This window comes from Ochotona princeps, chromosome 8, assembly GCF_030435755.1.
Source record: "Ochotona princeps isolate mOchPri1 chromosome 8, mOchPri1.hap1, whole genome shotgun sequence".
NCBI lineage: Eukaryota > Metazoa > Chordata > Mammalia > Lagomorpha > Ochotonidae > Ochotona > Ochotona princeps.
In genome coordinates, this window is record NC_080839.1 from 62,215,185 (window position 1) to 63,154,508 (window position 939,324).

Here is a 939,324-nt window from a genome sequence, read left to right on the forward strand (position 1 = left end):
TGTAACTTTTGAGAGAGGGTTGGTTACAAGTTCCTGAATCTGATTCCACCATGCTCCCTGCTTCCTGGCTATGTGGTCCTTCATCCTCACCTGCTCCACCATTGCCATCCACCAGCCTCACGGAGACTGAACCAATCTTGGACTTGAACCTCTGAAAATGTGTGCTTAGATCTTTTCTCCTTAACTAATTGGTGGTCTCAGGTATTTCACTGTAGTGAGGAAAAGTGTCTAATACAAAAGGATACTTTAATTTGATATAAAAAATATTTGGGGGCCCAGCGGTGTGGCCTAGCAGCTAAAGTCCTCGCCTTGAACGCCCCAGGATCCCATATGGGCGCTGGTTCTAATCCCGGCAGCTCCACTTCCCATCCAGCTCCCTGCTTGGGGCCTGGGAAAGCAGTTGAGGACGGCCCAATGCATTGGGACCCTGCACCCGCGTGGGAGACCTGGAAGAGGTTCCTGGTTCCCGGCTTTGGATCAGCACACACCAGCCGTTGCGGCTCACTTGGGGGTGAATCATCGGACGGAAGATCTTCCTCTCTGTCTCTCCTCCTCTCTGTATATCTGACTTTGTAATAACATAAATAAATCTTTAAAAAAATATTTGGAACTCTGTGCGCTTAAAAAATAATATGCATTTCTATGATCACTTTAAATACACCATGTTCATTCTTATTGAATCTTGACAACCACACAATAAAAGGTAGGTGTTGCTAGTCTTGCTTTAAAGCATCACTTAACCAAGAAGTGGCATTGGTGGACCTTGAATTCAGGAAAGGTGCCTAAGGCCATGGCAAGCCTGTGGTCCTTGTAGTTCTAAACTCCATCACAGAATATGCATGGGATTACCTGGTGCTTGAAATAAAGGACAAACTGAAAAACACAGGCAAGGCAACCCTAGGCTTGCTCACCTTGAAGATTTACTTTAAATCTTCTGTGTTTTTGTATAGGTCTATTGTGAGAGTTCACAATGCTAGATGCTGAGAGAGAAGTCCAGACAGGAAGAGATTACAACCAGCCCTCCAGGGGCTACGGCCTTAGCCAAGAACGTTGTCCTTAGAGCCCCACAAGGGCACAAGGTGGTACAGGGCACTTGGCCAGCACGTGATGCCAACAGCAGAGCACAGGAGTAGAAGTCATAGTTGGAAATGCTGTGTGAAGAATGTGTGCTGGAGCTGAGCTGGAGCTGCTTCTCTGGCAGCCTTCACATTCTAAAATCCTCATAAACCTGGAGACCCTCTGTGCTGGGAGGGACCTGATTCTCCCTCTGAACTCATGAATGGGAAACGTGTGTTCTTGAGATAACCGCGTTGCTTAAAAGGTGCTCATATAGAGCATAAACCCAGGCCTCCCTTTCAACTCCAAGGTTCTTTCTTTTTTAGCATTTATTTAGGTTTGGGCCCTGCATGATGGTCTAGTGGCTAAATCCTAGCTTTGCAGCTGCCAGGATCTCATGTGGGTGCCAGTTCATGTCCCAGCAGCTCCACCTCCCATCCAGCTCCCTGCCTGTGGCCTGGGAAAGCAGTCTAGGATGGCCCAAAGCCTTGGGACCCTGCACCCACGTGGGAGACCCACAATAAGCTCCTCACTTCAGATTGGCTCAGTTGCGGCTGCTGCAGCCACCTGGGGAATGAACCAATAAATAAATCTTTTTTTTTGAAAAGGCAGAATTATGGAGAGGAGAGAAAGATTGTTCATCTGCTGGTTCACTCCCCAAATGGCTGCAATGGCTGGAGCTGGTCTGGTCCATCCGAAGCCAGGAGATCAGAGCTTCTTCTGGGTTGCCCACATGGGTATAGGGACCCCAGGACCTGGGCCATCCTATGCTGCCCTCTCAGACCACCAGCAGGGAGCAAGACCAGAAGCAGGGCAGTCAAGACTGGTATTCATTTGGGAAGTAGGTGCCACAGGTAGAGGCTTAGGCTGCTTTCTACAGTACCCCCTTCCTCCACTGCTTTTTTTGTCCTTTTCCCCTAGACTTCAGTTTTTTCTTTTCTTTTTCAGATTCCTTTCCTGTAGCATGGTAATGGATGGCGATTCCAGGGACTCCAAGCCGTGTGTGTCACTTTATTTTAGCTTTCTTCTTCCTAACCTCCATTCAAAAATTTTTTGAGAGACAGACAGAGAAAGCTCACTGGCTCACTCCCCCAATGCCCAGCATGGCCAGGGCTGGGCTGAAGTCTGGAGCCCAGTTCTCCTGTGTGGGTGACAATAACCTAACTACTTGAGCCATCACCACTGCCCACATCACTCCTCTCTCCAAGGTCTACATTGACATTAAACTGGAGTCAGGATTTGGAGCTGGGAATCAAGCCCAAGCACTCTGAAGCGGGATGCGGGTTTCTTAACCGGTTGCTAGGCTGAATGTCCACCCTTATCCCCATGTGTCACGTATCCTTGCCTCTTTCAGGATAAAGACCAATCCCCTGAGGCTAAGAAGCTGGAACGTGGCTAGGAGTGTTTCAGGATCATTGGGTTCAAAATCCTGCACTATGAGTAATCATTGTGCGGCCCTGGGTATGTCAGATAACCTTTAGTGTCCTTGTCTTTGAAGTGGGTATAATCATGCCAGGACTGTGTAATCATAATAATTACCTTGCAAGGTTGTAAGGAATAAAGGAGGGTAATCCATGAATAAAGCACATAGTAGTGTCTGCAATCTAATACATACTCAATAAAAAGTCAGCTAAAACCATCACTAGAAGCTTGGTATTCATTAGTCTTTGCAATTGGACTCCAGCCTGTTTTTCTAAACTGGTCTCCCCAAGCAAGTCTATGCCTTGTCTATGCGCAATTTCTCCCCTTGGAACTGCCCCCTTCTCCTCCTGTCTGTTCAGCAGCTGCTGCTGGGTCACCTCTTCTTTCACAGAATTCCCCATCCTCAGTCTGGACTTCTAAGGTGCTGTGAACCAGCCTGTGTGTCCAAATCCTACCACTTCCAGGGAGCAGAGGTTCTGGTACTTAAACTTAATCTTCCATACAGGATGAGGGCAGGCACTCAGGGAATCCATCTCCATTCACTAAGTCCCTGCTGCCTGCAGAGATCTTTGCCAGAACATTGGGGGAAAGAGTTGAGGCGCCCCATGTCAATCTCACAGCATGGAGGGAGCAAGACTTGCAAGCCACATCTCTCAGGAGGAGGGGAATGGGCCTGCACTGAGGGGAGCACAGGAAGCAGGGGGTCATGGGGTAAGGAATGTTTAGGGTGGTGAGAGTGAGAAGGGAGGGCCCTGGGCAGGACCCAGAAGAGTGAGTCAGGGCAGCCATGTACAGGCAGCAGCAGCAGCATAAGATCAAGTACCTGCTGCAGCAGAAGGAAGGGTCTCAGGTCTGAGGCTGGGAGGCAGCAGAAGTTTGGGGGCCATGGCAGTGGAGGAGGTCACTGAGAAAGATAAAGGGATGGCAGGGGTGACAGGGTATGAAGGCATTCAGGGGTGAGTTCTGAGAGCACCCTTCTTCATTCACGAGTGACTCTCCATGGCTGGCACTTTGACTGTCCTATTTGCACCCAAGGGTGTCATTGGCAGAAATAGGGGAGTTGAGGAAGAGGAGAGAGGTTTGTATTTATGCTTGCAAAGGGAGTTCTGGCATTTGGGGTAACAGTCTGCTGGCTTCAATGCCGAGTGCAGGCCACGCTGCAGAGCCCGGGGCACATGGAAACGTGGAGTTTGGAGTCTGGAGTGATCCATGACTTTGAAGGGATGGTGGAAGCTGTGGCTGCAAGCCTACCCACTAAGGATGTAGGATGGCAATGCTGGGCAAGGGGTTCCTGAGCTCGTGGAGTTCCAAGAAAACCAGGTAGGAGAGGCCTGGCCTGGATGCAGTGTGACAAGGGACACCAGGCAAGGATGAAATGTAGGGAAGAGGAGGAGGTGGGTGGGGTGAACAGGCAGGCAGTGATGGTGAGGGATCATGGAAGTCTCCAGGAGGGAAGGGGCACCTAAGGCTGACCTGCAAGCATGGGCAGCATTTCAACATGGAGCCCGGTTGAGGTGTTCGAGGAGAAGGGACTGGCATGCGTCCTAGGGGCAGGACTGGCTGGGCAGTCAGGAGTCAGGAACTGCAGGATCCAGGTGCTGCACTGAAATAGGAGCTGGCAAGGACAAGTGGCAGGCTCAGGGCCAAGGGCAGAGTGACCATGACAGAATGCAAAATGACATTTCAAGAGCTCAGACTGGAGGTCCTGCTCAATGTGGACAGAAGTAGAGAGCACCCCGTCCCCCGGCATAGGGGACACCTTCTGAAAGACTGTGGCTACAGTTGAGGGATAGCCTGGGTGGCCCAGTTTCCTGGAGGAACCCTTGAAGTGCCTTCCCAGCCTCCTTGTGGGCTGTCACTCACTGCGCCAGACAGGGATTCTGATATAGCAGGGCCAGGCTGGGTTACATGGGCCAGTCTGCAGGGAAGTTGTAGATAAGTGGGGATCCTCTCTCATGTTTGAAGTTATCCAAGGCCAAGTTCATTGGGGGTGACGTGTGAGGATCAAATAGCTGCACCTGGCTCCTCCCTTGCCTGTGGGGCCTCTGCTTGCAAGCCAGTATTTCAGGAGTAGTGTGTGACCTAGGGATTTGGCCTCTTGTCCCATGACTTGCTGCTTAGTAGTCACCACAATTTGTTTATTCTCTTGTCTTGGGGTCTACCTGGAAGTCCACAATTGCATCTCTTCTAGCTCTGTATATGCCATACTGTCTGTAGCACATGGTAGGCAGGAAACCCTGGGGCTCTAACCTAACAAACTCTCTCTGCCTTCCCTCCCCAACCCCCACCCCCAGAATTATTCAGCTCTACCCCTGAAGAGGTGTCCCAACAGATCCTCACCCTGGTTTACTGGTGCTACAAGACATCCAAAAGTATGGCCTGGGTAATCACCAACTCAAAGCATTCCCTGCCATTAGCACTTTGCAAGAAGAGCACAAGCTGTTCTGGCCTGTTGTGCTTTGTAAAGGTAAGTAAAGAGTTAATTACACACCAGCCCACAGGACTTGGCCATATAAAGGCATTACACCCAGGAGGAATGTGGGAGTTGTGCTGGGAAGCAGGTTTCTCTGCAGGCTCCAGGGCAGGGGGTGGGGGAGGGTGGAGGGGGTTGTGCTGAGGCAAAGGTCTGGGGCTGATGCAGATGCAGGAGGACATAGGGCCACTGGGTGTAGTGTTGAGCCAGGGCGCTGCTTTCTCTGGAGGAGCCGCCGCTAGCCCAGGGGGCGACCCTGCTGCTGAATAGAGGTAGAGCTAACCTTGCAAGGATCATGGCCCTCCTTGTACGACCTCATGTCCACCTCTCACCTGGGGAGATGGCTCTAGGGGACATTGGCCTTGGCATCCACCTGACCCCAGGCACAATGGACGCTCAAGGGGGCCTGACAGCATGCCTGGCTCCACAGGTGCTTCATCTCGTTGTCTCTTCACCACCACTTTGGGCTTAGGAACCCAAGGCTCTTGCAAGCTAAATGTTTTTTGCTAAGATTACACAGTTAGTGGCTAGCCAGGACCTCCAGTTCAGGTCATGGATGCCAACGCCCTTGGCTGTTTCCCCACGCAAACCAGATTCCATTGACAAAGAACCAGTTGCTTTGGTGTACACGGGACCCCACTCAAAAGCTAGAATGTGAAATGGGGCTTCAGGATGATGCTGGAAGAGCAAGGGACCCTTATCCTGGAGCCAACCAGGATAAGGTCAACCTCAGCCACTGTTCAGTTGCTGGGTGGCTTGGCTGTCCCTGAACTGAATATGTGGAAGTCTCTATGATGGGTCTGTGCCTCTAACCCTTGCATAAGGTCAGACTCTTACACATAGCTCCTGTGTCCATGGTTACTTAGTCACAAAGCTGAGAAAAGACAAAATTTGGTAGATTCTCCTATTTCTTGGCTTCAAGACCAAATTCATGACCAGAGTGTAGGCTGTGCTGCTGGTCTCACTGGGCCCCAGGTCCAAGGTGAAGGGAGGGAGGTTCCCCTCCAAGTCCTGAGCTCCAAGCTCCACAGGAAGCTGGGTTCAGCAGGGAGGTACTCACATGTCCACTTCCTGTGGCTTCTGGCAACTTAGCCTCTTATAATCCTAGTCCTGTAGCACATTGCTTTATTTTTACTTGAAAATGTTTATTAAAAAGTGAAAGAAGGAGAGATCTTCCATCTGCTGGTTCACGCCCCAAATGCCTGTAATAGCCAGGAAAGGTCAAGAACCAACGCCAGGAGACCAGAACTCTATCTGGGTCTTCCTTGTGGTGGCAGGGGACCAGGCAGTATTTATCTGTTGCCTCTCAGGCTGCAGTAGTTGGTCACTGGATAAGAAGAGGAGCTGGGACTCAAAGTGGTGCTCAGATGGGATGCAGGGGTCCCGGGGGTCCAACAACACTGGCCCACACACTATTCCAGCTGTGGAATCTGAAATTCAGTTTCACCTTGTATAAGGGGTATGGTCTTGCTTGCATTACCTAGTGGAAGGGAAATTCTATCTGAGTCTGCTCATGTGCAAAGACACTTCGAAAAGTTTGTGGGAAAAAATACATTTACTTTGGTGCCAAAACTTTGAAATCAGGTAGCTCGCTAGCTGCACCATCTTCCAAGAGTTTATAGAAAGTACATATTATGAAAAAAACTATGCAAGGATTTAGAAAAATTTTTTTGCACCCAAAAAACTACTCATTTTTTTCACCCCACTTCCCATGAACTTTTGGAAGAAACATTATAGAAACAGTAACCAGTGCCACCCTCATGGCCGGGCTGCTAGGGGGTTTCTTAGGACCCTGCAAATAGTCCCTTGTGCCACTCCACGCTTGGTATGTGTGTGCATTCGTTTCTATCTCTTTCCTCTCTCTTTGGAGAGGCTAGGGTAGTTGGGAAAACTCTCAAAGCAGTAGGCTAAGTAGTGCCTTGAAAGGTGTGGCATACCTCACATTTGCTACTGACCAGCAACAAAATTTACTGGTGTGCAAAGGGGACACAAGAAGCCCTTGCCCCCATCTGGGTCATAGGAGGGCAGGCTCTTGTTTGAGAATTGGTGTATTGTGTTCGCAGGACATTATCCATAGCATCAATATTTGATGAGGCCTCGGGGGTGTGGTACAGTTGGCTGACCAGTTCAGCTGTGTGACTACAGGCCTGTCAAAGCTCCGTGTTCTCAGGAAAGGAGCAGTGTGCTGTCCTCTAGGGAAGATAACAGGCCTGCATTAGCTCCAAATCAGCTTTCTCTTTTTCCTGCTCTCCCATTTAACAGAAGAATAATAGTGAGACCTCCTAACTGCTGATGGCTTATTCCACACCTGGTGTGTTAGCAGGTGTTGCCTCCTTGGGTGTTCCCAAAGCTTGTTTGAGGAAATGGAGGCCTGGAGAATTAGGACACCTGCCCCATGTCAAACGTTCAGCTGTGGTCTCAGTAAGTGTGTGAGGGCATTTGATCTGAAGAGGGAGGCCTCTGAAACCAAAGTTTGCACAAGTCACAGGCTGTGAAGTTATGGAGGAATTTAGGAATACAGAAAGAGGCTGGAGATGCCTATTCCCCAGCATCTGCAGGTCTCAGTCTTCATGTCCAACAGCATGTGATGTGCTTTCCATCCTCCGGCAGTTTTGACGTGGGTGGGAAGAGAAGTCAGGGATGGAGCACTTGGGAGCCAGTTGCTGTCTGTGTGCAGGGAAGCAGGTGGGAATCTGGATCCCAGCCTGGCCTTCAGGGTCATAGTGAATATGCTTGGACGTCTGTCAACACAGAGCAGTAGCACATATCTTATTTAAATAGTTAGCTGGGTATGGAATTTAAAAACGTGGGACCTGTGTCCGTGGACCACTGCACGCTGTAGTAAGTCCCACAGCACTTGTGTCATAGAGAGCTGTTACAAAAATCCCATGGAGGAAACTGAAATAGTGGGCACCTCCCTCAGGGATACCACTCTCATTGGACAGCACGAACACCAGGACAGGGGCAGGGGTGGCTGTACAGAAGGGCACCTGCCAGTAGGTGTGTGAGCTGGATAGTAGGTTGGTTGGGTTGAGCTGGGCTTCAATGCCCATCGACATGTGTGAGAGCTAAACGGGATGTGGGACAGACTGAACAAGCCTGCGGTGCATACTGGCAAGCATGGGAACCAGGGTAGGGGGCAGAACTGGTGGGGGTTATGGGGAGTCGCCCCAACTAGGCTGCTGCTCCAACCGGCTTGCGTGAGGACTGAGTGTGAAGAGGGCAGGATCGAACTGGACTACAACACCCGTTGGTTCACGAGGAAGACAGGGCTGGAAACAGAACGAACCCAGCAATCCCAACGACCAGCATGAGCATAAGCTGATTGGTGTGACGGACGGTGTCGGACTCTGTACTAGCAAACTCGTGCAAGAATCAGGCCTGGGATCATCTCAGATGAAGTTTCTTTGGAGATCCCTCCAACTGAACTGCTGATCTTAGAACCCCAACCATGAAGAGACTGTCAGCCAGTGGATTCTGAATGGGGTTCATTGCAATTGGAACTGAGAGACTGGCAACAATCCGGAACTGATGAACTATCAAAACTGTATGAGCAGGACCCTCAGAGCACGCCTCCCGTTGGGGATCTGGGATGGGTGGGAGGTTGGGTGGGGCTTTTCCCTTTGTTTTTTTCCCTGACCCCAGATACAGGGAAAAATGATATTGGTGTGGAAACAATGGTATTACCCACTTTCACCCTGTAGTCCTTGACCCTTTGTTCCCTAATCAACTAAATAAGACTATTAAAAAAAATAATTTAAAAAAAAAGAAACATATAAAGTTAAAATTAAGTCACAGACAAATGATATCATTCAAAACAAACAAACAAACAAACAAAAAATCCCATGGAGGAAACTGATGATTCTTTCAGTTAAATGTTTTTATAGTTCAAAAACCTTTATGTTTTTTACAGTTATGCTGTGAATTTGGAGGGCATGGCTCCTTTCCCCTGGTTCTGACCAAGCGGGCTTCTTTGGGTGTTACAGGCTGGTGCTGCAGTTGGGCCTGGGCTCTCTTTGCTTTGCCTTCCTTCTTTTTCCGTCACACTTTTCAGGAAGCCATCTCTGCTCTTAGAACACTTAGCATGTTCAGCATGCTCATTAGCTCTCTTGGCAAGAAACTTGCCCTTAATTTGTTGTGCACGGCTATGCCAACAGCACACTGGGGCACACTGAAGACCTTGCCAGCTTGGTCCTGGCCACATCTAGGAGCCATTGCTTTGTGACCAGTACCTGCTCCCTGATGTCCATGATAGCATCTTTCTTGTAGCTGCGCATGCGTGTGGCCAAAGGCACAGTGCATGTTTTTCTTTTTTTTTAAAGATTTATTTATTTTTATTACAAAGTCAGATATACACAGAAGAGGAGAGACAGAGAGGAAGATCTTCCGTCCGATGATTCACTCCCCAAGTGATTCACTCCCCAGTGCTGTGCCGATCCGGAGCCAGGAGCCAGGAGCCAGGAACTTCCTCCAGGTCTCCCACACGCCGGTGCGGGGTCCCAAAGCTTTGGGCCATCCTCGACTGCTTTCCCAGACCACAAGCAGGGAGCTGGATGGGAAGTGGAGCTGCCTGGATTAGAACTGGCGCCCATATGGGATCCCGGTGCGTTCAAGGCAAGGACTTTAGCTGCTAGGCCACGGTGCTGGGCCCAACAGTGCATGTTTTTCTAGAAGGCCTAGAGAGCATGCCCCCGATGCCTCTCCCCTTACCCTGTGAGTCACCTTGGTGAGTTACTGAAGATGGTAGTTCCAGCCGAGAGGTCGGATACAGATACTGGTTAACAAGCCCAAGCACCCCTTGCTGAGGTGACCATGAGAGTGTAGTACCCCAGGATCCTGTACATACCCAAACACATCCAGAAACACAAGCAGCAGCATTAGGAATGTGAACGGGTTTTGAGTGGCGCCAGAAGAACCAGCTGCGCTGTCTGGAGACCCAGATTTGTTTTTTGGAGGACATAGCCCTTTGGCCTCCAGGTGGAGTTTTAAAAAAAAAGATTTATTTATTTTTATTCAAAAGGAATATCTTGCAGAGAGATAAGGAGAGGCAGAGAGAAAGGGTCTTCTATCTGCTGGTTTACTCCCCAAACAACTGGAATGGCTGGAGCTGAGGTGATTGAAAGCCAGAAGCCAGGAGTCTCCTCCACATTTCCTACGCGGGTATAGGATCCCCAGTCCTTGGGTCATCTTCCCCTGCTTTCCTGGCCAGAAGCAGGAAGCTGGATGGGAAGTGGAGCAGCCGGGACATGAACTGGCACCTATGTAGACAGGTGGATTTTATACGAACCGTGAAGGAACTGTTGGAGAACGCTTGAAACACTTCACTGTTAGGCATACATCAGACCAATGAGGCCTATGAGGAGCAGCATTTTCTCTAGCAGCTTGCTCTATGCCTCCCTTCTCTTTCATCTTCCCAGGGATGTTTCTCAGGTTGGGTTCCCTGGGAACAGTCAGGTGCACGCCTGCCTTCCTGCAGAAAGGGGCCCTTTGGCTTGTGCAGAATGCTGAAGGAGCTGCTGGGCCCCAGCCCCCGCCCTGCTGCTGTTGGGTGACTGTGGCCTTGGTGCAGTAGGCTGCCCTGCCAAGGGTTATAGGAAGCTACGCCCCTGGGCTATTGTGCTGCCTGCCCTGAAGGCAAACCTCCTTCCCTTCCCACGAATGGCACCTTCCGCCATCTCTAAGTATTGTCTCATTCAGCATCCAGTTCCCAGAACTCCCCGGAGGCCTCCCAAGTCTCGCACAATGAGGCCTCTCACTTGGGATTGAGGTAGGAGCACAGCAGTCCCCAGAGCCCATGGCGACTCAGGTCCATGAATGCGCTGAGATGGCTGTGACCACTGGCGCATGCTTGAACCACAGCAGCCCTGGATTCCAACCATGTTGCCACAGAGAGGAGGGCTGGGGAATGCTGGACAAGCGCTTTGGGTGCTGATCAAGGACTCATCCTGGAGGACATGGGGAGCTCTGGGACTCCTCCTGTGCTGCCACACACCCCTGTTTTTCTCTGGAACCCAACCTGGATGGCTGACTTCTACCCAGATCCTGAGTTGAGGCAAGCTGGTGTGAGCACACTACTCTCACTGTTACTTCCCCCAGCACCCTGCTGTCCATGAAGGCAGACACTCAGCAGCTAGATCCCCAGGTTCCCAGGGATTAAGCCTGGGCTTCCCGGGAGAATCCTATCCCACTACTCTTCCCTGCTGGGATTCACACATACAGGCATCAACTGAGCGTGTGTATGCATGAACGCACACTCATACTCTCATTCACTCTTATATGTGCACATGTGTGTGAGCGTGCAAACTCACATACAGACTGGTTGACATTTTGTTTCTCCAAAACCAGGTTCCATTTACTAATGGGAGGCAGAGGAAGTGTGAGCCTCCCCATCCAGGTGGTATTACTTCCTTTAAACCCTGATCAGCTGATTTCTAACTTTAGACAAAGGATATGTTGCTGCATGTGGTGGGTGGCCCAGAAAAATCAGAGACCAGTGCCCTCCCTCTGGGCAGGTACAGGCCTCGGCAGGGGGAATCTGGGTTGGATTCCAGCTCCTCCTTGCTCCGTGTGTGGAGACCTTTGTGCTGTGAGCTGCCTCATGTTAGCTGGAGACTTGACTCCAACTGGGTAGGAAGGACTAATGAAGCCTTGCAGTGCGCACTGGACATTCCAGGTAGGTCTCTGTGTGCTTCCTCTCCTCTGGATGGCCCCTCACTGGCTCTGCAGGATCCATGGCAGGAAGCCCTAGGGAAGAACCTAGGGTCCCAAGGTGCATGGATACCCAGTGCCGTGCTTGGAAAACACTTTGTCCCCTCCAAAGCCCCTGTTGAAATTTGAGGGCTGTGGTGGCACAGTTGGGATATGAGGCCTAATAGGAGATGATGGGGTTAAGAGGGATGCATCCCCTTCTTACTGAGTGGGCTTCGGGACCCCAGGAGCAGGCTGCTAGAGGAAGCCGCTCCTTGTGCTTTGTCTTCTGCAGGTGCCTGATTCCCTGTGTCCTCTGCCACGAGGTCCGTGCCACATGCTGGCTGTCAGGCTCGCCCACCTCCAGAACTAAGAGCCAAGTATTTATAAAAATAATGACCATGTCTCTTGTCTCCTGTGATAGTAACAGGAAATAGAACTGAGACACCCGGTTTGTGTTGGCCCTTACAGCAGGCCATGTTTTCAGAAACATGACCTGATTGGGACATTTGATGGATCATGGTTGGGAAGCAGAGGGGAAACAAGATCATACTGATTGTCATGGCCAAGAAAACAGACTTGGAGAGCTGATGCGATCCCCAGTCTCCATGGGAGCATGAGCAGCTAGTTTTACCTGTCTGACAGCTACGCCACAATTGCCTCCTACCAGACAGATGCCCCAGGCCCACCTTTAAAGTAAATTTTCTAAAGTTTACAAATATTTTGCAAGTTCTTCATGTCTCTGAAATACAAACCATTTTCCCCACTCATGAGCTGTGTCATTATTTTTCCACACGGCATCCCATATCTGTTTCGCACTCACTGTTCATAGAAGCCTTGGGTTTTCTATTAGTCTAGGGGTTGGCAGGGCAGGGATTCTGTGCACTCCAGAGGATCCCGTGGGGAGTTGCCAACTCACATATCTGGCTTGGGACCAGCATCTAGGTCTTCTCTTCCTTTTTTTTTTTTTTTCCAAATTCATTTAAAAGTCAGTGTCACACGGGACACACACACACACACACACACACACACACAGATCTTGCATCTGCTGGTTCACTCCCTAAATGGCTGCAATGGCTGCAGCTGAGCTGATCTGAAGCCAGGAGCTAGGAGGTCTTTCTGGGTCTCCCACGTGGGTACAGGGGTCCAAGCACTTGGGCCACCCTCTGCTGCTTTCCCAAGCACATTTAGTAGGGAGCTGGATCAAAAGTGGAGCAGCTAGGACTCAAACTGCCACCCATATATGATTTCGTAGTCATAACCCATTATGCCACAACACTGGTCCCAGGTCTTCTCATTTACAAGCCCAGAGAAGGCTTTTTACTTCCCCAAGGACTCAGGACACATAAGCAGCAACCTATAGAAAACATTCTCCTTCCTCCATCCACACAGAGCTTCCAGGAACCAACTCCATGGAAACAGGAAACAGGCTGTGTGTAGCATTCCTTCCAGTGCTGCTCTAGTTCTCAGTAGAAGCTGAGGAGCCACAGCCTATTTCCACAGTGGGCCAATCCCACTCCACTGCCTCTGCAGAGGGACCAGAACAACAGACTCACAGGATGCCAGCAAAAGACAGAGCTGCAGGCTCTTCCTTCGAATGGAGCAAGAAATCTTCGTGGCTACAGTAGAGGCAGGTTTTGTGGCTTACTCAAGGCCACCTACCTACCCATGAGTAGAGAATGTTCTGCAGTCTCATGTTGAAGTTGTTGGGTTGGTGTTTGCCCAGATGTATCCATGGTCTGTAGCTTAGGCCCTGCACAGGGGGAGTGGCGTTGTCATGTCACTCCTCTGCTCCACTCTCCAAGGTCAGCCAGTTGGCAACAGGGTGAGGAAGGCAGAATAAAGTTGGCGTCATGTTGGTTGCTCTCAACCTGAAATCTGGGCGCCATTAGCAACCTCTGATTCACTGTAACTTGGAAGAAAAAAAAATCTCCCTATACTGATCTTAAGGGCTATCTGTGAACTTGACCTATGTGCTCCATGTGTTGCAGGTTCCCATTTTTCTCTGGGAGCAGCTGTCTCCTCTATTCACATTTTATTTCCTTTTTCTGTGAAGGTTTTATTCATTCATGTATGCATTTGAAAGGCAGAGTAACTACAAGAGGGAGAGGCAGCGAGAGACAGGAAGAGATCCTTCATCTGTTAGTTCACTACCCAAATGGCCACAACGGTCCAGGTCTGTGTCAGGTCAAAGCCAGAAGCCAGAAACTCTGTCTGGATTGCCCACATGGGTAGCAGTGGCGCAAGCAGTTAACCTGTCTTTTATTGCCTGCACAGGTATATTAGCAGAAAGTTGAATATAAAGTGAAGTAACTGGGACTTGAACCAAGCACTCCAACGTGGGATGCTGGTGTTGCAAGTAGCAGCTTAACCCACTGTGCTGTAATACCAGTCCCCAAACACATTTTCTGAGCATCTATTTTGTACCATGCCCTGTCTGTGGCCTAGCCCTACTCGTTATGCAATACAGGCACAGTTTCAGTTCTCAGAAGCAGGAAGGTTGCTTCAAATGCTTAGTCTTAGAATTTGTGAATTCTGAGTCATCGTATGAATGTCCTGGAATCTGCATTCACAACTTGGGCTTCTAGGTGTCCCCCTCCCTTGTTCTGGATCCTGATCTGTCTTCCTCAGCTTCTGGGGCTGGGAACTCTTGCCATCTTGCTTTCTGATGCCCACCTTGGACTTCTAATCTTGATGTAAAAATGTCCATGTGGAAGATCACATCCCTGTGTTCTGCCTGACCTGAGCACCTAAGTTCATTACCGTGTCAGGGATGGGAGGTTAGAAGCTGAGCAACCAGGCACCGCCTCAGCTTGTGGGAATGTAGTTGGCTCCCAGTCTCTGCTCTCTGCCCAGCACAGTGTGCTTGGAACAGTCCTAACTCTCCAAGTCCTATGCTTGTCTTGGCTTTGCTATCAAAGGCATGTCAGTTTCTGCCTTGGACATTGACATTTAGGTCGATGATAACATTTTCTGCCTTCAGAAGCTGACTTTCAGCTGCAATCTTGGGCATGGTCACTTGCAGTCACTGTGCCTGGCAGCCTGGCCCACCTCCTAGTTCTGTCTTTTCCTGGCTAACTTCATCCAAGACAGCCCACAACCTGGAGTGTCTGACCCATTACCCAGAGCAGGCCTTTGATAAATATTTGTGAAGTTGAATCAACTCAGGAGTGGTTCAGAAATTCCAAGAGTCTCTAAAAAAACCCAGAGGAGCAGGCTGGGGCCAAATGGTACAAGCCAAGTTGAAAATACCTCCTTTTTTTACTCCTCTGTTTCTCTGGGCTCTATAAGTTTAAAAGAAAACCCAGAGTCTCACAGTGGATGACTCAGGGTTGGGGAGGGAGTAGCTTTCCACACAGGACTTGTATCTCGAGGAATAGTTGGCAAGCCTCAAGCCCAGCCCAGCCATTCTGGAGGCCTAAATAGCCCTGGATATTGGAGGTGCTGACAACAGGCTCCGCTCATCCAGAGAGCAGAAACTGCACCTGCCTCTCTCCTCGAGGTGCTTTGCTCTCCTGGAATGCCCCACAGGATGTTTGCTTCTGCTTCTCCCTCTGGATGCAGAATCTTTTATTGGCATTCAATAGCTTCTTCATCCCCTGCAGTAGGGGAAGACATCTCCCTTGGGGCTTCAAGCTCAGGCCTCATGAAGCAGGTGACCAAGCCCCTGCTGAGTGAGGGGACAGCTGTTACCATCTGTTCAACCTGGTCACCTGGATCGCTGATAGGAGCACAATCGGGTTCCTGTCGAAAATGAGCTCAGAACTGTTTTCAAATTCTTTTTTATCTTGCTGATTTCACAAGCAAAGATTTGCCTTCCTAAAGAATAATTGGACCTTTTATTTTTTAAAATCCCTATAGGTGGCCACTAAGAGGGACTTCAGTGACCCTCAGGAGTCACAGTGTTATTTAAGCCCTCCATCTCCTTTGAGTCACTCAGCTATTGTGACACTGGAATAGTACAGTGTCACGGATGAGTTGCCACCTCTGAGGATAGGTTATAAAAAGACTCTGGCATCTCTGTGCAGCATCAGTTCTTCTCCTCCACTCCATTGCCCCTTTCTGGCTTGTCCTTCCCCTCCCGCCTTCCTTTTTTCCCGTCTCTCACCTTGGGAGGAGTGAGCTGCTATGTGGTGAGCGAGTCTTCCGGGGGACCCACACAGCATGGTGAGGAACTGAGACCCTCTCCCTAGGCCTGGGAGGAACCAAACCCTAGCAACTTCCCCGTGAGTGAACTTGGAAGTGGACTCTTCATCCACTGCTACGTCTCAAGATGATTGTGGCCGCTGGCTGCTAGCTCTGACTGTAACATTCTCAGAAACCCTGAGCTCAAATCACTCAGCTGCACAGTGCCTGGACTCCCGTCCACGTGTTTGCCGTTTCACCTGATAAATAATGTACATTCCCAGGGAGGAGCTGCACATGCCTGGTTTTCATTTCTTTGCTAGCTACTCTTTCATAACCTTTTTCCATCTGCCTTTTCTCCTCATCAAGGCTACCACTTGCCTATAAGGCATCTTTGTGCTAAACGAGACAGGAGGTTCATTCTTTAAGCCAGTTTTTTCCAGTTGGCTGGGAAATGATCACAAACATCTCACCTGAGATGTCAAGGAAGGGAGTGGTAAATGTGTCGCCTGTGTGCAGTACACAGGCTGAGCCACTGTGGGTGGGCCTCCCTCCTGCTAAAAATTCCCCTTCCAGCGTCAGTCATTTGCTGCCTTGCAGGCCTGTAGGCTTTTCTTTGGTCTATCACATGACTGTCTGAACCAGCCCTCATTCTAAGAACCTGTCATGTAGACTTGTAGGAGACAAGACTAAATGAAGCAAGGACACACAATGGCTAAAAGGACTGGTAGGGTGTTGGGGCAGCGGCAGACCCTCCGCAGCCAAGGTGATCCTCTATGGTGAGGGCCTTTGCGCCTCTTCTGCCTTGTAGTGATATGAGCAGATGGGATAAAATTCTGGGTATCCTCCTCAGGCCCATGAGTTAAGGGCTTGATCCGTGGAATCTTGTGCGAATGGATTAAGGATGGAACTGAATACAATTACAGTGTCTGAAGGTGTGGTTTAAGCAAGTGAGCAGGAATGGTTAGGTTGTGAGGGTGGAGTCCCTGTGATGGGATCATGGCTGCTTTAGAAAAAAAGACTATGCAGGGGAGATGACTTGCAAACTCCTGGCTTCAGCTTCCTGGATCACCCGATGATCCTTCTCCTGTGCCCTGTCCATCATCCACCACCCTCATCAGGCTCCAGGCTGATGGGACTGCTCCATCTTGTACTATGAGCCTCCCATACTAGGAACCAACATATACCTTCCTTGCCGAGGAGCTCCTTTCAGCTGTGTCGGCTATAATGATTGAAAGCAGACTGATACAGACAGAATACAAGACTGGTTGATTCATAAAAACATGCATCTGTTTGGTCCATGGGAAGTTCAAGAGGCTGATTCCAGCATATGGTAAGAGCCCTCATGCTGCATCTCAGATGCGGCAGCAGAAGGGCAAGAGATGAAGGAAAGAAGGCTGCTCACCGCGGAGGAAATTACAGGTTCCTTGGTCTGACTGCAGAGTGCATTTGTCAGAGCTGGGCCTCCTCAGTGGCTTAGATGGAGCAGTGGACAGCATATCCAGATGCACATGGAGGATATGGCAGTACACTGGAAGCCTGCAGAGGATACCTGGTACCATAACAGAGGATGGAGGACAGAACAAATCGATCAACTACCCCAGCCAAGTGTTGGCAGTGAATACCTGGGCAAACAGAGACTCTCAGTTGGACTATGTCAGCCAGTGGAGTCAGGAGAGATTTCATTGTGATTGGAGTAGTGAGATTGGCAGCAATACAGAACTGTTGAACTATCAAAATCACTTGAGTGGGACCCTCGGAGCTTGCCCCAGGTCAGGGACCCTGGGATGATTGGGAGGCTGGGTGTGGCTTCCCCCTTATTTCTCTCCTCTCCCCAGATACAGAAAGGAAAAGAGAATGTCAAAACAATGATTTCACCCACTTTCTTCTTGCACTTGACCCTTCGTACCCTAATCAAATACGTAAAAATTACCAAAAATAAAATTTATACAATTAAAAAACAAAAACAAACAAAAAGAAGGTGGCCCTACTTAGCTCATTCATGGCCCAATATCCTCTTAGAGGTCATACCCTTTAATCCCACCCCCCCTGCCAAACTCATTTCCACCTGAGTTTGGGAGGGGACATACCCAACAGAGCAGTGATCCATCATGATGCTGCCTGTCATTCTTACTTCTTACCTAAACCTTTCTGCTTTCTTGAAGTTTCAAGAGACAGAGTGTGTTTGCATTACAGACTTGCAAATAACAGCCTGCAAGATGACCTTGTGGGGAGTTATTCTGGTGACTTTGCTTGCACCCTCTGTTCTCTCTTCTGGACCACCCAGGCTGAGGCAGCTCCATTGAACATGCTCTTTCATCAGCCTGACTCCCTGGAGCCTAAACTTCCAGGCTCACCTCCACCTCAAGGAAACAGAGATACCTTACATTGGGAAAATAGTTCTGTCTCTAAGAGGAATTCTGTTTTCAGATGTTAAGCTAAATTGTTTCCTAAATCTCTTAGGTGCCTCAGTTTGTTCTTAAAATTATCCTGGCTGGATTGTATGTTAAATGGTACATCCCCCAAGAGAACTCGAAGTGGGGTGAGCCATGTTCAGACAGTGCGATGACTTTTCTTGGACCTTGCTTCCCTGGGGCTGTCTGTGGGCTCTGTCCTGGCATTTCCCCACATTGCGGAGCTTCATCCCAGCTTGGCAGACCGGGCCTGCTGTAATGGATTCTCCCTGCACTTCACGCCGGCAGCGTGGTGCTTTGACAACGCCGACGATGGGACAGACGCTGTGCTCCATGCAGGCCCGGGCATGACGTGTTCACGGCTAGCTTTGAAAAATCCTATCTAGATGGTCACCACAAGCAGTTGCTGGCCTGCACCCAGGGCTACTTGGAGATTCTAGTTGTCTAAACAATTTGGTGAGAGTTGCTGAGATCTCTCTCTCTCTTTCTCTAGCACTGCTGATTTCCGAAAGTTGGTAAATTATGTCACAAATTCTTTTCCTCCTCTTTGGTTGTTGTGACATCAGATCTTTTTCTCTTTCTACTTCTCATATTACTTCTCTCTCTTTCTGTCTCTTTCTGTTTTAATCAGTGATAGAAAGAACTCCCATTTCCTTGGTTCATTCCCTGGTTGTTTCATCAGATTCCACACTAATTTGGTTCCTCAATCTTGGATTATACCAAATATCGTAGATTGGGTAATTTATGAACAATGGAAGCTTATGTGGCTCAAGGTCCTCGAGACTCGGAAACTCATCCCTTTCCCTCTAATTTTCTTTTATTTTAGAGAGAAAAATGCAGAGAGGTAGAGAAAGAGAGGAGTCCATCTGCTGGTTCACAAATGGCCACAATAGCTGGAGCTGAGCTAATCTGCAGCCTGGAGCCAGGAGCTTCTTCTGGGTCTTCCACGTAGATACAGGGTTCCAAGGCTTTGGGCCATCCTCAACTGCCCTCCCAGGCCTTAAGCAGGGAGCTAGATGGGAAATGGAGTCGCTGGGACGTGAACTGGTGCTTATATAGGATGCTGGTGCTTACAAGAGGAGGAGTAGCCAATTGAACCATCACACCAGGCCCTGGATCTGAGCACCTAACCAAGAATGCCAATGCTGTACCATCTTTGGATTTGCTTTCATTCTTCCTCAAATGTGAACTCTTCCAAGCCCCCTTTCTCCTCTTAGACAGCCTTACTCCAGCTGTAGGCAACTCTCTAGGTTGATTGGCAAATGTTACACTGCTGGAAGAAAAGCAGCTAATAGCTGGCGAGCATTCTGGGTCTGGTTAATGCCAAATTTGTGTTAACTATACCAGTGTGCCAACATAGTTGCCTTTTTAAAAAAGATATGTGGGGCACACATGCGCATGCCAGCAGACCACTGGCCTGAAAACTCCAGCTGTGGGGGAAATTACAGGATCTGTGGTCTGACTGGAGTGCCTATGTCAGAACTGGGTGGGTCTCCTTGGTGTTGAAGCCTGTGCAGTGGACAGCATGCCCAGATGAATTAGGAGGACATGACAACCAGTTCACTGAGGCCTGCAGAGGACATCTAGTACCATAGAGTACAGAACAAACAGGACAGCTTTCCCAGCCAAGCTTTGGCAGCAAGTATCTGGGTGAATTGAGACTCTAAGGTCGCTAAGGTCCAGCCAGTGGACCTTAGAAGGATTTTCTCATCCTTGGAGCAACAAAATCAACAGCATCACAGAATTTCCAAAACCACTTTAGCAGTGCCCTCAGAATATGCTCTACGTTGGGAACTCTGGGATGATGTTGGGTGGCTGTCTGCCATCCCAGGGCACTGATGTGGTTGGGCTGCTGGGAGCAGCCCTCTCCCCATTTCCCCCAGATACATGAATGAGAGGACATTGGAAAGAGTTGTCTCACCCACTTTCCTCCATTCCTCAACTCTCCCAATCCTATTCGGTGGTCCACATGGGCATACATCCATAACTATGTACACAGCACCAAAAATAAATTTATCATAAAAATTATAAATATATTTTTTAAAAGAAAATCTCATCAACTTTGGGGTTTTGGATGTCATTTTTAAGTTACTGAATATTTTCTTTTTGTTCATATCTATATATAAGATTTTTACCATCTTAAGCATAACTTTAAAAAATTTTTAAGATTTATTTATTTTTATTACAAAGTCAGATAAACAGAGAAGAGGAGAGACAGAGAGGAAGATTTTCCGTCCGATAATTCACTCCCCAAGTGACTGCAACGGCTGGTGCTGCGCCAATCCGAAGCCAGGAACCAGGAACCTCCTCCAGGTCTCCCACACGGGTGCAGGGTCCCAAGGCTTTGGGCCGTCCTCGACTGCTTTCCCAGGCCACAAGCAGGGAGCTGGATGGGAAGTGGAGCTGCCGGGATCAGAACCGGCGCCCATATATGGGATTCTGGCGCATTCAAGGCAAGGACTTTAGCTGCTAGGCCACGGTGCTGGGCCCAAATTTAAAAATTTTTTATTTTCATTTTATTTAAAAGGCAAAGGCATACAAATACACGAAGAGAGATCATATATCTGCTGGTTCACTGTACAAATGCCTGGAACAGCCAGGGCTGGGTCAAAGCTGAAGCCAGGAGCCCACACTCAACCTAGCATTCCCACATGGGTGAGAGACCTGGACCAGGCACTGCGATGTGGTTTGCAGGCATTCTAAGTGGCACTTTACCCACTGCCTGCCCATTAACCGCAGTCAAGTGCGTGGTTCAGTGGTGTCAAATATATTCGCCCTGCTGTGCATCCAGTACCATCATCCATCCCAGAACTGTTAAACTGGCAAAACTAAAACTCTGAACCCAATTAGTTAGCTCCTGTTTGCTCCACAAGGCCCTGGCTACCACCGTTACGCTTCATCTCTGTGAATTTCATGCCTGTACATACGTCATAGAAATGGATGCATACAGTAGTTGTGTTTTTGTCATGGGCCATTTCTCTTAGCTGGAAGACTTCAGGGTTCATCCATGGTGGAGCATATCAGCTGCAAGCAGTGTGCCAGCTCTAACTTATACAAGAGCTGGTCAGGCAGCTCCTAGGCCTCAGCTGTTTCTCAGGATTTGTTATTGCCCTCCAGTTCTCTTTTTGATTCCTTACCTGGACATTTTGCAGTTTATTTCAGTCCACAGATCTGAAATCATGCTCATCACTCTCCCTCTGAAGCAGAGTTCCTGATTTCTAACACTGGAAATGTACTACTCCAGTCTCTTTAGTTTTTTATAAAAGATTTGTTCTTATTATTTGAAAGGGAAGATTTTACCAAGAGAAGGAGAAGAGAGTTCTTCCATCTGCTGATTCCCCAAATGGCTGCAACATCCGGAGAGGAACCAGTCCAAAGCCAGGAGCCTGGAGCTTCCTCTGGGTCTCCTATGTGAGTTCAGGAGCCCGAGGGCTTGGGCTATTCTCCACTGCTTTGCTAGGCATATTATCAGTGAGCTGGATCAGAGTACAGCAGCTGGGACTCACTGGCATCTGTGTGGAACGCTGGCACCACAGGCAGAGTTTTAACAGACTGTACTGTAGTGCAAACCTATACCCCAGTCTCTTTAAATCTTGGTCTATTTCTATTCCTTCTTTTTTCTCTCCGCAGCAAGTTACTCTTTGTCTATAAACTGCCTATCAGCCCTTGCTGTCTATAGATTGCAGTCTGAAGTCCCGAAGCCACTTACAATCTAGCCTTGAATTAGTTAAGATCATGCTCAGTTATTCCATTTATCTGAAAACCCCAAATAGTAGTAGTTTAACAACGATCTCGGAGCTTGCTTATCCCATGTAAACCGGTTGTAAGAACAGCCCATGTCCGATAAAAGCTCCACACAGCTGTGAGCTATTAAGACTCCTCTTCACATTGTTCTGTCATCACAAGAACATTGCTATCCTCAACATGGCTTCAACATGCAGCCGGAGCTCCAGCCATCACATCTAAACTCCATGCAGATGGATGGAAAAGGGAGGAACCAAGAGCTCATGCCAGTTGCTGTTCTAGGATGTTTTCTAGAAGTGGTGCTCCATCACTCCAATTATGAATCCTGTAATCCCATGGCCAGACATGAAGTCATATGGTCATGTCTGCCTGCTAGGAAGAAAAGGAAATGTAATCTCTGTTCTAGGTGAATCTATGTAAGATGAAAACTCTGAAGTTTGATTAGTAAGGAAGGGAGAATAGGAGGGAGGGGGGAGGCTTCTTTGCTTCTGGGCGCCCAGGGCACACCCTTCCATCAACATGTTGGTCTAGAAGCGGCTAATGATTCACCGCCTGCTGTTGTTCCCGACAGGCTCTCACATTCTGAGAGTGTGGTTCCCCACGTTTGTGGGCTGTGGTATTTGATGTGGTGCCTGGCTCAACGTGTGTGTGTACCTTTAGCAGACACCACCGGAAGCAATGCTGAGAGCAAAGAGGGCATCAACCTAGCATGGGTGAGAATCTGTCCTTGGATCAATTATCTTCCTGTAAACTTTGGAAAGCAGCAAGTGGCATAAACTTTGGATTGCTCCCTCTTCCATCCACATGCCAACTGATAGCATCAGGAAGCATTGCCGAGCTGTGTGTGTGGACCTTGTAGATTCAGCAGGGCAGGCCTGTTGAGTGATGCTCAGAAAGTCCTGGAGGTCCCCTGGCCAGTTAGGGACCAGCAGCCCTGATTAGGCACTCCCTCACTCCAAGCCCAGCATTTTCCTCCCCTAGAAAACCGATCAGGGAGGCTCCGCAACATGTTGCTTCTGGTACATCAACACTCCCTGTCCTGTTGCTTTGTCAGCATATGGAGATCTGGGGGGTTCTGGAGGAAACAGAAGCTCTAGGGGAGGTCCTCAAAGGGCCTTCAGTGAGGGTGAGCAGCCTACATCAGAGTCCCAGTGACTCCCTGGTCTCGTAAGGCACAGGATCCCTAGAACCTATCTCAAAGAAAATTTGTCTCGGGCTCCACATGGTGTGTTGTTAAATGGCCAGCAGGATCTCTTTTAACTGCTAACTGCCAATTACTGCTTCCCCTCGCAGGTCCTTGGGAAAGCATTGCTGCCAGGCCTCTAAGCCAAACAAGTGATGTCTTGGTTGGGATGAAGAGAGTCGGGCTGTTGATGGCCGCTTTCTCTTGGGTCCCTTCTGGGCTGCTGCCCGTGGGGTTTTGTTGCAAGGGGATCAGCAGCCTGACCTGAAGCGCTCTCAGGTGTTGTGTTGTACCACTGGGGCCTCATCTGTATCACCTGGGAACTTGGTAGAAAAGCGAGCTCCTAACAGCTACCCTGTTAGGCACATTCCTCTGTGTTTTAATGAGCTGCCCAGGTGAGCCTGAGGGTCCTCGCCTGCTCTCGGGTAGGCACACAGGTGAATGTTTAAAAGGAAGGTTAGGCTGAGCCACACAGACCCTCTGGTCTGTCACAGGGCAGACGATCAGGGGTAGCCTGGCCTGTCCAGGGCAGCTGTGAGTGGCACCAGGGTATCCTTCAACTGCTGCACGCTTCCTGGAGGAGAAAGCCCACCCAGAGGAAACACTGTGGCCAGCCAGGAAAATCAGGTAGGGAAACCAGCAGGCGGGGGCCGTGCAGGACAGGCTGGCCCAGTCAGGCCTGTCCAGTTTCACACACAGGTGGGGCCAGAGCAGAGACTTGTCTTTTGGCCAGCTTGCACTTGGGGCTCTCAGGGTTGGGCCTAAGATTCCAGGCTGTCTGGCTGCCAGGGAGTTATCGCTTCCTGGCCTGTTGTTGGGTGATGCCCTGCCCAGCTGGGTCACCTTAGCAAATGCTGTCAATGAGCCATGGCAGTTCCTCCCCTCCCCTCATGTTTCACCTTATCCTGAGCTCCTCTTATCTTGCAAGGCTCCACCACCTCCTTGTAGAGTGCCCTAGGCCAAAGGCCTCCCTGCCACAGGCTGCAGGGCTGTTGCCATGGCCGGGGGAGGCATGCCTGTGCCCCAGTACATCATCACTCTGTTCACTGCAAGATGAGTGCAATGTCAGTGTGACACATAGCTGGGGAATGCCCAAGTTAGGTGTGTCCATGTAAGTCAGTCATTCGTAAGAAGTTACTGGGGTGAAACCCTGCATATTCTAGCACTGTGTTTCAATAATTCCATTTCATGTTTTATTGCCAAGTATCCTGCATATCTGTTGTATACCTTTCTGCCATGTCATGTATTGGTTTTCTGTGCCATGGCCAGCTGGCTCTGCCCTTGAACAGGCAGGACTCAGAGCTGGGCTGGAATGTGTCTTGGCAGTGGGGGTGGGGATGAAGTTAGAGACCCGAGGACAAGAGGCAGGTAGGGGGAGAGAGGTACCACCTGCTGTTAGAGATGGACTCTGATATTGGTGGCTAGGTACGTGCCATGGTCATATCAGTTTGAGAAATGGTGTGGGTTTACAGGGTGTGGAAATGTGTCTCTTGGCATTGGTGAGAAGCAACAGTAGGTGTTACAAGTCTGTTAGATTTGGAACCTGGTGCGGCCAGAGCAAAGCTTTGCACAGGTGGCTGTTCCAGTAAGCTGGGTGGAGACTGAGCACGATGCAGGAAGGCGGGTGCCACGTGGGTGTCTGTTGAAAGTGTCCACACCTGGCTACGCACCTGCCCTGCGCTGGCTTAGGGCCATAGAAGGTGTGGCAGGGCTCTGAGTGCCTGAGCCTGGGTTTCATGGCTCGTAAGCAGTTTCCAAGGACATCATGGATTTTCCAGTCTCTAATTACAAGGCTCCCTTCCACATCAACAGCTCTGCCCCTGCCTCCCCGGAGGAGGTTTCTGGAGTTTAGCTTGTTTCCTGGCTGCAGCAAGTTGCACTTAGGGCTCTGATCTTAGCTTTGCTCTGTGAATCTGGGTGAGTGGGGGGTTTGTAGGGAACGCCTCTTGTTTGTAACTAGGCTTTGCCACGCCTTCCTCACTCAAATTGTCTCAGGAGGGTGAGGGAGGCTGAACACCTGCCTGGTGGTGAAGAACGGGTGTTGAGGTGTGTGGGAGTCCATCCCACTCTGGTTTTCTACCCAGTGCCCACACCCTCCTGAGGGCTGGAGCCCTACTCTCATGTGGAAAGCCCAGCTGCCCTCGGGGTAAGCACACAGGAGTCTACCTGTGTCAGTTCAGCTGTGAACAGGGGACCTTGGAGAGGCTCGCTTCCCTTCACTTGGGAAGCCACAGGTGTTTTTCCTCTGACAGAATCTGCCTCAGATATTCTAGCCCGGAGTTGAGGGTCAGTTCCCTGGGCATGTGCTATCCATCACATCTATGGTGAAAGGCTGGGATCTGGGTCTCATCCACAACATTGACCGTGCTCACGGTCCTGCCCTGGTTCCATGTTGGGGGCATCCCGAGTGGGCTATGAGCTCAGTCACCTGGGCAGGCCACCTGCTTGGTATCACAAATTTAGGAGCCCCTCTCCCGAAGGTTTGGTCCCCTCTAAAGGAAGAGATTTCTGTTTCTGCCTCATAGCCAGGACATGGATTGTGATGACACATCTTCCAACAGCTCTGCTATTTCCAGGACCCTCTGAGCTTCCTGCTGGAGCTTGAGTTGTGTTTGCTGCCCCGAACAGACTCTGCCAGAGGAAGGGGAGGTGCCTTGACCTTCAACATGTGGAGCAGCTGCCGGCCCGTCTGGCACAGCCAAGCTGTGCAGCTGTGTTCAATTTGCCTGGAGTGGGGCTGCTGGAGGCCTCCCAGCCTCCTGGCGCCTGTGGGTGGGTGATTGGCTTGCCCCAACCATGCTTCTGAGCTCCAGCATGTTCACAAGGAAGTGCAAAGTGCTGAGCTACAGTGCCAGCTTGGCAGGGCTGTGTGCAAGGCTTGAGGGACATGAGTGGGTCATGCTGGCTCAAAACAAAATCTGGGGAGCGCTGGGTCCCCACTGGCTTGTCCTTGCATACAGACTGATAAAATGCACATGGACGCTTGGGGGAAAACTGGGGGAGAGGGTGATAGAAAAGAACAAAGAGGCCTTTCTGGAGGTGGGACAGTTCTGGAGAAGGAGGGACAGCCGGAAGGAGAAGTAGTGAATCAGGTGGATCACAGTTGCAACTTAGTCATTCGGTGTGGCGTACCGCATACTCTGTGGGCAGTCTGAACACAGCTCCATGTGATGCTAGTCCCTGCAGCCTCCAGCACCCCTTGTGCTCAGGGGCTCAGCAGCAAGGGGCGTTACCTTGAGGGGAAGACATCATAGGCAGGGCAGCCTGTGCCCTGGCAGACCAGCTGTGTGCATAACCTCAATTTCTGTTTCTTCTGAAGCACTCTCCACTGGCTCTCTGAGGGGAACTTTTGGCTGCCCCCTCCCCCAGGTCTAGTACAGAGCTTGGCTTGAGGTCAGGGCACAGGGAATGCTTATTGGAGGGACTGGTGAAAGTATCTAGTTGAATGCTGTGAGCAAGGAGGGGCTTCCGGTCCAGGTGTGGCATGTGGTATTAGTGTGTTCATGTTTGTGCAGTGGCATCTCCTAGGGTCTGGGGAAAACCTCATATGAGCCTTGGGAAGGCTGAAAGTAGAAGATCCTAGGTTGGACCTCATGTGTAGGGGCCCCAGCCGCTCTGAGGCTATGCAGCTGTGGGGTGTCCAGTGACCCAGGACTGAATAGAGGAAACAGGCATTGCACCTCCACACACCCCAACTCCTTTGAGCACCTCCTGTGAACAAAGCTTCTGTCCACTCCAGGAAGGTGGTCCCTAGGACCCCACAGCCATGGGAGGCCACACAGACCACTCTGTTATGGGTTCTCAGCTCCAAGGTCTCCTGCTTGCAGTTGGGATGTTAATTCTGGTGATTTGGGGCAGATTTGACTACTCTCTTCTGGACTCTAACCCCAGCTGTCTGTGGATCCCAACACCTGTGCCTCCAATAGCCCCCGCCACCATCAGTGTCCCACCTGTCTCCCCCTTCCCCTTTCTGGCTGGCGCATATCCAGTACTTAGGCACTTTGCCTGTTTGTCATGTGACTGAGGCAAGTGGATAACCTCCATCTTAGACATACAAGGGCCAGAGGGACTCGGTCCTGGGTGTGAGGACTTGTGGCCTGCTGGATGGAGTCCCTGCTAACTGGCAGGACTGTCAAACTGTTGAATTTACCTGGACAATAAGATGCTGGATTCTATGCTTGGTATACTCTTGCAATGAAAGAATCTTGATTGAATTTGAAATGTAATACAGCAACAAGGTGGAGGAATCCACCATGGGGGTGGGTACGGGGAAGGGTTGGGGGATTCCCAGAGCCTATGAAACTATGTCACATAATGCAATGTAATTAATAATATATATATATATATATATATATATATATATATATATATATATATATATGTGTTTTAAAAAATGGCAGGGCTGTTACTCCAAGGCTATCCTCTACCTCTGGAGCCGATGCTGCTGGCCATTGCTGCAGGGCCCCTTTGGAGGCCACAGCCCCCTTCTGCTGCAGTCTCTCCCCAGTTCTTGCTTGTGCTGTGATGCTAGGACCCTTTATGTGGGCAGCGACAGACCCCTCCTCTGGGAACAGTGCTGCTCCCAGCCAGAGCAGGGATTCAAATATGTTTGGGGACCATCCCTGCCAGAGTATATCCATATTTCTGTGCCAAAGCAGCAGGCTATGTGGGCCACTTCAAACACTTTAATGAGATGGATGGGGGAATGTCACCAGGAATGTCACAACCACTTCAGAGCTCAAGTGTGTAGAGCCAACCTTTGAAAGATATTTGTGTCTCTAAAGAAAGCAACAATCCTTTCCCTACGCCCCCAGCCTGAGCCTGTGATGTGGGCAGAAAGATGCTGAGTCCTAAACGCTGCTAACGAAAGCCATTCGCTGCTGTGGGGATGTGTGTGATCAAAGAGCCCATAATGCTTTGTTTCATCTTAGTCCCCCCAACGCCTTTTTTTTTTTTAGTTTTAAAGTAAGATTTATTAGAAAAGCTGAGAAAGGAGACTCCCGTCCTAGTGACGAGAGGGGGTTCTGAGATAGAAAGAGACCCGACCCCCCCAACGCCTTTTTGTAAGGCAAGTCAGACAGGTATTGTTCCTCTTGTTTTATAGATGGGAACACTGAGGCTTCCTGAGGGCAAGGCACTTGCTCAAGGTCACAGATCTAGGTCCAGGATATAAATGCTCTGCCTGCAATTCTGGTGCTGAACACACTGTCTTAGTGGCCTGCCTTGGATACACAGTACCCAGCAGAGACTCTGTCCAAGCCCTGGCTGATCTATTGCCAATCATTTGGGTTTATTTTATGACTGAAAATTGCACACCTGTAGAAACACATCTGAGGAATGAACCAGCAATGTGCTCGGTCGCTGAGTTGGCATTGTGTGAGAACAGAAGGCTGGACTGTTGCTAAACAGGAGGGGCACAGGTGCAGGGACCCCACAGGTCACACCTAGAGATGGCTGACAAGGAGGACGGGAAGTAGAGATGTACCAGTGAGCAGGCTGCAATCAGGACTGGAGAAGGTAAGTTAGATCCAGGAGGTGGTTGAAGAAGCCAGGCCTAGAATTCAGCAGGAGCAATGATCAGGAACCCATATCTGGCACGGAAAGGGAGGGAGTCTTGGCAGGAGGCCAAGAATACCAAGGATGGAGCCTGCTATGAGCTCAGGGTTGCGCGCAAAACAGGCTGTTTTAGGATTTCCCGTCTCAACAGAGAAGGAGGATGGAGTGTTTGAGTTGGCCTAGGTCCATGGGGAAGGCCAGCAGTTCAGAGTGCTGCAGTGGAAGGCCAAGAATGCCCAGCACACATAGTTTTTTGCTTTCCCAAACTGGTGCCTTGCAAAGTGCTGCTTCCTGGGTGCCTGACTGTAAGAGGAGGTGGGGAACACTGGATCTGATCAATCTCAGCAGGTTCACGGGTTACAGGCCTCGCTGCCAGCACCTTGCGCAGGTGGGCAATGGGCATCTCCAGGTGAGAGCTGTTGAAGACAGCTTGGCTAGTTTTCCCAGCCCTCAGCACACATGTGAGCAATTAGTGGCTGAGCCAAAGGAAGGAGGTAATCTCCCTGCCTTTTACCCAAATGAGTGGGAAGCAGGACAGAGTGGGCAGCTATGATCTGTTGTTCTCTCTGGGTCCATCATCCAATATGTGACTGCCCCCCACCTGAGTAATGCTTGGAGGTCCTTTGTGTGCGTCTGAATTCTTCCATCCAGTTTCTCCCTTAGACCATTTCCATGACCTTTTTGAAGACCCTTGGTCCCTAGTTTGTAAGTTCTCATGTAATGTTCTGTTCTGATGACCACTGGCCTATAGGTGATAAGCCTAAAAGGACTGGAAGGCTTTTTTTTTCTTTTTAAATTTCTGGTGTTTACCTCATATCTGCTAAATCAAAGCTCCCAGGGGCCAAGATCCTCTGTCTGCCTCTCCCCAGACTACCCCTGCAGATCTCTCGCCTCTACTGCCCATTACCATGGAAACCCGTCACTTGTTGCACACTGGGTAAGATCAGAAAGGCTTTTGAGTTGCTCTTCAATTAGTTTAAGGATGTTCCTATTTGAATGTTTCCCTCCATCTCCTGACACCATCAGTAAAAAGTCATCCTTACAGTAATTATGGATTAAGTGTTGACTTTTTAAAATTTTGTTTGTATTAGAAAGACAGAGTCACAGATTGAAATCTATCTGTGAAATCACTCCCAAAATGGCTGCAATGGACAGGGTTGAGTCAGGCCAAAGTCAGAGACCTGGAACTCCATCACCCTCTCCCATAGAGGTGGCAGGTGCCCATGCCCTTGAGCCATCTTCTGGTTTCCCAAGCACATTAGCAGAAGGCTGGATTGGAAGTGAAGCAGCTGGAACTAGAACTGGCCTTCACATGGGATGCCACAATTGTAGGCAGCAGCTTAATCCACTACATCGTAACAGTGGCCCTAAGTAATGCTGTTCAGTAATTCTGCATGTTATCATGAGCCCCATTTTCACACATGAAAATGCTGTGGTTCCTAGAGTTTAAGAAATCTGCTAGTGAGTTCTGTGAGTTCCCCATTCCCTGGTTCTTCCAGCTGTCCTGATATGGAGGTTAAGTATCTCTCCTCTCCATCTGGAGATAAATGTGCAGAACTGGGGACCCTTAAATGCTGAACACCACTGTATGGAAGCTCCAGGCTTCATAATGTATCTGAATCTGTACAATTCTTATACAATAAAATCTTACTTGAAAAGCAGGCGGTGGTCTCCCAACCACCAGTTCACGCTCCAAACACCCTTAGCAGCTGGGGTGAGCAGGGCCAATTCCCAACCAACGATTCCAGGGATCTGACTGCTTGAACCACGACCTGCTCCTTGGGGTTTGCTGCAGCAGGAAGTTGCTCGGGAACAGAATCAGGATGCAAATAAGGTGCCTCAGTTGTAGGGTGCAGGTGTGCCACACTGCGCCTTAACTGCTGTGTTAAATGCTGCCCTTATCTTGACAGTGTTGTCTTAGCATTTTTAGAGAAAGAAACGGAAACTCATTGGATATGTAATGTGGAATCAGACAGGCTAAGCTGTGAGGTGGTACAGTTTTTGTCACTGGCCACACAAAACCCTGTTGTGAGAATTTTCATCTTAAAATGAGGAAACTGGATTTAATAGGATCAAATGATTTTTCCATGGGTATAAAGTTAACAAGTGGAAGAACTAAAATCTGACTATAAAATCTGTGCTTTTGAAACTAAACAGACTAGCAATAAAAGCTAACAAGTGTTGGTGGGGAGTTGGAAAGCTAGAACTCTCCTACACTGTGAATAGGTGTGGAAAACAAGTACAAGTACTAGGGCAAATGGCCTTTGCAACTCCTCCTAAACTTAGTGTCCTCTGATCATACAGCCCAGCAATCTGTTCCCAGGTACTCACCCAACAGAAATGAAACACACATGTACGCAGACTGTACCCAATGTGGACAGTCCTTTTGTTCACCACAGCCTCATGCTGGAAACTAGCAAAATCCCCAACAATAGGTGAATGAAGCAAACAAGTTGTGGCTCAGCCACACAATGGAATATCACTCAACTGTGAAAAAGCAATAATGCAAAGTATCATAGCAGAGATGAATCTCAAAACCAATGAAGAGGCCAAACATCCAAGAGCACACCCTTTGATTCCATATGTGTGAAGATTCTAGAAAAGATGAGCCTGTGGCAATACATTCCAGGACTTAGGGTATAGAATATCTTTTAATCCTCATTAACTCAGGAGGGTTAGGGAGGATGTTCTTACATAGGGTTTTAAGCAACTGTTTGAGAATCCATATCCTGTATCTTAGTGTGGGTTGAGTCTTGGTACCTCCACTTTCCTACCAGCTTTCTTCTAATGCTTTCTGGGAAACAGTGGGTGTGATGACCCAAGTGTTTGGGCCTGTGCCACCTAAGTAGGATACCTGGATAGAGTTCTGGGATCCTGGCCTGGCCCTGGTCTCTGTCTTTGCCTTTTAAATAAATGAAAATCGACATGATTTCAAGAAAAGTAGCTTGCCTGTCATGACACAGACAGAAAGCAGTGGTATATGCCGAGGAGCTTATGGAATCGGGACCTCCCTCCTCTTCTTGATCTTGGGCTACTTTGTGTGTCCTCACTCCATTTTCTGGCTTCTTTCCCTCTTTGAGAGAGTGTCCACTTACCCAGAGTTTAAGCTGGGGTTCACTGCTTCCCACTGCAAGTATCTCAATACCCTGTGAGGCTGACATCATCAGGATGCCTCTGCCCTTGACTGACACTTTAATCTCACTTGGGCTTCTCTCTGTTCCTGCCTCTCTTGCTCTCCCTCCTCCCCTCCCCTCCCCTCCCCTCCCCCACCCTCTCCCTCCCTCCCTTCCTCCCTCCCTCTTTCCCTCCTTTCCTCTCTTGTGCTCCCAATTGCTCTCCTTCAACCTTCTCTGTTGCTGCTTTTTGCTCTCCCCTGCCCCACCTCCCTCCACACCTCACTGCTTGGGTGGGAGCTTTCTGGAGGCTGTGATTCTCACACATTTTCTTTGGTGAAGAAAATTTATCTGTCCCTTCTAAAGCTGCCAGATTAAGGATGGCAAGGTGCCCAGATGCAATTGAATGTCAGAAAAGCAACAAATACATTTAGTGTAAGTACGCCTCAAATATTGCACAGGACACACTTAGAGAAATTACTTGTTGCTTAACTGACATTCACATGGAACTGAATACCCTGTGCTTTCCCTGGCAAGTCTGGCCCTCTTGACATGCTGCCTGATTGATGAGAAAGGAGAAGGTTTTTGCTGGAATGTTCTGGAAGAAAATTCTGTAGGAATTGGCCCTTCTGGTCTCTGTACCTCTATTTACTAGTGAGACCTACTTGGTTTAAGTCTCTGCCCCAGGGGGAGTTCCATTTAGTTCCCCTGCTTGTTGTCCTGTCCTGGATCTTCATGCTGCCACCTTGCCTGTCTTGTGCTACTCATGCACTGGTACTGCTTGTCATGGTGTTTGGACCAACATCTCCAGCTTTATCCTTGTCTCTCTACAACTCCGCAACTTGTGCTTGCTCTGGTTACATATCCTGGCCAATCTGGCTGGACTCTGGGCTCTCTGTGATAACATCAAAACCCAAGGGTAAGAGCTAGACATGGACCAATCTGAAGCCAGGAGCTCGGCTTCTTCCTGGTCTCCCACATGGTGCAAGGGCACAATTACTTGAGCCATGTCAGCTGTTTTCCAAGGCCATTCTCAGGGAGCTGGATTGCAAATGGTGCAGCCAAAACTCGAACCAGTGCTCATATGGGATGCTGGCACCACAGGCAGAGGCTTAAGCGACTATGCCATGGCACTAATCCCTAGGCTGTTCTCAAGTAGTTGATGAAGAACAGGATTTAGGATGTTTGTCAAGAGCAAACAGCCCTATATTTAGTTTATGTCAATAAGTGTGTGGTTTTTTCCCCCCAGGCAAGAAACAAAATCTGTATTAACATACCTGGTGAAGTAATTTTTTAATTTTTGTATTCTCTTTGAAATTTTGTAGGCATCAAACATGTAATCCAGTTGGTCTTTGGAAAGCAAAGTCAGAAGCTGTTTGTGGGAGCAACTGGTTGGTGTAGAGGTGGGGAGCAGTCTTTTCTGACAAGGGTCATTTGGAGATTTATGAATTTGCGGACGATGCAAAATTAGCAGCTTAAAATTTAGCCTGTGTTGGATTTTGAGTCACTTGTCACTTGTCTTGGCAAGACCAGGCCAAATGTTTTTATGGGCCTTAGGTGAGCTGGATATTCCTCATCCCTGTATGACTACAGTGTAAGAAAGGGACTAAACATCCAAGTTTGTTCCAGGTATCAGTCTAAAGGCAAATGCAAGATCAATTCCTCAGTTGAGCAACACTGACCTATAAGAACAGCAGTGAAAAAACCGCATACCAACTTTAGGAAAGCCGCACAAAGCAGACAGGGACAATGCTATACAGTAGCATCATGAAGCTGTTCACGTGCACTTGTGGTCAAGAAGGAGTGCTGAGGCTGGGAAGGCAGCAGTGGGTCCTGGCTGGCACATGTTGGAAAGGAACCAAAGAGACAGTGTTACTTGAAACTGGATTGGGATGGCTGAAAAACTGGTGGGCTGTGAGCCTCCAGAGGATGTGTCCTCTGGAGACCTGGCCTGAGTCCTGAGTTGGGAGGTGGCCGTGGTGTTAACACTACCATTGCTCCAGGATTGGGCGTCCACTCCAGGGGCTTCAGCAGGGGCACATAAGGGGATTTCCAATGCATGCCTGAATCACTCAGGGCTGGCAATGCTGCCCTGGGCTGATAGAGTTGGCTCTACAATTAGCCTCTTTATGTACCTCCATAAATTCTGGTTCTCAAGTTCTGTGGTGGGGCCTGACTGGCTGTGTGACCAGCTCTGTAGGTGCCCTGGTATCCAAGGAACTTGGCCTATGTGTGAGCACCTCCCCAACAAGGCCAGGCGAGGATGCTCATACCAACATGCCCTTGTTGAGGTGGGTCCTCCATGCTGCCATAACAACTGAAGCCTGGCCCAGGGTTGACTGGGTAGCACAACTTCACACCCAAGTCCCAACGAAGTCAACAGTGGGAGGTAAGCCATTCCCAATTTTCTTGCAAGAACGCACTGCCCAATGCTAACATGAGACAGGTGCACTGTAGCGACCTAGCAGAAACCAATCTCACCCCTTCTGATCAGTGTTATCTTAATGTCCTCGCAGAGTTTCAACATTTATTCCATTCTTCTGTGCTGTGGTTGAGGCTGTCGTCTCTGCCCCGGTTGCTCTTTTTGCTTCCTGTTGAAATTTCCGGGCCCGGCACAGTGGCCTAGCAGCTAAAGTCCTTGCCCTGAACGCCCTTGGGATCCCATATGGGCGCCGGTTCTAGTCCCCGCAGCTCCACTTCCCATCCAGCTCCCTGCTTGTGGCCTGGGAAAGCAGTCGAGGACGGCCCAAAGCTTTGGGACCCTGCACCCGTGTGGGAGACCCGGAAGAGATTCCTGGTTCCTGGCATCGGATCGGCGCGCACCAGCCAGCTGCGGCTCACTTGGGGAGTGAAACATCGGATGGAAAATCTTCCTCTTTGTCTCTCCTCCTCTCTGTATATCTGACTTTGTAATAAAAATAAATAAATCTTTAAAAAAAAGAAATTTCCACCTTTTTCAAAACTTGGCTCAAAGCTTCCATTGCCTCGATGCCGAAGTCTTCCTTATTCTATGTAGGGATTCTGGATAGACATCTTAGATAGACATCCACTGCCTTTCTCATTTTGTCATCCAGCCTAGACTTTCTCAACTGTTTGTGGCTGCCACACAGGACAGGTGCATCCTATCCCCTCCTTTTTGGGGACACTGCCGTGACGGTGTGCCAGGCCTGCCAGAGTCCAGAGATAAGCTCTAACTTGAGAGCCTGGTGTCATTCAGGAGGGCGCATTAGGCCACACAATTGTCAGAATGACAGATAGTAGCGATGACCACAACAGCTTGCCACCTTGCTCCTCGAGACACAGTGCAGGGCCCGTTACTGTGAAGGGCCCATTCTCAACTGTGAGGATGCAGGATGACATGGTAGGATGTGGGGAAAGTATTAGAATTTTCATATGAATGCATTTTGAAAAATACGTGTATTATATACTGTACATATGTAGTAGAAGTATATACTATATACATATAGTGTGTGTGTGTGTACACACTATGTTTATGGAAATAGCACGGCTGTTCCTGTGGTTTTTAAGGTTGATTTATATAAAGTAGATAAGGTTTCTCTCTCTCTCTCACTGACACTTCTTGCCTTACTCCTGCCTGCATTCCCCATTCTTCTTCCTTTTTTCTAGTTTTCACAGTAGTCTACATTCACTTCTTTCAAAATCACAGGTTTAACACTCCATTAGGTAAAGATATCAACATGTAATAGAACAAAAATCGAAACAAAAATAAAACAAATCTGTTCTTTGGGAGTATAAACAAAGGCTGTACATAATAATCAAGTCCCTGGATGGCACACTCACACCTACAGATTTCATTTTTTTTGTGCTCTGGATATTATCACAGATTAGGGAAACCTGATATTTCTTTTTGGGTCTGGCTTATTTTGCTGAGCATAATGGATCTAGATTACATTCATGTAATTGAAAAAGACAAAATTTCATTATTTTTTTTATGGCTGAGTAGTATTTCTTCTAGTACATATAATACCAAAGTTTATCTGGTCTGTCTGTAGTGGGCTTCTGGGTCGAGGGGAAACCTCATTCTGGTGTTTGTATGTTCCTGATGGCTGGTGATCCTGAGCATTTTTTCATATGTCTATTGATCATTTGAGTTTTTATTTAATATTTATTTTTATTGGAAAGTCAGATTTGCAGAGAGAAGGAGAGAAAGATTTTCTGTCTGCTGATTTGTTCCCCAAACAGCTGCAATGGCAGATGCTGCACCTATCTGAAGCCAGGAGCCAGGAGCTTATTCTGTATCTCCCACAAGTAGGTTTGGAATCCCAAGGATTTAGACCAACCTCGACTGCTTTGTCAGGCCACAAGCAGGGAGCTGGATGGGAAGTGGAGCAGCCAGGGACAAACCAGTGCCCATATGGGATCCTGGCATTTGCTAGGTGAGAATTTAGCCACTGAGCCATTGTGCCAGGCCCCATTTGAGTTTTAACGTTTCAGAAATGCCTGTTGAATTCCTTTGCTCATTTCGTAGCTGTTTTTTGTCGAGTTTTCAGAGCTCTTTATATATCCTGGCTATTAATCCTCTGTCAGTTGCATGATTTGCAAATATTTTTTCTCACTGTCAGTTGCCTCTTTACTTTGTTGATGGCTCATTAATGCACTTTTTCTTTTTTTTTTTTTAAATTATTATTATTGGAAAGCTGGATATACAGAGAGGAGAGACAGAGAGGAAGATCTTCCATCCGATGTTTCACTCCCCAAGTGAGCCGCAACGGCCGGGGCTGTGCCGATCCGAAGCCGGGAACCAGGAACCTCTTCCGGGTCTCCCTCGCGGGTGCAGTGTCCCAAAGCTTTGGGCCATCCTCAATTGCTTTCCCAGGCCACAAGCAGGGAGCTGGATGGGAAGTGGAGCTTCCGGGATTAGAACCGGCGCCCATATGGGATCCCGGGGCATTCAAGGTGAGGACTTTCGCTGCTAGGCCACGCCGCTGGGCCCTAATGCACTTTTTCTTAAATTGATACATTTAAAAATATTTATTTTTTATTGGAAAGTCAGGTATATGGAGAGGGGAAGAGACAGAGAGGGAGATCTTCTGTGTGCTGATTGACTCCCCAAGTGGCTGAAATAGCAAGAGCTGAGCCAATCCGAAGCCAGGAGCCAGGAGCTTTCTCTGGGTCTCCCATGTGGGTGCAGGGTCCTAAGACTTTGGGCCATCCTCTACTGCTTTCCCAGGCCACCAGCTGGAAGCTGAATGGGAAACATGGCGGTTGGGACACAAACCAGTGCCCATATGGGATCCCAGCTCATGCAAGGTGAGGATTTTAGCCACTAAGCTACAGTGTCACTAGGCTACAAGCCTTCATTAAGGTATTTATTTACATTTTATTACTATTATTATCATTTTATGATACAGTTCCATATTCCCTTATCCCCTCCCCAAACCCCTCCCCCCACCAAGATCATCTATATCATTACTAACATATAGTTCTTCATACACAGTCATATGTCCATCATTGCAGGCATGGACAATGGCAGAGAGTCCAGCATCCTATTGTCAAGATACAGTAAACAGTTTCATTGTAAGTCCATCTTTGTCTGGAAGTAGAAATGCACACTACAAGCCGAGGGCTGCGGGAGAGGACGTCTAGCTCGGATCCCGAACCCAGTCCGCCATGTGCCCATGGCTCATGGCGGGCTGGGCCCGGACATGCCTGGGTGCGACCTGCTTCCTTCTGGGGTGAGTACGCCGAGGGGGGAGGCCTCCGTGACTGGGCATGTCCGGGACCCACCCAACACCCTCATTGGGTGGTGGGTGAACGGGATTGGGGAGGGGCGCAACCTCGGGCCTGCAGGATTTAACTTCCGGCTGCCAGAGGCGAGCCAAGGGCTGCGGGAGAGGACGTCTAGCTCGGATCCCGAACCCAGTCCGCCATGTGCCCATGGCTCATGGCGGGCTGGGCCCGGACATGCCTGGGTGCGGCCTGCTTCCTTCTGGGGTGAGTACGCCGAGGGGGGAGGCCTCCGTGACTGGGCATGTCCGGGACCCACCCAACACCCTCATTGGGTGGTGGGTGAACGGGATTGGGGAGGGGCGCAACCTCGGGCCTGCAGGATTTAACTTCCGGCTGCCAGAGGCGAGCCGAGGGCTGCGGGAGAGGACGTCTAGCTCGGATCCCGAACCCAGTCCGCCATGTGCCCATGGCTCATGGCGGGCTGGGCCCGGACATGCCTGGGTGCGGCCGGCTTCCTTCTGGGGTGAGTACGCCGAGGGGGGAGGCCTCCGTGACTGGGCATGTCCGGGACCCACCCAACACCCTCATTGGGTGGTGGGTGAACGGGATTGGGGAGGGGCGCAACCTCGGGCCTGCAGGATTTAACTTCCGGCTGCCAGAGGCGAGCCGAGGGCTGCGGGAGAGGACGTCTAGCTCGGATCCCGAACCCAGTCCGCCATGTGCCCATGGCTCATGGCGGGCTGGGCCCGGACATGCCTGGGTGCGGCCTGCTTCCTTCTGGGGTGAGTACGCCGAGGGGGGAGGCCTCCGTGACTGGGCATGTCCGGGACCCACCCAACACCCTCATTGGGTGGTGGGTGAACGGGATTGGGGAGGGGCGCAACCTCGGGCCTGCAGGATTTAACTTCCGGCTGCCAGAGGCGAGCCAAGGGCTGCGGGAGAGGACGTCTAGCTCGGATCCCGAACCCAGTCCGCCATGTGCCCATGGCTCATGGCGGGCTGGGCCCGGACATGCCTGGGTGCGACCTGCTTCCTTCTGGGGTGAGTACGCCGAGGGGGGAGGCCTCCGTGACTGGGCATGTCCGGGACCCACCCAACACCCTCATTGGGTGGTGGGTGAACGGGACTGGGGAGGGGCGCAACCTCAGGCCTGCAGGATTTAACTTCCGGCTGCCAGAGGCGAGCCGAGGGCTGCGGGAGAGGACGTCTAGCTCGGATCCCGAACCCAGTCCGCCATGTGCCCAAGGCTCATGGCGGGCTGGGCCCGGACATGCCTGGGTGCGACCTGCTTCCTTCTGGGGTGAGTACGCCGAGGGGGGAGGCCTCCGTGACTGGGCATGTCCGGGACCCACCCAACACCCTCATTGGGTGGTGGGTGAACGGGATTGGGGAGGGGCGCAACCTCGGGCCTGCAGGATTTAACTTCCGGCTGCCAGAGGCGAGCCGAGGGCTGCGGGAGAGGACGTCTAGCTCGGATCCCGAACCCAGTCCGCCATGTGCCCATGGCTCATGGCGGGCTGGGCCCGGACATGCCTGGGTGCGGCCTGCTTCCTTCTGGGGTGAGTACGCCGAGGGGGGAGGCCTCCGTGACTGGGCATGTCCGGGACCCACCCAACACCCTCATTGGGTGGTGGGTGAACGGGATTGGGGAGGGGCGCAACCTCGGGCCTGCAGGATTTAACTTCCGGCTGCCAGAGGCGAGCCAAGGGCTGCGGGAGAGGACGTCTAGCTCGGATCCCGAACCCAGTCCGCCATGTGCCCATGGCTCATGGCGGGCTGGGCCCGGGCGGCCAGTGCGCCATTTGGCGCCAGGCTGTGCCTACTGGCCGCCTGGCCGGGGAGCTCTGGGGTATTGGACATCTGAATCGCTGCTGAGATAGCTCTAGAGTGACCCCACTGTTTCTGGGACTGAGTCAATCCTAAAGATTCCCAATGCCAGTAACTCTTCCTTTGAAGAACTTCCAATCCCTTAATAATGCTGAGCTTTGAACACCTATCAAGTAAAAGATAAGCTCCGGCTTGTGTAGCAGGCTGGCACCTAATGGTCCTCGAGGCAACCACGTGCAGGTGCGTGATTTACAGCTAGGAAAGGTCCCAATCTGGGAAACCACAGCTGGGATGAGGTTCCCACCAAGGGGTGTATGTGCTGGAATGGGGGCTGCATTCTATCTAGGAAACAGTTGCAGTCACCCGAGGCACTAGTGTGGGCTGGGATTGGATGCACCAGGCCGGTTCAGATCCCAGCACCATCTGGTGTTATGGAGAAACAGGGTAGATGTGGGACTGACTAGGCTGGGTCTCAATCCCCTTCTGAGCCATGTGTGAGCTGTATGTGGGTATGGACGAGCCATGGCTGGGCTGAAACATCCAACAACAAGAGTCAGAATGGGGTGAAAGCCAGCCAGGAAAAGCCACTGTTCCTGCTAGGACAGGAGGTGAACTGAGTAGGGTTGGCTCAAGAACCCCCTGGCAAGCGCAAAATCTGGCATTGGGAGGGGTTCTGATGGAGGAGCCTGGGCAACTCCTCTGGCAGGACACAGTCCCTGCAGGTAAGCGCGAGAAGCATGATTGGAAACAGCCCAGAATAGGCCATGGAAAGTTTCCCACTGGCATGCATTCGGCATGTGTCAGGAGCAGGCCAGGCTGAATCAGTTCATGTCATCCTCTGGCAAATCCGATCACCAGAACAGAGTGTGGAATGGGCCGGGTTTGGTTGTGACAAAACCAGTACACATTCTGGAACGCCAGGGCGTGGTTGCCTGTACTGGATATGAATGCAACACCCATCCAGCACACGTGAGATCCAGGAAGGGAGGGGCAGAGCTGGCGGGGGGGTTAAGGGGCTGGTCCCCTCGCTGGACAACCACTCCCACTGGAGAGTGTTGGCTGGGATAGAGACAGACACGACTAAGCAAGGCTACAACACCTGTGCGCTGCATGTGGACAAGATCAGGGCCACAGCATCAGCTGGCAGAAGCTGGCACTGGGGACTAATTCTGTCGAGTCAAATCACAGGACCACCTAAAGAGTGCATAAACCGGGACAGAGAGACCTGGGAGGGAAAAAGTGGGTTCCCCCTTCTTGGGTCACTAGTCCCGTGGGAGGGCATGAAAACTAGGACGGGGGCTGGGATGGCTAGACAGAGCCACTCAACAACATCTGTGAGGGCTGGATGGTTGAGTCGATTAGATAGAACTAAGCTTTAATACCCATTGACAAGTACCAGAGCCAAATGGGATGGGGGACAGACTGGTCTTCTGCTACACAAATTGGCAAACCAGGGTAGGGGGCAGGCTTGGTGGGGGTTATTGTGGGTCGCCCCGACTAGGCTGCAGCTCCCACTGGTTGATGTAAGGGCCGAACCAGACTGGACTGCAACACCCATTGGTTCCAGTGCAACTCGGGACTGAAAACAGAACCAACACAGCAATTGCAACCACCAGCTGATCAGGGTGATGGACTGTGCCGGGCCCTGTGCTTGCTAGAACATACAAGAATCTGGTCTGGGAATACCTCAAAGTATCTTTGGAGATCTCCCCACTTGAACTGCTGGACTCAGAATTCTAACCAAGAAAAGACAGAAGACAGAATAGGACAATCATTCATCTCAGCTACATGTTGGCAGCGAAATATGGGACAAATGGAGACTTCATGATGGACCATATCAATCAGTGGACCACCTCATCGAGCGAAACTGGCAGTGACTCATAACTGGAGAACTATTAACTCCACTTGAGCACATATCTCAGAGCATGCCCCACATATGGGACTTGGGGTGGGCGGGAAACCGGGTGGGGCTTCTCCCTCAATACCCCCTTTTACCTCAGATACATGATGGAAACAATATGGACATAATAGCATTGCCCACCTCCCTATCCCCCTGAACCTTTTTTTTTCCTTCTCTTTCTTGATTTTCCTTCAACTATAGTTAACTATGTAAAGATTGTCAACAACAATACAAAAAAAAAAAAAAAAAAAAAAAAGAAATGCACACTACACTGCATCCTCACATCTGGATGTTAGTCTCCATTTCACAGCTACTGTACATCCCCTCAAATGAAAAGTCATCTTACAAAATCAACAATAGAAAGAAAAACAGAAATTTACAATGCCATGAAGTTAAGTGACATGTTACTAGATATGACAGTCTCCATTACACGGCTACTATACATCCCCTTAAATGAAGAGCCACAAAACAAAATCAACATCAGGGAGAGAAAAAATTAACAACACCAAGAAGTTAAATAACATGCTATTAAATGACTAATGTGTAGCTGAAGAAATGAAAATCAAGAACCTTCTTGAAGAAAATGATGCCACTGTATGATATACGAGTCACTGAATGATTTAATCAGAAGAAAGTGTTTTGAAGAGATGAAACTAACAGAAAACAAAACCCATGTAATATAGTTTCCGCTGATCTTTGTTGGTGAAATGTGTCTCCTCCAGACAATAAACAGATGGGTTTTGTTTTTTTAATCCAGTCTACTAATCTATGACGTTTGATTGTGCTTAAGCCATTTACATTCAGAGTTTAATATGTATGGGTGGTACTTTGGTCCTGTCATTTTAGGAATGGGTTGTTCATTGGTTTAGTCTTCTGTTGTCATTTTACTGGAATGTTCTTCCCACCTGCCTTTGGTTTTGGTAGGTGCTATTCCTCTTCTCTGTCAAGAGAACATCTTGAAGTATCATTTGTAGGGCAGGTTTGGAAGAGGCAAACTCTTTTAACTTTTCTTTACTGTGGAATTTTATTTCATTTTCAAAGACAAAATAAAGCTTTGCTGGATATGTTATCCTAGGCTGACAATTTTTTTCTTTTTAGAATCTGGAATATGTCACTCCATTCTCTTCTTGCCTGTAGAGTTTCCTGTTAGAGATCTCCTGTGAGTTTAATTGGCTTTCCTTTATATGTCAATTGATTTTTTTCTCACGTGCACATTTAAGGATCTTTTCCTTACATTCAATTGAAGAGAGCTTGATAATCATGTGTCTTGGTGAAGATCGCTTTTGATCAAGCCTGTTGGGAGTTCTGTGCCCCTCCTGGATGTTGTTTCCCAATTCTTCCTCTAGATTAGGGAAATTTTCCTTTATTATATCATTAAATACATTTGCAAACTCAGCTTCTCTTTCTGCACCTTCTGGGACTCCCATAACTCTTAGATTGGGCCTCTTAATAGTGTCTTTCAATTCTTGAATACATTTTTTGATCCAGCTCTGCTTCCAGCTTGTTGTTTGCTTCCCCTTGGTGACAGGAAATATCTTCCAATTCTGAGATTCTTTCTTCTGCTTGCTTCATTCTGTTTTGGAGACTCTCCACTGTACTTTTAATTTGCTCTACTGTGTTCTTAATTTCTGATATACCAGCCTTGATTTATTGCTTCCTTAAATTCTTCAAACTCTTGCATGAGCTTCTCATTTTTGATCAGAATCTTTAAAATGAGTCTTATGGATTCTGTGTGCCCCATTTTCTCGATGTCTTCCTCAGTTAACTCTGAGTTTGGCATAGGGTTTTACTCCTTTGCCAGGGGAGGTTTTGGTAATATTCATTGTGCCTTTGTCTCTTCTTTTGCTCTTGATCATTGTAATTCTGGTTAGCAGAGTCTTCTCCTTGGGGTAGGTTTCTAAGCTGTGTCACCCACAGGTCTACAATGCGATTTTACTTATTGCGGTTGGCACACGCTTGCAGCCACTTGTGCCACAACCTCCAGCAAGTTCCAGGTCTGGGTTCTTGTGTCAGATTTCCACTGTGGTCTCCACAGCCCCAGCTCCTGGCTCACTACTCTCCACCTCCTGTAATACCGTGGTGAGGCTGCACCGTTGTCTCTGCAACCTTTCTCCCACTTCCGGGTGGAGTAGGTTCCAGGATTAGAGAGACACCAGATGTCCTATATAATTAGATTGTTGGTGGCGCTGATCTTGTGGGAACCTGTTGGACATTAGGTCTGGGTGCCACACGGACCTATTTTGACCGGTACGATGCCACAGCTGGACCTATGCAATCCATGGAACTCAGTTTTCGCAAGCTCAGCACATGCACAGTTCACTGTTGTCCCCTGCAGTCCTAAAGCTTTTGCCACAGTGTACAAAATGCTGCCTGACGTACCAATACTACAGTTCTTGATTTGCTGGTCGTCAGATCTGAGGGCTACCCAGACCTGTCTTGGTTGGAACCTGTAGAATGCCACATTGATGCAGTTCACTGAGTCAGAAATGAGTTCACTCCCAGCTCAGTGTATGCTCAGTCCTTTCCCTTGCCTTTGCCTGCTTACGCAAAATGGTGCCCAATTCAGCTCTAGGGGGCTGACTGGGCTGTGAAATCCACCCTGTTCTCACAGTGCCCATCTGGGACCTGCCACTCTGTCTCTGCTTCTGGTAGAATCAAACGGACCAGCAGGATGGACAGTTCTTTGGGTTCGCCTCCCAAGCTCCCAGTGAAAGTCCCTTTCCACCTTGTTGCTAGTGGATTTCTGGCTGCTGGTGGAGTTCAGATCACCCATTAGCTGAATGCCGTGCTGGAGTATCAGTCACTGCAACACTACACCGTTGTTTTTGCTGCTTTCCTGTGTCTGTCAGTCTCCAGGTACCCCTCTGCTGTTGTTCTGTCCTTTCCTATTTCCTGAAATATGTCCTCTCTGCTTCATCCTGATTAAATGTTTTTCCATCCATTTAAATGTGTTCTTGCCCTATTCTGCCATCTTGATTCTTCTCCCATTAATGCATTTTAAAACTTCATTTATTTCAAAGGCTGACTTGGAGATCTGTTAGCTCATTCCCCCTATGTGCACAATGGCCACAGGGCTAGGCCCATCTGAAACTAGGAATCTTGAACTCCATCCAGGTCTCCTGTGTGGGTGACAGGAGCTCAAATGCTTAGGACATATTCTGCTTTTCTAGGCACATTCCTAGGCAGCTGGATTGGAAGTGGAGCCACTGGAACTTGACGCAGTTCTCGTATGAGATGATAGCATGCAGGCAGCAGCCTAATCCATATTACTATACAGATCCCAGATGAACTCATTTCTCAATCCAAAAATAAGGCAGAAATGAGCTTGTGTAGTATTATTTGTGAGTGGGCTCTGGTGTTCTCACCTACTTGCCACATGTCATGTACCCTCAGAGTGGCTTCCTGAGTGTAAGCAGGGTTGACCCAGCACAGAGGGACTGGAAGTAGCTTTTAAGTGGCCTTTGCTCACTTGTTAGCTGTTAACATGCTGTGATGTTTATCCTTGAAGATCTTCCTGACAGCCAGTTGTTGGGCAGATTCAAGTAATGACATAATGGCAGTGCTGACAATCCTGACAGCAGGACTCTTCATTGTCACGTCATGCAACAAACATAGCCATGTTCCAATCAGACCTGACAAGAAGACACAACATGGAAATGATCAAAGAGACCAAATTGAACATGAGTTTATGCACCTGCACTCCCTAAGCGCAGATGATATATTTGGTTGTAAGCTGATGTGAAGCAATTTTGATTAGCAAAACATTTGAAAATTAAGCATTTGCTCTGCTGGAAAATCACTGCCCTTTTGTTTACTTTAAAGGCGGTTTCGTAAGGGGATGGGGAAAAGTATGAAGGATGATTGCTTACTTGCAAAACTTGTTGGAAGATGTCAAGTGTTGGTGACATGAGTGACACAATGGACAGCTAGATAAAATGTGGATTCTGGAAGTTTAAATCTATGGTAGTGTTAGAGTGTTTAGAGTTGCCCTCCCTGTGTATGTTCCATGAGAGAAGGAAACACTCCATGAAGGTACAGTTTCAATAGAAATTAATTATTTATTTTAGAGACAGAGTTGGAGAGGGAGAGAAAGATCTGTTGTGTAGTTCATGTCCCAAATAGCTGCATGGGCAAAGAGTCTCACCCCGATCTCACACACGAGTGTAGAAGCCCAGAGCCTTGAGCTATTTTCCATTGCTTTCCCATATGCATTAGCAGTGATCTGGGTTGGAAGTGGAGCATCTGGGACTCAAACCAGCACCCACATGTTACTGCAGGTAGTGGCTTAATATGTTACACCACAATGCCAGAACCAGAAAAATTATTTCTTCAGGAACAACAACACTTTGGAAAAAACAACACATAAAGTTACTGCTTTGACAGATTGCTGGGTAAAAATGCAAATATAAAACCATTAACTGTTATGACAGAGCTAGAACTATAAAATATTCAACAAGACATCAATATGTAATTCTTACAAAATATTAAAGTATGACAGAATTCTTACAAATTTTGTAATTACATGGGAATCCTTGCAAAAGCATTCTGACAAAGTGGTTGTTAGGATTGGCAAGTGGGAAGATGAATTATGCATTTTTAAATCAATATACAACTTCTAAGCTTGACCTTTTCTGTGATGACATCTGGTTGTCAGTGGTATGTTATCTAAAACATTTTAGAAGAAATAAACTTGCCTGTGGTAAAGGAGAGGAACATGAAGCTTTTGTAAGGAACTTGTGTGATGTGAGGAGTGAGGGATTAGTGGTGGTTGCTACTATTATGTAATGTTGCCATTGAAAAGAATGAATTCTACCTATTAAAAACTCTCATACTTGCGTAGACTAAAAGCCTGAAAGTAACCTTAGAAAATCTGTTTATTTGAAAGAATCTTTAGAGAAAGAATGAATGAGCAGGAGAGCTTCCATCTACTGGCTCACTTCTCAAATAGCTGCAATGACGCTGGCTGGGCCAGACCAAAACCATGAGCCTAGACCTCCATCCTGGCTCCCCTGTGTATGTGCAGGGCTCAAATGGCTTGGGTCATCTTCCACTGCTCTCCCAGGTTAACAGCAAGTTCAAATGGAACTAGAGAAACTGGGACTTCAGCTGGCAACAGACAGGGCTAGGCCAGGGCACAACCAGGAACTAGAAATTCAGTTGGGGTCTTCTATATGGGGGGCCATGACCCAGATACTTGGGCCATCGTTGCTGCCTTCCAGGGGTGCATTAGCAGGGTGCAGAAATCAGAAGTGGAACCGGGACTGAAAACTAGGCACTGCCCCAAATTCTAGCCTTTAATTTTCATTTTCTAAGTTGTCAAAAGTTCTCCTTAACATATAATTCATAAATAAATGCCACTATATTGGGGGCACACATGCTAATATTCTGTGTTCATATAAGTTTATAAAGTATCGGTCTCTACAGCAGACTGGGGAACCCCGAGAGGCAGGTCTGGTCTTCCCCTTGCTGTCTCCTATTGGCCTGAGCAGGGTGTGTGAGATGGACCCTCAACTCAGTCAGCGAGGTGACTGAAGGAATTACAGGTTGGTAAAGGGGTTCCTGTTACAGGAGCAACATATCAGTACATAGTAAATGAAGAATAAACAAGCATTGGCACAGCCACAGAAATAAACACATTATAATACTGGGGGGGCACAAGGCTCAAGCCAACAGGTGGTTCCCAGTCACCTGTGATGCCCTCTGGAAGCAGGCTGCCCTGGGGCTGTGTCTCCAGGATCTCTTGGACCCAAAGCATTCTCACCCTGGGCCTTGCTGTGCAAAATGATTAACAATAGAATCAGAAAAAAGGCTGAAAGTGAGCCTCCATCTATGACATCTCATGTAGCGATTGTCAAGCCATCACAGGAAATGTGCTTGGAGCTATTTGCCCAGCAAGTTGAAAAATCCACACAGTCTGCAGGTACCTTCTGGACAGGGCATCCTGACCTCTGCCCTGTGGACCCCTCCTTTTAGTGTGCCCATGCAAAGGACGTAGAGGAGGATCCTGGCTCAGCCACTTGAAGAGTGAACCAGTGGATGAAAGTGTGGCACTCCATTAGGATCTCCTGTGTTGGGAAAGGGACCTGCTGCCTCCTAGGGTGTATGGTAGCAGGAAGCTGGAGTGAAGAAAAGACCTGGGACTCGAACCTGGAGGCTCTGACACACGATGTGGGTGTCCCAAGTGTGCCTTAAGTACTAGGTCAAGTACTAGCTCCAGTCTTTCCATATTTTAAGCTTTGTAAAATTTTGATTACTAATTTTATACATTCGTAGGATACAGTGGTATTTCAGTGTCCACAGTGTGTAATGACAAAAATCAGTATAGGTGATGATTTCTTTATCATTATTCTGTTTGGAGATCTCATGTTTCTCTGTTTTTTCATAAAATATAGCAGCATATTGTGCATTGTATTCCCACAGTGCTGGGGAATACCAGAACACATTCCTTTGATCTGTATCTTGGCACCCATTCTCCAAACTACCTTCATTCTCAATCCTTCCCAGCTTCTAGTCAACACTATCCCAAGTTCACATATTTTTGCTTAAGCTTTTACATGTAGGAATAGATAGCACTTCTTTTTCTGTCTTATCCTGTTGCCACTCAACACCCCAAACTGGTTGGAGGCATTGTAAAAATCCCAAACTTGATCTGTTCGCCAAATATGAAGAAACCCCATCACTGATATTAGGGTGCTGGAAGAAAGTAGGTATTTATTGCAAAGCACAGAGCAAGGAGCTGGGCATCTATTGCTTAATTTCCAGGTTCTCCGAGGAGTTAAGGGTGAAGGTTCTTTTACTTTGAAATTGAGGCTGTGAGTTGTAGGATCAGTTCAAGTTCCTGGTTGGTCGTGAAGCCCATGACCTTCCTTTGACTGGTCAGTTATGCTGACCATTGAGGCAATTTATGATGGTTGGGTGGGCTCCAGTTGATCTGGGGTTTCATGAAGGTCGCAGTTATGTTGTGCCTGGACCTGGAATTCCCTACATAGATCACTCTGGGACAACACTGACCATCAAGTTTATTCTCTATTAGAGAAACAAATGACTCCTTGAGTCCAGTGCCTGGAGCCTTGTAAGGCCAGCTGGGTCAATGAATTCTTTTTGATAAAGGACATGCAAGAACTCCTCGTGCTAAGGGAGACAGATAAAAGGCTGGCCCCTGCTTTTACATTATAGGGGTGGGGTTTCAATTTTGTTCAACATAATGACCTCAAGTTACCTTCATTTTTTTTCCTGCCAATGTCAGGATTTTATTCATTCATTTTAAAACTGAGGAATGTTCCATCATGTGTATGTACTACATTTGCTTTATTCTTTGAATAAGGATTGATTCACAGCTGGGTTGTTGCAAGTAGAGCTGCAATGGCTATGGGAGTGCACCCATCTCTCAATTGCTGATTTCGTTGTCTGGCTAAAAGGAGTAGGGGGTCATGTGGCAGAACTAGTTTTACTTTCCTTGAGGAACCTCTGTGAAGTCTGCCATGAGGATCGTACTCATTGGCATCCCCACCAACAGTGAAAAAGAGTTCCGAGTTCTCCACATCTGGGCCAGAATTTTTGGGTCATTTTTATTATAGCCATTCTCCCTGATAATCTTCATCTAATTTTGAATTGCATTTCCCTACAGGCTAGTGATATTGATCATTTTTTGCATATCTTGGTCATTTGTGTTGTTTGTTTCGAGAAATATCTATTCAGATCTTTTACCCATTTCTTACCTGGATTGTTTGTTGAATTTCAGGCTCTTTGTTATTCTGGTTATTTGTCCTTTGGCACATGGAGATCATCCTGTCAGATGTGTATTTGCTGATTGTTTCATTTGCTATGCAGTGGTTTCTTAGTTTGATGTGATCTCGTTTGTCTAGTTTTGCTTTTGATGTCTGTGTTTTGGGGTCTCATCCAAAAGATTGTTGGCTGTATCAATGTCTTGAAATGTTTCCTTTTTTCTTCTAGTAGCTCATAGTTTTCAGTATTACATGTAGCTCTCTAATCCATTTTGCTTTAAAAATTTTTTTAAGATTTATTTTTATTTGAATGTCAGATAAACAGACAAAGGGAAAGATAGAAAGATCTTCCATGCAATGGTTCACCCCCCAAGTGACTGCAATGCCTGGAGCTGAGCTGATTCAGAGCCAGGAATTTCTTCTGGATCTCCCACACAGGTGCAGGGTCCCAAGGCGTTGAGGCGTCCTCGACTGCTTTTCCAGGCCACAAGCAGGAAGCTGAATGGGAAGTGCAGCAGCTGGGACATGAATTAGCACCCATATGGGATCCCAGTGCATTCAAGACAAAGAGTTTAGCCACTAGGCTACCATGCTGGGCCCTTGGGTTGATCTTTGAATAAAGTGAGAGGGAGTGAGTTGTAATCTTTTGTACATGAATATAGTTGTATAGTTTTTGCACATGTATCCAGTCTCTGTTTTGAAGGGACTATTCTTAGGTATGTTTTTTTTTTTTTTTTTTTTTTGGTACCTTTGCCAGTCAGCTGTAGCTGCTGGATTCATTTCTGAGGTCTGTTGTGTTTCATTGGTCTGTGTGCCTATTTTAAGGGAGATAACTTTTATCCATGGGTCCACTCTACGTGGCCAGAGTGGTGAGAGCTTGTCCAGGTAAGTCAGGAGTTGAACTCCCTGTTGGTCTCCCTTGTAGGAAGCAGGAGCCTACACACCTGGGCCATCTGGGTCTGGACTGGAAGTGGAGTAGCTGGGATTAAAACTGGTGCCCATGTCATACTATGGGTAGTGGCTTAACCTACTATGCTGCAATGCTGGCCTCATGTGGGTCTGTATGCCAGCACTATTGTCTTGTTAAACGGCTCTATAATGTGTCCTGAAGTCTGGGGAGGTCTGCAGCTTCACGTTTTTTGGTTAAACTTGCTTTGGCTATTAAAATGCTTTTGTGTCTCCCTATGAATTTTTCATTTGTTTTTCTAGTACTGTAAGAATGTCATTGATGCTTTGAGGGGTATTGTGTTGCATCTGTAAATCGCTTTGGGCACATTTTAATTTTCATATTCATGAGCCAGGGGGATGTTTCCTTGTTTGGTGTCTTAAGTTTCTTTCATTAGAGTCTTGTAACTCACATTGTAGACATCCTTCATAACCTTGTTTAAATGTATTCTACAGTACTTTTTGTAGCTATTGTACCTTGAGGTTGTTCTTATAATTTCTTGCTCAGTGATTTTATTATTAGTGTATAATGTAGCTACTGGTTCTGGTGTGTTGATTTTGTATCCTGTAACTTTAGTGAATTTGTGTACCAGTTTTTTTAAAGATTTATTTTTATGGCAAAGTCAGACATTCAGAGAGGAGGAGAAAGAAGGTCTTCCGTCCAATGATTCACTTCCCAAGTGACCGCAACAGCTGGTGCTGTGCTGATCTGAAGCCAGGAGCCAGGAACTTCCTCCAGGTCTCCCATGCGGATGCAGGGTCTCAAGGCCTTGGGCCGTCCTCGACTGCTTTCCCAGGCCACAAGCAGGGAGCTGGATGGGAAGCAGGGCTACCGGGATTAGAACTGGTGCCCATATAGGATCCCGGTACGTTCCAGATGAGGACTTTAGCCGCTAAGCCACTGCGCTGGGCTCATGTATCAATTTTGAAAATCTCTTGGAGTCATTATGTTTCTCCATATAGAATTATTCCAGTTAGCGAACAGGGAAAATGTAACTTCCTCCTTCCTATTTGTGTGCATTTTCTTTCTGTTAACTAGTTGTTCTAACTAAAATTTCAAACACTATATTGAGTAAGAGTGAACATCATCTTTTGGACATCAAATTTTAGAATGTTTTCAGCTTCTCCCCATTCAGTGTGATGTTGACTGTGGGTTTGACATATGTAGCCTTTGTGATGTTGAAGTGTGTTCCTTCTATTTCTAATTTGTTCATTCTTTCTAAAAACGTATAAATGGGTTGAATCTTACTGAATGCTCTTTTTAAAAAGATTTGATTGAAAAGCAGACTTCTATAGAGAGAAAGGGGAAGACAGAGCTCTTCCATTAACTGGTCCATTCCTCAGATAGCTACAGTGACTGGACCAGACGGTCAGGAGCCTAGAACTCCCTCTTAATCTCCCACGTGGGTGCAGGGGCCCAAGTACTTGGACCATCATCTGCTTTCCCAGGTGCATCAGCAGGGAGCTGGATGGGAAATGGAGCAGCTGGGCCTCACACTGATGCTCCAAGTGGTAACTCACAGTGTGCTGTGTTACAATGCCAGTGACTGAAGGCCATTTATGGCTCTATTGAGATAAGCATATGATTTTTATTTTGTATTCTATGGGTGTGATGCCATTGACTTCAATTTGTATATGTTGAACTATCCCTGCATTCAACCTGATCATGGGGAATGAGGTTTTTATGTAATGTTGGATTTTTTGACAGTATTTTGTTGAACATTTTTGCATCCATCATCAAGGACATTGCTCTGCAGTTTTATGTATGTGCCCTTGTCTGATTTTATTTCTTTTTAATTCTTACTAACATAAAATGAGTTTTATGCTTTCTATAGGTACAATTCTATGAAGGCAAGCCTGCTTAGCTCAGTCCCCTGCTCCCATATACCCCTTCCCTGCCCTCTCTATTAGTTCTTGCTAACATGTAATTTTAATTCTTGGCATATTTATAAACTCCATTCATCACAGCTATAATTTTGAACCAGTGAAAAGTAGGATGATCCCATTTTCACAGAAGTATTAACAAGGGCTAAACACTGATAATCATGTCCCCAAAAGGCCATTTCAGTTCTATACCTTTTTTATTCATTCTGCCACATGTCAGAGAAAACATGATTTTTGTGTTTTTTTTTTTTTTTTGAGACTAGTTTATTTTACTAAGCATAAGGGTTTCCATTGCAATCATCTTGTTGCAGGAGACAGGATTTTATTCTTTTGTATGGCTGAGTTGTATTCCACAGTATATATATGTATGTATACACACATTCTTTATCCGGTTATCAGTTAATGGATATCTGGGTTGATTCTATATCTTAGCTATTGTGAGTTGAAGTGTGATAAATATGGGGGTACAAATAACTCTGTCACTGAGATCCGAGCACCTCACCCCGGGCAGCCATGCTGCTCGGGGCTCGGTCGCCCCATCTCCAGCAAGGCACACCCAGGTACATGGGCTGAGTGACCCCCGGGCGTCTTCCAGATTGGCCGGGATCCTTAGTTGACTGCCCTCCTTCGGGCCGGGAGGGGGGTCCTAGGGTCCTGAGAAGCGGGTCTGGATGTTCCCCGCCAGCCACTCGGTGGCAGCGGGAGGAGGAGCGGGAGGGGTGGGGGTGGGGCTGAGATCTGAGCACCTCACCCCGGGCAGCCATGCTGCTCGGGGCTCGGTCGCCCCATCTCCAGCAAGGCACACCCAGGTACATGGGCTGAGTGACCCCCGGGCGGCCAGTGCGCCATTTGGCGCCAGGCTTTGCCTGCTGGCCGCCCTGCCAGGGAGTTCTGGAATTTGGGTTCTTTGATACACTGCAGGAATGGTTCCAGGCTGAACCCACGGTGCTCTGGGAACGTGTATCAATCCTATAGATTCTCAATGGCAGTAAATCTTCCTCTGACGATCCTGTACTCACTTTATAGTGCAGATTGCCAATCACCAGTTCAATTAAAGGCAAAATTACGAGCTTGTCCAGCAGGATGTTCCCATTGCCTAATAGGACGATGAATTAGCAGAGGGGTCACAGTAGGCAAGACCATAACGCTGACTGGCATTCGAGTCCATACCCTGGGTTAGAATGTGTCGGGCTATGTGGGCCAGTCCCCGTGGAAATTCTGACCCCACTGGATGGTTTAGGAGGGCCGGTGGAGACAATGCAGGAGGTATAACAGTCTATGGGGCGCGCTGAGCTGATGCAGAGCAACTACTGGTATACTTAATACTGGCTGGGAACACGCCTGGTTGTGGAGCTTGGGGGAGGCCTTGGCTGGGTGGAGTCTATCACTAAGGAATGCAGGAACTGGATGGGGGCTGAATTCTGATCAGGTCACAGTTGTAGTCCTTTGGCATAAATATGGATTGGGACTTGACGCACCGTGCCAGCTTAGACCGCAGCACAATTTGGTGCTCTGGAGGACCAAGGCAGACGTGGGACGGACTCGGCTAGGTTTCAACCTCAACTGAGCCATGTAAGAGCTATATGTGGGTATGAACGAGCTGTGGCTGGGCTCCAACTTCCAACAGCAGGAACCAGAATGGGTTGAAGAGCGGAGCTGGCCCAAGGAACTGCTGATATGCGTGAAGCCTGACACCAGGAACGGGTCTGGTGGAGGAACCTGAAAAGTTTCTCTGACAGGACACTGACCCTACAAATAAACGCAGGAAGCAAGGAGGTTAACAACCCAGAAGAGGCGTTGGAAAGTAACCCACTTACATATATTGGCTCAGGGTGGGGGCGAACCGGGCTGAGTTAGCTTGCGTTATCCACTGGCAAGTCTATGCGCTGGAGCTGTGCAGGGGTCTGGCCAGGTTTGGTTGCGATTAAAAAAAAAAAAAAGGTATACAATACAAAATGCCAAGGCAAGGCTGCCTGTGCCGGTCAGGAATGCAGCACCCAACCAGCACACCTCCTATTGGTTTAAGTGAAGCATGAGTGTGTGATGGCCAGAACCAGGATGGGCTGCAGTACTCATTGGTTCCAGTGGAGGTCGCGGCTGAGAATAGAACCAACCCAACAGTTGCAACCACCAGCCGATCGGGGTGATGGACTGTGGTGGGCACTGTGCTTACTAGTAGTGCATGTAGGAGCCTGGAATGGGAACACCTCAGAGTTTCTTTGGGGATTCCCCTGAACAAAATGGAGGAATCAAAACATTAACCAAGAAAAGATGGAAGATGGAGTAGATCAATCAACCACCTCAGCTATAAGTTTGCAGCGGAAAACTGGACAAGGGGAAACTCTAAGATGGACTATGTCAATCAGTGGACTCTGCACCAGTCTCATCGTACCTGGATTGTTGCTGATGATATGTTGGAGCTTCTAATTGATCGAGGTGATGCTGTGCTGGCTCTGCCCTCGGACCTGAGAGGGCCTCCCTAAGAGGTCGTTGAATTTGGTCAATGGGACGCTGGACTCTATGTATGGTGTATGCTTGCAATGAGGGAATCCCAGAACAACTTGAGCTGTGGCTATGCAACAGGATGGAAGAATCCACCGGGAGGGGGGAGGGTTTGGGGTAAAGGGGGGAGAATCCCAGTACCTATGAATTGTGTCACGTAATACATTGTAATTAATGGAGAAAAAAAAAAAACAAATAACTCTGTCACGTTGATTTCATTTTGTTTGGGTATATTCCCCAGAGTGGGATGGCTGGGTCATATGACCAATCTTTTCAGATCTCTGATGGTTTTCTTTGCATGGCTAAAGCTTCTTAGCTTGATATAATATCACTTGTCTGATTTTAGAGTCAAGTTAATGCTGGCCTCCTAGAATGAGCTTGAAAGGCTTCTTTTTTTCCCCCGCAAATTTTAGGATTAGTTTAAGGACTGCTCTCAGTTCCTTCCTAAAGGTTAAGTAGAATTCAACAATGTCAACAACGAGCCATCTGGGTCTTGGGTTTCATTCATTGGGAGATTTTAAAATACTGATTTAATGTGTTTGTCTACTATCAGCCTGCTAAAGTTTCCTGGTTTGTTTGTTTGAACATTTGTTTTTATTGGAAAGGCAGACTTACAAAGAGAAGGCGACACAAAGAGAGAAAGGTCTTCCACCCACTGTTTCACTCCCCAAATGGCCGCAACAGCAAGAGCTGAGTTGATTTGAAGCAAGGAGCCAGCAGTCTCTACCAGGTCCCAAGGCTCTGCAGGGTCCCAAGGCTTCGGGGCCATCCTCTGTTACTGTGAGGCCACAAGCAGGGAGCTGGATGGGAAGTGAAGCAGCTAAGACATGAACAGGCACTCATATGGGATGTTGGCACTTAAAGGAGGAGGATTAGCCAATTGAGCTATTGTTTTGGACCCAGGTTTCCTGTTTTCATAGTTCAATTTTGTTTTTATGGATCCAAAAATATATCTAAGTTGTTGACAAATAATTGTTCATATTAGTCTTTAATTATCGTTCATATTCTTTTTAAATTCTGGAAGCCAGAGAGGGGAAGCAGTAGGGGAATATATGAGAATCTGTCCCACAATGGGACTGGGCTGGACTAAAGCTGGAACTCAGAAACTCAATCCAGATCTCCCATGTGGGTGGCAGAAACCCAGTTACTTGGGCTGTCACCATTGTCCTCCAGGGTCAGCCTTAGCAGAAAGTTGGGGTTGGGAGCCAGCGCTGGACATTTGAACCCAGGCATTCTGTTGGGCAACACAAGCACTTCAATGGATTTCAACCACCAGGTCAAATGCCTGTCCCTGTGATCCCTTGTATGCTGATGGCTTCTTTTGCCATTTATAATTTGAGTTTTCTCTCATCTTCCCCCAGCATCTAGATAAGACTTTGTTGATGTTTGTCATTTATATCCACACACTCATAAATGTAACTAGCCATTTTGTTCGTTAATTTTGGTTGCCAACGTGAACCAGTGCAACCTTTCCATGAAAGCCTGTAATAGATGAGCAACAGTTTGCTTCTAAATAGTCATTTGATAAACACAAAAATTCTTTTAATTTTTTTCATTTTATTTAAAGATTTACATAAAAAAGTAGATTTTACATTTTTCTTGATTTGGAAGCTTAGGAGTTCCTCCCCCTTCCTCCTTCTCCTCCCTATCCTCTCCTTGTTTTTCCCCAAATTATTGCAATAGCATATTCATTAGCTTCACAGCATAAAGCTTAACTTTCTAAGACCTGTAAAGGTATCATGAGAAAGAAAGTAGAGGATAAAGAAAATAATAACATCAAAGTAAAAAATAAATAGGAATGTTACTATTACTGAGGAGTATAGATATATGTTGTATACAGCTCTGTGTATTAGTTGCCACAGATCAGAGAGAAATGTATTATTTGTCTTTTGGGGATTTACATATTTCACTAAGCATAATGGTTCCCCACCTGGATCCATTTTGTTGCAAACAATGAGATTTCATTCTTTTTATTGCTTAGTAGCGTTGCATAGTGCATTTGTGCCACATCTTTAGTCATTGGTTTATGGGCAGCTGGATTGGTTCCATATCTTGGCTATTATGGATTGAGATGAAATAAATACGGGAATACATACAACTCTTCTACACAGATTTCATTTTATTTGGATATATTCCCAGGAGTGGGATGGCTGGGTATATGGTTGATCTATTTTCAGATACTGTTGTCCATGGTGGTTGTTCTAGTTAATAATCCACCAACAGTGGAATGGAACACCCCTCTCCCCACATCCTTGCCAGCCTTTGTTGTTTGATTTCTGTGTGATAGTCATTCTCATTGGGTTGGGTGGCGGAAGCTCATAGAAAACCAGAGCGTTTGTTATATGTCTACTAGCCATTTGAATGTCAGTTTTTGGAAAATGCTCATGTCCTGTGCCCATTTCTTAGCTGGATTGTTTAGTTTGCTGTTTAGTTTAGTTTAGTTTCTGGAGTTCTATGTAAATTCTAAGTATTACTCCTTTATCTGTTGGTAACTTGTGAATATTTTCTCCCATTCTGTTGACTATCTCTTCACTTCACTGACAATTTCTTTTGCAGTGCAGAAGCTTCTTAGCTTGATGTAATCCCATTTGCTTAGTTTTGTCTTAATTGTGCTTTTGGGATGTTTTCCAAGAAGTCTTTGCCTATGCCTATGTCTTGCAGAGTGTTACCAATGTCTTACTACCATAATCTGATGGTGTAGGTCATTGATCTATTTGATTTTTTATTAATAAGGTGTAAGCTTGGGTTCTTGTTTGTTTCTTCTGCATATATAGAAACAATGTTTCCAACACTGTTTGTTGGAAACATTGTCCTTTCTCTCTGGATTGATTTTTGTTTTCTTGTCAGAAATAAGTTGGCTGTACATGCATGGATTCACTTCTGGGACTTCTGTTCCATTGATCTCCATGTTTGTTTTTGTAACAGTACCAGGCTGCTTAGATTACATTTGCCCTATAATGTCTTGACATCTGGTATTGTGATACCTCCAGCTTTGTTTTTGTTGTTTAAGATTGCTTTAGCTATTGGGGATCTATTTCTATACAAATTGTAGTGTAATTTTTTGCGAAAGCTGAGGAGAATGTAATAGATTTTTGGGATTGCAGTAAGTCTGTAGATTACTTTTGATAATATGGAAATTTTGATGATAATGATTCTATTAACCCATGAATATGGCAGATTTTCTCATGTTTTAGTGTCTTCTATTTATTGCTTCAATGTTTTATAGTTTTCATCATAAAAATCCCTCAAAGCCTCAGTTAACTTTATTTCAAGGCATTTGTGTTTTTGCCACAGCTGTCAATAGAACTGATCTTACAAGTTCTTTCATAGTCATAGGATTGTTTGTGTATAACAAAGGCCATTGATTTTTGTGCGCTCACTTTGTATCCTAAAACTTGGCTAAGCTCTGGTGAGTACCAATGGTTTCTTGGTAGAGTCTTCTGGTTTCCCTACATGGAAGATCATGTCCTCTGCAAACAGAGGCAGCTTGACTTCTCCTTTCCAATTTGTACCCCTTTGATTGACTTTTCTTATCTGATAGCTCTGGATAAAACTTACAGGATTATATTGAATAACAGTGGTAAGAGTGGGCTTCCTTGTCTGGTTCTGTATCAAAGTGGAAATACCTCCAATTATTCTCCATTCAATATGATGTTTGCATTGGGTTTTTTGTATATTGCCTTGATTGTGCTGATGAATGATCCTTTGTTATTTTTAACTGATATGAAATAAGCAAATTTCAAATTTTTCATAATACAGATTTAGAAGTGTGGGGGTTCTTCTTTCCCCTACCTCCTTCCATATTTCTTCTCCCCCTTATTTTTTTCCAAGAGTATTACAAGACCATATTAGAATGATACTTTTATATCCAGTTTGCTTAAGTTTTTAGCATGAAAAGATGTTGTATTTTATCTGCATCTATGGAGAGAATCAGGATTTTTATTCTTGTTAATGTGGGGTATTACATGTAGTGACTTGCATATGTTGAACCCTCCCTGCATACCAGGGATAAATCTCACTTGGTCTAGATGAATGATCTTTCTGGTGTGTGATTTGACTCCATTAGCTAGTATCATGTTGAGGATGTCTTTTCCATTCTTTCAGTTTTAGTCTGTATCTTTGTGGTGATGTATATTTCTTGTAACCAGCAGACAGATGGGTCATCTTTTAGCATCAGTCTGTGCCTTTTAATTGGAAAGTTTAGGCCATTAGTTACTATTGAGAGGTAGTGATTTGATCCTACCAAGAATTTCTTTTGTGGCTTTACTAGGCTACAGTAAGTTTTTTAACTTTCTATTTTCTCTTTTTTACAGAAAGTTTTCTCTTTCCATTTTCTTTGATTATGCATCCTTAAGCAACATTTCTGGGATTGATTGGATGGTGGCCAATTCTTTGCATTTGTTTGTTTTGGAAAGTCTGTATTTTAACTTTATATAAAAGTGAAAGCTTTTCTGGGCATAGTATTCTGGTTTGGAGGTTTCTTTTAGGATCTGGATTATTTTTTCTTCTTTTTTTTGTTTAGGATCTGGATCATGTCTCTCCATTCTCTCTTAGCCTGTAGTATTTCTGATGAGAAATCAGCTGTAAATCTGATTGGAGATTCTCTAAATGTTATCAGTTCTTTCTCACATACGTATTTCAGAATTTTTTTTCAGACAGAGCTTATTTCAGAAGTGAATGGGGAGAAGAGGGAAGAGGAAAGCATTTTCCCAAAGAAAGCTGGGAGGTGGGGTGTGTCTCAGAATAGAGGGAGAGACAGCAAAGGTTTGAGGAAGGGTTTAGGGATTTTAAGCATTCCCTGATCCCTCCTTGTTGGGTAGGAACCTACAAGTAAAAGGTTCCCCATTGGTTGTCTCTTAACCAATTAGGAAATGGGTGGGCAATACTTGTGCCATCCACTTGAAGGTGTGGCCAAGATTTCAGTAGGCTTGGACTGTCTCAGACCACCCTACTTCTGTCAGGGTAAATGGTCTTTTCTTTGTTTAACTGTGGGAAGTTTGACTATTAACATATTGTGAGGATCATTTCTGGTCATGTCTGTTTGGAGCTGACTGTGCTTCCTTGCTTCATACCCCTTTGTTTCTCCGTATATTTGTTTCTCCCAGTGCATGCAAGGTGAGGATTTAGCCATTAGGCTATTGTGCCAGGCCCTCATTTATAGTATTTCAATTTGATTCCAATGTTGCAGTCTTGTGTGAGAACTTTCCATTCATGTCTTTGGTGGATTTTCTTAATTCCTGCATCTGCTTCTTGTTGTTCTTGAGTAGCGTTGTGATTGTTTTTTCAAATTACTTTTCAAGCAATTCTTCAATCTCTTCATCTTCACATCCTAAGATTAAAGTGTTTTCGTGTCTTGTGGAGTCATATTTTCTTATTTATTTATGTTGCTCATGTATCTCAGTTTATTAGACATTTGAATAAAAACTTGTGGGTTTTCTCTGGTGATTTTTGTCCTTGAACTGTGCCTCGGTTCCTTTAATAGGATCAGTGTGTGTATGCTGGAAGTGGACAGTGTACTCTGATCAATGCTCAATGTGGGGTGAGTGTAGGGTGATCCCCAGGTTGGACATGGTGGATCTCCTCTGTTTTTGACACAGGGAAGGTAGTGATTGGGACTGCCAGTATAAACACAATTCCTCCTAGGCTCTTTCAAGGTGATCCGTGCATGCTTCTGACATGGTAGCTGTACTTTCCATCCACAAGAGCACAAGTACCATGCAAGAGATCTATGCAGTTCTGTGTCCTGAGACACAACATTCACTACACACAACTGTAGAGGCACAAAATTCCCACAGTCACAGGGTACTGAGGCTCCACTCAGCCCATGAGGCTGTTGCAATTGTGGAGAGGAGGCTATCGCCGCACCACCTATCTGTGAGTTCTCATCTTGGCTGCTTACTCCTCAGGCCTGTGGGTGGGATTCTCACTTTCTGATGAATGTACCTGTGCCTGCTTATTCACAGATCTAGTCTCTAAGTCAGTGGGGACACGGACCTGTTTTCTTAATGGAACCAGTGAGATGCTAGGGTCAGTTGGTAACATGAACCTGGTTTATTTTTTCTTTCCTTCCTTCCTTTCTTCCTCTCCTACCTTCCTGTCCTTCATTCCTTTCCTTCTTTGTTTCTTTTTTTGTGACAAAACCTGCAAGATGCTAAGTCAGTGGGTAACAGGGACATATTTTCCTGCATGTTCAGCAAAACACATTAATGCTACAAGATTAAGTGATACCCCATGGAGAGCCAGGTGTGCACTCACACCACGCCAGGTGGGTGCCCAGTTTGCAGTCTTGGTGGCACTTTGCAGTCCCAGTATGGAGTCTCTGATGTTAGAGATGGAACCCTGCCAAGATGGTGGCCACTGTCAGCCAATTTAGCCACTCTGCAGGGGCAAGGGCAATGGGGGTATATTCTCTACCTCTGCCTGGACCTGACCAGCAGGGACTTCACTCCTGTCCTTGTGTCTGAACATGGGGAGGTCCAAGAGCTGAGTGGGGGAATGTTGCCAGCCACTTCAGCTGCTGCCTCTCCCACCTCTCTTGACTGGAGAACTCGGGTTGCTGCATCTCTGCCCACTGCCTAGTCATCCAGTTGTCTCTGCTGCTTTACGCTGCCTTTACCGCCTCTGCCGTTTCTGTGCAGTTGAGCTCTCTGCACCTGTTGCCCGGGATCGTGCTCATCCTGCCTCCCTCGCTTAACCATTCCCAGTCACAATCAGCATGTACTTACCCTATTCAGCTATCTTGGAACTCCTTTGTCTTTCCAAACAGCTAACTCTTCATTGATCTTGTGTGTATGTTTAAGGTTTGTGTTTCACTTATTTGTGCTCTGATCTTTTATTAATTCTTCCTCTCTAATAACTTTGAGTTGGATTTATTCTTTTGTAGACCTTGGAGATGTATTCTTAGGTTAATGTTTTTCTATTTTTTAATATAGCTGCTTATTGTAATCAACTTCCCTTCTAGTATTAATTTTGCTGTATCTCATATGTTTTGGCATGTGGACATGTCCATTTCAATTTTAAGAAAATTTAAGGTTTTTCTTCTGATTTCTCTGGCCCATTGTTCATTCAGGAGTGTGTTGTTCAGCCTCCATCTGTTTGTATAGCTTTTTGGTTTTTAAATTTTATTCCATTGTGGTTAAAAGAGATTCAAACTATTTAAATTTTTTTGCATTGAGACTTGTTTTGTGGCTAATGCATGGTCTCTCTTAGAGAAAAAAACATTTCATGTACTGATGAAAGAATGTCTTCTGCAGCTATTGGATGGGGGTGTTCTATAAATGCCCATTCGGGTCTATTTGGTTTAGTGCTGGATTCCTACGCTGCTTTGACTTTTTGAGGGTGAGGGGTTAGATCTGCCTTTTGATAGTGATCTTTGCTGTTTCTTCTTAATTTTTGTTTTAGTCTACTTTGTCTAAGTATTGCAATTCCTGTTCCCAAGTGGCTGCAGTAGCTGAAGCTGGGCTAGTCGAAACCTAGGAGCTTATTCTGGGTTTTGGACTTGGGTGCAAGGGCCCAAGTACTTGAGCCATCTTCTGCTTTCCCAGGTCATTAGCAGGCAGTTGGATTGGAAGTCAAATAGCTGGCACTTCTGTTGCCTATATGAGATGCCAGTGCCACAGAGGGAGGATTAGCTTGCTATGCCATTGTGCCAACCACTATACAAACTTTTTTCCCACTAAAATTTATATTCCCAGGTCAAAAGTAGCCTGAGATCCGAATCATAACCATGGAGTCACTATTAATTCCTTGCTTTTTCCATAATGTGGCCCTAATTTGACCTTATGGTCCATCTATCCTCAGTTTTTCACTTTGTTGTTGTTACCACCCCCTAGCATAGCCATTCACCTCATTGGTCAGGTCTTTTCAGCATCTAACCAAATTATCTCTCCATCTTTCAGAGATCAGTTAAAGTTATATATCCTTGCTGTAGGTATGGATCAAGCTGAATTAATTCTCGTCTTTTTTTTAATACTTTATTTTCAAAAGGACTATAACATTTTGTGTTTTTTTAGATTTTTATTGGGAAAGCAGATTTATAGAGAAGGAGAAACAGAAATCTTCGATCCACTGGTACACTCCCCAAATGGCCACAACAGCCAGAGTTGAGCTGATCTAAAGCCAGGAACTAGGAGCTGCTTCTGGGTATTCCATGTGGGTGCAGGGGCCAAGGCTTTGGCCACCTTCTACCTTCTCCGGCCCATCTCAGCAGGGAGCTGGATGGGAAGCGGAGCAGCCAGGACACAAACTGCCTGTCTGGGATTCTGGCACTTAAAAGGTATGAAGGATCAGCCAAAGAACTATCACACCAGGCCCCTGATATGTTTTTGGAATATGAAAGTCTTTATGTGGAATGGAACATTCTCAGGCCTTGGTGGACTCATTCACCCTAAATAGGCTGAACTTTCTTCTAAAAGAAAAAAACACACATAGTGTCTACCTAGGGCAGACAGGTTGAGTAGCTCCTATTGCAAATGCTTTAGAGCACAGTGTTTCAGAATGCTTGCATCTGCATAGTAAGATATCCTGGAGATGAAACCCAAGTCTTAAACATACGGTCTGTTTGCCTCACATCCACCTTGTAAACCTAACCTTGTGTCCTGTGTCACAAGGAATCTTCAGAAATGGGGAATTCTGAAAAGGCTATGCATGGATTTTTAAACTCTTTGCACCTAAGTAAGCTTATCTTCTCATGTCATCAATGTTCGGGAGCTTTCTGAAATGCCTTTGATTCTCTGGTGCACCTGTGTCTTGACTAAATCCTTCATGGGTGATCAGGTATCCATCTTTGCACTTGTGGCTCATGTCGGCACGCAAAACACCTTCCTATTTGAGGTTTCAGACTAAGGATGCTTACCCTAAATAGTACCACTGGTTTCAGGTAGTCACTTTTTAATGTTTTCAACTAGTGACATTCTAGCATTTATTGGAAATTTGGGAGCCTGGTTCATGGTCCTGTGCTTCCAAAGAGGATTTCCCTTTGTTTCTGCTTAGTGGTCTTAGATTAACTGGCCTGGCACCATTTGGTTAACCTTTCAGCCTGGATCACTCTGGTGAAGTCTAACCCTATCCCCACCCAATCCCATTTGCAACAAGAGCAATGGGAAGAATGAGAAGTTGCAGGTTTAGAACTCTGGGACAATGTGGGTTATCCTTGTTGTCACATTGCCTTCAGCCAGGAGCGTGAGCTGCAATGTGTGACTTAGTCATGACGTTTTTAAGTCTAGAGGAGGAACTCAAGGGAGACATTCTGTTTGCATGAGACAGAAAAAGGACTTGAATCCCACAGGAACATGGGTTCCTCTGGGGTCTCTTCTCTTGGTTTGAGGATGAGGAGGGGGTGGGCAGTCTTCATCCATGAGTTACAGTCCATTTCTCCACATGCCTCTTCAGGCCTCTTCCTCTCAAGCAGTCTGAGTCCTATCCCAACTCTTTTTTTCAGGATTTATTTGAAAAGTAGAGTATTTATTTGGATTTTTCAGGATTTATTTATTTTCAGAGTATTTTTCAGGATTTATTTGAAAAGCATGATGGTTTCCTTATATTACAAAGGCTTTTGTGTTTTCTTTTTGCCACCCATGCATTGGTTATTCAGTGGCACTTTTTGTTGTTGTTGGGGTTTTTTGACTCCATGGTCCTGTATCTTTTTTTCCTTTTTGTTTTTGTTTTAATTTCGTATCTGCTGTTGACCTTATTTCATGGCTTCTCATTTAAGGGGATGTATAGTGATGGAGTAATAGACTACATATCCAGATGTGAAGATATAATGCAACATGCATCCCTACTTCCAAATCAAAGATGGACTCCCAGTGAAATTGTTGGACATATCTAGTCAATGGGATGCTGAAGTGTCTGACATTGTACCAGCAATGTTGGGGCACACTTAAATAGCACTGATGGAATTATAACTTGTTATGAAGAACTATACTAATGTAACAATATGGGGAAAATCAGTTGGTGGGTGGGAATTTTGGGGGGACTCTCAGACCCTACATATTGTACCATAAAATTCAAAATAAAAAATAAGTGTTCAGACCATTTAAAAAAAAAGAGGAGTTAGAAATGGAGACCTTCTATCTGCTAGTTCACTCCCCTAAACAGGTGCAGTGGTCAGAGCTGGGCCAGGCTGAAGTCAAGAGCCAGGAACTGCATCTGCCTGCCCCTTCTATTCATGGAAGAAAGACCACACACTTCTACTTAGTGTTTTTCTTTTCTAGGAGTGCTAGGAGACAAAACAAGTGCTTTCATTTCAATTTCAACTCTTCAAGTAGGTTGTCTGTGAGATGGACTCATACTGCTACAGGTGTGTGTTCTATGGCCACACAATGCAGGCATTGCAGCTCAGCTGGGATTGTAACTCAAGTTCTTTGTCCTCCCCAGCACTGCAGTGGGACAGACTCTGAAGTGCAGAGGATCATGTCTGCCTCCTGCACTGCTCTTGGCTGTTGAGACAAAACCCACCCCAGTGGCAGGTACTGCCTTTGCGGTGTTGTCACCAACACGTCCATCTTCAAATCTTTGTGTGACCCCTGCCTGAGATTCTGGGTCCGTAAGAATGCAGCTTTGGGTCCACCACTCCTATGATGTCCCCAAGGAGCGGCACCCCATGTTTTCAGGATTCCTCTAGGTTTCTCTTTCAAGCCAGTGACACAGAAACAGGGGCACTCTGCAAGATTTTAGCATCTTGAGAAAATCATGTTGAGGATACAGAATGTGCTTATGTCCCAGTTACTGCTAAACAGCAGGTCAACCTTCTCTTCCAGGAGATGTTTCTCCCAGTGACCCCTGTGGTCTAAAACCATGGGACACACTTACCTACGAGGGCCCACATTCACCCACTTCATTCCCCGCTGTTGTGTAGCTTCTCATTTCTGGAAGGAGTGTGTCCTCCCAGTCAGGCTGTGACATGCCCAGCTCAAGAGGCACCACAGTGCCCTTCATTGTCCAGGGTGCACAGAAGGCACCAAGCAGCTGGGTGGCAGCTTGGACTGAAGGCAGGCCAGCCAGCTGCACTCCAGCCACTGTGTGAAGGATATGCTCCAGTAGGGCTGACCCCTATTCACCCCTCCCCCTACAAACACATATACACCTGCAGCCATAGAAGGTCAGTGTCACAGGCAGGCTCACCTGAGGATAGAACATCTTTTAGCTTTATTTAATCTTGCCAATCCCAGGAGCATTGATCTGGAAGAAGGCCGGGCCCCAGGAAGTCCTGCCTGTCCTTTTGGCTGCTGTGTCTCAGGTATTGAAGCAGGTTCCAACTGCAGGTTCCGGCTGCAGGTGGCTGAGGTAGAGGAGCCAAGTTGAAGTGTGGCTTGGGCCTATAAGCCTGTGGCCATGGCTGTTGGGGGGTTCACACTCAAGCGCCGCTTCCGCACAGCTGTCCACACCACCATTGCAAAGATGCCGATGAGTAGGCCAGCTCCTGCTGCTACTGGCACAGCCCAGTAGAGCACCGTGGGGGCTGCTTCAGCCTCGTCAGGGAGTAGCTGGCTATTCCGAAGGGTGTAGAGGTACGGGCTCTCCTGGAGAGAAGAGGAAGAGGATCAGGGCTTGTGTAAACATCCGTCTGTCCACCTAAGACATTGTGATTCCTCCAATCTGTGGGAACGACACTGACCCTTGCCCGGTCCCCTGTTGGTATAGCCCCTTCACTCTTAACTCTTCACCCAAACCCTCTGATGGGAGTCCCAAGCAGCCAACAACCCCCAGCTATGGCCTCCTTTGGATTTCCCACCAATACCCCACCTTGCCTGGCTTTGAGACATGGGAGCTGGTAGTTAATCAATGGAAGCTGGCCAAGGCTCCACCTGTTTGCTCCAGGTCATTACTGGACAACCACTCCCAGTTTCCCAGCCTGCCAGGTCAGGAACTTTGGCAAGAGCCTGAAGTAACCCACAGGAGGCTCTTATTGCCCAGGAGGGAGAGGAGAGACGTAGAGATGCAATCATGTCCTATAAGAGGATGCCTCTGTGTCTTGTGAGAGAGCAACCCAGAGGTGTATCTGATGTGATACAGGAAAGTGAGGACAGTGGGATCCTGGCCCTGGAGGGAGCTGTTTTCACTGGCCAAGATGGGGGAGGAGCAGGTGGCAGAAATCAAAGCACAGATGTGGGCAGTCACGGGACCTGCCTGGGAGGTAGCTCCAGTTGCCAGGAACATGGAGCGAACAACAAGAGAGGTCAGGCTTCCTCCTGGGCTTTGACCAAGGACAACCAGGCTTTGACCAGACTTGGCTCACTTTCCAGAGGGGCTGATGAGTGAGAGGTATCTGGTAGTGAGTTTGGGATGCATGCAGAAAGAGGAGGGGAAGGTCCAAGAGGTGAGCTGGGGTCCTAGAGTGCTCTGAGTATGGAAAGGGTCCATGGGTTCTGGGAACAGATCCCGTGTCTGAATTCTCCCTACCTCCCTGCTCCCAGTGTCCTCTTCAGATCTCTGTCAGAAGTGATGGGTGGCTCAGAACCCCAGCCAGCACCTGCTGGTCTGCCTCTCTGAGCCACTCACCTGTGGTAGAGCTGTGTGCTTCTCCCTGTGCCCACCCACATCCTGGCACACGGTGGTGGCTGTGAGGAGTGGTGAGGCCCCCAGGGGCCTATGTTGGGCCTGCAAGTGGTAGGACATACAGGGCAGCTACTCACAGGAGATGGACACTTGAGTTTGGTTCTGCTGTAGGTGAAGTTGTTAGAGGTCGTCTTGTGGCCCACTGGCTCCAGCTACAGAGGAAAAAAGGGCACACCGATTTTCAGCAAAGCTGGGAGTCGTCCCTTCAGAAGGGGTGGCTGAATCCATGGCAGAGAGACCTCCTCACCCCAGGCTGGGATTCGCTTAGGGTCAGAGCAGGCCAGGACGGAGCCTGTGCCCCAGGTCTGCACAGGACACACTGACCAGCCCCAGGACCACAGCCAAAAAGCTGGAGCTAGAACCTCTGCCACTGGGCTCCCCTCCTGGGTGGCTGTGATAGTAGATGCTAGGGTGTCAATCTTTTTTTTTAATATTTATTTATTTTACTTGAAAGAGTTAGAGAAAGAGAAAGCTTCTATCGACAATCACTCCTCAAATGACCTCAATAGTCAAAGCTGGGTCAGTTCAAAGTTGGGAACCAGGAGCTTCCTCTGGGTCTCCCATTGGGTGCCGAATCCCAAAATCCCAAGGCTTGGGGCCATCCTCTACTGCTTTCCCAGGCCACAAGCAGAGAGCTGGATTAGAAGTGGAGCAGCCGGGACCCAAACTGGTGCCCATAAGAGATGCCGTTGCCGCAGGCACAGGATTAACCTGATACGCTGCCATATCACCCCGTGTCTTACTATTTATAAACTGGTGATTTTATCTACTCACTTCTGCAGGTGCATGGGGATAGCCAGCTTCAGGGAAACTTTGAAAACACATGGGTTGCTGTGATGTTGTCACCACATTTGGCCTAACAACTTTCAGAAATGGAAGCTTTCTCATCAACGCCACTTTAGATGCTTTTCACACAGATAGAACAAGTTGCTGGACTCGTGGCTCACTGAGGTTCTGCCAGACACTTTCCATGGCAGAACCACTGGAGAATGAACTGGAAGCTGCAGAATCTTTAGCCACTTGCCTGCCTCTGACTGCACACAGAGCCGAGATGGACCCCAGCTCTTTGCACTGGTAAACAGATTCTATCCTGAACATCTGACTTTCAGGCAGCCATCAGGGACTGCGAGTAAGGAAAGTACAAAACCTGAGCTAACGACTACCCTGGCTATGCTCACACTGTGTGCACACAGGCTTGTACACCATTTCCTAGGAAGGGTGGCCTTGGTCCTAGAAGGGCTGCCACAGGGGTGGCACTGCCCAACACTGGCAGATTGCTGGGATTTAGATCTGCCTGCAAGGACTGGGTAATGCTGGGCAGGCCACTGAACATTCCCAAGCTCGGGGCTGGTGTGAAACTGACATCTGGTTGCGGCAGGTGCCAGATAAAACAACAGCTTTAGATGTAGCACACATGGGCGGCTTACACCTGAGTTCTTTCCAGCTGGTTAGAGCAGAGAAAATGCCAGCTGATGGGAACAAAACTCCCTGGGGGCAGGACAGATGCTGAAGGTTGATTCTCAGTCCAGCTGCAGGAACTAAGTGGCCCAGGGGGGAAGGTCTCAAACCCAGGGGTTGAGTTCAAGTTCTACTGGTAGGCTCCTTTGGCACACACCTGCTGCTATCTCTCTTTCTTGACCCACATCCCCTCTGCTATGCTATGCTGCCTGTCCTTGCTGTAGTCTCCTCAAGAACTTGCCCAGGGTCACTGGCTGCACTTGCCCACCTGCTCGTAGTAATGGCCTAAAGTCCCATTGACTCAATGCTCTGGTCAATAGCATCATGGCCACTGTGTAATCACATCCTGCGGTGGCTGCTGTCCTCTGTCATGGCTTCTCCATGACACTTTTCTAAGCTGTCAAACCTACATGTCTGCTAGGGGCTCTTGGACCCATGGCTGAGACATCCACAGTTACTTCACTCACCCGACTCCTTATCTTTTTCCGGCTCTCCAGCCTGACATCTTTTCTGAGCTCGGCACTCCTAACAGCTCACTTGACATCTCTGCGCATGCCTGGAAGGCAGTTCCCATGTCCAAAAAATCCTCTGGATTTTTCTCTTCCAGGAGGATTTCTCTAGCAGTCCCACCATCCACCCAGTTTCCTAGCCCCCAAACCAAGAGAATATTCTCTTTCCTCTTCATCAGCTGATCACAAGCCCATCCTCAACGTGGCTGTTTGTCCGCCACCAGCAGGCTGCATGGCTCACCTGGGCACAAGCAGCTGCCCCTGGTCTTGCCAGTTCCTTGGCACAGCTGAGACTTCTCTAGGGCCCTGGCCCTCTGCCACCTCTTTGACCTTGCCACCCTGACTTTGACTTCCCTCAGATGTTTCGAGCTCATTCTTGACTCTGGGCCCATGTGGGTACTATTTCCTCTGCCTGGAACATTCTGGTCCCAGACCTCTGCCTGCTTGGAAACTTCTTGACATTCAGTGCTTGAGTCACAAGTCACTGCTTCAGGGAGGTCATCACTCTGCTCCCCTTTTTCCTTTCAAGAAAAAAACCCTGAATGGAAGTACCTAGCTGACTTTGTCTACTTGTGTTGTGGAATGTGAGACAGATAGCAAGAGTAGGGATGCTTTTCCCCTGAGGGACTCAAAGTCTTTGGAATAGTCATAGTACATGGATGAATGAATGATACTGAATGTCTCCCATGTGACCTCTGGAATCATCACTGCTGCCCTTGGAGTTTGTGTTAGCAGGAAGCTAGAATCAGGAGTGGGGTTGGGATTTGAATGTGGGCACTCCAATACGGGATGTGGGTGGTTGGAGCAGCAGCTTAGCAACAGGCCAAACACCGGCCTTTCAGATAAGCTTCCCTGGGGACTAACATTGGAACAAGGATGAGTCACAAGCAAACAGCTGATGACTCTTGACAGGGAATGCATAGTGGTATCCATACTGAGAAATGGGATAACACTACTCAGAAGCCCCCTTCCTACATCTTCTGGTAGTAGCCCCCTCCAATAAGAAACCAGCATGCTCAGTGTTGCTTGATATTGAAACTGATTTATTCTTATTGAGCAAGGCATTCTACTGAGTGAGCAAATAAGTTTATTCATTCTGTTGTATAATGTAGTTTCTATTTGGGGGCTATTATTGAAGGATGCTAAAAACATTCTTACGTGGTTTTTACTAGGTTTGTGCATGCTTTTCTGGTAGAAATGTAGCTGAGTGAAATTGCTCAATAACAAAATGTATCAAGATTATTAGAGGTAAGGGTCTTCAAAAAGTTCATTGAAAAGGAAGTAAGGAAGTATGCTTTTAAAACTAAATTTCAGAATTTTGTGCCAAAATAAATTTTTAATTCGATTTCATATAAGCTTTTTGAAATACCCACAGCTGCCAGGGTTTTCCAAGGTGACTGTAGGAACTAATTGCCATCAGATGATTCTAAAATGATTCTAACATGCACCCAGAGCGCAGTGTTGCTATTCAGAGAGAAGAGGGAGGCGACAGCAGTGAGGCCCAGGCCTCAGAGAAGGCAGAACTCTAAGACAACAAAAGGCCGAGGAAGAAGGTAACAGCCACTGGGGCTTATGGCCTGGCCTCTATAGAAAGAGGCAAGAAATAGTGTGTACTGCACCAGGAGGGTGCCCTGGGCACATGCGCCAGAGCCTGCAGACGTGAGGTCACAGGGCCCTGGGTACGAGACGTGAACTCACCACTTATGTATATGTTTATCAGGGTGGCAGTGTGATCAGGACAGTAGGGAGAGGACACCGCGGCCTCTCATTCCTATGGTGCCACTGACTGGCTGCAAAACGCTGGGCACATTGCTTCATGCCTCAGAATCTCAGGCACAGAACATTCTGGCTGTTGGTATGACCTCTCATACCAACACCCTATTGTTGATTTTATGTCACATTAGGGGCAAAGCTCCAGCAAGCAGAGAATGTGAGGGCGATGCTATATGCAGCCTGGTGTTGGAAGTGGTTTTGGATGAAAACACTAGACTGTCCAGGAATTCACCCAATCAGAATAGGGTAAGACACTTAGAGCACTTTAGTGTTGTAGATGGCTGGGGAGCCAGGGGCAGGTGGTCACCCTGGCTGTACTCTCCTTTATTTTCCCATTTCCACCCCTCCCACTTCCCTTGCATTTGGCTTTTCATAGTCACCAGAACCAAAGTGGTGTTGGGAAGAAAGGACCAGAACATTATTCATTCCCACAGGCAGTGGGCTACCCCCAGAAGGGGAAAGCTGCATCCTGATGCCAGGCTGAGATGCCCTGGTGCTTCTGGGAATCAAGGCTTCACCTGGAGTCTTGGGTGGGAGGTGGGTGGAGGGATTGGGAGTTACTCTTGTTGGTGGGAAGAGGAGGGGGTTAAAAGAGGGCAGAGGACAACTGACCCTCAATGCAACATCACAACATCACACTAGGAGCAGAACCAGCTACAAGAATTACCCTGCTGTGATTTGAGACATGACTGCTGGTGATGTGGGGGTCGTGTGGGGAGGCAACTCTAGGATGTTTTCATCACAAGCCAGTGGGAAGCTTCAGGAAGAGGCAGACACATGGTGCCAGCAGGAGGAGAGCCTGGGAAGCTGTGGGAGGGCAGAGGCCTGAGGGTAAACCTGCTGCCACCAGGCTATGTGGATGGCCGATAGCCCAGGCCTGCAGTAGGAATCATTGAGCAGCCCAAGGAGAAGTAGGGTAAGCTGCAGGTTGCATTGGGATTGGGTTACCCTGCTGGGATTAGAGCAAAAGCAGCCATTGTATCAGAATTCCCTCCTCCACTGTGTGTAAGAGGAAGTGTGGAGCATCAGGTCAAACCCTGCATAACCACAGAGCCAGGGACCCATACGTGTTGAGACACATGGATGGGGGTTGGTGCATGTAGGCTCTATGTTCATGTCACAAGGTTCCATAAAGCGCTGGAATAGGAGACAGCCTGGCTATTTGCTTTGCAGGTTAAAGAACCTGCTGTGGACATGCTGGGAGGGTGATGCAACTCACACACATGTAGCACTGGGTAGTGTGCAGGTGCTGTGCCTACATGCTGGGTCGTTTTTACTATCTGACAAATGTGGATTTTTAAATGGTTAGAGAAAGCATTTGCCCAGAGTCATGTGGCAAGGGCTCAACGCTGTTATTCTCACCTTGTCTGACAATACTAACCCTTCACAGCACTTAGGAGCTACTGAAAGAACAAGGTATGTGTATGGATGAGGGGGCATGAAGCAGTTCATGGAGGACTGGATTAAGGTCACTCCAGGACACACCTGCGGCACAGTGGGTAAAATGCTGGTTGGGGTACCCATATACCCTGTCAGAGTGCCTGGGTTCAAGTTCAGCTCCACTATTTCCAGCTTCCTGTCTAAGCAGACCTTGGGAGGCAGCAGCTGAAAGTTCAAGTACTTGGGTCCCTGCCACCTACATGGGAGATGGGGATTGAGTGAATCCATAGTGAGGAAAGACACAGAAACAGGGAAACTAACAGAGAAAGGAACAGATGCAGTGAGACAGTGAACAAGACAGACTTAGAGACAGATGGAGGGAGACAGTGTCAGAGCAAGTGAGATGGGGCAGACAGAGTGAGGTAAAGACACAGAAACAAAGAGCAAGCAAGTGTGACATACGCAGAGCAAGAGGGACAGTGTGAGACAGCATGCAGGACAGGGGAGGAGATGGAGAGAATGCAGGACAAAGAGCACGGGACAGAGGGCAGGAGAGGCAGTGACAGACAGCAGGACAGAGGTGGTAGCTGGAGCAAGAGACAGATGCACTCATGGAGAACAGGGAGAAACAGAGCAAATGAGAGAGAAGACAGTTTCCATCTGCTGATGGCTCCTCCAATGGCCTGGGGTTAGGCCATGCTGAAGCCATGAGCCAGGAACTACAGCTGGTCCTCTCATGGGGCAACGAGTTCCCCCAAAATGTGGACTCTTCTGTTTTCCTGGGCACATTAGAAAGGAGCTGGATTGAAAATTGGATTCAGCCTGGTGCTTCTATGATAGCAGTATCTTAGACCATAGCTTTAACTTGCCATGCCACCGTACCAGTCCATACAATGTGATATGTGTGTGTGCAATGCCATCTTGAGTTTGTGGAGAAAGGACCCCTGTCAGCAGTAGCTTTATCACGGTGGGCCTTAAGAGTGTGGGCCCTTGGCCACTCACCATGTTGTTCCAGAGTGCGATGGCCATCTCAGCGTGACTGCGCTCAGAGAAGTGGAAGCAGTCCTCAGAGAAGAAGGTGAGGTCGGTGTCCCCTGTCTGCAAGCAAAGGAGTGGGGCTCAGCGCCCTGAGCAGAGGGTGCCACCCCTGCCCCAGAACCTCTCCTCCCACCCTCCAATTCTCAGGGATGATGGAAAAGCATCAGAGCCTGGAACTTCTCTAAAAAACTGAAATGTAGCCTCCACATTTAATTCTTTCTTGTTAGCACTCGTAATAATTGAAAGCATAACCACTTAGGAATGCCTTCCTAGGTTCTGTCCCAACCTAGTGAATACCCATATGGTTTTGTTCACAATCTGAATCTTCCACAAAGATCTGAGCAGTCCTTGCCCACCCACCCTGAGCCCCAGCATGGCACCTAGCTTACCTCGGTCAGTGGGACCAGAGTATTCTGCAGGAAAGGCTGCACGACCACGGTGAAGTCCTTACGCTGCACATACTGGTGTGTATAGGAGAGCTGGGAGAGGCCGCTCTGGGGGTAGGGTGGGGGTGGAAAGCTGTTCAACCATCCTGGCAGGGCTGGGCAGATGCAGTCTGCTCCTGCTCCCAGGGTTTGAGTGTGGTGGAGTCTACCCATTGATGAAGGGGCAGTGGCAGGTGACCCAGGCATGCATTCATCCTGCACCTTTACCCAGCAGGTACACTTGAAGGCCTTCAGCTGATTCTGAGCGGGCAGCGGTTCCCCATCTGCATGGTGGCTCTTGGGCCAAAGGGCTGCCCTGCTTTTCTCACTGCACGAAATGGTAGGTTTGGACCCAGTGCAAATGGGGACATCAACACCAGCACCCTAAAGTACCTTTGAACTTGGTGCATGAGAGTCATTGGATTTATGAAATATCCAAAACACGGGCTGTCAAAGGAATCCACTACATGTACTTGTCCTCAAAGGATCTGTCATCTGCTCCAGGGGAGGATATGAGATACAAAGTGTTAGACCCATCTAGAACTCCAGCACCCAGTGAGAGCATGGATGGAGCCAGGAGTAGGGTGCAGGTGAAGATGGTGAGCGAAACCTGACTTAAAGACAAGGGCAGGGAGGCCAGGTCAGGCACTGCCACCCTTTCCTCCTTGAATATGAGGGTGCAGGGTGGACCCCATCCCAGGGAGTCACCTCAGAGCCAAGTGCTGCCCTGAGATTGGAGGGGTGGGAGTCTTCTGGCTGCCTCTCTGGGAGTTCACTGTGCCCTCCCTGGCCTTGGTTCCCAGACTGCCTGCATAAACTACTTTAGGAATATGACCTGCCTCTCAGGGGGAGGGGTACACTAGGAGAGCTCAGGGCCTCCTGTTGGGAGCAGAGAGGGGGAGGGCTATAGGGCGCACCTGCAGGTTCCAATTCATTTTCTTCAGTTCTTGCATCTCTAGAGAGCTCTGAGAGTATCGGAAGCAGGTGCATTGGCTCCTGTGAGACAAGGACTCGTGAGCTGCAGCTCTCTGGGCTCAGTCCTCCCAGGAGGCTGACTCTGATATGTGTGGGAAGTGGGTGCCTCCTGGGGTGTAGGGTCCAGAGAACGGGGAGGAGTCAGCATCGGCTACCAGTTCCCTTCCTGTGGCCTCTGGCTGCAGAAGAGGCTGGTGTTTGGTGATGACCATGCTGGCTTTGACTTTAGGCATGAATTTGCTTCCCTCATTCCTGGGGCCTCTGAACTCTGTCTCTAATGGCCTTGGACACTCGCAGGGTGCCACACCTGTCAGCCAGCTTTGCAAGGCCCTAAGGAGGTAGAATACCACCACAGGCTCCATTCAGAGCCCAATCACTGGCCATGCCACCTGAGGGCCTGGCCCCTAGCAAGAGGGGTGACCAACTGGTCAACTTCCCAACAAATCCATTCAACCCCACATCGAATGCCCCTCCCCAGTATCAGCCCAATGGTAGCAACTTCCTGCGAGGGTCCCATGGAGCTTAAATGAATTGTGGGTTCCAATAGGGATTCCTGGCCTGTCCATCAGCACCTGGTCTGCAAAGATAAAAGAAAGCTACAGTTTCCTGTGGAACCTTGGTCAGGTACCTATGAGCATTTCATCTCAACTTTCCTCAACCTTTCAAGAAAGGTGTTACCTTCACTTTAAAGGAGATCAATGAGAGATCTAGAGGTTGAGGGCTTGGGTTCAAGTTCCAGCTAGGCCAGATGCATCTGAACTGCTTGTTTTTGGTCTTCTCTAGCATCTGCAAGTCTCGCCCTCCCCAGGCGTCCTTGCCCTGGGCCCACGATCTATCCACTTACTGAGCTGCCAGGAGCGTGGCACATTTCCCGCCTTGGTCCTGGTGCAGGCCGGCTAGCTCCATGACCTCCACGACATTGACAAAGGTCCTTGGAAGCTGTGGAGAGCCGAAGGCAGGCTGCATGAGTTCCCTGGCCCTGAGCACTGTTGGAAGGAGCCTGGGAATGGTGGGGTTGGGGTTATCTCACACAATCTAATTTCCCATGCCCCAATTTTACCAATGGGGGAACCAAGACCCTGGTGGGGCAGTGGTTTGTATCATCTCACTAGATTATCTCAGTGCCCCAGTTGACAGATTGGGAAGCTGAGATGCAGAGAAATCCCTGCTTGAAATCAGATTGCTGGCCAGCCACTGTGTCTTGCTGCAAGAGGGCTTAGCATTGTTGTCTTTGGCAGGTGGGCAGGTGGGCAGGGTCTCTGCTCAGGGCACAGCTTGTCTGGATGAACCCCGGGGACAGAGCCCCCAGTCTGATAGATACGTGGCCCACAGGCCTCAGACGCGGGCACCAAGCTTTCCTACCTCTGCGTAGAGGATGTCCAGGGCCTGTTGGATGTACTGGATGTACTCTGCCTCTGAGCTGACCCCCTGGGAAGAGAGAAGGCACTCGCTTCAGTCCTTAGAGACCAGTCAAGGGCAGCCTAAGCCCAGGAATGCTCCAGGCACCTGGTAGGGCAGGGAAGGGAAGCCCAGTCTTTGTGGCTGGTGAGCACAGATTAAGCTGCAGGAAACCTTGCCATAGCACTTGCTAGCCAGGTGCCTGAGCCTGCCTCCCACAGGGTCCCCTGCCCCAAGGGGGCCTCTGATGGCCTCATCCTATCGGTTAGTGGTTGGTTCTTGGCTACTATCACTGCCCAGATCACCATGGCCTCTGCCCTACAGGTGTTAGCCCTTGCTAAGTCCACAGCCATGAGCTCCTGGATCTGCAGTACCCCTTGTGATCCAGCCCTGGCCTGCAGGGTAGAGCTGTCCCCCAGCATCCTGGGTAATGGGGTATGAGGTATACAGCAGGTGCTCAGTGAAGGCCTACTGACTGAATCTTGACCTTTCTTTACAGATTGAGGGAGAGATCTTTGGACATGGGTCCAGGCTCCTCAGACAGTAGTAGAAAGGAAAACTAGCACTCACACTAAACACAGAACAACATGGGTGTGTGCTGGGGAGTACACTCTTGCAGAACCCTTGGAGCAGAACCCTTCTATGAGCCAGGACAGGTGGGCCAAGCAGCTCCCTGCCCCATGAGTAGCCAGATAAGATGAGGGCCAGTCCAAGCTTGGGTCAAGAGGTTCTACACAGGCCTGGTGGCGTGGCCTAGTGGCTAAAGTCCTTGCCTTGAATGCGCCCGGGATCCCATATGGGTGCCAGTTATAATCCCAGCAGCCCCCTTCCCATCCAGCTCCCTGCTTGTGGCCTGGGAAAGCAGTCAAGGATAGCCCAAAGCCTTGGGACTCTGCACCCGTGTGGGAAACCTGGAAGAAGTTCCTGGATCCTGGCTTCAGATCGGCATAGCACCAGCCGTTGCGGTCACTTGGGGAGTGAATCATCAGACAGAAGTTCTGTCTCTCCTCCTCTCTGTATATCTGACGTTCCAATAAAAATAAAATACATCTTTTAACAACAAAAAAAAAAGGTTCTACAAACCTCTGGAAACCTGGACCCTTTTCATCCTCTGGTGTCTTTAAAAACCAGCTGAGGCTGGTTCATGGGTCAGGTTCTTGAAGGGTGGCAAGCTACGTGATCAGCATGGGTTCTGATTATCTACCACCACCAATGCTCCCTGCACCCCAGAAATGGGGCTAGGACCACCCAGGATGGAATCACCAATTCCCCAAAAATCAATGGTCTTACAGAGGATCCATCTAGATTCTTGGTTCTTGTTTTCTCCATAATTATGTAATTAATGGCTCATCAGAATTTTAAACATCTAAGGATATGGTTCATGCTAACAAAGCTGACTTGCTCTTCATACTTTGAATAGATATCTGGAATTGTCTCACAGTTCTCCATAAATAGCTACAATTGAACTAATAAATGAAAAAGTAATGTGATTGCCAAGGTTCTTTCATTATAGTATGTCACAGTATTATGGGCAAAAGATACACAGCAGAACAGAGGAATTTGGTTTTTGTCCAGGGAGCTAGTATACTTCCAGACTATGAAGGAACAGAAAAAAATTAATAAACAATCTGTTAAAGCTAATGGTGAAAATAAAAGGCCAGGGACTGACTGTGGTGAAGTGGGTTGAGCCACCATTGACAATAGCAGCTTTGTATATGATGTCAGTTTTAGTCCCAGCTGCTCTGTCTGATCTAGCTCCCTACTGCTGTGCAGAAGAGGATGGCTCAAATACTGGGGCACCTGCCATCCACATGGGAGACCCAGGCGGAGTTGTGAGCTCCTAGTGTTGGCCTGGATCCAGCCCTGGTTGTGACAACCATTTGCAGAGTGAACCAGTGGATGGAAGGAAGATCTCTAACTCTGCTTCTAAAATCGTACTTTTTTTCAAAGTTACAGAAAACTTTTTAAAAGATAGTAATGGAAAATATTTAAAAATTTCCAGAAACCTACTAAAAATTGATGAGATTGCTGGGTACCAAATAACAAGTCTCAGCCAATCTACCTGGCACTCATGAGGCCTCGCTTGGCACATAGGGGAAACAAGGCAGGTGTGACACTCATGATGGGGTCATGGGCAGGCTCAGGGCCTAGGCAAGGATGGGTCAGGGGCCTACCGGATTCTCGCAGAAATGACACAAGTCGTTGCCCCCAACAAGGAGTGTGACCAGCTTCCAATCCTTCTCCAGGTTGATTTCCTGAGGGGACAGAGATCTTGAGTGGAGGGCTTGAGGGGGGCACGTGTAAGGCCACAGTGTGCCTTCTATCCTCTTGGCATCCCAATCATCCCCTTGGGGCCTGTGTCAGAGGACCTCGTCCTGAAATGTCATCTAATGGTCTTCCAAGGAGCCCATGGATGTCCCAGGATAAGCCCTTGGTGCCCCACTCCAGGCAGGGGGCACTGGAGGAGGAGGAGGTGAGCTCAGTCCAGCCTGGGAGACCCCCCAGGGGAGCTGCCGATTCAGCCACCACTGTACCGGGAGTACTGCCAACTGACGCACAGCACTGCAGAAAATGTGCCAGTGAGAAGTTTCAGGGTGCCCAGCTGGGGATGTGGGAGAAAGGATTGGACTGGGAGGCTATTTTTAAAAGCTTGCGTTTACAGAGTGGGGTTCCAGGAAGCCGGCTCTGGGGTGGGGGACAAGCGGCCAGAGGTCAAGACCAGGATTTTGGCCACCTCTTTGTCCCCATCTCTCCCTGTAGCTGCTGTTAGGCCATGAAGACCCTTTGGGGAAAGCCTGCCTCTTGAGGCTCCTGCAGTGGCTCTTAAGGAGTCACTTGGTTCAGAGAGGGTCCTGGTGGGGAGGCGAGGTGTTGCAATATACCCTCCGTAGCCCACAGGAGACCCACTGCTTTTTCTACTGGGGGAGTATGGACTTACAGGGTTGTTTTTCATTCTCTCCACCAGATCCCGGGCTTGGGCGGGCATGTCCCTAGTGGGGAAAAAGGGAAAGGGACATTAGAGTCACTTAAGAGCCAAGTAGGCCCAGGAAGAACGCCTAGCAAAGTTTCCTGTCCTCCTGCTGTCCCAGCCTGGTAATGGAGTGGCCATGGACTTAAGGGCTAGCTGCATGGATCCGTCTTCCATAGCAGAGCTGCCTGGGGTGGCATCTGATCAGCTTTCCCACCAGCATTTCCTCTTAGCACACCCCACAGTGACGGTGGAGTCTGTTCTTCTCACATGTAGTTGCCTGTTTTAGAAACACCCTTTTGTCTACTTGAGCAAAAGCACCCTGAGTCACCATCCCTCAGCTTAGTCCTTTCCTGTCTGAATGACATCTTTGACCTTGACTTCCAAGCCCCACCCTGCTCCTATCTCCTCTCTGCTCCTTCTCTGTGGCGCTTCTCATGTCTCCACCTTTCCTCATCTCTCATGTTCTTATTCCTTCCAACAAAGCAGGATGCAGGGGGGATGAGCCCTGGCAAAATTCATCCTCCATCCCCATCTACCATAAGTAAGACAATACCGCATGCCGTGCCTCAAAGGTATCTGTGTCAATGGGATACTAGCCAGCTATGAAAAGAAGGAAATGATTGGCAGGCCTAACAACATGAATGAACCTCAAAACAATTTGGTCGGATAAAAGAAACATCCAGAAAGAGGATATACTCTGGTTCCATTTACACACAAGCTCTAGCTTATCAAATTGCATACTTTCAAGTTTACTGCCTATCAATTATGGCTCAAAGCTGCCTTCTATATCTATAGAAAATATATATGTACAATATATTTTTCCTATACTTCATATATATATATTTACACACGTATATGTATATAAAAAATGTCAATAAAGGGCACATCACCAAGCCATTGTGCAAGACGTCACAAGACGTAACTGGTTTCAGGCTGGCTATTTCAAATCTTTGCATGTCCACAGGCAGTGTGTACCAGTCACGCACCTTTCCTGTCCTTTTGTGAATTTATACATGCAGGGTCATATCCCACACACTGTTGCTACTGATGGGCCATCAGAACACCAGAAAGCGGGCTATCCTGGTAAAAGGCAACCACAGAGTGGCCGAGGCCCTGCTAACAGGCTCAAAGGACGATCAAGCGCATTTCTGGGTGGTTAGCTCTGGGGGGTTGGAGGGGCAGCTGGGAAGGGCCATTGCCTGCCTCATCTCTGCCTTCAAGCCCTGATCAAGTCCTGCAGTCCATGAGCTCATTCACCCACGCCCCCTGCCCTTCCTTTCCAACCACAGGCACCAGGAGCTGCACTTGAGCTCTTCTACTAACCACTGTCTGCACAGGCTCCCGAGGCTGGCTGGGGCTGACAGGAAGTTGGACTAGGTGATGCCGGGACCCTGTGGAGCTGTGTCTGTCTTTCCATGGCAGTCCTACAGTTCAGACTGGATACTGTTCTGTTCCCTAGTCTGCCCTCCAACACCAAGATCCAGCTTCAGGCTGCACTCTTTCCCCACCCAAGCCTGGCTCTCCGCATACTCCTGTGAACTTCAGCTCCTCGGCCAGGTTGCCAGCTCTGTGTGCATGGGGGTTTCACCTTTTGCTGCTTTTGTGCCCTTTAGTGACCACCTTGGGGCCCAGTCCGTGGCAGAAAGTCAACATATCCTTGCTTATTGATGGAAGATAGATCCTCAATCAAACTTGGATGTAAATATCCTGACAATTTTGTAATTTTTGTAAGCAATTTTGTGTGCTTGCCTATTTTGTACCCTGCTAAGTGGGACTGTTTTGTCTCATTTAACTCTAAGACAAACCTGGAGCAGGGATGCTTTTACTATTCCCAATTATAGAAGACACAACAAAGACTTGGGAGGCCAAGCTGTTATGGGGTGCAGCCAGTGATAGCCAGCACCCATTGACAGTGGGCAAATGAAATTTGGTGTGTCCCCTACCCTCTGTCCTGAAGGTGGGTCCTAACAGCAACAGAATTCCAACCTCAACCGCTCCCCCGTCCTAATTTAGCCAGGATACTGGATGCAGATAAGTCCAATTAGTCTAGGTGTTTTTAGCTACAAGCCCAGTTCCTGTTCCTGCCCATCCCAATCAACTAATCAACTCCTTAGCCCACAATACTTAGGTATTCGTTTCTTCCCACCTTGAGTCCTATCAACTGAGAGGGGAGGGTATTGCATTGCTGTGTAACCACTCCCCTCACAAGCCCCTTTAAAAGGCCAGGGAAGCAGGGGCTCTCTCATTCTGGCCAGGTGCTTCCATTACTCTGGTACCTCGACTCTTGGCTGACCTAAGGACAGGTAATCCCCTGAGCATGGTCCCTGTGTACTGCTTAGATTGGACAATGGATGTAGTAATGTTTCTGGTTTGTGTACTATCAGGAGTTCCAGGAGGGGTGAGGCCTAGCAGTAGTGGAATGTGGGCAGAGAAGCCAAGGAAAGGTGAATGTCTGCAGCTTTGTAAGTGTGTCCAGGTTATTCATTGCATGTCTCTTAGGATAACTTATATTGTTGGGGAAGCTGGGACATAGGTCTTCAGCTTAACAGATGGACTTAAGGATAATGACCATTTATTCCTTTTTGGATTATGTTTGGTTGGATTATGATTGGTTGGATTGCCATATGGACTTGTGATTTGCTATTTCTAGTATACTCTTTATTAACCAAGCTTGGCTAATAAAGACTCCTTAATAAACCTTAGACAAGTCTGGTGTGATCTCACTCTGACCCCGCAACGAAGCAACATGTGCAGGTTCACACAGTTGGTAAGTCTGCAAGCTGGGATTTTTGACACATGGTCCGCATCCCAAGACCTCATCATCCTAGCTGCTGGGCTACGGAATTTAACTCTGCCTGTAGCAATATCCGTCCTCCATGGGAAAAAGCGACAGAGTGGAGACACAGACCAAGTCTACAGCCTTACTCAAGTCAGGGGCTCACTCTGCTTTTCCCAGCCCTGTGCAGCTGCTGCTGGCATTTCTGTGGCTGCTGACTCCAGCTGACACTCAGATACTCAGCAGCAGTGAAATAGAAGTGGGAGAAAGCAGCAGAGAAGCAGGGAGGGCTTCCGTGTCTCTGTGCTGACGTCTGTCCTATTGAATACTAATAAGGGTGATGAGAAGTGATCCTAATAGAAATCAGACGTTGGTTCGATAGCTCCATAAATCCCAGGTCTTAGCAGAAAAATAATGTCTTCCTGCTTATGACGCTGAGGAACTGACAATGCTTCCTGTGGTTCAGAGACTTGAAAACCAAGCCCAGGCCCCAGGTGACCGCCTCTGCTGAGAAAGTTCTCTGTAAACAGAGCATGTGGAGGAGCCGCAGCTGTTTCCCTGGTGACTGAACCTAGCAGCCCTCCTACAGAGCAGACACGCAGACACCCAGCAGCTCCATGCAGGAAAATCAATGCCCTGGGTCAGGAGCTTCAGCTTTAATGACCTGGATAGTTGTCAATAACCACCATCCAGGGAAAACAAGCTGCCCCCAGGCCAGAGGCATGGGGCCCTGACATCTAACCACCTAGTGGTCTGGATACAGAGATTCTGTGGGGGTTCTGAGGCCAGGGAGGATAAGAGGGGATACCCATAGAGAGGTGGAGGCCTCCCTGATTGAAAGGCAGGATCCTTTGTGGTCCTTGCTGGGTGGTGGGCTCTTCCTCCTCCCTGAAGAGGAAGCAACAGCACCAATCACAATCAGGACTAAGGCCCTACACTTAGCCCTGATCTGACCCTGGCTCCTGGGTGACCAAGGCTGCTTGTCCTCATCACAGCACCCAGGTTCAATGTGAGGGTCACAGGTGATGCCCCACACACAGGGCCCCATGCCAATGGTGCTCCGGACAACAGCTATCAAGTCCCATCAGGGACCAGGCTCCCAAATACCACCCTTCCACCTCCGGCTCTTGGGTCTGCCCATCCTGAGTGGCATCCACTCACTGAGCTCTGGCCCCTGGCACTGCCACATTGAGTCCCATCGTCTCCTCCAAGGTTCCGGTAGAAAACCCCAGGATGGAAGGATTGAACTTCTTCAGGATGTCTGTGGAAAGAGGCCAGGTGAGCAGCCGCAGGAGACCCCCACAGTGCCTGGGCATGGTGGAGGGCAGTCAAGATCATCCCAGGATCATCCCAGGATCAGGTGACTTCTTCCAGTATAGACAACCTCCCCTACCCCGACCCCAGGAGGAAGGCCCTTCTCCCCTTGGCTACTTACTGGGCAGTGTGGTGTGGGTCTCCAAGGCCCCATCCCCACCAATGCTGCAGAGGAGAAAGGATATTGATTAGCATCACCCAGGCCTGCTGCTCTGTGCCTTGCCACATAGATGGGTCAGAAGCAGACATTCTGACCCTGGAGCCTGTGTGGATGGGACCTTATTCCCCGTAGGCATGTCTGCAGGGCACATCAGTGGCAGAGAATGAGCCGAGAGCATCCTTACCTCCAGGAGAGGCCCCTCCAGTACACGGGCAGGTCACTGGCATTGCTTGGTCGAGCTCCTATGGCCAGCTGGGAGAAGCAAAGAGAAGGTTTCAGGCCCTGATCCTCTACCCACATCTTTCCTCATGCCTCCTCCTAATTTTGACCCTTCTGTGAGTTTCCCTGACCCCCAGGATCAAGGCCAAACCCTGTGAGCACCATGCGAAGCTTGCCATGATCTGGCTTCCACTAGGTCATCTACGTCCATCTTCACCCTCACTTCTACGCAAAGTGGATCTGTCACTGCACAAAGCGTGAGGCTCTTGGGCCAGTCTGCCCAGTGACCACCACTCTATCCTTCCTGGAACACTGAACCCCCTCCTTTCCAGTTGCTCAAATCCCCAGTTCATTCTCCAAGACTTTCCTCAGTTCTATCTCTTCTGCAAAATTTTCTCTTAACAAACAGGGCGCAGGGGGTTAAGCCACGGTCAATTCAAGTCCTGACTGCTCTGCTTATCATCCAGCTCCCTTCTGGTGTGCTGGGAAAGCAGCAGAAGATGGCTCAGGGGCTTGGGCCTGATGCAACCCATGTAGGAAAGCCAGATGGAGTTCCTGGCACCTCGTTTAGGCCCGGCCCATCCCCATTCACTGTGGTTGTTTGGGAAGTAAACCAACAGATGAAAGATCTCGCTCCATCTCTGTCATTCTGCTTTTCAAATTAAAAAAAAAAATTTAAATCTCTGATTTATAAAAGTAACATATCTGAACAAGTGAAATGCCATATGGACTTTAAAAAATGAATCACCTACCCCCAGCTTAAGAAGTCTGGCCCCGCCCCTGCCCCACATAGACACGCTGTTCAGGCTAATCCCCTGTCTGTTGGCCTGGCATGTGCCCTTCCACAGCCATCTCTGTGTTCAGACCCAAAGGAAGATTCATCAATCACACATGCCCAGGAATTACTAGCAGAACATGGAGCACCCAGCCATCATCAGGCTATTGGCAGATGTCATTCATTTGGTAAGAATGGGCTAAGGGCAAGGATTTGGCTTCCCTCTGCCCCAAACAGCATGTCCTTTGGTGGGCAGATTTTGGGGAGATGGAGATAAGGCCCTTCACCATGTAGGCAAACTTGGACAACTTGCCTGAGAAGCAGGGAAGGGAGACTACTTTTCCCTGGGGCTGGAGGGGCAGGTTCAGGAGGCGGCTGGGTCTGAACTGGACTGGAAAAAGTGGAAGGCAGGGTGTGTACAGTGCCTGGCTGTGTGCAAGCTGCCCTTATGGGACCCTAAACAAGGAGCTGATTCTGCATAGACTCTGGCTGGGCTTGAGGGTTCCTGCTTCAGCCTCTCGGCTCAGTACTCACCGTCAGCGAGTCACCCAGGGCGGCCACCACTTTGATGTGTGCTGGGTGGAGTTCATGGACTAGGGGAGAGGACAAATGGTTGGGGTAGGGGATTGAGGGAGATCTGCCTCTTCGAGTATAAACTTCCCAGGGTCTGTGACTGCCCTAGCGTCATGGAGCTCCAGGGCACTCACTGGCAGCATAAGGCTTTAGCAGTTTTGCCTCTTGCATTCATTTGGAGCACCTGATGCACTGAAGGGAACGGGTTCCTGGCTGCTCACCGAGTGGACCAGGAAAGCTCCAACTGCCGACCAGAACCCCAGCCCCTGACTAGAATTGCCACACTGAGCAGAGAAGCCACCATTGAAACCACAAGGCCACAGGAAGTGTGACTCTCAGCAGGGGGGGCCTCCCAGGATCTTGGTCTGCATTGCAGGGGGAATCAGCGAAGCCTGCTCAAAGCTCCAGTGTGTATGTGATGTGCAGGGTTGGCAGTGTGTGTGTATGTGTGTTTCTCCCACCTGACGCTTCCCAAGGCCCCTTGCTGCAGGAGATGGCATTTTTACTCACCTGAGCTGGGATCACTCTTGGAAGGACGCCACGTTGTACACTGCAGGTCACTGCCCCAGTTCTAAAGCAACAAAAGGAAAGACAGTGCCAACACTCACTGTGCCGAAGAGGAGTGTCCACCCAGGAACTGGCTGAGAAGCTTCAGAGGAGGCTAGAGATACAGGGGACTGTGGGAGGGCAAGGCTATAGGTGGTAAATGGGCTGAGAAAGGACTCAGGAAGAAATGGATGTCTGACTACCCCCAGGCACAGTGCATGTACACAAGGCATACTCACTCAGCCTGTCCTGCCTCAGCTTATCCAACCCTTGAATGGAGCCAGCAGTTTCCCCAAGGTACGGGAAAATACACAGTCATATAAAACGTGATTTTCTGAGGAACCACGGATTCAGCTGCCTCATACAAGAACATAGTGGCAGCACTGTTTAGCAGCAAAGCTAATTGACACTATACTAGTTACATTACAAGAGCAATCATTAAGTCATTTTCAAGAAAATATGAAGCTTTCACTGTTGCAAAGCTTAAATGTTTTGTATGATTTTTAGCATGTTGAGCTTGAGAGCCACCAATTCCTCACATGAGCACAAGCCAAAGCTTGCCAGCAGGCATTCTTCAAGTCACCTTTCCTCGTAATATAGAGTCTATTTTCAGGTGGGAAGCAAAGGACACCAAAACAACTAGTTCTAGAAAGCTGGTAAGGAGGAGATCTGCAGACGTCCTAAGTGTCTACGTGCTGAGTGCTCCCACGGCTCCACCAACTCCTGGTGCCCAGCTTTGAAGGGCCCCTCCTCTGTCCATCAGAAAAGGAGATGTCAAGTCTTGTTAATGTCTCCCTACTGGGGCTGGGGCTGGGGCATAGTAAGCTAAGCCACTGCCTGCAATACTGACATCCATAAGGGCACTGGTTTAAGTCCCAGCAGCTTCATTTCTTATCTAACTCCCTCCCAATGCACCTGGGAAAGCAGCAGATGGCGGCTCCAGCCCTTAGACCCTGCACCCATGTGGGAGACCCACATGAAGCTCCTGGCTTTGGCGTGGTTCAGCCTGATCACTGTGGCCATTTGGAGAGTGAATCAGTGGATGGAAGATTCTCTGTCTTTGCTCCTCTCTCTGTAACTCTGCCATTCCAATAAATACAAATTAATTTTTTTTAAATAAAAGAACGCTCCCCACATGAGGGAGCATCAGCAAAGCATCCCTTAGCTAACTGAAGCACTGGCTTCCTCTGGAGGAGCCTGGTTTACTCGGAGCAATCTCTTCTTTCTGCTTGGAAGTTTGTCAGAAATCAAGAATATGCCTGTGTGCTGAGGCAAGTTCTAGGGTGGAAATGCAATTTTAAAAAGCATCCATCCCTCTGCAAATGACATAGTAAGCCAGAGACAAGCTTGTTCTGAATGAACAGTAATGGATTGCAATTAGGCATGCTCATCTGTCCCAGGGAAGACCCACCTGCTGCATCCTCAACCTGGACACAGGAGCTTGCAGATTGCAGTCTGGGGCGAGGCCCAGGACTCTACATTTTGATTGCTGACCTTGCTATTTAGGCAGAAAGCTATTAAAACACACACTCTTCTAGCCCTGGGCTTTAATAACTCCCCCACCTGCAGAAGCAAAGATTCATAGCCCAAGAGGGCAGGTACAGACACACTCTGCATACCATTGTCAGCAGCTTCTGCTCACTTAGAATGCAAGTTGGTCAGCAGCTCAACCAGTGCAACTTCCCACTGGGCTGACATGAACTCGAGAGAACCCAGAGTGGCTGGAGACGTGCAGCCCCACAGTTTCCACTGCTCAGGATGAGCCTAGCACCCCACAGGCCCCCAAGAATTCCACAGAGGTCTCAGCTCCCTGGTTAGCTTACCAAAGCTCTTGGCATTAGGCCAGATCCACCATGGGGGTGAAATTGAAAGTGGTGGCTGAGTCCCTGAGCCTGATCTGGCCCAGGTCTGTCCTGCTAGGCTTAACATGGTCCATGTTAACATGGTCCCCTGCTGGTCATCTTTGGAGCAGCAGTCCTTGGCTGTGGGCGGTGAAGGCTCAGAGCTAGAATGACAGACTTGAACTCAACAATATCTGGGAACACCCAGGGACAAGCGTCAGCTTCCTGTTGGGCCTGGCCCCTAGGACCAAGGGTCCTTGCCAGGTGCCATCAACTTCCTGGAAGTTGATGGCACCTCAAGAACTGTTGCCCCAACACCCCAAGCTGCCTGGAAAAAATGAGCTGCCCCATCTGAACAGCGCTTGTGAGCATGGGATGCAAAGGTCAGAGGGAACTGGCCCGCAGGCACTTCCTCCGGCTGGCTGGTGGCTGATGTCAGATAAGCAACAGAATGTGCTACGACAGGCCTGGGAGTGCCCGTCATGCCTGGAATGTCAGAAGGGAGTGACCCGCTGAAGCTAACGCCCCCTGGCGGCTGGCGATGGTGTGTATCAGTGAGACAGCCCAGTGCCAGGCGTTACCTCAATGGCAGGCTTGCTGGGGTATGTGTAGTCGCTGTTCTGGAAGGTTCTCAGGAAGGGTTGGTTCTGAGAGAGAAGAGAAACCACACAGAGTGAGCAGTCAGCACGGAGGATGGCTCAGAAAGATAAGCGCTCTGGATTCATCTTCTCCATTGAACTAGAAGGATCTGTATAAACAGCCCTCGGTCACCACAGGGCTTTACATAACAGCTTGGCAGCGGATTAAAAGGGATTCCGTACATTTTTCTAGTCTGGGCTCTGTGCTGTGGTTTCCCCCTTAGCAACGGCATCCCTGATCCGCAGACTCACATATTTTCTTTCGTTTGTAATTTCTCTGACAAGGGATGCATATTTCAGCATTTCCCCCCTGAGAACTATTATAATTCACAGCATAGTCTAATATCTGTTATGTTCCTTCTGTCCCCATTAGACTGGGCATCATATCCCCTTCACTTTGCCGTCCTTTATTTGTGTTTTCTTGTGAAAGCAAGACTCCCCTATCTACTACACAATCAGGTTCTATACAAGCCTGGTCAGGAATCTAAGTCCATCCAATTCTGGGTGAGGAGTTCATAGAAAAAGGAAGCAGGAAGTAGACAAGGAAAGCAAATGACTGAGAAACTGTAAAAACAAGAATGAGTAAGACACGGATCCACAAATATTACTTGGGCCTCAGGGCTGGGACACTTCTTACCAAACGTGCTCATGGTGTAGCAAAGCCCGGGCCTGAAAACTTGGGAAAAGGGACTAAGAAGGGAAAACTGTGTTGTTGGAAAAGAGGTCTTTAAAGATTCATTCTGAGCCAACACTGTGGTGTAGCAAGTTAACCTACTGCCTGTGATGCCAGCATTCCCTATGGGTGTTGGCTCACATCCCAGGTGCTCCATTTCTGATCCAGCTCCCTGCTAATGTGCCTGAGAAAGCAGTGGAAGTTGGCCCAAGTACCTGGGTCCCTGTTACCCAAGCGGGAGACCGACATGAATCTCCTGGTTTTGGCCTAACACAGCCCCAGCCACTGCAACCATTGGGGAAGTGAACCAACAGAAGGAAGCTCTCTTTCTGCATTTGAAATACGTTAATTTTTAAAGATCCAGTCCAGGGGTTGAAAAGTGACTACAGATAGAGCCTCATCAGGAAATGCTTCATCTGTTTTTCTTTCTCTTGGCCCACTGGAGGCCCAGGGAGGAGGAGGACCCACCCACTCTCAGGAGGGGCACGCTCTCTCCAGCTCTGGCCGCGACCACTTCCTCTTGCCGCATACTTGACCCAGCACACGCAGTCACGGTGCTGCCTGACACTGCAGACATCTGACCTTGCAATCCCCCAAAGCCCCATTATACAGACTGACCCAGGGAAAGGCCAACTTTCAGGCTAGAGAGTGAATAGGAAACAGAGTTGGGGCCAGCCTGACCTGGCAGGCCACCTGCATGGTCCAGTCCTATACCCAGCCAGGTGATAGACAGGAGAGGACAAAGTCTCTTGTGTAAAGCTCCTGGTCCTTGGTCCTGTGTCCCAGGGAACATCCTTGCACAGGAAGTGTGTTTTGCACCGTCTGCAACTGCACGATACAGCAAAGGCCAGAACGCCCACCAGCATCACTAAGTGGACTGACTCCAGTAACAGTGGCTTGGCAAGGAATCCACTGAGGGCACGCTGCGAGCAGCCTGCTGGTGACCCACTTGCCCGTGACGAGCAGCCCCTGCAGGCACTCCAGCTGCCAGGCTCACAGCCCGTAGGCACAGGGGCCAGACCCAAGACACCCTGAAGCAGGGCTGCCTCCTCCAAAAGCTGGGAACAGTGTTGGCTGGGATCTAGGGGACATGTGTGGTCCTCAAAGGTGAGGCAGTCATGATTTCCTGCCCTCACCCTTCACCCTCCGTAGGAGCCCTGAGTGGGCTTTAGGGCTATGGGGGCTGCAGCTAGTCCCAGAGTGACATGCGCAGGAGGTTGTGGTGGACAAGGACTATTCTGATGCTTTAGGGAGTAGTGTTCACCAAGTCTATTGGGCCGTATCTGAGCACAGAACCTCTGAGTGTGGGGGGAGGTGCGGGGGAGGGAGAGGGAAGGGCAGAGCTCTGGGATCAGGGTCAAGACAACCCTGGACTGGAGTGTGGTAGAGAGTGAGCCAGGGCAGAGATAGAACAGGCCTCAGGCAGACAGCTAGGGTGCTCAGGCCTCGCTTTTATCAACTGCTGAACTTCTGCAGAAGTGAGAGTGGCTTAGAGGTTTATAGTAAAACCAGGTCTCACACTACAGGAACTGGGTCCAGTCCGACTGGTTCTTGAGGGCTGGGTTTGGGGCACCCACAAAGCCAGCCCCAAAGTGAAGCAGCTGAAGGAATTTGTGCTGCCCAGGCCCTGCTTAGGAGGCAGAACCCTGACAGGGCCATGATGGGTGAGTCAGTATCGTGGGGAATCCGTGCGCAGCTGCACAGCAAACAGGCAACCGCCCCCCCCCCCCCCCGGCAGAGTGTCGGGGGGAGGAGCAGGGCTGTGCTGGCTGCACCAAGCCAGAGGGCACAGTCACCAACATGAAGGGGGTGCCGCAGCTCCCAAAGGGAAGCAGTTCCCAGAGCCAGGGTCTGACAGGCAGTGAGGAGGTGGTGGTAGGAAAGAGGCAGACATACCAGCAACCCTTGGTGTGCCCACGCCTGCTTGCTATCCTACCCTATTCCCAGCAAGCTGGTTCTTTACCCACACTGATGGCACAGCCTGTTCACAGAGAGCCACCTGGTAGCTTGATGATGCCACCCAGAGAGGGAGGCGTGCAAGAAGCCAGTTACTATAAGCAAGGGATGGCAGCAGTTGGATGCTAAAGCCCTCCTCCTGAGATCCCTGGACTGGGGGGTTGGGGGGCAGGAAGAGGAGGACTCAAGTCTCTGCTGAGGATGGGCAGGGGGACCAGGTGACCTTTCACACACAGACTATGGAGGACTGAGTCGCTGAGCTATGGGAGTGGTGGGTACAGCAGGTGGTGGCCTCTGGAAGAGTCCTGTCCCCTAGGGTGCCAGACACTTCCTGCTCTCCATGACACTGACAGAAACAGAGAAGTGTGACAGTGCAGACTGCTGGGAGATAGTACCTAGGACCTGTCTAGATTTGCTTGGCTCAGAAACTCCTTTTTTTTGCTCGACTCACATGAGTTGATGGGCTCACGGTAGGATGAAGTTTGAAAACTCTGAGCCTTCGGAAGGTGACAGTGTCACCCCTGTTCAACTGTTTAAGTCATAACTGAAGTTCCAGGACATGAATAAGGAAGAAACCGAACAGTCTTCTGCCCTTTTTCCTGATATATAAGATGCAACTGTCCCTCTCCCCTCGCCCCGTTTCCCTCTCTCTTTCACGGCTTCTCTGACCAGCATGAGACTGGCCACAGGGGGTGGACACAGAAAACCCCAGCCACCTGGGCATGATAGGACATGAGCTGGGTTTCCTCACTCCGGAGACAAACACCCCCATGCCAGTGTAACGGACCAAGGCTGTCCGAGAGTGACCTACAGCTCCTTGTTCTGGCATGCAAAATGACATACCAACCTTCTACCATGATAGGAAGTGAAAGGTGGAAGCTCGATTTCAGAAGTGTCCACCTACTTCCAGAAAAATCCATGATTATTCCTAGGCTTCATTAAAATGTACCTCTCCAGTCACTATTATACATCACACACAGTTGAGAGACTGTCCCGCCCCAGGCAGCCTCCATGTGGTGAGTGTGCATCCTGTGCCTTGACCTTCTCCATAGAACACTTGTTGCTTGCTATTTCCTATGCTCTGACTCACCCCTAAATTCCTCCTTGAAGCAAAGTCAAGGAACCGGATACTGGGCAGCCCTCACGGTCCGATGCTGACATATTCAACCTGCCTTTTGGGAAGCCTTACACCATGTGGGGCATCCAAGGAGAAAGCTATTTTAAGGGTTGGGGTTGGAACAAGAAGAAATGAAGACGTTGCTTGAGAGAACAAAGAATCCAGAGCAAAGAAATCTACCAGGAAATCCTGGAAATGGAGAAACCTCAAAGGTGGCAGGGTGGAGGGTGGGAGAGGACAGCAGCAAGGCTGAGGCTCGAGTGCTGGAGAACAGCTGAGGCTGAGAGGAGGGGAAGGGGGTCATTCAAAGAGATGAAAGGGGGAAAAAGCTGGAAACTGGAAAAAAAAATCAGGATGGCTGGGTGGCCACAACCCCAAGGAGCAGCAGGCTAAAGTGGACAAATAACTTTAGAAAGGTCAAACAGGAGCAAAAGCTGAGGGGCTGAACTGATCTTCCAGAAGCTCTAGCCAGCTGCCCTGGAGTTGGGGAGGGATTGGGCAGAGCGTCCGCCCAGGCTGGGAGGGAAGAGGCATTGTGGTCCCCACCAGAGCGCAAGATCACAGGTTGGCTGTCAGTCACTTGTGCACACGAGATCCATAGAGTGCTGTGAACTTGCGTCCTCTGGCTGGGCAGCATATCCTGCAGCCTGACTGGGCCTGGGGTGGGGTGGGGCGGGGTCTCCTTTCTCTGTGATCTGTCAGTCACCCCTGCCTGTGTGCAGGTGGCTGCAGCTGGCAAACAGATGGGCCCTTGGGAAACAGGCCTCATGGTTGCTCAGCAGCAGCTCCTGGACTGCATGTTCACCAGGTACAGGGGGCTAGACCTGCCCTCCTCTGTGCCTGCTTGACTCCATGGGGCTCAGCCCAGCAGGGAGAAGCTGGAGCCACTGAGGCTTGAAGTATTGCGGAGTAGTGGGGGGAGTCGGCCCTGGGGCAGAAAGGGCAGAAGCCACCCTTAAGGCCCATAGTGCCAGGGCTGTGTCTGGACCAGTACCTAGGCTTCAAGCCAGTGCTTAATCAGGAGCTGTTGGGAGAAAGAGCAAATGAATGATGACTGTGTGCTGTAAGTCTGGGAGTTCGGATAGGAACTTTTGTGGCTGACCTTCATACTTTATGGCCATGTGGGTTGCTTTTTTAAATGTTGAAATACTTACAGATTGGTTGCTAAGCACTGCTCGGGGTCCCTAAATGCCCCTACCATCCAAGTCACCTGGCTCTTCTCCTTACCTCTTGGGCACACTCAGGATTCAGCCAGCACCACCATGATGGCCTTGCACTGGCCCTCTGGCCAGCACCTGGCCCTTCTGCCCTGGAGGCAGCCATGCCACTGTCCTCCTTTCCCATCCCTCTTCCCTGTGGTGAGGCTCTCCTGGTGAGGCTGATGGCATGCAATCCTGGGCCCCAGCCCAGGCTGGGGAGGGCCGCACGGGGGAACGTGGGCAGCAGTGGAAAGTGTGGGCTCTGGCACGGTGCCCACTCCCGGGATCCCCAGCAGACGCACAGGGAGCTACAGGCCCATCCCCGTAACAGCTGGGCTGGGAGAGTAGGAGACAGTGGTGTGACCCCACCCCGGGGCCCTCTGCTTTTATCGCCACGGAGGGCTCCCTGGCCTTGGCCTTATTTGGTGAAAAAGGCAAAAGACAGGCCCTGGAAATGAGAACTGAAGGCAACGGGAACGTGAACCTGCCCCCACCCTGAAGCCTGAAATCAAGTTTAACAACCACTTGCATATTCCTCCTTAAAAGGAGCGGGACTGCTCACTCCCGCCCGCCTGTTGGCTCTCCCAGGCCTGTCTTCTGGCCCCCAGCACACAGCTCCAGGCTATCCCCTCTGCCTCTCCTGGTTGGAAACTCCCAACCCTGGGCTGCAGCTCCACAGTGGCGCCTGAGCCTGTCTGACCCTCACCAAGCCCTGTAGCCTACAGTCTGTCTGCATGAGCCCCCTGCCTCACGTCAACCACCCTCCCATCCCCTTCTTCCTACTTCCTGAGAAACGATTGCTCTGCCCTCATCCATCCTGTCCATTCTCATCATTTCCCCTGCCCGCCATGCCCTCCAGCTGTTCGTCTCTCACCTCCAGCTTTGCCCCATTCTCAGTCTAGGGGACAGAAGAGGTGGCGGCCAAGGGTCTCATGCCAGGGCCAATCTGAGCTCTGGTTTCAAAGAAGGGCAATGCCAGCCCTCCCCAGTTACCTGAGTGGGGCAGGCGAGAGCAACGTTCGCCGACAGGTCCAGGGTGTCCGTTTTCCTTCCTAGAGGCTCCAGCTGATCAGAGAAGGAAAGAGACAGACAGGTGCACTTGCTGAACTTGGCAGCAAGGAGCTGTTGCTGGCAGCCTCCTGCAATGGGGAAAAGCTCACCCCAACTTGGGGTCATGGGATCTGGCCTCTGCTGGCTCAGCCAGCTGCTGGCAGTGGGCTACTGGGTGATGTGGCAGCCTGGCATGGGGAAACACTAAAGCAGAGTGGGGTTCTTACAACGGTTGCCAGCACCGAGGAGAGGGCGTAGCTGTGGCCGAGCCATGCACCCTCTTCAGGACCCCAATCTCCAAATGAATGGGTTTCTACCGCAGTGCCCGGCCTGAACAGAGGCCCGAGGGCCAGGTTCAACAATCCCGGGACTAGGGTTCTGCTGTCCCTTAGAGCCCACGGGAGCTGGGGACACCTTGCTCATCTCACCATGTTATGCCAGAGGGTCCTGGAGAGCCACGAGTGGAACTTCTGATTTGGGTGGATGCAGTCGGGTGCAAAGAAGGACCTGTCCAGGCTCCCGTTCTGGAAGAGATCCCAGACTCCCTCAGGCACCTGCTGGTTGAGGCCAGCTCCTGGGGCTGACCACACCACCCCTCCTCCTCCTTAGGAATGCCCCAGGTTACACTAAGAGTAGAGCACTCCTGTGGTCAATGATGGTGGGCAACCTCAGGCCCCTCTCCTTTCTGTTCCACAACTCCCCCCAGTCAGCTTAAACGCACCAAGTGCTGCATGTGCTTGTGGGCCTGATTGTCCACAGCCTCAGCACTACGGGTATGGGGTGCTGGGCCTCAGAGGGAGTCGGATCGGTGGGCTGGGAAAAGCCACTCATGGACCCCAAGCAACATCTTGCAGTGCTGGTGGGGTGCAGAGTGCCCTACCCTGGGCAGACCCTGGGCAAACCTGGATCCAGCCAGGGTGACTTCACATGACCAGCTCCTCTGCCCTGGGGTACTCAGTGGGCACGGAGTTGCCCTCCTTCCAGCCTCCCTCGTTAGGCCAGGCCCTTGGCACGGGCACCTGGGTCCACGGGCCAGCAGTGCCCAGCAGAGGGCACAGGCAGAGTGGAAGAGGTGTTCCCTCTGTCCTCCCTTACAGTTGCAGGACCTCACGTGAGACAGCAAGTGAACGCACTGAAATCGGAAGACACAGCAAGCGGACCCGGACCTCCTCTCCTCCCCTCCCCCATGACCGCCCCTGCGGCGTCCACATGGCCATCTTTGGCCAGCCTCGTGCGTGCTGAGGATAAACACTTGGTGCTTCTGTCCTGTGGGACCCTGGCACGGGGCCCAGCGCATACCTGCAGGACAGGAAGCTGGACGTTGCGGAAGAAGGGCTGCAGCACTACAGTGAAGTCCTCCCGCGTATCGTAACGGCCTGACTCCACCAGCTCCCGCATGCCGCTCTGGGGACACAGGCACAGGGCCTTGAGCATGGGCCTAGGGCCTCAGACCGCTCAAAGGGGCAAGGCAGGAAGTCACACAGCCTGCCTGAGGGGGTGGACAGGAGGGCGGGGCTTGGGGATGCCAGGAGTGGGAGGCAGTTCAGCTGCCAGGGTACAGGTGGGAGAAAAGTGTGGTGGGGCACCCAGGGCCACCAGCCAGTAGATGGGGCTAAATCTCCAAGGGCAGCCTAGCCAGCTTCTCTGATTATTCTGCCGCTGGTTGAGACACCTCCTCCAGGGGCAGAGAAGGAGCACAGGGCAGGTGGTGTCTCTGTTGAGGCATATCTGTGTGCCTGCTCTGGGGCGGGGGAGGGGAGTGGCTGTGGGTGGGGTGGAGGGCATCTTACCTGGTAGGCTTGTGCCAGGGCCTCCAACCGAGTCAGCTCATAGGAGTTCTCCCGTGGGCTCAGGACACAGTTACACAAGGCACTGCATGGAGAGGGGGGCAGGGAAGGACCCAGGGTGAAACTCTGTTCAGGTTCCGGCTACAGGGGACAGGTCAGTCCACTCGCATCTTGGCTTCAGAAACCCTGTACCTGTGCACCCAAGGTGCACGCAGGGGCAGTTTTTGTCTGGACTCAAGTGACAGAGACCCTCCCATGAAACTGAGGTCTCTGAATAGAGAGCAGATGCTGGGACCTGCCACAAATTACACTGACCAAATGACACATCAGACAATGAGGCGTGGAACCAGCAATCAGCAGGCCTTCTCAGCTACACCAGAGCTGGTATTCTGAGGTCCATGGCCCCAGTCACCTTGGACCCACACGAGGGCCCCCTGGCTTCCCTTGCAGTCTTTCGAGGAATCATTTCACACATGGGGCATGTACTGAGTGTTGGGAGGGCTGAGAGCAGTACCCAGTGCACAGCACGTTCTGAGAGATTTGTGAAATAAATCAAGGTACACGGAAGGTCTGCTGAATAACAAGACACACACCCCCGGGTCTGCCACCCAGTTGCTGCCACAAAATGTTCACGCTTTGAACTTCCTCACATACCTGTCCCCTTTTTGAAAGGTCAGAGGACCCAGGTGTTTTCCTTACTTCCTGCTATAATTTGGTCACATATAGATCAGGAAAGCTCTTCAGAGAGCTTGTGGGGAAATGCAGTTCAAAGAGGAGTCTGCTTTGGCACACACAGTTTTAAATCCACGAAATTTGTTTTTCTAGGCTAACTCTTTTCCACTAACTTTTTGAAGACTCCCTCATTCATCCCTGCGTGCTGCTGCTTTAAACGGCCAAGACAACACTGTCTTTAGGACTCTAGCCCCTGTATTTTCTCAGGAGCCTAGAGGAGCCTGTTCGCTGCCTTTTAAAACAGGAAATTTGCTTTCATCGATTTGAAAGTCAGAGAGTCGGAGATAGACAAGATCTTAGGCCACTCTCCAAATGCCCTGGTCATTTGGAGCTGGGCCAGGTCAAAACCAGGAGCCTGAGATACAACCCAGGTTTCCCACGTGGGTTGACACGGACCCCAAGTAGTTGAGCCAATATCTGCTCTCTTCCAAAGTGCTCATTAGCAAGCAGCTGGATCAGGAAGTTGAGTCAAACTCAACCCAGGCACTCCAATGTGGAGTGTGAATGTCTCAAGTTTTACTTGAAATTGTTGTGCCAAACACCTGACCCAGCTGGAACCCCGAAGTTGGGGAAGACTTGGGGTGGGAGGAGGAGGACGGGAGCAAGGCCCTGACTCCCCAGAAGAGAATGGTCATGACACAGTCTCCCCTTTACAAAGTTGGACACACACACACAACAAATCACAAAGCCCTGCAGGCCAGCTTGCTGCAATGCTGTCTCCAGTTTACCTGGCCAGCTTCACTGGGCATGTGTCAAGATTCCCCAGGAACACTTGCCGGATGACATTTGGGCTCATGAAGTCCACAAGGTTGACAAAGGCTCTGGGCACCTAAGGGCAAAGCTAGAGATGAAGGAGGCTCTGGCCCTGAAAAACTGGGAATTGGCCAGAGGGTCCTTCAGAACTCCTGCCTGGGTGGCCCGTCGAGTGGCATTTCGGGAAGCCTCTTATAAGATGATACAGAAGATCTCAGAGGTCATGAGGCTCACAGCTCCAGGGAGAAGGGGGATGCCACTGACATGGGCTACAAAGTGGCACTTTCTGGAGGCAGACAGTAAGTGCTGGGGTCAGCTCTGCTTATCTGCCATGTCAGGATCCCAAATCATTGGCCTCACCTGTGGTGAGCTAGGTGGCCTCCTTGGCAGGTCCTGAGCTCCGTCCAGTTCCCTCCAGCCTCATTCACCTAACCCTGCTGGGTGGGCAGGCAAGGGCACACATCTGTCCAGTAGGGCATGTGAGGGTCAAGACTCTCTTCTGGGCCACCTGTCCTTGCACCAGATTTATTGTAGGTGCACCCTGTGGTTCAGTACAGAGTCCCCAGTCTGGGAGCTACCTGGCAGCTGCCACCAGGAGACCACGCCCTTGACCTTCCCCTTGAGGGGTGGGGGTATCCATCACTCTTCCCCACAATCCACCTCTGTTGCCCATCAGTCCCACCTACCTCACTGTGGAGGACATCCAGGGAATCACGCAAGTGTTCAATAAAGTTGGTTGCAGAATACAAGTTCTGCAAGGATGGAAAAGAGGAGCTGGGTGAGGTGAGCAGGCAGTGAGGACAGCTTTCCTACCAGCTACAGCCATGAAGACTCATCCTCCCTCTGGCCTCCAGTGGCGACAGTTCCTGGAGGCATGGTCTGAGATGAACAGTCAACCACTGGCTAAACCCGGGACCTTCAGACAGAGCAGGTCAAAAGGAGAGAGAGGGGGCTGCTTCTGACTGCTTGGAATCTACAGGTTTTGCTTCTGAATTATTAGGGGTTATGTGAAACAGGACTAGAACCACCGTGTTCTGCCACCTACTATCTCACCATCTCGGATGTTAAGATGGTACCGGGGACCTGATGGGTGAGGAGTAAGCAATGTGAGAGCAAGTGGGTGATAGTGGGGTACGTGTCTGTGTGCAGACATAGGTGGTGTAGTCAGATAACCAGGGCTGGCTGTCAGCCCTGTTCGCAGGGCGGCTCTGAAAGGCCCACTGGTCAGCCAGGCGTATCGAGCAGGCCCCCTTACTGAATCTGTGCAGTAGTCACACAAGTCGCTGCCTCCGATCTGCACCGTGATGACCTTCCAGTCTTCTTGGAAGTTTATTCTCTGTGTGGAGGGAGAGACACGCTTGAGGATTTCCAAGAAACAGAAATGCCACCGCCATGCAAATCCACTCAACCCTCCATGGCCTCCCAGCCCACTCGAGAGAACAGAATTGGAAGGAATGTTAAAGGTTTATTTATAGACCACAGACTCTCCACACTGGGAGGGACTTTCAAGGTCATGGAAACCAGCAGCCCACTTCTCCCTACTCCCATCATCTTCTCCACTGGCCCTCGGACAGGGGGCTGTCCCAGCACCGCAGGGGTGCCTGTACTGATGGGGCTCTCATTGCTGGTCATGATGGCCACTCCATGTACAGATGGCCATACTGGCTTAGACAACACACATTTATAAATCCATCCGTCTGACTCACATGGTCGGTTTTCATCCTTTGAATCAGAGCCTGCACTTGGCTCACCAGATCCCTAAGAAAGAGGAAAAAAATCAGCCTGGGTGAGCAAGAATGCCCCTAGTCTTCCTCCTCCAGGGCCTGGACTAGCAGCTTCTGCAGCCTCACCCCTACTGCATGAGCTGGCAGAGACCTGGAGGCCTGCAGCCAAGGAGCCACTTGCCCCACCTGGAGTTAATGAACAGCCGATTGAAAAGTCAATGCGGCGCCTCTACTGTTCCCCAGCCAGTCACAGGCCCTGCTGTCCACAGTCTGTTTTCTAGGACTCCACAGGTAAGATGTCTTTCAGGATTCCAAGTTAAGGAACCACTCGCTTCTTTTCAAAGACGAATAGAGATCCTGAAATCTGTCCAAGTTTTAGCATGCTTCCTCATTTCACCCCAGCTGCTGGAAAGCTCAAAGTTTGATGCTCAAACACACTTGCCCTAAAGTCAGTCACATGGACACAACCATATCCTCCTTGGTTGTCCTCCATGGTTGTGCTTTTTCTCCCTTACCTAGATGCTATTTTTCGTAAACTTGTTTTCACACTTTCTTCAGAAAGAAGTGGGGAATAGCCAGCCTTCTCTGCAGGCCTGGGATAATTCATGGAAAGCATACAGTGCCAGCACCCAAGCTCTCTGCTTATTCAGGACCTTGCAATGGCCCTGGGTGAGATAGGGCCACAGAATGGTGACCCTCCACCCTTAGAGGAGGTGGGGTCAGTTGTTCCAAATTGTGTCTGCTACCAGGAAGTATCTTGTCTTTTAAGGCTGGGCTGGGCAGGAGATCATGCCCAGGAAGGATGGGCATGATGGGGGAGGCAGAGGCTCAGGTGGTGGGACCAGGAGCTGCATGGAACAGGTGCACACTCCATTGGGAAGCCACCTGGGGAAGCCAGGTAGTTCCGCCTTTCTTGCCAGTTCCCCCCTGGAGGTAGGCAGGAGCAGAGCAGGTTTCCCCAGAGACCTCTAAGACTTGACGTCCTATCCACCCACTCACCCAGCACCCACCGATCTTCTTGGGCATGGCTACATGCAGGGCTCTGGGAAACAGATCCCTCTAGCACCCTTATGTCATAGTCAGTTTTTAGAGTAGGATGAGGGCCTGGAACAATGGCTCAGCAGCTAAATCCTTGCCTTGCAAGCACCAGGATCCTATATGGGCACAAGTTTGTGTCCTGGCTGCTCTACTTCCCTTCCAGCTCCCTGCTTGTGACCTGGGAAAGCAGAAGTGTACAGCCCAAAACCTTGGGACCCTGCACCCATGTGGGATACTCAGAAGAAACTCCTGGCTTCTAGTGTTGGATAAGCTCAGCTCTGGCCATTGCAGCTACTTGGGGAGTGAACCAGAAGATGGAAGATCTTTCTTTCACTCCTCTCTGTAAATCTGCCTCTCCAATGAGAAATAAATCTTGAAAAAGAAAAAAGGGTTGGATGAAGGTGGCCAGCTGGTGCAGTTATGAGACTAGGTTGCCTAGAAAAGCCAGGTCCAGAGTGAGGCACTCACTGTGGGGGCATGTCCTTCTGACTCCTGTTACAGCCTCAGGCATGGGGACAGTAGGGGGAGGGAGAGGGCGGCCGGAGCCTCTCAGGTTCCTGGTGCAGCATGGGAACGGTCCCTGCTGCATGTGCACACATGTACACACATAGTTCAGCATTGTGAAATCCATGAGGACTTCATACCCCCTTCCCTGTACCCCACAGGCCCACCCCCAGTGTCGTACCCTGCCTTTGCTCCAGGGACAGCCTGGTTGAGGAAAGCATTGGCGGTACTGGCATCACCGGTGCCCACAGCATAGCCAATGAGATCACTGTTGAACTGTCGGAGAATGTCTGGAAGAAGAGGGGGAGGGGAACACAGAGGGCTCAGGCCAAGGTCAGGTAGGACATCTCCAGCGCAACGGGGCCTGGGTCCCCGCACATCCTGGGGAGAGGCAGGTGTGTGCTCGAATTGCTGACTTCAGTGATCCGAGGACAATGTAGGCCAGAGCATCGGGAGCCTCTCACTCAAATCTTTCCTGAGGCTGGTGCTGTGGCACAGAGCGCTAAGCTGCTGCCCACAATACCTGCACCCCACATTGGAGTGCAGGTTTGAGCCCCTGTTGCTCTACTACCCATCCAGCTGTCTGCTGTGAGCCTGGACCGTAAGAAGATGGTCCAACTATATGGGACCCTGCCACCCAGATGGGAGTCCCAGACAGAGTTCCAGGCTCCTGGCTTCTGTCTTAGCTGAGGTCTGGCTTTTGTGTCCATTTCAGGAGTGAATCTGTGGATAGAAGCCCGCCCTCTCAGCTCCCCCTGGCCTCCTCATCACTCTACCTTTCAAATCAATGTATAAACAACATATATAATTCTCATTGAAGAGTCACCATGTGATTTATTTCCACACCCTCCCAGGCTAGTTGGAAACACCCAAAGTTCAGGTTATTTGGTAACCAGCCCTATGTTACTCCACAAACAGGAGGTAGGGCAGGGCTTCAGCTCGGGTCTGCACATTTTAAATCCAGCATTTGGAGTATCATCTTAGGCTGCCTGTGCATGGTCTCTGGTTCTAGCTTGCAAGTGGTTGAGAAAGTTCCTTTGCTACCTCGGAGGTGCTCTCAGGGAATCCCAGGCTGAAAGAATGAGAACACCCCTAAGCCCCTGGGGGCTACTTACTAGGCAAGGTGGTCACGTTCTCCAGGGAGCCGTCCCCTCCTGAACTGTATAGAGAGGGAAAGGGGGAGAGGGAGAGAGAGAAAGCATGCACACATCAGTATATATGCTCGCCGTAAGGCCCCCACCCTTCTCCACGCACGTCAGCACCTGCGGGTGCATCAGACCCATGTCTCTATGACGAATCCCGAGGCATTTTCACTTCCTTAGTGGGTCTGCTCCCTGCAAATCCAGGATTCGTAGACAGGACTGTGCTGGTTCTTCTTGTGACCAGGTCAGAAGGCTGGGTGTTGGACTGAGCGTACACCGTGCCCAGCCACAGCCCAGGTCAGTCATCTAGGCTTTCCCACCACACTCAGGAGGTCACCATGACAAGCGCCATGTTACAGAGCAGGACTGAGGAGCATAGAGGTGAACCCACTTGTAGAAGTGAGCTACATCCCAGCCCAAGCTGAAAGCCTTCAGAAAACAAAGGTGCTTGTCTCTGCCCAGCAGGAGGTACGTTGCACTGGCGGATCTGGGGGCACTGCCTTCCGACACACCATTGAATCCCATCCACTCCAACCTCGAGACACACGCAAAATCGCATGCACTGAAACAGAGTCTGACATACATGAGGTAAGGAGGGAAGCATTTCCACCTTGACAGTTCTGCTGTGCAGCATATGGCATTGACCGTTACTTTGCCTCTACCTCTTCCCTCAAGCCCAGAGCATTAGTCCAGGCTGATGGGTTTTAGGAACACAGCCTTAGTGGGTAAGATGCTAGCTAACATGGCCATGGTTCCACACCTACTGCTTCCTGCTAAGGCAGGGCCTGGGAGGCATTGGGATGGCTCAAGTGATTGGATTCCTGACACTTACTACATAGCAGATGGGGACCGAGCACTTGGCTTTGGCACAGCTTGGGCCTGTGGTGAGTATCTGGGTAGCAAATCAGCAGATAAGAGCATTCCCTATCTGCCCCTCAATTTTCACAACAGATTCAGTAGGCTTAGCATCCAACCCACCAGCAGACGCCCCAGAGGACTGTCTGGAGTCACCCTTAGCTGCTCTTCTCTCAACAAACACGTGTAGCAGGCAGGCGGAGGTCGTAAGTCAAGGCTTGGGCCTGGCACAGTGGCCTAGCGGCTAAAGTCCTCGCCTTGAACGCGCCAGGATCCCATATGGGCGCCGGTTCTAGACCCGGCAGCTCCACTTCCCATCCAGCTCCCTGCTTGTGGCCTGGGAAAGCAGTCGAGGACGGCCCAATGCATTGGGACCCTGCACCCGCGTGGGAGACCCGGGAGAGGTTCCTGGTTCCTGGCATCGGATCGGCGCGCACCGGCCCGTTGTGGCTCACTTGGGGAGTGAGTCATCGGACGGAAGATCTTCCTCTCTGTCTCTCCTCCTCTCTGTATATCCACCTTTCCAATAAAAATGAATAAATCTTTAAAAAAAAAAAAAGAAATAAGTAAGTCAAGGCTCAGTAAGCAGTGCTGGGGCAGCCCTGCTCTCCTCCCTGCCCCCTCAGCTCTCTCCCTGCTAATTTGGCCAGTGGTTGGACATTTGGTGGAGGCCTGATTCATTTCCAACTCTGCACGAAGCTACTTAGGCTGTTCAAGATCCTTCTTTCTCTGGACAAAAGACACCAAAGCAGAACATGTGCATTTGAGTGGAAAGCAAAGGATAAGTGCATGTACCTTCCCTACACCTCCGTGTTCTAACTCTGCCTCCCTTCTTCCATCAACAAAACAAACATGGAAAATGCACGTAAACATGTATACATATTGCATAGTAATTTCTCAGTTAAATGTCTTTGTTCTAAAACAAGTGTGGTGGCTCACCAAAACCAGCAACCTACAGAAATTTCTGACCTGTTAGAATACAAATTCCTAAGAGGAAGAATGACTATACAGATACAAATGGGGAGCCAAATTATATAAACCCTTGCTTTGTTCAGATCAATGTGAGGCATAAAGGACATCTGGTCTACCTTAGACCCCCTCAATGAACATGGTATACATTACATTGTGAGCTCTGTGGCTGGGCTTCATCAGTTATTATCCAGAGGGAAAGAAGAGAAAATGAGGCATAATGACCTTTGTTGAACAAGAGCTTCTGTAGTAAGAGATCAAACTCCTCCTGACTAATTAAACAAATGCATTTCTTGCTAAGTCAGTTTAACTCTGATCTCTTGAGTGACCCCCAAACAAGCAAATGATCTCAGTGGAAGAAGACACAGTGCTCTTGTGAGTTCTGGCCTCACTGCATGGCTGAGCTGCCCACATGGGAACCCGTGTCCCACACGTGGCCTCATGACCAAGGCCCCCACTGTGGTCACAGCCAAAGCAACACCCACTCCCCCAGGAAACGCACTACTTCCCTAGCTTTATGAGGGCCGCCTTTGCAGTTGGTGCCCTAGTGGAGAGAATGAGGGGGAAGAGGTTCAAGCTGAATTTTTAATTGGCCCAGATGCACTAATGGTCTGGCATCTTCAATCTGAGGGCTTCAGAAAAAGGTCATTTTTCTCAGAGTGCTCTACTGCATGGACATCTTGCAGGGGATGACAACAGGTGTCACAAAGAGTGGCAGGAGAAAGTGTAGCTGGATGTTACACAGTTTAAAGATGTCTATATCACATGCGCCCACACACCTGAGAATCTCCCAGAAAGACAGTGGCATCCCTGTCATCTGGCACACCTGTGCATTCAGGGGGCAGGTATGGATGCAGCTGAACATGAAATCTTGGAGGTTGAACTAGAGGAATCAGGCATCAGGCTCTAGTGGGCATTCCTGGCAGCAAGATGCAGAGAACAGCTGTTTCTGTACCTGCAGAGGAGCTGCTGCAAGCAGAAAACAGCCCACCTGTCCGTCCCAGGAGCCAGGAGCTTAGCTAGCATTTGCAAAGTGGGGCAGACCATCTCATGTCCCCAAGCAGTGTCCCCAGGGGTGGCTGTCTCCCTCACTTCCTCTTTCACTGTCACTGCCTGGCTCACTCACAGGGTGGAGCTGTCTCCCACCCTGGCTTATTCCTCCCTGTTTAGAACAAGCTCCATTTCCGATTTCTTGCTTGGGATTTTCCTGCAGCCTCAGGAGTACTTGAGACAGAGGTGAGGCCCTGCCTTGTCCCATGGCAGCTTGTTAGAGACCGCCTAGCTGAGGACACAAAGGAACTTAGGGACCAGGGAGGGGCTGTATCCTGTCTTGTACCTTTCTCTGTGGAACCCTCCTAGGGCTGGCCAGAGGCTGGCCACAGTCCTGATCACCCCATCCAGTCCTCTGTCCCTGTTTCTGGGGAGATGTCCCATGGAAGGTGGTCCTGTGTTGCTCATTGGCACACTGCCCTCTGGTGGCTGCTTACTTTCCGGTTGCTTTCCCAGGTAACAGGCTCCCAGCTCCCTGACAATCACTTGGAAGCAAAGTCAAACAACTTTATTAGGAAAGAAACTTAAGAACACTCCTACCCAGCTGCTCACTGACTTCCAGTGCTTCTCCACCCCTGTGTCTGGAATGCCCCCCAACCCATCAGGCCTCTGACAGGCCTCCCTGCTCACCTTTTAAAGCTTAGCTGGACACACCCTCCTCTGGGAAGCCCTCCCACCCCTGCTGGCAAGGTTTGCTGCACCCTGTTCTCGGCCCCTATAGCATTCAGGTGTCTTCTTAAACAGCACCTGCCAATTGAGCCAAGGCTTTCTCTCTGCCTCCCTCATCTCGTCACAGCCCCGAAGGGCTCAGGGATGCTTGATGCTTATGGTTTTGTGTCCATCATCTCCTCCCAAAGTACGTGTTAAATGCACATGGAAAGGCACAGGTATGATTACATAGCAACACAAGTAAACACACAGATACAGACGGTAAACAGAGACACAGAAGCGCCAACAGGGGTCCCCTTGCACACAAGCAGCAGGTGAAGACTCAGGGGCTGGGGACTTTTCGAGAGCATTTCATGTTGCATTTGCTGCCTTGGGAGCCCGATGAGAACCTTGGTTTACCTTCTCTGTACAATTGAAAAAAAAAACAGAAAAGATGGTCAAAAGTAAGATCTCTCTACCCATCGAGGGGTCACACGCAACACCAACAAACAGGGTTTCCTTCTGTGCCTTCTCTATGTCGTCCTTGCTGTCTGAGATTTGCAGGGGACAAGCCCCCTGTCTCTGGAGGTGAGCCCCTGAGTTAACGTTACCTGAATGACAGTCCCCGATACTGAGTGACAACATCAGCGAGGTCATCTGGTTTGGAAGCAATTCCATTGCCAGCCTGTGAAGACATCAGAATCCACACGGTAACCACCACGTGGAAGGAAAAGGAGGCTGTGGCTGTACAGGGGGTTCCCAGTGCCCTGATTTATGCAGGCAGAAGGCAGAGGGAAGAGTGTAGAGGAAAGAGCAAGGGTCCAGGAGCCCAGAGTCTTCTCAACCAACTGTGTTTTTCTGGTTTGACTGTACCCTCCTCATTGAATCAGCACAATCCCTGCTCTTCTCCTAGGGGACTCTGGGTGGCCAACTTGAATCGTAGTTGCAAAACCTATTTTGAAAAATCTCAGGCCCAGCGTGATGGCTCAGTGGTAAATCTTTGCCTTTCCTGTGCCAGGATCCCATACGGGTGTGGGTTCATGTCCTAGCTGTTCCACTTCCCATCCAGCTACCTGCTTATGGCCTGGGAAAAAAAACAGAAGAAGGCCCAAAGCCCTGGGCACCTGCACCGATATGGGAGATCCAGAAGAAGCTCCTGGCTCCTGGCTTCGGATTGGCTCAGTTCTGGCAATTATGGCACTTGGGGAGTGAACCAGCAGATGGAAGATCTTTCTGTCTTCTCCTTTCTGTAAATCTGCCTTTCCAATAAAAATAAATAATTAAAAAATCTTCAGGGGATGGCATAGTGGCACAGAAGGTTAAGCTATCCCCTGTAATGATGGAACCTCCCATGGGTACCAGTTTGAGTCCCTGCTAATGGCCTGGGAAAGCAGATGAAGACAGTCCAAGCATTTGAGCCATCCTTGTGAGACCCATACTAAGCTCCTGGCTACTGACTTCAGTCTGACCATTGCAACCCTTTGGAGGGTAAATCAGTCCATGGAAGATCTCTCTCTTGGTTTCTTTCTCTCTGTAACTCTGCCTTTCAAATAAATAAATAAATCTTTTTTAAAAAAGGAATTCTATGAAGCTTTAAAAAATCAGGTACTTACAAGTTTGAGACTATTAATACTATCACAACCACATTCCTTATGTGCATAAGCAGGAGCTCCCAGGTTTGAGTGAGGGTGGTGGACAGAGTTCATGCTTCCCCCCTTCCCCTCCTCTGTGCAACCTCCCAAGAGCATCCTGAAGGGCTCACGGGTGTAGCCAAAGAGCTCCACTTCTCGGAAGCCAGGAGCAGCTTAGGACCGTGTACTGCAGGTGGGAGGCTCTGAGTTGACCCTAAGGCATTATCTGAAAGGAGACCAACACCCACACTGGCAGGCCTCGACAGCTTTTGAGTTGGGGGACATAGCTTTGCATTCATTCAATAAGCGATGCTGAATTTTCATAAGCTCCACTGAGAGTGCAACTTGCTTTTGAAAAGGTTGTGTTTTTTGTTTTGTTTTGTTTTTGATTTTTGGCACACCTGCTTGAAAAGGGCTCTTCTTATGCCTCCTCCTTCTCAGATTCAGGAGCCAAGATGGAGGGAGCAAGAACACGGCAGAACACAGCGAGGAACAGCGTGCAGGAGTCAGCACGGGGACCTAGAACCAGCCCAACTGTGCCCTCCCCCTGGGGCCCGCGGGTTCTTACAGTTAGAGAATCTCCCAGAGCAGCCACAACCTGGATGTCTGCGGGTCTCAGGGCATGCACTGTAAATGTGAGCAGAGGACATGGGTGAGCTGGGCAGGGGAGCAGTGGGCAGAGAACAGTGCTTCTTGCTTCAGGCAAGGCCAGCCACAGCATGCTTGGGCCATGCAGGAAGGGGTGTCTCCAGTACCACAGAGAAAGAGGTCACAGAAGGGACTTCAACAACTTCCTGGACAAATGGAAGAGACTTTTTTTTTAAATGGAAATACATTCTGAAATACATTCCTAGTTGTTGCATCTTCCAGGAACTCAGTGAAGATTCCTTGCATCACAGATAACCATCCTGGACTTGTAGGGAGAGGAGGAACAAGTAGCAAGAGAGAGGGTGGAGGGATCCCATCAGTCCAGCATGGTGGTCACCACGACACCTTAGTTGGAGCTATCTGGGACGAGCTGTGGGGCCTCAGCCTGCTGAGAGCGGGGGTCCGGGTTTCCCTCCTGAGTCCAAGGAATAATCATCTTGGACCTTTCCCTGCCCTCAGGTCTTACCTCCAGATCCCAGGGTACCTTCCAGGCCTTTCTGCAGAGATTGCAGAGCCAGGGGCTGCAAGGATGCTCCCTTCCCATCCTCACTCCTAGCTCCTGGTGATAGCTTCCTCCAGAGACTCCCAGGCCCCTAACGAGGGTGCGCCTAGCCTCCTCCACTGGGGCTCCCTCTAAGCTCCTTGGGGCCTGCTGGGTGTGACGTCACTATAGGCCAGGGCACACGACTCATCTGACTCATCCCAGACGAAAGAAGGGTGAGAGCAGCATCAAGGGTCTGGCAGGAAGTCTTGGCAGGGTGCTCCCTGCCCTCTAAGCACTCGTTTGTAGGATCCCAGGTTGGGACTCACCTGAGGTAGGGGGGGAGCCAGAAGAGGATCTTTCTGTGCACGGCAGCCAGGTCCCATGAACCTGAGGACACAGAATAAATCCCAGCATCTCAGGGTTAAACAGAACCCCGAAAATCAGGCTGGGGGCTCCAGAGTTAGCCGGAGAGCTGGGGGAAAATACAGATTCCTAGGCCTTCCCTGGGGCAGAGCTCCCAAACAGCATTTGAAGGCAGCTTCCTGGGTGGTTCTGGGCATTAGCTGGGGGCTGGTGACACCTTCTTCCTTCCTCCAATACAAGGATCAGAGACTCAACAAAATAGTTGCACCCCACCCCCACTTCTGTTCCAGCTTCATGAGAATATTAATCTTAATGTGGCTGTGTGATACCCTGGGATAACCAGATGTGTACCTAGCTATGAGCACTGTGGTTTCCTTGTCTGAAGTGGTAGGCAGGGAGGTGAGCTTTCTAAGAGTGTGACTTCCCCCATCCACCCAAGCCTTCTATTTGGGACATTTGCCCACAGGACTCTGCTGGACCAATCCCATCCCAGAAGTCACCCAGCACACTGCCTGGTGAGGCAAGAGAAAGCAATATGTGGGTACCTGCTCACTGTTCTTGTAGGTGCTCAGGAATGGCCAGACCTGTGAGAAGAGGGCATGAACAATGGCAGGGAGGCAGCCTTTTCAGCCAGCCAACCCCACAAGGCACTCACCTGGGCACATGCACCTCTGGCTTCTTTGACTCCTCCCTTGCAAGCCCAGCCTCTCCCTCCAAGGATGTACCAGGGCCTTGGGCTGCAACCCTAACCAGGCACTATGCTCCCAGGAACGTACGGGGCTCTCTCCACCTCTCATTCTTCTGGCTGGCGAAGTCTATGTGGCCTTTCTTCACTCTATCCTCTCCACCCCTCCAACTGGGCACTTCTTGCTAGGAACTGCCTGTGTTTCCACACCCTAGGTTTCTTTGCCACCCCATGCCCACTCCCCTGCGGTGGCCCAAGCTCGTTCCCTATCCAGACAAGGACAAACACCAGATGGTTTGAGTACTGCCCCTTGCAGGCTTGCACAGGGGTTCCGGGGTCAGGCCTAGGACCCTTCGAGTGAAGGCAGCAGCTGCAGTGTTACGTGTGAGTGAACACAGGGTCTTACTCAGTTCTTCCTTTCCAACACCTGCTTCCCATGCTCCAGCTTGCAGTTCACTGCCACAACTACCACACAACTACCACCCACGCTGGTACCACTCTAGGTCTCTGTCCCTCACTTATAGCAGTGTGAACAGGGGCTCCTTCTGTCCCATCTGCCCTGGGGTCTCCCACCTCAGCCTTCAGAATAAGAGCTGGATGCAAGCCCCATGCTTGTCTTGCCCAGCATACCAGAGTCCCCTCCCTGCCATGCAGGTGGGCAACAGGCCTCGGGTCATGGGGGTTGGGGGTCATCCGCCCTCAGTCCAACCAGATGGGGTTTCTAGATCATTAGCTAGAGTATGGAATGGAGTGAGCAGATGAGCAGATCTTGGGTGAAATGAATCCAGAGGCCTAATGAGGAGGGGCAGAACCTGGACAGTTTTTGCTCTACCTGGTTTGGACACGAGAGATGGACTTCACCTTCAAAATTATTCTCCCTTGTCTTCTGCCCAACAGGTTCCAGCTGACGCAAGGAGCAAAGGAGAGAACAGGGAGTGAGGCCGTGCAGCCAACAGGCAGGAAAGATCGGGTCGGGGAAGGGAGGGACCAAGGAAATGGGGGCAACACAGCCTGAGGGATGCCCTCCACCACGAGGAGGGGGACAGCCTCCCTTCCCAGCCCTCCATCTTACCATGTTGTTCCAGAGGGCACTGGCTGCATGCGCATGCGCCTTGCTGCTGAAGTGGAAGCAGTCGGGGGCGAAGTAAGAGTTGTCTGGCAGCCCCTCCTGAGCAGAGACAGAGATGCGCCATGAGACTGGGGCTCGCAGGGACCTCAGGGACGTACTGACTCTCCTGGCCCACTGCGCATGCTCCCTACCGCGGTCTTCGGCATGTTCACGTTCTCGAAGAATGGCTGCAGGACCACTGTGAAGTCGTCCTTCGAGTCATAGCGCCCACTGTCGATCAGCTGCTGCGTATTATTCTACAAGGATAAGGCCTCCAGCATCAGGTATCGGTCCTTGTTCCGTCTGGTGCTGGGACACACGGGCGCACGGGATCTGCCTGCCCAGTGGGCTCAGGGGACACCTCAGCCAGCCTGGTGCCCACTGGGATCTCTCAGATCAGCCCTGGTCACAGTGTAGGCAACAGCTCAAGTGCTTGGTCCCTGACCTTCTGTGGGAGAGCTGCACGGAGTTCAGGGTCCCTGACTTCAGCCAGGCCCTGAACTGGGACGTGAACCAGCGATGGAAGCTCTCTCTGTGTGTCTGATTTTTAAATAAATTGAAACCATTTTTTTTTAATTGGCAAACTAGTCAGCAGTGTTTGCCTGCCCAGTTGGGGTTAAAATCACCTCGGTCCCCAAACAGGGCAGTGAGCCCCCGGCCCCACCTGCCCACTTACCTGGTACTCCTTGATTATGTCAATGAGGGTGGCGAGCTCTGTGGAGTTGTCATCAAACCTCAGGACACAGGGACAGAGAGACCTGCAGGTGACACCCAAGAGATGCCCACAGGTAAGCCAGACAGGGGTATGAGCCTGAGACTCAGGATCTAACTCAGAAAGATCCCAGATCTCTGCCAGGACCTGTGTTGTGGTGTGGCATGTTAGGCTGCAACCTGCAACACCAGCTGGGATGAGGGAGGGAGGGAGGAGGGTGGGAAAGAAGGAAGGGGGAAGGAAGGAAGGAAACGAGGGAGGGAGGCAGAAGGAATCTGTATCAACAAGGGCCCAGCCAGATAAACTTTGTACAAGGTAAAACAGACCATGTCTCAGGCCTGGATTTGCACTTGGGGATGAAGTAGGCATTTCTCTGCCATCTGCAGAGTGGCTTTCGGAGCAGCATCACCTACGGCAGGTGGAGGGCAGCGTGATACAAATGCAGCAGTTTCCCCCCCAGGTGTGCCGCAATGGGCACACCGCACATGCGCGTTGAATGTGAACTATGCCAAGTCCTGGGGCTCCGTGCTGGAGTGAACACGGCTGAAGCCATATGTATGCCCAGGGCCTGGAGAGAGTGGGGACCATGGGGTACACCTGCTCACGGTTCCCTCAGACCTCCTTCAGGGGCTCTGGGCAATCTGGACCCCATCCCTGGACCAGGGGAGGTTTGGCATGGATCTTCAGGGGAGCAGCCAGTGTACCCTTAATTTCTAAGAGCTAGTCTGGCTTCTGTGGATTACTCACCCACTCAGCAGACAGCTGCCGAACCCTGTGCTGTGCTAGCCATGACTCAGAGTTCATGGGCAGGCAGCAGGAGAGGAGGCTGTGGTATCTGAGTCATGACTTTGTGATGTGCCCAAGGCTAAGGAGGGGGCCTGCACAGAGCCTCAGACTGGGGCAGGGCCATGCAGCCACTGACACCTGGCAAAGGCACGCTCACCGTAGGCCAGGCACCCACCTCCCTGCTGATCCTCCTGGCATCTTCCAGCAAGCAACAGTGATCCCAGATCTGTGAGTGCACAGCCAGAGCCCTGGTGTACCCCGGAGGCCCAGCTATCCTGACAGAGTGAGCCATCCTCTTCCCTCCCTCCTGGAGGACTGGAGGTAGCCTGTGATTGCCGTGGCAACAAGAGCACACCTTGAGGAGGCAACAGAGGGCCACCCCAAGATGGATACAGCGGGCTGTCCCTGGCTCCACCTTCCCAGGTGAGAAAACGGGGCTTTCCCAGGACTCCTCAGCCTTGTGTCCTGGCTTGCTTGCTGTGGGCTAGGCAGCCCTTTCAGGAACAGGTGACAGGCTTCCGGCTCACCTGAGGATCAGCCTGGGGCAGCTGACTCTAGTCTCCTGGTAGAGCTCGCGCAGCTTGGTGATCTCAAGCACCTTCACCAGATTCACAAAGGCCCGGGGGACCTGCGTGGAGGTGAAGTCAGTGGCCTGCAGGGTGAGGCTGGGCCCGGAGCCCCAGCTGGCCCCCCACACTTCCTTCACTGCTCTTTTCTCTCGACTTCTTCCCTCCACCCCTACCCACACCTGTGAGTCAGGTACAGGTGACCCTCCATGGAGCTGGGCTGGCACAGCCGCTCTGAGGCTGCACCCACCGTACCTCGGCATGGAGGATGTCCAGGGCCATGGCGATGTTGTCTGTGAAGTTCTGAGGAGAATAGCGCACCTGTAGGGAGAAGGGCATTCCCTGAGCACCCGCTCTGCAAACCCGGCTCCCTCCTCTCTTGGTCTCCTTCTCCCTCTGAAGTCAGAGTCTGTGATGTGGAAAGAGAAGGTTTGTGCTGGGGGCTTCAGGTGCACCCCCCACCCCCCAGGCTTGTTGCAGCTGACTCTTAGGGAGTGTCCTTCTCCTGCCTGGAGCTAGGAAAAACCCCAGGTCTGCCTGGGAGCAGGTCCACTTAGAGCATGCATCCCACCATGGGCCTTCTGCGGTCCAGGGCTGGAGCAGACGCCTCTAAGACCTCTGTGACTTAACCATCTCCAGTCCTATGGAGAGTACCGTGAAACCAAACCGCATCCCAGGCGTAATACATCTTCACCATTATTCCTCTGGATCATAACACAGTTGGTTTATAAACTTTGTAAAGCCAGCAAACTCTGAGATTAAAATTGAACCAAGATCCCTGCTGTGAAACAGACCAGGGTGGTGTCACTTGGGGAGCAGGGCAAAGGCCCATGGCTCCAGTTCCTCACTCTTGGCAGCCTCAAGGCCCCCCATGGGTCCTTCACGGGCTGAGAATCCCTGACCCTTCATGGGCCACTGAGGGTCTGGGGGACAGGCCACACCTTCTTCTGAGCAGGTGCTCACAGGCTCCAAAAGGTTTCTGCTTCCTGCCCCTTGCTACACACACACACATACCCCACACTGGAAGGCTTCTGCCCTGTTTCAACCTCTCTGAAGCCTGCTGTTCCCCATGCCAATTGCACGCCGACTCTAGCTTGAAGCTGTGTTCCATGCACAGCACCAGAACCACACAGTGGTGTCTGTGTCACGGGGCAGAGGTTCTAGGTTTCGATGGGGGTGGGAGTCAGTTCCTTGAGGAAACCCACATGGAGTTTGGGTGGCAAACAGATCAGGATAGCCCCGAGGGGGGGGGGGCTGCCTCTTTCAGCTCAGAGACCTGGGGCTCCCAAGGAACACAGCACGTATGGAGAGGCAGCTCACTGGGCAGCTCTGTGGCTGAGTTAGCTGCCTCTACCAGAAGTCCACCTCCCCTGATTTGTCACCCCACAAAGGTGGACCAGTCACAGCCTGGGGGACACAGGAGAGGATTGTGGTCATTCGCAAAGAGGGACAAGACTCTTATAGATGACCGGGATGCCCTCCTATCCTCCAGAACGATCAGGCTCTATTCACAGGGAACTTGGGATCCACCTGCTCCTCCAGTGTGTCTCTCCCAGGCAGTGAATGCCCTCTTGGACTCAGGGTTAAGCCCAGGCTGGGTCTCAATCCTGCCATACCACTGCTCAGCAGTCAGAAAAGAGGTGGTGCTGGAGGGTCGTGGGCAGGGGCATGGAAATCCTTTCCTGGGGGAGGGTCTGCAGTGATGGGCCTGGGGAACGTACCGGGTCATTGCAGGAATCGCAGAGGTCATTGCCTCCAATAAACACCGTTATAATCTTCCAGTCCTCCTGGAAATTTATCCTCTGAAATGAATAGGAAACCAACAAGTAAGAGCTTGTCTGAGAGGCAGGTTAAGGAACACACAGTTGACTCCTCATAGTGGCGAGAACCCATTAAGTGCCTAGTGGGGATTCGTGTTTTCTGTCCTCTGGTTTGGGGGTCCTGACTCATGGGTGCACTTATTTGGGGTGGGGTCATGATGGGTATCCACGCAGCCGTGTTCACACACGGTCACCCACGAGTCACACTTTCCACTCATCCTGGGGAAGCAGGTTTGGAGTCCCCTGAGCTTCGGACCTACATCAGCCTCCAGCATTCCCAGGAAGTGGTTGGGGCATGGGGAAGCTGATCCTCTGGCTATGGGAAAAAATCGCTCATCAACGCCCTCTCCCCCTCTGCTCCATCTCCCTGGATCTCCTGCATCCACTCACTATTCCAGGAGCCCCAACTCCACGCCCCCACACTCACCGTGTCATTCTTCATCAGGGTCACCAGCCTCTGGGCTTGGGCGACTAACCCACTGCAGGCACACACAAGAGAAGGGAGGGGTGAGGAACCAGAGGGCGGTGTGGTGGGGGAAGGGAGAGAATTTGGAGGAGTCAGAACTGTAACAAGGATGGCCCAGGTTGGGTGAGTCTCTTACTGGAAACTGGGGCTGACGCCCCTGACACAGCCCCCTTTCCCATGCAGTGCCACTGGGGGCGCTGATGGAGCTGGGGATGAGCAGAGCCTGCCCACATGAAGGGGTGACCTCGGAGCCACTGCTCTCTGAGGGACCTGTTTTATTATCTACTTTCTCTGCCAGGGCAGGCTGTGCAGCACAAACAGAAAGGCTAGCTGTGAGTACCGCCCAGCACGTACAGCTCAACACATGCCTGCTTCAGCAGGTGCCATGACCTTGGCTCCCTGACTCTCAAGGTGACCTGATTGAGTCAGAGGCACTAAGGCTGGACACTATGTAGCCTCTGCCCAATTGTGGGACCAATTAATCCTCAGCTTAAACCTGCAACAACAACAACAAAAAATGTTCTGCACCTTAAATGTCGACAAATATCTTGTTAGAGTTACAAGCCAGTCTAGATTATCCTAAAATCTGCCAAGATCAGCAAAATTATACTTCAACACAACAAATGGCTAACTACTAAAATAAAATAGACACGAGACAGCTGAATGGTACCTTATAGCCATTTTAAGGTATGTAGCAGCCGGTCCTGTATATAAACTAAAATTGAAATGTCAATGAGCTAATCATAGGTTGTGGTTAGGACTTGCTTTTTTTTTTTTTTTAACATACTGGTTACTCAAAACCATGTCAATTCCATAATATTGCAAATTGCTGTTGATGTTATATTGGGACTCTTAATTGACTGGGATGATATTCTACCAGCTCTAACTTTGGACCAGAAATGGTCTCCCCAAGAAACTGTTCAACCCATCTGGACAATAAGTAGCTGGACTCTATGCTTGGTATATGTTTGCAAGGAAAGAATCTTGATTGAATTTGAACTGTAATACTGCATCAAGGTGGAGGAATCCACCAGGGGGGAGGGGAGGGGGGATTCCCAGAGCCTATGAAACTGTCACATAATGCAAAATAATTAATAAAAAAAATATAAAAAAACCTGCAACAGAGAGATATACCCTCTTATCTCAGAGGGCCACTGGGAGCAGCCAGGCAAGTGGGCAAAGCAGAGCAGAAGCACCTGCTGGGGCCATACAGCCTGGGCAGCAGCCTGATTCCCCCGGGTCAGCTCTAGGACTTCACCTTGCACACCTTGCCTTCCGCTCTGCACTGTGGGGATGGTAAACAGCCTCCTCCTCCATGGACCTACTGCAGACTTCACTGAGAACTTAGAACAGTGCCCATGGGGGCTGGCAGGATGATTCGATTCCTTAACCTTCCACCTTCAAGCACCAGGATCCCATATGGGCACTAGTTTGCGTCCCAGATGCTCCCCTTCCCATCCAACTCCCTGCCTGTGGCCTGGGAAAGCAGTAGAGGATGGTCCAAAGCCTTAGAACCCTACACCCACATGGAGACCTGGAAGAGGCTCCTGGCTTCTGGCTTCGGATTGGCTCAGCTTTGGCCATTGCAGCTATTTGGGGAGTGAATCAGCAGATGAAAGATCTTTCGCTGTCTCTCCTTCCCTCTGTAAATCTGCCTTTACAATATAAATAAATACATCTTTAGAAAACTGAATAAGTAAATAACAATGCCTGGCATGTGGCAAGCACAGCCACTGACTTCTTTGTACCACCACCATCAGTAAGCTCCCTGGTCCCATGTCTAGCAGGAAACAATAACTGTCGTCCCTGTCCCCTATTAAGCATCGCCCTCCCTGCCACTAAACCTGATCAGGTCCTTGCTCTCCTGGCTGCACACTGTGGGTTAAGACTCTCAAATGTGGGCCCGGCGGCGTGGCCTAGCGGCTAAAGTCCTCGCCTTGAATGCCCCGGGATCCCATATGGGCACCGGTTCTAATCCCGGCAGCTCCACTTCCCATCCAGCTCCCTGCTTGTGGCCTGGGAAAGCAGTCGAGGACGGCCCAAAGCTTTGGGACACTGCACCCGCGTGGGAGACCCGGAAGAGGTTCCAGGTTCCCGACTTCGGATCGGCGCGTACTGGCCCATTGTGGCTCACTTGGGGAGTGAAACATCGGACGGAAGATCTTCCTCTCTGTCTCTCCTCCTCTCTGTATAACCGGCTTTCCAATAATAATAAAATCTTAAAAAAAAAAAAAAAGACTCTCAAATGCTTTGAGCCCTAGAGTTTTCCTCTGCAGACGTGCAGGGTCAGGGCAGGAGAGCCACTGGCCCCCTGCTGGGACCATCTCACTGGGTTATCTTACAGAATACAAATGCTGATGCACACACATCTGGCTCCAGGTGTGTGAGGAGCTTGTGAGAAAGCCTGCTGGGCACAGGGTAGATGACCGTGTGGGCAGGGCCCTGCACTGTTCAGGCCCCTTAGCTCTTTCACACTCCGGGGCCTGCACCTGTCGTGTGGGAATTCTCATCCCAGCACTCCCTACCAGCTGGCTTGTGCTTGGGCCTCTCGTGTGACACAGCTCCAAACCAAGACAGAACAGGGACAGAGTTCCAGGGCCAAACAAATCACACATTTTGGGTTGTTTTCATGTGTTTGACTCTGTACTGGCACTCTTGGTATCCCCTGTCTCGGCCATGCTTAGAACTGCCTCTCCTCTTACACCGTCAGTCAACTCATGCTTGGGCAAAGTCCCATTACAGGTCATAGTGGATCAAGTCCAAAATTTCAATCAGGTACACAGCAACCTTTCATTCTTACCATCACCCAGAATAATAATTTAAAAAGAGATTCCCCTGCATTCATTTTTTAAAAAATCCATCAGGCTGTGCAACCTGCTGCTTTGGATGCAGGGTCACTTGTCCTGGCAGGGACGAGGTCAGGATGGTGCTGAGAGCTGGGGAGTGTAGGGAATGGAACCCAGGGACCACACAGCAGGAATCCCAGGAACCAGGGGCAAAGTATGGCTTGTGGTTATTCTAGGAGGAAAATAGGACTTAAATAAAAAAAGATCTCTGTTTCTTTTTCCCTAACTAATGTGGCATTCATTTGTCCTCTGAGCAGGCAGCAAACCCCACGAATCACTCCAAGTTCTAGAATCCTGGCATGTAACGGGGCCATGGGAGCCGGGGAAGGTGGCTGACCGACTCCCCAGGACCAGCTGGTCAGGGTGTGTGGATGATGACATGGTGGCGGCCTTGCTCACCAAGCTTCCTGGGAGGGCCCTGCATGTCACAGGACCCCTCATCCTGACCCTACCCTGTACTCTGGCTTTCACATCCATGACAGTGCCTGTACCCAGGGAGCCCTAGTGCTGCCTGTCTCATGTGGATACATAGGATGTCGAAGTACCTGCTCACAGCACCTGTCTGGCATCAGCATCATGGCTAGTGCTATACTGAAGAAATGGGAACAAACCAGCAGTTCAGGCCAAACCCTCCCCACTCACTCAGCTCGGGCTCCAGCCACCGCCTGGTTGAAGAAGGCTCCGGAGGTGGTCTCTCTCCCAGTGCCAACAGAGAAGCCCTGCAGGGAGGGGTTGAATTCCCGGAGGATATCTAGGAACACAAAGGAGAGATGCACTTCACAACCACCCCAGAGGGAGCTCTGGCTTCCTTGAATGAGTGTTTGTTGGGGACAAAGTGCTCCCCGGCCACCTGCCGGCTCCCACCTCTCACCCCTCAGATGGCACAGAAGTAGGAGCTGGAGCTGGCTGATGCTTAACCACAGGAGTAGCACACACTAGGTGCTTTGCAAGTTAAGTGTTTTCTTACACACCTTCCTTTTTTCCAAAAACACAGGGCTTCTTCAAACCATCCATGGAACATGCACAATGCGAAAAAAAAATATGACAGATCCCAGAATGTTTTTGCATCAACATTATTTTTTAATTCTGTTTTCCATGAACTTTTTAAAAGTACCTTTGTACTTAATGCCTCTTCATCGATATATAAGTCACCTACTATGAAAGTCCCCAAGTTAAAAGTATACCATTAAAATCTTTCAGTTTATCAAGTTATGCAAACATTGCCATAATCAACTTCAAAACATGTTAATTGCCCCAAAGATAATCCCAGTGCCCCCCAGCAATCATTTCCCATCCTTGCTCATGGCAACTGCTCATCTAATTTCTGTCTCTCTGGATTTGCTTATCTCAGACATCTCACATGAATGAAATTGTGCAATACCTTCATGGCTGGGCTCTTCCATTTAGCATAATGTTTCTAACCTTCATTAGGACTTCACTCTTTTGACTGCCAAGTAGTATTCCATCATATGACTGTGCCTCATTTATCCCTTCTCCAGCTGTCACATCGGGTTCTTTCCACTTTTCGTCCATCATAGACAGTGCAGTGGCAAACATTTGTGTATGCATGTTTATGTGGATTTCTCTAGCATACAGCCCTAAGAATAAAATTTCTATATCTACACCTTATGGTAACTCTGTTCAACTTGTTGAGGACGTGCCAGGCCTTCTTCTCGGAGGAGCTGTTCCATTTTACACTCCCACTAACAGCAGAGCTGGAGAAGGGCTGCAGCTTCGCCACACCCACACTGATCAGGTTCTTACTGTCATGCATCACATTATATGGTGTCACACTATGGTTTGGGTTTGCACTGAGAGTTCCTGCAGGGGAGCATTTTTTCTTATAGGCCATTTGCATATTTTCTTTGGAGAAATGGCCATCCAATTTTTTTTATCTAGCTTTAACATTTTTTTTATAATTTCTAGACTCATGCTTTTCATCCCCTATATGACTGCCAAACATTTTGTCCTGCTCTGTGCACTGTCTTCATTTTTCTTGAAGCTATTCTTTGGACCCAAACACTTTTACCACTTGCAATTCAAGATGACATGACTGCACCCAAGCTCATGGAGATTTGTTCCTACATTTTCTTCTAAGCATTAGGCGTAGCTCTTATGTCTGGGTCTATGATCAAAGTGGAGTGTATCTTTGCAGTGGTGTGAGGGGGGGGCCCAGCTTCAGTCTGCATGGGACTAGGCGTCTACCCCGTCACCATCTGTCACATGCTCTCTTCTTTCCCTGTTGCATGGTTTTGGAACCTTTGTTGAAAATGAGTTAACCATAAATTCTAAGACTTTCTTTTCTCTCAATGCTAACGTTCTCTGTCTGTCCTTATGCCAGAACCACATAGTCTTGATTACTGTAACTTTCTGGGAAGTTTTGAAACAGAGAAGTCAAAATCCTCTAAATTAGTTCATCCTTGTCAAGACTATTTTGGCTATTTGGGGCCATTAGGCTTTCCACACAAATTTTAGGATCTGCCTGCCAGCTTCCACAAAGAAGCCAGCTGGAACTGTGACAGGATTACACCAAATCTTTAGGTTCATTTTGGAAGTATTGCTATCTTAACAAGTCAGCCTGATCCACCAACACAGGATGGCTTTTCATTCATTTAGGATTTTTTTTTATAGCAATGATTTGTAATTTTGAAAGTATAAGAGGCATGCTTCTTTTGTTGAATGTATTACTAAATATTTTATGCCTTTTGGTTCTGCTATAAATGCAATTATTTTAATTTCATTTTCAGTTTCTTGGATAGTGAACAGAAATACAATTGCTTTCTGCATATTGACTTTGTATCCTGCAACTGCACTACATCCTCTAGTTAGTCCCAACAGTTTTTAATGGATTCCTTAGAAATTCATTTTTATAGGATTTATTTATTTGAGAGGCAAGGTGATGGGGGGAAGGGGAAGAGGAAGAAAGATTTTGTATCTACTGGCTCACTCCCCAAAAGGCCACAACAGTCAAAGACAAACACAGAGGCCAGGAACTGCGTGCTGGTTTCCCACGTGGGTGACAGGACCCAGGTACTCTGTCCAACATCTTCTGCTTACTTCACAGATGCATCAGCAGGGAGCTGCATCAGGAGAACAGCCAGGACTCAAATGAGCACTTTGACAGAGGAGCTGCTGCCATCACCAGCAGTGGCTTTACCCACTGTGACACTGGCTCCCTTAAGGCTTTCTACATGTAAGATCATGTCACCTTCAGATAACAGTTTATTTCGAATCTTGACGGTTTTTTCTTTCATTTGCTTGCCTAACTGCTAGGACTGGGACCTCAGGTGTAACACTGAATAAAAGTGGCGAGAGTACACAACCTCGTTGTACACTGGCCTTGGAGGAAGTAGCAGTTGTCTTTGCTTGGTGAGCTGTCAGTCTCTAGGGGATGCCCTTATCAAGTCAGGGCATCCTGCTCCAAATTGGTTGAGTATGTTTATGGTAAAGAGTTGGACTCTGTAAAAAAGAAAATGCCTTTTGTGATCCACTAAGAGGAAAGTGTTTTTTTTTTTTTCCTAGAGAGTGTTATATTAATTGGTTTGGGGAGGTTTTAAATGTTGCTTTGGTTTATTAGCATGTTGTTGAGAATTTGTGTCTACATTCATGAGACACGGATCAGTGTATTTCTTTCCTTGTGATGTCTGTCTTATTTGGGCATCAAACTCATAGGATTCACTGGAAAGCATCCTCTCTATTTTTAGGAAGAGTGGTAACAAAACTACTATAATCAATTACTAACGTTTGTAAGAATTTACTAATAAGCAGAAGTCTGCTCTTTTTGGTAGGCGTTTTAAATTTGAAATCAATGTATGTATTTGTGATTCAGTCTATCCTGATTTCTATTTATTATTGAATCAGTTTCAGTAGTTTATGTCTTTTCAGGAATTTGTCCATTTCCTCTAGAAGTTATCTAACTTACTGACTTGTAACTGTTTATCTAGTTCTCTCAGCATCCTTATTGTTATAAGGTTGGTAGCGTCTCTTCTCATTCTAGATTTCAAGCCTTCTCTTGCCCTGTCAGTTTGGGTTAAAACCTTGCTAGTTCGGCTGACCTTTCTGTTTTCACGCATTCCTAAGTCTTTTCTACACTGGATCTACGTTTGACTTGTCCTTCTCCATCTACCCAACTTGACTGCAAACTCTAGAGAGTGAAGTCTGTGTAAGTTTCAGGGCCTCCTAAATGCTCAATAAATGTCTATGGACTAAATAAAGTTCAGACAAGTGAGGAAAACCATGCCCAGGGATGTGCGTGTATATATGTATCTCCATATGTTTTATATATATGTGTATGTATGTATATATGTACATATATTTGTATACACACACACAGCCACTGGATAGAATTCTGGGCTGGACCTCTGGTCTCTCAGCTCCAGCAGACAGCACTTCCCTGTGGGTCACAGTCTCCAGGCATGTAGGAAAGCAATGAACCGGGGACAGCCAGAACCCTGGCTGAAGGTCTACTGAACACGACTGAACTGGACCCCCGCCTTGCGGTGCTAGGGCGATTCCACTAAGGGACTGAAACCACTCTGACTTGTGACGAGTAGAAGGAAGATCTTTGAAGTCACCTGAGCTGTGTGCACATGCAACGGTTAGTCCTGGGAGGTGGTGGGTACCCATTCCTAGGGGAATCCAGCACCTGCCAGCCCTGGCTAGGCCATGAACTTGCACATAGTTATCTCTGCCTGATGAAATCTAGATCCTAAAGCTGTTTCTCAGAAGACAGAGCTAAGCAGCCTCCATGTTTTCCTCTAAACTTTGCAAATGGTGATAATTGTTGGTTCACTTGCCTGTCTTTAAGGACAGACCTTGCTGGGATCATCAGTGCTCCATTCGATTTCCCAAGCACTGGAGTCTAGCCTGGTGGACTAAACTGAATAGCAAGAAGAGGGCTGAAAAGAGGTTCTTCTCCAACCTTTCTAATACATTTCCATGTGCTTGTCCGCTCTGGATTATCCAACCCCTGTAATCAGACTGGTTGTATAACCTGCTAGGAAAAAATCGCATCAACCAGCATCCCATTCCTGAGCTAAGCGTATTGGGGTGTCCTTTGCCAATCATTTGGATAAAAAGATTTTGAGGCAGCCGATTCCTGGTCTTGTTGCCCTGGGTGTCAGCACTGGGACCAGAGCCCTGGCAAGTGGCCTGTCTTGCCGGTCCTCTGGTAGCCAAATCAACCACATTCTCAGAAGCCCCCCAGGCACCTCCCAGCAGTAGGGGAGCTTGTGGATCTTGTGTGAAGATTCACAAATGGAGGCCACTGGGCATACTGGCAGCAGAGAACTCAGATTCCACGACACTTGACGCATCACCAAAGTAGCAGGGCCCAGGTGGAGAGGAAGCACCCTGGCCATCAGAATCCTGGAGACCTGAGGCTTAAAGAATTTCTTAGCCTCTCAGGACATGTCCACAAAGGAACAAACACCAGAAAAATGGGAATAGGACTCATCCCATGGCTTGCAGGCAAAATGGCCAGTCAAGCGGGATTCGGGGCAAAGAATTCACTCTGAACCTTTGTGGCAGGTACATTTCAACAACAAGCTCAGCAACCTGCACCAGGATAGAAAAACTAGACTCTCCGGAGGGTGCAGCCTGTCTTTAAGAACACATACTGCCGCTAGCGCACTGCCAGCATCTGCTCCAGCAACTCCCGAGGGACTGGAACTCCCACCCCATTCCGCAGGGGCCCAGGTCAAGGTCAGGTTCTGCAGACGGGAGCTTCTTCTATTCTGTTTTTTTTTAATTACTTTTAATGACCCTCACTAAGATGGGAGCTGAACTTTCTCCCCTCCTCGGATGAAGGCAGCCCCAGGAGCTGACCACATCTCCTCGCCCAGCAGCCCCAGGAGCTGAACCCCAGTGGCAGCCTCGGGGAAGCAGCGCCCCCTGCTGCCCATGACTGGACTCCGCCTCTGCCCAGGCCGCCCTCCCGCGGGGCAACACTGCAGCCCTGGCCGTACTTACTGGCCAGCGTGGTGACCGTGCTGATGTTCTGATCGCCGCCGACACTGCATGGAAGGAAGAGAGACAGGGGTTCAGAGGATGGCGACTGCGAAGTGCTGCAGACACTTCGTGGAAGAATCCCCCTGCACCTGCTTCTAAGGAGAACTGCCCCCCCCCCCCCCCACCGCCCCAACCTCTACCACTCCACCCCAGGTCCTGGAGCAAGACCTTCCCCCCTCCTCACTGCGGAAAGCAAACCCAGACCACAGCCCTCTCCCCTCCAAGGAAGCCCACACTTGAACCATCGCAGAGGCTGATTTTAACGTTGGAATTAAACCTGGAGCCTCCACATGAGGGCAGGAAACTTCAACTGGACCCTCTGCACCCCAAAACGACCCTGCACTGGCCTACTCCATGCTGGCCAACCCTGCAGCTGTACATTTAATTTTATCACTAAAAACACAGGAAAAAAGAAAAAAGCCTGCCTTGATCTTTCCTTTCCTTTTTTTTTTTTTTTAAGGATGTCTTTGGGAGGGTGAGCCAATTCTCAGATCAAAGCTAGGTGGGCTTCCAGGCATAAAAATTCTCAGCATTCCAGAGCTGACTGGATGCCCTGCCTTCCCACAGCCCCCTCCCTGCAAGCCTGGGAATATCTGCAAGGCCTGGGGAGACTTGTTGGCTAATGGTACAACAGCACCACCAGGCTGAGTGCCAGGGATAAAGCTAGTGTCAGACGCAGAGGCTGGGACCAGACTGTAAAAACCACAAACCTCCCGGTCCAGCCTGGCCAGGCGCGGAGGTGAAGACCAGGCACTGCTGGAGGCAGCCAGATCCAGGCAGAGCAGAACGCGCCCGTGCCAGGCGTAGGGCTCAGCCAGCATCTGCTCTGTCTCCTGTTCCCTGCCCTCCTGGTTCGGGATGGTGCCCGCTCTGGGTCCTGCTTTCCCCACTGTGAGATGAAGATCCTTGTGCCATGAGGCCAGCTGCTCTCACTGCCTCTGTTGGGTCAGGCCTGTGCTGGGCTCCAACTGTCTCTCTCATCTTTAGGCACTGTTCAGGGGATATCTTGTCCCTGCCTCGGAGGGCAGAAGCACTCGGAGAAGGTAAGTCACTTGTCCCAGGACACACAGAGCTGGGAGTTGGCTACAGGTCCTTCTCAGATGATCCCAGCGGGGACACATGGAAAATGGAGAAACAGTCCTAGCCCAAACCGTGATGTGAGTTTCTCCCCCAGAACCCTGCTTGACTCAAATCTCAGCTCATTTTCAGGAAACTGACAAATTCTTCTCTTCAACTGAACCTAGAAGTTATTGATGGGAAAGAGCCAGATGGCCCATCCCTTACCTGGTCACACCCCACTCACCTCCAGGATAGGCCTCGGTATTGCGTTATGACATCCAGGACGTTCCCAGGCAGGGACCCGGCCCCGTTGCCTGCCTGCAAGGGAACAAGAAGGGTGAGGCTTCCTGCTGTCCCCTCTGCACCTGCATCTGCCCACTGCAGAAGGGTCTGTGTGCTTGTCCTAGCCAGGACCACCTGTGTGCGAGCCCAAGGCGCATATTCCTTAGCACCTGTAGGGAGAGCTCCCACAGGGAAAGCGTGGGCCCCACAGATCTGCCTCTCTTGGAGAGCTCTGCCCTGCCCAGGTTCCAGCGAAGCTAGCAGCAGGGCCAGGAAAGGACACGTGTCAGGCTCCTGTGGTTTGTTCGCTCTTTTAATTGTGAAATGCATAACAGAAAACTTCCTCCTCCTCTTGTATCAACATATCTCACAAACATGCAGTTTAAGAACTAATAATGAGACCCAATCCCACAGGCCAGGGCTGCAGTTGGGCAGGACATGTGGTTTCCATCCTGTAACACAGTCAGGTGACTATGGTCGGTAACAGTTAATTGGAATATCTCACGTGAACTAGCAAACAGGGTTGCTGAATGTTTCCAACACAGAGAAACAGCAGATCTTAAATTCACTGATACCCTGATCCAATCATCGCTCACTAGGCCCAGTATACATACGTATGTTGACATATATACCCCTAATATGTACAAATACTATGTGTCCATTAAAAACAAAGGCAAAACCACAAATGGAATCCCACGTATTTGCATCCAGCTGAGGAAAGAGCATGGATTTCGAAGCCACAGCGTAGACACTTTCTGCAGGTGCTTGTCCCCTACCTGAAGCACATCTTCTCTGAGCACAGCTACGCACGTGCCAAGGTCTGAACGGGGCACCCTGGGCAGCCAGGATGAAGGCTGACTTAAGGCAGTGCCTCATGGGGCAGGCCAGTAGTGGCCATGAACCCTGAGTAGTGGCCCTGGTCCCAGCACTCGCAGCTTAGGGGACCTGGGCACCACCTTTGCCTTGCCCAACCTCACCTTGCTTGTGGGTTGCGTTTAAGGAAAGTCACAGTTGCCAGGATATCACAGGGCTAGTGAACAAAATACATTGTGCACAGGCCACAGTCACATGTCAGCTGGTCCTCGGGGTGGGGTAGGGGTGGCAGATTCAGCCTGAGACTCAGGTCCAGCAGTTGAACTCCATCTAGGCTTCCCTCCCCAGGCTCTCTGAGAGCCTGGTTCTTTTCTTCATGGATAGATGTGTGGGGTCAGGGGCTTCACCATAAGACAGGTATAGAGGTGGCCTTGAATCACCTTGGGTCCTTTTGCCTTCTCCACATAGCACCTGTTGCTATCTTGTCACCTCCCTAGCTACTTGCCCTTGCATTTCCTCCATGGATAAAACAAGCCCAGGACCTTTGATCTTCCCTGGAGACCCTGTCCAACTCTGCCAACCACTGATGGGCTGTGTGACTTAGGGCGGGTCACTTCTATCCCCTCGGGACTCTCCACTTCCTGCTGTCTCCTTCATCCCAGCACTGGGAGAGAACACTGGAAGTAACATGGAAGTAGGGGAGGAATGCTAGAAGCCCCGGATGGGCAGGGAGATGGAGAGGCACTGGCATGCAGGGCCAGCACTGGGAGTCTGTTTGCCTAAACTTCCCCCTCCAAGCTCTCCTATTCATCTCCATCTCGTCTCCCATCCCTTCTTCCCACCATGCAGATAACTCACTGTGAGGGAGTCGCCCATGGCGCCTATGACCTTGATGTCAGCCGGCTTCAGCCTGTGAACTAAGAAGACAAGCAGGAATGAACGAAAGGTGAGGTTCCCAGGAAGCATGGGACACCTCCTCTCTGAAGACAAACAGCATCTACGGGCAACCAGAGAGGAAGCCATAGGCCTTGGACCGGACATCCAATCAGTCATCCTGGTCAACGGGGTCAGCAAATGCAGCCATGGGGCCAGCTGGGGGGCACTGGCACCAAGGAGTCAGGAGCAGGAAGGGGGATACAGCCCTAACAGGGGCAGTGGCTGCTAGCATTTGGAGAGAGGCTGATGCTATGGGGTGGGGGGGCATGCAAGCCTTTGGCAGGCTGCTGGAGAGGGAGGGAATGATGGTGGTGGAGATGTAGCCCAGAGTCTATTCAAGGAGCTCATGATATTTGGGATTCAAAAAATACTTTCATACCACTGACTCTACTTTTAAAATGGAGATGAAATTCATGTAACATAAAATTAGCTGCCCGGAAGTGGACATTTGAGTAGCATCCAGTGCATTTGCAATGTCCTGCCACCATCGTCTCCATCTGGTTCCAAAAGGTTTCCACTTCCTTAAAGGGAGATTTTGTCCCCATTATAAACGTTCCCATCCCCCTGTCCTCCAGGTCCCTAGTAACCAGTGATTGACTTTCTGCCTCTGTGGATTTATTTATTCTGGATCATACAATATGCGACCACACGTGTCCACTTTTCCCCTTTGCTTCTTGCCATCGAGGTTCAATCACATTGCAGCATGAATGCATGCACACTTAAATCCCTTTTTATGGTTGAATAATCATCTACCATGTGGAAGTACCATAGTTTGCCCATCCAGCTGTTGATGGACTTTTGGGTCTTTTTCAACCTTGAGTTTTTCCAGCCTGTGAACACTGCAGTCATGAATATTTGTATAGAAGTATTTGCCTGAAGACTAGCTATTACTTGGGGTATATGCCTGGGAATGGAACTGGGGATGACAATCCCATGTTTAACTCTGAGTTACCATCAAACCATTTTGCAAATACCAACTCTGTGCTTTCTTCATCTCTGGAGTACAGCTGCATGCTGTGGAGTGCTGGAAGAGCTGTGAGCTCTTATGACACACAGTGTGCCCAAGGCAGCAGTTGGGTGACAGGGGGCTCACAGCCATCAGACATCGAGATGCCTTCCTGAAGCCATAGTGCCAGGGGGAAGAGGAGATGCAGCCCAAGGAGGATCACTTACAAAGAGAGAGACATGGTGGGAAGCATCAAGTACCACAGAGCCCCACAGCTGGCCGGAGGATGCCCTGGGCAGGGCAAGGATGAGAGCAGACTTCATGGAAGAGGGGGAAAGCAGGAGGAAAGATAAGAGAGAGGCAGAGGGAGATGAGCTGGTGGAGAGAAAAATAAAGGAGGAACATGGAGTGGGGAAGCGCTGAGGTCTGTCCAACAGAACTCGCCTCATGTTTTGGCTCAAGTCAAGGGTTTATGAAGGACATTATGAAGGTAACATTTAAAAAAGTAGGTTAGATGGGGCCAGTGCAGTGGTATAACAGACTAACCCTATCCCTGCAGTGCCAGCATCCCATATGACTTCCAGTTCTAGTCCCAAATGCTCCACTTCCAATCAAGCTTCCTGCTAAAGGCCTGGGAAAGCAGTAGAGGATGGCTCAAACCCTTGGGTCCCTGCACCAATATGGGAGATGCTGCAGAAGTTCCTGGATTTCAGCTTCAAATCAGCTCACTTCTGGTTGTTGAGGCTACTTAGAGAGTGAATCAGCGAATGGAAGTGCTCTCTCTCTCCCTCCCTCCCTCCCTTCCTTCCTTCCTCCCTCCATTTCTGTAACTCTGAGTTTCAAGTAAAAATATTTATGTAAGAGAGAGAGATAGATAGGTTAAGGTACAGTCCTTTCACGTCTGCTAGCTACTTAGAGGATTCACATCACATATTGTTCAGTATATGAAGTTCCTTGTACCCATTCCCTGGTGCTGTATCTATCCCATTACTTTCTATACACAGAAACACAACTTTAAGTACATTTAGGGGACCATACCTAGAACTCCGTAAGCCATATGCCAGAACTTAGCACAAAAAAAGGAAAATTTGTACAAAAATAAAATGAAGAGATACAGGCTGGCACAAAAATGTCGAACTCCATGGATAGTTTTCTATATTATACATTCCCCTTGAACTGTTGGAAGATTTGTCATATTCACAACACCAATTTTTTGGTACCAAAATAGATTTTCTATTTTAATGCCATTTTCCACCAACTTTTTGAAGTACCCTCTGGATAGCTCAGCCCTTCAGGTCACAAGCTCCCCCTTATTCCTTAAGGATCTTCCCACCCGGGCACCCGAACTTGGCCACAGCTCCAAGTCTGCTCTCAGAGGTACCCACTGTTGTCATTGGTAGTGCAATGCTGCTGTTGCCCTGTGTCATTCAGACAGCTTTCATGGACCACAGAGCAGCCTAGCTTCTTCAGGAAGCTTTCTCAACAGCTTAGCAAACCTGCAGTGGAACAGAGGAGACACCTTCCACCCAACTGGACTACAAATCTACAGCTCCCCCTAACACTCGAATCACACATGCACAACCATGCCCATGTCCGAAGCTGCATCAGCACTCAAAGGTTGGAGGTTTGGAGGCATCGTCAGGCTATCCTCTCCATGCAGTCAACTTCTCTACTTCTCCCAGTGGCCCCAGTGGAGAACTGCCCCCTGCACTGAGCACACATTCCCAACAGAAATGTGTCCATGCCTTCCCAGTTGATGCCATACACTAGTGCACATGGCATTGTGAATATATGTGTGTACATCGTAGAAGCAAGTGCTCCACCAACTTGGACTGACCTCAGGGAGTTGACCTGGAGAGCTTGTCAACCCATGGTTGCCTGGGCACCACCCTCAGTATCTGATTCCAAAGACCTGGGGTGAGCTCAAGGGTTGCCATTTCCAACTCACTCCCAGGTAGTACCAATACTGTCATTGGGTTGGGGTACTGCCTTCTGAAAACCACCAATACACTTTCCTTTTTTAAGCTATTGATAGCAGTTTGTTTTTGTTCCTGTGGCTAAAAGGGCAGCGTCACATTTCCTGTGTGTACGCATAGACGTGCTTGTGGCTGTGGTTGTGGCTGCCATTGCAAAGCCGGAAGGCAGTTCTGTGACTCTGCCTCTTAGACTCAAGGCCCACTGTATGTCTTTCTTCAGAGTCCTCCCTCCTCACTCACCATGCCTCGCGTCTCCCCTTCCACATGACTGTAGCTGTCTGGCCCTCCACATCCATCCACAGCCACACTATGTGGTTATGAGAACAATATCAAATCACAAAGCCAGCTGCACACATCAGCGCAGGCCCACAGGGTTGCGCATGAGAACTTTAAAAGGACCTCTTCTGAAAGAAATCAGGCTATGGGTAAAAAAGGCTACAGAACAGAAAATAAAACTCTGCCCCCACCCCCACTCTTGAATGGTTTATTTTAGCTCTTGCTGATGATCATCAGTCACCACATTCTTGCTGCCATAACGCATAATCGAGTTGAATTATATGAACACTAGCTGCTGTGCAAAGGTTAGGGACAATCTTTGAGGCTGGTAAAATGCGAGATGGACAAATTTGCTTCAAAAGTAGTATTACTGTAGACTGCTAAAGAGACAGATGAAATTGACCAGCTCTGAAACTTGTTGTAGTTAGAGAACACATGCATACCTATCTATCTACATGTGCGGGGTAGGGTGGGTGTGCGGGGCAGGGTGGGTGGGTCGGTGGGTAGAGTGATTGACTTGTGGAGGAGGGATTCTTCCAATTGATCACTTCTAAGGATTCTTAGCAAGAGCTAATAAACCCAATGAATGAAGCAAGTCTTGGAATGAGGAGTTGATCTATTTTTTGTTAAGATAGGGCTCAACACATTTCACTGGTTTGATATTCCTCAGACCTTGATTTGAGATTTGCTCATGTCATTTTCTGCAACAAAAACACAGCCCAGACTGGAGATACAGCAAAGCACTTGAGCAATGGTTCTCCTTGGCAAAAGAACTATTTAGAGATAAGATTAAATTTGTGTGGGCCAATTGGCTAACCATTATCTGGTACAGACTGTTCACCACCTTGAGCGAAGTTGATAAACACATTATTAACTCATCAAGATTTCTACTGAGGAGCCTCTTATCAAAGGCCAGCCAAGCTCTGATTAGGAATCACAAATAGCAAGGGAACTTTCCACTAGTCCCAGAAAGTTTTACTCAGGAGAAAGGCTGAGCACACTGAGACTTAGTCTTATGTAAACTAAAAAGGTAAACCCCTGGACCAAAATCTGAAACAATGAATTTCAATAGTCAGCCAGGATTCCCCGCCCATCTGCTCTCTGATGTTAGGACCGATGAAGATACATCCACAATGGTGGCAAACTGCCAGCACAGGATTGGAAACGTGCTTCTGTCTTGGGAGTCTCAGGCATGAGTTTATATGTGCACCTTGTGCGTAGCAGATCAAGAAACGTGTGAGCTTGGATGAAAGCTAAGTGGCTCCAGGACAGATTTTGCAGCTCTTAAAGCTTTAAAAGATAAAATTCCTGGATCCGGGAAACATTTATCTCCATGTCTCATACATGAATTTGAATGTGCGCGGTATCCTGGTCACATCTAGGGCCGAGCAACAGTCCCCCTGGGACCTCATTCCTTCCTGGTTCCAGGCTCTGTCAAGTCACATACCTCATGAGCAGGTGATAATCATAGAAATAGCTTCAGGACTTACAGTACACATTGGCTCCTAATCTCTCAGGAGTACAGAATCTAGAGTTATAACCTGGGGAGATTTAAATATTAGCCTTTGAACAACTCTTTTATAGCTAAATGAGCCAAATAAATGACATCAGAGGCTTAGAAAAGAAGCAATGGCTCAGACTCAATGAATGAACCATTATGGCATATTCCAGTGGGACCACCAGCATATAATTAGCTTTGTGGATCCCTACTTCCTGAATCTGTGCATAGAATTACAAGCTTGACTTCAAGATAGCCAACTTCAACAGTTCATGTCATGCCCTCTAGATCTTTATTGCCACTTCATTTGCATTTCATTCACTTTCATTGTCTCCTCAGGAAAACCAAAAGTTATCCCTGAGACCAAATATGTTTTTCTTGGCTATCTCAGCTGTGTAATGGAGCAAGCCATCAAGCAATACACAGTGATGCAAGGTGTCAAGTCCAGAGAAGAGCACTCAACAGACTGCCTGTGTGCACTGACTGGGATGGGAAGACTGCAAGCTTTTAATGTTGACTATCAAATGCCAACTATGTACAAACAATGTCAGTTCCTCACCTTCATTTTGTTAAAAGATTTATTTCAAAGACAGAGAGAGAGAGAGTTATTCCATCCATTGGTTCACTGCCCAAATGGATCTGGTTCTCTATCCAGCTCTCTCATGTGGATGATAAAAGCCCAAGCAGTTGAGTCATCTTGCACTGCATTCCCAGGGAGCTGGATCAGAAGTGGAGCAACCAAGACTAGAACCAGTATCTACACAGGATGCTGGTGTTGCAAGTCATGGCTTAATCCACTGTGCTGCAATGCCAGCTCCAGCTCCTTAAATTTCATCCCAAAGTCCCACATGTCAATGGATGAAATTCATCACTCATGAGCCCTGAATGCAATGAAAAGAGAAACATGTCAGCTGACAAACAGCATGGCTGTTCAGCTTTCTATTTTGAAATGTCATTGTTGGTGATGTTCAGATCCATGCAGCTTTGGGGACCAGGAAAAACACTGGAAAAGGCTACCACACCAAAGAATTTTGGAAATAACTCTCAAAATGAATAGTTAAGGTACAATATGTTTTTAGTAAAAATTGATTTTAGTGGAAGACATAGATCTAATTCATTGGAAAAAAAAATCTTTCAATCCTGAAAATTGTGGATTTTCTGAGTTGGAAACACTCAGCAATTCAGATCAGCTCTGCATTTTCTAGGCTCTCACTACGTGCTGAGTTACATAGGAAAGATGACACATTCTTACAAAATTTTATCAGAATCGGGCCTGGTGTATGGCTCAATGGCTTAATTCTCACCTTGCAAGTGCCAGGGTCCCATATAGGCACCGGTTCATGTCCCAGATGCTCCACTTCCCATCCAGCTCCCTGCTTGTGGCCTGGGAAAGCAGAGGAAAATGGCCCAAAGCCTTGGGACCCTGCACTCGTGTGGGAGACCAGAAGAAGTTCCTGGCTCCTGGCTTTGGATTAGCTCAGCTCTGGCCATTGTGGCCATCTGAGGAGTGAACCATCAGATAGAGGATTCTTCTCTCCATGAATCTACCTTTCCAATAAAAATAAATAGATTTTTTAAAAAAGAAAAAAAATTGTATTAGGGTGACAGGTATTGGGACACAGTGAGTTAAGCAACATTTGGAATACCTGCATCCCATACCGGGGTACCTGTTCAAGCGTCTGTTACTACGCTTCTCACTCAATTCCCTGTTAATGCATCTTGAGGGGTAAGTGGATGGGGAATCAAGTGTTTGGACCGCTGCCACCCATGTGCAAGACTCCAGTGAAATTCCAAGCTCCTGGTTTCACCCTGGCCTAGCCCTGGCTGTTAACATGTGACAAGTGAAGCAACACATCTCTTTTCCTCTCACTTTGCCTTTCAAAATGAAGTATCAAGAAGCCTTTGATCGATTAGAAATTGCGAAACATAATCTCCAGTGTGACTAAGCTCCACCTAAAATACATGATGATCAAAGGAAAGTCATGGTGTGGCTCTATGCTATTACTTGGCCTGTTCCACAGATCGCAAGTGGAGCTGGCAGGTGCAATCACCGCTCCACAGCACCATACCAAATGCATCTCTCACTGCGCTGAGGTTGTGGCCATTTTTTCTGGATGCCATGCTCTAAGCAGGACTGAGGAGTGCAGGCCCACACTGCGCTGTGACGGCAGTCCCTGAGGCAGAGAGAGTGGTGTTTGGATGATGATTATCTGTTGATTCAAACAACTCCTATCACCAAGCTATCTCAGGTCTTAAGGTCTTAAGATTCTTGCTCTTACATCTTCCAGCACTGATAAACACAGTCATCTTCAGAGTCGGGTGAGTAATCCGGAGAGTCACATTTAACTGGCTGTTAGATGTTAAGATATGTTCTAATGGATGATAGAAACGTAATCTAGACAGATTACAAAATGCCTTCTAGGTCATTTTTTCCCAAGCAACAAGATAAAACAAAAGGGGCGGGGGGGGGGCGGATATCTGCTTTCTCTGTTAAGTGTATGGTATTAGAACATTTTGATTGATAGCCTTTCCATATCTAGACGTACATACATGTCTACTTGTATATTTGAGTAGGAGTCTTTCACTACTGAAGGGCCTAACCATGAAGCTGGTACTTTATTACATCCATTAGCAGAGCCACCCATCAGAACCAGCCAGCATCATTTCCACATGTGTGTCGGACCTGCAGAACATCCTGTAAAGGTCCTGGTGCTGCAGGCTTGTTCCTCAGCATGGTTGTGTCCAGGTGATGGATACTTTAGGAGGGGAAGCCTGAGGTCCCTGGGGTACTGCCCCGGAAGGCACTGAAGCTGGTCTCTGGGAGTGAGTGAGTTCTCTCCAGATGGGCTGGCAGAAAGCAAGGTCACCCTGCACACTCTCCCCTATTTACACACAGCCGGTTCCTGGTTTGCTTGTCCCAGCGAAGGAGTATCCCATCAGCCTCCTGCTTGTATGAGCAGGTGCTTTGTGGTAGCAAGAGGAGAGGGACTGATACAGTCACCTGTTCCCATTGTTCTGCAACTTCATTGCAAGGTCTTGGTGAGACAATGCTCACATTTGCTTCGGCTTTGTTTGAGTGTGTAAAGCTTGGAGACGTGTGAAAGGCTGTCAGCATTTATTTGCTCAACTAACAGAACAAGGAGAAAATCTGATACAAAGACTCACATTTCTGCAAGTTTTCTTCAAGATACTGTGACATTTTCAAACTCCATTTTGTATCTTTTATAATCATCTTGAAGCCATGAGCAGATCCACTAGAATGGAAACTTCTGGAAGGTACATGAGAGGCCTCAAAATTTCTCCAGTAAATGGATAGACAAGTGAACCCATATGCAAATACATCCAGGCACTCTTCAGGGCCAAGGGTGAGGATGCCAGCTCCTGGGGACAGTGCTCGATCATGTTCCACAGGTAGCTTAGACAGCCATTTCCGCCTTCTGATTGAAGGTAGGTTTGCTTTTTTTGGAGAACAAATTCACCCAGCAAGGCAGGGGAAAAGGAATGAGCTACACTCGCCCAGCTCACATTGGGCTGTTTAGCAGGATATGGCCTGGCCTACAGGAAATACCTCCTGATACTGCACTGTTTCCAGTTGCAGCTCAGGAATTGTTTGCCACTAGCATGAATAAATGCGCGCGTGCGCGCGCGCGCACACACACACACACACACACACACACACACACACACACACACACCCCTCTGCTTTGCTGCCCCTGAATCCCCTTTGGAGGCCTCTGACCACATGGACAGCGTCTGCCTCCTTGGGGTCTTCAGTGTGTGAGCATACCTGAGGTGGGAATCTCGTTCGAGGGGTCCTTGTCCGGACATCTGAGTTCTGCCCCCTCTCTCACCTGGAAGGAGACACACACAGAATGAGAAGAGAGGAGTCAGGCTTCTCTTTTGGGAAATTTCTCTTGAGGCAAAACAAACCCTTTTGAGATTTCTGTCTTCCCTGACCATCACGCTCAACTCCCAAAACATACCTTTTCCTAATGCTCTCACATCAGTCCCCTCCTCTCCAGGGCCAAGAACATCAACACCCCTGGGAGAGGCTGGGGACCTCTGTTTCTAGGCACCAAAGGAGCGGCTGCACACCTGACCTCCCAGCTCCCTTGCCCATGCCAGCTGTCTCTCAGATGCACGTGGCAACCTCCGGCACTTGGCAGCCCCCTGTGTGCCCAGAGGCAGCTGGAGTCCCAGGACCTAAAGAACTCTGAAAAATTCCAAAGGCTCAGCAAGGGGGGTGGGCCCTGATTTATTTGCATGCTTCTTGGTCTCAGAAAACCTCTTCTTACCTCAAGCTTCCCCTTGGGTTGTGATGATCTGGGCAGCTGCTTGCTGTTCCCGTAGGTGAACAGGTAAGGGTTCTCCTGCAGAGAAAGGGCACTGTGACTGGGACCCAGAAATCAGTGTCCCTTAACTACCATGGCTCGTCACCTGGAGATATATGTTGGCCAGTTGGGAGCGGGACTGTCACTTTTTGGAAATGGCCACAATGTGTATTAGACTGCTGTCAGCTCCCTAAGGGAGCCCATGCCATGCTCTGAAATCTCCCACTCTGCCCCAGAAATTTGTGGCACAGACAATCTCGAGGGAGAGAGAACTTAAGCTTCCTGACAGCCAAGGCAAAGAGGGAAATTGGGCAAACAGCATTCTTCTTATTGCCTACTAACAAAAACCAATTCACCAAGAAAGCTAAACATTTCCACAGCTGAGGGGTCCAACATGGTTCATGACAAGGTACTCCAAACTGTCTAAGAAGCAGGAAGAGAGGTGCCAGCAGCTCCAAGTGCACACACAGGATAATCAGGAGGAAGTGCCAACTGTCTGATATGATCCAAGTATCTGGTCTATGTGAATGGAAACATTGTACCATATACCATAAAAATGCACCAGTGTTACACACTAACCCATTTTTTAAGAAGTGAAAAAAATCAAAAACAAATTGTTAACTGGTATAATATGATAAAGGCTCTCACTCATCAATGTCTGTTTATTTTCTCATCCAGGTATGCAGTAATGATATACCTACTACCCATTAGGCAAAGGTGCAAGACACACCCCCAGTGGCCCAAGTTCAAGTGCTCATCAGTCCCACCTCCTCCCCCAGGCCGTGGTAGAACAAGGCCCTAGAAGAAGGTACGGTAGCAGTTGGGGTCAGTGGCCTTGTCCCCATCTTTCCATAGCTGTGGAGTGGTCTTGCTTCTCCAGAAACTGCTCTCTATGCCCCACAGGTGTTGGCATCAGCCTCAAGGCAGCCTCCTACAGGTCCAGGTCCAGGTGGACAGAGCCCCGCCTCTGCAGGGGGTGGAGGGCTGGGGTGGCAACAGCCCAGCACACAGCAAAGTCCACTGGCTGCCCCCGCCAGCCCCTGCAATTCAGCAGGTGCCCCATCCTGTCCCGAGCCACCTACCTGCGAGGGACACTTCAGCGGCCTCCTCTCTCTCTCACTGAACGGCTCTTCTTTCCGTCCTACAGGCTCCATCTGGAGGGAGAGGAGAGCTTTAGAATGAAAAAGTCTTGGCTGGGGAGCAGCCTCCAGAGGCTTCTCCGAGAAAGTCATAAGCAGACCCATGTCTCAGCAGCTGATGTCCTGGGCAAGCGATGCTGGGGCTGCTGGGAACATCTTACAGGCCCCTCATCCACTCCCAAGATGGGCTGAGTCTTTGGACACTCTGGGCTGAGATGCAACCCCCCTTCAGTGTGTTAGCGATTCTCCAGGGGAGTGATGCATAGTCAGGTTTGGTGTGGAGGGCAGCCTGGGACTCCAGCAGGTGCCAGGCACTGCAGGCACCAGAGACACCTTTGTCCCTTCTGACAGAGGAATGCGCAAGACTACCTAAGGAACACATGCCTGGCTCAGTCCCAGGACATGTGCCTAGGGTTCTCGGTGCTATCTTATCCCAGGCTCTGCACCCCAAGCAGTCAGGAGAGAACTTTACCCTTCTCAGGTGACTTCTCGCCAGATGGCAAGAGAACCTGATAAGGAGGTGCAATCAATATGTGGCCAAGGAATGTAGAGGTATTGGCATAAAGGCTGGAGGAGCAGGCCCTCAAACTGCTTTCAGTTTAAGTCTCATGCTCCCGGAAACAGGGCAGAGCAAGTGGAGTCCCACGTGGGCCATCTAAGGCTGCTCTCGCAGACCATGAGTGTTCACAGTGGGCTGGGGTTGGCGGCCCGGTGGGAGTACAGTTAGGTTTTTCTCTAACATCAAGAAAGAAACCTTGAGGGAGCTCCAGGGTGTTGGAAGTAAGAGTGGCTGAGTCTACTTTAAGGACCTGGGAAAGTGGGAATCCACAGACCTTTTCAGTAACCCCAGTGCGGTATGAGCTTTGTCCTGGAGGTGGCTGCTTGAGCTCAAGTCCCGGCCCCACTCCTAGCTGCAGTTTCCTGCTTATGCACATCCCCTGGAGGCAGTGGATGAAGGATCGACTGCACGTTGGAGACCCAGAGGGAGTTTCTGGCTTTTGGTTTCAATCTGGCCCCATCAGGGACTTGGGTAGTGAACAGGTGGACACCAGATCTCGCTCTTTGAATGATTTTTTTTTTTTATTTTTGAAAAAGACTGTCGCCTGTCCCTGGTCACTGCCTGTTTCTTTTTTGCCTCCCCTCTACACAGGTGTTCTACCCTCTATTCTTGGGCTGGAGAACAATACAGCTACTTCAAACCACAGTGCCCACAGCCCTGGTTCTCCCCTGTCCCAGTGACAGGCACAGACCCTGTTGCCTGTGGTGAGCTGTGCTGGGCTGTGTTCTTCCTCCACCGGGCTTTCCTTCCCTGGGCCTTTCAGGGTGTGCAGGTGCTCACTTGCACAATGTCAGGTGCATTGTTTCCCTGACATCACTAGGAAATTAACTGGATCAAGATCATAACCTCAAACAGTCCAGGGGAGCAGTTCCCTGGCTGCGCACAGGGCTTGGCGCAAGGAAGGGCTGGGGGTAGGGAGTGATGGAAGAAGGGATATGGAACTCATGTTCTAGAGCCAGTCCTGTAGACACCACCTTTGTGCAGAAATCCCAGCAGCAGACAGAGCCTGGAGAATGAGTCACATCTGCAAGCCAAAGCCTGCTCAGCTACACACTCAAGAGCCAGCACCCCTCAGGGGAGGCTTCAAAGAGCTGGGACAGTCCTTAGCACCTTGCCAAAAGGGCGCTCATGACCACTGTGTGCTGACAGGTGCGGCTTTCCCTTTAGTGCCTCTGCAAATTGGCACCGTGCAAGAGCAGGGCTGGACATGGCCCTGGGGTGGCGGTGCAGCACATATGGCTCTGAGGGCTGCCAAGCAGAGCCTCCCTCCCCTGGCTGGACCTTGTGTTGACCAGGACATCCTTGTGATCACAGGGACTCCACCAGCCCTTCTTGGCCTCCCCAATGCCATGGGAAGGCAGCCTTCACTGGGGTTGTGTATGACTATGAACATGGGCATAGGGGAGGCACAGTTGGCTCCCTTCTTGGTGAAGCCCAATGCAGCTGAGAACCAGCGGGCTGGAGGCAGTCAAAACTCTGTGGACCCTGGTGGGAGACTCAAACAGCAGACCCAAGGGTGTGAAGACACCCACTCACTTGCAAACCCTCTGAGCTGGCTAGGGTCATAATTCGCTTCTTGCAGGTGGGGAGACCATGGTACCTGCCTGAAGAAACTACTAAAAACAAAACTGGAACCAGGACCTGGGTGTGCTGACTCCTGGTCCAGTGTCCTTTGCCCTGCCTGTTGTGATACTAATTTCTTGAGAATTAAACTGGTCTATGGGAACAGCCCAGCACGTGGCCTGCTTATGTGTATTGCGATAGTACGTGGTGGTCCAGGGAAGGTTGTTAAGATGGTGGCTTGGAAAAAGCTGTTGGAGGAGGCCAGGAAGGGCACCCCAGGCATACATGGCCTGATCTTGGCATCCATACTATCTGCACACACAGCCTGGCACACCCCTGCTGGGCCCGCTACCTCTCATTCCTCCACTTACCTGACCCTTCCCAGCTGTACTTTAAGCTCCATACCCAGAGACCACGATTGGTGGGTCTCTTGTATCCTGCTTGGCGTAGGACAGGGCATGCCATCCAAAGGCCCTCTTGTCAGCTTGGAGAAAGGTGACATGGGAACAAGGAGGCCTGAGGTTTGACGGAGCTGGATCAACCAGCCCCTGCCCCAGAGAGAGGGTGGCAGTAGGGGATTGGGGTTCTGTCCTCTATCCAGCATAGGAGATCAACAGCAAAGTGGTTTGCTGAGAGTGAGGTGAGAGGGGACAGAATCCCTACCTCCCTACAAAGGCTCAGGGCAGCCCCATGAAGAAATCAGACTTCTCCAAAGTTACAGTGAGCCTCCACCACTGGGGGCTTAGGGACCCTCCCGCCCTGCCTCACTCTGTCTCACATGGGTGAATTAGCATGGGCCGACGTGCAGCAGCTGGGGCACTCAGCACCTCAGCCAAGGAGATGGAAGCAGGGTTTTAATGACAGGTTCCCTTGGAGTCGCTGTCACAGGTGCAGGCTCTGGGAGTGAGCCCCACCCCTGGTGTGGGGTCAGCAGTTACGATCGGGGTTAGCAAAAAGGGAATTGAGACCCTGAATCCACAGAGCTTTGAGAATCAGGGTGGGGTCTCCACCCCAGGCTTCATCACCCTTCAAATCTGCAACGCAACCTAAATGGGAGAGGAGGCTGAGCAGAGACAGTGATGGGACCAGACTGGGGAGCTCCGGACTGGGGCACTGAACTGCAGCAGGGATGAGATGTGCCCCCCAGCTGTCACCCAGGAGTTCCTCTTCCACAGGCCACGCTCCTGCTCCATGGGCCATACCTTAGATGGGTCCAAACTCCAGTCTGCCACTCACCATTTTGTTCCAGAGACTCAAGGCCAGTGTGCTGGGGTCCTGGAGTGGGGGCTCCACCTACAAGAGAGTCCAGTAAGATGGGAGCTCCCTGGATAGAGTCCCGCAAGGATGTGATGACCCCTACACCACCACAACCATCTTCATTGCCATGGAGACGGTGGCTCTGGTCCATCTGGGCTCTTTCCCTGGGCCAGCCCCTCTGTTCAGCAACGGTGGCATTTGCAAGTCTAGGCCAGGGACCTCAGAGCAACCATGTGGTCCTGTAGGCGGCCAGGGCTCCCCACAACTGAACTGAGCAGCAGAGGGGGCTGTGGCAGGGAAGCAATTTTGGGGCAGGTTTGAGAAGGCAGAACTCATGTTTCTGTTCCTCCTACTTAAACCATTGCTTCGGGGACACTCACAGGAAAGAGCTGGGGTCTCAAGGGAAGAGCTGTGGCCAAGCCTGGCCCTGAAGCCTCAGGGGCTGCTGAGACCTTGGTCAGTACATGGGCTATCCCTACCCCCACATCCTCCTCCATCACACACACTACTGCCCATCTAGGTGGTCCCTCACTCCAGGGAGCAATGTTGGGGACCCCCAATCGTTCTCTCTTGGCTCATCACAGTTGCTGGAAAACCATGCGTGCTTGCCAAGCAGCATCCTGATCTAGGGAATGACCAGGACTGAGAGGCCATGCTACCCAGAGCTGGGGGCATGCTGGGCTCAGCACAACTGTATGGGGCTGGAGCTTCTTCTGTGGGGAGTGGAGGGTGGGAGCAGCTTGTGTGGCCCAGGCCCCTTTCCCAGCCCGCACTCACTGAAAGCAATGACGGGGAGGTCTCATAGAAGAAGGGCTGGAACACCACTGCGAAGGACTCCTGCTTGTTGTACTTGCTGGTGGCCAGAAGGCTGTCCCAGGCTTCCTGCAGGAGGGAACAGATGGGTGCACGTCAGGGGGCAGCCCTCACCAGGGAGTCCCCAAAGCCACTGTTGCCTGTCACACTCTGCACGCCCTGGTCACATGATCCTCTGTCCCACAGTGTAGGCCTCTCTGATGAATCAATCCGAGTTCACACACATTCACCTCTGAGGTCCCAGTATCAGGGAAACCTTCAAGCTGATTCTCTAGAAGCCAAGGAGGTGCCAGCTAGTCTGGCACACCATTGGCCCCAGGTTCCCTCCCAGGGAACATGGTCAGGGCCGGGCGTTCTGCCTAGGGCCAGGATGCCTGAGTCCTGCTGTGGGATGCCCAGGTTGCTTCCCAGCTCTAGCTCCAGCCCCAAGCTCCCTGCCACTGCAGATCCTGGTGGGGGACAGCAGTGATGGCCCCAGCAACTGGGTTGCCACCACTCGTGTGGGAGAGCTGGTCAAGCCCTGTCCATACAGGGACCCAGTGGAGGGGAGCTCTCTGCATTTCTGGATCTCTGCTTTTTTTTTTTTTTTAATGTGCTGTCACTTCTGAAGCGAGAAATATGCCCTACAAGTTCAAACACAGTTTTCTCCTTCAACACAGAATCTGTTGTTCACATGATTGTGCTTCGAGCTGTTGACTGATGGGCACTCGGCTGTCACTGCTGCCACCTGCTACTTTTGCAGTCCTTGGCTCACACGCAGGGAGACGGAAGAAGTCCAAGATGCCATCTTTGGCCCTGGCAGGCCTGAGCCAGCTGAAGAGGTCTATGCAGGCACGCATGACTTGTTCTTCCCATCCCTGTGCCCCCCCCAAGACACCCACCCCTGCGACCCAAAGCCAGGGCCCCCAAGTGGGCTCACCAGGTAGGACCACTGCGTCAGAACCTTGGCCAGCTGCGAGGTCTCCCCCAAGCAACTACAGGACTTGGCCACTGGGCTGCAGGTAACAAACAGGAAATGAGAGCTAAGGCAGTGAAGTGGGGAGGGGGCAGCATCCCAGCTATCCCGAGGGGGAAGGAGTGGACTGCTGATGGAGTCTGAGAGTCACAGCACGAGTAAGGAAGGAGGAGTTGGCGGCTTAGAGGAGAGGAAAGTAGAGGTTAGAGGGAACAAAGGGCAGGTTGCCCTGTGGCACCCCCAGTCTCCATCTGTCCCTTCTGGGGAGCAGCGAGATGACATGGGGACATTCTTCCTTCTCCTCCCCTCTTTGGGTCCTTACAGCTGAAACCCACATCCCATTCCTCCCCCTCACTTGTCCCACACTCCCCTGCCCCATCTCCTTTGTCGGACTCTCATCAGCTGTCCTCACCCCGACTTTTCCACATGAACTGCTTGCTGGGTTCAAGGCCAGAAGTCTTAGGACTTGGCCCTGCCCTCCAAGTTTACATTGTCTGAACATTTTCAGAAACACTCAGGAACCATGTTCTGTGAAGTTAAACATGTTTTGACTTTATCCTCTTCTACCCCTTTGGCAGGATGAATGCTTCTTGGCTCAGGGGTGCTTTGCCAAGTCTTTCCTGTAACACGTCGCTCTAGCATAGCACAAGCTGCCCCCTCCAAGTTTGTCCCCAGAACAGCACCTGGGTGAGGATACTTTCTACCTCATTTGTGCCACTTGAAGCACGTGGGCTCCCTCGTGGAGTGAATGCATAGGACGTGTCCCACCCAGCAGGTGTGGCTCTCATCCCACTTCCCTTTTTACCTTAGCTGTGATGCCTGACGCCAGCGAGAGAATGCTGCCAATTCTGAGAGGTCTACCAGGTTGACATAGGCTCTGGGGACCTGGGGTGGGACACACAGTGGGAGAAGGTGAGTGTTGGCCAAGTTTCCCTGGCTGCTGAGGCACTCAATTTTGGGCCCATGGTGGTACATGATGGGCTTGGCCAGTGTAGGCAAGCTCCTCAGAGATGGTTGATTGGGGAAGTGCTCCCTCTGAGCTCCTTTGTGGTGGGCAGAGCACCTGTCCCCACAGTGCCAGCAGGGAAGCAGTCTTAGCATGGGGGATGGTCATCATGGTCACTCTTGGCAGAAAGACCTCGAAGCATCCCCATCCCTCTGGCCCCTCTTCGCCCAGGCTCAGACAGCGACCTCAGGAAAGAGCAGGGCTGCCGAGTATCCAGTGACAGTCAGCCCTCAGAAACATCACCTGTAAGAGGAAGATGCTCTGTGGTGCCCTGCGCTGCTGGCTTGTAGCCAAGAAATTCAACTTCTCTTTCCAGGGTTTCACTTCTCCTGCTCTTTGTAGCAGACCACACCCCCACCCTGGCACACATCCCACAGGCCCTCAGCAGGCAGCCTCCCAGTGGGAGACACCTGCAAGGAAGGTCCAGCCAGAGTCCCCAGGCCATGGAGCCCACCTCACCTCCTGCTGCAGGTAGTCCAGTGTCGCCATCAGCTTATCCATGCCCTGTGGTGCCAGCTTCATCTGTGAGACAAGAGCTGTGATGAGTGAGGGTGGCAGGGGCAGGCCATGGGGCAAGTTTGCCTTGCCCCTCATCCCTCCCCTAACCCACAAGGTCACAGACAAAGGCTCAATCCAGATACCATCACACAAGCAAGTGCAAATTCCCAGAGAGTTCTAGTTTTTTCAGCTCATTCTCTGGCCCTTGCATCCCTCCAACACTAGGAGCTCTCTGTTCTAGAGGTTAAAGATACGCAAAGCTACAACAAGATAAGAAAGCCCCCCAGACCAGTGCTGAGGCTCACACAGAAGGACTGGCTGCTCCCTCCCCACAGGTGAGCAGGGAACATAACTGACCCTGGGCTTAAGGCCCCAGATGGTCTAGGGGCCTCCATATACAGCTACTTTATCAGCCTCCTCCAAGCTACATTTGCCCCAGGAAGGGCGGCACTCTCAGGGGAAGTCAGAGAGTCCCCTTGTCCCCTACCCAGCACACACCCCTCCCATTCCTGTAGGGAGCAAAATCAAATCAAAAATCAATCCTGGTCTGTCTTTCCCAGAGACGAAATAAATAAGACATACAACAAGACAAGCCCTTAAGCTGCCTGCAACTGGATGTTCCCCGAGGGGACTTGGCTCAGACAGGAGGACAAGGCAGGACTCTGGTGACAGCTGTCAATCACACATGCCTGCTGCAGGAAGAAGTGTCGCAACCCCAGCTTGGTTCTCCAGTACTTGTCCATGCTCTGACCCAGGCTGGCCCTGGGGAAGCCAAGTAAGCCCTGGCTGTGGCAAAGGCAGTCACAAAGGTTCTTGTCCAGTTTGTTCTGTGCCTTCTTGAAGTGGACACTCAGTGCCACACCCTCCCACCTAAGGACCCTGGGAGTTCTTTCTGCAAATACCACGGCTGTTGCCATGTCACACTCAGGATGGTCAACTTCCCATAGGAAACTTGCTGGGTTTTTCCTGGAGAACAAACCCTGCTTTAGAAACTTAAATCAAGGAGACAGTGGGGGCCACCTCATCATTCAAGGCACTGAACAGTTACCACTTGGGTCACCAACTGGCCTTGCTTCTGAGTGGATGTCACAATGCTCCTATGACATGTTACTCTTCCACATGATCAAACAGGGCTCCCCTGAGCCCTTCGCTTGTCCACAGGAGCAGGTGCATTTCCATTCGTGTCTTGCCCCAAGATTGAGAAGAATGTCTGGCCAAACACGTGCCTAACATCAAACTTCGCTTTTTGTTCTAACTAATTCTAGCCCCAAGACAATAAATCAAGTGACAAGGACAATTTTGGGTTTCCCAAACCACACTCACACTGCCAGTGTCCCTTCAAAATGCTGGCACATGTTTCTAACTGCATCAGCCATGAATGAAGGTGGATGGGGAGACAATAGAATTCAAAGATAAATTTTGGTACACAAGTTTTGAAATCCATGCATATCTTCATCATGGATTTTTCAAAACAAAGATATCTTCATCATGAACTTCTTTAACAAACTTTAAGATCCCTTGGATATTTCCTTGCTATGTCATTGACTTTTTCTTCCTTCATTCTTTCCCTCCTTTTGTGTTATTTTTGAGATCTTACTAGCTAATAAAGCTAGGCTTTTACTCAGGAGCAGTGAACAGCATGTGGCTGCTAAAGGCTTTGTGTCCCTGGCAAAGCCAGGTGCCATTTATCTCGAGAACACCTGTCTCAGAATAGCTAAGAGGAGGCTGCGTCCCTGCCTAATGGATAGTTTACTATTTCACACTTAAGACTTTGGTCATAAGAAACCCATACAGAATAAATGTGGACACACACCCTTGTCAACTTGTCAGAGTCTGGGTCCTGGGGCTGCACAGTAATTTAACATTTCCAAGAACCAATCCTTTTCCCACTCGCCCCCAACCCTCCCCCGCCACACCATGTGACACAGACAAAGAAGAGGTGCTCTTTGAATCTGGGTAGGGGTCTGAGGCCACCTTCCCAGACTCTGCCCTCAACGGCACCCCAGTACCCCACAGAGCACATGGTGACAACCACTGAAGGGAGGCTTTGAGCAATGAATGAATGCACAGAAGTTTCTCAGTGCAGGTGTAGTTTGAAGATGGAGACATGGCCAGAGGCACTACCAGGAAAACTGGAGCCTGGGGCGAGGTTGGTCAGGGGAGACCTTGCTACAGAAGTGTCAAGGGAAGATCCAACAAGATGGACAGAAACAGGAGCCAACAGGTCCTTTGGGGGAAAAGAAATGCAGTAGTAGAATTTCTTCTAGTATCAAAAGTCTTGGTGTCTTTGCACAAAAGGAAAATCAAGGAATGGGTTGTTGGCTTAGTGGTTAACACATGGGTTAAGACATCTACACCCTACATTGATGTGCCCAAGTCTGATTCTCTACTCCAATTCCCAGTTATAGCATCCTGCTAATGCATGCCCCATGAGGCAGTAGGGGATGGCTCACTCAAGCACTAGAGTCCTTGTCACCCATGTGGGAGCCCTGGATTGAGTTCCTGGAGCTTGGCATTGGCCAGCACAGTCCCAGCCACTGTGGGCATTTGGGGAATTAACCAGAGGGTGGGAGTTTGTTCTGTTTTTCTCTCTTTCTCTCTCTCCTGCCTCCTTTTCTCAAACAAAAACAAAGGAACAGAAAAAAAGTTTACAGGGAAAATCAAGATGGAACAAAATGTAATACAGAGGAAATCTGAGTAGATTCTAGCAAGCACTGTTAACAATGAACTAAAATGTGGGGCACGACTTTCGACATTTGCAATCAATTAAAAGTGCGAGGTTCAAAGTGTGAAGAAACTTAATCCTTAGATATCAACATGACTAGATCTTGAGGGCAGTTCACCTCTCAACCAAACTCATGAAGCCTGGTGACAACTGACATTGGGCGTACTGGAGGGCCAGGGACTCTGACACTACTGTGGAGGGAGATTAGGCAAACCTCATTGAAAACTACCACACACACTTCTCAATGCCAGCAGGTTTAGGTTCCACAGAGTGCTGTTTCAAGTTCTGGTTGCTCAGCTTCAGATCCAGCTCCTGCCTAACGCACCAGGAAGGCAGTGATGATGGCTCAGAGTGCTTGGGTCCCTGTCGCACAGAGGGGAGACCTGAATGCGGTTCCTGGCTCCTGGCTTTGGTCTGGCCCAGCCCTGGCACTGCAGCCACCTGGGAGTAAGCCAGCCACAGAAGCTCACTCGTGTGCGCTCGCGCTATCCCCTCCCCCCCCTCCTCCTCCCTTTCATCCTTCTGCTTTCCAAATAAATAAGTTATTCCCTAAACCAATTTTTCTTCCATGAACCACATTTACTTTACCATATACAATAAAATCAAATACTTTGTACTTTCTTCAATTTTTATTTGTTAAATTTTGGTTATAGTGCTTTTTTAACTAACATATTTCAGGCCACAATTGGTAAATCATCATGTCTAAAGAAGCACTCATGTTCATGTAAACTAGCAAGATTGGGTACTGCAGGGTTGTACATAACAGTAAAAACCCAGAAACACATAATGCCCGTCAATAGGGAAATAGCGAGATAAATGTAGCAAAATTACCCAATGGAATACTCAAGTAACAAGAATAAACTCAGTAAACTCAGTATATAAATATCAATATGTCTAGATCACAAAAACACTGTTATTGGGAGAAATTCCTTAAGGTTATGTGCAATACTATGTCTGTTAAAACTTCTCATATACACTTGCAAAAGAACCCTAGGATTGACAGATGCACAAGTAGCTTGGAAAGAAAAAAAAGGGAGAGGATTTAGATGACTACCAAAGTGTGTTTTAGCTCAAACTGTAATGATGATTTTTTGTTATTTACATAAATAAAATTTAATAAAATGGGTAATAGACAATGAACCCATGCGTGCAGGAATGTATCACACACTGAAGAGTTCTTGGGGCTATGTATTTGCCACAGAGGTTTAGGTTATTGCTTGGGATGCCTGTATTCCACATTAGAGTCCAACCCTAGCTCTACCCCTGCTATTCCAGGTTCCTGCTCATGCTTGCCCCAGGAGGCAGCAGGTGATGGTTCCAGTGCTTGGGTCCTTGCCACCCATGTGGCAGACTGAGACGAAGTTCCCAGCTCCTAGTGTTAACCTGGCCTGGGTTGTAATCCTTTGCACAAAGAATTAGCAGATGGAGGACCTCTCTTTGTCTCAATCCTTCTCCGCTGAAATAGATAAAAAGTTAACAAATAAAAATATTCAGCAAAATGAATGCAGGAAATATAACAATTCACGTGGGAATTCTTGCGTATAAGATACATGAAAGAAACCATGAATGAGTGCAAAGATCTATGAATACATAAACTTTTTTTTTTTAAGTCATGGAACCAGCACTATGGTGTAGGAGGTAAAGCCACCACCTGCAGTGCTGGCAGCCCATGTGGGGGCTGGTTTGTCCCTTGGCTGCTCCTCTTCTGATCCTGCTTCCATGCCATTCATAGGTAACCTGGATGAAACTCTTAGCTCCAGCCCTCACGATTGAGGCCATCTAGGGAGTGAACCAGCTGATGAAAGCATGCGCTCTCTCCCTCTTCCTGCCTCCCCCTCTGTAACTCAGACTTTCAAATACATCAGTCCTTATAAAAACGTATCAACCAAATGCTAGCACCAGCAAGTTCATCACCAATACACAGCATATCTCTGTAGAAAAGCAGAGTAAATTGATACAATATGTGATGACTGGTCGAGTGGTTATCTACAGGAAAGCAATGCTGAAATGCTTGTTTGGACACTTCAATGCACGCATGCAAACATTCCTGAATGAATGTGCATTTATATAATGTGTGACCAAGAGTAAACAGGGCATGTCAATTTCACTTGGCGCTGAAGAAAACAGACAGTGAACTGGGATAGTAAACAGTCATTGTGTAAATGTGGCCACCTGGGAGAACTTCAGGAGCATGGGCTCATGGGAGGATTTTCCACCAGGAGGATTTCTCCCAGGACCCAGCATCGCTATGAGAAGGGGAGTTTGGGTGGAGGACCAAGGGAGCACAGAGCCTGAGAGGAGGCAGGAGCTAGGCCGTTGCAGAACAACACAGAAAACAAGACGATAACTAGCCACGGCCTGGGGAGACCTAGTGAGAGAAGCAAGAGGCTGCCTGAAGCACCCAGGCCTGCGTGGTAGCCAGAAGCTTCCCACTCCTGAGGAAGAGCCCAGGTGCCATATCCATCACCATGATTTTGGTTTCTCAGCCATTCCTTATATTTTCAATAACGTGGTCAATCTTCAGTAAAGCCTCACACCACCTAGGGTCACCTACCAGCCTGATACCTTTCCATCTCTCTACCCACCATCCATTCATCCATTCACCTAACAGAGGGAGCCACAGGTTTCATGTGCTGTTTCCAGGAAAGCCAAGGAGCCTGGGGAACGTGGACTACCAGCCCTTCCACCACCACAGACAGGGACAGAAACGTGACCACAAGGCTTACTTTATTTCCTCAACTATATACTCGGTAAAATTGAAAGTAGAAGAGACCAAATCTTGTGTAACGAATTGGGAAGCTGATCTCCCTCGGTTGCCTAACAGTCATTGGACTCAGCTTGTCTATGCCTCCATTTCCTCTTCTCAGAAGTGAGGGATGATTCAGTAACATGCACCTGCTGCCTGTGTGGCCTGCCCTTAACAGCTGTGCACACATCATCATGAGCTTGTCTACCACCACTGGGCTTACTATGAGACCAAATCCATCAGCCTTGTCTCATGTGTATTTTATAATAATAATGGAAGCAAAGAGACTAACAAAACCCATTTGTGTTTAAGATGCTTCAAAAAGCTCATGGAAAAATGGAATTAATATTTAAAATTCATGCATGGCTTTTTAAAATATGCATTTCCATGAAATTTGAACTCCTCCTCTGACTGGATGTCAAGTTGTTTATACCAAAATAAACCTATCTTTTATTTCTGTTTTCCATGAAGCTTTTTGAAGGAGCCTGTTTCCTTGAGTATCCATCCACCTACCAAACCATTCCCCCATCTACCCACCCACCTACGCGTTCTCTTATGCGACCACCCCACTACCCATCCCTTCGCTCACTTATCCATCCACTCATTCATCCACCCATTCATCCATCCATCTCTCCACCCACCATCCATTCATTCATGGTAACTCTGAAATCAGTGCACCAGTCCCAGTCTGACTAATAGAGATCAGGTAAGTTTAATTTCCACTCTCCTCCTCAAGTGTCTCCCAGCCTCAGTTTACCTGTTGAGCAGAGGGACACGGGAAACACTGGCTTGTGTTACTGAAGAACACATTGATGAGCTTCCAGTCATGTTGAAAATCAAGTTCCTGAGGGAAAGGACAAAAGCATGAATGAGACAGTGGTCAGATCTTATGCAGAAGAACATCTCTCTTGTGTCTTCTAATCTTCTGCACTTATTTCCTTGAAATCACATGTACTGATTGTTTTTTGACAAAAGAAGAAGTGGGAGGGGCTCGGCAGCGTGGCCTAGTGGCTAAGGTCCTCGCCTTGATCCCATATGGCCGCTGGTTCTAATCCCGGCGGCTCCACTTCCTCTCTGTCTCTCCTCCTCTCAGTATATCTGACTTTGTAATGGAAATAAATCTTTAAAAAAAAAAAAAAAAGAAGAAGAAGAAGTGGGAGTCTAAAGTAGAGCAACTGCCCTAGAAGGCAATTAGGCAAGCTATCTAAAAAATATGTTTTTTAGAAAAGGGCATATTTTTTAAGGCAATAATTCTATTGCCTAAACATATTTTTCAGGGAAATCAGGATACACGAAAGATTTAGCTACAAATGATGAAGTCTTATTCATAAGAATGAAAAACTGCAAACATAAATGTTGGAAATGGGGGTTTAATGTGCAAACTGAGGAACACTCAGACGAGCTACCGTGTAGTTATTAAGATGATGCTGGAAGTTATTAAGTTGTCACAGGAAGTAATGTATCCTAAAAAGTAGGTTCTAAAAGTATTTATATTCAGGAACATCCTTGTTTTATAGAATATACAGATACATGTGCTTAGAGAAAACATGAGAGGTACCAAATTATTAATAGAAATCAACTTTGCATGTTACAGTTAAGGATGCTTTAATATTTGTGTATCTGTGGTCCCCTATGTTTGTATAAAAAATGTGCTACCTGGGTAACAGAAAGGCAACATTTTGAGAAGCAGCCTGCTATGGCTGAGAACCTGGCACTGCTAACGAGGCATCGTAGCGTTTAGCTATAACCGGTGTGTCACCTTGGACAGGGCATCTGGCCTCCTAAAACTTCACTGTCCCCCACTCTGAAAACTACTGGGATGGGTCAGGACCCCCTGACTATTTGCAGAAGCATCTCATGATTATCATGTTTTCAGAAATTCTCAAATTCTCCTGCTAGGGAAAACCCTGTCTTGGGGAGCAGCTCCCACACCCTGGGTGACTGGGAGGGCCACCAACTGCTTCACTGAGCCCATTAATGCCTGCAAGCCTGGTTCTGGGATCAGAACCTCCCTGTGTGCCCCACAGCCACGGCTAGACACTGGGTTAGAGGCAGTGTGCCAGTGAGCTTACCCTAGCATAACACTTTCCCGGAAGGCCAGCACCAAGAGACGGGAGGATGCCTACATGCCTCACTGAACACAGAGCATCTGCAGCACTGAGAGAGTGGAAAATGAGGCGCTCACACGTGTTACGGGGCCCAGCCTAACAACTAACTGAGCGTGGTAACTCCTAATCCCTGTCATCACTCCTCCAATGACAATGCCAGCTTCAGACTGGTTAAGCACTGACTGCACCAGGCATATCTTTCTCGAACTCTCCGTAAACTCTGCATCTCAGGCTTTTCTGACTTCCTTGGTTCATACAGAGGCTTAGGGAGGTGCAGTACCTAACCCAGCATCATCCAGCTAAACAAACTGAAAACTCAAACTGTTTTCAGGAGCCCAAACTCTCAAACACCTGTCCACATGAAATGCCACTTAATGCCTCTGCTGACTTTTGGTAGGACCACACGGGACACCAGGCCATCTGACAGCCTCAGAGCAAAACCTAGCATCCCAATCACTCCAGAGGTCGATGCACGCTTACCAGATTCTCTTTCATGCTTCTCACCAGCTCTTGAGCTTGAGTCCACAAATCCCTGTGCAAAGAGAAAAAAAAAATCAGTTCAGAATTCTCATGTTGAGGGCTGGGTGCCTGGCCCAGAGTCTGAGGCTACACTGATAGGCTATGCCAACTGAGACCAGCATGGGAGAGGCCTTCTAAGGCAGACCTCATTTTTAAGCCTCTTTGGCTTTGCCAGCCCTCCAGATCCTCCCCCCCTCCAGGAATGTTCCAGACCAGCAGGATAGCACCACCCCCCTCCCAGAGAGAGACAGAAGAGCCACTTACTCTGCACCACCACGATGCAGCTCCACGCTCGTCTCAGTGGGACACCGTGGGGTCAGAGCAGCAGGATTGAAATGGCTGACGATGTCTGAGAGGACTAAAGAGAGGGCTGGTTTCAGGCCCTGGCCTTGGCACACCTGATTCCCCACCGAAGATCCCTCTCAGGCGGGGAGACGCTCTGGGCCAAGGCAGGACCCCCAATGCCCTGCCCTTGACAGTTAATCCCACAGCAGGGCAGGAGTGGACAAAGCTGAAAGTGGACATCCAGCAGGTGCGTGACCAGGCAGCATGCTAAGCGTTTTCCATGCGTTTGCTCACTCCACTCTCTGGAACAAATACTCCCTTCCCAACTCCACTTCCTCCTATGGCAGGATTCTTTCTGGTAACACTAGGAGAAACTGAGGCTGAGACATCCTGGGCAGGCTGCCCCCGGTCACTGGGACATTGAAGGATTTTTACTGTCTGGGATGTCTTCCAGCCATCCTTCCTCCTCAGAGAGTGACAGCAGGGCGGGACAGCTCCAGGGAACATGCACAGAACATGTCCCAGAGCTGACAGCCAGGGGACTGCTAAAAATAGCACTGTCAGGCACAGTGAAGTGGTGGTGTCTTGTTCCCGAGAGAGCAGAGGGCAGAGTGAGGAGAGTGTCACAGGAGAGAGACGCTGCCACCCTCTCCCCAGTGCCTCTTGCTCTTGGCCCCCACCCAGAAGGGCCTCAGGGCCCCCCGGGAGCAGGAGCCAGAGGAGGTCTTCACAGGGACTCCCCGTCAGAGCGGCTGACACGGTGTGGAGGTGCCAGGCAGCAGAGTTAGGCTGGAAGCCAGGAGCTTGTTACCTGGCTTGGAGGTTTTGAACAGCCACCCGACATGCCTGAGACGGTTTTCCCCATCTGAAAGCGTGAGCTTCCTTTTCTCACTCCTGGCCAGCCTGCAGGAGGAGCCTATCTCCCGTATGTGATAAGCAAACAGAAAGCTCTGAGCCAAGTTCAAGGTGATAGGAATGGCATGCGCAACTGCATGGCAGGAAAGGGACAGGCCAGTTGCCCTCTGTCACATGAGGACAAAGCACAGCTATCCCGCAATAGGTAGCAGGGAGATCATTACTGTCCAAATCAAAGGCATCCCTGTTCTAACGCTTCATTACGATCAAACCTTTTCACACAAACTCCCCAATCAAGTATCTTCAGCCATGCTATGTACCTGGCTCTGGCCCCACCCTGGTCTTCTGGGCTCCCCGCTGGCAGCAGGCTGTGGAGCTGGGGCCACCTAAAATCCTACCAAGCCCAGGTGGGCCTGGCACTTTCTCAGGCACCTAACTGGGCACGAGGTGTGGTGCACGCCCCCCATCCTGAAGCTGCTTACCTCTGCAGTGAAATCCTGCCTCTGACAGTTTCAGATGCAAGATCCACCCTCCTCACTGCCATCTGCAGCCAGTGGGGACTCCCTGTCACTCCGTGCTTGTGCACGGCTGGTCTGACTAGTTACAGGGTGGGTGAGGGAAGAAACAAAGTGCGCTGAGAAATCAGGCGGAGGGACCAGGCAATGGCGGCTTTATGCGTGTACTATACAGCTCTCCCCTGATAGCTCAAGTCTCTCACTTCATTTCCTCTGTCCCTGCCCCTTAGAGTCATCAGGCCCAGGCACAGCTACCCAGGGCAGTGATGGGCCTCCTCTTGGCAACTTCTTAACTTTTTCCTCTAACTGCTTTGATCGCCCATATCCCCTCACCTATCAATCAGATCCTGGAGAGTGGATACCACCAACTGGTTGGATCATGAGTTCTGAAGGCTGTGCTGGCTTCCCATGCTTGCTGAGAGGCTAGTGCTGGCTGGCTCATCATGCCAACACATCGGCGGGATGGACAGGATGGCCAGGGCCCCATCTGCCTCCCGGCTGGCAGTTCGACTGAGTGTCTACCTTGCAGTCTAGATCTGCTCTGTCTGACCTTGATTCACAAGCACCAAGCAGAGGGGACTAACTCCCTACCCCCGGCTCACCAGCCAGGGACTCCAGGACAACTGAATGGAGGCACAAAGCCCCTGTAACAAGTGAGCACTTCAGCCAGCTGCTCAGGGCACTGGTTCACAGATACCTTGGTGGGTCAACCAGAGCCTCGGCATCGGGGTGGGACTGTACTTGACTTTCATTGTTTTCATTCCATTTTTCCCAAACCCGAGTGGCAGATTCCTTGGACAAGCAAGAGAGTGTTAGCAAAATGAAACAAGCTAGTCCAGCCCTGGGATCCCAGGGACCCAGCTGGCTCTTGGCCCCTCTCCTGCACCCCCTCATCTTTGTCCAGGGTCTCTTGGCTTCCCTCCACTCAGAGCTGCTAGGAGGCCTTGCTCACACCCTCCATTCAGCAAGGGACTTTTCCATACCCAGTTTCCTCCTCTGTCCTCCCCAAATGCCTTCCCCTTTCCCCAGGCACTAATGACAAAGTAGCGGATAGAATGCCTTCTCTTGATTAGCAAAGCTGCCGCTGTGCAGGAGCAGTGGGAACAATCAGCATAGGGGGCTGTGGGAACCTGAATCTCCCAGCTTACCCGTCATCACTCCCACGCATGCCGGCTGCACCATCTTCTCAGCCCTGTAAGCAGCAAACACGTGAGGGTCAGACCACCTTGCCCTTGGCTGCTGTAGCCCATTTCCTGGCAGTCCTCTGCCCAGCCTTGTTCCAGTTCTGTAATGATTTCTCCCAGAATGAGAATCATCCTTCAGACAGTACCAGAGTGGCTGAAACAGGGCCTCTTTCCTTCCCTCCCAACTCTCCAGCGTCAGGGCCAAAGCTAGAAAGGGCCACCAAGCCCAATGTAGAGTGCTCCCAACTCCAACCTTGCAGGATCCCCTGAGAGCAGCAACAGGAGGCACCGTGGCCGGCAGGAGATCACCAGCCCCCAACTCTTCCTGCCTGCCCTCTCCTCTCATGCTGGTAAGTCACTAAGGACTTGGAGGCCCTGGCAGCATGGCACTGGGTGGCAGGAGACAGGGTGCCAGGCCCCACTCTGGCTGCAACTCCAGGTTTGCCTTGAGCCAGCTCCTCTTCCCTCCAGTGCTAAGTTTCACACAAGGTGCCTTTCTGCCATGTAACCTCCCCGCCTGCCCCCGACCCCCAGCACAATTACCCAAGCTGCTCCCCCAGGTCTTCTACCCCGGAGTCCAGAGCCTGGAAAAGACACGGGAATTAGCACCAATCCCAGAGAATCAGCACAGCCTTTCCAGGGAGCCCCTCCCACCAGCAGCAGGGCATGTCTGGGTCAAGCCCACCCACGCATGCTTTACCGGGAGGGAAGAGTGCCAGTTTCCCCAGGTGGAGAGGGAAAGTGTGAGTGCTCTGCTTGGGGCTTGGCTCTGAATGTACCCCAGCATCTTCTGCACAGAAACAAGCTGACTGTGGCCTTCCATCAGCTGGAACGTGCTTCCCTCATGGCTGCCCTGGCCACTGTGCAGGTGCCACGAGGACAGGGTGCCTATTGTGTACTTAGTTGTATTGCTTGGGCCTAGAGCAGCACCTGACATGTAAATGTCATCCTTGGTATGCACGGGCAGGTGCTCCCAGGACCTTCACATAGTACTTATATAGAGCCCGCCACACCCGCTCCTCTATTTCAAGGAGCTTATAATGTCCAACACAACGTAAATGTCTTGTGAATTGTATTCATCGTATATTTGTTCAGAGAATAAGGAGAAAAGAACTTGCCCGTGTTTGGTACAGATGTCGGGTTTTTGGCAGTTTCAACCTACAGTTGATTAACTCCATAGATGCAGGACTGACCCATGCACAGGGCTGGCAGTCATGATTTAATTTTTATCTCATATTTATCTTCAAGGAAGAAAATAAGTGGATTTTCCCCTTGGAATGATGCTAGGTGACCCAGGTACTTTCTATTACAGAAGTTCCCTAAGCTCAGGGCTGAAGGCTGGCTTCAGTCACCTATCATGAAGGTCAAAGCACCGAAAAGGGGATTGGTAATAATTCCAGGGCTACAGACCAGCATGGACTGAGCAGTTGCCCACCTCGGGCTTACCCAAGGAGTGGTCAGCTGCAGGCTGGGGAAGCTGTCCTTCCCCAGCACCCCAGAGGTAGAACTAAATTGTGGTTCTATCTTCACTTACTTTTTCTAAGGGGGATATGTCCAAGATTGATGATTATGATGATGATGACGATTTGAAAGGTAAAGAGACAGAGACATATTTCATCCAGTGGTTCACTCCCCAAATGCCTGCAACAGCTGGGGCTGGGGCAGGCAGAAGTCAGGAGCCAGGAACTCAGTCCAGTCCTCCCACATGGGTGGCAGGGACTCAAATACTGCCTCTTCTCTCATTTGCTTGCCTCTCTCCAGGGGCCGACTGCTCCCTCACTCCATCAATACTTGCACAGTCACACAGATAGACCAGCACAAGTGGACCAGCAGCGGGAACCCAGTCTGCCAGATTCCGTGAGCCCTGGTTGGTTTCCCGATGCTACATCTCTGTCAGATAGGCACAGCAGGGATCTGGGCATGGAAGAAACTTAAGAGGAAGTGCTCCCTTCGGCTGGGATGGCCGGGCCCAAGCACTGCCTGGAGACCAGACGGGAAGGAGGATGGCTGAAGCCTGCTGCTCTCCACCTCTGCTTACAGGCTTCCTCTTTCTTTATCCATCCTCTCCTTTCCTCTCTGGATTTTCATCTTTTTATTGCCTTCTTTTCTGGCTTTCTCCATCCTATAAGAGATCACTGAGCAACAGGTATTGTGTGTAGCGGTGAGCATGTTGTCTGGGAGGACCACGTCCCACACTGGAAATCCCAGGCTCTGCTTCCGCTCCACTTTTGTGCATGAGCACCTTGGGGACAGTGGGTGACAGCTCAGGGAGCTGGGTCCTTGTCACTCACACGGGAGTCCCTGGCTCTGGCTTTGGTCTGGCCTAGCCTTGGCTGCTTGCAGGCGTTTAGGGAATGAAGCAACAGATGGGAGAGATTTGCTTGTCTTTATCTCTCTCCCTCGCTGCCTCTCAGATAGAATAAATACCTTTCAAAAAATGTTTAAGGTGATACATGCAAGCTATATCTATTCACAATTAAAAAGTGATTTTTTTTTATTTGTAAAGCAGAGACATCTTTCTTTATCTCAAAGGCAAAAAGTTGGAGCGAGCACTTCAAAAATGTTATTGTCAAAGGATTTGATTTATCAATGAGAAATCAGAGAAGTTTTCTCACCCTGAGGTCAAGTTATGTACTCATTTGATTGGGGGATAAAAAAAGAAAGTGAGTGGGGGCGGTCAGAGGCTCTTGTGGGTTTTAGAATTTCTTCGATTCCTATAATATTCTCTTAAAATGAGATAACAGCCTAGTTTCCTGGGGCTCACACAGGAGCTTACCATTCCCAAACCCTGGCTCTTACCCCAAGCCACCTCACATACTCACAGTTTCCAGATTGCCAATAGCTGCCACAAATTTAATGTCCGAGGGCCTCAGAGTGTGAACTGTGAAGACAGGAACCTGGGGTGAGGTCAGAGCTACATCCCCTCAATGCAAGCCAAGGATGCCACACAGGACACAGACCCATGTACCCAGGCCTCGAGCATCTGCTGAGGTCCAGTCTGTTTGCCAAGGGTGCAGGAAGCTCAAAGCCATGCACCCCAGGAAGCCATGAATCCTGCTCAACGGGGGCCCACTTCTTCAGGAGGCTACATTGTTAGTTAGACTTGGGGGTTCCAAACACGTATCCCATAGAGGGGCTCTCACAGCCCATGTGTTCCCATCACACCTGGCTTTCTTTCTACCCCTCACCTCCTCCTGTCCCATGGCTTTGAATTACTGGCCCACCATTAGTAAGTAAGGGAACACAAGGTAAGTCAAATCACTTGGGTACCCAAAGGATATCATTAGTTTGAAAATGGCCACAGAACAGTGAAGCCTGTAAATGAACATAAACATCAGATGCAAATTACATGCAAATGATACACAAGGAAATCTCCCTAGAAACCAGTGGCCATGCTTCCCAGTCTCAGTAAAGGATCATTTTAACTTTAAAGAGGCCATTTCCTAACAAGGATTTTAGGTGGAAAATGAAATGGAACAACTTATCTAACAGAATTAGAACAACATGCTGACCTGGAAGCCCTGATCAAGTCAGGACCACACCAACATGAAATAATTAAATGCAGCTCATAAAGCAGCCACTTGGTAAGAGAACGCCAGGGAAGACAACCAGCCCCAAAGCAGCATTCATCACATTAGACAAACCCAGTTCATCCATCACAGGAAAAATGGGCTTGAGTGACCACTGTGGCTGCTTTCCAGGAAGAGGGATGGCATGTGAGTGCCCAGATCCCAGTCTGCACCCTCCCCCAACACTGTCCACCCACATGGAGATGAGGTTCTGGAGGTCACCCTTGCCCGCCAGCCACCCAGGGCCAAGTGAGTTTTATCACTGAGTGATGTCAGACTAGTTCCCTCTATAGGAACGACTGAGGGAGACAGAGGAGGTGTAGTGGACAAAGGATGAGAAACAGGAAGACCTGAATGACCCAAAGGTTCAAGGCTGGGGCCTCTGCTCCACAGGGAGGGCTCTGGGCCTTTCCTGTTCATGGCCTTGAACCACATACCTGACTCAGAACGCACACTCACTGCTGACTTCATTGGGTTGCATAGGAATGGAAAATCCCCCAGGCTCTGTAATTGAAAACAAATGTGGAAAAACATCAATTCCTCAGAACGGAGCATTCCATGCCTCAAAGATACGTGGCCAGGCGCTGGCTCTGTCTGTCTGGGCTCAACCCCTGAGAGCAGCGACTACCCAGAGTCACATACTGCCAGCTCAGTGCCTCTGTGGCATCGCAAGAAGTCTCAGGACAGTGGAGTGAGAGGACGGGCATGTGAGGAACGAGATGAACAATCAGTTATCTGAGTGATGAGAGAGTCCTGAAGAAGACCAGTAGTGATGGTTACACAATGAGAATGTCATTCAGGCCACTAAACACATGCTCACAAAGTTACCATGATAACTCATACATTCTGTACCTCTTACCACCACAACAAAGAAATCGTCAGGAAGAGATCAGCCTTAAAAAATTTAATTCCATCCTATTTTTATTTGTAGCAGCTACATCCTCATTTTAGAACACATGCATGAGGCTGAAAACCAGCTAAACTTAAAGCCAGGAGATGCAGGTCCCCCCACAGACAGGCTGAGGGCAGAGGAGGGATGCAGTGACCCCTACTCGGCCCCTCAAGTCCACTCAGGGCCTCTCAGAGCAGCTTTCTCTGAAGACAATGTGGAAGACTTGGGGAAGGGAGGTCCTGCATCTTCTCTCCAAAATGCAGGGTGGAAGGGAAAACCCCCGAGAGGGGATCACGTGCCATCTGTGGCGCATTCGGCTACATCTGTGCGTGTGAGGCAGGTGGCAGGTGCACTTCTCTCCAGGGTCCAGTGATGGGAAGGGATCTGTATTTACTCTTTGCTCTTATCTCCTGGGTGTTCTGGGAAGACCTCGGCCAGATGCCTCAGATAAATCAGAAGTGCTGCTTCAAGGGTCAGAGATAAGGAGTCCATTTGTAACCCTCTGGACGCTTCTGGGAACGCCTCAGTCTGCAGGACCAGGAGCCCCAAACCCCCCGAGTTACCGTTATGCCCTGCAAGTCCATTCTCTCCAGGACTCAGGAAATCGGGGGGAGAGTGTGAAGCACACCAACCTGAATCAAAACTTGGATTTATCCATTAGAAGAGATTCCCCACCCCCAACACACACACACACACACACACACACACACACACACACACACACAGAGCCACTTGGGCAAAGCTCTCACCTCTGGCCATAGCTGCCCTTCAAATGTATTCCTTCCAGAAGAGGCTTGGATCTGATCTGCCCCTAAAAAAATAATCATAGTAATTCTGGTTATTTCCCTGGAACTAACTCCCCTCGCCCCCAAACATGCTCAGCCTCCTTGCCCAGCTCAGTCACACTCATGTGCCTTCTGTTAGGAAAGCCCACATTCCACTTCCCCAACCATCACCTCCACTGCTCAGGACATTGGCTGCCACAAATGCAGCCTGCCAGGGCAGAATCGCCAGGCTAAAAAATGGAAACATCAGCTACAACTCTCTGCCATGCTCGAGTCTGTTACTGGGTCACTTTATGGGTTCCTTAGCATAGGGCAGAATCCTCCAAGAAGGGAGGATTGGCAGCTGTTGTTTGGGCATCCATGAGTAAGCAGGAGAAGGCAAAGGACAGTCTAGAATAGTGCGAAGCGCATGTGGCCTTAAGAGAGTTGGTCTTGGGACTGCCAGTAGCTATCATGGTCCCAAGCACATGGAGAAGGACTGTGTCCCAGCAGGTCTCGCTGAGTGTGTGACAGCGCGAGAGGAGGGCAGAGAAGACGAAGATGTTCCCCTCGTTCTAGTCTACCTTGAGCCCGTCTTCTACAACATCTACTTTCTCCCCCCTCACTTTTTTCCTTTTTTGAAAAAGTGTTCCCATAAAGCATTAGTTTTTAAAAAGCTAGCAATATCAATAGTATTCTAAACAAAGGAGGCAGTCACCCCCAAGGCTGTGATTTTGTCTGTTCACACCTAGTGCGGAGTCAGACATGTAACCCACATGCATGTAGCTGTGTATCTTTCCATGTCTCGCCACGAGCATTCCTCAAGCGTTCTACAATCTGGATACTTATTTCAATAGCATTCATGGAAAACAGGGAAAACAAATACCTCAAATGGCATTTATTTTAGGGCACAAATTTTTGATCCATGCCTTGTCTTTTTTTTTCCTAGTAGTTAATTTTAACAAAACTTCTGATTTATGACAGTGGTATTCAATCAGAGCTGCACAGCCCTGGCCATCTGATTTATCCCCATTCTCGGTTTTCTGCCCAGGGTGTACACTCCTAAGAATGGAGAATGCAAGGACCCCTCAACATCATGAGGCCAGGCAAAGTGAAGCCTGACTTGTGGGAGCAGGCTTGATTTCTTCACCCCAACCCTCTGCTACAGCTTTCCTTTCTGACCCTGAAAAGATTCAGCAGGAGCCACTACATCTCTCAATTTCCTGCCCACTGTGAGATCGCCCCCTGAACTGCAGTGGCGAAGTTGGCATAAGGGATAGTGGCTGGAACCAGCTACCAGCAATGTAACCCTGTAAGAGTTCTCAGAAAGCTGCTTTCTGGGCAGAAAGAGCCATAAGACGGGAAGGCGGAGAGGTGGGGCAAGCATGGAGCGCTGACAAAGCCTGGGACCCAAGGTTTGCAAGCAAAGGGCAGGAGAGGTGTGGTTAGGCTGCAAGAGGCCTCACCAACAGACAGCAGCTGGGTTGTGGCAGCCTCATGTGCCAGGCTAGTTCATGACCGGCCTTTGAAAAGGAGATTCTAAAAGTATGATTTCAAATGCTCATCCCCAGGAGAAGCGGGGTGGATAATGAGCAGAGTGGTGATTTAAGATTATCTTAGCAGCATTCCTTCTAAGCCTGGATTTACATGAAAAGGCAAGTCAGCGCTCTCAGCACATATATCAAATTATTCATTTCATCCTCACAACTCTTGACACAATTCACACCAATCCCGCTTTACAGATCGGAAAATGAGCCTGGCAGAGCCAAACAACCAAATGGCCGCAGTGGCTGGAGCTGAGCTGATCCAAAGCCAGGAGCTTTTTCTGGGTCTCCCATGTGGGTGCAGGGACCCAAGGATTTGAGCTATCCTCTGCTGCTTTTCCAGGCGACAAGCAGGGAGCTGGATGGGAAGGAGAACAGCCAGGACACAAACTGGCACCTACATGAGATGCCAGCACCATAGCAGGGGCTTAGCCTATTATATCATGGCGCCCCAAGCTGATCTTTGACAAAGAAGCACATGCAGGCAACGTGCATGGATGTTTGATTTAGTGGCAGAAATGCCACCTGCATCCCATATCTGCATGCCGGGGTGCAAGTTTCCGCTCTTCTCTCAGTTCTACCTTCCTGCTAATGAGCACTGTAGGAGCCAGTGGTATTTGGTTCCCTGCCACCCATGCTGCAGACCCAAGTGGAGAGTCGTGGAACGGTCAGCTGTCCTATTTAACCACAACTGGGAAAATCAGAAAAGAGAAGTCCAGGAGGGCTTATGAGGACTTCCTTCTGTATCAGAAGGGCTGTAGTCCAAGGGTGCTGGCCTTGTTCCAAGTGACCTGTGAGCCAGGACTACAATAGGGGCAAATCGGTGGCCCTTGCAGGAACATCCAGCACTGCCTAAACCGTAATTGGCTTCCCATAGCACTGGTCCAAGCAGAGGCTGGGGATCAAGGTGACCTCATGGCACACGCAGGGGTGAAGAGCCAGATCCCTTGGTCTGGCCAAGCTCTCCAAGCCTCACTGTCCTCCCTTACAAGGGGAGGAAGGCGACACCTGCCTCATGTAGTTACCATAAGGGTGAAATCAAAGGCTGACGTCATGGCACAGCGAGTTAAGCTGCCACCTGGGACACTAGCATCGGATATTAGAACACTGATTAGAGTCCTGACTGCTCTTCTGCTGACTTAGCCCTATACTAACGGCACCCGGGGAAGCAGCAGATACGGCCCAAGGACTTGGACCCTTGGCACCTAAGTGGGAGACCTGGATGGATGGAATTCCTGGCTCTTGATTTCAGCCTGACCCAGCACCTGACCAAACTACCAAGTGGAAAGTCTCTTTCTCTCTTCTCAGTCACTCTGCCCTTCCAGTCAATCGTTACAAATACAACCAGCAAACATGCAGCACGGTGTCTGATGCATGGTACAAGTGAACGGACCATTGGTTGCAAGGACTGAGTTCAGTGCCAGAGCACTAGCTGTCACAGACGTTCAGATGCTCCCCATCTCAATATTCTGGGATTCGCACATCTCACTAAATGCTCTAGGGTTCATGTTTTTGACTTAATGTGAGTTATCCATATACTCCCAAGTGTCACACTAAGGGCTGTCTGCAATCTAAACGTTAAGTGCTCATACCTGAGGATACAGATGGACATTAAGACCCTGCCATCCTGTGTCCACTGACTCCTTGAGGGACATGGGTCCTTCTCCCCATCTCTGCTTCCTACCAGGTTCAGAAAAGAAAAACCCTGACCTGGTTTCTCTCCAAGATAATGGAAGAAACAGCACAAACCCTTGTGGCATTCCTGAACCCCTGTTGTCTAGACAACACCAAGCTCCTGGATTTCTGAAGAGCTTTGAGTTCCACTTCAGGATGGTCAGGAAGCAGTTGGGAACAAAGATGTATTTTTCCACCTTGATGAGAATGAAACACAACTGCACACGCTCAGAGAAATTAGTCAGCCAAGCTGGACAGAGTCATGGCCCCCAGGCTCTGGAGTGACAAAGGGCCATCGGCTTTAGCTGGGTTCAAGTTCAGGCTCCTGCCTTCCGGGAGTACCTTCTAAACCTCAACCCATGCTCTGCACCACATATGGTCTCAGATTGGACCTGTCTGGGTGAGGCTAAGAGATACTGGGCACTATCGGTTTCTGGAAACCCCCTAGGTGATACTTCCACCCTCCCAGGCTGAAAGCCAAATCTGCAAGGAGAGTCCAGAAGTGTGGGCCCCTCAGCTAGCTCGCGGCAGGCAGAGTGATCCCTAAGGCAGTTGAAGCAGTGTGCTCTGTTAATTTACAGGCTTCCATGATGTTTGTGCACAGGCATGATCTCCACCCCGTCCTCATCCCTTCCTCAAGGGAAAATCAAGCACCTGATGACTTTCGTCAAGCATTTCATCCGTCTGAGCCTTGATTTGCTCATCCATAAAATGGAACTCGCTCTATCTCCTTCCTCTTGGGGTTGTCATGTGGATCAAAGCACCAGAAAGTGCTGCATCAGGAGGCAAGGGCTGTGTACCCAACAGGTGCCTGGGCTCCTAGGGGAGAGGAGGGTGCTTCCGTGGGGTTGTCAAGGGCAATGCGCATATGAGACTGAGGTCACACCTCCAAGGCCCTTTGAGCAGCTCTGTCCTCACAGGAACCCAAGAGGCAGGCTTTATGACTCTGCCAGCATTTTTATAGGCTTGGAGAAGCAATGAGCTTCTGCAGACCATACCAGTCAGGGAAGGGCAGAGCCAGCGTCAGCATCACCATCCATTTAACAGTGCGTTGTGCTTTAAATGCTGGGTCTGAGCAGGGGCTGAGGGCAGCCAGGGTTGTCCATTGTTTGGGTCTGTGAGCAGCTACTGTAGGTGACCATCAGTCCTCCCTTATAGCACAAAAGTGTTGCTTACACTCAAGGCCTGGCAAAGGCTGCCATGCAACTGCCTGTGACAGAGCTGCAGGACCCAAGTCAGGAGCCCAGGAACTGTGCTCCGCTGGTGCTCCCACCCCAGAGCTCCAACAGCGCAAACGGCACGGGATGTCAGCACAGAGATCTCTGCCCACGTGATGCTTGCCACAGCCGGGGCAAAGCGACACCGACTAACAGACCTTCTGCAAGTGGCCAATTTGGGCTCTGGATGTTCACGGCAGAATTCTAGAATGGCTGAGAGGAGCTGAGCTTTGAGATTGCCTTGTTTATCACCACCAAGACATCGAGATCCAAAGAGGTTACCAAACTCACCAAAGCCTGCCCAGGAATCCCTAATGGGGACATGCTACTCAGGGATCTGTCACCTAGACAAGCATGCTTTTCCTGGAAGCAACGTCCTTTTGGAATATTGTAACAAGTCTTACTCTGTGTATTGTCTTCTGCCCTGAGCACCTAGCTTAATCCAACCTTGTTCTTTTGCCATATCTGTGACAGCCGTCTTTCAGCCAATTTGATCATCAATTAGGCTTACCATGAGGCTGGCCATAGGATGCTCTTGGATAAACCCTATCATTAACTTTGGGATAGATTCAACCCCTAGTCTGATCACATGACAGAAAGCACTATGGGGGTCTCTCAAAAAGGAACACTAACACGATGGGAAGAAATACCAGAAAAGGTAATGATTCAGATGAGAGAGCCAGCACCCCACCAATAAAGGATCAAAAGCCAATGTCTATTTCGGAGATGCGAGATGAAGACATGGCAGCCCTACCAGACACAGAATTCAAAAAAAAATAATGTTAAAATCTGTCAGAGACAATGAGAAGAATTGGGAGGACTTCAAGGAATTCAAGAACCACATAGTCACAGAAATACAGCAAATGAAAAGTAAAATCCTTGACTTAGAGCACAAAATTGAGAGCCTAACCAACAGAAAGCACTATGGATGGTTTGGAAAGTCTCAACTCTACCCCCACTCTGATGGTCATGGAGACACACCATCATTTACTACAGACCAGTGCATACCCGTCTTCATGCCCTGATGCCCACTCAACACCCTGCATCACACACCCTGTGCTATATGTACCCTAACATAGTGCTATATGTATCCTAAACTAGCGGAGGTTGACTGGCAGCTTTGCACTTGGCCTCAGACAAGGAATACTTCACTTTTAACGGTCTCTGCCCTCCTTTTTCCCCTGGGGATATCAAGGCAGGTACAACCTGCAAAGAGAAACTCATGCTCAAGGGGAGCCAGTAGTTTCTTGCTCCTGGCAGGTGTCAGAGCCCCTGCCCATCCATAGCACACCCCCAGCTCCAGCGTCATGGTAGTCCCCACAGGCCAGACTTCAGAAAGGAACAGGGATTCCCTAAAGATCAGGGAGTCCCAACAGAAGTGGATTTTCAAGAGAACTGTAAGCAGCCTCACAGTCTCCATCCAGAAAGGTCTCCTAGAGACTACAGGGAGGTTGTGGTTAGCAGGAAGCAAGCACAAGAATGCAAGAGATAGGGGCCGCCATTGTGGCCCAGGTGGTTAATTAAAGCAGTAACCCCTACGAGTCCAGTTTGAGTCCTGGCTGCTGTACTGCTGACTCAGCTCCCTGCTAAAGCACTTTGGAAAGCAGCAGAGATGACCTAAGTCATACTTGGATCACTACACCTACATGGGAGAGCCAGATGGAGTTCCAGGCTCCTGGCTTCGGCACTGCCCAGTGTGGCTACTTGGGGCATGCACCAGCAGATGCAAGATCTCTGTCTATCCCACTTCTAATCCAGCTCCTTCTAATGGCTTAGGAAAGCAGCAGGAGATAGCCCAAGACCTTGGGCCTCTGCAACCATGTGGGACACCTGGAAGGTCTTCCAGGCCTCTGCCCCCAACCAGGCCTTAGTCCACCAGCCTGCAGTCCCTTGCAGCTCAGAACCTTTTACACCAAAGGCCAACAGGCTGCTGGTGCCCCTGATGCCCCTTGTATCCTCTCACTGCCCTTCTGGGGAGCCCAGACTAGCTCCCTTCCTCTACCTTTCTACCCACCACTTTTCACTCCAGCAAATTTGGGTTCCAAGCTGGCTGGGTGACCTTGGGCAAGGCATTCAACCTGTTAGGGGTTCCATTGCTGTCAATAGGAAACCAGAGGCGTGGAGTCAACCACATTGGGAGTCTCTTTCAAGCCAAGTGGCACCAAGATCCTCAAAAAACAGTCCTTGTCCTGTGCTCCCTAGGTCCTTCTGTATCCAGCTCTTCCCTCCTAACACCAACCCTGTACTCCCGATCAGCCCACCCTGCTCCCTGCTCAGCATCCCGTGAAGTCCCCACTCCACTGTGGGCCCTGCCACCCCCTGCACTCACCCCCTTAACCACTCTTCCCTCCCAGTATTCGAGTCTCTGCTCCCACATGGACCATCTCCCACGTTCCTCTCAGCTCTCTGACTCCTGTTATTAAAGCGATGTGCACCTATTTTCGTGATTTATTCCTCCCCCATGATTTTATGCAAATTATCCCCTGAGAGGTTGTCTTGCATTCAGCTCAGTCTCTGCCAGCCAGACTCAGCCCACCTTGGCACCTTGGAAGGGTGCTCAGTTAATTGACAGCAATAAAAACTCAACCTGATGCGAATGATGATTGACAATAAAGTCCTCAAAATCTACAAGGCACAGGTGACATTCCAGAAAAATCTAACTCTTGAGCCCCCTAAAGAAAAATCCCATACCAGAGATTGCTGCACCCAGCCAGGTGGTGGGGTGGGGGAGGTGGAGCATCACATGGCAGAAGGGACAGTCTGACACCAGATTTCCCTGGGTGGCTTGGCCATTGAGTCCAGAGTGAACTGATCTGGTCCCTTCCTCTCTCTCACCCACCATCTACATCTCCTAGAACCACACCCCCCCCTTACCACTCTTCCTTTGAAGGAGAGCTTTTCCAGAAGGTTGGGAGGCTTTTCCTCCAGGAAGGAGGTGCAAATCCCATTCAGTTTTTCCCATTTCCAGGCTGAAATGCACCCCTTCACTCAGGCACCAAGTTCACTCAGCTTTCACCTTCGGCTTTGCAGTGACAGATCCAGCGTGTTGTGTTTCCAAGGCAACGGGCTTTTATTTCCCAGGTATGACAGTCTCCTGAGGAACATCTGACCCACTCAGAGAAAGTGAACTCGTAGCAAAACTCCGGTTTTATCAGGCACAGTGGCTTCCTACCAGCCAGCTTTCACCCATTGGTGACTTTGAGATTGTGTTACTTCCTTCAGAGAAGGAATTGGTCCTGTATGCTGAGCCAGTTTCAAAGATGAAACCAAAGTCCAGGTTGGATTCTTTACTCCCTTCGGCTTGTTTCTGGGCAGGGTGGGAGCGGAAGGCCTCAGCTCTGGGCTCAGGCTCAAGACTGAATTCAGGGTCCTGCACTTGGCAGCTGTGGGCACGTCATTTAACATCAAGTTTTCTCATCAGTGAAATGAGAATAATGATGCAGGCCATCTTAGCCACCAATCACTGTGTACAGTCAGCCCACTGCACCTGTACCTTGCTGGTGGACTCAGCCAACTGTAGAGAAAATTTTTGAAAGCACTTTTTACGTCTGTAAAAATGTTTGAACATACAGACGTTTTTCTTGTCATTATCTCCCAAACAATTAGTGTGATGACTACTCACTAGAGTTCACAATGTATTAGATATTACAAGTCATTCAGGAGTGATTTAATGTAGATGGAAGCAGGATGGAGTTAAAATGCTGCGTTCTATGTCAGAGTGCCTGTGTGGAGTCCCAGTCCACTTCCCAACACAGCTTCCTTTCTGCAGGTCCTCCAGGCCAGTCCCAGATGATACTGTGTGCAACAGTGACACAGTGTCCCCATAAGCTCTTCTCAAATGGCAGATTCACAGAACTGAGTACCAATAAAATGCCTGTGACTGCCAGCCACTAAAAAGTAGTGTCATGTTCCAATCAACAATACATGGTTGATAGAGGACCAATAAGACCAAAATTATGACTACAGAGACTATAGAAACTAAAGAGTTAACGCCAGAAAATCGTATGAATTTTACACAAAAACACTTAAGCTTACTTGAAATGGGCACATTCCTACAAATCAAACTTCAAAAACTGTACAGAGAAACAAAACAAGACTAATCACAATCATTAAAAAATTGAATCAGTAGCCTAAAATTGACCAAAAGTTAATATCCCATGCTAGAGGGCAAGTTCTGCCCAATATTGAAAGAAAATCCACTTGTATTACAAACTATTCCAGAAAACAGAAAAACAGTAACACACCCCAAGTGATTTTATGTGACTGTGTAACGTTGGTCCCCAAATCTAGCAAGCACTGTGGGACAAGAGTACAGTTCAATGTCATTCATGGACAAAGAAAAAAATCCAAATAAATGTTAGCAAACTAAGTTCAGCAATTATATCTCTCTCTATATATAATGTCATCTACATGCACACCTCACAACTAACTTGGTTTTATCCCAGGAACACATAGCAGGTTCTATATTATTATCAGATGCACTATTTTAAGTCAATTTAATGGAATAAATTTAATGGGAGAGAACTAAGTGATTATTTCCATATAAGCTGAAAAGACCTTCAACAATATTTAATTCTTGATTAAAACACTCAATAAGGCCTGGTGCAATGGCTCAGTGGCTCAATTCTCACATTGTAAGTATCAGGATCCCATATGGGCACCAGTTCATGTCCCGGCTGCTCCACTTACCATCAGCTCCCTGCTTATGGTCTGGGAAAGCAGTAGAGGATGCCCCAAAGCCTCAGGATCCTGCACCCATGTGGGAGGCCCAGAGGAGACTCAGGGCTTTGGATTAGCTCAGCTCTGGCAATTGTGGCCACTTGGGGAGTGAACCAGTGCATGGAGGATCTTCTCTGTAAATCTGACTTTCCAATAAAACTATAAATAAATCTTAAAAAAAACTCCAGATAAATACAGGTATGCCTACACTTCATTCCTAAAGGCCACGACCTAACTATTCTGTCAATTAAACATTTGTTTCCCATTGCTTTTTTAGATCACCTGCTCCAAATTATATATATATATGTATGTATATATTTAATCTGCTTTTTAATGAGAAGAATTAAAATATCATTTTTGTGTCAGTTGCATTTGAAAAAACTCAGGCCTGAGTTTTTTTCACTGTACACTCAGTTGTTAAGTTGTGGGGAAGTAGGACTTGCACATATATTGCTGGTGGAAGTGCAAAATAGCACAATCCTTACATGGAAAATTTTGGTATTATCCAACTGAACTGTATAAGTTCCCTATTTGACTTGGAAATGAAACTTTTAGGAATTTATACTAACTTTATGTTCTATAACATGAGATACATATGTGTATTTATATACACACATATTATTGTTCAAGATAGCAGTATTTTTAATAGCAAAATGAGAAATAACTGTCCAAATGGGGGCACCAGTAGACTATGGTGCATAGTGGAAACTTCCGTGGTTGAATAAAAAATTCTATACTGAGATAATGCAATTTCAGGATACATAATTAACAAAAAAAAAAAATCAACATGCAACAGAAGTATATAGGAGGGGGGCTGGCACCATTGCATCATTGGCTAAGCTTCCACCAACAATACCAGATTCCCATATGGGTGCTGGTTTGTGTCTTGGCTACTTCACTTCCAATCCAGCTCTGTTTATGGCTTAGGAAAACAGTGGAAGATGGCCCAAATTCTTGGGCCTCTGAACCCAAGTGGGAGACTCAGAAGGAGCTTGTGGCTCCTGGCTTTGAATCAGCTTAGCTCCAGCCACCGCAGCCACTGTCTTTCTGTAACTCTGCCTTCCAAACAAAAATAAAACAAATCTTTGAAATGCAAGTATATTAGAGGTTGTCTTCTGTGTATGAAAAAGGAAAAGGAATCTGTAGTTTCCAAAGGAAACAAAGACGATGTGAAGCTAGGGAAATTGATTAGCATCAGAGGTGACAGAAGGTTAAAGGACTCGAGAACCGCAATGGGAGTGCAGAGCAGGATTTTACATGGGTGTATATATTGAACCATGCTAAGGCTTCACATAATCAAAAATAAAGTTAACAAAAACAAAGGGAGAAATGTCAAACTGAATATAAATGGGCAACTGCACATCAAGTAAATTGTATAATCACCCAAAGAGAACCAAAGAAGAACACTCCAAGTGATTTGAACACTATATTTTGATTGAAAACCCTGGGTATATAAGAGCAAAGAAATTTTGAACTTCAGGTGTTAGCAGTGGTGTTATTGTGGCAATTCCAAGATTGTCTATATCATAGACTAGTAAATAAATTCATTGATGTATTCATACACTAAATTTTTACTAGTGGGAGAAGTGCAATGCAAATATGAAGACGAAAAGCCTAATTCTAATTAAAATCACAGATCATAAGGGTGTGTGTATATACACATGTACATATAGACATCTATATCATTTGTTTTCTCTAAAGGGAGCCATATTTCTAAGCTTTCGCTGAAATGGTCCAACATCAATAAATACCCCAATTTGCAAACCTTGGGTTGTAAATTTGTATCTCCTCCCAGCTGGAACCTTGAAAAACAACTATATCCAGGATTGGGATAGGGGAAACAGGAGACCACCTGGAATGTTCTGTACCATGACAGTTAACAACGCTTTGACATGGAGAGGGATGTCAAAGTCACCTTGAAGAGACACTCACTGGCCAAATCAATAAGCACTTGGGCGTCAAGATGAAAAATGATAGGCCTGATCACAACACATCGGTAGAAGGGTAGGTGAAATTTTTATATATCTAAATTATATGTGTGTGTGTGTGTGTGTGTGTGTGTGTGTAAATTAATGCAAACAGGAGAGAAGACAATCTCTTTCGTGGAGCAAAGCCAACTGATAATAGAACATCCATGGCACAACAGGGCACTGTTTCACACCAGCCATGGTCATCCTTCAGGCAGAAACAAAGAGTGCTCAGTCAGAAGAGGACAGCCACATGGCCTTGCAGGGTCTCCTCACAGATCATCTCTAAGTCCTGCAGAGGAGAGAAATCTACCAGATAATACCTTAACGAGCTGTCAAATTCAACATAATCAACTCCAAGGTTACCAACATCACTTGTGTTCCCCAATGCAATGCATCGAGGACACAGTTTATATTGCAGTAAAGAAACAAACTTCCCAACTCCAAATTGACACATGCCTACACACAACAGGTCTGAATATTTCCAAAACAAAGAAAAAGGTTGAAAGTCACTGGAAAGACAGAACCAATGAGTTGTACAGTCTTCAATGAATCTATGAAGCACTGACTGATAAAAGAGCAATGATTGGTTAGTTTACTTCTTCACATGAAAGGAGCAAATCACATAATCTTATCTCAGCAAGTCAGAGGAAGCCAGGGCTCCTCGGGCCACATCCGTCAAAGGAAGCACAGGTAGGAGAGCCAGTGCATACCGATGGGAAAGGAAGTGATCACACCATCATCAGTGGCAGAATCTGTATATACAGAAAATCCAAAGCCTATTTAGGTAAACTACCATTCATAAGAGTTCAGCTGGCTCTGAGGTCAACATATTTTAAAAAATCAATTTTATGTCTATAAACCAATAGCAAACATTTTCTAAATAAAAATTTTAGAGGTAACTTGCCATTCAAAAGCAGAAATAAATTTAATAAAAAATATGTACAAGACCTCAAAACTCTGAGGTCTTCAAGCAGACTCAAGTTTGAAAGACTCAATATTGTCAAGATGTCCATTTCCTCCAACTGGAGGGATGGAATTTAAAACAACTTCTATCAAATTATCAACACATTTTCTTCCAGTAGAAGTTAGCAAGCTGATACTCACATTTGCAATGGAAACACCATGTCCAGATGCTGTGAAAGAAGAAAACATTGGCTAACCAAGCTGTCTGCACAGAGACAGAATGAAGATAATGTGTTACCTGCATGGGGCTAGTCAAATGGTCTACCAGTCCACTTGGGTTCTGACTTAGAAGCAAGGCCTTCTATGGTTACTCGGCATGCAGACAGAAGTGGATCTTCTGAGCCATGGGCAATTGGCGCTTAAAAACAGGACGCTGAGACCACTGGGTACCTGTATAATTCATGTAGCTGGGCTCCTCTGCTATGCTCTTCCCAAAAGTCAACCCTAGACTATCGAGGCTTGGTGGAAATGAACTGGTAGAAGGAAATAGAGGCTATCCCCATGGCCTCAAGGCACAAGAGGAGTTCTTAAATAAGGCACAAAGAGCACAAGCCCTAGCGTGAAGGACAGAAACTATGAACTGAGGAACAAAGACAGGATGCCACATCCTCCTGGCCTCCAGGGGACATCCCAAGACCACACAGTACATGCCAGACACAGAGATGATGCCAAATTATTTATAAACAGCGTCACTTCCTTCTGTTCCTACACACTTCTAGTCATGTCAGGGACCAGTGCGATGGCTCAATTAGCTAATCCTCTGCCTGCAAGCACCAGCATCCCATATGGGACCAGTTCATGTCCCAACTGCTCTACTTTCAATCCAGCTCCCTACTTGTGGCCTGGGAAACTAATAGAGGATTATCCAAAGCCTTGGGACCCTGCACCCACATGGAAGACCCAGAAGAAGCTCCTGGCTGCTGGCTTCATATCGGACTGGCTCAGCTCCAGCCATTGCAGCCATTGAGGGAATGAATCAGGGGATAGAAGCTATTTGTCTCTCCTTCGTTCCGTATAAAATCTGCCTTTTCAATAAAAACAAACCTTTAAAATATGTAAATTAGGAATAGGAAAAGATCAACAATAGCTGATAAAATGTAAATTATAAAAATACAACATTTAAAAAGTTATTCAAAACTTAAGTTGTTTCCAGACTTTTCCACTTTGTCATTTTGAACCTTGATGGATTAGGGTGATGGAAGCCATGGAAAGTGAAACAACAGATAATGGCCTGCCGTGCCCAGCCCAGGGAGTCAAACCCTGAGTCCATGGCAATCAGCTCAGTGTGGTCAAGAATGGATTAACCACTACCTTCTTTGCCTATGCTTCTGCCTTTAACTCAGTAGCAACCTGAGAAAGCCAACTATGCCCCCCAAATCAGTGACTTCAAACGCCCTGCTTCCGGTTAGCTTAATTCCAGCCAGCCCTTGCCAGCAGCCTCCAACCAGAGCTGATCCAAGGTCTTCCCGGTTTTCCCTGTAAAGTTTCCGCTCTCTGCCACCCGCCTTTGAGTCTTACTGCTCACAGGCCACAGCTTGTTGTCACCAGCTCTGAACACACAGCCTCTGCTGCTTCTCATCGGGGGAACTTTCATTTACCAGGGGCCTCCAAAAAGTTTATGGAATAGTTATGTTTTGGAAAAAGCATCATTTCAATATTTTTTCACCAGAATAAGCTTACCTTTTAATCCCCTTTTCCATTCTATTCCTTTTTAAAATGCTCCCCTATTACCATTGAGTTTTGCTTCATCAAAAGATTCCAGAAGACAAGTTTTGGAGTAGGGGAAGGTATTTGCCATACATAAAACGAGAACTACAAAAAGCTCATGGGAATGGAAATGAAGCAAAATGTTTTGGTGAAAAGATAATATGCGGAAAGCCACGCATAAGAGATATCTTCAAAAGTCCATGAAAAAAAGCTTTGAGGACCATTAAGAAAGAAACTCCTAGACATCAATGAGGAAAAACAGACACTTCACAAGAGAAGAATCCGAGTGACTAACAAATATCAAAGTAAAACTTCCTTCCTTAATAGTCAGCAAAATGCAGCCCACATGTGCAGTAGGCGAGGCAGGCATCATCACGTCTACCATGCTCAACAGGTGATTGACATCCCAGGTGAGTGGCAGGTTGGACTCAGGACCTAGGCAGGCCAGGCCCCACCCCACTCCTCCTTTCCCTATGGGCACTCCAGGGAACACACCTTCTGGCTCCCAGCCCAAGTCAACCATCAGGAGTGGGTGGACTTTCATCTTTTCGCCCCTTTTCAGCTTCAACGATCCTGCTACCAAAACAAAGGCAGTGCTGGGACGGAGGAGAAAGGGGACAGAGAGGGGGAACTGAGGCAGAGGCCCAGCAGTCATCAGCATCAGCAGGAAGGTAAAGCTGGGCCTGGTAGCCCATCTAGTACAATCAAGGCCCAGTGGGCTAGTCATCAGATTCATCAATGTTCCTTCCTCTGTCTTTGTAACAGTCAAAAGCTTAAATTCATAGCAACAGCCAAATGTGTTTAGTGATAGTCATATTTCTGTGTGAAGGATGAGAACGTTCAGGGTCCAGAGAGGTAGAAGAACTTGACCAAGGCCACACAGCACAAAGAACCAGAAGCTGGGTCTTGGGGACCCTGCCCCAAAGGTTTGCATCCCCACCAGAGTGCTGCTGCTCTCCCAAAGCCTGCCTCAACCCCAGCCCATCTGCGGGCATCTTCTGCCTTCCAGCAGGAGGCAAACCAGCCCTGGGCTGTACACAGAAATGCCTGAGCTCACCCAGAGGACACCTTCTTCTGGAGAGCTCCTGGCCTCAACAGCACAGGCTGACGCAGCCATCGTCTCTGAGCAGAAGGCACACTCACCTTGCCCCAGAAGCGGCAGCAGCCCAAGGAGGAAGATGCTGGGCCACACAGCCATGGCCGCACTCTGCAAGTGCCTCGGGCCTCTGGATGAAACGGCTGCGTGGATGTTGGGTGAGCGCACGTCCTCCTGCTTTTATGCACCTGATAGCTCACCTGTCATAAATCTCACCAGGTTCACCTTTGAAAGCAGGCCGTGGCTGGCTGTGAATGATAAAGATTAACATTCAGGCAGAAGAGTCCTTGAACCGTATGCATAGATGATGGGTAACATATCCTGCTCATAGACCAAAAAAAATTCATGGCCTTCCCAGAAATTGCCAGCAGCTGTGAATTCTAGTCTGCTGGGAAGAGAGCAGGCCTGGGAATCCCGTGTGCCGGGTTCCAATCCCAAACCCGCCACAGCCGTGAGAACTTGGTCCAATCTATTAACTTGACCTCAGCTTTCTCAGCTGGGACCCAGGTGAGTTAAAAAAAAAAAAAAAAAACCTAAGAAAAAGTACTTTATAATGCAATGACTTCAAGCCATAAAGCCCCCTCCAAGTGGGAGTTCTCTTTTTTCTTAGTGTGAAATGTATTCCCACTGCGTTTCAGGAGCACCGCTGGAGTCCTTGGTGGGCCTGACATGGACATGCCTATTTCTATTCCCCACCCACGCACCTCCAAACCCACAGCGGCCACAAGAGTGGAGCGGGTGCCCACCACAGGTTTCTCGTCTGTGGGTTGAATTGAGAGGTGCAAGCCCTTTGAGCAAATGAAGTCAGCTGTGTTGGGTGGGGTCTCTACGTGGGGCAAACAAGAGCTGGGATTTAAAACCTGGGAGGCAAAACAGCCTGCAGGTTCTCATTTACATTTTCTCTTCAAATATCAAAAAGCCATTGCCTTCATTAATAAGAACATACTTCAAAAAAAAAAGCTCCATGGATAATGGAAGTCTATTTTGGTGCAAAAAAAATTTTTTTTAATCGGCATATGTGAGGGGTCTTTGAAATGTTCATGGAAGCTTATGTTACTAAGCTGAATGGATTACAAATTCTCTTCTCATCACAACCTCCTTTTCAATGTTTCCATGAACTTTTGGCAATAGCCTCCCCTCCTACAAACCAGTCCTTGACTTTGGCTACCCTTTGGACAGTGGGGCTGAGGGCCAGGAGCTCATGTTCACCGTCTATCCTCAACTCTTGCTGATCTGGACAGCTTTCTTGTATTTTTCAAATCACACAGGGCCAGCGTTTGGGCACAGCAGATAATTACTGCTTGTGACATGGGCATCCCATATTGAGACTCAGCTGCTCTGCTTCTGATGCAGCTTCCTGCTGGTGAGCCTGGGAAGGAATCAGAAGATGGCCCAAGTGCTTGGGCCCCTACTACCCATGTGGGAGACCCGGATCCTGGATTTGGCCTTACCTAGCCCTGGCTGTTGTAGCCATTTGGGAACTGAACCCGTGCATGGCATTCTCTCTTGCCCACTCAGTCTCACTTTCCCTTTCAACTAAATAAATAAACCTTTGTTTAAAATGAAAAAATAGGGTCAGCATAGCAGCATATCAGCCTAATACTCTGCAGTGCCAGCATCACATATGGGTACAGGTTCGTGTCCCAGTTGCTCCATTTCTGATCCAGCTCCCTGCTAACATGTCTGGGAAAACAGCGGAGGATGGTCCAGGTGCTAGTCCCCTGAACCCATGTGGGAGGTCCAGAAAGAAGCTCCTGGTTCCTGGCTTCAGATTGGCTCAACTCTGGCCATTGTGGCCACTTGGGGACTGAACTAGTACAGACATATTCTCTCTCTCTCTCTCTCTCTCTCTCACACACACACACACAACACACTCTCTTTCCATCTCATTCACCCTTTCAAATAAGTAAAGATTTTTTAAGTTAAAAAATAAAAACCATAACTATAGCTTTATGAGCGTGAATTTAAACTGAAGACTAAACAGGGTTTTGTTTCTGGTTCTCTGATTTTAGGGTATGATCTTTTCTCTCTCAGTCTCAGAAAAAATGTAATGTGTGGAAGACACTGATTTAGCCGTGTCAAAGGCTTAGTCTCAGCCCGGGACTGCATGACAGTCTTAGGCTATGCCTGAAGCGCATATGTACCAACACACCCACAGCTGGCCACTGCCTAGTCCCCGGACCTAGCAGAGCGAGAACTCACAGAAAAGGAAGACAACACACTCAAGCCGGGGTCTGCAGGGGCCATTGCGGGGCAGAGACGCCCCTGAGCACTGGGACACTCATCTTCACTGCCCACAAGCTCAGTGAGGACCCCAAGCTGCTGGTCCACTGCTGAGGATGGCAGGTGGCCATCACTCCACTTCGTGGTCCTGAGAGCTTTGAGGAACCTCTTCAAACCTGAGCATGTGTTCACAGTTCCCTGCTCACGCTTAGCCCAGCTGCAGGTGCGGCAGGAAACCTGCTGAACCCCACGCAAAACCACCCAGGTCTTCACTTTCATCTTTGTGTCTCTGCACAACCATCACGGCCCACCAGAGCTGGCCCCCACTCCGTCCTCTGATCTCTTTTACACATCGAAGCATTGAGAAATCACTTAAAAATCTCTACTCTCAGGAATTTTGGCATAGGACCACGTGAATTTCCTTGAAGACGAGAGATGGGTGGCAGTGGGGGCGGGAATGTAACCCTTCCTGGGCACTCTTACCAGGAACTGCGGTGTCCTCACGTATGTCAGCTTGGATGCAGCCTGCGACCTGTGCAGTCTCTGAGCAGCTGTGAAGAGAAGGGAGGGAGTCACCATCTGAGACTGACCAGCTCCACCACTTGCCCATGCATTTTGCTCTCTACTTTTGCTATAACTTGTGCTGATGAGATGGGTCTTAGAGGAAAAGAGATGCTCCATTTCAGATTTTAGCAAAAATCAGCAGGTGCGGGCCCGGCGGCGTGGCCTAGAGGCTAAAGTCCTCGCCTTGAAAGCCCCGGGATCCCATATGGGCACCGGTTCTAATCCCGGCAGCTCCACTTCCCATCCAGCTCCCTGCCTGTGGCCTGGGAAAGCAGTCGAGGACGGCCCAGTGCATTTGGACACTGCACCCGCGTGGGAGACCCGGAGGAAGCTCCAGGTTCCCGGCTTTGGATCAGCGCGCATCGGCACGTTGCGGCTCGCCTGGGGAGTGAATCATCAGATGGAAGATCTTCCTCTCTGTCTCTCCTCCTCTGTGTATATCTGGCTGTAATAAAATGAATAAATCTTTAAAAAAAAAAATGAGCAGGTGCTCCTTTTGGGAAAGGCTTAGAACCATAAAGTCTTATCTTTGTGTTGGTCACAAAGCATCTCCGTGGCTGAAAAGGCTGAGCATTTGCTCTTGTCCGAGAGTCCACAAGGGGGTGCTAGACCAAGCCTCGGGCCATGGGTTCATGTGCTCTAAAGCACTCTGACTAACGCATATAAATTCACATGTGCCCTCCATTCCTTTCTGGTATGAGCAAACCAGGTTTTGTTGTTGTTCCTTTCCCCAGCATGGGCTAATCATTCCCTTTCCAAGGCTACCTTCTTCTTCCTTTCCTTCTCAAATCCTTTGAACGCTTTTTTTTAAAGGATTAACATGTGCTAAATTTGTAATGGAGAAAAGAGCTTCCCCAATATTCACAACCTTCATACCTCATAGTCTTCCCAGTTTCTGGGCTGTAGTTCTTATGCTTTTTGTTATTCCTATGCTTTTTGTTATTCCTACAGTAGTAATAATCCAATTGTGATAGACAATGGCTGTCTTCTTTGAGCCACTGATGAATCTTGTAAGGTACCAATAAGGTACTAATCCCACCCCAACCCGGGGAGACCAGGGGAGGTCTGCAGAGGCTGGTGACATTAAGCATGAAGAAAGACTGTCCTGCATGTGACTGATGTGCTGGAATCGTGTTGCGGCTATGTGCAGTAATTTGATATGTATTTATTAATGTGGCACAGTTGAGAAAACATGGAGGGACAGGCATTTAGTGCTATGGGTAAGATGCAGCTTGGAACTCCTGCATCCCATATATGAGTAACTGAATTTGAGTTCTGGCTCTACTTCTCATTCCAGCTTCCTGCCACTGCTTACCCTGGGAGGCAGCAGGTGGCGGGCGGCTCAAGGACTTGGGTCCCTGCCACCCACACTGGAGACCTAGATGGAATGCTGGGCTGCTAGCTTCAGCCTGGCCCAATTTTCTCTATTAGAACATATGAGAAGTGAACCAGCAGGTGGAAGATTTCTCTCTTTTTCTAGGTCTGTTTCTCTGCCTTTCAAATATAAATGATTTTTTTAATTAAAAATTACTACTGGAGAGAATAGCAAATCCACAAAGAAACCCCTACACTTTGAGAAATATACAACAAGGATTTGTTTTTTCTTCTGGTTAGAGATACAGCTAAAACGGAGTCCCTTGCTCTAGGGAACTAGCTAAAAGCAATGCCCTGGGAAGAAGAGTAAGCCAAGCCAAGCTGTTTGATGTTCGTGAGCAAGGAGTAAGTCGAGTCACCCTCTTCTTTCCACAAGCAAAAGCCAATCCCAGGCACCTGGATGGACTCTGACAATGCAACGGGAAGTACGCACCAGTAACCTGTCACCTGAGCAGGTGCCTATTGGTACTGATTTCACGGCAGAGTGGGTATGTGCCAGCACTGTGGGAGGGGTGGAGCCAGAGGACTACCTTTCTCAGAACCATCTGCATTGGTGTCAGCAGCACCCCAGGAACAGCTTGCTCTAACTTTCAGCTTCTCCCAAGTACCTGCTAGCCCCTACCTATTATTGCTCTGCAGGTAAACAGTCCACTGTTCCTGATAGGCTTCCTGTGGGAAGGGCTGGCTGGGCCTTTTCCTTCCTGCTCCCCCCCCACCCCCGCAGCTTCTATGTGCTGCACTGACCATTGGCTCAGCAAATTTCCATGCCTTTGGTTGAGTGCTCCCTCTGGGGCACAGAGGCAACTAGACTCATCCAGCCTGTGCTCTCCACAGCCTGGCATGTCATCCAGCTGCCAGAGCTATCACCACTGGATTTCCAATTCCAGACCTGGGCACGTATGGGGGCAAATCATGCAAAGTACAAGTCATGGGCTGCCTTAGCTCCCTGGGACAGAGACTTCATGTAAAAACCAGGACACTGAAGACACTAAGAGCCTGACTAAGCAGTGAAGAAGTGCTGGGGTCCGTGTGATGGATGTGGGAGACAGGAAGGTATAGAGTATTGTTCCATTGCTGGCAGGGCCACAAGGAACCTCCTGCTGTGCAGCAGGGCTCCAGCGGGAATATCTCTAGATCACCTGAATGCAGCTCCGCCTTCCTTTGCATGGACACCGGACTATCCCACCGAGATTTCTGTAATTTATTTAGGCATTGGGCCCGGCGGCGTGGCCTAGCAGCTAAAGTCCTTGCCTTGGAAGCCCCGGGATCCCATATGGGCGCCAGTTCTGGTCCCGGCAGCTCCACTTGCCATCCAGCTCCCTGCTTGTGGCCTGGGAAAGCGGTCGAGGACGGCCCAAAGCTTTGGGACCCTGCACCGGCATGGGAGACCCGGAGGAGGTTCCTGGTTCCCAGCTTCGGATCGGCGCGTACCAGCCCGTTGCGGCTCACTTGGGGAGTGAAACATCAGATGGAAGATCTTCCTCTCTGTCTCTCCTCCTCTGTCTGTATATCCGCCTTTCCAATAATAATAAAATCTTTGAAAAAAAAAATTTATTTAGGCATTGTCTGCCTCTGCGGAGTTAACAGTTAACGTATAGTATCAATGCGAGCTTGAAAGCTAATGTTGCTGATATAGCTTTTAGCCAAAAGGTTTCTCACTACTGCTGCTACAGCTACCCCCACTGATATGCTAATCATAGGGTGCTAGTCTCCAGGTATAGGGGAAACCCATTCTTTCCCTCTTTCTTTGATCTTTGGGTCCTGCCTCCTGTGTTACATTTCCTCCCTTAGCTGATTCAAGACTAGTTGTAGAATGAGGATTGTAGTAGGAATGTGTTACTGATTGATAGGCGCCAGCATGGATAACATCCTGCCTTAGGTGAAACAAACAGCAGAATTGGCCTTAGTAACACCCACTTGACCATGACGTAGAAAGTCTGAGCCAGAGTTTGACTGATTCTGCTTAAATAAAGCGGACGGCATTATTGCTGAGTCCACAATCATCATGGAATCCTAGTGGTCCTTCTCTTTCTTTCCGCGCCTCATCCTCGCACCCTTCGCGAGTTCCGAACCTCGGCCGGAGCTGGACTCCGGCAAAGAAGCAAGAGACAACACGAACAAGAGCCCATAAATGTAATTTCTAAGGGGAAAATACACTTTACAAACATCAACATCTTATCACTTAAGTGAAATACTGACAGGCACGTCCCGGTAGAGTTACGTTTACTCCATGGCCTGCTTTGTCCATTGCCAGAGCCCCAGCAGCGAGCCAGCACAGGCAGTCATTCAACATCAGATGAAGGAAGTAGTGCATGGAAGTCAGAATAAACAGAGACCAGGACTGTTATGAGAAACTCAACTTAACAGAAGAGAATAGAAAACACTAGAAGAGCACGAGCCGTGCTTGAGATTAAGCTAAGGGCGTCCCATGTCCTGACGCAAGGTGGGAGATGGGACAATGGGCTCACAGCCTTGCTCAGGATCACACTGTCATTCTCTCCTGAGCTGGTTCTCCACCCAGGCTGCACATGGGAACCATCTGAGAGTTTTTCACAAAACACACTTTATCCTCCAGGATTCTGATTTAAGTGCTCTAGGGTGGGGCTTGAGCATTGGTCCTTGTTCAAGTTCACTAGTAGATTGAGAGTTACTCTTCCAGGGAGGCAGAGATCTCTGGAACTCACTGGGCACTCAGCACTGAGGGACCAGGAGGGCTCCCTCTCTGCTGGCAAAGGCAAGCCAAAGCCCACTGGACACAGCCCTGTACCAGGACATGCAATTGACTGCTGAATGGGAAGCCCCTGGTGTGAGAGGAGTTAGATGGGGTAGTAGGCAGTTAGGGTATTCTGGGTCCCCAAGTCATTTTTCTTCTCAAATATAAAGGGTATTTTCCCCACCATGTCTTGGATTCACCAGAGCAGTCTCTCCCAAGACAAGTGCATATCTTATCAGGAATGCTTCCCCAGGAGACAAGGGTGACATTAGCATATCTATTCCCCACCTGAAGCCTCCGCCCATTTCTGTCTCCAACCATTGTCAAGGGGGAGGGCTTCAGACTGGCCTCTTTATCATTAGAAAGGGACCAAGGAAGTGACACCTTTCTGGCCTTTTGTCCCAAGGCCAGGTACCATGGAAACCAGGAATTTTCTTTGTTTATGGAAAACCATCTTTGAGGGGAACCTTTAAAAGATGCTTTCCCCACCATTAATATGGGTCTCTCTTTTTGCTTTTCCTCCTGCCACTATGGCAGTGGACTAGGGTCTTTTTACTTTTCCTCCTGCCACTATGGCAGGGGGTAAGGGTCTTTTCTATCTTAGAATCCCCTCCCATCACTAGGGCGGGAGTCTCCTTTCTTAGCTTTTCTAATAAATCTTACTTTAAAACTAAACTGTGTCCGCATGAAAATTCTTCTTTCCTGCGAGACAAGAATTGAGGTTGCTGCAGTATTCGGGGTTGAAAAACCCTACAACACTGGGAATATGTGGGGTGAGATGTGGGGGCTCATCTCTCAGCGTTCAGAGGGGCGACGGGGCAGGCACCTGCATGTATGGGCCGAAGCTCCAGATGCTCCATGACACCAACCCCTGCCTGCAGTCCTCTCCTCTTGCTCATGCCTGCTCTCCTCCAACTCTCCTTCATACACTGAGTGAACAGAAACAGCAGGTTCATGGTGGCCGGGGAGGGGGTGAGATAAGCCCCTCACTTTTTGCACACAGGATGTCCCCCACTGGCATCAGCCTCTGGGTCAGAGGACCACCATTTATGGGTAGAAAGGGCATGGGGTCCTTTGATCACATGACCTCTCTGCCTGGTGGGCCATTTCTCTCTCCGGCCCCTCCACCAACCTCAACACCAGGAGAGCCATCAGACATTCGGGGGCACTGCTGTTCCTGGCTGGCAATTCCATCCAACTGTGCTTTCCAACCTGTCCTACGGCACATGGAAGATGGGGATCTTTGTACACATGGAGGGCAGACAGGAAACGCTCAGCTGAGATGCTCAGCTGGAGACTTTGAAGACCCTTCACTTCCTCCTGGTGGTCCTGAAAGTACCCCCTGTGGCCCACCTTCATCCTAAATCAAGTTTAGGTAGCATTCATTGAGCACCTGCTAGGAGCCACATGTCTTCTTGCTAACCATGTTTATTTAGCTACATGCTTCACAAAGTTAGAAGTCTCTATAAGGTCACTGGACTGGTAAGTTTAAAAGAAGTTCTGGCCCCACATCCACTCCTTTCTCCCCAGCATGACTCAAAGCTGTGTGCCTAGTGAGAAGGCCTTCAACTGTGTTCTGACGGGGAGTCCCTACTCTGAAGCAGCCCTTGGCTCATGCAGTCAGCTGATCAGTCCTCGTGCTTCCTGCCCCCACTGTTCCAAGGACATTGAGGCAAAGAGCAAGGCAGGGCCCATCTGTGCTAAGGGCCTGACCCGCCTTTGAACTCCCTTACTCAAGTCCAGTGCTCTTTGTCACTCACCACGTGGGACCAAATCACCATGGCCACTTTTAGCCACAGTATTTTTAACCTGGTTTTGCAGAAAAGAAACTGAAAACTCAGTCACTTGCCCCGAGTTGCCTGGATACTAAGGTAGAGCTCTTGCTTCATCATGCCCCAGAGGAGGCTGAGTTCAAGTTCTGGAGACGAGCGTTGACCCCATGCTGGTAGAAACCCGTGTATACCTAGCACCCACCCCACGTCCATCCTTGGAGATGGGCCCTGCATATAGAAACTCCTCCCTGGACATTTCAGAGCTGAAATTCCCTGATCTGTGGCTCGCCCAAGGCCTAAGGAGAGCTCCAGGAGAGGAGGGATGTGAAATGACCCAGCAGGTGCTATGGCTTGGCAACTCATCCTGCCTCTACTCAACTCTCTGTCAGGGGGAGCCAGGAGCTGTCTTTCCAACCCAATGGGCATAACCAGGGGCCCCAGCCCCTAACTGGGGAGCTCACACATTCAGAACACACCAGGATGTCCTGCTCACTGGCTGCCACAGCCCCAAGCACCCCATCCTGATGACAAGGGCATCTGTCCAAGAAAGCACCTGAGTGTGGCCAGGAGGAGGGGGAGCAGCTCTCTAGCCCTGCCCCCTCTCTGGGGGCAGCTTACCTGTAGGAATGTCCTTTCTGCCCACAGTGCATGGCCGCTCCCGAGTGCAGCCTCTGGGCCTTTGGCTATGAGGTAGGGGATTTCTATGGTGTGATGTCACCAGCATGGCACCAGGGCCAACGCCACCAGCCACCCCACTGGCAATGTGGGTGTTACTAACCTTGGTGATGATGTGCAAATTTGTTTGCGCTGCCAGCTTCCTTGCAAAGCCCACTGTTGACCTTTGATGGTGCAGCAGGTGGGAGGGCTGAGGTGTGACAGTGAGTAGGGAGAAGGTGGAGGTCAGGTTGGCCTTCTATCCCCAGGGTATGATGGCAGAGCTGCCCCACCCTGGAGGCCAGGCAGACAGATCTGCACGGAGCTCCAACCTTTGGAAAATCTCAGAATAGGAACAGCACTGAACTGCTTGCCACACTCCCTGGGAAGAACGTCTCAATGGGCTCCATGGTGCAGGGAAGTGGGGGCACAGCCAAGCTCCCTTGGCCTGCAGGCCCTGCTACTGGATCCCATCCCTTTCTTCTTTGCAGCTGCAAGGTTAGCCCTAGAGAACTGTATAGTTGCTCATTCTCATCTGAGCCTGTGTTCCCACTACATTCCTGAACCACCAACTGCCTTAGAACCCAGAGATTTGCCATCCACATGGCAGGGACCGCTGCGGCTTCATCACTCTGGCTTTTCCACTCCTCACCCAGCCCTCACTCACGAGGCCATGGCTTGATCCCTTTGTCAGCATCCCGGGGACCTGCTGAAGAGAAGATGGGGCCAGAAACACACAGCAGCAGCTGACATCTCAGCTTGCTTTCTGCAGGCACAGGCGCCAGCCTCTCGCTCACTGCCTGCCTTGCCTCTGAGACAGTGCCACACACGGGCCACGTCCAGTTGAGATCCAGGCTTTTGCCTCTGGGGCATCCCCCCTCCCACCTGGATTTCTATATCAATTGTCCTGCAGGTTCGCCACCCAACCAACTGGCCTCCTCCCATCACCTGCCGTCAACGTGGCTTCTGCTTCCAGCACTCCACCAGAATCGCTCTAAGATCAATACTAGGCTCAGTACCAAGGGCAGTGAGGTCCTTAGCCCTCCTCTCAGCTGGTCTCTCCCTCTGTCCTAGGACCCCATCTTCTCTTTCTGGCCATTCCATCTCAGCTTCCTCCACTAACTCTTCCCCTGCTGCTGCAGTTTTCCAAGACTCTGGCCCAGCCACCCCTCTTTCTCTCTGTCTCTCATACGCCCTTTCATCAGTCCCCTCCACCAACCCAACATGTCTGCTTCCATTTGGCCTCTCCTCTGAGCTTCAAACTCCATAAACTCACTCGCTGACTCAGCTTCCCCCACTTTCATGTTTCACAGGCACCCTGGATCCAAGGAGTCACGAGGTGAGTGATGGCCTTCCCTCACACACCTGTGGCCCCATTGGAAGTGGCAGCGACAGGTGTATCCAGAGCCAGGAACCATCCTTGCCAACTCTCCCTGCAGTCCCATACAAACACCGGTTCCGTCAGCATTAGCAGGTGCATTAGCAGGGGGCGGCTTCACTTCTGATGCAGCCTCTTCCTAATGCACCTGGGGCAGCAGCGGAAGATGGCCCAAGTTTGTGGGCCCCTGAAGCCATGTGGGAGACCCACATTAAGTCCAACTTCAACCTGGACTAAACCAGCCATTTTGGCCATTTGCGGAGTGAACCAGAAGAAACTGCTCTTTCTCTTGCTTACTCTTCCTCTTTGCAACCCTGCCTTCCAAATAGATTCCTTTTTTAAAAAGATTTATTTTATTTTTGTTGGAAAGTCAGATATACAGAGAGGAGGATAGACAGAAAGATCTTCTGTCCGATGATTCACTCCCCAACTGGCCTCAGTGGCCGGAGCTGCACCAATCCAAAACCAGGAGCCCAGAAGCTCTTCCGGATCCCCCACACAGGCTGCCTCCACTGCTTTCCCAAGCCACAAGCAGGGAGCTGGATTGGAAGCTGGGTGGCCAGAATTAGAACCGGTGCCCATATGGGATCCCGGAGCATTCAAGGTGAGGACTTTAGCCACTAAGCTACTGCACCAGGCCCCAAATAAATAAATTCTTAAAGACAATAAAAGTATTTTCTCTTTTAAAACAACTCTTAAAATAGTACTTCTAGGGTTTTGTTTTCTTTTTTTTTTTAACAGAAATATCTTCCATCCACTGGTATACTCCCTAAATGCCCACAATGACCAGATCTGAGCTGATCCAAAGCCAGGAACCAGAAGCCTCCTCTGGGTCTCCCATGTGAGCACAGAGTAGGAAGGTTTTAGGCCGTGCTCGACTGCTTTCCCAGGCCACAAACAGGGTGCTTGGTGGAAAGCAAAGCATCCAGGACATGAACCGGTGCCCATATGGGATTCTGGTGCCCACAAGGTGAGGATTTAGCCACTGAGCCATTGCACCAAGCCCAAAACAGTCTTTTTAAAAACAAGGAAAACAAAATGCATACATACATACATACATACATGAAAAACCAGAAGAATGTTCTAGCCATGTGGAATATGAATGGTAAACCGATCAGGACAATGCACAAGTCTCGTCCACTTCCAACATCCCTACCCTAACACAAGCTTACCAGTCAGAGACTGTCCTCACATTTTCTTTTTTCCCCCTCTGCCCTTTTCAACAGTTTTTAAAATTTATTTATTTTATTATTTTATGATACAGTTCATAGGTTCTGGGATGTCCCTTTCTTCCTTCCTTACCCCCTTACTTCCCTGCCCCCACTAATTTCCCCCATATCATTATAATAGTATAGTCCTTCACAAACAGTCCTAAGTCCATCATTCTGCTATTTAAGTGTATCCTGACATTGCAGGCATGGACAATGGCCGAGAGTCCAGCATCCTATTGTCAAGATATATGTAATAATTTCATTGGGAGTTCATTTTTTATTTGGAAGTAGAGATGCATACTGTGTTGTATCTTCATATCTGGATATGATAGTCTGTACTACACAGTTACTATACATCCCCTTACATGAAAAGCCATAAAGCAAAATCAACAATAGGAAGAAAAATAGAAAATTTACAACATCAAGTTAAATTTACAGCATGAATAACCAATGTGTCACTGAAGAAATGAAACAGAAAATAAAAAACCTTGAAGCAAATGATGCTGCCATGTGACCTATGAGTCAGTGACAAAATCAATAAGAAAAGCAAAAACTTAATTGAAATAAAATAAAAACAAAAATATCAAAACCCATGAGATATAGTAAAAATTAGTATTGAAAGGGTTATTGGACTTGTATTTTGCATGAAGGTTGCCATATATCAGAGAGAACATGTGATATCTGTCCTTTTGAGATTGACTTACTTCACTGAGCATCATCGTGTCTAGTTGGGACCAATTGGTTACAAATGGTAGAATTTCATTCTTTTTAAAGGCTGAGTGGTATTCCATGGAGTAGAAGTACCACAGTTTCTTTATCCACTCCTCTTTTGGCAAGCATCTGGGTTGATTCCATGTCTTTGCTGTTGTAGATAGTGTTGCTATAAACATAGGATTGCAGATCCCTGTCTCATATGCAGATTTCATTTCCTTTGGATGTATTCCCAGAAGTGGGATAGCTGGGTCATATGGCAGATCAATTTTTAATTCTCTTAGCACTCTCCATACTGACTTCCATAGTGACTGCAGTAGCTTGCACTCCCACCAACAATGAAGGAGGGTCCCTTTCTTCCCACATCCACACCAACAGCTGTTGTTAGTAGAGTTCTGAATGTAGGCCAAACTCAGACAATTTTTAATCCCTGCTGAAGCAAGACAGGCAGGTGGTTCCCTATGAGCTATGGATTTATAACCTTTCCACTAATTCTGTCCTAGGTTTAGTTTTATTTTTGATCCAATCTGGCCTGACCTGCTTGCCACTGGGACTCTGCTACTGACCAGGCGTGCAGAACATCGGGGCCTTTGAAGCTCTCTGCTCATAGAAAATCTGCCAAGGTCAGCATAAATATCTGTTTGTGGCCTCAACCCCCACTCTCTTTGCCTCAAGTCTCTGACTATTTTATATACTCGTTCAACCTGGACATTTCTGTTTCAAATCATGGTATCTGTATGTCTTTGGCAATTGAATGACATCTGTCCTATGTCCTATCCCTTTTGTCCTGTGTCCTAAAGTGTGATCTTGTCATTAGATGGACTATAACATAGGATGCAGGCCTGGGTCCTGGACATTGGCTATTTGTATGGGCCACACAGATGGGATGGGAAGGTATTCCCATTCCCACTATAACTCACCGGTCCCCTATACTCTTCAACAAGGATGATTAGGCCTTCAATGGATGCTTTGAAGGAACATTTAAGTTCCTAGACCGACTCTAAGGACAAAATTAAATTCCTGAGGCCCAATGAGCAACATGTTTGAGATGGGTACACTATCAATTCTAAATGTAAATCTAAATCTAAAATTACTTCCTGATATACAAATAGACATATAGTCCAGTGGAGTAGAGAATTCAGAAACAAACCCTCACGTACGTAAAGGTGTCAAGCCAATTCTACATGGTGAAGGAAGATCAACTGATGCTGGGAACCTGCACCAATAAGAGTTATGATGGACCCTTCCCTAATTACCATTAACAAAAAGGGACATGAAATAAATCAAAAGCCCAAATGTAAGACTGAAAATTCTAAAAGTTTTAGAAGAAAGAGCAAGGTAAAAGTTTGATGATATTGCATTTGACTGTTGTTCCTTGGTCATGACACCAAAAGTACGAGCAAAAACAACAAGACAAAGACACACCGATTGCTACTGCTTGGCGTGATAAACTCCTAAGTCGTAGGTTGATGAATTAGGAGTTGAAACTTTCCCAAATATGACATCCACAGGTGGGCACTTGGGGAAGTAACAGTGGTTGGGTAGAGCCCCCACAATCACGGCTTTAGAAGAAGAGACCACATAAATACAGATAAGCCAGGATACCCCTTGCCTCTTCTTTTCCTGGTCCAACACCTGATTCTCCCTTTGCAAGCATTTCACCATTCACCTTCCTCTTCAGACATCAAAATAATGGCACTGTCTAATCTTAAACTGTGAACCTCCAAAACTGTAAGCCAAAATAAATCTTCCTTTCTAAATATTTTCTTTTGAATATTTGTTCTAACAGCACAAAATGGAATAATACACAGAGTTCATGAACATTTAAAAAGTTTCTGTATCAAAAAACACAATCAATAGAATAAAAACATTTGCAAATCATGTATCTGATAATGGATTGATTTCTAAACCTCAAGAACAAGAAACAAAAATAAACAACGCAATTCAAAGATGGGCAAAGACGTGAACATTCTTCCAAAGAAAATATGCAAATGCCAATAGGGCATGTACAAAGAAACTCAACATCATGAATTATTAGGGAACTAAAAATCAAGTTGTAATAAGACAATCTCATGTCAGAATGGCTGCTATCACAAACAGAGAATGACAAATGTGGGAGAAAATATGAAGAAATTGGAACCCTTGTTCTGGCTTGGTAGGAATGTAAAATTATACAGGTATCAGAAAACATCATTGGGGGGCCCAGTGCAGTGGCTCAACTGGCTAAATCCTCGCCTTGCAAGTCACAGGATCCCATATAGGCACCAGTTTGTGTCCTGGCTTCTCCACTTCCCATCCAGCTCACTGCTTGTGGCCTGGGAAAGCAGTCGAGGATAGCCCAAAACCTCAGGACCCTGCACCTGAATGGGAGACCCAGAAGAGGCTCCTGGCTCCTGGCTTCAGATTGGCTTAGCTCTGGCCATCGTGACCATTTGAGGCCAGCAGAGGGAAGATCCTTCTCTCTGCCTCTCCTTCTCTTTGTAAATCTGTCTTTCCCACAAAAATAAACTGTTTTTAAAAAGAAAAATAAAACCATCATGGTGATTTCACAAAAAGTTAAAAACAGAATTATCATGTGAGCAAGCAATTCTACTTTTGAATGCATACCCCAAAGCATCAAAACCCGGGTCTCAAAGAGAAATTTGCATCCCTAAGGCCACGGCAGCATTGCTCACAATATCTGAAAGGTAGAGGAATCTTAAGTGACGTTTGATGGATGAATGGATAAGAAAATATGGTATGAGAGTACAAAGGAATATTATTCAGTCTTGAAAGGGAAGCTAATTCTGACATAGGCCACAATATGAAGGAAACTTAAGAGATTACAGTAAGTGAAGTGAGTCAGTCATAAAACGGCAAATATTGTGTAATTCCATTTACCTGAGGCACCTAGAGTAGTCGAAATCAGACAGAGAAAGTAGAATTTTGTTGCTGAGGGCTGCTGGAGGGTGGAAGGAATGTGAGTTGTTGTTTAGCAACTACAATGTCAGTTTTACAAGATGACAACAATTGTGGAGGTGGTTGAGGACAATACGACACCGAGAATGTATGTAACCCCAATGAACTGTACACTTAAAATCATGATGACAGGACCATATTTCCTGTATCGTGCCAGTGTCACAATATTGTAAAACCCCATCGTCTTTGAGAATGATACAAACCTTCCACCATGGAGTTTAAATCCTGGTGCAAGAATTATACTTCATCAAACATGACCCCCACAAAACGTCTACCTCTGAAATTCAGAATCTCCCAAGAGCCCATCATTTGGGCTAGCCAGATTTTTCCCTGCTAAACCACACACTGGCAGGAACACCGGATGGTAACATATTAACAGATAATGTAGAACAAAGCAGTCCAAGATCAACCAAAACCTAGTCAAAAGTTAATATGAATTTCTGAGACCTAACTGGAGCTTCTGTAGACAGAGAAAAGATGAATCAATAGGACATTTTAGGGACAAACATTACCTTCCAGTACGATGCAGGACTCATTTTCAACAGTGATCCAACAGATGCCCTCCCATTGCATTTGGAAAATGGAGATCTGGTTTGCAAGCAAGAAACAGAGTGGGAGAGAGCCTGCTGCCCGAGCCGCCACATCTAAAGGAACACTTGGCCAGGATGTTGCTATGTTGATTCTGATGTGAAATTCAAAACAAATGTCTGGCTTTGCATAATATCACATGCTGATGCTAATTCTAATCCACACCCCATTGGTAAAGGTGCCTATAGATACTGTCAACAGAAAGGACCCCAGAAATAAGACTAAGTTTGTGCCACCTGGTTTCCTTGAGGAAACTCCCTTCCTCCTAGCTGATGAGTCTGCCCAGAGAAGGGTCTGTTCCCAAGTAACAGTTGTCCACTTGGCATTCGCTGCTGCTCAGCTCAACTGGCCTAAGTAAAATCTGCCAACTTCTCTTAGTGCCCAGGTCACCTACTGCTTATACCATGGTGAGTCAAATGTACCACTTCTTTAGAGGCTGGCCCTCACCAGCCCTGCCAGTCTACTACCACTGACTTCTTCTGCTCTTGAGGCACCATGACCAGGGCCAAAGTCCTGTGCCTCCCCAGCTACCCCACACTGCCATAGAGAATCATCCTTCTTGCACCTGAGTCTTCGGACAGACTCTACCTATAAAACTCCCTGCCTAGCACTAGTTGGTTGCAGCCAGCATGGAAACAGGATGCCCACAAGGAAGTTAAAGAGAGCTTACAGGATCTAGTCTTCTACCCAAAATATGTGCTGGGGGAAGTAATACTGGCAGCTTGTTAGAAATGTGGGTTCTCAGAACATCCTGAGAGTAGAACTTCAGGGTCTCGTTAATCAGAAAGTGCAATGTAAGAACGTCCACAGCGGGGTTGTATGCACAGAGTGAAAACTCCTAGCCTACAACAGGCCACACTAACATTGCCTGGGATGCTTTCAAAAGTTACTGGTGGAAGAGGCCCCACCCCAGACCCACGGAATCAGAATCTCGAGGGGTGGGGCCCAGATACTGATTATGGTGGACATGGTGATTTTTTGTTTATTCAGAGCCCCCACACTGACTCAGATGAGCACCTTGGTTGAGAACTGCTGACATCACAACTACTTCTACTTCAAAGAAAACAGGCAAGAGTGATCCAACATCCACACAGACCTCCTCGACCAGGACTCCTCCTGCCTGCCCTTGTGGAAGCTGCCACGCCTCCTGACCTTGACCCTGTCTCACTCCCAGCTGCCCTGTCTCCTGACCTTGACCCTGTCTCCCTCCAAGCTGCCCTCCCCCCACCTTGACCCTGTCTCCCTCCCAGCTCCCCCGCCTCCTGACCTCGGCCCCTTCTCCCTCCCACCTGCTCCGCCTCCTGACCTTGGCCCCTTCTCCCTCCCACCTGCTCCGCCTCCTGACCTTGGCCCCTTCTCCCTCCCAGCTTAGTCTCAGCTGAGCCCCACTTCTACACCAACACTTGCCAGCATAGAATCCTACCACATTCCAGTTCTTCTTAAAAATGTGTTTATTGTTCAAAATTTTGGAAATCGTTTAATTGTTCACCCATGAGGAATGACTAAGTAAGTATGTGGAAAACTATATAGTAATAAAAAGGAATGCAGTGGATTTATATCTAGTAGCAATGCTTTTCAGTATAATGTTGAAGGAAGGAAGGTATGTGTAGCGAGATTTTTTTAAAGATTTATTTATTTTTATTGCAGTGTCAGATATATACAGAGAGGAGGAGAGACAGAGAGAAATATCTTCGGTCCGGAGCCCATATGGGATCCCGGCGAGTTCAAGGTGAGGACTTTAGCCTCTAGGCCACTGCACCAGGCCTCTTTTTTTTTTTTTTTTTAAGCCGATAAAATACTACATATTTTTTCTTGTAGGAAACTGCTTCTGCATGTAGTCCTCTCTTAGCCAAGGAGGGGGGATGTTGCAAGACCTCCAGTGGATGCCTAAAACTAACTATGGAAAGCACCAAAGCCTACAAATGTTAGGCTTGTCCCTAAACATATGTACTCATAATAAAGCATCCTTTATAAACTAGGTACAGCAAGAAATGAACAAGAATAACCAATACTAAAGCAGAGCTACTGCATTAATAGGTTAAGAGGTGATAGCAAAACAAACATACATTTATTTCCCTTCCTCATTTTCACAGAAAGTGTGTCTCAGGAAGCTCAGCAAATAAATTTTTTCTTTTCTTTGAAAGTCAAGAACTTTTATCTATTCACTTAAAAGAAGCATTTTGGGCCCAGTGCAGTAGCCTATAGGCTAGAGTCCTCGCCTTGCAACTTCCAGGATCCCATATGGGTGCTGGTTTGTGTCCTGGCAGCCCCGCTTCCCATCCAGCTCCCTGCTTGTGGCCTGGGAAAGCAGTCAAGGACGTCCTAAAGTCTTGGGACCCTACACCCACGTGGGAGACCTGGAGGAAGTTTCTGGCTCCTGGCTTCAGATCGGCGCAGCACCAGCCATTGCAGTCACTTGGGGAATGAATCTTTGGATGGGAGATATTTCTGTGTCTCTCCTCTTCTCTGTATATCTGACTTTCCAATTAAAATAAAAATAAATCTATATTTGTGCCAAGGGATTACAACTGTGACCCGACCAGAACTCAGCCCACTTCCAGTTCCTGTGCCCCTTAGTGGTAGGCTCCACGCAGCCAAGGCCTCCCCCACGCTCCCCAACCAGGCCTGTTGCCAGCCAGTGTTAAGTATGCCAGAGGTTGCTCTGGGTCAGCCCAGCGCGACCCATAGACTGTCATGCCTCCTGCATAGACTCCACCGGCCCATCTAAACCGTCCAATGGGGTCAGAGTTTCCAGGGGATTGGTCTACGCATGCCTCACACATTCTGGCCCCGAGTATGGTTCTCGAATGCCAGTCAATGTCATAGTCCTGCCTTCTGTGACCCATCTGCTGATCCCTCATCCTATCAGGTAATGGGGTATCCTGCTAGACAAGCCCGGAATTTTGCCTTTTGAGTGAACTGATATTGGCAATCGGCACACCAGCACACCTCCCACTGGTTTAGGTGAGGGACGAGAGTGTGATGGGCAGAGCCGGGAGAGCTGCAATACTCATTGGTTCCAATGGAGGTCGGGGCTCAGAATAGAACCAACCAAGGGGTTAAAACCACCAGCTGATCGGAGTGATGGACGGTGGCAGGCACTGTGCTTACTAGTAGTACATGTAGGAGCCTGGACTGGGAATTGCCTCAAAGTTTCTTAGGGGATTCCCCTGAATAAAATAGAGGAATCAAAGCATTAACCAAGAAAACATGGAAAATGGAGTAGATCAATCAACCACCTCAGCTATATGCTTCCAGCGGAAAACTGGACAATGGGAAACTCTAAGATGGACTATGTCAATGAGTGGACTCTGCACCAGCCTCATCATACCTGGACTGTTGCTGATGATATGTTGGAGCTTCTAATTGATGGAGGTGACGCTCTGCTGGCTCTGCCTTCAAACCTGAGAGGGCCTCCCTAAGAGGCTTTTGAACTTGAACTGGACAAGTGGGATGCTGGACTCTGTATGGTGTGAGCTTTTAATTAGGGAATCTCAACGGAACTTGAGCCGTAGTTATGCATCAAGGTGAAGGAATTCACCATGGGGGAAGGGTTTGGGGTGAGGGGGGGGAATCCCAGTACCTATGAAATTGTGTCATGTAATACAATGTAATTAATGAATAAATGAATATTTAAAAAAATCAATTTAATCCACAAAAAAAATAAATCAATATGAGTATAGAAAAAAAAAATAAATCTAAGAAAAAACCAACAAGCATTTATTGGCTTCTCATGGGCATCTCCAAATTGGTAGAATTCTCACTCTTACACTTCAGGGATGTTGTTGAGTAAAACAAGGCCACACAGGTATAGCAACACCATGATGACCCATCTGATAAAGAAGCCACTGGGGACCAACGAGCCATGAAGTGACTAGCACGCCAGGACTGAAGCACAGGGGGACGTCTCCCTTCCTGGACTGGGCAGAGCGAGAGTTCATCACACTACTCAGATTGCTGAACAACTGCAAACTTGGGAGTTTCTTCTCCAAGGTTGTCAGGTCACTGTTGAGTGTGGGTAACTAAGAGACCGAAGAACAAAGCCACAGAAGCTGGGTGACTGCTGTATCCACAGGGGAGTGTAGGCATGTGTAATAAACATAGAGGCGAATGCTTATAAGGATACTAAGATGTCACGCCAATGGCTAGCAAATTGCCCTACCTGGGGCTCAGGGACCAAACGGGGCAGGGTTCAGCCTTATAATTAAGTTTTTTTTTTTTTAATTGAGAGAAAGTACTGCCATATTACTTGTATTACTAGACTTTTTTTTAAAAAAAGGAGGAAAGAGAACAGAAAGGATGACGTGCTGGCTGCCCTGGCTGACAATGAATTCTGCTGTCGAGGTGTGTGAGCCATTTGCCTTGGGGAGCTTGGGTTTTCTCCTCTCTAAAATGGGGCTGGTGCCTTCCCTCCAGCATTGCGGAAGGACTTAACAAGGTGAAGTGAGACCCCCTCACTCCTTTGCAGGCCCCAGGTGTCTTTCCCGTGGCTCCTACCAGCATCTCTGGCCTTCTCAACTGCTACCTGGCTCTCTCACGTTCCCAATGAGTGCTGTCCCTGTACTTGCCTTTCTATCCTGCACCTGCTTCACACGCCCTGCCTCCTGTGATGTTCCTGAAATAGGAGGGTGACGATACTTTCGGTTCTGTCTTGGCATCTGGGTAGAGCCGTCCTCCCAAAGGCCAAGCACTACTAGCTCCTGTGCCGTGGTGCTGGGCACTGTGCTGCGCGAAGTCCAGCGGGAGCCTGTGACGTCAGCCAGGGCCTGCCACCCTTTCCCCCATCTCCTTCCATTTCTGCGGAGACTGCAGCATGGCCTGCCAGGGTCTCACCAAAGGGAAGGGCTCAGTGGATTGGAAGAGATCTTGGAAGACTTTGGCTGGAGTTTAAGGAGCACAGGAATTCGTGTTTACCCATCCCTTGCAAAGGAGTTGTATGCAAGAGAGTAGCTGGGTAAAGAGACCTGCCTTGGGGAGAACTTCACCTGCCAGGGGTTGGCAGATCAAGCAAGGGTGTGAGGGCAGGTTATGGGAATGGCAGAAAGTACACAGGCCAAGACGAATGCTGGAAGAGGAGCCAGGGCAGAACCTTGTTCTGTGATCTGCCACCCTGAGGGCACTCATGCTGGCTACAGCAGCATAACATCAGGAATGCCGTTTCCCTGGCCCTCTACCCAGGAGCAGCCTTCATCTCCCAGCAAGGGGCAGGGGAGGTGGAGAGAAAGATGACAGCAGTCCACCCTTTCCTTCGGAGCCTGGCCCTCCCCAAGCTTGCAGTGGGCAGGGAGACATCTGCTGTGGGTGGAGCTTGTAGTTCTGACCTCCCACGGTGGGGCTAGATATTAATCAGAACATCAGTGGGGCTGCCTGAGGTTTCCCTGCGGGCAAGAACGGACTGGGATGGAAGTTTGTATGTGAGGGAAGTTGTGCTGCTTTCTGCTTGCATCATATGCACAGTACGTTCAGGTGGGTGGTTACCTGTGTGTTCACCTGCCTAGGTGGGTTAGCATCCTACGCTTCAGCAGACATGAGGTGAGCCTCTGCCAGGTGCCCAGCCTGGAGCCTCTCTTTATCTCTCCCGGGTTTCGTGCTATAGTCCAGCTTGTCTGATCTGGAACCTTCCCTTGCCCCACTTGAACTCAGGGAGCCCAGATCATTCTGGCTCCAGCCCCCTGGGGCCTAGGCAGACCCACCTCAGAGCCCAGCCAACCTAGGGCCTTCTAAAATGACAACATGTGGCTAGAGATCACCCTTAGGGGCTCAGAGACTAGCTCCACCCCAGCCATGCTGCAAAAGCCGGGACGGTGAGTTTTCTCCTCTCCCAGGTCCCTCTCAGCTTCTGCCCCTAAGACAGAAAGGCCTCAAGGCTCCTTGCAACTGTCCCAGGAAAAGGAATTAAATTCCAGATAAACGGTAGTGATTTAAAGAAGAAGGACAGCCCAGCTGGTCTAAAGAACCACGGGGACTCTCCTTCCGCTCACACTCATCCTTTCTCATAGAACAGCAAACAAAACAGTTTTTCTCCCGGCTGCCCCTACCCCTCTCCCTGCTCCGGGCCCACCAAGGCCAGGTCGCCCAGGCCAGGTCACCGCTTCCCTGTGACCTCCTCCTGGAGCCCTGTTCTCCAGGCTCTCTCTGTCCCTGATGCTGGACTTCATGTGCTCCAATCTTGCCCAGCACACAGTGACCAGCCTGTACCTGCTGCACATGGCTTTGATGACCTAAACCCAGAGGTATCCTGCCAGAGATAGGAGCCACTCTGACATACCAGGCAAGGTCTGGGATCCCTCAGAACATGCAGCTAAGCAAGGGGAAAGGTGTTCATTAAACAGCTTCACCACAGAATGTCAAAGGACAGTAGGGAAATATATACCCGGGGGGCTTCTCTGAGCCTGGATTCCCAGCTCTGTGATGAGCAAGGTCTTGGGGAACTCCAGGAAGAGTCAGGGGAGACGCAAGGCAGGCAGCAGCGAAGCTGGAGCAGGAAGGGCTGGCAGAGGCCCCCCAGGCCTTGGCAACCACTGGGAAACCAGGAACGCGTAAAGGGGTTGCAGGAAGGAAAGGGGTAGGACCTGCTTCTTGTTTTCCAAAGCTGCCTGGTATCTAGGTGGCACAGACAGTTGGGAGAAGCAAATGGAAGCCTGGAGCCAGCAGAGAAGCCACTATCCTCCAAGAACAAGAAGGGAAGGGGGTAAGCAGCTGTTCAGGAAGATGTTGGGGGGAAGGGTGGGAATTAGGTATGCATAGGAGTCTTGTCCATGCACTGGCATGGCTGGCAGCTTACACCCTTAGGAATGATTGCCAACACGGAAGAATGTTGAGGGGAGGACAGAACAGCAGAAATCCAGACCCACTGAGGGGGTATTGCTCTTAGGAACACACTCCGGAGATGTCATACCGCCAGGGACACACATGCTTCAGAAATTCCAGAAGGTTCTGGGCTACAGCTTCTTGGGAGTTGGGCACGGTCACTGAGGCCGTGGTGTGGGTGCATCTGCCTTGAAAGAGCGGAGAAAGAGGGAAAAACTCCTACCAAGAAGAGACGGAAGTGGCAAGCCAAGTCCAGCATTTGTGCCATGGAAAAAAGATTGTTTCCAAAAGGGGGAAAGTCAGCTGGGAAGTCAAGGATTGAAGACCCAGCTTTAGCAAAAGGGATCATCACTCACATCCCCTCAGCTCAGGGCCCCTGGCACCTGTGCCCCATGAGGGACTTCTGTTTGCCTCTCAAGGGCCAGGTGGTCACCATGATCCTTCCAGAGATGTGTTCCAGCCCCTGAGCTCCCCAACAACCTCTGGGTGTGTGTGTCTTGGTGGTCCTGTTCTCAAAGCTACAAAGCCCAAGCCTGGACAGACTGGAATCACCTCTCATTCAACACGCTGTGAGTGTTGGGGCCTTCTATGAGTCAAACCACTTCTAGCTGTTTTATGGGAGACACACACACAACACTACATTCAAATGCCTTGCCATCTCTCCGGGGAGACAAGATAAACACGCCCCAAAAGGCACACTGTCTGGAAGCTGCCAGTAAGAAGAGAGAACCCATGATTATGCCCAAAGCTGCCAAGGGCAGAGCAAGTGAGGGGTGGGCGCCCGAGGGAAAGCCGCTAAGAGCTGGCAGGCTGGGAGCCAAGTTTCTAAGAAGCAATGTGTTCTGATTGGAGAGTGGGGCAGAAAGTTCTGGGCTGATCCGACTGGTGAGAAAATGGGGACTCCCAGAGATGGGGTGATGTGGGTCAGGCTGTGTCCATCTGGGTCCACAGACACGGGCCTAGGACTTAGCAAACTCCCAAATCCACTGGCACATGGGAAAGACTATATCCTGTAGAACTTGATACTCCCAGGAAGACCAGCTTAGCCCTGACCAAGGCACACACACACGGCCTCACAGCATACGGCAGCCGGAGCTGGGACTGTGACAACAATCCAGGACCAATCTGCTTCCCATCAGCCCCTGGCCCTCGTGTCTCTCCCCAGCCAAACAGCAGGGGGTTCTCACCTTGTCCGTGTCCGTGTCGCTTCTTGTTCTCCCGTGGACCGCAGAGCCGGCCTCTGGCTCTCCTTGGAGATGTGGGTGCTGTATCTGCAGCCGCACTCCACTGCCCACACGCACGAGGCCACGCCCCACCCTCCACCCACCCCATACACATCCTCTCCCTCTGCTTCCTCCCCTGCTCTGTCATCCCGGCTGCGTCTCTTCATCTTGGGTCTTCTGCCTCCTGCCATGACACCTACCTCTGGAAGGGGCGCAAGCCCCACCCCCCAGACCCCCAAGGCCTCTACCTTTCTTTCTGGCCTGACTTTAGAAGACACCCCCTGAGCTTACCGGCCCAGTCTGGGGACCTCCCTGTCTCTGTGTCTCCAACTGTCCCTCCCTTCCTCCCTCTCAGCCTCTCCTGCAAGTTCTTTCCCACCCTTCAGATTCACGCCCACCCTCACCTGTCTCAGGTGGAAACAAAGCAAGGTTAAGCCAGTAATCTCTGATGCCAGACCTGGCCTGGCCACATCCCACTGTGCAACCCAAGGCATGTCATTCCCTCTCCCACCGAGTCTCTTCCCGGATCCTAAAAGGACAGACGTTCCCTACCTTGAAGAGGGGAGGGTGAAACAAAAGCAGGTGTCCACAGCACTGCACGGGTTGCTCCTCTGGAAGCTTCCTGGGGTATTTCGGGGTGCTGGGTTTGTTTCTAACCCCTCTGAGCAGCGGGCAGCTGGCTCTCCTGGGAAGCTTGGGATCTGGGTTAGCCCTCAGCTGGGACATCTGTGGGAAAGGGCAGATGCCTCCCAAGCAGGGCCTCTTCTTCTTCATGCCCATGGAGGCCTCCTGCGGACGATGTTTGATGAATGGAAACAAGGATCAACCTGTACCAGGAAGAACAGACGTGATCCTGTGCCTGGAGATGCCCCAAGGCCATACCCGACTTCTAGCCCCATACTGGCTCAGCGCCATGTCCTCCCCTATGCCGGTGCGCTCCACCACCTCCTCCTGGTTCCTCTCAGCCCTCGGCAGTGAGCTGGGCACATGGCGGAGCAGAGACAGCCAAAGCAGCAGCCATGTTGCCAGCTCACCGACAGGTCCCGCTCACATGTGTAGCCCTTCCACCTGCCCAGCTCTCTGCTGTGAAGCCTGAAGGATGCCCAGAGCCCATGAAGTGGACAGACATGGCCTTCTGTGGCTGGTGGGGCCTGTCATTATGTGGCCCAGATGGCAAAATTGTCTGTGGAGAGAGAGAGCTCATTTTCATAAAGAAAAGAAAAACTAAATTGGACAAACTGTCTGAATCGGGCACAGAGAATAACCTCTGGAAAGTTCTCCCACTGTTAGCCTGCTCATCCCAGGAAAGCATGTGTCCGGGAGATGTGCTAGAAGGGGCAGGGGGTGTTTTTTCTTGCTTTCTAGAATCCTGCATTTATTTATTTTTTTCCATTTTTATATGATTTTTTAAAACTCTAAAGAAAAAAAAAAGAGAGAGGGAGGCGATAAACAAATGGCTTTAGCTTAGACTCTGCCTTTCTGGGAGTTTGCTCTTCCATGGCTCCACTTCCCCCTCGAGCTGTAACGCAGACTGCACAGCCTCTAGATCATTCCCCTGGAAGACAGAACTGGATCGTGGCTCCCTGGGCAGAGTTGCCGTAATCCCACTGTCAGGACCACCCCCATTGTCTGCTGGCCTCATGACCAAGCCACACCTGCTGTCCACTTGGCCACAGCCCTTCAAAGATGGAGAGAGGAGACAATCTCCTGCTTCTAGAAAACTCAGTCTTCCTGAGTCTCTGAGCCTGCAGGCCTTGCCAAGGGCACTGTGTTGGTCTGTCTCACACTCAAACCTCCTCCCCAGGGACCCTGTGACCCCCTTGACCCCTCCCACATCCTGAGCACCATCTAATGTGTATGGTCCCCAAGGAAGCTCTCGAGGTGGCCCTGGGGCCTCTGCCCAGCTACCTGTCTCCTGGCTGGCTTGAAGTTCTGCCCATGAAGAGTCAGAGAAGGTCAAGCCCTAGCAGGTCCGTCACACCTGTCCTTTGCCCGAGAAAGTTGGGGTCTAGACACAGGTTGCTGCGTAGCTCACAGCAAAGAAAACCTGCTCAGCAGAGCCGGCAGAGTGGCTTCCTCCCATTCCCTCCCTCAGGTGACAGGAGCCATTGGGGTCATCCACGCACAGTGACCAGGGTGGGCTTTTCTCCCAGGGGACTGGTCATCACTTGGAAGTTCAGTGGCATGGGGTGCATTTGCCCAACAGCCACCACAGCCTGCAGGAGTTCCTAATGGGAAGACACCCGGGGCTCACCCATCAGCTCCTCTCCTGCCCTTCCCCCACACTGTACCCCAGGGCCTCACTGTACCTCAGGTCCTACCAAGCACCCCAAACACTCTTATCTGTGAGAAGGCACCTCCTCCCTCTTTCCCCACCTAGACAACGCTTACTTCATCTTAAAATGGCAGGTTACACCCCTGACACAGCACCTTGCCTTTCCCCACCCTCCCGGATGTCCCTCATCCAGGCAGGCCCAGACACACCTGTACCCCTCACCCTCAGAACAGCACTGGTCGTTGGTCTTTGGTCACAGTGCCGACTCTGCATAGACACGGAGTTCACTGCCTCATACTGATCCTGTGGACAATGCACACTCTCACACAGGAGGTGCGCAGTAAGAATCTGTGGGCCAGGATTTGAATACGGTTTGATCCCTACCTCTCTGCCACAAAGTCCAACGTTAATGGCATTAAGCCTTTAAGGGTATCAAGTCCATCCAACCATGGAGTTAGGATTGGGACCCTTGGAAGGTGATATGGATGAGAGGACATCATCAGACGAATCCTGGTGACTGTGTGGCCAAGGAGACCACATGATACACAGTGACATGTGCTCCCTGCCTCCCGCCATGTGGTGGCCACCAGCTTGGGACTGGCCAGCACCAAATGCAATTGCAGGACAGTGAGCCAAAATAAACCTTTTTTCTTTAAACTAGCCTGCCTCAGGTACTCTATTACACTAATGAAAAAATATGCTGACCTACCAACAATTAGATTGCAGTTTAACACCTAGAATTGTACCGCTCCCACTGGCGTCAGTGGAGCTTCGTTTCCAAATTTGTCTGAGGTTTGATTATCATCTTCCAGGCTCCAACCCTCCATCACCTGACCCCTTCCCCACCTCCTGCCCTTCCTCAGCGTCTGGGTCTATGAGCCCCGGATTATGATGCCTGGACCCCTCACCCTGTACTTGATTGATTCTGCTTCCAGTCCCAGCAATGGGTCCTCCCTCCATCCAGGATCCCATGCTCCAAAAAGCAGCCACTTGTGCTGGGCTCCTTTGTGTCCAATAAGGAAGAGGTGAAGGGTGCATGCTATAAATGAGAAGGAATAAGGGAACTGATGAGTGCCCTAGTTTTCCAGGAAAGCCCTATGGGCTCAGAAATATGCCACATGCTCCCTCAATGTGCATGAGACACTGGGCCCCCCACTTTTCCACACCCTCTGTATGCCCAGCACTCCCTCTCCTGATACTCTGTTTGTTTTTGTCACAGTCTCAGAACCCAGGGGGCTGTGTGGGCGCCCAGTGTCACAGTAGCTTTGGTCTTGACTTGCTGGGAGGCGTGGCTAGATATGCCCCACCAATCAATGCATTCTCCTTCTTCGTACCTCTATTGTTACCATCAGATCCATATTGTTACCATCAGATCCATATTTGTTCTCTACAGTCTATTTGCTTTCCCTCAAAGTTACAACGTTGCTGTCACATCTGCTTTTGACATAACAGTGACAACAATGCCCAAACTCAGGAAGAAACTGCAAGGTTGGCTTAGTTGCTTCTCCCTGCCCTGTGGATGTCTTTTTCTTTTTAGCAGAGGGGAACTCTTTCCTGGAACTGGACTTTCCCTCAGGTCTCGTTGTGTAGCGCTGAATCATGAGGTCACTCTCAAACAATCCCCGAAGGGAGGTGGGATTTCCATGAGTGCCTCGGATCCCACAAGACTCAGCTCCTGGGTGGGTCCCTTCTGCCATGAGCACATGGCTGATCAACATCTGATCTCCCTTAGGATCTCAGCACTGGGCAGAGAGACCCCATGGGTGATGACGGGAAGGCAGCCAGCAGTGTCTCCCACATTGCTTACCCACAGCTCTGAGGTCAGACACACTGTATCCGACCAGAGGACAACAGGACCTGCTCGGTGGGGCCCAGGCAGGGTGACAGGCAGTCCTCAAACCCTGCACATTTTACAGTTCCCACATCAATTCAGACAATCCTGACAGTGTCTGATAGTGGCGTGTGATATGCATCTACAGTTGTATCACCGAGTTTCGGTCACGTGAACTACTTGGCATTCATCTGGTCTGCCAGGTTTTAAATGATGCAATTTGGGATGAATTACTAAAACTTATGGTGGCTTACTTTAGTTCACATGCTGCCCACAAGCTGAGGCTTAATATTTTGAAATTAAGATAATATCTTCAAAAGAATTAGCAGCTTATATTTTTGCACATTTTCCAATTTGCCTTCACTGTCCTACTATCTCTAAGATGGGTTGCTCATGGCTGAGTAGGTGGGAGAGATGAGGGGCAGTAGCGATTCCTTGTGCCAAGGCTTGGGGAGCACTACCTGAGTTAATGGAGGAGCCAGCAAAGCAGTGGGAAAAGGTGCAAATTGCCCTCTGCCTCAGTTTACCTCCTTTGGTCATCTAGCTGGCAAAGGCCCCTTCTTGCTCAGAGTCTATGATTCATTGATCTTACGATAAATAATCATATTTTCACTGTGTCATTGCCTGTTTGACACCTGAATGCATATACAAGCCTTTTGTGTTTGCTGTTCTGCAGACAGGTAAGCAAGCAGTCACTGAAAAGTCAGTAGTCACTCAGGGAGCCAGAGACTAGGGAAAGTCACAGCCTCCTCCTCCTCCCAGTAAGAAGATGACCTCCCGGTGGGTGGCAGGGAGCAGTTCTGGATTCCATCCACAGCCGTCTTCCAGCCCAGGCTCCGTGACTCCATCCACTTGCCCTCACAGCACATGTACAAGACACAAGCCCCGGGCCCGGCGGCGTGGCCTAGAGGCTAAAGTCCTCACCTTGAACGCCCCGGGATCCCATATGGGCGCCGGTTCTAATCCCAGCAGCTCCACTTCCCATCCAGCTCCCTGCTTGTGGCCTGGGAAAGCAGTTGAGGACGGCCCAATGCATTAGGACACTGCACCCGCGTGGGAGGACCCGGAAGAGGTTCCAGGTTCCCGGCTTTGGATCGGCGCGCATCGGCCTGTTGCGGCTCACTTGGGGAGTGAATCATCAGACGGAAGATCTTCCTCTCTGTCTCTCCTCCTCTGTGTATATCTGGCTGTAATAAAATGAATAAATCCTTAAAAAAAAAGAAAAGGTGCAAGCCCCATGCCTTGAACTCCTCAGACAGCACAGCTGTTTCATAAACTGTGGCAGTGACGGGAGACTTGAGTGAAACTTGGGCAGGCTGTCACAGGCGCACCCAGATGGCCTCCCAGCTCTGTAGGAACAGAGCAGAGCTCCACAAGGAGATCTGCCATCGCCACATTTTCCTTGATGCTGGACACTGTGGGCTCACATGAGAAAAATTAGAATTAGTTGATCTTTATACGTTGAAAGAGAGTTCTTCCATCCACTGATTCACTCCCCAAATGGCCATAACAGCTGGAGCTGAGCTGGTCTGAAGCCAGGAGTTTCTTTCTGGTCTCTCACAAGGGAACGGGGTGCCCAAGGCTTTGAGCCATCCTGCACTGCTTTCCCAGGTACATTAACAGAGAGCTGGATCAGAAGTGGAGCAGCCATGACCCAAACCTCACTCATATGGGATGCCAACATTGTGGGCAGTGCCTTAAACCACTGTGCCACTTGCCAGCTCCTAATTTTGGCATTTTTAAAATGAGTTGGTTCCTTAAAGTTTAAGGTTTCTGGCTTCTTTCAAAAATATGGACGATCTAGAAATAGAGCTTAGGGCTTTAGCCATGACTGATTTAAGCGCAGTCAATGCTCTTCCCCTTACATGGTGCATGCTCCACCCCAGCTCATCGTAGGCTCCTCTACCCTTCCTGGTCTCCCTGTTGGAGATGCTGAGATTTCTTGTTGCAGCCATTAGATATTGGTGGTCTCTCAATCCTTCTGCAGGTCAGACTTGTTCCAGAAAACCAGCTTACAGATTTGCCCACTGAGACTGTGCCATGGAGCTGGCAGCCCTGCCTTCCCTGCTGCTCTGCTGTGGGCCTCACATGCCTCTATCTGCACAGTGCCATGGGAGTCTCCCCATGTCGTGCCCTCATCCCCTGTAGGGCAATGCTGGTGTCCAGAGTTTGCAGAGGAACCCCAAGGGGTAGAAGCCCACCTGCCTCGAGGTGAGGAGCTAGAGGGAAAAGCACAGGGAGGGTAGCAGCCTGGGGATAGACAGGGTAGAAACGGGAGAGCCCAGGCCATGCAGCTCTTTCCATGAGACCTGAGAGGCCCTCGCGTGAGCAAAGGCCTAGAGTGTGGTTTGAGTACCACTGTAACATCTCAGCAGAACACTGGGAGCTAGTCTGTATCCAGTGCCTGCTACATCCCTGGCCATGTTCCCAGCACACCTATCACCAAAACTGAGTTGGCTGTAAAAACTAGCAAATGGAAGTTTGTGTTATGGCACGATGAGCTAAGCTGCCACCTGTAATGTCAGCACAGGGTTCAAGCTCCATTGCTCCACTTCCAATTTGCCTTCCTGCTAAAGCACCTAGGAAAGCAATGAAGCGTGGTCCAAGTGTATGGGTCTCTGCTCCCATGTGGGAGAGCCACGTGGAGCTCCAGGCTCCTGGCTTTGGCCTGGATCAGCTCTGGATGTTGCAGTCTTTTGAGAAGTGAACCAGCAGATGAAAGCACTTCTCCCCACCCCCCATCTCTTTTTCTCTTTTCATATAAATAAATCCTTTCAAAAACAGAACAAGTGGAAGCCAGAGCAATACAGATTTACCTAATCATCTTTAAGAGATGGGACTGCCTTAGCAGATGGTCAGCCAGCCCTTTGTGGCAGCAATCAGACCCTGGGCACGTCACAAGGGTGCTCCAACCAGGTCGTTCTTATGCCTCTGTTCGCCCTTGGATTCTGTGTCAATGGGTTTGACTTCAGAGACCTCTCACTGGAACTGAGTGGGGACAGTGGGGTGTGGGGTACAAGAGTCGGATCAGAAGGGGAACCAGGAGTGAGGGGCTGAGCGGGGAGGCCTGCACTGGCTCCCCTCTGAGGATAGATTGGCTGTGATCATCAGCCGCGTGTTCCGTACCTGTGAGAATGAGACTGGCCAAGCCTGATTGGCTTATGCTGTTAGAGTGGTTTTTTCCGAAGGACGGGTTGGAACCTATTAGCGGGTTATGCAACCTGTTTCCTTGGCTGTAACTAGCGTTTAAAAAGAAAGAAACAAAGAAAGGAACTATCAGAGCCCATCCCCAGTAATTAAAGTACAAATTGCTTCAGTAATGTTCTATTTTAATATCATGTGACCAAAGGGTCTTCAAGTTCATGGACAATGTGAATTCTGAATGAACTACACATGGCTTTTGAAAATACTGGACACCAGCATAAACTTACCTTTTCATTTCATTTTTCCACACACTTTCTGAAATACCTTTTTGTGAATCTCATTTGTGCATTCACTGAGCTAGGACAACAAACCAGCAAAACATGTTTGAAGGCCACCAGCTGAACAGATGTGCTGGGAACCAGCCTGCTCTGTGGGCCAAGTCCTATCTCAGGACATCAGACATGCAGCATGAAGCCTGTCAAGGGCAGCAGGTGGTGAGCCCAGCTCCTGGCAGGGATTAGGGGAAGGCAGTGGCCAAAGGTAGCACACACCCCATGGATCTATGTTGTGCTGCCCTTCATGGGTACACCTGCTGTGTGCCAGCTGCATTCTAGATGCTTCCACACTCCGAATTCCCCAGAATGATGCCAGAGGCCACAGACCACTCTGTTCCCCTGACGCTTCTTGTCTCACCCCGGCTCCTCACCTATCCCTCCTCTGAGCGTCTGGCTGGTGGCAGAGAATGAATGGCAGAACTCCTCAATTCTTCAACCCACGGCTCATTGAGTGGGACCTGTCAACCCAAGGAGATGACGGAAACAACCATGGTCAGGTATCCACAGTTCCGATGAAGGCTGCTTGTCCCCTGTGTGTGGACCCTGTGCTGTCCCTTGCTGAATTCTTTCTCAGGCATCCCCCTCTTCTGTAACACAGACTAACTTTTTCCAATGTCAAAACTCAAAAATTTGCTCTACTTCCTATTTCCATCCAACTTCAATCTCACTTTTCTATTCTCTTGGATGTTCAAATTCTTGGAGCCATGTCTCCAGACTCCTAGACTCAATTCTTCATTCCAGTAAGTTCTGACTCCATCACTTGAACAAAACAAGTGTCCACTTTCCCAGGGACCTGCATGTTGCCATGGCCAGTAGTTGGTTTTTAATCTGCCACTCACTTGACCAATCATCAGCAACTGACCACTACTTTTTTTAAAATAATTTCTTCCCTTTAAGTTCAAGACCACACTTCACTGGTGTCCTCCCCCCTTCCTTTAGTGTCCATGCTTCCCTGGTCAGTTTTGTTTACCCTTTCTCAAGGTGTGGAACTTTAAAGACTGCCATGCACTGACCTTGCTTTCTGGGCCTGCTCCTCTTACACACCTGTATTTGCACGCTGGATTTTACCCACTCGTATACCTTGGCATACCACTGGGTGAGTGCGCCATAATTTCTCTCCAGCAGCCCACATGCATGTCCAACTGCCTAGTGAACATCTTTGTTGGGATGTCTAACGAGCACTTCGAAGTTACTGTCTTCAAAATAATACTCCCGGCAGTTCTGCTTCCAGGGTATCACAGTCAGCTCCTATTTTCAGGAATCCCCGCAGGCAGCAACTAGAAACCCTGACCAAAAAGAACAGAAGCAGTTTCCAGAGGGGACTCAGCACTTAGGCAACTGGAATGCATGGAATGAGTCTCTAGGTTTTTAATGGCTGTTAGCCTGAAGGCAGGTCATGCTGGCGTCACCCAGGACAGCTGTGATGACGGGTACCTGCCGGACTCCAGGGCTGGAGAATCAAAGGACAGCTACAGCCATTGTAAAGTGAGGGGGAAATGTGGATGGGGATCTGGTATGGTCCATGGAAAGAGAGTCCCAGAGGAGAAGAATTAGTAATTCTACATGTAGACTCAAGCCCCGTTTCAGGCAAGTTCCTGGTCCCTGCATGTGCGGACAGGCCAAGCGCCCAGATAAGAACAAACAAACTGAGCTGGGGATTGGAGCTGTTGCCTAAGAGACAAGTTACAGTTTGATCCTACCAATTTAATTGCCTGCTACCACTAAACAAAACAAGAAAGTCAGCATTTTGAGTGAGCTGGAACACAGAATCCAGAGTTACCACAATCCGATTGCAATAGTAGTGTCTAGAGTATCCCAGTTACGGGGCAGAGAAGAGAATGGAAAATCTGAACTGTTCCTAAGTGAGAAGGCGAGACTGGTCTTGAGATGGTCCCGATGTTGGAACGGGCAGATCCACATGTGAAAGCAGCTGTTGTAACTCGGCATCCTGAGAGAGGAGAGCTACACACATCACCCAGTAAGACCTCCAGCTGAGACACCACTGGCTATAACAGAAAACCAAACAGAAATTCCAAAAAATAGAATTTTCTACCAACTTCACAAGAGAAATGAAGACACAGAAGGAAATGCTGATGACCCTGGTTTGGATCAGTAGCAAAATCTTTGCTTCAACAAAGGGACAGACACAGGATTGAGAGAAAATCAGAAACAGAACTTCAGACACCCACAAGACAATGTCAGAATGCTCAACATGGTTCATTGCCATCCCAGAAGAAATGCAGAGAAATCATAGGATGGGGGGCGGAAAAAAAAGAATTTCCCTTAATCTAGTGAAAGACATCCATTTATAGATTCAAGAAATCTAATGTGTGGGGCCTGGCACAATGGCTAAATCCTCACCTTGTAACTGCCAGGATCGCATTGGGCACTCACTCATGTCCCAGCTGCTCCACTTCCCTTCCAGCTCCCTGCTTGTGGCCTGGCAAAGCAGGAAAGGATGGCCCAAAGCTTTAAGACCCTACACCCATGTGGGAGACCCAGAAGTTGTTCCTGGCTCCTGGCTCCTGGCTTCAGATCGGCCACTTGGGGAGTGAACCAGCAGATGGAGGATCTTTTTGTCTCTTCTTCTCTCTGTAAATCTGATATGCCTTTCCAATAAAAATAAAGACATTTTAAAAGCTCTAGTGTGTCCCAAGCAAGGTAACTTCATAGAAAATCTCCCATAGGCACAATATAATCCAGTTTCTGAAAATCAAAGATGAAGAAAAAATTGTGAAAGCAGTCAGACAGAAAATATATGGGAAATGCAAGGGGGCAAAAAACCAAATCAAGTTCCTGGTTATTTCTCATCCAAGACCAGTGGAGGCTGGGAGCCAGTGAACCAGGATCTTCAGAGGACAGAAAGCAGAAGTCTCTAATCCAGGATTCAAGAGCAGAAACAGCCTTCAAAAATGAAGATGCTTCTAAGGGGAAACATTTCAAAAGAAGCCAAGAGCTCACTACCAGCAACTCTCCATTGTAAGAGATGCTCTCAAGAAAATGCTCAGCTGAGAAAATAAAAGTATTCAAGAGGAAAATCCAGGTTGCAAAAATAAATAAGGAGCATGGGAAACGGGAAGCAGCTAAGGAAAAACCAAGCCAAACTATGAATTCCCACCTAAACCTGCTTTGCTCACGCATTTGCCTATCTCAATGATGGCAACACTGTCTTCACTGTCACCCACACAGGAAACCTTGGCGTTCGCTCTCTCCCACACCCCAGCAAGGATCCTTGGCTCTGCCTTCAAATGGAAACATTTCTATATTCAAAATCCAACCATCCTTTCTACTTCTCTCTGCCTTTCTGGTCCAGGCCTGGGTTAGTGCAATCACCAATCTGCTTATCTCTACTCATGCAATTACAGTGATTTTCCACACAGCAGCCCAAGAGAAGATTACAAACCCATGTCAGTTCTTTCACTCTTCTGTCAGTACTCTCTATGGGCATCTTACCTCCCCAAGAGGGGGAAAGTCGTTACAATGTTTCTAGTAGTTGGGCTGGGAGAAGGGGCTGCTACTTCCCTGATCTTATCTACTTGATGCTACTTCATCCTCCTCCACTCAATCCTGCTCTGGCCACCTTGGCTTCCTTGCTTGCCTCACACACACCACGTTCCAGCCTCCAGGACTTTGCATAGATCCTGATACCTTCTCTGATAACCACACGACTCACTCCTCAGCTCTCTTTCAATGATACTTATCGGTGAAGTGTTTTCTAACCACCCTGAACAGAAGGGCAATGCAGCTGTCTTGCTATAGTGTTTTTCTTGACATTTACTGCGTTTATGTTCAATTAGGCATTTGTGGGACGAATGAATGACACACTATCTGCCGTGCAACACTGAAGGTTCAGGTAGTTCAAGAGAAAGAAGCCATCATTTGTTGAGCAGGCCCTGTGCCCCACTGCAGCTGGTCAAGTCATACTATTTCACCTTCATTACCATCCTGTTGACTCATTTATTGCCCTTCATTTATAAGGAGATGGCCAAGTACATTGTCAAGGTCACATAACTAGCAAATGACAGCAGAATTCAAACATTGACCTTAATGATTTCATTTATCTGTTCATTGCATCACATAGCAACCAAGATTCCACCTGACACAGGTGAGGGAGGAGAAGGGTGAGTAACTAGAAAGACTTTCTGGAAAAGGCAGCATTTTAGTTCCCAGGGGGAAAGATGTAAAGCTGGAGAGGTCATCATTTCTGATTTTGAAATGTACCACAAAGCTACAGTCATCAAACATTCTGGTACCAGATAAAAACAGACTCATGGGCCCGTGAAACAGAAGAGAAAATCCAGAAGTCGATTCATGTATTTACAATCATGTAGTTTTTAATGAAGGCACCAAGAGTGGTCTCTGCAATGAATGGCGACTGACCACACATACACACAAGGATGAGCCTGGACATCTCTATCCCAAGCCCACAGCCTCCTCATAAAAATCAACTCAAGATGCATCAGGGACCTCACTCTAAGACCCAAGAATATTGAATTACTAGGAGAACCATAGGAGAAATACTTGGAGAGATTAGAATAGGGGGCCAGTGTTAGGGCAACACCAGCATCCCCCATAGGTTCTAGTTCCAGACCTGGCTGCTCCACTTCTCATTCGGTTCCCCGTTAATGTGCCTAGGAACACAACATAAGATGGCCCAAATGCTTGCGTCCCTGAACTCATACAGGAGACCTGGAAGAAGCTCCTGGCTTCAGTCTGGCTCAACCCTGGCCATTTGTAAAATGAACCAGCAGATGGAGGATCTTTCTTCCTCTCTGTCTCTCCCTACCTCTATGTAACTCTGATTTCTGCAAATGTAAACAAACCTTTCTAAAAGTTAATAGGGGGCCAGGTACAGTACCATAGTGGCTAAAGTCTTTGCCTTGCATGCCCGGGTTCACATATGGGCACTGGTTCATGTCCTGGTGGCCCTGCTTCCCATCCAGCTCCCTGCTTGAGGCCTGGGAAAGCAGTGGAGGACAGCCCCAAAGCCTTGGGACCCTGCACCCATATGAGAGACCTGGAGGAGGCTCCTGGTTTCTGGCTTCAAATCGACTCAACTCCAGCCAGTGTGGCCACCTGGGGAGTGAATCAGGGGACAGAAGATCTTTCTCTGTGTCTTTTCTCTCTGTATATCTGACTTTCCAATCAAAATTAATATTTTTTAAAAAATTGATAGGATAAGCAAAGATTTTTCATAATGTTCCAGAAGTAGATAACAAAAGCAAAACTCAACAAGCAGGATTAGATCAAGCTTAGAAAATTCTGCTCAGTAAAGGAAATGACAGACACAAGAGATAACCTACAGAGTCGGAGGGAAAAGCTCAGCAGCAACTCCTCAGACAAAGGGGTATAAAGTATCCAAAATACCAGAGGACGCCCATGACTTCCCAGTTTAAAATGAACAAATGACATGAATAGGCATTCCTCAAAAGAAGATACATGTACGGTCAATAATCATGTCACTAGTCACCCAAGAAACACCACACAAAGCTGCAATGGTGTGCCATCTCATTCCAGTTAGAATGGCTATTATGCTAATGAGAAATGGCAAATACTGGCAAAGATACAGGGAAAGGGGGGCTCCCTTCTGTATGGCTAGTGGTAATCTAAGTTGGCACAGACATTATGGAAAACAGCATGAGGATTCCTTAAAAAGCTAAAGCTGAAGTATCAATTCCATTACTGGCTACACAAGTAATCTTCAAAGAGTTTAAAAAAAAAAAAACTATTCATGGATTTTGAAAAATGTTTGTAGCCAGGTAAACTTATTTTCTTCTTTTTAAAATAGAAACCATACATTTACTTTTAAAATATTCATTTATTTTTATTTGAAAGGCAGAGTTAGAGAGAAAAGGAGAGGCACATAGAGAAAGACATTTTCCATCCGCTGGTTCACTCCCCCAAATGGCCACAATAGCCAGAGCTGAGCCCATCTGAAGCCAGGAGCCTGGAGCTTCCTCCTGGTCCCCTAAGTGTGTTCAAGGGCCCATGCACGTGAGCCATCCTCCACTGCCTTTCCAGGTGATAAACATGGAGCTGGATCCAGGAGTGGAGAAGCTGGAATATGACTGGCACATATGGAATACCACACTGCAGTCAGAGGATTAGCCTGTTATGGCACTGTGCCAGCCCACTAAGCTTGTCTTCAAATTCCATTTTGTATTCTGATAACCTCAAAGTAAATGAAATCCTTAGCACCAAAGAGCTAATTGCACACCCATATTCATTGCAACGGTGTCCACAATTGCCAAGATATAGAATTCAACCAAGAGGTCCACCAGTGCTGAAGTGGTACACAGACACACACGGGAGTGTAGCCACCACACACAGGATGCAGCAACACGGATGGGGCTGAAGGACAGTGTGTCTTATAAAATCAGCCACAGAAGGAGTACAGCATGTCACTCACATGCAGCTTCTGCAAGCAGCTGATCGCAGGGCAGTGGAGAGTAGACAGAGCTCCCCAGAGGTTGGACAGAATGAGAGACAGAGGGTGGATGACAGTAACCAAACGCACAGCTAAAGCAGGCTAAAGGAATTTTCATGTTATACAATGTAATAGCCCAACTCTAGTCTACCACAATACAGGTGCATTTCCTAAGCAAAGGAAAGAGCTGGAAGGTTCCTATCACTTTAGAAATTACATGGGTTAAGGATATGGGCATACTGATGAGCTCTATGCAACCATTCTATACAGTAAATCCCTATCAAATTGCAACACCAGGCCCCATAAAGAAGTACAAATACCGTATACTGCATTGAAAACAGACGCAAGAGGTTAATGCTAGTCAAGATATCACACGGTTGGGATGAAGCAGGAAGCTGCTAAAAGGAGAGGACAAAGCAAGATGCCCAGCAGGACTTTCAAAAGTTAATGGAAAATGGCGTTGATAGTTTTAAGTTGGCACAAAAAGTTGGGAAACTCATGTTTAGTGTTTTGATCATTGGCATTTTCCGGGACCTTTTGTGTTTATGTATTTATTTATTTAGTTAAGAACAAGAGAGACAGATCTCCCACCCTCTGGTTCACCCCCCACCCCAGATGTTCCCAACAGTGGGTGCAGCGGAGTCCAAGCCCAGAAGCTGGGAGCCAGTTCAGGGACCCGACTCCGGGAGCCATCCCCCAGTGCCTCTTGGGGTGCATTTTAGCAGGTGTCTGGAGGAGGACGGGGGATTCAAACCCAGTGACTTGGACATGGGTTTACCCCTGTGAACTTTAGAGACCCCTTGTTCATGGGAGGAGAGGTGATTCCAAGATCAACCTTTGCTACCTGAAAGCCCTGCTAGAACTTGTCAACATGTACATCTTCCCTGTGTGCGGTCAGTGACCTGGGAGGCCACGAGGATGACACACAGGGACGATTGCCTATCTGTGTCACATGCACATGGTTTATGAAGCGCTTTCACAGGGCGATCTCCTTAGTTCCCAAGACCGCTGGGATCAGGCCAATGATCTTGCCCCCATCCCCCATATCAGCCAGTTGAGGCTTGGCCATGAGGTGCCAGGTCCTTTTTCTTGAAGTTCAAAGTTCTTACAAAGCATGAGATCTCTGCCCACAAGCAGCCCTATGGGGACTGCAGGATCCCGAGGCCAACTGCTGTAAGTGAACTCTGAGGAAAGGCAGGAAGGGGTGCTCTGTGGACTTCATGGTTCTGACTTAATCACTCAAACTCCCTTATGAGCTGGTGCTGTGGTGTAGTGGGTTAAGCTGCAGCCTGAAGTACCAGCATCCCGCAGGGCTGCCGGTTTGAGCCCCAGTCATTCCACTTGTGATGCAACCTTGGAAGGCAGCAGAGCATGGCCCAAACCTTGGGCCCCTGCACTCACACAAGAGATCTGGAAGAAGTTCCTGGCTCCTGGCTTCAGTCTGGCCCAGGCCTGTCCAATGCAGCTATTTGTGAAGTAAACTAGCAGACAGAAGATCTCTGTCTCTTTCACTCTCCCTTCCTCCCTCTCTCTGTAACTTTGCTTTTCAAATAAATAAGTTCTTCAAAAATCATTTTTATTGTAGCCAATACATACACCATAACATAGTTACCATTTTAACCATTAATTTTTAAAATTTAGATATTTAAGGGACAAATAGGCAGAGAAAAACAGGGTGATCAGCCACTAGTTCAATCCCTAAATGCTGCAATGGATAGGACTGGGTAAGGGTAAAGCCAGGAGCCAGGGCTCAATGTAGGTCTCTCGTGTGGGCAGCAAGGACCAAGTTACTTGAACCACCGCCACTGCTCCCTGTGGTCTGCATTGGCTGGAAGACGGAGCCCGGGGCTGTTGCTGGGTCCTGAGTCCAGGCACCCTGATGCGGGTTGGGGGGGGTGTTCCCCCGCTAGGCTAACTACCAATTCTGAGCAGTGTGGAATACTGGAGTCACCGTCAGCAACACCCACCCTCTGAGCTTTCCCATCATCCCAAATCCTCCAGCCACTGAACGCTAATTCCTCATTCTCTTCTTTTCCCAGGTCCTGGCAATACCTATTCTGCAGGCATCCCTGATGAGCACGGCTCTGCTCCGAATGCTTTGCTTTGATGATGGTGCAGGAGCCATTTGCACTTGGGACTGGTCTTTTCTGAGGCTAGGGTCGGGTAGTGCAATACCCTCTATGATGCTAGGTGGCAGTCATGAGCCACATCTCCCAACCCCAGGAAACAACCTGAACCGGGCAGGAAACAGTGGGCCCTCCTGCTTTAGGCGGCTTTCAAGTTAGGATGGGTTTGCTAAGGAGTCATCCCATGATAAAGTAAGTGCTATCTAGACTTCTGGTTTATAAACACGAACCTGATATTCTAAGGATCTAGTATAATGGAATCATACGGTACTGGCATTTTTGCGACTTGCTCATTTTCTATACTACAGTGTCCTTGGGGTTCATCCATGGTGTAGCAGGTGTCAGAACATCATTTCTACTTTAGGATGCATGATTCTCCCACGCATGCTTTGTCCACTGATCTGTAGCTGATACAAGACAACAGCCTCCCTCACCAGAACTCCGTCCCCCTCTAGACTGCCAGTCCTATGGTCAGGACAGCTGTTATCCTTCTCGGTGGCCCACAAGGCCCTGCCCATGGCAAATGGAGCTAGTTGCACAGGGAATTTCCTGCTTGAGATCAACTTCCATCAGGAAAACCAAGCTTCCTAAAAGTTCCTCGTCTCCTAGGGGACAATACCCTTTGAGAGAAGTAAGCGCCATGGCACCATAAGTAAAGCCACTTCTTGCAATGCTGGCATCACATGAGTGCCTGGTTGCTCCACTTCTGATCCACCTGGGAAAGCAGGGGTCCATGAACTTGATTCCCAGATGGAGTTCCAGGTGCCTGGCTTTGTTCTTGTCCAACCCCGGCCGTTGCAGTCTTCTGCAAAGTTAACCAGTGTGTGGAAGATCAGCCTCTTGTGCATACTCACTCTCAGCTCTAGCTCCGCCTTTCAAATAAACAAATCTTTAAAAATGTATTACGCTGTATATGAAAAAAATATATATACGATTATTTTAAAACTATAATGTGGGGGCCATGCATGGAAGTGCCTCTTTGCTTGAAGAATTGGGGTGGTAGAGGGCTATAGGTCTTCTCCCATCCCCAAACCCAAAACATGGCTTATCTGTCTGGAGCAGGTGAGAGAGGCGGCCTGTGGGGGCCAGCCTCCGCCCGCCTTCCTTCCATCCATCCGTCACACGGGCAGGGATGGCTAAAGCAGAACTAGTGGTGTCGCCACCTGCTGGCACCTGAGGCACTGCGGCCAGAGCCCCAGAGAAGCTGTCTTCTGGGGAGACCCCCTTGCCTTCCCAACTGCACACCCTCCCCTCCCTGGGGAACAAAGAGGCAGGAAAAAGCAGGCGAAATCAAACAACAAACAATGTTTTCAGTCTTTAAAAAATGTATATAACATGCAGATCTCTTACAATACAAATTTAGGCACACAGTGCTACCTCCCATCCTGCCCTCACTCGCTACCCACTCCCTCCTCCCTCCTCCCCTCCTCCGTTCTTTCTTTGTTCTAATTGTTACAATGATGTACTTTCCTTTCACTTTGCAACTGTAGGCTTAACACTCCATTAGGTTAAAGTTTCAACATATAGCAAATAGGAAAAACCCCGCACTACTCCACCTAAGGAGCTCAAATGCTGTTCACAAAACCCTAGGATACCTGCCTCATTCATACAGGGCACTTTCCTGTTTTACTCTGTATATTGTTATCCTAGATCAGAGATATTTGTATTTTGGAGACAAATATTTATTTTTATTTAAAGATGTGTTTAGTTGAAGGACGAAGGCTGAGGGAGATAGAGACAGAAAGGTCTGCCACCCACTGGTTTACCCCCACTTGATTGCAACAGCTTGGACTGAGTCAATCCAAACCAGGAACTTCTTCCAGGCCTCCCATGTGGGTACAGAGGTCCAAGCACTTGGGCCACCCCCTGCTGCTTTCCCATGTGCGCTAGCAAGGAGCTGGATTGAAGGTGAAGTCAGGACTTCAACCGGTATCCACGGGGGACGCTGATGCTGTAGTAGATGCTTATCCCACTGTACCACTGCATCAGCCCTGGTTTTGTTATTTTTTTTTTAACAGACTATTTTGTGGGGAGAGGATTTAGGTTCACAACAAAGTCAAGCATGGTCTGCCACGTCCCCAGCAGCCTCTGTCCACATGTGTTCATCACAGCCCATTCCCAAGCCCGTGCCCACAGGAGGAGTCCCCTGTGTGCAGCGGTGTCCCGTGGGTGTAATGGACATGTGAGGATGACTTGCAGCCACCACAGTGGTGGTGCCAGGTGTTCCATGTCCCTGAAAATCTTCCATCTCCTCCCTGCTTGTCCCTGCGCTATGGCAACCACAAGTCTCCATGGTGGTGTCTTTTCCAGAATGTTCTCGAAGGTAGCCTTTCCAGATAATCCCTTCCCTCAGGTGCCGCCACCTCTAGAATCACAGTAGGAGCCTCAGTCTGTTTCTGGGGCGATGATACTATACCTGAGGCTGGAGGCCTTAGAGAGGCTCAACGAGCTCACGGCCCTGTGCCTGGAGGAGCCAAGGAACTTGGCACCAGTCTCCCAGCCGGGGCTCCCTGGCTGTGTGACAACATGGGGGAGAAGCAGAAAGGGACCTGGCTGTTCACAACAGGGACTGTGACGTGGGCTGGCCTGGCTGCAAAGCAGCCTGCTCTCTCAGGAGCCAACGAACCCCTTTGGGAGGCAGCAGCCCTGTGAGCTCACCAGCCTCTTAGATGTCCCACCACAGGAACACTGCCACCATGAGGACAGTCCCAGGACATCCTTCTGTGGCAGAGCTAAGCATCTTCAAGACTAGGGGATGTTTTTTGGTCAGGTGGTTCAGCCCAGGAGGTAGGGGGGACAGAGAGGGGAAGGAGGACAGAGAGAGACAAACAGAGAGAGGAGAGTGCACCCCCGTCTTTTGGTTTAATCCCCACTTGCCCACTACAGGCCAAAGTCAGGAGCCAGGGACTCCTTCTAGGTCTCCCATGTGGGCAGCCGGGCAGCTGGGCCCCAGACACTTGAGCCGTCCTCTGCTGCCTCCCAGAGCAGGAAGCTGGAATTGCAGAGAGAGCCGAGTGCAGACCCAGTGCACTGATGGGGATGTGGGTGTCCCAGGCAGCACCCTAACCAATGTGCCAAGCACAAGGACGATCTTTTTCTTTCATATTTTCAGAAATTTTATTTTGAGGGCCCAGTGAGATAGCCTAATAGCTAAATCCTCACCTTGCAACTGCCAGGATACCATGTGGGTGCCAGTTCAGGTCCCAGCTGCTCCCTGCTTGTGGCCTGGGAAAGCAGCAGAGGACGACCCAAAGCCTTGGGACCCTGCACCCATGTGGGAGACCTGGAAGAAGCTCCTGCTCCTGGCTATGGATTGGCTCAGCTCCAAGTGTTGCAGCCACCTAGAGAATAAACCAGCAGATGGAAGATCTTTCTGTCTCTCCTCTCCGTAAATCTGCATTTCCAATAAAAAAAATATTTAAAATTTTCTCTTTATTTCACTGTTGGTAGGAATGTAGACTACTACAACCATGAAGGAAGACAGCATGGTGATTCCACAGAGATCTGGAAATAGAGCTGCTATGTGACCCAGTCATCCACTCACGGGAAGTTACCCAAATGAAATGAAATCAGCATCTAAGACAGTTATTGTACCCTGCCTCCCATGTTTATATCAGCTCAACTCACAATAGACAAGATGTGGAATCAACCTAGATGCCCAGCAATGAGATTGGATAGAGAAGATCAGACACACACACACACACACACACACACACATACACAGGAATACTATTCAGCCATAAAAAATGAAATCCTGGGTCCGGCACAATAGCAATGGCGGCTAAAGTCCTCGCCTTGAACTCACCAGGATCCCATATGGGAAGCGGTTCTAATCCTGGCAGCCCTGCTTCCCATCCAGCTCCCTGCTTGTGGCCTGGGAGAGCAGTCGAGGACGGCCCAAAGCCTTGGGACCCTGCACCCACGTGGGAGACTTGGAAGAAGCTCTTTGCTCCTGGCTTAAAACGGGCTCAGCTCCAGCCATTGTGGCTTCTTGGGGAGTGAATCAACAGACGGAAGATCTTCCTCTGTGTCTCTCCTCTCTGTATCTCTGCCTTTCCAATAAAAATAAATAAATCTTTTTAAAAAATGAAATCCTGTCTTGTGCAACTAAATGATACCAACAACATTTAAAAATTTCTATTTTTATTCACTTTCACTTACTCCTGAGGTCTAACACTCAGGCCACCTGGCTCCTGACCCTCAGCACACTGCCCTGCCCAGGAAGGCTCCTGGCCCCTCCACTCCCTGGTTCTAACAGTGGCTGGGGCAGCCCCCATCCTAGAGTCTCTTACCTGGTCACCATGCAAGCATGCGCCGTGCGATTCCTGAGCCTCCGCGCCCCTTCCCCTGTGCTGTCCCCTCCAGCCTACCTGTGTGACAGCCCTGTCAGCAGCCAGCCTGCCTGCACACTCCCCCTAGTGGAACACAGCCATCCGAGACAGCAGCTCAGTCCCTGTCAGCACCAAAGGCAGATGGCGCACAATAGGAACCTTGTCAATGTTTGTCAACTGAATGAGTGACCTTGTTCAGGTGGGTGGCATGCCCAGACAGCAATCACACCTGTCTGGGTTTCTATCTCATCTATACAGTGGGCCATGAAGGCTGTTCCTGTCAGTGCACTCTGAGCATCCTAGCTGGATCAGAACCTGAGGGCTTCCACCAGCTCATGGGAGCTGACGCGGCTGCATTTAGGCAGAGTGTGCTTTCTGTGTCTTGCTGGTGCTTAACATTTCTGACTGTGCTTGCAGGTGCAATGGACAGAGCAGAATGCATGCTGGGGGACTGGGACTTTGGGGGAGAGTCTCCCCTCAAACACCAGCCCCCAGGGGGGCAGAGAGCTCACGCTTGATTGCGGTTTTATGGCCTGAGTGTTTGGAGCAGCGCTGGCATACAGCAGGTGCCATAAATAGCTGCCGGATGAGTGGTAGAGCAGCACACGTCAGCCGCGCTTGGCACACGCACTCCCATTCCCGGCTAAGTGCCACGTGGTGTGCAAACAGCATAATAAGCCCTCCACAGGGGAGCCCTGCGCAAGGTGTATGCCCTTGCCTCACCCCATTGGATCTTCATGACGAGTCCATGAGATAAGTCCCATTAAGTGTGATTAGCCCCAATTTCCAGATGAGATAACTGAGGCTCAAAGAGTTCGACCTGCCCAAGGCCACAGAGCTAGCACTTGTGGGGCCTGATCTCAGACCCAGGTTCCTCTCACCCCAGACCCTGTGTGTGTACGTGCAAGAGAGTCTGAGTGCCCGGTTCTGAGTGGGAGCCTCAGCCTGAGTCAGGCTGAGCCCATGTCCCGCTCACACACTGCCACCTGCCTGCGCTCCTAGCAGAGGAGCATGGTGAGGAGCCGAGCCAGCCCCCTCTGTGCCCCAGCAGTGCCCCGGTGATCCCGCTACAGGAGCGTTTGGCACAACCTCATGCAGGCATCACGGTTCTCAGGCCCAGACACGTACAGCCTCACAGGGTACGGATGCCAAGGGTGTGGGCAAACTGGTTTGTATTCCACACAAAGCAACCCAAATCTCTCCCCTCTTCCTCTCCAAGGCACTGGTCCTATTTCCCTGACAGCAAGAGGACTCTGAACAGTGTGTACCCTGCCCCCCAAAACTCCCTGGCCGCCTCTCCCCAGCTCATACCCTCCTTTCCCCCTCACCCCCGACACACACACACAGTGCCCTGGCCTTCTGAGACTGCTTCCTCACCTCCACAGGGGCACCCCTGGACCCATGGGTTCGGCTTCCTACATCAGCTTCTACTGCACTCCTGAGCTTGTCCTGGTCCCTCTGCCTGACTCTGGCCTCCACACCTTCCGACAGATCCACCTGCATGTGTGACGGCTTTCCGCACGATGGCCACCTTCTCAAGGCTAGGGCTCAAGTGCTGTAGGCAGGACCCACCCGGAGCGGGCAGAGGTCACGGGCAAACGTTGAACACTTTGCACCAACCCTTGTGTCACAAAGCCCCAGGGAGTCAGGAGTCATTTAGCAAGCCTCCCTGAGGCCTACCTGCCAGCACCCGCCAGGGCAGTGATGAGGAAATGCAGGGCGGAGAGTGGGAGGCGGCCCAGGGCAGGTGGCAGCCCACACGCTCGCATGTCCGCCACCAGGGCGCCAGTGGAGCAGAGGGCAACCCTGCAGTGCGTGCCAGGAACCTCGGCCTGCTGCTGAACCGGGGAGCAGAGGCATGGGGTCACGTGTCGGCTGTGGCCACTCTGCAGGGCTGTCAGTGATATACCCACCAGACAGTCCGTGGCCATCTGTGCACCCACGCCACGTGTCTCGTCATTCCATCCCTTCCCACAGTGGGGAGAGGTCATGTCCACATGCCTCAGCTTCCATGGGACAGCTCCAGAAATGTCTATGGCCCCAACAGCAGCACTGCCTAGAGAGCCCTCCCTTGCTTACCTGTGTCCTGGTTTGGCAGCCTAGTTCAGGGGAGGACTATGTGAGGGCAATTGGACTGTAAGATGCAGACACTAGAGGGCGCGAGTGAGCTGCACGTGGCTGGAGTGGCATCAGCAGCAGGTGGAGGCGGGTGTACAGGACTGGGAGAGGCCCTAATCTGCCCACCCCAGAGCCCTGGCTGAGACCTGTCCCAGCTGAAACTTAGCTCTGGCCACCTCCTCTCACCTGGCCTGTCCACCCAACACAGAACAGGGGCCCTGCCTAGCCGTTCCCTCTCGTGCAATTCAGTGGAACCCAGCCTGCCAGGATCTGTGCTAGGCTCTCCCGCAGGCCCAGTCCACCCAGAGGACTTTCCTAGAAAAGGCAAAAGTAATGAATGTGAGCTTCGCGGGGCCAGAGTGAGGACGAAACGCTGTGAAGACCATCAGGCGTACAGCTGGGTTCCTGCAGCCCAAGGCAGCCAGAACTCAGGGAGAAGGGTCAACCAATGCTCCTTGCAGGGCCAGCAGGGCCTCGGCCCCACCCCTTCCTCCAAGTGGGAGACCTCATCTGCAGGACACAAATGAAGATGGGCGCTACAAGGCAACCTGGACAGCCTCAAGTGCATAGGGGACTTTCCATCTGACGGGGATCCATGGAGACAGTGGGATCACTTGTTCATTTGCTCATATGCTCAACAGGCTCCTACGTAACAGGATTAAAAAAAGGAGAGTCCCAGGCTATAGCTGTGGTCCTCGGGTGATCCTCCTAGCCTCCCCTCACCTTGAAACTGTCCCCAGCTGGGATAATTAACACAGTCACTTGTCTCCTGATTGCCAGGTCCAAGTGCAAGAGAGACAACATCCCAGCCCAGGGAAGCTCACAGCACCTGGAAGGAAGTGACTGACATGCAGTGAGAGAAAGCAGACAGGCATCCCCTGCCGGTCGAGAACATACCAAGGGATGCCCTGTGGTTGATCTGCCCTTCTTGGGTTCATTCTTTCATTTATTTGCAGAACAACCTCTCAGCATCTTCCACCTGCTGCTTCGCTCGCTGCAGCACTCTGCATCCTGTTTTGGATCCATCTTTTAATTTCCTAGAATCAACTGTTCTCATCACAATCTGCTGTCCGTCTTCTCCCAGAGGCAGCACCCTGTTTTTGCACCTAGGGAAAAGTGCAGGATGTAGAAGTGGCAGTGACATGGAGACCCCTCTGCTTGGGCCACTCTCCCCAGCTGTAGCCGGAAATGCCAGGCACCAGGAAGGAGGCACCACAGGAGGCAGTGGTGCCCGTGGTTTGGGAGAGAGGACTAGGGCAGAGCGGTAGGGTTGGGAGATGATGGGAACAGCCCCTAGAGGACCACAGGCAGCCAAGAATGGGGAGGAACCAGTTCCCCACCAAAGTCAAAAGCAAGGATGCCTGAGATTTGCAGAATGCAAGAGGCCAAGGCTACAGCCACTTCCCATGCCTACTGTCCTTGGTCCATACAAACACCATCCTCCTCTCCTCCACCCGCACCCCAACCTTATATCCTACAAGGTTCCAAATTGGTTAACTCCAGAGCAGCCTCTAGCTGCAGACTCCTGCTTGTCAAGCCCTAGGGGTTCCCTGGGAATCCTAGCTGGGGACCCAGCTCCTGGTCCTGATACAGCACGGGCGACCCACCCCCCCCTCACACACACACACCCAGCCCTGGGGCCATCGCCTCATTGAGACGTGCAGCCCTGCAGCAGGGAGGAAAGGAAGGAGGGGGAGGGGATGAGCAGAAGACCGGAGCAAAAGGAGAAGGAAAAAGAAGGCCAGCGATTCTGAGAATCCAGGGCAACCGTGACCTCACCGCTGGGGTCAGTGGGTGGGGTCAAGGCATGGTGGCTTGTGACTCACCCTGGGTCCAGGCCCTGCAGCCAGCAGAAGGCATGTACTTAGGAAACCAGGAATGGTTCCAGTACTTGGTTATGGAGCTACTGTTACATTCAGATCCTGGACCTGAGCTCCTGGAGGGCATGGTCACTGCCATGGCTTGGGAGTTCACGGCCTAGAGGGAAAAGATAGTATCAAGGAGCACAGGCGCGCAGGAGGACAGGGAGGCAAGACCAAGGAGGTCCACGCCTGGCACAGACAGACGGACAGGCTCCAGGGAGAAGGAGTGGCCTGGGAGGGGCTGGGCTGGATGCCTGATGTAAACCAAGTGGGAGGAGCAAGCAGGAGTAAGACCTGGGCAGGAGAGGAGTTGCAGGCAGCAGGTGGCAAAGGGCAGGTTTGGGGACCTGGAAGTCGTCCCTGAGACCAGGAAGAGAGGGTATTGAGAGGGAGATGGAAGCAGCCAGGAGAGCCTGTGAGAGCTGAGAGTCATCCTCCACCCCAAGCTCACACTGATCCCTCCTCTGAGGAGAGGAGCCCCTGTGGGGGTGGGCAAGGAGCGTGAGCAGGGCAGAAGCCTCTAGACTTGCTAGGGCTGGCTGCAGCCTCTAGTAGTATGGCTTGCACCACCCCAAGTCAACCCCCATCCATCTCAGAGGTGGCCAATGTCCCCATCTGAGGGATGGAAAGCATGAGACCCAGGAGGTGGCAGGGCCAAAAGCAGAAGCCAGGGAGAAATGAACTCTCTCAGCCACTTCCAAACTCACCCCCACCACCTGCAGGGGGCTCCTGGATCCACCATGGGTCACAGCTCCGGCCAGGTCACTGCCAGGAACCCCCAGGCTTCACCAGGACCCGATGTCTGCCCACCCAGCTTCTGCCGGCTCACTGTGCCCTGGCTGATCCCAAGCATTGCCCTCAACTTCCAGCCTCATGGATCCCCACACGCTCTCCTGTCCCCAGAGAAGCTATAGGGCTCCCTTCTCCAAGAGCCAGGCCACAGTGGCCCCAAGAGGGCAAGGGCTCTGGGAGCAGACCCGCACCCCAGATTTCTGTTGTGAGAACCACACACACAGGGCCCCTGATGGTAAGTGGTTGCTTCTAATGGACAAGGGCACACAGGAGAGCCCACACACACACACAGAAGGAAAGACCACTTCCACTTGCGGGCCTTACGGGCCCACATTGCCCACGCTTCTTTGCAAGTGATAAATTCCCCGACACACTTTGGCTTCTCCCTCCAACGTCTTACCGTGGGTATGTTTCAAGGGAAATGCAAGTCGGCCTGTTTCTGATTCATACCCGCTGAGCTCATCAAGACCAGAATGATTTGGTAATCACTGCTGGGTTTACTGGATGCCCGCCGGGATATGCACAAATCTGTGTTCCTCAGAAACAGGAAGTTTCAGCAGGAGGCACGACCCTCCCTAGCCAGGCAGCACGTGTGGAACGGGTCCAAAACAAATCTTATGGGGGTCCTGCAGCACCCAGCAAGGGCTGGCACTACACAGCACCTCGTACCAGAGGCTTCGAGGCAGCTCCTTGTTTGCTGGAAGTTAGACGTCTGAGAGGTGCCAGCAGGATTGAGGGCTCTCGAAGCCCCCCCTTGGCTTGGAGATGGCCGGCATCTTGCTGCACCTGTGTCCTAACTGTCCCCTCCTCCAGGGACACTGGTCTTGCTGGATTGGAGCCCACACCGTACCCAAGGCAGTCACCTTCTGAAATTCCAGAGGCTGGCATAGCAGCAGATGAATGGGAAAGGGAAGGGCACAATTCAGCCCCTCGCGTGAGGTCAAGAAGTCATGCTTTCCATCTCCTTTTCTCCTTGACGTTGACTGAAGCTAGCATCTGGGAGGAGGTGGCCCAGGGAGCACTTCCTGGCTTCATGGAGACTCTCTAGGACAGGGGAGGTCCATAGAATGGACTGCAGCTGCTGGGATCTGGATTTGCACTGTGCTGGGCAAGGCAGTCCAAGCATCGCTAAGACACACACACACCCCTGCTCACCACGTACGTTCATGAAGATCAGAAAATACAGCAGCGCAGCATGTGGCGCTGCCATGAAGCTGCTGGCATGGGGCATCTGTATTGCACAGTGGAGTGCTCTGCTCGAGTCCTGGCACCTCAACTTCTGATCCAACTTCCTGCCAATGTGACCGGGAGGCAGTAGGTGACGCCCAAGTTCCTGGCACCCCATCAACCCAAAGGAAAGATCCAGATTGAATTCCAGTCTCCTGGCTTTGGCCTGACCCGGCCCTAGCTATTAGGGCCCTTGGAGGAGTGTACCAGCAGGCGAAAGAGCTCTCTGTGCCCTCTCTGTCTATTCCTGCCTCTCAAATTTAAAAAAAAAGAAACTGAAAATATTAGAATTAGAATCTTTTTTCATTAGAAATACATGAATCAAAAATTTTAAGAGAAAAGAGAACCGGTGTTCAACACTGCACCACGCCTGGGCGAAAGATGTTTCCTGAGATGGCGGGCCTCTCCGGGGCAGGCTTCCTGTAGGCCTACCTCCTCTAGGCACTACAGCTTCATCCTAATGGGTCTCTAGGGAGGAGGGGGCTGGGAGGTAAAAGGACAAAAGGCGCTGGGTCAGGACCCCATGTCCTTCGGCCAAGCCACTGCTGCACTGTCTGACCCCGGCGTTCAGTTCCTTGGGCTCAGGCCAACAGGATGCTGGTGTGTTCCTCCCTGGTCCCCCAACTTACCCCCTCTCTAGCCTGCTCAGGGCCTCCTGGCTGTACCACCTCTTGCCCCCTTGTCAAAGGGGGGGTGTTCCAAAGGCAGCCAGACCTCCCCCCAGGAAGGAGGAAAGGGAAAATGACCTAGCATTGAACCTGACCCAGAGGTCCCCACTACTAGGACCCTCTGAGGTCACGGTGTGGGTCAGATGTTGGGACCAGGCTGAGCGTAAGCTGTGGAAGCTGATCTAGGTGAGAATGTGGGACCAGAGACCAGCAGGTACAGGACGAGAGGCTGAGGCCCAGGTCCTCTTCCCACCTGTGGAGGCCCCAGGAGCCCAGGTGACTGCTCTGAGCTTCAGGTCCTTGGTTATAAAAGACAGACAACACCTCTGAGCCGCTCACTTGGGAGGGTCAGCGAAAAGGGGTGGGGGATGGGATGGGTGTCAAGTCTGTTTCCTCACTCATTGACAAAGGTGCCCTGTGGGCCTCCCTCCTTGGAGCCAGCACCATTTCTCAGCTACCTGGAGGTGACAGGAGGGTTCCTTGTCGCACTAGCTTCAGGTGTCCTTAAGTTTCTGCACCCTACCCCCAACACACATACCTCACTCCACTCCTCTCTCCACAAAGGGAAGCACCTCCCACTTTGGAGTGAGAGTGTTAGGGCCCCTCTGAACCACATCTCTTCTCCCATCCACCCCTCACCCCAGACAGACTCCCTGCCCCTCCCCCAGCGTCCCTGAATTACTCACTGCTGGAAACACGACTGATGACTTCGGGGTGAGTAAGCGGCCCATGCGCGTCAAGGCCTGACAGCCGGGAGGGTGAACGAGTTCAGTGCTCCCCCAAACAGGGCCACATGGACCTCCACCAGGCCTTGAGGCCACAGGGACCCCAGAGGTGCGCAGGCTGGGGGGGTTGTAAGTTCTGAGCCCTTTTTCCCAGCCTTGGGTAATGGCAGTTTCCCGTGTGCAATGACAATCCCTGTCCGGGAACATAGATCTCCCCAAGCTCTCTGACCCAGGACCCCCCCCGCCCATCCCTGGCTTTACCCCAGCCCTGCCTTGGAAGGGTCTAGTCCTCAGGCCCACCCTGCAGGCACCAGGGCACACTGAATGTGGGTGTTTATGCACTCACAGGTTCCCTTATCCATGGTGTCAAGCAGGTGCGTATCTTGGCCTGTTTTTCCTTACCCAGGTACCCATGGGGTCACAGGCCAGGAATCCATCAGCGTGGCGCCTTCTGAAAAATCTCTTGGAGTTACAGTGCAGACTGAACATGCTAATCTAAGCAAAACAACACGCACAGGAGACTTTCCTGGCACTTGGTAAACAGGGCTGCAGCACCAGCTTCCCCATACCTAACATGGGCGGAGGCAGGACACGGGACAGCATGGAAAATAACACCAGGCGGGGCCGTGAAGCACCGGGCGCCCCACCTCCATGCTCTCTGCAGCGAGCACGAGCTGGGATCCCTAAGGGACACAGGAATCACCCCCAAAGCCCTTCTCCCAGGATCTACTCACTCGGTCGCTCAGAACAAGGGCAGTACAAGAAATGGAAGGACTCAACAAAGGTATTTCAGGACAGAGGTACTGAAGCCCAGAACCACATGGGGTGAGGGTGAGCGGGTTGGTGGTCTCTGGCGTCCTACATGCAGGGCTGGGACCTACATGAGGCGACACACCCACTACCCCAGGGCTGGGTGCTGCTGCTTGCCCCTGTCCTACCAGAAGGCCCTGGGGTACTGCACCCTCATCCGGGTGAGCATTAGCTTAACCACGTGAATGTGGTTTCTTAGAAGTTCTGTTTAACATCAGAAGAAGCCCTAAGCAGCCGATTGGTTGTTCAAGAACGATGATTTTCTTCCCAGTGTCCTCACTCAGAGATCATATCTCACCTCCCAAATCGTGGAAGGTTCAGCAGTGCCTTCAGGCTTCCCTGCCCACTGTTTTTGTGGTGGCACACTTGTCTAGAAATTCACAGAGGCTCTAGGCCCAGACCTCCTTCCACGTAGGCATTTGTTGGGATGACCACTGTCCCACCCATGGTGCCTTCGGGGTGCCGCGATCACGGGGCCATGCCAAGGAATCCATGCCAGGAGTCCTCCTGCTGTTTCTGAGCTGTCCAGAGATGGGGGGGTGGGGGTACCTTGGGTCTGCTCCATCCTCTCCCTCCCAGCCCAACACACAGCTGCTGGCTCTGGGTCTCCCCTTGCTCTGCTCTCCTGAGGACTTGAGCTTCAGAACTCAAGTTGGTAAACTCCCCTCCTCCTGCCCCCGTCCCCCCTCCTCACAGCCGCCTGCCCCTGTCCTGCTCTGCGTCCCGTATGGCCACCTGCTGCTCTTGGTCATCAGCTCAGAACCACTTGAGTAGGGGACAAGGGTCAGAGCATAAACAGAGAGCATAGATTTAGGTTCAAAACTACATGACTCCATGGAGGATTTAGGACTTGCTATAAAGCTAGCATAACCATAATAACATGACCTTGGCATAAGACGTCTGAATTGAAGAAACAGAATATTTCAGAAGTTGACCCAAAACCAGGTACTGCAAAGGCATCAACTTGACTCAGCAGGGGAAGAAAATCTTGTTCAAATGTAAATGGTGCTAGAAAAACATTTAAAATGTGCCTGGAGCCTTACTTTATGCCATATGCAAAAGTAGTTTTTGTAGATGAATTATAGACCTAAACAATAAACATAAGACTATAAAGCTGCCATTATAGGAGACAATATAGGGAGAATTCTCATGCCTTGTTCAGGGCAGAGTTTTTTGTTTTTTTTTTTTAATAAGAGAGAAAAAGCACAAACCATTGAAAAAGAATTGATGCATTGGATTTTGACATATTCTTTGAATCAAATGGCATTGTTAGGAAAACAGGCAGGCCAGTCTGTAAATAAAAATATTCCCAACATGTATCTGGCAATGTCCTCATATCCAGAATGCAATAGACATCGACAAACTGATAATCAGAAAAAGCCCAGTGTGTGAGTGAGCAAAAGACTTAGGTAGGCATGTCACGGAAGACAACTGCGGCCAATAAACAAATGGAGATTGCACAACATCATTCTGCTAGTCAGGAGATGCAAATTGAAACCACAGTGCTAGAACCCGTCACAGCCGCCAGAACTGCTAAACTTAAAAAGACCAGCACCACCAAATGCTGGGGAGGACGGGGAACCACCATAACCCGGATGCTGGGGAGGGTGGGAAGGCTCGGAACAGGACAAGCATTTTGGGAAACTGTTTGATGAGTTTTGATCGAGTTAAAGGGCATCTACCCTGTGAGTCACCAGTTCCACTCCTAAACTCTGACTCAAGAGAAATGAAACATTTTCACTAGAAAAAGAAAGAAAGAAAGAAACCTGGTCCAAAAATATTCATAGCATTTTACTGGTAATAACAAAAAATGGAAACAATCCAAACTCCACTCACCAGGGGGTAAACAAATACACTGAAGGCCCCTAACTGCAAAGGCGTCAAACTCAACAACAAAAGGGAGCGAATAGCTAATGAAGACAATGGGTGATGACAAGTGCTACAGGAGAGAAAAAGCTCATCCCGTAAGAGTACATGTGATTCTGTTTCTATGATGTTCTAGAACGGGCAAAACCCATCCAGGAGAGTGACAGAGGGAGAAAGGCAACTTGGTGGGCTGGTAGGAAAAGTCAAAGTGGATTGGGCCTGTGGTTGCACAGTGCATGCCGTGCTTGAAATGCAAGGAATTTTATATGCCAGGTCTCTGTCTCTCACAGTCTATAGACCAGACCTCAACAAAAACCAAAAGCAGTTGCCAGGGGCTAAAGAGGGGAGCAGAGCTTCCGTTTTGCACAATTAAAAAAAAAATTGTTGGAGTTTGGTCATCCGTGTGAATATATCACAGGAAACTTTAAAACAGCCCAGGCAGAGGACAAGGTCCTACTGAGTGGCCAGCTTTCAGGCCATGCTACACACCTACAGAGCACTCAGCAGAAAGAGGAACTGAGGGGAGGCCTGGAGGCAGGTGGGGAGGATCTCAAATTGTCCCAGGTGGTCCATGAGCTCTACCTGAACTGTTGCTATCACTGCACAATCAGCCTGCCCCTGCCACACGCCAGCCCTTGTCCCCATGGCAACAGTGATGGACCACAGCATGGGAGATGGTGGTGAAGTGAGAGCTAACGTGCACGTACCACATCCCTGACCTCTCTGCACAGCTGCTTGGTTGTCAGGCTAAGGGACACCACAGGAGCTTTCTACATTCTCTGCCCACCCTGGCCTTCCAGAGGAGAACTGGCAGCTTCAGGAGACTTGACCCACGTGCGCCTATTCTGAGAACCTGTCTCCACGGGAGTCCAGCAGTGGCCCCAGGTCTTTGTAGCACAAGAAGGAGCCCTCTCAGTGGCACCTAGGGGCTTGGCGCAGGGTCTGTGCTGGGCTTCACAGAGGAAGCAGAAAGCAAGAAATAGGGGAGGGAAGCGTGGTGAGCTGGGCACTTGCCCCTGCCCTGGAGATCCCACTGGGTGGTCTCTGGCCTAACGTGCCACGGCCTGCGCCACCTCACTAAAGTGAGGCTGGAGCAGACACCAGCTCTCCGAGGGCCTCAGCACTGGCTGGGAATCTCCTTGCCCCCCAGCTGGCTCTGCCCATCCAGGAACTGTGGACTGCCTTGGAAGCCTGCCGTTTACTGGTGGGGTTATGGGAAGAGTGCCTGGGGATGGCGCATAGAGCCCCGGGATCCCCTCTGCTTAGTCCATCTGCCTGTAGGGCCCAGGAGTATGCTGGGGGAAGCCAGTACAAGGGGAAGGACAGTGACCATTGACTGGCCATCTCTCACACACCCTGTGTTTCCAGCACACTGAGAAGTGGGACTCTATATTCCTGTGTTGTAGCTCGGTTAAGGTTTAGAATGGGGAGTGAGGGACTCCTGTTGTGACATAGTGGGTTAAGCCATTGCTTATGATGCCAGCATCCTATATAGGAACCCTGATTCAAGACATGGCTGCTTTATTTCTGATTCAGTTTCCTGCTAATGCACTGGGAAAAACAGTGGAAGATGGCCCAAGTGCTTGTGCCCCTGCAAGTGGCAGATGGATATGGCTGTTGTGGCCATTGAGGGAGCGAACCAGTGAATGGAAGATCACATCTCTCCCTCTCTCTTTCTCTCTCCTGCACTCTCTATTCTGCTTTTCAAATCAATCAGCATTAGGAAGACTGGCTAGTGGACTTGTGCAAGCTGTCACGCTGAGTCAGGCAGTCTCTGCCTTCTCCCTGTCAGGCCAATCTTTCAAACACTCACCCCCATGTCTGAGAAGATGTTACACTGCCTGCTCTGACCTCTTGGCCCCTGCCTTGATAACATTGCCTTCAGTTCCTTCTAACCACTTCCCCTGCACCAAGTCAGACTTCAAGGACACAACAAATATCATCCCGAGGACGGAAGGCAGGACTCTTAATTTTCCTTGAATCAATCAAGAAAACAGGGATGAAAACAGCAGCTACAGTGCCTGGCAAAGGCAGGGGCCAGGGAAGGCTCAGCCTGGAGAGGATGTGGGGTTTGGTACTTGGGGGTGAGGGAAGTGAAGAGGTTGGCATTTTCCTCCCTCCATCTTTATAGAAAGAAGGCTGGCACTGCTGTCCAGCACGGACTGGGCTGCGGGTGGCAGATGGGCAGCTGAAGGCAGCGTCAGTGGCTCAGGAGCAAGGTCTCCCATGAGGGCCTGAGCTGTCGGCTGAGCCTCCCACAGTGAGGTGCAACCAGGCTGACAAAGGACACATCCGCATGGGTTTTCACAGACGCCCTTGCTGTGGTCTGGGTGATGCGGATGTCGGAAGTGGTGCCAAAGAAACCAGCTCCAGCCCAGGTCCCGCTCCCACTCTGTAGTCCCTCCTTTTCAGACCTGAACAGCAGAACCACTTTTACGATCTTGGGCCTACCTGCCCACAGCTGTCCTACCACGGCTTCCAATGACCACCAGCCAACATATCTACACTGGCTGCCTGTAGCTGACCACAGAGTTCCTCCAGGGGCACTGGTGCCATCACAACAGGCTGGCCCCCCCAAGTGCCACCCACACTGCGGTCTGCTACAACACAGGACACCACCTCAGGTCAGAGAGAGACATGATTTCCTTCCCCCCAGTTCCCATTGGTGCCCACACTGTACCTGGAGCTTGTGTAGTTTTGGCCACAGATGTCATGATGTCTGGGGACCTCCAGGAACTGCGTGAAAACCCACATAGGCTGGAGTCCCACCCTCCTGCCAGCAAGACCAGGAGAAAGGCTGGGCGGAGAGGAGAGAGGGAAGGGAGATGAGGAAGAGGAGCCAGGTGCTCCCAATCCAACCAAGAGCCTGCACTAGTTTCTTCCCTTGGCAAATCACAGGCTAGGAATTAGCCAAGGTGGAGAGCAGGTGTCTGTAATTGAGGAAATGCGCCAGCTTGGTGGCTTGGAAGACCCTCCACCCCACCACCATCCCAACAGGCATCAACTTCCCCTAGAACATCTAAACATATTGCCAACGCAATGTCTTCTCAATATTTAGAAACAGTCTCACCACTGGCACCAAAGGTGAGCGTTTGCTTTTAAAATACAAACACAGAGCAAGCCTTCGCCAGTGCACAGGTGACTGTGGCACAAGCCATCTACCACCCGCATAGGTGAGACCTGCCCACAGCTGTCACCCTGCTCCTAACAACTCCTCAGGGCACGCCCTGCTCATTAGGCCCTGGCCACACCCAGCCGCCCAGACTGCTGGTCTAACCAGAATGCCAGGAGCCGGGCAGAAGTTCCTTGAACCCTGAACAATGGGCCATGGCAGAGGTTATCCAGGCCCGGGGCTTCTGATCCTGGGGAGCCTCCCAGGATAGGCTTGTGGGTCCTGCCAAAGGTCTGACTTCTCCCATGCCTGCATCCCCAGTGGGCTGGGGGAGCAAGGAGCCCCAGAGGGAATGGGGCCAACCTCTGGGCAGTGTAAAACAGACTGTCTCAAGTCTGCCTGCCAGGTGGAGGCCTGAGCAGGGCAGACATTATCTCACTCCTGCTCAATGTCCCCCGAGGCGGGGAAGGGACGGGACTTGTTCCTGCTTCACACCTGCAGAACCCAAGCTCAGAGCGCCAACAGAGAGCCAAGGCAGCCCCGCACCTGCCATAGCTGGGGCCGACAGCCGTGAGGCCCCTGCCGCTATCACCACTGGAAGGTGGCTCAGCCTGCCACCTGGGCATGGAAATGTGCCTAGCTAAGACAGACTGCCTGCATCCCCCCACCAAGTGCCCCTAATCCCCAAAAATCTAGACCTTGCTCGCCACCTCCTTAAAGGCCTCCTGGGCTGGTCCCCTGCCACCATGTACCATACTGTCATCCCCAGGACACAGGGTGGCATGAGGAAGGTCAGCTGCCTGGGCCTGGCCCGGCCTCACCTGGGTGGGACCGCTCAGGGGCACTGCTTGCTAACTCAGGATAAACCGGATTGGGGTGGGGCAGGTATACTATTTGTGGAGCTCCTGGTGCCCCGCCCAGCCAGGAGACTGCCACCTGTGCAGAGCCAAGATGGCGTCGTGGGCCACAGCCTGCCCAAAGAGCCTCCCCTGCAACAAGCCTAGGGCCACGCACAACCTCATTCCTTGAGACCTGCTGTCCAGGAGCCCCCACTCCCAGAGTCATCAGGCTGGGCTCCCTGGCTACCGATCCCTTCTTGCTTCTCTCAATAGCCTCTATTCTAACTGGTGGTTTAGAATGAGCTTTGGTCCAGCCCAAAGGCTGGACTGAGAGGGACCAGCAGAGGCTGACCTAGGGATGCAGTCTGAGGGCGCCCGAAAAGAAGCAACCCCTCAGACCCTGTCAGCCCCAGCCCCAGCTTTGCCATTCTTGCCCCATCCTCCCAGATTGTGGAAGTCAGAGGCAAAAGTGCTTGGGCCCAGCATCCTGTCGTCGGTAGACCCAGCCAAAGAGGCCTGGAGGAGGGCAGGTGGGTTAGGGACAAGCCTGGGAGCTGCTGGGGTCTATATCCTCTTCAAACCAATTCGGTCACAGACATTGGTCGGGAAGAAGTCCCCAGCCCCACAGGGCCTTTGCTTACCGTTGGGGGCGTTAATCATCGGTCAAGTGTGTTCCGGTCCCTAGTCTTTTCCCACAGGTGACGTCATTGGGTCCTCAGGACAGTGCAATACATATTTCCCCGTTCCCTAAACAAGCTAAAGGTCACACAGTGGGAGCAACTGGCCTAAGGGATGCCAACCAGGAAGTGGTAAAGCCAGGCCAGGAAGCCTGGCGGGGGGGGGGGGTGTCACACCTCAAGGACAGCACGCCAGCAACATTTCTCCTCAGGATCTGGACAGTAGCCAGCCAGCAAGGCTCTGTGGCCGGCAGTGAGCAGGTCCCAGAGGGCCCCATGCTGCTGCCCTGGGCCCCTGCCTCTCCGCAATGGATCTGAGCCTCAGGACAAAGCTTTCCTGTTGGGAAACAATTTTATGGGGACTTCTGGGTGCCTGCAGGCTGGAATTCTGGGAGAGGGAGTTAGCAGGAGTGTCATAGCATTGTCCTCAGGACCCTCCAACCAGCAGAGGGCTGAAGGCAAGGAGCAGAATAGACATCACTTGTGCAAGCCAGGCAGGAAGCAGATGGGGCGGTGTAAGCACAAACTCTGCAGGCCCCAGGAACTATTGAAGTGGGCTGTCCTTCAGCTTCTATGGGGATCCCTAGTGGCCCCTGCCAGGTGCCATATTGGATGGAGATGAATTGTCGTTGAGCTTGCCTCTTTCTTCTCCAGCCTGAAATGGAGTCAGGAGAAAGGGTCAAGAAACAGGGTGTGTATGTGTGTGTGTGTGTGTGTGTGTGTGTGGTAGCCCCCTGAGCGGCTGGCACAAGAAGGCATTTCTGGAACTCAAATCCCTGAAAGCCAAGATCTTTGGGGCCATCAATCTCTCCCAATTCTGAAAGGCAGTTAGGGCATTGCTATCGATTTGGGCGTCCCCATGGGCAGCTGTCCCCTTTGCCACAGTGACCAAATTGAGTTGTCGGGCTGGGTAGACACAAGCCCCACCCCAGCTATGGGCACTGCCCAGCTACCTGCGTCAGGAGACAGCTGGCCAACTCACTGGCCAGCCCTGCTTTGCTACTGACCCAGACAGATGTTTCTTATTGGGACATCTGAGTATCTGGAATTCTGGGTGACAGGAGCACCCCAACACTGTCCTCCTTTGAAACACTCCAGCTGCAAAACCATCAGCCACAGTCTCCTGAGGGTTAGGAGAAAAGTGGATTGGATCATCCCCTCCTCAGAAAGCCCCCGGGGTGTTCTCAGTGAACAAAGAGGCTCAGTGTCCACCCTCCCAAGTCCTTTGCTGCTTGCTCTTTGCTGGGAGCATTCCCAGAGACTGGAGTTGAACAGTCACATCCAGGAATGGACAGCCTGAGCCATGATCTTCTCAGAGGAGCATCTTCCAGTCATTCCATCAATTCTGGCTGAGACCCCATGCATCCTGTAAACCACAAGGAACAGACTACTGCCTCAAAGGATATGACAGGCAATTTCCACACCTGGCTTGACCACAGCTTCCGGAACTGTGAGATCAGGAATTTCTGTTAAGCCACCTACACACAGCAACCTGGGTAGTCCCATTCCTCAGAAAGCAGTAGGGCAGTCTCCAGCATGCCATACATTGCCAACACGCTAAATGTGACCATGTCACACATCATGCTAGCTGTGACCAAGAGCACTGCTGTTCACCCTGGAACCGTGGCTGCTGCACGTGGCAGCCACAGCTCATGGATTTGTCGCAGCATATATTCATCCCTTTACTGTCCCATGAGTCAGAAGCCCCTCTGGGCTAGAAGTCAATAGGGCTGCAGATCTGGGTTCCTTCTGCAGGCTCCAGGGAGAGTTCTTCTCCCCCACCATTTCCAGCTTCCTGAAAGTTCTGCATGCTTAGGTACATGGTGCTTCTTTTGTGTCTGAATCTGTCTTCCTCTGATCCTACTGCCTCCCCTTTCCAGGGGTCCCTATGATCATAGTAGGGGAGCACCTCACCTCCTGGGGGTCTTAAGAGGCTTTGGAGAAGGCACACTTCTGCTGGAACTGCTTTACAACCCAGGTCTCCCATGTAGTTGGCAGGGCCCCAGTCACTTGAGCCATCACCTGCTGCCTCCCAAGGTCTACATTGGCCAGAGGCTGGAGTCAGGAGCCAGAACCCCATGGCTGAGCCCCATAGGGAGACAGAGCCAAAGAAAGGAGAGCACTTTAGCTGCTGGGTCCTGCCATTCTTTAGACATTCCCCCACAGACATAGGTGAACTGAGCTGTGTGTTTTGATGGCAAGTGGGTAGGGACGCTGGGCTGGCCTGGGTTGAGAATGGGCATGAGAGAAGGGTCCGGATCATAGCAGGATCCATTCCTGGGATAGCAGCTGGCGCAAAGAGAGGGACAGGTGAGAAGGCAGCCAGGGCCAGAGCCACCTGCAGACCTAGGCCTCCTGTGCTTCCATCTTCTAAGGTGGGTCTGAGCTACAGTGAGGATTTGGCTATCCTGCTAGGCTTTGGGCTCAGAGAGCATCTAAGTGGCCTGATTCTAGACCTGGTGCCTTGGGCCTGACAAGTGGTCTTCAAGGGCTGCCTGGGACAGCTCGCCACAGACCTGATCTGGGCTATCCTGATAGCAAGGTGATGGCACAAAACCATTGAAGCTCAGATCCCAAAGCCAGCAGGAATGGGCTTGCAGCCAACACGGAAAATAGGTGAAGGGGACTTGAACCTTTACTCCTCGACCACCTGTACTCTCCCAACACAGAGAGAGAAGGAGGCAAGCATGGGACACATGGACACTGATTTTGGCCGCAGGACAAGTAGTCCAGGGGCCTGGATATAGTCACATGACACATGGAGGCAAGCTACTCCAACCTCACACACAGAAGCCCCCTCCTCTCAGAAGGAGGCAGCCCAGCAGACCCTTTCAGCCGGCCTGCACATGGCCAGTGAGCAGGTGCACCAGCAAAGAGTGGCAGCCAGCAATTTTCAGAGACCAGCACAGAGCAGGGCTGGGAAGCAGCTGATCAGGGTAGGGTGTGCGGTGCAGGCTATCAATCTGTCTGATCTGCGAGAGGTTCCCAGAAATGGCACCAGAGGAAACCCAACCCTACCCACAGCCGGCTGTGCAGCCTCGGACAAGTTGCTTCAACTCCCTGGGCTCCACCTCCTCCATGTTATAAGGTGGGAAGGGGGCTAAACAATAACAAAATTCATCAATCGCCAGGGTTTGTGTCAAGTCATGGGAACATGTGGTCTCCCATCATCCTCATGAGAACCCTATGAAGGAAAAACTCAGACCCTCTACGCAGGAGACAATGAAAGTTTTCACAGACGTTAAAGAGTTTGTTCCAGGTCGCTCAGCAAAGCAGTGGGCCAAGCTGGGATTCACACCCTATCGGTCGGTGCCAAAACACCCACTGCAAGTCCTGTTGGGACTCCTAGGGCATTTCTACGCTCCAATCTCGGCTCCTTGGTATGCCATGGCATGGCAGTTTGAGGTCCTGGGGCCAGGAGCTAGCTGTGCACGGGACAGGTGGGGTGGCTCCACCCACTGCCACTGGGACCCTGCCACACATAGTAAGATGAAGGCCCTGCCACTGGCACAGTCCACCCTGGAGAGCTTGCCTGAGAGAAGCTGTGAGTTGGCCTGTTTTTCTCCCACTTGAGTGGCAGCAGCCTGCCTGGGGTCTATATGGACCTCTTTGCAAGCCAGAGCTTCCCTCCTAAATCTTTTACAGAGAAACTCCCTAATCTTCCATGTAATAAAACTATCACTTCCAGGAAAATCTCTGCCCAGGGCCTTTCCCTGGGCTTAGAGCTTACAACCATCACAGATGGCAGAGGGGCTGAGAGCAACCACTGTGATCACACGCAGCTTCCTGACAGGTGGCAAGGTGGCCTCCAACATGTTGCCCACTGGTCAGAGCCTGACTTTTCTCCCCCACAACTTGAGAACAGCTGAGACAATGAGATGCATGGTGAATCTGAATGCTTGGCACAGGCGGCAGCCACAAAGGAAGTGCCCCAAAACCACAGCTTTTATTTTTATATATTTTTCAGGTCTAGCATTTTAGTAAACCTGTTTTGTTTTTTTTTTTTTTACAAAAGTTTTAGGTTCACAGTCAAATTTGGCATGGTTCCAGGGATTTACCATATACTAGAATACTTCAGAACACGTGCGGAGGGGCAGAGGTGAGAGCCACATAGGACGTCCTCATCCTATATGGAAATGCCAGTGTTTGAGTTCTGGCTCTACTTTCCAGCCGAGCTTCCTGAGAATACACACCCAGGGAGGCTTCGGGTTGACACCCCAAGTGGTTGGACCCCTGTTACCCATGGGGCAACATGGGTGGAGCTCCTGGTTGCTTGCTTCAGACTGACTCTAGTGTGGCTCCGATAGGCATTGGGAGAGTGAATTAACGAAGAGAACATGTCTGTGCCCCCTGCCTTTCAAATAAATAAATCATAGCACTAAGAAAGGATTTGTGGGATCCTGATAGTGTGGTGGAGTGGATAAAGACACCACCTGAAATGCTGGCACCCCATATGGGCACTGATTCATGTCCTGCGCTGTTCCACTTCTGATCCAGCTTCCGGTTAACAGCCTGGGGAAAGCTGTGAAAGCAGACCAGAGGATGGAAGCTCTCTCTCTGTCTCTCCCTCTCTTTCTCTGTAGCTCTGATTTTCAAATAAATAAATTTTCTAAAAAAGGATTTGTGGAAAAGAATGGAATTACATAGTCATTTATTTTGCTACAAAATTTTTTACCTTCATGCATTTTTTAAGAATTGAATTTTCTGGGACTTTGAAGACCCAAATAGTATAAATTTCAACTTTTTTTTTGCAAAAGCTTTTCATTCCATTTTTCTGAACTTACTGGAGGATTCTCACATTCCTTGTTCCCATATGAGCAGTTTTCTACTGCCAAGATCCAAACCAGGATCGGCACAATGGCCCAATGGAGAAAACCTTACCTTGCAAGTACCAGGATCCCATTTGGGCACCAATTTGTGTCCAGCTGTTCTACTTCTCACCCAGCCTCCCCGCTTGTGGCCTGGGAAAGCAGCAAGTGATGGCCCAAAGCCTTGGGACCCTGCACCCACATGAGAGACCCAGAAGCTGCTCCTGGCTCCTGACTTCAGATTAGCTCAGCACCAGCCACTATGACCATTTGGAGAATGAACCAATGGATGAAAAATCTTTATCTCTTCTCTCTGTAAATCTGATCTGTCTTTCCAATAAAAATATTTTTTAAAACATTTTTAATATCCCACAGTAGGACACTTTTTAGAACTGACGGGCCTAGATGGACGAACCGGATTCATCATTACCCACAGTCCATTTGTATAGTCAGGTGATCTGTGGGCTTTGACAAGTGTCTAACAACCCATCTTTCCTTCATAACAGCATCCTTCAGAGCGGCTGAGCTGCCCTTCCAGGCCTCGGAGCTCTCTCCATCCCTCTCTCTCCTCGTGACCCTGACAGCCACTGATCTCTTTACTACTCAGTAGTTTTTTTTTACTTTTCAACTATGTCCCACAGTTGTAATCCTATAGTAAGTACACTTTGCAGATTGGCTTCTTTGACAAAGTCTATACATTTATGACTCCTCCCTGTCTTTTCATGGCCTGGTAGTTTTTTTAATTACTTGTCTTTGAAATACAGATCTCACATGTGCTGGTTCACTCCCCAAATGCTTGGGAGCCAGGAACCTAATCCAAGCCTTCCACATGGAAGTCAAGACTCAGCTACCTGAGCCTTCACCTGCTGCTCTCCAAGGTGTGTGTGCGTGAGCAGGTGGTGGCTGGAGCCGGAGCCAGAGCCAGGACATGAACTCAGGTACCCCAGTATGCGGGGCAGGAGTCCTGTGCAAGATCTTCACTACAGGAACAACGACCTACCCCAGCCCAGTCCTTTGTGGCTCTGGGTGATGCTGTATTGTCTGGATGTACCACAGTTCACCTGTCAACTATCTCCTGAAGGGACATTTTGGTTGCTTCCAAGTTTAGGCAATAATGAATAAAGTCACACACACACACTCTTATCTATGGGCTTTGCTGTGGACATAAATTTTCAACTCTGTTGGGCACATACCAAGGAGTGGGATTTCTGGATCAAATGGTAAGAGCATGTTTAGTTTTGTAAGAAAATGGTTGTTCCATTTCGCATTCTCACTAACAATAAATGAGGTTTTTTTCAGTTCTTCTGTTTAAAAGGTTATTTATTTGTTTGAAACATAGAGCAATAAAGAGAGAAGACGACACACAGAGAACTTGAACCTGCTGGTTATTCCCCAAATGGTTACAGCAGACAGGGCTGAGCCAGGTCAGATTCAGGAGCCAGACTCCATACAAATCTCCTACATGGGCAGCAAGGGCTAGGTACTGGGCCACCCTCTGCAACCTTCCCAGGCACATTAGTTGGAAACTGGGTGGGAAGTAAAGCAGCTGGGATTTGAAGAGGTGCTCTAATAAGAGATGCCAGCATTGCAAGTGGTAGCTTTACTCACTGTGCCGCAATACTGACAGAGACTTTTTTTGTTTGTTTTTTTAAAGATTTAATCACTTGAAGGAGTTACAGAGAAATAGGTAGAAATTGAGAGAGAGAGAGTGAGCGCTTCTATCTTCTGGTTAACTCCATAAATGACCACAACAGCCAAGACTGGGCCAGGCCAAAGCCAGCAAATCAAGAACTTCATCTGGGTCATCCATGTTAGTGGCATGGGCTCAAACACTTGGGCCATCTTCTGCTGTTTTTCCCATTAGCAAGGAGCTGGCATGAGCACACTCCTTACTGACCACTGCCTTGGGGATCTGAGGCACAGGCAGGAGCTGCCCACAGCAGATGTCCTGGTCCTCATGCAGGGAAGCCCTGCTCCATGCTCCCCAACTCATCCATGTGTCTGGGAAGTTTGCAGGGCTCATGGACAGGGCTCTGTTCTGTGAAGATGCCAGCATCCCAGCACCAAGGTGGCTCGGGGCAGTCCTTTATCCCATCAGAGCCAGTCCCACCAGCTGCTATCTGGCCACTTTCTGGGCTGTCCATCATTAGAGGCCGGTGGAGGCAAAGAAAAGACCAAGGGACCCTAGCCTGCACCCCTCTCTCCACCTCCATGGTTGCTCTCCTGCCTGATATGAAATTCACATAACATAATCTTAATCATCCTAAACAATTCCGTAGCATTTACTACATTCCCAGGGTTGTACACTACCATCTCTGACTCGAAATACATCCAGGCTCCTCAAGACACCCAGTAGGCAGTCTTCAGTCCTTCCCAGACCCTGGTAGTCACCAAGCTAGTGGCAGGTTTTCGAGTTTACACGGCTTGGGTATGGGTTACATAGAGACAGACAAGAGGTGGCCTTTTGTGTCTAGCTCCATCCACTTTTCTTAGACTCCATTTTCTATAACTTCCTGAGGAATGGGAGGAAGAGACCTCGTCTGCCTGTGTCACCTTAATCCCTGGTGCTCGTCTTCCTGTCCCTGTACCCTCTGGTCACAGTTCCCATAGCCTTGTTCATCTAATCCATGCCCTTCCAGGCTTCCTCCCCCTCCCTCTAGAAGGGTAAAGATGTGCTCCACAACTGCTCAGAGGCTGGCAGTAGAGAGAAACAGGGGAATCATTGCTAAAGCTGTGTTGTGGCAATGCCACGGGTGTCAGAGCAAGCCTGGGGAGCCCAGAGGCGGCCTACTGTTCCAGGTGAGGGTGGTGACGGGGAACCTGGGAGCACCTAGCACAGTTCCCGGCACCCACAGTAGAGCTGAAGGACTGAGCCAAGCAAGCAGGGGACAGTGGCAGGCAGAGGATGAATCCACCTCATCCGTGCCAGACGATGGGGACAGCACGGCCAGGGCTGCTGGCAAGAGGGGCAGCCCCTTTAACAGGCTGAGACAAGCTTCAATCCACATGGAGGCTGGAGGGATAGGAGAGGCAGATGGGTAAAGACAAGGCCCAGTCCTATCAGGTCTGGGAAGCTACAGCCTGGGAGCTTGGCTTTGGCTTGAGCAAGAAGAGCCGTTCTGGAGGGGCTGCGGGCAGATGCCTGTCTCTCCTCCAGACTCAGGATTAGGCTGACCAAAGAAAGTGCCAGAACAGTCCTGGTTCTTGTGCATCCCCCACACCCCCGGGATGACTCACAGGGCATCGCAGGTGCTTTACACAGTGAGAGAGGTCATGAATTCAACCATCGGACAGGGGTTCTGAGGCATACTCTGGGTCAGGGAAACCCTCAAGTCATGGAGCAAGCTTTCACTCAAAACTCAAGAAATGAGCATTATGGCTTGTTGGAGTTCTCAAGAAGGTTCTGAGCACCATGTGTTGAAGGAACTGAGAAAAGTTGGGGTGGCGTGGGGGTAGGGCGGTGCTTCTGAACACCAGGAGGCTGGAAGTTGGATCTGACAGGGCTGGGGTCGGGAGCAGAGCCAGGGGGACCCTCTTGCACATATTGGATTTACCCTGAGCAAAACAGGAAGTCCTCCCAGACGTCCACAGGATCCTGTTTTGAAAAACAGGATTCATTGCCTTTCTCTTTTGACTTTCCATATGTGTGAGCTTGTTCCTAGTTGGCTCAAACATGCCTGGGAGTGGAGCTAGGGTTCTCAAAGAAAACAACTTGACAAGTGGTTTGTGCAAACTGAGACTCTAAGGTGGACTATGTCAACCAGTGGATTCTGGAGAGATTTCATTGTGCTTGGAGTGGCAAGATCAGCAGTAATTTGGAATTGTTGAACTATTGAAATCTCTTGAGCAGGACCTTCAGAGCATGGCCCACATTAGGGGTGGTGTTGGGTGGCTGTCCTCCATTCCAGGGTGCAGAGGCATTTAGGAGACTGGGTGTGGCTTCTCTCCTTATCTCCCCCCAACCCCCAGATACAGGAAGAAATAAAAGAGAATGTGGAAATGGTGATCTCATCTACCTTCCTGTAGTCCTTGACCCTATCACCCTAATCAACTATGTAAAAATCATCAAAAAAAAGTAATGGGAAAAAATTTGGTTTGTCCTTCTGCCTGCAGATGGGGGCTACTAGAATTGCCCAGAAGAGCAAGGACAGGCGCCCTACCAGGATGGTGGCAGACTAGGCTGGGTGGAACATTCCCATTTGAAACAGATAGGACTTGGTGGTGGAAGGCAGTGATATGGGGACCAAGGAAGAGAGGGGAGTCAAGGACAGAAAGAACACAGGCAAAGCTAACAACAGCTCACAGGCTGCTGCACGCTGAGCTGGTTAAGGCGAAGACCCTTGTAGGATTTTGCTGCAAGGAAGCAGAGAGTGTCGGGGCCGTGGGTGTGCAAACCACACTTGAGTGGGAGGGGAGGAAGCAAGCACGGCCAAGAAGAGAGTTCTTCCAAGGCTCTCATAGTGACAATGACATGGGAGGTAGGGGTGATCTATTTTATTTTAAATATTTATTTTTATTGAAAAGGCAGATTTGTAGAGAGGAGAGACAAAGAGAAAGATCTTCCATCTGCTTCTTCCAGGTTTCTCATGTGGGTACAGGTTCCAAGTCTATGGGCCATCCTCTGCTGTTTTCCCAGGCCACAAGCAGGGAGCTGGGTGGGAAGCAGAGCAGCCAGTACACAAACCAGTGCCCAGATGGGATCCTGGCACTTGCAAGGGAGATTAGCCAACTGAGCCATTGTGCTAGGCCCTGGAGTCCCATCTTTTAAACCTGGCAAGACTTGCCCCTGCTTGCTGCCAATAAGAGGAGACTTTGGAGAGGTAGAGGCCAGTGATAGATAAGAAAAGGAGGAAGTTGATGGGAAAGAGGGAAAGTGGGGGACCCCAGAGTGGTGTGGGGGAATGGGCCATTGGGAGCCATCACTGGCATGGCAGGTGAAGGATGCAGGGCAGGAGGCAAGTGAAGGTTGGGTGTTCAGACTTGGCCATTGCAAATGGAGGAGGCCGCCTCTGCTGCCCCTGCCTTCTGACCTCACCCAGTGGAAAGTGAGGGGCATGGGGAAGGGGGTTGAGAAGAGAAGAGGCAACTTGAATGGCTCCTTCCAGGGAACCCACATGGCCGAGGCCCCGAGAAACCTGGCACCACGGATCAGTGGTGGCACCACTCAGAAGGGCTGGGTGACTTCTTCAGAGGGAAACTTCGAGCCAGGTCTCCCACCTACCCTTCCTGCAGGCCAGCCCTAAAACAGAGCTCATGGTGGGACCTCCCCACCCCCAAGCTCCTCCCTTGCCTCCTGGATTCTATTCCTGGAATCAGATGACCAGGAAGCCTGACTCAACGTTATCCCATCAGAACTGTCTCAGGTCTGTGAGCAGGGCCTCCCCACCCTTGCCCCACCTGCCCTGTACAACTGCTGCTTCCTTAGGTGCACCTGTGGCTGTGTTATTCCCTGCTAAGCATCTTCCAGTTCCCAAAAGTAAAGCTCTCATTTCTGCTAGTCAGGGGATCTCAGTGGAAATGCTACTAGTTCTGGGAAGCCCTTTTCCTCTCCCTCCTCCCTACTCTGGCCTGCCCAGATTAGGCAAACTCCTCGTGGTTCCTGTCCCCAGGACACCTGCACCTCTGAGAGATCTTCCCTCCAGGAGACTGACTGGTGGTGACAGGAGGAGGTTCACTGGGGCCAAAGACAGGCCCTAGCATTAATAGGCTCTCAACAAAGACAGACTCAACCTCATCATTCCAGGCCCTCAGGATTCCGACTGAAATCCCATCATGCCCCATATCTGCCCAAGCTCATCCAATGCTCCTTCCCAACCCCAAGGGCATCATATGCTTCTACTGCTACCTCCCGCACCCCTCCTGCCTTGGTTCAGGGGTTCCCTCCATTCCAGGTGTAATTCTCCCACCCAGGTGCTGCCCAGAGCCAGGGGCCTTCCTCCAGAGCCCTCTTAGAAATTCCCACAAGTGCCACAGCCCCAAAAGTCTGTGTTCTCCACTCCGTGCCTTCTTGGGAATCAGTAATCTCCCGGAGGGCTGTTTCCATGCTGTAGTCGCTCATTCCAAGAGAAACATTTGCGGGTAGAACAGAGACCCTACACTTGTGCAAAATCTTACCCCTGGAGCACCTGTCATGGTGTCACACACTTAGAGACACAGGGACATTTTCCCCCTTAACCCTATCAGAATAGCCCTGCTCTCCTGTGTGCCAATTTTTAAAAATTTTACTTAATATTATCTTATCATACAGTTCCATAGGCCCTGGGATTTCCCTTATTCCAACTCCAATCCTTTCCCCTCCACTGAGTTCCCCTCCACTATTACTACAGTACAGTTCTTCATAATCAGTCTTATGTCCATCATTGCGAGCAGGAACAATGGCAGAGAATCCAGCATCCTATTGTCAAGATAGAGTAAACAGTTTCCTTGGGAGTCCATCTTTGGTCTGGAAGTAGAGATGCATACTGCATTGTATCCTCGTATACGAATGTAATAGTCTCCATTACACAGTTACTATACATCCCCTTAAATGAAAAGCCACAAAACAAAATCAACAAGAAGAAAAAAGCAATTAAAAATGCCATGAAGCTAAATAACATGCTACTGAATGACTAAGGTGTCACTGAAGAAATGAAAAAGAAAATCAAGAACCTTCTTGAAGAAAATGATACTACTGTATGACTGAGTCATTTGAAGAGTTTATTGAGTTTTGAAGAGATGAAACTAAAAAAAAAATCAAAATCCATGAGATGTAGTTTCCACTCATCTTTGTTGGTGAGATATGTCTCCTGTAGGCAAAAATAGATGAGTTGTTTTTTTAATTCAGTCTACTAATCTACAATGTCTGACTGATTAGTTTAAGCCATTTACATTCAGGATTAATATGAATAGGTGGTAATTTAGTTCTGTAATTTTAGCAATGGGTTGTTCATTGGTTTAGTCTTCTGTTGTCATTTTACTGGGATTGTTCTTCCCGTTTGCCTTTGGTTTTGGTGGGTGCTATTCCTCTTCTCTGTCAAGAGAACATCTTTAAGTATCATTTGTAGGGCAGGTTTGGAAGAGGCATATTCTTTTAGCTTTTCTTTACTGTGGAAGAATTTTATTTCATTTTCAAAGACAAAGGAAAGCTTTGCTGGGTACGTTATCCTGGGCTAACAATTTTTTGCTTTTAGGATCTGGAATATGTCACTCCATTCTCTTCTGATCTGTAGAGTTTCCTGTAAGACACCTTCTGTGAGTTTAACTGGCATTCCTTTATATGTCAATTGATTTTTTTCATGTGCACGTTTAAGGATCTTTTCCTTACATTCAATTGAAGAGAGCTTGATGATCATGTGTTATGATGAAGATCGCTTTTGATCAGTCTTGTTGGGAGTTCTGTGCCCCTCCTGGATGTTGTTTCCCAATTCTTTCTCCAGATTAGGAAAATTTTCCCTTATTACTTCATTGAATATATTTTTAATCCCAGCTTCTCTTTCTGCACCTTCTGGGACTCCCATAACTCTTACATTTGGCCTTTTAATAGTGTTTTTCAATTCTTTAATACTTTTTTTAGTTTGACCCAGCTGTGCTTCCAACTTTTTGTTTCCCCCGGTGACAGGAAATATCTTCCAATTCTGAGATTCTTCTGTGTCCTTCATTCTATTTTTGAGACTCTGTACTTTTTAGAGACACTGTACTTTTAATTTGCTCCACTGTATTCTTTATTTTGAATATATCAGCTTTCATTTGATTCATTTCCTGTGTGACATATTCCTTAAATTCCTTAAGCTGCTTTACATGCTTCTCGTTGTTGATAACAAACTTTGTAATAAATGTTTTGAATTCTGTGTCCCCCATTTTCTTGATGTCTTCCTCAGTTAACTCTGAGGTTGGCAAAGGTACACAGCTCTTTGCTTGCAGCCACTTGTGCCACAACCTCCAGTGAGTTCCAGGTCTGGGTTCTTATGCTAGATTTCCACCGTGGTCTCCGTAGCCCCAGCTCCTGGCTCACCACTCTCCTCCTATTGTGATACCATGCTGAGGTTGCACCATTGTCTGTACCACCTTTCTCCCACTTCCTGGTTGCAGCAGGTCCCAGGATTAGGGAGACACCAGGTGTCCTCTATAGCTTGGTTGGTGGTGATACTGATCTTCCCAGAACCCGTTGGCCAGTAGGTCTGAGGACCACACAAAACTATTTTGACCCATACAATGCCAAAGTCGGCATTATTTTCCCTGTGGGATCTGTGCAATGCACTGAGCTCAGTGAGTTCACTCCCAGCTCAACATATGTACAGCTCACTGTTGTCCCTGCAGTCTTAAATTCTTTACCACACTGTAAGAAATGGTGCCTGATGTGCCACTACTAGAGCTCTTGCTCTGCTGGCCGTCAGGTCTGAGGTAACCCCAGACCTATCTTGGGTGGAACCTGTAGGATGCAATGCTATTTTAGTTCACTGAGCCAGAAATGAGTTCACTGCCAGTTCAGTGCATGCACAATCCAGTCCTATAGCCTTTGCCTCCCTAAACAAAATGGCACCCAATTTGGCTCTAGAGGGCAGACTGGGCTGGGAAATCTACCCTGTTCCCACACTGACAGTCTGGGATCTGCTGCTCTGTCTCTGCTCCTGGTCAAATCAAACAGACCAGCAGGATGGGCAGTTCTTTGTCTGGGTTCACCTCCGGGGCTCCCAGTGAATGTCCCTTCCCACCTTGCTGCTGGTGGAGTTCAGATCACTGTTCGCTGAATGCCACTGGAGTATCAGTCAGTGCAACACCACACCGTTGTGTCCACTGCTTCCCTGTGTCTGTCAATTTCCAGGTGCCCCTCTGCTGTGGTGTCGTCTCCTATGTCCTGGAATGTGCTCTCTCTGCTTCACATTGACTAATGTTTCTCCATCTGTTTAAACGTGTCCTTACCCTATTCCGCCATCTTGATTCTCCTCCTGCGTGCCAATTTTAAAATGTGATTCTCTTCTGCTTATGATGTGAAAACATGTCTGTTCTCTGCAAGCCAAGTTGATGCTTGCAGATTTAACCCATCTTTATTTGACAAGTGCATGTACACCTCACACAGCAAGTCCAGGTCACAGCTGCATCTGCTGAGGCCCCAGACAGGCTTCTGCATCAGAGAGAAAGATGTCTCCCAGAGCTGATGGTTCCCAACACAGTTAGTCACACACAGGTACACGAAAAGGGATATAGCACCACAAGGAGGAGGAAGCTATACCACCTCAAGCCACAAGTGTCATTTCCATGCCAATATCTCAGAATTTTTTTTCTCACTTCAGAAAATAGAAGCACTGGGATTTTCAAAGCTATGGCCTAAATATAATTGCAAAGTCAGAGAGCAGATTGGCAGCTGTCAGGGCTTGGGGGGGAGGGGAGCAGGGGGCAGGTGTGAAAGAATGGGGAGTTGCTGCTTAATGGGTGTGGGGTTTCACAATGAATAGAATGGTCTGGAATTAATCAGAGATGGAGGTTGTGCCACACTGGGAAGGGACTAAACACCACTGAATGGTTGCTTTAAAAATGATGAAATTAAGGCCTGGCACAGTAGCCTAGTGGCTAAAGCACTTGCTTTGCATGCACCAGGATCCCATGTGGGTGCCAGGTATGTGTCCAGGCTGCTCCACTTCCCGACCAGCTCCCTACTTGTTAGCCTCAGAAGGTGGTCAAAGAAAGCCCAAAGCCTTGGATCCTGCACCCTCACGGAAGACCTAGACGAAGCGCTTGACTCTGGATCAGCTCAGCTCTGGCAGTTGTGGCCGCTTGGGGAGTCAAGCAGCAGGTGGGAGATCTTTCTCTCTGTCTCTCCTTCTCTCTGTAAATCTGCTTTTCCAAGGCCTGGCGTGGTAACCCAGTGGATAAAGTCTTTGCCTTGCATGCACCAGGATCCCATATGGGCATTGGTTCTAATCCCAGTGACCCCACTTTCCATCCAGCTCCCTGCTTGTGACCTGGGAAAGCAGTAGAGGATGGCCTAAAGCCTTAGAACCCTGCACCCACGTGGGAGACCCGAAAAGAAGTTCTTGGCTCCTGGCTTCAGATCAGTGCAGCTCTGGCTGTTGCGGCCGCTTGGGGAATGAATCAGACAGAAGATCTTCTCTGTCTCTCTTCCTCCCTGTATATCTGACTTTCCAATAATTTTTTTAAAATCTGCCTTTCCAATAAAATAAAAAATAAATCTTAAAAAATGAATTTGTTAATCAAAGTATGATTTAAATTTTAAAATGCCCAACACCTGAACAATACTGTATGTTTTCTTTCAGTGTCCTACGAGAGCAGGCAGTGCTGTGCCAGGAAAGCATGTTGGCCCTGGGGAAGGCCTGGAGTCCCAGCGTGTCGAGGATGCTCAGCGCGCTCTTGGCTACCCAGCACCACTGGCTGTGTTGGATGTCTCCCATTGGCTCACGTAAGGACTAAGTGTTTGGTCTGATGAAGGACTCTAGCTCCGGAGGTGGAGCCTAAAGCGTTTGGTTGGTTGGTTGGTTGTTTTTCCTTTAAATGAGTGGAACTTTCCAGAGGTGCTAACTCACAGGCCATGGCTTAAACCACATGGGTTTCACTGTGGCACCAGCTCATCAGGGGTCTCGAGGAGAGGGGGTAGGGTGCTCCCACCCAAAGAGCAGAATCAGAGCCCTCCGTCTTCTCCACTATCAGGACTGGCATTAACCAAGGCCCAGGTGCTCATCCTAACAGCTCACACGTCTCAGGACCAGGATTGCTACCATCTCACAGGGCGGAAGGGCACTGCCGGCAGGTGCAAGAACTGAATCACCCCTCCGCTGCGTTGGGGCGGCCGTGTGGGAGCCAGCAAGGCACTGTGGCCAGCGTCCCACCCTTCCTTTAAACAGAAGATCGAGGGAGAAGCCCAGCCTTCCTTTCAAACCTGGCCCTGGGGCTCAGAGCCCAGCGGCCATGCCCCAACCAAGGTGCATTCGTCTACTTTATAACCAAGGCCTCTGGGTTGTAATGACTGAAGTTTCCTCCTGATTTTAGCACTTCATTCCTTTCCATATACCCTCCCAGCCATGGTCTCATTGCTCAACAGGCTGGAAAATGTCAGCTCCAGGAGAAATTCCTTTTCCCTTACATAGCGGCGGGTCTAAGGAACACAGAAGGCCTGGAGACAAGGTTGGATTCACCTGGAGAAGCTGCGGGTCAGCAAAGAGCTGTCCAGAAACCCTTCACCAACACACAGCAACTGCCGAGCGCTTGAACCCCTCACACAGCTGTAAATATATAATCAATTGGGTTTATCCTCAGCCCAGGTGACCAAACTGGTTTGGACCGATACAGCCGCGGCTCATCGAGACGCCTGCCAAGCTCCCCCAACAGCCCTTCTTGGGTTGTTATCCCTCCCTGGTCATGTCAGCAACTGAATGAAAGGCTGTTGGATGCTTGTAAGGCTTTCCAGCTGCCCCCAAGAAGCGTACAACTCCCGCTAGCAAGTGCCTGGGTGCTAGGGATTTTCTAATTGCCGTCTAGGCGAAGAGGTGTACATGTTAACAATGTGGATTTGGACAGTGAAAATGGTTATTGAAGGAGCCACGAGCACCTGCTTCTCTCTGGACAGCTTGAGCTCCTGCGGCCTAGAGCAGCCAGCCAGGGGGTGTGAGCAGGCTGCAGACTTGCCTCCTTGACATTCACCAGGAAGGCATCAGTTACTCAAAACAGCAGAGTCACCACAAGGAGGAAGGCCTGCACCTGAGCTGACCTACAACATGTTGGAGCAGGTGGTGTCATTTCCAGGATGACTCTCATCCTACTGCCAACACCACAGGCGTTCACTGATGACAGGGTTGCCTCCAGACCATTTACCCTGCAAGGCCAGAACAACCCAGAAGCTCCCCCTCATTGCCTGGTCTACGGGCCGAGAGGTGCCGGGCTGACATTTCTAAGTGTTCCTCACTTAATGACTAGGAACTCTCAAACAGGACAGCCAGAGCTGCGATGCCCTCCCGCCGCTTGCTGGCCTGCCTGAAAGCCCTTTCCTGTATGCCATCTCCACTGACCTCCAAGGTGACCTCAGTGACACTGTTTGTCAATGCTTTGAAGATCTCTGGGTTCCCAGACTCAACCTGTTCAAACAGAAGCCCCCTAGGAAAAGACAGCCCCCTAAACTTTGATGGCTCACATCCTGAGGCAGTTGGCAGCTGGCTGCGAATTGGGCCCTGGGGTTGTGGAGGGTTGGACTGGGAGGGACTGGGGCAGAGACAAAGAGGGCAAGAATGAAAAGGGGGGCAGCAGCTCACCCCACAGCGTTGCAGGAAGAGGTTCTGGGCATGCCCTAGCCATGTATTCACCCCCAGATCCCACCGAAGAAACCAACTTGAGTCACCAAATGGGAAAGAAGGAGAGAATAAACCAACCAGGAGAGCCTCGTCCATCTTCATTTATTTTATTCTACAAAATGCTACTCAACAGAAAGTGGGAAAGCCAACAACAAATAAACAACAAACAAACAAACAAAACGCGAAGGGGGAAAAAGTTTAATATGTTCTTTCTTCCATAGCAGCAAGCTTTTGCTAACAAGCTTTCTTTAGTGCAAATACTGTAGGCTTGTATTACACACAAACAACAGAACAAACAACGAAACGCTACGGAGATGCTTCGGAGTAGAGCTAGTCTTCGATTTTTCACAACTATACAAAGATTTTGATCTCCTGTCCTACCTAGAGAGCTCTGTTGAGGAGACTCCCCGGGGGACCATTTCATCATCACTTAAAAAAAAAAAAACAGGAAGAAGGTGCCCAGAAAGATAAATTCCCCATAGAGTTACAGGAACCCATGTACAGTTCACTTAGTCCAGGAGCTCCTAGCCAACTTCACTCCACATCATTAACATATCTCAAATACAGGTGCCACAAAGCATATCACTTTCCACTGTATACCAAAAGACTGTATTTACATCTCCCACTGCAGAAGACACCCTGATACCTAGAGCCTTTATACAACATCAACTATTTTCTGCCTCAAAATCAAGTAACTGCAAACTGAAAAAAAAAAAAAAAAAAAAGAGAGAGAGAAAGAAATTCACCTTGAATCAAAGCAAATCTGTTTTTGGAAGAGGGCAGGCTCTTTTCCTATCTCAGCGTCCACTGTCCCCAGAGGAATGAGACGGTCTTTCAAAGCAAGACTTGTTTTATACAGTTTATACAGCACAGCGCACAAATCACTTCAGAAACAAAGCTTAATTATCCTAAATTTAATTTTTTTAAAAAGCAAGGAAGTGAAAGAGAGGGAGAGAAGAATTGAGTATTTTTAATGCTATTCTGTTTCTATTCAGGCTTGGAACAACATAAAGAAGATGTAAACATGTAAAATAAATAATGAAGGTCAATTTCTTCTCCGCTCCCCCCCTCCTGGGCCCCACTTCCTCAAAATTGGCCCCAGCCCCTTCTGAACCTGTTGTCAGCACTGGAAAAGTAAAACCCTTTTGTTGATGTACGGCCAAAGCGCTAGACGCATGAGGAGTGGCAAATTAGTAGTGGGATGACTGGGTTTCTTTTTGAAAAAGCTTCAGCACACAAGCGCGCCTAGAAATGCACACACACTCACATGCTCACTCACACACGCACCTCTCTCCAACTTGTCAATAAATAGTGATGTGCTGGCTTCTAAGAGGAATGCCAAGACGACTCCACAAGCAGAACACAGCAAGACCCTTTACTTAAGTTTTAAGAAGAAAATTATACAGCACATATCCTATTGGTCCACAAAGTCTATAAGGATAGAGGACACCCCTCCAGCAGTCTGAGGGGCGCGAGGAGCACAGGGGGCACCGGGGGAGGGACAGGAGGGAGCGCCGGGCTCTGAGGGCAACTGTCAAGACTGCAGGCAGTCTTACCTCGATCTCCAAAGGAAGACCTTCTTGCCTCCGTTGTTTTCCATTCCGTAAGGGGCCTTCTAGAGACAAGGCAGCCTGCCTCCCTTACTCCTGGGCTGGATCGTCAAAGTGCCCAACCCAGCACCTGGCACACAGGACCCTTTTCCTTCCTAAAAGGGTCACACAGATCTGACTGTGGACAAACTCAGACTGTCAGGTGTTCTGCTGGTCCCTCAAAGGGACAGAAGTGCCTTGGGGTTCCAGACAGTTCTACTTCCCGGGGCCCCAGGCCTTGGAGTCGAAGGAGAGCAGAGACCCACAGCAGCCCTCCACGGCCCTCAGCTTCGAGAGGCTTGTGATCGAGCCAAGTGGACACACCTGGCCGCCCCCACAACCGCGTGGTGCCCAATCAGCCTAAAGACCTCCCCGCTCAACAAGGCAACTCCGTGCTCATGCTCGGAGCCCGCCCCGCCATTTCCTAAGCTTCACCTGGGACTGCTTCTCCTAGGACAGTTTCCCATCTACTGAGCCGGAGACTCCAAGGGGCCGAGAGCACCGTGCAATCCACAGTGCTGCTGCCCCTGCACAAGTGCTGCGGCCCCACAGCTGCCTGCAGCCCATCAGGTGGCAGCCGCACCAACTTCCCCCTGCTCCGGGGCTGGGGATACAGGGGTGGGGCTGGGGAACACCCACACCTGAGTGTGGGAGCTGTGGGCAAGTGGGGGTGGGAGGGTGAACTTGGAACACCAGCCAGGCAGCAGTAAACGGAGGCGCTCATGATCTCTCTGCCTGTACACATTCAGCCTTTTCCCAAATGATCTCTTGCTTTGGGGAAGCCAAACAGCTTTAAAGGACAAAGCCAAGGGGTTTCGCAAGGGGACTGCAGCTTGGAGACCCCGGAAACCTCCGCGGATCGGCCCCGGGCTTTGCCTCCTGTTGCTCCTAGTGCCAACCCAGCTTGAGATCTGAACAGAAGCCAAACTGCCTTGGGAATGTTGCTGCCTGGCCTCGAGTTATGGCCCTGGGATCCATGCCCTAGGAAATGGAACATAAAGGAGGTTTTGGAAAGAAATGAGAAAGCAGCTTCTTTGGAAAAATATCTACATGCGCAAGACAGCAAAGAGCTCCCACCTGCCTAAGAGCGTGGCTTGAGTGGATGCAGCTGTTGGCCTGTCTCCCACCACTCCTGGCTGCCTTGGGCTTCTCTGATTCTTTTGAAGCCAGAAACCCAAGAGGCCCTGTTTTTTAGGAGCTCGGGGAGGCAGCAGTACCCCTGCCAAGGAACAGAGAATGGCCCACTTTTAGACATTTTGAGCAAATTCCTGTTGCCTCTTTGGCCAACCCTTGTGCCACCTGTCCTATTGGGCAGTGGGGCTAGGCATCTGGGTGTCCATTCTCTGCATGTGGTGCGTGGAAGCAGGCCACGAATTTAAATGGTGAACGGCTCCCGTGGCCTCGCTGTGCAGAATGGATCAGGTGTGTGAAGGCCTCTCTGCTCTCTTGGGAAAGCCAGGGGCTTCTACCAATGCCTAGGTTTGACTTGGGCAGACACCATCTGTCTCCAACAAGCAGTCTGCCCTCCCACCCTCCCACAACCACCCACCTTAGAGCCAGTACAAACCAGAGCTACAGCCCAGGATGCCTGTCAAGGTTCTGCCCCACAGAAAGCTCCCCAGGAGCCAGGCCCTGAGGAGCAAAGATGCAGAGTAGGTGAGAAGCAGGCAGCCCCTGAGCTGTTCTTGCTGGGAAGGGACTCCCCTGCCCAGTCTCCCATGCCTTTGGGATGGGGCTGCTCTTCCACATTTCTCAGCTCCAGCTTGAGCAGCTGGGAAGCTCCACCAGATCAGGAATAGCGACTAAACCATGACCTTGGCAATGCTGTTCTGCTTGCTGCCCAAGCCAGAAGCAGGTGCTGTAGTGGGGCAGGGGCTATGTAAAGAGAAAGCACTTGGTCCAGAAGGGGCAGAGAACTGCAGAGAGCAGGCAAGGCCAGCATCTCTCTGAGGGCCCAGTAAACATTGGGGGCTCACCTCCCATTCCCCAGCCCCCCACTCCATCTTTCCATCCCTGCCTCCTTGCCCCGAGGTGCCAGGCAACAGTCCGGGGAGGGTCCAGGCTCACGCTCATTAAATCTCCGTGGGTGGCATCACCCTGAGAGCCAGAGAAGGGCAGAGCTGGGCAGGGGCAGGGAGTGATGTGTGGTGCCTAGGCAGGGACGCTTCGCTGGGCTGGAGACAAGGGTCCAGGGGCAGAACCGCGAGGCAGTAATTACAGGGGACGCCCTGCTGGAGACACCCCGTGGAGAAAAGCTGGTTAGGACACGCGGGTGGCTCTGTTGGCACTATTCCTGGCCTGGCAATTAGGCCTTTGGCAAACCCAACCTGTGTCCCGACTGTCCTCTCTCACACCCTGTCTTCTGGCGGCTGGGCTCCTCCAAGAGCCATCTCCAGGGGAGGGTTAGGTGCCCCGCCAGCCTGTTGGCGGAAGAGACTTCCCCTCTACTGGTTCTGGAGCCAGTAGTGCCCCCTGACATCGTCCGGGTGGGAGGGAAAATTCCATATTGCACTTGACTGTCCCCTTCCGGCCAAGTCCACTTCCAGCGGGAAGAGTCAGCTGCTGCCCAGTGTCCAGAAAGTTTTTTCATATTGAGACCACCCAGATGAAATGTCATGGCAAACTTGATTAAAAAAAAAAAAAGGAGGGAGCAAAATGGACACTAGGGGGTAGGAGAGAGGAGGAAACTAAAGGCACTGCGCATGCTTGGTGGGGCAGGGAGGGACAGCATCGTGGCAGAGACCAACCACATCGTGACAAAAGGAACAGCTTCGGGCTCTTCAGAAGCCAGAGCTCACCGCACCGAGTTCCCCCAGGCCTTTCAAGAAACAGGATTCGTTTGCAAGACGTGTGCATGACGACCACAACAATGATGACAGGAAGGCTTCCGGGAGGCTGACCCGAGTCCTCCCAAGCCTCTGGGCCCCCGCAGAGCCAGGCAGCTCCTTGGCAGGGCCATGTGGGACCCTCACGGCTCTGGAGCGCTTTCAAGGTGCTGGTCCCCGGGGAAGGAGGTGGTGGCGAGGACCCGTTCCAGGGCTGGGGAGGAGAGGCGGGCTGGGTTACAGAGCCAGCAGGGTTGGGGAGTTCAAGGAGTCCGAGGACTGGTCCCCGCTGCTACTGCTCCTGCGGTGGGCCTTGGAGCAGGACTCGGAGGGCGAGGCGGGCGACTCCTGCTCCAGGACGTTGGGATAGGTGAAGACGAGGTTCGAGGTGCCTGGAGTGATGGCGGGAGTGGAGGTCACCACGATGGGCGTGTGCAGGGGCTCCTCCCCATAGAAGGCCCCCGCGATGCTGATGGGCTTGATGACGGAGCGCTGGCCCTTGTCCAGGCCGGCCGCCGAGGAGGAGGGGCTGTCTTCTTCCAGGGGTTCCTGCTTCACCACCACGGCTCCCACCGCACCGCCCCCACTGCCACTACCACCACGCATGGGCGGTAGCCCCGTGGTCGGGGGCGAGCGGCGCTCCTCTGGGCTGACCTTGCACACAGGGCCGTGCGCCACCAACATGAACTCCAACCTCTCCTTTTCCTTCTGTAGCTCCGCGATCTCCTTCTGCAGGCCTGACTTCTCCTCCTCCAGCTCCTCTGTCTCCTGCGGCAGAGAGAGAGAGAGAGAGAGAGAGAGAGATGTCATCTTGGAGCCAAGCGCAGTCCCGAGCACGCCTGGGATGATTTCATGCAGTGCTGCAACGCATTTCTGGAAGCGGAGATTATCATCAACCCATTTCACAAAGGAGGAAATAGAGGTTTGCGGAGGTTTTTAGGGATAGGCCCACAATCACTGAGCTAACACGGGGTGCATTGCCTTGGCACCAGGGCTGTCTCCTGGGCACCCAGAGGGGTGGAAAAAGAGAGAGCTACATGGAGAAAAGATGCCAGAGTTTAGCTCTCTTCCTTTCCCCCCACCCCCAGCTCAACTATGGCCTCAAGACTGTAGGGAACAAAGAAATTCCATACTCTGAGCCACATGAAGACGGTGACATCACCTGCCTGCTACTATGTCCCCAGGGCCTAGTCCAGTGCCTGGCTTGGAAGAAGGGCTCAGCCGGAGCCAGTATCATGGCCCAGCAGGTGAAGTCGCCACCAACAGTGCCAGCACGTCATATCAGAGTGCTGGTTGGCATGCCAGCTGCTGTGTTTCCCACCCAGCTCCCGGCTAATGCAGCCTTGGAAGGCAGCGGTGGGTGGCCAACAAGCTTGGGCCCCTGTACCCACGTGGGAGACCAAGAAGAATCTCTGCCCAGCCCCAGCCACTATGGCTATTTAGGGAGTAAACCAAGGGATGGAAGATTCTCTCTCTCTCTCTCTCTCTCATATAAATAAGCAAAGTAATAATAATAATAATAATAACAACAGCACATGTTCAGCCAAGGTCTGGGGGCCCTGGGCCCCCTTTTACACAAACTAGAGAGGCAGACCCACATCTGGGCACACAGAGGGGAAAAGGCAGGCGCTCTGAGCTTCCAGCCCACTTTTCCCTAACGTGGATTCCTGCTCACAGCCAAGGAGGCTCCAGCAAGCGCTCTGGGAGGCAGGGCCACTGCGTGTTCAGAGTGCAAACAAAAAAAAAACTTTCCATTGGTCTCAAGGGTCTGACGAACATCATGTGCCTGCGAGAGGCTTCCTGTGGAGGATGTGGCTCGGGGGCCTGGCTGCAGGGAGGCGGGGCAGCAGGGTGTGTGAGAGAGGGCCCCGGGTGGGGGTGGAGGACAACGCTGGGTAGACTATCATGAGGGTCCACACAGAAGGGCATGTGAAATGCAAGGGTAGAGGAAGGATAACACCCAGACAGCCCCCTGTGGTGTGGTGGGGATAGTGGGAGCGGCCACCTGCCGGGAGACGAGCATCACCACCAGTACCATAAGACCCTCACAGCAGACCCCAGGCTGGAGCTGCCAGCTAGGCAGAGGGAAGTGCGGGCAGTGAAGCAAGGATGCTGCCCTGGCCCTACCTGGGGTGGTCTCCAGGACTGACCATATCTGAGACCCTCACTCTGAAAATATTTCCCCCAGGAGAGTCGGCCCTGGGGTCTCCTGCACACATCCCTGCCTGTCCACCCTCCACTGCCCCTGATGGCTCAGGAAGGCATTGTGTGTTGTTAACCAGGTCATGCCAGGGCCTCTGGGTCCCCAGGTGTGGGCAATGAGGCAGCAGACGAGAGTGACTCACAAGGGCAGAGGGAGGCATGAAGGGCTCAGTTCCAGCTCCATAAAGGAGGAAGGACCCCTGCTTCCCACCGCAGAGCAGAGCATGGAAGCCAGGATGCACCACCCTTGCTGGCAGCAGGCACGGAGGTGGTGGCTGGAACCTTGGGAAGTGGCCATGGAGGGGCAGCAGGTCTGGACCCGCCCTGGCTCCCACCCCCGGGTGCTTCCACAGCACTGCCAGTCAGACACCCAGCCCGAATGGAAAAGGGGGTGCTGGCTGTCCGGTTCTCCCAGGCCCAGCCACTGGCAAAGACTACATCTCTGACTCATCACACCAGTGCTGACCCATGCGTTGAAAGGAAGGAGTGTTCTATCATCTGCAGGGTCCTGAGAGCAAGGAGAGGGCTGCAGCCCACCCCGAGAGCCCCCTCCTGTCCCGCGAGGTTCCTACCGCCTGCAGCTTCTCGGTCAGCTCCCGGCGGCGGTTCCTGCACTTGGCCGCGGCCAACTTGTTCCTCTCCCTGCGGATCCGGCGCTTCTCTTCCTCTTCAGGAGACAACTGGAAACCAAAGTCAAGGACGGGGATTACGAACTGGGCAAATGGTCTGTCGGATATATTACACAGAAGCTATGCATGTGTTGGTGTGTCCTTTGCACCAAAATAAATCTATCTGGTAATTTCACTTTGCAATGCACTGTTTGAAATCGCCTTGTATCTTTAAGTTGACTGCTGAGGGGAGGAGGGAGAGCAGGATGAGTCTGGACCAGCTCTCAGGTGCTGGGACACAGTGAGGCAGGCAGGGAGGCGGAGGAGGGGAGCCTTATCATCCCCATTTGGTTAAAGGGTCCCTACACAGGTCAGAGCTGCCCAGGCAGTGGGGGTGGGGGAGGGCTGTTGTGCTGTGCCTGGCACACATGAGGCTGCTGGAGAGGGTGTGCAGAAGAGGGAGGGTCCCCGAGGTGCGTTAAGGTGCACTGCCCGCCACTTCTATCCATCCAACAGACACCGTTCTAGGGGTTGGGGATTTCTCTCTGAACCCAACAAAACAAGATTCCCCCAGCAAAGAGCCTGTGACCCAGCGCCTTTTGCAGAGCCAAGTTAGGGACTGGGGACTCACACCAGAAGGCAAGAGCTCTGCCCCACTGGGCAGGGTCCTCCTAGAGCTGTGACCCCTAAAACTCCCCAGCCGGGCAGAGGTGCCCCAAGGAGGTAGCAGAAAGTCGCGTCAAAGGAGGCCATCCCATGCAGTGGCCAGGCTGCAGACCTACTAAGTGCCCAGAGCTTAGACAAAACCAGGAAGACTAAGACCTGGGTCCCACCTCAAGGGGCAGAGGGTGGAGGTTGGGGGGTGTTAAAGCCAGGTCAGAGTCCCAGCTCCCTGCTGCCCTGTGATCTGTGGCTACGATGTCCTCAACAGCAGGGCCCAGCATCCTAGAGGCCCACCCCAGCTATGTCTGCCCCGACCCGTGGCCCCGCCGAGATCATGGGGTCACTTGACCAAGGTCTTGAACACCTGCTGGGCCTAAACCTGTCTGACAGAAGCCCAAGGGAGTCCCTGGGGTTGGGTGAGGCCACACCCCTGTGGGGCCCAGGTAGCCCTGAAGAGCCCTTGGTCCACTTCCAGCTTTGCTCGCCTGGAGGTGTCTCCCCATGTGGTATGGGAAGCTGGCAACAGAGGAAGCATTGGGGGCGGCCAGATCAACACGGCTACTGCCTGAGTGTGTCAGCACTGCCACAGACCCACCCAGAAGCCACACACACACACACACACACACACACCCTGCCATCCCCTGTGAGGCCCCACCCCAGGGGGCAGAGGCTGGAAAGGCGGAGGCTGGGAAGGCGGAAGTTCTGGGTGGCAGAGGACGCCAGCGCCCAAGCGTCCTTAAAGCTTCCGGATGATTGTCCCAGCTCCTGCTGATGTGGGATAAACTGCTCCTTGGCCTCTCCCTGCCTCCCCAAAAAGGAAGGAAACTCTCCAGACAGATTGTATTAGGGCATGCCTGCGAGGTTGGGTGAGACAAGCACAGGCCTGAGGCTCAAAGAGGGAGTCCAGTCCTGGCCCTGGCTGCCAGCTCACTATGTCAGTCTAGACAAGACCCTGCTCCTTCTGGGGGCCTCAGTTTGCCTATCCATCCAATGGGTGCAGAGTGCTAAAAATCAGGAAAAGAAAAAAAATTAAGGGACCTCAGCTTCCTTTCCAAATTCAAATGTCTACACTGGGTGCAGGGCAGGCTGAGAAGAGAAAGCAGGGGGCTCAGTTGGCATCTAGCTATGCTGTTGTGCCAGCTCGAAAGAGGTTCTCCCAACCCAAGCCTGTCCAGACCTCCTTCTAGGTCACCAACATGCTGGGAGAAGCCAGATCGGTGGTGATTACACAGCCTTGCCCCTTCAGCTGTCTGGAGGAAGCCTATCTGTCAGGCATCATAATCAGAGCCTCCACAGCAGTTCTCACTGCAGCTACAGAAAGCAGCAGTGAGGGGGTTGCTGGGAGCTCAGCAGGTCCCAGTGTGCTGGCTCCAAGGCCTGGCTCAGTCCTGCAAGGACCAGGGCGCCTGAAAAAGCATCTACTTCTCCAGGGCAGTGATTCCTATGGATTCAAGGCTTGCTGGAGACTGCTGGCCTGGGGTCCCCCATCATCCACTAGGAGCCCCGCTTAAAGGCCTTATCTAGAACACTGTCCCTGGGTCCCAGACAAGTGGTAGAAAGAGTGAGGGCTTCCCAGCTTCCCAGTGGAACAACAATGGTTCTTGGGAGATTCCATGACTAAAACACAGGCTCACCAGGGTTTGGCCTTCCAGAAGCAGCACTGCACGGGGCACCCTGGGGGCTGGAATTCAATCCAGAATCCCACACCAAGCAAGTGTGCATCTGCGCCCAGACTGCATCGTCTCACTCCCTTCTCTGTACTTCTCTTCCCGGGCCCTGGAGTGATAGGTGGATGCCGGCTAGATGCCGTCTAAATGCCACCTAACCTGGCTTCACTCCCAGCCTGCTTCATTCCTTGTCAAAGCTAAGCCCCTTGTGGAAACAAAGAGCTGACATCTGACCTCCCTCTTCTCCCCCTCCCCTCTCGCCCAGCTAGAGCTGCTGAGCAGATTCCCAAGGCCCCAGAGGCATGGGTTTCTGCAGCCAGAATTTCAGACATTTGACATGGGCTCTGCTTCAAGTCAGAAGCCTGGGGACACAGGAGCGGAGTGCAAAATCCAGGGGCAGACCAGCCCAGGGCTGGGTGGCTGGTCTGTGCTGGGAGCACCCACAGCCAGGGTTCCTGGGCTGCTCGGCCTTGGCCCTTGTGCAAGGAGGACACACCTGCCATGTCCAAGGTGCCTTCCCACAGTCACACAGGAGGCGAGGACCCTAAAGCCCTTTCTCAGCAGACACTAGAGCCAGATGTGACTCTCAGGTCTCCAGGCAACAAGGCAGAGGAGGCCATCTTCATCCTCTGCCTCCCTTGTCTCCCCAGTGCTTCCTTGCTCCTACCTGTCTGTGCAAAGACATTCTGTATTGAAGAGCCTCTCCCTGCAGCTCCCAGCCACGCTCCCAGCCACTGACCGGCAAAGCCATACCTGCTCATCTCTCCTCCTGCGGCCCACGGTGGTGCCAATGGTCTTGATCACGCCAGGCCTCGGGAGTGCCATGTGTCCAGGGACAGAGGCCAAGCCCGGCAGGGGGCTGTACGGGTGCGAGCGTGGGTAGGGGTTGGACATGGAGGTGATCACTGTGGGCTGCACCATCCACTGCAGGTCCTGGCTTGTGGTGATGGCGTTGATGGTGGGGATGAAGGCACTGCCCGAGCCAGGCATATCTACCCGGAACTTCTGAAAGGAGAAAACAAAAAGCTAAAATTAAGCCAGGAGATGCTGTACAGAGCAGGAGAAGCAGGAGTAAGCGAGGGGAAACAACCCACAGAGGATGAGGGACAGGGCTTGGCGAGCAAGGTCAGGATCCCAAGGAGTTTCCCCAGGTAAGTCATGGGCAGGTCTTGCATGTACAAGTAACAAGGGGGACCATAAGTCTTCCCAGCGCCTCCTGTCCTGTGTGCCCCCCTGGTCTGGGCTTCTGCTGGCTCCGGGAGGCTGCAGTTGTACTGCAAATAACTTCCAGGACCCCTTGGTCTCCAGCCACACATACTCAGCACGCCCTCTCTGAAGCCCTCCCAGATGGACACCTGCCAAATGCAGACCAGCGCCTCAGTTACCTGCCCATCATTCCCAAAACGCAGACGCACGACACCCAGGAAGGGGTTAGGATCCCACAGGAAGGAAGGCCAAATCCATGCAAAGGTACCTTCCAAACCAAGAGCCCACAAAGTGGCAGCCTCTGCAGGTTGGCTCTATCCCGCCTCCAGCCCTTCCCAGGCAGCTCCCTGAGAGCAGACAGGTTACACTATCTTTCCACCTATCTCCCAATCTGTCTGCGCTCCCAGGTGTGTCTGTGGGAGACGCCGGACTGTGTGTCCAGAGTTTTCCCCCTACCCCTTCATTTCAGCTAAGACCACATTCCAGGGCTTTGCTTGCACACACACACACACACACACATACACACTCACTCACACAGCAGGAAGCAATCAATTTAGAATATAAGATGATGACAGAGTATGAAAACTAAAATGGGCCATTCTCAGCAGCTGGACTTGACTTTTCTTCCAAGGCAGCTCCTAGGAAGTGCAATGAGGAGCGAGGAGGGAAGCATCCCTTTCCCTCCCTCAGCTGGCTCTTTGGGGGAAGGCCCCCCCCCCGTTATGGAACCCAAGGGACCCCGTCATCCTCAGGGATTCCTGTGTCTGGGGTGGGCGGGAATGTGAGGACGCGTATGCCAGCTGCAACTTCCGGGTGCTTAAGAAATGACAGACACCCCACTACTGTCTAACCCAGATTATCTCGCTAAATCTCCCTCTGAAGTCAGAACGGTCATTATCCCCCGTTTAGAGGCAGACATTTAGGTTTAGAGAGGATTAAGGAACATATCAGGGCTGCAGAGCTAATAAGCAGTGGGCTCAGTGTGGCCTGATAGAGGCCTAAGGGGCTCTCAGCCCCCAGCACCGCCCATGCACCCAGGGAGGCCCCCAAGGGCCTTCCTGCCCCACTGTCATTAGCAATGATGCCACAGTGACCCCCCCACCCCCACCTCCCCACAGAGGCCCCAGCAGCCACCACCACTGCCGTCAGCTCTGGGGGTGACGGGAGGCATTCTAGGATGGCAGCAGCAAAGTTAGCCAATGCAATAGATCCTGGGATTCTGTGAGGAGAGCTGCCCAGGGCAACGGACTCAGGTGCCAGGGGCAAGGCTATCCACTGCAATGCATGCCGAGATTCTAGGCTGGTTGCTGAATTCTGGAAATCTAGGAGCAGAGCAGCCACCGGCTATGGGTCTAAGCGTGTAGACAAGGACAGGGTGCAGAGACAAGGAAGAGCCCAACCAGGAAATCTTCCCTGCACAGACACCAGCAGCTGCGCCTGGGACAGGGACAAGCAGAGTCTGAGGACATGAGAACAGCCCGGGGCTGCTGGCTGAGGAGGCCAAGTCAGGAGGCCTGGGTCTGAGCCTGGTCTAGCTTTGCCCCTGGGGCTAACCATCCAGATGGCAGGGGGGCAGTCCTAATGGGGAACTCATCATCGGCCAAGGTGAAGATTAAATGAGCAGCTACTACTGGTAATCACAGGCTGGGGAACACACAGGTGTTCCTTCAACTGTTTTTCAAGAGCTCATTAAACAGAAAAAAAAAAAAAAAAAACCCCACCCGAGTCGGAGCTTCAACATTAGAGTTCCAAGATAATTCGTTTGGGGTGGAGTTGGGATGGAAGTATTTTTAAAAACTGGCAAGCAGGTTCGAATGCACAGCCAGGGTGGAGACACACTGCCCGGTATCTCATTCCATGGCACTGTGCACGCCCCTCCCACTTCTGGGAAGCTCCCAACTGCTTCACTCTCTTTCCCCAGCCCGAGCCAGGGTTCAAGTTGGAGTACACCCAGGCATCCAGCATGAGGGTGCCAAGACCAACTGTCCCCCCCCCCCCCCAGGAAAACTCACTCAAGAGCCTGCACACCTGCAGCTAAGGAAAGCACAGCAGAAAACCTTGGAGGCAATGTTCCCGGCATGCACCAGGCAGGTCCTGGGAAGCTTGGTCTAGACAAAACAAGGCAGCCATAAAAACAAGGCAGGAGGTAATGACTGCTCTGAAAGGCTCTCTCACACCTTGTCTCAGGCAGGAGGCAAAGCCATCTGGCTACTGCAGCCAGCTCCAAACTGCAGGAAAACAATGGCCCAGCCCCTGGGGCCCCAGAGCTGATAAAGGCAGGCAGCTTTTGTCTCCAAAAGGAGTCTATCAGGGGAGACTCACAATTACTTTGTCCGGAAGGCATGGGGCTTGCCAGAACTCCCAAAGCGCCATGAAGAAGGCAACAGGACAGTAGCCCATAGCCCATTAGAGGTGAGGCCAGGAGGCTTAAAGTCCCAGAATTCCAGCCACACCAACAAGGTGCGGGGGTCAGCCACAGGTCCTTGCTGGGGCTGAATCCTGCTTCACTGTGGCCCAGATGACATCCCACAGCAGGCAAAAGACCAAGCTGCCCCAGCTGTGGGTGTTAGGGCCGCTTGAAGAGTGCCAGGGGTGTGCCGGCATTGAGGGGGTACGCAGGGGTCCCCAGGTCCTGCTCTTCTGGGGCGTGTCGGGGCCTCCTCCAAGGCTCCTGTTCCAGGGACAGGACAGCCTTACTGCCTGTCAGAGTTCCTCCACGCTTTGTGTCACCAAGTCACCCTGGTGACTCCTGGGTGGGCAGGAAAGCGTATAAAAGAACCAAGTGACCCCACGGACCTTCCAGAGCCGAGTTTGTCAAACATGTGCGGGGAAGGGCCAGACAGCAAATATTTCCGTCTCTGGGGGTCTCTGGCCCAGCTCGGCTCCACTGTGAGAATAGAAAAGCAGCCCCAGATGGCAGGTAAACAGCACGCATGCCTAGGCTCCAGGAGACAGTCACAAAAATACTCAGGCTCTTAGCTGGCTGACCGCTGACCTCAAGCGTCACCGTCGTCTCCCATGCTCAGGTTGGAGGAAAAACAAGACAGAGAGGAGGAAGGCCGAATGCAGATCAGACGCACTGCTCTAACCGGGGGCCAAGGGGAGTGGCCTCTCCCACACCTGCTTGCATCTCCAGACCCTCAGTGCAAGTTCAAACCCAGACAAGCCTCGGGAGAGCAGTTCCCAGGGAACTTTGGTTCCCCCGTGGCACCTCCAGGTGGAGTTGCATTGTGAGATGTGGCTGCTCTGGGCTGGAGCGGGGCAGAGCGGGGAGAGTGGACAGGAGGCCAAGGACAGGTGAGAGAAATCCCGCAGTCCCACAGCTGCTGATGGCAGAAAATACTATTTTACAACCACCACAGGTCCTCCTGCCCAAGGGTGTAAGAAAGAGGGTGTGCGCGCCCATTTCCCATAGGCCTATGGGGCAGACAGCTTATTCCAGAGGCTGCCGAACCAACCAGAAAACCTAACCTCTGAGGTGGACATTACAGTCGGCAGTGCTTCTACAGCACGGTGATTCCCATCTGGACCAACGAGCCTTCACGCCACAAGCCCCTGAGGACTCTGGGAGCTGCAGGTTCTGAGTGCATGGCTAGGCAAGGTCTGAGCGCCTTAGGAATCCCTGGTGTAGATTCCCAAGACGGAAAAAGAAAATTCCCACCAGCAGCCCCGAAGATGTCCCTACAGAATGGGAGCAGAGGCCAGGCCAGGGTCAAGGTTGCCTGCAGCCTCTCAGGGAGGTGCAACGCAAGACAAGGGCTCCCTGCATTTCTACCAAACTGGGGCCAATGTTCCCCCAGGCCTTCACGCGAAGTTGGCCAGTCCATCTGGCATCTGCCCTGGACAGCCCTCTGACCCCTGCCACTCGTGTCCAAGGGGTCACCACTCCTGCCACGATGAAAGTGTCAGTAACCACCCCCAATTTGCTAGAGCTTTTACAGGACCCCGGGGACCACATCAGGAAAGAACCACCCTAGTCTTCCCCCCACTATCCCCGGCCCCTGCAACAATTCCTGGGGGAACTGCAGGAAAGCTGGGGAATAAACAGAGAGCAAGGAACTGATTCTGTGACTTCCTTCTCGGGTCCAAGGAGCCGGAGGTGGTGGGACGTCAGGACCGAGGGCTAAGCTGCACTCAGAAATGTGGCAGCCACCAAAGTCACCACACAGGGCATGAAGCCCTCAGCTGCCTCTCCTGCCTGCTTGCCAGCCATAAGCCAGAAAGCACATGTTCTCCATTCTCAAAACCACAATCTTTAGTCCTGTTTCATGGACAGAAAAATACTCCAAGACACAGATAGGGGCTGGCCCCAAAGGTAGCTGCTGCGGGGAGGGGAGGCAGAGGGGGTGCTGTGTCCAGAGGAACATTCTCCCAGTTAGACTCCAGGACCAGCAGCACCAAGACCTGGGGTGGGATGGGGGATGGGATTCTATTTTAGCTCCAGTTCGATCACCCTGATTTCTTATGTCAGGTTTGGCTCCAAGGATCCTTTGGTGATTTGCAAACATCCATGTTACCCTTCCCAGAACCATAGTTTCTGATGAGAAAGGTGTTGCCACTCCAAGGAAAGAGGAGTATGGTGGATCCCAAGGGCTGCAGCTGTCTGGGGAGCGTGCCTGTTCCAGCGTGTCAGGTAGCAAAGCAACACAAGTGCCCTGACCTCGCTGTCAGCCGCCCTGAACAGCAAGACGGGCAGGCACGCTCTCACCGTAATGGAAATGCACTCAGGGCTTGTCATAGGAAAATTCAGCTGCCACTCAGACAATACTTGACTGCTGTTTCACCCCATTCACTTTGATGCAAAAGCGAAGCTGGCTTCCACCATCAAGAATCAGCGGAACAGACAAATTCCTGGGATAACGTTTTGTTTGATCCTAATCTACAACATCTGGCAGATCAAGGCAAGGGTGGGTGCCCAGACCCTTACTACACGCCCCCACACCTCCCCTCCAGTTCTGTATGACACCCCCTCCCCAACACAAACACATCCCAAAACAAGCCTTGGGAACTTGAAAACACTGTGTTGGCATCCCAAAGAACAGACACTCCCAGAAGAGAAGAAAAAAAAAACACCTCTTTTTCAACCTGGTTTTATTTAGCACAAAATAAAACTCATTTTGGAAGCAAGAAGTATCTAGTTGGCCACTGTTACATAGCTGGCATTTATTTGTCCCTAATTAAGAAGAAAAAAATCCTAAGAATTCTGAAAACCAACCCCAATGAACACACTCAGGTTGGAAAAACACATTCCCCAGAGAGTGCTTCTACACATGTCCTGTAGGGTGCGCTAGAGAGGTGTGTTTGAGGCTGACTTGGGAATCGCAGTCATTTCTGGTAAAAGTTCTTTGATGTGAGGAATGTCCCAGCCTGGTACAGTTGGCAAAAGTTCACTCGGGGAATTTTGTGTGTGTGTGTGTGTGTGTGTGTGTGTGTGTGCGCCCGCGTGTGCACCTTGGGAGAGGGTGGTTAAGGAAGAAGAGAGCTAGTCTGGTATTCCTTGCTTCCAAAAAGGAAATACCACCTCTTCCCCCTCCTGATTTATTTTCCCGAGCTATCTGAGAAGCAGACAACTGGCAGCCTTGGAAAAGTCCTGGGCCCTGGTTTTGTTTTGCTTTTTCATTAAGAGGGGCCCAGCTGATGAAAACACGTTATGAAATGACCTGTGTTTGTGTAACTGGCGGGATTGCGTAATGGCCAGGCCCTGACTCCATAATCGTGCAGCAGCTGAGCAGGGCATATATCTGGGAGGTGTTTTCCTAGGAAAGTTAGGAGAGAGCAAACAACAACAAAAAGAAAGAAAGAAAAAAAAGCCAGGAGGGGGAGGTGTGCACTGTCGTTCCCGACCAGACAGAATCACCAGTGACCTAGCTCGGAGATGAAAACGCCAACTGGAACAGGAAATATTTTTCATGCTTTAAGTTCCTGCCATCTACAAGAAAGAAGCTTTTAACAAAGACTTGTCTGCCCCCCACCCCAGCCCACCGCCACTGGAAGTCACAGTCCCTGTGCGAGCACAGAGGCAGCCTTGGGCAGAGAGGGACGCGACAAACTAACTGGGAATATTGGAGCCCTCTGAGAAAGAGTCCTGGGAATAATAATAATAATAACCACCACCAAGATCCACTTGTTCAGAGACACAAAAACAACAGAGCAGTGGCTTGGCCGAACTGGCCCACTGTAATGCCAGAAAGCAGGAAAGCCCGCGTCTGCTGCCACCAAGTCTCCCAGTAAAGGAAGCGGAGAGAAATAAAGTGATTACAGGCATTATCTGGGGGTGTAATAAAGTTACCATGGGTCTGGGATCGGGTGGGGTCAGAGTACAGACTTGCAAGCTAACACAAGCTTCAGAGATCACGCCTTGGGACCACAGAACAGTACTGTTCAAAGTTGGGGGCCAGGAGGGAGCAGTCCTCCCCACTCTCCCGGCCGCCCCCTCCGCACCTGCATGGAGGTGCCACAGCGGTGGCCGCCTCACCGGAGCAGCAGCTAACTCTGCCAAGGCTCTGAGTTGAAACACGCTGCTCGGGCCACGGGGCAGGCGTCTCTGAGCACCCCGCACACTGGCTGTTGCTAATTGCAAAATCCTCATGTGTTACAGCATGCTAGGAATTAGCCAACAGCTGCTTTCTGCTTCGGGAATGAGGCCCCATTACGCTGCTGGCCTGAGTTCCCTTCCTTCTTCCTAGCACTGGTTTCCTGCCTGATTTTCTTCCAAAACAGGGAATTGCCTCCACTCACATCCTGGGCTCCAAGCCCTAGTGACACAGATCACTCAGCCGGGGCTCCGATGTCCGGTCTCGCTTCCCATCCAGGCCCCAGGCAAGCGACGCTGGGATAGTTTAATGACCACTGGCACCTACGTGTTGGTCAAAGGGAGAAGAAATCCAAAGATCCCTCCCTGGTTTGGGGAGGTGGTGGGGAGGGTGGGTGGTGTCTCTTAAACCGGAATGAGGGAGTAAATATCACAAATGACTCCAGTCTATTTGCCTAATGATCTTCCAACTCTATCACAAGCAAAGGGGCTGGGAAGCAAACCCAATCAAGCAGCTTTGCAGATTCGATTGTCCACGTATTTCCTCCATGCTCCTGATGGAAGCTGCACTGAGTGAGCCCTCCAGAACCTCTGTAGTGGGGGGCTAGGGGAACCCCAGCAGAGGCAGTGGGAAGACCCAGAGAAGCCACTTGGAGGACTCACCGGGTATGAGGGGTCACTTTAGAACAAGGTAACCCTTCTCTGATACAGAAGAGAGCCCTGTTTCTGTGAGATCCCCCCTCCTTGCAAGACTCCCCTCCCCCCCTGCGCGACCCCTCCTGCCTGGCTGGCTTTGGGACAATGCCAATGCCCCAGGATGGAGGAGTAACTCTTCCTGCAGCCAACTTGGCCAGGGGCTCCCACAGATGGGAACCAAGGTGGCTTCAAGTTGTAGTGGGCCTGGGGGAGGGGCTGCCCAGCCAGCAGAAGAGACAGAGCTTGGGGGGCTGGGGGCGGGCAGGCAGGCAGGAGGAAGGTGCTGCAAAGGGCAAACTCCCTACTGGCCCCCTGCTGGTATTTATAGGTGCACAACCCAGGCACAAGCCCTCCAGTGCAAACCAGTCCGGCCGCTTTAGAAAGGAGTTGTTTTTCTGCCTCCACAACCACGCAGGGTCCTAAGTGATGTCTCTTCCCCGCCGGCCACCTAGCTCCAAATAAGCCCAGACGCTCAAGGTGTACTCTTTCGCTATCAGCGCTGGCGCCTACGCACCACTCAGTATCACCGCTCCCCCCTCCGCCACCCCAGCGCCCCACCATCGACCCTCACAGCGGAAGGCAGCGTGAGCCAATTAAGGCCGCCTTCTTCTTCCTTCCCGACCTTCGCACCTGACTCCCAGAGCCGGAGCCGCCACCCTCGCCCCACTCCGGATTTCTTGAAGGAGCCCACGTTTCTGAGTGTTGCCCGATCTGTTTCAGAAATAAGTTAAGACGGATGGAAAACGGAAGAAGGCGGGGAAAGGGCTTCCCTCCGCGGGAACAGGGTTCCCGGGTGCCGCGAGGCGCCAGCGGGTGCCGCGATCTGGTCCGTCCGCCCGGGGAGCCGGGGTCGATAGAGAGGGATGGGGACGGAGCGTTCCTGGAAGGAGGGTTAACAGGTTCCAGGGATGGGGGCTGCCGACCTTTCCAGGTGCCTATGTGAGATGCGGGCTAAATGGAAGCACGCGTCGGCTTGGCTTTTAAAGCCCACTCCTCACTCCACTTTAAAAAGACTTGCGGGGGGAAGAGTAGCTGATGGCGGGGACGGCGACAGGACAGGACGAAAATCCAGAACTTACAACAGTTACCCGAAGAGGCCGTTGTCTCGCCAAGACCGAGAAAGGGAAAAAGGAAGCAAAAAAGGAGGCAGTGGTAGTAGTGGTGGTAGTGGTGGTGGTAAGAGGGCGGGGGTCCGCCCGCGCCGCCAGGTGCACCCAGGACCCGCACTTACCTGCTGGCCGCCACCGCCACTGGAGTAGGACTCGGCGTGCGCAGGAGAACCGCTGCTGCCCCGGGACGAGGTGTCAAAATTCCCGGGATAATCCTGGTACATGATCCGCGCTGGGGGCCCCAGAGGAAACAGGGTGCTTCTCTTCCCCCGCCCTCGCCGCGGCCGTGCACCGGCTGCTGCGCGCTGGCTAGTCCTCCGGCAGCGCCGCGGGCTCCGCTCTCGGCTCCCGGGCTTTCACCCACGGCAGCGGTGGGGCGCCGGCGACCGCGTCCCCCGAGCGCCTAGCACCGTACTTCTTCCCTTCTTCGCGGGCGCCGCGAGACCAGTTGTCCACACGGTCCCTCCCTCTAAAAAGTCGGCGGCGCCGCTCTCAGTCCCTCCCCTGCGCGCGCCCTCCCGCCCCCGCGCGCAGCCGGAGCCCGACCGGGACCCACGGCCACCAGAATCGGAAGGAAACAAAGAATCGGGAGCCCCAAGCGAGCCTCGCCTGCCAGCTCTGGGGGACACCCTTCTTTCCCCTGTTCCCGTCCCGAGGTGCAGGCAGGACCGACAAGGCGAAAAAGAAAAGGCTGCCGGCTTGGAGAAACTTCTATTTCCTCCTTTGAGAAAGGGAGCCCGAGAATAAACTTCCTGTGGCCCACTGGCCGCCTGAGTTGCCGAGCGGCTCGGACACTTGACTCTCGGCAGGCGGCGTGCGCCCGGCCCGCGGGACGGCGGCCCGCAGGGTTCCAGGTGAGCCCGCGCTCAGAGGGACCCGGCCCCGCTGCCGCGCAGCCGCTCTGACGCCCGCACCCCTGCCCTGGCGCCCGCTCCCGAACGGGCCCGCCTCGCCCGTCCGCGCCTCGCTCTCTCTCCCCGTCCCCAACCAGGAGCGCCGCTCGCTCTCTCGGAGCCCCTGCGCTCTGCCCGAGATGAGTCACTACAATGGCACGAGTTCAACTCCACAGTCTTTATTCTCCAGCCCCTGTACCATGTGGATTCACTCACGTCAACCTTGCTGGGAGGAGCGCGCGAGGAGGCGGGGTGGGGACGGAGCCCGGGAGGAGGGAGGAGGCGGGCGCAGCGCTCCCCTCCCTGCCCCGGCTCGCGGCCGCGCTGACGCCAGCCGCACGCCCCGCGCGAGGAAGGAAGGCGGTGGCGAGCGTGGGTGCGGGTGGCCCGCGCGGTCCTGGGGGGAGCCGAGGCGGTGCTGGCCTTGCCCACCCCCGGGCCCAGCGCCCTTGGACTGTTCCATTGGCGCACGTTGCCAAAGATGGTCATTTGCGTTACAGGACGCGAGTGCGGGGTTCCTCGCTTTCGGGTGACGTGGAGGGAAAGGGATTCCCTCGCCCGCTCCCGAGCGCGCCGAGGCCTCCCCGCCCCGGCAAGGGGCGCGGGGCGGGGCGCCGAGAGCGGCCGCGCGGGGCCTTGGGCTCGGGGTTTTGGAAAAATAATCACGGCCCTGATGAAGACGAGACGGGCGGGCTGAGCGCGGCGCCACCGGCAGGCCGGGTGCGCACAGGCGCTCGCAGGGAGGGCGCGGTCGTGCGCGGCGCCTCCCGGTGCAGCGGGCGCCCCCGGGCGCGTGGGGTTCCCGCGGCGCCCTGCGGCCGGGCCTCGGAGGGGTGCGGCCGCGCCAGGCGGGGCTGGCCTGCCTGTTTTTCTCTGTGTGGCGCGCTGCCCACTGCTTCCCTTTTTGTGTGTGTGTCTGTGTGTTTTTATTGTTTTGGGTCTTACAATTAATTTGAGAGGAGTAACCTTGAAGACGAAATTAACCAGTCAAGACATTCCGGCCACCTTCCGTGCCAGGCAGTTCGGAATGCATCTTGCCGGATCAGTCATTAGGTCCTTAGAGACAAACTCCAGACTGTTACGAATAAAAATAAGAAGAGGAAACTGGGGAGGCGGGGTAGGGGTAGGAAGAGCGCAGGGAAAACGTAGCCCCGCGTGCTCTTCAGCTGTTTTAGAGCGAAGTTCAGGGTGCGGGTGGCCGCGCTCCGGCGCTTCCCGCCTCGCGGGGCGGGGCAGGGTAAAGAGCGCGGGCCGCCGAGCACGAACGCCAGGGCTGTGCTATTTACGAGCTGTGAGGTCTTGGGCGAGTCCCTAGGCCTCTCTGGGACTCTTTCCTCCTCTGTAATGAAGGGACTGGGGCAGATGCCCCAGCCCAGGGGTGTCCGGGAGCGCCCAACCTTCTGCAAAGAGGAGCACCGCATCAGCAAAGAACCTGCGGTTCCGGCCTGGAGCGGGGAGGGGAGTGTCGCCCTATTCCTCAGTTTACCCAGATCTTAAAATCAGCGCCATCTCTAAAGCCCAGGGTCCTTATTCAGGACCAGATGGAAAGATGTTGAGGGTGCACTGCGGACTGGCGGTGGGGCACGCAGCTGAGGACACAAGGTGGGGGCATGGGGCCACCGACACACCCCACAATGCGGGCCTCAGTTTCCTTATCCCTAAAATGGGAAAGGGCGAGGAAAACAACTCGAGCCGAGAACTCGACTCTTTCCCGGGGCTCTCTATATAAAGCGCTTGGCGTTTCCGGGACGGCTGGCCGCCACTGGCCGCCCCAAGGGCCCCAGATACGGTAATCCCGAACAATACTCGGGGTCATTGTTTACAGTTATAAGACACATTCTGTCCTGAGGCTCCATCCCCCAAGGACACGCGCGCGGCCAGAAGAGGCCAGAAGCCTCGTGCCGGGCCCTGTCCCGAAGCCCGCGGGTCCTGGCCAGGGGTGTGAGGCAGGGGGACGTGCACCCCGACCGTGGGTGTCTCTCTCGTCTGTCTCGCTCTCCTCCTTGCGTCCAGGCTTGCCGGGGTGTTTACGCGCCTCTCCCAGCAGGACTGAGTAAATGCAGTCCTTTGACGCAAAACGGATCAGCCCTTCCCCAGCGGCAGCAGCAAAACCCAGAAACCTGGGGGTGGGGACAGGAGCCGAGCGCGGAAGACATCGTGACACTTTCCCAGCCGCCTCACAGTCCCCTAGCCGCCTCCAGGCCTTGGGAGGAGGGGGGCCTGCGACGAGGGGCAGGGGCACGTGGCCGGGACCACCAGCCTCTCCTCTCCCCCGCGCCTCCCACCCTGGACAGCCGCACGTCGGAGCGGCGCGAAAGGCGGCACTTTTGCTTTTCCTTTGAGCGGCGGAGCTGGCCACCCAGCCCTCCCCCGACCCCGCGCGAACGACAGTGCGGGTGCTTCTGGGTTTCTCCCACACAGTCCTTCCAGTAATGCGGGGAGGCGGGGTTGGGGGGCGGGCAGCAGGAGCTTCCTCTGCGGCCTCCGTGGTCCCTGGCGCGCCCAGCCCCGGGCAGGCGCCACCGGAGCGCGCTGGCAGGCGAGCGCACCCTTGAGCCCTGGGCCGCCCCCGCCCTGTCAAGCTCCCCGGGTCCTTTCCTTTCTTGTGGGTTCCCGTAAAGCCCCGCAGCCCCCAGACGTCTGCAGAGCATCACGGAATCTGCGCTGATGCAAGTCGCCAGCCTCCCGTTGGTGCGCCCTGGCCTGCCTGCGAGCGCTTTGATCCCAGCCTCCCCCTGCTCCACAGCTGGTGCTGGCTCCTGCCGCCCGGAGGCCTCTGCACTGGGTCCTCCGCATCTTGCCCTTCTCCCAGCGCCAGCTGCCCAGACCTGCGCCCTGCTGCTTTCAGCGCTGACCGCCCCCATCCCCTCATCCACCCACCCCCCCGGCAAAAAACACATACACACACACACATACACACAGTTCTGGTGTGCCCTGGCTCCAGTGTGCTGCTGAACCCAGAACTCAGCATCCAAGCTCAGTTTTGTTGGTGGGGAGGGGAAGGAATCATTCTAGGGTCACCCAGTTAGAACAAAAAAAGGTCCTGTGGCCTGTGGGAATGGCAGCTGTTAGGAAGGGAGGTGGCCCCATGGAGTGCCTCACCAGATGCAGTACGGCAAGACCGCAGGACCTTAGAACATGCTGAGTGCATAAACTGCCTCCCCCCCACAACCGCGTCACAAATGTTCCGGGTGGGGCTTACTCTTGGCTGCCGTTGAAGAAAGATGGACTGGGGGGGAGGGGTGTAGATGAGTACATTAGGGACTCCAGGGAATTGTAGCTGCATTTTCCTGGCACCCCTTTGCATCGGAGTGGCAGGACCTGGCCCCCTTTGAGGCTTCCAGGCTTTGTGTCCCTCTCACTTGTCTCTGGTGCACGTTTCCTCCCACAATGGGAGGTGCTGTCCAAGTCCCTGGGGACTTCTCTGCCCAGCCTGTGCCAGTTCCCTGATTCTTGCATCTTATCCCATGGCTGCCCCCAGCGAGAAGACCTGCACCCCAGGGTAGCTGCCCACTCGGGGTTGCACTGACCCACACCCATGAAGCCCTTTCACAGACACAGCCTCGCTTGTACGTCCACACCACACCCTGCTGGGGCTGGCGACAGCAGTGGCCAGGACTCTGGACTGCCGACCAGGAGGAGGTGGCTGAGGAACACAGTGGCGGGACAAGCTTCCTCAGCCTCTTTGGCCACCAGAGCCCAGAACTCGATGCTGGCTCCCCCAGCAGACCCTGACCCCAGGGCTCAGCCACTTCTCACACATCCAGCCTTAAAAAGTGAGGAGCAAACTCCACTGCATCCTGGGACCTGAGTCCTCTGTTGGGTGTGCCTGCACTGAGCTGCCATTGGCTCCTTGCAGGTGATCACACATCCGGATGAGATTCCAACACTTATAAAAGCCAAGTGTGTCTTGTTTCTAACGGAAGTGTTTCTGTTAGCCCAAAGAACTGTGATGGAGGCAGGGGTCCACTAGCCAACAGACTGGAAGCCTCAAAGACACTGCTTCTTAGAAAGGTGTGGGCAGGGATGAGACAGCAGCCGGATCCACTTAGGGCCTGAGCAACAACCCAGGAGACAGAGGGAAGGGGCACCACAGTGTTGCAGCCTAGCATGTGCTGGGACGGCGAAGGGGAGTGGCCTTCAGCTAGCCATCAAAATTCTGAAAGGGTGAGTAGGTGGGAGGAGGCTGGTAGGATTGTGTCCCAGTCTTTGCATCTCCTGCCACCCCCTCCCCTGGCACTGGCTAGATCAGTGACACCCACTGAGGTTGGGCTCTCAGAGAATGTGATTGGTCAGGGAGGGAGTACCCAGCCAAGGGGGCAGTCACAGGTGGAGGGGAGGCGTGGGTGCTACCATGTCCTGGATGTGTCTGATCACATGTGATGTTTCAAAACAGGGGAAATACCAAGAGTGGGAGAAGACATGAGCTCTTTACAAACACCGCCTCTTCTACCCCCACCACACTCCTAAAATTTGGCCGACACAGGGCGGCACTGATGGTGAAGGGGCTGATCCAGAGGGAGCCACTGCAGCTGGGGGAAAGGACAGTCACTCCTTCAGGAGGGACAGAAAGTTTCCTGTGACTCCTGCTCAGCTTCTGGTGAATTCTGGTGAAGGTGGCATAGCATGCAGGAGGTGAAGGGGTGAGGAAGTGCCAGGGTGTCACTTCTCACAGGGGCTCACAAATCTCAACCCAAGTTTTACAGGGGGCAAACCATATCCGAACCACAGCAAGGACCCTCCCAGGTACAGTTTTCTGAGATGTGTCACACATGATGTACAGGCCCATATCCAACAGGATATCCGTTCCCAGTGTGGCTATACACCCTGGAGAAACAAAGGCAAAAAAAAAAAAAAAAAAAGGAGAAGAAGAAGAAGCCATTGCTTTGGAGGCAGCACCGAGGCTGAGCGCAGCCCACAGCTCCTGGGCTGCCACTTCTTCAGCACGCTCATCAGGCTCCACCTGCAGGATGATGGCATCTTATTCCTGTCTATGGACCCTTGTTTGTTTTTCACAAAGCAAGCCAACATCAGCAGCACCGCCTTTTTGTGGCCTTAGAACACAATTCAGAGTTATACTAAAGTTTGTGCAAGAGTTTTCAGGAGCCCTATGCAAATGAAGCCTTCTGGCCACTCCCACAAGGCTGCTGGGAGCCCTGAAGGCAAGAAGAGGGTACTCCCCCACCCACCACCACAATGCTTTGTTGGGTTTTTTTGTTTGTTTGTTTGTTTGTTTGTTTGTTTAAGCTAGATACATTTCAGAGACAAAATGACCAGTGTAGTTATTCAGAAATATCTTTGTGAGTCAGACAGAAGATACTCCTGGCAGGAACGTTGGTCAGGTACAGAGAGGAAGGCAGGACTACTTCCCGGGGCCTTTGCCTCCTGGTTCTGAGCCCTGAACCTAGAGGTCAGCCTGGCCATCAAGCTGGAGAGTGAGGCTCCCAGAACAAATCTGCCTGCCCTGGCAAAGCAAGGCGAGCCACGCCCCTGCCACACCCCTGCTAACTCCCCAACTGCAGGGGTTTGCCCCAGCTCTGGCCGGACCATCTTCGAGCCTACTCCTGGACCCTCTGTCCTGAGGACTGGCAAGCCGACAAGGAAGGGGCCGTTCAGGCTGCAGCCCCAGCTTTCTCTGCTCCTTTTCCACACTCAGGCCAGAGGCCCAGTCAGCTCCAGCCACTTCTAGGGTCGGTGGCTCAGGACCCTGCCATAGTCTCACAGCTACCATCAACCTGTCTCAGGGATGTGCTGGACCCCTCCTGGGACGGGAAAGCAGAAGCCAGAGTTGGCCCTGCCCTCATGAGCTTACAGTCTAGCTCAGAACAAAGAGGAACACAGAGGCACAGTGGGGACACCCATAAAGCTGTTTTATAGGGCTCCGCTTGTACCACCCATTACTGTAATTGGGTCATATGTATTCACTCGGCTAATAGTTGCGACAACCCCATGAAGTAGTTACAATTACTGTCCACACTCAGCAGAGAGAAAAACTGATGTCAACTCCAGTGGTGGCCAATTAGCCTAGTGGTTAAGGCGCTGCATCCCGGGTTGAAGCTTGGCTTCATTCTCAATCCAACTGCCAGCGAGGCACAGTGTGGGAGGTAGCAGGTGAGGGCCAAGCAGTAGGGTCCCTGCCCACCATGTGAAAGATCAATATTGAGTTCCTGTGTCCTGGCCTTGCCCCCAGCCTCACCCCATTTTTTCTCTCTGCCTCTCAAACAAATAAATAAGACTTTGAAAAAGAGAGGTAAATTTGCCCAGAATTTTAGAGTTAAAAACCAGCAGAATTGGGGTGTCAGCACAGGCACGGTGCTGTCCCCGGTGTTCATGGACCCCCCCTTTCTGACAACACTAAAGCGTTACAAACCAACCGTCTCTCCACATACACTTACAATCTCTCCATAGCCAGTGCAGCAGACAGGAGCCCTGTTACTGAACCTTTTTTCCAGATAAAGAAACTGAGGTTCAAGGAAGGTAGATATCAAGCTCAAGGGCACATCAAAGGAATATGAGAGAAAGTCGGAGAACGGCCTGGGGCCAAAAACCCAGCTGCTCGTCCTAGAGGTCCATCCATTTCTGATGACCTTGGTAAAGGGCCGTCCAGCACCCACATCCTCCTCCTTCAGGATGAAAACACCTTGATTTTGCTTTGGGGAACCTCTGCTTCCTCATTCCGGGTGCATGGGTTGACCTTACTCTTAAACTCCAGGGGTGGACACGCAGACACGTGGTCCGTTCCTGACAAGACAGAACAGCCCACTTCCATGGCTATGTACACTGATTGGTTCGGGGTTGCACAGATGACTCAAGGCTGATGACCGAGAACCTGACCTTTCAGCTTGGGCTGAAACCCTTGGAAAACCAGCACACTTGTTTTACTGCTCCCTAGAGGGAGGCGATGCTGGGCAATGGACACCAAGTTTCGGATGATGTTGTCGAAGCACCTGAATCCTGCCATGCCTGCAGTCCCATCATTGTGGACTTCCAAGTTGTATGTGGACACATTCCCCTTTCGTTGAAGCCAGTTTGAGTGGTAAATTTGCCGTTTGCTACTGCAAAGGCCATGACTAACATAGTCATGGACACATCACAAGGGTCTACTGTGGGCACCCACTGTTCACTTAGGCATTGCCGGAAAAACAAAGACAGGTCAGCAAGTGACAGTCTTCAGAGAATGTGGAATCTAGGACAGGATGAGAAGATTCTCAAATAACTTCTAAAAGAAGTCAGAAGACAATTGACGCCATGAGGCTCTGCCAGGCTTCTCAGGTCAATGCAGGATGCATACACACAGGAAGAAGCTCCTCCACAAGGGTCTCCTGGGAGTAGTGACAGTGAACCTGACTTCCGGGGTCAGACAAGACAGCAGGAGATGGGAGGGGACAGGGCAGACAGCACAAGGAAGAATCCAGACTCAAGAACGTATGGGTGGGGCCCTGCACAGTAGCCTAGTGGCTGAAGTCCACACACTGGGATCACATACGATCGCCGGTTTGTGTCTCGGTGGCTTAACTTCCCATCCAACTCCCTGCTTGTGGCCTGGGAAAGCAGTTGAGGACGGCCCAAAGTCTTAGGACTCTGCACCGCATGGGAGACCCAATCTAGAAGAGGCTTCGGATCAGCTCAGCTCCAGCCATTGTGGTCACACAGAGAAATGAACCATCAGAGGAAGATCTTCCTCTATGTCTCTCCTCCTCTCTGTATATCTGACTTTGCAATAAAAATAAATAAATCTTAAAAAAAAAAAAAAGAACAAATGGGTATGCCGAGACAAGAGTCAATGAGATGAACTGAGACCACAGGAATAGCCCAGCATTTATGGTCCAGGGGAGTTGGGGTGGGGTGGAAAGAGGATGGTCTTGAGGTGTCTCCAAATTTCTGAGGATATTCACAATAGCAAAATAGTCAGGTGTATTTCAAAGCACCCCTGAGGGCAAAGCTTGAGGCCAGGAGCAGAGCGGATATTGATGCTGAGAGAGTTTAAGGTGGTGATGCTGCCTGAATATATGGCCGGAAGTTTGGGGTGGGTGTTCAGGAGATACTAGGGCTGTGGGGAGGGGACTGCGAGGGGGCTTCTGCTTCTGAAGTTCTGTGGTGGAGCTTGGAGTTTGCCACGGAAGCCCTTCGATGGATGTGGTTGCATTCCCAAAGCTGGACTGACATGGGGCAAGAAAGGGAGACAGGAAGAGCAAGGTGTCCCCAAGGGCATTTCCTTTGCACCCAACAGGGGCAAGTTAATATTACCAGATATCTATAGGATGGCGGGTGCTGTTTTTAATTTTGTTCAGGAAAATGGCATTCATTGTACCACGTGTCAGTACTGATTAGAGACACCTGCTATAGAACACAGGCTGAAAGAATGACATTGTTGAGTTCTTGACTTAAAATACTGCAGCAAGAAAAGCGGGGGCACATTCCATAACACACATGCATGTTGCATGTTCCAGCACCTGGAGACCACATGCATGATAATCTCACCCAGCCACCTGAGTGTTCGTAAACACACTCTGCAATCACACGGTGTTGGAATCACCTCCCCGCACGTTTCTCAGAATACACTATGTGCCAGGTGTCTAGCTGTACATGCCTACACATGTACAAGCACAGACATGTATGCTGCGTGTTACATCTGTGTACCTGGCACTCACATCTAGCCGGTTAGCAAACAGAATGTTGCACAAAAGAAACCAAACACAAAACAGCATGCACTGTTTGGGAGCACACATTACATTTCGTTTAAGAGGCAAATGGACCTATGATACGTCAGGCTTTGTGGGAGTCTGGGTAGGGCAGAGACTGGCATGTCCTGAGGGTCCCTGGTGCTGACCGAGTTCTGTTTCCTGGCTGGGTGACAACTGCCCAGGTGTGTTGACCTTGTGAAGATTCATGGAGCTGTGTGTCTGATTTGCACAACATGTATGTTTGATGATTTAACAAACGGACCCCCCCACCCAATCCCAGCCCCTCTACACCCATCTGAGGCAGGTGGTACACCTCCCTTCATAAATAATTTCTTGAGAAGCAGGGAGCAGACCTGACCTGGCTGTACTTTCAGAGCGAGCTTTCCAAACAACTTGAAGCATGACCCAAGGGACACATACTTGAGATTTACAAACCTAGCATTAAGTGGATCACCTTAGTGGTGGCTAGAGGTGGGAAGAGCACGGGAAAAACCCAGAGAGGAGACTGCTGGCAGTGCAGGAGAGACACAGGGGCTACAGCAGGCCCAGGCAATGGCAAAGCCGAGACGGTCCAGGAGTCTCACCTGGGAAGGCCTCGCTTCTGCAGCTCAGACAGCGTGGATGTGCCCAGAAATACCCTGAGTGCGACACACAGCAAGGGGGGGCAGCTACTGCTAGACTCCCGCCCCCCCCCCAGGAGCCCTCACGGCCCCATCCCCACCCCTGCCCCCATCACCAGGAGCCCCCACGGCCCGAACCCCGGCCCCCACCCCATCAGCCATAGGTCAGCTGCTGGCAGGCCCGGGGCACTTGCAGTGACATCTGGCCCGTCTCCCACCCCTCTGAGGACACACAGGACCCGGTGAGCAGAGGCTGTGTTATCTGCATCCATGAATGCATCACACAACTTCCTGCCTGGGGCACTTGAGAACTTGAAAGGGGAGGGGATGTTCCTGGAAAGAAGGAAACGAAAGAGGAAGGAAGGAAGGGAGGGAGGAAGGAAAGAAGGGGCACAGTGACTTTTCTTCTGAGGCAGCTGTGACGTGTTCAGAAACACAGAAACAGTGGGGGAGGGATGGGAGGCTGTACCACTTGAGCTGCGTAACCCTGACGACATCACTTCCTCGCTCCACCCCGTCAGTCATTGCTGAGTGGCCCAAAGAATGCTGCTGCTGGGCTGAGCTCCAAGCCACAGAAGGGGCCACGAGTGTGGATCAGAGAGGACAGTGTTCGAATCCCGGTCCTGTTACCAGATGGCTGAGATACAGGGCAGCTGAACGAGCCATCTGGGCCTACCGTCCGCCCTGTGATGTGATGGCACGCAGGTCACGACCTTGGCATGCACAGAACTGTCCGCTCAGCACCTGCTTCTCCATGTGCATTGCTGCCTGATTCCCGAGAGGGTCTCCGTGTCCATGGGAGGACCCTGTGAGACGGGCTGGGAAGGCTGGCATGTGGCTGAGGCGAACAGTCTTGCATGCCTTTCTCTGCACGTCTCTGACCATGTCTGGCAGAGTGGGAAATTCCACACCCACACGCTCCAGAAAAAAAAGGGAAGGGAAGTGGAGTCTCGATGGAGGCCCAGTCCCAAGACAGAGGGAAAAGGTGGGATTCCGAGAGCTGTGAGGGCTTGGCCCTGGGCAGAGCCATGACTGAGAGATCCTATGCAATCAGAGCTGGAAGGAACCCAAGGGGCACCTGAATACAACTCCCCTCCAGGGACAAAACTCAGACCTCATGGGGAGACAGGCTTGCCTTGGGGTGCCCAAGGCAGCAGGGGCAGTGCGGGGGCCACACCCCAGCCTCCGAGAGTCCTGTGGACCTGGGAGGCTGGTGCTGGCCCCGCCTGCCAACCCGGAAGCAGGTATAGCAGCAGTCTTGTTTCCCAGGGTGGGTTCTGGTAGCTTATGGCAGGAAGTCTCTACCCATGGCTGGGGTGCACAAAGCCCCACCCTTCATTGACTGGTGGGCGAGGGGGCAAGGCGGGGGCTCCCAAGCAGTGACTATAACTCCAGCCCAGAGCAAACACAGAGCTGTATTGTTAGGAACTCTGTCGTTGACTGCTCTCCCTGCTGGGTTGGGCATTTATTTATTATCACATCTATTTTTTTTTTCATTAACAGAAAGCAAACATTCCCCACCCTGGGGGATGGGAAGGCTGCTGGTGACCTGAGCCCAAGGCTGGGGTGTGTCCGCCAGGCTGGCCTGGGAGCAGGTCCACAGACTTAGGCTGTCCTTCTTAAAGGACTTAATTCCAGAGGGGAGGGAAGAGACCCGGGGCGCAGACACTAGGCCATGTGGGAAGCTGCCGTGTGGGCTCCAGAGCCGGCCAGATCTGGCTCAATTCTGCCTGAGCCTTCTGAATGCTAACAGGACACTTGGCCTGCCCGAGAGCTTTGTGTGCTGGCCTATGCCAGTTTAGAGGTTGCAAGGATTCAGTACTGCAGGTGCACAAGCAGTGGACCCAGTTCCTGGGCTTCGGGCAACAATCCCAAAGTCCAGGTTCTGCACATGAGCCCCTGGGCAGCAGGTGTCCCATGTTGGTGGGGCTGAGGCAGGGTCCCCCCTTCTGGGGTCCACAAAACAGGATGGATCACAGCCCTGGGAGTGACCTCGCTGTTCTTCCAGCTCACTTTCATGTCCAAGTTTCTGCCTCTCTCGGGCCCAGCTTTACCCGTTCCATCCAGAAGCAATTCTCAACCTCTGCTCCTCTTTCTTTCTGGAAGCTTCTCTTCCCTCACCAGCAGCATCTTTCCCTTAGACAGTCTTGGGTATTCTTGTTCTCATTTCTTAAGGCCCAGATTCTTTGAGATTGTGTTTCTCTCCCTCTCTCAGTTAAAAGCAGGAGGGTTCAGTTGAGACCTACAAGAGAAGCCTCTAGAAGACTCTGGGTCAGGGGCACAGGTTCCCCAGGGCATGAAGTGGAGGTGAGGCCTGGTTCCCCAGGGGGCAGGGCTGCGGAAATGCTGCTTCCTCTGCTAGCTTCCTCCCGCGGGACCCGTGCCTCAGCCATGCCAGGTAGGGATTGGTGAGGCCACAGCCCACAGCTCACCCTGCTTGTCCTTTTCCAAATGCTGGAACCTCATCTTCCGATGGGTAGTTCATTACCTCCAGCCTGAACAGTGCTGGGGAAGAGACCTGAAGAAGACAGTGAGCTCCATCCCTGGGTCTGACCTGCAGAGACTGCAAAAGCTGGAAAGGACCCCAGGCAGCATCGACACCAACGCTTCCCGGAGAGGTGAGGCAGCTGGGCCAGGCGATAACAAGACAGCCCTTGATAAAGGAGTCCTGTGTTTCCACAAGCACACTGTACCAAGGGGGTTTATTGCCCTGACCCCAGAACCTCTCAGAGTCTTTAAGACACACTGAGAATGGGCTGGACCCCTCCAGGGTACAGAGCGGGATTCAGACACCCCAGGTTCAAGGTGTGAGAACCGAGGGCAGCCAAGGTCCTGGAGCTGTGGCTGTCTCAGTACAGGGTCAGGCCTGACCTTGAGACGAAGCCCCCTTAGCCTTTTTCCTGATTTTGTTTTTTCTCAGCCAGCAGCAGGCCAAGGTCATGTGCGTGGGGGTTTGATTTTCCGGAAGGACTTGCCATGCTCTGAAGGCAGGAGAATGAGCAAGGGCCAGCAGGGGGAAGTTTCCTGCTACGTGGGATCTCAACTCCATCGTTAGGCCTGTTTTGACAGGGATGGAGGCAGCGCCAAAAGAGGTGAGGGACCTTCCAGACCCCCTCTGCCCATTCAAAATCACCTTCACTCAGAAATGGGAAAGCTGGGCTCCGATTCCCCAACTGTCCCAGACAGGGGACACCCTAGGCAGGCGCATGAGAGCCAGTTGCTAAGTGGTCACTGAGAGGGGGTACAGTGCCTGGTGGTCTCCCCAAAATGATCCTGAGTTTCTACAACCTCCCTTGTGTACCGGGGTGGTTGGAAATGTACCCCGAGCCGTGGGGATAAGCTCCCAGAGGATAGCTGTGGGGGACCCTCAGTCAGCGACACACAGGCCAAGGAGCTTCGCACAAGAGCGAAGCCACACAGAGATGGAGGCCTGCAGGCCAAGGACCTCCGAGCTGGACAGGCAAGTCATGGTCGCCCCTACAAGCCTGCAGAGGGAGATCCATGCTGCCAACACCTTGATTTTGGGCTTCTGGTCTCCAGAGTTGTGAGAGAATCCATTGTTGCCATTTTAAAACACTCTCCCACGCCTCCAACCCCAGCACCCCAGACAGGGAACACCCTAGGCAGGCGCATGAGAGCCAGTTGGGAAAGGCAAGTGGCCCGGCTGAGTGGCTGTGCTCCGGCTGCTGTTCTCTCTCCTAGCTCTGCCACAGCCACCAGCCACAGTACTCACTTTGGTTCCCTAGCAGGCAGCCCCGGAGATTCCAGAAGCTTGTACCTGCTCCAACCATCTCCACCAAGTGGCCATGCAGCTGGTGGGAGGAGTGGGACCTGTGAATGCCGCCAGGTGACTGTGGTAACTCGGCCACCACGGGGCCCTGCTGGGTTTGTCTGTCACGGGGCTCCTGCCTGGGACACGGAGTTAGTGTGATGACCCCGCCCCCACCTAACAGACACTAAGTTAGCACATGCACATACAGGGGATACTGGCTAGGCACACCCCACCCTCACAGCCTGTTCCATCGCCCTGCCCCACGCGTGCACTTTTACACGCATTCAGGAGCTCTGTTGCAACAGCCTGCATGCCCGGAGACAAGCGATAACACGCCTGCCTGCCCGCCTCTTCTTGCCTTTGGTCCCTGGCAAATTAAGACCAAACCCAAGTTGCAGGGCAAGCGAGGATCAATGAGCAGGTGAGAGAGGAGGCTGTGGACTGCAGGTCTCCAGGCCCCAGTGTGAGGACAGCAGGGAGGGACCAGCTGGTGGCCCAAAGAGGGCTGCCACTGCTGGGAAAGCTGGTGACAGTGTTCTGGTCCCTGCGGCCAGGATCCCAGTTAGTTGCTCCAGCCACGGCTGGCTGGCTGCTCCCTCTGCTTTGCTAACCAGGGAAAGCCCAGCTGGGTGCCCCAGCAGGGGCCCCCACCCTGGCACACCTGTGTGTGCCCTCTGACTGGCTCCCCAAGAGCCCAGATGCGCCCCACCTCCAGCACTGCCTCTTGGCACTAGTCACAGCAGGACCCACACCAGGCAAGACCCTCGGGCCATCTGGGAGGGGTCCATGTTCGCAGCTGGTAGGGGTGGGGAACCCCTTTTGCTTCCTGGTTTCCCTCCCCCACCTTTCTAAATGCAGCAGGAAGACCAGCACCCACCCCAAACTTCTCCCCTTTCTAGGTCAGAAATGTTCTGTGACCAAGCCCTGAGGCTCTGTCGGTGTTTGCCTGTAGCTTAACCCACTGGGGCTCAGCGGGGGCGGGGCGGGGCTTGGGCCCCCCTCCCTCTAGTCCTCCACCAGCTCCTCCCCTCCTTCACCACCCTAATTTCAGGCTCAACTGTGCGCATTTGGGGCTTAATTAAACTCTTGTCTTGCTTTCAGAAGAGACATTTTCTGCCCCAGGGAGTTGCTGCCGTGCTTTGTGGGGAGGGCAGGTCTGAGCAGGCTTCTGGCAAGGAGCTGCTGGGAGGAAGGACAAGCTTTCTGGAAGTTGCCCCGGCAGTGGCAGGAGGAGAGACAGCTGGGCAGGAGGCACAGAGTGGCCCACCATGGCGAGGGTCCCCCTACACAAACTGGGGACCTCCCCACCTCCCCCAGTGCCACCACTGCACGCCATGCTCGGGGATCACAGGTTACGCCAGTCCGGTCACCCTGTTCTCTGTGCCCTGCCCCGCCCCACCCTGCCCAGCAGCAGCCTCTAGTAGCTCCCACCCACTGCTGACTGCACCCTGGCTTCCCCATCCAGAGGGTTCACGCCCACCCCCACCCCAGCCACCTCGCCCACTTCCTGGGGCCCCGGAGAGGAGGCTGGGGACCTCACTCCCAACGCCTGGCATCATGGGCTGGTTTCAGGAGTGACTCTGGGGTGCAGAACTTTCTAGAAAAGCATGTCTAAGAGGTAAAGAGACAGAGGGCTGGGTTTGCCCCTGACTACCTTCCAGTCAAAGGTTTCCATCCTCCTGAGCCTCAATTTCCCTTTCTGTAAACTGGGGATGGTAATAGTGCAAGGGGAGGGACAGAGAAAGCACGGGCGAGAACATGTTCAATTAAGTTTTAAAAAACACTACATAAATATTACAGAATACTTCTGTCAAGGTGGAAGCGGCTATGAGCAAAGCTGTTAAGAGGGCTTTTAGCATTTACCCAGAAAGATGCCCACTGTACACGGTGCACTCCGCCCCTTCTGCTCTGTCTGCACCGTATTCTTGGCACATTCTCCTCCCAGCCAATTGGAAGCAGACCCTATCACTCTGTGCTTCTCCTTTCCAGCACTCCGGGGAGCTCCTCACCGGTGTTCCCATTTCTGTTTCCATGATCAGAGAAGTCCAGGCAAGGAGCAGAAAAGTCCCTGTTCAAAGCACATGGCGCATGTGTGAGGTGGTTGGGGGGGAGCACCAGGCCCCCGACACCCTGTCCAGTCCCCAGAGTCCTGCTGCTGTCCCTGGGATGAATCACCCTAGGACAGTCTTTAAGCTTGTGCAGCTGCAGATGGAGCTGGCTACGACCTCAGAGGCCTCCTGGGTCATCCCCCCTCGGAACCTCAGGAGGTGAGGTGCTGCTGGAGCCCCAGCTGCCGGCCTCGGGTGCCTCCATGCCCAGTCCAGGTCCAGAAGGTGTCACTCACCCCTCTGGCCCAGGAGGGAGGCTCTGGACACCTGGGGGGGGCAGGGTGGTCCACACAGCTGCCCCACCTTGGGATGGAGGTGGGGAGTTACCCCACTGTTTGCACCGGAGGACCTGGCTGTGGGCTGACATCAAGCCCAGGACACAGGCGTTTCATCTTCCTCAGGGAAGACCGGGCCACTTCAAAGGCCTTCCTGCATGATCTCATGTGGCCTCACCTGCCCTCGTGGGGCCAGGGGAGGTAGGTGGAGCACGACAACTTGTGCACAGTCACACCTGCGTACAGGCCAGGTTGGCTCTGCGTGTTCAGCTCTCTCCATCTCAGACACAAGGACCCACCTCACCCAACACTGTCCTGGATGTCTTGGTGACAAGGACAGCACCCCCCCCCACCACCTGCCACTTGGCAGTCTCCTCCCATTTTCCCATGTCTCTGAAGAGCAACGGAGGCCACGGGCAGCCACGCCAGCCCAGGGGAGACTTCTACTGTCCCGGGGTCGGGGGCTGTGAGTTCTAACCCACACAGGGCTGCTGACTGATTGTGTGGCCTCCAGCCAGTTTCCCGGCTTTGCTCGGTTTCCCCACCAGTAAAGGGAGGCTAATGACCACCAGCCTCCCGCGCCGGGGTGTTGTGAGAATTAATTAAGGTTTGTAAAAGGCTTTGAGAGGCCCGGATGAAAGGCCTTGGAGAAGGGCACGGTGTCATTATCCATTATTAGTACTGTTATATTCCATCCGAGGATCTCAAAGCCTCTTAGAGACAGTAATTAGTACCTTGCAGGGCTGTTTTGAGGATGATTAGCTCCATTTCACGCATGGGAAAACCAAGGCGCAGGGAGAGGCTGTCAGGGGCAGAAGAGGTGAGACCCTGCCTGGTATTCCTAGAGTTGATGCTGCCAGCGCTTTGACCCCAAGCCCCTGAGGTATACCCATTTTTTGGACTGTCCACATTGGAGGCCATGAGGAACTGACTGGCAAGATACTCAGAACAGGCACCATGCCACCTGTGTCCCTGGTTCTTTTTTCCCTGTGGCACCACCCCCAGAAGTGTGCACTGCATAACCAGAGCTGGCACCGGGGGTGCTTGCAGAGAGGGTGCGTGCAGGAGATGGCCATATAGCACGTGAGGTGGGTATCCCTCTGCTCTATAGCTCTGGGCACAGATCAACACTCTGCCCACGCCCCCTTTTCTTTCTTTGCTCCCTGAACTCCTGTGGTCACTTCCTGTCACTTTCAGCCTCAGCTGAAGCAAGGCCAGCCCAGCCTTGCCATTTAGGTGGGGGAAACAAAATGCTGCGAGATGGCTAAGACGGAGCAGGTGCACAAAGGGACCCTAGGCCACCTGGCCTGAAAGGGACCCCTTTGCTTCCTGGACACAGTCACAGCCCCTGGTGCGTGCCATGGTGCCATGGCAGAAGCTATGTGGAAGCCATGATTCTACTAATGTTTATTTATCTTTTTAAAAGATGTATCTATTTGAAAGAATTATAGGAAGAGAGAAAGAGAGAAAATAAGAGAGCAAGTGAGCTCTTCCATCTGCTGGTTCACTTCCCCAAATGGCCACAACAGCCAGAGCTGGGACAGGTGCATTAGCCAGGGGCTGGATCAGAAGGAGAGAAGCCAGGACTTAACAAACCACTGCTCAAATGGAATGTTGGTTGTAGCAATAGGCAGTTTAACACATTGTACCACAATGCCAGCCCCTTCAATGCCTTATAATAGTACAGTCGCTGGCTGCTGACAGAGGCCACCAAAAAGAGGCCCCACCACAAAGCACATCACCTTGGAATTTCTGAACAGGTATGGTGGGAGGAAACTTGAGCTTCTAGAGTAGACAGGATCAGGAATCAGTTTATGGCGTCTCAACAGCAAATCTTGAAAGCAAGAAGACAGTAGAGCTATGTTTCAAAAAGTATGACAGAAAAATGACTGTCAACCTATACCAGGTCAAAAAAAATAGCTATAAGTGAGCTAGAAAGACGAACACAGTGCATTCGGGTATTCGATCTTCCAACCATGTACCACCAACAGATGCTTCCCCAGGAGCTCTGATGTCCTTCACCACAATAAGGAAGAAGGTGGAAGATCTAGAAAGCCCAAGATCTGGACTGTGAGTGTCCCAGAGAGTGGCGCATTCAGCCCAGAGCCACACAGGCAAGTACCCAGGAGGGGACTTGACCGTTATCCAGGGTGTTAGACCCAGGGGGACATTCCTGCACCACCAGGTTCCGACAGCACAAACTGTGCCGCAGGGTGAAGGTGGATGGGGAGCAGTTGGGGGAGTCTGTGGGGTCCCTGAAAGCCAGCATTTGGGTTATCTCCTGTTTTCCCCTCAAGGTAGGGAAGAGATAGGCAGTTGGGGGCCTGGGACCGAGGGAAACATTTGAAAATTCTGTCTCAGGGATGCAAGGATCACAGACTAGAAGTCTAAAGATCCTGGAGGAACACTGGGCACCACACACGTGCGGAGCTGGGGGAAAGCCACCTGCAGGTCAGCTGGCTGTGAGGTGGCCCGCCTGCAGGTCCCCTGGGTGTGAGGTGGCCTTGCTAGTGATTCATTCTGAACTAGCTTCAAATGCATAGAAGCACCAGCATAAAGAGCACCCACCTGCTCTCCACCTGGCCTCTCTGAGGTCACACCTGGCTTTGGAGATATGGATATGGACAGAGGGACATAGCATTCATAAAGTTCCTGGAAAATGCATGTTACAAAAAACTGTGCCTGGATTTCAAATAAGTTTTAAGCCAAAATAATATATAATCTTATATAATACATACATGTGTGTATTTTTAAGATTTATTTGTTTTACTGAAAGAGTTACACACTGGTTTACTCCTCAGATGGCCCACAACAGCTAGGGTCAGGCCAGGCTGAAGCCAGGAACCCATGCGGGTGACCTGGGCTAGTTCTATTATTTCCTCGGAATAACATCCTCATTACCAATTCAGCCAACCACATAAAGAAACCAAATTTAATTAACTGATTGATCAATTTAGCACCATCATCCAATCCATGGACCCCATCTGAATTCCAGTCCCACCTCCTGGCCTTCCTGCTCTGAGACACACCCCAAGGTTTGGAGCTGAGTTTGGCTGTCAGGCCCCCTCGGTTTCCTATCTGAGACTGGCACCCATTCGTTCCATCTATTGGGACCTTGACAGCCTTAAGGAGCATGAACCGCTCACGCTGTGAGACAGCCCCCAGACCACACTTGACATCCACCTTCAGGCTACACCTTCTCGGGAGGACAGCCCAGGCAGGCTCAGCAGGCTGCCACTCTTGACCTGTCCCACCAACAGTGACGCTGCTTTTGACCCCAGGGCAATCTGGTGCCAGCCAGGTTTCTCCATCACACAATCACCATCGTTCCCTTGGCACCTGACAAGCATGTGGTGGGGAGATACTGCAAGACCACATCACATCTCCGCCCACTGACAACAGCCTTTGATGATTCAGCCTTAGTCAACCACGACCACGATGGCCGCCAAGAGGTGACAGCCTCCTTCCGTCACGGTTTGGAGCCTCCATCATACTGTCAGGAAGCGTTCCTTTCTCCCTCCTGTCTTCGCTCATTCACACGTTCATCTCAACACAAACTCATGCATTCTTATTTTAGCCAAGGGTAATTCACTGCAGTCACTATTTAAGCTGCTGCACCAACTGTCCTGGATTTACTTAGCCAATGGGAGACCCTTCAGGCAGGTGGCTGGGGCATTCCGACATATCCCCATTATCCACCGGCACAAAAACGATATGTCAGGATCACAGTGTAATTTCCCTGTTTGAACCCCGGAATCAGCCATTTCTCCAAGGGACCTGGGTTCCTGGTTGTGAAGAATGGCATTTAAAACTTAGTGCTTTGTGTGTGTGTGTGTGTGTGTGTGTGTTGCTTCTAAGACAGTTACCTGGAACCCACAAGAGCTGTGATTGTTAGTCCTAGCATAAAGTTGGACAATAGTGACTGGGGCTGGCATGATGGCTCAACTGCTAATCCTTGCCTTGCACGTGCTGGGATCCCATATGAATGTTGGTTTGTGTCTCAGCTGCTCTGCTTCCCATCCAACTCCCTGTTTATGCCGTGAGAAAACAGCAGAAGATGGCTCAAGGCCTTGGGACCCTGCATGTGTGTGTGAGACCTGGAAGAAGCTACTGGCTTTGAATCAGCTCAGTTCTGGCCATGGTGACCACTTGGGGAGTGAACCAATCAAATGGAAGATCTTTCTCTGTATCACCTTCTCTCTGAAAATTCACCATATATATATATATATATATATATATATATATATATATATATATTCTATATATATTAAAAAGTTGGACAACAATCCTGGCATTAGTCTACACAGCAGTATCCCCAGCATCTGAGTATACACGTGGTGCTTCCTGTTGATGCGACAGAGATGGTTTTTAACTATATTAAAGAAACATCCTTCTGGCTCCATTTTTCTAAGATATTTTTAAGAAAAGCAGGTATGTATGCTGGATTTAAAAAAAAAGAATTATTTATTTTTTTATTGGAAAGGCAGATATACAGATAGGAGAGACAGAGAGGAAGATCTTCCATCCGATGATTCACTCCCCAAGCAGCTGCAATGGCCAGAGCTGAGCCAATCCAAAGCCAGGAACCCAGAGCTTCTGGGTCTCCTGTGCAGGTACAGGGTCCCAAGCCTTTGGGCAGTCCTTCAGTGTTTTCCAAGGCCACAAGCAGGGAGCTGGATGGAAGTAGGGCTTCCAAGATTAGAACTAGCACCCATATGGGATTCTGGCACATTCAAGGCGAGAATTTTAGCCGCTATGCTAGGTGCCGGGCCCTATATGCTCTATTTTTTAAAGTCCATTAAATTTTTTCTTTATTGGAAAGTCATATATACAGAGAGGAGAGATAGAGAGGAAGATCTTCCGTCCACTGATTCACTCCTCAAGCAGCAGCAACAGCCAGAGCTGAGCTGATCCAAAGCCAGGAACCCAGAGCCTCTTCCAGGTCTCCATGTGGGTGCAGGGTCCTAAGACTTTGGTCTGTCCTAGACTGCTTTCCTAGACCACAAGCAGGGAACTGGATGGGAAGCAGCACATGCAAGACGAGGACTTTAGCCACTGGGCTACTGCACCAGGCCCTCTAAGTCCATTTTCTTTGGCCTCTATGTGGAAGGTCAAATTGCTTTTCATCTTTTGCCTTATTTATGTGAATGACAGTACAATGTTCCAGGGTGTTCAGCCGCCCTTGCCTTTCCCTACGTAAACTCCATTTAAGCAGGATGCCTTTTGAAATAAAATGCTTGATCTAATGAGTTGATACTTTATTTCACCATAGCACATGCCCTTTCCTTGTGGCCAAACGGTGGCATTGTAGAATGTGAGGGTATACACAACAGAAGGATGGCTGGGTCCTGGGCCACATGATTCTGGAGGGAGGGCACACTGCGGTCCCTGAGGCACAGGGGAGAGGCTGGTGGATGGCAAGGTGCAGGGGGCAGGGGTGAGGTCATGAAACCAGCCGGAGGCGTGGCACACTGAAAGAGAGCTGTAAGTCCACCAACTGCAGAGAGACGCCAGGGTGCCTGATGGCTCGCCCACCTGCATGTTGAAACCTCCCCAAGTGGAGGCAGAGAAGCTGGTTGAGTCAGTGCCACGGCAAGAGGGGGTCATGACTGGAGGCCCAGGGCATGGCACTTGGAGGGAAGAGGATGGCTCAGCCGGCCAAGTGGGCGCCACAGAGACAGGGTGAGGGTGGAGCGGATGGGTTTTGGTGTTACTGAGGGCGAAGCAGTCTGAGCCAGTCCAGGGCACAGCTAGGAGGGGTCGCCCTGTTCTGTCTGTTGCTCAGCTAAGGACACTTAGAGCCCTGGAACTCCTGGATGCAGGGGCAGCTACGACTGTTTCTGAGGCAGGGACTGTACTCCTGGTTACAACCCTAGGGCATCAGAAATGAGATCATAGAAGTAAAACGCCCAGCACCTGTCTCTGCTCGGAACCCTCATGAAGTAAGGAAGCACTCATCCATTGATTCCAACAGACAGTTCTAGGCACAGCCTCCAAGAAGGATGGCACACTCTGCTCCCAGATGAGCCCTGGCACCACTTTGCCCTCTCACCTCTTGCTCCCCTTGCCCGAATCCTTCGGGTAGCCCATCATGCCAGTCAGCCAACTCCTGGCCCTGCCTTGCTCAACTCTCAGCAGTACCCCAGCTGAGCTGGGTGGACTTGGGCAAGCCTGAGAGTCATCCGTGAAATGGATCATGCTGCCTCCTGGAGCTGGAAAGAGGCAGCAGGGCTAAGACTACAGCCCGCTGGCAGGGAGCCTGCGCCTATCCAGCAGTGCCTGAGGTGGCAGCCGCTTGGAAGCCAAGCAGATCCCAGGGACAGAAGGCAGAGGTGGGGGGTACCAGGGCCTGGATTCCCACGGCCCAGAGAGCAGGCCAGTGAGGGGCCGGTCCTGCCCTGTGATCTGGCGGTGCTGCCCTCATGCTGGGAATTCCAGGCACAGGAGCCCAGCAGGGCTGAGGCCCTGGCCTTGTGGTCAGATGCGTGGTCTCTGCAGTTTCCCATTTTAACTGGGAACTAAGCAACCAGCCGCCACCGCATGCCTCCATCCGACCCATTTCCGGCCCATGCTCCTAGTCCCCAAAGCCCTCGCAGGGCTGTGTGGTACACGGCCCTTCCCAGGGTCTGTGTTGGAGTTCCCCCTCCCCTGGGCAGGACCCTCAAGGTGAACATGTCACAAAGCCAGCAGTGGGGGGGGGGCTGGAGGCAGAGTGGCGAGCAGGGTAAGGGACCCCCCTCTGCACAGCCAAGCTCAGCCAGTGGGGTGGGTCACACTGACCAGGGCCTTGGCATTCACGAGGTGTATGGCCTAGCTCCCTTTTACAGCAAGCACATAGCAGTGCAGGGTGTAGCTTCCCTACAGTCACAGAAGCACAGGTCTGGGCTGGACAAGTCTGCAGAGACCAAGACCTGTGCTGTGGTTCCTTGACGTCTCTGGGCTCAGGTGCTTCTGGCAGGAAGTAGAGTGGGGTGCAAAGGAATAACCCAGACACAATGCATGCAGCCAAGGTGTCAGCCTTTTGGTCTCCTAGTTGATCAATGGGAAAACCCACACCCATGCAAACACCCCCCCCCCCACCACCACCACTTTCCTGCGCTGCCCCCATTGTTGTAGTGACCCTGGGGCAGCAGGCATAAGCGCTGGAAGCCCCTCCCCTGCTGCCTGGCCTGGGGATACAAGCTGATGGAGTTCCTCGGGAAGACAGAGAAGCTGTGAACAGAACCCTGGCAGGATCTTGGGTGCCTGCACCCATTTCCATGCTGGGAATTTCCACCTGCCTGCTTCTGCTCAGTCCCACAGTCTAAGCCTCAGCCCCCCAGTTTCCACTTCTCCCTACCCCCTTCTCCCCCTGCTGCCCTGTGTACTCTCCACATCACTCCCTCTCTGCCAGCCGGCCCACCTGGATTCCTTTAGACACTGTACATTAACCCAGCTGGGTACTGGCAGAGCAAAATGCCCCTCACAAAGCGGCGCCATTGGGGAGTGGCTTTGGTTATGAAAATGAGGTGTGGCTTCCCCGCCCTGTGACCTGACCTGCCTTCCCATCATCAGCCACCCAACCTGCCCTTAACAAGTTCAAGGTGCTGTCGCTGTTGCTGCAGCAAAACCAATCCCTGTATTGTTATTTGCAATGCCTTCTGGGAAATAAGACACCATGAGCAAGGCTCTTGAGGGGTTCACAGAAACTCAAGGAGGAGGATCAGCAGGGACGACAGGACACATGACCTGGCATTGATCCTCATTGATGGCTCCCTGTGTGACTCCCCACCCCAGGGACCTTGGTTCTCCATCCACCTGCAATTGGCCAGGTGGCCGCGGAGCAGGCTGCTGCCATGGCTTGCGGCAGGAGGCCTAGGAAGGGGTGCTGAGCCCTGCTTTGCCTCAAGCATGTCTAGCTGACTCTGGCAGACCTGCTCTGGCAGGCAGGGTTCTGGGTGGGGCTTGAGGCAAGGTTCTGGCAGCAGGTCGGCTCTGCACACAGGGCAGGCCAAGCAGAGAGAAGTGGGTCCCACTTCCTGGCTTGGCCTCTGGCGGAACGGCCGGCTTCCTCTTTCTGAGCCTCAGCTTGTATGATCAGAAGGAGCGTCCAGCTTCTGGGAGCAGTGTGGCCAGAGGCTGGTCTGGTGAGACTCAAGACTAGGATGGACCACGGGGGTCCCAGCCAGGCTTGGCGGAGCAGGGATAGGAGGCCCCTCTGTGGGCCTGAGATGCGGCAGGTAGCAGAGTAAGTGGAAGGGGTACAAGGGGAGGTGGGTGAGACACAGTGAAGGCATTGGTGGCACCTCCAGCTTCCACCCCATGTGCAGAGAAATCCACATAAAAAGATAGCAGTAGACAAAGTGCATGGTCCAGGAGCCCCTTCTACAGCAAGGGATAGAAACAGCTGCCCACAGTGCCCTGGTCACCCCCTGGTTACTCAGCCAACATGCACTGGCACATGTCAGAGCTGTCAGCGGACAAGGCCATATCAACCATCACCAGGCCCAGGGAGGTCTTTCCATCACACTGACTTCACCCACCAGGCCACTGCCCCTCCAATCTCTTGGCCCCCTGCCTTTGCATCTGTCTACCATGGACTTTGAATGCATGAATGAATGAATGAATGAATGCCTCCCGCAGTGCATTCTGTTAGAGGTCAGCTGTGAGTTATGCACTAGGGGTCACGGCCTCAGCCCTCCCAGTCTCCGTCTGGTGAAGGACACGTTGCCTCAGTAAGGACCTATCCCTGTTCAGCTACCCACCTCCATCTCCTCTTCCTCATCCACAGAGGCTAAGCCGTAGGCCCTCCCACCCCTACCCCTGAACCTGCTTCCTGAGCAACCCAGCCTGTGACAGTCTAGTAGGAATGGATATAGTTGTAACATGCAAGAATGTGTCCCACTGTTCCCAGACAGCTTTGTCTGCACTGGGCCCTTTGGAGTTGAAGAAGGGAACCCAGCTGAGGCAGCTGGAGTGAGCATGCACCGGATCTGGTAGCAGCTTGCTCTAAGTTTCCTGCCTCGGCTGCTGGGGCATTCCAGTGTCATGACCGTGTTGGGAGTCCCTATCTGCCCACTGGGCGGTCTGGGTTCATGGAGCTCAGGCACGGGCTCCCCTTTGTCGGGTGGCTCCGTGAGTTTCCCTTGGCCGTTCTAACAGTTCATCGCAAATGTGAGTGGCCTGTATGGGACACGGTTCCCTGGTGGCTGGGGAGGCTGTGTGTCTGACATCTGGGCACTGGCTGGGTCCTCCACTCCTTCTGGAGGTTCCGAGGCCACACCTCTAGGCTGGGCCCTCGGGAAGCGTTCTTGGTGGCCTTGGGCTTTGTGTCTGCATCACTTGTCACTTTGTCTCTGCCATCTCATGGCCTCTCTCCCATGTGGCGCTGCTGTAGCTGGATATGGGCTCCAAAGCTCAGGCTGAATTTTTAATCGCCACTGTGCTGATATGGGCAGATGAGACCTTCATGAAGTGACCAGTGCTACACCCTCCCCAGGAACTAATGCTGTTATCTTGAGACTGGGTCAGTTACCACAGGGTGTGGCTTTGCTATAAAAGCAAGCTCACCCTCTGCCATGGAATGACAAGACCCTGCCCAGACGCCAGTCCCTGACACCCGACCTCCTCCTAGTTTCATGTGTCACCCAGTCTGCAGCTTGGTGACAGCAGCAGCACCAACTCTGGGTCTACATTTCTCTCTTTCAGAAAGACACCAGCCCAGCCCAATAATGCAGCCCAGCTCCATCTGAACTTGCCCATGTCTACAAAGGCTCTTCGTGCAAACAAGGTCACAGTCACAGGTCTTGAACACACCTCTGAGGAGGGCACAGCTCAATCCCCAACAGTGGCCAAAGGCTGCAGCTTTCCTCCTCTCAGCTTCGTAACTTAAGCTCAAAGAAACTCCACTACAGTCCCCATTAGGAGTTCCCCTGACCTGATCCGAGGCACCTGTCCATCTTCTGCAGCCCTGTCCCCGTAACCAGGGCAACACAAGATTCTCACCGACCTAGCCTGGGTCATGTGGTTACATGAGGACCAAGGACCTGGACCACATATCCAACAGAACATGCCAAAGAAAGTGGTTGGACACTGGGAAAACCAGTCACGGGCCCCTCCAGCCCTCAACCCTGCCAGGCACCCTGTGGAGTGGGCCCTAATTCTGTTTATCGAACAAAGCTCAGAAAAGCATAGGGATCTGCTGCTGGTTAACAGGATTAGAACTGAGATGAGATGTTCATTCAGGTCGAGCTGGTTCCCAATCAGGATATTTCCTGAGCTGCTGAGTGCCCAGTTTGGAGGATGCCAGCTCTTGTATTGGGATAGTGAGGGAGGAAGGGACTCAGGATCGACCCACCCTCAAGGGATGGGGGAGGGGCCAGGCACGTGGTGGGAGGCTCTGGGGGAGGGGTCAGAGGCAGGCACGCTTTGCAAGGCTGCAGGGGTCTTCAGGGTCTTGGGGATGCAGGGGAGTCATGAAGGCTAAGGAATGAGTGAGCAGCTTAGTCTTAAGCGTCTTTCAAGGAGCACAGCAGCCGTGGCAGGGATGGCTAGAGAGCAGCAAGGTGGGCAACAGAGAGACAGTAGGGGTCTGGCAACTCTACCCCCCTGCAACCCCACAAGCCCCAGCCCCCTGCCCAAATCTAGCGACAGCCCTACCGCCCCTAGCCCTCAGTATCCCCACCGCACCCCAACTGATGCAAGTTTTGTAGGCCAAGTCCCAGGATCAGCTGGGACTTCCCTGGCATGCCTGTCCAGTGCAGCCCCTCAAAAAACCCTCTGGCAAAAGATCCTCGTGACCCAGGGATGACGCAGCCTCGGGGTGGCATAGCACATCATCGCGTCATTGCACCCGGCTGGTCACAGTTGCCAGGCACCAAAAGGTATTTCCCTAAGCCTGAGGGGGAGGCAGGCCAGCTGCTGGGCCAGCTTCCCTGGGGCCTGGGAACAGGAAAGAGGGCTGGGGTCCTGGTGGCTCCCAGCCCAGAAGCGGACTCCCCAGGGTGCTGTCCATAGCGATGAACGCCATCTGGGAGCTCCTCCCCGCCCCCACCCCTGGCTGTGGGGGAAACGGTTTTGGAAGAGGGACAATGTACCTGTATGTACATGTGTGAACGTGTGCATGTGTGTCTATATGCATGCACATATCTGAGTGCATGGAAGTGTCTGTGCATGGGTGTGTCTAAGGGGTATGTACCTGTGTGTGCATATGTGTCTGTGCACATGCGTGTCTGCCTCTGTATATAGGTATATGTATGAGGGGGTGTGTGTATGTGTGGATACACACATCTGTGCCTGTGTCTGTGCGCATACTCACACACTGTGGGACAGGTTTCCACGGCTGTTGTCTCTGATGACATCTGTGTCCGTGGCCACATCTAGAAGCTGCCACTCCACAGGGATCCTGGAGGAGAAGTGATCCCCCTGTCCCTGTGGGGGGAGTGACTCACCATGCAGCCCCTGGCTCACCTCTCTCCGGCCTCTGCCTTGGAGAGAAGGGAAAGCCCACGAGGGAAGTGTGGGGCAGCTCTGGCATTTTTCCTTGACCATTTCCAGAGCCTGGCCAGGGGGCACTGGTGGGTCTGCCGCCTGGAGGCAGCTCCGGGGGGGGGCTCCCCCTGGGGGGCGGGGCCTTGGTGGGAAGGCCCTCCCTGGCTCAGGTTTGTGGCTTTTTCCCAGGACTTTCCACCCCTGCCAGGGCTCTCAGCATCCTGGGTGGGCAGCAGCTCCTAACCTGGCAGGGGAGCTGGATGTGGGAGGTGGGATGGAATGAATAGGACACCCCAAGTTTCTTAGAAAAGTATGGGGGAGGGGTAGGAGAGGATCTGCCCATGGCATTGTCAGTGATTCTCCTGAGGTTCGACCCTGAAAACCCCGAGAGGAGACCACCAGAGCCCTAGCCCTGATCTCTGGGTCAAGACTGCAGGGGGAGTTGGCGTGTGCCCACGGGCCTGAGACAGCAGCTGCCTCTTCAGTCCCAGCCTCGTGCTCCAGACCCAGCACACTTGTGTCAGCTGTGAGTCATCCCAAACGCAAATGAATGAATGATAGCAGAGGCAGATGAATGAATGATAGTGCCCACCAAGCATGCGTGCAGCCCTGCCCCCAGCACTCCCTACAAGGAAGATCCTATCCACGCACCCCATTTCAGAGTCCAGAGCTGCTATAAGGCACAGGGTGCGACACGAAGCTGACCCGCAGTCACACAGCAGTGACAGCATGAAGCTGGGCCGCCAATCCCTTCGCTCCTGAGGGGCGGAGGAGCAGACAGACGAAGGAGCAGGGTGGTTGTGTACTGCTGGGGAAGGAGGGGTAGGTGGGCGCTGGCCACATGGGCCACAGGGCCGGAGGTGGGCCGAGGAGACAGCCTTCTCAGCTGCCTGCAGCCAGCTCCTGCCCAGAGGGCCGCTTCAGGGGTAAGTGGGAGGCAGCTGGTGCTGTGGGCACGGCTCCAGCCACTCGCCGCTGGGCCTTAGGTTGGATGGGTTCCTGGCCTCGCAGCCTCTCTGCTCAATCAGTGGGAGTCCGGTGGGAGTCCCTGGACACCCCGTGGCCTTTGTCCAATGAAATAAAAGGCAGAGTCTGTGCTGGGGGTCGGAGAGGCTGGCTGGAGTGAGCGAGCAAGCAAGAGTGCCAGGGCTGGGAAGCCAGTGTGGGGGCTCCCAGCCCACACCCACCCAACTAAGGCTCACTGGGTCAAGCCTTGCCTGGGCTGCAGGCAGTGGGAAGCAAATGGTGCTTGAAACGGGGAGCCATTCACACAGGGCCCCACGTCAGCTGGACGCCAGCCTGTCGTACATGTCCTACCTGTCCTTTCTGGGGCCAACTGAAGCATCACCTAGACACCTGCTAGGCCTTTCTCGGATGGAAAAGGATCCCCAGGTATGGGAAGGAAAGGGCCAGGGAGGGGAAGGAGGGGAGGGACTGGCAACTCCTCTCTGAGGCAGGGCAAGTGGCAAGTGGCAGGTGAGGAAATTGACATGTGCAGGGGGCCTCAGGAAGTGGGTGGGAGTTGGGACTCCATTCGCATGGGCCCGGGGCCAGCCAGACACCCAATACATCTCATGTGACCTTTGTAGTCTCCAGGTGGAAAGTCCAGACCCAAGGGTGTGGGGTTTGTGTCCAGCCCATGGGTCCCTCCCTGGGGGTCATTGCCAAGGAGGCGGTGTGGAGGCAGAGATGCCTGACCAGGAAGTGCTGCCTCCGTGTCACCCTCTGTTGCACCTGTCACAGCCAATGTGTTCTCTCAAACCCCAGGGGCCACACCCACGGCTGTGTGGGCAGCTGGCAAATAGGGCCCTGCACGGCAGGTGAGCGCTCAGGTGAGGGTCACCCCACTGGCTGTGTTGTCCCTCTGCTGATCGGGGGTCCGCGTTGAAACCCCTCTGTCTTCCCCAGCTGGCCCTGACCAGAAGAAGCCGGGCTCCCCGTCCCTACGTGCCCACAAGTGACTGCTGAAAAACAGACATCACTGGGCCTCCCAGCTCGTGGCTTTGGGCTCTGTGGTTGGCCTCATGACGTCACTTTCCTTCCTCCTGATAAACCAGAAGAGACGCCAGGGACTGCTCCAAGGGCCTGGGGAAATGGCACCTGCTTCTAACGCTCTGAAGGTTTTGGGGTTGTGGTCCCCTCTGATTCTGGAAACTAAGCCACATTTCAGAGATAACTGGCACCATGGCATTTTTAGCACGGTACCCAGAGGTCTCTAGCACATGCCAGGGGCTGTTTGAAGTTCCCCCCTCATCCACTTTGCCCACCCACCTGCTGGGCCCTTGTGGCAGAGCACAGGGCCCTAAGCTAGTATCTATAACACCAGTCTGAGGAGACCCCTCCCTTTCGCTGCCACTGGATGAGGGACGGGATGAGCCAGGGCAGGGCAACTCTTGGGAGCACGCATGGCTCACCTCAGCTGCAGGCTTTGCTCTCTCGCTGCTGATGGAGTGCTGTTTCCCTGGCCAACTCCGGGCTCACAGAGGTTTGGGACCCACCTGGGGCTGCAGTTTTAGCCACGGGCCTGGTGTACAACTGATCCTCTGGAAAGTTCGATTACCAGAAAGGAAGCATGGTGCCAGCTTTGCTCAGAGCAGCAAGTCAGAGTCTTCAGGATTTACAAGACAGTTTCTGCTCCTGTGCACCTAAACCCCGCGGCCACTGAGAGGTCCTGACTGGCAGGAGGTGCTGGGAGAGGAGACGGCCCTTGTGCCTTGCCGGTGGGACTCCCAGGACCTTACACTGCACTCAAATAACAATTGGGCCCCAATGCTGCCAATCACACTTACTCTGCAGAGCACTGAGAAGAACAGGCAGTGGGAGGGAGGGAAGAGAGCACAGAGACTAGAAGACAGAAAGGTCCCTCCTCTATATCCGGGTATCCACACTCACTGGCTCCTAGCACTCGTGTGGGGTGCGGCACACCGAGCCCCAGTGCGAGCCATACCTGTGCCTTGTTATGCACACCTGTGAGTGGCCTCTGGTCACCCAGCTACGGAGGAACAGAGCTGCAGACAGTTGGGCTGGGTCTGGGGACAGAAAGCACCAGGCACTGGGCCCTGAGGCAGAAGGATGCACATTCCAGAAGGGGGCGCTGTCAGGGCCCTGGGCTCCAGGGCAAGTGGGAGGTAGACTGTTAGGGAGGAGGCTCAAGGCAGTCCCAGGAGAGGGACTCAGCCCAGCCAAGGTCTTGGGGCAGCAACTAGGGAGAAAGCAAGCAAGCCCACAGCCTGAAGGGGCAAGAGCCCAGGGTCTAGAAAGTGAGACAGACCAGGGTAAAGCGATTGCCAGTGCCAGTTCTGAGCCCCTGCTGCCTGCCCTCTAGCTCAGCCCCTGGCTCCTTCCTGAGGCCTGTGTCCTCAGCGCCCAAGGTCAGTCCCGATGGTTGCTGCCCTGTCTTCTACTCCAACCCAGCCTCTCCCCTGGGGGCCGAGATGCTTGCCATGGTCAGCTGCTGGGGCTTAGCAGGCCCAGCAAGGCAGGCCCCAGCCGCTCCCAGACAGCTGGGCTGGAGGGCTGAGTTGGAGACCTGCAGGCAACTCCACGCTGCTGCAGCCCACGTGGGTGGTCTCCGGGAGAGCCTGGCAGGGAACCAGCAGGGCTGGCCTTGTCTCAGGCTCAGCCAGGCTGCAGGCTGCAACGGCTTGGAGCCTCCAGATGGCCTCTCCCTACCTCCACACTGTCCCAAAGTCATCCATGAACATCAGGAGCCACACCTGAGCTGTTGCAACACCCCATCTGCCCCTGCCGTCCTATCCCCCCTCAACTTCCCCGCCTTTCCAGTGTGAGCACAAGTGGGCAGGAAGCTGAGTGGGACCTGTCAGCAATAAGTGTGACTTACTTGGTGGTGAAGAGAGGCCATGGCTGCGGGGTGGTGAGCCCAAGCCCTAAGCCAGAAAGACACCCCAGGGACAGTGCTTGAAGTGGTCCTTGCCACTTTGCACTGCTGGCAGCGGCTGGGGCCTCCCAGGCTGATGCGTGACTGGGAAGCTTCCTCCTGGGCCCTGCTCTGGGTGGGAGGGGCCTTGGCAGCAGCGGTGTGGGGCCTGGCCAGGCTGTGTGTGGCTGCAGGCGAGGCACGCAGAAGAGCCATTTTCTGCATTCAAGCCTCTGGGTGGAGGTCGCAGCAGGCCACAGCTGGGCCTTTCCCTCTTTCTGCTAAGTAGCTTGGGCTGGTGGCTCCCAGCTCGCAGCTCCGCTCCTCTGGCCCTCAGGACCCTCCTAATGTTCCCTACTGCCAGGTGGTGAATCTGCTCTGCAGACTGTTCTGGAAGCAGGCATGGCATTTCTCCTGCTTGCCCAGCTGCCCTCTCAGGCCCTGTGGAGAACCTGAGGGGAGCCACCATCCCCAGCACCCCACTGCCATCCCTGCCATGGATGGCAGGGTAAAAGGGCTGGGGGCGGGGGAAGATATCCCATCTGTTAGCCACAATGGCCAGGGCTGGACCAAGCTGCAGGAGCCTGGAACTCCGCCTGGGTCTCCCACCTAATGCAGAGACCCAAGCACTTAGCCCATCCTCTGCCACATTCCCAGGTTAATTAAAAGCAAGCAGGATCGGAAGTGGAGCAGCAGGGACTTAAATCAGCACTAGTATGGGATGCTGGCATCGCAGGCAGTGGCTGAACGTGCTGTACCAAACACCAACCCTGTGTTTTCTGGTGTTTCAAAAACAGTTCCAGACTTTATATTCTCTTATCCATAGATAGTTGAGTTTTTCTCTCTAACAGAATGAAGAATTTTGGTGTTTCTTTTTTTAACATAGCTACCATGCCAAACCTTAGCAATTGTTCATAAGATCACAATGATTTTACTTCATAACACCAAATAAGCCCCTGTTCAGGCTTGCTTTTCGCTGATGTTTGTCCTTCCAGGAACAGCAGTGGACTCTCTTTCTAGGTCAGGGAAGAGTCCCAGTGGGTGCAGCCCAGCCCATGGGATGGGCAGTTCAGCCAACTCCTCCTGGCACATCTGGCCCTTTGCAGGCAGCAGCCCTGCCCCGCAGAGGACCAACATGGAAATGGCTCAGGTGATAGCCACTGCACAGAAAAGCTTCTCTTGGACTAACCTAGGGTCCAGGGAGGCATAAACCTCTCCGCCTCCCCCACGGCCTCACGATGAGGTGTTCCTCAGGGGTCCCACCTGTCCCAGGCCCTTTCTCCCCTTTTGCCGTGTGTTTGCCTTGTGCAGCTGCCAGCTAGTCGGTGGACAGGCCTGACCACCAAACCTGGAATGCAAAGCCCTTGCTGAGGGGTCCCAGCCCAGAATCCTGAGACTGGTTCTGTGAGGCCATAGGTGGGCCTGCATCTGCTGTGTCCTGGCGCCCCTAATTGGTCCCACACAGCTCTCCCCACCAATGGCTGTGGGTGTGCAAATAAAGGGGTAGGTGAGAGAATAAAGGGATAGAGGGTAGAAAAATGGCTGGGAAACTGAGAATGGGTGAATACCAAGTCAACACTCTCATCCATTTTCAGACGGGAGAACAGGTGGAGCCGGTGAAAGTGTCCGTGCCCCAGGGCAGGCTGGGAACAGCATGGGGCGTGCAGCTCCAGCCCAGACCCTGTGCCTGCTGGTGCAGTCTGTTCACACTGGTCATCTGGTTTCAATCCAGTGAAATCTCCAATCTTTCCATGGGAACGTGTGTTATTTTGAGCTTCTCCCGGATGGGCTGGACAACTCAGCCCAGGCAGGCGGGGCAAAGCGAGGCTGTGGCTGGGAGGATCAGGGTGGGAGCCAGCCCCCTAACAGGCCTGGCCTGGGGACTCCCAGACTTGCCCAATCTCAGCTTGGACTCATCAGTGACCTTTGAAGCAAGTCCTTTCTTCTGGGCTTTTAATTTCACAACTGTACTGTGAAGGGTTAATGCCAAGTTGGTGGCATCCCTGGTTCATGCTGTGGCACCCCCAATTCCTTCATCTACCATGGGGAAAATCTTGAGGAGGTGGGATGACATTGGCTGATGCCCATGAAGTGCTCTGCCTGGTGCCTGGGACTTGGCCTGAGCTGGCACACTCAAGGCCGACCACCACACACCCAGTTTTTCCAGTTGAAAAGTACTGGGTGTGTGAATTTCCGTTGCACAGCTTCCTGGCTCTTCCCAACACTATGCAGCACCCCAAGAGCTCTGGGTCTTTCTAAGTTGTGATGGCAAGCTCACAACGGTGGGCTTTCCCAGCTGGGGATGAGCTGTATGTTGGCACCAGTGTTCATGTGGGTAAAAGGGTGGCAGTCCCTGCAGGCTTGGTTCCTGTTCCTGGCACAAGCAGTGACTCGTGTGCAAAGCCCATTTCTCCCCTCCCTGGCTGTGGTTTCTTCTGCATGGGCAGCTCCCACCCACAGCCACACATCTGGACAGGGCAGCCCTGACATCACCCTTGTGCCCCTGTGGACACCCGAATACCCCTGTGCATGCATCCCATGGTGGAATGTCACACAGGTTGGCATGGTTCCTGGACGGGGCTCCCTCAGGGCAGGCCATCTGGCCTGGGATCCTGAGGCTGAGGGCTCCCCCAGGCCACACTCTCTGATCTGTCCATCTCTTCTTCCCCACCTCATCCTTGTCCCATGGCCCTGCCCACTTGGGCTCAAGGTTTTTGGGCTCAGGGCTGCATGGGGTAGAGGGAAGAGCTCTTCTCACTGGAGACTCAAGATCAAGGGGTGCAGTCTGGGCTAGCTGTCCCCAGGTGGTCCCCTCTTGTCCTCAGTTCCACAGTAGGGGCCACAGCACCCCGTTTCGGGGTTTGCAGGGCACACCCACAGGTGTCTCCTGTCCTATGCCTTCTCGAAGCAGAACTTCCAGGGGGAGGGGGATGTGCTCACTAAGGATGTGACACCGGCAGTGTAGCAGCCTGTGGTGGAGCCTTCCTACCTCCAGGTTTAGCGCTCTCCTCACCCTGCCCCCGGCAGCCACTGCTGCTGGCAGCTGAATCCTGGCCAGAGGCTGATAAGCAAGCAAGGGCAGGGTGAGAGCTGACCCTCTAGCCTCCGGTGCTGGCCTCTGGCTGTGGGGACTCCCACAACACCGCAGCTGCATTCTGACCAAACATAATGAGCAAACTGGAAGCAGGTGGCAGCGGGGGCTTATCCAAGTACTCTGAGCTTCCTGCCGTAGCCCTGGGCCAGCCCACCAGGCAGCTGGGATGGCGGTGGGGGAAATGAGAGGAGGAGTAGGGTAGGGTCAGCCCTGGGCAATTCTAAGATGGCCTGGATTCTCCCAGCCCCAGGAAGTCCAGCCCACCTGCCATGACCCCAGCCACTCAGAAAAATACTCCCCTCCCTGTGGGTCTCTTGGGGCCAGCCAAGGTGGCACAGGCATGAGCATCAGACTTCAAGGCATATGAGAATCAAGAGCCCTGGGGCATGCAGGAGAGATGCCAGCCTCTGCCAGCCTCGGAGCACAAACGGCTGAGCGGGGCACACCAGGGAGCTGAGTCCAGGCCCAGTGTGGCAGGATGGGGATGACCCTTGCCCAAAAACACAAGGTCACTCTTCCTGGTCTCCTGGCTGGTCTCTTTCTCCATAGCCCCTTCACCTCCCCATCTACCCTCCTCTTCCAGAACTGCCTGAGAACCCTGCAGCTTCTCTCTGTTGGCCCCAAGGCAGGCCTGGCATGGGGTTCTCAATGTCCAGCCCACAGCCTGCACACGGTGGGGAGGGGTCCAGAAGACAGCATGCAAGGCCCCATTGGCCCTGGGCAGCATCACACCTGCTGAGGCCCAGGCTTGGGGCCTCCCCAGGAAGCACAGGGAATGGGGCTCTACGTAGGCCCTGTGATAGCATCCCAGACAGGCTCTGTCCACCAGCTCCCCCGTCAGCACCATCAGCCTCTCGTGTCTGTGCCCATTTCACCTACAGAGAAACTGAGTTCACCATGTGACTTGCAGGTGGCCAATAAACAGCTTCATGAGGATGTTCCTCTCATTGGCCCTGGCTCAGCCGGGTGGAGGCTGAACTCCCTCCTAATCTCTCCCCAAATGCATCCAGCTCAGTGCTTCTTCCTCCTCCCACTTCCCTGTCAGAACCTTCCAGTACATTCTTGTGTGTTCAGCTGCTCTTCAGTGTTTGAGGGGGGAACTGGCCACCGCTATCACACCCACTGTCCTGTTGCTAGTTACCTGAGTAAGATGGCGCACACACAGGAAGTGACATGAAGGCAAAGCAAAGAGGGTCTATCAGTCTACATTGTTGCAGGCATGACAGAAGAGGGAAAAAGACTGGAAGGAGTTCTTGGGTCCCAGACCTCAGCTGGGAGGTCACGACCTGCTCCCAGGACTATCCCACCTGCTATCACAGGAGGATGGAATTATGGGTACTTGTATTCTCTGCTATTTCCCTTAAGGGGAAAAAGGATCTCTATGGCAAAAATCTTGAGTGGGTAGGAAGCACGTGGCTGGCTGTGACCCCTATCCTGGAACCTAATTTCCAGGCATAGCTCTTGCTGGCCGATCCAGCACCGGGCTGCACTCCCCGTAAGCCTGCCTGGGCACAGTGAGAGGAGAGTGGCCAGCCGTAGGGCACCTGCCGCTCCCTATTCTCGCCTTGGCATTGCAGGTTAGGGCTGGAGCAGGCAGAGGTGGGCTGACGTGGGGAGGGCGGGCCAGCCAGACAGCAGCATCCATTTTCTCTGAAATTCATGGTATTTTTACCACCTCCTCAGGGCATTTCTACTCCACCAGGCCCCTGCCCTGACTTGGTGGCTCTGTCCCCAGGGCATCACCTGTCTGCTTTCCTTGTGCCACCAAGGTAGAGCAGCGGCCCCAGTGTTGCACCTGTGGGCTGGGATGTGGAGGCCTGGGCATTTATGACTGATGGAGATGGAGAACATTAGCAGGGTCGTGGCGCCAAGCCCTGCTCACTGGCGCTGCTGGTGGCTGCTTGGGTGTTCTGGGAGCAGGGATGACCCCACTGAGGTGAGGAGGAGAGCCCCGCCCCACACCAGTCTTGGCTCCAGTGTCACTTTCCCACTTCGGCCTCCCTGTTTTACTTACCATTTTTGTGCTTCCCTCCTAACGCACAACACAATCTCCCATGTACCTTGGTCACGCTGTCTGCCCAGGAAAGTAGACGCCCCGTGAGGGCAGGGCAGGGCTGTCGGGCTGCAATCACTGCTGTGCCTGCCATGGTGCCTGGCACAGGGCAGCGGTCCATGAATGCCCAAATGCAGGAGAGCGACGGGACATCGTATGCCACTTGGCCCAGTGGTCTGTGATGCTCCCGGGACGACAGTGTGCTAGCTGTTGGTCAGCTGCGCAGATCCACTGTTCTTCCCACGGGGCTCCTCTCCCGGGAAGCTGCAGGGGTCAGAGGCAGGCACATGTACACCTGCCTTATCTTCCTGGCTCTCCGGGTACAGGGTTCATCTCATCACCCAGTAGCCCAGCGCCTGCCATGGGGAAGCTACCGAATGGCGAGTCTGTCTGATATACCCGTGGGATTCAATTTCCGCTTCTCACCGGAAGCAGCCCCCCCTCACTTCCGGCACATATAAGGCTCTTGATGAGCAGGTATGAAAATAGAAAGATGGGAACTGGGCTTGGCATGGTAGCCTAGCAGCTAAAGTCTTTGCCTTGAACGCTCCGGGATCCCATATGGGTGCCAATTATAATTCCGGCAGCCCCACTTCCCATCCAGCTCCCTGCTTGTAGCCTCGGAAAGCAGTGGAGGACGGCCCAAAGCCTTGGGACCCTGCATCCCCCTGGGAGACCTGGAAGAAGCTCTTTGCTCCTGGCTTCGGATTGGCTCAGCTGCAGCTGTTGCGGCTGCTTGGGGAGTGAATCAACGGACGGAAGATCTTCTTTGTCTCTCCTCCTTTCTGTATACCTGACTTTGTAATAAAAATAAATAAAACCTAAAAAAAGGAGAGAGAGAAAGAACAATGGGGACTCACTGCTGTGCCTGACCCTGTCAGAGCAGAGACTGCAGGACATTTGTGTTCTGCTCAGACAAGCCCGATCTTTGGTCAAGGCCTTTTGGCTCCAGAGTGTCCCAGCACCTCTCCCCGCAGCCCCAGCAGACCGGGCTGTGCTGCCATGGGTGTGGGCCACGCTGCATGGTCTTGGGCCTGTCCCCCCTCTTTCCAGTCTCAGACCAGAGAGGGACAGGAGACTGGTGGGGAGCAGCAGCTGTGTGGATGGTCCCCGGGTTCTATCAGCTTCTCCAGTTTAGGAGCAGCCCCTGCCTGGGGCTTGGCCTGGGGCAGGACGCGGCTAGAGATAGTAAGCTGGGTGTTAGGGAAGGGTAGCCTGGGAGTGAAGATTTGAGGGACCCTAATGCCTGTCTGTGAGAATAAAGGAGGCCCTGGCTGATAGGGTATTCTGGATTTGACAGGAAATGTGCCACTCACTGGGGTCAGAGCTGGGTAGGGGGTGTCAGGAGGTGTACCCGGCACCCACTAGAATCACTAGCAGGTATGGAGCACTGATGACTTCGGCAATGGACACAGTTTTGGGGATGGGGTCCTAGGAGTTAGAAGGGTGAGCAGCTGGGAACTCCACATACTGAGGGGTCTCTGGAGGAGAGGACGTGGGGCCTGCGGACTGGAGCAGCTTTGGGCGGGGGCTGGAGAGCTGGCAGCCAGGACACCGGAGGTGCAAGAGCGGCAGCACTTCCACAGGGATGCACATCAGGGAGAGGTTTGCACTGGTTTTGATTTTTGCCAATTGATGTTTAACGGCAGGGAAAGGAAGAGGCAATAAAGGGCCAGAGGGCAACTTATGCCAAACCCAAAAGGCAATGACAATGCAGCCATTGGGCTTTGGTAAAAACAAAACAAACAAAAAACTATTTCAAAAGCAGACACACTCCCCCTACCCTCCACGCAATCATACATCTGATTCTCCCTCCAAATGGCCACAATGACCAGGGCTGGGCCAGGCTGAAGCCAGGAGCCAGGAGCTTCTTCCGGATCCCCCATGTGGGTTCAGGGGCCCAAGCACTTGGGCTATCCTCCACTGCTTTCCCAGGTGTATTAGCAGGAAGCTGGATGGCAAGTGAGCAGCAGGGACTCACACTGGAGCTCCTATGCGCTGCCGCACTGCACTTGCCACACTATGCCTCAAGGCTGGCATCACACAGATGTTGCGTGTGCCTTTATCCCTGCATCCTTGAGTTCAGCATCTGGGCTTCAGCTGACTCCAGAGCAAGCATCCTTGGAAGGAACTACACCTGTGCTGAGTGAGGAATCTCCCGCTCACGTCCCCAAAGCCACACAGTGTTAGCAGAAGTTACAAGGCGGATACCTGGCATGAGATACACAGTGAAGTCACCATGCAGCACATATGGAGGTTCTGGGTCCCACCTTACAGAAGGGGCTTGAGCACACATGGATGTGGTAACTAGGGGGTCCTGGCACCAGAGCCCCTCAGACATGGTAGGGACAGCTACACTCCTCAGGTGCTGGGCACTTTGCTCAACCTGCCTGCCACCTTCCCCGGGGTGGGGGGAGGGATCCCATTTGGAAGGGGGAGGGAATGGAAGCCAAGAGGCTTGCTCAAGTTCACAACTCAGCAGGCAGAGGAGCCAGGGCCTGACTCAGGCAGGCTGGCTACAGAGCCCGCAGGCCTTGAGCAGGCCCAGTTAGCCAAGAGCTTGGTTCCCCTGAAGTCAGGCTCTAGGTTGGTGCTGGTGTTTGTGAAGGGGTCACAGCAGGGAAGGAGGTGGAGGGGGTGCATAGGGGCAGCAGTTAAAGTGAGCCAGGCAGGAAAGCCACCGGGCCTGGATGGGCTGGGGTGGAAGCAGGTGAGGCAGAGGAGGCGCCCCAGGGGCCATGGGGTGTGGGTGCGGGTAGAGAGGCAGAATACAGGCCTCGGCTGCCATCTGGGTTGTGCAATCCTCGGCCCACGCACCCCTGAGTGCCCCTGGTGCGGAGTTGCAATGGGAAGCCCTCCTCTCCTCTGGCGTGTGTTTGAGTTATTGGAGGGGGCACTGAAGCAGAATTGGGAGGATTTGGGTTACCCGAGGCCCCTGGTGTGTGTGTGTGTGTGTGTGTGTGTGTGCGCGCGCACACATGCAGATTGCAGATTCACGGGCAAGGAAGGAGCCTGGCAGGTGGTTGTCCCGGGGCTTGCCTGGCTATGAGGCTGACCTTTGCCCCAGCTGGTCTGCCCTTGAGCTTGATATCAGTGCTCCCCTCCTGACCTTGCCAGAGCTGACCTGGCTGAGGGGTGGACTCTCCCTTTGGTCTCTCCAGGAGCTGTTGATGCCATCCTGGCATGCTCGGCAGGGGTCAGCAGCATAGGAAGGTGATGAGTACACACTGCCAGGTACAGGGCCCGCCCACCAGGCTAGGGGTTTACAGGGGAGTGGGCAGCATCCCTGGTGACACCTACCACCTGCTGCTTTATTTCTAGTTGATGCTCAGCACTGTCCCCTCCTGCAATCCCCAGCCTCTACTTTCTGGGCATCCGCACAAGCAGCCAGAGACCACTGAGGGCTGGGAACTTTGTTTCGGGAGCAAGCAGAGCTCCTGGGACCCATTGGAACCTGCTTTGCTTGGGCAGTTCCTAAGGAGGCTCAAAGCACAGGTTCCGACAAGGATCTCTGAGCAGACCCCCGAGGAGGGGTCCCGCCCTGTGTGTGTTCTGAGGGAGGGGACTGTGACCTGCTTTGGAGGACTGAGCTTGCCATGCCCTCCATTGTCATCTGGCTCACCGCAAGGGTGTTGCAAGGCAGCTGGCCCAGGGCAGGGAGGGAGTTCTGCCTGTCTCCTGCTGCTTGTTTATTGCCGTGATTAGCCATGACTTCTCGTGACCCCAAGCATGACCTCTGAGGCTTGTAAAGTGTCATTCTTTCAAAGGCTTGGGGAGCAGTGAGCAGCACATTCCAGCCCCCGAGGAAGGAGCGGAGCACGTGTGGCCTCTTGGGGTTATCTGCTTTTTCACCCAGAATCGGTTCCTGGACCTTGCTGACTTTGATAATACCTGGGTCATTTTCTTAAATAATTAAAATTTATGAAAAATTGTTTGACAGGCAAGAGATATGAAAATAGAGAGAGAAAAACCCATTCAAGTTTCACTCTCCAAGTAGCCACAACGGCAGGGGTTGGGCCATAGCTGGGAATGGGAGACTCAATGCAGGTCTCCCAGGTGGCTGGCAGGCACCTGAACCATCCCATTGCCTCCCAGAGTCTGCCCTGGCAGGCAGGCAGTGTCTGGCGTTGGAGCCTGATGTGCGGCCTAGGCACTGTGGCTTGTCTTCATCACCGGGCTAAATGTCTACCTCGTTCCTTGCCAATTTTAACAACTATTCTCATCTTTTTATTTCTTCTTCATCTGTTAGGTCGTGATGCAACCAAGTGTATTTTGGACTGGAATCCACAATTTGAAGTCAGATTTTTTTTAACTGGTGATATGGATTGAACCATGTGACAACATGTGGGTATTTCTAAATATGCAGGTGCAGTTCCATCCAGCTGTACCCAGACAAAGGCTGCTTCCAAGTACCTTGCCGCTGGGTGTGTGCAGATACACAGGATTTCCTGGGATAGCAGCGCACTGGGCCTGGCCCCAGCTCCTGTGGTCAGGCCCTGCGACTCCAAGCTCCTCTCACCATGCAAGGAACTGGCAGCAGCAAATGGCTACTGCTACACTAACAGGGCCTTGGGCACGATGACTGACTAATGCAACCCTGGCCTGCAAGGGGAGCTGGGCACTGCAGTGCCAAGTGTGCAGGAGTCCTGCTCGTGATAAGGAAGAAAGAGGATGGGAGAGATGGAGAGGAGAATGAGCGGAAGGGTTGAATGAGCAAGCCGACACCTGGCTTCAGGCCTTGGGTGAGGGATTTAAACTTTGCAGGGCTCCCGTTTTGATCTATGAACCAGGGAAGACAACACTGGCAGTTTTTTGGGGAAGGTGGTGGTTACAGAAGGCAGGGCATGCCCAGCAGCACCCCGGGGCCGGCACGCCTCAGCTGGCCGCACCTGAGCACTAAGGGACACAAAGACGAAAAGATTCCACCACTGCCTGATTCGGAAAGCATCTTAGAAACAATGACAAGACCATACATAGGGTTGGAGGGCATCCTGCCACTGGATGATGCCCCCAGCAGTCATGCGAAGGGGAGCCCCCGGGACAGGCCTGCCCCTGTGAACTGGGGCAGTCAGTGGTTGGCTCTATTTATAGATCCAAGTGAGGTGAAAACTAGGCAAGGCTGTGACCCCAGGACGCAGGCCCGTGACCGTCAGGAACCGAAACTGAGCCAGAGGCCAAGGTGAACGGCCTGGCTCTGAGTCCCTCGCCCGTGGGAAAGCAGGGGCCAGGGTGCAGAAACAGGTCAGCGGGTCGGCTGGAGCCGAGGGTGCTGCGGCCAACAGCAACAGCGAGACCTGCTGGGTGGGAGCAACTCCCACAAATGCTTCTCATCTCTCCTTCAGGAAAATTCGAGATGACTCACCATCTTTTCTCCCCGGCAGGGTAATCCAGACAGCGACACCCTTCCAGCGGTCACAGTCACGGACAAGGTCTTGTTAACAGGGGTGCTCTGACTTTCAGAAAAAGAGGTCAAAGTCAACACCACAAAATCGCTTTTCTGTTTTGCAGCAATAATAGCCACTGGTTATCAGCCCCATTCTTGGTGCTTATCTGCTTTCCTTATGGAACCCTCACAACCCTGGGAGGTGGCTCAGAGGCCCATCTTGCAGATCAGCCCAACTCAGATTTTTAAGTATGGGGGCAGGGAGAAGTGTGGCACTGCAGTGTGGTAGGCTGATCTTTTGTCTGTAGCAGCAGCATCCCATGGGGGAGCCAGTTCATGAGCTGACTGCCCCATTTCCCATCTAGCGCCCTGCTTATGGCCTGAGAAAGCAGCAGAGGATGGCTCAGGTCCTTGGGCTCCTGCACCCATGTGGGAGTCCTGGGAGCAGCTCCCAGCTCTCAGCTTCGGATCAGCTTAACTCCAGCTTTTGTGGCCCTTTGGGGAGTGAATCGGTAGAGGGAAGAGCTTTCTCTCCTCTCTCCTTTCTAATAAAAATAGAGAAGAAACACACACACACACCCATCTGCTGGTTCTTTCCTCAAAGGGCCACAACAAACAGGGCTGGACCAGGCCAAAACCAGGAGCTTCTTCCTGGTCTCCCACATGGGTGCTGAGGCCCAAGCACTTGGGCCAGCTTTCTCTGCTTTCCCAGGTGCATTAGCAGGGATCTGGATTGGAACTGGAGCAGCCAAGACTCAAACTAGAGCTCTGATACAGACTGCTGGTCTCATAGGCAGCAGCTTCACCTACTGTGCTACATGCCAGCCTCCCTAACTCAGAGATGTACACTGGGCAGGCACACCAAGAAGGGGTATCCCTCACAGAGTGCCCCCGTGCTGCTCCCAGCTCTGTGTTCAGGGACTCCCTCTTGTTGATGAAATTACACTATTGATGCATTACTCTGCAGAGCCTGGCACATGGGACAGGCTAGGGCCCTCTTTTCCTTTTCTTTAAACTAACAGACTGTTCACTTTTTACCAGACAGCTATGAGCCAGGATTCCCATGGAAGACTCTCAGCCTCAGGCTAATTCTTTCCCAAACTCCTAGGAGAGAAGAAAATGGGTTCAGAGCAGCACCATGTGCCTGCGGGCAGAGTGGCTTCTGGCGCCCTGCGGGATGCCCACTCTGCTCCCGGGATCAGCAGTGAGCACATCCCACAGACTCCACTTTGGCGATGAAGCCGAGCTGCACACGGGCCTTCCGAGGCAATGAGAACCTGCTCTTCTAGGTGCTGCCTCCCATCCCCCACTCAGCCCACCGAGTCCTGGGTGCGGCCGCAGTGTTCACTACTGCCGCTGCTGCTGGGCGGGCTGAGCTGGCTGGGGCTGCTGGAGGCCCACCTGCCAGGGCTGCTGGAGAGGATGCCAAGTTCTGAAAACTCTGACCTTTCACTCTTGGGCATTAAAACATGCAGTGGCTGTTGCCACTTTCTGTTGGTTAGTTCCTCCTAAGCAGCCCACCCCTCTTCTATAGCCAGGGAAGGAAAGCCTGGGGAAAAAGTCCTACCTTCTCATCCTCACAACCCTGACCTCAGCCCACCATCCTTCTCCAGAAAAGGAAAACTAAGCCTCAGTCTCACTGAGTGCCGGCTGGCTGGTGATGATGGGTAACTTGATTAACCTCTCTGGTCTGGTACTCAGGGGCAGCTGTCAGGAGGTGCTGGGCAGTGGGATAATGGCTCCCCCAAGGTCCAGCCTGCTTTGCTCACATGCGGCTGGTCCTGAGCACGTGTGGACATCCTGTGGCTGGCAGGGCCAGGAGGGTGACTAGCCCCGCAGGTCCCACTGCCCACCACTGTTACTGTCACCAATGAACACTGCAGAATCTCTCCCCAGCCCCAGTGCTAGCCATTCTGGCTGCAGCTAGAAACCCTACTGAGTCTGAAGCAAACCCTGGTCCCGTCAACTCCCAGCCCAGCAGGCAGCAGAACCATACTTGCCCCGCTGCAGCCACGGTGATCCTAAGACTGTGTCATGGAGTTCAGGGGCAAGCCCTTGGGAGGGAGATTGGAACTTGGCACACAGCAGCCCTGAACCAAAGGGCATGCTCCTGTAGGCGCCAGAGGGGCGAGGCAGGCTGGGGAGAGCCAGCATGCTCAGCGGGTTATAACCACATGCTCGTCGGAATGACCTGGGGGCCTTTGAGCAATGTGGGGACGGCAGAGCCCCTGGGAGTCAGGCTCAGATTCAGCAGGACCGGCAGTGCTGCCCATAGGTGGGAGTTCCCAAAAGCGGCTCTGTGCAGGCTCCACTAGCCAGCCTGCACACTCAACAGGCAGGAAGGGCCTTCCTCACGCAGCTGGGCAAAGGCCGGGCGAGGGTGTGGACGCGGGACACGGGGTTGTTGGCTGCTTGGGGATTCCCAAGGTTCCAGAGTGCACCAAGACTGGCACAGGAAGGAGGCGGGCCCTTCTGCTGCCCACCAGGCCCACACTTGCTTCCTTTCCAGCTCACATTGGGGGCTCCAAGAGCTGCAGGAAGCCGAGGACCCCCTGAAGCTGGACTGTGGCCAGGAGGGCCTGACCTCACTGTGGAAGGGCTGCTGGGTGGGCCCAGCTCTCTCAGCCCTGGGTGGCTTGGGGGGTCTTTTCTTCCTTTGGGAACAGCCCTGCTGCACCCTGTGCCCAAGCTGCTGGGGAAGTTGAGGCAGGGTAGGTAATGGAAGCAAGAGGCTGGGCTTTTAGGCACTGGAGTTGCCCGTCTGTTGGGAGCGTTTCTGCAGCTCTCGGCCCAGGTTCTCCCCTCTGTGGAAGGGGGTAGCTGCAGGAGCTGGCAGGGACTGTGAGATGACGTCTGGCCCTGAAAATCTCCCTGTTGTAGCCACACTGAGAGGGCACAGGCTGCTTTCTCCAGCTTGAAGGGATGGGCTGGAACCTTGGTCCATGGTCTTCTGGCAGCACCTGCACAGAGCTGAGTAAACCCCCACACTCTCCCCTCTGCCCTCCCAAGGGGACAGGAAGAGAGGGTGAGGCAGGGCTGCCAGGCACGCAGCACACAGGGAGCTAGAGGGCCTGGCTGGGCGGCTGGAACCCTGCAGGCCGGGCAACTTCCTTCAGGCAGCTCCCTTCTCTAGAGGAGGACTGTGCTGAATGGGAAATGTTCGGGGCCTTTCTCTCTCTCACACACCCATACACAGAGGCATGCCACTAGTTTCAGGAAAACACAAAGCCACAGAGTGTTTAATCTTAAACTTTTAGTTTCTGAGACAAAGGCCGTGGGAGAAGGGTGTGTGTGCACTGATGACGTCTTACTTTCCCTGGAACACGACTGCATCCTGATTTGTGATTTTATTTCTTCCAACTAAGACACACAAGGAAGGAAAGGAAGAGGGTGCTCCCAGAGCGAGGGGCTCCAGGTCTCAGGCTTCTGCCAGCCAGCTGAGTCTGGGTTCTGGAGGAGTGGGGCTGTCTGGGGTGCACAAAGCTGCTGTGTGAGCAAAATGCTGCATGAAGACGTTCCAAATGGCTTCCAGGAAGCAGCCGTGTGTGCTGACACGCGTGGGGACTGAGCAGTCTGGCTGGCCAGCTCTTGAGACGGGTGTTTCCTAGAGTTTTCCATTGGCAAAGGCTGCCTCCTGGAACTGAGGCACAAAGGTTTTGAAATACGCCCTGGGGGGAAAGAAGAGGGAGGGAACAATGTGGTTAGCACAGGCAACTCGGCAGAAAGTGCGATGGGCTTTCGTGCCAATGCGGCCCAGTGTGACTGACTGTTCACCCGTCTTGGGTTGGATTTTCCTTCTCTGCTGAGGCCAAGCCCTCTGGACTTCTCTAGCGGAGGGACACACAGTACACTGCTGTGTTACCTCTTGCAGAGTTAAAGTGTGTACAGACAGGAAGAGTTTCCTGGCTGCCAGCTCCCATTAGACACCATACTCAGTCCTGCTTTGCTTTCCCAGGACCAAGACAAGGGATCCGAATTCTGGGACTGGCTGTGTCCCCATTCAGTTGTACCTTTGCCTGTATGCAGTCAAGGACAGTCTGATGAGGATTCCTAACTGGTGTACACTCTCCACCTATTTCCAGATCCATCTGCAGTGCGGTCACTGGAAGGAGAGCCAGGCTGGGTGTTAGGAGAACCTTTCCTGGCCAGGCGGAGTGGCTGTGTGACATGGGACAGATCAGGCGTGGCCTTTCTGACCCTCAGGTCCCTAATCTGTAAAGGCAGGGTCATGTTCTTTGCCAGACAGGCACGTACTGAACTCACCCCGGGCCAGGCACGGTAGGAGGTGCTGGGGTGCTGAGATGACCCAGGCATGACACCTGCCAATGCAGGAGGTGCCAGATTAGAAGAGGAGGCACGTTCAGAGATGGGAGAGAGCATGTGGGCACCAGTGTGGCTAGCAAAGAGAGGTGCTAAGTGGCCATTGTGGCTGGAGGATGCAGCAGGATCAGAGGTCTTTTATAAGCAGCCAGTGAAAGTTCTGCCAGAACAAAGTCAGCTCTTCTGAGAGGCAGCAGGTGGGCTAGGCTAGCCGCCTGGTGCCCCGAGGCTGACAGCCTGCAATCATATCTCGCTTGTGTATGCAGAAGTGGCTCACCCAGCAATCTCCTCCCTGAGCAGTGACAAGAACCAGGAAGGGCCGCGGATCAGCACTGTGCCCAGGGAGAGCCTCCCACATCTGTTTTGTTTAGGATATGGCTCTAATAGGCCTGGTTCTCCAGGCTCCGGCTCTGGGAGTGTCAGGGCCAAGCTCCAGGCAAGAGGCAAATTTGCCAGAGCAATGACGAGCAACGACACACAACCCACTTGCAAACAGGGGACGGACAGGCACTTGGGGACACGGCAGCTCCAATGGCACAGGTGTTGTACAGGGTGTCAGGCAGACCAGGCTACATGTAGCGACTGGTCTCACACTTGCCCTCCGCCCCTGCCAGGCCACCTGGGTCACTTGCAATTTTCTTTCCAGTGGGGCCACTCAGAAACGCTCCAGCTCCTTCTCCATCCCAGCGTTTTAGCAGCACTGCCTGGAGTCCTCTGTCTAGAGGCCCTCCTGCCCTGCAGCTGCTGTGATAAGCTCTCACAGGCCTCCCACCTCTCCCTTCCCTACCCTCAGAAACAATCTTTCCTTCCTTTTTGCCCTCCACTCCCCTCAGGCAAAGCAAGGTCAAGATCAAGATCAGTTACTCTCAGGCTTGCGTGGCCTTGAGCAGAACATTCCTTGGGTCCAGGGCAGGTGAACTTCCACTTGTACCTTCCCAAGCCTCCATGGGACATTCTGGCGTGAAAGCTGCTCTCTCACTCAAATCCCTGTGTTCAGGTGGGTATCTTTCTCACCGTGAGGGACTAAGGAGTGCTCTGGTCAGTCTGGACCCCATGCTGTAGAGGCTGCTGCTCCGTGGGTTCAGGCATCCTTTTGAGAAGCTAGGAAACTAAGGATCCTGTCCCTAGAGACACTGTAGATGAGCTCTCTCCCCCACAATGCACATGTCAGACACAACCAGGGGGTGTCACAGACCCCTGTGGCTTACCCACACTCCAGAGTCTGAGTCCTGATCGACACCCTCCCACCCACAGTGAGGCCCCCTGCTCTGGCCAGGCTCCACCTGTGTGCAGGCTCCATGACTTCCTCCTGCCAAGCTCCTGCTGGTCACCGGAAGGTGCTCTCCCTGCATGCACCCGGGGCTTTTCCAGGGGACTAGTGCTGTGTGTGTGCCCTATCTGCCATGCCAGCCTGCCAGCTCTGGGAGGTGCTTGGTGAATGACAGCCACTAGTTTGCAAAGAGTAGCACCAGCACGCCCAGCTGCTGCTTAAGAAGGCGGGGAGAGGACAACAACTCCCCACTCCCAGGAAAGGTTACACTTAGGGGAAAACAAGTCTGCTCTCACTTGTGAACCTCTGCCAGGGATGAAAGAGAGGGAAGGACAAGGTACCACCCGCTACCCCGCCTAAGCAGCACACCTGAGCCAGCCAAGCTGCCACCATCCCTGACACCTCCACAACTGTGTCCTCAGGGCCCAAGGTGGGCCGCGAGGAGTAGCAGGGAAGAGGTCCTGGATTTAAAGAGAGGCTGCATGCAGCTTCTGAGAGTAGGGGTAGGAGCCTACCAATGGGGCCATGTGTGGGAAGTCAGTTGCCACCCACATGTCAAGTGGTCCTTTACCATGTGTCACCTGCTGCTGTTTTCCCACCAGTGTGTTGTATAGCCTGGGAGAGCTCATGGGCTCCTTCTGGGATGGGGTCAGAGAAGGACTGGGTGCTGTCTCAGCTTTCCAAGGACCTGCAGGTACCATGGGGCATGCTCTACACCAGCATCCACTTACAGGTGAGAGAGATGTTAAGGAGACAGGTTATCTACACGGAGGCCTAACAGCACCTGCTGAGTGAGTGGGGCCAGCAGCTGGTGTAGGTGGTCAGAGCCAGGGTACTGGTTAGGTGAGCAGTGTTGTGTGCCAGCGGGCCTGCCCCGCCCTGCCCCAGGCCTGGACTAACATGGGTCCTGAGCTCATCTCACCAGCTCAGCTTTTCTTGTAAACTCTGCGATGTTACAAGATCCTGACACACAGAAAGGTCCTGGCAAGGGCTGGTGGCTGTAAAGGTAAGCTGTTTCCTCTGCAGAAAGTTCTAAAGTTGTCTGTTGTGCTCTGGGCTTTCCCCGCCAGGGCAAACTGCAAGCTGTCAGGGGGAAGCAAAGACAGGCTAGTTGAGGGCAGGACGCTCCCAGCTGTTTGCAGCGAGCATTTCCTGGTCAGGAAGCCAGCGAGGGGAGGGAACATGGTTATTAGCTCCCACCTATTTATATACATAAAAATTATTTTAAAGGAGATTTTATTTCACGTTTTATCAAGGAAAACAGAGAACTGCCTGCAGAACAGCTTGCTCGGGGCGCTGGTTATCTGTCATCTTTGAAAAATAATCTTTGACCCAAAGACCAGGCATGTAGTGCTCTGAAGGCACAAGTGTCTCCTGCTGCTGTTAACCGGCCACTTGGCACTCATAGGAGGTCTGGCATGTTTTTGGCCTGTCACACCCACCCTGGAGGAGAACTGAGTTTTAAACCAATTCAGAGCTCGGAGAGCCTTACGACAGAATGGCCCTGACTGCCAGGGGTCACAGAGCCATAGTGCAGCTCTCCATGTCTCAGCTGGGAGATTGACATGCAGAGACTGGTTCCCAGGCCTAGGCCAAGTAGGTTCTGCACAGCTGGAGCACAGTGGTGCCAGCCCAGGCCTAAGCTTATGGTGGGGCAGGAGGAAGGCTGCAGCAGTCTCTGGACCAGCAGTCATGGAACCGGAATGTGTCCTTGGCATCCACATTTCCATGCCTTGGGCCCAGGACCGTGTTCCCTCTCAGGGCTTTAGCTCCCTCATCTATAAGGCAGGGAGTTGAGCCTGAGAGACTCCAGGGGCTGGGGCTGTGGACCAGGTGGCTCAAGGAGTGTAGGTAACCGACGAGCTTGTCTCTTCATCCATGAAAGGGGAATAATTGCTCCTATTTAAGGTACTTTTAAAATATATATATGTGAAAGACAGAGTTACGGAGTGTAGGGTAGAGAGGGGAAGAGAGAGACAGAGAGTTCCAGCCTGCTGATTCATTCCCCAAATGGCCACAACAGCTAGGGCTAGGCCAGGCTGAAGCCCAGGAGCTTAATCCAGGTCTCCTATGTAGATGTAGGGGCCTACGTACTTGAACCATCTTCTCCTGCTTTCCCAGGTGCCTTGACGGAGAGCTGGATCAGAAGTGGAGCAGCCAGGACTCAAACCAGCATCCATACAGAATGTTGGCACTATAGACAGTGGTTTAACCAATGTGCCACAGCACTGGCCCCAAAGTGTTCTTGTGAGGACTAGGTGAGATGGTCCAAGAAAGTCTTTGGCATGATGCCTGCCTTAATAATCAAACAACAGGTGTCCACTATGCCCATGGACCAAGATGGGTCTAAAGGGGTGAGGCTAAGTCTGGAGGAACAGACTACACAGGCACGTGTGACTGCATAGGAGGGGAGTCCTTTGTGCAAAGGAGGTCTCAGAGTCCTTGCTAGCATTTCCTCATTTACTATATGGTTCCTTGGATCAGGCCCTTCTGTCCTACTAAATATGGGGAGCTGGCATCTGGGGGCACAGAGATGGCCACTCGGAGCTAAGCACTCAGCCAAAGTTATCCAGACAGTGTGCATCTCTTCGTTTAGGGGCTCTTGCCAACCCTTGCCTAGCTTCTGTTCAAAGTCTTTGTGCAGTGTTGGTCAAAGGCTTGGTCAGGGAGGTGGCTAAAGCTGTTGGTTAGATGGGTATGTGAGAATCACAGGGTTCTTGGGGTGGGCACTTAGTCTAGCAGTTAAGATGACGGCCAAGACGCTCTCATCCTGTATCCGAGTACTTGGGCTTAGTGCTTTAGTCCATCTCCTGATTCCAGTGTCCTGCTAGTGCACACCTTGGGAGTGGACAGAAGTAATGGTGCAAGTAACTGGGTTTCTGCCAACAGCAGCGTGAGCCCTGGATTGAGTTCCTGGCTACCTGCTCCAACTTAGCTCATGCTTAGCTCTTGTGGGCATTTGGGGAGTAGACCAAAGATGGGAGCACTCTCTTTCTCTACCTCTCAGAAAAGAACCTCAAGGCTGTGATTGCACACAGTTAGGGCCCTGTCTGTTGACCAGGTGGTCAACCTAAGCTCTTTCTGTCTGGGATGCCATGTGTTACAGCGGAGGCCATGGTGGGAGCAAGAGGAGGTGGACTAAACTACCCAGGTCTGAGACGTGGGTTCCTCGTATCTAACAGGAGATGTGCACTTGATTCGTTGTGGTCAGAGATGTCGTCCTGCGACGTGTCTTGATTCTTCATTTGCCACAGGGGGACTATAGGAGGTTGTGGGTCACATTCCCCCAGTGACAGCTAAGAAACTGGAAGTTCAGCAGCTTCTCTTCGGAACTTTACCTGGCATTACCTAGGGCAGCACCAATGAGCCTCTCCCACCTGGAGAAGGACCGGGTCTCGCTGCCTGTAGCCCCCTTCACTCAGGACTTTCACAACAGCCTCAACAGCTGCCTTCCTCCAAAACAGGGCTTGAATTCAGGAATCCAAAATGTGCTTCTCTGGGTGGTTGGAAGATGAGCCTTGTGATGTTTGCTAGAGTCAGGCCCATGTGGCAGGGTTAGGGTAGGGTGGGAGAAGTGGTTTGGAGACACAGCCCTTCCGGTAAGAAAATCAAGGATGCATAAATCAAGTCAGAGGTCTTTTTTTTTTTTGCGAATGGAGGCAAGTTTCAGATGCTCAAGTCCCATTGCTTTTTCCAGTTCTCTTTTGCAGCTGTGACTTCAACTGGCACATGTTTTTAATCTGTCATGAAAACTGATTGTGGTCTGAAAATCACAGCAGCCCTGTAAATAGTGGAAGACGGCTCACTAATCATGCCTCATGGTCTCGCCTTGTCTTCATTGTCCTGAACCACCACTGCACATGCTGACTCATGCAGGGTCACTCTCCTCATGTCCAAGGGTCACCCTCACAACAGCATCTCTACAAAGAGACTGGTTCTAAGTCAGTGTCCTTTCCCCTCAAAGCTGCAAAGGCCCCCAGGGATGATGGCACCTCCAACCTTTGGGTGAGCAAGTGGCTGGCATGCTGGGCAACTTGTCCTGTGGGAATGCTTGGGCCACAGCAGCCTGGCCACAATTCTGGTGCGGGCTTTTGGAACAAACATGCAGCTGTAGCTGATTTGCACACACAGTCGTGCAGAGGCCTGGACTGCCTGCTGGGGACCTGTGCCTGTACAAGGCAGTAATTCACACATTCAAGCTGCAAAGGCTTGGGGACACCCGGGGAGTGCGGAGTATTGCATGCCCACAGCTGGAGCTACTCCCCATGTTGCCTTGCGTTCGTGATGTTTAGACTGGTGTCTAGACTTGGCCCCACACAGCTTGGCCTTCCTGCCTGTAAGAAAGGCTGGCTCTGTCATAGTAGATGCTGAATTAAATGAAATCAAATGCTGTTTGCAGAGAGGACTTCAACAACAATCGGCTGGAGTCTGTTTCCAGACATCAAAGTATTGGGATGAAATGTGGTTCCTGCTGAATCACAGGGTACTCCGAATGTTTAACAAAAGAGATCACAACTACCTAGAAGCTCTCTCTCCCACAGAAGTTGCCAATGGCCTCCTGGAGCTTGGCTTGGTACAGTGGAGCTAGAGCAGCTTGCAGCAAGTTTTGTCACCCCTGGGGCTGCAGGCACCTTTCCTACCTGGGCATCCTTTCATGCAGGAGATGGGGTGGCAGGAAGGCAGGCCAGCTGGCTCAATGAGAGGCGGGCACAGAAGGCCTATCAGGCTCCCTGAAACTCCAGGGACCTAGGGCTAGCCTCCTCTCCGCGGCCCTGTCACCTCCTGACCACTCTCCCACTCCAGATTATATGCTCTTCGAGGGCAAGACTATCTTCTCGCACTCATCTGTCCTTGTTCCTCCAGCCTCAAGTACAGATCACGTCCAACACAGCAGCTCAACACAAACACAAATCTTTGGCTTATGTAGAGATGGACTTTAGGATGATGGAATTCTGTAATGGGACCAAACCTCAGAGGTGAAACAGTCTTATTTCAGAGAAGGGAAATCTGAGGGCTGGAGAAACTACGTTGTCCTAATGTGATGTGACTAGCTATTTCAACGGTAGCACAGACCTTCTCTGTGAGCCCCTCAAGGGCAGAAATGGCCTGTCCTTCCTACCCTTGATGCTCACTCTCCTTACCTACAAGACATTCACTTTGTAGCAGGTGAAGGTCAGGATGGAGCGTAAGAGGACGTCTACTCAAAGGGTTGACTGGAGCTGGTAGGCAGACTGAGCCAGTCCTCCCATCTCCACCTCACAAGCTGACACTGTCTCCATCCTAACCTACCTGCTGCGAGGCTTGGATGGTGGTGTGGCTGCATGGCCAATGAAAAAGGCACCTGGCTGGGCCAGGGTTGGGGCCAGGCAGAGGCCAAGGAACTGGTGCTACTCTCTGCTTACCTGATCTCTCCTTCTGCACCTGCCTGGTGTGCTCAGGTGGTACCTTCCCTTTTTGCTCTGCCCAGAGTCATATTGGCAGGGGTCAGTGCAAGCCATAGTGTGACAAGGCCAGGTGGACACCCCTGGAGGGTTTGGGAGTTTTGCCACAGTCCCAGCCACCTGGCTGGGGAGCAGCTGGGCTGTATAACGGTGAATCACCGAGGTCACAGACCACCACCGACTTATTAGTCAGGTCAAGGGGGAAAGCTAGTGAAGGACAGTCCTCAGTGGGGAAGTGCTGAGGGTGCCAGCAGGGCAGACCATGTGGGTCCAAGTCACACTCCGGCTGGGACTGTACCTCAGTGCTCCCACTCAGCATGGGCAGGCTCAGAAAGGACAGAGGACCACTTAGGTGCTCAGCTCTGTGAGGTCAGAGCACTCTCCTGGTAGCAGGTCTAGATTCCCCCAATGGACCTTAGTCCCTGGGGCCACAGTCTGCATTGCCCACAGCTGCCCTGGCCCTGCCTCTGGCAGCGCTCTAGCCTTCACCCTCCTGGCTGAGTGTCCATCCATTTCTTGGGAAGATCTGGAGGAGCAGGAAGATGGCCAATGGCCCTCTTCTTTTCACTCTCATTCCCTCACCACACAGCTAGAGTTCCGTCCCCGATGTGCAGAGAAGAGCAGCACTGGCAGAAGTGACTGTTTGGTGACAGGAGGCAGTGGGGTACAGCTTCCCTGCTGAGGGGTGACAGTCTTCTAGAGATGGGGGGCTTTGGTGAGGGGAACAATTCTTAAATCAGGAGCTTCAGGTGGGCTCTGCTGTGGTGGGGTGTGTGGGAAGGGGGCTTCACAGACCAGCCAGGGCAGAGTTTTTGGCAGGCTGGAACCTTCTGGGTCTCTCCAATCATGACAGGTGCACTAGGGAGGCTGGGAGAGAAAGGCTCTGCAAATCCCCTGGGCTCGCTCCTCTCTGTGCTAGCCCAGAGTCGGGTCCTGGGAGCCACTCATAAAGGGTAGGGTGGGGAGAACGCCCACAGCACCCACATGGATAGGAAGCATTCTTGTTCAAATAGTAGCGGCAGCCCATTGGCAGGGTATACTCTGACCAGCTTGCAAATGAAGAGATAAAATCACAGGGCATCACAGGCAACAAGGGCAAAATCACATCTTGTTACTCTGTTGTAACAAATGGGAGTATACCGGATTGTGCTTCGTTGTCAAAAGTCGACAAGCTGTAAGTGTGCAGGAAGGTGTCAGCGACAGCTAGGCATTGCACTGACTCCGATCGTCTCACTTCACATTGACCCCTCCTGACAGGCCTGCTACTGCAAAGTGGGGTCTTCAGTTTTACCAAAGAGAAAAGTACCATCCAGAGACGCACAGTAACTTCCCTAAGATCTCATGGCTAACAGGTGGCAAAGCTCTTTGCAAACCCAGAGCCGCATGACTCCGCGGAGCTCACACTTTCCACAGGGGAGCTGGGGCCCCTCCTGGCTGTGCCACACATAATGACTCACCCTTCTTCTTCATCTACAGCAGGCAGCATGAGAGAAGGTTCCTAAAATATTTTGACTTGGTGGTCTTCCCCCTTCCCACCCCCAAACATCGCTCTAGCTGTGTTTCTGTCTCCTCCACTCAAAATTTCACGGTGATTGCCAACAGGCAGTAACAAACCGCAAGAACAACTGACTGCCGCCTCTCATCACTTACAGTGGTCCTTACAAAGGGGAACAGAGGCCCCCAAGCGGCCCTCTCTCTTACCAGGCTGGGTACCCAGAGGGTTCTACTAGCTGGATTAATCCTCATGTAGGGATCTGCACTGGGTAGCTTCTCAGTAGAATTATGATTGTGATAACAAGGGACAAAAGTGTTGAACTTGACCTCCCTCTTGCTTGCTAGAACACCTTAATGAACAGTGAGGAATACTCTGAAAGCCAGGGAGAAGTTCCCCTCAGTCTACCCAGGAGAACAGGGAGGTGCTGGCAGAGCTCTCTAAGGTATGAGTCTCAGGAGAGCAAAGGTCACTCAGAAGGTTACTCTAACACAGGTGTGGCTCAGCATCCTTGTGAAGGCTGCTAAGAACTTGTCCTTGGTAGTGTCAGGATAATAGCCTGGCTAATCCCCTTCACCTAACTGGGCCCCAGATGACTCTTGGCTGCCAAGGTCATTGCTGGCTCTGATGTACTATTTACCTTATTATTAGTAGTAATGTTCTGGTATCCACCTGAGCTCTGCAGTCAGGGAATCAAGTGGAAACTGTCATTTCATAAATAATTCCTCCTTGTACCTTGCTACAGGGTTTCCCTCAAGAGCCCCCAAGGAGCCTCACTGGAAGCACAGCACAGCACATGTCTGAGGTTTCTATTTATCTCCCCATTTCCACGTCGGACTTGGACCCCATGAATGACAGCTGGCACTCCTTCTGGCCCTCCTCTCCCGCCCCCACACTCACACAGAAGCATTCATACTCTCACAGAGAGCTCCTGCCTCAGTGGAGGGCTGACAAAGGGAAGCTGCTGAACAGTGCCCCGACCCTCAGGACACACACACTTGACCACCAGAGTGGGGACTGCACGCAAGCCCTGGCAGGCAGCTGGGGAGCTCTGAGATCAGAGTCCAGGGCCTGGCCCTCCTTGGCCTCCTCCTCTTACTGCTCTTTAGCAAATTTTCTTTTCAGCTTAGAGTTGTGCCAGGGCATTATCCACATTATTCAGCAGGCCAGACGTCTAGTACCTTTAATGACAATAATAATAATTTGCATTTATACAAGGCCTTTCATCCGGGGATCTTAAAGTGTACCACAAACAATAATTAACTCCCCTTTGCAGGTTTGTGAGCCAGCTCAGTCAGAGCCCCTTGGCTTTGTAGCTGAAGGGTACTTTCCTGGGCCTTACAACCCGTTGGGGGCCTCCCCACTCACACAAAACCTGCCCCTCTCAAGACCCGGCCTTAGCCACAGGCCCTCATGGGGTCCGCTGCTGCTGCCACCCCAGCCACCAACTCTTTGTCCTGCCTGAGGCCCATGGTATGAACTGGAGAGCCCCTCACTACCTACAGGTGGGAGAGGCAAAGCCCACCCTCCTAACACTTCTCAGAGTGGTCCTCCTGACCTTCATACATGAGCACCCAGCATGAACAGTCATGGCTAACAGAGCCTGCTTGAGATCTTTTGTCTCCTGAACTACAATCTGTCCCAAGGAGCTCCCACCCTCTGGGGCAAAGCAACCCTACCAATGCTGGAGGTGTGGCTGATGTCTCTGGTGTACAAGCTGCCTATTCCTGTGGCTGCCACTGAGCACAGCTTGGTGGCTCATCAGTCATTACAGTTCAGCAGGACCTTGTGAACCAAGTGGTTCATGTGCCCTGGGTCCTGAGGCCGAGCTACTTTCTCTAGCACTGGGTATGGCTCGCTCTGGTCCAGTCTCTGCCCAGCTCTGACCACAGCTCTTTAAACGACCCTGTCCCCTCACTGGGATGGCGCTCTCTGCAGACTTCTGAGTTCATCTTGTCACTGCATCTCAGACACACAAACGTACCCACACTTTCTGCTCTCTCTTTCTTGAAGGCATGTGACAACTGTCAATGACAGGGATTGGTTTTTGGAGACCAAGGCAGTGACAGATTTATTTTATTTTTAATTCTTCCTTCTTTCTTTTCTCCCATATTTTATCAGAAGGAATACTTGGTGTTAAACTTGAGAGGAGGATATATCGTGTCGAATGGCAACTGACACAAGGATACAGAACTCCATGTCTTGGGGAGCTATAGGCAAATGAGGCAGCAAGACTGGGGTGGGGGCAGATGGGTAAGCATAATCCTTTGCCAAGTGTATTTTCAAAACCTTTGCCAAATGTATTTCCAAAACCTGCCTCCTGTGGGAAAACCATACTCTCTAGAGTGATTTCTAGGTTCTTGGTGGTATGTTTTATGCTTCTAAAGACACCTGTCCTGTCTCTGCCCAGAGCTCGCTGTTTGGGTGAGCTTTTTCCTCTAGGGGCTGACCATGAGAGAGATTCCAAACATGCACAAAGGGCTGCTGTTTTCCTAAAGCCTGATCCATGTACACATGAAGCATGGTACACAGCCCCACCTTGCTTGGATTTTGCACAATTCCTACTCTATGGCCAGGAAGCAGGGTAGTCACTTGTGGTTTTCTGACCTAAGGGATTCTCAGAAAAAGAAAACGTGACAAATGCTCCTGGAGCTGACCTGTGGAAAGACTGCATCACACCCAACCCCAACCTTGGAGATGAAAATGCACATCTTGGAGGGAATGGAGGCACATCTGGCTCCATCACTGACTGCCTGTGGGTCTGGGAGAAGCCCGAGTTCCCACTTAGTCTTCCAGGTCCCATCTTGATAAGTTGCAGAGTGAAGCACTATGTCCCCAGGACTTTAGCCAACTCTTACTGTGACATTTAGCACATAGCACGGCTCTAGACAGAGAGGAGCTGGAGCTGCAGTCCTTTTTATCCTCAGCAGATTTTTTAAAAGAGTTTTTTACTCATTTATTTGAAAGACAGAGTTAGAGAGATCAATCTTCCATTTGCTGATTCACTCCCTAAATGGCCACAAAAGCCAGGATGGAGACAGGCTGAAATAAGGTGTCTTCAGAACTTTATCTGAGTCTCCTATGTGAGTGGCAGGAGCTCAAGCACTTAGGCCATCCTTCATTGTTTTCTCAGGCACTGGGAGTTGGATCAGAAGTGAAGAAAGCGGGGACTAGAACTGGTGTCCATGTGGGATGCCAGTATTGCCAGCTGTACCACAATGCAGGCCATACCCAAACCACTTCAGTACTTTCTGTAACAGAAACGGGACAGGAAGTAGCCACCAGGTTCTTTGGCTATTGTGGGCTCTTAGATAGTCATTTTTCTTGCTTTGGCCTCTAAACTGTTGGGAGTTGCTAATGGATGCAGGATGCAAAGGGTAAGAAAGAGATATTTCAAACTCTGTCTATAAGACTGGTCTGAATAAAATACCCAGTGTGAACTAAGGGGTGGGAGTCAGACATGAAGACAAGGCCGCAGCTCATATGGGAAGTCATCAGAGACTTCTCAAAAACCACTCAGGCAACACACCTGCAGGAGACAGGTGTCCTCGTGGGTTGGCACCTTTACACACACTGTGCAGACAATAGCCCAACACCTAGGGAGTGAGGTCAGTCCCCTGCACCAGGAACCTGTCCATTCTGGCCCTCGGAGCATACTTCCTTGTACTGCTAGACTATTGTCTCTCAGGTAGATCTGAGAGGGTGGACTCCTGAAGTTGGGAAGGAAGAGCCAAGGGCCTGTGCTTTCTAAAAGCAGTCCCTGAGCTGGGCCAGGGCCTACAATGCCCATGGCAAGAGGACCAAGCCTTTACCCTCGGCCACATGGCACCACCCTCCAGGTCTGGGTCTTACTGCTGCATGGTGTAGGTTTGAAGGGGTAGGAAGGGCCAGCCCAGGCTGCTGAGCTCTCAAAGGTCAAGGCCGAGGAGAGGCAACTTCTTGCAGGCCAGCGAGGGCCCCATAGCATGAGGAGGGGCCCCAGGAAAGGCTGCTGCCCCCAGGGACCTACACCCAGAGGAAGAGGGGTAGCTTTTGCTTTACTCCAATCCAAAGTGGCTGTCTTTTCCAGCAGCTTTTTGGTGGGGGGGGGCAGGGGTGCAGGGAGCAGGGGATTCTGCATTAAGCATCTGGTGCAGAACACAGGAACAGATGAGTTCACTGGGATGCAAGTTCTAAAAATGACAACCTGTTAGGCCTGGCTTTGAGGGAAGATGGTGAAAAAGATGAGCTCCTTTCTAGCCTGCATTGGAAAGCCTCTTCAGACCTTGTGCTTATGTCTCTTTCTACAGCTGTCACAGCTGTGCTTCCTTCTCCACAGCTCAGAGGTGGAAACCAAGGCAAATGCGGACTGCTGTGGGAATGCTGGGGTTTAGGAAGCAAGAGAGGCTTCTGAGGACAGTGTTTGGTTCCGTTTGCTGATATATTTATCAAGCAAAAGTCAGCATTCAGGTAAGCATTCTCTACTTCACGGGCACAAAGGAGTGGCCCACTTGGCTCCAGGCCACTGAATCCAGCCAGCCCTACCTGGGCGGGGAATCTTCTTTCCAAAACCAGTGAACACGCTCACTAGGTGTCCAAGCCCTCAGACTCATAAACAAACACAGACGCATGGCAAAATAAACAGTGTCAAGAGACAGGGCCGCCACCCTTTGTGGAATTCAACAATCTCAAAGCATGCTTTGTACTGCTGTCTGCCACAGGGGATAAGGAGGCCCCTGTATTAGCTTCTTCAGGAGTTCTAGCTGGAGAAGAATTGCCACAGTGCAAAAGCCACAGAACATTGCACTTGAACCCCTAGACTAGTAGTCCAGGGATCATCAAACTTTGCTACGAAGGGCCTGATAAATATTTTCAGCCTTGCAGGGCAGACTCTGCTTCAAGTGTCAACTCTATACTTAGGGAGATAACAGTCACAGATAATATGAAAATGAATGGGTATGTCTGTGCGTTAATAAAACTTTATTTATAAAAATAGGCAGCTGCCTGGTTTTGGCCTCTGGTTGCTGTTTGCCATTCCTTTTACCCAGTCCGAGGATAAGTGGGACAAACAACTCCTTCACAGCCACAGGGCCATCTGGGTGTCTGCCCAAGACCAGGCCTTGACTGAAGTCCTGCTACAGGTCTGAGAGCCACTAATGTGGAGGCAAACATGGCCACTTGGAGAGCTGGAGAGCTTGACTAAGACAGCTCACTTGGCCAGAGAAGACTGAGAGGTCAGGGGAAAACCAGAGGCAGAAATCTCTCTCCAGCTTAACATGTGCTGGGGTTGGGAGAAATGGCTGCCATGGCAAGCATGGCTCACAGAGAAGTCATCCCGGGCTCCAGCCTCACCAGTATTTGCTGTTCGTGTGCATTCATCACTCAGACTCAGGGACAATCCTGGAGTCTCAGGCCAAGGGCTGGAAAGGAAAGGGAAGGAAACAGGAAGTGGAGAGCCACTGGCACTCGTCTCTGAACAATATGAGAAGAAAACAGCAAATCATCTTTTCCAGTCAGCAGCTGGCGAGGCCTGGAACAGGACATACATGGTCAGGGAGAATGAACCCCCTTGCCCAGGGAAGACAGGTTGTCGCAACTGCCAAGCATTTTCAAAACAAGTTTTCTCGGTCTCATGACAGGTTGTGGCAAGAACAAGAAAACAAAAAGAGTGGAAGATCCCACGATCACTGCTCTGGGCTGCCACATGGGTTGGCTCTGCCTACATTGCCAAGCTCACTCCCACAGTGTGCAGAGAGCTAGTCTTAGGGTTAATACGGCTTTGGTAAGGACACCACTTAATAAAGTAATTCCCCTAAGAACTCTCTGGCAGCCAGACAACCATTCTATTCTGGGAGGGACAGGTCAACATCACTCTTAAGCCTAGGGGTGCTATTCTCCAAATTACACCGTGCTTTGTTTGAATTTTCATCTCATGTTAGGTGGGCGAGGGATCCCCCTGAAATGCAGGTTACAGGCTATCTGCTCCCCTGAACTGTATAACTCTGGGTCAGGGCAGGCACAGGGAGCAGGAAGTAGATGCTGATGGGCAAGGGGGGATCATACTGGCAGAGGAAGCATCATTAGCTCACCAGCAGTAGTGGGCTCCCTGCTACAGGATTCACACCCTGCCTGCAGGAGCCAACTCACAGAACTGGGCATTGTGGAGCCAAAGGACGCAGAGGCCAGCTGAGGGAACACCTGTCATGTAATCCAAAGACAACACAGAAACCAATCCACTAGTACGTCAGGGGTCTCCAAGACCCCTAAATGATTACTGAATGACCCAGGGCTGTAGGCAGAGACCTAGGCATCAGTTTAGACTTCAAGTGTCACAAGGTGAGGTGTCTGTGCCCTCTTTCCAGCCCAAAAGTTGAAATCTTCACATTAGTAAAGGGGTGTGTGCTTAGCCTGTGACCTTCACCCCACTCCCACACCATGCCTTCCTACACAGGCATGAAGAGGAAGGCCTCCCCATGTCACTCTCTAAATGATCAGACCACCAGCCTGTATTCACTGTGCCAATTGTGTGCAAGAATGCTCTGAAGAAGGGAAAGAACATTCTCTGGGGTGCCTTTAAATTGGAGGAAGTAGAGGCTGATGTGCGTTGCGGCCTGGGGAGCAGAGAGGTGGGGAAGTGTGAGGGTGCTACAAAGCATTCCTCCTGCCGCCCAAGAAAGGATTCACAGCTCCTGGCCCCTGGTCATACAAAGCATTCTGGGTGGGGTCTGCAGCACGTGAGAGAGGCCACGTGGGCTCCCTCCTCTGAATCCACAGACTGCTCCTGCTCCTTTCTGGGCTGCCCCCTCAGTGTGAGATGTCCGGGAAAGCTCAAATTCGAAGTGGACAGAAAATTTTCTTTTACTGTAAATATGCTCAAAACCTCATTGAGGCTGTGTTTCTATTAAATTATTTGTCCTTTATGTGAAATTTAACTTTGCATATTTGTGGCCAAAGCCAGAAATCCTAACTCCAAGAACTACAATGGCTGACAATCCTGGGCACTGGGGTGGCAAGAAGGGATAAAAGGGCAAATCTTCCGTTACAGTGCTCTACACTTGTGGCCGTGAACTCTGTTCTCATTGCCTTTATCAAGACCTGCAAAGCCAAGGTGGATCTAAAATGATTGATATATCTATCCCAACCACTAGATCTGTAGGCACTCTCTTAGGGAAACCTTTACTACCTGCAGAAAGAGATGGTGTGTCCCAGCCTGGCAGGCTAACCAGAGGCAAATGGGTACCATGTCAGGCATTTTACGGTCATGGACCAGTTTAATACTGCAGATCCCTACTAAGGGAAGACTGAAAACCTTGTGGGGAGATGAGAACATCAAGGTCCACAAAAGTCAAAGGAAACAAACAAAAACCCACTCCACAGTGCTTTTTCTCCACCTAGGAAACCTGTTCCTGGCCTACCCCCTGCCTCCTCCACTTCCCACTGCCGCCCTCTGCAGTGCTCACTGGCCCACCTGTGGCCCCACCCAGTTGCCCATCCTCTGGGCCTCTGGACATGGCAGCGTCCTCCTCCATCTCAGTGCATGGAGTCCTCCTCTTCCTTCATGGTCGGCTTCCTAGATTTCAGGAGAGGGCATCTCCTTTCCTCAGGACCCTCCCCACATTTTACCAACAGCTGCACCTGAAACAGAGTCACCTGCATGGACTCCATCCCTCCTCTGGTTCCTGGAACTGTGTCCCATGCAGTATTCTGTGCTGCTCCCAGCTTGAACTTAAAAACACTTGTTGAACAAATGGATGGAGTAAGTGCTAGTGACCTGGGCAGAATCTAATCAAAGGGTTTGCCATGACAAATCTATGCTGGGACTGGCCAAATCCAAATGTCAGTCAGGGATGACATCTGAGATGTTTTGTAATCTTAAGCAGACAGCTAGGTTCAGTGTCTGGAGAACTGCTAGAATGAAGATTGTCAGCGTGAGGCAGACAGGTGGTACAGTGTGGCGCAAGAGCATAGGCTAAGGGCTGGGGCACTAATTCCTTTATTTTGTTATTCTGTGATCTTCACCAAGTCACTTCACAGTGCAGGATCTCAACTACATAAACCGTACAATAGGAGTACAGTGGCACCAATTTCACAGGGGTCTTGTTAAGAACTGCAGACTTACAATATACGAGTAGCTATGTTGGTACATTTTAAGCACTCAACAACTTCTTACTATTGGTAGCATCACTACCTAGAAGATGAGCAGGAGGGACTGGACGGGCACTAGCATTCACTTAGAGAAAAACCACCAGCATTGCCCTTATATGCTCATGAGCACACATTTTATTTTTCTGAACAACTGGAATCATGACAACTTAAAAATTGTCTAATTCCCTGAATCAATTATGGAAAAACCTTGGTTTTCTAAATTTTGATTTCCATTTTCAGTTTTGGAGAAACCACATAGTCCCTTCCACTGCAACTCAGACTCACACTCTACTGAGTAAGTAATGCCACGGATAGCCCTCTCATCAGAAGGAAATCTCAAGCAAGGGCAGACCACTCCAGAAAATGGCCAGGAGACTTTGTAGTTGGGACTTTTCAAAATACGTGCAGGTGAATTTTAATATTCAGAAAGGAGCCATGGTGTGTGCATGTACACGTAAGCACGCGTGTGTGTTTTATAAATCCCAGAGCTTTGGACATACTTTGCAGGCAATGAGCTCCTACGTGGTTGCTGGGTGGGTTCAGCTGCACTCAGAGATGCTTGTTAAGTGTGCATTGGGAAGCCACTGCTACACCACTCTGCTTCTTACAATCATGGCTACTCTGCACATGAGGTGACAAATCACAACTTTTCATTTTTCAGTTCAGATGTGACTTTAGATTAAGGACTACCCCAGATCACCCCACCTTCACTTCTGCTTTCTTGGTTTCCGTTTTCCATCAAGCATGACTAAGCGCCAGAGGTTCTGTGTGGGAATACAGGAGTCACTGGAATTTTCTGTTCCCTTCTCTGTGGGTAACCTTCCTGTTGGGTTGGGAGCAACTGTGCAGCACCACCTTTCCTCTAGCCTGTTCCTTTAAAACACTCTTTTCCTTGTTTGCCCACAGGCCCTTGTGATAAGTCTGGCTTCAAGAGTATTATACCTGTTCTTAAAGGTCCTTGGTGCTAGGTCTGCAGACCCTGAAGAGCTACTTCTGTTCGAGAACACTCCAGTTTTCCTAAAAGTCATGGTCATGTTTAGCTTCTTAGCTGAGCCACCACGAAGAAGCCCATGGCACTCTGGGTAAGAAGGCACATGCCAGCGTGCACAGGCAGGCTGGCTTCTAGCCCTTGACACCACTGAGCTGCTCCTGTGAGCAAAGGAGCAGGGAAGAGGCCGAGTAAACATGAGAGGTGAAAGGTAGCTTGGGTTGGGCCCCAAACCAGTAATCAGGGGTTCAGGGTTCTAATCTTGAACAAGTTCTTTCAGGAAATGATGATGATGGATAGAATGTCAACCTATGCCAATCATAGCATTAGGAGTTTTGCTTCAATTGCTTCATTTCATTTCCGTCCCAATGGTTCTAGCTTGCCATGTGTGGCCCTTTCGAGTGCTTCTGAAGTTCCTTCCATGTTTCGTGTTCTGAGACTGCCCCACTGTCACCCGTATATTTCTGCCTGGTCCCTCAACTCACCTTTGTTGTTGACCGTGAATTTTGCTGGGCCACTGCCCCAATACCTGTCCCCATGTTAGCTCACTTCTATGGGTCAGAAAGAAGCTGGCTCATGTTCATAGGTGGCCCTTGTACTGAATGATCTGACAACAGAGCTGAGAGAATTGCGTTTCTGCAGAAGCCAGGCACTGGCTTATTATGGTGGTATGCACAGAGTGGACAGTCCTGACTGTGTTTTGATACTTCCCCACCCACTTTTTTTTCTAGAATGCATGCCTTAATGAGAAGTGATAGAAACAAGCAGGTTGGCCGTCCTGCCTTTGCTGAACTCCACATCACACATGACAGCCTGAAGCAGCCCTGGCAGCACCTGTCAGAAGCCAACAGGCACATCTGAACAGTCAAGCCTAATTCCTAAGAAGCTGTTTGAACTTGACATCTGAAAATGTACTGCAACTAGAATTACTGCACTGGGTGTGTGTTCAGGGCGTATGTGTGCATGTTCCACAACTGAAGTGTTCTATAAATATCAGACACAGGCTGTACAAAAAGCATCACGTACATGGTGTACTTAATTACATTTAGTAATGTTTTCAATTTGTGTCTGACCTCTGGCAACAGAGATGGAAGCTTTTCAACACAAACAGAAAACTGTGCTGAGCTACCTTAAATCTAATTCTCATTGAAACTTGTAGGGGTGCAGCGGAGCTTGGTGATCACCAGGTGTACTAGCCCAGGAGTAGGGGGCTTTGAAAGGATCATGGAAATGTGCATTGTGCAAAACAATGTGTGAACTTGAAAACAAACTTATCTTTTAATCCCAATTGCCCACGGACTTTTAAAAGGCCCCCTGTGGTTTTAGACAAGGGAACCAAAGCTCAGAAAAGTAATATGTGTTTCCCATGATCACACAGGAATTATGGTGTTTGGATGAGACCCTGGCCTCCTATCTACTAGGTCATTGTCTTTGCATTTTCTCCCTTCCTATTTTTTCTTTCACCAGTTCAAAGGCAACACTGACTGCATTCATAAGTGCAGGTTCCTAATTTGGTATATTATAAAAATCCCAGACTCGCTAGCCATTCATTTCTGATTCTCTAAGGCATCTGTATATTTCTAAGAGGGAAAACATGGGACAAACAGAATACTAGGTACATTGGCTTGTTCCAAACAATCTCCTAAGCGCAGTGGTTGTTTGTGGGGGGGTGCCCTGCCAGGAACCCAAGCTGGGGCACTCAGCAGTCCTCACAAGGCACCACTAGTCTGGTTTCCCTGGCAAAGAGGTGCTGACCCTTGGTGACTCCGTGTGACTCTCCTGGTAGGACAAGTTCAACGCAGCTTCTTGTGGCTTACGTGGCTACAGCTGAGGGCAGGCTCTGGTTCTTCTCCTCACTGCAGGGAGCTGAATTGTCAGGGCATGTGGTCCTGAAAGCAGTCCTCAGAGGAACCCAAGGGGCAGCCCTAGGGACAGGTACCCAGCTCCCTGGGTAGGCAGGGCCTGGCACAGCCAGTCCTGCAGGTGGAAGGAAGTGAGGAAGCTCCATGCTGGATACTGGGCAAGCAGTAAGCACCGGCCAGACTTGTCACGAAGCAGCAGATGTCAGGACATATCTTCGCTCTGACCTCTGCAACTTGGAGAGGGTGCACCCATCGGGAAGATCTGGATCCCTCCCTGTGCCAGCTGCTCTCACTTCTGGAAGGGAAACAAGCCCAAGGCCTTGAAGGCACTTCAAAATGAAGCGCCTGGAGAGTCCTGGCTCCCAGCATGGCTCTGCAGCTGGCATACTTCTTTACTCCTCATACTTTCTAACTCTCCATGCCCAGGAGGGCAAGCCTTCTGGGACAGGTGAGCTTGCTTAGGCACATATGGGAGGTCTTGGGGACCTCAGCCTTTGGGGGTCTCCCCACAATGTCTCCTTTACTGTCCCCCTCAGGGTGATATGACTTCTCAATTATGCTGGCCCAGGCCTGGAAAAATTCCCTCTTCTCTTTCAAGGGGAGTTCAGCTGAGACAAGGTGGGGATTTTTTTTTTAAAGGGAACTATTCCTAGGAAACTTGGAGCAAAACAGAAGAAAAAAAGAAAATGTGTGAATCATCCTAGCAGTTGGGCTGGCAGGTTCTGATGCTGAGGTCTGAGTTCAGGTGGGTCCCCTGGGGCAAAGTCCACTGGGAGTCCAGCCCTGCCTTCTCTGCCTGCCTCAACCCAACATCCTTCCGGCCCAGAGTGGTTCAGGTCCGCAGCTGCTCCCTCTATGGAGGGAGTGTGGGCAGTGAGCAGTTAAAGCTGTCCATGGTTCTTAGCTTTCGTTATTCCCCCTCACCCTTGGTGCCAGATGGGAGTTGCAGGAATACACACATGAAGGAGAGATAAAGGCTGGGATGACTAGAAGAGCTCCCACCCTGGTTTTCCAAGATTCCGTGTGATCTAGAAGAGGAAGGTTAAAGAGAATTGAGGTGGGACTACCTGTGAGGTTGGTCCAGCCTGAGATCTTGCTGGTCCGCTTACCAAGTGTTGGCACTGCAGGGAGAGAGCTGGCACAGAGAAAGCACCCCGACAGCCACCTTAAGGGGCTATCATCAGGGAGGGAAGGCACGAATGATGAATTCCTGGGGCAGTAGACATGAACAAGTGTGTGGTAGACCACTCACAATTCATGGGCACCTGCCCCAGCCTCCCCTGCTCCCCAAAGCATTCTGAGGCCATGCCCTGAGGCACTCTGCTAGGACTGGGACCTCCATACTGTGTTGCATGGAGTCCTAGAGGGACCTCACCACGTGAGGGTCGAGATGTGTGTGGACACACACATAACCTCTTTATACACCCTGCGACCAAGGGCAGGGGATCTATTTTATTTAGAGTGCTACTGCCCAAGGTCAGTATGACTGGCATCTGACTGCCAGGAAAAAGTTTGGAGAAAAGTGTCTTCAGAATTACTGGGATATTGACAGTGAGAAATAACTGAAATAGTCCAGAATGTGCAACCAAAATATTCTTGAAAGAGAAAACTAGTCTACAGAGCCAACTAGATGACAAACGATAAAAGTATGTGCTGTGACAAGCAGCAGATGGGACACTACGGACCACTTTGGGAGGGTGTGGATAGCTTCCTGAGTAAGAAAATCACACCTTTTTCTTTCTGACCCTGAGGTGAAAAAGGAGACAAAAAAATGTTACAGGAGGTACATGATGAATTATTCCCGTGTGTTGACTGAGAAGCTATTTCTTTGAAATATCCTTTAGTGATAGTTTTTTTTAAAATTTTTTTTTTAATTTATTTTATTTTTCTTACAAAGTCAGATATACTGAGAGGAGGAGAGATAGAGAGGAAGTGGAGCTGCCGGGATTAGAACCAGCGGCCATATGGGATCAAGGCGAGGACCTTAGCCACTAGGCCACACTGCCGAGCCCTAGTGATAGTTTTTTAATTAGGGATTTAATGTGTGGCAAGCCATTCTAGTAGGTGGTTTGGGGGTTACTTTCTATTCTAAGATTTTACATAGTCCTCTAGGATCAACCTGATGCTTTATGCACTAAGACTCATTGAAAAGTCACTTCATCTATTCGCTTATCTCTCAGACTAGAAAGTATTACACAACATCATGCAATGTGTTCTCCTAGACAGGTCTAAAGCTAGATACAAGACACCAAGGTAACTAGCATGCAAATTTTCTTTCTAAAGTGATGATTGATTTTTTTTTTTTAACAGATGAAGCAACTAAAGGACAGAATTCTTCTACTTTTCAAGTTGGGTATGTTGCACCAAGAAGACACAGCATAGGGAAGAGCAGCCCATGGACGGGGCAACTGACAACTTTAGAATCTCTGGCCAGGCCACAGAGGTCAAGAGACTGTTCACTGAGTTGCATGTGATGGCGTCAAGTTGACGTTGCTATCTTTTACTTTGAAATCCTCTTTCCCCCTTTCAGGGACCCTGTTGCTGATATTAGCACTTCCTCATTACATGCCAGACACGTCCTGCACACCTCATCTGTACCATCTCATGTAGTAGACTGAGTTCTGTGCTGACCCTCTAGGATGCTCCACCCTCTATGCGGTGCCAAGGATTGTGACCATGATGGATTTCATTCTGGTTGTTAGGTGGAACTATACGGCACAGTTGAATTTTACAAGGAATAAAAACTGACCTAGTTAACTGGACCCTTTACACCTGGGTCTAGGTCTGAAATGTAGATGACAGAATGCAGGCCCATGAGAAGAAGCACCAGTAACGGCTTAAGGACGGAAGGGACTGTGTGGCAGGAAATGCTGGCAGAGTCATTGATCAGCAAGGTAAAAGGAACCTCAGTCCCACAAGCACAGGAATGGAACTCTATCAATAACCTAAATGAGCTTGGAAGAAGAGTCTGAGTCTTAAGTGAGATCATGGCCCTAGTCGACACCTTGATTTTAGCTGTTTGGGATCCTGCACACAGAACGCTGAACGGGATACCCAACCCACAAAAGCTGTGAGATAAAAAATTTGTGGTGGTTCAAGAGGGTAAGTTTATAGAAACTTGTTCATCAGCAACACAAAACATCAAACCCTCCATGTGATATCATAATAACTCTCTGAGTGTTTCACCATTTAATAGGCAAGGAGACAAAGATTCAGGATGATGATGAATTCATACAATATCACAAAGCTAAGCATGGCTCAGACAGGTTTAAATGTGGCCAAGTCTTGACTTCAGGGTCAAGGCTCTTAACTGCCACCTGCATTTCCTCTCTGGATGTATGTTACTCAAGTGGTAGGCCTCTGACAAAGGAGGTTCAGAGAGTGGGGAGAGCATCTGTCTGCCTGGGTGTGGATGAGCAGAGATCACAGCCTCTGTATTGTGCCCTAACTTCAGTAAAAACTAGCTGTGTGTCCTTCAGAAAGCAACTTATCACTCTGGACTTCAGGTTTTGCTTCTTTTTTCTTAAAAAATTCTGCATAATGAAAAAGCAGGAATTCCTATAATGCATTCCTCACAGAGCTCTAGGGATGAGTTCACAAACATATGTGAGGAGAAATAGCATAGCCCTCGGGGGCAGGCAGGGGTGTGTGGATGTCACAGAGACGTTGCTTTTTGATGACTGCAAATCTCAATGTCTTCTGCATTCAGGTTGGCTGCACCTTTCTGATGCTTCTTTGGAAGAAGACATTTAAAAATGAGTGCTGGGCCTGGCACAGTAGCCTAGCAACTAAAGTCTTCAAAAGGCATGCTCCGGGAACCTATATGGGCGCAGTTCTAATTCTGGTGGCCCCGCTTCCCATCTAGCTTCCTGCTTGTGGCCTGGGAAAGCAGTAGAGGATGACCCAAAGCCTTGGGACCCTGCACCTGCATGGGAGACCTGGAGGAGGTTCCTGGCTCCTGGCTTCAGACTGGCTTAGCTCCGGCCGTTGCAGACACTTGGGGAGTGAATCAGCGGATGGAAGATCTTCTTCTCTGTCTCTCTTCCTCTCTGTATATCTGACTTTCCAATCAAAAAAAATCTTAAAAAAAAAAAAAAGCATGCTGATTCTGGAGAGGATATGCTTCTGCATTATATGTATTTGGAATTTACAGATTGAGACTGAATGAAATCTCAGTTCACTGTTAAACAAAGTAACATCTACTAGTACATAGACTAATAAAGGTACAAAGAAAATCATGAGTTTTTTTTTAAAATACGAGTTTGAAAAGTAAATCATTACAATATTAATCCATAATAGTTTGTGATAAGTCAGGGATATAATTTTGGTGCATAAATACCTGAAGGAACATATGGCTAAAGAGCCAACAGAATAGGATGGCACACTCAAGAAATACTAAGACAATCAAATGGATGCATGAAGTGAAGAAAGAAGAAATAAAGAACAGGAGATACTCCACTGCTGGTGGGGCTGCAGGCTGGTACAGCCTCTATGGAAATCAGTATGGAGAACATTCAAACAACTCAAAATCAACATACTGTATGATCCAGCAATAGCACTCCTAGGAATATATCCAGAACACTTGTTTTATGAGAAACCAACATGCACTCCTATGTTCATAGCAGCACAATCAGTAATTGCAAAAACATGGAAGCAGCCAAAATGCCCATTAGCAGAGGATTGGATAAGAAAGCTATGGTTCATCTACTCCGTGGAATACTACTCAGCTATTAAAAAAAACAAAAAGCAGTTCTTTGTGGCCAAATGGGCCAAACTTGAAACCATAATGCTAAGGGAAATGAGCCAATCCCAAAAGGTTAAATACCACGTGTTTGCCTTAATTTAAGATGATATGATGTTATGTATAACATGTTATGTTATGTATGTTATATGTTGTGTATAAACTAAAATTGAAATGTCAATGAAGGTGGTTAAGAACTCGCATTTATTTTTAACATATTGGTTACTCATTACTATGTTAATTAATTCCATAATGATGTAAATTTTTGCTGATGGTATGTTGGAGCTTTCAATTGACTGGGATGATACTCTGCTGGCTCTGTCTTCAGACCAGAGAGGGTATACCTAAGAAGCCGTTGAACTTGACTGGACAATAAGATGCTGGACTCTATGTTTGGTATACGCTTGCAATGGGGGAATCTCAACTGAACTTGAACTGTGGTAATGCAACAAGGTGGAGGAATACACCATGGTGGGAGGGTTTGGGGAGGGGTGGGGAGAATCCAAGTACCTATGAAACTGTGTCACATAATACAATGTAATTAATGAATAAAAAATAAATAAAAAAAGAAATAACCCCCCCCCAAAAAAAAAGAACAGGAGAAAATAAAAAAACAAACAGTACAGCCTTTATTGTGGCATAGCACTGTCTTCCACACCAGCAGCCCATATTGCACCACTAAGTCCCACTATTCTAGTTCTGATCCAGTTCCCTGCCTACATGCTTGGAAAAGCAGCAGAAGAGGGCCCGTGGTTTTCGGGTCCTGCAACCCGCATGGGAGATCGAAATGGTGGTCCAGACTTTTGATTTCTGCCCAGCCAAACTTTGGCTGTTACATTAATTTGAGGAGTGGATCAATGGATGGAATCTCTCTCTCTCTTTCTTGACTTTCCTTCTTGCTCTGCAGCTCTGCCTTTGAAGTAAATAAACTGAAAGCTTTTAAAAAAAATCAAGTTGTATTGGGGTTGGTATGGTGGTGTAGCAAGCTAATCCTCCATCTGTGGCACTGGCATCCTGGTTGGTCTAATTCTGGACCACCTCCTTGATAATGGCCTGAGACAGCAGCAGAGAATGTCCAAGGTCTTGAGTACCTGCAGCCACATGGTAGAATTGCAAGACGCTTCTGGCTCCCAGCTTTAGACCAGTCCAGCTCTAGCGAGTGTAGACATTTGGGGAATAACCAGCAATGGAAGATCTTTCTCTTTCTGTCTTTCCTTTCCCCCTATCCCCCCTAACCCTGACTTTAAGTAAATAAATAAATTTTAAAAAAATCAAATAGTAGGATAATCAGACTTAAATCCAATGAAATTATTAATTATATTAAGTGTAAATGACTCAAATACTTCAACTAAAAGAAATTTTTCAGATCAGCTATTTTAAAAACTTCACAAAATCTACCAATAGTTTCCTTGAATTATAAAGAAATATATAGGATTAAATAAAAAAGGATAAAAATAGATACACCATGCAAATTTATGTGCAGAAGGAAATTAGCTCACCTATGAGTATTTTCATACTAAAGCAAAGTAGACTTCAAGTAAAGGAATATTTATTACCAGAAATAGAGTTATTCATAATGTTATAATATATGAATACATCTTACTAAAAAGTCTATAGCTGTTCCTTGACTTATGTTCTGTCAAACTCAACATAAATTAAAAAGTCAAAGCTACATTCAATACAACTAACCTACAGACATCATTGTTTAGCAATCCAATATATCATGGTATATCACCTGTTTACCCTATGATCTTACAGCTCACTTTAGCTGTGACTTGTTGTTGCCCAGCAAGGAAAGAAAATAGTGACTATCACTAGCCCAAGAAAAGGTCAAAATTAAAATCTGAAGCATGGTTTCTACTGAATGTGTATCCCTTTGAAGTAGCTAAAAAATTATATGTCAAACCATTGTAAGTTGGGAATTATCTGTACTTAAAGCTGTCCATCTCATTGTAAATTGCATTGTAATTTTCAGTGGAAATCTGTCCAACTCCATTATAAATTACACTGCAGTAAAAAAAAAAAAAAATACACGTGAAAAGCCCTTGCCTTCAAAGAAATCACAACTTGGTTAAGTAAAATGAGACATAAACAAAGATATGCAAAATCAAAAAGTAATACAAAAGAAATTCAAAGCAGTATGGACCACAAATGAGAGTGGGAAGAAGGGGGAAAAAACTGCCTGAAAGCTTGAACGGATGGGAAAACCCATATGGAAGAAAGTTGTTGGGGAAGTACAGCTATGGGGACAGAATGAGGGTGGGAAGAAAGTGTTGGGTAAAAGTATTGAGGGACTAGGCAGAAACTAACCTCCAAGTCCTCCCGCAGTTAACTCACTGACATTGACCGCTCGGAACAAGCTCACCCAATGGGAAGGAGTACAATCTTGTTTCACTAGATGAAAGTTGCAGACATTAAACTCCTTGACTAAGGCTGTTGAACCTATAAGATTGGCGCTAGAGAAAGGAACTGCGGGCATGTTCCCCAAAGCCTGAGTTGCTCCCAGGAAAGGGCATTTTCCATCTGAGACGGCATTTGTTCAGCCACCAGCAAGCAGCTCTGTGGGGAAAAAAAGCCCTGGCCAGGTCCAGAAAGTGTCTTTTCTGAATTCACATGTTGAGCATTTCGCTCCACAGGAGGGAATAAACAGCTGACTCCACTCAAAGGGCTCTACTGATTTTCATAAACCATGAGGGTATTTATGTCATGGGCAGAGCTCCCCAAGTGAATTACAGCCTTTTACGCACTGTGTATGGTATTCACAGGACAAAGAAACGGGGCGTGTAAGGAATGCCACACTGACCCACCTCTCTTTCTGTGCTTTCTTTTTAAGCTTCTCCACCAATCTGAGACCTATACGTATGGGCAATTCTTTGGTTCTGTTTACCTATTACCTGGCCTTTTGACACAGTCCAGAGCAGTTACTTGGTTTAAGAATGGAGCCCTTAAACTAGCATGAGCTGCTGGCTTTCTCCTTTATTACAATTAAATGGATCCATCTTAGCTACAGTTGAAAGCAGATTTCTTTCATGTTACTTCACATGTTTCCTTTAGGCTGGTGCTAACATAAAGCAAATGTCTCTTGAGACTCTGAACCAATCTGTTACAATAAACAGGCTTCGCTTACGACTTTCCTACACTGAAATCACAGGCTTGTGGTCTGTAACTCCTTAAAGACTCAGCTCATAATGCTAGAATGTCCACATAAGAAACACACGCACACACATACACACACACCCCAAGATAGCTTTACCATGGAAACCACAAAGCCATGTCTGTCTGAATCAGACTCCAGAGCACATACCACAAATAATGGCCCATCTTTTAAGGGCAGATTCTATGTATACACAGGGAAAGCCCAGAAAATTAAACGATTGCAATATTTCAAATATAAGACTTACTTTGTGATTCCTTCCCTCAAACGTTTTTCAGGATAGGTAAGTCTTAATCACTAGTTCTCTTGGGGTATGTTTAAGTTTTCTTTTCCCTTAGAATTTCAGATTTGGGCACCATGGAGAAAAAAGGAAAATACAAGGCAGGCAGGCAAAACAACTCACATCACTCTGGTGGGATCTGGATTTCTGGAGAAAATCCCATTGGCTTTGTTTAAAAGAGTTCCAAGTCTGTTCTAAGTGAAGGTCTCATGTTACAGAAAAGTATGAGAAAAGGCTCCCCAGGGGAAGGAAGGGAACCAGGGGAGATGGAATAAAAAGCAAGAAGTCCTAATCAAGAACATTTTATGTCTGGAAAGCCAGGCTTTGTTAGTTGGGACTTTAAACTGTCAAAAGTTTGCTATGATAAAGGCTTTATCTCTCCTGCTGGGCTACAGATTCCATGAAGCCATGGACAATCTCCAATTAGTTTCTCATTATACCCCCAGCATGGAGCACGGTGCCCAGGACATAGTAGATGCTGGATTGCAAATACTGGGTGGATGACTGAAGAGGATGTTTAATCGTCTTCAGTGATGTGATGCTTTGGATCTGATTACCCTTCAGCTGGGCTCACAGGTGTGAGCATATGGTTGTTCAGATGATACAGTAATAATCATATGCACTCTAGCATCTATTTTTGGAAACTATGATTTTGATCTACTGCCGCTTCTAATCTAGGAGACCAGAGTTTATGGAGAATGATGGTCCAAATACTAAAGTTTTATCTATGAAAAACACTGTTTATTTTCATATTTACGTATTTCACATGACTGAAGGGACACCCTTATACTCTGGGAAGTTTGTGGGCAACAGCTATATCCATAAACTCCAAACTCCACGTAACTTTAACCTCCATCACACCAACTACTTCCCTGGTGATTTTAATGGCTTTAAGCAATCCAGGAATAAAAGGTCCCACTTTGGGCATTGGCTGTGGTTCATAATATAGAGCTACAATGAGATAACCAATTCAAACAGATGTTCCCTATGAAAAAGTAACTACTGAATTCAAGTATCATCTAATTAGCAACATTCCACTTTTTTTATCATCACCTACATTTTCCAATTAAACATATATGAAAGGAGCTGCCCAAATTTTCATCATTGCCACCATCTACCCATAATTTTAATTCCTATTTTCTAATATTCAATGCTTCTTTAGAGAGTAAGATTTTCCATAAATTCCACAATCCATTTTTAAAAGCAGTCATGACTAGTTTTAAAGATCAACAGTAACAGTAGTAAAAGGAAACCCTTCTAGATGTAGGTCAGTTTCTTCCTGGTGAGGTTAGATAAGGGAATTGGCAAACATTTTCTGGAAAGGGTCAAGCAGGAAATATTTCTGTGCTGCAGCCATGTGGTCTTTGTTGCAACCACTTTCTCTGCCACTGTAGCATGAAAGCAGCCACAGGTGATAAGAAACCAGCATTGCTGTGCTTCCATAAAACTTTACTTGCAAAAACTGGCATGAGACAGGATTTACCCAGTTGGTAGTAGTTTGCCAACCCCTAGAGTTAAAAAAAAAAAAAGCTCCTCCGTATGGAAGACCATGACAGGTTGACTTACTTTGCTCTTTTGGCCATTTCATTTCCATCCCATCTGGGGCTGTATGGATAATTTTTTTGAGCTTGGGAGTAAAGCTGTCCACTGTTGGTAAAATGATAAACGGACTGAAATGTGAGAGTTGGCTGGTCTCGAGGGAAAAACAGGGGCAGGTCAACTGTAAAGACAGAAGAAAAGAGAGTTAGATTTAAAGCACTTCTTATGGCAGTGTTTTGCTAAATTAGAAGGTTGTGTACAAGACTTATAAGACAGTATTTGAATCACAAATACTGGTTGAGGCTTAGATAAAAGGTATGGGGAAAGGATCAAGAAATGTAAGTGGTCTTCCCTGCTACTTTCCAAAATTTTACCTAGAGTGGCAAATGTCACTCACAGGCTAGTGTAACCATCAGAAGGTGTGGTCTGCAGATGCGGACAGAGCACTAGAGGCTCAGGGCAGAGGTGGGACCAGCACCCCTGCCTTCCGAACTTCTCTGTCACTTACCTAGTCTGGTATTCCATCTCAGGGTTAGCTAGGCTCTTGTTTAGTATCTGTAATACCATACACTTTAAAGGGCTGTAGAGGATCTTCCTCATCTAGAATTTGATGGAGGAAGTGGGCTTGAGGCTGTTTTTCAAAGAATGAGTTTGGAAAAGGGCAGGTGAGGGCACGTGAGGACTGTTCTGTTTCACAGGACATGACAAATACATCACCAGAAAAGAAAGTCACCACTCTACTTCCAATCAAGCTGCACATTTTGATACTCAGCAGTTTCCATTTTCTCCCATATGCGCTGCCACGTGTATTTATATCTCCTAAATCAGTGGGAGTTCCTGAATGGAAGGCAAAGGTGGCAAATCTGAGGCACAAAATACGTCCCCTGTCACAGTGTAGGCTGATTCTAATCTTTGCTGTTAACATGTATTACGTGTTTTACCTTTTCATCTTGGGGTTCCTTTAAACTCAATTTTTAAAAACAAGGTGACTTGCTATTTTTAGTTGAGGCAAACCATCATGAAAAACCCAGATTGCTTCAACAGCACATGCTTATAAATATGTATAATGTGTATTCATGTGATTGCTACACACTTGCAGGACAAAGAACAGCTACATTATTAAAAATAACAAGAAAATATGTATAGTAGCGTCTAGTCTCATAGGGTACTTTAATGTGCTTTATCTGTTACTTAAAATTCCATGAAAGAGATATTATTTTGCCATCTGCATTTAACAGATGAGCAAACTGGAGACTTCAGAAAGTTTTTTAACTTGCTTGTGTTATAGCTAGGCAGAGCTAAGACTCAAATCTAGTCGCATGAGTCAAACCCCAGGTTCCTACCATGCCACACTCCCTTCTCCTGGTTCTGAAGCCACAGGTGTGACTGCTACAACTCACCCATCATGTTATAATCACAAGGTTATAATTGAAGGGAAATTTCCAGTGTAAAAGATGCACAGGTTTGTCTTATCGGCTGAATGAAGTGAAAACATTTTTAAAATATACTCTATGCACTCTAGATAATTCTGTGTCCATCGCCATTTGGACCAGGCCCTCTATAGTACTTAATATGATTCTTTAAGGAAAAGGTTCACAGCCAGCTTTTAAAAAGAAAAACCAACCAAAAACTCCCAAGAAGCAAAAACTGTCCAGTTGGTAGGGCCTCCTTGCCCTCTGAGTATACTTGACTCTGATGATGTCTGACTCAGCCCTGCAGGGGGTTTCTACAGATGAATCACATTACAACCAAAGAAAGGAGGCAAGATCGTGAATGTCCACTGTTTAGTCACATTCTTCAAGTGCCCAAAATAAGACATTCTTAGTCTATCTATTTATATCCAAGAAGTTTTCAGAATATACAGGAACAACAGAAACTATTAAACAGAGTAATTCAAAGTATACATATTTCCACACAGAAGCCCCTTTTTGAATCCTTTCAAATCACAAATCATAATCTGTAACGTCTTCAGTCACTCTGAACAAATAGAATTTTTGTAAGTTCTTGGATAACTCATTTCATGTCCTCTGATTAATTTTAGGGAAAATAGTGCCTATCCACATAGCTTACATTGCTGCTGCATTATAGAAAGTTTACAAATACAAGATTCGGATTAACTCCAAAATAACCATTAGTAGCAGGAAAGTGTTTAACATGTTAAGTTCCCTATAAAAAAGCAATGTGTTTAAACACCAAAATCCAATGGCACTCATTTAGAAAGTTCAAGTAAAAACAGTCAGTGGTCAGGATCAAAAGCAATGCAGGCAATATCACAGGCTAGATGACCTCAAGCTATCAGCCTTGGGGAGGCTTTAGACCGCATCACTTTTTGTTCTCATTGTTTTATAGAGAACGAATTTGCTGATATTTGTATTTGTTACGCTAAACAGTGAATTTTCTACCTGTTTCTAAGACATTTTATTTTATCCCCCTCCTCAATTAGCATCAGAAATCATTCAGAATGTGAATAAAATTCACATTACATTCAAATTCACATTATGTGGCCAAGTGAGTTGTCCTGATATTTTAAAAATGTCAGCAAGCTACAGGCTGATAAGCACCATAATCAGCTTCCCCCAAACACTGATTACACAATTTTTCCTATACAGATTGATCTAACTAAATGGCTGAAGCCAGGACCAAATTTGAGTACTTCTGGGGGCTGCTACTGCAGTACATTGGGTCAAGTTGCAGCATCCCATATGTGTACCAATTTGAGTCTTAGCTGCTCTATTTTTAAAAAAATTACTAATTATTATTATCATTTTATTATACAGTTTCATAGGCTTTGGGATTTCCCCTACTCCCACCCTTAAGCTCCTCCATGGGTCTTAGCCACTCTGTTTCTGATGTGGCTTCCTGTTAATGGGCCTGAAAATGCAGCAAAATGGCCCAAGTGCTTGGACCACCACCTTACGCAGAGACCTTTATGGAATTCCGGGCTCCTGGCTTGGTTTGGCCCTGCTCTGCCAAAACAGGCCACTTGGTGAGTGAACCAGCAGAAGTAAGGTCTTTCTTTCTCTAACTCTGCCTTTCAAATAAATACACAAATCTTTAAAATAAATAAATAAATAAATAATTCAAATACTTTCTCTGGATACACAGTAACTGATTAGGTAAACAGAAATGGATAGAGTACCTCAGAGATTCAACCAACAATTCACTTGTGACTTCACATTAGAAGATAAAATATATAGAATATCAACTATTTTGCTCAACTTCAGCTGTACCTTATCTATATTATTCATAAAAATGTTTTATTCATAAGATTGAGTTAGCATCTAATACCATAATGAGAAACAATTTTTCTTACAGAAACAATTCAGATGGTACGGACTAATCTAAATTTTAAAAGGGAAAAGCATGTTTTACTTATTCCTAAATATTTGTGCCACTTAAATTTTGCTTACAGGTTAACTTGTGATTTTATCACGCATAGTTAAGTAATTACCTTACACTTTGACACAGCTAACGTGCTCTGCAGGAGCAATTTGGGCTCATATCTCTATCAACATCAAACAGTGTTATTTGCTTCCTTAGAACCTACTGGCTCCAGTGTGATTCCTGGAGTAGGATCCTTCCTTTTGGTTCAGTTGCTTATGTGTAGGTATTATTTTGACAACCGCTTCCTACTTTCTTCCTTTTACATGGGAGTTTGGTCAGCTCTCTATCCCAGGAGGGGAGGTCTTTGCTTGTTCAGTAGAATGTCAACAACCATTTCTGAAGCACAACTCTCCTTGAGGACTTGTTGAAACAAATCCCACCAGACTCTGCTGGTTCTGCACCGACGAAGCAGTTCTCAGGACACACTCCCAGCGCTCCCGTGGCCCAGGGGAGGTGGAAGGAATCAGCTCTGCAGCCAGTCTTTTTCCAGACAGCTGCTGTTCTTGATGGTTCACTGGATGCTGTTGGCACTCACGGGCAATGACCAGCTGGGCAGCTTCCATGGGAAGCTGAAGGCACTGAAAAATTGTGTTGTCTTAGTTCCAGGGGTGGGGAATGTCTGTCCTGTGGCCAGTGTGAGGCCTGGGACTTCAGGTGGGTTGGACATCAGGTGGGTTGGCGGGAGGCAATCACAGGTGGGACTCAAAATTTAATACATCTATGACAGGCTAATTTTTAAGTTGACCGTATTGTATGGTCTGGGAATGATGTTAAACATCCAAATGACCCTTGGCAGGAACAGGTTCCTCACTCCTGCAAGGTGAGGCTCAGATGGCTGGCTGCAGTTTTTTAAGCTTCCTTAGTAACAAGCTCACTGCCCCTAAGCAGTCACTGTTTCAGCATAGCAGATTCCAGTAATGTATATCTAAGTTTAGTGATGCTTAGCAACTCCTCACCTCTCCACAAACTTCTGGGATTGAAAAACAACCAGAAAGCAGTGAAAAGAAATGCCACACCACACAACTCACTCAGGGGATAGTCTGTCAGCTGCTCACATTTCTAACAAGCCTAATTATATGATTTTTACAGGAAAAAAAAATGTTAACAGCAACACGAGGATAAAGTGCTTAAAGGCAAGTACTAAGAGCTGGCAGTCTTGGACATATGGAAGGGCCTAATGGGTCAATGCAGAAATTACAGGGGCAAAGAGAATCCCAGGCTGCACCCTTTCTCCCTCAGCTAGGTCGATAGTGACCCTGACCCTGAGGAATCTTGGTAAATGGCAGACACCCTTGGGTGTCTACCAAACCTTTTTTCTCCATCCTTGTTTCTGATCAACAGTGCCCTTCCTCCCACCCGTTTTAAGGGGTTGGGTCCTAACGCCCTTATACCTTCATAAACCAAGGCATGGAAATGTGATTCACTTCTACCACTGGGACCTGAGGGGAAGTCGGCAAGGGGTCTTCTGAGAGCTATTTTCCTCTCTGGTTAATGACACGTGGAAGCAGCAGCCCCCACAGCCACAGATCTCATCATGTGAGGTCTCGAGGCATGGCACTATTGTACCCATCTTGTGAGCAAGAGGAGATGGTTGGCTTGGAATCAGTGAGCTATGCATTCCCAGTCCCTGGAACTGCCCAGCTCTAGGTTTCTTAATGATTGAGACAATTTCAAGTTTATTATTTAAATCTCTTTTAATCGAGTCTTCTCACATTTGTAGTCAAAGGCACTTGAGGAAATGCTACTTCTTGTAGTTTCTGTCCAAGAAAGTGGGATAGTTGTATAGTCTACTTCAGAAATATTTCCACCAAGCATGGTTAAAAAACACTCAAGGCATGCATACAAGTAGGAAAGTTTGAGCTGTATGGAAAACTCAGTTTTGTGGGATAGTTCAATCCTTGAAAATGCCAAACAAATGAGGGGTTAACCATAATTGCGTCCCTGGGAGTCACATCATCAAATATTTCCATCATTATTCACAAGCAGCCATTGCTTTGGTTTGGCTGACCTTGCACACCATGTACTCCTGTGCCTCTTGTTGTATTCTTGGGTCCCTGGGAAAGCTCTTCACAGATCCACTCTGAGCTAGGGGTGGTTCCCATTTTCAGGTCCCTCCAGTTCCTCGAGCCTCACGCTGAGCTCTGAGTTTTAAACTCCTGCTGACTTATTACAAACTCCTCCTCCAAGGATCATAAAGGAGGCTGCTTCCTCCCAAGAACACTTAGTGCACATCTCACTCCCAGGCTGCTCCCACAACCAGCCAGTGTGGGAAGACTGCCACTGATGTACCGACCACCCTCCCATATTACAGCAACAAACTAAAGCTCTGAGACATGCATCACAACCGCCAGAAAACTAAATACCACAGAGCCACAACACTCACTGACAAGAAATATAAAAGCAAGATTTTCCAATTCAGAAATATCTGTATTCAAGGCACTGTGGATCAAACAGTGTCTCCTCTTATCATCACTGCCTTTCATTTAAACAAAGGGAAGAGTTAATATTAACCAGATTTTTATTAAACTGCTTTAACTTAAATTAGCTTAACATTTTTCACTCTTCTCCTTTATTTGACTAAAGAAATATGCCATCTTTGGAGTTTTAATGTTGTGGCATCTTCAAAAATTGCATGGTAAATGTGTATTATGAACAAATTATGCATGGATTAAAAATTTTTTTGCACTAAAGGCAACTTAGCTTTTAATATTTTTTAAAAAAGATTTATTTATCTGAAGGCAGACTGATAGAGAGAGACACAGATCTTTCATTTCCTGGATTCACTCCCAGGTGGCTAACTTTTAGGTCGGGGCCAAGCTGAAGCCACGAGCCACGAGTTTCACCTGGGTGTCCAACATGGGTGGCAGGGAGGTAGTTCAGCAGTGGAGCAGCTAGGACCTGAATCGGCCCCCACATACAGGATGCTGCTGGCACAGGCGGTGGCTTTACCTGCTATACCACCTTGCCAGTCTCTCTCCCTTATTTGTTTCTCCTTTTTAGCCAGCTCCTTCACCCACTGGCATATCTCACCGACGCTAACCCTGCCTAAGTGAGGGTCTCCTTTTGTTGCCTTGTTCCTCTCTTTCATTGTCTTCATTCCACCACATCTTAGTTGCTGCAGTATAGGACTTAGTTGATGGCATAATCCTAGAACTGCGAGGCAGGAGGCTGATGGTACACCATGCGGTGTGGACTTTGTACTGCTTTCCTCAGGCCCAGTTCAGGGACTGGGCATTCCTCGTGCTGCCTGTTTCCTTCTTTTCAGGTTTAAAACTATCCTGAATAGGTAAAGTTTTAGGAAATACCTTAAGAACAAGGGCTGTGAATTAGCTATTTTATTATTTCTGATACTGGCACAGAGAACGACACAAAAGACATACTCAACAGATGCTTACTAAACTAAAGGAAGGAACAGAAAAAGGGAAACTAAAAACTCAATAGAATTCCATTTTGTGCTGACAGTGAAGGCTGTGGAACACTGGCAATTCCCATTCACTGTGGGGCAGAATATAAAATACTACAGCCTCTGGTTTAGTAACAGTGGAGATGACTGTACTCAGAGTAAGTCCATGCCTAAGGAACTGCCAGGAGAAAGACTGTAACAGCATAGTGTATGACAACGTAAAGTTGAACCACCTGAGTGGCCCACCAACAGATCAGAGATAGATCATGGTATATTTTTTCAATGGGATACTTTAAAAGAATAAGCCAGGGGCTATTTTTGTGGCACAGCACGTTAAGTTGCTGCTTGATGCACTGGCATCTCATACTGGGGCACTGGCTGAAGGTCCATCTGCTCTGCTTCCAAACCAGCTTCCTTCTGGGAAGGCAGTGGGAAGATGTGGGAAGCCAGTGCACAGATGGTACAAGTGTCTGGACACTTGCCACCCTTGTGGGTTACCGGGATCGAGTTCCTGGCTTCTGGATTTAGTCTAACACAGGCCTGGCTATTCTGGCCATTTGGGGAGTGACCCATTAGATGGAAGAGCTCTCCTTGTCTCTGTCATTTTTCCTTAAAACAAATGACGATTTTTTAAAAAGAGAAAATCCAGGGTGATATGTACAAATACAGATGGTTCTCAAGGATGCATTATTCAGTGAAAAAGGCAACTTACAGATGAATGCTGTTCAATATACACTTGTAAAGTTCAAAAATCATGTAACAGTATTACATACCATCTATGAATGTCTACGTAGTAGAGGTACAAAACTATGTGGGAAAAGAGAAGCATCAAATGAAGTCGGGTCTAGATTCTGTCTTGTCTGGGAGTCACGGGAGGAGAGAAGGATGGGAACACATTGCAGACAGACACTCAGGGGGTTCTGACTGAACTGAGAATATGCTATTCTGTTGCTTTTTAAAAATCAGCGGCACTTGGACCCAGTGTGATGGTCTAGTGGCTAACTCCTGTTTTTGCATGCCCAGGATCCCACATGAATGCCAGTTTGTGTCCCAAATATTCCATTTCCTATCCAGCTCCCTGCTTGTGGCCTGGGAAAGCAGTAGAGGATGACCCAAAGACTTGGGACCCTGCACCTGCATGGAAGACCCAGAGGAAGTTCCCGGCTTTGGATCAGCTTAGCTCCGGTGTTGCAGGTGCTTGGTGAGTGAACCAGTGGATGGAGGATCTTTCTCTCTGCCTTTCCTTCTCTACCTTTCCAATAAAAATTAACAAATCTTTAAAAAAAAAAACAGTGGTAGTTAAAGTAAAACAGTAACAACTAAGGTGAGTTCACAGATCATACTTTCATATTCTTTATATATTGTGCAAGCTTGAAAGTTTTAAAAAGCAAGGGCATTAACATTCAGAGCAGCAGAGAATAATCAGTATTTTTCCCTTTATATAAAATTCTGCCATAGAAAAGATGATATATTGTTATTATATATACATCTATCCTGTGGTAAAGCTATTAGGAAAAGCAGGAAAATGATTAACAGAAAGTTGAGGGTAGAGGTTATTTCTGGGAGAGACACATGGCTTCTAAAGTCCTGGCACTCTTCCAGTGTTTTAAGTTAGGGTGGTGTTCTATTAATCTTTAAAGTATGTAACCATGTTTTCCATGATCTTTGTACATACAAGGGTACTTCAAAAAGTTTGCGGAAAACAGAGATGAAAGGTAATTTTCTTTTGGTGCAATTTTTTTTCCCTAACTTGAAGCATGGATAAACTTATAGAAGTACTTCATGTATATTCAAATACATGTAACTTTAAAAAAAACGAGAACTTTTTTTTTTAAACCAAGAGAGTCTGGAAAGCTGAATGACCTTCAGGAGAAAAACAAGTCATGTCTGGGGAGTCCCAGGATGCAAGAGGGTGTGTGTGGTCTTGAGCGTATGAGCTGGAGGCACAGATGGGCAAAGGTAAAGGGTCTCCCAGCTGGGCATACCCAGGGGACAGTGGAGGCACAAGCAGGGTGCACATTGCGAAGGAAGAGAACCACGCCTAAGGCTACAGCTCATGACATGGACTTTGAGCTGGTTCTAGAAGGTTAAAGACTGCATTGGAATTATAGGCTGGGAACACTCTGCTGAAAGGGTAGATACAATAATTTCCATCATTCTTTTGCCTCCTTTGGTATCCCATATGTTTTATGAGGAAGAGCTATAACCTGTTGTACTTTACCAGTCTTGCTTTCTTTCCCACTTCTGTCTTGACTTGTGCATGCGTGCAGAGAAATGGGTGACGCAAAGCTGACGAAAGCACCTTGGGAGGTTCACAGGCCAACTTGCTCTCCCTACCTGGAGGGCTCTCCTTGCTTTTCTAGGCTAACCTCATCAGGGCTGTGGCAGGAAATGCTTCTATCCTGGAACTCCGCATGCTTTCAACTGTGTTCTGCAGTAGAGTGTGCTGAGTGCTGGAAGCAAGGGTATACTAATATCTGAGGCTGGAACCCAGGGGGCTCCAGTAGAGGAGCCTTGTCCTTGGCTCGAGTGCTTTGGTGACCCCTTGCTTCATGTGTCACACATGTGGGCTACACTCCATGCTGGAACCCAGGTCCCTGCCTGCTGAGGCTGGGCCAGGTGCTGAAGCAGGCAGCTCCTGCCTGCTGGGCCACTGGCTTGTGTGGCCTCTGGACAGCACCCCACTTCAACCCTGGTGCCCCTGCAGTCCTGATACTCTCACTTCCTCAGAACTGGCTCCTGGTGCAGTCCCTACACCTGTTATTGTTTCCAGCTCTGTTGTGCAGTCTAGGCACCACTTTCTTCCAGAAATCTTCCCTCACCTGCTCTGTGATTTCTCCTTCATGGCTGTTCACATCACCCACTTCTCAGCTGGGCTGCTAAAGCTTAGCGAGTACCCACCTTTGTGTTATATCCTCCACTGGCACCACCACACTAGATCTGTACTAGGCAGTGTATCCACACTAGGAACTAGCTGGCACAGATTATCCAAGTGAAGAAATGTTGACTGCACCAGACATATAAGTAACACTTTTATGAGATGCAGAGAGAATCAAGTGCATGAGAGAACACCATAAATAGCATTCAGTACTGTTTTAACTTCTATTTTTAAAAGAATTTAGTCTCAATAAATACATTCTTGGCCTGGGAGGATTAAAAAAAGAAATCTGGCTAAATTAGGGAAGAGTTTGATTAAAAGAATCCTTAAACAAATTAAAATATATTCAAATACAAAATTCCCAGCACTTACAAACTGGGCAAAGTTTTTAAATAGTCATAATCTTTGAATTACAAAACATTTCTTGGATAATGTGCCAAATGAAGGTGATTGGGGGAAAAGGGCAAATATGTTTTCTTTGTTTAGAGTAGGGAGACTAATACTAGTAAATTTAAATTCCAGTCTCAAAAAAGCAGAACAAACCAGTTAGATACAAAGGATGACTAATGAAGGAAAAAAAATTCCTCAAACCACTCTAGTTTCTAAAAAAAATGATCTACTTATGACGTTTGTATCCTAAAGAAAACACCATGGACCCAATCTGACAAACATTTCCTGAGCTCCCAGCATGTGCCAGCTCTAGAGAAGGTGGTTCCTCCGGGCAGTGCTGGCCCATGCTCTCTGGCAGGGAGTCCCTGCTGAGGCTGTGATGGAGGCAGCCATCACCCCAGGGCTCAGAGGTGGAAAGATGCTCCAGCCAAGGGCTCTGAAGAGACTAACAGGGTTTGATGGCTTTGCACAGGCTCTGAGAAGTCAAATTTTTAAAAAACTTTCATTTACTTAATTTTATTTTTACTTATTTTGAGAGGCAGAGAGACAGAACTCTTATCTCCTTGTTCATTCTTCAAATGCCAACCATGGCTGAGACTGGGCTAAGTCAAAGCCAGGAGCCAGGAATGCAATCCAGGTCTCCCACATGGCCTGCAGGAACCCAAACACTTGCACCATCCCCACTGCCTCCAGGGTGTGCAACAGCAGGAAGCTGTAATTAGGAGCAGAGTCAAGACTCAAACCCAGGCACTCCCATGTTAGATGTAGGTGTTTTAATCGCTAGGTAAAATTCCTGCCCCAACATTTAAGATTCTGATGGGTGGTTGCAGTGGGTGGATTATAATGGGGGAAGACAGTGGAAAGGCAAGGAAATCCAGGCTGTGGGAATAAGACAGAACAGAAAAGTCGAGAAGGATGAGGATCAGGGTGATTAGGGCAGACAGATATAGGCTGGAGGACAGAAGACTTTGCAGAGGAGCGCTGGATAAAGATGTCAAACTATGGAATGTTCTGAACACAAAGCAAGGGAGTGTGGTCATTTTTCTATGAGCAGTGCTACTCCTAAACATGTATAGAGATAAGACCCTGCCTGTGCCACTCATTCCAGTGGCACAGATATTTTTCAGTAATTTCAGTGACTCCAGCAGAGTAGAAATCCTCCAAATTGGAGAATACTGTGGAAAATACAAAGCACAAATCAGGAATAATGTAGGTATAATGAGACGAGCACGACCACTTACTTCTCATGATAGGAGCCAATTCCTCTTCCTTAAACACTGCTTTTAGACTTAGTTGTCAACAAAGTTCTGAGTAGAAAGCCTGACAGGGAGCTGCTAAGAGCTCCCTTCTCTCTCTTCCCATGTGAATAAGCTATACAATTTGGGACTAAGGTTCTGAATCATACATTTGATACATTGATTTGCTTTTGTGTTGCTTTGTAAGACAGGGTGAGGAATTTATATATATATATATCTTTAAATATTCATTTAATTTTATTTAAAAGGCAAATTTATTTTACAGAGAGAGAAGGACACACACACACACACACACACACACACACACACACACCCCTTCTATCCTATGCTCCACTTCGCAATCACTTCAATGGCCAGAGCTGGGCTGGCCTAAAGCCAGGAGCCAGAAGCTTCCTCCAGGTCTCCCAGGTGGATGTAGGTGCCCAAGGATTTGGGGCATCCTCTGCTGCTTTCCCAGGTACAGCATCAGGGAACTGGATCTGAAGTGGAGCAGCTGGAACTCAAACAGGATGCTGGCACTGCAGGTGCAGGCTTAATGTACCGTGCTATGGCACCATTCCTTCTAGTTTTAAATCTGCACTATAATTTCTAGGCGTTCTACATTCCGGATATATACTGCACAGCAGTACTAAAAGCATTTGAAAATGTTTGACCCAGTAGAATGGGCAGTGTGAGGTATCTTCCCCAGAAATGTCCAAAGATAAACCCATTCTTTGGTTCTCTGGGGGTCAGTTCAGACTGTGAGCTGGACAGGACAGCTTGTCTAGGGAAGCTGGAGGTTCCAGGGAAGGCACATGCCCTGGAGATGGGAGACCTCAGTTCTGCTTAGTAATCATACACTTCTGGCAGTCGGACTGACCTCTTTGAGCACCTTTTCTCATCCATAAAACTGGAAAAACCCTAACTTGAGGGGGTTGAAAATAAATCATGTCAGGTATGCACTATGATGTCTGGCACACAGAAAGCACTCGATAAATGAAGGGTGGAACCTAAAGGAATGCACTAATAGGAGAATATACTGGAAAGAATACGGGCCTTGGAATTCAACAGATCTGGGCTTGATTCTTACTCTGCCAGTTACAACCTAGGTCTACCCGAGGCAATTCACTAAACTCTCTAGAGTCTAGGTTTTCTCATGGGAAAACCTACCCTGCAAGGCTGCTAGGTGGCTTATATAATATAATGAATATATGGGTAGAATAACTGGCACATAGCAGACATTCATAAATGATACCTATTATTATTTGCTTTTCTCTTAGAAGCAATTAAAACAAACATATAAACCTGAATCTATACAATTTTTTTTAAACCTGATTTCCAACTGAGAAAATACAACTGCTGAGTCAAAAGTGACTATTTTCCTTCAATTGAGCTTCAGACTTAATTGTGTCCACAGTTTTAATTTGAGCAAACTCAGGAGTTCTTAGGATTTCTTCACTTTGGGGACCAGTGTTGCAGTCCAGTAGGTTAAGCCACTGTCCATGACACTGATCCCATAGTGGAACATTTCTTCACTTTGGGGACCAGTGTTGCAGTCCAGTGGGTTAAGCCACTGTCCATGACACTGATCCCATAGTGGAACACCAATTCATTCCAGCTGCTGAGCTTCTTATCCAGCTCTGTTACATACATGCAAAGGCAGTGGGTTATGGCTCCAGTAGCTGAGCCCCTGCCACCTATGTGGAAGACTCAGATTGAGTTCCAGGCTCCTGGCTTAGGACTGGCTTAGCCCTGGTTACTGTCATTTAGAGATGCACTCGTGGATAAAAAATCTCTTTCATTCTCTCTTTCTCTCTCTCAGCCTTTCAAATAAACTAATCTTTAAAAATGAGAAATTCTTCACTTTTAACTCTGCAATCTTCTTTCTTTACATAAAGAAGCCACAGCTCTAGAGAGCTGAAGATGGGGTCCTGCGGCAAGAGCTAGCCACCAAGCCAGTATCTCTGTAGAAGATGCTCACTGAGCAAGTGGAGGGACAGTTTTCTGTTGTGTTCTGAAGAGGAAGTATACCCCAGTTAGCGCAGGGGTATCCACCAAAGTACTGGCTTCTTCTGTTTCTGTTGAATGCCTGATTTGAGTAAAGAAGAAGTATCAGCATCTTTGTACATCTTCCTGCTTGGTCTATGGATTATCCAGGTATTCTATTTACTTTATTATGGTTTTCTGGCCAGCATCTCTCTTCTCTCAAAGTGGCTTGGTGGGGAGTAGGTGTTAGGGTACAGTGGAGGAATGTAAATCAATTAATGCTCTTTGCTGGCAAGGCCAATTAGAAACTTCAATTGAAATAAAGGCACAATTGTTGCCTAAAGTGATGCTTTTTGAACTGTCGCATCAGTCTCATGTCTTACTGGAACTAAAGAAAATAAATGGTGCACAGAAAAATGGATCGTGTTGAGGCGTATCCCAACATAATTGAGCTGCCTGACTTGTGTATCCAAATTTAAAGGGATAAGACAACCTGCAAGAGAAAGTATTGGGTCATCAGCAGTCTAGGAAAAGTGTATTTACACTCTGTAAATCATGCCTGGTCCCTTGGGCTTTTCAGATAACGGAAGGTTTGTTCCTAACTCGAAAACCTTTTTCTGTTGTTGCTGTTTGAACTGCTTGTAATTCCAACCCTTTTAAAGAGGACTTTATATTTACTTTTAATGTATTCCTTTCTAAACAACTCACAGTCAAAATTGTGACCACAAACTCATACAATGGGCCATACAGTCACTGTGTGGGAGACCCTCCCTGAGCTTATTTTGCTTCAATCCATCAGGTTATTCTTGAATTTTAATGGCTAGTGCAGCTGCACCATGGACCCCCTCTAGGAGGCTAAATTGACAGTGACTTGGGAGCCAACTGAGGTTTGCTAGAAGGTGTGGCAGTCAGGCCTGGGGTAAAGCATTCAGTTTGTGACACCTCTCCAGTTTCTTTTGACATATGCTTACAAGGTCCAGCTGAGTAGATAAGCTATTTAAAATTCTCCCAGGTGATGGTTCAAGTGAGGCAATTATGGCTACCTGGGGCATTGCCAATCTGGATCAGAGTGCCTGGGCCAGGCCTGGCTCTGCTTCTGATGCAGCTTCCTGCTAATCACACCAGGAAAGGCAGGTAGCTCAGGCACTTGCATCCCTGCCATGTGGATTGAGATTCAAGATCCTCCTTGAGTGTGGTATTTGGGGAATGCATAAGCAGATGGAAAGCCTCTGCCTTTCGAATGAATGTTTAAAAAAATAATATGATCTCCCAAGTTTTGTTACTATGGAGGGCACATGAGCCAAAGCACACTTTAGCAAGGAGTGGCAGAAATCATCCTGCCTTTAGAAGGAGGTGGCGTTGCAACATGGGGAGTGGCTCCAACTGCTTCAGCAGCCACAGACAAAACACCAGTAACCTCCCTGCAGGAACCAAACAAACAACAGCACAATCACTGCTTTCACTGTATGACTTTGGGTTCTTCATTAACCACATCTGAAAGTCTCTTCATACAGGCAATGGTTAGGCACGGTGGTTTCTTTTATTTGGTTTGGTTCTTCAAGTTATTCCATGCTTTAAAAAAAATGCTACAAGAAAGGATAGAAATGGACATGCACTGACTGCAGTAGGATTACGTCTTGCCCTTCCTGCTGGAGGGTAAACTACTCTGGGGACAAGCCAGTGAACTAACACAAAGCTGGGGAGGCTTCTGCTCCGGTATTTGGCTCCTTGGTTGTCTCAGTGGGAGTATTTCACAAGAAAACAAATTGCCCGACCATTGGTCAAGAGGACAAAAAAGATGAGAGACTGACCTATGCAGTCCTCATGACAGCAGGAGGAAGACGATGTATTTGTTTTCCAGACAAGTAAGGCTTAAGGGCACAACAGCCTCAGACTTGAAGACTATTTATTTTTGACATCCCAGTTTCCTAATCATGGTATCTCCCCTGCCAGGTGTATGACATTCCAGTTTCCTCGTTTTCTTCCTTTCAATCAGGAAGGTATTTTATGGTCATATCGATGGCATGTGAGTGCCTTTGACTCTGTTGCTCACTTTTGTGTGTCTTCCAGTTTCCATAACACTGTATTGATCTGTTATTTCCTCTTGCAAGTTTTACTGCCTCCTTTTCTCCATCTGCTTAGCACCCCCTCACTCTCAAAGCTCAGCTGAAGGGCTTGCTAACTCTGGATCTTGGCCCTTTGACAGCTGCTTCCACGAGGCTGAATTCACGTGTTGATGACTTTAAATCCTCATGTCCCTCCCTGACTGCTCACCTGGAGGCCCAGCCTGGTCAACACTGTAATTGAAGCCTTCTGGTATCAATAAGTTTCACATATATTTCTCTGTGGGCATACTGCCCCATTTACATGAGAACAGTACAACCTGGACCAGAAAGAGCTCATAAAGAATAGTGAGACAAGGCCTGGTATGATAGCCTAGTGGCTAAATCCTGGCCTTGCATCCACCAGGATCCCATATGGGCACCAATTCATGTCCTAGCTACTCCACTTCCTGTCTAACTTCCTGTTTGTGCCCTGAGAAAGGAGTTGAGGACAACCCAAAGCTTTGGGACCCTGCACCTACGTGGATGACCTGGAAGAAGCTCCTGGATCCTGGCTTTGGATCAGCTCAGCTCCAGCCATTACAGGCACTTGGAGAGTTAACCAGCAGATGAAGTTCTCTCTGTATCTCCTTCTCTTTGTATATCTGCCTTCCCAATAAAAATAAATAAATCTTAAAAAAAAACCATACTGAGACAGAGCTGGGTTTACCTTTGGGCCTGGGTCTTCAGATTTTAAGTACAGTGGTTCCCATGCCACCAGAAGGTTCTATTCCCAGCTGGGGGGCATCACAGTACAGGTCTAAAGCAGAACCCATAGTTTACTCACCATTCACCACACTTCAGGTCAGGACTCAACTTTGCCAAATGCAAAACCTTGTGTCATCTTGGCTCCCAATATTGCTGCCTCCTTCTCTGGAAAGCCCCCCACCCACCCAAAAGGGCTAACCACTGGATCCTGTCTTCTAGGAGGGCCTGGCTGGGGCCCACATCCACTTCCACTGTGGATCAAGACATGGGAAAAAAGTACTTTGAAAAAAATTTCCGTGCTTTACACAGGTGAATACATTTCTGGTTAAAACTAAGAATATCTGGGAACCACTGTTCCCTCACCATATCCCCCCCCCCCCCTTAGCTCCACATAAGAATCCATTAATACCAGAAGTAATTCAATAAGGTTCCTCTACCTCCAGGAATTGCCTTTGTATGTTTCCTACACATTGATATCAGGTTAATTACCTTAATTTGACTCCTTGTCCTACAGGCCATGTGGATTAGCCAAGGTTTTCTGGATAAAAACACAATTCTTGGGTGCTGTTAGGCAGCTCAAGGGATGCCCATCAAGCCTTTACTTCTTGAAAAGATGTTGGTGTAGCCCCATGAGCTCAGGTGAAAAGACTGTGACTGGAATATAGAAACTGAAGTTCATGAACTCATGAACTTAGGCACAGATGAAAAGAACCAGATTAGAAATTTAAAAAAAGAAAACCAAGTTCCAAAGGACTTCAAAATAAAGTACCTTAAAGCTGGTCACACCTTAGCAGACTCCACAGTGAAATGCCACAGGTAACCCTCTCACACAGCCATTCTCACTTGCCCCACCTTATCCATGACCCCTACCAACACTCTCTGGTGGAAAGCTCTTTGTTCCTAGAGGCCAGATGGTTCATTTCAGGTATGCTACTAATTGGTTCCATGGAAAAACAGGTTTGGTTCTTTAAATGTTCAGCTTGCTAAGTCATTGCTCAATCTTAGGTCACAGAAAAATCAAGCTGAATTCTACAAAGGAGTGCCCGAGCAGGCACCAGCAATGATCACAAGGAGCGTGTGATGTTGAGATTCAGGGGAATAAGTGACCCAGGGTTGTACAGAGATACTAAATGTTCTGTAGCTAAACACATGTGTGTGCATGTGTGTATGTTTCTGGTTTAAAGGAATAGGGCCTTGTAAGATCTACACAAGACAGAGTTGCTTGCCTGAGATTTGAAGAAGGTAACCAAGAGCTTTCTTGACTGCAGGACTTCTGACCAACAGAGTCATGGTAACTCCTGGCACAGTGTAATGTTTCATGGGCTTTCAACTGCATAAAAGTCTACTAGGATTTGGTTGACAGGAGGATCGAAAGCATGAGCAAAAGTCAAGGTAAAAAAAGAGTATGTGAACTTGTGCAATCTTTTTTTTTTAAAGATTTATTTATTTTATTACAAAGTCGGATATACAGAGAGGAGGAGACAGAGAGGAAGAGCTTCCGTCCGATGATTCACTCCCCAAGTGACTGCAACGGACGGTGCTGCGCCGATCCGAAGCCGGGAACCAGGAACTTCTTCCGGGTCTCCCACCCGGGTGCAGGGTCCCAAAGCCTTGGGCCATCCTCAACTGCTTTCCCAGGCCACAAGCAGGGAGCTGGATGGGAAGTGGAGCTGCTGGGATTAGAACCGGCGCCCATATGGGATCCCAGTGCGTTCAAGGTGAGGACCTTAGCTGCTAGGCCACGCCACCAGGCCAACTTGTGCAATCTTTTCAAAGGCCTTCACATGCATGCGGCGCACACGGACCTTCTATGTAAAGGGCAGAAAATTTCAAGGTGATGCTAAAACAAAACCTTTCTTGAAGGGTTCCTTACTGGGACAGTCAGTAAACAAATCACAATATAGTGTGACAAGGACTAAAATAAGAGGTTGCATTGATTGCTACTGGGCTTTAGAGGACTAGAGAAGGACTAGCTACAACTTGGGTTCTGTTTCCCTTTCACATACTCTACAATGCGCCATTTTCATTGAGTAGATAAGGAAAGCAGAAATCACACTGAGTGGATGGAGAGGCAAAGGCCTACCCTACTACTGTGCATCCCCACCCAACTGCCCTCAGTTTTCTGGCTAAGCCTCAGGCCAGGGCCAATGGTATTCTTCTCCCTGAGAACTGTCCCTTCACTCAGAGAAGAAAGGCCAAACTCCCCAGTGGTCCCAGCTGCAGATTTCATCTTACTGCCATGTGTGGCCCCAGAGGGACTGAATTCCATGCCAGAAATTTCCACATCTCCTGCACTGGTTTCTTACCGTATGCTGCAGATCTTCACACCCCCCAAAGCATGCCCTAGCCCATCATCCTTTCACCCCTCCTACCTGTTGCCTTTCACTTTTCCGGTAATTCTGCAAACTCTCAGAATGAGAGGACTGCCAGCTAATTCAGTAACCACTCACTCCTGGCTTCACTCCATCTAACAGATTGTATTCTTTGACGGCTCTGTCCAGACACACCAGCACCACTACTAAAGCAGGTGCATTTGAGTCAAATCTCTCTCGCTCTCTTGGTACTCATCTTAGCCCCTGATGTTTCTCAATCTCCAATCAGAATGTTCTCCTGCCCTCCATTAGCTGCATCCATAGAGCTCTTCTCTGTCCTTTCATTTCACATGCTCATACCATAGGAACCATCAGTGCCACAGCCTCCAAAGCCACCACGACGTGGGTCATGAAGTTGACGTCTCACATTTCTGGCTACCTACTTAATACTTCCATTTGCTTACCATGCAAACAAGACAAAACACAATACACTCTTTCTCTCACCTACAAATTCTGGAGCTCTTAAGTGTCCACTCTCCCCTCAGCTACTCTAACTAGGAATTAAAGGGCAATGTGCAGTTCCTTCCTCTCCTTAAACCCTTCAAATCTGAACACTCTCCAAGTTCTGACTCTACTCTGAAGAATTTCTAGAAACCGCCCCCTCCTCCTCTTCTCTTCTCCCATTATCTCAGTACCTCCAGGTGTTTCTTCTACCCTGGGTTCTTCCCACTTGAATGCATCCTCTTTGCTATGTGACGGCATAACTGCGACAATGCCATATCCCTGTTTAGAAAGCTTCCAAGACTCTCCACCAGGATGGGACATATTTTGAATAACTTACAAATGCTTTCCACAGTCAGGCACATTCCTTTCCTGCCTCGTCTCCCCATTACTTCCTTCACTCACAGGAATTCCACCCTGTGAGTATTCCTGACTTACAGAATGTGCACATAATCCACAAGCACACTTTCCTCTCTGTCTGGGACATTCTTTGTTCTTCATTGACCTAGAAAGCTTCTATTCATACTCAAAGCCCAGCCTCTGGGCCATTGCTCTGGAACTCTCAGGAGGGGTTTTGCAGACCTGTGGAGTGCGTCTCCTGCACAGTGTTAGTATTCATGGTTTGCAAGTCTGTCTCCCAGACCTGAGCACACACTCCTTAGTGCCATGACCCATTTCTGGGAGCACAAGGCCAAAACACAGAACTTAGGCCATACCAGATACTTGAATGTCTGCTGAGCTACCTTGAAGGTACACGAGGCTTTTCTTCTTGACAGCAGGACCAAGCTTTAACCTCCATAAGCCCTGACATTCTTAGTAACAATGCTACAGATGTAGTACACGATAGAAGAGATTAAAAGGCATGGGGGCAGGGTCCTCTCACTTTCCATGTTGTAACAAACAGCTATGAAAAATCTCCTGATATGTCTGCAACCTGAATATGTGAAGGCACAGTTCTATTCCAGGCTAGGTTACCAATGTGTGTCTATGACAAGGAGGGAACAGCCTTGGATGAGGCTGCACTTGGAGAGCCCTGGGGGACAAGGCAGTGACCCACAGAAGGCACAAGCACTTACGCTGACAAGTGCGTCTAACCAAGAAGGTTGGCGATACCAGTGTGTGTGCGTGTGGTTGTGGACAAGGATTTTTAAGAAATGTAAGAAAAATACTTTATGAAACTGTTATTTGACTTCTTTTTTAAAAAAAAAATTTTTTTTTTTTTTTTTTTTTATTGGAAAGTCAGATACACAGAGAGGAGGAGGAACAGAGAGGAAGATCTTCTGTTCATTGATTCACTCCCCCAAGTGGCCGCAATGGGCCAGAGCTGAGCCGATCTGATCTGTGGCCAGGAGTCCGGAACCAGTTGCAGGGTTCCAAGGCTTTGGGCCATCCTCCACTGCTTTCTCAAGATACAAGCAGGGAGCTGGATTGGAGGCAGGGGCTTCCGGGATTAGAACTGGCGACCATCTGGGATCCCAGCACATGCAAGGCAAGGTCTTTTAGCTGCTAGGCTACTGTACTGGGCCCACTGACTCCTAATCTCTGATATAGGTCAGTGTGGTATGGAGAAGGTCTTTGAAAGCTATATTTACCAATTTACAGAAACAGAATGTTAACGTTGTGGGCTGTGGATTCTCTCTCTCTGTCTCACGCATACAAGTGGCCCTTCATGTTGGATATCTTCATGCAGAAAGCTGCTGTTGCTCTTTCTAGTGAGGATGGTGGAGTACTGGGGTCAGGAGGCAGGAGCAGGCTGAGCTGTGTGTGCAGCAGAGGCTGAGGGCCAAGCTGCCCAGCACCATCCCCAACAACGTCCTCCCAGGGCCACAGGTGCAGTCAGCCAGTCCTTGCTGAAGAAATATCCAAGGGCTGTGTGGCACGGAGGCACAGACTGCTTTGATAGGTAACTTCTTCCGTCCTTAAAGACAAAAGTGTATCAGAACTGAATGCTAGGGCTCCGGCTAAATGGAGCTGAGTCACAGGTACCTCCGTGCTGTGTCTGCAGCCTCAAGTGGATGACTCATGTCTGTAAAATCCGGAGAGAAAGTACCAGGCGACCCCTTGCTGAGTCATCTTTTGCATGGATGCTGGGTTCATGAGCTCTGTAAACTATAATGAGTGATCTAGCCTTTTGCCATGTCTTTATTCTTTTCTAAACAGTACAAATTACATCTCTAAAAATAACTTCATCTACGCCGGTGACTCACTTGGACCTAACAAGCTTCCACAAGCAGTTACCCAGCCAAACTGCAGTATTTACTTGTAAAGGTAGAAATCTGGCCATATTGCACCCCCACCCCATCTTTTTTTTTTTTTTTGAGGTAAAAATTTGGTAGATGTTGGGGAGGGCAGAAGGAAGCCTCATCAAATGCTTTAAAGGAAATACGGCTAATTCCTACCCTTGACATAGATAGGGCTGGAGACGGAAGAAGGAACTTTTTGAAAAATATTTCTAAAAACTTCTGCAAAATAGAACTGTAATATTTTAGGATAATCAGGAACTCTAAACTACTGTTTCAGTAAAGGGTGCTTGCTTATTGGCTACTGAAAGAGAAATATCAGTGATCCTATTGACTTTTAATATTCTGAATTGTGAATTAAGGCCGAAACATCCAGCCACGCTAATAAATGCATATGTGTTAAATATTAATCTTTGCTCTCCCATGAGCTGATCCCTTGCCACACCCTGAATTCTCTATATACACAACTAAGCTTTGGAACTCCACCCATTTACTGTGCAGCTTTCCACTCCAGGCCTGCACCCTGGACTGCAGCTTGCCTTTCTGGACCTAGTGCTGCCAGCTCCCCCAAGCCGTACCCTGGGCCTGCCCCAGTTGGGCAACAGGAAAAGTGAATTCACCTGGAGGCACATGCAGGCTACCTGCTCAGAGCTTATGCCTTCACAAGCCAGGCAGCAGGACTGCTACATCAGTCTATACCCGGAGTCCATTCAGAGAAAATTGGAAGGGCTTTTTGTCCATTTGGCTAGGAATGGAATTACTGACGCCACAGCCAATATTTCAGTTTACTTTTGGAGAGATCACCCCCCCTTGGTTTCATTCAGGCAATTGGATGAGAAACTCTGCCATTTTGGGGTTGTCCAGGGGTGGGAGGGGGAGAGGTGTGTTTAGAACAGAAATGAACTCATTGGCCCATTAGAAAATTCCCTGGGAAATGAGCTGCAAAGTCTATTGCCTGACTCCAGCCAGGGCAGAAGTTGAGTCACCTACAGTCCTGCTGGCTCCCACTCACTTGACTTGTACCAGTAGGTCGGCGGGAGACCTGTGGACCCTACTCTGCAGCCTCAAGGGCAGCACCACCTGCAGTGATGTCCACTGTGCTGGGTGGGGCCAGTCACATCTTTGAGGGCTTCACTAATTCAGCCAAAGCGATGCGCCAGCTTTGTTACAGCAGGAACTCTTCTTCATGTCTACCCTTGACCACAAGCTTCATCCCGGCTCTCCAGTGGGTTGCAGAGTCACACTCCCGTCCTTTCAAGTCAGAAGTTTAGCATTACATAAGTTCTCTAAGCTGCTTTCTCTCATTTGAAAAGAGGGCAGGATAGCACCACCTGCCTCTCAAGGTTGTAATGAGGAGATTCTGCAAACGCCAGTGCTTTCCACACTGCAAGGCACTCTGAACACCCAGCTCTTGCACTTCATCAGGTGGCACTGTGCATAGCCATCAATAAATTCTCAATTCAGAGGGCCCAGAACAGTAGCCTAGTGGCTAAAGTCCTTGCCTTGCACATGCCAGGATCCTATATGGATGCTGGTTCTAACCCTGGTGGCCCCGCTTCCTATCCAGCTCTCTGCAGTGGAGGATAGACCAAAGCCTTGGGTCCCTGCACCCATGTGGGAGATCTGGAAGAGGCTCCTGGTCTCCTGTTTTCAGATCAGTATAGCTCTGGCTATTGCAGCTACTGGGGAGTGAATCAATGGATGGAAGAGCTTCCTCTCTGTCTCTCCTCTTTGTATATCTGAATTTTCCAATAAAAATAGAATAAATATTAAAAAAAAAACCAATGCAGACTTAGTCCTGGACCCACAATGATGATATACATACATGACCATTAACAAACCTTCCAAGATAATACATGTTAGTGTCATGCAAGTTTGTTAGGCCAAATGTGTGACAAACGTGGGGGTGCCCAAGGCAGAAAGTCAGGTTCCAAGAAAGGTGAATGGTAGGTCAGGGAGAAGCAGCAAGGAGGGCTAACAACCCAGAGTCCAGGGCTGAGACGGCGAGAAAGCCTGAGGGGCAAGGTGAGCCTGGCGACACAGACCGACCACGGACACAAGCGGTGTCTCCAAGCATTCCTGCAGCACATGGCACAGAGCGAGAGGCACACGAGCCAGGGTGGAGGCATGGGAGTGGCAAACATGGGATAGCTTCCAATTTGTTTTCATATGATTTACTCCTCACAAAAGCCCTGTGGGGCAGGCAGAGTAAGTAGTCTTCCAGAAGATTGGTTGAAAGCACTGCGACCGCAGGGACTTCCTGGGATGAGGGGTGCCTGCACTGCCCAGTTCCAAAGGAGCCCTGGCGCTGCTGGGCTCCACTGCTCTCCCCATGTCCTGCAGCTCTCAGCTCTCCGCCTGTTCTTTCAGTCATGCCACCCGTGGTTTACAGGGTTCTCTGTAAAGCTTGTCCTGGCTTCTACAGGCACAGAGGTGCCCAGGACTCTGGAAGTCCCTGTCACACTGTTGGCTTTCTCGGTCTCACAGACTTAATGAGTAACTTGCCAGCAGGTGCCACTTGAATCATCTTATACTCATGACATGAGAGAGGTTCGATGGCCACTTGTGTGCTCTCTGTGGAGCCCCTGTGTGACCTTCTGTTACACCTACATGGCCATTCGGAGCCAAGGCAGATTTCTATCAAACGATGCCTTCATTTGACTGTGATAATGAACTTTTCTGATAAACCACATGTACCTGTTTCTTACCTGTGGGCCTTTGCTAAATAACAGTTTCCCTTTTTATGACACACAGGATTCCATCTTCCACTCTACTGCCCACCCCAAAGTCACAGGTTGTGAAAGAATTTACCTAAGCAGCATTTTCTCATGAGATGCCCTAATTGCTAATCCAGTTGATTCTAATTTCTAAACCTCAAATAAAAGACTAGGCATTTTATTTAGCTTTTGTAATTTTAACATGGAGAAGTGCTTGATTTCTATTAGGTTACCGAGTAACAGTTCTGAACACAGTATGACCACAGTCTGCCATTGCTGCTTTTGGATAAAGTGGTTTAAACACTGGAAAGAATCTCTTACGTTCCGTTCATAATAGCATACCCCACCTGCAAAGTGGAATCCTAAAATTACCTTGTCTTGGATGCTTCCCAAAAGAACTCTCCCAATTCTCTACTGGCCAGCACAAACCCTCTCCCTTCCCCTCAAAAGGTGTTGGTAATGGGTCCAATGTGGTAGCCTAGTGGCTAAAGTCCTCACTTTGTATATAATGGGATCCCATATGGGCGGCAGTTCATGTCCTGGCTGCTCCACTTCACATCCAGCTCCCTGGTTGTGGCCTGGGAAAGCAGTAGAGGTCGGCCCAAAGCCTTGGGACCCTGCACCCACTTGGGAGATTCAGAAGAAACTCCTGGTTCCTGGCTTCAGATCAGCTCAGCTCTGGCCACTGCAGCCACTTGAGGAGTGAATCAGCAGACAGGAGATATTTGTCTCTTCTCCTCTGTGCATATCTGACTTTTCAATAAAAATAAATAAAAATCTTTTAAAAATTAAAAAAAATGCTGATAAGTACCACATCTGTGCTTTTTCTCGATCTACATCACTAATGAAAGTCATAGTCCTTCAAAGTAGGAACCAGCTTCAAATTCTACCCAGTGCCTAAAACTAACCAAAGGATCATTTAAGATGAGTAAACATCACTGATTAACATAAATGTCACAAAAACAAGGGTCATGACAAAGTTTGAGCATAAATACCTATATACAACAAAACCTGAGAAGCCTTTTAAAACTGGGCACTAGCAGACTGACATGCAGAGTAAGTAAATACTACATGGGACAGCTAACCCGTCTGGCTGATCCCTTCCCTGTTAACTAATGGCTACTTCAGATCTTTTATCTTTATCTAAGATCTTTTTCAAAATCATAGGATGGTTTCTGGTTTGACAAATGCAATGGAATAAATAATGTAAGGAGGATGGATATGTAAGAGTCTTGCTTCCTTCAGAAGGAATAGACAAGATTAATCTCAATTTTTTTTCTTTGAAAAAAAAAAAGAAGAAGAAGAAACAAAACAGGAAACTCTTTGAAGACTGTGACCACATCAATGCACTTGACTGCACAGTCAATCCTGTGAGACCCTAAGTCATGAGGAGAGGCGTTTTCCCAGGTCATGAGGAGCTGGTTCACTGCCTGGGTGCGGAGACCTTGAAGGAACAATCTCCCCGATGCAGGAGGAAGTTGCCCTAGTTGCAGGTGGTGGCTCTGATCCAGCTTAGGGCCCTTCAACTACTCCGCACTTACAAAACTCTACTGGGGGTGGTGGGAAAAGAGATCCTGTGCTCTCCTGAGGAAATCCATGAGTGTGAAGCAGCTACCTCCTGTTTCAACACCGCCGAGCCAGTAAGCACTCCACTAAGGTCTAGCTGTGTGTTCTGATATGTGTCTCCTAAACGGGCAAAACTAACTGAGATACTCCATATCGTTCGTGTCTCCGAGGCTCTGGCAAACACCTGTGCATGTCAACTCCGAGCACTTGTCGTCTCTGCAGACTCCTGAATCCTTGGGAAACAGGGCAAGATCACAATAAGGATCAAGAAATAACAGCATTACATCATTGTGTGAATAAGATAAAGTAAGGACAAACAGAAAGAGCTGAGTGTGAGTTTGTAAACTGGGACTGGTTTAAGTCTAGTTCTTCATTCACCACCTGTGGGATCTCAGGCAATTTACTAATTCTCCCTGATATCCACCTCTCTAGCTGGAGAAAGCCACCATGACTAATTTCTTGCAATGTTTCTTAAATGACACTTCACTGGTCTGAGTTAAAGGCCAAGACTTCTCTCCCATAGAAACCATAGAAGGTATCAACAGACTTTTAAGGGACAGTCATGCCTTCTGGGCGAAGGGCAGGGTGACTTTTAGTTCAGGAAAGACCAAGGTGGTATCTGGTTTAGGAACAGATAAATGGCCAAGGACAGCAGCAGCTAGGACCCTGTCCAGAGCATGGAAACCACAGGGTGTCCACGCAGGCACCAGATACCACCGTTTCAAGAGCCTGTCTCACACCTTATTCTTCTTTGAGAGATAAATGAAAGATTATTTTCTGGAATGGTGTTACACAAGGGTGACATATACAGATGATTTTCTCATTTTAAATGTCATGAGAGAGAGACCATATAGAGTGCCTAGGCCAACACAGGCATTCAACAAAGCTATTTCTAATTTATAATAACGTATTTACCCTGTGTTCCAGCACAGACTAATGGAAAATCGCACACATGCTATAAATAACATAAAGACAACATCCCTTCCAGGATTTACATAATAGGTATTTTTAGCCAAGTACAACTAAGTACTATTAGTCAAACACTATTAGAGACAATGAGGTGGTCTCCAATTTTAAAGAAAAAAGAAAACAACAGCAAAAAAAAAAAATCCCAAATATCTTATGATTGTTTTTATTGATTTTTTTTTAATCTTTCCACTACCCATATTCACATCTGTGGCCTCCCTTTTATGGGCCCTACAGCTATAAATCTGAAAGAAGACAGATAAGGTAGGAACCATGTTAAACAAAATCCCCACCAAAATGACAAACATTCAAACAGGAGTGGCTGCTCTTTATCTCGTCACCACCCAGTTTTGACGGAGTCTGTTTCCCTTTCACAAAGGGTTTGCTGTCTGAGAATCGAGCATTTTTTCCCGGGCGACCAAAAGTCACTCCCCAGTGAGGTAGTTCCCAGAGGAGCTGAACTGTGTGTTCCAGGATGCAGTTGCTGAGCTAACTATCGGGGTGCTGTAAAGTGCCTTGATTTTTATCTGCAGTTGGACTGATCAGTGCTTTGATAACCTGAGTGCTTTTCCCCGGCTATGTGGGTTTGCATCCACAAGCTGACTCACTGCGAGTGCAGAGAGCACACAATCCTCTGTGGAGCGTAGGGAAGGCAAAGGAGAGAGGGAGAGAGAGCTGCAGCCTGCGGACTGTTCTGGATTGATTATTTACAGACAGTTCGCCAGCAGCCAGATAAGGGATGGATCTTGGCTAGCAGCAATTACAGTGGTGGGTCTTTCAGGTCTTTCGTTGTGAGATAAAAGGGATCTGACATGTTTATTAAGTGATTTGGTTACCCTGGAAATTGAGCACGTATTTCTGGAGAACTGTAGAGCAATTACTCTGTTACAAGCCCCAGACTTTGGTTGCTGGAATGCTGGATTTGGTCTCCTTTTTGTAGGTAGGAGGTGCCCTAAAGGGACAATGCTTCGCAGATGCAGGTCTGTAAAACCCACCTTTCACTGGATAAGATCACAACATAGTTTTGTAGAAGTTCTCTGCACCGAAAAAACTGCCAGAGTAGGCATCAAGACACATAAGACTCCTGAAGATCACTGCATCAACGAATGAGTGCAGCTGATTATGGAGACGTGGGAAAATGTACAAAAATCGCAGAGAACCACAGTAAGGACCAGGGCACTAGAGTTGATCAACACAAATCAGAGCCAGCATCTGTGATGGTAGGTAGGCCCCTAGGGACCACTGCCACGGTGTTGGGAAAATCAAAGGATAAGAGGTACCTTCTCAAAGTGATGGCCCTGCTCCTGGTCGCGTAGTTAAAACTACAAAGATTCATTTTTATTTCTACTAACTACGGCATTTCAGTTCATTCTTTAAAAAGCAAAACAAACCAAACCAAAAACTACTGCCTGCTAACTGACATATATCAAACCCAACCTGTAACATTCAGTTATTTTCTGACATACAACTGTAGGCTGCAACTGTCTTATCAGGGAGGCCTTCTTCATTAAGACTTCTGCCTCGCTCCCCAGAAAGAACCACGATCCTAAAAGGCCCTTTCAAAAACACCTGGTTTGATTTTTAGACAGTAGTAAATTGTCTGGCGTGGCTTGCTTTTGATCTTCGCATAGAAGAACCTATATCGTATTATACTCCTTCTGTAACTGGCTGTTTTCAATCAGCATTAGGTTTTTCAGATTTCATCTTTGTCATGTGTAGATACACAGTTCATCATTTTCACAGTTGTATAATGGTGTGAATTTAGTACTATGTAGTTATCCATTCCCAGGCAGGAAACAAGTTTCTTACAGGTTTTGCCATAACCAACAACGCAACCATGATATTCAAATGCCCATCAACATTGTGGTTTATTTATCTCTTTTTCTCTAAGATACGGGCAAGCAAACTTGCCAGTCTTCCAGGGGGAGAGACACTACTTCAAAATCCAATTCCCACCATGCCTGGCATGGGTGCCTGAAGCAGAGGATAGCGTAGGGAGTGCTGAGGTGACGGGATGGGGCAGCTGCTGGCCAGAGGAAGCTGAATCCCAGAACACCTACAGGATGCAGGAACCTCTTCCCACACCTGCCTGACCTGACAGCGCAAGACATAAACCTTTATTGTGTGAGCCAGAGATAGGGATGGGTAGCTTGTTAGATCTTTTAGGCTCACGTGTGACCTAAACAATTAACATTACTTCTTACGGTCCTGAGGCTAACTTTGGGTGTTTCAAAGAATTTTCTAATGGTTAAAAGAGTTACACTCGAGAAGCTCAAATCAAACAGTACTTCTTTCGAACTGGGCTGGGTTTCTGTCATCCCTCCACCTCTGGATTCAAGGGAGCTATGAATGGCATTGGAGTATAAGCCATCTGTGAATTCAGCATCAGGGTCCCCTCGTTCACTCTCTATAGACTCCACTGAGTCGGCACTCTTGGGCTGCTCCCTTCCCAGAAGGATGGGTCTCTGGAAGTATCCTGTCCTTTTGGTTACAGGCCAACTGAGCATGTTTTCATCTCTGTGTAAATGAAGGGTTCAAGCAGTGTGCCATCAACACGGGCTCAACCTTTTCATTGACTTGCTGCAGTGAAATACTCAAAATTCAGGATTTGCCCTTGCTCTGTTCCTCCAACATAAAACGTACACTGTGCCACTTGGAGATGCTTTTGTTGAAAGCACAATTCACTTCTGAGGTCTTGGTTACACAAAGAGCTTAAGGATAAGCTTTGCAAATTCTTCCAATCCTTTGGATACAGGAGACAGTATACAATACATATGAAGTTTCCAAGCATGCAGCCAAATAAAAATGAGAATTACTAGCTTAGCCAAAGAATTAAAAAAAAAAAAAAAGCCTCAGGGAGTCTGATTGTTCATTTCAGCTGTGTCTTTGGTAGTCAGCATGGAACCTGGCCCAAAAAATATGCTGCAGTGTTCATGGAGTTAAACTCCGATCTCACCCTGGAGCGCGTACAAAGGCACACCCCATCTCTGCAAAGGCTAAGACCTACAGATCTCAAAAAGATTCCAGGTCTAATCGGAGAGACTAACTGAGAAAACACATGAAAGGAAACTTCTATCTTTCTTGGGAAATAAAGCTGAGTAGAGACAATGGTTTAGGTCATGAATTGCTGGGTGATAGGCATCTAAAATGTGAATGTAATTGCTAATTCCCTGGCCTCAATCACACGGATAGATTCCTTTTTGCAATTATCTTCACCAAGCTCACCTGTATGCAAAACTTGCTGATCACTGGCAGGTACTACGGTTTCCCTGGAGACAGTGATTCCTTAATCCTCCTTTTCAACACTGGGGAGAGTTCAAAGGCTCACAGTACAAAGAGAGAGCCTCATAGATGCAAGTATCAGAGGCAACTCTGGGTAGTGCCTCATATGCAGACAGGAACTGGAAAACAGTTCCCCCTGCCCGCCCTGCCCACTGAGGCTGGGATTCCTCTGACCATATCCATATCTAGGGTCTCCCACTATTATAGAGGAGGAAGTGCAGCACAGCTAGCTTGCCAATCTCTTTCAAATCATGGGTCTTATCCAGAAAGTGGTACTGCTCTACGGCATGTTGGGAAAAAAGAATGAAGCTGGCAGAGGTCACTGACTGGGGGCTCCATTCACTACCAGGACAGACGGATCAGTGATCTGTCTGTGCCTCCCCATCCCCAGAAGTACACTCATGACACAAGCTTTAGAGAATTGTTAACAAGATATGGGGAACCTAAAGGTCAAACTCAAAAACTGCCTGCTATGAGTTCAGGGAATTCCGCCAAGTACTTTGCTTTCAGCTGCTTTAGTTTTCTCTTCCGTAATAAGGACAAGGTTAGGAACCCAGCCCCACAAGGCTGTTGGAAATATTATATTCACTTATGAATATAAAGTTCTGAGTACAGAACTAGGTCTACTGTGAGCACTCAGTAAATAACATTCTTTATACAGAATAATGTGTTATTAACTAGAGGTCATTTCTTACAGCCTCACTAACCCCTGACTGAGACTGGATCAGAGGGAGGAAAAATGGCAGATTGACTGAGCCTGAAGAGAGGGTGCCGACCAGATGTCTCCTACCAAAGAGGTGTGCTCCTTTATTTTCTCATTTTAAAACTGGTAAAATGGAACACACTTCTGCCAGTTTAAACATTTTACAATGTAAAACTTGTTGGCTTTAAGTGCATCCCCACTGTTGTATATCCCACACCCCCTTCCATTCCCACAGTTTCCATCACTCCAAACTGAACTCTGTACCCACTCTTCCCCTCCACAGTCCGTGGCAGCCACCGGCATACCATCTAGTAAGCTGCATCCTCTAAGTGGAGCATCTACCCTTCTCCACCATCTTTCCCTCACAGGAGGGCAGAGCGCTAGGCTTAGCTGAAGGTCACTTTCAGTTCTGAAGTCATTCTCTGAAAGTCTCTTTCATTACATTCTAGGTCTGGCCAACTCAAGGACTTGGATGACCTCTTTGGGAGGAAAAGTATATCAATAGGGTTTTGAGCCACAGACCAGATGCTGTCCACATGAAGTATGACTGCACCCCATGGTCAGGCGAGGTCACAGAGTTCAGAAGAGCAGACCAAGGAGACCATGGGTTTCTAGGTCGGAATGGCCTCCAGCTGACGCTGTGAGGGCCTTGCAGTATATCTGCTCAATGTGAATGTCACACACTCTTCTTTCATCCAGATGTTGACAGGCTGATGAAACTCAACAGTTCCTAAACTGGACTCAACATCTTCAAACCAGCTCCTCCTAATATAATCCTGCCTCAGCTTGTGGCATCACCAGCTGCTTAGACACCTAAAGAAGAAACATAGGAGCCATCTGGATTCTTCTTAGCTCCTCATTTTCTACTTGGGATCAGTCACAAAGTTTTGCCAGTTTTACATCTGAAATTTTCTCAAAACACCTGTGATCCTTACTATGACTGCTTTAGCTTAGATCTAATCATCCTTTGGTTTAGACTACTGTCGTGCTCCCTCTTGTCTGTTTTTGGCCTGAAAAAGTCCCTGTACGGGCCACCAGTTGCTGACGTCCCACAACGACAACTAAAATGACGAGGGTCTGGGAAAAGCCGGAACCACAACCGGACCCTTCACTGTCAAAAGCGGCTGCATTTAAACCCTTCTCTCCGCTGCCCCCTTCCCCATTGGCCTTAGCTATCTTCCTCGCTTCTCCAGCCCTCTCTCCGCCACCCTTCTTCCCTCCCGTCCTTCTTCTCCATCATTATCCGTCAGTCTCTCTGTCTTTCTCGTCATCGTTGTCCTAGCTTTTATTGGCTACTTTTATATCATTCTCCACCAATCACTTCTCCCTGTGGGTCCACTTGGCGCTAAGTGATAGGCCAGTAGCAATGACATAATCGCAGCGAGGGCATTAGCCTATCCCTGTGACTTCCTGTTTACCTGCAGGCGAGACCAACTCCGCCTCCTGGCCCTGGGCCAGCTGCCATCTTGCAATGGCCCCTCCCAATCCCAGGAGCGGCTTTAGCCCCCCCACACCCCACAGACTATCTTCTTAGATCTTTTGGTCCCTACTCTAAACCATCTTCTACATAATGTCAGGATAGTCTATTCTTAAAAAGCAGTAATAGGCAAGTTCTCTAGGGAGCATTCTTCAGTAACTGCCTGCTATCCTTGGGATGAAGTCAGTCTGTCAGTCAAGTACATAGTGCTATCTGTGTTTTGGCCTCTGAATGCCACTTTAGCTCTAACTCTCACTCCTCCCTAAAACCTAGTAAGCATTCAAGAAGTTCTAGGCCATATCTAACAGTTCCTCACACACCCCCTACCTCTTCTTCCCACAGTGGCTTTGTTTATGGCAGCCCCTATGCTTGATATGTTCTTAACAGCTTTCCTGCTGTTATACCAGGTTAGGTGTCCCTGCTCTGGGTTCCCATAACACCTGCTGCACACTCAGCATTGTTCTTTAAATAATGTTTCATTACTATTTTTATATGTTCATCTTCTCCATTAGTCTGTGAGACATTTCTGAGCAGGTCCCTCTGCCTGGTATCCTTGAGTAATGACCGTGCCTGAGCCAGAGCAGATGGCTCAATACTTCATGAATGAAGAAATAAATCAAAACACGAATGAACAAATTATTGCACATGTCAGGTCTGGGGCCTCCTGGAAGGAGAGATGGGAAGGACAGAGGGAATAACTCAAACTGTATTTGCAGATGACAATGTCATGTACATAGGAAACCTAAGGCATTTACTAGAATTCAATATTACAAAAATTAATTGTACTTCTACCTATTAACTAAGCAATTAGAAAACGAAAAAATTTTAAATTTCCATTCACAGTTTTAAAATAAACTTTGGAATTAATTCAATAAAGAATGTAGAATGCCTATGTACTGAAAACACTGTCATGAATGAGATAAAATATAAGTGAAAACCTATAGCATATTCATGAACTGGAGAACTCAGTACTTCTAAGATGACAATTCTCCTCTAACTAAGGTATGAATTAAATGCAATCTCAATCATGATTTTTGTGAAGAAATTGCCAAACTGATTCTAAAATGTAAATGGACAGGCAAAAGATTTATGAAGCAGCAGTTATACTGCATGATTGCAAGATTTCAAAGTGAAAGGACAGACACATAGATCAGTGGAAAAAATCACAAATACAAAAACAGGTTCACACTTAACTAGTCAACTGATGATTGCTAACTATCCCAAGGCAATTTCATAAGAGGAAAGGACTGAAGAGCTGGCTATCACGACGGGGGAGAGCAAATAATCACGTCCCTTACCTCCTAACATGCAGAAATTAACCTGAAATGGAACACAGCCCTACATTTAATACCTAAAACTATAAACTTTCTCAATAAAAAACTAAGAAATTATCAGTGAACTGGATAGGCAAAAGTTTCCTACGAAGGACACAAAATTAAGAACTGGGGGAATGGACTTCTTCCCTGGAAAACACAGTTAAGAAAATTAAAAGGCTCCATAAATGCTTGCAGCAAATGTGATTGACAAAGGGCTGCTGTGTTCCTACGTAGAAAGAACTTATACCTAAGTGTAAGTTCAGGTCTTTGGGAAACAACATAGCAGTGTTTCATGAAGTGATGCACACTTTTATTGTACGATCGCCCGCCCAACATTCTCATCGCTAGGCTTGTGCTAAGAGGAATAAAAATACAAGTCCACACACAAACCTGCATTTGAATTATGTTCAATGAGCACTGATCTTAATAATCCAGACTAAAAACAAAACAAAAATGTCAAACATCTAATAAATGGATAAACAACAAAATTGGAGCAAAGATTAATACTCAGCAATAAAGAATAGAATAACACACCCAACAACATACATGGGTCTCAAAAACACTACACTAAAGACATTAAATCCAAAAGACTGCCTCTTGCATGATTCCATTTTTATGAAACTGGTAACAGAGTAAACTCCAGTACAGAAAGTGGCTAGTGGCCACGTAGGGCTGAGAGCAACTACCACGGCACACAAGGAAGCTTCCTAAGGTAAAGAAATGCTTGGTGGCTTAATGATGGTGCTGGCTTTATGACTACTTGTGGTTGCCAAAATTCATCAAAACACTTACTTTAAATGGGTGACTTTTATATAATGTAAATTATACCTCAAAAAAAATGAGAAAAAATAAGCCTCATAAACTCACAAAAGCTGAGATTGAGCATCAAGATGCATAATACTTGCAAATGGAAGAGTTGTTAGAGCTGAGTGTTATTTCCTGGTATTTTGCTTCTGCTGAACATGAGTCAGTACTCCAGGCTAGTACCTAGACGTTTGCAGCACAATCAGAATCTTAGAACTGAGCCATTCAGACTGGGAAAGCTACTTAACTGCACTGTAAGAAGCCTGGTTTCTAGTCCTGTTTTTCCTAAGCATCATGAGTGACCTTAGAGGAGGAACTTAGCCCTCCTCCCTAAGTCACTGCTGGCACCTCTCAATCTGAGAGCTACACATCCTGAAAGAGGCCTTGGAATTTAGACAGCAAGATGTGATTTTTTTTTTTACTACTTTTAACTGAAATTTAGCATTTCCTACTGTTAGAATTATTCACAACCATTTGCAATAGTATTAACAGCGCCTGGATTCAGTTACCAATAGACATCACAGATATTTTTATATCATATTCTAAGTGTTGCCCATATCAAAATATTATTTACACTTATCACAATTTTGAAATTATAGTGGTTATTAGACTTGCCACCGGATATTATTATTTCATATGTTAACAAGGAAGTTCTTATATCAGAACTTTTTAAAAGATTTGATAACAGAATTTTATATAATTGGGTTTGTTCTTTTTGTAGCGAGATTTATCTTTGGTATTTAAAAACGGCTCCCTAAAGAATAGAGAGATAGGACTCACCAAAAGAGTATTTAGCATGAAAAATGTTACAACTCCTTACAGCCAGGTGGTCTTTACCCATCCTATTGCTAAGAATTGTAATAAAAGTAGCATGAAAACTCATATTCTAACTGAAACATTCAGAAGTATTTTGAAACTGCCAACATAAGAGGCTGCTTTACGTACGCCCATGAATTAAGTAATTTTTTAACAGCTTATCAACTAAATGTATTTTTAAAAATACTTATTTGAAAGGCAGGGTGGAAGAGAAAGAGGGTGGGTAAGAGAAGGAGGAGAGGGAAGAGAGAGAAAAAAAGAGAGTGAGAGACCTTGTCTATCTGTTGGTTCACTTCTCTTTTTTTTTTTTTGATTATGGTTTTTCTTTTTTTTTCTTTAATATTCATTTATTCATTAATTACATTGCATTACATGACACAATTTCATAGGTACTGGGATTCCCCCCCCCTTCACCCCAAACCCTTCCCCCATGGTGAATTCCTTCACCTTGATGCATAACCACAGCTCAAGTTCCGTTGAGATTCCCTAATTAAAAGTTTACACCATACAGAGTCCAGCATCCCACTTGTCCAGTTCAAGTTCAACGGCCTCTTAGGGAGGCCCTCTCAGGTTTGTAGGCAGAGCCAGCAGAGCGTCACCTCGATCAATTAGAAGCTCCAACATATCATCAGCAACAGTCCAGGTATGATGAGGCTGGTGCAGAGTCCACTGATTGACATAGTCCGTCTTAGGGTTTCCCCTTGTCCAGTTTTCCGCTGCAAGCATAAAGCTGAGGTGGTTGATTCATCTACTCCATTTTCCATCTTTTTTTGATTAATGCTTTGATTCCTCCATTTTGTTCAGGGGAATCCCCCTAAAAAAAACTTTGAGGCATTCCCAGTCCAGGCTCCTACATGTACTACTAGTAAGCACAGTGCCCGCCACCGTCCATCACTCTGATCAGCTGATGGTTTTAACCCCTGGGTTGGTTCTCTTCTGAGCCCCGACCTCTATTGGAACCAATGAGTATCACATCTCTCGCCGGCTCTGCCCATCACACTCTCGTCCCTCACCTAAACCAGTGGGAGGTGTGCTGGTCGGGTGTTGCATTCCCTGCTAGCACAGGCCATTTCACCTTGGCATTTTGTGTTTTGTACTGTTTTTTTTTTTTTTTTATCGCAACCAAACCCGGCCAGGCCCCCACACAGTTTCAGCACTTGGGCTTGCCAGTGGATGACGTGAACCGACTCAGCCTGGTCTGCCCCAACCCGAGCCAAGTGTATTCCAGTGGGTCACATTCCAAAGCCTCTTCTGGGTTATTTACCTCCATGCTTCTTGTGTTTATTTGTAGAGTCAGTGTCCTGTCGGAGGAACTATTCAGGTTCCTCCCTCCGACTCCTTCATGGTGTCGGGCTTCACGCATTCCAGCAGGTCCTTCGGCCAGCTCCGCTCTTCAATCCATTCTGGTTCCTGCTGTTGAGAGTTTCAGCCCAGCCACGGCTCGTCCATACCCACGCATATCTCACATATGGCTCAGATGGGGTTGAGGCCTAGCCGAGCCTGTCCAACGTCTATCCTGGTCGCGCCCGATCTCTTCTGATCTCGGAAGCTAAGCAGGGTGGGGCCTGGTTAGTACTTGGATGGTTCACTTCTCAAATACTTGCAATAACTGGGGTTGGGCCAGGCTGAAGCCGGGAGCCAGGAACTCCACCTGGGTCTCCTGCTGGGTGCCCAGGACTCAAACACCTGAGGCTTCACATGCTGTCTGCTACGTACATTCACTGGAAGCTGGATCAGAAGCAGGGCAGCTGGGGACTCAAGCCTGGGCACTCCCACTTAGCATGTGATGTGTCTGAAGCGGTGGCTTAACTTGTCACAACACAATGCCTAACTCTAAATGTATTTTCTTAACTAGACTATGGGGAAAAAATGAGAAGCAATGTCCATTATGTGGGGTCCCACCTTTTCTTCTTTTTAAAAAAGATTTACTTATTTGTTTGAAAGGCAGAGTTACACAGAGGGAGAGAGACAGAGAGAGGCAGATGGCAGTAATAGCCAGATCTGGGCCTGTACAAAGCCAGGAGCCAGGAGTTTCTTCTAGGTCCCTGCCTGGGTGCAGGTGCCCAAGCACTTGGGTCATCTTGCACTGTGTTCACAGGCAAATTAACGGAGCTGGATCGAAAGTAAAGCAGCAGGGACTAAAACTGGCACCACCGTGGGATGCCAGTGCTGCAGCTAGCAGCTTTATCCACTTTGCCACAGTGCCACAGTGCAGTTCCTGGATACCAGCTTTCCTAAAACAAGGCTTTCAAGATTGATATCCTGACGTGTTTATACTCTGATTTTAACAAACTGTAAAAAAACAGAAACAAAAACAATGCAAAACACATGTTTGAGAGAAACAGGAAAATCTATCAAACATTTAGCATATTATTTGACATTAAATAATAAGATAAAATAGTGTTATTATGGATATACATATATTTGTAAAAATCCTTATCAGAGATACATGTTAAGTACAGGCAAAATGCTTACTTTCTTTCAAAATATTTCAAAAAATTAAAATAAAAAAAAAAAGGGATCAAAGAAACCAGGTAGACAGAACTACAATGTGGTTACTGAGCATTTGGAGTTGATCATATATTTCCTTTACTTTTATATTTATTTGAAATTTTTAGATTTTTTTTTTTTAATTCGCAGGCCCTCAGGATAGGTCTAGCTCAAAAATATTTTATGTAGGTAAGAAAAGTCTAACGAGATTACATTAGGGAACACGTGGTTTAAAACAGTTCCTACTCCTCCCTCTTGGCTTAGAATCTATGCCACTCCCAATTCAAGCTCACTTCTTTGCTCAAGGAGCCACTTGACCTTGTAGGTTTGTATGCACTTTGTATGACAAACTACTACCATTCAACATGTGCATTCATTGTTTTTATCTATTTATTTATTTATTCAGTTATTTATCATGTGTGATTTAAAAAAAAATTTGATGCAATTCAATAGGCTCTAGGATTTTCCCTCCCCCCATTCACTGTGTTTAAACACAGTAAATCAATAACGAGTAGCTGGTTGGTTTTTCAATTAGGCCACTTAGTTTTGCTCTTTCAGTGACACAATGAATCCCTCCATGGCAAGGAACTGCAGCTGGACAACCTGTGGCCACCACTGAGAAGCCACTCCTGTGGCTGTTATCAGAGACAATGTTGCCTGTGGTGAGACATTCACTCCTGTTCCTGGGAGCGGAGATCTCCCGCCTCCCTGGCCTGTGTGTGGGACCCCGACCCTCTGCTCTTGTTCTTGGAGCTCACAGGTCCTCTGTGAGGTTCTGCAGGATCACTACATCCTCTCACACTGGGGATACTGCTAAGCGATGACCTGAAGGAGTAAAGTAGCACAGTTTGGCACATGGCATCTGGAATCAGTTCCTGGGTTACCATCCTGGCTCTGTCCCTTTGTCTTGCTGTGACACAGCTTTGTCCTTTGTCAAGAGGAGTAACAGCAGGCACTATCCTCTGGAGGAACGTTGCCAGCATTCAATACCATGATATGTGCCCATTACTCAGAACAGTGCTTGGAACATGGTATATATTGAGTGCTCAAACTCTGAATCAAAGTAACAATGCATGTTTCATCAATGTCAAAAGAACTTTAACATCAATTCTGAAATAAAAGTCACAATCAACTGTATCAATGCAAAAAGAGTTACTTTTGGTAAGCAGTTCCTTTGTTTTCTTGAGTAAGATGCCGTCAGCCTTACCATCTGTCATACGAAAGCACCTGCACACAAATCAAAATCACTGAAAGAGATGGTCTGTGTGTCGTGTTGGACTCACTTGGCAAGGACTTCAATAACTATAGCTTCTCAGATCATACAAAATATAAAACACTGCATGACTGAGTATTTGATTCCAGTGTTTTTCCTCATTATGAACCCTTTAAGAGCATTTAAAGATGTCGTGTGAACAAACTACAATGAAGAGAATATTCCCAATGAAGGTTAATGACATCAAGTCTTTACAAAGTGTCAGAAATTACAAACAAAACTTTCTGAAAGTAAACTACAGTTGAAAGCGTAGTTTCAATCTAAATCAAGGCAGTGAAGGTAGTTACTAGGGGACCAAAGCTATGTGAGTTATATATGTGATATGGGTGTGTTTGGCTTGTGTGTGCAATCGCTAATGAAAGTTGCTGAGCCTGGTAAGGCAAACTACCTTCCAGGAAGTCTCAGGATGAAAATCAGCCTGCAGCTGGTGCTGTGGGGTAGCATGCCAAGCTTTTGTCTGCAGTGCCAGTATCCCAAATGGCACTGGTTTGAGTCCTCGTGGTTGTACTTCTCATCCAGCTAACTGCTATGGTCTGAGAAGGTAGCAGCAGATGGTCCAATCCTTGGGCCCCTGTGCCCACATGCAATGCTCAAACTCTTGGTCCCCAGCTTAGGACCAGTCCAGCTGAGGTCACTGCAGCCATTTGGGGAGTGAATCAGCAGATGGAAATCTGTCATATCTTCTAACTTTGTCTTTTAAATAAAAATAAATAATCTTTTAAAAAAAATCACTAAAATGTTTCAAGTAACAAAAGGATCCAACAGTTCTCATAATTAAAGCAAAACAGATATTCTGAAGGATTCTCTTTTTGTTTCCCATATTCTTTTGTTATTTTAAACAATGTAGAGAATAGATTGGTTTACCTTTTGTTCATAATCACTTTAGTTTCTGTCACTCTGGCAGTTATTATTAAAGCTAGAAATGATAAAATTAAGCTAAGAATCTCTATATGGTCTTGATATGAGGTAAATATGCTGCTTTGAAATCATGTTACACTTTTTACAGATTTTATTTGAAACAAATTCTTTCCTAATTCTAACTATGTTACTAATTCTGTTCATTTGTACAAAAATCTGATTTGTAGCCAAAGCAAGCAAGCTTTGTGCTTTGGTTGTACTGCATTACCCAGCAGCCATCTTGTTAATCACCTGCTAACTATTTTACAACAAAAGCTTGTTTCTGTGGACAGGAGACCAGATTCTGTATTTCCTGGCTCAGGAGCTAAGCAGCTGATACTATGTTTCTGTTTCTTAGTGGTTAGATGACAGTGTGACACCAATGCAAATGATTTTCTGGGTTTTACTAGGAATCCCATGGCCTGACATAATCAGAACTTGGAAGGGGCATTTTTGGTAATAAATAGAAGCCTCTGATTTTCATTTAAAATGTCAAAAGTTGTCCCAAGTTCTAATTTTTTAATCTTAATACAGGCCTATAAGGACAGAAATTCTGAATTAACTAGAATTAGTCTGAAGTTGTCAACTTTTCCAGCTTAAAAAAAGCAAGCTGTCAGAAACTGAACTCTAGAAAACAAAGTAACTGTTTCCTGTATTTAACATAGGCTTCTGAACAATACAGAAAAGAATATTAACTTGCTTGTATGAATGCTAATCATTTAAAAAGCATTGGAGTAAAAGTGTATCGTTCACCCGATCGCATAAACCTGACACTTTTGGCACCCACAGTCCTCAGAGATATGCTGGGAATGACGGGAAGAAAAAAAAACACGGACAATGCTTTTCTCTTTTCTTCTAAAAACTTTAGATTATTTACAGCAATAATGGAAAATGCCACATTGTTGTATTTATATCGTAACATATAACAGTGTCACATATCTGACAATTAATAGCACTAACAAGAAAATGGAAAAGGAGCCACAGTGTTACATTTTTTTTCTTTTTTTTTTTTTTTTTAATTAGAAAGTCGGATTTACAGAGAGGAGAGACAGAAAGATCTTCCATCTGCTGGTTCACTCCCCAAGTGGTTACAATGGTCAGAGTTGCGCCGATGCGAAGCCAGGAGCCAGGAGCCAGGAGCCAGGAGCTTCTTCCAGGTCTCCAACATGGGTGCAGGGTCCCAAGGCTTTGGGCCATCCTCCACTGCTTTCCCAGGCCACAAGCAGGGAGCTGGATGGGAAGTGGAGCAGTTGGAATACAAACTGATGCCCATATGGGATCCAAGGCAAGGACTAGCCACTAGGTTAATGGGATGGGCCCACGATGTTACCTTTTACAAAGTTATTATTGTTTTACCAGAATGAAGTCACTATTAACCTGAAGTAAAGTGTGTTAGGCTAAAGACGCATACTGCAATCTCCAGAACAAATTCCTAAGAAAAGAATTTTTTACAAGTATAGCTAAGAAAAAGGAAGACACAGAGAGAGAGAGAGAGAGAGAGAGAGAAAGAAAGAAAGAAAGAAAGAGAGAAAGAAAGAAAGAAAGAGAGAAAGAAAGAAAGAAAGAGAAAGACCACAAAGGCCAACCCCCGCACCCTTGTTCACTGAGTCCCAGCCATACTCACTCGGGCAAAGCTTTCCCCTGCCTTGGGGCTCAGACACCTGCTCACTGCCCTGGACTCTCCTTCCTTGGCTCACTGAGGCTGCTGTAAGGTTTCAGTTGAAGTGTCATGTCCTAGGAGAGGTCCTCCGAAACTGCCCTCACTCACAGCAGCCCTGCAGCATCTGTCACAGCCCTTGGGCCCATCATGTGTTTTCCGACTATCTTTATCATCTGCCCCACCTTACATATGTAACACAGGAGAATGTCTCTTCTTCATACATCATTTTGTGCCTTCACTATAGCAGACAACTCATAGAACATTTGCTTTTAAACCTGCTCAGCACTGTCCTCGACCTGTATCTGATCTCTTTTCTCACTAGAGGCTGTCACACGTCATTTCCCAAGGTGTCAAGCAGTAAAAACTGTAGACTTGAGAAGACACACACCAGCTCTGCTGTAGATTCCCCTCATTCTAGTTTGGCTATTTAACAAGCTTAAAAATGTGGAAACTATTCCTAGCTTAAGACCCATACAAAAGTGTTCAGCGCAGTAGCCTAGCGGCTAAATTCCTTGCTTTGCATGTGCCAGGGATCCCATATGGGTGCCACTTCTAATCGTAGTGGCCACCTTTCCATCCAGCTCCCTGCTTGTGGCTGGGAAGGCAGTGGAGGATGGCCCAAAGCCTTGGGACCCGGCACCTGTGTGAGAGACCTGGAAGAGACTCCGTGCTCCTGGCTTTGGATTGGCTCAGCTCTGGCTGATGCAGTCACTTGAGGAGTAAATCAATGAACGGAAGATCTTCCTTTCTGTTTCTCCTCCTCTCTGTATTTCTGACTTCCCAATAAAAATAAATCTTTTTTTTTTTTTTTTTTAAAAAAGAGCCATACAAAGACAGGCTAGCAGTGGGTTTGGCCCCCTAGCCACGGTTTTCTAGTTCCTTGTGCTGTACCTCCCAAACTGTCTCAAGGTCAAGCACAAAGTACTTTCATCTTCCAATACCTTGCACAGTACTGAGCATACAGTAGGTTCTCTGTATACTCAAATTGAATGGATGGGGGATAGACCACAGAAGAGAAAAAGTGGTCAGGCTGGATCTAACAGGCATTGTAATAAGATAAATCGTCTACAGTCCAGGCTGGATGACTCAAAGGTCACTTTCCAAGGATTCCCTGTAGTGAAAAGACAGTTTTCCATTCAGTCACAGGTCCCTTTAACTACTTTAGAAGTCACGGATGCCAATAGTCTCCCCTCATGGACAGCAGCTCTGTTACCTGAGGCAGCTGCCTCCTCCTGTGTCTGCTCAAAGTGCAGCTAACTGCAGTTCTGGAAACACAGCAGAGGCACCAGTGCCCACTTCTGCTTAGTGTGATTTTACCTTGCTGTCTGGGCCTCCTGCCATCCAGCTTCTGAAAAGGCTGGCTTAAAGACAGTGTCGATCATCAGTGCAAAGAACAAGTTCGTAACTATGAAATTACCTAGTCATTCGCTATGATGATTCTTAGATGATGGCCAAACCCTGAGTTATGCTGGGCATGGATGGAGGAGGAAGGGAGAGGGTGATGGTGGACAGGAATCTCAACAGGAGTAATCGTGATCACAAACCTCCTGAGCTGACAGAACACCAGGATGCTGTAGGTCTCACAGGTCCCACAGGCTGTACATCATTTCCCCTGGGGCACACTGGCCTCCACATCCTGGCCAAATCTGAAGTCAGAGCCATCTGCCTCAAGAGAAGGATGCCTCTTTCCTCTGGCATCCTAAAGCTTCAGAAGGGCTGCCAGCAGTGGTCCTGCTGCCAGCTGTCTTCCTGGGCCTCAAAACAGAGAGGCAGGGCCCAGCACAGGTGCTGTCTCCTCTCCTGCTGTATATTCAACTGCCCCGAAGAGGCGGAGCAGTCCACAGAAATCTGCCTCTGGCTCCAAGTTCTTTTTTACCTCTGAGATTGCACAGTCATTCCTGGCAATGTTCTCTGTTACATCTTTGCCGTGCCATATTCACCTCCTCATCTCCATGGAAGGAGAAGAGAGAGCAAATGGTCCCTTGGGCATTATAATGAAGCAAGCAGATGCTACAAAGCGAAGGTAAGTGTCAGAGGCTGCACTGCATGACTGAGGAAAACAAGTTATCTAACCAATCTTCCCTGGGATGTAGCAAGTCCTATGTTTCAGAGAAGAAAGAAGAAAATGGGTGGAAATAATGTATGAAGGCAGGCTGGGTTAGTGATCCAGCAGGAAACAGCACCAATGTCCCCTGATTCATACCCAAGTCTTATCTGCCAGAAGGACCAGAGTCCGGGCAGTGATATTAAGATACAAGGAGCAAACTAAAACAGAGAGGATGGCTTGTCCTAGTGGTTGAACAAGGTGCAGTGAGAGACACACACAAGATTAAAATCTTAACTTCTCCAACTCTGCTTATCTATGCACACAATCAACACAAAGTTATATGCTTGGAATCTCCAAATGCATTAGAAAACAAGGTCCTAATGTATGACAAATTATTGAACAGGAGCTCAATGCAAAGTAGTATGCAACAAAATGGAGCTGTCTGGGCAACACATAAAAGATCAACTAACTCTCAGTTGAACTTAAAAATATTTTATCTCATCATTACACACTGTGTATTTGTCACACCATACTTCATAAATATGTACAATCATGTATTGATTAAAAATAAAGCAATCTAATGAATGTTATTTAATTAAAGGACATAGAAGGAAAGAGATGCAAGATGGAAGAAAGAGAGAGGAAGGGAAGGAAGGGCGAGAGAGAAACAGGAAGGAGGGAGGGAGGGGAGAGAGAGAGAGAAAGAGAAAGAGAGAAAGTGGGGACCAGAAAATGATCTTCCAACCATTGGTTCACTTCCCAAATGGCTATGATAGCTGGGTATATGCCAGGCTAATTCTAGGAGCCACAGACTCCATCATGGTCTCTTTCATATGAGAGACATACTTGGGCCAGCCTTCCCAGGTACATTAGCAGGAAGCTGGATTCGAAGTAAAGCAGCCTGGACTCAAACTGGCACTCTGATATGGGAACTAGCAAGAAGGTGGAGGCAAAACTATTTTATTAACCTAAGCAAATCACAACCCAGAAGAAAAACCCCAGAGTCTACAGTGGCTGAAGCCTTGATCAGTTTTTCTCCAGGACAATTCTATATACACTGAGTGAGGCTAACTCAAATTCATTGCTTCTCTCTAATTTGATGCAGGAAAGCTGTCTTTGCCTTTGGCTTATGAAGCTGACATGGTACATACTAACCTACTTACGAATGAAAGCTTTGGGCTACTGTCAGTATATCTGGTTAAACTGCCACCTGTGATATTGGAATCCCATATGGGCACTGTTAGAGCCCTGGCTGTGCCACTTCTGATCCAGCTCTCTGCTAAAGTGCCCCGGAAAGCAGTGGGAAATGAAGGCCCCTGTGGGAGAGCTGGAGGAAGTTCCTGGCTTCGGGCTTCAGTCTGATTTAACCCTTGCCATTGTGGCCATGTGAAGAGTGAACCAATGGATGAAAGATCTCTCTCTTTCCCTTCTTCTCTCTCTATAACTCTTTCAAACAAATAAATTAATAAACCTTAAAAAAAAGAAAACAGAATAAAAGTCTGGGTTGACTTGCACTTGAACCTAACACCATGGGTCCCTGATTCTTATGTAACAAGAAAATAAACAAAAGTACCTCAAAATTCTACATCAAGAGAAATTTGGACCAACGTGTACTATCATAGTCCAACAGTCATTCAAATATGTCTGCCATGTAGACAATAGTGAGTGATGTGGGGGAATATGCTAAACCACTGTTTTTCTTTGAAGTTATGCAAAAGGATACTTCAAAAAGTATTTGGGAAAATGGAATTAAAAGATAAGCTTATTTGGGTGCAAAAAGTTTGAACTTTCATGCAGAAATTCTTTGATACTACACATTTCCTACAGACTTTTTGAAGAACTGTCATATTACAAACCAGCAAAGTTGTACACTTTTTACTTAATACAAGGTGATAACTAAATGATCAAAGCCAAGTATGTTTTGAGTGATCCTGAAAATTTTGAGACTTGATACTGACAAGAGCTTTTAGGCAGAAGTCTGTCTGCAATGGGGGTTCTCCAGCCTGGCAATACAGGTGTTTGGAATCCAGGATTTCTTGTGTTGAAGGGCTCACTCCTGTGCACTGCAGGAGGTTCAGCTGCACTGCTGACCTCCACCCACTAGATGCCAGTAGCAAGCACCCCCTCCCCATCAAGGCAGTAAAAGATGTCTCAAGACCGTGTCAAATGTCACCTAAGTGGCAAAATCATTCCAGTGGTTGAGTCACCTGGTCTGGAGACATTTTCTTCATAAATAAATACACAAACCCAGAGTGTCTCAGGCTGATTATGACATGTTTAGAATCTTTTAAGTGCATGCTGACAACAAAACTATACTCACTGTGTACAAGGAAACAGAAATCTTTCCACATCAGCAGCAGAGTGAGTTTTGTAAAGCCTTCTGCATCATATTCCACAACACCGCTAAGTAACAAAAATATGGAAAAACAGAAAGCCCTCATTAAAATAAGGCATAAAACGGATACACCAAGAAAAGAATATATTCATGAAATCAGAGTTATTGAGGCTCAGATGAAATTACAACAAGCAAGCAGGATGACAGGGAGGTGTGGGCTTTAGACTGAGAGCACCTAGATTGAAGCCATGGCATTGCCATTTACATCTGTTATGACCTCAGACAAATCACTTGGCCTTTGGAGTTCAGTTTCCTCATCTGTCTATCAGGTCAATAGCATCTGCAAACTTAATTACAGAACTGTGAAGCAAATAAGATAAACCACTAAATGAGAACATCTGTTAGTTACTAGCTATGAATAAAAGGACAAATTCAGCAATCAGACCTGCACAATAGTGTTAAATATCATATTATCTTTTCAGGGACTGCTAAATGTCATTTTCATTGGGTATCAAACAGTTATGAGCAATAACAATATTACTAAATTTGGGATTATATGTTAGTTTTCTCCCAAAGTGTATGTAGAATTCTTTTGTTTTGAGCTTTCCCCCCACACTCAAGATAGGGCAGCAAGGTTAGATGGGTGGGTGTTGAGTACAGATGGGAGACGCACCTCTCATGTGAAATGACTGGGCAGAATTGTGGCAGGCTCACTTCATTCATGTCCCTCAAGAGCCAAGTGCAGCATTAACCACATGGCAAGGGCAGAACTGAGTTTCTCCTTCTGTACAAGGAGGCCTTTGATGTTCTTAGTGATGCCCTTTCCTTGACTGAATTAGGCCAGACCATCAACACTCATGATCTCTAAGTTTAAGCAAGAAGAGACAAAACTACACCCCTTACGAAGGCAAAGAAGCAAAGACACCAAGGCTGCGTGATCTGTTCCAAGACAGTTGGTATTATCACCTAGAACTGTTGATTAAGTCAATTCCACAATTTCTATTCTCTTCCTCCTGTGAATCTATAGTCACTCCAATATTGTAACATGGACGTCTAAACTTTTTAGATCTATAGCCCACAGACAAAAATAAGCATACAGTACCTTTTAGCATGAATTCAGCAAGTGGTAAATATAGTAACACATTTATAGTTTGACAGTGATTCTATAGAACCTCTATTATGTATATTATGGCCCTACACGCTAAAAAGACACCCAAAAGATACATTTAAAAAGAATTATCTTGAAACACAAATGCAAATGCAATTTTCATATTCCTTTGACCCTCGGTGGAGAGGGCAACAGAACTCCTTGGGGTGTATATGGAGGTCACTGCATGAATTTCTTCATTTTCAATTATAGATATTAAAAACAATATTACTAAAATTCAGAAGATCAGTGGAATCATTTATCAACCACCTGTATCAAAAATGCTTGCTCAAACTTTTATAGATAAAACTGAGAAAATCTTAGGTATTAAGGACTCAGAGGAAAGCTAGTTATACACTTTGGATACTGACACTTCTGTTCTGGAATATAAAGAATTCTTTATGGATAATGAGAACAGTTATTGACATTGTTTTGAGGAATCAGAAGTTTTGTTGCAAGTATGACAGAGTTTGAAAATGACATCTCAGGGCATGGTGAGCTTTATTTTTTGTTATCTTTTTTTTCTTGCTCCCAGTTTCTTTCTGTCCTAAGGTCTTCACTGGCTACTTTACAACTTTCCTTTTGTGTTTCTGTACACATTTTTGCATTATTTATAACCTCCTCTGGAATAAAGTAATTAAAACCAGATCATTAAAACTCTTGTGACTTTGTTCCACACAGTGAGAATGACCAGACTTCTGAAGACCACAAGGAAAACGCATGGCCTGTCCTGCTGATTTAAGCACCTGTATAAGCCTGCTGAGGTCTCTGACAGCATTTAAGGAACAGGGCTGCAGGGAGGCATAGCCACAGGCCACCAGCAGACTATCGCCAGGACAGCAGCAGCAGGAGACACCCCACCTGCAGTCACAAGTTCCCTCGCTTCTCACTGCCACTGCTCCTGTACCATCTCTGTCCCACATCCGGGGTGGTACCTGAGGCCTGAACAACTGAGGTTCTTGACCTGGTGCCACCTCTTCTACATGCGTGACTTCCATCAGGCTACTGGACTTAACCAGTTTCAGGGCCGCCTTCAATAAAATGTGTCAACAGAGCCTTCCTAGCTCACCTCCTGACTACTGTGAGGTGATGGAGAAGAAAGGGCTGCACAAACTGCTCACTGCTTTGCAGCCCTGGGCACTGCTACCACTGTCACTGGGGCACTTGGGGTTTGTCACGCTGCTGCCCCAGCAAAGCACTGAATTCCACTTTTGGATAGAGAATGCTATGAAAATGTCTTCCCAGGAGCTTTGATGACAGCAGCACATGAAAATCACACTGGAGCTACTGTCCTAACCAAGTGTCCATGTGAGAGTTATCAGCAGTGAGGGCACTGGTGCTTCATGGCTCAAGCAGAGCAGAACTTACGTGCCAAAATGACTGAGGAAAGCAGCGATGTACTCTCTCCTTTTGTGATAGCCTTGAATCACATACTGCACCTGGAATAGGAACCCAAAGCTGAGCAGTGATGCAGGACACCATTAAATGCTTTGTTATGAATAATTCCCCAGTTTCAGAGAGGTAGAAATAGTAAAATGAACACTAACATATCCACCATCTATATTCAACAACTGAGAATATTTTGCCTAGCTGCTTCATTAAGCCACCTATCTACCTACATATCAATCAATCTTCCTGAAACATTTCAAAGGAAATTAGACACATCATGACAGTTTGCCCCTAAATACTTCAGCAAGTATCTCCAAAAAAATAAGACATTCTCTGACATAACCACAACAGCATTATCATGCCCAACAAACTTAACAATTATTCTCTGAATTCATCTGATACCTCATCCACTCTCAATTTTTCAACTGTCTCCAGAAAATCTTTTAAAAATCAGCATATAACAAAATATGGTACTTTATTAAAATTTTTTTCTTTTTTTTTAAGATTTATTTTATTTTCATTACAAAGTCAGATATACTGAGAGGAGGAGAGACAGAGAGGAAGTGGAGCTGCCGGGATTAGAACCAGCGGCCATATGGGATCAAGGCAAGGACCTTAGCCACTAGGCCATGCCGCCAAGCCCACTTTATTAAAATTTTTAAAGATTTATTTATTTTTATGGCAAAGTCAGATATACACAGAGGAGGAGAGACAGAGAGGAAGATCTTCCGTCCGATGATTCACTCCTCAAGTGACCGCAACGGCCAGTGTTGCGCTGATCCAAAGCCAGGAGCCAGGAACCTCCTCCAGGTCTCCCCCACAGGTGCAGGATCCCAAGGCTTTGGGCCATCCTCAACTGCTTTCCCAGGCCACAAGCAAGGAGCTGGATGGGTAGTGTAGCTGTCGGGATTAGAACCGATGCCCATAGAGAATCCGGGTGCGTTCAAGATGAGGACTTTAGCCGGTAGGCCACACCGCCAGGCCCAAATTTTTAAAAAGATTTATTTATTTTTATTGGTAAGTCAGATCTATAGAGAGAAAAATCTTCTGCCTGCTGGTTCACTCCCCAAGTGGTCACAACAGCTGGGGCTACACCGATCCAAAGCCAGGAGCCAGGAGCCTCTTCCACATCTCTCACACAGGTGCAGGGTCCCAAGGCTTTGGGCCATCCTTGACTGTACTTCCAGGCCACAAGGAAGTAGAGCAGCCAGGATAAGAAACAGTGCACATATGGGATCCCGGTGGACACAAGGCAAGGACTTCAGCCACTAGGCTACTGTGCCAGCCTTTATTTAGAATTTAAATATAGAATTACAGCATCTCATTGAGTGTGCATATGTGTATAAGTGTGTATTTGCCTGCACATGCATATACGACATGAATTTTTTTTTTTTTGACATGAACTTTTCAAGGAGATGGGGTTAGCTGCCCTGTATCATATTTTAATTCTCTGTTTATTTCCTCTTTCCTTTGCCCTGTGTATTTCCTAAAAATTGGAATTTAAAGCCAAACTCATGACCGATCTCAGGTTAAGTGTTTTTGGCAAGGAAATTTCATAGGTCGCCCTGAGCATGATCACTTGGTTAAGGTGGTGACACGACAGCATGTCACCCCAAAATCAATGGAAGGCTCTCTTTGCCATAATGAGTAAAAACAGCATCTACGGGCTCGGCGGCGTGGCCTAGTGGCTAAGGTCCTCGCCTTGATCCCATATGGCCACTGGTTCTGGTCCCGGCAGCTCCACTTCCTCTCTATCTCTCCTCCTCTCAGTACATCTGACTTTGTAATAAAAATAAAATAAATCTTTAAAAAAAATAAAAAACAAACAAAAACAGCATCTATCTTTCTATGTGTCCATCCATCCATCTATGCATACATACATACACATATACAAAAATATACCATGGTGAGTAATCAGCAGGAGTCTTTCTCAAGGTCTAAAAAGATACAGTTCCTCATCAACTTATGGTTTTAGTATCTATTGGGAAATTCTTATCTGAACCAAATATTTCATTAGGATTTACAAAAGAGTGATTTTCAAATCCTATCATTTCTTTTGCAAGTATCAGATGCCATTCTGTAAAGAACAGCTTTTTCTCATCAAGTAAAATTGTCTGGTTATCTTGAACTCCTATTGAAAAGAGAATAATGCTTAATTCTTTCTTTTTCAAATCCTAACATTTAGAATAAGGAGTGTTACAATAGGAGATTTCTAGTTTTACTTTTTATATTTCCTTGTTATTATCAAATGACAGTTTCTATTTAAAAAAAAACCTCTGAACTCATTAAGTTAGGCATATGGAAGTTAGTCATTTATTCATCAGTTTTAAACATGAAAACACTCTTCTTACAATGTGTTTGTAATGGATGAAAGAAACAATGGGAAAGAGAGGCACCCCCTCCCACCCCAAACTGTTTATTTTGGCTGTAGCCACGCTGAGTTTCCATGGCTAACAAAAGCTGAAGATAAAGTACTTGGAATAACCTTGACACAATTGGTAGTGATAGCCATGTTGTACCCTTTAAAAATGAAACAATTCTATTATGTAATGGGGGGTTATGTCAATTTATAAAAACAGTGCTTATTTTGCAGGCTTAATGCAGGATCAGAAATGTTATTTTCAAAAAAGAAAACAGATGATAAGTTTGCTTAAGTGGCTTTATTTAAAACAGGGATGAAACAGTTCTGTATACTTGATTTTAAAAACAGAAAACCATTTTAACAGAAACCCACAACAAAAATGACTATAAAGATAGATTCCAACGTAATTATGGAAATTCATTTGAAGAGAGCGTTTCTAAATGCAGCCTGCACTGTCCTCATTTGTAGCAAACAGAAGAACATCAATTTTAAAAGACAAGTAAAATTAATGAAAGGGAACCAAATAAGAAAAAATGGAGTGGTTCTTGAATTTCTGGGAAAACATTATGAAAACTTTTCTTGAAGAAAATGTAGGACTAGAAATTAATCTCAATAGGAGAGTTTTAAAAGACTTTTCTTCTCACTTCTGGAAGAGCACGTTTTCATTTTTCTTTATGGTTTTTGGGCACAGATTTTAAGGCAGCACAAGACCTTGGAATGAAAAAAATTCTGCCATGCAGCTAGGTTTTTGAGGGGTTGGGGGAGGGGGAGGAAGGAGAGGCTTGGTCTAGCGAAAAGCCCATTAAAGTTTGGAGCCCTGGAACCTGGGCTGGGTCTGGAGCTGCAGAATTCCCAGACTTGAGTTTCTGTTTGGGAAATCAGACTGAAGCCTCTAAAATATTATTGTACTTCTAAGATACTTTCTGTATGGGGATTAGCTATATTTTGATTGAGAGACAAACAAAAGCTCTAGTTTCCAAGCCAATGTGAATAAGTCAGCAAGAGCAAGAGACATCATGCTGTGACAACTAAACAAATTAAGTCACAGTTCATGTGGGAGAATAAAGAGAATCACTGTTGCTTCAATACCTTTAGGTTTCAGCTGAATACCATGGCTGGATATTAACAAGTATATTTTTTACCACTTGTCAGAAACATCTGAGGACAACTATTACAATAAACCCAGTTACTTGCCAATGTAATCATTGATCAATGAAGCTAAAAGAAAGCTACAGAGAATCTCTGTGCCTGGGTAGAACAACTGACCTGAATTTTGGCCCCTGGAGTCAGGAATCTACTCCTAGAAATTATATAAAGATATCAGGAAGTGACTTAAAAAGTGAGGTACTGCAAAGCAGAAAGAAATAAAGGCAGTTTGTACGAGTTATCCTGATACGCACCAGTGGTAAATAGGTGTAGCTACACGTATGCATCACATGAGGGGGAAATACACGGGCTCCAAAATGAAAAACCCTAAGAAGGTACAAGATCTAGCAAAGACTTAGGGATAAAGAAAACTTGGAAGAGGGGTGACTAAGCTTCCAGGTACAAGAGGGGGAGGTAAGACTGGAACAGGAGGTCAGAATCCTTAAAAAGGAAGAAGGAAAGAAGGAGGACAAAGAAACAAGGTGGCCAACAGATGGACTATAGCAGATGTCAAATGAAGGTTGAAACAGGAAGATGACATGAGTAGGAAGACGGTCCATGCACAGTGAACTGGGGTCGGGGGTCCCGGAAGAAGCAGTCTCAGAGATGAGCAGTCAGAGGACTTGCTTTTACCTTGTTGGTGAGCAGGTGGCACACTTGAGGAACATAATCAATCAGACAGCCTCCTCCTGGAAAAGCTGGGATGTGAAGAGCAGAGGAGCCTCCAAGTGCACTGAAAGGACAAGAGCACAATGGACAATTCTTTCAGGGCTGAAGCAACTCAACAATTCACACCCCAGGCAGATGCGGCTTCTCTCATCAAAATCTAGCCACTAGCTGCCATGGATTATGATAATTGGAATTTCCTTTATGAGTAAATTATCTTGATTCCTTGTTTTAGGCTAGTATACTCCCATTAACCATCATGAGTGACAATCAAAGACATTTATCACACAATGGTACAAATCATCAAGCTTTGATTGGCACAGGTAAATGTCTTACTGATATTAACATGCTACATATGTTACTGAAACACACTGTAATGCTCTTCAGTATGGTCAATTCAGCATAGATGAGTCATTTTCAGTAAACAGTTGCACCAAACCAAAATAAATTGACCTGGCATTGTAACAGTGTACTGAAGAGGCTAGTTCTATAGCCAATCAGCTCTGTTACCTTGAGTGCTATTAGGTGTAAGACACAAGGGATAGTCAATAATCACGGATTCAAACACTAAGGTACAATACTGATTTTGAAACAAGGCTCTAGAACTTTCCCAAGGGAATTCCTTTTTTAGTTTAAATTAACCAGTAAATAATTACTACAAGAAATTGTTCAAAATTTCACATCACGTATTTAGCTTATCACCTCTGGTGTTGGTCACATCTTGTTTCCTTTGACTTTTCTTGTAGTTTGCTTTTATTATTTTATTTTAATATATATTTCTGTTAGCTCTTAAATCCTTTCTGTGATTCAAAAAAATCTTTAAAATCCCTTAATCTTGTGATTATTCATTACCCAAGTTTCCACACTTACAAGGTTGTAAAAAGAAGAGGATGTTGCAATCACTTCCCAGAAAATCATTCCTGAAAAGTTGAGGGCAGGTTGACCCAGTGTAATAGTTTGCGATACACAGAATGCACATCTAACTACTGAAAGAATTCCAGACTCATACTAAGATTTATGAAGTTAAATTTTTCATAATTTTTTGTTGTTTTTATGGGAATGAAGAATCTCAACAAGCAAAAGAGTCAATCTGAAGTGGAAATTTCTGACACTGGTCTTTTTCTACTTAGATGATCCCTAAAAGCACAACTCCTCTGACAGCCAAGAAAAAACTAAGACAGCATTCAACTAAGTTCGACACCACTGAATCAGTTGCAGTCTGCAGCTACACAGAACACTGGCTGCACAGGGCAGACACTGGATTAAATTTAGTCTGAATCTGAAGGAGCTAGGAAAATTCCTATGACTTGAAGGGAGGACTTTTGTCCCTTTTTGAAGCCACACATCTCACTGGAAGGTTCTAATGAGTCCCTTAAGATGGAAAAATGATTAGGAAAAAGATTCCAATATTTGCATCATGTAGTTATTGGTTAAGATCTTTGTAGCAGGGGGAATGCCAAGACACAGGCTATTAACAGCGTACTCACAGGAACTCTTGGCCTAATGAAATTACAAGAAAGAAAATAATTTGGGCAGATCTTTGGGTTTAATTATAATGAACTTTGACTTGTATAAAAAATATGGAATAAGTTCGTATTCATTAAAATGCATCAAGCAAGGGAATTAGTTTGTGGAATTATTCAGACTAAACCAAAACCTTCTTAAAATTTTCCTTTCTCTTTCACAGCTTGAACTACATCATTCTGACATATGATCATTAAATAAAAGTCACCTGTAATGCTGGAAAGAAGCTGAGTAGTGAAGAAACGCAAAGACCAGTGTTCTGCTGTCAGGCCCATGTTTCTGCATCCCACCTCTGTGATCGTCAAGAATGAACACGTATAGCTAGGTGCTTTACCACAGCATCTAATTTGACTCTCTCCAGGAGCTGGTGAGGCCAGAATGGTCACTGGAATTTTACAAGTGAAATTGAGGCAGAAGGTGCCTCTGATTTACACAACTAGACAGGGGTGAGACCATTTCACCAACACAGGTTTGCCTGTCCCCCAGCATCCATTCTGTTTCTAATGAGATTTGTTGCCTTCCTAAGAACAGAGTGATGGGGATGGGAAGGAACAGCAGCTGTGCTCCCTCCCAGCTGGTCAGGATCCTGACAAGGGTGAAGGCTGCTGGAGGCACAAGGACCACCATTCCACAGACCCTGCAATACACAGCTCACCTTCCTCTGTAGTCTTTCACACAATGGTGAGACTCCATCAGACAATCAGATACACTGGACCTCAGTTGGGACGCCCTGACCACTCTGCCATGTCTCACTCTCTAAGACTTAGTGATTGCATAGAGCGCATCTCAGTATAGGAGGCACTCAGGCGCTGAGAAGGATAGTGTGCACTGAGAGTTTATTTTCAAAAAGATGCTTATTTCATCCTTTGGTTAACTGCAGTTTCTTGGGTTATAAAAGTGCAAAACCTAACATACAGTGCCACATACTGATAAGTGCCACTGATTTATGCATAAATATCCGCCTCATGAGTAAATATTTAACAGGCTTGCTAAAGCTCACTGTTGCCCTGATCATGCTGAATAAACAAAGTCAAGTGCTGTGAAATGAAAGAGCTATTATATTTTTAGAGGGTGGAAGATGGAGGTAAGACCTTGTGATCACTAATTATTTAATATTGACAAATCAAGAGCCATTGAGCTGAGCATGCACACACAGCAGGAGGCTCACCCTGTGGAGAAACTCCAGGGTTCCCTCAGACATCGCTAGGAATGTAGAGCTGGCTGGAGAGGAAGAAGGGCCTGACCACCCGTTAGGAGCTGAGCTGGGGCGCCGGCAGGAGGGACAGGAGATGAAAGGGACACTCGGCACTGCCTTGTCTGATTGCTACCGTGGTGCAGTGAGGAGTGGGTGAACAGGGGTGATAAGGTGAAAGCAGAACATTATAGTCAGAATCCCAGAGTGAACTTGGGGGAGAAAAGAGTGAAAAGGGTTCTTTTTCTATGGGAAACAGATAACATCTATTTCTTCATGGCCTAATACAATACATAAAATCAGTTGATAATTCTTAAAACTGAAGTGAAATCTGTGGAGGGGAGTTAACAGGATAAAGCCAGAAAAAATTTAAAAAAGATTTTCCACAGTGAAGTCCATTAAATAGACCAAAAGTATTTCTAGGATCATCTCATTGGCTCTAGATATAAGTGAAATCTAAGATCTGTCTATTGGAATGTATTAACACGACCCTTTTCCATTCAAGTGATGCTGATAAAGCCCTCTGTGAACCCTGCGCTGTCTGCAAACATTCAGAGCATCTATAATAGTGAAGACTATTCCATGGTTGCAGTGTGACAGCAAAACAGAATTGTTTTTGAGTATTTTGACATGGAAAAATGCAGAGTTAGCCTGTCTGAAAGTCTGACTTGGGACAATGGGGTTTTAATTTTGACTGATTAAGGAAAAATAACCGTTCAACCACATGGGGTTTTTACCTTACTAACTGAGTAAAATGGGAAAAATATAATGAAACAATGGAGAAAACCAAAAGGACCCATGATTCAATCACAATGACTGCTTCTGTCAAGTTTCCCCTCCTTGGCTGCAACCCGATTTCCTTACCAGTGTAGTGATGACAGTGTGCTACTCTGAAAGACAGTCCTTTTTTGGAGCATTAAAAGAGTCAGATAACAATTATAATGACACCAATATGAAAACAGCCCAAGCACTCCAAGAGTGACACTGTTCTAGAATTTTTCTAGTTTGGGTTTTGTTGTTGTTGTTGTTCCAGAGTGTTGACAAGGCACTGTCACAGACGTGTGGGTCAGCCTTAGAGTCCTATTCTTGTCCATGAGTTGGGTTCCAATAGAGAAGAAGTTGACTTAGCTATCTCCTCCAAACTACAATTTAGAAGGAATGCAAGAGGTTGAAGCCAAGAAATGTGCAGGATGGCAGACAGAGACAAATTGCCTCTAACCCCTAAGCAAAGGAATTCCTAAGCGAAGGATGCCAGCTTCAATCCAATTCAGCACACACTATCTGCTTGTTTAAGGCCTTCAAGTCCTCATCCTGAATACGTGACTTGGGCACCTTTAGTAAGTTCCTTTGAGGCATAAGAACGTCAAGAACCTTAAGAATCTGAATACTTTATGATAACAGAAAACGTTTCCCAGTGGCCTCCCAGGAGACAATGAAACCAACAATTCACTCTCACTGGCTGAGTAATCACCTTTGCTGTAGACCCCAATAGACTCTCCATGAACCTCACAACCACCCTTCCAATTTGGTTTAAGCAGTCTAATTTATGGGTAAGAAAATGGAGGTTTCTCAGAGTTTAAGTGTTCTGTCTGAGATAGACCAGCAAGTAAGTTGCAGACACTGTCTGAAACCAGGTCTTTTTAGTTCCAAAGTCCATGTCCTTTTTTGATAGGAATTCCTTCACAAAAAGGTCATGTGGAATTTTACAAGTCTAATTGCTACATACATACTCAAACAGTAATATAGGTGACCGAAGGTTTTCTTCAAAGCTTAACATTTTTTTAAAATTTACTATTATTTCTCATTTATTTGAAAGTGAAAATGAGAGAGAGAGCATACACACTCTCCAATTCACTGATTCATATTCCAAATACCTGTAATGGAACATGGGTTGATCCAGGGCCAGAGCCAGGAGCTAGGCAAGCACCCTAGGTCTGTTTTATGTGTAGGAAATCAACTACCAGAGCCATCACCACTGCCTCCCAAAACTGCATTGGAAGGGAGTTAAGAGTCAGGAGCTAAGGCCAGGAATTAAATCTAAGTACTCTGATATGAGACGGGGTGCTTTTAATTGCTAAGATAAATGTTTATTCCATGTGCACAAATCCTTTATCCATAAAATGTATCACCTTAACACCTCATTTTTCTTTCTTTTTTTTAAGACTTATTTTTATTTATTTGAAAGGAAGAGTTACAAATGAAGAGGGATCAAGAAAGAGCTCTTTCATCTATTGGTTCACTCCTCGCATGGTTGCAACAGCCAGGGTTGGGCTAGGCTAAAGACATGAACAGGGAGTTTCTTCCAGGTCTCTCACATGGGTGCAGGGGCCCAAAAACTTAGGTCATCCTCTGCTGCTTTCCCTGACGCATTGGCAGGGAGCTGGACTGGAAGGGGAGAAGCCAGGTCTTACCAGTGCTCATACAGGATGCCAGAGTCACAGGTGGTGGCTTAATGTGCTGCACATATCAGTCCCTCTCACATTTTCTTTTTTTATATACTATTGTGTAACAAGTTAAAATTATGAGCTTTTAAAAAAACTGTATAGGGGAAGTCATTTGGGCAGCAGTTAAGATGCTATGTGGGATGCTCACATCTTATATTGGTATATCTGGTTCAAGGCTCAGCTATGCTTCCTGCCTAGCTTCCTGTTAAAGTACACCCTAGGAGGCAGCAGATGATGGCTCAAATATTTAAGACCAAAAACACTGGAAGATGTAGACAGACGTTTGGGCTTCTGGACTCACCTGATCTAGTCCTGGCTGTTATGAGCATTTGGGGAGTGACCTGTCAAATAAAATGGAAAACAAAGCAAAACAAAACAAAACAAAACAAAACAAAACCACAGATTTTAAGACTCAGAGGAATATAAATATTAAATACAAAATGGCTTTATTTTTTCTTCCTAATTAGATTTTTTTTTTTGATCAATCATTTTCTATACCCACTGTTAGCTTTCATGTCATTTTTTGGATCAATTTTGAGTCATTTTGAGTCTCAACTGTTTAGCTAAACAAAACCAGGGAGCAACTGGAAAAGGGAAAATCTTTAAAAACACACACACACAAAAACAGGGGGAGGTCTCTCGGTGAGTTCACTGCGGGAAGAAGTTAAGTACCCAGAGGAAGAAACCATGGGTCACACGGGCGCAGGCTTGCGGAGGCGCTGCACAGGCCTGGCCCTACTACGTGGGTGACAGATGATCCCAATTTTCCTATCAGCTCAGCTCACAGCATAAGGAGTCTTCTTTTCAGTGTTGCATTTCATTCTTTGTTTCCTATTTTCAGAGGGAACATACAAAGTGAAAATGTCCTGAGACAATGGCAACAGTGAGTAAATGTTCAGAAAATGTCCCTCTATGGAGGCAAGTCTAAAGTTACATTACATGAGATGACTTACAAAGCTATTACTAACTATCTTTAAAGTGTGAAGACACACTGTATGGTTACTTTTGATCAGCTGTCCCTTGCCTAGGTACAGCATAAACAACAGGAGTTTAAAAGGTAGTAAGATGGGGCTTTGGTTTGTAAATGAATTCTCTATAAAGCAGAATAGTAAAGCAACTCTGTTTACTAAGCATTAAGTCTGTAGCAGACAATACACAACAAGTGCTTTGCCAATATATCATTTATTGCTCACTCTGACTTACGAGTCAGGTGTTCCCTTACAGAGGAGAGGGTTGAGGTTAGAGATGCTACATAACTTCCCTAGGGTTATACACGGAACAGCAAACAGGCATCTAACTCCAAGTCTCTGACCTAAATCCAGCCCTTTCCAGGGGCTTCAGGGATCACTTCCATGGCTTCCAACCCTCACCTGCAGACTCCACATTCAGTTCCAGGCCAATGACTGGGCCGAGCAGGCCCTTGAGGCTCTTTCTAGGTCCACTCACTGAACTTATTCAGGAACCTGCACTGAAGCCATCACGCCAGTTCCAAAAGTAACTCCTGTAAGTCTGGAAGAGCTCTGAGGGCCAGAGGACCTGATGGATATTTTTCAGCAGAAAGGAGGTGGAATGCTGGCAAGAGCACATAAAGATGGGAGCATGGCAGTAACAAACAGAACACGCCTACTGACGCAGCCACCAGCCAAATCTGTGTTCAGGAATATCCTCCCTCAGGTTGTTAATGTCTCACAACAGCATCCTAGAGGCAGCGATCTTAACAGATGTCTACCATCAGGGCTTTGTTAGTATGTGGAAAAGCATTCTAAGTTCCCTAAAACAACCGCAGACTTAGCAGATGTTCTAAGATTTGGTGGAAACTGCGGAGAACATGCCCAGTCTGTCAGGATGCCTGCAGGATAAGAGGAAGGAAAGCCCTGCCCTCCTGCTGCATCTCACTCCCAGGTGGAACTGTCTGCTGTTGATTCCATCACTGCTCTTTTGTTTTAAAGAAGTGAAACTGTTTACTTGTTAGAAATGTCTAACTTTAATGTTCCAACAAATGGCTTCACTGCTCTGCTATTAAGAGTCTCAAAAAGTTCATGGAAAAATATGCATTATGAGAGAAACTATGCAAGTATGTCAAAATTTTTTCACATCAGAACCAGCTTATCTTTTCATTTCATTTTCCACAGACTTTCTGGAGTACCCTTATAGGTTTGGGTTACTTTATCAAGAAGTACGTTTTAAAATGCTTTCACTGAAAATGAAAGTCAATGCACACAATTATTACCCTAAAGTAAATCTATCAACATGCTCCTCATGCCTTCCTTTCCACTGCACATGAATTTGAATGATGGTTGAAGGCGCATGCAGAGAAGGGGGAGGGGGGAACCCTTCTGCCTCATGAGGCCAGGGAAGAGGAGTACCGAGTGTCCACAGCTGGGATCTACTCTGAGTGTAGGTATAGGAGTGGCACTGGATCACTGCAGCGCATGTGCGCACACACACACACACACACACACACACACACACACACACAGAGCTGGATTCTGTGCTCAAAGCAGTACACTGCTGGAAGCTTGAGTTTGGCTTGTGCACAAATGTGAAGACAGCAGGGTAGTGGTACCTAGTATTTCACAAATTGGTTCCCCAGTGCTCCTTGCTTGTCTTTTTCTTTCTTTCCTTTTTTTTTTTTTCTAATAAAACTCTTTACAAACCAGGTAGTAGATACTAAAATACTCATTGTGGAGTGAAAAACAGGCTTGAGGTGGGTGACTTGCCTAAGCTAGAAATTGTGGAACTGGGACTACCATCTTACCCATTCCGAGTAGTTACCACATTTGCCTAAGAATAATCTGAGGAACTTGGCAAGTGGCAAATGAATTTGCTCCAGGGGGCCTGCATCTGAACCTGGGTAAGCGACATTTTAACCCATTCTCTACTAGATGCAAGTGGGTATCACAGCACGTTCTAAGTACTACTATCCACCTTGTTCAGAGGCTGCACAACTGGGCTGGGAATGGGGAGAGGGGTGTAGTGTCAGTGAATCTGCCTCCCATCCCTGAGGTAGGAGGTCTGTGACTGTCTGAAACGTATTATGTACAACAGGAAATAAAGAAAACAGACGTACTCTTATAGATTTACTTTATTTGAAAGGCACACTGATACATACACACACACAAAGAGATCTTATTTAGAAAATACTGCAATCACCAGGAATGAGTCAGGTTGAAGCCAAAAGCCAGGAAGCTCCAGTCTGTTCTCTCTCATGTAGGTAAGGGTCTAAGTATTTGAGCCGTTACCTGCTGTCTTCCTAGTCCAGCTAGCAAGAAGGTTCAGTTAGACCTGATATTGTGGCCTAATGAGTAAAGCCACTGTCTGCAACATCAACATTTAATATGACCACCAGTTTGAGTCCGGCTACTCCATTTTCAATCCAGTTCCCTACTAATGATCTAGGGAAAGTAGTGGAAGGTAGCCCAAATCATTGGGTGCCTTCTCAGTTGGCCCAGAACTGGCTATTGTGGCCATTTGGAGTGAACCAGTAAATGAAAGATCTCCCTCCCTGTCTCTGTCGCTCCCTTTCTAACTCTGACTTTCAAAATAAATAATATAAAAAAAAGAAGGAGGAAGATGTAGCAGAGGATAAGGACAGAAGAAAAGAAGGTGTGTAGAAGCAGAGTACACCAGCACTCCAATATGGGATGCTGGCGTTGCAAGTGCTGGCTTTATCAGGTAGACTACAACATGGGCCCCTAAACATGTTCATAAAGTCAAGTATGGGAATAAAACATTTAGAAAAAACAAAATCAAGGAGATTTTTGTTAACTGTACTTATGGACAAAATGAAGTATGGTTACCACTTTCAAGTAATCAGTAGACAAGGGAGCAGTCCGTTTCAGATGAGGGCTAGAAGTAAGAAGGACTTGGATATAATTTAGGCAGGTAGCTGTGGACAAAGGTCAGGAACTCAGGGTGGTCAGCAGACCACTGACCCAGAACCACGCTAAGTGGTGTTCTGCTCTACTGGAAAAAGCACATCTCTGACATCATGGGTGCCCAGGCCACCTAGTACCCAGACAGGAAGCAATAAGAACAATGGCAGATCTTAGTGCAGTGTGTGTGGTGACAAGGAAAGAAAACACGAGGTCAAAAAGAGTTGGTGTGATCACAGCAGGACGGCATACTGGAAATAAGGAAACAACTAGGTTTTGAGACTGAATCTGTCTCACTGCCTAAAACGTCTAAATTTAGATCTCCAGTTCAGAATCTTCCTGCATCCAGGACCCCAATGGCCAACTGCCTACTTAGCACTTCCACTTGGATGTGAAAAGCACACTCCATACTAGCAAACTTTCTGCAAAACCTACCACTCCAAGCACACATCCCATCCAGTCCCATTTCTTGGTTCCAGACCCAAACCCTCAGTCCTCCTTGCCTCATTTGTCACTCCTCACATTTCCATGAGCCATGTCCAACCTTCCAATGCTTCTCATCTGGGTTACTGACTCCAGAGCTAAGCCAGGGCTGCTCCCATCACAGGAATGGGCTCCATTCACCTACTATTTCCTCTGCCTGAAGCTCTTTTCCCAGACATCTGTGGGGCTCACGCCCTCACCTGCGTCAGGCCTTTCTCACATGTCATGTGTTCCTGAACCACCTACTTAAAATAACCTGCCCCCATCTCTTCTTTCGTCACACTTTCAAGGCCCACATCTCCATAAGATGTTCTGCCAAACTAGTATTCACCAACTGTCTCCCACCCACAGCCTTCACTAGAATGGCAGCACCCCTAGAAAGGGAGGGAATCTTTGTCCATTTTGTTAACTTCTCTACTCCAGAAATAAGGACATGCCACGCTAACATTTAGGCATCCATTAAATACCTGTAGTATTAACACTGAATGAATTTAAAGAAAGATATGGGGTTAAGTATTCAAAAACAGATATTACAAGACAAGAAATTTCTACTGAAATGGTCATAGTGGAAGGGAACATCAAGGCTGGGGCAGTGGCAGCGGATACTGTTGGTTTTACAGCCTTAGGCCTTTGTTGCACCTGCTTGACTCCGTAGCTGTGGACAATAAGGAAGGGAACTAATGAGCACGGCCATGTTCCAGTGCAGTTTTCCTTATGGAAGCTCACATCTCCTACCATATAACTCTTAAAAGTCATACAACATTATTCTTTTTATGTTTTAAAAAGCATAACAATCCTTCCTTAGCTCATCAGCTGGCTTTGCTTGTTGACTCTTGACTAAGAATTACAAAGCCACTGGACAGTTCGACAGATGTTGAAAAAGTAGGGGAAAACATCTGGGAGACTTCAAGAAGTTCACAGAAAAAGTTGAATTAATAGTTGATTTTTATGCAAAAAATTATTTTTGAAATTCATCTGTAGTGTTCTCATTATGCACATTTTTGTTAAGTTTTTCAGGGACAATTCAAATGGCAAAAGAGAGACCTGGATTAGGTTGTTAAGCAAGAATGAAGAAGAGATCCTTTGGCCAAATCTCTGAAAAATCCTATGCTGTCAGCAAGTAAACCAGAGGCACCAGCCTTTTCCAGGCAGTGGTGAGGTGAATGCAAGGCAGCTCGTGGCCCGTGGGAGTTCTCACAATGATACTGGAGTGTAACTGTGCAAGAGCCAGCTATTTATATGGCTGTGAACGAAGCTGAAGGCATATTCTGGGGCTTTTTTACTTCTATGTTAGGTGAAGGAGCTGCCTACAAAAGCTTTCCTCCCACCCAAAATACTGGCTGTTAGTGACTGATCCTCCGAAATATTAAGATGAATCATATATGCTCTTTTCACAGTGCGAAAGGAGATAATTTTAAAACTCAGAAAATGCCACATTGGGTAGAGTAAGAAGCCACACAACAGAAAAGCTGCCCAGCCTGAAAACTGTAAATAAATAAACTGCAGCTCCTGCGTGGCAACCTGCTTCCTCATTGAAATGTTGGTGCTTCTCTAAGACTTGCCTCTGGGGCGGGCTGGTGCTGGGACATGTTCAGTCGCATCAGCTGAGGCTGGAAGGCAGCTTTGGCTCTGCTTCTCTCTTCCTCAGCCCATTCCTTAAAACCTCCCGCTCCTGGTAACCCATGGCCTTCAGCGTGCCTTCCTCCAGAACTCTCTTCTCACCTCCCGGCAGCCTGTGGTCTCCCTGTCACCACTGAGCTCTCTAGGGGATTGACCTGCAAGGCGCCGAATGACAGCCGGGCTGTCTTCACCCACGCACGGAGAGAGGACTCCTGTGTTTCTTTCTTCTTCCTGCTTGGAAAGCAGGTAATTTCGTCTTTGATCCCCGCGCTCTGCTTTCTTTCTCTTGCTGTTACCAAACAGTGTACTCCCTACTCCCCTTCCCTTTTTTTTTTTTTTGCAACATCATCATTTTTCCACATTGCACCGTTTGGCACAGGAGAAGGAGGGAACCACATCAAATAAAGGAATGCAACCACAAAAGCTGCCTTGAGAAGCAAGGCCCCAGACTTTTTTTTTCTTTTTGTCAATTTACCGTTTTTGGACTTGTTCTCCCATAATCAAATCCTCCCTATCGTGTTAACAATGTGGTGGTGTGTCAAAACTTTGGAATTTTGCTTCAATCAGCAACCCAGGGCTTAATAGGAAAATGAAGCAACAAAACATCAGTCTCCCTGTTAACCTTAGGCTAGGCCTGTACTTAGGAAGGGAATGCTTGCCTCTCAACAGTGCCTGGGCCAAACCTTCAAAGTGTTGCGCGAGCTCCAGGTTGTCAGCAGAGGCCTTAAGCTGTGATATAAGCGTCACTGAAGCATGCTTCTAAAGCAAGAGGGGCACTCTTTCCAAGCACCACAAGATGAAGTCCCGAAGTTTCACAAGCCAGAGCAGACTGCAGATTCCTCTTACTGGCAGCAATCCTTGGGTCTGGTTCTGGGACATGCACGCTGTCTGCGGTAATCACGAAAGAGCTCATTTCAAGTAAATGTGGCTTTGGGTTTCTTTTGCGGGGGGGATATTGTTTGTTTATTTTTTTTTTTGGAGGAGGCTTGTTTTTTTTAATTAAAAACATGTCCAACAAACAAAACATTGAAAGACAACAATAAGGTGCACTAATTCCAAGCCCAAACACTTACCAGGCCCTTTTCTGTGCACTCAAGATCTCTGCATTATGGTTAATGTTTAAAACTCATCACCACGGGAAATACCAGGCACCTTCGATTTTGTGATGTCTGACTTTCATGAACAACCAGGTACATTAAACTACTCATGGCATGGAACCAAATGTTTTGCTGTCTTGGTGTGTTGCATCTTGCTTGCTTGATCTTGAACACTGTCAGTGGAATCCATTGATGTGAACTGAGGAGGCAGGGGGTGGGACAGGGATTATCACATGACACACCACCCCCAACCTGCCGCCAGATCTGTAGATGAGAGTGGAATGTATGGAAAAAATAAAACAAGACAACCATATAGAATCACAGGTTCTCATATGGACTCACTGGTCAGAATTCACAACTGCCCCAGCCAGCATGAGAAACACTGTGCAACGTATAGAAGGAGGAGTCTTCTTTCCCGAGAAGTCAAGATCTTCCCAGATACTGGGCACAACTGCTGTGCCTGATTCTGGCAAGACTCAACCTGGCACCAGCTCCACCTTCAAGAGCCAAATCACACATGTCATTCTATTTGCCCGTCCATCTTCCCGCCTCTTCTAGGGCTATCCCCTACTTTACCCTCTTCTTGGCCCTACCACTTCAACAGTCTAAGAGGACAGAGACTGATACAGTCAAGTCAGGACACAGCATACAAAGATGGCAGGCAAGTGCTTATTTAGGACGCCCTCTCATCCATATCTTGTGACTTCAGCTGGGGTGCTGAGCCCAGAACCCATCCACAAAGAGGAATTCGCAATGGTTCTGTGCTGCCAAAACAGGGTACAAATCCTGGGTGGGGATCCATGCCCCTCCACAGAACCAGCACCCCTCCAGGCAGTATCCACCAAAAACACCTGGCCATTTTCTAGAGCAGTCTGAGGGGAAGATGATGAGAAAGGACCACTGGGAATTTGGGAAGGTGAAGGACTCAGGGCATTACCTGGGTCAGCAGTATTACAAAATGAAGATGTTTTCAGTAGATTTCTGTCATTTAAAAAGAATTTGAACTGACTAAATAAATTGTTAACTTACTAATGGAGAAAGTGAGAGTTCAGTTCTGTTAATAGCCGTCTGCAAAACTGGGATTCTGATTCTGAACATTATAATTTATTTACCTATAACTTACTTTTTAAAAATAGCCATTAGTTTCAATACTATTTTTATCCAGTTCTCTAAAACAGATGATTCAAAACAGCTGCAGCAATCAGTAAGGCCCTCACATTTCCATACAGTCTGCTGGGCAGGCATGAAGGGAATAGCGAGATGCTACGGGAAGAACAGGGGGCAGGCGTGCAGGCCCAGGGGAGCTTGGCCTTATTGGCAGGCAACCCTACAAAGTGGATGTGCTGGCTTTTTATAAGAGCATGTTCTCTGGGAAACATAGGCAATGCCAATGCCAGAACTGAGGCCAGCCTGATAACTTCTAGAAGCCACTGTGTTGGTTACTTGGGAATTTTCGTTGCTATTGTTTTCTTAAGCTTTCAAAGCTAAAACTCAAGATTCACTAATGCAACATTATTAACAGCATAAAGAACACTGTAAGCACCAGTTATTTTTGGTTGTATGGCTGCCCCATGATTCTTATAATCAGTATTATTTCATCAGCGGTCTCAATGGACCCAAGGCACTATCACGTGGCCCTACAGGGACGAACATGCAGAATGGACTTGTTGGTGTAAGAATTCATTTCAGGACACACCTTAGTCTCACTAGTCTTGGCACTTGCCTTGGATTCTTCAGAGCCACGGCCAGTCTCAGAAGAGAAACACAGGAATGGGGCCATAACTTCTGGGCCACCTGGCAGCCCTGAACTTGAGTGTACAAGGTCCACCCCAGAACTTGCGCCACTTTGGAGGAGCCCCAGGCACTCTTGCCTCACATCAGCACCTCTATTGCCCCACCAAACCAAGGCTGCTTCTTAAAACAGACTGGGACTCACTCAGAACTTACTCCCCTGGAGGCTTCCTCATTGCACCAGGAGCTAATTTGGGATCAGAGCCACTCCTAAAAGGCTCTCTCATGGCACATTCTCAAACTATCAAGGTGGGAGCATGCTCATCACCACAGCAGCTCACATGTCAACCGTTCTGTAGATTCAACACACAGACTGTGCCTTTTCTTAGCCACCTCATTCTCCTAGGAAAGGGGGAGCCTGAAGCCAAACTTTGGAGAGAATAAACAGCAAGTTCATATGGGTAGGACAAAATCCCAGATGTAAACAATGCATTTCAAAGAACAATCTAAATACCTGTGGGCTGAGGAGCTGAACACATCATAGTGACTATAATGTATGAGTAATGTACAAGTGAGTACTATGCAGTCACCAGAAAGAACGAGAATAATCTATAAATCTTCACCTAGAGAAACAGCCATGTTATATTGTTATAGGAAAAATGCAAGCTTCAGAATGGCACATAATATATTTTCACTGTTAAATTAAAATAAAAGCAACAACAAAATTAACATATAACCTAAACTGATTTAACAGCAACAACATTGCTAAAACACTAAGTCTATACACCTGGTATTTCTCAGTGGCGATGTTTCTCTTCTACCCTTTCAAGACTTGGGGCTCTCTGTCCCACCCAAGTCAGAGAAGGCCCAGTATAGGGAAGAATGACCTAGTACTGGATGACAATGACCCCAGCCAAGCAGAGAGGTGAGAAATTTAGGGGACAGGACCAGAGAAGTTTCTCAGAGAAGTTTCTCAGGCCTTACTGGGACACTGTGGTGGAGTGGGGGGATAGGGAGGGCATGGGTGGTGAGGCGCTGGAAGCTCTAGAGTAATTTCAGGAAATCTAAATTAAGAGTCATTTCCAGTCCAATCCTCACTGGAGAACTGAGGCGGTCACTGTGCCAAGTAACCTCCTCTTTACTCCTTGGAGTAAAGTGGAACTCCAATAGGACTCAGGGCCTTGGGTACTTTGCTTTTTAAGGGTAACAGAAATTTAGAATTGACACATGTTATTTTTGTAATATATGCTTAGGGCAGGGGAAGGGACAAATATTAAAGTTTAAAAACACTGTTTTGTTCTGGAGTTGAGCCTTTTATTCCCAAGTATACTGGACCTGTGACTGCTGACCTGGGATGTACTACCATTTGGAAGAAAATGAACAATTTCCATAAGCTAGATTTTGCACTGAGACCTTTCATTTGTTGTTTTTGTTTAATCCTTAAAAACCCTTGTGAAGTTGCTATATTTCACACATAGAAACAAGACTTGGCAGGTGAAGTCAGTGAATGACTGAGGCAGTAGTAAATGATGGACACTGGATTAGAGGAGGAGGCGATTTAACTCCTGAATGAAATCTTTCTGCCAGTTGGTCTTCAGCAATCACTTAGCTTTTTCTTAATCCAGCTTTCTGATTTGCACAATGAAGCTGGGACTCTTAGATGCCTTCTAATTCTATCACTACTCTGGTCTCAGGTGGTGGTATGGGCAGGTATATATTTGTATTCAGAAAGTTAGGCATATGGCCTATTAAAGAAAACTTCAAAAAGAGGTGGGACCTTGGCCTTGTGCTTAAGAGGCCTACATCCCTTATTAGAATACCTGGGTTTGATCCCTTAGTTTGGGTGCAGATTCTCTTCCTGTCAACACAAACCTTCGGAGGCAGCAGGTGATGGCTCAAGTTGTCCTTGCCACCCATGCGGGAGACTGAGACTGAGATCCCAGCTCCCAGCTTCAGCCTGGCCACTCTTGGCCTTTGAAGGCATTGGCATAGTGAATGGATTGGAGCTCTGGCTGGTCTATTTCTGTGTGTGTCTTTCTGTCTCTGAGTTAAAAGACAAAAAAAAAAAAAAAAAGAGGGGCCAAGGAGAGGGAATAAGAGAGGGAGGAAGGGAGGGGGAAAGAACGGAAAGAAGGAAGGAAGGAAGGAAGAAAAGATTCAATCTTAATATATAAGCATTCCTGGCACAAAAAGAATAGAGCAAGGTGGTGAAAGCACGTTAGAAAAGGAGGTTTTTACTAACTGCTGTGAAACCTGAGGGACTGACAGGATACAAAGCCACAGACTCATCCAATGTGATTCTTCTCATGCTTGCAGTCAGTATGTGCCATGGTTTCACTCTATAACAGGGACACAAGCATAATGCCTTGTGTACATACTTGGTTTCTTAACAGCTTGCCTGACCCTTCAGCATTATTTCAGAACTTCTGTTACAACTGTGCACTTTTCTGGCCCACTGCAATAGCCTAGCAGCTAAAGTACTCGTCAATGCATGCACAGGAATCCCATACAGGTACCGGTTCTAATCCCAGCAGCCCCACTTCCCATTCAGCTCCCTGCTTGTGGCCTGGGAAAGCAGTCGAGGATGGCCCAAAGCCTTGGGACTCTGCACCCTTGTGGGAGACCTAAGATGCTTTTAAGATGCTACATTTGTGATAATTTACTGCAATGGCAGCACTCCACATAGCATTCAAAGAGTATATTATTTTTTGAAGGAAACATGATGAAATAAGGTTCTTTTTATAGATAAATAAATAATGTTAGTAATGGTTTATGTCCTATTGAATAAAACAAAATCAATACACCCTTTTCAATCTGAATGTGTAAGTATGTAAATAAGTAAATGAGAAAAGCTCTTTCTTAAAGTATAAAACAAACTAATAAATTCAGAGGGAAAGAAGCAGCTAAAGAATCATCAATGGGCATTAAAATTAGGAGCCAAGAGTCTGAAAAGGATAGTTACAGTCTGAACACATCTTCTTGCTTATTTCTAATTAGTATCATTAGAGAATAAAAGCATCACCTGAACTAAGTGATCAAAGTAAACACTATCAGTTCTGGGATGAAGTAACATCAAGTGTCTTCTGATATGATGTCCCCAGGACACAACAAGGTTCTGAGGCATGTTTGGCAAAAATGTGTAATATGAACAAGCATCATGCGAATGAAAACTGAGGAATAAGTAACTAGTTTGTATGCTTCAAAAATATCAAAGTCAAGCAAAATAAAGACTGAGAACCTCTTTCAGACTGAAAACGAAACAAATGGAACTGAAGGCAATGTGTGAGGCTGGACTGGATCCTGGACCCCTATTTAAAAAACAAACACTAGAAGGGATATTATTGGAACAAATGACAAAATTAGAATATGGATTATGAATTAGATAATAGTAGTGTGTCAGTGACACATTTCATGATTTGATAACTGCACTTTAACTAAGAGAATGTCCATGTTCTTAGGAAATACATTCAGCAGCATTTTAAATATGAAGTTCACTATGTCCCCAATTTACTACAACACAGCTCAGGGGGAAAAAAAAGGCATGACATTTAAGTATAAATTCAGAGAAAATGGTAATGTAAATGGGTCAAAATGCAGACAACTGGTGAATCTAAGTTACAGGGACATTTCTGAGTCTTTTTTTTTTTTAATACAATTTATTTATTTATTTGAAAGGCAGAGTGACAGAGGGGAAAGAGATCTGCCACCAGCTGCTTTAATTTCCAAATGGCCACATTAGTTAGGGATGATCCAGGACAAAGCTGGGAGCCAGGATTCCATCCAGGTCTCCTCCAGGTGGGTGCAAGAGCCCAGACACTTGGGCCATCCTCCACTGCTTTCCCAGGCACATAACAGGGAACTGGACTAGAAGCAGAGCAGAAGGGACTCAAACCAGCACACCAATATAGGATGTTAGTGTCAGTGTGGCCTAATTATGCTGTGCCACAACACTGGTCCCATTCAGTCTGTTCCTGTGATTTTTTTCTTCCAATTTAATACTGAACATAAAAAGTTACTCCCAGGAGACTGGCATTGTGGCACTGAGGCTAAGGCTGCACACTATAATGGAGGCATCCCATATGGGCGCTGGTTTATATCCTGGCTTTTTCATTTCTGATCCAGCTCCCTGGGAAAGCACAATAAGGTGGTGCAAGTGCTACAGTCTCTGTCGCTTCGCAAAAAACCCAGACAAAGCTCCTGGCTGCCAACTCTGACCTGGCTTATAGACGACTTGCAGCCATTTGGGGAGTGAACCAGCAGATGGAAGATCTCTCTCTGTGTAACTGTTCTTTGAGAAAAAAAAAATATTTTAAAAAGTTACTTCCTAAATTCTGTAAATTTTCCTGTCAACTCTTTTGTTTTATTGAATCTACTGTTAAATCACACAAATAGAGAATTTTAGGGAAACTATGGTTCAGTAAGTTTAATTTTCTCTTAATGTAAAAAGCAACACATAAGAGTACTTCAAAATATTTGGGAAAAGCAGAATTGAAAAATACATTTATTTTTGTGCAAACAAAGCTTGAAATCCATGTTCAAGTTTTTCATAATATGAATTTTTCATCACCTTTTTGCAAGACCCTTTATATGTATGGATTTCAAAATGCTTTTGCACCAACATAAGCTTATCTTTTAATTTCTTTTTCATTTAAATTCTTTATTTTTCATGATACAATTCCTTAGGGTCAGGGATTTCCCCTTTCACCCTTTCCTTTCTCATTCCCCCTTCACTGTTTTCCCCTAAGATTTTTTTTTTTTAATTGGAAAGTCAGATATACAGAGAGGAGGAGAGATAGAGGAAGACCTTCCATACGCTGATTTACTCGCCAAGCAGCTACAATAGTGAGAAGCTGGATCGCTGGGGTTAGAACCAGCTGCCATTTGGGGTCCCAGCATATGCAAGGCAAGGACTTTTGCCTCTAGGCTACCTAAACAGGTCCATGTTTTCCCCTATATTGTAACAATAGTTCAGTCCCTCAACAATAATCACAAGTCCATCGTTCTGTCATTTAAGTGTACCCTGACACTGTAGACAGAAAATGGTATAAAGGCCAGAATTATGATGTCAAAATATACTTAACAGTTTTATGGGGATACCATTTTTTATTCAGAAGTAGAGATGCAATCTACCTCCACTTCATGGTATACTTGCCTCCATTATACAGATCCCTTAGATAAATCTATGTATACACATGCTTACCTATATATCTACTGATCTTATATTTTGCACAAAGATTGCCTCAGATCAGAGATAACATTATAAACACTTTGAAGTACACTCATGAAATTGGGTAGGCGACTTTCCAGATAATATTGATAAATGCTGACATGTCTGGTATGCAGTAGACCAGTACTGTACCTATCTGTTAACTGAGCATCAAGAAATTTAGGTTTAGTAGGGATACCTGCGTCCCAAGCACTAAGATATGGAAGATGATATGAAACAAAAACTTTAAAGATCAGCTAAAAGTATGATCAAACTAGAAAAAAATGAGGTGATTCAGATCTCTTGCCCTGAAATTGGACAGGCCACCAGGACTTGAAGTTCAACCTTATCCCTTCATGCTCTGACCTTAGGTCCAGTTGTGTTAAACTTGCCTAAACTTCAGCTTGCTTATATGTGAAATGCTGATAATAAAAATGATTCCAGCACTAACATGAAATTTAAACAGTCATGTAAGGTATTTAGTGGCTTACACATAATTTTAAATGTAGTTTATTCTCATTATCAGTGGGTTTTAATAGTCCTGTTCCTTGCTTCTTTCATCAGAGAACCAAGATTCAAACACAATTTTAAAAATTCATCTTGTGGGTATCTACTACCAAATGCTTGAACATCAATTTTTAGTCAACTTAAAAAAAAATCAACTTTTCCTAAAGAAAAGTGGTATTAAAATAATTAAAATAATTAAAATAATTTTTTAATATTTAATTCACGAGTTTAATTAGCCATGTTTCCACCATATCATCACCATCACCTCACTTGAATTTCTATAGAATTAGTTAGGCATGTTAGACTTTCTAGTTTCTTTGCATTAGACTCTGTTTACTTTCCTTAAATCCTTTATTTCCTTATTATCTGTCTGGCCAGTGTGAATCATTTCCTTAACGTTCTGAATCTCACTTATCTAGATCCTTCTATGGTCACCCTCCAGGTATTCTCTTCCCCTCTAGTTCAACTGGCATTTCAGATGAATTCTTGTTGAACAAATGATTGTTGATGTCTGCACAGCAGCTATTTGTACGGATCATTCCTCACACATAAAATGACTTCTGGTTTTTATTATTGCCCAGTTATATCTATTACTCTAGCCAAAACACTTTATACAGGTGTTATACAACACAAGCAGCTTTTCTGGATAACCATGAACTTCCACCATTCTAATTCATCATTCATTCATCAGGCAAATTAATCTTAGAGAAAACGAATTTAAATTGAGGTCCAAATGACAAAGGGGAACCAAACATGTAATCATCTGGGAAGAAAATTCTTTCTGGCAGAGCTAAGAGGAAGTACAAAAGCCCTGAGGTGAAAATGAATGCAGGATGTTTGACGCACAGAAGGAGGCCAATGTGACCTCAAGGGCACAAGTTGGGGGTTGGAGGTGGAGGAAAGGGCCAATGCACAGGCAGAGGCAAGATAGCTGGTGTAACGAGGGTAACGTGTACATTTTTCTTTCTATGTCCATGACGGGGATCGGTATTGTTACTTTTTTCTTACTATGGACATTTCATGGACTTATATAATAAAGTGCTTAATAAACACTTCACAGGCATATAAATCAGAAAAGAAGCTAAACTTGGCTAAGACATTGGGTGATTGCTACAGTCACTAACATAGACATGCGCTCCATCAACTTTAACTTCTGAGCAATAGGCCTGGTATATTACAGGAAAACAGAATTGTCATGACAACTCTAGTTTTCTGAGCAACGAGAATGAACAAATGCTGCACTTACAGGCTAGTTTGGCTCTCCGAAATACCTGCAAGGATTGCAATCTTTTACAAGTTGGAACATTTAGTACAGGGAGTACATAATTCACATAGGGGGTTCCCAAAGTTGGCTTGTCTGGGAGAAAAATGAATTTTCCTCTAGGAATAATGTAAAGGAAGTAAGACTCTCAGGCCAAACCCAAAAAGCTTAAAAAAATTTTTTATTATAAAAAGTGTTTATAATAAAAAGTGTTTTTTATTTCACTTTTGTTTATTCAAAATAGTTCCTTTTCTCTTGTCGAATTCATCACTGGCTCATGGATTACACGGTGGCATCATTTTTCCCAAGAGGCTTTTGTGTTTCCTTTTTGTCACCCATGTGTTGGTTACTCAGTGGCACGTTTTCATGGTGCTGTAATTTGTTGTTGATGTTGTTGTTGTTGTGGCTGTTCTAACTTATACCAGTTGTTGACCTGGTTTCATGGCTTCTCAATTATGGAAATGGATAGTGATGAGAGTACTGGGGCCTATCATATACAGACATGGGGGTATAATGGAACATGCATCCTTGCTTGCAGACGAAAAGATGGATTCCCAATGAAACTGTTGGACAAGTGTAGACAACGGGATGCGGGACTGACTGACATTGTCTGTACCAGCAATGTCGGGGTACACTTAAATAAGAGATGGACAGAATTACGATTCCTTATGAAGGACTACACCATTATAGTAAAATGAGGAAAATCTGTTGGCGGGTGGGAGTTTGGTGAGAAATCCCAGCCTATACAAAATTGTACCACATAATTCAAAATTCAAAATAAAAACATATTTTAAGAAGTTCATACAGTGGCAGAAATACTGTAATTCTGCATTAAGAATATAAGAAATGAATTATTTCAGAATGTAGAAAATAAAAATTAATTTGAACTTTTCATCTTAATTTATTTTGTGGCTGTTACTTGAAGAAAATGAAATTTAGTTAGGAAAAAATCAAGACAGAAGTGAAGAGTCTATTCAGGAACTCTGGTTACCTATGAGGTTCCTGGAGATTAATGTAATTAATTTTAAAATCATTATCACTTTGGAGTCAAGTTATCTCTCTCACGCTTAGTGCCCATCATGGTTGCTTTAGCTTAGAAACAGAAGAGCAAGACATGAAAAGGAGCTGCCCTGAGGTTCCTGGAGGAAATAAAGAGAAAAATGGCCCAATACCCAATCAGGGGAACTAAGCAAAACAGGAAAATGGAAAAAGGGAAATGAAGAAAGGCAAAGAGAAAATTCCCACAAAAGTAGGCAAGAATTGATCACTAGCAAAAAAGAGGGATATAAGAGGGGAGGGGGACCATGGGGTGAAGAGGGAGAAAGAGAAAAGGGACAGTGGAAAGGAGCTGAAGGTAGTGACCAAAGACTGACTCATCTTGAGTCTGAAGAAGAGAACAGAGTTTTCACTCATTTATTCAAACATATGGGATATCTGAAAATTACATGATGCATTCTTCTAAGACTGAATTTGTACTTCACAGAACGCTGTGTTATTCCAAATGGTCACAATGCTTTTAATGTAAGAATGTTTAAAAATTCTTATTAAATATATGAGTATTACATCAGACAACGTGCATTACTTATTATGTAAGATGCATTTTCTATGCATTATCTCATTTAATCTCACATTTTACAGAGAAGGAAACAGACAAGTTAACAAGCTTGCCTAAGGTCCCACGTGGCTACTAAATGACAAAGGCCACCTTGGAACAAAGTCTGATTCCAAAGTACAAACTGTTAACTACTTTGCTCTCTACTTTCCTCAAGAAACACTACAATAATGCTAAGAAGAGAAGCAAAGACCAGGTCTCCAACAGGTATCCAATCAACTCCCTTTGACATTCAGCAATGTAGAATTACCAATAACATGAGTTCAGATCTCAAATTGCTTACTCTGGATTGTTTCATTTCTTTAAACAACCATATTAACACTAGAATATGAGACTTGCAAGGGGCACTTAGGGAAAGCAGAAATTACAGACTGATTTCTCTAGTCACACTTACGCATATCCACAGATGTAAGAAAAGTATTTTGTAAAATCCAATATTCATGATAAAGAATTCCAGAAAACTAGAATTAGAGGGAAATTTCTTCAACTTGATAAAAAATATTTATAAAACTCTTATAGAGGCCCAACATTGTGGCACAGAGATGCTAGCTCAAGTCCACGTTACTTGGCTGCCAATTCAGCTCCCTGCTAGTTTCCCTTGGGAGGCAGTCACACACTGACTATTTGGGCTCCTGCTGTCCACATGTGAGATTCAGATGGAGCTCTTGCCTCTTAGCTTTTGTGGTCATCTGGCCAGTGAACGCGCAGATGGGGGATCTCTTTCTCTCTGCCTTTCAAATAAATACAATAAATCACTTTTAAAATCATAAGAGTTAATATTATGCTTAATGGTAACAGGCAATACTTCCCTACTTCTGAGGAATAATGCACAAATATCCACCCTCACCATTCATGATCAACACAATACTTAAAAGTCCAGCCAATGTAACTAGAGGGAAAAATGTATACCAATCAGGAAAGAAAAAATAAATCTGCCTTTATTTTGCATATGACGTGTTTGTTCACTCAGAAAATACTAAAGAATTTGCAAGAAAAAAAGGAAAGCCACAGGACTAACAGATGAGTTCAACAAAGTTGTGGGATCCAAGATCAATATACAAAAATTAATTATATTACTATACATGTCGTGAAGATACAGAAACCAAACTTTAAAATACTATTTCTAATTTTCTCTCTAAAAAGGAAGGAAAGAAGGAAGGAGAGGGAAGGAGATAGAAAGACAGAGGGTAGCATTATGGCACAGTAGATTATAACCAGCCACTGCCCACAACATTAGCATCCTATATTGAAGTACCAGTTCCAGTTCTGGCTGCTCTGCTTTTGATACAGTTTCCTGCTGCTATTCCAGGAAAAGCAGTGGATACTGGATCAAGTCTTTGGTCTCCTGCTGCCCAGGAAGAGACCCAGTTGCAGCTCTTGGCTCCTGGCTCATCCCTAGCTGTTTGGGCATCTGTGGGAGCAAAACTGGAAGAGAAAAGATATCTTTTTCATGTTTTCGTGTTCTTTCTCTCACTCTTTGCCTTTCAAATAAATACTAAATATTTTTTCTTAAAAAAAAAAATAAAGAGAATGTGCTGTGGTGGGTAAAACTGCTGCTTGTGGTGCTGGCATCCTATACGGCACCAGTTGATTCTTGGCTGCTCTACTTCCAATCCAGCTTCTTGTTAATATGTCTGGGGAAGCAATGACAGATGCCCAAGCCCCCCTCATTCATATGGCAGACCTTGAAGAAGCTCCAGGCTCTTGGCTTTGGACTGGCTTACCTCCAGCTGTTGTAGCCATTTTGTGAGTGACCCAGAGGATGGAAGACCTCCCTGTCTCCCTCACTCTATAATTATACTTTTCAAATAAATTAAGAAAAAAAGATAGCCCTAAGCATAAATATAAAAAGGTGGCACAAGGAAGTTCTTTTGTGGTAATGGAAGAATTCTGTGTCATGGTTACAGTGGGAATCAGATGAATCTATTTATCTGATTAAATTGCATAGAGTTATTCAAATATATACCCAGACACTCAAAATCAAATGAATGCAGGTTAAAAAAAGAGAATTTTGATCAGATCTGCAGCCCATCTAGTTACCAAAATGTACCAAAGCCAACTTCCTGATTTTGACATTGTATCACAGGTATCCCAGAGTAACACGTCACCACCGAGGAAAGTCAAGACGGCTCAAGGAAGTCTGTACTGTTTTTTTCCCCCCTAACATCTTATTATTATTATTTTTTTCAGATTTATTGTTATTGGAAAGCCGGATATACAGAGAGGAGGAGAGACAGAGAGGAAGGTCTTCCATCCGATGTTTCACTCCCCAAGTGAGCCGCAATGGGCCGGTGTGCGCCAATCCGATGCTGGGAACCCGGAACCTCCTCCAGGTCTCCCACACGGGTGCAGTGTCCCAAAGCTTTGGGCCTTCTTCAACTGCTTTCCCAGGCCACAAGCAGGGAGCTGGATGGGAAGTGGAGCTGCTGGGATTAGAACCGGCGCCCATATGGGATCCCGGGGCTTTCAAGGCGAGGACTTTAGCCACTAGGCCACGCCGCCGTCCCAATCTCATTTTTTTTTAACCAAATCAAATGTTCTGTTTCTAGAATAGCTCTGAAAAATATACTGAACTAAATGAAATGAATTTCTTCTATTTCCCTATATAGATAGAGACTCTATAACTGGGCAACTGGTGGCAGAAAGAAGCCTGAGTAAGGCAAGAGGGGCCGGTGTCGTAGCATGGTATGCTAAGCCAGTAACCAATAGGGGTGCCAGTTTGAGTCCTGGCTGCTCTACTTCCAATCCAGTTCCCTGTTAATGGGCTGGGAAACACAGCAGAAGGTAACTCATGTCCAGGGGCCCTTGATACCCAAATGGAGACCTGGATGAAGCTCCTGGTTCCTGGCTTCAGACTGGTTCAGCTTTAGCTATTACCGTCATTTGAGAAGTGAACTGGTGGATGGAAGATCTCTCTCTCTCTCTCTCCCTCTCTTTCCTCTCTCTTCACCCCCCTCTTTCTGTATAATCTGCCTTTCAAACAAAAATGAATCTTAAAAAGCAAATAAGTTAATTACATCTGATGTGTGAAGAAATTAGTTATAATTTATTAATATTATATATTCTGCCAGCTTTCAACATATACAGCTTTTCTACCCTTTATCTCATTAAATACACTGCTAATATATATATCAAATTACTGGAAAACCATTTTTTTTTACATTCCAAAAAAAGCTAGGTCACAACATCTCCTATTTGTTATACAAGTGACCTCTAAGGATCAAGCCAAGCTCCCACATGGCATCCAGAATTCTTAGCAGCCTTTGTAGTTTTCAGTCTCTCCTCAGCTTCCCAGACAGATCCACACAAAATGTAGTGCCTGCCTAGTATCTTCTGGGGCTCCCAGGGCTGCAGCTCAAATGACAACTGACAAGGAATTACAATTTAGAGTAGAGTGCTAGGAGCTCATGAATACTGACTTTAATAGTGCTGTCAACAACGCTGCTCTTGCCTAACACAGGAAAACTCCTCTTATCATTTAAAAAGTACACTATCGTTATCTGCCCCAAAAGTAGACCAGTGGATAAGGAAGAGAATAATAAGTAAATAATACAGGGTTACATGATTTCAAGGACAAAAAGAAAAAAACTTTTTAATATTGATAGTAAAGATTAATTGGAAATACTATGTTTTTAAAACACATGCTCTGCTTACCTTATAAATTTAGAAAGAAATTTCCAAAACAAATTTCGGAAACTAAAAAATCTTATTCGGAATTTGAAAGTGAGAAGGGTAAAATACTTTTCTCTATCTGTTTTTAATGTTTCTTGAAAGATTTATTTTTTGGATTAAAGGTATAGCGATGGGGATGGGAGGGGGAGAGAGATATTCTACCTGCATTTCCCAAATAACTGAAATGGCAGGTGTGCCAGGCCAAAGCCAGGAGCCTGGAAAACCATCTGCATCTCCCACATAGGTGGCAGGGTTCCAAGTACTCAGACCATCTGCTGCTAGTGCAGGTGTGTTAGCAGGGACCTGGATCTGAAGGGAGCAGGCAAGACTGCTTCAACAGCCGTGCTGCAGAAACTCCATTCCGACCACCCATGTGGGTGGCAGGGATCCATGTGCTTGCATCATCACCTGCTGCCTCCCAGGGTGCTCATCAGCAGGAAGCTGGATCAGAAACGAGGGAGCCAGACTCTGACCAGGCACTGTGACACAGAACTTAGTCACTGCAACAAATGCTGCTCCCATTTCATATATATTTTAATTTGTGTCATAATTTAAATTTAAAACAAATGTTCAGTTTTCTAGAACAAAATTAGTGCTAGGAAAACAAATAACAAATACATTCAGCACCCAGAATTGTGCCTGACACTTGGTAGGCACTCAAATGTTTGAGTGAAAGAATGCAAGATTAATCACATTGCTAACATTAAATTTAATCAATTTATGCATATTTCTAAAAGTGAAATGATTTTCAGAATGTCCAAACCATTCCAATTTACAGGAAACTGAGGGATAGAGGAATAAGTCAAATATCACAAGGAAGCAACAGACACCTCCAGAAATGAGACATTCTATAGGACAACTGACCTAATTTTTTTAAACAAATTGGGGGGGGCGGTTTCAGTAAAAACTGTTCTGGATTAACAGACTTAGGGAAAAAAAAAAAAAAACAACATAAGATACTGGGCCTGGAATGATGGTTCAGTGATTAAATCCTTGCTTTGCAAGTCCCATAGCGGCACTGGTTAACGTCCTTACTGCTCCACTTCTCATCCAGCTCCCTGCCTGCAGCCTGGGAAAGAGTAGAGCATGGCCCAAAGCCTTGGGTCCCTGAACCTCACACAGGGCACCAGGAAGAAACTCCTGGCTTCAGATTGGCTCAGCTGCAGCCATTGTGGCCACTTGGGGAAGAAGCAGCAGATGAAAGATCTTTCTCTCTGTAAATCTGCCTTTTCAGTAAAAATAAGCAAATCTTAAAAAAAAACAAAAAACAAAAAAACAAAAACCTAAAGTTGTGTACCGTTTGTGTCCTGATTTAAACAAACTAAATATAAAAATACCTACATAATGGGGCAATCTAAATGTGGACTTAGTTTAAATGGTATTGAAGAATTATTGGATGCTCCCAGATTTGCCGGAATCTCGATGGCTACCCCTTTTCTGGGTGAGTCCCGGGGGTCTGTGTAGCGAGTCTAGGCCTCCCCTACTGCTCGCCATGTGGCTGGAGCTGGGGGGGAGGAGCCAGGAAGGGTGGGACTGGGGCCTAAGGACTTGAACCTCCGGCAGGCAGCCACCTTGCTGCCTGCCGGGGGGCCTTGGGATGGCCTCATCTTAAGCCTGGGAACACACAGTAGCTACCACGTAGACGTGGTGAGCTGCTCCAGGGCGGCCAGTGCGCCATTTGGCGCCAGGCTCCGCCTGCTAGCCGCCCGGCCAGAGAGTTTTGGACTTTTGGTTCTTTGACCTGCTGCCTGGGAGGCTCCCTCCTGAACCCACAGTGCTTTGGGGCGTGAAGCACTGTGCTTGCTAATAACCTGATCTGGGAACACCTCAAAGTCTCTTTGGGGATCCCTTCAATCAAAATGGAGGAAACAGAATGCTGGCAATGAGGGAATCCCAAATGAACTTGAGGCTTGCACCTAATGGTCCTCAGAGCAACCACGGGCAGGTGCGTGATTTACGGCTAGGAACAGGCCCAATCTGGGAGGTAAGGGGACACCACAACTGGGATGAGGTTCCCACCAAGGGGTGTATGTGCTGGAATGGGGGCTACGTTCTATCTAGGAAACAGTTGTAGTCACCCGAGGCACTAGTGTGGGCTGGGATTGGATGCACCAGGCCAGTTCAGACCCCAACACCATCTGGTGTCATGGAGAACCAGGGTAGATGTGGGACTGACTAGGCTGGGTCTCACTCCCCTACTGAGCCATGTGTGAGCTGTATGTGGGTGTGGACAAGCCATGGCTGGGCTGAAACATCCAACAACAAGAACCAGAATGGGGTGAAAGCCAGCCAGGAAAAGCCACTGTTCCTGCTAGGACAGGAGGTGAACCGAGTAGGGTTGGCTCAAGAACCCCCGGCAAGTGCAAAATCTGGCATTGGGAGGGGTTCTGATGGAGGAGCCTGGGCAACTCCTCTGGCAGGACACAGTCCCTGCAGGTAAGCGCAAGAAGTATGATAGGAAACAGTCCAGAATAGGCCATGGAAAGTTTCCCGCTGGCATACATTCGGCACGGGTCAGGAGCAGACCAGGCTGAATCAGTTCATGTCATCCACTGGCAAATCCGATCACCAGAACAGAGTGTGGGATGAGCCGGGTTTGGTCGCGACAAAACCAGTACACATTATGGAATGCCAGGGCGTGGTTGCCTGTACTGGATATGAATGAAGCACCCATCCAGCACACGTGAGATCCAGGAAGAAAGGGGCAGAGCTGGCGGGGGGATTAAGGGGCTGGTCGCCTCGCTGGACAGCTACTCCCACTGGAGAGCGTGGGCTGGGATAGAGACAGACCCGACTAAGCAAGGCTACAACACCTGTGCGCTGCATGTGGACTAGATCAGGGCCGCAGCATCAGCTGGCAGAAGCTGGCACTGGGGACTAATTCTGTCAAGTCAAATCACAGGACCACCTAAAGAGTGCATAAACCGGGACAGAGAGACCTGGGAGGGAAAAGTGGGTTCCCCCTTCTTGGGTCACTATTCCCGTGGGAGGGCATGAAAACTAGGACGGGGGCTGGGATGGCTAGATAGAGAGGTACTCAACAACATCCGTGAGGGCTGGATGGTTGAGTTGGTTAGATAGAACTAAGCTTTAATACCCATTGACAAGTACCAGAGCCAAATGGGATGGGGCACAGACTGGTCTTCTGCTACACATACTGGCAAACCAGGGTAGGGGGCGGGCCTGGTGGGGGTTATTATGGGTCGCCCCGACTAGGCTGCAGCTCCCACTGGTTGATGTAAGGGCTGAACCAGACTGGACTGCAACACCCATTGGTTCCAGTGCATCTCGGGACCGAAAACAGAACCAACACAGCAATTGCAACCACCAGCTGATCGGGGTGATGGACTGTGCCGGGCCCTGTGCTTGCTAGAACATACAAGAAACTAATCTGGGAATACCTCAAAGTATCTTTGGAGATCTCCCCAATCGAACTGCTGGACTCAGAACTCTAACCAAGAAAAGACAGAAGACAGAACAGGACAATCATTCATCTCAGCTCTATGTTGGCAGCGAAATATGGGGCAAATGGAGACTTTATGATGGACCATATCAATCAGTGGACGACCTCATCGAGCGAAACTGGCAGTGATTCATAACTGGAGAACTATTAACACCACTTGAGCACATATCTCAGAGCATGCCCCACATCCGGGACTCGGGGTGGGCGGGAAACCGGGTGGGGCTTCTCCCTCAATATCCCCCTTTACCTCAGATACATGTTGGAGACAATATTGACATAATAGCATTACCCACTTCCCTATCCCCCTGAACCTTTTTTTTCTTTTTCTTTCTTCTTTTTCCTTTAACTGTAATTAACTATGTAAAGATTGTCAACAACAATACAATAAAATAGATTAAAAAAAAAGAAGAATTATTGGAAACTGTTTTGTGAGAGAATCTCACAAAAATCTTTCTGGGTTTAATATACTATAAGTCCATTTCCAAAAAAAAAAAAAAGAAAGAAAGAAAAAGAAAAAGAGAGGTAGAAAGGAAATACGGAAAAAAGGATAAATGGATAAGCATGACCAAATGCTATTAAATACGGAGAGTGTCTCTCTGGGATCCAATAACACATGTCTTCTAGTTTTATGTATGCTTGAACATTTTCTTAATCAAAAAATTATTTTTTAACTTCCAACTGATCTATAGGTAGGTAGTAGTTGACCTTTTGGAGTTTCTAAGTTCACCTGAAAACTCTCTCTTCTGCTGGCTAGTAGGAAATCTAAAACGAACTCCATGTTCCCTGGTGAAGGATGTTCCTATGACTTGCTTAGGAAATACCAACTCATTTTAACTTGGAGCCAAGAAATGTAGATGGTTGACTTGGAGCACCAGATCACTCAGAACCCAGACTGAAAATATCTGCACTGTCTTTACCGCTGTCCCCCATCTGCAGAGGAATGAAGAGTTATCTGGGGAATGAAATCACTGCCTATCACTGTTCCAACATTCCTGTTGAGTGTGCAGCTTCAATGTCTGAAATGGTTTATCTGGCAGAAAGATAATCACGTCCACACGTCTGCACTGAGGAAGCACATTTTCCCCTGCTTTTGGAGCTTCATCTCCAAGAGAATGGTCCAAAGTATGTGCTGACAAAACTTCGTCACTGGACCTCACTATCACCGAACCTAATCCAGGAGCCGTGGTTGGCAGCATCAGGAGGTGGGAAGCTTACGTGCTCTGGGCTTTCCTTCCTCTTGAATTTACAACTCTTTCTTAGGCACAAAAACAAACAAAAATTTTCACTTTCTCACTGTAAATAGTAAAAAAAAAAAAGTAATTGGAGCACATGTTTTCAATGCCTTTCTATTTTCTTGAGTTGTGAAGGTGAAATACTACCTCCCGTGGCTACTTCTGCCACCTGAAAGATGCTCAAGCCTTCCTATCTTCCACAGTTGCCACCAGACCTCTGTAAAACCTCAGTCCCTAGCTCTTGCATTCCTCTAGGGCACTGGGCTCATGCCTCAAACCCAGCACACCCAATGGTCTGGTATAACTTTATCTCATGTGTAGTCCTCCCTCCCCGGACCAAGGCAGAAGTACATCTTTCTCAATGATCTGGCCATTTACAGGACCAGGCTCCATCCCAGGCATGTACCAGTTACTGGCTACCAGGAAAATTATCAGGCAGCAAAGCAGGGAAGAAAACCAAGGAGAAGAGGTGTTCTCTTCCCTAGTTCCTTTGCAGGCTATTCTTTCTTGAGAAGTAAAATGAGAAGAAAGGGAAGGACTTGCAGAAAGCCACAGTTACATCTATAAGCTCAGAGTTCCACATTTATGCAAGGAAGTCAAGAAAAAATGGGCTGTTTCTCTTTAAGACTCTGGAAATGGGAGTCACAGGATACAAAGGATAACAGTTAAGGGTATGTAAAGTACCTAATTATACCTAGACCTTTGCTTTCTTGGAGATTTCTCTCTAAATTAACCACTTTAAATGTAGATATCTAGCCTTAGTGTTGAAGGTTGTCTTAAGTAAATAATTTTATTTCCAAAGAGGAAAATCATATTGGAATCTGTCCTAGGCAAAACATGTCTCTGTTTCAATCCTTAGGGTTGGATTATGTAGGATAGCCAGTCAAATTACTGCTACCTGAAAGCCGCAAACCTTAACTACAAACCAAATGTCTAGAAACCAATACTCCTCAGTGCTGGCCTTGAGGAGTATGGAACCCTTAGTAGCTGTCAGGTATCTGACATATGAGCAGTGCAACAAGAGTACAATTACTGTTGCACACACATCATATTCTATCAAACTGGCAAGCCATCCCTCACCTCTCTTACAATGCTGATAATTTAGTGTTCAGAAACTTTAAAATACTAGTATTCCTTATCAAAGGAACCCTTTTTACCCAGACTACACCTCCCACAGGGAATCTGAAGACCAGGCTACAGTCCAAAGTCTCTTATTGACAAGGTCCCCACCTTCAATTTGTGGGAGGCTAATCCTAGAAGATTGCTAATAAGTAATCACAAACTTCTCCACCCAGTACAACTACTATAGAAAACAACATTACCTCAGAGATAAACAAAGTAATCATCATCCCAACTCCACCTCCACTCCAAGGAAGAAGGAGAAGATTGGTGACTTCCTGCTATGGCCACTCACACCCTGCTTGCCCATGATTAGCCACCGAAAAGACTTCCAAGGAGTTGGGAAGTGACAGCAATGGAGAACAGCTGAATGCCACGAGTATCAAAGCTTATGATTGCAAATAACTTGCTGGGGTCCTGAGACCTAATTCAGCCCTCATGTACCTCTCAGGCAACAGGGCCTAGGCACATGGAAAGGCTTGCCTGGTAACCAAGAGCCTGTGAACACAGAATTCTGACCAGAGCCACCTGTGCATGTTTCTGGTTTCTGGGAGAACGGGGACTCAAGAGCCAAGAAGAAAGGTGTGAAGTCTATAAGAAAGGGGTGAAGTCTACAACCAGCTCTACAGGAAGTGACCCAGTCACGCACAGTGTTCAAAATCATCAAAGCTGAATGTCAACTCCAGCGTTGCCTGCTCACCCAGTAGGTCTGTCAGATGCTATGCAAATACCTAGAGACTCAGACTGGTAGTAAAACAGAATGATTCAGAGATTTTTCCAAGACAGTCTGAGGAGTAAGAGGAAAGGGTGAGCACTTAAGTATTGAAGAGGAAAAAAGAAACAAACTTTAGCAAAGATGGCTACAGCACTGAAAGGTTATGCCTGGAAGGCAGTGTCTCACAGGCACCCCTGCCAGGCACTACAGGAAAGGCTACTCAGGCAGTCCCCGCAGGCTGGGTTCTGATTCTGACTTGTGGAAACTGGGCTAGGAACTTTTTGCTAATTGAAAAAAAAAAAAAAAGGAAAAGTTTCAAAAACCAGTCCCCCACAGTACTCATAAATTAAACTTAACAATGTCGCTTCTTTTCTTTAACGCAGCAGCCAGTGAGGAAACGCTTCATGAACACAAATAACGCAAGAGAACTGCTCTACACCCAACATCTGGGGCTGGGATCCTCCGCCCCACCCTGGGTACCAGCTGACAGCACCAGGCTGTTCTGGGCCCAGTACCTTGAGGATGGTGGTATCTCAGTGTACCCAAGTCAGTTCGGACAATCAACCCAATTCCCTCATGAGTAGATGTACATGCCTCTCCTTCCCCTTTCCACCCATGAGTTTCAAATGATGACATACTCAGGAAAAATGTATTAATCTCTCTGTTCCATTTCTGAAGCAAAGAAATAAAACAAAGCAAAAAAAATACCAGCAGAAACCAGAGTCCTAAATCACAGAGAAGCACACCAGTAATTAGCAGTGCACTAGACATACTTGTCTTAAGAGAAAAGGAGTGAAATTAAACCTGCTTATCCTATCAAATGTAAAATGCTTTATAACTGTTCAAAAATAACCACCAGCATTTTCATGAAAATCTCTAACCATGAGCTCTGATTTTACCTTATTTTTTTTTCTCCGCAAGCATTCAGAATGCTTTTATGTATAAGTACATTACACAGTTACCAAACACTATCAAAACAGGGCACCAGTCTTAAGTTATCCTTTGCTCAAGTTGGCTAACTTTAAACAACCTTTGTTTTTGTTTTATTTGGCTTATACGCACATACGCATTCAGGAGAGGGAAAGGCCTTTAGCCTACAGTTGCCCACATCCCACACTGGCATACCTGGTTTTTCAATTCTGGCTTCTGATTTCAGCTTTCTGCTAACATAAACTTGCAGTAGTGATGGCTCATGTGGTTGGGTTCCTGCTATCCATTTGAAGACCTGGACTGAGTTTCCTGAATGAAGCCTAGTTGCTGCCACCATATGGGAAGTTAATCAGTGGATACAAGCTCTTTTGTTCTTTCTCTTTTTAAATAAAAATTTTAAATATGTGCACACACACACACACACACCCTGGGGGGGCAGTGTTGCAGCACAGAAGGTGAATCTGCTACCTGGGATGGGTGCAGGCTCAAGCCTCAGCTGCTCCATTTCCATTCTAACTCCCTGTAAATATTTCCGGGAAAAGCAGTAGAAAATGGTGTAAATTCTTGGATCCCTGCACTCACATAAGAGACCACAAAGAAGCTCCTGGATCCTGGCTTTGTTCTGGCCCAGCCCTTTCCATTGTGCTCATTTGGGGCGTAAAGATTCTCTCTCTCCCCAACTCCTTCCCTCTGTCTCTGTCTCTCTTTGAGCAACTTGGCTGTTTAAATAAATTCAAAACAATCTCAAAGAAGAGTATTCCAGGGAAATACGAGTAAGTGGTTAAGTCCTCAGATTTACAATCTGAAAAAAAAAAATGGTTCCAATCCCTATCTAACCATTTAGCAAGTCAGCAATGTCTACCTCACAGGCAGATTGTGAAGACGAAATGAAGTAATGCGTGTAAATTACTGAGCACTGTGTATAACACATGGAAGCACTCAAGAAATGCCTGTTGCTATTCCTTCCGTCTTCGTAGCAGCAGTAGTAATGTGAGTGGTAGTTGTAATAGTAGTAAATGGTGGCCAGTAGTGCTGGATGACTACACAAGGGCAAAATCATACAGATTTTTAAAGAAAGATTTACGCTATTTGATTTCTTATTGAAAAGGCAGGCATACAGAGAGAAGGAGAGTCAGAGGAAAAGATCTTCTTTCTGTTGGTTCTCTCTCCTACTGGTTCCAGCAGCCAGAGCTGATCCGAAGCCAGGAGCAAGGAATTTCTTCCACATCTCCCACGTGGGTGCAGGGTCCCAAGGCTTAGGATCACCTTCTATTGCTTTCTCAGGCTACAAGCAGGGAGCTGGATGGGAAGTGGAGCAGCTGTGATATGAACTGGCGCTGATATGGGATCCTGGCAGATGGAAGGTGAGGATTTAGCCATTAGGCTATCGTGTTGGACCTTAATATCACACATATTTTGTGTTGAGGTAGGACTGGAGGCAAATTCTAGAACTGCCACTTAAGAGGGCTACTGCAAGCACAGAAGGAATGCGTACGGGGATTATAATCAAGATGCTATCTATGGAATATGAAAGACAAAAATCTACCCCCTCTTTGGGATTGAGGGATGGGCCAAGGGCCCCTAACATGGTGAGAAGAATGGGACATGTGGAGCACTTGTTGAGTTTCACCCCACTCACTATCTCACTGGTCAGTATCATCACCACCAAGACCCCAGAGAGAAAACAAGGATCAACACATCTGGTTACTCTCCACTGCTAAGTGTCCTGCATTCTATCTGTCTAATGGAGTCTCAGTCCACAGCCATGATCATGGCAGCCCTCTTTTCAGAAGTTTTCTGGTGCCCCACTGGTGGCTGTGTTAAGCACAGACTCCCACAGCTGGCATTTAAAGTTTCCCCAAGTTACCTATGAACCTTTTGGCTTCATTTCCTGGATACAACCCGGCAGCTATGCAAATAGCTGCCCCATTCTTGGTTAGAATTTCTACACCATAAAGTATCAGCATTATTCAAATATATATCTCAAACACCCAGAAGAGTTACCGGACGATCACATGCTTGCTCCCTGCAGGCCCTTTCCCAGGAAAACCCATCCAGCCTTTAAAATTATATCCTTTTAATGCTGCCCTACATGAGAGTTTCCCTGAATCCTATTTTATTTTTCCATGGAATAATAATAACAAAAAACTGCCTGATTTGAAAACAGAGTCAGAAATAAGATTCTTCATATTTGAAAGCAGAAATGTTGTAAAAATATTTACTTCCCTAGAACTAGCCAAGTTATTCTAGTGTCCCTTAGGAGAAACACAATTTTATTTGCCTATTATTACTGCAAGTCAGACATATATTTATGTAAACATCATCAACTGGTAATGTTTACTTAATGAAAACAGGCAGTTATTTATCTTCAATTTACTCTACAAATGATTTGCGACCTCACCTTGTTTAAATTTAAGATCATGTCAATTTCTCAATAACTGCACTTAAGCGAGGGACTAGATCTATATATTGGGAGGAATTTGGGCAATTCTGTGTGCTTGCTTCATCTGTAAAGTTTGGACAATGCTAACAACTGCTCCAGTAGTTAGGATACATTAGCTAATGCCAATTCAATGTTTCCTCACAGTACAAGCATGTGGAATGCCTATTGCATACACTGACGACTATCCTAGGCAGTTGTCATCAATGACTCAGTGACCTAGGCTGACTGAAGAATAATGACTAAAAACATGTTTTTGCTTTTTCTTTTTTTACCTCTGTGTTTGTTTTAAAGAGGCTTTTGACCAACCCAACTCTGAAAGCGACAGTGTCGAATCTGTTCCTGTGTCATTGTTGCAACTGCTTACGGATGCATGACCCTAGTCAACTACAGGGTTGGAGAAGTGTAGTTTTTCTGTGTTCCCAGAGCAGAGAAATATGAGATGAAATTTGATAAACTCTAAAACATTACTTCTGTCATAACTACTTTGTTAACATACAGACTAAGAAAATAAATGTGTATAAATTTGACACATAGTAAATGCTCAATAAAGGTTTTACTAAAACTAAAATACAGTTGCTACAACTCTTGGAATATAAGATTTTAATTTAAAAGTTCCTTATTGAGTAAAATTCAGGGTTAGAATTTAATGACTGATCTGTGTACTTGCCCAGACATTTGAAATGATCCCACTTCTAAGCACTGTGTGAAAAGACATTCCAAAGAACCATTGCTGTTCCCATAAGTGACTCAAGTCCTAGTGCACGCATGCTTTGGGTATCCATTGGGTGCTTCATGCTTATTCTTCCCCTGAAAGTCTTACGAAATGCATTCTGCAAATTGTTTTAGTTTCAGAGATCAGACTAGCTCTGGAATTCTCTAATGTCTTGGTCTAAACATCCTGTTTTCATACCATCTACTGCCAGTCTCTAGCTCAAAGCAAGCTCAAAACAATGTTCTGTTTTCTTCGGAAAGTACAAAATTTAAGTGACTTTATAAATAATAAGGATTTTTGTTCGAAGAAAGACAGTACAGACAAAAGAAGAATTTTTAAAGGAGAGATGGATGTCAACATACATAAGGAACTCCAGAAAATAAACAAGACAAGAAATACACGTAAAGATGGTTAATAGGCAACTCACAGAAGGGGAAACGTCAATGCATAAAGGCAAATAAAGCAATGGATAGTCTATCAGTGATAATTAGGGAAATACAAATTACTGCAAGATACCATCAAGACCGGTCAAAGTTACAAATTCATATAAAACAAAGTACTGGCAAGGATGTGAGAACATGAGCATCCGCAACCATTGCTGCTGGGATTCGGGAAGGACAGTCTGGTGGTGCAGTAAGAAGCTCACCACAGTAAGCCAGGGCAACTTAACCGTTTATCACCACGGGGGTGGGTGCCAGCTGGGGAACTCCAACTAAGTTCTTACAAACACAAAATCAAGGGAATCTAAGAAATAGTATGAGTGCCTTAGTGTATCACGTATGCAATTTAAAAGCATCTCTGTGCAAAGTCCACCAAACAACACAGTAGGGAATTATTTTGAAGAGCATATAAGTAACTAAGGATATCATGAATGGGAATGGCAGCAAAGTGGAGATGGAGAATGAAGTAAAAAGGAAGGAAGGATTATAGAAGGAAGGAAGGAGGCAAGGAAGGAAGGGTGTGGGGGTGAAGCAAGGTTTCACACAGTCTGATATGCCATCATTCACAAGGTCCCAGAGACACCTGGATCACCTTCCCTCCAAAATAAAGTAAAAAGCCATTTGTAGGAATTAGTTTATTCTTATCCACACAGCTCTTGCTAAAATTCCAGACTGCTGTATGTAGATCAATGGAATGAAAAAGGCTGTGTGCTGATAGTGGCTACAACAATCTGAACTGAGGTTCTGTGGCTGTCTCAGTAGCCATTGTAAGCGAGCCCCTTTCTTACAGAATCAATTAGTCAATGTTTTTATATGAGAAACCTATATCCTAAAATTTAAGGCTCTCCTAGCAGAATATAGCCAGAGAGATGTGAAAAGTAAATTGTAAAAGAAGTAAATTCATCACAAAGGGTCAAAGTACAACCTCACTGACACTTTATTTTGGCTTTCTTAATCCTAGTATGTATTAATTTTGGCATGTCATCACCCTGTGCATGAGACAGGATGTTCTCCACAGTGATTCATCAGCAAGAATGTATTCCTTCTGAAAGGGTGTGGAAGGTCACAGGTGAGGTTAAGGGACAGAGTACAAGCTGGCACTTTGTCATCATCAACTGCATTGAAAAATGCAAGGAATCTTCCTGTGACTAAAGTACTCAAGCACATATTTGCTCTGTGCAATGTCTGACAGGCTTCAAATTGTATTAACTGTTGATTTAACTATGCAAGGGTCTTCAAAAAGTTCATGGAAAATGCATACTATGGACTTCAAAGAATTCTGCACCAAAATAAACTTATCTTCTAATTCCACTTTTCCACAAACTATCTGAAGTACCTTGTAGTTAAGTGTCTCTTTCTCTTTTTTTGTTAAGTCTAAAGAAAGGATGAAAGTTCTGATTATCCCCATTCACAGGGTCAATTCTGATGCACTTTATTTATTTATTTATTTATTTATTTATTTATTTATTTATTTATATTTTTCATGAGACAGTTCCACAGGCAAAGGGATTTCACCTTTTATCCCTTCTCCAACCCCTGCCCTACTTTCCCCCACATTATTACAATAATATAGTCCTTAAGTAACAGTCACAAGTCCATCATTCTGCTATTTAAGTGTATCATTATAGGTATAGAGAATGGCAAAAGTCCAGCATCCTATTGTTAAGACATATTTAACAGTTTCATGGAGAGTCCTCTTTTGATTTGGGAGTAGAAATGCACACTGCAGGCTGTCTCTACTTCGTGGTATGCTAGTCTCCATTATACAGTTCATCTAGATGAATATTTATATATTCTTGTTTACCTAATATCTATTGATCTTGCATTTTGCATGAAGGTTGCCTTATGTCAGAAAGAACATAAGGTATTTGCCTTTTTAGGATTTAGCTTATTTTACTGAGCATGATGGTCTCTAGTTGGGACCATTTGGTTGCAAATGGTAGCATTTCATTTTTTTAAATGGTTGGGTAGTATTTCAAGGAGTAGATACACCATAGTTTCTTTATTCATTCCTCTTGAGATGGGCATTTGGGTGGTTTCCATGTCTTCGCTGTTGTAGATTGTGCTGTAAATATAGGATTGCTGGTCACTTTCTCATATGCAGAATTTACTTCCTTTGGATATATTCCCAGGAGTGGGACGGCTGAGTCACCTGTAGATCAATTTTCAGTTCTCTTAGCACCCTTCGTACTGATTTCCACAGTGCCCGCACTAGCCTACTCTCCCACCAACAGTGGAGTAGGGTACCTTTCTCCTACATTCACACCAGCAGGTGTTGTTAGTAGATTTCTGAATGTAGACTAATCTCACTGGAGTAGGCGGAACTTCAATGCGGTTTTTATTTGTATTTCCCTGATAGCTAGGGAACCTGACCTAACATGTCTATTAGCCATTTGAATTTGTTCTCTGAAAAATGCCTGCTCCTTTCCTTCACCTGTCTCTTAAAAGGGCTGTTTGTTTTCTGTCATTGGGTTTCTGCAGATCTTTGTAAATACTGGATTCCGTATCTGTTGTGTAGTGTGCAAAGATTTTTCTTCCAATCTGCTAGTTGTTTCCTCACTTTGTTGATCATTTCCTTTGCTGTATAGAAGCTTAATTTGATGTAGTCGCATTTGTTTACTTTGGTTTTAATTCTCTGTGCTTAAATATACAGTATGGACAAGCCAAATAATGCTATTTCCTTCTCTATCTACAGGTGCTCACTTAGCAAGAGTCCCACTGAAATGTTCTTATTGCTTAAAGCAACAGTTCCAGGCTTTCACTGTTTCTGAAGCAACTACATTTAGAATCAAAACAGATTTTTCTATTATCTGATGCTTATTTTATTCAAATATTATATGAATATAAGCAGTCCTTGAGAAAGCAACTTAGGGAAAGTTACACTGTCAATGGGAAGAGAGGAAAGAGGATAGATCCAGGTAGAAAGCAGGGGTGGAGTTGAAGGGTGGAAGGGGAGGGGTCAAGTTGAAGCTGATAAGGACAGCAGGGCAATGCTAACACAGCTCAATATTAGGAACACAGTAAGTTGCCTTGGTCACAAATTTCGCTCCATAAATTAGTGTTAATCCAAATCTTTTACCTTCTCTAGGCTTTACTGTTATTCTGATCCAGTAGTGCTTTTCTAGCTAATCCCAGACTCCTTTATCGAGAGTAGAGGTGTGAACTGCAGCATCCTTAGACTGTTCTGGTATTGCTGAGCATTTTCATTTCTAAAACTGTTAACATCCCTGGCAAAGGATGCCCCTAGTCTGTTGTTCCCAACGGTCCTCCTGACCATCTGGGCTCATGGTTCATCCTACATGACTCCCCCACAGAGGCACACCCCACTCACGCATCTGCACTGTGACCACAGTGATCTTCCACCATTTGGAGTTTCATCTGCATTTTGTGGTCTGGCTCTAGTAATCCTCCTGTATCTTGCCAGAGGCTTTGAATTCATTTTGCAACCTGTTCTGCTGATGCACTGCACTTTCTTGCCAGCGTCTCTGTAAGTCTCAAGACTTAGGAACTCTGGCAAGAAGCTGTGGAGGATTAGTTGAGACTACAAAATGGAGATGCAATTTCTGACAGAGCCTAATTATAAAAGTTTGGCCAAACTGGTTCTTGATAGTTTTTTCCTCCTTTCATATTAAATAGCAGATCTTTTAAGCAAAATTAACAATGGTCGCCCAGTGACAACCAAAGCTACAAACAAAAGCTTCTCATCATGCATGCATTATTTCAGCACACTCTGAAACACTCAGCTTCAGATTCTCTCTGAGTGAAGCTTCTCCAAAAATATCAATTCTCTTATCTTCCCACTTTAAGGCACGCTCTCTCTCTCTTTATATATGTGTGTGTGTGTGTGTGTGTGTGTGTGTGTGTATACACACACAAAATAGCAATGCTCTTATCTTCCCACTTTAGGTTCTCTCTCTCTCTCTCTCTCTCTACATATATATATATATATATATATATATATATATATACACACATATACATATATATATAAATAGAAACACACACACACATATATATATATAAAACAAATGAAAATATGCACATAAGACAGAAAAAAATGTTGAGGAGATTGGGTTCACATTAGCCATATGGCATTTTGTGTAAAAACAATCATTATGTGATATTAGGACCAAAATAAGAAATTGATTTTCATCTCCCAAATCTGCCTACTTGTTTATTTCCATTATCATCTTATATATCAGGATCTCTTTCCTTATACTAAAACCCTAAAAAAAAGATTTTAATGCAAAACAATTAAGTGGCACATAAGACATGCCTCCTTGGTTATTACTGAGATTTAATACCCTTTCCTTATTCAAGGAAAACTAATGAAAAGTTATTAGATTTGTAAACAGCTTAGAATTCAAAGTAACAAAAGATAAACTCTATGATACCAAGTCTATTTTTGGAAAGGTCAATCATACTACCTGTCATTTGAATTTGATTGGCTGTTCCAGTAGTGAGCAAGAAGAGGAAGTTACTTAAACTATTATTTATAGATGACGAGGCAGATTAATTACTGAAGTTGCCTCCCAATGTGCATTTCACCAACTGACTAATTGAGTGTGCTCACAGTATGGATACGGATGGGTAGCTCCTAGTCTTCTCTCTGAAAAAACAGATTGCTTTTATCAACGACATGAGAAGAAGAGCATTGATATCTATCGGTAATATTATATCTGACCCAGTTCTGTAAATATTAGCCTTTTTAGACTTTCATTAATAGAGGTTATTAAGAGACAAACATATCCAATGGAGAGATACTTCAGATTTAGTGAGATGTAAATGTTGATGATGATCTGTGAAAAATGAATACAGAGGACTCAACAGTGACTAATAAGGGAAAGGAGTTTAATGGAAATATCCAACATCCTGTCCTGCCTTCTCCTACTTCTAGTGTTCTCTGTCAAGAGCCTTGTGCATGGGCAAGACTGTTTTGGAAAGTTGATTCTAAGCTAACAATGCAAACAACAAAAAAGAATAAAAATGCATATTTATTTCCCTAAAAGGCACAATTCACACATTTGCTAAAGATTATACAAGTATAAACTGTGATTAACAGTGTATTTTTTATTGACACACACAGAACATAGAGGGGCTTCCTAAGATTTACTCTATAAAATAACAGTGTTAAGAACTGTCCACTTCTACCCATTCTGCATTACTATCAATCTGGGACAAGGAACTTGCACCGAGGTCTTATGGTCTGATGCATTTTGTTCCCAAACTGCTGACGATAGCTCTGAAGTTTTGTAGAGAAATCATTAATCTATAGGTTTTTCAAATGCTAACTGCTGTCCATGGCTGCCTTCTTAGAACCCAATCTGTTGACCTTGGTCCAGCACATGAATTGGTTTTGATCCCCACCCATTTTTACTGCCAACTAAAGGGACAACATGCTTTCTGACTTCCTCACAATCTTGGTCGAGGACGCTCGTGCTCAGGCAACCTTATCGCCTCAGGTTAATGGCCTGAACTGAAACCATTCTTGTATCTTTACTGCATTCCAACCACAGCCTATACAAAATAATAATGTGATCAAGAAATCTCTTAAATGCTTACTACTTGCCAAGTGTATTGCAAGGAGTTGGGTGCATGGTAATGAACCCAAGTCGTTTGTGAGTTTTTAAAATTTAGAAACAAAGAGAGTAATCTGCCAGAAAGCCCCACAGCTGCTAAACAGCAAACACGGGCTGGGAACAGGAAGAGCTGGGTGGTACTGACCTGTAGAAGCCTGGCCAAGAATATGCACGTAAAGCATACAACTTGCTACAAGCATGTAATGCAAGAGCAAAGGATGTGTGTCAGCCAAGAAGTCAAACTCAGCAAGCACATCATGTGACATCCACCACCTTGCTTCTGGGATTATACCAACTAGCACAAGGCTTCTAGAATCAATTGCCTGCCCTCCCTGCTGACCCAGCAAAGGGATTAGCACTGCATTACAAAAACAAATGAAGAAGTACCAAAAAAAAAAAATGGCTCTTAAATATATGCTGGGATAGAACCATAGTAACAGGTACACAACAAATGAAAAAGTCTACATTTTAGTAATCTAGGTAAACAGTGGGCATTTCCAGGGTGGAAAGTGGGAGTAGTCCTGGGGATCTCAAGGGCAGTCACCTACTTTCGCTTCCTTCAGCTGCCCTCGGATCATGTTGCCCTGGCAGAATCTCTCTCCCTGCTGCCCAAACACTCACACTCTCAAAGCACATCCACAGCCTCCCTTCCTAGAGCAGGCCTGCTTTAGGTATTTTGCAGTCTGAGACGGTGATGTTAACATTCAAATCAGTTTGGGATATAGTTAGGGCATTAAAAATATGTCTTCCTATTATTTTTCTTTTCCTTTCCTCGTCTCTCCTTTCCTCCGTATCTCTCTCTCTCTTTTGACCCATCTGATTTGTTACCTGTAGGATGAGACTAAAGGTTTTTAATGCAATGGTGAGACTATGCTTACCTAACGGGCTGAAAACACTAATATTAATACAAAATACCTCAGCCATGACATCTAGTACGTGAAAGTACAGTACAGACCGAATCTTAGGCTTCTTTGGTACTCAAGCACTGGAGTTAAAGGCAAAGAAGACACCTGAGGGTGCCAATAATTCAAAAACTATAAAGAAATTTCTCTGGTTGAAAGTTATCAGCTTTTTCTGATATACACACAGGCTGAAAAACTGAAAGCTGCACTTGCGGATGTGGAAAGCCAACAGAGGTATTTTTCCTCCCTTCTACCTAACAACAAGGTCAAGACAAGCACATTTTCTGTTGAACAGATCCCTTCCTAAATTATCTTACATGGAAAGTATGGTAATTTGGAGTTCCAGTTTTATATGGAGTGCTCTTACTTGACTTCCCTACATCCAGAAAAAGCTTGGATCTAACTCTTGTTTCCTACTCCCAGTGGGTAATCAGAACTTAAATTACAGCACTCTCTTGTTATCTAAGTGTTCAGGCTTCCTGAACACTTCTAGATTACTGCTTAAACCTTATTTCTGGCCTATGAAGTAATATTACTTCCGAGCAACTATTTTATCTTCTTTTGCTCTTAGGATTGTCTGGGAGAGTAACAGAGATCTAACTTTTTGAGCCAACTGTGTGACTTCCTGGGGTGTACAATAGCAGGGAGCTGGAATTAGATGTGGAGCTGGGACTCACACCCAAGCACTCTGGATGGGATGTGGGTATCTCAAGTGGTGTCTTTACCACTATGACAAACATTATCCCCTACAAACATATGTTTAATGTATTTCTGTGGCCTGCAAAGGTAGCATACCATCCACAAGATTATTTTTAATGTCAACGCAGTCTATAGTCTTCAGGAAAACAAAAACAGAAAATCAGCCATTGTACTGTTTGGTGTCTTTCTTTTTTATTGCACTCAACCTTGTAGTTGTGTCCCAGTGTTCAAATCTTTCCAGTCTTTTTTGCTACAGCCCAGTTTTCTCTGTGACATGGGATCCTCATAGAAATGTGCCTTGCCATGATAGAACAGATTGTGAGGGAAATGCTGAAAGTTATGGTTTCACTAATCAGTGTTAGTAAGAATCACTGTTTATTCACAGAAGCTTTGCTTTCTTGGCAGAAAACCATGTAAGTAAAATCAACTTGGTCACCATAAACTAAGTTCTGTCCAAGAAAGTCTCGCCTAGACAGAGGGCAGCAACCTTCTCCATCCTGAGGACCACCAACAGGGTTTCACAAGAACCTGGAGCTGCAGGCAGGGAGACTTTCAGCTTCAACAGTGAAGTGGCAAGTGGATCATGTAAGTTTCCTGCTTAAACCCCATGTGGCTCCCACTGCTCTTCACATAGCTCACCAGGCTTCTAGCTCAGCCATCCCTGGAAAACCTCGGCGCTCTTCTATCAACTACCTGCCTTCACACTCCAGCCACAGCACACTAAACTCTCTTCCTTGCCTTTTGGACATACTTTTTCCTTTCACTGAAATACATTTCCTGTTCTTTGCATGAACGATCCTTTCTTATCTCAGGTTGCCTTCCAGATGTGGGTTGGAGGTACTCCTGGGTACTCCACAGTTCCCTGTCTTTCTCCAGGCATGGCACTCATCAGACTACATCACAACTCCCTATTGCAATGCCAGCTTCTCACAGACACTGACTCAAGCTTTCTTCTTCCATGTTTCATTTCTGTTGCCTACAGGACCCAGCAACTGGCAGGTGCTTGGCAGTATCTGCTGGCTAAATGAATGAAGAAGGGGGTCAGAGCTGTAGTACAGTGGGTAAAGCCAGTGTCTCATATGGGTACCAGTTCAAGACTCAGTTGTCCCACTTCTATTCCAGCTCCCTGCTAATGCATCTGGGAAAGCAATGTAGGATGACCCAACTGCTTGGGCCCTGGAAGAAGCTCCGGCTCCTGGCTTCGTCCTGGCCTACCCCTTGCTGTTACAGCCATCTGGCAAGTAAGCCAGCAGATGAGAAATCTCTTGTTTCTGTAGCTCTGCTTTTCAAATAAATAAATAAAGGTGAAGACGCAAAAGAGGGAAGAGAAAAATATGAATGAGTGAGAAAAACTACGTTTGCAGGAGCAGGATAGTGTGCTTGGGGCAATAGGGTCATAATGCCATTGAGTGACATTACCTGTTTCCTCACAGATTTACACTATAACCTCATATGCCTTCTTTTAAATGACGAAGATTAGGTATCTTCGACTTTCTCAAGTAACAGATAAGCTCTGAGATCTCAAGCAGGTTCATGAGAGAAATAATAACCATCTACCTCGTTTTTACATTACTTGATAAAGTTAATTTTTTTTTAAAAGACACATTCATTTATTTGAAAGGCAGAATTATAGAGAGGGAGAGATGGAAAGAGAGATCTTCCATCTGCTGGTTCACTGCCCAGGGCTGGGCCAGGTCAAAGCCAGGAGCTGGGATGAGAACAGATGCCAGCATTGCTATATCATTATATCATAAGGCTAGCCCCAATTTGATAACTTCTAAAGAATGTTTATGTGACTCTGATTCCAATCCTGGGTTGCAGCTATTATCATTGCTCTCATTTACATATGGAAACACTGAGGCTCAGTGATAGGCAGCTGGTCAAGGTCTCATATTCATTAAGCAGCAGCCAGAGCCCTAGATCCCCTGAGTAAGGATGTAACTAGGCTCACTTGAGCACAGCACCTGAGCCCAGCAGCCTGTTTATCACCTAAGGAACAGGCGCTCAAGAACCCAGAAGTACCAGTCTTTATCTCAAGCAAGCTAAAATCAAATTCAAGTCCAATTTCATGATGTGTCTAATCTATTCTCTGAAGGTACTATAAACAGAAGCAAGGCTCAAGAGAAATTTGCTTAAACAAATGCAAACCTAAGTTAAAACGAGTAGCTACAAACCCTGTCAAATTAATAAACACCCACAACTGTGACTGCTTCAACATTTCCACCTGGTTTAATGTACAACCTCCTATCAACATCAACAGGGCACTGAGCTGATGTTGATTCCTGTCACCATGCAAACAAACATAACCAGTTTGACAATCAATGACTTTTCCTTTTTTTCCACCTTTGAGAAATAACTCATGTGCAGGAAACTGCATATTTTCAAAATGCACCCTTTTAATCACTTTTGACATATGTATACACCCAAAAAACCATAATCAGAATAGTGAACATATCCAGCACTTACTCCCCCCGGCCTCCTGAGTTTCCTCTTACTCTCTGTAATTTCTTTTCCACAACTACACTGCTCCTGTCCCTGGGCAACCACTGCTCTGCTTTCTGTCATTACAGATTAGCTTGCATCCTTTGGAATTTTATATAAATGGAATTAGGCAGAATAAACTAATTCTTCTTCGTCCAGTTTCTTTTACTTAGCATCATTATGTTGGGATTCACCCATGCCGTTGTGTGTATTGATGCATTCATTTCTACTGCAGAATAGTATTCCATTTATGGCCATACCACAATCTGTTCAGGCCACCCATTGTCAACAGCTATTAAGTTGTTTCCACCTTTTGGCTGTCACAAATAAATCTGCTTTGAACACTAACCTGCAAGTCTATGTAAATGTATGCTTTTACTTCTTTTGACTAAGTTCCTGGGACCTGAACAGATGCATTATGGAAGGTATATGGAACTTTGTACGAAATGGCCCGACCTTTTCAAAGTAAATGTACCATTTTACAGTACTCTGGAAAGCTGAAATTTCTCTATATTCTTGTTAATACTTGTTTCAACAAGTCGCTATGCCAATGGATGTAAAGCATCAACTCATTTCAGTTTTAACTTATATTTCCTTAATGATTACATATCTATTCAAATCTTCAGCCCAAATTTCATTGAGCCTTGTGACTTTCTAGTCTTAAGTTTTTGACAGTTCTTTATATATGCTGGTTAAAACTTCTTTGTCAGTTTTATTCTCCTTAGTCTGCCAGATTGTTATTTTAAAGAGCTAAAATTATTTTGCTGAAATCCAATTGATTGATTTTTCTTTTGTATTGTCTGTGATTTTCTGTACCATATTTCAGAATGCTACGCTTAAAGTCATTAACATTATTTCCCTATGTTTTCTTCCAGATACTTGTTGTAGCATGAAAGTTGGAATGTCCCCAACATTCATTATGTTGAAAACCTTCCTTCTAAATGATGGTATGAGTAATCAGGGTCTTTGGGAAGTGATCAGATCGTGAGGATCTCTGTTGTTATGGGATCAGTGTCCTTTTGAAGGAAATCACAAAGAACTAGCTAGGGTCTTCCAGTACATGGGGTTACAGTGGTAATATGTTCACATGTGATTCCTGGTGTTAAATAGTGCAGAATAATGGGATAGGCTACCACCTGTACTTACTACTGTTTTGTATTTGCCTTGCTTCTCTCCTTCATTTTTTCAATCTTTAGAATGTACTCCTTATGTTTTTGCACTCTATGTATAGTAGTAGTAGTTTCTAAAATGCTCCCCTCGGCATAAAATTTTTAACTATACATTTTGGATTTGCTTCAAAATAATCCAGTGAATGAGCCTGGTTACCTGAAGTTACTATATCACTGTGTTTTATAAGTTTTTGCAACTCCATAAAATGTTCAAACAAAATAAATACATTTGAGAAAATCTATCAATTTCATGTTTTATGTTAATCCAAAATTTTTTTAAAAGATTTTTAAAAATGAAAAAAGTTGCCATATCGACATTTTCCCCTGAAAATGCAGTGGTAAGTTACAGTAGGAATTACCCACGGACTTGCAAGCAGGACAGAAACATATTAATGTGCATACATGCATCACTCCGCTTTACATTAAGACACCCTGTCGTCAAGTCTCTTCATTCCTCTTGACCCCGTGCCACACTAAATCCTGCCTTAATATTTTACAACTTGGGTATTCATAGCAGTTTTTAAAGAAAGAAATCGGTGATAGTATGCCTAAGAGCAACTCTTTCAGCAGACACTTTAACCTGTCATATTTTAAAATAACTTTTAGGAACAAAATATATTTAAAGGAGAAGAATAAATAACATTCCAAATACTTCTGAAAAATTTTAAAATGTGGTGACCCAGGGGATTTACTTTTCTTTCTCAAGAGCTTGCTCCACTCCTCTTCCATAACAACTGGGAAACCTCATACATTGCCAGGGGATTATGAGGCCACCAGGATACATTCTGACAGATGCCTCAGGGGAAAAGACTAGGACCTGATCTAGTCTAATTTTCAGTACGACTGAGGTGTAGTGCCCCAGGAATTCAGGTCAGCTCTCCATCAGTGTCCAGCTACGCTTCTGCCAGACATGAATGCAGGACCATCCATGAAGCTATTTAAAATTACTTGACATGTTAACACGCAGATTTTCAAGATCAAAACACAGGTGTGTATCAGTGTTGCACAATTCTGTGGTAAGGGAGAACGTGAGATCATCCCACCTAGAAACAGACCAAACACAAACACCCACCTGGGGTTCAGGTGGATGGCTCTGTCTGCAAGCAGATGAGTTCATTCCTGGTGTTTTGTCCTGGGGTAAATGTGTCCTGATAAAATATAGGGCTTTAACGTATTGATGTGACTCCATACCGAGTGAGTCTATTTAGCTGACACTCACTTTTTACACCTGCCTTTGCATTATTTTTAACCTCTTCAAAGACCTATTTCTCAACATAAATAGATTACAGACATTCACAATTTAAATACCCTTATTTATTCTTTCCATTCTCCACAAACATGGGACAATGACATAAAGATTTCAGGTTTTAGGATTGTAGAAATACAAATCTTCTCTATTTTACTGCAAACCAAGAAAGAAAATTATTGTGATAAAATCTTAAGAAAATAAGTGACTTAATTAAAGCCATCTCACACAGTAGTTGTGTGCCACTTCATCCAATGACTCATTTCACATTAAAGAGTTCCTATGTAAGGCATTACCCAGTAATGGGGTCATGAGTGTGAAAACTTATGGGCTGGGGGAAAGACAGAGAGTCCAAGGGAGAGAGAGTGAGATCTGGAAAAGTAAACAGCAGAGTTCCAGATGCCTCAGTGGCCTTGGATTTGGGGATAAAGTGTTCACAAAAAGCCAGAGATTTATCTCGTTTGCAAAAGAAGACTAAAAATAGCAAATGTGTTAGTGATCCAATTGAGCAGGTGTACATTTATATGTCTCCTATGCCCAAACAGAAATATTATTGTTCAACAGACCAAGTTTTGTGTGCATTAAGAGCACAAAGGAAAGAATTAACTTGTGTCCCTGTAACTATACTGTGGCTCTCTAATATGAAACCTTTCAAAGAGAAATAAATCCTTCCTTAAATTAAAGCAAAACAAACTATGAAAAGGAAATACACATGCACTAACAGGAGATGCATTCTGTATACCACCACCATTTGGTTAGCAGACATTGGTGCCTGTCCTCAGCTCTTACAAATCAGTCTATGGACTTGATTTTAAAGCAGCATTATTTTATCCAAAAGGAATATGAAATGCTGTGTGGTTGGTGTGACAGAGTGTCTGCAGAATCATAACAGAGAGAACACCTGTCAAGCTTGTCTAGGTTCTGTCTGAACTGGTGGTTGGTCCACAGGGAGGTGGCTGCTAGTCTGGAGATAATGTTCAGTCTTTTGGAAAGGAATCCTGGACACCACCATTTGTCAAGTTGTGTAGCAGTGATGTGGCTTACTTATGTCTGATCTTCATGTACAGGGAGGGAAATATGCATTTTGTCAATTTTCCTAATTCACAGGGATGTTCTGGATTAATGTGAATGGTGAACATGATATACATAAGAAAAAATTATAATCTTGCCAATCCTATGGAAGTAACTCCTTTGGATTTTTAAAATTTTTATTATTTTTTTTTAATTGGAAAGTCAGCTATGCAGAGAGGAGGAGAGATAGAGAGGAAGATCTTCTGTCTGTTGATTCATTCCCCAAGCAGCCGCAACGGCTGGAGCTGAGCCAATACGAGGCCAGGAGCCTGGAGCCTCTTCTGAGTCTCCCACATGGGTGCAGGGATCCAAGGCCTTGGCCCATCCTAGACTGCTTTCCCAGGTCAAAGGTAGGGAGCTGAATGGGAAGCAGGGCTGCTGGGATTAGAACCGGCACCCATATGGGATCCTGGCATGTGCAAGGCGAGGACTTAAGCCAACAGGCTACCAAGCCGGACCCACTCCTCTGGATTTTAACCTCCTAGTCCATAAAGTAAGTGGAGGGTTTCAGCTAGATTTGCATTCCCCAATCTTTTCCAGCATGAAGGACATTTTAACATGTCAAACCTCTGTCACACTAATCTCATGTCAGCAGTTATACTTTAAGAATCTGTGCAATGAAAAGCTATAATGACAAAACGATACTTTGATGCAGTGACAGTTGAAAATAAAATTTCAATTTATTAATCATAGTGGAGTCAACATTCAATTTTAGAGTAATGGTACACAGATGTCAGACATTATTTAATTTGTCTACAAACAACAGTTGGTGCACATAAGAATCTGTAGTCCTTGCAAGAACTCTATAGGAAACTCCACTGTTCAAAGGCCAGGAGTCCTGCACTACTTACAGAGGCTTCAAATCCTATTTGGTGCTGACACTCCACAGTCCTACCACTACCACTGACTTGATCTTGTGACTCTGAACACAAAGAGAGCATTTCTGTTCCACAGTTTCCAATCTGTGGCAGGAGGAGGGGGCTCTGGTGATGTGTCATCACAGCACTGTGAAGCTGTGAGTTGGTGTGGTGCATGTTAAAAGGAACCCTGAGCTCTTCAGGAGCCTACCAAAATGTCACACAATCACCCCACTCAGGGCCCTGGTAATGGTTCTACACGGGCCCTGCAGCATCCTCCTGCAGCAGGAGAACCCTGTGCCAGGGCAGGAGGTCATCAGCTGTGACACATCCCTACACATCCTACCCTCTCCTGAAAGAGGGTAGGGGTGATTCCCAGGGAACAATCCTAGAACCTCAGTTTACATCTGGGGTGCTTGCACATAGTTAAAAAAATTGTGGCAGTGGTGAAAAAATTGAATGAGGGGAAAGAAGGAGGTTGCTGTGTGACTCCAAACAGGTTTATAATGCTTTTATCTCCATAAGTTTAAAAAAGGATCTAGTTTCAAATATCACTGAATCACTCAAAGTCCTAAAATGATGAGGCCACATAAAAAAGCACAGATTAACTGAGTCTGTCTTTTACTTTCACAGGAAATTTTATTATTCATATTGTTATTCAGCACAGATTATTAACTGATAGGTATTGCTTGGACAAATCAGTTCAGCTATTACCATCCTAAAGAACTTTCTTAAAAATGACAAGAGACAAGACTGCTTAAACAGGTTCTACTCTTTGAAGAATAGAAATCCTGATTCTTCGCTTTTGGTGGACTTTAACTATTCCTACTTCCTGCTAATGCCTTTGGGGTGCAACAGATGATGACTCAACATGGAAGACCAGGAGAGTTTCTGTTTCTTGGTTTTCACCTGGTGTAGCCCTGGCTGCTGTCAAACTTGGGGAGTAAGTGGATGGAAGATCTCTCTGGCTCTCTTTTTCTTATTGTCACTCTGTCTTTCAAACAAATAAATACATAAAACTTTTTAAAAATAACTATTCTTCTTCACTATTGGTGGGAGTGTAGGCTAGTACAGTCACTATGGAAGTCAGTATGGAGAATGCTAAGAGAACTGAAAAATTGATGTGCCATATAACCCAGCTATCCCACTTCTGGTAGTATATCCAAAGGAGATGAAACTTGCATATGAGAAAGGGATCTGTAATTCTGTGTTTACAGCAGCACAATCTACAGTAACAAAGACATGTAAACAACCCAGTTGCTTGCCAAAAGAGGAATGGATAAAGAAACTGTGGTGTATCTACTCCATGGAATACTACTCAGTCATTAAAAAACAAAATGCTACCATTTGCAACCAAATGGTCCCAACCAGAAACCATTATGCTCAGTGAAATTAGCCAATCCAAAAAGGAAAAATGTCATATGTTCTCTCTGATATAAGGCAACGCTCATAAAAGATCGATAGTCCTTTCAATACTATTTGTGCTACATCTCATGGGTTTTAATATTTTTGTTTTAATTTTCATTCCTTCAAAAAAGTTCTTTTTTTCTTAAGTTCCTCATTGACGCATAAGTCACATAGTAGCATCGTTTGCTTCAAGAAAGTTTTTGATTTTCTTTTTCATTTCTTTGGCAACACATTGGTCATTCAGTAGCATGTTATTTAACTTCACACTGTGTAAATTTTCTATTTTTCTTCCTGTTGTTGATTTTGTTTTATGGCTTTTAAGGGCATATATAGTAACTGTGTAACAGACTATCACAACCATATGTGAAGATAAAATGCAATATGTATCTCTACTTATAAATCAAAGATGGACTCCCAATGAAACTGAAATACATCTTGATGATAGGATACTGAACTCTGCCATTGTCCATACCTACAATGTCAGGGTATACTTAAATAGAATGATGGACTTATGATTGTTTATGAAGCACTGTGCTATTGTAATAATATAGGGGAAATCAGTTGTGGGGGAATTTGGAAAGGGCAGAAGGGAAATCCCATAGCCTATGAACTATATCATAAAATAATAAAATAAATAACAATAAAATTTTAATTTGTATACATAATACACATTATATACAACGGAAAATGTAATAATCAGTTTGTATCACATTGAATTTGTCAGTTATTTTGTTAAAAATGCATTGGGAAACTGTTGAATCCTTTGTTCTTATGGAGAAGATGAAACTTTCTACAAATAAATGAAATAATGTCATTTAAAAAATTGATTCAATATTTGTAACCTTATTCAAAGGTTCTTTAGATAGTTCCAAGTAGCACCTATGTCCCAGTCTTTGGGGATAAATATTTAACCGTCCTTTTCGTAATGACTGTCCTCTTTATTCTCATCAAGGCAAAGAGAGAAAAGAAGAAGACTGATCTTTGACCCACTGATTCACGGCTCAGACACCTGCAACAGCCAGCTGGGTTAGGCCAGAGTCAGGAGGCTGAGACACTAACCAAACCTCCCAATGTGGTGGCATAGGTTTAAGCACCTGAGCCATCATTTACTGCCTCCCAGGATGCATTAGATGGAAGGCAGCTGAAGGGGAAGCAAAGGATATGAGATGCAAATCAAAACAGGTACTGTAAGCAATAGCTTAAATTTCAGAGTTGCAATGCCCATTTCCTGTTTAATGGTCATTGCTATATTATAAATCTCTTAAGATTTTGTTTGGTAACCTCTGTTGATTGCCTATTTTACATTTGCAGCAGTTCTTATGCAACTGTATTCAGACAAATGAATTACAAAAAATAATGAATCACAGAACTTAAAGTGTAGCTTTACAACTGAGGGCTCTTTCGACTAAACTAAGTCAGACCAATTTAATAGGGACGTGTAACACTACACCCTGGTTCTATTATATATATGGCTAGTCAAACAAATGGGGCCCCAGAAAGCAGAAAGTCCTATAATCTAAGGAAGTAGAAGGGACAATCCTGGCAAGTGCTGGAATGCACCAACGGCAAATTATGACTCCTGGCCAAATCTGTGGAGGCTGTTCTCTAATTTTTCAATTTGAGTAGAAACAGCTATGTTCACTACTAGGGATGTTATCAATGGCTGCTTCTGTATTACACTGGCAGAGTTGGAGAAATGGAACCCAAAGTAGAACTTCTTTGCTACAAGGCCCTTCGCATAAATTGTCTGCTCATCTTTGAGATACTCAACTTTACCCTGAGCTGGTGAATGTTAGAGCTTTGGGACTTAAGACTTTGTCTTTTCTTTCCCACCTGTTCTTGTTCACAACACATATTTGCCTAACTTCATAGGTTCTGCCTTCATAAGTTAAATGCCATCATGTAACAATATCTCCTTGTAGGTACTTCCAGTCCAGACCTTTAACGTGACCTTCAATTCACATTTCCAACTGCTGAATTTAGGTACTTTAAAAAAAGTTCATGGAAATTGGATTAAAAACTAAGTTTATTTTCATGTAAAAATCTTTTAAAAAAAATCCACCTTCTGATAGACCTCCACAAGCACGCTTTGTCCAGATCGCATCACTTTTCTGCTAGAGTAGCCCTCCATGGCCCTCATTTCCCTCCTGCCTTTCCACACACCAGGACTACTGCCCACCACGGAAGACTCTCAGCAAGCTCCCAGGTCAGGCCTGTGTGCTTACTGATTCTCCTCCCTGAAGTACTCCTTCCCCAGAAACTGTCATGGCTGCTCTGGCACTTTCTTAAGCTCTCCTGCCATTGATCTCAGCAGTGCTTTCCCTGATTTGCCATGTAACCTCAACCGTATTCTGCAGCCCAGCTCCTTTCCTAGCTTTCTTTTGTTTTACTGACTGCCCCTATGCACTTGAATAGGATCTCCACAAGGACGTTGAGTTTCTGTTTCCTTCATTGCCTGGTCCCCCTTGTCTAATGAATGAATGAGTGAATGGCTTTCCCTAAGGTCCACAACACAGTCTTAAGGAAAGCTACATTTACGGCTTTATTATAGACTTACTAGGAGAATTAAAATTCTTTCAAGAAATGTGCTTTACAAATTGGTTGGAAGATACCATTCTAGACGAAAAGCGAGGGAGTTAATCACTCAAATACAGTTCTGTGGATCACTTGGATACCTACACAAGCAATACATTTATGATTAATCTTTGTCTTTCTCTTCATGCCCTTGATTTTCAACTCTTATAAAACCCAGTTCTCAATACTGTCTCCATCTTTTTTTCTGTGTTCTTCTGGATTAAATTCAAGGCTTGTAAACTAAAAGGTCATGTACCAACCTGTAACACAGAATGCTTTAAGCTGTCAGAAATTTTCACTGGCAATACAGAGCAGTCACTGATTTCTTGGCAGCACACTGTCAAATGATACACTGATAAATCAACAGGAAAAAAAAAGCAGTTGCACATTAATCTAACATCAAGGCCTAGTTTGAATTTAAAGTCTCAAAGCAGCCAGGAAACATCAGGGCTGCTGTGCTCTCAGCACAGTCAGCCTGCACACGACAGCTACACTCAGCATGACCCAAAAATCCTGCTCCCTGGCGCAGCTGACGTCTCAGGAACAGATTATAGGGTCTCTGTGATTGCTTCCCTCTCTCCCCCGGCCCCCCGTGGTTGCTTAATAACTGCCAAGTTCACCTTCCAGGGCTTTGAACCCTTGGACATCCTATATACCTAATTTAAAAAATTTCTTCCTTACCTTACACAAGCGTTCTTTGGAGCTACACGTTCTGACAACCAACCTATTCCGGAATTAAAGTCTCATGAGAACTATACATTTAGATTACATAGTGAGTTATAGGCACCACAGGGAAAAAGGTAGTCAATTATTTAGGAATCATGCATGTGTTCGCCTGTAAAAATTAAATGGTTATGTGTACCATGGCAAGTTCTACAAAGCTAGTTCATGAGAGACATTATGAAGCAAACACTTGTATTCCCCCAAAAGTTAAATGTTGAAGTTTTGCCTCTTATCCCCTCAGTGTGAGAGTATTTAGAAACAGAGCCTTTGGGTGGTAGTACGGGTTAGATGGGGTGGTGACAGGTAAGCGCTGGTCTGATGGGATGAGTGCTCTCATAAGAAGAGATGCCAGAGAGCTCATTTGCTTTTTCTCTGCCATATGAGGATAGAGTGAGAATGTGTGGTCTTCAGGCCAGGAACCAACCAGACTGGCACTTAAATCCCAGAGAACACAGCTTCCAGAGTGTGACAAGCAGTTTCTGTTTTATATGCCAGCCAGTCTATGGTATTTTCCTCATGGTGGCCTGAGCCAACATGAGGTTATAGATTTTTGGAGTTACTTTCAATAGTCTGGTCTCAGAAAGCATATTCACAATGCTCTGTTGAAGGTACTTTTCAGTCTAACGCTTTCCCAACTGAGTTATTTCGGCGCGGTGTTGTTGAAGGTACTTTTAACTTGATTTCTTCTTCTGCTCATCAAGAGGAAAGAGGAACAACTGCCCCCACCCCCGAAAAGACCATGCTGAGATAAAGTTTTCTTTGCAGCAAAATGGAAGCTGGTAGAAAGTGCTGCTCTCATATAGGAAAACAGATTGGCCTGGGCCAAGCCCCATAGCCTTGGACACCTGGCCCTGTCACCATACAGTGAATGCTCTTTGTGTCTGACAGAGTCACAGAAGAATAGGGAAACAGATACACTCCAAGTGTGTTAAGCTAAAAGTTGGTGGGCTGGGGGCCAAGATACACATTTATATCTCCAGAGAGTCTCAAATCGGTAAGAATTTGTTCGTGTCATTTTGATCAGAAATAATTAATACAATGAATATACAACAATAAAAAAGAGGAGAGACAAAACTGCATACTATCCGGTAGAGAATGCTCTTCCAACTCCTGAACCAATGCACTCATCGGATCCAGGAACAAAGGGACAGCATTCTATTCAGTATGGTCAATTAGGCAATGTACGCATGCATGCACATGCACGTGAACACACACACACATACACACATTCTTCAAAATAAAACAGAAACACAAAAGTGATAGCTAATGTTTAGCAGGGGTTACATTCCTGAGTTCTCTAGTTTCTATGCCCTTTTAATCACATCTCTGAACTAAACTCTGTAAAGCATTAACATGCTAAGAAATCCCTTTGTTCTATAATTACACACACAAAGAAATCAAGCAGTCATCGTTTCTGTTAGCTAAAAAAGTTTTTTTTTAAATCTAAAGAAAATAAGATGTTAATCTATAATCTTCTTGACGTGCCTCTTAGAGGTTGCTAAATGCTCCAGGTGCTACACATACTAAGGAGAGTGAGGCTACATATCAATGAAACAATTTATTAATTAATATGGAATTGTAAGTGTAGCAGGGGCGGGGCTCAAACAATGGGTAAATGAAAATCCTAACCACAACAGTCTAATTAAAAACATGTATAAAGTACTAAATACAAAAAACAGTTGGGACACAGATTTCCCTCTTCTCCCTAGTCTTCAAATAACACTGGTAAGAAGATCAGCAGCTTTTAACAAATGCCTTCACTATGGAAGGATTGATTGGATAGGATGGCAGCAAAGAATCACCATGCTCCTGAACTCCCTCACCAAGCCCTCACTCCCAACCATTCAACAACTGACCCTCTCTTCACAGCAGCCTCGTACACTTAGCGGTTAACTGGCCTTAAGAGTAGCGAGCTAACCATTTCTGAAGGTATTTCAATGCAAAATAAGTAAGCAAAATAAAGTAATATGTAGAGAAGGGCTATGAAAATTGTCAAGTACTCTGAGAATATGAAAACCTATCATGGCCTTACATCATTTGACAGATGTGATTGTTAAAACAGAAGTCTTCAGCATGTGTACAAAAATACTTATTGTTGTAATAAGACTGAAAGGAAACCATTTGTCCATCAGTAGGAATACGGGTACATAAATTGTGCTTCAGCCATCCAGTGGGTTTACATGGATTGATATAGAACAATTTCCAAGATATGTTAGGTTTAAAAAAATACAGGTTGTGGCATGATGTTTACAGCATGTTACTACAGAAGCTAGAAAGAACAGTTCACGTACACTTAACACGAAAGTGGCAGAGCACAGGGACCCAGAACTGGCTGTTTTCTCTGTGTGTCAGAGAAAATGTTTCTTGTACTGCACATCCTTTTATATGATGTCTCTACTGAAATATGTTAAATGTGCATACTTTAATTGTTTTTTTAATTTATGTTGAAAGTATGTAAAAATATGAGAAAGATTTCTTGCAAAGCCAAAATTCTTTTCCTCTATAGCTACTATCATGAACTTATTTAATCTTCCAGAGAAGAAACAAAACAACCATAAAAAGTCCCGTTAAACCCCCTACTTAAAGCTATCTATTCACTTTCTACAATTCTGCTATCACTCAGAAACATATAGAAATAACATTTCAAAGTGATATACAGTCTAGCACACATTTATAGCTATTTTGGGGGAGAAGCAGTTCTTAGATTTTAATAATGCTTATTATGACATTAGTTACTTTAATGACAAAGTGGATAGAGCTAATATTCCTAGTTTTTTATACACACCAATTGTGATACTTTTGGTAAGTCAAAATATTGGCTCTACTTTTGAAGTATTTAATAACATTTTTCTGACTAGAAAGTAGTAAATATTAACTGTGAAAAATGTGAAAAACAGAGGAAAGCAAAGGGGAAAATTAAACAATAATGCTGCCATTGCAGTGAAAGGCATTATCAACATTTCTATAGAGCCTTCCAGTCATATTTCCAATGTATGCATGTGTGTTTCATTTAACAAAATAAGAATCAAGTTGTACATACTGTCGTAAAAGTCAGCTGCAAGAAACAATCATTTGTACTTCTGCTGCATAACTTTTAAGATTATAAAATATGGGAGAACATTCTAAGTTTGCTGGGCAGTGAAAAGTCATGCTGATTTTGACTGGGGAGGGACAGCAGTGAAGGAAAGGCACAGAAAGCCTTTCCTGGGGAAGAGTGCAGTTGTAGAGCTACTATTGAAGGTGGAGAAGCATGGAGGGTGTGGCTGCAGGGCAGCAGGCAGGTTCGCCACTGGTAACGGAAGTTCTACGGACATGTGGGATGGGTAACATTAGTTAATGTGGAAGCCCTCAGGATCACATCAACTCAAGTCCAGGTTATGATGGGAATAGAGACAGTGAAGTCCCTGCAAGGGGTAGCAGGGGTGAGGGGCACGTATTAGTGTGCTCCCACCTCCCGAGCACCCAGAAGAGTGCGCAGAAAGAGCCATCTTGGTGGGAGCCTGCATCAGTCAAATCAGCTGGCAGAGGCCTCTATGCTAGAATGGTGGAACACACAACAACAGCAGTGACCCCAGCACAGTTCTTTTCAAGTATTACTTCCTTTTACTTGAGAGGCAGATTTTACAGAGAAGGAAGAAGAGACAGAAAGCGATGTTCCATCGCCTGGTTCCAAATGGTAGCCACAGGAGTAAGCAGCCAAGATGGAGAGCTCACAGGTGGTTGGTGTGGGAACTAGACTGCACTCCATGGTTGTAGCTGCCTCATGGGCTAAGTGGAACCTCCGAATTCTGTGACTGTGGGAGTCTTGTACACAAATCTGTGGGAATTTTGACTGCATGATAGTGTGTAGTGGGTAGCTGGGTCTCAGGGCACACAGGAAACAGCACGTATCTCATCCATGGTACTTGTGCTGGCATGAACTGGGACTACAGCTATGCACCCAGTGTCAGGGAACCTATTTAAAAAAATGTTAATAGATGCACAGGAAGCCACAGACTCTAATAAAATAGTAATGGGAGATTTTAACACTTCACTGTCATCAGTGGACAGATCACTAGGCAGAAACTAAACAGCAACAACAAAAACCAACAGAATTGATGTTATATTGGGACTCTTAATTGACTGGGATGATATTCTACCAGCTCTAACTTTGGACCAGAAATGGTCTCCCCAAGAAACTGTTCAACCCATCTGGACAATAAGTAGCTGGACTCTATGCTTTGTATACGTTTGCAAGGAAAGAATCTTGATTAAATTTGAACTGTAATACTGCATCAAGGTGGAGGAATCCACCGGGGGGGGAGGACGTGGGGAGGGATGGGGGGATTCCCAGAGCCTATGAAACTGTCACATAACGCAAAATAATTAATAAAAAAAATGAACTGTATACATAGTTTTGTCATTCCAATGGCCTAGATAAATGTTAAGCTTTACTTTCATGTGGAATAAACAATAAAGATAAAAAAAACCCAACAGAATAAATCTATACTATCAACCAAGTGAACATAACCAATCTACAGAACATTTCATCCCAGTTACATAATACACATTCTTTTCATCAGCTCATAAACCTTCTCTAAGATAGACCACATGACCGACCATAAAGCAAGCCTCAGCAAATTCAGAAAAATTGAAATCACATCAGGTATCTGCGCCGATCACCAGGGAATTAAGCTAGAAAAGAACAACTCAAGAAACTCCAGAAAACACAAAAACGTACTGAGACTATACAGTGTGCTACTGAATGAACAGTGGGTCATAGAGAAATCAAAACAACTCGAAATAAATGAAGATGACAGCACAACATATCAAAACTCATGGGATTCAACAAATGCAGTGATAAGAGGGACATTCAAAGCAAAGACTGCTTATATCAAGATATGTGAAAGGCATCAAATAAATGATCTATCAATGCATATCTAGGATCTAGGGGAAAAAAAGCCCATTCCAAACCAAGAAAGAGAAAAATAATTTAAAAATTGAAATAAAAAAATACATAAGGTCCAGTGCAGTAGCCTAGTGGCTAAAGTCGTCAACTTGCATGTACCAGGATCCCATATGGGTGCTGGTTCTAATCCTGGCAGCCCTGCTTCCCACCCAGCTCCCTGCTTGTGGCCTGGGAAAGCAGTAAAGGACAGCCCAAAGCCTTGGGACCCTGCACCCATGTGGGAGATGGGGAAGAGGCTCCAGGTTCCTGGGTTTGGATTGGCTCAGCTCCAGCCGTTGCAGTCATTTGCGGACTGAATCAGCGGACAGAAGATCTTCCTCTCTGTATATCTGACTTTCCAATAAAAATAAATAAATCTTTAAAAAATACATAAGATTAAAGGATGGAAGAGCTGAACTTTTGAAAAAATAACATTGATACACGATTGGTCCAACCAAAAAACAGAGAGAAGACTCAAAATCAACAAAATCAGAGATGAAAAGAAAAATATGACACCACAGATACACAAAGAATCATCAGGAATTACTACAGTTTTATACAGGTCATGTGATTGTCCAGATAGGGGAACTAAAAGACTCTACTAAGAGAGTGAATCTGTAAGTTTGGCAAGGTTGCAAGATATAAAATCAATACACAAAAATCATGGCCTTCTTAAACACAAACAAATCCATGGCTGAGGAAAAATTCATAAGATCAGTATCATAAACAATAGCTGCAAACAAATCTTACATAGCTTGAGGGAACTTCAAGATGAAAATTATAAAACATCAAAGAAAGAAACACAAGACACCAACACATGGAAAAATCTGCCATGGCTGGTAGAAATAACATCACCAGAATATCCATATTACTCAAAGTAATTTACAGATTCAATTTAATCTCAACAAAAATACTTATGACATTCTTCTCAGATCTAGAAAAATAGATGCTAAAACTCACATGGAAATACAAGAGACCCGAAATAGCTGAAGTAATCTTAAACAAGAACAATACCAGACTTCGAGATATGCAAAAGAACTGGCGCTGGCACAAAAACAGATATGAAGATCAATGGAAAATAACAGAAATTCCAGAAACGAACCTAAACATTGAGAGCCAACTAATTTTTGACAAGAAAACCATAATCAATTCAAAGATAAAGGACAGTCTTTCCAACAAACGGTGCTGGGAACACTGGGTCTACACTTGCAACGAGACCCCATAATACCTAATACAAAAATCAACTCTAAAAGATAAAAGGTCTAAATCTGTGATCTGATATCATTGGGAACATTAGTAAAGGCAAAGAATTCTTGGAAAAGGCCTCTGAAGCACAGGCAACGGAAGCAAAAAATAAACAAATGGGATTACATCAAGGTAAGAAGCTGTTGTACTGCAAATGAAACCATCAACACAATGCAGATATAGCCAACAGAATAGCCATGTAACTGATATATAGGATTAATGTTCTGGATTTAAAAAGAACCCAAGAAACTCAACAACAGCAATAGGTTCCAGTTTACAAATGGGTAAAGGACATAAACAGGCATTTTTCAAAAGATGAACTTCAAATAGCTAAAACACATAAGAAAAAATGCTCTAGTTCTATATCTATCAGTGAAACGTAAATAAAATTCATAACATGGTTCTATTTCACCCCCAGTGAGAATAGCTACAATACAGAAATCAGAAAATAATTAATGCTGGAGAGGATGCAGGGGGGAAAATAGGTACCCTAACCCACTGTTGGTGAGAATGTAAATTCATGGAACCATTATGAAAGACAGCATGGAGATTCCTGAGATAGGTAAAAACAGATCTACCATAGAATCCAGCCATCCCTCTCCTGGGAATATATCCAAAGGAAAAATCATCATAAGAGAAAATCTTTGGAACATTCATGTTTATAGCAGCACAATTCAAAATAGCTAAAACATGGAATCAATCTATATTCCCTTCAACTGATGGCTGGGTAAGGAAAACATGGACTATAAATACCATGGACTATTACTTAGCCATAAAAAGAATGCAATCTTATTTTTTAAAACTAAATGGATTCATTTGAAAACTATTATACTTAGTGAAATAATCCAGTTCTTAAAAGACAAATATGTTTCTTTCTGATCTGTGACAACTCTACAACAGTGTGTGAAAAATATAACCTCTGGAAACGAGATTAACATCTTTGGATTTAATTAATGTTTAGAGCCTGTGTTTATATTCCTGGGTAATAGTAGGATTTCTACTTTTTGTTCCCCTCTACTTGTATGTCATAATATCTTTGCCTATTGGAGTATGATTGTGAAACGAAAGGAAAATATGGCACTGCAATAATTTGGGGGGAAGTAAAGTGGAAGGGAGAAACAGAGGAGCAGGAGGGGAAAGCAGGAGAGAGGGACCCTATGCTTCTAAATCCGTATGAGGAAATACAAGAGTCTACTCACTTTACATAAATAAACAATGAAAATATTACAAAATACACATTTCTCATATACTTTCAAACATAAATTTTCACTTTTAAAAATTTTAATATCTGTCAAATGTTAACAGAAGGAAATTTAAAAATTATTCAAGACACTAAGAAAAATGAATTTAAATAAACTTCCAAATAATTCTTTTTTTCCAAAATGTGAAGCATTTATAATTTCTAAAGTTGGTATAGTTTCAAACTGCACTTACAGAAGTAATAAATATGTTCTCAGGGCATAATTTTTTTTCCTTTTTATTTATTTGAAAAGCAAAGTTACAGAGAAAGACACACAGAGAAGAGAGGGGAGAAAGAACCAGAGAGAGTGACTCAAAGGCCAAGACTAGAGCAGGTTGAGGCCAGGAGACTGGAGCCTCCTTGGGGTGGCACAGGTGTAGTAACTTGGGCAATCTTTTGCTGTTTCCCAGGGTCACTAGCAGGGAGCTGGATCTGAAGTGAAACAGCCAATGGCTTAACCCACTATACCACAACACCAACCCCCAATTGTTGTTGTTGTTTTTTAATAGCTGACTGAATTCTATTACATTGGTATGCCATAATTTACTTACATAATCCCTTATTCCTGGATATTTAAGTTATTTCTCTGTAGAGATCATAAGAAACAGAGATAACAATAAATGCTGGCCAGTTAAAAGCACCATAAACTGGTTAGAATTATATTAGCATACTGAAATTCTGAAATAGTATGTACCTTTAAAAATTTTATTGTCTTTATTTCTTTTTCATAATCTTACTTAGTTCATTAGGGTACAAAGGGTCAAGGGCTACAGAAAAGTGGGTAAGACCATTTTTCCACACTAACATCCTTTTTTTCCCCCTGTATCTGGGGTATGGGGAGAAACAAAGGGAGAAGTCCCACCCATCCTCCCACCTATCTCAGGTCCCCGACGTGAGGCACGCTCCGAGGGTTCTGCTCAAGCAGGTTTGATAGTTCAACAGTTCTGAATTGCTGCCAATCTCACCATTCCAATCACGATGAAATCTCTTCAGAATCCACTGGCTGACATAATCTCTTCATGGTTGGGGTTCTAAGGTCAGCAGTTCAATTGGAGGGATCTCCAAAGAAACTTTGTCTGAGGTGATCCCAGACCTGATTCTCGTGTGTATATACCAGCACAGGGTTTGGCACAGTCCGTCGCCCCAGTCAGCTTATGCACATGCTGGTGGTTGCAATTGCTGGGTCAGTTCTGTTTCCAGCCCTGTCTTCCATGCGAACTGATGGATGTTGCAGTCCAGCCGATCCTGCCCACTTCATACTTGGCCCTCATGTAAACCAGTGGGAGCTGCAGCCTAGTTGGGGCGACTCCCCATAATACCCACCATATTTTTAATAATTTTTAACACATATTGTCAAATTATTTTCCAGAATGCCTAAGCAAGGAACAATGTATTCAATATGGGCTATTCTTAGGAGCAAAATAAAAAAGGTCTTTAAAAAGAAAAGTGATTCCCACCCCCTCCCCTTAACCAAAGACACCTACAACAATAATTAAAGTAATACATGTCAGGCTTACTTTGTTACCACAGTGTGAAACAAATTCCTATTTTGTGGTTCAGAGAAATTCAGTTGAAAACTAACCCGCAATCCTTATTGGAATTTGAAAGATGTTTTAAATAAGCCCACAGTGAAAATATAGTTATCCCGGTCTTCAACATGAATGTAAAATAATAAGCAGCCCACAAATTGCAGCTTGGCTGCATTTTCCACCACGCTGCTCAGAGCCCTGCCATAGAAGGAATGAGGCAATGTCCAACCAATGAGTGACCAGCTAATCACACTGAGCCCCTGCCTGGTGTTACCATCGCCCTCAAAATGTGGTGGAATTCACTGCTTTTTTGGGGAGCACAGGTGAGATTAAGTCTCCTGGGTGCTGGCAGAAGTAACCAGATTTGTGCCTGCAACAGCCAAGAAGGAAGAAAATGTGAGGGCACCAATACCTTGCTGACTTTTTCAGGACTGACCTGAAACCATTCAACTTCTAAGTGGGTCCGTTCCTGCATTTAAAAAGTTCACAATTAAACTTCTTGTCCTCTGAGGATGATAAATATACTGACAACTTTAAAAGATGCACTGGATAAAAACGTAATAAGCTATATATATTCTTTTTTAAAACAGATAATAATTGTGGCATATTGCCCCCTTGATCTCTGCCTGCCTAGCCCACACTGGAGGCCATAGGCACATGTTCCCAGCAGAACCCCTGGTGGAAGTTTTGGTTAACCAAGACTCCAACATGGCCTATCATTGGGCATGCAACAAGAGCCATGGGCTGCACTCCAGTCTCTCTGCTCTGTCTCTTTAAGGAACTGTGCTAGGACTTCCTTGGTAAACAACCCTAGGAAGTCAACTGTTACATTCATCCTGCTTTTCAGCAGGTAACAGTTTGCCCTGAGACACAGTTTCCTGTGCTTCCTGACCTTTAACTTCATTGGAGCGTCCAAAGAGATGGACATACCTATTAGCCAGTCACAACGTTGTCGTTGTGTGGAAGCACTGTTGGGACCGCCCTTCTTCCTACATTCTTTCCCTGTTCTATATAAGTCTGTAACTCCTTCAAATTAACAGATATTCCTCATCACCACTTTGTGTCCGATCTTTCCTGCTGCAGCACACTCCTCAGTGGTCTCAGGGCCTGCTGGACAGAAGACCCCCAAGAAATAATGACCTCTAGCCATAAAGTATTTCATTTTTGCATTCCCCTTGCTAGTCAAAACCTCTTTTTTTTTTTTTTTCAAAACCTCTTTTTGGGAGGAGAATTTGGAATAAACACACAAGGAAAAATTCACAGTCACAGAGTGAAGGTGATCCTACAGGCCGACTGTAGCAACAGCAACAGAGCAGGACTGCAGACTCAAGAACCAAATGGACTGTAGTGACACTATATGAGCCTTCCAGGAAAATCAAAGTTGGGTGGATTACTCATCTTGGAGCTAAGTACACAGCTTTCATACCAGCAAAGAACAGAAAGGAAGTATCTTACCCATCCTACACAGGTGATTCTGGCGCACTCTGCTAATGGTTCAACTGTGAGCTAGACCTGTGCCAATGCTGTCTTCCTATTCTACACCACAGGAACAAGTGCTTTGCACTGAAACTCCTCAAGTTCTGTAACAAAAATGAAGTCCTTGGCTGGGGGTCCAAGACAGTCATGTTAAGTTCAGTGAAAACTCATTTTTATTCAGATTAATAGAAGATTCTGGCTTTGATGTTTCCCAGCTGTGTGGCCATAGGAAAATTACTGACTTCTGTTAGTGTCTGTTTCATCATTAGTAATGAGAAGATATTAAATAGCATCCATTTCATGGAACAGCAATACAGATGAAATGGGATAGCAGGAAAACACTTCTTATTGGAACATTATTATTTTCTAAACTTTATAGGTAAGACTGACTTTCTACTTCATAATATATAAAATAGGGCTGGTGCTGTGGTACATCCGATTCAGCGGCCACCTGTAGCGTCTGCATCCCATTTGGGTGCTGGCTAGGGTCCTGACTGCTCCACTTTTGATTCAGCATTTCATCTAAGATCCTTTTATTCTTCTCCTATATTCTTTACATCTCACCTATAAGTTGACACTAAATCTGTGTCCAGTCTCAAGCTCTTTTCAATCTTCAATCCTAAATTTCCACCATCTCTTAGAGATCTGCACTGGATGTCCAGGAGGCATTTTATAAACTGATCATGGCAAGAAAACAGCACATTAAAGGGGAGACTTAAGACAAACTTCATGAAGCTGAAAACTTATTTGGAAGAACCTCCTAATGGAGTGGCAGGCACAGGGAAAGAATGCATCTATGGATATGCCAGTAAAAATCTGAGGGTGCAGTGGGAAGTGGGGAGTCTTTTCCTCATTCTCCCCTTTCTAATTTCCTTCTGCATAACCCATCCAAAGCCAGATAATGAGAAAGCTCATATTTACAGTCAACGTAGATCAGCCTTCCAGGGCACAAATCAAAATGAAGTGTTCCAAATCCTCATTTACTATTTCGGCACCTACCCTTCTACTCCCCTCCCCAACTGTCCATGATTCTTGTGATTATGGTTAATGGAATAATTCACTCACACAGTCTTTGGTCTCTCTATTCTTGGATCAATAGTTAGACTATTGTTAATAGCCTCTTAGTACTTTACTGCTCTTCCTACTTCACTAGTCTTCTCTCTAAACTGGCCACCACTTTACAAAACAGACCTGACAGTTGTTCATCTGCTAGCACTGCCACCGCACAAAGCAGCACAGAGTGGGGTCACAAACAGTTCTGGAGGCTGGAGGTCTGTGATCAGGGTGCTGGCAGAGTAGGTTTCTCCTGAGGCTGTCTTCTCCTGGATCTTCACAAGGTCTCCCCACTGTGTGTCTCTGTCCTAATTCTCCCTTTTTGCTAAGCATCAGTCAGATTTGGTTAGGGTCTACCCTATAGGCCTCATTTTTTTTTTCTAAAATCATCTATCTATTCATCTATCTATCTATCTATCTATCTCTATATATATATATCTAAAAAGCAAAAAAGTTACAGAGAGGAGAGACACACACAGAGAGAGATCTTCCACTCACTGGTTCATTCTGCAGGTGGTCACAACAGCTCGACTGGGCAAAGTCCAAGGCCGGGGCCAGAAACTTCTTCCAGGTCTTCCACATCATCTGCTGCTTTTCTATGTGCATTAGGGACCTGGATCAGAGGTGGAGCAGCTAAGACACAAACCAGCATCCATATGGGATACCGGTATCACAAGGTGACGGCTTTACCAGTTACATCAAAAAGTAGGCCCCTTCAATTCCTAAAGGCCTTATTTCAGAAGACAAAGGCACATCAAAAAACTTTGAGGCAAATGCACAGTATCTTTTAACTCCATTTTGCATGAGCTTTTTAAAGTGTCCCCATACAGTTACACTGGGAGTTAGGTTGAGCTATGCACCCGGAGAAAACAATTCAGCCCCTAACAACGGATATTTCTCCTCTGCCCCAGAGCCTTCCCAAGCCCTCCATTCACCATATAATGTATTTGGGATTTTTAAATGTGGCAATTGCAAAATGACCTCAAAACCTTGGCTGCCCAATTTACTTTTCCAGTTTTATCTCTTTTGGGGCACTAACTACACTGAACAGGAATCACTTTTCAAAACCTCTTTCACAGGTTCTTGTCTCTCTATCTGCTGTTCTCTGGACTCCAGCAAGTTATTTTTGATGCCTGAGGCACAGTCAATTACCTCCTTCCTATCCCTTAAAGAACCCTGAGCACCCTACTATTACAGCATGTATCACCTGAACAGTAACTAATTCTTTATGTGTTTTCCCCTACTGTAATAGGTATTGCTTCAAGGCAAAGACCATGTTTGCTTTTGCTTATCACTATTTCCTCTGCAACCACAACAGTACTGGGTGCACAGTAGGAGATTAAAAAGAACTTTCTTCAATGCAGGAAATGAAAAAATAAGTGAAAACATGACCAAGCCCCAAAAGGGAAAGAATAAAATTTCTTTTCCAATACTCAGTATAGGGGTCTGGGACTTCTCTATGTGCTTAATTAAGGGCTGTTGAAGAAAATACTGAGCCACAGAGGAAAACCTGAAACAACAGAGGAATATGTTGTTATTTACTTTATAAATTGAAGCTGTGGACACTTATTATCTTTGGGGTAAAAAGGAAATGGACTTTAAAGACTATAAACGTCAGGGAAGATGTGCCAAGACACACGTGACAAGGCGATCTGAACTTCACTCTGATCCAAGAACAAAGAGTTCCCGGCTTAAGCTATGGAAGGGTCTGTTCCAGAAAGCAGCTGGGCAGAATTTCCTCACACGAACAGTTCTCAATGTATGGGAAAAACCAAAAAGCAAAGCAAAACAAGCAAAGGCAGCAAAAGGGAATAATTAGTGTAAACTGTTTAGGGTTTTTCTTTCTTTCTTTCTTTTAATGCATTGGACAAACCCCAAGAAGAAAAAAATGTTGTGGGATAAACATCTGTTCATTTGGAACATGGCAGAGCCCTTGACAGGCTCTGCGGCCTGTGCATGTCCTTATGTGCCCGAGGTTTATATTTGGGCTTCCACTGCTGAAATAGCTGAGAAAGTGGCCCAGAGAGAGGCTTACTCCAGGCCAGGATGCTCTCTGCTAACTCCATATTGGGGTGCAGAGGCAACGCTCTCTAGGTTATATTTGACACAACAAACCAAAAACTACATAGGGGGTTGGATGAGTACTTGACGTAGTACTTAAGACACCAATCAAGACATTTGCATCCTACAACTCAGTGCTGGGTTCCACCAGCTCTGGCAGAACCTGGGAGGCAGCAGTTGATGATGGCTCAAGTACATGGGACCCTGTCACTCACGGGGGAAATGCAGATTGAGTTTCCAGATCCCAGCTTCAGCCTACCTAGTTGTTGTGAGCATGTTAGGAGTGTGCCAGCAGATAGGAGTATTTCAGAAACACATACATGCGCCAGCACACGTACACACACCCTACAGAGCAGAAGAATGAATACCAGTTGGCATGCACAAGTGTTTTCCTCTATTGGCTTAAGTTCCAACAATACTGTGTCTTACTGCTTATATGGAAGTGAGCTGGCATCACACACTCACAAGGATTAGGCTTTGTTCTCCATCCCTACGATCCTCAGCATCAAGATATTTAGCATAAGCTGGAGGAGTCTGCTTCTTTGTGCCAGATGTGCCCCATTATGATCAGTGAGTCTAGGAGTCTCTGCTAAGGCAGGAACTCCATGAAAAAATTCTCCAATTTTCAGTTTCACCTGTCCCTAGATTACAATACCTCAACAGCCTCGGACCACCTGGATCTAATTCTTGAGGCCTCTGACCATCTCAGCCCACCTTACGCAAGTTTCACTGTGTAAATCTGCCTTCACTTTATCTTCCTTTCCAGCTGTGCTTCACATCCTCTCTTACTGAGTCCCACTTTCTCCCCACCCCCTCTGTCTTTCTGAGGCCCTGGGCATGCCATCTCCCCGTCTCGTGGCAGTCACGTTTCATGCCGGCATGTGATGAAGCATCTGGCAGAGGTGACTACTGTTTGCTGTTTCTCCAGTGTGAGCTACACAGGAATGTGGTACGGTATCTGTGGTACCCTGGGCCTCTAAGTACAGGAAATTTTTGCGCAGATAGCTATTTTCTGTTACTTGTCTGATATCCAAAACAAAAACAAAAACAAAAACAAAAACAAAAACAAAAACGTTCCTTTCTTTCCTTCATGGGCATGTCTCTGAAGATACCCAAGATAGCCAGCTACTGACTTACATCTCATGTGGGAGAACACAGGGGCCACATTCAACAGAATTATTTTGAGTGACCAGTTGTGGATGTTAAGAAAGCTAATTATAAAATGTGTCCTGGTGCACCTGCTGAGCTGCCAGAAACAGCCCCAGGACTTACAACTTCACACTCAGAAGAAGGTCGTGAACAAAGTGGAGGAGCCAGCTGTAGCCTGCGAGGTGACCAGGGCACAAGGATCTATCCAAGCTGCCCCAAGCAGACAATTCCAACATCTTTACCTTGCAGCACCCCAATTCATCTGTCCGCACACCCCAAATCAAAAACATTAAAGAGGTATTTGGTGCCAATTTTGATTTTCTACAGAACTATAAATAAAAATGAATATATATATTCTCATACATAGGTATTGAATGGTTATTACACAGTTTAATTTTATCTGAAGGGGGTGGGGGAACTGACATCTAGCAGTTAAACAAATCTTTGTCACCAGAGGGCTGTGACACACATCTTGGTGATATTTTAGGGGAACATGTATAGCTCTTCTTCACTGTGGCTATAATTGCTGCTGGAGAAGCCCCAACATGTAAAGGTTGATGCTTCTGAATGTGCTGAAAGATGCTGGAACCAAACCATGCAATGACAGCTATCAAAATGTCACCAATGCAGTGTCATATTCAGTCAAGATGCTTAAAAATTTGAACGCTTGAGCTTTGCAAGAAGAGAGCTACCTGGCTTACTGCAAGAGAAATGAAATAAGGAAGGTACATAACAGCACTTGGAACGGAGCCGGGCACCGAATAGACCAAGCTAGGAAGAGTTGCCATTCCCTGGGTATTGGTCAGCTGCAATTCTCAAGTATCCCTGCTTTAATTTTCACAAACATGATGTAGGTACTGTACTTATGCCTGGTATACACGTGACAAAACCAAAGCTGAGAGCCACTAATATTAGAGGTAGAAGTCAAACCCAGGTGTTTGTGACTTTGGAGTCTGCTTTAACCACCAAGTTCTAACCCCTCCCACGCATCCTTCTGTAAAAAATGGAGTGCCTTTCAGGGGCCCCTGAACCACGTGGCTCAGGCAATAGTCATGCATGTCAGAGCACTATATTCTATATTCTCTGCATCTGGGCCTAAACACCTACTGGAGGGAGCATGAAAAAACCCAAAGGATGACACTTTACATTACTAAAGATTTTCCATTTTAACAATTATGACTCCTGGCTACTTGGTCATAAACTCCAAAGTCTATATTTGATGTCATACCCTTATACATACTATACTTTCTTTGTGCCAATTAAGAGGAAAACTACATTTTAAGTAATAGCTTCATTTGAAATAGCTGGTATTCATTCTAGGAATTAAAAACTGCCTTGAAAGATGGCTACAATAGCTACAATTTAAATTTATATTAATTGAGGGCACAGGAAAAATATATAATCTAGTGACATTCTGAAATGGAAAAGTAAACAAAAAGATGCCCAAATGTTTAGTCTTAGATCCAATCTCAAAATCTCATCCCTCAGTTTACTCTAATTGGTAAATGTAAGTAGTATTTCACTCAGCAGATGAGTGGTTAAATTAGCTGCAGCTGTGCCAGCCTGGCATTCAGTGACTGCTTGCAAGACTCTGACCATAAAGAGCAAACTGGTGGGGGCAGGGCAAAGTGCCCAGTCGGACACACACACCCATGAGTGCTCCCATGCTAGCACAAATACAGGGCTCTGGTGCTTTTCAGGGGTTTCTGGGGAAGACCTTGCATAGCTTTGCCCCTGACTTCTGGATAACTCTTGCTTGAAAAGCCACATGAGTGTTTTGGTTCTAAGTAATTCAACTTCTCAAGAGAAGCAAGGGTCTCTGCGACACTTTGGGAGGTTGAACCAAACCAGAGTCTCTGGGGGAAATAACCTTGAGTTTTCTTAAACGTCTATGTCAAATTTCTGCTTCCCACCTATTCCCAGCTCAACTCTTACTCCCTCCCCTGCTCCCAAAGTCTGGAGTCATATGGGCTAGAAACTCTCTCAAGTTCTGATTGGATCACTGGCTGCCTAAAACACCCACACTCCTGGAGCCACCCCAGGAACCCTAAGGGCACAGAGCAGGACTAGGGTTTGGGCAACTCAAAACAAGAATGTGCCAGCTAGCACTCCACCCCAAAAAAGGGCAATGGTTGGGCATGTGCGCTCTGCTCCACAGCGGCATTCTTCAAATGCTTTTTAAGCCACTTAAAAAGAAAACGGCCTACCAGTAATTCTCTGAAGATGTCTGGCTGGTTTAAACAATTTCTCAGTTATGCGACTTTCCTCTAATGGGAATCTGTTGGACAATTGGCTCGGCACAATTGGAAAACTCGAGATCTCCAGAGGTAATCATTAATAGATTCACAGGGAACTTCCCTTCATGGATTTATTTTATAGAAGCCTCCAGAAATTTGAATAAGTGATGCTGAATATTTCTTTTTTAAGCATGGACAAATGGTTCATGTATCAGATCCTAACAACTCTTACGCAGACTTCACATTTCTGTACTTTCCAAACTCTCCGATTCATCCTTCTGTCTCTTTAGAGCACCTGCCAAAACAAACCGTTTGCTCTTTTGTCCACATCCACTACTTCCTGACCATGTGCTGCGTACCTTGTCTTTAAAGAAAAAAATCAATGTATGTGTCTTTTTCCAAGGCTATTTCTTTCAGTTATCTGGATAAATGTGTATGCAATAATCACACGGCTACATGATAGTAGTGCTCGTGTCTCTAAAAACCCCAACAAATATCTACACATCAGGCACTCAGTAACATGTTATTTAACTTCATGGCATTGTAAATACCTATTTTTCTTCCTGTTGTTGAGTTTGTTTTGTGACTTTTCATTTAAGGTAACGTATGGTAACTGTAATACAGACTATCATATCCAAACGTGAGGATACAATTCAGTATGCATTTGTATTTCCAGATCAAAGATGAACTCCCAATGAAACTGTTAACTATATCTTGACAATAAAATGCTGGACTCTCTACCATTGTCCATGCCCACAATATGAGGATATACTTAAACAGCAGAATGACAGACTTATGACCGTATATGAATTAAAGATTTATTTGGGTGTAAAAATGTTTTTAAATCCAGTACAGTTTCCTCATATTATGTTTTGCCCATGAACATTCTGGAAACTCCATGTAGAAGTGGTTTATTTTTGGATCTCGGATGTTTTCCTCCTACAAAGGCCTCTTCATTTTAGGTTTCTTTGTGTAGTTTTACTATCTTGCTGATTTCAAATTGATGCAGGCATTTTGTTGCTTTAATTTTGGATATCTGGATCATCAGCTGAGGGTGAACCTTTTTCTGTGCTCACTAATTGTTTCTTCTTTTGAAACCTGAATGACATTACTCTGTCATATTACATATTGGGATCTTAAGTGTTGTGATGAATGTATATGAATATGCTCTATTTGTGATCACTTTCTTTCCATTTTGTTTTAATTTTTTCATGATATTTCTGAAGTATAGAGACAAGTTTTATCTGAATGGCTGGATAAATCACAGATGATGATTTCACTAGCAGGCAGCTGAAGTAGGAGTCGAACCCTACGGAATCCCACAGCCCATGTCTTTAATCATTTCAGGTGCCAATTTTATACATGACAGGAAGTTGTGCATGCAGATCAGGTTTTTGCTATTATCACAGCTGTCTTTCTTGCCACTATCAAAACCTTTCTATCCATAGTGGTGGGCCGGCCATTAACCTGGTGCTTCATAAATGCTGTGGGTATAAAAATAAGCTAATCAGGTTAGCCAGAGCAGTGCCAAACAAAACAGATGCCTGCATTCTGAAGATAAGCACTTTAGCTATCCAGACCTCTCTCTCTGAGTCCAGGTTAGAAGATTGTTTTTCAGAAGTCTCGTTTTTGGGTATCATAGTAGGTACTTTTTAAACAATTGTTAAAGATGATAAAATATCTTTCTTCAGTTGTTTTAATTCCTAAGGATAAACTCTTCCAGTCAAGACTAAAAAGATGGAAATTTCCTATCCACAGAGGATTAACTAAAATATTATTTTATAAGGTAAATAAAAATCTTATTCTTTTTCATTCTTACAAAAGTCTAAAATGTTTGGACTGATACACACATAACTTTAAAAACGATATACTTATTTATATGAAAGAACATCAAACAAAAGGAAAGACACGTACAGAGAGGCAGAGAGAGACCATTCCATGTGTTGTTTCACACCTCAAATGGCCACAACAGCCAGATCAGGCCTGGTTGACGTCAGAATTCAGCACTCAGTCTGGTCTCTCAGGTGGGTGGCAGGAGCCCAAACACTTAGGCCATCACCTGCTCCCTTCCAAAGCACATCACTAGGAAGCTGGATCAGATGCCAAGCAGTATAGACTCAAACTGGTACTCTGATACAGGATGTAGCAGTTGTAAGAAGCAGCTTGACCCATCACACCACAATGCTAGTTCTCATAATTCACTTTATGGGAGAGTTGGTTATAAAACAGATTTCTTTCAATTGAATTGAGTGGAGTGAATCATATTTTCTGATTAAGTTACAATCAAATCTAGCCTGTTATTCAAAGGCTTAAACTTTTACCTTAAACTCATTTAAGGTAAAAGTACACAGTTTGTTCAACTCAAACAATAAACACTGTATTTCAAATAAATCACTAAAATCAAAATGCTAAATTTTCCTTGAAATTTGCTATATCATTTAATAAATGTTTGCTTTATTAAAAAAAAAAAAAAGAAATTTGCTATATCAATTGCATTGAGGCACCTATAATGAAAGACAAAACTTGAGTGGTTCTTGCAATTCATACTATAACTCTTTTCCCATAAGTAAATGTTCCTTTCTAAAAGTTTTCTAAAACCTAATACTTTGTAGGATAACTCTTTATAGGTTTATTTATAATTCAGGGGTAAGACCACTCAGAAACTACTAAGAATTTGGTATTCCCTAAACAGTTTACAAAAAACTCTAAGTTACAAATATTTATAACTTGCTTAATTTAATACCAATATCTCCCAGGTTTTGCAGCCAGCAGTTGTTACAGAAACAAATAATAGATGGTCTCAAGAATCTCTAAGACACTGGTAGAGATAGCTAGATAGAAAGGTAACTGTAATTCAACAAACAACAACTACTATTGAGCATAAACAGCCACACAGGAGTAACTCTGGATGTTAGGAGATGAAGAAAGGTTTCTGAGAGGGGGTGACATTTGAGGTAAATTCTGAAGCAGCAGAATTAGAAATGAAGTAGAAAGACAAGACTAGAAACAGGGAAAATACAAAATTGCCTCTCTCATACTTTTTCTTAACTCTGGGCACACATATATAGAAACATGTATGTGTATTCACCCCCAAAATAAATGTGCAAGCATCAGAAGTGTACTAATAATAACTGTCATTATTTCATTAACAAAGCTAATCCAATTATTCTACTGAGGGGCTAAGTCTAAAGTAGTAAAGTACCACAGTAAAACTATTTAGCCTAACACACAGACATCCTGAGTTATGAATTATCTATGAATCTAATATCACACTTCCCTCCCATCCTGTAATTCTACCAGAAGCTCCTTGCAACAGCAACTGAGCTGCCTATGGTTGACAGCTCCATCTAGTGGTTGGTATGAAGAACCTTGGAATACAGTGTTTTTGCCATGAATATGCCATTTTATCCCCATCACCACTTTCCCACCTCAGTACACAAGTATTTGTCTGTATATCCAATAAGCATTCATAAAACTGGATTGTTCTGATGAACAAATCATTTAACATACGGTTTTCATATAGTCTTTCATAATCTCAAAATACTTCTGCATTCATTATCTTGGCACCTTCGTCTGGCATCTCACCAGGGTTCTCATACTCTTTAGAATATGGCATACTCTATAAGGAGATGATCTTTCTCTGTCAATCAGCTGTTTGCTGAATAAATGAATAAATTTTCTATCCAATTCTTGACCAGTTATCTTTGGAACTGCTCTTCATTTTGTAAGGCAATGGCTGCCATAAATAACTCGAAGGACAGTGCTAGTTATCCACATGCTTGTCAGCAGGCAAATGGAGACTAACAATTCTGATAAGATGGGTTGCTGTGATGCCTACACTAGTTGATCCTTCCATCTGTAAGTGCCATCATCCATATTGGCACTAGTTCGTGAATCCGCTGTGCCACTTCCCATCCAACTCCCTGCTTATAACCTGGAAAGGCAATAGAGAATGTCCTTGAGACCCTGCACCCACAGAGGAGACCTGGAAGAAGTTACCAGGGCAACTCTGGTTGTTATGGCCAATTTGGAAGTGAACCAGTGGATGGAAGAGTTTTCTTTGTCTCTTCCCTCTGTAAATCTGGCTTTCCAATAAAAATAAATATTTCTAAAAAGATTCTGATAAGAAAGAAATATCATTTATTTCTATGTGTGTAGAAGTTACTAAAATACTCTCACATTTTCCAGAAGCCTGCAAGTACTTTTTCCCTAAACCCTTTAATTAAGCCTGTCTTTTTCCAAAGCACTAAACTTTAATAGTTTTTTTCAAACATTCATTTTCCTTTTCTGGAATATTGGATTACTTAGGTTATAATAAGTATTAGCTTAAAAGGCACTAGGGGGTCGGCTACTGTGGCAGAGCAGCTTAAGCTACCTCTTGGGATGTCCTCATCCCGTATCAGAGTGCCTGGAACAGAATCCTGGGTCCTCTGCTTCCAATCCAGCTTCCTGCTAACATGCAGTGGAAGCAGCAGATGATGTGCCATGTGACTGGGTCCCTGCCACCTAGGTAAAAGAGTTCCTGGCTTCAAGTTCCTATGGGTATCTAGGGAGTGAACCAGTAGATGGAAAATTTCTGTCTCAGTCTTTTTCCTTTTTGCATTGCCCTGACTTTCAAGCAGAAATGGATAGGTAGATAGAAGATAGATAGATAGATAGATAGATAGATAGATAGATAATTATTTTAAAATGTGATAGAGAAGAGAGATGATAGGAAGAACACATATAGCAAAGAGAATAAAGAGAGAATACTATAGGGTCAAAAATCTAGGTTTTAAAAAAAGAAAGAAAAATGGGACAAAAAAAGGTAAGAATTAAATCAGTGTCCACAAAAGATTTCAACTAATTCTCTGCTCTAAATTGTGCCCATCTAATATATACTTGTCTTGGAAAAGACATAAGCACAAGGGCATTGCTCTTGGCACACCTCCTACACCATACTTCCTGGACCATTTTGACCAAATCTTTTATTTAGCTTTTTTCTAGTCTCAAATATCTTGTCCTATAAAACAAAGGGGACTAAATGATCTTTAAAGTTTTAGCTAGATGTTTATCATTGTTTTCAACATTCTTTGAATCTACAAATGACTTACAAATAGGTTTAAAAAAAAAGGATAAGCGAATAAAAGAGTCAGAGGAATATGCAATTTAACATACAGAAATGCTAGTAAGAAAAACGATGGTGTTTTCCAAACACGTCTGGTTATTAAAGCATTAATTAAAGTAACTAAATACAGCTGTTTTCACTCAGGATATATCTGTGATGCTAAAATAGCCATTGCCCCTCCCTTGTTGCCTTCCAAAATCACAAGTACTTCCTTTGCAGCATTCCTGTTCTAGGCTGAATGTGTCATTATCCAAGAGAAATGTCTAAGTTTAAGTTTAGACTTCACAGTCAGCTTGAAGTTCCCAATCTACAAAATGGGGAACTTAACACTGACTTCTCTTGCCAAGGTGTTGCATACTTTGTTTAATATGACACATGAAGGCCTTCAGTTTAAAGACACTTGGAAAGTACAAAGTATCATTATGTTAATTACTATTATTATCAGGCTCCAGCGCTTAGACTAGCTACATGCTAATGTCTAATGTACTAAATAGTCATCTATGACCCTGGAAGGTGATTTCCAAGAGCCATGTGAAGGTCCACTGTACTTATCCACCTGCAAAGAGTTACATGATACAGGTCAAAAGGATTAGTGCACTCTTGGTTTCCGCAAGGTCCCTAAAGGTCAACTCTGTGGAGTATTTTTCGCGGAATTCAAATTAAATATAGACAACACAAAGGTGTAAATGCCATGCACAGCCTGCAGAAAATTAAGTAATAATTCCAAAATAAATAAGTCTCAAGCCAACTTCAAGATGGAAGTTCTTAAAGTTCAGTTTGTGGTCAACTATTTGTGAAGCCTGTGAAAAATATACATTTCTGAACTCCCTAAACTCCCAGTTTAGCCAGTCTGTGCTGGATTTGCAGAATCAACAACAAGTTTCCAAAACCAATGCAGGGGACATACAGAGCAAGCATTTGAGAAGCACCACTTCAGAGTTTCAGAAAGTCATCCAACGAACAGCAAAAATTTGAATTCTACATGCTCAGCAGAGATGCAGAGAGTGTCTTACCTTTAAAACACTGTTTCAAAAAGACAATACCAAGAAATCCACATGGATATGCCTTTTAGATAGCAAAAATTGTTGTTACACATCTTCTATTTTCAAATATACCAACTTGCAGCTTGGAAAACAGGTGTGACACACCATGGACCAATTTGATGCCCATGAGAGAAAATGTACGATCAAAAAAAAAAAAAAAGGCATTTGAAAATAAGCCTCGAAATAAGGAGGAACTCCAAGGAACAGGATCCAAAACCCGAATGTGTCTTTACATTCTTAAATGCTAAAGTCACGGGAAAAAACAACTCCAAGTGAAATGTTACGAGGTGTTAATGTATCAAAAGTGTTACCCACTAAGAATAACATACAAAACTGCTCAAGTGATTACTGCAAGATTTTATTACAAAGACAAACAGGGATTTAAGACATGTGGCTGAACATGGAAGATGCGCAGAATGGCACAACTACAGTCATCCATCTTGGTCCCCAATTAATTCAAAGACTGAAATCCTGGCATGGGCCAGCACATGATCTTTATGTAAAATGTAACATATAATTGCTAGAATAACCACTAGCCAAATGAGCCAGGTCTGTGTATTAGCTGGTGACTATCCTGTAAGACTCAGCTCAATTCACATCTCTTCTCTGGAGCTTTACTTTAACTCACCAAGACAATTTTGCTGGTGTCTATAATACTGGCTTTGGTATTCTGGTACCTATATATTTATAAAGGAATTTGATGTCCCAAGAAGGGTCTGGGAGCTCTGCTCTATGGGAAAAGGCTTGGCTTGGATCCTTTGCTTCACGAAACCCCACTGATGAGAACAGGGGAGTGACTTCATTCATGCTCAACTCGCTGCAGATTTTCCCCAGCGCCTAATCCTGACTGCACAGCCCAGCTGGCACCATTGTGGCCCAATCCCAGAGTCTCCCTGTCTTGCTCCCCAAAAGGTCCTGCCATCTCTACTCCCCACACCAAGACCAAGGAAGGCCAAGGCTAGGCTTGGGTGAGGAGAAGGTCTCCTGCAACACAACTGAAGTTGGGGTGGAGGCCACTGTCCAGCGCTGTCCAGCTGTGGACCTGAGAGCTCCACTCAGCGGGGGGAGCTGACACATGCTGAGAAGATTGCCCAGCTCTACCACTCGCTGCCTGGTAAGTCCACAGCCCAGGGCAGAGACCTGAGGGTCCACAGCTTTTCCCTCCTAAACATGTGAAGGAACAGAGAAACCTTGAGGAAGTGGTTTGCTGAGCTGAATGCGTGGTCTGCGAGCATGTAGGAGCAGGGCTGTGCACAGACTTGGACAGCCTTTCAAAGGCTTCAGGGAAATGGAGCTTCTTAGCATGTTGACTCTTACAGATTCTGAACAGAAATCTACTGAGACAAGTCCTTTTAAGATCACTTTGTAAAAGTGAAAACAGCCCTGGGCAAGGTGAGGTTTATCACTTACTATGGCCCTGTGCAAACAATGTAGTCACCACACCATATACCCCTGCTCCCTCTAGAGAGGTGTCAACATTCACAAAAGTGGAAAAAATCCACGTGTGGAGACCAGAGACACCCCAGGGGCCCTACTGGCCCAAGAAAGGCCTAGAAGCTTTTCCTCTCCCAGATGAGATCTGAACTTTCTACTGAGGGAAATTCAGACATGTCGATCACAAAGCCAATGGGAAAATGTTAAGTATTGAAGAGAGGACTATATTTCATCAGCATATGTCTAACCACGCTTCTTTAAATTATAGTTGTTCTTCTGTTTATTACATAAACATGAGTAATTAGTTATTAGCTGTAGCCCACTAATTAAGAATTACGACAGAAGAACTTGACTGACTGAGTAGTGGAAAGGGAAGCCAGGCTCCTTTCTTCCCAGTTACTCCATGTGTCAGGAGCAGTCTGGCTGGCTGGAGAACAGAGGCCTGCTGAAGGCCTCCCCAGTCACCCTGAGTCAACAGAGCAAGCTGCACACGGTGCCCGAGAAACATCAAAACCTCAACTTCAGCACCTATACAGGAATGCCAAAAACTACAGGTATCATTTTAGATCCTGCCCTCCTGGATCCTGCCCTTCCCAGCTGCTCCATTCCATCCAGCTCCCTGCCTGTGGCTTGGGAAAGCAGTGGAGCATGGCCCAAGTCCTTAGGCTTGTGCATCCACATGGGAGACCTGCACAAAGTTCCTGGCTCCTGGCTTCAGACTGGCTCAGCTCTGATCATTGCAGTCATCTGGGGAGTGACCCAGTGGAAGGAAGATCTTTCCCTCTGTCTCTCCTTTTCTCTGTATAAATCTGCCTTTCAAATAAAAATAAGTCTTAAAAAAAAGATCAAGTAAATTCTTTAAAGATGGTCTAGTTGGTTTTTCACATTTCACAGATGGTAGAACCCAAAGAGGTAAAGCATAGAAGATGCCACAGCCACCCAGAGATGGGAACGATAGCAGGAGGTCACATGCGGCTGGCCAGGTGCCTCGCCCTGCATCTCCCTGCCTGCCCAGGAGAGCAGCACAGCAACTGCCAAGCACGGTCTCCCTGCTCAGCAGCAAGTAACAGTGGCAATCAGGCCCTTCCTCAGCAGCCACAGAAACGCAGACAGCTCTGTTAGCCACCTTGGTTCAACTTAGCTTCAAGTTCAAACTCACGTCAGAACATTTGTCAACAGTTCCCTGATCTTCAGAGAAAAGGGGAGAGGAGCTCGTGCCTTTCTGTCAGCTGTCAGGAAAAATAACCAGCACTGCTGTCGCCTGCCTCCCCACCAATCACCACCTGAACAAGGCATCTTGTTGACCCTGCAGCCCAGAGTCAGTCACCTGGGAGCACAGACAGTCAGATCTTAAATGCCCTCTACTTGACACTTGCAACGTAGGTTACTTAGCTTCCTCCAACTAGCTTCTTCAATTGTGAATGTCAATGGTCACATACTTCCTAGGATTTCTGCAAAGTTGGCGTGAAATTATACATGTAAAGCACCTAGGACAGTGTCGGGCCACATGAACTCTGGGAAGGAACTAGTTTTCTTCTCTTTTCGGCTGTTATTGTTAAGACTTTAAATAAGTAGTTAAACAAGTAGTTATACAGTCTTCCCTATATAATGGAAGGTAATACTTGTTTCTGATGAAAAGACACTATATAAAATAAAATATGATTATTAACCACCAAGATGAATACCTGAAGGCATTAATTCACTTCATAAAGCACAAATAGGTACCCATTCAGTCATATGCCATGACAGGAGCTGGTCTCAAGGTGCCAATTTGCTGAAGAGAGACAGATATCAGAGCCAGACCAAGAACAGGGACTAACAGGTAACCACAGGAGGAAGGTGTGCTCCAACTAGAGGTGTGCAGTACTAAAGTAAAAATCCAAATAGAACAATACTCACCCACCCAGAAACAAGCAGAGTTAAAGCTAAAAGGAACAGTAACAGGATGGGGGTAATTTAAAAAGTTCACAAAAAATGGAATTAAAAGATACATTCTGAAACCACAAAACAAACCACAAAAACCAACCTGAGAAATCCATGGAAATAAAAGATTCCCAAGAATTCCATTAAGAATGCGTAATTAGGGAATAGCACAATAGCCTAGTGGCTAAAGTCCTTGCTTTGTATGCACCAGGATCCCATATGGGTGTCAGTTTGTATTTTGGCTGCTCCATTTCTCATCCAGCTCCCTGCTTGTGGCCTGGGAAAGCAGTGGAGGATGGCCCAAAGCCTTGGGACCCTGCACCCGCGTGGGAGACCCAGAAGAAGCTGCTGGCTCCTTCGGATTGGCTCAGCTTCACTGGGGAATAAACGAGCGCATAGAAGGTCTTCCTCTAGTTTTTTCTTCACTATGTAAATCTGACTTTCCAATAAAAATAAAAATTTTTAAAAAGTTAGCATATCACTTGGGTTATAATGCAAAATATAATGAAAGGATCTAAATGAAAGATGTTTTAAGATATATATATATATATATATATATATATATATATATATATGTATGTGTGTGTGTGTGTGTGTGTGTGTGTAAATGTATGTATTTATGGGGCCAGCATGGCAGCAGAGCAAACTAATTCTCCTATGGCAGTGGCATCTCATATGGGTACTTGTTCTAATTTTGCTACACCATGTCCAATCCAGTTCTCTGCTAATGGCCTGGGAAAACAGCAGAGAACGGTCCAAGCCTAGGGGTCCCTGTATCCATGTGGGACCTGGAAGAAGCTCCTCGTCCCTGCTTCAGACCGGCCTAGCTCAGGCCACTGCAGCCATTTTGAGGAATGAAGCAGCAGATGGAAAATCACTGCCTCTCTCTGTCTCTTTCTCTTATTATCCTTCTTTGTAACTCTTTCAAGTAAAATAAATAAATCATTTAAAAAATGTATTATGAAAAAACTATGCATGGCTTCAACGTTTTTTCTGCACTAAAATAAAGTCATCTTTTAATTTCACTTTTCACAAACGTTTGAAAATGTCTTTGAATCTGAATATGCAATGTGGTATGGTGGAGGGAGCACAGGAAGACAGGGCCCCTGGAAGCCCTGTTTGCCTAGATTGGTTGAGAGAGTTAAGTCTCTTAAGGTATCTGAATATTAAATTTAACTCTGGGAAACAGGGATGACAATATCCCTACTATCTGGCTTGCAAAGATAATAGTTAAGAATGCACTCTGTAATATTGAGTTAAATTACTATTACTATTACTAGCCCAGCATACAAAGATAGAAAACAAAAGATTAAAATAAAGAAGCCCCAAAAGGTAATGACAGGACAGGATGGTAGAAGCCATCACTCCACAAGAAAGATACCAAACAAAGGCTCCAAGGAAGGGACACCAAAGAACAACAGCTCATTACTCCAAAGCAACAAGCAGGCTCTCACAAAATACAACTCAGTACCATTTGGCTTCATTTCGCAAAAAGATCACAATGATAATGTTATTAACCGTTTCCACTTTCTTGCTTTAGAACAGTACAACAGAACTAAGTGTTTCCTCGCCTATACTGTGATGAGGGCTAACAAGGGAATGCCTTGTTACTAATACTCAAGTACCCAATCCTGGGGTAATGAGCTTCTGTGGCCAGATCCTACATTCAGTGCAAGCTGCCAACCTTCGCTGGGTGACATGGGGTTTACACAGACTATATATTGCAGGGATACCTGGAAATTCAAGGGAGAAAGAAAGGCACTTCACCTGTACTGCACTGATCCTGACTCAAAGGCTCCTAGCTCTGGGATGCGGAATGGGTTCTCACAAGCAGTAAGGGAGAGCTACTTAGTGCTATTCCAGATACTAATAAACTGAGCAACAGTCAACTGGGTTTTGGGGACACCTGGTTATGAACATGTACTGAGCACACTGAGTATACAGGTCTGATCTGCTGTGCCTGGGTCACACCCAGCCTCTTCCCAGTAAAAATAGGTGACCAACTGACAGACACCAAACAGAAAGAAAAGGGGGTTGAATTTGTCCTTCAAAATGTGGTTACATGTGCCAGGCGGTATGGCTTGATGGATTCTTCAGTACATCCAGTTTCCTTGGTAACCTAACTATGTACTAAACTGTTTCCATGGCAAAACATGTTCCAGAAACCAAATAATCAACCTACACATACAATTTGGAATGTCACTTATTACCGGTGGGGTGTGGGGAGGGTTGGGGAAATGGGGAGGGTTGGGGAAATAGAGAGGGATAGGGCTTCCCACCCCACAAAATTAAGAAAGGTTGATAAACAGTCCTGGTAGCCTTGGTGTGGCTTCCATGAGCCCCTAAAGAGGGCTACGTATCAGGGGTGGGGCCAGGAAAGGGGAAAGCCACACTTACACCATGCCAGACGGTGCTGTGTGATGGTGTCTTTGATGTATGCATTCCAGATGAGATCCTGATCCGAAAGTAATAGCCCAGACAACCACAGCACTGTAGAAATCTCTTCTAAGAACAGAAATAAGATTCCCAAACAACCTAACAAGATATTCACTTGACAATCTAGAATTTAAACGAAAAGAAGTTACTACCTTATTCCTCAGCTGAACTGACAACACTCGCTTAAGGCCTTAGGGAAGTGTAGGGAGTTAAGTTCAGTGGCCTCACATCCTGCTGGGTTAGTCACCCAGGCAAGAACCAAAGACACTAAACTCCTTGCACTACCCAGGATGCAAACAAAACAAAGTGAACACAATATGCATGCTGAAAAATGCATCCTATGTACTACTACAAATATTTCTTAATGAGAAACATTATAAATTCTTATGCTGTTTTTGTGATTTGTCCTCCTAAAACAAAACTAAAAAGGAAGAGGCAAATAAATCTAAATCTTTTTACAGTCCTTAGTCTGTTCATGGAGAGCATTATATCAAAAAGATGTGGCTCCAGGTCAGGGTCTGTGTAATCCTTTCACTCTGTAAGTATTTGAGATTTTTTGTCTTATATGTGAGCAGTTAGTAATCATGTAGAAGACAATCATTAACTATCAATCCCTCTTTTAATATCCGCAGAAAGGCCTTACAATTTGGGAAATCTAGGTTGAGCATATCTTCTGGACCATTCTCTGTTGTGAAGCTCCTAATACTGCAGCTGAGACAATTTGTTAAAGTCACAACACTTCCTAACTACCTTTAAATTTGGACTAAACTAAAATGGTCCATGCCGTATTTTTGAGTATTTCTGGAAACACTGGAGATTAATAAGCCAGGATTAGAAAGAAATCACTGGGGCCTGAGGAGTGGATGTGGGAGTAGCTGAAGACTTGGTCTTAAGATCCTAGAGCCTGAGCAGCACTCGCCACTGTCACTCAGCAATTCCACCCAACCAGGCTCCAAGGTGGTCCTCTGGCAGTAGGGATCTTTCCATATTTAATCAGTCACTCCTGCTTCCCCAACAATGAAACCTGTTCACGGTATTTTGCCCATTTTTATACAGAATTATTTGCCATCCTCTTAAGATTTATTCTGAACATGAATACCCCATTAATTAGTTTACGTTAGTAATTCATATTTTTACTTAAAACTAAGAAATCACAATTTGGGTCTTCAATCAAGAACTCAAGCTACTAAATGTATGGAATATTAATATGCACATTGGGAACCTTTAAAGTATTGTTTCAGTAGGAAGCAGAAAAATACAGTAGCCAAAAGAAACTTTAAGAATAAAGCTTAATAGTCTGCTGACTTTAAAACCATGTCAATTCCATAATATTGCAAATTGCTGTTGATGTTATATTGGGACTCTTAATTGACTGGGATGATATTCTACCAGCTCTAACTTCGGACCAGAAATGGTCTCCCCAAGAAACTGTTCAACCCATCTGGACAATAAGTAGCTGGACTCTATGCTTGGTATATGTTTGCAAGGAAAGAATCTTGATTGAATTTGAACTGTAATACTGCATCAAGGTGGAGGAATCCACCAGGGGGGAGGGGAGGGGGAGGGGTGGGGGGATTCCCAGAGCCTATGAAATTGTCACATAATGCAAAATAATTAATAAAAAAAACAAACAAAAAAGTGATATTAAGAAAATTAAAAGACAATACCAGGAATGAGAGCAAATACTTAAGAAATAGTATAACTGATAAAGGTCTAGTATCCAGAATATAATTTTAAAAATATTAAATTTTAAATCATTTTATGATACAGTTCCATAAGCTCTGGGATTTCCTTCCCCACATCCTCAAATCTCTTCCCCGCCCTGATTCCCCCCATATTATTACAATAGTATAGTTCTTCACAGTCCTAAGTCCGCCATTCTGCTATTTAAGTGTATCCTGACATTGAAGGTATGATCAATGGCAGAGTTCATTATCTTATTGTCATGATACATTTAACAGTTTCATTGACAGTCCATCTTTGATTTGGAAGTAGAGATGATTAATAAAATAATTTAAATAACTTTGAATAATTAAGAAAAAATGTTTAAATGTGCAAAGATTGGAAAAAGCAAACGTCCAAGGAATCTGAAAACATACATATGCATAAAAACTTGTAAAAAACATAATTCATAACAATACTATTAAGAGTCAAAAAATGGGAACAATTCAAATGTCCATGAACTGATGAATTGATCAATGTGACATATCCATACACTGGATGATTACTCTGCAACACACACAAAAATGAAGAATAAAAAATGGCAAAACTTGAAAATATAATCATAAGATAAAGAAGTCAGTCACAAAAGATAATATAGTATATGATTCCGCACATACCAAATGTCCAGAATGAGCAAATTAGCAGTTGTCAGGGACTGGAAGGGTTGAGAGAAATAGGGAATAATTGCTGATGAGTATAAGATTTGTTTTTAGGGATGGTTTAAATATGCTAAAATTGATTGTGGTAATGGTAAACCACTGAGTTGTGTACTTTAAATAGATGAAATATATGTGAAGTATGTCTCATCAAAATTTCTTAGAAAAAAAAAAAACAGAATTGCTCAAAGGAAAACAGTGTCCCTGCTATGGTTTGAATGTGGTTTGCGCAGCCATGAAGGTTGATGTGCTGGAAGCTTAGTCCCAATTGTAGCAATACTGAAGTGGTGGAACCTTTAAGAGACAGAGCCTCAAAGCACCATCCTGGAGAAGAGATTCATACAGGGCTTATGGATTGAATTAGTTCCCACAAAGTAAGAATTGTTTGAGCAAGCGAGGCTATCATAATTCTCCCTCATAGATGCCCTCTGCACTACACACAGTCAGTTGCCTTTTTGCTTCTCTACCACGTTGGGTCACAGCCAGGTGAGCCTCATGACAACATGTTGTTTGTACCTTCTAGACATCAAAATCATGAGCTAAGTACATCTCTTTCTTTATAAAGTACCCAGTTTCTGGTATTTTGTTTTTGTTCCACAAGTGAAACACATACAGCATCTTAAACTCAGGGTGACAATTTCAGTTTTCAGCTGCAGTGTTTTCCTTTGGGTCTCGGGAAGGGTAGGTATCACTCAAAAAAGAACAAAAAATACAGCTTGTAAAAGCTAAGTCAGGAAAAAAGAGGTAGTATAGAAAGCCAGAATTCAATGTTTCAAATGTGGATCCCCTGAGATAAAGTAAAAGGGACTGACAAGTTTGAGCTCTGTCGCTCACCATTGTTCTGGGTCAGTTCTAACACCCTCTATAAACTATCTCATATTAGAAAATTCAGGGATTCTAAATGTTTAGCAAGTTGAAAAATCAACTGAGAAAAGCAGAAGTTCCTAAACCCCATCCTCTGAACTTCCACCTAGAATGGAGCTGGCTCCAGGAATCTAATTTCAACCAAATCCCAAGCTTGTGCCAATGCAGGTGCTCTAAGAACCACACTCCGTGGTCTGTGGCTCAGTGATCCAGAGACTCTAGGAGGGAAACAGTTCATAAAAAGCCCATGTATGGATTTCAAGATTCTTGCATCAGAGTAAAAATATTTCAATTCTATTATTCTATGTGCTTTCTGAAGTACTCTCACACAAAGCTGAAGGATTTGGAAGCTGCCAGACCTGGACTTGAACCTAGTTGCAGCCATGTATTTATCAGTGACTTCTGACAGTTATTTAATAACTCTGTGCTTCAGTATTTCCATGCGTATAAACCTATTGCAAAAGTTTATGGTACAAATCACACACTCAAATGTTTGTAAAGTGCTCAGCACAGCATCGGTCACCTTGGTGCTCAAAATCTTCTACATTGTTCTTTGCCTGTTATTCTTGTCCTTAGCCAACTTACCCACTAAAGTGGCCAGTGAACATGGCACAGATACGACAACATGAAATTTTAGAGAAAGAGTTCTTAATGCAAGGTCAGTGAATTACCAAAGGTCTGGATTTGTATCCCGGAAAACCTGTAAGCTGTGTGGAGAATACATAAAACGTCTATGGAACAGAGAAGGCCAGGTGGTGGTAAGAGTTATTGTGAAATTCTCAAGTTTGGAGTGAGGTTGGGGCCACAGTCACATGTCATAAGAGAGATGGCTCTTGAAATGACAGAGAGTCTCTTCCTTCCTTTATTTCAAAAAAAAAAAATGTACAAGAGAAGGAGTGACAGAAAGATCTTTCACTGGCTAATTCATTCCCCAAATGTTCACAACCACTGGAGCTGAAACAACTCAAAACCAGGAGCCAGGAGTTTCTTCCATGTCTCCCATGTGGGTACAGGGTCCCAAGGCTTTGGGCCATTCTATGCTGCCTTCACAGGCCATAGGAAGAAATTAGATGGGAAGTGGAGCTGTTGAGACTGAACTGGTGCCCATATGGATCCTGGCACTTACAGGGGGAGGATTAGTCAACTGAGATATTGTGTGGGCCCAAGCCTTTCATTTTTTTGTCTGTTTTTCAATTTTTCAACTAACTTACCTTAAATGGTTTTATGTGCAGTGCATAGAATCGGGAAGGAATTTTTAAAATTGGGGTCCTTGATCATATTATGGGGAGAAGGAAGCAGATGGTAATGATGATAGCAAGAATAGGATGGGAGTCATTGGCAGAGTAGGTTAAACAGATGCATATAATACCTGTTTCCTATATTGGAGTGCTGTATGGAGTCCCAGTTCTTCTATTTCTGATTAGATTTCTATTAACTAGCCTAGGAAGGCAGCAGATAAATACTCGAATATTTGCCTTCCTGCCATTTCTTGGCTTCTGAGATCAACCATTTGGATAGTGAACTGTCACTCTGCCTATTGCAGCCATTGGGGAAGTGAACTAGCAGATGGAAGATCTCTCTGCTTTACAATAATAATAATAATAATAAAAGAACAGCAACTTAGTGTGTATTAGGTTTATGATTTTATATACATTCTCTCATTTAATCTCACCAAAACCTCTATGAGGGCAATAGATAAAGAAAGTATGAGTTATAGAGAGTGATATAACTTACATGCAATTGGAGGGTGGCAGTAAGGGCTCTAACCCGAATCAATCTTATTGTAAAACGTGTCCTGAACCAGTGTTTACCTTTGCACCTCACTAAGATATAATCAGGATGGGAGCCACAGGAGGACCCAGACAGGGACAACTGGTTGTTGAGGGTAGAGGTGAAAATTCCTACTTTTGGTTGTACTATGTTTGTTCCTTGAAGACAAAGAAATTGGGCGTCATGCTCTGTTGGTCTTCAAGATAGTTAGTCTTTGGACCTAGAATGCTAGGAAGTGATAAATCTTTTCAATAAGGCTACAGAAAGCAGTCTAAAATGCAAATATGCAAAACTGTTCTGATTCACAAAAGCTGTACTGAAACTTTCAGTTGAATAGTACATAACTGTGGAATGGAAAAAAACAAAGTGATAAACGATACCAAAACAAACTCTTTAAATATGGCAGCAAGTAAAGAGTTATGACCTTCTTGGGACTAAGACAAGACAGGAAAGGAGACTCTAAAAGCAAACTGGATACACAGTACACATGGCAGATACATATACTGAAACCTCTGCATTTAGAAGAAAGATAGGGATAACTGGAGAGTCCAAGGTTTCATCTCAGTTTCTAATTGCTGGGGGGCTGGCATCATGGCACAGTGTGTTAAGTCACCCAAATGCAACACCAGTGTACCATATGTGCACTGGTACATGAGTTTGAACCTGATTGTTCCACTTCCAATCAGGCTCCCTGCTAATGTACCTAAGAAGGCAGTGGAATATGGTTCAAGTGCTTTTTTTTTTTTTTAAAGATTTATTCATTTTATTACAGCCAGATATACACAGAGGAGGAGAGACAGAGAGGAAGATCTTCCGTCCGATGATTCACTCCCCAAGTGAGCTGCAACGGGCCGGTGCGCGCCGATCCGAAGCCGGGAACCTGGAACCTCTTCCGGGTCTCCCACACGGGTGCAGTGTCCCAATGCATTGGGCCATCCTCAACTGCTTTCCCAGGCCACAAGCAGGGAGCTGGATGGGAAGTGGAGCTGCTGGGATTAGAACCGGCGCCTATATGGGATCCCGGGGCTTTCAAGGCGAGGACTTTAGCCGCTAGGCCACGCCGCCGGGCCCGGTCCAAGTGCTTTGGATCCTGCCACCCATATGGGAGACCCTGATGTAGTGCCATACTCTTGGCTTCAGCTTGGTCCAACCATGGGCATTGTGTCCATTTGGGGAGTGAATCAGTAGATGGAAGATCTTTTTCAGTCTTCCCTTCTCCCTGTAACTCTGCCTTTTCAATAAATAAATACATTTTAAAAACAAATCTAATTGCTATACATGACCTAGGCATGGCAATCTTAGACTAAAGAAAATGTGTTCGATGATATAAAAGGCATTTTAAAGCTTAGCACGGGCAAAGCTAAGTTCCTCTAAGTTTCTAAAAAATGACAGATTGGTGATTGTCAACTGGAAATGATTTGTCATGTGCCTGTGCACTCATGGCCACTGTCCAGATCCTACAGACACTGCTGATTGTAAAGACTGGAGGGTTGATGGATGCTAGGAAAACCTAGTACACAGAGGTCAAGAATGTTGTTAAACATCTTTTAGTAAAAAGGAGAGCCCTCCAAAAAAGAGAATTATCCAGCCCAAAACGTTCAACAGTACCAAGGTGGAGAAACCATACAGTAAGTGAAAAAAATCACATCCGCATTTCAGACAATTATCAAATGCCGGCAAGCTCAGAAGGAACACAACTCACCACAGCTGGGACAGAACAGTGCCTAAGTCAGTACTTCTGAGTAAATATCTAGTAAATTTCTTCCCATCTAATTTTATTTGTGTTTTACAAAATTGTCTTAATCTCATTATTAAGAGTCTAGACTCACCCTGAAAAAAATTGAAATATTCTCAAAAAAACTAAAATTCCCTTTGATCTCTGCTGCCAATCCTGCCAGCATCGCCCCTCTAGATTCAAATGGTGCTACAGAGCTTGTTGGATGTGTGTCTTGGGTAACTTTCTGACCCTCTTTGAATCTGTTTCTTCATTTACAAAATGGGGAAAATAGTAGTTACCAACATCACAGGATTGCTTTTAAGGACTGAATGAGTTAGTCACAGGCAATACTTAAAAAACGTGAAATAAATGTTCTTTATTGTTGTTAATATCCAGGAAACACATATATTCCCATAAACATGCATACTTCTCTGTAGAAATAGATACCATAGCTTGGATTTCAGGTTTTATTTTTTAATGTATATATTTAACATGAACATGTTTTCAGCACACATAATCGATTACTACAGTCAAGCGAATTAACATATCCATCTTCTTCTAACATATCCATTCTTCTTCTTCTATAGCTATGTGTGTGTGTGTGTGTGTGTGTGTGTGTGTGGTGTGTAAATCAAACAGCACATAAAATCTACTTTCTGAGTAAAGTCCAGGTATATGAAAAAAAATTAACTTGGCTCTCTTTATGCACGTATCCTGTCTAACTGGACATCTGTACCCTTTGATGTACATCTCTCCATTCCCTCCTTCTCCCTGGCCCTGCTAACCACCACTCTACTCTGTGCATTTAACTACAAAACTCCACATATAAGCGAGGTCAATTTTCTTTCTGTGTCTGTTTTCACTTGGCATCATGTCCCCCAGTTCATCCTTGCTGTCACAAATGGCAGCAACTCCTTCTGGTAAGGCTGAGCAATCTTCCACTGTCTACATACACCACAGCTTCCCCAGTCCTGTACCTACTGATGTTGCTCTCTGAAACATGTCCATCTGAACTCTTAACATGAAATTATAAGACAAGTCTATCTATCCTTCTAAAAAAGAGGTTGCTTGTCTGTACCAACAATGTTGGGGCAAACTTAAGTATCAGACTGCTGGAATTATAACTCTTTATGAAGGACTATGCTATTGTAACAATATGGGGAAAATCAGTCGGGGGGTGGGATCCCAGACTCTACGGAATTGTATCATAAAATCCAAAATTAAAAGTAAAAATTTTAAAGAGAACTTGAAAAGCAAAAAAAAAAAAAAAAAAAAAGTAAGTTTGCAAAGAGTAAATGAACAGGTTCTGATGAAAAACCCTAACAAAGTGAAAATAACACACTAACATTCTGGGTTCTAAGTATATGATTAGAAAAATCAAGAATTTAAAATAACATGTTCTATAATGTCCTTTCTTCTTTTTTATTTTTTTGCAAGCAAGCATGTACCTTATAGTTAACAAATCCTTAAAGGCTTTCAACATAATTTTCCTTACCTTTAAAACACATTAAACTAGCCATATTAAACTCTCACAAAGTTAGGTAGGAAAAATACACTAGGTAAGAGGAGGAAATGAAAACATGGAAGTGTTATCACCATTTGGTCACAAATTCATTTTCTCAGAGAAACATGCCCATAAAAATTTGTTCCAGGATGAAAACCTGGCACAAAGCAACCCAACATTACATCATACTTTTTAAAGATTGGGGTGGAGTAGGAGAAGAGGGATTAAAAATCAAGAGGGGAAAATCCTTGCATGTAGGAAAAAAAAAGGTTGTTGGTAAAATAGATTTTCCACTGAGGTATATAACTTCTTCAAATTAATGGCTTGGTTCAGCTGAAATATGGCAAGGTCACAGATTTTCATCTTTTTCAAGCATACCCTCTATTCTGTTAAGCTGCCTATAAACATCATTTTAGCAAACAACACGTCACTCCTTGCTATAGTCCTGCTGACAACATTGTGTTAACTCATCATTTGTTTTGATTTTAGCCAAAGGCTTCTCCATTTATTAAGTCATTAGCACTGCTAGTGAAAGACAGCGTCTCTGAATTTTAACAAGTACAGAAAAACTCTAATACAATCATTATTAACCTTCTATTATGGGACTCAAAATCAGACATACCAGGATCAAATTACAAGTTCTTTAATAAAACTTCACACAGTAAAACCTGGTAATTTGGTGTTAGACCTTTCCTCCAACAACAAATGCATAAGGAGTTCCTCTTTATATATGAATTTTACAGTTAAGAGCCTTAGTCATTACGTACCTATACCAAACACTTGTAAACAGGAACCATACCATTACTTTAGGTATTAAATAATTATACTTTGAAATCATGCTGTGGACACAATATACCACTCATTTTTCAGGGAGAAGATGAACTAGAACAACCTTCATTTTAAAGCCCGAATGACATATCCACCCATCCACACCCACATTATATTCTGAAAACTAAGTAAATGACACTCTTTTTTAGCATAATAGACCAACTCAAAGATCACTGTGTAGACAGAAATGTGTTTATAGGAGAAGATGATGCAAGATCTGAGAGGCAGGAGCCCCAGCAGCTAAATTAATGTGAATCACATGAGATTTGTGTAGGCCAAGGCCCAAACACAAGCGGAATGCTCCAAAGGGTTCATTTCAATACCTGTTGCCCTGTCCCTGCTAGAGGTTTTCTGTCTCTACCATGAACTAAGTTAGGACACTGAAGTATCTGTGTTGGGCAAGAAGGCATGAAAGAGCAGGGCTCTTTACTTTGAGACAAAGCAATGGTGTTAAAAAATTGTTTCCTATTACAATGAATATGTTTGCTAATTTTTAAAGAGAAAGATGTTAAACGGGCTCTAATTGAGGTAAACACCAATTAATATCAACAACAAAAGTCTTGGAGAAATGATTACTTGTTGTATATCCCTTATAATAAATGTTCATAATCTACTGGCTTCATGACACATAGGGCCCTGGGGCTGACAGAATGGTTTTACTAATCTAGTATACAGCAAGCACTGATAAGAGACAGAGAGATATACACACGAATGTCCTATGGACTGAATGTTTGTATCACTTCAAACTTTGTAAGTTGAATCCCTAATTTCACTATGATGGTATTAGAAGATGGGGTTTTGGGGAAGCAAGTAGGTTCAGATAAGGACATGAGGGCCAAGTTCCCATGATAAGGTCAATATTCTCATAAGAGAAGGGAGGGGAATATCAGAGCTTCCTCTTTCTTTCCTTCTTTCTTTTTTTTTTAAATTGGCAAGTCAGATATACAGACAGGAGAAGAGACAGAGAGAAAGATCTTCCATCCACTGATTCACTCCTCAAATGGCTGCAACGGCCAGAGCCGAGTCGATCTGAAGCCAGGAGCCTGGAGCTTCCTCCGGGTCTCCCACGTGGGTGCAGGGTCCCAAGGTTTTGGGTCATCCTCAAATGCTTTCCAGGCTACAAGCAGAGAGCTGGATGGAAAGTGGGGCTGCCAGAATTAGAACTGGCGCCCATATGGGATCCCGGTGCCCACAAGGTGAGGACTTTGGCCACTATGCTAATGTGCTGGGCCCAAAGCTTCCTCTTTTATCGCATGAAGGTACACCAAGAAGGTGGCCATTTGCCATTTGAGAAGAGGGTTCTCCCCAGAATCCAAATCTGCTAGCACCTTCGAATTTCAGCCAAAACAACTGAGAGAAACAAATTTCTGTTCTTGAGGTAACCCAGCCTATGGTACTATTATGATAATTCATGTGTATTAGCATCCATACACACACATATAATTATAGACATGTGTGCATATCCACATACGTGCAGCATGCACACAATGCAGAAATATGTACCCATTTTTTCAAATATGTGTATATGCTATAGTGATTAACTCTATAAAAGGCATTGTGAATTTATCATTTAATGACATGAAATGCCAGAAGTAATTTGGTAAAAAATAAGGCTTATGCAGGCGCGAAACAGGGATGATGAAAGGATGGGCAATCCATGTGAGGCAAAGTGGATGTGAAACTGACTGGCATACAGTTTAGATTTTGGAAACACGGGGGACCTGGGTTTCTTGGCTGAGGTCATTAGAAGGATAGTAAATCCATTAAGGAAGAGAAATGAAGAGTAGATTTGGAGCGAAGGAGAGATGGCCGCATTAGATGTCCACTTATACTTGAGATATCAGATTTAAAGTTGCAGTGAATACTCCAGCAGGAAAACATAGAGTAGGATTTAAAACTCTAGGACTGAAACCTAGAAGACTCCTCGAATAAAGTTAATGCACTGGCTTTGATAGGGGAGCTACCTGTAACACTGAATTCAACTTTGTTGCACGTGTGTATTTTCCAGGTAAGGTATATGGCTTAATCAGGTTTTCAAAGGAGTCTGACAATCTACTACTTATTAAACACGTTGTGTTAAATTTGGATACTTCTATTCTTTAGTATTCTGCATCTTCTGTACGATACATCTGAGCATTAGCGTCGTACTTCTCCTGTGTGAGATTCACTCTACTTCCTGCAACTGAGGGTTGATGTCTTGCCCTGAGTTCTAGGACATCCTAAGTATTTTCTCTTCTACATTCTACTGCCTCTGCTCCTACGTAATATGGCCTACTATTTTTATTAACTGCCACTCTCCATCTCAGACTTGCCACTGGGAAAGGCTTTCTTTCTTGTAAGTAAAGAGAAACAGAAACTACAGTGAAACAGTAGAGATCAGTGTTCAGAACTTGGCTGTTGAGACAGTGTTCAACTGAGAATCATAAGTTTCTCATCTCATTGCAGAGAAAAACCACCCAAAATGCTTGAGATGCTTAGCAAGGAGGTGAAAGGCCTGAGGTATTAAATAAAGACATGGTATATCTTACAGTTCTAGATGAATCGTTACGCTGCAGAGAAGAGAACATTTGAGAAAATTAAAGTACAGAACTGCCTCCATACACAAATAAACCTAAGACAGACCTGAAGAGGCAAACGAGTTTAAGAAACATACACTCTGAGATGTGAGTTACCACAGATTTATATACATCTTCTTCCTAAACATATATTTTCTGCTGAAAAGAAGCCTAAACAAAAACACTGAGATATCAGTGACTGCAGTGGCTGGAGAGGAGGAGTTCCATACCAGAATGTTGCAAAAAATAAGCAATTTGGGGGGCTGATGGATTTTATCCCCCAACTAAGTTCTGTTCTGGTTCTTTCTCTCTTTTTCTACTTCGTCTTATTCTTTTCTTCTCTTTTCTTTTCTTCTGGTAATGTTTTAAAGCAAAGGCTGAGCTCTTGATCTTTCAGGAGGCACAGGCAAAACAAAAGGCCAAACTCACTAATGAAAACTTGCTGAACTTACTTTTCAGAATTCCATCCTAAGTCACGAAGAACCGTACTGGCCCTGCTCCCAGACTAGTAAAAAGAACATCTCCAGTCCCCAGAGGCTAAGAAAGCTCTTTCCACTAAAACCAAATACACATTTTCTCCTGACAGCTGGTTGTCTTAGTGTACTCTGAACTGTGTATTTATCAAAGGGAAAAAAACAACTTCAGGAGAACAATATTTATTCTAGGATTATCAGAGTGACTCAAGTAAACACAAGTAAGGCAAAATAAAACCATGCTTACTATGATGTTCTCGAACTTAAACCCTGACACAAAATCACTCAAAGAGATTTGGGGGTCTCTTTTTGGAGACAACTGATAAAGGACATTTTTAATGGCAAGGATTATCTTTGTCTTCTATCTGTGCTTAGTTACATAATTTTGCTAATTATTCTAAGCATCTTTTGAGCATCTAAAATGAAAATGTTCCATTCTGCTAAGATGTTGCATGCTGTATTAAAGTTAAATTAAATTACAATATACTAAATTTGCTTATTGCTAAAAATGTACTTAATCTGACTCGTCCAGTTTTAACATCTTTACCATCTTGAACATCTTTTAAGTAGTATTATTTAGATTTGCAGCTCTCCTTATCCTTTGTCTAGATCTCTTGGTCAATTTTCAGTTTATCCCTTTGTGGATTACAGACTAACAACCAACTGTATCAAGAAACTGTGTCTGTCGCCAGTACACTGGGGAACAGAGGCAAGGAAATGAGGCTGGAGAGACCATAGGAGGAGTAGATGAGAGGTCACATGAGACCAAAATCTTGTTCCTCAGCTCAGGATTCACTATGTAAACCATCCCTATAAAATAAAGCTCCAGCTCTGTATACTTACCAAGGGACTATGAAGGACACTAGCCCACTGGCTATAGCAGGCCCCAAGGCACAGCAATAGGAAATGCCCATGGGGCACACTTGCCTCTCCAGGTTGTCTGTCCCTTCAGGGAGTCCCATCAGGAGGGGCTGTGCTTGAGCTCAAGAAGGGCTCAGGGCAACACTAGCTTGGCAGAAGCTGGGCTTGCCTCAGTGGACCAGAGCTGATGGAGATAGAGACCCAGGTTTGGAGCAGGTGTTTACCCCATCAGGAAACATGACAATAAAGGCATACATACACACACAGGAGAGAAATAAGTTGTCCTGTTGGGTGGGCAGACGGTAGTAAAGAAAAGTTCCAAAGAGGAGATAGTGATTGTTTCATTATTTTATTTAATTACAGAGGCTAAGAGACAGAGTGCTCCTTTTTACTCCTTATATGTCACAATGGCTGGGGCTGGCTGGGTCAGGTCAAAGCCAGCAGCTGTGAATTCAATTCAGGTCTCCCATATAGGTGGCAAGGACTCAAGTACTCAGGCCACTGTCTGCTGTCCCCCTGGGCATGTATGGTACATGAGCGAGTGTGCCAAGTAACTTCCTTACTGCTAAGTCAAATAACCATGCCAAGGAAGATATGACTGGTCTGGGTGCTGCAGTCAAATCCAGTACAGACAACCACGCCCTGGGGTCTGAACTGGCCTGGTGCATCCAATCCCAGCCCACACTAGTGCCTCGGGTGACTACAACTGTTTCCTAGATGGAACGCAGCCCCCATTCCAGCACACGTGCCCCTTGGTGGGAACCTCCACCCAGTTAGGGTGTCCCCTTACCTTCCCAATTAGGCCTTTTCCTAGCCGTAAATCACGCACCTGCCCGTGGTTGCTCTGAGGACCAGTAGGTGCAAGAGCCTAGCTCGGTATGACCTGTGCTCCATGCTGGTTTCTAGTTTTGCTTGTAGGCTAAGGTTTGCTTAGTCCTGCTCAGTACATTCCGTTCCATTACCAATTTACACATCTTGGAGCTACTATGCCCTGCTTGTCCGACCCCCAGATCTGGACCACGTGTTCACCAGCGAGAGCTATGACTCGCCAGGGGAGTTTCCCAAATTCCTCCACTTGATCCATTCCCACACCCAGTTCTCATACATGCCAATGGGTTTTAGGCCAGTGCCCGGTGTACTCTGGCCTCCCATTTGGCCTTGTATGAGCTGGTGAATGTTGCAGCCCGGCCCACCCCACACCCTATTCAGGATGCACATTTGGGTGCTGCTGCCTTGCCCAGTCCATTCTGTCACAGGTCCCTTTACCTGTGATTGATGGCAGGTTCCTTGGTCACACCTAGCTTAGTCCATAACCACCCAAACTTTTAGGTTTACCAGTGGGGCTAAACTTTCTACAGGGTGTGGCCCACACATCCTGCACAGAATCCACCCCAGGATAAGGTTCTAGAGTGCTAGTTGATATTATGGCCCTGCCTAATGTGACCAGTCTCCTGAACCAACATCATGTCAGGCAAAAAAATATCCTGCTAGACAATCTGGGGGTTATCTTCTGCATGATAGGTGTTCACAGCTCAGCATTGTTAAGTGATTAGAAGTTCTTCAAGGGAAGAGTTACTGGCATTGGGAATCTTTAGGATTGACTCAGATCCCAGAAACAGTGGGGTCAGCCTGGAGCTACCAAAGCAGCGATTCGGACAACCAATACCCCAGAGCTCCCCTGCCGGGTGGCCAGCAAGCAAAGCCTGGCGCCAAATGGCGCACTGGCGGGCCCAGTTCACCATGAGCACATGGTGACTGGGATCGGGATCCGAGCAAGACGCTCCCTCCTGCAGCCCCCAGCAGCCTCCTGGCTGCTGAAGTTTAAACCTGCAGGCCTAAGGTTGCGCCCCACCCCAATCCTGTCCACCACCCAGTGAGGGCGATGGGTGGGCCCCGGACCCACCCAGTCCCGGAGACACCCCCCTCGGTGTACTCACCCCGAAAGGAAGTAGTCCCCGAATCCAGGTGGGCCCAGGCCCAGCTCACCATGAGCACATGGTGGCTGGGATCAGGATCTGAGCAAGACACTCCCTCCTGCAGCCCAAATACATAAAATCTTAAAATATAATAATAATAAATAAAAGCCCAGAGAAGATGTGACAACTAAGGCAGGCAGTGCAAGTTGAATACTGGGCTTGATGCACACTGTGCTCAGCTTTCAAGATGACACAACACAACACAAGTGGCTAGCTAAGGGGTAAGGGTGTGGTACATGCCCTTGAATTGCAGCACCCAATCACTGAAGATGATGAATTTCATGAAGAGCAGTTGCCTTGTGAAGAAGAAACTTACTGGAGGAATGACGAGTTTGGTTTTAAGCAGTTGTCATTTAAGTAGTCAACTGAAAACACACACAGGCATGTCTACTACTTGATGAGGAAAGCACATCTGTTATCAGGGTGGGAAGATGGAGTCAGACATGGTGATCTGGGGGGAGATCTGGTGGGTCATTCACAAAGAAAGCAAGCCATGAAAACAGTCCTGGATGTAATCACAGGACACATAACAGAACTTAATGAGTTGAAAAAAGGAAAAGGGAGTAGAGGAAGAGAAAGAGACCAGGGAGGTTGTCTCAAAATGGGTTTATAGGGAAAAAAACCTGTTCTATAAAACAGATGTTGGGAATGCTGTCACAAGGATCAGATGGGATGGCAAAGTGAAACCAGCTTCTGGACATTTTAAAATATTAAACAAATAACCTTTTATTCCCTGCAGAAGCCACATGACAATAGAAAAGCCAGACTTCCCTGAATCTTCCAAAGCCCATGTTCTACCAAGCCTGATGGAAATGAGCTCCTCCCCCTCCCTTGGACTCTAAAAGTACTGAGGACGCCTACCTTCACTCTTTCTGCAACTCAAGAAGCAGAAGCTGAACATCAAAGCAGGCCAAGTACCACAGTAGGGTCTTTCACATAGACAACACTTAGAGAAGATGCACTGAAACTTAAGCTAAGGAACTGCAGCCCAGATACTGGCCAGTAAGGGATGCAACAGAGGGCTTTGGATACGCTAAACCAAGTTGCAACGTGCCCTGTTTATTCTTACCCTCTTCCTATATCACAGGCAAATTAAGGCATGGACCATATTTCGCTTCTCTTGTTAGCCTCTGAAGCACACAGCATAGAGCTGTACACTTGGCCAGTTCTCACTCGGGCTTTGCTGCCTGAAAGGATGAACACATGCATGCTAGCAGACATGCAAGCCTCACTAAGAACGAACATTTATGGGCTGGTAAGCTTTGAGGACTTATTTCTGAGCTGGCCTGCAGCTTAACAACAAAAAGTTCTAAAAACAAATTCTGTACTTGTGAAAGATGCCACCTGTCCTGCCTCAGGGGCTGCAGGCCTCTTTTTATACACCAAGTGGGAACAGTACATGGAGTGAGGAAGCCACTTCTCCTCAGGCCACACCCACAAACTAGCTGGAGCCAAGAAAAGGGCCCAGCCCTTTGGGGAAAGAGGACTGCTCACATTTAACCTTTGGTTTCACTGCTGAAAACTGCCAACAGTCTGGGAATGAGGCAAGGTAGAGCACACTGAGTGCCAGATCTGATGATGTAATGTTAAATTCTCAGCTCTCCTGTCGGGGGATAAGGAGAGGCAATGATGTACAAATTTTTTTCCTTTCCTAATATTCAAGCAAAATCATTGACTACTAACTTTTTTTTTTGCACAACTCACCAATTTAAGAAAAAAATTATAGAACTCAGTGTCTAATTCCAGTGATTGATTTCAGTTTCAGAAAAACTGAACATATAGGACCTGGTATACACTTATTTCGTACACATGCCATGTGCAAGAAGAGCACAACAAAGTTCTCAGAAGTGTTGAGTTTCCAAGTCACAACCATGTGCAGTTAGGAGACCAGAGAATAATATGCATCTAAACACGACAAGGGCATAGAGCCATGTGCCCCCAGGGCTGTCAGGGACACTATTCTGGGACCTGGGGAAACACCGACTTCACCAGTGGGATCGCATTTCAGAGCTCCAGCAAGTCATAAAACACTTGGGAGTTTTTTTTTTTTTTTAACCAATATATCTGACAGATGTTCCCTTTGGTTGGGATTATTTGAATTGGTATCCATGCTTTTGGAGACCTTTAGGATACAACAAAGTGATCCCTTCTCCCACATGTGATGGCAGGGTCCAAAGTGACCTTTTTCTTTTCTGAATGCTAGGACAAACGATGTGAGCATGATATCCTTGTCCAATAGATGGACCTGGTGGGACAGACAGAGAACAGCAGGACTGGAAAGGGCTTCTCTGGGTTCTAGGAAGCTCTGCTTCCTACCTGGGGCCTGAGTTGCTGAGAACTCATGGTTCTCCTCATGATTTATACCTAACATGAATCAAGCTGTTGGTATCCTGAGGCTCTGCCTGTGTAAGGCACTCCACAGGGCTTGCAACTTCCTAGAAAGAGTCACAGAGAAGCCAAGAGGAGAGCAAGCCTGAGTCAGGGCAAGGGCCTGGCATCAGCTTTGGGCGGGTCCACATCGCATGTTTTTCCCATGACGCCTGAAAGAACTCTCCACCTCTGGGTCTATAACCAATGCCGGGATAGCTATGAGTTGACACAATAATATGACACACAGGTAACAAATGAGAACTCAACATAAAAATAGTACCAATTCCTAGTCACTCACTTGTTAACTATAATCATACAAGGGCAGTACCTCTGTTCTCTGTTTTAAACTCTGCAAGAATTAACCAAAGGCATTAGGATAGCCCTCCCTTTTCTATAGGGACACAGCCAAGATTCCCAGCAGATGCCTGAAACCTCAGATAGTGCCAAACCATTTTTATTCTGTTTTCGCCTATACATACATACCTACAATAAAGTTTAATTTTTATGTTAGGCACAGTAGGAAATTAACAGTGATAAAGTAGAACTATTATGACTTCTGTAGTTTGAAGTGTAACAACAAAACCAGCAAAAATTTCATCCTCCTCCTCTATAATTCCATGGAAAGAAGATTCATTCTTACATCAATCTTATCAACCTCAGTATTTGATTTCTTGTTTTATGTTAATAATTTTTGCCTAACTTAAAAAGAGCACTTTTCAGCTCCTCTTTAGCATAGCTGAATCACCAACATCACTACTTTCCTACTTGAGAGCCATTATCAACAAAAATAAGGGTTACTTTGACACAGCATCATTATGCTGTGACAGCTGATCTAATATCTGAGTGACAACTAAGTGACTAACCAGCAAGCCGCACATACAGTGTGGTGACACTAGACAAAGGGATGATTCACATCCCAACTGGCACACTCAGGGCACCAAGAAAGCCACCATGCTATCTGCAAGGGAATATAATTTAGAGTTTATAAATTTTGTTTATTTCTAGAATTTTTCATTTAATATTTTCAGACGATCGTTGAACAAAGATTAGTAAAACCATGCAAAACCATGAGGGAGTGGGGGGCATTGTAATAACTTTAGCAGATATATAAGTCCTTCCAAAGTCATGTCCCAAGTGTATTACTTTGCATTCTAACCTTTCTCTAAAGCCTACTTTTGAAAACTGTTAAGAATACAACAACTTTCGGTAATTTACTTTGGGATTTTATATGTATATAGTTCTACCAAATGAATTTGCATCAACCAAGAAAAATATAACATGTTTCAGTGTAGCATTTTCCAATATTTTTGTGAGAACTGTTTATCAAACTAGAAGACTGATATGAGACAATTATTTACTATGTACTGCATTTGTGCAATGCAAAAGAGAGGAATGAAAAGACTTGTTCTTTACTCATTAGAAGTCCCTTACTCATTAGTAGCTTGTAAAGATTTAAACAAAACAACAATGCATCACCAACCAAAGTTATAATAGATAGCTTACAAAATAGATATAATAAATTCAGTGTTGAAAAGAGCTCAAGAAAAGCCAGACTAACTGTGTACAAGAAAATGGTTAGTAGAGATGAAAATTGAATAAGGTCGTAGAAAATGTACAATATTTCAATAGGAAGAGGGGCTAGAGAAAGACCTTGTACATGGAAGGAAGTTTTAGTAAAAATATAGAAACATAACAGACATGAACTGAGAAAACGGTTCAAGTGTAGCTAAATGACAGGCAATGAGAGGGAAATAATAGAAAACAGATCTGTAAAGAATTGCTGTGACCAGTTCTTAACATAAAGAGAGGAGGAAATATAGAAAGCTAAATTTAGGAAATTAGAAAAATGATTTTAAAATTATACTCTTCCCAAATAATTCTTCACATCATATCTTCAAATTTTTATTTGTACATATTTTTAAAGAACATTTTATTTGCCAACTTATTTGTAAATTTGGACAATAACCTCAAACATTTTTTCTAAGCTAGCAATTTTTTGCCTGCAGCTTAATTAATATATTCCTGTTCTCCCTATCTTGAGATTGTTTCATTAAATCTCTTCCTGTTAGTAAAACACCTTCTTAACTCATTAAGCACATAATGGATAGCTACTCTCAAACTAGGTATTTACTCACTTACTTAGCCATCCTCTCTCCCTTTCTGTCCCAACTTGTCCCTGCTAACCACTGGCTCACCCATTCTTCTCCTATGAAACACATTAGTAACAACATTAATAGGCAATACTCATGGAGTTTTTGATTGAGTGCCAGACATTGCAATTCGTTATCAACAGTATTCAATGTATTCCTCAAAACAACAATGTGAAATGCATATTCTTGATCTCTATTTCATGAGGAAACAAGTTCAGAGATGTCAAATACCTCATCAGCTGGAAAGTGGCAGAAACCAGGGGGAGACTGGGTCAGCTAGAGTCGGCCACCCTGCCTCTCAGCACGCCACTTCCTGCCGCCAGCACCTCTGGACCTTACTAATATGAGTCAGGACTTCCAGGTCAAAAAATTAAAACATCCACTGAGCATCTGCTACCCCGCTGTATAATCCTGTCCTAGGTGCTGCTGAAGATAAATAAATAAATAAATGAGAGAATGCCTATAGATGGCTGATGCACATAAATCTCCCACATTTCAGTGCAAATAGTTGTATTATATTGGTTTATAAGATTATGTGCCCATGATTCATAATCTAGAACAACCAAAGCCAGAGGGGATGAAAATGGATGGTGACCACATCTCAGAGACAGACATCAGCCAGCCTTGACTAAATGACTTATAGAGAATTTTAATAACACATTTCAATAAGAGTCTGTAAAAACTTGTGCTGCTGATGAAAAATTTGTCCTGCCAGAAATTCCGAACCAAATCTGTTTATAATCCATTTTCAATGAATTTCAACTTCCTTTGAAGTAGAATAAACTACTAAAGCACTTCGCCAACAATAAGCACATTGTGAAGCTAGTCCTTACAAAATTCATTACTGATGAGAAAAGTCACTGGGTTAGAACAGAAGTGTATTATCAAACTCCCTCTACCAAAGAACTGGATGTTATACAAAATCATATGCATCTATTTAAACACAGAAAGCTAATTCAAACACCCATCTTTTAAAGCTATCTACTTTTAGTACTACCTGTACTATCCTCTTAATACAATTCTGCTTGATATTTTAAAGAGAATGGTTACATTTTCAAACGTAACTCTAAGAGTTACAAATACATAGGAAATTCAACCAGATGTTGCTCAGCAATCTTGTTCATGCTACGATCATTTGTACCCTAGGAAACATCTAAAAGATATCACAAGTTTGGATTTACTGTTTACTCTTTTCTCTCTACAGGGAGGCAAACTGCATAGCAAGGAATCAACAAAAGAATGCAGTGGTAAATCCAAACTGCCTTACTCTGCAGCCTGAACTTCTAATACAAGAATTTTTTTTTGTTGTTGTTAAGGAAACAGATATTAATATAAAGAAAGAATGTCAAGAGTCACAAATGGCAAAAGACAGAATGCAACGGTTAAGCAACTAGAAGCACCACAGTACACAACATTAGTGACACTGACACTTACTGTTCAATTCGGGGTGACAGGTACAGCTTGGGGTATACTTGGGTGGCTTCTGTATCCTCAAAGCTGACAGAAAGGAGGGCCACATCTTCGCCAGGATCTTCATTTACATCCTTAAAAAGGAACAGAAAACAAAAATGATCACTCCTTGCTCTTCTCACCTCCTCTAAGTGATAAGCTCATGTCCCCCAGCATGGCGGTCATGTCTGAAGGTTCTCCTTGCTCCAGCTGAACGGTTCAGCATGTCCTCTGCCACTTAGCAAGTTTTTCCACTCAGATTAAATGGTTTCCGAACCTTCTGGCCAAAGTTTATCATGCCCAGGCAAAAGACCACAACCTACCCCACTTGTTTCCACATTCAGGGGTGGTTGGAGTATTAAGGTTTTAATTCTTAGAAAATAATTAGAAAACAAACAAACAAAAAATCCTCAAACACCAAATTGCAGTAAACATTGCTTTGAATATGATTTATATCTTAAAACACAAAAAATTTTATAATACCCAGTTTTTTAAATTATACCTTGACATTGTTGTTACTTAAGTTGTTACTTAAATAGCAAAAAATTGATAGGAAACAGATCACTATGAAGCATGTCCCCACACAAAGAACAGGGGAGGTAGGTACATATCTGCCTTACAAAATGATTATGGGTGATTCTCATTTGAACCATAAGACACATTGATACATATCTTGGAATTCCAATTGTAAGATTAAAAAACATCGTCGACCCAAGTGCAAACTAATAAACATTATGAGGTTAACCAAATAAACCACAATAAACTAAACTGATGACAATAAAGCTAACCTTACTGTGATTTATAATTAATAATCAAGAATAGGATGGACATTTAGCCTCATAATTAAGACACTGGTTACGACGCCTGTGTCCCAAAATGAAGTACCTAGCTCTGATAATAGGCTGCAGCTCCTGGCTCAAGCTTTTTCCTGGGAAGAGGCAATGGTCATGGCTCCAGTAACTGGGCTCACACCACTCATGTGAAAGGACTGAATTGGATTTCTGGCTCCCATCTTCAGGCTAGCCCAGCTCCAGCCACTGTAGGGATTTAGAGAATGAACCAGGGGATAGGAACATACATACTCTCACTCCTTTCTCCTCTTCTCTCTCTCACACACACACATATAAACAAATCAACAGATTTCTTTAAGCTCAAGAATAGCAACAATTTAATATCATAGCCAAATCCAGTTAGCACTAACGACACACTGATGAAGCATCCTAAATCAAGATTGTGGAACTTAGAACTGCAAGAACGTACTTCACCATTATTGCCAAGCTTCAACTGTCTGCCAGATATCTAAAGAAAATACTGAACTAGCATAGATCTAGTAGCATATTGATCTTAATTTGCAAGTATCAAATTTAGTAAGGATTAATAACTTATTTTTGGTTGGTAGCAGTTTCAAGTAAAATATGAAATTTGAAAACAGTTAACAGACTTGTACATCTTTCATTCACAAGGTCTAGTAAGGCCTGACCTATATTTCTGGATCAGTTCCTACACCTTCAAGTGTGCTCAACAGGCTTCCAACATGAACTTCAGAATTCACCAACCTCTGAGCACTGGAAAGCTCAGTTAAGAAGTCCTTTATCGGTTCGGGCCTTGGGATTCGGGGGCAACTGCCGCTCCTCACAGTATGGCGGCTGTGGGGGGTGCCCCTGCCGGGTCGGACCCAATGCTGGGGGCTCACGCCAAAGACACTGCCGCAAGGCAGTGAACGAGTCCTCGGCCTCATCCAGGACCCAAGAGAGCTCATTCCTCAGGGTAAGTGCGCCATGAGGGAACTTGGGAACTGGCTTAAAATTCCTAGCTCCACCCAGCTGCTAATATCTGGCAGCTAGGTGAGTTTGGGAGGGGTTCGGGCCTTGGGATTCGGGGGCAACTGCCGCTCCTCACAGTGTGGCGGCTGTGGGGGGTGCCCCTGCCGGGTCGGACCCAATGCTGGGGGCTCACGCCAAAGACACTGCCGCAAGGCAGTGAACGGGTCCTCGGCCTCATCCAGGGCGGCCAGTGCACCATGTGGTGCCAGGCTTTACCTGCTGGCCGCCCGGCCGGGAAGCTCTGGGGTAATGGATGTCCGAATTGCTGCTTAGATAGCTCTAGGGTGACCCCACTGTTTCTGGGTTCTGAGTCAATCCTAAAGATTCCCAACGCCAGTAACTCTTCTTTTGGAGAACTTCTAATCACTCAATAATGCTGAGCTTTGAACACCTATAATGCAGAAGATAACCCCCAGATTGTCTAGCAGGATATTTTTTTGCCTGACATGATGTTGGTTCAGGAGACTGGTCACATTAGGCAGGTCCATAATTTTAACTAGCACTCTAGAACCTTATCCTGGGGTGGACTCTGTGCAGGATGTGTGGGCCACACCCTGTAGAAAGTTTGGCCCCACTGGTAAACCTAAATTTTAGGTGGTTATGGACTAAGCTAGGTGTGACCAAGGAGCCTGCCATCAATCACAGGTAAAGGGACCTGTGACAGACTGGACTGGGCAAGGCAGCAGCACCCAAATGTGCATCCTGAATAGGCTGTGGGGTGGGCCGGGCTGCAACATTCACCAGCTCATACAAGGCCAAATGGGAGGCCAGAGTACACCGGGCACTGGCCTAAAAACCAATGGCATGTATGTAAACTGGGTTTGGGAGTGGATCAAGTGGAGGTACTTGGGAAGCTCCCCTGGCGAGTCATAGCTCTCGCTGGTGAACACATGGTCCAGATCTGGGGGTCGGACAAGCAGGGCATAGTAGCTCCAAAATATGTAAATTGGTAATGGAACGTAATGTATTGGGCAGGACTGAGCAAACCTTTGTTTACAAGCAAAACTGGAAACCAGCATGGAACACAGGTCATACCAAGCTAGGCTCTTGCACCTACTGGTCCTCAGAGCAATCACGGGCAGGTGCATGATTTACAGCTAGGAACAAGCCCAATCGGGGAGGTAACGGGACACCCCAACTAGGTTGAGGTTCCCACCAAGGGGCGTATGTGCTAGAATTGGAGCTGCGTTCTATCTAGGAAACAGTTGCAGTCACCCGAGGCACTAGTGTGGGCTGGGATTGCATGCACCAGGCCAGTTCAGACCCCAACACCATCTGGTGTCATGGAGAACCAGGGTAGATGTGGGACTGACTAGGCTGGGTCTCACTCCTCTTCTGAGCCATGCGTGAGCTGTATGTGGGTATGGACGAGCCATGGCCGGGCTGAAACACCCAACAACAAGAACCAGAATGGGGTGAAAGCCAGCCAGGAAAAGCCACTGTTCCTGCTAGGACAGGAGGTGAACTGAGTTGGGTTGGCTCAAGGACCCCCTGGCATGTGCAAAACCTGCCATTGGGAGGGGTTCTGATGGAGGAGCCTGGGCAACTCCTCTGGCAGGACACAGTCCCTGCAGGTAAGCGCAAGAAGCATGATAGGAAACAGTCCAGAATAGGCCATGGAAAGTTTCCCACTGGCACACATTCAGCATGGGTCAGGAGCAGACCAGGCTGAATCAGTCCATATCACCCACTGGCAAATCCGATCACCAGATCAGAGTGTGGGATGAGCCGGGTTTGGTCGCGACAAAACCAGTACACATTATGGAATGCCAGGGCGTGGTTGCCTGTACTGGATATGAATGCAGCACCCAACCAGCACACGTGAGATCCAGGAAGGAAGCGAGGGGCAGAACTGGCGGGGGGATTAAGGGGCTGGTTCCCTCGCTGGACAGCTACTCCCGCTGGAGAGCGTGGGCTGGGATAGAGACAGACTAGACTATGCAAGGCTACAACACCTGTGCGCTGCATGTGGACTAGATCAGGGAAAAGCCAGGCTGGGCTGATTATTCCTGCTGGTGCAAGCATAAATTTGAGTGGGTGAGGGATGTTTGGGCATAACCGCAGAAGCTGGCACTGGGGACTAACTCTGTCAAGTCAAATCACAGAACCACCTAAAGAGTGCATAAACCGGGACAGAGAGACCTGGGAGGGAAAAAGTGGGTTCCCCCTTCTTGGGTCACTAGTCCCGTGGGAGGGCATGAAAACTAGGATGGGGGCTGGGATGGCTAGATAGAGAGGCACTCAACAACACCCGTGAGGGCTGGATGGTTGAGTTGTTAGATAGAACTAAGCTTTAATACCCATTGACAAGTGCCAGAGCCAAATGGGATGGGGGACAGACTGGTCTTCTGCTACACATACTGGCAAACCAGGGTAGGGGGCGGGCCTGGTGTGGGTTATCGTGGGTTGCCCCAACTAGGCTGCAGCTCCCACTGGTTAGTGTGAGCGCCGAGTACGTGCTGGGCAGAACCAGACTGGACTGCAACACCCATTGGTTCCAGTGCAACTCGGGACTGAAAACAGAACCAACACAGCAATTGCAACCACCAGCTGATCGGGGTGATGGACTGTGCCGGGCCCTGTGCTTGCTAGAACATACAAGAAACTAGTCTGGGAATACCTCAAAGTTTCTTTGGAGATCTCCCCAATCGAACTGCTGGACTCAGAACTCTAATCAAGAAAAGACAGAAGACAGAGCAGATCAATCATTCATCTCAGCTATATGTTGGCAGCGAAAAATGGGGCAAACAGAGACTTTATGATGGACCATATCAATCAGTGGACGACCTCATCGAGCGAAACTGGCAGTGATTCATAACTGGAGAACTATTAACACCACTCGAGCACATATCTCAGAGCATGCCCCACATCCGGGACTCGGGGTGGGCGGGAAACCGGGTGGGGCTTCTCCCTCAATATCCCCCTTTATCTCAGATACAAGATGGAAACAATATGGACATAATAGTATTACCCACTTCCCTATCCCCCTGAACCTTTTTTTTCTTTTTCTTTCTTTAACTGTAATTAACTATATAAAGATTGTCAACAACAACACAATAAAATAGATTACAAAAAAAAAAAAAAAAGAAGTCCTTTATCTTGACTCAACCTACTCTCTCCCCTTCTGTTCTTGCACCCCACGAAGCTGGCCACCATGCTTATCTTGCTTAGTTCTAACCGCCTCAGCCTCCTTGCTCTGAAAGATGTGGTGGTGTGACATTCACAGTCACACTAGTCTTTCATCCTAAATAGCCAAAATGCTAAAAGGAAAGACAAGAATATTGCTGGACTCTGCTTAGTCCCTGGGATCGGGCTCATCTCTTTCCTCTCGCAGAGTTCTCTGTGCTTTCTCTCCGTCACCTTCCCTCCTATACATCCCTCCAGCTCCATATAAACAGCCTACTCACAGTGCTACTTCATCAAGACTGCTCCTACTCAGATATCCTAGAAAACATGACAGACCCATCTCTGTCCTTTTCTTACATGATGTCTAAATGTGACAAAGACAATCTCCCATCTCTAGAAACTCCTTTTCCTTGCTTCTAAGAAACCACATTTCCCAGGTATTCTCTTTCTTTGGCCATTTCCCCTTCCTTTCACTTTGACTCTTCAATATTGATTTTTCTAATTGTTCTGTTTTACATTACAAAATTTGGGCTTGTTTAAACAAGCCAAACTACATAATGTGTATGTGTGTACATAAGTTTATAAAGAGGAAATTCTCCCACCTCCACTTTACCTTCCGCTTCTTGAGGTAACCAGGGTTGGTGGTGTATATAAATTCAAACATCTCTGGCCATGCTTACAAACACACAAGCATGCAGGAATACAAGCTTGCATTTAAACAGGTACTTTAACTTTCTGTTTTATTTTGCCTAATGGGATCATATCATACATATCACTTCACCAAATGCTTTTTAAATAGTCACATAACATTCCATGGCATGAATTTATTTTGACTAAATCATTTCCCTAGCAACAATTATGGTAGTTTGCAATTCTTATCAACTTCACAGTACTGCAATAAATATTTTTACATGTATGTATACATATGTCCTTTAGTAGTGGGAGGTCTATTTCTGTTTTTATTTCATTTTTTATGATATTTACATAGTTGATTAGGGTGGGAAGGGTCAAGGATTAGGGGAAAGTGGGTGAGACCACTATTTCCACACCTTCATTATTTTCTTCCTATATCTGAGGTAAGGAGGAAGTCAAGAGGAGAAGCCACACCTAGCCTCCCAACCATCTCAGTACCCAATGATGGAGAATGGCCACCTGATGTCATCCCAGGATCCCCGATGTGGAGCATGCTCCAAAGGTTCTGCACAGGTGGTTTCAATAGATCTGAAATCTTGTCAGTCTCACTGATCCAAGGATGAGGAAATCCTTCCAAGGTCCAATGGCTGACATAGTTCACCTTAGAGTCTCCATTCGCCCAGACATTTGCTGTCAGTGCTGGAAGAGTTGACCAGTTTGTTCTGCCTTCCATCCTCTATTGCTATGGTACCAGATGTCCTCTATAGACTCCAATGGACTGCCAAATCTTCCATGTGCATCTAAGTATGCTGTCCACTGCACCACCTTCAGTAACTGGAGAGGCCCCTTTCAGACATAGGCACTCCACAGTCAGATCACAGGTGCTGCCACTCTTCCCATGGTTTGAGTCCTGAGTCCAGTGGTTCAAATGGGGGGTTGCCCAAAGAAATCTCATTTGAGGTGACCCCAGTACTGAATTGAATGTGCTTGCCAGTAGTCTGGCTCTTTCTGTCACTGACATCAACCTATGCATACACTGATAGTTGCAATTGCTGGGTCAGTTCTGCTCCAGTGCATAAACCAATGGATGCTGCACCCCAGCCCAAACCTACCCACCACACACTTGGCCCTACATACACCAGTGGGAGCTGCAGCCTAGTCAGAGTGACCCTCAATAACTCCCTATAGCCCTGCCCCCAGCCCTGGTTCCTATGCTTACCAATATGTGTAGCATACTTGTCTAGTCTGTCCCATTGGCTTTCATATACACCAATGGGTATTGAAGCCTAGCTCATCCCAAACAACCCCACTATCCAGCCCATACTCATGCTGGCTGTGCCACTGTCTGTCTATGCAGGCCCACCCCCAGCCCTGGTTCTCATGCTCACCAGTGGGAGTTGCAACCCATCAGAGAGGTCCCCAGTTTCCCTACTGGACCTACTCCCTGTCCTGGATCTTGCACTCTTCAGGTGATTCTACAGTCTAGCTTGATGGGATCTGCCCTCAGTCCCAGCATTTGCCAGCTGATGCTGCAACAATGCCCAAGCAGCCTGCTCTTATTCTGGCCTATACTCGCACCAGTGGGTATAGTCAGTTAATCCTGCCTGGCTCTCCTCTTAACCATGTTAACATGCAGGCCAACAGGTATTGTAGCCCTGCCCAACCTGGTCTGCACCTGATCCAAGTTCTCACACTTCCCAGTAGGAGCAGTGGCCCAGTAGGGGACACCCTGTAGTATCTCTATTAGAGTTGCACACCCTGCACCCAGGTCTCACATGTGTGCTGGTGGGTGCTGTGGTCCACCTGGCATGGTCCGCCTCACCTTGGTATTTGGTGGTGGATGCTGTAGCCTGGCCCTCCCCAGTCTGCTCCCAGTTTCAGCTCATGGCAGAGGATGCTACAGCCTAGCATAGCCCAGCCAGTCTCCAGACTCGGCCCTAATATGAAGTGGCTAGTGTTGCGGGGCAACCCAACACGTCCCACATCCCATCCTGGTTCTCAGATCTGCTATTGGGCATTATGAACTTGCCCAGCCTGGCCTATCCCCAGACCTGACTCACTTGTATGCTGGTGTGTAATGCAAGCTGCCTGGTCTAAGCTGCTCCCAGCCTTGGTTCTTGCACTCACCTGCAGGGAGTGCATCTTGCTTGAGGAGTTCCTCAAGTTCCTTGTTATCAGACCTCCTTCCAGTGGCAGATTTTGTGCACAACTGTGGGTCCTTGGACCAGAGTGATTTAGTCTGACTCCTGTCCCGGCAGGAATAGTGGCCTTGCCCAACCGGCCCACACCCATTCTGGTTCTTACTGTTGGGTGCTACAGCCAAGCCATACCTGGTCCACGCAGACATAGCTCTCACATGGTTCAGTAGGTACTGAGACCTAGCCCAGCCTGTCCCACAACCTAACTGGCTCCCATGAATACCAGTAGGTGCTAGAGTCTAGCCCAGTCTGGTCCACGCCAGACCCAGTCCACACCCATGCCAAGGGACACTACAGTCATGTCCAGCCCAGACTGCTGCACCCATTCTAGCTCTTGAGCTCAACAATGGGAACCACAACCCAGCCAGGGTGTCCCCTTAGCTCCCCAGCCAGGTCGTTCTCAGCCATAGATGTTGTACATGCCAATGGTTGCTCTGATCCTGCTCAGCACAACCTATCCCACATCTTGGCCTTTGCTACTCGATGCTAACCTGACCTGTGCCCACCCACTCTTAGTCCCAATTCTTGCTGGTGAGTGCTACAGCCTAGCACTGCCCAGTTTGCTCCCATCCCTGGCTGTCATGCAAACCAGTGAAGTATGACAGCCTAGCTCAGCATGACCTGCACTCCAGCCTAGCTTCTGCACATGCTAGTGAGCTAAGGTTGGCCCAGCCCTGTCTGGTCCACCTCCTCCAGAACCAACGCCCCTACTTGCCGATGGGTGAAGCTAACTTGAATGGGCTGACCAACTCCCATGCCTGAATCACATGCTCACTAGTGGGAGCTATGGCCCACAAGGGAAGTTTCCCAAGTTGCCCCACCAGGTCCCATTCCCAAACCCAGATCTTGCATGTCCTGGCAAGTGCTTTGCCCTTACCCTGCATAGTCCGCTCCCTCTTGTCGCAGCCTCTGTATGAGCAGGTGGATGTTGTGGCCCTGCCTGCCCACACCCTATTCTTGGGTGTGCCTGTGGGTGTTACAGCCTGGACCAGCTCAGCCTGTTCCCAACCCCAACATTCATGATTATCGGATTGTTCCATGGTCATACCTAGCTCAGCCTGTCACTACCTCTAGCTCTGGAGCAAGCCAGAAGTAATTGCAGTTCCACCGGGTTGGGTCCACACATTCCCCAGAGAATCTGCTCCCAGACCCAGTTCTCTCGCATGCTGGTTAGTGTCATGGCCCAGCCTAACATGACCCATCCCATGTTCCAACACTTACTGGTTGGTACTATAATCTAGTCCTGCCAGCTAGGCCACAGTCCTAGCTTTTGTGTGTACTGGTGTGTGGTGGTTGGCAGTGGTAATGCTAATTAGCCCAACTCATATCTCCCATTTAGGTGGGTACATCAGTCTGACGCAGAAGGTCCTCCAGTTTCCTCCCTGCAAACCGTTCAGTCTCAGCCCCTTCGCTTACCAGCAAGTACGGCGGCCTTGTTGGTAGAAATCCCACAGAAGTCATTCTTTGCCTGTAACATTCTCCCTCAGTAGTCCTCCCTCCCTCACATCCCCGTACCCACTTCCCTGAGCAATCCATGTGTCTGGGAACAAATGGATTCCCCAGTCAGGTCTTCCCAAGCCCAGTCTTCTGGTTGGGTGGCGTGCTGGCCTGAAGCTCTGCCCACCCATAGGAACCCAAGATCATAAACGGGTTCTCAGGCCCTGTCCTTCAGCATGCATAAAGATCTGGGACCTCACCTTTCCACTCACCTGGGACACAAGTATGTGCAGAAGAACCCAAGTATAGCCCATGGGCACACTACCCTAGCTGGGGCCTTTCTCTCCACCCCCTTCTCACTGGCCTTTGGAATCGAAACACGTGCACGATCTCAGGCCTGCTCTGACAGCCCCAGCAAGAGTCCCCAGACCCAACAGTTCATGGAAAAGAGTGAAGCCACTGGTGGCTCTGGTTCCACAAAGAGCCTTTTTTGTTTGTTTGTTTGTTTAAAAGCTTTATTTTTCTATTTTGAAAGTCAGAGTTAAAGAGAGGGACAGAGAGAACTGATACCTTCTGATGGCCACCAATAGCGAGCAATGAACCAGGCAAAAGCCAGGAGTTCTACTTAGGTCTCCATGCAGGTGGCCATCTTCCTCTACTTTTCCCAGCTTATTAGCAGACAACCAATGTAGGATGCCAGCACTGCAGGTGGCAACTTTAGCCTGCTACACCACAATGCTAGCCCCAGGACTTCTACTTCCTTTATGTTTATTTTGTTTTTTATGGGGGGTTTTGGTGTGTGTATGCACATGTGTCTTTCTTCTTGTTTTCTTTCATTTCTTAAAAAAAAAAAAAAGAAAAAACTAAAACAGCTTGCTGGGCTAAAGGCGATTAGCATTTTACATTTTGATAGAATTTAACAGATTGTTTTGCTGACATCTGTGAAGCTATTCACATTTGGTCACATGCATTCTTATCAGTAGGAGCTGTTTCTTTCTCATCCAGAGTAACTGGCTAATACTGGCTGTTATCACTCTTTTTTGAATGAGGTTGACAATCTGGTAGCTAGAAAATGTGACCCATATTGACTAGACAAGTTTTCCCTTGTTTATTGGTCACTATTCATTTCTTATTAAATTTCCTGATCCAACCCATTACCCACTTTGCTTCAAGGTTCTTGGTTCTTGCTGGCTTTATTAGATTTGTTAACCCTTTACTATTACCTGTGTTATAAATTTCGTCATATATTCTAGCTTTTGACTTTCTAATACAGACACTCTTTTGTAGAAAACTTGAACGTTCAGTTAAATCTGGTCAATAATTCTGAGTTTATATAACTGTCTCTAGTTTTTCACCTAACCTCATTATACATTTTATTTTTTCATGTAGATTTGTAATAGTTCTGGAATACATTTTTAGGTTAAATGACATAAGAAATATGGTTTGGGTTTTCTGTTTATCCCACACTAGAGTGTAGATTGTAGTGTGCACATGGATGGATAAAAGGACCTGGCATACTGAAACTATTCAATGTTAACTAAGAGCAGTGAACAAATGCATATTTTTTCTTTAATTTTATTTTTATTGGAAAGGCAGATATACCAAGAGAAGGAGAGACAGAGAGGAAGATCTTCCATCTGATGACTCACTCCCCAACCAGCTGCATCAGCCGGAGCTAGGCCAATCTGAAGCCAGGAGCCCAGAGCCTCTTCCAGGTCTCCCTCTGAGTGCAGGGTTCCAAGGCTCTGGGCCATCCTCAACTGCTTCCCTAGGCCACAAGCAGGGAGCTGGATGGGAAGCGGGGCCTCCGGGCTTTGAACCTGCACCCATATGGGATCCTGGCATCTTCAAGGAAAGGACTTCATCTGCTAAGCTACTGCACTGGGCCTGACAAATTCATGTTTCTTTTTCTTTGTTGGGGTAGGGAGACTGAAAGTTTTGTTTTAATTTTTTTCCAAAGGAATGTCAATTCTGAACCTTTTTTGCCTAAACCCAGTGGTTTTTTTTCAGGAACCCATTATATAAAAGTTGCAGCCATCAATCATATTTCATCAATGATATCTGGAAACTTTAGTGTTAACTCCTTGCTCCCGCACACAATAATACAATAAGTTTCTTTTTTTAAAAAATAAAAGATTTATTTATTTTTATTGGAAAGTCAGATTTACACAGAGAATACAGAGAGAGAGGAAGATCTTTCATCTGCTGATTCACTCCCCAAGTGACTACAACAGCCAGAGCTGAGCCAATCTGAAGCCAGGAGCCAGGAGCTTCTTCCAGGTCTCCCACACGGGTGTAGAATCCTAAAGCTTTGGGTCATCTTTGACTGCTTTCCCAGGCCACAAGCAGGGAGCTGGATGGGATATAGGGAGCTGGATGGGACATGGGGCCGCTGGGGCAAGAATTGGTGCCCATTTGGGATCCCTGCATGTGCAAGGGAAAGACTTTAGCCACTAGACTACTACGCCAGGCCCAATAAATTAAGTTCTTTATAAATACAGTAATCTTTTTTAAAAAGATTTATTTTTATTGCAAAGTCAGATATACGTACAGGAGGAGAGACAGAGAGGATTAGAACCAGTGCCCATACGGGATCCTGGCGCATTCAAGGCAAGGACTTTAACCGCTAGGCCACAGTGTCGGGCCCAGAAATACAGTAATTTTAAGAGAAGAGAACACTTGGGAACCTGACTTAACCTACCATTTGCTGGTTTAGAAATTATATTCAGCCTTGCAATTTTACTTTTGCAAAATGAAAGAAAATTTTGGGCCCAGCATGAAGGATCAGTGGCTAAAATCCTCGCCTTGTATGTGCCAAGATCCCATATGGGTGCTGTTCCTTCCCAGCTGCTCCACTTCCCATCCAACTCCCTGTCTGTGGCCAGGACAGCAGTAGAACATGGTCCAAAGCATTGAGCACCCTGTACCTATGTGGGAAACCTGGAGGAAGCTCTTGCCTCCTGGTTTCAGATCAGCTCAGCTCCTCCAGTCGTTGTGGCCACTTGAGTAAACCAGCGAACAGCAAATCTTTTCTTAGACCTCCTTCTCTCTATAAATCTGCCTCCCCAATAAAAATAAACAAATCTTTTTAAAATGATAGAAAATTTAAAAACACTTATGGTTCTCAACAAACATAAATTAATTGTATATACTATAGAACCCATAAAACATCTGAAACTAAAGTTACATAAACATGTACACAAATACAGAGACAAATTCATTTTATGATCTAAGTGTAGAATTAGTTTCTTGACAGATTGATTACCTTAACAAGGACAAAATAACATTGTCTTTCAGATATTTGCCCAACCACTGAGTCTCCTTGTAAAAGGTCAAACAGAGGTTATGAACACAAACCACAAAGATTTGCCAAAAAATACACTGCAAATAGTTACAGGCCAATGAAATGCTTTCTAATTAGTAACTTTATCCCATATACTCATGAGTAATTTTTCTGTTCCTATTTTTTAACTTTTCATTTCACTTCTTCTCTAGGGAAGAATAGAAATGATTAAGGCCAATCTTCCAAATCAATGGAATGACTCTAATTAATATAAGCCCCATTTATCATCTGACATCCTGCAAAAAGTACATAAAGCATTAGTCTATATTCAGATTCATATTCGAACCTAGTTATTTCCAGAAGTTGGCTTTATGAACAACTGTTCATCTTTTATTCTTAGAGTAACATAACACATGAGTTTTCCCTGAGTTGTTATTTGATTCTTAATGGACACCTGAGTTTAATTTTGAGTGCTTAAATAAGTCCAAAAAGTTCCAAAAATATAAATCCGTGCAGTGTTCTCCCCAGTTTCTGTAGCTCTAACAGGCTAGTACATGTGTTCCCTCCCATCTGGGAAATTAGAAAAGAAGCTCTTGTACCATAGTTCTTAGAAGCTAACATTACAGATGATTATTGTAACCACTAATGGTAGCATTTGGAAAACAGGGGATCGTTATAGCATAGTAGGGGACTTTTTAAACAGTACAACTATACATTTTCAGGGCTTTCTATCTGCTCTATTTGAAGTAGCAGCAAGCTAAAATAGGGGGGAAGATGCCAAATTTGCTAAAACTCCAGAAGAATACTGCCTTTTGCTCTTATAAAAGTGGGTCAGGCACTGACATACATATTGTGAGGCAACAATGGACATGATGTTTTGCAGAGTTAACAGTGGATCTGGCCTGGCACTTGACAGGTACCCCAGTTCCACTACAGGTGAATCTCTTACAGGTGGGGAGATTTTGCTGCTGATTTTTGCATCCACAGTATCTGGAACATGACAGATCCATAGCATATTGGCAGGAAAAAAAGAAGAAAAACCCTAAATTAACGCAGGAATGACTAAAAAAGAATGAGTAAATAAGTAAGATATTTTTACATTTTAAAACTTAGAAATATCTGGGTTTTAGGATTCATGGTGTAAAACTGATACAATTAAATAGAAATTGCTTGCATTTAGGAAAATTTAAATATTTATCTCTTTAGTTCTTCAGTCCATTATTGAATATTCCATTAAGGAAACCTCAAATCTGATCCATATAGCCAGTGCTGCAGCACAGCAAGCCAGGGCCACCACCTCAGGTGCTGATATCCCGTATCAGAGTGCCAGCTTAACTTCTGGCTGCTCCATCTGCAAACCAACTCCCTGCTAATGTGCCTAGGAAAGCAGAAGACAGCCCAGCTGATTGGGTCCCTGTGATCCAATGGGAGGCCCAGTCGCAGCCTTTGCAGGCCATTTGAGGTGCAGAGATGATCCATCTCTCTCTCTCTCTTTCTCTCTCTCTCTCTCTCTCTCTCTCTCATTCTCTCTGCCTTTCAAATAATAATTCTTGAAAAACAAAAACAGATCCATATATCACCCAAGAAAAGACACATCTGTGAATTAAGAATCATTTCTGGTTATATCATTGACTCACTTATGTAACTATACTCAGCTGGAGTTCTTTGCAGATATCAAAAGGATATAGAAAAAAACAACTAGTCTTAAAAATGAAAGTAAACACAAGTACAATTTATCATCTCTTTGTACTCTTTTGATATGCTAACTATTCCAAGAAAAGATAATAGCCATTAAACAAACTACTATATATTGAAGACATCAGCATCAGTATAGTCAGAAAGGCACACATTACTAATTAACTAATTGCTGATAAATGTTAGTTAAACCATAAACAGTATGAACTATAAGATCATGTAGGGAGACTGTAAAAAAAGTGCATTTCTCAATTCAAAAAGATTTACAGCAAAGCTATAAATGTTACTAGCAAAGCCAATCTGTTGCCATAAATGATTGCAAGGAAGCTATTATGAAGAATATTAAAAGCCAAATGTCATTTCAAATTACATTTAAAATAGTATTGAGGAACCAGCATTGTGGTACACTGGGTTAAGCAACACTAGTATCCCAAATCAGAGCACCAGTCTGACTCTGGATCCTCATTTGGATCCAGTTCCCTGCTAATGCATCTATTAAGGTAGCAGAAGACAGTCCAAGTGTTTGAGTCCTTGCCACTCATGTGTGTGATCTGAATAGCGTTCCAGGATCCTTACTGGCCCAACCTCAGCTGTTGTGGACATTTGAGAAATGTATCAAAGGTTGGAAATTCTTTCTGTCTGTGTTTACTGACACTCTGCCTTTCAAATGAATATAAAAAAACCTTAGAAAAACAGCAGCAGCCTACATCTGGATCAAGTCCCAACCCTGCATTCAATCCAGCTTCTTGTTTATGCCCACCCAGGGAAGAAGGGGATAAGGCTCGGATACTGGGGTTCCTACTATCCTTGTGAAAAACTTTCAGGTTTTTTACTTTAGCCAGGTCAACCCTGGTGACTGCTGCTAGGGAATGAACCAACAGACTTGAATATTTGGGTCTGTCTCTGCCTTTCAAATACACAAAAAAATTAATAAATAAAAATAAAATGATACTAAGCTTGACTTGGTATTAACATGACTCCCACAGTTATCCAAAACTAGATCTGAGAAAGCACTCCATTTTGCGAAAACTATCAGTTTTTGACCAGCTGTATACAAACCTAAAACTTCCCATACAGAATCTCACTTTATAGTAAGTGAGGTTATACCCTATAGGTTCCAGATCTCCAATAACATAGATTCATCACAATAAAATTACATAAATTTAGATATTTCAAATCAAGTTTTTTCAAGGTGGCAGAGATTATGATACATTTAACAAAAAGTAAAATATATAGTATGCTACAAACATTATGAGGAAAACCTAAAGCAGGCAGAGCAGTTAAGGAGGGAGAATGAGACTTTTTAAAAAGTGGTCAAAATAAGCACATGAAAAATCAGCAATGGTCCTCCACCACTTAACACAAATGTAGTTTTTTGTTTGTTTGTTTGTTTGTTTGTTTAAAAAAGGCCTGAGCCTGGAGCGGTAGCACCTTGAATGAGCTGGGATCCCAAATGGGTGCCGGTTCTTGCCCCAGCAGCCCTATTTCCCATTCAGCTCTCTGCTTGTGACCTGGGAAAGCAGTCAAAGATGGATCAAAGCTTTGGGACCCTACACCCACATGGGAGACTGGAAGAAGCTCCTGTCTCCTGGCTTCAGATTGGCTCAGCTCTAGCTGTTGTGGTCACTTGGGGAGTGAATCAGCAGATGAATGATCTTCCTCTCTCTCTGTATTCTCTCTGTATATCTGACTTTCCAATAAAAATAAGTAAATCTTTAAAAAAAAAAAAAACCCTTTTGACTCGCATGATGGACTATCAATATAAGTAGCAAAAATCAAAATTTGAATTTGGAGTCAACTGGAATTAACTGGCAATGAATATAGCATGAATGGAATTGAAACTAAGCAGAAGGAACGCTTGAGAACAACGAAAATTTCGTAGAGAAGACCTTGTTCTTACTGCTGAATTTTATCTGTCCTATAATGACACTGATTCTTTCAGAAATTAGATCATTTCCTTTTCATGAAAGAGCTAGGAAATGTACAAGAGCCAGGGAAAGCACCATACTCAGCAAAAACAATCCAAAAATAAAGGAGTCAAGTTGAGCCAAGTAGATGAGGAAGAGCATAAAGGGTCTCCTGTGGCTGGCCCTTTAGCAGTGGGGGTGACCCTAACTTTTCTATGCGTAGGGTTCTGTAGCACTGTAACACAGTCATTCTACAGTCTATCTCTACCATATGTTGCATGCTTGTGTTATTCTGATACCCCTTATGAAGGCAACATTTACAAGACTTCTGATTCAATTTATCCAAATGGAAAAGGGAGTATAAACATTTTCCAGGCCCAATGCTGACAAAACTGGATTACTCCCCATATATTTTAAAGATCTTGCCAAACACTTGGGCATGCCCCTTATCGGAAAGTTCTTTCCTTTCCTCAGCTAATGAGGCTTTGATTTCTTTCACCCTGGTTCACAGTAAATTCACTTGCCTGTTCAGAGTCCTTTTGGACTGTTATCTGATCTATGTCCTTCTTCAGTGACTACAACTGCATTGCCTCATGAGGTCCCAGTGTTGTTTGAACAGTATAGGTCTGCTATTCCACATAGATTGCAACCTTCTGATGGCAGCGTACAGATCTATCTCCCCCTTCTTATTATGCTCTGCAATAACAACTAACATTTTTGCAGAGTACAGTTGCTTTGCTTTAGGCTTTATACGAATTATCTCATATCATCTTCACAACCTCATAAAGAAGTATTATTGCTCTCACTTGGCAGATGAAGAAACTGATGCTCAACGAGATTAAATTGGTAAGATAACTTTTGAACCCTTGCAGGTTGACTCAGAGTTTGGACTCTATATGATGCCACAATCCCCAACTATGCAGGTTCAGAAGAAACTCAGTGTAAACACTCAAAACATTTGGAGAAGCAAATGCCACTAAGAAGTCAGATATTTACTACACATTTCACTTGTTCTTCAATTAGTGTCTAAATCTTGTATGTTCCAAAAGACCATGAGCAAATAACTTTTTTATTCTCTTTTTACACAGAATACACCATCCTCCCTGTACCAGATCACACGATGGGTACTCAAACCAGACTGAAAAGTATATGCTGCGTGTTAAAATTCACTTTCAGAAACTACTGAGCAAAAAATGTGAATGCTTAAAGAAAGACTAAAAGGCTACAAGAGGTCACGATGCCAAATCATTTGACATCTTTACACAGACTCCCTTAGGAAAGGAGGAGGGTTTCTATGAGGACATTGATGAGGATTGCAGAGTTCCAAGGCCATAATATCAACCTTCCCTCAATAATGTACGGTTGGGCACATTCTATGATTAACTCACTATACTCAGTGAGAAGAAGTGCTGATTGTCAGGTCAAGAAAGGATAACAGCAGTGTTCTTGAAATAGCCACCTCTTCACAGGGTGAGCCCAGGACACCAGGACAGAGCTGTCGCCACCTGCCCATCTTCCAAAAGTGATGTCCTGTGTTCATTATGATGAGATGTCAAGATGCAGTACAGGGTCAGGTTTTTTAAAAAGATTTGTATCTTGCTTATTTTCATCAACAAAGACCACTTCACAGCTTTCATTTATTCAGGAATCTGCTTGTGAAGCTGTACTTAGCTTTATTATGTTGGTTATAGCTGCTGTTTATAAAACTAAATTGAAACACATGCTGTACAAACAAACTTTGGGAGAAAAAATTCTGGCTCTTTTAAAATACTGATGATCAAGATTTTGTTGGTCAAATATTATCCCATCAGTTATTATACCTAACAGATACAACCCTGAGGAATGCCAACTTTCGCTGCATAATCACAGCACTACTCTGAAAGGTGTGGGAAACGGAGCCTCTTCTCTGAGAGCCTCTTCCAGTGGGGAAGCCTGGGTGAGGGAGAGGCTCCAAGTGCAGCCAGGGTGCCCACTGCCAGCAAGCGAAGTTCCTTGCTCTACCAACCTCTCTACTCATTCAAGCAATTTTGCTAAAAATGTATTAACATTTAATACATGGATTGGTTGGGACATATTCACTTGGTCTTTAACAGACAGCGATATGTCACATGTGAGGGTATTTCAAAATTTTTGTGGGAAGTAGAATTAAAAGGTGTACTCTTGCCAAAATTTTTACAGAAAGAATTTGGGACATGGAGCTGCTTCTTCTGCCTTCGTAATTGTGTAGTAGTGCCAGCATAATGGCTCAACTGGCTATTTCCTTCCATGTATGAGGATACCATATGGGTGCTAATGCATGTTCCACTGGTTCTACTTCCCAGGTTTTTGACCTGGGAAAGCAGTGAAGGATGCCCCAAAGCTTTGGGATCCTATACGCATGTGGGAGACCTGGAAAAAGCTCCTGGCTTTGATTCAGCTGTTGGCAGGCACTTTGGGGAACGAACCAACAGAAGAAAGATCTTTCTCTTTGTCTTTCTTCTTCTTTGTAGACCTGCCTTTCCAATAACAGAAATAAATGTTTTTTTAAAAACAACTGTCTTCTAATGAGTCTGATAAGCCTCTTGTGGACCTATTTAAAGCAGCAATTTTTGCAATTATATAAAAAATTATATTAGATTACATCTCCAGATAGTTCTGAATGCATACACATCGAGTGATACAAACTCTATGCATGCTTTTACCCAAGAACCCAATGAAATAAGTTAAGACAATAGGGAGATTTAATTTACATACATATCAAACAGCCATGAACACCATTTGCTACATCCTTAAAACGTAGGCATAACTGAAAAAAAAGTTATCTAAAGGGGCCGGCGGCATGGTCTAGCAGCTAAAGTCCTCACCTTGAACACCCTGGGATCCCATATGGGCGCCAGTTCTAATCCCGGCAGCTCCACTTCCCATCCAGCTCCCTGCTTGTGGCCTGGGAAAGCAGTTGAGGACGGCCCAATGCATTGGGACCCTGCACCCGTGTGGGAGACCTGGAAGAGGTTCCAGGTTCCTGGTTTCACATCGGCACAGCACCGGCCATTGCGGCTCACTTGGGGAGTGAATCATCGGATGGAAGATCTTCCTCTCTGTCTCTCCTCCTCTCAGTATATCTGACTCTGTAATAAAATAAATAAATCTTTAAAAAAAAGTTATCTAAGGTTTTTACCAAAGTTATTTATTCTTTGTGAGGGACAGAAAGAAACAGATTTGAAGTGGCAGCTGGATGTGTTTGATGTTCCTTGCCTAACTTCCTCTCCTCTATGAGGAAGCTCTTGTTTCTTGCAGACCTCATCTTCAGCCCCATCCTCACACAGGCTGCAAAAGATGCCTGTTCCTAAACCGTGGGAAGAGCTCGTCCATTTCCCAAGCATGAAGACTATCTGTAGGCCAGCCAGTCTCTCTTCCAAAGCAGAAAGTGTCAGCACCCATGTTTCCCAAGCATGCAGGAGGACAGGCTGCAGGAGAGGAAAATAAAGCCAACCACAGAGAACACTGGGGAGGAAAGAGGCCAGAGTCCTGCCAGCATTCAGCCGCTGAGCTCCCCTTAGCTCCATCCATTGTGGCCCTGCTTTCACTGTGGTTTGGCTACTCAGCCTTCTCCTGGCTTTAGAAAACACAAAACTGCCCCATATGCCTAACTTGGTTTGAAGTGGTTTTCCTTCTCTTATGACCAACATTCTAACTTGTAAATTATTAAACTGCTGAATATAGATGATACCAGGGCAAATCAACATCTACAGAATCATGTGCTGGAAAGGGCTTTTATCCCTGGGTTATTTGAGTAGGTTCCCAGACTATGAAATGCTGGACCCTAATCACAATCTAGAAGGGATCCTTAAGACAAAAAAAAAAAAATGCATTGCAGTCCTCCAGACAAACCAGAAGAAAGCTCTGCTAGAGCAATCTGTCTACAGCACCCAGTGCTGGCTACAGCTGGGCCATGTCTCAGGACTTGTTGCCACTCATCGTGATAGAAATGAAACAGCACTCTAACCTATTCAAGGTCTGAGAAAACACTGTACAATTGGCTGTTCCTCATCCACTGAGCAAAAAGATGTAAGAGTGCCAATACTTAAGGCAGGCAATCTATAGCAGCACATTATTTGAATTCATAAAAGGTTTTGCAAGTTTCTTATGCAACTTAAGCACTATCCAAATATGGTAATCTTTTCGCTATAGAAAAAAAGATATTTTCAAAGAGATGATTAACGTTTGTTTTTTCCATGATTTGACAAATATGGGAGCTATGATGAAATAGGTAAGGAAACAGTCAAGCATCACATAAAAAGTCCAAAACAATGTCTCTCCCAGGACAGCCTCCAAAGCTTCACTCAGTTGCTGGGCACAACAAACTACTACTACCACAAACTACCACCAACAGACAGCACCAATCAGAAGAGAACAATACAACTGCCAACAATGGCATTGCGATGTTCATCATGTAACACTGTAATAAAACTACTGTGACACACATTCCCACTCGCACCACGTACTTGATACTATGACACCTTCTAGACGTCCTAACAAGCCAGAAAATGGATAGCCAGGAAGCTCCTAGACTCTGCGTTCTTCACTGGTAAGCTCTACCAAAAATCACCACTCCTAAAGGATATTCCATTTTCCTATTCCCACAAAATGATTTAAAAAGGACCACCTCAAACCTCATGACACTCAAATCACTCTTTTTTTTTAAAGATTTATTTATTTTATTACAAAGTCAGATATACAGAGAAGAGGAGAGACAGAGGAAGATCTTCCATCCAATGATTCACTCCCCAAGTGAGCGCAACGGTCAGAGCTGCACCAATCTGAAGCCAGGAGCCAGGAACTTCCTCCAGGTCTCCCACACGGGTGCAGGATCTCAAAGCACTGGGCTGTCCTTGACTGCTTTCCCAGGCCACAAGCAGGGAACTGGATGGGAAGTGGAGCTGCCGGGACTGGAACCAGTGGCCATATTGGATCCTGGGGTGTTCAAGGTGAGGACTTTAGCTGCTAGGCCACACCGCCAGGCCCCACTCAAGTCACTGTTTAGCATGTCCACATTCCCTCCTGCGTGTGCACTTTGACTTCACAGATAAATCTTAGTCCTCCAGGGAACTTACTAGTGTTCTGGGTTTGAATTCCTTTCGGTATCACAGATAAGAGCCTACCTGTACCACCAAGAGAACAATGGGAAGCAACAGACTTGCTCAGCTTTTGTAAAAGGGTGTGGAAGTGTCAGGTAAAGATGTTCAACAAATGCAGTGTCACTTCTACTCCTTCCAGACTCTTGGTCTGATATCCTTCATATTGCCACACTTTCCTGCTGGCAAGGACAGGACCTGTTCTCTCCTTTCCAGGTTGTCTGGATTCTGGAGCTTAGTGAATTTTCTATGGCGATTCTATAGGTAAGGACAGAAGGAAACAGCACCCCAAAAGCTCATAAAACCTTTGCACCAGCCCACCTCCCCAGTAGGTCACTTGACTCATGCTATCTGGTATCCAATGGCAACTAGGAAATTGATTCTTTCCCAGTTTTGTCAGCCATCTAGCACCATACCTTCATTAGCTCCAGCCTTCCGAGCACGTGTGTTCAAACAAAACTGGAAGCAACTACAGGTTCTCCCCTCTAAGCCATCAGTGATCTTTGGATGTTGCATATTGATCTCACTTGCAGAGCCCAAGGGGAGTTGCTCCAAAAAAAGAAACAGACATGGGCCATATCCTTCTGGAACTAGCTACAGAAAAAGGTCCTGTGCTGAAAATGAGCTGCGGGGCCCAGTGTGGTAGCCTTGTGGCTAAAGTCCTCACCTTGCATGTGCCAGTATCTCATATGGGTGCTGGGTTGTGTCCCGGCTGCTCCACTTCCCTTCCACCTCCCTGCTTGTGGCCTGGGAAAGCAGTCGAGGATGTCCCAAGCCCTTGGGACCCTGCACCACGTGGGAGACACAGAAAAAGCTCCTGGCTCCTGGCTTCAGATGAGATCAGCTCAGCTCTAGCCATTGTGGCCACTTGGGGAATGAACCAGCAATGGAAGATCTTTCTGTCTCAATTTCTTTGTATATCTACCTTTCCAATAAAAATAAATGAACCTTTAAAAAAAGAAAATGAGTTGCGAGAAGCAGATAAGTACTGTACCTTTCTCCAGCCTCAAAAGCCCTCCCTCGTTGCTATGACTGGACTACGATTTGGTTCCTGAATTCATGCAGGAGTTTAAACCAAAACATAATAATTTAATGGTACTAAAAGGATGGAAACTTAATCTAGTGGTGGTGGTTAGGGGTACAGTCTTAAAGGGGTAATTAAAATAAGGCAAGCAAATAGGGTACAGACCCATGATCAACTCCCAGTGGCTTTATAAGGAGAGAGGGAAGTGGGAGAATCAGAGACAGACAGGCAGGCAGGTAGGCAGTATCAACAGACACAAACACTGCCTATCTCTTGCCAAATGGCACTATGGCCACCTCAGGCTGGCAGCAAGGAGCTTACCACATAAGGTCCTTCATCCCTTCATGACCAGCAGCCCAGAACAGGCCTCCCTTCTCTATACAGTTACCCTGCCTTAAGCATTTCATTGTAACGAAAAAGCTGACTGCTGCACTTCTCTACAGCAGCCTGCCTTTAAAGCTTCTTCTAATTTTATTTTTTCACTATCCTGGTTAGTTCACCCTAACTGCAGCAGGTCCTCACACTGCTTTCTGTCAGCCCATCAGACCTTTGCCACTTAGTCCTAAACGCCTTCTCCATTAGCCTTTCCAGACTAAATCAGTGGGTGTAAGTTTGGACATTTTCCTCACCACTCTCCAATTCAGCATATGTCCTAAAATAAGAAGAAAATTCACGTTCATACATGCAACAGAATGGTCAAACCAAGAAGTACAGAAAGGCAAGAACAACTGTTTGTTATTTCATTCATTCTTTCGAGAGAAAAAAAAATCACAGTAGCACAACATTCTTAACCATCGGTTTGACTAAGATATAAAGCAAAGTCTGATAAAAAAAAAAAAAAAACAGAATATTTGCATCAATACTGAGGGACACAGTCATCTATAATCATACTCTGGTTTCTTCAAATTTGACTCTTAAATAATACTGATTATTTACCAACCACATGCAATAGATTGTGATAAGCATAATAAAGAAGAATCTAAAAAAATAATTTTAGGGCCAAGTGCGGTAGCCTAGTGGCTAAAGGCCTTACATTGCATGGGTACCAGTTTGTATCCTGGCTGTCCCACTTCCCTTCCAGGTCTCTGTCTGTAGCCTTGGAAAGCAGTGGAGGATGGTCCAAAGCCTTGGGACTTTGCACCCAGGTGGGAGACCTGGAAGAAGTTTCTGGCTTCAAAGCAGTTCAGTTTTGGCTGTTGTTGACAGGGAGTGAAACAGCAGATGGAAGATCTTTCTCTCTGTCTCTCCTTCTCTCTATAAATCTCTCTTTCCAATAAAAATTAATAAATTTTAAAAATAAAATAAAAATTTCAGTAATCAGTTTCCTACTATGACAAAACACTTAGAGCCTCTCTTCTCTTCATTAAGAACCTCTATGACAGTACAACATGTCTAGTAGGCAAAAATCCTGTCTGAAAAGTGTGAATAACTCATCAGTTAAATCTATGCACCAAAAATGGGCTGATTAGACTCTTATTTAGCATTAGAATTTTACAAGAAAGAAGATAAAGAAGCAGAAGAATAAATATCCCAAGGAAAGAATGCAAAACTTCTAGAATGATTAAAAAAGGTAAACAAGTAATGAAAGGTTGCTGGTTTTTCCAGTCCACATGATGATAAATACTAAGTGTTGGATGCTTTCCAATGAAAGTCATTCCACTGCTCATATACATACATACATATATATACAGACAAAAATACTATTTTTTAAATTACATATGCATATTACATATGTATGTATATGTATATAATTTTTTTTCCTGGTCTGGTTGAGGGAAAAGGAGGGGGCTGCCTCTTGTGTCAAACTACATCAGCACCAAGGGATGGTAGATGGTAATCTGTAACACCTTAGAGACCCCAATACAGAAAAGAGTGTTCCAAGGGTGTCACTTGAGTGGTTTTATTAGTTCTAAGACATTGTTGGCTTCATTGCACCAGGGTTGAAAAAATCTTTTCAATGTCTATTAGCTGACAAATTGCACCTCATTGTGCATCCATAGACCAAAATGCATCCTGCAAAGCTTGTCCTGGAGAGTTGCCCAACCTGTTCTGCTTTCCAACCTCTGACAAGAGTTCAACGTCCCCTACTGGACTATATGAGCTGGTTGTCATGTCCTCCATGTTCATCTGGCCATGCTAACCACTTCACAGGCATCAGCAATTGAGGAGGGCCAGTTACAACAAATGCACTCTAAGGTTGCACCACTTAGATACTGTGATTTTTCCCTGTGGACAGCATTTGAGTCCAGCGGTCTAGCTGGGAAGTCCCCTAACAAATCTCACCTGGGGTGACCTCAGACTTGACTCATGAGCATGACAGCAATACAGGGTCAGGTTCAGTCTATCACCTGTACCAGCCAAAGTGCAAACCAGTGGATGCAGCTGCCTGGTCAGTTTCATCCCCAGCCCCATTTCTCACATGAATTACGGGGCTGTGGCCTAGCCCAGCCCAGCCTAGCACTTGTCAAGTGTTTATACACACCCGTGGGTGCAGGGGCCTTGTCAAGGAGATTCCCAATAAACCCCACTAGGCCTATCCTCAGGCCCAATTTATGCATGTGGCACATGCTGTAGCATAGCCCAATTCATTCCACATCCCATCTGGAGTACACATACATAGGTACTCCAATTACCTCAGTCTAACCTATTCCCAGACCTGGCCAACAGATACGCCAATGGGTGCTGCCATATTGAACAGCCTGGCCTGCCCAAAGCCCTGGCTCTCATGCAGCCCAGTAAGAGAGTGCTTACAGTTTTCTTATCAGGCCTGCTCCCGGCCCTGGATCTTGAACCTTTCAATGGATACTGTGGTACAGCTTAACATGAATTATACTCAATCCCAGTACTTGTTAGTGGGTACTATAGCCTAACCCGGCTGGTCCTCACCTGTTCTGACTCTCTGTTGTGCCCCTGCATGCAGCAGCCTGTCCCAGCTTGGCCCACCCCCCAGAATCAGCCCAAATGCCAGTTAATGGGTGTTGCAGCCCTCCTTGAACTGGCCCCAGTCCCAGTTCTCACATTTACTAATGGGAGCAGCACTCTAGCAGGGAAGTCTCCCAGGTCCCTCTACCAGGCCTGTTTTAGCCCCTGATCATACAAGTTCCGGTGGGGTTGTGGCCCGGCCTAACATGGCCAGGCCCTAATCCTAGCACTCACCAGCAGGTACTATGGCTTAGCCAAATTGGCCTATACCTCTTCTGGCTTTTATCCATTGGTGTTAGTCTATCCCAGCCTGGCTCATTCCCATACCTGGCTCTGATATGAACCAGCAGGTGCAACGACCAGGCCCAGGCTGTACCACATTCGTTCTAGCTCTCACAAACACTCGTGGTTACTGGAGCCTAGCCTAATCTAGCCCACTCCCAGACCTAGCCCACATGCATGTCAATGAGTGCTATGGTCTTGCCCAACACAGTCAGCCCACAGCCTAAGCTCTCATACTCACCAGTAGGACTCACTATGGCAGTCCCCAGAGTTCCCCTACTAGGCCTGTTCCCAGCCATGGACCTTGTGCGTGTTGAATGATACTTCAACTCAGTTTGCCATGGCCTGCCCACAGTCTTAGCTCTTTCTGGTAAGTGCTGCAGTGTAGCAAAGCCAGACATGGCCCACATCCTCTTTTGGCTCTTTTGTCAATGGGTGCCAAGGCCTGCCCATCCACTGTGTCCCCAGACCCAGTTCACACAGATGCTGAAGATCACTGTAGCCTTGTCTGGCTTGAACCACCCCCAGCTCTGGCTCCTGTGTTTCCAAGAGGGAGCTGTAGCCTACCAGGGGAGTTCCCCAAGTTCTTTTACCAACTCCACTCCTAGCCCAGGATCTCACATGTACTGATGGGTGCTGTAGCCCTGCTTGGTATGGTCTGCCCTCAGTCCCAGCCTATGCATGTGCTGGCGGGTGCTGCAGCTTGGCCCAGCCTGGTCTAGCCTGGCCTCCTCCCAGTGACAGTTTCCCATTTCCATGGTCCAGCCTGGCTCAGCTTGGCAGCACCCCCAGCTCTTGTGCAACCCTGTGGATGTTAGCTAGAATCCCACAAGTCCCCTACAGGATCTGCCCCAAGATCGGGTTCTCTCATGCTCTAGTGGGTGCTGCAGTCCACCCTGACCTGGCCCATCCCCTGCCCTGACACCTGTGGGTGGGTTTTGTGGCCTAGCCCAACAAAGCAAATCCTACAACCTCAGCTTTTATGTGTGCTGATGATACTTAACTCAACCCTGGTCTCCCACGTGGGTGGGTGCCTTGGCCTGACCAAGACATGCCCTCTGGTTCCCTCTTCCCCCGCCAAAACCACCTGATCTCAGTTCTCCTACCTACCTTTGTATAGTGGGTCAGTCCATCAAAACACCATAAGTCATTCCTTCCCTGTCAAACATGCCCTTAGCTGCTCCTACTCTAATACGTCCCCAGACCCCCTACCCTGGGCAATGTGTAGCCTGATGCCGACCTCTGCCTGGGAGCTGGGGTGATGTATCCTGGCCCACCGTTCCCAGCCTTCCCTATATATCTTTAAAAACAACAAATAGCATAGGCAACTATGTTGGCACACTGGTATGATTAACACAAATTTGGCATTATCCTGGCCCAGAATGCCTGCCAGCTATTGGCTGGTTTCCTCCCAGCAGTATAATACTTGCCTAGGTACAAGGCAACCGAGGTAGTTATCTAGAGTTGGGGGGGAGGAGGGTCTCTCCCATATTTCAGGTTATCTAGTTATCTAGTTCAAACAGTAGAAGAGTACAGTTTCAATATGAGGGCATGCCCTTACCACCTAACCTACATATACAGTTGGAAGGATGAGTCAGGGTCTTGCCACTCAGACCCATAGCATCAGCTCTATCTAGGAGATAGTTTTACAAGTTTCTAGGTGACATGTATTCCCAGAAAAATTGGAAAAGCACCAACTCAAGGGACAAGAAGTTAAAGAAAAGAAAAAGAACTTAAGGAAAAAAAATAGAGCCAAGGATAAAAAGAGAAGAAGAAAACAAGAACTGAGATAAAATCCTGTGATTAACTGAGATGCTTAGTGGGCTAGGAGGGCGGGAGGTACCTCAAACAAATATCGGATTTTGAGCAGCAAAACCAGCAAAAAATGTACAAATCAGAATCCATGAAAGTGAGAAAACATTTTACATCAAAAAACTTATCAGCAAAGTAGTAAAGGAAATCACAGAACTGGACAGACTATTTGTAAGACATATACATGATATGAGATAGATACCCAAATACATCAAGAACTCCTAAAACTCAAAAACAAAAATGATTAACTTGATTGAAATATGGTCAAATGACTTGAAAATACATTTCTCCAAAGATATGCAAATGATTACTAAGTACTTAAAATGATGCTCAACATTACAAATAATAATAAAACAGTACCTCATATCTGTTAGGATGGCTACTATCTAAAGAAAAACAGAAAGCAGTATTATTAATGAGGATATAGAGAAAGTGAAACATTTGCACACTGTCGGTGGGTCAATAAAATAACACAGATGCTATGGAAAATAGTATGACGATTCTTCAAAAAAGTTAAGCATAGAAACAAAACATGACCTAGCAGTATCACTTCTGACAGTATGCTCAAAAAGACCTAAAAGTATGGTCTCACAGAGATATTCATTCTCTCTCTCTCTCTCTCTCTCTCACACACACACACACACACACACACACATACACATTCACAGAAGCATCACCCATAACAGTTAAATTTCAGAAGCAACACAAGTGTAGGTCAACAGAAAAATAAATGAGCAGAAAATGATATAGACAATGGAATTCAGCTTTATAAGGAAAAAAATTCTACCACTTGCTATGTTAATGAACTTTGAGGATATTATGTTACATGAAATGAGGCAGTCACAGTGACACAAATATATGACTCTACTTTTAAAAAAAAAGATATGTTCATTTTCACTGGAAGGAAAGATTCAGAGAGAAAAGCAGACACAGAGAGAAAGATCTTCTAACCACTGTTTCACTCCCCAATTGGCAGCAACAGTCAGAGCTGAGGCAATCTGAAGGCAGGTGTCAGAGGCCTGTTCCAGGTCCCCCGCATAGGTACAGGGTCCCAAGGTTTTGTGCCATTCTCTAATGCTTTCCTAGGCCACAAGTGTGGATGGGAAGTGGAGCAGATGGGGGGACATGATCTGGCATCCATACGGATCCCAGCACTTGGGAGTGGAGGATTAGCCAACTGAGCCATTGTGCTGGTCCCATATGGCTCTTTTTATATGAGGTGCTTAGAGTAATCAAAGGTGTAATCAGAATGCAGAATTGCAGTTGTCAGGGGTTGGGGCAGAGCAAGTTAAATGTGGGAGGCGGCTGTTTAACATGGACAGTTTTAGTTTCATAAGATACAAATAGTGACGAGAAGGGTAGTAATGTTTTCACATCAATAAGAATAAACACATATAAATGGTTAAGAGAGTATCTGTAGCATATTCCAAAAACAGATAAAATAGAAGAAGAAACATAGTAAAACTGGAAAAAAAAAATCTTGAAATACTCTTCTGACTACTTGCATCCATACCAGCTGTGCAGGAGTTGGAGGAAGCAGCTAGGCAGAGAAAGGTGCATTAATAAGACTAGTGTTATCAGTGAAGCTATGTCACTGGTTTTCACAAGAATGAGGGATAGAGAAAATCAGAAGATGTTAAAAGTAAAGAGGATCTCAGGATTCTGGTCTAGTGGTCTAGCAGGAATACATACCTTGAGAGTACATGTTTTCAGAGTGGTACATAGCTGATCATTTGGTGCAGAGACCAAAACATCACTTAGAATGCTTGCATCCTATATAGCATGCCTGTGTTGAAGACCCATCACCACTTCCCATTCCAATTGCCTCTCAATGTTCAACCAGAGAGTCAGTGGGTGATGGCTCAAGTGGTTGGGCCCTTGCCCTACATGTGGGAAACATGAATTAGGTTCCTGGCTTCCAACTTCAATCTGGCCAAGCCCAAGCTGTTGAGGGCATCTGGAGAATGAACTGGCAGATGGAAAGTAACCTCTTGTCTTTGCCCCCACCTTTCCAATAACAAAGATAACAAAATAATATCAATAACCATTTCTTTTTTTTAAGAGAGAAAGAAAGAGAAAAGCTCAGGGGAAACCCCAAGGATAACCCCCTAGGTCCTTGACCCTCCCTTGACTGGAGTGTTTTTTACAGTAATGGATACTGGCAGGAAGATTTCACTAGGTTTCTAACATATTATAAAGTAAAGTTTGTAACCACTGATTCCAACATTCATGATTTTTGAGATAGAGAAACTGAGACAATGGAATTGATCTATTTAATGCGGAGCGCTAATTTAGTTGCTCATAAGGCTAAAACCAAAACAAGGGACAACTTATTCCCACAGTAATGTTTTGTGTTCACTTCAGCATCCTGCCATATCCAAATTTGCTTTGAAAACTCTTTGTCATTTACTAAATGAGGTCTGCATGAATCAAAAAGGAAACACAAGATCCCAAAGAGGAAGAGAAGATGAAAAGTGTCTTTACATCAAGTTACAAAGACTAGAAATATTCATATGAGGAAAAATGCATTGTGTTAATAGCTCCATAAATCAAAAACTATAAATGTTGGACTTAGCATAACTATTGAGTAGGTGGTTTCGTTAGAACTTTACTAAATATAGAAGTGCTACTGCTAGATTTAGAAGAACTACAAATTCAGTTAGGCTTTATCATTGGTTTAGGTTAGTGAAGAATCTTTTTTTCATTTCTAAATTAATAGCAGATTTTAGATCGATTGACGAACATTTGCAGTTCTGTGTTTATGAAAAGAAATGGTGACATTTCACGATGCATAAATGATGAAAAAGTATGGAAGCATCTTAGCAAGTAGCAATTCTCCAAGGAAACTATTAACAGCTTAACATTTCTAATTCTTACTGGAATGTGGATTCAACTCACTGAAAAAAGTTGATACCAAATAGGAATGAAAAGTAAGATAAAAGACCAGATTAGAACCTTAAGCTGGATTTCTTAGGTCTAGCACTGAAACAGATGTTGGTAAGTATACAAAAATACATGAGCAGCATTTTAAAGCAGGCTTCACAGACTATGTTAGCAAACAACACTATGCCAGAAAACAATCAAGAGCAAACAAAACTAAAAACTTCCCAAAGCCCCAATAAAACAACTAAAGTGTCTGTTTATCCCTAAATAAACCAAGCTAGCTCATCCTCACCTATGTAACCTAGCACCTTAACTGTGCGCTCTTTTTTTAAATTTATTTATTATTTTTAATTCATTAATTACATTGTATTATGTAACACAGTTTCATAGGTACTTGGATTCTCCCCACCCCTCCCCAAACCCTCCCACCAAACAGTGCGCTCTTGTTCTTTGATTCTGTCTTCAACTATTTTGACTCTCCTACTCTACTCAATACAGCATTAAAGCTGGCTTCAGGATACAGTAATACAGGATTTGTTCATCTTTGTATTCATTCTACCAACATGTATTAATGCCACACTACATGTTGTGCAACAAAGAGTAGGCATAGGGGTCTAATCCCTCAAAATTTGTATAGTTGTCCAGGAAAAGCAGCCATCACGGTTTGGAGGTGATTTGCTCCCTAAGAATTGTGCTTTGGTACCAAAGGTAGGAGATGGAATGGAACTGTTTAGAGGTGGAGGAACCTTCTAGAGGTCCTTAGGATGTAGTAGGAGCTATCCTCATAGGACATTAAGATCACTCTCAGGGTACTCGAGCTTCCATAGGCGCAAGTGGTTTAAAGAGTGAACCCAACCTGTGTCCCTCTCAGGATTCCTGTTTCCAATGTTCACTCCTCCTCTTGCACACACTCCAGCCATGCGCTATCTTTGAGAGGGCAAATGGATGAGGCCATTTGATTTGAACTTCCAGCCCCCAAAGCGTGAACTAAAAACACTTCTTTTTGTGATAAAGTAGGCTCATTCAGGTATGTCATTACAGTAACAAAAATGGACTAACTTGGGCATGGCCTAGCGGCTAAAGTCCTCGCCTTGAATGCGCCCCAGGATCCCATATGTGCGCTGGTTCTAATCCCGGCAGCTCCACTTCCCATCCAGCTCCCTGCTTGTGGCCTGGGAAAGCAGCTGAGGACGGCCCAATGCATTGGGACACTGCACACACGTGGGAGACCCGGAGGAGGTTCCTGGCTCCTGGCTTTAGACTGGCGCAGCTCTGACCGTTGCGGCTCACTTGGGGAGCGAATCTTCGGACGGAAGATCTTCCTGTTTGTCTCCCCTCCTCTCTGTATATCTGACTTTGCAATAGAAATAAATAAATCTTTTTAAAAAATGGACTAACTCAACAAGTAAACTGTAATAAAAGTGGGTTATAAGATAGGGGCATCTGTGGCAGGACAAAGGAGGCTGCTAAAGAGAGCAAAACTAAGAGTCACATGAGGGAATGATGCTGGTTGAAAGCAAAGCAAGTGAGAAGAGGGGATAAAAAGTATAAGGGAATGGAAGAAAGAGAGAAAAGTTCAAAGCAAGATGCTTTAGCAGCATTCTGGGGAAACTGGACAAGTTTAAGCACCAGACCATCACCAACCTTGATGCAATTTCGCTAAGTATTTTATCTAAAGAACAATCTGAGAAGGGATTCCAACATGGGCAATGCCAGAGTAAGATCATTGGGCAGTTTCCAAAAAGCTTTGCAAGACTTGACTGAAGGACCCAGCATGACGGCTCAATTGGCTAATTCTCCCCTTGTAAGCACTGGGATCCTATACGGGTGCCAGTTCATGTCCCAGCTGTTCCACTTTCCATCCATCTCCCTGCTTGTGGACTGGGAAAGAAGAGGAGGATTTTCTTGCCTTGGGGTCCTGCAGCCATGTGGGAGACTCAGAAAAAGCTCCTGACTCCTAGATTCAGATCAACTCAGCTCTAGCCATTGTGGCCTTTTCAGGAGTGAACCAGCAGATGGAAGATCTTTCTGTCTCTCCTTTTCTCTGTATATATGCCTTTCCAAAAAATTTTTTTAAAGCTTAAAAAAAAATTAGCCTAGGCTGCATATGCAGAGGGAAGGAGTTCTACAGGGCCCTGCCCAGTGATACGATGATACATAGAAAGGCATATGGGGCAGAATCTCAGAGCCCAAGCATAGTGAGAAGGGGCGCATATGAGACAGGAGGCAGCAGCACCAATGGAAAGACAGGTTAGCTACTGGGAACAGACATGACACATACGCTATATGTAACCTATGTGTTATAACAATCTGAATTTATTGAAGGAAATTATGAATATACATAAAGGGAGAAATAGATTGTGCCCAGAATTTTGTAGTGGAACTGAAAGTATCAGAACATGGTTGTTCAACATATACAGATAGGTACAGAATTAATATTGAGCATCAAAATAATGACAGTGACTGAGAACAGTCTATTGGGTAAATAGGAAGCACTGAACCTAATAAATTGAATAAGTTTAATGCAAAAATGAGACATTTGTGATGCTCCAAAGTACCTTTATAGAAGCTGTTTACTAACGACAAAGTAAGAAAGAAAAAATAAATTCACAGGAAAGAACCTGACACACGTCACCCAGAACAAGCCAATGTAAACATGAAGCAATACTAAGTCAAACAGATCTGGTGCACGCTTGAGAAAGCAGGCAGTAAAAAGCATTTCTATCATACTCCTGCTATGAATATGAAAAGTGGAAATTGATCATGATTGAGCATGAGACAAGCGCAAACTCAGAGAGATTTTATAGACTAACTGGCCCATAATCTTCAAAAATACTGCCCAAAGCAGTCAGACCTAGGCTAGTAGCACTTCACATAAAAACTGCCTAAAGAAGCCTCTTTCTACAGGGTGAGACACATTATATCTTAACTTACACCACCCACAACCATTCAGGATACACACTACTATTTTCTCTTTTTTAGAGATTTAAAAAGTTTCCCATAGATTAAGCACCACATACACTGCCTTCAACTAAGCAAGAAACAAACTTGGGCTTCTAGATCATAGCTCATGCGTTTCCCACTGTAATTCCCCACCTTCCTAGGCATCATGCCAATGGCTGAAGGAAATGGGTTCTCAAAGAACTACTTTACCCATCACCTCTTTTTGCCACAGCTGGAATCTTCTGCCTTCCCACTAGCTGTAACTCTTCTACACACCACGGTGTTCAAATGCAAAGGTTAAAAAGGCATTCTTGGGGCCCGGCGGCATGGCCTAGCAGCTAAAGTCCTCGCCTTGAATGCGCCCCAGGATCCCATATGGGCGTCGGTTCTAATCCCGGCAGCTCCACTTCCCATCCAGCTCCCTGCTTGTGGCCTGGGAAAGCAGTCGAGGACGGCCCAGTGCATTGGGACACTGCACCCGCGTGGGAGACCCGGAGGAGGTTCCTGGTTCCCGGCATTGGATCGGTGTGCACCGGCCATTGCAGCTCACTTGGGGAGTGAATCATCGGACAAAGGATCTTCCTGTCTGTCTCTCCTCCTCTGTGTATATCTGGCTTTGTAATAAAAAGTAAATCTTTAAAAAAAAAAGGCATTCTTAGTGTGTTATGTTAAATGAGTTTTTTTGAGTTTTGATCACTAAGTCAGCTTCAAATATAAAGAACAAATGATGCAGGAAGAGTACAAACAAATAGCACTACCTGCATATCACTTAATGCTAAATAAGAAAAGCCAAGTACCATATCAAGACACATTAGGAGCTGTGACCAGGAGTCAGCAGTTCACTGGACAAAGAACTGCTGACTGACTCCCAAGCTTGTACTGTTTCATTTGGTACAAGAGATCACTACAGACGCTCTCAGAAAAGTGGAACCATGCCCCTGCCTAGAGGAAGGGGGACTACTGAACTGTGAAAAACCAACAGGACATTGAACTTTTCATCTCTGAAGATGAAGATACTTTTGCCATTTCAGTGTTGCTTGGAAATGAAATGACTGTTAGATAAAAGCAGAGATACACGAACAAGATGCCATTCTACTAAGTAAGTAAACAACTTCATGCTACAAAACAACTCATGTTTAATGTCACTTCTATAACTCTAGAACACCAGCTATGAGGACCTGACAGAGTTCTGACCAAGTCACACATACATTAACGTTACCATAAAACAAAAATTTAAAAATGAAAGATACAACAGAAGGCTCGTTAAATTGCCTTCAAAATTGTAGGGCACAGGGGCCTGGCGCAGTGGCCTAGTGGCTAACATCCTCGCCTTGAATGCGCCCCGGGATCCCATTTGGGCGCCAGTTCTAATCCCAGCAGCTCCACTTCCCATCCAGCTCCCTGCTTGTGGCCTGGGAAAGGAGTCGAGGACGGCCCAAAGCCTTGGGCCCTGCACCCATGTGAGAGACCTGCAGGAAGTTCCTGGCTCCTGGCTCCAGATTGGCTCAGCTCCGGCCGTTGCGGTTCTCTCGGGGAGTGAATCATCAGACAGAAGATCTTCCTGTCTGTCTCTCCTATCTGTGTATCTGACTTTGAAATAAAATAAATCTTTTAAAAAAAATTCTAGGGCACAGAAAGAAGGAATCCTCCTCATAAGTAAAACACAACAAAAGTTGTAGATTGTTTATAGATTATTCCAGTTCACATCATTTAGGAATGATTTCAACCTGGGAACTCACAGGAAAATGTAACGCCATTAGGTTTCTTGTTGCTAGCTCCATGTCAGGGAGCACAACAGCTTTGGTTCACCTCCAGTGGTCTCTCTCAAAAACCCCAACCGACTGTGTCTATTCCTGGAACTGCTCTAACCTCCCCTAGCAGTTCATCCTGTCACACACACTGTAATGCACTGGGAACAGTGGCAACATGTGAAACAAGTTCAAAGATCCCAAAGTGGAAGAGACTGTTTTCCTGCATCCTACCTACTGTAACTGAAAACTGGGAATTTACTGGAATTGAGGATTTATTATGAGTCAGATGGCTGATAGCCTTTCCAACCAAAACATCTGCTCCACAAAAGCACAGCTGCTACAATCCATTTCCTCTTGGATCTGGAGAGTGACCAAGTTGTACTAAGCCTCTTCCTTAAAGACACAGGGACATGAAATGAGAAAAAGAATATAAGTGGATCTCAACATCACCTTCCAATTTCAACTATTCTCTTGAATGACACTGAAAGTATAATAAAATGTGAGACTCAATCTAAGTTTTACACATTAAAAACTGCAGTCAGTTCAGAGGAATACCTGAGGACTTCCACAGATCATTCAAGTATTGCAGTAGTTCAGTTGACAATAATTCTTTAGTATTTCAGAAAAGAAGACCCACATACTATTCAAGCACAGTGGGAAAAGTGGGTGTCATTCATTCATCCAGCAAATATCTTAAGTGTCAGCTACTGTTTTAGGAACACATGATGAGGAAACTAGAGAATGGCCCTCCTCTTGGAGCTTACCTTTCAACAGGAGATAATAAACAAGTTCCGTGACTCATAAGCTATCTTCAAAATACTATACAAATCTGCTATCTTGCTGCCAATCATCTGCTTATAACAACTGGCATGAAGATTTTTTCTAACAACTACAAAGCAGTACAATGGGTTTTAAAGACATATGCCTCCTAACACAGGGGTCCAGGTTTGGCTCTTATTTAAAGAGATACATTCCTGAAACCTACCCATGGAGCATGTGAATCATACATGCGGGTAAACCAAGGAAATTAGAACCTTTAAAAAAAACAAAAAAATAAAAAAATAAAAAACAGAACTTCACTAACGAATTGAACTGCCCAACATGCTTGGAATCTATTGCCCTAGAGCACTGACATCCATACATTTAAAACCATATTCATTAGTAAACATTTTTTGAAATTCACATCAATATGTTTATATGTATTTATTTATAAGCTACATACATGAACAGCTATGGTAGTCCACTGTAAACTTCACTAAACATGCACAGGAACAGTAGTAATTCTAACAATAGAGACAAATATCAACAAATACTATTTTCCACAACCAGGTGGCTTGTCTGCAACTCCCCCCACAGCCCACCGAGTTGACAGCCACAGGTAAGGCCCTTATCCTCACAGCTTGCAAACAAAGATTCTCAGTTCTCACTCTGCTCTAAATTCATACACATCACTTCTAGCATAAGTGCGAAGAAACAGAAGAACACTAGAATTGTAATGATCTCAGCGACAGCAATTTGGGAGGCTCTGCCTCACACACCTGCCAGTTCTTGTTAATACAAACTAAGCACTGAAAAAGCAGAGCTGAACGAAAGGCAACCTGTGTCCCAGGTTCAGCAGCCATAACCCTAGTGTGTCACACATTTCAAACATGTGTGAATGTGTCGATGCATGTTAGATCCCATGCAATTTACAACAGCAGAAAGATTATAATCTTGTTAGGCAAAAACAACTCCACTGCTTCCTTGTTAGGTCAGCTTGGTTAGATAAGTTATTTAAAACCAAGATAGGTCTAATTCCTCCACTGTAAAATGGGAAGAAATATAACCATTGCTACCTATCAGTAACAGTAACCAGCCTTTGGCCAGCATCATTTTGGACAGTCTGACCCACCTGTTCCCTGCTGTCTGCAGTCCTGAGCCTGGCCCATTCACCTAGAAACAACCCCCATCTTTCACTCCCTAAACATGTTAATTTTGTTAGCAAATCTTGACATGCTTGTACAGAATCAGCTTCTTGTTTCATCTGACCATATGAATGAACAGCCCCACAATTGCTGCCTCCTTCTGGTCAGGCCCACATACATCCTCTTGAGTTTGAATTCAAAGTTATATGTCATGGAACAACAGCTCTCATCTGCCTCACCACATGTCACTGAATGCTCTACTCCTCATCTCTCGGCAGGTACTAAATCTCAACAGGTAACAAGCATCTGTCTTCTAGTCATGGTTTCCTTGCCAGTGTCTCTCATTTGTGCTCCTGTTATTATTCAAATAGTCACATGTAGTGAAATAATTGATTGAATTTGAATTAGAAGGCAATACTCAAAAGGATCCACTCACACTGCAGAATAGACACATACACACACACACACACACAAAACCATTAGAAGAGTAACTGCTTCAACAAGTTTGTAGAAAAGGGAATTAAAAGATAAGTTTTATTTTAATAAAAATTAAATTGGTGCATAATTTTTAATAATACTCATTTTCCTATAATTCTTTGGAGACCATTTTTATATCAACCAAACAACTTTTTTAAAATTGGGGAATTGAGGAAAAGCAGAACATTTAGAGAAAAAAAATTCCAACCTTCTATTACTGAAATAAAAAAGAAAAAAATAAGTATTTTAAAAATAAGGAATAAGAGCAATTAATTAATATCAAACTTAAGTGAAGAAAAGAGCAGAAAGAACTAATGAGCAAATGTATACGTCAATCAACAGAGAAAAAAATGTGTTAAATTGAGACTATAAATCATAAGACAGATTTTCTTAAAACTTAGGGGCACTATACAAATCTGGGTTGCTAGAAATTTAATAATCATATAAAGTGGATTAAAATTTAAAATTAAAAGAACATAAGGAGGTATCAGAAGTAGTAAGCCTGAATGGATGATTTGCAACAAAAAGATACATTAGTAGGAATTAGTATATTTAAAATGTCTATATTCAATAAATTTTTGGAAAATGTTTCTAAATTTTAAGAATGTCATGCTTTGCAAAATACTTTATAGTGCAAATGCAGTTTTATTTTCCTAAAGCAGATAAAATACGGACAATTTTTTAACCAACGTTTTAAAGAACTAAATACAGTCCCTGACAAACAGAACAGAAGATCATGGTAAAATAATTTGCCACTACAAACAAGCATTCTTGAACTGCATGACCAGATGCAAGGAAGAGAATATGAGTAATAATTCATCACAGCAACAGGGAAAGTATAGGCGTCATATCATTAATGCAGCAAGAGTTTGTAGAAAACTCTAATATTTAGTCAATGCAAACACAACAAAACCAGCTTGCCAGCTTTCCTTAAAAGGTCTTGGAGAGTGCAGTTTATATTCATTGTGAGTTTAGAGTTTGTCCTAAGCCTCCTGGTTTCAGAAACTCAATTCACACCAATCGTCCCCCTTCAAGTGCTGGTTAGTGCTCTGGGTGTTTTACTTCGGTCCAGCTCCCTGGTTATGGCCTGGGAAAGCAGTGGAGGATGGTTCAAAGCTATGGGATCCTGCACCCCTGTGGGAAACCTGGCTCCCTGCTCCTGGCACTATTTGGCTCAGCTCTGGTCACTGTAGCCATTGGGGAATGAGCCAGCAGATGGAACATCTTTCTGTCTCTCCTCTCTGTAAATTTGCCATTGAAACAAAAATAAACATTTAAAACAAAATTTTATGTTTATTTTATTTATTTGAAAAGCAGAGTAGAGGTAGGAGGGATGGGGACACTCCCTAAGTGGCCAATAATGACCGGGGCTGGATCAGGCCAAAGTCAGGAGCCAGGAGCCTCCTCCAGATCTCCCACATAGGCACAAGAGCCAAAGGACTCGAATCATAATCCTCTACCTTCTCATGCCACCAGCAGGGAGCTGAATTGGAGTGTAAAACAGCCAGGACTCAAACTGGTGACCTTATGGGTTGCTGGCACCACAGGCAATAGTTCAAACTGTTACATCACAATGTTGAGACCAGGAATTACATTTTAACAGAAACTGATAGCCAATCTCTTCCCAGGGATAACCATATCAGCAGTGTGAAAGTGAATACCAAGAGTCTTTTTTTTTTTCCTTTGGATAACAATGGATTAGTTGTAGCCAATTTTTGGTGCTGTAGCATTCTTTATTTCTAGTCTTTCCCTAGCTTTGGTATGACCGAACCTTTTATAGATATATAACATTCACATTCAAAAAGGTCCAATATTCCTCACCTAGGATCAATTTCATCTCCCAAAGTGAATGTCATGTTTGTAATTTAATCCACGTATGTGCTTGCTACAACTTTCACAGAGTAATCTGATTTCTTTATTTCCCAATTTTAGGGAAGCATAGTTAGGAAACTGATCAGGCAATGAGGAATTAGAGAAGAAAGAGAATCAGAAAAAAAATTTTAAAGTAATCAGAACAAGGAAACAAATTTTATGTATGACAAAATTCTGTAACGAAATTATATGATTATGCACTAAGATCAAAATAAATAATTGTAACATTACATCAACGAAGTTGTAGTATAAAAATGCACTTTAAATTACTAAACACCTATGTAGTACAGGCTACAGAAAGAAAATGTAATGGAGGAGACTCCATATATAATGCTGACAAAAATGCAATAAATGGGTATTAATTTAAATCAGAAAATTAGAGGCTTATCCAAAGATGACAAAGTCTGACAGCACAATTATAGAAGGATGGATAAAAGGAGAAACATAATTTGCTCCATGCTGGGAAAACTAAATATAGTAAAGATGACAACATTCCCTAAATTATTATGTAGATTTAATAAAATTCTGATTTTACAGAACTTGATATTGGTACTAAAATATATATTAGGGAAGCAGATAAAAATACCAAAAGAAAAACATTGAAATTACAATGGTTCTGGTCAAATTCTAAAATGTTACAAAAGAAAAATTATTTGTAGAAAAAATACTTGGTTGAAACAAACAAACAAACAAACCCTGAAAACAGAATTATGAAATAACTATAAAGGGTAGGACAGGACAACCCAGAGCATCCTATTACAGCGGGATGAGATGCTAGTGAGCAACTACTAAGTGAACAGTAAGGCAAAGGACCAAGAGCCAACAGCTCATCCCAGATGTGCAGCCTAAAGAACAAAAATGTATGTAGAAGAAAACAGAGCAACACATTTATTCTACCTGTAGGGAGAGAGAATTTTCTATCCAAATAAAGTCAGAATACAATCAGAACAGTTCAAGTGTTACAGAAACCTCTATGTTCCCCAAACACATCAAACACAACATTAAATGTCAAAAGTAAATTAATGCAGAAGAGCCAAACATGACTAATGCAAAGGATATACAATTATTCAACAAAAGAATCAATAACCAGTTTTAAAGAAAAAAAAATCCAAGTAGATGATCCTAGAACATGCAATTTGTCAAGACAATGAGAAATCATGTTAAGGTATCATTTCTATCAACCTAGAAAACAAATAAATAAATAAGAATGCCAGAAACCCAATGAGTCCAGAGCTCTAGTAAATAAGCCTTGTCTTTGGGTCCCACATTCCTATCTATCTTCCAGCTAGCCCCAGATTTCAGTATTGGTTATGTTTCCTGGTCTTCAAGTCATGGTCAAGAACTAAGTAATCAACTAAGTCTCTCTCAAACTTATTTATTTATTTATTTGAAAGGCAGCATCAAAGAGAGATGGGGAACAGACACAGAGAAGTCTTTCATCTGCTGGTTCAATCCCCAAATGTCCATGACAATACGGAATGGGCTAGGACAAAACCAGGAACCAGGAAATTCATCTGGGTCCCTCATGTAGGTGCAGATGTCTAAGGACTAAGTCTATCTTCCACTACTTTTCCCAGGCCGTTAGTAAGGAGCTGAATCAGAAGTGGAACAGCCAGGAACCAATATGAGATGCTGGCATTATAGGAGAACTTTTACCTGTTACATTACAATATTAGATAAAAAAAAAACTCATTTTCTATACATTCCAATAAATAAATCCGAGTTTTATTTTTCCTGTCTTCATGTTTCTGCTGTCAGACATTGCAGTTTCCCCTACAACTATTGCTTCACCTGGCTCTTACCTATGCTCTCTGCCAATTACAGTGGTCAGTCACTCTTTTTGTGAGCTTGAACATCTTGCTAATTTTTGGTTCTGCTGCCTTTCTGAGCTGACCAGCCTACTCAGTGGATTGATTGACTTTTCAAGACAGTATGTTTTGCCTGAGCCATCCCACAGAAAACAAAGGAGTGATTAAGCACAGAGATACATTTTCACATTATTGGGAACATTAGAAATTGGTCTAATTTTTCTTGAATACAACCTGGAAATTTATAACAAGCTCTCCTTATCCTTGAACCTAACAATTCAACATTGGAGAATTATTACAAGGAAATAATCTGAAGAAAATAAAAAAAATTACTTCAAGATGCTACTATACTAATACTAGAAATAAGAGAAAGGGAGGAGAGAAGAAAGGAAGGAACAAAAGAAGGAAGGAAAGGAGCAAAGGAGGGAGGGAAGGAGGACAAAGATGGGAGAAAAAAGTCTGATTTGCCATATTGTTCTTATTAGCACCTAGTATTCAATCTACATTTAGCCCTTCAAAAATCTGTACAAGCTTGAAACGATTCTTATATTATGCAGCCTGTGGCATATGTGGCCAAGTACACGAGAGTTCTCATGCAAGCCCCCTGCTGAGCTAAAGTTCAGTTCTAAACTTCAACTCACTTGCTAGGCTGCTGACTGCCTCACTCAGAGCATTCAACTCTATTTTCAAAATCTCTTGCACAGCTTCACAAATGTTTTCATGACATTGCTACTCCTTGGAATGGGCTCTGTGGAAATTAACATCACCAAGCTTCTAGAGGCATTTCCTGGAGAGCAGCTCTACAGTTCTAGAAAGGTACAAACTTTCAGTTAGCTGGGTTTATCCTCATTCATAGGTCTTGACATGCTTGGTCTTTCATATGAAGGCAATCCCAAAAGGAGAAATCATTTGTACTATCTCCTGGGCAGGGCATTCACTTTTGGAATCAATTGTATTGAGACAAAATCTACATTATCTTTGCTTTAAGAATCTCCTTTCTCCCTCTCTGTAATGACATAGAGCAATCCCCCACTCTTTATGAAGTTTTTCCTAATATCTAAAATCAGAATGTGTTGTGTCTTCTCCTGAATAAACAGCTTTGGTTCTTGAAAAGTACTTGGTAGAAATTCACATAGCTCCCTAACTGATCATTCATTATTTTTTTTAAAGATTTATTTATTTCTATTGCAAAGTCAGATATACAGAGAGGAGGGGAGACAGACAGGAAGATCTTCCATCCGATGATTCACTCCCCAAGTGAGCGCAATGGCCAGTGCATGCCAATCTGAAGCCGGGAACCAGGAACCTCTTCCAGGTATCCCACATGGGAGCAGTGTCCCAATGCATTGGGCCGTCCTCAACTGCTTTCCCAGGCCACAAGCAGGGAGCTGGATGGGAAGTGGAGCTGCCGGGACTAGAACCAGCGCCCATATGGGATCCTGGGGCGTTCAGGCCCTGATCATTCATTGTTAATGCACTTTTAACCTACATGGCCCTTTTGCATCAGTACCTAGGATTACATAACTTAAAACGTCAGAGACAGATATCATAATTTTCACCTTCATTTTTCTGGAAACACCACTTGCACTAAAGAAGACATGTATTAGATGTTATTTTAGACAACTGATTACCAAGTCTTTACAGGCAAACTTAAATAGCCTATCTTTTTCACAAGGTAAGTTTCCTATCTTCCTTACATCCTCCCTCTTCTCCCCTCAGAACAGCAGGTTGTTCATTAGAAGAGGTCAAGCTTTTGGTTCCCATACAACCCTCCCATAGTTAATGTCAATGTAGTTGTCCACGTGATCTCAATGGGATCTTACCAGCCTGTCCCCTAAGCTGTGGTATCCTACCCAACACTGTAACAGAGCTTTCTCTTCTCCAGAGGGAATCACAAAGCAACAGCCTGGTTCAATTCCAATCTTTATATTTTACCTTAATACTGTTTCTGGATTCTGAGGCAGCTCTCATTCTTCATTTTGCCCTCAAGACAGAAAGCAAAACAAATATCTCTTAAAACAAAGGTTAACACCCTCTAAAATGAACAATCATCAAGGTTTCAGGTCAATGGACGGATGTCCACTACTGGTATATGATATAGATAATCCAATGGTCTGTTGCTCACCCCAACACAGCTCAAATCATTCCTAACAAAGGGGATAAGGCTGGACTGTGCCCAAGCCCAAGAGGAAAGGTCCTTCCTATAGCACACCATATCCTTGATGAATCTTAAGTTTTACATTGTAAGGATGTAGAAAGAAGAAAGTACAAATGATGGATTTTCTTCTGAACACACACTTCAGCCCATCACTTAACTGGCCCAATGCTCACTTCTGCTTAGGGAAATATTCTTTCCTTTTGTAGACATCAGGATTAACAGTATTGCTGTTAGGCTTCCAGCTACCTGGGCATCTTTCCCCATGTGTGTCAGTAAGCTGGAAAGCCAGAAGAGTGTGAGTCTCATACACAGAGCAGCCAGGAGGTCACCTGCAGTGATCCCTCAAAGGATATCCTTGTCATCAATACCCTCTTCAGTATTGTTTAAATGTTATCTATCTATCTATCTATCTATCTATCTATCTATCTATCTATTTATCTCCCTTCCTATCTATCCATCTATCAATCTATCTAAAAGGCAGAGTTACAACGTGAGAGGGAGAAACAGAGAAAGAAATCTTTCATCTACTCCCCAAATGGCCATAATAGCTGGAGCTGGCCAGTAGGAAGCCAGGAGCCAGTAACTTTTTCCAGGTCCCCAACATGGGTATAGGGGCCCAAGCACTTGGGCCATCTTCTGCTGCTTTCCCAGGCACATTAGTAGGGAGCTGGATCAGAAGTGGAGCAGCCAGGACTCCAAATGATATAAGATGCTAGTGTCTCAGTCAGCCTCACACTCTATGCAACAGTGTCGGCGACCCTCTTCAGTCTTAAAGCCTCCATAACTGTGAGCAAGCAGCACTTGGGGTCAGCCACCAAGGGAATGTTCAATGGTACCAACCTTCTTTTCCTTGGATACACTGATACATGCCTGGTGACGAATATGAAAGTATATAAGCACCAATCACATGGTAGTTGAGTTTCCTAAATTCTTCTGCCCAGTGAGCTCTCCAGGGCACACAAAAGAGAAATCAGGACTGTCAAAGAAGATAATATATTTTCCTTTGTAGTCAGACAGGCTGATATTTTTGAACTAACCATCTGGCATAATAGCTGTGACTTTAAAGTTGGGGGCTGAGTGCCCAATTCTGGTATTTCCTGAAAACATTTTGAAGCTTCAACAAAGAAACCTTAGAGACAGAATTCACTGAAATGGACCAGGAAAATGACCAAATGAACAGTTCTAAGTACAGGTCTGTCTTTATGGCTGATATGGCTTCTTACACTGATTGTAAAGACAGAAAATGAAATAAAATAGGCAGGGAACTATGGATCAGAAAACCTAATTTGTCGTACTCATTTAATAAGTAAATGAGCATCACTCTGCACTAATTGTACAATAGTAATAATGATGAGTATATACACAGGTCTCCATTCTCACTCACAGAATTCATAGTCCAGCAGATAGAAATATAAGTAAATCAAAAGCACAATACATGGGATAAAAGCTCTGGCCAGGATCACAGCCTAGTGTATGAACATGCAGGAGAAGTATCTAATCCAGATGGGGTACAGAAAGCCCTGTAGCTCCTGATGGTGTATGTGAGGGCTAAGTATGTGGTGGGCAGGGCTATGGCACCCCCTGGTTTGTGAAATAGATATGACCCAGTAATTGCAACTATCAGTGTATGCATAGGTTGATGTCAGTGACAGAAAGAGCCAGACTACTGGCAAGCACATTCAATTCAGGACTGGGGTCACCTCAAATGAGATTTCTTTGGGCAACCCCCCATTTGAACCACTGGACTCAGGACTCAAACCATGGGAAGAGTGGCAGCACCTGTGATCTGACTGTGGAGTGCCTATGTCTGAAAGGGGCCTCTCCAGTTACTGAAGGTGGTGCAGTGGACAGCATACTTAGATGCACATGGAAGATTTGGCAGTCCGTTGGAGTCTATAGAGGACATCTGGTACCATAGCAATAGAGGATGGAAGGCAGAACAAACTGGTCAACTCTTCCAGCACTGACAGCAAATGTCTGGGCGAATGGAGACTCTAAGGTGAACTATGTCAGCCATTGGACCTTGGAAGGATTTCCTCATCCTTGGATCAGTGAGACTGACAAGATTTCAGAACTATTGAAACCACCTGTGCAGAACTTTTGGAGCATGCTCCACATCGGGGATCCTGGGATGACATCAGGTGGCCATTCTCCATCATTGGGTACTGAGATGGTTGGGAGGCTAGGTGTGGCTTCTCCTCTTGACTTCCTCCTTACCTCAGATATGGGAAGAAAATAATGAAGGTGTGGAAATAGTGATCTCACCCACTTTCCCCTAATCCTTGACCATTCCCATCCTAATCAACTATAAGAGCATCATCAAAAATAAAGTTAAAAACTAAATTAACAGACCTGTAGGAAATATATCCTGGCTTTGCCAACCCTAATGGCTGGCTTAACTCCCCGTGTCTCATTTTCCTCATGTGTAAAATGTAGGGGCCTCTAAGCAAGAACCTTAACATCAGAATTACAAATGTATTTATAACATATTTACCTTGTGACTTGGCAATCTTATTACTGGGAATTTGTGCTACAAATAGAACAGCATATAGACAAATGAACTGTACCTTCAAGGTTATTCACCTATAGAACTGTTTAAAATAACCACCCATGTGGTTAATTGAAAACCATCCAAGTTCTTGATTAAAGAAACTATGGTACAGTCATATAACAGACTTCAAGGAATCTGTGACAAAACAAAAAAGAGAGGAGGAATATAAAGTGGTATGAAAAAATTGCCAGGATACATTGTAAGGAAAATAAATATGTAGAGAAAAGGATACAGTAGGGCATATTTTATGTAAGAAAGAGAATAAACAAACACACACTTTGTATTTCCATAAACAAATCCTTTAACAATATATAACATTCTAGTAAAGGAGATTACACACGGAGGACTAGAGAAGGGGTGCAGAACATAAAGACAGGACAGAGAATGAGATGTTTTTCAGTGTATAACTCTTTTATATTTTTCAGTCTTATGCATGTGTTACTGATTTCTTTAAGATTCAATCAGATTGGGGCCCGGAGGCGTGGCCTAGTGGCTAAAGTCCTCGCCTTGAATGCCCCAGGATCCCATATGGGCGCCGGTTCTAATCCCGGCAGCTCCACTTCCCATCCAGCTCCCTGCTTATGGCCTGGGAAAGCAGTTGAGGACAACCCAATGTTTTGGGATCCTGCTCCCGTGTGGGAGACCTGGAGGAAGTTCCTGGTTCCCGGCTTCAGATTGGCATGCACCGGCCGTTGCGCTCACTTGGGGAGTGAATCATCGGATGGAAGATCTTCCTGTCTGTCTCCCCTCCTCTCTGTATATCTGACTTTGCAATAGAAATAAATAAATCTTAAAAAAAAAAAGATTCAACCAGATCATTTGTAAAATTCTTCTATGGTCAAAGAGCTTTGGCATTTTATGTATAATTAACTTTATAAAATCCCTCTAAACATATTGAAATTCAACAAGTTTAGTAATATTGAACATTATATTAAGATTGGCATGGCCATCAATAAGATAAAAGGTCTCTGATTCAAACAATTCTTTCTTATTTTTTCTAGATTTTTATCTATTTTTATTGGAAAGGCAGATTTACAGAGAGAAGGAGACACAGAGAGAAAGATCTCCCACTTACAGGTTCACTCACCAAATGGCCCCAATAGCTGGTACTAAGCTGAACTGAATGAAGCCTGGAACTTCTTCCAGGTTTCCCACATGAGTGCAGGGTCAAAAGGCTTAGAGTGATCCTTCACTTCCTTCCAGGCCATGAACAGGAAACTGGATCAGAAGTGGGGTAGTCAGGATATGAACCAGCACCCATATGGGATACAGGATGCTAGTGCTAAGAGGTGGAAGATTAGCTGGTTCAGTCATGTGACGGCCCCCAATCAAATTTTTTAAAATTTATTCATTTATTTGAAAAGCAGAGTTAGAGAAAGAGCAGGGTTAGATAGAGAGATCCTCCATTTGCTGGTTCACTTCTCAAATGCCCACAACAATCAGGCCAAAGACAAAAACCAAAACTCAAATCATGTCTCCCATGTGAGTGGCAAGGATTCAAGTACTTTAGCCATCATCTACTATCTTCCGCAGTGAGTACTTGAAGAAAGGTGAAATCATGGTGGGGCATTTCAGCATGCCATGCAAGTATGACAAACAATATTAACCATATCATCAAACATCTGACTCAGTAACTCATTTTCAATGCCAACCTTATATTTTGTACTTTTGTTAACAATTCGTTCTAAGTCATTCTGCAGATTCATTAGATTATCCAAATGTATAAACATACTGCCTACAAACAAGAACAGGTTTTTAAAAAGATTTTACTTGCTTTTATTGGAAAGGCAGATATACAGAGAGGAGGACAGAAAGAGAGGAAGATCTTCCATCCGATGATTCACTCCCCAAGTGACTGCAATGGCTGGAGCTGAGCCAATCCAAAGCCAGGAGCCAGGAGCTTCTTCTGGGTCTCCACACGGGTGTAGAGTCCCAAGGCTTTGGGCTATCCTCGACTGCTTTCCCAGGCCACAAGCAGGGAGTTGGATGGGAAGTGAAGCTTCCAGGATTAGAACTGGCACCCATATTGGATCCCAGTGCGATCAAAGTGAGGACTTTAACCAAAAGGCTGCTGTACTGGGCCCTACTTTTTTTTTAAAAAAAAAACTTATGTTCATTTTATTAGAAAGGCAATACACACATACCCACACATATACACAAACAGATCTTATACATACACTAGTTCATTTTCCAAATACTTGCAATAGTCAACACAGGGTCAGGTCAAAGTCAGGAGTCTAGAACTTCATCCAGGTCTTCCACTTTAGTCATAGGAATGCATAAACTTGAGTCTTAATTCACTGCTGCCACAGATGCACATCAAACCAGGCACTCCAATATGTGATTCAGGGTATCCCGGCAGCAAATGAACCACTGTGCTACATGTCCACCCCAACAAGAGCAGCACTTTTTTTCCAATCATTACAACTTTTATTTATTTTTCTTGTCATATTACACTGGTAAGCACAACCAGTACAATGATGAATGTCAACAGCATACAGGAGACTTCGAAAAGTTAATAGGAAATGCATCCAACACATTAAAAATAAATTTTCATTCCATGTCTTTTTCTGATCCTAGGAAGTTATTCAGTATTTCATCATTAAGATTGACATGTTACCTACTCTACTCCTAGCTTACTGCAAGACTATATTCTCCTTTATTGTGGATGGATACTAAATTTTCCCAAATGTTCCCTGTTACTATGGAGATGATCATACGACTTTTTTTCTCCTTTATTTCATTTACATAGTGAACAACATGCTTATTGAATGCTAAGCCAATCTTATGTTAAACCAATCTTGTATTGCAGGGGGAAAATTCTACTTGGTCATAGGATATCATTATCTTTAAAAACATGCTCATTTTTATTTGTTAACATTTTGCTAAAGATTTCTGTATCTATGATAAATGATGGCAGAAAATGGTTTCTAATTTTCTATTATTGTAATGTCCTAGGGAGATTTTAGTATGAAAAATTGCGCTGATCTTATAATAACCACATATAAGTTGAAATTTAAAGCTGATTTTAGCAACATGAAACATCAAGAGACTGGTTGTTAAATTTTATATGGAAGACCAAAAAACATTCTAAATAAATGTAATATGAAAGTAATCACTGGCAAAATACTATTTCTACAAGTTTATATGAAGTCCAGAGTTCTAATGCCTTATCACACACAAAGAACTGCTCCTATATTATTGCATGAACATACTATATCTCGATACTTCTCTGAGTCTGAGAAAGAAAACTATTACTGTTTAGTTCAACTACCATTCCCTCCTATTCTATGGATATTCAGTCACTGATTCAACACATTATAAAGTTGGGAAGAGTTTGGGAGATTATTTAACATTTTCAAAATGTTAAAGAGGGTTAACAAGCCTAGTAATGACAGAATAAGTTGTATAATATCATCCCGTCCATGGGCACGACAAGCACAAGTAGATTTGGGATCACAGGCTTATGTCATGGCAAAGTAAGCTAATCCTCCGCTTCTGGCTTCTGCACCCTAAAAAGGCACAGTTTATGTCTTGATTGTTCCACTTTACATCCAGCTCCCTGACTGGGGTCTGGGAAAGCAGCAAAGGATGGCCCAGTGTGGGAGGCTCAGAAAAGAAGCTCCTAGCTCCTGGCTGTGGATCAGATCAGTGCTGGCTATTGTGACCATTGGGGCGCAAACCAACAAATGGAAAACCTTTCTCTGTTTTCTCTCTATTCTGCCCTTGTAATACAATTAAATAAATCTAATTAATAGTGATAATAATATAGTAAAATCTTAACATCATTTCTGGATTTGGCTAAAAGATTTTAAAGAAGCTACTATACCTATTACATAATTTTAAACCAAAACAGGATCCTGAATGGCAAAACGTCACATTTTAATCATTTTAGGACAAGACAACAAGATTTCTGATGGACAGTGAAATTAACATGAAAACAAGTCAATTTTTACCTTTATGTAAAATCTGAAAATTATAAATTCAATTTATAAAACTAGTATAACTGCGAAAAATATAAAAGCTCAGCAATTAGGAAAATAATATGACAGAAGAAAAACAACGGTAGCCAATATTTATATAATTTTTGGCAGCTGAAAAATGTTTTTCAAATATCTCATTTGAATCTTGCAAAACTTGGAAAAAATAAAAAATAAATAATAGCATACTAATTTTCATGCTGAGAAAACACGTTCAGAAAGTTAAGTAACTTGTTCAAGTTTACAATAACAGCAAATGATAAATCTGGGAATCAAGAAAAGAAAATCATTTTATCACAGCCAGGATTACATATATGAATAATTTACATATGAATATGTACAAAAGTGGACTAGATGTAAATCGACCCTAAAACAGAGAGACTTTAGAACAGGCATTTAGTCTAGTGGTTAAGATGCCCAGTGGCACAGCAGACCACCTGTGTTCAATTCCCAGCTCCAGCACTTGCTGCATCGTCCCGCTAATACAGACCCTGAGAGGCTCAAATGATTGGGCTCCTGACATCCACAGGGGAGTCCTGCCTGAGTTCCTGGTTAATGCTGTCACTCTTCTTTTCCCACTCTCTATAACTCTCTTTCCCTCCCTATATTTCTCTCTATCTTACTATATGTCTATACCGGCTTTCTCAATCTATTCCTCTTTGAAATAAAATAAATGAATAATAATTTTCCAAAAGAAATGTAATTCCGTCAGAGTGATCCTACACCAGAATCATACCTGTCGATTGAAGGCCCATAATTAAATACTCTATTAGCTGATATCTTCAGGAAAGACAATAAGGACATAAAAACAACAGCTAGAATACAAACTATAAAAGGTAATTTACTTTTGTGAAAGGTCTCAGGTCTTTGCACCAGATATAAGCATTGTCATTTGGCCACCTCTTGATTACAATCTTTTACTCAAGCAAAAAGAGCTAAGAAGTTGTAAGAACAGTTTCTGCTAACAAAGACTGGAAAAAATTACTGTATGGTTTTCTGAGCACTGATTGCTGAAAAATACAACCTAATCTGTTTTATTTGTCAATTCATAGGAGGATACAAAATTTCTCTCAGAGTATCATTGTGAATCCTAGAATTACCCTGTAAAACAACGTTAACATTAAACACAGACAAAGAGAAAGAGAGAAAACATTACAGAATCTAACAATGGTAACTTCTAGTTTAATTTCAAAACAAACATGAGTAGCATTGAAGCTAACTTACCATGATTAAAGTTTTATGAAATTTTTACCTTTACTATCCTAATTCTTGCTTCCCAGAACCACTATGCCTTTATATGATGAGTGACATATTAAACTTTCTTACCCATAAGACTGGAAATCAGAGAAGTCCCAGTTGACTTATTAGTTTATAAACTTGGTTAATCTACATAGAGTGCATTAACAGTGTTTTACCAGACAGGCTTGGTGGCACAGAGGTTCAGCCCAAAACCTGACTGTGATGAAAGGAATGCAAATTAGGGCCTGAAAACTGCATTTTAAGGTCACTTAAAAATAACAGAGAATTGGTTAAACTGGTCTCTGGATTTAGGCAGAGTGGACAATATTATCTAACCACATCATCCTTATTTGGTAGCAAACCAAATCTGGTCCACCGTGATCTGCACTTTTCCTACAGGGATATTTGCTATTTTTCTGCTGGTTTGGCTCTTCTGAGAACATTAATTTGAACCCAGCCAACATAGCCCTATGCAAACAGGAGACACTCAAAACATGCATGGCACAGGGATACAGAAGAGGTTTTCCTTGCTGAATCACAGATACCTGCGCATGGTGCAATTTTTATACCTGCATCTCCAGAAGAATGCCACATCAAGCCCAGATGTTAGGCAATCCAGACAGAGTTCTCTTGTTATTATTGTTTTCACTTTGTTTAAATAATTTGAAATGTAGCAAGATAGATAGCTTTCATCTGCTAGTTCAGTTCCCAAATGCATACAACACTTGTGTCTAGCCAGACCAAGGCAAATTAAAGCCAGGAGCCTGGAACTTACTCAAGGTTTGTCATGCAGGTAGCAGGGAACCGGCTAGTTGACTCTGTTAGGAGCTTATTGGCAGGAAGCTAGAATTGGAAGCAGAATCAGGACTCAAACTCAGGCATTCCAATCAGTGATATAAGCATCCCAAGTGGTGTCTTAACTGATACACCAAATGATCACCCTAGTCCTAAAGATTAATTACAGGCACAATTTGTTTTCTCTGAGAATTCTCTTAATCACTGTTTCACTGACAGAATTGTAAAAAAAAAAAAAAAATTAGTGCAAATATAAGGAAAAAATTGTGCAAAAGTTATAGCTTGCCTATTTGTAGTTTATACTTTTTTCCGAGTGTAGACCACTTAAACTACACTTAACAGATTTATATTGCACATTCTTTTTATAATAGGCTATTTTCAGTTAACAGTATGTTCTGGTAGAGACTTCTGGTTAGGATGATAGACTATACTATAGAAAGCATTATTGAAAAGAAGCAAAAACTCAAATTGAGATTGTACAAGGGGAAGACAGAGGTGTTAGGTTCTTATTCAAAGTCCATGTAAGTTTGAAGAGAGCACAGACCCCAGAGCTTCATGTTCCCATTGGCCTCAGCCTTCAGCAACTCACCAAAAGGTTTTGTTAACTGGTCAGTATTGTGGTGCATCAGGGTAAGCCACTACATGAAAACTCTGTGTCTCATTCTCTAGTCCTGTTGCTCTGCCTTTCAAATGAATAAAATTTTAAGAAAAAATATTCTAGTTATATATATTTAAAAAGCCATCCAAAAGCCTTCACTGTAGGTGAACAAATACTATGTCCCGGCTTTCACTAAAAGCTCTTGCCTAAAGGAAGTTGGCCAACTCCTTGTGCCCTTGACACCCATGTGGAGACTGGATGGAATTCCAGGCTCCTGCATTCAACCTGGCCAAGTTTCAGCTGTTGCAGTGATTTGGGGAGTGATCTAGCAGGTGGAAGATCTCTTTCTCTGCCTCTCCCTCTCTCTGTATCTCTGTCTTTCAAATAAATAAATCATTCTTAAATGTAGTAAGTGCCCATATAAACTAAATACCCAAAAAAGTAAGATAAAAAATATTCACTGTAAGAAGATTTCAATAAATATATATTTTTTAAAGTTCCTGCCTCTGCCAAGATTTTGGAATTTTGTTCTGCAATCTTAGTCCTTTTACTTCTCTCTCTGTTAAGGTTGTGAAAATTAATCTGCTTAATTTAGCTTCTTGTGGTAAGAATGGGGCTTATGCTATCCAAGCATTTTACATCAAAGAGCTGAAAACAGAAATTCATTCACAGCCAGGCCTATAGGATCTTATATCCCCTGCATCACAAGGCAGACCAAATGTGGATCTTCTGGAGAAACAGAAAACTTCTCAAGAAAAGATCTATCAAGACTAGCAATTGAAGCTCTCACAATAAAGATGACAGCTCAAAATTCCAGACTTACAGGTGGCTTTGTTGCTAATTAAAATTTACTTAAACTGATGGTGAAACAAATTTGGAATTCTTAGAATAAAATAAAACAGGAGATTACTACCATATAGTGAAAGATCAAAAGAAAATCAAAATGAATGTTTTCTTCCCTAAAATTACAAAATGGGTGATTAAGAGTTGACTATGTAAATATTTTTGAAGATAATAGTAAACAAAGCTAAACAGTCCAAGAAACTATATTGGACTCAAGAAGATACATTGCTAATTTTCAGGTGCATTTTTGTGTTTTTCTTAAGAATTTCTGAGGATCTGATGCAAAGGCCTAGTGGCTAAAGTCCTCTTCTTGCACATGCCGGAATCCTATGTGGGCGCTTGTTTTAATCCCAGAGGTCCCACTTCCTGTCCAGCTTCCTACTTGTGTCCTGGAAAAGCAACTGAGGATGGCCCAAAGCCTTTGGGACTCTGCACCTGCATGAGAGACCTGGAAGAAGCTCCTGCCTCCTGGCTTCAGATCAGCTCAGCCATTTAAGGAGTGAATCAGCAGACAAAAGATCTCCCTCCCTGTCACTCCTCCTCTCTGAAAATCTTTTTTTAAAATTCTGAAACTATTAATTTGAAGGAGAAGCAAGATATATCTTGAGTTCTTATGGTGATTTCCAAATGTAGTTTTACAGTAGTTAAATAACAGAATCATGGACTACAAAAGTAGGTAAGTTCCTTAAAAGCTTATCACAATATTCTCCTTCTTTCAAGCAAAAAAAATATATTTTTTCAAACAGCCTGTAAAAGTAACTATACATCATGTTAGACATGAATATTTTTGACCATTAAATAGGTGTTTCAAAGGTATTTTCACAAGCATTTGTACATAAACTTACCTATCTATAAAAATGAAAACTGAAATTTCACTAAAAGGGAGGAACATTTAATTTGGAATCTAAATTAACTCACTAGGTTCAATACGCAATTTAATTCAGAAAAAATATTCTACATATAAATAAAGGGGTAGTACATGGTTTTTAATGCCCAAACCTAATTTTACCAATATTTGGGGACTGTGTAAATGTGTTAGTACATTGGGTCACAGGCAAACCAATATATTTCTGACTCTGTGCTTCTCACAGATCTAGTCAAACTGTTAGTCTGTTTGTCTAAGAAGGAACTCATATTTTTTTGTACTTCGGTATATCTTGCCTACAATTTACAAATGGACAAGTTCATTCTAAAACTGACTAATTAAAATATATTGATCATAAAATATGTACTGTTATCTTTTTCCTTTAACACATTTTAAAGCGTATAGCTGAAAATGTATGTTCTTATGCCTGTACAGCATAAGACAAGAATATAATTCAATGAAACCTTTATAAAATGTCAGATTAATTACATTTCTTCAGTGCAGATGGATTTAAGGAAATCATCTCTGAAAACAGTACTTCATTTAAAGTAAAATAAAGACAAAATCTTCTCTGGTAAGTCAATGTGTAGGATTTGCCAAAATATTAAAACTGCCATATATTAAAGATGCTTTGATATGGATTTTTAAAATAAATACAAGCAGTGCATTTGTGACAGTCCTAAGGCAATGCCCTACAAACAGTAAGATTTTTACAGATGGCACAGCAGGAAGGCTCAGTTGCATGACACAAGAAATAAATGCAACCAATTAAAGTAGCTAAATCCTAAATTTTACAGAGGTCACCTATATATACATAGCGTGTTAAATACTCATTCACTTAACCAACCTTTATTGAGTATCTGCACTATGTAGACAATCAAATATATCTGTATTGAAACTCAAGCTAGTACAAGGTTTATCACATACACAAAGTTTACCTCTTCCTCAACATAGGTCAGCATGACATTTCTCTAAAATGACTTTATGAGGTTTTGAAATTCAGTGCCATAAAACTCAGATGCATAAATCACTTCTGAAGAATACATTTATAATGCACCATTCATTGTGCAATGGCTTCATGTTTTGGTGGACTTAGGAGATTTACTGTTTCTTGAGTTAAACATTAACGGAGACAAAATATTTATCTCTTTGCCCAATAAGCTTAATATGGACCTTAAAACTATTTACATCTATGTATTTCTTAATATGATACAAGTGCTGTTCTATTCATCCCAAATTGAAGTTTGGTGTTTAAAACATTACCTATGCTACATCTGACTAAAAATGATATTTTAAAGCAGTATTCAAGTTAGGAAACAGACAAAATAGAGAGGTTGAGAGAGTAAAATTGTAAAACTGGAAGAGTAACACTTTCCTTTTATTGTTTCTACAACTGGTAACATTCATTCTACCGGAGTTATACTTTTTATTATTTTTAAGTCCAAATAAAAAATACATTGATTTCATTTACCTCTATTACTATACCATATAAATGAGACAGGTAGTGATTGATCATGCATTGTCTTTTTAAGTAAGTTACACAGGACTGGGAAAGCGTCAAAAACAGGGACACTAAAGGTTACAAAAAGCTCTTGTGTTTCATGGTTTTCTAACAGAATCAGCAACCAGAGTTCCTCAGGCTGAGTTCCCGTAGATGACGGCCACATGCGTCTGTCTTGGGTCTGACAGGGAAAGCCCTGAGCTTCCCACATTCCTTAAACGGATCAAATCTGCTGGACTCCTCTCTTCAGCGACAGACTGCAGCACTCACAGCCTGGGTAATAAGGCAGTAACACCATCTCTTTGGGAAACCACACAAAATGAAGACTAAGGGCAATAGTCTGATAAACATTTTTTTCTTCTACATACCCTTTGGCTCTCTCAACATCCATAATTCTAGAAAGAAGCAAAGGAATTGAATTAGAGGTACCAGCCAATTTGTACTTTCAAAATCAACTAAACACAAAAGAAGTGATGTACAAATTCTACCTGTGAGTGTAAACCATGGCTGACATTTACATTTTCCCAAGAATAACGCCTCGGGTGCTCTCGTCTCCCAGCAGAGTGGAGGGTGCTCCCAGACTCGTAGCTGCAACTGCCACTCACCTCCCTGACAGGTCCCTTGCACACCCCTTCACCAAACAGAGCCTCTCCTGTCCAAGCCTGTCTGTGATTTCCCTCCTAAAACACTCTCCAGAGGCCTTTCCATGTTCATAATCCAACCCATGTGGTGGCTCTTACTATTTCTCCATCTTAGATCATCTCTAAGTCTTCAACACACTGTTCCAGTTCTGTACGGCTGCTGACATGTCTCCATCACTCACATGTCAACAGCAACCTCACAGTCTGAAAGTGGGAAGGGAGAGGCAGTCACACTACCCATGAATCACATCTTGCTCCATTCACACCATAAGAAAAAGCAGATCTTTGAAGCCACCCCAATTCATAGTTAAAACCAAAGGCATCATAAAAAATTTTCACTTAAATTAGGTAGGTTCTCCTCCTTCATCATCAACTCATAGAAAATCAGCACAGGTTGCATGTTTCATTACTCTCAAACCATTCTTATTACCAACCTAATCTGAAAGATTGCACTTCATAAATGCAGACAACTGGACTTTCTTTCTGTCTCTTTCCAGTGTCTAAGATGTCAAAGTGAGGAAGTGTTGGGTTCTCTGGTGCCAAATTCCAGATTTCCCTGGGTCTCACCTGTGGGTGCCATGGTCAACTGTGCCAAAAATACAGGAGCCAAAAATCTATAAATCATCTCCATGAAGGGGAGCAAGGGATGGCTAAGCAGACTTCCTGCAACTGGCGTGGGTGACATGGTGATGGCCATGGTCAACAGGGGCACACCAGAGCTCTGGAAGAACGTAGATCCAGCAGTGGCAGTTCAACAACAAAAGCGATATTGAAGAAAAGATGGTATGTTTCTTTATTTTAAAGATAATGCAGGGGTCATAGTAAACAAACATGAGATGAAAGTTTCTGCTGTCACTGGACCAGTTGCAAAGAAGTGCAACTTTGTAGCCCAGGATTGCATTCCATGCGGGCAGCACTGCTTGATTCTTCAGTGTATTCGTAAAAAATAATAATCCATTAAAAGTATTTTCTCCCAGAAAAAAAAAAACTGCTGCAACCAATGACCAAACGTATACATTCAAGTAAAGAAAGCGGGAGATGTTCACTTTCTAGGACAAAGACAAGAATTAGATACCTGGTTACTAAGAACATGAGCCAGCCCTCAGGGCAATGTTGCTGCCACACATGATATAGTAATCCACCAGTCTCCCAAGGATGGTGGGAGTACATAGACAAAGCAGCAAATAAGACCAAAAGTCTCAGGAACGTAGGAAGATCATCTCCCAAGACAAAGGTAGGGCCTGTTAGGATGAGAGGCACAGAGGGGATGAGGAATACTGAAAAAGAATTTAAATGACTAACAACTCACTGTTTAACCATAGTAAAGCCCAAAATGAAATCAGAATCACAAATTCATAATGGGCCAAACAAGTACGGGTCTACGGATTTCTTTGAAAATGCAAAGTGGAACGAAACAAGTACTGCGGTAGAAAAGGGGCATGGAAAGGAGTGTAACAGAGCTGGTAGTGAAGTAGCAAGTCTTTGGAGACAGGGCAAAGCAGGGACCAGGCAGTGTCTAAGAGGGGAAAAGTGGCTAAAACCTGGACCCAATCCCACAGATGTGTGGAGTAGGCAGACATTGGGAGCTGTCGGAATATTCAGATCTTAGAAATAGAGCACTAATGATGAATTACAAGGTCTGATAAAAACAGGAAGGTGGGGACCAAAGAGGTAAGTGGAAAGAGACCAGCAGGCTGAGATTCAGGGAGATCATCTCCTATGTGCTGAAACTGGTGAGGATGAGAGCAGAGGATAGAGATTACATACGACCCAGGTACTAAGGCTGTCTAGCAAGCTGGAAAAGAGCTCTGGGTTGACAGAGTCAGGTGAACAAATCGTTGTTATTACATATTTCCCAGGGAGTGAGAGAGGCCTCCATAGCAACGGGAAGAACTAAATTTCACTTAAGACAAGAGGAGGAATGTGTACAAAGGCAGAACAATGACAGAGATTAAGGAATATATCCCCTAAGCAAAAAATACTTCTCCTAGCCACTGCCATGCTGTGTAGCTTAATCAAGCATACAGTCTACTAATACGTTTCCCTGAAAGGCTTGAAACTAAGGAGCCACAAAAAACAAAAACAAAAAAATCACTGAATATTTCAAGTCCATCACTGTCGCAGGATTTACATGCTAAGCACCCCAGGAGTATTAAATTTCATCCATACAGCCAGAATGAGACTATACCTGGACTGTGAAATACGTATTATACTCACTTCAGAGAAGAGGATATAAAGGTATAAAAAAGGAACCTGTCCAAGGTCAGAGTCAGTGACAAAGTGAGGACAGGAACTCAAGGGTAACTAGATAGCCCTTTCTATGCTTAACCACTAAAAGAATTCACATAACATGAGTGTTTTCTCATCTGATATTTCCGACCTTCATTCTTTTATCTTTGCAACATTTCTTTGAAAGCTATGCAATACCGATTCTCAACCACATCAGGGAACTATTACGCCATACCCACAAGTATTCACATTATACTGAGTGTTAAGATGCCTTTCTGAAAAATACATTAAAAAACTACAAAATGTATTATTCTCCTTTTTAAAAATCTGCTTTTCATTTTCAACTAGCTAATATCCACCTCAACAATTTTTTTTTGTTTTTGTTTTTGTTTTTTCTTTTTTTTCTTTTAAAGATTTTATTATTATTGGAAAGCCGGATATACAGAGAGGAGGAGAAACAGAGAGGAAGATCTTCCATCCGATGATTCACTCCCCAAGTGAGCCACAACGGGCCGGTACGCGCCGATCCAATGCCGGGACCAGGAACCTCTTCCGGGTCTCCCACGCGGGTGCAGGGTCCCAATGCATTGGGCCGTCCTCGACTGCTTTCCCAGGCCACAAGCAGGGAGCTGGATGGGAAGTGGAGCTGCCGGGATTAGAACCGGTGCCCATATGGGATCCCAGGGCTTTCAAGGCGAGGACTTTAGCCGCCAGGCCACGCCGCTGGGCCCTGTTTTTGTTTTTCTCTACAGCAATCTCCATAGTCACATCACAAAAAAAAAATCTTATTATTTAGTTTCAATGTTTCCTCACCTCCAAAGAAAATATGCACTTTTAATTGGTCTCCACTTTGTTAAGATTTTTATTACTAAAAAGCACAAAATGTGTTATGAATTATTATCTTAATTCTTACATACTACATATTGGCTTTAAAAAAAAGTAACTGCATATAAAAATATCTTTAGAACATTTGCTAAAGCATCCTGTGCCTTCCAGGTGACTTGGTCATTTCCACACCAGGAGAATGAGGCACTCTTGGTCTTCAAAGAGGTAACTGACTCTGGGAAAAACTTAAAATATTAGGGGGCTCTTCCAATTGGGATTACAAAGAGATGTAAGATGATTTCTTGTCATTAACCTAAGTTCTTCCAGGGCCAAAATGAGGGAAACAACAGGAAAGGAGGTGCAAGTGGGATGGCCCTAGGAAAAGTGACAGGAGAGCTGTTCTTCTATTTCACCTGAGATTAGATTCTCATCCTTTACACCATTTTGAGATCAGAGGGTTTGGTAGAGAGGAAGAATTGATCTGTGTGAATAATAAGTGCAATCTTCCTACCACAGATACAGCAGTGTGTTAAAAAAAAACTTTCAGAAAATAGCGAGAGGAAGAAGGAAGATGGGGCAAAGGAAAAGCTAGAGGAGAAGGAAGAAAAGAAGTGAGGAAAAAAGATTGTCCACAATATTAACGTTGTTACTTGATAACCTAAGAGTACTATTTTCAATGTTGCATAATTTTCCTCGCAGACTGCAGCCTTCTCCTCATAAAAGATACTTGTCTGGTCTTAGCCGCAAAGTGGGAACAAGCCAGTGTGGCTCAGGGTCGGTACTGGGCACAAAGCGTAAAGTTGCCTCAATAACGCAGGGATCTTCTTTGGTGCTGGTTCCTGCCCTGGCTGCCCTATTTCCTAGTCAACTCCCTAACAAAAGCAGAGCAAGATGACCCAAATGCTTGAGTCCCTGCCACTCATGTGGGAAACTAGAACAAAGTTCCTGGTTCTTGGCTTCAGCCTGGCACATAACCGACTTGCAGCCATCTGGGGACTGAATCAGTGGATAAAAGAGATCTCTTTCTTTCAGTGTAATTCTTTCAAAATACATAAACGTTAACCAAAAAGTGCAGTGTGGCTCTAGCCCATTTGTACTAATTATCTGTACCATAGTCTGACAAGTTCCTCTTTTAGAAGTGAGAAAGTGACCACTTGCCTTGCCTAATTTTTTTTAACTGACACATAAATGTGGTACATCCATTTTAAGGGCTGTGACATCTCAGGGGAGCCCTGCCAGTCTTAGAGGGCTGCAGAGGCACAGCAGACAGGAGCTCTGCCCCAGGTAGAGCTGCAAACATGCACTCAGGCCGCTGGGAGAAGCAGGGGCTCTGTGATCAGCCTGGTGCCAGGGGCTCTGTTGCCTTTCCTTGCCCCCTTCTCCCTACTATAGGAAGATTGTTTTGTAGGCTTAATATTGCTTCACCAACGGCTAAGGAAGGAAATATTTCTATGTAATAAAAATTCTTTTGGTGTTTTTTACTCCCTTCTCCTCCATGCAAAACAGGAAAGCATGACATGTTGCCTTTTATGGTTACAAAAGATCCAGATGAAGGTTCTCAATGTTCCCAGACAATCATGCTCACAACAGTACCACAACACTTGCCCAACTTAACGCTGTTTGCAGAGGGGGAGAATGCCTTACAGACTCCAGGCTTAATATATCTCCAGGGAAGACAGAATCTGAGAAATGTTTACTAAATCAGGTCAGCAACTGATCAAATAGGAAATTCACGGAAATAAAGCCACTAATACGCTTGCTGATGCCTTCATGAAATAAGGATGAAAAGTTAATTTTAAGTGGTTTTTAAAAGCATTCTTTCAAATAATAATATGAGCATACATATTATTTCAAGTTCCTGCACCAACATAAACTTGTAATCCCATGTTTCCCAAACATTTCTGAAGTCCCTAGTATCTCAACCATTTTCTAAATTGGCTGGTAGGGCACTGACAAGGACGGACTTTGGAAAGCTGTTTAAGATGGCATTAGACCTTCAGTGCCAGTGCCCATGTAGAAGATCCAAATGAAGCTCCTGGATCTTGGATTCAGCCTGGTCTACCGAGAACTGTTGTGACCATTTGGGGAGTGAAACAGAGAGGAAAGACATGTTGAAAGATAGACTGGGGCCTGGCGGCATGGCCTAGTGGCTAAAGTCCTCGCCTTGAACACCCTGGGATCCCATATGGGCGCCGGTTCTAATCCCGGCAGCTCCACTTCCCATCCAGCTCCCTGCTTGTGGCCTGGGAAAGCAGTCGAGGACGGCCCAGTGCACTGGGTCCCTGCACCCATGTGGGAGACCCGGAAGAGGTTCCTGGTCCCGGCTTCGGATCAGCACAGCACCGGCCGTTGTGGCTCACTTGGGGAGTGAATCATCGGACGAAAGATCTTCCTCTCTGTCTCTCCTCCTCTCTGTATATCTGACTTTGTAATAAACTGAATAAATCTTTAAAAAAAAAAAAAAAGACTGACTGACTGATCTAAATTTGCCTTTCAAATGAATAATACAAATCTTAAGAAATATAATTGAAAATTATTCACTTTGTAAAGTAACTGACCACAGGGTTTCTGTTTCTTCTTTTTTAAAGATTTATTTATTTTTATTGGAAAGGCAGATATATAGACAGGAGGGGAGACAGAGAGGAAGAGCCTCTGTCCAATGATTCATTCGCCTTCCCCACAAGTGGCCACAACCAAACTGTGCTGAGCCGATCCAAAGTCAGGAGCTTGCTGCTTCCTCCGGGTCTCCCACGCAGGTGCAGGGTCCCAAGGCTTTGGGCCATCCACAACCGCTTTCTCAGGCCAAAAGCAGGGAGCTGGATAGGAAGCAGGGCCACCAGGACATGAACTGGTGCCCGTATGGGATCCAAGATTGTACAAGGCAAGGACTTCAGCCACTTGGCTACCATGCCAGGCCCCATAGGGTTTCTTAAGTAAGAATTCTTAATTAAGAATGGATTGGGCATTTGGTCGAGTTGGCATTGAAATTCTTGCTGTCATTTCCTGACTCTGGCAACTGACTCCAACTTTGTGTCAGCGCACTCTCTGGAACGCAACATCAAGACTCAAGTCACTGAGCTCTTGCTACCCAGGTGGAGGCCTGAGTTTCCCACTCTAGCCCAGCTGCAATCACTGTGGATTCCAGGGAAGTGAACCACGGAGATGGGAATGTTTGTGCTCCCTCTCTCTCTTTGCCTCTCAAATTAAAAAAAAAAAAAAAATGGATAATGCATCACACAAAATAGCACATGCAATGTCTGTATAAAAATATCTATAGTATAAAGTTACCAATGAATGTAGATTTATGACATTTTAGTCAACATGTTTGGAAAATGATATAAAATACACACTGTTAAAGCTATCAAGATAACACTAAAAGCAGAGTAGAATAATTCTGAGTTCAACAAAATAGGTCCATGTCAAAGTATAAACATGAATCGTCTAGTGTCTATGGCATGATTTTAATCAATAAAATGAAACCCACCTTTACCTCACTCTCACTTAAAGATAATACTTAGATTTACAGAGAACAACAATCCTTAAAAAGCACTGTAAATTCAAACAGCATAATTAGACCTTGAATTTTCCATAAAAAGAAATCATTAAGGCAGGACACCTGACCAAAGTCGCAGATCTTAAAGTTGTATGTTTTATTTTTTAAGATACACAATGGGCAACAGTGAAAGAACATGCTTACTTACTGTATACAGAAAGGCTTATATAAATAACAATTCATGAAAGTGTTCTTTAGCAAGTTCTATTTCCTAAAAAAAGATAGCAAAAAGTTTTTATTTTTACCTTTTTCAAATTCTTGCCTACTTACACTTCAATAAGAAGACAATGAATAAACATTGTCATTAGATTGTCAAATGCTAATGATTCTCCCTAGAAACATAAGCAAGGGTTTCATTGTTTTTCCCTTAGATAAAATAGTCCAGACAGAATACAATAAACAACAACCTTCTCATTATGCAGAAGGAAGCACCCGCGGGGCCTCTGCCCCTCATGTTCCCTTCTCCATCATTCAGATAGTCACAATTCTGAAAAGTCTGTTTTGAGGAAACTCTGGCAAGTTTGATGACATCTTGAAAACTGATTTTTAGAGGTTGGGGCTATGGAGTGGTATGTTAACCCTTCACCTGTGGTACCAGCATCCCTATGTGTGCCAGTTCAAGTCCGGGTGCTCGAATTCTGATTGGGCTCCCAGCTAATGCGCCCAGGAAAGCAGCAGGGAAGGGCCCAAGTCCTTGAGCCCCTGCACCACGTGGGAGACCTCAAAGAAGCTGCAGGACTCCAGCTTTGGATTTGCCCAGCTCCAGTCATTGTAGCCATTTGGGAAATGAACCAGCAGGTGGACAACCTCTCTCTCTCTCCATCTCTCTCTCTGACTCTCCTTTTCTCTCCTTAAACCTTTCAATAAAAATAAATAAATCTTTAAAGAGAGAGAGCTGATTTTTACTGCTACTTTTTAAACTGTAAATTTCTCCGTTAAAAGTAAGTGGATGGGGCCCGGCGGCGTGGCCTAGCGGCTAAAAGTCCTCGCCTTGAATGCCCCGGGATCCCATATGGGTGCCGGTTCTAATCCCGGCAGCTCCACTTCCCATCCAGCTCCCTGCTTGTGGCCTGGGAAAACAGTTGAGGACGGCCCAATGCATTGGGACACTGCACCCATGTGGGAGACCTGGAAGAGGTTCCTGGTCCTGGCATTGGATCGGCGCGCACCGGCCGCTGTGGCTCACTTAGGGAGTGAATCATCGGATGGAAGTTCTTCCTCTCTGTCTCTCCTCCTCTCTGTATATCTGACTTTGTAATAAAATAAATAAATCTTAAAAAAAAGTAAGTGGATGGAGAAGTTAAGATCAATGTTCCTGAACTTATTTGAGAACATATGTTAATTTATGTGTTTAACTGACATGAAAACAAGAGAAGAAAAATTAGTTCATGTTGCAAATATAAATAACTGCAAAATGAGCCTAATTGAAAATCAACTGCTTAATGATCAACAAATAAACGAATAAATGAGGGAGTAAGTGTTTGATGTATAAGATTCCACTTACTATGTCTATATCTCATATCAGAGTATTTGGGTTCTGACGGCACTTCTCATTCCAACTTCCTGCTAATGCATACCTTGAGGGGCAGCAGATGACAGTACAAGCTCTTGGTTTCTGCAACCCACATTGACCAACCAGATTGAATTCTGGAGCTCATGGTTCTGGCCTCATACAACCCCAGCTATTGTTGACATTCAGGGATGAACCAGAGGATGAATGATCTCTGACTCCATCATTCTGCCTTTCAAATAAAATGCAAACATGTATATGTAAAAATTTTTTTATGAATGCATGACTGCAGCTGGTGTGACGGTACAATATGTTAAGCTTCTGATGCAGCACTATCAATCCATGCGGGCACTGGTTTGTGTCCCTGCTGCTCCACTTTCCATCCAGCTCCCTGCTTACGGACTGGAAAATAACAAGAGGGAATCCAAGGCCTTGGGCCTCTAACCGACATGACATAGTGAGAAAAAGTTCCTGATTTGGCTCAGCCCTGGCCTTTGTGCCATCTGGGGTGTGAACCAGCTGATGGAAGATCTCTCTCTCTCTTTCTTTTTTTTTCCTCTTCTTTTCTCTATAACTCTACCCTTCAGATAAAAGTAAAAAAAAGTTTAAAAGGGGCAGAATGAATGCATGAGGAACAAGTAAGGCAGTTACCATACTCTAAACACTTTCTTTACCTCTTGGTGCTAAGCAACGTTGGACTCAGCTGACCAAGCTCCCTTCTGTACCACCCTTTCTTTATGTTCCCAAAAGCCAGCTCTCTCCTGGTTTTTCTACCCTCTCATCCACGATCTTCACCCAGTCCCTATGCTGACTTCTTTGCTTACATCCCTAATATCCTCAGGCCTTAGTACTCTTCTGTTTATCTTCTCAGGTGATCGCAGCCATTCCAATGGGATAAGTGGTGTCACCTCAACCTCTTTACTGAACTCCAGACTTACATACCCCATCTGTTAGACACCTACTTCTATCTAGATGTCTAAAAGGCAGTGCCAAATCAACACATTCAAGCTAGATTCTGAATCAAACCCTCAACCTGCTTATGTCAGTAAATGTCTTCACTATTTCTAGGTACTCAAGCCAGAAACCCACGGAGTGATCTTAGATTCATCTTCACTAGTACTTCATTTTCTTGACATAATAATGGATTTCATAGAAACCACACTTCACATTATGATTCCATCCCAACACACTGGCACGCCAGAGAAGTGAAGAAAAGAAGCCTGATAACATGATATGATACTTAGGTTCTATCTCCTGAGCATTTTCTTTTCGGTGGGGCTGGAGAAATGGTAGGGAAGACAGGAAAGGAACTAAAGAGATATGACCAAAGAAGGTATTGCTAGACATCCTGGTGTTCACAAGAACCAATGCTGAAGAATGTCTGGTATATAAAACTGGAGATTACTGTCCTTAGCAGTAACAATAAAAAATGTATTTAAAACTTTCTCTGAAAATAGCATTTATTTAGCATTAAATTACTTTAAAAAGCACAGCCTTAAATCTTAGAATGTAAGTCCTAGAAACTTACATGAAATTCTTTTGTGAAGTAAACAGTTCCTCAGTGCAATACCTCTTCTGAAGTCTATAATCAAGGATAATTATGCTATGGGATAAAAGCCAGAAGTTAATACAATTTTAGTAGCATCTTTTAATGCTATAAAATATTTTAAATTCACAAAACAGATAAGAACAGAGAGAAGCAGTCATCTCTTAAAACTTTAGTTCTTAAAGAGGAGATACCTTCCTGAAATATTCTGTAAGATATTCAAATAGAGAAGGTTATGCTTTATTATTATAAACATCTAGGTCTTTATACTCAACTAGCCTCTTCATCCCCAGTAATTACTAATTATACTGAATTCTATTGTCAGTAAGTAGGCAAAGCTCTGAGTAATTTTAGTGTTTGTCTCCAAGATCCAAAGGCTAAGAATGTGGCAAGAACTCTTAAAATGAAAGACAGCAGAATCTGCCAAAATATTTACAGATTTTCTAAGTCATTGACTTCCACCACCAACAGCCAACTAACAAACGAATGTATTAAGTTGATAAACCTTACTAACCATATACAATAATGAACTGATGATACTCAGATACATTAACGAATAATGCATGCAGTCTGTCCTTGAAGTGTGCTTGATATGGAAATACCTTCATACAAAGTCAACAGAAAAAGAGAGTTGACAAAACTTTCTATTAAAAACATCAAGTGGGGTCAGCATTGTGACCTAGTAGGTAAGGTTGCTGCCTGTAACACTGACATTCCATATTGGTGCTGGTTCAAATCCTGGATGCTCCATTTCCTATCCAGCTCTCTGCTAATGGTGCAAGTGCTTTGGCTCCTACTAATGACATGGCTTTGGCTTAGCCCAGTCTTGATCATTGTAGTCATCCCAGCAGATAGAAGACCTCTGTCTCTCCACCTATTCTGTAGCTCTTAAGTAATCATATCACATTTAAATTATTTATATAAACTATATTAAATTACTGCAATAGGAGTTATTCCCACAAAAAAACCTTAAAATCAGCCATTTTACAAAAGCATAAAATGCACTGCCTTAAATTTTTAAATTAAATCTAATAATCTATAATACAAACTATACAAATAAAAGAAAAATAGGAAGTATTATTCAAATGATATAACAATTCTATTGCAATTTTAGAAATCACAAATTCTCTTTCTGAAGATTTAGTCATTTTTTAATAATATTTATTTATTTTTATTGGAAAGGCCGATTTACAGAGAGGAGAGACAGAGAAAAAAATCTGTTTGCTAGTTCACTGCCCAAATGGCTGCAAAGGCCAAAGCTGAGCCAATTCAAAGCCGGGGCCAGGAACTTTTTCAGGGTCTCCCAAGCAGGTGCAGGGTTCCAAGACCTTGGGTCATCCTCTACTGCTTTCCCAGGCCACAGGCAGGGAGCTGGATGGGAAGCAGAGTAGCTGGAACAAGAACAGGAGCCCATATGGGATCCTGGTGCATACAAGGTGAGGATTTTAGCCACTGAGCCACCATGCCAGGCTCAGAAATCATAAATTCTAAAAAAGTACTATATTTGATTTAAATGCATTATTTCCAGTGACTTTTGAAATATGTGGCAAATATTGCATATTAAACATGAATAATTTGTCAGATCCAGTTTCTACATCTACCAAAAATTACAAAATACTAAACTTTCACAGGACGTGAAGCTAGTTTGTGTCCCCTAAAAAGAAACAATGCCCACAGGTACACACACATACATACACACAGAATCTTTGTTTTTATAGCCGTTATACAGGCTGAGCATCCCTAAATTCAAAACCCATATTATAAAGGTAGGTATTTGATGCAGCAGCCAAGATGCCATGTAGTACAATACGGTATTTCAACCTAAAGTGCCTGGGTCTAAGATCCAGACCTACTCTATACTCCAGCATCCTGCTACTGTATACCTGCAAAACAGCAGATGATGGCTCACATAGCAGGATGTCTACCATTCGCACAGGAGACAACCTGGGTTATTTCCTGTCTCCTGATTCTAGTCCAGCCCAATCTCAGCTGTTATGGCCATTTGGGGAGAGAATCAGCACATGGGTGATCCTCTTTTTCTCTGTTTATCAAATAAAATCAATCAATAAAAAATTTTTAAAATCCAAGCTCTTAAACTTTTTTAGTACTGTCATGATGTCACGCTTGGAAAAATTCACCTCATCTAACATGACAGGTCACTGTCAAAACACAAGCACACTAAAAAATTATCTCAAGTTAGATGTATAAACTCTGTATGAAATATAAGTAAATATCATGCTTAGATTTCAATCCTATTTCCTCCAAAAAAATCTCAATATGAAAATGTAAATATTTCAAAAATCAGAAAAAAAACAAATCCACGACAATTCTAGTCCCAAGCATTTTGGTTACAGGATCCTTAACCTGTAATTTACAACTTAACCTTTCATCCTTTTTTACCTAAGTATAAATTTCCCTTGCTTTAGAAAGGGAGCTATTATGTACCAGGGAGTCACTGTTTACTATAGGGGTGGGGCCCCAATGCTGTACAATTCCACTGCTAACTGCTTAGGAACCCGAAGGCTTAGTCAAGCTACATTTTCAAAAAATAACAACAAAAAATTCTGCCTGCTCAGCGTTTACAAGGAAGTGCAATCTAGTGGAGATGATCCTGTATCCTGTACATGCTGTGAGATCCAAACAGTTTAGGTAGTGATCAAGCAAAGAGTACTGCCTGTCAGAGTGCCCATAGGCTCTATTGGGTGTGCTTAGGGTTAAAAATAGAGGCAGACAAGAACAATAGCTGTTTTTTTAAGATTTTGTAGTATGCAAAATCTTTAGAGTTCAATGTTCCCAAAGATCCTTAAATAGAAAAAAAAGTCTGTGACTCTCCTAGACACTAACAAAGCGCCTTTAAATATTTTTTTATGATTTCTAAAAATACCTTCATTATTTCCAAAAATATTCCTCAAAATTTTTATTTTTTAAAAAATTCAATTTTTTAAAAATTTCAAGTTTTTATTATTATTTCTAAACATATTATTACTTCTAAAAATATTTCTAAGGAAGTGCCTTCATTTTTTTCTGGTCTGTATCTTTCTCTTCCTCAAAACTACACAGATTATTTCGCTATAAGTATAAAGAAAGCTTACTATTCTCAGGGAAAACTTCCACCTTAAACAGGAGCTAGAAAACCCTAACTCCCCCCAGGGAATATTCTCCAGGTATGGAACACAGCTCCTTCTCCAGGCCCAGGTCTGAATCTGTGACCAACTCCCTCCCTTAAGCACTTCACAGTGCTCATCTGCTCACTCCTACTAAGTCAGTAAGGAAAGTCAGTAAGGAAAAAAAACATGGAAAAGTCCAGTGATAGGTAAATCGATCCTTGGAAGATTTATTACTAAATAAATATGGCACCATTTCTTCAATGGGGTCTGGGAGAAATCTTGCTTTATTCACATACATACAGAGACAAACCTACAAATGGACACATTTATATCCTGTTTCTTAAACCCTAGTCTGAGATTAATTTCAGAATTAATTTACTCAGTCTGGTGAATGAATAAATAGTGGTTTTCAATCAGGGGCAGTGCTATCCTGCAGGTGACATTCTGTAATGTGTGGACATATTTCTTATTGTCACAACTGAGGGCAGAAGGAGAGTTCTACAATCTAGTGGGTAGGAGTCAGGAATTTTGCGTAGTAGCTATCCTACTACGCAAAGGACAGATGGGTGGGTGAGGAAGAAGAATTTACTGAGACTGGAAAAACGTGTGTGTGTGTGTGCATGTGTGTGTGTGTGTGTGAGAGAGAGAGAGAGAGAGAGAGAGAGGAAGAGAGAAAGAGAGAGACAGCGCTAGAGAAAGAGAGAGTGTGTGCAGGCGCATACTTATGCTTGTGCATAAATTCTGGGAAATTCCTTGATCCATGCAGCAATAACATTTCTAAGGCTTCATCCTAAATAAGCAGTTAGACTTATGCATGTTTGTCATGGACATTCACTGCTGCACTCCCCTCAAAAGCAATGACAACACTCCTAATATCCAGCAGTAAAGACCCGATGGTAAATTGTGGCACATTCACTTAACGGAAATTTGAATCCTACGCAACTTTTTTAAAGAATGAGTAAATCCACAAAACACAGCAATGTCGATGAAAATCAGCAGGAAATTACCACTAACAAATAACATATGAATTACAAATAACATTAATAATGATCTTTTTAGGGGGTGCTATTTTATGGGTTTTTACATTTTTATTTCACATTTTAAATTCAAGAAACTAAGGCTTAGGAGCTTTGAGTAACTTACCAAGGTTATACAGAAAATGCTGGGCATGTAATCTAAACAACAGCAATTTGACCAGAAGCTTAAATTATTATCCAGGGCTTTTGCGTGACTTAGCATCTTTTTTCAATATCTAACAAAAATGAACACACACAAAGCTTTCTAAAATTTTTATTTATTTTCTTCCCTTGAGGGACAGGTCAACAGTCAGCCTGCAAGCCAGAGCGCCCATGTGATGGTTCACTCCCCAAATGCCTGCAACAGCTGGAAGTGGGCCAGGCCAAAGCTGACAGCCAAGAAGTTAGTCAAGATCTCCCACATGCTCCAGCACCACTCTCCCCCAGGGTTCACAGTCACAGGAAGCAGGAAGTGGGAAGAGAGCTATAACCTGGACCCAGTACTTTCCTATGGGGTGCAGGCATCACAACTGCTGTCAAAATTGTTGGGCCAAAGTCTCGTTTTTATTATTTTAAATATGTATTTATTTTTAAGAGGGAAAGAAACAAGATACACAAATCTTTTTACTTAAAAGCAATGTTCAATGAATTTTATATATGAAAGGCTGTTTAGTTCTGATGGTTTTAAGTGTCCATACATAGAGAGAAATGTATACCCAACCTTTTAAAGAAATATATCTTTCATCACAAAGTCACACTGTTGACAACTTAAGATTGATAGGGAAGGAAAGTACTTCCAAGACTACAGTAATCAGTAAGCCTTTTTGGAGCTGGAGCTAGGGCAGTCAGAAACGGTGTTTCTTTCTCTTTTTAACTGAATAAAGAAAAAGTTCTTTGGGTTTTTTGAGAGGCCAGGAATTGGCGATGGGACAGAGAAAAAGAGGCACAGAGCATTAGAGAAGGCACGCATGGATAGAAATTTGTCAAATTAGCTAAGGGGACAGTTTCATAGCACTCAAGAGCAGGCAGAAGCAGACACCAGAAAGCTGCTGTGTGCATTTTTTAAATTTTTCCTAGAATATAGAAAACCAGAGTGAAAAAGTGCTTTGAGTACAGTTGTTGATACAGTTCCGAAGAATAGGTCTAACTTTTTTAACTTTATTTCCCATAACACCTAAACTTGGATTTGTTGTGTAAGTTTTAGCCACTTGTACGGGCAATCAGCAAATACTTGTTCTGTCATTATAAGACTTTTTATAACTATCAGAATGACGAGAATCATAACAGAAAACACTGATAGAGGGCTCTATGGTACTCACTGAACTAACTGCTACTAGTTGATAAGTACTCTTCAAGTCACTCCTGGAAGCAGGTAACTGTATTCTCATTTGTTTTATTATTATTTTTCCTTGAGATGAGGAAACCAAGGCATGCAATTAGTAAGCAGAAAGCTGTAACACCGGCATTATAGTGTGTGTCTGCCTTTGTCCAGGCTTCCCAGTTAACTGGGAGTCAATACTCCCATTGGGCCAATGCTTTTCCAACTTAGCGCCACAATTTCTACCCATGGTGGGAAAAAAGAAGCTCACTCGGAATTGCCTCTGTGAATCAGTTCCATTTTAAGGAATGAAAGGTTTCAAGTAGATTTTACTTGTAAGCAAATTCTTCGACCGATTATATTCCATCAACATTCCAAAGACATCTGAAAATACATCAGACATGATTGCCCTGTAAAGTAGAGAATTCTGGAGTATAGTGCTTGTCACACAGTAAGTATTCATTAAATTCCAAATGAGAGTGAAAAAAGATACATGCGATAACAATCAGACATTCAGATATATTATAGAAATTGCCCACTACTGAAGAAATATATCAGATGTGACACAAATCACAGTGACCCCTTTATTGTAGTCACTGAAATGCTTGAATTCATGAGCATAAAAAAGAAAGGACTGCAGCAAATAAAAAGAAAAGAATAAACACTGGGAGTCTAACTGTGATAAACACAGGGAGCCAACTGATCCAGGCATCAGGATGATGGATGAAATAGGACTTTCCTCACGCCTACTGCACACAGCTAGAGATCTGTATCTTCAGTGTGCTAGGAATCTCTATTATCCTGAAAGGTGAACTAAGAAACACCCCCTTCAGCATTCTCTTGAACATAAATAGCTACTCTACATTAAAACACCCTTTAAAATCAAAATGAAAGAAAAAAAACTCAAAGCAGAGTTTTAAAATTCATGCAACTTTTTTTTTTTTTTGGTCTTCATCAACCCAGTTATTTTAAGTTGCTATTCACTAAAAACTATAAGATATGTCAGTGTTGAGGCCATATGCTGAAAGTCAACGAGATTCTTTTTTTTCTTAGCATTCTCTGTCTTTCATTGGCAGGTTTTCTAAGTAAGATCTGTCATCTGAAAAACTCATTCTGCACAGTTGATGACTTTCCATAGGTCATGCTTTCAGATTGAGTCACAATCTTTTGTAGCCATATCTACTTAAAAATTCCCATCACACTCATATAAAATATAAAACACTTTTTCTTCAAAACATCATGTAAGAGCGTGTCACCATATTCACAATTAAACCATATCAAATTGTCTTGGTGAATCTTTAATGATAGGGTGAGTACAATTAGGCTTTAGAACTTAGATGTAAAATCCCAATTTACCAGAGTTGTAAACTTTGTATTTTATGTATTCTTAAGGTAGACTGCATTAGCCAAAGGATTTCACAAATGTTACATTGCGTGACTTGGTTCTGATTTACAGTTAAGACTGTTCAAACTTGTATTTTATGCCCTTGCTACACATACACACTGTAAATATTGCATAAGAAGACAGGAATGTAATAACCATAAAAATAATTGCAGGCTATTACACAATCACAAGTCTGTTTCTATTCCTTATTAGACCAGTCTCATCATACCACGTAAAGTACATACACTGAACAAAAATAGAATGAGTTCTAGAATTAATTTCCTTTTACGTCTCCTTGAGATTAACATTTTTATTGCTAATTTAAGATGATATGATGTTATGTATAACATGTTATGTTATGTATGTTATATGTTGTGTATAAACTAAAATTGAAATGTCAATGAGGTGGTCACAGAAGGTGGTTAAGAACTCGCATTTACTTTTAACATATTGGTTACTCATTACTATGTCAATTAATTCCATAATGATGTAAATTTTTGCTGATGGTATGCTGGAGCTTTTAATTGATCGGGATGATACTCTGCTGGCTCTGTCTTCAGACCAGAGAGGGTATACCTGAGAAGCCGTTGAACCTGACTGGACAATAAGATGCTGTACTCTATGTTTGGTATATGCTTGCAATGGGGGAATCTCAACTGAACTTGAACTGTGGTTATGCAACAAGGTGGAGGAATCCACCATGGTGGGAGGGTTTGGGAAGGGGTGGGGAGAATCCAAGTACCTATGAAACTGTGTCACATAATACAATGTAATTATAATTAATGCATTAAAAATAGTAAATAAAAAAAAGAAAAAAGAAACATTTTTATTGCTATAACACGGATCACAATTTTTTTTAAAGCAAAAAGGTAGAAAAAGGTCTACTTAATATGTGAACTCACTTATATTATCATTAATCATTTTTATATTACATATGTATGTAAATACATATATACATTTATTTTCTTAAAAAAATTCTTTCTGAGTATATACACTCCGATTTCCATTTCTCTAAGTTTTATATCCAGGAATTCAATCAATCCAACCAACAGCAGGTGGAAGACTATCTTTAAAATTACATATGTACTGAACATGTAGATAATTTTTCTTGTCACTATTCCCTAAACAATTACACAACTTTTTACATACATTTGCATTCTGTTAGATATTGTAAGTAATCTAGAGATAATTTAAAGTATAAGGAGGCCGTGGTAGGTTCTATACAGATGTAGGTATCTGCAGTAAGTGTGGGCTCACTCACCCACAGAATCCAAGGGATGACTGCTCTGTGCCCATCAAAGTGGAATTCTTACAAACATACGCCCTTTTTGGTTTGTGACACTATCAAGGCACCCCAGGCTCCTGAAATTTCCTTTAACCCATGCTCCATCCAATGTGCTGTCCCCAGTGAAATCATAAAACAGCATGTTGATGATACCTTGCCTCTGCTTTGGAACCTTAGGTGTCTTGTAGTAAGTACTAACTGAACTCCACATCTTTTTTTTTCCCCCAAACATTTATTCATTTATTTGAAAAATAAATAGAGAGACACACACAGAGATTAAATTTCCCATTTGTTGATTCACTCCCCAAAATGCAAGAAGAGTCAGGGCCAGCTAGAAAAAAGTCAGGAGCATAGAACTCCATCCTGATCTCCACTGTAGGTGGCAGGGGCCTGAGTATTTAGCATCTGCAGCTCTTTCCCAGGTGCTTGAGCAGGAAGCTAGACTGGAAACAGAACAGTCAAGCTTAAAAATGGTGCTCATATGAGTACCAGTGTAACAGGCAGCCTAATCTGCTTTGTCACCACACCAGCCACTCCAAACTCAATGTGGTATTGCACACTCAACCATCCTGTTTTGCCTTGAGCAAACTTCAAATTCATCCACCTCAAGGCCTTTCCTTAAACTTTCATTCTTTCTGGAAATGACAAACAAATAAGACCACACCTAATGGGTAGGATTTCAACAGTCAGAAATCCTATTAAAGAGGCCAGCACTGAGGTATAGCACGATAAGCCTGGACATGTGGTGCAAGCACCCCATATGGACATTGAATCGGGTCCTGGCTGCTCCAATTCCAATCCAGCTCCGTGATGATGGCCTGGGAAAGCAACAGAGAATGGCCCGAGTGCTTAGGTCCCTGCACCATTGTAAGAAAAACAGAGAAAACTCCTGGTTTTAGATCAGCTCAGTCCCAGTCACTGCAGCCACCTGGGATGTAAATTAGCAGACAGAAGATTTTTTTTCCTCTCTCTTTTTCTCATTCTCTCTCTGTAATGCTATCTTTCAATAAAAATAACCTTTAAAAAATGCTATTTAAGCCAGAAGGAGACACAAAACCAAAAAAATAACATGTGTTTATATTTATTGTTTAGTATGACTGTGTAAATTGTTCTAAGCAAGCAGAGGGCTTCAGGGATAATACAGTGCTCATCAGCTTTTCAAATTCCAGCGTCAGGCCTTGGGGCGTTTCAGGTAGAGCCATCATTTTGCTGGCATTGCATAACAGGTGCTAGCTCATGTACTGCTTGTCCCACTTCGGATCCAGCTCCCTGTTACTAGCCTAGGAAAAGCAACAGAAGGTGGCCCAAGTACTTGGCCCTCTTTCACCCACATGCAAAACCCAGATGAATCTTCTGGCTCCTGGCTTTGGCCCAGTCTATCAGTTATGGCTACCTAGAGAGTAAATCAGTAGATGAAAAATCTCCCTTTCTCGATGTCTCTCCTTCTCTTCTTCTAATTCTTTCAAATAAATAAATCTTTCTTTAAAAAAAAAAATAGTATCTTTTGTTTCTCCACCTAGCCACCTTCCTAATCAATACCTACCTAATTAATACATTCTGTGGTATATATATGAATCCTTTGATATCCTTTCCTTGAGGATGTAGAGATTAAGACCCTTTCCCTTAAATGTGGTCCAGATTTAAATAACTTCTAATGAAATGAGTAAAACTTAAATACCAGCGTACAAACTCAGACAGGAGGTCACAAATGGCTTTCACACATCCTGCTCTGAAAGCAGTCGGGTGTCATGTTGTGATGACACTCAAGCAATCTACTGAGAGGCCCCCATGACAAGGAACTGAGGCCTCCTGCCAAGAGCTACATGGGTGAGACATCTCAGAAGTGGGGGCTCCAGCCCCAGTCACTGTCAGCATCCTGAGTGCAGTCATCTGAGGGTCACCCAGGTAGAATTTTCCAGCTATAGCACTGCCAAATTTTGAGCCCAGAAAAACTGGGAGATAGTTACTGTTGTTTTAAGCCACTAAATTTTGGAAAAATTTATGTTCTAGCCATTAGCAGCTAATATACTGCCTATTTGTCTTCCTACCATCTCTTGTGGTAGGATGCGCATGGCCTGAAGAAGACCAAGCAGGACTGAATGAATTCCTTGCATTGACCCTGAAAGTCATTTGATTTCTCTCAACTTACATTTCCCTAAAATGAAGAATGACAGAAAGAGAAGCAAACAGAGAGAACTTGTACCTACTAGTTGATCATCCAAGTAATAACCACAACAGCCAGAGTGAAGCCAGCTGAAGCCAGGAGCCCAGAGTTCCATCTAGGTCCCCCAGATGAGTAGCAGGGAGTAAAGTACATGAGCTTCCTCCCAGGATACCCAAGAGCAAGAAGCTGTATTAGAAGCCAAATAAGCCAAGACTTCACCCACTCCCATATGAGACACAGGTGCCCCAATCAGTGGTGTAAGCAGTGGTGAAACCCCCATTGTGCCACAATATCTGCCCTTGATATGCTACTTATTAGTAAAAGTATACCAAGAAGAATTTCAATAGCTTCTGATATAACAAGAAATATTCTTTTTAAGAGAGGAAGAGGAGGAGAGACTGAGAGGAAGATCTTTCATCTGATGATTCACTCCTCAAGCAACTACAATGGCTTCTTCTAGGTCTCCCATGTGGGTGCAGGGTCTCAAAACTTTGGGCCATCCTCGACTGCTTTCCCAGGCCACAAGCTGGGAGCTAGATGGGAAGCAGGGCTACCAGGATTAGAACCGGCACCCAAATGGGATCCTGGCGTGTTCAAGGTGAGGACTTTAGCTGCTAGACTACCACACTGGGCCCATAACTATAAATATTTTTATGATAACATTCCCAAACATTTTATCAAAGAATAAAGACTTTAAATTACAGTATTATTGGTATGATTAATAAAGTACAATGAAGACTCCAACTGCATTTGCCTATTTACTACCATCTGTATCTTCATCAGAGACAAGGCCAGACTCATACAACAACATTACTAAGTACTTTTTGAATGGAAGGAGACCCTTTTCAAGGTTGGTACAGATTTCATGGTTTTAAGTTTCTTAGCAAAAGTTGTTAACTAGGCAGGGCAAATGAAGAGGAAATGCAATTCCTTAAAATCTATATTCAAGGTCTTACTTCTTAAAATTATCTTTCCTTCTTAATGCAAAATAAAATACAAATGCAAATATTTGTACCACATCAATAGCCTACGTAATGATTCAAAGACAAACATCCTTAAAACGAACCACAGAGGTTGAGAAGTTCATCAGCTCCTCTAGAAGCCTCTCCAAGCTGTGTGTGTGTGTGTGTGTGTGTATGCACACACACAATATAAAAGAGGAAGGGCTGAAATTAAAAAGTGAGAAAATATGATGGTGATCACAAATTCAGAGTCCCCAGTTAAGAAACAAGACAGCCTCTTGCTATGTAGATTTTAATTTAGGTGATTTTTTTACATTGTACTGTCTACTCAAGTTTAAACTGCCTTAATTTTTATGGTATTGTCTAAAGATGAAACCTCTGATAGTATGCTAATTGGGTAAATACATTAAGTTAAACTTTTAGCTATGCTCCACCCAAGTATAGAACTTTTCTTTTTTAACTCTAATTATAGTTTCACTAGCATAAAATCTCAGCCTTATTGTGTTAACTCTCAATCTTATGAGTCTTCTGCAATTCTTAAAACCCATTAACATTCAACTGAACATTAATGTATTGCAATTATTTGGAAGAATAACTATGAGAAAATACAATTATAAGGACAGGCACATTGGCTGAACAGGTTAATCCTCCACCTCCAAGCACTGGGATCCCATGTGGGCATGGGTTCATGCCCTGGCTAATCCACTACCTATCCAGCTCCCTGCTCATGGCCTGGGAAAGCAGTCAAGGACGGCCCAAAGCCTTGGGATCTTGCACCTGCATGGAAAACCTGGAAGAGGCTCCTGGCTCCTAACTTCAGATTGGCTCAGTTCTGGCCACTGTTGCCACTTAAAGAGAATGAAACAGCAGATGAGAGACCTTTCCCTTTGTCTCTCCTTCTCTCTGTAAATCTGCCTTTCGATACAAATAAATCTTTTTAAAAGGAAAAAATGTATAAAAATGGGTTCATGTTAACATCCATGTTTCTATAACACTTACAACATCTATAAAAGACTGAATCATTTTCAAATTATTATGAGAACTTGCTTCACTTTACTCAGGCTGGAAAACAGATCTTACGCAGCTTTAATAAGACTTGTAAGTCCTGCTCTTTAGTAACCTAACTGCTTAGTGATGCTAATAAAGTTTCCTGGATAGACTCTCATATATCTCAAATGAATCGAGACTGGATTCCTGTACCAGTGTGCAAGGCTGCAATCACTCATGTACCCAGAGGAAACACAGGCTGAGCTATGCTCCAATCACAGCCAAGTGATTTGTTTAAGCTACTGTTTGACAAAGTGAAAAAGGTGACATATGTGGAGAGGATTACTGGGTCCATAAAATAGTATTAGCATAATTGCCTTGCTCAAGGGCTGGAAAGAACTATGTCAGTTGCTGACATTCCAGTTTTTCCTCCAGAGACAAGACCTGCTCTACAAGTACCCACGGCCATCTCTTGTGGCAGGAAGAGCATGGGCTGAAGGACACCAAGCAGGACTGAATGAATTCCTAGCACTGACCCTGATAGGTCACTTGATTTCTCTCAAATTACATTTCCCTAAACAATTGGATGGGGCCAGTGTTGTGGCTCAAAGAGTTCAGTTGCTGCCTACAATCCTGGCTTCCCATATTAGAGTGCCTGGTCTGAGTCCTACTGCTACACTTCCAATCCGGTTCCCTGTTAATACACCAGGGAAGGCAGCAGAAGATGGCCCAACTACTTCAGCACCCACCAAATGGAACTCCAGACTCCCGACTTCAGCCTGACCTAGGCCCATCTGTTGCATGCATCCCTTTTGGGGAGTAAACCAACAAAGAGAGATAGAAGACATCTCTCTTTCTCCCTATCTCCCCATCTCTGTCAAACTGTTTTTCACATAAGTAAGTCTTAAAACAAACAAACAAAAAAGATGAAAGATGGCCTGACTGTGTAAGTCAAGATTTTTTCTGTTTATAAAGAACAGAATCCAAAATAAGATCAGGCAAAAAAGTTAATTACTAGAAAACTGTGGGGCAAGTCAGAGACTCTAAAGAGCGGCTTACAGGAGCTAGAACCAAACTAGTTGCTCAGATCTCAAGGGCTGACTCCTAAAACTTCAACAAATTTCAAGTCTTTGCTTTTTTTCCAAGTTGGCTTCTTTGATTTCTACTGTACAAAACGGTGCTGTCCAATATGGAAGCTCCTAAGCCAATGCAGCTATTGAGCATTTGAAATATGACTATTCTAAATCTAGAGGTAGTAAAGGTGAAATACACTTCAGATTTCAAAAACTCAGTGGACAACTTAAGTCTAGTGGACAGTGCTGTCTAGAGGTTTTCTCCCACATAGAGAAACACACCACCTGTAAGGCTGGATTCCATTTATCCAGCTTATCACAACACAGTAAAGAAGGGTTTCCCTTCCTACTTCAGTTTTGTTTTGTTTTACTCTGAGAGCAAGAGAAAGGGGAAAAGAGAGAGAGAGAGAAAGAGAGAGAGACCTACCATCTACTGGTTCACTCCCCAAATGGTTGCAGTATCTGGGATGGGTCCAGGCCAAAGGCAGGAACCAGGAACATCATCTGCATGTCCCAAATGCGTGCAGGGGACCAAGCACTTGAACTATCCCCTGCTGCATTCCTACGCATGTTAGCAGAGAACTAGATCATAAATGGAGTGGCTGCTGCTAAAATCAGGGCCCATAAATGATGTCAGCTTTGCAGCTTAACCTGCTAAGCCACAACTCCAGCTACTTCCTCCAATTTATTTTTATTTCAGAGACAATGTAAGGGTCTTCCACATGGTGGAAGGAGCCCAACCACTTGAACTAACTGCTACCTCTCAGAATCCACACTAACAGGAAACTGAAACTGGGAGCCAGCATTCGTGGGTCAAATTGAGGCATTCAGGTATAGGATGAAGGCATCCTAATCAGACTTAACAACAACACCATCTGCCACATGACCCTCATTTTTAAATGACTCACAAGAACTCAGGTTTGGGCAGGCCCACTCAAGGTTAGCTTTGGACTAACCTTTGCCAGGAGGAATGTTAATCATGATGAATAACTCAGTCACGATCACATGAAGGGATAGAGTGAAGAACAGAGACATGAGATACTATAAGAGAAGGGGAACACAGATACTAGGCCAAAAAAAAAAAAAAAAGACCCACTGTGCCAACTTATAGGGTATCTGGGAGGATTAATACATATATAGCACTGCCCACTCTGAAAAAACCAAGCTTCTGAACAAGTCCTTCTCTAACATGTGATGACATTTAACCACTTTAAACACTTGACTGTGTCTTCCAGCACAGTTTGGGAGATATTAGGAACTCAAGGATTAATCTTTCATATTTTGACCCCTGGATACCATCAAATGTGCCTAAAGCAATGATACTTTACTAAACCCTAGATCCTGGCAGCTGAGAAAGAATAGTTCATGGACCTCACATGATTACTCAATTGGCTAATCCTCTCCTTGCAAGTGCTGGGATTCAATATGGGCACTGGTTAGTGTCCCAGATGCTCCACTTTCCATCCCACTACCTGCTTATGACCTAGGAAAGCAGTGGACAACAGTCCAAAGCCTTGGTTCCCTGCACCTGCATGGGAAACCCAGAAGAATGTTCCTGGACCCTGGCTTCAGATTGGCTCAGCTCTGGCCATTACTGACATTTGGGGAGCAAACCAGCATATGGAAAACCTTTCTGTGAATCTGCCTTTCCAATGATAATAATAATCATAATCATAATAATAACTCTTAATTAAAAAAATTAAAAGTAGTTCATGAAGATCTCAATTTTACTCTACACTGATACAAGCTGAAAATACAAACGTGAATTTCATCATTGACAGTGAAGAAGTTTCATTAAGTATGTAACAATTCTAGAAGTATTTTTTATAGTGAATTCTACTAGGAAATGCAAAACTCTACAAAGTCTAGAGTGGTCACCGTCAAATCACTCAGCACTCCTTGCCAGAAGTACTGAAAACTTCAAAGAGCTCTTTTGAATGCTTGATCTCTTAATATTTAGTGTAAGTAAGGAACATATAAAACATCTTACTGCATTTTTATCACATTACCTTCAAGAAGTTGTATAGTTCTTAAATCTATTTACGTCTAGGATCCACTCTGAGACAAAGTTTACATGATTCAAGGTATGAAATGAAGCTCTCCTTTTTTATCCTTTGCATTGATATTCAATTGTTCCAGTACCAATTGTTGAAAAGATTATGTTTTCTTCTCTAAATGAGCTTTGTACCTTTGTCAAAAACTGCATGTTCGTGCGTGTGGATATAAATACTTCATTTCTAAATACTTCATTCTGATCTACATTGATTTAGTTTTTTTAAACAATTACCACACTGTCTTGACTACGGTAGTTTGACAGTAAATCTTGGAAATGGAGACTGTGAGTCCTCTAATTTTGTTCTTTTTTCAAAGTTGTTCTTGTTATTCTGGGTCCTTAGTGTTTAAACATGAATTTTGGGGGCCTGCGCAGTGGCCTAGCAGCTAAAGTCCTCGCCTTGAACGCCCCGAGATCCCATATGGGCACCAGTTCTAATCCTGGCAGCTCCACTTCCCATCCAGCTCCCTGCTTGTGGCCTGGGAAAGCAGTCGAGGACGGCCCAATGCATTGGGACACTGCACCCGCGTGGGAGACCCGGAAGTTGTTCCTGGTTCCCGGCTTTGGATCAGCACAGCTCTGGCCGTTGCACTCAGTTGGGGAGTGAAAACATCGGACAGAAGATCTTCCTCTCTGTCTCTCCTCCTCTCTGTATATCTGACTTTGTGTTAAAATAAATCTTTTTAAAAAATGAATTTTGGAATCAGGTTGTCAATTTCTATTTTAAAAAAATAAAAGTCTCCTGTAAGTTTGACTTGCTAGCACTGTGTTAGATCTATACACCAATTAAGGCAGAAATGATTTGTTACAATACTGAGTCTTCCAACATAAGACCATGGCATACTTATTTGCTTTAAATATTTTTTAGTTTCTTTCAGCAATGTTCTGTAGTCTTCAGAGGGGCTACAAGGCAGAATTGAGGGTGCTAAGTTACAGGGAAAAGTAAGATACCATCATTAGAAATTACAGCAGATATTATGAAACAAAAGAGAAAGAAATGGTGTCTGATTGCAGTTTCTTCTGTTTTTCAACATTCACTGTGATTTCTGCTCCTTGATACTGTTCATCAACCTGAGCAGGAGGCTGACACCATATACTATCCCCTCTACCTCTTGCTTGTACAAATGGGAACTATTTGGAATTCATTTGAGGAAATTAAAAAAATAGAAGCAACAAAAATTTTTTAAAAAAACTTTCGTGGCCCAGAAAAATAAATAAAATGCATTTTTACCAAAAAAAAAAAAAAAACCCAAGAGAGAAAAGTTACAGTTGCAATAAAGATTTTGGACAAAACATAACAATGCTGGATATAGAGTGAATGGATATTATGTGCAACACAATCCAGTTTGTTCTATTCACCCACATTAGTTCACTTCATATCCAGCTACATAACAAAGTATTAGTAAAAATCATAGAGTCAGGAAAAAAATAAACTATAAGGAATGATATTATAGCATTGTGGATTAAGCTACCATCTGCAATGTTGGCAGACCCTATGTTAGTAATGGTTCAAATCCCATCTGCTCTGCTTTTGATCCAACTCCTGGATCAAAGGAACCTGAAAAAGCAGATAAGAGCCCTAATGTTTAGGCTCTTGCCACCGTTCTGGAAAACCCGGATAGAGCGTAGGGCTCTTGTTTTAGGGCTTGCCTAAGTCTGGCCATTGTGATAATTTGAGGAGTGAATCAGCAAATGAAAGATTTCTGTTGCATGTTCTCTCTCTCCCTCTCCTTTCCCTCTCCTCCCTCCACCCCAACTTAGTCTTTCAAATAAATAAAGTGAATCTTCAAAAATCAATCAGGAAGAAAGCAACTTGTGCATTATAATGGCATTCTGCATTATTTACCATCAACAACCATACATTAACTAATCCACATTACCACAGCATGTTCAGTGCACAAACAGACCTGAGAGAGTGCTCCTCCATTTGGAAACAGGGTAACAGACCAGGTTAACTGACAGTCATGTGAAATACAGCTACACTTAAAATTTTTAATTTTTTAAATAAAGATAAAAACATAACATAAAGAGAAAAAGAAAATAAATTCTGAAGCAAATAAAACAAAAGCAAAAGAAAAAACTCCACAAGAGGCAATGCATGGCTTCTCTTCATTTCCTACAGGAAAACAGAGTAACGTCAGAATTACCATGAGTCATAGCTGGCTACCTGGGGCAAGGAAAAGTAAAATTTTTAACTCTAAATGGAGAAAATCAGGAAAGAAGAAAAGTGTGGTAGCAAATATAAACCTATGTTAATGTCAATGAAATTCATTCTTCCTAGTCCACAGTAAAATCTATACTTTGAAATACAAATTAACAAATAATACTAAAATCATGTCTATTTTGCACCAACAGCAAGCTCAGAGTGTTTTAAGTATCCTGTTTGTCAATTCATTGTTACTCCCAATAACCCTGCACAGCAGGCAGAGCTGTCTTGGTTAGTTCTGGTTGGTCTAACAAAACACTGCAGTCTGGGTATTTTTACAAACAACAGACACAACTCAAAAGGTTAGGAAGACCATGATCAAGGCAGTGGTAGACTCAGAGCCAGAGCCAGGTAACCCCCCAACCCCCGGTTAATGAACAATGCCTTTTGTCTAAGTCCTCCTGCAGGAGGTGTATCTAACTAGTCTCTGTGAGCTCTTTTGTAAGGACAAGAGGGTTCTGCCTTCACCACCTAATCACTTACCAAAGGGACCACCTCCTGAGACCATCACCATAGGGGCAAAGACTCAATGTGAAATGGGGGACACATTCACATCACAGAAGGAGCTGACTTCATTTTTAAAAAAAGATTTATTTATCCTGTTTATTTATTGGAGAGACTGTAAAAAGCAGAGACAGAAAGACAAAAGGAGAGATCTTTCATCTACATTCACTACCCACAGCACAATAGTCAAGGCTTGGCGAGGCCTAGGCCAGGAGACAGAAATTTCATTTAGTTTCTCATATGGTAGCAGGGCCCAAATACCTGGGCCATTAGGAGGCAGAGTAGCTAGGACTAGAACAGGTGCTAACGTGGGATGCTAGTGCCGCAGGCTTAATACACCAAATCACAACACCAGGCTCAGCTGATTTTATTTTAATAGCTGTGGAAATTAAGGTCTGAAAGATAACTAACAGTTTCATGAAACTAAGAAAGAAGATGGAAGTCATAAAGGGAGGAAGGAAAGAAGGAAAGAACAGAGAAAAGGAAAGAGGGAAGGATGAAAGCAGGGAGGGAGGGAGGAAGAAAGGAAGGAAAGCAGGAAGGATAGGAGAAAAGGAGGAAAGAATGGAAAGAGTGAGGAAGGGATGGATAAAAGATGGAAGGGAAAAGTGGACTTTGAGAGACTTGAAGAACATAAACAGAGACTACAGTATAAAAACCACTCACATTCTGGAACCAAATCCTTACTCTACCTCAAAAGATCCAGGTACACTAGTGAAGAAAGATTCCTTTTGTAATCTAGAAGAGGGATCATTGAACTACTGCCTGTGGGCCAAATCCATCCCAATGCCTGGTTTTGAAAGTAGAGTTTTATTGGAATTGAGCCACACTCATCCATTTACATATTGTCTGTAGCTGCTTTCATGCTATCACAGCAGAGCTGAGAAGTGGTGACAGAGACCATATGGCACACAAGCCTGGGATTTTACTGTCTTGCTCTTTAGAAAAGCCTGTTGGCCCCTGATCTAAAGAGTGCTGCTTTAGTCGTACAGAAGGGAAGTAGGACAAGGACAATTAACTAAAAGCAGGAATGGTCTTCTACTTGGTGAACACAACTCCATTCCCTACCGAGTAAGTATCCAGATCATTTTACCACTTTCTTTTATGATTCAGTCTCAAATGTAAAGAGTAGCTCAAACTTAGCAACCAGAAATCAGAGTTACCACAGAAATAAACTACAACTACCTTTTAGTACTTTATTCCAGTAACATACACATTCCTACTTTTACAAAAGTATGCCCACTCCTATTTGACTAGACAGAAACTATTTCCCTTAAGATAAGCAGATGAGGGTTCCCTGTGAATTCTTTATGCTCTTTCAAGCACCAGACAATTCTTTTTGCTTTAAAGCCAGATTGCACAAGAGTTGAAACAGTCTTTCTTACTAAAAGCTGCTTATTAAGTGTCACTTCATTGGATCCCAAAGATTTTCTGAACTACTGAACTAAAAGCACTTAAATTCCAAGGCATCATTTAATTTTACCTTTACAGAAAATCATTGTGAGGTCAGCTTTTCAATCATAAGAAAAGAGCTTCTTAGCATTTTCTGTCTTATGCCCACTGAGAAATAATTGTAATCAACACATATCACCCACAGAAGCTTCCTAGATAATTAAATAACAGGGTATTTAGAGGAGATTAACAATTTCCTTCCTAGCAAACAGGACAAATTAAAGGAACCTTCAAACAATTCCAAATAATACAGAACAATGCAAGAAAGTCATTCTGCCCATTCACACACTTCCACAAAAACTTCCACGGACTTGAATCAGTTTAATTCTCTTCCAGGTGCAAAAAATACAAAATCTTCCACTCCCCTTTGTCCCCCCATCCCAAGGAAAAATGAGAAGAATGAGAAATTTCAACTGTCAATTTACTGAAACTCAGTGATGACAAGTCACTCAATGTGTCATACACACTTAAAAAAAAACACTCATGCCATTAACTATTTTTCCTAGCAATATGAACGGGTTATAGCATCATTTCAAATGGTTATTTTTAAAGAGTCCTATGGCCAGCCAGTTATAAGAGTAGCAGACATTTGAGCAAGTGTACAGATGAATTCCAGGGCCATAGCAAATACACAGAAGTGTTCTATTTGGTGTTCACAATGTTTTTAAGCATTATTCTTCACTGCCAGCTCTTAAAATGCTATTTCACATTTTTTAAAAAAGGATAAACCTGAGACCCTGGGCTCCATTTAACAACAGCTGCCTGTCTGGCAACATTAGCCCCATAGACTCACATGGAAAACAACTGCGCAGCTGGATAGCAGCTTCTACCTTTACATGAGGCACACACTGTTAGCTCACACCACCTCTGGCCATTCCCTTTTATATTACATCAAGGCAGATTCACCTTCCTCAACACCTGGTTGGCCCCATGATCACCTGCATCTGCTAACCTGGGTTTCATTCAAACTAGACTGAATATAAAGTGGGCACCCTGCTATATCATGTTGAGGTGGCAACTCCTTACATCAACCAGATACCTCCTGTACATCATCACTTAGATTTTCCTCCATGAGGCACCCTGGGCGGACCATATTATGTCTACAACCAAGATTTCCACTACAACGCTTAGCCTGTCCAGGCTCCTGAACTGAATGCTAACATGACGTTAAGTCTTGCTCTCTCCCTTTTACTAGCAAAGAGACCCGTGCTCCAATAGTGGCCTCAAAAGAAAGATGACAGTCTCATCTCCTTACACAGACGACCAACTTTAACTTGTTTACCCTCATTTCCCTATGGTGTCATGCTTCAGATTATGTAGCAGAACTAAATCTCATCAAGTCATCTACCAGTATGAAATCTCACTTTGTGATATTAAATGTCAGTAAGATTACCATGGAAGAACTAAAGATATACTAAACTGGTTACAGCTCTGTGTTTGCTCTGGCCTATAGCTCAATCATGTCCACTTTAGAGACAATGCAAGAACTACATAAATAATAGTTTTTCTTATCTAATACAAAAGTCACCATTGTTTTTCATTGTTGTTATTTTTGCAAAGTTATCGTTGCCATATTCACTACTAGCAGGAAACACTTATATTTCGCTTCCAATCCAGTGGATACAGCAATGTTCCTACTTGTTTCTATGTGATACTATCAAGTTCCTAACTCCAGGATTTGAACTTTGTTATATTCTACACATTCTGTAAAACTAACCCATTAAGACATAAATTCAAACATATAAAACCATTTTCAAGTAATTGTCAGTGTCTTCCTTCCCTAAAATACAATATTCTTAATTACGGAACACTTTTTATTCAGATGTTTACAATTTCTAATACAAAATTACAACCTCTTCTTTATCAGTTTCCTCCCAATCCCAACCCCCCCAAAAATCCAATAAAATAGAAATAAAAATTTTTTCCTGGCACAGTATTACTAGGTTCAGAAATTCTCAGGACAAAAGTAAAGAAATACACATAAGTCAATTTTCACCAAGTCCTAAGAGAATGAAGAGCAGCACCGTATAATAAGTTCTCATGTAAGACAAAGTACAGTCATCCCTTGGTATTCATGGGGATTGGTTCCAGAAGCCCCCACTCAATGGACACCAAAACTTGCAGACGTTCAAGCTCCTTACCTAAAATGGCACAATATTTATACATAACCTATACACACACCCCTACATTTTTAAAACTATTTCTAGTTAACTGCAGTAAGTACTACAATGTAGATACTATGTAAATAGTTGTTATTGTATCTTGTTTAGAGAATAACGACAAAGGAAAAAAGTTTGTACAGTGCAACTTTTTCCCCAAATATCTTTAGGCTGCAATGGGCTGCATTCATAATATGGAACTCACAAATATTTTGTGACACTACACAATTCGATTGTGTAGTGAGTATTTTCATCATTTCAGTAATGTCCTCTTTACTGCAGGACACAATTTCTCCCCACAAACACAGTGGTCAAGAAGTTCAGAGTGTGTGATGGATCCCAAGTAGAACAGGCATGGGAAAGTTCACCTAAGCCTAACCCACATGCTAGCAAGTACTGGGTCTGCTTCCTGCTGCATGGACCATGCAAGATTTGTCTGTTTCCCATTTTGTTTAAAGAAGTGCGTGTGGAATTTTTACCACCCACAAATAAAAAACCCTAATAAATACAGAAACATTTTTCTACTGACTTAAGTGTTTAGGTAAATCATTTAATCCTTTGAGCTGTCTCAACAAAAAATAAAAATCAAATACCAGCATCAGAATCTATTTTTAAAATACATTCATATTTTTAATCATATATTCTTAAAGTACAATAAGTAAAATCATATCATGATTACTTAATGGTCTTTACATTCTAACATCAAAAAAGTCAATGGATGGGTGAAATAGCTACACTTGGTAAAAGGAACTTAGAAGCAAATGATGGCTTCATTCTCAAATAACAAAATCTGTCTGTAACAAATTAACAGGGTATGTAGTCAAACTATGCTATCACAGCATTTTTATATTCTGCTGTGCCTTTAAAAGGCTTGGGATGATGAAGCTACCTTGATGATGATGAAGAGAACCCTACCCCTAAGAAATGGAGGAGTTTATTTTATTTTTAGGTTTAAGACTATGGACCGTAGGCCTAGTAATTAGACAAGCACCATCCATGTGCAAATAATCTGTAAAGTGGTTGCTAATGCAAATTCCTTCTGAAAAGCACAGCTAAATGTTCCAAGGTCACCAAGCAACATTGTTACCAACTGTTAAAAACTGAACAGAATTTTGTACTGTTGCTGCTATGTTGGTTGGGTTATTTATTTTTACTTTTTAATTGCTGATCTGCTTACAAGCCATTTATCCCTTTCTGTCCCTCCTGATTTACTCTCTGCATGCACAAGGGTCCAGAACATACTAATGTTGCAACTTGGGCATTCCATCTACAGAAGATGAATCATTTCACAGTAAAGCAAAGTGCAGGTGAGGGGTGGAGAGTGGAGGGTAGGGGGACTTTGCCATTTTAGCAAAAAGGTTCCATCTTTCAATTGGCTCACAAGCAAAGCTAAGGGCATAATATAAAACAAGAGCTTTTTAAACAGAAAGAATAGGAATTTGTTATTGAAGAGAAATGAATCAGGTAGGCGATGAGCGAGCAAGCATTTTTTTCCTTGGAGTCTTAAAAATACAAGCACAGGCAACACCAATTTCGAACAAACAGGAAGACTAATGAAACCAATAAGGATCAATAAGTCAAAACAAAAATACTACAACTATAAATTACAGATTATGATGATTATACCAATATTGCATTCTCATTTACTATCCAACTTCATTTTAAATGAACTGAGTTTTAACTAGACTAGATGGAGACCACCACATATGAGTTGCAGGATTTCTAAGGAGACCACTTACTATTCTAATAGCGCATAATAATTACTGAAACCAAATTAATTATGCTTAATAACCACAAATGAAATATGTACATTTCCCACAACACGGGTGCAGAGAAGCTGAAGGAAATTGCTGACTCGCATTCCCAACCAGAACTACACAACTGCTGGGAATTTGGGAAAACTAGCCAACTGGAAACTAACAATCATGAACTGTGGTTATGCAACAAGGTGGAGGAATCCACCATGGTGGGAGGGTTTGGGGAGGGGTGGGGAGAATCCAAGTACCTATGAAACTGTGTCACATAATACAATGTAATTAATGAATTAAAAATAATAAATAAATAAATAAATAAATAAATAAATAAATAAATAAATAAAAAGAAAGTTTAATTATGCACAAAAAATCCCATGCTTTACTACAGGAAAAAGTTTCCATCTTAGTAGTCAGTTTTAAAAACTTTTCCTTATGGATACATCTAGAACTCTACCATACCATGCTTCCAACGACAACGAAGATGACTAACATTAGTTACTGCCTATTCCAGTTCAGAGGGGAACCTGCACCAGGATTCTGACTGCTTTCCAGACAATCATAAACACTCCTAACTCTCTGAAAAATATCAATTTAAGATGGCAAAAATTTTCCTTACATGAAATCAAATTAAATAATCGCAAGTAGAAATACAAGCTGAGGCAGCGGACAAAATCTTAATTCATAATCAAAAGCCTAACTATGGTGCTCTCAGGCCTGTGTCTTATGGCTTTGTTCTCAGTCTGTCCCCTGGTCTACTTAGTTTCTGTCCCATAGCCTAGTCACGAGGCATCATTTCTCAGGAGCTAAGCATCTACAGACTCTCCCCAAGGCAGCTGCTGTCCAGGAGATCTCATGCCTGGATCACAATTTAAAGAATGTCACTCTGGTCCAATTGCATCCTGGGTCTCTACAGATCAGCCCTCTACGAACAAGCCTGAGTTCCAACAGCTCACGTAAAGAATTTATATTAGATAATTTCTATTGTAGTCTCTCATCCTGATGATATTACGAAAGCAATTTCACCCCAAAGCTTAATTTATTAATGCTAATTTTATCTCACACAAAAAATTCACTTCTAAAGTCTCATTCGTTAGCCTTTAAGTAACGAAGTAATTCAATAGACTTTCCCAATAGAGTAATTCAATAGAAAGCATTACGCTCAGTGAAAACAGACCAATCCCAAAAAGACAAATGTCATATGTTCTCTCTACGTAAGGCAACCTCCATGCGAAATACAAGATAAGCAGATACACAGATGAACATGCATATACGTATATTCTCATATATAAACTACAAAATGGAGACTAGAATATCGGGAAGAGAAAATATGTTGCAATATGCATCTCTACTCCTGAATAAAAGTAGAACTTCCAATGAAATTATTAAATATACCTTGACAAAATAATAATAAACTACTTACTATTGTCTCTAGCTACAATGCCATGATACACTAAATGCCAAGAATGTTGAACTTGTGATTGTTGCTGAAGGACTATACTACCATTAGGGGGAAAACAGTGGAGAGGGGGGGAAAAGGAGAATTTAAGGGGGGATCCGTGTGCCTATGGAATTGTATCATTAAAAAATAATAATAATCTTCAAAATACACCTTGATTCAATAAATGGTTTTAGTTGAACTCATTGTATGAGGAAAAGGCTTACAAACCAGTCATAAAAATATTGAGTTAAATAATCGTTTGAAAAATTCATTTGTATTCTCATACTGATAATCATATACTGTTACCTTGAGAAGGTATATGGGGATATTGCTGAAATCCACCGGCAACTTCAAAAGGAAACGTGCTGAAAATTCACCGGTCTGTGGAAAGAAACATATAATAATAAGATTAAAATCAAAAATACATTTGAGAAGTGACAATTATAGCCAAGGCCACAAGTTCAACCTGTTAAAAATGCAAGCATTTTCAATTTGAGCTTCATCCCATGAGGCAAGAAAAGAAGGTTAGGAAAATAGATGAGGATAAAAAGAATTCTTAAATTATTCATTCCTAAAAAATACAATTTGAATTTTTTAAATCTGCATTTTAAATGTGCAACAAAACTGAAACTCAGTAGTATTTCCTTTTTGACTTTCTTAAAATATGAAAATAGATAAATGCATATTATTTTTTGAAAATTAAGCAACAGGAATTTATCTACCCCTCTGATTCATTGTTTTTACTAAAGTAATCAAACCACTACACTAATATTTACAGCTCACATATAACTCCATCTCATATGTGTGTATGAAAATAAACACAAAGGCCAAATTCTACCATTTGAAGTGGTACAAAAGTGGAAACCCCAAGCGAATTCTCATTTCCTGACAATCCATAACATCATCATCTTCAAACCATACTTTTCATAAATCCACCTTAGGAACTAATTTCTATAGGAATGATATACAGAAGTTTGGCATTTTGAAACATTTAACTAAGCTCTGAATAACAGCTCCAAATTTTTAAAAGAGAAAACTCATGCAAAAAAACAAGTTTCTCTTAATTCTTATGAGAGATAGGGAGTCACAATTAAAAAATACTAATAATTTTGAAACTCTCTAGAGGAAAGGTTTTCCAATCTGGCCATGCAAAAACGTCAGAGGTCCTGAGGGCTCGTACAAAGGGAGCACAGTGGTGTGCTGAGTGGTGGCCCTGGATCTTTCACTCCCTCACTGTGACTGTGCAGTCTGCCAGGGCGGGCTGCAAAGTGACATCTAGGAATGAAGAGTGCCAGGGAAGATCTAAAATAGAGTCCAAAGTGCTTCAAAACATTTGGGGGGAGGGAAGGGAGTGGAATCTAAAGTAAATTTATTTTGGGGAAAAAGCATTTTGATATCCATGTATAGTTTTGTTCTTCCATTACATACATCTTTCATGATCTTTCTGATGATTCCTCATATGCATACATTTCAAAATTTGGGACTCCATAATAAACTTTGGGTCCAATTTCCCCACACTGTGTAAAATACCCATGCAGATCTCTATCCTTTTCAGAGTGGGACCTCTATAGAGCACCTAATCTCTTTACCAGCTTCTCCCTTATAAATGAGCAGTGCAAACTCCCAAAACACATCTTTGAACACAGCAAGCACTGGCAAGCATTTTCATGGAGCAGGGTGAATAACACACACAATCAGGCAAGCCTCTCATGGACAAGTCCACAGCTCTTACCATGCTTTGTTTAAAAAAAAAAAAAAAAGCGCTGATGCTGATTACAAGAGCCTAGGACCAAACTCTAAAGCTCAATCCTAACATCTCGGATGTGTAGACAAAAGCGCAGAAGCATTAACCTTGAGCTCCGAAGACAAATAACAATGACACTGAAATCTGCCAGTGATTTTGCTGTTGGTTTCAACACCTGCATCTTTTCACTGACATCAGCCTCTGGCATTGCTTCATTGCCACAAGCCTAACTTAACTCTGTAACTGAAAAGGTAAAAATTAGAACTGCATTTTCAGAATCACAGCCACCTAAAGATCCACAATAGCTCATCATAGCAGTTGGCAGAAGGTCTGCATTAAATCTAACATAATTCTTGCCAGTCCAAGGTTAATGTAAGAGTGTAGTTCTGGGGCCCAGAGTGATAGCATAGCGGTTAAGGTTCTTGTCTTGCACGCCTGGGATTCCATATGGGCGCTGGTTCTAATCCTGGCAGCCCCACATCCCATCCAGCTCCCTGCTTGTGGCCTGGGATAACAGCCAAGAACAGCCCAAAGCTTTGGGACCCTGCACCCGCGTGCGAGACCTGGAAGAAGCTCCTGGCTCCTGGCTTCATATTGGCTCAGTTCCAGCCATTGCGGCCACTTGGGGAGTGAACCATCAGACAGAATATCTTCCTCTCTGTCTCTCCTCCTCTCTGTATATCTGACTTTCCAATAAAAAAATAAAATAAAATAAAAGAGTGTAGTTCTGATGTTATGTTAACCTCCTAAGACTGATCTACTGGTTTAAGTGTGGTTCTTTGAATCAAAAGTAGACCTAAAAGGCTGTGCATAAGTCATACTCTAAGAGGGAAGCAGAGAGGCAAAATACAGTAGCTTTGGAATTACATGGGAGTATGAAGCAGACGCCTTGCCAGTTGAGGGTTTAGAAAAGCAGTTTTTCTTTGGAGCAGTGAACAGTGCTACAGGAGAACATCCATCAAAGAATCCGGGTTCACACCGACTGTCCCCAGCCTCTTCCTCCTATATGATCAACTGCCCACTCTCATTAACATGCAAACATTTTTTAAAAAGTCTTTCCTGGCTTCTGATCTGGAGTCAGACGCTCTACCATTACGCCACGAGGTCACACTTTTCCTGACTTCACATCATTCTTCAGCTTCCATCTCATTTCTCCGTTCTACTTTACAAAACTATCTTCTGTAAAGACCTACTCTGTGAGTCTACACCTCCTCTTATTTTCCTGCACTCTCTTCTGCCAGACTTTGATCTCCCCAACTCCAGAACAGCTCATCAAGACCACCAACAGGACCCGGTGCGATAGTGCAGCAGTTAAGGTCCTCGCCTTGAACATGCCGGGATCCCGCCTTTCCAATAAAAATACATAGATCTTAAAAAAAAAAAAGATCAGGGCCCTGCGGCGTGGCCTAGTGGCTAAAGTCCTCGCCTTGAACGCCCCGGGATCCCATATGGGCGCCGGTTCTAATCCCGGCAGCTCCACTTCCCATCCAGCTCCCTGCTTGTGGCCTGGGAAAGCAGTCGAGGAGGGCCCAAACCCTTGGGACCCTGCACCCGATGGGAGACCTGGAGGAGGTTCCAGGTTCCCGGCTTCGGATTGGCACAGCACCGATCGTTGCAGCTCACTTGGGGAGTGAATCATCGGAAGGAAGATCTTCCTCTCTGTCTCTCCTCCTCTGTGTATATCTGACTTTGTAATAAAAATAAATAAATCTTTAAAAAAAAGATCACCAACAACCTTCTCATTGAAAAATATGATGATTCTGTCTTAGTCTTCATCTTGGTGTTCTCTCAGCAGTATCTGACATGGTAGATCACTCTTTTTCTGAAACATTCTTTACCTGGTTTCCAGGGTATTCTCCATCCAACAGTCCCTCCCTCTAATCTTCTCAACCTCTGAACACTGGAGTGCCTTCAGGTTTACCTCCAAAGTCTCTCATCTTTATCCTTATTCCAGGCTTCTCCCCAAATCTTCCTTGTCTTAATTCAAGTTGCATTCTTCCAAGTACCATGAATAAAATCAAATCCCTTCTCTTGAGCTCTTCCCTTGCTATTTAGTTTACATTGAAGTAAATGGCAATTCCATTTCTTCAGTCTCTCACTTGAAATAACCCCTTCTACTATCTTTCTTTCTCATTCAACTCAAGGCAAGAGTAAATCCTTTTAATTTTGCCTTCCAAGTGTCTTAAGCGGGGCTGGTGTTAGGCTAAGCAGCTGCAGGGATACCAGTATGCCATAGCAGAATACATGTTTGGGGTTCAGCTGCTCAGCTTCAGTTCAGTTCCCTGCTAAAGCATTTGGTGAGGTAGCAAGAGACAGCTCAAGTATGAAAACCTTTTCCAATCATTGAGAGTCCAGATGGAGTTCCTGAGTTCTTTCTTCAGTCTGGCCTGGCCCCTTGCCATTGGTGACATTTGAGGAGTGAACCAGCAGAAGGAAGATATCCTCCCCACTCCCTCTTTCTGTCACTCTGCCTTTCAAATAAACTCATCTATAACAAATAATGTAGCCTGAGCCCAACCACTTCTCACCAGCTCCAGCACCATCTGAACGGAGCCACCACTGTATGAAGAGTAGGCAACTGCAATTGTCCCTCGTGGCTTCAGCCCTAGCTCACTTGCAGGCAAACTCTCACATGGTGGGGATTATGCTCATTTACACAAGAATCTGAAAAGGTAGCAATTGAACAAAGATGATAAAAAGGTGAGAAAGCAAAATAGAACAGGCAAAGGGAATGGAAACTGAAAAAGGATTTCCACAGGAAGGTTACTACATCTTCAGGGAACTGCAAGTGAATCAGTGTTAAGGGAGCCACTGAGTACCAAAAACTGATAACCTGGAAACTTTCTTCTCCACAGCATGCAATATTTCTAAACTGCTGTAGAGTGTACAACAATCATCAATAAAATTAGTTAATACCACAACAACTGCTACAAGAATTCAGAGCATTAAGTCACTCGTAGGGATGTTGAAAGAGGACTTTTAAAAAGCATCAGGGGCTTCAAAGAAGTTAGGGAAGGGAACTAGAGAGACTATGATAAATCAAACTCAATTAACTTATTTATTTTCAATTTGTAGTGGCAAACTGCTAAGCAACAAAGAAACAGCCATTTCTACACAGCAAAGTACAATTGCAATTTTAAAACTTTCAGTATGTTAAACTCAATAGGTCTTATATGTACTCACAAAGACTGGAAAACAAAAGAAATGCAGAATTTAAAAAAATTAGAAGAACTCTTGTACAAATAAGGTAATAGGACAGATAATTACATATTTTGCACTTGGACTCATCTGAACTGATACTTATTTTAGTCTGTGCACTGCATTTTAGCTCTTTTCCCTATTTCAGTTTGTCCAATATATTTTTATTCTACCAGCTATTTTAGACCCACATTCTTTTAAAACCCTCCAATGATCCCTACTTTATCCCTTCTCAGAATGTTGATCCTAGAACTAACATAAATGTGTGTTTATTGGCAACAGACTGATTTATACAACTAAAGTCATAATAAAAGAAATGTTGGTCCCAGGACTAACATAAATGTGTGTTTTTCAGCAACAGGCTGATCGACACAACTAAAAGAAACTTAAAGCAATGAAGGGAAGTTCTACCAAAATCCACGAGGAGCACTTCATAGCTGCTCCCAGCTTTCTAGCCCACCATACATTCTTCACTTTGCATTGAAATAAGAAAGAAAACAGAGAATAAGCTTCCAACAGCATTGGAAATACTGGAAACTGGGACTCCAGAGTTAGATTTTCAGTGGTGCCACTGACTTCCCTGGGGACCTGTAAGCCAGGCTCCTTCCCACGCCATAAAACTTGAGTATATACTAATTTGAAACATTATCTTAATGTAAAACTCAAGTTAGAAATGTTATATGGGCAGCAAAACACCAGAGAAAAATTCTTGTTCTACCTCAGATAATGACTTTTTATGTTTCTCTATCTGATGTTCCAACAGTTATCCAAGCAATTTACACTCACTCTGTTGTAACATCAAAGACGGCTTCCACAGCACTCTTTCCTGTAAGCTGAAAATGAGACATTTAGATGCAGCCAAGCGAACAGAAAAATGTGATTTTTTTAAGCCACTCCTTGGTCAAATCTTCTCTTGGATAGATGTGGCAATTATCTGACCTGTGACTGTTAAAATGTCAGCCTGTCTGCCAACTGCACAACGGCAATTTCCCCAGCATTAGCAATAAACATGGCAATCTTTCCATTGCTTAAGTTATACTACACTGGCAAATAATGTAAACTAACAAATTCTAGGTGTTGGCAATTTATTTGTTCTAAGCTTTTCTTCTGGTAACAGCGGCTATGTCACAGTTTCCTTCTCCTTTGGGAAGTGACAGGTAGACATCTTGTGCAAAGTGGATTCCAAGCTCAGGTTATTCTAAAAGGGAAAACTGTACTTCTTTTCTAAGATACACGAGGCTGGTCAACAGTTTTACATGAAACTATTCTTACCACTTATGTCGTTAAAAACAAAAAAAAAAACTCCAAAGTGACTATAACTTTAGTCGATCGACAATCTGCTAAAGATGATTCTTCAAATGCCCTCTGACACCGAATAAGCTAATAATCAAATCTCTAATTTGGAGACTGTTCCTTGGCCAATAAATATACCACACATAGAAGGCCCAAAACAATCTAAATAGAATTTTATGCTTTATAAAATATTTTCCATTAGTTAATTGTCCCAAAAATACTACCCAGTAGTCACAACTCATTTATACCTATTTTAGAAATGAGAACATTGAGGCCTAGAATAGTCAAGAATCTTGCCTATTGTCACAGAGTAATAAAATCTAACAAGGGAAAACTCCAAGATTCAAAAGTCATTCATCCATCCACAACTACCAAACCCTTAAATGTGTCAGGTACTATATTAGCCACTGCAAAAATAACAAGTAAGAGACACAGGACAGATGCCCTGTGGGACTTATACTCTACTAGATAAGTCAAACATTAATCAAAATTATCACTCCTATAAATTTCAACCTGTGATAAAGACTATCTTTTTATTAAAAAGATTTATTTATTTTTGTTGGAAAGTCAGATATACAGAGAGGAGGAGAGACTGAGAGGAAGATCATCCATCCAGTGATTCACTCCCCAAGTGACCACAACGGCCGGAACTGAGCCGATCCAAAGCCAGGAACCCAGAGCTTCTTCCGGGTCTCCCATGCAGACTGCTTTCCCAGGCCATAGGCAGGGAGCTGGATAGGAAGTGGGGCCACCGGGATTAGAACCGGTGCCCATCTGGCATCCCAGAACATACAAGGCAAGGACTTCAGTCACTTGGCTACTGTGCTGAACCCTGATAAATACTTTCTTAAGACAGAGCAATTTTCAGTAAGACATGACATGTGTAGGTAAATGTATATTTATTTCACTACAGACAGACAGATATAGAATAGATTTTGTACTTACAGTTCATGTTCCAAATGCACACCACCAGTTGGGACTGATGGTAGAAACTCCAAACTCAATCCAGGTCTCAGAAACGGTGGCATAAACCCAAGTATTTTAGCCATCATCTGCTGTCTCCCAGTGTTTCCATTAGGAAAAAGCTGCAGTCAAAAGCCCATAGGGACCCTACCCAGACACCCTGAAATGGGATTCTTCTCACCTACTATACCAAATGTCCACCACTAGCAAATTTTTAAAGAACTTTAGAGATCATTAAAGCCAGGCATGTCCGCACTGTAGCTTAGTGAGTAAAGCTGCCACATTGAGGCCATCATCCTATATGGGCATAAGTTCATGTCTCAGTTGTTCCAATCCAGCTCCCTATTAATGGTTTGGGAAAGCAGCAGAGGTGACCCAATTGCTTGGGTCCTGCCACTTGTGTGAAACACCCAGATGAAGTTCCTGGACCCTGGGGTTCAGGCCAGCTCCGACCTGTCTGTTACAGCAATTCACAGAGTGAGTGAACTCACAGAAGGAAGACTAATCACTCTCTATTTCTCCCTCGCTTTCAAATAAATCAATCAGTTAAAGAAAAAAAAAAGGAGGGGTGGGGAGACAACTCAAAAGATAAAAGATTTGTGACCAAAAAAAAGCGGGGATATCATTTTTTTAAAAGTCTGACACCGAAAAAAATGAGAGGGAAAATCTGCACCAGATAGTAAAACATAATCATTAGGTTAGCCCTATAAGGAAGCAGTCTGAGCCTCTGCCTGCGGCACCAGCATCCCAAATGGGCACTAGTTTATGGCTGCTGCACTTCTGATCCAGCTCACTGATAACGTGTCTGGAAAAGTAACGGAAGATGGACCTAGTGCCTGGACCCCTGTGCCTACATGGGAAACCTGTGCCCTGGCCAGTGCAGCCATCTGGAGAGTGAACTAGCAGCTGGAAGATCTCTGTCTCTCCTTCCTTCTCTGTAACTCACCCTCTCAAATAAAAATAAATATATCTTTTTAAAAATACACAATGATTATAGCATGGCAGGACAGGTGTTAAATCAACCGACTAATGAAAAAAGTTCAGCCGAGGAAATCAAGTCCAAATACATTTTGTATATGGTTGATGATATTGACACATTGGGTAGTCATCTAGAAGAAACATAAAGCTTCAATTCATATTTCATATCAGAAATCGAAAGAAAGTAAAATGGTTTAAAGATTTCAATATAAAACAGAAATCACAAAGAACACATTAACAAACGGCCTTATAACCATGCAGCAGAGAACACCTTTTTAATATTATTTCAAATTCAAAAGCCACAAAAGAAAAGACTAATAAACCTGACTACTGGAACATAAATATTATTTGAACGGCAAGGATAACAGCTGCCTCAAAGTCAAAAAACAACTGATCAACAGAGGAAAATGTCTTGCAAACCCATCACAAAAAAGCTCAAGTTCTTAATAGAAAAGGTGAAAAAAGAAAAAAAGAGAGAAAGAAAGAAACAGGCAAAGAAAGTACAAAAAAGAAATCCAAAAGGACTCTAAAATATATGAAAAGATGCTTAACTTCATTCATAATGAAAGAAATGCACATTTACACTTTTCATCAATTAATAGTAGTCTGGCAGAAATCTATCAGCATGTTAAATATACCACTGCACGGTCTTCTCACCTCCTTTGCCTGGATGCCAAGGCAGTGGTAACCTGAGTGAACAGACTGACCGTATTTACATTATCATTTTCCTCTGGCCACTTAACACTTTTCTTTTTTTGTCTGGTTTTTACTTTTGACTACAATATTGTGCCTTTTTCCTATTCACTCATTTGGGGATTGCTGAGCTCTTAAAGTATAAATATGCATATATATTTTTTTCACTATATTTGGAAAAATATGGGTATTATTGCCTCAAACATTTTCTATTGTTTCTTTTTTTTTTTAAAAGATTTATTTTATTTTTATTACAAAGTCAGATATACTGAGAGGAGGAGAGACAGAGAGGATGTGGAGCTGCCGGGATTAGAACCAGCGGCCATATGGGATCAAGGCGAGGACCATAGCCACTAGGCCACGCTGCCGAGCCCTTCTATTGTTTCTTTCTCCACCACTATCTTCTGGGACTCCTCCTTATCCTGTATTACGTGTTCTAGTACTATCCCATAATTTCAAGCCTCTGCTCTCTCCCAAGTATTCACCCCTATCCAGTGTCTGCCTGCTTTGATAATCCCTGGGACTTGGGGACAGACGGCTTTACGTTTTTACTCAGAGGTTTTAGTTGCCAGTGGAAGGATTAGGTCAACAGGAGCTACTTAACCATTGTAAGAATGCAATTTGACAGAAATTCACAAACATATGAATACACTGTTGACAACATTATGGAGAAAGAATCATTTTCCAATTTTGCTGCTATATTAATAAACTGATACAAACTTTATGAACGGCATTTTGATGATAACAAATGATAAGCATATAAAATCTCTAAACTAGCAACTCTACTTCTAGTTATTTCTCTTAGCCATAATTGAACTAACAAATGACATGTTAACAATATTGCTTATTACAGAATTATTTTATCATCAGAAAAGATTAGAAATAAACTTAATATTTAACAATAGAGGTCAGACTTAATAAATAATGACTATTATACTATTATACTATTATATATTATGTAATATATAATTGAAAAGAAGGAATGAGATGTTCAATGTGTGTTTACGCAGGAAAAAAATCTCTGAGTTATAAACAAAAAGTAAGGTACAAAGCAGTGTATAATTTATATTAACAATGCATAAAAATAGAATATTTATATTTGTTTAAACATCCATAAAGAAACTGAAGAGCTATACTAGGGAGAAAAAAAGTTCTATTTATGCCTACTTCAAGTGAGAGAGAGACAGGAAAATGGTGGATATGGGACAATGGGAGAAAGAATTTTTACTATACTCCCTGTTCAGTTTGATTTTTGATCAATAGATCAGGCAATAAAAAATCTAACATTTTAAACTTTGTAAGCATGTATAATGAGATGCTCACAATTTATGCATTCACTCATTTATTCATTTAACAAACATTTAGTGATCACATGAGGGTACTTCAAAAAGTTCACGGAAAATTGGATGAAAAGAAAACTTTGGGTGGGTGTTTGAGCAGTGCTATAGATATAGCTTGGGATATCTACATCCCACATCAAAAGAGTACCTGGGTTTGAGTCTTGGCTCTGCTCCTATTTCAGCTTCCTGACAATGTGCACCCTAAAAAAAGGAATGATCCCTGAGCTACTGGGTGTCTGACATCCACTGTGGGAGATCCAGATAAGAGTTCTGGCTCCTAGCTTCACTTTGGCCTAGTCTCAGCTAATTTGGGAATTTGGCAAGTAAACCAGTGGAGAGAAGATCTCTCTGCCTTTCAAATAAAAAAAAAAGATTAACATGCTTATTTAAGTATAAATCCAAAATTAAATACACAATTAATATGCTTATTTGAATAATCTGCTTATTTTGTGCAGTTAAGTTTTAAAATCCTGACATATTTAAGATGAAATGATGTCAATATGAAAAACAGTAACTGTAAAATGTAATATTATCTCAACCTCAAACAGCCCATCTCACATGCAATAAGATATCGTGAAGTAACCAATGTACTAACAATCAACGTGAGTCAAATTGCTATATGATCTACATCAAAGAACTGTAAAACCTAAATATACTTTTAATACCTATGTTATTCTGTAATGGGGCAGAAGAGAAGAGAAATCTTCTATCTCCCTAGAATGTGTGAGGAAGACATGAAATATAACCTACCAGGATCATAACTGGTAACTCATAGACAACAGATTCGAATCAGCATTAGATAATAGTTAAACTACAAAGACATATAGGGGGAATCAAGAGCGATCCTGACAACCTCTTAACAGGAGGTCATATGCACAGAGCAGTGGGGGACCCCAGAGCGGAGCAGGAGGACAGGAGGAGGCTTGTATTCCAACCCTGGAGACTCCCAGATCCTCACCAAGGAATATCACTACGAACACCAAGGACTACATCCCAACTGCCAAGGAGACGACAGGGAATTGGAATACCTTCAGAGGCCAAGAACTCTGAGGTCATCCACTCCCACTTGGATCTACTACATGGGATGGAAGAAGTCCAAATCCTTCATCGCAGGATCCAAGGGCATCAGAACAACAGCCAGGAGCACTGAGCAGTCCGCAGAAACAGAAGAACAGTAAACTTCCTTCGGGATTAGGGAGAGGAGCTTTCTCTGGTCCTAGCTTGGTTCCAACTTTGGCTCCCCACCCTCTCTGGCAATGACCATCAGAATCGCTCCAGAAACCCCTCAAAACAAACAAACAAGCAAACAAAAATCTAGAATAGATAGAGAACAACAAGGAAAGCTTAGAAACAGATAGGAAACAGTCAGCAGGGATGCACTTATACCTTACTAGGTGGGACACAGATTAATTACCCCTCACTAGGGTATTGAAGATTTCTCTGCACACCCCTCCTAAAACTGTTCTGCACCAGTTAAACTGTTGACAAATGTCTTGTTAGAGTTATAAGCCAGTCTAGACTACCCGACAAAAAGCCAGGTTCAGCAAAATCATGCTTCAACGCTATAAAATGCTAAATACTATAATGAAAATAGACATGAGACAGCTGAATAAGTAATCTATAGCCTTTTTAAGGTGTATAGAACCCAGCTGTATATAAACTAATAATTGAAATGTCAATGAAGAAGTCAAAGGATTTGGTTCAGAACTTTCATTTTTTTTTCTCTTTTTACATATTGGTTACTCTATACCATGTCATTTAATTCCACAACATTATAAATTGTTGCTGATGTAATGTCGGGGCTTTTAATTGATCGGGATGATACTCTGCCGGCTCTACCTTCAGACCAGAGATGGTCTCCCCAAGAAACCATTGAACTTATTTGGACAATAAGATGCTGGACTTTATGCTTGGTAGATGCTTGCAACAAAAGAATCTCAACTGAACTTGAACTGCGGTAAGGCAACAAGGTGGAGGAATCCACCGAATCCCAGTACCTACACAACTGTATCATATAATGCAATGTAAAACTGTTTCACATAATGCAATGTAATTAATTAAAAATACGTATATGAAAAAAAAAATCCTGGCATAGTTTTTTTTTTTTTCCGCCACAGAATGAACTCTCTTCAGAAGACACCTTATATGGTACCAACTCCTAGAGCAGGGCATAGGGATCTTAAGATACAGTCAGTGTCCTCAGGGACCTTCAAACCTACTGGACTAGAGAGAAGCTTCTATAAAACACTTCAGTACAGAAAGACATTCACCAGATGCCTCAGAAGGAATGTATAAGACCCCGGTTTCAGGTGACAGAATTCCAAGCCAAACTGAATAAAAGATAATCTATAAAAGGATATGAAGTATCTTACGGAAACTAAGGATAAAAACACAACTCAGCCTAAGTTCTAAGTTCAGAATTTTCTCCCTTTATTCCTTGGCTCTTTTTGTGTTTTGTTTCACTCGTTCTCTATTTGCCAGCTGCTGATTCTCTGACTGAGTGACAGGAAAAAAGCATTCACATATTATAGATCCATTCCTTACAGGGACCAACACTAATTCCAACTTCTAGGGAAGAATTCTGCTTGCCTTCAGCACCTCCCTGATCGAAACACTGCTATGTACATTGTCAGTAAGGATAAATAAATCAGTGGTACTACAGATTCATTGAAACTAACCCAGAAACGAGGAAAAATTTTTGAGAGGAGGAAAATAGGTGGAGTCATTTTGTTCATCTGCATAGAAGGGCCTTCAAACTGACACAGCCACTTCTTCAGGTCAGGAACCTTGTGTAAGAAATATACCATACATCGAGATGGCCACAGGGCAATGGGACAAAAGATCTGAGGACAAACAGGTGGCCTGACAAACACGAGTGGCAAAGTTCCAGTCCTTCCTCATATGCTCTTCTCTCTGTGTGAAAGAAAGGAAATGGGAAGGATTTCCTTTGTGTTTCAGACCACTTCCATAATACAAGGTCTTTTCCACCTCATGCATCCTGCTGCTGAAAGAAACTATAATTGTCTACTGTTACCTCTATCACTTAACCTGGACAAAGTTCCTTTTAAATTTCAGAAAGACTGAAAAACTTACCATCTTTACTTTCAATGTCCGGAGGTATCAAATTAGTTAAGAACATTCACTATTTTTATGAAGCAGGTGAAACTCTGAGATACAAAATTATAAGATCCAAAGGTCAAAATTGAGCATAATGAATTTAAAAATTAAAATTTGAGCTTCGCCACAGGTTCGCTTATTTTAAATGAAGTTAACTACTAATAGTTCCTTGTGGTTAAAAACAAACACATGTGGTCCATTCCCAGGACCAGGCTGCAGCATGTTTGACCGCTGCACTGTACAATTTTCAGAAGAGCAGCCACCTGTTTACTCCCGGTCAGACACCGTCAGGGCCTGTGTCCAAACTACACACAAAGGGGACAAGGAGAGAAGGCCTTCACATGTCCTGTTGCACGAGACCAGCTGCATCGCCAGAGTGACCACTAACTCCTGCCAGGCAACAGCGGGAAGGCCTTCCACTTCCATATTCTCCATATATTTTTTTGATCTTCCCTTAGCACCTTCGTCATCTTCTCTGATCATTCTAGGTCAGTGCTGTCCAGAGAAAAATAATACAAAGCATAGAGTATTGATTTTGTAACATTTCTTAATAGTTGTTTTTCCTTCAAAAAAAAAAAAGACTTTTTTATTTATTTTAAAAGCTGAGTTAAATCCTTCATCGCAGGATCCAAGGGCATCAGAACGACAACCAGCAGCACTGAGCAGTCCGCAGAAACAGAAGAACAGTAAACTTCCTTCGGGATTAGGGAGAGGAGCTTTCTCTGGTCCTAGCTTGGTTCCAACTTTGGCTCCCCACCCTCTCTGGCAATGACCATCAGGACTGCTCCAGAAACCCCTCAAAACAAACAAACAAGCAAACAAACAACCAAAAAAACTAGAATAGATAGAGAACAACAAGGAAAGCTTAGAAACAGATAAGAAACGGTCAGCGGGGATGCACTTATAACTCACTGAGTGGGACACAAAGATTAGTTACTCCTCACTAGGGTATTGAAGATTTCTCTGCACACCCCTCCTAAAACTGTTCTGCACCAGTTAAACTGTTGACAAATGTCTTGTTAGAGTTATAAGCCAGTCTAGACTACCCGACAAAAAGCCAGGTTCAGCAAAATCATGCTTCAACGCTATAAAATGCTAAATACTATAATGAAAATAGACATGAGACAGCTGAATAAGTAATTTATAGCCTTTTTAAGGTGTATAGAACCCAGCTGTATATAAACTAATAATTGAAATGTCAATGAAGAAGTCAAAGGATGTGGTTCAGAACTTGCATTTTTTTCTCTTTTAACATATTGGTTACTCAATGCTATGTCATTTAATTCCACAACATTATAAATTGTTGCTGATGTAATGTCGGGGCTTTTAATTGATCAGGATGATACTGTGCCAGCTCTACCTTCAGACCAGAGATGGTCTCCCCAAGAAACCATTGAACTTATTTGGACAATAAGATGCTGGACTTTATGCTTGGTAGATGCTTGCAACAAAAGAATCTCAACTGAACTTGAACTGCGGTAATGCAACAAGGTGGAGGAATCCACCATGGGGAAGGAGTGGGAGGGGAAACCCAGTGCCTATAAAACTGTGTCACATAATGCAATGTAATCAATTAAAAAAAAAAGCTGAGTTACAGAGAGAGATCGATCTTCCATTCACTGGTTCACTCCTCAGATAAGGACAATGACTGGAGCTGGTCCAGGATCCCAGAACTTCTTCCAGATATCACAGGTAGAAATAAGAACTCGAGCACTTGGATTACTTCACTGCCTTTCCCAAGTACATTAGCGGACAGCAGGATCAGAAATGAGACCAGCGAAGCCTTGAATTTGTGCTCATATGTATGTCAACACAGTTGGCTTGGCCTTCCCCCCTACACCACAGTGCCAGAGTGCTGGCCCCAATAACTGTCGTGCACCCAGCAAAACTGAAGCACAGTCCCTATATGACTTCACTCAAGTCTCAAACAAAATTATATACAGGACAAGGTCAAAGGAAATGCCCTGCGGTATTGCACCAGAGCTCTAAGCCTGTGATATTCACCTTCCTTCAAAGAGTAAGATAAATCCATCATGATCGCTTCCTGGTTACTCAGCTGTTGTTCCACCTGAATATTGCCTTCTTTTTCAATGTGTGTAATGCTTAAATATCTGCATATCATTTCTTTTTAAGTCCCCACAATGTTTCTACTTACTATAGAATACAGTCCCTTATTTAAAATAAACCAACCAAACAACCTGACTGCAAATCAAGTTCCTTTCTTTCTGCCAGAGCCTTTAGTTCGCCGTCCAGATACTTGGTCTGAACAGATTCCCTTCTCAGGCAGTCCTCTAATGTATTCCGGAACCCTGATGCCAAGCTCTAATTTTTTTTTTTTAAGTTTCACGTATTCATTTAAAAGGCAGAGTAAGAGACAGAGAGAGAGAGAGAATCTTGCATCTATTGACTGACTTCCCAAATGGCTGTCACCAGGCAAGGTGGTCCAAGCCAAAGCTAGGATCCCAGAACTCCATCCAGTTCAGCTGTGTTGGGTGACAGGGGTCGAAACATGTGAGGTAGCTACTGTTATCCCAGGCATGTGAGCAGAGAGCTGGACCAGACTATAACCGGCTGTCAGGAAATGGCACTGGTATCAATAGTGCAACTCAAAAGCTTGTACCCAGCCCTGTCAAGTTCTAACCTGTTCATTCCCAAACATTCCCTTCATATTCCATTTGCTCACCACCTATTCCCTGATTCTCCCTCCTGAGTATCTCCAAAGCCCTCCCGAGGCGTGCTCTGCTGTAAGTTTCAAATCCATCTACCATGCTTTGTTACAAGGTTCTCAGTTCCTATATTTCCTCTGAATCCATACCACTACCTTAATCACAAATTACTCAATCACAAATCAAAATAAACTACGTAGGTATATTAGCAATAGGCTTTGTAAATAAAGAAGAAATGCAAAACATTAAATGTAAAGTTTGCAAAATATTACAAATACAAATAATCTATCTGCTTTAATTTCAACTTCTACAGTAAAGTCAAGTATCAGATAAACTTACAAATAAAATTCTCAACATCTTAGATCATGAAAGTTGTCACAAAATTAGATTATATTAACCCAGAGTCTCAATGTGTACATATCCTGAGGGTTCTGTCCAAGTAGTTTGGATAGTTCTGAAATGCTGATTTCACCAATCCAAGAATGATGTCACCCTCCCAATGTCCAATGGCTCCATTCACCGAAATTATTTGCTGGGTTTATATGAGGTGGCGGTTCCTCATCCCTGGGTACTGGGATGTGTGGAAAGTCATGAGTGGTTTTCCCCTTTGTCTCTCTCCTCACCCCAGGAACAACAAGAAATGGCAAAAAAAAAAAAAAAAAACTTTGACCATTCCCACCCTGATCAACCATGTAACAATTATTTTTTTTAAATAAATTTTTAAAAATCAGATTGTATTAAAAAGACAGTGATGCTATTAAAAAGAAAACTAAAGAAAAATAAGTTGGAAAACTATTCTTTTTTTCTTTTAAAGATTTATTTATTTGAAAAGCAAAGGTACAGCCACAGAGGGCGAGACACAAAAACAGACAAGCAGTCCATCCCCTGGCTTACTTCTCACAGAGCCAGCATGACGAGCGTAGCCTGGGAGAGACCCTGAAGCAAACAAAATCTTCCCAAACCACCACGAATGCTGAAGGGAGGCCCAAGAACAGTAACAGGGAGATGGATTGAAAATGGAGCAGCTGGGAATCAAAACAATGCCTAAATGGAATGTCAGTGTTGCAGGCAGAAGCTTAACTTGCTATACTACAACAACAGTCCCAGTAATCAATGATTTAACAATGCTTTAAAACTTTGAACTGTGATCTTTGAAATGCTGAGAATGTAAAAACAGTATAGCCATTATGGATAACAGCATGGTAAGTCCATTAAAAATTAAAAATAGTATTACCAAATGATCTAGCAATCTCACTTTCAGATATCCAGGGGGATATGTGCATGTGTGTATATTGTATATAAATCAAACAGGATCACAAACACATATTTACGTACTAAGCTCATTACAGCATTATGTACAAAAAGGCAGAATTGATACTACTGAATTAAAGGGTAAATAAAATGTAGAGTGTGTGTGTTTGTGTATATATGTGTGACATAATACTATGAAGTCTTAAAAAGGAAGAAAATCACATCTACTACAACACGGATGAACCTCAGAGGCATGCTGGCGGGGCTGACGTGATGGCACTAACTGCAATGCCAACTGGCTGTATCAGAGTGTGGGTAGGAGTGCTGACTGCTTCATTTCCTATTCAGCTTCCTATTGATGCAACTGGGAAGATAGCATAAGATAGTCCAGGTGCTTGGGGCCCTGCTATCCATGTTGGAGATCAGGACAGATTTCATGGATCCTAGTTTTGCCTTGGCCCAGACCTGGCTGTTGCAGCTATTTGGAGACTGAACTAGTAATGGAAAATCAATCTCTCACCCCCAATCTATGTCATTCTGCCTTTCAAATAAACATTTTTTAAGGGCACAATGGTAAGTTAAACAAGCCAATCACAAAAGAACAAATATTATATGATTCCACTCACATTAAACACCTACAAGAGTCAAAAGCATAGGAACAAAAGTTATAACGGGTGTAGGCTTTCCCATACGAGAAAGGTCCAGGCATCTTTTACACAACTCACATCAATACAGCCAACTCTACTGAAGTGTGCCCTTCAAAACAGTAAAGATAGTAAATTTAATGTTATATGTCTTTTACTACAAGATAAATTCACAAAAGAAAAATATCTTGAACAGTCTGACTTGCAGCAAGAATAAATTTTACTCATGCTGATTCACAGGCACTGGACCTAACATGCAGAAAAGTAAACTTATTCTGTGCTTACCAGGAATTTATTCATTCATCCAAATGCTCCTAAGAAAATCGATGAAGTATGAAGTACGTGGCAGGCCCTATTCCAGGTGTGTGGGATGTGTCAGTAAGCAAAACAACTATCTCAGGCTTTACATGCTGACTGAGACAGACAGATGACCAATAAACTGAGTAAGTAAATGTGATGGGCTCCTGCTGCGTGGCTTCCAGTGAACACTTGCATTCATACTCTTTTTAATTACTCCCCATGCCTGTGCCAGACCTAACAAACAGAATACAGCATAAGTGATGACATGCCATCACATTTCTAATACTATAAAAGGTGATGACTTTTGTCATGCTCACTCTGGAGCCAGTTACCAATCTATGAACTATTCTGTACACAGCCCTGTAGAGAGGTAAGGAACTAGTGCCCTCCCAACAACAACAGCCAGATCTGAAAACTGGCCCTCAGTTCAATAGTCAACAAAGAACTGGGTGTTGTCAACAACCAGATGAACAAATTTAGATTGAATCCATTTCCAGTCAAGCCTGGAGGTGACTATAGCCCTGGACAGCATCATCAGTATAGCCTGGGATAGACCCTGAAGCAGACAACAGCCAAGACAAAAAATATTTCTCTTCTAGCTCACTGAGTTCTGCAATGATTATTTCACAGTAATATTTATTTGTTATTATGTGGTATGCTTAAGGGGATGCAGGTATGCTGGCGTTGTAGCATATCAGGTTAAGCTGTGCCTTGTGATACAACTGCCCATGTTGAAGCACCAGTCTGATGGAGTGCCAATTGGAATACCAACTGTTCCTCTTTCTATCCAGCTCCCTGCTAATATATCTGGGAAGGCAGCAAATAAAGGCCCAATGTTTGGACAATGTTGGCAAGTGAACCAGTGGACAGTGCATAGGTCTCGGTCTTGGTGTCTCTCTTTTTCTCTCTTTCTCATTGCATGTGTGTGTATCTGACTTTCAAATAAATACATAAATAAGTCTTTAAAATGAAAAAATGAATTACAAAGAGAGGAGCACAGAGAGATAAAGAGATCTCTTCCATCTGGTGGCACACTCCCTAGATGGTCACAGCAGCCAGCACTAGGTGAGTCTAAATGCAGGAGCCAAAAGCTTCATCGAAATCTCCCACTGAGTCGTAAGGGCCCAAACACTTTGGCTATCTTCCACTGTTTTATCCAGGCCATTGGCAAGGAGCTAGGTCAGAGTGGAGCAGCCAAGACATAAACCAATATCTACAGGGAATGTCGATATCGCAAGCAATAGCTTCACCAACTGTGTTACACTTTGCTCATTTAAAAGAATGACTGTGGCTGACCACCTATGGACAATTGAACTAAATACCCTATTTCATTACAGATAAAGTGACTTTTATTCCTACTCTCTAAAAAACTTACCCAATTGTTTTTTTTCCCAGCATAAATTTCCATGTTCTCTCCATACTGTGGCTCTTCCAGTAACGTCTGGTATTCAAACATGAGGCGGGAGCTCTCGCGGAGGCGGCTGCATTGAAACTGATGATACTGTTGCACAAGTTCCTTTACCACCAGTAGGAGACATTCAGGATTTGAAGGATTCCAGGAGGCAAGATTCTGCAAAAATCATACACAAAAGATGAATTCATAGGGAATATTCATTCAAATCTACAATTGTACTCATACATCTATACGAAGAAGAATGATACGAATCTAAGATGAACCGAATAATTGCCATGGACTCAGAGAAGATCTGGGTGATATCTTCTGCCTTCCAAATATCCTTGCAGAAAATTCAAGGAGGAATTCCATCATGAATAAGCAGAAATAAGTGTGAAGCAGTATAGTAACAAAACAAGAAGCATAAATATTCTAGAAGGCCATAATTTTAGCCTAGGAAGATTTAATTTGTTTCTGATTCTTTAATAATTTTGATTTATTTTCATTCTGTACCTAAATTCAGCATTATGTGTGAAAGTAATTCAACTTAGTTCCCCAGACCATCTGCATCTGTATTACCAGATAAAAATAAATGCTCCACAACACTGGAGTCTCACAGAACTACAGCACAGTGATGATGACGAGACCTGAAAAAGGACAGAAAGGAGTAGAGATGAAGAAGGTACGTGCCCATCCATTCACCGAACAAATACTTATCCATGCCTGTTACACACCTGCCACTGTACTAAACAGTGAGGAAAACAACACAAGGCTGTGTTCTCTAACACTCAGATTTGGCAATAAACAGTAAACAAATAAATATATCAGATAATTAATACAGTAAAGAAAAATATAGTGGGCCCCTCCATTTGCAGTTTTATTTTCTGAGGTTTTGTTTTTCCCAAAGTCAACTATCGATAAATGTTAGCAATAAGGAACTGGAAGAACTGGCTGAGACATTTACAAAGGAAACAATCTACAAGGTGGTATCACTAAAATCTGTTGGTGTTTCAAACTGTACAGAAATGAAAGAAGAACATTATAGCACATGATCCTCAATGGAACACAGTGTTAAAGTCACCTGTATGATCACTGAAGTGTTCAGTCTCCATAGCAACACTTCCATGTGGTAAAAAAGAAAGAGATCAGGCCTGGTGTGGTACCCTAGTGCTAAATCCTCACCTTGCATGTACCGGGATCCCATACAGGCACCGGTTCTAATCCAGGCTCTCCAGTTTCCTTCCAGTTTGGCCTGGGAAAGCAGTAGATAATGGCCCAAAGCCTTGGGACCCTGTGCCCGTGTGGGAGACCAGAAGTTCCTGGCTGCTGGGTTTGAATCAGCTCAGCTCTGGCTGTTGTGGCCACCTGGGAGTGAAACAGCAGAGGGAAGATTTTCCTCTCTGTATCTCCTTCTCTCTGTATATCTGCTTTCCAGTAAAAATAAATACTTTTTTTAGAAAAAAAAAAAACAAAGGAAGGAAGGAAGGGCGAAATAGAGAGGGAGAGGAAGAGGGAGAAAGAGAGGGAGGGGGGGGAAGAGAGGGAGAGGGGGAGGGGGAGGGGAGAGGGGGAGGGGAGAGGGGAGAGGGGGAGGGGAGAGGGGAGAGGGGGAGGGGGAGGGGAGAGGGGGAGGGGGAGGGGAGAGGGGGAGGGGGAGGGGAGAGGGGGAGGGGAGAGGGGGAGGGAGGGGGGAGGGGAGAGGGGGAGGGGGAGGGGGAGGGGAGAGGGGGAGGGAAGGGAAGAAAAAAGAAAAAAGAAAAGAGAGATAGACAAAGACCAAAACCTCTGGATGCAGTGTTCCTCTAAAAGGTTTCAGCAAAGGAAAATTTTCGACTGTCAAGGCTGGTGAAACAATGGTGAAACAACACGATCTGTTCCTGACATGAAATCACTGATACCATTATGGCGCATGGTACAGTATCAACGCCAGCTGAACCATCCTCCTGCCCACACAGCTCACAAGGACTAAATGACAATGGAGAAAACATTAAGTCCTCCTGCTTGACAGGAATAATTTTTCTTCAGGGAAGTTCACAGAAAGGGAAGATTTCAGCATCATCTAACAATGAATGAAACAAGTTCCTTGATAGAAAAACAATCTGATAGGAAGCATACAAAGTCCTCCCTGGAAAAATCTTACCACAACAACCTAAAATTCCTTTTGAGCTCCTCAAGAACACATTCAAAGTATCAACAGGATATAAACAGAACCTTAAAAAAATCATTACATAGTTTGTAATGCATTTCCTTTAGATATCATCATTAAACACTTAAAAATAGGAAGACAGACAATACTCCTTTTCTTGGTCAAGTATTCCTTTCCAGTCCTGTGTCAGTGTTGGGACAAAAAGAAAAAACTTTTAGTTGCATCAATTTTTCACTTTTACTATTTCTCTTCAGCTGCTTGGTAAGCTACAAGCTTATATCTACACATTAAAAAATAAATTATGAAAATATGTAAGCTGGCAAACATCGTTTACCAATTTGAATTGATTTCAAGTGATTCAGCCTAATTGTTATACGCATAGTAAAGTGTGCCAACCAGCCTCTTTCTATTAGAACACGATCTCTCAATACATGGCAATGTATTTGACTTTCGTGGTTGGTCAAGGCACACTTAACTGGGAAACGTCCCCATCAAGGGAGGTTAGGATACACTATGCCAAACAAAGATCTTCCAGTACTACAACATGACCATTTCCAGTCATCAGGTAGTGGGTACTTTGAGTCAATTTACTTAGAAAGGGGAAGAACCGAAAATATATAAGGTTTGAAACAGGTTACTTCCTAAAAAAGGACTTATTTTTAAAATCTATGTGAATAATACAGGATATTTGAACTTCCACTCTCTGGAGTAGGATATACAGGAAAACATCCAAAGCTACTTCACAGAAAGAAGATGGGAAGATGACAAATTAGTAAGCTTTTCAAAAAAGAAAAAAACAAGTGTACCTTTCTACTCAGAGTTCTTATTCTACTTAACTTGGTAAGTGTAGGGAGAGAAAAATCTAAAATTACGATGGCCCCAAAGTGTGGTCATAGGTCCAATAATACACTAACTAACAGAATAGAAATGGGATTCCAAACATGAGGAATTTAAAACCACATATTAAGAAACAACAATAAAATACAAAGAAAACAGTCAGAAGAAAAAGAATGTACTGTTTTACATTTTAAAATATAATTTATTCTCACTAAAACACTGAAAATAGTTTAGGCAAGACTTTATGCCGATTCTTTTAAAGAACTAACTATATCAAGAAGTTAACTAACTGTTGATAATCAAGTATGAATAAAAACTAAACATTGTAGAATGTCAATTTGCCAATTTTCTCACTTTAATTCAGTAAATACAAGTTTTCAACCACAGAATTGGAACCTGCCTCTCTGAAGTCATAATTAACCCATGCACAATGGAAATCCAGAATTCCTTACTTTGCTCCCCCTATCCCAGGCTGCTGGGTGTGACAGACACTTGTAGCTCACGAACCCCTTAATCTCCCCACATCATTCTCTCATAAATATATTCACCATGTACCCCATATTCACAAATGAATGGCCTCACAGATTTGAACAAGTCCAACTTATCCTCAGATCCATCCTCATGGTAGTTTTCTTACGTTAGAAAGTAAGGGAGAGGAGCATCCCAGCTCAACAAACTGATTGGGCTCCTGCCATTGCTGGGGAGGTCCATGTTCAGTTCTTGGCTCTCTCGGCCATGGTCAAGCACCAATTTTTCCAGTTGTTTGGGGAATGAATCAGCTGATGGGAACTCATTATTTTCTATCTTTGTCAATCGAATAATTTTTTGGAAGTAGGAGATAACGTTTTCAGAATTTAACTCTCAATTTGGGTTTAACTTACTCAAAATCAGTTTTTAGTCACATTTAAGAAAACTTAGCCATACACCAGAAAACCAATAAGTGGATAAAGTAGGAAAAAAATTAAGTAAGTTCAAGTTTTGGGGGCAATCAATAATTCTCAAACTGAGGAAGCAACTGAGACCTGAAACCACAATGCCTAATAATGACATGGGGGAAATCATCTAGGCGAAAACCTAAATAAGATTACAATAAAATTTTTAACCAATAATGAAATAGTCAAAAAATGAAAATTATATGAATTCTCTTACCACAAACTTCTGCCCATCTGCCTAGCACATCAATAAAATAAAACCAAACTAACAATGTGAAAGCATATAACTTTATTAGTAATCAAGGAGATACAATTTTCTTTCTTTCAAAAAACTAATTTTTCAATAAAAATATATGCAAATGGCAAGAGGATTTTTTTTCCAAATCGTTTAAAAGAGGACACAAACAATGCTGGCAAGTCTCCTCCCAAACAAAATTCCAAAGTCTCTCCCATAGCAGGCTATTCCTGCTCAGAGAGAGCTACAGACAACACCAATGTCGACCCTTCTTGGAAATTACTACAGGTTACTGCCTTAGGCCCATGTGCTTCCGCTCCACTCTTTGAAGCTCCACACCCTGTCCCTGCGGTCCATCTGGGCTCCCTTGAATCAGTGTCTGACATTTAACTCATGAGCCTGACCTCACTCCAAGACAGAACTTCAGTTCCACAGTGTTTCCTGTGCCAGCGAGACTCACTGATTTGGCTTGCCTCTCACATTTGGGGCAAAAACAATGAAAAACAAAGTTTCCAGCTTAAATCGGTGATTCTTTAGTTCAGTAAATTGCAAGTATTAGTGAATATTCAGTTTAACAGACATTTGTACCCATTATAAATTGATACAGTTAGACATGCAAAGAATCTCAAAAATCTTCTTTTTTAAGGCTTCTAGAATTCCTATTTCTGAGAACATAGCTAATAAAAACTAGAAAGGAGGGAAAACTTTGCAGACAAAAGTGTACACTAAGTCCTTTATAGTATCATGGAGCTGTAAATATCTAAAAGCCAGATAATAACATTTTAAAGACTATGAAAATAATTCAAAGGAATAATGCATAAGCAGTATGTAACAGAATACTTTCATTAAAATATTAAAGGAAAGCAACATAAATACACATATACATTATGACACATTACCTCAATCCCTTGGAAACCTCAAGAGGAGAAAAAAATTATACATGGAAAAATTACTGAAACAAATGCTAATAATTGATGCCAATTGTTGAAAGCTATTTAGAAGAATTTTCTCCTTCATCCTATGCTTCCATAATTTCCAAATTTTCTGCATTTATATTACATATATGTGTGTAATATAAATGGATATATAAAACACATGTGCCTACCTTTCTGATAGACAAATGTAATTTTTAAAATACAACAGTTTTCTTCACATATTTCATTTTTTTAATCTCAAAGCTTTAAAAATTTCATTTGTCCTTTATTCATTTCATAAGGTCAGACTTCAATTGTCTCTTCTAACCAGATATTTTTAAAAAAAGGTTCTATAACCTCTGGAGAACAAATCTTGAATCATTTAACTTTAAATACATATGCTTCAAATAGCCTTGCTCGTGCTATTTTATAAATTCTTTTTTTTTTTTTAAAGATTTATTCATTTTATTACAGCCAGATATACACAGAGGAGGAGAGACAGAGAGGAAGATCTTCCGTCCGATGATTCACTCCCCAAGTGAGCCGCAACGGGCCGATGCGCGCCGATCCGATGCCGGGAACCTGGAACCTTTTCCGGGTCTCCCACGCGGGTGCAGGGTCCCAAAGCATTGGGCCGTCCTCGACTGCTTTCCCAGGCCACAAGCAGGGAGCTGGATGGGAAGTGGAGCTGCCGGGATTAGAACCGGCGCCCATATGGGATCGCGGGGCTTTCAAGGCGAGGACTTTAGCCGCTAGACCACGCCGCCGGGCCCCTATTTTATAAATTCTAATCCTCACAGAAAATTTCCCTACAAGCTATTGCAATAGATTAGAATGCAGTGGTCATAGTTGTAGTAATTTCTTATACCTCCCTCATCTAAAATGCTTTTGTGTTATGCTCATATAAATGGGACATCTTAAGAAATGACCAATGACAATTTACATTTCCAACAGAACTATAACTGAGCAAGTATGAACAAACATTACTTCATTCAGAGATATCAAGACATAACGAAAAATAAATGTGCTATTTCTCTGATAATAATACTAAGCATTATCAGCAAAAAAAAGAAACAGTATGTATTGATCTTCTGTCATCTAAATACATAATTTAACAGGATTATTTTAAACATGGTTTACATACTTCTTTCAACTATAGCAACTTCCTAGTTTGTTAAAACAGAATTATTATACTGGGCCCGGTGCGATAGAAGTTAAAGTCCTCGCCTTGCATGTGCCGCAGGATCCCATATGGGTGCCAGTTTTAATCCTGGCAGCCCCACTTCCCATGCAGCTCCCTGCTTGTGGCCTGAGAAAGCAGTTAAGGACAGCCCAAAGCTTTGGGACCCTGCACCCGATTGGGAGACCTGGAAGAGCTCCTGGCTCCTGGATCCTGGCTCCTGGCTTCGGACTGTCTCAGCTCCAGCCACTGCGGCCGCTTGGAGGGTGAACCATGGGATGGAAGATCTTCCTCTCTGTCTCTCCTCCTCTCTGTATATCTGCCTTTCCAATAAAAATAAATCTTAAAAAAAAAAAAACAGAATTATTATAACATGAGTTTGGGCCTGGGAGAATGCGAAGCTAGCTAACATTAGGACTGCACAGAACAAATCTACCTCTCTTCCATGTAACTACCATCCAAATATTTAAACTCCAGTGCCTAATAAGTGACTGTGCATGCACACAAACATACACACACCTAGCATGGCACCCTCATCCCTTCCAGTTAGTTTTACCTTGCAGTTAATGTTGTGAGGTTTTTCTTTTTGACAGGATTCAACTGTTACCAAAATGGAGTAGACACAATGGAGACAGAACACTTTGTACTCTTATAGGACACTGACAGAAATAAATATTGGTAAGGCTAAAGAAAAAAGAGGGGATTTGCTTCCTCCATGATTTTATTTTGAAATATTCTACTAATTCTCTTTAAATCTGTAAGCAGAATCTACTCAGTCTAAAGTTTGAGATTGTTGCAATGATATTTGAAGTTTTTGTTCATTACACTCATAAGACTTACTGAATTCTGTGAACCACAAAAGTTAGTTAGAAAGAAATGCAAATCAGTGATATCCAAATAAATAGTTAACTAGACATCAATACAATTTGGCAGGGGCGGTGGTACTGTGCAACAGTGAGTTAAGCCAATGCCTGTAGTGCCAGCACTCCATTTAAACACTGGTTCAAGTTCTGGCTCCTCCACTTCCCATCCAGCTCCCTGAAAAGGGATCTGGAAAGGCAGCAGAACATGAACCAAGTGTTTGGACCCCCACAGCCACATGGGAGATCTGGAAGAAGCTCTAGACCCCTGGCTTTGCCTGGTACACTCCTGGCAGTTGTGACCATTTGAGGAGTAAATCTGCACATGGAGTAATGTCTTTGCCTTTCAAATAAATAAATAAATCTTAAAAAATAATCACTTCTGAAACTGTAATGGGCTACTGAATGTATTTCTAGAAAGATAAGTCAAGATCTCTCTCACCTACTAAGGAACTGCATCTGGCAAACAAACAATATGGTTTATGATCTATGTTCAGAGACTACAGCTGCAGCCAGGATTAGGGAGAGCTGAAGGCACATTAGACCTCCTGAACTCTGCTCCAGCCAGTCCATTTCTGCTGTCCTGGTACTTTCTGGTATGGTTTGGTTGTTTTACCTAAGATGCTACATGGGGAGAATAAAAAATGCTAGGAAAAATAATCAAATCTAACACATGGCCAATATTTCAATGAAATTTTGTGACCCTCCTACCCTTCCTGGTTATGACATTCTCTTCTCAGTATTCCAAGTCGCACTAAGAGGAACTGGGAATCACCAAATGGGGAACAGGATCTCCAAGGTGTTGACACACAGATCTTGAACAGAATAAAAGGAATATCTCTCCTAAAATCATAAGTAAATAAGCAAAGTGGAGTTGGCATCTGCTCATGGTGTCTGGCCCCAGCCATGGAAGCTTATGAAGACTATGTTTCTGCCCTTGGTTTACCTAGAACTCTCCAAGGTTCTGATTAGACTCTCAACCAACAACCAACCTGGTTGCTTGTTTGTGTTTTATGGGGATAGGGAGGGAAAGCGGAGTGGTGATGGGGACAGTCTTTGTCCGAGGCTACGTGTAAAATGATTTTTGTTTGAAAACTCACATGTAGGATAATATCCATCTGTCTATTTATTACCTTAAAATTACCTGGAAATCAGCAACTCTGGGTCAATGCTGTGGCACAGCAAATTAAACTGTTCCCTGTGATACACGCGTCCCATTTGTGTGTTGAGTCCCAGCTGCTCTACTTCCTATCCTGTTCCCTATTAATTCACCTGGGAAAGCAGCAGAAGCTGGCCTGGGTGTTTAGGCCTAAGCATCCATGTGAAACAACAAAATGAAGCTCTAAGCGCCTGGATTCTGCCTGTTCCAGCCCCCGCTGCAGAGTAAACCAGTGGATGAAAGATCTCCCTCTGTCTCTGTCTCACTTTGAGAATTACTCCTCTCATGTAACTCTGCCTTTCAAATAAATAAATCTCTTAAAACAGTACTCACTTTGGCAGCACATATACTAAAATTGGAACGATACTGAGAACATTAGCATGGCCCCTGCGCAAGAATGACATGCAGATTCATGGAGCGTTCCATACTTATACACCCTAGCTGGGTTGGGTTTTCCACTGAGGAGCGTGGGGGGGAGGGCAGGGAGACCAGACCAGGCAGGGTTACAACACCTGTGGGCCTCATGCAAGCCAGATCAGGGAAGAGCCAGGCTTGGTTGGCTGTCCCTACTGGTGCAAACATAAAGCAGAATGGTTGAGGGTGGTTGGGCTTTGTCACAGCATCAGATAGCAGATGCTGGCACTGGTGGCTAATTCGTCAACTTAAACTACATAACCATCCAGAAAGAGAACGATCCAAGAGTGGGAGTGGCCTAGGAGAGAAATAGTGGGCTCCTCCCTCTTGGGTTACCATTCCCACTGGAGAGCATGAAGACCAGGACTGGGGAAGAGGTGGCTAGACAGAAAGGCACACATCAGCATGTGTGTGGGCTGGATAGTGGAGCTGGTTGGGTTGAACTAGGCTTCAATGCCCACTGACATGTATGTGAGCTGAATGGAATGTGGGACAGACTGGACTAGTCTGCTGCACATACTGGCAAGCACGGGAACCAGGGCAGGGAGCGGGCCTGGTGGAGGTTATTGTGAGTCACTCCGACTAGGCTGCAGTTCCCACTGGTTTATGTGAGGGCCATGTATGTTGGGCAGAATCAGGCTGGACTGCAACACCCATTGGTTCCAGTGGAAGACAGGGCTAGAAATAGAACCAACCCATCAATTGTGACCACCAGCTGATTGGGGCGACAGACCGTGCCGGGCCCTGTACTGGCAAGTACACACAAGAATCGGGTCTGGGATCACCTCAGACAAAGTTTGTTTGGGGATCTCCCCAAACAAACTGCCGAACTCAGAACCCCAACCATGAAGAGAAGTGCAGGTTCCATGGTCTGCCATGGAGTGCAAATGCCAGAGCCAAGCCTCCTCAGAGGCTCAGATGGAGCAGTGGACAGCACATCAGTGAAAAACTGGGTAAACGGAGACTCTAAGGTGGACTATGTCAATCAGTGGATTCTGCAGGGACTTCATTGTGCTTAGAATGGCGAGATTGGCAGCAATTCATAACTGATGAACCATCAAAACCACTTGAGCAAGACCCTCGGAGCATGCCCCACATCAGGGACCTGGAATGCGTGGGAGGCTGGGTGGGGCTTCTCCCTTTATCTCCCCATTTACCCTAGATACAGAAAAAGAACAGAATAACAAGAGAAATAATAGTCTTACCTACTTAAAAAAGAAAGAGAAGAGAAAAACAATTAAAGTGGGACCAAGGAAAAGGGAGAGAAAATAAGGATGAAGAATATCGAATAAAGGAGGGAGTCAGAAGTGAAATTACATGAGAGGTAGGGGAGTGGGAGAAGGAGAGGAGAGCAAGAGCAAGAGGCTGACTACAGGGAAAGTGAAGAGGAGAAAGCGAGAGAGAGAGAGGAAAGCAGGAAACAGCGAGCAAAACCAAAAAAAATTAATAATGTTTTTTGGCTATTAGTGGTAATGAGTCCTGTCATTATCAATACAAAACATATAGTTACATACTCTCAAGAAAAACCAAGCCTTTGAACAAACTATACAAATACCTTAGTAGCTTTAAAAAAAAAAATCATGTTCCCACATTGTTTTGTGATAGCATTGACAAGACTCAGAGAAAAACAAAACAAGGAATTTCTCTAAGTCTGAACTCTGAACTTTTCCAAATGCCATTTGGTAGGAAGGCTCATGCAACTACAAAGAAGGCAAAATTTCCAAATAATAGAGAAAGTCTGGGGGGATTTTCATATACCTACCAAGAGATGACCTACTGGGACACCACACTAAAATTGCTCTATCACACCAATTTTGTGCTCGGGTATCCGAATCCCAGAACTGCACACACACACACATTTACTTGTTTGGCTTTCTCCATAGGCAAACATGCCTTAATCCTAAAATGTGCAAAGACACCCCAAAATTATACTTGCAGCTCCATTCAGAAGATCTGAAGACCTATAGTGCTCCTTCTTGCCATCAGCAGGCAGTCTGCCAACTACCTTTCAACCTTTCAGCTGTGCCTGAAGAAGGTGAACAGGACCAGCCTCCCTCTGTGCTGAAACTGCATTTCAAATGGGTTTCAAGGATCACTCAGCACATTCTAAATTGGGTTTTTTTTCTTTAACATTGGAGATAAATAGGAAGAAACAAGAGCGGGGGAGATGAAAGAAAATCTCAAACCCCATCTCCTTGTGTATTAGCGCGGAAAGGGGGAAAAAAACAAAATAAAACAAACAAAAAAGAGAAGAGAAATGCTCACAAAAGGAATGGCAATGAAAAGAAAGAACGGTCTTCTAAAGCGAAGAATCTTACCTTTCTCCTCAACATTGCAAATACTTAGGGAACAAAAACAACACCTTTGCCCTAAAGTGTGTGTGTGTGTGTGTGTGTGTGTGTGTGTATATATATATATATATATGTATATGTATGAGACTAAAGCTAGAAACACTGAAATCTTTGGATTTAACCACCTTGGGAAATATCAAACTGAATAACAACTAACTGTCCCTATTTCTTGCATAAAATAACTATTATCTGAAACCATAAAACTTTTAGGTGATACCTTTTAAACACAAAACCAAATCTGTCTGGGTCAAACATGCTTAGGTCCTATGACCACTTTTTCCAAAAATGCCTAAACAAATACCAGGTTCAGTGCAGAACAAAATGCACACTAAATGTACACTAAAATTTAACTAATGATCCCTAAACCTTAAAAACTCCTTTGTGGCCCCAGACTGACTGTGGCCCTAATACAGATGTTGCTGCTTTTCTAAGCCCCCCATGTCACACACCTTCTCCATTAGTGCTACTCATACCATGAATGGCAACACTGCAACAGCAGAAAGGAAATCAGCAAATATGATTTCTAACTTAATTCAAATTGTTTTCCCTGGGGATGTATTTAAATTTTCCAGGTTGCTCGAATATCATCCAGGGATGTGATTCTGAAGGAGACAGCTTGTTACTGTTTTTCCTGGCTGTACTACAAGAAACAACACTGTGAGCTTATTTTAAGTTAATGTGTGCTTCTGTGTTTCTTTACAAAAAAATTAACTGCAATCATTTAGCTAAAGCAAACACTTTGTTAGCAGTTCACTCATTAGAAAATGTCTTCAGGGGACTTTCAGCCTTAGAAAGTCCAGAATCTCAATTCTGTCTATATATTGCAAACTTGGAGCAAACTCTGTAAACCAGAGATGGATCATTCAAGCTGACAGGTCTTCCGCTGGCACTGAGTGTTCTTATAGCCAAAGATAATCAGAACCTCACAGGATTCCCACCCACTCTACCACAGCAAGATAGTAACTGTTTGCTTGCCAATGTCAGGACAAGATCTCATGGTGTCTTGGTAGTCTGACTTCCTTCTGACTACAATAATCACAAGCAAACCCCTTAGGAATGGGCAGGGAGAAGAGAATGGAACAGGAGAGAGAATAAACAGCTTCAACCAACTTGCTACTTATAACCAGAAAAACATCTGCAGGTTGATATCTGGTTTCTGATCAGTGCCCTAGATTACTTTGCTAGCTAGACTAGGCCCCTGGGCTACAGGAAGTATACGATGTAATTGTTTCTCCTTACCTCAACTAGGAGCTCCCTGGACTTAAATCTGAACCTGCAGGATTTGCCAGATCCTCTCTTCTTAGTGAAAACTCTCAGTTACAGGCCATCTTGGCCAGGGACTTTAAAGGCACCAATGTCCCAATAACAAAATTTGCCTGTAAATGGGCAAGGAAAACTCATAAAAACCTGAAAAGGCAAGCCACCCAAGCTCTGCCTGTGAGCAGTCTCACATGAAGCAATAACAAGAAAAAAGCAATGCAATGTAGACAGTCTACTAAGGGAAAAGACACTACAATATATAGGATGTAAAAGCTTCCGGCATGCTTATCCTTCCACTGAAAACTCCAGCTCCTGGCCCCACATCCACATTTAGATCTTGGCCTAAAAGCCCGAATGAATAAACACCCAGTGTCTAATGTCCACCATTCACTTTCCCTCCTTCTGGTTACAGCAACCTAAATTTCCTTCAAAAAAAATCCCTCTTCAATCTCACAAACAAGTTTTGAGTAAGAACCTCCAATTGAAGTTCCAAAAATTCTGACTACCTAATCTCACCAACAGTTCTTACATTCCTAGCCGAAGTGACTGATAAAGCCACCAGCACATACCAGTCAACCCAAGTAAGAAAAAGAGAGATAGAAGTTGGGACTACTGAGAAATAAGGGCTTTCCTTCTTCCTGTGGTAAGAAGTACAGTGTGAACCTGAGTAACAATTTTGTATTCCTATGGGAAAGGATCTGAGCAACAATATGGCTAATGAGACTAAAAATCAACAAAATGGAAGACAGAAAAGAGAAGAGAAGCAATGGAAAGAAACTAGGTCCTAACATGACATTTCAGCCACTGGACCAAGCTGCATCTGAAGCCCAACTTTAAACTGTAAGATAACGATTTTTCTTTATTGTTTCAGTTCATTTCAATAAGGCTTCCATTATTTATAAAAAGAAACGGAGTGCTAATACACACAACTCCGTATCACCATTTCACCTTTCTTAGAAGAGGACAGAGCTATAAGCTATTAGTAGGCGGTATCATTATTCAAATGGCCTTTAACTGAAAATTCAGATTGGGTTTAGATACTTCTGTCCTGTTAAAAGCAAAAGTTGAGTAGCTTCATATATTTTTATCTGCAAGGAAAAGCTACATGAAGAGTTAACCCATTTTCACTAATTGAACAACAACTCTAGTCATTTCTCTTAAGGAAAAAACCAAGGAAGGGAAAGTAGAAGACTTTTCATTACAATTCATTCAATTAATTTAAAATAAAGCAAATCTGGAAGAAGGGAGGAAGAAAGAAGTCTGAGAAGTTCCCCATCCCAGAGCTTTCCAAACAACAATAAGGTTTTTTGATTCAGTGAGTAATCACACGAGACTCCTGAAACAGCCACAGACTCCTTGGAGGAACTGAGAGAGACACTGAAGATCATTCCATACCCAATAAGAATACTGTGATTCCTGATACATGTCTTGAGGTTCAACAACAAACAGCGCTGCAGCCCCTCATTAGTGCTGAGTTTGGGGAGGTCTACTGTGGCTTCATGGTCCCTCGACCAGTAGCTATTTTCACCTTTCCTCCACTTGACTGGAACACATTTAGCATGTTTTAGCCATTCTGTGGCATCAGATGAACTGGTGGCCTCAAGCCAGGCTCAAATGTATGCCTCGTACCAATAAACCTTCATATCTCTTGCCTACATTCTTTCTCCAACAAAAATTAAAACAGGCCCCTCAAAGCAGTCACAGTGACTGCTTCAAGCCATTTATTTACTTAGCAATACATAGGGTTACTATTCTATCAAGTTTCACTTTCTAAGTTAGCTCATCCCTTTCTAGTCCCCAAGCCATTTCTCACCAGTTCTCTAAAAACTCTGGTGCTCCTCACAATCAACTAAAGAAAGTAGCTGATTCAACTGGAATCCTCCAAACAGCATTCCTTGGGTCTCAAGAAAAGCAACTGGGTAGATGCACGTATACTTTCCAATGCAGTGTTTCACAAATCTTAACAAAGCCCTAACATCCCAAACTACCTATTTTTATTACCATCGTGCACTATTATCAAACAAAATGGGGTTCTTTTATCAATAAATACAACTGTAAAGAAAAAATCCCTTAATAGAAGACCAATCTGGAATCGTCACTGACCAAGGAAAACTGATCTCTTGTCACAAGTGTATGAATCTTTTCTACCTAGAGCTCTGGCTTCCACGTTGTTATCTGAATAGTAAAGGAAACATCACAAAGAGACAGCTTCTCAGATCCAAACTTCTAAGACACTGACTCAGTGAGCCTGGGATGCATAGTCTTTAACCCCAGAGAATTATCTAGTGATTCTGGAGTGATGTCCACACAGTCAGGGAACAAAGCAGATACTGGAAAGTTAAATGAGCTTCCTCATGAATTTCCTAATGTTTATTAATGGCCCCAAAATTTTCATAAGACTCATCAGACCTTCTCTGAAGTTCCATTGATTGCTTCAGGCTAACTGTAAGTGACATCTCCAAGAGCTTTCCATGAGCTGCTCCAGTCACTCCAGGGAGCAACATAATCTGTTAATGATTAACACAGACTCCAGAGCTGCCATTACACTGCTTGGGACAGGGAGTTGTAGACTTGGAGATCGCAAAAAATAGAGAAACAACATCATTCTTGCTAATTTCTGCTTCTTCTCCAGTAACAAACTTTACTAGATCACCTCATCTACCTGGATCTTCCAAACCTTGAGGCTCTTCCTAAGACCCAACCATCCTTGGTTTAATGTCATCTTCTGTCTTGGTGGTGGGGGGCACCAAATAGCTCGTTAATGGTGTGATCATTTTTAAACTGGACATATTTAATTGCATTTAATTTTAAATCATGAACTTTTACATCAAATGTTTTTGTAATGGCTCCATTAATATTAAGGAATTTTAAAGCATTTGTAAATTGACAACTTCAGGCCACAGGCACGCTTTCTTTGATCCACCCAAAATTTTTTATTTTAAAATCTTTAGACATTGCATACACACTTCAGTAGGTCACAATCCCCACCAATTCCAACTGTTTTAGGTCTACTTTTTGCACTCACTGTGTTATTTGCCCAGTTCCTTTAGACATCCAAACTTGGCAACCTCTGAATCAAGATTTTAAGGCATTGGGCCCGGCACCCATGGCCTAGCGGCTAAAGTCCTCGCCTTGAAAGCCCCGCGATCCCATATGGGCGCTGGTTCTAATCCCAGCAGCTCCACTTCCCATCCAGCTCCCTGCTTGTGGCCTGGGAAAGCAGTCGAGGACGGCCCAATGCATTGGGACACTGCACCCGCGTGGGAGACCCGGAAGAGGTTCCAGGTTCCCAGCTTCGGATTGGCACAGCACCGGCCGTTGCGGCTCACTTGGGGAGTGAATCATCGGACGGAAGAACTTCCTCTCTGTCACTCCTCCTCTCTGTATATCTGGCTGTAATAAAATGAATAAATCTTTAAAAAAAAAGATTTTAAGGCATTTCCTAAAGAAATTTGTTCATTTCTTTGATGGTTCTTTCATTTATGGGATATGCATTACATGTTTAGTGGTGGCAAGCTGCAAACTTGCAAACTGCATCAATCTTATTCATTTTTGCCCAACTACAGTGTTTAATCTTATGGGCTATTCAACATGGGCACTTGAATCATTTTTCAAATGAATTGCCACCCCTTTTCAACTCAATATAGGCTAGATTAGTAATACTAAAGGGTCCAAATATTTTCTAGGGTTAATAAAGATACTGGTTACCAGAAGCCAAATCACTATGTGGTAACAAGCAGAAATAGACAAAAGAAAACTGGAAAACAATTATGAAAATACAATATTGCAATATGACTAATTACAATAATCAATCATTAAAAGTTTGAACTGTCTAAAAAATAGTATCTTACCAGCATCCTAAGATACGGTTTCTTTCAAAGGCTAACAAACTTAAAAATAAGTATGTGGGAAAAAGGTTATAAGAACAAAATGAAATTATCATAGAATTACACAAGGTTAGGGGTACAAAATAGCACATTAAATCAGTTCCCAGTTCAAAAAACCTACATGAGATGTTGATTTTCCTGTTTTTCATAAACCTTATAATTGTGCTTCCAGAAAACTACCAAGCATCTGCCTCTATGTAGCTAATTCTTTTCATCTTGGAGCTCTCACAAGGAAATAGAGAGTATTCCGTGCCAGGATCACTATCTTCTCCAGCCAAAATCGCTAAGTCTTAGAGCCAATTTCCTCTTGGTAAATTTTGATCAAATTCTTCCCATTTACAGCTTCCTTAGTACTGGTAAAGGCTGCACATGTCACGAATCGATATATATATGTATATGTTTAACAATACACATTTTGAATATAACAGTTAAGTGTATACCTATGCACATAGGTAAGCATAAGTCTATGTAACCACACCCACACACACACATATATACACAAGCTGGTTTATTTAAGTTACTTTCTGTGATTACCACTCAGGTTTTCTCAATATGAATTCTTTCATAACTAACATTCCATTGGAACTCTGAATTAACCAACTCTACTACAATATAATGATAATCAATATTAATAACAAGGAGCCTGACTTTACAACTCATGAAACAAATACCAAATTATGTTCTACTTCTAATGTAAAGAATATTTTTTATCAAAATTCAATTTTTTAAAAAACTGGCAATCCAGTTTATTCAACAGTATATTATTAGTCAGTGCATATTATTTCCCAGTTAACTTATTAAAAGTTAAGAATATTATATGATCCCCATTTTAATATGTACACATTAAAAATATCAGCAGGGACTACAGATTAACAAGAAGAGTATATTTTTCAATAACAATATGCAATTTTTCAATCTTTTTAGAACTGAAATGTTGAATGCCTAGTTGTTATTATATTTCAAAGTGAACTATATTTAACATAATTTGCCCTTCCTGATAAAACAAGTCTATTATAAAAAGAATATATTATATTGCCACTTTCTAAAAATAGTGGTGTCAGGGCCAGCACAGTGGCACAATAAGTTGATCCTACAACTACTAGGGCCAGGATCCCTAGTAGTTTGTGCCCCGTCCACCCCATTTCTAATCTAGCTCTCTGCTTATAGCCTGAGAAAGCAGCAGGAGATGACCCAAGTCCTCAGGGAGGGACGTTGGGGCCATTTAGGGAGTGAATCAGCAGATGCCAAGACCTTCTTTATCTGTCCTTTTCTCTCTGTAAAATCTGCCTTTCAAATAAACAGATAATTTTTTGGAAAAAAGAATAGTAATATCATTAAGGGTGGTTAAGTAAAAAGAATTAGCTTCCTTTCAAAAAATTATTCCTGCATAGCTTTGTTTTTGGTCATTCTTTCTACAACCTGTAGACATACTTGTTTCCTTTTACTAAAACTAAAGACATTCTGAAGTCTAATCTTCATCCATGTGCAACACACGATTATTTTTTTTTTAAAGGAAAAGTTTTAACTTTATTGGCTTCCCTGAGACAAAAGTGATCTGAAATCAGATTCCAAATGTCAAAAATCTCTTTTAAGACAAATCCACTGGCTAGACCCCTGTGAAACAGCAACAGAGCTGTCACAGGCTTTTTTGTTTTTTCTTGCTCTAGGAATTACATATACTATATTTTATTTTGTTATGTATTTTATTTTTCAGTGGGGGAAAGTCAACATTAATCTTTGCTTACTTAGAAATCACAATTTCTCAGATGGATCTTTCTCGCAACAAAGGTACCTTTTTAGCTAGTACCTTTTTCCCAACGAAGAAATCCTTTTAGGCTATATCAAACAACACCCACTAGAGCAAATCCAAAAGCAAATAATTGTGAAAAAATATTTACATATGAAAATTATACATGTGTTGATGGAACATACCACGAAGACGTATTTAAGACATTGAGAAGTCAATCCCTGTATATAGTGTGGTGTGGTTTGTTTCTAAACACACATTTTGTAACACCATGGCCTTCACCACTGTTCCCATTCCCCAAGCTGATGTGTTCCAGTGGGGTTAAGGTAGCTTTCTACATCACAATGTCCTGACAGATTCTAGAATCCCACTTTCTCACCCTCAGATCTGTGGGAATTAACACCACAGTGTCTTGAACCTTGAAAAGAAGGTTATTCAAAAGAGGTAGTTTGGTTAGTGTGGAACAAATCTCCAGATCTACGGAGGTATCAGTGAGCTACAACCGCGGCCTCGTCACAGCCCACAAATGGTGCTCACTCGACAGTATTTCCTAGGACCGGTTCTGGCAGTCCATCAGTGCCAGTTCTATCTTCCTTTCATGAGCTCTACCAATTACTCCCTCTGTTTTCTTATTTTCTTCCTCTTGTTAGACAACGAACACACGATTATTTAAGACTAACTAGACATTTTCACCTTATGTCCAAAGGACACAGTCTTTATGACTATTTCAGAATCCTCAGAACAGTTATTTCAGCTATAATTTGGAATCTCTTATTTTAACAGACAAGCAGTACTTCTGGTTTGTGACTATTTACCAAATGACTGAAGGTATAAGAAATCTGGGACTTGACTCTGCCTACCTTTCTACACTAAATGTACAAAACAAACATGCTAAACTATGAGAAGAAACAATCAGCAAAGCTAGCCTTTTACAAGACACATGCCCCTGCTTTTTCAGCCATGAATTGCTAAAGTAAAAAAATAACAATGATAATAGTAATAATAATCCATTAAAATTTAAATTTCAAAACACAGAACAGACCTAAGTTAAAAGAAACTTCGAAGACAGAAAAAATATCAGAACAATCTTAACTCAAGCAATTAGCCATCTGAAAAAAAGACATGTATCTGATGATGCTGGAGAATTACTGGTAATTTGTCTACAGACGGTGACAAATTTTGATGAATTTTTAAAAAACTGTTCTTTCTATTTTAGAGTAGCATACTGATATCTACACACAAAATGGTACAATATATGGGATTTGCTTCAAAATAACATGCTGGACAGTAAGTGGTTAAGAGTATACACGAAACAATCTGACTTGATATGACAGAACATTAGTGACAGAAAAATGGGGATTCATCACACAGCACCTCAAATTCCGGTACATGTTTGAAACTGCTACATGGAACATTTTCTTCAAAAGAATAAATTCTATACTTCTTATTTTATTATACCCTGATTTCTAAACTTGGTTTTATTTTTATTAAGTACATCAAATAATTATGTTTTGATTTTTAAGAATGGCTAGTTAAAAATGTACAATTACATGATGGTAAAACTTGTAGCTATGTCACCAAATTACTCTTCATTTTTTCTCAATTTTTAAAACCTTTATTAGTTCTTTATTCTGCTATAAATATCCTGCATTACTTTCTTAGAAAACATGAATTTTCATACATCATGCTATGAAATAGCATAGAAGTTTAAATCTCAATTTTGATAGCTAAAAAAAAAAGGTTCAAAATAAACATTACCAAAAAAAAAATTTTTTCCCTAAGCTTTCAACACAGAGACAAACACACGGGGTTAATACAGAATTCTTGCCTTTCAGTTATTTATTTTAATGTTAAAAGTCTGAAAATTACTATTACAAATATTTATTCAGTACAATACTAAGGCTGCCTGTGAGTTACTCTGAAATAGAATATAAAAATATTAACATAAACCTACAAATCTCAAAATTATTTCTATTAATTGCTATTAATATATTAAAATAAACATACAAATCAAATTTTTTCAAATGGTTAAAACATTTTTCCCAGCTCCAAACTGCTTTTAATTTAATCTAAAAAGATTGAATAAATTTGGATTTAGGGGTAGTGTCCACACAGAAGTTATAAGTAATACAAATGGTTAACTTACACTTTCAGTATAATCAGTTTTCAGTTAAAAATCAAACCTCATTTTGATAAATTTTGCTTTTTTAAAATCAATCCCATAAAAACTGACTTACTAGTGTATTAGCCACTATTCTGATAAACCATTATTTTTTAATCTCCTAAAGGACTTAGAATTTGAAAGGTACCTGATGATCTCCAGTAAAATGTTTTAGATATGCTAAGTAATTAGCAGCCCTTCCTTTAAAAATTCTGTAATCCAGACTTTTTACTTTCCAATCTGGCTTTTCCATCAATGTTCCTGAAACATATTCAAGAAACTGCATAAAACGTGTTGACTGTTTTATTTATACTAATATTGCATTCTGTGGTATTTTATAATCCCAACAACTTAAAAACATTCTTTTAACGTATATACAGTTGACTAAGTCCCACTCTGTGGCTGAAGGCTTGCATCAGACCAGCATAAGGCCTGAGGTGGCACTGTACTTCACAGGTTTAAATATCTTGGCTCGCCAAAGCTTGTGTGGGGGCTGTCGTTTGGCATAAAATTCTCAGCCGGATGCAGACAATTTCTCTGAAAAATGTTTTTTAATGGCTAAGGTTTCTTTTTTTCCTTCTTCTTCTTTCAAAAACATTGGAGAAAGCAGATATTAGAACCAGGTTCAAAATTTCTACATCTTTTTCCTTATTGATGTGCCTATTCCTATAGCTAAAACAAGTATGTCAAAATAGTACCAAATATAAAGAAATTCAGTGAGTACACAACCCCACTTCTATACTTTAAATATAAGCTCAAAAATCAAAATAAGCAGTTGCAATTATAAAGGTTAGCTAGAAGCCATCTCTGAAAATATAGACATTTGCTAAGCTTTCTCTGGATATGATTATATATTGCCCTTGGTCATTTTGTCCCCCACAGCTCTGGCTGCTTTTCTGTTTTTACATTCATATGTTATTTTCCTAATTATACACAATGATTTTGGGCACAGATATTAATACTATCGATTTTATCAGTAAATAAATACACTGATGCTGTGTAACTCACCAGTATAATTCACTTGGTAAAAATGGAACTGAGATTAAAAATTCAGATCTGACGTGTTCACATTTGCTTTCCTACCCATAGTTCTCAGCTGTGGTTGGAAAGTATAAACAGCCCAGGTTCCACCATACAAAAGGAGAAAAAAGCACAGCAGACTGGTCAACATTAAGTATTCTGCTTACAAAGTCAAGCTTACTGTAGCTGTCATAGCATCTTAAATCTGTAGCCACTCACTTTCCAAATCCTAAATTGGTGGACAACAAGAAAAAGTCATTTGGGTTTAACATGCAGTATATTGGAAATCTAAATCCAATACCCACCAACAGTGCTTAAAATATCCTCTAGATGGGGAGTGGGAAATATCTAGCCTGTAGGTCATAGAAGGTCTGCAAAAACCATGTAGGATGGCTCTCTTTTGGCAAAGGCAACTGCAAGCAGGAGCTGAAATTCAGTAAGTCTATCATAGGCTAAATTATAACAAGATATTTTTCTACGTCCCATGGTGATGTCATAAATATCCAAATGGTCCTTGGCAGAAAAAAGGTTCTCCACCCCTGCTCTAGAGGATTTCCAACTATGCATCCTCTTCACCATTACCTCTCTTTATTATATTTTGTTGCTATTCATTCCTTTGAGCAGTTCTTATTTTCCAATACAAAAATTAGTAAAGATTTATGGGTAACAAATTTTCTGGTTTACCTGAAACATCTTTTATTTTACTTAATTCTTTTTTTTAAAGATTTATTTATTTTTATTACAGTCAAATATACAGAGAGGAGGAGAGACAGAGAGGAAGATCTTCCGTCCGATGATTCACTCCCCAAGTGATTGCAATGGCTGGAGCTGCGCCAATCCGAAGCTGGGAACCAGGAACCTCTTCCGGGTCTCCCACACAGGTGCAGGGTCCCAAAGCTTTGGGCTGTTCTCAACTGCTTTCCCAGGCCACAAGCAGGGAGCTGGATGGGAAGTGGAGCTGCCGGGATTAGAACCAGCGCCCATATGTGGTCAATTCTTTTTTCAGTATATCTGACTTTCCAATGATAAAAATAAAAAATCTTTAGAAAAAAAGAATTCACCTTTCTCTATACCCTCCCCAGTATTTGTTGCTCTCTGCTTTCAGATAACAGCTATTCTGAAAGTGGTAAGCAGGTGCCTCATTGTGGATTTATGTTCCATTTCCCTGACAGATAATTCTGTTGAGCATTTTTTTCATTGATTTGTTAGCCATCGTATTTCTTCTTTGTTTGAGAACTGGCTGTTCAGGTCCTTTACCCATTTCTTGACCATACTGGTTGTTTTGTTGTTGTTGTTGTTGTTGATACTTTTGAGTTGCTCATATGTTGTATTCGTTATTAATCCTTTGTTGAAGCAGTAGTGCATTCCATCAAATGCTCCTTTACTGTATTTACTGTTTCCTTTGCTGTACAAAAGCTTCTGAAATAATGATTGCCTGAAGTCCTTACTTCGTTTTTTCTTTGGTTTTCCCTTGATTTTTTTTTTTTGGGGGGGGGGGTCTCTTAAAATCCCATTAAGGATAGCACATGACATTTAGTCTTCATGTCCGTAGGTTTCCCTTTATTATGATAGTTTCTCAGTCTTTTCTTGTTTCTGATTACTTTGATGACTTTGAAAAGTAAATGTTTAGGTAGCATATAAATTGTTCTTCAGTTGGGATTTGTGTGACGTTTCTTTTCTGGACTGTGGTTGTAGGCTTTTGGCAGGAAGACCTTAGAGGTGCAGTGCGATTTTTAGCACATCTGTCAATATGACTTCTCTCTCTGTTGTTATTAACTCAACCATTTGACTCCGAGGAATAAAGTTGCTTCCTTTCTGTTACCCTCTTTCATTCTAACCTCTGGGAAAGAGAGTCAGTGTTGTACAGCTCACACTTAAAAAAAAGAAATATACTAAAATGCTAATATCTTTATATTGTGTAGAACTGCAAAGTTGTTATTCTTGGTGCTTATCTGTATTTTACCTAGTAAATTCAATCCTTTGATAGGTGTGGTCGTAGAAAGGAGAGGAGGTACCAGACAATGAGAAACAAGAACGATCCACTGACAAGCATGGATACTCTTCAAAAACAACGGTGAAGTATCACCCCAGAGCAGTACATTCTCCACTGTAACAGTTTCCACTCACTTCAGAACTTCCTTTTCCCAAAAACACTTTCACAAATTCTGCAGAGTAAATCAAAACTGGCAACACCTGTTAAGTGTTATATTTGCCATTGGATTTCAAAAAAACAACTTGATTTGCCTTTTTTCATTTGCCTTTTAAGAGTGAACATTTTAAATGTACCTTGTTCGTACTTTCTTGATGTTCTGTTTTTCTACAGCTATGCTTTAAAGCCTGGCTTATAACATATGTAATGAAAACTTTATGATTATACCTTTGTGTATACAGTCACACTGTATCCAGCACTGGCTCTGATAATGACATCTTTGGAAAAATAGACTAAATCATAAATCATCATTTTTTTAAGATTTATTTATTTCTATTACAAAGTCAGATATACAGAGAGGAGGAGAGATAGAGAGGAAGATCTTCCGTCCGATGATTCACTCCCCAACTGAGCCGCAACGGCCGGTGCTGCGCCGTTCCGAAGCCGGGAACCAGGAACCTCTTCCTCCAGGTCTCCCAAGCAGGTGCAGGGTCCCAAAGCATTGGGCGTTCTCGACTGCTTTCCCAGGCCACAAACAGGGAGCTGGATGGGAAGTGGAGCTGCCAGGATTAGAACCGGCACCCATTTGGGATCCTGGGGCGCATTCAAAGCGAGGACTTTTAGCCACTAGGCCACGCTACTGGGCCCATTAATCATCATTTTTAAAACAAGAGCCTTACATTATCATCCTTTAAGAAGTCCATTTTAAAAAGTTAGCATCAACTTTGACTATTAACTTAAATAAGTAATGATAGAAGTATAAGTTTTCAATTAATCAGCTTCTAACCAATCTTCCATCAGAATTTCTAGTACTTTTCTCAAATTTTCTTGGGTCATTTACAGATGTATCTTTCGACTGAATACAAATTTCACTCTACTTTAGAGAACAAGTGATGCCAAATAATCCATTCCTAAATAATATTCTTAAACACCAGGAAGATTTTATCTCTTTCCACAATAAAGGGAGAAACATACTGTTGTGGAACACTTTATTATTAGTTACTGTTGTTGAGATTTTCTGTTAACAAAAAACATTTTATTAATCCTCTACGTTGATTAAGTTTGTATTTTTACCAACAAGGTGCATGCTATTTTGTAGCACACCAAAATTTCTTCTGTTTGCAAAGTAAAGGGTAAAACTGTTTTTAAGATACATAGCAACTGACTTATATCTCCACCTGGGATGGAGTAGCTTTGTACAGATAAGGTATTCCTAACAAGAACAACTAGAAAGCCAGATAAAATAAAGTTATTAACTTAAAGGCATCTATCAGGAAAGAAATGAGAACTGAAAAGGCAAGAAATCCAGAGAAGAGAGACTCTTACAGAAAAGAGTCAACTTCTGAAGGGGCTATAGCCACCAGGACATTTACAAATCCCCACACTGGTGAGAGGCTAAGAATCCAGGAAAAGCACACACACAGAGCGGGCATCCCTGCCCTGCCCTGCCCTGCCCACACTCCACCCAACCAGACTCAGAAGAACCAGGGGAACTTCTGGCAGAATGTTGAGAAACTTCAAATATGCAGCCAGTTTCCTTTAAGACTGGCATGTTCTGACACAGTCCAAGGGAAAGAGTTAAAAATGAAGAAACAGTCTCTGAAAAGCAGAGCTATCAGTAGTTTTGCAGGGTAAGATTTATCATTTGGATTCCATGAGGAAAAAGATCCACACTGTTTATGAGTTTAAATATTTGATAAATGACATAGTATTCTATTCTAAAATGTTATGAGCCAAGCTACTTAGAATTGGGTAGAACACTGACAATTCCAGGCTCACAGATACAACCCTAAAGAAGGAGAGTTGCCCAAAAGTAGACAGATTTACAAAAGCCACAAGTCAGTCAGTCTCAATACAACAAAGGCCTGTGTGTAGTAAAGTGGTCAGCCCTCTATCAAAGAAGACAATGAGCCCTCCAGCTGGAAAACGACAGCATTGTCTGCTCTGCTATTTTCTAACTAGATTATCTGGTATTCTTTAGCTACTAAAAACACCAAATATGCAGACACATGACTGCTAACCAAGGAAAAAAGCAAACAGAGTCAAGAATATTGCAGATACTAGAATTAGCTGCAATGATCTTGAAAATAAGTATGGTTAACATATACAAGACAAGAAAAAACTATGTAGAATATAAACAAAAGTTACAGATATTTACAAAAACTGAAATTATACAAAAGAAACACAAAATAGAAGTGAAGAATAATTACACAAAGAACTCATCAGATCGATTTAACAGCAGAAAATAAATGGAAGAGAAGTTAAGCATTATCTAATTGTGTTACTTATTTATTGACCATCATCTCCCAAACCATTCTTTACCCTATTTATTATGAAACTGCGGATGAGCTCAGTCAAGCTTTCTCCTGAGCCAGCTGGTACAGTATTCAGCTTGTCAGCAGCCAGTGGTGGAGGCCAGTCCAAGACACAGCAGACAGAGGAGCTTCCTACCCTGGCTCTGGTATACTTCTCTTCTTACTCCTTTGCTATGGCTACTGAAAGCAGGCAGAGAACCCAGAAATACTTGCTTTTAACCTGTTCATTGCACCAAGTGCACCTCTAGCCCCAACGAACCAGAACCCAATGGACCATCAAGCACCAGTCTAGCCTTTAGCGTTCCCAAAGAGTTTCCATATTCCCGTGGGCTACACTCATACTCTCCAACAATGAGCTAGGCTTGACAGACCTGTGGGGTAGGACAGTATGGAAGTGAAATGCAAGAAGAAGTCTTCCAAGCCAGAGCTTTCTTAGTTATTCTTCCGTTGATCTAGAGTAACTATTCTCTACAGCTGCTATCATTGTTCCTCAGAATTCTTATTTTCTTTCAAGTAGTTAATACTTCTCCACATTACATTTTCCCTATTTAAATTGTAAGTATTTTCCCCATTTGATTATCGCCCTGGGTGGTAAGCGAGTAAATTTAAGAGACTCCAAACTCACCTATCCTCCTATACTATGTGATCAAGCAAGTTCGCTCTTCAGTATACACTCATCAGGAATGCTTACAAATATTCAATAAGATATGTACAAAAAGGTCCATGATAGCATTATTCAGAATGTAAAAATGTGAAAAGAATGGAATTGTCAATCAATGTTAGGATGGACAAACTGGAATATTATCATCAATGAGCAGGAACAAGATTAACCAAAAAATTACATGGGAGAAGTTCACAAATAAATGTTGAATGACAAAAGCCAGACACACAAATACATACAGATTGATTCAATTTGTACTTGTACAAAAAGAGCAAAAAGAGGCAGAATTAATGGTGATTAATTGATGATCTAAGTCAGCGTAATCTTTACTCCTATGAAAGGTCTTCACAGCAACAGAGGGCCATGAGTGGGTTTTGGGATGCTGGGAATGTTCTGCTTCTTGATCTGGATACCAGCTAGTTACTGGGATTACATTTTTTGTTAATTTTAAGCATGCTCACTCTTAAGATTTATACATACTAGTGCACATATGTTACTCATCAATAATAGTTACATTGACAGATAGATATTCACAATCAATTAAAATGTTGCTAAGTCCCTGGCACTGACCACACCTACATGGATCTGGTAAAGTCTCCTCTCTACATTCCCACAATATCCAAGAATACCCTTCAGTTCTGTAACTATCAGCCTTGCTCCAGTTCTGCTTATTTATCTGTCTTAAGCATTATGCTCAACTTGAAGCTAAAGATCCATCTTTTCTTGAGTGACAAATGAGACATTAGATAGACACTGAACAGTAAAAAGCATTCTGTTTTAAAAGTATGCTACAATCCAGGCACTGGAAGAACACCATTCATCTAGATGGCATTTTTCTGTGGTGCAACACCCAGTCAATTTCAGCTTAGTGCACTCCTAGCATGAAGTTTATGTACATAGGGGATTGAAACTTTCTGGTCAGAATACACACTAAAGGTGTCTTAGAGCAGACATAGATGTCCACATCCCACACCTCAGTATCTGAGTTCAAATCCTGAGCTATGGTCCCTGACTCCAGCTTTCCTGCCAATGAAGAGCCTGGAAAGCAGCAGTGTTGGCTCACTCAAGAGGGTTCCTGTCACTCATACAGGATATGTGGGTCATGGTCCTTGCCCCTGGCTTGGATCCTGGTCCCAGCTATGGCAGGTATTTGGAAAGTGAATAAGTGGATGGGAGCCCCATCTTGGTCTCATCTCTTCTCCACATCTTTGTCTCTCAAATTAACAGTCATTTTAAAGACGTCTTTCTAGATGTGGCACAGTAAACAGCAGAAGAAAAGTGGCATGATGTTAGCATACTTATATTTTGTGTAAGCAGAATAAAGCCCAGAAAACCAGTGCATGGCACCGCAGTTAGTATGAGGTTTAGTGCTTGTTTCAAACACTAAACTGTCCTCACCTTCTTCAAACCAGGCAACCAGCTAGCAGAGGGTCCAAAACGTCACTATAACTGAAACAGGTGCTTCTCTTTGAAACTTACGTTCTGCCCTTCCCCCTCTGTTAAACTTTATTTTAAATTGCAGCAACTTATAATTAGTATTTGGGGAGAAAGAATTTCACAAGACTCTTTGAGGCTGCTGCACATACCACAGGGTGTTGCAAAACAGGCTGAACGTCAGCTTTGGCGGTTCTAATAACTGAAGTTTTATCCCCCAAGTTTCTGTGAAAACTCATTTTTTCTGTTATTTTGAAGTTGTAATCCAAAGTATTGTTTTCTAGTCTCGAAAATCAGCAAGTCCCTTAAGGTCTCCCAAACCTTAAAGGAATCCTGCTTCTCTGATAAGCATGTTTTGTGCACTTCTCCACACTCAGGTCTCTTCCAAGCAACAGCAGTCAGGAAAATAACTCCAAACTACTGAGGCTTCCACTGCAGGGAAGAAACAATGATAATACATTATCCAATTCAGCCCGAGATTGGGTAGTTGTTGCTTTCTTCTTCTTTTTTTTTCTTCAGCATTAAGCATCCCACATGCCACAAAACCATCCACTTCAGGCAAATCAAGGTAGCTGGTCCCTACCTTGAACACCCAACAAAAAATCACCTGGAAATTATCACATGGTGATAAGCGCAATGAAAAAACAGCAACGTTAAAGACAGAGTAAAATGGAAGTTGTTACTCTTTCATTTAGGAAAAGCACTCACAGAATGTCATCTAGAAAGGAGAGGAGCAAGCCATTCAGACAGAGAGAGTGAAAATGAAAAATAGCAAATGAAAGGCCCTTCGGTAGGAATATTCTTAGTGTGTCCCAGGAGTAACAAAGAGATCTGTGCTGCTGGAGAGGAATAAGAAAAGAGATGGGAAAGTGGAGAAGATTAGAGAAACAAATAAATTATAGCATGACCTTCCCATCACTGAAGCTACTCAGCACAAGTTTCCACTCCTTCTGTTTTTTTTTCCTTTAAAATTTTTTTTTCATGATATGGTTCCATAGGGACAGAGATTTATCTCCACACATATTCCACCTATTCTTTAGCTTCAATTATTGCAATAATCTAGTCCTTGAACAATAGTCACAAGTCCAACATTCTGCTATTTAGCGCATCACAGCATTGTAGTATAGACAATGGTAGTCTAGCATCCTATTGTCAAGGTATATTTAGCAATGTCATTGGGAGTCCTCCTTTAATTCAGGAGTAGAGATACTTTATGTCTTTACTCCCATAATTCCAATAACATAATAATATTCCAACATAATTCTTACAATAATAATTTTTATCACACTAGAGCCTCCTTTATCAATTATCTCACATTATAAAAATGCTTGTGAAAACACTCCTAATTACTGCAAAATATTCTCTCAACATTTAATGATGTACTAACTACAGCTATTTCCTTTCATGTATCTGTCTTTCTTTCCTAAAATGTCATCTCCTTGGGATACACTTCCACATTGCAGTGTTGAATACATTGTGTACAGCCAATCAATACCAATGATCAGATTTTCCTCAACTTGTCTTTTGTTGACTTTCATGCTTTTCATTAGCAAAGGAGAGCACCAGTAGGTTGACATACATGAAATAACACAGGAAACAATAAGACGGAATAGAACACAGTAAAAGAATAGCCTCTGATAAATTAACTTCTGCTGCAAGAATAGTTCTTTAATCAGCAGAATGTTTAGGATTTGAGACTCTGAGAAAAAGTGCTAACAACGAAAATCTCTAGAAATAACAACCTCTCAAATAAAGAATCAACTCTAAGTATCCCCCAAAAATACTTCTGAATTCAGATTAACTACATGATTTTCCCCAAAAACCAAATTAACCACTTTACTACTGCATACTGTATGTTATAATGGTTCATCTTTTCACACTATTAAAAAAATTATGCATCTGTCTCCCTGATTAGCCAGGGAATATATCTAAAGCATACAGAATTTCCTATAAGTTGTAATATTAATGTGACGTTAAAGGGTTGGGTGATTATACTGCCAGAACAAATAACATATGGCAATTAAGCAGAATCTCAACAAATATATAGAATTTATTAATATTTACCTTTCTTTCTCTCTCTCCCTCATTCCCTCTTTTGTTCTCTTTATCCCCCACTCTGTAACTCTTTTTTTAGAAGACTAAGAATTCCATTTACAATAGCATCAAAAAATAACATACTTATGAGTAAATGTGGGTGAAACACAACTTACACTTTGAAAATTACAAAAAAAAAGTATCCAAACAAATAAAGGGCCTTAAAAATATTTCATGTTCCTATTACATAAGAACAAATATTGTTAAAACAATAATAATCCCTAAATTTATTTATAGATTTAATATAAGCTCTAGCAAAATCTCAGATTAATTTTTTGCAAAAATCACAAGCTGATCCTAAAATTCATATAGAGATGCAAGGATTTAAAACAGTTGAAGCAATCTTTAAAAAACAATGAGAGAAAACTATAAATCATTTTAAAAAGAAATAGAAGAAGACCTTAAAAAATGGAGAACCTTACCATGTTCTTGGATTGGCAGGACCAACATTATCAAAATGGCCATATTACCGAAAGCAATATATAGATTCAACGCATTCCCAATCAAAATCCCAGCAACATTCTTCTCAGAAATAGAAAAGATGATACAGAAGTTCATCTGGAATCACAAAAGACCACGAATAGCTAACGCTGTTTTGAAAAATAGAAATAGGGCCCGGCGGCGTGGCCTAGCGGCTAAAGTCCTCGCCTTGAAAGCCCCGCGATCCCATATGGGCGCCGGTTCTAATCCCGGCAGCTCCACTTCCCATCCAGCTCCCTGCTTGTGGCCTGGAAAAGCAGTTGAGGACGGCCCAATGCATTGGGACACTGCACCCGCGTGGGAGACCTGGAAGAGGTTCCTGGTTCCCGGCTTCGGATTGGCGCGTATCGGCCCGTTGCGGCTCACTTGGGGAGTGAATCATCGGACGGAAGATCTTCCTCTCTGTCTCTCCTCTGTGTATATCTGGCTGTAATAAAATGAATAAATCTTTAAAAAAAAAAAAAGAAAAATAGAAATAAAACCGGAGGAATCACAATTCCAGACCTCAAGACATACTATAGAGCAGAGGTTATCAAAACAGTCTGGTACTGCTACAGAAACAGAGAAGAAGATCAGTGGAACAGAATAGAAACACCAGAAGGGAATTCACACATGTATAGTCAACTAATCTTTGACAAGAAAACAGAAAACAATCCAGGTAAAAAACCTGGTCTATTCAATAAAAGCTGTTGGGACAACTGGATAGCAGCTTGCAGAATGAAGAAGCAGGACCCGCCCCTGTCGCACTATACAAAAATCAGCTCTAATTGGCTCAAGGACCTAAACCTACACCCAGAAACCATTAAACTACTAAAGGAAAACATAGGAAGCACACTCCAAGATATAGGAACAGGGAAAGACTTTTTAGAAAAGACGCCTAAAGCAACGGCGATCAAATCCAAAATGAACAAATGGGACTATATCAAACTAAAAAGTTTCTGTACAGCAAAGGAAATAATTTAAAAAGTGAAGAAGCAACCAACAGAATGGGAGAAAATTTTTGCATTCTACACAAGTGACAGGGGACTAATATCTAGGATCTACAAAGAGCTTCAGAAACCCAGGGATAGTGAAAAAACAAACCCTGTAGCAAAATGGGCAAAGGAAATGAACAGACATTTCTCAAAAGAACAGATTCAAATGGCTAACAAACATGAAAAGATGCTCAGACTCTCTAGCCATCAGAGAGATACAAATGAAAACCACCTTGAGGTACCACCTAACTCCTGTGAGACTGGCCTACATTCAGAATTCAAAAAACAACACATGCTGGCGTGGATGTGGGGAGAAAGGTACCCTCCTTCACTGCTGGTGGGAGTGTAGGCTAGTACAATCTCATTGTGGAAATCCATATGGAGAGTGCTTGGAAAATTGCAAATAAACCTGCCATATGACCCAGCAATCCCGCTCTTAGGAATATACCCAACAGAAGTAAAATCTGCATATGAGAAGGGAATCTGTAATCCTATATTTACAGCAGCACAATCTACAATAGCAATGACATGGAAACAAACCAGATGTGCGTCTAAGGAAGAATGGTTAAAAAAACTGTGGTACATCTACTCAATGGAATATTATTCAGCTGTCAAGAACGATATTATTCTATTTAAAACCAGGTGGTCCCAACTAGAAACCATTATGCTCAGCGAAATGAGTCAATCACAAAAGAATAAATATCCTATATTCTCTCTCACATAAGGAAGCCAACATGGAAAGGGTAACTCCAATAGTCCATTGAGCGTCTGTTGGCTATTTTGGCTGTGTCTCAGATGTTTTGATGTTTTTATGTCGGTTTATTTGCTTCCAAATAATTTCTTTTCTCTAGTGGAGTTCATCAAGTGCCCATGGCGTATGCAATGGCAACATAGTTCCTAAGAGACTTCTGTGTTTCCTTTTAGTTAAGCATGTGCTGCCTACTCAGTGGCACATTACTTAATCAAGGTGCTACAATTTGTTGTTGACGTTGTTGCTGTTGTTATTCATGCTGTGATTGATGTGGCTGTTATGAAATGATGTCAATCCGAAAAATAGTTAAAAAAAATGTTCTAGATATGAGAAAAAAAATGTCTTTGGTATTTTGAGATTGCAATAAGCTGGTAAATTGCTTTAAGTACGATGGGTATTTTGATGATATTAATACTTTCAATATATAGGAATTTGATTTTAACAGATAATTTTGTACTATGAATGTTTACTGTTAGTACCAGGTGTGAAATATGGCTTTTTGTTATTGTTATACTTTTGTTTTCAAAAGATTAATTTTTCTGGCCAAAAGTCTTAATTATTTTAGAGGTAATTTGTGACTACTTTGCCATGTGTGTGTTTTTCCTTTCTTCCTGCGTGTTCCATGAGGAAGATATTCTGACTTTGTAGATGAAACATGCTTATGCTTTATTGTACAAGAAGTCTTTTGTTTTTAAAGCAAATAAAGGTGTTTAAAAAAAACAATGAGAGTCAATTGGGAAAGACTTATATTTCTCAATTTCAAAACATCATAAATCACAACAATTAAGACATTATGGAATTGGAGTAAGTATAGACATATAAGTCAAGGGAACAGAACTGAGAGTCCAGAAATAAATTGACATCCATATTCAGTTGGGTCCTAACAACAATGTCAGCTCATTAAAAAAAACAATATTTCCAATAAATTATACTGGGATAACTGGCTATCTATTTGGAAAGATAAACAACGAAGTAAGACCCCAACCTTCTACCATAAATGAAAATTGACTCAAAGCAGATCAAAGATACAATTGTAACTCAAATTTACAAAAAGTCAAGGAAAACATAAAAATAAATCTTTCCAACCTTGGACTAGGCAATGGTTTCTTAGACATAAAACCAAAAGCATAGCAACTACAACAGCAAAAACAAACTAGATAAACTGGACTTATTCAACACTGAAAATTTTGTCCTTCAAAGTATACTACCTAGAAAGCAAAATGACAACCCACAGAACAAGAGAAAATTTGGCCAATAATGCATCTGATAAATGCTTTGCGTTCAGAATAAAGAATTCATACAAGTGAATAATAAAAAGTCAAGTAACCCAATTTGAGAACAGGCAAAGGATCTAAATGGGCATCTTTTCCAAAGAACATATACCATCAAACACACAAAAAGATGCTCAACATCATTAATTACCAGGGAACACAAATCAATCTCTCAATGACATACCAACTCACTCCCACCAGTCAGGCTGCAATCAAAAGACAGGAAATAACAAACATAAGTAAGGATGTGGAGCTGAACCCTTCTACACTGGTGTGCGAGGGATGCCAACTAGTTAGGCACTTTTGAAAACAGTCCAGTAGTTGCTCAAAAAGCTAAATGTAGGGTCACCATTTGGAACTGCAATTCAATTCCTAAGAATACACCCAAGAAAAAAAAATATGTCCACAGAACAGCACTAGTAACAGTAGGCAAAGAATGGAAACAAGCCAAATACCCATCATGTAACAAATGGATAAATAAAATGTGGCCTAGGCATACAGCAAAATATCATTTGGCAATAAAAATGAAAGTAATATCCTCTACATGAAAATATTATGCTAAGTGAAAGCAGTCAAAATGAGCCACATTTTATACCTCTGCTTATATGAAATATTTAGAATAGGCAAAACCAGAAAGAATGTGGATTACTTGTTTTATAGAGTTAGGACTGGAGTAAGGGATTAGAGTTTCTTTTCTGCAGAGATGACAATGTTTTATATTTGTCACCATTCTGCAAATATATGAAAAGCCAATGAATTATACACTTTGCACAGGTGAATTATAGGGCACATAAATTACATCTCAATGAGTCTGTTACTAAAACCTGCTAGAGGGCCTGACGCAGTAGCCTAGCAGTTAAAGTCCTTGCCTTGCATGCACCAGGATCCCATATGGGCACCAGTTCTAAACCTGGCTGCTCCAGTTCTCATTCAGCTCCCTGCCTGTGGCCTGAGAAAGCAGTTGAGGATGGCCCAAAGCCTTGGCACCCTGCACCCACGTGGTAGACCCAGAAGAGGCTCCTGGCTCCTGGCTTCAGATCAAATCAGCTCTGGCCGTTGTGGAAACAGCTCTTCAAAATGAATTCACCGGAAATAATGTTATGGCCTTCAGTTGGGGAAAGACTACAATGTAAAAGATTATTTAATCAGTAGTTTCTAAGAGCAATTCATTTAAAAAAGAAAGAAAGAAAGAAAAGAAAAGAAATAGCACAGAGAATTTGCCAGTCTTTGAGGTTCAAAGCATCTAATTCAGCAGGATTAGCGGGGGCCCAGACATCTGTATTTCTTAACAGGCTTCCCAGATCATCCTCATGTACAGTCACAATCAGTAGTCACTGAGACTCGATCTCAATGATTTCATGATACTCTGGTATCTGAGGTTTCCACTTAGAGATCTGGCATCTATTTAACATCTGACATTCAGAACTCACCTCCCTGAATGAAGAGTCTGGCTTGGAAAGGGCAGCTTCATCTGAAACCTTGCATGTTTCTAGTAGCCTTCCCTATTCCTATGCTTCAATCACCTCAAATCTTTTTTTCTAAAAGACCAAGTTTAATTAAGTAAAATAAGACATTTTATATTATATATAAATTCTCTAAAGCTATAGTTCTCAAACTGGACCTCACTACAAAGTCCATTTTTTCCTAAATATGTTTAATTTAATATCCTATGTTTAAAAATACAGGTATTTTATCAAATAAAATGCAAGTTGTTCATAACTTTCTAAGATAAACTAAAAGCTTCAGAAGAATCTCTGTATCTTCCACAGGGAATACTTTGGACTGAACTCCACGGCTGCAGCCTCAGTTCCCTTCTGCAGTGAGCCGTCGTCTCTCAGCAGAAAAACACAAGTATGGGTATTCTGTTTTCCGTTTCATGGACCATGAGCTAACCCCAACTCCCCACTTTCATTCAGAGCCATAGGCAAAGTAGTCACATGACTAGTGTCTGTGCTATGATTACTTCAACAAGGGGTGGGGAGCAGGGGTTCTTAACTGAATCCAAGAATGAAACCACAACCTGCTAACAGTTGAGTTAAAAAGTCCTTCAAGACAAGCCAAGCTGAGGGAAATGGCTGATGAGAATCAAGCCTTCCCATTTATCCTGCTCCAGTGTCGTAGCCAGGTGAGAGCAAGCTGACTTTTCGGACCATCTGGCCATCACACAGCTCAAGAAGGGTGTGCTCCAGTTGCTTATCTGAGTTTGCCCAGTTACTGGTCCATGAAGCACCCCTGGACAAAGCCCACCCGAGACCTTAGATGAACTAGCACTGAAGAGGAGTTTCCCTAGATTTGCAGTCTTTCTGCTTAGTGCTTTGATTTTCTGACTGTTCTTTTTCAGTTAATTTCTCAAAAACATTTGTGATAACTTTACTCAGAAGCTAAACATCAAAAGAGTAGAGTTACAAAACAGCTTTGACACAAAATTATACAAATCTAGGTCAACTTTTTCAGTGCCAAGATAGAAGAGTAGAATACAACAAATCCAAAGGCCCTTTCTGGCTTTTAAATTTTACACTTTCACCACACTTGCTAATATTAAAGATATGCATTGCAAATTACAGAGACAATCTCAAGGCATGTACAGGCATGTTTTTATTCTTTTCACATAGCATTCCTCCTTATGCAACTCTAGCTCAAAGCCCCCTCTCTCTGCCCTGGATTTTACAGTCATCCTCATTTCAGGTCTTCAACCTCTCCTCAGTCCACTACACTTACCACGTGGTCACCAGATGATTCTTTCTATGGCTTTTAGCTCAGCATTAAATACAGAACCCAATCTTCTTCCAATTTCTAACCTTTCCTAGCCCTTTCTTTATTAACTTACATTTCAGTAAATCTGTCAATGTTCTTTTCTGCAATATATCCATGTATGCCATAGCTTTTACAAACCTGCTTACAATATTCCCTCACACAAGATTTTCCTGCCATACTTCGCACTTCTTGCACCATTCTTCTAGAATGAGTACAAATCTCACTTCTATAGTAGAAGCTTTTTCTGGTCACTCTCTTTACATTCCTGTGGCACTGAGCACGTAACACATTCTTCAACGTCTAGCATATATAACCCTTCACTGTATGGATTCAATGCAAGAGAGGGCTATAGTGATACTTCTGCCCTATTTTCTTCAGATAAGTACTCAGCCTTAAGAAGAGGCAAACAGATAACACATGGCATCTGAAGAAGCCATATTTAATTTATCATATCTAAGAATCAAATAAAATCACGGCTTTTGTACAGTTACCTCAAACTTTACAACAAATCCATTTTTTTCTTGCCAACAGTATTTTTACATCTGTGGTCTAAAGTTTAACACATTTTTAACTGAGGTGGAGAAACTCCCCCTTAAAAGGGAAGGATTCATGGTCAACTTCAAAATATTCCCAAGTCATCAAAATTTCAATTGCAAAACTTTAGCAAGACAAAAAAAAATTTCACAAAGCAAAACTAAGGACACAGTTTTAAACAATTAAACCTCTTAAGATCTATATCACAATACATTAGCACATAAAAAAGCAGAGAAAGAAGCTTCTTGTTTGATCAGAGCCGCTTAAGCAAACAGCACGTGTTTTTCTCCAGCATAGACATGTAAAGCACACAACTTTCACATAAAACCCATGTGTTTGGGCAAGTACCAGCACTCATGTCCCTGGTGTTGACTATTTCTGCTTTACTTCCAGGAACATTTTATTTCAACTACAAAGATTTTGGTCTTGCTTCATAAAGAACACTTAATCTGATCTTTACCCAGCTGATAATAATACTGAGATAATGTGGGGACTAGGCCAAATTTACCACTTTCACTTCCATGCGAACAGCTCTTGAACAGCCAGGAAATACTCTCCTAACAAGCTTGGTGATGAAGTGTTGGTAAACACAAGAAAACTGATTGTAGACAAGAAATATTAAGCTGAAACAAAGAAAATGTTTTCAACATGTCTTTGTAAACTGGAGTAAAATTATTTCAACCAATCTGCTAGAGTTTTTCACTAATTTAAAAGAGTCTGAAAGTAAAACTAATACAAAAAAATCTCTCGTTTAACTCTTGGCAACATCAAAAGCTGCAGCTATTTCACAGCAAAAAGAAAATAAGGACAGAAAAACATCACATGTTTGACAAATTTATCCATTAAGCAGTTGTCAAAAGCCAATTTTGTTTTCTTTCCACCAACTGGTCTGTGGAACTCACGTGCAGAGCTGCGGGGTCCGGCAAAAACTCAGCATCCTCTCCAAAGATAAAATCAGGGGGCAGCTCTGGGTACTGGGCGTTGAAAATTATATCCCCTGGAAGAGAAGAAAATGATAGGCACTCTATATTTTCTTGCTAATGTATGAATGGTTTGAAGAATGGATCAGAAATTTATATTAGTTTAAGAAAAAAAAGTGAAAACCCTTTACTAAGTGGTTAGCACATAAATAACACTCTTTTAAATTAATACATACAAGTAGTCAAAAAGTTTGATCTCCAAACAATGCACTATGATTATGTTTCAAAACAGAAATGAGCAGCCTCATTCAACACACATGCCAGTTAATTTTATAGAAAACATTCTTGTCTAATAACTTCCCACTAATGATCAAGTTCCAACTTCTGTAGATTTCAGTTTCCTCCGAAGTAAAAGGGACACAACTATGCTTCTGTATCACAGAATAAATAGAAGCAAAAGCCAAGTACTGTGCCAGTTCCACATAAACACCCAACACACACTCCTGCCATAGGAGTATTTTGAAACATAAGATAAATTTCAAAGTCTCGTAGACAAATCTATTACAAGTTTTCCCATCTCTGTTTTTCTTCATATCTCCTTTTTTTTGCTTCCCCCCAAATATCTTCACCATTCCTCTAACAGTGACAAGCAGATTGGTTTGTCAATAATCACCAACAAATCAGGTTAGAGTCTATGAAGGTGTTTGCATTTGCACACATGTACACACCTCTGTACACATGTGTACAATAGTTTTATCAATCCAATAATTTTTTACTACGGAAACAATAATCTACATAGTGATATTCAAAATTAAACATTCAGATTTCAGTTCTAATTTGAGCCCTTAAATTCTTATGTACTAGGCATTTCAATGCCAAACTCAGCAAGTCTAAAAACACAATGATGACTATCCCCTTTCCCCTAAATGACTTCCTGTTTCTTGGCTAGCATTGAAACTCATGCTGAAATTTGAATGTCATCTTTAACCTTATACACCCTTCACACTCTTAGAAAACAATTATATCAAGTTTTTCTTCCAAATGTCTCTCATATGAATTTTTCCTAATGCCTAAATGTCTATCCAGACCTACATCACCTTGTCCATATATTGACTGAATTGTAAGTGAATTCCCCTCAGGCACTATGTTAGGCACCCATGATCAAACAAAGAACCTTGCTATTAAAGAAAAAGGCTTCTAGCCTCATGGACAAGACACCCTCACCCCACATCACAGCAACTGTAGGACTGTGAGCTCAGCTCCTTACCAGCTTCCTGCCAAGGCAGAGCCTGGAATGCAGTGGTGATGGCTCAAATAATAGATTTTCTGCCACTCATGGGGGAAAATCTGAATTGTGCTGCAAGCTCCTATCTCCAGCCCTGGTGCAGTCTTGGTCACTATGAGCACTCAGGAGTGAACCCCTAAATGGGGTTGCACTCGCTCTCTCCCCTTTCCTCCCTTCCACTCACTCCACCTCTCAAATAAGGAAAACATTAACAAACAGACCAGAACCAGCTATCTCCAAACCTTAATGCTATAACCAAGTAAATCTTAAAGCATTATCTTCCCCAAAACTTTGTACTTCAGGAAACTCCAATGAGTCTCTAAACCAAATGAAATAAAAATAGGCTTTTCAAATTTTGATTTAAGGCCTCTAAAATATGGTGTCCCTACCAATTAATTCACCCTTCTCCCTATCTGCAAACCAGTATCAATCTTCTGTTCCAATCAGTACGATCTGCCAAATGGTTCGCAAATACTATAACATCTAAATCCATTCTTATTACTTTCTCTTGCAATAGAGCCACAATAAATCTGAAAAACAATGATAGCTGTTGTTGATATTCAACAGTACTAATTATGACACTGAATATTTAATTGTATATAAGCTTATATTGTTTTGTCCCTCTATTAATGTAAAATTTTCACAGTAGGCTCAACATAGCAGTGAGGTACTGTGATACAGTGTGAATATGAAGGTAGCTAAGCTTTAACTACATATGAGAGGGGACTAAATAAAGTTCATGGAGAAATATTAAGTAGATCTTCTGAGCTAGAGGTTCAGGAGCTTTGCTCCCCCAGCTATGTGGCTGTGGGGAACTCGGGCTGGGTCAGGCTTGAGGCTTGGGATTCTAACTCCATCCACTGCTGCCATGCAGTGGGCAGTTCCTGAGCTAGCCTAGGCTTGAGGGCTGGATATTTTTCTCTGTCCGCAGCTGCCATGCTGTGGGCAGATCTCGAACGAGATTGGGCTGGAGGCTTGGGAACTTTGTTCCCCCAGCTGCACAGCTGCAGCTGGGGAATCTCAGCTGGGTGACCTGGGTACAAACATGTCAGAATACGCCCTTGGGCCACCTGGGGGTGTACTCCGGAAACTTGGGGGTGTGAGGTTACATGGAGTCTGGGGGATGGCACAGGTTGGGACAAGCAGGAACCTGATGGTTCATGTCCAGGTAAGGAATGACTTCTGAGGAACTTCCATGGACAAAGCTACTCTACTCGAAGGACTAGAACATGGAACCCACCAGCGAATATAAGAAAAGGGAACAGGTACTGTGGGGATGGACCAAAAAGCCAAAAAACATGTGAGTGAATTGGGTCTGGGGGTAGAATCTGCAGGGAGTATGTGGGCTCATTTATGGTGAACAGCAATCTCTGTGGACACACACAAGGTCTGTGGGTGGGAATAAACCTGGTTGGGAACTAAGGAAACATCCCAGCTGAGTTGGAATTTCCACTGGTGAGTGCAAGAGCTGGAAGAGGGTTTGGGGCTGAGTTGGACATCGCTTCAGTCTCCCTTGGTACAGGTGTGGACTAGGTCTGGGGAGTAACAGACTAGGCTAGTCTCCAGCACCCATTGGTGCTTGTGAGAGTCAGGGTGGTTGTAGAACAGGCTGGGCTATGTCTCAGCTCCCACAGAACCATGTGAGAGCTGTCTGGGCACAGACAAGGGTGGCTGGGATGCAACACCCAACAGTAAGAACTGGAAAAGATATGGGCCAATTGGGCAGAGACACCATTCCTGCTAGGACAAGAGGTGAACAAAGTCAACCTGAAACAAGGACCCACCAGTGTGCACAAGATCTGCAACTGGGAGGAGACCAGACAGATGACCTTGGGAAACTCTGTCAGGATGCAGTCACTGTAGGTAAGTGCAAGAACTAATGCAAAGCAGAAAGAATCTTGACTGAATTTGTACTGCAATACTGCACAAGGTGGAGGAATCCACCATGGGGGAGGGCACGGGGAGGGGTTGGGGGAATCCTAGAGCCTATGAAACTGTGTCACATAATACAACGTAATTAATTAAAAAAAAAACTTTGCACCCATTAAATAGCACTTTTCTTCTTGCTCTAAAAAAAAGAAGAAGAAGAAGAAGAACTAACGCAAAGAGCAGCCCAAATCAGGCCAGGTTAGAGTACCCGCCAGCATACATGTGGGTCAGGTCTGGTGATGGGCCAGGCTGGGCCAGTTCATAACATTCACTGGCAGATCTAAGAAACAGAATGGGGTGCGCAGGAGGGGGCAGGTTGGGCCACAACACCAGCCAGTTCACACTGGGTTAGGACAGCGGGCTCACTGGACAAGACTAGGCTGCAGCACCAACCAGTATAGGCTGGAATAGGTGGCAGGTTAGATTGAACCAGGCTGAAGTACCCACAGGTAGATGCTGAGGTGAGATGAGCCATGCCAGTCTGGGGGCAGTGGGTGCCGGGTCCATGAGCCCCACTGATAAAGGTCCTCCAGCCAACCTGCTAGGTGTGCTGGGTCAGTGAGCCCCAGGGGTGGGGGATCCAAAGAGTCTGAGTAACCTGGCCAGGGTGCTTGAGCATACCTGCACATTGTGATTCTGAGTTGATATCAGGTAGCCGTTTCCTATTCTCGGGTACTGGGATGGTTGGGAGGTTGGGTATGGTCTATCCCCCTATCTCCCCTCTCACCCCAGAAATGGGAAGAAGAAATAGAAAGCTTGGAAACAATGATCACACCCACTTCTCCCTAACCCTAGATCCTTCCCACCCTGTTCAACTATGCAACCATCATCTAAAATAATTTTTAAAAAGTTATAATATAAATACACAAGTAAAAGATAATGAAGAGGCAAGTGTTACAACATAGTGAATAAGCTGTCAATTGGAACACCCGATGCCATGGTTCAACTGTCTATATTCCAATCTTGCCTATGCTTCTCAGCCCTATCTAACTTTCTGCTAATACACTCCCTGGGAGGCAGCAAATGATGGCTCAAGTATATATGGCTCAGGAGTCCCAGACAGAAACCCAGGCTCCTTGCCTAGGCCTTACACAGCCCTAACTGTAGGAGCCAATTAGAGATTGAGTAAACAAACTGAAAATCTCTCTCCCCCACCTCTGTCTAAACCCCTCCCTGCATCTCCACTGTGCCCTTGAAATAAACATTTTTTTAAAAGACATTGTGTATTTTTCTTTTTAAAAAAAGATTTTTTTTTACTTGAACAGTTACAAAAAGAGAGTGAGCTAGAGAGAAAGAATGAACGTGAGACAGATCTTTCATCTGCTGATTTGGTCCCCAGAGAGCTCTAGGCTGAGCTAGGCCAAAGTCAAGAGCCAAGAGCTTCTTCCCAGTCTTCCACGTGGGAATCGAGGCCAAGCAGTGGGGATATCTTCTGCCTTTTCCCAGGCAAGTTAGCAGGGAGCTGGATCAGCTGTGACTCAAATTGGTGCCTATCTTGGATGTCACTGGTAGCTTTACCCCTAAGCCACAGTGCCAGCATACGCATCTTTCAAGACTCTTGAAACCTTTCATACTTGTTCTTCCCAAATATTTATGCTTTGCAAACATCCAGAATTGACGTTTTCTTACATTCACTTTGTCTCTGACACAGCAAACTTACAAAACACACAGACTATATTCAGGAAATAATCAACATATGAAAGAAATTCTATTATTTGAATTGAATGTCTATATACTGACAAAATCTACAGTAAAAGTAAATCACAGCAGAGTTACTTCTAAAGCTTTCTGTAGGGAATTGAGTGTAAGCGAGAAAATGCACTCTTCAGAAGTTGGCTATACAATTAAATTATCAAAAGCAATGCAACCACTACCTCTCCTTCATCCTACCACTGCGCTCATCTGAGATTGTCAACACCAGCTTTTACAAATTATACACTTCAAAGGCATTAATCCAAGCCACAGACAGGAAGTATTTGTGGGGACTCAAATATACACAGCAAACACAATTGTTTAGGAGAGCATATTCTTTAGGGATATGTTTTTAAAAGTCTAACAATTGGCTTACTGCAGTTACCTTTAGGGGAAAAACAGTAAAAAAATTAATTGAACAAAGGCATAATTTTCCGGCAAAAACCAAAATGGATGATACTGGACAATCATATTTTAGAAAAATAACATGCTAAATTCCAGCTGAAACATTTGTATTACTTTTGTTACTATGGAGAATAAGCAGCTAGATTTTCAAGTTCTCAGAGGAACACTGTCAATAAATACTTCCAAACTGCAGCCAGCACATGGGATAGTATGCTAAGCTTCTGCTTGTGGACCTGGCATTCCATGTGGGCACCAGTTTGTGTGCAGACTGCTCCACTTCCCATCCAGTTCCCTGCTTGCAGCCTGTGAGGCATAGAAGACCCAGAAACAGCTCCTAGCTCCTAGTTCTTGGCTTCAGACTGCGTCAGCTCTGGCTGTTGCAGCCATCTGGGGAATGAACCAGCAGACGGAAAATCTTTTATATCTCTTTCTCTGTGTGTAACTCTGCCTTTAAAATAAAAATAACAAAATCTTTAAAAATAAATACTTCCAAACCAGAAAACATTAACAATATAGTTCAAAAATATCTATCTCTGCTGATTCTATTCAACATAGTATTGGAGCCTCTACTAGGGTAATTAGATAGCAATCTAAAAAAAAGATAAAAACCATCTATCTACATTGGAAAGAAAAAGTAAAAAGCTACATACCATGTGGTCATGTGGACAGAACAATACTAATGAATCCACAAAATTACTATGAGAACTAGGAATCTGTTTCAGCAAGACTCACACAGCCCAGGTTGTCAGGCCTTCTGCCAGACAGAGGTTTACGCACTGGCTTTCCCAGGTCTGAGGCTTCGGGCCCTGACGGACACAGGCTGCAAGCATCCCAGGGTATGCAGTGTGCAGATGGCCTACAGGAAAACGTCTCATATTTCACACCTGTAAGCCAATTCCTCTTAAAAATCTCTCATCAGTGTGTGTGTGTAGGCTTAATTATGAAATTATTCCAAAAATTTCATGGAAGCAAAATTAAGATAAACTTAGTTTAGCAAAGTCCAGCTACTTTTTTCATATGTATTTCCCATGGGCTTCTCTATGCATGATTCTCAAAAATTTTTATAACAAAGCTGTTTATTCCATTTTCCACAAGTTTTCTGAAGTACCCTCCTGTGTGTGTGTATGTGTGTCCTATGGGTCACACTAAAACTGAAAAAAAAAAAAATCAAAATTAAAAGAAGACTACCTGAAAAGTGGAAAGATAACCCACAAAATGCAGGTGGAGGAGAAATCTGACAAATCATACATAAAAGACTTGTTCCCAGGATATATTAGAAATTCTCACACTCAGCATAAATTAGGCAAATAATTCAATTTTAAAACAGGTAAATGTGTGAAAAAAATTTTTTTCTTTCACAAAAACATTACTATGGCAAATGAGCACATGAAAAAACGACCAACATCATTAGTCCTCAAGAAAGTATACTAAAAATCACAAGGATATCATTTCATGCCCACTAGTACGGCCATCATCTGAAAGATGGATAAGAACAAGTGAGAATGTGGAGAATCTGAGACATGTATATACTACTTCGGAGAACAGTCGGGCAGTTCCTCCTGGCAGTAAACGCAGAGTTGCCATTTGACTCTGTGATCCCACTCCCAGGTATTCACCCTAAAAGAATTGAAAGGTATGTTCACAAATCATCCATATAAGAACATTACAGCAGTATTATTCACAACAGTCAAAAAGTGAAGAAAAAAATGCTCTGTGCACAGATAAAACAGGATATAAACATCCAATTCAAGTCTAAAAACAGATTACTGATATATTGCTAAAGTACAGGTGAAGTCTGAATATTTTTTCATTTAGTTAATTTTTATTTTAAAAGCAGACAGACAGACAGACAGACAGAGGAACACAGAGAGAAAGAAACTAGCCCATTGGATTGCTCACTCTCCAAGTGTCCGCAACAGCCAGGACAAGGGAAGCCAGGAGCCAAGAATTCAATGCAGGTCTCCACATGGGAGGCAGGGATGAGCTATTATCTGCTGCCTCCTGGGGTACACAATGTGGAGGGATTTTGAAAACATGCTAATTTTAAAAAGAAACAAAAGACCATTTGCTTGATGACTGTTGCAAGATTCCATTTGTATGAAATACCCAGAATATGCAAATTCATAAAGACAGAAAGAGTAATGTTGCAAGTAGCTGGGGGAGGGATAGGGAATGACTGTTAATGGATATCAGATTTCCTTATGTAATGATGAAAATGCTCTGGAATTAATGCTGATAACTACACAACTTTGCGACTTTCTAAAAATCACTGAATTGTACACATTAAGGGCAAACTGCTTGGTATGTGAATTATATCCAATAAAGCTGTTATTGTTTTTAATCTGATGTAAAAAAAGTACCCTTTTAAAGAAACTTGCTCTTAAACACAGATTATGAAGTGTTTACTTGAATAGTCATGAGTAAATTTATTTTTTATAAATAAAACCATTTTCAAAATACAATTTGAGAGCTGTACAACATTTAAAGGAACTCTGCAACAAGCTTTTCAAAGGAGAGATGAGAAGGTGAGTGTTTGCACCGGCAGTTATAGGCCTACATTATGGACATGGACTTTCATTCAAGTTCCCCATCTGGTTGCCGACTGAGCCAGTGCTGATGCTGGAAGGTGGTGGTACAGGCTCCAGCAATGAGTTCCTGTCACCCGTACACCTCCCAGGGCTTGCCCAGCTGCCTCCACTGGGGCCGTGTGCAAAGTGAATTAGCAAATGAGAACCCTTTCCCACACTTCCACTCTCATTCAAAGCTTCTCAAAGGACAAAAACAAAAAAAGAATACAAAGATTTTTATTTTTCAGGAAAATTCTCCAACTTATCCCATTTAAATATATCTATTCACTGATTGGAGAGATAGAGAGAGAGGAGGAAAGACAGAGATGTCTTTGGTTCATTCCCCAGAGTTATGTAATAGCAGGGGGCTGGGTCAGGTTGGTGCTGGGAGTCAAGAACCCAATCACTGGAATTATCACCAGTGTTTCCCTCGAGCAAGCAGCTGGAGTCAAGAGCTCAGTCAGTGAATTCAGGCACTCCAAGATAAGACAGGGGTGTCTTGACTGGCATCATTACTAACATCATATCACTATGTTAAACAACCATCTCTTGGATATATCCGTGTAAAGGAGAGTAGTAGGTAATGTTAAATACATATTTCTAAGTTTTAGTTGATTAAAAAAATTAAACAGCCGAAAGTATTTGAATACACAAAGAAGTTCGAACAGAAAAAAAGAAAAATCACTTACCAATTATTACACCCGCACCTAAACGGACCTTCAGGGGAGGTTGGGTTACCATATTTGAAATATAGTAAATGCACAATCTGAGTGCTTCCAAAAACAAAGGAAGGAATTTATCTTTCAGAACCCTCTGCTCTTCTCTTTCCAAAATTTCTCAAAATCTTCAACTTCAAAGAACCTCTGAAAAATTTGTCTCAATACTCCATGGCCTCTTTGAAATAAACTGCAGCATTACTTTCTTGCTATGGAGAATGGTCAGTAAATCAGTGAGGAGCATTTATTAAAAACCTGCCGTGCTCAGAAGCACACACTGGACACCTGGGAAGTGGTACAGGAAGTAGAAAAACATCGTACCTGATCTCAAGGCCAAGATGGTGGCGAAAAGAGTAACACAAATCACACAGAGGAGCAATAACATCCCACTTCCTTTATCTCACCCTGGAGAAGAGTATATGAACACAGTGCACAGAACTTGGATACTGCTTACTTCAACTTTTCATTAGAAAGAGGAGTAGGCAGGAGAACAAAGAAATAAAAATAGGATTCAGGGAGAAATAAGGTCACGCTTAAAAGGGAGAAGAAAGAAACAAAGCACCTGGAATTTCTAGAAGTGTGACAACAAACTAACAACAAAATGTTAATTTCAAGTGTTATTTTTCATTAGTGAGGTAATTACTGTGAGGTAATCATCGTGGAACCAATGCAGCAGAATCTTGTGTTTATTTCCAAATGCCCGTCTACAGTGCTCCCACTGTACATATGACACAGCAGGAAATCGCAGACATCCCAGGCAATATTTGTAATTTACAGGGTGTGCCTTAGCAGCTGACAATCTTTAGAAGCTGACAGCACCTTTCGAAAAGGCCTACTCACCACGTATGTAGAACGGACTCTATGATCGTCTTGCCAATTACAAAAAAAAACAGTCTGTCTACAGGCCACTTTCCTTATTCTTTACCACAAAATATATTCATGCTACTCTATCTTAAAGTTTAAATAGGAGCCAGCACTGTGGCAAAGTGGAGTTGAATGACGCCTGAAAGACCAGCGTCCCATAAAAATACCAATTTGAGTCCAAACGCTCCACTTCAGCTCCCTACTAGTGCACCAGGAAAGCAGCAGCAGATGGTCAAGTGCTTGGGTCCCTGTCACCAATGTGGCACACCTGAATGGAATTCATGGACCCTGGTTTTGGCCCTGGCCACCGACTATATTTCGGAACTGAACCAGCAGACACAAGATCTCTTTCTTTTCTTGTCTCTCCGTAGCTCTGCCTTTCAACTCAATCAAATCTCTTTGGAAAGTTTTAACAACTGCTAGGAAAACATATTGTGAAAGAAACAATTCAAATAGTAAATATGAGGAATTGTGCCAAAAATGGAAAAATTACTCTAATTAGTTGCTGCATGAAATGTTTCCTTACTGAAACCCCAGGAATGAGAAGGAAGCCCCAACCAGAGGCTGGTGGAAATGCCAGGCTGAAAATGCTATGCCAGAAAGTTAGGTTCAAGCAGTATTTTCACAGAACGTTCTCTAAAGAGGCAACCCATTTCCAAGAGTTAGCTTTAACTCTCTGTGCTTCCTTATCCTGAAATTTGGATTCTATCTTTCTCTGTTTAAAAATTCCACAAACTGGGGCTTGGCAGTGTGGCCTAGTGGCTAAGGTCCTCGCCTTGATCCCATATGGCCGCTGGTTCTAGTCCCGGCGGCTCCACTTCCTCTCTGTCTCTCCTCCTCTCAGTGTATCTGACTTTGTAATAAAAATAAAATAAATCTTAAAAAAAAAAATTCCACAAACTGGTTCACCAGGCTTTAGGAACCATACTTTCTATTTAATACATAGCCCTTCAGCAATTTGAAGGCAGTTCTCATAATCTCTCAATCCCATCATGACTCACCTCTTGGTCAAGCCATACTTTCCAGTTTCATCCTCTACTCCTCCCTGGCTGCCTCTTAGTTTTCTTTACTATATTGCTCTTTATAGTTTGCTCCTATCTCTCCTAGAGGATAATATCCAGAACTAAACATAGAATTCCAAGCGTGCTCTAAAGAGCACAGAAACAAATAAAATCCTTGCCTTCATTTCAGATACTAAGCTCCCATGGATAAATACCACTGTAAGTTGAAATACCCTTTGGCAGCCACACCAGCACTGATTCATGGTATGCTTCCTATCAACTGAAAAGTTCCATGATTTTTATAAATATATATATATATACACTACTGCTAAGCTATAGAACACTTATTCTTTTTTTTATTTATTTTATTTTTATTTGAAAGGCATGGTTACAGAGACAGAAATTTTCCACCTGCTGGTCCACTTATCAAATTGCCAGAACCGAGCAATCCTGCAGCCAAAAAGCCAAGCGCTTCTTCTGGTTTTCCCATGCAGGTGCAGGAGCCCAAGGATTTAAACCATTCTCTGCTGCTTTTCCACACCATAAGCAGGGGGTTGGATCAGAAGTAAGCAGCTAAGATGTGAATCAGCACCCATACTGGATAGCAAAGCTAGAGGCTTAATCTACCTGCCATGGTGCTGACCCCAATGTATCAGGGAACCCGGTTTCAGAACTTTATCTTCATCCCTGTAACATTTCAGCCTTGTAAAAGTTACCAATTTACAGCCCATCATGGCCTTAGATTCTACTGCCACTGGTGTTGGCACACTTAATTTCAAACCATAAAGACATTAGTTAGTTGTGTTCCCAGCAACCTCCCTGTTTAGCAGCTGCAGTTCAATTAAACAGTACCTCCTAGGGTAGAGTTATTTAAATAATGTCTACCAAATAAAATCATAAACCTGAACATTCATCACAAGAACATCATCAAAAGTTGGTAGCACAATTTATCAAGCATCTTAATGAGATCCTTATTCTGTGTTGCCTGTGAATTCAACCGTTATCGGTTCAACTGTACTGCACACTTTTTGTCTTCGGCTTGAGGAGCAGTTTCACTTCCAATATCAAGGGACAATCACTGTAGAGAATTATCACATCAGAGATAATCTGGTATAGTCTGCATTATAAATTAGGCTCTCAAAGCATATTTAGGCAGATAATTAAAGACCATATTTATGAAAGAAAGAATTGCGTGGGGATGCTAAACATAGACCATTTAGACTCCCTTCCACCTGATGCATCCATCATTCTAGACCTCAGACCTCACCTAAGCTATGCACCTGAAATGTTTCCATTCAAGGAAGGGATTATTGTGGGCATTCAGGTAGAGAAGTAGCAGACAGGACCTCTTGTTTCCTGTCATTCTCCCTCTCTTTTTTCTGCCTCTTTCAGTAGGAAAACAAATACTACCGTCCAACATGTAATCACAACAAAACTTACAGGCTGGGAACAATAGCCTAGCAGCTAAATCCTTGTCTAGCATGCACCAGGATGCCTTTGGGTGCCAGTGCATGTCCTGACTGCTCCACTTCACTTTCAGCTCCCTGCTTGTGGCCTGAGAAAGCAGTTGAGGATGGCCTAAAGCCTTGGGACCCTGCACCTGTGTGGGAGACCCAGAAGAGTCTCCTGGCTCCTGGCTTCAGACCAGCTCAGCTCTGGCTGTTGCAACCACTTGGGGCGTAAATCAGCAGATGAAAGATATTTCTCTGTATCTCCTCTCTGTATATCTGCCTTTCTAATAAAAATTAATAAATCTTTTAAAAAACTAAATACAAATAAAAATAAAAGTTATTAGTGAGATATTCTACATTATTTTTGATATAACACTTCAAACTCTGATGTGTATTTCACAATTACAGCACCTCTCCATTCAGACGAACCATAATGGAAATATTCTATGGCCTTCCTGTGACTAGTAGCAAACTATATTGCACAGCAGAGATGTAAAAGAAGCAATCAGAGATGAAAAAGAAGAAGAAGAACAATCAGAAAAGAGAATGAAGGGAAGGTGAGAAATAAGTCATCCAATTTTCCTTGACTACCAGCAGTCAAAATGTACTCACTACTACATTAGGAAGTGCATCGTGCTGCTAGACAGTTACTAGTTACTGGGAAATGTTTTTTTATTACACTGAAAGAGAAAAAATACATGCAAATCCCTCTTAGCTATTACACAAATTCTACACTAAGTATTATTCTACAGGTAGTCTCTCTCAGTCATCTGCAGACAACTACTGCATCATCTTCCAGTACTAACCAGGTTAAACATGCCCAATTCTTTCAGCAGTTAATATTAACCAATTTCCCTTTTTCCTTTCTTTTTTTAATACTAATTTTTACTGGAAAGTCAAATGTACAGAGAGGAGGAGAGACAGAGACGAAGATCTTCTGTCCAGTGATTCACTCTCCAAGTAACTGCTACAGCTGAAGCTGTGCCATTCCAAAACCAGGAGCCCATAGCCTCTTCCGCATCTCCCACGCAGACGCAGGGTCAAAAGGCTTTGGGCTGTCTTCAACTGCTTTTCCAGGCCATAAGCAGGGAGCTGGATGGGAAGCAGGGCTGCTGGGATTAGAAACGGTGCCCATATGGGATCCTGGCACATACAAGGCAAGGCCTTTAGCCACTAGGGCTACCATCCTGGCTTTTTTTTTTTTTTAAGATTTATTTGTTTTATAAATAAAAATACACAGATACACAGAGAGGAAGAGAGACAGAGAGAAAGACCCTTGTCCACTATTCACTCCCCAAACGACCACAACGGCCAGAGCTGAGCCAATCCAAAGCAAGGAGCCCAGGGGTTCCTCTGGGTCTCCCATACAAGGTCCCAACACTTGGGCCATCCTTGACTCCCTTCCCAGGCCACAAGCAGGGAGTTAGATGGGAAGTGGGGCAGCCGGGATTAGAACTGGCACCCACATGGGATCCCAGCGCATGCAAGACTAGGAATTAAGTCACTAAGCTACCACGTCAGGACTGTAAACCAATTTTCTACACAGTAAGCTATATAATTCTTACATATATCCAAAGAAATATGCTATGTTCCTGATCCCATAGAAATTTAAGCTAATAAAAAAAAGGGTATAATGTTTCAACTTCAGAAGTTATAATGGGTTTTAAATGAAGTCTGGACCTTGTAATTTTGCATATTTATTTCACTGCATAAAATAGCAATATTTTAAGCCAAAGGATATAAATTAACATTACTCTATTGAGTAATAGATATTCTACTGCAGAAAAATTTGGTCCTGGTAATCTTTTAATACATATTCAGAAACTGTTTCATTAGTGCGATTTATTATCAATCCTTATTCAGTGACTACAATGCATCTGATACCATAAAAAGAATGTTTTCTCAACCTTCTTGTGACTGCTACAGTTTTAAAAGATAGTCTAAAAGGTAGTTAGGAACTAAAGATAAGGTTCATTTAATTTATTTATAGTATATGAAAGGCAGAGAAGATAGTAAGAGACATTTTCCATCTGCTGGTTCACTCCTTAAACAACAGTTAAGATAGTCTTGTGTCCAGAACTCACACTGGGTCCTCACACAGGTGGCACAAACCAAAGCACTGGAGCTATCACCTGCTCTCTACCAAGGGGTGCCTCAGGACAAAGTTGGAATCTGGTGCAGCCAGAACTCAACAGGCACTGCGATATTGGACGTGCACATTCTAAGCATCCCCCGCACCAAACACCACCCCTAGGTGTTAATTTTAAGAAGTTCAACAAGGACCACTATGAGGAAACAGCAAATCCTGGGAAAATAAAAATAAAGGAAGATTTGGCAAATATGCTTGATTTTTAAAAACACACTCATTCTTACTATAAGTGAAATAACTGGAATACAGACTATTTATATCTAATTTTCTGTAAACTAGATTTATATCATGATAAGATGCATAAAAAATTTGTTTAAATGTACACATAGCGAGTTTTGTGTTATAAGGAAGAAATGATATATTGCCATTTGGATGACACTACAAAAAATTTTGGAAAGTGAAACAACAGGGAAAAAATCATAATTATTCTGTTCTTGAGGGGAACAAAAAATGTCATTGTGAAGATTTAGAGTAAGTTGGTAAGATCAGAGGTTTTTCTATTCCTTATCTAGTATCTCCGAATATTAACTCATCCGCTAAAAAACATATTAAGTATATATACCATGGTAAGAACTGCCAATGACAGAGTTAAGAGATTTCTATTTCATTAAAGCTTGCCATCTAAGAGATATAATCTTTGAGAGGACATTTTACAAAAAGAACTACAGATACTAATAATTAATTGGTTCAGGAGAGAATCACCAGAAGATTATTATACAAAATGCTTCCAGGGAACAGAACACAATATGAAAGCCCCACCCCACTGATTACTACTTGATTGTAACAGAGTAAAGGTTATCTTTGCAATGAAAGAATGCAGTCGAACCATAGAAACAAACTGATATCATAGACCTTGTTATAAATGCATTACAGCCATCCATCCTCGCCTATGTGGAAAACTTCCCAAACATGTTTAAACTAAATACAATCATGAAGAAAATCATCACACAAACTAAACTGCATAACATTCTACATAACAGTAAATCTGGCTGGGAGCATTGGACGTCGGAAAGTTAAAGAAAAAGATCAAATAAAGATGGTCAATTAAAAAGTAAAAACAAACAATAATCTGGACTTTCATCCATTGATGCCACGAATGAAAAGGAAGGAGGGAGAACAACCATTAGGGTGCAGTGGGTTAAGCCACCACTTGTCTCGCCCATATCCCAAATCAGAGTGTCTGGTTGAGTCCCAACTATTCCACAATCCCATCCAGCTTCCTGCTAATATACCGGGGAGACTATAGATGATGGCCTAGTTACTTAGCTTTCTGCCATCCAGCAGGAGACTCAGATGGAGTTTCCTGGTTCCTAGCTTCATTATGACCTAGCCAGATTTGTTGTTAGAATTTGAAAAGTGAATCAGCAGTTGAAAGATACCTCATTCTTCTCTGCCTCTTCCTCTCTCTGTGTTACTCTTTCAAATAAATTGGGGGTTATGGAGAACGCAAGAATAACACTTCAAAGAAAGTTAAAGAGATATGAGAGTAGTTAACACATTTCATGATCTTTCAATGGATGACAGATCAGGTATGGGGAACTAAAAGGACACTATGTACAACTGGAGAAGTAGAAATTCGGATCACACAGTAGATACTATGCATCAATATCAAATCTCTTCAGTGTGATAATGGCACTGAGATTCTAAAGAAGGAAAATGTCCTTTTCTCAAAACACACACATATATGAAAATATTAGGAATGAAGAGAATGAAAATACATGCACCTTATCACATCAAAATGGTTCAACAATGGGGCTGGTGCACCCAGATGTGAGATGTGGCTCCCAGCTTTAGATCAGCCTAACTCTGGCCGCTGCAGCCATTTGGGGAGTGAACCAGAGGATAGGCTATCTCTCTGTGTCTCTTCCTGCTCCGTAAATCTGCCTTTCCACTAAAAATTAATGTTTCAGCAAAAAGATTCTAACAGAATAACTGCATTTCCAGTACATATTCATATATATATATATGAGTAGATTTTTTAATGACAAAATGTTACATAAAGTATTTACAGATGTACATTATAACTTTCAAAAAACTTTACAGATAGATGCTAATTTTTAAAATTTGAGAGGAAAAAGTACATGGTAAAAATTCATTTGTGTCATAAGAAACTGACAAATAACATGATATGGAAATTCTGAAAATGAAGTAAATGTAACAGATGGCTTCCCTGAAGAAGTAGTACATGAGGATGTAAGACACAAGAATGACTCTGCAAGGAAAAAAATGGATTAGGTTAGTCTCCCTTTACTTTATAAAAAGTAAAACAATACAGAATATATAGTAATAAAAAAAAGTAAAGAATAAAAAGGATTTGGAAACAAGATGAATGGGACAGCAAAAGCTAGAGCTCAGGGCCCATCACTGGACCTGTAGGAGATGCCATCGGTGCCACAGCACAGACCCAGGCTCTCTCAATCCAGAGGCCATTGCAACTCTGGACTTCTGCACACCTGCATTTCTCAGTCTCAATATGACTGGACGATTCTTTGTTGTAGGCGTTGCCTATGAACCGTATGTGTTTAGCAGCATTTCCGGCCCCCACCCATTAGATGCTAACCTGCAGTAACCAGCAGTAATCTTACTCTCTTCCAATTATGACAAATAAGAAATATCTCGAGATTCTCAAACGGTCTGTAGAAGCAAATTAACCTGTGGATATGTGATAAGTATTCACTACTATAAATCACTAGTCCTTTGGCTATAAACCAGCAGTCCCCTGACTCAAGTAATTGCTTCTAAGAGCGTTCTGTGGTCTTAAGAGTATTTGGCCAGTACAGAAGACTGCATGACATGGAAGTAAATCACATCAAGTAAAAAGGATCAAAGTATATGCAGAAAAATTTCTTTCTCCATCCTGGAGATAATACTAAAGTGAGTTATATACAATTTGGGGACCGTTAATAGGGTTTAACCCCAAATGCCCATGCCAAATAACCTACCCATTCATTCATTAGTTTTTTGTTTTTTTTTTTTTTTGATAGATTAGAAATCTGCCATTCACTAGTTTACTCACCAAATGACCACAACAGCTAGGAACCTGGCTGGGTTAACATCAGGAACTCAGAATTCAATCCAGGTCCTCCCCATAATTGGCAGGAACCTGACTACCCAAGTCAGCACCCGCTGCCTTCCACGATACACATTAGCAAGAAAGTAGAATTAGAAGCCAAGCAGGGACTCCAAACCAGGCACACTGATACAAGCTACAAGTTTCTCAAGTGTCTCCTTAACTGTTGCAGCCAAACATTGGCCCCTGATGCATCTTATCTTGGTTTCTCTCGCCTCTCCTCCCCACTCACTCCCTTGCTTCCAGGGAACACCTCCCAAATATTCAATACTATATCCTTGTCTCAGGGTCTGTTGTTTTCAGGAATCCAAACCAAGGCAGAAGTTTCACTGTTCAATGAAGAAATAAATGCTGCTCCTAGGAAAATGAAATCTCTGAGTGCAGTCAGTATGGACATCCAAATTTATATCTGATAGTTCTGCTCACTGTATGACAAATCCACAAGAAGACAGCATTCAGTCTGGACCAATAAAGATCAGGGCCATGAGACAGCACTCCTACATGTATACCACAGCTATTAAAAGGAGGGCAGCATGTGCATGCCCAAAAGACAAATAAAGGAACAAAACACTAAACAGACAAAGCAACCAAAAACAAAGGAAAATGATTCAAGCTACTGGCCTAACACCTGAACCACACCAAAGCCAGTGGCCTGGAAGAGTATAGCTCAGAAAGACTACAGACAGCCAAACCTTTGTGCGAACGATATCAGTTTCTTACAAGAGTTAGAGCTCTTGGAGAACATGTAAAGCAGAGTGAAAAAGCTGGCATGAGGCCCAGAGCTGAAAAAAAGTACAACATGAACCTGAAACATGTGGCCACAACAGAAAGCAAGAATGATGTCAGAAGTGTTTTGGTCCTATCACAGGATCACAGAAGCAGTCTTGAAAAAGCTCCCACCAGCAATAGATTGGTCAATTTAATTGTCAACAACACAAAAAAGCACAAAAGACTAAAACACATCAAATTATTTTAGGCCCATGAGTTAATAACTGAAAAAGTCAATGACTGACACTGGAATATGTGAAGGAAGTTGGTCAACTGATACTCTTCATATAAACATTCCAGTTAATAAAGGAATTAGAGATGGCTGTTCTATGAAGCAAAACGTGTTCTTCCCAAAGAAACACAAAGTCTAATATGAATTATGGTCACGTGTGATTTCCCAAACTCACGTCACTGCCTGTGCTGCCAATTCCCAAGTTTTAACAAATTAGGCAAAGATCTTTTAATGGTTGTTATATCACAGGACAACAGATATTACAGGTTCCCTAATGGAAAAAAATGTCACTCTGACATTCATGCCCAAAAAACAAACCTAACCATTAGTAAACCTCTAAATCAGACCACCAATCCATAAGGATGTACAAAAGCAAAGAAACATGTCACATGACATCACAAAAGTAAAACCATCATTTACTGAAAAAAGAAAAAAGTGGGAAACCATGGACCACTTTCTTCAGAAATACACTGAAAACAAACAAGAAAAAGATGAAAGAGCAGGAAAAATGAGAAAAGGAGTAATAAAACTGTCAGGAGGCAAAGAAAGAATAAGGAAGATTTTGGAGGGAGACAAAATGACTAAATAGAAAACCTAAATAACTTAATCAACCTACAGCAATACATACACCATCAGTAACCAAATAAAATAAAACTTGCATACATTTTACACATTGCTACAATTTGGCTCCCGGATTCATGCAAATGTTTAAATTCCCAAATCATAAATTATTGGAACTAAACAAAAACTTAATCCATTATGTAGTTCAACATGTGGCCCTAGTGAGATGTCCTACGGTAATTCCAAGAGGTAGGTTAGAAAAGCCCACCAGATTCAGATGAAAAGCCTGTGATCCTTACTGTCCAAGTGCTCCGTCATAGCTCTACACTTGTTGACAGTACAGGAAACCAGCGGGGCCAGCACATCTTAAACTTGAACCTCCAAATAAATAAAACTTCACTTTCTATAAAGTTAACTGCCACAGGTATTTCAGTGTATGCTTTCATATGTATATAGCTGTGTTAACCAAGACAATTTGAATATGAATTAGTAAAGATTTAAAATTTAACATTAATTATTTACTTTTAAATAATTATTTTAAAATATTTATTTATTTACTTGAAAGGCAGAGAGATAGAATACTCTCTGCTGGTTCAGTTGCCAAATGGTTGTAACGCCTGCGGTTGGGTCAGGCTAAACTCAGGAGCCTAGAACTCCATGAGAGTCTCCAACAAGGGGTGACAGGCATCCAACTACAGTGGCAATCATCTGCTGCTTTCCTACGCTAATTAGCAGGAAGCTAAATGGAAAGTGGAGCAGTTAGGACTCAAATTTTTGTTCAAATGGGATGAACAGGCAGAACCTTTTTCCCCCCGAAGATTTATTTATTTATTTTTATTGGAAATGCAGATTTACAAAGACAAAAAGATCTTTCATTCACGGGATCACTCTTCAAATGGCCACAATGGCCAGAGCTGAGCCAAACTGAAGGAAGAGCCAGGAGTTTCTTCTAGATCTCCCATGCAAGCACAGGGTACCAAAGCTTTGTGTTATTGTCTGTTGCTTTCCCAGGTCATAAGCAGGGAGCCAGATGAGAAGTGGAGCAACTGGGACCCACACAGGCACCCATGGGAGATGCTGGTACTTGTAAGTGGAGGATTGGTCCATTGAGGCATAGCACTAGCTCACAGGCAGACTTATCCCACTATGAAACAATGCCAGTTCCAATACTGATTTTTTTTTAAGTGTGACAATGATATCACAACTATATTTTAAGCAGGAATCTTTATAAAAGTATATATTGAATATTTTTATGAAAGATAACACTTTGGTACCTGGCACCACAGCCTAGTGGCTTAAGTCCTCGCCTTGCACACAGGATCCCATATGAAGCAGGTTCATATTCCAGCTGCTCCACTTCCCTTCCAGCTTCCTGTTTTTGGCCTAGGAAAGTTCTGCACCCACATGGGACATCAAAAGAAGCTCCTGGCTTTGGATCAGTTCAGCTCCAGCTACTGCAGCTGCTTGGCCAGTGAACAAGCAGATGGAAGACCTTTCTCTCTGTCTCTCCTTCTCTTGGTAAATCTGACTTTCCAATAAAAATAATTAAATCTAAAAAAAAAAAAAAAGATAACACTTTGGATTTTCTTAAAAATTCTTTGGGACAAAGCTGATAGGAGTATATCTGAGGCATGGTAAATCATGATTTGATAATTATGAAACTGAAAGACATAAAGGAGTTTATCAAATTGTTATACTTTTGTAAGCATCTGAAATTCTCAACTGAAAAAAAATTAAGTGATTTTACAAAGGCTCCCTAGATTGTCAAATTTTCTGCTGATATGACATGCTAAATCACCTAATCTACTATGCAAAAAATGAGGTTGGTTTAGTAAAACTTACTTTTAATTAAAACCATGCTTGCTATTGCAGATATAACATGTGTAGATGCACTTAAACAATGTTTAATAATCAACTATGAAATTTTACCCACTTAATAAAGGTAAACATTGAAGAGTATATCCTTCCTTCCTTTTTCAATATTAAGACTACCATTTGTTTCGACTGTAGTCTGCTGCCATTATTCACAATTTTTTCACCAGATGATTATGGTGATAATTCTAATAATTCCATTTGTCAAAAAGCTCACCTCTATTAAAGGAATCTGGCATGGATAATTTATTCAAATGGGAAGTCAGTTCAAACCTCCTCATAGTAGCCTAAAACAGTCACTCAGACAACCAAATGAAGTAACTCCGTCCTGAGAACAAAGCTGTTTTTCAAATGAGCATTGTAATGTAGTCTCATGGATAAGATACCTAAAAATAATAGTAGCTATATATTCACTTACCAAAGACATTACTAAAGGAATCAATACATATAATGGATAGTAAATTAAATGACATCAATTAAAAACATATTTCTTTCACTTGAGTTATTAGGATGACATAAATTCTGAGAAAAAAATTTAAGGCTCTTAAGAATTGTTGCAGCAAGACTAGTAGGCTGAAGACATAATGTTTCAATTCAACTAAATTTGCTGCTGATCTTAGTAGTTTATGCCAGGAATTCTTCTCTTATAAAATAAAGTTGGGTACTTAAACATGACAAAGTTAACTTTCTTTTTTTTTTTTTTTAAAGATTTATTCATTTTATTACAGCCAGATATACACAGAGGAGAGACAGAGAGGAAGATCTTCCATCCGATGATTCACTCCCCAAGCGCCGATCCGAAGCTGGGAACCTGGAACCTCTTCCAGGTCTCCCACGTGGGTGCAGTGTCCCAATGCATTGGGCCGTCCTCAACTGCTTTCCCAGGCCACAAGCAGGGAGCTGGATGGGAAGTGGGGCTGCCAGGATTAGAACTGGCACCCATATCGGATCCCGGAGCATTCAAGGTGAGAACTTTAGCCACTATTTACCTTCAGTGGACCCTCTGATCATTTATGAATGAAAAAGTTGTTTTCGCTTAAAAAATACTTAAAGTTTATTTGAAAGTTAACTTTGTCGGGCCCGGCGGCGTGGCCTAGCGGCTAAAGTCCTCGCCTTGAAAGCCCCGGGATCCCATATGGGCGCTGGTTCTAATCCCGGCAGCTCCACTTCCCATCCAGCTCCCTGCTTGTGGCCTGGGAAAGCAGTCGAGGACGGCCCAAAGCCTTGGGACCCTTCACATGCATAGGCAACCTGGAAGAAACTGCTGGCTTCAGTTCAGCGCAGCTCTGGCCAATGCAGCCACTTGGGAAGTGATTAAGCAGATGGAAGATCTTTCTGTCTCTCCTTCTCTCTGTAAATCTTTCCAATAAAAACAAATCTTAAAAATAAATAAATATATTCAGAGTATATTAATATGCATGTGAACAATCTTTTTTTTATTGGACAGTCAGATATACAGAGGAGAGACAGAGAAGAAGATTTTCCATCTGCTTAATCACTTCCCAAGTGGCTGCATTGGCCAGAGTTGGGCTGATCTGAAGCCAGGAGTCCAGAGCCTCTTCCAGGTCTCCCATGCAGGTGTAGAGTCCCAAGGTTTGGGGCCATCCTTGACTGCTTTCCCAAGCCACAAGCATGGAGCTGGATGGGAAACAGGGCCACCAGGACACGAACCAGCATCCTTACGGGATCTCAGTGCGTTAAAGATGAGGACTTCAGCAGCTAGGCTACCACGTCAATCTTATTATCCTTGACTGTTACCTTCCCTCATGTTTTCCACACTAAAAAATAAATAAAATAAAAATGACTTTATAAAGTAGTTCACAACTATTGTTTAATTTGTATATCAAAAAAATTAATAGAACTAGAGACGCATCACGTTAGATAAAGAATCTGAGTCATGACTTCATGTTACTGGATAAGGTCTTCAGACCTAAAAGGTAAAATTGCATGCTAATCAATCTCAACAGACACAGTAAACCATAACCCTCACGAATAGTTTCTACATCTCTAGGTTGAACTGAGCCTTGATCTCTCAGAAATCTAATCATATTTTCACCATATTTTTATTAACTTTTGCTTATAATTTCTGTTCTCATAAACAAACACAACAACAACAACAACAAACCTACAAGTTGTTATTCCTCAAGTGTTTAAATAATGTCTACACAGTAACAAGTTTTCCAGCTAACCCTAATCAGCTGATGGACGGCAGAAGGCGCTGACACCTGATGTCGTACTTATTTCCTCCTCTGCGTCCCACTGATTCTTCTTATTTCCTTCATAACCTTCTCACCAGAAGCAGCTGATCCTTCACGGTGATTTGATCTTTTTTATTCTGTTATGTTTTAAAACTTCATTTATTTTTATTATAAAGAAAGATTTACAGAGAAGAGAGAGAGAAAGATATTCCATCAACTGGTTCACTCCCCAGTTGGCTATAGTAACTGGAGCCGACTGATCCAAGCCAGGAGCCAGGAGCTTCTCCCAAGTCACCCACAGGAGTGCAGGGTCCCAAGGCTTTGGGTGGTGCTCCTTTGCTTTCTCAGGCCATAAGCAGAGAGTTGGTTGGGAAGTGGAGCAGCCGGGAAGTGAACCAGCACCCACATGGCATGCTGGCACTTACAGGTGGAGGATTAGCCAGTTGAGCCATCTCTCGAGCCCTTTGTGATATGATCTTAAGTAGTTCTAATGGAAGACAAGATGTTATTAACATAGAAGAGATTTATTTCTCAACACAGAAAAAGCTATGGCCATGTGCTCAGAAGTCCTGCATTTCAGTTCTGGGCACCTGACTATCTAACTACATGATCTCAGTCTAGTTCAGCCCTTTGAGTCCAGCTGTGTATGTATGATAACATGAGCTCATTTAAGTGAAACTACTTTGGAGAATATGGAATGAGATATGATTTGCAAATATTCCTGCCTGATGCCTAGCTGAATCAAATAAGGCAGAGAACTCAGGCTGATGTGGCACAGCCTAACACAGGCTCCCAACACTTGCCAAAAAATCAGGAGAAATAACCACAGAATGCAAGAAGGGGTGTGGTGGGGAGAACCACACCAATCTCTCTCTGTTCTGAGTTCATTGTTCAACAATGAGTCTTTTTGCTGACTACAAACACGCATAGGCCAGTGCAACAGCACCAGAGTCAAACTTGCACACAAAGGACAGTCTCGCATAGTGCTTTGCTCTTTAGCTCCCACGGAACTGTGCTTGGAAGAGGGTGCGCTTTCACAAGCTTTGTAAAAACCGAGCACTAGCCCGTGGAATTCATGCAAAACTGCATCATACTCACTACTGCCAAATAACTGTGAAATGCCCAGGAACTGGACCAAGCTGGAAAAAAAAAGTGGAAGAGAAAGAACAGACAGACCCAAAAAGGCACGAAGGACCCTTTGAGTTCACACACCACAGAGCTAAACCCTAACAATGAACAAAAGTAAAGCTGGCAACCCACAGAAACCTAAGTGAAGGGAAATCTACTGAAATAAATGAAAAACTGGGATGCTAAAAACTGAGGATGAACAAATTAAAACTCCTCAAAAGTAGATATAATAAAATGCTTTTCAGAAACACTGGATGGAGAAATGAAAATAAAAGTACAACCAGAGTAAAAACAGTTAAAGGCACACAAGTTGTAGCCAAGATTCACTGAAAGTACAAAACAAAACAAAAAGCCACAGAAAATGGACAGCTTTTAAAGAGCACCGCATCATAATGACAATCTTTCTGATAACTTAAATTTAAGTTGATGATAACAAAGGACAGAGACAGTCACGCTTCTGCCGGGAAAATTGCGCAAGGAAGAAACACATCAACAGGGTCTGCAAGAGCAAGTTATCTCCATGTATCGTAATTTTCAGGGAAGGGGAGGAGAAAGCAGCCAAGTACAAGTCACGACAGCTAAAAGGGCCAAGGCCACTCCAACACAGTAGGAAAAAAATGAAGTGCTGACGAAATACAAACATCTGACAGAGATCAAAACTGACATACAAGAACCCCCAGATAAAACAAAAGCAAACTCTGCCTTCTGCCTAGAACACATGAGGGAAAGATCTGACACATCATGCTTATGTTCCCATGAAAACTGGTCCTTTTTCGGCTAACAGTATTATAATGAGGCCCTACGGCATCTCTGCCCCTGCCTCTCTCTCTTCATAAAACATTAATTAAAAGATTCCAACAACAAATTGGGTATCTCATTCCACTAAAACTTAAAGGATTCCCAGGCTCTTAAGACACATTTAGATAGGGTGCAATGGAACACCTTCACAGAAACAATAAACGACTTAAGAATGGCTGGAATCCAAACCCTGGATGCTACACAAAACAATTCTTATTTCTAAAGAAGCATTCCTGCCATTCAATTAACAATGCTTGCTGAGTTTTCAATTTGAATAAACGCACTGTGAAGCCTCCTAACCACAACTGTAGAATCATTTCAATCCTCTCTCAAGAAAGCTGTTATTAAAATCAAAATCCTCACTCTAAAGCTGGGGACCTTTTGTTTCACTCAATCTCAAGTGGCTTGGATTATTCCAAATCTTCAAGGCATTTTAGGTTGAGAACTCATCAACAGAGCCCCATGGCCAAGGCACTTTTTTTTAAGGCTTATTTATTTACTTTAAAATGAGTAATGGAGAGAGAGGGAGAGAGTGGAAGAGGAAAAGAGGGAAAGAAAATCTTCATTCAGGGGTTCACCTCCCCAAACAACTAAAATAGCCTGGGCTGGGTCAGGCTGAAGCCAGGAGCCAGGTGCTTCTTCAAGTCTTTCACATGCCTTCAGAGACCCAAGCATTTAGGCCAACCACCGCTGCCTTCCTAGGCCACTAACAGGGAGGTGGCTCGGAAGTGAAACAACCATGACATGGACTGGCACCCAGAAGTGATGTCAGTACTGAAGGTGGAGGCTGTACCCACACACCTCAGTGTTGGAACCCCAGCTCTGCAGAAGCTCCTCGGGAAGGCTGCCGGGGCTTCGTGCGGACAGCACAGACTGCACCTGCACAACCTTGGCCTGAGGACAGCAGGCCACATATCACACGGTGACAAAGCCCATGCTTCTGTCTTTCCTCATACACACATGTGTTAAAAGCAAGTAGCAGAAGGCCTGTCACCAGTACTATCTTCAATCAAATAGCAGGTTCTTTGTAGGTCTTCTACCTCTTAATAGGTGGTATCAACTCCAACTTCATCCACATAATCTTTTTGTAAAGCTAACTAGTAAAAACAGGATATCAGACAGGAATGTTTCATCTTTGTCCCAAAATTCACCTATTTCTTTCCAATCTTTTTACTTCTTTTTCCTCCCTCAGGAGATTTGACTTGTATACTTCTGCTGCTGTTCTCGTATCTTCTACCCTCCTGCAGGGCCTTGTTCCATTTCTATTCCTCAATGTCTTTAAGAACCATTTTATTTGTTCACAGATTCTTTTTTTTTTTAAAGATTTATTCATTTTATTACAAAGTCAGATATACACAGAGGAGGAGAGACAGAGAGGAAGATCTTCCATCCGATGATTCACTCCCCAAGTGAGCCGCAATGGGCCTATGCACGCCGATCCAAAGCCGGGAACCTGCAACCTCTTTTGGGTCTCCCACGCGGGTGCAGGGTCCCAAAGCTTTGGGCCGTCCTCAACTGCTTTCCCAGGCCACAAGCAGGGAGCTGGATGGGAAGTGGAGCTGCCGGGATTAGAACCGGTGCCCATATGGGATCCCAGGGCTTTCAAGGCGAGGATTTTAGCCGCTAGGCCACGCCGCCGGGCCCAGATTCTTTTTTTTTTTTAAGATTTATTTATTTTTATTACAAAGTCAGATATACAGAGAGGAGATACAGAGAGGAAGATCTTCCATCCGATGATTCACTCCCCAAGTGAGCCGCAAAGGCTGATGCTGTTTCAAAGCCAGGAGCCAGGAACCTCCTTCTGGGTCTCCCACGCAGGTGCAGGGTGCCAAGGCTCTGGGCCGTCCTCGACTGCTTTCCCAGGCCACAAACAGGGAGCAGGATGGGAAGTAGAGCTGCTGGAATTAGAACCGGCACCCATATGGGATCCCGGGGCGTTCAAGGTGAGGACTTTAGCCACTAGGCCAGGCCACCGAGCCCTGTTCACAGATTCTAAGGGGTATAAACATAGGCAGAATGCAGATGGGTGATTCTTCTGCTTGGTCCAGTACTGAGATCACACAATGGCACTCAGCTGGTGGAATTTAACTAGCTTGAGGGGTCCAGTAGGATTTCTTTGGGCTGGGCTAACTCCAAAACAAGTACTGGAAATTGTGGTGCCTACATGCGGCCTCTTTATGTGGTTTGGCTACCCGACAGCCAGGAAACTTCAAAATAGTCACACTTCTTACATAGTGGCACAGAGCTCCAAGCTCAAGTGTCTTGCTAGGAAGACACTTGCACTGTCTTTATGATCACCTCCAGAAGACACAGAGCATTATCTGCATCATCTATTACTGGTCAAGGCAGTCTCTGGCCCATCCATACTCAAAAGGAGGGAGTTTATACTGAAGGAGGAGAAGTAAAACCAAGAAGTGAAAAAGCACATAGAACAGCAGGTATCTCCAATGGCTCCTAATCCATCACTACTTTCTTTCCATCTGAAATTATGCTCACTCTACTCAAGTAACTTATGCTCAAGAAATGATAAGCAGACTACAACAGCAAGAATAAAATGTTCAGAAAAGACAGCAGCAGACAGAGCTGAAAAGGAAGATTAGAAACTGTATAGTATCAAAAAGAGCAAACAGAACAGTGTTAAACAGTAGAGGCCCTCAAACAGTATGCTTTAATTTTAGACCAAGCAGATCCCAATAATGATTAGATGGATGGGTAGATGAAGCGCTTTCTGAACTCAGATCACCCATGTAATTGCATGGAATTTGTCTCATCCACTTAAGAAAAAAAACCAAAAAGGTAAGAATCATTTTAAAAATAAACTGGATTAAACTGTGCAATTTGCTATATATCAAGAGGACAAAACTGTCTGATTCCAACAGCAAGCGGCATTTATTCTCTAGTCATGACAGACTTTGGGCACTCTGTCAAGAAACACATTTCATATCTAACCAATCATTTCATGATCTGCTCATCAGACCCATCCCAAGGATGGAACCAAAAGTTCTGCCATACTTGGGATATACTCAATTAACCCCTTTTTTCCCAAAGTACACTACTCATAATTCTGTAGTAACAGATTAATCTATTAAGAGTTGTTCTTTACAAAATAAAATTGGATATTCCTATTCTAGTAAATATTGGCAAACATTTTTTGTGATTCTTTTTCCGAATTCTTTGTAAATATGCATGTCAATCTGGTACATTTAATAATCTTCATAGTTTTCTTTCCCTTTCTTCAATGTACTAACTACGCTTCCCTTCTTCAAATCTTTAGATATCTCATCCCACTGATAGATCTGCAAAATTAGCATCCTTCCAATCAAGACTTTCACATAAGACAAAAATTTTCTTGTTTCACTCATTTCACAAACATTTTCTGATCATCTACCACATACATCAGATACTGAAACAGACCTTAAAGATCATGGGATTGGGAGAAGAATGTCTTGACCCCAGGGTTGAAGAATATCTTATTTCTGGGGCTATGATTTTGATTGGATGGAATCCATATATCAAAACTCTCAATGTCTCAAATTCAAATTTCTTTCTGGTTTCCATCCTTAGTGCATTATCTGGTTTCTGTGTTGCCTGATGTCCACAAATCTAATTTTAAAAATCTACCTTTGGAAAGAGTACTGTAAAGAAGCACAACTTACATGAACCGAGATCCCATATGGGTGCCGATTAGTGTCCTGGCTGCTCCACTTTCCTTCCAGCTCCCTGCTTGTGGCCTGGGAAAACAGTGGAAGATGGCCCACAGCCTTGGGACCCTGCATCCACATGGGAGACCCGGGAGAAATTTCTGGTTCCTGGCTTTGGATCAGCTCAGTTTCAGCGTTTGAGACCAACTGGACAGTGAAACAACTAACAAAAGATCTTTCTGTCTCTCCTTCTGTCTTCAAATTTGCCTTTCCAATAAAAATACATAAATCTTAAAGAAGAAGAAGCACAACTCATTTTCCTTTCCGTTCACTTAGTTGGAAATCAGAACATAAAAGAAAATAACAATAACCAGTTATCATTTTAAATCCTATAGAAGACAGGAATTCTGTAAGGATGAAAAGAAGAATTAGGAATAGAATAGATTATGCCATCATAGATTGTTAAAGATCCCATTCAATTCTTACATGAGTTTGTTCTCCTCTTACAAGAACAGGGCTAAAGGTAATTCTGTTTCTGCACAAAGAGAATCAAGGTGCCACAATGTGAGGGAAATCAATCAATTTTCTAAACTGCACAACATTCACAAACCTAGCATGGAAAATGGAAATAATTTTAAAATTAGATAGTGAAAAAATGTTTTAAATGTCTCTATGTTCCACTTTGTTTGAAATATAATTCAGAGGAGAACAGTCTTAATGGTTGCTTGGAAAACAAACAGAAAAATCCCACAAACACAGAAAAAAAATATCTGGGCAACAATACATCCTACATAATGAGAGTTCCCTTGACAATCAAAACCTAGAACAAAGCAGAAATCTTGTAACTCCAAAGGCATATGCACAACTATCTACAACGGAAGTGAAACGTCCAGTAACACATGGATTTGTCTTTCACAAGCACAGACAAGACTTAAACCTAGGACCCCACTCAAGTTTGGGCCACAGACTAATAAAACAGACAGGGAAATTTCAAATTGCTACCCAGCACCTTTAGAATTTACCCAGATTTGAGGTTTTGTGTTCTTTCCAAGGAAGAAAACAACATATAACAATACTGTGCTTCCTTCCTGACCTTAGCAAGTATGAGACAATTCTCCAGTTGCACTTCCTACTGAGTTATGCCAGCTGACTCCAGCACACTGAGATCAAACCACCAAGACTTTACCAGAGAGCAGTTAGAAAGAATGGTCTATAATGCCGAGTGCTCACAGAGAGGATGTAGCAATGGACACCACACAGGAACTGACTGGAAATTAGCCCTCAGGCTGGCACTCACACAGCCACGAAGGCCAGGAATCCTGGATATCCCTAACAGCCAAATTTCATCAATTTCCCTTTGTAAAAATACTGGTCCTTCTGGGAGAATAATCAGAAAAATCTTGTACAAAGTTAATGCTATCTATTTCCACTTAATGACCTTGCCCCTGCCTGAATCAGTGATTTCCTCACATATGAAAATTCCATGGAAGGTCCTAGATGACTGCTTGACCAAAATCACATGGTTGCTAGCCCATTCCTTCATTCTCTCAGCCATAAGCCCACTGAATGCCATAAATGACTCACAGGCCATGATGATGGTAAGAACAAAAATTAATATTTGGAGCTCACCAAAAAATGACTCATACTTCTGGAAGAAACCCTTACAACTGGCAGCTCTTTGGTATAAAATTTTTTTTAACTATTTTTAACATTAATATTAATACCATGGAAGTTGGCAAAAAATAAACTAATTGAGAAATGTGATATTTGGTTGGCTTATGCCATAGAAAAGTCCAGTTCCTGCTCCAAGAAAACGAAGAGAAGAATATCTATTACCTATTCCTAGACTTGTCTTCTGCATTTACTGCTGCCAAGTTACTCATTCCCCACACAACACTTTCCATACTAATTCTGACCCTTAGGAAGCAAAAAAAAAGTCTTGCCTTCTTTGCACCCAAATGCCAAAATGGAATCTTTTAGTATTTCACCTTTCTAAAGGGAATGTTTGAAAACAGGCCCCTTTGGCTGTGACATCAGTGAGTTGCTGAGGCCTCCAAGGGCCGGAGGAAACAATCCCAGCCCCTCGCAATGCTGCTACACTCCTACGGTGCAATCTGGCAATGGCCAGGGACCAAATCTTTAAAGCTGTTTTATGGTATTTAACATATGGTCATAAATTGCTCAGTGCTCTAAAGAGGGGCTAAATTTGCCGCCCCTATTGATGAGACATGTTCTTATTTATTTAAATTTAGTGGCAAACTGGCATTTCTCCAGATGGAGAGGTTTAGGCATAAGCACAAAGGAAGAACTAGAAATGACTTGTAACTTTTCTATACATTAAGTACAACTACACAAAAGATGAATTTGTGTGCCTAAATCTGCACACTATTTTCTCATAGAAGGCTTGCCACACAGAAAGACAATAATGTGAAGACTCTAAAGCCCAAAGAGAGGAAAAACGTAAGTTCTACTCAGAGTATAGAACAAGGTTTTCTAAAAATCCCTTTCTCTTTCTGCCAAAGCCAGCTCTGTCCCCATCCTCCCCTCCCTCTCTTGATCCCTTTACTTTCCTTGCAGACCTTCTGAAACCCCTCACCTACAAAACTCCATCTTCCTGTCTTATCACATTTTCGGTTGTTTTTTGTTTTTTGTTTTTAATGGCTTATGTTCTGCCTAACTGAAGACAGAAAGCCACCAAACATTTTGTTCCCTTCCGTGTACAAGCTAGCCCTGAAGCCAAAAGCATAAGAAAAACAACAAAATTTTTTTGGTGACATACTTACTAATGATATTAAATGGGAGTGGAATCAAAAAAGAAATACAAGGAGTAAAGTCACAAACAGTTTTTTTTTATGTACTGATACAGAAGTGGCAAAAGAATAAAAATATAATTACTCTCATCAGTGACATATAGATGGATTTTCTTAAGAGATTTGAAAGTAACATGGCATGGTTTCAGAAAGTTACAGAAAAAAAGAGACAGATCTTCTATCTACTGGTTAACCTCAACAATGGCTGCAACAGACAGGGACAGGCCAGGCTGAAATCAGGACCAGAAGCTCCATTGCTTCTCTCACACGGGTGGCAGGGATCCAAGCACTTGGGCCATCCTCCTTTGCTTTCTCTGGCATATTAGCAGGGAGTTAATTGGAAATAGAGTATCCAGGATTGAAACTGACACACATGTGGGATGCCAGTGTTGCAGGTGGGAGCTTTACCCAAAGTCCCACAATGCCAGCCCCACAGGGTATTAATTATAAAATAACTGTTCTATGAAGAATTGGGTTGTTTATAACAAGGAAACATCTCACTTTTTAATTTCAATATATAGAAGAGATAAATATATAGAGAGAGAGAGTTAAATATCTACATTTAACTCAACAAATATAGACAGATATTTATTAAATAGCTATACATGTTAATATGGCTGCCAGTATATGATATCATATCCTGGAAATTAAAGCATGGTTCATATCTTTTAAAAGACAGAAATATAAAATCTGGGGAACAGACACTGCAATGCCCACATCTCAAGCTAGGTGCCCAGGTTCAAGTACCAGCTCCGCTTCCAACAGTTTCCAACCAATGCTCATGCTGGGAGGCAGAAGCCGAGTGATCAAGAACCTGGTGCCTGTCTCTGACCCAGATGTGGGTCAAATACCTCGCTCCTGGCTTCAGCCTTGTCCAGCTTAGGCAGTAGGCATTTGGAAAATGAACCAGCATGCAGAACATTTCAATCTCTTCTTCCCCCAGTCTTGGTCTTTAAAAAAATTTAAAAACCTTTTTAAATGTGAAATATGAATTATTTCCCATAAAGCAAAATAACGATTCGGTGAAAATCAAGGGAGACTGGTAATAACAAAAAGCCTGCTGTGCAACCTGAATTCATCTAGACTGACTGTGCCAATGGAGGTAGCAATAAAACGTCCCAGGTGGTCTTGTGTCAACTTCTGCCTGCAATATCCTAGAGAAGAGGGCAGATCAGTGCCCTTATGGACCATAATAATAAATAACAAGAACTAATTCAAAACAAGCAGAAGTACAGTAGAGCCCCCAAAATGTTCCATTAAGGATCTAGTTTCCTGAACAACTTCATTCTGAGATCAAACCAGATTTTTAAAATCTCTCCTTTAACTATTCTGCCTCACAAAGCAAGGACTCTGAAACACAAAGTAACTGATAGAAATGCAGGCAACTGTTGATACTAACACTACACCCTCAGGAGGTACATGTTCTCCATGCTCATTCACTGACCAACACAACAAGAATCACCTTAAATGTCAAAGATCCAAGGGCCAGCACGGTGGCACAGCACAGCTAATCCTCAGCTTGTGCACAGTTAAGTGCTTTATTGGGCACCCGTTCATAGCCCAGTGATTCCACTTTTGATCCAGCTCTCTGCTTACAGCCTGGGAAAGCAATAAGGGGTGACTCAAGGACTTGAGTCCCTGAACCAACGTTGTAAAGCCAGGAAGAAGCTTCTGGCTCCTGGCTTCAAATCAGCTCAGCTTGGACCAATACAGCCATTTGAGAAGTGAACCAACAGATGGAAGGCCTCTCTGTCTCTCCTCCTCTATGTGTCTTTTTCCTTCTTCTCTCTAAAAACCTTTCAATAAATAAATAAATCTTTCACAAATGTAAATAACAGGCCCAGGACAAGAGCCTAGTGGCTAAATCCTTACCTTGCATGCACCAGGATCCCATATTGGTGCCAGTTCATGTCCCAGCTGCTCCATTTCCCATCCAGCTCCCTGTTTATGGCCTGGGAAGCAGTAGAAAATAGCCCAAAGCCTTGGGGCTCTGCACCATATAGAGACCCAGAAGAAGCTCCAGGTTCCTGGCTTCAGATCAGCTTAGCTCTGACCATGTGGCCACTTAAGCAATAAACAAGTGAATAGAAGATCTTTCTCTCTGTGCCTCTTTTTTTTCAGTATATCTTCCTTTCCAATAAAAACAAATAAAGGTTAAACTAAATTAAACTAAAATAAAGAAAGATGTAAATTACCTAAACAATCCAATTATAAAAAAGCAAAGATTGTCAGATTTTAAAACAAGGTCCAATTATATGCCTCCTACAAGAAACCACTTTAGATATAAAGACACAACTCAGCTAAAATTAAAAGACCAGAAATGCTATATTAACAATAGTTGAGGTGAATTCAGGGCAAACCATATTTCCAAAGGCCACAAGTATCAGTTTAAGAAGACAATAACATTGCTAAATAGTTAATAGACCTTTAAAATAAATGAGGTAAAAACTGATAGAACAGCAAGAACAAATACTCAAGATAAACGCACAATTATAGTCTGCAATATTCATATTCCTCTTTTAATAACTGCTGAAATAACTAAAGAGAAAATCAATAACATGAGATAATACATTTGAACAACTGCATCAATCAACCTGTTATTTATAGAACACTCCAACAAAGAACTGAATACATTCTTTTTAGTACATATGGAACATTTATTAAGGCAGTCACACAGCACAGTCCATAATAGAAGTCTCAATAAACTTCAAAGGATTTTCTTTTCAAAGACTGCCATTTATTTGAATGTCTGAGTTACAGAGGGGAGCGGGGGGGATAAGAGACAGAAATCTTCCACCTGCTGGCTCACTCCCCTACATGGCCACAACAGCCAGCCAGAAGCCAAGAGTTTCTTCCAGGTCTTCCACATGGACAGCAGGAACCCAAACATGGGCCATCTTCTGCTGCTTTTCCCAGACTATTAGCAAGGAACTGGATCAGCAGTAGCGCAGCAGGGACACAAACTGGCACCCACAAGGAATGTCAGCATAATAGGCAGCAACTTTACACACTACACCTCAATGCTAGTCCCAATAATGTTCAAAGGATTTAAATAGCAAAAAGTGGTGTATTTTCTGTTCAAAGAAAAATTAAATACAAAATCAATAAATAAAAGATATCTGAAAATTCCAGAAAATTCTAAAAATTAAATGACAGATTTCTAAAAAGCCTGTAAGCAAAAGGAAAAAAAAAATGAACCTGAAAGGAAATTAGAAGTTATGATGAGAAAACATTAAAATACAATATTGTAAAACTTGCAGGATAAAGCTAAAACAGTGGTTAGAAGAAATACAGAGGGTTAAACACTAATATGAGAAAACAAAGACATCAAATCAATAAACTCAGTTTCCACATTAACAAATCAGAAAAACAATAGAAAAACACCCAGAGAAGAAAGGAGTATTAAAGATCAGAATGTATATCAACAAAATACATAACAGAAATACAACAAAGATGAAGAACATGAACAAAATTAATAATCCACTGGCCAGGTTGGTAAACAAAGAAGAGGAAGAAACAAACTTCCAGGAACAGGAAAGACAGAGATGACATATCACTGCACAGTCTACACATATTTGAAATTGTAAGAAAGTATTATGAAAAAATTCAATAAAATTTAGCTACCAGGAAAAAGGGACAAATTGCTATAAAATACAAAACAGTAATAGCTATGGCTACGATTTGAACAAGATGAGGCTCCCAACGTCATATGCTAACGTTACTAAGAAGAGAGGCACAACCCAGTTATGGCACTTGAAGGTGGGCCTTAAGGAAGTGACTGGACTGAACTGAATCAGGAGTTTACAAGGACTACACAGACAAAGTAAGCATACTCTTCTAGCCACACAATGCCCTGTGCTGCCTGCATGCTGCCAGCAAGAGAATCAACAGATTCAGAAGCAATCAGCCACTGAACTGTGGACTGTGAACCTCCAAAATCACAAACTTAAATAAACACTTTTCATTTATATCTAGTCTGTGTTAGAATAGCAAAAAGCTAATCCATGATTACAGATAGTCGAAACAGCTCTTTATCTAAAAAGGAAATTTAATTTGTACTTTTAAACCTTCCCAAAGACAACTCTCCAACTGAGTTCACTAGCAAATCTGAACAAACATTTAAGGAAGAAATAATGCAAAGTTCTTCACAAACCATTCAAAAAATAGATTACTTAGCAACTCATGCTATTTTGAAGCTAGCTTTTACTATGTTGCAAAGACAGCAAAATGCCTTTTTAAAACTATAAACCAGTGTCATTCATGAATGTAAATACAGAATTCTGAAAACATTAATAAACTGAATTCAACAACATAGAAAAGGTATAATACATCAGAAAAATGGAGCTTATTCTAGGGATGCAAGGCAGGTTGAATATTTCAAAATAAATCAGTGAAATTTATCATATTAATAACATAATAAAAGAAAAATCATATGAAAAGCTTTCATTAATAAAAGCATTCCAAAATCTAATACACAGTCAGCCAAACATGTGGCAAAGTGGTTAGGATTCCTCACAGGACTCTGCTGTTCCTAGGTTCATATCCTGGCTGCGTGCTCAATCCAGCTCTTCTTGCTAACATGCACCCTAGTAGGCAGCAAGCAGGTGATGGTTCCAGTGGGTCCCAGCTACTCACACAACAGGTCCTGATTAGGTTCCCAGCTCCCAGATATACCTTGGCACAACCCCAGATATTGTAGGCATTTGGGGAGTGAACTGATAAAAAGAAAAACCATCAATCTCTCACCTTTCCACTGTCTCTCACTTCCTCCCTCCCTCTCTCTGCCTTTCAAACAAGTTAAAAATAGCTAAATAATTTTTGAAAGCTAAACAAAACAAAAAAATTCTCAACTACCCAGAAACAAAAAGGAAATTCCCCAGTCTAGTAAAGGGCATCTCTGAAAAATATACAATCAATATGTTATTTAATGGTGAAAAGCAAAATTCTCTGCCCCTGAAATCTACAACAATGCAAGAGTATTTACTCTCAATAATTCTAATCAATAATATATTAAAAATTCTAGTCATTGTACTAATAAGAAAAAGAAATAAAGGTATTCAAATTGGTCAATAAGAACTAAAAGTGTCCTATGATTTCTTAGTAGAAATGACAATTTTCTGTGTAGCAAAACTATCATAATCAAAGTACTAATAGATGAATTAATCAAGTTAGCAGGATCCATGAGCAACTGCCCTTAAGAGGATGAGTGTGGTAGCAATTTTATCTCTCAACATCAGCAATGATCATAAATTGAAAACAAAAAATACAATGTACACCAACAAAATACAGCAAATACTTAAGAATAAATGAAAAATACGTAAAAAGAGCAAGACCCACATATGGAACACTTAAGAATACTGCTAGAGAAATTAAGCATAATCTAGATAATGGAAATACTACATTTTCATCTCCTGGAAGACTAGACCTCATAGACTTCAACTCTCTAAGAATTAATCAACAGATTCAGTGCAGTCCCAACAGGATTTTAATAAAAACTTGACAATCTGATTCTTAAATGTCTATGAACATACAAATGACTTGGACTAGCCAAAACAGCTGTACAAAACAGTAGTAGCACTTATATTGTCTTGCTTAAAAACTTACTATGACCGTTTATGAAGAACTATATTATACTAATAATATAGGGGAACTCAGTAAGGGGTGAGGGAACGGGGGAGAGCATAAAGGAAAATCCCAGGGCCTATGGAACTGTATCATAAAATGATAATAAGTAGTAGTAAATTTTAAAAATAATAATAATAAATAAATAAAACCGCAATAGTCAAGACAGTGTTGCATTCACTTAGTGATAAGACATACCAAGGGAATACAACATAAAGTTCAGAAATTGAATCATAATTAAAAGGTTAATGTATATATGATAAAAATTATTTCACCATAGGTTAACAATCGATAAAATAATATGAAATAGAATGTCATAAACTGCAAGCAAAAATGTACAATAGTGTAAATGTTTTAGGAAGTAGTTTAATGTTGATCATATTAAACATACACTAAGCTGCGAAAATGCAGGCAACTGTGTATTTTAACTCAATAAAGTCATTCTGTCGGGCCCAGCGCAATGGCTTTGTGGCTAAATCCTTGCCTTGCATGTGCCTATTCATGTCCCAGCTGCTCCACTTCCCATCCAGCCTTGGGACCTTGCACCTGTATGGGAGACCTACAAGAAGCTCCCCATTCCTGGCTTCTGAACAGCTCAGCTCTGGCCGTTGCAGCCACTTGGGGAGTGAACCAGTAGATGGAGGATCTTTCTCTCTGTCTCTTCTCTCTGCCTTTCCAATAAAAATAAATAAATCTTTAAAAAAAATAAGTCACCATATAAAAGGCACATTTGATCTAGCAGCTGAAATACCACCTGGGTTACCTATACTCCATATCATAGGCTCTAGGTTTAATTTAGCTAGTTTCACCCCCTTCCTACTAGTGTGTGCCTTTGAGCAAATGATGGCTCAAGTAATTGGGTGTCTTGTCATGCATGTAGTAAGTGAGGATTGAGCTCCTGGCTCTTGACTTTGGCTTGGCTGTTGTGGGTACTTGGGAATATTTTTTGCTTATGTTTGTTTGATTGACTAATTGGTGTGAAAAGAAGAGTTACAGAGAGTAACAGACAGGCATAGATCTTCCTTCCACTGATTTACCTCCAATGACTCACCAAATGGCCACAACAGCTACAGCTGAGCTAATCTGAAACCAGGAGCCAAGAACTTCTCGCAGGTCTCCTATGTGGGTGCAGAAACCCAGCCCTTGGCCCATCCTCCACTGCTTTCCCAGGCACACTAGCAGGAATTTGGATCAGAAGTAGAGCAGCCAGGACTTGCACCAGTGCCCATATGAAATGCTGGCTTCACAGGTGGCTTAACCTTCTGGTCCCAAACGTGAAACTTAACCAGTTGATCTGAGCTATTTCAATCTCTGCTTTTATCTCTGTCTCTCAGCCTGTCAAATAAGTACAAATAAGTAATCTTTTAAAGATTTACTTATTTTAATTGAAAATCAAAGTTACAGAAAGCGGGACAGAGAGACAGAGATGTTCCATCCACTGGTTTACTACCTAAATAGCCATAATGACCAGAACCAGGCCAATCCAAAGCTGCGAACCATGAGCTTCTTCTGGGTCACCCACATGGATCCAGGGTCCCAAAGCCTTGGGCCATCTCCTACTGCTTTCTCAGGCCTTAGCAGAGAGTTGCAGCAAGAGGACTAGAGCCAGCACCTATGTGGGATGATGGTGCTGCATGTGGAGGATTAGCTTGCAATTTCACAACATTGGCCCCACAAACAATTTTAAATAAAGAGTGGAATATATTTATATTCTTACCTCCTGATTATTGTATTATGAGATAACATATATAAACAAGCCTCCACCTATGAAATAAACACTGTTTAGCAATTATATCTCACTTGTTTATCAAAAACTATATCAGCATCAAAGTCAAATTTTAACTAACTTTCTGAATTTAAAATAGTAATAGTAATTGCTATTCTTAAGATACTTCTAATAGTCAATGAATTCCAAGAAAATACAATATTCTGAAACACCAAGACAAAGGAATTCAGAAAATTCAGATCCACAAAATTAGCACTTCCTACTTGCCTTCCAATAAGCATTTTTAAGAACATTCTCTAAATCAAAGGTGACCTGCCTTCCTAATTAGCCTCTAAAAATACTTTGAGTGCTAGATAATAATAATCTTTAAGTCAATGAATCTTTTTAGAAGATTTTTTAAAAAGTAAAATGGACTATGCTACCAAGGAAGACATAATGCTCTCAGCGTGATGCAAAATACTAAGTTCCCAGACAGAGTGTCCAGCTTTTTACTCTGCTCAGCTCCTTCAAGTCATAGCAAAAATGCTAAACTTGTAGCCATCTTGGAAGCAATACCAGGAAGTAGAAGAGCTGGCCTAAGCCTCCACATTCAGCTGGCAGATTAGTGAATTCAGATGAAAAATTGAATGCATGTCACAAATTCGGCTCTTTAATATTTCCATGGCTTGTCCTTCTCAAGCAAAAGCAGGGCATTTGGAAAATACAATAAGCCAATCAGTTGGCTAGACTTTTAACTTGGATTGCTTTAAACCAGCTTCCAACTGGAGCAAATTGGAAGGCTGGAATGTCAGACAGTGACTGGCTTTGAATTTCAGGCTAAAAGATTTCAGTCCATAAAAGCATTAAAGGGGTTAAAGAGAGAAAAATTATTCAGTTAACAGTTTCCAAACAGATTATTTACTTTAAACATACAAGAAACTTCTCATAAAATATCATTGTAATGCCAATAGCTACAGCCACAGCAGCCAGCTTTTGCACCTGGTGGCTAACATTCAAACTGTAAGGTATCCTCTCTGCTTTCTGGCTTACCATGTGACTATTCCTCCACACCTGCTTCTCCACTGCTGGCTGTCAGCCCCCACCAGACACCAGACAAACAAGGATACCAACTCTGGAACCAGGATCCTCCAAACTTTCACTTCTAGGCTCCCAAGAAGTAAACTAAGAGGCTTGAGGAAAAGTTATCCTTTCAAACATGATTCCAACACAACTAAATCTGAGGGGAGAGCCCAATGAACACAAATTTAACGGAGGCAGAAGTAAACCTCAAGTCAGGCCAGGTGTTATAAATAAGTGGGTGAGGATTAAATCCTCAGGCCACCCTGGCATATAACTGCAATAATAAGAAAAGACAAAGTGTTATTCACTAGATAGAGAAAGACAAGGCCTTCTATCCACTAGTTCATTCTCCAAGTGTCCATAACAGCCAGGACTGGACTAGGCTGAAGCTAGGAGCTCAGAACTCTCACCCAGTATTCTCCATGAATGTCAAGGGCCCAAGTATTTGAGCCATCACCCACTGCCACTCAGGCTATATGTTAGATTGGAGCTGTATTGGGAAAAAGGTAGCCAGGACTGGAACCAGGAATTCCGATATGGGATGCTGACATACCAGGCAGGGGCCTAACCTTTCCCCACATCACCTGTCCCACAGCAGTGAATTTTGACCTTGCTACCCAAAAATGTGAGACAGAAATCGATCTTGAGAAACACTTCATCTAATATGATACCAGGATGCTCTCAAACTTCACTAAAAGGGAGGGAAACTCACTGGCTTTTGAGAACAGCCCTACCATTCTCTACGTGCCTTACTAGTTTTTCCACCCTGCAGGGTCGGCCCCAAGGACCTCGGATCTGGTTCTTGGCTTCCTTACCAGTTACCACACCCAATTTGTTAACAGATTTGCTTTTTCTTTTTTCAGCCTCAGGTACAATAAAAACAAAGTACAGAGTTCTTAAAGGTAAGACCAACTCAATGAAGCTTCAGTATCTCTTTCACTGAAGCAACCAACTTCCTCACAAGGCTCTACTGGGTCCTTCAGATACCATCAGTCTCTGCTTGACAAGCTTCAGTGCCAAGTCCTTGTGAGTCTCCACACTGCGTTGCATAGTCAAGATTTTAGAGGACAATGAGGGGGAAGGGAACACGCTGAGCTTACTATGCTGATTGACTACAGCAAATTTGAGACACAGTATGTGTTAGAATGCACATGCACAAGCAGCAGGCTCACAGAGGTATGGATCAAAATGAAATTTGAATTTTGGGCAGATTCAAGAAAGGAAGACTATTTGTGTGGTGTCTATAAAAATCTTAGCATATGCTTGGTCACTGATTAATTTTATGGCACATTTCATTTAATAGCAGTTCCGAGATTGATTTCATTTTTATAGTTAACATTCTTAAAATATATACACATATTAAAATCCAGTCATGTGATAATGGATCCTTGAAAATGAACAGTAATTTGACACTACTCCTCTGCTCCTCTGAGGACCTGAGAGAATGTTTTATCCAAAGTATAAGTTATTTTTTCCCATTTTTTTCCTCCAAAGAGAAAATATTTCAACTTCAAAACCTTTGAAGATAATTTTTTTGGCATGACTTACATACAATGTCACAAATGGCCTTGAAATATTCATCATTCCTCTCAAATGATAAACACCAGTATTGCTCTTGTGAAAGACAAAGGGAACATCTGTATTGCTCCATTTGGAGGCCCTTCAGAGAGCCTGCTAAAAACAGCGTAAGAGACATCCCTCTTGGGTACTGCTCAGCTCATGCTTGCTATGTGTAAAAGCTGACCTCCAGTAACCACATGACCCAGAACTCCTGGTCACATAACTCATCACAAGGGAACATTCAGCCCAACTACCAATCACCCTCTCCTCCCAGAACCTATGCTTAAATGACTTCATCTCCAGTGGCCTTAAATTCAGTCACCATACAGGGGGCTCAGGCAGTCTTTTCTACTCCAGTTGAAGAGAAAGAGAAAGATGGAGATAAAAAGAATCAAGTGACAAAAGAATTAGAATATACTATAGGAGAATTTGCTCCAGAGGAGGACACAAGATGACAGCTCCTATGTCTCTGCTTCCAGTCCTTCCAAGGCCTGGCTAATCTTCCCATCCTCAGGCAGCATTAAAAGTCACTTGATTCCTTATAAAACAAATAAACAAGCCCTATTTTATGTTAGTTCCAATTGGTTTCTAATAATCAGACAGTCCCTGACTAAAATAAATTTTTGAGATGAAATACAGAAATCTTAAACACAAGATAATTTCAAATTTGAAATCAATGTTAGCAAGCTGATTTACTGGCCACAGACTTGCTCAATAACTTACTTCAATAATCTTGCTTCATAATTGCGTAAACAGTATTATTCAAAGAATTGGCAGAATTAAGTTGTGTCACTTCCTCATCAAACCTCATCAGTGCCAGATCCAAAGAATGAACATGGTTAATTCATCCTACAAACACATATTAAGCATCTCTAAATGCCAAGCACTAAATGAGAAACTGAAAATAAAATAGGAAAACAGTCTTAATTCTTACCTTATTCAAAGAGGACACACACACAAAAAAAAAACACAATAGCTTTTTTTTAGAATTAAATTCTATAAAGCATGACAAAGGTGGCTGTTGTTATAAATCTGCATTTATATGATGCTCACGGCTATTCCTCAGTCAACTCTGCCATATCTTGTAACATTTCACCACTTCAGTGGTGCATATCAGGTGCTATCGTGTTTTTTTATGCAAATCTAAATGGATTACATTTCCAGCCTGCTCCAAGTATTTATGAGGTGTTTCTTATTACAGTTGTGAAATCCAAGAATTTCTCTTTATTTTATAATATCCTCTGATGTTTTTCATAGCCAACGGTTGCCCCTTCACTTTAAATAAAAGAGCTGAGGAAACAGCAGCATCATTCCTCACGTACAATGAGCTTCTGGTTGTTTCTATTCCAATTATTTAACTTTGAATGTGAGTAGTTCTGTAGGAACCAATTCTAGAATTCATGGGCAGAAATATGTCTTCTCTCTTGTGTTTCATTCTTATTGTCATTAACTGCACAAAGCTTCCTTTCTTCACAGATGAAACAGATTTATAGAAGTAACTATTTTCTAATACATAAAACATTTTGAAATACAAATTTTAGCTACAAGCTATTTTCATTCATCTTCTTTCAGGGGGCAAAGTAAAATATATGAAGATAAAATTGATTCAGACTCCAAATCTGGAACATACTGTGCGTCCTTCCTGTTTTCTGAATTGTTAAGAGCAATGTTCCAATTACAAATTCCTCGTATAATAAATAACTTCTAAAGAGTGAGTTATGTTGGCAAAAGGCTGATGCAAGTAACAGAATGCCACATTCTGTGTAACACTACACCTCAACCACCAAAAATCTGAACACTGAGTCATTAACTCATGCATATATACATCAATTTCATTCCTCCAACAAATATCTAATGGAATACCTCCCCTGTGCTGCAGACTGAAGATTAAGTTAAAACAAAACAGCCCTCATCTCTAACTTCATTGAGCTTAAAACTATGAGATAAAATTACTATAAATTTTAAACAATTTGATACACTACAAATTTTCAATAGAATTCTATGAGAAATTTTAAATTGAAAGGTTGTTTACATAGTTTTAAGACAACAAAGCACTGAATTCACCACTACCTTCTGCTTGGGAGGAAAAATAAGAAAGCATTATTATTGACCACAGAATATAATTTATATCTATTTATTCATTTTTCCCCTATGACTTCATTCTAGGTCTACTTCTTTCAAAAGGCAAAGAGACTTCCTGTTTGCTACAAAGGTTACAACTTATTTACTAAAAATTATAAAACTACATAAACCTGCAACTATGTATGTTTGTTTTAAATTTGAAAGTCAAGAGAGAGAAGGAGAAACTGGCAGATCATCTATCTATCTGCTGGTTCACTCCCCAAAGGGCTGCAACAGCCTAAGTTAGCCAAACTTGGGCACCTGCCACTTCCTTCCCAGACACATCAGCAGAGAAGTAGACAGGAGGCAGAGCAGCTACACCCATGTGGCAAGTGAACTGGTGCCCATATAGGATGCCTGCACTGCAAAGAAAAGTTTTAACCATTATACCTCAGCACTAGCTCCAGAAAATTGTTGAACTATTTGGTTTTGAGCAATGTGTCAGTTTATATTTAAAGATGCATATTATATTGGTTGTAGAAGACTGAATTCAATTACAACTTTTGTGATAATCAACCTCTTAATTCAATCACAGATCTTGTGATCACTAATCATCTAGACCTTAATGGTCTTGTACCAAAAAAAAAAAAAAAAAAATTAAGGTTTCAAAAATTGATAGAGTGGCAACACATGTTTTTATCTGAGTATTTTTTAAATAAGATAATTAAATGAGATTTAAAAAGAAAAGGGGGTCAGCATTGCAGTGTAATGATTGATGTCCCTGCCTGTTCTAGCCCTGAAGGATGATCCCCTTCCAATCTAGCTCCCTGCTAACAAACTGGGAAAGCAGTGGGAGATGGCACAAGTTCCTGGACCCCTGTCATCCACATGACAGACTTGAAAGAGGCCCCTGCTGGGGTTAGCACTGTATCCAAGGGGCCACCTGTGATGCTGGCATCCATATGAGTACATTTTCAGCCCCTGAAGCTCCAGGTTTGATCCAGTTCCTTACAATACACCTCACAAAGCAAAAGAAGATAGCCAAAATGTTTAGGCCCCTGCACCCACACTTGGGAAAACCAGAGGAAGCTCTAGGCTCCTGGCTTCAGCCTTGACAAGCCCTATCACAGCCATTTGGAGAGTGAACCAGTGCAGAGAAGATCTTTGTCTTTTTTCTCCCTCCCGCCTCCTCTCTCTCTGTAACTCTGCCTTTAAAAAACAAAACACTGCACCAAATGCCTGTCCAAACAATGGAACTTAAGCAGGTTGTCTGGCACTGTGGAGACACTCTTGGGACTGACACTGTGGCATCACATGGAAACCCATCACCTGTGACCCCAGCATCCCATGTAGGCACCAGCTCTAGTCTCGGCCACTCTGCTTCCCATCCAACTCCCTATTATTGTGCCTGGGAAAGCAGCAAAAGGTGGCCTTTTCTTTGTGCTCCTGCACACACAGGGGGCCTGGGAGAATCTCTTGGCTCCAATCTTCAGACCTGCATGGTCCTGACTGTTGCTGTAGCCATTTCGGGAATAAAACAGCAAATGAAAGATAACTCTTTATCTCCCTCTCTCTCTGTAACTCCGTCTTTAAAATAAACAAATAAATAAAAAAAAAAAAAAGAAAAGAAAAAAAACCTAGGGAACCTATTTACCAAGAAAATATTCTGCCAAACTCCTCCATATGTAGATTCTAGCAAAACAAAAAAGATTCAAATCCAAAAAAATAATAACGATCAGGCTGACAATTATGCAAGCCTATAGGCTAGTCATTCAACAGTTTCAGGACAGAGCACAAAAAGCAATTACCTATTTAGAATAGCTATCAATCTTAGAAATGCAAAAAAAAAATAGATAACAGAAGACAAAAGCTGGGAAAGGCAAAGGCTAATTATCTTCATATTTAAAAGTAAAGAGCCAGATTATCTTTAGCTAATGGGAAACCAAATAAAAGTGAACTGAGTATTCATCATTATTACAGAGAGATTATCCTTAAGTAATAACAGAGCTGTGTGCCAGACACTTATTCACAGTTTTTAGGAGCAGTTCATTTAAAGACTCCTTTTAAAAAATAAAAATATTTTAAACTACAGGGTAACCAACACAGGAACCAATAATGGTGATATAACTGCATTAAATAGGAAGAGGAGAAAGAGATAAGAGGTATAGTAAAAACTGGTTGGTGGTTCATGTATCAGAGCAGGAAGTCCAAAGATAATGTCTAAAGTTGCTAAATCAAGAAACAGAGGCAAAAGCACATTATTCAGCGATCATCCTCAGAAGAACTAAATTAAATAGTCTTTAAATTTTAAATGATTCCTTCAAATATCAGGCCTGGGACAGGAAAGAAATAAAACAGACTCTTCCTTTTATCTTAAAAAAAAAAGTTCAGTACTATTTCTCTTTCAACCATTTGCATGATTAACATTGATCATTTCTTTTCAATTTAATTTTTTTGAAAAAAAAGTAGCTAATATTTTTTGCTACTTCAGGCAGGTAAAACTCTTTTGTATTCCAATGGTTTCAGGAGAACAGTCTAATAATGGAAGGTTAATAAGTTAGCATGTCCTAAATTTGTCATTTAATGTTGCATTTAGAAAATTAATATGAAGTGATTTTGTAGAAGGCTGAGATGTGATCCCTCCTGGCCACATATGGTCATAATCCAAAAAAGTCTCTTCTTTAATACCCATGTTCTTGGTTTCCCCTTTTAAGGACACAGAAACATTGATACCTTATTCCCCACAGTACAGATTCACACGAGAAAAGATCCCTAGTGAGCTGAGTGATATTAACCAGCCAAACCTACTGTCATCTCAACAAGTACAGCTTTAGTACCGCTAACAGTGGCAGACAAAGGCTGAAAACGGTGGCTCTACCCAGTGGGAGACGGAGCCTACTATACCCATGAGGTACTCACCCAAGGTCCAGGTGCTCCAGCCAGTCCTGAGTCATTTGGGTCAGCCTGCGTAACCTAGCCTCCATCATGCATTTAATTTTGAAAATGTAGTCAGCATAAAAATTGAATTTATATAAAAAGGCAGATATCCACTCTCTGTTAATAATTAATTTTAAAAGCAGTTCTCGTAAGGTAGCCTGCTCATCTATCTTACATTTTGTCCCATGTAAGCCATTTGCATGTCTAACCCTTTCTAGGAGACAACATACTGACATTCCCTCTCCTTAACTCAACACCAGGTGTCTCTGAGGAACCTCAGTGGCAATGGTTCTTAGCAGTAATGGTTCCAGAAGGGAGAGAGCAATAATGGGAGCAGCAGTTATGCCAGCTACCTAAACAATTTATAACTAGTAGGTATTTCAACGCAGTGGACTCCCTTCATTGGGGTTTTCACAAGAACTGCCTATGGTCAATGTAAATACAAGAATTATCATGCATGCCTAAAAAATTCAGCATCTCTATGCAAGCCTATTTCACTGCAACCTATTCCATGCCAACTGCCTTCGCTTTAATAGAACTAACAGTGATGAATAGATAAGAAAAATGGTAAACTCTCGAGATAAATATCTTGAGAGATAACATCTAACAGCCAGAAAAAAAAACCTAAAGTGTAATGCTTAATAACTAACATGGTAATTTCTATTTTTTGAGTAAAATAGTTCTCATTTACTTACATTTTAATGTCTCTCCAGCATAAGGTATATGCAATTTAAATCGATCACAATTGGGGCCAGGAGTCAGTGATGTGCAGCTTTAAAAGAGAGAGAAAAGAGAATAAATAAATAAATAAATAAATAAATAAAAACCTAATGTATAGTTATCTCTATGGATCAGTGATAAAAATAATAGTAATAAATTAATAAAATAAAAACAGGCTTACAAAGCAAAATATAAACCCTTAGTGATCATGGGGACCAAGACAATAAGACTCACTCCCAAATAAATAATTCATTTTCCTCGTAGTAAAGCTCAAATGTTTTCTGAAAACACACATGAACACTCCTTCAATTACTTCTCTCAGGAACATGTATCTTAGAGCTATGTGTCATCTGACAGTTAAGCTGCCAGCTGGATACCTGCATCCCCAATGGTGTGCTCTGGCTCTTGACTTGACCCCACCTCCCTGCCAATGCAGAATTTGAGGGCAGTGATAGGGGCTCAAAGTGTTGGGGCCCTAACACTCAGGTGGGAACCTGAGTAAGTTGTATCTCACAGCTTAAGGACCATCTGTTGTGGGTATGGAAGGAGTCAATGGATAAGAGGTCTCTCTCTGATAGATACATATTTAAAATTTTATATGCATTTGACTTTTGTTTTTTCACATTATTTTAATCGACACATTAAAATGACACCTATTTATGGGATATCATGTGATGTTTCAATATATGTACACACTGTGCAATGCATCAATCAGGACAAGCATAAGAATCTTCAAGCAGGTGATGGAAAATATACACTATGAAAAAGCCATGCACAAATTTCAAACATATTTTACATTAAAATTCATTTGTCTCTTAACTTTATTTTTCCACAAACTTTTATAAGTACCCCAATTATCTACCTCCTCAAATATTTAACATTTCTTTAAGGTGAAAAACATTCAAAATCCTATATTCCAGCTTCTTGGAATTATATATTGGCACAATATATTACCATGAAGTCACCCTATTGCACAACAAAACACCAGAATCCATTTCTCCTATTTAACTCTTAGTAGCTATCGACCAGTTACTCCCTATCTTGTCCCTCCTGTCTACTTTCCCCAGCTTCTAATTGCTACAATTCTATTTTCAACTTCTTCAAGTATATCTCAACTTTGATAAGTAGGTATATATCATCTAAAACAGGTTTCTAGTATAAGATGCCAAGAAACATAGAAGAGTAATTTTACGGTCATATTTTAAACATAAATTCTTATCTTTCATTCTGCTAGTACAAAAAAGAGCCCACTTTTGGCCTTTCTCTGGTACCAGATGGTTTTCTTTCTATCCACAAAGGTACGGTGCTTCCTCTAGATTTGGCACCCCTAACTTTCATCTGCAGGAAAGCACACTGCTCTGTGCTCAGTTTCAGATAAGATGCAAATTGAAAAGGAAAGGGAGACTGTTAGTCATACGGGCCTCAACATTTTGTATGTCCTCACAAAGTTACACAATGTCCTTTTTTACAAATATCTACAATATATTTTATGATCTTACTAGCTGTAATTTCAACTGTGTATCACCGCTATTGACCTCAGAAGTGAATAAAATACTAACATGAAGTCAGCTGAGGAAGTTACATGTCTTTATCTAGTTTTGAAATGAGGCTTGCAATTTATAAAGTACAGCAAGGAAGCTATTTTATTCCCTAAATCCGAAACCACTTTGAAGCAATTCTACAGAACCACTTGCCAAAATAGTTTGGTAGATGGAAGCAGAACTACAAGAAATGCACAACTTTCCAGATGTATTTAGCATAAACCACTAGGTTCGTTATTTCTCTTTATCATCAGAAGCCAATAAAAAATACTAGTATATGAGCTAAAAAACAAATTTGTACTGCCAATTGAATACTAAAATATTTTAATTTTTCATAGATTTTAAGAATACATTTTCTTCTTCCGTTCAACATAATAAACTTCTGGAGACACACTCTATAATAAAAGATATTTAAATATTGTCCTTACACAGGTAGAATAACCCTTATTTGAAATGCCAGGACCACAAGTATTCCAGATTTTGAATTTTTTCAAGATTTGGAATACTGACATGCAGATTAAGATATCCTGGACTGGAGCCTATTTAAACACAAAATCTATCTATACTTCAAGCCTGAAAATAAGTGCATATTATATGTTAGTAATACTAACAAAAATCAAATATAATATCTGGTAATTTTGTACATTTTGGCTGTGTGAGATAAGCTTGGAATTTTCTACTTGTGGCATAATGTAAGCACTCAAAAAGATTCATATTGTGGAGAATTTCATATTTTAGTTTTTCATATAAGGGATATTCAACTGTAATTTGAGTCTTCCTCATCCATAGCATACTAATTATTTTAAAAGGCTTATGGAAAATACACAAATGCTATCGTTATAAAATATATAGTATAATCTAATGACAGTAATGACCCTTTGCACAATCAGAATATTCAAACTGATGCTTTAAAACAATAAAAACTATCATTCATAATCAAGTGCATTTTGAGCTTAAAGACTGAAGTTAGTGGGGCTGAAACATCAGCTCAACTAGCTAATCCTCCACCTCCAGGCATCTGCATCCCATGTAGTCGCCAGTTCATGTCCCAGTTGCTCCACCTCCCATCTAGCTCCCTCCCTGCTTGTGCCATGGGAAAGCAGTAGAGGATAAGCCAAAGGCTTGGGACACTGCACCACATGGAAGACCCAGAAGGAGCTCCTGGCTCCTGGCTTTGGATCAGCTCAGCTTTGGTTGTTGTAGCCTTTGGGGAGGGAACCAGTAGAAGTAAGATCTTCCCGTCCCTCCTTCTCTCTATAAATTTGCTTTTTCAATACAAATAAACATCTTAAAAAAAAAAAGACTGATTTAGCAGTAGTACAAGAAGTCCCAAGGATATGACCTGATTCTAGTTTGTTCAAACTCCCACCTTTTCAATATGGTATTAGTTTGTTTTGAAAGGTTACATTCACTGGGCCTAGCATGATAGCTCAACAGCTAAATCTTTGCCTTACATGCACCGGGATCCCATATGGGCACCGGTTCATGTCCTGGCTGCTCCACTTTTCATCCAGCTCCCTGCTTATAGCCTAGAAAGGCAGTGGAAGATGAATCAAGGCCTTAGGACCCTGCACCCTCATGGGAGATCTGGAACAAACTCCTTCCTGTTTCTTGGCTTCAGATTGGCTCAGCATGCACTTGGGGAGTGAATCAGTAGACACAAGAGTCTTCTGTTTCTCCTCTCTATAAATCTGCTTTTCCAATAAAAATAAATCAATCTTAAAAAAAAAAAAAGTTAAAGGGCCTGACGCAGTGACCTAGTGGCTAAAGTCCTGGCCTTGCACACACCGGGACCCCTTCCAGGTGCAGGTTCATATCCTGGTTACTCCACTTCCCATCCAGCTTCTTGTCTGTGGTCTGGGAAAGCAGTAGAGGATGGCCCAAAGCTTTGGGACCCAGCACCCACATGGGAGATCCAAAAGAAGCTCCTGGCTCCTGGATTTGGATCAGCTCAGCTCCAGCTGTTGCAGGCACTTGGGGGAATGAACCAGTGGATGGAATATCTTTGTCTCTTCTCTCTCTGTACATGTCCTTCCAATAAAAATCAATAAATCTTCTTTTAAAAAGTTACAGTCACTATTGGCCACGTGTCGTATTATGTATTATGCATTATGCACTGTATACGATGAATGTATCAGTTTCACCAGGTGTGGGAAAATGTTTTTTGTGCACCTTCCTCCCTTATCACTTCAGTGGCCAGTTCTAAAAACCCAGGTATTAAAAGCATATTTCGGGGATCGGCAGCGTGGCCTAGTGGCTAAGGTCCTCGCCTTGATCCCATATGGCCGCTGGTTCTAATCCCGGCAGCTCCACTTCCTCTCTATCTCTCCTCCTCTCAGTATATCTGACTTTGTAATAAAAATAAAAAAAAATAAAAAAATAAAGCATATTTCTCCAGACAATTTTCTGAGCACTGGTGTTTTTTGTTTTTATTTTGTTTTGTTTTGTTTTGTTTTTATTTTAAAATATATTAAGTACTGTTCACAATGATAGGAATGCAAGGAGGACAATACAGACAGAATTGATAGATCTCAAAATGCTTAAACTCTAGAGAAGAGGCAATAAGCAGGTAAATACATAAAGACAGTTTGTGCCTGCTAACTTCCATGAGGACAACAGACAGGGTGCTGCAGTCACTGAGGAGCTACTTCACTTTGGTAGATTAAGGAGACCTGTGGAGGAAGTGAAATCCTAAACCTGAATAACAAGAAGGGGCCAACCTTGCAAAGTTCTGAGAAAGAGCATCCCAGGCAGAGGAAACAGCTGGTGCAAAGGCGTGTAAGCAGACACAAGCCTGATATATCTGGGGAAGAAATTCTGATATATCTGGGCAGTGCAGCTGGGGAAGAAGGAAGGAGGGAGAGAACATAGCAAAAGATTCAACAAGGAGTAAGCAAAGGACACATCATCTGAAGGCCTGGTAGGTGGTGGCAATTAATTCAGCTTTGATGCCAAGCACAAAAACAAGAGTTTCAAGCAGAAGAGTAATATCTTATTCTGTATTTTTTAAAGATCACTGGATCTACTGTAGAGAGAAAAACAATGCAAGAGGCAAGATGGAAAGAGTGAGACCTAAGGGGAGAACTTGGCAAGCTAGATAACAGATCCTGGGACTACGGATTTAACATTGGGGAATGCACTGAAGGATTTAACAAATACGACTACCAGGAGAGAAGTAAATTTAGATAGATGGGAAATGAAAAGTATGATATTTGAGATGACAGCCATATCTTCTATAAAAACAAAGCTAGGTTACTGGGTAAGCTAGTTAATCATTAAGGCCACTAAAATGTAACCAAAAAAAAGAAGAAAAATCATCAAAATTCACCTTAGGCAGAATGTTGTGTGATGCTGAAAAAGCAGTCTTTCCTAAAACTTTGTTTCTTTATTTATTTGAAAGGCATGACAAGAGAAAGAGTTCTTACACCTGCTGGTTCACTCCCAAATGCCTGCAATAGCTGGAGCTAACCAAGGCCAAAGCCAGGAACCAGGAACTCCATCAGGGTCTCCAACAGGGTGGCAGGGACCCAAGTTCTTCAGCATCTGACTGCCGCCTTCCAAGATCATTAATGGGAAGCCTGATGGGAAGCAGAATAACTGGGACTCTAAAATGAGATGCAGGTGTCCCCAACAGCAGCTAACCCCAATACCAGCCCTAGATCACTTACTTGAAGCCGAAATGGGGGCAAGCGGGGAGAGGCAGCAATGGGAGAAGGATAATTTCTAGTTAGCTTCAGGGGTTTGTTTTACTGAGGGGAATATATAAATTAGGCGCCAACAGAGGAAGGCTGCCATCAGCAGGTCTCTCTGTCCTAAGAATCATGCAGATAGGGCCCGGCGCAGTGGCCTAGCGGCTAAAGTCCTCGCCTTGGACGCCCCAGAATCCCATATGGGTGCCGGTTCTAATCCCGGCAGCTCCACTTCCCATCCAGCTCCCTGCTTGTGGCCTGGGAAAGCAGTCAAGGACGGCCCAATACATTGGGACACTGCACCCGCATGGGAGACCTGGAGGAGGTTCCTGGTTCCCGGCTTCAGATCGGCGCAGCACCAGCCGTTGCGGCTCACTTTGGGAGTGAATCATCGGACGGAAGATCTTCCTCTCTGTCTCTCCTCCTCTCTGTATATCTCACTTTGTAATAAAATAAATAAATCTTTAAAAAAAAGAATCATGCAGATAAGCCTGCAATGAGATGTTGAACAGTTATTTAAAATATCCGTTATGGCGGTGGGCATTTAGCCTAATGATTAAGACAGCAATAAAGTGGCTGCATTTAAAACCTGACTCTAACTCCCGACTCCAGCTTGCTGCTGAGACAAATGCTGAAACACTGGATGGCAAGCAGCAATGGTTCCCAGCTTCAGTTAGTGCAGTCCCTGCTGTTCTCCTGTTGTAAGCATTTGGTGCGTGAGCCAGCAAATGGGAGATTCTCTCTCTGTCCTCTTTCTCTAAGTAAATACATACTACTTTTTAAAAATGTTATGGTCTATCTTTGATATTATCTTGACTAAACAGCATATGGAAAACAAGTCAAAGTCATATACATCAAGGTACAAGATTAAAAACAAAAGTGTCATCTCTATAAATTACCTTTGTCTAAAACTGGCTTGGGTTATATACATCACTGTAAAATTCAAGTTGTGTTGTTTGAGGACAGCCCTGATTTTTCTGTGAATGGGTGGAAATGAGTTAAAAAATCAGAAAACATTTGTAAGCAGCAGAATTCTGCTCACAGAAAAAAAAAAGGTCTGCCTGCACAGACAGGTGCGTATCTATGCACAGAACAGACGTCAGAAGAACCATCAAAATGTGTCAAGATTGGGGGTGACTTTTACAACTTTCTTCCCATTAACTTTCTGCATTAATTTAATTTTTACAATGAACACAAACTACATAAAATTTACAAGTATTTTGAGGCTAATTACATTTTATTTAAAGATTTATTTATTTTTATTGGAAAGTCAGATATATTGAGAAGAGGAGAGACAGAGAGGAAGATCCTCTGTCCAATGATTCACTCCCCAACTGGCCGCAACAGCTGGAGCTATGCCATTCTGAAGTCAGGAGCCAGGAGCCTCTTCCAGGTCTCCAACGCAGATGCAGAATCCCAAGGCTTTGGGCTGTCTTCAACTGCTTTCCCAGGCCACAAGCAGGGAGCTGGATGGGAAGTGGGACATCCATATGGGATCCTCGCACGTGCAAGATGAGGACTTCAGCCACTAGGCTGCCAGGCGCAGCTACATTATTTTTTTATTTGACTAGGGACATGTGAGGATAGCCTGATTTATCTATTTCTACTACTATACTTCACTCCTTTTCAGAAGGAAAAAAAAATACGGTGAGTTACTGATGATCAATCCTCAGAGCAAGTGTATAAAGACCTTTACACCATGACAGCACAAAACTTTACATTCCTGGGCCCGGCGGCGTGGCCTTGTGGCTAAAGTCCTCGCCTTGAACGCCCCGGGAGCCCATATGGATGCCGGTTCTAATCCCGGCAGCTCCACTTCCCATCCAGCTCCCTGCTTGTGGCCTGGGAAAGCAGTCGAGGACGGCCCAATACATTGGGACACTGCACCCGCGTGGGAGACCTGGAAGAGGTTCCGGGTTCCCGGCTTCGGATTGGCGCGCACAGGCCCGTTGTGCTCACTTGGGGAGTGAATCATCGGACGGAAGATCTTCCTCTCTGTCTCTCCTCCTCTCTCTGTATATCTGACTTTGTAATAAAATAAATAAATCTTTAAAAAAAAAAAAACTTTACATTCCTAGCATTCTCTTGCACAGTCTCTTGGGGTCAGGGTTTGGGGATGGGGTGGCCAGTTTGGGCTGAAGCGGCCTCCACAAGGCAACAGTCAGAAATCAGTAACAGGCAAGTAACCTAGAAGGGAAACGCACTCACCCAGAGTGAAACACTACTAATCCACTAACACTATATTTATATAACAGCAACTATGCTAATGCATGGTGACAGCCCAAGTTTAGAAGACCCTGGTTCAAGTCCTGGCAGTACCACTTCTGCTCCAGCCCCTTGTTCAAGTGCCTAGAAAAGCCAGCAGAGAATGGCCCAAGTGCCTGGATCCCTAATACCCACATGCGAGACCAGAATGAAACTTCTTGCTTCCTGGACCTTGCCTCTGGTCTAACCTAGCCATAGCCATCATGGCCATTTCGGAATGAACAAGTGGATCAAAGATCTTTCTCTTTCTGTCTTTTTTGTCTCTCTCTCTAACTCTGCCTTGCAAATAAATAAAACAAAAACTTTTTTAAAAGTAGAAAATAAAAGGCTAATATTCCAAACTGAAAGCTTCTAACAAAAATCATTTTCTGATGATTTAAAAATTGCTGATGGTTAAATCTATCTTCAAATGTATGTAGTTCCATATCATAGGGACAATCCCCACCAGAAGACAAAACACAGCTTGGCATCAGAATATAAAAAGAGGTTCTAGATGATCAATGATTATAAAGTGTATTTCTTTCTTTGTATCAACTTCAAATTATTTCAGCACAGTGGGCAACCCATTTGAAATTTAACATGTAGAACAAGGTGTTAAAACAATCTGCAAATTTTCCAAATAGGGATTGTCAAGTAGAAATTCTTGCTAGCATTAAAGGAGGTAGTTTACACTGGTACTTTATTACAGAAATTACAGTTAGCCACTGATACAGTGAAATATTAACCATAATAACACTCTCATACTCTCGGCCCTACAGTCTCTTATTCAGCATATAACCATATATTCCTACCATTATCATTTATCTACTTTTCTAACTGTGGTTTGTTTTCCCAACAAGATCATAAGATTCGTGGTGCCAAGAACTATTTTCATAATAGAAAAATGTTGGGGTGGGGAGTAGGCATTTAGCCAACTAGTTCAGACTCCCGTGTCCCACACCCAACTCTGGCTCCTGGATTCCAGCTTCCTGATCATGCAGAAACTAAGAAAACAGCAATGAAGACTCAACTAATTGGTTCCTGTAACCCACATGGAAGACCTGGATTGATCCTGTCTGGTGACTTCAAGCCTGGCCCAGCTCCCAACAGTTGTCAGGCATTAGAGGAATAAATAAGTGAACCACAGCCCTATTTCTGTTTCTGTCTCTCTGCCTGTTATTTATAGATAGTTGTGGCCCAGCATTTATCACAGTGCCCTGCACCCAGCTCTGATGAAACTGTAGCATTAACTACACTTAAGAACTACCACTTTACTAACAATGACACTGAAAGCCTGGGGGTGTCAAGAGTAGAAGTGCTGGAATTGGCACTCTTTACATGTCTAGCACCTGGCACTGGGGTCCTCACGGCAGGCATTCCAACAACCACAAACAGGTATGCTGAAGACGTACGTATACTCTCACTCTCAATCTGGGCTCCTTCCATGACAAAAACTGCAGAGCTCACAGGAACTGGGCTGAAGCTCTTGTCATTACCTCCAGGAAAGATAAACATAATCAACATGATGACTTGTGCAAGATCCTCAATTGGAAGAGAACCCAGCCTTTCAACTTATAGTCATTACCAAAAGTTACTCTATTACACAACAGACAATAATGGCAGCCAACACTGATTGGGCATTTACCTTGCAACAGCATTATTCTAAGTTCTTCAAATGGATAAACCATTTAAACTCACAGCAACACCAAACAAAATGACTTCATTTTACAGATGAGGAAAGTGAGGCACACAGAGGCAATGTAACTTGCCAGCAAATGACAGAGTTGGGATCCAAACTCAGGATGCCTGGATCCAAGGCCCATTTTCTTTTCTTTTCTTTTTAAGATTTATCTATTTTTATTGGAAAGGCAAATTCACAAAGAGAAGAAAGACACAGAGAAAGAGCTTCTTTCTGCTGGTTCATTCCCCAAAGGCAACAAAGCTGTAGCTGAGCTGATCCAAAGCCAGGAGCCAGGAACCTCTTCCGAGTCTACCAGGCGGGTGCAAGGTCTCAAGGTTTTTTGGGTGATCTTCCACTGCTTTCCCAGACAGGCAGGGGGCCAGATAGTAAGTGGAGCAGATGGGACATGAACCAGTGCCTACATGGGATGCCAGTGCTTGCAGGCAGGCAATCAGCCAATGAGCCATCACGTCAACCCCAGCCCATTTTTTTAAACACCACAGTAAATCATCTCAATAAGAGGGAAGGTCATCAAATTAGTTAAAATGTAAATTACAAATTTTTTCAAAAAGATAATATTTTATTAAAATGCTTACAAAAGCAAAAAATAAAAATGAACAAACCAATGCCAAAAAGTTCTACAATATGTGCTTCAATAAAAAAAAAATATTTGTCAACAATGAGGACAACAACAAACATGAAACTCAATGACGTAAAACAGAGAACAAAGACCTCACAAATTGATTCAGGCTCTACAGTGTCTGAATCGTTTAGCAAACTCTTTAAATTCTAAATTAACACTGAAAAGTAAATTTTGCTATCAACTTCTTTTTTAAGTTATTAGTTGTTTCTAGATAGGTTAGCTGAATCAAATTAGTAAGGTTTCATGACAAAAAAAAGAAGTTGGTAATTTCATTACACTTTATAGGATTTTAGTGACAGCTAAGAATTAATCTGCATTAACAAAGCTAAATCAAGGTAACCCAACTTTTAAAACATTTTTTAAGATAATGCAAAAAAAAAAAAAAGAAAATACAATATCTCTGGCTCAATATTAAACCCATTATTTGATAGTCTGGGACAAAAGAAAAAAAATATGATGTAGACCGTTTCTATTCTTCAAACCACCTACAAAGAATATAATACACGAATCCAGAGTCCCTTCCCTAGGTCTACATCAGCTTACTCTACCTTGACTATTAATTTACCATTTGGCATGTTCTCCTACACAGCTTCCTGTTTTCTCAACAGTGACGTTTCTGCTTAACCAACAAAATTTAACGTCAGCTGAGAAGGAAGTTTTCAGCTTCGGCAATCCAAAATAACAGGTTACTATGACATTAAAAAGGCCTAGAGACCAATAATTGCCTGTTAAATAACTGTTAGACACAAAGCAAGGTGATTTACTATTACCTGATATTCACATTTTCATTTTACAATATTTATTTTTCTCGGAATTAAACCTAACAGCAACATCTCCACTCAAACTAAGATTCAAAATTATCATATTGTCTGTACCAGACACAGAAATAACTAGGAGACTGATACTCTTGCATAACATCTACCTCCATAATCCAAAACAAAAAAAGAAAAGGCATTCAAATCACAGAGTCACAGAATCTTACAGTTTCAGCATTGGAAAGGTATTAGGGCCCATCTAATTGACTGAATCAAACCCACAAGGTCATGTCTTGAGTCCTTCTACAAGGAAACATGTGATGAAATTGGTAAGAGAAAACAACAACTGCAGTGAGGCTGGCTTCTTTAACATTGTTATCCAGAGCAATGGAACTGTCCTACCTAGCACACGCGATATTCCTAATACACCAAGCATATCCCCTATCTCTAAAGTCTCAAAGCTATTTCTAGATCCTACTAGAAAATGGCATATTTAATTCTTAGCTTAACATTCCAAAATGTCACTACCAAAATAAGTGACTCATCCTAGAGTGCTTTAAAAAAATTACAAAATTAAAATATTCAAGAAAACATGTTTGCCAGTTCATGTGGCGTCAACAGTTATTCCCAGCTTATAAGCCATATCTCCATTTATAAATGATAAATTTGAACTCCACTTTAGAGTAGGGAGTATTTTTAAATGTTGGTAGGTGTTCCTGTAACAGACATGCAATTTAAATTACACTATGTTTTCTGGAGGAATGATGGGCTCAAATACTATTCTTAACAGCAAACTGGGAGAGGAAAAGATTCTCTAACTTTTCACATAGACACTTCGTTCATTAATTTTCACTATTTCTTCCTTCTGATATGCTAACAATATAAAAGAGAAAATTACTAGGATTTCCAATTACCTGCAGAATAGTTTGACAAAATTAAATAACCATACAAGATGTTTTAAAATCTGAAAAGTAGGATAAAAGGACCTTCTTTAATCTGATAAACACGATCATTTAATAACAAAATATCAAGTGGTTCCCTTTAAGAAATAGAACAGAAAAGGACACCACCTCTTAGAACTTTTATTCAACACTGCAGTAGTCACCAGAACAAGGAAAAGTAAAGGGAATAAACATTGTAAAGAAAAATTAAAACTATACTTTTCCTCAGGAAACATGATCTTGCACATAAAAACTGTTGTAACTAACTTACGGTTCTAATCCCAGCAGTCCTACTTCCCATCCAGCTCCCTGCTTGTGGCCTGGGAAAGCAGTTGAGGATGACCCAAGGCCTTGGGACCCTGCACCAGCTCTGGAGACCTAGAAGAGGCTCCTGGCTCCTGGCTTCGGATTGGCTCACCTCCACCTGTTGCAGCCGCTTGGGGAGTGAACAATCAGATGGAAGATCTTCCTCTCTGTCTCTCCTCCTCTCTGTATATCTGCCTTTCCAACAAAAATAAATAAATCTTTGTTAAAAAAAATTGTAACTGTCATGTGCACCATTTGGATTGATATGTGAGTTTTATCAAATGTATAAAAATTAAGTGCATTTCTATAAGCTTCAACAATCAGAAAACACAAATTTTTAAACACTGTATCATGTTTGATTTTTTTGTTTAAGATTTACTTATTTTTTATTTGAAAGGCAGAAGTACTGAATTAGAGAAAAAAAGAAGTCTTCCATCCTCAGGTTCACTTGTCCAGGGACCACGATGGCCAGAGCTGAGTGGATCCAAAGCTAGGAGTCAGGAGCTCCTTCCACGTATCCCACAGGGATATAGGATCCCAGAAAAACAGAATTGTTAAAAAGATAATTAGCTAGGGACTGGTGCCCACCCACAGCCAGCTAAGTCTACACATGCATGCCAGCATCCCATGTGGGCATGCAATCGTGTCCTAGCTTTTCTATTTCTAATCCAGCTCCCTGCTAATGGCCTGGAAAAGCATGAGAGGATGGCTCAAGTCCTTGGGCACCTGTACCCACATAGGAGGCACAAAAGAACTTTGAGGCTCCTGGCTTCAGGATCAGCCAGAGCGAATGCCGCCATTTGAGAAGTGAACCAGCAGATGGAAGATCTCTTTCTCTCTCTGTCTCTCCTTCCCTCTCTATAGCTCTGCCTTTCATATAAAAAACAAATATAAATCTTTTTTAACAAAAGGAAAAAAATCAAATGATAAAATGCTTGCAAATATCAGATTCACAAGACATGCAAGGTCTCTACAGAAAGCCATTACTGCAAAAGAAGAAAATAAATGAATAAAAAATCATGCTAGTGGATTAAAAGACTCATAATGAGGGCCCAGTGCAGTAGCCTAGCGGTTAAAGTCCTCACCTTGCATTCGCAGGTATCTCATATGGGCACTGGTTCTTATCTCAGCAGCTGCTCTCCCCATCCACTCCCTGCTGTGGCCTGGGAAATCAGTTGAGGATGGCTCAAGGACATTGGGACCCTGCACCTGCGTGGGAGACCAGGAAGAGGCTCCTGGCTGCTGGCTTCAGATTTGCACAGCTCTGGCTGTTGTGGTCACTTGGGGAGTGAATCAACGTACAGATGATCTTTCTCTCTGTCTCTCCTCTTCTCAGTATATCTGACATTCCAATAAGAATAAATAAATCTTTAAATAAAAAAAGAAAGAAAAAGACTCATAATGAAAAACAGTTTTCCCTACAGTGACTAGAACCTGAAAAGCACATTCTGAGGCCAGCACTGTTGTGTCTTGGGTAAAGTCACAACATACAAGACTGGCACCCACGGAGACACTGATTAGTGTCCAGCTCCCTGCTGATGGCCAGGGAAAGGCAGTGGACAGTGACACAAATGCCTAGGCACCTGTCATCCATTCAAGGGACCTGGAGGTAGCTCCTGATTCCTGGTTTCAGCTTGGCCCAGCCATGGCCACTGCGGTTATGTGAGGAGTGAGCCAGTGGTTGAAAGATCTGTCTTTCCCTCTTTTTGTGTAACTCTGACTTTCAAATAAATATTTTAAAGAAAGCAAATTCTCACTGTTGTGGCGCTTGTGTGAAGAAGTTGCTGCTTGGCGGCGGCCCCAGGACGGAAGGCGCGGCCCGGGTAGCCTCTGGCCCTTTCCTAGCCCCTCCACCCCCCCGCCTGCCTTCTTCCTCCCTCCTCTGGCAGGATGAGGCGTGCAGGCCTGGGTGAAGGAGTCCCTCGTGGCAACTACGGCTATGCTGGCAGCGGCTACAGAGCCTGTGAGGAGAACGAGAGACTCACCGAAAGTCTGAGGAGCAAAGTCAGTGCTATCAAATCCCTGTCCATTGAAATAGGCCATGAAGTTGAACATCAAAATAAATTACTAGCTGAAATGGATTCACAGTTTGATTCTACAACAGGGTTTCTAGGGAAAACTATGGGAAAACTTAAAATTTTATCCAGAGGAAGCCAAACAAAGCTTTTTTGCTATATGACGCTGTTTTCGTTGTTCATGTTTTTTGTCATTTATTGGATTGTGAAACTGAGGTGATGCAAGCAAGTGTGAGTTTAGAATTTATTCCCACCTGACGGCTTGGATTACCACTTGGATAAAAATCAGCATCCAGACATTCCTAATTTTCAAATACTGTGACCTTTTCCATTGAAGATGACGGGATTTGGCTTATTTTGTAAATCACACGAGATAATACATTGCTCTTTAAATACTGTTCATCAGTGGTTCATTTTAGCCCCGATTTTCAGGGGTATTGAGATGGCTGAATGATACAGATGGTCAGTGTGGCTTTGCCGATTTTTTATTCTAATGTTTGCTCCTTGTAAAATTCAACAGCAATATAAAATTCTGTTGTTACTATAAATGTAAGTTTATGTTTTATGTAAGGAAACTTAATGGGTGAGTAACAGAATGCCTGGCAAGCCTGCAAATGATCTCGAGGTAGGAAACCAGTTCGTTACGTAATAGCAAATGTGTTTGTATCAAATGTCATCAACCATATAAACCATATACTCCCCTTTGCTCTTCTATTTGTTAAAACTGTAGACCAGCTTCTTTAATCAACAATTTTCCTTGCACCTAAGGACCTTGGTTTTAAACAAATCTTATTTCTGGCTTATTTCTAGAAGGGCCTAATGCACATGTGTACCATGTAGTTGCTGTGTTATATTAACCTTATAAGTGCTATTGACTTGGCTTACATATAGTTTTATGATTTTCATTACTTAGGTGGGCCATGTGTGTGACAGAACATTGTGAAGTTAAATAATTGCCAAACACTGAGTGGTATAAAGTGATGAAGAAAGTGAACTGCTGAAAAAAAAAACTGAATTGCTCTGCTGTATGATGTGCAACAGAATTTATTGATACTCCCAAATTAATGATTAAAATGTAACTTCAAACAGAATAACTGAATGTCCATCAGATACAAAGTGCAGAAATAAACTAATATAAAGATTAAATGTCATACCACAATGAAATAAACTCTACTACAAGCAACAATATGGATGAATCTCATAAATACACCACTGAATGAAATAAAAATATACCGCATTATTTCACTAAAGCTCAAACCAGTGCTTGTCTACTAAGTATCTTGCAGAAACAAAGAGATTAAGTGTAACAGTCAAAGCAATGGGTTTATCTGTGGGAAAACCGAGAATGGAGATTAGGAAGAGACCCACTAGACAGAGGCAGGGATGGCTCCTGAGGCGCTGCCAGCATTCTGCTAGTCCTGAGAGCTGAGAGTACAAACACAAATATTCATGTTTGTGTGTTTATTAGGATCTATCATAGAGTTTACCTATCTGTGCCTTAACAAGCTCCCCAGCTGACCTGACACACACTCAAGTTTGAGAACCAGGCTTTCAAATGTGTATTTTGTCTGGCTTTAGCAACACTCACTGTTATCTAACTTGGATTTTCTATGATCATTGGAACAACACAGCCACTTGCATATTCAAGTTATCATTTTCTTTCCAAAGATATTAAATCAATCTGTTTTGTTGTTCGTCATTTCTTTTTATTAGAATTCTTCTTAAATTTTGATTAGCTAGGTAGTTTTCCAGAAATTTGAGCCTGGGGACACACATTCAATTTTTTTTCCAACTGAAATTTGCAAATTAGAGTACTTCAGAAGCTTCTGGGGAAAAAAAATTTTGGTACCAAATTTTCAAACAATATAAATTTTCCACCTATTTTAGAAACTCAAAAACTTGTCCCAAAATAAGCTTTGTGAAGTTATCTCACATTTGCTGACATTGCTATAAAGAGTACAGAAAATATTATATGTTGGCAAGCTATCTTCAATTCAGGATGTAAAATAATGTACTGAGGTACAGGAAATAATCCTTTTCAAAGGTGATAAACACACAGGTGGGGATATGAGTGCACATGAGGATATCAGTGCTGTATCTATAAAGAAACCTGTGGCCTGAAATCGCATGTGTTGGGAATAAGAGGCAGGGCTTTTGGGAACTAAGTGGGCAGATCCCTTGAGGATGCCATCAGGGTCCTTGTCAATGAGGCCTGATGGAGCTTGTCTCCCTCCTTTTTCCTTCTGCCACTTGAGGACACAGAGGAGGTGCCATCATTAGGGAACAGGCCTTCACCAGACACTGATTCATCTATCCCTGTGATCTTGGATTTCACAGGCTCCAAAACACTGAGCAATAAATTTCTGTTGTTTATAAGCCACCCAGTTTAAAATACTTGCTTCTAGCAACCCAAATAGACTAAGACAGGGTAGACAATCAGAAAAATGTGGAAAGGGGTCACTGTTGTGGCACAAGTTAAATCACTGCTTGAGATACCAGCATCTTATATAGGAGTTCTAGTTTGAATCCAGCTCTTCCACTTCAATTCAGTTTCCTGGAAATACCCAGGAGAGGCACTAGATAATGGCCCAAGTACTTGGGAGTACCTGGCTCATGGCTATTACCTGGCCCAGTCCTAACTTTGGGGGGCATCTGAGGAGTAAACCTGCAGATAGAAAATCTCTCTCTACCCTCTCCATAACTCTGCCTTTCAAATAAATAAATAAACCTTTTTTTAAAAGTTTGGATATCACTTGCAGTAAGTTATACAAGAGACTCTATTCTCAAAGACCCTGGAATGTAATCAGAAGACAAAAATCAAACCAATATTGAATGTCAAGCAAGACACAATTTAAGTAACAATCCAAACAATGGATACAAGTCACAAAGCAATTAACATGATAAATTGCCAAATTAGTGGTTAAAGAATAAAAGCACAATTGAAGTTGAGAAAGCAGAGAAACTACTTTTAGCTGGGGTAATCAAGGAAGGTTCATACAACATGACTGGATTCTATAAATGGATTGCATCTGGTTAAGTGAGGGGGAGTAGAGTTATTTACATGCATTTTGTCTCAAGCAGGGAAAAAACATGGAGATAGACACGCTTGTTACAGCGAAAGTTTTAAGAAATAAAGAACTGTAAATTCTGAGAGCTTTAGTGGCAAACAGGAAACCTACTGGCATACAGATCACTTCATTAAACAGTACAGGTGACCAAGATGGAGCTAGAGGTGACAAGCACACTCCAGGATCACATTAAACAAATTACACAAATGCTTGGACTGCCTGTCACTGCAACTGTGCAAACACTGCTAAATACTGCCCACACTAATAAGTGTTATAAGGTAAAAGCCAACGTACACAATACTTTTAGATGTTTGATATAAAACATCATTTCATAAAAGACTATTTTATACCAACTTTTATTCTATGTTACTTTTATATTGCTAACGTTTTCAATAATTATATTCCTACAACCTGTTAAGGCCACCAGTTTCATCTGCTTGACTCAAGACCATGTTCTAAATGGATGTAGTGCACAATTCCTCAACTCTGGTGGCTTTGTTTCCCGTCATTTGCACACTATCTAAATCCTATCTAAATTCCTGAACAAGCAGGGAAGGATGGGAGAATATTTATCTTGGCATGCTCCCATAGCTCGGATTCTCCAGGGGATAAACTAACAGAGCTCTGATCTCTTATTAGCTCACATGCCTTTGTTCTGTTTATATTGGCATCTCTGTGGTGTCTCATATTTGTCAGGTGCCCAGAGAGAAACAGAGAGGGAGAGAGACAGAAAGGGAAATAGAAAAGACAGAGAGGAAAAGGAAATGGTGGAGTGAATATGGACAATAAGAAAAAAATAGACGGCAAACTGACAGAAAAAATATATACACGAGAATTGTATTAGGAAACAAAACAGATGACAAGGTGCACACAAAAATTAAGAGCTACAATTGAAGAGCAAGGGAAAAAGAATTAATACATTCTGAACTGTTATTAAATGATTCCCTTTCCTGTTAGTGAAAAGTGCTTTCTAAAGATGGAAGAAAAAAGCACTCTAAATCTTTGAATTCTTACATTTAAATAATTACGAAAAGACTTAGCAGCTGCTATGAGAGCATATCTGGAACTACAGAGTAACCAGATAAGTATGCCATCCACGTATTTTTGGTTAAGTAATTTTGGAGGATTTTTTCTTAGATCCTTTTTCTTAGATTTCTTCGATTGCTGTGATACTACTACCCTTACATGCTATGAATTTTAAAGCATTGTACAAATAATCTCTCTCTTCCTCAAGATAACAGATACGCTATGAGGCCCTGGACAACAAGGCCTGGCACACAGTGAGTATTTATTGTCATGAGCGTTGAGAAAAACAAATGGTGGGGCCTGGCAGCATGGCCTAGCGGCTAAAGTCCTCACCGTGAATGCGCCAGGATCCCATATGGGCACTGGTTCTAATCCCGGCAGCTCCACTTCCCATCCAGCTTGTGGCCTGGCATAACAGTCAAGAACAGCCCAAAGCTTTGGGACACTGCACCCGCGTGGGAGACCCGGAAGAGGTTCCTGGTTCCCGGCTTCGGATTGGCGCGCATCAGCACCGGCCGTTGTGCTCACTTGAGGAGTGAATCATCGGACGGAAGATCTTCCTCTCTGTCTCTCCTCCTCTCTGTATATCTAACTTTGTAATAAAAATAAATAAATCTTAAAAAAAAAAGAAAGAAAAACAAATGGTAAAATCAAAACATAAGTGCTACAGACTCCAAAACTCAAACACGTGCCCCCTTAGGGTGACCAGCCTGGTCTAGACAGGCCATTGATGGCTTCAGGGACCACCCCAAAACAAATACACACTGCCTTGTAACCAAGCCTTTGTAAACCAAGACAGTTTAAGGTATAAAAGCAAAGAAAAAAATCAAGCAAGTATTGGGGCTTGACTCCTAGAATACAAGTCAAGTTTGCAGGTGTGAACCAAAGTCTGGAGAGCTGCCTGATCTCTTCAGTCTCCTGGCTATACCCTATGGAGGAGGAAGGATTATCTGAAACGCTAGTTTCATTGTATCCTTAATCTCACTTGAACAAAATTTTCAGCACAAAAATAACTCAACTGACTTTCTCACTGTGCTAGTTCCCCTTTTCCATTCCACAGACCAAAAAAAAAAAAATCCCCAAGGGGTTCCAAACATAAAGGGACTCTATCAAAGCACTAAAATAATTTTCCAACATACTTACCTGATCTTAGCCAAAAGGCCAAGAAGCGATTATTTTTCCAATATACTCAGTCAAACCTAATGGAGTCCATCATGTCACACAGCAGAACATGTACAGGGAAAGAGAAGTATCGGGATGGGGGATATCTAGATGCTCAGGAGAACAAGACTAGAAGAAACAACCAGGAGAAATGAACAGGGGAGAAGCAAGCAATATGTTATATATCCACAATCCTTCCCTGCTTGTTCAGGAATTTAGATAGGATTTAGATAGTGTACAAATGACGGGAAACAAAGCCACCAAAGTTGAGGAATTGTGCACTACATCCATTTAGAACATGGTCTTGAGTCAAGCAGATGAAACTGGTGGCCTTAACAGGTTGTAGGAATATTTTTATTGAAAAAAGTTAACAGTTGCCTTTGTAGGGACTGGAGCAGTAGCCTAAAGCCTAAGTCCTCGCCTTGCACTTGCCAGGAGCTCCCATATGAGCACCAGTTCTAATCCCAGAGGCCCCGCTTCCCATCCAGCTCTCTGCTTGTGTCTTGGAAAGCAACAGGGAACGGCCCAAGTCCGTGGGTCCCTGCACCCACATAGGAGACCTAGAAAAAACTCCTAGATCCTAGCTTTGGATCAGCTCCACTCTGGATGTTGTGGCCTTTTAGTGAGTAAAGCAGCAGATGGAAGACCTTTTTCTCTGCTTCTTTGTCTCTCTCTATAAATCTGCCACAAAAAAAAAAAAAAAGTTGCCTTTGTAGAATGACACTGTGCATTCTGTGTATGTGTGCACTTACCAACTGAAACAAAAAGTTCTATTGTACAAAATATCTTATATTTTCATTCAATTCCATTCTATTTCATTTTTAAATGAATCAAGACTCACTGAAATAATTTCACTACAAAGTGTCCCAAGCTACCAGCGGTTTACAACGCACAGCTCTCCCCAGCACCACTGCATAGAATGTAGCTTTCAGGAAACTGAAGGTAACACTAGTCAATTCCACACTGATTAAAATAACTCCTTGAACATGTCACTCACTCCAAGGTGTCCACTCTAAGAAGCACAGAGACTAACTGGACTATATTCACAAGCAATCAGTAAAGACGGTGAAAGCACGCCAATCTTGGCAATTACCAGAAGTGTTTTCACCTGGAGGATTAATTAGAATTTTTTTTCTTTTTATAGATTCACTTATTTAACTTGGAAGAGCTACAAAGAAAGAGACACAAAGAAAAACATCATCCATCCATTAGTTCATTCCCTAAATGGCTGCAATGGCAGGAACTGAACCAATTCAAAGCCAGGAGTCAGGAGCTTTTTTTTGGATCACTCACGTGCGTGTAGACACCCAAAAACTTGGGCCATTTTCTGCTTGTTTCCGAGGCCATAAGCATAGGGGCAGGATTGCAAGTAAAGCAGTGAGTACAAGAGCTAGCATGCATATAAGACACCGGCCCCAAAACCATGTTTTATTTACTTGAAAGGCAGAGTTACCAAGACGGGGTAATGCAGAGAGACAGAGGGAAGGTCTTCCACCTTCCAGTTGACTCCTCAAATGGCCACATAAGCCGGGACTAGGCCAGGCCAAAGCCAGAAGCCAGGATGTCTTCCAGGTCTCCACATGGGACCAAGCACTTGTGCAGCCTTCCTCTGCTTTCCCAGAAGCATTAAAAGCAAGTGGGTTGGAACTGGGGCCCACAGGACCCCAATCAATGCTCATAAAGGATGCCAGCATTGCAGGCAGTAGCTTAACTCTTACACCATAGCACCAGCCCTTTCAGACTAACATATAAAATAATATTCACTCTAATGAATTTAATAACAAAAGTCAAGACTTAAAGCTCATGCCTTGGGCCTGGTGAGGTGGCCTAGCAGCTAAAGTCCTCATCTTGAATGCACCAGGGAAGCCAGTTCTAATCCTAGCATCTCCACTTCCCATCCAGCTCCCTGCTTGTGGCCTGGGAAAGCAGCAGAGGATGGCCCAGGGACACTGGGATCCTGCACCCCGCATGGGAGACCCGGAAGAAGCTCTGTGCTCCTGGCTTCAGATTGGTTCAGCTCCAGCTGAAGCTGTTGTGGTCACTTAGGATGTGAACCATCGGATGGAAGATCTTCTCTCTCTCCTCCTAGATGTATATCTGACTTTCCAATAAAAATAAATAAATCTTTCAAAAATTTTTCATGTCCTTTCACTTCATTTTATTGTTACTTTACAAATACTCAGTTGGTCACTGCAAATTGTTTAAAACTCTGCTCTTTCATCAAAGACAATCTGAGAAAGCACTTCTCTAAAAATTCTTCAGAGGTTGAAGTCCTTGGATTTGAAGACAAACTGCTTTACTTTGATGTCCTCTAATCTCCCTGCTCATCTTGGTTTTCCTACAATAACAGATGCTCAAAATTTATTTCTTTCTACTTGTTCTTTTGATATCCCTACTAAGCTGACAACAATATCAGTATAGTTCACCAGATCATCTGTGTGACCGCTCAGAGCCTGCAAAGCTTTCATTTTCATCCAGCCTCAACTTCAACATATACTTGGATACATCTGTGAAAAGGTATGAACTAACTGGACAACCCAGTTTGGAGTCACAAAGTCTTGCAACATGACTGCTGGCATAACCCATGCCAGTCATTTAATTTTAAGAAATCCTAAAATCCCGGGCCTCCAAATTAATGACCTGTTAAATCCTGAACTTATGCTAAATTTCCAAATCTCTCACTTGAAATGTATTGATTCCCAGAATTATTTTCTGGCTTACACATTCTTTTAATTTCTTACTGAGATACAAACAAAGATGGACATAATATATTTATAAAAATTTTCCAATGACACATCCAAAAGATATTTTTACTACATAAAATACAATTAATACTATTCTAAGAAAAAATTAAATACACATTGCTGTATTGTAAGAAATCACTCCAGAATGCCAACAATTATGTCATCTTTCAGTTAAAATTTGAAAAGTCATTCAAGCTTCCAACTCCTCCATAACTGAAATAACGGAAAAATGAAAACAGAACAAATAAATTGCAGAATATAGGTCAAAAAGCAAATCAGTAACAGACTTAAAATAACTACATATATTTAATTTCTGTCCCATTTCCTAAAATGAAATTATATTTTCTCCCCATAGGATTTAATCTGTAAACATCTACAGAGTCTTGTTATATTATCTATATATGCTCAGATCTAGCCCATTTGTAGTAAATTATCATCTGGAAAATGATTCTACTTTATATAATGACTTTTTCTGACTTTTTATACTGAATTCTCCTGATCTTTAAGTATCAGTCATACCCTCTTCTAACACATTCTGATCTGAATTCTACTTAACAGTTTTTAAATGTTGATATCCACAGAGCTTTTCCAAATGTAGCTGCCTAGGAAGCCCATTCAACAGTATTTTATAGTAATAAGTGATTTTGCATAGCCAATGCTTCTTTCAAAACTACATAATGAGGCCGAGCACGCTAGCCTAATGGCTAAAGTCCCTGCTGTGCCACACCCCAGCCAGGATCCCATATGGGCACCAGTTCTAATCCCAGTGGCCCCATTTTCCATTCAGCTCCCTGTTTGTAGCCTGGGAAAGCAGTCGAGGACAGCCCAAAGCATTGGGACCCTGCACTCTCATGGGAGACCTGGAAGAGACTCTAGGCTCTTGGCTTCAGATCATCTCAGTTCTGGCCGTGTGGCCACTTGGGGAGTGAATCAACAGGCAAAAGATCTTCTTCTCTCTCCTCCTCTCTGTATATCTGACTTTCCAATAAAAATAAAATAAATCTCAAAAAAAATTTAAAAAAACAGAATGTTTTTCAAAGACCTAGGATCTAGTTCAGGTCCCACCATTTGTCAGTTAAGCAACCCTGAACTGAGTTGTATAACATCTGAAAACATGTCCTTGTGTTTAAAAAAAAAAGTAAAGAGGGGATTATAAAAGCTTTCCTCAGAGATTTACTGAGGGCAAAAATAAGCTCTAAAAAAGTTTTATATTTTCCACAAATGTTAAGTACATATTATTGCTTACCTCTTTACAGAAAAATATAAATAATCGACATTAAATTTATTTATGGCTATGAAATTATTGTTGGCCTTGGTCATAACCACTACCCAATTCACAGCAAAATCAACTTCATGTTATCTTCAGTAACATTACTGAAAGTTCTAAAGTTTATATAATATTACTATACACTCACATACAAAGTGATGATGAGAAGCCTATACTGGGAAGAGTATAACATGACAGATGCCTTTGAATTTCACTCCTCCTCTAATCCCATTTTTAGCTTTCATCTCAATGTTTTAAATGAAACATCTCAATAGTTATTTTAATAGTTCATTGTCCTTCGTAATGCCAAAACAAATTTTGGGGGTCCCACAGCAGAAACGGATTTTAAGTGATACTCATGTTTTTACAACTTATATAACATATTTTCACTGTTTAAAAAGTCTAATTTAGCTTATAATTACACTTCTAGCATATATTATTATATTATCTGCCTTTTCCTTTATTTGTCCTGTCATGATACATTTATATATCAGAAAGTTATACTTGTAGTGATGAAATGAATAATAATAACTTGAGAACAAAAAATAAGAGGGACAAAGGGAAAGGGAGGATGAAGTCCCATGCTTAAAAATCTGCAAGATGGAAAGTAACTAATTTTTCAAAAAATTAAATTGTTTAAAACATTCTAATTTGGAAAAGTCAAAGTGCCAACTTTCCCTTTAGTGTTCCAATTCCTTTCCTCTCCCAAATTAACCACAGTTAAATATTTATATTCTTTTGGGGCAGGTCTTTGGCTTAGCCACCAACATGCCACTTGGGATGCCTTCATCTCCTAGTGGAGTGCTCAGCTAAGTCCTGGCACACTTTGTGATTCCAGCTTCCTTCTGTGTTGTACTCAGACAGGTAGCAGACGATAGTTCAAGTACATGGTAACTTCAGCTTCTAGCTGCAGCACGGCCCATTCCCAATTGTTACAGGCATTTAAGTATTCTGTTTCCCTCTGGATGTGTGGGGGCAGATGGAGGTATGTCTGCCTAACTTTCAAACAAACACTTTTACAAGATTCTTCTAAATTTTTCTCAGGACATTTACATAGTGTATACTTACAGAAAAGAGTGCCTCTCTCTCTCTCTCTCTCTCACACACACACACACATACATACACACACATTCTATACCTGTTATCCTATATACTACCTCTACCTATTTCTCATTCAATTCTGATCAATACTACTCCAATGTGATACTCTGGAAGCCCAGACAATACTTTCCCAAATGGTAACCCAGGAGATCACTCCAGTTATGGTTAGTGAGAGCATAAACATGTATTTACTAAATAGTGAGAGCATCAACATGTATTTACATGTATGTGCATGTATTTACTAAATAGTGAGAGCATTAACATGCATTTACATGTATTTGCATGTATTTACTAAATAGTGAGAGCATCTACATGCATTTACAAAATAGTGTATAGTTTTGAATACATTAGGCATGTGGTTTGTCCAGAGAGCTTTAAAGACTACCATGAGGCACAGCATTAATAAATGTACTTTTCCCACCTTATTCATAGGAAAAATCTTCAAGACCTCGAGTGGATGCCTAAAATCAGACAGTACTGAACTTTACATATAGTGTGGTATCTTATTCAACTATATACTTATCTGTGATAAAATTTAGTTTATAAACTAGACACAGCTGTAATTAACAGTAATAATTTTTTAAAACAACTATAACCATACATAATAAAAGCTCTATGAATACAGTCTTTTGCAGACAAATATTAACATTTCAGACTATGGTTAACCACAATTACCAAAACCACAAAAAAAAGTGAAATTAAGGATAAAGGGAGATTACTATATATAAAGATGGCATATGATAGTCTCTTTCAAAGCACTTCTATTACAGTAATTAAGGCTCTTCAGCATTCATTTTTTGTTTGTTTGTTTGAAGGAGGTGTAGAGAGGGGAGAGACAAAGAAATACTCTAAATCACCGGTTCACTCCCCAGATGGCCTCACCCTCAGCACAGGGTCGGGGAGAACCTGAAAGCCAGGAGCCAGCCACTGAGAGTGAGCTAGAGGATGGGGGATGTCTCTCTCTCTCTCTCATACTGTCTCTGTCTCTTCCTCTCCATCTGTGTCTTTCAAGCGCTCCTGTAATTGCCATTTAAATAAATAAAAAATTTTAATGGTGATCTTGTTACATATATTTTACTGCATTAAAAAAGTATACATTAAGTCCAATAATAAGCTTAATCACAAAAATTACAGAACAATGTGTTTTTAATGAAACATCTCAATAGTTCATAGATTACAAAAATAATCATTCCATGGGCATTACACCTACTTCAAAATGTTCTCCAAGACTTATACTTCATTCAAGATTTGTTATCCATGAGTTGGCCAGAGAAAAGGTTGAGATAAAAACTTTTTCAGAAACAAAAAGGATATATTTCTCAAAGTCAAGAGAAGCAAGGTCAACAGGATAAACTTAACTTTGATAACATCCATGAGAAAACTACTAAATCACTAGAGGAAATGTGGCCTTCAGACAGAAGGTTATAAAACACCTTCTAAAGCAAGAACAAAAGTATTCAAGCAATATGGAAGCTTAAAAGCGGGTTTTGTGTTTGTACATGAATAATAGAGTCATTTAATATATAAGTGACAGCACGATAATAATTTGGAGCCCTAAAACAAATTATTATTAATTTGTACCTAAAGGTTTCAACAGGGAGACTGGCGCATTAGCCTAGCAGCTAAAGTCCTCACCTAGCACATACCAGGATCCCACATGGGTGCTGGTTCTAATCCTGGTGGCTCCACTTCCCATCCAACTCCCTGCTTGTGGTCTGGGAAAGCCGTCGAGGATAGACCAAAGCTTTGGGACCATAAACCCACACTGGAGACCTAGAAGAAGCTCCTGGCTCCTGGCTTTAGATCAGCACAGCTCTAGCCATTGCGGTCATTTGGGGAGTGAATCAGCAAACATATCTTCCCCTCTTTCTCACCTACTCTCTGTATATCTGACTTTCCAATAATAAATAAATTAAATAAATCTTAAAAAAAAAAAAAGATTCTCACCAAGGGCCAGGACCATGGCATAACAGTCCTAACAGGACTCTCCCTGCAGTGCCTCTAGCATGTAAGGACACCAGTTTCCAGCCCCCGCTTTTCCACTTCCCATCCAGCTCCCTGCTAGTGGCCTGAGAAAGCAGCAAAGATGCCCCAAGCTTGGGCCTCTGTACCACATGGGAGACCTGGAAGAAGGTCCTGGCTCATGGCTCTGGATCAGCCCAGCTTCTGCCATTGCAGTTATTTGGGCAGTGAGCCAGCAGTTAGAAGACCTCTCTGTCTATTCTTCCCTCTGTGTAATTCTGCCTTTCAAAAATAAAAACAAATACTTCCCCCCAAAAAATTCAGCTCTTCTAAAGAAGAATCCAAAGAACCAGCGAAGTTTTCATCTAACGAAACAAAACTAGTCAAAAAAACTTATTTAAAGTTACACAGAATATAGAGACTAAACCAGGAATGTTCTCTTTTTTCCTTTGGACAACGTGAAGCAGGTATAAACCTGGGTACCCAGTGCAGTAGCTTAGTGGCTAACATCCTCATTTTGCATGCACTGGGATCCCATCTGAGCACTAATTCATATACCAGCTGCTCCACCTCCCTTTCATGTCCCTACCTGTGGTCTGGGAAAGTAGTCAAGGATGACCCAAAGCCTTGGGACCCTGCACCCATGTGGGAGATCCAGAAGGCGGCCTGGCTCCTGGCTTTGGATCAGCTAAGCTCTGGCCATTGCAGACACTTACAGAGTGAACCAGCGGATGGAAGATCTTTCTCTCTGTCTCTTCTCTCTGTAAATCTTCCTTTTCAATAAAAATAAATAAGTCAATAAAAAAAAAGAACTAACAATAAACTGGAAGAATATTCTACCCTCTTTCCTTTTTCAAATCTAACTGGATACTTGCCTTCACCTCTCCCTCTACCTCAAACTCTATACCCAATGAAGCGGTCTTGAAATGAGGTCACTGCAGGGCATTGTAAGTCCAAAATTCAAAACCATTTAGAATTTTAGACTCAGTTTCTCTGGGTATTAAGTTTGTACTCCTAGCAGGAGTTTCAAAGTCAATTATTTTGGGACTCACTGGGTGAAGACCAACACCATTACTTATAAAATCCAAAACATAAAATATCAAAAAGAAATCAGAAAACAGTTTATGTGTTAGTGCTTTATTAAAATATGAAAAGTCCCAGGGCCAGTGCTGTGGCTTTCGTAGGTAAAGCTGTGTCCTGTAGTGTGTAATCTCATATGTGCACTGGTTCAAGGCCCAGCTGTTCCACTTGCCATCCAGCTCCTTGCTAATGAACCTGAGAAAGCAAGTCCTTGGGCCTCTGCATCTACATGGGAGACCCAGAAGAAACTCCAGACTCCTGCCTCCAGCCCAGCAATTGCTGTCATTTGGGGGGCGGGAGTGGTAGTGAACCAAGATATCTCTCCCTACCCAGCCACCCCTTCTGTCTCTTCCTCTCTCTCTCTAACTCTGTCAAAATAAATAAATACATAAATGTAGTTTTTGGATTGAAAAGTCCTACAAATGGATTCAGATCCTCAGTTACTGTAGAAAGCCAGAGAATCAACTGCCCAGAGTAAAGATGGAAGAGTGCAGGCCGGGACATGAGGAGGAGGTGACTGGAACCTTCCTAAAGCACAACCCAAACTCAAAATCAAACTGTTAACACCATCCACTGTTTACAAAGTTTCCAAATGCTGAGCTAAATAAACAAGCACCCCAGGCTCTAGCTGGAATTCTGCCTTACATCGTCAACAACTTCCCCAGCTGCTCACAGGAGCAGGGTTCAAGAACCCATCACTGATGCCCAGACAGAACTCCACGCTCCAGCCTGCACACACTTATTATGAGGTTTTAACAGACCTGTTTCTTCAACTCTCTATTAACAAATGTTGCATACACATGCTCAAGACAACCACTGCTCGACTTCTAATGACTTTTAAAACCTTTAGGTTCTATTGTCGTTACCTTCACTCTTGTTCTTTCTTCACAACCATTTGCATAGCCTAAGTTAATCATATTGATACTTTCTTTCCTGCTTCCCTGAATACCCAGAAAAACAAGACATGATAAAAAGTTACTCAAGAAACAAACATTTCTGAATCTCCTTTTTGCTTCTGCTTGATCATTTCTCTGAATTTTTCTGCAAGCCTGTGAGCTCCCACTCTGCTCCACTTGCTTGCGTCTTATCAGCCAGCTCCTGTTACACTGCTTGCATGGACACACACTCTGTTACAAAGTCCCTGCCTATGAAATGACAGTGAAATTCTGCCAACCACCTAACAACATCAATAACAAAATGAAATTATAAGAATGTACACATAATATTTAACAATAATATAATAAAAGCATCTACCATTATGGAAGACTACGACTAGATACTGTTCTAAAGCATTTTACATAAGTTATCTCATCCCCACTCAATAGGGTAACTAATATCTATTTTTCTATTTTTAACTAACACACAAAATATACATATTATGGAGTACTGTGTTATGTTTCTATACATGTACACATTACATCAAGTTCAATCAAGTTAAAGATATTTGTCTCCTCAAACACTTATCACCTGTAGAAATATTCAAAATTATCTGTTGTTCCTTTTAAAAATAAGGTTTATTTATTTTATAAATTGGAAAGACAGATGTACATACAGAAGGAAAGACAGAGAGAGATATCTTTCATCAGCTAATTCGCTCCTCAAATGGCCACAACAGTCACAGCTGCGCTGATCTGAAGCCAGAAGCTTCCTTCCAGTCTCTCACCTGAATGCAGGGGAGCAAGGAAGTGAGCCACACTGTGTTGCTCTCCCAGCTCATAAGCAGGGAGATATATTAGAAATGGAGCAATGAGACACAAACTAGAGCCACAAGCGATACCAGAGCTACCAGTCAGAAGATTGGCATGCTACACCACTTTCAGGCTTTTTATTTTGTGACTTTATTTTGTACTCATTTGTCTGTGATAGCAGTTTACAAATTTATCTGTCCATCATGGATTGAAAACAGGAAAAGGCAAAACTGAAAGGTGAACCTGTACTTCAGATAACTTAAAAAGCAGGGTTTTAAAGTACGCATTGTCCACCAAAAAGGTAACTTCTGTGCTAGATCATCATGAGGCAATCAGTGGATTAGGCATTCAGACTTTCACTTTCCAAAGACAAAAAATAAGTCACCAGGTCTTTCCAGCTTCTTCACCCTGAAGTCAAATTTGCCCTTTCCTGAACCTGCTACAAGACAGCTGGCCTGGATCCTCTTGTCCCTGTTGACTGGAACGTTGTCTGTGCGTCCAGACAGAGGGGATCCTGTGGCCCTAACCAGACAAGTACCATCGACCAAAGGAAGTGGACTGTCAGCAGCCTCTGTTAACCAGGCCTGGTGACTGTCTTTATAGCATTAGTCTTATAAATAAAAGGCAATTATTAAAATAAACATTCAGGAACTGGTGTGGTGACTAAACATAAACAGGTTAATCGTCCCCCAGTAAGTACCAGGATCTATTATGGATACCTACTCATGTCCCAGCTGCTTCGCTTCCCATCCAGCTCTCTTCTATGCCCTGAGAAAGCTGCAGAGAATAGTCTAAGACCCTGGGACTCCACACCCTCAACGGAGATCCAAAAGAAGCTCCTGGCTCCAGCTCCAGCCATTGTGGCCCTTCAGGGAGTGAACCAGTGGATGTAAGATCTTTCTCCTTGCATCTCCTCTCTGTAAATCTGCCTTTGAACAAAAATAAATGAACCTTTCAAAAAAATTAAATATCCCTTTGGCTGGGGATGGAAATAGCCACTTTTGTATCTTTCTTTTTAAATGTTGTACATTTATTACCGTCCTAAAATGAAAAATACTTAGTTCCAGCATATTAAATAAATTCACTTAAAGACTATGACTAAGAACAATCAAAATGGCAGCAAAGGGTGCAGACATGTTTGAAATGACGGAAAATTATTATCCACCGTAAAGAACAGACAGCAGATTACAGAAAAAGATAGCAGTCGGGAAGTCAGCAAGGAGGTACCTGAAGAAACCCTGGACACAGGGAAGAGGTGACAACAGCAGAGTGGTGTTACAGGGAACAGAAAACCCAGCAGCCATACGTGAGCTGTGATCCGGACTCCGACAACAACCAGGGATCCAGAGGCAACCACAGATCAGCCTTTGCAGCAGCCAGGTGGGAACTTGGGTTGGCACGGGGAGCTCGGGAGGTGAAGACTGGCTGAGACCGACCAATCCTGCCGAATACTTTGGCCCAGCAATGAACAGAAAGGGAGCTGTGGACTCGGCGGGGCTGACTGGTGGTGGGTTGGAGCTAATAGCACAGGGATCAAACGCTGGAGTGGGCACGTTTCCAGCTAGTCACAGGCGGCTGATCTCACGGGGAGGACAGCGCCAGTTTCGCATCCTGCAGGATCTGTGTAGTTCCCAGATTGGAAAGCCAACAGCCCAGGCTCTCAGGCAGTGTTCCACCGGGCGCCATCTTGCACGTTTACATAAGATCAGTGCTGCTGATAAACCAGTTACCTGGGACAGTTGGAGTCTTTCTAACCCAGGACACTAAACATAAAAACTGACTTGTAGACCTGTAGGTAATACACCTTAGAAAACTACACTCAGGAGAAAAATACACCAAACAGGATTGCAATGTCAAAAGTTAAAAGAAGAGACAGAGGCACAATGAATGTTACTGAAGACTCCCCAGTAAAGGAACAAAAGCCTCTAACACTCTCAGAGTTAACTGAGGAAGACACTGAAAAAATGGGGAACACAGAATTCAGAAAACTTATTATAAAGCTTGTGACCAACAATGAGAAGCACATACTAGAAGAGTTCAAACAATTTTAAGAATTTGTTACACAGGAAATGAATCAAATGAAAGTTGACATTTCATACATTAAGAATACAGTAGAGCTAATTAAAAGTACAGTGGAGAGTCTCCAAAATAGAATGAATGAAGCAGAAGAAAGAATATCAGAATTAGAAGATATTTCCTGAAACCAGGGGGAAACAAACAAAAAGCTGGAAGCAGAACTAGGCCAAGCTAAAAAAAAAAAAAGAGTATCCAAGAATTTAAAAATGCAATTAAAAGGCGCAACATAATAATTATGCGAGTTCCAGAAGGCACAGAAAGAGAAACTGGGATTAAAGGTGTATTCAACGAAATAATACACGAAAACTTCCCTAATCTAGAGAAAGAATTGGGAAACAACATCCAGGAGGGGCAAAGGACTCCCAACAGGGTTGACAAAAAGTGACCTTCACCAAGACACATGACAATCAAGCTCTGCTCAGTTGAACATAAGGAAAAAATCCTTAAATGTGCACATGACAAAACCCAAGTGACCTATAGAGGAACCCCAATCAAACTCACAGCTGACCTCTCAGAGGAAACACAGCAGGCCAGGAGAGAATGGAGTGACATATTCCAGACTCTAAAAGGGAAAACTTTTCTGCCCAGAATAACGTATCCTGCAAAGCTCTCCTTTGTCTTTGAAAACGAAATGAAATTTTTCCACAATAAAGAAAAACTCCAAAAACTCCAAGAATCCGTGTCCTCCAAACCAGCCCTATAGCTAATACTCAAAGATGTTCTAGTGAAAGAGAAAAGAAATAGCAGCTACCAAAGCCAAAGGCATATGTGCAGAACATCCCACTAAAAGGCTAACAGAACACTCAACCGAAGAACGCCACATTACTAAGATGACAGAACCAAATTGCCACCTATCCATATTAACACTGAATGTAAATGGTTTAAATTCATCAATCAAATGCCATAGATTATAGGAATAAGTCAAAAACAAAATCCATCTATCTGCGCTTACATGAGACACATCTCGCTAACAAAGATCAGAGGAAACTGAAAGTGAAAGGATGGAAAAAGATATTCCAAACAAATGGTAAGAAAAAATGTACAAAATGTGAGGAGATAGCCATTCTTATATCAGATGATATAGACATTGATGAGAAAACATTACAAGAGATGAAGGATACCATATAATGATCAAGGGATCCATTCAGCAAGAGATCACCATAATAAATATGCATGAGCCAAATGCCAAGGTACCTAGCCACATGAAACAAACATTAATAGACTTAAAGGAAGAAACAGACTCTAATACAATCACAGTGGGTGAACTTAACCCCTTTAACATCAAGGGACAGATAAAAAAAAAAAACAGAAACTCAACAAAGAAACAACAGAACTCACCCAAACTCTAGAGCAAATGGACTTGGTTGATATCTATCAAACCTTTCATCCTACACACAGAGAATACACTTTTTTTTTACTAGTGCATCAAACCTTCTACAGAATTGACCATGTTATAGGCCACAAAACAAGCCTCAGAAAATTTTAAAAAATCAAAATTGTACCATGCATATTCTCAGACCATCATGGAGTGAAATTAGAGACCAAGAAGTCAAAACACCCAAGAAGACTTGCAAACACATGGAGACTGAATAATAGTATGCTACTAAATGAGCAATGAATTAGAGAATAAATCAAAGGGAAAATTAAAAAATTGCCTGAAACAAATGAAGACATCAACACAACATATCAAAACTTATGGGACAGGGCTCGGCACCGTGGCCTAGTGGCTAAGGTCCTCACCTTGATCCCATATGGCCGCTGGTTCTAACCCCGGCAGCTCCACTTCCTCTCTATCTCTCCTCCTCTCAGTATATCTGACTTTGTAATGAAAATAAAATAAATCTTTCAAAAAAAAACTTATGGGACAAAATCGAGGCAGTGTTAAGAGGAAAACTGATCTCAATCAATGCTTATGTTAAGAAATTAGAAAGGCATCAAGTAAATCAGCTAATCTTAGAGTTGAAGGAACTAGAAAAACAACACCAAAGCAATTCTAAGATTAGTAGGAAAAAATAAATCATCAAAATAAGGGAGGAAATAAACCAAACAGAGACCAAGAGACCAAGAGAACTCTACATAAGATCATTGAATCAAAGAGCTTGAGAAAATCAACAAAATACATTCCCCACTAACTCAACTACTCAAAAAAAGGAGGGAGAAAAAACATATCAATAGCATCAGAGACGAGAAAGGAGATTTAACAAGATACCTCAGAAATACAAGGAATCATCAGAAACTATTACAAGCAACTTTATGCGAACAAATCAAAAGACCTAGAAAGGATGGATAGATTTTTGGATACATAAAATCCACCAAAATTCAATCAAGAAGCAAGTAACAATCTAAATAGACCAATAACATGCATGGAGATTGACTCAGTAATTAAAGCTCTCCCAATCAAGAAAAGTCCTGGATCAGATGGCTTCACTACTGAATTCTAACAAACATTCCAACAGGAAGTTACCCCAATCCTATACAAGCTTTTCCAAAAAGCAGAGAGGTGATCCTTCCAAACTCTTTCTATGAAGCTAATATTACCTTAATACCAAAGCCAGAGGGGAAACTACAGAAAAACAGACTACAGACTGATATCCTTGATGAACGTAGATGCAAAGATCCTCAATAAAATACTAGCCAACAGAATCCAACAACAAATCAAGTAGATCATTCACCCGGACCAGGCGGGATTCATCCCAGGCACGCAGGGATGGTTCAACATTCGCAAATCAATAAATGTGATACGTCACATCAACAAATTGAAAAATAAAAACTATTATGATCCTCTCATTAGATGCAGAAAAGGCATTTGATAAAATCCAACACCATTTCATGCTGAAAACCCTAAGCAAGATAGGCACAGAAGGAACATTCTACAACAAAATCAAAGCAATTCACAAAAAACCCAATGCCAGCATCATACTAAATGGAGAAAGATTGGAAGCCTTCCCACTAAAATCTGAAACTAAACAGGGATGTCCACTGTCACCACTACTCTTCAATATAGTATTGGAAGTCTTTCCCAGGGCTATTAGGCAAGAAAAAAGAATTCAAGTAATCCAAATTGGAAAAGAGGAAATCAAATTATCTCTATTTGCAGATGACATGATTCTCTACATATGAGAACCAAAAGACTCAGTCAAGAGACTACTGGAACTCATAAGAGACTTTGACAGGGTAGCAAGATACAAAATTAATGAACACAAGTCGATGGCACTAGTGTACACAAATAATTCCACGGATGAGAAAGAAATTTTAAGTACAGCCCCCTTTAAAATAGAGGAGAGGAATCTTAAATACCTAGGAATTAAGCTAACTAAATATGTGGAAGACCTCTATGACGAAAACTACAAAACATTAAAAAAGGAAATAGAAGAAGACCTTGAAAAATGGAGAAATTTACCATGTCCCTGGATTGGCAGGATCAACATCATCAAAATGACCATATTATCAAAAGCAATATACAGATTCAACACAATCCCAATCAAATCCCAACGACATTCTTCTCAGAAATAGAAAGCATGATACAAAAGTTCATCTGGAATCACAAAAGACCACGAATAGCCAAAGCTATCCTGAAAAATAGAAATCGAGCTAGAGGAATCACAATTCCAGACCTCAAGACATACTACAGAACAGTGGTTATCGGAACAGTCCAGTACTGGTACAGAAACAGAGAAGATCATCAGAATAGAAACACCAGAAGGGAGCCCACACATGTATAGTCAACTAATGTTTGAAAAGAAAACTGAAAAATTCCAAGCAAAAAGCCTAGTCTCTTCAACAAATGTTGTTGGGACAACTGGATATCAGCTGGCAGAATTAAGAAGCAAGACACACACCTGTCACCAGCAGGAGCAGCAGCCCAGCAGAGGAGCCCCACAAGGTACAGAAGCATTCTTCTTAACTAATATTCTTACAGAAATAAAAGACTGAAAGCATGAAACTTCAACAATAATAACGTATGTGCTAGGGATGATCTCCAAGAATACAGATCAAGGAATTCAAAATTCCAAGGGAAAATAATTCTCAAGCTAAACTTCTATATCTGTGCAAGTTAACAATTAAGTTTTAAACTAGAAAAAAGACATTTTAAATCTTTTAAGTACCCCAAAATTTATCTTCTCTTCTCCTTTTCTTAGAATGTTGATGGAGTATATGTTCCAATAAAGAAAAAGGTTGCAACAAGAAAATGAGATTCAACAAGATACCAGACAAAGGGAAGATCTTGAGAGATGGCCATATAGCAAACACAGAAAGCAACCTATTCACTTTAGAGTAGATCCTCCACCTATCTTCCCATCTCAGCAAACAGCATGACCCACTAACTCAAACTAGAAACAGGAAGTAATTCTAATTCCTTCTCAAAGCCAAATTCAACATCTTCACATCTTACAGATGGCATATTCATCAATTCATTTCTTTTCACCTCCACTACCATTATCGTTTTCAAAGACCCCATGATCCCATTTGGTCTACTTGTAACGGCCTTTTACTAGTAACCCATACCCTGTACAGACCATTTACCGTATTTTTAATATATTTTTAAATATAAACAAATGTCATTTTGCCGCTCAAAATCACCCAACAGTTTTGTATGCTACACAAAATTAAATCCAAGCTTCCAAATACTCATACAACATACTGCACCAGGCTCTGTGTAATTCTGGCTCTGACTATCACATCGCAATCACAGTGGCCTCACAGATCCTCTGCACATTCAAATCCTTCTCCTGCCATTGCACATGGTATTTCCTTTTTACGTCAAATATCCTAACTCTTCACACTGAATTATTCTCATCTCTTCACAATTCCATTTAAATGTCATTTCCTCAGACAGAGTTGTCCTGGCCTTATATTCTCAATTAGACAATCACCTGGTCAGTTTTCCTCCATTTCCTTTTTCCAATGAATTAAAAGAGAGGGTTTCTTGTTAACTGGATTATGATATGTTTTCTGATAGGACTATTTAAATGAAACTATTCAAAGCATTTATTTAAAATATACAGTCAGGGCCCATACGGGTATGCATTCCTCAACTATGTAAATAACACTAAAAATTAAAATTTGTTTTTAAATGAAACATAGGCTAGGGAAGGGCATTCGGCACAGCCATCAAGACAGCACTTGGAACAGCTGCATCCCACATTGTAGTGCCTGGGTTCAAGTTCTGACTCTGCTTGCAATCCTACCTTCTACTAATGCACATCCTGAGATACAGAAAGTAGCAGTTCAAGTAGATGGGCCATTGCCACTCACAGCAGAGTCCCAGATTGAGTTCTGGACATCTGACTTTGGCTTGGCCCAGTCCCTGCTACCTCAGGGCTTTTGAGGAATGAACCAGCAGTTGGAAAAAATCAATTCTCTCTCTTTTCTTTGTTTTTCAAATGAATAAAATTTAGATCAATTAATCACATGATTAAGCAGGACAATATTTAAGTACTGGAACAAAAAAGGGAGAATTTGTTCCATTAACTACTACTACATTCTATAAAAAATATAATAGTTAAGGCAGTGTGTAATTGGCACAGGGATAATGACACTGCTAGAATGAAACAGAAAAACTGCAAAGAGATCCACATGATATAAATCTGATAGCAATGACAAATGGCACAATGACAGAGACAGCAGCATTGCAGATGCACTGGCAAACTATGACCTTTCCAATAAATAATGTTGACTGATCAACTAAATATCCATAGTGCGGTGAACTCTTTATTTCACTCTATTTTTTTAATAGAAACAATAAATTTCTATTTAATGCCTCAAAAAGGAAAACTTTAAAATTTCCCCAAAAATGAAATGTATTACTCTGGTCAGTATCTTATAAAATGAAAGCTGCATACATCAAGGAGCTAATGATTCTCTCCTTAGGAATATACCTTCAAGAGTAGCTTCTGATCTCTTGATTATCACATACATGGCTTTTTAAATTGTGATCCACTATACACACACTTATTTCATTGAAAAGAAAACCCACAAAACACTGCTTATTTTTACTATGCATGACACACATTCTGAGAGTTTCCACTCTATTCTGACTCATTTTTAAATGTTGGAGTGACTCATTCCATTGATTTTACAACTGCTAATGGGTAAATGTAACCAGTTCAAAAGAACTTTGCCCTCAAAAATAGTCTCATACATATTTACTTTCACACATGTGAGAATGAAGGTGGCATTATTTCTCAAAAAAATTAACATAAAATTCAATCATAAGAAGAATGAATTTGGGGCCTGGCATTGTGGCACAGCATGTTAAGCTACTATCTACAACACTGGCATCCAATATGAGTGCTGGTTCAAGTCTCTGCTGCTCTGCTTCTGATCCAGCTCCCAGCTAATACATCTAGGAAAGCAGCACATGATGTCCCAAATCCTTTGATGGCTGCATTCACATGGAGACATGGCTGGAGTTCCAGCCTCCTGGCTTCAGCATGGTTAAGCCCTGACTATTATGGTCATTTGGGGACTTAATCAACTAATGGAAAATCTCTCTCCATCTCTCTGTAACTCTTTCAAGTAAATTGATTTGTTTCAAAAAGGAAAATTTAATTAAAACAGAAGGGGCATATCCAAACAAGTGAATACAATACAGCAATGCAAATGAAAAGAGCTAGAATCGTAAGAATCAACACAAACAAATCTACTTAACTTAAAACAATGCAAAACAAGCAAATCACAAACACAGTAAGTATACTATCAGTTGTATTATTTTAAACATAAAAATAATACCATATATTGTACTGAGGATACATTTAAGATACATACAGGGAAAAAAAGGAATGAGATCAAAGATAAAGAAAAGTGATATGCAAAAGCCAAGCAAAAAACTACAACTAGTTAGTGTAAACTGCCCATCTTCACTACTAAACCAAGGCCTCCCAAGGCAGCAGCTTTCTTCCACACACACGGTTCAGCCTGCCAGCAGGGACACGAATGCAGCCAAACTCAAAATAGTCTTCAAAACTTACAGCTCTCATCATTTCAGACCGCCCTATTCAGTAATCAACTATTTACACTGAGTATCTATTTTTAGCAAAGAAATTAAATTCAGAAGACGGACAAAAAGAAAAAAAACGCAACAGGTAGTTGTGGGTGGCTGAGATGTCACAGCAGATGCCCCAAACACAGCCGTGTGCCAGTAAGGTTGAGTCACTGCAATATGCTGAGAGAAAGATATCAAGGCCCAGCTGCCGCAGGTTGCCACAAGCCTGCTCTGCTCTCGTCCCTGTTATGTTGGCCAGGCATCATTCCAGAATGCTAACAGACACTTAGAGCTCCTCAAGATTAGAAAAAAAAAATCACTAAAAATGACAAAATATGGCATCTTACTAACAGCACATGCTTGTGATCAAATTAACATGGCACTCAGAACTCATAAACATTCAGTAAGCTTATGGAATAACTCCCTAAAATTAATAATTTGGCCCTTCAAGATCTCAGTATACATATTACCTAGAAGAGTAGATCCAGTACTGCAATATATGTTACAATATCTGAGAAACGTTATTTTTCAGTGAATGTCATTACAAAAAAGTATGTGTATCAATTTAAGCAATGCAGTACCAGGCGAATAAGCATCCTTCCTAGGCACAAGAAAAAATCCTCAAACCAAGCAACCTCTCTAACGTTAAACATCTCCCATGCTCATTCCTTCATTCAGTCCCTCCCCACTACATTACATATGAAAAGTACGATAACAGAACTTAAGAAGGGATAAAAATAAGTAAGAATGCATTGTCCCTAAGAGAGTGGTAACCTCACAACACAATCTTAATAAGGTAGAAAGATCTAGGTACGCTAAGAGAAGAAAAAAATGAACTGCTATGAAAAAAAAGGGGGAGAATCAAGATGATGGAATAGGATAAGGACACATTTAAACAGATGGAGAAACATTAGCCAGTGTAAAGCAAAGATGGCACATATCAGGAAACAGGAAAGGACAGAACAAGAGCAGAGGGGTACCTGGAGACTGACAGACACAGGAAAGCAGCAAAAACAACGGTGTGGTGTTACAGTGACTGATACTCCAGTGGCATCCAGTGAGCTAAGATCTGAATTGCCGCAGCAGCCAGAAATCCACCAGCAACAAGGTGGGAAGGGACATTCACTGGGAGCTTGGGAGTAAAGCCAGACAAAGAACTACCTGTCCTGCTGGTCCATTTGATTTGACCAGGAGCAGAGACACAGCAGCAGATCCCAGATGGGCAGTGCGAGAACAGGGTGGATTTTATAGCCCCCTCAGCCCCCAAGAGCCGAATTGGGCACCATTTTGCATAAGGAGGCAAAGGCAAGGGAAAGGACTGAGCATACACTAGGCTGGCAGTAAACTCATTTCTGACTCAGTGAACTGCAGCAACGTGGCATTCTACAGGTTCCACCCAAGATAGGTGAGGGTAGCCCTCAGGCCTGACAGTCAACAGAGCAAGGACTCTAGTAGCGGCACATCAAGCACCATTTTGTATGGTGTAGCAAAGGCTTTAAGACTACAGGGACAACAGTGAGCTGTGCATGCGCTGAGCTAGGAGTGAACTCACTGAGCTCATGCATTGCACTAGTCCCACAGGAAAATAATACTGACTTCGGTATCGTACGGGTCAAAATAGGTCCGTGTGGCCCTCATACCTAACAGTTAACAGGTTCTGGCAAGAACAGTACCAGCAAAAACCTAACTATATAGTACTCCGGTTGTTTCCCTAATCCCGGGATCTGGCTCCAAATGGAAGTGGGAGAAAGGCTGTACAGACAACAGTGCAGTCTCAGCATGGTATCACAGGAGGTGGAGACTGGTGAGCCAGGAGCTGGGGCAACAGAGACTACGGTGGAAATCTCACATAAGAACCAAGACCTGGAACTTGCTGGAGGGAGTGGCACAAGTGACTGCAAACAAAGAGCTATGTACCAACTGCAATAAGTAAAATCGAATTGTAGACCTGTGGGTGACATAGCTTAGAAACTTGCCCCAAGGAGAATTTGTTAACCACAAGTACAACGACCAAAAGCAAAAGAAGCAACACAGGCACAATGAACATTACTGAAGACTCCCCTGCAAAGCAGCAAAACCCTTTGCCATAGCAACAACCGTCTGCTAAAATGACAGGACCAAATTATCACCTATACATATTAACCCTGAATGCAAATAGATTAAACTCATCAATCAAATGTCATAGATTAGTAGACTGAATTAAAAAACCAAAACCCATCAATGTGTTGCCTACAGGAGACATATCTCACCAACAATGATCAGTGGAAACTATCTCACGGATTTTGAATTTTTTTGGTTAGTTTCACCTCTTTAAAATACTTTCTTTCTCATTAAATTCTTTAATGACTCATAGATCATATAATAGCATCATTTTCTTCAAGAGGGTTCTTGATTTTCTTTTTCATTTCTTCAGTGACACATTAGTCATTCAGTAGCATGTTATTTAACTTCACGGCGTTTTTAATTTCTTCTTTTCTTCCTGTTATTTTGTTTTGTGGCTTTTCATTTAAGGGGATGTATAGTAACAGTGTAAAGGAAACTATCATATCCAGTAGTATGTTATTTAATTTCATGGCATTGTAAATTTCTGTTTTTCTTCCTGTTGTTGATTTTGTATTGTGGCTTTTCATTTAAGGGGATGTATAGTGACTGTGTAATGGGGACTATCATATCCAGATGTGAGGATACAATGCAGTATGCATCTCTACTTCCAGACCAAAGATGGACTCCCAATGAAACTGTTTACTATGTCTTGACAACAGGATGCTGGACTCTCTGCCATTGTCCATGCCCACAATGATGGACATATGACTGTTAATGAAGAACTATACCATAGCAAAATTATAGGGGAACTCAGTGAGGGGAGAGGGAACTGGGAGGGGGTAAATAAAATCCCGGGGCCTATGGAACTGTATCATAAAATAATAGTAACAACAAGAAAAACAAGAAGTAGTAAAATTTTTTAAAAATTAAAGCCTTGCTTTGATTGGGTTCTCCTCTGTGAGTCACCTCTAGATACTCAGACCACATCTCTTCAAGGACAGGGACACATATGGATGTAAATAACAAGGCTCCCTTTTGAAATCTCTAAAATGCACTTTCCTCACTTCACCCACTCCATATATATACTGTGCCCCAGGGGAAGCACGCTCCTTTGAGTTAACAGAAATTAGAAATGTGGATTCGAACCCTCATAACTGAGTGATGTAAATCTAAATGAAAAGGGAAATGCCAAAAGTGACACACCAAAAAAGAAACCATTCTTTTCCCTGAATCTGCCCCACTGTTTTGCTGTGGAAACTTAAGGAATTCACACTTTCCCTGACAGAAGGATTGAAGGAAGAATTGTTAATCGGCTTTAAAGAACTTTCACGAATCTTTCCCGACAAGTACTACATAAAAGACATCAATAATACTCTGAATTAACAAGGCTTTTCACATCATTTTAAGCAGAGCAACTTTGTTAATACCAACAGAGGTACTGTTATTTCTCATTTAAAGCTACAGAAAGCAAATTCCATGAATAGTAAAGGTCATTAATGCCACCTCAAGAATTTTTCTGGCAGAGTTAGTCATGTGGAGAATCTTTTCCTGTCAAGGGCCACATGGATATTTTTAACATCATTCACAGGCCATACAAAATCACCAACTTAAAAATTAGCGAGCCTTGGACTGACTGAATTTCAAGTTCCACTTGCAATGTCCTTGGCAGGGTCAGCCCAGAAAACTTCAGGAGCCATTTATGGCCCACAGGCCAGATGTTTCCCACCCCAGGCAGAGACAGCCAGAAGTAATAGATTAATTCAAGATTATCAGATCCACAATTTGAACTTAAACATTCAATTAAACTTTCAGGTATTTCAATGTACCCCCACAGGGAAATGCAAAAGAGAAAGCAAAGTGACCTGGCATTGATAAAAACCCACTGGTTTCTCAGGATATTGACACAAGGAATGAGAAGTTCAACTTCACAGCATCTTACAAAACCAAGCCCCCAGTACACAGGCCATCAGCTCCCAATCAGCTCTACAATGACTCTGAAAAGAACATTTATGACAAGCTGAAGAGCAAAGCATATGTCCTTTGTGTCACTGTCCTATCCATCAGGGTCAGTAAACATTCCTGGTTCACAAGTTTCACTTTACTTCAATGACAATTTTACTGAGATGTAATTCACATACCATAAAACTCACCCTAAAGTACACAATTCATTTCACTGTTTATGCAAGCAACACCACTACCTACTTTTAGAACATTTTTGCATCCAAAAGAGATATCCCATACATGCCATCAGGTACTTTTCATCCCCCAAGCCCATGGCAACCACTAATTTACTTTGTTCCTGTGGACTAGATATTTCATAAATGGAATCATACAGTATGTAACCTTTTCCCATAAGTTTCTCTCACTTAACATAAATGGATAAACTTTATCCATTTTGTAGCATAAATAAGTACCTCAGCCTTTCACAAGGTAGGATAACATTTGATATTTTTGATACGTTATGTTTATTAACTTACTTGTCAGCTAATGGGTATTTGGGTGTTTTCATAGGATTTTTGATGTGTTAAAACTCTAATCATTTCGAGAGGCGAGCCGAGGGCTGCGGGAGAGGACGTCTAGCTCGGATCCCGAACCCAGTCCGCCATGTGCCCATGGCTCATGGCGGGCTGGGCCCGGACATGCCTGGGTGCGGCCTGCTTCCTTCTGGGGTGAGTACGCCGAGAGGGGAGGCCTCCGTGACTGGGCATGTCCGGGACCCACCCAACACCCTCATTGGGTGGTGGGTGAACGGGATTGGGGAGGGGCGCAACCTCGGGCCTGCAGGATTTAACCTCCGGCTGCCAGAGGCGAGCCGAGGGCTGCGGGAGAGGACGTCTAGCTCGGATCCCGAACCCAGTCCGCCATGTGCCCATGGCTCATGGCGGGCTGGGCCCGGACATGCCTGGGTGCGGCCTGCTTCCTTCTGGGGTGAGTACGCCGAGGGGGGAGGCCTCCGTGACTGGGCATGTCCGGGACCCACCCAACACCCTCATTGGGTGGTGGGTGAACGGGATTGGGGAGGGGCGCAACCTCGGGCCTGCAGGATTTAACCTCCGGCTGCCAGAGGCGAGCCGAGGGCTGCGGGAGAGGACGTCTAGCTCGGATCCCGAACCCAGTCCGCCATGTGCCCATGGCTCATGGCGGGCTGGGCCCGGACATGCCTGGGTGCGGCCTGCTTCCTTCTGGGGTGAGTACGCCGAGGGGGGAGGCCTCCGTGACTGGGCATGTCCGGGACCCACCCAACACCCTCATTGGGTGGTGGGTGAACGGGATTGGGGAGGGGCGCAACCTCGGGCCTACAGGATTTAACCTCCGGCTGCCAGAGGCGAGCCGAGGGCTGCGGGAGAGGACGTCTAGCTCGGATCCCGAACCCAGTCTGCCATGTGCCCATGGCTCATGGCGGGCTGGGCCCGGACATGCCTGGGTGCGGCCTGCTTCCTTCTGGGGTGAGTATGCCGAGGGGGGAGGCCTCCGTGACTGGGCATGTCCGGGACCCACCCAACACCCTCATTGGGTGGTGGGTGAACGGGATTGGGGAGGGGCGCAACCTCGGGCCTACAGGATTTAACCTCCGGCTGCCAGAGGCGAGCCGAGGGCTGCGGGAGAGGACGTCTAGCTCGGATCCCGAACCCAGTCCGCCATGTGCCCATGGCTCATGGCGGGCTGGGCCCGGACATGCCTGGGTGCGGCCTGCTTCCTTCTGGGGTGAGTACGCCGAGAGGGGAGGCCTCCGTGACTGGGCATGTCCGGGACCCACCCAATACCCTCATTGGGTGGTGGGTGAATGGGATTGGGGAGGGGCGCAACCTCGGGCCTGCAGGATTTAACCTCCGGCTGCCAGAGGCGAGCCGAGGGCTGCGGGAGAGGACGTCTAGCTTGGATCCCGAACCCAGTCCGCCATGTGCCCATGGCTCATGGCGGGCTGGGCCAGGGCGGCCAGTGCGCCATTTGGCGCCAGGCTGTGCCTGCTGGCCTCCCGGCCGGGGAGCTCTGGGGTATTGGACATCTGAATCGCTGCTGAGATAGCTCTAGAGTGACCCCACTGTTTCTGGGATCTGAGTCAATCCTAAAGATTCCCAATGCCAGTAACTCTTCCTTTGAAGAACTTCCAATCCCTTAATAATGCTGAGCTTTGAACACCTATCAAGTAAAAGATAAGCTCCGGCTTGTGTAGCAGGCTGGCACCTAATGGTCCTCGGAGCAACCACGTGCAGGTGCGTGATTTACAGCTAGGAACGGTCCCAATCTGGGATGCCACAGCTGGGATGAGGTTCCCACCAAGGGGTGTATGTGCTGGAATGGGGGCTGCGTTCTATCTAGGAAACAGTTGCAGTCACCCGAGGCACTAGTGTGGGCTGGGATTGCATGCACCAGGCCGGTTCAGATCCCAGCACCATCTGGTGTTATGGAGAAACAGGGTAGATGTGGGACTGACTAGGCTGGGTCTCAATCCCCTTCTGAGCCATGTGTGAGCTGTATGTGGGTATGGACGAGCCATGGCTGGGCTGAAACATCCAACAACAAGAGTCAGAATGGGGTGAAAGCCAGCCAGGAAAAGCCACTGTTCCTGCTAGGACAGGAGGTGAACTGAGTAGGGTTGGCTCAAGAACCCCTTGGCAAGCGCAAAATCTGGCATTGGGAGGGGTTCTGATGGAGGAGCCTGGGCAACTCCTCTGGCAGGACACAGTCCCTGCAGGTAAGCGCGAGAAGCATGATTGGAAACAGCCCAGAATAGGCCATGGAAAGTTTCCCACTGGCATGCATTCGGCATGGGTCAGGAGCAGGCCAGGCTGAATCAGTTCATGTCATCCTCTGGCAAATCCGATCACCAGAACAGAGTGTGGAATGGGCCAGGTTTGGTTGCGACAAAACCAGTACACATTCTGGAAAGCCAGGGCGTGGTTGCCTGTACTGGATATGAATGCAGCACCCATCCAGCACACGTGAGATCCAGGAAGGGAGGGGCAGAGCTGACGGGGGGGTTAAGGGGCTGGTCCCCTCGCTGGACAACCACTCCCACTGGAGAGTGTTGGCTGGGATAGAGACAGACACGACTAAGCAAGGCTACAACACCTGTGCGCTGCATGTGGACAAGATCAGGGCCACAGCATCAGCTGGCAGAAGCTGGCACTGGGGACTAATTCTGTCGAGTCAAATCACAGGACCACCTAAAGAGTGCATAAACCGGGACAGAGAGACCTGGGAGGGAAAAAGTGGGTTCCCCCTTCTTGGGTCACTATTCCCGTGGGAGGGCATGAAAACTAGGACGGGGGCTGGGATGGCTAGACAGAGGCACTCAACAACATCTGTGAGGGCTGGATGGTTGAGTCGATTAGATAGAACTAAGCTTTAATACCCATTGACAAGTACCAGAGCCAAATGGGATGGGGGACAGACTGGTCTTCTGCTACACAAATTGGCAAACCAGGGTAGGGGGCAGGCTTGGTGGGGGTTATTGTGGGTCGCCCCGACTAGGCTGCAGCTCCCACTGGTTGATGTAAGGGCAGAACCAGACTGGACTGCAACACCCATTGGTTCCAGTGCAACTCGGGACTGAAAACAGAACCAACACAGCAATTGCAACCACCAGCTGATCAGGGTGATGGACTGTGCCGGGCCCTGTGCTTGCTAGAACATACAAGAATCTGGTCTGGGAATACCTCAAAGTATCTTTGGAGATCTCCCCACTTGAACTGCTGGACTCAGAATTCTAACCAAGAAAAGACAGAAGACAGAATAGGACAATCATTCATCTCAGCTACATGTTGGCAGCGAAATATGGGACAAATGGAGACTTCATGATGGACCATATCAATCAGTGGACCACCTCATCGAGCGAAACTGGCAGTGACTCATAACTGGAGAACTATTAACTCCACTTGAGCACATATCTCAGAGCATGCCCCACATCCGGGACTTGGGGTGGGCGGGAAACCGGGTGGGGCTTCTCCCTCAATATCCCCTTTTACCTCAGATACATGATGGAAACAATATGGACATAATAGCATTGCCCACCTCCCTATCCCCCTGAACCTTTTTTTTTTTTTTTTTCTTCTCTTTCTTGATTTTCCTTCAACTATAGTTAACTATGTAAAGATTGTCAACAACAATACAATAAAATGGATTATAAAAAAAAAAACTCTAATCATTTCATATGCTAACTTAAGAAATTGAGACCCAGTGATATAATGAGAGCAATCTCTGGCTACAAAGACATAAGAATCATACACCTAAAATGCCAAAGAAAAAGATTCCTGGTGTACGTGAGTCTAACAGTAAAATCTGGTGAAAATCAGGTAGATTAGGAAAAAATGTCACTGAGTCAAAGAGTTTAAGATCAACAGTTTAAAATTTAAACAAGAAAGAAAGAAATGAGAACAATGTAGAAAGAAAAACTTAAAATCAAAGAAAGAAACATGGAAAGTACGGCAAAAGCTCCCACTTCTACGTGGGAGCACTTCACAAGCTGCTTGACTAAAAGGCACAAAATTTTAATTCCATGAAAGGAAAAAGCTTCAATTCCCAATCCCTGGCTATTTCCAGAATGACACGTTATTTATAAATTCCCTAATGTGTGCAGTTAATTTTTACATTCAAAGCAACAAAAAAGAATATTAAAGCCTTTCTATCAACTCCACAGGAATTCTTTCCACCACATTATTCTTCTTCAACAAGAACAAAGACAGCCTAACACCGACAAAATGACTAACAGTAAATGCTCCATAAGTATTTGATTAATGAAGTTGAAGATAATAACAGGTCTTTTATGATTTATTTATTTGAAACTCACAGGGTCAAAGGGAGAGGGAGGCAATCTTGCATCTGCTGGTTCACTTCCCAAATGTCGGCAACAGCACAAGCTGGATCAAGCCAGTCAGGAGCAAGAAACTCCATTCGGCAAAACGACTAACAATAAATGCTCCGTAAGTATTTGATTAATGAAGTTGAGTGACATGAGTCACAGGGGCCCAAGCACTTAGCCCATCACCTGCCGCATTCCCAGGTGCACAAGCAGGAAGCTGGATCATAAGTGAAGAGACTAACAGGCACCACTCCAGTAATGAATGCTAGCATAACAAGTGGCAACTCAACAATATTTGCCCCCAATAGCAGATCTTTGTATCTCTTCCCAGCTTAATCTTTATCTTTTCACTAAACATAAATCTAAAACCCTTATATCCAAATCTATAGTTCTGTCAAAAACAAAAATTAGCAGAAAGTGAAAGGCAACAGATAGTCAACTAAACAACATTTCTAGGAAGAAATCATTCAGAAGCCAGCACCAGGACTCAACAGGCTAATCCTCTACCTTCAAGTCCTGGATTCTATATGGGAACTGGTTTACCTACTATCCAGTTCCCGGCTTATGGCCTGGGAAAGCAGCACAGGATGGCTCAAACCCTTGGGATGATATATCCATGTGGGAGATTCAGAAGAAACTCCTATTTCCTGGCTTCCAATCTACTCAGCTCTGACCATTATGGCAATTTGGGGAGTGAACTAGTAGATGGAAGATCTTTCTGTCTCTCCTTCTCTCTGTAAATTTGCCTTTCAAATAAAAATAAGTAACTTCTTTAAAAAAAAAAAAAATCACTCTCCTTATACAAAAGTTGTGTATATACTAAAATTTAAATGTCAATGAAGTAATCACAGGATGTGGTTAAGAACTTGCATTTTCTAATCATATTGGTCACTCAATATCATGTAAATTAACTCCATAAGGTTGTAAACCATTGTTGATGTTATGTTGCAGCTTTTAATGGGTCACGACGATATTCTGCCAGCTCTGCCTTCAGACCAGAGATGGTCTGCCCAAGAAACTGTTGAATTTATCTGGACAATAAGATGCTGGACACTATGCAAAGTATATACTTGCAATGAAAAAATTATGACTGGATTTGAACTGTAACACTGCAATAAGGTGGAGGAATCCACTATGGGAGGAGGGTACAGGGAGGGGTTGGGGGAATCCCAGAGCCTATGAAACTGTGTCGTAAAATCAAATGTAATAAATAGAAAGTCACCTGACATATATTCCAAAAAAGGGGGCACCCAGTGTGGTAGCCTAGTGGCTAAAGTCCTTGCCTTGCACATGCCAGGACCCCACATGGGCGCCGGTTCGTATCCCTGCGGCCCTGCTTCCCATCCAGCTCCCTGCTTATAGCCTGAGAAAGCAGTCCAGGATGGCCTAAGACCTTGGGACTCTGTTTCCGTGTGGGAAGACCTGGAAGAAGCTCCAGGCTCCTGGCTTCAGATCAGCTCATCTCCAGTTTTGCGGCCACTCGGGAGTGAATCAGCAGAAAGAAGATCATCCTCTGTCTCTTCTTCTCTATATATATCTGCCTTTCCAATAAAAATAAATCTTAAAAAAAAAGTCAACTGGACCTGGTGCAGTAGCCTGAGAGTGAATTAGCAGACAGAAGATCTTTTTCTCTGTCTCCCCTCCTCTCTGTAAATCTGCCTTTCTAATAAAAAATAAATAAATCTTAAAAAAAAAAGTCAACTGACACATCTCCCAACAACAAAGGCTAGAACAACTGAATGAGAAAATAAATGACAGTACAGATGCTCCTTGATTTAGCTCTGGGATAATATCCCCACACACAAAATCATGAAGTCAGAAAGATATGTAACATAAGGAAGTCCCTGCACAGCACACCTTCACAACATTCTAGAGTGCAGAGCCACCTCCCCTTCCTGAGCCCGGAACCAACTGGCAGCTGGGGCACCCGATGCTGTTCGTACCAGCAGAGTGTCTGCCTTCCATCACTGGCCAGAAGTTCCAAACTCAAGCCGTGAAGTAGAAATCATTCCTACAGAGTGCTTTAATTATTCTTGTACCATCATAATGTCAGAAAATCCCACAGTAAATCAAAGACTGTATCTGAAATATAATTCATATAATAAATACTTAAAATTCCATACTGACATAAATAATTGGACAAAAACTAATTGGAGGATAAAGGACAGTGCTTCCTTGCTGGAGGGCTCAAATTAATAAACATAGAAGGCATGAGGGAAATGGAAAAGCACTCTTACACAAACGCCAGAGTAATAATTAGCACAGCCAAGCACCAGCAGTTAATGCTTGAGATGGTGGACAACAGTCTGGTTTAAAAAAAAAAAAAACAAAAGCAGGATCTCTGCATAATTGCAAAGCATCATTCTGCAAGACTTTCACTGATCACAAAGGAAAAGTCAGCTAACTTCACAGTGAAGATACCTATCTGGTAGATCAAAGTTAACAAACAATAAAGATGGGATAGGTTATTGTGGCCTAGTAGCTGCCTGTGACAATGCCTGCATCCCACGTATCCAGGTTGCTATGTTTCCAATCCAGTTCACTGCTAATGTGCCTTGGAAGCAGTGTAATACGGCCAGAGTGCTTAGGCCCCTGGACCCTCATGGGTGACCCGAATGAAGAGCCTGGCTTCTTCCTTGTCCAACCCCAATTATGGTTATTTGGGGAGTGAACCGATGCTGGAAGATCTCTTTCTATCTATCCCTCTCTTTCTGTAACTCTGCCTCTCAAATAAATCTTGAAAACAAAACAACAACAACAAAAAAACCCAACAAACAATAAAGACCAGTGGCCATCACACTCCTTTTTCTGATGCACTGAGAAAGGTACAACAATATATCTGCAGTGTTCTCAGGGAAAAACACATTTTCACTCAAATGAAAAGCAAATACAAGCTTGAGAAGAATTCAAAAGTTTTGTGGAAAATGGAATTAAGAAGTGAGTTTGCTTTTCCAAAAACTTTCAGAAGAACCCTGGTATTAGGACAAACTCACCGTGACATTTTACAAAGTCTGCATCCAGTGCTCTGCACAAGTGTCCAGGTCATGAGAGACAAAAACTTGGGGACTGCACGGAGTGGGGAGCTGAGGAAACCTAAGCACAACTGGTATTGCAGATTGGGCCAAGATCAAAAAATGGACAGGAATGGGGAAACTGGCATCACTCAAATAGGGCCTCTAGAACAATGAACAATATTATATGTATTAATTTCCTGTAGTACTTTTCTAAGTTTTCTGTAACTCTAAATTTATTGGGGTTTTTTGACACACTATTTCCAGGTGTGACATCTTGCTGTTTGAACCCCATTGTGAAGAATGTGATTCATGTTGGCTAGTTATTACAATTTCTACAGCAAGAGATTATCAAATGCTGTCAAATTCAGAATCACCAAATCTAGTTCTTATAACAAGAAGCCGGTGAATAAAAACCAGACTGGCTAAAACTCACATGGGTACACAGTCCACAAACTATACCCACCTGCTACATGGTCTCAGGAGCTAGAAAAAAAGGAATGTACATTATGACCATAAAGCACTGGCCCACAACACAAATAAAATCATTTTGAGCACAAAATATCAAGAGTTACACAAAACCAACTTAACGTGATGAGATCATGACTTGACGAATTTCACAGTATTCGGTTTTTATGAATCTGGTTAGGACAGTTTATCATTAAGGAAAGGCTGACTGGGCTGAAAAATTCACAGAATTAGCTCTCATACATACCCAGATTTCAAGTCAGTTATCCTCAAACAGTTTGTAGCATCCAATCCCACTTTTCCATTCCGTACCACACTGGATATGAATGGGGAGAGCATTGGAGAAATACGGTTCAAGGCCACTTCTGGGGACATTTCAACTCAGCTTGCCAATCACCACTGAAAATAAAGGGGAAAAAAATTGGTCCTAAGAGTTTACAAAGGAACCAGGTATAGTAACCTCCCACAGACTGCCCAGCACACAGCATCTTCCATCACTTTCCCTCCGCAGAGCAACCACTCTCAATGAACCTCCAGGAGGACCATCTCCCAATGCTCTGGTGTTGGCGCAGGGACTACACCACTGATCTGGAACAAAAGAAACCTTCACAATACAAATATCTCCTTCTTTCCAATGCTCATTTCCTTACTGTCATCCCACTGGAATCTTAGAACTGGCTTACCCAACCCTCTTCCATAACACACACACACACACACTCCACTGGGAATCCTCTATATCCCCACAAGGGGTAGGAATTTTACTAATTCCATCTGAAACTCTAGGACAAGTGTAATTATTTGTAATCATTATTTACTAGGAATTAGGTATGGCTGATAAATGTCCCTTGAAAACTGACCCCTACAATGTGTTCAACTACCTGCCTATGTGCTTTCTCCCCCCCTGCAAGAATTTTATCTTGATCTCTAGTATTTAACAAAAGTATCTACTACACACTAAGCATTCAATGCACACTTTTTAAAAATGACTGGATAAAGGGACAAAAGCTAGAGAAATATTTAAGTATGGAGAGAAGATAAAATGTCCTCAAATAATATGGTAGGGGAACAGATATGGAACAATTTGAGAAACAAATACAGCAAATTCTACTGAATGAAGTAACAAAAATATAAACCCATTCAGATATTAAGCAACACACAGTAAAGGAATCCTTACACATAAAAATACAGAAGTAAAACTAACAAATCATATCTCGGTTACATGGAAATTTAGGGGGCAAAGAGAAGGAGCACATGAATTCCTCTGAATAGATTTCTAAATGAAAGCCTCTACTTTCAGAGGTGAATAAGTCAATTCAAATGAACATTTTCTTCCTCAATCTGAAAGGATAATCCCACATCAAAAGCAAAGTAATTTCCAGCAAATTACAAGTAACTGATGTTCTGAGTCTAGTTTGCACATATTAAAACACACTTTGCAAGTTCCTGCTAAAACAAATGTAAAAACTAGACCTGGTTTGAATTTCTGTTTTCTGAGAGTAACAAAGGATTGAAGCCAGCACTCAAAAAGGAGTAAAACTGCGACCCTATAAAGTGATGACACCCAGGAAGTACCTGAGGCAGAAAAAGCTTTCTACTTTATTTTTCTGGGAATATCAAACAAGCTCAACTTCCAATACCTTAACACATCTTTTCTCACCACCATTCTAAAGCGTCATCTCAAGGAGTCAACATCAAGTGCACTCTGCCATAAATCATCAAAGTCACATTTTGTAACACTTCCTCACTTACAAAGAGCTTCCACACACATTGCAGCTGATATTCACAACGTGGGTATTAGGCAAGTGCTTTAATTCTCATATGGATAACTGTTATAACTTGCCTTTGAACAGTGTACTAACCCAAGTTCCCATTTTATAACCTATTTTTTCTTTCTATTCTGCAACATTTCCACTCTCATGTCTACTTGCTGATGTCACAGTTCTTGAGGTGATGCTTATCTAGACCACAAGCAAAAAACACAAAAATATCCATCTTGGAAAAAAAAACAAAAGATCTCATCTATATGACCAAATTATTCTTCTAGGGTTTTTCCCCCCCTTAGTCCTTTTATTTTGACCTCTCATTTCCACAAAAAAAGGAAACAGAAATACACTCTGAATATCCATTCTGAATATTATTAATGGCACTATATTTACTACTCAACTGTTCATTTTCCACCCCCACTCCCCACCCCAATAACCCAGTTCCCTGGTAAATGTTATCATTTATCACCTGACAACTGCAAGCACCAAACAGAAAAGCATCCAGATGATTTAAAAGAGATTGTAAAATACAGACAGACAAGGCATGCATTCAAATGAATAAGGGCTTCCCAACTAGACACAAACTAGACCGCCTGTTGGCCTTCTGTGGCCACCCACCAAATAGTTAAGAGAACCCAAAGAAACCGTGCTGTGAGACAAAGGCCCTCTCCTATTCAGCCACTGACTTGGTTTTAGGGCCACAGCTAGAAGGAATAATTTGTCTTGATGTTTCAGCAGTGCCAAGATTTCACGACACATTCAAACGTTTGAACCACAGGGAAACGTGATTTCTTAAGATAAAGCTACATCCACCCCCAAATCAGAGGTCACTGAATAACAAACAAGATGGCCTTTTGTTGTGAGAGCTGAGGATAAGGGGGCAGAGGACACTCCTTTTTTTTTTTTTTTTTTAAACAACAGCACTACCACAGACCTCAAATAGGTTTTCAAAAAAAAAAAAATTTATGGCGGTGACCAGGCTCCTTTCCACGCCGACTGTTAGATTTGTATTTCCTAATAGTGAGGTGTTGCTGCAGAAAATGTAAAAAACGCGATTTTTATCACATGTCCACTGCCCCAAGCGAAGAGCATGTAAGGTCAACTGATGGGCGGCTCGGGGACTACAAAGACGTCTAAAGCCCAATCCAGCCTCTCGCAATTAAGACGGGATGACAAACACGGAAACATGTGCCCCCGCTGACGTCATGGAACGGAAAGGGGTGGCGTCCTGCTGCGTCACGTCAACGTCACGCAGCGCACGAGGGAAGTTACACAAGGGACGCAATTTTTCCAGGGGACAACATTCAAAGAAAAACCTGCCAGCTCAGACCTAAAGAATGCCCACCCCTTGCTAGGGGACGTGTATTAGGGGACATTTTCCGTCTCCCAAATTTTATGCTTTCCCTCATCGAACTAGAAAGCAGGGAGAGAGGCATTAATCCCGCGGACTGAATCAGGGTCCAGGCGGGCGAGTTAGGCGGACTAGATATGAAGAAAGAGGAGGAAGCCTCTGGCCTGGGTGGCTCGTTCGTGAGAGGACCGGCACGACCGGGGTGAGGGGGATATCTGTGGAAACGGGCCTTCTCAGGAGGAAGAGGGGGCGAGTCCGCTGGCCATATTTAAACCATGACTCAGCGCCACCTGTGCGACTCGGGATCCAACCTCCCCTCACCAGCCCCAGTCCAGGTACCTGGAACTTAACAGTCCGACGGGTAACAGGCGACTACGTGAGGTACAGGTTACCCGAGCGCGCCCCCGACCGACGCATCGACCTGCGCGCGCACCGCGGGCCGGATGCGTGCGCGCCCCTAGGACGTCCTGCCCCGCCCCCTCGGCGGCCCAGAAGCCGGGCGGCGTGCGCGTCCTCGCGCGGAACGCCGCGGAAGGCGTCCCCGCCGTGCCTGAAAGTCCCACCTCTGGCGTCAGTCTCTCGGGTTGGCGCGCGCCTCAGAGTCTCGCAGTAGTCGTCCAGAGGGGCCTCCGTACCGGGAAACAGCAGGGAAAAACACTTCCTTAGAGGATGGGGGACAAATGGTGGGCAGGGTTAGGTCGGGCATCGGTGTGGGCAACCCGCATAGGCCTCTGGGAGGCCCGCGAGAGGGGCGTCAAGGGGGCTGGAACGGCGAGGTAGGGCAAAGGTCAGAGGGCAAAGGTCAGTGTCCCCACTGCACCTTTAGCCATGGCGTCGTGTGGGGATCCCGGGCGTCAGTGTCAAGAGGAGGCGGCCGCGGTAGTAGTCGTGGGCTCGTGCATGACCGACCTGGTCAGGTTAGTGCGGGGGCTCGCGGGAGGGAGCGGACCGCGCTGTGGACACTGCTGCTTCGGGGAGTAGACTGGTAGCTGGGGTCAGGAGCTGCGAGGTTCCCTGACCTGCATGTGCGAGGGGCAGAGGTGGCGACCTTGAATGTCAGGGAAGAGGACGTGGAGGTCAGGTTCTAGATGGGCAGCTGCGCCCTCAGGCTCCCTAAGGCCGAGTCTGTTCCTCCGCAGGGTTGTTTGGGGGCTGGATGATGACTTTTGGACTGTACAGTGACGACCCGGGCCTCTGTTAATGCTGTGAGCTGGTATAAAATACAAGAGGTGACAAGGCTGAGCCCTTGCCTCTCACCGTATTGACCGCTGGCACTTCTGCAGTATTTTTTTAAGTATTTATTTTTTATTTCAAAGGAGGAGAGACTGAGAGGAAGATCTTCCATCTGATGATTCACTCCCCAAGTGACCCCAATAGCCGGTGCTGTGCTGATCCAAAGCCAGGAGCCAGGAACTTCCTCCAGGTCTCCCATGGGGGTGCAGGGTCCCAAGGCTTTGGACTGTCCTCGACTGCTTTTCCAGGCCAAAAGCAGGGAGCTGGATGGAAAGTGGAGCTGTCAGGACTAGAACTGGCACCCTTATGGGATCCTGGTGCATTCAAGGCGAGGAATTTAGCTGCTAGGCCACTGCGCCGGGCCCTCTGCAGTATTTTTATGGCAGCTTACTTTTCAGTAGTACAATGACTATGTCTTATAGCAAGCTGTGAGAGTCCAAATAAAAACCCATAAACAGTGTATAATCTTTAGTAAGCTATGGTTCTTTTTGTGCACCTTTTATTTTAAAGATTTATTTTATTTTTATTGCAAAGTCAGATATACAGAGAGAAGTAGACAGAGAGGAAGATCTTCCATCCGATGATTCACTCTCCAAGTGAGCCGCAACGGCCAGTGCTGTGCCAATCCGAAGCCGGGAACCAGGAACCTCTTCCAGGTCTCCCACACGGGTGCAGGGTCCCAAAGCTTTGGGCCGTCCTCAACTGCTTTCCCAGGCCACAAGCAGAGAGCTGGATGGGAAGTGGAGCTGCCGGGATTAGAACCGGCGCCCATGTGGGATCCCAGGGCGTTCAAGGCAAGGACTTTAGCCGCTAGGCCACGCCGCCGGGCCCTGTGCACCTTTTTTTTATGGCAAAAAGTCACGTGCTCATTTTAGGGGAAAAAAAATCAGATATATCAAGAAAATCCTACCAATCCAGTAGTTTCTTCCTTGTGTTAGTGGAAGGTCCCATCCATACTGCCTTTCCACATTAATAAATGGTGGCTGAAGGTGCGGTGCAGTCCGTTAAGCCGCTGCTTTTGCGGCCAGCCTGCAGTGTGAGTTCAGCTGCCTGCTTCTCCACCAGGGAAGATGACACAGGAACATGGGCTCCTGGCTTCCGCCTGCTCCCATCCCAGTTGTTCTGAAACAGGCAGACAGATGGAAGCTTGCTCCTGGTCATTCCGCCCTTGAAACGGATGAGGTTAATACAGCAAAGGCTCACCTCTCAAAATCTGGCTTTGCCGTAGGATAGAAAAGAGCCTAGAAATATCCAAAAAGGTCTTGAGGGTCAAAGAGGGAAATCAAAAATGACCAAATCCATCAAGAAACCTCCTGTTCCTACTCAAAAAATAGTCCTGGAAGCTTCAGGACTATTTTTAGTCCTGTTTTATCTGACCTGCTTAAAAATGTTTATGTGACCAACTCTCCAAGACTAGAGAGGCTGTGAGGGGCAGGCCTGGGGTGGGATAACAGTCGAGGAGGGCACTGGGGAACATCTCTGCAGGCTCTGGAGGTGCTGCGTGGCGAGCATAAGCCCCGTGGGACTCATCTCCCACTGGGAGCACCACATCCAGCCCCACCGGGACTTTCCGGAAGAAGCCAGGGCAGGAGTCAGCACACCTTTCCCTTAAGCATTGACTAGAATGTTGGGTGGTTTAGGCTTTACATGGTCAGGTTCACATCCTTTTCTTAAACAGTCTTCAAAATGTAGAAGTCCTGTCATCTCCCAGGTCTTAGGGGAGAAAAAAGTACCTATTATGCACAGGTTTAGGCTTTAAAGGGTAAGGAAAGGGAGGGCAGGAGGGAGCCTTCCAGGAGAACCCACACGCACCAAAGATGCTGCAGTTGGCTGTATGACAGGTCTATTTCCCTGGATCTTCCGGTCATTCAGAGGCCATGTTCCAGGTGTATTCCCTTTAACCTTACAGCCATGTTGAAGGTCACACTCCACGTGTAGGCCTGAAAGCTGTGCCTCAAGCCATGGGGAAGGTTAGGTTTAAGCCACACCTTCCAGGCTAGAGGGCAGGGGCCTGTAATGATCACCCACAAGGGTTGGGGGGACCAGGTTCCAGAAGCTTCAACCCCACTGACAGTAGCAGCCAGAGAACTGGAACCTACCTAACCAGTAAGCTTCCTTGGCTTTTGAGAAGCGGAGAAACCTTCAAATGGCTGCCAGTAATGGGCCGCTGCTATAGGCCTGGTGGTTTCCTGTGATTCACGGAGCAGCTGGGTCTCAGAGCAGGAACTGAAGACGACTCCTTGCTGGTTTTTTTCCTCCAGTGGTCCCTCATTCCTTAGTCTCCATGTCCTTCTCAAAGCCGTGGCAGCTCCTGCTGTGCTGTGGCTGGGGGAAGGCTCTCTCTGCGGCAGCACCTGCCTCCTCCCTCCCCTGCCCCCAGCTGTGCCCAGTGGCCTCCTTTGCTTGCCTGCGGCCATTAGCACTGCCTCCCTGTCCATGCTTCTTGTTTCCTGGGTGTTAAGCGTGACGTGTTTCAGGCATGGGGGGACTGGATAAACAAACAGGATAGGCAAAATACAAGTAAGATTTTAACTGTGATGAGACTGTAGTGGAAGCCACCACACCTAGTCATGGAATATCAAAAAAAATTCAAAGGAAAAAGTGGCAAACTGGAAGGAACCAAAGTTCTCATAGGTCTGTTTAAGTATAGAACATGGTTTTCAACACTCTTATATAAAGGACTCATACACATTGGCCTGTTACATCTACTGACCACTCAATGTGACAGTCCACATTGAGAGAATACCGATTGCCAAAGGAAATGCATAGTGTGGTTCAAAAACTGTAGCGATGGAGTCAGAGAGCTGAATTAAAACTTAGGGTCGGGCCTGGCGCCGTGGCCTAGCAGCTAAAGTCCTCACCTTGAACTCACTGGGATCCCATATGGGCGCCGGTTCTAATCTCAGCAGCTCCAGTTTCCATCCAGCTCCCTGCTTGTGGCCTGGAAAAGCAGTCGAGGACAGTCCAAGGCCTTGCACCCACGTAGGAGACCTGGAAGAAGTTCCTGGCTCCTGGCTCCTGGCTTTGGACCGGCACAGCACCAGCCATTGTGGTCACTTGGGGAGTGAATCATCGGATGGAAGATCTTCCTCTCTGTCTACTTCTCTCTGTATATCTGACTTTGCAATAAACATAAATAAATCTTTTTTTAAAAGTTAGGGTCACCCCATCACAACCATGTGTTATTGATGAGCCAGTACTTCACTTGAATTACTTTCTTCCTAAGATGGTGGTAGTGACAACATCTACCCTAAGCCATCGTAAAAAGATATTGTTAAGCTCAAAAAATATAATCAGGTCTTGATTGTTCATGGTGATAGGAATGTGAAAGAAGCATGCTCACCACAAAAACAAAAATAGTAGATAAATTAGAATTTAATAATTGATTCCAGAATACATTATTTTTAATGCTGATTTATCCTTCTAATTATATTTTGCTTAGAATAAAATTAAAATTGAGTTTTATTTCTTTAAATTACACCAGCAGATGGCAGGAAAATGTAGCCCAGATAATTATAATGTGACAGAAGTCATTTTGGAATTAAAAATTTACTATCATTAATTGCCAAGCTAGAAAATATATAACACTGGTTTTGTAGGTGTTTGTCACAACCATTTTTGTTATTAAATATATTCATGCTTTTCTTATTTTTCATTGAATTTGTTATGCATCAAAACTGTCACAGATGTTTTCACCTCACCAATCCCCTTTCTATTTGCGTCCTGAATTTCTCATAGTCCAGCACCCTCACCTTTTTGCCATCTGAAGATTGTCCAATCCCCACTTCCTAAATTTCCCAAGTGAACCCAACATTTTATCTCCTCTCTTGCAGATTCTAGTTCCAAAACTGATTCATTCCAAACTTGCCTATCCAAGCCTCTAATTTCTGTTTTGCATTATTTATTCTAAAATGATTTTTGACGTTAGGTGATACTTATTTTAACTATACTTTTAATATTTTGAGCTATCTGCCTCTCCTTGTGCCTTATATATGCACTGTTACTCTTCTATGCCATATTAGAGGACTAAAAACGATGTACCCCTTTTAGTTCCCGTTGCTCTGGCCATATTCCTGTGCTAAGGCTGTAGGCATTCTCGTCACCTCACCACCATTCCTGATGAAAAATTTAGTAATAACTAGTTCACTTTCTTCTTGGGCTACAGTACTTCTGCTCTGTTCTCCCCCCGTGTATTATTTACTAAGTATATGAGATCTGCCATTGGAAAGGCAGAGACGGAGATCTTCTATCTACTAATTCATTCTTCAAATGCTCCCTACAGTGAGGACTGGGCCAGGCCAAAGCCAAGGGCGCTGAGCTCAGTGTAAGTCTCTCACATGGAGGTCAGGGACTCTATTAGTTTGAGCCATCACCACTGCCTCCCAGAATGCATATTAGCAGGAAGTGGAATCAGGAGCAGAACTGGGACTCAATCCCAGGCACCCTAGCATGGGACAGGTGCCTCATAATGTGTCTTAATCTGCCATATGCCCACACTGCAACTGTGTATATGTTGGTAAAATGATTCAAAAATGTTTCCTTCTGACCAAGCTGGCATAACTAGTATCATATTTGCCCTCCCACTATAAACAACTAGGAAAGTGGATACAACATCGCAGTGCTAAACATAGGAGAAAGGAAACAAACAAGGTCAGTCCTGGAGGCTTATGCCTAACTCCAGCAAGGAGAGGAGAGACTGGTGGGACACGGGGCAAGCATCAGTGAGTTGAAGAAATAGCTTATAGCTTAGAGACAGGGAAGCTAGAATTTGTGGCAAAGTGTATTGGAAAAGAAGGAGCCAGTCCAGGGGAGCTGCAGAAGTTTGCATAACAGTCCCCTTGAGTCTGTTGCTCAATACTAAATGGGCATGCATAGATGTTGCACAAAGCCAGACAAGGATGGGAGGGCTGTAAGCCTAACATTTCCCAGAACTTACACAGGCTTGGGTAGGGTCAATGTCTGTCCAGCCAAAGACATTGTTGAACCTGTGGAACATTAAGTAGAGATGAAGAAGGACCACGGCTTAATAAGATGGGTGCACTCAGCCTCCTGTAAGTCTACTGTGGCAGCTGGCATTGTGGCACAGTGGGTTAAGCCACTTCCTATAACATTGTTTCCTGACTGCTCCATTTCCAATCCCAGTGCCCTGCTAATTTGCCTGGGGGAAAAAAGGAGAAAATGGCTCAGACCCTTGGGCCCTTGCCACCCACATGGGCAACCAAGACTCACTCTATCCCTTTGGCTCACTCTGTCCCTGGCTATTGCACCATTTCAGGAGTGAGCTAGCAAATCAAAGCTCGTTCTCTCTTACTCTTTCTCCCTCTCCCTCTCTTCATCCTTCTCTTCTTCCTCCTTCTTTCCTCGCTTCTCTTTCTCTGTAACAGCCTTTCAAATAAATAAGTAAATCTTAAAAAAAAAAAAAAAGCTACTCTCAACCCACCATAACAGATCGCAAAAATAATCAGCCATTTTAGAGCACCAGTTTGAGTCCCAGCTTCTCCACTTCCAGTCCAGCTTCCTGCTAATGCAATTGGAAAAGCAGTGGAAGATGGCCCAAGTCCTTGGGGCCTCTGCCACTCACATAGGAAATGGCTGGAGTTCCAGGCTTTTGCCTTGAGGATGGCCCTGCCCTGTCCATTGGAGCCATTTGTGTAGTAAACTAGCAATTGGAAGATCTCTTTCTCTGACTCTCCTCTCTGTGGCACTGTTTTTCAAATAAATAAGAATCTTGAAAAAAGAAAGGTACTTAAGAAATGAAGCTGACCCACAAAGCATTTAACTGCTGAAAATACACAACACAAGGAAGATACTCCACAATGTATCACTCACAGTGTCTGAATTGAAAGTCACTAATTTAAAGAATCACCAAAAAAAAAAAAAAAGGTGATCCATAACCAAAATGGTGCAAATAGCCAATTAAGACAGGCATAGAAATATCAGGGATGGTGAAATTAAAATACAGGAACTTTAGAGGAGCCATTATGACTATACTCAATGGCCACCAGAATCATGGCATAGCAGGTTAAGCCACTTCTTGGAACACAGGATCCCATGTGAGAGTGGCAGCTCAAGGCTTGGCTGTCTACTTCTGATCCAGCTCCCTATTGCTGCACCTAAAAATGAGGTGGAGGATGGCCTAAGTGCTTGAGCCCCTACCACACACACATGGCAGACCTGGATGGAGTTGTTGGCTCTGGTGTCAGTCTGGTCCAGCCCTGGCTGTGATACCCATTTGGGAAGTGAACCAGTAAACAGAAAAATATCTCTATGTCTATCACTTTCTCTGTTGCTTCGCCTTTCAAATAAATAAGTCTGTTATTTTAAAAAGTGCTGTCTCTCATCCAGCAGCGAATTTTTTTAATATTTAATGTTGTCTACATAATTGAGAATGATGCCTGCCCATGTGGGCCACTGATTAGGGTGGGGAAAGTTGAGATGTGGAGGAAGGAAGGTGGGACAAATCTTTTCTTTCCTTCCCTCCTGTATCTGAAAGAGAAGTGGAGGGGGCCATAACTTGCTGCCAAAGTATAACAGCACCTAGGGATGGGGGAGGGTCATTTGATGTTATGTTAGAGACCCCAATATGAGGTAGAATGTTCTGAGGGTGTTACTTGAGTAATTTTAATAGTTCTGAGATATTGTTGGTTTCATTGCTCCAGGGGTGAGAAACTCTTTCCTAGGTCTATCAATTGACAAACCACCTTAGTGCATCCATAAACCCAGATACCTGCTGCAAAGCTCAGCCCAGAGAGCTGTCCAACCTGTTCTGCTCTCTGTCCCCTGACAAGGCACTTGATGTCCACTGCTGGCCTAGATAAGCTAGCTGTCATGCCCCTTATGTGCATCTGGGCATACTGTCCACTGCACAGGCATCAGCACCGGAGGAGGCCCAATCCTGAAACATGCACTCCAAGTTCGGTTCACACATGCTGTGATTTTCTCTGTGGCTAGAGTTTGAATCCAGCAGTCTAGATAGGGAGTCCCCCAAGAGACCTCCCCTCAGGTGGCCTCAGAACTGACTCTTGTGTGTGCCAGCTAGTGCAAAGCACAGTTCAACCCTGCAACAGTCTACACACATACCAGTGAATGCAGTTGCCTGATCGTTTCTGCCTCCAGCCCCATCTCCCATACAGACCTACCAGTGCTGCAGCTTAGCCCAACCCAGGCCGCCACAAACGTAGCCCTTACACACAGCAGCGGGAACTGCAGCCTGGTTAGGGCAAACCCCAATAACTGACACCTGTGTGTGCCGGCATGTGCAACAGTCCAGTCCACCTCATCTCACATCCCAGCCGGCTCTCAGGCACACCCATGGGTGCTATGGCTTAGCTCAGCCCAACCCACCCCAGACCCAGTGCCCACAAATGTCAACAGGTGCTGTCTCCTTATTCCTAGCTTGGTCCACCTTCTGCCCTGGCTCTGATGCTCACCAGCAGGAGCAGCAGCCCAGCAGAGGAGTGTCCAGAGTTCCCTTACTAGGAACCCAGCCCCAAAACTTGGATTTGCCAAGGGGTACTGCGGTTCAGCCTGACAAGACATGCACCCAGTCTCAAAACTTGCAAATGGATGCTGTAGCAAAGCCCAGCTGGCCCACAATTATTCTGGCTCTTGAATATGCCAGAGGATACGGTGGCCTAGCCTAGCCTGCTGCCCCCTCCCAAACCCAGCTCACAAGCAGGCAAAAGGGTGTCGTAGTTCCATTGCCCCCAGTCTCAACTTTCATGCTCACCAGTGGGAGCAGTGGCCTAGCAGGGGACTCCCTGAAGTTCCCCCACCAACCTTGCCCGCATCCCCCTGTCTTGCGCATGCCAGTGGATGCTGTAGCCCAGTCTGGTATGGTTTACCTACCTTGCTGCAGTCTGGTTCTACCTGGCCTGCCCCAATCTCAGCTTATGCTGGCAGGTGCTGCAGCCTAGGCCAGCCTCTAATCCTGGCACCCATGTGAACTGCCATATTTTGCAGCCCAACCTTGCCCAGTCTGCACCCCATTCTTTCTCTTGCAACCTCCAGCAGGTGCTGCAGAATGGTCCAGCCTAATCTGCCCTGCTGCTAGACCCAGCCCACATGTATGCTGAAGGGTACTGTAGCCCAGCCTGGCCTAGGCTACCCCCAGCCTCAATTCATGAGCTCACCAGCAGAAGCTATGGCCCAATAGGACAATCTCCCAAGTTCCTTTATTAGGCCAGCTCCTAACTCAGGATTTTGCTGGCACCAGTGGGTGATTAGCCCAACCTGACATGGCCCTCTTCTAATCCCAGCATTCACAGGTATGGATGCTACAGCCAAGCCCTGCCTGACTCACCACTAGATCCAGCTCTCATGTGGACCAGTTGGGGCCTAGTCCAGTCAGCCCACTCCCAGACCTAGCCCACAAGCATGTCAAATGATGCTACAAATCACCAGTGGGAACCGCAGCATAACAGCAAAGTCCCCTTAGTTCCTCTTTTGGGCCTACTTCCAGCACAGATCTTGCACAGGCCACTGGTGCTCTGACTTAGCCTGGCATGGGTCACCCCCAGTCTCAGCGTTAGCCAAAAGATGGTGCAGCCTGACCTGGACCAGTCCATCCCCAATCCTGACTCTTGCCAGCAGGTGATGCAGTCTAGCCCTGCCCAGCTTACCTACATCCTTGGCTCTCATGTGAATCAATGGGTGAAATAGCCTGGTTCTCTCACATGTTGGTTAGTATCACGGCCCAGCCTTGCATAGCCTGTCCCCTTCCCTGACACTCACTGCCAGATACTGTGACCCAGCCCTCCCAGGCAGGCCCCCCAGCCTTAGCTTTCACGTGTGCCAGTAGGTGGCAATGCCACCTAGCCCAGCCCAGGTCTCCCACGTGGGTGAGTGCATTGGTGTGATCCAGACATGCCCTCCAGTTTCCCCTCTTTTGAACCATCCAGTCTTAATTCCCTCATTTACCTGCAAATGTAGTGGCCTGATCTGTTGCAGCCCACAGAAGTCATTCCCCCCTCTCAGCAGCACCCACTCCTACACAGAATCCCAAACACTTTTCCCCAGGCAATCCACAGACCCCACACCTCACACACCAGCATGGGCCCCAGGATCATCTTGCAGTGAGGCCCAATGGCCCTCTCAAATATATCTTAAAAAAAAAAAATTAGGCAACCATGCTGACACTGGTATAGTTAACACAAAATTGGCATTAACCAGGCCCAGAATGCCAGGCTGCTTTTCTCCCAACAGTATAATCTTTTTTTTTTAAAGATTTATTTATTTTATTACAAAGCCAGATATACAGAGAGGAGGAGAGACAGAGAGGAAGATCTTCCGTCCAATGATTCATTCCCCAAGTGAGCCACAACGGGCCGGTGCGCGCCAATCCGAAGCTGGGAACCAGGAACCTCTTCCGGGTCTCCCACACGGGTGCAGGGTCCCAAAGCTTTGGGCCGTCCTCGACTGCTTTCCCAGGCCACAAGCAGGGAGCTGGATGGGAAGTGGAGCTGCCGGGATTAGAACCGGCGCCCATATGGGATCCCGGTGTGTGCAAGGCAAGGACTTTAGCCACTAGGCTATGCCGCCAGGCCCCCAACAGTATAATCTTGTTTCTTCTCAAAATAAATGAGTGAATACTTAACAAAATTTCCATCAAAAAATGGTTGTACCCTGCAATGTGACAAGGAAGACCTTTCTGAGGGGGTGACATTGGAGCAGACCGTGTAAGGTACAAGTTTGGAGGAGGCCTTGACATTCTCCTTCTTACTGTGTCTCCCATGGCCTGCTTGGTGGTTCCCCACATAAATGAACATTACATAAACAGAGGCTCAGGATGAGCCGCTTGAGGGGCTCCCTCTGGCCAGGGTGTTGCCCACTCTAAATATGGGAGTAGTTCCATCTTGAGACGAAACAACATTTCAGCCACAGAGTATTTATCCAGGAAAAAAATACAGCTCGAAAATCACAGTCAGCTGGCAATTGTTTTTAAGAGTAACTCATGTTTCATTCTCTTAAAGAAATCATTTACACGTGTGCAAATTTAGGTAATGGGTTGGAACCATGTAATGAATTTCTAATGGAGAAATAAAGCACTTTTTATGGCGGTAGGAATAGTTGTCACTGTCTTGATTTTTTTTAAATTTTTATCAACAGAGAATTATACCTGTACCCATAAGGGAAACAATGTAATGTTTGTTTTTATGTATCTATATATGTTCAAATCAGAATAGCTAGCATATTTGTCACTTCAGACGTTTTTACGTCTTTGTTAAATGTTTTTTCAAAACCCTCTCCTATATATTTAAAAGTACACATTATGATATTGTTAACTGTAGTCACGCCACTATAATGTGCTATATGTTGACCAGCATCACCCCTTTCCCCAACCACCCCTCTCCTCTAGCCTCTGACAACCCCAAGTGCTACTCTGGGCTTCTCTTGAATTCAACTGCGCCATGCTCCTCACACTGGTAAGATCATGCAGTTTGTCTTTCTGTGCCTGGCTTGTTTCACCTAACATAATGTCCCACAGGTTCATCCACGTTGTTGCAGATGACAAGTTGATTTGAAAATGCTCTTTGCCTTTTAAATGTTACATACACAAATGCTGATATGAACAGATATGACTGGAAAATCCAGGCATTGGGAATAATAAATTAGTGTACTGAATTTTAATTGTGTAATAATATCACTGTTAGAGAGGTTTCCAGTATGTCAGAAACTTGCAGCCGGAAGAAGACAGGATCAGAGTCAGAAAGGAACACAGAGACTCTTAGCAGAAGCCAGTATTATTGTGTTCCTCCCTTTGGTTGAAACTATCTCCTGAGAACATCCCAACAACCACATCATTGTCAAGAAGTTCAAAGTAACTGATCAGTTGTTCGGGTAACACCTGTCAGTGAATTAACTCAAAGCACAAAACCCAGGCATTTAAGTAGTTGACAATTATTATTAAACCTGTTGTGTAAGAGAACAAGCTGGTTCAAAGAGAGGAAAGCTGTCAAGAGACTTACAGTCGGTAAGTGGCTCAGGCCTTCTGCTTCTTGCACCCTGCCAAGGCCCAGGGGCCCCTGGTGACAAGGAAAACTGAAGGGCCACCTTTGAGCATTTCTCACTGTTGGCTTCTGCCCATTTAGAAGAACATTTTGAAAGCTCTGACTTTAGCCCAAATTTTTAAAATTTATTTTATTTGAAAGAGTCACAAAGAGAAAAAGAGAGCTATCTTCCATCTGCTGGTTCACCTCTCAGATAGCCACAGTGGCCGGGGCTAGCCAAGCAGAAGTCAGGAGCTCCATCTGAGTCTCCCACATGGATGTAGGGGCCCAAGTACTTGGACCATCTTCTGCCATCTCATTAGCAAAGAGTTGGACCAGAAATGGAGCAGCCAGAACTTAACCTGTGCCCATATGGGATGCAGGCTCTGCAGCTTAACTTGCTATGCCACAGCTCCGGCCCCTCAGATGTGTTTCTTAAGCATGATTTTTCTCTGATTAGGCTTTTCCCCTCATGCAGAAATTTATAAACATACCCGAACAGAATGAAAGTCATATATGACAGCCCATCAGCTGGTATAGTGTATATGGACAAACTCGGTAGGCTTTCTCTGTTAAAATAAACAAGTTAAGGGTTCCCACTTTCAACACCTTGATTCCATGTATTACTGAATTCCTAGCAAGAGCAAATAGAAAAAGAAGTAAAGGGCAACCAAACTGGAAAGGAGAAAAGCTAATTGTCATTTTAATAAATAGCTTTGGGATTTATTTATGTATTTGAAAGGCCAAATGAGAGAGAGAGAAAGTGTCTTCCATTCATTGATTCACTTTCCAAATGGCCACAGTGGCTGGAGCTAGACCAGTCTGGAGCCAGGAGCTTCTTCTGAGTCACCCATTTGGCTGCAGGGGCCCAAGCATTTGAGCCACCTTCTGCTGCTTGCACAGGAACATTGGAAGGGAACTGGACTGAAGTGGAGCAGTCAAGACTCCAGCTCGTACCCATGTATGATGTTGGTGTTGTAGGTAGCAGCTTTACCTGTCAGGCCACAACACTTGGCCCCAGTCTAATTATCTTAAAAATGGGGAACTCTAAAGACTCCATTAGAGGCCTTTAGAGTTAATAAATGAATTCCACAAAGGTGTTGACTTTATTTCAAAGCCAACATACAAAAATCAGTAGCACTGTTACACACCAATAGCAATTTATTTGAAATCCAAATCAAGAGAAGATAGCATTATGGCACTGCAGGTTAAGCTACCCCTTGTGCTGCCAGCATCCCCTGTCAGTGCTGCTGCAGTTGCACCTGGTCTGCTTCTAGTCCAGCTTCCCACTGATGCACAAGGAAAGGCAGTGGAAGATGGCCAATGCCTGAACTCCTACCACTTATGTGGGAGGCTAGGAAGGAGATTTTGACTCTTGGCTGCTATCTGGACCATCCCCAGCATCATGAAGATCTGGGGAATAAACCACGGGATGAAAGATTCTCTCTATATGTGTATATGTCTCTCCCTGCCTTTCAAATAAATCTTTTAAAAAATATCAAGAAAGCTGGGCTCGGCAGCGTGGCCTAGTGGCTAAGGTCCTCACCTTGATCCCATATGGCCGCTGGTTCTAATCCCGGCAGCTCCACTTCCTCTCTATCTCTCCTCCTCTCAGTATATCTGACTTTGTAATGAAAATAAAATAAATCTTTAAAAAAAAAGTATCAAGAAAGCAATCTCATTTCTAATAACTGAAAAAATTAAATACCTAGAAATAGGGACCATTGTTGTGGCATAGTGGATTAAAAAACATCATGATGCTGGCATCCCTCATGAGCAATGATTCAAGTCCTGGCTGCTCCACTTCCCATCCAGCTTTCTGCCAATGCAACCAGGAAAGCAGTAGAAGATGGCCCAGGCACTTGAGCCCTGCACTCACATGGATGACCCAGCTGCAGCTCCAGGCTCCTGGCTTCAGCCTGACCCAGCCCTGGCCAGTGCAGCCATCTAGGAAGTGAACCAATAGGTGGAAGATTTCTGCTTCTTCCTCTCTATATATAATTCTGCCTTTCGAATAAATAAATAAATAAGTCTTTAAAAAAAAAATCTAGGGATAAACTTAACCAAATAGATGGAAGATCTTTACAATGGAAAGTATAAAACATTGATGAGAGAAAGTGGAGAGCACACAAAGACATGGAAAGATTCCTGGGTTTGTGTATTCAAGCATCAATTTCATTAAAATTTTCATATCACATAAAATGTATAGCTCCAGTACAATCCCTATAAAAATACCAATGATGTGCTTCTCAGAACTACAAAAACTACAATGCAATGAAGTCACCAAAAAAAAAAAAAAAAAAAAAAAAACCCAAATAACTAAAGCAGTCTTAGGGAAAATGAATAAAGCAGGAAGTATTATACTAACTTGGAAATACGCCACCACCCTATAGTAATTAAAATACCATGTTGTTGGCCTAAAAACAGACACAAGCCAAGAGAACAGAATAAAGAGCCTCAGAGTAAACTCCGACAACTATAGCAGACTGATTAACTGACAAAGCTACTCAGAGCACACACTGGAGATGACAGTGATGACAGTGTTCCCTGGATGATGCCAGGAAAATTGGACAGCAGGTACCGAAGGGCTCTACCTCTCACCAAATATAGAAACTCATTCCACGTGGGGAAAATACCTGAACATTTCTTTGAAACTCCTACAGGAAAACTTACCAGAAATGCTTCAGGTCATTGGAACAGGTAAGGATTTTTTGGGGATCAGACACCAAAAGCACAGGGATAAGGGGGTGGGGGGACAAATGAAATTTCATCAAATAAAAAAAAAACCGTGTAACAAACAACAGCAGTGTGGTCACCTGAGTGAAGAGGTCAGCAGAATGGCAGGAAATCTTTGCAGGCGATGCATGTGCCAAGGGATCCACAACTAGAATGCATGAACAATTCAGCTCAGGAGCAAAAGCACCATCCAGCTGGGAAGAAGGAGAACTAAACATTTTTCAAAGGAAGACATACACATGATACACATTTGGGGTTTCTTATATTTATAAAATTTTGTTACTTTCAGTGACAGTTTGACCTCTCCTTTTTCCAATTTGCATGCCCTTTTGTCTAATTTTTTTTTTAAAGATTTATTTATTTTTGGGCCCAGCGGCGTGGCCTAGCACCTAAAGTCCTCGCCTTGAACGCCCCAGGATCCCATTTGGGCGCTGTTCTAATCCCGGCAGCTCCGCTTCCCGTCCAGCTCCCTACTTGTGGCCTGGGAAAGCAGTTGAGGACGGCCCAATGCTTTGGGACCCTGCACCCACGTGGGAGACCCGGAAGAGCTCCCGGCTCCTGGCTTCGGATTGGCTCAGCTCCAGCCATTGCGGCCACTTGGGGAGTGAATCATTGGATGGAAGATCTTCCTCTCTGTCTCTCCCCTCTGTGTATATCCGGCTTTCCAATAATAATAAAATCCAAAGTCAGATACACAGAGAGGAGGAGAGACAGAGAGGAAGATCTTCCGTCCGATGATTCACTCCCCAAGTGAGCCACAACGGCTGGTGTGCGCCAATCCGAAGCCGGGAACCTGAAACCTCTTCCGGGTCTCCCACGTGGGTGCAGGGTCCCAATGGGCCGTCCTCGACTGCTTTCCCAGGCCACAAGCAGGGAGCTGGATGGGAAGTGGAGCTGCCGAGACTAGAACCAGCGCCCATAGGGATCCCTGGCATGCAAGGCGAGGACCTTAACTACTATGCCATCATGCCAGGCCCTGTTCTAATTTTTTCAAGAATATTCTCAGCACCATTAATAACCAGGGAAATGCAAGTCCAAACCGCAAAGAGATGTTGCCTTTCTGTAATTATATAGGTTCTTACCCCCAAAAAGGCAAAGGCTACCAGGTGCTAGTGAGGAAAGGGAGCCCATGCACATCATAGGTGTGGATGTAAATTAGTGTAGCCATTATGGAAAATAACTACAGGAGGTTTCTCAAATAATTAAGCATAAAGCTATTGTGTATATGATCCAGGAGTACTACTGTTAGGTATATATTTAAGTGAAATTAAATCACTCTGTTCCCCTGTCCACTGCTGCACTGTTGATGATAGCCCAGAAACAACTTAAGCACTCATCACCTGATGAATGAATGATGAAATATGTTCACATACATGATGGAATACTAGCCAGTCATTTAAAAAGATGAAATCTTGTCATTTACAATAACATGGATGGAACTGAAGGTCATTATGTTAAGTGAAATGTGCAAGCACAGAAATAGAAATACTGCACGATCTCACTCATAGGTGGAATCTAAAGCTGATCTCAAGAAGTTACTAAGATCTGGGGAGAGGAACAGACACAGAAGGGTGATGAACAGACACTAAATTATACTTAGAAGTGGAAAGTTTTGAGCCAGCGCTGTGGCTGAACTGACTAATCCTCCACCTTCATTTACCAGCATCCCATCTGGGCACTAATTCGTGTCCTTCTTGTTCTACTTGCCATCCAGCTCCCTACTTATACCCTGGGAAAGCAGTGGAGGATGTCCCAAGCCCTTGGGACCCTGCACCCGTGTGGGAGACCCAGAAAAAGCTCCTGGCTCCTGGCTTTGGATCAGCTAGGCTCCAGCTGTTGTAGCCACTTAGGGGGTGAACCAGGGGATGGGAGATCTTTGTCTCTGTCCCTGCTTTTCTCTGTAAATCTGCCTTTCTGATAAAAATAAATAAATATTTTAAAAACAGAACAAAGGGTTTTAAATGTTATCAGCATAAATAAGTGATAGATGGCTGAGGAAATAATTGTTTGTCCCTGTTTGAATATTAGACAGTGTATACACAGGATAATAAAACATCACATGGTACCCCATAAATATGTACAGTTTTTGTGTGTCACTTAAAAATGGAAATCTATAATATTTTAATTTTTAAATGTCAGCGTCAGAATATTTCCACTACTACTGATTCCATTTTTTCTTTTAAGGACTTTGTCTTTGGCACTCAGCTAATCTCATATTTGAATTGATTCAGAAACTCATTATTTTCATCCAGAGGATGGAGCTTTCTGCAAAGTCCTGTCTGGAACCTGGACAGAATTTCATGATTTCAATGAGGAAAAAGGAAAGTCTAATTCAAAGTATGAAGTAGGATTTATCGTTCAGAAATGCTTTTTTCTGTCCACTCTTCAGTTTATTTCCTTTTTTGAAAATAAAAAGCCACTAACTCTCTCAAACTCTCTTTGTCTGGGTTCAACAAAAGCAAAGCGTAAGACAAGGGCTCACATGTACAAACTCTGTCCAGCCCTGTGATCCAGAAGTAAAGAACAGGGAAATTCAGGGAAGGAGGGAGAGGCTGTAAGGAAGGCTTCGCATTCTCAGGCTGGCCACACTGGCAGGCCAGTGTTTGCTCACGCCCTCAGCACACCCCTCAGACGCCCAGCCCGGCCATGAGCCCTGCAGTGGCACAGCTGTGGCGCTCTGCTAGGCTGCACTGCAAGAAGCCAGCTGGCACCTACAAAGCCCTGGCGGCTAGAGAATAATCTCAGGATGCAAAGTAGGAAGCAATGACAAGTGATAATCCGTAATATACCAGGTATCCTTGCTATAGACATTTACATTTTAAGAATACAAAGCAAAACATGCAATTCAACTCCCTGCCCTTCCAGCTGTATACCTGCTAGCATTACTTTCTTTGCATGTGCCTATCATGTGAGAACATACACGTGTGTCCTTTTAAAAGCCATGAATCATATTATGATTCTGTTGCATTTTCCATTCATCTGTTAATTTTGTTAGGGCTGGGTTTTATCCCATTGTCAGGAAGTCGATTTTGTCCTGTAGAAGGGGTATTGGGAAATCCTGAATCAACATTTGTTGAATTAATGTGTGAATGAAGGAATGGTGCTATGACTTATACTCATTGTTACCGTTCTTGCTTATGGAAAAGGAATGCTGCTAATACTGGGAATGCAGTGGGCAAGATCTGGTCAGACCAGACAGCAGCACAGTCATCCCCGCCAGCGCCCTGGCAACATCCCCACATGCCCCCTGCTGTGCAGAGGGGACATGGCAAAGGGATGCATCCTGTCAGCGTGTGTGAGCTTCAGAAGGCCTGTTAGATGAAATACAGAACATAATACACCTGCCCTCTAGCCTCATGCAGAGAAGGTCTACAGCCAAGGGAAGAAAAGAGACTGGAGAAAAGCTGCAGAAGGGAAAGAGAAAAATACAAAAGGGTAACCAATGCCAGTGATCACTGAATGAATACAGTGCTTGTGTTCATTATTTAGAAATGTGTTGAGATCCCAGCCATCTGCTCGTGCGCGCACACACACACACACACACACATTGTGTAACTCTGGTTTCCCCCTCCCCCCACATACATACACACACTCCAGTAATAAACTGGTGACATATTTTTCATGAATCCCCATGTTGGTAATAAAAAATAAACTTTGATTCAAACCAGTGAATTGTGACCCAGATTTAAATTTAAAAATAATGGAAGTCATAAGTTTTTTGGTGACAGTCTTACTAATTAACTTATTTGGCCTGTTTTTAGCCATATTAGATTATTTTTTCCTTTTTAAGGTTATGAGTGTTGTTAGTAGCGGCATCAATAAGCCAAGAATTCGCATAGTTACTCAATCACACAGATTACTCATCATTGCCTGTTCATAACAGAATCCTAAAATGTTTAAGATTTCTGATGCAAATCAAAATCTCATCATCACTTGTCATTACTAAATTAAATGACAGGATAATAACATTGCATTAAAACCATTTTTCTCTTGATTGAGCACCTTTTTCAGAAGTGAACCTTCTAGATGTATATTTTTCTCATCAGTACTATAAATGCAGTTAGAATCCATGATAAAAATAGAATTGAAAAGGGGAGGAGTGGGATGTTTTCAAATTATTGATGAGTCTCTTCTGAATGTCAAATAACCATATTTGACAGTGCACTGCTAGGGAATGGGGTAGTTCAGCCCAGTTTATTGACTCTTTCAGAACTGCATACAGGAGGTTCACAAGTAGGATTTGGTCTCATTGAGAGGGTCATGTGTTCTTGGCATGGGTTATATGTCAGGCAAATGGCTGATAGTGACCTGTAGGAACTGGCATCATTCTGTTACTCCAAGATATTGGTATCAAATAGACTGCAGCCTAAGTGGCGATGTAGTATGAATTTTTAAAAAGATTTATTTACTTTTCATTGGAAAGTCAGATATACAGGGAGGAGGAGAGACCGAGAGGAATTCCCTGATTCACTCTCCAAGTGGCTGCAACGGCTGGAGCTGTGCCAATCTGAAGCCAGGAGCCCCTTCTAGATCTCCCACATGCTGCATACAGAGTCCCAAAGGTTTGGGCCATCCTTGACTGCTTTTCCAGGCCACAAGCAGGGAGCTGGATGGGAAGTGGGGCCTGCCGGGACACAAAACGGCACCCACATGAGATCCTGTTGCTTGCAAGGGGAGAATTTTAGCCGCTAGGCTACCACGCCAGGCCCCATACTAGGTTCTCAGTTTACCATTGCCAGTTTCTCTGGGGTGGCCTTCTTATCTAAGGCTGATTGGCCACACCCTCTCTCCCTTCTACTCCACCTGGCTTTTGACTGCTTCACTTACCTGTGGCCTGAAAGCCGGTTGTTATGTCACTTAAGCCTGCCTTCTCTACGTGTCTCTATACCCAGAACTCCTTTTGCACCTTAAACCCAGTTGTTTCCTTCCATCTGTCTGAGATTTTGGTTCTGGGAGCAGGCACTTGGCTTAGTGCCTGGGACGCCTATCCCCGTGCCAGCATGCCTGAGTTGAACTGCGACTCTGCTTCCACTTCCAGCTTGTTGCAGACACAACCCTGATGGGCAGCAGGTGATGGCTTGAGGAACTGGGTCCCTGTCACTCATGTGGGAGGTCCAGACTGAGTTCTGGACTCGTGGTTTGAGCCTGGCCCCGCCCAGGCTGTTGAGGGGTGAGCCAGCAGAAAGAGGACATTCTCCCTCTTGTCTCTGTCTCTCTGCCTTCCAAATAAAACAAGAACTTTAAAACAGATTCTGTTTCTTTACATCTTCCATCTCTCATGTCATGAAAGTCCCAGGATCACACTTTGTCCTTTCCTTCATGCCTCATTCAGAGCTGTCAGCAAGAAGACAGAAGTCTCTAGCTCCTGGAGAAGTTGATGAAGGTACAGAGGGAACAAAGTTGACTCTGAGTTCATGGTTACTGAATCTGGTGGATGTATGCTTAGGGAAAGATGAAATCATGGTGCTACTTTCTATATGCTTTTATGTTTAGAAATGTATATCATAAAAACTGAAAACTTAGGGTATTAGGATCTCTTTATACACACGTTCTTTCTGAATGAGCACATGAAATGGTGCGGTGTGCAGGATGGAGTAGAACTAAAACCTGATCCTGCCTGCCACACACCCCAAACCTCAGTAAATGAAAATCTTAGGACCTGGAGTTACACATGCCCTCTCTCTTCTTGGTCCTGTATGTGATCACTAGAATCTGCTACTGTCCATGTTCCTGTTCAAATGACAGACACACCACTTTCCCCCACTTCCTAACTCCCATTGTTCTGGCCACTGCGGAAGGGAGCATGAAACACAAGTATCCAGGAATAACCCAGATGCGATACAGAGACCAGGAACTCTCCTCTGATGTAGACCTTGAGTCATGAGGGAAGGGGTAATAGCCCTGGTCTCCCTCACATGTGGCAAGGGCCCAGGTGCTGGAACTCTATCACCGCTGCCTCCCAGGATGTGCAGTGTAGGAGCCATGGGCAGTGATCAAGTCCCAGCACTCAGTTCTGGAATGACAACATCTTAACCACTGAGGCAAGTGTCTACCCCCGAGGAGATGCAGTGTTGATTAATGTGCGAGTTCATACAGGTGGCCTCCACGGGAAGGTCAGCTTCTGCACTACTGTTCATAGATCTGATTGCCAGGACGAGGCAGAGCTCCGTCAGACTTCTCTTCGAAAGAACTTGGATTGACTGGAGTTACCAATGCTCTTTTCCTTTTTCAATTGTAACAGTGTTACTTCTCGTTTGCCAAAAATTGGAGAAACCATCCATGGACACAAGTTTTTCATCGGCTTTGGGGGAAAAGGTGCCAACCAGTGTGTCCAAGCTGCTAGACTTGGGGCAAAGACATCCATGGTGTGCAAGGTAGGTGGAACAGAATGGGGCAGAAAGGATGCTAGGGGCCGGAATCTGGTCTCAAGACTTGAAGTTGTTGCTTTGATTCTTTTTTTAAATTGTTCTAAGGTGAACAATTCAGTGGTATTTAGTACAGTTGCAGTGCTGCAAAACCCCGTGTCTAGGCTGTCGTGGTACACTGCCATCATTCTAGAGGAGAGCCCTTTACATTGTAAGCAGTCTTCCCTTACCCCGCTCCTCAGGCCCTAGCGACTGCAGAACTGTCTTATGTCTCTATAGATTTCTGTGTTCTCGATAATTCCCGTAAAGAAAAGATCTGTGGTGTTTTAAGCCCAGCTTCTTGCACTTGGCACACTGTGGGGTGCATGTACCTGGTGTCATGTGCTGACACATCATTCCTCTTATAGCCGAATCCCTTTGTCTGCATGTCATGAATGGATGATTGGACACCTGTACTCTGCCTTTTGAGTGTGGAGAACAATTGGCTAGGAAGATGTGTTTGCATGTAATTGAGTTCCTATTTTCAACTGTTTCAAAAGCTGCTTGTTTTGAAAGATCCAAATAACAAAGGGTAATCTTCCTTATCCTTTATATTTGCAGTCCTCAGGTAACTTAATGTAACTGGGTATGAGAAGTGGGGGGAATTTGCAACCTTCCATGGGTTCCTGTTGTCCAGCCTCTAAACTCAGTGGCTGCATGAGTCATCCTGTTTGGAACAGGTTCTGCTGTGACAACACAGCTTTTGCAAGCTTAGTCTAGCAAGAGAGATATATTCATCTCTAAGTCATTTTCTTCTAATACTGCACTTGATTTCACAAAGGAATCTGGGCCTCAACCACCAACACATAACTACACTCCTGGCAGAGTTCCTATGTGACACACAGTATTGCTAATTCTGTCCATCTTATTGAAGTCATTTGGAAATGAAGCAAATGAAATTGGCTGCTGGAGCTGTAATTTTGCATCTTTCATGAAAGTTGAGCATTGCTGTGTAACAGGACAGGCAGATTTTGTTGCTATTTGGTATGGAATTTTGTTTGTTTTTATAGGGAAACATACACTGGTACTACACAATAAAGGAAAACACCCCCAAAAAATAGAGAGAGAGAAAATTCAAAGACTAAGCTGTCTCCTGTGAACTATGTAGAGCTTGCAGACACACCCCTGAAATGCCATTCCCCACTGCACACAGCACTCGTTTCTCAGCAGGAGTCGAGAAATGGTGTCTAATCTGTACAATTATCACTTCATCTGCTCATGAACCAGAGCTCGTTTCTAATTTATGACAAACATGACAATTCTCATGTGGCTATTTGGTCAAAAACATCACGTGAAATACGAGATTCATTGTCAGAGGTTGAACCCTGGAGGGATATAAAACATCAAAAATTAGCAATTAATTATGTTCTGGGAATTATGGGGCTGTGAGAGGGGACTGATTAAAACTGCACTGAGGGCCCGGCATGAGGGATCAATGGCTAAATCCCCACCTTGCAAACACCAGGATCCCATATGAGCTCCAGCTCCTGTCACATCCAGCTCCCTGCTTATGGCCTGAAAAAGCAAAAGAGGCTGGCCCAAAGCCTTGGGACCCTGTACCTGGAAGAAGCTCCTGGCTTCGGATCAGCTCAGCTGTGGCTGTTGTGGCCCCTTGGAGAGTGTTCCAGCAGATGGAAGATCTTTCTGTCTCTCCTTATCTCTACAAATCTGATCTGCCTTTCAAATAAAAATAAACTAACAAAAAAACCAAACTACACTGAGCTTCACCCATCCCATACTTGACTAGACAGCTTCCAGGGTAGGAAAACCTGGACATAGAATTGGTGTTGGGAGCTGGGCACTCCAGGTAGCTGTCCTGGGGTGAGGGGAGTTCCCTTGAGCTGGAACCCTGGAAGGCAAAAAGAACCTTCCTTCCAGAGAACCTTCCTTCTCTGATGCTGGTGGAAGCTATTTAGACAGTCATTGCCAGCAAGATGGGCTGTCCCCTGGGATCTCATCCAAGTCCAAGATTCAGATATGGATTGGTTGTATTTTAGGTCTGTGGAATTTGAGGCAAAGAGAGGCACACAAAGTAGAAATATTTGGATTATGGAAATGAACTTGGGAAATGAATCATGAGACTGTACAAGTGGATGTGAGAGGAAAGGAAGGCAGGAGGCTGTATTTTGAGACATGTTCTACTTACGGGACTGATGAAAGTAAAGGTGCTGTGTTTTTATTCTGGGCTGTGCGTGACAGTTTAAGTGAGCAGCTGTACAATTCTGAAAGTTCTACACATCTACTGTGCCCTTGAGTCACGCTCCTAGTGTTCAGCCCCACAGTAGGATGTAGCATGAGGGTCTACACATTGATGATGAAGAGACATGACTTCAGGTAAAACTGGTCCAGGGTAGCTTTACTTACATAACCTAAGATATTTAGACATAGATGTATTTATAAACTTAGGCACAGTGCATAATATTCTTTTACTTAACAAAAAGGAAAATAATATAGCTTTATAAAATTATCTATTCATTCATTATGTTTTTCTATTGTTAAGTATATATTTATTAAGTAACCAATATGTTGTAAACAAATGCTATTTCTTAACTACCTTCTGTGGTCACCTCATTGACATTTCAGTTTTAGTTTATATACAACATATAACATAGCATGCATAAAATAACCTGTTTTACATAACATCATATCCTCTTAAATTAACGCAAATATGTGGTATCTAACCTTTTGGGATTGGCTCATTTCCCTTAGCATTCCACAATGAAGCTAATTGTTGCTGAGGGTATGTTGGAGCCTTTAATTGATGGGGATGATACTCTGCTGGTTCTGCCCTCGGACCAGACGGGGTCTCCCCAAGAAGCCGAGGAACGTGACTGGACTATAAGATGTTGGACTCTGTTTAGTTTATGCTTGCAAAGAGGGAATCTGAACTGAACTTGAACTGCGGTTATGCAAAAAGGTGGAGTAATCCACCATAGGGGGAGGGTGCAGGGAGGGGTGGGGAGAATCCCAGTAGCTATGAAACTGTATCACATAATACAATGTAATCAATGAATAAAAAAAAGTATTTTATTAGGCAAACTTGCTGCATAGCGGTTTTTTTTAAAGATGACAGTTTCTTTTTTTTAAGATTTATTCATTTTTATTAGAAAAGCAAATTTACAGAGAGAAGGAGAGACAGAGAGAAAGATCTTCCATCTGCTGTTTCACTCCCCAAGTGATCACAAGGGCTAGAGCTGAACTGATCCAAAGTCAGGAGCCAGGAGCCAGAAGCTTCTTCCAGTTCTCCCATGTGAGTGCAGCGTCCCAAGGCTTTGGGCCATCTTCAACTGCTTTTCCAGGCCACAAACAGGGAGCTGAATGGTAAATGGAACTGAGGGATACAAACTAGCGCCCATATGGTGCATACAAGGCGAGAAGTTTAGCCACTAGGCTACTGTGCCAGGCCAAAAAAGACAACAATTTCTAAATAAAAAACAAAATCACGAAACTATTCAAGAGGAAATTGAACAAATAGGGGGCTGGCAATGTGGCATAGCAGGATAAGTTTTCACCTACAATCCTAGCATCCTATATGGGCACTGTTTCGAGTCCCAGATGCTCCTTTTCTGATCTAGCACCCTACTAATGTGCTTGGGGAAGTGGCAGAGAAGTACCCAAGAGCTTGGGCCCCTAAGCATCTGTGGGATACTCAAAGGAAGCTTCTGGCTCCTGGCTTTGACCTGGCCCAGCTCTAGCTGATAAGGCCATTTGGGAAGTGAAGCAACAAAATTAAGATTGTGTCTATCTCTCCTCCCCTCTCTAACTCTGTCTTTTCAAAAGAATTGAACAGATGGGGGAAAGAAAAACAGGTAGAACATGTTCTGTGGGTTTTTTTTAGCAACATTATTTTATCTACTACTGCCCCATAGCAAACTAAAATCAAAGCTCTGATGAAATAGGATTGTTTGCTGGCACAGGGCAAACAGCTCATTTTGAGCTAGGAAAAAACAGTTGATGAGACAGTTTGACAAAGAATATTAAGCAAGAGTTATATCAGTATTTATACAGCAACACATGTTTAATGAAACGCTTCAAGTAGTTAGGAATTATGTAGTCAGCATTCAGCTGAGTCATGGGCCGAGACTATAGTCCAGTAATCCTGGAGACAGGATTTTGAGATGCAAATCTAGGCATATATTGTAGAAAATCAAAGTCGTATTCTCAGAGCAAATGGCCTATTAGGACATCTTTCACAACATTTCATCTGACTTAAGTGTTTCCTTTTCCTCCATTCCATTGGGCCAAATCTTAAACCAGGGGGAAGTTATTTCTATCCCTCAGAAATTGGCAGCTGGCGGGCAGTAGACATTTAGCACAGTGGTACAGTTGCTCTTGGGACAGCTGCATTCCCCACTGGAATGTCTAGGCTGAAGTCGTGGCTCTGCTTCCCATCCTAGTTTCCTGGTGATGCACACCTAAGGAAGCAGCAGGTAGTGGCTCATGTTCTTAGATCTCTGCCACCCATGTAAGACACATGCAGTGAGTTCCAGACCCCTAGTTTAGCCCAATTCCAGCCCTGGACCTTTGGGTCATTTGGGAAGTGAACCACCTGTTGGAAGATTTCTCTCTCTCTTTCTGTCTCTCTCTCTCTCTTTCTTTGTATTTCTGCTTTTTAAATAATAATAATTTTCTAAAATGACATTTTAGTAGAATCAGTGCCTCGTATGAGCCCAGAGCCCCTGATTGCCTGCTGTGCGGGTGAACAGATGCCACAGACAAACAAGATGACTAGACTGGAAATCAGGAAAGTGCAGGGGCTTTCAAAACGTAGCTGTTCTTGCTTCCTGCATAGCTGAGACAATACCTCCTGTCTGATCCCAGAGCTGTCTGTTTGCCCTTCAGAGAGCCCAGGCATGCCGTAACAGAGGCAGCATTTTAGCCAGTGCTGTGCAAATCCTCCTGAGGATGGTGTGAGTTGTCATTGCTGAGGAAGGTACCAAAATGGAGAAGAAGGAATTAGAATTGTTTGTTTAACAGTAATTTTATAACATTTAAACATAACAGCAACCATACATTACACTTTCTATTTTATACCTTTGTTGTCTTCATTTGTCTGTGATTGTAGTTTATAAAATTATTAGCCCACCATGGATTGAAAACAGGAAAAAAGGAAGAGGTGGTCCTGCACCTCAGGTAGCATAAAAAGCAGGATTTTAGAATACACATTGTCTTCACCAAAAAGGTAACTTCTATGCTAGATCACTGTGAGAAAAATCAGTGCATTATGTGTTCAGATTTTTGGTTTTCAAAGATCAAAAACAGGTTACCAGGTCTTTCCAGCTTCTTCACCCTGAAGTCAAATCTGTCCTTTCCCAAACCTGCTACTTGACAGCTGGCCTGGATCTCCTTGTCCCTGTTGACTGGAACGTTGTCTGTACGTCCAGAGGGGATCTTGTGACCCTGACCAGACAAGTACCATCGACCAAAGGAAGTGGATTGTCAGCAGCCTCTGTTAACCAGGCCTGGTGACTGTCTTTATCACATTGTTCTTGCAAATGAAAGGTCATTATTAAGGTAACATCCCTTTAGCTGGGGATGGAAATAGCCGGAAATATTAACCAAGTGGAACTGTCTATATTCTTCTTCTCACTCTATGTTAAAGACACAAATGACACATTGAAAAGTGACTATGGAGGAATTTTCTAGAAGAGCAGCTTCCAGACTTGGTTGCATGACGACACGTGCAGCTGTCTTTCCACAGGCCTGGGGCCCTGGAGAGCCGCGCAGTGGCTGAGATCACAGAGGCTCAGTGACCTTCAGCTTTGTTGTAGCATTGCTCATATTCTCCTCTTTTTAACACTGGGCAACTTGATCATCTGTCATAATATATATGGTAATTCATGTGACCTTAGGTAAGGTAGGTAAGATCTGTTTTATATTTCAATGGAAAGTAGGGATTACTGGATGGTTTCTGCCATTTGAAGATCCAAGATAGTCTAAAAAACCATTCCACGGTCATTTCTCATAAACATTACGTTATAGTGCTGCCTTGGAAGCCACCCTCTTTGGCGGGAGTCATTGCTGTGAAAGCGACACTGATGCTCTACCTCTATGCAAAAAGAACCTTCCAGTGTTGGGAATGATGTTGGTCCTCACCTTCCCAGCTCTCTCGCTTGCCATGAGCTTTGCTGCATTGTCAAATACAGTAGTCCCCAGCCACATGTAGATATTTAGGCTTAAGTGTAATTAAAATAAAATAGAGCATTGAATGCCTCAGAAACAAAGACTGCATACAGCATTGAGGGGGTGGGCAGCACAGACACAAGAGGACATTTTCTGTCTCGGACAGCACAGATGTAAAACATTCCATCCTTACAAAGAGTTCTAGCAGCTGGAGTTGCTCCACGATCTTCAGGGCAGAGCTGAGCCTGGTGCGTTTCTGAAAGGTTCTCTTGAGTTCTGCCTGTGGCTTTTGACTTAAATATAGGTGGCTGTGGATGGCTGCCCTTCATCTGGCTGCTTTCACCTGACTAGACTTAACACAGGTCACATCTGAGATAAGTTTTCCAAAAAAAGGCAAAGAGAAGGACAAATAGAGAGAGGGATCTTTCATCCGCTGGCTCATTCCTGAAATGGCTGCAACAGCCAGAGCTAGGTTAATCCAAAGCCGGAGCCAGGAGATTCCTCTGGATCTCCCATGTGGGTGCAGGGTCTTAAGGTTTGGATCATCTTCCACAGCTTTCACAAGCGCATAAACACAGAGCCAGATCAGAAGTGGAGCAGTCAGGACTCAACCCTGTATGCATAAAGGATGCCAGCTCTGCAGGCAGAGGCTTAGTATGCTGTGCAGGAGTCAGCTCCCTTCCATGCATTTTTCTATCCAAGAGTGCTTCACCACTGCAGTCAGGGGTGTAAAAGTTCCTTCCAGAGAGCTGTTAGGAACAGATGCATGTATAGGACCATTCTGTAGCCACAAACAGGATAGTGTAAGTGCCTGCAGCCACGTTCCATCAAGAATGAGGAGTTGAGGGCCTGGCGGTTGTGGCCTAGCAGCTAAAGTCCTCACCTTGAACGCACCAGGATCCCATATGGGTGCTGGTTCTAGTCCTGACAGCTCCACTTCCCATCCAGCTCCCTTCTTGTGGCCTGGGAAAGCAGTCGAGGATGGCCCAAAGCCTTGGGACCCTGCACCCCCATGGGAGACCTAGAGGAAGTTCCTGACTCCTGACTTCAGATCGGCGCAGCGCCGGCTGTTGAGGTCACTGGGGGAATGAATCATCAGATGGAAGATCTTCCTTTCTGTCTCTCCTCCTCTCTATATATCTGACTTTCCAATAAAAGTAAATCTTAACAAAAAAAAATAAAGAATGAGGAGACCCAGCCAAAGGGCAGCTAAAGATGATCACATCTTAATGGAACGCTAGCAATGTGCAGGCCTCGGGGAGGAATAAGTGTATTCTAAGCCAGAGTCTTCCCCCAAAAGCTAGAAGACTAGGTTAACAAATATGAAATGGCAAACAATGAGAGATGTACCTATGGTATTGGTTAGAAATGCTGTTAGAGCCCTTTAACTGAAATTATTAGTAAGGACCAGAGAGTAGGGAAGAGAGATCTTAAGTTGATGCTTGAAAAACACGTACGGCTTGAGTAGGTGGTGAGAGGAAAGGACGTCTAAGTTCTCAAAAGTGAAGGGAAGGAACAGACATGAACACATACTTCTACGACAGCTTAACACAATCAGGTGAGGATCTCAGTTTAATAGTGCTCCCTACTGACCACTGTGAAAACAGATCTCATGTGTTCCAACAGATATGAAGCAAAAGCAGCAGAGGAGAGGGGTGCATTTCAAGCTTCCTACCAATGCCTGCAAGGCCGTAGGGGATGGCACAGTGCTTTGGTCCCTGCTACTTCTATGGAAGATACACATTGAGTTCTGAGCTCCTGGCTTCAACCTGAACCAGCCCCAGCTATTGCAGATATTTGGGGGACTAAACCAGGAGATGAAAAAATGTCTGTGCCTCAGCCTTTCAAGTAAATAAATAAAAGGTTTTTTTGTTTTGTTTTGTTTTTTAAAGATTCGTTTTATTTGAAATTCAGAGTTACAGAGAGAGGGAGAAACAGTGAGAGAGGTCTTCTATCCACTGGTTCACTCCCCAAATGGCCATAGTGGCCATAGTGGGCCAGTCCAAAGCCATGAGCCAGGAGCTTCTTCTGGGTCTCCCACACATGTACAGGGGCCCAAGGATTTGAGCCTTCCTCCACTGTTTTTTAGCAGGGAGCTGGATCAGAAATGGAGCAACCTGGACATTAACCAGCCCCCATATGGAATAATGGCGCTTGAAGGTGGAGGATTAGCCTTATAAACCACTGCAGTAAACCCATCAAAAAATTTAAGACCAAGGGAAACAGCTTTAGTTACTTGCATTGAGCTAGAGGTCAGGCAACATGAGACAACAAAATCCTTCCAGCTGTACAACACCTTGACCCAGGATTGAAGCCCAAGAGCAACTTACCCCAGCAGATTCTGCAGGCCATTCTTCTCCCTTCACACTCCACCTGATTTACCAACAGAACACCAACCAGAGCTGCACTCTTGTCTTCATTTCTTGCTCACAGACAAGGTATGACAGAGCCTTCACTCATTCATCCTGCATCCTGTCCAGGGCCGCACACTGCAGTCCCCTGGGGAAACTGCCATAGTCCCACCTGCACAAAGCCTGATGTAATTGGTCTGGGGAATACCTAGGGTTGAGAAACCAATAGTTGCCTGCCAGAGAACTCACACCAATCCCACCCTGCAGCCTGTCTCAGATGGAACAATCTGAAGCAAAATGTAAGGAATTTTAATTAGCGTGATAATGGCAGCACTGAAATTAGATTCCAAGTTTCCTGACTCCCATATGCACCATTTGCCTCATGGCCAAGATGCTTACAATTTAAAGTTTTCTTATCAGCTTGATAACCAAAATGTAACCGGGGAGACGGGGAAGCCTCCACAGCTACCTGCAAACCCACCTTTGTCCAGGCGCTTCTTAGTGCAGGCACCTCACATCCATTTTGTCCACCATATTTCTAACGTGCTTTCTCGGTGGCAGGAAGTAAGTAAACCATTGAGTGGATCCTGCTCTTCCATCTTCCAGCTATCAATTCCCAAGAACAGGGAAAGAAGCTTAAATTTGAGTCAGAAGTACTTCAGGGGTAAGTACTGTGGTACAATAGGCTAAGCTGCCACCTGCAATGCCAGCATCCTATATGAGCACTGATTTGAGTTCCAGCTGCTCCACTTCCTACCCAGTTCCCTATTAATGCACCTAGGAAGGATGCAGAACATGGCCCGAGTGCCAGGAAACCTGGATAGAGTTACAGGTTCCACCTTCAGCCTAGCACAGCCCCAGTCATTGCAATCATTTGGGGAGTGAACCAGCAGATGGAAGATATTCTCCCTTTCTTCTCATTCTCTGTGACTCTGTCTTTCAAAGAATAAATCCTTTAAAACATGATAAAGTAGAAATAAGCATTTCTCTCAACCTTTTAAAGGTAAACTGAAAGTATAAGTGAATGTACAAAAAGTTTTAGGGATGGAGAACTGGGACAGATGGATTTGTTTAGTTAACATTGCTTGTTCATTTGTAGCACCCTGCACACAGCAAGGAAAAACAAACATCGTTTAAACAGAGCTAAGATCCCCATGGCTTTTGTCCACATATTGATAGTGAGATCTACTTAAAATTTCATGATTATGCTCAATGTACAGATATCCTCTCAAAGATTAGTTAGTCTCATGAAAGTAAGAAAATAAATAATTACACTAAGCATAAGTAAATAAACAAGATTATTAATGGAGATGTTACACTTTTATTAGGATAATAATACTGATATAATCTTACTTAAAAATAATGCAATGTACCCACACACTGGATGAGTTGCCCTTCTGTTTGAAAATAGGAAGCACCAGGAGGAACTGGTCCCGGATGGGCAGAAAGGTGGTTTATAGGAGTGAGGCCAAGCAGCAGTAACTCTACCCCATTTCTCAAGAGAGAAGACCAAGTCTCAGACCCAGCACCATGATGATGATCGTGATAATGGCATTGAAACTGATTAATCTTTCTTAGGCTTTTTTAAAGAGATTTATTCGTTTTTATGGGAAAGGCAGATTTACAGAGAAAGAGACACAGAAAGAACTGCCATCCACTGGTTTGCTTCCCAAATGGCTGCAACGGCCAGAGCTGATCTGATCCAAAGACAGGAACCAGGAACTTCTTCCGAGTCTCCCACACAAGTACAGGGTCCCAAGGCTTTGAGTCATCCTCTACCGCTTTCCCAGGCCACAAGCAGGAGGCTGGATGGGAAGTGGAGCAGTCGGGATACAAACCAATACCCATAAAGGGATGCCATTGCTCACAGGAGGAGGATTAGCCAATTGAGTCATGGTACCAGTCCCCTGCCCCGCCATTATTTTTTTTAATTACCAGATTTTTCTCTTTAACAAGGAATACCAACCAAAGCAGAAGAAAGGGTTTTTATCCCACCACTCACACACAGCTTACAAGGTCAGCCAGATTTATCAGGAAATTCCTATTGGAATAGATGAAACCATAACTGTCACTGAAAGATGTAGCAAATCAGGTATTTCCCTGTGCAGGAGAAGGGAAGCAGCTCTTCAGACCAGTCAAACAGCACAGCAGCCATCTGCCAAGCATCCTCTGACGCACACGGCCTCCCACCCGGCACTGTTCTCGTCTCTCCGTCGGCTCAGCCCTGGCTGTTTAGGCAAAGCTGCATGGTGTTTTTGCTTCTCCTCCCAACAATTCCTCCAGATCTGTTTTTCCTAATGTTTATATGCTCACCTCCATTTATCAAGGCTGCTTCTGATGTTCACCCTAACAGGCTTTTGCCTATGTAATATGGTAACAAGACAGAGCAGACAGCTGCTCTGCTGTGATTTGCGCCCGTCCCCCATGCCTCGGGACAGCCTTTTTCTAGTCTTTATAGCATGCTGTGGAAGTTCCTTCCCATCTTTAAATAAAGAGTTTGTTTCTGGTATGAATTTCTGACCTACGTAAGTGCATGCTTTGGCACTTAAGCTGGTACGTGGCTAGCCTTCTGTATGGGAAGCTCTCGGGAGAGGAGTGCCTCCTAACAGAGCCACTCTCTGCTAGAGCACTTTGTGTTGCACAGTCCTGTACGGACAGAAATTCTGCTAGTGAGGAGCTATTACACAATATTGGGGTTAATTGCCTGGTCAGTGTTATGGCCAGAAAAGTGATGGGGCGGGTGGGAGGGAGTGTTCTTTCAGGATAGAATGTATCGCATATAGCATTGAAATCAGGGGTCCGCCAACTAAAACCCACAGGGCAAATGTAGCCTACTATTTATTATTAGAAATAAAGTTTTATTGGAACCCAGGCATACCCATTGTTTATAGATTGGCTTTGGCTTTTTTAATCCTACAATGACAGAGCTAAATAGTTGCAAAAGAGACCATATGGCTCACAAAGCCTAAAATACTCACCCTGTGGCCCCTTACAGAAAACACAGTTTTCCAATGCCTGCTCTAGACAATCCAAAAGCCAGGGATTTTCATATTCACTCATTGGGCATTTGACCAAGTAAATTGCTAGGGTCCTTTCTCTTAATAAGTCCGGACAGAAACAGTTTTCTGTGGAAGAACAGAACACACCAGGAGTGGCGGAGACCTGGCCAGGAACACAGTCCATTGGCGTAGTACTTTCCTGTAGGAGAGAAAAACAGAAGTGTGGTTGAGAGGGGCCAAGCCTCAAGGCCTGTAGAAGCCACCTAGGTAACTAAAATAGCAGTAGGGCCAGTGGTGGATGTGATGAACCACGGAGCCTGTGTCCACCTTTGGGGAGGTCTCTTCTCAGTTCCAGCTAGGCAACCCTGTAGAAATGCAGACCCAGTGTTACCAGAAGAACCTCAGCTTCTCAAGTCCTTCCCAGTCTGTGTGGCGGCCTAATATTTAAGTATTGGCAGCTGGTTAAAATTGTGAATAAAAATTGATGAGCATTCACACAAACACGTGCACATGGCTGTTTATGATTCCTTTAGTCAGAACTGCCACAACTTGAAAGCAGCCACAACAGCCTTCATCAGGTGAGTGGACAGATAAGCTGAGCTACACCCAGACATGGAACATCATTTTTCACCTAAAAATAAAGTGAGCTATTGCAGCACAAAAAGACATGAAAGAATCTTAGGGGTGTCTTACTAAGTCAAAAGAAGCCAGTCATAAAAAGACTACAGTCTTTCCAGTTCTGTGACATTCTGAAAAAGCAAAACTAGGGACACAGTGAAAATACCAGTGGTGAGGGAAAGAGAGAGAAGGCTGTTTGAGACAGTGGAACTCTTCTGTAGGATCCTCTAACGGTAAATGCACAGCCACACGTTTGTCAGGCATAGCATGTAGCACCGAGAGCAGACTGCATGGGAAACTGTGGGACTTGAGCAATACTGTGTTCATGTGGGTCCATTGACTGAAAAAATGCCAACCACCTTGTTTGGGATGTTAATAGGATTAGCATACAGGAGGTATATGAGAGCCTTCTCCCTCCCCAGTTCCTCCCCTCCTTTTCCTCTCGCCTTCCCCCTCCAGCTCCAGCCTCAGCAGAATAACAGGGGCTATGGAGTAAGCTGGAGACCGCCACCTAGCCAAGGCTGAGCAGAGACAGGCAGGTGGCTTGCCAGGCGGCAGGAATAAGCCCTATCACTGCCCCTTCTGGGAGGAGAAAAAATAAATTTTTCAAAAGAGAAAGATATATGAGAACTTACTCTGCTTACTTCTAATGAAAACCTAAAACTGCTTTTAAAAATTGTTGTGTGTTTTTTTTATGCAGTTGGGCTAACAATAAATCCAAGGATGTAGATTCAACTTTCAAGCCTTTGGTGTACAGCCTCTGCTATAGACTCAACCACAGAGCAGGCCAAGTCCAGCCAGAGTGGCATTGTGATGAGTGGTTAGCCTCAGAGAGGTACAGGGCTGTGAGCCCACCAGAAGGCTTGAAATGAGCAGTAGATGTAGAAGCCCATGGTTGCCATCAAAAGCTTGGCCTTCTGGATTTCAGTCACAGGCCTAAAGTCCTGGCATCTGAGGGTGGCTTGCCTGGCAGAAAACCCCTATTCTGGGAAAAAAAAAAATCAGTGACTGAAATGGACCACAAAGCAAGACCTTGGATCCAGCCAGAAGCATAACTATGTGACTTATGGCTCAGGATCAGAGCAGGTTGGTTTAGCTTTTGAAGCTAATCAGAACTTTTTAGAGTAACATGCAATAGACACTCGACTCCAAATAGCTCAAGGGAGGGAGAAAAACAAACTTGGCTAATGTAACTGAAAAGCCCATTGACATAGGCATCCACCAAGCTTATCAAGAGGCCATGGCTCAGGTGCAGCAGCATCCCATATGGGCGCCAGTTTGTGACCCAGCTGCTCCCCTTCTGATCCTGCTCCCTGCTTTTTGCCTGGGAAAGCAGCAGAGTTAGCCCAAGTCCCTGGGCACATGTGGGAGACCTGGTAGAAGTTCCTCACTTCTCACTTCAGACTGGCCCAGCTGTAGCCATTGTGGTCATTCAGAAATGAACCAACATGAAGTATCTCTTTCCTCTCTCCTCTCTCCTCTTTCCTCTCTCCTCTCTCCTCTCTCCTCTCTCCTCCCTCTCCCTCTCCCTCTCCATCCCTCCCTCCCTTCCCTCCCTCTCTCCACTTCTTCTGTCTGTAAATTTGCCTTCCAAATAAAAATAAATTTAAAAATCTTAAAAAAAAAAAAAAAAAGAGTCCTCTGTCACCCTGCTGATTCAGGCTGCTGCTTACAACAGGGTGATCTGTGGTACATTCCCTTCCAGGTACCAATCTGAGGACAAGGCTTTTTCCCCAGTTGCCTGAATAAAATTCCCAGGATTGAATCTCGTTGGGTGGATTTGGGTCACATGGCCATTCATGATCTCATCACTGTGACCCAGGTGGTGGAACATGCTCTTGCACCAGGGCTAGGTTCTCTAGCCAACCCAATCACGTCATCTGTGAACAGGAGAGGAATGGATATCCAAAGGAAAATGGAAGTGCCCCTACAAGAATGGACACCAGAATGCAAAAGCAACAGAATCCCACCGTACTAAGATACTCAAGTTAGCTAGGTTTTTGAAAATCCCTCCTCTTTGCCCTCATGTGAAAAGGGAAAAGTTAGGATGACTGTAGAACATGGGACGGAGCATTGGAGGGGCCCCTATTTATACTGAAGTACCAACAGCTGAGATGTGTTATAAATATTGATGTTGGACAGCTAGTTCTGTCTCGATGGGAACTATCACATGAAACAATCAGAATCGAGGTTATAGAACTTACAATAGTCAAATGCTTAACATTTTAGTAGGATATAAGTAAAACATTAATATACAACAATTCTTTGGGCTGAAGTCAAGACTAACATCTTACATTAAGAAAATTAATTAGTGAATGTTTATAAAGCACTGTGCAGATATGCCCTTTTAAAATGTTAAGTATTGTAAAAGCTACATTGTAGCATTTTAGTAAGTAGGAAAGATCTAATGTTCATCATTTCTTTGGTACAGGTTGGCAAGGATTCTTTTGGCAATGACTATATAGAAAATTTAAAACAGAATGATATTCCTACAGGTAAAATTTCATCTTTTTAAAAGTTGATGTTGATAATTTTCTTCTGTGATCTTGTTACAGGAAATTGAATTTAGAATAGAATTATTAGATCATCCCCTGGTGGCCAGAGAATTCTTATGCATCAGCTTTGTCTGGGCTTACTTAAATGTCCTTTCGTTAATTATTTCATGTATGTTCCTCAAAATGGGAATAAAACAATAGGATTTTATAAACTTTCATCTCATGGATATGTTACAATTGATATAAGGAAATAAAAGCTTTACTGAGAAAAGTCATTGTTTCATCGAGTGTATCATCAAGGCTGATATCATTGTCACAGAAGAGAAAAACCAAGGACAGAGAAGTGCTTGAATTTTTGTTGAACACCACACAGCAAGTTGGAGCTACAGCCAGGGCTAGCATGCAACTCCGTGGATTGCTCCAGGGCTCAGTGATGCCCAAGGTGGCCTCAGCTGCGTCTTTTTTTTTTTTTTTTTAATATGCCAGACCATGATTCCTGAAGAGAGACAAAGCTTCTAGAAGTGAAGAAAATCAAACAAATTCATTTGATATGTTTGACCTTTTGGGTTTTTTTTCTTAGTTATTTTTTTTAAATCTCAAGTCTGTCATTTCTTCCAGTGAAGAAAAATGTGTTGGCCTAGAAATATGCATGTGTATATAACTATGAATAACTTAGGGAAATCGGAAAACGAGGTGGCCTGGTGCTTTGTTACTACTCAGGAGAAAAGGTGCAATGAAATATAACTTCTATTTTCCTCATTATTTAGGTCATAGGTATAAATTGGCACTACTTGGTTTTCTTGTTGGGTTTTGTTTTTTGGGTTTTTTTGTTTTTTGGTTTTTTTGGAGGGGGTTTTCTTTTTCGCATCATTCCAGATGGTTAAAGGTTAAAAAGTTTTTCCAAGGATTAGTGTTGCAATGGAATTGTTAAATTATCCAAGGCAAGCGGTATGTACATGATTACAATTTTCTTTTTTCTTTTAGAATTTGCATACCAGACTAAAGATGCTGCCACAGGGACTGCTTCTATAATTGTCAATGATGAAGGTATCAATTTCACATATTGGAGTGTCATTTCATGAGACAGTTTGTTTCCAGACCAGGTCAGAAGAAACCACTAGCCCAGGCTTATGGACTTCTTAGCACGGCTTGCACTTTAACACCAAGATTTGGCATGGTTTCTCCAACTCAAATATACATAAGTTTTCATTTATATTTCACATGTTGATAATTCAAATATAAATAATAATATAAAGTCTCAACTATGTAAACAATATTAAACATAAGAATTTAAAATAAATATAAAATTGCCCATCATATATATATACACACACACACACAGTAAGACTTAGTTACCTCTAAGTCTTACCTCCTATAATATCCCCCTTACCCTTCATTGAACTCAGAATTGACATTTGTGTCTCAAAACAGTCAAATAGTCATCTGCCATTTGATTGCACTAGGTAAACTAACTGCAAATAGGTGAGAAAGAATGTTGGATGAATAATATTTATAGAATGTTTACTGTGCTCATGGCAGCAACTAATTGAATCTATCCTCATTGTTCAATTTTGTCAGATCTTTAAAAAGCAACAGATCTTTTTTTATAACAAACTTTGTTATTATTATTATTATTTTATGATACAGTTCCATAGGCTCCTGGTATTTCCCTTATCCCAGCCGTAATTCCCTCCCCCCCCCACCTAGTTCCTCTATATCATTACTAAAATATAGTTCTTCATACACAGTAATATGTCCATCATTGTGGGCCTGGACAATGGCAGAGAGTCCAGACTCCTATTGTCAAGATATAGTGAACAGTTTCATTGTAAGTCCATCTTTGTCTGGAAGCAGAAATGCATACTACACTGCATCCTCACATCTGGATGTTAGTCTCCATTTCACAGCTACTGTACATCCCCTCAAATGAAAAGTCATCTTACAAAATCAACAATAGAAAGAAAAACAGAAATTTACAATGCCATGAAAGTTAAATGACATGTTACTAGATATGACATTCTCCATTGCACAGCTACTATACATCCCCTTAAAGGAAAAGCCCCAAAACAAAATCAACATCAGGGAGAAAAAAAGAAATTAACAACACTGAGAAGTTAAATAACATGCTACTAAATGACTAACGTGTAGCTGAAGAGATGAAAATCAAGAACCTTCTTGAAGAAAATGATGCTGCTGTATGATCTACGAGTCATTGAATGATTTAATCAGAAGAAAGATGAAACTAACAGAAAACATCATGCAATATAGTTTCCGCTGATTTTTGTTGTTGAAGTGTGTCTTCTCCAGACAACAAATACAGGGGTTTTGTTTTTTAATCCAGTCTGCTAATCTACGACGTTTGATTGAGCTTAAGCCATTTATATTCAGAGTTTAATATGAATGGGTGGTACTTTGGTCCTGTCATTTTAGGATTGGGTTGTTCATTGGTTTACTCTTCTGTTGTCATTTTACTGGGAGCAATCAGATCTTAAAAGTCTATACATACAACTAATTCTGCCACCAAGCTTTGCCATAGTTGAAACATTTATCTTTAAAAACAATAACCACTTTCAATTTTTTGTAACTTCTGTAAACTTTTTAAGTATTAAGTATAAAGACACCTACACAAGATTTTGCCTTTACCCCTTCTGAAGGCACCTATAATAGAACCTAGGGCACCATGTGCACTGTGTTAAATTGGGATTTATGACAACACGTCTTATTTATATAGTAACGTTCCCCTTATCCTCAGGGCATATGTTCCAAAACCCCCAAAGGATGCCTGGCACCCCATATAGCCTATGTTTTTCCTTATACATGCACAGTAATATGAAGTCTAATTTCTGAGTTAAGCAGAGTAAGAGATTAACAACAGTAATACAATAAAACAATTATAATGTATCCTATATAATCATGTCTTGCAGTATCTTACTGTACTGTGCTCACCCTTCTACTCATGTGATGTGAGCTGGTAAAGTGCCTACAGAGTGAGGTGAAGCACACTGGTGCTGTGACGTAGCACTGGATTACTGCATGGCAGTGACATGAGCACAAACACTGCCTTATCCCAACAGTCAGTCTGGTCACCAACATGACCAAGTGACGAATGGGTGGGTAGCATCGAGTACACAGCTTGGATATGCTGGACAAAGGGATGATTCATGTTCTGGGTGAGATGGGCCAGGGTGGTGCAGGATTTCATCATGCTGCTCAGAATGTGCATAATTTAAAAATTGTGCATTATTTCTGGAATTTTCCATTTAGCATTTTTGGAGCACAGCTGACCACAGGAAGTTGAAACCACAGGAAGCAAAACCATGGATGATGAATTTTGTGCAATCATTTCACATAAAAGATACAGTATTTTTATCTAGACTTTAACAATCCTGAAGTTACCATGATAAGGGAAGTTCCACTTAAAAACAGTTGACACATGTTTTCATTCTAACAATGGAGAGCCTGTACTCACGACTTCAGGCTACATCGTAGGTAATTATTGCTGTCAACAGTCGCTCATCCCTGTCTTAAACCTCTTATTTTATTCTACAGATATCTTCAAGTTCTCTTTCTTCCTTATCTGTAAAACAAAATCTGCATTGGGCTCAGCGTGATAGCATAACAGTTAAGGTCCTCGCCTTGAAAGCACCGGGGGTCCCCTATGAGCGCTGGTTCTAATCCCAGCAGCTCCACTTCCCATCCAGCTCCCTGCTTGTGGCCTGGGAAAGCAGTCGAGGACGGCCCAAAGCTTTGGGACCCAGCACTGGCGTGGGGACCCGGAGGAAGCTCCTGGCTCCTGGCTTTGGATCGGTGCAGCACCGGCCTTTGCAGCTCACTTGGGGAGTGAATCATTGGACGGAAGATCTTCCTCTCTATCTCTCCTCTCTCTGTATATCTGACTTTAATAAAACTAAATAAATCTTTTTTAAAAAATCTGCATTTTTCATTCAAGGATGTAAGTTAACACTGTGTACTTAGAGCCTTTTATGGTAGGCTCTGTCAGATTTGGAATGAATGGTAATGCTCTTCAAATTATAGATAGTGGTAGAAGCACTAAGAGAGGCCCCGAGAGCGGACACTGACAGGAAGTGATAAGTGCAGGAGTGAGTGTGCAAGGTAGTATAATGAGTGTCATTTTGACTAGTCACATCTGCAGCTTGAGTGAAGTGGCCATTGGCCTGATCCACCAGACCTCTGCCATCTTGGGGTTTGTTGCTCAGCATTGGAGACTAGGCCAGCAATGTAGGCTCAGATACCTGTAACACAGAAGCTGCAGCTGCCTCCACCGACACTGGGGTCGTGGAGGGAGAAAAGGAAGAAGATGCTGTCTGTTAGCACACGGTTCTGTGAACTTTGCAGTCCTGCCATTGGCTTTACACTTGAACTATCCATACTTATTAAATCTTCCTCATAGCCAATGAACACATTTGTGGTAAAATGATAGCTATAATTTGTTCAGCGTTCAGAGATCGTTTTAGGTCATATCTATACAAGAGCAGCACAAGCAGCCTCTACAGCACACACAAAGTGCTTACTACAACTCATTGCTCTAGATAATGTTGTCCAGCAGAAATAAAATGCAAGCTGCATACAGCATTTTAAACTGTTCAATAACCACACTTTAAAGTTATAAAGAGGGACCAGTGCTGTGGCGTAGTGGGTAAAGCCACTATCTGAGATACTGGCACCCCATATGAGTACCAGTTCAAATCCCAGTTGTTCCAGTTTAGAGCTGTTCCCAATTCAGCTCCCTGCTAATGGGCCTTGGGTAGCAGAGAGGATGACCCAAATGCTTGGGCCACTGTACCCAGGTGGGAGACCTGGGAAAGCTCCTGGCTCCTGTTGCAGCCGTTTGGGAAGTGAATTAACAGATGGAGAATCTCCCTCTCTTTGTCTCTCCCTTTTCTGTAACTCTTTCAAATCAATCAATCAATAAATCTTTAAAAAGGGGGATGGCACGGGAGAAGCCAGTGCTGTGGCATATCAGGTTAAGCCTCTACTTCCAGCACCAGCTTCCCAAATGCGTGCCAATGTGTATGTATCCCAACTGCTTCACTTCCCATCCAGCTCCCTGTTGATGGCCTGGGAAAGCAGCAGAGGATGGCCCAAGTACTTGGGCCCCTGCACCCATGTGGGAGATCTGAAGGAAGCACCAGGCTCCTGACTTTGCACAACCCAGCCCCAACTTTTACATCTATTTGAGGAGTGATCCAGCAGATGGAAGATCTCTATCCCACAGACAGACTTATCTCTGCCTTTCCCTTTTAAGTAAGAATAAATCGATCCACTGTAAAATAAATACAAATGAATAATAAAAGCACAAAGAAACAGGTAAATGTGTTTTGACAATATATTTAGTCTAGTGGTATTTCATCATGTTATACAAGTTTACTGTTTTTAAAACTTGATAGATGGTTAACATTCTTTCCTTTGTCCTACCTTGGAAATCCACTTGGATTTATACTCAAAGCATGTCTCAGGTTGGACTCCCACATTTCAAGTGTTCAGTAGCCATATATGTCTGTGCCAGTGGCCACTGTATTGAGCAGCATAGTTAAGGACTTTGTTTGTTTGCTTTTTGAAAGGCAGATTTTACAGAAAGAGGAGAGATTAGAGAAAAGGTCTTGTATCACTGGATTACTCTGTAGATGGCTGCAACAGCCAAAGCTGGCAGACAGAAACTTCTTCCAGAATTCCCATGTGGGTGCAGGGGATCCAATTGTTTGGGCCATCCTCCACTGCTTTCCCAGGCATTAAACAGAGCTGCATTGGTAATGGAGCAACCGGTGCCCCTAAGGGGTTCCTGTGCAGAGGAATGGTCCATAGCACCACCGTTATCAGCCCTGAGCAGCATAGTTCTTAAGAACTATGACATGGGGCATGTCCTTAGCACAATGGTGAAGATGCTACTTTGGCTGCCCACATTGCATATCAGACTGTCTGGGTTCAGGTCCCAGACTTTCCTCCCAATTCCAACTTCCTGCTAATATACACCCTGGGAGGCAGCTTCTGAGAATGCAAATAATTAGGCAGCTGTCACCCACTCCCCCAAGAGCCCAATGAGCTTCCAGCTTTCGCTCTGGCGTGGCCTACTGGGCTACCTGGGGCATCTGGGGAATGGATCAGCAAATGGGAGTGTTCTCTTTCTCTCCATATTTTTCACTCTTTCCTCCTTTCCTTCTCCCTTTCAGATTAGTATAACCAAACTTTAAATTTTTTCCCATAAGCAGCAGATACAACATGCTATTCCCCCATGTAGAGCATGGGTCCAGATAATGAGAATATGCCAGACTCCTTTGTCCTGTTTCTGTGTATCTGATCCAGTATGACATAGGCCACACATCCCTCTCTACTCTATCTGGTACAATGTTCCATCTGTTGCATATTATAAAGCGTATTTTAATTGACAATCACTTTTGGAATGCCATAGGGTACACTCATGAATTGCTTGCCTCCGACGGAGCATTAGATTTGAGCATCCCACAGATGTACTCCTATTTATGCTCATCTCATGGTGTCTGTCATTTAGAATTCAGAAAGCTTTATGTGGTACCCATTTCCTATAAAGGAAATTTTAAAAGTATATTATGTATCACTTCTAAACTAATATTCCCCATATATAAGAATACTCATAGGAGAAACCTTTTAAGATATTGCTCAAAATGAGCCTCGCAATATGAATCTTAGGAAAGATATTGCAAAAGATATATTTGGAACACAAAATTTAACCTGAATGGCCTAGAAATGCTGAAATTAATACTCATTTTGCATAATTACTTTATCAGAATGATTGTAACATTACGAAATACCAGTGCTTGGCTTTGCTTGGTTTTTATATAAATATGCAGAATTTCTTTGTAGGCCAGAATATCATCATCATAGTGGCTGGAGCAAATTTACTTTTGAATACTGAAGACCTGAGGGAAGCAGCCAATGTCATTAGCAGAGCCAAAGTGATGATCTGCCAGCTAGAAATAACTCCAGCTACGTCTTTGGAAGCCATGACAATGGCCCGCAGCAGTGGAGGTAATTTTACATATTTGTCATTCTTTCGGTAAAAGATCTTATCGCTGTCTTAATTAAAGTTAACCTTTTAAGTTAAGCAAAGCAATACTTTTTCTGTGGTAAAATATTCTTTCCTCCATCTGTGAGATTCTCTGCCTTCTCGTAGTTCTTGATAATGTTAGAAAAACTTACAAATAGGGTAAAAATAACCCAAGTAGCATTTCCGACATCCTTCAATATTAATCTCCAGTCTAGTTAGCAGAGCTTTTACAAGTGATAATTTGAAGCTCTAAAGTAGCACATTGCTAAGATTCCTTCCTGGGGATGGAACAATGTTCATCTGATAGAGGCCGAGCTGCATGTCACGTGTGATCACTGCCCACTTCATCTTGGCAAATATCCCCAAGAAATTACCTCTGCCTCCTTTGTTAGAAGACTTCACCATCTTTTCAATGAGCAAGAAGATTACTGATATGTTACATTTTCTGTGTTGTCTATGTCCACTAAAAAAATAAATAAATAAGCTCTTTTGTTTGACCTTTGATTTTTGGAAACTTTCAAGCCTACAAAAAGCAAAGAAGGTTGTATACTGAAAGCCATTACCCAGCTTCAAATATTGTTCAGCCCATGGTTAATCTTGATTCATCTGTTCTCCCACCCACTCCCCATCCCTCACTCCCAACAAGTTACAGATAAACAGATTTCTAAAACCCAGATAGTTTCTGTGTGCTTCTTTTCCACCTCTAACTAGTGGGGAAAGCATCGGCTGGAGGGGATCCCAGCTTTGTCCCCTGATGGCTTTGTGGGCTTAACAGAGTGTGTGATTTCTCTGAAGCTTGTCTATAAAATTCATACAGAAATAGCCCCCAAGTCCCGCCCAGGTTCCCACCCATCCCAGGTCCCCAACGTGGGGCATGCTCTGAGAGTCCTGCTCAGGAGGTTTTGATACTTCAACAGTTCTGAATTGCGGCCAATCTCGCCATTCCAAGCACAATGAAATCTTGAGAATCCACTGCCTGACATAGTCCACCTTAGAGTCTCCATTTGCCCAGTTTTTCACTGCCAACATATGGTTGGGGTAGTTGACTGATTTGTTCTGTCCTCCATCATCTGGGTGGGGCTTCTCCCTTTATCTCCCCCTTTACCCCAGAAACAGAAAAAAAATGTGGAAATAATAGTCTTATCCACTTTCCTGTAGCCCTTGAACCTTTGTGCCCTAATTAACTATGTAAAGATTGTCAAAAATAAAGAAAAAAATGGAAGAAGAAAAACGAAATAGCCTCCTAATAAATTGCTATAAGAAAGGAATAAACGGGGCCCAGTGTGATGGCTCAGTTGATTAGCTAATCTTCCCCTATGACCACTGGTTCACGTCCTGGCTGCTCCACTTCCTGTCCAGCTCCCTGTTTGTGGCCTGGGAAAGCAGTGGAGGACAGCCCAAAGCCTTGGGACCCTGTACCCACATGGGAGACCCAGAAGAATTGCCTCTCTCCTGGCTTCTAACTTTGGATCAACTCAGCTCTGGCAGTTGGGGAGTGAACCAGCAGATGGAAGATATTTTTCTCTGTCTCTCCTTCTCCCTATAAATCTACCTTTCAAAAAAATTAAAATAAACCTTTAGAAAATGGAATAAATGATGCCAAACAAGGTGTACTATACCATATAAGTCCCAGTTTTCTTTCCTCCCTTCTACTTTTCTCTAAATTGAAATCAGGATAATATCCTGATCTACCTATCTATGTGGTTGCAACAATCAAAAAGTAGCCACTGGGCCCCACGTGGTAGCCTAGTGGTTAAAGTCCTTGCTTTGTATGCGCCAGAATTCCATATGGGTGTCGGTTCTAATCCCAGCAACTCCACTTCCCATCCACTCCCTGCTTGTGGCCTGGGAAAGCAGTCAAGGACAGGCTAAAGCCTTGGGATCCTGCACCCACGTGCGGAAAACCAAGAAGAGGCACCTGGCTCCTGGCTTTGGATTGGCTCAGCTCCGGCCACTTGGGGAGTGAATCAACAGACAGAAGATCTTCCTTTCTATCTCTCCTTCTTTGTGTACATCTGTCTTTCCAATAAAAATAAATCTTTTTTTAAAAAAGTAGCCACTCTACACACAATGTCTTCTTTTTTAAAAGATTTATTTATTTTTATTACAAAGTCAGATATACAGAAAGGAGGAGAGAGAGAGAGAGGAAGATCTTCCGTCCGATGTTTCACTCCCCAAGTGAGCCACAACGGCCGGTGCTGCACCTGATCCGAAGCCAGGAACCAGGAGCTTCCTCCAGGTCTCCCACACGGGTGCAAGGTGCCAAAGCATTGGGCCGTCCTCGACTGCTTTCCCAGGCCACAAGCAGGGAGCTGGATGGGAAGTGGAGCTGCCGGGATTAGAACCAGCGCTCATAGGGGATCCTGGTGCGTTCAAGGCGAGGACTTTAGCCGCTAGGCCATGCTGCCAGGCCCCCAGACTATGTCTTCTTGATATTGTGGCAGTAATTCTGTGATTTATGTGAGAAAGTAGAAGTATCTACAATTCTTTTCCAAAATATATAAAACTTTAAAAAAAAAAGGAGGGGTGTGTGTGTGTGTGTGTGTGTGTGCGTTTACAAAAGTAATTTCTCCCAACATGCATAGTGTTCTTCATAGCAGTAAATGCAATGGAAGGTACTGATGTGATTTCATTTAAAATGTATGTCATGATTTCACAAATTTTCCTCTTGGCAAAACAACATGCCATGGCAAATTCTCGCTGACATTTAATGTATTTTTAATGGACTCGAAGCTGTCAGGAAGAACTGTAAGCCAAAACCCCGATTCGGTTCCATTTTCTCGTAGTGTCACAGACAGTCTGATGTACTCCCTGTTCTGTGCCCATCTCGGCCGGGTGATGGGAATGCAGCATGCCACTCCACTCCTGCTCCTGTCTTCCTTTGTTCGGATCAAAGTATATTCTCATGTCATGCCTCTGTTCTTCTGCTGCCCCTCGCTTCTCAGACACCCCTGCTTCTTCCAGCTGACTCTGGTTCCCTGGGGCCTACCCAGCTCATGAAGGAGAGGAAGGCTCCACAGCCACAGTGGAGGAGCCATCCTTCCACAGGTTGGAGCCCTCTGGAAGGGCAGGTCACCTGGCCTCTGCTGTCCTTTGATCAGGGGTTTCTAAGTGCTTCCTCCGTCATCAGATACACAGCTCTTCCCACTGAATGGAGGACTGGAAGTTCTCCCAGAAGAGGGTGGGAGTGGGCCTCAGTCACCTTGTCTCCTTATTGTTATTGCTAAGAACCAGAGTGCCTTAAGTATTAATGGGGCATCATTTCTTGTACCATAATATGATTAGTAATGCCTTGCATTTATATGTACTTTGCAGTTTATAACATACTTTCCTGTCCATTTCATCCTGAGAAAAATCTTGGAACAAATATGTAGCAGGCATTAAAGTTAGGAACCAAGACTCATAGCACTATTAACTAATTTGCTCAACCAACAACACACTTTGAGGAAGTGCAGATTTCAGACCACCCTCTATCTCCCAGACACTATATTAAAATTAAACAGTGTCTCTTGAAAAGTAAAAGCCATCCAGTTTAACCCTGTCCAACATGGGCCCAAGGTTTGATTGTTTTGGGTGCTCAAGAAACAAAGGGGACTGCTACCCACACAACCCTGAACCACACATACACACTCACAAATGTGTCTCTGTCCAGAACCCCTCCAAGCTGGCAGCTTTCTCTGCCCAAGTCCCTGTTTGGTAGTACCAGCAGACATAGCTTAGCTTCTGTACCATGAGCAGTGTGTGTATTCACTATGCATTCCGTCTCACATGAAGGAAGACTGATGGAACGACAGGAGAACGCTGGTTTGGCAATCAGGAAGCGTGGCTGTGAATCCAGAATCACTTTGCAAAGGGGGGACCTTGCTCAAATCAGTCAGTCTCTTGCCTTGGGCCTGATCTAACAGCTCTCACACTCCTCTGATGTCACTGTGGACCGATCACAGAGCTGGGTGCACAAGGCCTGTGACCTGGTCAGCACCAAGAGTCCACAAAGTGGCCTAGTGCTCGCTGCTCCAAGTCACCTCTGGGAGGTGTGGTGACAGCTTCACCATGTTCACCGCCTGAGCATTAGTAGCCCATCTCCTTATCTTTATGGCTTGCCAAGAGTGAAACTTGAATTAACTAGGTTACATATGAGTTGTTAAAATACAGAGGGAAAGAGCCTACATCCCTAGATATATTCCCCAAATGCTCTTCTCTCTTTACCATAATCCAGGCACTGGAGTGAAGGAGAGAACAGCCACAATGTCAAAGACTCCATAGCCCCATGTAGCCTTGAGTCACGCTGCTGCGCCTGACTGAATTATGTATTGGGTTCTACTCTGACATCCATTTCAAAGCAAGTGGAACATTGCAGGCACAATGACAATCATGGAGATAATACGACTTCCAGGACCACATTCTAGGTGTGATACAAAGCATGTTTTAATGCGACTCCAATCCTTTTCTATTTGGCAAAGACTTTCTTGGCGGACCAAATGGACATTCTGTGTAGCAGTTTCCAGCAGGGAGATCAAGCTTTGGGTGCTTTTGCTGCTCACATCATAGAAAAGAGCCTACAGAACACCCATAGCAGGATTTTGGATTTGGGGCATCCCAGTCTTCTCACAGTTGCTTTGCTAAGGGGTATTTTCTCCCTCTGTTTCCACCAGCTGGTCCTCGGGACTTTCTGCTCTCTGTGGCAACAAGAACAATAACTTTTGCCTGTTGTGAGCCTCTCCGTCTGCTCCTCCAGGCCACCCCATCATCATTGACATGAGTATGCCAGCCCCTGAGAGGCAGTCAAGAGAAGTCGTCAATTCTACTTCGTAATCCTCACCTCTGCAGCACATTGTGTATTCTCTAGTTTAGCCTGATCCCAGATGACATCTTTCTTTCCATCTTCTGTGTTACAGATTTGCATACTTGTTTGATTAACTGCATCTCCTAATTCTTTGTTTCTTTCATCACTATAAAGCAGCAGATCCCAGACGGGCAGTGCGAAAACAGGGTGGATTTCACAGCCCCCTCATCCCCCAAGAGCCGAATTGGGCACCATTTTGCGTAAGGAGTCAAAGGCAAGGGAAAGGACTGAGCATACGCTGCTGAGCTGGGAGTGAACTCATTTCTGACTCAGTGAACTACAGCAACGTGGCATTCTACAGGTTACACCCAAGACAGGTCTGGGTAGCCCTCAGACCCTGATGGCCAGCAGATCAAGAACTCAAGTAGTTGGTACGTCAGGCACCATTTTGCACACTGTGGCAATAACTTTAGGACTTCAGGGGACAACAGTGAACTGTGCATGTGCTGAGCTCATGAGAACTCACTGAGTTCCACAGATTGCACTGGTCCCACAGGAAAATAATACCAACTGTGGCATCGTACCAGCCAAAATAGGTCCGTGTGGCACCCAGACCTAATATCCAACAGGTTCCAGGAAGATCAGTGCCACCACCAACCTAACTATATAGGACACCTGGTGTCTCTCTAATCCTGGGACCTGCTCCAACCGGAAGTGGGAGAAAGGTTGCAGAGACAATGGTGCAGCCTCAGCACGGTATCACAGGAGGTGGAGATTGATGAGCCAGGAGCTGGGGCTGTGGAGACCATGGTGGAAATCTGACATAAGAACCCAGACCTGGAACTCGCTGGAGGCTGTGGCACAAGTGGCTGCAAACAAAGAGTTGTGTACCAACTGCAATAAGTAAAATCACATTGTAGACCTGTGGGTGACACAGCTTAGAAACCTGCCCCAAGGAGAAGACTCTGCTAACCAGAAGTGCAATGACCAAGAGCAAAAGAAGAGACAAAGGTATAATGAACATTACCTAAAACTCCCCTGTAAAGGAGCAAAACCCTATGCCAACCTCAGAGTTAACTGAGGAACTCATCGAGAAAATGGGGCATACAGAATTGATAAGACTCATTTTCTGATCAAAAATGAGAAGCTCATGCAAGAGTTCAGAGAATTTAAGAAAGCAATAAAGCAAATCAAGGCTGGTATATCAGAAATTAAGAACACAGTAGAGCAAATTAAAAGTATAGAGGAGAGTCTCCAAAATAGAATGAAGCAAGCAGAAGAAAGAATCTCAGAATTGGAAGATATTTCCTGTCATCAGGGGGAAGCAAACAAAAAGCTGGAGGCAGAGCTGGATCAAGCCAAAAAAAGTATTCAAGAATTGAAAGACACTATTAAGAGGCCAAATGTAAGAGTTATGGGAGTCCCAGAAGGTGCAGAAAGAGAAGCTGAGTTTGCAAATGTTTTAAATGAAATAATGAAGGAAAATTTCCCTAATCTAGAGAAAGAATTGGGAAACAAGATCCAGGAGGGGCACAGAACTCCCAACAGGCTTGATCAAAAGCAATCTTCACCAAGACACATGGTCATCAAGCTCTCTTCAATTGAACATAAAGAAAAGATCCTTAAATGTGCACGTGAAAAAAATCAATTGACATATAGAGGAATGCCAATTAAACTCACAGGAAATCTCTCATAGGAAACTCCATAGGCAAGAAGAGAATGGAGTGACATATTCCAGATTCTAAAAGAAAAAAAACTGTCGGCCTAGGATAACATATCCAGTAAAGCTTTCTTTTGTCTTTGAAAATGAAATAAAATTCTTCCACAGTCAAGAAAAGTTAAAAGAATTTGCCTCTTCCAAACCTGCCCTACAAATGATACTTCAAGATGTTCTCTTGACAGAAAAGAGGAATAGCACCTACCAAAACCAAAGGCAAACGGGAAGAATATCCCAGTAAAATGACAACAGAAGACTAAACCAATGAACAACCCATTCCTAGAAGGACAGGACCAAAGTACGACCCATACATGTTAAACTCTGAATGTAAATGGCTTAAGCTCAACCAAGCGTCATAGATTAGTAGACTGGATTAAAAAACAAAACAACATCTATTTATTGTCTGGAGGAGACACACTTCACGAACGAAGATCAGCGGAAACTATTTCGCATGGATTTTGTTGTTTTTCTGTTAGTTTCATCTCTTCAAAACACTTTCTTCTGATTAAATCATTCAGTGACTCGTAGATCATACAGCAGCATCATTTTCTTCAAGAAGGTTCTTGTTGGGCCCGGCACAGTGGCCTAGCGGCTTAAGTCCTCGCCTTGAACGCCCCGGGATCCCATATGTGCGCCGGTTCTAATCCCAGCAGCTCCACTTCCCATCCAGCTCCCTGCTTGTGGCCTGGGAATGCAGTTGAGGACGGCCCAATGCTTTGGGACCCTGCACCCTCGTGGAAAACCTGGAAGAGGTTCCTGGTTCCCGGCTTTGGATGAGGTGCAGCACCGGCCTTTGCAGCTCACTTGGGGAGTGAATCATCGGACGGAAGATCTTCCTCTCTGTCTCTCCTCCTCTCTGTATATCTGACTTTGTAATAAAATAAATAAATCTTAAAAAAAAAAAAAGAGGGTTCTTGTTTTTCATTTCTTCAGCTACACATTAGTCATTTAGTAGCATGTTATTTAACTTCTTAGTGTTGTTAATTTCTTTTTTCTCCCTGATGTTGATTTTGTTTTGGTGCTCTTTATTTAAGTGGATGTATAGTAGCTGTGTAATGGAGACTGTCATATCTAGTAACGTGTCATTTAACTTCATGGCATTGTAAATTTCTGTTTTTCTTTCTATTGTTGATTTTGTAAGATGACTTTTCATTTGAGGGGATGTACAGTAGCTGTGAAATGGAGACTAACATCCAGATGTGAGGATACAATGTAGCATGCATTTCTGCTTCCAGACAAAGATAGACTTACAATAGGAGTCTGGACTCTCTGCCATTATCCATGCCTGCAATGATGGACATATGACTGTGTATGAAGAACTATATTTTAGCAATGATATAGAGGAACGGGGGGGGGGGAGGGAAATTGGGGCTGGGATAAGGGAAATACCAGGAGCTTATGGAACTGTATAGTAAAATGAATAATAATAAAATGTAAAAAAAAAAAAAAGAATTATCAACACATAGCTAGTCTTACTTCATTGGTACCACAGTTCATTTCTAACCCCACCACTCTAGATTATGTTGAAGCAAAGCCTATATGTTGTCATTTCATCCACAATATACCTGTTTTTTTTAATTTATTTTATTTTATTGTATAGTTGTTGACAATCTTTACATAGTTAATTATGGTGAACAAAAAAAGGTTCAGGGGGTATAGGGAAGTATGTAATACTATTATGTCCATATTGTTTCCATCATGTATCTGAGGTAAAGGGGGATATTGAGGGAGAAGCCGCACCCAGTTTCCCGCCCACCCCAAGTCCCGGATGTGGGGCATGCTCTGAGATATTTGCTCAAGTGGTTTTAATAGTTCTCCAGTTACGAATCACTGCCCCTTTCGCTCGATGGGGTCATCCACTGATTGATATGGTCCATCATAAAGTCTCCGTTTGCCCCATATTTCGCTGCCAACTTATAGCTGAGATGAATGATTGACCTGTTCTGTCTTCTGTCGTTTCTTGGTTAGAGTTCTGAGTCCAGCAGTTTGATTGGGGAGATCTCCAAAGAAACTTTGAGGTATTCCCAGACTAGATTCTTATATGTTCTAGCAAGCACAGGGCCCGGCACAGTCCATCACCCTGATCAGCTGGTGGTTGCAATTGACTCAGCTTAGCTCAGCCCCTCACCTGTCCCAGCCTCTGCCTTAGATCCTATGTCTTAGCATCCCTGACTCATGCAGACCAGTAGGTACAAGAGCCTAGCTCCACATGACCTGTGTTCCATGCTGGTTTCTAGTTTGGCTTGTAGTCCAGGGCTTGCTTGGTCCTGCCCAGTATATCGCACTCCATTACCAATTCACACGATGACCAATGGAGCTACTTTGCCCAGCTTGTCCAACCCCCAGGTCTGGACCCCATGTTCACCAGCGAGAGCTATGACTCGCCAGGGGAGTTTCCCAAATTCCTCCACTTGATCCACTCCCACACCCAGTTCTCATACATGCCAATGGGTTTTAGGCCAGTGCCCGGTGTACTCTGGCCTCCCATTTGGCCTTGTATGAGCTGGTGAATGTTGCAGCCCGGCCCACCCCACACCCTATTCAGGATGCACATTTGGGTGCTGCTGCCTTGCCCAGTCCAGTCTGTCACAGGTCCCTTTACCTGTGATTGATGGCAGGCTCCTTGGTCACACCTAGCTTAGTCCATAACCACCCAAACTTTTAGGTTTACCAGTGGGGCTAAACTTTCTACAGGGTGTGGCCCACACATCCTGCACAGAATCCACCCCAGGATAAGGTTCTAGAGTGCTAGTTGATATTATGGCCCTGCCTAATGTGACCAGTCTCCTGAACCATCATCATGTCAGGCAAAACAATATCCTGCTAGACAAGCCGGAGCCTATCTTTTGCATGATAGGTGTTCACAGCTCAGCATTGTTAAGTGATTAGAAGTTCTTCAAGGGAAGAGTTACTGGCATTGGGAATCTTTAGGATTGACTCAGATCCCAGAAACAGTGGGGTCAGCCTGAAGCTACCAAAGCAGCGATTCGGACAACCAATACCCCAGAGCTCCCTTGCCGGGCGGCCAGCAAACAAAGCCTGGCGCCAAATGGTGCACTGGCGGGCCCAGCTCACCATGAGCACATGGTGGCTGGGATTGGGATCCGAGCAAGACACTCCCTCCTGCAGCCCCCAGCAGCCTCCTGGCTGCTGAAGTTTAAACCCACAGGCCCAAGGTTGCGCCCCACCCAATCCCGTCCACCGCCCAATGAGGGCGATGGGTGGGCCCTGGACCCACCCAGTCCCAGAGATTCCCCCCCTCGGTGTACTCACCCGAAAGGAAGTAGCCCCCGAATCCAGGTGGGCCCAGGCCCAGCTCACCATGAGCACATGGTGGCTGGGATCGGGATCCGAGCAAGATGCTCCCTCCTGCAGCCCCCCAATATACCTGTTTTGAATGTGACATACTATATATGTTTTTAAAATGGTATCTTTACATGATGTACAGCACTTAATTTATAATTAGGTTTATTCCCATCACAGTTACTTTTATCACTAATTACTTGCTAGTGTAATGAGTAACATTTCGGACTTCCTCTCCTTATAAGCACATAAATACAAATGTCCATATGGTTACGTTTCATTTATTTTGTTTAAAAGGGGTAGGATTAGTAAGAAAAACTACTAGGTTTTTCACTTGCAAAGTCTTTCTCTGACTTCTCTGACAAAATAGAAATAAACATCATTCTTTTAGTTTACTCGTTTATTTCCTTATGCTTAAAGGGGAGAGAAAGAGACAAGATGTTCCATTCACAGGTTCACTCACCAAGTGCTACAGCTGGCACAGGATCCAGCCTACACTGAGAGGTTGGAACTCTACCAGACTATCTATGTAGGCAGTAGTGGTGTAAGCACTGGGGTCATCACTGGCTGCTTTCAGGCACAATAGCAGGAAGCTGGATTGGAAGCCAGGTCACTCAGAACTCAGCTGGAACGCAGAGCTGTGATGCTGGCCTCCCAGCAGCAGCATAACTCCCTAGACTGCAATGCCTGCCCACTTCATTCCTTTTAATAACTGGTGTGTTATATAGCCAATGTCTGTTACACTTTTTTAAGCCAATCCCACTTGATGTGTTGGTTTCATTTTGTTTTTTCTTCTATTATAAACAGAACTGCGTAGGCATCATCATATATCATCTCTGCATGCTTGTGGACTTCTGTAGGATAGGTTTAGAAAAGAAATAGCTAGATCAGGGATCTTTTCATACACACACACACAAAGAAAAGAAAAATGGAACTTTTTAGGAATGACTGCCCTGCAAATCCACATTAAGCTGAGGAATGTGCGAAGGAATGCATAGTTGAGGATCACTCTAGGTCCACAAGGTATTTTAGCTAAATACTTCAGAAATAGGGAACAGTAGATTATTCTGGACACCTGAAAAGTGAGTGTGTTAGAATGTTGGGCAATGAGGGCCTTGAGGCATAATTGACATTTAAGACCTTACAGCAGTGGGACCACCAATGGTTGCCAGGCTACAAATTTGAGCAGAGAGCAGAAAGAAAGAGTGGCAGGATGGTGCACTAGGCTGTGAATGAAAGACAATGTGATAACAGTCAAAATCCTTTACAACTGTGCAACATTATATACAGGGTTTTGATGCCCACTTTCTACTTCAAGCTGCACAAGGACCTGTACAAAAATCTGAGCAAAGATAGTCCATAGATTTTCTGTGGGTGAACCTTCTTGATTTTAAATCACAAAAATGTGCAGAAAGTGATAGACCTTACTGGACAAGACCCACTGACTGACCAAAATCTTAAGCCCGAAGAGGCTACAGAAGTAGACCAGGGAGACTCCCCAGCCCAAAGTGGCAGACGGTTTCCATTAGCCACATGCTGGTCAGGGTCTCGTGAGAATGGAGAGTGGATTGGAGCCAGGAAGACTTGCAAATGCTCAGAGTCCTTGATCGTACTCTGCAGCACCACTCTGATTGAGCAGGATTGAGAGACAGTGCAGGAGTCATGCATTTTTACAAGCTCTCCTAGTGATGTTGATTTGCAGCCAGTTTGTGGACCGACGCTCTAGAAGAGTCTCTGAGAACTGCAGCTAGAGGATTTCACTCTATAGATCTGTAGTTAAGAGGGATAGAACACACAAGTTAGTGGCCTTTATTAAGAGAAAAAGAAGGCAAACCTATATTTTTGAGTACTCTGGTGAGTACATGTTTTAACAAAGAACTACCTATGAAGTAATTTCTAAGACTAAGTTTTTACTTCTTAATGTCCTTGTTGTTGCCTTAGCTATATAATCACACATTGTAAATACTGATGCTTTCCCTTGAAGCTAAAATTTCATAAAGTGGACTTAAAGAAAATGAACATAAGAAGGAATTGGTATCAGGCTATCCTGGAAATGGAAACCTGAGACTTTTCTTCATCTAAGCAGTACCAAAATGGTTGAGCCTGGAGATTTTCCCTGCTGAGTGCTACATGTGACAACCACTGACTCGCTTTCCTGTTCTCCCACAGTGAAAACACTGTTCAATCCAGCCCCTGCCATTGCCGACCTGGATCCCCGCTTCTACACCCTCTCCAGTGTGTTCTGCTGCAACGAAAGCGAGGTAACGCCAGATTCTTTGAGTCATTCTATGAGAAAGCGAAAGACTTGAATGCCAATGGATAAAGCAGAGAGACACAATTAACCACATCATTTGATCATGTGTAAATTTTTGGGCTCAGTGAAAACTGCATTTTCACTTTACTGGGATATACAGAAAAGGAAATTAGTAAATCCTGGCAGAGAAAACGATTCTGAGCCACTCCCATCATCTGACACATACCAAGCTTTAGTTGACTTTAGTCCCCTCTCTGCCCTCACACTGTTGGTACTTTATTTTCTAATTGTTCCATTTCCTGCAGACTAATTACTATCAGAGTTGCCAATTGCAGCAAATAAAAATACAGGATGCCTTGTTACATTTGCATTTCAGATAGACCATAGTGTCCCAAGATACCTTTACTGTGAAACTGGTTGAAATTCACATGTACCTGAGCTCCATGTATTTTATCTGGCATCTCTAATGAGCATCTGCTACCTGCCACTGTGCAGACCCCATGATGGCCCCAACTTCATTCTCCACTGATAGCTTGGAGACCTATGGGCTGTCCCAAGAGGCATGCAACCTCAGTCCACCTGAGGGTCACAAGGGTCACCTTGTCCCACACGTGTACGAACACTGTGCCAGTCAGTCTTCAATCTTTTAGGAAGTAAATTTCAATATTTTTCCCTTTTCACGGTCTTGCAGCATTAGATCAAAACTCTTTCCCACTGAGAGGATATAGGGTGTATTATCCACACTGGAGAATGCAGCATGCAGAGAGAAAGTAATTCGTGAACTATAATGGTTCATTTTCCATGTGGTTCAAAAGCAGAATAAAAGCTTCTAGAACTTCATGACCTATGTGCTTGAGAACTTCATCTCTCAAAACATAGAGGATACAAAAAGACAGCAACAAGGAAACTAGTTTTAACAAGACACAACAGGTTATCCAGGATTGCTGAACAGCCACCATGACCAGGCCCTGTGCTAGAAAAAAGGATTTGTGGGACACAGTGACCATTTCACAAGAGGCTAGATTACCCTCAGCTGCCTCACTGGCTTAGCTTTCCCTGCTGCTTACTTAACAAGGACTGTATTTGTTCCTGAAACACTCATTACCTTCACATTACTTACTCATTTCTTCTGTCTTCTCCATTAAATTACACATTCTGTGAAGACAAGGGCATCTTGTCTTACTCTTCAATCCCCAGCAACTTTCCCTGTGTATGTAGTTGTCTGTTGATGTGTGATAGATTGCACCCAAATGTACTGGATCGTGGAAATTATGACTTGTCATTATTTTAATCATTTCTGTGCTTCAGGAATTCAGACAGGACACAGCATGGATTGTCCCTGCTTCACAATGCTTGGGACCTTCTTTGGAAAACCTCAAAAAGGCAAAGGGCTGGGATCATTTGAAGCCTCCTTTATTCACACGTGCAGTAGTGGGGTGCTGGTTGTTCCCTGGGGCATAAAGGGACTATTGGCCAGAACACTCACCACTAGCCTCTCCTGGTGGCCTGGATTTTCTCACAGTGCCTTACACCTGGGTTCTGAAATCAGCCTCGTGCAAGAGAGAATACCAGGCAGAAGCCTTGCTGGCTAGTAAGACTTGGCTTTGCACCTTCCTAAGTTATACAACATTCTTTCTGCCCCATCCTTGTGTGTGTGTGTGTGTGTGTGTGTGTGTGTGTGTGTGTGTGTGTGTGTGTTGAGAGAGAGAGAGAGAGAGAGAGAGAGAGAGAGAGAGAGAGAAAGGAGAGAGCAGCTCCCATCCCCTGGCTTACTTCTCAAATGCCTGCCATTGCTGAGCTGTGCCAAGGCCCAGACCAGGAGCCAGAGCCTCAGTCAAGATCCACCTGGATGGCAGGAACTCAGTTTCTTGGACTGTCACCATTGCCTCCCAGCTTTCATGTTAACAAGAGCCTGGAGTCAGAAGCCAGAGACAGGAGACCCACACAGCCACTCTGCAGGAAACAAGGGTATTAACTGCTGGGTCCAATGCCAGCCCTCACCCCATTCTATCAGCTAATGCAGGAAGGTCCACTCTGGCACCAACATCTGTGCATATTGCCATTATCATGATATAAAAATGGAAAGTATGATATATATAATGTATGTATGATAATATCTAATTATAATTACTATAACACTATAGTAACTAATCATGTTATATTATAAAATATATTAATACATGTAATCTATAAACTGCACAATGTTATATGAGTATCATATGACAATTATCTATTAAAATTAATATATATTAATACAGTTATCACTACTATATAACACTTCTACAGTGTACATGCACAAACTTGGCACATAGTAAATAATTTTTTTGTCTCATTCAGCCTGCCCTCCCTCCTTCTCACCCTCTCTGCAGCCCACATTGTGTCCTGCACACTCTGGCCATAGTAAATTCTTATTAAGTAAATGAACTCTTATCTTGAAGGAAATTGATCTCAAAAACTTAATGAGCAGAGCCCAGCGCAGTAGCCTGTTGGCTTTCTTGCATTCGCCAGGATCCCATATGGGCACTGGTTTATATCCTGGCAGCTCCACTTCCCATCCAGCTCCCTGCTTGAAGCCTGGGAAAGCAGTCGAGGATGGCCCTAGGCCTTGGGACCCTGAACCCAATGGGAGACCTGGAAGAAACTCCTGGCTCCTGTCTTCAGATGGGCTCAGCTCCAACAGTTATGACCACTTGGGGACAATGGAAAATCTATTGTGTCTCTCCTCTGTAAACCTGCCTTTCCAATAAAAATAATTAAATCTTTAAACAAATGTTTTTAAAAGGTATCTAAAGCAACTGAAGTGAAATATAAAACCCTGTTAAAGATGGACTGTGGGCACATGGATGTTTGTAGCATTATCTATTATTTTAAAGATTCTGTCATTGAAGAATAACTTAATAAGAGGTGTTAAGGAGACATGTCAGTGTTTCTGAAATGGGCCATTCAAATCAACAGACATAAGTGGTGCCAGTAACAAAGATCAATGCAAAATTTATTTTAAATAGTGGACTCACAGTAAAAGCAACTCAGAAAGGGTCTGTGCACAAGGTCAAGTTCAGGAAGCCTGTGCAACAGAGAAAATGGAAGTCTAGAATGAGCAGGCACTGGGGGATGACTTTGGGTGCGTTCAGAGCAAACGTAAGGGAGGCATTCTCAGGAAGAAAGAGCATAGGGTTATGCTATAATACAGAGAAGACAGAATTTGGTTACACACTTTTTTAAAAGATTTATTTCTTTTTATTGGAAAGGCAGCTATACAAAAGAGGACAGAAAGATTTTCCGCCCACTGTTTCACTCCCCAAGCAGCCACAATGGCTGGAGCTGAGCCAATCTGAAGTCTCTTCTAGGTCTCCCATGCGGATGCAGGGTCTCAAGGCTCTGGGTCATTCTTGACTGCTTTCCCAAGCCACGATCAGGGGGCTGAATGGGAAGTGGGGCTGCTGGGTTTACAACTGGCACTCACATGGGATCCTGGCACGTGTAAGGCCACTAGGCTATGCCCCAGGCCCTGGTTATATACTTTTTAGTCAATAATTGTCACATAAGGACGGGCATTCAATGCATTGGGCAAGTCACAGTGTAAGATGCCTGTTGGAGTCCACAGGTTCCTGCTTCCGGCTGATGCATACTCTAGGCAGCGGCGTCTCAGAGGCTTGGATTGAGTTTCTAGCTCTTGGCTTTGGCCTGACACAGTCCCAACTGTTACAAGCATTTAGAGAGTGAACTGATGGAATGGGAGTTTCCTTTCTTCCCCCACTGATTGTCTCTTCAAATATATTTTTTAAAAGTAATTTCATATAATTCATGGAGTTCAGTGATTTTTAAAAACTACTTCAGAACCACAGAGTTTTCCCAGAGACTCTAGAGAGGTCCTAGGGAGCCAGGAATCCAGCCTGAAGCCCCTCATCCCTTCTGCCAAAAAGCATTTTATAACCTGGTGAAGAAGCACTGATTCTCTCCCAGCCCCACATTTTCTAGGGTTCAATGATTTGGGGAAAGTCATCAATGCCATCAATGCCAGGCCATTGCTTTTTTCTCCAGAGTGCCTACCCCACCCTGCTTCAAACTTCTCTGGCAGAAACAGCTACACAACAGGAATACATAGTCTGCAAACATGCACAGTTAGAACCAGCACGAAGAGAGGGGCGGCCTGCTCCAGGAGAGGCCTGCAAGAGCCACACCCGCAGATGGCCTAATTCACACCAGAGTCATTGCAGTGGCCTCTCCTTTCTCCTTTCCTTCCTCCCCAGCTTCCTTTCCTGCTTTGATAGACTTCTCATTGAACCCCAAACTGTTTATTCAGAAAATGATCACACAGGCAGGACAGCTGAAAGAGCAGTGTAGTGATCCTACCTTCCACATGAACAGTGAGCATTTTGCCCTATTTGCTTCTGTCCTCCCATGTATGTATTTATTCTTATTTTATTTAAAAACAAGTAAAGGGGCTGGCATTTTGGTGTGACACATGAAGCTACCACCTGTAACACCAGCACCGTTTTCTGGGTGCTGGTCCCCGTCCCGGCTGTTCCGCTTCTGATTCCTGTTGCCTCACCTGAGAAGAGCAGCAGAGGATACCCAGGTCCCTGGGCCCTGCACTCGTGTGGGAGACCCAGAAGAGGCTGAGGGCTTCTGGCTGGCACAGTCCTAACCATGTGGCCAGTTGAGGAGTGAACTAAGAGATGGAAGATTAATTTCTCTATCTCCCCTATCTCTTTCAAATAAATAAAATAAATCTTTTTTAAAGGGAGTAAATATTTTGTTTTTGTTGATAGTTACTTACAGATCTGATCCCTCACCTCTTGATACATCAGCATGTATTTTATAAAAAGAACCACACCTAAGAAAATTATCCCCCAAAATGGATAAGTCCATACTAATATCCAGACCATTATCAAATCCCTCCTAGTTTTAAAAACTGTTTTGCTTATTTGAAAGGCATAAATACAGCGAGAGAGAATCTTCCATCTGCTGGTTCACTTTCCAAACGACCTCAATGACTAGGGCTAGGCCCAGCCAAAGTCACAAGCCTGCAACTCCATCTTTGTCTCCCACATGAAATATATAACTCAGTACTGGGTTGCCTTCCCAGGGGCTTGAACAAGGAGCTGGATCAGAAATGGTGCCACCAAAATTCAAGCTAGTTGGCATCAGTGTGATGCCAGCATCGTCACAGGCTGCAGCACAGTCTGTGTGCTACACCACCAGCCTCTGAGATGCTCTTTCTGGCTATTTTTGTTATTCTGCTTACTTTTTTACTCTTTTTTTCATAGCAGTATCTACAGTGTCCATCAAGGATCCCATTATACTTGTTGTTACCCTTTCTCCCCTCCCCCCAAAAAAACCATTTTCTATAAAAACCAATGTGACTTGTAGATATGGGTTACTTTTTCACTTTTGTGTATTCCAGGCTGAAATTCTAACTGGCCTTCCAGTGGGCAGCCCTGCAGATGCTGGCAAGGCCGCCTCCATACTCCTGGAGCGGGGCTGCCAGGTGGTCATCATCACCCTAGGGGCTAAAGGATGTGTGCTGCTGTCGCAGACGGAGCCTGTCCCAAAGCACATTCCCACCGAGTACGTCAAGGCCGTCGATACCACGGTAGGTTTTAAAGTCTAAGAATCCTTATTTGTTGGTAACCAAATTGCTACACTGAAATTCTGGTAATGAACTAAGGGCTTAGGAAGCATTATAGTAGATGAGCAACACAACCAGGCAGGAGAATTGTATCTTAAGCCTTCTGTAACTCATGGTGAGAATCTGCACAAGCCACTCTGCCTCTCTAGGCCTGTGTTTCCTCATCCATAATAAAAATCAGATTTTCAGCAAAATTACACCTGTACTCTCTATATAATTGAATAACTCCTTTTGAACACATTACACACCTGTCGTGGACTAGGTGCTGAACAAGGGGACGTGCCTGCCCTCCCGGGGCTTGCAGTGTGGACAGTAAGCAAGTCTGTCTGGAAGCCCTAGTTAACAGAGGTCATTCTTTCAGCCAGCTGATACTGGTGCTAACACTTACTGCATGTAATTCCTCAGCAGTTACACGGGGCAGGCACTGTCATTGGCCTTATGTGGCCAATGAAGCAACCTGCTCAGGCTCACTCTGCCTGTAAGCAACTAGGGCTAGGGGATCACAGTGAGGCGTGCAAGCTCCACACGAATGTTTTGTGTTAAGGACCTCTGGGAAGAATAGATGTGTGAAGTGGACCAGTCACAGCTAATGACTCCAGTCAGAATGAAAAGAGAAACCAGCTTGATAAAAGGTTTCTGATCCCCTCTGCAGCCAGGGAAATGCAAATGGTTGTCTTCTTGTTAGAAGAACACTGGAAAACTAAACTTCAGGGACAGGAAACTAGTTGAGGAAGAACACAAATTTTAAGATTTTTACATATTTTTTAATTGATTTATTATTTATAAAAATGTTTTGGTTTGTTTTGATGTTGAGAAGTAAGCCTGAAGGGATCTGATGGATACAGAAATGCTGTGAAAAATACATAAATACAAGAAATGCTTCCATAGCAGGAAATTAACATCTTGGTAACAGCTTTCAAGGTGTGATATATTCTGCTATATTAGAAAACATGTTAGCTGGAGTCCAGTTTTTGTTACTTCTAAGTTTTGTTCTATTTTATCAACAAACACAGGAGCCTCAAATTAAAGAAATTCCTTATTAGACTAAAACTGTTCCAAATCCTAAAGTGAGATAAGATATTCCCTGGCTAACAGCAACCTGTCAGACCTGAATGGGCACACAGAAGGAGTTCAGCCTTTCACTTCCAGACCCGAGTTAGTTACCAGTTCTTTTGGCTGTAAGAGCCAGAGGGGCCTTCACAGGGCAGGGATGTATATGGTGCACCTAACTGGGAAGTGAGACGCAGCAGATGCAGACAGTAAACCATGTCCTGGAGACCTCTCCCTGCCAGCTCTGCTCTCCCTGGCGCAGTCCCTGGCAACGCACATCCCCATCACTGGTGTCAAATAAGAAACAGAAGATGACAAAGTGGATGATGATCAGACAAAGCAATGCATGTCCTCCACAGAAATCCTGTGCAAACGCACTGCTTGGGCCTTGGGCTAAGTGAGGTTACAAACAGCTGTGGAAAAAAGGACATTGGAATTAGTAGCCTGATTCTCAGAGAAATTTCATGCTAAAGGATGACTTCTTAGATCCTGACTGACTGAGATTGGTGATATCTGCATTTTGTTGAGATACTATTTTGTGCCCTTCCATGTGAATTCTCAACACTTGCAATTGAGTATTGAGCTTAAGAAAACTGAAGATGTTGAAAGGATGAAGTCTACACACCATTCAGGACAAGGGACATTTGTGGAAGCACCACAACAGAGAAGAGGGCTCTAAGACTGAGCAGGCTGGAATTCCAGTCCTTGCTCCTGAAAACTTGCTGTCACTTTGGTCAGGCAACTTGTCAAGGCCTTGGATACCTCACTTCCAAAATGCCTTGGGAGCAGCCATTATGATGCTGTTTAAGATGCCCATGTCCCATAGCAGAGGGCCTGTGTTCAAGGCCCAGTTCCCCTTCCTATTCCAGCTTCCTCATAATAAGCACCTGGGAAGCAGCTGTTGGCCCAAGTACTGGAGTCTGCCAAGTGGGACATCCAGATGGACTTCCTAGCTCCTCGTTCAGCCTGGCCCAGCCCTGGCTTTTTTTTTTAAGATTTATTTATTTTATTACAAAGTCAGATATACACAGAGGAGGAGAGACAGAGAGGAAAATCTTCCATCCGATGTTTCACTCCCCAAGTGAGCCGCAACGGGCCGGTGCTGTGCCAATCTGAAGCCGGGAACCAGGAACCTCTTCCAGGTCTCCCACGCGGGTGCAGGGTCCCAAATCTTTGGGCTGTCCTCTCCTGCTTTCCCAGGCCACAAGCAGGGAGCTGGATGGGAAGTGGAGCTGCCGGGATTAGAACCAGCGCCCATATGGGATCCCGGTGCCATTCAAGGCAAGGACTTTAGCCGCTAGGCCACTGTGCCGGGCCCAGCCCTGGCTTTTAATTGGTCATTAGGGATTGGCTCAGTAGGTGCAAAGTCTCTTTCTCTCTGTGTCTCTCCCTTTAAAACGAAACAAAAAATTTAAAAAAATTTTTTTTGAATTTTTAAAAAGATTTGTTTTGCACCTAGTGCGGTAGCCTAGTGGCTAAAGTCCTTGCCTTACATGTGCCAGGATCCCATATGGGCGCTGATTCATATCCTGGTAGGTCTCACTTCCCATCCTGCTCCCTGCCTGTGGCCTGGGAAAGTAGTCAAAGATGTCCCAAAGCCTTAGGACCCTGCACCCGCATGGGAGACCCAGAAGAAGCTCCTGGCCTCTGGCTTTGAATGGGATCAACTCTGGCCATTGTGGTAACTTGGGCAGTGAATCAGCAGATAGAAGATCATCCCCTCTGTCTCTCCTCCTCTCTGTATATCTACCTTTCCGATAAAAATGAATAAATCTTTTTTTAAAAGATTTGTTTTATTTGAAAAGCCAAGTTACAGTCAGAGAGAAAGAATGTCCATCCACTGGTTCACTCCCCAAATGGACACAATAGCCAGAGTTGGCCAGGCCAAAGCCAGTAGCCAAGAGCTCAATCCAGGTCCTCACATTGGTGTAGCGGCTAAGCACTTGGACCATCTTCCACTGACATCCCAGGAGCTGGATTGGAAGTAGAGCATCTGGGAATCCAATTGGTGGGCCCATATGGTATATTGAAGACTGCAGGCCAACCCACAATACCCCTGTATTTTGTAATAAATAATAAATAAAATGAACTCATTACATTCATACTGTGAACTGGGAAGGGTTGAAACAGGAAGTAATCTCTAAGGTTCCTTGGAACTCTAGATTTTTGGTTCTTTGGTTAGATAATTTTCATTCATTCATTCAACAAATACTGAGATCTGCTTACATGCCAAATGAGAGAAAATCCAATATATTTGAAATATAGAATATCTAGCATATTTGGAATTTTCTAGAGAGTAACAATTTTTTTTTCAAAATTCAAAGATGAATTTAGTAATCGCTATATGGAAAATAGCAGAGGACTGATGTTGTATACCTTGGGTTAACTGTCTCCTGTAACACCTATATTTTACATGAATGCCAGTTTGAGTCTCCACTGCTCCACTTCAGATCTGCCTCCCTGCTAATTTTCCTGGGAAAGCAGGGCTGGATGACCCAGGTCACTGGGCCCCTGGCACTCATGTAAGAGACATGGGTGGAGTTCCTAGCTCCTGGCTTTGGCCCGGCCCAACCCTAACTTCAGTGGTCATTTGGAAAATGAACCAGTGGATGGAAGATCTCTGTGCCTCTGCCTTTTAAAGATTAGGAAAAAAAAAAGAAGAAGAAGAAGAAAGAACCACACTAAAAAAAAAAAAAAAAGAAAGAAAACCGCAGAAATTGAAAAAACTGAAGCAAATTTTTCCCTTTAGGCCATCTGGAATCAAAGGGGGAGAGGATGATTAAGTAAATATAATCTTTGTACATCATGAGGCTATAAATGCATAGTCATAACAATGCAAATGCTAATTACTGATTTGATCAAAATGGAGTTATAATCATATTGTGACGATGGGAGGATAAAATGAGTATGTATTTGGATGCATGAGGGAGCAGACAAGAGAACTAAATGTTCATCTTCCATAGTTGGAAGTCAAGAGATATTATCTAAAAGTGAGTCTAAAATAGCAGTATAAGCACGTTACCAGAAATACCAGAGAAAGCCACTAAGAATTTAAAGTATCTGCCTCATGGAAATGTGAGTATAAAGGAATGGAGCATTTACACTTGTTTCTTAAAACTATGTACAGAGATGGCCTGACTTTAAAACAAACAGAAAAATTAACAACATACAGTGAAACCATTTCACACCCACTAGGATAGCTGTAATCAAAGCTAGATATTGGCAAGTATTGTGGATGTAGGGAAATTAGAACTCTTATGGACTGATGGTAATAATGTACTGTGGGATAGCCACTTTGGAAAACAACCAAAAGTGCCCCAAAAGTTAAACAGTGAGTTACCATATATTCCAAAAATTCTACTTCCAGGTAAATAGCTAAGAGAAATAAAGACATGTTTCCACACGAAAAGTCATTTGAAAATGCTTACTTCCACCCAAAGTGGAAAACAACTATTGTTTATCAGCAGCTGAATGTATAGTTTCACACAGTGAAATATGATTCAGCCATGAAAAAAGAATACCAATCCTTGCTGGAATATGGATGAACCGCCAAACATAATAATATGAAAGAAACAAAATATTTTAAAAATTTTTAATTTTTTAAAAATAAGATGAAAGAGCCCACACACAAAAGATCACACATATGATTCCACTTACATAAAATCTCCAGAGTTGGCAATCCACTGACAAAGCTCATGGACTTGCTAAAAGCACCAGGGAGACAATGATGATGTGTGCTTTAGAACCACAATGTTCTGACACCAGGCAGAGAAGACAGTTGTACAATGTGATATAATAGATGCCACTGGAATTATTAAAAAATTACTATTTCAAGGAGTAAAGTACTGATTATGGCATGGAATGGCTAAACCTTAACAGGATACCAGGAGAAAGAAGCCAGCCTGAATCCCCACATAGTGTAGAACTCATGTACATGAAAGATCCATTGTTCAGAGACGAGGTGAACGGATGGCTGCTGGAGTGGGAGAAATGCATTCATTTTGGAGGGCGATGACAGGTTCTGGAATTGGTGGTGATGGCCAAACAACCTTGTTGCAGATATACTAAAACTCAACAAAGTGGACACCTTTTTATAAGATTGAATAATTGATTTGAAAAGTTATAAAGAGGCAGCTCTACCACCTGCTGCTTCACTCCATAGATGGCTGCAGTACCTGGGGCTGGACTAGACAGAAGCCAGGCGCTTCATCCAGCTCTCCTGCATGGGTGGCAGAGGCCGAAGTGCTTGGGCCAGCTTCCACTGCTTTTCCAGCTGTGTTAGCAAGGAGTTCGATCTGTAGCAGAGCGTCCAGGCCTTGAACCTAGCACCCAAGACACAATGCCAGTGACACAAGCTGCAGCTTAACTTGGTACACTACAACACTGGCTCCTAAAGCATACCCTCTTAAGGAGTGAATTTTATGATACTTTCACCTCAACTTAGAAAAATTTGGACCCGGTGTGTATCCTAGTGTCTAAAGTCCTCGCCTTGCACATGCCGGGATCCCATATGGGCACCGGTTCATGCCCACTTCCCATCCAGCTCCCTGCTTGTGGCCTGGGAAAGCAGTGGAGGACGGCCCAAAGCCTTGGGACCCTGCACCCACATGGGAGACCCGGAAGAAGCTCCTGGCTCCTGGGTTCAGATTGGCTCATCTCCAGCTGTTGGGCCACTTGAGGAGTGAACCAGCAGGCGGAAAATCTTTCTGTCGTTCCTCACTGTAAATCTGACCTTCCAATAAAAAATAAAATAAATCTTTAAAAGGAAAAAAAGAAAAATACAAGTAAGGTCAAGCAACAACCACAAAGCTCCATCTGGGACTGTCCCAGTCAGCAGGTCTCCTTACAACTAAGAGCTTGATCCGGAAGTGCTCTGTGGGGTCTACAGGTGGGCTTCTGGCAGCCAGCCCCAAGTACAGTAGAAACAATGCTGACAGGAACCAGGGTAGGTATTTTCTGGAACAGAATCTCCCTCATTTTTTGTCCTATTTTTATCCTCTCTTCTAGCCCTCGTTATAAAAAGTCTTGCCTGTTCCGCACACAACTGTTCAGTGTAATGCAGAAGAGCTAATTCCATGGCGAGGGGGCAGCTCCCAGGGTGGCATTTTCCTCTAACAGCTGGGCTCCTTCACTTCTCTGGCAGGAGTGTATTATTGGCTCTCGGTCTGTCCGTAACTTTCTCACCGCTCGCCTTCTCGCAATCCCTTATTAAGGAGTCAGGGCTGATGTGGGCGGAGAAGACATCGTTGGTTTGCTGGCCTGTGTCCTGAGAGATGCTGCTCTATAGGCAGCCATGTCCCACTCGACGCTGCTGCTGCTGCAGACTGCTGTGTTCAGCTTTGCCTCACTGCTAAGAGTTTTGTGGATCATTTCTATTTTTGCATGTTTTTCCCCTTGTACTAGAGTGAGATGGTGGCAATAGCTACAGATGTCCTCGGCTCAGTTTGGAGACGAGACAGATGTGTCTCATTCCTATTTCTGTGTTTCTGAATCTCGGCCTCCAAGGGACAGGTGTTCAAGTCCTCATTCTGTTCCTTCCAGGCTGAAGGTGAGAGGCATGGCTTCTTGTGTGCAGGATCACTTTGAATTCCCACCCCTTAGTCAGGGTTATCCCAGGCAAGCACAGTAATATCTTAGGATCGTCACACTAATATTATACAATGTCACATGAGTTATCCCTGGCGTATTATACCTTCCATAAAATTCTTGATATGTAAGTCTTAGAAACTAGATTAGCACTCTTATTTCAAGAATTCAGCCCATGGACTAAATCTTATTTTCTTATTAAAAAAAATCCACTTTATGGTAACACATCCTAATCCAAGGTATATAAGTAAGCTGAGAGTAATCAAGTCAGAGCCTAGGGACTGCATCATCCTGGTCTTTATTCCCATCTTTCTGCACATTTGAGTCCTGTAATACTTAAGAGTCACAAGACAGGCACGAGGCACCATCTGCTTGGCTGCACAGATACCCCAGGAGCTCAGGGATTAAGAATTAGCTCTAATGCAAAGACCACACTGGCTGGGCATGAGATGGCTGCTGCACAAGGTCGCAAGGAGGCACTTTGTTAGGAGGGGAGATTGTTGGCATTGGCCAGTTACCCACCAACTCCCACGGGGACCTCCTCTCATGCAACCCCTCATGCTGGGGCCTGGCCTACGGAGGTCCCAGCTTCCAGTGGGTCAGCTGCCTTGGCACCATCCAGAGAGACAGTTCAGTCTTGGGAAGCAGCACCTAAGAGGGGCCATTGTCCTCTCTTTTTTTTTAAGATTTATTTATTTTTATTGCAAAGTCCGATATACAGAGAGGAGGAGAGACAGAGACAAAGATCTTCCAACCACTGATTCACTCCCCAAGCGACCACAATGGCTGGAGCTGAGCCAATCCGAAGCCAAGAGCCCAGAGCCTCCTCCGTGCACACGCAGGTGCAGGGTCCCAAGGCTTTGGGCCGTCCTCGACTGCTTTCCCAAGCCACAAGCAGGGAGTTGGATGGGAAGCGGGACCACCAGGATATGAACCAGCGCCCATATGGGATCCCGGTGCGTTCAAGGTGAGGACTTTAGCCACTAGGCCACCACGCCAGCCCCACTGTCCCCTTCTTAAGCATGACCTTTGCCCCACATATATCCCCCTTATGTCATTATCACCAGCAGAAAGCCAAACTGATTTTGTCAGATGTAATTAGAACCAAGGGACTTGGTGATCTTAACTCAGGCAGCTGTTTCCCACCTCGCCATTGTCCCGCTGGGAGCACTGTGAATACTCGGCAGCTGTCACGTGACCACTGATGGTGTGATCTTTGACTCCTGCAACTATAGACCACTCTGCTTCTCATCTCCTCCTTTCTGAGCAACACACACTTTGAGTTTATTGAGATTCAATGAGTTGTGGCATCTTGGATAAACTTCTGTCTGCAATGTCAGCAAGCCATATGGACACCGATTGAGACCCTGCTGCTCCCTGCTAATGCACTTGGGAAAAGCAGCCAAAGATGGCCCAAGTGTGTGGGTCCATGCCATGTACAAGGGAGACCAAGAAGAAGCTTCTGGCTGTTGGCTTTGGCTTTTCCCTGCCCTGACTATTACAGTCATTTGGGCAGTGAGCCAGCAAACTCACACAGACACACACACACACACACTCTCTTTCTCTCTCTCCTTCTCTCTTCTCTCTTTGTACCTGTCTATCCTGCTCTCTTTGTAATTCTGCCTTTAAAAATAAATATCTTTTGAAAGCATCACTAAGGTCCTAAACATTCAGTAGAAACTGCTTCCAGCTCTGTGTTTTGCTCTTTTCCCAGGCTGATGCTAGCGCAGCGAGATTCTCCCCTGAGTGCTAGGCTGCCCACCCCACCGCTGGCGCTCTGCAGCGTCCTGGCTGCTGAGTGTTGGCATTCAGTAGATTACATGCATTGAGTGCATCTTTTTTACTTAATGATATTTTCATCTTATGGAGGATTTACTGGAACAACCCCTTTGTGAGTTGAGGAGAACCTGTTTTTGCAAAACATTCAACGGTGGAGGGGCACAGGGCAGATATTATGGGAACTGTACCCATGCGCCTATGACGTAGTTGTAACTAACCGCTGTAACTAACCGCTGTAACTAACCACTGTAACTAACCACTGTAACTAACCGCTGTAACTAACCGTTGTAACTAACCGCTGTAACTAACCGCTGTTAACTTTTCGTGTAAATCTCTTCAGATTCTTTCTATGCGTATTTATATCTTTTTTTAATATCTACTAATCTATTTGAATACTTGAAACATTGAGGATTAAAATGTATAATGAGAAGTCTTTTTAACAAAAAAACTGCTGCAAATATTGCTCTAGAATAATATAAATAGGTAATTTACTAAAAAAATATGAGAGAGCAAGAAGGAGGGGAGAGAGAATGGCCAGCCTCATTAATCTTTTTACCAACTGTATGGTAAAAGTATACAGTTGGTAAAAAGATTAATCTTGGCAAAGTTCAGATATTTTAAAAAATACTCTCCTGGGGCCCGGCGGCATGGCCTAGCGGCTAAAGTCCTCACCTTGAACGCACCGGGATCCCATATGGGCACTGGTTCTAATCCCGGCAGCTCCACTTCCCATCCAGCTCCCTGCTTGTGGCCTGGGAAAGCAGTTGAGGACGGCCCAATTCTTTGGGACACTGCACCCGCGTGGGAGACCCGGAAGAGGTTCCAGGTTCCCGGCTTCGGATCGGCGCGCACTGGCCCGTTGCGGCTCACTTGGGGAGTGAAACATCAGATGGAAAATCTTCCTCTCTGTCTCTCCTCCTCTCTGTATATCCGGCTTTCCAATAATAATAAAATCTTTAAAAAAAAAATACTCTCCTGTAATTTTAGGAGGAATGGAAATTTGTAGTTTTAACAGAAAAATTTCACAACACCAAATTCTGAAATCTGCTTTCAGTTTGACCTCAGATACCTTAGACTCAGCCCCACAGAAATGCTCACAGGAATAAGGGGTTCAAGAAGAGTTTTTAAACTTTGTTTGCAGTAACCACAATTTTAGAAGATAAATCTGCCTAATAATTAATAGGAAACTAAGTAATAATAATGTGGTGCTGTTTATTTATAAGAAGTAATTATTGGGCCTGGCACAGTGGCCTAGCGGCTAAAGTCCTCACCTTGAACACCCCGGGATCCCATATGGGCGCTGGTTCTAATCCCGGCAGCTCCACTTCCCATCCAGCTCCCTGCTTGTGGCCTGGGAAAGCAGGAGAGGACAGCCCAAAGATTTGGGACCCTGCACCCGCGTGGGAGACCTGGAAGAGGTTCCTGGTTCCCGGCATCGGATTGGCGCGTACCAGCCCGTTGCGGCTCACTTGGGGAGTGAAACATAGGATGGAAGATCTTCCTCTCTGTCTCTCCTCCTCTCTGTATATCTGGTTTTCCAATAACAATAAAATCTTAAAAAAAAAAAAAAGTAATTTTGTTTAGGGGCTGGTGCTATGGCATAGCAGGTAAAGCCACTGTCTGCGAAGCCAGTGTCCCATATAGGTGCCAGCTTGAGTCCCAGCAGCACCCACATGGGAAACTCAGAAGTTCCTGACTCCTAGCTTCAGCGAACGCAGGCTTGGCAGTGGCAGCCATCTGGGGAGTGAACCCATTAATGAAGAACTCTCTTCTCATTCTCTCTCTCTCTCTCTCTCTGTCTCTCTCTTTGTGTGTGTATGCGTGTATTTCCTTTCACTGTTACTATGACTTTAAAACAAATAAGTGAATAAATCTTTTTTTTAATTCCCTAGCCATCTATCTGTAAATAAAGTCCTATTTTAAATTCTAGAACAAACCTCCCTGATGTTCACTCATGGGAAGGGGAATAAAAAAGGGGTAACAGGGAGATCTCTACTTTCTCCTCCCTATTCTAAACTGTTTGAGTTCTGCCATGGCCTGAATTTGTCATGCATTACTTTGAAATTTGGACTCAGTCTGACTTTGGGACATAGCCAAAAGCTATTCAGAGCCATGTCTAGTAAAGAGAGTGGGCCTATCACTTTTGGGATACACAGCGTTCTTCTCACAGAGGAGCTGGCGACTCATGCGTATGTGACTGGGCAGCTTCTGAGAGGTTAGACTCCTGAGGCCCAGCAGATCCACCTGCCAGTGACACCCTGGGCACCTGGGGGTGCTTCCAGCTGAGATATTTCACTACAGGTTGCTTTCAAAGAAACAATTTTTCTCACAAATATGTTACTTTACACAATTCTTCTTGGAAATATCAGAATAAATGTCAAAGCCTCAGTGTTTCTGTCCATCATTGAAATGCACAACAGATCTTCAGGGAAACTCCTGTTCAAGTTCTCTTGCTGAAGGATTCTGCTTGGCTTTCTCAGTTTAACTCTTCCACCCTCATTCTTACCATTAGCAACTCTGGGTTATCTGCACTTGGGCTCTACCACATTGGGTTTTTTTAAAATATTTGTTTATATTGGAAAGTCAGATATAGAGAGAGGAGAGACAGAGAGGAAGATGTTCCTTCTGTTAATTCACTCCCCAAGTGGTCACAACGGCCAGAGCTGAGCCCATCTAAGGCCACAAGCCAGGATCTTCCTCTGGGTCTCTCACGCGGGTGCCAGGTCCCAAGGCTTTGGACTGTCCTTGACTACTTTCCCAGGCCACGAACAGGGAGCTGGATGGGCAGTCGAGCAGCCACTGGCACCCAAATGGAATCCTGGCACATGCAAGGCAAGGATTTAGCCTCTAGGTCATTGCACCACGCCTTCTGCATCAATTTTTGATCTTAGCTTAGTGGATTTCTTGGAGGAGTTGTAAAAGAACAATCAGTGACATCTCATTCAGACACTTGATAGTTCACAACCTCCTCATATAGTTCATGAACCTCCTGTGTGGAATCATCCTGAATGGAATGGGCTCGTGAGGAATGGCGGGCCACACAGAGGATGTCCTGGACTGGATATGTCCCTGCCAAAACTCCTGTGTTGAAGCCCCAAACCCTAGCGTGCCGACGGGTTCTATGAGGAAGTAATTAAGGCTAATGAGGTCGTAAGGGCTCTGGTCTGATAGGATTACTGTCACTCTAAGAAGGGACATCAGAAAGCTTGCTTCCTCTGTATGCAATGGCAGAGGAGGCCCTGTGAGCAGACAGCAAAGTGGCAGCCACCCAGAGGCAACAGCAGAGACCCCAGAAAGGAACCTGTTTTGCTACTGGTATGTTGAACTTGGACTTTCCAGCCCCTGGAATTTTGAGAAACTGTTGCGTAAGCCACTCAGTCCATGGTGGTTTGTTACAGCAGCCCTAGCAGACTCACACATGCAAGTAAACAAGTGGACATGTGTCAGAAGTGACATGGGAGTTAGGGCTAGAAAGTGAGCTCTTCTATGAGGAGAAAGCAATCGGAAGCAGAGTAACAGGTTCAGCTTCTCAGTGAAACAGCTCAAAGGGTTTGCTTGGGACTCAGCTGGCATCAGCCTGGTGGCTAAGGGCAGATGTCTTGAGTCAAAATCCTGTTTGGCCAGTAACCAACCATACTACTCTGGGCAAATGACTTTCTGTGTTTGGTGTTCAGGTGATGCATCCACATAAACATAATTGGAATCTGAGAGCGCCAAAGCACCTTTGAGCTGTGCAGGTCTCTGACCCCTTGACCTCTCAGATGAGATTCTTGGGAACTTGAGGACTCTGTGGGCTTATATTAAAAGCTGGGCACTACCCTGTGCCAGGCTCATGCTGGACTCTGTATTACTCCTGTTCTCAGAACTACCCCACAAGACAGGGTTCTGCTTCTGCTCTCGAGAGGAAGAAACTATGGATGCCAGCAGTTAGAGTTCCTGCCTAGGCATACAGCTGGTGAATGGGCAGAGCCGAGCTTGATTCTAGGTGTGTCTGTTGTCATCCAACACCTGAGAGCGCTGTCCCTCACCACTCTGCCTGGCCTCACTCTGTGTTTGACATTCCAGCTCTGATGTTCTTTGACATTTGTCATGACGCAGGCTGCTGTAGTTGCTCCTTTTCCCTAGCTTTTCAGAAACTGCCAAATCTTTAAAAGCCCTTTCTTACTTTATACAGAATATTGCAATCTCACTTAAGTAAAAGATGCCCAGTATAAGGGGCACTTAGTATGTGTTAGCATATTCCTACATGTCTGATTCTCTTCTTCATTTGGATTCCTTAACAAATCTAGATCGCATGCACCAGGAACTTAGGTCACCCACTGTTAGTTAAGCGGACTAGACATGACCCTGGCTCTGAACATTACTGAATAGGACCCAGGTCCACTGCCATCCAGTTCCACCTTCTTCCTGTACAGGGCAAGCAACTGAACTGCACATATAATGGAGTGCCAGGATTGTGCACATTCCAGATAGCAAAGGTTCTGCCACAACTCAACTTCATTCATTCTTGTCATCAAATGGCCAAACCTGGAAGACTGGTGTACCACTTGTATAGACCACAACCAAATAATTTCAGTGAACTTTCTTAAATAGGAGCCTGAATTGTTCAAGTAAAAGGTTAGTAGAATGTAATTCCTCAAATCCAGTGCAATAACCTAGTAGCTAAATCCTTGCCTTGCATGCACCAGATCCCATTGGGCACTGGTTTGTGTCTTGGCTGCTCCACTTCCCATCCAGTTCCTTACCTTGGCCTGGGAAAGCAGTCCAGCATGGCCCAAAGCCTTGGGACCCTGTACCCACATGGGAGACCTGGAGGAGGCTCCTGACTTTGGATCAGCTCAGCTCTGGCCATTGCAGCCAGTTGGGGAGTAAACCAGCAGACAATGGAAGATCTTTCTCTCTGTGTCTTCTTCTCTTTGTAAATCTGACTTTCGAATAAAAATAAATCAATCTTTTTTATGTGATTTCTCTCTTTTTTAAAATTTTGAAAGTTATTTAAGAGAAAATTCTCTTGTGGTGTTTCATCCCCCAAACTTCTACAACAGAACTGTGTGAGACAAAGCTGGGAGCCAGGAATGACCTGGGTCTCCCACATGAGTAACAGGGACTCCAATACTTAAGTCATCACCACTGCCTACCACGTCTGTATTAGCGGAAAGCTGGAGGTGCTGCAGCCAGGAATTAAACCCGGGTACTCCAGTGTAGGATGTAGGAATCCTAACTGGCATCTTATATTTTGGTTTATTTTCAAATATTTAAAAGAGAAGCAGAGAGAGATATACAAAGAGATCTTCCATCCACAAGCCTGGAACTCAACTCAGGTTTCCAACATGGGTGGCTAGGACCCAAACACTTGAGCCACCACCTGCTGCTTCCTGGGGTACAATTTCGTAAGAACATAGAATTAAAAGTGGAGCCTGTAGTTAAACCTTACGCTCTCAGAAATGGCATACAACTATCCTAAGTGGTCTCTTACCAAATGCCAGCCCTGGTCCCTACTTTCCTGCTAAGGTCCAGCTCAGGGAGTTCTTTCTGGTCCAGCCCAGTGCCCACTGCAGTACTTGGCCTTTAACACAGACCTTCTGTAGTAATGAAAGTAGTCTGCTTCCTTCTGAGAGAGTAACTGTAATAAGGGTTATGAATCTCTGTATCCTCCCTTAGCCTCCATTTTCTCAGGGGACTAAGAATCAACTAGATTTTTCACCTTCCTTACATTCCACATTTCAGGTATCCAGAGCAAACATAAATCTTGAATAAAAAGCCCCATTTGTAACCCAAGGAACCCAGAGACACAGGCCGGTTACCCCCCAAGAAGCCTGCAGCCACTAGGACCTAGCAACTCAGTTCAGGTCTGCATGGTTCGCAGGCACCCAAACATGTGAGCTGTCACCTGCCACCTCCCGCACTCTGTACTGGCAGGAAACTGTCATTGGGAGCCTGAGCTCAGGATTGAACCTGCCACTCTGATATGAGACATGGGCATCTTGACCAGGATCAAATAACTGCCCCAGAATGCTCTTTTTAAGTGATTTGTAAACAAAATAGTTTCCCACATTTCCATTCTAAAACAGATTCTCAGATCCTCAGATTGTTTTACCTGCAGTCACACAAAGGCCATGCCAAAAACCCTCAAGTTGCATGGAGTGAATGGCACCTCTGAAACTGGCATCATAGATATCAATAAAAGACTGTGGAAGCTTTGCCCACTTGAGCTGCCAGAGAAATGAAGAAGTTCACTGACCACAAAGAAAGGACAGCACATGGTAATTGCTAAAGAGACTGACAGACAAGACACAAGACATCTGTCATGCCCACAGGACCGTATTAGCTCTATTGCATTATTTCCACATCAGCAAGTCACCTCATTTATTAGCTAATCAGGCAGAATTCAGTATTTTAAGTTATCTTTCTTAATCCTGCATGTGATCAGTTGAAACCCCAGGGCTCCAAAAATCTAATTGTATCTGCTTACCAGAAATGTTATCTTCACTTTGAAGAACTGAATCAGGGCCAAATCCTGCGGCTGTTATTCTATTTTCCTGTGGCACTGTCCAGTGGTGAGAACTGGACAGGCACACACATATACCCAGTGCCTGACATCTCAGAGTGTCCCCAAGGGGATCTGGGCCCTGGCGCTGCTTCCCAGCTCAACATGGGTGTGGGTGTTTTACCTGCAGATTAAGATGCCTGTGTCCACAATGCAGTGCCTGGTCCAATTCCAAGCTTGGGCTGTTGACTACAGCTCCCTGCTAATGAAGACCCTGGGATATGGCCTCACAAAAAGTCAAGAAAGAAATGTCTGAATCTAGACAGGAAATAGTGCCACCGCCCAGCAGGAAGGGATGGTATAAGGTTGTGAGGATTTGCTTAGGGTGCTACTTTTTTTAAAAAATTTTATTCATATATCTAAGGTAAAGGGAATATTGAGGGAGAAGCCCCACCCAGTCTCCCACCCATCCCAGGTCCCCGATGTGGGGCATGCTCTGAGATCCTTGCTCAAGTGGTTTTCATGGTTCACCAGTTATGAATTGCTGCCAATCTCACCACTCCAGGCACGATGAGGTTGTTGAAGAATCCACTGATTGACATAGTCCATCATAGAGTCTCCATTTGTCCAGTATTTCGCTGCCAACATATAGCTGAAGTGGTGGATTGACCTGTTCTGTCTTCCGTCTTTTCTTGGTTAGGGTTCTGAGTCTGCCATTTCGATTGGGGAGATCCCCAAAAGAAACTTTGAGGTGTTCCCAGACCAGATTTTTGTATGTACTAGCAAGTATAGGGCCCACCACAGTCCATCGCCCTGATCAGCTGGTGGTTGCAATTGCTGGGTTGGTTTTGTTTTCAGCCCTGATTTCCGCTGGAACCAATGGGTGTTGCAGTCCAGCCTGGTTCTACCCAGCACACACTTGGCCCTCAAATAAACCAGTGGGAGCTGCAGCCTAGTCGGGGCAACCCACAATAACCCCCACCAGGCCTGCCCCACCCTCGTTTGTCAGTATTTGTAGCAGACTAGCCCAGTCAGCCCCATAACCCATTTGGCTCTCGTACATGTCGAAGGGTATAGAAGCTTAGTTCCATCTAACCAGCTCAACTATCCAGCCCTCACGGATGTTGTTGAGTGCCTCTCTGTCTAGCCACCCCGCCCCTGTACTAGTTTTTTTTCCCCCTCTCATGGGAGTGGTAACCCAAAAGGGAGGAGCCCACTATTTCCCTCCCAGGTCTCTCTCATTCCCAGATTGTGCACTTTCCATGTGGTTCTGTGGTTAGACTTGACAGTATCAGCCCCCAGTGCCACCTTCTGCTGCGGCTAAGCCCCAGCAACCCTCACCCACTCTAATTTTGTTTGCACCAGTAGGAATAATCCGCCCATCCTGGCTTTTCCCTGATCTGGTCCACATGCGGCGCACAGGTGCTGCAGCCCTGCCTAGTCTGGTCTGTCCCCATCCCGGCTCGCGCTTTCCAGTGGGAGTATCTGTCCAGCAAGGGAACCACCCCTTATTCCCCTGCCGGCTCTGCCCCTCCCTTCCTGATTCTCACATGTGCTGGTTGGGTGCTGCGGTCACATCTGGCACAGGCAACCTCACCCTGGCATTCTGTGTTGTGTACTGCTTTTGTCGCGACCAGACCTGGCTCGACCCCACACTCTGTTCTGGTGTTCGGATTTGCCAGTGGATGACGTGAACTGATTCAGCCTGGTCCGCCCCTGACCCAAGCTAGGGTACTACTTTTTGTTACAACAGAATACCTAAGATGAGCTACTAGTGAAGGAGACAGGTTTTTGCACTCAGTCTTGGAGGTTCACAGCTTCACTGGCTGGGCCATCTGGTGAGACCAAACAGTGACAGTGGAGGAGCAAGTGCCCAAGAAGGATCATGTGGTGAGCCAACAGCTGGGACTGACTCCAGGTTGTATAACCCCCCCTGTCTTGAGACCTAAGGACACCAGGCCCACCTTTGAACATCGATATTGGATTAACTTTCCATCCTACTTAGGTCTGCTGGGCGTTCAGGCACTATGCCTACGTTAATCCCCATATAATTGGAACTTCTTTTCCCAATAGCTCCTTACACCTCAGCTCTACTTTTCTTCCCTCCTGTGATAATGGGTATCCCCAGAGTCCTATATTAGTATTTTCACTTGATCTTAGCCAGTAGGCTGAGAAGTGATTATATTGGTATTCTCAAGAGCAGACCTGCCAGGACTCCACTGGTGTAGCTTTCCATTGAGTGGCAGTATTTTTGGAGTAGACCTGCAATTATAGGGAGATGCAAAAACCTATGGAGCCAAACCATGGAGTCCAAAGATTTGGAGCCATGCTCAGCGCTCACTGCTGCCCAGGGAGGCAGATAAGGAAAGTGTAGGGCAGATCTGTAGTTCATAATTTGGCAAACATCCATCTGCCTTTTTATGAAAACGTGTGTGGATGTTGCAGGTTGGTGGAGTGTAATTCATGCGTTGTCTTTGTTGATGCCGTGTGTCTGTGTTTATGTGCTGTGAATGCAGTGTACTCCAGTGTCCTCTTCTTCCTGCTTCTGTCCCTTTGGAAAAATACTCATGTGCCCATTCTTCAGTATGCTGCCCCAGAAAAGCTACGTGAGTGGGGAATAGAATGTGTCCAGAAGTTAGGAGAGACACATCTTTCCCTAAATATCTTATACTCTTTTCTTTCTTTTACCAAAACAAATGATAATTGGGAAAAGAAAATTCATGCTTCCATCTGCTAAGTGACTTTCCCATGATTATCACACTTCCAGTTAGGAAAATCCTTTTCCTTCACTTAGTCTTTATAACTTTTTAGTGTTAACATGCAGCAATGTAATTGTTTAAATCACCTTGTAAGTGACTAGAATTTGTGCTTGATTATACAGACTTAACTGCTTTCCTCAACAGTCCTAAGGCAAATTAAATCGCTTTTGTTTTCCTCCTTTCTTCCTTAACATATTAAATAATTTCAGTTTAACTGAAAAGTAAAAGATGTGACTACACATTGGCCCAACACACCATTATTAATTCTTAGCATTTTTTAAAATGTAAACTTTTTCTTAAAGATTTATTTATTTATTATTGGAAAGGCAGATAAACAGAGAGGAGGGACATAGAGGAAGATCTTCTGTCCAATGGTTCACTCCCCAAGCAGCCACAACAGCTGGAGCTAAGCCAGTCCGAAGCCAGGAGCCTGCTCTGTGTCTCCCACGCAGGTTCAGGGTCCCAAAGTCTTGGACCGTCCTCAACTGCTTTCCCAGGCCACAGGCAGGGAGCTGGATGGGAAGCGGGGCCGCCGGGATTAGAACTGGTGCCTATATGAGCTCCCAGCACATTCAAGATGAGGACCTTAACCGTTACACTATTGCGCTGGGCCCAAACCTTAGCATTTTGCATCATATTTTTTAAATTATTTATTTTTTTGAGGCAAAGAGAGAGCTCCCATTCACTGGTTGTTCTATCCTCAGATGCCCACCATAGCTGGAAGTGGACTGGGTCAAACCTGGTAACTTGGTCTTTCACATGGGTGGCAGGAATCCAAGTACTTGAGCCATCAAACACTGCCACCAGTGTCTTTACTGAGAGGAAGCTGGAGAGGCCAGCACAGTGGCTTACACACTTATCCCGTGCCTGCGGTGCTGGCATTTCCATATGGGTTCCAGTTCATGTCCCTGCTGCTCAGTTACCAATCTAGTTCCTTGCTTATGACTTTGGAAAGTAGCAGAGGATGGTCCAAGTCCTTGAGTTCCTGCACCCATGTGGGAGAACCAAAAGAAGCTCCTGACTTCTGCTTCAGATCAACTCCACTTCAGCTGTTGCAGCCACATGGGGAGAGAACCAGTGGATGGAGATCTCTCTGTCTCTCCTTCTCTGTAGCTCTGCCAGTCTGTCTGGAAAGAGCTTATAGTGCAAGAAGAGCGGAGAAGGGGGAGGTGGAGTAATAAGGGCCAGGTTATAAACGGGCCTTCACCACTTCTGGGAATTGGTACTTTCTTCTGAGGACAGTGGTGAGCCATTAAGGAATTTACACAGAAGCTAGACTTGGGGAGCCTTCTACTTTACAAAAAAAGATCAATGTGGCTGCTGTGTGAAGAATTAATTAAAGATTGCCAGAGCAGAGACAGAGAGAAGAGGCTGGAGACTGCCGTATTGATCTGGTGAGAGCCAGCGACGGCGTGGGCTGGCGAGGTGGCAGTGGGCATGCTGAGAAGTGGGTTCAAGAGTTCTTGAGGACTCAGAGGACATAACAGGAGCTCCTTTCCTTTTACAAAACTAAACAGGAGAAATCCAAGTAAGAGGTATTTCGGGGTCAAAACCAACAGACTGTTCTCCCCATCTTCCAAGTCTTCAGCAGCATTTTGACTGCTGAAGGCTAAAACCTACTCCTGTTTTGAAAAAATTTGTGCTATCAATGGCTTGCTACAGACCACACAGGAAGATAATGATATAAATTTACCAAAAACCAGAATGAAAACTTCCCATGACTGATAAGTGCCGTTCCATTGGGTATGCCCACCTGCCCATCTCCCCCACTTTCAAGAACCTACACAACAAGCGTTTGAATAGAAATCCATCCTTCAGGTCAACACAAAACCCTGGAAGGATCTGCCCACCACCTGTGCTTCAGACACCAGCTAATTCCTGGTAGACTCACAGCCTTCCCACACACCACTTCCTTCCTTGGGAACTGACAGATCAGCCAGCGTATGAAGAATCTGGGTTGTAGACAAAAACATCAGGTGTTCCCGCCAAGTCGTGCCCAGTTTGTTGTGAGTCATCCACACCAGCTTTCAGCGCGGTTGGAGTGGCAGCCCCATTGCTCAGTACTTTCCTTCATTGTCACAGTGTTGACCTCACTCAGGCAGCACCAATAAGGAAGAAGAGAAATTATAAATAGCCCATAGACCCTTCCTAACAGCAAGTGCCTGCTGATTTTGTGGCCTAACTGCTAAAACAAACAAAAAAAGGATATGAATGCAACGTGGTACAATGACTAATTATATCACATTGTGTTCCTCCACAGAAGAGAAACCTGTGGCGGGTGCTAGCATCATCTGACGCCCTTGCTGCTTAATAATCTGGTAGCTCTGTGTTGTTTGGCATGCAGTTTTCATGGTGAACAATGATTTTATTTCAAGGAGCGCTCACTGAAATATAAAAGCAGCTGTTAGAAGCTGAGCATTTGGCAGAAAATGTTTTAGCAAATCTCTTGTACAACAATAAATCATATCAGATTAACTGCTGTTTGTCTAAAATAGTGGAGTCACAAAGATAAAAAAGATTGCTGACCTCAGAAGTCAAGGCCAACCTTCACAATGCAGTGAATCACTAACAGTGCCATTTGTTCACCAATGTATAAAGTTATTTATATACAAAGCTTTCATTAACATTGCCTGAAGAATGGGCCCTTTTAAATTCCATTTTTAGCTTATACTCAGTATTCCACCTCTCTCTCATTAATATGGAATTCTATAAATTATTGAACGTATTAGTCCACCACAGACGTCTGGGCAGAGTGCGGTTTGTGGCTAGCTTTATGTCTCCACAGACCATCCTCTGTGACCAGCCAGACAGCGGACCAGGCAACACTGTTGCTGAGAGCAGCACCTGCCCAGCATCACACATGCCAGCCCTGAACGTGAATCTCGACACAGGCTAGCACCCAGCCCCAAACCCCCACCCTCCAGACTGTGTCCCTCACCTGTTCCGCAGGCTGAGCAAATTATTCAACTTGTAAGTAAAGTGTAAGTACTCTTCCTCTTTAAATCTGAACAGTAAGCAAAAGGAACAGCGATACCTTATCTCAAGCCCCCTCTCCTAGGTGGAGTGAGCAATGGTAAAGATTAAAACTCACAGGGGCTGACATGACAGCTCAACTGGCAAATCCTCTGCCTCCAAGCACAAGCGTTCCACGCAGACACTAGTTTGTATCCCAGCTATGCAGCTTTTGATCCAGCTCTGCTTACGGCCTGAGAAAGCAGTGGAGGATGGCCCAAAGCCTTGGGATCCTGCACCCATATGGGAGACCTGGAATAGGCTCCCGGTATTCAGCTATCTGGGGAGTGAATCAGTGGATTGAAGATATTTGTCTCTCCTTTCTGTAAATTTGTCTTTCCAATAAAAAATAAATAAAATCTTTTTTTTTAATTAAAAATCAAAGGGTCATGCTTGGCACAGTGGCATATGAGGCAAATCCTCTGTGCACAGCAACAACATCCCATATGGGCACCAATTCATGTCCCAGCTGTTCTACTTCCCATCCACTCCCCATCTGTGGCCTGGGAAAGCACTGAATCATGGCCCACGTCCTTGGGCCCCTGCATCCACATGTGAACCCTGGAAGATTGGCTCAGCTCTAGCCATTGTGATCATTTGGAGAGTGAACCAACAGATAAAAAATTCTCTCTCTGTAAATGAAGTTTTCTAATCAAGATTAAAAGTCAAGCAGACATTTTCAAAGATGGCTGCAGATGGCTTGCAGAGTGAGGCTGACTTGGACTGGAATTAGTTGCAAAAGTGGGGTAGAGTAAGAATGTCTGTACTCTACATTATCTGTTTGAATAACAGTGTGTTCACTTTGACAGCACATACACTAAAATTGAATAGCAGAGTACAGAGAGAGGGGGAGGTCTCTTCCACATGCTGGTTCACTCTCCAGATGCCTACAACAGCTAGGTCTGGGCCAGGTTAAAGCTAAGAGCCTGAAGCTGCATGCAGCCACTGGATGGTGGTGACCCCACTGGACTGGAAGTAAAGGAAGCAGACTTGAATCAACATTCTGATTTGGGACACAGGCATCCCAAGCAGCAACTTAACCTGTTCTAGTACAGTGCCCACCCACATTATTTGTTCATAAAAGAACATGTGTCTACGTATTCTTTTACATTTATTATTTTTTTTAATTTCTGAGAGAGACAGTTACCATCTACTGGTTCATTCTCCCAAATGTCTGCAATAGTCAGGGCTGGATGGAGACCACTCCCAGGAACAAGAAATTCCATATAGGTCTCTCACATGGATGACAGGGAAACAGGCACTTGAGCCATCATCATCTTATTTGTAGAGTGCACATTAGCAGGAAGTTAACATCAAAGCAGAGCTGGGACTCCAACCCAGCCATTGCAACAGGAAGTGTGGGCAAACACGCAGCTTGTTTAACCATTAGGCTAAACACTTGCCCCTATCTGTATTCTTCACATGATTACTTTTGTGCAAATATTACCTTAAAACAGCCTCACCAAAATGCCCCTCTTCAGTACTGTAGCTGGCCTAACCTGTTACACCTGCTTACCTTAACCTGTTACCCTGACCAGTGTCATTTGTAATACCACATCAGTCTGCTTGGATAGTGAATATTGGCCCTAGCTAACTTTGATTTTGCACTTCCCATGGATTGGTCTCTGATCTAAATGAAAGAAAGCTTTAGTTCTATAAGCTTTAGTCCAGATAGAAACGTAAAAATCAGAGAATCGGTGATCTCAAACAAGAGAATTCATACCAGTTTGTGTCAGAGTTTTCTGTCAATTACAGAGGAGTACCAGGACAGTTTAATGTAATGAAGAAATGAACTCAGAACTGGGTCAGTGACACAGCATAGCACGCCAAGCCTGTGCCTGTGGCAGCAGCATCTCACATGGGCACCAGGTTCAGATTTTGGCTGTGGCTGTTCCACTTCGGATCCTGCAGCCATATGGATGGATGATTTCTTTCTGTCTGCCCTTCTTGCTGTTACTCTGCCTTCCAAATTAAAAAAAAAAAAATTTTTTTTTGAAGAATAAAAGCAGTATCTGGGCAGTCCTCCGCCTCTTTTCCTCCATGCTGTGACCAGGACTGACTGAATCCTTCAGAGACTGAGCACCTAACACACTTCATTTTCCTTCTTTTATCCTGAGATTTATTTTCCCTCATAAAATGTCACATGCATCTCTGACATGCCAAATTAGATCTTTCTGCCTTTTCCATTCTAATCTAAACAGAAAAGTCAGGATAGGAGGAATAAGTTTGCTCTCATCGTCCTACCCTCCATATCAGCAGCCCAGGACAGCCCTCTGCCTTGCAGCTGCTGCCTGAGCCCTGAATTCTTCCTTTGTGCAGATTGCCTTAGACAGGCACATCTTCTCCCACCCTCCTTTTCCTGAAGCTGGGAAATACGAGGTGGACCAGGAGCATCTCACATTGTCACGAGGTGCGAGGTGTCTGGGGTCAGGTGTGGGCCATCCGTGGCACACCAGCCAGTGTCTTTCCTCTAACTGGCTCCTGTCAGAATGCTCAGCACTTGGTCTGGTCAAACCGCCATTCCTCAGCAACTGCTTGAAGCCCCTTATCGGAGTCTCTGCCAGAGCTTACCTTGGTCGTTACAGCTACCTTGTGTTTCTGGCCAACAGGGATTCCACTTTAATTACTAGACTTAGCTTTAAATGAGTACCTTTTTCCAGAAACACATTCCTTAGCACCGGAGCCCTCACAGTGAAGCCCTGGGCCCCACCTCAGCCTTAGAGGATCAGAAGCAGCCCACTGGGCTCTGCCGAGCTCCACAGGCATGTCTGCTGCAAGCCTGAGAGGCACTGGAGTGGAAGGTAAACGCTGCCTCCTTTGGGGAACCCACCCAAGATGTGCTATGGGCTCTGCAAGTATTCCGGAAAAGAAGTTTCACAGTATGATTTTCTACTTACGTTTACTCATTTGAAAAGCAGAATGAATGACAAAGAACAAAAACAAAGAAATCTTCCATCCATTGACTCACTACCCAGAAGTCTACAACAGCCAGGACTGGGCCAGGAGCCAGGAACTCCATCTGGTGTCCCACTTGGGAGCCAGCCCTGCTGTCTCCCCCCATGCACATTAGTAGGAAGCTAGATTAGAAATGGAACAGGAACTTTCAAGCAGTCAGGCTAGTCTGCGTACCCCCACCAGCCAAAGCAGCAGTGGGGTGGAGGGTCCCGTTTGCACACCCAGCCCGAGCCAAGATCAGCTTTACAGAGTCTTAAAACACTACTGGGCAGGAAGGAAGCTAAACCCATTGGCTTGCTGGGATTGCAGTCTTAGTAACCCAGAATCTCCCTATGGGGCAGCAGCATCCACTCCACTGCAAGTAAGTACACACCAAAACCAAGGGACCAGATGTGCACATAATTGATTCCTATGGCTAATTACAAATGATAAGCTATTAGCTATAGAATTAGAATATGAAATTATTTTGCCCCTTACCACATCTATAGAGACAGAAAGTCAATTAGTGATTCCTGGGCCTAGGAATAGTGCAGAACAGTGAATGAAGTTCTTTGGAGGGAAGAAAAATTCTAAAATTAAATTGTGGTGATTGTTGCTCTACCCTGTGACTATTCCAAAAAAACATTGACTTGTATTCTTTAAATGTCTTAACTGTGTAGTATATGAATTCCCTCTCAAATTTTTTTTTAATCGACACATAACTATACACAGTGACAGGATATGGTGTGATAATTATACGTGTGTACAGTGTATAATGATAAGCTGAGTAACTGGCATTTCCCCTCACTTAAACATCCAGCATTTCTTTGTGCCTTTTTATGCCCTTCTTCTAGTTCTTTATGTTATCTACTTGTGAACTCTAGTCCTTCTGCCACACTGCAGAGCACTAGAATATCTGCCTCCTGCCTAACTGTACTTTGACACCTGTCATACAACCTCCTGTGTCCTCTCCCCAACTTCTCTTCCTGGCCTTGGTGATGACCATTCTACTCTTTACTTGGGTGAGACTGATTTTTTTAGCTTGTACATATAAACAAGCACATACGGTATTTGTCTGGCTTAATTCACTTATCCTAACATCCTCCAGTTCCATTCCTGTTGCTGCAAATGACAGGATGTCATCCATTTTCATGTCTGGGGTTTTCCTTCTTTACATCTGCATAGTATACCATTGTGCACAAATACCAACCTTCATTACTCATTCATCTGTCATCAAAGCTCTGCTTTTGAAGTTTATGTTTTGAGAGAGACCAGAAGCCATGCAGCTCTCTCAGTCCTTGTCCATCACACGCTCACCCCTACCACAAGGAGCCTTTTAACATGCTTGTTTTCTAATCACCCTCGGCCTTCTGCCATGAAATACTGATGTCATGCACACACATACACACACGTATATAAAGAGAGAGTGTGTGTGCCTCTGAGGATACACGTGTACTCCAGTATTCTGGCCCCTTGGAAAGCCATAAACCAGTTAACAGAGAAAGAAGGACCTAAAAATTAAATTAAAAAAAAAAAACAGAGAATTTTTTGAAAAGAGGGGGTAGATCTTTCATAAACCAGACCATGCCCCTAAGGGCCTCAAGAAAGGACTGATCCAGGCCAAAGCCAGGAGCCTGGAACTCTGGGTGTCTCATGTAGGTGCAGGGCCCCAGCACTTGAGCGATCTCTACTGCTTTCCCTTGGCATTTTAGCTGGGAACTGGATTGGAAGTAGAGAAGCCAGTATTCAAAGCAGAATGCATATGGGAGACAGCTTTGCAGGCAGCAGCTTAACCCAGTGAGACACAGTGCCGACCCTATCAAAGCTCAAGTAGCTAACAAATTGCATGGCCAAGGAACAAAATTGGACCTGTGTGAAAAACAGAAATGAAAAGAATACCAAAACTTGGGCCCACGCCATGGCCTAGCGGTTAAAGTCCTTGCCTTGAACATGCCCGGGATCCCATACGGGTGCTGGTTCTAATCCCGGCAGCTCCACTTCCCATCCAGCTCCCTGCTTGTGGCCTGGGAAAGCAGTAGAGGATGGCCCGGAGCACTGGGACCCTGCACCTGTGTGGGAGACCTGGAAGAGCTCCTGGCTCCCGGCTTCAGATCAGCACAGCTCCGGCCGTTGCGGTCACTTGGGGAGTGAATCACTGGATGGAAGATCTTTGTCTCTCCTCATCTCTGTATATCTGACTTTGCAATAAAAATAAAATAAATCTTTAAGAAAAAAATACCAAAACTTTACAGTGTGCAATTTTATTGTTAATATGAAATAGTGATGATCTGAAATACAGACCAGAAAATATTTCAGAGTATTTGGAATGCAGACTATCTCAGGCTAATCACTGAAATGCGGATGTCATAAACAGGTAGCTGGCAGTGCCGTGGCTCTGAGTGCCTGGTTGCCTTATTCCAGGCTCTCCTCTCTGCCTGGGAAAAAATTCCAGGAGACGTGACGGTGAAGATCTGCAGGAAAGCAGGATCTATTTAAAGGGATAGTTCATGAGGAAGGAAAGGCACCTGCCCCACCAAAGCTGGATTGTTCCTTGTCAGGGTCAGGGCTGTGTCCTGATTCAAAATTCCGGTGGGCAGGGTTTGGACAGAGCTTCCACACCTATGGTGACCTCTGAGAAGGTGTCATGGCATCTGCACGCTGGGCCACAGCGTACACAGGGTCACTGTGGTGCTCTGTGCATGATGGGCAGTACTGCTGTGTGTGAGGGGGAGGGGCCAGCCAAGCATGCAGTCCCATGAACACATGGCCAAAGCACAAAGGCTGCTGGCAGGCCCATGGCTCCTCCTTTGTCAGCAGCGTTTACACAACAGTGATAAGAAAAGTAGGTTGTCACTGTTTATCACAATGCCTCAGGACGATGTGGTCTGGGAAAGCAGGAGCTGCGAAAAGGGAAAGGATGTGAGCTCATCCTAACAATGGAAACCAGTGGTGAGTGGAGCTGCATTCAGACCCGAGCCGTAGACCTGGGCTCTTGTGGCAGTGGCCTGGTAGCTCACACCAGGCTGGCAGTCAGGCCACTCAGTCAGTCGACCTGCATGGGAGAAGCCCTTGCACGGCCCTGTGTGTAGGAGAGCTCAGGCCACACTGGCCCTTGCCTTCTTACTAAATTCCTCACCCCAGGGTGTGGGGCTTACCCAGGGCTCACTGCTGGCCCAGCAGACATGGGTTGAAGGTAGCAGGAGAGAAACTGGCAGGAGACTAAGAAGTTGTGCCTCAGTAGGAAGAAAGGAGAGAGCTATCAACACTACCCAGGTGCCTTGCAATTTAGAGTTTGCTGGCAAGGGCAACTGACAATGCCACGCACAGTTGTTTGGGACCAGAGCCTTATTCATTACCACCCCTACCCTACTGCAAGAAACCTTTTAACATTCTTATCGCCTAGTCACCCCCCAGCTTCCCCCATGGACTTCCCATAGCACAGACATACTCCGTGTGTGCACACAGGTGTGGCCTTTGGAAGGCCACAAACCATTGTAATATCTAAGACTTTTCCCCAGCGCCCCACACTCAATGGGCTTGGACTCAGCCTGTTGGGAAGGCAGCACCTCAGTTGAGATCAGCCCACCCTGGGTCAGTGATGGCTTCAGTCAGGGTCCTTCTGCTGACCCCAAGTCACACGGAGAGGATGGATCAGGTACCCTGGCATCTGCCAGGAACCAGGGCAGGCTGGCTCTTCCACTTCCAACATTGCAAGAGGAATGTCCTCTAAACTACCTTGTCACATGCAGAACCACCCAGCTCTGCCACCACCTCCTCTCCCCAGACAGCCACTCTGCCCGGTGGCCAGCTGACTTGGAGGAAGATGAAGTGCTGCTTCAGTGCCCCAGTCCAGAGGGAGGTGCTGGGCTTCCCGTGCCGGGAGCGGCCCCAGCCCACGCTGTTCTCCAACTCCATCTTCCCGCTCTCCGCCTCTGCCTGGGGCCTCCTTGTCCTTGCCCTGTGCTCCTTCTGCCCAGTCTGCACTGCCTGAAGGAAACTTTGTGCCTTTCACTTCACATGGCTCTAATTTCTTCATGGCCTCGTTCAAGGTCTCCTAAAGCATCTGCCCCACCCCTACCAGGGAGTGGGAATCCGAGACTCCAGCCCACATGTCAGACCGCTGCTACAGCTCTCTGAAGCTTCGCCTCCCTCCTAAGCACTGGCCACAAATGAGCAGCTGTCTCTCCTGGGCACCTGCCCAGACATTTTTGTCCTCCGCCAAGGTGGAAGCGCAATGCCAAGTCACAGCCTCACCCGCTGCCCACTGGTCCTAGCCATAGTACCCTAGGACGGTGACCCTCTCTTCCCTTAGGATTTTTATCTGGCCCTTCTGACCTCGATGATAGGCTTTTGCTTCCAAAACCATGAAACAAGAAAAGGATGCCTGAGATGATACCATCCAGTCCCCATCTGCTGATTGCCCACTCTGTGCCAGGCACTGCCCAAGGCCCTCTGACTTATGATATCTAACTCAGTATTTGCAGTGGACCTCTGAGGTAGGTCCTTATTGGACAGACAAATTGACACAGAAAAGTTGAGTAACTTGCCGAAGGTCACACCGTTAGGAGGCAGAGAGATCACAACTAGGTTTGCCTAACTCCAAACTGTTTGACTGCATTGTCCCACATGACAAGAACATTTTACCCAGTAGTGTGCATACGAAGTAAAGCAGCAGAGGGGACTCACTGCATGTAAAAGGCACTGAATTTACCATTCTTTCTTAAGGTTTATTTATTTTTATTTGAAAGGAAGATTTGCAGAGAAAAGGAGAGAGAGAAAGATTCTCCATCTACTGGTTCACTCCCCAAGTGGCTGCAACGGCTGGAGCTGAGCCCATCCAAAGCCAGCAGCCAGGGGCTTCTTCTTGGTCTCCCATATAGGTGCAGTTCCAAGGCTTTGGGCCATTCTCTATTGTTTTCCCAGGCCTCAGCAGGGAGCTGGAAAGGAAGTGGAGCAGCTGGGACATGAACCAGTGTCCATATGAGATTCTGGCACATGCAAGACCTACAAAAGCAGTGGAAGACAGCCTAAGTGCTTGGACTCGTGCACCATGTGGGAGACCTGGAAGAAGCTCCTGGTCCCTGGCTTTGGACTGGTCCAGCTCCCTACAACTGCAGCCGTTTGAGGAGAGAACCAGCAGATGGAAGATGCTGTCTCTCCCTCCCTCTCTAACTCTGCCTTTCAAATAAGTGGAAAAAAATCTTTAAAAAGTTTATTTTTCAAAGGCAGACATATGTACATACAGAGACAGAGAGACAGACATTTTCCACTTGCTGTTTCACTCCCCCAAATGTCTACAACAGCTGCAGGCAGGCCAGGTTGAGGCAAATCTTGAAACAGGGTTGAGGCAGAGGGCTGGATCAGTAGTAGACTCAAACCAGTACCCATATGGGATGCTGGCACTGCAGGCAGCAGTTAACTCACTAAGCCACATCACTGGGCCTTACCCACCTCCAGCTATTGTGGCCATTTCAGAGAGAGAACCAGCAGATGCAGCAGATGGAAGAGCTCTCTGTGTGTGCTTGTGTCTGCCTTTCAAAATAAAAAAATTAGCAAAAGTGGTGCATTGAGCTAGTCATGTTTCCTCCCCTATGCTTTTTCCTGACTTCAAAACCCAAGAAACAGGCCCAGCACCGTAGCCTAGTGGCTAAAGTCCTTGCCTTGCATGTGCCAGGATCCTATATGGTGCCAGTTCATATCCTGGTGGTCCCACTTCCCATCCAGCTCCCTGCTTGTAGCCTGGGAAAGCAGTCAAGGACGGCCCAAGGCCTTGAGACCCTTCACCCATATAGGAGACCCAGAAAAGCTCCTGGCTCCTGGCTTCGGATTGGCTCAGCTCCAGCCATTGGGGCCACTTGGGGAGTTAGCGGATGGAAGTTCATCCTCCCTTTCTCTCCTCCTCTCTGTATATCTGACTGTCCAATAAAAATAAATAAGTAAATCTTTCAAAACCCAAGGGACATGATGTCTGTGGCTGAGGCTCTGAATAGCTTTGTGTAGAGAGTTTTTAAAGAGAAGAGAAAGTGGTATCGACTTGTCAGATGGAATGCGTTAAGACATCGAGGAGGAATGCAAGGACTTTAGCTGTTAGGGTCCCTGGGCAGTTTGGGGAATGAATCATCCAGCGTGGGTACAGATTCCTAACAAATGAAGCCTTGTCGGTGACATCATTCCTGCACTGTTGGCGGGGGTCTGTGCTGGAGATTTTCATCCCTGGGGGTTTTCTGAGCCACACTCCATACCCCTAATTTCTTCCAGTGCATGCACTTTTTTATCAGCTGGAATTTGTGATCCAGGATTTCACAAGTCTTGTGCCTAGTGACCCCTCCCGCAGGGCGTTCTCGGGACCGTGTGTGCTCCTCGCCTAATCACTCAGCACCAGTCCCTGACCAAGCTTGATTCCATCAGCACTTACTTCAGCTATGGGCTGGGCCACTGCAACTTTCGGGATGCAGAAGTAACGAGGACAGACTTCCTTCCCAAACAGAGGAGGGCGGGGAGTGCCTAGGAGGTACCTAACGTTAGACTGGCAGGGTCAGGGGAAGCACAATGCTTTGAACACAATGCCCGGCAATAAGTATGTGATGACGAAGGTAAAATCCAAGTTGAATGTTAGAAAAAGATGTAGCAATTTGTCTTAGAAACAGTCTGAGTTGTGGTATCTCCATGAAGAAAGATCCATTAGTGAGTAAGAGGTGGTGCTGGAAGACTGCTTTCAGAAGCCTCATGTTGCCTTGTCTGGGAGCTCAATTCAAGTTGTATCCTCAGAGAGATAAGAAACATTTGAGGCACTTCAGGCATGAAAATGAGGTGGTAAGATTTGTGGCAATGTAGAGTAGAAGGTGGTTTGGAAGGGCCCGTTGAGAGGCAGGAGGACAAATGAGGAGGTTTGTGTGGTCCTCTAGAGATGATGTGAGCATTAGAGGTAGGACAGTGGGAAAGGCAAGAGGCCGAATTTGAGAAGTAGACTGGATTTAACTTTGGCAGCGGGTGATTAAGTGTGTGGAGGGAGACATCCAGAAGATCTCCATGTGCACAGAAAGGATGTGCCACAAACAGAAAAGACTCGAGTTTGGGACAGAAGGCTGAGTTCAAGTCAATCATGTTGGGTGGCCTGCAAGAGACATGAGCCAGTTGGCCAGACTCACAGGTGGTTAGATACACAATTCTGGTAACTGAAGATACTGATTTGTAATCAGCTCTATTCAGTCATTGAGATACTTGGGAAATGATGGGGAATGAGAACGGTAGTGTGCCCAGGACAGCACCAAGAGAAAACAACTGTCAGTGGTGTGGGAACAGGAACAGGGCCCAGGATAGACATCAGGTAAGTAGAGTGAGAGACAGGACCCAGAAGAGGCCCTGTTGCAAAGCATAGTCTGGAAAACTTGACAGGACTTCTCTCCCTCCTACACCTCCTGCCTGAGCCCCCTGGCTATTCTATTTCCACCCAAGTATATGCTTTTTTAAAAATATTTATTTATTTTTATTACAAAGTTAGATATACAGAGAGGAGGAGAGACAGAGAAGAAGATCCTCCGTCCAGTGATTCACTCCCCAAGTGACCGCAACGACCGGTGCTGCGCCGATTCAAAGCCAGGGACCTCTTCTGGGTCTCCCACATGGGTGCAGGGTCCCAAAGCCTTTGGCCATCCTCGATTGCTTTCCCAGGCCACAAGCAGGGAGCTGGTTGGGAAGCAGGGCCGCCAGGATTAGAACCGGTGCCCATATGGGATCCCGGGTGCGTTCAAGGCGAGGACTTTAGCCGCTAGGCCACACCGCCAGGCCCCACCCAAGTATATGCTTTACATCCATAACTAACTCGTTATACAGCCCCTTTGCTGCCTAGACTCCCAAGTCTACACTCTACTGGGCTCCTGTTAAATTTCTTGCATCCTTGAGACTTGGGGAATTCATTTATAGCCTTCACCCTCTTTCTGAAAATTCTGTTTAATCGAAGACTTTGGCATCTGATCACCATTTGTCTGTCCACCTCAATGCCACGTCTGATGGAGTGCCTTCAGTGTCTTCAGGATGACACATCAGCACATCTCATAGTTTCTAGATACCCTCCTCTTCTCTGCTCTGCTTCTGCCTCCCAGTCCTGTGACATCACCTGTTCCACCTCCAAGGCCACTGTGCTAAACCTCACTTCCTGCTCCCATCATGGGCAACTCTCTCCTCTCCTATACTGTCCTCACGTTCCTAGGACCTTCCGTCGTCTCCTGGTCTGCTGGACTCCTGCTGGCCACTCTGCCTTCCTCACACAGGTCTTAGGTCTTCTTCCCCGAAAGCTTTGCTGCTTCGTCAGGGGACTCTTCCCCGATGCCTGCCCAGGATGACCCTCGTCTGTATTTGCTTCTCTGCTCCTGGAACCCTTCCCGAGAAACATCACTAGAGCTTCATGGACCTCGCTCTTTCACCTTTGTCGTTCCTCCTCACTGCAGAGGACATAAGGCCTTCCCAGGGTGCAGTGGGAGAATCTGAGCAGTAGCCAAAAGCCCAGTCTTTCCCCTCAAAATAGCTCCTCCATCTGCTCTGCTGCTGGATTCTACATGACTTTGCTAAACATTTTGACTGTTATTTCCCACTTGTTTACACTGAACAACTTTTCTAGCCTCCCTGAAACCCAAAAGGTCTTGGCTTTAAAATAAGGGTCACTCAGGGCTGCTTCTGGCCTCTGTGGCCCTTTGTACAAAATCGGAAGTTGCCCCTCTGGGTAGGCATGCAGCTGAGTGGGCTGAACTAGGTACACTTGGATAGTGCCACTTGACATGACCATCCGTAGCCTGAGGTGCCTGCCTCCACAGAGTCTTGGGGGAAAATAAAGACGAGACCACACAAAGCACCCAGAAGTGAACTTGACTCTGAGCAAAGCCTCCAGAAAAAGAGCCAACACACCCCCCATAAGCATACTCTGCTGGGGCTGCAGCGCACTCCACCCCTCCCCCACACTACCGGCCCTGCTCCACAGGGGTTATCACTGGGCTCCAATTGACACCAGCGGGCAGAGCTCTGGAAGGTTGGAGTGTGAGTGGTAGGTTCAGCAAAACAACAGACCCAGGATCACAGTCCAGGGCCTCAGGCAAGCATGGAGTATGGGAGGAAAAGGGGAGTGGGACAGTTAGGCAGACAGAATAGCTTGAAAGGGAGAAATAGAGGGATAACATGCCAGAGTCCCCGTGACAGCATTGCCCCAAGTCCTGGCAGCAGAGGCTGGCCACTCCAGCCCAACCTCAAAATCCTGGGGACAGTGTCCCCAGGAGCTTCTGCCTCTTGGGTCACCTCATGGCTGTCCTAGAGTACCATCCCCACTGCCTTCTACCCTTCACTCACCACCTAGAAGTCCCAGGTATCCCAGGAGCTGCTTGGCTATCACCTCACTTCCCTGATGCCCCTGAGCTTCCAGGAACCCTGGGGTGGGAAAGGCCTACCACCAGGGAGCAGGAAGAAAGAGCTGTAGAAGGCCATGTCATTCTGAGGAAATCACTGTGAGGTCTAAAGAGTAGCCACCCGGGTGTCTTTATTGAAGGAAGGTGAATTATATCATCACCCATTTGGCAAAAAAATAATTTTCAGTTAAAGGTTAAAACCATCATGTTGTGTCAGTGAGAACTACTCCATTATTTCAGAATGATTGATTGGAAGGCACTTCAGTTACAGGAGAATCACGGTGATACAATACAGCCTCCACTTTTAAAGCACTTTCCTTTAAAAAAAAATCATACCAGCCAACATATAAAAATAGTTACACTGGAGATGTAAATCAACAGGCAAGTAATTTATTGGCACTTAAAAGCCTTGTGTATAAATAGATTTAACAATGAAGCTATCAGGTAACTCTGGACCAAGACAACCTAACCTCAACTTTCATTGCCACAAAACAAAGGCAAGTCACAGGGAGTTCAGCAAGGGCTCTCTGGCTACTTAGAGGAGAACACGGACCAGGAAGTCAGGGTAACTTAGAGCACAGAGCCAGGCAGCAGGAGATGGGGCAGGGAGCGGGGCAGAGATGAGGCATCCACCCTAAGGAGTTCCAAATTGTCCCTGACTGTTGGTCTGTACCAAAATACTCAGCACCAAGTACTCAGGGACCTACATGAACAGAGGATTACAAGTCAAATTCTTTTCAGCCCTGTGATCTCCTTGCTTATTTCCTCCATGCCTGCCTCCAACAAACACGGCTGGGTGGCCTGGGAGCTGCTTGCAGGCAGCTGGTCCGCGTGCAGAGCTGCAGCTCTGCCATTTACTAGTCATGTGATCCAGTAAATCACTGCACATCTCCAACACTTGAATGCTCCCTGGTGCGTTAGTGTTTTTCACCCCTGAGGTTGGAAGGGGTGGTGGGAGGATCAGTATAAAGACAAAATGAGGTCAGCCCATACAGCCCTTCCTATCCATGGTTTCCACATCCACAGATCCAAACAACCACCAGTCAGAAATATCCCTCGCTTTCGAAATAACTAAGAAAAATCACAATGGCCATGCTCACAAAGGCAGCAGCATGGATATGTCTCAAGGACAAGGTCATTAAGAAGGTAATTGTTCAAAACACAGTGGAGGACGCAGTCCTCAGGGCATTTCCAAAGCAAGTGTCTTCCCAAGCTGGATGTGAAATAGTCAGGAGTGGCTCTCAGGAAGCCCAGAAGGACCCAGTCCCCTCACCCTGATTTACACCTGCTGGTCCTGCCCGCTCTCCCACATCTCCCTCCACCAGACACCTTAAGTTCTTAAGGACTGAAGAGAAATCACCCTCTAGAGAAAAAAAAAAAGTATATTTTGGGAAGAAAATACTGAAGACAAAACATTCCAGAAAGTTCCAAAAAGCAAAAATTGAGTTAGCCATGTGCTGAGCACCATGCTGAATCCAGATGCAAAGAAAATAATTTCAGCATTGCCTTTTATTGAACTGGCAGTTGTTACATTGGTTTTTGTCCTTCACAAAATTCCTATTAGGGAGATGTTAATCATTTCATTTATCTATAAGAAAAAAAATCACAGAATTTACATTAATTTTCCCAATGTCATAAAGCTAGTAAGTGGCAAAACCAACATTCAAACACAGAAGATATGACTTCCAAGCCCACACTGCCAACAGAAGTAAATCTTTACAGCAGAACGGACATAGAATTAGAGTTCTCAGTATAAGGACAAATATGTTCCAATATGTCTATCAAAACACTCAATCAAGCCTGGTCCACAGTAAGTCTCCGTAATTATCCCAACCATGTACTTGGGAGTTAATCACTACGTAGTAAAGTCCAGGAAATAACTGTCAAGGTTTTCAAACTTTACATTCCTGTATAACTCGACACACACATAGGCACACACCCCACAAGCATAAACACAGCCTTACAAAAAAAAAAAATAGCTGGAGTTGTTTATTTGCACAGTGGTGAGATGCTCCTTGGAATGCCTGAATCCCAAGTAAGAATGTCTAGGTTAAAGTCATCATCCATTCCCGATTCCAGCTCCCTGTTGATGCACTCCCTGGGAGCTCAGGTAGTTGGACCCCTACCATCCATATGGCAGGTCTGCATTGAGTCCCTGGCTCCTGTACGTGGCCTGGCTTAGCCCAGCCCTGGTGACTACGGTCATCTGCAAAAGGAACCAACAGATGGGCACTCAAACTCGCTCAATCTGTTCTACTTTTTCCCTTTCAATTAAATACATCTTTTTTAATCAGCTGCATTGAGCTATTTTCACACAATAAAATTTTAGGTATATAAAATTTTATATCTAACCACCATTGAAAACAATTCTGATTTTCTAACACCCCAGAAAGTTGCCTGTGCTGCAATACTTAGCCCCTGATGACCTTATTGTTGCTATCTATACACCTGCTTTTTCTAGTATTTCATTTAAATGAAACTATCTAGAGGTCATGAGAAAACAGAATCAATAGGATAGAAATAAGATCCTGGGCCCGGCGGCGTGGCCTAGCAGCTAAAGTCCTCATCTTGAAAGCCCCCGGGGTCCCATATGGACGCCGGTTCTGGTCCCGGCAGCTCCACTTCCCATCCAGCTCCCTGCTTGTGGCCTGGGAAAGCAGTTGAGGACGGCCCAATGCATTGGGACCCTGCACCCATGTGGGAGACCCAGAAGAGGTTCCTGGTTCCCGGCTTCGGATCGGCGCACGTCGGCCCGTTGCGGCTCACTTGGGGAGTGAATCATCGGATGGAAGATCTTCCTCTCTGTCTCTCCTCCTCTGTGTATATCTGGCTGTAATAAAATGAATAAGTCTTTAAAAAAAAAAAAAGAAATAAGATCCTAGGAAAGGTTCATGGAAAATTAAGATAAAACTTGTTTGGGTACAAATAAATCCTGAAATCCGGGAAAGCCCAGTGGCAGATACAATTCAGTTCAAGGTCTGAGGACTAAGAACTGATTGGCAGGTCCAGTGGGGAGCAGATTCAGGGTGTCCCAGCTGGTGGAAAGGTTTGCATTTCCTCCTGCTTGTTTTATCTGGGACCTTAGTGGATTGGATGATATCCACCCATATGGGTGAGGGTGGCTTTCCATTACTCCATTGACTTAAATATGGTAGTCATTACCTGACACACCCAGAATGTTTTACCAGCTCTCTGGTGGCCCTCACCCAGTGAAGTCAGCACATAAAATTAGCCCTCACAGAAACCACTCAGTGTGACGTCCTCCTGAGCCTCACTTCTTTCACTTAGCACAATGCTTTCCAGACTCATCCAAGTCACTGTATCAGCAGCTGCTTCCTTTGTATTCCACAGCAGTTACTACAGGACATGGCTGTACCAGCTTGTGTGTCCACTCATCACTTCAGGAATGCCTGGCTTGCTTCCAGTTTGAAGTGACTATAAATAGTTTTGCTATGAACACTGACAAATGGGTCTTTTTTATATGGTTTTTATTCTTTTCTTAGGAATTACCAATGTATTTGAAAGTCACAGTTACAGAAAGAGAGACAGGAGAGAGGTATTTCATCCTCTGTTTCACTCCCCACATGGCCACAATGACTGAGTCTGGACCAGGCTGATGACAGAAACCTGGAGCTTCATGTGGGTATCTCCTGTGGCTGGCAGGGGCTCAGGCACTTCAGCCATCGTCCCTGCTTCTCCCTGGCCATTAGCAGGGAGCTGGATCAGAAGTGGAACAGCTGCACCTCAAAGCAGCATCCATATTTGATGCGGAAATGGCAAACAGGTTTTACCCACTATGTCACAATGCTCCCTGGTGAATATACGTTTAACATTTGATCCTGACCAAAAGCCTGGGAAGCAATGGATATATGTTTTGCTTTGTCTTAGAGAAATATCCAGGAGTAGAACTGCTGAGCTATTTAAGTGTATGTTTAACATGAGGAGGAAATACCAAACTAGTTTCCAAAATTCTACATTATTTTGCATTTCCACAAGCAGTACTTAAAGAGTTCCCAGTTGCTGCACAACTGCAAAACCCTTAGATATATATATTTTTGGGCTGCAGTCTTTATAGTAGATATTTGTGTAATGGCATCTCATTGTGTGTTCTGAAGCGTTTCTAGTGTCTAATGATGTTAATAGTTATTTACCATCTAATTATCTTTTTTGATTAAGTCTTAAAATCTTTTGGTCATTTTTACTGGAATGTTTGTTTTAACGGGTTGTATTATAAGAATCCATCATCCACTGTTTCGCAAATATTGTCTCATGGTCCATGGCTTACCTTTTAATATTCTTTGAAGTGCAAAATTTTTATTAAATTGTCAAGTTCAGTGTCTATTTTTTACATGTTTTGAGCTTTTACGCTCCTAAGAACTTTGCCTAGGGAAAGGTTACCAAGATTTTCTCCCATTTTATTCTTTTATTTTTATTTTTTTTATTTTTAATTCATTAATTACATTGTATTATGTGACACAGTTTCATAGGTATCCCATTTTATTCTAAAACCTCTGTTAACTCTTACATTTAAGTCTCTGAACCATTTTAAGTCGTCACATATGCTGTAAAGGTTCATGTTTTTCATGTGAATGTCTGTTTCCTGCCCATGCCTCTTGTTGAGGAGTCTGTCCCTTCCTCTTGAATTACTTTTAGTACCTGTTTTGAAAACAAATTAACCAAGGCCAGAATTTGGCCTAGCAAGTAAGATGCCTGCCTCCCATAACAGAATGCATGGGTTCAGTTCCTGGCTTCCTCCCAGTTCCAGCGTCCTGCCAATGCAGAGGTTCTGGGAGGCCACGATGATGGCCTAAGCACTCGGTCCCTGCCCACACCCCGGCCACTCTCGTGTGGAAGATTCAGATGGAGTTCAAGGATCCCATTTCAAGCCAGCCCAGTCCTAGACACGTTAGGCATGTGGGGGCTGTGAGCAGTGGATGAGAGCTCTAAATGTGAATGCATCCATCTATGCTTCAGATACAACTGTTTAATTAAAAGAAATTGACCAACTGTCCCGGTTCTTCTGTTCATGTGCTGTGCGTGTCTGACCTCACATCAGTCTCACTGATCTCTGTAGTCACAAGTCTGCAGAGTTTATGCCCTCCAACTCTGCTTTTTCAAAAGTGTTTTGCTATCCAAGCATTTTGAATTTCCAATTTAAAAATATATTTATTTACTATTTGTTTGTTTGAAAGGCAGAGTGATATAGGGAGAAGGAGAGACAGAGACACAGAATCGTCCCTCCTGGGTCATTCCTCAAATGACCACAGCAGCCAAGACTGGCCCAAGCTGAAGATCAGCGCAAGGAACCCCAGCCCAGTCTCCCACATGGATGGCAGAGACCCCAGTACTTGGGCCATCTTCTGCTGCTGACTTGGGTGCATTGGCAGGGAGTTACATCAGAAGTGTGGTAATTGGAAATTAAACCAGCTTTCCAAAAGGGGATGTCAGTATCACAGTGGTTTAATCCACTATGCCACAACACGAGTGCCCCATGTGCCAATTTTTAACAATTATCACTGGAGAATTTTATTGTGATTGGTATTCAATCTACAGGAATAATATTCCACCTCTTAAAAGTCTCTTAATGATGAAATTATACCATTTGCAACTAGATGACCCTAACTAGAGCCCATTATGTTCAGTGAAATAAGTCAATCCCAAAAGAACAAATACCATATGTTCTCTCTAATATAAGGAAACCATCATGCAAAGTGTAACCTCAATAACCCGTTCCATACTGGGGTTTTTTTTGGCTGCATCCCATGTGTTTTGATGTTTTTTATTTCAGTTTCATTCCTTCCAAATACTTTCTTTTCTTTTGTTTAATTCATCACTGGCTCATGGATTACACAGTGGCATCATTTTACCTAAGAGACTTTGTGTTCTGTCACCTATGCGTTGGTTACTCAGTGGTGCGTTTTTTCATGGTAATTTTTTTGTTGTTGAGGCTGCTGTTGTTCTATTTCACATCGGTTGCTGACCTTATTTCATGGCTTATCATTTATGGGAATACATAGTGATGGAGCAATAGGGACTACCATATCCAGATGTGACAATACAATGCAGTATGCATCCCTGCTTCCAAATCAAAGATGGACTCCCAATGAAACTGTTGGAAATGTGTAAACAATAGGATGCTGGACTGTCTGACATTGCGTGTACTAGCAATGTCGGGTCACACTTAAATAACAGACTGATGGAATTATGACTCCTTATGAAGGACTATACTATTGCAGCAACATGGAGAAAATCTGTTGTAAGGTGGGAGCTTCTTCTGGGTCTCCCATGTGGGTGCAGGGCCCAAGGACATGGGCCATCCTCTGCTGCTTTCCCAGGCCACAAGCAGGGAGCTGGATGGGATGTGGAGCAGCCAAAACACAAACTCGTGCCCATATGGAATACACTGCTCGAAGGCTGAGGATTAGCTAGCTACACCACTGGCCCCATGTCAATGTAAATGCTTAACAAAAGTAACAAGAACAGACATCTTTAATTTGATTACAGCCTTGATAGGGAAGCACTCAGTCTTTCTCACTGTCTGTGATTTAACTATACATTTTTCACAAATGCTTCCATTCCAAATATCCTAAATCTTTATCATGGATGAATAAATAATTTTGTCAAATACTTTTTCTGTTCCTATTGCTATTAGCATAAGGTTGGTCCAACTATATTAATTTTCTTAATGCTAAACCAGTCTTGCATTTCTTGGATAATTCAAATTGGTCATGATATATTATCATATGTATGTATATATGCTATATATACGTAAATTATATCCATTTGATTTTAAATGTTTTAGGAAAAGATTTTTGCATCCATATTTATGATGGATATTGATTTTTTTCTCTTGTAATGCCATTCTGTGATTTTGGTGTCCAGGCAATGTTGTCCTTAGCAAATCATTTTGGAAGTGCTACCTCACCTCCTCTATTTTCTGAAAGGATCCATGTAGAATTAGTATTATTTCTCACTTTAATCTTTACAAGAATTCTCCAATGAGATCACCTAGTCTAGAGTTTTCTTTGTAAGGAACCTCCCCATCTTTAATACAGGAAGGCTTCTGGGTCTCATCAACACATGATACACCCTTGAGAATGAAGGAAAATCAAGCTATAAAAAACCACTGTTCCCTAAATAATGCTCCTAGTACACACTGTTCTACCAAACATTGTATCTTCCAGCTTTGCCAATAAAGGATGATAACTGAAATGCTTTCAATAGAATATTTTCATATAGGTATATTTTTAAACCTTTCTTAAAAATACTGTCTGCAGCCAAAAAATACCCAACTAGCTAACAAGATATGTAAATCTGATTTCCATCAGTGATGCTACATCATCTCCCGTGATCCTGTGCCTCTGCTGTGGTCAGACCACACGTGAAGGCAAAGGAGGCACAGAGTGAGGCTTACCTACTCATCACATATTTTTATTACCTGGAGCAAGATGTGTTACAGGGGCTGGTGCAGTGGATCAATTTGCTAATTCTCTGCATGCAAAGACTGGCATCCCATATGGATACCAGTTTGTGTCCTGGCTGGTCCATTTCCCAACCAGTTTTCTTATTGCCTGCAAGCCCCAGAGAATGGCTCAAGTATTTGTGCCCCTGTACCTTTTAGGGGAAACCTAGAAGAAGCTTCTGGTTCCTGGTTTCAGATCAGCTCAGCTCTGGCCGTTGTGGCCATTTAGGGGAGTGAACCAATGCATAGAAGTGCTCTCTCTCTCTTTACCTCTCTCTCTCTCTCTAGATCTTTCCAACAAAAATAATAAATCTTAAAAAAAAAAAAAAGATGTGGCACAGAAGTGAAGTCGCCTCTACAGAGGCCCATCTTCCACATCAGAGTACCTGGCTTTCAGTCTCACCTCTGCTTCTGATCTAGCCTCCTGTTAATGTTCACCCTGGAAGGCAGCAGATGATGGCTCAACCACTTGGCTCACTCACTGATCCAGGAAACCCAGATGAAGTTTTCCTGGCTCCAGCCTGACCCAGCCCCCAATTATGAGCCTTTGGTGATTAAACCAGCAAACGAAAGCTATTTCCCTGTGCCTTCCAAATAAAATTAAGCATTCTTAATATATTTCTTAAAAATTTGGAAAAGAATTACCAGCTTTTAACAAAGCAAGCAATACAAAAGCACATAAAAAGAAAAATAACCTTGCCTGCATACCTTGCAAATAAGATCTTTTTTCTTTTATGGAAAATAGAATTTAGTACCTAATCAGGAAGTTGGATCAGCAGTGGAGCAGCCAAGACTCAAATTGGCACTTATTTTGACGTGCCAAGCTATAACACTAGCTCCACGTTTTTTATCTCCATGGACCTTTTGAAGACCCTCCAGGCAGATATTTTTCTTTTTCCCTTCTTTTTTCTCCTAAATGTGAAATCATGATGGGTTCATCATGATGAATCTCCTTTGTTAGCCTAAAAATAACTATTTTTCCAGGCATGTACATGTATTGCTTATGTTTTCTTAATAGCTGCCATGCTCTCCTTAACAAGAATGTATCAAAGTTTACCCATCCATTCCCCTATCTGATGGTGTTCCCAGTGTTTGGCCTTCTGGAAATCATGCCACACTAAGCATCTTTGTGCTTACTATGGCCTTTACTCCTGTGGAGATTCGTGGAAAGGGATTTCTGGGACAAAAGACATACACAGTTCCTAGTCATTTGTACATATTTTCATGTGTTTATTCACCATTTATTTATGGTTTTCTGAAATTACAGATCTGTATTTTTACAATCTATATTTTACCCATTTTTAGATTTTGTTTTTCCTGACAATCTGAAATTGTTCTTTGAAGATTAAGAATATGACATATGTATTACAAGAATGCTTCCCAACTATTTTTTTTTTAATCTTTTTGTTAACAGTGTCTTTGGACATACTTAAAATTTTTTTCTCAAAATCTCATTTTTCATATGCTTTTTGAGTTTACTTATTTGTGGTTTCACACGAGTTATAAAGATATCCATTTAAATCTTCTGTTTTGCTTTTTACATTCAAGCCTTCAATTCTAACAAGGAATCAAGACTTGGAACCCTTGAGTTTGCCATATTTCTTCATGTTTTGTGGCATTTCCAACTTTTCGTGGTACATGCTCAGTACAGATCATGGTTCCTCTGGTTTCAGGCCTTTGCAGCAACCTCAGGAAGGACAGCCACCATATCTGTATTTTTTCATTGCATCCTTCAGGTACATGTTGCAGAGAACACAAGCACTCCAAACCATTATGGGAAGGAAGAATTGAATTCATACCCACAGCACTAAGATCCCTTAGCAACTGGGATACTGCCTGTTCATACACGTAGACAAGGGAAACGTTATTCTTCTCGTTGAAGCCATTCAGAGACTGTTGAGCTAACTCTATGGTTTCCTCCCTCTAGGTTTCTGTCCTCTGAGGCTGTCCTGTAAATCTGCTTCATCTGTAAGGATTCCCTTCTTCAGGGAGGCTTTCTTCAAACCCAAAGACATTTATAAACATTGCCACGCTACTCAACATTTCACCCAGCATGAACTTTACTATTGGTTCAGTCAAATCCTTCTCAGTGCCAGGCACATAGCACATTACTATTCCAAATGCAGCCACCATAGTCTTGCATGTCAGGACTCGCAGTGAAGGCTGAAGACCAGCCCCAAAGTTTGCTACTCAAAGTCCTGGGGCTAAGGAGCCAACAAACTGGGAAAAGGTAGAAAATAATCCAGAAAACTGTTGAATATCAGAACGGCTTCTCAAGGAAGACTGTGATCACATATTGTTTTAAGCACACATCTGTTAACGAACATACAATAAAGAGCTATCCTGTCTGAAGGCAGAGATCAATGGGCTTTCTCAGGATATTTTTTGCTTGGTTCCTGTGGGTCCTTCTCCAGGCTGAAGCTCTGGAGAACAAAGCTCTGAGACAAAGGGAGAGACCCACTCTGACTCTCTGTTGGCTTTGGAATCAGAATCTGAGTGGCTGTCAGAACTCCCAGCATTTTAACTGATTGTCCGGTGAGGGCAGGAACACAGAAGGTGGGCCCAGAGCACCTTGAATGCCGAAAACGAGAAAAGCAATGCAAGATGAAATGATGGGGTACGTCAGGGGAACAAACTCAGAGCCAACAGAAAAATTGCCGGTGGCCCAAGCCTGAACAATATGAGTAAAAACAATGCTGGCATTTCAGGTATAGCCTAAAAGAACATATACCCAGATCTTATGGATATAAAGATGAATGAATGTGAGAGACAAAAATCCCATACAGATCTCCAAATCATTTTTTTTAAAGATTTATTCATTTTATTACAGCCAGATATACACAGAGGAGGAGAGACAGAGAGGAAGATCTTCCGTCCGATGTTTCACTCCCCAAGTGAGCACAACGGGCCGGTGCGCACTGATCCAAAGCCGGGAACCTGCAACCTCTTCCGGGTCTCCCACGCGGGTGCAGTGTCCTAATGCATTGGGCCATCCTCGACTGCTTTCCCAGGCCACAAGCAGGGAGCTGGATGGGAAGTGGAGCTGCCGGGACCAGAACCGGCGCCCATATGGGACCCCGGGGGCTTTCAAGATGAGGACTTTAGCCGCTAGGCCATGCCGCCGGGTCCCAGATCTCCGAATCATAACCAGACACTTCATTAACTTCCTACCTCTTCCTAACATGCCTTGTGGCTTGCTTCTGAAGCATACAATGTAAAAAGATAACAAAGTAACTTCACAGTGAAAAAACCTGGCAAAGACCGCCTGGGACAGGTGACTAAGAGTAACATCATCCTTGGAAAAATGTTGCTACTGTATACTGCTGATTTGATGTGTGACACTTCATCTCTATGGTCTTCCTCCCCCAAGCTAAGCCAATCTGACCATAAGTAGATCTCAATTGAGGTACATTCTACAAAATACTTCACTAGTTCTCAAAAAGCATGTCTAAAACTGTGATAGCCTACCTGAGTTTAGGGAAACATGACAATTAAATGCAATAGGATATTCCAGATAGATCCTGGAACAGAAAAGGGACACTACACAAATCTAGTAAATCCAAATAAAGTATGAACAGCTACTTCCAGTGATTTTATTGTGATAAATGTGCCCCACATAAAATGTTAACAGAACTGGGTGTGGGGCATTTGGAAATTCTGTACTATCCTCTACCTTTTCTTTAGATCTGAAGTTATTCAAAATGGGCGCTTAATATTTCTAAAGTGAGTAGCTTAGGCACCAGATTGCCTGCTTATCTGCACAATTGTGCTTTTATTTACAGGGTGCTGGTGACAGTTTCGTGGGAGCACTGGCCTTCTACCTGGCTTATTATCCACATCTGTCCTGGGAAGAAATGCTCAAGAGATCCAATTTCATCGCAGCAGTCAGCGTCCAGTCTACGGGGACACAGACATCTTTTCCATACAAAAAAGACCTTCCACTTACTCTATTTTGATTGCTGTTAACCCCCACATAAAACAGACTCAGGATCTGCAACTCATAGCTAAGATTTATTAAAAAAAAATGTCCTGTTCTCTTTACTTGCAAATATGTTCAGTTACTAAAGTCATCTTCATTTACTATTTACTTTGCTATTGATGCATCTGCAGAGCCAACCAGAATTTAAAATTCAAGTTAGGAGGGCCTAGCACGGTAGTCTCATGGCCAAAGTCCTCACCTTGAACATGCCAGGATCCCATATGGGCGCTGGTTCTAATCCTGGTGGCTCCACTTCCCATCCAGCTCCCTGCCTGTGGCCTGGGAAAGCAGCTGAGGACAGCACAAATTCTTGGGACCCTGCACTCACGTGGGAGACCCAGGCTCCTGGCTTTGGATCAGCTCAGCTCCAGACACTGCGGCTGCTTAGGGAGTGAATCAATGGACAGATCTTCCTGTCTATCCTCTCTGTATATCTGACTTTCCAATAAAAATAAGTAAGTCTTACTTTTAAAATTCCAGTTAAGAAATGCAATACTACCAGTATTCAGGGACTGGCAAGCTCTGTTGTCAACAAATTACTAAAGTTCTATGTACACTTATATTAGGGGCTATGGCCAACAATGCGTAGAACCAAAGCAGTAAATGTTACTCAAGTGCTGTAAAAACTGAATTTTTGCAAATTAAGCACAACCTCTGGGACATATTCAGACTGTAAGCTGAACACTGCAAGACATTTGTTAAGCCAAATGTTAAGTTTTTTTAAAAAGGGGGATCCATGCATACCCCATATCCTTTACGTTGGCTTAGCTAAAATCAGTAGATTTGTCTTGTAACCCAAGACCATTGTGTATACTTTTAAGCTAAAAATAGCTAAGATCTCACTGATGATTGCTTTGAATCAGAGTGATAATGAGATGCCATAAAAGAGCTGACTGACTATGCCACAAGCCCCAGAGGCTCGCCAACTGCCGCCATCTAATTCTGTTTTTAGAGAACTGCCCTGCATTGCCTCTGAGATGCAGATGGGGCTGTGAGGCTGGAACACTGGTATCCAGAGACAGCGTTGGTTTCTTACTGCTTGTGGCTGGCTAGTCACCGTTACTCTCCCATACAGAAGCTTCAGGTATGGAGAAGAGTTACCAAAAAAATAAAACCTCTTAAACCAGGGATTTGAAAAAAAAAAAAAGGAAACTGCACAATTTTGAAAAGGCATGGGAAACAGTAGCCTAAGAAGGTGTGCAGCCTAGGAGAGCATAAGTCCATGTGGGAACACGCTCCAGTGAACCCTGTGATCAACCAGGCCTTAGAAGCTCTTGCAGAGGCTGCTTATTTTTTTTGTTTTGTTTTAAAATTTTTATTATGAAAGCTATAGAGATGCATATTATATATATATATGTATATATACATACAAATCCATTATACATAAATAAATATATAACAGATAGGTAGAAAGAAAAGATCATGTATCTTCTGGTTACTGCCTCACATCCTGCAGCAGATGGAACTGGGCAAGGCCAAAGTCAGGAGCCATGAACTTGATCTAGGTTTCCAATGGATGGCACAGATACAAGACTTGAATCATCATTGGCTACCTCCTCCTCCCACAGGACCCCAAAACAAGAGACAATGGGGAAAACAGACCTGGGGCTGCATCCTGGGGCTCCTGCAGCAGAGGAAACAGTCCAGAGAGCCAAGATTGGGGAAAGTGTCTGCACATCCCATATCGGGCCACAGGCTCATGGCCAAACATTCACAGGATTCAGCAACCAGAACTTCACTGAACAAGGACAAAGGACTGCCATGGATATTCCTCAGAGAAAGACACACAGGTGGCCACCAGACACATGGGAAGTGTGGCACTGGGTTACCTTATGTTCCAGAGCTTGGAATTGATCCCACCTTCACAGTGACCCAGGTTCCTGTTAATGCACCCCTTGGGTAGAGGCTGCTTATTTGAAAGCACAGATAGGGAAAGACAGAGAGAGATCTTTTATCCAGTGGTTCACCCCCCCAAAAATGGCCACCACAAGTGGGCTTGGCCAGGCCTAGACTCCATCTGAGTGTCCCACGTCGGGGACAGACGCATTAGCAGGGAGCTGGATTGGAAGTGGAGCATCCAGTTGTGGAATACCAGCATCACAAGCAATGGTACCTCACAGTAGTTTTAAACACAATAGTTCCCTTTCATTTGAAAGACGAATCCAGAGGCTGAGAGCCCTTAAGTGGTCCTGGAAAATCCCAGTTTCGGCTTCCGTGACCAGGTTTCAGGATATGGACCAAAGGCATTCTTCCTAGTTAAGTGAGCACAGGCTGAAACTAGAAGTTCTCCTGGTTCCTTTTGTGTGGCGAGGCTTCCTTCAGATCCTCACTGCTTGCCCTTGACATCGCGGTTACTATCTGGGACTCTGTCCAACCTCACTCCTCAGCGTGACGCAGCCTGTTCTAAGTGCAAGCAGCAGCAGGCTGAAAACTCTTACACAGATCTCATTAGGAAAAACATCTTTTATTACATGAAACAATGGCTATTTTTCAGTAATGTAGTTAGGTTTTTTTCATTCCAAATAGTGGGGAAAAACATCACTGAAACACAATAGCACAGGCTATTTTAATGTTTTTTATTAAGGGCTATAAAAATATCCAGAAAGATAAATAAATATGATGCAATGATATATGTCCTAATATGAAGAATTTTCTTTCACTGCATTGTTTTCCTTCACAATGGCCTTCAAATCACAGGAGGCACTGATTCCATGCCATTTCCTCTTTTATTACGCACCGCAGGTTTCTGAATCAGTATCCCACCCTTAGTCTTCTCATTTATAAATCAAATTCATTTGCAGTCCAATATTTAAAGGGAGCGTAATTTTTTCTGTTCCATGAAGAGGACTTTTTTGTTCACTGTAGGGGGAGAAAAAAGGATTGTAGCAGAAAACCAGAAAATGTCATCACAATTTTTATTGAGAACGTGTATCAGAGCCCATACGCCTTCTCCCTCATCTTCTTTTACTATTCCTTTGACCTGAAGACAGGGCTGATTTGCAAGCTCAGCTGCTCAATCCCAGAGGCCAGAGAAGGGAGAAAACATCTAGGAAAACAGGATAGAGCCACCAGCCAGTCAGCGCATTCTTGGAAACCCACAAAGCTGTATTTCAACCAACGTGAAATGTACATTTAAAAAGAAAACTAGGGCAACAGTGGCAAACAACATTTTCACCCATGTGAGGTCTCCTCTTGTAGCAAATAAGCAGAGAGAGGGAGCTGGATTCCAGAGCAACAGCAGATCATAGAAAAGGAGGCCTGGCTGAAAGTCAACCCACGCGCAGTCTCCAGTCTCTCGCAACAGTTTAATACACCCAAATGTGAATTTTTAATTTTGGTAATAGACTGTTTCAGACAAAATGTCATTAGTGTAAACACTATGTAGCTCTCAGAAACAAAATCAAAACAGACGTGCTACCTGTCTGGTTGAAATGCAAGCAGCTAGATGCTGGATAGAAAGACTTTCACAGTTCCTATAATGCCTTAGAACACTCCAGTAACACACATGGTGAATGCCTCACAGACAGGGTCAGACCCTTGAAGGAACAGCATTTGGATGGATGAACTGAGAGAGTACTGAATGGGCTGGGGGTGCAGATGAATAGTAGCAGGAAGCAGGAAATACAGTGGGACACTACGGCCTTGAACGCTAGACTGACTATAGTGGACAGATCTAATTTAAAAATAAATAGGAGGAGGATTAAGTTGGCTCCATGTATTAGAACAGAAACTTAAGAGTCAGAAAGGCCACATTTAAACCTTGACTCCACCATTTGCCAACTCTTGAGTCCTTGGGTGAATTTCTCAAAATACTGAGTTTCCACAGGCAGGTGATTTGGGGTAGCAGGTAAAAGAGCCAGCTACGGCACCAGCATCCCATCTGGGCACTGGCTGGAGTCTCAGTTGCTCCACTTTTGATCCAGCTCCCAGCCAATGCACACGAGACAGCAACAGAGGATGGGACAAGTTCTTGGGCCCCTGCAGCCATGCAGGACACCCAGATGAAGCTCCAGCCCCAACTCTGGCCATTGCAGCCATTTGGAGACAGAGAACATCTCTGTCTCTAACTCTTTAGATAAATAAAATACATCTTTAAAAATAAGCAAACAAACAAAAAACACTGAGCTTTCCTGTTAAAGAGAACTCCACTTCCCTTCTGGAATTGTTGCGAGACATGCACTACACACTCAGTTCATGTTAGCTGAACTGAAATGACACCGCCAGCCACAATTATCATCGTAAATTAATTTTGTCAAAATATTTGCTGCTCAATTCATAGAAGAATACATTTGTTAAGTTCTTTCCTTACATCAGACCTAAATCTATTCTTTTTCAATTAATGTTTATACTGTCTTGTTTGGTCATGCAAGGAATTAAAACTGACACGTTTTCATCCTCCTTATGATAAATCTCCATATATTTAACTAAGCTTATTAAGCATATGCCCCGGTCTTTTATCTTCCTCCCTGGAAATCGGCATCCAGCTACATGCGAAAAAGAAGGCTGCGCAGTCTGCTGCTGCCATAGCATACTATGAACCGCTCAAACAGCTGAGATTTTGTCCATGCTTCCTTACCTGGCTTCCCTCATGAGGGACTAACAAAACACCCTCAAACTAATAAAACACATCCTCAAACTAAGTTTACTCATTGCAGTAAATATACTAGGAGCACTGCCAAGCTAAACTGGGCAATGGTACAAGCCCCAAGGCAAACATCCTCACAAAAGCTGCAGGACAAAGGGAAAAGGAAAAAAAAACAAAGCCTGCCAGGCGTCCAACAGGTGGGCAGAGAGCCAGGCAGACTGCTATCACGTCAGAGAACGTTCTCTTCTTCACTTCTTCCTTCCGTAAAGACAAACGTGCCATCAGGTTCTGCCCATTTCCAAACAAGAAAGTTATAACTGTCTATTGCTTCTGTATTTATGCATTTACTCGTCTATTTCTCACTCACTCACTTAGAGGATAGCGCTAGAGTTCCCATGTGCTGCCCAGTACCTGTACCAGCCTCAAGCCAAAGCCTGAGCCAGCCTTCCAAGCTGTTTTTATATGAGAGGGAAAGGGACAGAGAGAGAACTTCCAACCACTGCTGTCCTTGTTGCAGCTGAGCCAGGTTGAATGAAGCGGGCCTCCTATGGAGTACCAGGACCCACACCTTCAGCTCAGCACTCCTGGCCTCACAGGCTGTGCATCAGCAGGAGGCCAGAGCAGGAGCAGAAGCCAAGCACTGGACCCGGAGGCAGGCTCCCGGGCGGAGGCTGGAGCACTGCACCCACACCTGCTCCACAGAGGGATCGCTTTGCCCACTTTGTACTTACGGTCAAAGCTGCTTATAGTGAATCCTTTCTCAATCTCAAAACTTAAAAGCAATCTATTGTATTCCGATCACTACTACACGAGAGATGAAATTTTCCAAACACTTTCATACTCAAATTATCAACAAAGATTATTCAATCAGCATTTATTAGTGCTGTGAAGTTTCAAAAATAAATTCTAAGAGTTTAAATGATGGACAAATCATTTGTTATAACCGCATTTTCACCAGCTAACAAAGAAGTCAGTAAAAATACCATAATAACCCCAAATCAAACCTATCATACCAACAATTTTTATACCATATAAGGAAATTGCCTCAGTCAGCAGGTACTAAACTAAAATCCTCTTTTTACTATAATGAATGGCCAAATATTTGAATATCATAAAAACTTCAGGGAATTTTATTTCTATTATAAAATGGAACTCAAGCCATTTGAACTGACAATTGTGCTTCTCAGAGCCTTTTCTAAATGCCTCCCATGCTAACCGTATTAAGCAGCTGAGTATAAAGGGCACAAAAATGAAATGAACCAGAGTTTAAAAACAATAATTAGTTTGCTAGCTTATTTTGCATACATCTGCACATACAACAGAGAAACAAGACTGGCTTCCACCAACATCAATCAGGAGCTGGGGACACTTGTCCATGACAAATACTTCCCTCTGCTGAGGCCCTTGAAATGACCATTATAGCACGTGGTAGACGGCAGAAGATGGAAAATCAACTTCCCACCCTTCAGCACTAACACAGACTCCACACTCCTTTAACTTGCATCTGGACCCAAGAACTTGGCACTCCCTTCTCAAGACCCTTGTCTGCAGACAGCACCTCCTTCCCCTTCACATCACTAAAGCAAACCATCTCCTGGTCTTTCCCCTCTAAAGTCTGGTCTGCCCACCGCCTCCCGTCTTCAGCCTCCCATCTCCTCATCCTCTCATGATCCTCATCATAAGTTGTCACTTCTCTCCCTCTCAAACCACACTGGCCAAGAGGCACCAGGACTGGATCCATCGCTGTCCTGGTGTATCTCTGATCCTGGGCCAGTTAACTAACACCAATGGAAGCACCCAGTACACATCCTGGTGAGTGAATGCTGCAGCAGCAAAGATATCACAAATCTACCGGAGGTGTTCGGTCTGGAAAGCAGGCCACAGGCCCTGGAAGCACTGCCACTGTGGGTTCACTTCTCTGGTTCTTACCAATTGGATCATAATGCAGAAGAGTCAGTTTCTCCCGTAGCCGGCTCCTCTTCGTGTTGAAGGAGAAACCCGTCCCCGCTTGGCTTACCATTCTCACCAGAATGGTTCTAAGATTAAAAAAGTAAGCTGTTATAATAATACCCATCGCAACAGTATTATACATTTTTTAATGATACATTTTTGAACCCAGAAAACAGCACTTGTGGCATGGCACATCACTCAGCCTCAACAAAGTTCAGTTGTAAGACAGCCTACATTTTCCATAAAACACAATTTGAATGACTTTTAATCCCAAGGTCTGCTCCGCTACTGAGTGACCTGGTATCAACGCAACCAAAACCCTAAGACCATTCAAGCCATCATGTGGGACTAGTCTCAGACACCTGACTTTCTTAAGGTACAGAAGCTGGGAGGAGGAAAATACAGAAGTCCTGGGAACCACAGCTCATTCGTCGGGCAACTGTGAAGCTGGCTGTCTCAGAACAGCCTTCCCTTACAGGGCACAAGTACAGGAAGACAGCCAGGAACAGAAACAGGAAGAGATGAGAAGTTTGAGACTGCTAATGTACAAGTCTCACGTCCTTCCTATTTCACTGCAGTTACAGTCACCCAAGGCATAAAGTCCATGCTTGCCTCACTGCATTTGCTCATACCTGTATGGACATCACTCTTCAGGTGTCTTGTGCTCACCCCCCCCCCACCAACCTACAGCAAGTTAATTATCTCTTATGTTATTATGAAACAAATTTGGAGCTGTACGACACAACAACTTGTCACTTTCGATGTCCAGCACAGTGACACACAGATAATCATTCAAACTACGAAGATCCAACAAGTATCTTTCACGTGCTTACTCCCTAGAAAGCACTATGGGAAACTGGGAACTTTCTAGTATGAAAGGTGAGTTTATACACAAGGTCTAAAATGCAAACCAGACATGAAAAATATCACAAGAATGGTACCAAGAACATGAAAGGTAGGGAATACCTGTGCAGCAACCAAAGGCACAGGATTCCTACAGAACCTAGGGGTAGGAAATTGCTGTGTGTTCTTCTCAAGATTTATTTTTTTCAAAAGGCAAAATAACAAAGAAAGAAATATTTTCCATTGCTGGTTCACTTTCCAAATAGCTACAATAGCCATGTCCAGGCCAGGCCAAGCGCACCGTCCTGCTCTCCCATGAGGGCGGCAGAGACCAAGTTCCTGGGCCATGATCTGATGCCAAGTAAGTTCACTGAAGCTGGATCAGAAGAGGAGGTGCAGCTGGGACTCAAGGCCGCACTCTGACACTGCATGCGATGGCAGATCCACTGTGCAACAACACTACCCCTGTTCTTGCAAGATTCATTTATTTAAAGGAGTGACAGAGGAGACACAGGAAACACCTTCCATCTGCTGGTTCACTCTGCCACTGCCTGCAGCAGCCGGCAGCAGGCCACGCTGAAGCCAACAGCCATGAACTCCAGCTGGGTCTCCAACACAGGTGGCAGGAAATCAGATAGTTGGACCTTCCAGGCCCATTAACAGGAAGCTGAATCAGAAGCAGAGGCAGCACTCAAACTCGGGACTCTGATATGGGATGCAACACTTTGAAGTACAGGCTTAATCTGCTTCACTCCTGTCTAGAAAGTGAACAATTCTGACCTATGGGCTAGTGGATCAGTGATACCAGCATTCCACATGATTGATGGTTCAAGTCTCAGCTGCTTCCATTCTGATCCAGCTCCCTGCTAATGTACCTGGGAAAGCATAGAACGGTCCAAGGGTTTCAGCCCACCACCCATTTGGGAAACCCAGATGAAGCTCCTGGCTTCAGGCTTTGGCCCAGACCAGTCCCCGTCAGAGGCCATTTGGGAAGTGAAAAACTCAACAGCAGGAAAAGCTACCTGAGTCCCAGTACTCTTATTAGGAGGAAAATACTAATGTTTTAATTAAATTTAATCCATAAAAAATGTAAAAGGTTTTTGATATCCTGAAATCTAACAGGTAGTTTAGAACTGTCCTATCTGTAATGCACATGACATCTTCAGTAGTTACATTCATAAATACCAAATGAGTATTTCTGGTCTTTCTAGCATAGCACAGAATCCTTAATTTATTTCACTATTTTAAAAAATGCTTTATACCATGAATGCAAAGGATTACAAAACTCTTTCAAACAGGCTCTGACTTAATCAGTAAGTCTGTTTCGCTGCGGTGTGCTTCAGACAAATGAACCCTGATCCTCCAAGGAAACAGAAGGAAAAAAAAAGGTGGCAATGCAGGCAGAGCACAGCCCAGAGGTTTGTTTAGGAACCTAACAGGGAGCTAAGGAATACGGGGACTGGGCAACTCTAGTGAAGTGTTAGGATGCTCGTTCACGCCACTGGTATGGGGTCCTAGTTCCCCCAACGCACAGTCCCTGGCTCAGACCCAACTTTATGATGATGGGAATGTACTAGGAATCCTGACCTTTCCTTGGACTACAGATCCACGATACTCTCCTGAGATGCTGTGGGGCAGCAGCCAGTCCATCCCCCCCACCATGCGACCACAAAGCAGAAATAAGCAAGCCCTGGGGTCTCCGTTGTGATGCCCAGAACCAAACACAGGTTCAACTTACGATGGGTTTAGCAAGACACAAGCCCAGCCTGAACTATGGAGCATTTGTATGTAATTAACTAAATGCCAAATGGCCTGGCTTCACAGAAAGATTCATTGGTAGCAGCTCAAAGAACACATTCAACATAAACAAGTTCTTAGAAAATCCTTTACTTACTTTGACTTGCTCTTGGCAACTGTTTTGCAGAGAGAAGGGGTTGGGAAAGAAAATAAAAACATAAACTGATTATCACTCATGCAAAGTTCCTATAAGTGTCTATAATAACCGAAAGTACTCTATTGATGGAGTACTTGTCAGTCAGGTAACAAGGGGGCTTCAAAAGTTTAAGGTAAATAGACTTTAACAAGTTTTGGTGCAAAATTTTGCAGTCTCTGCAGTCATTTTATGCTTTTTCAGTAGTATGCATTTTCCATGAACTGTGTGAACTCTCGAATGCCCTGGATATTAGAGATGCCGCTATCACTTTTTAGATGGAAGCTAAAAAGCCGATCACAATCAATCCGCCCAGTGCTTTACAGGACCGCGGTTCGAGCCGGGCCGGCGACCTTCCAGGCCCTGTCGGCTCCGCAGCACCTCCTCTAAGGTGGCCACGTCGACCTGCGCCACCTCTAAGGCGCTTACTGTCCTGTTTGGAAGTCAGCCTGTGCCACCCTTAGCCAGGGCACCAGGCAGAGAAGGGAACGAAGTCCACCCGGGAAGGTAGCAGGGAGCGGGGCCAGGGCTAGCGGCCCTGCCCGACTGCGTTAACACCGGGCAGTCCGCTGCTGCCCGCTTGTCAGAGTCCGAGGAGAGCAGGCCACGAAATCTGGGGTCCCTCCCTGCTGGGACGGCCACTGACTGCGGACAACTGCCCACGGAGCCCTCGGCTCTTCAACAGCCCCAGCGACCCGCAGGGGGTTCCAGACCCGACCCGGCAGCCTCGCAAAGCTTGTCCTGCTTCATCCCGCCCTCGCCGCCGCCACCGCCGTCAGCGCCACTTACAGGAGACAGCGGAAAGGAACATGTCGACTGCTCCCAGAAAGCCTCCGCCACCGTCCCCAAGGCCCGCTACAGGCAACTGCTTCCGGGGGCACGGGCCGGTTCCGGAAAAGCATTTCCAGGACGTGCCCAGGTCACGCCTCCTCCTGGCGTGCGGGAGTTTTCTGGCGCGGTGGTCTGTTTTTCACGCTGTGTTCGGCCTCCGTTCCCCGCCCTCCCTCCCGAAAGCTGGGAGTCAGGGAAGTTTTAGGTCTTGGGCTTCTGAAATGCCTACAAGAACTAGGTGTGGGCTCCAGCTGAAGTCTCCACGATAGCCAGGGGCCATCACCTGTCAGCTTCCGTAGGTGCCAGTGACCGCTCCGCCTGCTGAGAGGAGGCTGCAGCTGCGACTTGATCACGGGCGAGCATAACAGTGTCTTCGCCTGCACCAGTACCTGAAAAAAATTTTATTAGTGTCCAGGGTTCGTGCTGCGGACCCTCCCTTCCACCTATGGGTTGTAGTTTGCCGCTTTCCAAACTTGTTTCGCTACATAACGGCCAACGCCCGCATTAGAGCACAGGAACCGTTCCTGTCAGCTGTTCCAGCACACTTCCCTGTCATCAGACACCATCCTACCCAGTTAAGGACTGCGCTCAGTCCCCCTGGAGTTAGGAGTCGGCCGTGGGCGGCCCCCATTCCATGATTCTCTGGTAGAACTCTGGGGGAAATGGGGGAACCTCCTTTACTGTGTTTTCAAATGCCCAGAGTGCCTGATAACTGGATTCCAATATCTGAGCTCAAGCGAGTACTCACATAACTCAACTGAATTTACAAAGCTGGTAAATAGACATGTCAATAAAACCGTGTTGCTGGAACTAGGACCTAGCACTGTGCAATCATTCCTTCGAAAAATTATTTTGAAAGGCCTGGAGTTACAGGGCCTGGTACATGGCACAGTGGCTAAATCCCCACCTTGCACACTCCAGAATCCCGTATGGGCACCGGTTCATGTCCCAGCTATTCCACTTCCCATCCAGCTCTCTGTTTGTGGCCTAGGAAGGCAGTCAAGGACAGCCCCTAGCCTTGGGACCCTGCACCCGCGTGGGAGACTCAGAGGATGCTCCTGGCTCCTGGATCAGCTCAGCTCCAGCCATTGAGGCCAGTTGGGGAGTGAAACAGTGGATGGAAGATCTTTCTGTCTGTCTATCCTCTCTCTGTAAATCTGACTTTCCAATAAAAATAAATCTTAAAAAAAAGGCAGAGTTACAGAAAAAGACGGAGAAACAAGGAAAAAGAGTGATCTTCCATGCACTGGTTCACTCCCCTATTGCTTGCAGTGGCTAGAGCTCAGCTGGCCCGAAGCCAAGAGCTTTTTGCAGGTCTCCCACATGGGGCAGGGTCACACATACTTGGGCCATCCAAATGGGATGCCAGTGCTACAGGCAGTGGCTTTACCCACCATGCCATGGTGCCAGGCCCATTATTGTATCCTCACATCACTGCAAGAAGACCAGACTCCTCCTGCACCCCAAACCTCACAAAAAGCTTCATTTCCCATCTATAATTTTTTTATTCTATAGACTGTGGGTTTTAGCTATGTGTGATATCTTACATGTATATGACATAAGATTTAATCTCATGGATTCCTTTCCATGAAAGTAATAAAATGTACAAAGGAAAGTCAGGTCTCCAATACATTTTAAAGTTTTTCTTAGTTTAAGAAAATGGGTTCTGGGCCTGGTGCAGTAGCCTGGGGAGTGAACCAGCAAATGGAAGATCTTTCTGTTTCTCTTTTTCTCTGTAAATCTGACTTTCCAATAATAAATAAATAAATAAATCTTTTTTAAAGAAATGTTCCCAGTCAGTATTTGTTGCTCCAAATGACGGCAGAGCCAAAGACTGAGCAAGCCACGGTCCCCCATGTGGGTGACAAGTACTCAACTAGTAACCCATCGTCACTGACTCCTAGGGTATGCCTTACCGAGAAACCAGAATCAGGAACCCAAGCACCCAACATGATATGCAGACATCATTTTTTTTTAAAGATTTATTTTTTTTTTTATTACAAAGTCAGATATACTGAGAGGAGGAGAGACAGAGAGGAAGTGGAGCTGCCGGGATTAGAACCAGTGGCCATATGGGATCAAGGTGAGGACCCTAGCCACTAGGCCACGCTGCCGAGCCCCAGAGATCTTTTTTTTTTAAAGACATGACATTTTTTTTAAATTTTTATTTATTTATTTATTTATTTATTTATTTATTTATTTATTTTTGGAAACTCAGATATACAGAGAGGAAGAGAGACAGAGATCTTGGGTCCGATGATTCACAGTGGTTACAATGACCAAAACTGCACTGATCCAAAGCCAAGAGCCTGGAGCCTCCTCCAGGTCTCCCACATGGGAGCAGGGTCCCAATGTCCTGGGCCGTCCTCTACTGCTTTCCCAGGCCACAAGCAGGGAACTGGATGGGAAGCAGGGCCACCAGGATTTTAGAACTAGCTCCCATATGGGATCCCGGCGGGTGCAAGGTGAGGACATTAGCTGCTAGGCTATCGCACCAGGCCCCAGACATCATTTTTCTTAAAGGTGTTTTTATTTTTATTGCAAAGTCAGATATACAGAGAAGAGGGGAGACAGAGAGAAAGATCTTCCATCCGATGATTCACTCCCCAAGTGACCGCAACAGCTGGAGCTGCACTGATCCAAAGTCAGGAGCCAGGAATTTCTTCCAGGTCTCCCTGGAAGTTGCAGGGTCTCAAGGCTTTGGGCCGTCCTCGACTGCTTTCCCAGGCCACAAGCAGGGAGCTGGATGGGAAGTGGAGCTGCTGGGATTAGAACCAGCGCCCATCCGGTGAGTGCAAGGTGAGGATTTTAGTTGCTAGGCTATTGCGCCAGGCCCCAGACATCATTTTTTTAAAAGATTATTTTTATTTGAAATTCAGATTTACATAGAGGAGAGAGAAAGATATCCTCCATACACTGATTAGCTTCCCAAATGCTGCAATGGCCAGAGCTAAGATGATTCAAAGCCAGGAACCAGGAGCTTTTCCAGGTCTCCCACATGAGTACAGAGTCTGAAGTCTTTTGGGCCATCCTCCACTGATTTCTTAGATCAGAATCAGGAAGCTGGATGGGAAGTAGAGCAGCTGGGATACGAACCAGTGCCCATTTGGGATGCCAGCACTGCAGGAGGAAGATTACTCTGATATACTACCCTGCCAGGCCTTGGATGCAGCTATCTTAAATGTCACGGCAAACACCTGCTCCATAATTTAATTTTTAATATTAGGACTATCCTTGCCCTTAGGACCAATAATAGTTTCCTCGTCTATTCTTCATAATCCCCTTCCTCAATGTGAGCACCGCCATGTACCCAAATCCTTCCTTCCCGTTTCAGTTCAGCTGCTGACAACAAGGAGCGTCAGGTGTTGACAAAAATAAGGTCACCTATCTGAGAAATTCCTGTACACGATGTACAAGAGAAGGATGCAGGCCCAGGAGCCGGAGAACGTGAATCCTGGTCTTGGTTCTGTTTTTGGAGAACCCCCTTTAACTTTCCCAGCCTTACCCACCAAGTCTGTGGTTCCCAGCCCTAACTGTGTGCAAAACAGTCCCAGATCCCAGCGCTGGCATGGGGGGGGAGGGGAAGAGCAAGCTATACTGCAGCTTGCCACGTGGTTTGAATCCCAGCTGCCCTGCTTCTGCTCCAGCTCCCTGCTTGGAGGCATACACCAGCGAATGGAAGACAGCTTCCTAAATACAAAAGTAAATCTCTAAATGAAAATAACACAAAATAAAATAAGCATAGGTACCTGCTGAGGCCTTCAGTCTGTACTGTTTTCTTCTACCACACCATTTTTACGAAAACACACACACACATTCAAATATCAAAAAGTGGAAAGAGCAGTACAATGAACAAACAAATGTATTCTGTGAGTACTGATGTGTGTTTGTGTGACGGAGTGGTAGGTTCTGCTGAGCTATGTGGAAGCGATTGACACACATGATGGCCCTTCACCCCAATACATTAGCAAGTATCTCTCAGGAATAGGATCCGTGTAGCTGTAACATTATGCTCATTCCTGTAAAAAGCAATGCTAGTCATATCCAAATGATCTCGGTAGCAGCTTGAAAAGTGCCCAGTCACGGCTCACACACTACCTTTAGTCGTCATAAAGCTTTTAACTTTGCCGGTTGAAGACAAAAGCCCTCGTTTGTTTTTCTACATGACACTATGTTTTTTAAGGGACTGACCTCACGAGCTGTGGAGTGTCTCATCCTCTGAATTTGTCTCACTGTTTCCTCACAGACTCACTTCATTTGTTCTTCCAACCTCTGCATTTCTTATAAATTGGAAGATCCATTTAAAGGCTTGAGTAGATTATTCCACTTAAGACGTTGTGGACAAGAGGATCTCATGGACGATGCTCTGTAATTCACGTAGCAACGTATTAGGAGTCCCAGGATATTTGCTCCTCTGTTGCTGATGCTAACTTGGATGGTCGCTAGAGCTCTCTGTGATAAAGGTCCCTGTCTTTTCTCTTTCTACTTTTCTCTGGAATATAAAATATTCATCTTTCACAATAAGAAGAGCTGAGACTTGAACTGGTGCCCACTGGGATGCTGTAGTATCAAGTAATGGTTTAACTGGTTTAACCCACTACGTCTCAATACCAGCATCAATACTTGGCTTTCTTCTGTAAAGACAAGCTTTCCATCATCAACTGAGGCTGAATGATAGCTCTCCTAGAAAGACAAGAGTGTATGTTAAATTTTCCCCTCTAATAACCAATAATCAGAAATGGAAGTTGGCATAAGAATCACTTCCAAGCTTCCAGGGACTAGCATTGTGGCGCAGCATGTTTTTCCAAATGGGTGCTGGCACTCCACATCCTGGCTGCTCTACTTCCAAAACAGCTGCCTTCCCTGCTAACTCACCTGGGAAAGCAGCATGGGATGGCCCAAGTGCTTGGGTCCCTGCACCCCTGTGGGAGACCCAGATGAAGCTCCCAGCTCCTGACTTCAGTCTGGCCTAGCCAGCCATTTGAGGGAGTGAAACAACAGACAAAAATATCACTTCCTCTTTCTCTCTCCCACTTTCTTTCCTTCAGTCTCTAACTCTGCCTGTCAAATAAAGTAGGGCCCAGCACGGTAGCCTAGAAGTAGCCTGGTGGCTAAATTCTCACCTTGCATCCACTAGGATGCCATATGGATGCCAGTTCATATCCCAGCTCCTTCACTTCCCATGTGACCTGGAAAGCAGTAGAGGATGGCCCAAAGCCTTGAGACCCTGCACCCACATGGGAGACCTGGTAGAGGCTCCTGGCTCCTGGCTTCAGATAGGCTCTGTCCTGTCTGTTGCAGCAACTTGGGGGGGTGAATCAGTGGATGGAAGATCTTTCTCTCTATATGTCCTTCTTTCTGTGTATCTGCCTTTCCAATAAAAATAAAACAAAATAAATCTTTAAAAATAGAGAGAAAGAAAATAACCCTTAAAAAAAAGTCATTCCCAGGAATGACAAAGTTTTTCCTCTTCCTAAATTTTCTTTTAATTTTTTCGTATCACTACAATGAATTTTCACCCATTGTTTTATACTCCTCCCTGGGGTTTATCTCTTATAATGCTGAGATTTTTTGAAATCTGGCCATTAGTAGACCCTTCCAGCCAGTCCAGTGTTCCTTAGGGAGGCTCCCTTCCTTACTTCTGTTTGAAGCTTGTCTTGAGTTAATCTGTACTTTCCTTGGTCCAAACCTGCAATCAGGGATTTCTCCAAGAGGCTCTGGTTCGTTCAGGGCTTGGAGAAGGGTAGCTACAGACCACACCCTGACACACAACAAACTAGATGAGATTAGTGAACAGCAAGCTTTTTTTAAGCCATGGAATCTTCATTTACATGAAATCAGTCTCATCAGTTCACAATGTAAAATAAAACTGCCCTTTTTAAAAACATGTAATTTATTGATAGGAAAGTGACAAAGAGAAAGAGAAGGACAAAGAGAGCTCTCTCATCCACTGGTTCACTCCCCATATGGCTTGTAGTGGCTGGGGCAGGACCAGGACAAAGCTAGTAGGCTAGAGCTCCATACTGGCCTCTCACACGGGTAGGAAGGAGTACTTGGTAGTACCTTGCCGGTCTCTGGCTGCCCTCCCAGGATTAGCAGGAGCTGAAACAAAGCAGCTGGGACTTAAAACAGGCACTTGTATATGAGATGCTGATGTCACAGGTGAGCAGTGGCTTAAACAGCTGCACAACAATCTCACTCCAGAAAAGCACTTCTTTTATAAAAAAGACATGCTCAGGCTAGCGTGATAGCCTAGTGGCTGGAGTCCTTACCTTGCATTCCATATGGGTGCTAGTTCATATCTTGGCTACTCCCCACTTCCCATCTGGCTCCCTGCTTGTGGCTAGGGAAGGCAGTAGAGGGCGGCCCAAAGCCTTGGGATCCACCTGTGTGGGAGACAGGAAGAGGCTCCTGGCTTCAGATTGGCTTAGCTCCATCCATCGCAGCCACTTGGGGAGTAAACCAGCAGATGAAGGACTTTTCTCTCTATCCTTCTCTTTGTAGATCTGACTTTCCAATGAAATAATAAATGGATCTTTAAAAAAAAAAAGAAAACACCCATCCCCAAATCCTAGGCTCCTAGGGGGTTGCAGCTCTGGCCATGTTCCTTGTCAGTGCTGCTGCTCTGGGCTCCAGCTTACGGCTTCCAGCTATACCCACAGGGCCCTGGAGTCCCATCATATGAGTTTCTATAGCTAGCCATAAAAACAGCTAGACATGAGATTCATGCCTAGGTTTCTCAACTATGTATATTTTTTCACAAACACATAGATGATGTCAATCATGATTTTTTGGCCCAAAAAACAAACTTATCCTAAATTTTACATTTTCATCAACTCTTGGCTGTATTTCTATGATGGGCAGCTTCTCTTGTACAATGCCTGACCATGCAGAGGCCACATCCAGGAGACAGCTCTGTTGTCACTGTCGCAGGTGCTGCAGAGACAGGTCTGGAGCCAAAGGCCACTCAGGACCGGAGTTGCCTCCAAGACTGTGAACTGGTACACAATCAAGGTCGAAATTTGTCCTTGTGCGTGTGCCTCCTTTATAGAAACCACTTTGTGGAGGTGACCTCTGCTCTCCCAAGTCCACAGTCAAGTCTCAGATCTTGCGTTGTGTTCCTTGCTGTCTGTCAATGTCATTTTGCATGGTCGCCCACCCTTCCCTCCCAGACACACTGTTCACTTGGTGTCAGGCATTCGTTGTCCTGTTTTCCTCCTTCCCAGGGCACAGTTCTTTCTCAGGTGATCCACATCCCTCGCCTCTCACGGGAGGGATGTCCAGGGGTCAGTCTTGGGGCCTCTTTTCTTCACTGTCCATACTCAGTGGTTCTCAGTGTTCCCACAACCTCCAAGCCTTACAGAAGATATGTCTACATGCATATCTCTAGTCATGGGTTGTTGAGCATCTACTCAATATCACAAGTCTGAATGCAATTTCCCAAATCTACTGGGCACCCCTCCACTCACATGCTTCTCCCACCTCAGCATGTGTCAATTTGCCACCTTTGTCTCACACCCAGCAGGAAGCCTGTTACCCAAATCCTGACAACCCCCTTGAAATAGCAATCCTACAACTCCACCCCTAACTGCCTGGTCCACTTCATCTTTACCTGCAGCTGCTTGTTGTATGTTAATTCCTTCTTTACTTGTCAATTCCCTATTGTGCGTCTTAGTTCCTAAGAACTTCTCAAGATTAGGACCTTTGTCTTACGCACTGCATTGCCCACCTCCACATGGACCAGACTTAGCTCAGGGCAAATGAATGCATCTGAGAGAGATAGACTTCATATGAAAGTTAAGCTGTTAGCAAATACTGATACGCAATGTCAAATGATAGTAGGTCTCAAGGTTCAGGAGGGTGTGTATATTCTTGAAATTCTTGAGTGGAGTGGAAGGAAGCAATGATTTTCCAGTCTCATTAGTTCACACTGTAGCCACCTGTTATTTATACCTAACACATTTCTGGCAACCAGCAAGTGTTAATTAAAAGGTTTATTAATACAGATGTAATTCACGGTGGGGGGAGGAGGGTTCACCTGAATTTACATAATGAGCCTTCTGTGCCTTAGGAGGGTGCATCCTGGCAACACCCATGGGAAAGTTGTATTATGAGAAGAGGGCTGCCCCTGGGAAGTTGGGGATGCTGGTAGAAGGAGAAGACACAGCTATTTAGACTGTGGCCTGAGCCCAGGGAAGTAGCAGGTGAACAGCTGCTGTGGGGTCAGGGCCTCATCCGCAGCGTCTGCCTTGAGCCAGTGGGCTTCTGTGCCTGGTTAGCATTAGCGTTCAAATTCTTGCAGGCTAGAACCTGTCCTTCCAGGCTGTTTTGAGAGGGCCTTGGAGGCCCGTGGTCTAGCCACTATCACACCCACATCCTGCCTGACTTGTGTTTGAGGTACTCTACTGAGCCACTGTTCTAGTCCCCAGGTCAGTGATCCTGGCTTCCTGACCCACCCCAGAGGTCTGGGAACACCAGCAGTGACAGAAATTACAGGAGAAGGTTGTAATGGGGCCCAGAGCTGGAACTCTTACCCAAGATAGCACTAGGCAGGCAGGTGGGAGACATCTTTAAAATTAGAAGTCCTCGCCTTGCATGCGCTAGGATCCCATACAGGCATTGGTTCATGTCTCAGATGCTATACCTCCCATCCAGGTCCCTGCCTGTGGCCTGGGAAAGCAGTCAGGGATGGTCCAAAGCTTTGGGACCCTGCACTAGCATGGGAGACCTGGAGGAAGCTTCTAGCTCCTGGCTTTTGGCTTTGGGTCAGCTCAGCTCCTGTTGTTATGGCCACTTGAGTGAACCAGTGTACCGAAGATCTTTCTCTCTGTATCTCCTTCTCTCTGTATATCTGCCTTTCCAATAAAAATAAAATAAATCGTATTTTAAAACAAATAAAATAAAATCAGGATCATAACAAGGACACCCCGAGTCAGCCAGGCTGAAAGCTAGGGCACTGAGCAGGTCCAAGGTGTGTTGTAGGTGTCCTCTGGCTGGCATTCAATACCTGCTCTTCTCTGACCTCGTCTTCCTAGGTCAACTCGATCTGTCTTGACTGGGACCTGCTAGGTGATGGTCTTTTCTAAATGAAACCTTCCAGAACAAGTATGTTCCACCCTCTTTGCATCTACCCTCTTGCACCAGCACCTGGTAGACTTCCCAGCATTCTTAGGTCAGGGGTCCCTACCCCACTTTCTATCAGCCCTGCTCTGCCAGCCAGGAGTTCCTAACACAAGGCTGCTGTCCCACTCACGGTCTAGACAAACGGGACTGAGCACCTGCTGCCTCAAGCTGTTTACTTTCAGCAGTCCTACCACCAGAGCAGGAGGGGCTAAAGGTGGCAGTGGAGAGAGCAATGTAGACCAAAGCACAGGAGTGTCTGAACCATGGGCAGCAAGCACAGTTCTAGAGTGAGGGTGTGAGGGAGGTAAGCTAGGAAGGATGCCTGGAGCCAGGTCATCAAAGAGCCCAGATGTTACAGCTGGGAGCAAGGCCTTTGTTCTGTGGGCAGGCAAAGCCTCCACAGCCATGTGACGTGATGTGACGTGACGTGACGTGACGTGATGTGATGGCAGGCCTGCAGGGACAGCATCTGACATTCAGGTGTCTTCCCAGGTAACAGAAAGGATCAGTCTCCTGGTGAACGTCCCTTCCCATCTTGCTGCTGGTAGAGTTCCGGCTACCAGTGGAATTCGGATTGCCACTTGCTCAATGTCGCTGTGGTATCAGTCACTGCAACACCACACTGTTGTGTTTACTACTTTCTGTCAGTCTCCAGGTACCCCTCTGCTGTTGTTCTGTCCTCTCCTATTTCCAGGAAAATGTCCTCTCTGCTTCACACTCGCTAATATTTCTCCGTCTGTTTAAACGTATCCTTACCCTATTCTGTCATCTTGATTCTCTCCTGAAGTTTTTTTTTTTTTTTTTTTTTTTTTTTTTGGTGGGACAGAGAAAGAGGAGAAAAGGAAGGCTGTTGTTTGAGTTTGTTAAAAACTATGGCTTAGTTTTGCCCCCCAAAACATGATGCATGCTCAATCAAGAACAATTCTACCTGCACATTCCAAGTGGCCCTTGACCCTGACCATTCCATGGGAGAGCAGCTGGGGAGCTTCATGCACAATGCCTGGCTGTCTGCCTGCCCCCAGGACCGCTTTCCTTGATCTGGGTGCGGCTGGATATGAAGTCTTGTCCGTTCCACTGCACAGTCAACGTTGAGAAGTCGAAGGCTGATGGGCTCTGGATGAAAGCCACTTACCGCCAGGTAGAGAGGCACCTGCCTGGGTAAAGAGGAGAAAGAAGACAAAGTAGCCAATGTGAAAGAATGAGAAGGAGCGATCAGAGGGAGAGGATGCTCAGAAGCCTTTCAGAAGATTCCAAACGCAATGAAAGAGGCTCTGAACAACAGACCTGCAAGACAAATGGAAGTCAGCAGACAGCGCCCTTCCCGCCCACACCTTTCACCTGCTCCTGGGACTTGGTCTCTGGGCAAAGTCAAGCCATTCAAATGCATGGCTTGATTGCAGCATGAGGTAGGTGGGTAGGGAGAGGATGGCATCCTCGGTGGGGCCCATGGCAAGCACCTGTGAAGGTGTGGGAGGAATGAGCTGGAGCTCTGAGCCAGAGTCAAGAAGAGGAATTCCTGCGCTGGGTGGGAAGCTGGGTGGTGTCACAGCAGGGGACATGGCAGCCCAGATGGAGACCGAAATGTATTTGTATCCAAAGCCTAAGAAGCCCCAGATCTTCCGTTTCTTTCTCTCTTTTTTTAAGATTTATTTTCACTTATTTGAAATGCAGAATTGCAGAGAATTTTTTACACATTGGTTCGCTCTCCCAGTGGCTGCAATGATCAGGACTGGGCAGGACTGGTTAAGAGCCAAAAACTTTTTTCAGTTCTCCCACATGGATGCTGGGGCCCAAGAACTTGAGCTATCCTCTGCTGCCTTCCCAGGTACATTAGCTGGTAGATGAACCAGGAGTGGAGCTGCCAGGACTAGAACCAGCACTCACAGGAGATGCCAATGCAGGTGGTAGTTAAATCAGGTATGCCACAATGCCAGCCTCCCCGCTTGTTGTAATTGTCGTTTTTATTTTAAAATTTTAATATCTATTTCATTGTTGAGAAGGATGCATACCCACACGGACCTCTGAAAATGGTGGGTAGCCCAGGTTACTTAATTGGGGCGTGCCCACCATCTCTGATGATCATCTTCAAAACATTTCTAAGGCTTGTTCCTCTGGAAAGACCCTTGGTGTAAGGAAAGAATGTTCTCTGAGGTTTTCAAACCAGGGGATCACCAGAAGCACCCAGTGTTTGCATGGCCAGACACCATGGTTCCATGGGCAAGTGCACGGGGGTGAGGGAGGGTCAGCACCTCGTGCCGCCCTGCTGCAGGTGCGTTAGGAACCCTGTTTCTCAATGCCAGGGGACATGTCAACATGCAGATTCTGAGCTGGGTGTGAAGTGAGTGTCTGTGTTTCTAACAAGCTCACAGATGAGGCTGAGAGCGCTGCTGGCTGTGCATCCTTACGAACCAGACTGTGATCTGGGTGGGCAACAACAGCAGTATCATTTGGGAGGCTGCAGAATTCAGGTGCCTTTAAACCTCACGAGTGAGAACCTACATTTTTTTTTTTTTTTTTTGGTTAGCAAGACCCCCAGATGACTGTTCTACACATTAAAATTTGAGCATCAGTTTGAAGAAAGTATAAATCAGGGGCCCAGCACCATGGCCTAGCGGCTAAAGTCCCCGCCTTGATCATGCCAGGATCCCATATAGGTGCTGGTTCTAATCCCAGCAGCCCCGATTCCCATCAAGCTCCCTGCTTGTGGCCTGGGAAAGCAATCGAGGACGGCCCAAAGCCTTGGGACCCTGCAACTGCGTGGGAGACGTAGAAGAGCTCCTGGCTTCAGATCAGCACAGCACCAGCTGTTGTGGTCACTTGGGGAGTGTGTCATCAGATGGAAGATATTTCTCTCTGTCTCTCCTCCTCTCTGTGTATCCGCCTTTCCAGTAAAAATAAATAAATCTTTTTTTAAAAAAGTATAAATCAGTAATCCCTTCATCCAGAACACAGTTCCATCTGGTGATGAACAAGGCAGCAGTGGAGTTCCTGAAGCCAGGGGATGAGGCCAGCAATCACCCTGCCTTAATGCTAACCAGTAGCTCCCCACCCAGGACAGCAGCAGTCCTGATGCTGGCACAGAGAACAGGCCACATGAGGTGGGAGCATGTTGAGTTGTCTTGTCTGTGAAGAATAAAAGCCTCATCAGAAATGCAGCCAAGAAGACGCCTTGACCTCACCTACCTTTACCTTGGGCTGGATCCATGTTTAAGGCCCACAGCAGCCATGGCAAAGTTTCCCCAAAAATAACCATTTTCAGGAGAATTTTCTGTGGCTTTTCCCATTTAACTGGATCCACAATCTCATTTCTAACCACCCCCAGAGAGCCTGGCCCCAAAAAGGAATGACCCTGCCAATGACCCTGCAAATGCACTTCAGAGATGGTTCCCGTAGGATCTGCGCTGTGTTGAGATCTGAGACACCAGCAGCCTGTGTGAGCTCTGGCTGGAGTCCCAGCTGCTCCATTTCCAATCCAGCTCCCTGCTAACGCACTTGGGAAAGCAGAGGGAGACAGCACAAGGACTTGGGACCCAGCACCCACGTGGCAGACACAAATGGAGTTCCTGGCTCCTAATTTCAACTTGGCTCCACCTCTGCTTTTGAGCTCATTTGGGGAGTGAACCAGTAGATGGAAGATATGTGTGTGTGTGTGTGTGTGTGTAATTCTACCTTTCAACTAAATAAATAAATAAATAAATAAATAAATAAATAAACCAAACTTTTGGGGGAAAATGCAGTTTCCTCCCAGCAGGCATTTCCCCCAAACTGCCAGGAATATATGAACTAGGAGGAGGTAATCTGAAGGTAGCTATGTGATTTTGAGTCTGACCAACCACTCTGCTGCAGAGCAATGTAAATTTACCCCAGCCCTTTTGCTGGCTGTGCAAAGGACTGGTTACCTAAGCTTCGCAGTTGCTTTGGAAGAGCGTGCAGAGGCAAGCCGTCACAGCCATGTCACTCCTACAAAGCCATCTTCCTCTGGACCGAGGATTCCTCATGTTGACGCAGACAGACAGCAGTCTGCGTGTTCCTAACAATGACCTAACTGGAGTTCCTGCGGTTTGGGATCCTGCCTGCCTGTGCTTCACCCTGTTGCGCCTCTGAGACAGGAGCCTGGCCTCACAGCCAGGAGATTGTGGTTAGTTTCCTGGCCCCCCGCCCACCCGAGGTGGGGACACACCTGCACCCTTGAGGGAGAGAGCCTGGGAGGCCAGGGCTGAGTCACTCAGCTGGATACACGTCAAATGCATTAGGACAGCAGTTTGGCACTTCGAAAGAAGAAGAACCCACACAGAAATTCTTCTGGATGTTAACACTGTCAGTGTTCAAAGGAAACCATAAGAAGGAATAAGTTGGTGCCCCCCCAACTCCTGTATTGGGGTTTGCTCTGCATGTGGGATCACTCAACAACCCCCTCCCCCAAACAAGAACAACAACAACAAAACCATCAGCTTCACCTACAAGTCTAAAACCTGGTCTAAAACCATGAGAAAGCAGAACACCCCACTGGTTTCTGTCCAGTGTTTCTCTGGACTCTGTTACTCACATGGCTTGTAAAATTACTTGAAGTGTAACTTGAATAAACCTGAGATCCCCTCCTTATGAAAGCCCATCTGCATGGGATATCCTTACCAAAAGAAAGAAGGGTTCAACTCCAATGTCTTGAAGACATAGCCATTTTTCTTCCCCTGAGTGTTGTCTGGCATCTCAATCCAGAACAGTTCCCTGCCTTATTTACTTGAGTATTTCAGCAGTTGGATCTCGAACATCATGCTGATCCTGGTACTCCACCTTAATTCAGCCACAAGAAACGGGGAGCTAAGCAGCTCGGAATCCTCTTACAGAAGGCTTGGGGAGGTCCTCAACACAGAACCTCACACGCTTCACTTCCAGTCCAGCTTGCTGCTAACACACCTGGAAAAGCAGCAGAGGATGGTCCAAGCGCTTAGGCTCCTGCATCCACGTGGGAGACCCGGAAGAAACTTCCGGCTCCTGGCTTACACCTGGCTGAGCCCTCATCATTGGTTTCCATTTGGGGGAGTAACTAGCAGCAGAAACAGCTCTTTCTTTTTCTCTCATCCTGCCTTTCAAATAAATAAAATAAAACTTAAGAGAGAGAAAATGGCACCTGCCTAACCAGGTCCCCAAGGTGGCTGCCCTGACCCCCAGCTGCAGGCAGGAAGCAGCCCCTGCCAGAGACTTTGCAGCAACTCTGACCCAACCAAGGTAAGCACAGCAAACTGCTTGTATTTACCTGGGAAGTGTTTGGGGAGGAGTCAAGTGCGTTTGATGCCACGTGGCAGGCATCCAGCAAGGAAAGTCAGGGTCCGTATCACATTTGGTTTGCGTGACACTGAGCCATTGCAAAGGAAGGAGGTAACACCTGTTTTCTCTGGCAGGGAAAAAATCGGGCCCAGTTTAATCTGGTGCTGAGCAGTTAGTCACGTGACTGCTTTAGTGTGTGTGGCAGTTCCCAGAGAACCTAATTAACTTCATGACTTAAAGGTTAATGAGATAAAACAGCTATACATCAAGTTGATGGCTGGTGCAAGGAGGAAGCCCCCAATTCCAGTTCTACCACACTAATATCATACAATCTTATTTTTTCATTTGATTAAATTTGAGTACGTGCAAATACATGTGAATAAAAGTACAATTATAACATTCATACTTAAATTATACACTATCTTGCTCAAGTCTTCTTTCTAAATCTACTCAAGATTGATTAAGTCAATCGTTACTTATTAACAAACTTAATCATCTCAGAACTGATTTTTTGAAAGGTTTAAGAGAAGACCTACCCACAGAGCAAATAATGTCTATGCAAAATGTCCAAACAATGTGTCCCTGAAAATGTGCACACAAAGTAAACTTTAGAAAATAAAACCACAGTTTCTGCTTACTGAAATCCTTGGGTGGTGGGGGGATTGTGGGGATGAGCCTCTGGTGACTCGTTCCATTGGCTGTCTGCAGAGGTGGGTTTTCCCCAAGGTTACAGGCATAGCCACCAAAGTCAAGAATGGCTCTCCCAGTTTGATCAGCTCTGCCACCTTGGGCAAGTTATGTTGGATCTTGGTACCTCCATGTCTGTTGTGTGGATCAGACTGTAAATCCTGGGGTTCTTCCGGGAAGGAAATGTGGTACCCTGGGTAAGTCACGGAGCACGGGCCCAGACGCACAGGAAGTGCCCCAGAAGTCGCAACACTTACAGGGGAAGGGGCACCTGACTTCTCAGACTCTGGTCTCAGATTCTTCTGCAGGGAATACTCAATTTTGAAATGCAGGTTTAAGGAGACCAAGCTTTCAGCAATGCATGATGGGAGAGTTGCACACTGTCAGGCTAGCCTGGGTACAGCACTGCTTCCTGGAGATTTGATACAACTTCCCTTCCCCTCACAGAATCTTGTTTGTTTGCTTAAGTCAGAATATTAAGATTCCTAAGAGATGGGGAAGCTGCCTAAGAGCTTCATTTAAAAAAAATTTTTTTTCAGGGCCTGGCATGATAGCCTAGTGGCTAAATCCTAGCCTTACATCTGCCTGGATCCCATATGGCCACCAGTTCATATCCCGGCTGCTCCACTTCCCATCCAGCTCCCTGCTTGTGGCCTGGGAAAGTAGTCAACGACAGCCCAAGGCCTTGGGATCCTGTACCCATGTGGGAGATCTGGAAGAAGCTCCTGGCTCCTGGCTTCGGATCAGCTCAGCTCCAGCCATTGTGGTCCCTTGGGGAGTGAACCAGCAGATGAAAGACCTTTCTCTCTGTATCTTCTCTTTGTATATCTGCCTTTCCAATAACAAAAATAAAAAAAAATCTTTTAAAATTTTTTCTCCATTTACTTGTTTATTTACTTATTTATTTGAAAAACAGAGCGAAAGAGATATATTTCATTCACTGGTTTAATAACCAAAGGGCTTTCTTTCATGGCTAGAGCTGGGCCAGGCCAGAGCTAGGAGCCATAAACTCCACAAGATCTCCCACGTAGGTAACAGGAACTCAAGGCTTTGGGCCGTCACCTGCTGCATTCCTGGGGTGTTGGCAGGGATACGGAATAGAAGCAGAGCAGCCAAGACTGAACCAGCACTCTGATATGGAATGCAGGCATCTCAAAGGGCAGCTTAGTTCACTGTGCTACAATGCCTACCCCCGACAGTCTCATTTTTACTTGTCAGAAATGGCAGCCCTGAAGGCTGGCATTGTGGTATAGTAGATAAAGAGCCACTTGCATTGCTGGCAGTCTTGTACCAGCTGCTCCACTTCTAGTCCAGCTCTCTGCCAATGGCTTGGGAGAAAAACAGCAGAGGATTGCCCAAGTATTTGGGCCCTTGCCACCCAAGTGGGAGACCCAGAAGAAGCTCCTGACTTCATTCTGGTCCTTCCCTACCATTTCAGCCATTTAGGGAGTAAGCCAGTAGACGAGAGATCTCTCTTTCTCTCCGTCTCTGCCTCTCCCTCTGTAGCTCTGATTTTTAAAATAAATTAAAAAAATATATATATATATATATATATACATATATATATATTTAAATAAAGAAATATTTTAAAAAATAAAAAGAAAAGACATAACAGTCCTCAGGTCATATTTCACAGCTTTGGCCATTCATAGGAAATTTCCAGATCCTCTGACACTCTGCTCTTTCTGGCTCAACACACTTGCTCCTTGAAATGGCTCAGGGGAAGCACGAACTGCTGGAGGCAGTCTCTCAGAACCACAGCCTCACTCCTGAGTGCCCCCGCTGTGTGAACTCCCTGCAGGACATGTGTAGCTACAGGTTAAAGAGAGCAAGACAGTGGATGCAGTGTCCACTCTCAGCCCTGATGCTCCAAGCTCTGATGGTCCTTGAGTCATAAGCATAAAGGGTCAAGGGAAGAAGGAAAAACACTGTGCAGAGCTGGGCCTTGCAGCCACAGTCCCAGCTGGCCCAGCCCTGCTGACCTTGCCTTTATCCTCGAAGAACAAGACAAGCTTTGGTCTGCACGTTGCATCAGCTTTTACCCAACTGCCCTTCCCTTGTCCACCCCCGGAAGTGGTAAGGAGGATTAAGTAATAGCCAGTGATGCAATCCTGCAGGGAGGTGGGAAGCAGAGAAACTATCTCACTCCTTCCAGCCAGGCCCCACCCAGTAGACTCTCCTTAAATTCAAGTCCATAAAGGAAAAATACTCAATTGCTCCTGAGTTCTCCCCATGGCCAGTAACCCTCCTGCTTCCAGCTGTGCATGTGCAAGGTGATGTGTAAAACTTTGGAGTCTTCTGTTTTGGTCAAGTTGAGCTCCAGAACCTCCGATTATTAGAGATAATATCCCCATTGTACATGAGATAAAATGGAGATCCAGAGCAGTGGAGTGACTTGGTGAGGGGCCACAGCTAAGCTCACATTGTTCTGCTGCACACAGAACAAGTACAGGACCCAAGTGTTCAGAATTCCCAATCTTTGGCTGGAAAGCAGCACCAGAAAGGTGTGTTTGGTGGTCAGCAAAGTGGTAGAGGCAGGGCAGTAGGAGGTACAAGAGATTCTAAGAAGTGAGGCTAACTGCTCAGCCATTACAGAATGGGATCTCCCCCAAAACTCAACATAGACCTAACATATGGTCCAGTCTTCCCACTTCTACGTATCAGAAGGAAATGAAATCAGTACATGAAGGAAATACCTGCACGACTGAATTCACTGCAACAATATTCACAATAGTGAAGATAGGGAATCAATCCAGATGTCCATCAATGGATGAAAGGATCAAGAAGATAGAATTTGATTCAATCGTGAAAAAGAATGAAATCCAGCAAATACTGCAAATCCTTGTATCAGATGAAATAAGCCACACCCAGGATCAGTACTGGAAATTCTCTATCTCACTTGGAAGCTGTAAGAATTCTCCAGCCCAGGTCTTGAAGGAGAGCAGCCCAATCTCAGGCTGAAGTGAGAAAGGAGCAGACTATGGGGAAGGAGAAGACCCCTTCCAGAATGGGCCAGGTAGCCTGACACAGGCCTGGGAGGCTGCTGACGCAGGTAGGCAGGGATTCCAGGCTGAAGGAACTAGCAGGACCAGTGGGTGGGGGCAAAACAACAGACAGTATTAATATGAATGTCCAGAGTAGGAGGTTGAGATCGGAAACTATTCCTAATGTACAATGACTTGAAGAAGAGAATAGAAGCTCTAGCTGAATGCACATTCATAGTGATGCTATCTATTTATCCATGTGCAATCCTGCTATTGATGCATGGAGAGGCCAGCTTCCCTGGCTCTCTAACAGCTGAGAATGCATATCAGTGAGCTTCAACTGTTGAGGGGTCTAAGATGGCTCCTGCTCTTGCCAGGGCCTTTCTTTCAGAACCACCACCCTTGGCTTTGAACCTAAGAGTGGTTTCTGATGCCCTGCAGTTTTAGGCTTTTCCAACCCTGGAAGTCTAAGTGTGATCTGGATTTGAAAGACGCTCAGGCCATCTGAGTGCCTGTCATTCTGCTAAAGCATGGCATATTCTTTGACAAATGTTTGAGACTCCCTACAACCTAGTAGCCCTTCTGAACTCCACCTCAGTCATGTTCTCATGCTGATACTCCGTTCCTAATCATGCCAGACTTTTGGCATCATAGTTAAACTGCCCATTAGAAAGCACATATCTGAGGCCAGTACCACGGAGTTGTGGGCTAGGCTTCCATCTGTGATATGCCAACATCCAATGTGGCCACTGGTTCAAGTCCCAGTTGCTTCATTTCTGGTCCACCTCCTTGCTGGTGGTCTGGGAAAGCAACAGAGGCTGCCCCAAAGCTTTGGGAGCCTGCACTCACATGAGAGACCCAGAGGAGGTACCTGGCTCCTGGCTTTGAATCAATTCAACTCTGGTCATTGCAGCCATTTGGGGATAGAGGAGTATACTCTGTCTCTTTCTCTGTAGCTCTGCCTTTCAAATAAAAATAAAACATTGTAACATATTAAAAAAAATCCATGTCTTGCATCAGACATGAACTGACCAACCTCTACATCTGGGACATGAACTAGAACCCATACGGGGTCCCAGTGCATGCAAGGTGAGGATTTAGCTACTAGGCTATTGCACTGAGCCCAGCTACTTTTCTTGATTGCTCATACCCAAAAGCATTAAGTAGTTTTTGCTTTTTGCCTGACTAAACCTAATGAGTCAATTAAGATATCTGCTTTCACTTTGTGCTCTTTACTAACAAGGCTGAGGATAGCTGGTCCAAGGATTAGGAATGTAGGAAATGCCGATTTCCAAGTATGAACAAATCCACTCAAACTGTGCAGCCCTATGCTATCTTCATCCCACTCTCCAAAGAAGGAGAGTTGAATAAAGGGATATTTAGTCAATGTCATTATTCTACAGACGAGAAAACTGAGGCTCAAGGAGGTGAAGCGTCAAATAAGAACTCCAGGTTACGCCACCAGTATCTGTAGAACTAGCAGGTTCTTAAATCTCAGCTTCTCCCCTGCCTGGCAGGGCTCCCCATCCTAACTGTCAGATCTGCTCTGGGTGAAAGTTTGCCTTAGAGTGCCCTCCCATGGCTCTGGGCAGCCACTGGAGCAGCTCTGGTGACAGAATCTCGCACAAGACCGGGTGAAATTGATTGCTGGGGCTGGCAGGTGGTACAGCAGATAAAACTGCCAACTCCAAAACAGCATCCCATACTGGATGCTCCATTTCTTTTTTTCTTTAAGATTTACTTATTTTTACTGGAAAGTCAGCTTTACAGAGAGAGGACAGAGAGAAAGATCTTCCATCCATTGGTTCACTCCCTCAATGGCCATATCAGCCAAAGCTGAGGAGCCAGGAGCCTCTTCCAGGTTCATGCAGGTGCAGGGTCCCAAGGATTTGGGCTGTCCTTGACTGCTTTCCCAGGCCACAAGCAGGGAAGTGAATGGGAAGTGGAGCAGCCGGGATATAAACTGGTACCTATATGGGATCCTGATGGATGCAAGGTGAGGACTTTAGCCACTAGACTACAGTGCTGGGCTCCTGGATGCTCCATTTCCAATCTAAGTCCCTACTAATGCTCCTAGAAAAACAGCAAAAAGCTAGTCCAAGAGCTTGGGCTCCTGCACCCACATGGGAGACCTAGATGAATCTCCTGGCTCCTGGCTATGGACAAGCCCAGTTCTGGCCATTGAGATCATTTGGTGAGAAAACAAATGGAAGATTCTCTCTCTTACTCTTACTCTTTGTTGCCTCTCTCCCTCTTTGTAATGATTCCCTTCAAATAAATAAAGAATCCTTTAAAAATAAAAATAAAGAAAAAGAAATGCAAGTTGTTAGGCCCCAGCCCATACCTAAGAAATAAAAAACTATGGCTGATGGATTCAGCAATTTGTTTTTTCTTGTTGTTTTTGAGAACAGAGTTACAGAGAGACACACACATACACACAAACAGAATGAGATCTTTCATCCACTGGTTCACTCCCCAAATGGCCTCAACAGCCAGAGCTGGACCAGGTAGAAGCCAGGAGCCTGGAATTCTATCCCAGTCTCCCATGTGGGTGGCAAGAGCCCCAAATACTTCAGCCACAACCTGCTATTTCCTAGGTGAATCAGCAGGGAGCTGGACGGAAGCAGGAGCTTGACCCATTGCTCATATGGGATTCCGGCAGCACAGGTGACAGGTGGCTTAACCCATAGCCCACAATACCAGCCTCAGAACTTAACATTTCACTTGACTTAGCCAAAAGGCTGAGAACTTAACATTTTTTTTTTTAAAAAGTCACTTATTTTTATTGGAAAGGAAGATCAGATTTACAGAGGGAAGAGGAGACAGAGAGAAAGATCTGCCATCTGCTGGTTCACTCCTCAGGTGGCTGCAATGGCTAGAGCTGAACTGATCTGAAGCCAGGAGCCAGGGGTTTCTTCCAGGATCTCCCAGTTGGCGTTCTTTTGAGACCCTTGCACTTGCAAGGTGAGGATTTAGCCATTGAGCCATCATACCGGACCCAGAACTTGCATTTGTAATAAGTTCCCAGGTAATGCTGATCTGCTGAGTCATAAAGCACTTATTGACTCTTTGGTGTGGGCCAAGAACGCTCATCATGTAGCCAGAGTAGCATGTGTCACCCTTGTCACCGGTGTGCTGTTACTTAGAGTATTCCAGCCTTTTTACCTTATGGTGAGAAGCACTCCTGGTGTTATTGTGTAAAATTAAAGAATCAGAGGGAAGATCACCTGGGGAATGCTACCAATGCTATGCACATGCATATGGCTCTTGTTGGAAAAGACAGCCAGGATGACAGACACATTCTCTGAAATACCACAAATCCACAAGAAATCCTGGTTGTCCTTTCACAGTTACTGTTGAGGAATTACAAGAGCCAGGCACCGTCTATGCATTAGGTTTGCAAAGGTGCATGATAGTGCCTGCCTTGTAGGAGCACCTAAGAGGAAGATAAACATACAGAGTCTAATAATGAGCCGGCTGGGTGAGGAGCCAGGAAGGCAGCCCTGCGCCTTGGAGCACCGAGCCGTCAGCCCTATCGGAGGAGTTCAGCCCGAACTGAAAGAGCAGTGGTCTTTCCAGGAAGGGTTCCAAAGGAGAGGCAGGAGTTCTTGAAAAGAGCCAGGACAAGGGGCGCTTCAAGCATATGCAAAGTGGTCAAAGCTTCAGGGAGACAGGAGGTTAGAGCTCAGTGGGTATGCAAAGAGGATTGGTGAGAAAGGTTGGGGCAAGACTGGGCGCAATCCTGGAGGCTGCGGCAGAGGCAGCGTAGATCGGGCTGATTTTGCAAGGCTGGCTGGAAAATACCCAACCCCTTGCTGCAGGAGTCCTTGGAAAAAATTCCTAATAAATCTCCAAGTTGCAGATGGGTGAGCCAAGGCCTACATCACATTCCTTCCACCCACTCACGCGCGCCTGACAGCTTCGCCTGCCAGGAAGCCAGAGCCAGAAGACGCCTTCAGAAAGGGGCATCGGCCCTATGAGAAGCAAGTGCAGCCCAGGGAAGGCACTGACCTCTGACCAGCAGCACCTTCCCGGCAGGGTTCCTGGTTCCCACCTTCCCCCATGGCGTGGAGTCACAGGCAGAACAAAAGGATGTTATCTAGAATAACAAAAGATGGGAGGTGGAGGAGGGCGGGGGTGGGAGGATGAGTCCTCTGGCAGCTGCTGATGTAACCCAGCGAGGTGCAGGTGTAGAGACACCTGGGGAGCCAGATTTCCAGGGGACCTGCGAGGTCATCAACTCCAGGCACCCCCACAACTGTGACCTGTAACCCCACATCTAAGAAAGAAAATTCCAGAAGACTGGCCATTTCTGCTCCCAATGACCTCTCCCCCTCCTTCTGGTTCAGTCCCCGCTCGTCTTGCAGGCTCAGCCTTTTTAGTTACAAGTAGGTACAAGAGGTTCTGAAAAAGTTCACCGGTAAATCCTACAAGGGGGGAAAAATCAGTAGGTGTGGATTTAAAAAAAGTTTTTGCACCAAAAATAAATCCCACAGTCTTCTGATATATCACGCGGTGTGTATGTAGCAAGCAAATGGCGTCTGCTATTTTTTTAAATAAAAGCAGCAAAGAGGTTATCTCCAGAGCAGCGTGGCGGTGCAGTCCGGTTCTGCTACCTCAGCCTTCTAGAGAGGAGGAAGCACCGTGCTCTTCTGGGAGATGCCTCCTTGTATTTGTTTTGTTTTTGGAAAGGCAGATATATATGTAGAGAGAGAAACAGAGAGAGATCTTCCATCTGCTGGGCTGCTGGTTCACTCCCCAAGTGACCACCACGGCTGGAGCTGAGCCAATCCAAAGCCAGGAGCCAGGAGCTTCTTCCAGGTCTCCCACACGGGTGCAGGGTCCCAAGGCTTTGGGTCGTCCTCCACTTCCTTCCCAGACCACAATCAGGGAGCTGGATGGGAAATGGAGCATCCGGGACACGAACCAGTATACGTATGGGATCCTGGCACGTACAAGGCCTGGACTTCAGCCATTGGGCTACCGTGCCAGGCCTCCTGTTTGTATTTTAAGGGAAGTTCTCTGATAGGTCTTTGGCTCATATCAGGACACAACCTGGAAAGGAGATGGTGTGAGACGGAACAGGAGAAGCTGTATACGCTCCATGGAGGCTCCGTGAGAGGCCCATGGGAGTTTGGTTCCTGCTGTGCCCAGAGGAGTTGAGGCAATGGATATGTTCCACGGATGGAGCTGGCGCGTGGCAGGGCAGGTTAGGGTTAAGGTTAGGGAACACGAACCGGAGAGAAAGGGGGTGGAGGCTGGGCTCTTCATGCCTTAATAAAAGGCACCTCGAAGATGACAGGAACACTGGCCGGTGGCTGGGGGGTGTGGTCTAGTCAAACAGGGCTCCCAGGAGTCCCCACGCAGCCCAGGAACCCTTGGAGCTCATGCTAAACAGAAGACACACCACAGCCCCCATGGAGGAGGTACGCCACCTCCCATCCCAGTGAGGTGGGATCAATGGACTGCAAGCAGCGCCTGGGGGCTGATGGGAAGAACGACCAGCCTCTAAGCTCCTAAACGTTTTACTTTGAATTTCTTTCTTTTCCTAAAACAGAGATTAAAATACTACGTGGTGGAAAAGCTGTTACAGGAAACTGGGTAACCCTGGGATAAAGAGTTCGTGGACTTTCATCTTGTGTTAACGCAAAACTCCCAGTAGTCTACCATTACAGCACAAACACATACACATAATACATGTTGCCGGCCAAGTCCTGTGGGTTCTTCTCCTCAGCCCCTTATAGAAATGAAGGTTTCCGAAACAAATCTGCGTGAGCCCCAGGTATATCTAAGTCAAGCGAGACACTGGGACTCACGAAGTGCCTTGGGGTTTTAAGGTGGTTTTGTCCAACGGTGGACGCTCCTGTGAGATTTGGGCTTTCTTGGATGACAGTTTCAAAATTCGGCTTTGAATTTGGTGGGGACCTGCTATGGCTTTTCTCTACTGGTGGGAGAAGCACAGGCAGCCTGCCTGCAGTCTCCAACCACAGATGCCATAGTGGCTCAGCTCCTGGGATTGCTCAAGCCTGAGGTGAGCCCTCGGCCAGCTGACCAAGCACTGCCCACGTGGACTGACATGGCAAGCGGGGCTGGGCTGAGCAGATCCCGGCTACCGAGACGCTGCCCTGGGCTGTGGAAGGCCTAGACCCAGCCTGAGGCCCGAGACCCTGGAATGGCCTCAGTATGTATTATATATAAATATATTTACATCACTTATAAAACACAATTTATATATACATTTATATATATTGTATTTTCTAAATATAACATAAAATTATTGTATGAATTATATCAAAATCCATGATTTTATAATAAAATATTTTATATACATGTCATTTCATAATATATTTTATAGGATATTGTAAACATGTAGAATCATTTATATTAAAATCTGTTTACATATACATGTAATAAATCACACTATAAAATGTAAATCATATGTAACTTGTGAAAAATATAAATACCCATGATCTTACTACCAACAATCAACTGATGCCCACATTTCTAGATGCTTCTTTCAGTCTTATGCACATCAACAAAAAAGTCAACGGATACAGAGAGCCCCTGACTCACCACGATGGCCTGACAATCTTGTCAAAGCCAAATGCACACAGAGGTAACCACTTGGAATGCTGGTCTTTTGTCAGTTTTGACACACTGCTCTGTCACGTAGCTGGCCAGTGGCAGTCCCCAGGAGAAGGGGCAACTCTCAGTGCTGGACAACGCAGTGTGTCCAGGAGGGTGGGGGCATCAGATATATTTTTTATTTAGTATGAGGCCATGGTAAGGTAGGGAGCCATTCACACCTCACAATCTTTAAAGATTTATTTATTTTTATTGCAAAGCCAGATATATAGAGGAGGATAGACAGAGAAGAAGAGCTTCCATCCAATGATTCACTCCCCAAATGACTACAAAGGCTGGAACTGAGCCGATCTGAAGCCAGGAGCCAGGAGCTCTTCTGGGTCTCCTACATGGGTGCAGGGTTCCAAGGCTCCACTGCTTTCCCAGGTCACAAGCAGGGAGCTGGATGGGAAAAAGGGCTGCCAGGATTAGAACCAGCGTCCATATGGGATTCTGGCGCATTCAAGGCAAGGACTTTAGCCACTAGGCTACAGTATAGGGCCCCACAGCTCGCCGTCTTAACCCTGCTTCTCTGAAAGGGACAGTCCCAGGGCTGGGTTCTATGGGTTCAGTGTGGGGTGTCTGCCTGTCCCTAAGTGCACCTCTCTGCTGAATGCTCAGGTCTGGGTTATGCATGTACCTAGTCCCATTGAAATTACGGAGTGAAAAGTTGTTGCAACAAGTGGCTCCACCACAGAAAACCACGGTGCTGCTAAAAAAAAAAAGAAACAGGATTCTTTGCTGGGCAGCCATCATGGGGACATCTGTATCAAATGATTTGTTTACCTTGTTCTGCGTCCCTCAGATGTTCTGGGCACAAGATGCCCCACCCTACCATCCCTACTGGACACACTCCTTGGCAAATACCTCTCTTCTGAGAATTCTTGCCTCGCATGCCCCCAGCAGCACTTGATGCTCTCTGCTTAGCACATTGTGGCCCAGGGTATTGGGGGAGGAACATCCAAGTCCTTGGCCCTCACCTGCCCCTCAGCCATCAGCACCACACCCTTGTTGGTGACCTTCCACACCTGGAGCTCCTCCCCTCCTTGAGAGCTCCAGCGGTGCCCAGCCTCATGGCGGTCCTATCCCTCCAGTTGGCCTCGGGCTCCAGCAATGCATCATATGTGAAACTTGGAACCAGTTCCTCCAAACCAAAGTTGCTGATGGTCATTAAGTTTTAGAAACCCACAAAAGCCGATGTAATTGATCTAAATGTGTCCTCTTTTTCAGTAGTTACATTTAATGAGTCAATGAGCCCAAGCATGTGCAAGTTATTTGCAAGTGTAAGCCATTATTATCGCCACACATTATAAACCTTATTATTAATATTATCACTACCCTTCTCCTATGACCCTCCTTCCCCTCCTCTGCCTGTTTTGTCTATTTTTCACACTGACTCTCCTTCCCACCAAGTCTCCATCATGTCTGAGGCGGCCAGGCAGTGCTAGACTGCTCAGGAGCCCAAGTACTAATTACAGCAGCGTTCCCTTGGGCAATGTGGTGTGTGGTGAGGTGGGGATGCACCCTTTCGGGGTGCTTCCGTCTCTCACAGCAGCCCGAGTGGCTCCTGAGAACGCAGTCCACAGTGAGGAAGAAGGTGGAGAACGCCCTCCTCCCACCAGAGGCCAGTCCTGCCTTTTTCAAATTCGTTTATTTTGATAATCTTTACATAGTTGATTTGGGCATAAAGGATCAAGGGCTACAGAAAAGTGGTAAGACCATTTTTTCCACATTTATATTATTATTTTTTTTCTGTATCTGGGGTATGAGGAGAGATAAAGGGAAAAGCCCCACCCAGCCTCCCACCCATCCCAGGTCCCCAATGTGAGGCATGCTCTGAGGATCCTGCTCATGCAGTTTTGATAGTTCAACAGCTCTGATTTGCTGCCAATCTTGCTGTTCCAAGCACAATGAAATCTCTTCAGAATCCACTGGCTGACATAGTCTCTTCATGGTTGAGGTTCTGAGATGAGCAGTTCAGTTGGAGGGATCCCCAGAGAAACTTTGTATAAGGTGATCCCAGACCTGATTCTTGTGTGTATATGCCAGTACAGGGTCCAGCACAGTCCATCGCCCCAATCAGCTTATGCACATGCTGGTGGTTGCAACTGCTGGGTCAGTTCTGTTTCCAGCCCTGTCTTTCACACGAATTGATGGGTGTTGCAGTCCAACCTGATCCTGCCCACTTCATACTCGGCCCTCATGCAAACCAGTGGGAGCTGCAGCCTAGCCAGTGGGAGCTGCCTGCCCCGTATCCTGGTTCCCAAGCATGCCAGTATGTACCGCAGTCTGCCTCACATCCCATTTAGCTCTCGTACATGTCAATGCCAGTCCTGCTTTTCACGTTGCTTGGTCAAGCATGTCAGGCACAGGCCTTCATAGATTAGGCATCTACCTCTCCAGGACTGCCTGGTGGTGATGGTAGCGGGAGGAGAGTTGTAAACAGCCTTTGCACCACGGTTAAGGCGCTGTTTGGAAGACCCATATTCCATCTCTGGAGTGCCTGTGTTCCAATCTTGGTTCCATTTCCAATGCCAGCCTCCTGCTCATGTGCACCCTGGGAGGCAGCAGGTCAAGGATGTGGGTCCCTCCTGCCCATGTGGGAGATCTGGAAGAATTCAGGACACCTGCCTTAGCTCTGACTGTTGCAGACATTTGGAAAGTAAACCAGTGGATGAAAAAGCTCTCTTTCCTTATTTCAAATAAAATAAAAATAAATGTTATGTTTTTAAAGATTTGTTTTTTTTTTGGAAAGGCAGATTTACATAGAGGAGAGACAGAGAGGAAATCTGCCATCTGCTGGTTCATTCCCCAAGTGGCACAACAGCCAAAGCTGAGTTGATCCAAAGCAAGGAAGCAGGAGCTTCTTCTGGATCTCCCACATGGGTACAGGGTGCCAAGGCTTTGGGTCGTCCTTGACTGCCTTCCCAGGCCACATGCAGGGAGCTGGATGGGAAGAAAAGCAGCCAAAACACAAACCAGTGCCCAGATGGGATTCTGGCAGGTGCCAAGGCAAGGATTGAGCCACTGACCCATCATGCCAGGTCTATAAAAACACATTTTAAAAAAGATTTATTGGGCCTGGCGCGATAGTGTAGTGGGATTCTGGTAAGTGCAAGACAAGGACTTTGGCCGCTAGACTACCGTGCCGGGCCCAAAACTACATTTTTTTAAAAATTAAGAATTATCTAGGGCATTTCTTATCTATAGATCCCTAGAAAAATATTTCTACTGGCGAGGTGACAAATGGATCATAGGCCTTCATCTCCTTTCCCTCCATTTGTAGGGAGGTGAGGATATTAGCAGGCAAGTTTGGCAAACAGGTGGGTGATTGCAAGTGGCTGCAGGAACTAGAACTGAATCAACAGAGGAGAAAACAGACTCCAAAGGGCCTGAAGGGGGCGCTGGTGGTGACACCTGAGAAGATGGTCCACAGAGCCCACATAGGCTGGGAGCTAGGAGGGAGGAGGGTCTGCTTGAAAGAGACTAAAGGAGAAATTAGCCCTCCCAATTCCACAAAGACAAATAATACGCTGGCTTGAGATGAAAGAGTTTTTCTGTCGAGAAGCAGAACCAGTTCAAGGGTTCCAGCAACAGTCAGAGGCAGTTGTGTGGCTAAGAACAATATGTTATTAATGGGCGTCCTCTTCCAGGCTCCATCCCTCACATAGCCCAGAAAGAGATTAGCAGCAATTGTCCGCTGAATAGATTACTAGCCCCGGAGAATACTCTCCCACACTTGGGACTTGTCATAGTCACCTGGTGAAATGGTCCAACAGCAAGGCCCACCAGCCGAACTCCTGGCCTACCCAGTCCCACAGAGCTGCTGTTTCACATGATTGCATAGCTCCGGGGTCGCCATGAAGTTGTATATGTGCTGCCGAAGCGAGCACGGTCGCCATGAAGTTGTAAAAGATATCTCACATGAAGGAGAGAGAATAAAGCAAACACAAAAGAATAATCGGAAAAGAAAAAGGGTTGGTGTAAGGAGAAGAAAACACTTTTTAAATTTGTTATGTTTATATTTCACTTTTCTTTTTTTGTTTAAGATTTATTTATTTCATTGGAAAGGCAGAAGTACAGAGAGGAGGAGAGACAGAGAGGAAGATCTTCTGTCTGATGATTCACTCCCCAAGTGAGCCGCAACGGCTGGTGCTGCACTGATCCGAGCCAGGAGCCAGGAACTACTTTCTGAGTCTCCCACACGGGTGCAGGGTCCCAAGGCTTTGGGCCATCCTTGACTGCTTTCCCAGGCCACAAGCAGGGAGCTGGATGGGAAGTGGAGCTGCTAGGATTAGAACTGGCACCCATGTGGGATCCCGGCGAATACAAGGTGAGGACCTTAACAATTACGCTATCATGCCGTGCCCTACATTTTACTTTTCCAAATATTCATTTATTTGAAAGACAGAGGGAGAGATAGGGAGATCTGCTAATTCATTCCCCATGCCGTGTTCTGACTCTCATTGGTAGGTACTGTGATCTAGCCCGGCCAGGTAGGCCCCCAGCCCTAGCTTTAGTGTGTACGAGTGAGTGGTATTTGGCATTGGTCAATCCTAACTACCCCAGCTCTCCCACAAGTGCTGCGTGCTTTAGACTGAACCTTAAAGGTGCTTGTGTTCCCCCTCAAGATCCCACCACTGGATTGTCTAAGGGCTTCGCCTGATGCTGCTGGTGCCCAGGCCACCGAGTATGAGCCCTCCACCCAGGACCCTGCCTCTGCCCCTTTGACTCCAAGCACCTGGCAGACCAATGGGCCTGAGTCTTCAGACCCGACCCCTGCCCCCAGGACAAACTAACCTACCTGGCTCTGAGAACCTGGCAGACTGATGGGCCTGAGCCTCCAGATCTGAACTCCATCACCGGGACAAACTGACCTATCTGGCTCTGAGCTCATGGCTGGCCAATGGACCTAAACCTCCAGACCCAAGTCCTGTCCCTGGAGCCTACTCCTGGGGCTAGCTGGTCCCTCCAGCTCCGACCACCTGGTAGAGTGATGGACCCCAGCTTTCAGATCTGAGCCCCACCTCTGGGACTAACCAACCTACCTGATTCCAAGCACATGGTAAGCCAATGATCCCTAACCTTCAATCGCAAGCCCCATCCCTGGGACAAGAGGTCTCTTTGTTCTTTATTCTTGACTTAGTCTTTCATTTCACTGAATCATATCTTTTACTATCTTCCTAAGAAAAGATGTGTAGGAGGTAAAGATTTCAAATTCCTATGATTCTGAAAATATCCTTATTCCATACTTGCCCTTTATGTGGCTAAGTATAGAATTCTAGGATAAAGTCCTTTGCACTCAGCACTGGGGGTTGCAGTACCACTCTCCACAGCATCCTGTCCTGCCATGTGGTGGCTGAGGCCACTGCACATGCTGGCAGGCATAGGAACCAGAGATGGGGGCTTGTCTAGTGGGGGCGGGTAATTGGGGGTTGCTCCAACTGGGCTTCAGCTCCCCCTGGTGTATGTGAGGGCCAAGTATATGACTGGGCCGAAGAACCCATTGGTTAGCAGAGGAAGGAGGACAGAACAAATTGATCAACTACCCCAGTGAAACTTGACAGCAAACTTCTGGGTAAATGGAGACTCTGAGGTGGATTATGACAACCCATTAACCTCGGAAGAATCTCCTCATTCTTGGAGCGGCACGAATAGCATCTCAGAACTACTGAAACAACTTGAGTAGAACCCTCAGAACCTGCACCACAATGGGGATGCTGGGATGACATCAGGTTCTGAGGCAGTTGGGAGGCTGGACATGGTCTCTACTATTGTATGCCCCTCCCTCAAATACAGGAAGAAATTGTATAAAATGAAAAAAAGAAAAGAAAAAAGAAAAGGAATATAACTGTAAGAAATATAACTGAAAGAAGCTGCCATGTATTCTGTAAGCTGAGGAGAATAATCCTAGGTAAATTTTGCCATAAAATAAAAAAAAAGAACAAAGGTAGCTTAGAAAACAGATGAGCAATCCAAAGGGGAAGACAGACAAAAAAGAAGTCCCAAGATCACACCTGAGCCCCTGGGTGTAGACGCTGGATGGCAGAGCACAGGAGGAGGCCTCTAGGAGTAGTGACAGGCAGGGAGGTAGTGACGGACTATCTGCTACTCTTGGATTTGGGGGGGGCAAATACCAGATCTTTAACAAGGAGGTATCAAACATTTAGGAAATACTAGCAAGAACAATTTTAAAAACTAAGCAACAGAAAAACTATGGCAATTGTTAAGTGCAGGAAAAACACAAAGCTGGAGAGCATGTAGTTATATAACACCAAAGTTCCAGACTGAACAGTATTGATCATTTTAACATGGAAAACCAACTATAGATTTAATATTTAAAAATGTACATACTCTTTCATGGTAATACGTAGAAGGGAAAAACAAGAACTTCCATTATGACGCAGGGCACCACTGGATGGTACCTTTCAGACCCCCTCATGATAAGACAAAGCTGAAAGCTTACTGATTCAGCCAGCAAAGATACAGCAAGCCCCTTTTCAATTCAGGTAGTTTCTAGATTGAAACAATTAAGAATACACTGAAAGCACAACTCTTTTTGATCCTTTCTCCACATCCAGAAAAGATGACACTACAACAACAGGGGCTGACCACTGAAGTCCAGGTTGTGGGATCCCTGTTTCTGTAGACTTCAGATAAGCAGTTTTGAATGCAATCTCCAGTTGTGTTCTAAGGCCTGGGGCTTCACTGCCTTGAAAAATCCAAATGCAGAAGCTTAGCTCATAGCTAGAAAAATCAGAGATAGGGTAGAGGGAAGTGTCAGCCTCCCACAGCGTGACGTCTGGGAGGAAGTGGAGAGGATGGTAGTAAATAACATTCATGGAGACAACAGTTGGGAATTCTCCAGAAATGAGGAACTAGGAAAACATTACAGTGATGGGGCAGGGAATTGGCCTGGCACAGGATGCCCATGTCCCATTCTGAAGTCCTGATTCTACTGCGAATTCTAGCTTCCTGTCAATGCCCATCTTTGACCGACACTGCCACCCACATGGGAGAGCTGGAAGCAGTTCCTGGTTCCCACTTCAGCCTGGGGGAGGGAATCAATAAATAGGTGTTTGCTCTCTTTCTGTCTCTGACTCTCAAATAAGTAGACAATTTTTTAAATATGTTTTTTTCTTAGAAACAATGCACTATTATTAATTGTTGGCAGGACGCAGGAGCCAGGCATCAAACCCAAGCACTCCAATGTGGGGGATGCAGGCTTGCTAACCAGTATCCTAATTGTTAGGACAAACACCCACCCCTTCTGCTGCTTTCTGACATCTAAGCAAGCAAACACACCTGCAGATGAATACTCTTCTGTCTTAGAGAAACAGTAACATACAGTATGTATTTTTCTCACCTATCTGTTTATCTTAATGATGTATCCTAGAACTCCAGTTGGTCAATGTGTTTCCTTTATCACAGCCGCAATACTCCACTATGTAGATGTCCCAAAGTTGGTTGAAGTAGTTCCTCCACTGACAGGCAAAACCAAAGAATCTGGAAGAGGTGTTTAGCCTACCAGTTAAAATACCTGTATTCCATATCAGAGTGCCTGCGCTCAGTTTCTAGCTTTGGTTCCTGGCTCCAGCTTTATTTCTATCTAGGTCTTTGGGAAGCAATAATGATGTCTCCAGTAATTGGGTTTCAATCACCCATGATGGAGACCTGGATTGAGTTTCCAGCTATTGGCTCCAGTTTCAGCCCTACCCTACCCAATGAGGACATCTCAGGAATGATCTAGCAAGGCAAGCTCTCTAGAGTACCCTGTCTGCCTTTTAAATACGTAAGTAAAAAATTTAAGACAAATAAAAGAGAATTTAAGCTTAACAGTATTGTAAGGCTCAAAATGGGACATTTCATACTGGGCTAAAAGTAACAAATGTACAATAAACATGAACTGAAATGCACTTGACAACACAACCTTAAAATATATATAGCAAAATCTGAGGGTTACAGAGACAGAGCCTGCGGGCCTCAACCATTTTCTTTCACCTTTACATGGAGGTCTTGGAAGGCAAGGTTTGATCAGTCCCTTGATCTTCTCTCCACACACACGCCAGGTAGACAGAAAGTCTCATGAGATGCATATTAAATAAGTGAATATGAGATGAGGTAGGAATTAGAATATCTTTACACTACTGGGAAAGAACAGAAGTTCAAAGATGATCAAGAAACTAGTCAATGTTTGGGCCCTGAACAACAGCTCAATGGGCAAATCCTTGCCTTGCAACTACCTAGATTCTATAAGGGCACTGGTTTGTGACCAGGCTGCACCACTTCCCATCCAGCTCCCTGCCTGTGGCCTGGGAAAGCAGTCAGGATGGCCCGGAGCCTTGGGACCTTGCACCCAAGTGGGAGACTGGAAAGAAGCTCCGGGCTCCTGGTTTCAGATCAGCTCAGCTCCAGCCATTATGGACACTTGGGGAGTGAACTAGGGGATGGAAGATCTTTCTGTCTTTCCTCTTTTCTTTGTAAATCTGCCTTTCCAATAAAAATCTTATATATATATATATATATATATATATATACATACACATACACACATATATATATGCATATAGATGTACACACACAGAGTGAGTACTGGGTTATGGTCTCAAGGTCCCACAGACCCAGAGTCTACCCTCAGAAGCTAAACTGACCACATCCCTAGTTTTGAGAAACAGATGTTCTTTTGGAGTTTCATCAGCAAAGTAGTGTGAAGGAGGAACTCCCGGGAGCTCCTCAGCTGGTCTTGGGCAGCTTGAGGCTGGGTGGCCAAGCACGCGGGCTAGGGTTAGACGTGTGCATCTCTGGCACCAGCCACTGCCCTCTAGGCTTCCACTTGAACTTTCCACACCCAGCTTGGCCTCAGGTGGCAGCGCCAAGGGAGCCGTGCTTTCTGCCCCTCTGCATGGAGCCCTGCACAGTGGAAAGCCAAAAGCTGGAGCAAAAAGCACTGTGCCCACAGGAGGGCGGGGAAAGAAAGGGGGGGAGCAGTGCAGAAGGGCAGGGGGATAACAGATGAGGCTAAATTAATTTTGGAAACCATTAAATCTTTGAAAAGAGAGCGTGTTTTCGGCAGGGACAGTGAATCACTGTGATTTGCAGAAACAGGCACAAAGCAATTAGCCATCTGGATGCTGCGGCTTCCAGCCCCCCCAACGGAAACTTCAAGTGAGCGGAAGGCTGGTCATTACACAGCCCAGGCCCAGCTCTTGAGGCCCTGTGCGGAAATCTGCCCCTTCAGCCGGCTGGGGGCCCGGAGGCCTAGGACAAAGGGCAAGACACAGAGAAGTGGGCAGGAAAGGCACCAGTGGCCATGGCAAGTTAGTCCCACTTCCTCCTTCCTGACATCTTCCCTCCGAGCAGTTCACTCATTCAGAAGCGTTTGTTAATTACTGACTATCTCCCAGGCCTGCTGCTAGCAAGTGAGTTATGTCATTTAATCCTCACCCCGCCCCCCACGAGCAGTCTGCCCACCCCGCAACTCTGAGGGAACTCCTACCTTCCCTCTCAGTGTGAACAGCGCTTCTGGGAGTTACACAGCACAGCAGCCTTATTCCAGAGACATTCTCGCCTCTCTCTTTCTCTCTCTCTCTCTCTCTCTCTCTCTCTCTCTCTCTCTCTCTCTCTCTCTCTCTCTCTCTCCTATTCTGTATGATCCCTTTGCAAATTTCTCCTCTGCTCACCTCATAAACTGAGCATAGATGTGAGAGGTGTTTTTAGACCACAGGTGCCATCTACAGCTGAGCGGTTAACAGGAACCCTGGCTTCCTCGAGCACCTTGTGACCCTAAGATACCACCTCTTGGTTCATTGCTGGAAACTGTGAGGGAGTCTTGGACAAACCCATCCAGGAGAAGGGCCGGCATGGGAGGAGAAGGCACGACCAGAGAGTGAGCTCCGCCCCCAGCCCTGGGCAGCCCAGATGGAGCTGATTGGACTGTGATTTACAGGCTAGGAAGGAATTGGTACTGTTTTCCACCATGTGGAGTAGAGAGAACATCTGGAACAATCCACAGCTGGAAGGAGCCTACTTCCAAGGAGGAGGGAGAAGCCAGGAACGGAGACCACGAACAGACTGACACGATTGGGTGCTCCCCTGGAGGCACCCTCGTCCTCTTGCTGTCTCACCCTCCTCCCTGCTTTGGTACAGATCCTCCAGTTCCCCAGCTCCAAGCCAAGCACTGCTACTCCCACTCTGGGACTCTGTGGGGATCTATCCGGCCTCAGCCTGCGATGGCCCAGGGGTTTCCACTAGCTGTTGACATCTGCAGTCCACCCAGGTGCGGCTGGGCACCCCCCATCTCCAACTACCATCTCCAACTAGGACAAAGCAGCACAGAGCACGGACATGGCAGGTGGAAGCAGGAAGACTGGTGGGGAATCCCAGCCCAGCTGCTCCCTAGCTGGGATGCTGACCTAGGCTGGCCACTCCTCCTGTTTTTCTCTTTGTATTAGGGTGGTGGTGGGTAGGTGTTGAGGGAGCTCATGAGGACCCTTGGGAAACAGTCATTCACTGGGATGAACACAAAGGATTTTTCCCGTAAGGAGAGGTGGGAACTGTGGCCACGACTGGGTCCAGGGGCCTTCCAGACTCAGCAGAGACTGCTGTGTGGGATGAAGGCTTTGTGTTCCAGATCTCTTCATTTGCCAAGAAAGACCAGAAATCTGGATCTCTTAAAGTATTGATCTATTTTTATTTTATTTGAAAGGCAGAGAGACACAAAGAGATTTTTCCACCTGCTGTTTTACTTCCCCAATGCTTGCAACAGCCAGGACTGGGCCAGGCAGAACCCAGGAGCCAGGAATTCAATTTGGGTCGCTCACGCGGGTTTCAAGCGCCCAAGGCATTAACTACTGCCTCCAGCGGTGTACACTGGCAAGAATCTGTATTGGAAACAAAGTAAGCCAAGATTCTATAAGGAACGTTGGAGGTCCCATCAGCCTCTACACCACATCCCAAATGCCCAGATCTTTGTGTGAACTTTCCAGGAACAAAGGTGGACCTCAAGGTTTGACTCACAAGGCCACCACTCTTCCATGAATCTCTTGGCACACTGCATATGCATTCCCCAGCTGGCTCTCCAAGACACTGTCTTTCTCCTGATGATCTCTGACCATGTGAACCAACGGACTCCTGCCGCCTCAAGCAGAGTTTGGCAACTGTGAGGCCGGAGGACAGAGCCTCAGGGACTCCTTTCCGGCAGGCTGGTGGAGTCGTAGGAAGTCGACGGGGCACAGATGGGGGGGATGGGGGGGTAGTCCGTGGCTGGCGGCCGCCCCAGGCCAGCAAAGACCCGACCTCCATCTCAAGTCTCGGACTAGAATTGGTGCAGCCCTGACCAGAGCCAGTCCCTTCAGGAGATGCGAGAGCGGGAGCGGGTTGGATTCCCGCGTCCAGGCGCTTCCCAGAAGGGGCGGCGGGGCTCCCCCTACTCCGTCTGCGCTTCCCGGACAGGGCGATGCCGCTGGTCGCGGCCCTTCCCGGGCCTGCTCAGGGGCCCTCAGGGAGGCGACGGGAAGCGCCTGCCGCGGCACCCGGCCCAGGCACGCCCCTCGCGCTGGGGGCCTCTGGGGCTGTTCCCGGGAAAGGGTGGGAACACGCCCCAACGCCACCGCCTCCTCTTCTAACTCCAGGTGAGAGGAATTTTCCACCACCAGTGCTCCCTCCCTGGTCCAGGGCTGCGATGGGGCCCTGCAGCTGAAGAGTACCAGGTCCATTGGCGCGGCCAGGTCTGGTGCCACTGTGCGAGTGTGCCTCTCGGAGCCTAGGCAGAGGATAAGGCTTAGCACTCATCCACCCAACACCAGACATGAGACGGAAATCAGAGAGACGGAACACGGAAATGCCATGAGAGGTCCAGGATCCCGGATTGCATCTCGGTTGGGGGGAGGGGAGGTACTCTGAAGGGCATTAACTGGCAGCATTTGACTATGGACCGGATACTGCGCAGTAATATTGCATCATTGTTCGATTTCCTGAATTTCCTCAACTGAAATGTGCTCATGACAAAGAATGCCCTGGGATTTTTTTCACTTTGATATTTAGGGATGTGTCTGGCACTTACACTCAAAGTGGTTCGGGCCTAATAACAATGGGCCCATCATCATGATGATGATGCTTCCAACAGGTAAGCATGAGTCAGCAACCACACTCCCAGGTCTGATGCCCGCGAGGAATTCTCACAAAAGCCTGCCCCCAGGGTCCATAGCAGCGTGGTTCACACTAGCCCAATCCAGAAGCAACTGCATTAGCCATCTGCCCAGGCCGTGCAGCACCATACACTGAGCTGGGTTTCCACAGAAAGGAGAGTAAGGCACTGGTACATGTGGCCACATGGATGAATCTCGCAAAACTCATTCCATGTGAAAAAAGTGAGTCCCCAAGACCACAACTGATGTGAGGAAGGCACTTCAAAAAGTTAGTGGCAATGTCCTCACCCAATCAGATGCCGCTATTTTTGAACCCTGTACGTGGTTTTTGTATAGGATGCATCTTCAGGAAAGTTCTGAAGACCCCTTATATGTACACACAGCAGCCAGAGCAAGCAGATGTGGACGGACAGGTGTTGCCTGGGGGCTGGGCCCCAGGACAGCTAGAGGGCACAGGGCTTCTTGTTATGGGGATTATAATGATGGTTGCTTGCCTCTGCAAACATATTAGAGGCCATGGCTTGGTTCACTTTAAGTGAGCAGGTTGTACAGTACGTAACTGATAGCTCAATAAGACTTATTAAAAATAATACAAGTGAGTAATAGCGCACAAGTGTCAGAACATTAATTACTGCCGAACCAGGCAGACAGAGGGATACTCAGAAATTCATGGTGCTGGGCCTGGTGCGGTATCCTTGTAGCTAAAGTCTTTGTCTTGCATGTGCCAGGATCCCACATGGGTGCTTGCTGGTGTCCCAGCTGCTCCAGTTCCCATCCAGATTCCTGCTTGTGGCCTGGGAAAAATCTTGGGACACTGTGCCCACATAGGAGATCCAGAAGAAGTTCCTGGCTCCTGGCTTCGGATCAGCTCTGCTCTGGCCATTGAGGTCACTTTGGGAGTGAACCAGCAGATGGAAGGTCTTTCTGTCTCTCTTTTCTGTAACTCTGCCTTTCCAATAAAAATAAGTTTTCATTTAAAAAAAAAAATCTAGGCCCTGGTGAGGTAGCCTAGTGGCTAAAGTCCTCATCTTGCATGCACCAGGATTCCATACTGGCACTGGTTCATATCCCAGCTGCACCATCACCCTTCCAGCTCCCTGCTTGTGGCCTGGGAAAGCAGTTGGGAATGGACCAAAGCCTTGGGACCCTGCAATGGTGTGGGAGACCCAGAAGAAGCTCCTGGCTCCTGGCTTCAGATTGGCTCAGCTCCATTGCAGCCACTTGGGGAGTGAACCAGCAGATGGAGGATCTTTCCTTCTGTCTCTCCTTCTCCCCGTAGATCTGACTTTCCAATATAAATAAATAAATCTTTTTAAAATATATTAAAAGAAAATTATCATAGTATTCTTTAAAATTATTATCAACATTAATAACATTATCAGTACTATTCATTACATTATTAATATGTTCATTACACTGAGTTTGAAATTACTCCAAAATTTAAAAGCTTTTTTTTTTTCTTAAAGGCATAGCCTGCAGATACTGCCCTCCCACATACCGGCTGTGGAGTCCAATCAGCTGGGCCAAGCTTAGCTCCCCCGGGTGCTGCCCAGGCTAGCTAGGGTGAGTTCCCAGGCCTCTCTGCGCCTTGGTTTTCTCATCTAAAATGGTGATGAAGCCAACAGCTCTCATTAAGAGGACAGCCATGGGAATCAAACACAGTACAGGCTCTAAATTCTGACATGCCTAAGTGCTTGCTAAATCCTATCTCTTATTATTCAAAATCAATTTAAAATCATTTATTATTTTTAAATGAGTTATTTATTTGATAAAGAAGAATTACACAGAAAAGTCTGTTTCACTACACAGAAACAGCCAGGTCACAGTAAGGAGCTTCATCCAAATCTCCCACGTGGTGCAGGGGCCCAAGCAGTTGGACCATGTTCTGCTGCTTTCCCAGGCACATTAGCTGGGACCTAGATAGGAAGTGGAACAGTTGGGACTTGAACTGGTGCCTGTATGGGATTTCAATGCTGTGGGCAAGCACTGTTGCATCACAGCACCAGCACTTCCTTTTTTACACAAAAGTAATACATGTCCATTCGGGAAGTTTTGGAAAATGTATGTATATGAATAAAGAGATTAAAAATCACCTGTACCCCTTAAGTTCTGTGAAATTCATTGTTAACAGTCTGAGATAAATCCTTCTGGACAATATTTACAGCATACTTAACACACACTATCTTGTGTATTAGACATTATTATTTTGTAACATGCTGTGGTCACTGTACACCTACTAATTATTCACCATGTATCACCTTAGCACTGGGCTTAGTGCTAAGGATTCTGACATGAATAAGCCAGATGGCCAAGGGCGGGCATTGTGACACAGTGGGTAAAGCCACTGAATATCTCTGGTTTAAGACTCAGTCCCACCTCAGCTTCTGATCCATCTCCCAGCTAATGTCCCTGGGAGGCAGTAGAGGATGGTCCAAACACACGGGCTGCTGTTACCCATCTGGGAGACATGGATGGAATTCTTGGCCCCTGGCTTTAGCCTGGCCTAGCTCCTCACTGGGCCCGTCTGGGGAGTGAACCAGCACATGGATGATCTCTGCCTTCCTCTGTTGCTCTCTCTCTTTTCAACCCAGCTGGGACTGTTTGTCCACTGCCTCCACTGGTGGATCCTGGTAGGAGTTGGGGGTGGGGGGGAAGGGCAGCATTGTAGCCAGTACCATATCACAATGCTGTGAGGCAGCATTGCTGAGGCCATGCCCAGCCTTGAGGGTTAGAACAGACTTCCTGCTTCCCTGATCTCCATCCCACAGTATTTGTTCTCCCAGACTTTGGAGCCAGACTGGCTGGGTTCAGATCTTCTCTGTGCCCCAGCAGCTGACTGACCTTGGGCAAGTTACTTAACCTCTCTGAATCTTGATTCCCCATGGGGACAATGACAAGAAATCTCTCAGGGTTGTGGTGTGGATTATTTGACTGCGGGCAGAAGGTCCTTAGAGCAGCATCCGACACATAGGAAGCACTGAGCATTTATCATCACCCCATCCTCATCATTCTCTCTCCCAGCACCTGCTTCTCAGGATGGTGTCCTAAAGAAAAACATCGGATACTCAGGACCCTGAAGGGCTACAGGAACAGACTGCTTACCACTCTGCAAGAGCTCCTTTTCCTGGGCAAGCCTGGGTGTGGGGAAAGGTCACTGCTGGAGCACCCCCCACTAACATCATCAGGAAGACACCCCCAAGGGCTGCAGCAGCTGGGCACACACAGCTGCCTCCTCTCCAACACAAAAAGCTGTGATGGGAACTCTTTTCTCTAGGGAGGAAATGGGCAGGGAATGACCATCGTGTCCCTACCAGTATGCAAAGCACCTTCGGAGACAAATGACTTTACAGGAAGACACATCCTGTTTCCTTAACGTCTAGGGGCGAGTGAGATGGGGTAATCAGGGCCAGGATAACTGCTCAGGGAAGCCCCTGGCCTCCTGCTTCTGTGACTCAGCAGGCACAGGTGACAGGGGAGCCGAGGCCTCAGGCTTGGCAACCTCAAGCTTGGCAGCTGGACAAGGAACTGGCCCAGAGCATGCAAGCTCCCTGGCCAGTTCCACCAACCAGCAAGGGAGGGGGAGGGCCTGGTGGAGCAGTGAGGGATCCCAGAGCTGTGGCTTTCAGGAGCTAGCTCAGACGTGACAAATCTTTTTTTTTTCCTCTGTAGGGCTGAGTTTCAGGATCTGTAAGATGAAGAAGATCAAAGGAAATTAAGTGTTTGCAACTGGGGCACACAGACCCTTAAATCACAAACAAAGCTTCAAGGGCTTGGTACCACCCTATGCGGAATTCTGTGCTTGTGCCAAACTGTTTATTAGAAGGATCTGTGAACTGAGGAGAATCAGACAAAAATTTGGGCAGTGTCTGTGGTCCCTTGAGCTGAGTGTTGAGGTGTTGGGAACTTCTCCAGAATACGAATGTGCCTTACAAGATCAGCACAGCCCAGAGGCTGGCACCTGTTCAACGCACTCTTGTTGAACAGATGAATGACATGCTTCCAATACACAGCAAGAAGTGAGGTCTCACTGGTGGGAGTGGAGAGGGACAGCAACTATGGGGTTGGTGCAGGGACTGGGTAGTGGGGAGGAAATCAAAGGTGCCCCCTGAGAATGCATCCCACCGTCTGCCATGGCAGGGGCTGTCTGGCTCGGAGTTCTCACCTCTACCAGGGAGGTACACTTGATGTTCCCCTTGGTTCCTCTTGAAAGACTACAGCCAAGACAAACCCAGCCCAATTTTGGTTGCAGTAATTAAATTCTCAAGTTATCGCCAACCAGAAAAACTTATTGAACAAGACTCATGTGGGCTGGTCTCTGGGGAATCACTGGGGCTGCTGCAAGGGGAGAGTAGAAGCAAGGGGCGACTGTGCCTCTCCCAGTCCTGACTCACCCCACTTGGACGCTTGCCTAAACTCTGTCATCTTCTAATATCTTTGAGTCCCACATCTCCATTCAAATCTACCTTTTTCTTCCCCCAACTGTTCATTGGTTTGAAAAACAGAATTACAGGGTTGGTGAAGGGAGCGTTAAGAGGTTGGGGTTGTTCCAGTGGTTCATACCTGCAGCAACTGGGGCTGGACCAGGCTGAAGCCAGGAGCCTAGTATTCCATCTGGGTCTCCCATGAGGTGCCAGGGACTTGAGTCATCTTCCTCTGCTTTCCCAGGCACTTTATCAGGGAGCCAGATCAGAAGTGGAGCAGCAGGGACTCCAACAGACTCTCATACAGAATTCCTGTATTGCAGGTAGCAGTTTAACCCACACTGGTGCCCAGTGCTCCTATCTCCTGTTTTATTTACAAATATACCAAAGTGTCTATATTGGTCTCCCCTATCCTTAAATGCCTTTTTATGACCTGAGAAAATGCACATGATTTGGTATAAAGTGAAAACAAAACAAACAAAAAGTTACAAAATTGTGTATCTGTAAGACAGTCTTAACTGACAAATATAAAACATAGAATTACATTTTTATACAGCACCGGCTCATTGTGGTCGCGTAGGGAATGAATCATCGGACAGAAGATCTTCCTCTCTGCCTCTCCTCCTCTCTGTATATCTGAGTTTGTGATGAAAATAAATCTTAAAAAAATTACATTTTTAAACAAATACAATAGCTTAATGTTTGCTTTTTTTTTTTTCAAGATTTCTTTTTATTGAAAAGGCAGGTCAGATTTATGGAGAGGAGAGACACAGAGAAAGATCTTCCATCCGCTGGTTCACCCCAAAATGCCACAATAGCCAGAACTGAGCCAATCCAAAGCCAAGCACTTCTTCTAGATCTTTCATGCAGTTGCAGGTCCCAAGGCTTTGGGCCATCCTGCACTGCTTTCCCAGGCCACAAGCAGGAAGTTGGATGGGAAGTGAAGCAGCCCATATAAGATCCAAGTACTTCCAGGGTGTGGATTTAACCACTGAGCCATTGTGCTGAACCCGTGTCTGCTTTATCTTACTACCATTGTTTCTCTGACCTTCAGCTATAGAGGAAAAATGCTAAGGAGAAAGGCATTCTGGGAACTCGATAACAGAGGAGACACAAGAACTGGGGGTGTCTGCTGGGGAAGGCAAATCCCAGGGAGGTAACCCCATAGCCCGGGACACGGGGTTCCTTAAGTAAGTATAGTCCAATCCCGGAGTACACATACTGGAAGGCTCTGCCCTCCCCTTTTGTTCTTAATTAACATCCCTTCTCCCTGCCTCCAAGCACTGGGTGAAAGCTCATTTTGCTAGAAATCTACACGCAGTCCTAGCTACTTACAGACCAACGCGTCAACACAGAATTACATGCTGTCCATGTTCTTTGGACTGTGGTGTGTGTTTATTGTTTGAAATTTTATTAATGAAAGAGTGAAAATGAGGCACTGAATTACCTCCAATCCAAACTAAAAGGGGAGCGGTTCCACTTCATCCTCACAGAGACGTCACTTCCCATTTGCAAATCAGTGACTGGGCCTTTGGTTGATCTAACTTGGACAGCAAGATTGGCCCATGTACCCTCATTGTTGGCAGGAAAAGACTTTATTCTGGTGGCTTGCAAAAGGACTGAGTTTTGCATTGTATTAACCAGGGTCAAAAGAGTCCACAGACAAGCAATAGTGCTTTATCTGTCTGCACGTGTTTGTCTTACTGCTGTCTTCGTATGCAGAGTGCTGTCCTGGCAGTTGGTGCCCCAGGCTTTTCTCTTAGGTACTCCTAGTTCCCAACCACAGCACTCACTGCACCTGTTTTGTACCCTAGCAGATGCTCGTCAAGATTACACTACTCATTCCACATCTGGGAGGGACTGGGGAGGAGCCTTGACCTGTGGAAGCCTTCCTCTACCCGCGGTGGGAAGCAGCCCCTGTTCTTTGCTTACGATCTGGGCAGGGGGGCAGACTTCTGAACCTGGTTCATTTTTCCCCCAAGATTTACTTTATTTAGGAAAGTCAGATCTATAGAGAGAAGGAGAGATAGAAATATCTTCCATCTGCTGGTTCATTCGCCAAGTGGCTACAAAGGCTGAAGCCAAGCTGATCTGAAACCAGGAGTTTCTTCTGGGTCTCCCACACCAGTGCTGGGTCCCAAGGCTTTGGGCCATCCTTCACTGCTTTCCCAGGCCACAGGCAGGGAGCTGGATGGGAAGTGGGGCAGCCGGGACACAAACTGGTGCCTACATGGGATCCCAGCACATGCAACGTGAGGCTTTAACCGCTAGGCTGTCATGCTGCGTCCATGAACCTGGTTCTTAAAGCAAGACTTGAGGCCTGCCCCCTTTGTGGAAATGGGACCTTCACCCACAGCATCGACTGTGGCTCCCCTGAAGTTCCATACCAGCCATCACCCCTCTCTGAGCCAGGATGCAAGGCCACAGGCAAAGACTTCCCCCACAACTGCTGTTTGTTCATCATGAAGGGAATAGGGAACAGCCGAGAACACCATCTCTGCTCATCTGACCCCCACATGGCAAAGATCAGACAAGATCAAACACTAGAATGCTCCTTGAATGCCAGGGCATGCAGGCCAGCGTGGCGCTAGGGTTTTCCAACAGCAGGCTTCCCGACAAACAAGGGTCTGCCCCCTCCCTTGCCTTGAACAAGAGCAGAGTCTCCTTTTCCTAGAGTCCTTTAGTACAGGGCCCTCAGCACAGGCTCCAAGCGTGACACTGTCACAGTTTGCTGGCTGGAGGACAGTCTTGGTCCCTTCTTAGGTTAGGCCAACTAACAGAACATGAAGCTTTCTATCCATCCACTGGTATGTGGAGGAAGCAGTGGCCTGAGTTTGATGTCCACTGGACTGAGCCAGAAGTTGGGGGCCATCAGGGACAGGGTTGGCTTTGCTATGGGGCCCTGAACTCCACCTAAGGTCTCAGGGCAGGTGGGGGGACGCAGAGGTTTGTTCTTCCCATGATCCCAGACAAAGGAAAAGCCCCAAGGCCCTGGTGTGCAGCCACAGCAAGCCACCTCTACCCAGATTGCCAAATATAGCAAATAAAAATTTAGGGCATGGGCCCAGCATTGTAGTCTTGTGGCTAAAGTCCTCGCCTTGCACACACCAGGATCCCACATTGGTACCAGTTCAAAATCTGGTGGCCCCAATTCCCATCCAACTCCCTGCTTGTGGCCTGGGAAGACAGTGGAGGCTGGCCCAAAGACTTGGGACCCTGCACCCACAAGGGAGACCATGAAGAAGTTTCTGATTCCTGGCTTTGCATCAGCACAATTCTGGCCGTGATGGCTGCTTGGGGAGTGAATCATCGGATGGAAAATCTTCCTCTCTGTCCCTCCTTCTCTCTGTATATCTGACTTTCCAATAAAAATAAAATAAATTTTAAAAAAGCTGGGGCACATACCTGGTTACATCTGAATTTCAGATAGACAAAAATACTTTTTTTCTTGCAAAAAAAACTTTTTAAATATGTTTTTTTTTTTAAAGATTTATTCATTTTGTTACAGCCAGATATACAGAGAGGAGGAGAGACAGAGAGGAAGATCTTCTGTCCGATGTTTCACTCCCCAAGTGAGCCGCAACGGGCCGATGCGCGCCGATCCGAAGCCGGGAACCTGGAACCTCTTCCGGGTCTCCCACACGGGTGCAGTGTCCCAATGCATTGGGCCGTCCTCAACTGCTTTCCCAGGCCACAAGCAGGGAGCTGGATGGGAAGTGGAGCTGCCGGGATTAGAACCGGCGCCCATATGGGATCCCGGGGCTTTCAAGGCGAGGACTTTAGCCGCTAGACCACGCCGCCGGGCCCACAAAATGATTCTTGTTTTATCTGAAATGCAAATTTCACTGAGTTGAGTCTTATGTTTTTCTCTCTTTGCCAGCTATGGAAAGCCTACCCCTTTTGCAAACCTCCAGGGCTGAAGGGGGCTCAAGGAGCCACACGCAGCTGCACGGCACAGGCACACTCCTGCGAGGCCTGGTCTTGGCTGCTTGCTGAGGCTGTGTGCTCCAGGGTGACCCACACAGCCCAGCGCTGGATGAACAAAGGAAAGGGAGCACCGAGGAGGGAAGACCCAGAATGCCTTCAGCGCAGTGCACCCTGGAGCTGCAGGAGGTGAGTCACCTGTCCTATCCCAGATCCTCCTGGGCACCAGGGCTGCTTTAAAATGCCCTTCTCCTAGGAGGCTGCAGTAAAGGCTGTGGCTGCTGTGCTCAGCTCTTCAGGGGCACTGTCGCTTTTGACTGTCCTGCCCTGTATCATCTCACCCCACCCCACTCCAGTCACATCTATACGTGGCTGCTCCCCCATGTAGCACTGCAGCCTCATTTACACTCAGTTAAACCTATGCCATTTATCCCAGAGTGACAGCTTTTCTCTTTACTAGGTGCCAATTGGACACCATCCTAAAGTGTCCCTCCTCCTGAACAGTTCTGGGCACTGCCCCTTCCTCTCTCATCACTGCCCTCCTTCCCCCCGCACCCCCTGCTGCATAAGCACCTCCTCCTCATACAGACTGTGGAGACAGCTCCTCCCACAGCCCTGGTCCAGCCACTGATCACACCACATTCAGCAGCAAGTTTCTAAACCCCAGATCTGACTTTGTCACTCCGTTACTTAGGACCCTCCATGGCATCCTCATGGTCTTGGGATAAAGTCAAATGTCCTGCCTCTGTCTGCTCCCTTCAGCCACATTTCTTGGCAGGTCACAAACTGGCCAGTGCTGTCCCTCTTCCCCAGCCCACTGACAACCACATCCCTTGCAGACAGGCCTTGAGCAGCCCTGCCCTTCTGGTGGCAAGCCCTCGGTCCTTGGTACCCCATGCCAAGGCACTCCTGTGTCTTTTTTTGTACATTTTATATTTTATTATTATTATTTTATGATACAGTTCCATAGGCTCCTGGTATTTCCTTTATCCCTGCCCCAATTCCCCTCCTCCCACCACAAAGAATTCCACAGCCCCAACTCCTGGCTCATCAATCTCCACCTCCTGTGATACCGTGCTGAGGCTGCACTGTTGTCTCTGCAACCTTTCTCCCACTTCCAGTTGGAGCAGGTCCCAGAATTAGGGAGACACCAGGTGTCCTATATAATTAGGTTGGTGGTGGCACTGATCTTCCTGGAACCTGTTGGATATTAGGTCTGGGTGCCACACGGACCTATTTTGACCCGTACAATGCCATAGTTGGTATTATTTTCCTGTGGAACCAGTGCAATCTGTGGAACTCAGTGAGTTCTTGCGAGCTCAGCACATGCACAGTTCACTGTTGTCCCCTGCAGTCCTAAAGCTTTTGCCACAGTGTACAAAATGGTGCCTGACGTACCAACTACTAGAGTTCTTGATCTGCTGGCCATCAGGTCTGAGGGCTACCCAGACCTGTCTTGGGTGGAACCTGTAGAATGCCACGTTGCTGCAGTTCACTGAGTCAGAAATGAGTTCACTCCCAGCTCAGTGTATGCTCAGTCCTTTCCCTTGCCTTTGCCTCCTTACACAAAATGGTGCCCAATTCGGCTCTTGGGGGCTGAGGGGGCTGTGAAATCCACCCTGTTTTCGCACTGCCCATCTGGGATCTGCTGCTCTATCTCTGCTTCTGGTCAAATCAAAAGGACCAGCAGGATGGACAGTTCTTGGTCTGGGTTCACCACCCGAGCTCCCAGTGAATGTCCCTTCCCACCTGGTTGATGGAGTTCCTGCTGCTGGTGGAGTTCAGATAGCTGTTAGCTGAATGCCACTGGAGTATCAGTCAGTGCAACACTACACCGTTGTTTTTGCTGCTTTCCTATGTCTGTCAGTCTCCCCTCTGCTGTTGTTCTGCCCTCTCCTATTTCCTGGAATGTGTCCTCTCTGCTTCATCTTGATTAAATATTTCTCTGTCCGTTTAAATGTGTCCTTACCGTATTCTGCCATCTTGCTCCTCACTCCTATGTCTTGTGGAGCCTCCAGGTCCTTCCCTAAGAATGGTTGTGTTTATAGCTCTGCTAGGCTTCCTGGGGTCTGAATTTCACCGAGAGGTGAAGAGAATGACAAGTGGTCTGGATAAGTCCTGTGAGGCTCTTCAGAAGCTGCTCTTCGGTATCCACAGCTAGGAGAGGGCCATGCGAAGCAACCAGGGAAATCGTGGCCATGTGACCCAGCAAGTGTGTGTGGGGGGGAGCACTGGTGAGGTGGAGCCATTACTGGAGCAATCATGACCTACTCATTAGATCTGAGAACACTAGGGAGGTGATGTGGGGGTGCAGCAAAGTGGAACCTTGGCCCCTTCCTTCCAACTCAGCCAAGTGAGTCATCCTGAGGGACTGGCCCAGATCTCACCCTCCTCCACATGCAGCTGAGCTGAAATGGTTCAGAGGACGTTCCCAGAGCACAGCGCTGGCATGCAGTGAGCAAGGCAGCTGAGTCAGAGCCCACTCAGCCCCTGTTGGGGCTCTGACGAAGGCCGTGCCAGCACAGCAGCGCTCTTGATGCCCCGCCCTTTCCCTAACACCCCCCCCACCAGATCAATGACTTGACAACGTGCTGCTCCCAAGTGCTTGCCTTTTTCAGAGTTTGTGAAATCCTATTGGATCTGCCATGTGACAGGTATTCTCCCACTCCCTCCGTCACATATTCATTCAGTGTTCAGGTACCAGTCCTAGGCTCCAAGGAGCCTTCCAACCGGCAGAAGACACTGTTTGCATCCATACCCAGCCCTGCAGCCATGGCAGGGAGAGCCTCACTGGCCATCAGTGTCCCGACCCTTCGAAGCCAGTCTGGTGTGCAACCCTTCAAAGTGCAGACAAGCCAAGAAGTTACTGCTCCTAGCTCACAGTCCCAGGGCTCCCAAGCCTGGGGGGCCCTACATTCCAGTGGGGATGCTGAGACTAAAAGGTGTATCTAGGAAGACTGACAGATTCAGACATTCACTTTTCCTCTATGCACGAACTTGGATATACTTTGACACAAATAGGCAGAGCTTCAACTAACGGCCACAGAACAGATTCTAATCTGCTGTATTTTCAATGTGATAACTGAGTTTTCATGCTTAATCAGTAACAAAAAGAGACACCTGAATGAATCAGAAAACCATCACATCACTATGGGGATATGGTGGACGTCATCTACATCTGGTCTACCTGCTTCACATTCTAGAAGCAGAACTCTAACCCAGAGAGGAGAAAGAAAGCAGGTCTGCTGTCCATCTCCATCTGTTTCCAGTCTTTAAACAAGTGCACTTTTTACTATAAAAACAAACCACACTACAGAAAAAATGGAAAAGAAAAACACATTAGTCCCAAAACACTAATATCACTGACATCATTTTGTTAGTATCTCTTTATAACTACCTTTTCTACAAATTGTAATCACATGGTATAAGTAATTTTGTCTATTACTTTTTAAATTTGACTTTATAGTTTAAGAATTTTTATTAGATTTTCGTAACGATATGATATTCTAACAAGGATATGCTTTTCTTTTTCCATAATTTATTTAACCAGTCCCTTATTGAAGGACATTAAAGCTATGCCCAAATTTTAGACACTTAAGATGCTGCAATTGCATTTTCATCTACTAATGTCCTTGGGACAGACAGTAAGTGATGTTGTAAGGTAACAGGGGTGAACATTTTTTAAGTCTTTCAATGTGTGTTAATAAATTGATTTAAGAATGAACTAATAAAACTGTCAACAGCAATGTAACAGTCTACTTCCACTTCATCCTGACCTTTTGTTATATACGGCGGTTTAAATAATAACTTGTCCACCCCAACATGTGACCACACTGTAAATGCTGCTTTCTTCTGACCCACCAATGCCATTGCTAGAATCATGGAAATGATCACCTGGAATGCATTTACATGTGCCAGAATATCCACTGAAGAACATGACGCTGTGAAACCAGGTATCTGGAAAAGTATGTGTTGAAGTCTCTGAATGGGGGTGGTGTTTCTGGCACAGTGGTTATGATGCTACTTGAGGCACCTGGCTCCCAGATGGGAGTGTCTGGGTCCAAGCCCCAGCTCTGCTCCCCATCCAGCTTCCTATTGAAGTGCCGCCCTGGGAGACGGTAGATGATGGTTCAGGCAGTCGGAATCCCATTACCCGCATGGAAGACCTGGGTTGAATTCCTAGCTCCTGCCTTAAGCCTGGTGAAAACTCATTGAGAGAGTGATTCGGTAGATGGAAGATCTCTGTCTATCTCTCTCTACATTTAAAAAAAAAAAAAGCCTACGAAGTGGGGGGATAAAGAGGACAGACTTTTTTTTAAAATATATTTTTCTGTCATTGTAGTTCTCACAATGAGCATTATTAAAAAACAATCATTAAAAAAAAAAAGACAGAAAAAACAGAGTGACAGATCTCTTCTCCACCGCTTCGCTCCCTTCCCAAATGCCACGAGGGCTGGGGCTGGGCCAGGACCCTGTGCTTGGCAGGGACCCAGTGACCGGAGCACCATCCACCGTCTCCCAGGCGACGCATCAGCAAGGAGCTGGGATGCAGAGCAGAGCCTGAGCCCAGGCCCTCCACGATGACATGTGGGTGACCCAAGTGGCAGCTTAACTCCCGCCCACTGGATGAGGTTTATAATTAGAAAAATGACAAAGAGATTTCCCTTTTGGAGAAAACATGCAAAAACAGTGCCCCATTTTTACTTGCAGTTTGTGGCTGGTTAATTGCATTGGAATCTTGTCTCTAAGCCTCACATGACACTGAGCTCTGTCAAATGACGAACAATAATGGTGATGATGTCACAGGGTTAGTGTGTTATTTACAGATTATTTCTGTGAAGCAGAAATTGCATACAGTGAGTTATTAAGTCATGGTAACTACATATCTTTCAATTTAATATTTCCTTTCAATCTGTGGAGATGCCAATGCCCCTAACCACAATCTTTTTTTTTTTTTAAGATGTATTTATTTTTATTGGAAAATCAGATATACAGAGACGAGGAGAGACAGAAAGGAAGATCTTCCATCCATTGATTCACTCCCCAAGTGGCTGCAACAGCCAGAGCTGAGCTGAAGCCAGGACCCAGGAGCTCTTCTGTATTTCCCAAGTGGGTACAGGGTCCCAAGGCTTTGAGTTGTCCTCGACTGTTTTCACAGGCCACAAGCAGGGAGCTGGATGGGAAGCGGGGCTGCCAGGATTAAAACCTGTGCTCATAAGGGATCCTGGTGAGGACCTTAGCCACTAGGCTACCACACTGGGCCCCCTAACCACAATCTTAGCTCCCATTTCTTATCGCTTATCCCAGCAACATCCAACCTTCAAAGAACAAAGCTTGCGTGATGCCAAATTAGCCATATACCTCTCTTGGATTGTTTGGCAAATCACAAGCAATTAACCTCAGAGCCACACAGGCGTGAGGCAGGAGGGAAGTAGCGGAGCACATATGTGTGTGGGCAGTGCACTTGAGCACAAATGGATGCCTGCTCCATTCCAGATGGTAATGAGGACGCACAGCATTTGAAACTGGCAAAAAATGAAAGAGCTTGTTTTCAGTAGAGCAACAGCTGGGGGGAAAAACACCCAGAGAAGTAAAAATAAGAATATGGGATTTTTTTTTTCAAAAACTGAAATTTCTAAGCATATGTAATGCTTCATACTTATTTTCAGAAATAAAAAAAAAGGGAAAAAAAATCACTTTTCAGAAAGAAAATCCAAGTAGCAGAGCCTTAAGCTAAGAGGCTTAGTTCAAGTTCAAGTTTAACTTGAGGAGCATCACTCTGGGTAGCCTTTTAAAGCTCAATAATAGTAGGAATGCTGCTGTTGGACTGCCTGAGCCCAAATGTTGGCTCTTGCACCAACTGACTCTACAAACATGGCCAAGTTAATTCATTTGTTTGCATCACAGTTTCACCATATGTAAAATACGAATAATAGCAGCACTTAGCTGAAGGGTATAAGGATGGAATGAAGGGACAGGCACCCACTGCCCAGTGGGCAGCTAGCAGCTGGTATACTGCTGCTTGCCCTGCCTGTCTGAGCAGCAGAGTGCCTGCCCAGGGGCACTCACACTGAGGGTGGTCCCTGCCAGCAACAAGGTGGCAGGGCAGCTGCCCAGCAAAAGGAATTCCTACTCCAGTGGCCTCTCCTCAGACATCAGGCTCTTTTAGACTCAGCAGGAGATGGGACGAGTGGGGGTTGTTACTGTGGTCCCGCAGAGGCACCCAGGGCCTCCTGGCAGCTTATGGCACAGGAGCAGGAACTGGTCATGGGACAGATGGAGGGGCTGCAGTGGGCAAGGTACGGAGGAGGAAAGAGAGGACAGGAGTGAGAGCAGGTAGGGCGGATGACAGGGCAGGAGGGAGAAGCGCAGGAGAAGGGGGACAAAGCAGGCCTGGAGTCTGGAGAGCAGGGCCTTGAGGGCTTGGGACTGGCGCCGCAGGTGGCTGTCAGCCCAGCGCCTCCTCCCACCGCAGAAACGCAGCTCTGGCTTTTTTGTCCTTTTCTGCTGGGTTCGTCAAGGGCCGCTGGGGAGGACGCGGCAGGAGTCTTAAATGCCACCCACTCCCCAGCCTCTCTCCCAGTTGATGCTGCTATTTTAGGCCTCACATTATTTCCTGCTGAGATTTTTTTTAGCTTCTAAATCGGGCTCTGAGGTAAGTCATGACATCCGCCGCGCGCCCGCAGCCCCCCACGCCCGCCCAATCGCCCTGGGGCACGGGCACCCATGGGCCGCGTTGTGCTGGGGCGCCTGCGGGGAGCTGCTCAGCCCCGCCTGCCTTAAAATAGACTTTTAGGAGGGAATTCCGCCTCCCATCAGGGAAATCGGACCTAGCTAGGGCCAATTTCTAGGTGCAGATTACAAAACAAAAACAATAAAAATCTGACCGGGGACCATATAAACTGTAGCATTGTCCTGCATCCAATTAGGGAATTGGATGTTTCCATATCCGTGGTTTCCAACTTTATTTTTTTACATGAAGGCCCCTCTGAGGCTAGGATGAAGCTATGCACCCTGTCCCCCCAAAATGTCCACAGCAACCCCCTACACACATGCACACGAGTGCTACAATTCTTCCTAATTTCAAGTTTGTGCTCCTGCTAAAGTCAGGCCTTTGCCCCTAGGGGTTTAGAGCTTCAGTTGATCTGCCTCCTCCAACAGCTTCATCCCAGTTAGATTCACTGTTCCCTTCTTTCTCCCCTTTCCTCTCTTCTGATCCTCCTCAAAACCTCTTGGTATGTGCTTGCATTTCACCCCAAGTGGGAAGATGGCGATCAGGTTGTGGCCTGCATCAGGTTCTTGTTGGCCTCGGGCAGAGGAAAGGATGCTGTGCCTGGATTCCAGAAGGTCTGGGTTCAAATTCACCACCAGTTGGCAGTTTTCTCAAGGCAGCTAATTAACAAAGTGTCTGCCCTTGACTCAAAGCAGCTGTGCCAAAGGAGGCAGCTTACAAATGTACTTCTCTGAAGGAGCGGAGTGGGGGAGAGGTACCCAGGTTATTTCTTTTGCATCAGTCATACCTTGTCTGTGGCCACCCCACAGTGGGCAGCATCTCAAAAGGGCTCTGTTACGGGGGCGGTGTCTGTGTGTGTGTGTACACTAATGATAGTGCTTTGATTAGGCCGACCTAAAATCCACATTGAACTTTGAAGGCAGTTGTCTTAAGAAGTGGGCTGAGCGGCTGGCATTGTGATATAATGGGTAAAATCCCTGCCTGGGATGCAATTATCCTGTTTGGGTGCTGGTTCAAGACTAGGCTCATCCACTTCTTTATTTTTTTTTTTTTTTAACATTTTATTATTATTATTATTATTTTATGATACAGTTCCATAGGCTCCTGGTATTTCCTTTATCCCCTCCCCAATTCCCTTCCCCCACCTAGTTCCTCTATATCATTACTAAAATATAGTTCTTCATACACAGTCATATGTCCATCATTGCGGGCATGGACAATGGCAGAGAGTCCAGAATCCTATTGTCAAGATATAGTGAACAGTTTCATTCCAAGTCCATCTTTGTCTGGAAGTAGAAATGCACACTACATTGTATCCTCACATCTGGATATGTTAGTCTCCATTTCACAGCTACTGTACATCCCCTCAAATGAAAAGTCATATTACAAAATCAACAATAAAAAGAAAAATAAAAACTTACAACGCCATGAAGTTAAATGACATGTTACTAGATATGATAGTCTCCATTACAAGGCTACTATACATTCCCTTAAATGAACAGCCACAAAACAAAATCAACATCAGGCAGAAAAAAGAAATTAACAACACCAAGAAGTTAAATAACATGCTACTAAATGACTAACGTGTAGCTGAAGAGATGAAAATCAAGAACCTTCTTGAAGAAAATGATGCTGCTGTATGATCTATGAGTCACTGAATGATTTAATCAGAAGAAAGTGTTTTGAAGAGATGAAACTAACAGAAAAACAACAAAATCCATGCGAAATAGTTTCCGCTGATCTTTGTTCGTGAAGTGTTTCTCCTCCAGACAATAAATAGATGTTGTTTTGTTTTTTAATCCAGTCTACTAATCTATGACGCTTGGTTGAGCTTAAGCCATTTACATTCAGAGTTTAACATGTATGGGTGGTACTTTGGTCCTGTCCTTCTAGGAATGGGTTGTTCATTGGTTTAGTCTTCTGCTGTCATTTTACTGGGATGTTCTTCCCGTTTGCCTTTGGTTTTGGTAGGTGCTATTCCTCTTTTCTGTCAAGAGAACATCTTGAAGTATCATTTGTAGGGCAGGTTTGGAAGAGGCAAATTCTTTTAACTTTTCTTGACTGTGGAAGAATTTTATTTCATTTTCAAAGATAAAAGAAAGCTTTGCTGGTTATGTTATCCTAGGCCGACAATTTTTTTTCTTTTAGAATCTGGAATATGTCACTCCATTCTCTTCTTGCCTGTAGAGTTTCCTATGAGAGATTTCCTGTGAGTTTAATTGGCATTCCTCTGTATGTCAATTGATTTTTTTCACATGCACCTTTAAGGATCTTTTCCTTATGTTCAATTGAAGAGAGCTTGATGATCATGTGTCTTGGTGAAGATTGCTTTTGATCAAGCCTGTTGGGAGTTCTGTGCCCCTCCTGGATCTTGTTTCCCAATTCTTTCTCTAGATTAGGGAAATTTTCTTTTATTATTTCATTAAATACATTTGCAAACTCAGCTTCTCTTTCTGCACCTTCTGGGACTCCCATAACTCTTACATTTGGCCTCATAATAGTGTCTTTCAATTCCTGAATACTTGTTTTGGCCTGATCCAGCTCTACTTCCAGCTTTTTGTTTGCTTCCCCCTGATGACAGGAAATATCTTCCAATTCTGAGATTCTTTCTTCTGCTTGCTTCATTCTGTTTTGGAGACTCTCCACTATACTTTTAATTTGCTCTACTGTGTTCTTAATTTCTGATATATCAGCCTTGATTTGCTTTATTGCTTCCTTAAATTCTTTCAACTCTTGTATGTGTTTCTCATTTTTGATCAGAAGCTTTAAAATGAGTCTTATCAATTCTGTATGCCCCATTTTCTCGATGTCTTCCTCAGTTAACTCTGAGATTGGCAAAGGGTTTTGCTCCTTTGCAGGGGAGTTTTAGGTAGTGTTCATTATGCCTTTGTCTCTTCTTTTGCTCTTGGTCATTGCACTTCTGGTTAGCAGAGTCTTGAATTCCTTGGGGCAGGTTTCTAAGCTGTGTCACCCACAGGTCTACAATGCGATTTTACTTATTGCAGTTGGTACACAACTCTTTGTTTGCAGCCACTTGTGCCACAGCCTCCAGCGAGTTCCAGGTCTGGATTCTTATGTCAGATTTCCACCATGGTCTCCACAGCCCCATCTCCTGGCTCACCACTCACCACCTCCTGTGATACCGTGCTGAGGCTGCACTGTTGTCTCTGCAACCTTTCTCCCACTTCCAGTTGGAGCAGGTCCCAGGATTAGAGAGACACCAGGTGTCCTATATAGTTAGGTTGGTGGTGGCACTGATCTTCCTGGAACCTGTTGGATATTAGGTCTGGGTGCCACACGGACCTATTTTGGCTGGTACGATGCCACAGTTGGTATTATTTTCCTGTGGGACCAGTGCAATCTGTGGAACTCAGTGAGTTCTCCCGAGCTCAGCACATGCACAGTTAGTTCAGTGTTGTCCCCTGCAGTCCTAAAGCTTTTGCCACAGTGTACAAAATGGTGCCTGACGTACCAACTACTAGAGTTCTTGATCTGCTGGTCATCAGGGTCTGAGGGCTACCCAGACCTGTCTTGGGTGGAACCTGTAGAATGCCACGTTGCTGCAGTTCACTGAGTCAGAAATGAGTTCACTCCCAGCTCAGTGTATGCTCAGTCCTTTCCCTTGCCTTTGCCTCCTTACGCAAAATGGTGCCCAATTCGGCTCTTGGGGGCTGAGGGGGCTGTGAAATCTACCCTGTTTTCGCACTGCCCGTCTGGGATCTGCTGCTCTATCTCTGCTTCTGGTCAAATCAAACGGACCAGCAGGATGGACAGTTCTTTGTCTGGGTTTACCTCCCAAGCTCCCAGTGAATGTCCCTTCCCACCTGGTTGCTGGTGGAGTTCCTGCTGCTGGTGGAGTTCAGATAGCTGTTAGCTTAAAGCCACTGGAGTATCAGTCACTGCAACACCATACTGTTGTTTTTGCTGCTTTCCTGTGTCTGTCAGTCTCCGGGTACCCCTCTGTTGTTCTGCCCTCTCCTATTTCCTGGAATGTGTCCTCTCTGCTTCATCCTGATAAATGTTTCTCCGTCTGTTTAAATGTGCCCTTACCGTATTCTGCCATCTTGATTCTGCCCTCATCCACTTCTGATCCAACACCCTGCTTATGTGCTTGGGAAAGCAGTGTAAGACGATGCAAGTGCTTGGGGCCCCTGCACACACGTGGGAGACCTAGAAGAAGCTCCTGACTTTGTCCTGGCTTAAACCCTGGCTGTTGTGGCTATTTGGGGAGAAAACCAATGGATGGAAGATCTCTCTTTTTGTAATTCTGTCTTTCCAATAAATAAATCTTTCAAAAAGGGGTGGGGAATGTAGGGTTTTAGGAAGTGATCTGGGATAGGATCAGTGCCCTTATGCAGGATGCTGAGGGAGCCCGCTGGCCCCTTCTGCCATGCAAAGAGCACATCCAAGGCACATCTGTGAGCACCGGCTCTGCAGGAGACTCCAGATCCTCTGCTGCTCGGACCTTGGGCCTCCCGGCCTCCGGAGCTGTGAACAATAAGGACTCTGTCCTGTCTTGTGAGAGGTTTCCTACAGCAGTACCCTAACTTGGCTCTCCCCCTCTCCTGCTGGCTCCTCTTCCACTTTGGTGCTTTTCCTAAAGCGGCTGCTCTCCAGCACTCCTCATACTGCCTTCGGCCCCTCCCTCTCAGCCTCTGCCTTTTGGTGAAAACTTCAGTGGTTTGGGGATTCCCACTCTCTCTGGCTTACCAGCTCTCATCTATTTGCTCTGTTTCAGCTGCCCACTGGATAATTCCACATTTCTCTGGTGTTGTCCCAAACTCTACACAACTGAGTTCCTTATCATCTGCCCCCTTTCTCCCCTAAACATAATATACCAGCTCTCCCTTCTGGCTTCTCTCTTCTGTTTAAGACATGACCACGGGCCCAACATGATAGCCTAGTTAAAGTCCCATATGGGTGCCAGTTCTTATCCTGGTGGCGCCACTTCCCATCCAGCTCCCTGCTTGTGGCCTGGGAAAGCAGTCGAGGATGACCCAAGGCCTTGGGATCCTGCACCTACGTGGGAGACGCAGAAGAAGCTCCTGGCTCCTAGCTTCGTATTGCCTCAGTTCCAGCCGTTGAGGCCACTTGGGGAGTGAATCATCGGACGGAAGATCTTCCTCTCTGCCTCTCCTCCTCTCTGTATATCTGCCTTTCCTCCTCTCTGTATATCTGCCTTTCCAATAAAAATAAATAAATCTTTAAAAAAAAAAAGATGTGACCCCTCCCATTGGTCACCCAGGCATGAAGTTTCCATCAATTTCAACTCTCTTCTGTCTCCCACACTCCACTTCTCTGCAAACACTAAATCTTGTCCACACCTGGGCTCTCTCAGGGGCCTGCATCTCTTTCATTTCCCTGCTCACCTAGCCTTGATCATCAGCTCGGAGAGCTGTGGTAGCTTTCTGGCTAAACTTTCTGCCCACAGGCTCTCCAGACTTAAAAACAAAACAAAGCAAAACAAAACAAAACAGGTTTCACTTTTGAGTCAAGACTACCTCCACTGGCAGCACTTCTGGACCGCGTAAAATGTTGGTACATCCTGCCTGTTCTGTTTACTCTGCCAATTCAGCCAGTCTTGCCAAGTGACATCTCTCCTGTGCTTTAGCTTTTCACATGTTTCACATAAATGAGAAACTCTCAGAGCTCTTTTCCAGCCCCTGTTCTGCTGCCAGTGCTGCACGCCGACATTTAACTTCTGACTTCCCATTACCTTCCCTAGCGCCCCATCTGGCTCACTTCAGCGCTCGTTCTCTAGTCTCTCTTTTCTTTTTTAAAAGCAAAGAGTGTCCTTGATTAGAAAGCAAGGAGTCCCTGTGTTTGGGAGTCCCTTGCAATGAGGGAATCTCAACTGAACTTGAACTGTGGTAATGCAACAAGGTGGAGGAATCCACCATGGGGGGAGGGTTTGGGGAGGGGTGGGGAGAATCCAAGTACCTATGAAACTGTGTCACATAATACAATGTAACTAATGAATAAATTAAAAAAAAAAAAAAAAGAAAGCAAGCAAGGAGTCCAAATTCCAGTGTCAAGAGGAGCCAGGCAGGTCATGTGACAGGCAAGGTAGGACAGGTGTGTAGGATAGCTCCTGCTGCGACACGGCATCTAGGCCTCAGCACCGTTCTTCATCCTCATCAGGCCCACTAAAGCCAAATTAAAAAAAAAAACTCTAGGTGGGGCCCAGCGGCGTGGCCTAGTGGCTAAAGTCCTCGCCTTGAATGTGCCGGGATCCCATACGGGCACCAGTTCTAATCCTGGCGGCCCCGCTTCCTACCCAGCTCCCTGCTTGTGGCCTGGGAAAGCAGTCGAGGATGGCCCAATGCTTTGGGACCCTGCGCCCGTGTGGGAGACCCGGAAGAGGTTCCTGGTTCCTGGCTTCGGATTGACACAGAACCGGCCGTTGCGCTCATTTGGGGAGTGAATCATTGGATGGAAGATCTTCCTCTCTGTCTCTCCTCCTCTCTGTATATCTGACTTTCTAATGAAAACAAAATAAATCTTAAAAAAAAAAGAAAAGAAAAAACACCAAATTCATATTTGTGATTAATTTTTACAGCTTTTAAAATACTATGCTGGCCAAAGAAAACACAGTTGCAGGTCAAGCCCAGCCTTCAGGCAGACCTGGACATAGAGGTTTCCTGCTTTGTAGTCATTCTTCATGCAGCAAAAACCACCTTGAACTGGGGGGTTTCTAGTGCTGGTTACACCCGTAATGAACTGTGGAATGCCAAGCTATAGCCCCTGTCTGGATCTCAGTTTCCTTATCTGTACAATGGAAGATCCTATTAAATTATTCCCCAAAGCTTATTAAACCTGATAATAGTGTAGTTCAATGGCTCACCCTAAAGGGGGGCAAATCCTGCTTAACTGAATTACAGTAAACACATCCAGTACATGGATTACCATGTTTCAAAGAAATAGAATACAATACTAAGCCTTTGGTGAACTGAAATTCTCCAGAGTTAACTGGAAAATCCCTTCTAATCAAGGTTATTGTTGCCAAGACTTTCTGAAAGATCAGGGTTCAGCTTCCTGCCTTTCTGAGCAGAGGAGACGCGGCAACGCTCAGCAAAGGGAACGGATGAGTCACCGTCTGGGGCCAACTCTGTGACCTGGGCTGAAGTGGGCAGCAGCAGCTCGGGGCCCAAGGAGATCCCAAGGCCACTGCCTACCCGGGACTGCCCCTGCAGCCACAGTGCTGTGCGTAAAGCCAGACCTTAGGATGATGACCCTGAGGGCCTCCCCAGGCCTCAACATCCGCTTTTGGGGCATTCCTTTCTCCACTTCCCTTCCAGCTCCCTGCTTGTGGCCTGGGAGGGCAATGGAAAACGGACCAACACCTTGGGACCCTGCACCCACATAGGAGACCCAGAAGAAGCTCCTGGCTCCTGACTTTGGACTGGATCAGCAATGGCCATTGTGGCCACTCAGGGAGTGAACCAGACGATGGAAGATCTTTAAGCAAATCTGACTTTCCAATAAAAATAAATTTAAAAAGATTTATTGGAAAGTCAGATTTGCAGAGAGAAGGAGAGATATTAAGCTCTTCTTTTTTTTTAAATTATTCTTTAATAATCTTATTTGGTTGATTAGGGAATAAAGGGTCAAGGGCTATAGGGTGAAAGTGGGTAATACCATTGTTTCCACACCAATATCAATATTAAGCTCTTCTGTCCACTGGTTCATTCCCCAAGTAGTCACAATGGCAGAGCAGAGTAGATCCCAAGTCAGGAGTCAGGAGTCAGGAGTCAGGAACCAGGAACCAGGACCTCTTCCGGGTCTCCTACACAGGTGCAGGATCCTAAGGCTTTGGGTTGTCCCTGACTGAGCTGGATGGGAAGTGAAGCAGCCAGGACATGAACTGGCACACATACGAGATCCTGGTGCTTGCAAGGCAAGAATTTAGCCACTGAGCCATCACGCCATTTTTATTGGAAAGTCAGATATGCAGATAGGAGGAGAGACAGAGAGGAAGATTTTCTGTCCACTGGTTCACTCCTCAAGTGGCTGCAATGGCCAGAGCTGAGTCAATCCGAAGCCAAGAGTCAGGAGCTTCTTCTGGGTCTTCCACGTGGGTGCAGGGTCCCAAGGCTTTCGGTCATCTTTGACTGCTTTCCCAGGCCACAAGCAGGGAGCTGGATGGGAAGTGGGGCCACTGGGACACGAACCAGCGCCCATATGGGATCCCAGTGCACGCAAGGTGAGGATTTTAGTTACTAGGCTATCGTACTAGGCCCAATAAGTAAATCTTTAAAAACAAAAATTGTGATATATTTAAAGGTAATGCAATGCCTGCAGCCTCCTCTTGAATGACTCAAGGAACAAAAACAGGTACATAAACATGCACAGAAGCACGCAAAGGGCGACAGTCAAGGCCCACGTAGAAGATGCCAACAACTGTGAACCCGAGTGAAAAGCACACAGGAGTTCTTTGTACTCAGTTTGGCAGCTTTTTGGCAAACTGAAATTCTTAAAAAGAAAGAAAGTTAAAAAAAGAAAGCCAGATGCCCTGTTCAGAGCCTTCTGCCCTCTGCCCCTACGGTGGGGTGATGCTGGAAAGAGCCCTGAAAAAATATCACATCCCTCGGTGCCTGACTCTTCATTCTAGAGCTCCAGATAACATTCTGCCACTCTCAGGCTGCTGAAAGGATTAAGTTAGTCTGTGTCGCAGAAAGTGACAGATATAAAAGAATTCTTACCCCCATAAAGTTGAGACTCTAGACAGAGAGGCAGAAAATAAGAGACCAAAGAGACAGGCAGTCAATCATTACAAGCAGCTGTGTATTCTGTGAGGGTGATGGAGCTGGAGACACGGAGGATCCTAGTATGTATGGGATTATCAGGGAAATTCTTTCCAGGAAAATGACACTTAAAATGAAATAAAGGTCAAGAAGGAATAGGGCCGGCACAGTGATTCAACAGGCTAATTCTCCACTTAGTGGTGCTAGCATCCCATCTGGGTGCCAGTTCTAGTTCTATTAGCTCTACTTCCTGTCCAGCTCTCTGCTTACGGCCTGGAAAAGCAGTGGAGGAAGGCCCAAGTCCTTGGGTCCCTGCACCCAAGTGGAAGACCCGGAAGAAACTCCTGGCTCCTGGCTTGGGATCAGCTCAGCTCCAGTGGTTGCAGGCACTTGGGGAGTGAACCAGTGAATGCAAGACCTTTCTCTCTGTATCCTCTCCATAAATCTGCCTTTCAATGAAAAATATTTTTTTTTTTTTAAAGAAAGAACAAGAAAGAGGAAGGGGACTGCCAATCTGGGTGGTAAGAATGACAGAAACAAAGGAACTATCTCATCTCTCCTCTGCCAGGCCACCTAGTAACCGTGTGTTCCTTCAGGCAAGAGGCAGCACAGCAAGGAGGGGACTGGCCACTCGGCCAGTATTTGATGAATGAACAAACACACTGCTGAGCTCTGGCTGCTGTGTTTGCCCACAGTGTTTGCTTCCCCCAAACTAGCTCTTAGCATCACAACACAGTGGAAAAGCAGGGTCACTCTCCAGCCTTCCTCTCTGTGTGAATTGGCTTAGATCACAGAGCTGGAAGGGACCCCCAAAAATCAACAACGCCTTCTCACCCTCCCTGGGTAAGAGACGGAGCCCCCGATTCAGGAGAAAAGTGCTGAAACCCACAGACCTGGCTGGGGACTCGGGGTTAGCACTGTCCCTGGCTCTGCAGCCTGCCATGTTTATTTGTTCAGCAGGTTTATTTCAACCATGGCACAGCCTGTTCTGACTGCGGGAACATTTATGAGATGAGGCCAATTTTTTAAAAATCACAGAAAATAAATGCTTCGCTCTTGGAGGGGTGGGGCACAGGGTGGGAGACCCATCTTGGGCCGCCAGCTCTGGGGCGGGCCTTTGGCGTGTCCTTGGCCGAGCCCTTTTCTCCTCTGGCTCTTGGGAAACAGAGCGACTCCCATGGGGTTGCTGCCTCCGTGTCTCCAGGAGGTGGAAAGCCTGGGACGTTCCCCCATAGGCTTCCCAAATTACATTCCAAACCCTGGCTCCCACCCAGTCACTTCAAGCCTCAGCCTGATCGAGCCGATGAGCCCTGGGATGGAGGTGTTGGGACTAGCACCTGGTTTGCTCTGGCTCTCTGCCTAGGAACACGTAGTGGGGACTTCAAGTTCAAGCAGAATGCATATTATGTGAAAACTACACACAGATCTCAAAAAATCCTGCACCACTACAAAGTGATCTTTTAATTCCTCCTTTCTACAAACTCTGTGAAATACTCTCTTGCTCTTCCTTCAAAATGCTGCTGTACCATCACCGCTTCTGACACCTGCAACTGCCTCCCCATGAACTCTGCCAGCTACCTTTCACATTTAAAAAAGCCAAACCAGGCTAAAGCATAATAGTTATTACATTTCTTTACTTTTATTCTGACTGGATACTGCTACAGTGTAGCAATGTCAGCTTTCATCTTGTGTTGATCAGGAGCACTTCTCTGCAGCCATGCAAATATGATTTACCAAAAACTTGGAAATGAATAATGAATGAATTCAAATTGTTTGGCCAGCAAGATAACTTATTTAAGCCTTAATGAAGTCCTGAGTGACAGCAGCGGTGGGAAAAGGATGATAAAAGGAATCTTGGAGGTAAAAAGGTGGCTCTTTTGGGTCCTTATCAGGCCTTTTGATGCATGTGGCTGCCTCTTACCCCACAAGGCCTGGTACACAATGGATGCACATGAAATAGGCATTGAATCTATGAGTTGTATTGGGGTGATCAAACATGGCCTCTGGGGTCACTGAAGGTTGACTGCCATGGGGACTAAGGTAAGGACTGTCCCAGCCTTGGGCCCTTTCTTAGCACCCTTGCAGGCCGGAGCAGGACTGGTGAGAACTCAGGGGCAGGGCCTGGGTGCTGGAGCTCCTCCTGGGAGCAGAGTTGGATGCCCATTCCAGCCCCTCTCCACCCCTTTCTTTGTTCAAGACAGCTCCCAAGAAGCAGTCTGGCCAGCTGTGGGAGGTGCTGCTCTTCAATTCCAAGATTAGCTCAGACCTTACAAATCACAGCCTGGTGCCGGGTTTCTCAGGCCAAGAAAAACAGTAGATGTCAGAACCCTCCTTTAGGTACCTGGAAGCGAACAGCTCTCCTGCCCCCTCCCTTCCTTGAATGAGGTCACTGAATCAGGATGACAAAGCAAACACTGACATGAGTTGGGACTTGCTCCCAGACTGATCCAGGGCTTCTCCAGCCCTGCTCTCCCCCCACCCCCTGCAGGATGGCAACCGCAGGTGTGGACAGCAAGCTCAGGGAAGCGGGGTGCCAGCGCCAGCAGACACTCGCACAGCGCATTCCAGGCTTCAGCGAGCTCTCACATAATCTCATTTGTGCTAAGGCGGGCAGACACTCCCTTCCAACTTCACTGATGAGGAAACGGCCTCAGTGAAGGCCAACAGCCTAATTTGAGTTACGTGGCTTCAATGTGACTCACTTGAGATTGGTTTTGTGACGAATTAGTTTTGTCACATCTTCCCGCCTCACTACAGTGCCTTGTTGCATACCACCATCCTAGCATCTGCTTTATGTTTTTTTTAAACTCCCTTTAAGATTGGACTCATTCTAAACAATACATATGCTTTACATGTTACATATAATGTAATACATATATTATATTCATGTACACATGTATTCATGTGTAGCTACTAAAATGAACCATTTTCATTCTCATCCTCTTGCTGACTTTCCTGACATGAAGGATACTAGCATTGACTTCAGCAAAAATTTTAGGGGTAGGCAATTGGTCTAGTGGCTAAGATACAGGTTAAGAAACCTGCATTCCCCATCAGAATGGTTAGTTTGCATCCCAGCTTTGCTCCCAATTCTACCTTTCTGCTATTGCAAACCCTGGGAGGCAGCTATGACGGTTGCTTCCAGGTCTCAGGCTGGGAAGATGAGGGAGAGCTGAAGTAATCTGCAGCCCTGCCTTTTTTCTGCTCTGAAATACTTCCAACTTCAGACCCTTGAGCAAGTTGATTGTACATCAACGGTTCTTTACTGCCCTCTCGTGGCCACTTGCAGCTATGACTGCGGTGCCTTCTGAAGGGATGTGCGTGACAAAGGCAGACCCCAGGAACCAGAGCCAGCCCTCAAAAATCAAGATTTTCCAGAGCCAACAGAGGATTTAACACCCAAATTAAAGCCAGCTGCTGCAGTCCAGAGATTATTGACGGGAAGGGGTAGTTCCTTCTTGGTTCTGTCCCAAGTAGGACAAGAATCCAGGCCTATTATTATTATTTTTCTTGGAAAGGCAAAGAGAAAGAGAACTACCATCAGCAGCTGCTCACTCTGCAAATGCCCAAATAGGGTAGAACTTTGTTACACCAAAGCTGGGAGCTGAGAACCATGCCTAAGCCTCCTTTGGAGGTGGCAGGAACCTAAGGACCCACACCAGCACCTGCTGCCTCCCAGGGTCTCCATCAGCAGGAAGCTGGAGCCAGGATTTGAACCTAGGCAGGAGGGATGAAGCTGTCCCAGCTGACAACTTCTACTCCACCTGTCTGTATTAACACGCCAAGGCAGCCAGTTTCTAGGTTGTCCTGCTTGTCTTGAACAAGGTCTCGGAACTGAAAGCAGCCATGTGGTATCTCTTCTCTTGATAGGAAAACCCAAGAGTGGACAGGATCAGTTCTAGAACCTGTCCTCCTATTCTACACAACAGAGGCCATGGAATTGGGTACAAAATAAGACACGAAGTTCCTGTCCTCAAGAACTCAAAGCTGGGATGGGTGTTGTGCTGCAATGGGCTAGGCTGCCATCTGGGATACCTGCAACTTACATCAGACAGCCTGGGATTGAGTTTCACTACTGCTTTCAATCTGGCTTCCTGTTGATGTGCGTGATGCCTTGAGTACCTGAGTCCCTGCCATCCAGGACACCAGGACGGAGTTCCTGGCTCCTACCCTAGTTGTGCAGTTTTGGCTGCTGTGGGCATTTGGGCAGTGAAAATGTAGATGGAGGATCTCCCTCTCTCTCTGCCTTTTAAAGAAACAAAAATGAACAAACATGAGAAGCAGAGCCTGGTACCAGCACTGTAGCACAGGGGGTTACGCTGCTGTTTGCAATGCAGGCATCCTTAGCAGAGTGCTAGTCCCAGACTCTCTGCTTCCAATCCAGCTTCCTATTAATGTGCCTGAGAAGTCAATGAGTGATGACCCAAGTATTCAGGCCTCTGCCATCCGTGTAGGAAACCAGGATGGAGTTCCTGGATCCAGGCCTTGGGCTGTCCTAATTCTGGCTGTTGGGGACAGTGCATGGAAGATACCACTCTCTCTTCACTGATATTCTGCCTTTAAAATAAATAATAAATCATTGAAAAAGAAAGAGGAACTCATAAGGCTTACAAACATAAATAGCCCAAGCACACATATAATTAACAGCCACTGGTGTGAGGCTTTGGTAAAAATAGAAATAAAATGTTATAGAACTGAGGGCAAGAGGAATTAGTGGCAACCATGGGAGACAAGGGAGCTTCCCAAACATAAATAGTAGGGTTTGAAAAATGGAAGGATGAATAGGACAAGCAGAATTTTTAGGGCAAGGAAACTACATATATCTGTGTTATCACACATTGGTTCAAACTCACAGAGGGTGCGACACCAAGAGTAAACCCTACTGTAAGCTATGAATTATAATGTGCCAGTTAGCTTCATCAGTTGTAACAATTGTATCTCTCTGATACAGGATGTTGATAACAGAGGCTATGCACTTGTGGGGACAGGGAAGTTATACAAAATCTCTTTATATTTGACTCAATTTTACTGTGAACTTAAAACTGCTTAAATTTTTTTTTAATTTAACAGAATGTTATCCAACAAATAAACAAAGAAGATCACAATAATGCTAATAACTACAGCTGGCAGGGGAGGGCACTGGGTTGAGTTCCGGTTGCTTCACTTTTGATTCAGCTCCCTGATTGTGGCCTGGGAAAGCAGCACAGGATTGACTCAAACCCTTGGGTTTCTGCACCCACATGGGAGACCTAGAAGAAACTCCTGGCTCCTGGCTTCAGTTTGGCTTGGTTCTGGCTGTTGCTGCTGTCATTGGGAAGTGAACCACAGGATGGAAGATTTTTTTCTTGTTTTCCTTCTCTTTGTAACTCTGCTTTTCAAGTAAAAATTAAAAAAAAAAAAAATCCTGAAAATAAAAAGGAAGGGAATATAGGGTGAATAAAAAGCAAAAGGTACACTTAGGGCCAATAAGCCAGAGTGTCAGGTATGTCTCATCAGCTGGCAGGAAGGCACATGTAGGATGTAGGCCGACAGCTACAGGAACTTTCTGACAAGATATTCTCAAGCCTCAGAGCAGTCTGGGTCTCATGCTGTGGAAGAGATCCCTTGCGATTGCACAGCAAGGGATTCGGCTCAAGGAGGTATATGAGATGTATGAAAAAGCAGAGCTCAGAGGAAGGCAGACGTACAAGGAGCCAAAAAGTGGGGGAATCTTGGATTAGAGCAGTGGGCAACACAGAGGGATAAATCCTAAAACCCCTACATTCCACATCCAGAGGCCAGGGGTCAAGTCCTGACTGCTCCCGATTCCAGCTTCCTGCCAATGTGCAATCTGGCAGGCAGCAGGTTGGTTCTAGCTGGGTCCCTACAGACCGAGGAGCCAGCTCCTGGCTGGGGCCTGGTCTAAGCACCAGCTGTTTGTAGGCATTTGGGGAGTGAAATCAGCAGATGGAAGATGCCTGTTTATCCTTCTGTTTCCCTGCCTTTCAAATAAGGAAATAATGAATACAACCAACAAAACAAACTCAGGGGGTGAACAAGGCAGCTTGCTGTCGGTGGGAAGCACTGTGCCCTCACACACTCGGCCTTCCAACTGCCCTCCTCCAGAAACTGTGGTCTCCCATGGAGGTCATGCCTAATCTCTAAAGCCAAAGCAAGGCAAGTTCCGCTCAGAGACTAGGAAAGTCTTGAAGTGAGGAGTCTCAGGGTCAGAGACATCTCTCTGTGTCACGTGAAGAGCCCACCCCACTCTCTAAAGGCCAAGGAGAGTCGGATGTCATTTCCCAGCAGTCGAGCATCTTGCGGACCAAGCCCTGTGTGGGAACTTGGCCCCGCCCCTTCCACAGGCTTTGATTTTTCCTTTTGGTTGCCACAGGGCTGGCAGGTTTCCTTCTGGCTGCCTGTCTCAGGAGGCTGTCCATAGCTGCTGGCCACTTGTCATACCCTATCTGCGAGGTGGCAGAATTTCAAGGATACAGCAGAAGATCCCCCAGCTGTGGCTAATGGCTTCCAAGTTTGTTTGGAATTGTGTCATGTTTCTGAAAACGGCTAACTTCAACCAGGACTTAAGGGCCTGGACTTCAACAACATAGCTGGGGTTCATATTTCCTATTTCCTATTCTGGATTGGAACAATTCCAGGGAAAACACTTATAGCTGACACTCAACATTAACTCAACGTGCAGGCACTTGCCAAACCTTTGATGTAACAGTGTCAGTTCTCAGAGTTTTGATTCTGGGAAGGGGAGATGACAGTCTGGCTAGCACCTCTACTCTGATCTGTGCTTCCCAAGTTTGATAATGCTTGTTCACATCACGGTTCTTCTATCTTGTCATTCGATATTACTGTCTTGAAGTCAACCAAAACCACTCCAACGGGTGATAAGTTCAGTGTCCAAGAAAACAAAACAAAATGTAGGTGTCTGAGAAAAAAACAGCAGTTAAAAAATAGTGATATTTGGGCTTGGCGGCGTGGCCTGGTGGCTAAGGTCCTCGCCTTGATCCCATATGGCTGCTGGTTCTAATCCCGGCAGCTCCACTTCCTCTCTATCTCTCCTCCTCTCAGTATATCTGACTTTGTAATAAAAATAAAGTAAATCTTTAAAAAAAAAAAAAAAAAAAAAAGTAACTGTGTCACATAATACAATGTAATTACTGAAGTTAAATAATAAATAATTAAAAAAAAAAAAAGTGATATTTTTTAAACGACTGAATTATATCTTACATGAATGCCATGCAAGAAATCTATCTTTGGTATCAGGTGAGGCCTCTGCCTGTGGCACTACCATCCAAAATAGGTGCCAGTTCACGTTCCGGCTGTTCCACTTCCAATCCAACTCCCTGGTAGTGGCCAGGAAAGCAGTGGAAGATGGCCCAAGTGCTTGTGCCACTGTACCCGTGTGGGAGACCCAGAAGAAGCTTCTGGTTTCAGATCAGCCCAGCCCTGGACACCTGATAAATGAACCAGTGGATAGAAGACCTCTCTGTAACTCTGCTTTTCAAATAAAAACAATTAAAAAAAAAAGTACAAATTCTATCTCTTAGAAACCTTTCCAGTGCAGTTTAATCAAGAGCCATCTCATCCATTGCCAGCTCCCAGATCCCACAGTGATCCTGACGCTGTTAGTGGAGGAGAGGGGCTGTGGAAAGCTCCAGAAAAATCACTCCAGCCCCTCAAGGAAATGGATGAGATGCAGTAAGAGGAAGAATGGTCAAAGGAAACAGGAAACAATGATAGTAATTGAACAGCACGGTATTGTATTCAAACACATCATTTCATCCTTTCAACTGTCCTTGGTTAAGAGACAGAGCATAGCTTTATTTTCATTTTCCGGTTGAGAGAAAGCCTGCTGTGTACCAGACTAATTACACTAAGGTAGCAGAGTGGCGATGAATTTCAAGTGAGCCGCCTTTTCTCCGAGCCTTGGTTTCCGCACCGTGATCTGACGAATGTGCTCCAATGGCCTCAGAACCTGCAGGCTTTGCTCGGGTTAACAGGGCGTTTACAGACACTGCACAGCTCTCTGAATTTGGGGCTAAGTGTTCTCTCCTTCATAATGCAACGATAAAGTCTGTGTGTATGATAATGATTAGACCTCAGAAGACACTTTTCCAAAATGAAGTTCCAATGGTCATTTGAAATAGAATCTTACAATGGTCATGTTAGGTGAAGCTAAACTCTTAATGAATTTATTTCCTTTTCTTTTCATGCTTCATCTCGTCCCTTTTCTCTAAATATTCTTAAAGTAACGATACTACTTTGATTATCTTTTTTTTTTAAGATTTATTTTCTTTTTATTGGAAAGGCAGACATACAAAGAGAAGCAGATAGAGAGGAAATTCTTCTGTCCAATGATTCACTCCCCAGGCAGCTGCAACAGCCAGAACTGTGCCGATCCAAAGCCAGGAGCCAGGAGCCTCTTTCGGGTCTCCCATGTGAGTGCAGGGTCCCAAGGCTTTGGGATGTCCAAAACTGCTTTCCCAGGCCACAAGCAGGGAGCTGGATGGGAAGTGGAGCTGCCGGGATTAGAACCGTCACCCATATGGGATCCCGGGGCATTCAAGGGGAGGACTTTAGCTGCTAGGCCACGCCGCCGGGCCCACAGCGGCAAATTGTTACCCAAACTCCACGGACACCTATTGGTTGTCCTAGGAGATCTGACCGATGTTCCCTGATGTGTACTTATTATACAGATATCATAGCACAGAGTGGTCTCCCTGCTGGTACAGTGTGTGTTCCATCCGGTCATCCTCCTGGTTCCCGGCATCGGATCGGCGCAGCACGGGCCCGTTGCAGCTCACTTGGGGATGGAATCATAGGAAGGAAGATCTTCCTGTCTCTCCTCCTCTCTCTGTATATCTGACTTTGTAATAAAAATAAATCTTTAAAAAAAAAAACCAATTTTCCGCTGTATGTTTGATTCCAATAAATGCACCACTGTGCACCAGGATTGTGATAATGCAGTGTGTGTGTATGTGTGTGCGGGGTGGAGGACATGGGGGTACTCAATTTTGCTATGAAAGCTAAAACTGCTCTGATACAAAGTCTGTTTTTTTTTTTTTAATTAAGCAATATCCATTGGGGTGGACTAAGAGTCAGACTCAGAAATGAGGGTCAGAGATAGAGGGCAGGGGGAGGAGGAAAATATGATATCGTCTTAGAACTCTACCTTATGAAATATAAGTAATCTGTTCCTTTATACTAACTGAAACTTTTTTTTAAAGCTGCTGGTTGGGATGCCTGCACCCCATATTGAAGCGCCTGAGTTTGAGTTCTGACTCTACTCCCAATTCCAGCTCCCTGTGAATGCAGGCCCGGGGAGGGAGTGGACACAGCTCTGAGCCCCGTGTCTCTGCCACCCACAGGGAGGACCTGGGTGGACTTATCCTTGTGGACTTCTCCTTGCCCCAGTGTGGGCCTAACTCCGGCAGAAGTGGAGATTTCAGGAAGAAATAGGCAGACAGGAGTTCTGCCTCTCAGATAAATCAAGCAATAAAGTAGGCTATTTGGGCAACAGTCTAATTTATAAGCTACTAAGTGGCCTTAAAAAGGCATTTTATCTCCTCGCCCACTACATACTAAGAAAAATTATAGTACTAGCCTCATGGAACTCAATAATAAATGAAGATGCATATGAATCAGTTAGTGTAGTGTCTACCACATTGGGGGAACAAAATAAAGACTGGCTATTATTACTGGTAACTTTTAATTAAGCAAAACTGTTAGAAAAGCACAGCTTTGCCATTCTATATAAGCTTAGCCCCCTAGAAAATTCCAAGAATGAACAGAGAGACAATGTTAAATACCCTAACCTTTTCTCTCCAAAATTCTGCTAACTGTGACACATGTACTAGCCACCCCATCCAATAAAAGAAGCCCCATAACTAGAACACATTTTCTTTCAGGAGACCAGCTGTCCATGACTGGGAACTCAAGTGATCTGGCCTCTAACCACACTGATGCTCGGTTCATTTCATGGAAAGCACAGCTGTCCTCTAGGCCTCTATTCCAAGATTCGGAATGGTATCTGTATTTCCAACTGCCTTCTGGACACTTCTGTTTAGGTGTCAAAAGGATACTGAGCTTAACTTGTCCAACATTAAAGCTACAACTTCTAGATCTCAACCTCAATATTCCTCTGATGTTTCTTTGACCTGTCAGGAGCTATTATTCATTTAGCTACTTGGCAAGCAGAGTTCTACCTCTTCCCTTGCCCTCAACCATTCCATTTTTAAAAATATATCTAAGAGGGGCCACCATGGTGGCACAACAAGCTAATCCTATCCTTGTAGTGCCAGCATTCCACCTGGGCACCACTGGTTCTGGCCCCAGCTGCTCCATTTCCGAGCTAGCTCCCTGCTAACGTGCCTGGGAGGGAAGGAAAGGATGGTCAAAGTGTTTAGGTCCCTGCACCCATGTGGGAGACATGGAAGAAGCTCCTGGCTTCTGGCTTTGGACCAGTCCCGATCTGGCCATTGCAGCCATTTGAGAACTGAACCAGCAGATGGAAGATCTCTCTGTAATTCTGACTTTCAAGTAAAATAATAAATAAATAAATATAAAAAAATACACTTAAGATCCATGTACCTCTTTACATCCTAACCGCCAGCAGGTTTCTAACTGGTCTACCTGCATCCTCTTGCCCTCTTCCATACTTTTTTGACCTTGCAGTCTGAGCATTCCTTTAAAAACCAATCATTTCACCATTGCTCGCTAAACAGAGGCCAGGACAGCTAACCAGCACATCATGCTCACAGAATCTATGTGTTCTTGCTATAAAAAAATTAATTTTTCATGACTAATTGCTATTGTTTCTGAGAAAAAGACAATGGATTACTTTGATTACTGGTAACCATAAAACTCCAACCCATACAGTACAGGAGGGGATAATTAGCTTTTTGAATACAGTTTTTAAATACTGGGTCAAACGCTATGGCTCAATGACTACATCTTCGCCTTGCAAGAGCTGGGACCCCATATGGGCGCCTGTTCATGTTCCTGATGCTCCATTTCCTATCCAGTTCCCTGCTGTGGCCTGGGAAAGCAGTAGAGGATGGTCCAAAGACTTGGGACCCTGCGCCTGCCTGGGAGATCTGGAAGAAGCTCCTGGTTCCTGACTTTGGACTGGATCAGCTCCAACTATTGCGATCATTTGGGGAGTGAGCCAGAGAATGGAAGATCTTTCTGTGTTTCCTTCTCTTTGTAAATTTGATCTTTCCAATAAAAATAAAACTTAAAAAAAAAACAAAACAAAAACAAAAACAAATACCCATGCACTAGAACACACATTATTTTATAAAGATGGTCTGAAGAACATTTTGAGCCACGTAAGACTTTGAAGATGAATCAATCTGCATAGAGCAGTGGTTAGCCAACTATGCAGTCTGTGGACCAAATCTGGCCTGCACTTGTTTTTACAAATACACAGGCACACTCACTGGTTCGTATTAGTGCTACAACAGTAGATTTGAGTAGCTATGACAGATTGCACAGTTTACAAAACCTAAAGTATCTGGCCCCAAATAGACAAGATTTGCAACACAATAAAGCGCTTCAAGTACATCGCTAATGCACTGCATATTTTTTTAAAAAGATTTATTTATTTTTACTGGAAAGGCAGATTTTACAGAGTGAGGGAGAGACAGAGAGAGATCTCCCATCTGCTGGTTCACTCCCCAAGTTAGTTGCAATGGCCAGAGCTGAGCTGATCCAAAGCCAGGAGACAGGAGCTTCTTCTGGGTCTCCCACATGGGAGCAGGGTCCCAAGGCTTTGGGCCATTCTCTACTGTTTTCCCAGGCCACAAATAGGGAGCTGGATGGGAAGTGGAGTAGCCAGCACACAAACTGGTGCTTATTAGGATTCCAGCACCTGCAGCAGGGGGGATTTGCCAATTGAGTCATTGTGCTGGGCCCAGAGAGTCACCTGGAGCACTTGTAAAAGGAATTGCGTCATTGGTCTGAGGTCTGTTCTAAGAGTATCAGAATTGAAAATCTAAACATATTCTCCAGAGGATTCTAACACACAGCAAGGGCTGATCCAATCCAGCTTCTTCCTTCACAGATGAGGAAAACAGGCCCAGATGTGAGGACAGCAACAATGACCATCTTTATAAAGTTCTAAAAGTACCTCCACCTGCATGACTTTGAGCCTTACACCAAACCTTACACCAAACCTGTGGTGCAGGAGCCATAGCTGTCCACAGCCTCACAGAACTGAGGATAGTTAAGCTAGGTGACCAGTGAAAGGGAGCTAAGTGTCACGTGCAAATTCACCAAGCACCAGTTACGTCCACCAACTAGTGAGCACAGCTGCACAAGTGATGTATTCAGATATATTTTGGCACTTGGGGTCCCATTTGCTTCCAGTATCTCTAGACATGGGAGCTTGCCTACTGTCTCTAGAACATTTAGTTATCTGCTTCAAAGAGTCACACAGAGAGCTTCCATCCACTGGTTCACTTCCCACATGGTTGCAATGGCAGAACTGTGCTCAGGACTACTGCCTGCATGCATGATCAGATGCTAGGATTACCCACGTCCTCCTGGTAAGCCAGGGTCTGTGCTCAAACCTGGCAGGATGATGACCACTGGGACATCAGCACCCACTGTGAACCTGTCTTTAGTTCTAAGAGTAAGTGGAATGCCCATGGTCACGCACAGCACAACCTCTGCCTTCAACAGTTAGAGGAAGAGGAATCACCAGGGAGCTTACAACCTTACTCCCAGATGCAGCCTACTGCTTAGTTAAGCACAGTCCCTTTAGGATGGGCCAGCAGAAGTGACTCCACCACTCTACAGAAGTCAAGCTGACACTCCCACAC

At 45.4% G+C, this 939,324-nt stretch overlaps 6 protein-coding genes, 1 non-coding gene and 1 pseudogene across 7 annotated transcripts; 4 read left to right on the forward strand and 4 right to left on the reverse strand.

Moving 5' to 3' along the window:
* Positions 1-96,811: 96,811 nt before the first annotated feature.
* PLB1 (phospholipase B1) lies at positions 96,812-156,616 on the reverse strand. Its single transcript, XM_004582883.2, has 36 exons — positions 156,561-156,616; positions 154,282-154,322; positions 153,703-153,746; positions 151,164-151,257; positions 150,861-150,912; positions 149,030-149,116; positions 142,763-142,825; positions 142,103-142,182; positions 141,262-141,337; positions 140,307-140,411; positions 139,509-139,565; positions 136,094-136,165; positions 134,976-135,050; positions 134,468-134,531; positions 125,907-125,965; positions 124,198-124,271; positions 122,856-122,899; positions 117,528-117,636; positions 114,001-114,052; positions 113,475-113,555; positions 112,009-112,074; positions 111,715-111,815; positions 110,366-110,447; positions 109,842-109,946; positions 109,654-109,749; positions 109,414-109,485; positions 108,442-108,480; positions 107,860-107,920; positions 106,970-107,028; positions 105,382-105,455; positions 101,222-101,265; positions 100,288-100,396; positions 98,547-98,598; positions 98,096-98,176; positions 97,527-97,592; positions 96,812-96,916 (listed from the first exon to the last, which is right to left on the reverse strand). The coding sequence occupies exons 3-36, from the start codon at positions 153,734-153,736 to the stop codon at positions 96,812-96,814; spliced, it is 2,490 nt and encodes an 829-aa protein (XP_004582940.2). The 5' UTR covers positions 153,737-153,746; positions 154,282-154,322; positions 156,561-156,616.
* A 97,581-nt stretch (positions 156,617-254,197) lies between these two features.
* Positions 254,198-270,271, reverse strand: FOSL2 (FOS like 2, AP-1 transcription factor subunit). The gene is made up of 4 exons (XM_004582698.2): positions 269,500-270,271; positions 260,588-260,839; positions 257,469-257,576; positions 254,198-255,462 (listed from the first exon to the last, which is right to left on the reverse strand). Exons 1-4 carry the CDS (start codon positions 269,599-269,601, stop codon positions 254,932-254,934), a joined length of 993 nt encoding a protein of 330 aa, XP_004582755.1. The 5' UTR covers positions 269,602-270,271; the 3' UTR covers positions 254,198-254,931.
* Positions 270,272-314,812: 44,541 nt separating this feature from the next.
* BABAM2 (BRISC and BRCA1 A complex member 2) lies at positions 314,813-751,074 on the reverse strand. The gene is made up of 12 exons (XM_004582697.2): positions 750,938-751,074; positions 747,732-747,883; positions 697,163-697,239; positions 650,348-650,442; positions 612,908-613,102; positions 593,652-593,726; positions 502,741-502,850; positions 396,982-397,081; positions 392,820-392,890; positions 390,290-390,372; positions 344,844-344,997; positions 314,813-315,273 (listed from the first exon to the last, which is right to left on the reverse strand). Exons 2-12 carry the CDS (start codon positions 747,857-747,859, stop codon positions 315,210-315,212), a joined length of 1,152 nt encoding a protein of 383 aa, XP_004582754.1. The 5' UTR covers positions 747,860-747,883; positions 750,938-751,074; the 3' UTR covers positions 314,813-315,209.
* Positions 559,326-559,744, forward strand: LOC105941693 (large ribosomal subunit protein uL14-like; annotated as a pseudogene).
* On the forward strand, positions 621,514-621,620 carry LOC118760710 (U6 spliceosomal RNA). Its single transcript, XR_004996943.1, has one exon. It is a non-coding gene; the product is annotated as a U6 spliceosomal RNA (small nuclear RNA).
* LOC101521462 (BET1 homolog) lies at positions 710,787-711,399 on the forward strand. The gene has a single exon (XM_036497900.2). It carries the CDS (start codon positions 710,878-710,880, stop codon positions 711,220-711,222), a length of 345 nt encoding a protein of 114 aa, XP_036353793.2. The 5' UTR covers positions 710,787-710,877; the 3' UTR covers positions 711,223-711,399.
* A 209-nt stretch (positions 751,075-751,283) lies between the features above and the next one.
* On the forward strand, positions 751,284-855,938 carry RBKS (ribokinase). The gene is made up of 8 exons (XM_004582696.4): positions 751,284-751,515; positions 771,797-771,929; positions 786,482-786,545; positions 787,530-787,592; positions 793,404-793,568; positions 805,560-805,651; positions 811,052-811,240; positions 855,520-855,938. Exons 1-8 carry the CDS (start codon positions 751,427-751,429, stop codon positions 855,691-855,693), a joined length of 969 nt encoding a protein of 322 aa, XP_004582753.1. The 5' UTR covers positions 751,284-751,426; the 3' UTR covers positions 855,694-855,938.
* A 2,340-nt stretch (positions 855,939-858,278) lies between these two features.
* Positions 858,279-865,946, reverse strand: MRPL33 (mitochondrial ribosomal protein L33). The gene is made up of 4 exons (XM_004582695.4): positions 865,814-865,946; positions 864,989-865,007; positions 862,231-862,337; positions 858,279-858,575 (listed from the first exon to the last, which is right to left on the reverse strand). Exons 1-4 carry the CDS (start codon positions 865,833-865,835, stop codon positions 858,526-858,528), a joined length of 198 nt encoding a protein of 65 aa, XP_004582752.1. The 5' UTR covers positions 865,836-865,946; the 3' UTR covers positions 858,279-858,525.
* Between the last annotated feature and the right edge of the window lie 73,378 nt (positions 865,947-939,324).

Bases quoted from the DNA above. Each gene is read 5' to 3' on its own strand.
- FOSL2 (XM_004582698.2), bottom strand. From the start codon at position 269,601: ATGTACCAGGATTATCCCGGGAATTTTGACACCTCGTCCCGGGGCAGC. The intron at 257,577-260,587 runs GTATGGCTTTGC...TTTGGTTTCCAG, and splicing joins GCAGGAGGAGAGATGAGCAG to TTGTCTCCTGAAGAGGAAGA. The intron at 255,463-257,468 runs GTAGGAACCTCG...TCTCTGCCGCAG, and splicing joins TGACCGAGAAGCTGCAGGCG to GAGACAGAGGAGCTGGAGGA.
- MRPL33 (XM_004582695.4), bottom strand. From the start codon at position 865,835: ATGTTCCTTTCCGCTGTCTCCT. The intron at 858,576-862,230 runs GTAAGAACCAGA...CTCCCCCTACAG, and splicing joins TCTGCATTATGATCCAATTG to TGAACAAAAAAGTCCTCTTC.
- PLB1 (XM_004582883.2), bottom strand. From the start codon at position 153,736: ATGGTGCAGCCGGCATGCGTGGGAGTGATGACGG. The intron at 141,338-142,102 runs GTAAAAAGGGAA...TGTTACCTGCAG, and splicing joins CGTCAGGCATCACAGCTAAG to CCCAGTGGCCAAGTCCTGTA. The intron at 96,917-97,526 runs GTAGGTGGGACT...CTTTGCCCTTAG, and splicing joins TGGATGTCCTCCACAGTGAG to GTGCCCAGAGCCTTTGTCAA.
- LOC101521462 (XM_036497900.2), top strand. From the start codon at position 710,878: ATGAGGCGTGCAGGCCTGGGTGAAGGAGTCCCTCGTGGCAACTACGGC.
- RBKS (XM_004582696.4), top strand. From the start codon at position 751,427: ATGGCGTCGTGTGGGGATCCCGGGCGTCAGTGTCAAGAGGAGGCGGCC. The intron at 787,593-793,403 runs GTATCAATTTCA...ATTTCTTTGTAG, and splicing joins TATAATTGTCAATGATGAAG to GCCAGAATATCATCATCATA. The intron at 793,569-805,559 runs GTAATTTTACAT...GTTCTCCCACAG, and splicing joins AATGGCCCGCAGCAGTGGAG to TGAAAACACTGTTCAATCCA.
- BABAM2 (XM_004582697.2), bottom strand. From the start codon at position 747,859: ATGTCCCCAGAAGTGGCCTTGAACCGTATTTCTCCAATGCTCTCCCCA. The intron at 613,103-650,347 runs GTGAGTTCCACA...TGATTTTTGCAG, and splicing joins CGGACCCCGCAGCTCTGCAC to AATCTTGCCTCCTGGAATCC. The intron at 390,373-392,819 runs GTAAGTTCTGCT...TTTGTTACTTAG, and splicing joins TTCCTCAGTCATTTTGGCAC to CGGTGTTGTGGAATATGATG.